Genomic DNA, 1,097,512 nt, shown 5'->3' with positions numbered 1-1,097,512 from the left:
TAAACACTTGGAGAACTATGAAGGTTACATCTTGTTGTATGAAATAATAAAAAAAATGTGCTGAATTTCTGTCTAAGATTCTGTTTATTCACTTCTACCCATTTAAAAAGTTATGTGTTTAATTGGCTGCTTTCAAGCAGAATATTTATGTGTCTCTCTTTCTTGCTTATATTCACTATTGCAGCTTCTGTACAAAATCTTGCAGTGACTAAGGACTACACAAGAGATAGGAAAGCATAGCTATTAGCTCAGTTTAAAAATCACTCTATTCAGAGATCACTGAACACCCCCAAAAGAAAAAAAAAAAGAGAAAGAATTCAGAAAGGTTCTTTAGGTGTTAGATATGTTGACTTGACTGCCTGGCAGTTTAGTGTCCTCTGCGCAGAATTCCATCTCCTCTGGGGGTTGGTCTACAGGGCAAATGCTCTTTGCTCCATTTCTTTGAGCTGTCAGAGACAAAGGGGGTCCCCTCCTTCTCCTTTGGTGTTCTCTGGATACTGGATACTTGCAGTGTGTCTTAAGAAAACCGCTTGAGTAGTTTGCTATGGAAGCAATCAGGGAAATCTCTACTTCTACCTCCTAAGCAGGTCCTGTTCAAAGAATGTATACTAAACCTATTCAATAGCCTGTCTCCTCTCACACTGATGGACTGTTTGCAAAGTTTTTAAAATAAATAGACACTTAACTGGTGTCATGGCTGTTGTTCCTTGTGGACAGTGATATGTACTGACAGCACCTGCTACTGTATGGCTGTAGATTTGTTATAGGAGTCGATGGCAGGGCCTTGTGACAAGAGGGCCCTTCTTTAACGTGTTCTCTTGACTCCTTATCTTCTCTGTTTCTCACTCAATGCTTCCTATCCATGGCTCAGTTTGACACCAGCCAGTCATTTCTTGTATTTTGCTGACAATAAATACCATCTGTGCAAACCCCATGCTATTCAGCATCAATAGCGTCCATCAGAGAGGCTGGCACTCAAACTTGTTTGGCCTTCACAAGACAATGAATTCTTTATATATTGCTTAAAGAATTATTTTAGTATTTTGTTAGAGTTTCACAGAAATCCTGGATTCTCTCAGTATGAATGGAAAATCGTTGAAGGAAAGAACACAGTGAGGTCATGTCTTAGTTTGAAAGGTAACAAAACCAAAATGAAAATAAAAACACTTGCCTGCTTTTAATGCTCCCAGTTGTCTTCTTTCCCCTTGACTACTTTGTAACAACTGCAATCTTTTTTATTTCTGATGCAGCATGAAGGAAAAAAGAAATGCCTCTTGAAAATGTAGTGCTTGAATATGGATAAGCATGTATTTTTCTTCAGAAATTACTTAGCTATTCATATTACCTAACTATTTGCATTCACTCCAACACCTAAGTTAAAAAAGAAAAAAATTGTGGTTTTAAAACTTTGTGTTATTCATTGCAATGGGGTAGTTTAGGAGGGTGAAGTGAAATGGTCCAGCTGCTCTGGGTCTGTTGGCATATTGCTGGTTTGATGTTTCTGGCACCTTCAGCTGGAGAGTGTGTGAGCAGGAATAGTGTCATCAGACATGGACACCTGCCCTGGGACTCAGAAGAAGCTCCTCCATTGCAAGACCAGTCACCCTGTGCTCACATAGCCCTGAGGTCCTCACATGCATATTGTTGATCACATTCCATCTGCACCACTGCAACCTGCGGGTCATTAGGAATAGAATTACAGAAGAAGGCAAAATGATTTTCCAAACCTTTATGGCCTTTCATAGGGTCAGAAGTACCATGAAAATACATTTAAAGTCATGTTTTTTTCCTATTTGCTCTGGAAACAACTCAATAGTTTTTTTTTCCTCATATGTTCCCCAATTTCATGTCTAAACTTCTTATGTACTTATATAGATAAAATGCTACCCATACTGATATGTAGATATAACAGTATTTTATTATGAAGCAATCAAGTTGACCTCTTTCTTATAAAATAAAATAAAATATTAATGTAAAATAATCAACATTATAAATGTAAAATTTAAATGTAAAGTAATTAACTTTTAAGTCAAGCCATTTTTGAGAATATATTTCTGCATGTCTCTGTAAGGACCTGGAGTGTGGAGCCATAAAAAACATCAGTAGCAGAAAGGGATGGAAATCAGTCTTACATTTTGTCTTTCAATGAAAAAACCACACATTTTCTACGCCTCCCATTTCTTCAGTGCATGCACACTGATGCACTTCCATTATTTAGACATATCTTGGCATGAGGTATGTCCAGGGTGAAATAAATTAACAAATAGAATGAAAAATACTATAGCTATACTCGTATTTATTCTTAGCAAGACAACTACATCCTCTACTGATTACAATTAATATGAAAGAGTAGAAATTACAATAAACAAAAAACTTCTTGCACATTATGCATGAGCATCAAGCTGATTTCATTCTAATGTTCCATGACATCCACACAGCAGTCAGAAAGCTTGAAACAATTAAGCATAATAAAGAACTAAATATGTATTAATTTTTCTATGCTACTGCTATATTATAACCTTAAAGACAACTGAAATTTCATTGGTGTCACTGTTTCTTGAAGAAACTGAGGAATTTACATCTCTAGTTTTAATTATACTTGATCTTTAATTCTATTTTTACGTATATTCATCATCTCCTCTGTAGGGGTGAAACGCTCAGTTTTGCCATGGTATTGTCTTTAAACACCACTTAAGTCAAAGCAGAATGGGTGTTTGAGCAGACCCTTCAGCTGTGTAAGGGATTTCATCCAAGACTGTCACTCCCTGGGCTGGCCTGGCTGTGCTTCCATTAAAACTACTGCAATTGTGATAAGTATCCTCAGATGTGGATTTGGCCTCCAGTTTTTTAGCAAGAAGTAACTACAACACAGTTGTAAAGCATTCACTTTGAAAATTTCAGACTTTCTGCAACAAATACTTCTTTTTTTCCTTGTCGCAGTATCCTCCTGTCTGACAACTCTTCTGCTGACAGTAAACTAAATATTGAACACCCTTTCAAGGGATTTGCCTTTTTACTTCTGAGCTTTTCAAAGAAATGGATAAAATGTCTAATTATTTGAATAATCAAGGCAATGAATATTTGATCACTAACATCAAAGATGAAGCTGTAATTCAAGAGCTGAGGTATGTGCTTAATATTGCATTACTCATAACACAAAGAAAATTATAATTTCCTTGAAAATGCGTTTGTTAAAGATATTTTTCTTCTGTCTTTTGGAAAAGTGGAATGGAGAAATATTGGGAATTAATTTACATATATTTATTTAATTATCCAAAACTTGCCGTTGTACCATTTGTCAAGATGTTGGATTAAAGAAATCAGTGGTCAATTAAGGATCATAACCTCAAACTTGGACACACTTCACAATAGTTTATAATTTATACCAATTCAGGCATGGAGATTGGATTATCTGTTTAGTATCAATGAAATAATTTTGTTTCTAAGTGAGATACACTGACAAGTAACTGTGGAACATTATTACTGCCACTTCCTGGGAGTTCCTGCTTGCCTTTTTCTTCCCAATATCCTGAAGAGAAGCCAATTTAGTCCTAATCCCCCTTTCCCACATCATCCCTCAAGGCTCAGAGTCACAGCACTGATCTTTAAAAAATACACTTCAACTTTGATGTCACCTTGAATGTTCAAGCTGGAGCTCACCAGAAAACAAAGCAACCATTTCTATTTTGATATTTCAAACACACCTTGAGCAGTTCAGGGACTTTCCATCAAGAGCAGTTGCTACCTAGAGAGCCACTATCAACTTTATGAAGCCCTTTGCATTCACCTGCCCTGACAAGTTGTTCAAATCAAGATGTTTTGGTTTCAGATAATTAAAATTATTGGTTACTATCTATCAAGATATAGGGAATTGCAAAAGCATAAAGGCTGTTTAATTGAGCCTGGTCTGGTTAAGGAATGTGGGCTTGGACCCTTCACTCTCCTCCTCTTTGCAGTCCCTGGAACAAATCCTTGTTGCAAAGGACCAAACACAGGCTGGATCACCCAGATACCTCCAAGCACTGCACAGAGAGACCCAAGCAACATCCCATGAGGCCAAAATCCAGTTCATAATCCCTCTTTTTACACATTTAATCAGTTTCTCATTTATTTTGCCGTGTGTGTTCTCGCTGGTTAGATCTGGAGTCATGCATCTCCCACTCACCTTTGATCTCCTTTGTTAATTAGTTTGTGAATGCACTGAGCAGGACTCCAAGCTTCATTTATTCACAGAATGTACTTTCAGCATTATATTTGAACTTTTGCTCATCTGAATATCCTTGCTGTGCAGTAGCTCAGGTGTCTGAGTGGTCATCGATGCTCTTTAGTGGACTGCAGACTTCCTGCTTATTAATCTAAGTAACTGGTCACCAGTCATATTCTCAAGTACCCCTTAATTTCTGCTGCACAGCAACAATATTTGGGCTTTCTACTTTCTGTAGCAATATAGCAATATTTCACACCACATACTAATCCAGATTCTCAGTCAGAAAATTGATCTAATCAGCTGCAGTCATGTAAAGCTATTTATGAGGGATGTTGTCACAATACTCCATTATTTAGTAGAGTTGGTTGCAAAATAAGAAAATATTTATAATAATATATAAAATAACATATATTACATATAATATATAAAATATATGTTATACATATTAAATATTAAAATATTTATATATTGTATATTTTAAGCTCTGACTCCAGCACTCTTTTTTTTAATAGTTACATATTTTCTAAACCTCCCATTTGGAACTCCTGTTTACTGGCAAACCTGATTTCTTTGTATTTTTTTAAGAGAGAGAGTGAAGAGGAATTTTTTTTCCTAAAAAAAAAAACAAACACCAGCTAAATAACTTTGTATTCAATAGTGACTTGTGTTAATTTTGTTTGAATAAAATTTAATGCAAATGGAAATTTATAGCCTCTCTGAGAAGATAAATCTTCCCAAACCTTTTAAAAATATACAGCTAGACAAAGAAAGTGAAGTCTTTGCCTCACTGCCCTTAGGGACATTAGTACACTGGCCTGTGGCAGTGTCGTTTTGCCACCACACCCACTCACCAACCCTATCTCAAGTGAACGAGAAAGAAGGAAAAAGGCCACCTGTGTTATGCTGACCTCACTGACAATTAAAATAATAAAATATTGTATGGGTTTCATCTCAATTATTAGATCTATAGCGAATAAATTATCCAAGTGAAAGGATAAAGAGGCTAAAGGAGGTTTATTTATCCAAAGAACTCTCCAATTCCTTGATAGTAGAATTCTTCATTGGATAAAACCCCTGTATTTGGAGAACAATAGCTCAAATTGCAGATATTCACTAGCAGAGACAAAACTTTCTTTAAAAAGGATAATACAACTACTGCTGTAATTTCTGCTCTTAAGAAATAATTCCAAATTGTACTTGTGTCTAGACCTCTACTTGGAGATCAAAGACCAACTGTAATAAGAAATTATCTCTTTTAAAGAAGAGACCCCATTCTAAGGAATGCCTAAAATATAAATGGGCATCCAGACGAAACGTGTGTGTGCAGTCAGCTCTCACAGGGGAGCGAGAGCAACCCTGTAGCTCCTCACAGTCCACTGCTGTGGCTGCTCTCTTTTATCTTACCATGCCTTAAAAGCAGCTTTTCTTCCTGTCTATTCCAGCTCTTCCACAACGGGAGCTCAGCAGGGGTCCCCAGGTGTGATCCAGCAGCTGCCTTTGGACACCCCAGCACTGTAAGTCCACTGATGATGGGAGAGAGGGAGGTGGTGGAGAGAGAAGTGGCAAACCACAGCATTAACAGACCCCACAAAAACCCCAACCAAAGAATTGGAAACATTCACATGAAAAAAAAAATAAAAGAAATTCAAGTTAATTTAGATATAGCTTGGCTAAAACACAAGGCAGGGAAAGCAGCCAGTAGGTATTTTGCGGGCATGTTTGCATAGGAAATACTTCAAACTGAAATCAAAGAACTATGAAGTGTTGCACAAACAGGAGAGATCAAATCAAGGGAAAATTAAAAAAATGAATTCGACAGTGAGGCTGTGTTGCTTCAGTATGGTTTCCTGAGGGAAACAGTCAAAGATGTTTCACTGGAAACAGTAAAACACAAACCAACTTGGGCAAGTGCAGAAGAATATGTATGCAGGGGAAGTGCAGCAGTGAGAGGTGGAGCATGAGAGCATTTCCATCCTTTAATTACCTGTTTTCTGGCTGATGTTTCACTATGATTCTGTTTCTCCCCTCTGGAACCACTAACCTCCCACTATGCAGTGATCCAAAGCAATGGTGCAGACTTCTAAGACTGGCTTGGGAGACTGGTGCCACAGTAACTTACCTGTCTGTGCCATTTGGGTTGAGTCCTGCCTCTGGAAAGAGCCAGTAACGGGCATTACATCGTATAAGAAATAGCCAGGAATTAACTGCTCTATAAAAAGACATAAAAACATAATCCAGTCTTGAAAGTGTGTGATAATTTCCCTAGTCTAGTTTTATAATTGAATGGAAAATCTTCTTTAACATTTCACATAGATTATTAGAGAACACTTAATTTATGCTGCTAAGTATTACCTTAAAATACATTTACTGGAGTCTTCAAAATGACAAACACCTGTCTTATCATTCACACCAAGAACAGGTTTCCACCAGACCATAATAACAGAATGATAATTTGTGACATTCTGAAAGAAGATGGGACTAGTAAAAATCATCATGGAATTGACTTTTTAATATCCCAAGATCACTGTTGCTTAATGAGACTGAAGCTTTGAGAATGAAATTAAAGCATAAATCCCTAGAAGAGACTTTCAGGAGCCTAACATGCAATTATTAGGTTAAAAAAAAAAAAGCTTTAAGGTTCTAAATGTGTCTCTGTCAATAGAAATGCAAGAAGAGAATGTAAGCACACGCTATTAGAAACAAGAGCAGCTCAGCACTGGAGATGTCTAGGGAATAGAATTCTGTGATGATGTTCAAGGTCCAAAATTGTTCCTTTCAGAATAGCAGTTTCATAAAAAGGCCTCAAATTAGACAATTGCTGGTGCAGACAAATTTTGCTCCATGACAGAAGAGAAGGAATAAAACACGTTTTTAAGGTGCTCTCCAAAATTCTGAGCAGCTCAGACAGACGTTCAAAGAACTTTTCAGTTATTTCACAGCTCTGCAGACCTGGGACACCACAGCTGGCACCAGGAGAATTGGGGAGAATTCCCTCCCCCCCACAGGAACACACAGGGTTTAGAGGATGGGGGTCTGTCAGCCACCCTGTGCAGAAGTGACCTGCAGGCAGGGCTTCCCACAGGCTTTAGGAAACTCTTTGCTGAGGTGCCTCAAGGAATAAGTTGCCTCAGAGCCAGAAGTGCTTCAAAGCCTTTCCCTGGGCTAACAGATTCCGCCTTCGTAGAAGGCAGTTTAGATGCTTAATGAATCCTGGCTCAAACCTGTGTTTCCAGATGCAGGGGTGTTTTTCATAAGCTTTTCATAATGCTTCAATTTCTGGGAAATAGCAGGGTGGTTTATCTCCACAGAAGACTGTCTTTTCTGATGAGGTCCAACCAGCCTATTTACTGTCTTGTTTCTATAGGAGAGAGCCTAACAGTGGTGATTATTTTAATTTTTGTGTTTAGAAGTTAATGTAAAAAAACCCCACAACCTAACCTTCTAATTAAAAAAAAAAAAAAATTAAAAAGAAATTACGTAGCTAAAAACAACATGATCAGTTTTGTAAAAAATGGAAGGAAGTTTCTGGTGGTAAGTCAGAAGCCTGTGTTCTATGGCATGGAAAGGGGCTCTTGCTGTAGCCTCTGTGGCTCCAGTGTGGCAAGACAGAGCTGCTGCAGCCACACCACTGAATGTTTTACAGCAAAACCTGGGCAGGAGACACACAGCTGTTTGATGCCTCACCGTTGTGTTTCACCTGGACTGGCAGATGAATTCAGAGTAACCTGGGTGTTACTGTACTGACTGGTAGGTCCAGAGGTGCAAATTGCAACAAAAGCTACTCAGTTTGTAGAGGTGAAAAGCTATTTCAGCCCAAATCTCTCTTCCTGTGATGGGCCACAAACACCTGCTCAGCAAGTGAACTCCTGCAGAGTTCACTGATGTCTTCAGGCTTTGGAGCACATTTATGTGGCTGATAAGCAGAAATTTGATCTCTAGATACTTGTCGCTTCAAACTACACAGATACTGCGAGGTGAGATGCCATGGTTTCAATTACTTTTCTTCAATTGGGTGTGTGTAAGAGAGAGAGCAAATAAAAAAATAGACAAAACTGCTGTTATTCAGAAGACACCCTGAGAAACAGGGAGACAGAGAAAGATTAAATGTGACAGGGACTCCCTGGAGGGCTTTGCAGGAGTTAGGGAGGACCTTTTTTTAACCCCAACACATCTGAAACTGAGAATTTGAGGCAACAAATGTTCAATAACATAATTTTATTCTTAATTCATATGAGAAAGGAACTGGAGAACTATTTAAAGCACAGCATAACGTTATACAAATAATTCCTCCTTGGACAGCAAAAGGCAAGTAAGGCATGTCTAATGTGAGAGAGGAAATTGCCAGAGAAGCTCAGACAATGCTGCAACCTTTTGTTGATTTTTTTAATAGTGGCTACAATTGTAGAATAGGTCTATGTGCTATGAATAGATGCTGTGAATAAAATTCAGGTACCCTGCTAGTCAATTTTTCTTGCCAATAAATACACACCCCAGAAAACATTCACGTGTGTGGCAAAGTAGCATTTAATCCATGTACTTTGCACAATAGATGGAATTACAATAGGGATTCATTACAGGCTCACTTGTATGTGTATTTGGCATTCCTGACTCTCCTTGGGCACCAGCATCAGTGGTTTAGCTGTGGGTCAGCCAGAGGAAGAATGAAGCCAAAGCCCAGCTGGAAAACAGGTGTGCTGGCACAGAGATATTAGGAATGCGTGATCTGAATCCCACAGCTGGACAGACAGCTATGCTACAGAGTTCTCTCTCAGTCTGGAAAAATGAAAGTGGAGCAGAGTCTCATAGATCTTGGTCTTTCCAAAATGAAACACGGGAAGCAGATCATGTTTAACAAGAGAAAAAAATTTTAGTGGCTTTCAGTGACATACTGAATATTTATGTATTAATGCCACAAAAGACTGATTTCAGATGGCATAAACCACATTTTGTTCAGTCAATAATCTAAGTAATGCTTCTGCTTTGTTGTTATTGTGCTTGAAGCCCTTCATTCTTACAAAAAATAATTGGGCAGTTCAGTGTTCCATGGTTCCCAAATGGAAAGGGAAACACAGTGATCTTTCCTAACATGACTTGACTCCGAATTTATTTCATTGTGTTAGATTCGACTATTTTCATGTCCTACCAAGATGAGTTACTGCTTAGCCTGAGCTGAAATCTAAGAAAACAGAGGTATCAGATGAGGATTATAAAAACATTTTGGAGGAATATGGCTGAAACTAACCCCCTGCCTTGGTTTGGCAGAGTCATGTCCGGAGAAATGTCCTCCTTATCTAAGCTTTGTCAGGAGGTAAATGGAGCAGTTGCTGAATGGTGCTTCTTGGAAAACCACATAATTATTTCAAATAGAATTTATTATAGTTGGTATCTTAAGGTAATCAAAAGACTCTTGAATACTCTTTTTTTCCCTCTTCTTTTTATATTTTTTTTATTTTCTTAAGGTCCTCCTTTTTCTATGATAGTCAAAAATATAGAGAGGTCCTTAGAATAAACCTGCTAAACTTCAGTGGGTTCCTGACAATTGAAATGAGTTGAATTTCTAACCTTGTGATTTAGAACATGAGAAGATCCACGTCGGGTCTGGTCTAGACCATCAGCCAATCTGCAGTATTGTTTACCTGGGGAAAAATCATACGAATAAGACTGCAACTGAGGCAGAAATTACATCTTCCAAGTCCTCGATGGAGTTTTTTTCTTCCACCAGTTTTGCTGCTGGCCTTTTAACCTCAAATATATTTCTGGCTCATAGCTATGAATTTGACTAGGTGTCTAAGTAACTAGTTTAACCAAACTAACCAGATGTTAGAAAACTACGTCCTGATTGTTTTGAACCTGTTATCCAGTCAGTCCATTTGCTGTCCCTTGTTCTTCCATTTTGAGAAACAGTGAACAATTTTTTTCTATTAATTTCTTCATTTATGATTGCACAGACCTGTGTCATGTCATATAACTCGGAGTTCTCTTTTTTCCAGCTCTAGGCTTGGTTGTTTTCTTTGACAAAGAAGTTATTCAATATGTTCACTCATTCTTCTCCATGACTGGAGTTCTTTTATTTCCCGTTTCCAGATGAGAACAGATCTAAACAAATACTACCCAGAGACCTCTTACTTTCTTTGAAGACTGCAGTGATCTTTTTAATAGTGCTGTGTAAACATGACATATGTGAAACACAATGAAATTTGTTGAGACTTCCAACACTGAAGATTAAGTAAATATGATTTTACTCTCTATACTAAATCTGCTGATGAAGAAGCTAAATTCTCATCATCAGCAGTTAGAGCAACTAGCTTGCCTGCTTTTCTCATCCTGGGGATAATTCTGCCTTGGAGATGTTACTCGTTGATATCTTTTTGTCATGACAGATGTTTAAGCTGATACTTTCTTAGATGACAAGAGTGAAAATAGACTAAACTTCATTTGATGGAAACCCCCTAGCATCAACAGAACCAGCAGAGACCCCAAGTCCTTTATCTTACCTCTCAGATAGTATCTTGGCAGCCCTATATATGCTAATGTAAGAATAATTGCTTATTACATTTCTGCTGTAACATACAAACATTGTGTAATTCAGCATTAATGTCTGACAACCCAGCTGTCATCTTTCCAAAAATACTTGCTCTCTAACTACTGTAGCTGCTGCTACTTCTACTTCAAACCAAAGGAAGAGATTCTGCTCCAGGGCATTTTGACAGGGTGTTATCTTTTGAAAAGACAGATGTTTGTGCTGGAACTGTCTGGTGGTTTTAAGGCTTATGCACATGTTTCAATAAATAAGTGCTAAATTACTTGCCAGGTTCTGAGTTAAAGTGGATGACTTCCAGAGAAATATGTCAGCGACACCCAAAACTAAAACCAGCACGTTCACAAAAAAATTTCAAATCACCTTTTAAACAACATGAAAAGCCGCGGAGCTCTGCCTTAAATGTTTATGAATGTGAAAGGACATTGAGAATGTATGAAAGAGATGATGTTGTCATTTTCTACCCTTCTCCATTTCATTTCCCTAGAGAAATACTTCCAAGGGAGGGCAAATAATTCCTTACCTTATAAGAGATTTTATTATTTGAAGTAGTATGTTGGTACTTATTGACCCAACTTTGATTTGTAAGCTGATGATGAAATTAATTTGGCCTTTGGTGTAACCACAATTAACTCCTCCAGAAGGGAGGTGATTCGATGTCTTGCAGTAAAAAAGTCTCTTTGGAAGGAGCAGCCCAGGGTTTGTTGTGTTGTTTGAGGCTTCAATAGACTCACGTCAGGCTGAAGTGGTTTGTCTGCCCCTGGCTGGTCCTCTGCACTGGGTGGGATTTCACCTTGGAGAATAAATTATGGAAGTTCTTTCACATCAGAATGACTGACTATTATCTCACGTGGGAGTTTAATTCCTCGTTCAGATTCCAGATAAAGGACCAAACAGAGAACTGAAGAGTGACACTGATTGAACAGTGTTTAATATTCTTCAGAAAGTCTGGTTAACCTGTCACTGCCAAATGAATATGGGTTTGTCTGTACTTTAAACTCTGTCTCATATTAATAAATGAAAGTAGGATAAACTACTCGAGCTTTAAAACTGCCTACAAGGAAATATATGAAACACTCCCCTACTTCTGGTAATCTGGCAATTGCTTACTGAATGAAGGGTGGAGAGGAAGAAAGAGAATGGAAAAGAAAAATAGGGATCCCATTTAAATATTCTGAAATAGTCTTCTGCTATTACCTTACCAAAACACCAATGTGAGGACTCTAACTCTTTAAGTCATTCTGGAATTACAGATAAGTAAGCATAGGACAAATAATTCAGAAAATTCATATAATAGGTGAGGAGGCAGTTGAATGTACAGTAAAATGTGAAGTACAATGTAAAAAGTACATTGAAAGTACCACGCTATTTATATAAATATGTATGTATGTGTATATATATATGTATGCACATATATACAAAACCCTTACGAATCTCAGATTTGCAGGCTGTGATGTACAAAGACTTAACATCTATATGATCCAGTTCTTGGAACAAAAAAAGACCGCTTTGCAAGTTAGAACCTAACAGTATTTCTCCTTATGCCAGTTACTCCATACTATTCAGTTAACCATATGCTCCATTTTAGGTTTGGACATTATGAAAATAGAATTAATGAAAAAAAGCTCAGTTCGCTGGTGCTGGAGCTCTGATCCCGTCTGATCCTCTCTGCCCTGTTAGAAGCTGGAGGGGGTCATGGGTGTTGGCAGCTGCTCATTGATTCCAGATACTGGAAGAACATTTTGTTGGAACAATTTTGATTTTTTATTCCAAAAGAAGAATTTTCCATATGAAAATGACATTTCTTCTTCCCTTTGTCTTCTTTGGATTACACTCTTCCCCCTCTACCTCATGCACCAGCTGGAAAACCTGAAGCCAAGATTCCTCAGCTGCTGGCTTGGAGACTCCTGCAAACCCCACTTCCTATGCTCATGCCAAGGGTACACACTTCTTACATCCTGCTTTAGGTTTTTTTTTTTTCCTAATAGTTTGGGACACATATTTGCAAGTGAGCAAGGCAGAGGGAGCAGATAGTTAGCAGGGCACCAGAGTAGCTATTAGTAGATCAAGTTTTTACTCCTTCCTTTTCCTCTGATGAGCTGTTCAAAGCAGTATGAAAAGCTACAAGTATTCCCTGGGGAGAAGAAAGGAAAAAAAAAAAAAAAAAAGGAAGAAAAAATGGAAGCATTTCAACATTAAAAATTATTAATTTCTTTGTTAAAAAAAAACACTTGAAAATGCTCTGTATATTTTTTTCAGAGCTCATCCTGGTTTAAAGCAAAGAAATTAAATCAAATATATTTATTTGATTTTTTTTAATATATTGTCACTTTTGAAACAATTGTTGCTTGCTTTCCCACTTACTGTGCATGGGCTTGCTTGCAAACTTGTCCCTGCATGTTTCAAGAAGATTCCTTCTGCATGAGGCTGGAAGGCACACACTGTGACCACACACCACACTCCAGTCACCAAGGGGTCTCCAGGGTACAGACCTCAGCACCAGCTGTTCTGCTCTGTGGGTTCGCTCCCTGCAACCCAATCCCTGGCAATGGAGACAGCCAGGTCTAACCTGTGCTGTGCCATGGGCAGGGGTTACCCCCAGAGCACCTCACAGAGGTACAGCTGCTGTACAGGCACATTACAGAGCTGATGCCTTTGTTTGTCTCTGAAATTCCAACAGCAGCAACATCTTGAGAGAACAACAGCTTTGGAATTTCTTTAGGGCAATCTAGTAATGCAGTTGTGTATTCAAAGATTTGCTAACAGCTGGAGAGATTTGAACCTGCACCCTCTTACTTTTGTCAGGAAAGTGTTGGCCCATATCCCCTGTAGTATTGCAGAGATTTGAGATAATCTTAGAGAAGACACGTGCTTGCTTTGCACATATGTTCCAATTTCAGAATAGACTGTTGCAGGTGATGTGCTCTCCAGATTCACTCCTCCCTTTTTTTCTTAGGATTTGGCTTTCTTAGTAGGTATCTGATGGTACATTGAAGTAGAATATATATCCTAGGAATGACAAGTACCAGGTAGCTTGTCCCAAACAACAGCTATATTCTGGTTATCCATTTCATAGAATCATAGAGTGGCTTGGAATGGAAGGGACCTTAAAGATCATCCAACTGTGGGCAGGCACACCTTTTACTAGACCAGGTTGCTCCAAGCTCTGTCTAGCCTGCCCTTGAACACTTCTGGGACTGGGGCATTTGCAGCTTCTCTGTGCAACCCAGGGCCTCACCAACCTCACAGTAAAGGGTTTCTTCCTGATATCTAATCTAAACCCACTCTTTCAGTGTGAAGCCATTCCCTCTTATCACGATATGCCCTTGCCAGAAGTCTCTTTCCATTTTTCTTGTAGGTTTCCTTCAGGTACTGGAAGGCCACAACTAGGTCACTCCAGAGCCTTCTCTTTTCTAGGCTGCAAAATCACAACTCTCTCAGCCTTTGCTCATGGTTCAGGGTGGCTGTAAAAATGATGACTCAAGAAGAATCAAGGTCAGGTTGGATGGAGCTCTGAGCAACCTGATCTAGTGGGTGGTGTCTCTGCCCATAGCAGAGGGCTTGGAACGAGATGATCTTTAAGGCCCCTTCCACCCCAACCCCTTCTGTGGTTCCATGAAGACTCAAGCACACTGCATACGCAATTCAGATTCCTTTGTGGCCCCTCCAGTGCAGCACAGAGGAGATACAGACTTTCACTGCTGGTGAGGGAATTCCAGATGGCTCATGTGCTCCCAGAGGCAGCTCCTCATCAGGCACTTTGCGGTACCGGCCATGAGTCTGAACTGCTTTCCAACCCTTCTCCAGGGAGTCCTACAGATCCTTCAGGGAGGATGAGTGACAATCCCCCAACAGTAATTGTTAATTATTTTCCAGCTTTGAAAATTTATAACTAAAAATCCTATCTAATCAAATGGGATTTCAAGCCCATGGTTTAAACTGTACTTTCACAACTGTAATTTTTTTTCTTTTCCTTCCCCTGAAGGCACTGTCTTCTTGGTAAAGATTAAGCTGACAGATGGTATCAGCAGAAGAATGATTACGAGTTTTAAAAACCTTGATATTTTGGCTTAGTACACCATTTTTCATGCAAATACTGACATGGATATTAGCATCCAATTAAAAAGGCATAAAACTGTGCCATTCACTTACAGTTTACTTTACAATCATTTAATGTTTCATTAAAAATGCTAAGAAATGCTGCTCTGAAAGGGATAAAAATCAATGATCTATATATCACTTCTGATGCTTTGCTCTTCTGGAACGATGTGGTAGTGAAAATGGGCTATAAATATCTTTAAATTATTCTGGTAATCTGAGTTGCTGTTTCCATTTTTGGGTTCTATCTTTACCAAAATATCAACTTACATCACGACACACTACCTGGTCTTGAGGTAGTGTTAGTAAGGCAAAGTGTTAACTCTTCTGTGTGTCTTCATAGAGTACTTCCAAGTGGTGAACCAGATATTTTATTTCTATAGGTTAGGTTATGTCTAAACATATACCACTTTTTAGCTGGACAAGAACTGTCAGTGATATGTACTTGCCTGCAGTTTAAACACCAAAACACCTCATGGTCTACAGGTAAATATTTTGAAAAGTCCTTTGTTTTTTGTTTATAGTTTTTTTTTCCCTGAGAAAACCCATTTTCTTGGCACTTCCATTGAAAAATAATACTCTTTGTTATTAGAAGTAATGCTCTGACTTATTTTAACATCACCATATTCACATTACTTTTTGAAAATAAGGAATAAATGGAATGAAATTTCCTGATTTCATGTAACTTTTGAAATAACCTATGCCTATTAAAACTCTGAAATCATTCACTTGATATGAATATTTCTCTCTGTAAACACCATTACCAAATTAGCTTAAAATGAAATAAAATTCATACTTTGGAATCTCTTAAAAAACTTTCTAATGAAATGTCTTGATAATTTTGAAATATTTTCCAGAGTGTTTTTAAGTAAAAAAATTTCATTACACTGCTTTTTGATAAATGTCAGGGGTTTAATATGCTAAATGTTGTTATTTTAACCAAGATGGTATAATTCAAAAGGTCTTGACCAACTATACTTACATTTATTTGTGTCTTTCTCATAGACAGGCAAAACATATAAATCTCCTCCTTCTCATCACATCTATTGTCAGTGAACAAAATATAATACTGAGAATTATTCAGATCTCATTAAATGCTACTTTCATAAGAAACTTTAAAAACTTTGGACAGGCAGCCACATTATTTAGCAAATTACTTAAGTGTTATGTGATGGATAAGCCAGGGGCAGGCTAGTACTTGCTGTAAATAGAGATAATAAAATAATGCAACAACCTTCTCATCACATACTGCACTAACACATCAGCTTACACCATCCTCAGCCTGAGAGCACTCACCTGGACAGGTGTCAGGGTTCACTTATCAAACTAACTTGATCAGCTCAATAAGCCTTTCAAGGCTAAGAAGTCTGTGACCCCTCTCCTTGCTTTATTTTTTTCTCTCTCTATGAAAAGTGAACATCGATCCTGTCTCCATGTCTCCTGCAGCTTCTTACTCCTGCAGAGTGGGATGCAAGAAGGATATCCTGTTGGATACAGGAAGGATGACTCACCTGTATGGATCAGTCTGTAAAAATGGTAGTGAGGGCTGAAAAAGAAACAGCACCTCCAGCCAGTGTTGCATCACAAATAGCAATGGCTGCTTGCAAGTATTACTTTCAAGTTGTCCTCTGTATTAGGAGATATCAAAACCTCCGGTGGCAAATCATCACCTTTCTAATTCTATTGACAGTAATGGAAAAATGCCAAGTTGTTTTCCACAAATTTCACAGTCTCTCTTTAAATTCATGTAGCACCCAAGATTAGAGTACAACATGAGTCGAAGAACATTGTCTGGCTGTTTGGCGACCAAAAAAATTTCAATTCTGTGTTAGAGAGATGTCACCAAGTAATTTTGAAGGACAAGGGAAAGTAGAATATCAGAGTGAAGGTTTTTTATTGGAGATGTTGAGGCTTTTTTTGTTTCATTTCATTTGCACATGGGTTGGTAACAAGGCTGTCCTTTGAGGCCATGCCATGAAGGCAAACTTCTTCTCAATTCCTAATAGCCATTGCCTTTGTCTCTGGTATCAAAGGTCACTTGTAAATGCTTTAAGATTTGAAACACTATCACAATAACAAGTAGCCTGGCTGATTTTGAAAACTCCTCTTGCAAAGTTTTCAGAGACTAATGTACATTTTTATGGTTAGTATAAAGGGTAGGAAATAATCTAATTTCGTGGAATGACTAGAAGCTGATGGTATCGAATTCAAATTCAAAGGAGTATGTTACAGATAGGTAGGCAGCAGGACAATTTTCCCAGGGAAGCAGTGGATACTTACACTCCTAAAATCCCTATAGGGATTATTCATTTCATTTGAAGAGCAAATATTTTAAATCTTTTCTTCCAGAAAGTCGGAATACCATCATCTCAAAAAGTACGAAAAATCAGAACATTTTTTCCTAAGTGAAATATTTTGACAACTCTTTACAACATGGCTTCGGGCTTTTTACCACATTCCACAATGTACCATTGGAGGCATTTTGGGACATTCCAGGAGGAGTCATGTGGGAACATAGTGTGGAGAATGCAAAAAAAAAAAAAAAAAAAAAAAAGCAGCTGTCTACTTTGTAAAAAATGAGGAACTTGGGGATTCGTGATACAATATTTAGACCTCCTGCGGTTTTTATTCTTCAACCACAAGTCGGCAGTTTTACAATATCGTTTAGTGCTAAGTGACCTGTTCTTTTCTGCAGGGATTCAACCGTACAGGATACAGACAGAGTTATTCCTCAATTTGGAGATAAGGGTGTGAGCACTCAACGCCTGGATCAGCCCAGAGCTGAGAGATAGAGGAGAGCAATGAATGAAAACTTCCAGGGTCTCTTCAAAGATGTGCCTGCCATTTATCTCACACTGTATTCTGGTAAACAAAACTCAAGGGATAATACATTAGGGAATAATCAGACTAATGATCTGCAGAGATTCTTGTGTTAATGTTGTCTCTTTATACTAAAAGTATGCTTTTAGCTAAATGCCTTTTCAGTTCCCTTCCTGGGCATCTAAATGAATAAAAGGGTGATAATGGCACTTTCCTTATTTTAGGAACATATTTGTAGCTTAATGAAAGAGCTCTTGGGGGGTACAAAAGACAGAGCTGCAAGTGCTTGAACTAATAGAAAAATGTTTTGTGGATTATGCAAGATATGAAAATATAAACTGCTCACCATGCTATCATCTTCATCTTAAAGAAAAATCAAAACCAAACCAAATGGTAATAAGATTTATAACATCAGTCAAACTTTATCCTATCATTGCATTGTACATCCTACTTCTGTAAGTTTTCAGGAAGAAACCTGCAGTAAAGTTTCTTGGACAACCAAAAACCCAAGAATTTGTTTCAATACATAAAATCACAGAGTTTTTTTCTGACAAATATCATCTCTTAAAACAATGACTGACTAGTCTTCAAATATATACAGCCACCAGCAACCTTGAGACACCAATCTATTAAAAAATTTGGGGCTCTATAATCTTAACCATTTAAAAGGTATGCATTTTTAAGGAAAACTGAAATAAAATTTATCATCTGTGATACATTAAATTTAGTTATGAATTATGGAGTGGTCAAGTTCTGATCTTGTATTCTTCTTGACTCTTCTCAGGGCAGCATGCAACTTCTCAGTCTAACAGAGGAATACAGCAAATTTTTTCCCTTCAAATGGTCCTTCTTAATTTGGCATTTGGTGATAGAAAAAAACCCCACATACAAAAAAAAAGGAAAACTGGGGATAAAATCTGAAGTCAAAATTTGAAGGAGTGTGAAACACTGAAATATGCCAGCATTTGATCTAAGGAGCCTACAGAATTAGCATAGTGAGCATATGTTCATGTTCAAAGATAACAGACATTTTTGATAACCCTCCCTAAACTTAGCTCATCTCTGATTTACATATTTAAATGTTCTTTTTTTTTTAATTACTTAAATCAGGGTCACCTTCATCCTTTGTACAGAAATATACACACAGCTTTCATTTGTATAAATGTTTAACTGCAAATATTGCACCTCAATTTTTATACAGTAAATCTATATCAAAATGCTCATTTTCTTATTCAGTAATTTTTTGTAATGTATAATTATATTTTCTTTCCTTGCATATGTGTCAAAACTCTCTCTGCAGAAATGATACTTGAATCTCATTCCTCCACATTTGAGTTCACTATTTGTTGGATCTATTTTCTCTCTCCTCCATAATCTTCTCTTTTAAACTCCTCAGTAAAGTCCTCCTGGACAGCAGCAATCTAGCTGGTTTGAAGTTCTTATCAGAACTTCTATATTTCCAGGAAAAGATTTGGGAACTCGTAATTCTAGCACAAGCCATTTCTACCAAACAGTAGTAGCTCAGTATTAGCCATGACTGAAGATCATTTGGTGTGGACAGACAAAGGGGGTGACACAATAGCATAAATCCCATAATTCCATTAAAAGCATAGGTTAATGTCTAAAAATCTCCAATCACAGGATTACATTAAAACATTATGGAAGTTTCTTAAAAATGCAGGTGTTATGGTTTGGGGTTTTTTATACATTTTACTTGCAGGAACCATGGAGACCCACACAGGAACATTCACAGTTTTACCTATAAAGAATAAATTTTAAAAGTGACTCCTTCCTCAGCAGCTGATTGTGATTAGCTGTGACGAACTACCAAGGCCCAAGTACATATTGCTACAAGTAACATTTAAGCTGTGAATGTTTGTCTCTAATTTTTGGCTAAAACACAAAGCTGTATTTCCAAGCTGGCCTTTGCTGTAGACACATTTCCATCCAGAGCTAGCTGGTCCTTCTGGCTCACTCACCTCTCCAGCTGCACTACTGACTTGGAGGATAACAGTAGTCTGGAATTGGGGCCTGATAGTGCTGTGTAAATATCTCAATCCTTCTTGGAACTGATGAAGAAAGTATTTTCTTCCACTTCCCCCCCCCCCCCAAGTGAGCTCTGATTAGATTCTTAAAGTCAAAATTCTCCATCAAGGTATCACAAATACTCTTATTAGGATGGACAGATCTCATGGCATTTGTATGAGAAAAAACCTGGACTTCTAATCAGGTCAATTTTGGAGCTGTATTTGTGTTCCACATGTAATTACCCTCCACAGGCCAGGGAAGCTTGCCAAAGGCATTGCTGTAGCTTTTTACAGCAGGTTACATACTCGCATTTTTATACATGAATCTCTAAAGATACTGCAGGGTAGTACTGGAGAAGCAAACTGCATTACTTGCTGTGCCAGTGGATGTGCAGCTTCCATGGATGCAAACAATGTTTGCTCTTTATTGGGAAGTTTTAAAAGTCCTGCATCCATTTTTGCTTTGGCTACACTACTAAAAGCAAACAAAATACAACTCACAGTGTTTGAGAGCGGGCATTAGCTCTGCTATCTTTCATGCTCTTGGTTAACGAAATCCCTGGGGTCATTTTTCAGTGTTATGAAGCTCCCACAGTGAGTGCAGCCAACCATGCCATTCAATGTGCCGAGCACTGGGTATACCTGCCTTCCTAGGAAGGCTTGGGGCAATGGATGAGCTAATTATAGGGTTAGATAACCATTTTAAGGCTTTTTGCTGTTTTCATAGTCAGTTCTTTGTGCTGGCTGCTGGAGGCACTTCCATACTGCCAGGAGTGAACAGGGATTAATCTGATTCTTTCCCATTTATGAATATCAGAAAATATATCAAAGCATATCCAAGTATTTTGACACTAACTGCACCTTGTGTACATGGAGTAACTGGGTTTGCAGAATAAAATGACCCCTCAATGCTTTTCCACTCACTACAGCTCCTGGTCCCTCCACTAGCAGAGCTGCTGCCATTGAAGTTCTCCACCTTGAACCTCGCCTGCCTTTTAACAGCATGTTCTCTGTTACCTACCTTGTTCCCTCCAAAATGTGGAACTCACAGGGATGGCTGTTCTCCACTGAGGTGTGTGCAGAGGAGTCATCCAGAGGAGAGCAGCACTGTGGGTCACACTCTCCTTGACAGTTCACCCAGGGAAAGCTGCTTTATCTTCAAGGGGAGGGAGAAGTAGAGACACAGGCACAGGAGGGCTGGAAGAGCACGAGGTGCATGTGGAGGTTCCGGATCAGAATCCTTAAGTTTGGAAAGGACTTCTAAAATCACAGAGTCCAACTATTAACCTAACACTACCAGGTCCACCACTAAACCCCAAACACAACATCTACATCTACACATTTTTTGAACACTTATTATGTGGCACAGCCACCAGAGACAAAAACTTTTTGCATCAGGGTGCACTGAACAACGTTATATATTCACCAGCTCTGCAACCCATGGTTTAAGAAGACAACACCATTAAAACAAGAGGTTTAGACTCAACTGCTGTACATTTTAGAAGTGTTCCCAGTGAGAAAGGTGCAAGGACTGCACTGAGAATGGGTGAAAATTTAATGGGTACAGTAATGGTTAGGACTTCACTGATATCCTGATGCGTAAACTCCTTCTCCCTGTGTATTTATCTTCTCAGTCCTTGAGAAAGGCACTAACAAATATTTAGGCTAAAGTGACACAGTAACAATATTTGGCTTTTAATACTGAAACTGAAGAATGAAAATAACCAAAAAGGAGTAAATAAACTCTTTGAAATGTATTATTTAGTTGATTTCTACAAAATGGAGTGAATCATTTATCAATTCAATATTTTTATTGCTAAAGAAACTACCTCTGGTTTATGAATGTCACTCAGTGGGTTAAAAGATTGCACTGGGCTGGTAGTGTGGATGAAGGCCAGACATAATTATTTAATTTTGTTTTATCCACACATGTGTTTATTAATATACTTGAAAAATACAAAACTGATAGCACAGATCTATATGTGCATGAAAAAGTTCATTTTCTTATAATAAATATTCATTATTCAGGGTAAACAAGGCATCCCATGGTTTATATATAACAAGCTCTGTAAAGAGACATCAAAACCAGGAATCTGAATAGTTTCCTGTTACAAAATCTTCCTTCACATGAGGCACATGCAAAAGCACCAACAAAGAAAAAAATGTCTGTAGTATCAAACTTGAATTATTAAAATGAGCCAATCCTTTGCAATAGTATTATTATGGGTCTTAGTTTTCCATTATTTTGGAACCCATGTGGGGTTTTTTCAGCAAAGTGGGAAGTTCCTATTTTCTGCAACAGTATGATTGGAGAAAGTCAGACAAATATATTTAGAATCGCATGGATATATCTGGAAAGCATTTGTTTAGCAGTGTTAATCAGTTGTGTCAGTTCTTCCTAAAATGAATTCCTTCAAAATTGAAATTGGGAAAATTGAAGTTATATCTCTACGTTAGACTTGATACAAGCTCTCCTATGAAAATTTTCAGAGCTATAGAACTAAGGAAGCAAATGTAATTGTGGATGCCATAATATATCATGAATGAAAGGGGTCTAGAAACAAAGGTAAAAAGGATCCCTATAAAACCTTACTGGAATGCAGTCAGTGATTAAAAAAACCAAAACAAAACCCAAACCCCCCAACATAAAAGGCATAATAACTATACTTGATTCCTGGATAATCTCCTCCTCCTACTATTAATCTGGTATATGGCACAAGAATACAGCACATAAAGTTACAGACTTTTCCTATAATCACAAATGCAATAAAATGAGATATTACCAAGTTTCCTGCATTCATATAAAAGAAAAACATAATTTTAAAAAGAAAGACCTATATTTGAGTTCCATTTCTTCAGGAAAGCTTCAAATCTAGGAATGTAAAATAACAAAAAAATTATCTCACAACAAAAAGAACTGCCTTTCATTTGTTTTCTTTTTGACTTATGTCCAAAAGTCTGCTGATTTTTCATTCATCTGCATCAAATTAAGTTCAGATGAGAGGCTGGGTTTATTCCCTTTTTTTTCTCCTAGGAAAGCTGACCTGGTTATTGAACTTGTCTCTGTGGTAAAAAATTAAAGTATAAGTTCCTTGGTGCTGCTATTTTCCCAAGGCATTCACAAACTGCACAGTTCTGCATTCCTAAGTTATCAAAGTCTGCTTATACAAAAGCCTTAAGTGGAAACGTGAAATTAAAGAAAAATATTTTTATCATTTCTAAGTTATGAAGAATAATTTAAGTTATTGTTTAATCTTGTAAGTAAGAAAATATTTATTGAATAGCTAGTCATTAAATTGTCAGATATATAGGACTTAACTAGCTTAGTTGCCTTTATTTAACTACCAATATTCATTTCTCTACTGGAGTATATCATAATCTTTATCCTCTGTCTTCTAAATATCAGACATTTTGATGTTTGCCTGGTGCCACCCTATGTTCAGTATATAGTTTAATTACAGAAGGGTGAAATGGAGCTTGCAAATATAAAATGTCCCAGGTTGCCTTTGGGTAACTGTAATACTTAAGTGTGAGAGTTATTATTACGAAACTGATAATTATACATATGCAAAAGGAAACGTGGAGGATGGTAGACGAGTACACTGCACCAGAGCTGTGTATTTTCTGCAATGTGAGGAAAAGGTTAACTCTTGTCTTGCTGAATTCAAAGGCAGATTTGCCACAGTAAGTTGATGAACAGGCAGCTTCTTTCCTGACACACTAGTTCCTCTATAAACACTAACAGTTGGACTAACTTCGAAGTTGGCTCTTTTAAGCCTTAAATACGTTTATGCAAGCAGTCACCATTTCCTGCACGGGAAATACTGTAAATGTTAGTTGAAGGTGGGAAATACTGCAAATGTTAGTTGAAAAAATAGCAAAAGCTCTTGCAGTTGTGCCAGCAACAAACACACTTTCCAGCAGGCATTTGATGGAGCTTTGATGTCTCATTGTTGCTGTATTTCCATGTTTTGAGGTTCCAGCCAAGTGATCAAAATATGTATATTACCTCACTTCAAAACAAAACAAAGCAAAAGAAAAAAAAAAAGAGAAAAAGAAAAGACTAAATACCTTGAATATCTTGTGTTCACAGCAAATTACAATTCATGATATTCCTCCCTTCGTTTTGTTCATTTTCTGGCTTTTGAGAAGTGGACATGCTGCTGCCTTAGTTATATTTACAGCACATGGTAAAACTGATTTCTCTGTGATCAAAACCCTTCATTTTTTACTTGTCTGTTTGTTTTTAAGCACAATATTGCTCTCAGTTAGGCTGCATAATAAACCCATGTCTAACTTCTTGTTTATGTTCTTTATATCATTGACATTTAGAGAATTATTTTAAAATAGCACAATGGGTTCAGAGACTGTTTTCAATAACAGTAGATGGTCACAATTTCACTTCCAGCTAGTATTTCCAGTGCATTTTACATTAATTATACTTTAATTAGAAAATTACATCAATTGGCATAACTGGCTGTGTGTGATGGTTTTGACTGGGATAGAGCTAACTTTCTTCATAGAATTATAATGAGGCTGTGTTTAGGATTTGTGCTGCAAAGTGTTGATAACTCAGGGATGTGAGCAGTACTTACACAGTCAAGGCCTTTTCTGCTCCTCACTCCACTCCACCAGTGAGGGGGTTGGAGGCCATACGGATTTGGGAGGGGACGCAGCTGGGACAGTTGACCCCAACTGATCCAAGGGGTATTCCATACCATACAGTGTCATGCCCAAATGGGGGAGAAGAAGCCACTGTTATGTGCAAAGGAGCCCAGCTTTCCTGGGGATGGCAGAACACCTGCCTGCCCATGGGAATTGGGGAATGAATTCCTTGTTTTGCTTTGCTTGTGTTTGTGACTTTTGCTTTTCCTATTAAACTGTATCTTTACCCACAGGTTTTCTCACTTTTACTCTTCCTATTCTGTCCCCCAGTCTGCTGGGGAAAGGTGAGCAAGCAACTGTGTAGGGATGAGTTCCTGGCTGGGGTTAAACCACAACGCTGTGTAAAAGTGAACATTTCTTAAAACACAGCATGAGTATTTTCATCATCTGTAAAAGGGGGAAGATGAATAGTTAATTACCTCATGAGTCCATGTAAAGGGCTACTGAACAGTTGAAGAGAGAGCAAATTCTGCTCCTATTTAAGATGTGACAACACCTCAGTATGAAGGTGTGACTTGTGCAGCCAAGCCTGCAAGACACCTCCCCTGGGCAATGGAAACAGTGGTTAAGCAGTGACACTTCAATATGGCCTTGTACAGTTTCAGGAAAGGTGTGAAGCATGAGGCACGTACATGGTGTCAACCCACACTCCAGCCTGCTCTGCACCACTGAGAGAGGTACCACAAGCTACCCAGCACTACTGTTGTAACTTCATTCTGCTGGCAGGACTTACCTTTAAATGACTTTTTGGAATTATTCCAGATATATCAGAGTGTAATGAACATAAGAATTGGAAAACAAAGCATTTATTGAACTGCATGGCTTATATACTGCCTTTGTTCACAAACTAAATGTGCTAAAAATGTTTAGTATGCAGACATTATTTGAAAAAATGAAGCTTGGGTTTCTAAAATAAAAAAAAAAATTATATAGTCGTATTTATATACATTCTGAATTTCTTCTCTTCCTTTGAAATTATCTTTTATATTTGCAGTTGAATCATGCTAAATTATACTTGGCACAAAAGCTCATATCCTTTTACAAGTCAGTTGGCTGCCTTATAGTGCATCACTGTATTGGAAAATCACAGCTGGTGAGAACTGGCACATCATGGAAAAATACAGAGCATTTTGCAGATATTTTAAGTTCTGAAGTGGGCAGTTTGGGAAAGACAGTGGAGAACCCTTGTCAAACAAAAAGTGCATATGCAGAAATTACTCTGTGCCAAGAAATTCTGGATAACACAAGAATGCTGCTTGCAGACGGTGTATTTTAAACCCTCACTACAAAAGCAGTCTGAAATACAGTCAGATCTGAAGGAAGGTCTCACCTGGGCACCCAGTGATCATATTCCTGCCCTCCGTTGAGCTGTGTTTGGAACAGAGGTCTGAAAAGAAAAAAACATGGTAGAAAAATGTAGTAGTATTGGCTGTAAATGCTTCTAGTCCTGTCCTTCCTACAGCCAGTAGTGACACTCCCAACCCCAGATGGTAAAAGTCATGACGCTGGCAATGCAGTCTAGAAAGACTGAGCTGGTTCATCTATATAAGAAGCATTATAAGACCAAGGGCTCAATAAATTGATCGTTTCTGGAGAAGACAACTCTGCAAATCCACACAAGGACACATTGTCACTGTAGTGCCTGAAATTCAGCCTCGTTCTCCAGAAAACTTAAGGTTTGAAGCCACCCAGGATTTATGATGATGCCTCAATGAATTTTTGGCTGAGTTTATTTTAAAAAGAGCTCTCTGACATTACCAAGCAGTAAAGCAAAACTTCATTGCTATTAAACTGCTGTGCGCCCAGTTGGCTAAGAAGACCAAGGGCCTGATGGATTTATTAGCAATAAATTGGTCAGCAATTATTGCCCCAAAAAATTTTATCACCAATAAACGCCCTTGGGCCTGGCCAACAGCACTAGGGCAGTGACTGTCCCTCTGTACTTGGCAGTGGTGAGGCCACACCTCGAATCCTGTGTTCAGTTTTGGGCCCCTCACCACAAGAAAGACATTGAGGTGCCAGAGCATGTCTGGATAAGGGCAACAGAGCTGGGAAAAGGTCTGGAGTACAAGTCTTATGAGGAACACCTGAGGTAGCTGTGGGTGTTTAGCCCGTAGAAAAGGCAGCTGAGGAGAGAGACCTACCTGAATGGAGGTTGTAGTGAGGTAGGGGTCGATCTCTTCTCCAAGGAACAAGTGATCCAAGAGAAAACCAACATAAGTTGCACCAGGTGAGGTTTAGAATGGATATTAAGAAAAAATTCTTCACACAAAGGTTGGCCAAGCATTGGAACAGACAGTCCAGGGAAGTGGTTGAGTCACTGTCCTTGGAGGCATTGAAAAGGTGTGTAGATGTGGCTCTTGGAAACGTGAGTTAAATTACACATTGTGAAACTCCCTGTCCTGGGGGAGGTACTGGACATTCCCATCTGAACTTGAGCACACATAAACTTTGGGGTTTGGGACTTCTGGTACCACTTGTCGGATCCAGAGGAGGACCAGAACTCCAACAGGATTGCAACTGCCACTCTCAATAAGACTGTGATTGTCACCTCAACCGGACTGTGACCATCATCCAGACCAACAGGTTTCCTTTCCTTTTACTTTGCACCCGGGGGAGCCACATGGTGCTCAGCACAGGGTTTGACAAACATTGTTCTGTTCTTGTCCCAGGGTGTGGGGTTATACATCTGTCTTTGAGGGTTAAAACCAGTCTTTCTCTGTATCATTGTAATCTTTCTAGTAAATTGTAACTCTGACTTGAATCTCTCTCGACATTTCTCCCGATGGTTTACTTTTAAACCAGCACAAGATGGAAAAGGCCCTGAAAATAGAAACATTCATGTGGACCATTCATTTTTAGAACAGTTAATCATAATTGATCCTTACACAACAAATAGTAAATAAGAGTTATTATTAATAATGAATAATAAGAATGAATTATAATAGTGTGTTATTAGGCTATCAATAATTAACAGGATTTGCCATTTATTGTAAATACTGTTGCTTTTTCTGTTGCAGCTTTGGATGGCACAATTTATATGGTAATTTTATATGAAACAGCACCAATAACAGCCTGGCTATTACAATAGAGTAGAAGCAAATGATCACTTTATCAGTTTGGTTAACTTTTTCATTTTATTCATTGTCAGCACAGCCTGCAATGTAAACATGATGTAGTGAAAGGAATAAAGAAGTTTTGTGCAAGTCTAATAACTTTGGCTAGTAATCTCAGTTCCCCCAGGCAATCACGTGAGAGGAATAAATACAGCAGGACAGAAATAAAGGCAGGCAGGTAGCATTACGCTGGAGCATTAGGATGTGTTTGTTTGCTATAAATGCCTGCAGAAAGTGCCACTGAAAGGAAGAAGAGGCAGAGTAACACACCAGAGTGTAACAGCAGCCCTGACAATAAAGGGACAGAGCAGGGCAGGATCCTTCCATATGATATGATGATTTAGGCAGTGCCAGAGATGGATTTAACAGCAGCATGGCTGGAGGTACTCATGTGCACAGCCTCACACCTTCTACAGCACCTCAGCCAGCCAGCACTGGTAGTGACAGTGTGTATCTTCTCAGCTCGTTGATTCAGAGCCCAGCTGAGCTTGTGCTATGAACAGAAATACTGGATTATCAGACTAGGGGGAAAGCTAAACAGGAGGACACACACCTGCAGGACTTTCCCAGCAGGAAAATTCAGCATAACCACATGTTTTGGAGTATAATTCCTATTAAAGTCCAAGTTTGGATTTTTCTGGAAAAATACTCTAGAATATATGATCACTACTCCTTTGGGAAAAAAAAATCGTTTTCTTTGTAACAGTGAAGATCTTGCATTTCAACCATACCTATGAATACCCAAAATACTATTGAATGAACATATACAGGAGTTATATTAACTGGCATATTAAAAACATACTAAAATAATGAACTAGGTTTTCACAATAAAGGACTTGGAAATATTTAAACACTTCAGAAGTTGGTAAATTTTCCATGTACATTAGTAATCTGTCTGAATGTTAATGTCACTGATCCTGGCTAATTTTAAAGGAAAATCATTTCCTATATATGTTCCAAACATAAAAATTTGTGAATTAAATTGATGATATATGTTAGAGATAAGCAGGTAGAATACATCTTATCTAGTAAAAAAAAAAAAAGGTTTGGATTTTTAATCATGGTATTACTTGAAGAGAATTGTCACTAAGATGTCCACAGCATTTAACACAGTCTTGAAAATTTTAGGAAAAAAGCACATCTTTAAAAATATTTTAAAACAATTCTACGATCCTGTCAGAAACTGCAATTATGATATTAATAATCAATGATTTCAGAACTACCTTAGATGAACCTGCATGGCACACAGATGGCAAATCATTTACTTGATAAAAATGAGAACTGGCCCATCTTTGGATGCCTAGAGAGTGCCATGACCCATTAGCAGAGGAAAGACGACCTTTACTGAATTAGAATTGAGAACTATTACTAAGATAATTACAAAACCAATTGACTGCCAGAAGGCCTAGACCTTGGCTCTCCAATTTATATTGCAACTGCTGGTGATCTGCACTGAAAATAAAAACACGCTTAGGGTTCGCAAACACCATAACCTCAACATCTGCCTGCCATCTAAAGATAATGATCTGGTATTAATTAATTTGAACAGTGCAATCATTGCAGAGGTAAACTGCAGCACAAATCAGACACTTAACATAACCTGAAGTTATCATGTTTCCGTCCAGCCTGTATTAACAGGCAGAATGCTATCAGATAAATTAAACTGTTACAGGTCACAACATGAAAACAAATTAACTTAATTCTCTTTAACAGGGAGCATGATTGCAGCTCTGCACTGAATGTTGTATGAGTAAACATGATAAAAGCTATTCTTAAAAATGTTTTGCAAAATGCTTCTATCATAACATTTTCTAATACATACACCTGCAACAGATTTTTCAGGTTCCTTCCTCTACAGGAAGGAGGAGACAGAAGTTATTGGTATTTGCATGAGAACTTATTTGTGGTTTATTTTTTGTTTGTTTGTTTGTTTTCAAAAGAGGAATTTCTGGGAACAGAACTATTAAAAAAACTCTTTCTCTGAAATCCTGGACAGCACTAAAAATTCATGAAAGATTTCCCTGAGCATATCCCATGTCTTCTGCAGGGATATGAGGTATAAGAAATACAGCCGGCACGCCATATGTGTTACTGATTGGATTTTCAAAATTATCCTTCCTCACACGTGAACAGTATTTTGAAGAAGATTTCAAAAGCAGGAGGATTTAACAACAACTTAGTGCCAAGTTTCACACGTGGGAACCGATATTTAGGAATGTAGAACATCAGAAATACCAGGCATTCTAAAAAAAATCATAGCTAGCCTTCCTCCTTAAGATGGAAACATCTGAAATTACCGTGACAAGAGCTTTGGATAAAATGTTCTTTCACCTAAAACCTGCTTCTTGATTTTTAACTCCACTACTGAGTCCCATAGTTGGGATTCTTTGAGGACTCTCCACTAAAAGGAGTGTTACATGTAGTCATTCTTCAAGAGAGATAATTTTAGTTACAGCATGAAATTTATATAAAATTCAATTCACATTTGAGACCTGTAGTAAAAAAGAGCTGCCAAGACTGACAGAATGCTTGTTCTGCATGACAGAAATGCTAATAGAGACAATTTCTTACCCAAGAAGGACCTATATAATAACATGTGGTGGAAAGAGGAGATAATACATTCAATTTACAAAAGGATATATGAGCTAGGATTCAAATTAATGAAGAGTTAAAAAAATTACCTGCACTGTCAGGTGAATTATCTATCCCAAATTCAAGACAACTGGAACCTGAGGATACTTCCTCTGAACTTCAGGCCTCCCACCAGCTGCCAGGTCAAACACACAAAATGTTTCAGGTTAGGCTTGAAGGTTTAGATCAGTCAGGACTGATAATTTTTTTTTTTTTTTTTTTTACTGCTCTACTTTTCAAGGGGAAGTGTTTTGGGGGAATTAAAAACACTGATCAGAAGCAATGAGCACATGGAGGTAGGGTTGGGAGCATGAAAATGTCTTTACAGACAGAAAGGGGTTGGGTAAAACTGATCGTCATTGATCTATCCATATTCAAGTTTGGAGTAACTAAAGCATGGCATTCTCAAGAACTGTCATAATAGCTTAGACAGGAATAATCCATTTGTTTACAAAGACCATAGCTTAGAAGACAGCATAATTTTCTTAAAACTCTTTGACAATTTATTCCTGTGAGCAGTCTACAGTCACAGTAATTTATTATATTTTTCCCCTGATCTGATATTAATAAAAGCTGAAAATATACTGAATATATGAATGGATAAATATATCTTCTGGGAGAAAGGACTTCAGTGGCAATCAGAAATAGGAAGAAGATAAATACCCAATGAGACAAAGTGAATCAAAACAAAAAGTACTTGAAAGAGTGGAATTACATTGTGGTAGTAAGAGTTGATGAAGGTAAATACAGCAAGGCTTAACAAGGAAGAACGGAGATTAGGGCAGAGTAGGTGCATATATTTTTGTATTAAATCAGCAATGCAACAGTAGCTGACACTCCTCAGAAAATAATCCTCTAAATTCCTTGATAGGGCATTTTGGACATGGCTACTGCATGGATTAACCCCACCCCAACCATTTGTCTGAACACTCTCACCATCCCACATCCGATGCAAACTCGATGCAATTTCTGACTCGCTCAGAGAGAATATGGAATATTTAAATCAATATATGCACAGTGTCCTTGAAATCAAGAAAGCGCCTCGCTCTGGGATTGGAGCCATTGCAAGTGTTTGGTGACACTTCCTGTCCAGTGCTTTGTGGGGAATCCAAGCACACAGACTGACACTGAAGACAGTCCATTCTTTGTGGATTACACATTTGTGCTGTAACAGAGCCTAGAAAGGTTTGCTTTTAAAAATTTTCTGTCAATCACTCTATTCCCATCACTAATGCCTATGATATAACATGTTTTCAAGCAGTCCTTTCTCAAGAGATTTAAGCTGTAGGATGGTCCTTATGCAGCCTTTGACTGTTGTAATTGTAGTAGAGATCAACAAAATTGGATGCTGTTCTGTCATCCTTGACTGGGCTCCTGGTGCTAATCAGGAGTTGGAAATTGCACATTCAGAATGGATTTAGAGACATATAGTATGTGACAATTCAGCAAGCAGTAAAGAGCATTGTTTTGAATTCTTAAAGGTTAGTGGTGCAAGCCACAGTGACTAAAGATTTCTGAGCCCTGAAAGAAAACCAATTAGGTGTAGGAAAAAAATACATTCCAGTAATGTAATCTGTATTTTCATACATTTAAGGCCAGGAGAAGAGATTAGTTCATCTACACTGAGTTTTTGTTTCAGATACTTATATTCCATCCAATTACCTCTCATATTGAGCACCCCATTACTTGTTTTCAGCCAAAAAAATAACTCTCAGAAAGTATATAGAACGTATCTGAAAGTCTCTAGAGATGACGTCTACCATTTTCTACTGCAGTGTAGCCTGCCCTAAAGTTTAATTACCATCTCTGTGGAACAGAGTAAAAAAAGCAACAGCGTGTTCTTTATTTCTAATTTGAAATTGCCTTGCTCTAGCTCCCAGCTACTGGTTCTTGCTATAGGTTTCTTTGGCAGATTAAAGAACCCTGTACTATTTCATGTTTTCTTCACAGAGGTGTTTATACAGGCTTAACTTTTTCTTTTTTATAAGCTCAACAGAAATCTCCCACTGGAATGCGTTTTTTCTGCCCTCCAAAACTTTCTTGTACCTCTACTTTCTGCATATCCTTTTTTTAGTGTGTTTTGTTTTTTTTTTTTTTAAGTGCAGCACAGATAGCAGGGACATTCCCAATATTCTGCTATTCATCTGTAACAGTTAGAGACTTTAATATCACCATACTACTTTAAGTTCTGTTTTTATCCATAACTTTAAAGGAATTTTTACCATAATGAAAACTGAGCAAATTTTGCCACTGAAACCGTGAGGGAAAAGAGATGAGGCATTAAATGCAAGCAAATGTACTGAAGGAAGTCAAAATAATAGGTCAGATTTAGAGCCCAGGAGACCAACCTGCAGAGCGAGCTGTATAAGCAACCCACACGTTACAGTTTCTTTCCATAGTACTGGAAAACAGCATTGCCTTCTTACATAAAAAGCATACATAGATTTCCAACAAATCATACTTTGGAAAGAGCTGGAAATAGCTAGAAAGAGAGAAAGAGAAAAAAACCACTCAGTTTAACTTACTACCGCAATGATGGAGCTTTGGTTTTGCATTTGCTATTTTGGTAATGATGGTATCTTTCTAACATCCTGAGAGCTGAAGGGATGACCAAACAAATACACTGTTCCCCAACAGTCTAATACAGACTTTGAAAGTGGTCACAGTACTGAAAAATAATTATCATTTACTAAAACTGTTTAGAAACATGAACACTTTGGCTTTTCCTCCTGCCAGTCACCATAAACAGTTAAAATACAAAACTACTGGGAGAGAAGGCAGGAAATTCATAGAAGTGGAACAAATGCTGAAGCTTATGAAATCACAGCTTAATTTTAATGGAATACAGTCAATTAAATAAACATCATATAAACACAACAAACCATGCAGGTTACAAATCTTGTTAACTATGAATATGGGTACACATTTGTTAAGATGACCTTGGTTTGTATGACACAAACTGGGCACCAGATGGACAGCAGCCTGAGGGAATTATTTTTTTCTGCCAAAGTACCAATATTCAAGTTAATTTTCATACTTACACTCTTTTGTTCTCTGTCTTATGAATTTATACTAGCATAAGTTCTCTGTTATTCTTCATAATCACTTTTCTCCTTGAGCCTCCTTATGCTTATTGGTTTGTTATATCGCTCTCTATCTGTGCAATGATCTGTGTTTCTATGATTTCCAGGGATTTATTATGCTTACAAGGATCAGCTTTAGTTCTGCAACTGTCATGCTTGAATTCAGTTAGAAATCTTAAATATCTACATATATATTTCTTATGGATTATGAGTCACAGTCCACAATTTTAATTCTGAGCTTATAAGAAACGAAGTGATGTGTGACATGCAAACATGACACTTATAAAATATTTTTAAAAGATTCTTAGTCTTCTTTTATAATCTATAACTACACTTGTAGCTAAGCACAGCTGCCTGTCAAAGACTTAAATGCTTGGTTTTATTCCTCACATGGCCAACAACATAATTATTTAAGTGAAAGTTGAATTAGTATCTCCTCAAATCTGACTCAGATTAAACAAAAAGAGAATTAAAGATCCCTTCAGGCTGTATTCAGAATACAGTCAAGGTTCAAACAATATCACAATACAACCAGTCTGCTCTAAGGTGCTTTATTTGGTGAAAATAATTTTCTGCACATCCAAATGCACAGGGTCTACATGAGCGCAGCCCAAATATCTTTTATAAACTGAGTAAACCTGAAGGTGTGGAGATTAAAGTTTTAGGAATAGTATAGATATGCTATGAAATATAACTTTCATTTAAGATAATAAAATCATATTCACAAAAAAGTACTGAAAAAAAGATGGCTAAGAAGGCAACAGAAGCTGTAGCCATGACAAGCAATGTGCAAATTTAGCTTGTTCAGGTGTACAGTAAGAGAAAAAGCTCATCACCATGCCAACCCTGGGGCAAATGCCTCATTCTTCCCAGGGTGCTTCGGACACCTGTTTCCATGAAGAAACTGTGACTCACTTTTTCACTGGAATTTTTATGCCTTTGCTTTATAAAAATCCTGATTTCAGGGATTGTTCATACAACAGTCTGAGCTTTTTGAAATCAATCTTTTCTTATGAAATCCAATAACAGCTTTCCCCAGCAGGCATATTTAATTTTGCCAAATCCCACATCAGTTGAAGCTTATTTCTGTTCACATACAAAGCCTAACAAAGAAAAATTTCCTATTTTGTGTTCTGATTTGTGTATTGAGACCATGAATCTTTTTTGACAAGAGAAACAAAAAGGGAAGTAGGATATATCAACAAGTCCCTTTTTTTTCTCTATTAAATTGACCCCAAAACTTCCTGAACACTGTAACAGACAGTCAGTAAAGCCTGAAACAAACAGTTAATTTGTATTAAGTACTGAGAAAAACTTACATATGTCAAGATCACGAATATAAAGCATCTGCAAGCTCCCATGCTTTTGTTGTTTGCACATTTGCAGAGAGTATTTGAGTGCCGAGATGAGCTTCTGCTCAGGGAAAAGCTCTCCTGTATGCACTCGTGTTTCTGGGGAATAAAACACACATTCACATAGTGGTGGACCTAATGAGGCTGAGTAACCTGCACAGCAGCTGGAGGGCCGTGACTGAGAAACCACTGAAAATTAATGCTTGTCTTTAGGCAATAGCTGAGGCAGATATAACCTTGTAACATTGTACATCCCAGGTATTGCAGGAGCAAAAGGAATCACCTACTACTGTCTCACAGTACAGTGGTTTCCCTTCTCCTTCTACTTTCCCTGCCTTCTGCACCACTGCACAGCCCCGAGCTAAGGCTGATCACGCAGGAGCTGCCTTTCCCCCAGGAGACCCCTAGTTTAAAACTGATGCAGACAGTCTTTGCTCAGTTCGTGGCAAAAAGAGAAGTCTTTGGGGTGCAATAGATCCAGCAACTATGAAAAGCAAAAATTAGATGGTTTAAATTTGCCTTCCAAATTGTATGTGTTGGATCAGACAGCAGCATTGGTTACCCTTTGGTTTCGATAAGAAAGCAGTTAAAAGGGACTTAATATTGACTGATTTTTTTCAGTAACTTCTCATTTCACGGTTTCTGAGCATGAAATCAAGCCATTCCACAAAATAAAAGGTCAGATGATAAAACCCATTTGAAACAGCCTTCTGTCTTATACAAGTAACTGTTGAAATTAATTAAAATATAGCACCCAACTTTTGACAGAACAAGTTTGTGGCCTCTAAGATTTTGGTTCTAGCATGCACGTGTAGATTCCAGAGACCTGCTCTGCTGCTTGGATGCAGCAGTCAGTCCCTGGTAGCAATGTGAGGTATAAAGCACCAGGCTTGATGCTCTTGTAATGGGATTTAACATGAAAGGAAAGCTCTCAGGTACCTCTGGTTGCTATGAAACCATTGACATTTTCTGTTGGAAAGTAATTTGTCCTTAGTATAGTACTAAATTAGAAACTAAGTAAATTGTATATGTGCAGTATTGAGGACACTAATTGCTTTTGAATGGAAGATAACACTATCTGAACAGACCACTTTATGCTAGTCATGACTGGAAAAGCTCAGTGTTGGATCTCCTGTGGTCTAACAGCAATACTGACTCTGGGATGGACACTCAGGAGCAGGACCTCCTGAGTGCAGTAGAGCTGTCTACCTTGCATCCATGTTATTTTACATCAAATGAGAATCTGGCCCAGAAATGTTGTGGAGTACCATCACATAAATAATGCAGTAGAGAAACAAAGATTTCAACAAATTTCCAAGCACCCAGCTAGGTAAGATTGTGAGGTTTCTCAAAAATATAATCAGAGAATGTTTAAGGTTCGAAAAGGCCTTTAAGATCATCGAGACACTGCTGGGTAAAACACTAAACCATATCCCCAGTAGGAAAGGAGAAAGCTGGCAGATAAATAAGGGCAGGATGCTGAGCACCATCTTGGTTCAAACAGGCCTGCTTTTGGAGATGAGCTAGGGAAGCTTCCTTCCAAGTTCACCCTAAAGTCCATACCATCATCACAAAAATGGCTTTCAAAAAGAATCTTGAAAGTCCTTCATGAATACAGTCACTCACCTAAAAAAAGTATTTTATTTTCACATTCCTCTATAATGAACTACAAATCAGCAGTTCAGGTTACAGACCTGAGAGTAAGAATGATCATTTTTCCCCAGGTTAGTTATTGGCTGCTTGGGTGTCAGTGCAAAATCAAGTGGTAGAGGTAATCAGGATAAACCATTAGATACCAAGATTTCCTGTGAGCAACAGGGCAGCAAGATGTGTTTGGACATTAAGAACTGCGCAGTTGAAGAATATTATTGGGTCATAAATATTACAGGACAGCATGATTGTGAAAGTTTTCTTGGGTTTACGTGAATAATAATATAGTATGTTCTTTTGTATTTCTTTCTTTTGTGCATTGAATTTGGTGTGTATACCTCTACATGAATAATGCAATATAGCAAAATTGATGGCACAGTTCTTTTGTTAAAGCAGTTATGAAATGAGAAAGTAAAATCCACAAGGAAAAGTTATGAAAAAAACAACATTTCTCTAAGAATAAAAAGATGAAGTTGCCTGACCGTTTACATTGGTCTCCTGTGTCATGAATATTAGATCAGATTCTTTTTATTAATCCATTGATGGTTCCGTAAGGCAACTCATTTTTGATAAATTCTGTCAGGGCTGCTGTAAATACAAAAAAGATTTATGAATTAATTTTCATACGTAAATGACAAAATCCTCTGATACATTTGAAATATCTGCCTCGCAGTTAAAATAGAGATATATGTGCATACATACATATGTATTAATTTAACATTCAGATTAGCCTGTTCTTTTAGAACACAGCTTAATGTCAACTGCCTTTTTCTGTGGGAAAGAGCAGTAAACTACAAAGATAATTGACATTGAGAGCTTATTAAAAATGAAAGAGATGGACAATCTGTGATCTGGGAAGTGTGCTGGACTAAAGGTGCAGTGGGTTTTTTTTCAAAAGCATTTTTGTTTTCAAGTATCAATGGGTTGTGTGTATGCCAGTGTGCTCTAAAAACACAGATATCTGCAGCTCATTACTATTATTACTAGAATTTTCTTTATAGCTACAAGTCCCAGTCATGAACCTATTAGGCTAAAAATAGCACAAAAAGCATAAGCTCTAAATCAGTCTGCAATTGAAGTGTACATGGGTAATTTACCACAGCCCTGAATATCCGTGTAAAGCCAAATGCACCTCTAAGTTCTACATTTTCTGGCAACAGTAAATCACAGAGCTGGTTCAACCCTCCATTTCCTTTTCTTTGCCAGTGGAAGTCCTTTACCAGGACTGTCACTGCCATACAGCCAGCACATGCTGAAAAGGCAGTGAGATGAAATCAAATTTTTCATTTCCCTTGTACCACAGCAGTGACCTGTGTACCAGTGCATCCAAGTCCACACTCCAGAAGGGCAGCATCTCCCTCTTGCTCTGCGTCTTTTAGGCATTTTACAAGGGAAACTCAGAATCATTCTTTTTGTTTTACAAATGGGAAAACCAAGGTACAAAAACATGTAGTGACTTGCTCCAGAAAGAGAAATATCTAGTCTTTTTCACAGACAATTAGTTAATATAATATAACGCAAGATTGCATAGCCCCTCGAAGTGAGCACTTTTAGGTTTTAAGAGTGAAAGAATTAACCAGATCATTGCTAGACAGACAATGAGGCAGGTATGATATCCATGAGGCTCAGTTCTGGATCATCTTCCAATTGCTCTATCTGTCTGTAATAGTTTATGGGGTGCTATTTGTGCAAGCTCTCTGGAGCAGAGGCTGTAAAGACTGGTACCATCCAGAGTAACTAGTGATTAATTCATAAGCATCCTAGAAAAAAAAAAAAAAAGCAATATCCTGTGAGAAGAAATAAAACTGATTGCAATTCATAATCTTCTGTGTGCTTCATCCTCATTGTCTAGGACCTGAATAACTTTCAAAAGCACAGGAAGCAATATAGCCACCCTTTCTGGTCTGTAGTGTATGCTCACATTCTCTACGCAAAGATACACTCTGTGCTGTGAAATGCCCTGTTCTGACGGTGTTTTCATTTAGTTTTGACATACCTATAACCTGTTGCTTAGTCTAGAAAGGCCAGGTTGAAGGCTGGGATGGTAGTGGGATCTGTAATCCTTAAAGGATCTTGTTCCGTTGTCTGAAACTGCTTCAAAACGCTCCTGCATAGCAGTCATGTATGGAAAAGTCCAGTAATACCTGAGAGTGATGTAAACCAGCTGGATCTGCACTAAATCTGGGATTACAATTACTAATGTAATAACTATGTATTCTTTCAAATAACAGCATAACACCCCTGTTACATTCTGCTGAAGATCAGAAATACTCTTGCACATGAAGAGAAAGTGATAGATACACTTAATGAAAAAAAATAAATAAGAACATCAACATAAAACCAAATAGTTGAGGTAAACTTTTTTTCCCATTCAAATAAAAGGTGTAAATATACTAATTAAAGTATAATTCTTTTCTATATGGACTTGATATTTTATATCAACTTGACTTTATCCCTGAAGCAAGACTAGAAATCTATCAATAAAGGCATTTATCATGAGCTTACAAAATACACACCCCAAGCTTATTTGGCTTACATGAATCCTTTTAGGGTTATACAGAAATGTGGCATGTGTAGGCAGACATATTGACAAACCATGTCTGGGAGCATTAAAAGCAAATAAGCAAGGGAAAAGATAAGTTCTGAGAAGGATTTTGTACATCCAAGTTAATGCAGCATGTCAGGGAGCTGGTCTGTCCTCCACTGTCCTATAGAGTGAACCATACATTATTTCTTAGTATTGACAACACAGACAAGTATATCATCATGACTTCTCATTACCGACTCAGAGAGACTTTGCCAATTGTGCATCACATTATTTTGCTCTGAAATATATCACCTTGCATTCCTTTAGTTGTAAAGCCTGCTTACTGGCATCACAGATCTCCTGTTTATTTACTTGATGATTCATTTACATGTGCTACCACTCTTGTTTCATTTTGACTTATATTAATAATTTTACTATAAAATTTTTCAAGCCCATTGTACCAAACCATCAATGTAAAAACCTGCTCTTGCAGCTGGTTTCAAAAACTGAGTAAGAAACTCTTAATTCAAACCAAAACTCAAAAGACAAAAAAAAAAAATTAGTAGGGTACGTGCAAGCTTAATTGCTAGGTCCAGATGGTGAGGCTTGCAAAGTCCTAACCTCTTTAAACAGACATTAATAAGGAAAGCCAACAACACATACAATAAGTAATAAAGTGCACATTGATACAACAGTTACTTTGTGTTATCAGAAAAAATATTATACCTTTATAAGGAAAAAACTGTGAATAAATAGGAAAGTTATGACCAATTAAAATAATTTGAATAAATCTTAGTTCTTCATTTTTATAATATTGCAATATTTCTGTTAGCAGCCAACCAAGAACTCAGACACGTATTTGTTGATATCAATTAAACTATTTTGGCTGTGTTCTGGTTTAGTCAACCTCAAAATGTGGCCCACCATCAGTTTCAGCAGGGCTTCAACAACATATTTCCCAGATGATTTTATTAAGCATGTGCAATATCCTTAGGATATTATATTACCTGCAAGCAACATCTAAGAGATGAAAGAGGTAAAAGTAAAGGTTCTAATCAGAGCTGAGCAGGGTGGGCATTCACTACACATCACTTAAGAAAGTAGTTTCACTCTCTGTTTTGCTACAGTGTTTAAAAATACACACCCCACCCCCCCACACACATTTCTGCATTGCAAAACACATCTGTTTTCCCTCTGTTCATAATGGTATTTCTTTTGATGCTGAAGGAGCTCTAAAAGGAGCACAGAGATAGAGGAGGCTGGGAGAGCTAGAACACTTCTATTAACCTATTAACTCCACAGCCCCCGAGGGCTTGTTCATCATGGTGCCTATCAAAGTGTCAGTCTTTTCTATTACTTTTTCCTTCAAAAGATGTCTGTCTATCATTGTCATGCTCTTCTAGCAGGATTATCCATCATTTTGGGTGAAGTCAAATAATTCATTTTCATGGCCGTCTCTGTTGGTGAGTTGGGACGGAAAAAAAGTCTTTTATTCAACAAAAGATAAATGATGGAATTGCCCTCTTAATCATTTTCTTTTATTACTTAATCCAAAAGGTTGGGAGGAGGCTTTGCAGTTTATTATACCAGCAGTCACAGGCACCATTATATTTCAGGATGTAGCAATATGTCCTGCTTTTCAGCAGCTTATAAAACTAGCCATAAACATTAACTCCAGGCAAGAGTTTGTCATACTGCTCTTGATTCAGAGCACTGGTTGACTCCTATGGGTAGCAGTGTGATATCCCTTCCAGGGTTTTTTTTTGAGTTAGGCTGAAATAACTGGAAATCACAATGGGCTGTTGTGATAAACTGCAGCCTTGTCCTCAAGATGCTGCTGGACCAAGGATGTCCTACTGGGGATTTCAAAAAGGCCAGTTTTGCCTAAATGCAAAGGCCTGTTTTGCCTCAGAGCACCTTTATCTGGATTATTATGCTCTCAATTTTGTCTTGTGACTAGCAAGACAAGACAGGACACATCCTACTTTTCACTAAAATTTTCAAAATTAAGCTCTTGAAGCAAAGTAGTCATGTTTTTAACCCTCAACAGCCTCAAATAGAAATATAATAGGAAATACCATAGGGTGAACAGAATAATACTAGGTGAACCTTCTGGAAGTTTGAACATAATTGTTTATGACTGTTCACTGTCCTAACACACTTTGCATTACCCCCGTAGCTACAAAAGTTACCAAAAGAATCTCTATTATGAAATATGTAGACTTTTAAAAATGTATTAAATAAGGCAAAAAGCTCAAATTGCACACTATTCCACATTAATGCTCTATAAAAGTCAGTCTCAGCTCTTGAGAATTTATAAATTAAGTGAGCTTGGGTAAAGCAAAAACTATGAAGCTTGCCTTTTTTGACTGTGTGTTTTTGGTTTACTCTGAGTTAAATAAATTCTCATCAGCTCTGTGTTATTTTACATGAATCTTCATGTTGATTCTCTAATCACAGGGAACTAAGCTCCTATTGCCACTATTCCTTCACAGATGAGCATTGAGTTTACATATTCTCTTCCCCACCTCTGCCTTGGCTGGCTATTATTATTCTTAAAAGTTTTAGAAACTCAATAACTTTGATGACACCTCTGCCATTTTAGATTTGGTAAATGCTGGCTGCACACTGAAGAATTTATCAGCCATAGGTAGGCAAGCAGGTTAAAACAGATTAAAACTAGTCATGGGTGAAATACTTAAAGTGGTGTGATAATTGCAGTTGATGTGATTATGGGGAAAAGAAAGTATTATAAAGAGGAAGAAAATATCAGAGAAGTGTGACACAGTAAGAATAAACTCATCCAAAAATTTGTTGTGTGAATGCCTTGCAGCAGCATAGTCTTGTGAAATTCCTTCTTCTATCATGGACTGACTGAAAGACTAATGAAGTAAACAGGAGTGATTCTTTTATCTTCACTAGGATTTGGACTGAGCTATGGGGAAGAGAAAGAGATACTGGCTAAGTCTGTATGGTGTTTCATGTAAACTCTCCTCACACTCCCAGTCAGCTGGGCATAAGTCAGTTCCAGAGCAGAGCCACAGTTCAGATGGCACAGAGCCTGAGCTAATAAGGCCTACAGAAAGGCAGAGTATATTATCTTGAGCTCAGAACTGTACTGCTGCAGCTATAAAGCTCCTGGCCAGCTTGGCACTTGAACCAGATAAATATCACATCTGCCTGGCAAAGTGCTCCAACATCTGCCTAAAAATCCCACATAAATACACCCATTGCTGAGTTGCGATCACAGAATATGCATTACAATCTAAAATGTGACTGCACTACAAAAGCTCCTAAATATTTGTACAGAAGTAGAGCTCAAGAGATAATTATTTGGCTAATTCTTGATAGTCTGGAGATGATGTCTTATTACTAGCAATGTCAATTGATCAAGTACTGCTAAAGACACTTCAGAAACATTGAGTGTCTTCTCCTAATCACACTCCCAAGAGCTGTATTTGTCAGTGATGTCCATAAGTGGTTTCAGGATAATTGTGCTAACCTAAAAAAATCATTTGTCAAATTCCACAGAAACCTTAAAAATTAACTGGTGCTTTTAAAATGCAAAATTGGAATTTTTGTATTGCAACCTGTACTTGTTACCTTCTCAAATTCCCTTCCCTGCCTGGGAATGCGTACATTCAATATGAGATGATCATTCTACACTATTATTAAAGTATCCATGATGATTCTTATTTTAAAGGTGCTGATTATACAAGTTGTGATTTTCCCTCCATCTTCTCAGTGGATGGTAAGGAGATTCCTTTTTCTGTAGATATGCACTGCTACCTGAATGGATGCATATTATGCTTTTGAATCTGATAAACACCACAAATCTCCTTCAGTACCCCATATTTTCCAGGAGGAAGACCACTGCATCCTCCCTTTCCTATTAATTATTTGATTTATTTAATTGTATAGATTGTGGGAACATTTGGAATCCTTTCTTTGAGTCTTTCAAAATTCCTCATGTTTTCCTTTCTTTTGTCTCAGTAATAGATCTCAGTAACACCCATGTAGTAAAAGGCTCAACAAAATTATTATCCAGTTTTAATGTTAGAACCAGGGACAATAAAGCAAAACTCTACAGAAGTTAAGGTGCATATACCTCCATTAACTCATGAGGTGAATCACCCCCCTGACAAGCAGCAAAAAGTGAAGATTTACTTAAGTTCCCCAAAATGATTACCAATTCTGCCTAAAAAAGTGTAATTTCCAGCTCCAACTTTAGTTCAACAATCTCAAAAGCAGGGTTCTACCACAAGGCACTAGGAACTGGCCTACTTTTAGTTAATACAGTAACAACATTCATAAGAGTAGTAATTTGTGCTCAGTGATATGTAAAAGAGCTGAAACAGTGTGGGATAAATGCTGGGGGAAGTGTGAGTGTCTATACCCATCCTGGCCCACGTGCAGTCAGTTCCAGTGTCTGTGCACTGGATTTTCCCACAGTTCTGATTCCAACCTCTGCACACTCAGAGGCAGCTCAGGTCCACCCACCTCACACAAGTCATATGCAACAAAAGCCATTTTGCTCTTGACCTTTAGCCTCACATAGGAAAACCAGATACACCAGGTCTTCTGGGAATCTAATTTTGTAATTTTCTTGCCAGTGAAGTATTAGATGTTGGACTGCAACTGGGATAAATGTTAGGAAATTCTTCCCAAACATTTTCATAAATTCCATTCAGTTCTCTTTAAAATGTGTGTGTGGGGGGGAAGAAATCTCAAGAAAAGCTGTCTTAAGTCAGGGTTATATATTAGGCCTCACAAGTCTTTCTTACAGTTCTGTGATGCTACAGCACCTTGAGAGAATCAAGTGCTCATCAAACTGTAAATCCCATCTGCAGCCACAGCAAAACAGGAAAGTGTTATGCTTCAATTTACCAGGCTCATGTCCCACACATATGAAGATCACAGATGGTACAGTTTCAATCTAATATAGGTGTTCCTTCTATTTGCTGCTATAGAGTAAACAAAACTCATACTAAAATACACAAAAACAGCTGACGAGGAAAGTACTAAGTTTGAGCAAACTCAGCAATGATGATACAAACGGATGTGGACTCTGATTTTCTGGATTAATTCAGAGTTTCCTATAACCCAGAGGGGGAAAAAAGTGCAATTCATGAGTAGCTTCAAAAGGCACAATTTTTATAAAGAAAACTCATGGGGTTTTAACTACAGTTCATAAAAATAAAGGACTATATTCATTCACTCATCTTCTGAAACCTGGTTAGGATGAGAGCAGGGATAGATATGGTTAGAAGGGTCTAATTTAAATAATATTTAAACGAAAACAAGATTTATTTCCCATAAGTACTAGAGATGCCTTTTCCTCTGTGATATCCCTTACTCTAAGTGCCAATTAAGTCAAGTTCATGAACAACAGGCAGCTGAACTAGAAAACTTTAACGGTAAGTACAAAGTCAGTGCTTCACTGCCAGAAATTTAATTACAATTAGAGCCACTGAACGTCAGTAGAACATAATTTCTCTTTGCTTTTCTAAACAGATATAATTGAGGTAGCAGAACCTGTATTTTACAAATATACCTAAAAACTGAGTTTGCCCCTTAGGCCTCATCAAAATACAGGGAGACTTGATCCCCTCTCTCACCACCATCTGAGCCCATCCCTCAAAAAACAGAAATCAGATGAAACTCTGCTCTGAGCCATAAGCCTCATTCTCTTACACCCTACCTTAGGTGACACAGGGCCATGTATATTCCCCTTTTGCAGGTCTGACAAAACATAAGGTCTCTGTAGAAACCAATGTCCTCATGGATGGGTCTCTGAGAGGGAGAAGGGAATATTTTTTCCTGCCTTTAATTTTTCAGCTGAGAAGCAGCAATCAGGATACACCATCAGCACAAGTAAAGTTTATGTAAATGAGCGGAACAACTATTGAGCAGGCTGTAAAGAGTTTATAAAAGCACAATCAGAACAATTAAATGCCTGATCTGGCACGCAGGATGTGGTCTCTATAAGCACTTGTCACCATACGCCTGAGCAACCACGCTCCCATCTTTGACAAATTACCCGTCACTAAGCAGTACCAACGTCTGACCCAACCAAGCTGATAACGGGGGCTGGAAAAATATGCCTCTGGAGAGTCACCTTCTGAGTAGACTGTGAAAAATGGCTATAAAAATTAAGGAAATGGGAGGGATCTCTGCAAGAACTGTGCTCCTTCAGCTTCTCCAAAGCAAATTAGAGCTCTTGCTCCCTGCCTTCAAGGGAGTTCGGCTCTTCTGTTTTGAAGTTCCTTTGTGCAAGTCTTAATAGTGTAGTTCTTTGAAGAAGGCTCTAAAACATTGTCCTTTTTAAAGTGAAAATATAAAGCTTTATATTAAATTATTTTCAACAAAAAAGCCAGCTTAGCATAGTTTTTTCCTCCTCACTATCATATTCTACTTTCTTGTTAATAGTACCTGGTTTTATTTCTTTTATCCCGCTTTAAACTATTTTATTTCTGTAGTGTTGCTATATAGTAATCCTAGTTATATTTTACTGTCATACATTTTTACTATGCAGTATAACACTCTACAAAATCATTTTATACAACACTTGGGTGTATCTACATATAATACTTAGATTAGGTTTTCCTTCTCATTGTGTATTCTACCCCCAGCACTGTGCAATGCACAGTGATTGTCAAAGGGAGGATGGAGAATGGTTGTCACTGCTGAGTATGAGCTTTGCTTTGGTGTTTTACCCAACTACACAGAATTTAATTAAAAATAAAAAACCACAACCAAACAACAAATGAGCTCCTTCTAGTCTTCAAGTAAGTGTAATTTTTTCTTTCTTCTTTTTTTTTTTTTTTTAAACCAGATTTACTTTCTCAGTTGTTGTTGATTTACTGATGGCAAGGGAGGATTAAAAAAATAACCTCCTTTCCTCCCACCAACCTCCCACTCATTTTATAAACAGGTAGAAACAACTGTAAATTTCTGTCATTTTTTAAGTAGCAAAGGATAACATCCTAGAGCAGTAAATTTTGGGAACCATTTAGTTTGTTCCAGTTGCAGACCTCCACTTTAATAAAACTTGGAAAACAGGTATTTTTGATCACTATATAACACATACCTGTATATAAATCTGTGTGTCTGTATGGATGCACTGATGAGCGAGTCCCTGCACTTTTTGTATGCACATCCATTACACATTTTTATCCTAGTCTCACACAAATTCAAATTGTTTACATTGTGCTACGACTTTTCTTCATTTGTTCAAAAAAGCAGTAAAAAAATAGTTGCCAAACCAGTTCACAGTAGAAGGAGGAGATGCAATAACTACAGTAATCGCCTAAGTTGGGACCAGCTTTTTAACAAATAAAAAAGGGGACTTTTTCAGGTTTCTCCACTACTACAAGTACGACTTGCAGCTAAGAACATTTTCTAGCTGTCAGATTTCAACCTGTTATTTGCTACTGTGGAGAATTTTTCTGTCAGCCTCCCTGTGTGCTTTTTAGGGGACTACTAAAGGAAAGTGGAATGGGAGGTAAGATGGATCCTTATCTTTGTAAAGTAAGTTATTTTTAATAATTCTAAAAATAAAACCCCACCCCAGGATAGACCCTTAATTGTCTCCATCTCAACTGCAGTTGAAAGTTATGCAACTGTGTGCTAGCAATATCCTAGTATTGCAAAGTCACCCTAAAAACAAAATACATGGACTTCAGATGCAAAGACTCACAAAAATCCTAATATATGCATTTTTTTCATAGTGACAAGTCAGCTGTGACTACAGTCACAAAAACAATTATAGGAGGTGGAGAGTAAGGGTAGATCTGCTCCCTGTGAGCAGAACAAGCAGGTCACTATCAGACACATAAGCCAGGAGAAATAACTAGCTGCAGTCTAACCTCAGAACATCACCTTGTATAGACAAAAGGTATGTTTTTGTATGGGAGAACTGATATGAGTTAGGAGGGGTATGGGGATAAATACACAAACACCAAACAACTCGCAAGGGCATGGCAGGAGGGAGAGGATCAGTAACAACTGGTCTTTGCACCGATGAGCTGATGGTGGGAGCAGCATCCCAGTGTGTTAGAGCTGAAATAGAGCTACTGTGCATTGATAAATACGAGTAAAAGAAGTGTGTCTAATGGTATTTGCGTTTTCTTGGTCTTCCAGTCAGTGCCTACATGTCACACATACTGTTCATGGCAGCACATCCTCATGCTGTAGCTCAACAGGTAAAAAACTAAACCACCACCCTATATAAGATAATCAACAGAGAAGTAACATGTTATGACAAGAATTTCATGCCACAAACACGCAGCAACACAGAGCCAATGCACTGAAACCACTTAACCCTGGGAGGCACAATAAGCAGCCCCCCTACCAGGGTGGGACCCTGGGCATGCTCAGCTTTTTGCTTCTTGAAACAAGGACCTCTACAACACAAAAAAGATCCCTTTCTGCCTTGCAATCATGCAGGGCCAGATGAGGATAACTCATTCAAATCAAATAGTACTCTTCTACTTCAAGGACTGCTACAAAAAACCAAGTAGACCAGGTTGAAAGCAAGACACTGGAGTGGGTCCTGTGCGTCCACTGTGATTTACCCTACAAACTAAATAAAAACACTGCTAGGGGGTGAAATAAAGAATTAAAAAATCAAAACCCTGGGCCTTGAACAAACCCTACAGGTAGAAAGCAGATAACTTTATTTTGGATAATAGCATGCCTCCATTCCTTCATTAACCTTTATTCCTTTTTTTATTAGCAGTCTTGGTGCTGTGGCGCTGAGCTGAGCCCAGCAGGCTGCCCAGGCAATGACATTTCAGAGACTGGCAGAGCAGCACACTCCACGTCAGTTTAACACTATCTTGAGTTTTTGTACTTCACAGCAGGAGGAAAGCTGGCCTCTTCCTTTTCTACCTTTGAGAAGGAGATGAACAAAAAAGGTAGTGGGGGGTGGGAGGGTGACAGGGAGACAGGAAGCTTGACTAGGAAAACAGTCTAGAAAATATACCATTGACATTTTGATAATCTGGAAAGCAGACATCACATCTTAGGCAAAACATTGGATTATACATATTTTCTCTCTAATCAACGCTGTCTGTGTGGAGACTATAAAAAAATAAGTTGAAAGGTTTTGGCTGTTACATCTTCCTCTTTTATTGAACATTAGCAAAGTCTGTGATAGGTTACTTTAGACACGGATAGGCACGGGACAGGAAAGGACCACAAGAATTTTTTGAGTTCATTTCTTTGACCCAAGGCTAAAATGATCATTAAATGTAATCTTTTTACTAGTCTGTCTATATAATAGTTGGTTCCTACTGAACTGACTGTGACTAATACCCAACTACCTTTAAAGTGCATGTGTCAGACTAATGAGATTTCAACAGGAGACAAATGCTCTGTCAGAAGACTCTAGAGAAACTAAAACTATAATCTCTCATTTGGGGTTTTAACTGCTCTGATAGAAATAAACATACAGTAATAAATACTAAAATTATGTATTATTTATATCACGAAAGGGCTCATCTGAGGTGAATACATTTAGCAAATTCTCATGAACAAATAAGAAATCTGTGGCAAAGTCAAGAATTCAATTCAGATCTCAGCAAATTCCAGGACAGTCACTTCCTAGTAGTGTATAAATGAATTATAAAAGTCCTGTACAGAGATATTGCATTTAAAGATTAAGTCAGACCTATTATGGTTGGAAATACAGCTATCAAGACAAGTCACACTGCCTGCTGTCTGCAACATGAAAAATACTAATTTTATTCTAAAATATTCAGAATATCAAGCTAATTTGAACTTCCATAATGTCTTATAACTCACTACAGTAATGGAAAAATAAGAGGGAGGAGGAAGAAAAAAAGATAGGAAAATAGTAATTTAGTCAAATCCAGTGATAACTGGAAAAGACCTATTCTCCCTAAGGGCTCCATTTGAAGTTCACCAGAGTTTTCTTATAGAGGATGAAGAACATGTGATAATGAAGCCAAGATGGAAGACACTGTCAATAGTAAGATTAAAATAGAAAAGGGTGGTGAAAAGGTAATATCAATGTTCTTTAAGCATTTACATAAAAATTATTTGAATACCAACAGACATAAACTTGAAAGGTTGAATCTTAAAAGTAATTCTTTAAAGTCATTCAAAGTTGAATCTTAAAAGTCATGACTTTTAAGATTCCAAGACTGGGTATTAGCCATGTCATTTTCCAAATGCATTTGTACTAGAAATGGAAAATTCTGGGTTTTAAAAGAATTAATTGTGTTGCATTGCATGTTTTCATTTTAATTGATAGTCCAGTAGTATGTCTGGTTTTCCCCTTTATTCCATAACAGAATTGTTTAGGCAGACACAAGTTAAACTCGGTTCTTTTGATTAGCAAAATCTGTTGCCTCCAGTGTTCACTAATTGCTTTCTTGTAATGCTGAGAAGGAAGCATATCTCTTTGTATGTAAGAGTTCTGGTTTTATTAATGCTCTAAGTGGATTTGCAGTATGGTCTCAGAAAATACTAAGGAAATAAGGTATTTTGTGTCTACAGAATTTACACGTATTTGATATATTATAAATGGTTTAGACCTACGAAGTGTTTCTGTAGCACTGTTGGCCTAGGACAGAATGAGCCCATGAAATGATTTTCTGCACAATGTCACACTCCAAAAAATGTCTGCAAGAAATGAGGCAAAACAAAACCCATAACATTGAAAAGGGTGTCTTAGTAAATGGTTAAATTTAGATGCCTGTTACATAGGTACTATTTTCCAACTGCTAAATGATAACTGTGACAGGCCCATTAGTAAGATGAGCAGACATGTCCTTAACTGCTCTGACTACGAGTACAATTAACTGCCTTGAGAGAAGGAAAGAGAATTGTTCCTTTGACAATGTTGTTTATTAACTCTGGGTTGATGCAGCAGAGTAGAGCTGAATTATTCTCTTTTTTTGTTTCCTTCCCATGATATTTCAATAAGAATATTTTGCTTTATTAAAAGGAATAGCCTCTAAGGTTAGGTGTGAACTTCTGGCCCCGGTAGCAAGTGCTGAAGAGTCAACATCACCTCCACTACCACTGACTCAGTGCAATATCCCATACTGCATAAGTCTTTCCTGTGCCTTATTTTTTTGGGGAAAAATTCTGAGCGTGAACCAGAAATGTATTGAAATGAGCAGGTCCCAACTCTGAACGACCTGAGAACAAGGATTGTAAAGTCTGCTGCACCTATTCAATAGATGCAACATGACAGACTGCCTGGATTTATACTGAGCACTGGGTATAGAATAGTCTATTCAGTCCACTGAATCTCAACCAGGATTTATTAAGTCAGAGGGCAGAGTTGGCCACAAGATTTTTCCACTGTTTTTCCCTGTATAAGACAGAAAAAACAAACATGACACCTCATTGGCTCATACGCCAGTAGAAGAGGAAATTGTTCTTTTGTTTTTTTTAATCTGCTTGAAAAGCATGTGTTCATCCCAGAATCTTTAAGCTCTCTATTTCCTTTTATCCTTCAAAGGATATTTCTTGTTAAGGTTTATTTGCAGTTCTTGGCAAAATAATTTTTCCTTACATCAGAAAGGATGGCTGTACTCTACTGAACAGGAATCATTCTTCTCAAATAGATAGCAGCCTTCATTCCCATCTTCCCCTTCAAAATTCAGAGATGGAAATGCAGAATTCCTTTTCCTGAGGGTTGTCTGACGGTGCAGTAAGGATGTCAATGTAGAGCCACATTTCTTAATTGTCCTGAACATGCCACCTGCAGCTCCATTTTCTACTCTGATATCCAAATTACAGCCTTTTAGAAGCCATGTTGTTTTAACACCTCATCCTCTCCTGTGGACTAAGCAAGACACACCATACACCAGCAAACTGCTGGACCAGTCCTTCAGAGATAATAGAAAAGGCTAACAAAAACACTTTATCCTATTAGGCTATGCTGATAATGACAACTATCAACTTAGCCATAATTACTGTATTGCTTCTTTATACTACCCTAATTTGTCTTCTTTATTGTATTTTTCCTGCTTGTACTAGACCACGTCTCTTCCAGGATGAACCTGCTTCCTCCTGTTTCAGCAAGACAGGCACTGGTCCCCAGTGAGGACTTGGGACTACTAAGCTTCAGGAAGCAGCTTATTTTTAGAGAAAAATGCTTTAGAAAAGGCAATGGTTTTAGTATAAATGAAAAGCTGACAGCTTATACAGGGAGAAAGACTGTAAAAAACAGAAAACACTCAAGATGAATTCAAATAAAGAACCAGAACCAGCACACAGACCCTCATCCAAACTCTTGTGGCATTGCCACTGATACCTTCTGTCATCGCCAGGCTATGAACAATCAGTGCATGAGACACAGCTGGATTCAGTAAGGCTCTACAGCCTCTTTTCTGCCATGAAAAAACCAGAAAAATCAACATCATTAACAACTGATTAGGGGCTTTAGGGTTTATAAAGCAAGCCTGCATACATGGGCACATTTCTTACTTCATGTCTTTGACACTTAATATTGGCTTTCATACATCAATAAATCCCCCCTGTATACACATAAAAATCACTGAAATCATTAATCTTTAAATAGACTAAAACCTCTGCTGAGCTATTAAGGCAGAAATAACAATGTAAGCTCTTCTGCTAGACAAAGCAAACCAACCGATTGTATGAAAAGGCACCTTCACTTTATATGAAGAGAGGACTATGAGAGAAAGGAGCAAATGCAACTTGTCTGAGAGCCCTGAACACGTGCACAGGATGTGGTTAACCCCACCTGACCAGAGGAGACTACCCAGCACTGCAGTACACTGGGGTTTTTTCTCAGTTTAAAACTATAGGATAAACAGGCTGAATTGTCAGAGTCCACAGTGACAATACACTTGATCTGCAATACAGAACAACGAAGCATGAAATAAATATTCCAATTCCTAACAAGGAGAAGCAAAAGGTAGTTTGAAAAAATAATTTTTCCTTAATAAATCTTCAACTTATATCTGACTGAGTTGCATAACTTTTTACCTACAGCATCCATTCCCTTAAACTTTCTATCCTCAGGAAAAGAAAAAGTTTTATACTCAAATTCTGAAAACAGGATGCAAGTAGCTTTAATTTTGCTTTGTTTCCAAACATTCCTCCTTTTTAAATATTTCGTGTTTAGGTCTGAACAAACCTATCCTAACTGTAGACCAGCTTCATGAGCCAGAGTTCTGTAAATCTTCCCCAACACATTTTCATTTCCAAGGAAAACACTAATGCCGAAGGCTTTCATGTCACCATTATCCCTGAGAAAGATGGAAGTGTTTGTCCCCTTGTGTTTCTCCACCTAATTGAAAGGTAGAGACCAGCTGCAACAGCTTTCAAATGACATCTACTTGTTCCCCACTGCTGATGGGGGTAAAGGTCTGCTTTGTCCATGCACACTGCCTCAGTTCCTCCAGCCTACTTCTCTGTCACGGTCTGTGCTTTGCATTTGAGGTGTTGAGTCAAATAAGCCTTGTTTTGCAATTTGTAAATCCTCTTGAAAGTGTTCAATCTGCAGCAGGAGGGAGGCATTTACCTGTCTTGATCTTGCATGGGATAGTCTCCAAGCTGGCAGACGGTGCTCTCTCATCCATCTGCTGTCGACAGTTCCTTGGAGGACGGTGTGTGGATGGAGTGCTTCAGCCCAACAAAAAGCTTCAGTGGCCAACAAAAAGCTGCATCTATTTATTTACTGCTTTAAGCATATCAAGCCAAGAGAGATAGAGTCAGGGTTTCTCTGAATGCTACCCCATGAAAATACAGGAAGAGTACAGTCAATGGGAGCCCTTGGAAGTGCTCCTCACACTCTGCTGTGTGACTCACCTGTTTATCTACTAACAGTCTCTGTGTTTCTACAGTAAGCACAACATCAATCTCTTTATGGGGTGTAAAAGAAGAGAGTCCTCTGGATTATCTGCAAACTTGGCTACAGTCCACCTCTCTCTTTTCCCAGAGATGCATGAGGCATAAATGACGGATTCAGCACCAGGAGTATCAGTTGAAAAAGAAATCTCTCTTTCCAGAAGGACTCCTGCAGACAAAATTTTACCTATAAAATTCCATTACAAAAAATACACTTTGAGGACACTTTCCTTGTGCGTGCTCAAGGATACAGAGTACTTCACCCTGTGAAAACAATCCTGCAGTTTGTGCATATATTTGCATATATCAAGGCATGATATCCCAAAGCCCTTGAGTCTGGAGTTCCTGTTCCATTAAAAGGAACAAAACCAATGTCCCTTACTGAATCTGTGGCCTTCAACTCCTTTATACAGATGGTCTTGAAAATTCTAGTGCGAAAACATGATATAATACAAAAGAAAAAGTTTTGAAAAAGGTTTGCAAAAGTGAATACTTAAGCTATCCAAACCACAGTTGATAACTATAGAAACCCAATTGCAAGCACTCTATTTAAGAGGAAGAGGAAAATAAATATACCAGGTTTGGATTCTGAAAGAATAATTATTTATGTAAATTTGCACTGCAGTAATTATTTTTAAATAATATCATATACTTGTCCCATATTTACTGCTACTTACTCCCTTTAGTGATTTGAGTAATTGAGTTATTATTGTACAATAGGCCTTTAAGGTTTTGGCTAACTCTAAAATAAGTGGCTGAATGACAGAGGAATATGATTATGTTGGTAGAATACACTGTTTTCTGTTTCCCCAAAGCAATAATTTATACTGCTAGCAGAGACTAAATAAATGAGATAGAAGGAAGGAGAGTGCTTATACCTGTTGTAACTAATTTCCAAGTAAGCTTCCTGTTAGAGGCTGGGTTTCCAGGGGAATGAGAAACCTACTGCAATACCAGGTCATTTTTCTTGTTTCAGATGGAACGTTTACAAAATACATAGTTATAAATACAAATTAAGTTACAAAATAAATATAAATACATCTGTTCATATTATTTTAGGAGCCAATGTAATTTAACAGTTCAGGTTCTATTCAACATAGAGACAGAAAATATTTCAGGAAAGGAAGTAAACTTAAAGCTTCCTGTGTACAAAATTGCTTTCATCTAAAAATAACCCGTTCCATACAGAGACTATACAACAAGACGAGTTGCATCTCAAGAGAGACTGCTGAGCATGTGGCAAGTGCTCCTGCACAGAGCCCCACTTCAAAATAGAAGCAGTAATAATTCTATTAAAATCTTACAGGTATGCACAACCTCTCAGGTGCCTTCCAGACCCATTTCCCTTACTGTCACCAAGGATCATCTATCTATAGATATCTCTATACAGACAAATGACAGTCTCAGCCCATTCCTCTCCTTGGAGAAGACGACAGCCACTCACAGGAGGAGGAAAATGCAACTGCTCGGGAAAGGAAATAAAGGCAGAGATTACACCTCTACTAAGAAAACCCCTAGCAAGGGACTAATAGCAATAGAGAATGCAATGAATGCAATCTGTGAATATGGTGAGTATACCCTCTTTGCAGTTTCTGAGAAGTATTTGGATTACCTGAACAAAGACAGATGCTCAAGATCTCTGTTTGGCCTTTGGCAAGAGGGAAGAAACTCCAGGAGTGAAAAGGTAAGCTTATACCAGGAGGGGGAAAAAAACAACTCCAAATGTGATTTGTCTTCTCCTAAAAGACATCAGCTATAATGGCCTGAAAGTAAAAACTACGGGGTGAAATCCTGCAACCTCCAGTACATGGGAGATCTGGTTAACCTGTACATCTGATAGTGCATGAATTTACCAATTTAAAAGCAACAATAACTCTCCTTTGAAAAGTCTCTGTGGAACATTTTAATTAGTTTGGTCCTATGGCTTGTCTAAACTGCTTCTGATAGCACAGTGTACACTAAAGCAGTGTTATGAATGCCTGAAAATATAAAATCTAATTATGGTAGCAGTGCAACCAAAGTAATGAGAAGTGAATGTGACTGATAAGAAGTGAGACAGGCTAACAACCCGAACCACTGTAGTTCAAAGGACTAACAGAGGTCTAAACCAAGTACCTGTGTTATTGCTAGGGGGAAGATATGTGGACTAGGAAATGGGAACTTAAAGCATTTAAAAAGATATGGTATGAACTGAACACACAGCACTGATAATTATTCAAGCAGGTACTTGGCATACAGATAAAATAAATAGTTAATAAGCATGAGAATGACTGCTAAGAGAAACACAGCTGATGTAATGAATAAGAAACTACCTGCTGTGGAAGAGGAAAGCTGGGACTCCAATTGTTTGGGTTCATGCTGCTGGACAGGCAGATCTCACTGAAGGCTACGTGGTCACTACTACACAGTGTTGTCTCTGTGTAGTTGTTATTCTGCCTGAGCAACTGCACTTGCAACACGTCGAGTAGCCAGTGAGAGCTGCCTGGATCAGCAACAGAGAAGCCAACAAAGAGAAGCCAAAGCAGACATCCTCTGGTATGAATGAGAAACAGCAACAGAGGGACACAACTGATGATTTTGCCTTCCTTCACTGTAAAGAACATAAATCAGTTAATGCATCCACAGGTGCAACACATTCCCTGCTAGACTGTCAGCATCTGACCTGACCCTTTGCAGAAATTCTTGCTACCTACCAAGATGGTTTCCCAGTGAAATATCAATGAATTTTCTGTATTCATCTGGACTTTCCAGAGATCATCAATTACTGCCAATTTATACTGTATAAGAAACAGCACAATCGCAGTTTTTAGTAACAAATTTATTGTTCTTCTGCAAACCAAAATTGCTGTAGAAGAAAGCAGTGCTACATTATGCAGAAGACAGGAACAGCACAGGCATGTGCTGTGTGTAGCACATGTAGCAGCATGTTCCCACTATGCTGCTACAACCAGAACTCACATTAAGTTACATGACTGCAAGTCTGGGCCTAAGCAAGACACCTCATAGCTCCCTCTCCCTTAGAATCACAGAATGTTTTTTGGGTTGGGAGGGACCTTAAAGATCATCTCATTCAAACCTTGCTGTCATGGGCAGGAACACCTTCCACTACGCCAGGTTTCTCCAAGCTCTGTCCAACTTGGCCTCGAACACTTACAGGGATGCAGCAGCCACAGTTTCTCTGGGCAACCTGTTCTTTCTACTCTTGCATTGTTTCTGTCGATTTACAACACATAAGCAAGGGGACCCTTTTCTATGTACATACAACACCAGGGGGAGGGAATGAAACCTGGATGATGCTTGATTAGATTTCCTTTGCTGATTGTCTCCGAGTTGCATTAATAATAAAGTTTCTCCTGTTTTTACTGGTCTCCTGAAATATTTCTTACAAATTATATAGTCAAGCAATAAACAGTCCACATATATATTTGTTTTAATTCTCAGTTTGTAATGCTGAAGATCATAACCTCATCAAGTATCAAATCTGTAGACCAAATCCTATTTAACAATATTCAGTAACTTTCTTTCTTGCCCTGCTGCCTCCACACTAGTATTTTTAGCTCAGTGCTGATTTTCCAATCTGTCTGAGCTGTCATTCAAGACATGGGGAATACCAGAAATGGTGCATTTGAATTTTGCAGTTCCATAGACTGTTTTTTAAAAATAACCAAGGAAAAGACTTCGCAGCATTGTTTGAAAATATTAAATTTCTATAGGGGTCAATAGAGGTGCTTCTCATATGCAATTTATTCACTAACAGGTTTCATGGGTTTTATGAGACTATTCACCTTCCTGGTTAATAGAAAATCTGTACTTGCCATGGCAACCCCTATATAAGGTGGCTGTAGAGTAACACTCTGGAAATACACCATAGATTTTTTCAGTCTTCATAATCGATCTGGTCATAAATGTCACAGTAACTTGTCATTAAACTTTCCCCTCTAGCAACTCTAGTAGTTGTTTGATCCTTCCTGCTTCTCTGTCACACTCTTCCCTATGCACAGCTGCAATGTTTTCCAAACGCAGCCTTCTCACAAACCTGTTAAACCCTCAGTGATACATTATGGGGGAGCTGATGACAACAAGCAGTTTTACACACACACCTACTCGTTAAGAGCAGCAGTGATCACTTTCAGAGAACTTTGATGACCAAGTGCAAATTAGGATGGAAAAAAAAGTGAAAATCTTGAAGTTTAAAAGCAGCAAAATTATTTATCTGTGTTTCATTTCAGTTTAACAAGCTGACAGTGGGAGACGCTACCTTTGTGAATAAGAGAGATCTCTCTTGCACCAACAGCATTGGAAAGGAACACCCTGCTCAAAGTGGATTAAGAAGACGTGGCAGAATCCAAATTTCATCAACTCCTGACTGCCATGAGACTCCTGGTGTATTGTAGGCCTAATTCTTGCTGCCTTGCACTTTGCATCAGCAACTGGAAATGCGGATGTAAAAGGTTATCACATAAAAATGAGTAATGTATTTACATTGACTGCAGAGAGGGAAAAATGCCAACAGAATGGGAAACATCGGGACCTCGGAAGTAGCACACATTTTGAACATATTTTTTGTAAGCTGGAAAAAGCAAAACATTCAGCCACAGGTGACATTTTGCTAGAGGGTAAAAGTTAAGTCAGTACAGAGACAGGCGAAAAAATATTTTAAATTATCTGAGTTAACTAGGAGCTAAGTGAATAGTTTATGCAATTCATATAGGAAAAAAAAGGAAGGTAACGGGAATGAACAAAAATGCACAAAAATGGAATATTTTTTTATAAGAGCACGGGCTGCAAAACACTGAATAGGAAGATGCGAAGGTTATGGTGGGTAGCACACTAAAACTTCTGAAATATATGTAGTGCACCACAACCTTCTAAAAGCTATGTTGCAGAAGTAAAACAGATTTCATCTGCATAACCCGGGGTAATGATTAAAATCCAGACTACTAGAAGTATATAAGCTCTTAGCAAACTCTTATCCAAAATGTGAGATTCAATCTGTCTGATTCTCTTCTGCATCATTTTAGATATACAGCACTGCTGTGCTATTGACTGCAGCACAGTCATACTGGAGCCAAGACAGAGTAATTCAGGAGAGAATCAGATTCATTGTGTGCCCAGAACCCTTTCTACAGACAACTCATTATACTTAACTAGTAGAAAGACTATTAAATATGTAAAATTTGAAATTTCCTTTACTATTATTTAGAGTAGTAGCAGAGAAACTGCCCAAAGTTCACAGTATTTAGGAGAAAAACATTTTCAATGACAGAAAAGAACAAAGTTCCCAGCTGGAGAGCCTTGTCTTTGTTTGGATCTTATAATTTAAGGAATCATTTTCTAAAATTACCTCTTGTACAGTAAAATGACAATGATTAGGCTTGCTATCTTCCAGTCTCCTGCTGTGCAAAACATTGACTCAGTGGGCTCAGGATACAAAAGTAGCTGCTTTACAAATAATAACACAGCTTAACTATCATTTAATAGCTTCAAAAACATCATACTAGTTACAAGCCCTTTGGAATGAGGACGACTAATTTCAGCATCTCAGTTGTTGTCATGTTTAATCACTTTCTAATGCTGGTGGCTGTTTTGGTTTGTTTCTTTGTTTTTAATTGCTGGAAATTTTTAATTCCTGGTTCAAACAACTTAATTTCACAGTTTTTACATTAATCAGTGATCACTTGAGGGGAGAAAAATGATCAGAGTTCATCAGGATTTAGTGTGGAGAATCAATGTAATTTTGCAGAAAAGAATTTCAATTCTACCTTCCTGAACAGTGTGGCTTTAAACTGTAACACTTTAAGGTAATATTGGGAGAATTGTCTGGGTTTGTGACTTTCAGGGATTCTGTGTTTAATTTACAGAGCTGATCTGCACTGTCAGAACGAAGTGTTTGTGTCAGCTCCAGGGCTGGTGTGCTTAAAGGGGTAGGAAAATAACACTCTCACTAGAACAGAAGGCATCTCCTGGCACAAAGGTTTCACTTACATTTTAGGGAAATTTGCCTGGCCATCTCCTCTGAATGCCTTGTGCACTAATGTCTCTTTTTGGAAATACTAAAATAAAGTACATACACATTATTTTGGTGAAGAAATTCTGAGAAAACTGCTAGCAGGAATTCAAATGCAACATGAGAGTGTGAGCTACTTCTGACAAAAAATAAATCTGTGAAGAGATCCCATTCTGTTCTGTTTTCTACCCAGAATTTCTATTTGCACATGCAGCTGACAGAATACCTTGAGGGTAACAGCGAGACCACTGATGTTGCGAGATGTGCTGCCAGAGGGGTCTGTGGTATCCAGTGTGGCACAGTCAGTCACAGATGTACCTGCCCTGAGACAGCAGAGCACTGGTATGGCTGTTACCAACACACACCAGCTCTTCAGACTGATGAGGACAATGCTGAGAGCCTTAGAAACTGTCATAAATAAAAACTTCAGCCTTCAATAAGTCAGGCAGACAAACCAGTGGGGTTTCTTTCACCCCTATTTGAATGCAAATCAAGCATTTGACCCAATAAATGTGATTTCCCACCTCCTGCAGACTGAGGAAGCCAGTGCTTCCTACCCCATTAAATGAGGCTGTGTTTAGGGAACATCTATCCAACAGCTAGGAAGAGGGATTTATCAGGCTCATTCATTCATCTCCTTGGCATTTCTTCAATCATGGTATTTTACCTCTGCCTTTTGATTTTACTGTCTCCTTAAGTAAAGGAAAAAATAAGAGAACTTTTCTTGTGGTTTTAGAATGGTACATTTTTTTATTTGTATATAAATACAAATAAATATAAATAAAGACCTCTGAATTCAAGGTCTACCCAGCCATTATGTGGGTAGCTGACAATAAATTCCCCATTCTAGACTTCTGTGTATGTGCAGGGCCTTTATATAAGCTGCAATCTAACCAGCAATAAAAATAATCATAAATCACTTCTGTGTACAGAAAAGTACTGAGAACATTTGTAAAGGTCCAGACACTTACAGATCCAATTCTCATATTCAATCCATCTAACACGGGTAGAACATCCCTACTCCTATAATTAAAAGATACCAAGTGCCCACTTGTCTTCTCACCATCAGTTTATGCACCAGCAGCAGTTCTTTTCCAATGTTTTAATACTGCTGTTAAACAAGATTATCTATATCAATGCAGTCTTTGTTCAAGCCTCACCAAATACAGCAGCAGGTTCAGCAAGGCAGTAATGCGTATGGGACATTGACTCATTTTAAATTATTCTTTGTTAGATAACTTAGCACAGAATCCTCAGTGGACCCTTTTCCAAACAAATCTCTGCATTGAAACATACCTGGGGATGCTCAAATTCATAACTGGAACGTTCCATATAATAGAGAGGAGCATGAAGGTATTAATGTTTTATTTAGTCTGAAATGAGTTGTATCAGCTGCAGCTACAGTGACACCAACATCTTTGATTCTTACCTCTCTTTCAACAGCTATAAACTGGTTCATTTCTACTGCTTTACTCTGATTTGATATTTATCTTATCCAGGTCAGAATCTGGCCTATTGGGATCTTATGAAACATAAAGTAGCCCAGAATTGGCACCTGACTCGTTTGTCTCCCTCATGCCACTGAAAATATACTTATCTTTACTCAATATATTTCATATTCCTGTAACTTTTATTCATTATTTTAGGGCTTGTCATTGTAATTTCTAGCAGCTTTTCCCTCAGGAATGCTTTAGCTACTTTGACTTTATTATACTATTATTATCTTGATGAACTCGCATCTTGTGGTACAGGTTTTATAAAACATGAGGCAAATTGTTGCAACTTGATACTGAGAAAAGCCTAAAACCATCAAAACATGTACAAGGGATCAACTCTGCTATGGAAAATAAAAGCTGTTACAGATGACTCAAGAACTACCTGTATTCTTGAACTAGAAAAATCCAGCGTATCTAACCCAGTGAGGGGAAAAAAAACAGAGTATCTAAGGTACAAACTAGAATTCTTCTTCTCTAGCTAGTTCTCAGTTAATTTCTGAGTTTATATATGCTCAAGGGACTATTTCAGTGTTAAAACATAATTCACTGAAGACCCAGGAGATAAAAGAAGCTGAAATATTTTGATGGAATATTTCTCAAAGGGAAAATTTGTTTTTGAAAGTCTCTTTTTAAGCCTTTTTTAAGCCTCTAGGTCCTGTGCATTGTGCTTTTCTGTATTTTTTTTTTCCCCATTTTGACTTCACTGCTATTTTTACAGGATGTGAACTCTCTTGAGCATTTCAGATCTGCCTTCTTCATCCTTTTTAACCCAAGGGCTTTCAAACTCTAGAAAGTAAAAAATAAAAAAAAAAAGTATCTGAAGATAGACAAAGGAACAAAAACGGCCACAGGGTGTCTTGAAGAAGGTGGAAAAATAGATTACAGAAGAAAAAAGGTGGTAATTCCAAGAGACGTGTGCAATTACTTGCCATCTTCACCATCCACACCCCAAAGTATTTAAGGGCAAAATTCAGACAAAATCATGGCTCTGAAGTTGTTTGGATAGTCAATACAGTTTTATAAACTCCTGAAGTCTTTCTGGTATTCAGTCTTTTGTGCTTTTAAACCACAAGTATCCATACAACTCCCCCCCAAAAAAATCTAATCCTGTATTGTCATTCACAATTTCAAACTTGGCCTCTGGTAGTTTTCAGTTTTTCTACTTCCATCCCACATTTCCACTGCATCACCATTACATAGTCCAGAGTAGGACAGAGAGAATTTTCATACAGGTAGATAATTATGCAAGAACAGCCATAACCACCTGGCTAATTAAGGGACTGATCTGAACTAGGACCCACATCCCTGTGGTTTTGGGATCTGTCTCTCTGGGATTCCAAGTCTGGGTTTCCTGACTCACAGTCCTCTGTTTTAGCTGGAAATCCAGAAGTCCTAGTTTTACCCAGATGTTGGATTTTGGCTCTCAAATCCGTGGTAAGAAGCTGCAGACTCAGAGAACTTTGTTACAGAAAGCAGCACTCCAGAATTGCAGTCCCCACGCTGGGCATACCCTGGGGGTCTGCAGCCCCTCACTTCAGTCAAGGCTGCTGGATTTTAAGGTTATTCTTTCCTGCAAGAGTCAAGAACTCTTATTTTATATTGACACAGACAAACAAGAAAAAGGAACAGGGAAATTTTGGCATTTGAGTATTTTTGAAACTTTTTTCCCAAGTAATCTTCTCAAAATACTACCCCTTCTCATAGAAAAGAGGGAGCTTTGAGAAAATTTAGATAAAACTGACTAAAACTCAAAAGCTTTAAGGTCCAAAATAATTTGTTACACACACATCAACTCTTCCTGCTCTTCAGCAATCAGTCTCACGGCAGGTTACTGATACACTGGCTTGATTAAGCTAATGATGAAATGTAGATAGTTTCTTTTTTTGCCTGTATGCTTAACTGTAGGAGGAACATGTGATAGCTGTAAATTATTTATCATTTGGAGGGGAGGGGATGGCAATCAGTAACTGCAGTTTGTACGGATTATGCTCCTCTGCTCTGCTAAGGTCTAGTGTGAGGAATGTTTGATTGGTCACTGACAGATTTTTTCAAATGTGCCTGTGCAAAACCTGTGTAAGATTCATTGTGCTTGAAACAGTGCACGAGATCTATCAAAATTAGCTTTAGGACCACAGTGTGAGCAAACTAACGTAGGTCTTTCATTAGAAGAGTAAAGCAGGCTTTCAAAATAGGAATATCCAGTAGTAATTACCAACAGTTTAAGTGATATTCTCTTCTTCCAAAGAATCAACTGCCAAAAAGGCATACGTAGAACATGAACATTATGGCAGAAATTTAGAAAACCTATATCTTTCTCCTTTATAAATTTTTGACTCATCAACGAGTACCAGAAAACCAAAAGTTTTTGGGACATCCCACACACTGATGCACAAATGTCACTGCTCATCTTTGCAGGACTCCATGTGCCTCCATGCTTTATCACTCTGAATGTTTTGGGCAGGTGTCCATCCTTGGCAGGTGGGAACACCTTGTCTCTTAATAAATCCAGTAATGCAAGAAGGAACATGTTCCCCAGCTAAGGAAGACAATGAAAGCAGCAGCAGTCGGTCTGCAATGCCCACGTAGCAGCTTTTAGGCATGAAAAAGTTACTCCTCTTAATCTTAAAGTGAGTTTACTCCTTAGAAAACAGACTGTGTGACATAGTCAATTTTAATTCCCAAGTTTTCTGATGAAGAAGAGATAGTGGAAAATTCTAGGCTAATTCTGCCAAGAGGTTGTAAAACTCAGTGCCACAGTTGCTCATACTCCTGAGTAATGACTGACAGCATATAACTAACCCAAGAGGAAAATGACAGATAACTCACAGATTCATTTTCAAATTCCACCAAATATTTCCATAATGACACCTCAGTTTATCCAGTAATGACTTAACTATTCTAAACTACATAATTATTTTTGTTCATTCTTTTTGTTCAGCACAGTACCACTAAAAGAAAATCTTGTTTGCTTATTTAGAAGAATAGCTTAAAAATTTTAATTGCCTACAGCAGTTAGACCTGAAGGTCTTTCAGAAAGCGTATTTCTTGCCTTCTCAAAGAGTGAAGTTTTTTTGGAACTAATGGAAATCTGAATGAATTTATATGTTAAAAATCAAAACATTTCCTGACATTGTTTGGAATATATTATAAGTAAATTAGGGTTACAGTCCCAGAACACGTGCACAAGAATCCATAAATAAATAAAGAAACCTGGTAAAAAAAATTGTAACTCATTTCTTTCCAGTGAAAAAAAAAAAAGTTTCATCATACATTCACAGTCACCAAGAAAATTGCAGTTTTTAAAAAAAATATCTAGAGAGTGATGAAAATTAACATATTTTCATTATTCCATTTTCTAAATGGAATATCCTTAGGTTCCCAACTGGTTTACTTTTTGAAATGTTAATAAATTTACCCTTAAAAGTAAAAGAATAAAATTAAATTAAAATTTTTCACATTATCTAGCACCCCACAAAATTTTTTTTCCGCAGCAGTCTGCAAGGAGAGTTAAAATTTTCACGAAAATTTCAGGATGAAATGTCTGAACATCACAAGCATAGAGAATTGTAAGTTTTTGCAACAAATCATTTCAAGACAAATTAAAAAGAGATTTCAGTCTGAAGACACACAGAAGATTAAATGAGCAGATGAAAAGTGAAGGGCAAGAAGAACCATTCATCTGCTTTCTCCTGATGTGCAGGGTAGGGGCAGGACAATGGTCCAAGAGATATTTTCCTGAGTTTTTCTCTTCCCGTGTCTGCTGGAAGAGATGCCCTGCTGAAGAACAGGAAGATTCACATGTCCTGTGCCTTCCTGACCCACTTTTCTTTTTCTGAGATAATGCCAATTTTTCAGTGTAAAATAACAGAGGATGAGGGAAAGGAAAAGAAAACAAACCCTTCTACTTCAATGCAAGGCTTTCAGGGAGATGTAGCATGAATATTTCATGCTCACAGTCTCATCTATATGCTCAGCTTCCTAGCTGACACTAGGATGATGTCCTTACAAAAATGGAAATGCAGAGTACAAATATAAGGCTTTGTGGACTAACTTGGTCTAAGTGTTGCAAAAGGAAATCTACTTGTGAATTAAGTTTACAAAAGCAAATTAAGACGATGAATCTCAGCAACATTTACAAAAAACCCCCACCAAATTAACAGCGTATTTAGTTTTGGATGAAACAGAGATTTTTAGAGATTTGACTTTAAAAAAAACAACCACAACTTCATGAAAAATTGTAGAAAAACAACCAACAGGACCTTCAGTTTAACATTTCTGACAAAACAGCCTGTCTTAAGTAATGCCCCCACAAGTTTTTTTCTGCTCTGTATAAAGCAGAGATTGATCTTGGATAGCATGAACAGAAGTGAACTTTGACCTGACTGAATCAAGCTTTATCTAGAGTGCACAAAAATTAATATATTCCATTTCATTAATAGGAAAATACAATTAGGCTAAAAAATAAAAAAAAACATTAACCAGCAAACACATCCATGTATACACTATAGAGCTCTGACCAAAAATATTAACTCAGATTAATTAACACATACTAATGCTTGTATCTGTCTCTGATTTTTCACAGGAAGCATCACAGAATATAATTAATGTTCCAAAAATAGATGCAAGTTCAGAACACCATTATCTTGAAGAATTTAATTGGTCTAACTATTCTATGAAGTACAGCAAAATGCCATTTTTTTAAAATAAGTTCAAGAATGAAAGACTCTCTTTCCAAATCTAATTATAGATATTTAAAGGTGAGGCAAAAGGAAGCAGAGATAACACCTGAAATAGAATAAAATTTCCCTATTGGTATATTCAACACACGGTAATTATCAAGCGAAATGAATTCTCAATAAATGGCTAACAGAATGAAAAGCACCTATACATTTTGGTTTTTTTTAGGAAAGCTGAATATTATTATCATGGATAATAATCACTGTAGCAATTTAACATGTTAATCTTGATCTGACCCTGGAGACAGATCCTTAAAAAAAAGCTTTCTGCCACTAAGAGGAGCAGTGCAAACACAACCATATAATGTCCCTGCTTTTGCCTCTGGATCAGGATAAAAGATTTGTGGGTGGCTCTATTTTTACCAACTTCTCCCAAGAAAATTATTGTAGCCAAGACTGTCAGGTCTTGATCTTGCCAAGCCATACCCAACATCAGAGTGATGATTTACACACATCACTATCCTACACCTGCTTAGTGAAAACACACAGTAAAAACACTCTTTCCAAATCCATCTGAAAGAGTATTTTGGCTTCAGTAGTGAACTAGCAATAACTGCATTGGAATTTTCCACCAGGCAATTTATATCCTTTCTTTTTTCAAAGTATTTTAAGCCATTTAAATGCCTGTGAAGTGGATTGTCCTTGAAAGGTGAAAATGGTTATGCAAGCATGATGCAGTAATGGAAAGACAAAGATAACATTCTAAGATGAAGACACTATTCCTGTAGCACCAAATCCAGTCTATAGAAATTTTGCTGAAAAATTTGAAAAATCAAGCAAAATTTCTTCTGGACTGTCATATATAAAATAAAAGTGAGAAATGAGTGGATTCCTGATCATAAAGAGTTCTTCAGGCAAAGGCAAAACAAAATTCAGATTTTGAAAACATGAGCCTTTTATATTTAGATGTAAAGAATACAGATTTTGTGTGGATAATTAACTATTAAATTGGGCATACAGGGATGCTTCATCATATGATGTTTTGAAAAATCTCCTTTTCTAGCTCAATTAAAAATTACGCAGTTGATAAAAGAGCCATTTATCAAAACTTAGTGGTTCTTGCTGAGGGGGTTGTCACACCAGATTATTTTAGAAGGGCATCTGTCATTTGAGTCTATCAAAACCTCTATGTGCACAACACACAGAGCAAACACAACTTCAGTGCAATGTTCTCATAATGTCATATGAATTCCAGAAATCACCCTTTGCAGTGCTGTAGCTGGTACTTGACACCATAAATTCACAATCAGTGACCTCAGGGGTTTATTTTGTCTAGAATGGGGTTTGGTTCACTGGTATGAAAAGAGACAAGTAATCAACCTGAAAATAAAAGCAGTACAGTGTCCCCTTCATGTACCCACCACTTCTGCTGAATGTAATTACCTTGAGACTTTCCAGATAAGTTTAGTAGAGAGCAAAATGAACAAGACGTCTTAAAAAAAAAAAAATCGAAAAAGATCTGTGAATCCCTGGGGCTCTTTCACTTACAAGTGCAATGATTTATTAAAAGTTATACACATTTACTCACAAAAGTTCATACTAGAGTTCCAAGTAAGCTCCAAGTAAGCTACTGTGGAAGAAATTTGCACTGAAGCGAACCAGCCTTTCAGCCTGACAAAGATGAAGACATTCAGCTTTGACATTTTCCCAGTGGGTTGGCGATCAGCAATGGGTGGAGAGGCAGTAGTAACATTTCCAGGTGCTAGGATTGCTCACTAATGTGAAGACAATTTTCTGAATAGTCAGTAGAGAGAGGAAAGGAAAACATAACCAACAAAAATGTCCCTAACCAAACAAAAAATCATCCCAAGAGATGAGACTAAAATATGCAAATCTCACCTGAATGAGGGCATTGAAGAGCAGAGGGGGAAAAAACCCAGCTTAGGGACTAAGTAACTAGCATCATGAAATCATTGAAGAAAAGTGAAGGACAGCTTGTGCTAACTATAATGAGAGCTTTTCAAAGAACTTTGTTTTCAGAAGGATTCAAAAGACTGAGAGGAAAGGGGAAAATGGGCATAGAAGGACCCAAGCACATACCATACAAACCCAGAAATCACAAAACCAACCCCTTGACTAATATATTATTTCTAGAAAATTCCAAGAATCACTTTAAAAGCCCAATTATCTCCTCTCTTGATTGCTTTGTTCAATGGACAAAGTGCTGTGTGCCAGATAAAACTGCTTTCCACATATCCCTCCTTATCAGATAGGAAGAGAATAGGAAATGCCCAGACAGGGAACTGCAGTATAATGTATGGTTTGAGAAACAAGGAAACAATCTTCAGAAGAGATACCAATGAAACTGAGATTAAGGAAAAATTCATTATTAATTGTCTGAGTGATTAGATCTTTAGTGACCATTTGACAAACTGTGATACCAAGAGAGGTCCCAAAGCTCCCAAAGCATGTCGCTAGGAAGGTCTGTGCTATTATCTTTATTCAGCAGGTGGTGCAGCTGACTCACAGCAAGCTGAAGCATTTGTGTGTGTTTGAAGTGCGGGTCAATGGCAGGGTGAGGTACAGACCCTGGAGTCCCACACCACAGCACTTTTCAGGGACCCTGTGCACACTTTTTGCCAAAACACTGATGATAGCTAGGAGTCCCCCGTGAATCACAATCAGTTTATGCAATCATAGCATATCTATGAAAGGTGCCTTGGATAAAAATATTTTTCTCCCAACAACCTGAAGTCTCATTCTATCAGTTGCACCCAAGAAAACCGCACAGAAACCAACCAGTTTTCACATTAGCTCAGTATCTGCATTAGAATCACCCAGATTGCATCAATGTTTGTGTTTGATACAGCATCAGGTCCATATTCAGGTCTAAACTGCTTAAAACCAATACTGTGTCACATACCACAACTGAGCATGAACAAAGCTCTATAAATTATATAGTTACTCCAACTACAGTCTCTCAAGACACTGTTAGAGGACATAGAAGGAATAAATAGGTGAAAGGACAGCACTTTTTTGCTGTAAATTATCTGACTACAGCTCCTGGGAGCTGTACACATTTTTACTGATAAATATGTCTGGAAACAGCCAGAAGAAAGCTGTACAGTGCTTCACATCATCTCTTACTATCAGTTACTAAAAAACAGATGTCATTCTGACAATGGGCTGGCTGAAGCTGAGATACTGTAGCTCATTATCACGCAGAAGTCTCCTGAATTACCTTCAAGATATGCACAAGGTGTCATAGAGCACACAGGTAATTATTTGTGCCAAAGCACTGTGGCATGTTTTACAAGGGACAGTCAAGGACTCAAGTAGAATACCATAAAGAATTTGTTTTGACGTGTTGTCAGCTTAGTTGAATTTAAGAACACGTACAGGTGATGAAAAAAGTGCAGTTATCCCATGGGGATTTTATTCTACATTGCAAGAAAATGTGTAATAGATTCTTGCTATGCCTGACTACACTTTTGGAACTTTCCAATTTAGGTTTGACTACCTGATGATTAATAAAATTTCAAATTTCAGTTTTCGTCTTTCTCCGTACTTTGCAAGTAGGAACAATTTCCATGACTGTAGAAGAAACTCAGCAGTTCCTGGGGAGGAGAAATCACTCAACAGGAGCAGAAAAGCAATGCCACTCACATCGTTGTGATCTTTCAGGATCACAACCATCACTGTTCATAACCTCTCTTTAGTCTGCAAAATGGACTAGACTACTCAGAGCTCTAAAATATGCTTCTGGTATCATTCTGCTAGTGGATGTTTCTCCCTGCACTCCAGAGATGCTCAGGAGACACAAGCCTTTCCCTGATAGTTTTTTTCCACTACATATGTCCCACCCTGTAACCTAAATCCATCCCTAAGAGGGAAAGCAGCTGCAGCCCTGCATCCAGATGAGCCACAGACTTCAGAGAAGGAGATCTCTGCTCTAAGCAGCAACTTTGAGGCACCCTCACACATGCCACATCAGGAGAGCGATGAACTAGTCCAATGGCAGACAGTTTGAAAAATCAGCCTAAGAAAACTTACGACACCAACCACTACACCACCCTCATTAAATTCACACAGTGAAGGCTGGCTAGGGAGCACAAAGGATTTAATGTGCAGCAAAGGACATACTCTAACCCTAATACATAAGACAAATGAAAAAAAAGACAATCCGGTTAAGGCAGGAGTGCAGAGTGCTGGAGAAAGATGGTAAGAAAAAACTAAATGAGCTTTCAGCAAAATTTGAACAGGGGAAATGGTAGACAGGCAGGGGAGTAGACAAGAGAAACACTGAGAGATAATGATTAATATCAAGGCCTCAAATCAGTAAGAACGGTTCAAGGGAGCACAAAATGCAATAGACTAATTTACCTGAGTTTTGGTCCTCAGTCTGTGTGAATGTGGAAAACAACATGAATCTGACATGGAGAGAAGTAGCTGCGCTTTAGATGGACAGAATAAAGACTGGAGGCAAATCATTGTCTTCTATCATCTATCCAATAGTGTTACATTCTTAACAATGTAAGAAATCAACATTTAGCAGACTAGGATGAAAAAAGAATCTAAATTTTCACCAGAAAAACAAAGCACTAGAAAGGCTGGATGAAATACTAGGAAGATAGTTTCATCTTTTATTAAAGAATGTATGAGACAGATCTGAGAAATTCCTGTTTCTTATAATCCATTATTCTTGGAAAGTGACTAAACAATTCACAAAACTTGGGTAAGCCTTGCATTTTACCCTCAATTTCTTTTATGCACTGTATACACACTACACTATATGCTCATAAGAACACACTCATCACAGGTATTTCTCCCCATTAACAGCATTCTTATTTATATACCAGAAAGTCCAGTTAATGCATGTAGCAAATGGTTTGAATCATGTGTTGCTCTTTTGAGCTGTTGCTGTCATAATTGCAATTCATTTAGGCACTAGAATGTGCAGTCTGAAATGTCTGCTAATCAGCATCTATCCAAGCCTCAGATCTTCCCTTGTCCCCCAGAGCCTGGCTGCAAGCTCAGTGCAGAACTGAGTGTACCTCCAGGACACAGTCAAGGAAAAAAAAAAAATCCTGCTATGCTGTGAAGGTTTGCTGAGAAGAGCAGGAGACCATTCCTTCTTTAAAATAAGTACTACTTAATGCTGGCTTCTGGGTCCAGCATTAAATTTAAAATTTACCCAATCACCATGGAAAAGAAACAATAGGAAAACATTTCAATACAAAACATAGAACAAAGCAACAAGTTTTTGGACATTACCAGAGGTTAAATTTAGATTACAAGAGACATAAACTATTTTAATTGTATTATGTTTTCTCCTCATGATATTTACAAAGCTCCTGCAAAGATACCAGACTTCTACCTGAGTCACCTACATCCCAACAGATATTTGAGATGTGACAAATGGGGATGGAACATGACTGCGACTTTACTTCGTGCGTGGGGTAACTGATGTGGAAAAAGCACATTACAAAGAAAGAATGATATTCTCACTTTACCAACTGTCAAGTATTGCTAAGGAACCATAGATGAACATAATCATCCAGCAACATCTCTGAAAACTTGCTATGTTTGGAATCGCAACGTAACGTAAGTAAAAAACAAAAAAGCAAAATCATAAGAGGCAAATCCTCCTCAGCACATTGCCTCTTTCAGAAGACTGCTACTCATTATGTTGAGCCTTCTGTTCTCTAAAGCAGAACCTGAAAAGCTATTTAATGTATAAAGAAAGAAAAAGGGACTATGTTTTTCAGCTTAACAGATGATGAATGCATCATTTGCCATTAGAGGTAATGAGGATTTCAGTTACGTTTGGCCCCTGTAGGATCTTCTGGGCTTTGCCAAATGAACAAACCAGCCATCTATATTAATGAGCAACTCCAAAGGCTTGGATAAGATGCATAGCTCAAATTCACATGAATAGCACACTGTAAATCATATGTGTTGTCTGTAACGGGATTTAAGCAGCAAACAGATGTGTCCCGATGCCATTTTAGCACTGTTTGTACTGTAATTCTGCAGTTAAAAATGCAGAAGAACCTTTGACCAAAGGACAGATTCACCCTTCAAGTCACCTTCCCTTAGTGGGAGAGATGCAGGCAGGGCATAGGATGTCTTTAGCTTTGTAAAGCTCAGGGTCTGCAGTGCCCTGCACAGGGTCTGTAAAGGCACCCCAGGCCATGCCACTGAGGGTTCCTCAGTGCCTAGTGGGAGGCAGATTATTCCTTCTGCTGGAGTGTTTCCATCACAACTGGAAGGGTTGCAGGCCTGTGTAGTGACCTCCATTGCACAAGGCACATGTAAAAACACCTTTCAAAGATCACAGCCTTCTTTCAACAACTTGCAAGACAATGCTATAACTAGATATGCTTTAAATTACCCTTCCTGGGAACTGGTGAACATAAAAGACATTAATATTACCTGTGAACACACCAGAATACCCTTATGAAATCAAGGTGTAACAGCATCAGCAATACTCACCCAAAACAAGGGCATATGGAGGGCTGTGGCTGTTTTTGAATAGAGTAGAGTGAACCTGTTCGCAAAGGATAAGCCAAGGACCTGAGAGAGGAGGAAGCTAAGGACACTGGGAAATGCAGCAGTTGGAATGTGGCCCTAAGCAAACTTCCATGAGATGATTTCAGCATAATCACTACCTGAGCAAAACTCCACCTTCTGCATTCTGCCTCTACAAGAATATACCCCCTGTGGTAAACAGGTGGGGGGGTAACATCAGGGCACCAAGCTCCAGCACTAATTTTTTATAACTAAAATAATCCTTTAGGACCTGACTTACGCAAACAGCTCAGTTTAAAAGCACAGAGCAATATATTCCTCCACACCGATTAGTGCTCAGGGTTGTGAAGTACAGATGTACAAAACATATGTCCATGCAAGACACTGAAACTTCCCAATTTCCCATCCTCTTTCATGGTGGGGTGAGCACTAGTTGAAGCTCTTCAGACTATAAGCACTACATGCATGTTCCATCTAACCATTCCCCTAATTATGCCGTGCTCAGAACCGACTCCTACCAACAGGTAATCAGATCAGCTGCCTGAGGAAGGGCAGCTGTATGTCCAGCAGAGCAAAAGTCAGTGACTTAAAAAATAGGAAAAAACCTATTATCCAAATAAACAAAATCTCTCCCCCACAGAGAAAAGAGGCAGAATTATCATGTAGTGATAACTCTGTATGCACAGTTGCTCTTGCATTTAGTCCTTGAATGAAGGCAACCAGATAACTTGGAAGTAAATAATGGAAATCAAGCTCACAGTACTCCTCTCTTTCTTTTTTTTTAAAGACACCATATTTTGCATACTACCATGAGAAAAATTTATGTCCCACTGCTCCCTCCTATTTTCATACAATCAACTGGAGTTTTTTTTTATTCAGAGAGGGGAACAGAAGGAGAAGGAGGTGGCTGATGGGTTAGAAATTTACATATCCATATTTCTTTTATACTGCAAGTATGTTCCATTTGTTCTGAAAACATGTAATGATCGAAAATGGGGACAATTTAATGAATTGAGTTCATAATATTTCACATCTTGCTGCCAGACTCTTAGTCTATCAACTAATGTTATAAAGGAACAGCCACAGCCAATTTTGACATCCTTTAAGCAGGTCGTTATAAGCCAATTAGCTCTACCTACTTGATCTCCAAGGTCTGAATAAAATATAGCCCATTTTGATTAGAAGCACTACTTCCACTAGTGTGCACATGTCTTAAAATAGACTGCAAAAATACCTAAAGCTCCATGGAATTGTTAAAGAAAGTCTCGATCCCTACTTGAAGTCAATTACTGTAATACAATTTCTCCTGATTTCTCATAGATTACAACAGCTCCTATATTCACAACAGTGTCATTCCAGTTTTAATTGGATAGCAGAAAAACTAAGTGCTGCATTCATCAGAGCCCTTCAATCTGCTGAATACAACTTTTCTGCAATGTAAGACAAATTGAAAGCATCAATCCTGATTCCAGTAAAATTCCTGGTGAACTAACTTCAGAAAAAGGAAATCAATCAGAATTGAATTTATATGCACCTCCATTAATTTCTCCTGTTATTTGTAACCCAAGTTTCACATTATTAATAACTGTCAGATCCTCCTTGAATGGTTTGACAAGAAATGAAGTTATTAAAACGGGTTAAATGAAACTCACATTATTTTCAAGAATGAATTTACAATAACTTGAACTTATGGATTTATTTCCTTAATTAGTCAATTAATTTTTTTCTTGTTAACCATGTAAATTTAAGAGATGAGAAAAATATGAATGTTACTCTTCCCAAGAATATCCAGCTTTTCATTGCTCTAAAATGGGCTGGGTTTTTTTTTCTTATTTGTCCCCCTCCCCAATAAGATCTGGAACCATATCTTTGGAATGATAATAATTAATAGGGAGAGCTAGAAAATTCTTGTTTTACTTATAGTCACATGTATCCTTGCAAAAATATTCCTGTCATTCGTGCAATATATACTTAATCGACTGAACTTCAGAACAGAAGTTCTGATTAACCCCCCCCATAATAACAATAAAACCAACCAAACAAAACCCCTACACAAAACCCAAAACCTACCAACCAACCTAAAAAAACCAACACCACCTAAAATCTCCAGCAACATACAGAGAATTTGCCTATTTACTGGGAAACTCAACACTGGACAAGATTTTAGAATCAAAATGTCTCTGCAATTTTACTTGTATTTTCTTTTTATTTAATACACTCAAAAAGACTTGGCATGTAACATATAGGCAATAATTTGGTTTTCTTTGTTTCGGCACAAGCCAAATTCACAAATAATAGATGTGTTTGAAACTACACCAGCAACAAATCCATTCTACGTGTCTAACCACATTTGCTATTGTAATCATATAGTCATTGAAAAAAATTAAAAGGAGAGGGACCTAAGAAAAATATTAAAAAGAAAGATGCACTGCTAACAACCAAGGGCACAAGACAGCAGCAAGTCCAGGATTCAGAACCACCTAGGATTGCCAAAAAAACACATTATGGAAAGACAGAGGGGCCTGACACTCTGCTATTGTGAATGGCACAAGCCATATGAAGCCAGATGGAGTCTAGCCAGGTTGGCCAGGCCAAATGCACAAAGACATAACATGACTTTGAATCCAACCTAAGAGAATTTCACTGACAGGAACTGGAATGAAGATCATACAAAACAGTAAGAATGTAATATTGAGGGTTTTAAATTTACTCATGCTCAGGAATGTAAATAAGCTTACTGAGAAATTTAAAACAAAAATATAGCTGTTTCTTACTGTGAAATGAGAATATTGAAACCTCATACCAAGGAAACAAGAATGGTTTTAATGGTTAATCATACCGCACCTAATTATTAAACTCTTGATAACTGATGCAGCCAAAGCAATTGTATCTGCCTTCTGAAAATGCAAACGTGACATAAACATTTTCGTTCTTGCACTACTTTTTCAACTTTCAGATGATTGCCTGTCCTATGTCCATTACCCTTCTGCATTTTCACTGAGCTTTAATTCCAGTTGAAATATGTCTTGATTTGCTGATTAAACATCTTAAGCTGTTCAAAAGAAAGGGTCATAATTTTAACATATGCACAAAACCACATCTGACTTATTTCACAAAGCGTAGTATTAGATCAAATCATGTATTTTTAGAGAAAATTTCTCATCACTTCAAAGTATAAATTAGTGCTCTACTTAAGGCAGGAAAAATCTGAGCTATTCTTGAAAATGAACCCAAGGCAGCAAAGGGGATGTTGACTACAGGAGGGCATATATGTAATTTGCAGTCAAAGGTGCATGTACTCTAATCAGTACAGAGTGGATGGAATGGCTAGAAGTTGTTCACACCAGGGATGGTAATTATTTCCATCCCAGAAACACTTGCTTCTGAAACTTATCCTGCCTGTCTACACTGGCACCTTTGGTCTGGCAGCACTTTATTACCTGAGGATAAAATCAAAATCTCTTGTAAGCTATCTATACAGACATAAAGGTTATACCTATTCTAATTCGTCTTCCCTGCTATGGGAACATGAGAAAAATATGCAGTGTTTTTCTCTTAGCAGGAGGAATTTTTGACATCTCACTAACTGTTTTTGGTAGGGTGGAGAGCCAGGGATCTGTGGAGTTGGATACTTAATACAGGTGACTTTTTTCTAAAAGGTTATTTATTAAAGAGAAGTAGGTGTTACATACACGTTTATACATTTTTCATTGAAGACTATTTCATAACCCATTGTTTACCTTTTTCTTACAAACAGCTGCCATAGCATAATTTCATTGGGCAATCAGCTTTACTCGCACTCACAGACATTGTAATGATGGTACTGGGCTAATATAGAAAAACATAATCTTTCTGAATCAGAGACATGGTTAGAAAAGGAAATATTTCACATGGCAAATAAAACTGACACTACGTAGAGAATGACAGCAACATTCACAATTATTACTCCAAATTAGATACCCAGTTCCTCTTCCTATGAAGAGTTATGCAAATGTTTATGTGAACCGCACTTAGTGTAAAAATAGTACTCTTAGCTTTTGCAGAACTGGGGTTGTGCTCCATGTTAACATACATTAATAAATTACTTGCTTTTTGACAGTCCTCAAGTCACTCATTACGTGTCTGAATGTAGCTACAAGCATTAAATTTGAAAGTGTGATAATAGATCATCCCGAAGGCCAGACAGTGAATCAATGTCTAAGCAGGAGAGGAAGCCAGGAATCCCAAGCACCTATTGAAAGACACGGTGACCACTACTCAGTGTGGAGGAAAAAAATCATTTCATTGGCAAGCCCTATTACAAATATAAGCCAATCTGTTCCTCAAACTGTGATTCTCTCCTTGAAATAATCTTAAACACTGTATATTTCTTTACCTTTCTTCTTACAGAGGTAGGCTGTGCTGGGGATTTAAAACACAAAAAGCCAAACCTAAAACTCAAAGATTCTTCACTAGGATTAAATCACTAATTGCTTGCACTCTTTATTTCAGTGGTCCTGATTGCATTGTTAAATAAAAACTATGTACAGTATCAGATGAATTACTTAAACAGTTTAATTACCTTGAAAAATGCTTGTAAGTAAGATGTTTATGGGAAGCCAAAAAAGTGTCTTTGTAATCAATGCAGAAAGCTAAAGTTGTGACAAAATAACCCCCCACATGGAAAGTTTCACATTTAGATACCTCAGGTGTAATAAATTTTTGAGTAGTCAGGGTGAAGGGCAGAATATGTGCTACTTTTTCAGGAGCAGAACTGCAGAAAAAGCTATTTTAAAGAACCCAGTCCCTTTCCCCCACCACTGCAACAATTATTCCTCCTCAGCAAGCATTCCACGGGACAAGGCAACCAGAGAGCTGGGGACTCGATGGTGGGCATCTAGCAGCTTCAAGTACCCTGAAACCTACCTTACGTGAAAAATTTGACAAAGGTTCAACAGGTTTTCCAGTGCTTCAGTTTCCAATGAACCTATATTTTCAATAAAGACCACAAGCCTTCAGAAAATTTCCAGCCAGATTAACGGGAGTCGCTTCTTGCTTTTCAGATGGAATACAAAGTCACTTTAAGAACAGTTAATAACTGCTGTGGCTCATTGTCATCAGCTGATGCAACATCAAGTGGCAAGACGTGGTCATGCCTCAGCCTGAGTTTTGAGTTTCCATGAGAACTCAGTCACATATCTTTGGGGTGATGGGCAAAAGAGAGAAAAAAGGAAAAAAAAATTTCTGCTCTGAATATCTCAAATGTTTCTAGCCTCCTTTAGGTCTGAACCTGCTTCTTCTCAATGTCAGACCTGTGACCTTACATTTTGGCACCTGTGATTCCCAACAGGATCTGGTGCACCTACTAGCAGGAATATTTCTGGATATAGGACTGTATAAGACATCCTTAAAATGCCAAAGAACTGGTTTCAGTATTTAAGGGAACATCTCATATAAGTGGAACAACAGTGATTTTTACATAATGCTGCAAACATCATTTCTATTTTGTGTGTTACATTATGTATTTTCACTGGTATCTGATAATGGCAGGAGACTGGTAAGCAAACTAAATACCAAGCCCTCACAGAATTCAGTAGGTCTTCGATACATCCCAGGAGAGATGTGGAAAATAATGCTTCACCTTCTAGAAAACTTAATGTAGTCTGTAAGGTAGGACATTTGAGGTACGATCTCTGCATTACAAAACAGCACATTTGCACATGAGGCACCACCACAGATACAGCACAAGAAGCTTCAAGGTTAAACAACCCACTGATGCTGAGACCTGAGGCAACAGTTATGAATACAGCTGAAGATAAGCTGCACTTCCCTGGAAGTGAACTCATGACCCTCGCAAAACACAGAGAACTGAAACAAATCAATTACTGACCTAATAATAATGTTTCCGCAATTTCTAAACTTCACCAAATCCACAACGGATAAATTTTCATTTCACAGAATCGATGAACAAGAATCACCTTGTTTTCATGGAAGAAGAATGGAATCAAGTTTTCTGGGAAATTATGCTCTTGCTACCTTTGGAAAGTTCAGGTACACTAATCAAAAATTAGTTGTACAGGGTTAATCAGTGCGTGACCATCATCCTTCTTAGGTGAGAATCAAAATCTAAACTCTAAGGTGGCAAAATGTAAATGAACAGCAGAACCATCAGATGCTCAGAGGGCTGGAGCACCTCTCCTATGGAGACAGACAGAGAGTTGAGGTTGCTCACCTGGAGAAGAGAAGGCTCTAGGAAAACTTATGGCACCTTCCAGTACCCAAAGGGGATATAAGCTGAACCAGAGAGGGACTTTTGACAGGGACATGTAGCAATAGGAGAAGGGGGGAGTGGATTCAAACTGACCAGAGGCCAGGTTTAGATTAGGTATAAGGACAGAAATTATTTACTATGAGGGTGGTGAGGTCCTGGCACTCACCACCCACAGAAGCTGTGGGTGCCCCATCCCTGGAAGTGTTCAAGGTCACATTGGACAGGGCTTGGAGCAACCTGGGATAGTGGAAGGTGTCCCTGCCCATGGCAGGGGCTTAGAAGTAGATGGGTTTTGAGGTCTCTTCCAGCCCAAACTGTTCTATGAGTCTACAATATTTTTATTTAAGCACAATGAAAAGAGTAATACAGAAAACACACATAACCTATTCCAGAATCTATACCAGTGGCCCGAGAGATCCACATTCATACTGAATTAGTCTTTTAAAATCTACTAATTTCCAATTTTAAGCAGTGCCAAACAAATTGGAAGGCTCATATTTGAATACTTCCCCTATGAGATCTGTCAGGTTTGGATTGTGTATCACATCCTCAGAACACACTGGGACTCCCACCAATGTAAGCTGCATGTGCAAACTGAAGACAGCTCATGGTCCTGTGAGATAAACTGCTCGTTCTTTCATATCCTGCAGCATTTAATTTGAAAAAAGAAAAAAGCCAACAAAACAATCTGCTTTGCTCACTTAATTCAAAACTTCAGTGTCCATAACAAGTTGAATATTTGAATCATATCTTTCTCCTAATCTTGCTTATAATTCTGTACCATCAGGAGTCTTATTTTAATGATTATACTTGATAATGGCCCAAGCTTTTTGACCTCAGACATCAGATACTGAAGTCATTACATAGTTGAATGCTCCAAGACACTTGCCAGGTAGTTCAGAAAGCCTGGGGGAAAATGAGATTTTGATGATGACAGTAGCACATGTGGGACCCCACCATTCTCTAGAAGAACATAAAAATGCAGGCAGAGACAGACCTTAAGGCAAACCAGAGAATTGCAGTCCCTGTAAGCTATTTTCCTCAATCCCCCCCCCAAACCAACCAACTAACCAAAAACAAAAAAGAAAACACTTTAAAAAATGAAAAAAAAGACCCTAATTGCCAATAGAAGTATGTAGTTATCAACAGAGTCTTATGCTAGATGCAGCCATCCACTAACTGCACTGGAACTACTTGGGAGCAACATCTGCCCCACTCAGCCGGAGCACCCCCCAAGCCTGATAGTAGAAAACACAGATAGAAGGAAAAAAGAAAGCAAAAAAGAGGTCTGAACAAATCTTTCATCTTATTAATTCCAGCAGATATCCAGTAGATATGTGGAAATCCAAGAGCTAAATTTGGCAATAATATAAAGACTACTTCTAGTATCCTAGACAAAAATCTAAAGCCTAACACCGCACATTTGTTTTTTTGAAAGCAGCTTTGTGAGTCTCAGGAGATTTCAGCATTTAGACGTGGACATTTTAGCTTTTACAACTAAAAGTCAGAACGAGGTCATGTCCTTAGAGCCAGTTTTCAGAAAATAGGTATTCAGCACTTTCAGTAAATGAACATAGGTGCAAGGTATCAGATCCCAGCAATTGGTAGTCACGTCAGGAAATCCTGACCTAAATATTCATCAAGGCAACTGTGGCTCTGCTCCATTATGATTCAGTATCTGGTGCCTTTTCCACTCAGTACAAGGAATGTTCAAAATCTCTCCTAAGTCAAACAGGTTTCAAATGATTTAGAAACTGGGGAGAAAAACTTGAGTGACTTGGAAGAGGGGTGTGATTTTTTTTTTTAAAATGGAATGGCTACAATTGCCATTTGTCCTCTAGATCTTCCATTCAAATCCAAATCCAGACAGTCATACAACGAACTTCTATGGGGTGGGCTCTGACCTACACATATCTTAAGTACCAGATGTCTTAAAACAGGAACATGATTTCATGAACAGCAAGAATCTGGATAAATTTACATTAACTTCGGATAAAATCCTCTTATAAACCAAACACTGGTTCCTGTGGGATTTGTTCTTTGCCATTGCCAGAATGTCCTGTAACATGCACCCTGACTCTGGCTGTGCAAGCTAAATTTACTGTGATTAGTAGGGCTGAAAGAAAAACGGCTGCAGTAATATTCAAGCTGTTTGAAGAGAGGTTTACTGCCCCCAAAAGAATCATTTAATTATAACACACCATTTTCTTTAGATCTACATATAAAAGAGTTAATTTGCCTAAGCATGCACCAATGGGGCTAATGGATAAAGGTTTTTATTAGGGATGTGCCAAACAGTTCAATAATTATTTGAATACTGTAGAGACCTCTCAAACATGTAGCTTTGGTGCACAATTATTCTGTTCAATTAATGGCTTTATTTCCTCCACAGATATTCTTTCAGAAGTGCTCTATCATCCATGCAGTGCTGTTCAGAGACAAGCTGTAAATACTTTCTCTTAACTAGTAAGTTCTAAGGACATGATGTTGTTCTTTCACACTGCTGTACTCTATACATGAAGAAACCTGCAGAGAAATACATAAAAAATACTGTACAAAATTCTCTTTGGAACTGAGTTAATTGGTGATAATTACATTCTTGCAACCAATGAAATCACATCAGCTTTCAAACAATCTCTAGCATTCTTTTCGCCACTTCAGTGTGGAGCTCTACATGGCAGAAGGTGGCACACGCAGCATCCCTTCCAGCATTAGTTACCAGAGACAGCCATTAATATGACTCTAAATCTCCTGCAGTAAATGTAGCCCTGGTATCTGTGCACTCCTGCTGAAACTGCATACCTCCATGTAACTATTCATTTGAAGTTTTAAAAGTTGTTGGTAATAACTTTAAAAAAAAAAAAAAAAAGAAGAAAAAAGTCTTTTTTCACCAGGCCTAGACAAGTTAAAGGAAGGCACAGCAAAGTCCAATGCACATATTAACCACATTAACGACGTCACTGAAGTAAAACTGATCCATGAATGGTCTCCTCAGTGCCTGCCTGCTGTTTCTGCCTGTTTTTCTGAATCCTCTTCCTTTAGTTCCTCCTTCCTTTCAAGCTGAACCCTTTGCACAATTCCACTGATAGGGCTGGGAAAAAATGACAGACCTAATATGGCCATTGCCATCCAGCTGTTCACTGCCCTTGTATGGTCTCTTTCTTTGCCCTTAACCTTTATCCACATGGTTTATTTGAATGTTAGAGAGCAGCAAGTTTGTATGACTAGACCTTCTTAGATGGTCTTAAGGTCCACAACTTCAAAATCATTTCAATGCCTATCTATCATTGGAAAAAAAAGAGTCTGGTAAAAATATTTATGCAAAGTTGTCTCTAGGTATTATGTATTAAACTGCTTTGTCTGTGTTACATTACAAAGACACATTAAATCTTTATGTAAAAACATTTTTTCCTATTCAGGAGCTTAGTTAAACCTATACTACTTGAGAATTATCTGCTCTGAGTTTAACATTGTTGTTACTTTCGTAATGACTTTTCTTAGCCTTTAAAAAATGGAGTTGCAAATAACTACGTAAAATGCTGCATGAGTAGCCCAATATGTATTGACAGAGAATATGAACATCTGAAGAGAAGTTCGAGATTCCCTCCAGGAGAATTCTTCTATCTCATCAAACATAAATCATGAATCCCCTATTATCTTACTTTAAAAAAAATAAATTAAAAATAAATCATGAACTTGAGAATTAATATTCCTAAAGTTAAAACCTATGGAGACCCATGTCTATGCTCCTGTGCCTTCTGCCTTTCTGTTTTTTTGGCTGTATGATCATCCAGCTAGCAAGTATCTCATTTTCTGTGCTGTACTACAGTTACTGCCATCAATATAGATGCTGTGACACACTGTGGCATCTCGTGTACAGGGAAGGGACTCTGCATTTGCCCGAGGCTCCATATTGACATTTTTTTCTTTAAAATGCACTAGCAGCATTTTCGATGTGATATTTTAGAGCACACTTTTGATATTCTTGAACAATTAGCAACATAAAGGACATGATGTAGACATCTCTAGCTAGTTAAAGTCAATACTTCCATTATGGTTTTCTGGGTTTCTTTGTTTTTTCCTTCCTTTTATTTTTCACTTCTCCACTTCTGACTGTGCAGGTTTTTTTTCTCCTGCTACCAGCACAATAACAAAAAGTGATGAGGACAGAAGTCATGACTACAAAAGACCATAAACATTACAACATTTACATGGTGACATTTTACAGTGACCAAATGATTACCTAATGACACCTCCAGGAGCTGCCAGAGGTTAGGCTAGTCAGGGTCACGAGACAGTTTTTGCTTTCTTTTGCCACCCAGGGTAGAAAAGGTCCACAAGGGAGGTACCTTGCTCTTTCTCTGGCAATGAACTTCGCAACTTGAAGATGGAGGAAGAAGTACAAACAGGTTTCTGAGACGGAAACTAATCATCAAAATAATATTCTTCTGAAATTGTTTTCCTAATTATGTGATGATAACACAGATAGGGCTTTGTCCCATTTACCCTTCCTAGTAAGATCTCTTATTTCCTAAACAACAAGGGCTATCAATTTAAACACAGCAACTTTTTCAGCAGTTGAATTGAATACCATTGATACATTGACCTTTGCAAAGATTTAAATAACCTTGAATGTGGTCTTGCATTAGCTTTCATTATTATTCGATTGCATCTGATGAGCTGGCAGTAATTTTCACTTCTTTTTTCTTATGGAACCAAACACCTTCTCATATCACAGTGGCAACTATATATGGAAAAGTGTACAAAAGGCTTCCTGATAAAATTCAGACAAAACATGCCAGTACAGTGGATGTACAGCTCTCATCCACCAGCCTCAGTACGATTTACACAATTTCGGCTAATTTCTCCTATTTGTTCCTCATGCCTCCAGTATTTTTAAGAACATTTATTTAATACCGAGACATATTTTATCTACAGACACAGAATTCCCTATGTGCTTCTGGAAAAGAAACAGTGAAAATTACAGTACTCAAATCCTTTAAGAGTTATGTTTGCAAAGAGACATACAGAAAGGTTTGCTCTTTGTCCCATTTGTATGGGTAACACTTATTTTCTCACCTTCATTCTACTTACACTTGCATCACAAGGTGGTCCAAAGTAAGTTGTGCAAATGAGTGAAATATATTGCTCTGACCTACTTAAGTACCACTTAAATACCTTCAAGATCAAGGCCAAACAAACTGACTATTTTAGAACAAGACAGCACAGTGTTAAAAACGTCCATTGTTCTCATTCCATCAACACTCACAATGACTGAAAACTGATGTGTGTCTCAAACAAATGGTAACTCCCCTCCAATGGTAATTCCCACACAGATTAATCCCACCTCTCTTGACAGATGTTTCAATGTGTGTGCCTGGAAGGTGACAAAGCCTGGACAAGCTGAAGTGTGATAAGCAAGAAGCAGAATCAAACAAAGTCTTTCTTGGGATCCTTCTTAGTACTTTGCTGCTTACAAGCGTTCTAAGTACAATACAGGAAAAGCAATAGGTTTTTAATTATGATTTGAATGTTATACTGTTACAAGTCGTTATGAGGTACAGTCATCTTTTTTGAGTCAACTGGACTCTTCATGAGAAATATGTGATAGAATACAGCTTCATGACCATGAATCCATTCACAGATACATTTGAAATCCTTGATGAAAGGTGTGATAAATAAATATTTTTTTAGAAGTGTAAAAAAAAAAAGCTGGTTTTTTCCATTTATTTTTGTTTGTTCGTTTTTAACTTTTAAGTAAAAGTAAAAGGTGGAAAATAGTAATTTTTCCTGATCTGATCATTAGTGTTTTCAAGGATGCAATGATGGTTCAAAGTTATATTTACTTCCCTGCTGTAAACAAAATAAAGTAAATGCAAGTAAAATAGTTTCCTTTACCACAGATAGCCTGATACTATGGTTCTGACTTCAGTAAGGCTATTGCAAACAAAACTAACGGTCTGAGACCTTACAGATTCCCTCAGTTTTAGTCTTGAATTGGGCAAAGATATTTTCTGATTTACCCCATTCTTGAAGAGGAAAAGTTCAAATATAATGTAACATTCATTTTATAAACTTCTTGGTATTTATAATTCATTACACTACCTCAGTGACGTAAAATTCTTTTCTAACTCTTACTGTGAAGATGTGAAGCTAGTAATAAAGCTTTCTTCCTGCCAACAGTACTCAAAAAAATATTATTTCTGTCTTATATCTCTTTTCTGGATAGTACCCAAGTACCTACTTCAATATTCCATGTGGGGAGTAATCCATATATTTTTGCTTATACCTGGCCTGGAAGAGAAAATGCAACGCCAGGCAGGAGAAGGCCTTTTTGAGAAAGGGTCCTTTCCTATACTTGAATACTTGATCCCACTGGAATCTAAAATGTTCTGTTCTTTGTAGCTACAAAGATAAATTGGGAAATAATGCTTCATCAGAGTAGCAACTCTCTACACTTATGCCAGTTACACTGAATAGCCATCTTTGTCCTCGATTTAATGCTACGTCAAAATTCATAGAGATGTACATATTTCTTCTATACTTCTCAAACTGCACAAGCAAGACTGGTAGCAAAACTGGTAGCAACAAAGCAAAGAGGTCATACACCACTATTTACATGCTTTGCCAGGTATAATTCAGGCCTAAAGTCTCCAAAGAACAATCCAGTCTGTTTTTCCTGACAACCCCATTTCTAAGCTCTTTCAATAATGCAAGCCTATCTAATTCCAAAATGCACAATTTTTTTAATTCTCAAACCAAAACATTATTATTTTCATTAACAAGTCTTTAGATATCATTTACATTTAATTTGAAGAGGTTTATAAAATATTTTCCAGTTAATATGCAGGCCCTGGATTACTCGTACACAGAATAATGTTCTAGCTGAACATGTAGAAGGACTCTTGCAATTCTACTGAAGCTTTCCAAATTATGTTGTCCTAATAGTTTCTACGTTAGGAATAACCAGATGCTGTTCCAAAGGCCAACAGAGCAATTTAAAGTTTAAGATCTGTCTTCCTGGGAACCATTTTGTATGATACAGTTGCATACCTGTGTACCAGGTCTCTTTGATAAGTGACAGGAAGTATGGGAGTAGAGGTGAACCCTGTCCCTTGTGTCTGCTGCTATGCTTTCCCTTGCTTCCTATGCGCATCTCCAAATGTGGTGTGTGTCTATCCACGAAGCTCTGTTTTGACAGAGCTAACATACACAGCAGCATAATGCAAGAAACTCATCCAGGCTGTGGCTTCAGCTGAGACTTCAGCTCATTTATATGCTAATTCGAACGAGAAGGCAGGCTGGATTCTTCAGAAGACTGTGCTCCTAATATCCTTTTAACACATAATTAATATCATGATTTGGGGACAGGCAGTAAAAGTTAGTGCATTGTGTTGTTCTGTAAATCTGTTGATTATTTCGTTCAGGGATATTGCATCAAGCACCGGGCTTTTCAGCTGAAAGGACAGCGAGGTCTGTCCCTCTCAATTTGGCTCATTGTGCTACTGAGCCACATGTGCAACCCTGAGGGAGCGTTAAATACACCTCACAGATGCTGATACAGAACAGTAAATGGCATGGTACACGGGTATCAGGAAGTGCCTATTTGTATACTGGCAATTGAAATACTTCCCACAGAAAGGCCATTATTTGCACGTGAAATTTACTCTGTAACACTTGTTATAACTATTGCCTTCGAGACTCTATAGCGTAGAAAAATAATAATAAAAAAATCATATTAATAATCTAAAAAACCCCACAGCACAAATTTGTGGACTGAACTCTAATGAGTGCTAGAATAGGAAGTATTTTACTCCACATGAAGAAAGCAAAGCAAAAAAAAAAAAGCTATTAATGTTTACATCCACTTCGTGGTAGAAAAGTTGCTACAAAGTTATTCTTTGTAGCTTCATCTTTTAAAGTATTTATTATTATTATTTTATACATTTATTATGGTTTCCTTGTACAGATAACCTACAATTACTTTTATCAAAAGTTTTTGTGGAGATATTTTGCTTTAAAGGCACAATTTTTTATAGAAAAACATGAAACCCATGATTCAGAACAGATTTTAGTTGAAATATTATTTTTTAGTTAAATTTCATAAAAATAATCAGAAGGCTGTTATTATTTTTGCACAAAAACCCTATCCTTCCTGATACCAAATGGCAACTTGAGAAGCAGCAAGGGAGGGTGAATTTACAATTTATATGCTTACAGTAACATCAAGGATTTTAAATCAATGACAAAGGCCCTGTCTACCCCACAGAAACTGATTTATTGGAAATACTCACAGTCAAATTCACAAAAAAAAGGGAATATTTTAACCAGTCCTTCATCTCATGGTCATAGACAACTCAGTGGAGATACCAGATGCCTTATTTAAAAGCCTAAGCAGAGAAATAGTCTTACACAACAGGAAAAATAAAAAGAGTTAATTTTAAATCACAATATTCCTACATCCCTTACCTTGAGGATAGCAACCTCTAATGAATGCAAGGAGGCCACAAATGGCTACTCAGTACATCTGTCTTCCTCTACACAATCTTTTAATAGTCTTATAGTCCTTTGATCTCGTAACTTCCAGCACAGACCTTTCAGGAAAAAAACCCAAGTTCCATAACTTGATTGGACTCTGGGACTAGAATTGCACCAACTAGTAGGTCACTGTCATCTCTTGGCCATACTGAAGTGTCTCTCTGTGACAAATCATGGGAGGTAATGATTTCCCCTAATGGTCTGGCTGCTGGCAACCCCATGATTTTGCTAGGTAAACATGCAAATAAACCAAAAGTATACACATATTGTATCCATAAGTTACATGGAGTAAACACACATAGAAAACCCTCTGTTTATTTTATCTATATGCAACAAAATGTGGTTTATAAACACTTAATCTGTAGTGGTGTGGTGACGCACAACAGGAAAAGAACTCGGAACTGATTCATCTGGACAGCAGGGTGTTTCAAGTGACATACACAGGCTGAAATCCTGGGAGTCAAACCCATGAAACCAGACATAAAATGCTCACAAGGGGCACTGCTGTAAAAACTACAAACATAAACCAAGAAATGGAAAGGAGCAGAAACAACTTTATAACATCCAGGTCCTAATTTATTTGAAAATAAAAATATAAAATATCCTTATGAAGTATTGGTATCCTTCAATTCTTTCCTAGGATGTCAAGCTGCATTTAAATGGTTAAAGATTAAAAAAAGGTACCATCATTTTAATGAACTTATTAGTTTTTATCAGTTTCTGATATCAGGAAATTCACCATACTGAAATCAAGTTTGAAATACCTACATAATGAAAAGTGTAATAAATAACTCATTAAAACTGATAGATAAAGGAATTCATTACGTATTTTGACTCTTCTTATACGTCTAACAATCTGAATCTACTGTATATCTGAGGAAGCCAACTCAATTAAGATTTAATAAAAATATATTACTATAACCTTTTTCTTTCTCCAGCAACACTAAAGTGACGCACACAGAAACATTGAAGGATCAACACCCCTTTTTGCACACCGTCTCAAACAACCTGTAACAAATCTCAAATGTTAGCAACTCTCAGCTGCCATCCCCACGGCTTGGGCCAATGCTGACAGATATCAAAACACCAAAATTAATAAACAATATCTTCAAGTAGTAAGCCAACCACAGGCATCTGCATTTACATCCTGCAATGATTGACAGAAATTCAGGTACAGAACTTAACTGATACTATTCCCAATTAAGACTTTATGAAAGTTTGAGGAAATCAAAGAGGTCTCCAATTCCCTTCAAAACCCTGCCTGAAATACCTTATTCAAGGAAGTAGGTGGTTTGAAGTCAGTAGTTTAATCTCTTGGTGGTACAAAATTTTGTGCAAAACCCTTGAAAAGCACAGCAAGTTACTGCACAAGTCAGAAGTCCAGGACATAATACCTGCATTAGTAACAAGAGGTAACCAACCATGATGATATTTATTGCCATTTCACATGCTACCTCTTCTGTTCGAATATGGTTTAAGGCACATTTTAGTTGCTCTACAGAACCAGACTGACACAGTTAGAACTTCCTAAGAGGATCTATCAGTACTGCTTATCCCTAATAACTACCTGCTGCCAATTCAAAATATTATCATAGAGTTAATACAAGTCTTCTCATCAAAGCAAACACATCGAAAGAATATTCAAGATCAAGTGTAACAGTGAGTTAACAGGTTGGTGGGGAAAAAAAGTTAACCTGTTCTTCCACCTTGTAGGCTAAACAAAATAAATGCTACTTTTTTTTGAGCAAAGAATAAAAATATGCACATCTGGTAGGGAACTTTACAAGAGCAGAATCAGCATAATTCAGGATAAACCTGATGTTGGCTGTTGGTACCACCCCTCTAAATCACTGTAGTGAAATACAGCACCCATGAGAACTACCCAAGAGGGACCACAGCCAAAGGGCCACCTGACAAAAAAGTCTACACACTGAATTTCAGACACTGACTTGTTGCCAATCTGCAAAACATAGCAGTTACTGGCTAATAAGCACTATGCAATCAATTTAAATACTATGTAAGCAGAAGTGTTTTCATATACTAAGCAGTTCCTGTGAGCTTCACTTTGTGAATATGAATCTGAAAGATTAATTTTTGAAAATATCCGTGAAGGTTAAAATCCATATCCTGCTAGAAACAAAAAACCCCACCATCTAGTCAACATCAAAGACTAGATATACCAAATGAATTATACATAAGGAAAGGAAAGTCAAATGTTGGCTTCAATGCATGGGCCAAGCCTTTAGGTTGGTACAAATTCATACAACAAAAGTTTTTTGTACAGAGAAAGGCAGGTTTTATAATAACTCTTAAAAATTATTTTACCATAGGAATTTGTAGCAAATCCATCCTATTCAACAAATTTCAAGGAAATCACTCACCTATATTATTGCTTATGGCCTGCTTACAGAAAAACATACTTCAGATTAAGGAATAGTTAAAGGAAAAGACCATTCATAAACACAGTTAATTGGGAGAAAAAGATATTCTGGAACAGTTCCTTGTATAGACAAATACCCTCTCAAATGGTTGATGGATGTCCCACTATAGAATCATTCTCTTCCCTATGACAGGAATCACTGAAACCTAAATAATCAAATCATGAAATAAATCCTGGCTAATGGATATAATTTTACCAAATTGAAGAGCTCACAGAAGTTTCTTTCTAAAATATGATCTATACCCAGTTATAAAGTAATGATATTATGATATTTCCTAGTCAAAGCTGAAGAAAGGAAAAGGATTAAGATTTTACTGTCTACATTACACAGATATGTTTATGAAGAAGCAGTAACTTTTTAAGTGCAAGCACTGTTCAAAGACATTCACTGCATCTTGGAGAAAAACTCAAGAGTCAAACAGAATGCAGTAACTCTAAAGAACAGACTATAAATAGGATTCTAACAAAAACTGTAAGGACTTCCAGTGACAGAGAGTAATTTTTTCTCTAAGCCCCTCTCATATCAAAGTTGAATTCAGCTCCACGTTTGAGGAGAAGATGAGAGAGTTCACAGAAGCAGATGCACTGCATCTTCACAGGAATCTGGCAGAGCAGGCAATGCAAAGCTGGTAGACACATTAAAATGAAGAATAGGTCTGAGCTTCAAGGGAAGAGAATCACTCTCAGATTTACAATAATACTGTCATATAACATCAATTAAAGAAGACAACATAAAGGAATCAAACTACATTCTGAAGCATAATGGGCTTTATTCCTTTAGCCTTGAATGTTTTAAAAAAATGGAAATAGGAGAGGTAAATGACATGAAATTTCTAGCTTGGGAAGGTGGTCTACCAGTTTTAAAACTTTCTCTGGGTGAGAAATTTAAGATACGCATTTATCAAACAAACTTGGAACAAGCTTAGAGTCCATGGAGTTTGCTTCAAACAGAACAGACATTTTTAAGCTGTCAGTGACCATGTTGCTATCCATAGAAGACTTACTACAAAGCCCAAGAGAGAGCTGCTGTTACCCTCCTACCCAAGTGCAGCTGACTAAGCATGTCCTTGACAGAAATTGTCTACTCTAAGTGACTTTTTAGCTTCCAGTGAACTAACCAAACTAAGAAGTCATCCAACAGGCAACAGGATAGGACAATGAAATTATAGTTTTTGAATTTTCTTCAAATCTAACTCTTCAAGAGAGGTTTGGTAACCCCAGGGAAGTAAAAACATAAAGTCAAATGACTGTACATTAAGTACTCCTCTTCTGCACTGCCCCTTCTCATCTTCTTTCTTCTGGAGTCACAGGTTGCGATGTCGCCATACCAGAAAGACAGGAAGCATCCACTGTGTGCGTGATTATCCTTTTCAGCCTCCTTTTCAGCAAGCACATTGCAAGGTAGGCTGTAACATGCTTTAGGAGAAACAGAGGATCACGGACTATTCTATTAGGATGTGAAGTGACCACAGTCATACAGGATCCTCTGTGACAACGTCATGAGCACTGTCTGGACTAAGTAGCTCAGAAAGAGCTATTTTCAGAGGGTTTCTTATATTTGGTTTTGTCCTGGACACATAGGAACATGTCTATTTTAGGCAACTGATACTTATTCAACCTGGTTTAAAGTGGTTATTTTGAATTATTTTTCTTTCCTCACTTACCTTTTACTGACAAATGACTTCTCCACCCATGCCCAAATCTAAGGGCTAGGAAGAAACGTGGTTTCTCCCAATTACCTTAGTATGAATAGCTACTTTGAACATCCCAAGACAGCGGACTAGTCAAAAGATGTATTTTGACCATCACCCTGCATGTGACCTGCATAGGCTGAGAAGTCTTTCAATTTGTGCAGCCTAACAGTCAACATACAAGAGAAAAAAATCAAACTGGACAAATTAGCAAGATAAGTGTTAACCACTAAGTAGGTTTTTTAGTTAAAAGGTAACCTGCTGATTGACTTGATCTGATCTTGATTTTTAGTTTGACAGTTCATTCATTTTTAGATGCTCTTACATCTCTATTTGGGTTAGAAATCTGTTTTCTTAATTCGTTGAGGCAACTGATATATCAGATTATATAAAGGCCAAACTGTGTTGCAAACCTAGGTCAGTAGCACAAGGTATTCAGATACTCAAATTTTGCCAAGGTGTTTTTTAATCCTATTTGTGCAAGTTGCACTCATCAAATTTAGCATTTCAGTGGTGACTGCATTTGCTACGCTGGTCTTACTGGTCACATCGATATAATGGGTGTACTGCAGTTATCTCTTATGTCTAATGTGTGTCCCTTATGTCTCAAGTATTTTTAGTTTAATGGAATAATTTTAAAAATAATTTTTAGGGTTGTGTGTCAATTTTAAAAGCTAACTTCTTTTTGGGGGAGTTTGTTTGTTTGTTTATTTTTTAATCAAACAAAAAACAGAGGCCAAGGACAGACTTGATACAGATTTTCTGCAGATAATGGAGCTTTCACATAATAATCTCACTAAAACAAAGTTTGATTACTGTTACAGGATTTTTAGTTTGTTTTTTTTCTTAGTCTGCCCATTTTAATTGCAGTTACTTTCTTTAAATTTAAGCTTGAGGAATCATTTGTTAGGAAGTGAATAAACTGTCCCTAGCTATGAAGGGACTAATGTTTTCACTTATACTTTCCAAATAAAATACTGCCGAATCTACACTAAATGCAGTAAAATCAGATGAGTGTATTAGTAGAGATGGGCAGGATACCAGTCTGGCTTTTCTTAGCTAAAGCCCTATTTGAATCCAGTATGAAGTCTTGAAAATAAAGTCTGTATCATGTTTAGCCCTGATGTACCAGAAATCAGTTGAATTGTATTCTGACCTGAAAAACCTCTAAATGATATACACACTGTTTTAATTATGAACAAGTTTGCAATACTAGGAATTGTGATCTGATAGGTTATGGGCTCTTTCCGCATTGGAAAGAAAAACAATAAAAGAAGTAATTTTTTGTCTTTGAGGTAATTTGTCAAATACATTAAATCCAGAACAATGGTTTTTTTATCACCTCTGGTTTTGGTGTAGCAGAGTTTTATTATATTTAAATCATTTAAGTCATACAGATTGGAGATAAATACACATAATGGCATAGTGTTAACATATTATCTCAAGAACAAATAAGCATTTCTTTTCATTTTCCTTTTAATTCTATAATTTTTCTTCTTTAATCCGTAAAGAAACTGAAGAAGATGCCTGCTTCTGTAAATATCTCATTTCTCTATCCCCAATAGATTTTCTGTAATCCTGAACAAACAGCTACTTCTGGTAAGAAACAGAATGACTAACAAATTATAAACACAATAAAACTATGCTGTAGCAGAAACACTATATGATGTATTTGTTCCCTGGGTCCCCAGGCCTTTTCTCTTAAAAAGAAAAAGAAAACGAGACAAAAGACAAAACAACAAACAAATCCCCATTTGTTTGTAACCAAATAAAGAAAAAAAGCCTGACCTACATGTTCAGTTTGCTCAAAATTAACAAAATGCATTTACCAGATGACCTAAAATGATCCTCAAAGAAAAGTAAAACCAAATAGCTGGGAAGCCAATGCATACCCCATAATAATAGACAAGCCAAGGGGCAGCCTCTGGTTTAGTCTGAAATACTAAGATCTTTTACTGGCCACTATCAAGGAAATCTTTGATGAATATAATTATTAAAGGTCACTTCAACTCAAGTAAGTGTGCTAAGAACTTCTTTTGAGTGCAGAGGAAACAATGAAATATCCTTACCAGCACAGACTTAACCAGTAGAGCAGGTTAACATTTTTTCTCCCTTTGGTGCTCTGTATCCATCTTAGAACATCTATGGTTGCCTTCAGATTCCTTTTTTTTTTTTTTCTCCTTACAATCACACCTTCCCCATACAAAAATCCTGCTACTCTTTTAAGAGACTGTGGACTGAATTCCTGACCTGTTTCTGTTTCATGGAGTGCTTTAGCTGCTTTAATTTTACCATGCCACCATTTTGGAGAGTGGCTACAGCTGTAGCACAGCCTGCGCAACAGGAAACAGAAAGGAACCCTCTGTTCCCTCACATTGCCCATTTGATCTCTTTTTGAAGATTATAATATAGATATCAACTACTGTTGTTCCTGAAACCTGCACTGCAGCTGTAAGGGAAACTCCCAACACATTCCTGAACCACTAGAAAATCACCTCTGACTCGAGGGTAATTAAGGGCTGGATTTATATCGGATGAAATGGAATTCATAAGGAAAGGTATATAAGCATATATAAAGATTACAGACATGCAGAGTGCAAAAACTACCTGCCTAGACATATCTTAGGGTCAGAAACAACAGAGAGCGGAGGAAAAAGCTATCAAAGACAGCTTAAAGGAAGATACTAATAGAGAAATTAACAGAGAAGCAGACCTGAGCTGGAAACCTTCCACAGTCGCTTCCCTGAGCATGAAGGGAAAAGAAACTAACTGCAGAGCTTGGTACTTCTCAGTCTCCAGTCACCAAAGCATCTCCCAAATAACTCACAAATAACAACTCAGAACCATTTTCTTGCACTCCTTAAACAGCTCAATATCTATTTTCCTCCCATTTACAGATAAGGGAACAATGCACAGACAGACTGAAGCCAACTCAAGAACCTGCAAACATGCTTTATGTTAGCCATGTATTTAACCTCCTTAACAATAAGATGCCTTAGACAAGAAGAGCCTAGTCCAGATTTTCAGTCACTCCTATTCTTAATATAAACAAAGTTATAAAAAAAACCTACTCCATTGATTCCTATCTCAGAGGTAATTCTTAGCCAGGCGGATCGTTTCTCTTGACGCAATGGCACTACTGGCACAAAACTGAAAAGCAGGGCTCCTCCTGGCAAGGCACGCCTCAACTAAGTTTCAGTGAAGCAGCAAACCAATTTCCCAAAGAAATTTGTTTTCTGATTTATAAGATCAATCTTTAAATGATATCTGAGTTTGCAGATGGAAAAAAAATGTACTTTTACTCTCTTTTTTTTTGTCAAGATCAGACTTTCAAAAATCCCAAGGGTTTATGTAATGATACATCAATGCACATAAATAAAAGACCATGTGCCGTCATTTATATGTGAATTTCTGCATTCTTTAATTAGCATGGAGTTATTCTGCTATTTCATTCCAGAAAGCAGTTATGTTTCATGGAAAATTTAGTGTTTCTTCAATGCAGTTGACTGCTGGAACTAAATTTATAGAAGCGAGATGCTTGTCACCACAATGCATAACAAACAATGCAGTTTCCTACCCTCCCAGTGCTTGATACTCAATACTTAATTAAGCCTCGATATTCCAGTCTGTAGTCAGATTGTCTATTACAGCATTTGCAGAAAACCATTGAGAAAAACTTTTTCCTCTTCCGTATGCATAGTCTTTGCCACCAGAGGTCACAAATTAGTATACAGATCTATTATTAATTTTAATTAATTTCTAGAAATAATATTTGTGAATATGATTATTCACAATTGATGAACTGATATTTAAAATCTGTGAAGTAGCCCATTTGACATACCTCATAAATTACACAGTACATTACTACCCTCGTGAGTGGAAGAGTGTATGACTTAGAATAGATTGTGTGAAATGCCATATATACTAATTTGAAATTCACCCTCTATTAATATTCTCTAATTATTTAAAACTTGCTGCTTATGAATTTCCCTGCCAGCAAAATCATGGAACATATGCAAAAAGCAAAAACAAGAGGGTGATAACAGTTTCAAAGCAAAACCTTCTGAAATTCAAATCATTTTTTGTGGAAAGAGAAAAAAAATTGCAGTACTCAGCTACCCTATAGATAGAGAGAAGGAAAAAGGTAGAAAGGGTGGTGGCTTGCACTGTCTGAGGGAGTTGACACATACTGAGTCCCAGTTAGAAGTTTGTCATTCTCAGTCGCTCCTAACACCACAAAATTGCTATTTCTTCCTACCACATGCATGATGAACACAGATATCCAATTATTGCTAGTTCGTTTTGGTTTTTTCACGCATAGTTAATGAAAACTTATTTATATAGGGCCAACTAACTCCCTTCAGGTATATCTATTTTTCTGTAGCATCCATATTACATATCTTTAATTTAAATCTACAAAAACGCATTGCAAATATCCTCAGACAACATAAGAGTCAGCCTAGCTGATGAAAAGTAAAAAACTCCCAAATATTATGTTTCAGTAAACATTTAAATATGCATTGGCTCTTTTCCACTACAATAACTCCATTATGGATGTTTAGGATTGTGTGGACAGATGCATCTAGCCAAAACCCCATCAGAGAAACATACAGGCAGCAAAAAATGAGCAGAGATCACAGAATCACAAAATCAATTAGGTTGGAAAAGACCTCTGAGATCATCAAGTCCCGCTTATGACTAAACAGAGCCATATCAACTAGACCATGGCACTAAGTGCCATGTCTAGTTTTTCCTCAAACACCTCAAGATAACAAGCTACGGCCCTAAAATGTGCCACAGAAATAAGCTAAAACACAAACTCTACTTGTATTCCACTGAAACTCTTTGCACAAACACACATCTGAGTCTTCACACTATAAATAAGTATTTAATAAGTATGTGCAAGACCCTACAAAGGGACCCAGCACACAATGCAAATGTGATACAGAGTTGTGATTTCATCTGATGTGACAATAGGTCATAAATAATTGGTGTGGAGGCCAAAGGTGATGCTGGATTTACAACAAATTCTCTCACACAATTTCACTTGTACCTACCCCTTTACTCACTGCCTTCACTGTATGGAGGAGAGGATAACTGGAATCTCTCTCACTGCCTTGGGAACGGACAGTTCAGCTCTTTGAATGCACTGTTGCGTGCTTTTCATATTTCATTGTAAAAACCTACTGAACACTTCTGTGATATGTATTAGAGGCAGAACCTTTCTGTACTGTTCTCCTGCAGCATTTCAGGACAAACTGGAAAACAGGACAGCTGACCAAAATATTTGGATTTAATGCCTGCATTTAAAAGCTAATACTTCTCCTTCAATCACTGTTTATTCTTGTAATATATATTTATTGATATGCCCTCCAGAAATATTTCATTTTCCTACTCCAGAAATCTAAATCAACTGATAGCTGCACTCATCCAACAGCCTACATGAACACTAGAAAATCAGTGTCTAGAGAATTTCTGCTAGCAGCATTACCCAAGTGGCCATCAGCTCATAGTTCTGAACAAGATTAGAGAATGTGCAATATTCTGTCAATATCAAACTACTGAAGTGTCCTGGAGAGCACTGGGAGATTATATGACAGTATCAGCCTTTCAACACAGATGGTGAAACTATAGTTTGAAGAAGGGTAAAGGTGGTGGTGTTAAACCACTGAGCACTCCCCAGAAAACCCGACACACCTTCCCTCCTGGCAGATTCGAGGCAGCGCTGCGTGAACCCCCAAACAAGCAGCTGAAGCTCCTTTTTCTCTCATGAAGAGAGCTTTCAATACAGAAGACTGAGACCACTGACAATTCAAACCACCCCCTACTCTCTGCCAAGCAGCACTGACTCCTTCTCTTGCAGTCTCACTTTCCCAGGTAGGTCTAGCCCCTGACAGTGTTGCTGCTCACCGTGTGCCCTGCCTGAACAGCCCAACCTCAGACCCCAGCAGGGCATGAGAAATTGCTCTTGGGAAAAACTCCTTCCCACTGCTCTGCAGAAAGGGTAGCCGAGACAACAGACTGCAAAGCAGCTTCCTTTGTGCCACCCAGCTTTATTTGCTCTTTCAAAGCCAATAGCCAAACTTCAGAAAAAGCAATTAGGCCTCTGTCACATGGCATAAATCAGAAGTCATGCCATATAAAGAAATACTGTGAAATCAACAGAGAGGACAAAGGCAGAGGCAAATTCAAAGGTAGCAGCTGTGCTGGCCACCTGAAAACATCCTTTAATTTGTTTCTGCTCAGCCATAGACTTGGCTACCTCTGAGAAGTGTTGGCTCAGTATTCAAATGTCATTGCTCTCCACTCCCCAGCTCCTTTTGGTGTATGCCCTCCTGTACAAGCAGATACCTGTTCATTTAACTCGCTGAACACAAATTAGTCCTTGCAAGTCTAGTGCCTTATTCAGAAAAAAAATATAATTTGAAATGTACTCCTATGCAGCCTGCCGACATAAGGCACAGTATATTTTTATTTTAATGTTCTTAAAGATAGCATGGTGGTTCACAGAATTATCCCTTTTTCTAGTTTCTAACCCACTGATATAATATTCAGAAAGTACTTACATAACAAAAGGTCCATATTTCTTTCTCTCTGGGGAAAATATAGTATTTTGTCTGAAGAACAACAGTTTCTTAATTACATCACCATTTATCACCTAGATACCACACTCTCCTCCCTTGTGGTCAATAGCACTGTCACAGAGACCCAGCTTAATTGAGTAGATATTGACGGTCCTTTCATTTGAATTGAAGCATGTAGAAGTAATTTTCAAGTACTGTTGATGGCATTTGGGTGATTAAGATCTCTGTGTGTCTTTCAAAATCACATCACTATTTTCTCTACGTGGCTTAATCTAACAGACTTCACTAGGATAAAATCAGGAGTTATGGATCCTGCTTTCAGTTCTGCTATTACTATGCTCATCTCCCTGTCCACCTTTCATTATGAAGCATGAGGACATTTGAATATGAAATAAAAAAGTAAAAAACACTGGCCTGTGGGAACACTTGCTACTAGAACTGATTGTTTGTGATGAGTGCACACCAGCACTCCAAGGAGTACTGTTTGAGTAGCCTGATCTCCAGTGTACCAAACAAACCCTGTTCCTTTGTTTCTCTATCAGCAAATATGTGTCCCCTCCAACACACAGCACATACCAGTTCTAGCATGAGTTTGCAGAGGTTTGCTGGCCAGTCTCTCTGGGCAATGTTAGGCTGTGTTGTGCATCCTGCCCCATACAATAACACTCCAGGGTAGAAGCATTAATCAACTTGATGTACCCTTTTGATGTTGAATGAGGAGCTTGTACCAAAGCGCTTCTACGTTATTAGTGGCCTCAAACTTAGTATACTTTGAGCCTTAGCAAGGAAAGAGCAAGTGATACATTTTTAAAAACAAAGCCCATGGGTTTAGCTAAAGAAGTGCAAGACACAAGTCTTCCCCTTACACTACTACAAACCCTTAGGGATCCTGCCTCAGACTTTGTTCTGATCCTCTCCAGTTTCCCTACCCTGGTTTTCAGGCTTACTGTTATTGTGCACCTCTCACCTGTCAGTCCAATTTTCTGTTTCTTTTTGCACCCATGAGTTCCCTATAAAAAATAGCATAAACAACCCCCATGGGAGTCACTTTCTTATACCAGGAATCACCTCTCACTCTAGTGGAACACACTTTGTGGAGAGTGCCATCCCACTTTCCTGTCATCCCTCCACCAGGGTATTGGGAGGGAAGTCATGCTGCCTCCCTGTAGGTGAGCTCTGCTGCATGTGCAGAGTTAGATGAAAGGCAGAGAACCAATGATGACAAGGTGAAACGTACAACAGGGATTCAGTCCCTTACTACCTCTGAATAACAGTGATGCATCCAGCTTTGTGTCCTTCAAAATATCTGACATGAGTAGAGAAGCATGAGCTATTGCAGGCCTTAGTCTCAACAACGAAATCAATATGCCCTTAAAACTGTATCTCCCTCATCCTCGCAAAGGAAAATTAAAATGATAGAATAGTTTGGGTTGGAAGGGTCTTTAAAAGTCATCTCATCCAACAGGGGGAGCAGGGACATCTCAGAGCCCCATCCAACCTGACCTTGAATGTTTCCAGGAATGGGGCATCTACCACCTCTCTGGGCAACTTGTGGCAGTGTTTCACCACTCTCATTATAAAAGACTTCTTTCTTATATCTAACCTAAATCAACTCTCCTTGGGTTCAAAACCATTACACTTCGTCCTATCAAAGTCAGACAATACTATGTCTGCACAATGCTGCCTAATGAAAATCAAGCCACAGCGGAGTTGTTCCAGAGTTTTTCGTGACAAAGTAACACGGGCAAATAATTAACCAGCTTTATTAAGCCATGTGTTTTAGCATCATTTTCTACTCTTGTGTGGTCCTAATCAAGAGTCAGGGCGGGGAATGTCAGTGAACTCCAGACTCAAGAGACCAGCTAGCACTTGAATGTGTGAAGCAGACTCTGAATTTCCCAGTTTTATGTTCAGTGACTCTCATGGCTCAGCTCCAACTGATGTGCAATTCTGCTGACTGCAACAGCTCCTGTGGATTTACCCTGGGGACATATTTTGCGCAAAAGGATTAACTCAGAAGGGAACTTTCCCCCGAAAACTAGTGGAATAAAAGAAATCATGACATGGAATCCTATTAGTGGTTCCCTGCCATTATTAACAGGCTAAAGACAACAACTTCTTAATAATCTGTTTACTGTACCCTAATGGTTTCTTCTCTCCTAGTGCACATGGGCACTGATCCATGTGGTGAACGAGCAGGCACATTAATCACCTTCGGGAGCAAGAGTTTTTCCCAAGTGATTTCTATTCAGCAGATTCCAGGTGGGCAAGATCAAAACCCCAGGTTAGTTCCTGCAGGAGGTGTCTAATTCATGGTACTGAGTAGAAGTTAAAAGTGAGCTACTGAAGCATGGAAACTGCTACAACAATTCAGAGCAATAACCTGCCAATAGACTACTCTGTCTGTGTAGTGTAATGTCAAGAAGTGAAACAGTTCAGTTTCATTAACATATACAGTATTTTTCTGAAGTGGCATTTACAATACAAAACATCATCAGTAAAAATTTGCATAGATAACTACAACCTTTATGAAGCATGATGTTCTGCATTTTCAAAAGGTCAGAGAACAACCATTTAAAAAATAAAAAATAAAGCAAGTAATAATGACAATAAGCATTCTTCATTACGCTGAAAATTAGTCTACAAATACTTAAAGCATCTGCTTTGGTCTGTTACATTTTTTTTCCAAACAGATTTACATACCAGAATGAGTTCTTAAAGGTTTTTGGAATAGAAACTAACAAAAAAAAAGTATAGCCATGTGCATTTAACTGTAAGTTATGCATGCTATGCACTTTAAAATATGCATTTTCAAACAGATCTTGGAACACTTTACATTGTTGATACTATTAAAAAATGAATATAAATGAAAATGTCACTATAAATAAAGGATTTTTGCCAGTCACTATTAATATTAAAAACTATGTGTGGAGTTTTATAACTTGAATAAGGACTCTTTCTTAAAACTTAATTTGCATAAATTAAACATTCCCTCGCTATTATAGACATTTTTTCTGCTTCAGTTGTCTGATTATCAAAAAAAAAAAAAGGGAGGGGGGAAGAAAAAAAAGGAAAAAAGTAAAAAGGGGGTGAGGGGCTGGAGGCAGATAGATTTCATGCAGACAAATTCTAATAGGCCTTCTAGATATATAGCATCTTGTTAAAATTCATGCAGGCCAGAATACTAGAAGGTCAGAAAATGTCTTTGAAATTCTGCCAGAGCTCTTTTTGATAATTCATTTCAGGTTTTAAAAGGGGAAAATTCCTCATTAAAAGAACCTAATGCTTATTAATTTATACTGCTAAGGCAGAGGCTGAATATTAAGTGGTGGACTCTGTTAATCCATTTATTAAATATCAAAGACCATATGTTTTCACCCTGTGTCCTTGTTTATTGATTAACTGCCTTAGACCTATATGAGTAAATGCAGAAAAAAGTTCCTTCAAAGGTAAGTCTCTAGACACTTCCTTAAACTGGTGGAAACTATCACTCTTCTGTGTGCTACACACCTTACAGAACTCAACCTCCTCTACCTTCAGGTACACATCTAATCTACTGGATCTGGCTGAATAACAGTACCCTTTACTGAAAGTTATCATGTTGTGACAAAGGGTAAGTAAAATAGCTCCTGCAGCACTGATTTCTGATTTCCTGGTGAACACATTAATGGACATTAAGTAACAGCAAGGCTTCTCCATGCCCCAGAAACAAACAATAGCTTCCTTGCTCTATGCTGGCACAGAGCGAGGCACTGAGCACTTATCCCTCTCCTAACACTATTTTCAAGCTCCCTACTCAATTGCACAGTTCAGATGCACCCTGGTTTGGCTGGGATAGAGTTAATTTTCTTCTTAGTAGCTGGTACAGTGCTGTGATTTTGGATTCAGGATGAGAATTATGTTGATAACACACTGATGTTTCAGTTGTTGCTGAGTAGTGCTTACCCTAAGTCAAGGTAAAAAAAGAGTAGAAAAAGTTTCCCATGTTCTGCCAGTGAGCAGGTGGACATGAAGCCCTTAGGGAGCATGGCCAGGACAACTGACTGAGACTGGCCAAAGGGATATTCCATACTACAGAACATCATGCTCAGTGTATAAACTGGGGGGAGTTGACAAGTTTCTGTGGGACTGGGCTGAGTATCGGTCAGAGGGTGGTGAGCATTCTATTGGACATTGCTTTTTCTCTCTGGTGTTATTTCCCTCTCTCCTTTTCATTAAAATTATTACTATCATTATTGTTATTATTAGCATTATGATTATTTTTTTTCTTATCTCTATTCATGAGGTTTACTTCTTTTCTTCAATTCTCTTCCAAGAAGCTGCATGGCACTTAGCTGGGGTTAAAGCATGACAAGATGGAGCCCAGGTTTGGTCCACAATTTAAACTATAAACACTATAACAGGGTTTTTTTCCCCTACAGCTACCAAGCAAGTTCCATTCTGCTCAGAATCCAAATATTACCAAAGCAGAAGGCAACAAAAAGCAACAGGAATGCTGAAGGTTCCAGCAAAACTGTGTTTTACTAGAGTATTTTGTCAGGACAAGGTTCGGTACATCTACACCTTCTACTTCATTATATTGCTGTCAAATGACAGAAGAGGCAGGATCGGTTCACTTTGCAGTGGTATAAAAGATGACTCAAGGTGCTATTGGTTCAAGAAGAGTCAAGACAAACTTTCAGAATCTTTTCTGAAATCTAGCAAACATAAAACATCTATTTTCATTTCCTATGAATAACTTCCCCTCTTTCCCAAAATTGAGGATGAGAACTAAAAAAAGCATGATTGCAGGTAAATTAAAAAGATTATATCAAGAATGACTACTGACATAGTGAAGTATGACTTCCAAGTGAAGTCTTCACAGAAAGAGGGGGGAAAAAAAAAGCTTGTGAGCAAAGAGCCAAACCACAGACCACAATCATAATTAAAACCTTCAAGATCATCAAGTAATGCTGATTCATGTTACCTTGTGGATAACACAGAAACATAAAAGCAGCAAGCACTGGCACAGCTGGCTTGGCAAACCTCTTTCTCTGACTGCAAAGGGAAAAGCTCCTCACGGAGTGGGTACCATTACTCTGTATTGTGACTCTATCAGCAAACTTTCTATGCAGAATAGCTTGGTTAGCAAGAAAGTGATTGTTCTTTTAGCCTTTTGAAGACCAGCTAACATAACTTAGAAGTCTACAGAGACTTTTTTCTTCTTTTCTTTCTTTTTCTTCTTTCCTTAAGTGCCTCAGTAGTCAGCAGACAACTAACGAGATGGCAGATGAGCACTGGCAGAGTTGAAACAACATGTTGTACAGGGGAAAAAAACCTGTATAGTAACAAAGTGAGGAAAATCCACAACAAGAAAAAAAACCTGTAAGAGAGAGAGAATGAGGGCACTTCAAATGGACACAGTACAGAGGACTTTAAGGTGTTTTTCTTCTTGTACGAGGGCTGCTGTGTGCAGTCACTGTTCCTTCAGCTAATTGTTGCTGCTCCCTCTGTTGTGCCAGTACAACTATTTGTGTGACTGCAAAGTGAATCAGATCACAGAATTGATCCAAGTTAAAAATAACCTATGGGGAAAAAAAAAAAAAGAAAAAGAGAAAGAAAAAACTCAAAGCAGCTGCCACTGGTGCCAAAAAGAAATGTCATGCACGTCACAGCCTCCGAGGGTCTCTCCAGAGCCCACGGTTTCAAGATGGTTAGATCGGTGTGGTGTTCGAGACCTACAGCCTGGAGAGACAGTGGCACATAAGCCTCTCTCCTGTAACAGGGACATGATGGACATAGGCAAGAGTAGGTTTGAAAACCTGCCCAAAATACAAATATTGAGGCTTGGGGATATAACCATATGAACACAAGGTGTTAAGCCAACACTCGAGGTGGACAAAACAAGTCTCCTCATTGCTGGCCACATATCAGTAATCCAGAGTTAAGGTGCAGACCTGTTGTTTCAAGGTGGACTTGCAACCATCACCAAACAGCCACCTCAGGGAGCTCTTTTCAGAAGGAGAATTTCAAAAACCAAACCCAAAACACTACTCCCCATATGAACCATGACGTATTCTTCACTTTAGGACAGAGGGTGGAAGACATGGTCTGCATGAGGAATTACCTAGTAAGCTCTCAGAAAATACAATAGAGAAGGACAACTCAAAGGCAGAATATTCATCATCAGAGTCTAACCCTCCCCCAGTAAAAATGAAACTCAGGTTCAGTTTCAACAGTTCCTGCATGCAGAATGGCCTCAGTTCTTACCAAATTGAGGTGTACTTTCTATTTACATGTTAATAACATAATTCACTGTGAATACAGCAAAGTCTCTTCCTGCTTATAACATGATCTTCAGCATGGCATTTAGTGACAGTCACATGCTCACCACAGTACAGATAAACTGTGAAATTTATTTCACGTTTTCTGAGCTCAGCAGACAAAGCTTCCCTGCTGGACAGTCTGCCAAAAATACCCAAACCACATCTATAACATAAGCCGAATGGTTTCCTTGTGAATGAAAAGAATTTATTAAGATTGTATCATACAGAATCTGTTTGGTCTCTGTCTCTACGGTTTAGATAACAGTTTCTGGCGATAATAAGCTCAGCCTTAAATGCACACATGCCATGATCATGCTGTGTAAGTTTAAAAATGCTACTTGTCTGCCTGCCTGTTTAGCTGGCAGTTTTACCCACCAGGAACACAAATGATTTAAAACCCAGATGCTGAGCAATTTGAGATGCAGAAGCACCCTACAGTGAAGCAATTATTGCCTTGGAGGGTCTTATTATCCTCATCATGACATGAATTCCACATAAAGTAAACATGCTTTCATTGTTATATATTTCCCAAACTGCAGTATTGTAAAGAAAAGTTTGAAAGGAGTTGCTCATCCCTAAGTGTAAGTCTCACCGCCCTGTTTCATTGCTAAGAGAGACAAATGGTGCCAGATGTTTCCTGACATATTATGTTGGATTTCCCCCCAGCTCCAACCCCACCCTCTAAACCCAAACAAGCAGCTGAGCCATGGGTTTTATATGCTGCTGACCAGAGAGAACAAACACAGCATAGATAGAGGAAAACACCTCATGCTGCCACACCCTGACCAGCAGTGCTTACTCTTAGGCACAACAAAGCGTTGTAGCACATTTGGTCAGATGTGAATTATCCACAGAAACGTGTAGATAAAGCACAAGCAATGGTTTAAGAATAATATAACCTATGGGGCTTTTAAAGCCATTTTAAACCACTGTTGTGCATGCCAACTGTTTTATGGAATAGATTTCAGCATCAAGAAAGACATTCTGTTCATCATATAACAATGAACTTGTATAACACTATACCATTTCACCAATGCACTAGACTTAATGTATCTTGTTCCCACTGCAAATTAAAAAGTATTGAGAAAAGTAGCCCATTGAATTAACTAGACACCAACGATTCCTGACCTGGCACCTTTGGCACCCTCTGATCATACCTGGGTCACCTGAGCGTAACTCAGAAATGTAGTTTTCAGGTATTTACAGCAAAACAAGGACATGGATTAAAAAAATGCTGCATGCATTTTTAGAAATGTATAGAATGCAGGGCCCCATGTTCTTTCTCAAATTATACTGAAGACCTTTGCCAAGTCATTCCAAACTTAATGATTAATTGACAGCATTGTTTAATCTTGACATTGATTACTCTGTGTCCTTCTGTGCAATGCATAAAGGACAGCCTTATACTTTTGGACTTTACTAGGTATTTGCTGTATTCTAAAATAAGCAGAGGAAAATGCTAAAGTAACAGCCCTGAATGAGAAAGCATGTGTGTGCAAATTGCATTGAATCAAATCCTTATTCCCTTCTAGTTTTGGCAACCAGATGCTTCCTACATTAAGGCCAAAATCACACAGAATAAAAGGAGAAAAAAAACAAAGATATTAGTTTGTGTCTGAAGTGCATGGGCATTACAATAAGTAAAAATTACAGTAGTTAATGGTTTATCAGTATTTTACCTGAAACTGACCAAGGCATTTAAGGATATGTTGGGAATTTTTGCTAAATTACACAATAGATTCCAGAAAAGTCATTGAGAGCATTCCTTTTCCTGAGAGGACAAACTCACAAGGCCTTTTGTAGATACATAACAGCATAATGGTTAGAGGCATGTATCTCAGTTACTGCAGAAATGCTGGGTTAGTCTCAATTCTTCCTGTAGAAGATATTCCACTAAACACAACAGTCACAAAGAGGAGTGAAGACGAATAGCTATAAAAACTACTCACTACAAAGGTAGAAAATTAGATTCCTCTTTTCTGATGCACCAGCTCTCTCTATGACACAAAGTAGGACAGGTTCAACTGAAGGAAAAAAACCTGCACCTAGAATATGACATTGCAGAGTCATTCAGTATTTTGGAAGTTCTTCTGGGAAATGGGAGTATAAATTCCATGCTAAAAAGCAAGCAGCATAATTGGATAGATTTAATTAAACAGGATTCGACTTGAATTCTCAAATAGCTTCAGATCAGACAAAAACCATTTAACTATTCTAGAAAAATGTTTGTTTATGTGCACCTGAAAATTTGAAGTTGTGATTATTCCATCAATTAATTCTGTCCAGATACATCACCTGGAACCTGCAGGTGTCACAGCAGCAGAAAGGTAAGTGCTCAGCACATGGCACTGCACTGTCCCAAACACGTGCCTCAGCCTCAAGTATGAGACAGTAATAGTTACTAAAATAGAAGAGATCCTGTGCCTTAGGAAATTTAGAGGAAAAAAATCAATTCAACTATTTAAATTCAGGTACAGCTCTTTATTGTAAAGAGCAGCACTAAATTTAGGAACGTACAATATTTTAACCAGTATAGCTGAATCTATGAAACAATGTAGTTGACAGTCAATTCCAAGTTTCAAATATTTCCATTTTCTTATCAGCTAAATCCCAAGATCAGCCAAGTTCCCCACTTGATCAGAATGAACAAGCTGACCACTGAGAAAGTGTACAGAACATTTTATTACTCGAGTGAAGCAAATGATCTAATCTGTCCATGGTGCACATTCATTACCACCAGGGAAGGAGGATGGATGGTAGGAGCAGTTTCCAGAATGCTTCACTTCTGCTGTCAAGTTGCAGCATATTCTGCTTTATTAAGATATTTAGCTCTTAATAAATGCCTAATAGGAACAAAATCAGTCCTGTTATTAGGGTTAATCTTTTTTGTTGGTGTCAGCAATGCCAGTGGAGAGCAGGAATATTATCGTAATTTAATGTTGAAGAATTCAGGACTGAAATGAGTGCTGGCTGCTTTGCAGCAATCACAAAGGCATAACATCCCTCACTCCAAGGTGTCCTGGTGTATGCACATTTGGGCACAATGCAGATAAATAATGAGTACTGTTTAAAGCAAGAACAGCACAAGTTACTCATTATAGGGATAATACAAACCAGTTTCTATATGTCAGAAAACAGAATAACAACAAAAGAGATTTTGTAAATGACCTTGTAACTTTTTCCTAAATATCCTCTTTCACATTCAGCCTGAGTTGCCCAACATCTGCCTCTAAGCTTGGGAATAGCCAACAAACTATTTAGGGTTGCTCATGAAATTAATGCAAGAGAACACTGAAGTACATTTACTGAATTTGGTTTTCAACACAAAGGAAATAACTTATCATTGTTTACAAGGAGAACTGAAGCACAGAGTTACTTGGTGACTCCCCACTGACATCACAAGTGAAATCACCTGAGAGCCAGGGTACTGAGACCCAACTTTCTCCTCTGCATCCCCTTTCATGCCCATGTGCCCATCTGCTAAACCTGGTGCTGGCATGTGCACCATCTGAGCTTAGCACAAGAGGGAATTAAGACTCAAAAGTATTCCAGAGGTTTATAAACTCAACATGGGGACAGACCATACTATGCCCAAGGAAAGAGCTATCATGTTTTTCACTTCTTTATGCTCCCACAGTAAATGACTATATCTCCTCGCAGAGGCAGGGCATGTATCTTAAATTATTTTTGAATAGTTGATCAAATCTCTTTGTATAGTTACTCAACTTATGTTCAGTTGTGGAACTATTTAGCATGTGTAGACCTTGTAAAACTAATTATTCCCACCTAACCTCCAACTGTTTGCATCTGTATTCTTTTGGTCCAATGCATTTTGCTGCTATTGCTGTTGATTTATTGTCAACTCAAGTTTATAGGTATAACAATTGATTTGTCTTAGCTCTTCTCTGTCTTTCATGCTCTAATTTTCAATTAATGCCTATTCATTAGTGCTTTCTTTCCATCAAAAATTCACAGCCTTTTTTGCTGGTGACTTTTATTGGCCTGCAATAAAGAAGGCTCTGCTTTTTACATGTCAGACAGGCCTGATTTTGTATTACTACTGGCAGCAATAACTGAGCATGTGACACTGCCTTTGTACAACTGATGGATGTCGTATGACACAAGGCAGAGTGGAAAGGGAAAGGGTACTGAGGGAGAAAGATGTTTAATACCTACACATAATAGAGTTATACAATGTAGCAGAAAGGGTGAACCCCTGCACCTATCTACCATTATCTCTGGCAGAAGCTTTAGTACAAATCTGCCATTCATTTACCCTGCTCCCATTTTGGTTTAATTGCAATCCTAGATCATGTGCAGCACACATGCCTGAATACTGTGTGGAGAACAAAAGCTAATGAAAGCTAGATGAGACTGCTCAAAAAAACAGTGGTGAGAAAAAAATTGCATGGTGGGAATAAAACCATCTGTTTAGGAAAATGAAAAGAAAAAAATGCCCAAATGGCTAAATTCCATAGTCTAATTGATATATGTTAGCTAGATTTCAGCACTTGTCCACACTCTTCATTGCAGCAAACATTAAGGTAACATGATGTATTTTTTTATTTTCTAACACTGACCTCTGGGACAGTTGAACGACATGATACTTTCTGCAGGCTAAGAATACATCTTTTGGACAGTTATTGTGGCTAAAATGGTGCAGAGTAACTTTCTGAATGATAGCAGCCTTACTTGGAGCCTGACCTGCTAAATTTATTCAATACAAAATGTTAAAACCACATTTTGTGCAGAAAAAAAATTCATTGCTGGGTCCTGAAAGGAAAGAGGTCTAAGAGCTCTTGTGACAGGTCACCAGATGGAGTGGAGACACTCTGAGCCAGGGCTGTGCTGCATTCGCAACACGGTCACTGAAAGGGACAGCTAAAAGATAGATGCCTTGGCTGAGCATCAAGATGAGCTGTTGTTCTCTCAGAAGATCAACAAAAGACCATCAGGCATTCTCTGTCAGCAGAAGCTACATGATCAAAATGCAGTTTAAGATGTTAATCAGAAAATGGAACAATAAACCCAAGCAGAGCAGCTCCTTTCACTCTTGCTGCCACTGCAGCCTGTAAGAGTTTTGCCACTGATTTCAACAAGAGCAAAATCAGGTAATTATAATGCTTGTGGCTTACAAAGCACTCCACCTTGATGAACAAAGCTCCTCAAAGTAAAGCACTTCAGGGACTTTTCTACAGCCTCCTTTTACAAAAGAAATTATTTTATAGCGTTGGCACATTTTTTTTTAAAAAAAAAAAAACACATGAAAATGAAAGGGTTGAAAACAAACATTTCAAGGACCTTAAATCATTTGTATTAGTCTATAAAGCTTCTTCAAGTAACAACAGAGAAATTATGTCTATTAAACTATAACATTATTGCTATCTTACATATAGCCCTGCAGTAAGAAAGTGAGTCAAAGATGAAAAAGCCTTTTTTAAAATTTCTGGTTTAGTAATATTCTACAAAAGACCTTATTCAGACCAACCTTTAAGGAGAAAAGATTCTTCAGGTTAAGAATAAGTCTCAGCATTGACTTGAGTGGAAACTAAAAAGATTCCTGAAAGGTACTGTGATCTTAAGCTCTCCCTTAAATTAGTGGTTTATGAAGCACTGTCTCTGTTTAGTGAGGTTTTTTCTGAGTGCTACTCCAAATCTACCAAAATGTGTATTATACATTTTGTATAATGTATATTATACATTATAATACCAAATGTTTCAGCATATATATTAGCCATAACAGAGTTGGGAACATTCTAAACGGTTACAAAATATCAGTGCAATTTTATAGCACAGGTAAACCTGTATTGTAGGTAAAGTTGGCCTTATAATGTGAGGATATTTAAGAAAACTTTAGTCAAGTAGAGGCAAAATAGTGCTATTGGCAGCACAATGAAATCGTGGGCCTGAATTTTGCTAATCTCAGACAAAAGCAAAAGCCAGTGTTTGAGATGATAAATCCAAGAAAATAAGCAAATGGTTTTATTTTAATTTTAAATCTATGTAGTCAATTTGAACATTTTCTCTATTCAGGAAATATGCAGCACAGGCTGTAGCAACGTGACCTTCCTTGAATTTTTCTCTTTTGCCAAATAAGAAAAGATGAGAGAGCAAAGACTGAATGGAGCTACAGTAAAATTTCTGGTAAAACAGCAGACAATTGCCTCACAATATAGCAAGAATTTTGTACTGTGGGCTCTGTGAAACAGAGAATCAGACTCCTTGGCCCTACAGTCACTTCTGCTGTTGGTTTTATGGGCTGAATAAAATGTGAATGTCCATAGAGATTGTGTGTCTTATCTGTGAGCTTCAGTGCAGCCCCTTTGTCACAGGTGCCCACAAAGAGAGCGGAGCATAGGGACAGATACGTGACGTGTCTGCTGCAGCCCCACAGTCCCAAAACACAAATGCACACACCTGCCACATGCAGCGTGAGATCCTAATTGCCTAGATCCTTCAAAAGGACCAGCTGACAGGCCACACTCAAATACATGACTAAGAGACAGCTCCTCAGATGGGTTCAGCACCCAAGAGTGCCAACTAAGGGTCTTTAATGATGTGGCTATTTTTGGCACAGGTGCAGCTTCATTTCCAGAAGTGTGATGTGTTATCCTAAGTACGAAAAAAAGCCCTGAAAAAAAATCTAGCATTCTTGTGGTGCACTTCTCATGTTTTCCACTCCTTTGTGTCTAACATCAAATGACTTTGAATGTCTGGGTGTTTGGGAAAAAAAAAAAAAAAAAAGCCTCTGAGAGCCTCTCTGGGTAGTACATACACTTAGAACCGGAAAAAGCTGCCAACTAGAGAGACCTCAATGGAAGGCTGAACTTAGGACTAAATTTACGAAGGGACTTGAGTGAAGATAGCAGAGCAATTTCCAGGTTCAATGCCATATTGTATGTGGATACAGCCAAAATCCTTCATTAGCTATAAAATATATGTCAGAATAACGTGTGCAAAATTATGGCTCTTGTAGAGAGGGATGAAGTGTGGGTAAGTGTTCATAAATCAGATGAAGAAATGAAAATTAAAATTGTAAATTTTAACCTGCCACATTCTGGATTTACAAAAGCTATCAAAATACAGCTATCTCTTTTCATTGTGCTGGTTTAATTTTGTGCGTTTAAAGACAGGAAGAAATGATGCAAGCACATTTCTCTTTAGGGTTTGCTTAAATTAATATAGCAACCTCTATATCTACATATTTATATTTGTAATTTACTACAAAATTCCTTAATTTCTCATCACTACAAGTATGAATGTGAAAATAAATATTAATATCCCAAGAAGTGCTTTAGACCGGATGTAATGATTCCTATGGAGCCATTAAGTTTCATCATTTCCATAAATTCAGGCTCCATGCAATGAGCACTTTATGAAAGGGCATTTAATTGCCTGATAAGATATAATGGCTCCTCTGCATCAATAATAAAGTCAATAATCTGCATTTTTTAAATCTCTCTAAATATCCATTGGTGCAATAGGTTGTTGCAGTCTTAAGTTCTTCAGGCCCATTGGACCACTAATATAAAAGGTTTGAAGCTATTAAATATACATTTAACATGATAGAATTTTATGAGTCTATTGGAGGTCAATGCTGTAAAATTATGCCTCTAAAAATCCTCCTCAGAAAGTAATTTATGGCATAAAATATGTTTATTAAAAGTCCCTGACTACAGATTTATGTGATTTTATGTGAAGACTGAAGCTGAATATGCTTGGGGACCAGTCCTGCAAGACTCTCCATGAAGTTCAGAGCTTATTACCCTACATAATCCCTCCTGGAGTTGAAATACTCCCAAGAGTAAAGTTACTCATAGCCATAAGTATTTGTAGCTTCATGCCCTTAAACTTGTTTCCACAGCTCTACCTCTGATTCGCTGTGTGATCTAGCAAGTCATTAGATTAGCTGTGCTTTTCTGAGAAAAAGAACCATTCAATGGGTAAAAGGTAAAGTTTATGTTTGCAATGTACTTGGGTGCACAGCCCTATTGGTACCAATTGTTACTATTTCTGCAGCTCCAGTTTTATTAATCAACTATGTCAGTGGTAGTGAGCAATTAAAGAAAGAAAAATGTCCACAGATCAAATAACATATCAAAATCTCTTTGGGACATACCTCTACAAAATTTAAAGTTCTTCCTACCATATGCCCTAAACCCCTTTCTAAAATTATAAAAAAAATAAATAAAAATTAATCATGCAAGGCTATGTATAGAATATTTTCAGTGCAATGCAATACTTATGGAAAAAGTATTACTTTTCTGCCGAAAATAGTTACAAAAAATTCTACACCCCACAATCTCCCCTTCACATATCCCTGGAAAGAATGTCCCAAAAGTCACTCCTTCTTAAGCCACTGGAGCAGTTGGTTATCCCTGTACATAGCAAAGAGCAAAAGGTATTAATGAACTACCTAATATTGTTTTTATTTATGTGCTTGTATAAAGGTGGGAAGGAAATGGATAATTTCATTTCAGAGGTAGCTTGGAGAGTGTACTAAGGAAACTACACATTCCCACCAACATGGCACAGCAGAAAATTGACCTTACAGTAAATTAAAAAGGAGTTTATCATCAGCTAATCATACAAGCTGGTTAACAAGGTGCAGTTGGCCATCCAACTGCTAACCTTCTAACCTCCCTTCCATTGCGACTCAAGAAAACTGTTTAAAGGTGAAGCTTTGGGGAGATGTACGAAGAAATAAATCTGGCTAGGTATCCCCACTGTAACAGCAGAAGATTTACATATGTGTGTAGGTTTTTTCCTCATTCTAAAATCAAATTCTTCTGTGATACAGGAATTTGTTTGAGCGTTGAGGCCCATCTGCATGGCTGTGCACTGCCAGGGTGATATATGAGATAACAGGGTGATAAAGGGATTTTTAGGCTTATTTAAGGCATATACAAACATACACAGTTTTCTTCTATTTCTATATATCTGTCTTGAACACTAATACTGTGGAGTGTGTACTTAGCTGGTAATTAATAAAGGTCTGCCAAAGAAAAGCAAGACAAAAATGAAACAAAGTATCAGTACATCATATTTTAGTAGCAAGATTTCATTACTAGAGAAAGGCAGTGTGAATCTTGCTCCTTCTGGACTCCTTACTATGTAATTTATTTACTATATTTTTAAGGGGTTATCAGTCAGCAGGTCACAACAACAGAAAAAACCCCACCCAGCTAGGTGAAGCTGAGCCAAGTTTTGGTTAGAACACGAAAACATGATTTTGATAACACAATCTTCTTACAAATGTTTTGAACTTCTATTGGGAAGGTTCCTTTCTAAATGAACACAACTTTTCCCCATTAGTAACTTGCTAATAGATTTTGGAAGACTAGTGATGCAGACCTTAAGAGCAGACTTTATTTTAATATAGACAAAAATCTTCAGATGTGGTCCTTGACAAAACTGTATTGACTTCAGCTGATTTACAGTCTCTGGACTGTTCTGCCCTGACAGTAGAGGTGGGATACATTTTTATATCTGAAAGAAGTTCTGCCGTGTAGTTCACCCTGCACATAATGACCACAGCTCTGAGCCTTTCACAGTCTCTTTGACTCTGAATGTTATGGAAGGCCCATCTAATCTATGCCCTCACAAAATCTCCAGTCTTTTTATATTCATACCTCGTCCTGCCCCTCAAAGCTATTGGCAAAGTCCTGACTGGGTTCATCATAAAACATTACATATAACCATAAGCAGAAAAGGATTTCAAAGAATTGTGCTACCAGCTGATAAAGGATTTGGGAGAATGTCTTACCTTATTTATGTAATACACTGTACATGAGAAGCTGGGTTAACATCCAGTTCAGCATGGACATATACCATAATGAAATCTTCGCCTTTGGGCAAAGACAAGAACTAAAGGAAGACATTCAGGGATTAAATTGCTCCAGTCACAAGCTAGCATCTATTAGGAGTACAGAGCTCACAACAACCACCAAAATTAAAAAATCATAATTTGCTTTTAAGTCAAAGATAAAATAGCAAATGAGTTTGTCAGCAATGAAAGAGTGACTGTTTAGGTGTAAAGACATTTCTGTGGATGACAGCAGGTGTTACTAAGCTCACTTCCATTCCCAAAATTTTCTTATGGTTCTACTTCGAGGGGTGAGGCTGTAGAAGAGAGGGATTTTCAATTATTGAAGACTTATCATGTGGTTGTCCAGCACTTAGGAAAACCTTGGAAGCAAAGGAAAAACCTTAGGAAAACTGCTGTGCTACTGACTATAGCAGACTCATACCCCAGGCCTTGGACACTTGACAGATTACTGACTGCCCATTCAAAACAAGTAACAGGACTCCAGAGCACTTGTTAAGGAGGCACTTACTTTACAGCTGCTATAAATTTTCCCATAAACTTAGTTGTACTGTGTACATAGATCTCTGTAGATCCATGTGCAAGATTGCACTCTGGTCCTTGACACGTGAGCCTTGGAACATGTTCAGTGACACATGTGATGAACTTTCTGGCAACAATATTTACTGTAGTGATTAGGAGGAAAAAAAACACAGTGGCTGAAACTTCATTTTATTTATCCTGCTAATCCCTGTGGTATTTTCCAGAAGCAAGAAACTTTATGATAAGCAGGTATTAAATTTATATATTGTATACCTGGTCTTACATTATACTTATTTGTGAGATTTATCAATTCTTATATTAAAACTACAAAGCTACATTTACACATAGTGTAAGTCTAAGTTCCTCAGACTTTTCCTCATCCCCTGCCACTATGCTTCTCTCTGCATCAGTAAAGGATGAAGAATTTTCTTAGACCCCTTAGATGGGCTGTACCTTTGAAAAACTGCAACTGGGAGCAGGTAGCAACTCCGTCAATGTGATCATGTTGAAATTCAAAAAAATTCCTCTCATAGAATGGAATCCCTGTTTAGAAAAAAAGGGATTTATGCCTGCATCAGTTAAGAGAAACTAAGGCATCAAAAACAACAGGAAGAAAAACAACTCACAGCACCACAGGGACTCTTGTAATTTCTGAACTTTCATGCATTTTTTGGTGGTAGATATTGTTTGTCTGTGAAAATAGGGCACAGCAAATAGCACAGTACAACACCAATTTCCTGGTACTTGCTCCCTGGGTAGGACTCTGTCCTTTCATATCTTCCTGGAGCCCTGTACTAATTTCATACACACACTAAGATACAAAGAAACTAAGAAATCTCTATTTTGCTGTTGTCTTGTATGTTGTGAACATTGGAGTGTGGATTTTTTTTTTAATGGTATTTACAGCACCTAAAGTTTTGCTGAAAGCTAAGCCAGGAATAAAACAAATATGGGGCTTGATTCTCCCTTTTACTTGCATTGATAAAACAAGATGCGTAATTTCTTTTACTTCAGACAAGTTGTTCCTTATTTACACTGGCATAAAAGGGAAGAGAACTACTATTTTAATAATCAGAAGAATCTATACTGACAGCTAGCATATAAAATAACTCAATAGTGCAGGACAATCATATCTTACAAAAATGAAGATAAGAATCACAATACTTAGGAATGTATTAAGATTTTTTTTTTCTTTCACAGCCAGAAATTTTGGAGCCCAGCAAAGCTGTCAATCAGCACTGATGGCATAGCAGTGACAATGACAGCCTTACTACCTGTGAGCACATCTCTGCTCTGGCCACAGCTCCTCTGTTCCCTGGAAACAACGATATTGTTGTGTCACAGTCCGCTCTGATGTAAATTACAATTTACATCAATTTACTATGCAGCAGTGAGTTGCAATAAGAGTTTAGTTTCATAAGAAGCAGAACTAGAATGGAAAACATTTTCAACACAGCAGAGTTTTGTCAGGAAATGCCACTCACTAAACACAAAATGTTTTGCCCAACATTTTTCTCTGTCTTTCTGATATTCACACGTATCACGGATTGAATTCCTGACAGGCTGTTGCAGAGCCCAGAACTTCCACACTGTGCAATGCCAGGGGATGAGCTAAACAGTCACTCACACATTCATTGTGATAGAGCTGACAGATTGAGGTTACCCACACCAGAGTACCAAACCTCATGTCATGGACAGAAGGACAGAGGGCCTGGGACCTTTAGCCTTACAGCAGACTAAGTTCAAAGATATAGATATAAATACATATATAAATAATTCAAAGTACATTTTATGACTTCTAAGAGCTTATAAATAAACCCACATTACAATGGTTATGTTACTGTGGACATATGTTAAGTTATTTATACAGGAAAATCCTAAAGTAAACCACAGCAGAACTAACAAACAAACAGCAAAATAATCATATGTGCAAATAACGAAATTCTAGTTTGAGCTTAGTAGAGGAATGTTACACACACATCAACACTTTTTGAGTTTTTTTAAACAATTAAGCAAATCTGGAAAATTTCAAATATTCCTTAAACAATATAATTTTTCTGATATGAAAAAACTCCTTGGGACCAACAGCTGAAAAGGATGTCCATTCTGTACAGAACCTTTTGGGACTTCTAGGATACTCAGCAGGTGTTTTCCCAGGATCCTGGGTGAAAGGTAGCAATGAGAGAAATTGCCTGAAATAATTACATAAGGTGAGATCCTGTTTGAGATTATCCAGGGCCTGAGTGTCAGCTGTGGCCAGAAACCTTGAAAGTTGTACCTGTGGTCATGGTTTCAATACTTATATTTTAAAGACACAAGATGGGAAGTCCCACCCTGACAGATTGCCTTGGAAAACATGGAACATCACAGCCCAGAGATTTTGATACCTACTTTTGACTCTTACTACCATCTGGAGTAAGTCCAATGAATACAACAGGTTACAGCAGGTAACTCAAGGATGATCTAAGCCATAGAAATGAATACTCTTAAAAATGTAATAGTGTAAAATCTGAGAGGGTGGAGCAATGATCTGTCTGTGCAGCTCCACAGTTATGTACAGACTGTTATAGACATTTGTTGCTTAAATAACATAGAACAATTAAAGGAATAAAAATAACCCCTATAAATCTGTCCAGGCAGACAACTCTCAGAATCTTCTAGAATTGCCCGTGGGTGTTATTGAAAGGCTTCTGAATAAATCACATAGAGTTTGGAGCTTTCGTGGCTGCTCAGTTGTCTCGCCATCAGTTGCACATCCCTTATCGTGCAGGGGGTGGTAGTGGCACCTCAGCATCTGCCCAGTGTTCACTTTCAAAATATCTCCAGGGTTCAGCCACCTCTTACTGTAAGATTTGTAGGTAATTTTAGGTATAAAATAATTCATTTTCATAATGAGTCTTCCTATAACCACAGCCTCTTCATTAACAGCAGGCTGCATTGTTCCTACTGCCTTCATCATAATTTAATACAGCTGGAACACGAAGCACTTTTATTTTGTCACCTGTTCATCTCCTTGAAAAGTTTAGGCATTTAGAAATGGCTTTTTTCCCTTTACGGTTTTTAATTTTTGATATACTCTTTTAGTCTAACCTCTTTTGCTTTGAAAAACCCTTTGAGACTAAAATAACTGAAAGTATTGCCTCTTATAAGAGCACACTTTGGTTGATGATAAAAAAAATAATTTTATTTAGAGACTAGCTATATTTCTTTAGTCTTTTTGGTTTTGTTTTTATTTTTTTTCTTAAAAGTAAATCCTAACAAAAAGCTTTTTTCAAAATGCCATTTCTCCTACAGTCTGGAAATACAATTATTTCTGTCCAAAATGTAAACTGTTCCAACACAAATGGAAACTTGAGAAAGAATCTTTCCTGAACCCAGTTTTAGAGAGTAACTGTTCAGGTGAAAATCTCCAGTATTTAAATTATACAGACAGCTGTCAGGATGCAATATTCAGATTATATCAACTGTATCAAATCAGTTCTCTATATCACATGCATCAGCATGGCACCATGGGACCCTTCAGATTTATAAGATAAAGATGAATTGTTAAAAACAAATATTTATTTTGCTTTCTGTTTTCTACAGCCATGAAAAAGATTTAGACTTTTATTTTGTAACTAAAAAGGTGGATTTAGTAATTCTTTTCATTCTCTTCGACCAATTAATGCAGGAATATCTGCAGAGACAGTAACAAATTGAGCAAAATCCTGCTCATCAGCAGCAGTTTCTAACAGGTGTCACTACCTTGGCCATGCACTATGTGAGCTGACACACCAGATGGCCCCAGACTCAACCTCTGCTTTAGAACTACCCTTGCCTGGAGCCATCCCCAGTGCTCATCCTTTGTGCTTGCTTTCTGCAAACAAGCAAGGAACTCACTCTGAAGAAAGCAAGTTTCTGATTCCTGTGAGTGCTTTCTAAGTCAAACACACACAATGCTACTGCACTTGACTTCATTGTACACACAGTACCGTATGAGCACTGTTACACACCATGACAAGAAAAATGCAGCTGTAAGGACATAGTACAGATAAAAAGTATTGCATGTTTTGCAGGTTTCTGGTCTGCCCAACTCTTGACCTGAGCTTAAATTCACACAACCAGAATGGAGCATGTGGTCAGTAAGAACTAACCAGCAAAAGCAGCCAAAACGAGTATCAAACTCTCATAGAACCCAACCAACAGAAATAGTAACAAATAAAACAAAATAGTAACATTTTAAAAAGAAGAATATATATCTCCCTCTTAATGAATATTTTGAAAAATATAGGATTTGGAAGCATCTTTCTTGACCATGTAGTGATAGGACAAGGGGGAATGGCTTTAAACTTAAAAAGGGTCAGGTTTAGATTAGGTATTGGGAAGAAAATCTTTACCGTGAATGTGGTGAGGCCCTGGCACAGGTTGCCAAGAGAAGCTGTGGCTGCCCATCCCTGGAAGTGTCCAAGGTCAGGCTGGATGGGGCTTGGAGCAGCCTGGTCTAGTGGAAGGTGTCCCTGTCTGTGGCAATGGGTTTGAATTAGATGATCCTTGAGGTCCACTCCAACCCAAACAATTCTATGATTGTATGATCAAGTTTTAACATTAAAAGCTGAGATACAGAGGTAAGAAATGTGGTGTTGGTACCACCATTGCATCAAGGACTACTGAAGATACTGTGGTGGTACAGTACAACACAGAGGAGCTGAGATTACTCATTAATTGATCTAAGAAAACCCTAGAGCAAAGTATTTCCTCTGACCTCTTTATCAATCTGTGTAAACTTAATCACACTGCTACCTATCTGTAGGTAGGAATAATTTCTTCAAGTTTTAACCTATTTTTTCCAAATAAACCCCCATGAATAATTTGAGAAACTGAATTCTAAACCCCACAATTAATTCTGATTTATTCAAGAAACATTCTGAAACTAACAGGAGCAGTTTTTGAGTGATTACAATGAAGATCTGTTAGACCAGTAAGACACTGAATATTCAACTTACTGTAAAGTGCAATAACAACCCAACTTCCAGTTCAGCATGGTAGGAACACTAACACTGGAAAGTCCTAACATATGGTAATTTCTCTCCTGTACTTCACCAGACTCCTTAATTTCAGAAGCTCAGATTATGAATGTATTGTTGCCTGTAACAATTGCTACATTCAACTCAGAATATTTTTTTTCTGTAGGTGTATGACACATTAGTGACAGTAATTGATTTGGCATTAGTCTGGCATAGTTGACTTTGTTTAACAGGTTGCACTGAGAATCATAAGTGCTTGTAAGTGGATATGTAGAATTCTTTAAAATGCTGACTTGTGCTGGCTCTGCATGAAATAGTTGTTACATTACTATACCATTTTCTTGAAAGATGTTTTTCTGTCTATATAAGTTCCAATTTTTCATGAACAGTTTAATATTAATTTTTCCAGTATCCCTAATTTTTCTGAAACATGTTTACATGATCATTTATTGCTGAGAGTGACACAGAGATAACAAGAGAATGGAACTAATATGAGGTAACGGTCAGCTCAGGTTAAATGCGTAAAACTAAGTTTCTTGAAACTGGTGAAAGAAGTTAAGGATGAAATTTGTCTCTATAGACACTACAATATGTGGGTAAGACTGGATATAACAGGTAGAGGTCCCTCACAAAAGCATCCTTCACCTTTCCTGCAATACTAATGTTTGCCGGGAAGGTCAAAAGAGCCAGGAGTGGCAGCAAGAATTGAGGGAAATCAATACAAAGCCCATGTGGCAGATTCCAGAGGCAAAGAGTGGCTGTGGCTCCAACTTTTAGGATATACCAGTGCATTGAACTGCCCTTTAAACCCACCAGTTTACTTGCTGGACTAACAGCTTCCTAAAAATAAAACAAGTTTCTCCAGGTTTTGAGACTATTTTTTCATGTTATTGCAAGTTCCCCTTTTTTTCAGGACAATGGAAAAGATTACAAGACCATCTATGTTTCTGCTGTACTTCTTGCCCTATTTAGATTTAAATCAGGAAATTAAAATAATGATTAAAAAATGCATGTCATGCCTAAAAAGCACAGAGTATAATCAAGGGACTACAAAGGCTGACACAATGGAGGGATGAACTAAAAAAAAATCCTGAGAAGTCAAAACTGGCTATGAATGAAGTTTTCAGAGCAAGGAAATGGAAACAATAAAGTCTCCGTCAGGTGTATGAAGTGAAGTGAAGCTGACAAGAGAAGACATTAGACCACGGCAGGATATTTGAAGGAACTTAATAAAGAAGGAGGATAATACAGCTGCAGAGTTTAATGAGGTCCCTGTAGTGTTCGCAAGAGGAACTGGAGCTGGAAAGCAATAAACAGCATGCTTAAGTTTTTCAGAAAGCATTGTGCCTAAAGGCCATTAGGTTAATGTTCAGATTTAATGAAAAAATGTACATACACACACCAGAGGGTTAAAGTATAAATTAGATCATTTCCCACTGACCTGAGTCTCTACTGAGGGGGGAGTGAAACTCCCTCAAATATAAAAGTCATTCGAACACTGCACAAGAAGATGAGATGAAAGTATAAACTATGTCTGCTCTTATTTGAATGTACACTTTGATTTTTTTTCCCCCCAAGTTTCATTAATTGATAAAAAAAAAACCCCAAACTTTTTTTTGGAAGTTCCAATATTTTGAAGAAAATTAGTTGGAGTGTAAAGAAAAGTACACATTTATATTAATGATGTTACATTGTGTCTGGGCCTAACCTTTGAGGTTCACCCTCAGAGAAATCAGTCTCATCAGCAGGAAACCACTCAGAGCTCCTGCAGGCTAAAACCCTGGAGATGGTACTGTAGCCTCACAGGAGTCCTGGGATTTCCTCTCCAGGGCTCCAAGGATTCTCAGGGCCTGGGAGAAGCTGGGCAGGTGAGCTGCAAAGAGGATTGCTTTCTGAGGCAGAGGTTAATTAAAGAGGCTCACTGCTGCAAAAATATTTAGATTCACAGGAATTTCAAGACTTTATCTGAAAAAGCAAATGCCACCAGAATATTTCTGTCTAGCTTTAATAGGCAGTCCCATTTCCTCATATCTTACTACTACTAAGTTTACTAAGCAAACAGTACATATTATGGAATAAATACCTGGATTCACAGTCCCTGAAATCAATGACTCTTCTATTGACAACTGTGGGCTTTAGGTTATAAACCTTTAAGAAGACATTACCTATTTCAAATGACCTCTTATTATGCAGTTAAAAGCAACCAGAGATAAGACATTTTTGGAGCTGATAAAAATCCTCCAGAGCAGTGCTTCTGAAAATTAGAGTCGCAGACACAGGTTGGGGTATGAAGAGGTTTTGCTGCAGGGTCACAACACACTCTACAAACTTAAGATCTCCTTGTAAAGAAAATTACTTCTAGCTCTTCTGGCAACAGAGATAACCTTCTGAATGTAAATATCTGAAGCAGTTCAGTTTATTGAATATACAATTGTAGGGAATAACCAGTTCATGATGAGTTCATGATGCTTTCTAAAAGGATAGGAATTTTTTTTCTATTCTGGTGTTACAAATAATAATAAAAAAAAGAGTAAATGTTAAATATAGGTACTATCCAACCAATCATGAGGTAGTAAAATATTTCAGCTGTTTTTCTGTTGTTGAAACAGCACCAAAGTTTCTGACAGGACTCAGAGCACTGTGAAAGACTATATGACTGGAATGGCTTGAATTTAGAGTTGTTTAAAGATTATTGAGTTTAAGTTTCAAACGTACCAGTTGCTTAAAGAAGAAAACATTTCGATATGGGAGACCAGACACTGCCCCTGGTTGGAAGTTACAATGCAAAGAATCACTAAACTGGTCACAGAGACATTTTCTGGGACATCACTGAAGATGGAAGGGAAGAAACTACAAACTTAATCCTTCACCAAGAACAAGAATGCGTTCAACTGGGAATATCCTGCTCTCCAGGATAAAATTTCACTACACATAAAATGATATCTTTTAAGGTGACTGGTAATACACTTCAGGGACTCAACTGTGTAAGCACTTGGTACCAGTCCTTATAGCTATAACCAAAGAACTAGAACCCTAACTCAAAAGCACTGGCCATACACAAAAGGCATTGGATGATCCAGTCCTTCTTCTCCTCATCAAAAGCACAATCTGATGCCTGGTGAAGCTGGAAGGTACTGTTCATCCAGTGTTTTCACACTAGAAGAAAAAATGGCGCTTTTTTCTGTTTTTCTTTTTCTTTTTTTTCTTTTTTTTTTTTAAGACCTGAATTCTCAGTGCTCCAATGGAAATTAATACACAGAACTGACTGTTTTCAGAGGTCTAGACTTTCTTCTGCTATAGTTCACAACACTTGTTGCTCAAAAGGTCATTGTTCCCTGGTTTGCAGGGGACTAATTTACATAGAAATGGAACTGGCATTAAAAGAGAATAAGAGGTGAATTTTAGAGGAAAAGCCATCCTATAGGCAAAAACAAAGAAATATATATGGAGAAATTAGCAGACTAAATCAGTGTCCAAAGCACTGAATAACACACTCTGATGTCGGTAATTCACATCAGTCAAGCATTTGCTCTAATATCACCGAACTAAGCTGTTGCCATAAAACATATAAAGGAATTTAAGAGAAACTAGGGAGGGCTGTAAAGAAACAAGAGGAGTAAAGAGACAAACACTTCTGAGAAAAGGGAATGAACCTAACAGAACAAGTGGCCTTACCCTGTTTTTCCAAGACTAGACCTATTTAAGGAATGAAATTATTGCAAATCTGTCCCTACAGTTACTATAGTGATAATGAAATCCATTACAATGAATATTTTATAAATGAATAAATGAATAAAAATGAAGAGAATAAATGAATGGTAAATGAATATAAATACTAAATAGTGAAAATTAAATGAATAATTCTCTTAAATGAATAAATCCGCTGTGCTTCAGTTTGTTAGTGCTCTATACAGATTAAATTCCTCTTAAATGGCATCTTGAAAGGAGTTTACATTGCACCACAAGGATATTTCTATACTGGGGGTTACCAGGATAATGGAAAGTAAACATCTGCGTGTGTGACATTGCTTGGTTTCTTTAGCACCCACCAAAACTGACAATTTAGTTATTAGTTACATTTTACACTTACTGCAGCCAGTGGCTGTTGCAGAGGCAGCAGTGTCTCAATTTTTGCCTGAGCTATTTATTTCTGTTATAGCAACTGTGCATTTGCCGTACTGATGTTTATTAAAAACTGATATTCTTAGCATTGTACAAGACACAAAATCAGTATGTTCAGCACACAGTCTGGGTGCCTAAGAGGAAGACAAGAATTGAAGAGAGGGAGGTAGAAAAATTGTTCAACACAGCAGTAGCTCTTGGAAGAAAGAGGAAAAAGGAAGAATTAACTGAGCAAATACTGAATGTACCAGGGAAGAAATATTCTGAACAGGTGGCCAGAGCTACATGGATTGCAGACAGAAGGAAAGGAATAAACACACAGGGTTAGGGGAGTAATCGAAAGGTGGAATGACATGGTCAGAGAAAAGAAATAGTTGTCAATGGTCAACATAATTAAACTAGAAAAGAGTTGCCTAATTCACAATGCTATTACTGAGAAAGTTAATCTGTGGAAGGCCCAACCTCATTCAACCCAGACCCTAAGTCACTCTGGATGCAATTGGCAACAATAAACTCGTACTTGATTATCTTTACCATTCCTCTAACAACGATATTTGTGTGCAACTGCCTCCTTCATTCCTTATTTCAGTGTTTCCAGTGCAACCTACTGCTAGGACTGAAAGCAGAAGTTTGATTATGGACCTGGTAGAATCTATTGACAGAAGCTTATTTTTTTGTTGTTGCTTAAAACAAAAACGTAGCTCAACTCCACTGGGAGTTTTTATCATTTTTAGCTGTGGAAAATTAAACTGTCCTTATGTTGTACAAAATGTTCCCCTTCTTCCAGTCCCCTGCTGTTAAATTCTGAGTGCTCTGCAGAAGCACAGGCCCCAGTAATTGAGAAACATGACAGTCAATACAAACAAAACCCCACAGTATACATTAGTATATACCCCTGAACCTCCCTAACAGATGAAATGAAGAATTGCCTCAGTTCCTCGGGTTCAAGCACTAGATTTAGTCTATTTTCAATCCAAAATTCCATCTCTCTGTAAACTTAACATTTTAAATTCTGCCCCAGAGTCACATAAATCTCAAAATAATACTTCATACCTGGAACACTGGGGAAAAAAAAGTGAAACATCGGTCCCATTTCGAACGGCTGCTGGATATTTTAGTTCAATTCTCCTCTCATCAACTGGAGGAAATGTAGTAAACAAAGATACCCAGAGAGCAGCCAAAATCATGTGTTTCTGATATAAGCACACCCTGCTTTGCAATTAACTGTACACAGCTGCTGTCATTTGGTCACTAATGCTTGTTTCTGAAGTAGGTCTCACTGGGGAATTAGGCTTGTGTTTTTGGTAGCTTTTAAATTAAACCTGTAAACTTAAGTCAAAAATTTGTCTCATGATGAGGTCCTTGTATTTTGGAGTAGTGTTTCTGATTCCAGAATGTGTTTCTTTGCCTTGCTGTTTCTTTAACTGGGCTTGAGTTTTATAACCCAACAGAAGTCTTTTACTCATTAGTTGGTAATTCCTTCCTATTTGATATCTTGTGTAGTTTCTGTTCCTCAGTTCTGAAGTCAATACGTATTCTTTACATATAACAAAAAAATCCAAATACAAAAGTCAGCATAAAAACAACTGAGCAGTCTTATGATAGGTGTTCATATCCTCCTTTTGATACAGAAGGAGTCAAGACCTGCATCCCAGCATTTCCTAGAGTTGATGTTTAAAATTAAATTACTAGGTTAAAATGAGCAGATATTGATCAAACCAGAACAATTAATAGTATGCTCACAATCTGCTAAACATTAAACCCTGTTACCCTTATTTCCTTTTTTTAACTCTTAAAGTAGGATATAGCCAGTAAAATCTTGGATCTAGTTATCTGTTTCTTCCTCTCACATCTGCTGTCTTGGTAAATTTACAGAACTGAAGTTACACTGCATTTCACACCTTTCAGAATGTCTATTAATCTTACAGCAGCAGTTTTATTTGATTGGTGTGGTGGTTTCACTCTAGGCCTTCCTGGAGACCAACTTGTAGCCAGGAAGGAACTAGAAAAGTGATCACAGAAGTATTCCATGCTATTCCTTTACGTAACTTGAGGTATAAATAAAGCCAGCGGGAGGGATCTCGCTCTCTTCCTCTCCGGCGAGGTTCGAGAACGGTGGGTCCCTGTTTCGGTCGGGCTTATCTGGAGCCGAGGCCTATAGTGACTGCCGTTATCTGCCCGCGTGAGGGGAGAGCCGAGGACCGTGTCTGGTCATCCTGCCTGTTCGAAGGGAAGTGGTGAGATTTTTGCTAGTTTGCCTTCGGCTGGCCGTTTGACTTGTTCGGTCCTTGCCCCTTTTTGTCCTTCTCCCTTTCCCCCCCCTCCCCCCCCCCCCGGTGTGTGGTATCCTCCTTTTGTGTATCTGTCTCATATGTAAAGCATATACATATATATATATATATATATATTTTGCTATAGCTTTGGCTGCTTGGTTTTTTTTTTTTCCCTTTTTCCCTCTCTGGGAGGCTGGTTCTTGTTGTCGAGTTTCGGGGGGACTTGGCGGGAAGCCAGCTCGAAACTTGTACAATTGGTTACCTTGGCATTGGAGCAATAACTGGGAGAGATATTTTGATAGTTTTAATTCTCTATACCACATCAGAACACATTTTTTCCATTATCTTTGCTATCATTCCATTGTTTCCTAATCTCCAAACCTGTTGATATGCCTCAAACACTTCAACTCTTTCAGTTAAAAAAGATTGATTAGCAAAAAATTCTGAAACATGAAGCTCCACGAGATGCTATTTACTCGTTAAATGCCAAAGAGCCATTCGTGCCCCTCATTCCCATTTATACCTATTGACTGAAATGTTGCATCAGTATCAATTATGGGGATTTGAAATGGTGAGAATGGTGGAGAAGCAAGGAATGAGATTTCATGATCACACCAAAGCCGTAAATAATGTCATTCTCACTGTCTGATGTCCCTAAAGCTTTATTTAATGGTTAATTGATTGCTTAAAAATCTTTCAGGTTCATTTAATTTTCAAGAACGTGGCCTTGTTAGTATGTTGGCAGGGGTTTTTTTTGTTTTTGTTTTTTTTTTTTAACAGCAAAGTTATATATTATGTGGCATGAATTATAAAGCAGTTGTCATGGAGATGCTGCTAATGCAGGAGACTCTATGCTGTGTACTTAGAAAACTGCAGAACCCCTCTGTTTACAAGCACCTTTCCTGAATGCCTTGCAACTGGTGGTTGGGGCATCACCTGGGTAGTTCATTTTACTATGGTGTTGCAGTGCTGTAGCCAGGTGGCTCTTGCTTTACACCTGCCCAGACATTACACTGGAAATCTTAGTGGCATTCAAAGGCTGTGATGAGGTAGAGAACCGAAATATTTTGAATTGTTCTGAAGCTTATGTCTTATCAAAGAAATGTAACATTACACGGGAATAAAACAGGTCATATTAAGAGCCTGAGATCTAGGACTACTTTTACTCCTTTGATATATCAATAATAATTACTTTAGCTAAAAAGAACTAGGCACACAAAAGCAATCTTAATGAACCAGTGCTTGCAATCTGGTGGCTCAAGATTTGCTTACCTCTGTAAGATTTTGGTAAGTAGGTTACAGAACTGTTTTCCTCTGTTTGCACAGCTGTGAAATGGGGACATTTATGCCTAATTATCTTTATAAACTGCTTTGGAGTTTTCAAGATTGAAAACACCATTTGGATGCTAGAAGAAAACACCCACCTCTATCTCAAAAGTTTTTCAAAAGTTTATATTCACCCATCTTTCTTAATATTTGTACTTTGTTTTATATGTATGCAATGATGTCAATGTTAAAAAACTTTTATTCTTGAAGCATCACATTCCACCCTTAAGAATCAGTTTGTCAATATTTCTGCTTAGATGTTCCCAAACAGCGCAAACTGCCATGTAGACTTGTTTTGTAAGATAAATGGTTCTGAAGGAAAGTTTGCAGCACTACAGAAACTCATAACAGCAAATTATCATTAATTTGCTATCTTTTGTGGTAGTGCCTACAGAATATACTGGATCTTCCAACAGGGAAAGTAACATACAGCCCAATGGAAAATTGCTAAGTACATTTCACACTAAGCATCGAGTTCACTCTTTCAGATTTTCATAAATATGTAGAAAATCAAGGTGCCTTGCAAAATGAAACTTAAGAGACCAGTTCATGAAAAAATTATATGCTCCATTTACTCTGGCCTCCTCTGTACTTTATTTTTTATTAACTCATTTATCCTTTATATACAGGAGACCATCTCTCTGATGTCCAACCCAGATGGGTGGGCAGCAGAATGGGGAGGGATTTAGCCAAAACAAGTATTTGCATTTCCAGCACAGAAATTTCAGTCAGAAATTCACCCCACATTAGATAAGAAATGAACCACGTGGAGATCTGTTGATGTTTTGAATGTTTTTTGGTCTGGATAAATGAAGAAAACAAATAAACAAAAAAGAGTACAAAGGGGACAACCCTTCTAATGGCTTTTGTGGACTGCAACAAGTGATTTACACACCCCAAACCATTTTCCCCTCATTTTACTGATAAGTTTGCTACTTTTAGAGAGAAAAGATAAACATGCAACTAAACATTAAACAAGATGAGGCTAATCATGTCTTTTTTCTCTGGCAAAAAACCAGATTAAATTAGAAAAGGACCTGTTGAGGAAGGAAGCACAACATAAATTAAGGAAATGTCAATTTGCCACTAAGGATGAAGAAGGAAAAGTCAACAAATACTGCGAGAACATAGCTTTTTTTTTTTGTCACCCTTTAACTTTTCATACTAAAAAATGATACCTGGAAATCATTGGTTATCTTTCTGTACTTTAGCATTTACAGCACCCAAAAATAATTCTCACAGCAAACCGTCATGTCATATTAACCACATTTAGTTGCAGTCTTGAGGGTATGATTGCATTTCTGCGTTCAAATGAGCTCTGTTTTAAGATTAGAGGGCAGGACTGCATTTAAAACACATGAGCTTTAATCCTAATCAATGGCCTTTAATAATAAATAAATAAACTTTATATAAATAAACTTTAAATAAATCAACTTTAGTGTCCCTGGTTTGGGCTTGCCGTTTGCCGACTTCAGAAGATGTTGACAACTTCATCTGCCAAAATAAATACGGAGAGTCCTTCTCCATTCTCTCCCCTGCTCCTAATGAAAGCCAACAGATTATGGTTCAGAACTGTCAGGAAGCTTAATAGCAACTTTATGTGCTCTGCAATATTTAGTCTTAAATTGAAAGACAGTCACAGAATGGCAGAGTATATTCTTATCAGAGGATATTAAACTTTAGTTTAATGTCCCAGTGCAATTTCTATGTTCAGCCTGTTAAAACATGGGTTACAATTTCATTGCACGGCTATAATGGAAATTTTGTTCTTTAGGTGTGAGAGCAAGAACTGGATGAAATCAGAGAGAGACAGGAAACAGTGTGGCCTGATGAACCCTGATAATTACTACAGTTTCATATGTGGGACTGCCATAGACCCTCCTAATAGCAGAGCAAGAATGACGCCAATTTTCATAAATTTCATTTCATTAATAGTGCTTGATGCAGATTAGAATGCAGTGTTCTGGAAATAGCACTTCAGAACTAAACAAATTTTTAAGCAAAGCTAACCACTGAGGGTGGGCCCTAGTCTTCATCCTGTAAGGCCTCATTTGTTCCCCCTCTGTCACTTCAAAAGGATACGCAAAGAACTGGAAAAACAATAAATTCATTCCTATCATGTGACAGTGAGAGTGAATCATGATCTTTGTTCCTATTGTGCAGCAGAAAATGGGAACGTGAGAATCTGTAGAGACAATAAGGTAATCATTAATTCTTTTCTACTTGTCAATCAAAAATGTTTTACTCTTGGGGTGAGAATATGTTTGGATGAGAACAAGTTTCTAGTAAAATAGGTTTGGCAGATGCATATTTGCAGATGCTCATGAAAGATGAATCATGACATTTCCTGACAACAAACACACCAAAATGTCTGTTTTGCTACTTTCTTTCCCTATGGGTATTCCATCAGCAATATATACTGTATATGTATGTGTTTGAGTATAAATCAAGCAAGCAGTAATGAAGAAAATTCTTTGCATTCTACATGAGAACACAATAGGACCATAAAAATATCCTGGTCACAAGTAAAACTAGGAAAAACATCTGAAACAACTGAATAGGTTCTTCAGAAGGGCTATGAATTGGGACCATTACAATGGTTCAGACAAATTCTTTAATTATCTATAATTATTATATTGTCATACAAAACTTTCATTTTTATCACTAAACCTCATCAAAGAACATTAATTAGGTAAAGACAATTTATCTGAGATCTGTACAGAGCACATTAAAGGAAATTGTGATTTTTATCCTACATTTGAGTAGAGAATAGGAAATGAGTGGTAAGAGGAATAAATAAAGAAATAAATAGGCAGGTAAGCAAATAAATAGAAAAATAAATTGAGAATGTCTCACAGTTCAGTTTTGCTTAACATCCCAATTTCTGTTATTTAATTATTAGGAGACTTGTATGAAAACCAAACCAATTCATCGAAAGAAAACTGAAGCTAATGAAAAGTAAAAAGAACACAGGAGTTTGCTAAAGAAGAAGTTAGATCAGTTTGAGCTGGTGCTCAGAACCACATCAGATGCCATGTAACATGTACCTAATCTCAGAGCAGCCTTTGGCTGGCTGAAGTTAACACCCACTATTAAAGATACTGGTTCTCTCTCGCTTCAACGTGATGTATTTTTTACCTGTGAAAGAAATTGCAACTTCAAATTCTTGTTGGGAACTATAAGAAAATCTCAAGAAAAACACATAGAACTGGATTCACAGATTGATCCAGCGTCATTCATTCCTTTATCTTATTTATGTTTTGGGGTTTTTAAAATTTTGGTTTAGGTTTGTAGGTTTGGGTTTTGTTGTTGTTGTTTACTTGCTTGTTTGAGGGTTGTTTGGTTGGTTTGGGGAGGTTTTGTTTGTTTTTTTCCTTATGTTTTGGTTCTGTTTTTTTTTTTTTTACCCTTACTGTTTTCCTTTAAATTAATGGGCCTCATAAGGAGGAAGAAACTGGCTATTCCACAAAAAAACCCTGTTATTGTGATATTTGTGCATTAAAATTCTAGTATGCCTTTGAAATTCAATACTGCTCCCTGTCCTGAACTAGCTGTGACTTCCCAGGTGATATCTGCTAGAGATCCATCTAGTCTGACCTGTTGCAGACCCAGAGCATCAAATCAATATCAGTGAGACTCACAGAGGCCCTCAAAACACAGAGGCTACTAATGGAACAAAGGTAGAAATAAATTTGTCATCAGAGGCTTCAGTGTTTTACTAAGTTTTACAAGGCCTTTTTTCGTGCTTAAGGATTTTTCCCTAAAAATAAATTTAGAAGTATCAATTAGTTCTTTAAAATGGGTTTAAAATAAATAACAGCTATGTATTACAGCAATTTTTACTCACATTTTGTTCTACTTGACCATAATAGTTACATTTGACCAAACATTACCTTCCGGACAGCATCCAGCCTTGGCATGAAGAAATCCACAATGTCCGTTTCTCTCGACTACACGTCCCAGCAATCTTTTATGAAGACAATTGGCCCCACTTTTACTTTGAAAAGTTCAGCTGCATTTTCCAGAGGAAGCTGCCACTGTATTCACTATCTTCCCATCTAGATTAGGGACAACAGCTACAATCAATGGGGGAAGCACACATCACCTTGGAATAATGATAAACCCTTGGTTTGTGGATTGAAAGTATTTCTCCTGTGCAACTTTAAACAGATTTGCTCACCATCACTCACTGTTTTTGTATTCAGATAGTCAGGACAATCACTGTTCTTTGCGGATGTAATCAAGCTGCAGTGCAAGATTCTGTTTCTGGCTAAGGATGTTTATTTGTTATTAAGTATAATATATTGAAAGTCATAGCAATGCTGATGGGTCAGCACAGATGCCTTCCATCATGAGTTACCAAGATGCATTTCTTCAAAAAAAACTCACAGATGAAATGTTTTCAGCTAGCTGAGGTTAATAAAGATAGGTCCTTCATCATCTCAAGGAATGGAGCTAATAACGAGTAACAGAAATAATATCATAAATCATTCTTTATAAAGTAGGATTGACTATTATTTGCTAAAATGCCTTTCATGGTGAATTTGCATGCTTTTACCTGTTGAATGACAATAAGAAAGCAAAGAAGAAAGGTCATGGGGGACACAAGGAGGTAAATTCTGCTATGTACTACTGTATTTTACAGCAGGTATTGATTTACAGGATAAACTCCCATACAACCCTGCCTACAAGTTCAAGGGATATGGCCACCATGGGAGCCTGTTCGCATAAGGAAACAATCCATGTTCCTGGCGTTTTGAACAGGTAGCTGCTCAGAAAGACCTAGATACTCCTAAAAGGAAATAGCATACATACATATATATATGTATATACATATATATACACACATATATATATATGTATGTATGTATATATGTTTCATTGCTACCTGTAATTCCTGTATCAATGTGCAGGGGTGGGCTTTACTCACAAGATGGCACTGTTGATTACTGCACACTCCTCACTGAGCCTTCCTCCAGAGAAAGATCTGAACAGCTTCCCAGGAGAAACCACACAGGATGGAACTCCCTAGAGGGCTGCATCTCCACACCTGCGAATCATCTGATGCATCACACTGCATGTTTGCTACTATAAACCCTCAAGATGAAACACATGATACTCCTCTAAATCTATGAACATCCTAATATCCCAAAATGTCAATCTTTGTGTTCCAGTTCTTATTAATCTAATATTAATAGAAAGTACTTTTTTTCCCATCTTTATGAATGGCTTTTCCCATGTAGACAGCAGGGATGGTCTCTAAACTGGTAGAATTCCAAAACTCCAACCTCTGTTAGATTTTATTTAGCAGCCAAGAACAGTTGCACATGATTAACACAAATGGTTATCAACAGCTATTTGCAATGCAGATATCACTCAAGTTGTCTTGGAGACTCTGTACCGAGTAACATTCAAACCTTACAGGACCTTTCTTCTGGACATGAGGCTCCATCCTACCAGATACACTCACAACAGGTAAGAACAGAGGCATTTTCTGTTCCAATTCAGCAGTGCCTCCTTAACTACCAGCGGCACCCATAAAAATCATACAAGTTCAGAGGACATTTACCCAGCTCCTCCTGAAAGGGAGATTTGTGTCAGCCAATGAGAAAATAAAGCATTTGGAAAAGGGAAATCACAGATTCTTTTAGTAGCAGCCTAAGTTAACTGCAAAGACACAGGAAAATGAACAACCATACCAGAAGCAGGCAAACACGCAAACCACAGTTGCCAAGACAAGTTAACAGAACTTTTGGCTGCAGGTGTTGTTCTGACCAACTACAGTCACCAGGGCATGGAGAAACACCCAATATAAACTGAGGCAAAACTGACAGGTTCCCATTATGTAAAAAAATTAACCACAGGAGCGTTTCTTTCAAAACAAAAACATTAAAGATGCTTTTATTCATCTCCTGTAAAACTGAAAAATGCTTACTTATGCATTGCCACTTATCTGTCTCCAATAACTAAAGTGATTTTTAGGTAAATCAGATTTGTGGTGTTTACTCTTGAGCATCACATGCAAAAGGTAGCTTTGCTTAAAGAGGTGCTATGAATCCAAGGAGACAATGTTTACTTTGGACACTGTAACAAAAACATGAACATTATAATCGTAGTAAGGCTTCCACTTCAATCCTGACAGCAACAAAATTCCATGTCCTGGCTGAGTTTGCATCTGTAATACAACCAGCTCTGCTTATACATTACAGCACTGACTGCACCTACAGCTGCAGATCACTCAAGTTTGGTGTCACTTGTAATCTAACACAACATACTAAAAACAGAATTATACTCCAAAACTTGCGATTTTCTGCCTTGCATGGGTAGTTAAATATTTACTGTTAACTTTAGTAAAGAGTTTCTATTACATTGTCACCTACACAATACATATTTTGGAGACATGGTAGATTTCTGAAGGACAGGTGAGTTATTTGAATGTTAAATCTTAGCTACAGTGGCGATCAGAAGGCTGAAGCTATCACAGAACTCTGTGGTTGCTCAACTGCACAAGTACTTTCTCTCCCCTCCATTGCCCACCATGTAGTTGTTTCTCCAAAACTTCTTCTCATGAAATGATTTTCAACAGATCAGTGTGCTCTGAATCCACCTGAACCAATGGCCCTGGCTTGGTTTTTGTCTTCTCTGTTTTCTTCCACCTTTTCAGCCATCAAGGCTGCCAGAATATCCAGTGTGCCATTCCCTTGTGAGAATGACAATGGATTCTGACCTTGATTTCCTTTCCTATCTCTTTCCTCCTACAGCATCTGTGTAGGTATCTCTAGCCAGAACCACAAATTTGACTGGTGCCTGAGAAACATATTTTTCTACTCCAGGCTGCTCTCATCTGGCCAAATGAAAATATGAGGTGCTAAACATTCTGCGATAAGGAGGACCTTTCATGTGTATGTTTGTGTGTGATTATGCATTGCATGAATTCTGGCTCTTTCCATAATTAATAATGTGTACTGATGCTAATGAATAACACCAAACAGAATATGAATTTGATGTTCTAGTATGCTGGAACAGGCTAGACTCTTAATAGCTTGCTACTCTTTCATTTTTATTACTGTTCCTTTCTCACTTCTCAGATGATCGTCCATTTCCTTCCCTGCACAGTCTGTACCTCTAGCACAGGCTGAGTTCCTACTGACATTGATGGGGAGCCTGAATATAAACACTGCAAAGGAGATCTGAAGAGTGAACTGGTGGCAAGAAACTTGCCCTTGGCTGTTGCATGCAAGATCCATTACAACTGAAATTTCAGATGCCCCAGATTATGACCTACTTTACGGTGTATTACTCAGAGAGAATGAGTAAGACATTTCTGAGGCTGACACAAAACCAGTATTTTCTGTGGTAGCAAGGAAAAAATTCTTTCTTAAACATTAGATCAATTTTGGAATTCTTGTATCAATGATTAAAATTCCCTGGAGTCACTGTGTAAACTCTGCTGAAGAACAGAATTGATTTTCATAGGCTGCAAATCAGATCTGCGGTCTTTAACTGAAATGCAAGGTGTGTGTTTCCATATACAGGGGATCATCTAACTGATGAAAGAGTGAATAGGCCTCCATAAATAGATTTACCTTTTGGCAAAATTACAGCATTTGTGGGTAATTCATTCAGTACTGGCACCAGAAATACTATTTTCAGCCTATTCTGCAAACCTTGTGTGGAACAGGCCTTAGAGTGAGACAATCATTTAAAGCATGTCCCTAAGTGCTTGGCTGATATAATATCATAGATCCACTGAAGTCACTGGAAGCCTTTCCCTGACTTTTATGGGCTTTTCATAACATCTTCTATGAATCAGTTTTTCAGGTATAAAATGTGAGCACGAATAACAGCTCTTTCCTCCTATTATTTGTCAGGTCTATTTTGACTAGAAGCTCTTCAGGGCAGATCTGTCTTTCATATGCAGGCCCCATGCACAGAACAAGGGTTCCCTGTGGTTCTGGAGGGGAACTAAGTACTATCATAATATTATGCTCCAGGTCAAACCAGTCTTAATTTATGGAAGCTCAAATGTGTGGATTTATATACCCATGTAGATTAAAGTTGCCTCTTAATAAGCAAGTCCTGGAAGAGCTGTCTCTCAGATTTTGAAAGAGTTTTGAAAAATGAAGTAAATACTTCAGTGTGTGGTTACACTGAAATCAGCTCCTGCAGTAACTGCATGGCAACTTTTTGGACTGAACACTCTTCACATAAGTCTTAACCACTGCGTTAACCTTAGAAAATATCTGAACGTAAAGAAATTTCTTATTATTCCCTTTAACATTGGCCTCTTTTTAACCATATACTGTAATATAATACAAACATCAGTATGGGAGACTTCATAAAACATCAGCATTTTGATCTGTAATGCTCTAACATCAAAAAACCACCATAATTAAAAAAAGGTTTCTACAGGAAAAAAAAAAAATCCCATGTTCAGTTGCCTGTTTAATCTGCAAATGAAAGGCTGAGATAAGATACTGAGTCAGGAAAACACAAAATAAGCATGTTTACCATGCAAATAAACTTCATTAATACAGAAGATCCTTATCCGGACCACTCAAAAGATTCCATGTGGGTGGATTTTTCTGCTACAAGAAATAAGGTTTTCTTTTGCAATCAGCATTATATAAAGCCATTGGTATGTCCTGGAATGTTTATCAATATACGTGTAAATGAAAATTAAATATAGAGATTAAAAGATCTGGCCCATTTTAATTATGTTAAGGTTTAAAATATGGAATATAAAAAAAATGTATTCAGGTTAACTCATTAACCTAAAATTACAGTTAAATTTCTTAGTATGTATGTTTTCAATTTTTAGTGCTAATTAAATCGCCTTATCCAACCTGTATTTATGTCTATTATTTTAGATTTCAACTGAGGGTAGGAATACAATATTCCAATGGGATAATAAAAATTCAAAATATTTAGAATAATCAATCCAATAAGGATGACCACTCTGAATAAAAATTAGAAGTTTCCTACCCTAATTCACTACCAAATGCTCCCGCCTAAAAACGGGATTTAGCTTTGTCCTTAAGGTTCAACAACATCAAAAAGTGACATCGACATTTCTGCTGAAATATCTCAGTATATTTAAAACTTTGGTTGTAAAATTCTACTCTGGGCCAATATAAAAAGTGTAAGGGGCTTCACAGTAATTACAGGGTGTCACCACACTGTAGTAACTTCTTACAGCTTTTAACACTTTTGCAAAATTTCAGCACCAGCCTTTTCAAGACTTGCCTGTGAATGGGAAATTTAACTACAAAATTACAAGGAGTGAAAATTTGTCTTAGCCCCACTGAAGTAATAGAAAGACTTACAGTGACAGTGACTTACAGCAGACAGAAAAACTATAGATCTTGGATACAGAATCTGTTCCAGAAAACATTTATCTGGCATGCCATACTTTTCTTAGTTCTTATGTTCATCAATGGCACTTCTAGAACCAAATTTTCAGAGCCTGAATACATAAAACTGGCTTACCAGGTATGTGATAAGAATTACCACAAGCTTAAGATAAAAACCAGACCTCCAGGGCCATACTTCCACTATTACTACTACTGCTGCTGCTGTTATGCATGGGGTAGTTTCTAGACTTTCAGGGCTAATCCAGTAATTATCCAGCTATAAGGAATTTCTCTGCTGCCACAACACGTACTTGAAAAACAAACAGATAAACAAAAAATTTCTGATTGATATGCTCAGATTTTGAGAAGCCCATGACATTTTTACATTGAAAATACATTAGAAAGTGAGGACTTTTGATGAACTCAGTCTGAAGTTCTGATTCTCACTAATCTAAATATTAATAAAACAAGCATACAGAATCACTTAATCACCAATGATATGACTGCAGTTGCCTGCCTCTGCCTCAGTATCACTGCAGAAAGTACTCTTCCATAATGTACTCTTCAAAAATTAAATAGAAACCATTATATAGACTCACACAGAGGGATGATACATGGATTATTTTTTTTTTTTTGCATTTGATCATGTCCTATGCTCAATCTAACTTGTAAAGAATTCAAAATAGTCTAAATCTCAGCAGGGTGGGTTTTTTGCATTCTGCTTTCATTTAGCATATTCAATAGATTTCTTACAGTAATTGTTACTAATTTCTTTTTACTGTACATAAATGCTTTAATACTTACAAATGAGGCAACAAAGAAAGTCAATTTGACATTTAATGTTCCATATAGAAATCACAGACATGCTGTCAAGGAATTAATTAAAATTACAGTCACATAATAATGACACCAACAATAAATACTCATATACAGGTAATAAATTAACTCATTAATTCAGTCAGTACACAGTTGTAAATAACTATATGAAAATAGCAACATTTATATCAGGGCTTTAAATGTTCACTCTGTTTTTAATTCTGCGTTTCCTTCCCTGGTTGTTCAAAATAATTAGGCTTTAATGGGATGTTTAAATGTAAATTTATTAAAGAATCCAGAATAAATTGGTTGGAAACTTCCTAAAAACACTTCAAAAGGATTCACAGGCTTTTTCAAGGTCTGCCTTACTTATGAAAACAAAAATAAGAGCACTGGGTGTGTGTGTTTGCATAGATAGATAGATAGAGGCACACACAGAAAACACATATATATGTGTGTATCTGCAGATTCAAATATCTTTCTGCCATTTCATGGAGGAATGCCAGAACATTGCTTCAAAACACTTCTAGGAAAAAATAGGATATGTATGTGAACTGTTTTAATTCTAATTAGCAGGAAGTCTTCAGTTTTTATCTGCTAAATTGTGGGACTGTACTTCAGTCCCTTACAGGCAAAACTCCCATCATGAGGGAGCAGATCACTGATGCCAGCTTGCCACAGAGAGGACATCCCAAGAGCATCTGATGTCCTGCTGTGCTGCTGTTTCTGTCAGAAAGAAGCCCTCATCAATCCATCCTTACAAGGCAGAAGTCAGAAAGCCCAAGCACATCTACCCTTTACCCAGAGACACATTTAAGCCCCGTGTTTTGTCTCCCCTAGAGCTGTTTCTGTGACATAATTTTGAAAACCAGAAATGAACCTTGGCCACGTATGCAGTAGATGCTGCAGGTACCTGCTGCAGATAAAGGCATATCACCCACAAGTCCATACAACATCTGGACATTTTATTAACTGATCATTTTAACCCTGCAGAGTTTTCAGGAAATAGATTTTGTAAGCGCTGTGTTACTTGGTGCTTTTGATTTACTGATACAGTCTTTGGTAGGAAACTTAATCAGAGATTCACCCACAATATAGTGCAGAATCACATCGATGTAGGCAAAAATCATGGTGTACTCCCAAGTTAACAGTCAAGAATGGTTTTTACTCCTACCATGCTTATTTATTACAAGTGACTTACTGGATATTTAAAGTATATCTAAATGAAACAGAACATCACTAAGCCATATAAGGGAGATTTAGGTTGTTCAGTATCTTTCAATGTAGACAATAAATTTCTTTTAAACAACCTGCCCTATTTTATGCTTAGTGTTAAAATAGGCCTGATAAAATGTTAAAATAAAGCAATGTTTCAAAATTTAATATTTGGTCCACATACACGGTTTCTCCACAATATCTTATTTCCTACCCTGTAGTAAAAGTGTGCTACTTTTAGTAGGACTGACACATTCTTCATTTAAACTGTAACCAACATTTTTCAGTTGTTATTAATCCATAAATTGCCCAGGCTATGCTTTCCCCATAATAAAATATTTTTTTAACAAGTTACCTATCTCAAGCTGAAAAATACGAACTAGTTTATTGTCATTTCCACTATAAGTATAGAAATCAGTTTGGTACTCATGGGTTTGGTAGAACAGGTTTATTACAAGAACAGTGAAGTGTACAGAAAGTGACGACGTACCACTTTTCCCCTGGCCTTGTTCTGACAAAAACTTTCCACTGAATGATCATAAAATATTCTAGGGGCTTTTAAAGACAAATAAAAATTAGGTTCTGCTTGACTGCAGTTACTTTGGCTGCCTTGACTTCACATTTACATAATAAAATCAAGAACATATTATATCAATAACATATCAATAAATATTATTCTTAATACTAATTACCATTTCATTGTGAAGGATGACAAGACTGTAACAGCAATTAATTTACATGTATATTCTGTGTCCAGCCAGGGCCCATTTTTTAACAGAATACAAAGTTCTCAAAGTTATCAATTACAAATGAATTGGTATATAGCTTTTTGTTTTTTCCTAAGCATCTCAATCAGTAACTTATCAGCTAAAACATAAAGTACATTTCTTTGCTACAATTGTTTCTCCACCTACATGTGACATTATACCATGCCAGCATCCAACACTATATGTATGTGCAATATAATCAGAAAATGTGTTTACAGGCATGATTTTTTGCCATTTGTCTGAAAAAAATATTCTAAAATTAATGTACTTCCAGGGAAAGAAAAAAACCAACAAACCAAAGTGGTATCAGAGAGGAAAAGAACAATTTCAAGTTATGTGACTAATTTTCTGTGACCTATAGGCTAAAGTGATTTTTCTAAATTGAGGAATTTTCCAGCAAATTCTCTTTAAGTGCTCTCCTGATGGAGATGATGCAAGGGGAATTCTAGAACAACATAGAGGCCGTGTTTCCATAGCAAGGAAAGGGAACCAGCGAGCCAAGACAGGCTGACAGACCTTCTCATAATTTGCTATTTCAGGTGAAGGGAACCAATGAGCTGGATAGGCCTTAACATATATTGTACCATATTAGCAGGAAGGGGATCATTAGAGCCAAAATGGGCTATGGTATAATTTTTGCTAAGCCTGTGAAAATACATTTGGCATTACTTGTGGTGAGACAAGAACTAACCAAATTGCTGATTTAGCATAACTATGAGGCCTGAGAATGTCTATAAACCGCGGTGGAACGCTGAACTAACAAATGGCTGATTTAACACAATAAATAGCACATAGGAAAAATAATGCAGTAACAGCATAGCTAAGACAGCTGCAGAAATGAAGGGAAAAGGGACTATATGAAGGGAACACTGGCTTTGGATATGGAATTCAAATGTCAATATAGAATATTCAAATGGGAAAATATGAGGGTTGGTTTTAGGAAACTGGTTTCCCAAAGAAACATTTCCCAGAGAAAAAAAAGAAACCTCAGTATTGGGAAAGTGACTCAGCAGAAGCAGTGTCAGTCTGGGAAACTGAGGAAGTAGAGAAGGCCAGAGGTTATGGGCTCTTGAAGGGATAAAAGACAACTCAGAGAACTACCAAGGTGGGACCAGCAGAAGCTGCTAGAAACAAACTGCTATGGAAGCAAACCCTCCAGCAACCTGTGGATGGGAGGTGGGATTCCAGTGGGAGCCCCGTGCTGTGAGTGCAGACTCTAAGGACCAACAGTAGTGCCTGATGGGGGCACAGTGGCTGGGAAAGTTTGAGGGATTTGGGAATACTTGTCATAACCATGACTCTGTGCCTTTCCCATTTCTGAGGCTGTATGCTGAGCAGTTTGCTACAGCTGTCCATTACCATTAGCATCATTAGAGCTCTCTCATGAGGCTATTAGAGCCATTTGTCATCCACTGCCATTCTTGTAATGACCTCAGTATCCTAATTGTCTGTTGTTATTGATTTCTTATGGCTATCTGTCTCACAGTTAAATATTGATAAATCATAGTTGCATTTGGTACTGACCATGCTTAAATTTATGCAAGCTATTAATCAATGCAAGTTTTAAAAGCTCTCCTTTATACTTCATGTAGTCACAGTCCCTTTATTCACTGTATGATATGTTGCTCACTCCCCTTTTTCTCCATTACAGGTCAAATTAGGAAAATCATTTGCTGCGTGTATGGAAATCACCCCAGCTCTTTAGAAGAAAGATACATTCCTAGCTGAACAGGTTGTGGTCAAAATTAGAAATAATTTAGGAGACAGATACAGAAATAGAAAGGAAGTGTAAAATACAAGACGTGTAAGAGTGCATTTCCTCAAAGCTCTGGTCCCACTGGCCACTCAACGATGTCAGAGTTCAGCCAGAACAAGTTGCACCATGTAAAACAACACTGCATATCTGTTTAACATGACAAGGCCACTGGCATCCTGGCCTGGATCAGGAACAATGTGCAGCGGGACCAGGGAAGTGATTCTTCCCCTGTACTCAGTGCTGGTGAGGCCACACCTGGCAAGCTGTGTCCAGTTCTGGGCCCCTCAGTCAGGAAGGACATTGAGGTGCTGGAGCAGGTCCAGAGAAGAGCAACGAGGCTGGTGAAGGGACTCGAGCACAAGTCCTGTGAGGAGAAGCTGAGGGAGCTAGGGTTGTTCAGCCTGGAGAAGAGGAGGTTCAGGGGAGACCTCATCACTCTCTACAACTACCTGAAAGGAGGTTGTAGCCAGGTGGAGGTTGGTCTCTTCTCCAGGCAACTATCAGCAAGACAACAGGGCATGGTCTTAAGCTGTGCCAGGGGAGGTGTAAGTTAGACATTAGGAAGAAATTCCTTACAGAGAGGTAATCAGACATGGAATGGGCTGCCCAGGGAAGTGGTGGATTCTCCATCCCTGGAGGTTTTAAGATGAGACTGGATGTGGCATCAGTGCCAGGGCTGGGAACACAGCGGGGTTGGATCAAGGGTTGGACTTGATGATCTCAGAGGTCTTTTCCAACCCAGCTGATTCTATGATTCTGTGATTCTTCGAGGCTGGCAGGGACATGGTTGAATCCAGAGATATTGTGAAGGGGGAAAACAGTGTGTGTTCAGGACACTGAAGAGCAGCAGGGAAGAACACAGAAAGGAACATGGTGAGAGAAGCCATTTGAGAAAAAGGCTGGTAGATATGCAGGGTGGCTTGGTCAGGAACAGAAATACAGATGCTGCTGCATTATTTAATTGCTGGCTTAGAGACTATAGCAAACCTGTAGATAAGACTAGCAAGATTTCACCTTGTTATCGGAAGATTGACCTCTTTTTCCTGCTAAGATGGTAAGCCCTCTGTCTGTCCTTCTTTTTCCAGAAAACAATGGCTTCAGTCATGTAAAAGAAAGGCAGTAATTGATCGAAGTACCTTACAAAATTTGGTATGTCAGCAGTTGTACTGCTGGGTGTGGGTGAGGCATTGCAGGGCCTCTCTGTAAGGAGCAGCTTGGGCTGCTCCATTCTGGACACAGACACTTTTTCCACAGTGTTCCCAAAGGTATTGAGTCAGGAAAAAAGGGTGAGAGGAAGCATTGTTCTAATTTTGTCATTGTCTCTCATTATCCAACTCTGTTTTAACTGGTAATACATTAATTTTCGTCAAGTTGAGGTCTGTTTTGCATGTGATGGTCATAGTCAGCTGATCTTCCTGACCTTATCTTGACCCACAAATTTTTTGCCTCATGATAATGTGACTTGTGAAGGAAAGGTTTGCATGAGACTTATCTCTCTCTTGGAGTCAGACAGCCGACCTTACTGTAACAACTAACTTTCATGCACTGGTAGACAACGAATCCATCAAATATTTCAACTAAAAGAAGGAAGCATTTTATTGCCACTCACAGGAAATTCTATTGCAAAACTGTGACTAACTTTTCTGGAATAAATCCTTTGAACTGTTAGACTACTTTTTCCACATTTGTATCCAAACCAATTTCCTTCAGGATAGGAAATCTTGGAACTACAATAAAGAGAAATGAGAGGGTTTTTTAATAGTCTACCACTTAGAACAGCTGTATAATATTAAGTACAACTGACACAAAGCATGTCTTGAGAGCAGCTGAAAACACTCAGTGTAGAGAAAATACCACTTTTTCTGCCATGCCTTGGTCTCTTTTGTTAAATCTGGCTTTCAGTCTGTCAGGATGAACTAACAATGAAAAGAGTAGAAAAAACTACCTGGCTTGTGGTCTGGTTGTTTTTTTTTTTTAAATTTTAAAACATTTGTCCCATACTTGTGTATTTCACCAGCCAGCCCTGAAACCTTCCCTCAAAGCTGCTCCCTTGCGACCAAATTCTCTCAATAAGTAGCACAGTACTCATCGTAAGGGGCAAGGCATTCCTGCAGCCATGGTGACAGAGGGCACCAGCTGAAGCTTTCAGGAAACTAACACTTCTTTTAGTCCATGTCTAACTAAAATCATCTCCTTTCTCAATGTACTGGTGAGCAGCTACAAGCAAAGTGGGAGGTGGGGGACTCAAGCGCTGTTGTTAAGGGCAGCTGGAATCAGTCCATCGTTTCCCTCCCTGCAGAGTTCCAAGTGAGAAGCTGAAGTTCATTAAAACTCTAGCTTTGACTACCTTGGCTGGAAATTACAATGCTGGGTTTATTATCTAGTATATTCCTCTGATGTATATTTTACTTATCGTGGATTATGAATTAATAGAGGAATGATTTTAGATAAAGGGATGGAAGGTAAATGTCAGCAGATGATAATACTCTCTGTATCAACATAACTTCTCATGGTTGACTCTGTAGAACCTTCCCTTGAGGCTAAATCTGGCAGGCTGTGATTTATGAAACAGTTTAAGGTGTATATTTGATAATCAACTATCCTAAGTACTTCGGTCATTATCAGTCTTCTTGATAATTTTGGTTTCATTCCAATATCTACTGATGTCTGTGAGAAGGCTCTGTTTCTTTCTATCAAGGGAAAGTAGGTCATATTTCAGTCTAGCTGGGTTTCAATAACTGTCACTGGATCATCTTAAAGAAGTGGACAGTTCTCAGCTCTAGAAAGGCAAGGACACTGTCTTTGGTCTGTGGGTTTGGTTTGTTTATTTTCTCTTTTCCTTCCAGACAGCCCCAAGTGATCAGGTTATCAAAACCTGGTATATCTAACAAGCTTTCTGGCCATCTTACTATTTATCATTGTACTCAGTCTTGAGGATGATAGGAGGATAGGCTTGAATTCAAGTTAGTAATGTTTCCTCAACCTGATAATTTTATTTTAGTTTCTGTAAATAATAATAACTTTTTTCATATAATTCATTATTACTGTTAGGCTCTTTGTGTCTACACTGCTTTTAAAAATATCTCTATCTTTTCATGTCTCTCTTATTTTTACATTAACAATTTATTCTCTCACCAGATACAACCATTTGATGTTGCTAAGCTCACACGCAGCCACTGTTATTGTATCAGTATTAATAATGGAATCATTATCATTCTCATCACTAAAAGCAAGCTCATTATCTGATAAGTCAAATTTCCTCCCAAAGATCTGAGGTATTTTGATTTTCCTTATTTGTATGTCTCAGAAGTCATTTCTTCCTCACTTGCTGGAGATGAAAATGCACCTTCCCTAAGTAAGCTGCCATTCTGCTCATTATGCAGCTTTGATTATTAATTTTTCTTTTCTCTTTTGCAGCACAAGAATGATTGCATTTTTAACGGGTTTGTGCCTCCCAAGGGATTTTCTTTGAAAAACAACTACTGAGGTTAAGCTGTGGTTACATGAGTTTGAGACAATTGATGATCCAGCTACTAAAATCCACGGGCACTGGTAAGACTGGCAGTTGAACCACAGCATCAGCTGGTGGAAGGGTCTTGGGAATACCCTTTGGGAATAATTGATAATAATGACACCAGTGACAAGCTGGCCTTTCACTGGGACAAAAGATGAAAGGTTTCCCTTCTTTTTCACCCAAATTCCTCAGCCATATGGACTTAGCCAACAACACTCAGCCACAACAGAGTCCAAACTCCAAAAAGCACCAAACTTCAATAGCTCCAAACAGCTTCAAGCTGCCAGAGCTCAAGCAGTATTTGGCCAATGCTCTCAGGTACATGGTGCGATTTTGGGATTGTACTGTGCAGGGCCAGGAGTTGGACTTTGATGATCCCTGTAGGTCCCTTCCAACTCAGCATACTCCATGGTTTTATGATTCTCATATCAGCCAAGTGAGTTCCAACAGCTCAGACAAGCTTTGTAATGTTGCTTGCACTGTATAAACGGGTGGCTATTCTCTCTGCCCAGTTCTGCACATATATGCTAAATTCATTCCCTCTGTAGTCTAAAAACTCCAAGGCTGCTCTTAATCATCACTAGTCAACTGTTCTAGTGGAGAATACTGTCTGTCTCCAAATCTGTCTGCAGGGTGAGGTTATACTTTGGCTTCTTACAACAGATTTTGCTTAATCCCTCTCTGATTTCTTCTTGACACTATACAGAGGGTTAGAATTTTTTTTTTCCAGAACTGCTTGGTTGACATGGGAACCCTTTCTTCTGCATTCATGGTTCTCTTAAGAACTGCTACTTCATTATGTGCTACTCTTCTTTTCCTGGGGTCAGGATAAACTTCTCCAATGAGAAGTACCAACACATTGAGTGTGCAGGATATTTGAGAGGGAGAATATAACAAATCTAGGGCAGAGGGGGAGTTGTTTTGGTTTTGTTACTCTGCTTTTGTTCTGCTTTTCGCCTCAAAAAGAAATATTCCTGATGATGTGGTACCGAAAACTACCTGATGTGTGAGCTGTAAGTGGCCTTTAAAATTCAATTAACTTTATTTAATGGGTTTCATGCATTTATAATATCAAGGAGTCACATTACCGAAAATTAGTTTCAGTAATGTTCTTCTGATATTACTGCACAGCCATTTGTTGCCAAATGGAAAGAAAGCTAATTACTGGACTTTGTTTCTCACACAGTTTATTTTGCTTTACCTATCTTCTCTCGTATGACATGAGATTATGTATTCATGCAGGTTACTAAATAATATTTTACATCTCAGATTATCTTGACCCCCTTAGAAAACTGAGTTCTTCTATTTGTTTATCCAGGAACACTCACAGCCAGAGAAAGTGGAAGGATTTAAATTCTTCATTTCTGTTTACTTCTAAGTCTTTAAATTCTCAATTTTTACACAAATTATGCCTAGTGAAAGGCCTTTGCAAGCACCATCCTGGCATCAGTCAATAGCCAGGCCATGGCAGATCTTTTTAACAGCTTTATATACAGAAATCACCATTTCTTCCCAATGTACTGAGCAAAGACTACTTAATATTTAATTCAGATAGACTTTTGGAGGAGAAATCCAGATTGAAGTCATATTTCAAAGCTTTCAACATTGCTGCTTCTTAGAAATAACACAAATATTTTAAGAATCTGGAATATTTTCATGTATCTTATAGCTCATTTCTTGATTTGGAAAAAAGTGTGGCTTTAAAATGTCACACAAGTATTTTGCCTACTACGGAAATGTCAGTATTATATAAGAAACTTGTTAAAACTAAATTTAATGTCTGGGAACAAAATTAATCCATTTCAAGGCCACTAGAGTCACAGCCTGATTGGAAAGATGGAAACCAAGGAATGATAATTTTTAAAGATACATGACAAGCATATTTCATTATCACTGCATTGACTGCACTGAATCTGAAAACAGCATTGGGTTTTGTTTAATGGGAATTCACATTTGTGTTGCAATTTGCTATAAATTGCAGGCTGGTCAAAGCTAAAAAAGCAAAATTAAACATGGACCAAACTAAGGCAATTTAATTTTAAACTTATACCTGTTTTCAGATGAGAGACCACATACAGCATGTTACCATCTCGGTTCATTTCAGACAGAGCTGTAACAGATTATAGATTTTTCATAAAACAAATCATACTTAACAGATATAACTTTTGCACTACTTATCTATTTTTCTGTAATGATCCACCCAGAGGGTACCCTATGCTGGCTAAATTAGATATATTGCATGAAAACAATGAGAAATAGAAAAAGAAAAAAATGCAACCAAACACAAAGTCCTTTCATTCCTTCTCTCATCCTAATGTCAGCCTATCTGGCTGCTCTGTTACCTAGTAGAGAAACTGGATGCTAATTACACTAAAAGGACAAATCAATAAACAAGTAACAACTTGCATTTACACATATAATGCTTTTCATGGGAAAAAATATATTGAGAACTTAAAAATTTACATGAACTCTCTCTCTCTCTCTCTTCTCTCTCTCTATTTGTCATGGGAAGCAACTACAATTAAAAATCCACATTGACTTGACAATGTACAATACTTATGAAGGAGCACTATCTGTGTTTAACTGTACATTTTAGAGGAAATTAAATTTAGGTTAAAGTTTTCCCAAAAGACCTACAGAAAGAAGATTTCTGCACTGACCTGAAGGACACACCAACAGAAGCAGGATTCTGGTGGGTTTGCTGACATCTCTTGGGCACCTGCTGCCTGGACTGTTGGTTGTTTTTTCCTGACAACCAACAGTGTAACAGAGGATGCAGTTGGCTGTAGACCAAGACAGTTCTTCCCTGAAACTTGGTAGTGACCTAGTCAGCTGATATTTATCTCCTGGTGACATTCATTCACACCTCAATTCTTGTGAGGTCAGCAAATATTTAATGTGGCAAAGCAGATTCATATGAAATTAGGTACAGAGAAAGCAGTGATATATTTTTTGATTACTTACTGAAAATAATGGGGGAATTAATTAAAAAAATCAATTTTCCCTTTCATTTTATCTGAGCTAGACCAAAACACACTGCCAGTGTTTCTGTTTCTATTGTGATTTTGGAATGCAAAAAGTTCTTACCCACATATATTCACAGCATGGATTAAGAAGTACAAAAATGCCTTATTTGTTATCAGCTGGATCCCTATGGGTGATTGAAGAGTTCTTGAAAATACTCAATTTAAAGACCTTTAAGTTTGATGTCTTTCCAATAAAAAACCTGATATTTTTCTTAATCTCATCACGAAAAAAAAATATTAGGAAATTACAACCATTCTTCCCCTAATGGTGGCAATATGGCTCTAGCAAGATACAGTTACAAGGATTGTAGTTGTGTGATATTCTTTTTGCTGGTGCAACATGAAAGATTTTTGAGTTAGGTATTTGAGTTAGAAATTGTACAGAACAATTCTGAAAAACTTAATTGTTACTGAACTTGCCACAGGGAACAGTAAGATAAAACTCTGAAGCAGGCACAGAAGATTTTTGCTCTATTTTATTTGGCATAAGCACTTGAAGTCTATTATGGATATGACTCTATTAACTTTTTGGAAAAATGCTGAAAAATATTACACTTTAATACTACAGGGAAGGGGTGGAGTGACCATCCCTGGAAGTGTTCAAGAATGACTGGATGTGGACATTAGTGACATGGTTTATTGGACAAGGTGGTGATCTGCCAAAAGGTTGAACTCAGTCATCTTGGAGGTTGTTTCCAACATTAGTGATTCCATGATTCCTATGATTCTACGATAAATGAAGTTCATAAATTGCATAGAAAAGGATTTCCTGACTATTCGTAGTTAGATGATTCACAAAGACTTTTTGGGATAACTGCATGGCAAAACATATAGTCAACTAGAAAAAAAAAAAGGTTGAAAACAGTGACTATTTTTACCTGCAGGACAGAGATACAGAGATACAGTCATGGCAAGCACAGCAGAAGAACCTCAGCTCAGCAAAATGTATTTTTCCCTGTTGAAGAATCGCTCCACAAAAATTGTGAGTATTCCCACATTTGAACTGGATCATTGTGGGTACTACTTTGCTTTGTGCCTTTCTTCAGGCTCCTTCGACAGGGTTCTGTGAAGTTACGTGGTCACTTCATGTTTACATGGGGGTACCCGTGCCCTTCTGGGGGTTCTGCCTTTGAGGGCAGTGGGTACCTTCCTGCTGGTTTTAAAGAGTTTCTCTCTGATCCACAGGCCATCCTGTGCATACAGAAAAGCAGTTTCTAGTGAATACAACAGTGGACTGGAGGGGTTTTTTCTGAATTCTCATGAACAGCTCTGGGCATTATATTATGCTTAATTTACCCATACATATAATGGAACAATAATACTTACTGCTTATGATAAAGCACTTACCCAACCTGAAAGTCTGAATGGATCTTTGTAGCCTTCCAGCTGCTCCAGATATTCTCCTTCTGTGCTCCTCCTGTTCTGCTTTGACATAAAATGCTGCACAAGTTTCAGACTTTCAAGCATCATTCATAGATTCAACCACTTTTGGTTTTTAAATGGCTTTTCTGTCCTTCATTTAGAGGGAAAAAAAATCATGTAGCATTGAACACGTGCTAGAATTGCCAGCAGATAAATGGTCTTTGATTTAAATGTGTATAATGGGTCAATATTCTCTTTCTTACCATATACAGATCACTCATTAATTATAATGTCACTATAGCTGCAGAATGAATTTGACCTTATTCGTTCAGCACCATGTTTAGTATTAACAGTTTTTTGTTCTTAACAGCAATTGGGAAATACAGCCAGACATGCTGAATGATATATTCCTCTCTTTATAGCATGGTTCTACTAATTCAAAAAATGCAATATGAAAGCTGGTGTTAACAACAATTTATTTATTTTTTAAAATATTACTAGATGTGCTTGGTGCTGGGATTATATACATTTAATACTGACCTGCAAACTGATTTCTTCTGTGTCTCCAAATAAGAAATGTGCCAAGTTAAAGGGTAGCGTGGGGTAGTTTTTCAGGAAGTATAATGTCTTCAATCTGAATCAAACAGGGCTTTGGTCTAAAATTCTAGTGCTGCAAAATACACAAATTAACTAATCTGAGTTAGTCAATGCAATGTTTATACCAGGAAGAAAGGAAGCACAATAGGAATATTCTGCAATGGGTGAAATGGGAATGAACTGTAATGTAGAAACACATTTGCTAAGGAAATACAGCACTGGTTCACCAAGACATTCCCAGGCATTGACAAAAAGAATACCACAATGAAAGGCTTTATGCTGGAGAAAGTAATCATGAGATAATTGTAAATTTTACTGGACAATATTACAGAAATATTTATTCAGACAAACCAGTGCAGTTTTATCAGGAATTTCATTCAAGCGTACAACAATATCAGTATAAACTTCATTTGAATGGGTGAGAAATAGAAAAGAAATCATGGAAAGTGTCATTAGAACAGTGTCAAGTCACAGTGTCCTTGAAACTAATTGGGACTCTTCTCCAGGAATTTAAATGACACAGAATAGAAATCTATGCATAAGGAGTTACAAAGAAACAAACAGCCTAACTTTGAACAAAGTATTTGTCTCTCTTTCCTAAAACAAAGCACACTTCAGGATAAGCTTAGAATCTATACAAGGGGATAATTAGGCAGGAGGAGATACAGTATTCAAATATAAGGCTAAGGGGCTCAGAGAAACTCCTTTCTCTTCAAGAGTGAAACCTGCTGGTTAATTCCTGCTGTGCAAATTCAGTGTGTTGCCCTCCTATCCCACATTCTTAAGGAATCACTAAGTGATTGTGTTAGGACTATGAGCCACTGCACTCCTCTTCCTTTGGTGTCATTAGGTGTATAGGTAAAAGAATTTAGATGGAACAGTATTTTTAACATGTAAGAAAACTTTACCTTCCCAATTCAGTTCTGGTTCATCTCCCTGTTTCTCTCTAGGACAAACTGGCCCTAGATCCCTCTTTGCTCAGCCCTGAGGAGCTGGGCAGGGTGTCTATTGTGTTTTCCTCTTCCCCGGGAAGAAACTCATATCAAACTGGAATTTTGCACATTTCATCCATAGTCTTTCCTGCCTTGGATGGAACCATTTTCTAGAGTGAAATACTGCATTGCAGACATCAGTCTTTTGAAATCACAAAGAAGCTAACATTAGCCACACCACAAGAAATTAAATCTTTATAATAAAAAGTTTTAATGTAAATGTGTTTCTATGATCAAAGCAATATGATGTTTATTTTTCTGGGTTGGACACCTCATGAGTATTCTTTGTGATTATTATTAAAGACCCGTTGCTGCAAGTTCACAAAGTAAACAGGTTCAGTAACAATGGACTTCTAGTTCTTGCTGTGGTTGTCATGCTCCATTCTCCTTTCTTTTTTTTTCTCTTCTTTTTTTTTTTTTTGGGTGGTACTTAGTTGCCTAGGTTGAATTTACCTTTAAACTTATCAAATTGATTAAATTTTTTTCATGTAAAAATACAGTATTCCTTTCAAGAACTGTGATATAAGAAAATAGCATTACATGCCTTGAGCTAATACATTTGCTGTAAACCCCAATCACAGAGTGAAGAAATTAGACATTTTAAAGGCTACTGACACTGGAGATGTGGAATCAGCACTAGGTTATTTAGCTCAGGTTTCAGATTGATATGTAGGGGAAACACACTGCTCAAGGACTCTGCAGCTCACACTCATAATTGTAACATTTGGTGGGCTACTCTGTCATAAAACAGTCTAATATAAAAAGCCAAAAAGAAAATAAAGCCTCCCAAATCCCTCTGTGAACAATCCCCATCAGCTCTCTTAAAGTCTTTCTTTTCTACTGAATCATTGTCTTTTGCTTGTATTGTTTCCAGGTTCATTGATATAAATGCTGATTCCAGCTGTTTTTACAATTAAGCATTCCATCTCTGTTACTTGAAAGCAAGCAGAATAATTCCAAAGGTTTCATTTTATTAGCACTCTGCATGTCTTTCAGTCTCACCTGTTGATAAAGGGCTTCAATCACTGTGAGAACTGCAAATAAGTGAAATCAAGTTCAATTTTGACACATGCTTTAGTTTGCTTAATTTAAGCATAAAGGAATAGATGCTTCTTTGAGTACGTTGTGCCCTGTGGACCCTTAAGCACATGGACAAGTTTAAATTAGCTTGAAGGATCCTCGTTACCTTACCTGAAGTGTGGTATTGTTTCCTCTCAAAATAATTATTCCACAGAAACGTTACTAGTGCTGCAATAGCACATGAAGAAGATTTGTTCTTTTCTATGAGGAAAGGCTTGGCAAATATCAAGATGTGTAGGGCCATGATACACCGCTGGGAAATGAAATACTCTTGCAGGTTGTGTTATTTAACAAAACAGTGACCTGTCCTAAAGATGCTACTCCTCAAGGACACTTCAGAAGGAAGTGCATTTGAAATGAAATTCCAGTAGTAACACAGGCCAAAAACATTGCTTGTAAATCAGGGAAGGTGGGTAGCACAGCCTGTCAGAAGGCTCAGACTAGTCTGAAATTTCATGTCATTCTTACCAGATTTATAATTATATGACTGAGTACAGAGTCAGACTTGCCATCTTTGATCCAATAAAATATTCAGGTCCATTATTTTCAACTTAAACATCCAAGTGCCCTCTTCAGAGTCAAATTCATGCCAATGGTACGAACTTCAGAGTGATCTGGTGACTTGTAGAGCCCTTTCCCATTTACCTATAGCAAGTGGAGTGACTGTGACTTAAAACTAGTGTAATTGGGAGTAAAACTTGGCTTTTTAAGCCTACTTCTATTTTTAAATCTCTCTGTCAAGTTTCATGAGGTTCAGATGTGAAGATGAATTTGTTGTTCAAGCTTCTTCCTCCTGCAGGCAAAAAACTTAATCATTTTTTTCTACTGACCTTGTCTTGTCTAAAGATGAGTCAATGAATCAAGTTATGAATGATATAATCCTGAATAAATGATTTATGCTGGGTCAGACAATATGATGTATTACTTAGGTCCTTGAGTATTATTGCATATAGAGATTATCCAAAGTGTCATACAATTGGTCAGGGAGAGAATTCTTAAGTCTTTGTACATCCTCTTGTTAAAAAAAGCCCCCTCCAGTATAATAACTGTTCTCTGACTAGAGAAATTTATCTTGGCAAAAATCTCTGTCTTTGACAAAGACTAAGAAGGACAGTCCAGCAGGTTACAGTTCTCTGCTGGAAGTAGGAGCTCCCAAGTATCCCTGTATTTCTCTTTCTTAGCAATCCCCCTCCACCTTAGTCCCACTATTATAACAGAGGAAAACAGAAAATCTCTTTAGGTCATAAGGGTGCTGTGACACTTACCAGCTTAGAGATCCCGAGGTGCTCATACAACACAGCAATTAATTTTTAAGCAAATTTACAGGAGTAATTTTTTGCCATAATAAATTTATTTTTAGTCATTCAGTACAACTTTTCTGTCTTGCCTTCATCATATGGATCACGTCTTATTGACTCCTAGGCAGTTATTAGAATGCAAACACCTTCTCTGATACATGTTTTCCAAAAAAGAATTGCATTGCAGCAGTAGCCAATGCCTCCTCTAAGGAGATTTGATTAAACTAATAACAAACGTGGAAAGTAGTTCCTCACATGGGCTAGATTACAGACCCCTGAATTGTGTTGGTGAGGCCTGGCCATAATGCTGAATGATCTCTGCAAAGACAACTGGTATAGAAAAGCCATTAAAATGACCTACTAAATAGTCTGGGAAAACCAAAAAACAATCAAACAAACAAAAAAAAAAAAAAAAAAAAGAAAAAAAAAAGTTCTATCAGCCCTTTCAAATTAATGTTGTTCCATCCTTCTTCTGTAAATCTGATGATTTGTGCCTTTGCTCTCCCATGTATTTAACTCTGCTTCCAGTTACCATTAATGATGCCAACACTGCCATATTGTGAAGGATCTTCTAACCATCACCCAGATCACACCTTGTGATGTAATCTATTCTACATCTACTTAATGAGTTACCTGTCGTGGTCCATCATCCATTTTCATTTATTCTAGATTTATAAAATGATGGACATCAGCACATGTAATCTAAAGCAAATTAATGTATTCTGAACAGGTTGTTTTCTCAGAAGTATTAACAGATGAGAGAAAAGTTGAGTAAATATAATTATTCTGACAAGAAACAGTTCATCTTACCCTGAAAGGCTTGCCAGCAGGAGCTAAACCAACAGTTGGTTATTACAGATGGATGGTGAAGCCATCTATTAATTATCTAGCCATGGAAATAACAGCAAAAACCATAAGGAGACCAATCACCTGTCAAATATTTTGCACTGCACTGTGACCAGCACTAAGTACTTGCAGTCAGTTTACAAAGTTGCATCAAATTTCCCAGCCTTGTCAGTTCCTTGGATGGCCAGCAAAGGAACAGAGGTAAAATTCTGCCATTCTAAAAAAGCACAGTTAGGAGGTACAAAGCTGGCTGAACAAAACCCACGACGTTGCAGCCAGTCACTACGACTTTTTATCTCTAAATCTAAAAATGAAGCATCAGTGAAGTGTGCCATGGAACATCAAGTTAAATTCTCTGTAAATTAATAAAAATGTTACATGCCGTGAATTTATGTATTGGATTTTCTGACTGCAAAAGAATTATTTAAAAGCTGCCTTTTCATTTGAACTGCTACTTTCCCTGCTATTTTATAATAGTGAATGATAATGCAGTTGTCATTTTACATATAGGATAATAAATTGCCCTGCTATGAACACAGGCTATTACTCACTCATAGGGCCCTGATTATGTTGTGCTAGGAGAGCGTGACAAGTGCTTTATGAATGGCACAGTCCTGAAAGGAACTCAGTCAGTGCTCATTACAGGGTCATCCGCCTAGAATTTGAAAATGTGAACTTCATGCGTGAGGGTATGCTCTGATTTTTCACACTCTCTGTATAAGTAACACCTGCGTATCAAGGTCTCCCAGCAGAGTTCTGCATCTTCATTTTAGATAACGCAGTGATCTTTCACTTTAGGAAATGCAGTGACACATGGACATATGCGCAAACTTACTCAGCTAATTTGACCATCTTTCACAAACAGTCCCATGCTGACAAACATCTGCCTGTCACCCAGGCTGGAGACAAATCCATCTCTATGAGTTCTTACTCTGAGGCCTATTACTATTCAGAGGAAAACATGGAAATACAGTTAAAAATGTGAAGTTGTTTTGTGGTAGATGAAGACAAAAATCTCCCTTTTCTTGTTCTTGTTTCTCTGGATGCCATATTCCAGTAGGAATATAACAGCTCATTTCTGATAGATAGTAGACATTTCAGTGTCTGACTAGTCCCACAGCAGTACACCTTCTCACACATTACAGCTTGCACAAATCAATGTAGCTAGGACTCAGACCACTTTTTTAATCCTAATTTTTTCCCTGTGTGTTGTGTAACAATCTCACAGGTTTATAACATCAAAGCAAAGCATTTCTCAGTCATTTTACTCTTCAATATTGACACAATATTTACCCATTTTGTTTCACTTTACATACTACTGGTTTAACTTTCATTCTAAATTGCATAAACCATGTGAACACTTCTACTGTTTAAGTTTATATTTTATATTTCTGTATTTGCAGCTCTTACAGTACAGTTATGCCTATTATTTCCCTTTCTTCCTGTGGAAGATAGAGTGACACAGTTCTGATGGGGCACTGCGCTCGTCATCTTCCTCTCTAACCTAGGGATAAAGGATACTGTATGAAACTAATTATACAAAACTAAAGCAGGTAACTGTTTAAGGGAGCCATCAATTTTAGTTCAGTGCTTGCTATTAAACAAACAACACATGTTCAGAGGAAGTAGGCATTGGCATGGTATTATTCAATGTCTGCTCTCTTTTGAACATGAAAGTAGCCCTTAACCCAATGGGATAATTCCTCTCTAGCACAGCTCTGACCTCACTCAAGTACACAAAGATGAATTGGAGGCATTGACTAGAACCTTACTAGATTTCTCCTGAAATGAGATAGTCAAGCAACATCAGAAATGCTTCCCTTTTTTGAGGCTGAGCTACAAACAGTAGATCAGATGTTCACTTGATGCAAGCTGACAGCCTTCAAAGGAGTGAAGGTTTACAACACTTGAGATACCGCCCAGAGCCTCTGCAGCTGAGGGGAGGGACTATCAGAAGAAAGAGATTGAAGTTTGTTAGAAATAAGGTCAATTGACTGTCTAAGGTCACTACACTGAAGAATCTTTGCTTTGGTGCTTTTGTGTATTTGCCTCAACAAAGTCTTTAAGGCTTTTAAAGTTCAGATATTTAGACCAAGCTTACCTTATCCAGTACCAGGATCATCCATTCCATCTCCTTTTAGGAGAAATGGTGAGCCACTTGTTGGTACTAAGTATCTCAAAATCAATTCTGCTCACAGCACCACCTTCATAGCCATTTTTATACTCTCTTCAGAGGAATATAGAAACTAACTCCAAACGCTCTGAGTTCACTTTCAAAGACAGGATTTACCACTGTTTCTAGTGTTAACGTCTGGCTATTTCATACCTTTGCAAACCTAAACAGAGCAGTGTGGGCCTGAACTCGCTCTTATGGTCTGCAGTGCATTCAGAACGGATTCAGAGCTGGGCAAACAGGCACCAGGGTTCTGGCAAAGGCAAGCACCTCCATCCTCTGCTTTCCGCTGCCTGGTGCAGCAAAAAACCACTTATCAGCATCTGCCCTTCCAGTGGCCACTTCTGCCACTCTTAGGACTTTGGACCCACTGCTGGACCCACCAGAATTTAGCCAGAATCTGTTTCTACTCCCTTGTGTCATCAACCAGGTATATAAAACACCGTGACAGCGTCAAATTATTCTTACTTCAGTTGCATGGTTACCATACGTGCACTTCATGCAAATGCAAATGCCTTCATAATTACATGATCCTATAGACTCCATCCCACAATGGATCTTTATGCTACTACTTGATAAGAAATAAAGGTGCAAGAAATGCGATAGCAATCTCAAGGTTAACAAAATCAGTGGAGAACTTTGGTCATATTCCCATTCTCTTGGAAAAATTTGGTCTGTACCAAGCCTGACTACTTGGAATGCTTATATGTTAAATATACTTTTTTTTTTTTAATTCCTTTCTCAGATAATTTTTTTAATCCTTTCTCCTGGTGAAAGACAGTAATGGTACAATCTCCTAATCAGAGCCACAGAGGAAGATTTTGGTACCCAGGTGAAAAACCATTTTGTTTCAATGCATTTTTCATTACTATTGACTTCTACAGATCTATCAGCAGAATTGCAAATCAGGTACTTGTCTAAATTTGTTGATATACAGGTGGCTTCTATTTTCATGGCACAAGTTTACGTTGGCCTAAAGGAAACATACCTGAAGGAATATGTTTCATAAATTAATCGTTAGCATTACATGAGATATTCTAGTCAGAGCTGCACTTGTACAGAATTCATTTATCAAACAAGGTTAATTATCTAGCCATGATTCAAAATAATTATAAGGTATCCCTTTTATTTTCCTTTTAATATAGTGAACAGGAGTTTCAAAAAACCTCAACAAAACCATATACAAAATGGAAATAAACTTGGAAATACACATTCTCATATACTATAAGCAAAAGATGGAATAATATTTCATGAGATAAAAAAACACCTGGACCTTTGAACTACAGGAAAAAGCCTGATCACCTGATTTCAAATATTTCAAATTATATTACATATAATCAGATTTTAAAACTGACTGGTTGGTCTCTTTCTTCAGATAGCATTAAGGCTGTTCAGTAGCTTTTTTTATGTTTTTATTTTAAGAGTCTCATCCTGAATACTTTGAGTTGACCCAAAGTCTCTATCTACTTTTCAAAATTTATGTTCTCAACAACATACAAGGACAATTCTTCCCACCTGAAAGACCAATATCTGAATCTGGGCTTTCCATAAATCGCCCCACAGAAAGTGGATAATTCAAAGTTTACTCTCAGTAAATTATCAATCACAGCTTCTCAGGTTCTGCCTAGCTATTATTTTCCTTCCTTGCCTTTTTCCTGCTTCCCATATGTTTTAATGCCCTGGGATTCACATTACTGAATCAGCAGCTTGAGAGGCATATGCTGCAGCTTACTGGCAGAACCATTAAACAAAGAAAAAAAAACAACAAAAAATGAAATTAATATAATTTCAAGACATTCAGTGCAATGTACATTATACACATTTTCATATTCCAGTTTAATTTCTTTCAACAATGCACTAACAAAAAACATTGTCTAATTCAAAACTGCTTTCACAAATGTTCTAGTACTCAGTTCCAGCCCACAGTCACTTCCATACAAACACTCTCACAGATTGCAAAAATCATATTCAGAGCACAAGCCAAGAAAATGTGCTTCTTAATCAAAGTATGTAGAATCTACTTACATTAATGGCCAACACTGCATTTTTATTTATGCTATGTTATAAAAGTACAAATTGATACAAAGTAAACTAATTTTGCAAATAAGCTACTTTATTCAGACTCAACATTCTATAATGTGTTATAAAAATCAACCTTTCATTGCACATTTCCACATAACATGATATTTATTGGTTTTCAGGAGTCACTGCATCAAGTTTATATTACTACATGGTCAAAAAAAATGTAGTTACTTAGTATTCTGCATTTACTAGCTATCAATTGTGGCAACCTGATTTTACTACATGAAAATGTAGTACATGGAACGAAGGAGTAATCACTCAGGTGTCTCACATTCTATGTCAAGGCTTGACAAAGATAACCCAACTTGACAGCTGCTCTTTTGCATACAAAAGGCAGAAATACTTGCATATTCCACCCAACTAGGTAAACTTTGTAGGGTGTTACTGGCTAAAAAATAAGAGTTCGTGTTGAGACTAACATGGACACTGAGAACAGCATTTGAGCATTAATCTCACAGGTACAGCACTGAGGACATACAATACATTACCATACATCTAGGTATGAATGCATTGCCAAAATCTGGCCTTAAACATTACCAGACCTGTACTAAAACCCCTAAAATATCTGTTCCTAGCATCTTAATTTGTGCTAGCTCTCACTGTATGCAAATAGCTAAGACACTTGGATGTGAAGCATTCCCTGAATTCAATACAATTACTGTGTATATGGAATCACATTCATTTTCTATTTGTCTCAAAATAACAAATCACAATATATGTGATAAGAGCACATTGCATATTAACTCATATAAACTGCAAATGGAAACACAGAGAATTTTCAGTCATCTTATTTAAGTATGAAATATTAAGGATCTCCTTATTTCCCCTCTAGTGGATTCACAGACTACAACGTTTCAGCTGTTGAGAACATGAAATGAGACTGCATGGAAAAAAAAACCAAACCAGTATCCAAAACTTTTTGAGAATCCTCAGTGTACAGACTGAAACCACAGAATGCTTGGGAAGCCCTTACCAAGTATTTTATTTACTTTTTTTTTTTTTTTTTTTTTTTTTTTTTTTTTTTTTTAAGGATTAGGGAGCAACAGCAGTTTTTGTAGCAAGTTTTGTTAGCAAGTCAACACATCAGTCAGACCTCTCCATCTACCTTGGGTCAGTATTAAGACTGTGCTACATAAAAGTGAAGTGGGGCTCCAAGAGACACTAATTAAAAACAGTGGAAATGCACTATTGCTCAGAAAACCCCATAACATGCCCCCCGTAGGAAGAGCTTGTAGCAGGTGCTAAGAGCACTTGGTATTACATTGCTTTATCACCAGATGCTCAGGAGGAAACAGCTTCAAAGCGGGGAAAATTAGCAGATCTCTGCAATGCTACTGTAAAAAAAAAATTAGTGCCTCAAAGCCTCACATGGACACCCACAGCATGGCATGGTAAAGGCAGCCACTCAGGCAGATAAATCATATACAGTAACAGGTCAGTGAAGGACCTTCCTCCATGGACTGTGCTTTGAAATACCACTAAATTCTATTAATGTTCCAGGAATGATCAGACAAGATGGCATTACACTGTCCCAACACAATAGGCTTCCATAAACACTAAAGGCAGCACACTTTTAAAGGAAAAATAAAGACCAAGACTTCATTTTCAAAGGCTTCCTGGAAAATAAATCAGAGAGAAGTAGCTTAAATAATATCCTAATCTATTTTAACCAAATGCACTTAGGCAGGCGAGTAAACACATACTACATTTACACAGCACAACTGTTGTTCCATGCCTTATTCTGATTACACTTCCTAAATTAAGCCCTTGTATAATTCCAATCTGTGAAATATACATGTGCATTAATCCGTGCCAACATTTATAATAGCTATTAAGTTTATTCTAGATTATATTACTTGTACCTACACATTATATCCTGCTCTGTGGGTTTACTTAACATTAACCAAGAGACTCCTGCCCATTAAAAAACGCATATATTCTTGATGTAATAATCTATGTTGAGAGACTAAAGAAAATAGATTCAACATAATAAGCGATATTCTGATACCAAATCTTTTTTGGAATTCCAGAAATAGTGTCCAATTCTGCTGACCTCGCTCGTGTGGAACAGTACCCTGATAAGCAATTACAATAAAGTCAACCCTGCTGGAAAAAAAAAGACCAAGTCAATAAGCTGAGGGGGAATATAATCTTTGAGCAAATCTGTGTAGGTGTACGTTTTTCTCAGTTGTGACAAGTGTGTACGAGCAACTGTAGAAATAACCAGGAGCAATGGGATTAAAATTAGAAAAAACAAAGTTAGGCTTGATAGCACCATAGTTTTAGTAAACATGCAGTCTAATTTAGATATTCTTAAAGCCTTTGCTTCCCAGATAAGTATCATTATTCTTAGGCACTTCCTGGGCTCAAGTGTGCATTTTGAGTACAGGTTTGGGCTATAGCTGAGTCCTTATCATCCTAATAATTTAAAACACTGTAATACAGTATAATTACACACATACTTTTGTATGAAGCCATCATGTAATGAAAGGTGCTGGATGGCCATGTGCAAGGTCAGAAAAATTACATGCTTACATACTGTTGTTGTATTTTGTAGACAGGGAGTAGGTAGTACCAACTCTGATTAAGTTTGTCTATAATTTCTTATTCATCCCACTTCAAAAAGTTTATTTCAAAAACTTTCCAGATTATCACCTGCCTACACTGCTATTTTGAGGGACTTTCCTGCTCCAGACATTAGAGGAAGATGACAGGAAAACATACTTTGTGGGCCCCAAGAAAATCTGCTTCCATTCAGTGAAGTATACTTGAAAACCTGCTGTTTGCACAGACTCAGAAGAGAACACTTTGAATTTAACAATAATGTCTCCTTATCCATTGGATCTGAGCACGACTTTTCCAACACTTTTAGCTCTTTATTACAGTCAGCTGTAGCAGGAACAAGAATTTAAACTTAAGGGAGGTGAGTTCAGAATCAAATGGGGAACAAAAAGCATGACTGAGGTCAGAGTGAGAAAAGAGGGGGATAACTTGGCAGCTGGAAAATAAAGGAGGAGCTTAATTTTACAGAAGATAGTGTCAGAGGTAGAACAGACAGACAGATGGTTAAAGCCACCCAAAACTATCTCTGCACTAGTATCCAAGTAATTATCATTATTATAGTGTGTTAATAGTAACTACATGTGTATTTTATATTTCTGAGATATTTATTTGTGATACTCGTGACTCTATCTCAAATTTGGTAAATTCAGAGCTCCAAAGGAAGACACTTCATACGTTTTGACCATTTATAGTGCTGTTTTCCAAATTCAGGTCCCAAGCATCTTAAAATGAGATTTGTTTCTATCACTCACCTTTCTGGGATTGGCAGAATACTGCTGAAATGTTACTGAGTGCCAAAGGGAAAGAACATCTTCCATACTGTGCTTGTTTCCTGAGATAGGAACCATAACGCACCGTAATGTCAGAGGTACCCACTTCTGAGTGACACAGATAATAGCTTCCAGCACAAGGCTTTTGAGGAAAATCTTAACTGCTCCCTTGACAACAGAGGCCCAAACACAACAATGTTTATAGCATTTAATAACTTTTAAAGCCAGAATGACCCATACCATTATCCTGCCTGCCTTTCTGCATAACACAAACCATAGAATTGCACTGAGCTCCCCAAAGTTTGGTTAAAGTAGAAGCATTCATAGCGCATAGTTACACATGTGCTGATGGGTAATTTTCTTCCCTGCATTTTCTAATGCGTCTTTTGTTCTCCATCAGTATCCTAAGTTATATAGAAATCCTGTAACTGGGGACGGGGACTGTACACAAAGACCTCAAAAGAAAGATATTAGTTTCTAGAACTTAAAAGTAAACTCCACATCTTGAAGGACAAACCTCCTCATACAAACTTTCTAACATATCAACTGTAAAATCCTAGAGACCTTGGCCAAGAGTTTTCACTAAATGAAAATGCTGGTTATCTTTGAATGCTTGCAATTAAACTAATTACAATAATTAACAACTAAGAAATATAGGAAGAGATTTGGAGGAACCGTATCTACAGAAGGATTAAACACTCTCTCTGAGGGTGACCATGTGCAGATTGCCCCGAGAGGTTGTGGAATCTCCATCCTTGGAAGATGTTCACAAGCAATCTGAACATAGTCCCTCCTGGGCAGCTGTCTTTAGGTGACCCTGCTTGAGCAGGGAGGTTGGACTAGGTGACCTCCAGGTGGTTCCTCCTGTGATATCTGAGATTTAACCTTTCCCCACTGCTGTTGCAAGAACTGAGGTCAGCTGCAGGGTCTTCTTTCACATCTCTAGACTGAAATACTTTCCTGAAAGGTAAGTGAAGCAGTGCAAAGTTGTTTGCTAATTTTCTCATGTAGTTATTATTTAGTAGTTATTAAACATTTATGTTTATGTAGGTGTATCATATCACTGCAAGTAATTAAGGTTTATACAATGTTTTAAGATATAGGCATTTGTGTGCCCTCATATTCACGTCAGGTACAGTTTTTCATGCATGATAAAAACAATTCACTGCCTTTTTTAAGGGTAGTACTCAAAATCCAGCCCTCATGTACTTTTTATTCATCTAAGTTGATTGTACTTTAGCTTCTTTATGGGACTCTTTAAAATATGCACTAATAAAATCTTATTAGCCTTTTATTATCAACTGTCTCAACATACAAATATTGGAAGCTGCAGGGATTTTCTTGGTCATTGCAAGCATGACTCTAGATAACTAGCAATCAATGCATTTGTATACTGCCTCTGGCAATTGATGTTTCTGAAAAGGTAACAAATTTTTTAGCATCATTCAGGCAATTTGCAGAGATAATTCTGCCTTTAAGGGCACTCCTTTATTTATTTCAATACAACATAGGAATGAAGTCAATCTGGATAAGGTGCTATGATTTACTAACACCTCCCTTTAGCTGATGTTCCACAGCTGGCTGGGCAAAAATTCTATGCTAGAAAAACACACGGTATTTAGGACCTTACATAGCCATAAATTCTTTGAAGTCAATAGGTAGGATTTAAAAATCAATGGAAGGATATGGTTCAAAAGTGCTTCTTCCAAAGCTATAATGGTACAAATATTATCACTGAGCACTCACTTATACATAAGATCTGAACACTGAAATAAGCCTACAAAGATATATACATGTGTGAGATGACATTGAAATCAATGCATTTAAGTCCCTAAATAGCTCATCTGATTAATCTCACCAACAAGAACATCTGAATGTCTCTAGAATAGAAAGGCATTTACAACAGCAATGCTTTCCTGGTGGAGTACTTGAAGTGTGCTATTTTAAAAGTTGTTATAGAAGGACATTGTGAGAAACAAGATAAATGTTTTAGTGAGGAATTACATGGTTGAGAAATTATACATGAGGGATACTCCTCCCAGTAGATTTCACTGATTTTGCATGAGTACACTTTGGTTACATTACACGTGGGTTTGGTGAAACAGAAATTTTAAGGATGAGGAAGCAGTTGTTAAATTTACCTGACAAAGAAGGTGTTAATCTCTATTTTTGTTCTCCTAATGGTACCTGACATTATATCTTTTCAGACCACAGGCTTTGGTTCCACAGTGAGTCAACGCGAAGAAAAATATTTGACTGTGTGAACTGTTAGAAGAACAGTCCTTATTACAAATATCATTCAAATGCAGCATGAACAGTACCTCCCCAAATTCTATCAAAAATAAACACACAACTCAAAGGTGGATATTCCAACCACTTAAGTATTATAATAATCAAAAGTATGCACAAAAGGGGATGAATAAACATCATAAACAATGTACTCTTCAGAAGTTAAATTCTCTCTGCAAAAACCAGAATTGGTAGCAAAAAATCATCATTAACTCTTGCTTATCAGATGCCAAGGAAAGATAGAAGATAATCATGTCTAAGTTTCATGCAGTCACACTGACTGGTGTTGAACATATACCCACTGCAGCGGTAGCTGTACAACTGCCCAGCTCTGCCTCTGGTAAGACCTGGGGTGTTTTGCCCATTATAAGATAATAACTTGCAAAGAAATGCACAGATATATGTACCCAGTCGTGGGTCATTGCTTATAGAGGCCTGTTTGCCAATGACTTTGGAAAGAGAAACCCAGATCTGTAAACAAGTCTTATTGCTTGCTACGTCAACTTTCAAAAGTCTTTCATCAAGTTGAGCAGTTTGAAATTTTCCAGAAGGCAATTTTTAGACATTAATACAGACACTTTTTCCATTTTTATTGCAACCTGAAATGTTCCTTTAATAATTTCCATGGCAAAATGGGTAACAATACATTTAACATTTCCATTAAATAAATTATATTTCAATTCTAAGTATCTATATAAAATTAATTTTTTACGCTCTAACCCCAGAATCATCTGAGATTGTAAAACTCTAAACCCAACAGGGCTTAACAATTTCCATTGTTTACATTATTAAGACCTGCAGTTTTCAAATGTGCATATCCCCTCAGAGGACACTGAACCTCCTGATCCTTTCATTCACAGATTACTTTGGCCAAAAAGTAATGGTATCATTAGACCCTTCGTACAGGGCTCCCCCCAGTGCAAAGCAGCTCTGAGTTTTTAGCCCTGCAACATGCTTACCCGCTTGTGTCTCCAGAGTGGAATTCCTGGCTCTACAGCAGGTTCTACAGCATTTATGTTTGCTTGTGCTTTTTGACAACAATCCAGGTGCTACATGGCAGGCCTGGAATAGTAGGTGGTGTGTCTGAGTGATGGAATCCCAAAACTGTTTCCAGGACTTGGAGGTCTTGTTTTCATTTAAAGCTCTCTGGAAATTTAGAGAGACCTTGAAGTGGGCTGTTTTGGTAATGTATAAGCTTATAAGGCCTGTAGCCTTATAAGACTAGGTAGTTCTTTTATTTAAAATAAAGACTGAAAGTATTCTTGTGCAAGTGTAACTGTTAATTCCAACTTTTCAAATCATTTGAAACCATTGCAAAAATTTTCTCTCCAAGAAACGTTAGAGAAAACAACTCTTTATTTTCATACAGAAATGGAATAATCAAAGTTATCTGTATTCTCAGAATTGAGGTATTTATTGTTCCACAGGAGTAAAGGTGTAGATTGCATCGGTAAAGGTGTTTTGTGCATTTTTACTCTGGTGCTGTACAACTGAGGAAATGCCACATCCTTCAACTACTTACTCTGAACGGAGTAAGGAAGAAGATGAGCTTGCTGAAGAAGTTAAGAAACACAAGAGTATACTTAAGTCAGATTTTTCTGACAGAGCAGGGATGGAAAGCTCACCCAGTATACACCTGGGGTGTCTCAGAACCAGGTCTTCAGCGCATTGCAGGATGTGCTTGGTACTTCGCAAGATTGAGATCTGAGTCATAAAAACATATTTTACATATAAAAACACAGCAGATGTCCTTCCAAAAATCCTATCTTAAGTGTTATTCCCTCTCATTATGTTTGTACATTCAGGAACAGACATTTGAGATATACTGTGTACAGTGCAAAAGACTGCTCTGTATTTATAAAACCACACTCTGTAGTACCTTTAAGCGACAACTGAAGGAAAAGCTGAGAAATGTGTCATCCTCAGAGCAATTCTGGTCCAAGTCGAACTTTTGTTTAGCAAGTTGTAAACAAAGGTGTTAGAATGCAAAGAATCCTCTCATTTCTTTCCAGCTAAGGTAGTCTCAAACACATCAAGTCCTGCTTTGAAGTAAACCTGAGCTGAATTGATGCTGTTCAGCACCTCTGACAAGGCTGCTTGAATGGTCTCATTTGACTGATGCAGTTTGCAGTGCTCCAGTGCCTCCAGCAGTACTGAAACTGGCTGGTCCTTTCATCCAGTCTGTAAAGAATATTTCTAGAAGAGAACAATGGAGAGAATGGTAAACTTTTTACTCAAAACTGTTCATCAGAAGCCATCAAGAAACCCTGCAAGTATCAGCCACGCTTTACGGATAATACATATTATGCACAGTAAACCTGACCCCTGGCAAAGTGAAAGACAACTGCATATTTATTATACCTTGTTCACTGAACTACGTGTACATACATTGAAACAGTCACTAAATCCATCAAAGAAATCTCACATTCTTCTTTGACCTTTCAAGATTTTATTCAAAAGCATGAGCTTACACCTATCACATCCCTCATGAAGGATTTTGCGTCTCAGCTGGATTCCATTTATTCCCCTCTAAAAAAAAGTTTGATTATTGCTGTGAACCCTCAGCACAGGTTTGGGCTTGTTGTTGTTTTTCCTGTCTGCTCCTGTTATTTATTTCCCACTTCAGAGGTGAAATTCCAGCTACACTGAAGTCAATGGTGAAACTCTCACTGCCTTCAGCAGAGCCTTTATTTCATCAATAATCCTTTGTGGCATAAGAACAAGAGCAACCCATCTTTAATGTCATACACTCGAGGAAGGAAATAAACAGCACACAGAGCTATACCCTTGTGAAACAAAATCTGTGTTTTCCTAGAATATCTGAAAAACTTTTTAATGGTTTATAGAAAAACACATGCAAGAGTGTTGCCTGATCCCTTGGAAATGTTATCTGTATGAGGTGTGGAAGGCTCAGAATTCAAAGCTAGTCAGTGATTTTAATGAGACTCTTTGAAGCAGGCTATAAATGTTATCCAAAACCAGGTGTAATCATTATTTTAATTAGAAGAGCATGTAAATATCATAAATCTCCACCCATGAGCTCCTTTGACTGTAAACAGAAATGAGTGAAATTTGAAACAGGAAAGCTACAGTGATTTGGTGCAGGACCTTATCCTTAAATACAAGGCAGGTGTTCAGGGCAGGGGAGAAGTTGATTCATGGAATGAAACCAGCAAGAAACAAGACAACTTACATACTTTGTTAGTAACCTAATTGCGTGACAGAACAGGCCAAATGGCAACTCCAAATTAGTAATAAAACTGTCAAGTACCTACAAGACAGATGACCACAAAAGGATAGCTTATTATTACAGGAATCACCTAACTGCCAGTCTGCCGGGGGAAAGGTAACAAAGTAACCCTATAAATGACAGCACAAAACACCTACAATCTTCTGCCATGATTTTCAGTTAAAAAAAAAATGTTTTGAATGAGAGGCAGTGTGTTTCAAAGATAGGAAATAACTCCTATCCTCATAAGACAATTTTACATCTCACATAAGACAATGCTGGGAAAACATAGGAAACCCAGCAATGTGCAATAGGAAAGGTGAGCTTTTCATCCCCTGACAGCAATACATCCATTTCAAGGGTTCTGCAATGCAATACATTGCAGCTTTAAACAGAGGAGGGAAAGGGGTTGAATCCAACACAGCAGCAGCAGGACAGCTTACACAGTTTAAACCATAAGTCATCACTGACCCACATCATTCAGACAGAAACGGGTTAGAAGCACTTCCAGGAACAGCTCAGCAGGGACAGGAATTTCCATCAGGAGGACTGTTAACAGGCAGATGTGGCAATAACAGCTTGCACTGCTGTTCCTTAGCTCTGAGCTGATGCTGCTGTTCCTCACACTATGATGCATCTTACACTCAAAGGTGACTCAAGTTATATCATGGACTGTCCCAAAGCAGTCCCTGTGATATAGTAAATGAAAACTCTGTATGTTGAGAACCAGATAAATTCCTGGTTGGTTGGCTTTTAAGGATAGGTTGTGCTATGGAAAATACTGTATTTTTCAAAGCAGGGATTGATTTTGCTCCCTCTGAAATCAGTTCAGGGACTCCTGCTGAGATCAGTGCAATGAGAACCAGGCTTTTGAAGAACTCTCCTCTATAGTTCTTGTAGTTCACAGGGAGAAAGAAGCCTGTTCACAACCTCTCAAACACCTCAAAGAGCAAGGACAGTGCTAGAAATAGTCACAATACTTTCTACTCTTAGGAGAGATTGGTTGCTGGTGGCTGGGAGAGTTTGACTGAGCTGGAATTCTACTCCAAATGCCTACAATACTGGCTCCCTGATCTATATTAGGATTTCTCTGTTCCTTTATTGGGGTAATGTCAACTAATAAAAACATCAGAAGATGATAACCATCAGCAGAGTAACACCAACTTAGACTGCTAGAAATCAGACTATAAAAGAGAGGATGGCCTGAACATTGGAACCTTTGGAGACTGCTGAGACATTTGTGGTGAATAGGAACATATCTTCTCCTGCCCCATCTTCAAATGTGCTCCAAACAAGGCTCACAGGCTAAAAAGATGGTTTGCCTTGACACATAAAGATGTTAATACAGTTTAAATTTACTGCTGTGACTTTGGAATCACAAGTGATTCCAGTAAAGGCACGGGCAGGTGATCACTGTAAAAGACAGGTATTCCTATCCCATCCCACCTGACTGCGGTGTAAATTAGTGTCTGATGAGAAAAGCTTAGTGGTTTGATCAATGACAGAGACAAGCAGTCTGTTGTAATAGTTTAAATAATATCTTAACTTTTGCTATAGTAATATGACTTCAGCATAGCTGATTGCATGGTATGACAGAACCTACTTTTTGGTTTTATGTATGCAAATAATAGTAAGTAACATTATACAGCACCTGTTTTTTTGAATTTTCTGCTAGGAGTTCTCACTGGGATCTTATATTTTCCAATTACTTATCTTTGCTTGGCAAGCCATGCCACTCCTTTGTTGCATAAAATGATTTCTCTCTTTATGCATGTTCATGAGAAACGATTTATACAAGTTTACTTCTTATCTCTGTCCAAGCTTCATCAAATGAAAAAAAAGTTAGTCAGTCCAGTTTATTACTTCCAAGCCTTTACAAGTCAGAAAAGTGTTTTCATTAAAGATTACACAGGGACTGAAAAATAAACCCCAGCCATTTCACTGGCACAAGATATCACTATGTGCCCACAACATCCATAATGATAGCAAGAGACTTTAATTTATACTGTGAAATTCAATTACTTAAACATTCCTTAACACAAATTGGTTTTGTAGCCTACACCTCTAAAACAACAATTCCAGTCTCTGGTCTAATTGCTTAAGTATCTACCTTCATCTTTAACTATTTTGATCTTCTAAATATAATTCACACAGTCAGTCTGACCCACACAAAACAAAGAGACTCCCAAACAGAAAACTGCAATACATTATTGATGAGACTAATGAAATTACAACACACATCATTCATCTTAATGGACTTGTTTCTATGACACATTGCAATGACCTGAAAAGTGTAACGCTGAAGCAGGAAACCTAAGTAATAACTTCAGGCAGTACCACTGAAAGAGGTAAAATGGCTCCAAACAAAAGAACCAGCCTCAGCAAAGTGAAGCAAAGAAACTATAATGCTGAACTCTAACAGAGCCTCTTCTGTAACTTTTATGAGCCCTTTCAGACCTAGGAACATAAGCATTGCTGATCAAAATAATGCCATTAAATGCTGTTCTACATTATCACAAATAAGGAGGCAATGTCATTCCCACCAGACCAGAATGAATTTGAAAACTTCTTGAAATGACAGATCACACTAAAAATTGATTTTGGAGGTTATAGTAGAACAACTGGACGGTACAGGATTAAACTATATTATTACATTATTCTTGTCACGAAAAAGGATTTTTTAGCTTATAAGAAAAGTTTGTCTGCAGGTAATGTGCAACACAAGCTCAATTATTCAGGTACTTACAAGCAGACTCTCATCTAAGAGCCTACATTTGAGATTTTGAAAAGTAATTATTAAATCATTAGGACATGATGGCAAGTACACTGTCCCACATGAAATGAGTGCAGGTTTCTCTTTGGAATCACATTAGAATTGTTTGCAGGTAAATGCTATGGGCAGGCCTCTGTCTATTCCAGTTAAAACACAATGTGCTATGACTTCAGCATCCTCACAAACTCAATTTTATAAATCCTTGAATTGTTTCTTCTTATGCTCTCCACAAAGAAAAACCACAGCAGAACAAAGATTCTCTGAATTTCACTTTCTCCTGCTACTGTTCAATTTTGAATGCACTTTTCTTACATCTAGGAGTTTGTTTTCATTCATGTTTGTAAAACATAAAATATTATTACCTTGGTAAATAAATAAATGTATTCTAATAACAATATTTACATTTTGGAACTTCCACTTCCACAGGGTGTTTATTTACTGTAGGACATAAAAATATTATAAATTCTTCTTCCCTGAAAACAGCATGACCTGATTTATACTCATTTATTTACACTTGTTTACACCTAAGAAAATTTTATGGTGATGGTACAGAAAGTTTCCCTTCTTCCTCTGGGTTCCTCATCCTTTCCATCTCCAACAGTTCTTCTCCTTTCCTCTCTTCTTATTTTCTAAACTTTTTGACACCCACATGCAGTAATATTACCTTACCTGTTTTATTTCACAGCAATATTGTGGCAGAAGGTTTATAATTATAAAATTAGAGATCAGGAGAAAATATTCTCCCTGGTAAATTGTCATTACGTGTCCTTAGATCTGCAAATGTCACTATCCTTCACTGTCCTAAGTCCCCAAAAACCCAGCACATCATATATAAGGATCCTTTATTTCTAATATGTTGTTCCTAACTTTTGTTTGCTACACATCCTATCCTTTTCAAAGAACCATCAACTGCCTTCCCTTAGTGTCCTCATCTACAGGCTGCAAACTGTTCTACCAATATATACCCCAGAAAGTGATGTATTAAAATCATGTACACTCAGAGGTGAGTGTCTGCCTTAAAGGTATGTATTTGTATGTTATCAGCAGTTGATAAGCTAAAGCTAATCCAGATATCAAAGCTAAATAAGTTCTAACCAACTGAAAGGCATTTCAAAGGCATTGTTATGTGACAGCGGCAAACCAGACAAATTCGTTCCCTGCTAGATAGAAATTTATCTTGCATAAGAGACAGGCATTAGGACACCTCTAACTGAATCACTTATGGCAAACAGAGGTTATGGTAAGTCTGCATGAACAGAATCTTGTTGGGAAATGGGACTACAAGGAGATAATTATTCCAGGTTTGAATACATTTCTGAGAGGTCAGTTTAGAACAGGCCTCATTAAAACAATAAATCCCGATTTTGGCAGCCCTGTGAAGTGTCTTGATGCTTGGCTTGGCTTGACTGCCTGCCAAATAAACAAAAGGAAAAGGAGAAGCCGAACTGGAAGGATAGTGGGTTACAAGATACATTATCTTTTATTTCCCTGCAGTTCTCTTTGGTTACAGTACTTTTTAAAGGTAGGAAGCAGCCCTTATCAACTTGAAGACAGTCTTCAACTAAAGAACTGACTTTATAAACTCCCATCCTACCCTCACCTACACACACTCCCGCTCTTAAAACTGTCTTGGGGATCGTTACAAATTTATCTACCAGATTCCAATTTGCATGTAGGAGCATTCAGAATCCTAAAGAGAAAGATCTATTAAAGAAATCAAGCCAAGTAAAGGTTGCTTGAAGACTTTTTTATGACCAAAATTCAACATTCAGAGAAAACATTCACTTTCACTTCTGTTCTGAAACATGTAAGGAAACAATTCTTTTGATAGTTAAATAATTTCTGTCAACAGAAAAAACTGACATAAAATAAAGCTAAAAATGCTAATCTTGATTTTCTGACAATGTTGACAGTGTTCTGCAACAGCTTGGGAAAAAAATGAGTCTATGACTGAATCCATGACAACCTGTGGCGAAATTGTTTCACTTGCATTACATAAACAATAATTTCTTCATTTTTGTGACTTATGATAGAAAACAGTGTCTAGGATAATATATAAAGCTGGAAGTTTGATGCCAGTAGCTAATCATAAGAGGCCTGATGTTCTGGAACAGCCTCAAACAAGACTAATGGAGCTAACAAGTCTGACTAGTTTAAAGACTGAGTTTGAGTGAAATCAGGCTGCAATAAAATATCTATTTGCCAGTGCTGAACATCAACATTACTGTGCACTCACAGTTTTTCTCATGGCAAAAATCTGCTGAGTTTAGGAGCCTGATTTATTCTTTGCTTTGGAGTAAACAAGATCAGTAAGTAAGAAGAATCCATTCTGCAGTACAGAATGACTGCATGGAAGTGCAGAGAAAAAAATAGGAGGCATCTGTTCTTCAGAAGTTGCAAGTCGCTATTTATCACTGCTAAAGAGCAGTCCTGTAATTAAGCATTATTTTCCCTAGAGTTTTACAGAAATTAATTAAGTGACTTTATCTAGAAATTCCTGAAGAAGCCACAAAACCCCCTATCAGACTCTTTGCCATAGAGCTTTCAAAACCTCTATGGAGCTGATGAATGATGAATACTCCACAAAAATGTAAAAATTCCTTGAAAATCCACGAATACTTTTTCTGTGATTTCTTAGAACAAGGACTTGCATGTACACTGGAAAGAATGATGATGCATTGAACAAATCTGATATAACTGTATTTTAAAATTGCATTTTCCTGGCAGCAACTGGTATGAAATATACTTTGTTAACTTTCAAATAATGTAGCTGTTGGTAACAAACGTAGGTATGTTGTTCTTTGAATGATTTATGCTACACTTGCTTTTGAAGTGAAAGAAACATATGCTTATGTGAATATTTTGGAGGAAACTATTTGTCGTTTAAGGAAGTCTCAGTCTGAAATACTCGAATTCAAAGCAGATGTGCTACTATTTTGAAGGACTTGAGGGAAGTGAATTAATAATATTATTTCCAAATGGCTCACAGCTGATGTTCTGATGGCTTCATAGGGCTTTTTATTCAGAAATCATGTTTAACATCTGATTCCTAAGGAGTAAACCCATTTTTAAAGGAAGCAGCACTCAGGGGCCAGTGCCCAATGCACTAAATAGGTTTGACCTTGATCTTCAGTTCTGATCCTGACTAAGTTTATCATCTTAAGTAACTCCATACCATGTGATGTGAGATCATTACCATCATAGCTAAAATCAGATGGGTCATTATAAGAGTTAACTATGGATAAAAGATTAATTATATCATAATACATTCTTTAAAGAAATGCCTAAAGTTGTATCTTTATTACCTTTAATGGCATGCATACACACAAAATTAACAGTTCTTTTTAATCCCAGTTAAAGGTAATTTTCCTGTTAATGATCTCATCACCAAATTTCTAAGCCCTATTGTCTGGGTAATTTATTAGTGGAAGAATTTTGCATATTAACTGTTTTCCCAATGAATCTCCTTTATATTTGTAGTATATCTGAGATGTGTTCCTGGCTAATACTGCAGACATACATAAGTGGTTCTCATCCGTCATGACCAAAATCATATATTTACTGGATCAAAACAATGTTACTGACCCTACTGTTTATATAAAAAAAATGAAATCATGTATAAAATATTAAGTTTTTGTCATATTTAATAAATCCAAAACCTAATACTTTGTATAGTTTTCTGAGATCACAGTAGATTTTTCTCTGTAACTAAATATTCTTGCCCTATTTAGCACCATAAGCACAGACCCAAGCAAGATCTGCCAGCAAGAGACAGTTGAGTGGAAACTGCATCCTGCTTGGTAGTTGTTGGCATGAGAACTCTGGACTGAGCTCATGGAACAGCTGGGAGAGGGTTTTTTACAGTTATCAGAACAACGGCTGTGAAATGGGCCATATATTAAAATAAATGTCATTTTACAGAAAAAAAAATCAGTTTTTTTTGCAAGGCCAAGACCATGCACATTCTTGGGAAGCATGAGGAATTGTATTTCCTGGATAAAGGCTTGTCTTTGGGACAACCAATGCTGTAATAAATTACAATATATGCACAGTAATATTTACTGGATCACAAACATAATGGGTGTGATGTACAGAGAGAAGTCTTTAAGTATACAAATCAATCTAATTAAAAGGATGAAAAAAATTAATGAGAAGTATAGAAGAGAAAAATAAATTAAGGTATATAAATACAGGTTTACCCTTCATATCAGGGAAATGAGAAATCTGGTTTCCAGCCATGACATAATCTCTGATTACAGTGGTTTTCTGCTTTTGCAGGTGTAATGAAAAGATTTCCACATTCCCTGTTTAAATAAGCTTTAAAGTCTGCCATAATTACATGTCTGCAGATGGCTAATTCAGTAGTATTTATGCAGCAAATGCTCTTTAAATAGTAAAAATTTACAAGACAACAAATACAGTCATTAATTCATGGCTATCACACATATTGGTGATTCCAAAGGAAAAAACATTTCAATTGCCACTCATACGGATCGGGTGTTTTGAGTATGAGTTTCATTCACTTTATTGCACCTCCTCAGTTTTAGGAAAGGTCATAATTCAGCATGATTATCAGTCATGAGAAAAATAATAACCGTAGCAGGAATTTGTAAGAGCATTATCAACGAGTAATTACTATTGATGTGTGCTGGGATAAATGTGCTGCTCCACACACAGATGAATGTTACAGATCCACTCTCCCAGAGGATGAAATTGTACCTGACTGGTCCAGAGAATGAATAACCACAGCACTGTTCATTCCTCCCACAGGGGCTGGGAGGACCAGGTCAGAACTCTTCCCGAAGTTGTCCAGTCCACTGAGAATGCTCATGCTATTTAAATTTGTATCTACGGGTCCATCACAAATTAAACAGCTCTTAAACCTTCCTAACTATGTCTGTTCTGGGGAGCTGCACTGATAGGAAAAGGTATCCCGGGGAAAGCTTCTTGTGCTACTCAGAGTTTAACCCCAACAGTACATTATGATCCACTGAATGTGCAGATTCATGACAGAATCTTCTCAGTCCTCAAATCCCATTTTGAGTGTCTACACCATGTGAGTGAACTCAAAGTGATCTTAATCAGGCCTGGCTTCTGGGAGCTGCTCCAGGGAGGAGGGAGTTCCTCTGTCCTTCCACCCATGTTATACTCTCACACAACAGTCAGGGCAATGTTTAAAATGAATACAATGAATAAAATACTTTTAGTCCACCTATTATCAAGGGTGTTACTCCAGATTCTGCTAGTGACTTGGATGTATGAATTTGACTTAAATTATGATTTTAAACTGAAATTACGTGTGCCAAACACGTTGTTGCATTTTTTTTCTTTTTTTTTAAGAAAATGATAGCTAAATAAGTGTTATTAGAATGCAATGTTCAGGATTCAGATATTTCTTAGCTTGTACCAACCTAGTTAAATACACATCATTGCTTATCATGCTACTAACTAATTGGTTTGTCTCTGGGATTAGGATTAGAAATAATAACCTGGTATTTAAGAATTGTAATTATATTCTTATGCATGATTTTCTAATCAGGGTTGACCTGCAGAGATGACTCAGTCTATTCAATTTTACACTAGCGGTAAACACTATGCATACCAACTCATGATTGTTCCCACTTTTATAAACCCTGGTCACCAGACACATAACCTCTGTTTAAAGAAGCATGTAAACCAAGAACCTAATCCTTCCATTTGATGTCTGCTACCAAACACTGGGAAAAAAATCATCTTCTATGCAAGCATTAATTTCAGATTTACCAAGCTCTGAACCGCATTTTAGATCTCCTGACTGTACAGAGCTGCCACAGTTCTCCTACCTCATGAATCTTCTTTTTGCCTTCCTTCATTCTTGGAGAAAATATAACACTATACCTGGAATATTTCTTGTGATTTTCTTGCCCTTAGTACGTCATGAAGGGAGCTACAATGCAGCAAGACTGGCTGAAACTGTGTCGCTTCTTTGCTGAATATTTGAGGTTGTCATCTCTGACTTACACTTGCATAAACCACAGTCAGACTGCTCAAACACTGAAGAGTTCAAAGGAATAACGTCAAAGAAAATGGGAGGGCACTTTGGGTGTTAAAAACACATTTGGACAAAGGCATATCAGAGAGAAAGAATGGAACTGAAGAACTGCAGAACTAAGAAGCACCAGTGAAGGATTAGAAAGGGAAACAAGTAATGCCATTAATGATTCATAACTCAATTTACAAAATGTGAAAAATTATAGAAGAAAAAGAGTTGCAAATTTTGAAAGATGCAAGGTATGGGGGTCAAAAGTCAGATGGGAAATCACTGCTATGCAGTAAGATGAAAATTCATTTACTCTGACTGAATAGCAAAATCTGAGGTACACTATTCTACAATTCTTTCCTTCTACCCCAACATAATTCTAGCATTGTATTTACAAATTGCCCATGGCAGATAATATGAGACAGAACATTATCTACTACTGCCAGTGCAACATGAATTATTTCAGTATTTCTCACACTAAGAATCATCAACACTGTATCAAATCACTCTCTGCTCCACATAATACAATGCAGAACAATAAAAATACTCCATGTATTTGGTTCAGGTCAGTCAAAAATGTCTCAAATGTTACAACACAGGAGACAGGGATATTTTCTACTTGAAGTCATAAATGAAGAATTCAAAATGAAAACACAAATCTCCAGAGTTTATACAATGAGATAGAATTACTGTCTTCTGCAGAAACTCTGGGCTAGGGGTTTGTTTTATTTTTCAGATGACATTGCACTACATGTTTACCCATGTTACTCTTCAAGATTAGCAGGATATTTGCATCTTTAATGCTTGTCCTCTGTAAATCCAGTGAGCAGCTTGTTTACACATGGAGATTTAATAAGGTCTTTAATTTTCCTACTAAATGTATCTGTAGAAACTAGACTCTTAGGGTATGTGTACTTTGAAACCTGAGAATTTGCTGCAGTTTACCAGCAAAGCAGAAATAAACCCAGTAGAATCTACATATGTCAGAAATGTATATAACAAATCTCAAACTGAAAGGAAAACATTTGTTCTGGTGAACAACACACACTTGAGTGGCATGAGATTAGCAGCAAATTACTTTTTTGTATGGCACTAAAAATATCTTTTGACTGTTCTTTCATTTTATTCAGGGTGCATAATCTATCTTCACTTATTGCCAGTATTTTGCATTAAAACTGATTTGTTATAATTTTTTAGCCCAGTGAAGTGTTAATGTCACACTTGGGTATCCCTGATAAAAAGAAGTAAAAGGAAGAAGTTAAATTAGTACAAATGAGCAACAAAAACTGCTGGAGGTCTTTGTTGAAAACACAGCTTGCTTTCCAAATCCTTACTTTTCACCTACTTATTACTCAATTCACTCAATTATATCTATTAGACAAAGCACAATCACCCTTGCAACAATTCCATAAATAGTGGTGGCAGATGCACTGAGCCTTAATGGACAGGATAAACTTGGCACGCTAAGAGAAAACTCTTAAAAGAAAGATTTTACATAAGTTGACTTTGATTCTTTTATAAAATTGTTAAAAGAACTGTCAGTGAGGACATAACTGATCCTTAGGCAATGCTCCTTTAGGAGTAAAACCCACCTAACTGGAGCAGAAATGACAACCTGAGCCCTTGTGCACCTATTTTTGGCTTTGATTTTAAAGACCAAGGACACAAACCCTGATTTTAGTGACTCTTTTAGATTTGGAAATTTTGGTGGGAGCATCCCAGGGTATTCTAGGGAATCCTTCATACTTACTGCTACGAAAATTGGACACGGACCTGAAGAAACGGAACACTTTCAGTAAGACAGGACATCTTACTGCACTGAGTGTCCCGTGCCTGATACTTCATGAAGTTTTCTTCATTATCTCATTTCTCTGCAATATTATTATTCAATGAAGTGCTATGTATTTCAACACAGAGACAAGAAGCTCTCCATGTAAGTACCTAAGGAGTGCACACACAGACTTGACAGGTACATTAGGTTGACAGGTTGTCAGAAGCTGTAGGGATCCGCAAACAGAAGAAATACAATAAAATATACAAGGAACAGGGGTAACACTCTTACTCAGTCTAGGTAAACATAAGATTTGAACTCAGCATTTATAAACACCAGGAAGATACATGATGTCTTGCTGTCCATGATATTGCTGGTGTCAGGGTTTTGGTAGGCATTTTTGTAGAGGGAAAAGCATGCAGAAGCATGACAGTAGAAATGATCAGTATTTATGGAATCTTTTTTTGTCTCTGTTGAGGCTGACCACCTCACTGAGCAGATAAAATGCTTGAGATATTTTTTTTCCCCTCTCTGTGTACAGTGCCTAAAGTAACAAAACGTTTTATATGCCACTGCTGTGTAATCTGTGGTTATTACTACTAGTAGCAAAATATGATAATCAGAAAATATACAGAAATGTTCCACATTAGTATATATTGCAAGAGGGGAAAGCAAGAAATGGCTAGAGGTAAGAAACTAAATAAATCAATTTCTAGTGATTTTTTCCATTAAAATAATGAAAAATTATAAATCCACAAAATTATCAATATTATGGCTATGTTATGAGAAACAAAGACAGATAAATGAAGAACATCAATAGCTATTCTATTCTGTTCCTACACACTTATTTTGGAAATAGAACATCTACCCAGGGCTACCACTGGGAATCAAAGAAGCTCTTCAGGTACAATAAAACTCAGCGATTTTGTCCTAACCCCAAATCAAGTCCCAGGGTAACTTTCGCAGAGCGGGATATTATTTCTCAACCTATTATTTTTCATTCCGCCTAAATTTCTGGATAAGACTAAAATACCCTGATGAAAGCTGTACTTGTATATTTCCAGCTCAGTTGGAAATAGAGTATCATGGGGAAAGTGTGCTATTGTCAAATTTTCAGTCCAATGTCATGAAGTTCAGGTAAGAAGGATAAGCATCAAAACGACTGTTTACTGACACTGTATTGAATAACCTGCCAGTGTCAATTACGATTCAGTTTAGTCAGACATCCTAATCTAATTATAAAAAAAAGTAATTTGATTAATTTTACTGCTCGTTATAGATGAATAATGCAGAAATTATGCCCATATATTGCTCTATGACATTGACTGGAATGAAACATTTATTTTTTTAAGTACATATATACAGTAAGAGACTATAGCTATGGCAACGTGTGTGCAAACCATATAAAAAAAAAATACAGAAAAGATATATCAGTTCCCTTGTAGCGGAGAAGCACAAGTAACATTGCAACCTATCTCCTGCAATAAAGAAAAAAATCCACCTTTCTTTTTAATTCAACTTCTAGGACAGAAAACACAGTATAGATCCAGAGAGCTGTGAATTAGGACGAACACAAGCCTAAAAATGATGCCTAAAACTTCAGCAAATTTGTCAAGTACTTTGATTGAGGTTGAGAATATGAGTCCAAATGGGTATACAGGAAGCAATCATTTTTTCGTGAAGAATACGTCCTTTACTGTGCACACAAATTCTTCCTTCAGAAGGCTGTAAATTACAGTATTTATGGAATCTTAATGATCTAAACACAGTTGGAGCCTGAAGGTCAAGGCTGCAAACTGCATCCTAAATTTCTGTTTACAGATGAAGCACAGTATTTATTGCTGTACTGCTTGTGCTGCTATAGTTAAAGGGCTGCCAGCATTTCCATTATAAACCACTATTTCAGGGGTTTATAACTTGCCTATCAATCTTCTGACTGGGATGAAACATGGCATACAAGGTCCTGGCTGTGAGACTCATTTTTTTGTTTGTTTTCTTTACCAAATTACAAAAAGAATAAGCTTAAAGTTATAGAAGCAAAAGAAAAAAAGTATATCAGGTTTTTTAAGTACTTCTGGGGTTCCTGCAATACAATTATAGCTTCAGAACACAAAATATATTCATATAACTGCATCAATTAATAGAAAGACTTTAGATCCCTAAAAAGTGAAAGATAATCCACATAAAGACATATGTTTAGATGGTTTTTTCCCGTTTAATTAAGAAACTGTACTGTAGATTTTTGATGGCAAGAAAGGAAATCAGAAACCTAACATTATCCTTGACTTTTTTATCTGTGCAGATTTTCCATTAAAAGTAACAATTACACACCTTGGCACAGTATAAAGAGTGTATTTTTTTAAAATGAGTATCTAAATGATGATATACAAGGTGTCCTTTACTGTTATATATTCCAGATTATATTTGATAAAATTATTCAGAGTTAGGTCAAAGTCAATGTTTTCTCCGAAACTTTGAAGCAACCTTATTGTTTGCTGTTAAATCTTGTATCAAATGTAATTAAATCAGGAGGGGAACAAATACAAAATTTTCACTTCCACACTACCAACTGGGAAACTATTTCTGCTCTGCACTGAAGTACTGTGAAGAGCAGGTGATAAATTTAAGTCACATTATACCTGCATATCTACCAACTACATTTTGATAAATAACAAACCTAATACTGCAAACAGTGCAAGAATTGAAATATTAGAAGACCTCAAAACCCCTCTTATTGGAATCCCAAGTTTTGGCATAATTTATTTTTACAAGTAAAGAACTGGGCCAGATCCAACAATGTGCCCTTGCAATGAAACACAGACACATTACATTATAGTAAGCAGTTTTATGGCTCCTTTGCAACACCATACCAGTTCAGACAAGACAGACAGCAGTGCTAAACCTGGAATATGAGACTTTATTTAATGACATTTTGTTTTATTTCTTTACGTTATAAATCCAGTCACAGTAGGAAGGAAGTAAATTAGCCCCTCCCCAAATGTAATTATTATATTTTCTTTATTATAGCTGTAGGGTTTTTTTTTAATTCACTGACATTGCTGAGTTCCCCACAACTACCTTTCTTATTTTTTCCCTCTTCTTTTGTTAAAAGATGACTGCACTTGTTTTATGCCATTCCTAATGCTTGTAAGAATCTCTTCTTCCTGTTGCTGTACTTTTTGCTTTCCTTCCCAAGTCTACTTCTACCATATGTCTGTTTTATGTCTACTTGACACAATCACTTGCACTGAGATTTTTGATAATTTTTCCCACCAACTGAAACAAACAACTGTTCTGTTACTTCAGTTAGTTTTGATTGCAAGTGCATTTATATGCCAAAATAACACAGATACCTCATTCACTTTTATGTCCTGACTCTGGTCTGTCTCCTGTATATCCATGTTGCCTTCCAAGCTCTATTTTTTGAGCATGCAAACCAGTTTTCCCTAAAGTAAAACCTGAATATGGCTTTAGGGACGGTTTTACCTGGGAATGCCCCCTAACGAGCAGCACAGATGAGCCATTGGGTATCTTCAGCTGCAGAGTCCTTCAAAATTATCCCAGCAGGCCTGGTGAAGTCAGACAGCCCACACTGCCTCCTGTGTAGCCCAGGGCACTCAGAACATGCCCTTGGGGTCAAGCCATGAAACTCCACACTGATGGGCTGCAGTGCTCAGACAGTTTGTACTGATGCACACGGACACACATCATGTCTTCTCCTGAGGAGTCAGAGCACCAGGCATTGCTCAGGGCAGGCTTGGCCAATTCTTGTTTTTCAAACTTTTTTTAAGCCTGATTCCTGTAAGTTTGTTTTTTTTTTTTCTTTCTAGAGGAATCGATGGTGAGAGATACATCTTGACAAGATGTTCAACCAGAGACAAGATGTTATGAATAGTGACTGACTAAGGCCTCCTCATTCACTGCATGGTACTGCCTTTGAGTGGTTGAAATGCATCCAAGAACGCTGCTATATAATTAAATATGCTAAATAATGCTACAGAGTATCTTGTATAATTCTGGATCTTCAATGAACTGTAAAAAGTTTTAAATAAAATATAGGTGGAGCTTGTCAAGCAGTATTAGACTTCAAAATATTTTCTTCTTCTGGAAGTTTACTGTACCATCTAACACACGTATCTGTCATGCTGCCTGGATTGCCATCACACAGTACATCTTGTTAGCAAAGATGTCATGACAGAAATGCTACAGTGCTGCATTCTAATGACCCCTTGTATTGTAATGAATTAATGTTTTCTGCAGAGAGGATGTGCTAGGAAAAAATAGCTTTAATCTCAGATACTCACTGAAGTTTGGGGTTTTTTTTAAAGTATGACAGTTTTGCAAACCAAGCAACATTGAAAACCATTTTAGCTCAAGTAGAGAACGCATGGGACACCCCACCTGTAAAGTCCTGGAGGAGCTCGATGAACCAGGAAGCTTTTCTCCAAGCTTTGTAGCACATCATTGAGCATCCTGACTCTGACAGGAGCTCGCTCCTTGGGGTCGTTGGCCGGGCGCATCTCGTCCGACTGGAACAGCTCGGCCGTGTCCCTCAGACGTGAGGCCACTGCAAGCAACTGAGGAATGCTTACTTCATCACCTAGGAACAGCAAGAGCAAGACAATTGCCAGTGATTCAGAGAACAACATTTATTACTCTTGCTTATAAGCCAAAATGAATAGTCCAATTAAAACCTGAGCCTCTTTTCCCTTGAGGAGTTTGTGATGGATCAAGAAAAGCCATAGATTATTCTGTATAACCTCTGATCCTTTTTTCAAAGATCAATTTGGGCTCTGATGTTTTAAGATCTAATAAGCTGTGAGGAATGATTTTGGGGTACAGATTGAAGACTAGCATCGGAAAAACAGGCCTGCAGGAAGCAACGGTTATAAATCAGGAACTATATCATTTCCTTCCAAGACAGCATTTACTCAATGCCATTTGATGTTACTGCTCTCAAGTCTGAAAGCCTGTGCTTGGATTCCATAATGACTGCTGTATAGAAAATTGTAATATGCAGTTTAATTGAATTTGATTGAATGTTTTAGAATCCTAGAGGTTAACAACAGTTGTAGAGGGGATTGAAATTGTTCCTCTTAATCACTTAAATTATATGCCAATGAGCAAAGTTTAATTGATATCCAAATGTATATTCCAATCCAGTCAGTATTTTCAAAACTTTTTAAATATGGAGTGTTAACTGTTGCTTTGTTAGCAATCCTATACAGACACCAAAAGAATAAAAGCTTGCAGCCCTTCAGAGCACACCTTGATCTCAATATTTCCTAGGTCATAGTCCAGATAGAGGAATGGGAAATGTGAACTGGAACATTGTGAATGTGTAGTCTATTCCCACCTGCAGTGCAGGTGGAGAGCATGGCCTCCTTTTCCAGTGTGTGCATAGACTGCTTTCATTTTTACAAGCACATGGAGAGAAAAAGCAGAGTCTGAACCTGATATAAAGTCAAAAGTAATATCAGTCACCATAAACATTTCCAGGATGCAGAAATTATCTTAAGGCCAAAATTCACTTTGCCTATTGACAAGAAAATCAACTATTCTTAAATCTTTCAAATGATATTTTCATCAACATAAATAATGCAGCTTTAGAAGCTGAATGTAAAAATGTCAGTGAGTTCATTATGTTAGTGACTGAGATGATTAAGACAAGAAAGTGGTTCAAGACACAAGTTAAATGAATGTTAAACTTCCCTGTCTAATAGTACTTGGAGAACACTGACATGTTTTAAACTCAGTAAATGCCATGAAGCTGCTTACTCACACCCTCCCGCTTCCCTGATGTAATCGGGAGAATAATCTAAAAGCCAGAAAGGTAAAATGCATGGGTTGAGATTAGGGCAGTTTAAAAACAAACAAACAAACAAACACAACAACGACAATAATAACACAGCATTGAAAAGGGAGAAAGAGCGAGAGGAATAAAACTCAAGACAGGTAAGTGATGCACAGTACAATTGCTCATCACCCGCTGAGCATGTTCAGCAGGGCCCACAGGAGCAATCAGCCCCCCTGGTCAACTCCCTGCAGTTTATAGATTGGGCATGATGTTCTATGGTATGGAATATCTCTTTGGACAGTTTGGATCAGCTGTCCTGGCCATGTTCCCTCCCAGTTTCCTGTAAACCTCCTTAGTGGCAGAGCACGGAAAATGGAACGTCCTCAGGGTAAGCACAGATAAGGAACAATTAAAACATCCACAAATTATCAACCTTCATCTCATACTAAACCCAAAACATAGCACTGTACCAGCTACTAGGAAGAAAATTAACTCTACCCTTGTCAAAATCAGGAGAAACATCAACCCATTTCTCAAATTATTTATGGATGGAGTCTGAAAGGTGAGTACATAATAGGAATGGAAAAGCAAACAGGTATAATGAAGAAATCAAGGAAATGCCTGAATATAATATACTGTCCCTCTCAGATGGAAAAAGAGATTTGCTACTGGATAAATTCCAGTAAAGGAAAAGAGTTCATGGATCCCAATGTACTCCTGCCATTCAGCTAACACATTCCAATCTAGCAAAACATGAAATGATCCAAAATACAGGGAGAGACAGATGCTGGCATGAGAGAAACTGTCAGATTTCCTGAGCTATCAAGATGAATTTCAACAATGAACAGGAGCTCCCTGTGAGAACAGGAGTGAGAGAAGATGGTTTATGTCTGCCCTGGTTTGAGACAAGGTTCTTTTGTTAATGGCATTTGACTAAGACACCTTTCCCTAATTAGAATGGATAATAGGCACTGTGGTACCTTGATGGATAGGATTGGTATCTTTCTGATTGAGTCTGGAGTAATTTAAATTCTGATCAAGTTAGGTTGATGCCTCAGAAAAATATTCTCCAAATATATAGACTTGGTACATTTGCGATATTTTGCAAAATATCATTATCCTTAATTTTCAAATCTCTGGTAAACATCCTGTGCAGCTGAAAAACTTGCCATTCTCATGTATGTAATGTAGGCACTGTGCATACCTTACTCTGGGACCTCTGTCCATATGGAAATATTTAAATTCACCCTGTTAGAAAGGATCTTTTGGTTTCAGTAGTGGGGTGTCATGGTTTGAGAACTCCAAAATCTAATTCCCTAGCTCCATCCCCCCTCCCACATCTCAACTTAGTGTAAGATGTGTTTTCCAGACAATCACACAGACTCAGAATGGGGAAAAGGGAATATATTACAATGACTGTACACATAAATAAATACTACAATACATTATATACAATATTAATTATCTCTACCATGACATAAGTATTTACAATGGATCAGATCTCTTCTCCTCCCCAAATAAAATCCAGGAGGGAAGAAGGACAGATCCCTTCTTCAGAGTAGCAATGTCTCTAAGGCAGCAGTCATCTGTCCTTTTCTCATGCAGCAGCTGATGGCTGGATTTCTGCCAGCACTCACAAGGGAGGCCTCCAAGCTCCTCTCGGCCCCTTGACGCAGGCAAAGGGGTCTTCCGTGGGCTGTGTTCACCCCAGACAAAGGTCGCTATCACCATGGTCATATCACGAAGCACAGGAGGTCTTCGTGATGGTCTGGTATCTTCAGGAGACTCCAGCTCCTTGCAGAGCTTCTGTGCCCTGCCTAAAATGGCTGCGAGCTTCTTTACAGCTTGCAGCAAAGGAGGGCCCCAAGGTCAACCTCCTATACACCGTCCTGGCTGAGCTCTCAGGACAACCGAGCTTCTTAGCTCCTTTACCCATTTAGGACTTCTAATCAGTAAGAGTCCACCCCCTCCATCTTGGAGGGATCTCAAAGAAAGTTTAGGGGAGTTTTGCAGTTCTTACCCCAAACTCTCTCCCTGTAGAACTTAGTTCTGTTCTCTGCTGCTGTTCTTTCTCTCCCAGCTTGCAGAAGTTCTGTCTGCTTTGCTGCATGGTTGTTTTGCTGTTCTCTTATCTTTTGGCTCTGTGCCACCGCTTTTCCTCTGGTCAGTGCTGGCTGCCACGGCTTTCAGTATCTCTGGTTGCTGCTCACAGTGGAAAAAACATCTCCTGGCTTAACTACAGACACTTAGCCCAGTCTAACACTGTTCCAAGCCTCTGCAGTCCCCCCAGCTGGGGGCTGGGGGGGGGCAGGGGCCCCCAGAGGGCTCCTGCCCTCACTACTCGTGGCTTTCACAACATGGCCACTTCTTGTATCACCCAAAACTACAACTCTTCTCTTCCGTTTGCTTGTGGTATGTTTATATTTCACAGGAGCACAGATTGGTTCAAATCTCAAGTGTCACCACCCCCTGGGGGTTACCACTTTTCTTAGCTTCAGGGGGAAAACCTGGTTCAAACCACTGCAACTTTGTATTCCAAGTAAAAGAAAACATTTATAATTTTTAAGCAACTGCAAATGTCAGCTTTGCCTTTTCAATAGGGAAGGTGAGATAAAGGGAAAATCCATCATTCCATATTTGGAAATGAAGCCAACTAGACCACCCTTTTAAACATAAAAAAACATGCTCCCACTCATCCTCCACAGCATTTGGCACCTAAACCAACTACATTTTTGTTTACCGTCATGAGTAAGAAGCACTGTTTACCACACACTCTAAACCAGCACTCAGAAAACACCCAGGCCCCTCTTTAATACTTCACTACAAAACCTGCAAGTGTCTATGGCCAGTGTTACCCCAGGAAACTAAGGACAGAATGGGCATCACAACTCACTGAACTTCACTGCCAAGGGAACCTGTGATTTATACTTGTTCCAAGTTGAGAAGTTGGGAGTTAGAAGGGCAAATGATCCTTCAAGAGAAGGATGCATTAACTAAAGGTGGCTTAAACATCTTGTGATGCTTTTACAGAGAAAATCAAGCACAAGTATTACTTCACTCAAGAGAAAACAATGCCACGTTATTATATTTTGTATTCTTTGTCCTTTTGTCTTCAGTATGATTCATGATGAATCATCTAAGCTAGCTGTTTAGTTGCTATAAAAATAAAATTGCAAGTACAAGAAAGTGACTCAAGAGCATATGTACTCTTGATCAGAGAATTACACTGTTGAATCTCATTACACTTGCTAAATGTAACTGGATTCTATTCAGAAACAGGTTACACCAAATAGATATTTATTTTTACAGACATTGAATACAACAGCCTTTCCCCATGTAACTGACTGCTCTTATGAAAAGCACTGCTAGAGAGTTAACATTTTTAAATTGTGCTTGTGCCCTCTGTTACAAATGTACTTGCCTACAAGTACCAAGAGGAGAGTGAGCACAGACAAATCAGCAGTTATGCTTAAATTATGCTTGCTCACCATGCATGTGAACATGTGTTTGCATGTAAGAGAGAAGGGAAATTGCTTCAGGTTTTGATTAGCTTGAAAATTCAGGATCAGCTATGGTGTGCTGCTGTATTCACTAGGCAGATTTTTCATGCTGTGCAAAAATAGGATGATCAGACCAGGCAGTAGAAAATCTGAATGGGAAAGCTTTGTAGAAAGCATCCTAAAGGGGCAGAAACACAAATCCACAGACATCCTCAGTGCAAAGAATATGTTGCCATCAGCTTCAATTTTGCTACCATGACTGCTATTGCCCAAGCAAACTAATCTGGTGTTGCTACAAGAAGACTCTGTTCAAAGAGGCTACCACTAAAGAGGCATGTTGTGACATATCACTACATGCATGTCAATACAGAAGGAGCCTGGGGAAGAGCAGGCTCCAGGGAGACTTTATTGTGCTCTTTCAATACTTAAAGGGGGCTTTGTAAGAAAGATGGGAACAAACTTTTTTAGTAGGGGCTGTTGCAATAGGACAAGGGGTAATGGTTTTAAAATAAAGATTAGATTGAGACTAGGTGTAAGGAAGAAATTTTTTTCAATGAGATTGTGAAACACTAGCACAGGTTTCCTGAAGAGGTGGTGGATTCCCCATCCATGGAAACATTCAAGGCCAGGTTGGATGGGGCTCTGAGCAACCTGGTCGAACAGAAGATGTCCCTGCTCATTGCAGGAGGGTTGGATTAGATGGTCTTTAAGAGGTCCTTTCCAACACAAACTATTCCATGATTTTATTAAGCTATCCATGACTTTGTACAGAGCTGCTGAACTTACATGGCCTACAGATACAGATTAGCTGCTCATCCTTTCCCTTCAGTACCAAATGTTTTGTCCATGGAAAATGCATTTTTTTCAAAGGCTGATGAAAGGTACTAATATATGCTAACCTTGAAAGGATACTGAAGACAAGATGTCAGTGTCTCATGGCAAAGGAGGTATTTCTGTCATACATACAAATAATCAAGTGCTGCATTTTTCCCCTCTGTAGCAGTCAAGAATAATGGGTGGAAACAGTAAAAAGGGAAACTTTCTGAACATGACAGATGGGTGGAGAAATTAACTCTGAAAAGCACCCGAAATGATCAGGGAAATACAGTTAAGCAGACAAAATGATGCCAAGCTGAAGACTAGCAGATAGCTGTAGGCAATGAGCATGCAGCCATCAAGTAAATTAGAGAGATATGTTTTTGTATTGATTTTTCTAAGGACAAAGAGTTTAGCCTGATGTTTTGAAATGTATGGGTTGAATCGAGGCTGTGGAAAGTCACACAGACTTTCCTGGAAATGGCTTATCATAAACCAGATTATTTTTAAACTTCTGCTAGCACTGCCTACTATTGTCACCCCAAGTACTTCAGCTGCTGTAACATCTGTACGACATCCATTCTGGGCAGAAGAAAGGACCTAACTGATAGAAAGCCACACACAATTGACACTGCATCAGCCAAAGAGCTTTAAATCACAGCTCTTGCACTTCCCATACAGGGAAAACCAGAAAACCTCATCCACACAATTTGTCTCCACAAGCCTCTCTCTGTCTCAGCCAGTGCCTATCAGAGATGGCTACAATTTGCTCACCAGCTTCAGAAGTCTGTGCTGACAGACACAGCTGAAATCTTACCTCACCTGCCTAGTGCTGCACAGCCACGGGGCTGCAGCACAGACACCAATTTTTGGAAGGTCTGCACGAGTCTAGGTGTGCCCAAGTGACTGGGAATAATAAATGACATCAGCTTCTACAACACCCAAGCAAGGGACATAGTCAGCATCAACTTGGCTGCCTTTATTTTTGTAAACTGTGTGACTGAACTTCTTATTGCTGAGACAGTCAGGTGCAAAGGTACAGAAAAGCTTTTAATCCTAATGAGACACCTGAGTACCTCCATCATCAATTCCTGAAACTTCCTGCAACATACACTAAATTTTAGAAAGTATCAAATCTTGCACTTGATTCAACTTGCAGTGAGTCTTAATTTTAAATGCACAGAAGGCACAAGTTCCACACAATTGCAAGGTGTAGTTAATGAGAATATTTGAAGCTGTCACCTACTCATGAATTTTTCTAAAATATCACATCTGTGATCAGACAGATGACAGCCTGACTAGCCCTGGGGACCTGGATTTCAGTCTTGGAATCCATCTCCTATCATTTATGACCATGAGGATTCCTGTTAAACATCAGACCATCAGCAGATGCACAAAATGAAATGTCTCTCCAGTCACAACCCTTCCTTTCAGATAAACCCAAAAGCAGTAGCTTGTTTCCAAGAGTTCTGGTGTGTGCAAATGGAGATAACACATGTCACTTAACAGCCTTTTTCCCATCTTTCTGAGGTACAGGCCATGAGCCAGATGTGAACATGTTGTGGATGACATAACTTGCTATCCAGACTATCCTGGATGTAAGAAATAGTTTGTAAAGTGCTGAGTAATACCCCATGGAATATAACAGAGATGCTAGTACAGACATCCACCACATTACAGAGTTAAATCCTTCACAAACATAAATAAATGCATTATTAGCAAATACAAAGGTATACACAACCTTTTTTGAGTGCATCCAGGAGACTGCAAAACAGTGACTCAACTATTTATACATATGATTTAACTTTAAGCACGTGAGAAAGTCTAATGGGCAATAAAATGGGTGTTTAAGGGACTGGCTGAACCAAATCCCAGAGGCACAAAATTAAGCCTAATGAGCAAACCTAGTATGTCATGCAGATTTACTTTCACCTTTTCTACATTTACAGTTTGCATTGATTTGGGGAAGGAAACAGTTTACTAAGACAATGCCACTTTCAACTGGAAATTTCACACAACATAAAATCTTTTGAAGAATGAAGAAACCCATGAGCCATGTTAAAAAGTACAACTTCTCATTCAAGTAACCAGAAAAAAGACTATTGTATTAATGTTTTCCAAAATGATAATAAACTGTTATTCGAAACAAGTTGGAGATAGACAAGACATGAAAGTCATAAGAAAAATCATTAAACAAAACTCAAAAGTGAACAGCTGGGAGAAGATTTATCCTCCCGGCCCTACAGCCAAGGAAATAATCTCCCCTCCCCTGAAGTGGTAGAGATAAATGATCTAACTGAAGTTAGAGGAAAAATGTCAGTTTAAATCAACATTTCCTGTTACTCAAAATAAAGAAAAAAGGAAGAACAATAGTAGACATCTCATGTTCAGTTGAAGGAATACCAGCTGAGCCACACTTTTCATTTGATGATCATTCCCTGCTGTGTTTAAGCTGAACTAAACCAATGTTTATGTGGCTCAACAGAGCTAAAATTACTTGTCTTTTTAGATGCTCACTGATTCCAGACCAATACTTGCCTACTGACTCCTAGGTCTTGACAATGATGGATGGCAAAGATTAAAGAAAAGGTATCATACTTCTATGACTGCGTATTACAGAAAAGTGGTGCTTTATAGTGTAGGGAGTGAATGAAATGCAGGGGCAGCACCTCAAGACTGCAAAAAGTCTTTATGTTTGAGATATAATCTCAAATTCTGCTACAGTATACATATAGTTTGAGTGTGATTTTGTAGAACTTACATCTTCATTTAACAGGTCCACTTAAGATTTCCATAAACATATAAATAAAAATATTTTTGAAAGGCCTTAGGATACTTCAGGTAATCTGTATCAGAGACATAATTGGAAACCAGGAAATAACAACATGGTTTTACCTATCTCACATTTTCCCACTGTGAGGTCCTAACAAGACAGTGCTTTGGAGCAGTCTTTTAAATTTCATGTGGATTCCTGTCAGGGATGTACTTTTCACAATTTAAGTTCAGTGAATTCTGACCAGAAAACCAGTTTCTAAAATAACTCATTTTGTACACATTCAAGGAATGTGCTAGAGTTTGGTAGCTAAATTATCAAAAGATTTATTCTTCAAGGACTAAGCTTCTTATGTGCTCTCCACAACCAGCATATTTATTTAGAAAAGGAAAGAGAGTTGATCTCATTTGAATACACTAGAATATGAGGAATCTGCGAGGGAAAAGGGACTGCACGGAAGGAGGAAGACAGATGATACTGAATGAAAAAGTTTATATGGGTGAATGAGACTAGACAGCATTAAAAACTAGACTTTCTCTCTCTCCTTAGACTTCAGGACTGGAGCTAAGGAATATTCTTTTCATAATTGATAAGAAGGAAGCATGTTGCTCCTTTGTAGTCTAGACACTAGCAGAGAATATCTCAGTAACATAATATGGGTTTAGTTCCCTATAACATATTAACATTTTTCTACTGCCTGTAGAGAGGGGAAAAGCAAACTAACAAAGAGCAGCCCCCATAAGCAAAGGGAATGCACAACTGCCCCCTGTAACTGGGTTACCTTAAACAGCTCTGGTCAAGGGCTACTGGCTTGATTGGGTTCTGTTGTCAACACAGGACAAAGAGACTGCAGAATGCCTGTTCTTTAATCAAGAAGGCAACACAGGAATATTTGTAATGGCACCCCAATCTTGATGCAGTGGTCTCATATCAAGGCATTCATCCTATATCTAGCAAATAGTGCCAAACCCAGAGTCTACAAGAATTATCTCTGCACAATTTCCCAGTTACCAGTGGCTCCTCTTTACTTTCTGACTAGGAACTTTCTCGTCCGTCTCCCTAATCCCAACCCATTGTCCCAAACATGCTGATGTCAAATATGGAGCTTGCAGGCTTAGTCAGTTCCAACAATATGTATTGGTAAATTATCTTGCTTTGTCACACCTGAAAAAAGAGAGAAGTTAGCATGCTCTGCAACAAGGTGAGTTAGTGGAATAAACAAGCAAGGAAGATGACTGTGAAAATTAAGGAACCAAACGATAATGGGATTAGAAGCCCTCTCTTGCTTGTACTGAACAAAGCCTTGAAAGGAATTAAAATCAAGTTCAGTCACAAAGTTTGTTATTGTTGACTGTAATTAGGACATTTTAATACTAATTATTGCTTAATTGAAAAAGTAACATCAGAGGAAATATAAATATTTTACAGATTTATTTAGCAACAGAACCTGTATTTTATTTAACACTATATAATGACACTGTTTAACTAGTAAAATCACTGGCTATCATTGAAGTGAAAATTGAAAATCTGTATTAGGGATTAGATGATTCTTTTTTTCTCCTGAATTAATGGAGAACAATACTTGTCTAAAGAAAATTACCTTTGAGACTGTTCTGAACTTCTAACGCGATGTCGAGGGCATTAAACGGCAAAACTGGTTCATTGGCAATTTTCAAAGTCACTTGTCCTGTTAGCTGAAAAATACAAAAAACCCAAACAAGTCAAATTATTTCTACCAGATTTAATAGCCTGCACGTCTTTTGGCATAGCACATACTTGCATTATCTTGGATTTTTAGAGAAAAATTAATAAATCCCCATTAACACATCTTTGTGAATAGGAATGTGACCAGGACCATTTCCTGTCTAACACAGCATTACAAAATGTCCAGAGATTACAATTTATGACCACACACAAGAATTCTGTGCAATATGTCTTCTGTGGACCCAGGATGTTGCAGGAGTCTCTGAAGGGCCTTAGTTTTCCTTTGTTTTCAAATAAAATGTCTCAATACTCTAAACATAGGAATAAGGTTTATTGTTTTACTTCGTTCTCTGGTTTTAGCTATTGGATTTTGAGAGTTTACACATCTAAAATAAAATAAATGATCACAGGCATTAAGGATTTGGAGATCAAGCCCAGGGTTAAATGCAAGCTGACCTGAAAACCCACTGCCTTTTGAAGTGTTATGCGACAACTCAATGCACACAGATGTACAGCTTCCAAACTGGAGAGAACACTACACTGTGTAGTGAGTTACAGTAAATTACAGAAAGGCATTCCCAAATGAATGAAAGAGAACTCTCAGTCCACTCCAGACTAGATGTCAGCACCTGTCACAAAGCTCAATGGCATAAATGCTTCTTTTTCAACAGTTCCACAGATGAGGCCAGGGACTGACTGGCCTGAGAGCTTTTCTCCACTTATTAGAAGGTTGACTCTCCAGCTTGAGGCTTAGACATGCTACAGGGGCTGTGTATAGAAATACATCTTTCTGCTGAACTATACTATACCCAGCCTGTGATTAAACAGAGGATTTCAGTCTCTAGGCTGCCAAGTCCATCACTGTTCATGGGAGCTGTAAAAACACACTGACAAAAACATGCAAGAAACTTTCATTCATCTTCTTCATATCTTGATATCGCAAAAAGGGAAAAAATACCCGTAAGGCTGTGCTTTAAATGGAATGATGGTTGCAGGTGATGGTGACCGTGTTGATAAAAATGTGGACTGAAAAGAATCATATGGCACAATACTTCCCAAGGTGTTGGGGGAGCAAGGATAATATCTATCCTTCAAAAGCAATATGATATTTTTGTGTCAAAAGTAGCATTTTAATTCTACGATAGAAAGCAGCAGGAAAAGCAACAAGCCTTAGTAATATTAAAAACAATAGTACAGCAATTGAAAAGGAAAACCATCTCCCAGGAAAGCGGATGAAAGCAGGGTAATATCAGAAATACAAGTTTCCTGGAGAAAGATTAATAGAACCCCACAACATTTCCCAGAAAGCATTAAAGACCTGGCCACAGACTAGTTCAGGTATGGAGACTGAAGGAACATGCTGTGTATCAGGCTGCAGCCTCCATCTGAGCAAAGACATACTGTGAAGCTATTGAGATTTACCCCCAGAGAATACAATATTGAAAAAGGCATGAAGAAAAAAAACCCCTACCATATATACAGCAAGAAAAAAACAGGGAGGAATAATGTTATGTCAGGCCATTATCAGGAAGAACAAAGAACTAAGAGTGAACTTAAAGATGAAAAATACTGTGTTTGGACATCTGTGTTAAAATACCACATATTAACCTCTCATGAAACCTTTCTCCAAACTTCCTAACTGCACAGGCCAACAGTGCTTGAAGGCCATTACATTTTCTAACAGTGATTATACCTGAAAGTGTCTGAGTTGGAAAGCATTAGAAAACATTGGTCTTCCAGATATCAAAGAGGTATTACGGAAATACAAAAAAACAAAACCATGAGGGCAAAGAGAAACCTGTACCAAACTGTATCCAAACCAGGTCCATATAATCCAGCCATAAGCAACTGTAAAAAATCTGTTTTAAATGTCCAAATGCCATACAAAATCCTTCCTTGTCCTGCATGGAACTCTTTCAAGATAGAGCTGCCCAGAACATTCACACTCTGTCAGTTGCTGTGGATAAGCAATGTTATGAAATACCATCCTAATAAAAAGTATGTATTCTACATGGAGCCCAAAGCCATTGAACCCTAAATAGCACTGTATCACACAAACCACTCAAATTCTTCCTTGACACCCCATTTCTGCAAAAACTTGGTAATGCAAATACATATTCGTAGATATATTTTAGGGAGGGACATCAACAGTTACACATTTCTACTGATACTTTACAATCTGTTACCGCAATGTTTAAAAACACAGAAGTATGGAAAAAAATGCTTCTTTTCTAAAGTAGGAAAGTGGCATTAAAGAGGACAATACCCTAATAAGTATCTTTCCTTTCATCATTATCTCCTACAGAGTCTGGCTGTATATTTGTAAGTTCTTGTCTTATGTCTGTTTCTTCCAAGAGATTTTAGTTTGCTTTCAACTATGTAAGACCAAAGCTTTTTTCTCTTTCCTATTCAAATAATGTTGTACCATCAAAATCTTATGACTGACTGAAGCCCTTTTGGAAATTTTACAGTATCTCTGTCTGTAATACTGCAGACATCTGTGTGTTAGCAAACAGGTAACAGCAGTGTTTATTAAATCACGTACTTCATAGGCTAATCTGGAGGAAATCAATCACCTAAAGGAAAGCTCAGAGCATTGATTTGAACAGAGTAAGTAATAATGCTGCAGAAGCATATATCAAACCCACATAAAGCAGCAAGACAGAAAAGACTACTGATTTCTTATTTATAGTCTTATTTTTGGATATACAATTTCCATGAGTACAACACTGAATATACATGGAAAATAAAGACAAGCTTCTGCTCCCTTTTCCTAGGTGAAAAATGGATCAGACTGACTATTGAATTATTAAATGCAAGAATAACTTAGCCAAGAGTAAAGCCAACAATTTTCTCCTAAAGTGAAATGCTAAAGCAGCATAATTGATTCTATTCCCATACTGAAGTGGTTAAAACACTAATGACAACTTCTCAAATAGCATTTATACATAATAATACACATACAATACACACAATAATTGATGTAACATTTGCACAATTATAATGTCGAAGGAAAGATTTTAGAGTTCAAATGCTAATTCACTCCATAATGATTTTCTTATACATTTTTAACACTTTCACTATACTTGGCAAAGGGAAAGGTGTTCTTCAGTAAACAAAAATGTATTTGGTCAACTTCCAATTACTTTAGAGATAAATATTAATATAAAACATAACAATAATTGTAGAGTTATACAGTATTCCTTCCCTGTGAGAGTGGTGAGGCCCTGGCACAAGCTGCCCAGAGAAGCTGTGGCTGCCCCATCCCTGGAAGTGTTCAAGACCAGGTTGGATGGGGCTTGGGGAGCAACCTGGGATAGAGGAAGGTGTCCCTGCCCATGGCAGGGGAGTTGGAATGAGATGATCTTTAAGGTCCCCTCCAACCCATGCAAGCTGCATACTGCAAAATTTTGCATACTGCAAAATAAATCTGAATATTTTGAATAGGTTTATACTAAAGTAACATTTTTTTTAAGGTATTTTATCTTATAGCATAAACATCTTTGCAGGAAGGAAATAACTACTGTCCCTGCCTTTATCTCTCTGGCACCATGCAGATTCAAAAAGATAAAAAACCTCACAAACTTCAAGAAATGCTGGTGTTAAAGATGATTCAGTATCACATGACACTTCATAAATGAAGTTGTAGGTTCTTCTCTCTTCCAAAGTTTTACAACCTACTCATTTAGGAGCTATGTATTCTTGCAATTCTACCCAACTTACAAACCTGATTTCACTACAAAAGCCAGTTCTCAGGACATCAGGTGGATCTGCACCACTCTCTTAAGGACTGTGGCAAAAAAATAATACCTAGTTTAAACACACAAAATATTTTCCTCTATGTAAATTATATATCTCTCCTTTATTTTTTTTAGCTGCATCACAATGAAAATAAGAAAATGAAATAAAGTGGAGTTGGGGGGGATTCATCAGAGATTTTTATTTTTTATGTTCACACCTCTTTTTTCTGTGATTTAAGCTCAGTTTTCAAGGCAACTTGCTTACTCAAATATCCAAGCTACCTATTAACAATGTAAAGCATGTCTACTGGCATACAATTTATTTTTTTTTTAAATATGAACAGTTTAAATCCAGAATAGAAAAAATGTGAAAAGCTGCACACAGTCACTTTTACACAGATTCAGTTTGGCTTTGGGGGCATGCTTTTATTGAACCTGTCTTGCAGGGACATGTCTTTAATGTTATCTGGTTTTACTGAAAAGGCAGGCATGGCAACCCATTCTCCATTCTGTCATAGCAAGAGAAAGATGTATAAAATGAATAAAATGAAAACATATTTAGTGGATATGAGGATATGAAAATATTATGCGTGAGAGAGATCAATCTGCTAGAATAAACATCAGCATTCAGTGTGCAGGCAGTTTCTTTAACACAGAAGTTCACATGCTAGTCTTGGTGTTTTTGAGTGTTTTTTGTCTAGTGAAATTTGAAACTGTTCCGTATCGTGCCTGCGCTATGTAAACCTCAGTGGGTGTAAGTGCTGAGCCTTTAGGACATTTTTAGTTACATTAAGAGTGTTAAAATCTAAACAGACAACTCAGATTTCTTCATATGTCAAGTTACAAACAACATAACTTCAAAAAATCAGGTAAACTGCCATGTTTATCCCTCTGTGAACACAGCACTTCAGTAAGTGTCATACTCCAATTTTACCTGCTGGAATGAATTAGACACAGGTACTTGAAACCTGAGTTGTGCAGCAACAACTCCTTTATATTTCAAGCCCCAAACCTCTGCAACATACTTTTTCTCCCCTCTTCCTTCTTTCTTCCTTCTCTATAATTTTCAGGGGGTTATTATGTAAATTTATTCCATGCATATCAGCAACACTTCACTGAGATCTGTGCACTTTTAGAGAAAACCAGCACACACATGGCAGCTAATCTACCAAAACCATGACAAACCATGTCAGAAAGCAGATAGTGTAACAAAGTAGTGCCACAGACCTGTGTAGATTCCCAGATACACTCAACAGCCCTCCCTGCTGCCTACTACAGATTCAAACAATCCTTGTGACTGAGCAGCGTTGGACACTGAGCCGCTCATCTGAACTCTGAGCCTCAACTTCCTTTGATATCAGCATTGTTCTTTTCAAGTCACATTTGCCCTCACAACTGGCACCTCTCCCTTCACACTTTATCCCTGGGGTTCATGGATGAGGAAAGAGCATGGCAAGACTCTGTGCTGTTTAGGGTGATCAATAACAGCATGTTGAAAATAACACTTTTTTTCTCCTGTTTTCCTTTGTAAATGAAAAGGTTTATCTTCCCTGGCTGGCTGTTGCACTGTCAGTCTCAGATGTTCATCTTTTGCATCAAAGGTCTCTCCACATGTACTGATGAGCAGAATGACCTGCTGAGATCTTATGGCATTAACCCAACGATAAACAACAACTTCAGTTCCTACACCCATGTAAATAAGGAATTAAACCCCTCCATATATTAAAATCCCCTCTCAGAACCACAACATTAGCAATCTCAAATGTTAAAATAATCAGCCTTCCCTAACTTCTCCACCCTGCAAAATTAAAGAAATATTTTTATTTTTTTATATATAATGAATTTGCTTTCTGCTGATACCCCCATCCACCTGACTTCCTTCATGTTATCAGATTGCTTTAATTATGCATGAGACATTGAGTCTATTTGAATGAAATCTGTGATTCCCTGGTAATACCAATTTCAGAACCTAGTGTTAATATATGAATGGCAGCAGTTGTGAGACTCATGATAAATTAATGACCATTTTTAATAGTGGGATCTCAATTCACTGTAGAAAAATTTCCTGCAGAACCAGTCTACACAGCAGTTGTTCTCGAGTTCATCACCTTCCAAAAAAGTTAACTGATTCAGACAAGAAAAGTCAGAGGCAAGAAAATGAGAAAACAGTCAGTTCTTTGACCCTCTATTTTTCTGCAAACCACAATCCCTTGTTTAGACAAAGAAACAGAAATCTGGCCGCAAATGTGTTTGTTTTGACCTAAAGCTGTCAACCTTTAAAATTAAGAATTTCTTAAATATTTAGTAATACCGTATGTGGTTTGTGTTTTTTTTTTTTTTTTTCTTACTGAAATTTACCTTGGCATCAGGGCATATGTTTACATTACAGGTCAAATGATATTTTGAGGTATCATTCAGTTAAACACACTGCATTTTAGGTCAGTAGAGGGCTCCCTGAGAAAGGAGTACGGTGAGTCTATGCTACAGCAGGTGAACAAGAGCACAGTAATTCATAAAAAATAGTTGTTTCTGACCATGGAAAGTGTGAGGTCTTGCAGATATTAAATACTTTATTTTAACACCCCCTTCTATAATTTAATACTGGTTTATTTACTCTTAGCACAGAAAATACTGATTAGGAAATAATAGTGATTGTGAATAAAACATGGATTCTCCCTCTCTGCAGGTATCCTGTGCAGAGCAAACAGCACTTAACTATTTGTATGGAGGTGGCACACAGCACTAGGCATCCCCAAAATCACATATTAAGATATGCCAGAACTATGGCAACTTGGATGACACTGGAATACAGATCTCTATTTACACTATGTTTTCTACATGGCTTATGATGAGGTTCTGAGACACTGAGAAATTAAGGTCAAAATTATGCTCTTAAGTGATTAATTTGCTCAAATCTAATTTGTTGGCCAATAAGGCACTTAGAGCAGTGAAAGCACATTTTGTATAGATTTCACTCACAACTGGGAGGGATCATTCATCCCAGTACTTTCACTTTCTTGCACAAAAAAGGAACTCATACTTATCCCTGCTTTGTTTTCTCTGTGCATGTAGAAATTACTACTTCTCAGATCATATTCATAAACAGTATGTGGAGATATGTATTTTGTGTATATCTAAATGCATTTATGTGAATCTCCTCATAGATGGGATATCATGGTGTGATTCTTGGGGCTGTCCTGTGCGGGGCCAGGAGTTGGACTTCAATGATCCTGTGGGTCCCTTCCAACTCAGGATTTTATATGATTTTATGATTCTATTAAAATAGATATCTTTTAAATGGCACTAATTTATAGTGAGCGATGATACCCCATACCCTGGGTTATAACTCCTTGAGGTTATACAGAGTTTTTTCCCAGTCCTACCTTCTGTCCAAATCACCAGTGGAGGGGATAAGACACCAAGGGGTCATCACACTGCTCCTCACACAGTCAGAGCCTGGTCCATTTTGGCAGTTCTCGAGCTCGTTACCGCAGGGCAGACAATAGGGATGATTAACGCACTTCCAAGATAATAGCTTTATTGAGTTAGGCTTGGCACTGTGGAGATGAACTTGTGCTCAACCCAGTTTGTTTGGAACTGAGGCAGAGCCACTTTATGCCTGCACAAAACACCAAGGGTTAATGCTTACACAGCAAAGCCACCAAGTCAACTGCAGAGCACATAACTGCAAGCAGCAATAACCTTGAGATGACTTTCTAATCATGTAATTCATATTTATGTATGTCAAATTCTAGTGCTATCCAGGTGCAAAGAAAGAGTCAGATTAAGTTCTAGAAGGGCCACCAGATTAAAATCTCTTGTAAAAAAGAAGTTAGTCAGAGTTTCCCTAGCGTGGATGATTACAAACATGCAGAAGGATGTAACAGAATGCTCTTCTGCACTTCTTGAGCTCTGGGTGAGAAGGCCACATCATGACAACACAAATCTTTACATCATTACAAACCCTCATGCTGGATTTCTTAAAGAGAATTAAAAAAATTTGTTCTAGTACTAATTCTTTTTTTACCTCCAACTTTAAAGCCAGGTTGCTCTGGTTACCAGCTGCAGACCTGGAGAGTGATGAATGCAGAAAAGTTTGCTTTAAAGCAGAATGATTTGCATACAGCATTCCCATAAACCAAGATACCATCACCGCATAGAAAATGACCTCTTAAATGCTTTCATTCTCTGACCCTCTTCAGGTACAGATGAGGAGAGGGAAGCAGCGCTAGATCCCTTTTAAAGCAGCAATGCTGGCTGCCTGAAGCTGGCTACAGGCAGTCCTGAGGAAACAGATTTAGCTATTGTTCTGGTAGAAAGAGATGTAGATAATGAAATATGAAGCAAAATTTATCTCCAGTCTCAGAGTCAAAGATCTCTAATGACAATGCTCATGTACAGAATTTGCATCTTGGACAGGTCTTTACTACCTTAAACCAAAACTGCATAGCTTACTTTTTTTCTTTATTTGCATATATAGTACAGACATTTGCAGGATAAAACATGCAGCTAGCTATCAATACACACACTTAGGACAAAAAAAATGTATTTTTTCTGGTTTAAGCCATAAAGGGAAGTTTCAAGTAAAGAAAGTAAAAGGCCCCTCAGAATAACAGACAGGATGCACTTGTGTAGACTCCTGTGGAATGGTATGAAAACACAGAATGCTGTGATTAACTGCCTGGGCACCATGCTCTTCCATGCTACTAAAGGCCTTCATCGTGTTTGCTCCCAGTTAATTAACATCATTACCTTTCCCTGACTTATGTATATGTTTAGGAAACAATCAGGATGTTAGCATAACCAGTCCCCCTTACTCACAGGATAATCAAAGCACAAGATGATAGGATTCAACAAGATAATTGATAATTTTGTTAACAGTTGCCAGACAGTTGGCTGGGCCCTGCCGGTCTTGGAGCCTTCCAAGGCAGACAGTAATGACTCGCAGATAAAATAAGCAGCAGTGCAAGTCTGCATTTAATCACCCAGGTTCACAAGCACTCCACAGAAACAGAGCAGCCTAGAAAACAGTATGTTGCCTCACAGTCCTAATTAATCAAAGTATCTTCTCATATGCTTCAAGATACATGCATGAACCAAGAATCTTCCCAAATTAGGAGCAATCCCAGGATCACACATTCAAGGACATGCAAGTACTTGCTAAGTTTCTATTTGATCTGTAAAGCCAGTTATTCTGCTGAATCTACAGGACTCTGTCTGAAACCTGTGGCATTGTTAAAAACTAGATAATAGTCACCATAGGAGTGCAATAATAAAGAAATCTGGAATAGGAAGCTTCAACCACAGCTTTCAGTTTCAACCTTGATATCATCTTTTTAATCACTCTCCTTTTACAGAAATGGATTTGATTTAATTGAACTCTAAAAAAAAAAGTCTCTAATCATACTTCATCAGCATGCAATTATTATTCAAGGGAAACCATATGTACTATTAGGCACTCTTAATTAAAATAATACATATAATCTGCTTCAGTACTGAACAGTCATTCTCCTTGATGTTCATTATTATTTTTCTTCCATAATTGTGACAATACATTTTTTTTCCTATTTTTCCTCATCTATCTCCATTCCATTTATACACTTCTTCAACATTAATGATCATAACATCAGGACACTGAGATGCATTAATACACCACCATCCTTAAATCTCATATTGCATGACCTTCAAAATGAGTCAGACTTGACTATGGCGATTGTGAGATGAGGATGAGGAAATCCTATTAGAGGAGCCTCAAATTATCTCCTGTTTTGCCTGAATTTTATTTGCAATTATGTCTTCTAAGTGGCCATACCGAAAGAAGAATGTATGCTAGGCAGCAGTCAGTCCTTAGAGAAACAGGATTTAGGGAGAACTAGGGACAACGGATGCAATAAATTGAATTTAGGAGTTGAAGAACCTGAAGAATCCCTCCATGAGGGGTTGAGACAATAGTTCCTTGAGGAACTTGTCAAACTTGCACAGTCAATTCAGCACAGACTCAACAGAGTCTTTAGGAATAAAGATTCATGACATTGCATATTAAAGTCTCCCTATCCTCTCAGACTCAGAGAAGCTGATATTTAATGGTTATAGAGAGAAAACATCGCTCTTTTCTCTCTTGCCACCCTTTGATGCAAAGGTACAACAATTTTTTCCACTTAGGTCACCCTAATCAGTCAGTATTGGAGCACTGACAGTTCATTAAACACGACAGACCATCCCTGAGGGAGAGACACCAGTGAACCACAGGGCTGAGGATCCAAAGGGAGCTGAAAATACATCATTCTGTAGTATAAAGCTTATAGAAAACACCCATAAACATTAAAAGACACATTCTACCTTAAGGGAGAATTATATGGATAATACACTTGGGCTATCCCCAGATACCAGGAGAGGCTGCAGTATCACGATGAGGCTCAGTTTTCTTGTTAGGCAATTATTTTAATTAGGGTTAGAGTCTGCTCTTGGGTATATTTGCATAGTATTTACCAAGCCAGAAAGGTATTTAACCTTCTTACTAGTATTAGAATTCAAAGGTGGAATTTCTGTGAATTTTTTCACACTATTTTTCATATCAGAACATTCAATCTTCAATGTAACTAGAATAAGAAGTAATCAGTTGAGTTACAATAATAATTTGAAATTTAAACCTCAAAAGGAGATCTGTAATTAAATAGTATAACTTCACAAATGAAGGTGGGGTAAAGTTGGCTGTTTTATTTTAAAAAGGAAACATTAATTAAAGATGAATGTGTATGGGCCTGAGCTCCCCTCAGGCTTGGGGAAAATGCCAAGTCTGACAAACTCTTTGAGTCTTAGGGAATCCCAGGTCAGTTTAATGAACCTACTGAAGTATTTTATAATTAGCTGGCATGCTCCTGAGGCTACCATTTTAACTGAAAAAGAATACCCTCACCCTTCTAACTTTTCCCTGAAAAAAAATTAATAAAAGTCTAATAAAAAGTCTTTCTCATCACAAAATATTTATAGAAACAGAGAAAGAAAACTCAGATGAATGTTCTGTGCTACAGAATGGCCTTTGAAATTCACAAGGAACCCTAGCAATAAAACTCAAAGTATCTGAAGGTAAAATTGAGATTTATTACCACATCTGGGTCTGTAATCACCAAATTATGATGGCCATTTCATTCCACTGCACCCTATCTTTATGTGGGTTCTGTATTAAAATGATAAAGGCATCATGATGTGATGGCAACAGCAAATATTAAATAGAGAAGCACATTTTAAAAGCATATAATCTTACAATACTGCAGGAAATGTTACTACTTGTTCAAATGACAGCAGTTACTGCTAAGAAAAAAACCTAAAAATCAGTATTTACCTACAGAACTGCACTGTGGTTGCTCCAGGTACTTACCTGTTCTGAATATCTTTCTATTTAGAATCAGCATTAGTGTCCTAGCACCAAAAAGACATTACATGTCTCAGAAAACAATTCAAAAGACATCTAATCTAAAGCACTTTTCACTTATTTTAAGCTCACTCTACAGGATCAAAGGAGTCAGGGTAAGGCAATTAATAGAAGCATGGAACGATCTAGGTTGGAAGGGACCTTAAAGATCATCTCATTCCAACCACCTTGCCATGGGCAGGGACACCCTCCCTGCTCAAAGACTCATCCAACCTTGCCTTGGACACTTCCAGGGGTGGGGCAGCCTCAGTTTCTCTGGGCAACCTGTGCTAGGGCCTCATCGCCCTGACAGTAAAGAATTTCTTCCTAATATCCAACCTAAACCTACTCTCTTTTATTTTAAAGCCATTAAAGCAAAAAAAAAAAAATATGCAAGGCACAGGTTACTCAAGACTCTCTGGTGAGACTTGTTGTAAGCACCACTCCAATGCCCTGACTCACCTTGTTGGTAAGAAACATATTTTGGTTCCCTTCTGGTCTTGCTATTGAATCCTTTTGCTTTGGCTTAGCCAAATGCCCACTTGTCTCCAGTTTTAGAGTAACTGTCTGGAACAACTGAGTTCATTGTAAGAGATCTCAATATGGGCAAATAGACAAGGAAACAAGTCTTGCCCAAGTACTCCAAATATAAGGACAAGGGTGAAGATGTGATCACTGTAGCAAAAGAATAAGATAAAAGGGAAGTTGCTGAAGAGACTGGAGAGTGGAGGGGATAGGGTCTGAAAAAGGTATAGAATTAAGAAAGAAAAACAAGTTGGAATTTGCTGCACAACAAGGGGAGACTGGGCAATGCCTGAAAGATGGACAGATTAAAAGGATAGCTCAGGAAGATCACGTCAGAGAAAAAGACTTCAAATGTCCTTCAGTATACTGTAATCAGTGTGTTCCCAGCATAATTTCCCCATACTATGTCAAATTCTAAATAAATTGTCCCCCAAACTGAAAAAGTGTTGCAGAATATGGCATTGACCCACAGTGAACAAATTAGTGGGAGTGCTGATTGCATCCAAAGTGATCTCTGCAAGCCCGTGTGTAAGTGCACTTCAATGCACAGATCAGAGAAAACTCATCTCAAATTCTTCCCTATGTTAAAACTGAAGACAGTATCAGATAGAACTATTTTTCAGACCTAAAAATAAACTAAGACTTTCTAGACTCTGAGAATTCCCCCTTCCCCCACCCAGTTAGAAAGGCAATGTGTATGGGCATGTGATGTATTCTGAATAGCTTTAAACCCAATGTAAATAATCTTCAAAAGAGCTTTGATATCAGAGTGAAATTTCTAGAATATATTGCACTATGTCTACATAGTACATCAAAAACACAAACCACATTTTAAAGATTTTCCACTTGTATTTTCAGAAAAACTAAAAAAGCCCTCCAGAAACTCTTCTGATCTCTTGGATACAGGATAAAGCTGTAACAGCTTCTGAACCCTAATGAACAATATTTTCATCCAAGCCTCATACAATAATATAGGGCATTTTTGGAGTGAGGAACTGATCAGAATTCATATTTAATACTGGATTTTAAAACAAAAAAATTAAAAAGTTTAAAAAACCCCCGTTTTCACTTACAGACAAATTTTAGAAAAAGGCAGATTTTAGAATTCACTCAGTAGCCAAAATCAGTACGTAATAAGTAACAATAAGTACAATATACAAGTTACAATAAGTAACAAACTCTAAGTTTCTTAACACCATTCAAACTCCATTTCCCATTATTAATACTGAACTCTCAAAATATTTGAAACAGGAAAACTGGAAATAACACTAAATCTTGGGGCTTCTGGGCACCGCTAATTGGGTACTGCTGAGGGGTCACAGTCCCAAGAGAGCCCGTAGGCATTGCCATGTCTGCCCATTCCCAAATGTTTAAATTTTCCATTCTGAGAATAGCAGTACTCTAGACACAGTATCAGATTACACCACTATAATATGCTGATTTTTTAATATTTATTTCACCTCCAGTCCTCCAGCATTCCTCTGCACAAAACCTCCACATCCCTGAGACAGAGGTTAAACCTGACTGAGGACAGATAGTTAATTGCCTTTTCTGCTTACTCTGCTCAAGTAACAACTGACATTTGCAAAAGAAGCAATGAAGGGGGAACTAGGACCAACTAAGCTGAGGGTTTTATTTGTGCAGAATATTACATTAAAGAAGTCCAGTAGCTATTAGTGATTATTAATCTTCATTTACAATAATAGCCATATTTAACAAAAAAAGAATAGGCTATGCTGCAAGTCATGAAAAAGCCTTTTTAATTGTCAGCCCTGCTAGTCTAAAAAAGCCTTCAACCTATTCATTCAGTTATCATTCTGTAGCTTATAATTAAAGTGCTAACGTATATCAGAATTCTTTGATCTCAGAATAAAGGATCTTTTACCAAAGAAATTAAGAACACAGTAGTTACAGGAAATTCAAGTTTCCAAGTAAAAATTAAAAGAAAGAATCAAAAGTAAAGTAATGCAATTAAGGAAAAACTATTTCTGTTGAGTAAGACAAGGAAAAAACTTTGTGAGAAGTCATTGTGGATCGTGGAACAGCTCATCAAATAAAATAGCACAAGACTTTTCTCTTTGGTAGTTAAATACAACCTAGGAAGAAAGGAATTAAGTGTATTGTACCAGCAGGAATGGACTAAATGACCTCAAAGTTCTTTATCTTAATCTAACGAGCAGAGGTAATTCATATGTCCTGAAATCTAACTTCAATTATCACAATGAGTCACAATATCTCATCCAGGGTATTTTATTTTCATTCTGATTTCATATTTGAGAGAAAAAATAGCCAGCAGCATGTTAGAAAGTCTGTCTAAATTAATGCAAATAAAAAACCCTATGTGTAGTCATCCGCAGTATGTACCAGCATTATTTTAAACACTGAAGGTCAGCAGAACTCTTAACAATCTTGTCTCCTGTGTCTTACTGATTAAAGACAGGATAACCAAGGATAGAAAAACCCAGAATTAATTTAGGCTTTTACTCTGCTAAAAAAAAATCCTCTTGTATGTTTGGAGATGTGTTTTCCCACCCCAGGTTAGACGACAGGTACTAAAAAAAGCTGGTAACTAAAAGGGATAAAGTCAGCAAACCAGCAAGATCCTAAACTGCTTATCTGCCAGTACCACCAGTCCCTTTGAAAACAGAACCTAAGCTTTGGAATAACATATCAAAAGCAACTCAAAGACATGAGTGGACACCAGGTAACCTTGGCTTTTAGCTCTGATATTGTCAACCCTTCCCTCTCTATCTGCTTCTCTGGAAAAGTGAACTTATTTAAAGGAGAAGAGTTAAAAAAAAAAGTCAGTAAAGCCTAATTATATACCCTTGCTATCAATCTGTATTTGGTTTCCATGAGCCTTGGATTAGGCAGTTCAATAAATTTTCTAAACAATATAAAGATGATACTGTTGTTATTTAGCAGTGTAAAGGATGTGTTTTGCATTTTTCTCTTCATTACTTTCTTTGAATTAAAACTGCTAAGCCAGGCAAGAAAAGCAACACAACTCAGTCTCAGTGGACTAAGCCAGCCAAGCTCAAAGTGAGAAAGAGCTTCTTTCTTAACATTAAAAATGTTCCTATTAAAACCACATGACTCAAGATCATCTTAAGTATTGCCCACAGGGCCTCTGAAAGCAAGATTTTGAGTTATGCTGCCTTTTGAGACACTATGAAAGCTAAGATTATTGGAACAGAGGGTAAATTTAAAGTTATTAGGTTTTCATTCGCAAAGTAACCCTTTAATAATTTGATGATCTACCTAGTCACATTAGAGTGGAAGCTTGAAAGTCCACTACAGCTATGGAAATTATGGTAAAAATAGTCCAAGAAACACAGTTATGCATCAGATGAGACTGCAGACTTTTACAATAGAATATATACTTCCCAATGTTTTGTTCTGTTATGCAGAAAATCCAGGCAAATCATACACTCAAAAATCAGAAATTTGGGCAAGTGGACTGTGCTTAGCTTAAGTTCAAATAGTTCTGAAAAGCTCAGGCAAAGACAGAGGAGAATAAATGGTCACTTTTTTTTTTTCTAGTTAAGAAAGATTTCTGTGAACTAAAAAGGACTCAAGTCAGGCTAGAAAAAATATTTTCTTCTGTCAGTATTAAACTTCGGTTAGCTTCTCTCCAAAAAAGTTGAATTGCTTCATGTGTTCAAATAAAACTCAAAAGTTGGTGGAAAGAGTAAGCTTAACAACAAGCATGTGTTTTCCACAGTTTCTATGAAAATTTAGGGAACAGCCCAAGCTGAGAATAGAAATTTTAAAAAAGTACTGTCTTCAAGTCTTTCAGCCTTTGGAAACTCACTGTCTTCTTTGCCTGCTCATGAAAACAACAACCTGTAAATCAAATGACTGTATTTCTTTCTGTTTACTTTCCAATTTTTCATGACTGCTTCCATATTTCTCCTGAGTGACACACAAGACCTGTGTTCTGATGGAGAAAAAGCTGAGCTCTTAAGTAGAGTGCTCCTCAGGTTAATACCCTGACAACTGCTTTAAATAGAAATGTATGAAGTACATGAAAAAGACTGTGGACAGACATATCCCAAATAAAATAAAATTAAAAAAATATAATTAAAAGAACTCACAAAAGTAAACTCACACCTTAAGCTGTTAACAGAGAAATTAAATTAAAATAATCTTTCACATTAGAGCTACTCTAGAGGAGGGTTCTCTGTGTTTATATCCCTTATAAATTGCTTTTTAAAAATTAAAGTAAGACTACTAACTGAATTGCTGCTACATATTTGAGAGTCTGAAACATAACTTGCAAGTAAATGTGTTGAAGAGAAACACATGATTTTTGCTATGCATTATCCAGTTTAATCCTCTGTTTAAAAGTAATTTACACAACTTTAACAAATTATGTTATATAATATAAAAGTAGGAAAAAACAAAGAGGAATGAGGATACAGAAAATCCTTGTTAGCAGCTTCTTGATTACAAAAGTGTTCTGTTTACAAAGGATCCTTACACACAGCCAAGGAGCCCAACTCGGGGCTAGTGTCCTAGAATATTTATGGTCAGTAAGAGATGCTGTAGGTAAGCAAACAAAAAAGACAGACAGTACAACCAGGCTGTAATATCTGAAGCGCCAAGTAGATTCCTCAAAGTTAAGTTTGGAGACTCAATCTCTCAGTCTCATGTAATAAATACACAGATTTCAGCCTAATTCATGTTTAATAATGATTGCCTTTTCTAGTTTGTTTAGGCTGTGTAACCAGCAAATGATCACTGCCAAGGATTATAGACTAATACTTTATAGCAGTGAGGACTGTGATAGTGTTAATTTGGTCAATTATTTCCTTGCCTTCAAAAAGTTCTAGAGCATTAAGATGTTTCACTAAAATCCCCTATTTTTAAGTACAGTAAAAGGCATGATTATATAAATGGCTTAAACCGAGATACTAGAAAGTCATGACAAGTAAAAGGTGTATTTTAAGGCAAAGAGGTAGTTTTTGTTGTTCCTACAGTATTCTCACAAGACCAACTCTATTTGTATGATCTACATCAGTGAAGCAATTCAAGCTGAAAGGTACAAAACTTGAAGGCTTTTAATTAAATGAAACATATTTCAGCAGCACGTCACAGCTTTTCTAAGTGATATACTAAGCATGTATCCATTCTCCACTGGCTGGATGCAAGTTTTTTATTTCATATATTCTCATAATTATCTCTAATTATATTTAATCTTAATAGTAACAGCAAAGGGCAGGCATTATCCTTCCAATAGTGTCACAGTGAAAATTACAGAATATGACAAAAGATGCTACAGTCCTTTAAAAAAATGTTTCTTGACAGCATCTGAAAAAGAGCAAAAAACCCCAAACCTACCCAAGTATATGCCTACTAGATTTATCAAAGTTTCCTACTGTGTAGCAAAATTATCTTCCATCCAGAACCAGGCAACTGGATAAAATATCTCTACAGAAACAAGACAACTGATAAACCAATGTAGCGAAAGAACATGGAATTCTTGTTATCATTTCTCCTTCTTTTTGTCCTCTCCAAATGCCAGAACACACTAAAAGTACATAGCCTGAACTATAAGCAGGAAAAAAAAAATTAAATGCACTGATCAAACCCACAGATTTCCTTTTTTTTCTGCTCCTTGCCAAGACACTCACTTCCTTGCTTTGGTTTCTGATCCAATTTTGAACTGTAATATTTTCTAAAGGCTTGCTATTTTAAAAACTTTGTATGCATTTGCGAGTATTGATCTCTTCTGCTTTTAAAAGTCCATCAGGAAAACTTATCAGCAATTTACTGTGCATGGAAATGGAAGATGAAAAGTAGATCATTAGCACCAAGATATCACCTCTTTCTGGACAGGCCGAATGCATAAGATATTAAACGGGACACAGATTTATAGCTCTTTTTTTCTAGAACTAGAGCTCAATTTTTAAAAATGTGCCCATGTGGCTACTGTTTTCTGTTATGGAACTGCAGCACAACTGTCCAAAGCTTGTCAGAATTTGGGTGCTCCTGCCAAAAGAAAGTTCCTGTAACAACCTGCTTTCTTCAGCAAGCAAGAATATAATTTCTCTTGTCAGCATATGAGCGCTGAGTAAGTCAAAAGTCAAGGCCTTCCAACTCACAGGACACATCTCTGCCAGTGATACACTTATGGGGGCTGAAGTGCATCAGCCAAGCACCTTTTAACAAGTCCTTCACTCAACTGCACCGTGGTCTGGAAAAATGGTGGCTGTAGAGCCCAGTAGAAGGCACCCAGAGGAGAAAAATTACATGTTCCAGGTATGGGTATAGTTTTGTTTAAAAAAAAAAAAGGAAAAAAAAAGCTGAATCCCTTCTCTGACAACTAGTCAATGAGAGACTGATGATTTAATAACTCTAACAGTATGAAGAGATAAAGCACTTGCTATGGATTCAAGACATTAATTGTGCCGAAGTATCTTAAGATTTATTTTTGTTTACTTTTGTCTTACTAAGAAAAACAAATGGTTCTAGAGTATCTTTGTCCTTCTTCAGCAAATAGAAATTAATTAAAAAATGTGCCAGATAACAACAAACAAGATTTGAAATTGAAATCTTTCCTTAAAACTTCATCTTATCTGTTAACTACATACTGTAATTTGGAAAGAAAAAAAACTCTCTGAGGTACACTGTAATCAAATAGGTTATAGAGAGCTACTGTCATATTTGGTGATGCAGCATCCACAAAACTGGTCCATACTACAAAAATGGATGTTAGGATATTATCTCACTGTTTCCCATTATGTATCTTTTCACAGGTGTGGACAAGAGGTGCTCAAAGAGGTAACGTGAGTAGAGCAGGTCATCAAACTGTCTTGTTTTGGATACACTCTGCACAGATGTATGCATTTTTATGGGGTTTGGAATTAATGTTAAGAAGTGGGTGGAAAGTTCAGTCAAGACATAAATACTATCATAGAATCATAGAATGGTTTGGGTTGGAAGGGACCTTAAAGGTCAATCGTTCCAACCCCCCTGCCATGGGCAGGGACACCTTCCACTATCCCAGGTTGCTCCAAGCCCCATCCAACCTGGTCTTGAACAATTCCAGAGATGGAGCAGCCACAGCTTCTCTGGGCAACCTGTGCCTGGACCTCACCACTCTCATGGAGAAGAATTTCTTCCCAATATCTAATCTAAACCTACTCTCTTTCATCTATCACACTCCTGCTCTCTTCTTTCCCATTGTGACCATGTTTTGTGCATTCATTTACTTCTAAAGCAGTAAAGAATGCAAGTAATATTTCTGTATGGAGTTACATTCCTTCTAATCTCCAGACGTAAGCAGGAGTGATCCAATTTGCAATAGAAAATCAGTGGAACAGGAGCCTTTCAAAGAAATATAGCAATATTCTTGGTGGAGTAAAGTACAATCATGTCAACATTGCCCTGTCAATTTAATATAATAAGGCATAATGGGAAATTCTGAAAAAAAAAATTTCAATAATTGCTGTTGAATTTTTCTTTTTGTTTTTTTTTTTAATTCAAACATAAAAATCCTTCCAGTGAAGGATGTTTTAAAAGTTCTGAAGTCAATGAAATTCTTAACTTTGATTTTTTTTTAAATTGGCTACTTTAACAAGAGCTATTTCTATTTAGACTACTTTTGTTTTTTTTTCTTTTTTTTACATTTAGGCTATTTTTACTCTATTTTAATGATTTAATTGTTTTATTTTCAAATGCAGTGATGTAAATTAAACATTTGAAACACAGAGCTCCTAAGATAGGCTGGTTTAGAAAAGCACTTGAATGAATATCTGTAATACACTTTATCTGGAAAAGCAATGTTACTTGGAAAACAGTTAGAAATCATTCCATTGTTTCTCCCTGCCCTGTGAGATTTTACTGTGGACAGAGATTTTTTTTCCAGCAGAGAAAAGGAATGCAATAGAAGGACTCCCAGCCTCATGTGGAAAAAGTAAAAAAGAGATAAGACAAAAAAGTTTGCCTGAAAATTCAGCATTCAGTCCACCACATTATGCAAAATATCTTTTGAGTTGCGAGCCAGTTTTCTATCTTTATATTTTCTTTGAAAACCATGAATACAATGTCATTATGATTTTGGCACTTCAGCATAAAAGAAATGTTTCATTCTCTTTGCCTCATCAGGATCTCATGTGATATCCTGTCAGCTGCAATTTTTTTCAGTTTATCTTAAGAAAAAACAAAGGAAGGAAAAAAGCTTAAATTTTCCTTAGATATGTCAATCAAAAGGAGTGCACTGGCTGGAACACCAAGTTCAGAAGAATATCATTCATGTCAGTTGAGACAGAATCTTTCTGTGGTCCATTTTCGTTATCACTTTTAGACAACATGATATTTATGTAAAGGCCTGACCTCGTCCTGCAATTACTCCAAAATCAAACTGTGCTATATAAAGGTGTTCAGTCAATGATTCCAACATGAACTTCTCGCTATGTGCTCTTTTCTTAGCTGAAAAGTACCTTCTTTAGGATCAACAGTTTCCCTAAAGATAAATAGTATTCAAATTTGAAATGGCCAGGGAGACCAGACGTTCATTTTGAAGTATCTTCTTACTTGGGTTATGTGAAAATTAATAATTCCAAAATTCTAGTGATTTAACTCAGGTTCTTCTCCAGGTTGTGTTCATTTAAATTCAAATTTACTCTTTTCTCTCCAGTCATGTAGTAAAGAGACACTCCCCTTACTCACTTTCTTTCATGCAGCTCTGTTTTTTATTGCACTTGCAATAGTTGCTAAACAGCTCCTCATATCAGATCTCTGATTCTAAGAGATATACCTGTTTTAATGCGCTCATATAATTTTACAATATCTTATTCATTGTCACGTTGCCTTTTTTATTACAATATAAACTTTTAGGAATGGCAGCTCTTAATATGAGAGACTGTATGAATTTACTTTCATGTCAAGATAAAAGTATTGATCGTTTGAGATCAGAGTGCTGCTAGTAGGATCCACAGCTCCTTCTTCCAGAAGGCACTTTCCATGAATCCCCCAAAGGGGAATGCAGCCTTTTCTAGGAACTTGGAAGCCCTGTGCTTTCAATGAATGCATCACCTCATGCAATGGGACCTATGACGTGGTAAACTACATTTCATTTTGCTGTCATTTTAAATAAAAGCTGGTGATAAAGTACAGAGATGTTTCTCACTAAGAGTTCAGCCCTTTTGCTTTGTATCAGCTGGTTAATGTTGATGTTTGGATCAAGCAAATTTCTAGAGCCAATAATTAATCGGTGTCTGTGCACCTGCTGGGGTAACCAGCTTACAGATCATGAGACTTCACAAAGCTGGTTTCAAACTCACTGTCAAACCTTTCTAGGTTTGTGAATAGTCTTACAGAAAAAACATAGCAGAAGGCATCCACAGAAAATACAACAGAATTTACAAATTTAGCTGGAAGGGACATACAATGATCATCCAGTCTGACTGCCTGGCCAATTCAGGGCTGACCGAGTTAAAGGGGCACTTGTTAAGGACATTGTCCAGATGCCTCTTAAACACTGACAGACTAGGGCAATAACCACCTCTCTAGGAAGTCTGTTCCAGTGTTTGACCATCCCCTTGGTAAAGAAATGCTTCCTTATGTCAGTCTAAACTTCTCTTGGCACAGCTTAGCACATTCCCACACCTCCTGGATCCCAGGGAGAAAATTTAGCACCTCCCTCCCCACATCCCCTCCTCAGGAAGCTGTAGAGGGTAATGAGGTTGCCCTTCAGCCTCCTTTTCTCCCAAGACAAACCCCAGTGCCATTAGCTGCTCCTCACAGGATGTGTTCTGGCCCTTCCACCAGTTTTGTCCTCCGGTTGCAGTTCTCATCTTGGCTACCCAAAGTGGAAGGTGAAAATCTTTAAATGGCTATATAGTAACAATCTCTTCATTGTATCTGATAACCTGGCTGTAGAAAATTATCATCTGGCAGTGCCATTCAAACCCAACCATGCACCCTTGAACATAACAGCTTTCTGTTAAAAAACCTGATATTAATTTATATTTCATTTCTGTCATGTAATTTCCCCACTAAATAAACGGTGATTATTCAACTACAGCTTGTGGCACGCAACACAGTTTGCAAAAAATGAACAGCACACAGCAAAAACACTGGAGTCTGAGTAACTAAATAGCAAACCACTCTACATTCCAGCCCAACCAGACTCATGTTTGATTTAACTCTGAAAGCAGCTTTCTTAAACATAGAGTATAGGAACTAATTTTTCTTTAGGTACTGAGCAACACTAAAGCTGCATTATGAAACCGGTTTATTAATGGCGAATAAAAACAGTGGTTACCTAATAAAAATTTGGAGATGCAAATCTACCAGAGGTTGCTTTTCAATAACTCACCATAAAGGCTGCCATCACTAAATGGGGAAGCATTTTTAGGAATTTCACTAAAGCATATTCTTCCTTAAGTGCCAAGTAATGCATAACCCTTAGATTTCAGCAAATATTGTACAAATGGATTTACTAATCCCAAAAAGCGTATTTACAAACCCTGCAACAGATTTATATAAACCACAACAGATACATAAATCTTATCAATAAAACCTAAATAAAGTTTTGAGTAGGCTTTGGTTTTTTCTGTTCACTTTATGGGTACAAACAATAGATTTATTTCTAAATCACAATTTTGCTAGCTCAGCTGCTAGCATCAACATTTAAAATTACAAATACAGCACTTACACATTAACTTTTAATTAGGTTTTATAAATTCCAATCAGAACTTCCACAGCGAGTTCCTAAAGACCAAATATAATAATGAGTATCATAAAAGGCTTTGTAATCTGTTTCTCATGTTCTCCTTCAAAGTACAAAATAAATCATACTCCAGCCACAGTTGTTTTTAGCCTTTTTTTTTTTTTTGTAGAAGTAGCAATTTGTCACTATATGTCAGGTTTAGCCATGATGCTTCTACAATTCTATTGGAGTAACAACAGCAACAGACACAGAAAAGACTGTTTAAATTTTAGGCATGCATTATAAGCACATATAAGAATCAACTTTGCAATAGTGTATGTAAAGAAATAATCCTCCTCAGGCCAATTTTAACACCCTTTCAGTTCAAATTACAGAGCCCATCAAAAATTATGCTGTCGCTGAAATAGCTGCCCCTGTGCTCCGCTCCACATGCACTTCTCACTGTCACCCTTCCACGGGCATGAAAGCTTGTGTGGCAAATCAGATCTGAGAGCTGAGAACAAAACAAGCCCTAAAGCAAAACCAACAACAAACCCAAATGATTCCTTTTCAGTCAGATCGAACTTAATCCTGCTCACCCTGTGGTGACGTTCACACTGGCTCAGGGGAACTGGGAAACTATAAAGTCAGCAACATTCAGCTGATGGAGATGTCTGATGATCTTAATTATTACTTAGCTGCAGTCCTGTTGAAAATCCAATTCCAGGTGTTAAAACTTGACATTCAGCTCAGAACTTGATGGGATATAGGTGACAGGAAGGGAAGAGGTAGAGAATCAGAAGTGATGTAGCAAAGACAGGTGGAAGAAAGCATTTCTTGTTATTTTAAGAATTTTTTTGCTTTTCCAGAGATACTTCTAAAAATAGGAAAAAAGTTGAGCTGACAACCTTAAATTCCAATAATGTTCTTCCATGGTAAGGTCAATAAATGATATTAGAAACAATAAATGATATTAAAACATAAAAGTTTTAAGGTTACATATATTTCTTTAAGTACTTATATAATTTTTTTTTTACTTTAAATGTATTTATATAGTTCCTTACATTACATACGGACTTTCTATTAAAAAACTCACTTGCCAAACCCTCTTCTGTAAGAGCAAAATCCAAACCTCAAAGGTCACAGTGTGCTGAGCCACAAGCTCTGCCCATTCAAGGCAACATTCTCCTTATTTCAAGAGAAAATAAAGAAGAGAAAAAGGAACTTTTTTTTCCTCTATGTTGATCTGATCAATTCTGCTTTTTAATGATACCTAAAAATTCCAGAGCAGAGCATTTATTCCACTGAGTCTAATCAAGCTTTTCAGTTGCATAAATATAAGTATTTAGGCCTTTTGTCTTCAGAGTGCTCCTCTGCATCCTTTTAAGTTTTGGGACTGAAATCCCCTCTCAAGCAATGCCGACAGGGGACAGTGCTGGATGATTATTGATGGGATGCAGAATATGGTTTATAATTTAATTCCCAACAGGTCTTATATTCACTAAGCAGAACAAAACTACACTTTTTATTCTGAGATGTAGTAAATTATATTTGCAGCTGCTACCTCTCAGTTTGCACCTGAAAATCCAAGAGTGCATCTGCACTTATGGGCTCAAACACTTCATGAGCAGTTAAAATCTGAGCAATATTTTTTATTATTTATTATTTATTTATTATTTATATGCACATTTCATGCAGACCATTGGTTCTTATACTGGTTGAAGCCAGAGTGACTCCACTAAAGTACATGGAATTAGTACTATAATAGAAACAAGACAGGGCTCATCTGCTTACATCAGGTTCATTTATCTATCAGAGGGCACTAATCAGTAGTTTTAAAAAGTGAAATCTGAATGATTAACACATGGTGGCACCTTGACAGATGCAATGATGTAATTTAAAATTAGATTCCTCAAAATGATATATTCAAGGAAACACCCTCAGAGAGGAAATGAAAAAAAAAAAAAAGTTAAAAATTACACAATCTTCACTTCTGTGTTCTAAAGCTGTTTTATTAAAAAAAAAATCAATAACCCCCTAGAATCATGAAGTAGGGCAACTATAAACTAATTTGAGAAGAAGCCAGTGCATTTTTGTTTGGGTTTTTTTTTTGTTGCCTTGGATATTTCAAAAAGTTGTGATAAAAAATCTGCCAGTTTACTAAAGTGTACAACTGTCAGTATGTTGAGCCAGAAAGACGAGCTTTTGTAAATTTGAGCATTGTTAACTTTTTAAAAAAATTTACTTATATATAAAATATCTCATGAAAGGAAAATACAGCTACAAAGCTGATCATTTGTGGATTTGAGCATTAATAAAACATAGAAATCGTGTTCTATTTAAAATATCTTTTAAAAATATAGAAAATATCACAGAGTAGATAACCTTTAGTAGCATCTCTTATTCTATCAAAGTATTTGGATTTTGTGAAGTCTCTGTGTGTATACGAAGCTCAAATAAGCCAGTAGAAGTGTGACTTTGTCAATTAACATGCTTTGAAGAAATTAAAAAATAACCAAACCAAACCCCAGCAATTATATTTGTATGTCTGCCTGTACTATCAGAGTTTATTTTTTGGTGAGTTTTTTTAACAAGAATATTGGGCTAGTTATCAATAAAGTGATTTCATTGAGAGTCACTGCCCAAAATTTTTTCCCTGAGTTATTTAATTATCAGAGCTTTGAACACTTATCCACAGATGAAGTGAAATCTCTAAGGCTGCCTCACTCCAAATTAAAAGGACATGCTGATACAAGGCTGTCGGTCAGAAAGGGAGAGTGTTTTTATGTAACAAGATGTCACATTCTCTCTAAAAGGATCAAATCAGTTTGTATTCACTACTTTGATACTTTATTACATGTTTGATAAAAGCATTCATTTCTGACATTGCTGACTTGTATCATCCCTAGCAACATGTCAGTTTTCATCTTACTTCAATTGTGCAGCCCATTTTTGTTATTGGATGCTCCAAAATTACAGTGAGTTTTCGTGAATTTTGATGGATTAGCCGCGCTACTCTCCCTGTCCAAGCAAGTTTGAGACAAACAGGAGGGAGAAGCTACAATGTTTGAGCAAATTACTGTCCTTGACTACAATGTATATTGATGAATTGTGTCACTATGCAGTTTACATATTCTTTTAATATTTGATTATACAAACAATGAAAGCCATACATTCCTGGCCTCATCATAATGAAAAGAGGGAATCATAAGTTATTAACAAAAGGTTAATCACAAAGTTCACATTCAATTTGATCAGAAAATACTTAATAATGAATTTGAATATAAACAGTCAACATCATCCACATCAGTCAGATGCAAGTGTATTGTTATTTATCGGGTTATTTAGGAATTAGAACTATTTTGTCACAAGAAAGTAAATGGTCTCCTTCAGAGTTAATTCTTCTAAAGAAGGAAGCATGTAAGTGTTGATGGATCACATCTGATGGTAGCAACACAGAGATTAGTTCATTGCTTATCTATGAAAATTTAAAACAGATTAAGTGGAACTTTGGTATTATCTCTAGATATGCATATATATGTACAGTAGGACTACTGATATACCTAGCTACAAAATAAATGGCTATTGTTTCATCTAAGGAAAAGACAAGGACTCTATGAGACTGAAGAATTACACATAACTATAAGAAAACACTGCTTTTTCATGAATGATCCTCAAAGGAAATATATTCAGGACAATACAGTTTTATTGGTAACTTGATTTTGAAGAAATTTTTCTCAATTTCTACATAATCATATAACTTTCAGATGAGTAAAAGTCTGCCCATACTAGAATATACTACTCCATTACTCCAGAACACTTTCTATCCTTCTTTCTTCTACCCTACTGAAATGTTGCTTTTCATTTATTGGTTACTGGGCTCTGTCATGAAATATTTTAGGTCCAAATGCCTGTACTTTGTAATATTAGTATAAATTTGGAACTAAAATTATTCTAATAGATAATACTGATGCTGCACCTTTTAAAATCAATATTATATGTGCATGGTTGGAATTAGGCTGCAATTTATGAAACTCCCAGCCATTAATTTTACAAGAAGGTATTAAAAAAAAAAATAGCTTCACAGCCAGCATATGATCTCTGCTTATGAAAGAGAAACATCATTTCCACTGTAGGAAAGTACATCTTTTATATTGCTTTGGTTTTATGGTTAGTTTGCTACAGACAATACCCAGACCCTGGTCCAAGGAACTGCTGGTGGAGGGCGTGATCATTCCTGTTGGCTGATTAAATCCCATGAGCATTATGTTAACACACAGGCTTGAATCTATTCTGTAATAATTTGGTTTATATTCTTTTTTTTTAGCTCACCATAATTTTTTAAAAAATATTTACTACTTTTGTCTCACAGCTTCTACACTTCACAAAACTTCTTCACTCTGTTCAATTGTATTTGAAAAGAGTCTTCATGCTGATTTTGCAATCCTTCATTTGAGGAGATCTATTTAAAAGCATGTAATTGTGCTTTCTAGTTATATCCAATTTAAATGCCTGCATAGCAACATATGAGGAGGCAGACTAAAAGAAAATAAAGCAGAATGGCAAACTACAGTGTCAAGAAAATAAAGGACAAGGGCAAACTACTGTTTCATGCACAGGAGTATTTAAAAAAAACATCTTGAAGATTTTTATCACTGAGAATACATCAAGTTTCTCATACACAACCACTTACAAAATAATTCAGAACAAGAATTACAAATAAAGATTATCTGCCACTGGAATCACATCTGCTGTGAAGGCACCAAAGAGGCCCAGCCACTCCTATTAGTGCCACCCTGAATGTAAAATGAGAATTTCAAGGTGCAGCATATTGAAATCTGAAGCTTCAGCTGTTTGTTTTGGCTCTTGACCAGGATTTAAGGGCTAATTGTCATATATAAGGGCAGGCATCAGTTTGTGCTTATTTTTTCCTATTAGGTTCCTGCAGGCATCCTTCAGCTCAGGGCACAATGTGTTGATTCTTAGGAGCTTTTTTTCCAGGACGCACATTTCTTATTCATTGTCTAGACATTTAATTTCGGTCTTATCCACGCCTCTCTGGATGGCTACAATCCCAAGAAATGCTCAGAACCCAGAGGATGGTTTCAGAAGAGTTCAGATATCAGTTTGATGCCAATACAGGTGTTGACATTTAAAGACAAGATTAAAGACACTGTGAATTGGGTTAAGTCTCCTGGGAAAATCTGTCATTTTAAAATTCCTTAAGGGAATCCACAGTCTTGAAAATGTGGTTTTGAATTCAAGACTAAGCTCATAAAGGAAACTTCAGCACCTTGCAGTGCTTGCAGTTATGTCACGGAATAATGTAAAGACAAAACATGTCTAAAATACATTGTACAAATGTATACCAAAGGAAGTTATAAGCATGGTCCAAAAAATAAAATGAACAAAGAAACATACACTTTAGCAGCTGTATTTCCCCAGGTCTTTCTGCAAGTTGTTTGCAAAACCAACTAATTCATTCATAGTACACAATCAGCTACTTCCATCTCTTTTTACTTGAGCAGATACTAAAATTGCACTGACTTTACCTCATATTCACTCAAATGTAAATTGGATTACTAATTAAATTAAATTAAATCTAAAAAAAAAACAACCAAGAAAAAAGAGAAAAGAGTAGTTACTCTATAATTGTTAGTAGAAACCTTCTGTTTTAAGAGGTATGCTCTGGGGAAAGGACTGTCTGATTTGCCATCTTTGTCAAAAGTTTTGTAGACAGAAAAGAGCTCATTCAGTGAGCTGCTACGACAGATAAGGTACTTTTAGAGTACCCAAAGGAACTATCCCTCTTGAATGTTGGCATCTTCTTTAAAGAAAAACTCATGTTCCTTGCAAAGCCACCAAATTCAGTATGTGTGCCAACAACAAATGCCTGTGGTAGTACTGATGCTAAAGAATGGATAAATAAAATGACAGTCTGATAAATTCAGTAACTGTGTGAAGAATAGGAGAGTGAGAAATAGGAATATTCAAATAACCCCAGGCATATTCCTATCTACTAGAGTAGCAAGCTGTAGATTTGTTTTTCAGATTTGTTCAGATTTAAAGTTGTTGGATTTCAGGGGTTGAATACAAATCAAATGATTCTATGATTTTATAAACATATGTTGGCATTCCTTATAAAATACATGCACATGTCCAATTGTTTGACATCCCTCACAGCAAACTTACATTTTTGAAATAACAGTAAAGGATATAAAATAGATTTTCTCATTACACAGTAAACTGGACAAACTGAAAACAATAATTTGACTTATGCAATAAATATGCAGTGGCTTCTTTGTGCAGTCATGATTATCAACCATCGGAAAAAAACCTCCTCCCAAAAATAAGACACCTGTCACAGATATCCTTGCTGAGAGACTGTCACCAGTGTAGCTCCAGCTGCAGTCAGATCTCAACATAACCCAAATAAGGCACTGGAAAGGAAAGCACTGCTGCAGAAAACATAACTTCTTTCCAAGGCAGGTAAGTCCCACTAACACAGGCACTGCCATGGCCTCAGTACAGAGTAGAAAAATGGCCAGTTGGTCACAGCCAGTAGTCAAAATTTCAGCAAATCCCAAAGATGTGCCAAATTCAAACTTCAGGAATCTAGCTTCAGCTTTGTCCCAGTTTCTGTCTATAGTGTCAGACAAATCACCAGATTTTACAAGACAATTCTGTATTCAGGGGATGAGATGTAGTTGCTCATTGTAAGGACCATTTCTGGCCCAGGGTATTTCATTTTCTCATCTGTAAAATAGGGATTAAAACAATGTTTCCTCTCACTCCTACCTTATCTTTTGCTTAGTGAGATTGCTGTGTAATTTGCAGTAAAAAATGTCTTCCATGAGATGTGCAAACAACATCAATATTGGGTTTCTATTGTAAGATTTAAGATGCTAATTATATATCAATGTATGCTTTTATGCCGTGGTTTGGTTTGATCAGATGGATCTGACATGTATTTACTTATTTCACTTAAATTGCAGTTCTAGCTGAAAAATGATGCAATGATTTCTTTCCCTTCCCACTGATAGTTGGCAGACAAATCCTGAAAGCAACCAAGTACAAATTAGGTCTAAAAGAGGATCTCAGGAACTAATGGTTAAGAAGTATTCTGACAGAATTCAATGTTAACTTTTTTAAAGAACATACAGTCTTGTTGCAATATAAAAAATATTTAAGGAATAAAGAATTCTCTCTTTACAGTCAAAGAACTGAACAGCTAAGAATGTACACAGACAATCCATGGGAATGGTTTCTAAACAAGCCATGCTACTAATGGCACCTATTTTTTTGTTCACTCAGCTTCTCTTGTTTATTGGAACCTCAGTTCCCTGTTTATTTTGATATTTTCACAGTTATCAGAGTTCTCTATGCTGAAAACATTACATTCCAGCAACGAAAAAAGGAAAAAAAAAAACAACCTAATACAAAGAAAAAAAAAGGCCCAGAAACAATCTCGTAGTACTGGAGTCTTGACATCTACCCACAGCCCCATGAATATATGTCACAGGAGGAAACATAATTAGTTCTATCCTGTAATTCTTCTTCCATTTTGAAGGAAGCATATTAGCATATCAGCAGGAAATACATGGAAAATTTCAGGGGATAGGGGAATGGAGTTGTTTTTTAATACCTGACTGAACCAAGTGAAGCTGTGTTGGATGGTGCAGCTGGTTCATCAAATTTTTACCAGGGGTTCTGCAATTTGAGCTTATTTTTATTACCTAGTCTTTATCCATCAGAGTTCAAGTATAAAATGCAGGAGTCCTTCAGGCTACTTCCTTTTAGGAACAAAGAACTACTGAAAAATTCCAAGCATATCTCCCCTAACTAGGCTAGAGCAGATAGAGAATATGCTGTCTGGCCAAACACAGTATGACTGTCTGTCAGAAAACCTCATGTCTTCAGCAGCAAAGTCACCTCTTTCACATCTAATGCTGAGAAAATCCCCAGACAGCTTTTTTTCCTTTGAATGTTGTTACTTCCCTGTTCACCACAATCCATAGAGCATCCCCAAAGTTACTGTTCCAAGTTATATCACCAGATTTGGTCTTGTTTTTATTGCTGCTGACAATTGCTACAGAATAAAATACACACTGTTAGAAGGGAGTTTTCAGCAGGTTTGTATTTACCCTCTGCTTGAACTGGATTATATGTTCTTTCATGCAAGAAGGCTAAAGGTAAAACAAAAAGTCTCACTTGTGTGCTTAAGAGAATATGTGCTAAATCAAACCATTTCTGTGAATTATGTTTGCCTGTGCTCCTTTGCAGAAAAATTCGGACAAGTTTTGTGCAAATTCAGTCAGACTGTCACCACAGACAATACAGCTGTGCTTTGAATATCTCAAATATCATCAAACCATAAATACCAGTGAGATGATCAGAACCACCACCAAACCATAAATTCCAGTGAGATGCTCAGAATCAGTATATGAGATGCTGGTCAGTAAAGCAAAGCAAGTAATTTAAGTTATGAAGTGACTATGGCAATTGGTGCATTATGCTGATACAGCATGTTAGGGCAGATCAGAGCTGCTGAAACACCATGAATTGCTGCCAGCTGTGGGAGGGCAAATAGAAAAATTAAAAGATGTCTTAAGTCATCCTGCAATTTTTCAGCCCCAAAAACCCCAAAACCCATATGGGTGCTTTTATGTGTGACAGAGCAACCAAACAGTATCACAGACCATTCTGGCATCTGCACAACAAGGTCAAACTCCACATCTAAACATTAAGTATCAAGGGTAGACTGCCTCAAATATGGATATGGGTCAGGCCCCCCAGCTTGGTCCTCACTTCATACACTGACAACTGTGCTTCTGCTACATTAACCTCAGTCAGCATCTCTGTCACCTACCCCTGGTCCACATTCCCGTTTGTTGGCTGGAGGCTTGAATAATTTGTTTTGAAAGTACAAAATCATAACATAATTCATCTTTAAAAAGACATGAGAGTTCTGCTGGCCTGTGCAGAACTCATGCCTTTGGAGGCATGATGATGAAGAGACTGAGAAATGATGGGAAAGCCTGGCATACGTGACCGAAGACAGGAATTTTAAAAGTTACATCCAACGGAATACATTACTGAAGAAAGCTAACTGGAGAAATTACCTGTGAAAATTGACATTCCAGTGTGTCACATTTTCATGATGGAAATCAAGGCATACAGCAAAAATTTTCAAATAGCACAACACACAGTGATGGGGGGGAAGGCTGCCATGTATCTGTCTGGGCCTTGCAAGGACAAAGGGTTTTCTGGGCTTGGCTTGGATATGTGATACATTCATGTGCATCAGACTTCTGTTTCCTGAATATTTCAGATTAGTTCTGCACCCACCACACAAGCTCTTTAACACTTTAAGTGCTGTAACTGACTGGAGTAATATTGTGTCTCTGCTGTTCAGAAATCTTAAGCAATTCTGCCAAATCCTCCAGCTCTACGCAGAGGAAATTTTTAAATGGAAAGAGAAGATACATCAATGGAAATCCAGATGTCTCCATGCAAAGGCCACTGGCATGCCCAAGCATAATGCCACAGAGCTTTTTCAAGAACAATCTGATTCCCAGAAGGCCACGATGCAGTAGAACAACCCAAGAATGTGAATGTACTCTGCTGAAACAGCTATGCCAGGAACAATATGCTGTTAGAAATGTTTCTGGTAAAACTCTGTAACACAGATGTCCTGTACACAGTGTTATTCTACTGCTTCAAAATCTGCACTCTCAGTCTTTGGGATTGTAAGAATTTGACACCTTTACGTTAATTTAGATATGTTGTATTATCTTGGCATGAAAAAAAAGAGCTCATTTGCAGATACCATGCAAGAAGATATAAATATTTAGCAGAGGTAGCAGGAGCCAAGCCACAGATCTTCATTTTTAGGGAGATTACAGAGAAAAGAACTACCAAAGTTATGGATATCAATGAATGAGTGTTCTCTGTATTAGAGAATGAATGGGACTGGACAATGGGTAAATGGGAATATATATCCTCCCATGCTGCAAAGGAACAGAACAGTATGATCCTGTTAGAGGATGCCTCAAGTCAATATTCTTGTGCTGTAACTTATCTGTGGTCAAAATGCAAATTTCATTTACTAACAGTCCAGCAGTCTTTTCATTCTATTTGCTTCAGGAAGAGTATCTGCCTCTCATCTTTTTGCAAGTGTTTATATTTTTTAAAAATTGGAATATCACAGTATGTTACACAAAAAAATGTATTTCCCCTAGAAATGGAAACACTTCTCCCTCTCACTCTTTTATTTAGTGTTTAGAAGTTAATTGCATTATGGTAGTTAGTTATTGCACTACAGTAGTTAGCTCTACTAAGAGCTTCATAATTGGAGTGTTGAATATTCTCAAGAGTTATCTGTCAACACCCATAACTCATCATAAAACCAATTATGTCACTTCTGGCATGCCTTTCAATACTTTGGTGCCTGCCAAAGTAAAAGTCAATAAGACATTTTTCCATGGCTGATCCTTGGTAAGTGGCTCCAGTGGCATTCCTTTTTGGAGGTCTGCCATTCGGGCTTTTGGAACTGCATAATCCCAGTCTTATGAGGTTACTCCAGCAAGCGCACCTCAAAACACAAAAGTATTTTCAAACTTGTTAATTACTCCATTTGACTGGTTACCATGAAACACTGCACTGAATAACACTGATGGAATTTACTGAAAAATAGCGCATAATTTTCTGAGTATGCATGTGATAACAATGGAGCTTTACCTGACTTCTGGTCAGGTGGGAAAATCTCTGCCACACAGGAACACACTTCTCCATTTTAATATTTAATACACGCATTACAAAACACTTTTGAAATTACATGGTCTGCAAATCTCACTTAAGATATCACTAAGTTTTGCACTGCAACACAATTCTGTAATGAATATCTCGGTTCTTCAGCGCCAGGAAACCTACAGATTTCTCTCCCTTTGAATGTTTCAGGTCAGCCTGGTTCTCACAGCAATTCACCCTAAATCCACCTTTAAAGTGCCAAGATTTTAAGATAAATTGTTCTGACAATTGTCCTGACGAATTAGGTTTTCTAAGCATTCAGATTACAGATCTATCTACTTAATAGCTGCACATTTCTCATTAATTTTTTCTGCCACATTCAGAATCCTCCTTCTTTTCAAAGTGCTCGTGAAATTAAGGTAACCACTGATGCCACAGAGCACAAGCCACAATCAGCTGATTATTCATTCTTACACCAAACCTCATCTAAAAAATTACGTTGAAATGTTTACATTGTTACTTAGCATCAAGCGATCCACATGGGAAAAAAAAAAATCATTAAAGCCCTACTTCCCACAATGAGATGAAGGGCCTCAAATTATTTCCTGCCCAAACCAACACTAGCTATTTTCCACCAGCTTGAGTGGTCATACAAGCGAAGCAGACTGTGAGTGATATGCAGTGAAACATAAGAATAAAAGTTACAGTTTAAATATTTCATAAACCATTTCTGAGGGAAAAAGCCAATTAAAATTATCAAATGTTGAATTTATTATATTTGAATATTTAATTCTTTTAACGTAAAAAAACAAGTTTTGTGTGAAATGTCGTTTTGACGTTAAAAGCTAAAGTTTTCTGAAGCAGGTATGATACCTGTTTTATTTGCAACTGCAATGGGGTATACATGCAGCCATTTGGCAAGTACTTGTTAAGGAGCATTAATTTCCATCTGAGGAGTGGTATATTAACTACCAGCTAACTTCTCCACCAGCCTTCGGTTTTTTTTTTTCAAATATTAGTAGTTTTATATAAAGCTAGAGATTTTAACTTGGTCTCATTGTTCAGAGTACCACAATGAAAATAGTGAAGATTTCAGACTAAGGAAACAGCATTAAGGGTGCTTAGTTAACTAATTAAATTATAGCAAGTTCCTTTAAATGCTGAGGTTCTCACTCCACCACTGTATATACTATTCACCTTTATAAAAGCATCCTGGGCTACACTCTGAAAAGTAAACAGAAATACAGTCATATCCTAGTGAAATCTTCATCAAGTTTTATCAATGACCCTATTTAAAAATATTTTTGCGATTATTTAAACAGGGTCAAAATGCTTGAAGTCAACTATCTAATAAATATTTTTCTGTGTGCAGTAAATAATCACAGAACTATTTCCCTCAGACTTTGGGAACAGATTGGATGAATCTTTCAGCCCTTTGGCATCAAGGATGGTTTAAAAAAACATCAATTCCATTGAAAAGGTCTTCAGAGAAGACTTTTTCTGGTGGTTGTTCGTTAACTGTTAAACTCTGACAAGCTTCAAAACCATGTCTAGGAGTTAGTGTATTTTTGTGTGTGTGGTTTTTTTTTAATAACCAAGCAAACTAACAGTTAATAGTTAAAAAACCCCCAAAACACACAAACCCCAAGATCAGTCCCCTGTCTCTTTTTGCTATGGATGCTGAGCCACACACATAGCTAAATCTTCACATGGTTGATCTTTGCTGTTACCAGAAGAAATGTTTAAACAGCAGCTGCTTTTCCAAAAGAAGTAGCTTCAACTAAAGAAAGAAATCCATGTGGCCTACATCACTCTGGCTTTAAGAAAACCAAACTGTAAGAAGTATATGAACCCATTAAGGTTGGGGCTCATTTGTATCATGTCCCTTTGCGAAAACAGGGCCTGCAGAGTGACAGAAGAAGCAGCACTTTAGAGCAAGGAGTAATTTTGATTGTATTAATAAATAACATGGAGGGAGTATTATATTGGAGCAAGGAGAGGGGAGTCAGAACACATTACTTTGGGAGCATCCCCTCTGTAGAGCACCCTCCGAATCACAGGAATGGCCACCCCTTCCTCCCCTGCCGACAGCACCACGACAGCTCATAAAGGGAAGTACCGGTGCATGTAATATGCCAAAGAATATTCCAAAGGTGGATCTCAATGAAAAAAAACTCCACAACTTTTAACTACATTCAAACTAATCACGGGGAAAAAATAAAATATTATCTTTCAAAATTATTCACAAATTCAAATTTGGCCTTCTGAAGGAAAGTATGTAAAGGTGAGATGTCCATTTCTCTTACCTTCGCCAATGGTCTCGTGCAGACTGAAGGAGGGATCCAGCATCTTCAGTTTTGTTGCATGTACAGGAAAAGAGCTTCAGAGAGAAAGCTAGAATTCTGTGAGAAAGAAGTAAGAAGTCTTTAGGATTCCACATTGATTTCCTCCTTCAACATGCTTATTGGATTTTGTTGAGAGACTGAAAAACCCTTCAAATTGTTCTTAAGTTTTGACAATTATGAAACTTAGTTCACTGATCTAATTAACTGATTCCAAGTCCCAAAAAAGGCAAAAAAAGCCCCTAAGTCTTATGACTTTATTTCTGGAATGGCAGTTGTCTCTGTTATTAGGCTTCCAAAGCAGCTAAAAATTTTGCCTACAGGGAGACAAAAATATCCACACCGCTTTCATTCTGAGCTAAGCAGCAATCAGACATTTTATTAATATGTTATGATTGAAGTCTTCAAAAGGAATATAACCACAATAATCAAAGAATACTTTTTTATCTTCTGCAACCATCCTACTTCTCTATACAGTAATACCATCTAATATAGCAAGAGATTTTTGTCAATTCCCTAAAACTATATACTTTAGGTTGACCACTCTTTTAACATGAGACAATCTTAATACATCATTTGTACAAGATATTAATCTCTTCTTGTACTATAAGAAAGGAAGAAGTGAGGTTGCAAAATTGCTGTCACATGGAAAAAACAAACTTAATCCCAAGGAGTGGAGTAAAAAAAAGCAAAACAATAGAAACCAAAACTTCAAGCCTCAAAAGTGCACAGATGCCTAAAATTACATTTCATTACATTGCTGGTAGGTTTGCTTGTTAACTTTTTTTACAAATTAACGCCTCCATGATCAATAGTATACCAGAATTTCCATGTTGCTAGGAGATTATTTCTGGTAGAAAGCTCCCATCACCTTCTTTAAAAAAAAATATATATAATTGGCACTGAATCATATAAATTTTCCGTGTTTATTATGCATCTGTGTGTTGCATAAGTTGTCACAGAAGCATCAGAAAAATAAATGAAGTCATTCTTCCCTTCGGGAAACCAGTAAACTTTTTTTTATACATATATCTCAGGGAGAAGATGCACAAAGTCATTTATTACAAAAATAAAATACATACTTCAAGATTAAGTCATAACGCCTATTCATCTTTGTTTTAAGTTTGTACACTAGTTTATCATCTGACTGGGGGTCTGTTCAGGAGCACCATCATTCTGCTGTGGTGGTGCTAATGCTGTTCATCATCATTCACATAATTGCAATCAATAACTTAGAAAGAACCACATTATTTATATTCACTCTAGAGCACCTCACTGAGAGTCAGTGAAGGGAATGACTGATGATTTAGATTTGTTACACCAGATCAGATTATTGTTCCATCTAGACAAATATTCTTCCTCTGGAATCTAAAACTTGGTGGATTCCCTGTCTGTAAAATAGGGAGATGCTGCTTAGCTGGCTTTTCTCCCACTCTACTCCAGGCACACCTCCCAGCCAATATGAGATTACAGCAGCTGGGCCAAGCAAAACAGCAGCCTTTGCTTCTGCCCTCTGCCTTTTGAAAGAACACAATGTAAATAAGGAACAATCAGCAAATAGATCAAAACACATCTAGGCATCACAAGTGGCAAATCAGTTTGCTCATGAAGGAATCCAGACCCTGCATGGTAAGATCTTGAAAAGGATCACTATTTGAAATAATCTTGCTCTGCACTTTTTTTTTTTTTTTCCAAAAAGGCTCCTCTATAAAGAACTACTAGAAAGGCCAACTTACTCTGCTTTTCTTGCCTTTTATTGCCTTTCAAGCACTATCCTCATCAGAGAAAGCTGCATGAACTTCCTAGCTAAGAGAAGCCCACTCTTTATCCCAGGGAGGATGTGGCAGAGAGATGAACCCAAATGATGTTCCAAGAGCACCTGTCAGCATTTTACAGCAAGAGCAACAGTTTCCAACAGTGAGAAACTGCATCAGACTTCACATTTATTCTTTCAGCAAGCTCACAATAGCAAGTGAGTGTTGGGTTTTGGTTTTTTAACAGCAATTTGATAAGCAAATTTCTAGCAAATACGCACTAAGAAAAAGAAATGATAATCCAAAGAACATTAAAACCAATTATGTTATTCCTTTATGCTTTCCAACCACAGTAGGAGTTACAGCTGCAGTTGTTGTCCTCATACTCTGCCACACTCACTTCCTAAACACAAATCATCTGCCTTCATTCTCAGCCAGGCATTTGTATCCCCCTCAGTTTGTACAATGGGCAGCTGAATGCTGTGACAATGATGTCAAATTACAGAAAAACTGTTTCAAGGTCAGACCACTGTGAGACATCCTAAAATTTAGGAGGCCCAACTTCCAGTCATGTTTTCAAAATTTTCTACTCAATGTTTATTGCCTTCTCTAATTTTTTCTTTAAGCTCACAGCTATCTAATGGATAAAGAACATTTGCTCTTCTGATATAAAGTTGTGTTTTCATCATACAACCTTTACAATCTTTAAAGGATCACCCCAATAATCCTTGAATTCCCAATGCAACTATTGGTTTCTCTATGAGCTTTTCATAAGAGAAATGAACATGTATTTGGAAGTAGATTTCCAAACCCTCTCCTTGTCTTATCTTCTTTTTGGAATGATCAGTTAACGTGGTCTTTTCAATACTCATTTAATGAAGCATTCTGTGAAATTAGAAAGACATTGATGTTCCACTTTTCAAATAATAGGTCACTTCTGATTAAACTTCGATTGAACATTCAACTTTCAATCTTAAAACAAATTGCTTCCTTTTCTTTTTAATTTGAACCCAATTTCCTGTTGCCCTCGGGTCTTGTGACAGTAATTAATTGATTTATGAATCAATTAAATGGAGATCGAAAATGCAGGTGAAAATCCTTTAAAACCCCAGACGTGGCTTAGTCTTGCTTATTTATGATGGACACTTGCACTAAAATTCACTTCTGATTTACTAGACTCATTTTTCTAACTTAACTTATCCTTCCTGAACCAATTAAGTGAACAGAATGTTTCACCTTCTAAAGGTACTAAATTTGCCATCCCTTGTGTACTGTCTTATAACATACCTTCAATTTATATGCCAACTTTCAACCAACGCATTTTAAATCATGAGTAAAATCCCACCGCACTTCTGGTAATTTAATGTAAAACAGAATAAATACCAAGACATACCTTAAAGATCTATTCTGCTGTCATTAAATAAAAAAAAAGTTTTAAAATGTCAAATTTTACCACACACTCTCTTAGAACTGGAAATATTTCTGTAAATACATGCAACAAACAATTTTTTTTACCAGGCCAGGACAATGCTGCGTCTACAACATGTTCTGTTTTCTTGGCTTCTACTTTAGAAAAAGCAAAATTACCAGTTAGAAGAATTCTGAATTTATAAACTCAAATTACGTAACTAATAATTCCTTAATATGCTCTTATTCCACACCTGAATAGATTTTTCTTGCCTGATGATTATTCCCCATCATTTATAAGAAGCCCTTAATTTGGTGAACAATACACAAATATCTCCAGATTTTTTTTTTTTGAGGGGGTTTCTTTGTTGTGTTGTTTGTTTTGAAAATAACAGGCAGTGGAGGTTTCTCCACTCAGCAATAATGCTCTGTCTAGACAAACAATCTCTAGTCTGAAGTTCTTTAATCAGTTTGACTTCACCCTTGTTAATATTCATCTGAATTGTCCATACTTGGGTCAACTTTGTCCTTCAGCCCTTCACAATATTCATGCCATCAATTTTATAATGAATAAAAGTAAAAGACAAAAGGAGGTACTACAGAGCACAACAGAGAAAAAGCAGTGAGAGCAAAAATCCATCTGAAATTTGTACAGGTAGGCCAAAAGTAATAAATGTGCTAATCTAACACTGCTGAAAGCCTCCAAAGCAAATACCAAGAGAAGGATGAAAGCCAAGAGAAAACTGGTTTTTTTCTTCATACAGACCAAAGAATAATGCCTAGAAGATGAGAATTTAGAGGTTGCTTTCGCTGCATCAGGACTGAGAATACAATCTGTTACCTGTGCACATATACATATATATATATATACATGCTATGTCTGTTCTATGAGCTATTAACCTGTTTCATTCTTTCTGCCTTTTTGTAATACAACAGCACAAGAATTATGATTGCAGCAACCCGAGGGACACACACAAACGTGCAGTGTCTGGCCAGTAAAACACAAAGTAGTCCCTGCACATGTTCAGAATTAACCTGGGAACACGTTCAGTCAGGAAGCTGAAGTCATCTGTGAAGCACAGTATGAAGTTATGCAGTGCCCAAAACTATTACCCAGAAACCCGGGGGCTTACAATTGCATGAGGACTTGCCTGCATCTGTATTCAAAACCGGTGCCAAAAATTTGTCGTAGCATGAAGGAGAAAGCCCCGTCAGGAGAAAAGATAAAGAGAGAGCAGCGAGAAGAACAAAAACACCTCCGAAATCTGCACTGCAGGCTCTCACTAATTCCTTCTTCCATTTTACCCTAAGTCAAGCAGTTGGTATATGGTGTCTTGGCAGCAAATAAACAACTGCATTTCTTTGTGAAACAGCTGTTTCACCTCACCTAAGCCAAAAGGCCATCTCTTCTCCATTTTTCTTTTTTTTTTTTCTGCTGGCAGCATGACTGAACCACAGGTTTGACTTTAAGAAGGATAAAAAAAGGGAGTAATAGAAAAGGGTATTTCACAGACTAAAATATGGCTAATCATCAGCTATCTGGAATACTTTTAGCTTGGGAGGGTGCTGTAGACTGAAGCAGATTTACCAAAAAAGGTGGATTATGTAGCATAGAACATAATGAAGCCAAAGTAGGGTTTTCTAAATATGTGAGTTAATTGAATTGATGGAATAATACCAGGCATTAATGGATTGCACATAGGATTTCTCACCATAAAAGCCCTTAAAAGCTGCAAATATATTGCAGGAGAGAGTTCATGCCTCTCCATCTCACTATTAGGCTGACTTTTCCTTTTCCAGCAAATGCTCTAAATATCTAATTAAATATCATCCACCAAATCCAGAAAGGATTATTAAGCTATATAAAAGTTGGTTTTCACTGAAACAGAAGACATTAAATGTGTGCTTTACAATTATTTTATAAAGCAAAGCTTTGCAACTGCCACAGTCTAACACGTATCTTCAAAGTGAGAATGCCCCTACTCTGAAAATGAGAATGTCAGAAGGAGTTTCTGACAAGAGCCTTTTCTTTGGTATTTTTCCATTTCACTTTACTGAAGAACTTTTAGAAAAGAAACAAAAGCAAATCTCTTTTCTGTTGAATGTTCGTGTAAAGATGTGCAGTGACCTTGCAATGTCACCCAATGCTGGACAAAATGAGCAAGGCCTGCCAAATAAAACTGCATAGAATACGGAGAGGCAGAACTGGAATCACTGCTGCACAAGTTATCTTATTATTCAACTCAATTGCAGCCAGAAAAACTCAAGCCAACAGTCATCGGAGAGGAAAAGAATATAAACACATTTCTCTCATCTCTTTTAATTTACTGTTTTCTTCCTTGTGTTAGTAAGTGAATTGAAATAATCACTGTAAAGCTATAAATTCACAGAGCACGAACAAAGAAAGCAACTTTTCAGATATCAGGATGCTTTCCTGATACTTATTCCTCTGCAGAGTTTCCTTGAGGCTTTTAAACTGAAAGCAGAATCAGCAGTTTAGGTAGGAGGAAGCAGCCAGAGCCAGAAAATCTGGAGACCTCACAGAGAATCTTCCCAAAGTTTCAGAATGTTAGAAATAGGAGGCTCAGCTCAGACTCACTAAATCTATAGAGAACAGCTTTTCTTGGATGTGTTGTGTGAAGGACACAAGAACATTTTATGATCAATTGTGAGCATTCAAAATGTGGACAACATGCTGTGCCAGGAAGGTTCATCCTAACAATATCCTGCCATAAGCCTGAACCCCAGTGACAATGTCTTTCACAATCACAAATATATCAATCACAGTTTTTTTATTTCTGATTCAACACTTCCTATTTCCAGTTTTTATTTTGAGTGCTCAAAAAAAAATATTTGTTACTCCAAATTAAGAAATCTGATTTAGCCACTGACAGATGTTTTTGCGAGGCTCACCACCTTGCAGTAAGAATAAAAAGTGGCTTTTGCTAAGAATAATAATGTCTTCAAAGACACTTATTTATTGAAAAGCCTTATCAATCGTTCTTTAATGACATAAGAGTATATGAAATATTGCAAATGCTTTTGAGAGCATCATTGATTCAAATCAGAGCTGTTTGATTGTCCAGTGATTTGACTTTTTTTCCCCCAAGTATTAAAAGACAAAATTGAGTGTCAACTACTAAGAGCTACCGACACAAAACAAGTTTTGAAACCTATTCTAGATACTCTGCCACAAAATTTTAGTTGGCCTATTGAATTTAACTCACTCAGAAGGACAATGGTAAAACATTACTTTGAATGCAACATGCCATTTACTCTCTGAGTAGAACAGATATTAAGTGGCATCTTCCTTAGATATACATATTTCCAGTAACTAGATGCTCACCAGGCTATCAAACAGAAGCAATTAACTGGTGTCTAAACAAATTTCCTCACGTTTTCCCATATCCCACTGACCCTGTTAACTTCCAGGCTGTCTTTCCTCCACTGACTTTCAACAGTCCTCAGTCAATCCCAAGAAACTGAAGAGCCTATGAGAGAATCTGCAAGGACAGAGTTACAGCAACAACATGTACTTACGCAGTGTGAATGAATGCTAAAGAAGCTGTGTGGTTTTGCTGGCATAAGACAGGTTTATGCAAACGACTTCCCCCTTCTGGATGCACCATGGAATGTTTGGGACACCAAAGCACTAGGATTCGTGAGACCAAACAGATTTTTTTGGAACAGAGTAATGTACCCAGTTGATGAGGACGTCATCAGTTTCACTAGCACTGGTGTAATAACAAAGATGCTCTGCCATGAAATTAAGTAGCTAAATATTCATATTATTCAATAAAACAAGTCAAGCAATCAATTGAACATCAAATGTATTTTGTCCTTGTAAAACACTGTGTCATTAACCTTAACAATTCAGCATGTTCTCACTACCAAATTCAACTAAATTAGCATCCAAGTGAACAGATGGACTAATGTATTAATGAATTACTGGTGAGTACTACACTAACCCTTGACTGAACTGTGAAATTAAAAAGCACTAATTTATGCTAAAGACAGAAAAGAGAAAATACATCAGTCAGAAAAGTACAATGCGAATAAAAAAACCCATAACTATTGTAAGGACAATATAGCCTATGAGTTAGAAAGGCAGCTGTGGTTTGGGACCTACCTTAACAGGTTGTCCCAAGCAATCTACTGGGGACTCTTCAAACTATATTTTGTTATACACTGGCAGTTCACCACTTGTCCGTGAACAAAAAAATGAAACCTCTCTCTTCACCTTGACACAACTGACTCCCACTGCTACATTCCTTGTTGACTGTAAAGTTCTACTACATAGTTAATACACTCTATCAGCAGCAATGCAAACAGCATCAAACTCTCCAGAGACAGTTTCAGAAAAGGAAATCCTGGGTTCCCAAGCAAACTGCCATTCTGAGACTGATACACATTGCTCCTTGCAAAGACTTTCTGGTATACTAAGCACACTAGTACTTTGATTCTTTCAGAAATGCATGAAACATCTCCTGTAACTCCCTATGGGCAACTACCAGCTGTGTTATTTCCTTAAAAAATTTAACATATACCAGGGAGACAGGAGACGTAAAAGAGGGAATGCAGGGAGCCATGCAGAGCTGTAATTTTAGATGGAAAAGCTACCAAATTGCAGATCATCTTAGCAACACACTGCTGTTATGCAAATTCCCTATTAGTCTACATACAGAAGGAGAAACATGGCTTCTGTTTGGGCTAAGAATCCCCTTGGAATTACAGACTCAAACAACCAGTGCTAATTCTCTTCTAAGAACATTCACACATATGTCCCAAGCCTGAGTTCTCTCTTGAGCAGCTAAGGCTGGTAAGCACATTGGTCTACCCTGATCCTTCAGAGAAAATGATGCCATGATTCTTCTAATTGAATTTCTTGATAAATATACTTGGCTCTTTTTAATTAATTGGTACTGGGTGACACTTGGTAAAGGAGGACACAAAAAATAACATAAAAAACAAACAGAACATTTACCAGAAGGGCCTGGTCAGCTGCAGATAATTCAAGCAGTCAGTCAGAAATCTCAAGACTACCTGCCTTGCCATACTCTTTCCTGACTGGATAGGGACTGGAGGACACACCAGAAGTAAAGGAGAAAATCATCTGCATATGGAGTAACAATGAGATTTATGATGTGATGCAAAATGGTGCGATAACTGCATTAGAAATACAGAGATCCAAAACTTCAGAACATAAAAGTTGTTTGATTTTAAGCACTGGAACTGTTTGACCAGTAAACTACATTAGTAATACAAACCCAGCTCTCAGTAAAGGATATCATAGGTCAGACAACTCAGGTTTGCTTTAGATGTACACACACAGTTACAGGTTGTGCTTGTGGAATTAAAATTATACCACAGCCTTTGCTTCCTTCCACAGTGCCATGTCGATTATATATATAGATGCATATACATACAAAAATAAAGTGTGTCTGGGTGTGGTACGAACACCAGCTTCCCATTCACTTTAAAATGACACAAGGCAGATGCACTGAAGAGCACTCCATGCTATCTAAGCCCTCTCTCTACACTAACATAAGCACATCAAAGAGACAAGAGCAGCATGCAAAGTTCTCTCCATCAAGGACAGTTCCTCTGTTTCTTTTCCTCTAACAAAGGAAACTTGGAAAGCTTTTGATTTCTTTCGAAAGAAGTGCATGATGTGTCAGTCTAAGCATGTAAATACCGAAATCAAGAAACTGCAGTAAGTTTCCCCAAAGAGTGATTAAAAAAAGGAAGAAAAGAGGGCAAGATGGGGGGAAGGGAGGAAGCAGAGGCAGATGACAAAAACAACTGAAAAGCCACATTCACTGAAGAGTTAAGATTTAGTGGCCTCTGTTTTACAACAGTGTGGGTGAAAATCACTTTTAAGGGCTCTAATGAAAGTTGAAAGTTACCTTCAGAAAGTTATGCATATTTCAACAGAAATAAAAATCATTATGCATTCTCTCTAAAGAGGATACAATCTCAAACTGTCAAAATTCTAAACTCTTCTACATATATTACATACAAATGCCTTCTATAAAGAAACCTCTTTTCATTTTTCTTCTAAATTAGCTTAGTGGTCCATGGTATTACACTATTGTGGTCTAGTCTGTGAATAATGTGACAGGCAATTTTTATACTTCTTGCCTGTACTTAAGTTTGAGTGAAGATACGGAAAACAACTTTTATGGTCTAGGTGTAAAAGTAAATGTTCTGTAAGTCCTGCATACCCAAATGTGGACCTCTGTCATGAAATGTTTCATGCCAAATATGTGTTCATCAATAAATAACAACAACAACAAAGTAAGTTTTTTTTTAATAATGTGCATGTGCAGTAATTTTAATAATGTGCATTATAACAAAATTATAATGCTAATGTTGATATAATCTACCACAATATCATAGAGGGGATTTAAGATTCTGTGTTATCAGATAGGAATCATTATGTAATAGGATGCTCCAAAAAGGATGAATAATATGCAGATAGCATAGGAAATCATCTAGCTATAATTTAAAAAACATCTGATTCCTCGTGAAACTGCTGACTGCAATGACACAAAAATGGGTAATAACACTCATTTTCCATCCTGAAAAAGGCTCAAAATACACCTGTACCAGCTTAAGTTTGCAGGTGATTGAATCAGCCTCAAAATACTAAACCGCTCGATGTTGTTTGATTTACAATGATGAAGAAACAATCAAATCTCTAACTGAAACCATGGAAAATCCAGTTTATATTTTCTCTTGTACCCAAACATTAGGCAGCCACAGCAAGGCTCTTTTTCTCAGTCTCTGTGATGTACTTATGCTCCAGGACTTCAGCAGCTATGCTATAAACTGTGCTGTGAAAAAAACAACCAAAATAAATTAACTTGCAACTAGGGGGTTGGTTGTTTTCTCATTACACAATACACTTCCAAATACAGAGGTTTTAAAAGCTACTTTTCTCTGTCCCTTCTCATTAAAGAAAAAAGGCAAGTGTTGACATTGGAATGTTGAATCCAGCAGAGCAAACTACATTTTTAAGGTGCTCCACTGGAAGGACAGAAAATTATAGAGATGATGCTCATATGAAAAAAAAACCCAAACAAACAAGGCAAAGCTTAAAGAAATAAGGTAAAGAAATAAAAGCAGTGTAAAGAGGAGTTATGGATAAACTTCTGAAGTACTGAGTCTCTCCAACAGATAAAACTATATAAAACTTTAGCTAGAGACAGGAAACAACACAAAATTTTCAAGACTGTGCTGTTTTTATATAATAAATGCAGTGTAAAAATGAAATGAAGGATTTATGCCAAACAACATTTTAAGACATGGATTCATGTTTCTTTCTCACTCATGTCTCCAGATACAAGAAATTTCATACAAGTTAGTAAGTAAGCAGTCACTGTGACTAAAAGCATTTTCTGTTACCACAGCCACAGATCTGACTAATGAAACTTTTAGTGCTGTAAAGTTTTGATAATTTTAAATGCCTTTTTTTTTTTTTATTGTGTCGATCATTCACAAGAGCAGAGTTTAGTCTGCAGTGAATGTCACTTCATATGGAAGAACACAGTCATCACTCTCACAACTGAAATAAACCATTTAACACTAGAATTTCCGCTAACATGCAAATTTAAAAAATGTCAAAAAACACCAGAGAAGGATAAAAAAAGATGTGTAAGGGAAGAGAAACAACATAACCTATAAGTGATAGAGCAGTATCTTCTATTATACAGGCACACAATCCATGTATATCCATTCAAAAATAACTAAGATAAATTCAAATGGAAACTGAATAAGTGTTCTTCAGAACATACACCACCATATCCAGTGTTTTCAGAGTTATTCCTAATTTACAATCAGGTAACCAAGAACTGAGTTTTAGTCATGTAGATAATATGTTCTGTTTACAAAATTGAAACACCACAGGTAAAGAATTTATATCTAAGACACTAAGCAGAGTTGTGAAGAACAGTGATGCGTCCAAACCTGCACTTTTGTCTGTTATATGCATATATTTTCTGTCATTATGGAGGATGTGTATGTATTATACCTGTTACATCATTTTTTGGTTTGAAAATACATTGTCATACAAGCATTCAAGAGAAAAGAAATAATCCATATATGGAAAAAAAATCAGAATTTACTCACTTGCTCCAAGTTTGTTATTACAGATGTATCGATGCTCATATGATTAATTTGATTATTATCCAGCTTTTACTGCAGTACAGAGAGTAATTAAGACAAGACTGTGATCTAAGATCTCTTAGTTTATGTTGCTCTTACTTGCTGATGTAAAGCTAAGTGAATATGTTTCTAATACTGTTGTCTGCTGAGGTGAAGACTAATAGAATCATGGCCTTCAGTAATAGCAACTCTGATTTAAAGTCAACATTATGTCTCTCTCTGGAGGCTCTACATAGTCACTTGGACGCAAATGAACCATTACCTTTAATAGCACGACTCCTCCTGAAAGAGAATCAGCAGTAGTAGGAAAATCTGATCAGCCTTTTTCCTAAAATATTACAAATCAGAATGTGAATCTCATGTGGAGTAAAAGCCAGGGTACCAGAGGTTATGAGGAGAGGAAGGCTTTCTTCAGCAACTGCTAGAGAATCCTTGGAAACTGGTGTAATACTGTGTTTTTTTCCACTTGAGAAATTCTTCCAAGTTTACTTACTTTGAAACTAAAATGCTGCATATTTCCTGCTAGCGAATAAATGAGCTGCATTTCACTCAGTGCATTTTTACAGTAGTGGTTGAATTCTCAGAATGCACTTTACTGACTCAAAGATGTGACCACGGGCATTTGCCAGGCAGATTTAGCCTCCCTGAGGCTGTGGGTCACTGTATTATGCAATTTCAAGCCAGACAGTTTTACCTACTCTTCTGGCCTGAACGTTTCCTCTTACAACTTTTATTTCCTCTTATTTACTCCTCAGGTTCCTGTCAATGAAAGGCTTTTATAACCTTCTCTCTGTAGACCAGCACTGCACTGGCTGTGTAAGAAATGCATTTCTAAGTGTGACCTGCAGCTGCTGCTCTGTAGGCAGGATACAAGCACAGGTCTTTGAGCTTTTTTACTCTAAAAAAGGTTTTTTCGACTGTGGAATAGCATCAGTTTTACGTGACACTGCATGCTGGCTGACAGGTGGGTAAGATAAACAACTCATGTATATTCCAAAGGAAGACCAATTCCCGAGCAGGTCACAGCAGTGAAAGTGAGAGCAAAGGAAACCAACCTGGTAAAATGATAGTCTACAAAAGCATGTCAAAACAGCCCATTTCTGAAATCTGCTCTCCCCAATCTTGTTTTGCAATGAAGCTGACAAAGCTGAGGCGTAATTTAAAACACTGAATGGCTTGGAAACAAACAAACAAACAAAAATCCCTCCCTGCAAACCAACAGATTATTATCAGTCACTAACCTGCATAACAGAAATTCCTAACAATGTTTATTAATATGGCTGTAAACAGAATAATTTGTCTGCCTTATAATATCTCTGTTTGATACAATGAACAGAATCCACAATAAACAATTGCAATAAGCACTAAAAATAAACAAGACTGCTTGTTGATAGAACACAGGAAAGGCAACAAGCCTTTCTTCTGAAGGATTGTTAACAATCAGTACAATAAACAATAAGAATAGAGCAAATAATTCAAATTTAATCATTTTGAATAACTTCACTTTTAGGAAAAAGGTCGACCCTCTTACCAAGAGAAATTTACACATTTTGCCAAGCAGATTTATTTCTCACATCGAATAGATCTCATGGGGTCAAGGTCTCCTACAGTCTGAGAAGTGCAGCACATCTACTTCAAGGCTGCAGATTACACTTACTAAGTTTATTTCAAGGAAATGATTTTGCAAAGACAAAAGCTGAGTTTTTAACAAAGAACTAAATTTACAGTGTCATGTTTAAGCAAATATGGAAACACTTCCTTTTATGATTTTAATTACATTGCTGAGTCATTCTGTGGGACCAAAAATGCATATTTACAAGGTTAACTGAACACAAAGAATAACTGTGGATTAAAGTAGACAATAGCCAAAGGAACCTTCAGTCTTCATATTGTAAATGTTGCTGGGAAATACTATTTTGATATACTGAAGTTTGCAGATTCCTTCTCATGCACTATAGATCCTAAATACACAGATCTTGAATGAAAACTACGTGGAGTAGCTGCTAAGTGACAACAAAAATTCACTCTGGACCAAAAGCCTGTCATAAACATTGCACTCATAAGTCTTCTGCCTTCACATTTTCCTTACAGCCTTTGCCTAGTGTTTAATCTGAAATAGAAAACTTTGCCTAATAGGTGCCATGAAGTTTAGAACACAGAAGTCTCCTTATTTATATAAATTCTTGACTTAATCTATTTCAATTTACACAATGACATGACAGCAATGCTCTGTATTTGGCACATCTCTGTTTTGTTTTGCATCTATGAAAGAGAAACATTAGCATGCAGTGTCAGAAGCATTCCAGTTCAGCCCAGCTTCAGCTTTGTTCCTGAACTTGGAAAGATGTGTGTATATGGAGATGAGCACAGTGCAAAAGAGAAATGAGGAGAATATGAAGTCAATGCATCATTAAATTTCCAAGAAAACACACACCTTTTCTCATGCTTACTTTATCTTGGAATAACTAATACCATGTTTCCTGATCTTCAGCTGACCAACTGAGAGAACATTTGAGTTTTTCAGGTGCAAATAACCTACAGTAGGGAAGGCTGAGGAAGGACAAACTTCCCTAACAGTTTATCTGTGTCCAATTCCCACCCAGTCCCCAAACAGTGTAAAACGCCTCTTCCTTCCACTTACCTTGCAGAGGCTGCTGGACTGAAAAAGAATATGGTGTTTTGAGGACTCCAATCAAGCATACAGATCTTTACCCCAACATTTATATTAGAGAGTCATATTTTGCCACAGTATGAAAATGGATATAAAATTCATTTTGAAGGTTGTATCATCCTACTGTGCAGTAAAAAATTATACACCAATACCTGTTTCCTCTATGTTGAAAACAGACTGAAAAGGTGGGTTGGATGATATGTAACCTATACAACTATCAGAATTATTAACATTTTTAACATAATAACATAACGCCCTCCAATTTTTATCTGTTTCTTTGAATACCATATCCCTGCAAAACCAGTCCCTTTGAAGCTCTGTGGTAATACTCTGGAGAACTAAAAAAATGCACTTACAGGAGATAACTTCCCACTACAACATGCTTGTCATGTGAGGATATTACCTGAGAAAATATAATTCTATCTCTCTGTTATTTTCAGTTTGTCCATTTTTTATTCATAGCTACCTCTGAAGTTTTGATGTCCTCGTAAGAAAACTGCGTGGCAGGTACTCCGAGATGGTTGATGAAATAGTCTGAATCACCCTGTATCTGCACAGAACTCACATTAGATCCTGGACATCTAGTCTCTTCCACACAATTGAGGCTCTGGCTCTGAAAAAAAAAACCCACCACAAATCAAAGCTCTACTTATTTGCAACCAGACTCTTGATGACTTGTAGCAGCATCTCATTTACATGGCATTCTTTGGGTTGAAGCATCTTGAACAAAGCAGAGAATGAAGTTTGCTGCAACATGGCTGAGTTTTTCAGAGGAAAAAGAAAGTAATGTTTAACTGAGATGTTAGGAGAGGCAAGAGAAGCAGCAAGGAATGTCCCATACTGGCCAGGAGATTAGAGGTCATCATGGTTCCATTTGAAAAAAATATTTTGAGGTCTTTAATGGCTACTAAGGAATCAATTCTTTATTCAGTTATAGCATGTTCTGCTACAAGAAAAAACTGAATGAGATGATCATATTCAAGGTATCTATGGTCTCTGAAATGCTGACATGTAAAGAATTTGCTGCAATTGCAGAGTAGGACTTAAGAGAAAAACATAATTAAATGGCTAAAGATATACAGTACACATTTTCTGGGTAAGTTGCTTAAAACAATTCTTGCCAGTGACATCTTTGTATTTCTTTCTCGTTAAGTATTTAACGGTGAAATCTTAGCAACAGAATTGTAATAAATGTAAGATGAGAACTGGAAAATAAGCTCCAGACTGAGTGCTAGATATTAGTGTAGCTTTCAAATATATCAGGTAATTAAACATTTAATAAACAGTACGCACAAAGGCTTTCAACATCAATTATAGCAAATAAGCTACTTAGCTTGTTAGCTTTTCAAGAATGTTAGGAAGTTGAAGTACTGGGACTATTTGCATTTAGGTAACAGTTTATATAACAACTTCCTCATATCTACCTACTAAATTACTTGCTTGCTACCAGAACAGTGTAAGATTAGTTCTCCTTAATGTACAGCAAATTCTGTACATTAAAGTCCTGAGGTTGTCAGGAAAATGTTTTAAGGGTTAGACAGAGACAAATCATGGTATTTTTCCATCTTAAAATTAGCATAATTATTGCTTCACAGTTTTATTTCAGTGCTATGAGGAATGCAATTGCATATTACCCAGTCTAAATAATGGCTGCAGATTCTCACAGAAAATTATTTTAAAATACCTTCAAGAAATAGTTTCTATTTCATAAGTATTTTTGAAAGATGGTTATATCATTCCCTTTATTTTGTTAAACATTTCTGCTCCTGCCATTCTTACATAAATTCACAGTTGTGCAAGGTCCATCCAAAAAGTTACGACAGAAACAGCAGAAGCCCAAATCATAAACTCATTTCCAAAGATGTTTTTAAATAACCACACCTGCATCTTCTACAGTCTTTCCCACTCAAAAACACTGCATAGGACACATCCACCCAAAAAGCCATGCTTATAATTTTATGGATATAAATGTATACAAGATCCATTGCTCCTTTCAGGAATTTTAAGTGTTTAATGTAATATAGCGAAGTTTGAATTAGTGTCTCCTCACTTCCTCATACTGCCCAACACAGCTGGTAAAGTTTCATAAATGATGAACAGCCTGTTCTTCCTTTAATGTTTAAATCTTACTGAATTATGTGAAATACAGCTTTTGACAGTTAATTCTGAACAAACACCAACCCCCACTTCTGAGAGCACACCAGGAACTGAAGCAAGAGATGTCTTCCTTTTCAGAAACCCAAGTCTGACATGCAACCAGCATTCTGCCCCTCAGAAAACACCTTAGCACATTCAATTTCAATCCAACATTTGAATAATTTGATTATTTAAAAAGCATTAAGAATGCTTCTAGAATAAATTGCCAGCTACATGCAGCTAACTCTCTATGGTATAGAGTAGCCAAACCATATTTTTTGAGCTAGTGAGCCTTACAGTAAAAACACACACTAGCACTATTTAGAGCACTTAGCTACTCAGGCTGGGCTCCAATCAAGCCACTGGTTAGCCAGTAATCATGGAGTGCTTCATATCAGTGCAAGGATGCACATTCTATTCATAATTGAACAATTTTATTTCTCTGGAGTTCATTTTGGGTTTTAGCATCATGTTACAGGTTTATATTACAAATTCAAGAAAATGAAGAGTACCATATGGCCCATTAAATACATTTAATTTGGGTTAATGTTCTAAAATAGATCTGACACATCTAAAGTATAATCAAGTGTTACTTCACTGCAGACCTTATTCTACCACTAATTAGAACTAAGCATTCATAGGTGCCTTCTGCTACCATGTTAAGATCCTGGTATAAACAAAATCCTACTATATAAAAAAAAAATATAATTTATTGGCCACTTTGTCAGTTAGTTCTAGTTACCCTCTTTTCTTTATGTGACATTAGCTTAAAACATTTCCAGCTTTTGAAAATGGATTAAAATATCTAAGTTGTTCTTAACAGGGCAAATGAAGAATGACCAATTATTCTTACAATATGTCAGTGATCCCAGCTTCACAGCTACAGCAAGGAAGCTTATTCTTCATGAATAATCAATCTCTATTTCTTGAGCTGAATCACCACCTGTGTTAAGAACTGGTGCAAAACAAATGCATTTAAGAACCTGAAGTATAAGGCAGACCATCTAGATGAAGTAAAATTATCTAAGCAAAGACCTACAGAATTTATTGAATTAGCCACAATGTAAAAACGCAGAAAACAAAAAGATTAGCATCTTTATTACTCTAAACGTGTTATGCTAAATGAACAACAACAGGTAATAAAGGCCAGAGGAGCTCCATAGCAAAGGAATCAAAAGTATACGTCTCTCATCTATGAACACCTGCTACACTCTGGCAAACAAATCATTAGACGAAGAAGGTTTGACAGTTCTTAAAAAATATTATGAGCTGTTTGCTTTGCCTGACTGCTGAAATCTACTGAAAAAAAAAAATCATGGAGCTTATAGGAATTATATTAATTCTATGGCAAGCATACTCCTCTGCTTTTTCCCAGCTGATTATCAAGTTTGGTTGTAAACATCTTGTTCTGATCCCTGTCTTTGCTGATTGATTATATATATTGCTATTAATGCACATGAGCTGTCCATAAAATTATTAGCGAGATTTATTATGGCATGTCCCCTTATAGACTTCAAAGTGCTTTTAAAATCAACTAAAGGCAACCAAGGTACCCAATACTTCCGTTTTGCCCAACATCATAGAGCAAAACAACTACACAGAAATTAAATGCACAGTATTGCCCACATTTTGAGTCTTATCAAACTGATTCATGTAGGACATGATTCAAGTATGCACATAAAAATAATTCTCAATTATATACACTCTTTCTCTGTGTAAGAAAGGAAAATCTAAATGTGCTGATGATAATTAATATGCTATAGATGGAAAACATATTTGTTCTGACACTGTATTCACTGAACCAAGAAAAAATCTAACTACACAACACAAGCTGCCAGACATAAAACTCCAGTTTTACTTTTCAAAAAACTTAAGTAAATTTTGCCTTTTCACGGTGACTTCCTAACAAAACTGGGAAACTATAATACAGCAGTTATAAAACAAAGCATGGAGAAATACCTATACTGGTGTGAAAAATTTAAATACATTGTTATATATTGTACTGCTTTGCAAATTGACATTATTTTCAATTTATTTTATAGCTAGAAAACATGAGACAAGCACGAACCTGTATTTCTTGTTCTGGGCTTTCGTTTCTGTTAAGCAGTATTTGTATTCTTTTAAATAATTGTCTTTTTTTAAAAAAATATGACTATCAGTGAAAGGTCTATATAATAAGTGCAACTTCACAGGACTAAACAAAATTTTAGATGTAAAATTTACATCAAACTGGCAATAAATATGAAGGCAAGGTAGTAAAAAAAATTATATAGTCTAAATTTAATTTTGTATCCTGGACTTTTTCTACAGTTATCTACTGACAGTCTCTCTCTGATTCCTGATGCTTGTTATACAATTTTGAATTACATTTATCCTTCCTATACCTAAATTGAAGTCATACGCCTTATTAACTCAGATGTACCTGTTGCCAACACCCAGTACAAACTGCTAGGAACTTTAATGGCTTTTTTAAGGAAGGTAAAAATCAAGCAGGTATGCTCCCATTTGATAAGAGAACTTCACAATAATCAAATATTTAAAGCTAAAATTACATAGCACGAATTATATAAGTGGCAAGACTGCAATTGGAATGGCATCAGCAGTTCCAAACATCTCAGTACCTTAAAAATTTAATAAAAATAATCAAGAAACTATTGAACATAGCTATGGTAGCTGTGTTTCTCCAAAGATTTCACTTACTCCAGACTTCCATACTCATCAACCAGAAAATACTTCATTACAACTTCTTCCACATTTTCTCATCAGCACAGATAAAGGCAAACTCTCCAACATCTCAGGTGAAATGACTTTAAAGACTAAATTTCCCTGACCACAGGCTCAGCCTCAATATTCATTGAACTACTTTTATTGATAATAAATTTCAGAAAACAGCTTAAGATTGTATTCCATTACAATGGGCCCAGCAAAGAAAATACTATATTAACAGAGGGAACCTGTCCCCACACCCAACTCTGAACACACTGAAAATTTTGGATGCTTTTTTCTTTAGAGCTTATATTTTTAAAACTAGTTTTTTAAAACTAGTTTTCAATATAAACAATTTTTGAGCATGGAATTGTTGCATTTGTAAGTAAATGATGTAGTAGAACTATTTTTTGATTATGTAAAAAGTAGTACTTTCCTGGACTTAATAGCGTTCATACTTTTTCTTCCTGTTAATCAGCAGCAGGAACGCTGGTCAGTGTTAGTTGTCACATAAATAATGAGATACTGTGAAACCTAGGTTTAACAAAATGCAAATAATTGGGTTTAGCACAAAACACTAATACTTTGGGACTTGATAAGAACTGCACGACTTCCCAAATGTTTTGTGCTGTAGTAATGTTTGTTGCCAATATAAAAACACTGCTTAAGTGGGTAAAAGGATTAGGATTTGACAACAAGACCTCATTTTCAAAGAGGTTATATTTTGTACTCCACGTAAATAGCTGTGGCTTGTAAATCATTTTAAGTGCCTAAAGGCATCCTCATTCTATAATACGTAGAGTCAGAAATACTGTGAACCCATTTCAGTGTAGTCTAACTCTGTGATGATCAGGTTCTGCCATGTTACTCATTTTTGGGATGCATCATTCAGACCCTCCAAATGGATATTAAATAATTCATGCCAGTGAGATTACAGTCTTGCTTCTCCATAGCCCACAGGAAAAAAAAAGTTACTCATCACTCTAAAGGGGACAGATATGTACACTCACTCTATTATTTGAAGAATTATATCATATTTCAGGATCTCATAAGTGTCCCAAGCAAGACAGTTGGGAGGTTGGATATCAAATGAATATGCAGCAATATATTGTTCACATTGGTCTTCAATACAGTAGCACAAAAAGAAAAAATCAGGAGAGAAAGCTTCCACTATAAACTTTCCAATAAAAGTGAGCTGAGGCTCACCTTGGAAAGTAAGACGACAAAAATAAATGTATAGAGTTTTAATGACCAACACTCCCCCAGCAGTGTGCACAGCACACACCTGCAGAAGCTGCTTCTCACTCAGCTGACCAGATGGCTCAAGCTACCCCAGCACTCTGAACTAGTTTTAAAAAACATCACAAAAACAAACCACACACAGAACAAAATCTGCACTAGCACTACAGCAACTAATGTTAGAAATTAGGTCTAGGGTTGGGTGTAATACTGATACTACAGTTTGTAACTACTGTAATTTACATTTCCCCAAACCATCAGCATTTCTATGTCACATTTTCTAAACTACACAGAACTCAGGACCTGTAGCACTTCCACCAGAAATGTTTCCTAGCACTACTTCCCAAACAACTGCACTTGCCAAAGTGCAAATCAGCTCAGCTAAGACACCCTCATGAGCCTTATCATAAAGCTGACCCAGAAAAGCAGACGCATCAGCTCTGCAGAGAAGGTCAACCTGCCACTCTTTCCCCATGCAGAGGTTTGTTTCACTGTGCTGAGAGCTACAATCTGCTACTTATGAACACAACATAAACTAAAGTGTTTCACCAGAAAAATGAAAATTCATTTAACCCTCTAATATATGAATGTATTATGTACCACATATTCCCTACCCCTCCACACACTGCCAATATCCAATACTATGTCAGCTCTTTTAAAGAACCCAAGAATCCTACTGCATCATCCTGCATGTCTCCAACAATGCCCCCAGAGGCAGGACAGACCCATAACAACACATTGTCCAAGTAAGATGGGACACAGATATAAATAAACATGGTATAACCAGTGCAATGGTCAGGCTTTTAAAGTGGGTGAGAAATTTGCAGTCAAAATCTCTACTTTTATTACTCTAATCAAAGACCAGAGTATGCTCAGTTTTAATAGACACAAATGAAGAAACTTTTTTTTGGCACGTCACACTGAAAATCAGATGTAATAGTCTGGAGGAACTCTCTTGATACACTGGTAAACTATTGTAAATCTTCCCTCATGGCAGCAGCCTGGAACATGGCCAAAGGAATTTACTGCTGACAAAGCTTTACCTTGCCCCAAAACTTCTGCTCTGACACTTAAACTTCTCAATAGCATCTATGCATGAACAAATCACTCCCTTCCCAGCCACACACAAAAACCTTTTTCATTCTTTGAAATGGAAAGTCACTCCCATTAGTCCATACAGAGCATGAAGGTCAATAAACTACCATCATATTTTTCATATAAAAACCCTCTTCTGGACTTCAGTTGGATTGAGCAAATGGTATAATAACAGTACTTGCACTTAAGATATCGAGTATTTGTATAAATTGAATTTTTCAGAAAGATCATCACAAAGCAGATTTATTAAAGTGTGTCAGCACCACAAATTCAGATCTCCAGGCTTCACTGGGAGATAAATTAAATGATCCAAAAGATATTAAATGATTTTATTTTCTACAGCAGTAGGACAAATGGACCACTGTAAACACTTACTTAGGTGCTGTAATACTCTTTTCCTGACTGAATTCTTCCAACTTTTATCTACTTACACCATAAGTAAGTGTCCTTGGTATTGCCTCTGTACTGCACAGGAAAACAACAACAGTCAGGAAAGGATGAGAGAAAATGCTAGAGGAGGGAAAGCCAGATGGTCAAACAACTCTTTCTGGTTTCCACAGAAGTCCACTTGACCTTGGTTCCAAGAACTATGAAATATTAACGATTGGGAAAAAAATAATGGAATAAAATGTGATTTTAGCCAGATACATGAATCTGATCTAGTCCAAGGAACTTGGAAAAGATTTTCTACAAAACACACAGCAGTCAACTACTACCCAAAACTCATTATACATCCAAATGATGTGTTCCCTTTGCACCTTGAAAATTATTACCTATTTCCAAACCCAAAGTATAGTATTGAACAGGGATATTGTAATTTCTATGTACTGTCAAGTACCAGAGGACTAAAAGCACATTTAAATTTTGTTAAGAAACTGTGGGGATTTACTGTTAACAACGTTTCAGGGATATGTCACCACTTTTTCATAAGAAGCATACAAAACCCAGAAAGGCTGATAATATAATTTATTTCAGAACTGATTAGTACAGATCTGTAAGACAGAAAACTGATAGCTTTTAACTACTGTACAATATAATCTTAGAAAAATATAACATTATATGTCAGGTTTAATCCTCCAGATTCCGATCTTCAAAAGTTAATTTTGATGCAATAAAATGAAACTTTCTGAAACAATGCACACACGGTATGTAAGGGAGAAATGTTTGCACTGCACACATTGAGAAAACAAATTGACAAATCCAGTAAAGTGCAATCTAAAGCTATTTACTCTGATCACGTAAGGAAGACTAATGAAGGTTACACAAATGTATTTTTCAGAATAGTAAATAATACAGCATCTACATGAACTTTTAAAGGTACAGATTCTAGTCAGTAAAGTGGAAAAGCTTTACTTCACAGCCCAGGATATTTTAATGGACTAAAGCTACCGAATCACGTAACATGAGCTTATTTTTCTTCAATATTAAATCTTTCTCTGTGCTCTCCACCTTCCACAGTTTGCATCTCTGGCCTCGCTGCTGTAATTGCAAAATTTCATGGATAGCAACAGTTTCCCTAAGCTCAGAAGTATTATTCGTAGGTACAAAATCAAGCGTGCATGGCACAAACACACACACACACACACACACTCTCTTATTTTCAAATTGTAAACAGACTTGAAGTTCCAGGACACGATATTCATTGTACTGGTTGTTGATATGGTTAGTGCTTTTATTAGAAATCACATGTAAAAACACAGATATATTTAACAGTATCCTTTCTGTAGCAATTGAGAGTTGGAGGTCTGAAGAAAAACAACATTTATGTTGTCTACCTTATCCTTTTCTTTTTATAAAAGGAATGTTTTTATACTGAGATCAGTTTTTTTCAGGTGAGTAGGAAGTTTCTACCCAATAAATAAAGAAAAACTGTAGACTAGTACTGAATCTAGTGCTTCTATCTGAAAAATGTTGGTAGGAAAATCAGCATTCCATGATGATTCTCCATCAGCATGTAACACCTTTGAAGATCTATCAGTCAGTTTGTGTAAACTGGAAATCCATGGGATTAACAACTGTCTTAAGGCACTGTTTTTATTGTGATTTCCAGAATACCACACAAAATGCTCCATAAAAGTCTGCAGTGCTACCTTTATAAAATAAACACGGAATCCCTTCAAAAGATTAAAAATAAGTTTCATGACACGGAGTTCTGTGAAAAAATTCTGACTCTCCTTATAAATCCTACTTAAATCAATTATGACTTCATCTCAAGTTATTATCAACATTAATCGATCTACAGTTACACAGGTCATTGCAATTCTCCTTTGTAAAGCTGATTCAACTCCAGCACTCCTTTAGTTCCTAGAACACCCTTAGTCTCCATATTTCAGTGCATGAAGCTCATTCAGCCTATGGTTCAGTTTGGATGCTCTGGTCTCTGTTGCCTTATGGGATCTAGAGACTTTACAGCACAATTAATTCAAATTTTTTCTTCAGTACCCTGACAGGATGCCACAGCTCTTTAATAACTTCCAATTACTGACTTTGTGTAAACTTAAAAATTTAATGTTTATTTAGCAAGACTGACAAAATTACCCATATTGTCTCCTCTAATATTTATGATTTCCCATTAGTTAGTCTGAAAAACGCTAGTCATGTGGTAAAAACTGATCTGAAACTCAGCTTATTTTTAAAAAGATCTAAGGAGAATCAAAAGGAAAAGTGAGGTTTACATAGGGGTGAGAATTAAAAAATATTTTACAAAAGAAATTGAGATGAAAAGAGAGAGGGCATTTGAATGAGACGTGTTGTCCTTGGATAGATTAAGCTGTTTATTAAAATACCTCTGGTTCCAGGTTCCCTGTGCAGCTACTTTGCTTTACAAAAATATATTCCAAATAACCTTTGCTCTGAAGGGACATTAGATCGCTGGATAACCATGCAAGATGCCATTTTTAACAGCAGTACAGGCATACAACAAACAAAAGTGAAATACTTATTTCTGTGTTTTGGGGTTTTTTGCTCGTTAGGCTCACTGTAGAGTGACTTTGACTTTACATATATGCTTCTAACGTTTTAGCTCAGTGCAAAATATTAGTTGAAGTGTGATGTGACTCAAGTGATAATCTTTGGCAAAACAGGATTTCACAGAGATTTCACCTGCATGTCTGAAACACATCAGAAATTCAAACACTGAATTTCACACTAACTTTGAGGAACATACATCAATTTTCTGAAGCTGATATTCAGTGTACAAAGTGTATAATTTTCTTTTGTGTATAATGATAACTTTTGCTCAATATGTAAAAAGGTGGTTGTAAAAAAGAACAAAATCACTCATGGAATAAAAGGAAAAGAAACATTCCTCTTTAACTGTGACGACTTCAATAAATGACAAAAATACTTCCAAGTACCACTGTGATAGAAATCAAGCACAGATTGTTTGAGAAAGTTTTATAATATTGTAGACTGGGAGCTGACAAACATCTGAGAGTCTTATTTTTGCAGTAGAGTAAGAGGTTGGATGAAGTGATTGCTTGAAGTCCTTACAAGTCCTAGTTTTGTATCATCAAAAGTGCTTTACATATTCATTTGTATGTACATTCTACTTCATCACACCATATAGTTTGAATCTGTAAAATAAAATTCTTATTTCCTTTATGGAAAAGGAAAAAAAACCAACAAAAAACGTCCCAAAATCAAGTAAACCACACATTTGTTTCATTTATAACAATGATTCATTAATTTACAGGGAGAAAAAGACTTTATGTGATTTTTCCCCCTGCCAATTCCTCACAGCCCCCAAGAAGTACCTACTGCAATATAATTGGTTCCCAAGCACCCTCAAATCTGAACATTCAATTCCATTTTAGCTGTGCAGGCAACAGTTTTAAAAAGCTTACTTGAATGTATTTTGTAAATAAGATTTATGATACATTTGTGGTTTTCGGAGTTATTTAGATATTTTGAGTGACAACTGCAAATAACTACCTCTACTTGTTTCAAATAAAAATCTAATCATCACACAAACCTTGATAAGCAGACCAAATGCTTCAAACAAAACGCAAACAATAAAATACAGCATACAAGTTTTTTTTTTAAATAATGAATTTAAGACCAAATAAGATGTTCTGTAATTAGCATGAAAAACAGCAATTTTTAAAACATCATAGTATGGAGTTCAGGTACACTAGATACCTTCCATATAACATTATATCCTCTTTTGTTATTACTTGGTAGACTATGGCTTTAAGTCTTAGAGTTAAAATGACCTTGAACAAATGTTCCTCTCATCCTAGTCCCAACTTGAATGGGTAAAACAACTTGAAGTATTTTTGTATGCTGCCTAGTAGACTAAATTCCTACTTTTCTACTGAATTTAAACCTCCTTAATTTTTTGAAGAAAGCATGACATAAAAATTTGCTAAACTTACAAGAGTTTATAAAAAACACTTGACCATTTCATGACAGAAACTTTAAAAGCCTTTACAGTATTACTGAGATTTCAGAACAGATACTTATTAAATAACTACCAGTGTTATAAAATGTGAATAAATTAAGGGTAAATTTCCATAAAAGTTTAGATATATTTTTGGATTTCAGATTGCATTTAACAAAATTAGTAGGTCATCTCGAAACTTTTAGTTAGCCAGAATGTAGCAAATCTCATCTTGACTGTCACATACACAGGTAATGTATGAAACAACAGAAGATCATCTACATCTCTACTCATACAAACCCATAAGTTGTTTATTAATCTTAATACTAAATTCTGTTTTTCTTTGCCATTTAGACACAGAATGCAATGATTTCTTAGGGGTGCTCAAAAGCCTATGGAAAAAAAAAAATTAATAGTAATAAGTTAGAACTTGATCTGCAGCTTTTAAAAAATCTTTACAACTAAAATGAAAAGTGATCATTTTCATATTAGAGAAAAAAATGAGCATGTTAAAACTGAGAGAAAGCTAGTTTCCAAATTGGGGTTTTTTTTGGTGTTATTTTTAGAAGATTTCCTTCTTCTAGGGCCAAATTACCTATTGAAGGTAGAACATTCAGCCTTCTTCAAGCAATTATACAATAACATATCTAATCAATTTGAGGATGACCTGATACAAAGTAGAGATGTTAGCAGCTCTCCTAAATGTTGGAAGGCTCCTTTAGACAGAAAACTTTAGCCTTAAAGTCTGAAAATAGAAGGTTACAAAACAGGTTTTGAAATATCTTTCAAGGCTGTCAAGAGACAAAGGTTTGAACTGTATGACCTTTTAGCTGCCAAAAGAAAGCAGTTTGCAGAACCTTCAAGAAAACTATTTCCTGCATTTTGGCTTTTCCTGACATCAGAGATTATCTGCTGTAAAATTTTGCTCTGTTATATTCAGTGAAGTCCCATTCTGTGTGCACTTCAAGACAGGAGTAGTGATGCCATGGGAATTGTGGCTCTTTGATGCAAAAAATCAAAATGCATCTCAACTGCATTACTGATTAAAACCTTCTGAATAATTTAGAAAATACAGAGGTTTATCACATATATTTGATTGGCTTGAAATTATGTTTGAAATTTCATGATAATTCCCATTCCCAGTTTATGGTGCCCTGAAAACCTCCTGTCTAGCCCTGTGGTTTTTTTAGACTGGACAAGACACCATCACCAGAATATGCTGGTGGTGAACAGATGAACAGGGTATGAAGAATGAACATACCAGGAAACACCCAGAATTGTTCAAGTTGATGTTTGTGATTATTCAAACTATGACTGCTTTAAATGGACATAGAATGATTTTCCTCACGTCTGGTTTTGAAGAATTCATTAAAGCAATTCACTAGTAAGATCTTGCTAAGAAAGATAGCTAAACTTAAATGTTAAGGTGTTTTTTTTTCTTTGGATGACTGACATTGAAAGGGTCAGGCATTTGTAAACGGGATACAGGGAGTGTTTTTTTTTTTTTCTTCCCAAATTTGGGTATTTATTAAATAGCTAGGGCTAAAGAATAGATACAGAAATTCAATTAATAGCCTTAAAGGAATTAGGTTTTTGTTTCCACATGTAGGAAGTTTAACTGCACCAACAGTGAAATTCAAGGGATACTCTGGGTGACATATTTATGTAACCAAAACATAACAATCACCATAATTTAAGGCAATTTCTAAACCTGAACACTAGAACACACATAGAGTCCTCCATTCATGCATGACAAGGGTCCATTATGGAAAGAACTTTCAACTCTAAAATCTATCAGCATGGGCAGGAATTCTATACTGTTCACTACATCCATTTCCCAGGGGGCTTGGGTCAACAGTTTCACCTCAGTTATTGGCTTAGCATCCTGCAGAGGTATTTTTACTCTTCCTGGGAGAAATAACAGAACAAAAAACAAACCACATTCCTGGGTTTCTACCAATCTATTGTTCTTCCTGTTCCTCTGACTTCTCAGTATGTGACCTGGTTAGGGCCATATGAAATATCATACAATTTTACAAAAGAAAATACCAGTAATTCATTTAAAGTCACAGTCCTTGATAAAATAAATGCCTTCACTTATTTTATCAAGAATAATCAATCAGAGCTAAAGGCATCCTGAGACAGATTGAGCAATGGTGTGTTAAAGAGTACTTTAAAGCTTCCCTTTCTGAGAACATGAGGTGGGCAGACTCAGAAAGGCTGTATCTGATACTTTTGGCAAGGTTAAATATCTATCACTCTACTTAAAATATGTCACCCTTTTATTTATGACAAACAAATGGTCTGCTTTCATCACCTAGATGCATTTTTTTTCAACATAGATCTGAAAACTAGGAAGTGTGTTGTGCTGCACAAAATTCTGATTATTTTCTTGTCATGTAGAAGTAAAGCACATGACTGCAACTGTTGTGAGCCAAAGGACATAATGTAGCCTTAAGTCTCATTTAATGTTATACTAATGTCTTATCAATTCTGATTTAAAGGTGCTTTCTTTTTTTCTGGTTATTTTACCATACACTTCACTTTTACACATGCTTTTTTCCCCCATGCATTGTTTGTGTAGTACAGCTTACAGCTATTAAGTCAATTTAATTTCATTCGGGAACATACTTAATAATGATGAGAAAAGCAGCAAGAGAAACTTTTCAATTATTTGTCTTTATGTAGAAAATTTAAAATATCCAAGGCTCTCAATCTCTCTTCTTTTGTAAGAACAAGAAGTTTACTTTTAAACTCCCTACATGAAAGGCTTTTCTATCACTACAAAAATGTCTTTCCATTAACATGAAAAAGTCAGTTATGAGGGGAAATAATGAAGATGAAATTAAACAAAGGAATGTTTAGACTGAACTGAAGTTAACTTTTCTAATACTGTAGTCTGGCTAAAGTTTCTGGAAGGAAAAAACAATTCCCTTACATAGTACAGTTCATTATATTAGACAGTTTTAAGTAGATTTGAAAACAGAAACCTAGAACCAAAATCCATTTTGTAGCAGGAAACGAATTATTGAAATCTTCCCTACTCCAGTGCTACATTTAAAGATAATAAAATGTTCAGATTTATTCAGTTTCATCCACAACGGCTATCAAAGTAGACATTTACATTTCTAAACAAGAAAACCTTTCTGAAAAATATACATCATTTATACCTTTAGAATTAGAAATCTATGTTGTAAAGACAGGGAAGGACATGGAAGCAGAAAGCTTGATTCATTAGAAACAAAGGACTTTTTGCAGATCTTCACAAAGATCAGAGCATGAAAACTGGTCCAGCTGCATTATTCCTCACTAACAAACTTTCTTCCCCATGTTTAATAGCAGTAGTATTTTCATAACACCAAAATTTCTGAATAAGTTTAAATGATTACTCACTGAATCAGCATTTATCAAAATGATTTGATTTCGAAGAAGAGAGAAAAAATATGTAACAGTGGAAAAAGCAACACTTCATCAAAAGAAAAAATAGATAGGAGCTGCAAAGTACCTGCTGCAAATCAAATCCACCATTAAATGAAACTTTTCACACTGGAGAAGCAGCATCTTAATTAATTTAATAAAGCTGGCAATGAAGTATTGCCTATATTAACAGCATCATTTTAACACAGTTATGAATTCCTGAGACAGAAGTTCACAGTATAAACCTCTGATTCTCGAGAGGTCTTTTTTTTGGTTTTCAACACAAATATAAAAAATGACACCAGCAATAAAATATAACACTAAAAGGGATAATAGGTAAAGACTGAAAACTCATGGGAAAGATGTAATCTTCTGTTATAAGGCATACAACAAGCAATTCAAATAGTAAGGCTTTTTTTTTTTTCTTTTTTTATAATTACTGATATATGATGCCAGGAGATCCATTATTAATGCTGGCAGTATAAAAAAATAAATGAGAAACACACAGAAGTTGGAAGAAAAGAATCAATGCTGACACTAATATAAGTTTTGATTTTTTTTAAATCAAGAAATAATGATAGCAGCAAGCATCTATACAAGACTTTATCTTTGGTTCTACTTCATAAAGAAAAAAGAGTTTTCTGTCAATAACACCACCTTCAAACATAAAGATGTTTTATGCCTTTTACTCCTTTTAGTAGAAACAAATACTGATAAAGAGCATGGAACAATACTTGGCACAGTCATTTTTAATGATCAACTAATTCATCAATAGATTTAAATCACTCTTTTCCTTTAGTAGACAAGAGCACTAAGGTTTGTTGGGCACTGCAGTAATAACAGAGCTGGAGTATGGTCACATAATCAGTGAAAAGACAACAGAAATGAATTCATGTTTTATAATAACTTTTTTACTTGGGAAATGTTAATAATAGAAAAAATCATTAATGGTATTATTTACACAGAATGAATACCAGCATCAAACAAACCCAATTTACCAATAGCACTCTGCCAACAAATGGTGATGCACCAACTGAGCAAGTGAATTAACAATCACTTTCCTTACAAAATAGCAGTAGACAAAAATATAACTTGGCAGTATTTCCCTCTTGTTAATTTGGACATTAATTAGAATAGTTATATAAAAAAGATTTGAATTAAATATGTCAAGGTCTCAGAACTGTTTGAATTCCTCTTTGCTTAATTAATCCAAATATTTAAATTAGCTTCTCCATGTAATTTGGTGTTTCAACCAGAATCTCACTGAATCCCACAGACAGTCATATAAAATTATTATTTGCAGACTGCTTATGCAGCTCCCTTTTGAAACCTGCAGCTAATATGAAGATGTAATCCCTTTGTACAAAACATCTTTAAGAAACATGGTCTCTGTTAATTAGCCAAGTACTTATCCTATTCTCTAACTGGCCACCAGATCTCACATGTAGACAACTTATTAGGTTTGTGACTCTTTTCATTGCTAAGTCTAGAATATTCGGACAAACTACATTTCAGCTAAAACTTCTTCTCTCCTTTTCCCAGAAATTAAGGGAAAAGGATGTATTGGAAAGTGCAGTGATTAGCAACTGTCCAAAATTTTATTTTTACTCAAGTTCTCCTTCACAGGACAAACTACAGCTTTTCATTTTTTTCCCCAGAATCCTAAAACTTAACCTTTGTAGGCTTTTGTAACAAGTATTAATTTTCCTTAGGAAGATATTTTCCCTCTGTTTTACCGAGATGGAGTGTCCACGATTTTAGCACAACAGTGAGCACTGTCCTTAGGGCAAATGGTGAGATTTTAGTCTCCTTTTCCTCAAAACAACACTGTTGTAACACTGTTTAGCAGTAGAAAAAAGTACTGCAAGATAGTCTATTTTGTTGTAGTTTAAAAATGGAATTATGAGTTTTACCATTGAATCCAGTATCTTCCATGTGTCTACAAATTACAGAAAATTTCTATCTAACTAAACAAGAAAGGCTACTTTCTCTCTTAATTTTAAAATGGATTGATATTATTAACTCTAAATTCTTGTTTCACCTTTTTTTTTCTGTTCTAACATAATTTCAGAGAATTATTCTTACAAATTAAAATTATCCTTGTCTCCCATTGGAATTTTTAAGCCCTTCTTTGCAACCTGCACCTGGTAACAAGAATCTCATGTGAACAGACTCACAATTTCTTCAAGGTGAAATGAGCTCCAAATGGTCACATCTTACCTCATTTGCACTATCATAATTTTGAGGTAATCTGTAATTCCATTGTCTTCTTGGCAAGTGCTGGAAGCAATATCAATATTCTTTATAAGCGGATCAGGCTTCCAGAAAAAAGTCTTCTAGACGTGGCAAATTGTGAGCACCCATGGGAACAAATGGAGATCTGTGCTGGGCTGTTCCATCACTGTCAATATACTTGACATGATTTCAGAAATCCAGCCAGCATTGGGAAGCAATAATTCCTACAAATCTTTTTAATGTCACAAACTGTATGACAGATGCATTAATTACAAATAATAATATCCTACAGAAAGTAAAACCAGACACGTTGCCTCGTGTGCATTCGATCCTTTACTTTTTAAATGGGGCTTCAGGGTAAAATGCAGAGTGGATACACTCTCAGTATTAAAGAATCAGAAGTGACATGGAAGGTGTTCACTGGAACTAAAAAGTATTAACTTCTAGTCATGTTTTATTGACTGTCATCTAATTAAGAGGTGCAAGGCAAGACTGCTAAGGGAGGATGTGTCCATACTGCTGAACAGGATACAATGGATATTACAAGAATTACTGAATATTAACAGCACACTCAAATGTCCCACAGAAATACAGCGGAAGTAAAAAAGAGATTTCCTTTGCTGTCTCTCCAAAACAGAGGGCACGAATGCAATGCTCATACTAATATGGCATTTATTAGAATGAAAGAGTTGAATCTTAATAAAGTGATAAATAGATAACAAAGAGTCTGCTGCACAGTTTAGTTTTCAGATTACTGCCATGGACTGTGTTGTGCAGTCAAATAAAATGAGAAAAAAACAAACAGCTCAAGGATTTAATGTAATAAAATTACTCCCTTAAATAGCAAACACTTGTTTTAATGGAGATAGGGCTGCAAACACCAGTAGGTTAGCAAAAGGCTAGCAACCTCTGAGGACAGTATTTTTTGCGAATACAATAGCTAAAACTGATAATAAAATTTGAATTGATACGTCCATAACACCTGCAGACTCACATATGTAACATTATAAATAATTTTACACAAATAGAAGATTTTTTTTTTTTCCCCTGAAATGATGTTGCATCACATTTTTCTCAATACTTACACAGAACAAACCAGATTCTTTCCATGAGGAAATTAACACCTAATCACCGGACAGGAGAAGCAGTTAAAACTTTGCTAAGAAGCAATTTACCGATATAACTTTACTAAGTTAGTTGCCAAGCCAGACCAGTCTTACACTAAGTTCAATTCAAGATGCTACTTTGAGGAGTGTTTGGTACCAAATGCTTCACAGGCAAGTAAAAGAAACACCAGAATAATCTAATGAGTATTAGCTCGGCAAACATGGAAAAAACATCTAAACCCCATAATTTATGAAAGTCAAATTGAGCTCCATTTTATGCATCCACTGTAATCTGGTTTTGTCATTTAGTCTGTGCCTTATACTGTTTGTACTTTGTGGAAAATATTAATAAACTCAGAAATCTCAGAAACAGCAATAAGGTCATTAGTTTAAAGCCTTAGACCAGTGTAAATGTGGAATATTCTGACTCCAGATTAACCACAAAGGCATCACTGAGCACTGAACCTGACATACTTACTTTAGACAGCATTTATTATAGTAAGACTCATACACTCCCTATGTGTCATGTCACATCTGCTAAATATACAGGTTTAAATGCAAATTGAGAAACAGCCTGGAAAGATCTGATTAGGAAGAGAAAAAAGTGCTTTGTGCTAAAGAATAACAAATATGTTACTTTAAAGCTGTCAAAAATTAAAAAAGCTGTAGGGCATGCAAGTATGGTGAGACTTGATATAACAAGCAGGTGAAATAAGTTATCCTTTCCAACCTCTTAAAACATTATTTTTTAAAATAAAATTTATCCTGCTGACTTAGTAAAAACCGTTCAGGTGTATTTGTGAGGTTAAAATTCCTAAACAAAACATCCTCCACTTATAGTCATGTAAAAGACACTGGTATCAAGGGGTTTAACCATGTAACCTCATAAACAACATGTGAAACCAAATATTTTATTTCTATACCTCTGCTGCCAGCTGCTGAAGAGAAGGGGATGCAACAGGGTGTAAAGTTGAGTTGCCTCTGACTGGATCATGAAGGCTAACATAAGCCACAACATTTCTTTGAAGAACTCTCTTGAGGTCCTACAACACAAGCAGAGCAATGGTTACTATTATGCATCATTAGAATTAAGGCTTGTTTTGTTCTTTCAGTTCCTTCTAAGGAAAAACTGCACCCAGTGTTTCTGTCTTCTGTGATTTCCTAAGTAATACTTAACTACTACTTCTTATAATATGCTGTTATGGACTTCAAAAGATATCTTGGTGCTATTTCTCTGTATAGCACAGGTTATAATTCCATTTCACACATCATCTCAACAAAATGCAAACAGGTCTGGGAGGAATTAAAAATGACTACACTTGTAAGGCCAAAAATGAAAACATTACACACTGTGAAACAATGTGTTGTTTAAAGTTATGCCTGACAGAAGACAAACTTCAAAAGCAATCATTATCAACAGTTAAATGGACTCAAATTTTAAGAGACCACATTCATATTTGAATTGCATAACTTTCTCAGTGTTTTCATTTTATTATTTGTTAGACTATAAAAATACCATGTACAAACTGTTTCAATTATTATCTCTTTTTTAAAAAGATCCCCTTTGCCTTCTCAGTAATGAGTTCCTCTTTGCATGAAGTGGCTCTTTATATTGAACAGAAGGGGTGTAACACAATTACATCTAATGTAAAGCTGACTTGAAGTGGAACTAAACAAATTTTGCTTCCAGCCTGGATCTTTTCAATTTGATTTTTTCACCCCCTCTTGTTTTTGAAGAATAATGATGACGGAAGTATGAAATTTCAGTGAGGGTTGGCTGCTTCTTACGCACGATAAAAAGCAATTAACTATTTATTTTATCTACTGTTTTAATTCGTATTAATTGTTAATGTTGGAAAATCAGCCATGAAACTCTCTACCAGCTATTCCTCTAATTTATGAACTGAAGTCCACTGTAACTATATATGATCATCCATATCCCGTTGAGGTATTTTCTGTCAATAATCTGGTTTCTATCCTGTTGAAACTAAGAGCCCAAGGAATTGCCTGTGTTGGATTTTACCTAACTCCTTAGCACAAATATGAGAGAAGTGAATCAGCACTACCCATGGAGGCACTGCAGTGTTTATGTCGTTAATGTAAACCATAGCATGGTTCTCTCCTTTTCATTTAGTGTGCTCTTGATTCACTTCTCCCCACACTAAGCCTTACAATTAAAAATGAGTAAATGTTGAACTCCCAAGAAGGACAAAAAGCTCTCTAAGCTATTCCTTGGCCTATGGAATTTGTTGAGGTTTTTCTCCCTCTATCAGACCCTGGCAATGACCTTTCACAATGCTCTGCTGAATTAGGGAGGGAAATCAGCTCTCAAAGGTGCTGTATGTGCAACCTTCACAGCTATGGAAACATCCTGCCATCTCATTATCCACAGAACAGCCTCAAAAGGTGTTTTCACTGCATTTGCTATGTGGTACATGAATGAACACAGACAGACCTCACAGACCAGCTAATGAACCACGATTTCCATGTGGTAATTGCATATTGTTTTCACACTTTCAACAAAAGTAACCATTATTGCAATGACACCGTCTAAAATTACCTCAGCCCACTCATATGAACCGATGTTCCCGAATGCTGTTCCTCCCCATGAGCAGAAAACAATGGTCCTGTCAGGTCTCCAGCCCCTCTTAGCCTTCAGTGTCAAGGCCTGGATCAATGCTGTGATGACAGCAGTGCTACTGGCCCATCCTTGTTCACCATAAGGGTTCAAGCTGCTGTGATGGCTCCCAATGATGACGTATCTGTCTGAAATGTGGAAAAAAAAAAAAAGACAGACAGGAACTTTACTTCTTCTGGATCCCAGCATTAAAAGAATTCTAAATAGCCCTAAAAAATGAACTCTGTTAGTGGTCTGTAATGTCATTAGTACAACACAAAGCTGTCAACAAAAATTTATATGATTACATGCAAGACAATCATACAACATATATACATATAACTGTGAGTACTACTTAAAAATGAGCTAGTAAATAAACATAGGTATATCCTTTCCTAATTAAACCTCCGTGCACTTGGCTTCATTGTTTGCTTACTGCTCTCCTTATAAATCTGATATATACCATTTTTACAGCAGGGCTTTGTCATAGAGACAATGTAATATTTCCATGCTCACATTAGAGTGTTATGAAAATATAAAAATAAGTAGGAAACTGTCTTCAATACACATTAGCATCCAAAAAAGAAAACAAAAGGTGCGGTACTACAATAGGCAACATAAATAAAATACACAAAGTATTAGTACTCCCTCACCTGGAAGACTGTGTTCAGTGCTCACCACCCTATCTCAAAAAAGACATGGCAGAAACAGCAGTTGAGCAGCTGGTAACCAGAACGGTTATAGATCAGGACTTAGACTTCCATGTAAGGAGACATTAAAATACCTGGACTGCAGGTTTAGAGAGGAGACATGACAGAGGAATAGAGATAATGAATGATACAGAATGATAAGTCAGACCCAGTAGTTTTGTTAATGCTGGAAGAAGGTACTTTACAGGGTGAAATGCAAGAACTTTCAGCCTAAAATAAAGAACACACCTATGGTTACCCCCCCCCCCCAAAAAAAAAAAAAGCAAACAACGCTTTTCTTTCAGAGAAATAACACTAAATCTTCATCTCTCAAGGTATTATGTAAAATCCATATACCAGTCACAAGAGGAAAAAACCCCTTATTTTATTCCAAAAACGATGATGTGGTACGAAATAGCATGAATGACTAGTGTGACTGAGGCCTGTCAAAGAAGTCAAAGCTGAGTTATGCTGAATGACTTACTAAACTACTAGACCTTCTGTGTGAGATGAATTCACAACCAAAGCCTCTTTGAAGGACTGCTCACTGATTTTGTTCTGATATTAAGTAGTTTCTTTCTGTTCAAGATCTAGTCTTTCAATATTTCAGGGTACCAACAGAGAACAGAATAGCTATCAAGTGATGCCAGATCCACAACAACCTCTGGGTATTGTTTGGGTTCCAAAAAGTGCAAAAGTTTTGGTTTCTTTTCTTTATCCATGGGGATTCACTTTGCACTTGCTGTCAGTACACCAGAAAGTGGCAACACATAGGTGGTAAAATGCCAACATTTTATACTTGCTTATAAAATTATATATCTGCTCCTCAGTATTTTTTACAGTGACTGTTGCCTAGAAACAATTTTAATAGAACATCAACATACCTTGATTATAAACCCATTCTCTATTAAACTGGACTTTTATCAGCTCAACAAAATACACAGGCACGTTGTTTTATATGGAATCAAAAATGCTTTACAAACAGGGGATTTGTTATGTACCTATAATACAATATTTTTAATCAATTGCTTGGGGAGTGTGTAGGTATGTAAATGAAAAGTTCTTTCTAAAAATAGATATGCAAAGTGTAAACCTAAGTGTACATAATAATATAACAAAATGCAATCTAAATCACATAATTTTGCAACTTGTGTGTTGCACCATGAACTGCTTAATTATAGGTTGCACTAACAATAAAAAACCCATAGGATCTTCAACTCACTTAATGAAGGAATTTGGAACAGAAATTAATGGCCTTACAGGCTTCTATGTCATTAAAAGAAGTGCCACTAACACAGAGGGATCAGACAGGGTCAACACTTACCCCATATTATGTGAAGGGGAAAGGGAAGAGACATTATTAAAATAATGTGGGACATTTTGATGGAGCAGAAGCTACAAGCAGCAGCTTACTGTAGGAGAAGCCAGCTGAACGAGCAGGGGCAAAACATAACAGCTGGTGTCTCCTTTGGAATTCTTTATCTCCGCACATCTCTCCCTCTTGAATAGAGGCAATACCCTGAAGCAAACAAATACAGGAAAAGCATAGGAGAAAGGATGGTCATGCTTGCAGAGGCAGCAGCTGTCCTTTCTCAGAATCTCATGGTAAGAAAAAAGAGAAAAGACTAGAGATAGAGAAAAAAATACCCATCAGATACTTTTGGAGGTGATAAGAAGGACAGCGTTCAGGTTAGCGATGGGCTGGACAAGTCTCTTTATACTGTCTTCTCTTGTTATATATCCCCGTTTCAGCCATGTCCAATAGAGCTATAAAATCAGTGTTACATTTTTCAAGTTTTAAACTGCTATCAACCAGCACATTTGATCTTCTCCTAAATCTTTTAATATCTTGGTTAGAATTGAGATGCTCATTCTTACTCCTCAGATCAAACATCAGCTAAGATCACCATTACCTAGATGTGTCTGTCTGTGCATTAGATGTTTAACTTGTGCCCACATCAGAAGCCAGTTGCTATGGCTCTTGTTCAGCCAGACATCTACAGGACAAGCTGTTGCCATCTGGAAAGTGCTTTTGACTTCACTTGATTATATATCCTTTAATTCTTAAAGTTCAGCATATATTGACAAACCCTTAAAACGTAGTTTCTTAAGAAGAATGCAATAAGATGAAAGATTCAGGTAAAGAGGAGATAAAGAATTTATTAACCATAAACATTAGCTGGCTTGCTTCTCTTTCACAATTCAGTAGAAAGAATGTCTAAACATGGCAGCTTCTGCCCTTCAAATTCCATGACAGCTATTTGCAAAACATTAGCAACAGTAGATTGGTAGCTTCAAATTAATGAAGGAAATTAAATCCTTTACTGAAATTAAATTCACCGTGCTAATTGTTTTCTATGTTGTTTCAAAAAAAAATATTTTGGTGAGAAGTATTCACTGTTGAATTTACAGAATTCACAGTATTCTGGTGAGAAGCATTTAGCACACAGAAAACTGAGTCCTTATTTCACTAACAGGAATAACAATTTTCTCCTCTCCCTTCTCTATGACTTAAAATATGAAATGACTGGCCCACCTCCTAAGGGACTGTAAATAAATTTGCATCCTTTCCTCTGAACCTGATAAAAGAGTATTAAGGCAAGTGTGATGATGTTTTGATGATAATCATCTGTACCCTAGGAATTGGACTAACTCCACAATGCTTTGCACTATGTAAGTAACCAGCAGTTAAGTAACAGTGTTCATTCATGTTGCAGAAACCCTTCACTTCTTAGGCAAATTCACTTACAGACAGAATAATCTCATTCTTATGATATCTTCATAAGATCTTCATTCTTACAATATCCTGATTATTGCATTATCCACGTACAGCATCAAAGTAGGGAGGGGGGTTGTGCTTTATGTCTCAGTTGCATTTAGAATCTTATTTTTTAATTATTAGACATAGAGAACAGTAATCATTATTCATAGAATTGTATGAAACTAGCTTAAGGCATGACTGTAATACAATGTAAGGCTGCAGCAAGTGTTAAAACCATATTAAAATTAAAAGCATAACACAGTTACTTGGTATAAATTGCTGATACTCTCTATGGTCTATGTGTAATGCCTGATGCTCATGTAAACGTGTTTATTGTAACCACAATCCCCTTGAGCTTTTTCTCTCTTTAACCCTTCTGTTCTGTCATAAATCAAATCACAAAATGACTACAATTAAGGATCTCTCCTTCCACTGCATTATGTGGCAAAACAGAATCCTGATCACACCTGTGACTCCCAGCCATCATGAAATAAATAATTGATACAAATGATAAAGGGATACTTACCAGGAAATACAGCTCCTTTTAAATATCCAATAACATTAGAAATAGTCTTGTAAGTTGTGACTGACTGAATATTCAGACTGATTATTTTTTTTCCTGTTAAAAGATTAAAGAAAAAAAAAATACTTAAACTTGTCTATCTTAGCCAAGAAATCTAAAGAACACAGAATAAATTCCACATATATTAAAAAAAGTAAAAAAAAAAAATAAAAAAAGATTAAAAATAAAATTATACTGAAGAGGAACCAGAGATTAAAAAATGTAGTATTACACTATTTTATTTTTTTAGACCCATTTTAGCTGTGTGGTTCAAAGTTGGAATCTCAAAAGAGATCTCTACTCCTTGAGTTTAAAGATCATTGAATTTGTTCAATAAATGTTGCCAGAATACAACAGGGGAAAAAAACCCAACAAACCTTAAACGAGTAGGATTTACATACTTCTGTAAATATGAAATTTGTGTTACTCTTTATAGGTTTTTCTCAGCTGATCCTTCACCCAGGTCAATCCATCAATAACATTCAGAAAATTTTACCTGGTTTCTATTACACTTTCTTCTGGAGAAACACCCCTATGTTAAATAAGATGGGAACAGTTAGACCTCTCCATTACTACCCACACCGCCAGCCGAGCCTGTGGTGATACACTTCTGAACTTATGGCAACAGAAGTAAGGTTTTTTTGGCTTAGCTGGTATCAACTGAGGAAATAATGTAAATACATAGGTAGGAAAAATTTAAAATCTGCTAAAACATAAGGGACTTGCCAGTATTGCTCAGCCAGTTGAGACTGTGGCACAGAATAAAGCCAGGGAAAAGTAAATGCCTGAGTTAAAATAGCTTTAACTGTCCTCTGCCCCGCAGTGGGACAGAGTAACCACACAAACTCCTGCAGTTTGTGACAATGGAAACCAAACAACTAAGTCAGGGGAACTGCTGGTACCTTCCAAATGTTTCGTTTGCATTATAATAGACTTTGTTAACATTCATCTCATCTGAAAGGTCATAACTTCTATCTGAGAAAAATGAAAACGTCTTAAGCTGCTCTAACTTCAAAGGTAGCAATTGTGTGACAATAACCACTGTGCCACCCCAGACACTCAGGGAGGGTCTCTTCCATCCAGGTATCCACCACCCCCCGGTGTTTAAAGGCATCTCTGAGACAGAATTCCTTCCATGTCCATACCCCAACTGTCACACACGTAAATTAAAATATTCCACTGATCATTTTACTCTCTATCTCCCAGGCTATTATTCTTCCACAGATCTATTCCTGACAATTTGTTTCCAGGCTTTGTTTCCCAAGATATGGGAAGCATACAAGTGGGGAGTTTACTGCAACATGTAAAATAAAACCAGTACATCATTATGATACTGTTCTTCAAGGTTCATTTGCTGATACTTCATGTTTACTTGAAAATTCTCTTAAAATAAAATCTAATATATTTTAATTCACAAGTATTCATTTACCATTGAAAAAACCAAACCAACTGCTAGGATCTTCGTTGTAAAAAAATGTACCAGAAATATCTATCCTGTTTTTCACTCAGGCAAGACCTCCTCTGTTATCAATAGACGTGTTCTGCTTTTGCTTGAATACAACAGGAAAGAAAACGCAAGTCAAGCAAGTTAATAAAAAATAAACCACGGAACATGATTTTGCAATAATCAATCACAGCAAGTTAATTTTGATTTGTCATGTAATTAACTTCACCCTTTTGACATAAATTACTGTAAGGTTTATTAACACCATGTGATAATGAATCGTGTTTGTTCTATAAATCCACAGATAATATTTTAGAATTTTTAAAAAGTATTTGATTTAAAACAAAAAAATAATCCAAAGGGTTCCCAAAGGGTCTTTCAGAAAAATGTGAGAAGAGTTCAAATCATCCATGTTGATTAAGCAGTTTAAATTTAATCCAAACTATGCAACTTACTTCTTGCTCTTGATTCGCACCTACAACCACTCTAGAGCCAATTCAGTCTTCTTGAAAAACAGTTTTAAATTCAAAACTGATTTCCTTTCCTTTTCTTACAACACTTCAGATACTTGTTTCTTTGGGCTCCACAGAAAACAAGAAGATTAATCCTTTTGAAGACAACCAACTTCACTGTTTTTCCTTAACTGACATCAGCTATCCAGTCTTCAACCAACAATGAAGAAACAGAAAATTAACTTTTGGCAATACACCATATTCTAGAATCAGATATTTGAGTTAATAGTCATGTAACACAGTAGTCAGCTTAAAGTGACTTGGGCTTAAAGGCTTAGTACACCAGATGAAAAGGCTGAAAGTACTCTTCAGAGTACACAGTAGAAGCAAAATTTAATCCCTTTAAACAGTTCTGACAACAAACCTCTCTTCCTTATGCTATAATTTAAAGATCTTGACATCTTTCTCTTGTTTTTTTTCTGTATTCTCTGGAAAACTATGACGAGACTTTAACTCAACATGATTCAGGATACACTTTGAGTTTATGTAAGCCAAAAGCTACTTCTGAAATAGAAGAAGAGAAATGTATTTATTGTTATTTTTAATTTCTTTCTTTCGTGATTTGGAACTGTAAATTGTCTCATACCAAATGACTACCTTCTCCTCTCCCATTTACATAGTTATTTTTAGAAATGCATGGCTATTTCCCATTCATTTGACTGACAATTTTAGTACTCCAGATGAGTAGAAAAAATTCTACTTGATGTAGTTATGTTAAAACACACCATGAGTTATGTTTTGTTTCTTTTTTTTGTTGTTTTTAACCTCATCCCAAGCTCATACAAACAGAGAGGAGTATAAGTTTGAGCCTCACTTTCAAACATATTGGTTAAATTCTTGAATCCTGATCATGCTAAATGCCTATAATCAGACAGTTTTCTGAGCATTGCTTTAAGTACTGAATTTTAAAAAGTATCTTTAGGGACTTGGGTTCAAAAATTGAACTAATTTGACAAGATTTTTGCTATTCATTTACAAAAATTTCCTGACATCACATTTACCTCCAGTGCAGAAGCATTGAGAACTAAACTAATTCAAGTATTTCAATAGCTCCTGGATCATAAAACCAGAAATTATTTCAGAAGACTGCAGAAATAAGGTACACTGAATGTAATGTAGTTTCAATATACTTCCCGTTGAAATCAACATAAACCACACCTGAATAAACAGACATCAGTCTGAAATCACAATTAAACTAAAGATTTCAAACTTCATCAAACATCCATGGCTATGTAACTAACTTAGGGGGCACCAAATAAGCTGAAATAGTCATAATAATTCTAAATTTGACAGATTTCTTCTTCCAGTCATTCCAAAACCTTACACCAGGCTTTAATAACTCTAACTAACTTTGTGACCACACATTACCAAGCTTTTCAGACACCCCTGAAGGCCAAGGATTCCTTTAATAATGAAAGCCACAGTTTTTATTAAGTTATTTGCCCTAAGAGCAGAGGTTTGTAAAGTAATATCAAACACCACAGAACATGATGGTAGAATAAGAACTAACTGCACTCAGTGTAGAAACACTGTAAGCTATTTATACGTAACCAGTAATCAAATATATCATAGATTTCCTATATTCTATTGGTGATACTGTAAAAAATAATATGGTCTGGTATGCAGTTTTTGGAATACCCTGTTAATCACACAGGTATGACAAGTAAACATTAAAATATATATAACACCAAATTTTACTGTAGTTTGAAACAAATGCTTCATTTTCACTAGACATTTTCTAGAATAATAGAGTAAAAATTCCAAACTACTACTACCATCTTAGACTGCCTAGTTAACGGGCTTTTAAAATCTCACTGAACTGTGAAAAACATATTTCAGTTAGTTCTCAGTGTTTCATCATGTCAATTTGAGTGCAGAACCTTATCTACTACATATTTTATATCAGTTTTCAATTAAGTTCAAACACAAAACTCTAAATGAAGAACTGTAATCATCATAAGCATTTATGTAACATCACAACTTACATATAAAAACACTACATGCAACGTAATGGCATATTTAGAAAAGTGAATAAACATAAAATAGTATATACCTAATAATTTAAATAATCTCTGAAAAAATATTGTGAGACACTGTCAAATTGCACATGCAAAAATCAATACTGAATTTATGCAAGGTACAGCACTGTTGAATTATAAACTTATTTGCGCAGGGATATGTCAAACCTCCAGGACAGATGTCCTGTAACAAAGGGCCTTTAGTGATTGGTTTTTTTGTTTGTTTGTTTGTGGGGTTTTTTGTATAAGCAGTGCACCATCTAGATACAGTCTCTTTGAAATCTGGTATCCCTAATATTTTTCTCTAATAGATTTCTATTTGATTAACCAACTATGTCGCCTACTAACAATATATCCCCTTTTTAAAATGGATATTCATAGATCTTGAGTTTCCAAGCCAAATCTTTGTCTGAAGAGCTTAATGAATAAATTTCTTGCTATTTGATTATCTTTTCTGACCTACAATGAGGAATGCAGAAATAAAACTATTCAGATTAAGAGCTTCTGAAAATAAGCAATGTCTAGAATAAAGTCCTTTAAGAAGGCTTTAAACTGGGATGGCTTAAATGGGATACAAAATCAATGTGTCAAAGTTAGTATCAAAGAGAGCTGAAAATGCTTCATATGGTCAGCTGAATTTCATAACCTCACACTATTTTGACAGTTTCTTTACCTGCTTTACAGCAATCAAAACCAAAGGATCACATAGAAAGATAACAGTAGAGAACAGAATTCTGAAAATGTACCCCGATTGTTTACAGTTCTGGTAGAAAAACTCTTGAGGCTTCGGGTGGGAGTAGAGAGAAGATACATAAAAAATGCTTCTCACTGTTCATGCTTAATTCGTTCCATGAACTTAAAGAACAGAATTTAAAGCAATCATGAAAAGAAAATCTGAGAGTATTGGTATAAATGTCTGTAAATTTTCATATCCAGTATATCTGAATTAGATCAGACTTCCCTATTTAACATGTAATTCTTTGAAATGGCAGTAAGAGATACCTGCAGAACACCATTATATTCCTGTTGTTATGTACAGTGACTTCATATCTTGTAGATACAGTAACACGCACTGCCACACATTATGCTGGCATCTTTCTCTATTTGTTTTCTTGGATTCATGTTTAGCCCAAGTACCTAGAAATTATGGGATTGTTTGTGCACTAGTATCGCAGTGTATGATGGCATGGCCAGAGTTTATTAAATATGGTGCTCTTTCTTTTCTCTGACAGGTAGCAAACTATGAAGGAGAAACACATATAACAAGAGCACAAGGCTGCAGCCTAATAGGAGGAGATATATATCCTTTTCATGCCCTTCCTCTGAGTGAATAGAAGACAGGCTCGATTTGCACTAGTGCACCACTTGGCAGAGAACTTTGTCTTGGATGATGATCACGTAATATGGAAACTACAGGACTCTTTCAACTAATTATTGCTTTTGTGTAATTAATGATCAGAGTTGACTAAAAACTCAGTATAGTAAACATCTGACATGGAACTGTATAAAATAGATGTTTAAAGTATTATAAAAATTATTCTTTATGTTATGCTACAAACCTTTTCAGTAACAGTCACTTCTGGTTATCTGATCCACTCTCCTTTTTTGGCAGAGGAGGTGGATTTGTTTGCAGCCTAAAATGTAGTCTTGCATTGCAGTCACTACGATGATTCAGTATTGATCAATGACTGTATTTTTTAGGCTAAAAAAAGTTACAAAAGATTAAAAGGTTCTACCTAAAAAGCATTTAGATCTGAGTAATTTTACTCGTTGTAGCAGAATCCTGTGAGTCTTTGTATAGCTGGCTCTATTATTCACACAGTGTTTGATATCATTCAAGTTACTTAAACTATTCATGCTTTGGTTTTACTATTTTATAAGCTAAAATATAAAAAGAAATGACACCTAGGTGTCAGCAAAAGGGATGCAGAGCTGGCAAGAAATGGGATCTTCTTCTGTATATGTTAACCCCATTGATATTTTCTGAAATAATACACCTTTAATAATCTTAGTTGATCTACAGAAAGAGAGAAATAGGGTTGGATTTAAGCATCAGTTGGCTAAAGAAACTTAGAAGCCCTTAGGTGAGATCACTGCATGAGTGATGCTTTAAGTGAGATCAATGCACTGCTTGCATTATACTTCCTGTCATTTGAGTTCTATTGCCCAGGAGTATTAGGTCAGACCAGCTGCCCATCTAGTCCTTATCTCCAAGAGTGACCAACAACAAAAATGTGGAAAAGAATGGAAGAATAGGATGATGCCACAGACACCTGGACACTGATCAACAGTTAAATCCGAGATCTTTCTCATCTTCTGTCTTCTCAGATACAAATGAGTATGAAAACCAACACTTAAAACCAAAGAGAAAAATTACACACATATCACTCGTGTTTTTAACCACCAGACTTTCAGGTTTTCCATTTAACAACAAAGTATTTGGTCACTAGTGGCAAAAAAAGACTTTTTAAATTAAATCCCACTAAACAGATTTAAATTAAATACTCAACAGATTAATTGAAAAGGGATGATTTTCACCTGACTGAAATCTACCAACTGGCAGGTAACTTAAAAAACAAGGACAGTTCACTGCAACACAGCAGGATTCTCTTCATTTACGTTTATAGGAGTGCTTTTGCTTTACAACCACATTCACAATGTTCTAACAATATCCTACTAATATCCTATAAAAAAAGGAAAGCTTCAAAACTTTACAGCTTCTCTATAAAGCCTCACTCAAACTCCTTCTAATTGCCTATTTTGGAGAAAAAGTTCATGGATTCAGATTAATGAGGATTAACAACAACGTATCTTGCTACACAAAAAGCAAATCTAATTACTAGCTTCATCTAATACAAAACTAATAACTAACTTCAATTCCCACTATTTGCTTTGTAGGCTCTGAGCAGTCGATCTATCTCGGATGTTTGTTCCATACCCTCTCACTCACTCTGTCACATTTTGTCTCTTGAAAACTGCAAGGCTAAGGGAAAAAAGAGGCAATATGAGAAAACTATATATAAATGTTTAATCATTACTGATGAATCTGCTGTTCAGTTTTTGGAACAGACTGATGAGAGAATGATGATCATTTTATTCTAACAAATTTCAAGCCAACCAATCATCTGAATTGCTCATTCCCCTCTTTTGACAGATGAGTGATGAGTTCTACGTCAGAAGTGAAATCTCTCTCTTAAGCTTCTTCAAATCAACAGGAAGACTGCAAATTCAACCTTCACTGTTTTTAAATGCCTTACTCTCTTCAGTGTTATCTCTTTAGTTATTACTCTTATTAAATAGTTCTACACAATTTCTTATCATAACACCAGGGTTTTATCTCTTCCATTAAGGCTGCTATTGAACACTTCAGCACACTATATGCTCCAGCACATCCATAGTTTCACCATTACTTCAAGGCAAAATATATCATAAAACATTACAGAATTATACAAGGCTTCTTATTATAGTCCCTATTTTCTCAATAAATTAAGAATTTTTAAAAAATCCCACACGGACTACTGAGGTTCAGAAGCTTTAGAGGAAATCAGACACAGGCTGTTGTGTTCACCCGGAGTAAGCCACACAAGGACTGGCTCTTACTAGCCTTGGAATATTCTTTCCAGAAATTTTCCACCTCACAGAATACCTGTCTTCTCAGTGAAATAAAAGAGACATGCCACACCTGTCACAGAAAAAGCAGAATAAGCCACCCTTTAGGTGATTCTGTCCTGCAGCCTCCACAAAGAGCTTTTTGAGAAACAGGCACTGTGAATGCTTTTATCCTTCTAAAACGAGTGTCATTTGCCAGGCCAAATTCATGCTTTCCTCCAGGCACTTCAGCTGTTTAAAATTCCAACAATACCAGCAAGCTTCACACATCCTACCTGGAACAGTAAAGCACTTGCTCCTTCCAAAATGGCCTTTTTCCATTTTCTACTGGTTGTGGGGACGATCAGTTCATCTTTAAAGTATCTAGTCAGCTATGCATGGAGAGCGATAGTCCTGCCTAACCACAGCAGCTTAAACCATTAAACAGGAGGTCTTCTGCCTCCCTGTTTAGTATGTATAACTACAAATGCTAACACGAGTCATAAAATTAATCAACCTTTTTTATGACTTGCTGTATTGTACTGCTATTCCACAATAACTTTCCAAAAGCAATAAACAAGTGATACAGTACACACATGATAGTACATTGGTTTCCCTTAAAATTAGCTTTTACCATTGTCATCGCTGTTTGTAGCACAGGATACAGTGGCTAACTTAATCTGCTTCCTCCTCTCCAAGACCACAGCTTCAAATCATTTCATTTAAACAGGCATTATAAAAAAATACACCTTTTTTTCCTGCATTTTTTATGGTGAAAGATGGGCAGGTACAAAAGAAAAATGAAGACAGAATTACTGAACATGCATCTCATCTAGAATGTTCTCTGGAAGCTGTTCCTTCATTGAAACACTCTGCAGTATCTTTGCTGGAAGACCGTATCCTTATTTTTTTCCCACAGACAATAGCAATAAGTTTGTTCAAGCACTAATCTATGTGACTTTGCTAATGGCATTATATCTAAATATATACTTTGAATGCATTCTTTCATTTCATCTGTCTCTACTCAAGGTCTTTTGTTCTTATCATCAGGACCATTTTCCTGGTGAAACCTGGAGAAAAAGGTGCCTGAAGGTTCAGATAACAATACACTGTTTATTCTATACCAGATACAAATTAAGGAACACAGAGAGACATATCACTTTAAGAATTACAGTATTATTGTATCAGAGACAGGAAAAAAACCCTATACAGTAATACTGTTCCTGGTGCTTTAACGTTAAAATCACATTCTTAGTAGTACAGTAAGTCATAACAAACAATTAACAAAACCTACCTAGTGATGGTATCTACACCGAGAAGGTTTTAAGTCAGTATTAAGAATTAGTGCTTAATGTCTTATTCTAAGAGAATTATTTGGTTTTTTAAACCAAAGCTTCCATCTGTCAGATTTTAGGAGCATAATTTTTAGGCTGTTCATAGTCTCTCCTAGAAAGCAGCTCAGCAAAACATACTCAAGACCAGCTAAGCCTCTTAGTTGTATACAGTTACAGAAAATGGATTTGGTTGAGAAACATTCCATAGTTAGAGGGAAAGTGTGCTTAAAAAGCATTACCTGTAGGTGGCAGCTGGAGGGGTGTACACCTATCTTTTTGGACACTGTCCTCAGGTAAGGAAACAAGTTTTCTGGCAAGCACTGCAGAAATTGGTTGTACTAACAGTGTTGTGAGGTTCAACCGATTTTGCCTGTAGCTTCCATCTTAAAAAAAAGAAAGAGAAAGGCAATTTTGTAAATGAAAATTAGATTTCAATCCATCAAAAACCAAACAAAACCCACAAATCTCTATAACACAGCTTAAAACAACTGACATAGATAAGCAGCTGTTATTTGGTACTTACCTTATTGAAAAAAAAAAAAAGTCTCTTCAAGAACATGTACCACAAAATTGCATGTGCATATTACAGTATTTGGACAATAGTTCCACAAGAAAGAAGATGACAAAGAGCCCGTGCAGATATTGGACTGTATGTGACTTAAACACACTAAATTAAATTGGTGTGTACTCAAGGAAACATTGAAAAATACAATTATAGATCAGAAATAACTTCCAAATTCAAGTAAAAACTGAACACAGCCTTACAGGAAAGGGCAGACATTTAAACTGCCCAGAATCATGTGCAAGTATCCATCTGCATTGAACAGTTACTACCAATTAGGCTTTATTTTGCCTACAGAAATTGTGCTATTTAACTCACCCTTTAAACAGTTTTAGTGCTATCACACAAACAAGCCTTTGTGAGAAATCTGACAAGAAAAACAGCAAAAATGAGGCATGTTGATAATATACTGGCAACTTGATGAGATGTGCTTCCTTGCATATACCAGAAAGCCTGAAAATTCTGATATACACCAACCTTTTTGAACGGTTACAATCTGGTCACCTCATTGACTCAAAGTGGGTTCAATGCAGCTAAGGTGACTCTATTGTATTTTATAAATGCAGGGGTGTTTCTGCGATGGGAAGTTGAAGGCTAAGATGAAGGAGGTCTGAAATAAGAGAGCACTACTAAACAGACACACACATCAAGTGAAACAAGGTATGGATCAGAAAGCCACTGACTACCTCATTTACAGCTTAAAGAACTTAAGAAGTCATAGCACAAAGCTCTCAATAACAACAGATCCATGTAAATATTAAAATCTCCCTTCAACTGAAAAAAATGTGAGTTTCCACACACATCTATGTTTCTGATGAGACAATGAGATATTCTGGGAGACCAATTGAAAGAACTGGCAAAAGATAAGAGGTTAATTGTGCACCTGGAAATGCTCTGAAGCACTCAGGACAAAACACCTGTTTTTCTCAGCTATTTCATCTGGCCAATAGAGGTATCATCTCTTCCCATAGAACACTCTTGAAGATGAAAAGCCCACCATGGAAAAGGAGCAGAGGTTGATAGCCCGGGGCAGGACACAGCTTCAGAACAACCTGCAGCACTCTCAAAGACTTCCAGTATACCTGCCCCCACTGAACCATTTCCAACATTCAGCTAGAGATTCAGAATACAAGGCCTCCCTCTGAGATCTCCTGGAAACAAACACCATATTTTCTGTCAACATGGGAGTTCTTTACTACCCAAAGGCATCCTTTACATCCTGTGTGACTGCAATCACAAAGGGAGGGAGCTATCAGAAATCAGCAGCACATGTTCTAATACATTTCTGTAAAAATACTATCAGGATTGTTATTGCTGAACCACAACATAAAAAAAAAAAAATTCCAGTCACAACCTCCAGTTTTCATTCTTTTTATGCTACAAACTCTTGAGACTTTTTATAATATGCCCTTAAGCATAATGTAAAAACTGACCAAAACTGTATAATTTAAATATGGAAAAACAAAAACCATGGTTCAGCTTTAATACAAAGTGACAAGTGTTCACTTTGAAAGAATCAGGCAAATTTTTAAGTGGAAAGGTGAAACTGGCTCAAAACATTTTAAACATGGTAAAATCAGTTTGTTCAGGCTTTGAGAGTCAGTTTCTGGAATCAAAAAAAACCCTAAAATGTCCTAAACTGCCCAGAGATGGGCAATTGAGACATTATTTTCTGTGTAGTGTTTGTCAATCTGCAGACTGCATTAGAGGAGCAATGAGGCTCAAAATGTTTCAGATGAGAAGTATCTCTCCTTTCTTCAGTTACTCAGAATTTGAGCTTCATACCTGAATGAGCTTTGAAAGATACACTTTCGAGAACAACTTACAGGAGAAAACCCCACTATGTTTAAAAATTAATCATTTAACAATAGAAGATGGAATTTGATGTACGGGACAAATGGAAAATAAATATATAAAAAGGTAGATTTAAGTTATCTGGGCAGATTTATGTGGAAGAAAAACTCTCTAGTAGAAGGAATTTACAAAGACCTGCCTAGGCAGGTGATAAAATCTCTACAACTGAAATCTTTTTAAAGAAAAGAATAAGCAAACATCTGTCAGGAGTGATGTAGATACGGTCGATGGCCTCCCTGAGGGAAGGTGCTGCATTAGATGACCTCTTGACATCTTTTCCAGGCCTGATTTCTCTAGAATTCTCCAGTAACTGAACTTCCTGAATCATTAAAAAAAAATAAATTATTGGAACTAATATTAAAAAATGCTTTTTAAAAAAAGGAAAAGTGAGAGTCACTTTCCCTCTTCCAGGCATGTAATAGTTGCCAGGAAAGTAGCCTGCTAAGAGGACTGAGGAAAGCTCTCTGCACCATGATCAGGTTTCAAAAGTGAAAGACTCAAGACCAGTCCTCTCCAGTGCACACTTAAAAATCTGGAGATTTCCAGGGCTGCTAGTTAAAGCCCAAACATTCAGTTTTTAAATACTGACTGTGAAACAGTGCAGTGCAATTTCATAAAGGAAACAACATATCAAAAGAGGTTTGAGATTCTTGCTGGCACTTTCTCTGCTGGATGCCAAACTCTGTGGAGCACAGAGTGCTTTCAGGATCTGTGGAAACAACAAATGCTTTGAGGATAATTTAAATTTGACACTTTGCTTGTAATGAAATGTAGTTTTATAGCATGAAACTCTTCCAAGAAACAGAATTCCTTCTCTGCAAGTCTAACAATCTAACCGTGCCAGGCCTAGAACCACTATTAATTTTAGAAAGTCTCTAGAGAACATACTGTAAAGCGAGAACAAAAATATGGTAATCAATTATTAAGTTAATTTTAGGAGCACAAACAGAGGTAATCTTTAGAAAGTTTCTTCGCAGAAAGCAAGGCCTGCATTTCTACTTTTGCAGTGACTGTGTTTTATGTTTTCTTTTTCAAAGCAAGCACAAATCTTGAGCACCAGTTTCCATACTGCTCAGTTTGGGACACACATTTGGAAGTCAGGATTTCATAGTGATCCATCACTTAACTTACTGGTATTTGTAACATGTTCTGAGATTTCTGAAAAGCTTTAACTGGGAGAATTTAATAGTAACACTTGTGCACCATATGTCACTCAATTCTAGGTTAAAGTACAATTTTATCATTGTTTCAGTGACTTTTGTGAAGACTGAAAAATCACAGCACATGAAACAAGAGTTAGTCACAACACCTTATCTCTCTAGTTAAAAGAATATTGCTTCACCCACAGCTTCTTAGTATTAGCAAATAGGCTTTTATTTATATTTCTCTAAAAAGTTTTGTGCTATATGAATCAACTTTCTGTTAACTTTTGTTTAAATTCCAGATTCAAAGGAAGATTGGACAGAATATTGTATTTCATCATATCTATTTATTAAAGGATCTGATAAAACAAAAAGTTAACAACTAAAACTGTCTAAAAAGTTTACTGATACAATTCATCAAAATAATTCCTTCTAAGACCTGAAACACTGCTTTAAGGATGTTCCCCCCAAAAAAAGAGAAAAAAAAGTATTCTGACTGAACACTGAACCATTATTGTACATACCCACATCTTTGGCTTTCTGCTGCATTAATAATAGAGCATATTAGTTTTGAAATATCTGAAGTGAATGGCTCATTAATTTTTCACCTTAAGCTTAATAGAAATTTGACAAACAGTTTTATGCTGAGAATAGACACTCCAAGCAGGACTTCACAGCACATGATGGGAATAAATTAGAGCATAAAAGACAGAATAATGTGTATTTGGTCAAATAAGATGGTTCTGTCATTCAATTGCCTGAAGTGAAGTTAGTTCAATGCATTTCCGTGAAAGTGGCATTTTTACATTTAAGGATTCCCAGCATAAATGCCTTTGTCAGCACTTGATCTTGTATTTAGCATGACAAAACCAAAGATGTATAAATTGACATGTCACAGACATTTATATTCTTTGTGCTTCGAACTTGTACACAGTTTCCCCCCAACTTTGCTGATAACATTCAACAGCTGTTACATTCCACTGACTCTCATGCAGTTAGGCACAATGATTTATTCTTCACTGCAAAATCAGTTTATCTGTGGTTTTTCTGATTTACATCTATCCAGACAAAGGGACTGTGCAGTGCCTACAACAGAGAGATTCCACCAGCTGGTTGGTGGCTCCAGGTACTGAACTCACATCACTACCGGTAATCATAGTAATTTTGCCATGCAGCAGCTACTTGATTAAATCTTCAGCTACAGTTGCTTACAATACTGTCAATGAGGAGCTTTTTTAAGACAGACATAACTCTTCTAACTCAAAAAGAAGACTTTTTGAGCCTTCACATTAAGCCTTCACATTAAGCCTTCACATCCCATTTAATCTCTGATATGAAATGTATCCATCAGCTACACCTCACAAAGTCACTGACCTTTTTTTTCCTTCCTAAATTTTCTCTTTGAACAAAGGAAGAAAAATAAACTGATTCTGGCTGTTACTTCTTGCTGTAAATGGATACAGTTAGAATATTGACCCAGAAAACCTGATGCTGTTCTGGGAAGGCTCACCCTCGCACCCACCTGCTCAGTGTTTGGACTTTAAAAGTCAGATATATAGTTTTCTGCATATGAAGTCAAAAAGAGACCTCTACCACTAACAAAATTGGTGCTGAACACTCTATGTGTTTAAAATGGCAGTAAGAATGGATTTTATAATGGGAAGGAGAATACCACAACTTTAGACTTGGAGAGTATCTTGAGATGTAGAAGCTAAAAAATACCAGCAAGAGTAAGAAAAAAGTAACTAATATAGAAAAATGTTATTCAAGAGAAGAGCAGAACCTGGAGCAAATGCCTCTAGAGTAGAACTGGTAACAAAAGTTTCCCGCTATGTCTTTATTCAGTTCTCTCTGAATTATCCACTAGAATTACAGTGTGGAACATATGTCACTTTTGAAGTTCTTTGCTTCACTAGCCACTGGTAGAAGCACGGAAAAAAACATTTTTTCCTCTTTTGTAAAAAAAAAGAACTTTGAAATTCTGCAACCAGGGATTTTAACAACAGCCACATGTAAGGGCTTTCAAAGCAGCTTTGCAGGCAGCGAAGCACGAGATGATGAATTGCTGTGCCAATTACAAAAACATTGTGGCAGCTTGAATTTCAGGATGCATGATCTCAAGTGGGCAAGGGACACTTAGAACTATGTGCTGATTTGAGATATGAGTGAGAAACATGTCTGTGCCTATAAAAGGTTTATGCACGTTTACAGAAAGTACAGAACTGAAAGGCAGTGAGGAACACCTAGAAGGGAAACAAGCTACTGAGAGTTCTCAGAAAGGATCTGAAAAACATTTTTATTTTTTTCTTAGCACCGGTGATGGATAAAAAAACTCCTTAAAAAATACATTTTTTAAAGAAGTCTCATTCCCATGATGTCAGGAGTTGACAAAATTTTAGAAGAAAACCAAAGATATCACACCAGCTGTGATAAACTCCCCAGTTAACAACACCATACATCCACTGGTACATACCCAAAACCATAAAACTATAGAACTACTGATTTTCTTACAAAGTATATTTACTGCATTCTGTTTACATCACATTTTATCAGTGGATTGGACGCAAATCTGTGTATATATTACTCAAGACTGTCTTTTTAAACAGATTTCTGTTGTCCTTAAAAATAAAACTAGTAATTTTATATCTGATGTGAGAAAAAACCCCATATATTTCTACAACTTGCTGTCATCTTTTTCCCTCCCCACAAAGAAATGTGCTTAACCATTACGAAAAAGGAAAAAAAAGTCACTCCCCTGCCTCTTAGTGCAAACTACTCTTGTCTTAATGACTAGTTAATGTATTTTAAAAATACTGTCAGTCTTGTTTCTTTTTAAGATACATGGAATGAAAAGCAACACATTTATTGTCTAAAAGCAAAACTGCTTTGACACACTGATGCAAAATCATCTCATTAATTTCCCTGCTTCCTTCTGAGAATATTTAATACATTGGCAAGAATAAAAAAGAAACGCAACCAAAAAAAAAAATTTCACACATCTCTCACCATTTTGAATCAGTCTTTTCATTTAGTTTGTTGTAGTGAGTAATACTTAAAATGACATATAAGTGGCCAAAATGGAGCAAAATTACACAACACTTCTACACCAATTGACAGGAGGTAAATTTTTCCTTTTTAAGTATCCTACAGTTGTGTAACCACTAAGCCATAAAAAGGAAAGAGTAATTCTTCCACATATTACAAATAGCTAAAACATATTTTTATGTTCTAGTAACAATGGAATGTAACAGGGGAGAAAGGATAATATAATTCTCAGGTTTTCCTCTGTTAGAAAATGCTCTTCTTGCTACTGAGATGAAAGAAACTCCCCACTGACAGCAGTTTGGCCATGGGACATACAAAAACCTCTGTCCAAACAGGGGTGGTGGATATTTATAAGGGTTGACAGAAGTTGCCTGCCTTACAAGACAAAAAATAAATTGTTCTCAGCACTTTAAAAATAAGCTTATTAAAAAAACTGCAACAGTCATAAATTTCAGCTTCTGCACAATTTATCCTTTGCCATGCATGCTGAATTCAAACCAGAATCTTCAATACTTTAGTATTCAATTCTGGATTCTATTTGAGGTGTTCTTGATAGCAAAAGATATGCTTAGCATCTTCTACCTTCATTAAATTTAAGAACACAGGTATTTCCCACCGTAAGGGTGTGTGTGGAAATAATCAGTGCTAAAAAGATTGGAAACACTCAGAAAAATTAGCCATGTAATGAACTGACGACAATCTGCTGCAACCAGTTATCTGAATCTTAAACTGGATAATAAGTTAACATTAAGGACTGCAAAAATAAATATTACAATTCTTACCTAAATTTTATACCTTTGCACCAAATCAGCAATTTAAACACTATATGATAAAATAATTCTACAAAAAATTATTGCTGGTATTTTTTAATTTTCTAAAATATGCAGAGGTATTAATCCAAGTAGTTCAGCAGAACTGCTTGAAGTGATTGCTCTGATGTTCAGAATTACAGCACAATCCAAAATGTTAAATATCAGACACATACTTGGACTTCCTTTTTTTAATCTTCCTCTTCGGGCAAAACTACTTCATGAACCCCATACCTGCAAGTCTGTGCACGAAATGTAGCTGCTTGTTGCTCCCAGAAAATATACTTCCCAGCCCATTAACTACATGATGTTCTTGAACTGGGATTTGGAGGGAAGCTCGTGTGTATGTGGGTCTGTGCATGAGGGAACACAGATCAAACTGATGGACTAAGATGTGACAGAGATGGCTTTTAAAACTGATATATTGCAGAACATTTTGAATTCGGGAGCCAAACACATTACAGAATTTGTTATCAGTTTCACTGACAAAAAAATTCTCTCCTTCTTGCAAAAAGGATCCAGGCAGGCACCAAGCAGGGATATCCTGCTCCAGAACGGGACTACTGTATCACAGCAGCAGAAAAGGCACACAGCACCTCCTGCAGGAATTATGTTTTCTGTTCACCACTTCAAGAAACAAGGAACTTCTGGCACATTCAAGAGTTAATGGGCTGGTCTTATGGCTTGCTCCCTCCTGAAATAAACCTTGCTTTGCTACACTGGTGAGGGCCACCACAACAAAACCAACAACAAACACAGGCAGGAGACACCCATAAGGATTTCCTTCCCTTCAGTGATGATGGACACTACACACAGTAAAATAAGGGTCTTGCTTTATGTGAAATATGTTTGCAGCAGCCAGAATATACATCAGGCAACATATGCCATCGTTGTTCTGATTATGAACAAGCATAGAGTCCTGTTTATTCACAATAATGAGATTTATTGTTATTAAAAATAAAAAATGCCCTATAACACTCTACAAGGAATGGAGTGGAAATAGAAAATCTCTAAGAAAACACTGAAAGTGATAGGTTTAGGATGACAATTATTTTGTTTATAGCATGTAGTGAACATTTGAATAACTCAGAATCACGTGCATATGTTGTCTGTGGTACAGTATGCTTTTCTTAAAATTATATATATCTCTGATTCATTCTTCTATATTTGTTTAAAATCTGGAAAGTCACATTTTGGCTTCAGTTTGATGACATATGAGGTCAGCCAAGAGTGTGGAGTCTCCCCCTTTTCCCACAGCTTGTTACTTACTCCTCTCCCCACACCACAGCGATGTTTAAATGACCATGTTATGAACCAGTATCAGCAAACTTTGAAAAAGTTCTTTAAAGCCAGATCAGCTCCCCAGCCCATATCACAGCAGTGCTCCTAACAGACAAATGAGCAGAGTAAGAGGTAAGGTGGGACCAAAGAGGTAAATGGCATGGCTGGAATTCCTCCAGTTCAACATAAAGTGACTGTTCCAAGGCACAGAATGACATTTAAACATGAATTCAAATGCTACTTACAGCTTAAAAAAAAAAATTAAAAAATCTTTATATTTTCCATTTTCTCTAGGTCTTTTGAGGCATTACAGGATAATTCAAGAAAATCATTTAAAAAAACAAGGTCTCTAATATTTTGTCTGAAAATGATACATAATTAATATGTATCTTCTGTTTTAGCAGATTGAAGAAGTTGCAGTGTTAACTTGTCTGATCTTAATGCCCAAAAATTTGCAAAAGAAGATCAATCTATTAATAATGTACATCTATTAATGCAAAGTATATTGATACCATTTAGCTTTGTTTTAGTGGACCATGCAATTGGAATTGATGCTCATTTTCAAGGTCAATTCTGACTATATGTATGGAAAGCATACAAGAAGTTCAAAAAAACCCCAACAAACAAACTCTATCTGCTTTTATTTTGTTCTAAAGGGCTCACACTCAACTAAAAGTGAAATACAGAGAAGAATCTTAAAAAGCTAGACTGCAATGGAAGTGTTCCAAGTTCTCAGTTCATCTTGAATTTATTAATCTTCCACCCGCAAGACCAGATAAAGTAGATATATTTGGTCACGTATCAGTAGTAATTTGATTACAATTACTGAAGAAAGAGAAATGTCCTGGCAAGTCAATCTCAAATGACAATTTTCCAGTATGAAGATATAGATGTTCTCAAGATTCCTATTAATCCTATTTATAGTACAAAGTGGAGAAAGAACTATGCTTGGAAAATCCTACAATTCTGAATCTATGGAAATCCTTGTAACACATATTGGCTTATTTCTTGAATTACAGAACAGAGACAAATAAACTATAATCTATTTGCAGTGCTCCTCAGAGATATAAACACTGGTATTTAATTTACTTAATAACTTGCTTATGTATTTGCAATGTTTTATTATGTTCATGCTGACTAGGGTAACTGATGGATTCAGCTTCAGAAGGTGATTACAAACACCCAGGAGAACTGGATTTTATTTTGTGCACAACAGCACATTCTTTGTGAATATTCATTCAAAACTCCAAGTGGAGTCTTTGGCCCTAAATGATTTCTGAACCATCCCTTGTAAGAAGCTTTGCATCCTCAAATGAGCTTCTGCAACCTGAGATGAGCAGGCAAAATAAATAATTTTGTTTAAATAACAGAGCTGAAGAGCTAGTTAATGTTTAGGTTAAACTCCCTGAAATTCAAGGACAATTTTAGTCAGGAAGACCAGAAGCAAATAAAATTTGTAAGAAAACAGAAATAATTTCTTGAAGAAAATAGTTCCTTGTTAAAGAAGGGTAGAGTAGCAGCATAATTTAAGAATATTATATTTAAGGTCATATTTTAAATTATAAGCCAGTGACGAACACATATTCCTGCATATATTTTTGAAAAATGCTACTTGGGACTATTTTTCTAAGTAAATATTTAAGAACAAGAGTTCCACAAATACAATCGAGATTACTGCCAGTTATAGCTACAAAAATTCAGCAGGAAATAAGAATATTATAATCTGAATTATGACTTAACACTAATTTAAACAAGAGTGACCCTTTTGATTTTTTTTTTAAATATGTATTTTTGGCTAGTTTTTATTCACATATAAAGTAATGCACTCACTAGCAGTAACCTTTTAGTGGAGTTCTGTAGTCTCAGGTTCTTAAACAGAGAATAACCTCCAAAAGAACAAATTCTCTAACAGAGTAAAACAACTTGGAAAGACAAATAGAAAACATAGCACTAAAACAACGGAAAAATATTGTGAAAAACTATAGGAACTTTACAGATCAAAAATAAAATATTGAAAAATAGCTATCATGTTCTAGAATTTTATGCTAATACAATTATTTTTTGTAAACACCACATTTCCCAAGCAAAATATCAGCACGGAAGTTCCACAGATTTTTTCCCCATTCTCTAGGCAGGCTTAAAGTATTGTTTATAATTAACACAAATGTGTCACCCTTCTCCTTTTAAGAGAAACAAGAAGGTCTTACACTCAAGACCTGAGATCGCTATCAAGTCATAGGCAAAGCAGGAAATCCATTCCCTTTTTTTTTCCCCCCATTTTTACAGAAAGGAACTTGGGTTAGTAGAATTCCAAAAGAGCTGTGGAATAGAAGAAATCAATACATATCTAGTTTCATTTTGACTGTTACCCTGAAGTTTAATGAAATTTAATAAATTTCATTAAATAACACCAAGAAGCATATAGAATATCTACTGACAGAAATGTCTATGCAGATCTTACTCTTCATAGCAGTTGCACATTAACTAAATCACTGAACACAAGGCAACTCTCCTCTCTTTGTTGATGTTGTTATAAAAGAAGTGGTACTGAAATATAGTAAGTATTAGGAAAGAGTTTGCATCAAGTAAATTGTTTTCACAAGCTGAAACTGCAAAGGACCAGACTGCTTTAAAAACACACAGGTCTGGGGAAGATGTATTAATCAAACTTTGTGCAAAAGCTCCACCAAGAAGATGACCTGTTTATGTTAAAGGTCAGTATCAAGGACAACATTCCTTGTTTCATTTATTCATCAAAGTTACAGATATTTGCAATGGTGGTATTTTGAAAATTTCATAAATGTAGACAGATCTAATAAACATCCTCCCTTTCAAGGTCTTACTGCTAAAATTTATTCTGTGATATCTCCAAGGACTACCTCTCTCTCTGAAAGATGGGACCTCAAGGTTTCAAAGATCCACAGTACCCACATCTATCAAGAAGACTTCTGACATGCTTGAAGTTAGATATGCAGATACAGATATGGACTGTAAAAGCATTTGGGATTCATAATTCGTGTGTGTGTCTGGATCTTAGGGTAAAGTCCCCTCATATGGGCTTCTGGTTCACAAACTTTGACATCAGGAAGAATTTCTTCACTGAAAGGGTGGTCAGGCATTGGAAGGGACTGTCCAGGGAAGGGTTCAAGAAACAACTGGATATGAGACTCAGTGCCATGGTCTAGTTGACAAGGTGGGGATTGGTCAAAGGTTGGACTCAATTATCTTGTAGGTCTTTTCCAACCCAAATGATTCTGTGTTTCTCTGAACTAAGGCAAAGTGATGGCACAGCCACCTGAACAGGCTTTATTACAGACACACACCCACACACACCAATCCTGGGTCATGTGAAACACAGAACCCTCCAGCTGCCATTGACATGTTTCTGGAGATCATGGTCTGGGCAAGTAAATTGTACCCATAAGTAGAGTTAACAAGCTCTGATATGATGCTGTACTAACACAAACCTCACCCAGGATTTTTTCGAAAAAGACACGGTGTTACTCAACTACATCACTTAATCATTATTGTGAAGTTCATTCAGCACTTGTTTCAAAATACGTTTGATAACCTAAATCTTGATGTTGCCTATATTGTGATTCTATTATTTTACTGTCACAATTCAGTTCCATGTGTTTTTTGTCTTAAGTTACTCAAAGATACAGAAACCTGGTGGGCCATCACCACAGCTCTACAGGAGATGCTCTCAGCTCCATCATATTGATAGCCAAAAAGTACAAATAAACATACAGAAATATGGTTCATTGAAAGAAACACAAATAAAAAGAACACATGGACTATTAGAACAACATGAGTTAAAACAGCTATTTTCATAAAATGAATGTGTCACAAGTAATCATCACTTCCATGTTATTTTGTCTCCTCAGTATTGGTGGAAATAAATTGATGCCACATTTGTAAATTCAATTGGCACTGTTTCCCTGAAGTGACAGATGATGCATTACATGATTGCCTCTACAATATGTAACACCATTCTTTATTGTCACAGGTACTGTATTTCACGTGAGTGTGCAAACTAGCATTTGCAGTTTTATAATAAACTATTTCCTGTCAATAGTGCTGTAAGAAAGTTGCAATTTGTCCTCAAGTATCTGTTTTCTGTTCAGAAACAAATATTTATAGCCACTCAAAGATCAAATATGATTTTCCCATGCACTCACTGCAGTCAACACTTCATTCTCAAACCTGGTGTGCTGCATGAGGGCACTTCAGTCAGTGAGACAGAACTGAGTGAGCAGTTTAGTTATCCATCACTGTTCATTATAAGGCCAAAATTCAAGTACTACTTATCACAATTGCAAGCTACCAATTTTACTGCCTCTGGTTCAACTGCAGCAAACAAATCAAATATTTAAGTAATGACAGATCAGAGGGCAAAAATACCACTTTAGCCTGTAGGTAGAACTGACCTTTTCTATTGTGCTTTTACCTCATGTGTGGCTTTTGCACAAAATTCAATGCAATAATCATGGGGAAAAGGTATTTAATGCTGTGAAACAAGCAAAAAATTACTATATGAAAAACCATGAGCTATTGCTTTGTTCCAATTCTATTTTAATAAAAAATGTGGTTTTTTCCCATCTTGGTTTAATCTGGTTAACCAATTCTAAATCCTGTTAATCTCTAAAAATGAACTGAAAATGTAGCTCAGGACGAAGCATGGAGAGGGCACTTGAAAGATATTCCATTACTTTCCTGACAGTCACAGTCAACAGTGCTGAGTACAGTCACAAAGCCAGCTGCTGAGAAGATGTTACATACATTTTAACTAAGCAGAGGCATATGTGTAAAAGATTGACACTTGCATTGATTTGACAGAAAACACAGAAAAGAAGAAAATTACTTCTTTTTAAAAAATCTGGCCTCTTACTTGATTTAGTTCTCACAAAAATCCAATCCTACTTAGGAGTAGCAGTTGAAAAAAGCAGCACTGACTCTTAAGAAGTGTCAATGGGCTAAGAGAAAAAGGAAACCTGAAGCATCAATCACCCAAATTATTTAATATATTAATATGACTTTGTACAGGCTATTATTTGTCTTCCTTACAGAATGCTGTTGTACACATAATTAAGTGGTATAAGACCTGTATTGATGAAACTTAATGTATCTATAAACCCACACAACAACAAAATTAGATTTTGTTACATATGTAAATCCATTTAAATAATAATTTTCCCATCAGAGTTTATTGAGTAGAATAAAATATTGCCTCAGATTAATTGGTCTAATTATACTTCCTTTAAAGTCTGTTCAATACTTTTCTGTCTGCTACTGTAAGTAAGGAAATATTTCAAATATTCTAAGTTAACCTCTAGCTTAAGTATGTTCCCCTCTGAAAAATGGGATGTTTTCCACCACTGGTTGGAAATGTGTTGTTCCCTACATTCTGGATACTGAATTTTAAAATTAAACAATTTTCTTTGCTCCTAGGAAGTCTTAGTCAACATAACACAAATCTCTATAAAAAACCTCAAATATGAACTTGATTACTATGGTGGTTTTTAACTATCCTTAACTTGAAATCCTTCATACTGATGTGCTCTTTGGACTGTGCATGGAATTAAATTTTTCAAGCTGTAACTAAAAAATGTGTTTTATAAAGGAAATATATCTTATGTCCAGGTTTCATATTATAAAGTTATTCCACTTCGATCAAAATCTTCTTAAATCATCTTTGCACCATTTCTCACAGGTTTTGAAATAAATGTGTGGCTTCTTTGGGACGTACTGGCTATGTTCAGTGTGCATGGAAACTGCATCAGGAAGCCCAGCACCCAAAAGGCTCTGCAACCCATAAAGTATTTCCAGAGGAGGAAATGAAACTGTGTCTGTTACACAACTTGGGGCAGCTCCTGAAGGACATGACGGATGTGCAAGAACTGCTGCATGGAAAGACAACCTATACTGCACCCTCCTTAACCCATTTCTTAACCATAAACACACTGAGATACACAGATGACACCTTTTGCATAAGCTGCCTCAAAACTCTGTGTTCCCGGCAGGAGAAACTATTTTTATTTTAGTCAGAAAACTTGACACTTTCAACACCAGCCAACTACCTGAATCAGAGCTGGCAGCCTGCAGCTGGAAATTTCCTCAGATCAGAAAAACAAATGGCCCACTGAATAATCAAGAGACTGAAATAATTCAGACTAATTTCTGAAACTTTGAGTGCCTCTTCAGAGCAACTTCTATAAATACAAACCCCTCATTAGCTCAAGTGTTGCTCCATGAAGTTCTGCACCAATGATCCTCTCAGCTGTGGTGCTTCCTGTCTGTATGCAATTTAAAAAGAATCGTGAAAGCTATACCAGAGCATTGCCTCAAGTTGGCACATGTAGCCATTCCATATGGAACACACCTGCAATTAATAACCTAAAGGTATTTGTTTAAATCGCAAAATACTGGAAAAACTCAATCAGAGGCACTGCAGAAGCACCAATGATAATCAAGACCCAGTGCATTTCCAGTACATACACTAAAATTATGAGCTTGATGTAACAGTTATTCGACTTGAATTTCATACAATCTTGCAATTACAATTTATTAGATCGTTCTGCCCTAAAATTTCAAAGCAATATTTCTAATAAACAGTGTACACGTACCTTGAAGTGGTAAGAAGAAATTAAATTATAACTACTATGGATTAGTTATTGTGACATTGGCTTTCTTCAATCTGCTCTGGTAATTCTTTAAAAATGCAGGTTTTTTGGTTGTTGTTTTTTTGTTTGTTTGTTTGTTTGTTTTAATTAAGGGTAAGACACAATATTACATTAGAGAGCCAAGTCACAGACTTTCTGAAAAGTAAAGCTGTCTCTTCTGGGACAAGGGCTTGACACTAAAAAAAGCTCTGAGAAGTCTCCTGCCATGTCATAGGTTGATAAAATTAATAACCTCAACTTAATAATTATTGATAACTCACTATACAAATAATAATATTAGTCAACTTCTAAAGCAATGCAATTACAATAAAATTTCTGGCAGCTACCAACAATGATCTATGTGTGCTAAGAGTAAAGCTGTGCCTACTGGGTTAGAATACCACTCATTTAATTGACCTATCCATAATTATGACAGTGACTTAAAGAACATAAAGCGATAAAAGAAAAAAAAGTATCTGCAAGCTTTTCGATTCTCCTAAAAATACTCAAGAGACTGAAGTCAGTAAAGCAACCTTGCAAGTCCCCAATTCAATAAAAACCAATACATCTCTATTTACTGCTCTGCTCAGGTTCATTACGTAGAAGTGATATTATTAAAGACTGTAAGAAACGTGTAAGACTCAGACTTCTAAAATAACCAAACCAACAAAAGGCTCCCAGTAAGTTCAACTGTCACAGAACTACGTGATGTAGGTTGAACTACTCACCAAGTGTGATCAACAAAGAGGCTGATGTCAACAGAATTTAAAATGCAGGGAAAATCAGATTGGCCAAGGATTACAGCTCAGGCAAGTGGTCAAGAAGTATATCTACACAGACTAGAGGGAAAAGCTTATTAACAATGAATCTTAAATCACAGTGAGAGAATTTATGGTATCTTGCAATGGAAGAAAGATCCAGAGCAGGACAATACATTTAATCATAATGATTGTTTTAAAAAGAATATCAAGAAGATATCTATGGATCCATATCCTCAGAAGAAAAAGCTGGAACTTGGCACTTAATCCAACTCAGACATGCCCTGTTCCTGCCATGGCTGTATTACCACGCAGTGTAAGTTGCAAGGGAATCCCAAATGAATTCTGGCAACATTTTCATCAATAATACTCCAGCATCCAGGGAATTCAGACTTCCACAGAACTCTGCATTTAGCATCTAATACTAAGTACAGAGGTCACCTATACTCATTTCTAAAGTAAATTCTGGAAGGTGTCTGTAAGTGTGCTCAGGATGCTAAGATAAAGAAATCGTGTAGGCCAAGTAAGCTGCCACTTTTAGTGAATATGGATTATAAATGCACTGCAGGAAGAGAAAGTGCCTTATACCATGGATCTGTAGCTAGAACCTGTACTAACATAAATGGATTGTCACACTTTACATTCATATGAATGAGTTCTTAAGTAAAACCCAGAGTTGAGTCAAGCTTAGTTATTTGACAGGCTGGCTAACAGAAAACATACTGACAGTGGAGACTTTTCTATATATACTTATGCATTTCCCAAATCAAAGTCTAAGCTAAAAGCTCTCTTAAATGCAATTTACTGAGGTAAAGAGGGTGGAAATTGTTGTCAAAGCTTTTACAGTGGTAAACACCTGCAGGAAAGGAATTCAAGCTTTCAAAAGCGGTGCAAGTTTTCAATTCATTTCACTTCAAAGACAAATCATTCAGACCTACCTTAAATGTGTAATAGTCATTTTCCTGTTTGCCATGTGTTCAACTTAGAAGGAACTTTTCTTTAAATAAATAAATAAAAATCAGATTACATAACCTCCCTGTAATATCTAAGGTTTCTTACATGTCATGTAAGAAATGCTTTCTTAATCTACCTTATAGTAAGACTTCCCCTGTTCTCCCTTTCATAATGGGAGGTTGTTGAGCTCTTGGAGTTTCAGCCCAAACTCTCTCAATAATTCATTGTCCCTCACCTATTCCAGGAAGACTCAATGGCACATAAATGTAAAAGGTAACTATTGCTGAGCATCTGACTTCAAATATAAACATTCTGCTATGCATTAAGATAGTTAATCTTTCTTTTCTAGGTAATATTGTACAATGTTGTGTTATAAGACCTACATAACCTGAATGTATGTTCACAGTCACAGGATCAGATCAATTACTACTATGAAGTATCACAGTTTTACTGCAGTCAATTTATACCCACTTATGAACTGACTGAAGAAACATTCATATTAACACTCTAAGGTCAAAATACTGAAAATGCAAAGGAAGTTTCGAGTATAGCCTAAAATATTTCAAGGAATGTTCATTTTCAAAATGCATTTTAACCTTCAATGAAATAGGGACTTAAAAATTAATTTCTGGAAATGATGCTGAGTTGCAAATCATATTTCAAAATCTTGAATTAAATATCCATTTGTGGTGCTCTGTGTGTAGGTAATGACTCTGAGGTTTACACTCAGACAAGAACTGACTATACTTTTAAATAATTAACTCCAGAGAATTATAATACAATTATAAGTATGCTCGGTACTTCCAAAATCCGACTTCTTTTCAGGTTGTTTTCAAATGGCACATTCATGTTAGACACAGAGACAGGAGTGGATGGATGGATGGATGGATAAATACAGTGTGAAATATTTTACACTACTAGTGGAGCACTACTATGTGTGCATAAAAATCAGCCAACTATAGACAAAATAGCATCTGAGCATTGCACTAAAAAATATAGCTGTTGCAGTATATCTATCAGCATCTATTTTCAAAGCAAAAAGAATGAGTTCCTTCTGTATTTCAGTGGGATTTTACTAAATCTAGCCAGGAAACAGTATCTAATCCAAAAGGAAGACAGGCTCTGTATGATAATAGAGAAAATAATATAAGCAGAGGTAATGACAGCAGTGAAGGATGTGCGGACATGCATTGGTAAATTGAATTAATTCCCAAATACCCAACTTCAAATCATTTTCTGAAATGCTGTTGCACCAGCTACACAGATGTGACATTTTTTATCTCTATTAACTTGACCTTGCAGTAACTCAGAGGTGGAAAATTCTGACTGAATTCTCACTCTAAAGTCAACAGCAAACTCCTAAAAACTTCAAAATGGTAAGAATTTGAGACTGTATCTCCAGTTCTAGGAACCACTTCATTATTTTTATCCTATAAAAAGGACTGGTGTTTTCTGAAATTTTTAGTTTATAATTAATCTTAGGTGACTAAGAAATTAGTCCTTTTCATTTCTCAATAAATTCAATAGTAGAAACTTTGCAAACACTGTTATATGTAACATTTTTTTTTCCATCTATAACTTGAAAGAAGGAGCAGATAATCTCATTTCTATTTGGAATATCAGATTTCACTCTTCAGTATGTATTTGGGCTTTTATAAAACTCAAACCAGTTTTCCAGTGAGAACAAAAGGACTTTAACATATCAGACAAATTAGAACACCTCAACCTTTCTAGAGGGAAAATTTTTGCCTTAAAACAATTAACAGAAGGTAAGAAAATTATAGAATTAACATACTCTTGATCTAGCTTCCTGGGTGGAATGTGCAGAGATTTGAAGGAGTCAACATGTTATCTTTCAAGTGAAGTAGTAAAGGACATCAAAGATTACAGTGAGGAACAAAAGAACTTAAGTTGTCAATACTGTATTGGTACAAATATATGGAAAAACAGATGCCACTGACATGTTGTAATATGCACCTCAATCAGGCGACCAGATAGGACAGAACCTATTTTAGCTAATTAAGAGGTAAAGCACTTTGACAAAGGAAAAAGAAATTTTATTGTTGCCTAGATGTTTCTTAATGTGTCCTGAAGATTGTCTAATTAGCCATTTATTTCAAACAACACATGTAATGGGGTTGACATATTGACAGCGTGAAGAATTCTGTTGAGTAATGTGCACAGTGTACAACAGAGACATATTTTCTGCAAAAAGAAAAAAATAAACAAAGTGACCTTTTTAATTTTCAAAGTAAAATTTTCTTCATAAACAATGAGTGCCAGATGGGAAAGGGCAAAACTCATAAGATAAAGTATCTTTAAAGTTTTATGATTCTATGATAAAATACTGAGAACTAACGAGAGAGGCAGGTTATTTAAAAGAAATGTTGCCCTATGCTTAGAGTAAGAACACACTCAGCAATCAGTGCAAAACAAAGCAAGTACATAATTCTTGCAGGTGCAAAGAACAGGCCTGATGCTGCACCACTGAACTGTGCTGCAGGCTGGGATTGCCATACCTGTAGTTCTGTTATGTCACATTCCATTAAAAGATTTCCAGGACACAGTTTGAGAATGCGAGAAAAAGGAAAATATGCTTCTCAAAAGAAGAATTAAGTACTTTGTTTTGCACTGATTGCTAAGTACATGACTTCAGATTTTGACTTCAACAAAATAATCTTCCTTATGATAATTTTTCTGTTTTCCCTGAAAAGCTCAAACTTTTTAGACTACCATAGCTATTAGGATAGGGGTGAAAGATATGCTTTATCAGCAATACTGTACACTGAGAGTCTCAGTGAGTATCTGCAAATATTTCAGGCTCGCTCTAAGAAATTGTCAAACTGCAATTTCCCTGTTAGATTTTTATTTTTGGTTTATTATTTCAACTTGCAATACAGGATTGCAAGGAATAATAATGTCTATGTGAGATCCATCTTGGATATACTAAGAAACCTCGTGAAAACTGCTGTTAAGTTTAAGCTCTAGGCAACATTTAATTTAAATTGTACAAAGAGCTATAAGGAATGAATTTCAAATATGTAATGAAGTAAAAATTAATATTTTAAGTAACAGATTTATGGATTTCTCATTTTAGGACTTTTAAAATACATAATTGGGAGAAAAAAAAAAGTACGTGCCATGCTAGCAAAAATAGCTTTTACTCTTTGTATTTATCTTGGATGATTACCTATGGATAAAATAGCAGAGGAAAGTCACAAGAGATCTGTATTTAATGTTTCATTTTATTTCTTCTGTGCAGAAGCAAGGAAGGAAGGAAGGAAGGAAGTCTTTAAAGAATCTATAAACCAGAACAGAAGGAATCACTGCTCAGGATGATGAGGCAGACAAAGCCATTTGTACATTTACAGGCAAGGGGATAAAACAGATGAAAACGAAACACCCCAGCGCACGGCCACCCTGAGGTCATAAGAAACGTAAAAAGTTGCTCATGGGATAATTTAACTATTGAAGCCACTTAAGTAGACATTTGACATTGAAAAATATTACCTACAGAAATCCAAACTTCCAAGTAAATTGGTCAGAGGTAATGGAGTTTCCTCTAACCTTAAATAATTTAAGCTTTTCTTAGATGAACAGAAACCCGGGTACCCGCTGCCATTAACTAAACTCACACATTTTACAACTGATCCTGAAATTAGTTCTCCAGATTGAACATCATAAATTTAATCAAAATTATCTTAACCCTAAACTATCTTTGATAATTGTCATGACTGAATTATAAAAAAATTATAATCACTTATTAATTACCAAACTTTCCAGCAATTATCAAAGATTTCCAGTACTATCTAGTAATATCCTAATAATATCCTGAAAATCTAGTAAATCCACTAGCTCTATTCTTTTATTAAGTCTAAGCAAAACCAAAAATATGTAGACGTGTTTTTGAAAGGCAATTTTTAAATAGCATTAATAGTACCCAAGTGGACACAAAACCTGTTTTCCAAGCAAAATTTGCCACTGTACCCTCACATATACACAAATAAGTTTTTATCCTGAAAGCAACTATGCAGTGTGAATCCCCTACATGGGGTACATTCACAGCTCAGTTATTCAAGCACACAAAGTCTCAGTTGGATTATTGTTCCAATTTTAAGCCCCTGCACTAAAACATCCAGCAGCTTGCTAAAACACAACAAAGGAATTGGAAAAGGCGAGGAGGATTTAATCTATAGCAAGCATTTAATAGTGGGAACATTAAAGTTTTCTTCACTGACTCAAAAATAAAGGACAAGAGATGCTAATTCAAAGAAAATGACTGACGGAAGCATAAGAAAAACACACCATCAATAGAACATACAAGTCACTGGTCTGATATTCTCAACCCTGACATTTTGCCTGACATTTCTGAAACAACTGAAGCTTTCCTTCCACAGGTGTCAGGCATATCCTTCCTCTCTTTAGTTCAAGTAAGTGGCAGACATGCCCTGTGAATTGCACTTTTCTGGATGAGCAAATCATTCTCTGCAATTAGAACATTAACAGTCTCTAGTTGAGAACAATTTACTGAATAAAGCTTAGTTTTTTCAAATTACACATGCAAGATGTTGAACAGCCACCAACCTCAATCAGATCAATGGACTGAAGAGTCATCAGCACTTTTTAGGAAGCACTCCATAACAATTAGAGTATCTTTATCCATCAGTGTAATGTCAAAAGGCAATATTAGAAGCTGCAACATATATTTCCTTACATACACTCCTTTCAGAAGTGTCCTACAGTCTAATTTACAGTACCAAGGAAGGCATAACCTGAAACAGAAGTAGGTGAGTTTGCTATACACTACCTAAATATATCGGAGCTCTAATTACCCATTTGTGCTTCTAATTGGTCTCACACTCAAATCACCACAGGCACTACTGCTGACATTAGAACCCACATCCAGTCAGAGATACAATGTATGGGCACAATTACAGTTAGAACAAGAAAGGTAATTCAGCTGTAAAAGTGCCCCTTCAAGCCCTAAATCATCCTGAATATTGCTTGGTAAATTCTACTAATGTAGTTCAGAATAAACCATCCTTTTCCTCACTGAAACAGACTCTTTCTTCTACGTTATTTAAGCATGGATATATGAAAAAAAATCCATCAGCTTTTAGCTAAAAGGGAAATCCATGTTTTCATATTTTGAACAGAAACAAGCTCACATCAAAATCTAGCCCAGTACACATTAGTGCCTCAGGTCTCTATCTGGATGTTTTATGGGTATTAATTTAAACATTCAGTTTCTTTTATTCCCTCTGCTTTACTCCTGTTTTCTTTTTTTTTTTTTTTTTTAGGATAAAAATTTCAACATGAGTTTAAATTCAGCTTCACAAATGACAACATGTGTTTGAGTTGGAGGAAATTTCTTTTATAATAATTACTAAAATATTAAACTTCTCCAGTTTTGAACCCATAAATAATTTCACCAACCTATAATCAGCCAATTTGCAAAGATAACTGTGTCATGAGGGCATCTTTTAGCCAACCCATTTGCCTTCACAGAATCACAGAAATGGTGAGGTTGTAAGGGATCACTGGAGGTCATCTAGTCCAACCTCCCTGCTCAAGCAGGGTCCCCTAAATCACGTTACTAAGGATTGGCTCTAAATATATTATAGGATAAACAAGATAATATATTGTAAGATAAATATATATTGTAAGATAAATCACCTACTTCTTAAACTTGTTTTAATTAATCAGATAAAGCATTATTGTTATTTCCACTAAGAGTAAAATTTCCACTAAAATACAATAACACCTCTACATTCATGCAGCAAATAAACCAAAAGGAGTGCAAAGGAAAAGCAGCATGTTCCAGTGGGTAAAAAGAATGAATCCAGGAATGTGTGTCCATCTAAGTTTATGGTCAGGAAGGACTAATCATTTGACCTCTGTGCACTTCTCTGCACAACTCATAAAATGGGAACAGTAATATCTCTGGTGTTCAGGAATTCCAAATCTCAACATTTGTTTTTTAAACATGTGACAACCAATTAAGCATTGTTCTAACTTGTCAGTACAATGATATTAAAAAGTCAACAACTGTCCAAAATAAACTGTGTATAAAATACACATCAATTTGCTACTCAGATTATCTGTGAGCCTTTCAAAGTTTTTTTTTTTTAAAGAGACTGAGAAACAATAATTATAACAATTTAATTCTTCAGTGAATAAGCAGTAGGTGTATAGAGTCTTACTGGAAGACAGAATCTGGGTATTGCAAAGTCATGTTTTTAAGCCAGTTCATGATCACACATACCTTCTTATCAAGACCAACTATTATTGGGATATCAGTGCACAGCTACTAATAGTTCTACTTTACTGGCCTATCAGACACAGTTAAAGAAAAGATCTACAGATCCTGACATACAGATAGTAGAATTGGTACCTAATGCTACACAAGCAATCCCATATTTCAGAAAGCCCAACTGATGAACCTGACTGTCAGACAACTACTTTATTCACAAGAACTTATCTCAGCCAGAGCAATATAGTAAAAGCAGAAATGTCTAAGGCTCAGAGTAACTTTCCTGTGCCCAAAGTCTTGAGCAACAAAATTAACAAAGCAAGCATTTCTTCCAGGAGTGGCAACTTGTTTCCATGTTGAAATATTAACTTTGAACACCGTGCAGCAACTGTGGCACCTACCACAATAGTACAGTGGTCACTGCAACTGACCTTCCAGAAAACCTCCCTGTAGCTTTTCATGGATTCTCCTCCATAAAAGAATCACGAAGACTTGTGAGATATTGAAGCAGATAACACAAACACTACTGGACCTCAAGGTTTCTTTTAGTCTTCTTTTTTTTTAATCAGAACTACTGGATCTATCTCCTAATCAGATGGCGTAATTCCTTCAGCACTCTCAAAAACTACTTATGAACTACCAAGACAATTCCTTGAAGTCAGAGAAAAAGGTAATATCATCAAGAGTTACGGAGTATGTCAGATAACTAAGATATTTATCACCACATCAGAAACTTCTTAGTAAAAATTCTAGAATTAGATTTCATCCTGTCATCTTCCTCACTGCACAGCACCCAGTACTGTCTGAGAAACCTTCTTTAATGTCTGCAATCTACAGAATGTAATAAGTATCCACATTTCATCCATCCAATTCTCTCTTCAGAGTTAAAGCACACAGAAAACATTCACTCATTCTGACAATTACTGCTATTTTTTATTCTTTAGATTAGGTGGGGAATGAACACTTGCCATTTGGCTGTAATTGCATTAGATGGACATGTTAAATCAGGTCAATCAGTCTCTTCTTACTTCGCCAATTACAATAGAACTGTCACAGAAGTTTTCTTCTATTTTAATTTAAACGGCTACATACTACCAATGAATAAAGCATCTTGTTCTTTGCCCTCAGAAAGACTGAAGTCCTGAAATTACTGATCAAGAGTGAAGACTGGGAAATGAAACATATGACATAGATGATAATAAGAGGTGATTCGAATACCACAATAATTCCATAATACTTGACTCAAAAAAAGCTGAGTTCTAGTTAAAATGACCATCTCATTTTGTTAATTAATGTTTTGGGTCAGAATTTAAACACTGAGAAAACTATGCAGAACCTGTTCAGGCCCTGTTATTTTTTTCTTATACTGAGTTCAGTGTTTTGTTTCCCTTCCAATCATACAGACATCTTTTCCGAAAGTGTTACAGACAGACAGGACTTACCAGCTGGACTACAAGGGAGAACATTATAAGGTATAACAACTCTGGAGCTTTCTGGCTTCCTGTCACAGTTCCCAGGTTCTTTTAGGCCATCCTGTCAGAGATCACTTATATTCTTATTTTTTTCTTAATATCTGTGTCAGCAAAAAACTGGCTGCCAGACTGAACTCATTTTAAAATATTACCTGCTCACAGAATCATAGAACAGTTCAGGTGGGAAAGGACCTCTGGAGATCATCCAGTCCAACCTGCTCAAAACAGGGTCAGATCAAGTTGCTCAGGTCCCACTGTTTTCAGTGTGTCTTCTCTGGGAAACAAGTTCTCTGTGCAATCTGTCCCACTGTTTGCACCCCCAACAGTAAATCTAGTATTCACAGTACTCATATACTCAAAGCACAACAAAGTCAAAGAAAAAAACAATGAAAAATGAAAGCTAGGATTTTTCTCCTTTTAAGGCAATCCAAGACATTAAAATGACTGTTCACAAACTGTCCCATAGTGAATGTACATGGAGAGAAACATCTTAAAAAATAACAGTACTTTCATGCAAGTTTCAGTTGCCCATTTGTGCTATAACAGGACCACCAGGGAACAGTTTTTGTAACAGTTTCTGTGAATGACAGCTCCTCTCTCTGTTCAGGGCATTCTGCATTTTAATTTTTTTTATTCTACAAAGTTGAAGGAGAAATGGAGGCAAAATATTTTAATAAACATAAATCCTGTAGAAAAAAACCATAAAGAATCTGACCCAAAACAGAAGAGACACTAATATTCAATAATGATCTCTGTTAGGATCACAGGGATTTTAACTTAGAAATGAGTACAGATTTGTAAAGCTATAAATTACTTTATTATGATTTGTGTTACGATTTGTAAATCTCTTGCAGTATTTCTACATATGCTTTAGGATTTGTAAATCTATTATAGGATTTGCAATTCAGCTTTTCATTTTACAAAGCAAATGAGAGATGTAACTAAATCTTATCTTAAAGCACTGATTCCTAAATCAGTGCTTCAGAGTTCAGAATTACAGGTCCATTGTGTAAATCAGAGGATAAATCCAGACTTTAGAAACACAAGATGTGTTTTGCCTAACAAGATGAAACTGCAAGAACCTCAAAGAAAAAAACTGAAGCTGTAACTTCTGGAAAACATTGCTGACCAGACTACTGCTTCTAAATGTTTTAAGCATACTTATTTGCTATGCTTTGACATGTTGTACTAACAAACAAAAATTATGTAAAAAGCGTAAGTAATGCCTAACAACTATGACACCTACTTAAAATCCATGCATGGTTTCCTCATTTGCATTATGTTTGGGGATTTTTTAATTTATTTATTAAACAGCAATCAAGCTGCACTTCTGGGTAGGACACTTCCTGCACTATCCTGATGCTCAGAAGGCAATTCTTTCACTTAAAAAGCAGAATGCTAATATTAAAAAGAGGTAAAAGCATCTAAGGATCTAAGGTTTACAAATCAAATGTGACTACAAAGGATAATTAATCCAACACAGTAGTAGCTACTCAAGGCCTATATTTTTGGTATTACTGAATTTCATGCCTTCCAACCCCATCTCTTTAGAAAATAACAAACAAACAAACCAAAAAGACTTCCATGAAATTATCCATATAACCTTTATACAACTCTTCTTACAAGAGTCACCTAATGTTAAGTCAAGACATATTCCACTCATACAATCTTTGCAAATCCTATATTCTCTCTTTCCAGATAGCTTTTAAATCATTCCTGAAGACAGTCCATGCCAAGTGTTGTATCTCTTTTTTTCCAGTGGATTATCAGCATATAATACTCCTGCCCAGAGAAATACTTTGTCTCTTACTGGCAAAACTCGAAAGTGCATCTAATGCAGCAGGTTTGATAGGGAACAGAGTACAAGGGAATTAATTCTTAGTTTTAGCTCACTTTTACACTTCATTTACTACTACAGTAAGCAAAATGGACTTTATAATATCCAAAAATTACTACTGCCTAAGTTCTAATTGCTGAAGACTGCAATGTGTGGTTCAGTTCTCCCAGAGTATGCAAAATACTGCTGAAAATCCCTTGCAGTCATTGATTAAACTAGGCTTGGCAGAAATCACACAGTGGACAAGTTGAAAGACCACTGATGCTTGGAAATCAAGATGAAAAAGCCCAACAAACTTAGGCATTTTTAAACACGAGTAGACCAGCTGTTCTAAAATTAGTCTCCTTGTTACGAGCATCATACCAGAAAGGAATAGACTGTCACCACGTGTCAGCTTTAGTTGACATCTGCTATAAGAAAAAAATTCCCTCCCAATTAGGCAGCACAAGCTGCCTAATTTGTTCATTACATATTTTGTAAAGGGTGGTCCCTATAGCACAATATTTTAAATAAATATGCAAATCATTGTATCATTATTCTAAAAGATCTATGACTTTGACGAGGTTTTAAATAACCCAAGAGGCTTCACTCTTTTTTTCCCCACTAACTCAACAGACCTACCTGTCAGCTATCTCAAATTACCACATAAGAAGTATTGGAAGTTACACACATTTTGTGAAAAAACTTGTCCTAATTGAAACTGAAACAGTTATCAAAGTTTCAGAGGGTTATTCAGATCATTCTCACTGCCTGCTTTTGCACATGAAAAACATGTCAGATAACAAAAGCATCTGGCAACAAACTGACTGTTTCTCAATCTGGCATAGTACCCACCACACAGCAAATATTGACTGGCATCACTGCCTACAGGACACTCTAAAAGCACTGAAGAAAGAAGATCTGAAAGCCGTGACTCCCTCCTTGTCAGAGACATTCTCTCACATTTATGAAATTCTCTTCTATTGCACAGCTGGCCCTTGACCATCTCTACCCCCAAGAATTTTTTCCAGTACTGTCTCTTTCCCAAAATGAAGCTCCACATTTTCACAGAGCAAACATTGGAGCATTTAAAACTGTTTTTGTAGAAGAAAGGAGAGAACGTATTTGCATCAAAACTGATGCAGTCTCTTAATTAAAAGTCTTGCAAATTTGTGCCCGCAGCAGTAAATTCTTATATTCCTTAATCACAAAATCACTACACCTCCAGTTATATTGAGTGTACTTAGGCAACTTGTCCACAGGGGTTCATAACATCTCACCTAAAGACCATGCAGTGGAGGTTAACTAGGCAGGGGAAGCTCCACTCATCCACTAAACATAGGACACAATGCCTCACCTCTTCCATGTTCCAAACGCATTTTCCAAGGCTACATTCTGCCATACCTAAGGAATCTTCAGCATCCAAACTGCAAAACAAGTGTAGCTTGTGATGCTGAGCAGCATGACAGAAGGAGAGAGCACTAGTTAGAGGAAGATGTAAATTCACTCATCAGGGCAAGACCTGATGGGCTGGGAACTCTGAGTGAGGAGGGAACTCATGGATGTCACACTGAGGCCATAAAAATCTTAGGAAGTTCCTGGTGATGGGAAGAGGTTCCTGAGGATATAACAAAAGGAAATACCATTTGTATCGCCTTCCAAGAAGGTGGATCTGTGATCAGCCATACATCAGTTGATGTGAAGGTAACAGAGCAAATAAGCTTGGAAATACTTTCCAAAATTATGATGGCCAAGAAGATCACTGGACAGTGCCCCAGGCCAACTTGCTCTTTTCTAGCACAGTCTTTTCTCCTGTGCGAAGGTCTGTGATCCCTTTACTGACATCAGTATTGGACACATCCCAATCACTCCATGATCCATCATACTCTGAAGTCGCTGAAATCACTCCCCAGTTTTGATCACATTCTATGTACATTTACTATTTACCCTCTTGTTTCACAAGCTCCCTTCATCACTCATGATGTCCTTTGCTAACCAACTAAACCATCACAACAGACTCTCCTCTTTCCCATCCCCTGTTTCCCATCTTTTCTCAGTTCCCCTGGGCCGAGCATTCTTCTGTCTCTCCAAACTGTAGTGAATTACTTATGCATTTTAGTGTTCTGCAGATCAATACTACATAATGTGATAGTACACATTTATGCGACAATAAAGTATTTTCCACATCTCCATTTTATAATGATTAGGTTTTCTTCTGGGGGAGTTCCTACCTGTCTGAAAGCAGGAAGAGGTGCTATTATCTTTTTTATGCAGCTGCTGGGTATGGTAAAGCAGTGGGCTGGAACAGAGATCAAGTCAAATTAAAGATGGTTTGGTTTATTCTGGCTTTCAGTATTCAAACTGCACTAGGAAAAAAAATTCAATTATAAAACTAATTGTATCTTTAATAGCTTAAACAATCAGCCAGCTGATTTTATGGTGCTCCTGATACTGTGCAGGTGCACTTGCAGGTGTTAACTGCAATATGTAAGAGTTACATTTAGTATCCCAACTCAAGCATAGGAGCACTAGGAGGAAAAAAATACCATGGTATTACAGATACACACAAATCCATGGGAAAGTCAGCTAAGCTTTATTAGCAAACACAGTCCCTTTATATATATATATATGTGTGTGTGTGTATGTGTATATACATCTAGACACATATCTATATCTACTATTTGCTTTATCTTCCTATGAGGGGTATCTAAACTGCTTTACAATCATTCTGGTTCTGACATTTTTCCCCTCAGTAAAGTTATTGGTTCAATCTGACCAGAGTTTGTACTTGAGACAATTGTGTTTCTGGCAATTACAGCAGCATTAATAACTAGTACAACCTACCAGAAGTGCCTGCTTTTTACTCTGATGTGTCATCTTAGCAGGATGCTTGAATAAAACACAGTCTTCTCCAAAGCACTTGCTTTGTACAAACAAAATCAATTAGGAAAAAGGCACAACTAATAATGAGCTGAGCCCAATATTTTCAAGTTGCTCATTCACTTAACCCTTTTATCTCTTTCCTATATTTCATTAACTTTTAGAAGAGGAAAATTCAATATTTCTTAAAATTTAAACTGAAATTAATGGCTTTTTAAAATTTCCTTTCTGCGTACAAAACTAAATTAACACTTAAAAGCCCACTAAAATCAGCTTAAATTCACAAAAACATTCTGTCACCCAGTATTTCTTTTAATTGAACCTAAATCTTCATTGAAAAATTAACAGCCAGTTTTAAATCTAAAATGCCTTAGCAGTGTTATTTGGAGCAAATCTTTTAAATTTTGACAGGTATATTTTTTCAGAATGTACAATATATCACCTGCAATGGAAGAAGGTGATAATTAAACTCAACTATGAGAAACACAGGAAAAGTAGGCCTATGACACTGAGGTTGTTTTACTGTAATAATAAAACCAGAGTTTTGGAGCCTACAAAACAAAGTCCACTCAAAAGGTTACTACTACCTACTGTTCTTAGCCCTTTCTGGGGCAATACCACTGTTCCTTGCTTACAATCACCAGTGTGATATTGGTGTAAGCAAGTGTTTCGGTTACAGTGAACAAAGAAATGTCTTTACAGGATGCAATTACCAAAACCTGAAAGAGACTATATTGGTTTGCTATTTCTATGCATGTTTTTGCTATAAACTCAAATTTCAGGTACAAACACTGCTAAACTTTCCTGCCCATCTGTTGGACACTGCTGGATGAAAAAGTCTCAAGTAACATTAGATTAATTGGGCTCTGAAAGGAAACAACCCTCACTTGAAACACACTGAAGCCACTGGAAAAGACTGTGGAAGGACACAGGATTAGAAGAAACCACAGTAATGCCAGAGAAGGGTGTTATGTATCAAATGGCTGCCTACAGAGCAAGTGGTCCATAAATTTGGCCTTGAGTTGAGAGTCAGTTCAGAGCTTTTTTTTTCTTAAAATGGATGGTTATATATTGCTACATGAGCAAACACACAACTATCCACCCCTCTGCCTTTGCAAACAAAAGTAATTCCTTTCCTCACCCACAAACATAAAGTATTTCCTCACAATATCCTGTCTCATCTGCTTCATGACATCATTCCCATATACAAAGAGATGTATACGGGAGTCCTCAAAAAAAAAAAAAAATTCCTGATGGTATAAAAAGCATCCCCCATCCCAAATTCTTATCCCATGGAAACACATTTGATTTCAACCAGACTCTGCAGGCACCCCTGTAGTAGCAGATTCCAAGACACCAGACAGACTCACTGCCATGCAGCTGATGTTTGCTGTCTTGTGAGCACATCATAAATTAGCTCACTTGCACAAATTATGTTGAGCTGCAACATGGTGTCAGTAAAGCTATGGCAGGATTAGTTTCAGTCATGATTGGACAAAAGATTTCAAACCTGTGAGACTAAATTATCTTGATGTCCAACTAACTCTCTCAGTTTAAAATACATGTAACACCAACTGAAAGCCAGACAGCAGGAAAAACTAAAAACCATAAATCCAGAAAAACCTCAGAGTACATAATTTGGTACTTACATAGAAATTTAGTTGCTTTATTATATCCTGCAAAATCTGAAGAGGCAGATCATGGATTCAGACACCTTTTGAACTATTAGTGCTACATGTATTATAGAAAATCTGCTGAAATTACTACTTACTGTGCTAACTACTCAAAAGCCAGCATTTTCCAAAGATTTACCTCTCTATTGCATTAGCACAGATTTTTCTTCATTCAGAAAAAAACCCACAGTATATCAGACAGAGCACTGTAGCTGCTATGATAAAGTGTGATTTTTTTATGGCAACCACTAAAATTATGTCATAAATACAAAATAAAATAATCAAGAGTACATGTAAACATATATATACTCACACCTAAATTATAATATGGAACTTTAGCTTTTCTTTTTTGCCAGCTTCAGTCTGTCCTTAAGGAAAATAAAAGAACAATATCTAGACACCTGAATGTAGACACTCACTTTACATCAAATTATCTTCACAGTGCATTTATTTGATGTTATTAGCTGAAAATAAACATGCATTTTGAAAAGAAATATATATATATATATATATTTTCCCAGAATCATTTCCACAGCTGCAAAGGCAAGCACAGAAAATATATTCTTGTCACTCTGTTTTGTTCTTTAAAAGAACAGACAAACCAGGGCTGAGGACATCTTGTAAAAAGTCATGATGATTTATAACAAAACATTTTAGAACATATGTTGCATATGCATGGCTAAAACCACGACACAACGTGCTGTTTTCCAGCTCACTTCTGCTCAGCTTGTTACTTCAGAGGAGTAAAATATCATGAAGTAAAGGACAGTAAGTACAAACTCAGATTATTAGGCAGGACACATCTAAGCATACAGAATCACAGGGCTGACTAAAAATAAAGTAGGCACACACTTCCATCACAGCATGTACCTCCTTACCCACACCCCAAGCAGTGGCAGTAGTTCCCTGTGTTTGCTGTGGAAGAACTGGCTAAGCTCCATTTAAGAATGACACAAGACTAAAGAGGTAAATGACATAGGGTTTTTAGGATACATATTTGGTGTTTAACTTTGGTTGAACAGAGTGTGGTGGGTAAACCTTGGCCAGGTTCCAGACACCTACCCAGCTGTGCTTTCATTCCCTCTACCCAACAGGACAGAGGGGAAAATAAGATGGAAAAAATCACTGATCACAGTAAATACAGAGAGATCACTTATCAATTATCATCAATGTTGAGTGTCAGCAATTGCCAATTAAAACATATTGGATAGTGAGAAACAAAACCAAAAAGACTAGAACAGCACCTCCGCATTGCCCTTTTCCAGGCTCAGTTTCACTTCCCTTTCTGTCCATCGTTCTTGTCCTCTCTCAAATATGTTTTCAGAGGCATCACTGACTTCGCCGATGGCCTCAGCTGTGGCCTGCAGTGGATCAACACTTCAGAAATTCCTTGCTTTCCTTGCCCCTTCCTATGAAATCAAACCTTATTAGCAATGTTTGAGGAAGGCTTGCGTCAATTCCTCTGTCTAAATAATGTTCACTAGTCACAATTATAGGGAACCAAGCATTTTCCCCTGTGTCACTGATTTTTTCACCCAAATTCCTGTAATATGGCTCACATGACAAGCTGTTACAATGACTCAAAGCAGGGACTATTTCAAAACATACCCCTTTTTCATACTGCATAACCTCTGATAACAATTCTCTAAAATAACATTACACTTGAAACTCCAGCTGATACCATAAGATTGTATTTTACAGCTGTTATATTTCAGCAGTTTTAAGCTCACAGTATTTTCTATGATGCCACCTGAATTCTTCATGAAATATTTTCCATTCCCCCACTGCACAGATAGGGATTTTATTACGAGGCACCTTATCTCATGGGCAGGGTTCTTAATGCTTATCACAATGCCACTTTTCTATTTACATACCAGGATTGACAAATAGATTCTATCCATATTTTTGTTTAGTGAGCCATTTCTTGTGCAGAAACAAATTTGATTTAAAACAGCTCTGAAGTCTAGCGATGGAGAAATCTAATATGTGTCTGCCATACAAAGGTGGGTGAAAGAAGTGCAGCAGTCAAAAAGTCAAAATGGAAAAAGAAAAGTAGATGGGGAAGTCACTCAAGTTTTATGTTGTTCTTCTGAACTTTATTTTTGGGATAATTTTTTGCCACATATGCCTCTTATCTCAGGCTTCTTAATTCCATGTGTTTAATTCCTTGAGTTTCACCCCCTGGATCTGTTTAATTTCAAAAGCAGGAACACAGAAGAAAGATTTCTAAAAGTGAAGGACACTAGTCTTTGGCAATCAGAATCACGAAAACAGAACTGATGCTCACAAAGGCTCATACAATTGTTTCAGGACTGAGATGACACAGGAATGGAAGAGTCTTAAGAACAGAAGAATTAAATTATGAAACAGAGCTGGAGAAACTTTTATATAAGTGCTGTTCATTTCCCCTTGTCATCATCACTTTTTTCCCTTTGTTAAACAGAGATCAATAAAATCATCCTGCTCATAGGTAGTTGAGCAGAAATAGCTATCCTCAAGCTATTTCTACACATTCAAAATAATTAATATACAGTAGTGTAGCATTTAATCTTCATGAAACAGAAAATTTGAGCTGAAAGCTCATGAGAATTTCAAAATTCTCTCTGAATTATTAAATAAATCCCATTTTATAATGCTGCCAACTTTGAGAAAAGATCTTTTCCTGAAGACTTTTTTTCTAGGAAAAAACTGAAGCATTCCAGTGCTCTGATAACACAGAGAAATTTGTTTTCAGAACATGAAAAACATAGGCAGCAGCAGCAGCATGAAAATACAGGTTTTCTACCTTTTATTCACTGAATACAGTGAATACAGCTTTGGATCACTCATTTTACTAGGAATTTCCCAGTAAAAGGGAGAATGGTGGTAGGAGCAGTCCCTGAGATCGTGATAGTAACAGTTCTGCTGGCAAAGTGTGAAGTGCAGATGGTGTCAAAGATATGCCAATAACTTAAGCAGGAGCTTCCAATAAAATCTCTTGTAGTGTATATTATACTCAGTGAATCAAAGCGAAAGGGGTAACCCGGGCTCTTTGGCTATTTTACTGCACACTTAGGCAGTTTAACTACAGTGTGTGCAATTGCATCCCTCAGGGAAAAGGCTGGGCTCCAGATGTGTTTGTATTTGTCCCAGGCACAAGCTATCTCTAACCAAGTTGGTTCAGAGTCTCCAGAGAAGAAAAATCATCATCAGAAACACGGAAATTATTTCCATCTGATCCACCTTCCAGTGACAGAACCATAAAAGAGAGTTTCCTCAAGTATTCCTTTGAGCTCTTTCCAGCTCATCATTGCATTCAATGATCAAAATATAAATGATTTTAGAACGTGTTCTCCTCCTGCTTATGAACATTGCTCAAAGACTTAAAACCACAGACAAGCCATGCTAAGGCTTCTACTCCACCATCGATGTACTTACAACACCATTCTCCACATAATTAAGCTTCTTTTTCCCAAACTGGAGATTGGAATGCACACTGCCAATGAGATCTTTTACTGACAGAAAACCAACACATAAGGTTTAGACACTGAAGTGGCACCTTCATGTTAGTATATCTGTTTTAATTAGCTTTACTTTTTATGTAGGGTAAATAAAACATTAAGGAGTCAGCCAGACAGATACACGACAAACTGTTGTTCAAATAGCTCCATGAAATGAGCAAGAATAAAGCTTGAAGAGTGTTATATTTACCTCTGTAGCTCCCAGGGCACTTTTAAGAACACTGGGTCAGGTACACTGAGACATTGAGAAAATGTGCAATTTCTTTCCCACTGAGCTGTCAAGGCATTCGTGCTGTGAACAGCTAACACCCCTCTTTGACAACCAGGCAAATATTTCTATTTTCTGCCATTCTAGTCATGAAGTATCTCAGCATTGCCTCAGTTGATTTAGTGCCAATTCAAGTCAGACTTTAGATGTCTGAGCTAGTAACCGGACAAAATATTCTTGATGAAGCCTTGTCACAAACTCATAGACTGCTGTTTAATACATTTCCAAATAGTTAGATAGTAAAAAAGCTGTAAAAGCTGAAAACATTGCAGAGAAGCAGAACACACATTCACTGAACTGCCAGATTGGAGATTTAAGTAGCACATACAAGTCAAATATGCTGCTGTTTCTATTTATTGTTAGCATTGCTTTAAAGAAAATAAACAACAAAACAACCACATAAAGTTATGTAAGACTATGCCATTCCTTGAAATCAATTCTCTATTTCCCATCCTTTGAAAATACACGCACCTAGAGAAGCATAATTGATAACCAAGTCTATCCAGGCAGAACTGAGGCAAGGCTAAATGAACACATCCTATTCAAGTGATAATTGCACATAGATACTATAAATATTATTCTTTTTCTCAAAACTTTTCAAATACAAATGTCTGTTCACACTGCGCTTGCACCTATTGACCAGAAGTTTCCATTAACAATACCATAAAAGTGGAAGACAGAATGAAGGGAATACTTCTTTTGGTGGGGACAGATCCCATGAAACCTGCTCAGAAGCCACTGGATCAGGACTTCACAGCCTTTTTTTTTCATGGGATAAGAATAAGCAGTCAGTAATAATGGTTCAGTGTGTGAATACTCAAATACAAAAAGCAATAAAATAAATTATTTAGAGTGCAGACTTTGTGCCAAAAGCTCAAAGCACTTTTGAGACTGGATTCCACCCTCTAAGCCACGCTGCATTACATGCTCCCTTACTCAGAGCTTCTATTTCAGGCAGGATTTGGCTTAGTGTTTTAACTCCCATACTTAAAATCTACAGAGAATGAAAATGTCCATTAACTGAATATGCCTTGAACAGTACTTACCAATACTGGCATAGCCGGGTGTTGATGGATCTCCTCCGCTGTTCAAGGAAACCATAAAAGCTTTATCAGCAAGATCTGGGGTCTTTGGTAAGTCACAAGGGTCAGCGTAAAGAAGAACACCACCAAAGCCTACATCTTCCAGCAGGGAAAGCTGGGGGAGCAAATCAACACAGGTGACTATTAACAACAGCAATGCCAGAACACATTATGATTTGTTTAAATTAATGTTGAGATAGAGGCTTTACCATGCATCAAGCTCTCACCACACAATGCTCTGTACCAACCAATTAAAGACAGGTGCAGTGCCACAGCATTTGTAGCATAGAACCAGCAGCTATGAAAAGACAAAATCAACCCCCCCAAAAACTGTTTGAAGTCATGTTTCCCAACTCATGCCAAGAGCTTCTTTCAAAGTCTAATGACAAAAAAAAAAAATCTTACTTTTACATAGCATGTAGCATTTAGAGGAAACACAGTGCTAAGACTGACTACAGTTGCGTTTGAGATTTGAAACTGCCGCATTTTCATGTCTTTTATTTTGACAGAGAAGGGTGGTGTGTTGGAGATTTCCTTCAGAGGATGTACTGGTCATGATGCAGTCACATACACAAAGAGATATGACTGGAGCCACTTTTCTCCCTGCTCATTGGACACTTGCTTGGCTTACAACCCTAACAGATTTTCATGTGATATAAATACCACCTTGAAAATGCCTCAGTTTTGAAACTAATCTCACTAAAACATCTTGAGTTGATCCTCCACATATCTAAGACACTTTTCCTTAGTTTACCTCCTCAAGGACACACGCATAGCACACACTGGATGTTTGCATACACTGGCACAGGATTTCTGGACACAGTCTTCAATTAAGACAGAAAATACAAAGAGTTTACAGATTATTAAAATAATAAAATAAAATTTAAAAACCCAGTCTATCTTATCCAACCTTGGAGTTTGCCTCCTGTCAGACAAACAGCTTTTATTCTGTCTCATTAGAACATCAAAGCTTGAATTGGAACTTCTAATTAGCTTTTCCAAAAATCTAGAGATCTGGGGCAGCAAATCAGGCAAACTTCCCCAAAGTCAAGGACAAAAGCATCCAAGTACTATAACTTGTAGCAGCCTTTTTGACTGAAAAACCTCAGGTTTTCCCTTTCACAGAGATCAGAAAAATAAGAAGATTTTATTCCAAATCATATGAAATCAAACTGTAATGTGGCAAATACTCCCATGAAAGGAGATGACCTTTCTGTGTAATGCTCTGCATATTTGGAATTGACTGAAGACTACTACAGTGATACAAAGCTATATTAATTTCCCAGACAGAAGTAATTAGGATTTAATTTAAGGATTATCTTACTATTCACTGTGCTGCTCTACTCATGACTTTCTAAATGGCTCCAAGTGCTCTGAGCAATGACTGCAGGTATGTGGTGTTTCTGAACTACACAACTGATTCCACAGGAACCTGAGAACTTGTTATTACACCTCTGGTTCTTAGTTCAATTGTCCTTCTCCTTCTATATTTTAGACCCTTCATTGTTTCCTGTGTGTGTATATATATAATTTTCAATTTATCTCCTAGCTGCTGATATTAAAGACTGTTTATATAGAGTTCTTTGTGGCTTTACAAGTATGTAAATTACATGAATATATGGCATTCAGTTGAAGCCTCATAAGCATTTGGTGTTTAGTTCTGCTTTTCTCAACAGCTAAGACAGAAAAAAAATAAAAATAGCAGCCTACTATTTGCCATATTATAAAAATAGCAACCTACTATTTGCCATTTCTATAAGTAAACATATTTAATATTGTGATTTGGAAAGATTTTGACACTCGTCTGAATTCAGATAAACAGAAGCAACTGAACCTGTGAATCAAATAATCTCACGTATCTTGTTCAAACAAGCAATCCATGGATGAAAAGGGATTCTTTGAGAGAACCCTATTCAGATGAACAAGAGTGTGAGAGTGAGAGAATGGGACTAGCACAGATGCTAGTAAAAAGGGTTAAAAAGGTATTACAGACCTTAAATGTAATGAGGGAATAGAGATTTCCAAAATGGTAGGTTCATTAATTATTGTATTGTTCTGTTTCCAATTCATGTCCATGTTCATATATTCAGCCAGGATTTGACTGCACAAAAAAGGGATGAGAAAACTATGGGAGAAGCAGGGAGATTTAAAATAACAATTGCCTTTTCCTGCATCCATATCCAGTATCTTTTTATTAACCCCTAGTTTATTTAGTAACACATAAGACAGGAAACAGAGATGCATTCTTTTTTTTTTTTTTTTAAGAGAGTTTTAAAAACTTTGTACATTACAAAAATCAGTATTTAACTCCTACACATCTGTTATTCACAAAGTGCAGCAACCACTGCTGCCATGGCCACAGTCTCCAGTAGGGAGATGTGTTGCACATGTGAAATTATAAAACAGCTTTCAGATTTCAGCTTTAATTGCTGCTTTTTAACTTTACAACAGTGACAGCACAACTATACCAACAATAAATAGGTATTGTTGATTCCATTTTCATCTTAAATAAGTCAACAATTTACCAGCCATAAACTGACCTAGCACAAAGAATCCAAGGAAGGTATTGCATATTTTTTTTTTACATGGAAAAGGTTGTAGATTAATTCCTTCAGGTAAACCAGTGCACATCTATTCAAATCAATGGATTATCTTATATTGCAAAACCATCCAACAGCAAAAATCTGCTCCTCATGGTTTTAGGTGTATGCCTCCTCCATCTCTTAAAGCCACAAACATCTCAGAATAAAACAGAAAATGCAGAACCCTTGAAAAGAGATGCTGGTGCCCACTGTTAACCCTTTAGTTAGTTATAGCTGCTCAAATCCTCAGTTTTTAGAGTCACTTAAAAAAATGTAAGTGTTTCAATCCAGTATATTAAATCAGCCCATAAAACATTCTGGACTCAGTTTGATCTAATACGAGATGCTTTATCAAAGGCTGTGTCGTGTAACTGGGGACTGATTAGCCTCGTAAACTCTACACACCATAAGGCACCATTAAATTGCCTTTTAAAGATGATATGGCTGAAGTAGTGGAAAGACAGATTGCCACAGTCTATAGAACTTGGTTTGGCTCTAATGAGAAAACCCAAAGCTACTTCTCCATTTTAACTGCACCATCTCTGAAATGTAGCAGAGGAAACATTTACCTTTTGCACTGACACACAGGTAACAGAGACCAGGTCTGTACATTTGAGACGAGCTTTACTTCTGAACTTTGGCCACAAACCTACTTCAGGTACTGGGTCAAAAGTAAGCAAATTGAGCACAACTCTTTGATGAGGGATAAAAAAAAAAAAAAAAAAGGCAACAAGACACAGGGGGCTGCTACCTTTCACAGTTGGTTTTAATGAGTTTTATCTCACCTAAGGCTAATGTATACCTGCATGAACACTTCATTAGGGGTTATATTGGTGATCTGAACACAGGAACAAACCTACCAAAGAGAACAGACTACAGCCTCCCTGTGAATCTCCAGTATAATGTGTAAGAGCTGTCCTTAAATCAAGGGGATAAACAGGGAAGCAATGCAGCAGGTACTGGCCTCCAGCTGTATTTGTTATCTTTCACCTAACAGCAAAGTCTATCTCTCTGAAGATCTCATCTCATCTCCTCAGCTGAGACCATCCTTGCACCTTGCAAGCAAGCGATCAGGTAATCAGGATTCATTATTTTTCAGAGAGTACATTGGACTGGTTACCTGCTAAGCACAGAACCTCAAGAAAGATTAAAAACATGCACATTGAGGCATGTAGCTGTTTAAGCAGCACTCTCACTTTCCAGTTGAAAATAAAGGATGAGTGGATCAGCACTACTCGGATGTTCTGCTCATGGGAGCCACATCTGGGGTTGAGTTTAAGCTGTCATTTCATGGGCAGAGAGTGGAAAAGCACATCACACTTCAGTCTTACCTGGGTTACAGCAAGTGTGAGCACAGAGATGGCTAAGAAAGGGCTTCCTACAGTATTCTCTCCTTGCATCTGAACAGCTGAATTGAGCCCCTTTAGTCGATTCCCAGCAATAGTTCTGTTTACAAATAATTCAGGAAGTGGTAATGCATGATCAACTGATGAGGGGCATCACAACATAGTATACTGCTAAAAGTGTTGGTTAACAATGCTTATGAACACAACAGACAAAAAAAAAAAAAAGATGATGCAGGTAACTGTGGATTATATCAGCCTACCAACTACATCTAAAAATAACATCTCATTATTAGCAATTCTTCCTACTATATTTGCAAGTGAGAACCTTCTTGTGCCACTGCAGACACAGTTCTCCATCTCATAGCGTTCAATATGCAGAAAACCACAGTATCAGCAGTTCAGTTTGATAGCTATGACTTGTAAGTTATAATACCAGCCCTATTATTGACAAATATTGCCTCTGTAAGTAAGACTTCTTTAGCCCGCTTTCTATGCTTTTTTTCTTTCCATTTATATGCCTTGGTCCACAGTAATGACTGAACCACTGATTAACTGGCACAAAAGACTTATTTCATTGAACAAGTATCTCAATATATTCCCTGCAAGTTCAGCAAAAATGGGATACTGAGTAGACAAGAGGCAGATCCTGTTAATACACCTCAATGAGAAGGCATTAATTAAAACTGGAGAGCCTACCCCTTAATGGAAGGGGGGAAAAAACATAGAAGAAATCAAAAGACAGAGAGTAACAATATAAAAGGATACAGAAACTTGGGCCACAAAATCCAAGCTCAAGAAACAAAGCTGTGAAAAACCTCTTCACTAACCCACGGAGCAACCTGTTCTTTTATCAACTGATACATTATGTAAGATAAAGCAGGTTCAGGGGACGACACATTGGGTTACCATTCTATATAGTCTGTGACTTTGCCATCCTTACTCAAAACAAGCAGCACCAACAGTGTGTCTGGAAAACTTGATTTAAAATACAGCAACTTTCAAACCCATTTCCCCACTTGTATATACACTGATGAGAGATTTTCAGCATTTGATAAATCAAATTCTAGCGCTGGGAAAAAAAATGAGCCATATCTCTCTACCGTACTAGATGTTCTCTACTGTTCCTATGCTCAATACAAATCCAGTGACATTTTCTTATTAGATCTAATTCTGCTTTCAACTCTATTACATAAGTCTTCAGACTTTTGATTCTTACGCATAGTTAAAATGTATCAGTAAATAAAACAATATAAACTACCTGCACAATGGTATTTAGGAGTTCTCTTTTACCTCATTATCCCATATTTCCAATGCTATGCTAGCGTATTTTAAAAGTCTACATTTCAAAAAGACCTTTAGCACACCATGCTGTGTTCACTCAAAAGCATCTGAAAAATGTAGTTCTCATCTTCAGAAGGCATTTACATGCATGAATTTCACATTACTGAACGTGTGTATCCTGGCTGTATCCTCCCTCCTGTACAGAGGTAATTATATTAATACATAACATTAGGTTATTCGTTGAAACTACCCACAGGTTTTTGAAGGCCTTTCTATACAAAAAATATGTCTGTGTCTGGTAAATAAAGAGATGAAAAATGCTTTAGCTATGAGCACTTACAGAACGCTCAAGAATGGAAATTTTTTAAACCTTAATAGGGCAGTTCGCGTTCCTTAAATCTCTTTAAAGCTGCACAGAAAGTGGCAAAAATTATATTTTACACAAAGACTGCATCACTGTAAATGAAATCACAGCTCATTAGACAATAAAGGCCTTTAAGTGTCAGCTACTGACAATGCAACAAAAATAATATGGGATCATGTCATTATTCTAGCATACAACCTATTCTATATAACTTTAGGCCAAAAGTCTTCCTAAAGGCAGATTCACAACTATACTGTTTATTACAACAATTTATTACAAAATTACTGTTTGTTACAATACTAACATAGTAAAACATGGATGTAAAACATGGACGTAACACATTCACAAATAAAAAATTATTTCCCAATTATATGTTGATTGTCTGTACATAACTGTCATCCCCTTTTCTCTGCCCCTTCCAGGTAATCCACAAAAATTTGTATGCAGAATTTTATATTCAAAGTAGTTTAAAGAAGAAAAACGAATTATTAAAACAAATGATACAATATACACAATGATATATCAGAGGAAGAAAGAAAACATCTCAAAAATACGTGAAAAAATACATATATGTATTTATTATATTTTTAAAATAAATATCTTCATAAAAATTACAGAAGCTGTATCTCCTATAATCATTACACTGCAGCACAATATCAGCAGTAATTAAACAATAATAACCAGTTTTTAACTGCTGCATTTTTTTCAATTCATAGTGCAATGTGCAAAAGACATGGTTCATTAATCTGAGACACAGCTTTACTAGCTGGACAGGTTAACAGTTATTAACTGCTCTTTTCTACTGAAGTTCCAAATAAAATCATGATGCTCTGAAAGGATTTTCCATCTCTTTTTATTAATTTGCAGCACGTAAAATTACCAAGCCAGGGGAAAGTTACATTTAAAGTGTTGGAAGATCTCACTGACAGAACATCTTTACTGTAACAGATTGTTTGGGTAGAAAACTAAGACTTAGGATGCTGCAGGTATAATTAGATGCCACTGTCCTCTCAATTACCTACTACAATACAGAGCACTTGGAAGATGTAGCGGTAACACAAACAAAACTCAAAGTGGAAAAAACTCCATTGACATACACATATCTTCATTTATATACCACTCTCCCAAATTGTATATTTTTTAACAAGTAAGGTAGCAAAGGTCCACTTTGGTTTCAGTTTGATTTTTTTAATTCTGTACTGAATGTTTAACCACGCTCCTACGTTTCCAATCACACAGATCTAGGGACAGTGTTCAAAGGAATTCTGTGGCAAAACTCTATCTGAAGAGGTTTGGGCTTTTGCTGATGAATCCTCAAGGTGCTGTGTTAAGGTTGTAAAAGAGATGGAGGACACAGCCAATTTAATGGTTGCTACATGGGGATGATGAAAAGAAATACATCTTTCCTTTCCAGCTCAAACACTGTCCTTGTCTAAGGAATGACACTATTGTTATATTGAACAAACAGGACTGGGAAAAGGATTAAGCTGCATAAAACTTCAAAAAGCTATAAATGCATACATGGTGATATCATAAATGACAGGCTATTGCCTTAAAGGTCTTAGAAGGTGAAAAACATACTGCAATGGAATTTAACAAACTATTCCTGGCATCCAGTGACATATATAGGAACAATACAAAATTAAATACTTTCTCTGCATCACGGCAAGACCTTAAGACTTTTATGTAGTTACTATTAGAGGAGTGAGAACATGAAGTGCATTTATTTGTGGAAAGAATCTGATGTGCATATTTAAGATTTTTAAAGACATTTTTATTAATCACTTTCCAAACTAAAACAGTCTTTCACAATTTCAAATTTTCAGAATTTTGACCTTTTGATATCTAAAACATTATTTATAAGGGAAGGAGATTTCCCTTTTGTATTTCCTGGATGTTCTATGGAATCTACGAAGAAAAGCAGCAGGGAAAGGCAAGAAACTTTAACCACAACAAAACTGATTCATGAAGGTTCATGAATATCGGTTTTTAGAATTAAAAGAATAAGTTGTTTTTCCTTAGTGCAACTATTTTAAGAAGAAAGCACTGGAGGGAAGTAGGGTAGGTTCCAACAGTCCTAACCCATCAATTTGGAGTAGTAATAAACGTCCATACTAGTTCAATCCCTTTCTGCACTATATGTGGCCATCAGGAGCCCTTGGAACACTTCAGCCCCACTACAAGTGCTCTTGCAGGAGCTGCAGCTACTGAGCTGTCATACAACAAAATGTGCATCCTCAGCCTTCCCACAGACATCTCTCATATACCAGTTATTCATTACCAAAAGTAGAGCCGACCCTCTTCATTCTGAGGTAAACAAACAATCAACCCTCCCCAAACATAACCACAATACGTTCTAACGTGTCCCAAATGTTCTAATGTTGTGCTGAGGGAGCTGGGTCTGTTCAGCCTCAGGAAGAAAGGACTGAGAGGGGACTTGTCAATGTCTATAAATATCTGAAGGGAGGGTGTCAGAGGATGGACAAGGCTCTGCTCCACGGGGCCCAGAAATAGGACAAGAGGCAACAGGCAGAAACAGATGCACAGGAAATTCCACCTGAATGTGAGGAAGAACTTCTTTCCTGTACAGTGACTGTGCACTGGAGCAGGTTGCCCAGAGAGAGTGTGGAGTCTCCCTCACTGGAGATATTTCAGAGCTGTCTGGACACATCCTGTGCAAGGTGCTCTAGTATGGCCCTGTTGGAGCAGGGAGGTTGGACCAGATGATCCATTGTGGTCCCTTCCAACCTTACCCATTGTGTAATTCTGCGATTCCCTGATGGATATTATTCCCCATAGTTTGGGATGCTGTCTGTGACAGAGGCACATTTGAATTTCCTATGAACTATGCTATATTCCAAAGCCACAGAATGGTCACCTTGTCTAGAGCACTCACATTTTGTAAAAAAACTCAGCAGCATTGACTGGAGATGGATAACATGGTGTATAGGCACAAAACAAAAGAAAAAGCAAAGTGGAGAAATGTATGACCAGCACTGGGGATCACAGTACACAATTCAGCTTCTATGCTGCAAAAACTGAGAGCAACACACACCAACAAAAGGAATAAAGTGCTGAATACATTAGAGATACCTTAAATTGGCAGAACTCAAACTGGATCAAGAGTTTCCAAGTGTTCATGTACAATGCTGAATCACAATTCAGCTTGTTGTCTCCTACTTTGACTAGAAATCTAGGTACTGGCCTCTGGACAACCACAGCAGTTGAGGAAAAACCTCTGGAGACGTCTTCCCCCCCCCAGTTCTCTCCAAACCAAAAAGGATTTTGGTTTAATCCAGAAATCCCTGTGCAGCAAAATTTTTAACATCGTGGTCCTAAATGTGGTATTAAGCTTATCAAGAAGTGAATGTTTTGTCCTGTACATTTTCATGTTTGCTGTCTGCTCATTGTCTATACAGTTTTATCAAAGAAAAGTAATTTGTTACACATCAGCAGTTTTTAAAAATGGAATTTTTCACAATAGGGTATTTGGACAATTAAACATAAGCCAGATATACTGCCAGTTCCCTGCACTAGATTTTAGCAACTTTTAATACAGATTGAGCACATATTTTATTTCCAGGTCTTGCTTACCACTGCTAAGAAAGTCACAATGTTCGATCTAATTAAAAATGAAATTGAACTACAATTCCCTAGAAACAAGGGCTGATTGCATTCAATAAGCTTTACTTAATTTATTTCAGAAACAAAATAATTGAATTGCTTGCAGTCCAGAAAAAATGCTTCATTATTTGATGAGTATATAATACAAAGCCTTTCATATTGCTATTGCATTCCTACATCTTCAGGAAATACTACTAATTTCTAAATAAGCATGTAGAGGAGCGCTGTATGTATAATAAATATCATTAAATATTCAGTAAACGTTAAAAAAAAAAACAAACCACCAAGCTGGATGAATGTCCAGATGAGCAACCTCCAAAAAGCCAATAGCATTTCCCTGTTCATACTGAAACTGTTGTTTCTGATTATGTTTATGGTTATTTCAGTCTATGCTTGGACTCTATTACAGAGAGAACAGAGCTGAACATCCATCATACAAAAAACAATTACACAAAGATACAATTATAATCTTGCTAAATCATCGGGAATAAACTGATTAGACCCTTTGTTGTATTTTATGCATTCTACTCAACTTTTAATCCAAAATTCACCAAACAGCCAACACAGTCATGGGCCTGAGTCAAATCTGCCAATGTCCCCTTACTTTTTTTTTAATTTGTTACTAATTTGTTTTCCTAACACTGGGAAAATGAGGTAAGACAGCCAATCCAATTTTCAAACACTGTCCTCAGCACAGGACACTCCTCATACAAAAAGCCCTGCTGTCACCTCACCCTTCTGTACCTTGTGCAGGGCACAAAAACCACAGGTTTTCTCTGGTGAGGCAGCTGCAGTTTCACTGTGCCAACGGACATACTGTTACCACAACCACTTAGGGCACCTCATCCAAAATTCAGGGGAGTTTCAGACCTCTGCAGTCTTCTTTCCACTCTTGAGCCAAGCCCCAGGCTCCCAGCCAGGAGACATCTCAACCATAGTATCACAGATTGGTTTGGGTTTGAAAGGACCTTAATCATCTAGTTCCAAATCCCCTGTCCACCCTGCTAGACCAGGTTGCACCAAGTCCCATCCAACCTGGCCTTGAACACTTCCAGGGATGGGGCAGCTTCTCTGGGCAACCCGTGCCAGTGCCTCAACACCCTCATAGTGAAGAATTTCTTCCTAATATCTAATCTAATCCTGACTTTTGTCAGTTTAAAGCCATTCTTCCTGTCCTTTCATTCCATGCCCTTGATAAAAGTTCCTCCTCTGGCTCTCCTGAAGCCCCTTTAGGTACTGAAAAGAGCTCTAAGGTCTGCCTGGAGTCTTCTCTTCTCCAGGCTGAACAACCCAAGCTCTCTCAGTTTGATTGCTCTCTACATTACCTGGCTGCACTTCTGATCTTTTCCAAGCTGAATCACCTCATGGTGTGCACTCAGACCACTGCCTCCTTTGCCCTTACCCATACTGGGTTTCCATAAGGAAGGCAAGTGTGTTCAGAAACCAAAACCTTCCCCCTGCAGCCTCCAGCCCCATGGACTGCTGTGGCACCAACCTACAGCAAAGAAAGTTTCCTTCACTCCAAAAGAGCAGCACTCATCCTGCAAATTTGCCATGAGTGATTACATTCATGGGTGGTAATGCTTTACACACACTAAATAGTGCCCCAAATAAAGTGTATTCAAGGGATTTCACCTGTCACTACAGTAAGAGCTATTAAATAGATGTGTCAATTTAAAGCTATCAATGCTCATAGATACATTTGACTGAAGTTGCAGATCAGATACCATCAGATAAATCTCAGTTTTGGCATACTTGCCTCTGATTAAGTAACTAAGTTATCCTCACACTTGTTTTTTGTTAAATTCAAAGCTGTACTTACTATAAAAACTGATGGCAGCATCATACTAGCCTTGGGGGGGAGCGGGGGGGGGAATCTAAGTACAGTGTGAGTACACATCAGGTAGGCTATCTAAGTACAGTGTGAGTATGAGTGATGAGTGAGTACACATCAGGTAGGCTTACACAAGGTAGGCCTTTAATCACCCCAGACTACCAATCAAAGCAGAAGTACACACAAAAAATGGAGACAACAATGTGGAAAACCCCCACATAAGTAGCTTCTAAAATTACCTGTTAAATAATCAGTATGACTAAGGGACTACATAATAAGAGAGCAAGGGAAATACCTACTTCCATAAACCCCACTCATTGTGCAGCATATGCAAGGTAAAGCCATAATCTTTTGATTCTTTCTACAGTCTTTTCTCAACTAAAATGTAGCCCATATTTGGGATATCCTTGGGATACCTGGAATATATATTTTCCACTACTGACAATGAAAGTTAGTAGTGTTGAAATGCAAACAGCCCAAGCTGCTTCTACCTCCAAGATAAAAGCAGAATTATGACTTCTCTAGCTCCATGTGTGTAGATGTTACATGGTATCCACAAGGCATCAGCAGATGTTCTCAAAACCCACGTAACAATCAGTCATAGATTTTTAATTAAGGTTCATTTGCTGCCCCAAGTAATTGCACATTAGGATGACTGTTAGACTGTTAAAATACAGTTGCCTTCATTGGACCTGTGCAAACCCAATGCCTATTTACTTATTTATTATCCAATTATTCTTACTGGTAGATTTTAGTATTTTTTTAAATACAAAAAGCCCCGAACCATACTCTCTGCTCAGCTCTTTCCTGGGCTATTACACTGCATCCATGCTTTTAAAATAATGCCTTGAATGTAATATAACAGTATCTTTTGAGACTGTATAACACTGTTATGTATTTTTAAATTTACATTTGGTTTTATTTTATGTTTCTAAGTGGAACATATAATGATATAGAGTGTGCTATATGTAAGCCTCGGGCATATCTACATATCAACTAGGGAAACTGCATATTATTAATTGGTTAATGAATATTTTAGTTTCATTTATGGAAAAGAGCAGTGTTTAACTACTTGGTTAGCATACCTTTAAGTAAATCAATACTCAGAAAGAACTTATTTATCTTTCTGATTAGAAAAACAGTCACAAACCAGGAATGATAAAAGAATGTGCCACAGTGCATAAAGTCATTTCAAGAGCCCTAAATATTAAAGAAGTTATTACAAACCTTAGCAATAGAAGTTCTTTATAAATTATCAGTACTGATTTCCACTCCTAAGCTCCCCTAGAAATTCCAAAATTAAAAATTAGGCTAGTTTTAATTTTCTTTCATGACTGACATTTCAGCAACTAGAATTTTTTCCACAGGAACTTATTCATGAACTGGGTTACACAGAACATACCACGAATGCATCTTTCATATTGAAGAAGGTTTACAGCAGAATATGTAATATACTGAAGTACCACTTTATGTATAACTCTGGTACAGCAAAACTGCAGGCAATCTACACAAAAGATACAGCAGCTGAAAAAGCCAACATGTACAGCTTTTGTGTCTTCCTAGGTCCTTTCTTTTTCACTGCTTTCCGCTCAGCACATCAGTAAAACAGAGCTCAGCCTCCTCCTGTGACCTACTAAATAGCCCATTTCACCAAAATGAAATAGTAGAAAGAGCTACATGAAGGAGGTCCAAGGTTGAAGTACTTGATGAGAACAGGGAAGGCAGCTGTATTAGTTTGGCAGTCACAAAGCACTACAAAGTCATTCATTCACCAGCAGTTGAAAAAAAAGAAAAGGAAAGAGAAGCCAAACCAACAACCCCCAGCTCTTCTTAAATAACACCAGTATACAATTAGTTCCAGAACATCAATCCAAAATTATGTCCTTGCCTTGACTTAAAAAATAGAGTGAAAAATATAAAATGTGAAGAATATGTCTGACTCACTGACATAAAGATTTCTTACGCAGTGATTAGGAAAGGAAGACCCCAATACCAAGACAAGGTCATACAAAGGTTGGTTAAGAAAGATGAGGTCGTAACACTTTTGCTCTGCCACTCTTCTCCTCAGCTAGGTCATTGACAGCAGCCACAGTAAAGTGATTTTTGTCTTGCTCTGACAATTTCTTGGGGAAGGAAAGGAAAAACCTAAAGAAAATATCCTCTGAAACCTTTTATGTTAAAAACAAATACAGTTCCCTCTAATGGGCCCACTGAAAAGATTTAGCGGCACTTACAGCTCCTGCAACTCCACTGAGCTGACTTCAAAATGCCAAACACAGAAGACTGCAGTTAGAAGATGAATGAAGAGGAAATGCCATAAAACTCATGATCAATCAATTTCTGTTACACCACTGTTTTCTCTTGAGACAGAACTTTCAGTAAAAGTCTTTAAAGAACACACAACTTTACTCTGGAAAAAAAAAAACAACCCACAGCACAAAGCCAAACAAACACCAAACCAAAAAACCCCAAACTAAAAACCCAAATAAAAGCTCAACCCAACACAGTGTCATGCTGGAGGGCCATGCAATGAATGAATGGTCTGACACAGAATGAAGATGACATTCATATCCCTGGTGTTTAGCCCAGGATAGGAATCTATAGAAAATGAGGGAATATTTCCAAGTTCAGATAAGCATTTTCTCTTGTAACATCTTTGCAAATGAGACAGAGTGAAAAAAAAAAAAAAAGTGAACAGAAATTTCTGTTCTCACCCACTGATTTCTTCCCTCTGGCAGTGATGACTAATCTTTGTACTTAACTGGTCAAAAAGGCGAAAAGCAAGCCAGTTCAGGGTTACACAGCAAGCTTACTTTTGCATCACTTATGAATGAAAAATGCAACTCCATCCATTCCATTTAGAAAATTGGTAGTTACTGAAATCATTGTGCCTAAGCCTGCATTGAATTGCACCAGCTTTACACGAACCCTCAATTTCAATAAACTAAAACTGGTAAAAAACCAAAAGTCAGGCTTTGGGACTTTGAATTTGTTGGTCTCTCAAGTAGCAAGTGATGGGACGAGAGGCAACTGCCTCAAGTTGCATCAGGAAAGATTCAGACCAGATATTAGGAAAAACTTCTTCACAAAAAGAGTTATCAAGCACTGGAACGGGCTGCCCAGGACAGTGGTGGAGTCACCATCCCTGTCGGGATTTAGAGGATGCGTAGATGTGGCACTTCAGGTCATGGATTAGTGGTGGCCTTCTCAGTGCTGGGGGAATGGTTGGACTCAACAACCTCAGAGGTCTTTTTCCATTAAATGATTCTATGATTCTGTGTGTATGAACCTAATTCTCTCAGGAGACGAAAAATATTTAATACACACATATTCGGTTATACAGTTATGATTCTTTTTGCTAGTAAATACTAAAGAACAATCCTAAAAAAGACAAAGTACATGAATAATAGTAGAAAAAATTCTAGAATTTTTAAATAATTATAGAAGTAGACACAAGTTAGACCAACAGAGAAGCAAATTAATTAATACTATCTTTCCGACAGGAGCCTATATGCCAATAGGAGACATCATACAGCCAAATCACTCTGTTAAGATACATAAAGCAGGATGACAGGGGGTTTAAAATCTAATTTACCTTTTTGAGTTTTCACCAGCATTTACTTAACTGTCCTTTCAGACAAGATATCTAAAGAGAGTGAACTGTTCACATGACATTCTATGAAGATACCGAGTTAAGAAGGCAACTCTGACAGTAAAACCCTTCTCTAACACACTCAGCTCTTTGCATCTCTTCAGATAATCTTTGAATATTAGAAAATAACTTAATACTTTGAAGTCTACCTTATAAGTAATTCTATTAATTTAATCTCAGAGTCACTGATGTTAAGTTCTGGGCTTACTATCTAAGATATTACCTGGAACAAAATAGCTGCAAGTTTCTAGAAGACACTCTTTGTTTTGGAGGGGTATTGGTTTTTGCATTTTGCTTTTTTTCCCCCTCTTCCCTCTTGGAGTGTAATTAGAGAATAGGGTTTAAACAAAGTTAAAAAACATCTTTATTCCTAGTATCTATAAATATATTCAGAGGTAAACCAAATCATCATGTAACATACCTTGACCATGAGATACTGACTAGCTTAATTCAGAAAAAAAAGTTTAAAATTTAGTTGCATGTTATTTAAGGAGCACAAATTTGTTAAGAACTCATTCTTATTATACTGTCTATTAACCTTGAGACCAAGAGAAAAAAATTCTCTCTTTCTAATATCCTTAAAGGGATGCATTTAGCATGCAGCTGGTACCATCAGAATTGCATCAGTGACTTTAGGCTGTTCATACTTAGACTGAAGGTGGAATAGTTTGTGTAGGTTGTTATATCCTTTTCTTTTTTCCCCATAATGGAAGACCATTAGCAGAGTTTTAAATACATTCTTTCCAAAATGTGCAATTCTATATCAAGAAATCGTAAGTATCTACATGGTGGAACTCATCACCACAGGATATAAGGTAAGTATAAACAGACTCAGAACTGGAATACACCAATTCATGGAATATTCATTATTATAATCAAATCAGCACAGACATATTCTCCACTTCAGGGAGTCACAACACCATGACTGCCATTTTTGGGAAAGACATACCAGGGGAAAAAAAATTACTTCATACTTGCTTTGTAACCCATCCTCTTCCCCTAAGCATGAGCCGTGGCAGGTAAGGATATCAGGCTGACAGAGGACATTTCTTATGTTATGTTCTCACAGTAAAAGGAGGAGAGATTTTTCTGTTCAATAAGAACTTCTTGGTAGAAGATTAAGCAGTCAATCATTCTGGGTAAGTGACTGTATGTGCTTTTCACCATGAGGGCTCATGGTAAAAGTATTTCAACAATAACAGCACTATGTGATGGCCACGACCTTATTATCATGTGAGAGTTTTACCTGAATAAACACCAGCCACAGCTTCTTTTGCTGAAGGGCATTTGTTCCTGTAGAACATACTAAGCAATACAGTTAAATATATTCTTTATATTAAATAAAGTGAGTTTTAATGTGCTTAAAGATAAGGTGGTGTAGTAGTTTGAATCAAGTTTTTCCCCTGCAGTTGAAAATGGTAAAACCCCAGGGGGTGGTCGCCCTAGAAGTTTTGAAGTTTTGTCCAACGAGTGCTTCTGCAAAATATAAACATATCACAACCAAACGGAAGAGAAGAGTTGTAGTTTTGGGTTGTTGAAGTGGTAGCCATGTTCTGACACCATGAGGAAAGGGGTCCGGAGCCCCTTGGGGCCTTTGGGGCCCCCCAGCCCTGGGCTGGGGGAGCTGCAGGGACCTGGAACAGCATAAAATTGGGCTGGGTGCCTGTAGTTATGCCGGGAGATGTTTTCTCCACCGTGGGCAGTGGAGACAGAGCAGCAACAGCGGCGGCAGAAGCAACACTGGCCAGAGAAAGTGACAGAGAGCCAGGACAGATAAGAACTGAACAGCAAACGGCATGCACTGCAGAGAGGACTCCTGGAAGGAGACAGAGAGCCAAGAGAGAGCCAACAGCAGCAGATGAGAGCAGAACTAGCCCTACAGAGAGTTGGGGTAAGAACTGAACCAAAAGACCCCAGACTCCTTTGAGACCCCTCTTAAGTCGGGGTGGTGGACTCTTACTGATTAGAAGTCCTAGATGGAGTAAAGGAGCTAAGAAGCTCAGTCGTCCTGAGAGTTTAGCCAGGACCGTGTGTGGAGGTTGACCTTGAGGCCCTCCCTTTACTGCAAGCTACAAAGAAGCTCGCAGCCATCTTGAAGCAGGGCACAGAGGCTCTGCAAGGAATCTGAATTCCCTGAAGATACCAGACTGTCACGAAGACCCCCTGTACTTTGTGATATGACTGTGGTGGAACGACCTTTGTCTGGGGTGACGTAGCCCACGGAAGAATCCTTTGCCTGCGTCAAGGGGCCAAGGGGGATACCCCCTTGTGAGTGCTGGCAGAGATCCAGCTATCAGCTGCTGCCGATAGGAAAAGAAAAGAAGAGAGAGCCTGCTGCCTTAGAGACATTGTTGCTCTGAAGAAGGGATCTGTCCTTCTTCCCTCCTGGACTTTTATTTGGAGGGGAGAAGAGATCTGATCCATTGTAAACACTTATGTCATGGTAGAGATAGTTGAGATCGTGTGTATAATGTATTATAATATTTATTTGTATAGTCATTGTAATATATGCCCTTTCCCCCATTTTGAGTCCGTGTGATTGGAAAACACATCTTAAACCAGGTTGAGATGTAGGAGGGGGTTTAGACTAGGGAATTGGATTTTGGGAATCTCAAACCACGACAGGTGGTGTTTCTATATTCTTCTGGAGCAAGAGCAGAATATTAGAAATCTTCCTGTATCAAGCTTATCTTTTTACTGAGAAATAAATGTTGTCATATTAACAATCAAGGTAATTTTTTCACTTAAACAGAATTTTTTCCAAAATTAAATAATGTACTGTAAAGTTTTATTCTGTTTGCTTGCTGAACAGAAAAAGGGAGAAATAGGCAATTTAAGCTACTCTTTGCCTGTTGCCACTGCTATCAACAAAGTATTGAACAATTCTGCACTGTTGGCAGGTCAGAAGCAAATCTTATTTTCTGAATATTCTGTATGCCCTGAAATGACTACACCTTCAAAGAAAATAAAGCATGTTGAGTGACAATGTCAGATTTTGTCCTTGCAACTTTCAGTTAATCTGTATGGTACTCACATCAAAATTCATCCCAGTCAAGTCTACTTGCAAACACAATATAAATGAATAAATTAGAATTTAAATTAAGAATTTATTAAAAAAAATAATTCGTAAGACTCATTTTACACTTCCAAAAAGTTCAAGTTTTCCAGAAAAAAAAATATGCAAAAATGAAAATGAAAAAAAAAAGGCATTTGTAAACAGTTTATATGGTATGTACAAATGTCACAGCAAAATAAATTTGTGTATGAGAGTTTTAGATGCATTTTTTTCAATACTAAAATCTTACCCTTTCCTAAATAGTTATTTTCCGATTAATTGCATGACACTGAAAAGAAACAAAATGCAAATCAAATACTCTGCAGTGAAAATTTCTGTACTTTTATCACACTCTGTAACACAATTCCAACCCCACTTTGGTTGATTGGGCAAAAGTCATCTTTTAAAGATGCTTTGTCAAGCGTGAAGCACCATGCAAATAGGACACTTATCCTCCTCTTAGGTATTTCAAAACAAGAAAGATAAATACACAGTGCTTTGAATGGGACTGCTGCTACATACTGTTCCTAGGTAGGAATAGGAGACTGGGTCACACCCCTCCTTAATGCACTCCAAATGTCTTCCTTGTATCTCATTTTTAAGGTACATCTGCATCACCTTTCCACGGAGACAACTTACACTGCCAGACACAAGAAGAGCCCATAAAACCTGCTTAAGCCTCCACATTTATCTGATACTGGAAACAGCAGATCTAGCCTATCACACATTTACTTGATCAACTGCAATGCTAGGAGGGAATTCAAAATTAAGATGGAACACGTGGGTATTGAGAGACAGTAATTTCTGCACACTCAGATGCTCCGGACTAATTAATTTCTAATCTGCCATAAAGATTTCTTAAAGCTAGAATCCAAGAACAGCCTGAACCAGCAGATGTGGATGTGCCTTTTTTTCTTATTCTCTATAATATGATAAACAGGAATGGGACATGGTCAGGTGGTTAAGTGGATTAAATGTTATCATATTTCCTCTGAGATTACAACAGTAGGAGGCCTGACTGAAATGAGTTGTCAGGTCAGTTCCCCAGTGGACATTTTATTTCATAAAACCATCACATAAAACTGAATACTGATATAAAAGGCCATACAGTCAGTTCCCACTCCCAGGAAAACCAAGACTGACTCAGAAGTGAAAAATATGCTTCCATCTTACTGAAAGGGAGGTCTCTCTAGGTCACCTCAAGGTCACTTCTGAGGCTGTGTGGTAAGAGTTCTTATGATGCCTGCATAATAACTTACAGTGGAAAAACATAAATAACAGTTCAGCTGTCAGTGCAGGCACTCCTCCAGCCTTCACAAAATGCAAACACTCTGTCCTATCTCTAAAATATTACCTGTATCTAGAAATAATGGGGCTGCACTGACAAATCTCAGCCCATGCACATACTATGATTATTTACAATTACAAGGCTATCAGCAGCAGCTGTGTGAAGGTTTGGGTTTGTTTGGTTGAGGGTTTTTTACCTGATGAAAAACCTGGTTTTTAGAGAAATCTAAAATGTACAAGTGATGTGAAATTTGAAAAAAATAATGAAAAACGGTACTAGTTACTATATGACATCCTAAGCCAATCAAAGAAAGTAGCCCCAAACACTTTTAACTTAAGGTTCCAGTGACTATGATCATGCAACTTTTGTCTTCTCTCCCAATGAACATAAGGAAGTTCAGGAATCTTTTTGTTTGCAACAACCTTCATTGTGTATATGTATCAAAAAGCATCCAAGTCAGTGCTTTAAAAAAAAAGAAAAATCAAAACAATCAATCATGTTGAATGATCACAACTCCAACCTCAAATACAGGGAATTAATTGCTCTCAGCAAATTACTTAGAATAAAATCAATACTAAAACCAAACAAACAAAAAATCACAAAGAAAAACCCCCAAAACCAAACACAAGAACCAAACTGAATTAAAAACATAAGCATGTGGTAGGATAACATATAAATTAAAGTAAGTTGCCATTTACTTAGATCTAGAGAAAACAAGACAATTGTAACTTTGTTGCCCGTGTTGTTGTTTGTGAATTATTCACTCAGACCTAAAGAGAAAATTAGAATTCCTGAGTTCTCATTTTGAAATGCACAATCTTCTCCTGTTAAGAGAAAATATGTTCACTGTGGAAGAATTGCCTTCTGCACAGAAGGTTAGTTTAATGTTTTGGCAATCGAAACAAAATATTCCAAGTAGTTATTGCTGTACTTGCAAAGATGGTGCCAATTATATTTGTAATGATGGACTTGGTGTTTTTCTTTTCAAATTCATGCACAGGCATCAAGAGGCCCAAATTGCTAAGAATGAAATTTTGACTTTGCTGTTCTATGGCTTCCTCAGCATAATGTAAACAAAGAGAAAATTAAAAGATGTAATGCCAAAAGCCACCTCTTCCCTCTCCAGGGAAGACAAGCAGTTACATATTTTAACCATCCATGCTCCGCAAAATGCAGCTACAGAGGATCTCAAAAGAACAATTCATACAACCCAAAGGAAAATGAGAAAAAGCTTCCATAGGCTACAGAACGTCAAGTATAAAACTCTAGTTCCATGGATGGAAATGAAAAGGTTGTCTCTCAGCACTCTGCAAGGACACATTTTTACTCAAAGCTCTGATCACACGGCAAACTGCAGGTGTATTTGAAAGGGCAGAACTCAGTTTCACACATAAATCAGAAGTGATGATTTTGTCAATAAATTCTCACAGACGAGTGTGTAAAGCAATGCAGAACCAGTGGAAATCAAACCAAAGTCTGGATCTTGCATAAAGTAGGACCAGCTACAAAGCTATTTCTATTCAGAGAACCCACCAGGTTACTGAACCATTTTTTTTCTTAACTGCATTTTAACTTAGCTGCATTTTAAAGGGCAGATGACTAAAATGAGCCACAGGGCATGAAAATAATTCTTCAGTGAGCAATCTGTGACATCCTGGTTTATCAAAAAAACTTTTGATTCTAGGAACAGAACCATTTACTTCTATAATCTCCTAAATAAAGGTTTATATAAATACTTTGTTCAAGAGTAATGACTTTTGATACTTTTCAAATCAGTTCCCAGATACGTAAATAAACTGATTATTATAATGTAAGTACTCTGAAATGAGGAGAAAAGACCTAAGACAGCATAAAATGCCAGAGAATAGTCATAAGTTCTTTTTAATAAAATGATAAACCAGTAACTAATATAGAACATACCATACAATTCTAACCCGCTACTGAATGAGGGGAAGACAAAAAAAAACTTGTTGCCTGAAGACAGATGACCTTTTCCTCTGCCTAGTTTTTCAAAAAATACCAAATAAGCAGCATGTGCAGTGCTGGTCTGTACCTCTCCTTTGCAGAGCTCTTTGAGTGAGCAGTTCTGAGGATCACTGGCATTGCTTCACCAAGTCAAGTGTCTTTGACACTTTCAAAGAACCAACACTCAGGTAGACCTGTTCTGGCAGGATGAGATTTTATATATTCACTCATCTCTACTCAAAGCTCCTGGATCTTCCATTTTCTTTTTCCCTTTCTCAGCTGTTTTTGAAATCAGACAGCATGTGCTGGAAACACATGAGCTGGAAAAAGGCCCAGATAATTTGTCTGTCAATGGGTGTTTTGTGAAATCCAAGCTCAACTAATGCAAAAGACGAGCTCAGTTAGCACCCTGGGTGGAAGAAAATGCCTGTAATTCCCTATATAAGCAACAAAAAAAAGTGTCAAGACCACTAGCAGAAATGTGACCAGTGCATCTGCAGGAAGAGTAAATTTTAAAGGCTTAGATTTTATGAAGGAAAGACCAACTAACTCGTAAGTCTTTCCCATTGCCCTGCACACAAGTAGCTGATCAGCTGTGTGGATTTAGGGCTTGAAGGTACAAATTGAAGCAATGGATATCTTTGCTCAGCTCTGCTTGAGAACAGATGCCTCACAGCAAAGCCATTTCACTTGACTTTGCACCATTTATCACGACATAGCACTCAGACAGCAAATTGGATGACTGCATTTACTGCTCATTTTTAAGGGCTTGATAAAATAGAAAATTATGCTTGGGTTTCACACCTCTAAAATCTGACAAGAGCTTCAGAAGACCCCAGAATGAATTCTTTATGAGTCAACCATTGTCCATGTTTGAATGGAAGCCACTTAACTGTCTCACTCAATTTAAGCCTATTGCACTAAAAGGAGGAGAACCTCCTGTAACACTGGTCACCCCTTTCCCTCAGGAAATAGCAATTCATTATGGGAGCTGAGCTGATTTTTCAAAGGATACATTCAATATCTGTAGTGAATGTGCAATTAAACACCCAGTTGAGTATGTGAGTATTCAGAATAATTTTCCCAAGAGAAAATTAAGCGTTCAGGATCACTGAAGATAACAGGACTATGTACCGAGTCAAACTGGTAAGAATTCAGTGTTTGATTCAGCAGCAGAACTTCAGAAATTTCTGTATCAATTCAGAAGAGAAAGAGAGATTAGGAACTGCAGATGGGAACACAAGTAAACCTGCAAAACAGAAATGGTTTCTCAAAACATTCAGGAAAATTTTGTGGCATCAGAAATGCAGATAATCGATGCCTACTTTTGCTCATTAACTTACATATCCCCTCGTTTACTCTGCTAATAGCACATTTCTCCTTCCATACAAACAAATCCAAGGGTTTGTAAGCAAAAAGGAAATGAGTAATAACCAGAAGTCCTCTTACTGATGCAACCAAAATGTTAATTACTTGAGAATATTGACAAGTTGTGCTATAATTATGCTTCCTTCCAGACATCAATTGCTCTTCTCCTACCCCACCCCTTACATATTCTTCTTAGTGCTTACAAGAGCAAATTACTTTCTCCCATTTGTACTGTAAAAAGTAGAGTGAGAACTCCCTCTTTAATTTACTGCAGTGCACTTGACTAAGGGGATAAGAGAGCAAATTTTTGTCAACTATTTCATACTCATCTGGACAGATACAGATTGGATTTATAAGAGCACAGGCACTGTTTCACTTTTAGCTTGTACAGGTCACAGTAGATCATCCTTCAAATGTTGGATGAAGTAGGAGGAAAACTGACATGCTCAGCTAAAAATTATTCTGGGCAGCAACAGCCTTCTAGGAACTGAACACTAGAGCTCAGTGTTGGTTCCAAACAGGAGTACAAAGCCACTGTTTGTGGTTTTCCATTTCAATGCTTTTTTAGTCATCAATCACAGATTTCTCAAGTCACTATGATTTCTTGATTTTCTTTCCCGAAGTATCTCACACAGAGGGGAAGATGTATCACGGTTGATACTTTTAATTTTTATTTACTTATTTTTAGCTATGTTTTAAACTCAGTTTTGCAAAAAAACCCCTTTGAATATGACTTTAGGATGAAGCACTAAGTGATAAACCTGCGCAGATAGACTTGGTTTTTTAACTCTCTTATATTTCTCACTTTTTCAGATGAAGGCAGGCCAATGGTCTTTCTTCAAAACAAACATAACAGTTCTCAGTAATCACTAAAGAGTAAGGTATTTTGTATATCGTTCCATGAATCATGAAATCAGGAAGAGGTAAACAGATGACTAAAATAATCATTCAAAACACAGGACTGATCAGTGTGAAACCTCAATTACATAAACAGATTTTTAGTACAGACTATTGTGCAGGAAGTTTTTTGAAGGCCTTGGCAGAATTTTTTTACATAGGCAGTATAGAAGAAATGAAAAGGGACCATTCCTTAGACTGTATAATATCCAAAAGATTAAACAGGCTGTTTGAGGAAGGGGAAGGTTAATAACATAAGTACACTCAATCTAATCTTTGAGGGAAGAAAAAAAAAGGATAAAGCATAAAACCAACTAACTTGAAGAAGAGAATCTCTGAAAAACTCAGGGGAGACAAAGGCTAAGGAAAAAGGACCACAAAACAACTAGGTAAGAACTAGTATATTTTGTAGAAATATCATTTTTCTAATTAGTAAAATCTGCTTCAATAATTTGAATGAATCAACTTGAATTCAGTTTGGATTATTATGAGGAGCTCTCAAGATTTTGGGAATAAAGATGAGATTTTAAGAGGATGATAAATTAGAGAAAACCTGAGAATGATATTCCAGTGGATGTTACTAGATGATCCCTTCAGATCCAGATCTCCAAATATAGTTTTAAATGATTCTATAATTTTTATTTATATTACCTATATCTATGGCTTGAATTTTCAAGAAGGGGTTTAGGAAAGGATATAATATAATTAAAAGTCCCACAGCACTCATATGGGAAATGGGTATATAAAGAATTTAGGAGCCTTGGAAAAAATTCCATCATACAAAAAAAGCCAACCAAAAAAAAACAACTAAGCCCCCAGTGTCCTTATTAATGAAATGCATATAAAGTGTTTATGTTCCCTAAAAAATGTTTGAGTTTTTTCATACAGTTTTATATGTATATTTATATGCACACACTGTATATATACGTATGCATGTGTAAATAAATGCATATACACGTATATTTGTGTGTATATATAGGGAGGGAGGTAGGGATGGAAGGAAAGAGAGTCCCAGTTAAATGGAGATTTACAATGTGAATTGTAATCTTCAGAATTACATGTGCTAGCCATAAAAAGTACTCGAGAGAAAGAAATAAAAAATGTAGACAGTAGAAAAATGAAATTACTTTTTCCAAAGTAAACTTATTTAAAACTAACACAGTTATTAAATTGAAGCCTTTTTGCAAATTGCCTTTATTCTGGGAATCTTTAATATTTTCCACTTAGCAAATCCTTATCCGCAAGAGCCTGCCAATAACCTCTGCATAAACATCCAAGCATCCACATTCCTAAACTTTATGACAGTTAAAAAGCAATTTTATGAATATTTATGCAGGCAGTAAATTATTAAAATAAATATAGATATTTACATGGTAGAACAACATCTTCATTTAATGGATGTGGAAAAAATGTTAATATGTGAACATATTAAAGATGAAGTGGTTTGGCCTTCAGGGCTTTTGTTACTCTATTAAAAGTTAATTTAGGACAAAAATTATGGCTTTTTCATGAATTGCAACCCCTAAAGATTAAATCATGATCAAGACTCACAACATTTTTCAAAAAATAAATCTGTTAATGGTATTTCCAGAGGCTGGATATTGAAACCACTGTGCAGTTCTCTCTTAAAAAGCCTCCTCTGGTTTCTCCTATGTGCTCACAGTGCTGAGACAGAGCAGCTTTAAAGCAGAGGAGCTGGGTGCTAGTGAGGTGGTTTTGTCAATCTTTCTGTCACCACACATTTTCTATACTATTAGAATATGTTCTCTACAAATACAGTGGGCAACTCAAGGTGCTCTTTCTCAAGAAGGTGTTCTACATCACAGGAGTGATTTGCTTAATCACTGGTAACAAACTTCATCATCTTTCCCCACGTTTATAGATCCTTCTGGTTCAAGGACATCAGTGGTCTGCCCTGACCTCCTGTGACTGTGCACTCAACCTCACCAGTGATCCCAACAACCTGAGTTCCACTGACACATGAATTTTCCTCCTAGCCAGAACATCAGGAACAGGTCACTTTCAATCTCAAGGTGTGAGAAAGCAAGGATTCTACTTCTTTCTATGGCAGTTCACTCCAGAAGTTGTGCTTTGCTTCTGTTCTTCATTTGTCTCACTTCAGCTCCCTCCTTAAGGAAGTTTTTCCTCTTCCTTCATGCAGCTCCCTCTTAATTCAGAAACAACCCAGCTCTTATGTGTTGTCTCAGACTAAGCCACAAGATCCCTTTGGGAGTTGTCACAGCAGTTTACATTTTTTCCTTCTGTCAGTTTTTCAGCACTGTGAATAATTTGGGCTAATGAGTCCAAAATGACTAGACCACGGCTATGCCAAGTTAATGTGTCACATGAGGACTCCCTCTGTGCTTCCCTGCTCAGTCCGCTGGCTCGATTCATGTTGCAATAGGAAGCTGTCACTCCAGGTGCTGGGAGCAGCAAATTCCTAAACATTTTGGTTGCATTTGAAAATGATTCTGCCTTTGCCATACTAAAAATGCTCCAGCCCTTGAAGCATTTCTACCATTATTTTCTTCACTTTTATATTAATTTTATAAAAGAGTCTTGCTCCCTAACTGATCTTAGTGGTGTCCTAACAATGGTAAAACCCCTTTCCCAAACCTCCAGTCTGATTTATATATATAAATACACATCCTTTTTTTATCTATTCATTTTATCACAGCAATGTAAACTATTTGGTTGTTGTTTTGGTTTTTTGTGGGTTCTTTTTCCCACCCTAGAGTCAATGCTCTTGTTGATACCCTGCTATCAAGGTAAGATCCATGTTATTTCTCTTTATAGCTGTAATTTATGATGTGGCTGTAGTAACATCTTGTTTGTTTGCAAAGATCTGGTTTAAGGGATCGAGATCTGTCTGCCAAGGGATTGAGAATGGCTCTGCCAATCCTCTGGACATGTGCCCATGGCCGTCATTCCTGCCCCTCTTGCCCTGAACAGACACTAAGTTCTGTTTCAGTGGAACAGAAATACAACACTCCCAATGAAATCTGAAAATCAACACTCCCAATGAAATCTGAAAATCATATCCAATTACAAAAATTACCCCAGGTCAGATTCCTGAAAATCTTGTTCTCACAAAGCAGCTTAAATTTATGAACCTTACAAAATTTAATCAGAATTACTCATGTTAAAGACTAAACTGCATATTCTAACGGCACATTAAATTTAGGCTTTTCTGCATATTCCAAATTCCCTGTATATTCCAATTTCAAATTACTCCAAGCTCTGAACTCTGTCTGTTGTCTTCAATGTGTCTGAAGATATGAGAGATGGGCCCAGTCTGAAAGACAAAGTAGAAGCTCCAAATTATCTTCAATCTTAATCCTTCCCCAAATTTTGTACCCTATCCAATCTCCACATACTAAACCTCTACTGCAAAAACATTGTCATTAATACCATTATTCTTCCAAATATTCAAATTTCCATCACTTGTGCTTATGTCCATAAATTATCCCCTTGCACATGAAGCTCTTTTCTACCAGCACATCCTTTCTGTTAATGTGATAAAAAGACTAAAGAAATGTTGTTCAGTTTTCATGGTGATTTTTCTGCCAGCAGCAGTTTGTTATTTCTTTCAGGTCTTTTTCAATGGACTCAGTATGGAGAGAACAAAGAGTAGTCAAGATGAAAAAAAAAAAAAGGCAAACTAAATACACAAAAGGGGGAAATAGAAAAAACACATTAAGAACAGCAGTTGTTGATGGCAGTAAAGAGAGAGAGAAAGAGAGAAAAAGTATACCCACAAAAGGGAAAATGCAAGCTGAAAAATAGAGACGTAATTAGAAACTCTGTTATGAAGATTAAACCTTGGTGCAGGGTCTATAAAAATAAAACTCAAATCCAGAGTGAGATATTTGTGTATTACAAAGTAATAATAATGAGAAATTAAAGAACATTAAAACATGAAAAATACAAGTTAAATACAGAAATGAGAAAGAAAAGCAGCAAATATATATGTATATATAGCCACAGCTCTCTTATGAACTAGTGTTCTGTTTTAATGTGATGCAAAACCAAGCACATGGAAGACAGAGATAAGGAAAATATAGGGAGAGGAAAGTATCTGCTGAAACAGAAATGTGAGACTCAATAAGTGCAGAAACATAAACATTAGGGTGGAAAAAAGATACAAAAAGTGGATTTAGTGGTGAGATACTGGGCCTGTTTAAACCAGCAGGACTTGCTGTTTAAGGTAATCTTTCACTTCAAATATTTCTTATAAAAGGAGAACCTATTTCTGATAATCTTTCTACATCTTCTCTTATGAGAAAAGTAAAACTCACATTATTTCACTGCCAAAGAGAGACAATTTATATTCTAAAGAAGGATAGTTTACAGCCTCAAAAAAAAGGGCAAACTTCCTACCTGCATGAGGGGAACACAGAAAGAAGGCTTTGGGAGTGTATTTTTAGCTCAGATCCTGAGTGTGCATTCAAAGTCAGCCTCCTGATCACACCACACTTTGGTTCATACTGTGTAACAGACCCTGGACGTGCAAAATGGATTCTTCTGGAGCAGCAGTTGAGTATCAGAAATGTAGCTAATGCACCTCAGCCACCAAATAGCACATATTTGGGACCAGGCTACAGCCAACCCACACAAAAAGCTCCTGAGATGTGCCTTGTTCTCAGTACCATTTGCTTTCCCCCTCCTCCTTCAGGCTGTACACTTTCCTAATTCAGACATAGTGCATACTCACAGGAACACAAACGGGTAAAAAAACCCATCTCAGAGACAGTGCTGTTACAGCAAACTTTACATCTTTATCAAATCCCTACTTTATGAGCCCTGATTGCTATTTCATTGTTTTTATCAGTGGTGAAATGCAGCATCAGATCTGTTGGTGGAAACGATGCGCAACAGCCAAGTTCCAGCAATGACAACTGACCTTTCACGGGCGTAATTAAATTGCATCTAAATAATTTAAATAAACAGCTAAAGCTACTCAGTTGAAAATGGCATTTTTATTGAGACAAATCTTATTCCTATAGAAAAAATGGTAAGTGGTTCTTTTCTGAACCCGTGTTGTAATCCTGACTGTACTTTCTGTGGCCAATAGAGCAGACCCTGATCCTTTTAATGGCAAGATCTGGAGTCACTACTCTTTTATAATTGCATTTGTTAATTTGGGAATTAATTGTTTAAGTATTTATTGGTTCAGTGTACTTTCTGAACGTCAAACCAGCATTTTTGCCTATAAATTATTTGCAACAGAAGGCAGTTACTGGGCATTTAGAGTTTAAATGTGGTTTATATGTTGACTCTATTACATTTAATGTGCAAATGGATCAGTGAGCTCCTGCTCTGTGCTTTCTGCCAGCACTTGAGTTGGAGGAGAAGGTGGACAGACACGTATCCATGTGCAGCCCTCCCCACACATAATCTCAACCAAAGAAGGAGAAAGCAGGGAGTGGAAGAAGAACACGGTGGCAAAGGCAAATTCTGCACACAGCAAGGCTGCAAAATGCCATGATGAAACCAAGTTACAATGTCATTTCTTAAATCCACAAACACTAGTGTCAGTCCTCCCACAGTGTATGCTACCGGTGATTACCTTGCAATCCGAGCGCTGGCAGCAGCACATCCAAGTGCTGGATGTTGGACACAGCCCAGCAGGGCTGGGAAGACCCACAGAAGCCTGAGCTCAGGTGAGCATAGACTGTGCTCTGCCTCCTCTCACAATATGCTGAGCCAGACTACACACAACTACAGCCATCAAACCAAGTACTATGTGCAATTATGCAGAAAAAAAAGATTTCAGTGCACTGTTCTATGTACATTTTTAGGAGACACAAATCCAACTACTCCTGATATCAGTTGTCTTTTTTTTGTTCTCTCATGCTTTATTATTTCTTTCAGGGATTTCTTTGTTTGCCAAAAGGCTCACAGTACACCCAGGAAAAATATGACATACTACTGGGGCACTGCAAGATATGCAGCAAAATAAATAACTGTAACACATAAAAGGCACTGCAGAGTGACGTGGTGAGTACTAAGGAAGAATGTGTATTAAGGAAGAATGGGAATGCCATGTCCTGACTTACTGGGATAGAATGGGAAAGTCTTTGTTTCGATATTTTAGAACTGAAAAAAAAAACCAACACCAAAAAAACCAAACAAGTGAATAATTCAGCTAATGTGTAACTAGGTTCTGACTAACCTTATAAAGCAAAGGTGATTGTCCTAGCTTCAAAAGTGCAATTTTTTTGGTCACGTTTGTAATGGCTTCAATCCGGAGCAGGTCTTCCATGGTGCCATACTGCACATCAACCAGCTCTGCCTGCAAAGAGAAGACAAAGTTCAGGCTACACTGACAACCACACACTACTGAGGGTGCTCCTTGCACAGAAACAAAGTTGTTTGCTTAAGTACAAGCACATGAACAATTGCCCTACCCCAACTTCTCATCAGCAATACCTGTAATAGCAAAGAACTTGAGAGTGCAGTCTGACACATAATTTTATGCAGTTTTCACTCAAAATCCATCAGCTGTGATAAAATCCCTTTTTTTTTTTTTTTTTTCTAGTGGTTATAAGTGATGCTGATTCTGGTGAGAATTTTCCCTCATTAGCTACAGGAATTTATTTAAAATTGTTTAAGTCACTCCTGTTTGTTTTTTTTTTTTTTCTTAGAAGGAATCAGTCTTGTAAAGCATTTCAGGAAATGAGTGATTATATTGGTCACTCATGAAAATACAAACTCCAGCAAACATACACAGTTTTTATGTGCATGTCTCATATGATTCCTGAGCAGCCTTCCTCAACTACTGAAGTATTTTCTTATATTCCATCAGTTATCCAAGCATTACTCAGATAGCAATATTAAAAGTATAACCTTTTCTATTAACATATATTTTCAAATTTTTTAGAGTCACTTTCAACTAAAAGTGTTTAGAGCATGGAGATCTTCAGCTCTTCAGTTAGGACACTGCAAGAAAATATGGTAAAGTTCTAAGTTATTACTAAATGTCAAGCACTGGCAGTAATGGAAAAATATTTCAAGACGTGTTTTCAAGGATTTTTTAAAATACATGTAATTCAAGAATGACCAAGGGCATGTTTCTCACACACACTTACAGCAATAAATTCTGGTGAAGACAAAGTAGGAGGATAATCAGTCTTCTACATTACTATTTTAGAGTGTTATGAAGCTCTCAGGACACTGTTGAGGACATTCTGGAACCTCTAAATCCCTCCACAGTGTTCACATTAAACATAAGTACAAGAAGACACAAGGATATTACATGAGTATTTAAAAATTAAAATAGGAGGAGCAGTACAAGATGGAAAAGTTTCTCTTTCAGTACAGTTTGGTAACTTAAGTAAGGATTCATTGCCAAAGGCAACAGTTCTGATTTTGGGTATCTCTACACGAACTGTTTAAATTCTAGCAACAGTTGTTCTGGATATGTAGGATGTGTGAAATTTTACTAGATTCCTGAACATGGTTATTTTAGGAAAGTATTTACCCTTATAAAACCATATCTGAATGTTTTGTCTGAGTTGGCATCTCAACATTTAAGTTGAAAGCATATAAAAATTTTGCCAAGGTTCCTGTCTTATTAAATGTATTCTTCTAAATTTTTAAGATAACAAGTTTCCAAGTCTGTAACGTGTCATCAGTCCTGTATAAACCAAGTATTTGGAAAGGTCAGCCCAAGTTATAAGACACTTTTGAACGGCAAATATCAAACTTAACACCAAATACTGAAATTTAAGAACAGAAAAGCTTGTTTCTTCTAAAATATATGAGGGTTTTGATATCTAAAGAACTTGAAAACTGTTTAATAAGAAAACTCAAAGGGTGACTACAAGCTGAGATCCAATATATATTTTTCCTGTATGACTACAGCATTTGAAAAGTAAGATAAAATCACGTGAAGATTTTATACTAGTAGAAGGTATTTTAAGTTTTACCTAACCTCCAGCCTCCAGTTATAGAGTTAACCTCAGATGAGGAAAGGGTATTAACCAGGGTACTGCCTTAACTTCATATAATTGTGGACCTTATTTTTATCCTAATGTGTCAATAGATACACTTCAGTGCAACAATTATTAACTGTCTCAAAAGTCTTAAGGCTTGAGAGGTTATGGGAGGTTACATCTAGGAATTCTAGGGATACTTCTATCTAAGTACTTTGGACCCACTGCCATTGCCACTTACCCTCCCAAAGCAAAAATCAGACTTTTCATCATTTGTATGAGAGAAACTGCATTGAATTTTCATGAGGCAAAATCAATACATGGATATATAACATAATGAAGCATCAAGCCATTTGCTTCTCCAGTATGCCCACGTGAAAACGAGATCCCTGCCCATCTACATTCATGTGCTGCTCCTCTGCACACCCCTAGCTGCTTCTCCAGGGTGCTATCCACTGCTCTGTAAACAACAAAACTACATGTGTGCACAATTATTAATACATTTAGCAACTGCTCTTGGATGTTCTTAGTTAATTTATGGATGCAAACTGCATCTTCAAGAGCTGCTCACTGGTCTTTCCAAGGCAACATATGAGCTCAAAAGAGAGAGGCAGAATAAGAGGCCCTGCAAAAACACTTCATTTTTTAATTATGTGAGAACCAAACTTGACTCCTTGCTGCCCCAAACACTCTGCAAACTATGTTCTGTGCTCCAAATGTTAAAAGTAAGCCCCAATGCCAAAGCTATTAAATATATTCATACATTGAGAGTACATGGAAGAAGTCATTACATAATGAATGAGCAGCTGGGTATAATATAACAGAGTTACATGTGCTTTTATCACACATCTTCCACATGAAGGACAGATATTTCAAAGCTCAGTATATAAGAAGTCTTTCTTCTGAATTTGCCTGAAAACAAGCATGACTTAAACATCCTGTAACTGTCCAATTTTAGGGGTACTTGCACACTTCTATTTCACTATAAGTCTGAAGCGGTTCTCTTTTCATCACAAATCTTTGACTTTTAATTTTATCTTTTTGGGGAACTGTGGGTAAAAACTGCACATGTCTACCAAAGTAAGTTATCACATTCTGGCAACATCACGTGTAGCCAGCAGATGGAAGTTTCCACAGTGAATCTCGGATTTAACTTCAGCTAAAATGACCAAAAAAAAAAAAAAAGGAATAAAATATTCTCTGTAGTAAAACTATGCATGGCTCATCCCAACGAGTGAAGACAATAACCCACTGGAAGAGTTTTGAACAAGGTCATAACATTTCGGCAATACAATCCAGAAACTAAGAGGTACACATTAAATTATGAAAAGAGTTTTAAAAATTATCCCTGTCCCTTCCCTTCCCTTCCCTTCTTCTGCACTGGAATACCTTAGTAAAATTATTAATAGAAAGCAAAATAGTTTGCACTACTTAATAAGAACACCTCATCAAATACAGTACAGCAACACTAGCTCAGAGTAGTTGGTTTTGGTTTTGTTTATAATAGACTGGGACCTAACTAATTGGACACCTTACTTCTAACAAAAAACAATATTGAAAAAATATGTTTTCAAAATAATGGCGAAGAATTGTATTGAATTCAAAGACTTCTACTTTCTCAATAATCCCCTCAGTAACTGACAGACCATTTATGTTGCATGGAGGCCTGTTTTAGTCACAACATTCCTAATACCTTTAAAAACTAATGACGATTAAATTTTCTATTATTTCTTTTCTCTTTTTTTTTTTAAGAAATGCTTACAACATGACATAATCCTCATTTTACACACACCAGCTTTTTAAAAAGCAAAATACCCTGCCCTCAACTACCCATATTGGATAAACTGCTTTCCCATGGTAGGATAATTCTGTTCAAAAACAAAAGAGAGCTCCTTCTTTTAACAGGTGCTGAAAAAGAGCACTTGTCTACTTGGTTTAGATATGCAACAGTAAATCCTCTTACCCTAAAACTGGGAAACTGCTAAGGAATGAGTTGTTTTATCCATCTGAATTAGGTACTTACTCCTCAAATTGTTTCATGCTAATCTGTTTGAAAGATATGACTATTTAGGAACAAATTGTGGTGTGCATTATGGAGTTCAGTAGTATTCCCCCATGCATGAAATGAAGTAGGGGTAGGTAATAAAACAAACATTTTTAGGAAAAGTAATTATCTTATGTTAGACTTATTATTCGTTTCTAAGTCCCAAGATGATGCTCAATGAGTTGTAAACATTCTATCTTAAAAATTTTAATAAAATCCCCCCAAAACAGAAAAGAAAAACAGTCTTAAAATGCCACAATCAAGACAGGCATGGATTTTTTCCCTAATTTCTTCTACTTATCTCCAAAATGAAACAGAATAAAACAGTGTACTTCATATCTAGTCACAGAGAACAAAGAGTAGAATAGGTCTGGAAAAGGAAAAGCATGAATAACTGTATGAAGCAGGTGGCAGTTGGGGTCTTGGAGATGCTGGATACTATTTTTTAAACCTTGCTTTCTTTGTGAATGCTGAGGTAATTAAAAAAAAATTAAGTTAAATAGGTCGAAAATAGTAACAGAAATATGTTTGTCTTATCACATTGTTATCAATCCTCTTGACTGAGGAAAGGGATTTAATAACAGCATTATGCATCTGTATCCAACAAACTGGCTAAGAGGCAGATTGTCACTGATTTGCCAGGGACACACAAGGCAGGGAACAGTTTAAGGGAAGAACCCAAAAGAAAAACAAACAAACAAAAATAACTCCCACAAAACTCAAAGTCACTACATCCAGGAAGGGATGTTTCTCACAACCACCAAAATGCAGATGGAATCAGTTTAGATAAGAACGCAGCTTTCAAACTGGGGAGCTTGGGGTAGAACAGCACCACACCTAAATAAATACTTTCATTATTGTTTCTTAAGAGAACTCATTAAGGTCAGTACTGATCAATGTCAAAGAAATCTGAAAGGTGTAAACTTAGCACACACACAAAAAAACCAACAAGGAGTAGCACACAGGATACCTGTGATGAAAAATCTTCTCCCTCTTAATGCTACCTGTTGTTAAGAGACACAGTTCAGCAACCTCGAATTACGAATATATTTTAATCAATACCAATCTGTTGACTCATATTAATGAACAGCTTCTGCACGAACTGTTTGGGAGGTCAGGACTGTGGAAGTTGCAGGTGTGAAAATCACTGATAAACAGTAGCACAGTCAAAATCAGATTCCTGACAGTGCTGACCTACCCACCAAAAGGTTTCAGAAATGGATGACCTAAAAAACCTCCAAGTACAGAAGAAAACTAAATATTAAATACGTAATTCTAGACGTATCAACCCTCAGTTCTGCAACTGTTCAGGCTTGCTAAATCCCCTTCTTTCATCCAGGTCAATGCCCTTCATTTGTCCTTCAACACAGCTACTATTTTCAGTTTTTTCACAAAATAAAGGCAACAGAAACATCCAATGCACAATCAATCACAATTAAATAACCTTCAACTAGTCATCCTGTTTAAAATAAAACTCCAAAATATATTTGCAAATTGTATCTGAGGAGGCAGCATTCTGCAATCAGGACATGAGGCGAACTTTAATTAAACACTTCACTATAATTTATTTGCACAGCTCTGAGATTGAGGCTGAAGGCAGCATTCAGCAGAGCATAAAAGTAAACTCAAGCTGGTTGTAGATCAAAGCTGGACACCAATGAATGCAAAGAAAGCAGCAAATAAAAAACTAGTTGTTCTCCAAAATTAGAGAAAAGGAAGGAAGAAAGAAAAGGGAAGATAACAGAGCTGTGCCCAAGTGTGCCAAATCTTTTGTTAGTGTAAACTCTGTTACACCTTCTGACAGGAGCTGCTGCTCCCATTCCAGCCAAAAGCATCCCTGTGATAATCAGGGAGACACAGTTGTCTCCCTGTGATTGCCACCACCCAGGCCTCCTTCAGGGTCCTGCTGAGCACACCAAACAGCCACAACCACCTTTTATCTACTTACCGTATTTCTAGGGGAATGTTAATATCCAAACTTATCTTTCACACTTTGTCCTTCACTTTGTTCCAGGCAAAAAGAGGGACAGGAAGAGATCTGTGTGTGTTCCGTGGTGTCTGCTGACTGTCTCTAGTTCAATCACAGTGCTGAAGGTTGAACTGAGAAAATATTGTGCCACGCTAGTGATTTCTTTTACAGTAATGGCACTTGGTGTGAGTAGGATTCATCACTCTGTTCCTTCATGGTTAGGACTCACTGAAGACAAGTGCAAGTGTAGTGAAGTTTTATTTTTTGCTCTGTGTTGCAAGGATCAGCATTGTCAGAAGAAGAAAAGATCTGAGAAAGCACGACCAAGGGTATAATTCAATATTTAGTAAAATTAAACAACTATGACACAAAATAGAAAGAAATCAGGGAAGAATTTGTGGCAGATATCTGATTTTTAAGAAGAGAGATTTGGGGAAGGGGGCCTGTCACATGAAAAAGTAATTTCTTATAGAGCTGTTTTTGCTACATAATAAAAATGTGTTTCTTTAGGACTCAGTTTCCATGAAAACACCATACTCCAGTGTTTACAATAATTTCAAAATAACACTATCTCTGCAATCCCCTGGTGAGCCTTCCACTCTGTATGTACTTTAGGAAAAATTTCATATAAGATCTTAAAATCCAAGTGCACTGTCTTCTGTTAGCAAATATTACTTTCAGTGTTTTGTGTATCCTACAACACTTGGCCATTCCCAAACTGTCTTGGAAATGTTGGTAATTCGGGGTAATTACACAGAAACATCTGTGTGATATGCCGTGAATGACTAAACTATATATCTGAAAGTAAATTCCCCTACCTTCTTGGTCAAATGTGGACAATACTTATCCAGACTGTACTTCTAGTATCACAGAATTCTCTATTCTCGAGCTTCTTTTTATGTCTTATTAGAAAAGTGGAAGGAGAAAAATAATCTCATGCCTTGAAAATTAATAACCTAATGTATTTCCAAGGAACTGTGTCAGGCACGCCGAGAAGAGATGATTCGTGCAATTTGAATTTGAACATGCAGTCTGAGCCCAAAAAAAGCAAATAATTACACATCTGGATTAACTGAAGCTGATTTTGCTCTGTTCCAGTACTATGAGATGCCTCTGACCAACAGTGTCTGGGCAGATTTAAATCAGAGAACTTCAATATTGCTCCACAGAGAAGACATGTGAAGGGTCTTTAGAGAGCTATCTAGAAATTAAGTAACTAGTGAATTTTACCTTCAAGCACTGCTCTTCAAACAGATTTGTGACGTTTTTCTTCATGGTCGTTACCACCTTACTCTATTGAAGTTTTCTTTTTTTGCCTCAATATTCCTTCCCCTACAATAAAATTCTAGACTAATTCAGTATGACTCACAGTGTCAGTTTACAGTCAGAAAGGGTTCTTTGTGTCTACGTTTTATTCTATAAAATTGCACACTGCATTATAATGGCAGCTAAAACTGTAATTTATACTAAAAGAGGAGAAAAAAAGAGATGTTCCTTAACCTCAGTTTGATAGAGTTTGGCCTTTCCCCTTGTCCTACCTGTCCAGGTCAAACAGCTCCATCCCAGACAGGGCTCTACTGAAGTTTCTCCTACAAGTTGCTTTTGTTGTTATAGGATCACTTTTAGAATGACAAGGAGGTTAAATTTGTTTGCTTGTTTGCTTTTTGCAGTTTATTGCAGGGTTTTTTTTCCGACCAACTCCGAGGGAGACTGAATCAAGATCGAAGCCTTTTTATAGCTTACAGAAAATAACCTCTTCTGTGTTTTATGGTTACAAAGCCCCAAATAAATCTCAGCTGACACAGCTCAAGTCCCCATAGATCAAGCTCATCCTGGAGATTCCTATCTCTATATCTATGTTCAACTTTTCCTTCTTTTAATTCTTTCATACTCCCCTCCTCTGTCCCAAACCACATTCTTTGGGTTTCCCAAAAGGAAAAACTAGTACTTGAATGTAACTTCTTAATTCATGATATCCAGCAAGATATCCAAACAACAAATACGTATTTTGTCATCTTTTCTAACTACATATAAACACAAATCTAACTTTTCAAGTTTCTGAAATAAAATACTGTAATTTTTAGTCACGATTAATTGATATTTATTTATTTTAAAATCTCTAAGAACATTGACTTTTGTTATAAAACATTAAAGGACACGAGATCATTGAATGTCTAAAATATACCAGAAATTTTATTATTTCAAACTTTCATTAAGCAGTGGTGATTGTTTGTCACTTCACTAGTGACATAATTTTAAATTTTAATTTCTTATCTGTGTTTAACATTATTTATATCCTCCTCTTTATAAGAGTTAACTGCAAAGCTATTTAGTACCATTAGTCCCTAAAGCATAAAGTCACATTGATCATACTTTTCTAAGAAAAAACAGTAATCTGTACTTGCCAGCCTACTTGGTTCAGCTTATTTAGAGGTAGTTATTCATGCAAATATACATTTACAAATCACAAAGATTAAGGGCAAACTAAACAAAACGGAAATTACTCAGCTGTGATGTGGGATCTTAAATCATAAGCTACATATGTACACAGTAAATTATGATGCTGTGATTTAAACTCGGCTTTAAAATTTTCAATGGAAGGGGTTTAGGTCCAGACTCATTACATCTGAACTCAACAAATTCTCAAGGCTGGGTTGCCGTGTGGTGGAGGTTTCATTGGCTTCTCTGAAACACAGAGAATGACTGCAAAACATCCAGAGGCTACAGTGTCCTCCTTTAATGGTCCTTATATCATACACTGAATTAAACCCAGACATTCCCTCCTATAATAGCTACAAGTATTAAGTCTTTAGAGAAAAAGCTTGAACTTTACAGAAGGTGCCTTAGAAGCACCTTATATACAAACAGGCTCTGCAGGACAGCTCTGGCAGGGATGGATCCAATCTCATCTGGGCAGGAGAGGTACCAAACTCAACGGGGAGAGTTCCCCTCCACCTGCTCAGAGGTTCAGTGTGAACAACAGTGAAACATGAGGTTATACCTACACCAGAGAAGTAAAGTCATATCCTGTGAAATGAACAATGTCCTGTCAATGCAAACACCATCAAAGACAGAATGTGGGTCAACTGGAATGAAACACTACATGAAAGTGCATTAGAATCTAAGGAAAATCTAAATATTTAATCTCATAACTAACATATAATACGTTTATATTTTAATTTCCTAGAGACAGTTGTTTCAACTTGGTTCAATTGTTTCATATTTAAAGTCAGTTTTTTTGTGTCAGAACCAAAATATCTAGAAAACAGCCTTACCACTTTCAAGCTTCCTCTGCAGAATTCATGATTCAGAACTGTACCGGTTTTGACTGGGGTAGAGTTAATTTTCTTCACAGTAGCTGCTATGGGGCTGTGTTTTGGATTTTTGCTGAATTTGGGATTGATCATATAAAGATATTTTTGTTATTGCTGAGCAGGGCTTACACAGAGCCAAGGCCTTTCCTGCTTTCCATTCTACCACGCTCAGGAGGAGGTGGGGGCACACAGGAGGTTGGGAGGAGACACAGGCAGGACAGGTGATCCAAACTGACCAAAGGGATATTCCAGACCATATGACATCATGCTCAGTACATAAAGTGGGGGGAAGCAGGAGGAAGAGAGGGGACATTTGGACTGATGGTGTTTGTCTTCCCGTCTCTGTTATGTGTGATGGAGCCCTGCTCCCCAGGAGGTGGCTAAAGACCTGCCTGCCCATGGGAAGCAGTGAATTAACTCCTTGTTTTGCTTTGCTTATGTGCATGGCTTTTGCTTTTCCTAAACGGTCTTTATCTCAACCCTGGAGTTTTCCAGCCTTTACCCTTCCAGTTCTCTCCCTGATCCCGCTGGTGGGGGAGCGAGCAGCTCTCTGGGGCTCGGCTGCTGGCTGGGGTTAAACCACGACAACACATTTTGAAACACTGCAATTTTCATAGGAGGAGGAGCCCATTTCCAAATCAACTCTCACAGTAGCACATGCACTGTGAACTGAAATGTACAGGTTAGCTGGATTTCTGTGCACACTTGCTATGCAAACAAACAAAACATATGTTGTTACTGCCAGTACACGGATACATAATGATAAAATAGACATATACCTCAAAGAAGAAAATAATCATTCATAGCTACAAGAGGAGGTCATCCACTGCATCTAGAGAACACTTGAACTTTCAGAAATCTCGGGGAGAACTCTGTTTTCTAGATTATAATAAATCATCTTTTATAAAGTACTTTCTTCTATAAAAGTTTTTATAAAGCTTGGCCAAACATCATACACTTAAACATAATCAGAGAGATGTCCAAGCATGTAATGTTTCAAACACAAACTGAGTGTTAAAGCAGTATTTGAGCAAATCTGCAGAAGCAAATATGCAGTTGTGAAAAGGAAAATGACATCTTTCCCATCTCATGTGAATTTTGTTGTTTTGAGTCATTGCACAGGTTTATAGGTCTCTAAATTACATCTGCAGAAAAAGGACAGGGGAAAATATGTTCTAAAATTACAAATATATTCAGAGGACAGAAAAGGACTTCAGTGAAAACAGGGAATATGCTTGAGTGACAGCAAATTCAAGTAGCCCAAATGATTGACCAGGACTATATACATATATATATATACTTACACATACATACATGGTCATACCTGAGAACAGCTCAGCTCTATGTGATTAAACAAGTATATATTTCCAGTTTTCAGTCACTTAACATTTTGGAAGCAGCCTTATCTTACAAGAGACATATGATGTGTGATTCAGGTCTCATAGATAATAAAATTTTACTGGGAAGAAAACAAAGTTCTTTTTTGTTTCAGGTTTTCAAATCTTGCTTTTAAAAGTGCACTCAAGATTTTGGAATAGTCATTTTGTCATTCATTGTGATACTGCAGTCTGCATTGTTTAGTTCTAAAGGTTCTATACGGCAGCATCTTTTAGCTTTTCAGAAACAGCTAACCTTCATTTAAAAAATATTTTATTTTATTAATTAACAGCAAGGATTAAATGGAAGTTTGGGATAGGTCCCTGCCAGGTATCCTTGCTATAGCAAAATTAGCAGCTCACCTTTATCCTAAGTATTTCCAAAAGTTAGGGTGAAGGTTTTCCTGAACTGTGCCAAACCTCACACAGACATTTTGAGTATTCATCTCTAAATGTGGGCAGAAGCACCACAGAGAATTTGTGAAGTTGGTTCCTGTGCTCTCAGCAGGGACGGAAAATCCTGGAGAAAAAAGGAAAAATCCCATGCAAAGGACAGAAGCTGTTTCTTTCTAGAAAGGGTCCCAGTAAACCCTTCACCTTGTACAGTGACATCCTGTTAAACTGGAAAAATGTTCACGTTATTTAAAATACACAGGAAAGTCTGAAGAAACTCTGGATGACTTGGTGGGAAGAAGGAGCAATCTGCCTTGCTATCATATAATCGAATTTACTATTTAATGCAAAAGCTTTGCCATCAGTGCAGCCCATCCAGAGCTCTGGAGATGGATCTGGACAAAGCTTCCCTCGTCTTCCATACAGCCTGGAATTCAGGTCAGCCTCTTTCACAGCAGTACAGAAATGCTCTGTATGACTGTAGTAATAGTACTTGATGGTACAATTTTCAATAAAAACAGTTAGGGACATTATTAGGGAACTATCAGTTACTACAGAAATCTGTGGTCAATTCCTTCTCTTCACCTTTTACAATCACTCCTGCCCCAGATGGTGAACAACCAACAAAAGGAAACCAGAAACAGGGAGCTCAGTACATGCTCCCACAAATTCTGACTCAACCACATGTTTCCCTAACAGTCCCTCTTCTCAGATCAAGCGATGCATTTCCTGAATTTTAATAAATACAAGAGACTAAATTCAATAGGTGAGACAAAGAACATACAATGGTCATCACTAACAACTATCACTAATTGTAACATCTACTGAAAAGGTTCCCTCCTTATTTCTTCTTTTGCCGTTACATTTTTGGTATCTACTTTACAAACACTACGTGTTGTAAACAAATTATCTTCGTTGTCTGCAGAGAAAATTGAACAATTATGAAAGTTTATTTCCGGGAGAACAACCCTACAGGCTTTAAGACAACAGCAATAAAATCATCGGGGAAAGATCTCAACTCAAAGAATCAGTCTTAGCCATCGGATCCTGAGCTTAACACTGTCCATACTGATACAATTTCTCATTCTAGACTTTAGTTTTTGACATTACACAATTGTAATATTTTCCTTCAGCCTTAAGATTTAAGGAGTTTATGGTGAAAAGGGCAACATGGACAAAGACAGAAAAAGACTTCTTTGAATAAATTTTTTTTTAGAAAACTGAAGCAGTAATTCTTTTGCCGGCAATATAATTTCTAACTTTTCATACTAATTCGTTCTCTAAAATATTCTCCAAGTAAAGATCATGCCTGGCAATAATTGACCTGCAGTAAGAGAAACTTCCCTCCTGGATGACAACACAGCAGGAGCTCTCTTGCATATTTAAGCAGCTTTGCTCTCTCATAGTTGAAGCCATTGCCAGACCTCTTCTATCCTTATTCACCTCTGCCTGCCCCTTGAAGACAGCAGTGTGAGGCAGTGAATCTTTCAGGAGACAAGACTAACTCTATATGGTAACATAATTCAGTGGAAGGAAGATAAATTCCTTGAAGTATCTTCTTTCTCACGCACACCTACTCTTGGGCCAGTCACAACCTGGTGATTGATTAGTGACCTTCTCTTTGAACTGCAGAGCACAGGAACACAAGAAATAATTATGAGAACAGAACTGATATAGCTCACAATTAATTCACACTAAGGTCCTCTTAATGAGTGAGATAAACACAGCAACTAATATTCATTACATGAGGTTAGACATGAGATTTATTTATATTTAGTGGAAGAGACTAAATCAGACAGAATAAAAAACTAGGAATGCCTAAACCTAGGAAAAGGGAAGATCAGTGTATTTTCAGCTTTATTGAGTTCTCACTGATGTTTTTCAGTGTTTGTTGGTTTGTTTTTTTTTATTTCTAAGAGGATACCTCTCTCCTGGGATTGCAACCGGTAGGCGGAGTCAGAAGTGCTGTATTTCCAACCAGCTTAAAAGGGAATTTCTGAACAAAAGCTTTTTCTCAGGACATTTTAGTCCAGCCAGTGAACAGGCTCTAGTATTTCAACAGTTCACATACACAGACAATGCACTTCTGCCAACAACACCTGAATACCAAACTTAGACTTGCCAATGGTAAGTATCTGGATCTCCTTTTTTTAGCTTTTTATTCCTTTTTGCGTTTTTAAGAATTCAGTTCTTATATATATTTTTCAACCAGTTCTATCACAGCAGCACATTTTTTTCATCCTGCTCCGACAAAAGACATTTGCTTCAAAGGGTTTTGCTCTGAGAGAGGTCTTCTTCATTTTTCAGTCTTTTTGAGTAGCAAGGCTGTGTCCAGGTTTAGAGCATTCCTCAAAGCAGTCTCTAGAGAGGTACATACTCTGCTCTTTTGTACCAAAAATCTTCAACAAAGAAGTCAGACAAGCTGCAGTCCTCACCAAATTATTCTTAAAATTGCAGCTTTATCCTTATACAGTTTAGATTACATTTAAACATCAAGCAAGCTTATTCTTTTTTTCTTTTTTTAGCAAGAACTTTCTTCAACTCTTTAAACTGATCATCTTAGAAGACTATATCTGTACTTCATATCACCACATCCTAACCCAGAGATAGGAAATCTTCAGACTTGTTTTGGATTTTCAGTACTACTTTCATTTCAAAACATTAAAAAAGATTTTAACGAGACAAAAAGAGACTTACATAGAAAAGCATCCAATAAGCTGATATTATTACATTAGAAGAAATAAACTTTTTACGATTTTGACAAAACGCTGTCCAATATTGACTGCAGAAGTTATACTAGTAGGTAGAGATAACTCCTAAGATATAACACATTGCTAAGGCTTCAACTGGTAAGATTTATCACACTGCATAGGAGATTAAAATAGTTCCTCCTGATTCTTTTCAGCTGCCAGCTTTAATTCAAGTGACACAATCATTACTTAGACTTTTTATCTATTTTCCAAAATAATCAAGTGCAGTGTGTCAGAAGAGTGATTTGTTCCCTTCTGATGTCTGAGACTGCCAGGGTCGGAACCCTCTGCCCATGCTCCCAGATACAGGATGTATATGCACAGTAAAAGTTATCTGCTTTCAATTACAGATGCTTTTGTATTGCTCATGTTCCTTAAAACGTTTTAGGACTTGCTTCTCTTCCTCAAAAATAAACTAAAAAAATGAAAAGCAGCAACAGCTTAATCAATATCGTATTTTACAGTCACTTGTAACTATCACAGAACTGAGTAGCATTTTAAGCACTTCTTTATTGTTAATGAATGAAACTATATTTTTTTAAACAATAAAGTTATGTAAGTAGTTTTAGGGACAAGGATTAAGTATTATGTAAACACAAAAATATTTTATTACTGTTTTCATATTAGTTGTAGTTGTTTCTTATTATGTTTTTCTCATCCTAGCAATTTTTTAAAAAGTTGATGTTTGTTTTATAGTCCCTCTGCTCAAAAAAAATTATTTTTTTTTTAGTGCAAGAAAGATTCCTTCAAGGCAGTTTGAAAACTTCAGAATACTAGAGAAATTTAAAAGAAAAAGATCCCTAAAGCCCAATCCAAACAGCTCACAGCAAAAGAAGCATTTTACTTGGAATTTCTCCTCTGAGGTGAATACTGCCTTGCAAACTTAAACAGAAAAAAACACAGGTATGTTATTGGAAGGTCCATATTTACTAAGAAGATGCAGAAGAAATTACCTGGAGAGATAAGATGGCACTGCCTAAGCAAAATGTGCCTTGTGATTTGGCAGAAAGATTTCCACTTGACTTGGAAAATGTTTGTATTCAGGTTTGAATCAAACACCATCATCAAAGAGCAGGCATGAGAAAAGCCTGACTGGGTAGGTACCAACCCAGATATCTACTGAACTGCAGAGGAGACGGCAACTCAGTGGGTCTAAGTTGTACAATAAGATAATAAAAAAGAAAATTATTTTTCAGAGATCCATGCATTTGCAGAAGTTACTTCCACTTGTATTCTCTCACAGTGACTAGTAATAGACAAAATTTATCTCTGCTTAAAAATGATGTAATTCCCATTTATTTCAATATGAACTTTGCGTGCACTAAAACCTAAATAAAGCACCAAATACACTTCTCAAGTCCTTGGGGTTTGCATCCCTTAGTTTTTTACCATGCAATTGGAATATAAATAATGTTTATGGTTCAACATTGCTTCCCCTCAAATACTGTACAGAGGCCTTACTGAGAAATGCCTTCAGCTGATTCTGTGCAATGGCATGGAAGTGCTCAGTGATCTGTTATGTCTTGAGATATCAAGATGCCTCACCCTTTCACCTTTTGCTTTTTTATCACTTAAAAAATCTCATTTATTGTTAATGACATTATTAATAAAATGTCATTACTAACATTTTATTAGTAAAATGTAAGTACAGTATTGACTCACAAGTATAAAACAGCAAAAGGTTTTGCAGCAGCAGCATTTGCGTGTTTGAAACCCTGTCCTTCAATGACACAAAAATCTTCCAGCAATATTAATCGAGGCTTTTGTGCATGATGAACTACTATTATTTTTAGGGAACTGCACAACTTTATTTATTCATGGTTATGTGAAATATGCCAGAAAACTGACAGGATGTTCTGCAGGACATCTCTTCAATGATTGTTTTCGAAGCCCTTGCCTGCAATTTTAAATTATATAACCTTCACATTGCATTTCACAGCTTTCTATATGTAATTATAACAGAGTGGCAGCTATGCTGTAGTTAATGTTGAATGTTGTTTTCTGTTTAAAGGTCAAGTCTATTCTAAAATCCATATTCTTAGTGAGATTGTCTTGAAAATTTGCTGTGCCTACTTGGTATGCAGAGTAGTGGTCTAAATTATGATTATTTGTGGAAGAGGCTTCTGAGAAACTCTTCTATAAATAAAAGATAAATAAAGCTCCTCTAAAGCATCTAAATGTTACAAAAAAAAAAATCACATGATTCTTCTCATTTGTGTGTATGTGTTATTCAACCTATAGCCCTAACCATCTGCAAACTGATTTCAGTTGCTAGGGATTCATTTTAGCTAGTGTATGTCTCTTTGGAGAAGAAATCTTAAAAAATGTTAATAAAGACAATAATGAACTAAATTTGGCGTGCCTAAAAGAATTAAATGCACACATGTATCAAGATTCCCTCTAGCTTGATATTTTGCACCAATGTGCCATCAAAAATGACTGAAAGACTTAGGGAGAGATGTGATTATTTAATCTCAATTATCCGCACTCTCTGCCTTTGGAATTCAAGATGTGCAAGTGAGCATGCTGCAGAAGGCTCATTTGGAAATTCTGCCTGGGGATAAAAATAAGCTGGGAAGATTTTAAAATTTTCTAAAACCAACCCGCTGACACCAATCTTAATTCGGAAATATTGTTAAGGAAATTACCACTGATTAGCTGGAGGGAAGATAGAAGATAATAAGGGTGCACTAATCACATTTCCAGTACAATGAAACCGAATCAAATGAAAGCAAGCTGTTGGGTCAAGGACTTCCCAATGCATTGTCCCCTCCAGAGGAACTCCAGACATTTTGGTGCAGAGCTGGAAATACAGAGAGTTGACAGTACTGCCAGGAAACAGGGCTGAAGCACTGTGAACCTGAGCATAGAGGGGAAGGGACTGCAGGACACAGAAGTGGGGAGCCTGGAAGGAGTGGGAAAGCTTAGAGGGACATGCAGTAGAGGAGAGCAAGACTCCCATCTTCCTGCAGAGTGATGGACCTGAGAAAGAAGAGGATGATGGAGAGAAAGAGACATCTCAACACAGCCATAAGAAGATGGGGTATCCGGTAAGAAGTGACCAAGACCCCCTCCTTGTGAGGGAGGATCTGACAGCAACCTGAGTCCTGCTTCCCTTATTCCAACTTGCCAAGACTGAAGGATGGTGGGAAGATCACTGAGTGAGCTTAACAGACGGGCTTGTACTTCCCATATGGCTTCAGGTTGCATTAATCTCTGTGGTGGGTTCTCATTTAGCTGAGAAAATGTCACCAAAACAAATGAATCGGAGCAGGATGATACGCGATCAGCAGATGTAGAGAATCTCTTCTGCATGGTGTAGATAGAGGAAAAGAATCAGAATTCTCACTTGTCTGCTCCCTTATGCCCCTCCAAAACTAATCAAAGATACCACTGGCTGAGTTGGGAGCAGAAATGCCTCATATCAGACACTGCAAACAGAGAATTGGTAGAAGCAGGGAACATAGATGCCAACAGGGAAGGAAGGTGACACAGCAGAGAAGTCTGAGCAGGGAAACAGGGGCAGAGCAGGGCCCAAGGTACTAAAGAGACACAGTTGGGTGTTGGGAAAACTGCCTCAGAGATGGTCACTATTCATTTCTGTCCATGAAACCATCAAATCCCACCTGAATATGCATTCCCATTTCAAGAACATGCCAGTACTTGTACTTTTCTTGCGTCCTCTTCTGGTTCCTAAATCAACATAGTCCTTTCAGTGTATGAGGTCCAGGAAAGAAAAGAGATGTTTTTGCTGGGCTTGCTGAAAGCATCCATGAGGAAATAAAAAGAAGAAAGCACAGAGAAGCAGCAAAGGAACAGACAGGGATTTGGTAGCAGTTATTCCAGTAAGAGGCAGTGTAGTGTAGTATGAGATTATGTCATATAACAGAGGACATTAAATATCTGAGTTAAAGTATTAAAACAGACTTAGGATTTTCAGAAGTTCCTTAACACTTCCACAAAAAGAGAGTGAATAAATTTAAGGTGAAAGGAAGTCAAGAAAAACTTCAGGTCACACAAACATAATTTCATAAAATGCGGGAATACAAAGCAAACACATTCTTCATTTTGCTTTAATTAGTCTGTCCTTGAATGCTGTCCGAACACATCAACCATTACCTCTGCTTAGACTGTCTCTACAGCTGCTAAAGAAACAGGGGACAGAGCAGACAAACTTTGAACACCAAAACTGAACATGTTTCAGTTGGTTGCACTGAGTGGGCCTGATTTAAACCAGATGCCCGAAGTACCATCCAGCCTCCTGCTGCACTGCCAGCCAAAACATCCCCTTCTTTATCCTTCACTGCACTCTGGGGATCACCACCATGTGTGTGTCAACAGATGGGCTACAGGTGTGCTGACCTTGACACCACTTACCAACCGGGCGTTGAACAGGGACACCAGATCTCTGGGGGTTCACACCCTCCTATCATCATCTCTCACTGATGGTTCCCCAGCTCATCCCTCCACCAGTGACAGCACACACAGACACAGCTCCTGGATCACCACACACTGAGGAGGCAGGGAGCAACACATTCGGATTCACCACACTACACTCAGACTGGCTACATACCATTTGACAATGCATTTTGCTTTAATGCATAAATTTGATGCAATGTAATTTCCATTTATATGTGCACTCTGTTGGCCAGAACAGCTTTCCTGTTTTCATCAAGCAGACAAAAGGTTTAAACTCTATAAAAGGTGGCTGATATTTAAGTTTTAATAAAAATATATTTCACGTATGTCATTCTTGCCTTAGACTGACCTAGCCTATGAGATATTATTTACATAACTGCTGCAATATCTATTTCAAAACTGACTAGACAGCCCTCTCCAGAACTGTAAGCTGCCCTGCCTGTCACTGTGATGGGTAAACAGTGTCACCTTTTCACAGCTCGATGAAATATAGAGAAGTAGTAAAGTGCACCATCCATCACAATGGCACTAAGTAGGTTTTTGAAGTAGATTTCAGATCACAAATGCTCACATTTTTACTCACAAATGCTGTTTAGACTGTTACCAGAAAGCACAAATTGGATGGCTCATACACAATGGCCGTATGATGAATGGACATGACAGGTGGTCAAAGAAAATGAGCCTTGGTGTTCTACAAATAACCTTGTCAACATGAAGGTAGAGCTGTAGCTCTGCTGGTAGCCAGACTGCAATAGCTTAATGGTTTTATCTGCTTGAACTTCTAGCAAACCAAACAGACAAATGAGATACAATGAAGCAGCAGCACTGAAGCAGTATCAGCAATTCAACCTGATTAGGTGACACATAATGGGAATTTTCTGCTAAGGATGTGTCACATTTGAAAGAAAATTATTCAGATTATGAGTAGCTGTTATAAAAATACCTTTTCACAGGAAAGCCCTCATGATTTTGCAATCACAACCCACTGCAGGATATTCAAAATATGCACCTTGTAGATCCACTGCAAGCAGTCAAGTCACTTTCTGATGGCTGAACCCAGCAACAGCCACCACCTGTTACTTCTCAGTTAAAGTTTTTCTACTTCCATTAGTTTAAATAATAGAGATTAGTGTATAGGATTGAAAGTCAGGATGCTTAGATCACTACCAACTCATCTGTACCCCAAACAAATGGGGAAATTTCCCTTTTAGGCAAAACTCTAGAACTCAGGACGTTTTGGGTAGATTTTCTGAAGAATAAAAGAACAGATCTGAAGTTTTGTAAGGGTGCTAAGGTGTCTCAAAGAACTGACTGTAAAACTGTGCTCAGAGAGTCACACTTTGGCTCAAGAACAAGTCTGGAGTTTTGCCAAAGCCAAGGTCCAACCCTTGTGATTAGTACAGTGTGTGTGGTCCTCGTTTCTGCTGAACTTGGAGAGAAAACTGCCCTGAAACATAATGGAAGGTGGTGCATGTGCTGCTGGTAATAACATCAAGGATTTTTCCCGGAACATTGGATTTCCTTTAATCTGATGAATTGGTTAGCAACACATTGATTTTTATGAAATAAAACCTTAAAGGTCACAACTGTACTTTTATCTCATTACAGTTACTCTTATTAAGTTACAATGAGAAAATAATATTAAATATAGAGTTTTTAAGTGATATGAGAAGGAAAATCCGTTCATTAGTCCTTTTTATTTTCCCATGGAGAAGTTAAAGCATACATCATGCAGGTTAGGATCTCCTCTTGCCTACTTCATTTCTCTTCTTAACAGCAAACTTTGAAGTGGACAGAGCCCCACAACAGGGGCTCACAAAACTCAGCATGTTAAGTAGGCATGGTCAGTACACAAAAACAGGAGATGGAGAGAAGTTTTTCTCCCAAAGAAGAACAAGAACTCCATTCCTGCTCCTCTCTAGGACTAAAAAGCTTCAGTGCTTTTAAGAAAAAGAAGCTGAAGCTTGCTGACTTCAAGATGAGAAACTCATATTTCCTACAGTCAAAAATTCAAAATTAGATTAATAGTCTATACAATGGCTCAGTTAGCACTGTGCAGCTTTCCCCATTTTGAGTTATTGCAAGAGTTCCACAGCATTTTACATATAATCAAGAAACCCTATGGGCAGACACTGTCACAAGCAAGAGGAAAATACATGACAGTTGTATTTTTATGTTAGAAATGAAGTAATTGAGAATTTTAAATATTAAGATATTCACAAAGTATAAGGTTATTTTGGAACAGGTTCCTCCAAACCCAAAGCAATTCAAAATCTATTCCTATATGGTGTAATAGTGTTCTAAGTCATGAAAACAAACGTGTATTTTAAATCAAAAAGAAGGCAAAATGGAAAACCTCCTGCGACACTGGAATAACATACAATATTGTAAAAAGGAGAAAGACAACAATAATGCAGTTAGCAGAGAAATTGCAATTTTTATATTTCAGAAATATTTATTGAGATTTATACTATCTCAGCTAGGAAAGCAAACAGAAATTATGATCCTTTTGTGCACCCCCAATGTATTTGGAAAGGATCTAAAGGAAGGCAGACAGTGAAGATAGTAAACAGGATAAAACAAGATAATCCAAGATCTTCTTTCACTTGGTAAGTAACAAATCCCAATAGGTAGGATCTTTTTGCTGACAAAACTTCCCAACAAAAGCTACAGTACAATGAAACTACAAATTGGGGTTTTCAAGAGGAAACAGAGCAGATGTGTCAACTGAGTTGTCATAAAAGAAAGTATGTGAGATCCACGACCGTAATTCAGGAGCTCCAAGTATTAGCCCAGCACTTCCACCTGCCTTAGTGCAGAAAGCCTCATCCTACATGCCCTTCCTACGAGCATCCCTCAAACCAGTAGCACTCATACATCAGCAAGATAAAGTGTAGCTCTAGACACAGCTTTCAGAGTTTTATACCCAAGACAATTTATAAACACAGATACTTAAATAATTTTTATATATATATAATATATATATCTATATCTACATCTATATCTATATATATCTCACATGAAGTGTTCAGGTCTGAGTAGTTTATAAATTTGACTTAAGATTGTAAGATTAAATAAGATTGGCCACATCATATTTTATGCAAATGTGCTTATTTTAAAATAGGCTGGGCATTTCACCATGTTAATGACTGGATTTGATGATCTTACAGGGCTTTTCCTACCTAAATGCTTCTATGATCCTATGTGCCATTTTCCAGTCAAGTTCAACAAAAGCTGATGTTTTCTAACTCTATTTCACCACAAATGACAGAGACAAATGGTCACATTACCTCAAGAGTTCCTTTGGCAGAGTAAGCTGCATATGAGTACAGGAGGTCTTGGCTATGAAGTGTTTTGGGGTCTCTGCTGCACTGTTGTCCACTTGGATAAAAGCATTCACCACTGCTTTTCAGAGTTACTGTGTTTGAAGAAGAGCCTGGTAGGTCAAGCAGAACAGAGTAATTCACCAGCCGGACATCTTCCAGGCCTTGGGAACGCCACTGAACCAGAATTTTCATTGCAATGTCTACATCATCTTCCCTAGGGAACTGTAACAAATCCCTGGAAAAAAAACCAAAACAACACACAAGTAAACACAGGTTTAGTTTCTTTCCCACCATAACATTTGTACCTTAGTAGGCATCAGTGCATAATTTTGTTCATAATCTATCATCAAATGTGCAAAAAACCCCAACCACCCTTCATTCCTTTGCAAATACTTTCTTACCAATTACGAGACAAAAGTAACTGCTTTTTGAGAAATAAAATTTTAAAAAAATTATATGAAAAACATTCAATTGAAATAAAGGATCCTACAGAAATTATCACATAACTGTTTTGAAATTCATATATGCGGCACTGACCAAATTTCTGACAGAGCATCAATTAATCAATCTTTAAATAGCAAGTACACAATCTGAAGTCACATTTCAGGGACTTCAGGGAGGGCATGATGCTGAAAATTAGTTGTAATTATATGTTTGGCTTTAACTCAACAAGTAAAGGAAATTTACTAAGCAGAATGCAACTGTTCCCCCAAATATTGTGCTCACTGTCAGGGTGTCCTCCTGAGATTTCCTACCTGTACTACAGGATTAGCTGAGCAACCACCTTGGCAAGCACAGAGACAAACCTGGAAATTATCTATTGACAGGTCAACTGAGGATTCAGACAGGTTGGTCTGAGTGTGTATCACCAGGTTTGCATCAGGGTCCAACACTGGCTGCCAGATGGGCTACAGGATGAGGGCACCAAAGGACCACCCTCCTCCCCAGCAAACACCAAAACATTCGAGATGTTGAAACTATTTTCATGATAACTTTAGAGGACAGGCATGCTGAAGGGACAGCTAAAGGTTTTCCCTACTTATATAGGCAGGCAGTCATTTAAGCAAAGCAGGACAGCAAAAAAATGCATTATTATTCAAATAAAAAGCACTATCCAAACATAGCACAAAAAGCTTATGGAATATTTGCTGAATTTTCTGAGGATGTTTTTTTATTGTGTGTGTGTGTGTGTGTTTCTATGAAGCTCTCAGGACTGAGAAAGAAGATTAAGGATCACAGAGGTATTGATTTCCAAGCACAGAGATACTGACACTGCCTGAAAGTCTTGTCCTCAATCATCTCTTCACAAAAAGGCCAATTAAATTTAGCTGCTTTAAGGTCTTAGGTCTTAGTAGAACGTAAAAAAATACCCTGGTTGTCTTGCACACACGAAAAAAAAAAAAAGGGTGAATAATGTACAGTCTTTTTAAGCAAGTAATAGGTATTTGAGAATCCCACCAAGTGCTGTTGTACCCCTACAATGCTGCATGTGAGATACTCCTGGCTAAAGGTACCAGCACTACTTCCAGAAGGGTCTGCACTAACCCCAGGACAGAAGTCAATCACAAAGACTCCCTTCTTTGCCTCAACAAAACTATCTTGTGGTTGAACAGATCTTTAAAAAAAAAATAAATCAACATTTACTGCCTAGATAACATCAAACCCTTAAAAAAGGCAGAAAGGGAAGTTATGGCACCTATTACACCTAGAAAGGGCTCAGAAATGGTGTACTACATTCAAATGTCTAATGTCCATTATCACACTACATAGGCAAAATAATTATTCCAACATCCAAAGGCCTTTTAAAAATATACATATATTTATATAAAGAAGTTAGTTTGTTGGGGGTTTTTAAAATGTATTTGCTTAAAGCAATATATTGTATCCCAGGCCACACTGTATGTGAATAACCCAGTTGGAGCAAAGTTTAAAATCTTTACAAGAACACTGGACTTAAGTTGAAGACTTCAGGGATCCTGTCAGGAAGAATAACTGTCTTACAGATTTAATCTTTTTAAATTATCTAAAATAAGTCTTCGAGCAGTCTACACCAAACAGATGAGTTAATCCAATCTGCAGTATATTACAAGTTTCCAATTTCATCTCCTGTGCCTGTTAATGTAATGACATAAACTTGGGCAGTGCAGAAATACAGAAAGCTCTTTGATTAACACACTCATTAACAGAATATCTGCATTTCCCTCAGGTGATAGAAGCATTAATAGAATTAATAATTAAAGAAATTTATCCTAGGCCAATAAGGTTATGGCATATTGCAAGAAGAAGTACTGAGTTGCAATAAAAGGAATTAAGCATTAAGAGAGGAATAAGCAAATTGCTCCCTTAGTAATAGAAGAAAAATTACTTTCCTCTTCATAATTAAATAAGAATGTATTTGAAACTTTTGTGACAACATATCTGATTAAGTTACAGAAATGAGCACACTCACTATTTACTCGATAACATCTTTAAAGCATGTTAAAATCAAATTTCAAATTATAAGCACACATTATATTACAATAAATCAGCACATATTAGAATACTTTAATAAACCTTATGAACAGCACCAGAAAGATTTTTTTTTCCAGATTTATTATAATCCCTAACTTGCATTTGACTTTGATGCTGACTGTATGAACTTAAAGTCAGAGGTAATTTAACCCATTATTTTTTCACATACTAATTGTGTACCACGCATAATATGCAAAACCAGTATTTCCTAAACCCAGCCAAATTTGGAAAAGTGCAAAGTTTGGCAGTTCAGCCTGCAAAAATCCCAACACTTCACATGCACTTCTTAATCCTTCTCTACAAATTCTCAATTAACTTACTTCCTAAAACTTCCAGGCCTCAGAGACTCACAGCAGTAAGATTTAAGCAGTGGAGGGAAGGAGGCCCTTGGGATGAGGATGTTTCTCAGCTCTGCAGGCGGTTGCACTCTCAGTAGGAATCAATAGCAATGTGATTGCCAATTTCCACTTACAATACTGCCTTTAATAACTTCAACCAAATTTTTGATTCCCTTGCTCACATTTAAAAAGCTACTTTATTCAGGTTTTTTTTCAGGTTCATTCAATGGGAATAACCACAAAGCTAATGGGCACATCTCAGCTGCTGTAAATCTATATAATCTAGTAAAGTGGAGCCACCACAGACTTGATTTGATCTCAAGTTAGAATCAACACTAATAAATATAACAATAACAGTCTGAATACTACTGTGCCCTTATAGGATGCTCTCAAAGAGATTTCCAAAAATTACTGGCCTTTACTTTCTAATGCAGATCAGATATTGAACTAATGTACGTCAGAACAGGACATAAATTTGTTTTATGAGCATTCTGCTCCGTCTCAAATATGTTCAGTTCCTGAACTGATAAACAGATAAAATTGAACTTAAAACTCAGAAGGCACAACCCTACTTCAAATGAACAAGGTAAAGTTTTCCCACTCTGAAATGACAACAAGATCAAAAAAATGTTTATGAAGACACATGATTAGAATTCTTGTGTAAATAAGAAATCTCACTTGTACTTTACAGCCTGATCAGTTAAATGTCCTGCCCAGTGAGGAGGAGGAGACCACCACTGTTGAAGATTCAAAGTCTTAAAGGCAGGAAAACAACTTGAAATAAGACCAAGATACACATGAAATAAAGCCAGGTGTTCTGCAGCCTCTCAAGCTTCAAAAGGCCATTCCTTAACAGACGATTATAAAAGATAAATGAACACGCACACAAAATACACAAATTTCAGTTTTAATTTGGTAACCATGGGGAACATGGACCTGCCATGGCTTAATGGAAAGTCGTTTGCTACAACAGTACTTTTGGACACAGCTTGCTAAAGGAGAGAATGAGGTACTGCAAATAAGCTCGCTGCTCATTGCTGGTGATATACTGGGACACTGCAAAACACCACTCAACAGATACTGAAAAGTTACAACAGATCACTCTAACAACCTAAAAATGGAATAATTTAACTCTATGACATAATTACTTCTCAGATAATCCTATTAAATTGCTATACCCCCCCCTCCCCCAAAACAAATCTAAAATTGCAGCAGGATTCAGATTCAATCTTAACAATCTACAAGGACAAAACTTCCCCTCAAATATGAAGAACTTCAAGTGTGGGTTGTTTGTAGGTTTTTTTTTTACAGATTTGATGTCTGTACTGAAATGAGCACGGTGAAACGGCCTACACTTCATAGCCTATTTTAAAAAAAAAATATCTTCTGAATTACAGTTTTTCAGAGTTAGAAGTCTATCTAAGTGCCTTATTCCCAGATTCCGATTGTAAATTTTTAGTCTTTATTTTCTTCCAGTTCACTGAAATTGTTGATAAAGCAATTTTTGAAATTTTAGATAAGAACTAAAAACAAGTGTGATTTTGGAATTTTTACTAGCCCATTTTTCAGCTGAGTAGTGGTTTTCAAATTTTGTGAGCCGCAACGAATTCACATATTTTGTAAAGCTACACCAGATCAAAGTGTTATCTCGTCTAATATGATGCTCCCAACAGCAGCTGGTAGCAGACAATCACAAAAGAATGCAAGAAACACATCATATGGGGTTATTATATTTATAGCCTCCCGTGCATATGTCTTTTTTTCCTACCCACAAACTTTGTTCAGGCTGAGTTTTAAAAATGCTTACATATGTTGAGGATTTCAGAGCTCGTTTCAGGCCATTAAGAGCCAAGCTGTGGCAGTTTCAGTGGCGCTGGGTGAGTGCACAGCACCCGCACAGACCAACTGCTCAGCACATGCACCCGTGTTTTCCACAGTGGCAGGAGGAGCATTTATTTGTATCCATCACATAGAATGTGCACGCACAGGAAACTAAATGCGTTCAGGAAATACCACCTGCCCAAGCCACATCTGCTTAAATTTTAATTACATGTTCCTGTTAATTAGGGCACTCAACTGGCTGGTCTCCAACCTGCCCAATCGGATTTCCCGTGGTCTGAGCTGATGGCCACAAATGCACTGCTCCCAAAATAGATAAATATAAAAAAATCCATGTCCGTGAGAAAATAAATATCAGGAGGTTAGAATATGTGAGAGAAACATTCTCATGGTGTACACAGTTGATTATATGAAGCTTGGTGCAGGACAGGATCCTGAACCACCTCAGGCTCTTCAGGTTACATTGCAAGGTCACCAGCATCTGCTGCAGAAAGCAGATCCATGACACGTCCTTTGTCACATCTACCATTGGTCTCCATACATTCTGGATATTCTGGGCATATTTCTAGCACTGATATGAATACCACTAATAGTTTAGTAGTAGTACTATTATTGATTATAATATCAGTCAGGGGTCACAAGAAATCTGGTACTGTGTTCATTCCAATCTCATGATGATCAAAATTAACAGGTAAGGCTATTCAGATATGGTTCCTACATTATAAATAAATAACTGGCCTACAGCATGAAAGCAATGGAAAGCATTGGTTAAACAGAACATTTGGACACCAGGGATGGTCAGTAACTTTGTGACTTGGTGTTACTGCTTAGAATGACAGAATGGTTTGGGTTGGAAGGGACCTTAAAGATCATCTAGTCCCAAATCCCTGCCATGGGCAGGAACACCTTCCTCTAGACCATCCTGCTCCAAGCTTCATCTAACCTGGCCCTGAACACTTCCAGGGATGGGGCATCCACAACTCCTCTGGGAAACCTGTGCCAGGGGCTGACACCCCTCCTGTCACTCACAGTAGTCTCTCCACTGGAGATGGACCTCTCATGGGAGGCAGTGCTTTTTGCCAGCCCACACCATCATCCAGTTCTGCAGGATAGAAAAAATCATACCAGGCTTATCAGAACACGGTATAAAAACATGGTCGGTCCTATTGATGGAAAAGCCAAACCCCTGCTCATTCTTGTGTAACAACATCTCACTTCTGCTGTCAAAGGGAGCTTTACAGACCTGCACCTGTGTACCACTAAGAATTCTACACAGGGCCTACTATATAGATTTAACATTCTTTAACATAAAGGAGTATGATTTATGACAGCTTTTACTTTTCACAGACACAGACTAAATGCAATTCATGAAACCATAAAAAATACGGAACATCAGATACCAGAGCACCGGCTCTAAATTTGGTTGCACAGTTCTCCAGCCAAAAAAAATGCTTCTGAACCTTTTTTTTTTTTTAAACATGTGGCTTTTGGATATATCCTACAAAAAGGGACCTGAGTTCTCTCTTTAGAAAGTCATATCACAAGCAGGCCCAAAGCTACTTTTAAACAAAACTTCATAGCATTTTTGTACTGTGTTTAAGTCCACCTGGGTATTAGAGTTTCACAGGGGTACTCAACCACATGTACCCTCTCCTATCATAGTATAATTACATGCAGAACTGCTTCAGGGTCAATCTCTCATTTTCCTGGGAAGTTCTTTGCCATGGGATTGAAGAAGACCCTCAGATCTCAGCTCATGCTGGCTCCCAAGCTTAGCTATTTTGTACATTTATTTTTTTTCTCTGCAGGACTACCAAGCATATTGCTCCTACCCACCACATCAGACAGTCAAATGCCTTTTATATTTTTTAAATAAAACTAATGAGGAGACTTCAAATCTCACTTGCCAACATCAGGAGACAAGCCAAACTTGTATTCAAGGCAGATGGTGGAAGGCATTGAAAAATGACTGATTCTCTCACTCCGTGATTCCAGTTTAGTGGAAAACAAGCAATTCATTGTTCCTCTACACTAAACATTGCAAAGTCATAAATTGGTTGTAGGTGAGCTTTCCAAAGCTTTCTGAGGGATTTGGATGTCAGTTATGCTGACATCTAGCCAGCATCCAAATCCTTCAAGTGCTCCAGGACATCAGAGCACCAATATGAGTTCTAACAAGGGTATATCAAATGATTACCCAGAGGAGGGTAAAAACAGGGCAAGCACATGCAAAATCCCTCAATTACTCTTCTAGTCCATTTTAAGCTTACAAGATTTTTGAAAAAAAAATTATAGCTCCAAATATGCGTGTATTAGAGAGTATTCACCTTATTCTTCAGCAATAACATGCTATTCTAAACTGAAAAAGACTCTTCCAGATCTATTTGCTTAATAAACAATTCTTCCAGTTACCCAATCCTTTTGTTGTGGAAGACAACATCCACAGTAAAACTCAGTGTCTTGCCTATTCTATCAGACACAGAAACAACACAATAGCGTTTTAAAGCAGAATTAATGTAACAATATCCTCTACATGCTCAAAGTTCAAGATGCCATCACAAATGACCTATTAATGGACAACTATTTATTATCTCTTGTTATTGATGAAAAAGGAAAATTGTCAAAAACTGTTATTGAATGATGCAGGTGCTGCAATTGAAGCAGTCATATGAATTAGAAGTTAATCCATTGAGTTCAGCTCTGTCACCACAAGGACTATGTGGCCAGATCCACCAACAAACCAACTGACATTTGCAGAAATATCCTCAATGAATCCAAGGCATCCAAGTTTTGAAAGGTAAGTGTTTGTCAACGAGGACGCCATCTGCAAATATGTTACATTCAAGATGAAAATTCAGTGCATGTTTATTGTGTAGAAATTACAAAAGTTTGTCTCTTCTGAATCCTTTTACTGTAATTCTTAATAATTCCTGACACAAGTCACAGTTTCAGAAGGAACCATAGGTATAAACTGCATTCCAGCACAAGGGAGGTCCTTGTTTCATTATTCTGTGTGTTCTTCTAAAGCAACATAGTGAATACTCCTAGCATTTCATGAATCAGCAGCATCTGCAAGTGCCAGTCACAAAAATGCCTCACAGAAGATCCAAAAAACGTTGAATATGTGCACTAGTATTTGAGTCCAGAAACTCCCGGGCAAAGAACTGAAGAGTTTAGTTAATTCAGATTCTTTGCAAGTCAGCCAAAAAGACTTTGAACATATGCAAAATACCTTATCTGGGTTGTAAATTCCATAGAAACTGTTCTTAATACATCAGATTCTCAAAAATAAAGACCTTCTTAATACAATTTCTATTTGCAATATGAGAAATGAATGGCAAAATATCAATATTACCACAGTACTTAATGAATGAATTGGCTTGTCAACAGAGCACAAAGGTACAGTAAAATTCACTGGCCAAATGAAGGTTGTTTAAACGTGTTCATTTGCAATGGACTACGAGCGTGTGCAATTGGCTGAAGTTCTACTGTGAAATTTGGACAAAAAGCCTGTTAAATTACTGCTTTTCTATCACTTGCAATCTGAAGGTAAAATCTGAAAGGCAGTTGACTTTGACATTAAACCAGATGCCAAAGAAATAAAACCCACAAAAACATGGAAGTTTTTTGAAAACTTTTATGATAAGCAAATCACCCAAGGGCAGAAAGGTAGTTCCTTGACAGAGCAAGGAACAGAAACCAGACTGGCTGATTTACACTCCTGGCTTACAATTATCAAAGTGCCTTACATTTTATTTAAAATCATATTTAATCATCTTTTTTTTTTAAGCACTCACTTTTCCATGACATATATCTTGCTCAATTGCCCAGTGTAGAGATGGATGAGAATGTCATTTAGCATCTCTCCCCATCATTCTGGAAGCACATAAAAAAAAAAAAAAGTATAGTAATCACTATCCATTTTAAGAATTGTTAATGAACCACAGAAACCTTAATATGGAGAATGACAGCTCCAGACCCTCAAATGGGCTATTTCAAAGACCCTAAGACTCTTAATTCCACAGAGAGAGGAGACAACTTTAACATTCTGTACCTCAGCACAAAAGAAGTCATTGTCATGTTTCACTGTTTCCTTTGGTTACAAGAGTGACATGCTCTCATTTTAGCAAAGCAAGCAAACCTTGCTTCTCCCTAACACTGAGCCCTCAGGCTTCAAATACTTACCACAAACAGGACTGACCTACTGCTTCATACCTTTACTCTTTTTATTACAATAAACTGCTTTCAACAGATGAACTGTCAGCAAAAAAAAGTTCTTTCAATATATATATACAGTGAAGATATCTAGACAATAAACTTCTTTTTTATTATTATCACATCATAATCTCTTAGAGATTGAAAGATAATCTCTCAAATTTCTCTCACAATCAATAAGATGACCCCAACTATTGTATTCTTCCTAACTTTCACTGTTGCTAAATTTCAGTCAAGAGATAGATTTTCCTCTGTGGTACACAGGATTGAGTGCATGCATAACATCACAAACTGTATTTTTGCATGATTCTATGTAAAGCATTTTAAATAAACTTGTACCATGTCCAAAGTCACATTAACGTTCTGGATGACGTAATCTATTTTAGTTTTATTTTGGACATATAAGGATATCTTAGCCTCTGTTTCAAATACAGCAAAGGGATTAATTTCATTCAAAGTTTATAGGTCCAGTTATTTAACAAAGGGATTTACTACTGTTTTCTCATAATGCAAGAAATAAAACAAGTCCTGTGCTCCAAACAGCTGTGCCCTGCATTTTCCAACAGGTTAGGATGCCGGGGCAATGCCGAGGCACAGCGGAAGGAGCACAGGGAAAAGACAATCCCTCACCTTGAAAGTGTTTGCATATAACCCTGCATTCACTGGCAGAGCACTGACCCAGCAAAACTTCACAATGATATAATCTTCTTTTCTTCCCAGACCACAGGGAATATGTCAGTGTCTCAATAAAATGTGACCAGCTGCATAATCAAGTCCAAGTGGTACCTTTTACTGTCAGGGACAATTAGGTTTACTTCCAGCAAGAGACCATTTCTGTGTGCATGTGAATAGCAGTTCATGCTTTTTCTATATAGAAAACCTATTGATAAAAAAAAAACCAAAACCAAAAACAGAAAAACACCAACTTGAAATCTTGCTTCTTATACAGAAAAAAGTCTACTGATCAAAAAAAAAATCTCAAAAAAAAAAATACTGGCAGTATTTTATTCTTTTCAATTGCAGATCATGAGGTTACCCAGTGAACTCCAAAGTAATTACATTCAATGTGTCACTCTGATGGCACTGGACATCTTTATTTGAACTGTATGATTTAACGTCTGAATAACATCCTAGTTCCCAAAGGACAATGAGGAATTAAGAGGGCATGCTAACCCAAAATCCTAGAAGAAAAAACAGAAATGTTTAGAGAAGCTACCTATTACTTGAAGATTTAGTATTACTTGGAATTAGATAGATCCCCAAATAAATGTTTAATTTTTAAATTAAAAATAAGGTAAAACCTTCATTTTATTTCATGATTTTCAAGAAGTTAACCCTACATATAGGAAAACCTCAGACAGCCACAAGATGATGCCATGTTTCTGTTACAAGCCTCATTTTCTTATCAGTGTATTTTAACATAGCACTGCAATTCTAATGGAACTGGAGAGATTCTTAGCTGACACGTGAGCTTGGATGTTTTACAAAAATACATATTGGTTAAAATGAAAACTACAGAGAGAAAAAAAAAGGATCAAGGATAAAATACCATCTCTATGTGCTTATATAAGGAAAATGTTATCATGAATGCCACATCACATGGTTTAGTTCAGATAATCTCCATCTCATCAGCTGAACTGCATTTCAGATGCATTTGTTTTATCTGAAAACACTGACATCTTCCAGCTGACCATTCAGTTCTAACACACAACTGAGGAAATCAACGCTGAGAACTGAAACACTGTCCTGAAGTTATTTACGCTGCACCACAAATCGAATTGCTTGTGGATAAACTAAAAGCTCTCTCTGAAGGAACAAGCATAAAATCTTATAAGAGAGGCCTGGGAAGAGACCACAGGACATCCCTTGGTTCAAGGCAGGCTCAGCTCACCCCACTGCCACTCCAGGCAGATGTTTTCCTGCCCTCTTCCAAAAATAGCAACTTGTCCATTTAAATAATCACCCTGTTGTATTTAGACACACTGTAATTTCTCCCTTCCACCACTCATGTTGAAAACAGACTAACCTTTTTCTCTCTGCAACAGTTTTTTGACGTATTTAAGGATTGCTCTTATGGCTATCCCTCACCTGATCCTGTCTTAAAACCAACCTTTCTCAGTGTTTTCATCCATTTCCTAAGAGCTACTGCTCCTGACATCTTCGATTGCCCTCCTGACCTCTTCTGGCCCTCTTCCAGCATGACCCCAGTCCTCTGAAACTGAAGTCCAACCAGAGGAGACTCTGAATATGCCACTTGCACTGAAAATGAAGGATTAGTATCCAATTACCGTTTGCCTCCATGAAAGTCAATTATTATTCCTCTGCTGTCGTTTATTCTAATTTCACCTCTGTACCTCTCCAGTAAGTTCACTGGCTCCTTTAGCTCTCTTGACCTCCCCATTTCATCACTGATCTGCTTCAAGAAGGACTGGTCCTGAATACATCTTTGTGAACTGTATAAAATAGGTCAGATTTTCAAAGTGCTGAGAATCCACTGTTAAGAATTCATTCCCCTGCCCCCCCAAAAACAAACAACTCCCACAGAGACAACTAACCTTAAGTACAAGACTTCCAGATTTGTGCTGATTTCATTATATACCAGTGTGTACACTACAAGGATAAATTTTTAAAGCAGGTAAAATTCGAAGTATTTGTTTGCTCAGTTCCAAGCCTCTTCCAGTCTCAAGTCTGAAGCTGGTCTGAGTTTTGGCTTCCAAAGCCATTGCTCCCTTTGCAATGTAACACAGAATCCTGTAAGTTTAGAGCAAATCTGCTGCAACCCCCTGCACAGACCATTTCAGGTCCTCACAAAAAAGTCATTTCTGTCACTTCTAAGGCTGATGTACCCACTTCATCTCTTCTCAGTAGTCTCATAAAACCCACACAGCTCCAGTGAAGTGCATCCCTAAGGGGCACACTATAACCCTTGGGTGTGCAGGGCAAAATGGAAGTGTCACAGTGCAGTTTTCTAGGAAAGTGACAGGAAAGGGACCTGACCTGCTCCTCCTTCACCTTCCCCTTTGACATGTGTTAGTATATACAACATTCTCTGTTGTCACCTTGCATGCCCAAAAGTGTACCTCACTCCCCCACAAGTCATTTATTTACCCAAATTTTCTTGCCTGTTCTAGACTTCCCTTGAACTTCTGGACCTTCTTTAACTGAAAATAAAATAAACCACAGAAAGTCTTCCCAGAACAGCAGGTGCTGGTTTCATGGAGTAGCAATACTAACATTGTCTAATTCATTTTCAGCCTCTCTTATGATCTAACTGAAATTTCAAAGCCCATTTTTAAGCAAATAAAGCACAAATTAAAAGAACAAAACAACAGCAATACACAGATGTTCGTGAATTGGAATCGAGGCTGAAAAATGCCCCCTAGTATTCAGTATACTTTGATGTGCAATCACCTGAACTGCTCATTGCCAGGACAAATGGATATTGCAGTGCAGAGATGGTTCAACCCGAAGGCTGAGGGGGTGGCTGCTGACAGACAGTAAAAGTGTGCTATCCCAAAGCTACAGCATCAATTAATTCTTTTGGGGGAAAAAAAAGCAGAATCATTACATATCAATGGAAAACTTGGGTACATTTTCTTGTCTTTCTTCCTGCAAATGTATTATGAGTCTAAATTTGCTGTTAATGTGGAGTTAGGGAAACTACAGACAGACAAGAGGACACGAAACAGGATTCAGAAATATTGCATGGTCATTCAGCACTGCTTCTCACATCTACTAGGAAGACAAAGTCATCTATTAAACTATCAACTAGCTGGAGGAATTGTGGGAGGCAGATGGTCTGTTTGTTACTAACATGACATGACTACTCATATTCTTGGTAATAAACTACCTACGTGGATTATGCGGACACAACATTTCATCTCCAAGTTTCTTAAGAATCTCTGACATTAGTACATATGAAAAATTCACTGACACATAAAAAGGATAAATATAACAACGGGAAAACCAGTAAGGGGGTAGAAGTCTAAACATATTTAATCAAGCTGAACCACACAGAGCAAGTTCAGATTTTTTTAATCAGGAGATGAAGGAAACGTCAAACCACAACTGCTGCAGTGTTGCTACAGTAAAATGCATAAACAGACCAAAAAAAAAAAAAGTAAAAATTGGAAAAAAATAACTATTCCTGAAGCAACGGGCACTAAACTAGAAGTATCTGTAAAGTTTTGGGAAAACTGAAGATAAATTGAACTGTGTTTCACTGGAAACCTTCAGAAAACAAAGCTACCTCAGCTGGCAAATGCAGGAACCCACCAAGTGTTTCACTGCAGCCTAATGCATATCGTGTCCCTTCTTCAACTTCCCCCTCCATACATTCCCAAACTGGTTCAGAATTATGGTCCACACTGCTGCCTATTCACCAGCGCTTTCACTGCAGGCAGAATTCTGCCAAAGAGAGAAAAACACGACAGTGAAAGACTCAACAATTCACGGGCATTTGTTCCTCACCGCAACACATTGTAACAGCAAGTTACGGATTTCGCACGCATCTACTTTAATAAACTGATTTAAATTGTACAAGTGCAAATCCACATGTGGCCGTTAATTTAAAGTAGTTGCTCTGCTTAATGAGAAATCATTGGAGGCTTTTATTTCTCCACATTTTCTGCTGGCTGTAGGCGTGCCCACAAGCAGCCTCCGTAACTCCACTGCCTGGAAGCAGTGATACATCACCCCTGCAACAACTGCGAGCTCTCCCCCAACCCCAATTAAAACCACATACAAGTAAGCTCTTTTTAAACCAAAATATACATGCCTAAATTTAGATCAACTCCTTCACCTTCTTCCAGAGCAGAGACAAGGATAACTAAGACAGCATCTATTGACATCTGAATTTGGTTCGACTGCTTCATCAAGTTACTTGGAATTAAAACTTCACTTTACAAGCAACAATTACTACAAGACCTGAGCAATTTGGGTCATGTTAGGAAGCAAAAGTAGAAGTACATTACTGTGTGTCTTGCTACTAAAGAAAATATGATCCGGAAATGCATGCAATGTTGAGTGAAACAAATTGTGGATTTTATTCAATCTGATTGCCAATTAAAATAAATATCACATGTGGTTAAGCTTAGAAATTCACTTTATTTGAAATCATTCTAACACAGAACACAAGGGAAGATGCTAAGCATATTTTCAGTGAAGTTAATAGTTTTGTCAACGAAATACAATATTAGCTGTGATATTTATGTAAGCAATATCTTCCAGAGTGCCTACAGGACTTAGGAAAGCAAAAAGACTCAAGCTTCTCTTTTGAATTGCATGTGGGAACATCTCTTCTACAGACTGTTTGAAATAGCAAATTTCATTAGTGATTTACAGAAATGCTTTATCAATGTAGAGTCTGGGCACACACAGAGGGAGCACCAAAAGGCTACAGTCACCCAAATATGTGCCAGTCACTGTGAATTAAGAGGAATTCCTTAAAAATAGTTATTTTAAAGAGAAAAATCTTTGCTTCTGTAACTTTCTCAGTGAACTCTAGTTTGACAAGACAGTCAAATGCTGGCTATACCTCCCCTTCTTTCTGAAGTTTCATGATTTGCTTTGGGGAGGGTCACCTCATATCACACACTGTTTTTTACCCTTCTTGCAATTTTTCTACCACTTCTCCTCACCAGCCTCCTCTTTGCACTACAAACTGTCCTTTGGTTACCTCAGCCTTTGATGGCTTCACATCTGCTCCCTTACATTACCACATTTCACTCCTGAAACGTCCCTTGTCAACTCCAGCCCACTATTCCACTATAACATATTACTTTATGTGCTCAGCTAACAGGATCAGCAAACAAATAATATAATGTATTTGAGCCTTGGGACCGAATAAATGACTGATGAGGCAAATATACCTCGAGTGGAGAAAGAAAGGAAGAATTAAACTTGATAGGCGAGCTGGACCACGTATGCCTCCCCCAGCCTTTCATCCTGCATACCACATGAAAAATATTCCAGAAGTATGAGCTTATAAAAATAATTTATTCACAATATCCAGATGGTGAGTGGGGAGAGGAACAGCCTAGCTGCTGGAAGTGTTTTCTCACCTTGTATTCAGATTTCAAAGTTTTAGATAAAAGTGATGTCACCTGAGGTGACTTGGCAGCCTGTGCCCATGAGTTGGCTCTCTAGGCTAGCAATAGGTACAAATCTGTACAAAAATGGGTAAAATCTTTTTCTACCTCAATAATTAGGTCCTAAATTTTATTTAACAATATTACTTATAGCCTTCATGACTAATACAGCACATCTCTTTTGGAGGAACAAAAGACTAGCTTATTTAAGGGTTTTTATGGGAAAAAAAAAATCATTCTAAGATTTTTGTATAACTTATCTGGAGGGCAGATGTGAACATTTACATACTTAGGAGATGGGAATGAGAAAAAAAAATCTTGCCTCTGCATGATCTTATCTCCTGTTCACCCTGGCCACTATATTAGATAATGTGAATTAATGACACATTTATATGAAGTCAATAATAGCTTTATAGCTTACTATATACTACGTTGCTAGGATGCATTTCTGAAACCATCAACAGAATTTACCTCTCCAGTTATATATTTAGTATACCTCTCAGTAACTGCAAAAAAATTAATTAATCAAATTATCCATAGTTGAGATTTCTTTTTACTTTTTTAAATGCATGATTAACATTAGAACCCCAGATCCATATTCAGACATATAAATAAATAAAATCTTGAATTAAAGATGATAAGCACTGAAAATTAGGTCAGATACAGACACAGAAGTTTTATTAAAGACTTAAGTACAGTTAAGGCTCTTTCCTCCTCAGTTAGAAAATTTTCCTGTGTGAGACTGACAGGTCCACAGCACCATGAGTTTCTAAGGGCAAGACATGTTGTACCCCTCAATACCCAAAGGGTTCATCCTCTTCCACCTACTCAGCCCTAAGTCTCAAGAGAGATACAAAATGTTCTGCCTTCAAATATGCCATGGCCTTATCAGGACTGGAAATTTACCCAATAAACTCACACAGCTCCAGCTGCTGCTGCTTCCACTAACGGGATCACTGTCCAAACTCTGCCCTATCCTCTGCCCTCCATCTGAAAACCACTGGTTTGTTCAGCTCTGCTGAGGAACAACAAACCCCACTAATCAAAATAGTCTGGGGGGATGATTTACACGTTTTAAACTCTATATATTTGTTAATCCAGCTAATTCACTAGATACAAGAATATTTTTCTGCAGCAAGTCCACTCTCTAGACTAGATAGAATCTTTTAACAAGCCACCAACCACACAAGAGCACTTCCAGCATTTCTTTGGCACCCACAGTACGCATTGGCTGTTCTGCTTCCTGAAATGAAATCACCACATCAAAACCTTCCAGCTGAATGGGCCTGACCTTTTTAAAGGAGCACTAATAATAGGATAAAATAAACTGCAGGACTCCAGCAACCAGGTTAAAAACTCAGTAAATAGCCAGGAGATAACATGAAATGAGACCAAGTGGTCTGTACATAATGAAGTAGATGACATCCTAAAATCAAATGAGCTTAAATAAGTGCTTTTAAATGAATGCTTTTAAAATAAAAAGATACATCAGCATTGTTGAATAAAAAAGAAAAAAAGCATAGTTAAAGCAGTCAAAGGCACATTGTTTCTATCCATTCGTATCCAGAACAATGATGCATGAAATAATGATTGTTAATATACCAGGTTTCCACAGGTTGCCAAATAAGGATAAAACCAAACCAGATTGGCTGTAAGAGGAAAATACCTACTTTTCTTCCCATAAATGTTCAGGTCTCTTACATAAACATATAATTGTAGAGCAAATTTTCACAATTGCATTTTCTTAGTTCGAAAGTCAGACAGATACATGGAATATATAATCTGCTGTTATTTTTCCACTTAAGGCTCCCAGTATAACACCAGATTTCAGTGAAACTCCTGAGGACAGCAAGATGTTTGGAACACAACCTGTTTCTTTGCCCCTGCCACCTGCAGCTGCAGCTCAACTTGTCTCCTGCCAGGTGCAGCACAAATCCAGGTGACACAGCTGCCACTGGACATCCCCAGGTCACCAAGCCTGGGAGAAAGACCCACACAGCTTTTCAGCTGCTGTTGGATGATCATAGAGGAATTTCTGTCACAACAAAAAGAATAAAAAAAAAGATTAAAAAATCCACTATCCAACAAGGTCACAAAATTTAATGTAAACTCCTAAGATTAAAAAAATTAAAGGTTCATTCATGTACATTGAACTCTGTCTCTCTGGGTTAATTACAGAGCAAAGCTGTGCCTCTGTATTCAAGCCCCAAAAGTTATGGTACCACACAAAGGGTAAAGTTTAAATTAATCAAAGCCTTTTTATGTGCTGTCCTCACATTCATCAGTTCTACAATGTGACAAAGACATTCCCACTACAAAATCCTATCAAATAATGCTTACAGAAAGCATTATTGCAGCATCCTTCAAAAATCTTCTAATGCAAAACCAATGTAATCCTTTTGCAATTCTCCTAGGAAGTGATCACTTCAGAGAGACACTAGTTTCTACCAAAAAAATACATTATGAACCATTACTGTACAAAATTCTTTTAAGCAATGAAACCAGTATTTTCCCCACACTCCTAAATATGGTGGACCAATGATGTACAAAATATTTTCTTCTAGTAGCCTCCCTCAGTAGACAACTACTGAATTTTTATACATTTTTTTTGCCTACACAACTAAAACATAACAATGACACACCCAAACCCAGTGAAATCGTTACATAAAAAGCTTTAGAGTCTGAAATAGACGGATGGATGAAATTAATCTCTCCAATCAAGGATTTCCAATTATTGGATTATCAAATAATTCCTGCTAAGTGTAGCATTAGAAACATTAATAAAATCAATGATTGTACTTGTCAGCTGATGAATGCATCATAAATGTAGCATCACACATATAATCATAAGGACACACTATGTAATGACTTAATTTTTGAGACTGGAACATTATCAATAACATAAGAATTTTAACATCGTAATTTTTTGAGTCTCCTAACCCAGGCATAGTCAGGAAGAAGTGGTTACTGAAAAATGCAGAAGGATTTTGGGATAATTGACTTTATCGATGAAATTATTATCCACAATACCTGGCACGTGTTTGGCACATCCCTCAAATAAAAGGTCCAATCAGTGCTTCAAACAGATAAAACACAGTTCAAAGCAATTTCAGAAACAGAAACCGGAGCTGATGAGCAACAGCACAAGATGCAACACACTGGCAAGATCTCACTGTCTATTAGCCACTGTCATTTTGGGCACATCAGTGTAATGTGACAAACTATCAGCAAGATTTTTTAAAAGACAGAATTGCCATTACTCAGACAAGCAAACAATACTTGAAATGTCGTGTGTGGCTCACAGCGGAGCCTTTCCCCCCAGTTTTATTCTGAAATTCCTGCAGAAATGGCTACAGCAACAACTTTCTAGCCATGCAAATCTGTTTTGCATATAATCCCAAGTCTTAGTTCTCGGGATACCATGATGACAACAGATTTCAGCTTTTATTAAGAAATATTTTAGCTGTTAGGATTACAAAGAAGAGTGCAACATAAATGAACCAGAAACACTCAGCAGTCAGATAACAAATTAAAGAGTATCCCTATTTAGATACAATTACTTGCATTGCTTGAGCAAGTAACAATAGAAAGGAGATGAATCATTTTGCCCTGTGGTGTTGACAACACTGTTTCGTGTGATATTAAAAAAAAACAAACCTAAGGTAGTGAGACAGTCACACGGAGGGACGTGGTGTGGCTTGTCTTTGATGAGATGCTTCATGAGCTGCAGCGGTGAGAGCCGACATTTGCTGTGCTGCCAGTGACAGGCGGGTTTTGGGCCACCACTGCAGGGCCCCAACAGCAATGTCACTTGCTGCTGGCAACCCTCTGCTGCCTTTGAAGTCCCTGCTCCTACGGGAGCCTGGTGGCAGCTCAGAGGATTCATCAGGCACAGACCCACTAGAGGGTATTCAACACACACGGGGCTTTGGATGCTCCAGGATGGCTGCACTCCTCTGGTCTAGGCATGTGATCACAGTTAAAATAAATAATAGCAGGATCTGGAATAAAATATCCTCCTCCTCATGCTCACTGGACAGCTGCTGCAGGCCACACCATGGGAGCTGTGTGACTGGAAAGATACAGAGAAAACCAACGGGGTCTGGGAGCACAGCAAATCCTGAGCCAAACTCTGCTCCGATTTACTGATGAGAGAAAAAGGACATAATAAGAGATGTATAAACCCCACTCGCTTGCTATAATATAAAGAAAACTATTCTAAACAACAAGGAGCCTATTCTGGAAAACCCCTAGGCTAACAATTTAATTTCTGACTGCAGAAATATTAACCTGCTAAATCAACAGTCAGTGAAAGGCTTTTACTTCCTGTAAATGCACTCCTAATCCTTCCCTTTCCCACTGTACTCCTGCCACCAAATGGAGGGCACATCGTGTGGCACTCGCAGGGGAACGAACAGGGAAACCCACAACCCTGCCTATGGATCTTGACTCATTCCAAACAAGTAAATACAGTTTAAAGTTACTGTCTGCACTGAAACTGTGAAAGGAGTACTTGGGCCAGCAGTGTAGGGACAGAGTGAGCAGCCCCTCACACCACTGCTGGTGAAAAAGCCATACAGCAGAGGTTTTATGAGGAATAAAGTCATTCATTTGAAACTGTGCTGAGAATATAACAGTAATTTATGTAGTTACCACTTACAGTCCTTAGATTAGAAGATGATATCCAGCCAATACAAGATTTATTCTTTTAAAAGGCATTTCCTTCTTGAAACGGAGAGTAACACCAGGAGGGTTTAGTTTTGTTGAAAGCATTGTATACATTGTGAGTAAATTTACTGTAGAAAAAGGGAAAACAGTTTAACTCTTCAACCATCTGCTACAGCGTGACCCTGCTAAGTTAAGATACATTCAAGCAATTTTGGTGAAAAAAGAAATTATATCAACTTCAGTGAGAACTCTGAAAATCTGCTGAAAATAGGAGTGAGAAAACTCCTATTTATGTCTGGAAAACTCCCATCTATTCCTTATTCACCCAGTCCTCTGGCACTGAATACAGATGGTTTTTTCTCCTGTTGCTTCTGACAGATTAAGCAATTCCAGAGTTGGCCATAATTAATTTTGTCATGAAGGTAACTACCCTTGCACAATCTGGAAGACAAATTAAGTGTCAGAGAAAGGCACCCCAGAGTAATTTGTTTCTTGCCTTATCTACAAGGAACAGGTGTAATTTTTTAACAGGTGTGATAGGCCAGCACTAGACAGTGACTCATCACTACTCACTTGGTAAATGTAAATGCAAGAGAAACACTTTGAGTACGAAGTAAAGAGTAGGGAGAAAAATAGAAATCAATTAGTAAACCAAAACAATCTGACCCCCTGCCCAAAACCCCAAACATTCCTTAGGTGAGCATTACACATCCAAGCCATTATGAAGGTTTAGAATCTGCAAGGAAGCAGCCAAGGAAATTCTGTTAACAGGATTTCTAGCCTAAGGAATCCTCATCTGTGCCATGAACTCACAATAGGTACCTGGAGGGCAGGTGTCACATACATCGCTGTCCCAGTCAGCTCCAGGGCTGGTGTTATGGTCTGAAGCAAGTTAAGAGGCAGATGAGGATACAACAACAACAGTTTTGTTTCCCTAACCATCATGATAGAATACTGCCTGGTCAGGATACAATCAGAGTATCTTCTGCTTGAGCATTTCTTGCCTTTGAAAAGACAGAGACTCTTCACTCAAGGTGAAGCAGCAACAGGGGTGACCCAAAGGCCCAACCCACATCTCCCTTCCCCAGAAAGCAAGGCAGCAGGAGAACAAAAAGTCACCAACAGAGACAAGGCCACACAGGCACAGCCTGGGCTCCTGGGATGCCACTACAGGATTACCAGACACAGACGATGCTGTGTTAGGTGGGATGTTATTTATTAACACAAAGTACAAACCTGTCATCCCCAAGCCTTTCTGGTTTACCTCGCCTCTCCCCTATCATCTTAAATCCTGCTATTCTCTCTTTTCTCAACTTGAGATTACTTTTGGTTGTCTTATCAGTCTCCTCCAGACTGATAGTTTCAAAAGCAGATATATCCTCAACGTGTGTGTCTGACAGGTTTGGCCTCATTTTTTATGACACCTGTGCTGACAGCATGTCACCACCACAGATACACAATTGCAGCTAAACACCTTTTTTTTTTTTTTCCTGCAATCAGAAAAAAAGAAGTTTTCTTCCTTTCATTTGAAGATTTCCACCGTGATCGTTCCACTGGATAGTAATTATCCATCTAGCAAATTTAATACCATCAGAAAATGCTAGTGAATCACTCAGTACATACCCAAGAGGTGGCCAAAAGTCTCACTTCAGTCAATAACCGAAATGGAAATATCAGCTGAGTTTTATTAAAAAGATGTTACCCTCTTTTCATCTCCAAAATGTAAATCTTGAACATTTCAATCAGCTTTTCCCTGAACAGAAAAATCGTTGTTTCCCCTCGCTCTCAAAATCCCTTGGAAATCAAGGTCAATCACATCAGAGCTCTGACACACAGAGTACTTATTCTTGGAGTTGGTGAAATTAGTGTCTTCCTATCTGACACTACAGCTAAATCCAGACTCCAACTGCAAAACCTGGGAGATTGAAGAGGAGCTGAACAATCAGCGTCTGTTCCGATTTTAACAGATGTGAGTTCCAGTGCTCCTCATTTAAATTCAGCATCACCTGAACCCAAATAGGCAGAAGAAAAACCAACAAAACCCCACATTTAATTCACAAAGTCTATCAAAGATGTTAATAATTACTCCAGAGTAACCAGAGAGTGATGTAAGAATTTAGGAAAAAAAGCATGGTTGTCTCAATTCAGCACAAAATGACTTTCATTGCCCATGAAGTTCACAAAACCATCAGCCAGACACAAGTCAATCAAGAAGCAGGGGAAAAATAATTACCAAAACCCTCCTGGTGATTAAAAGTTCTTCCAGAGAAAACAAGACATTAACTGGAATAATAATTTCAGGGAATTTTGATAGAGGTGGTATTTTCTAGGGCGGCAGCCTGAATACCTTCAATAACACTGATTTGACATTGAAAAAAATAAAAAGAAGATTTAAATAAGTCTACTTATTTAAAGTGGTATTAAAACTAATACCAGAAGAAAACAATAATCTTATGTACATACATAAAGAGGTTACGATTAAAATTGGGAGAGGGCATACAACAACCTACCCAGGTTTTATCCATACCATGTAAAATTCACATTTCCATATTACAATGACAGCTTACCAACTGATTATTATGCATATATTCTACTGATAATTTTCCAAGTTATTCACCTGAATGCAGCTCATTCATTAAACTAAGAGGGTTTTTTGTTTGTTTTGGTTAGGGTTTGTTTTCTTTTGGTTTTTAAGTGAATAATGTCAATATGGCTAAAAGCAGGAAAGTGAAAGAAGAGTTTTCTAGTTTTCAGATTTACTGATCTCCAAAGGTAGTTTAGCAATTACTTCATCAGCTACAAAATAAAATCAAATCTCTCTGAAATCCATAAAAATCTGATGTGTACTGATTAAAAGAAATAGTTTAAAGAAAATTTTAAATTAGTGTATAAAGGTTACTTCTGTCAAAACAAGCAGTCTCTTGGACTTTGTGCGTTCAAGAAAATACTTTAAAAAATCACATTCTCCCTAAATACAGATGCTGTTACACACCAAAAAATCTCTATTTTTCAATAAAAAGTTTTGTGCCTTTACGCACCATCTGCCATCGTACACTTTTTGATAATTTAATCCAGTTTTGGGCAAAATGAATAAGAACTCTACTGGTAATCTCCCAAGCAAGCACTAACTCAGAGCAGGTAACACTCCCCACCGCTCCATTGCATGAGTTGAATATGCAATAAATAACCTCTCATCTTCTTTTTAAGTAATCTGTTTGAATTTAAGCTGGACCCATATTCAAAAGGCATATGAAGATATATTTGTTGCCTTTTCAAAAATCAGCAGTAATAAACTAATCCCTGCAAATTTAAAAGGGAACAGCTACTTATTAAAGGAATAGCCCAGTATAAGTCAGTGATAAAAAACTTTGTTTCATTAAATAATGTTCTGTATTAAATTATGGTTCTACATGATCTGCAATTCAAGCCAAAGTAGAGGGAAATAGCTACACTAGTATCATTAATAAAGCCTGAAATAACTAAGTTCTGGAAACAAATAATTGCAACAGCTATATGGACCAGGTCTTTACAGAACCCTGTCTCTAGCCTTAGGGTATTAACTCACTGCTTCACCTGCTGCAGGTGCTTGATGTGGGAGAATCTGCAGGCAGCTCAACACAGGAGTGCAAGAGCTTCTGTGCCCATGTTTTTCTCAGCAATCAATATTCTCGTAAGCCCTAAGATTCACCTTCTTCCCAGGCTGAATGCAGGTTAAATTCATCTTGATTTCAGAGTGACATTAACACCATTTCTGACTGTGTCTGCAGACACACATGAACTCTCACTGCTCCCAACAGCACCCAGTCTGTAGGTAAGTTTGGCTTTGGCTCTGAAAGCTTTGACAAACGTGAAAAAAATTTGTGATTGAAAAGAAATTCAGGATTATACAAGTGACAAAACCTCCTTATCACAGAATCACAGAATATGCAGAGTTGGAAGGGACCCACACAGATCACAGAGTCCCACTCTTAGTCCCGCACAGGACTACCCTGTGCCCAAGAGCATCATTCAAATGCTTCTTGAGCTCAAGGTCAGGCTTGGTGCTGTGACCACTTTAATAAAAATATTGTGAAGAGCAGCTAGGCAACATTTAGGAAGGAAGGATGTGTTTAGGTGGTTAATAAAAACATGCATTTGCCTGACAAAAAAAAAAAAAAATCTTATTTTCTTTTTGCAGAAGAGTCAGAAACACCTCAAGGCATAATACAACCATTAACTGAGCCATAATTATTGACTGTGAATTCTCACAGAATGCTCTGATGCATTTGGCATTGGCACAGAACAGGAGGCAGTTTCAATTACATGCCTGCTCTGTGAAGTTTATTGATCTTCAGAAGTGGGACTAATTTGCACAGTCTTAACAGTGAAAGCTAAAATGATGCTGAAAACATCTACTGTTCATCTTCTTGCCTTCTTGTTGCTTATTGCTGTTGTTTTTAATTAACAGGCCTATGGGTTGCTGGAGTCCATAACTTTCATATCATTGGGCATAAATTACAAAATACACATTTCAATATCTTCTTAATTTCTCATGTAGAAAAGTACAATATTTTAGAAGTGTTTCATATTTACATAATCTTAAAGCTTAAAATATAATTCAAGGCTAAATTGTTACCCATTCTTTGTCTGAATTCAGAACATTTTTAAAATGAGAAAAAATTTAAAAACTGGCTTGAAGAGGGCCACTCTCAGAACCCACCTTCCTTAACTGAAATAGAAATTACAGGGATAATATATAGTACTCTTATGTTTATCTTAGATATAATGCCAAGATTAATGCTCATACCATTTTATTCAATATATTACTGCTGTTGAAAATATAAGTTCATATTTTCTCAAATGGAGTATTCTGCACCATCAATGTGATATAAGTATGAAGTGTTATGAGTACATAAGTAGGCAAAAATATTGTTAGCATTTGGAAAACTTCATTTGTCCTCACTAGTCCTATTTTTTTTCCATAGAAGCCCACTGCAATAGGACATGGCTGCTGTGCCATGTTACAGCCACTGCAGTTCTAAGTGCTGACAATAGGGTTTGTTTACCTACTTGAAGTAGCAGTATTGCAGTCCATCTTTATAGATTTTATAAGGATGTTGATTCCAGTTTAATGAGCATCACAGAGCATCTGGCAATTATACCCCTGAGGGAGGCCAACTGATAAATTTGCAGACCTACTGCAGCAAGGCCGGCAAAATCTAGTCTTTAAAAAGAGCTCTCAAATAGTCTCTGGCATACACAAAAAAGTTTGCAAAGAAGGAGCTCCTACTGTATTTTGAAAAATGTTGGTAAGACAGTAAGTGCAATTCCAGAACGAAAACTCTGATGAGTTCCAGTTCTTTTCTAAATCAGATTTTCTCAGTTGCACAGTTCCTCATATGGATATGTAGATATCCTGCAGGAAAGCCAGGATCACAAATTATGATTTTATTATGGAAGGGAATAAGAAGGGCCAGCACATTTTCCAGAAAAAAAAAGCTGGTAGAGAATGCCTGGAATGGACCAGGGCATGAAAATTGTCACAGGATGGTGATGACATGTCAGCTGGTGAGGTGGCATGGGAATTCCCTTTATTACATGCAGTTAAACAATCACAGGGAAAAAATGTAAAAACTACCTAAATTTTTGTCCAGGGTTCACTGATGCAGCTACACCAGTGAACCCTGGACACGAGGAGCATCTGAAACTAAAAACTGACCTAGTGCACTGTGTAAGTACAGTTCAAAGACACGGTGCTCAACAAACATAAAAAGGAGAATAAAACTAAACAGGCCTTTTCATCCAGCAGCAGTAAAACCAGAGGGCAGAAAACGATGCTAAATCGCTTTGAGCTTGTTGCATCAACAAACTGTATCAGAAAAGTTACAAAATATGTGTCTCAGGGTGACCATTCCTATGCAACACCTCGTGAAATAATAAAGTGCTTCCATCAAAGCCAGGTAACGACTCACCCTGGGAAACTCGGACGCTGTCGGTGTGCGAAGGAGGGAACGACGACGTGAGGAGCACAAAGCCACCAGAAAGCAGAGCAATGTACAGGCACTACTATGGAAAAGCAAGGAACCACAGAGGGTTTGGAGCACTGCTTAGGTGGTAAAACAGGTAAAAAGCCAAATTAAATCTAAGGTTCATCCCAGACGACAAAGGGCATTCCATTATTTGGGTGGTTGTCAAGCACAGTCCACAGCTCGCTGTGCTCTTCTGGGACTAAACACAGCTTAAAATGCAAATGTAAGCAGAGGACAAAAGCAAGTTTAAAGTATAGAGGTCTGGACAGCACAATAAGACAACGTGAGAAATAGCTAAATGATGACCTGCTCATGATCTCACTTTACTCTTGGGTACCTGAGCACTTGAAGAGCTGCATGGATAGGAAAGCCGGTAAGTTTGGAAAATATCAACACGCTTTTAAGTAACTTCAGATGCTCAAACAAAGAACACTCATTTTTAGTCAGATATGATTAAAGTCATGTTTTAAAGAAAAAAAGCACCAATTTGAATAAATGCAGATTATTATAAAATTGCTTTTACTACTGATTTCAGATTCAGACTGTGCAGAATAAGACATTAGGAGAACTTTATGGTACTTCACATTCTTAGCCCTACTCATATTTGGTCCCACTTTCTCAAATTCTTTTCACCCCTCATGCAAGTATAAGATAAGAAAAAACTTGTCCTAAATAGTGCAAAGATTTTTAAGTTTGTTTGATTTCACCTCTGTAGGCTTTTGTTTCTAGCCACATTAGGAACTCGAGTTGTCTAAGAAATTTTTAAATATCATTGCTTCAAGCATAAGTTTTGAAGACAATGTTAAAAGATTACAATGCATTAAACTAGACTTGAGAAATCTAATAAGATACTCGGTTCCACGTGTGTACATGTCCAAATACAAAGCTTTTAGATGAAAACAGTATTTGCTGTAAAAAAAAAAAAAAAAAATCAAGAAGTAACAATTTTTACCTGTTTCAGTGAAAGGTGTATCTTATAAAAATTGAAATTAATTCCTGATATCAAGTTGGCCAGCTGAATTAAACTTCCCAGAATTATTCTATTAACAGAGTTGAAATCTTTCCCTTAGGAGAGATTCAAATATTTGTTCTTTAATATCTCTGTAAATTCAAAAATTCCCAACATCTCAGCTGTCTTATTCCTCCCAATAATTTTGTGCCTGAAAATGAGTCAGAGGTTTTAAAACACAAACTAACAAGCAACCTAAAAAACCCCCAAACCAAAGCAAAATCAAAACCCCAATACCTGAGACACAGAGAGCTAAGGCCCTTCCCTTATTCCCTCATCCCCCTTATTTATAAGGGCCCTCCAGGGCACAGTGTGAAACATATTTTGGCAGCAATTACAATTGCAGGGAAACTGGAATTCTGAAGAAACAAAATATTTTGCCTTTACAGTCTCTTTAGTCTTTTTTAACCTTCAAACTGCTTGAAAAAAAACAAGATAATTTTTAATCTGCATATTCCATGGCACCAAAACTGCACATCTCCAAAGCTGAGAAAACATATGCTGTCAGCAAAGAACAAAATGATCTCTTTGATACTAATACCTGTGATAGTAGCATGATAATAACTACGCGTGACAACTTCTCCCTGCTCTCAAAATAATTATGGCTCTCTAGAACTCAACATCTGCGCTGCCAGATGTTTCTATCAACCACGTAAGCAAAAGCACTGCAGAAACCTGGCCAGCCTCCAGAGCTTTAGTCTCAATACCTCAGCAGATGCAGGTGGTTTTCAGGAGTCCAATACCTGGAGCACCAAGCCGTGAGAATCCACTTATGTAAACAAGGAAACGGCATCAGCAAATAATGCATCAAACCCAAACAGGTTCAGAGTAGTCTGAGACTGACATTTCTGCCAACCCAGTGAGAACTCAGATCAGTTTTAGCATGTCAGACACAAAAAATAGCAGTGTCACCACATGCTTCTCAAAATTCAATTTTCATTAAGCCCTTTTAACTTTAACATTGACTTTCACACACAGACAGATATGTGCCGGCTGGATGACACGTGAGCTATTAAAAGACAGGCATTCTAAGTAGAATTCTAAAATATTATATCAAACCCATAAATCATTCACTCTTAAGACATAAGTGGTAACTTAGCACCAAACTCCTTGCCTGAACAGGATGATTTACATACAGTGCAGCTTTTATGGAAGAATTTTTCCTTCTATCTATGTACTTCTAAACTGCAGCAATCAGAAATCAAATTATCTTCAGCAGGAAAGCAATCCAAACTCTAGCTGAACTTTCTAAGTGAAAATAAACATATTTAAAATGGAATTAACTGTACCCAAAGGGTAACAATCTTTCAAAAACGCGCCTGAAGCACTTGGATGATGGAACCTTTTTGATTTCACACTCCTTAACTATTAAACCAACAGGTTTGATAAAAAAACAGGTAAGAACAAGGCACTTTCTACTAATGACTCCTTTACCATTTTGTTTCCACAACCAGTCAGAGATGAGCCTGCCCTGTCCTATCTGGACAGACTTTTTGTTTCTCAGGTCAGCCTAGGACATTCCTTTCCCAGAAGAGGCACGTGGAGGGCAACTCTGGCTGCTGCAGCATCTCTGCAGTCCAGCACTGCTCTCCTGCCATCTAAGAGGGCGATACCTGGTTGAAAGGTCCAACTCCTCTCTTCCCCCTCAATAACACACTGTGGATCCCCAGGGCTGCAAAACCATTTTGGGATCCACTCAACTACCACACTGATGGACATACAGAGGATATTGCTACAATTACAGAAAGGCTTTTCCTAACAGTTGCCCCAGAGTATTTTACACAATCAGCAAACAAGGTCTAATGTGGTTTTGCTATTTATTTATAAATTAAGGAGGTGTGTGGGGAAGCCTAAATTACATGTAAAATACTAACAAGGGTAGAATCTACCTCCTAGATCCCAGCAGCCTGAGAAGTAAAGTAAAGCAGGTTTCACAGCCAAAAAGTGCATCCAGTATTCGGCACTTGGATGTCAATCTCCAAAGGGTAGTGGATGTGTATCAGCCTAAGTGTTCAGATGCATAATTAAGTAAGAAATCATTAGAGCCTTTATGACAGCTCTACAGCACTAAAAGTCAAGGTTTCCACTATAAAACTTCTTTTTCATGCATGTAAAAATTAGCTGTCAGAATTATTTCTGGGTTCAAATACGTCTTATAAGCTCTTCACCTTCAAGCAAATTAAACTGAAGTGCCCAATCATTTTTAAATGGCATAAGCAGTAAGTTCTAGGGGGTTTGCAGTCTCTGATACAACTATGAATATTCAGTCTTAACTTGAACTTCAGCAATTTAATATATCAGATTTTTTTTTTTTAAAGAAGGGTTCAAACAGCATTAAACTAGACATTTCTGATTCCCAGTGCATAATAATGTGCATGTAACAATTCATCCTATCTTTTGTTTAGTTATTTTTTTAAAGGAAAAATAAAAGAAAGACAATGAATTTGATGAAATCTAAACATTACTATAGAATACACATTCTGAAAGGCATTCAAAATGAATACCAACCAGGAGCCTTTCTTGTCCTCATTCACTCTTCACTTTCCCTAAATAATTAAGCCTTCTCTGAAAATTCAGACTTTGGAGTGTAGAGATAACAATTTTGTGAAGCTATACTTTAACGTTTGCATGTATTCAAGACTGGTGAGAGACAATACTTCCAGTGGGTCTGAAATTTTTCTGGTAAACAGAGAAAAGCAACTGAAAACTTTATTATATTGCCTCAGAGATCAAATAAGGACTTCTCCATGAAGTTTTCCTCCAAGCAGAGCCACATAATTACCTGTAAGCAAGTTCTCACTTTAATGTTCCATATCTAGTTTTCTGTAACTAGTAGAATATGGTCTCTCTCAAAGTTAGTGCTCAAATAATACTGTAACTAGAAAACATTTGATTTTACTGTGTATTGTCAAATATTCCCAGGGCAGTTTAAATACTGCCTCCAAAACATGTTAATAGAGCTCAATTAGCTCCCTCTCAGCAAAATTAATAACTAACAAAGCTTAGACACACACTAATGTTTCCATGATTTCAAACATGGGGGGGCAAAGAAAAAGAAGAGCTTTTTCTGGCAAACTTTAATAGCACTCACAGCTGAGAAGTTAATATCTTGTTTGTAATACCAAAAAACATAAAGATGCATCCTGTAGCTGGAGCTGAACCTAGCAAAGAACACTAATTTCCCATTACTCTCAGTCATCTCTTTAAAGGATTACAAACAGTACAACAATATACTTTTGTTGCTTCTGGAATAGCTGCCCTGTAATTCTTGCTAAGGTCACACTTTTTCTTTTAAGTTATCTTTTTACTGGGTTTATGAGCCATTATTTACATCCTGTATCACATTCTGGCATAAGAAACTGGGACTATTTGTGTAGAGCTACAGCGAGCCTTATGGCAATTATTACCATCCCTCTATGTGTAAAATTACTTTCCTCTCATCCTAGAAACTATTTTTCCTTCAGGGTAATAGATCTTGAATTACTGATGGAATAACACCATTCTCATCTTGAAGTCACTCTTCATGAGTGGCACAACAGCACATAACAAATACTTAAGACTCATCTTCAGATAAATCTGTTTTCTATCTCTGTTGAACTAAGAGTCACATAATATAATGCAGCCAGAAACCAGTGTCTAACACACAATGAATAAAAGGTGTTAAAATGCCTTTATGCTCCAAAAGATCCAGTATATAACCTTATGTTGAAGTTAATTCTTTCAGCGTAGACTGGATTATTCAGTAGCCATATTTCAATGCAAACACTCTGAATTCCTTGGAGGGTAATATAAATTCAGAGTAAGTGTGTAAAGAAACCTTTAAAGAATACCCTTCTATGCTATCAGGTGTTTCAGGAACGTCAGCTGCTCTTGTCTGAGACGATGCAAATGGGACCAGATCTCAAAGAGAGTTGGCTGTTTTGTAGAAACCAAGCACATGAGGCAGCTCATGAAGTCCCTCAGAAGTCAGAAGATGCTGGTGGCATCACACCCTTTGCTGGGAGGAGCAGACTCAGCTCAGCTGGGATGCCCTGGAAGGACCCAGGGATTTCCCCGAGGCAGCCCAGGAAATGTCACTGAGGAAAGAGAGCCAAGCACCAAGGCATTTGGACTGGACACATGCAATTCCACAGTCCTGCTAGAAAAATTCCCCCAAAGTGATCTGGGAAATGACCAGTTTTCACAATGTTGGGGAGTTATCTGGGCAAGGAGGAGCTTTCCACAAACTAGACCCAGAGCTCTGGAGCACCAGGGCACCTCGAGGCTCCTCTGGCAGGACCCCAAAGCCTCCTTAGCAAGGCAGGGACAGCGCTGGGCAGAAATGTCACTAAAGAGTTCCTCACTTACCTGAAGCTCTAATTTGGTACAGGATAATTTGATCTTTAATGTCAGTCTTAATTATGTTAACTAAGGGGGAGGGATCCAATCCTACCAGCAGCATTTAATCCCAGGTATGACTCATCTTGATCCAATTAACTATTTCCCACACAGCAAAACCTTTTGAACTTCAAGACCTACTGAGTCAGGAGGAAAGGAGAGAGACAGAAGAGAGACTCAAACCTTCATAATCCTCATTCATCCTCAGGAAGCCACTGTGAGTGATCTGTACATGGCTGTGGTAGCACTGGCAAGAACTGGGAAAAGGGAGTTAGACTAATCCAGACAGGACACAAGGAAAGCATGTAAAACCAATTTCCAAAGCCATAAGACTAAAGGAGGATTTAATTTATTAAGCTTTGTATTTCTAAAATAATACCAAATGATTCTTGTTTTAACAGAGTCTGTTTCTAAAAAATAAAAAGTTTTGCCAGTGGAGAACTGCAAATCCCAGATAATGCCCAGCTGGTGTGGCAGTGCCACAAACAGCTCCCCATGCCTTCCAGCGGTCTCATGTCAGTGCCTGGCTCTGGGCTCTGTCCTGACTCCTGCAGGCACCAGAGCCCAAACCCTCTGTTCTAGTTTGCTTTGTTAATCAGAACAGAATATTAATATCAAGCCCTCTCAGGCATCCTAGCTAAAACAGCTGAAGAATAAAGGAAAATTCCAAAAATTCAGGAGTTAATGCTGGCAGCCTGTATCAGATATAATTATCACTGTCTTTTTTTTAGAACCTAACTAAGGAAGAACTGCAGAATCTGATCTCACCTGACCACAGCTGACAAGAGGCAGAGGCATCAGTGCAGCCTTGAGACTCTGAAATGTATTTTAAGAACTGCTTTGTTCTCTGCCAGAAACCCACATGCAGGCAGTGGGATGGGTGGCTACGTGTGCAGGCTATACACATCTCAGCTCACAGGTGCCAATGGCAATTTTACAATGGGGTCAAAAATACAGAGTTACCTTGTTTGTTAAAAAAAGAAAAAAATCCCATTTCAAAAAATTTCATATTAATTTGAGGATTTAAAAAAAAAAAAAAGGGATCCATATTCTGGGATTGTATCTGAAAGTAGGAAAATTTTCCATAATGTCCTCATATTATTATTAATAAAGAGAACGAACAGCACTGCCTTGTGAGGAACTCATTTCACATCCAAAGAACTACTGGTTTCAAACTTGTACTCCAAGATCTTTTCAGTACAAGTAACAAATTTGATCGATCTCAGTATGCTTCAATACAAGATTTGAAAAGACTGATGAAACACAGAGATTGGAAAAAAGACTTTAGAAAGAAATCACTAGATCACCTCACCTGACTTCTTCTATGCCACAGACATATTTTGCCTTGTGTTGAACCCTACGATGACAGTCTGGCTAAAGAACATCCAACAACAAAACAAAGTTATAATGAAATCGGTTCCATTCTCCACCTGTTCTGTGCTGTATACTTTCACTTGTAATTTAATGCTTGATTCTTGTTGTAGTTTTTTACCACACCAGACTAGGAAGTCTGAGTATCTATTTTCATGTGGAGATACTTCTGCACTGTAATCAACTAATTTAATCTTACATTCTATGTAATATTTATGTCAATATGAATGAGATAAGCCCCCCAAGCTGTATTTCTGGCCAAATGCTAAAGAAGTAACTATATTAAGTGTAAAGGTCCCTCTTTTAATGCAGAACTGTGTCATTAATAACTCTCTGGGCATTTTTAACAGTCATCACAGTACTCTGAGTTCCAACAGCTTCAAAAGAACTATGAATACAAGAAGTACTTCTGGCCCTGGGACTAGAAGGTATTCAGGTTTCAGCCATAACCACAGGCAGAAGTGGTACTGAGCACTACAACATATGACAGCTTTGAGAAGTGCTGTGTAAATGACAGAACTTCAGCTATTATCCAAAATTACATCTACGTATTCACCTAGGCACAAACCCCCATATATAAATGGACAGTTCTACATATATATTTCTGTCTGTAGGAAAGACTTCACAAAATTATTTAATTAAAAAAAAAAAAAGAAAAGAAAAAAGTTTTCCACGAGAGCAAAACAAATACTGGTATTAACATCATGTCTTATCTATCTTCTTAGCACATAAACTGAATAATTCAGAAACAAAATCCCCCACAGGATCTGTGCTAGGATCCTGAGGAATCACGCAGATGTAACTTTTTTGTTGACACAGGATTTAATTTTCTTAAATAGTTTCTGGAAATATTAGTAAAGAAAAACAAGCATGATGCTGCAGAAGACCATTTGTATATTTTAGGTCACTATTTGCACTGCTAGCAACACAGCAGCAGGTTCCATTTGCCTTGCACTAACTATATCATGAATAATTCAGTTCCTTGCTTTGTTCCCTAAATAGTTGACAGGGAACAGAAACTTTGTTCATGACCCATACGGCCTTTTTTGAAGCTTGCCTATTCATTTAATAATGCACATCACAGGGTCCATCACCTGGGTTAGCACTTATTAAAAATAAAAGCATTCAATAACTATTACTAACAAATGGTCATAAAACAAGCAACTTCCAAGTGCTACCACCTTTTGCTTGCAAATAGCACTCAGCCAACTATCTAAATAATTAAATGCTCTCAATCTGCACTGCATCAGCGCTGGCTCAGGCAGCCTTGGAGAGGGAACAGATTCCAGAACCGCTGGGAAGATGTTCCTGCCTCGGCCACAACTGTAACTGTAAATATCTGAGCTCTCTGCTAAATCACAGATGGCCTGTTGGAACAAAGAAAGCAATTTCCACCGAAGGCACACTGACATTTTCATGGACTCCTTATATATTTCTAACTATCGATCCTTCCTCCAGCTGTCTCCCCCGTTCACATTCTGGAGCTGTCCTGGGCTTCTCCAGTCTCTAGGCTCAAATTTCCCTAGAGCATAACACCAGTATTATATTCTTGAGCCAAGGTAACATCAAAACTCTGGCCATTTCATCAATTCTGTATTATAAGGGAGGATTACTGCAGCAGTCTTCAGCCATCCCCTAACTTCTTTTCTCTAGAACCAGATCTCAGCAAAAATACTACAATTCACACAAACTCGTCTCTGAAGAGATTTCTCAAATTTGCCGGAAAGAAGTCAGTCTTTGATGGGGTCCTGACCCCTAAAGCAACAGTGACCTTCTCTCTGAAGCCTCACACAAGCCACTTAAATACCCTGCAGGCTAACGGAGTTTGAGCACCCATTATAAAAGGTAAAATGACTAAGATCTTCAAATGCTACCTGCTCACTTCTGTTAATGTTATCTTCTCCATTCTGTTCAGTAACAAACTTTCCCCAAAGATAAACAAAGACATGGAGTTGGTCCAGGAACAGACACTGCTTTGGTGGGAAACATCAGCACACACACCTGAAATACCCCAACTAGGAATAAAAATCATGAAGTCTCCAAGAAACAAGATTTCTAAACAATTTCACTTCTGAGCCATTCCAACACTCTGTTTTGACAGAGACATTTCAATACACTTTTCAATTTTTTTATTTCTCTAAAAGAAAAAAAAAATTGATAGAGAAAATTTTCATCTAACTGGAAAATTACAACCTTTTCAGCCTTGAAGAAATACTCATAAAACAAGCACATTATGAGTCAGTATTTTAACTTGGACAGGAACTAGTTCATTAGGAAATCATGTGTTTGTAAATTTGTGGCAATTACATGTGTTCAAAGGAAACATCAGCTTATAGGAAGGATGAGACTTCTCTCACGTTTAAAGATTACTCATCATTGAGACTGAGAAAAATCAGACATACACACAGAGCAGGAGGCATTATTTAACTTCTTTTCCATAATCAGTACTCTAGAAATTTAAAAAATCCAACTTGTTTAATTTTGAAAAGTCTAACATTACACAAGTCCCAATATTACAAGGGAAACCCCTAACTTTTCAATACATTCCGTATTTGTTTCAGTGTGGTAGCTCCTACACTTCAGAAACTCATCAGCTTTTAAAGAGAATTGAACCGAGAACAGAAGCACCTTAATGCAAGACTATTGTAGAATACTATTATTAAAATTGATTATTATTCAGACAATATCAATTTCATTATCCCTGATCGATCCCAAGCAATGCTCCTTAGCAACCTTCAGCTACAAATGCTGCATGAACAATAACTTATTACAGCACAACAAATTGCAGCCCTGCTGCTCCCGGTTAAATTCAGGAGCAGTCCAACTTATTAGCAGGCTTCTAGTAAATAGCTGTCATAGGTGCCGACGGCAGGGAACGGGATGTCAAAGCACCACCAAAAAGGGCTGAGAAAACTCCTTTCCCTCAAGGCTTTGTTAATTTGATTTATGTGTACAGGCAGGAAACTAATTGCTAATTGTTGCAGTGCATACCATGGAATTGCAGCACTCCACTCAAATGCTGGATCTCAAGAGTACCAACAGAGTTTTACACTGCTGATGAGAGATGAATCCTAAACAGGAATCTGCCCGTGTTTGGTGCTTTGGAAGTTTTAAGATCTCTTTGCAATGCCCTATGGCACCATCTCCTTTGAGGACACAGCCACTGGATCGCTGGGAAGTAGAGAGACAGCACTGTCAACTCAGCAAGACCAAATTCCTGCAGTAGTTCAGGCAATTAGGAGATAGTCCGTGTAACAAGAACTACTAATTACATCAAAGGGGGTTGTTCTGGAAAGTTTATTCCTCAGTATCATTATAAGCATGTGCCTGGGACCACCAGCCAAAATTGCTGATTCTCCTTGTATTGAGTTGCAAGGACTGGACAGTGAAGGGCAACTCTGTCCAATTTCTGCATCCTGTGGTATTTCCCAAGTGGAAGCAACTGGTCTAAAAGGAAATCTGGTTGTCATCTCAGCAGGCTGTGTGTTTTTTGTCCTTCAGATTTTTTCTGTTAGGAAAAATGTGGTTTGGTTAAATCTATAAAATGATAGATGGCAACGTAGAGACCTCTTTAGCCTCTAACTGCTGCCTTTTAGCCAGCATTAGCATCAAGATTGCTGAGAAATATCTAGTCAAGCATTTCTGTTTTTCAGGTAAAGTCAAACAAAGGGCCTACCACTCACCAAAAGTTTCTTAAAATGTATGGATTCTTAAAATCCATAGATGTTTCACCACCTATTCTAGTTTGTCATGCTGAAACAGAAATGGATCCCTTGAAAATCTGAGTTTTCTGAACAGCATCAGACACCCACAGCAAAGAGGAGAGCCAGATGTCCTGGGGCAGCCCAGCTAACAGGAGGATTCAAGGCACCATCAGTCCCTCCCCGATCCCTCTGTTACCCCAAGCAGGCAGGAAGGAGGAATGTTAGACCTTTAAAAAGCAAATTGCTCCCTCACCCATGCTGGCACAGCTCATTTCATCATGTATTAGGAAAAGTAGTACTTGTTGCCTCAGAATTGCTGTCCTAATTGCCTCTAAATTGCCCCACACTTCCAGCAGTAAAGATGTAGATAGCTAATAGCCATGGAAATTGGTTGTCTCTCTAAACCCTAACCATACTTCTGCTATGAGAAGTGTGAGGCAATTTCAGCAAGGTAATCTTTAATTTTAAAATAAGTAAGATTGTGCAGTTCAAAAACAAGTGATCGGAGCAAAATTCATTTGTACTTTATAAGCTATCAAAAAACTGGTGTCACGTTCTCATAGAAAACATGAGGCACTGCACCAACATGCTGGGTAGGAAAGCACCCCAACAGGAAAAGTTCACTGTCAGATCCTGTTCCCTTCATGCAGAACAGGACTGTGACCCTTGGTCCCCTGTGTCCTATGTAACCTCTCAGCAGTACTGAGCTGTCTCCCATCTTCCCCTCCCAGATTTGCATCCTGAGCTTGTAAATGGTTCATTGAAACAGACACTCTAGCACCAAAACCACAGATTTATGGAATAAATACATATAATCTTCCAAAATTCTAAATTAGCTTATCTATTTGTATTTATATCTATATGTATATATCTATATCTATATAGATATATACACACAGTTGTTCCATAAAATACATTTCCTGGAATTTGATGTTTATAAGAAAATACTCCAAAAGCTCATTCCCACTTTTCTCACTGATAACATATGATGTTTACATAGGACATCAAATACAAGACACAAATCTGCCTTCTGCCTCTTCTCTTTTCAGAGAAGGTCTCTGGGGTTTGGCAATCTCTATTTTACTTTCTTACATGTGAAACACAAAATTAAATTCATTTCCTGTCTTTAAAGATAAATCTGAGCTTTCCTTTCCATGTTCCCCAGCAGAAAAATGTATGTTGGTTTTGAAAAAGGAGCAGTAAGACCAAAGCCACTCGTGTGAGCTGTGATACATAAGGAAATTTGTCAAGGAACTTATCACTTATTACGCTGAGCAGGCATAATTCAGCTTATTGATTCTAATTCATTACCATATAATACTTGTTGCTCAGGAAATCACACAGATATCACTTAGGAAAATTATTTTAAGGCCTCACTGTGTACTTCATTTACTAAGGATACAGTTAAAATCATACATAAAAATGATACATAAAAATCAGACTGCACTGCAAATGATTTCCCAAATCAAACATCTAAAAAAACCCCAAAATCAATAAATGTTTATGGTTGCCATTAAAAAAAAACAAAACCAAAGCAAAACAAAAAAAACCAAGAGGAAAAACTGTTCTCAATGAAATACATGGTGGACTTGAAACATGAAACATGTCCTTTCAATGTTAAGTAAACCATAAGCTAAGACATTTCTTCAACAAAGAAGCGGAATATTATAAGTATATCTGTAACTGACCCTAACAGGATCAAAATTGCACCTCTTTGTCAAGTATTATATCAATATAATGCTTCCTTCTTTCATCTACAGAAAACAAAACAAATGAAAGAGCTATGTTTGGCAAATAAAAAAACCACAACTGAATGAAACCAAAGAAACCTATAAAACAGATAAGCTTTCCTCTTAACACCTCTGAAGTACAGATATAGCCTATTTTTTTGGTACAAAAAGAAATAATATTTGACGTAAGTGGGTATCTGAAGCCTAAATTTATCAAGTCATTGTTCCACAGATACCACTTGGGTATCACAGGGCATCTTTGTTCCACAAAAGACACCTCCCCATGTTCTCAGAGCCATTCTCTGCTGGGCAGGTAGCAGGAGGATAAGTCATGTTTGACATTACTCTTATCTCCTTTCAAAGGGGCCTTTGTACTTATAAATACACATTCAAAATTATCATGTGAATGAAGAGAATCCCAAGTGATTCCACAGTGTGGGAATGAAATAAATCTATTGAGCTCACTTAGCTGCTGGTTACCCAGGAACACACCAACATCCATTTCTAAAGATGCAGCAGGCATGACTTCAGACTCAGCCTAACTAGATTTAATACTTGTATATACAATACAATAAATATCTGAGACTAACATATAGGAGGGAAAGGACAAGTTTCCATTGAGATTTGCTTTTTGCAGAGCATTTTTCAGCTGCTGGCATGACAAAAACCAGAATTCAGTTGTGTACAAGGGACACAAAGACAACTGATCTGACCATAAGTGAAATGAGAGCAGCCTAGGTCAGCAGACTGCTGCCAGCAGCCCTGGGGTGGTCAGAGGGAGTTGCTAATTAATAATAACTGTTAACAGGAATAGGGACAAACGGGTCTTTCCCAAGGGCAGCAGTCACCGGAGCCCTCCTTTCTCTCCACACATCCCCCTCCCTTAGAAGGAAAGGCTCTGCTCCTGCTGTGATTTCTCATTCCTGGGACAAAGACAATTTGTCTGTAAATTTAATTCAGTCCAAACCTCCAGAATTCAAACTTTCCAAGAAGTTCTAAGCTCTCTTTGCTCCTCAGATACGCGTTTCTCACAAACCTGAAGAAAAGGTTTGAAGCTCCAAGGTTTTAACAGTACTGGTTACAACTGATCAGGGACAAGAAACAGTTGCGTATGGAAGTTTCTCACTTCACTTAAAGAAAATAACAAGCAAGCTCCTTTTCTCACTGCACAGGCACTTTTGTTTTTCGGCCATGATTGCACAGGAGAGCTGTTGCTGCCTGCCCTTCCAAGCCCTTTGAAGAACTAAGCTGAAGTTATGGCTGGCAACAGGCACCAATGACAAATCAATTCTTGCCAGAGATGGATTTGGGAGATTCTGCAGGTGATATTACCCGCTGGAATAAGGAACAGATATGTCTCTAAAGGACAGTTAGTTACAACTACAGGTATTACAAAGGGATTTAAACCTCCCTATTGCTTGAGGAGGGGAAAAAATGATAGTGAAGAAAGCATTTGAGTGAGAACATACAGGATAAAAACCAGAGGTGAAATGTAGGAGCCGCTTTACAGACTGGTTGGAGACCAAAGCAAAGACTCTTTTCTCTGTGCCCCCTCCCAGTTTTAATAATGGAAAAATGTATCCAAGAAACTGTGAATCTAATAGTAATCAAGACGTATGATTGCTGAGAGAAATTATTGAGTAAAGCAGAATAAGGCTACAAAAATTTTAAAAACACCAGAGTGAATTGTTTGATCTGACAAACAATGTATAGCTAGAGTTATCACTGACATCTACACAACTGCCTTTTTTTTAATTCTTACTATTCAACATGAATCTTTGTTTATCCATTTAATTTGCAAAAGTCAAACCCAAAATTACAACCGTAAAAAAATATGATACCCCACATTCTCCAAATAAACTAGGATAGTTTCATTTTTACCTGGTTTTGGAGCAACCCAACTGAAACAATTTCTTATAAAATAAAACCACCGTTTTTCATACTTCCCCTACTGAAATGCTCAATAAAGAAATTAAAGATGCAATGCAATATATATTTTTTAAGAAAAAGATGCCAAATTGGATAATAGTGATAATTATTATCTCAGAGGTCTTTGATAAGATTGCATTTCTGCTACTTTTTGTGTTTTTATTGCCCTGTCCCTTTAGATTTTGTTAATAATATTAAACTCAAATCTTAATTGAAAAAACTCAAAGCTCAGTTGCACAAAACTCAAATGTTTACCATTTTACTCTGAATCTGTCAGATATGTAGCAACAGAATAAAAATACACTTCTTTAGCATCCCCCTTTTTATACAGAGTAAGAAGGAAAAACCAGCTGAATTTTCAAAAGCACTTTTGTGATATTAGAAGTCTAAATGCTATTTTAAAAAGTAGCTTTAAAAAGTCAGATTTCAGTGAGAATTGTGAAATTTTTAATTGCAAATTTCCTTTTGAGAACTCAACAGCGCACTTAGCGAAATTACTGGGCGTTTCTGTATTTTTGAAAGTCTGACTCTTACGACCTTCAGCATTTATAATAAACTGTAGAGACTTTCACATCTAAAAGCATTCATCACTTTTGAAAACAGGACCTTTGCTAGGCTAATGATTGTGCTTTGGAGCTGCAGACACATTCCTCAGGGAGCACGGTGCGGACTCAAAGCAGAGACGACCCTCCAGCTCTGCCCTCTTGACACAATCTCTCTAAAAGGGCTTGGAGAACTCAGTCTTGCCATGGAGTCTCAACCCAGCTGTCCCAGGAGACAACCTGCTTTCAGCCTATCAGTTTTACCAGCTTTATCCATCTGTTTTGTCCTGGTAAGTTCTGCTGGTTATGGATATAAATTTAAACAGTGCCCAAAGTATTTTGTGTTTCAACTTCCACCTGGTCTCTTTTGGGTGTGGGATTTATGTCCTTTTCATAAGGACATAAAGAAGAAAGAAAGAAAACTGGGAGAAGTCATATTCATGGCACAGACAGATACAATTACTGGATTCCTATCAGCCCAGTGATGTTTGCAGAATTATGTCTGGTTTTACCAGTTCTGAATCTTCTGTATTATGGAGCAGGTTATGTCATAAATATTTATCTGAGCAAATCTAGTATTCATACCGCTAAATCATTAGATTTACTGATTGAGTCCTATTAACAGTATTTGTGCCAATTTTTGTCAGCAAGTAAAATGCAACATGCAGGATGAAGAAAAATTCTAAGTTTTTTGGTGACAACTCCTTCTCTTTCAGGCACCTCTCATAACACCTCTTGAAACCCCTGAAACATCAGGAGTAAACTGATTTCAACTTTTTCCTGTCACCATTGCAAGCACCTCCCTGCAGGGGGCGGGGGGAAGTGTTCAGAAAGGCTTACAGAGATAATGTTTACTTAGGCTGTATCATTGATTAGGAACGTGGCCAAGACCAGTAATTACAACCGTGCTAAATTGCACGGAAATTCTGTAACATTGACATTTCACAGGAAGCAAGGTGCAAAGTTGAAGGAATAAAAGCCAACGCTGAGTTTTCTTACCTAATGATTTCTAGTGTGTCTGCTGGGAAAAATGCTTATCATGGACCTGGCTGATGTAGACAGCCAGAATGGGCCTGACAGAGGAGCTGCACACCGGCTCCCACCAAGAGCCTCCAGTGGAGAAGCTGGACAAGAACACTAACCCAGCACTTCCAAGACATCCACACACCTTTCCCATCCCTCCAGGGACGGGGACTAAACCCCTTCCCTGGGCAGCAATGATCCTCCACTCCTAACATGGATTGGTAGACAGGCTTCATTCAACTCACACAGAATCCACAAATCTCCAGAAAGCAAACACAAGTCCACTGTTGCACTTCTGCCACCCCTTTAGAAGCCCAGAGGGTCCCAATCCTCAAAGCTTCATTTGACCACAAGTAGATTTCACCCCCATTGGGGTGAATAGCTCCCACTCCAGACTTGCAAGCACACTGAGGTGATGTCTACTTGGACAATATGATTGGTAACTCTGTGTCTTTTAAACAGTTTTTTTTCCTCCCAGTTCCTTTCTCAGGACAGTTAGCAAAATCCTTTACCATTACCAAGTCTGATCTAAGCAGTAAACAGAAAATTAAATTAATGTCATGCTGAGTAACAGGTAGAAGAGAAATTGCAAGCTAAGCAGCTGCCACTTTCCTGATAACTCAAAGTATTATATCGAAAGAAGTTTTCCAATAACATATATTGACTTTGTCAGGTCTGGGTTGTGTTTTTTTTTTTTTACCCAAGCAACATATGTTGCATGTTCTGTACTTGTGGGGCTAAACACACACAGGTTTCCTTGCAGTCTCTGACTATTGCCAAACAGATGTTGAGAAAAAGCAACTTAAACCAACATGGGATAAAATCTGTTTCAGATCAAAATGCTGGCTTAAGAAAAGTCTTGTGGGTAATGCAGTATACTAAAAGCATTGATTATATATTTATATACAGAATTGATAGGCAGCTGAATTAATGCTTGACTACATTTGTTGAAATCATGCCATTAAATAGAAAAAAATATCAAATACTAAAAATTATGTAAAAGGCTAGCAACTATATAAGTTTTTTAAGTTCCAAAGTATTCATGTAATTCATTTCACTTAAAGTCCAGACTCTCACTAATATCCTAACAGTAGGCTGAAATCGTTTGACAAGTGATGAAGAGTTTGAAAAGGGATGTTTTTAAACCACTCTTTGAAATAATAAAATGGCAAGCAATTCCCAGTCCCCAAAGACAAAGTATTATCCTGAGTTTGACAGACATGTCAGCAATTTGTTGTAATTTGTGTAATACCTAATCTTAGGGCTTAGTTTATTCCAATACTTTTGTCATGACTAAGCCTAATGACAGCATTCAGTTCAATTGACTCTCTGAAAAGACAAAGAAGTTAATTTTTTACATGAAAAAAAGAAAAATCAGCATTTTTCATCACCTGTACCCTTTTCCATTATGAAAATAATTAGTCTGTCTAAAGTAGAGTCAGTTCAGCACATGAAAACTGACATAAAATTCTGCATATTTATTTTTTTCCCTTGAATTTAGTAACAGTGTTGGCTCAAAACACTGTATTAACCATGTCAGGATTTAGGACTTGATTTAGCAGATACAATAAAAGATAACATTGTTAGAACACTCCTGTGGTTACTTTCAAATGTATTTCTGCTCCACTCAAGAAGACCTCTTTGGATGACCATGACAACAATCTTTTCTAACCTCAGGTTTGTAAGTTCTGCTGCTCCTGAACTGGTACTGATCAAAAAATCTGCAATGCATTGCCTTTATCATGAGAAAGGAACTTTCTGTTCCAGAAGCCAAAATAAGCTCCTCTGCCCCCTCAAATAACTTGCAAAAGTTGGAAGGAAAACCTAGTTTCTTCCACACTCACCGCTACAGAAAAGTGATTATACTCTAATATGAACATGTTATATAAACTTTCAAAGCACTGAAAAGATTCCACATGGAAAAAAAATAAATAAAATCAAACCCCAGTCAGCAGATATTTTACAACAATTTATATTCTTAAAACAGATTATAAAGAATAAAAAAATAAACGAATGGTGGTCTTTCAGAGTGCAGAGGCCAATTTTTTCATCCTAAAGCAATGCAGACTAAAGGTTTAATTCACCATTTAGATAAAAACACAAGCCAGGCTTCATTTTTGTGCCAAAAATTAGTCAGGGATTTTTTAAAGCACCAAATATTACAAAACATAATATAAACCTTAGTTTTCAACAGTGTTATTTGGCAATCAGTTGGACCTAGGACAGCTGTTCTATTGCTTATATTTCTATTCACCTTGAATAATCTATGTTTTTCAATTCACGTACATTAAAGATAATAACATATTTAGCAATAGAATATCGCTAAAGCAAAACTAGGTTTGTAAATCTGATTCAACATAAAACAAATCACATAAAACCTTAACATTGGCAGCTAATCGCATTTAGACAAAAAAACATGTCAAGGTACATACCTGTAAATCTGTTGAATATTTTCAGCTTTGATTTCCTTGAGAATTTCATGGTAGATATGAGGATTATTTGGTTCTTGAGATGTTGGGGGAGAGGGGCATTTCTTGCGAGCATAATATCCTATCACAATTCCAAAAATAAATAAAATCAAAGCAGTGCAAAATACTTTCAGTATCCGAAAAAAACTGCAGCGATTGCTCTTTGGTGCCTGTCTCGTGTATTGTGAGATGTAGTCAGGGTCTTCCTGAAGCCTCTGGAATCTTCCCTTGGGGGAAGATGAAGCCTGGATGGGCTCGAGATCAAGGTCAGGGCTCTGGGAGTTTCCCAGGTGATGCTGGACTGCACCATCCAGTCGGAAATGGTCAAAGCCAGGCTCCTCCAGCTCTTTTTCCATGTCCCATTCCAGTTCCAACGCTGTGCTTGGAGCTTCATCGTTGTCAAGGTATGGAAGAGTGCCCCTGTGCTCTCTGGTCTGCACTCACTTTGTGATAGGCCATCTTTTATCTATAAGAACCAAAATTTTAAAAAATCACAGATGTTGGTTTCCACATGCAAACATAAATAATTTATTTATTCTTTGTAACATGGGAGAACTAAACACAGACAATAAAAGTAAACACTGGGTTCTCATTATTTCACTTTCCCCATTTCCATTGTCCTATCTCTTTGTAGGATCAGCAGCAGTTCCATGAACACCCTCAGTGTGGAAAGAAGATATTTAAGAGAATCTATTGTAAGAATATGAATAAGGGAATTTACAAGGCCAGTGGCAAACCACAGAAGTTATCCAATTATTTGTCAGTCCTCAAGATAATATAAAAAAATTGAGTGAAGGCACAGAGTTTCCAAAACAATTATTTGTTACCTGAAGTAATTTTAAAGCTTAACAACTGTGTGATATCAATTTGATTTCACACCCATTCAAATAATGTTGCTAAATAAAGTAGAAAAATTAGAAATAATATAATTGCCTGCTGTATTCTAAACACAAGGAAATGAATAGTTAAAGAAATTCAGGGTGCACTGCACTTACACATCATAAAAGGATTCCATTTAGATGGAGCATTCTATTATTTATAGGTATTTTAAATGCATAGTCCTGAATGACTGATGAATTACTTAGAAATTGTCCCAGTTGTTTTGCCTCCACTTATTTTTCCCATTTTAATGAATCAAAAGTGCTGCCAGGTAAGTATTTGTAACAAAATCATTCCTTTAATAGCAAGGCATTACTGTGGCACTTCTAGACTATTCTATGGAAGCAGAAACCTCTAAAGAGAACTCTGACCTCCAGTACGACCACTCAAAGTCAATTTTCAGAAATCATTTTTAACAGACTGCAACAACAGGGTGCCTTCCTCCATACTTTGACAATAGCATTCCAACACATAAGCATCTGTAATTTTGGGCTTTTTCAAACATCGGACTCACTTCTCAATTAGAATAAAACGAAGATAAACCTCTCACAGTGATGAATACTAGACTGACACCTACAACACTAATTATCCCTCACATTTTTTATGCTTTAAGGCATTTTCACTCTCCAAGACTTACCTCCAAATAACATTACTGAGGCCACGTAATAGATGAACCAACTCTAATGCCAAAGTAGAATTTCAGCTTTTTGAAGCTCTCAGAAGAGCGCAAAGTGTTAGCAAGCTCTGATATAATGAAACAGCCTATTGTCCACTGAAAAGCTATCTGGCTCTATACAATACCAATTTACAGATCCTATTTTCCCTGTACAGCCATATAAATATCCCTGGCCTATAACTGTCAGGCAGCCCAGGAACAGTCAGGAGAGCCCACACGCTCCGAGTGGAGCTATTGCAGCCACTTTGCAAATCAATTCTCCACCTGCACTCCAAACTCTTCTATATGCAGTGGAAGCAACAGAGTTTAGAGTGATCTGAACTAAAGCCTCTCAAATTATTGTGAAGGTCTGCATTACTTATTTAAATAACAATAACAAATTTGGTCTTTAAATTCCAGCTGAGTCAACAAATGGTTTACACCTGCAAAGCCTTTGTGGCTGACCTTGTTAGCACAACCCTCAGGTTTGTGAAGGATCCTCTGAACTACAGCTTTACTATTCCCACAGTTGTGCATCACCTCAAGATTTCTCAAGGGAGCACTCTGTCTCCTTATCCAGGTTGTTAAGGAAGATCTTTAATAATGTCAGACCCAGAACTGATCCTTGGTGCACTAAGCTTCTTGCCAAGCACCAGCTGGACATAAAATGATGTATTAAGATTCTCTGGAAAATTGAGCTAACTAATTTTCAAGCTATTTATCCGCCCTTTCACTCTATCTCCTCTTTTGCTAGTAGAGGGATTAATTTGCAAACCAATGAGAGATCACTACTAGATAATATCAACTGCCCAACAACCTCATCTTTTCAACTCCATTTCATACTGCTCTTTGTCAGAAATTGAAGACCGGTGTTTTGGTCCTTTAAAGCAGAACGAATTATTACTGCATTCCATAAATATGTATTTTGACTCTAGAACTCTTGAAGTCATTTAACAAACTGTTTTAGCCAAATAAGTAAATCCTTAGCAGATTAGCACTGTAATAGCCATAAAACAGGAATTAAGGCAGTTTTTCATATGCAGTTTCATGGCTAATATTAATCTCGCTGAGTTTAAAAACGTTGACCATTGCCTAACTGCGGTAGTTAAGTTTTCCCTGTATTTATGACACTTTAAAAATGTATGTTATTGTTCAATTGAGTGTATTAATAAAGGGTATTTAAATCTATATATAAGTGCATAATAAAAATCCGTATGAAATTTCTTCAAATGGTTGTTAATGCAGACGAGTAGCAACCACATTCCACAGCTTAGTATCTCAGCAATTGCATTTTCATTCAAAGCACCAAAACCAGTTACCTCACTTCAGAAAAAAACCAAAAACACACAAGCAACTAAATGAACTAAAATTAAAAATCAATATTCAATTCAGTTTTATATTTGAAACCAGTCTTTGGAGTATGGGATCTTATTAGCAACGCATGTCCTTTAGTTAAAGAACGCGAGGAATGCAAGAGCAGCTGCAGTTAACAACTTCACTTTTTCTACTGATATTTCTAAGTTCCTTATTTGAGTGCAAAGACACAGCACAACTTTGAGGTAAGTATCTGAGATCAGGGCCCACAGTGTATTGAACCATTTTAACAGAAAAGGGTCTCCTGGTTCTCAAGGCACAAGCCATTTGTGCCACGTAAACCACATTATTAGTTCTGTTTACCACTGGGTATTTAGCTGTTTAAGGAATTAAGCATGACTTAAAGACTAGATAATAAATGCAGTTTTGGGTGGAAATTAGAAGGATAAAGAAAACTCTACATAGTGATTTGGAAAAAAAAAAAAATGACACTAGAAATATGGAAAAATTTTGAAGTCAAGAAAACCACTACAATACCTGGTTCATTCTCTCTATAACACAGACCATAAAATGAACATATTTCTGAAAGACATTTTTGAAAACTTCAGGAGATAGAAAATTCATCCCATCTGCCAGCAAGCTGTTTCAACATTTAATTGTTGTTAAATACATGTTTTATTATAAAGATAAAGAACAACTGCAAAATGCCAGAAGTCTGAATATGCACCGAGTGAGCTTTAAAGCCATTCTATAGGGACAGCAAAGGGGATCATAAACTCTGGAATACTGGACAGAGCCAAGCTGATTACCAATAAAGCTGATGGCATTTCTATACTTCCACTGATTTGTTGGGAGAATGTTATCGAGAGGTATCAAACCAAACCTTAAATATCCTTTCAATTAACCGTTCCCAAGAAATCAGGAGAGTCAGCTCCTATCAGATTGTTATTGCCTTAACGAGCCCATTTCAAAACTATCCACCTGTTCTTTGACCTTAAAAATAATGCATTTACATCCTGATAGGTACATCTTGTTAGGAAACCACCAGAAACTTCTTTTTTGACAGCCTTCCTGCTTCAATCCCTTATCAATTTGAAAACTACACAATAAGGTTATCGATGGGGAGGCATGAACATAATGCTCACAGGCCATTATGGTCGGCATATGTCCATTTATTATTTAAATCAGTTAACTTTTATACAGTTTAGTTTGCTCAGGGTACACGTTCATAATAAGATGATTGGATAGCTCAGTCTGTGCACGCGTCTCATGTCCCCAGTTCATGGACCTGTTGTTCTGTCCACGCGACTTGAAATCATCCTTGGCATAGAAACCTCTTTCTAATTAATCTGCTTTTAGGGTTTTACTAAATTTGCAGGTGTTTCATTATCTTCAGTTTCTCAAGGTTTTCTTTCTATAAACATATTATGTTCTCAAACCTTATAATTAGACACACAGCTAACAAGTATAAGCATCACATATTTTCACACAGTCCATAAGTATAAACAATACAGCTTGTCACTTCCATGGCAAGCAAGGCCTACAGAGTGCAGGAAAATTGTTCATTCTCTCTGTCCCGGCAACATAAGGTCAACATGGAACGTCCTGCATCTGCACCATTGCCACTCTCTCCAATACCTCCCCAAGAGAAAGGTCAGCTTATACAAACATTTTGTGAAACCAACAAGGAAAGAGCAATATGAATATGCCACAGTAAATTCTTTGTGACTGGTGCTGCAGTTGTTAAATCCAGTTGATAAACAGCTGAGACAATCAGCAGGCTCACACACAGCAGGGAGCATGGCAAGTGTCAACGTGCTACCCTCAGTGAATCCTTCTCAGGTTATTTAGTGTCCATTACTGATAAGGCAAACTTCACCCAGCAACTGTAGTAAAGGCATTGCAGCCTCTTCGTGTAGTCACAGAACATGAAATCCAGGCTTGTTGGATCTCCTCATTTTAAGGGCTCTTTCATTTTTATTTTCTTCTCAGTATCTTCTATACAGAGTGCCTTCACTGTAAGTCCTTGCAATCTTTTTGTGTCTAGGCAAACCCCCAAAGTAGATATAATGTCACCTGTTTAAAGCCATAGTTTATCATGGAACTTAACATCTACTGCACTTACAAGTCTTTAAAGTATATATGACATCAATTTAGTACTTTGCTAAACGAGATGATGCCAAGTTTCAGGTCTAGACAAATTTCTTCAGAGTTGTAAATCCCTGACAAAAGCTGTTTGCAGAAAAGATTATGATGCCCTTGTCAACAGCAAGGTTACACTACCCTGTAATTCAAAAAATAATGTGATATTTCCATCACCACTGCCCTAATTTCCTGCAGTAATGATTTCTCCCTTTCCTCACGTTTGGGATATGGGCTTGGCAACCAGTTCAGTTACAGCAGGACAGTTAAATACCTTGTCACTCCACACAGCCACCATATAAAAACAAATGGCAAAATTCACCAGTTGCTCACATTTCACCGAAGATGAACCCAGCCTGAAAGACCAACCAGAGTGATAGCAGAAGACAGAACAGAGAGATCAGACTGAAGAAAGAAGGTCTGTAGAACTCAGCCAAATAGAGCCTAAATTGTCCCTTCATTAATAAGTGCTTTTTGGCACACATAAATGTTGTGGAATATTTAACTTCTTCAAAATATCTCCCCGATTTTATTATATCATGAACAGCCATGTGGACCAGGACAGAATTAACATCAACACAAAGGATGGCCACATGACAAGAACAGGGTCTACAGTACACCTTGATTGATTAGACTTGTGCACGACAATGCCCAGCTGGAACAAGATTTAACTTGCCTGGGATCAAACATATCAGCCACTTGAGCTATAATATCCTGGACCATCCAGATGTGCATAGGTGCATGGATGTATTTGCCTGCTGCCTTTTCAGAACCTCTGAATTGCTGGGACTTAGAGAAAGAAGAATTGCTGGGAAGCTCCTTCTTCCTCAGCAGACAACTATCACATAAAGATGAGGCAGCCTTGGCTGGTCTCTAATATGCTGGGCATGTATTACTAACATAGATCTTTTCCATTCTCAGGCATGTTTAGTTTGCAAATACCTATTTGCCTGAAACAAAAGTCAGAAATATTTACTGAACTTATTGGAGCTAACAGCATCTGTGATATATGCAGAGCCTACCTAGAAGGTTTATTAAAACTGCAGTGTAATCAGATCAGTATAAATGGCTCTGTTGCAGAGTGTGTGCGTTTCTTGTGGTACGTGCTGTGCTGCTGCCTTTGCTCTGCTTCCAGAACAGCTTTTCCCTCCCATTAGGGTGGGGATCAGTTCAGTTTTCTTGCTGTTCCCTTTTCACCACACTCACTGGCAAACATCACAACATTGATCCCAAACAAGGCAAGAGAAGCCCCAACCATACACACACTCCATTTCCTTAGTCCATGAATTAATCACTCATCTTTCCTTTGGACTCAGCACAGATCCCCGCTGTTCTCCTTGGGAAGGGCACTGGATAGGATTGCAGTGTTGCTAAAAGCAAAGAAGCGGATGGAGAAACAGAAGTTCCAGCACTAGGAGGGATGTGTTGTGTACGTGCATTTACACACTGTTCTTAAACTAGATCTAGGGGGAAGAAATTACACCCTACATCTTTGCTCATTGGCACTAGACCGCAGCTCCACCACCTAGCTCCTCCTGCCCCAACCACCTCCCCACAATTTACATTCTCACACCTCTGCCTGAACTCCTGTCCATCCCCATCCCAAGCACACTGGGCCCTGCTCCTCCAGAGTGACCTTGTCCTTCCCCCTCCCATCTCAAAGCCCCTCACTCCTCCTTCCCTGTTGCTTCAGCTGCAGTCCCACTCCATCATCTCTTCCTTGGTGTCCCCAGAGAATCACAGGAGCTGATGGGGTGGGGAAAGCCCACATGACACCAGGGATCCCTCAGCAAAAAAGCGCCTGAGTTTTAACCCTGCTTCAAATTTCAGGGACTTGCAGACATTACACAGTTACAACAAACAAAATGCACTCAGAAGGAAATGCAAAAAGAACGTTTCCTGCAAAAGAAGCCACTTTAGCCATGTGTTTCATCCAGTCCTTCACACAGTTTGCTTGACCCTGCAGCCACCATCAGATCTTGGATGCAACTGCCTGTTGGGTCCCTTTGCCCCCTCCCACCCAATATGGGATGGTCAGCAGCAACCACCTCTTCTTGGAGACCAAACAAGCCACCCAAAGGTGTTCATCCAACACATAGTCTTTCCCTTTCCCATTTCTCCTCACACCGACTGCCTGTACACCAACCTAATATTCAGTTGCCTGCATATATATTTTTTTCCAAATTCAGATTTTCATCAATAATATATTTTGCATTACATTTCCTCAGACATTATAATTGGTTCTGAAAGAAATAAAATATAAAGCTTTGCCAGGACAAAAACTATTATTGAGACATTTGCATTTAAGCTTATAGTTGAACTTGATGTGAAATAAAATTATTGTAAATGGTGTTTAACTTGAAAATGCTGACAGCAATAGCTGTAGTAACAGGCCATAGTTGTTCTTAAGAAAGTTAATTTTATATGACTCATTTCTGCTTTGGAAATTTTTACACTGTCAGTCTTTGGCTTGGACACATTTCGCTTTGATTTTTTTCAATCTCTTTTTCCTCTTTAATTACAGCCAATCATATTTAAACTATTATAAAAATTTAAGTCATTTGAACTTCGAAAATTCAGAAACTGTACACTTGCAAGCTACTACATGGCAAGAAAGTGTGCTAATGGGAGTCTGCTACTTTAAAGGTACAAAGCTGCATTGAAAAATAGTATGTGATTTTAACCCATGCCTTAGAAAGAATAATAAAAAAAAAAAATTAAAAAACCCCCAAACCAAAACCACAAAACACCACAACCAACCAACCAACCACAACAAAAACTAACTTTCCCCCTAAAAAAACAATAACAACAAAACCCCACCAAGCAAACAAAACAAACCCAAATGGTCGCTTTTATGGATAAGCTACAAACAGGAATCTGGCCTCATCATGCACAATAACTCCATTCCTGATTTTAACTATCATTGATAAAATCCAACAATGAAAACATTAACACATTCTGTTGGGGGGAAAAAAATCCCAAACCATACCAAACCAAAAACCACAACTCACTAACAAACTGGGGACTCTGGAGCACCTGGGATTCAATATTATCTAAAATTTAGTCTAGTCCAAAGATGACATGAGTCAGCCTGGTAATATCAGGGATCTGCCCCCCCTGATAAAAGGATACAGCCTGCAGCAGACCTGCAAGCATGAGACACAGGAGACCTGCTCAGGACCTCAGACCCAGTTTCAGTAAAAACGCAGATTGCTGACAATATGTTGCACTCACATCACTTCTCAAAGGAAAGCAGCTCTTCAGTGACTCAGACATCTCCAAGCAGAATGATCTCAGAACCCTGTTTCCATGGCTTCTGTTGAAGAGGCCGGATCTGACAGTGATGTGGGGGAGAGCAGAATGCCCATCATCTGCAAACTCCCCGGTGCTGCCGCTGATCTGCAAGATCAGATGATCTAACCTGGTTTTTCATGGAATCCCAGAATGTGTAAGGTTGGAAGGGACCACAGTGGATCACCTGATCCAACCCACTTTCTCCAGTAGGGTCATCCCAGAGCACATTGCACAGGATTGCATCCAGATGATTCTTGAATATCTCCAGTGAGGAGAGATGACAACTTTTCTGGGCAATCTGTTCCAGTGCTCCAGTTTTCAGAGCTCAGGATTAATTTCACAAACTTATCTGGTTACAGAAGACAAATCTTCCTATTAGTAACAACTGCAAATGGAATCAGAGATACATAAGACATATGAAGCCCTAATGTCTCATGTCAAGAGTAATTTTTTTGATAAAACCAGATTTCAAATAATATATTTAAAAAACTGATACATATACAAATATGTTCGTGTTGTCATCATCGTGAGGTATTTTAACTTGCTGTAGAAAAATAGGTCACTACTTAAAAAAGAAACAATTAAATACCTACTTAGGAATACATTTTCTAGATTTTTTTTCCTCATTTCTTGCTCAGTGGGGTTTTACCGAGTTTCATCAAGTTCAACCATGACAGAGAGCCCTTAAAAATAATATATTATGGAGCTGAAGGTGGCAACATTTACAATTTAGCTTTATTGGAATTTTACTATATTTTGATAGACGACAGCTTTAATGATTCTGTGCATGGTTTATGGCAGAAAACAGAGTAAGGCAGTAACATAATTTTCTGCTTTTTTCAACGATCTGTATCCAAAGAATTCAGAAAACAAGCAAGTGTACTTCATAATCACGCCAGATTTATTTTCTGGGTGAACTCTCAAATGTTAAAGCTCAAGTACACAGAGTGATGTTGCCATGGCAACTGCTACTGCAACCCAAGATGGGCCCATGTTTATGAAAGCACATTTCTGTAGCCGTGAACACACACCAGGGCACAGCCACACTGCACACTCCTGTCAGAAGGCAATCGAGCCATTCGCGCATTATCGGCCCCGATGCTGCTCCTAGCAAGGCAAGGGGACATTCTCTGAAGCCATTAAGCTGCAACAACCCTGCACATGTTATACACAATCACAGAATCAGAGAATTTCTTAGGCTGGCAAAGACCTTCAAGATCAGTGAGTCCAACTGTTCCCCCAGCACTGCCAAGGCCACCACTGAACCACGTCCTCAAGTGCCACATCTACATGTCTTGTAAAAACCTCCAGAGCTGGTGACTCCACCACCTCTCTGTCCAGCCTGTGCCAGGGATTGACAGCACTTTCAGTGAAGAAATTTTACCTCTTCTGGTGCAGCTTGAGGCCATTTCCTCTTGTCTTACCTCTAGTCACCTGAGAGAAGGGACTGACCTCACCTCGCTACAATCTCCTTTCAGGTAATTGTAGAAAGTGATGAGGTCTCTCTCCCCTGAGCCTCCTTTTCTCCAGGCTAAGCAACCCCAGCTCCCTCAGCCACTCCTCATAAGACTTGTTTACTCCTGTTTGTAGGACCTAAATGAGGAAACCTTCATTTGCCCTAAGATGTAGTATTAGAAGATTTAGTGTTGCTATAGCCATAGGCAGAGTGGAGCAGTAATATGTTTGGTGTCCTTTGACCTTTTTTTCCTAAATCTCCACTGAAATAAGCTGTCAAGTGTGAGAAATGTCAGAGTTTGGTCATTTGAGTCTGCCTGGAGGTGTAATTTTGCATGGTGTACAATTCCTGTGAATTTATCAGAACATGTTTTTTCACACATAGTCAACATGGTGTGACATTCGGCATCCTGAATCCGCCGATGTCTACACGCTGAAATGAGTTTATGATTTCTCTTTGAAAGAAAATCCAAAGTGTGTTAGTTCAGGTCAACAAAGGAATACTCAGTAGATTTCTGAGGATAAAATTTAAAGGAAGCATCCTTTCTTTCTGCTGCTTCCTCTGCATACCTATCTGATAGCACTGCTGCCTTTCCACATCAGCCAGCATTGAGTTCAGTGCAGAAGCATTTTAAACTCAAAAATTATTTCTTTCTTTAGTTATCACTCACTCTGCAAACAGATTTAAGATCTGTGATGAAGTACCTCTATACGTGAAGCTCCATGTATCAGTAAAATACATGCTTTCAGTAGTTTTCCAGAAGAATTTTACACTTCCCTTCTGGAAGTCACAAAAAGCAGCAAGATCTGATGTGTTTGCAGCCAAGTCCTACCCAACTGTGACCACACCCTTGGGAAAAGAGGCACAGCTGCTTAGCCTATGGTTTTATCTTCAGCCTCTATTTGATGGTTTCCCAATCATCATTTAGGGTAATCTCTCAGCCTTGCTCAGATGTATGAAGGTGAGGGTACTACATGAAATAAACTGGAGAAGCCTATTATCTTAAAGTCTACCTCAATTCTCAGTTGTCTATCTCAGCCTGCTCTAGTCACTTTTGACACCTACAAATATTTACATATGCAGAATTTATCACAGATTGCCAGTAGACTAAACTGATTAATACTGTTAGTCTGTAGACATTTCTTAGGGAATACTTTCTTAAAAAGTAACCATAATACTTCTTGACCACTAACTGAGCAGTCTTAGAGAGGAGCATAATACACACCTCACACTCTAAAATAAACACATCAGCTTCTTTAGAGGAAAAACTTCTCATAAACCTTCTTTTAGACTTGGCCTGTGTTGTGCATAGCTATTGGAGTTTAAATTGTTTATGCTGTAGAACTTTTTGATTTAGAGACATTAGCAGTTGAAGATAAGCAAAGTGTGCATTACAAACAGAACAAAGAGGACATATTCAAGAAGCATATAGCTTAGTACACAGAGATAAAGTAGGCTATAAACTATATAACTGATGCTTAGAGGTATTTCAGCAATTCCTATCGAAAGCAGGAATTGTGCATGAACAGAAGGGCTGATGGTTTCTGTTAATTCAGCTTTATATCATCACCTAATGTGGGCTGATGATCTTGTAAGATGCTGGATACCTATGTTCAGGTACACACCCCCCGTACAAGACAGTTAGTGATGTGTGGGTACTTTTCAACAGAGTGATGTTAATCTGAAAATGACAATCTTCTGATACCAAGAGAATTAAATATCAAGTGCCACAGTACAGCAGCTGTGGATGACCAGTCACTCAGCCGACTTTGCATACCAGCCTAATATGTACCATTACTTCCTTTCCAATTTCCTTTAAAAAGCAACATTTATCCAAAATACTGCAAGGAATAGCACAGAGAGAAGACTAAGCCCTCTCTTCCCTGCTTTCAGCTATAAACCAGAACAGTATTCACGTCACAGCAGAACACCTTACAGCCGCTTAAAAAGATAGGATGATCCATCAATTACAACACTTCACTTAATTCTGGAAAGTTACACTGAAAAGTTGACAATTCAGAGAACCACAGAAATGTTGGCTGGCAGGGACCTCACAGGGTCGCTTGCTCCAACCTCCCACGCAAAGCAGGACTGCTGCCAAGAACAGATCGAGTCGCCTCGTCCTTAAACTGAACTCATCAAGCATTCAATCAGAGCAAAAGGGTTCAATATGAACACAAATGTGTGCCATTTCGCTCTCTTTTTTTTCCTCTGCTGCTGATACATCTGTTTCTTAGTAAAAATAACATCAGTATGCAAAAATAAACCCCCTCAGACCTGTAATGTAACCAGTCGTTAAAATTCATACAGTCATTTCTGCCAAAAAAAAAATACAATACAGAAAATAGACAGAATTGGAAAAAGAAATGAAAGTCTTAACACACAGACACAGCAGCCATGGTATGAAAAATTCATTTCCATTAATGAGACGTGGTAGTCCCCAGGCCAGCGCCCTTTGTACGTGAACCATGTTAATCAGATTGTATGAGCATTTGCTGGAAACTCCCGGGATAGCAAGCAACTATAACTCTAGAGCAAGCACAGCAGATTAACAGCCTGCTAAAAAACTGTTTGACTTGTAACCCTTGATGCGCAGGAATGATGCAGGTTTCCTGAATCACTGAGAAATGAAGCATTTCATTTACACGTCTCGTATTTACCGCAGCCTTTGACGCGGTTTCCACATCACCAGAACGTGGACAAAACATCCTCCTCAGTGGCACCTTTGTGTAAGAAAGCACAGGATGAACACACAAGGAAGGCCTGTGTCAGTTCAGGCTTGGTCACACATACTTACTGCACTGTGCCTTGCTGCTGCTCTCCTACATCTCCAAAAAACCTTTCAGTAACTGCAGCTGGGTTGGAGCTGGATGAAAACACAACTGTTTTCTCACAAGGACTCACTGCAGAAGCTCTGCAGGTTTGGACATGGAGAACATGTGGATTTATGGCAAGACCTAGCAAAACAGCAGGACCCAGTTTTGACCAAGCATATTTTCCCTTTTTAAAAGGTTCTGTTTTATGAACTCTTTAGCCTGAAGGAGGAAACCAGTCAGGATTTAGGTTTTCCTTCCTTCATCTGGCAGTTAATACATTTAATTGTTTCCTAGTTTGGGCTTTATCTGTTGCATTTTCTCAGCGACAGAAACAAATGGAAACTTGTGCTTCTTCAGACAACTTCATTTTAAAAACATTTGTGACTTTCAAGTAAAATTCAAAGTTACTGGATCCGTAAAGCTTTTTATTGATTTCATTCGCAACCTAATTTTAATCTCAGTCACCAGCTCTCACTGTTTGTGCAAAGCTAGGAGCCACTACGAAACCAGAGTTCTCAAAAAGTCACCCACCAAATGAAGGGAATCAATAAGCTAATTTCCAAAGAACAGAATTTGACAATATTAATGAAAATATTATCCATAACTGACTCTGAAAAGGACTCCAAGAAACATGCTGTTAGTGACTCTGAATAATACAATCAAACTATTAAATTATGCATAATAATATGACTATTTTCAACATAGTATGGATATTTTTGATCAAAATATGAATTATAGTCCCATTGCCTGCCTTCTTTTCTAACACAATACTTAGATGTCTCCTTGAAGGAAGAAGAAAAGACTTCATAAAATAAACAAATGTATAAACGACCATCATTCATGTGATACTTCTATCTCTCTGCAGGCCTCTGGGAAATTGTGTAGATCACTATGGTGACTATCAGCATGGCCCTTCTCCCCTTTTGAAATATCAATCAAAAAAAAGTATAGAAAGAGGGCTACAGAGCCTAAACTCCATGAGGATCTGTATTTTCTTCAACTTCAAAAAATGCAAAACTAATTTTTCAGTTTCCCAAGAAATGTCATTCACAACTGGACATACTCTGCTTTATTTTACATGTTAATTATTCCTCTTAGAAATAAACATTGCCTCACTAAAAATGTGAATTTTGATAAAATTTAGGTATTTCAGTGGGAATATTTCCCTCACAAAACAACTTAATCAGCTTCATTTATACATGACCTAATTTCAAGTTCAGAAGAGGAAAAAAGAAAAAAAAAAAAGAAGTCAGAAAGTCAGAGATGCCCATGAGGAAGAGGATCAGGCCACACAAATTAAAAAAAGAAGCAGCACTTTCTTCATCTCTACTGCTTTTTAACAGGGAAATGGGAAATGTCTTCTACTGAGCTTCTCAGTACAAAGTTTTTCATGAGCTACAGCAAGGAAAGGGGCAAAGCAGTCTCTAGTGAAAAGTCACCCAAGCTCATGAAAAATTTAGAGTGACTAAATTTATAACTAAGATGAATCGAGAAATGACATTAGAAATCAGTCTGTACATTAACAAAAATTCAAGACTAAAAATCTTGTGGTTTTTTTTTTCCCCCAAAAGCAAACACACAGAATTCCCTATATTTTAAATACAACGCATACCTGTAATTTCTTTACGTATTAAGGGTCTCTAGAAACCCAGTGAACTATATTAAGCATGTCTCATAGCTTTTATAATTTATTTATGAACAGGAGCATTATTAAAAATAAATGATCTTCAATAGCACTTAAAAGTAATGCTATTTTGAGACCAAATGTCAAGCAAATGGCATGAAAATGTAAAACTCAGTAAGTCACAAAACACTGCTCTAACACAAAATATTTATAGTACCAAAACACAGCCTGAAACAACTAGGTTTATTATAATAACACAAACAAAATCATTGCAATTGCAATACATTTCATGGGCTATCATTATGTTAGTTAAATACTCAATTTTTCAATCCCTTTAAAAAATTATCAAGCTATGAGTCTGCTTCACCCAGATACAAAGGCTTTGGCTGCTCTGCTAGACATTACAAAGAGAAATAAGAATATGTGGAAAAGCAATGAGTTTAATTTCATTTCCATAACTTTTTAAAAAATTTCCAAATATAACCATTACAAGGTCATGCCCAAAGCCTGTATAAACAATAACCCCAAATTGACCATTGTGCCAAATCTGTATCTAAGTAACATGTAAAGGCCCCATAAATCTGTTTGGACCTGTAATCCACTGCCATTTTTCTTTTACTTTTAATCCTGGAAATAATTAAGCCTACAGTTAAACCAATTAAATATTGTGTGCTGTTACAAAATCATACCGGATTTTTATCTTCCTCTGCTATACTTAGTCCAAAATAATTGCAGTGAATACAATTATCTACCACAGTTACCATCTGGGACATGAAAGTAAACATTTTAATTATTGCCATTGTAACTTGGGACCCACAAAGACCAAAATTTGTGCTACATATGGAATTTATTTTTATAGATAAATGTCAAAACAGGTGGATGCAACATATAAAAATACAGTTGGCTAAATGCCCATAAACTTTGCTACCTAGTGAAGACTACTACAAAGAACTGGAGAACTGAATTTTATATCCAGACTGGTTGTTAAGCTGCTGGGTGATCTCAAAAACAAAATTAGCACTGTTCTAAAGCACTTTTATGTATCATTGAAGTAGTTACCACTGAAGTAAAGAGATGAGTTTCTCATTAGAGATGCAGATTATCAAAACCTAGCAATTTCACTGACTGTATTGGGAATTTTTTATGCAGGAAAAGGACAATACTTTACTTTGGGCACTTTTATTTGAGTAGATACCTATGAGTATGCATCTCTAGCATGAAGCATCAAAGTTAAAAGGTATTTATCCTGCAGAGCAAAGGAGGACTGCAATCTAATTAAATTAATGAGAATCAGAAAAATAAATATATAGGGTATGAAATGTAGAGAGGGTATTAACTCCACTTTTTTTTTTTTAATACAGAACTGAGAAAAGGTACTTAAATGCCTTTGAAGATAGTTTGAATCTGGTTTACCAAGGTCAAAATGACTGCAAAATGAGTAAGAAGTTGGAAAAGTTACATAACAAGGCAGTAAGCAAAATCTTCACACAGCCCTATCAAAACTTAGACTTCACACAGCTCAATAAAACCAGAATGAACTTTCATTTAATGAGCCCATTAGACCTTAGGCCCAAACTGTAAGTCTTAAGATTACTAATGAATGCCAACAGTCTATGGAATTTCCAGCCTATATGTGTTTTAGAGGATCACCACTTCTTTTTGACACAATCAGCTCCTGTGGACTGACAAGGCTCCTGAACTCTCACCACTATTAAAGGGAATTAGTTTGGCCAGTTTCTCCAAACTGTACCCTGAAACCAGCAGAACTGAGTCAGCAGGAGATTTCCATCACCCAGCACAACTTGTATTGCAATCTAATAATTATGGTTGTTTTCTGGTTTGCTTCTTAGTTCAAACTAATAAGTTGATGATCACCAAGACACCTTGTTATTTACTTCCACTATTTCAGTAAATGATAAAGGCCAACACTGGACTGAGATGAGATGTAACATACCATCAAAGCCTGTTTGTTGACAGGCTCTGCACTTGGTGAGCATTGAGCAGTACAACCCATGCAATCAGCAGGGATCCAGCTTCCTTGTAGTGTTGGCTGGAACTAGAGCAACACCCCAATAAACCATAATTCATTATCAGAAATACATCCAGCTGATATTTCCAAAGATATTCACGACCTCTACAAACACTCACACTTAAATAATCTTACTGTGGGGAGGATGCTCTTCTGCTACTTGATTGGAACCAGATATTATTGTCCCTCTTCCGTAAGATTTCAGATCTGAATACTTCTTCTCTAAACTGAAATGATACACTGCTTTTGTTTTTTGTTCGAAAACATGCTGCAACTTTAAGCCTCTGAATATTCTAATTGTTTTGAATGAAATACTGTTAGGGTTGAAAATAAACACATACCTGAAGCTTTAAGCATTGAAATGTAAATCCTATTTTTTGGCAAGCCTACTTTGAGCTCCCAGATCTATTTCTTCGCTTTTAAGATTTATCTGCAGCCTACTGTAGTGCAAGGATTGAGTTGAAATACTTTCTGCTTAAAAGATAACAATACAAGTATTGAGCTAAATGAAAAATTGCACATGACCTTACTGAGAATTTTCTACTTGTAATGTTTATCCACAGACATGATCTGAAGTAGGTCTTCATCCCAGAAGGAATATTTTATTCTTGCAAATATAAACATCTTTGCCATGTTTTGAAACGAACTAATTAGATTTAGAGACAATATGCTTAATTATACCCAGAACAATCAAGACTGACTGCTTGGAGGGTGTGAGTCCCTCAGTCCATCTGCTGAGTACGTTCACTGGTTTTTTGGCACTTCTTGAAGTCATGAAGTGAACACACACACACACACACACAGAGGTTAGAAACGTTTCCAAACCATGTAAGCAGATGGTGATACGGAAGGTAATAATTTAGTTACACAACTCCCAGAACATGCTTCCTCCCGCCCCCCCCAAAAAAAGAAAATAAAAAGAAAGAGGAAGGGAATAAACAATGCCCAGTCTGATCTTTTAATTGCAGTGCTATAGCTTTTGTTGAATTCACAGTGATTTTCCACCCATCTATTCTGCAGTTGGAAAGAATAATAAACAAGAAGTTCAATATCCTGTTTTGTTCCTAACACAACATTTAAGATCCAAAAAAAAAAAATTAGCGTGATAATAATAATTAGCAAGTTGCCCTAGACAAGAAAATAATTTATATAACACTGAAAAAGAGAACTTATCTTCAGATTTGCAGGTACAAAGACGTCAGAAAGGTACACACACATCTGCTCTTGCTTCTACGCAGAACTTTGATACCACTAAAGTGTGAAAGCAACGAAGAAATGCTGGTCTTATTAATTCTTCATTTTATGCAGAAGCACAGCATCACATGGAAGTGGAGTAGCATGATACCAGAGTTAAACCAGGAACTGAGCAATTTCAATGAAAATAAAAAAAACTAAAAAAAAATAAAGCAAACCAATATTGTGTTGGTCTACTTAACACACTGACTATCAATGAAGGCTGAAAAAGAGAAAAGGCTCTCTCCTGAATGCTATTACAGCAACTAGAGTGTTTTAGACAAGGAACTGCTGCCTACAAAGAAGTCAACAATGACAAGATAAATGCAGAAGTACACAAAGTTTTGATTGGCATTCTGCTAAATCAGTGGTGCTGAGTCATCTTAACCTAAGGAATGTGGAATTACATCAGAGATGTGCCACCGTTTACATTATGTGCATAAATTAAGGCACAGAAGTGTGAGGAAGCAGTATGTTGTCTTTATGTAAAGGTCAAATAGCTTGAAGAGTCACTATATCAGAGTCACAAAGTATAAGTAGTAATTTATATATATATGCATATATATATATGCATATAAGACAGAAACATCAAAAAAAAGCACTGGCTGGATCTATTGGGTTATTTTCATTCTGACTACAGATGCCATAATTGGCTGCCTAATTAGAAGTAAAAAACCTAGGCTTATGATTTAGGCAGCTCATAATGCAAACTTTCATTGTATTATTTTTTTATTAGTTCCCTTTCTCAGCAAACTCCAACACAGTAATGGATTATGGAAGTTGGGTTCTAGGTTTTATGATAGTATAAAATAATATGTGAAATATTATTTAATGTTAAATTTTGTAAACAAATAAGATAAGCTTTCTCCAAATTGTACACTCACTCAGTTCCAACTTGGGTTTGACTTCTTTCTTAGAACGCACCACAAAATTAAAACAAAAGCACAGCTGCCTGGAGTGTCACCTTGTCTTTGTAACAGACTTATTTTTTCCCAGTTTTTATTGAGTAAGTAAATGGCATAAAAGAGGAGAAGTATTTACAACTGTTTATTTTAATTTTACTTTTTGATTCTCGCAATTTATTGCCCTATAAGTTAACAAAAAAGAACAGAAGCATCACAAAAGGTCACTTTGATGTAGAAACATCAAAATCCCCAGCATCATTCCAAGTAGGTTTATGACTTGGAGCTTGAAATGCTAGATAAACTGAGAAAAATACATTAAAATAAATGTCATAATGAAAACAATATATAAATACCATATAATTCTGTGCTGTGCTTGTCACCAGAAAAGGAAGTGCAAATCAAATTCTAATAAATATGACACACTAGTTCAGAGTGTAATGGTGCATTTGCCACATAAGACAATTACATTTTTTTTAATTGAATGCTGTTTAATGAAGTTTTACCTTACCTTTCAGACTGCCTACAACAGAGTGTTTTGGAAAGGGAGTCTCAAGTCAGAGTCTAATTAAAATCCTCTGCATGTCCTACTGCACCTACGCTGTTGTTGTTTAGGGTTTTTTGGTTGCTTTGGTTTGCTTTTTTTAGGAATGGCTAATATTTTGTACACAAATTATTCACTTTATTAAGTATATACAAATATATATATACACACAACTCTATGTATGCATACATTTTCTATAGCTATTTATACAGAATAAATGCAAGTATTATTATCTGGTATTTACTTACAAAACTCCGCAACCACTGAACTATTTTTGTGGCAATAAAAACCTTATTAGAAAACAAAAGAGACAGTAAAAGCTGTCAGGTTTAAATATTTAGTGACAGAGCATTAGACTTCTGACTAATGAAATTACTCCAAACAGCCTTAAAGCTGCTGCAGCTGGACAGCTGAAGAATGGGCTGAGGGAAACACTGGCTAGAAGGGAAGCCAGCTGAGAAACAACCTACTTGTGTCCTGCAGCAGAAAAACCCCAAACCTGAAGTACAAGAGTCCTACATAAAGGAAATGTCCATATTTATAGAATACAAAAACAGGCATGGTAGATGCAGGTATCTAGTAGGACATGGCCATCTCAACAGCAGCCTGAGCAGGACTGGCAGCAGCAGCTCAGGGCACCTCACCAGTGACAGATCTGGTACAAATGAAAGTGCTGCTTCAGCCACTGAAGTTCTCTTAACCAATCAAAAGTTATTTCACAATAGTGAATAGTGGTAAGCAGGAATTAGAAAGCCCAGACAGCAAATGAAGTGGGAGTGAAGTAGTAATGTTACCCCTAAACAAATCACAGAGTCATTGAGACTGGAAAAGACCTCCAAGATCATCACCTTGTCAATTAGGCCATAGCATTACATTATGCACTTAGAAGCCATTTTATTTGTCATAGTAAAATAATGAGAGATGCCCAGATAACAATGAAAGCCATGTAGGAGAGGACTAGAACGTTTGTTTGGGATGGGTAATGTTTGCTTTGTCTTAAATAAAAATAACAATGTTTAAGGAAAACAAAAATTGTGAAAAGATGAAAATACTAAGTAAGTTTCTTAATAAAAAGTTATCTTTTTTTTTTTTTTTTTTTAAAGCTCCCTTGAATGCTACAGAACCCTACAAAGCACAACAGGCCAGACACATGCCTGACATTACTCCCCTTAGCCCAGTCAGGGCAGGCCAGGGAAGAGCCAAGCTCAGCATCCAACACCAACAGCGACCACAATCCCAAACTCTAATTGGCTTTTAAATTATGCCAAGCTGATTGATGTGTCCCTTCTGATTTACTATATACTTTTTTTTTTGGTTCGGTGAAGTTAAACGTGCAGAAGAGAATAATGTGTCAACTAGGAGAGTAGTTTTACAACCTATATGTTGAAGTGAATAAATTGTGCTTTCATTAACAGAAGTAGGCCATACGCCCAAAAAGTCATTGGATCCGCGTCACTGGTGAACTGGAGCAACAATATCCGATTAGAAAGCCTCAGCAGTTCAAAAGTCTTTAAAGGCAGGTCCATTAATACAATTAATTTTTAATGATATTGTTCCATCTGGGAGATTCACTTCAAGTGCCAAATGGGTTCCCTGAGCTGAAGTATTAGCTTTAACAAACTTGACACATCTACAATCTGTCTAGTATCTGTTTAAAATACTATTAAAAGGTTTATGGGAATAAGCTGTCATTATTTGTGCTTACTTCTTCTCCAGCCCTTTTCAAGGTCCTGTAACACACCCATAGCAGGAAACATTAGCAGCTAATAGATTTTTTTTTGGACAATTTGGAAAGCCTGAAAGTTTGCTAAGAGCAACAGTCATATAAAAACATTAGGACAAAATGGGTTTTATTCCAGTTGGATTATATGACAACCTTTCTTTTTGGAAAAAAAAATAAAAATCAAGGTTTCCAATTCCAGAAATCAAAATAAATGACTCTCGAAAATCATATCAAAAGTAATCTCCATAAAGCTGACTTTTTATGTAACGTTTCACGGTTTTAAAACTGAATGGGGCTTAGAAACTAAATTCCTTTCTCTCAGAATTCTTACTAAATATTGCCCATAACAAGGACTCAAACTGCTGCTGTTAAACACAGTTTCCAACTTCCGAATTTTAAGCACAAACAAATTCCTTTTCTGTCTCAGAAATATTACTATATGGTACATTTGTCATATCTCAGCACAATTTTTTATTCAGTTACCCAAGTACACCAACAATGGTAAGATTTTATATGGATAAGTCAGAATGGTATTTAAGTGTATACCTACACACACTTGTAAGTATTTAAAACTTATGACTTTTGTACAATCAGAACAAACAAATTTTTTGTAACAGTTCTACATGAATATATGGCTTTTTTGAACTTCTATTTTTTGAGCTTCTATTTCAAAAATGCTTTTGTCTCCAGGGAAATGTCAACATTTCTTCAATTTTGTTTTAAAAAAAATATGCACATGAAGCTATTGAGCTGTATTTTGATACTGTATTTCTACTCCATTTGGCCTCATATCACAACAGTGAGGTTGAAAAAACGATCAAGCAGATAGAGACAGGTTCATATTCTGAGTAGCAGGAGCTTTTTCTAGGACCACAGGCCTCATGACAGGAAAGCAAAACAGCAATTGCTGGAAACCAGCATTGTTATCAAGTTAGGAACACAGTAGGATAGAAAGCTTTCAGCTAAATTTTCAGTAGTTAAAAAAAAAAAAAAAAAAAATCACCAACCTTCATTTCTAAAACTGGAACATATTTATGGAAGCACAGAAGCCTGTTTCCTTCACCCAAAGTGTATTGCATGACTCATATTAAATGGAGCAGCTCCAAGAGAGATGGGAAAGAGACCAAGCTGAACCTCTGATTCAGCAAATGCTTAAGAAGAATGATCAGATTGAGAATAAAAATTTTGAAGCCGGGGCATCTCCTCAAAAAATACATTGAGAACTTAATGCAAAAAAACTACTAGCAGGCAGTATTGCTAATATTTAAATCAAATTGTTATTATCTAACCTAGATGTGGTCTCATATTTTCCATTTTAAATAATAATTGCTTCAGCACTGTGCCTTTCTGTTCCTGCAACAGACAACCTACCACTAAGCTCACAGGGCACTTTTTTGTCCACTTTTTTTCCCACAGAAGCTATTGGAAATCAGCTGAAAAGCATTCTCATATCACTTTCATTCCTTTATAAAATATGTAAATACTTACCCAAATTTACATTTTAGAACAGATGTACATTTTACAGTCAGCAAACAGAAGTTTTTCATGGACAAAATGACACCTATGCCATTTATGGAAAAACTATCTAATATAGCTGAGAAGAAATAACATTAATACCTCAATTTTGTGTTATTTCTACTTCATCAAAAAGCATTCAGAATTAAAAGTAGAGATTCACAGTACCAGAGAAAGAATAAGGAACTGAAATATGATTCTAAAGGTCACATTATCTTAACAAAGTGCCACTTTCTGACAGTGTGACACTGATACAGAAGTAATGTACTCCATTTACCAGGAACAGCTCGATGAGATCCATGCCCTCTGCACTCGAAACAAAGGAATTAGTGATTTTCCTCAAAGGTCACCCAGTGAGTGGGATATTTCTCACTTGCTAAGGCCAGCAGCTCTGGTGCTGATCAGTAAATTGGGGGATCTCAAACTGGGGGGAACCTCAGGGGGAGCCGAGAGAGAATCCAAGAGCCCCCAGTGCATGTGACAGCAGCTGATGGGACCTGAGCAGGGCCAGGAGCAATGGCATCCAAGCCCTCCACACACATATAAGAGAAGCCCTTAGGGAGCACTAATGGCCAGGAGTGGGGCCAACAGGGTGGGAAAACAAAGCCTGGAGCAGCACTTGGTGCTGAAGCCCTGCCGGACTGACTAGGGAGCCGTGGCACCCACCCAGGAGAAAAGGACCTGGGGTTGCTGGTCGGCAGCTGAACATTAGCCAGTATGTTCCCAGGTGGCCAAGAAGGCCAATGGCACCTGGCCTGTATCAGGAATAATGTGGCCAGCGGGGCCAGGGCAGTGACTGGCCCCCTTTGTTCAGCATTAGTGAAGTTGCACTTTAATTCCTGTGTTCAGTTTCGGGCCCCTCATGACATTGAGGGGCTGGATCGTGTCCAGAGAAGGGCAACAGAAGGGTCTGGAGCATGAGTCATATGAGAAGTGGCTGGGTGTGTTTAGCCTGAAGAAAAGGAGGCTCGGGGGGATCTTCTCACTCCCTACAAATACCTGAAAGGGGCTTGTAGCCAGGAGGGGGTTGGTCTCTTCTCCCAAGTAACAAGCAAGAGGACAAAAGCAAATGGCCTCAAGTTGTGCTAGGGGAGGTTTAGATGGGATAATGAAAAAATTCTTCATACAAAGAGCTGTTAAGCACTGGAACAAGGCTGCCCAGGGAACTGGTAAAGTCAACATCCCTGAAGGGATTTAAAAGATGTGCAGATGTGGCACTTAAGGACATGGTTTAGTGATGGAAATGGCAGTGCCAGGTTAAAGGTTGGACTCGATAATCTTAAAAGGCCTTTTCCTACATATACAATTCTATTAAAAATGAGGCATTTGCCAAAAACAATAGGTGTCTAAGAAACATCTGATCTGGACCCTGCAGTGAGTCCTAAAAACATCACCAAAACTGAAACAATCTCTCCCCAGACCACACCTTTTTGTGTCTCAGGACAGATTCTCGATCTCTTGCAAGATAGCAGGCTACAGCATTTCAGCTACAGATCCAGAATCCTTTATTCTTTCCAGAACACATTTATTTGAAGAAACGTTATCTCCGTTTAGCAGGCACGGAAAGCAACAACCTCCACTTCCCAAGTGCTACTTCCGTGCATTAAAAAACGGACATAACGGTAGAAATGAAACATCAGCTACATCCCTGCCTGGCTCTGAATGTGAAATCCAGTATATCAGCCTAAAGATAGGCTTGTTACATAAGATACACCCAATGCTAGTTCATGGGAACTGTTCCATAACAACAGACCATGACAGCCTATTACTTAATGTGCCACTGAGCTGATGCGAGTCAGATAATAACACACAAGGAAATTTAATGCTTCCCAGAACACACTATTCTTTCTACAAGAGCCCCTTTTCAAACCCCCACAGCAAAGTAGCTGGTCTGCCTGCAAGAAGTGGACCTATATTTAAAGGTTATTAAAAGGGTAAGAATCAAGAAAACAATACAAATCAGCTCTGCACTTTCACTATTAGAAAAAAATAAAATAACGTGCTGACATTTCTATATAAAATATGAAAGTCTAACATGGAGAAAAAAAGATTAATAGAAATGAATACAGAGAACTAAATGCATGTTTTGTGAATAAGATGTGTCTCCAGCAGTCAATCACTATTCTGACCTTATCAAGCTTTTCAACTTATCCAGGTCTGTTAGAGCTGTTAAACACCAAACAAACCAACCAACTGGAGAACTGTGAAAGCAGAGCACCTCACAGGAACTCAATTGCTAATTTGCCAGGAAACCTTTTCATGAAAACAGTGTATTAAAACACCACTCCTTTGAATATCTTCTGTCTCTAAACTTACTGGGATCTTTCTGTCTGTGTTTTAATGAGGATCTTTGGGGGAAAGAATCTCAGCAGCAATTCAAATATATTATCTGAAATGGTATTAATCCCATCTGTATACAAAAAAACTAACACTGCCATAACATTGTGATTGTGAAACTCAAGCACGATTTTCTTGCTGTTCTGCTGCTCAGATCAACAATTTTACTGGGCTGCTCTGATCCTTCCAGTTGTAAACCATGGAAATTTGTGGAGGGGGAGGAAATAAATAAATCTAGTAGGGCAGGATTTGCACACAAGACCTTCTAAAGAGAAAACTGGGCTATGTCAGCTGTTTTATGGAAGAGCTGTAGGACTGATGGAGAAGTTGATCTCCCTCAGTCTGCCTGCTCCTCTCTTGACTTAAGCACAAGCCCACCACATCCAGCATTTCTACTGTCTCCCTTCCCAAGACAATTCAAATCGAAACCCATCTCTTAGAATAATGATGATATTGCAACATGTAACCTCAATTTTCCTCCTGGCTCATATTCCTTCATACCTGCTCCTCTTCCATTCTCTTGTAACAGTAACTTGGCTTCACGCAGAGCACACAGGAATTTGGGGGTCAAAATGGAAAAAAAGCAAAATTAATTATTTCCTTCATCCTTAGAAGCATGCTCTCCCTCAGAGGGATGAGCTGCTGTTTCAAGGGCTGCTTACATATTTTGCATTGAAGAGTCACTGTATAAATTGCAAATTGAAGTACCTAAATGCTACTTGAGGTATCAGCAAACACAAAGCTCTACACATCTTATTGAGCTACACAACTTTGAGCACCTATAACTAAAAACCCTTTTTTAATGGATTCCTACCACTTATCTCATAAGCCTCAGGTTCAACCTCTTTTTTTTTTTTTCATTTTTTAAAAGTAAGCTAGCAATACTTACCTGTCATTAAAATAATAAGAACAAATTGATTAGCAGTTGTAAAGTACATTAATTTGAGATAATCTAATAGGACAGAGTAGGTAAAGTCAAAAAGCATGCAGACCTCATCGATGAGATACTGGTAATATAAATGTATTCCTCTTTAATAAGTAGTACTAATACTGTTTTTCATCAAATCAAGAGGGTATTATTATTTTCTGAAAAACTTTTATACTTTATTACTGCAATCACTTTTTCTCATTTCATGCTTCCCTAACTTTATTACTGTTAATTTTACTCACTTAATTCTGGCTATTTTCTACCATTTACTGGGAAAATAGACAGAACTTCATGGTTTTCTGATAAATAAAAATTAAATGGCTTTGTGAAAAAGGATATTTATCTTACAGTATGCTTCTTTCCACCACTGGAAGCCCTCTGGCATACTACAATATTTATCTAGGTAATTCCCATTAAAAAATCCTGCAGTTTCAGAGCAGAGGCCAAGGCAGAAGGAAAGCACCAGTGACTTGAGAAGCCCAAATGGCTGTGACCCAAGCAACAGTCCCACCCACTCCAATGAGGTTTTGGAACACATCTTATATTTGCATATTCTCTTGCTTAAGTCTACTGTCACTGCTGACTGAAATCCAAGCAATAATTAATTTAATATAAGCCACAGTTGATGAACATCTTGCGCTTAATTATCTTTATTGAGAAAACTATTCTTCCCCTACAATAACATTGTTTTCAGTGAGAAAAGGATCAACTTGGAATTGTTCAAGTACTCATGTGATTTTGTAGTCAGGCTGCAACTAAACAACAAATGTTAGAACAAAGGAAAAGTCTATGTCAGCCAAACTTCTAAATAAGAGTCAAAGATGAATGTACTTATGTAAAATTCTCAATATCCTTTTCCTCTACTTTTCCCTTAATATTTGCCAAGTGAGGGTACAGAAGAGCTGTAAATCAGTGCAATTTCAATAGCCTAATGCAGACAGCTTTCTCATCATGTTTTATGCCTAATGGTGGGCTATACAATGAAAGCCTAATGTCTATAACTGAAAAGATATTTATATTCATAATGTAAAAGAACTGGAGAATGAGTCTTTAGAATATTGTAGCTTTCAGTCATCTTGGCTTTAACTCCCGAACTAGTGCCGGATTATTAGAAAAAACTGCTGTATTTCCCTCTTTCATTCTGTATTACCATGACAGTGGGAATAATACACTAAGGAACGTGAAATATGTTACTACACTGTGAGTCCTTACGGGTGGATTGTGGTGCATATGTTAAACTTTTCAACATTTGCAGCTCTATCTGATAGCATTTTCCAAGCTTCTCCAGTCAAAGCATTTCTCTAAACCAGTCAAACTTACTGTTCAAGATTATCTGGCACTGATTCACAGTTCTAATTATGAACGATACTCTCCACAAGAAAGGAAGATTAGAAATATTTCAACTAAGTGGGTGTAATGAGACATCTTTCCAGTTCCATTTGTACTTACATGATGCAATGAAAAGTTAAATACTACAACCACAGTTCCCTGAGGTTGCACACACCAGGTTATGCTCATTTGTTGTTTCCTTCAGAAACAAACACCAGAAAAAAGGCCAACTGCTAAAAAAAAAAAAACCTGAAGGAGACTGTTTTAAGGTGGTTTTTTTTTCTGTGAAATAGACAATTCCCTAGAAACAAGATGACTTTGTGAAGCTTTTGTTGGGCCTAAAAATGCCCTTTTGTGAAAGCACCCTGGGTCAATCATGCCATCCAGTGGAGCTCATTATTTAGATTTAGTGTTGCTTTGAGTTCTTACAATATTCAAAAAGAAGCCCAGCCATGTGAGTCAGAGTATTAGCATGAATCTCTTTGGAGCAACACAGTTGAATTTTTCAAAACCTTTTAAAACAGTGTTTCACAGAGTGGAAAAGTAAAACCGGTTGTGTTCAGCTTGTCTACACAAAGACACTTCAAACTTTTCAGTTCTTTTTTTTTTCCTCCTCTACCTCATCAAAAACACATTTTGCTTTCAGTAACACACCAAAAATCCTTATGGACTAAACCACCATGACCAATGCAAGTGATTAAAACTGTCTCTCTGACCACAGGCAGTTGATAAACCTTCCACCCCAAGGCTGCACCTCCCAGACAGCAACAATCAGTCCCTCCCCTGAAGCCTTGTGTGCTGCCCTTCATTTCTGCATCCTGTGATGTAATTTTATCATTTGACATTATTATACAACTCAATTGCCAGAAAAAAAGGTCAGGTTTTAAACTTTCTCTCCTGTCACCTTGCTGTCATAAACCATAAATACATGCAGCCCCTCAGAAATGGAGCAACACACTCAGCCTAGCTGGCTAATTGATGATAATATTTTAATTTGCTGGAATTGAAAGGAATAGATGCACACACAGCATTAGCTAAACCTGCTAACTGTGACAGCACGTGAAGGACCCCGTGTCCCTCATGGCACACCACTGCAACAGAGACAAGCAGAGCAACAAACATCTTATTAAAAAACAAGTGCAGAAAAGCAAGAGGCAGAAGCCTCCAGGGCCATGTTAATTATCTCAGGGTCGAAGTGGTTCGGAAGCTGCCTCAGAGGCTCCGCGGCAGTCAGATGGCAGTGCCAACACACTGAAGTCCCCAAGGTCCTGCAGTTACAGCACTGTCATATTTCAAATGACAGGTAATGCTTCGGAACATGCCGACACTAACCTCCTCAATTATATTCAATGTCAAGGTTTTCACGCTGAAGGAACTGCTAATTTTCAACATACACACAACTTGCTGACAAAAGGTACTTTATCAAAGAAGGGAGTTTAGGGATCTGCTGCAGATCCTTTTTGACACAGTGGGAATACTGTCCTCCATGCAAGCTCTCAAAGGATGAAGTAAACCCTGCCTTTAGTCAAGCATACAAACATCACAAAATGCTGTATTTGCTTTGCTGACAGTGCATTTGCACAGAAATCCCCTTGTGTTATTAACAGCAGCATGGACAAACAAATATTCTCTCGGTGTTTATTTGAACTTCCTCTAAAGAAAAAGGCCCAGGCAAGTGGGGGGCTACTGCAATGCCTCAGGTGCTCCAAGAAGCACGACTAAAAAGACTAAGTGCCATCCCCCAGGAGCAGCCATGCGTGCCACAGAGCAATTGCAGTGCAATTACCAAGAAAAAATGCAAGCATGGAATTCAAAAAGAAAGACATTTGAACATGCAAATGTGATTCCTTGTTTATTCCCATATTTGCACTTTGCAGAATTTAACTGAAAATACAATTAAATTAACTTGATTCGACAGTCTAGAAAAGAGATTAGGTGGCACAGATATGGCTATGGGTGAAGGAACATGGTCTCATTAGAGCTTTCTCCCCATTCAGGCGGCTTCTCCCACTTGCAGTCATTAATATGAACTGGAGACAGATTCTGCTGTGAGTTGCACCAATTTAAATCCAGAGCAGCTCTTATCTGGCCTCCAATTTGCATTAATGGTCAAAGGTGGCACACTGAGATGAAGCACAATGAAGGCAGCACCATGTTTAGAAGGAGAAGGAGCATTACCCCAGCAGAGAGGCTCAGAATTTAAAGGGACATGGTGCAATGTAAAAGGACAGTTGTTTGAAACATATAAAAAAACCTTGCTAAATTTAAAAACAACATTAAAAAAATTAAATATTGTAGTTATTTATATTATTCTTAATTTTTTTTTTTAGTTGTGTAAAAGTAATTTCAATGTCCCATTGTTATTTTTGTTAACATTTAAAATGTAGTAACCCATACACCCAAAACCGCCGTATTCCTGCAGAACAGGCCTGGATAGCATTTGACATTTTAGCAATTTTACTTGTTCAAATGCTCAGATTTGAAGAGTATTAGATCTCCCCTGGTTTGCCTTCTTACCCTGCAGAAAAAACACACAAATTTGGTTTTCAGTAGGCAAGTAGGGGCAGTAGCAACTCCATTTGTAACCGATGGAAATAATAACTGTGGCTACACTCTGTAGTCTTAGACTTTCATGTTCATACCGAAACTCCTGCACAGCCCTGGGAGGAGCTATGACTTTTCTGCACCTTACGATCCAAGAATTCCTTTATAGTGATTCCTATATCACCCACACTAACGTTGAACCAGCAACCAGAAAGTGCTGAAGTATTAAAAACACAAAAGACTTCATTAGTCCTTCACTTTATTAATTAGGAGTGGAAGGGTTAAAGAAAACACAGCAAAATGTGAGATTTTCACACCTGTACAAGCCTTTCCAACTTTATACAGGCTTTTTTCAATCGATCTGACTGATCCCCTTCAAAAGAGCTGCTCAAGTAATAAACCCATATGCACTTTCATGAAAGGGAATATTTCAGCAACACGAGTTGCAATTTCTGGCAATATGTCTACAGATCCAAAGCCTGAATCTTTTGCTGACACAGCAGATGGATTTCATAAAGCACTGTGCTCTTGTACAAACAAATAAAACCTCCCAAAACCATCCTCTACCTCAAAGCCCAGTGCTATCCCTGTCTCTAGTCCAAGAAGAAATTCATGGGTGTGAGATTTCACAAGGAAACCACAGGCTCCAAGTAAAAACATTCAGTATTCCCATGAACTCCTGAGGGGTCTGAGATTACTTAATGCCTGACTATTCAATCCTTTGTCAACACTTCTATTCAGGATATAAAAATTCCACGCATTTTCTATGAACAACACAGGCTTCTAAAGTCAGAATGTATAAGCATGTATTAATATGTGCTCTGCTTTCACTGCTGCCATTGAAGAACAGGACTGGTTCTCCACCTAAACATACCAACACGTATTTCCTCCCAACTGCGGCTTACTGAAAAAATGATCCAAATAACTCACAAAAATGAGTTTAAATTAAAACAAACAAACAAGAAAACAACAACAACGACAATTTAAAATTAATAGATCTTCTCTACCTGTTTTTTGTTATTCAAATAAAAATCTTGTAGAAATTTAGATGTACAACAGTATTACGGAGTTGTTTGTATCTTATCTTAAAAACACAGTTATGCTGTAAAGAGAAACAAGAGAAAAAAAATATTTTCTTTCTATCTTTTCACTTTGAATAAGTCAGGGTACATTCAAGTCAGTAAGAGACTTTTTTGTTGCTGTTTTTCTTGAGTTTATTTTTTTAATATGGAAGCTGAGTAGCTAATACTGCTGAGTAGCTAATACCACTATAACAAGTTCTGAAAAAGTAAAGGTTACTTGGGTTTAGGGAATTCAAATAAAAATCTTTTCTCACTTAAAATCTAATTTTCAAGCCCTGCAAAATACTGAGGTAATTAATAGAAGTCCAAGCATTTCCACAAACTTCGGTGAAGAAGTATCACTTTTTTAAAAAATACATTGTCGAAGTTTTATATAACTTTCACACGTTTATATTACCAAATATACATTATGATACAAATCTGAAACTGTTACATATCCATCTCTAGAGAGGAACAAAAAGTTAAGCATCGTAATTATCACAAGTTTCTTAGCAGATTTCATATGCACCTACTATATCTCAATAGAATAAACATGCATATGTTAGTCTGACAGCTAATTTTTCATACTGGCAGACACTTGCAAGTATTTTTTTCCTGTATGCAAATGCAGGTGTTTCAGTGAAAATTTCTTTCCAGTGTACAATAAAATGTCTAATTTTGATCCTAATAATCATACTATTTTACTAATCTCAGTTCTGCAGGAGAATGAGACTCAATAGACTGAATTTAAGGCAGCCAGAGTTCAAGAATAAGTACAGGGGAAAAAACAGAGTTTCTCTGTCTCCACTGTGGTAGTGAAACCATGACTTGGTTTAGGCACCATAAAGAAATTTAACAACATAAGTGCTGTAGGTACATCTTTATCTTTGATTTTAAAAATGCAAACAGTTCAGATATACAAAAGCTTCGGTGAAATGAAAGCACTGGTTTTTATGGTAGAATGTGAAAAGCAGCTCAGTGTTTTCTGGAGAGAGCTATTGCTGTCCCTGGGGTTTAGTGGGGAGCTACAGCACCAAGGTTATGGCTCACAAGTCCATAGCGTGATGCTAAATCACGTTTACACAGCCATATACTGTGCTGCTACAGCTCAGCCAGAACACCCAGGTAGGTGAGGCTGTATTACATAGTGCAGCAGCCCAGAGCAACTCAGGTTTTTAGTGTGCAAAGTGAGGATTTTAAGAGCCTGGATACACAAAGGTGCAGAAAGACATTCTCATACAACCCAGTACAGGAAACCCACCTGCTAAATCTGCCATTACTTACTCAGCATGTCTTAGCATTCCCTACACACACGATTACCACTTCAGAAAAACTGGACAGGGACAAAATCTAGATTACCTGAATCTAGACTATCTGAAGACCGAGCCCAAAGATTTAATAAAAGAGCAACTAAAAAAAAAAAAAAAAAAAAAGCCACATTTCCAGACCAGCTCTCAAATCAAAACTGCACTCCCAAATGATGTTTCCCCTCACCTGACATGACTTCAGACTTGTTCAGTTCTTGTACCAGTAACAATTCCACAGAAGAGAAGCCTTGGAAGGACAGATGCAATTGGCTCACGCTGCAAATGCTTGCTCATGCAGCTTGGGTTGGCAGCCCAAGATGTCGAGCAGCTCTGCACCTAAATCCTGAACACTAAATCCTTTCAGGGCTACAGGTACAGCAAGTTCAAAGGCAACTATCTAAAACGTGCTTGAAATGCTTCTGCAGAAGCCAACAACAGATGTTAAAAGAAAGGGCCTGGAAACCAGAATATACCTTAATACTGCACGTTGAGTTTTTTCTAAGTATTCAGTTTCCACCAAAGAAAAAGAACAAAGAAACAACCCTAAGAAACAAGTATTGTTTTTCTTCCAGTAATCGCTACATAAATCAACTGACATTTAAAGAATTATAAATGTAAACATTATATTTATTTTCCTTGACCTACTCAAGCAAAAACCCCAGGCTCAAAATGCAGCAGCATGTGGCTCAATGTGAACCCGAGATCCTGAGGCCAAGAACCTTACTTAATCCCACTGGAATAAAGAGTTAAGCACACACAAATATTATCTTTTCTCACCTCAACTCAGACATGTTCATGTGAATTTAGGTAATTTTATAACTGGGGCTGAATTGTTTGCTCATTTTTCCAATGACTATAATCATGTTTCAATCAACTTCCTCTGAGCATTGACAAAGTCAATCCCAGGATATTTAAAGGACTGATATCTGCCCAGCACTTCTTTAATTCACAAACTGCCTGAGCTCTAAAAAGAAAACACATCCCATTTTCAAGATAACACACAGGACAGCTATGCCAAACAGGGCTGTTTCCCTTGGCAGGAGCAGCATGTGGAGAAGGGAAGCTCCCAGATTTCTGATTTCTCCAAGGCAGCAGTTTGGATTATGATTTCAAAATACTATGGCCACCTTTGTAAGAATGGATATTACATGTTTATAAATTTTACAAATATATACCAGAAATAGGTAAGTGCATGCACATGTATACATACAAAATATATTAAAAATATTATATACAATTCCAAAAGTTGGGAAAACCAAGACGCTGCATCATCAGGCTTCAGTGTATTGGACCGTACTTATCCCTATTTGTGAGACTCCCAAGATTTGTTTGGAGAGAGGTTTCTCCTGAGAAGCAGCACTTTTACCTGCCTATCACCATCACTAAAGTTCAGCACCACACAGGTGCTGAAGCTTGAAATGAATGTTTTCTCCCAGGGTAATGGACTTAAATATTATTTAGTCAGAAACAGATTCTTTCCTCCACATATGTGATGGAAATAATCTGCAAGTACTTTCATTTAGAACCACTCATGATGTCAAATTATTTCCGACTATGGCTTCACTCTAGCATGGTATCAAAATTTATATTAAAGCTGACTGAAATATTTGCAAGCTGTAATACCTTTCCAGTACCGAATCTTATCAAATCAAACCCACTGCAAAAGAGACTGTGCACTGATGATTCACATAAGTAGCAAGCCATGGAAAGCTATTGTTGATGTCTTACAGCCAGAGGTGTATGAAATACTTGCAGCAGATGAAAAAGGATACCCTGCATGCAAACAGCTTCATCTTCCCCTTATTACAAAGTCACAAAGACGTTCTTCATATGTTACAGATTTTTCCCTCTGACAAATATGTCCCTTTTCCAGAAAAACGTGAGTCCTTTTACAGAAAGCCTGGGCTTAGTGAGTTTAAGCTAGTATAATAACATGCCTAAATTATTTACTATACATTCACTTAACTGAACACCCGAGTATCTAATAGGGGAAAAAAATCCCAAACACAAACCAGATTTCAATCATCCCAGTTACCAGTGTAAATCTTTCACATGTTCAATAATATTACCTTCTTAGTTAATGAAGGCAACCTCAAAAACAAGTCTCTAAATCTGTTTTTCATACAGTGTGTTTTTCACACTTAATGCACTCACCACAAGAAATAGCATATTTTTGTCATTCAAAAAGTTCTAACAAAGTTGCCTTTATCCACCACAATGAAAAAGGTTTATAGAAATCCTGTGCTCTGAGGTGTGCAGAGGACAGCAGTCCCTCCTGAAGGACACCAGAGGACAGAAATTTATATAGCTGGATCACGCCCAAATGGGTTTATTTGCTTTTACTCTTAATAAATTCGTGCAGTCATAGACCATAGAATCATTAAGGTTGGAAAAGAACTCCAAGATCAACAAGTCCAACCATTACCCCAGCAGCACCATATTCACTGCTAAACCACGTCCCCAAATGCCATATCCACAGCACTTGTGAACACTTCCAGGGATGGTGATTCCACCACTTCCCTGGACAGCCTGTGCCAGTGCCTGACAAACCCAAACCTCCTCTGGAGCAGCTTGAGGCCATTTCCTCTCGTCCTGTCCCTCGTTACCTGGGAGAGGAGACCCAACCCCACCTGGCTACAGCCACCTTTCAGGTGGTTATGGAGAGCAATAAGGTCCCCCCCGTTTCTGGAAATTATCTGGAAAATGCCCAAAACAGCCAGGGAAGGTGGGTTTTGCTTTAGTAGTGCTGTGCAGGAAACAGCAGTGAGCAAAGGCTACTGTGGTGATGTCCTTAAAACACGTCTATTTAGAACAGATTGAAATGGTGGAAAATGGGATTCTGTAAAGGACTTCCATTGACTTGGCTGGAAAATGGTGGGTTTGTGCTGCTTTTGGTTTTGAGTGGGTTTTTCTGTTTGTTTGGGAGAGTTTTTTTGTTTGCTTTTAGTATTATTATTGTTTGGTTTGTTGGGGTTTTTGGAGGGAGAGTTGGTAGCTACCTCAGGCAGCCCCTCACAGCCACAGCGCGCTCCTCAGGGCTGGCAGTCTTGCTCACATTCAAATATCCCAAATTGAGACATTACCATGTTTCCTTTTCTTTCTCTGGCCAGAAATATTGTTTAGCCAGTTGTTTTGGATTTGAGAGATAATCTCATTGAAGACAGAGTCATTACCATTTATTCTCCCTGGTTTCTAGGAAAAGGTGGAGGCTTTGCATTTTTCTTTTATTTTATTTTAAATTAATTTTGTTAGCAACTGACTCCTTGCTATCAGCTGGTGCCTGAGGAAGAATGAGATTTGTAAGAAGAGCAGCAAGGCATGTTCAAGCATGTGACAGGCAAAGCACACTGACAGGGGCTGGGAGATACAAGGCTTTTATGAACGCCAGAATTATGTTCCAGCAGAGAACTTCAACTTTTATATCTTCTAGCAATTTCTCAAAAGGAGTAATACTTATATAAATGAAACAGCTGCCCACACAAAAATTAAAGCAGCAATTTCCAGCACATTTTACTTCAACTATAAAGGTGCACACAAGGTAGCAAAAAGTTTGTACATATATTTCTCAGGGAAATAAACTCAGCCTGAAAGCAGCTTTCTGACTCCTGAAGACATTTGCTAGTCATGGAGAGCAAACATCGGGCTTTAAAAGCTTTGGGAATAAGCTATACATTATGTCCCTGGAAGCCAGCACAGTGTTAGACAAGTGATCCTGTGGGTTTCCTGGGGGAGTATACAAAGACAACAACAAAAAGAAAAAAAATCCAGTAAGCAGGAGCCCTGGAATATGACAGAGACAGCACAGCTTCCTCCCACCAGTGACGCTGATGGATGTTTTCTGTACCAAAACTGACAGTGACAAAGGAGGCTTTAATGTGAAGGAGCCTTTCCAGTCCCCCTTCATGTTATCTGGGAAGACTGGCACTGACTGACAGGCAAGTCAAACATTATAAATGACTGACATTCCTAAAACAAATACAGAGGTGGGGTGTCCTCAAAGAGGAATCACTACTGCTGCTGGTAGGAATTATTTTAATGCTTGTGGCAGTGACCAGCTTTGCTGCAGCAGCTCAGGGGACAGCTGGTTCTTTGCCCAGTCTTCTCCACAGCTGGCACCAGCCCTGCCCTCACTTCTCAGCCCAAGATGACCAAAAATAGTGATGCTGGGATCCCTGAGGTAGTGAACAGCCTTTCTTGATCTAGGATGTTGTTTGCAACATACCAGTGTTATGGGGAAAAAAAAGAGACAACAAAAAAAAAAAAAAGTTGGGAAAAAGATAAAGCTTGATGTGAAACCAGAGGCAGAACAGAAAAAGCAAGAAATTGTAGGGGCTTCATTATCTTTTTCATGCCCTATTTCCATTCCTGCCTGGTGAACACACACTTGTCACCTCCAGTGCCTTTTCTTCACTTTCTCAGCAGCATTTGGCTTTACCTGTGAAAAACCCATCAGCAAGAGATGAGGAAAAATTCTTTGATCCTTTTTGCATTCCTCTCAATTCCGAGTGATTGAGGAATTATCTGCAGAACCCTAACCCCTAATGTTGCACAGACAGGGGGTCAGCCAACCTGCCAGTAGGAACTCAGGTTTTCCCGAGTTCCTTTCGAGTTTCACTTCAGTCTAGAGGTAGATGCCATTTACTGCACAGTCAGCACCACGTGGCAAAGATGCTTGAATTTCTTGGGAAAAGGGCCATAGCAAGGGTGTGTATTTTGAGCAACATTAGCACCTGCTGCAGACACGAGCGAGATTTATACTTGCTAAAAATCTAGTCCATCAAGGAATAGAATAAATTTAATATTCAATTAAGGAAACAAGAGCTTAATTTTAGTACAGATGAGGAGCATGACGTAAAACAGAGTATCCTACCATCTATCATGGTTAGGATGAATTTAATGGATCTTTAGAAATGCTTATGGAACCTATGAATTTCTGGGCACTACTTTGGGATCAGTAATAAAAAGAATTCATTCTCTAGTTACCTCCTAAAGCAACTTAGCATACCATGTATGATGAAGAATTATAGTCTACTTGAGAAAAGATACTTAACTCCTTAAAATGCAGCAATAAAAGATGCCTGATCGGAGATGAAATTCGAAAGCTTTGAGTTTGATGGGCTTTGAGAATACCCTTATGCAAAGTATTATATTTTTATTCTTTTTTTCTTTTCAAAATGATTGTTTTTCCAGAAAAAGACTGTCTACTATGAGCATATAAGCAGAAAATATTCAGTATTTCTTTTCAGTAATGACAAATTTCTTTAACCATTTCTTGCAGTGCAGAAATTAGAGAAAAAACCAGTATAAATCACATACCTAGAACTGCACCCTAAGAAATTAAGTATGTCCAGAGTTAGATGGCAGGATGACTGCTCAGAAAGAGATCTTTTTGGAGTCAACATGCATCCCCTGCAGTCACTTGTACCCACATATCCCCTCCTTGCAGAGGAACCATCATCCTTCCTCCTCTGCTGCTTTAATCTCTTTTCACATTTACTGTGCTCTGAAGAATATTAATAAATATTCCATGTCGTATCCATAAAGCAAATAAAAATGATTAACTAACAGTCAGCCCAAATGCCTCTAAAGCAGCATGCACTCCTCTTTCATGCAGGATCATCAAGTTCAATACCATGATAAAGGTTAAGTTTATTAAGCATTAAAGAGAACTGAGTTCTCATCACTCAACCCCTCTTCCCCCCTACTCTTCCTCCTTTTTTTTTTTGAGAAAGTGCAATAAAAGGAGGTGCACAGCTAAATGGTGACCTTTAGAAGTACTGTCTGTTGCTCTGGGAGGAAATGTGCTGTATTTGATTGTTAGCTTTTATAAGATTAATTAGTCTGGCATGCTAATTGATATTTTTTGGTAGATGAGAACAATCAAATAATTGGTTTCCCTTTAAAGGAATTCTGTAATAAATGCAATCCACAGATGAGTAACTGCACTGCTCTATTATAGCAATATACTTGTTTTATGTTTAAAAATGTATTTAAAAAAAAAAAAGCATCCATTTGGGTAAGTTATCTGAAAGCATTATGTGACACAGCTTTCTCAGACAGCAAGTCCTTCATGGATTTAAATCACCAAAACACACACATAATAAAGGTCTGCTATTTAATGAGATGACAGATGTCATCACAGAAAGCCTTGGCATTAGTGAGCTATAGCACATCTCAGATCCTCATTATTGCCTGAGCACCGCTGCTGCTCTAACACAACTTCCACACAAACACAAAAGCACCAAGCTTGTAAAAAGCCAGCAAAGTTAAAACTGCTTGTGCTGCTCAGCTTTTACTTGCACCAGTATCTCTGAATGCAGGCATCACAATCTTTCACAAGGCTGACCTTCAGAAACCACCCATTAGTATGCAAGTTCATACCACACAGCAAACACTAATGAAGACATTTAGACGATGTAGTCAGAGCTCTGGCATGTGACAGAGTTGTCACAGATTAATGTATTACCCACATGAACTGAGCCACAGTAACTCTCCAGTCACCTGGCCTGAGCTCACGAAATGTCAGGTAACCAACTAAGGTGAGTTAGTGAAGCCCTCGTTAACTTCAGGTTAAGCCAAGTCAAATAACTCTCCATTTGTGCAAACATGGCCAGTCACTGTGTCCTGTGAAGCCCCAGGAACTGAAGGGCTCTGGTTGTGCCATCACGTGCATAACCCATCAGGGACACTGCTGTCACCTCAGGAATTGCTCCACACCTGCTCTAAAGTAAATAAGAGCTGAATCACAGTCACTACCTCCTTCCTACAGTACCAGAAGTGTCTTGCACAGACAATGGACAGTCCTTTGAGAGACTCCACCAAGAGTTATTTGCCTTGTATCTAACTTACAGTGACACTCCAGCTCTCACCACGCCAGTCACAATGCCATCACAATACTGGACCTCTTCAATTTTAACTCTTCATGGCAACACTTCAGCCTACCCAAAACACCCCAGAACAGGTTCATAACTGAATACAAATTAGGTGTGAGAAGAATGATGCACTGCTGCAGCTGGATGATAAAGTTTCTAAAACCCCAGTAGACGGTATTTTTCTCAGCAAATTAGCAATTCTGGTAACGACCCCAGAAGGCTCAGCCCACATGCACAGAGGCATGAGGGTGCTGAACTGGGACTGGGGAATTGAAACAAAAGTGAAAAACCTGCCTACCTCAGTCAATCTGGCCTAAATGGAAGCAGTTTATTGCTCACTAATTGGAAGAAGGACCAACCAACCATTCTGATGCCCCAGTCCTGACAGAAGGAGACGAGAGAAGCATGTAAAGTACGAAGATTTTACTGTACATTAGGCAACATTTGGTCTTGCTGGTAGTAGGAAACACAAATCCAGTTTGATGGGCTTTGTCAGACACCACATGTCTCCTAGGAATTCTGCTGGAAAAGGTCACTCTAATTAGTGGCTGGACTCTGTCGGGGTTCCTCTAATAGACCAGTGGCAGAGGTTTGGGAAGGACAGCATTGGAATCTGTGAGCCTAGAATTCCCATTTTGGTGGTGCACAATGAAGGAGGCAGTAACAGAATCCGAGTTCAGAGACTGAACTAATTAATTTGTTGTTTTTGGAAGCCAGAAACAGAATCAGAAAATAACTTTTTATTAAATAACAGTGTCCTTCCTATCTAGTGAGTGTTTGATTCAACGGGCAAGAGCCTCTCAAAACAATCCCCCCCCCCAACATTTCCTTTAACAGTACAATGAATAGAGAAGTATTTGTACAGCACACAAGAGCATCAACAGACGAGACATACTCCACAAAAATTATTCCCTTAGCACAGTTTATGGAAATCAGTGGGAAAAGGACAAGGGGAAAAGGCAACCTGAGTTCAAGTCCAAACGATCCAAGTGCCCAGACCAGAATCCTGGCTGGAGAGCAAAATGACCGTGCACCGTTTGAGCCTTTTTTGCCTTTTCTTTCAGGAGACAGCTCCAAGACCAGAGTTGCTCTGTCTTTCCTGCCTAAACCTATAGAGCAGCTGGGAGAGACACTTCTTTTTTGGTAAAATTCTGTTCTAAGCAGGCTTTTGACTGCTGGGATCTCAACTCCTTGGCTTTGGGAAGCTAAATCTAGACAGCTTTGTTGACAGGGAATGGCAGAAAGCAAGCAACGTGACAGGAGGAGGAGGACATTTCCCAAAAGAGAAGCATGCTTGCATCAGGTACAAAGAAGAATGTATGTTGATGACTTTTACACTAGACTTAAACTGACATTATTTCACATCCATTTTCATAACTGCAAATGAGGAGTAAGATTAATTTTACAGCAGTAGATTTTCCCCATGACTTCAACAGAACCAGATTAATGTTTCAGTTGTGCTTAATCTAAATTTTTGTCTTCTAAACTGTAGGTAAATGGTTTCTAATCACTATTTCTGTACCATCTGATGCTAAAGGTTCATCAATTTTGTTTCCCACCAATATGATTAAACTCTTATTCAGGCAAGAAAACACTGTTAGTAAGGAAATCAATTTCTTTTAAAACTCTCTCATGGACTACCATTTAATAGCTTCTTCAACCAAAACAGGAATAATTCATTGGTTTTGGAGTTATTTTCTAGCTATATGCTGAGCTGTGAGATCATGTTTCCCCCCTCTAGGTCTTTCTGTCCCAGACTACCAACCTATAAGACATAAATTCGAATTTCCCCCATACAACTCTTGAAAAACAAAGAACTGTTAGGATAACAAACTGCCAAATGTTGCAATTTTAACTTATTTAATGAAGGACAGAATGAACTTCTACATTACAAAATGAAACTCCAATTAATACCAAGAATAAAACACCCCACGCTATTATCAAAAAGTCATGAAACATCTGGGGTTAACAATAATCTGACTGAAGAGTACTATATAGAACAGAAATAAAATGCCTTATTGCTGTTAATCATTTTTCCATCTTTACAATGATACTACGTTCACATATTAATTAGAGGCATTAGATAAGCAAATTGTATCACCACACCCTGGAAAGCTGGCACACCAACAGCTGGAAGAGAAAAAACCCAAACATTAAATGGGTGAGATCCTTTCCCTGCCAGGTCTGCCAGCAGCGTGGTTTTACAACATAATACTGTCAGTCCTTTACCTTCAGCTGTACTTGTGAAATATATCCCCCCATAAGCAGTTCATGCATCCCAACTCGAGTTAATAGGTGAAAGACTTTTTCAGGTGAGGTAGGGGGAATTCAGGGCTTCCTGACATGGCTCCCAGACAAACCAGTAAATAACCCGCCAGCAGCACAGCAAGAGTGAGCTCTGCCATTTGGATTTAATTTGTTTGGTGCAAAGGTACAATAAGCATACTGGAGGACAAAATTAGTCTGTTACATTAATATTTACTTAATCCAGAGTAAAGGCACAATTTAATGAGACAACAAAGCTCAAGCACCATGACAGATACTGAGGCACCACTATTGCACAAGATCTGCCAGAGAAACCCCATTTTGAAGGAAAACAAAACAAAACAAACAAACAAAAACCCCCCACAAAACAAACAAAAAACCCCCCACAAAACAAACAAAAAACCCCCCACAAAACAAACAAAAAACCCCCCACAAAACAAACAAAAAAACCCCCCACAAAACAAACAAAAAAACCCCCCACAAAACAAACAAAAAACCCCCCACAAAACAAACAAAAAAACCCCCCACAAAACAAACAAAAAAACCCCCCACAAAACAAACAAAAAACCCCCACAAAACAAACAAAAAAAACCCCCACAAAACAAACAAAAAAAACCCCCACAAAACACACAAAAAAAAAAACCCCCAAAACAAACAAAAAAAACCCCCCACAAAACAAACAAAAAAAAACCCCCACAAAACAAACAAAAAAACCCCCCACAAAACAAACAAAAAAACCCCCCACAAAACAAACAAAAAAACCCCCCACAAAACAAACAAAAAAACCCCCCACAAAACAAACAAAAAAACCCCCACAAAACAAACAAAAAAAAACCCCACAAAACAAACAAAAAAAACCCCCACAAAACAAACAAAAAAAACCCCCACAAAACAAACAAAAAAAACCCCCCACAAAACAAACAAAAAAAACCCCCACAAAACAAACAAAAAAAAAACCCACAAAACACCGAACCACCACAACATTTCAACCCCAGCCATCAGCCCTGATTCTGGGGACTTCCCCCAAAAAGCCAAGCCTGGTTTGTGAAGCAGCAGAGGGGATAAGCTCTACCCTCTCTTACCACGACCCTGCTGCCTCCTGAACAGCCACCTCCCTGGGGCAGAGCTGCTCCGCTGCAGCTGTTTTCTCAGCTGGCCCTGATTTTAGGTATCTGGCTCCAGCAAGCCAAGTCCTGAGTGGGAAGGAGAGTGGAACACATCTCTCCAGCCAGTTCATTCAACAAGTATTCCTTCTGCACCCCTGAACAGGTGAGGACAAGGACTCTGTGCAACCCTGTGCTGTCCTGGGGGAGGACAGTCACCACTGAGCCTCACACACACACTTGCACAGAAAAAGGCATTTATTCATGAAATGACAGTTCACCCCAGCCTGCTTAGCAATAGTGTTCCTCCTCTTCGAAGTGTTAATAACATATTTTTATCTAATTTCAACACCACACCTGTATGATAACATATTTAATTCCTTTACAAAAACAAAGTCAGCCTGCAGCGAGGATAACTGTAGCACAGGAGCAGACACAGGGTTTTGGCAGCTGACTGGTCATAAACAAGCAAAGGTTTGAACAAAAGATAAAATACTTGTGTGTGCCACCATTTCTGTCACCAGTTTTAATGAAAAGCGAGGAATAACAAAAAAGAGAGGATAAAATACAACAGCCTTGAAGCAAAAGAAGTCTGCAGACAACAGTGGCCTGGAAGGAAGCAAAAACTAACAGAGTATGTCACTAGGTATAATTAACAGCTGGGTAAAAACCAGCCAGATTTCAGAGGAAATCCTCCTTCTGTAGAGGTTTAAGAGTGACAATAAAGCTTAAACTGTCACAAGCATTTGATTAGTATGTTACAGATGGAATTTAAAACTGACAGATTAATAATGAAGAACTCCCCAGGGTATCCGACTCCCATTAATGCCTCTCCTCCTTTACCTGGACCAATCAACCTACAGCCATACTTCCCAACACCTGACAAAATACATCTGCTGATAAACAAACAGCTTTTCCTAGAAACAAATTAAATATTTATGCCATTCTATTATGGATGTAAACACTTCCACATAATTTTCTAGCCATAGATCAGTACCTTTATTGCAAAACTTAATCGTGCACTGTTCCCTGAAAACTGCTTAAAAGTATGTTTTAGAAACTGTTCACAGAAGGTAATAAACCATACTTAAAGTCACATAAAACTTATTATCATTGTTCCAGCCATTTTAATACTGAAAAACAACTGTGTTCAGAAGTCAAACAGCCTTTGCTAACACTACATATGCCCTTCCAGTACCTAATTAGCTGATAATACTCTGGGTGCCTGTAATGCACAATTCAAATGCCTTGCTTACCAATGTGTTTAGCATTCTGCAAATAAGTCTTTGTACCAATTAAATCCCTTGTTATTATGAAAATGCTTTCATACCGTTGTAATAACACAGGATAACACAGTCAATGCTACTCCAATCACGAGGCTATTCTTTGAATAATTGTGGGATTTATGAGTAATCAGTGCTAAGGATACACTAGTATTCAGTACAGAGTACACAAAATCTAATAATACCTATCAAATAAATTTGATTAATGTTACAGTATCCTTCAAGTGAGGCATGTACATAAAAAATCTTCCCGAGCCACTGAGAAGCAGTATTTTACAGTGCAGTAATTTACTGTAGCAATTCCACAGTAATTTACAAGCACAGTAATTTAAAAGTGTATGCAGACAACAAAAGTCTGTTTTTCTTTTCAATATCTGAAAATATTGCTAAATATCAGGTTTGCTCCAAGACAAAATTATTAGTCCCATTTTCTCTAGAACAAACAAATTAGGAGAGACTATTTGCTCACAGAAAACTTTTGGGGCAAACTCAGGAATGAGTCCAGATTCCCCACCAGATAAACCAGCAAGTCAAGAATGGGCAGTATCTCCAAAGAAATTATAGTTTAGTCCAGTCCTAAACTCTTCTGCTGAAATCATGTATAGTAGGAGAAACACTTCACTCATCATCAAAATACATTACTTACATTCCATAAAAACTCATTAATTTAGGCATTTATCTTACAGTTACCTGAATAAAAAAATATGGAGCTGCAGAGCAAGGGGCTCCTATTCTCAAAAAGATTAACACTAAAATTTAGAACTAGCAGTAACTCTAAGAAAATCTGTGAGACTTCTAATAAGTAACTCAACATGAACATCTACAAAGTACAACTAAAGAACAAAATTAAAAACCCAGCAACTTCTAAAAATCTTCAACTCAGTATAGGAATGGAAACATTTTAGAGAGTTATTTCATTAGTAACTTACATATATGGAGACATTTAAAATGGTTTTCACACACAGGACTAGCCAAATCTGCAGAAGTCGGTGTGGTAGGGGAGAAACACAGAGGCAGATTAGATCACTTCTTCCAGGGTGAATTAGCCCCAAAATTCCTTCACCTGTGACTCATAAAATGCCCCACCTACCCAAATCCTTCCAGCCTTCTACTATTCACTCCTGGGAACAGCTGAGGCAAGCGTCAAGGAGATTCACATGTGTGGATTCTCCCCTCCCCAGCGAGCACACAAGGACTGGCAAAGCTTTTTAACGTGGGACATAAGTTATGCTTCACGAGGGCAGGCAGAATTAACATCCACTTGGATACACAAGGGAAAAACAAAGGACCAAGTACTGAAATCAATACCTTGAAGAGACAGACACACACACCCCATGTTGCAGATCAGCTCTCTGTGGGCCTTTCTGACACATCATACGTCTGGAGCATTAACTCAGTGATACCTGCAGGGGCCATGCTTATGTTCTCATCATCCTGGAAATTTTCAGGTCCCCTGCATTGATCTAAGAATACAATATCCATAACTGCTTGGAAAAAAGATATTTTTTAAACTGCATATCTGTGATGTTCAGCTATAATACAAAAGGAAAATGTGAGAATGTTTGCTAAACAGCAGAATATCATTTGGCCAGAAAATGGACACAGACAACTTCAAGTTCATTAGAAAAAGTTATTTGTAAAAATTATTCTCTAAGATATCAATATTTATACATTACATGCAAAATATAATAAATACATGCAGAGAAAGGAAGTGAAAAATCACAACAAGCTGCTACAGATAAACAAATCTGTTTATTTTTTCCTTCAGAAGACATTGGTTACTCAGGCGAAACACTATTAGCAAATCATGCCAAAAACAGAAGACTAAATATTCCAGAGATTAATAATAGCTAAACTCTCGCTTCTGGTCTCCTGCCCAGTGAATGCTTTTATAAAGGAACAACAATATTACTATGCCAACCATCACTACACAGCATTGGACTCCACCTCTTCCTTTTTTAAAAAGCAAATTACCCACACACTAGAAAAGAAATATTTACTGGTTTTATTATGTCTCAGTCAGATGGACAAAGCTCATCCAAAAGGCATTAGTATCACCAAGTCAAGCCAGGCAATTCCACATTAACAACAGCATTCAGCAGCATCCTACAGAAATTTATTATAGCATAGAAAAAGGAATCCTGGCACACAGATATAGCACTAGACAAATAAACAGCAAGATAAGAACAGATGTGAAAAGCTCTTCAGAAAGATAGCTGTTCTCAACAAGTCTTTAACAGAAAAACCCCCGAATTTTATTTAGTGCACCCAAAACGCATCACTAAATACGTTGTACATAAACTGACACTGTGCCTCAGGGGCAGCAGGTTACTGCTAAAGAACAAGATTTCTACCCAGAGCAAGGGCCTCAAATTACACATTAAGTATCAGATCACAGATCTAACTTCATTCAAACTAGGTTCTTAGCATGGGAAAAATAGAAAATCTTCACTTTCCCTAGAATGCTGAAATTTTGATTTTTGAAGGTTTGTTTTCTGAATTTGATCAGAAGGTTTCCAAAAATTTTCTCACCACGCACTCTACAAGCAATTTGTGGCAATCTAGCGGTTCGTTGTAGCATTCTTACAAAATTAGAGCATATTATACAGGATTTTTTTTCCAAACATGTAAAATTGGTTAAAAAAGTGTTTACCTAAATTATACAAGTACTTTGTACGGAAGGAATTGGTTTTAGCAAAGCAAATATCTTACAACATTAGATTCCAATCCCTTTCATTACATCCAGGTATCCAGAGAATCACATAAGGTTTTCTTTCTGTTGTTTTATTACACAGGCTCTTTAATATGTGAGGGAAACAAGTATAATTTCATTAAATTACTGAAGAGAAAAGCAGAAGCACCAAATTGGTACAGTTAAAAGGCTCACATTAATAATTTATGACAGCCAGTCTAATCTTTAATGGTAAAATAAGTAAAGAAGATTGTATGTCTGAACTTTTTACTGTTGTTCTATTAATCTACTTGCTTACATAACATATAAAGTGTTCTGTCAACATGTGTCACATCCCCAGGCAGGTGACTGTGGAGCAGCTTTACCTTTGCATCCACAGAAAGAGTTCCACAGTGTTTGAAAGTGACCATTTTCAATTAAAACAATCCTCAACAGCCATTTTTATCAAGCATACACATTTTGGCACCGTCACCAGCACCTCTACCTGTCCACACCTTTACCTTCTCATCCTGGAGTTAAAAGATAAACAACATTTCTCTGCCTTCCAAGCTGTCACTCTGAAAGCCACCCATGGGCAAAATCACAGCTACAGCAGGAAGTCGTTAAATAAATTAAGTGCATGCCTCAACCCATCATTTGAATTAATGTATATAAAACATGTGCCACAAATAATACCATGAACTGTATTAAGAACTTTATCTTAATTTACATTTACTTGTCTAGTATTAAATTTTTTTTTTTTTTAATGCAGCACCTGGCAGTAATCATTAATATTACATTTCATTTGTCTATGCAGTACAGCACCATCCAGAAACGCAGGTTACAGGAGCAATATGCCAAACACAGCATTGAAAAATTTCAACCTAATTTAACTACACAGACTTTTTTTTGATACCATCTAGACCTCTATTAGGTACCCACATGCAATTCATTTCAACCAACAGGTTCACAGAAGAGCAACTTATTAGATGCAGGTAAAATCACAATCACAAAGAGTAACTCAGACTCTAAGAACACAGAAAATTCTGCTTTGGGTTTCAATTGGTTTTGCTTTTACCAATGTAATTGATAACAATTAAGCCTCAAAACCTGCATGCCTAAATGACATCCTGCAATTTATTTTGATTACAGAGTTTGTTTTGCCATGTGTAACTTGCCAGTCAAAAGCCAAACCCAAAAATCACAAATGTCTCCTTGGTAACCGAGTCCAGCTTGAGATCCAAAACAAGTCTTTCTCCCCTCCCACTCCCCGAGGCAGCTGAAGGGGCTCCAGTTCCCAGCAGCCAACAGTTTCCTCTAGAGACAGGTACCTGTGTCCCTGTGTGTGGATGTGACAGTCAGATCTTCCCAGATGGGGTTATCAGACACTTCTTACAGTCAGACCCATAAACCTGCACCAATGAATTTTGTCTTTGTTCCACTGCCCCAGTTCCAATGGGTTTTGGTACAACCCATGCCCCAGCCACTCCAACAGTTGTACAAAGGACAATTCCCATTCTCTCACTTTTTTCTGGATATGTCTGGTGTTAGATGTTTGAGCTGCTGTGCAATGAGTGATAGCTGATGAATATCTCCCTAAGTGCACCATGTGAAACTGGATGGAAGGAACATGTTATTGATGGTACAATACATTACAATGGAATTTTATACAGATCTTATGGATTTCTTCCCCCTTCACCTATGAGCATTATTTCAGAGAGAGTTTTAAGCAAGAGTCAACCTGACTTTTGTTTTAATCTCTCAACTATGACAATATAATTAAGCTGTGAATGATATATCAAAGTGCCATACACAAAGATGAATTGACAGGAGTAATTTTTACTACTCAAAAGCCTCTGGTTTCATATATCATAATATCCTGTAAAGCAACCCACTGACATCTGCTTGACTGTAAAAGCAATAGCTCGGTACAAACCTCAATTCATCCTTCAAACAGGCATATCTGTTCCTGCTTATTACGACCACTGTGTGCATCACTTCAGTTGGAACCTGCACCATTCATTATTTCTTTTCTTTATTAACTGCTTAGCACAAATCAGAGGGCAGGACTTGCCATATTCCTGCATGGCACTGTTTCATATGAATGCTCTGACAGATGTTTTGCTTCTTTTGAGGGTGCTGAAGAACAGAACTTGGCATAGTGGTGGACTTGTCAGTGCTGGGTTAATGGCTGGACTCAATGATCGTCGAGGTCTTTTCCAACTTAAAAGATTCTATATCTGGTTAGGATCCAAACAGGTCTCCTAATTTTTTTATTTTTTTTTTTTTTAATTAAAGGGAAAAAAAGGAAGGGAAAATTTGTATTCAAGCTCTCATTGTTTCTCACTTTATTTCTCATTTTGAAGCTTTTTAGAGCTGGAGAGGATCTTAGTTTTGCATCTACAAGACTGAGAACTTCATTTTCAGCTAGGATCCTAAGGTACTGCTGTAATGCAATTATTATTATCATCACCATCACTATCAGCCCAATCAATCTCAGTATGTGCTTCTAATGAGTTTGTGTCTTAGGGCATTTAATGTTCAGGCTATTTTTTGTTGGTTTTTGTTGTTAACTAACCATTCTTTGCAGCAAATAAATTGAAAGTTTGATCCAAAAAAATTAGTATTTAGAGAGCAAGTATGAAAAATCTGATTAGAGCAAAACATTATCAAGAAGAGAAGATTAATCTAAGTCGTTTGGGGGGTGAATTGTATTTGCTGGGTTAAGAGATATGACTTGGCCAAGAGGCAATTTTCTTCTGCCTTTGCTTCTTCTGTAGAAGAATAAAATAATTTCTTTGAAATAAATAAATTATAAAGAAAATATTAAATACTCTACCACAGAGATCATGTGTGGAAGGAATGCTTGCTATTTAAATGGCTGTTTTGGCAAAATAGAAATATAGGAAATTTGTTTTCTGCACATTCCTGTGAGATTCATTACACCAAATCTCCCTGCCTTCCTCCAAGAACATGAGGGACAATTCTTTCTTGGCCATCAGGTGCCAGACAACTTCCAACTTGAAAAAAAACACAACCAAACTTAATTTGTTCTTGTCTGATAAAATACTCTGCTACAGAAGTCCCAGTTGTGAATAATGACCATTCAACCATATGAATCAGCCCGTTGAGTGTGACTGGATTTGCAGTGATAGACTCATTTTCAACCGCATGTTTGCAAGTTTTGTATCGGAGCCACCATTTCCAAGGCAAGCATATAAAGAAAAGTGAAGGTGAAAACTTTTTCATTATCTTAGAAGACAGCCTATTATCCATATCACTTTCTTAGATATCCATCCATCCACACCTAATGAGTCCTATGATTTAGTCAGAACACATTCATAAAGATGATTCATAGCTGTTATGCAGCCACTTGATGTTAATAGCAAAGCTGATGTCTTAAATCACAGCTGTTTCCCTATGATAGCCAAGGGGCAAGGCAATACTCTGGAAAACACAGGAAAGAATTTATCAGAGCAGCTTTACAAAAGCAACATTTATGGGAAAAATGTAAAGCAAAACATGAGGGTCGAAAGTACTATAACCATATCACTAAACAGTACAGATGCTGTATAACTAAGAAGTTAGTTGTTATTGGTCCTCCCTGTGCATATGCTAATATTGCCAAAAATTTACTAAATCTAGGTTTAAAACCCCTATATTTAATTTTAATTTTATCTGTAATCTGGTTTTGATGTCCCATAAAGATGCCTAGTAACCTGTATATCCTTAACAACAAAAGGCAAGTAACGTGTCATTCTTTCCCATATTAGTAAGTATTTAAACACAACTGAGAAGAGTAAATTTTAACCAAAAACAAGTGTAAGGCAGTTAAAGAGATTTGCTGATTTTCAATCATACTGACTGAGGAACAGGCCATGCAGTATGTTGAGTGCCACTACTAAGCCAGAAATACCAGATGACTCAGTGTCTTCAGGAAAACTACTTATATCCTTCAGTTTTAGCTGGTTATTAAGATCCTCTGGATCACAGAGCATACAGGTTGTTACAGGGCTGAATCGTCTCTATGTACGTCCCACTCAGATGCAATTTGACCCAGAAACACTTAATCTATGTAGGTTGCAGACTCTGGAGTTTTAAAGAATATTGTAACTTTACAGCCAGGGAGGCAGGAACTCAAATAAATTTGGCATCACCCAAAAGATAACAATTAGGCACAAGATAGCCATCAGCTCTTGGAAGTCTTTTAGCAGATCTGCAGATACAGAGATGTTGCAGCATCAAGCTCTGGTTAGAAACAGGTACATTTTTAACTGGAAACAACAATCCCTGCTGTTTCACTTGCTTTCAGCAGGACTCCAGTTGCCTTACCCATCACTATCAAATACATTTAAATGAATCCAGCAGGATTTCTGAGAAAGCAGTGAATGGGCTGTGATTTTGCAAAGCGCTCGCCTGATTCCTGCCTCCATTCTTCTGGCCAGTAATTTTAACAATAGGAATACCAAACTCAAGCTCCCATTACCAACCAAATTCTTTTTTTTAACAAAGAATAAAATGACTGCCAAACTAGGAAAAAAAAAATACGGAGACAAGAACATAATGTGCATACACCCAAGCACAGTGGAATAATTGCATAGATTAAGTAGGTCAACTACAGGTATAGATTTCTTTTAAGATGATCCAAAAAGGTATGAGACATTGCATGTGAAGGCACGCTCCAAAAGAATTCCCAACTGCAAACAGGCTTGTCTTACTCAAATCAAGGGAGGCAAAACTGAAACCACCTACCCTAAGGAGCTTCCACTGGAAAGCAGGTCTTATTTCCCAACTTGCTCGCTGGAAAGCTGCTGTGGAATAACCGGAGTGACAGCCGCGCACATGTCACACAACTGCTTCTCCGTGATATTTTTGTCAGGTGATTTGTAACCAAGAGCCTGGATTGGATAGGAAATTATCTTCTTTACAACTGCTGCCTGGTGTTTTGCATTAGAAGTTGCCATTCAAAACAGAGGAATAAAGCAATTGGTGCCTTCCTCGTAGCGAGCTCAGAAGTTTTCTATTAATATTTAGATTTGTAATGTGATTTTCAATACAAAGCTAAGCCTGTGTATCCAAAACAAAAAGGTGAAAGGAGGTCAAGAACTACCCTGTTAAAAAGAAGCCTCCCATTTCAAGGGGAAGGGGAGTTACTTCTAAAAGGAAAAAAAATCTCTCAGAAAGAAATTGCTGACGGCTCTTGGGCACCAGTGGATCAGTTTGGTTAGTGGGTTTTGGTGGAGACATAAGAAAAGACATGCACACACATGCAGATTTCCTCCAGCTGCTAAATACACATGGAGATTTTTAATTTATAGATGTTTTCAGCTATCAGGAGTCTTTTAACCTTGTGAAACTCTAGTAAATTTCTTCCTAACTTTTAAGAAATGATTTTGAAAGAGAGATGTTGAAATTGGAATCGACAAGCCTCAAGCAGGCCAGCAGGAGAGCCTTTCATTTCTGAACTGCTGAAACATTAAGTTTATAATGAGAAACTCATGCTAATCCTAAAGAAACCTGAAGTTTTCCCCTCAACTACACACACAGCTCAAAAAGAAGGTGCACGCAAGTTTAACACAAACCCTGGAAATCTGCATTTCCCAGTCAGAGGAGCAGACACAGACCCTGTGACCACATGCCGGAACTCCAGGGAGGCGTCAGCTCAAGCGGGACATTTTGTTACAAGCGAGCATTAACCTGCCCTGGGAACCCCAAGAGTGGGAGAACACAGACTCCTGAAGCCGTCTGGCCCCAGGGAAGGAATGAAAAACTCAGAGTTTGGGAAAACCTCTCACCTCTCCACTCCATCAGGCACCACGTCCTCTCTGAAGCAAAGCCAGACAGAGGCAGATGCAGCAGTCACCTCTTCAGCAGAAGGGATATTCCCTCCCCCCTACCTGTGAGAAGCAGCCAGGAGACATCACTGTGCACGGGATTTCTTGTCTAAAGCTCCTGCATGGAAAGCTCACAGACAAACTGCTGCCACCGCTCTGGGGTGGGAGTCTCCTGACGCATGAAATCCCGCATGTGTTGGCAATCCTGGCCCGGAGCCTCCAGGGGAATGAAGAACATGATCTTCCTGATAAGAATATGTATTAAATAAAAATGCATGACTTCCCATGGCTGGGAAGTTCTCTACTCTCTCCTCCACCCAAACCCCAAAATCTGTGGATATTAAGGAACTGTAAACATGGTTAGAGATCATTGCACACGTTCCTCTCCCTGGTGAACAGCACCTTTATTAGCACGGGAGGAAGAAAAGATTGAAACAAAACAAAGCAAACTACTGAAGAACAACCTGTCGATGTAAATTAATGGAGTTTTGGGATGATCCAGGAAAGTTCCTGAAGTTTCTTCCTCCTCTTTATAATGTCATGCTTCTAATTTACTTCATTTATATTAATAAACACTGGATTACACAACTATTAATCTAGTTGAGAACTGCACTAAAGCTCACTAAATCTGCCTCTACTTATTATGATTAATGGTCCAAAACGATCAGCTTCCCAAATTAACAACCTAGAGTAACTGGTATAGGATAAAGGATATTTTTCTTAGTAAACAGGTTCTTCAGTCTTTTTACTTAATGAAATCTTGAGCAGTCCATTCAGTAGTATTACATTCCAATTCAGCATGACTACCTATTTACGTGGATTTGCATTGATTATGCTGCCACTATGTATTTATTTAAGATTTATTATTTTTCAATTGCACTAAAACTTTGTCTCATGCTTATTTAAATACAGCAGAAACAGATCTTAAAGAGCTGAGTGCCTTGGCCTTATTCTTCTTCTCAGTGTATCCAGAGCTTGTACTATGTCTTTTTTTTTTATTACTACGCTTACTATTCACCAGTACCAATTGTCAAAGGACAAGTTCTCCATTTAATACCTATGCTTTGCAAAATAGTGTCCTAACACATCAAAGATTTATTTGCAAAATAGTGTCCTAACACATCAAAGATTTATTAACAAATAAGAAAAAAATATAACCACAAAAATACTATAGGAATTACTGTTATTATGTGTTCCTCCATTACTTCTGTGATTACTACTCCAAAGTCTGTTATTGGACAGATTTTTAAAGAATATTACAGGAAGCTGATCATGATGCTAAGTTAATTATACCATTTACAAGAGACTATAAGGAGAGTCTTATCGAACCCACAAAGAAAGTATCAAATATTTTCAGTCCTAATACCCTTAGATTTAGTTTCCTACATTGGCAGTTCTGCCCAACAATCACTGAAGACAGTTGCAAGGTCTGAGCCAAAGTCAACTCACAATATGGTTGGAGAAAAGTAGCTGAAAATAAGAAAATAATGGTAAGGTCATCCTTTACCATCCTCAAATTAAAAAAGCTTCTCCCACCACAACACAAGGCATCTCATAAGGACCACACCTACTAAACTTATTTACAAAGAAGACAATATGCCCCCCAAGCAGCAAGACACAGTGACATGGGCTAAGAGAAAGAGAAAGCCCTTCAATAACACTCAAATGAATGGCAGTTTCCTTTGCCATCTAAGGCACATTGAAACTTCAGCATCTTCTCTCCTAAACAAGGATTGATTCCTTTCTCAGTGCATTTTCACCAGCAGTCTTTTTTTCTCCAACATCTCTCATCAGTAAGGCTTTTATTTACTTTTCTTCCTTGAACTAAAAACATGAACAGCCCTGCATGGAAATTAAAACCTGCAGAACATAATGAGAAACTTTCCCACAGCTGCAGGGAGCCTAAGGGATTGTTCATTAGGAATTATACTTCAAACTACATTGATATGGTCAATGCCATAGGGATGAAATATGTGTCCCAAGAGTGGCAAAGACCACTGATGTTTCCGGTTTGTCCATGAAAACCCATTCCTAGGATTGCTGGAATATTATTCATCAATGGGCTTCTATGGTAAATACACAAATGGCCGTGGCTTTTATTTCTTTTGCTCTTGTCTTCTGGTATTATAATGTGCAATACTGTTGTGGTGGTTGGTCTTCTACTGCAGCTCTCACATTTCTATGGGGAATTTTTTGTGGGCTATGACACATGGAGAAACATGTAGTACTTCCTCAGCAGATCCTCCTGGACCAGGCATTGACTACACCCCTCCATACCATTTTCCCAAGGGAGATGCCACATATTTCATAGCCCCTGTAGGTCCTGTTTCCCTACTTGTAGCAAGTTTATATTAATTCAGAGGAGCTTTTCTCTGACACAGGATTGAGAAGAAAATATAGAAGTCCTACTTTCAAATAGGTATTGAAAAGCTAACAGAACCCTCAACACTGTTGGTGAAGAACTTGCTCTCACTTGAAGACTCCTCTTATAAATTTCAAATTACATGCCCAGTTTAAACAAGTTTGTGTTTGGTGCTTCTGTCATCATCCAAGTTATTAACATTCATTCTTTAGTACATGTGAGTAACCAAGACAGCAAAGATTAAAAGGGAAAGTCAATAGCTAAAACAACTGGTTTGGCAGCTGTATGGAAGAAATAGGAGTGGTTCAACCACTAAATTCTCACATATGAGCCTGGGAATGCCCTGCAGAAGACTACTTAGGACACACTACTGGCTGGTGTGTGGGAAACCTAAGCACAAGGCTGTTTCAACATGAGAGGTACAGCTGAATGCTCTTCAAAGCTATTGTGAAAGCCATGCAAAACCCACTCAGTTCTATTTGGAAGATTATTGGGAAATGGCAAATTACTCAGAGCTGCGTGGTTTTCCTTCTGCTGTCATTGCTCAAAATGCCAGAGCTTGTAACTAACCTGAAAAACCTCAAAAATACTTTTGATACTTGGAAAAACTTACCAAATGCACCCCAGACATTGTCACACTGTGATCACCCCTCTGTGAGGTGAAATGTGAAGATGAAAAGTGAACAAAAATTCCTTTAAGTGAAGGACTTGCACCATATCCATAACTAGAAGTTATAATGCAATTGAAAGTGATGTGACACCGTGTTTTGCAGGTTCCTGAGCTGCAGAGGGGAGAGGGAGCATGGAAGACATTGCTGCTAATGCTGGAAAGCATCTAATAAATAATGCTGTAGTTAAGCCTCATGTAACTGACCTAAATATTTAACTCTCTTTTCTTATTTTGACTGTTCCATTCTACAGAACATGATTCTAACATCTTTTCTGTGGGGAAAGAGGTAAAAAGAAAATTGCCAGTTTTACTCAGAGGTAATTGGGCTTACTTTCCTCTTTCTGAAACTATGGTTTCCTTCCCTTACTGTAACAGCAGAACCTGGAAGAACATTTTAATCACATCTGTGACACTCCAACTAGTCGTTTCACTTACCTTTCCTGAACTAGTAAGAAATTCACATCATACTGAAGAGTAAAACCATCCGAATTTTATCTGCTTTCATGTCTCAACAAGAAATTTCATACAACTCTATCCATCTGAAGTGACCTTGCACAGTCTAGAGCCTTACTGATATATTTCTTAGCTCAGACTGAATCAGCAAGAACAGACCCACTTGCAGATACCCTGAAGACTAGAAAATTGTAGTTTGCTCCTGTGCACGTACAAGATAAACATAATTTGTGAAAGCGTTCACGTGTATAAGATTTCCCAAGGCCTCATGTGACACAAGTTCATAAAACATATTTGTGCCTGATGGCATATATTTTATATCACCACCACTCACCTCTCTTCTGTTATCATGAATTTTCATCAAGGGAAGAAGGTTTAAAACATGTAAGAAGTATTTTAGTAGTAGCTGATTGGGTGAAGGTGATCTTGAGTTACAGGTGTGTTTGCCCCATTAAGACTCCTTTACTAATGACACCAAGAAAAGACAGCAATATCAGGTAACACTTCTGGAGTGACATTCTTGCTAATGCTGTCTGTTTAAAAATGTCCCCAGAGCTAAATTTCACATTAGCAATTAAATTGAGGGGATCAAGAAGAAGAGCTTAAAGAAAAAAAAAATATACAAATCCTGAGAACCCACTTAGACCAATAAACTAATTCAGTAATACCAAAGCCCCCTTCTTTTTATTTTGCAATCTTTTGTAAGGGGTTGTCCTTATTTAGGTGCCATGCTAAAAAATATTATCAATAGAGGACAATATATCATACAGGCATTGCTGCTGTGAGCACCAGGTTTTGATCTGACTCCCCAGTCTGTAATGCAGAGAATTCAGGGAAAATACAATTTACTGCAAAGACAATGTCATGCTGGGTTTTGGACCTCTCAGTGAATAGGAAATACACATCCCCACTGGATTCCTGACAACTTCCATACAAAATTCTCGCTGATTGTAAAAAGAAAACCCTGATATAGAAAAAGAGACAGTCTATAGGGTTCCCAATCAATACACTCCAACGATGTAATTGCATATGTCCATGTTTTCTACAGATAACTGAAAAAAGGGTCCATTTTGTTCTCACATCTGGGAGCCAATTAAGCCACATTCAAGACACTAGAAACTGCTGTGACATACAAAGTCTAGGAGCAACAAAACCTTGAAAACTTGTGAATCTGTTCACACTGAGAAAAGTCAGTGCAAAGTTTCTTTTTTAGAAAAAATAAAAAATTATCCTGCTAAATTTACATTATACAACTGTACCACGTGCCCACTGCTGAACTATGAGAACTGACAAATGCTCAGAGTAAGCTTTTACATTTCACAAATAGGAATTTATTTTTGAAGAGACAGTCTTACATTATATCCTTCAACATCCTAGTCAGTCTTAAGAGTTTTAAAACACCCCCTCTTAGGTATCCCTAAGCCAGAATGAAAGGAGGAAACAACAAAACAGACAAAAGCAAAAAATCTTTCAAATGGACAAGGTTTGCAATTCTCCATGCAGAGAGAAAATGACAACCCTGAAGGTAGAAATTGGTTAGATAAAGAATGCAAATAGTGCAGGATTGAAAGGCCTAGTAAAGAGTAAGAAATATCATCTTGGTGCTCATAACCTGCATTTTATAAGACATTCTTTGAATGAAAGGATCATTTCTTAGAGACATTCATTTTAAGACTCCCTCAAAGAAGACTGCTCTCCTGAGAAACTAGATTATAGAGAAATGTAATATATTTTAAAAGAATAATAAATAATTCTTTTACAATCACCTTATGGCATCCAGTAGCTTTTTACCTATTAGAAAAAGTTGGCAAACTGAGGATCACAGAGACACAAAAATTCCTTACAGGTATCTCCCCCTGCCATGAACAGGTCTCTCAGGTTATTTACAGAAGCAGCCCCCTGACTCCAGTTTAGACTGTGTTCCACCTTGAGCTGCAGGTGAAGATTATGGTCCACCCACAGTGAAGTTCATCATGTAATTTTTCACCTAGTTAATGTGGAATAAACATTTTTGAAAGAGGTAAATCACTCTTATTTTTAAAGTAAGTCTCCCACAGACTGCTGATACAATAGAGTAGAAGTCCTGCTGCATCCTTAGTGCCACACTTGCTAATCACAGGTCTTCAATTCACAGAACAGGCCTCCACCACCACAACTAGTGCATTATTGAGATTTTCTGAGAAAAACTGTTTTCTTTCAGAAAGCACTGGTTCTTAAAAAAAAAAGGAAGAAGTTTCTCAGAAATACATTCTAAAAACCTCACTATGAGGTTTCACATTCTGGGAAAAGTGCTGAAGGTTCCCACATGAGCACATGGGTGCTCTCTCCCTTCACTTTCCACATCATCCCATGGTAGAAAAAAGGTGGGGATTGGTGGGGAGTGAGGGAGAAATATTTCTTGAGCATCTCTAATTACAGGCACCACTACCATCAAAGAGAGGTTTAATTGGCCTGATTCTTATTTTAGCCTTCTCTGTTCACTCCTATTTAACAATTATTGAAAGACACCATGCTGTTGGTCTTGAAATTATTTTTAGATACCATTAGAAGCCTGGTGCTAGCAAAAATTCTTAATTTAATTTGTCACAAACAGAGTAATGAACATACTCGAATAAGGAAGACTCTACACTGACAAAAACAGAGGGAAAAGTGAAAGCTCATCAAGTCATACTATGAAAATCTACAAATCTCCCACCAGTGAGAAAGTGCCCAGTGAACACAGTTCAGGTTTGTTGTGTCAGTCTTGTAAAATTTTAAGGCTACTATCTATCATCAAGCTGGGAAAAAAATCTAACCTAACTCCTGACAGGTTTATGGTTTATTTGCTTCTAGGCTGCTCCTCTACAGCTCTAGGTAAACCCAAAACAAGAGTGCCAAGCTGTAATACTGGGAAGTATTTCTGATAGAAATTATGTGGGGTTTGAAGCATCAGGTGGGGCCAGCACAGCCCAACCCTGGAGAACATTATTTAAATATATACACACAAAAAATTATCCTAAAGACAACAAACCCAACCTTCTAGAAGTAAGGTATGAGTAAGCTATTCTCTAACAGTTGTGACTACTACAGAAAACCATACACACAGAAGCTTTACCATTGTCTGCAGGAAGACAGACAGCATCCCACAGCATCCCAAAATGCTACAGGAAAATACTCAATTATAATTAAAGTCTTGTGTGCTTCAAAATGCTGCTATAATGGATGGTGGCAGAACTGAATCTGATAGTGCTGAAAAATTCCAAGAGGCAGCCTTCATGGATTCAATATATTAGCAAAAATATTTGGATTTAATTTCCTGCTGTCAAAGTTAGTACCAAAATCTAGAGGTAAATGAAAAACTTGTATATATCACTTTTAGAAAAAAAGTTCTACCTTTATGCCTCCAGAGGGTTTTTTTTAAATTCTCTTTTTTTTTTTTTTTAAATAAAGCCACACTACTCTAGAACTACAAAAGACATTCTCAGTCACTTTTTTTTAAAAGTCAGACTTTCCAGCGTGTGACTAAGATTGTTACAAATCGCTTAAAAATGTTGCACAACAAAAGTATCTGTTAAATCAAAAGAGCTTTTATCATAAGAACTAAAAATTTTAGTTGGGGGTTCTTTTAACAGAAGAATTAAAACAAAACTATGAGTACCAGAAGAAAAACAAACCCAGCAACTTTTCAGTTCTCCGTTAGTCATCTCCTAGGTTTATTTTATTTCTGAGATAAAGTTCCACTGAAAATTTATAGAAGCTGGGCATTTATCATTTGTCCAAATATTTATGACATGGGGTGGCAAGGCACATTATAATCTAAGTCTGGATTTCCTGTTGCACTTCACCAGTAAATCCCGTCTCCTGAACGGTGGAAAAATTATCTCTAAAATCTGAATTTGCTATGACTAAGTGAAAGTTGGACCAGTTTCTTGGTGATGAGTGAATGAGACAAATGCAGTCAGCTGGAGTCAGGTCTGATGCAGCTGTAGTATGGCTGATTTTATCTCTACTTAAGCCTCTTAGAATGAGATTTTATGATGTAAAAACACCACAAAGTTTTTGAAGTGGGGATTTACTTGCTAACACTGATAGGTTTGGTTGTTGTTGGTTTGTTTTTTTATTTAACCTGTAATTTTTCTGCTGCTTTCTCTATATATTGGTATTCTATTCTGTGTTTACTTGTACTGACCAAATAATATAGTTTTATTCCTTTCTTCAATGCTATTTCAGATGCTGCAGAGTGGAAAAAAAACCCTCAACCTGACTTTCCTAAGCCTAGTGGTTGTCCTTTTCCATGTGTGAATAAAACTTTTGTGAATACTGTTTTATTTTGCATGACATTCCACTGGAGCTGAATGGGTGAGATTTTTAAGCACTGTATTCCATGGCATAGAAGACAGAGTGTAGTCTGTCAATGGATAAGGCAGCTGAGATGGCAGCACTCTCCAAGTGCAGGGGACACTTCTGCACTACAAACACACACTCGTTGACAATATGAGCTGTGTGAGCAGAGGGGCTGTACTTGAGGGATGTAAGATCCAGGAAAAGTGGAGGAGAATGGAAGGGGCAGGAGGAGGAGCAAGACAAATCAAAAACTGTGAAGCAAAGGGTCAAGATTACAGCCAAAACAGAATCACATATCAGTCTGGGCTGGAAGGAACCCTTAAAGGTCATCTAGTCCAACACCCCTACAATCAGTCCACAAATTTTGGTTAAGCACACTGGGAAGGAGTTTGAACTGTGAGTAAATCAATTCTGCTTATATTCTCCAAAAAGCATTAGAAATACTACACATTATTTGTTACATACACAAGGCATCTCACAGGATTAAAAAAATTAATCCCCTTGGAAGACCCTTGGATTCAGGACAAATTTTTGATCAAACCAGATGAAAACACTTCCGTGGCCTTTGTTACCTTGGCATTGTCTAAAAAAAAAACTCAAATCAAATAAAAACTTCCAAACGAATTAGCAGGCAAAGTTACATGAAGCTCTTAGCAAGACAAGAAAAGCCAGAAACTGCATTATACAATGTTACAATTAATCATTAATACAGAGTAACATTTAATATATTTCCTTTGAAGATCGGTGTTATGGGAAAATGCTCGTGATGGAAAGCCTCGGGTAATTGCAGCCAGCAGGTGGTTCAGCCCGAGGAGCTGGAATCAGGAAGACCTTTGTATTTTCATTATTATTTCTTTGTAAGAGATCAGAAGGCAACATCTCGAGTTAACACACGGTAACTTCAAAGTACAGGTAAGGTTGTGCTGAGGAGGAAAAACAGCACAGGGAACCTCAGCAACCACCAGCAGATCCAGCAGAGGCTGGAGCCATCAGCCAGGAGGATGCTGTTACAGGAAAGCTCTCAGGAGGCATCCGAAGACACTTAAGCCCCAGAACATGAAGTGATTAAACCAATTATTTTCTCACATGAACAATGCTACTTCTCTGTACATGCCTGGAAATTACACGTTGAGTTTCACAACATCTGTAGTGTTTTCTAAAACACAATTAGTGTTTGTGACTAACACATCTTAAAGTAATTTTAGAATTTGGGAATTGATTGAGAGAGATACCCTTATGAAATTAGTTACAGGAGACCACATGACATACAACACAGAGATTCCTTGAAATTTTCATTGAAAAACAGTTGCTTTCCTCCAGAAATGTGACTGACTGCACAAAACACAAACGAGCTCCTAGCTTATGAGGGAAACGCTCTGACTGAATTTCCCAGGAGGCTTTACCATAGCTTATATGAAATATTCCATTAGTATTTATATCTGTGACTAAAATATGACAACCATTATTTCCTCAGCTTCTAGTTACAAAGGAGATTCTTTCGAATCATATCCCGCTGTATTTGGATGGATTGTGACACTTGGGGACATGGTTCAGTGGTGGACTTGGCCCTGCTGGGTTAATGGCTGGACTCAATGGTCTTAGAGGGCTTTTCCAGCCTAAATGATTCTATGATTCTATTCTCGGGGGGGGGAGGGGGGAAACAAAAGAAGTTTCATGCAGATTGTGATGTGTCATAAATTAAAACGAGTTATTATAAATACTTCCATATATAATTTGCCCATTTAGAGAGAAGTTCTTGACTTAATTTAAGAAGAAATTTTCAGGGATTTGGTGGTTCTGAGTATTCCAGCCAATTTCTCTCTTCCCAGCAACCAGTGCCCAGTGCAAACATCTAAGGGGTATCATGAGGAGGTTAAGGAGGATGTTTAAATATTTCATTAAATTAACTTCTCTCTGCTTGAAGGCATTTCTTTCAGCTGTACAGTCACTAAAATTTAGAAACTAATACCAATGCTTATGCAATTTTAATTTGACTGATGTGATGAAAGGAAAAAGTATAATTTAGCATACAGCAGATTCACTTTCACATAGTCATGTGGTCTTTTCCCTTCATCCAGGCACCCTTTGGTTAAGGAGCATTGCAATTCAGTCACCTGCTTAGAGCTGATGCAGCAATACCTGGTGTAGCACAGTTGCCAGAAGTAATGCTGGTGGGTTTTGGTTAAAAATTGAATCAGAGGTTGAACAGGTGCTTTTTTTTATGTGTGTCTTATGGGGTGCAGACATGTAACAGCAAAAAACTCCAAACAAAAAATGCCGCATGCAAATCACACCAATTAGTAAAGAGCTGGATTTCAAGTAGCTATTTTACATCTGGATTAAATTTGTCCTTCATACATTTTTTTTTTAAATTAAAAGGGTAGGTCACTGGGTATTGCTGGTGAAGCTCAGCACAACACAAGACCAAACCAAAAAAGCACAATGCTTTCTTTGGGCAGAAGAAGACTTTCATATTAGTTTGACTGTTATTGATAACCACCAGGAAAATGTCTGTCAACCCACCAAAGAATTAATATCCAGCTAGACAATACTATACAGTCCTTGAGAGTTCAGTAAACTGAAAGTGATGTGGCCTCCACATGAGGAGATCTGCAGTGGGACTGAAATGCAGTCATGTGTGAGTCCCAGAGCAAAATTTAAGAAAAATGCCAGGACACTTGCAGGGATAAAGGGTGACAGGGAATCTTTGAAAATAAACCCAGATTTTGTCCAAAGACCAACACAGTTAAAATTCATGCAAAAAACTTCAGTCATTAATTTTACAAGACAAAAAGCACAATGCCAATGACAGAAGAGAACAAAAACCTGAACCATTCCTATGGTGCATGATGTGCAGAGAGCATCTGAAACACTTCAGGATACCTCTGCAAGTGGATTAGGAATTACTGTTTCATGAAGTTCCCTACTACTTCCTCTATCAATCTTTTCTTTGGCTTCTTTATATTTTCCCTCTACTCTCCCTGGCAGAGGTAGCTATCTATCCACATACAGCTAACACACACAGAATCACAAAAGCCCCACGGCAGCCCAACAATGCTTTTTCCTCACGTTGTGTATAAAAGCAGCCTTTTATTCACACTGGCATTACAAAGCAATCAAGCATTTAGTTACTCTCTTACCAGTCCTTTTGTCATTATAACTTCAGACTTGCTGGCTGATGCTATCAGCTTTAAAGACCCTGTTCCCCAGGTTGTCTGTGTGCAGTTTATAAATCTGCTTTGGATTATATTGATTTACTAATTGACCAAAACACTGGATTATACACTCTGCTGGACACTTTACACATTAAGCAAAGTAATTGATAAAGACAGCATGCTCTTTGGGTTGATTTTTCTAGGATTTGATCTTTTCCAGGAACATACATCGTTTCAAGTCAGTCCTTAATAGCACAAAGATATAACATAAAAGAAAAGAAACAGGGAAAAACAGCCTTTGGAAACTGTTACTTGCTACTGGAGAAAGGCTGGCAGAGGCAGCAGCAGGAGTAAGGACTTGACTGGCAGCAGAGACCTGATCAATGCTCACTACTGTGCAATCAATAGAAATTTATGAGGTAACACCCTCTGCAGCCTCACAGAGGTGCCTGCAATGTTTCCCAGCAAACTGGGAAGCAAGCACCTATCCATCAAATCCCTGGAAAGAGCAGTTTACCTTCTATCCCGTTGAATATACATCTGTTATTAATCAATGGCTGTTAGAATTTGTGTCCCCTCTCCTCCCATTTTTACACGAGCTGGCAACTTTCCTGTGACTGAAATAACCCAATTAATCTTCCAAATAGAAAGGCAACTTTTTTTTTTTTTTTGACAGGCAGATGTTTGACAATTGGTCTGAACAAAGTGAGGAAAAGGAGAAGGAGCAAGTACAAAATAATAAAGCACATGTAATGTCAGGATACAGAGCTGTAAATAGTTCATTGCTCCACCTGCTGTTGAGCTCCTTTTCCTCTGCAAACTGCACATTCTCTATTGCTAATGCTAAACACAAAAACATGCTCCCACAGACAGCCTCACCACATGAATCCATGTCATTAAAGAGAACTAAATGGACTAAAAATGCACAAACCTGAAGGCGAGTCAGGAGGAGACAGAACACTGATTTATGTTTTAAGCCTCTTTTCATTAGGATATAGAAATATAAAGACAAAGGAGCAAGGATTGTCACTCAGGCTTGCATACATCTTTGAGGGAGATCTGTATTGTCCAGAGAACAATAAAAAAAATAAAAATGTAGGCTACAATGCAATTATTTCTTATTTGGATCAGTATTTAAACAATTATTGCTATTCCTACCAGAAGGCCATATTCAGTTTATGCCTACACATTTTCTAAGGGAAAACCAAAACCAGCCTGACTTCACTTTACTTCGAAGCCCTTCAAATTCTGTTTTGCAGCACATTCTCACCCAACTAACACAGAATTGTGTGTCACAGGGTGGATATTTGGTGAGTGTGCAGCCCTGCTGTGCATCAGCACACACTGACACTGTCTGACCTGAGCTTTCACCTGGATGGGGGTCTGGGCAACCTGGTGGTGGAAGGTGTCCCTGCCCATGGCAGGGGGTTGGAAGAAGATAATCTTTAAGCTTCCTTCCAACCCAAACCATTCTATGATTCTATGTCATCTGGTCCCAAGGACCACAGCAGAAAGAGGGAAAGAATGTGTGTCCCCAGGCAAACATTCCTCTCACCCACAGCCACCCAACTCAGGATGCTCCCCTCCTCTGCATCAGCCAATTATCCTCTTGAAGCATTCTCAGAGATCAAACACATTCAGCTCCTGTGGTCAGAGGTGTGGGTTTAGGTGAGCAGTAGTATTAACTTCAGTAGTCAAATTACATGTTCCACTGTGGCTAATAAAATCTGCATTTCATTAACTTTTCAGCAGGGCACCCGTAACTGAATGTTTGATTAGGAAAGAGCTGTGATTCAGGTTGTGGAAGATATTAATATAAATAGGTGATGTATTGTGAGATGTACTGCAAAACTGCCTATGAATATAATGGCTCTGCCACTGACAGTCATTAAACAGTGGAAGGTCAAAAGGGCTTCTCTGAATCTTCAGCAGTTAAAATAAGATCCTGAATTTAATAAAGCATTCTGGCATTTTAAATAATAATATATCCTTTTATACTAAGATTTTTCTCCTTTAAATTACCCATAGTAATTTTTTCTTTTAAAAAGCTATTCCCTTTGTACCTTTGTATGGTTTATTATGTGTATGTGCCAGATATCCTATGAGTTAATACTCTCTGCCCATCAAATCTGTTGGGTTTTTATTATCAACCAAAACCTCTCTGCAGTTGGTGCATACCCCTCGATATGAGCAATATACCAACATTAACACAAGCAGCACCACAGTTATATGTTAAATCTGTCATCCCAGGCTCCCAAAGGCCTTGCAGTCCTATCCTGCTCTACACTTAGCTCCATGCTTTTAGCTTTCCAGCTACTGATTCAGAGGAATGACAACAGCTTTAAAATCCCAGGACTGTAAGCAAATAAATACAGTAGGTTCATGACCCTTAGATCCACAGTATCTGAGCTTTTGGCCTTTTAGTTATCAGTCTGATTCTAATCTCAACTCCCCACTCCACATATTTGCATCACAAATCTTCAGCACCTGCCCACAATAAGGATCAGTCTACAAGAGCTTATTCTCAGACACTCAACTCTTGCATTCAAAACACATCTTTACTTAAATCCAGCTTCAGATTCTTGGTTCCAAATTCATAAGGTCTGGTAAACAAGAGAGCTAACCCTTGTCTGCAAACATTTACATCTTCTGGACAATTATTTCAGTTATGTCAGTTATTATTAGCACAAGTTATTTGGCTATTTTTAAATATATCTCAGCATTATATCTCTGACTGAGAATACCAGCCTGTAAATAATTCAGTGCTGCCAAATTATTCCCATTATCTGATTACTGCAAGGAATGCATTGTCCTTATTAATATCACTCCAGAAACAGAATTGCTTTTAATGCCTGTGAACCTCCTTATGAAGAGAGGAGTTTATGCACTTAAATCTAAAATTAACTAGCAGCCAATTTAGACATCAAGAGCATTCCTTTTGCAGTACATTATATTCAAGAACAAATTCAACCTTCCCCATGCTTCAACCCTTCAAAAAATACTATGGCTCCATCTAAAACATTCTGTTAGAAAATACCACTATTATAGCTACGTATGAAATGACACAGTTACTGTTAAATCCTGTGAAATCCTGCCCACCTTCCATGTTATAAAGCACTTCTTCCTCCAGTGTTATGTTCTTATTTATAACAACCCCATGATAGACGACACTGCTTTGCTCTACATCTGTAAAGGAGGAAAATCTCACTTCCCCATTGTAACAAAGTATACACATTAGAGGTGTGTTTAACTGACATATCCAATATTCAACTAGCTGAACGCCCTAAACTAATGTATGAGATGAATTGTACATTTATTACTGCACCAGAATCTCTTATAAATATAATCACTACTATGAATTTCAGAACCAGAGGTAATATGTTGTTGGGTTTTTTCCCCCAGAATTTGCTCGATTTGTTAGAAACACAGATTGTTTGTTGAATTTATTTTTACCCTTTGTAAAAACCAGGAACGATTCTCCTCGTGGTTAAAATCCACAACTAGTCTGAATTCTCTTATAACTGATGTTTTTTCTATTTCCCACTGCGATTATTATGTCTCTGGTAATCAGGATGATTATTTTTTCCCTTATTCTTTTACCGTCTACAAGTAAAAAAAGTCTGTCTCGTCCAAAGAACGTCAAAGACTTCAGAAATTGTGACCTTCTACATGGGAAAACCAAACCATACAGTGAGCCAACACCTTCTTGCAGTTTAAGGAACTGCACACCCCATGGAGGGATACACACCTCTGTCACACTTCTCCTCGCTATTTTAGCCCCCCTGTCATCAGGCAGGGAATCACTTTCCCTTTCCATCCATCCCACACCCACATATTTTATATTTGTCACCACAGTATAAGATCTTTCTGTCACACTTTCAGTGGTGGTGGGTTTGCTCCACCTGTTTCTTTGATCCAATAAAGTAGATGAAACCCAGAGTATTGGTTTTAGCTGTGATGTCTGAACTCCAATGCTTGGTCAACTCCTCTACTTTTCCCACTGATGGATCACAAACAAGACTTTAAGGTTGGAAAGAAAGAAGAAAATTCTTATTTTAGTTTTATCCTTTAGGGCAAATTCTTCTGAACAGAATTTTCTGTCCACCAAGAGAATTTTTTTAAAAAATATGTAAAATTACACATTCTCTTTAATGAGCCAAAAATGTGTTTTCTGGACAGGTCCTAAATCTGTTTCAGATTCACAGCTATTAGGAATTCACATCTTTCTGGTGGAGGCCAAGAAGAACAGTTTTCCAATAAAGCTTTGATATTTTTTCTGACAAATAATCACCATTCATCCAAAACGTGGCAGAAATTATGCAGGTGTCAGTGTTTGCCATGAACTGACACCATTTGTCCTCTCAAGAGACCTTGCTGGAATTGTAGAGTAATCAAAGGCTTGTGGTTTTTAATTAAGAGATCTCTAAAAGGAAACTGAGGAATTCTTAACAGCAAAACAAAGCAGTGACAGAAAAGAAAGAAAACCATCCCTGTTGATGGAGGTCTGCAGAGGAGAACCCAATGTTCTCACCGGGAGAAGAGGGATGTCATGGAAGTAAATTCTCCAGATAAATGTGCTTTAAAAGAGAGAGCAAACAATAATATATTTATAAAGATGCATATTTCATGAACACGTTTATCTCCCCACTCTGATAATGCTGTTTTGAAGTGTATGCTACAAAGCACAGATACAGGATGTACAATTTTGAAGTGTACATAATTAGCATTTACCACCTTAGAAAGACCCCAAAACATGAGAGCTGCAGGAACCATGTTTTGTTTCTTTATCTGCCTGTATTTTTTACATAGTGCCGAAAGCCCTGCCCTCCAAGGGAAAGCTTTCAGCATCTCCTCGCTTTTGGGAAAGTGAGGATGAAAATTGTTGGGGCTGCATGAGGCCCCACACTAATAACTTATTCCTTCTTATATGGTCTCAAATCTCACTGTAAAAAGCAATTCAGATTGCAACTAGATTGAAGAGACATGGAAAGTTAGTTAGGTGAAGTGGAAAACACCATGGGAATGGATGCAAGCAATGTCAGACCAATGTAATTGTCACTTTTATAAAATCTTTAAGAATCCCCTGGTCCAATTCTGAGCACAGGTGGTTGAATTTGAAAGTCTCCAAAATGAGATTCTGGTAATCACTGAGGTAGAAGGAATGAAATGGAGGAGGTTTCTGAACTGGGACAAATAGATTTCATTCATCTGGACAGTCTATACTCAAACTCAAATAATTCTCTATAAAATGTTACCTGCCTAATTCTAAAATATATTTCCTCCTATCTATGGAGTTGCACTCTGCAGTGTATTTTAGACCCTGTGTGCAGACCAGCAAACCCGTGCAGTGCTGCCTACGCTTCATTTCCCAATTTAAAGTTCATTTTTATTTATTCCTAACTCCTGAATTGATCAGGCAGACTTAAAAGATAATGTCCTACAGCACAAAGTTTTATTCTGAAGGTCAATTAAGACTATTAAACATAGAACCTAATAGTCAAAATTTCCATGTGCTGAAAAAATTACTCATTAAAATTATTCAAGTAGAGCAATTGTAGGAGTTTCCCAGGGCAAAAAAAAATAGCAAACAACTAGAAAATTAGAAGCTGCATTTATCTTGGCAACTGTGATTCAAAACTGTAACAAACCAAACAAAATCCTACAACTGGTACTCATGGCTAATTGGTAAATACTGTTATGGACTTAAAATGAAGTTACTCCTTAGTTATTTCTTTTTAAACTGTGAATCTGACCCATCAGCTCTAAACTATCTGCTGTATCACATAACAATGATCTACTGAGTACAGATGTTGTGTGTTCCAGCTGGGGTAAATGCAACCCAAAATAGGTGCAGCTCTACAGATATGTACTGGCCTCACTCTCACAAAGAGAAAAAGCACCTGAGAAGTTAAGAGTGCAACTCTCATGCAAAAGTTCTTTTGTGTGACAAGTCACGGGACTGTGTTTGGTGCATGAGCTACAGATTATTCAAAACTTTCTGTAGTGGGAGGAAACTACTACTGCCCCTCCGCTCAGTCCTAGTGAGGCACATCTGGAGTGCTGTGACCAGTTCTGGGCTCCTCAGGACAAGAGAGACATGGAGCTCCTGGTCCAGTGGAAACTACAAAGATGATGAAGAGACTGGAGCATCTCCCTTTTGAGGAAAGGCTGAGGGAGTTGGGCCTGTTCAGCATCAAGAAGAGATGACTGAGAGGGAACCTCATCAATGTCTACAAATATCTGAAGGAGGAGTGCCAAGAAGATGGAGCCAGGCTCTTCTGAGTGGTGCCAGGCACTAGGACAAGAGGCAACGGCAGAAACTCATGCATGGTTTTGAGGAAGAACAACTTCACTGTTCAGTGACTGCACACTGGAACAGATTGCCCAGAGAAGGTGTGGAGTCTCCCTCACTGGAGATACTCAAGAACCACCTGGATGAAATCCTGTGCAACGTGCTCTGGGATGGCCCTGCTTGAGCAAGGAGGTTGGACCACATGACCCACTGTGGTCCCTTCCAACCTGACCCATTCTGTGGTTCTGTGAAACAAGTCAGCTGAGTCTGAGTTGCCCTCAAATCAATCTAAGAGACCTTCAGTGAATGTGGTCCTGACAAACCTGTCTGCTTAGCTCCCTCTGTATCTCTGTCCCCCAAGCAGGCAGCTGAATGCTTTGTGCCTTCCCTTGGGAATGTGCCTTACAGGGCGAGGGAGCCACAGTTGACAACACTCCTGTCTTTCCCCTCACTTCCTATTCCACATAACAATAATGAATTTTGTTCTTGTAAAGGACTAACAGTGGAAACTAATCATTCAAAGCTTGGCACCACATTTCAAATTACCCTGATCCTGTAACCTCTCTGCTCCTGTCTTATGCAGAAACTGCTAATCCTGCTATGGCCTGCCAAACTCACAGGATTTTGCTGTTTGGACAATTAACAAGAGACTGGGACAAAAGGTCTCCTCCCTGTACAGATTATCTACTTTCTTTGCATTCAGCAAATCCCAAACGACAGCAGCTTACCTGCTTACCAAGACACCTTTGGTTCAATTTGTGGAAGTCAAAGGTAGAAAAAAAAAGATCTTTTTTTTTAAGCCCAGAGATTGATGCTCAAAAATACAGGCACATAAAATCACTGGCATCTAGACATACCTGGAACTATTTACTTTCTCCTGGGAAAATAATTCCTGTTCTGAATGGCAGTTAGGACAATCATTTTTATTGTTAAGGGATTTGGAACCATTAAGGTATTTGCTATTCTTATTGCTCTCATTTTTAGTCTTTAGCCTCTAGCCTGTTGGAAGAAATTTAGCAAGCTTCTCCTCCCAAATAAAATCTTCTCTACCTCTGTAGATGTGGGCCAGATTTTGACAGGAGTCCCAAGCCATCACTCTTTTAAGCAATCACATAACAGCATCAGGCTTTCATCCTGTAAAATTTATGTTTCAGGCCTTTTCAAAACATGCCCTACTGGTCACCAGCAGTTGGCAAAGAGGTAGCTGGTGATGTCCAGAAAGCAGCTGACAGTAATGCCTGAGCTTCATCTACTTAAAGCTGTCAAAGTGTGAGGTTAAGGAGAGGTACTTGCATCCACACTCAGCTGATGTGTGTTCCCAGAGATGTACTGGATGTATGGGATGGGACTGCTCAGCCTCTACTGGGGACCAACTCTGAATTTCTTTTTCAGGACTGCACTTGACCAAGAAGTGATCAAGAACCACCTTCAGTATAAGCTGAAAATGAGAAATGGCCACTCCTCACATGGCACTCAGGGCACACACCAGTCCTCAGGCAGCCAGGTATGACAGGGACACAGGATTCCAGCCTTTGGATCACTCCACTTGTGTTTCTGCAGAAGTACCCCTGGAGCCACAGACCAGTAATTGCTGGAGCCAGAAGATAAGATGAGCACACTGAACCAGCAAACAAGCCCATTCTACCATTCCAGATGAAACAAAAGCAGTTTTCATTCTCACACAGGAGCCAGGCCAGGCCCTCTGAATACTCTACACTCCCAACCTCCGCTTCCCAGGGAGAGGTGACAGCTCTCACTGGAGTAGGAGCATTACAGAGAGCTCAGCAGGACCATTCCTCCTCCTCATCCCTTGCCTTCACTCACTAGTCTGAAGAGGTTAACTTTGGCAGCTTAGGGCAGCTCTGACCTACATATTGACAATTTACAGATGTTTTGCTCACCTAATTTGTTCCACTATTCACAAAAACATGCAGTTACCTTAGCAACTACAACATTACGTTTTATCACCAAGCTGCAGAGCTTTTTCTTTCCTAAAAACAAACCCCTCAAGTCTACTGATACTGCATGTAACCTTTGATATTAGTCCTAGCCATTTCAGAAGACAAAACCAGGCAAAAGTGTAACGAAAATAGCAGTCCCTTTTCTAAAATCTATTTAAGTTTTTCATTTATGATCAGATTTTCTTTGTAAATTTGTTTCAGTCAACTCTTCTGTGTGTTTACTATTTTTCTATGGGTCACAATTTGCACAAAGGAAATGGAGGGGACAAGGAGGAAGATAGGTTTTAATATAATGAGTAAGCTGGAATGTGGGTACAAGATATATTAGAGAATCAAAGACATATCTGAAAACTGCTGCAAGAAGAAACAAATGCCTTTAGGCCACTGACTTCAAAGTGTCATTGTTCGATGGACAGCTAGAATGAAAACACATCTGTATTTAAAAGAGAAATCAACAGGACACTGAAAGCTCTTCTAGAGTGAGAGATATCTTTCTCTCTGAACACATCTAGAAGAAAGAATAATTATACTTGGAAAATACTTGCAGTTGGGTATGTACCAGCATTGCTCCTAGGCACCACTGCTTCCTGCAATACCTGAACTGGCATTCCAGTGAAAAAAAATCTGTTTTGAGAGGTATGTTGTCATCATGTCACGTGAAATGGTGTGGAGACATGTAAACAAACACTGAGCAACCTGGCACCCTCACACTGCCAGCTGCAAGATGAACCAGCCTTGGATGTAGACCCACTTCCACTTCTTGAAATGTTCCCGTGTTGCTACCCAATGCTGCATTGCACAGGGAAATTAAGAGTTTTTTCTTCAAAAGGAATAGATTTGGGGATGTAATTTAGTTTTACTCAAATGAATCAAAAATCACAGATTGTATTTTCTCAGAGCTGTAAAAAACTAATAAGGTTTATCTTCAGGAATAACTACAGTTAGTGAACTTGTTGAGTCTTCTGATTTCAGCAAGTTATTGATTTAAATCCATACATCATTGCTTAGACTCAATCTCTAATATATAATTTTAACTGCCTCTGAAATTAGGAATGAACTTAAATACTGTCGTAATACTTCAATGAAAGAACTCCTGAAAAGGTCTTGTACAACACTGTGTGATAACTTTTTATAGCTGTGACAGGATGTTTGATTTCCAGCTACCTGCTCTACAGTGCCCATTTGTGCATATTTGAATACACCAGAGAATCTAGCTTCTGCTTTTTGCAAAATCTGGACACCTTTCAAAGGCTAATTTTCCCATTAAAGATAGCTAAAATAAAAAGTAGCTGGACAGAGAATTTTTCTGGCCTTTCTTTTTAACAGCAAGTTATTTTTTTAATAATAAAAAAAGCAAAGTATCTTTACAAAGTAATAAAACTTTGTGGGAAGCCATCAGTACAAAGTTCAATCCAAACTGACAATTTTAATTGCAGTTAATTAAAGTGTTGGTAGGAAAGTAATCTAGTATCCAGCGACTTATTACTAATTAATCTTCCTGCAAATCTCACGGAGGATGGGTCTGGGCACTTAAGCTCTAACTCAGTGGTTTTCCAGTTTATTGACCCTTATTGACCCCTTGAAGTTTTCTACTGCCAGTTTAGTCTCCAGTATAGTGAATTCAGGCCAGCTGACCAGTTTTGTTTTTTTTTTATTATCCTCATGGAGCCCTGGAAGGGTCCACTGACTTCCTTCCTGCGGCCACCAGGTTGAAAACATCTGTGCTTAGCTGTAAGTCACTGCCTCATTTCAACTTCTCTCCTTTTCTGCTCTCTCCCCTACGAGCATCTCTCCATCTGCAGCTCAGCATGACTCTGCTTTGAACCTGCTCCTTCCACAGCACTCCAGAAAGTCACTGAAGCTGACCAGTCATAATTACCCCCCCAGTTCAGCACACAGGGCTTTTCTGCAGCCTTCTGACTATTTCTGAAACCACAGCTACACTTCAGTGATAATTTATATATATATATATATTTTTTTATAACAGATACATCTGTGAGCTTTCCATTTTAATATGTGCCTGCCTGTACCCACCGTCCTGTTCTGCCCTGAACACCACAATTTGCTCTGATCACAGATTTTAGAGGAAGAAACTGAATTCCCATCCACTGGTGTCTACAACAAATTGTGTTATACACTTTGCATTATTATCCATTAATTCACCCTGTGATCGTGTGCGATGCTCTGTCCCTATCACAGATGTAAAATAACTGTATAAAGCAATAATACTGCTTTGTCAACCAATCCTTTACTTAGGTCGCTTTCAACAATGAAACAAATTTACTACTTTCTACATTAACATTTATTTAACTTACTGAATAATTTGATGTAGTTAAAAGGTATTAGGAAAACACAGTAATGCCAAATGCAGCATTAAAATGCATCAGTACTTCTTGTTACATCCTCTCTCTTACACCACACAGCAGACACAGCAAACCTCCTCTCCTCAACCTCTACTGAAAAGTGTTACAGCTTTGATCACCACTATTAAAAATGCTACCATATTCCAGTTTAGTATGGATGAGTTTCAATGTTGGGGGAAAAAATTCACAATATGTGCAACAACAACTTGTCTAGGTTGCACACAGATGTGACTAACACATATGAAATGAGTTACAGGGAAATGATATGAATTAATATACTACTGTAATTTATGCCACTCGTTCCCTTGGCATAATGCTGCACCACACCAGCCATTAAAATTCATAAAAACAATTCATCGCTTTTTAATTTTTACATATTTATGAGCACTCATTTGAAATGAAAATTATTTTCTTATTGACACTTTCTTCCATCTTGACAAAAAAGGAACAGTTTTGAACACTAAAGCCTAATGACTTCAATATGTTTTGCAGATATTAATCATACTTGGAATGCCACAAAAATGAAGAGACATTTATCCAAATCCAAAATACAGCAATCAAGTAATTAAGACACCTAATCCAAAGCCAATAAACAATATTCCAAGCACCAAATGTGGTGATGTAATTATAACTGTTTTAGCACCTTTGCCTATTAAGAATATTTGAACAACAAAATAAAAATTAATGGCAACCCCAGCTGTTAACACAAACAGAAACAGTACGTTCATTTTAAAAGGAAGCAGATGTATTTTCTTAGATTCAGAATGCACATTGTATTTCCTGTATTACCCATAGCACCTTTATTTACAGCAAGCAACTTTCTTTACTGTATATGCAATAGTAGACATGAGTCTACTTCTTTAATTAAGAATTAGAACAAAACTAAAAATGACTTAACTTCAAAAACCAGTTCAATAGCAAAATAAACATGAAGTTGTGACATAAAAATTGAGAGAGACTCTCCATCTTCACAACACATGGAAAGACAGGAAAGGCACAGGAGCACCCTGAGAGGGTAAATTACTTGCATTCATATTAACATTCATCTAAATATATGATTCCTTGATGTGTAGGGTATATCTTTTCTGCTCTCCATTACACGGATGTGACAAGAAGAGATGCAGGCTGGGAATGTAGCTTTGGCACCTGCAAGCTGACTCTCAACCTTTTTTTCTGGGAACAGAGTTGGAAAAGAAAGAGGGAAGGAGGAGAGGAGGCATTGATAGCCATTTGTAATGTAAAACTAGTTCTTTCCTGAATACTTTGAAGAAGACAATAGATAATTTCTCATCAGCTCCATTAATGGAAAGAGCCAGTCCAGCCCGCTATAAAGACTTTAAACCATCACTGGTGCTTGTTATCATTCCCTTCCAGCACCAGATTCTGCAACTGTATTTTGTAATAATGTACTGGACAGAGCCTGGTAATCACAACAATTCAGAAGCACCAGTCAAAACCTGTCTCCCTTGCTCACAGGTGGCAGAGCCCAGCAATCTGCAGGCCCCTGTCATGTTTTCACACTGGCAGTACACTCAGGGTGGTTTCAAACCCATCAGGCTCCCCAGCAGTGTTGCTGTCAGGGTGCTGAGGAACCAGCCAGGATGCTAGAGGTCCCTGCACTCCTCTAACTACACATTTCTTCTTCTCCACACACTGTTTGATCACAGATAGCTGATTCTGCTTTATCCTAAATAACTACTTATTTGTTACATATACTATGTACTCCTGATTCTGCCCTATTTGGAAACAAAGCTCAGGATTGCTTCCCACTATATTAGCATGTTGGTTTTTAAGCAGACTTGGCAAAGATATTAAGTAAGGGTTCTGAAACGTGCTATTATACAAACCTAGGTGGACAAAGTTTTCAAAATAAAGCATGTGATAAAACTTCACTAAACGTTTGGTAAAATACTGACATTTCCACACCTAAAATTTTTAAAGCAGTTGGAAGCTTCCATAAGTATTATGGAGTTAGAAAAAAACCCGATATCAGCAAAAACAAACAATTTTTATTTATTCTAATATCTTCAAATAAGTGGATATATTGTCAGATTGAGTCTGGAATCTTAATCTCTGATCAATGCCTTTCAAAATTTTTCTACATAAGAAATAGTTTAATGCCAAATAATAAAACAAGTGTTTTTTCAGGGGATTCTTAGACAAAAAGTTACTAGTAGGATTGTCAGGAGAATATATCTTTATTTTCAGAGTGATTGTGCATGTTTCCCTTTGTTTTGGGAAAAAGAGGATCATTAACATTTAAATTGAAGTAAAAGAGACCAATTTCTATGCTGAAGGGCCTGCAAAGCAGGAAACATGATCCAGCATCCAGCAAACTGGCAAATCAAGTCTGTTATCAGCAGCTCTTGAATAAAACTGTGTTAATGTTGTGTACCCAGCTCACAAAGCATTTCTCAAGAGAGGAACAGCCTATAATGACCTTTGAATGGCCAAGTAGATGTCAGAGTGGGAACAGTCTTGAGGTGCTGGAGTCTGTGGCAACTTTACATGTACAATGTGAAAGTCTGAGGCTTCATAGATGCCTGCACTGTTAAAGTACCAGGGACGGTTCACTCCTCACAGCACGGTTACAGAACCTGTAATAATGGTGAACCTGACAGAAAACACAACTCAAGGGGAAAAACTGGAGAAGGGTGAAAAAAGGGTTTTCATTTTCACAGACTTGCCTGGTTTCAATGCAGACAAAAACGTGCAACATCCTGGGAGACGGAGGACTGCGGGATTCCCCAGGGACCTGTCGGAGCAGGGTGTCAGGGCCCTGGTGCACTGATGAATTACTAACGTGACAACAGATCACTGACATCCTCGTTAGGATCCAGGTATGGCACTTCAGGCTCAGGTTTAGAAAACAATCCTTTCAATCACGTACCTGTCCTTCCCACAGACATGTGCCACTTGGCTGCAGCTCAGTGTGGCTTCACCACTTTAATATATGGTGTCACATTAACTCTGAGCTGTAACTGCAGGTTGAGTCCCTGTGGAATAATCTCTTCCACAAGTACTTTAAAAAGTGTCTTGGGTAAGATTAGCTTTCTGTCTCTTAGAAAGAAAAGAGAACGAAACTATTTTGCCCTGGCAAAGAACTGTGAAACACTGATTTTATTTTTTTTTTGTTAGTTTTGCTCTTAGGATCTTCCCATTTCTAATTTGCACTTTTATTACTGTATCAAAACATGCAAGATAAAAGTTGCATGCCAAGTGCAGCCAGATTCATAATGACTAACTCTTCAGAGCCCTAATGAGTGTTTAATGCATTCCTAAAGCAGACAGTGTACAATAATAATTTCTATAATCAGGTTGTGAAGCTTCTGGCTCTTCTTTGACCAAGTCTCCTCTCTCTTCCCTCCCTCTATCACAACACACAGACTAGCTGGCTCAAAAGTTAGGAAAGAAAGGACACAACAACATTTCTATCACACAGATTTAAAAACCATATTTAAAACTTTAAATAGTGTTGTGGATCTGCTACTAAAAATGCCAAAACTATAGCTGAAGAGTAAGATTGCAATATGCTTTCACATTTTTTACACCTTGATATTGCCAACAGCAAGATTAAACTATATGAAATAATGACACGTTAAGGCTTTATGATTTGTGGAATATGTGCAACAATGGAAACACCAAAGGAGTTATTTTTCATCTTATGCTGCCATTGGTTAATACTCAGTTAAGAGGGTATAATCAGATGGGTGAAATCACTCACATTTTTTTCTTCATTGGTGGTGTGAGAGGCAAAGACCTGCACAGGTCTGGATGGGGACAGAGTGAAGCATTCAAGGCCAGGCTGGTCAGGGCTTGGAGCACCCTGGTCTAGTGGAAGGATTAGCAGCTCTTAGTATTTCTTCCTTGTAGTACCAAACAACTTGGAAACTTCAGACTATTCCAAGTATTTACAGTTTAGCATCTTTTGCAGCTATAAGAGCCCAACTGGACAGCAAATGCCAAGCAATCACACAGAGACAATGGTTACCATAATTTTAAATAGGAAATAAAGAATTATGAGTAAGATTTTGTTCTCTTTTTTCCACATTCATTCAGCTTTTCATCCTTTATTGGAAATGCATACAGAGGGTGGGAGTCCTTACTCTGGAAAAACTATTTTATTGTCATGTCTTTCAGAACTTTTTAATTGGTTTTTCCAAGACTAATGATAAATTACTGTTTTAAAGTTGGGGTTAATTACTGTATTGGATGAAGACTGAATCATCCCTCTAATTTCTGTGCAGTCTCTGGGCTTCTACCAAAAAAAAAAAATTAAATAATTTTAACACGCCTTATTTTATATTTTAATGGATGAATCTTCATTAATCATAGAATAATAGAATTGTAAAATGATTTGGGTTGGAAGGGACTTAAAGACCAACTAGTTCCAACCCACTGCCATGGACAGGGACACCTTCCACTAGACCAGGTCTTTGGCAATGTAAGCACAGCAAGGAAGTTGGGAATATAGCATTTCACCATTGATATTTTGTCCAATATGTAACACCAAAAAAAAATGTAATATTTCTGTAAGTAGGATGTCGTTACTGGACATGGAAGGAAGAGCCCAATTTACCATTTGGGTTTTTGTTTTGTTTCTTTTTTTCAGAACTAGCTGAAATCTTCTATGTTGCACTTAACTATGCAGACTAATTCAACTCAACTCATAACCTTCTGTTAATGCAGTGAATGTAGACCAACAACAGGCATTTCTGTAAACACTTACTAAACGTATTTCTGCTGCTTGCTGGTAGACAGCAGAACAAGAGCAGCATACTAAGCCAGGCAGAAAGCAGGTAGTTTGCTGGATAAGCACAATGCCCCACACCAGATCTGGGTTACTGCAGCTTCTTCTTGAAGATTTTGGGATGCCAGTCATTGTGTTTCTGACAAGAGATGAAATTCCCAGTGGACTGAGCCCGTCATTTCCAGTGAATTTCCATACTCTGTCAGCAGTCACAGCACTACACCAAAACTCCTGGTGATCTATTAGCAGTTTATTCTTGCTGATTAAATTCAAGGCAGCCAGACAGCAATGCAAATTAGTAAGGAGGAAGAAATCATTAGAAATTTGATTCATTATGGGAAAGAAGAAAATAATTTCAAATAGGACCATTAAAGTAGTTAAAACCACATTTTCACTATGTTTTAATTTCAGTTAATTATAAAAAAACCAACAAACTGTCTAGAAATATTGAGTTTTGATTGGAGAAAAGGAAACATTCATAATGGGTGAAGTCAACATCGGCAGGAGGATTTTACAAAGACTGATCTGATTAAGAAAAAAACTGCATTCTTATTCATGTGGAAGTTAATATCTGCCTTTAATGATTTAAGACTAAAAGCTAATGGAACAAACCTGAGTATATAAAACACGATAATTATACAATTATATTGATACATAAAATGACTAATATGATAATGTTTGTGTTTAATAACATGATATGGGATACACTGTCACAATGGCCTTAGTAAATCAACCATTCACAACTCAAAATTATTTCTCTTTGATTCCTTCTCCCTCACCACCTAACAGCTCTGCAGAGCCCCAGCATCACTGACTGCAGCTGAAAACATCAGTTACTCTTGCATGAAATTGAACTTTATGAAGAATAGGAAGTTACTGATGATCTTCAAATTCTGAAGCATAATAGAAATGTTTATCTTTATATTTGGCATAATTTAAACATTTATACACTAGTAATTTAAAATGGCTGAAATGTCTCACGGTTACAGAGTTTACAAATGATAACTGAACAATCCAGGAACATTTAAAATTCTGCTTTTTCAAATGGCCTATCTCAGCATTCTGCTCCTATTCTATTCCATGAAATATAGGATTTTAATTTTCTCCCATTACAGTAAGCAATCAGGCCTCTATCAGTTTTCCATCTTCACAACAGATGTGCATATTCAAAGACCTAAACGTTAACTTCCCAAAACAAATACTGAAATAAAACCAAGACAAAACGAAAAATATAGTCAATTACAACTTTTAGTCCATAAATGCCATAAAAAAAAGAAACCAAGAAAAAATGCTTGCTATAAACAGTCTGTCAAACAGAAGCATGCTAATAGGATAAACATGCATTTTTATTTTCATATACAATCAACTGTAACTTGCCTATTTCAAATGAATGTTTCAGACCTAAATTTTGTATTTAATAAATTTATTTTAGGATTGAAACAGTCCACTCCATTAATTATTCCTTTCTTTGTTTCCCTGGAAAGCCAGACACGGGTCACTTGGGTGGACTCCCTCTTCCAATTCTGAATAAGAAATATACACAAGATAAAGTGAATTAAATTAAATGCAGACAGTTTTTCTTCAGTCTTCAAGAGGAAGAATTCAAATAGATTATAATTGGTAGGACAAAGTGGTTAAATAGATTTAGCAAAAACACAGGTATGTTTATGCTTATAATGCCTATAATCTGTTGAAGTATGTGACTGCAAGTCAGAAAAAGTTTTAAAACTCGGTATGGTTCAAACCCTCATTCCTGAACATTTGCTTATCAGCTAAGAATTTCCATAAAGAAAAACAAGATGTCCACCACAAAATTTTAGTGGGCTATTTCACATCTGGTCAAAAATAATTTAAAGATACCAGCTGTATCTCATCGCCTCCACTTAGGACCTGTCTGCATTCAGAGTCTGTGTGTTTGAAATGCCTGAACACAGCCAAGGGCCAGATTCCCACAGCCAAACAAAGAAAACAACACAAAACCCACTTTTTAGAAGCCTGAGCTTTGAAAATTGAGATCTGATTTGGACCAAACTCAATTACTCAGTCATTGCTGGAGCTGTGCTGCAAACTGAGGTTGCTGCATTTTTAAAACTCTGACAAATATCTATAGACATGAGCCTGCTTCATCAGCATTTTTGTTGCTTTTCCTAGGATGCTTAACTCTGCTGAAAGAAGCCCCGTTCCAAGACTTCAGCACACAGAAGACTCCGATTCACTTGCTCCCGAGGCAGTTGATTTACAAAGGACTGGTACAAAATTAAACAATAAATTAAATTAAATCTGAGTACGAGTTCGTGATTGGGTTTAAACAAACATCTGTTTCTGAGACAACAGAAAACCCATTTTATTTTACTTTTTAAAAAAAAACTCTTTCAAAATATGAAGACAATTTTTCTCTCCTGCATCTTTTAGCTTTGCCATAATTGCAATAAAAGTTTCGATCCAGTTCAAATAGCTGCAGCTGACACCAAACTAGGAAAAAACCAAAAAGGAACTATCCAAGTATCTTAAACCCAACAGCTGACAAACAGAAAAAAGTCAGGTTTTATTGGACCTTATCCTCATTTACTGGGAGCACAGCAGGAATCGTACATGCAGCAGAACTGGGACACAGACCTTAAATCCAGTAAAATGTTCCCTTTTGGTCTGCATTCAAGACAAAGCAATAGACAGAAATAAAACTACAATGGATTCTCTTTTTATATAAATAAAAGAAACCAGGGAACACAATACCCTGAGGTACATCTAGTCAGTAAGACTCCTCTTGGTCTTAGAATCAATTTGATTTTTCTCTTCCTTTTGGGTAGACCTAAAGAAGAAAGCCCACTTCTTCCACCTTCTCACTCTGTTCAAGAAAGGTTTCTTGACCAAGGTAGACGACTGGAGAAATAATATAATTATTGCCTGTGAATGTATCACTATCTTCCCAGGTTAGGAGTACAACCATGTATTGAAAAGGCAAGAAACCTAATCCCTAAGCTTTTTAAAGCTGAATTCAGTAGTAAGCTGTGTGTAAACAATGGTGAACTTTAACCACTGCTTTACTATGTGTAACCACAGAACATGTGCAACAAGGTGCTGTACAACCTTCCCTGGCTGATTACACTCATTTGTCTCTCTCATGATCCCTGGGAAGGGTCCAGGGTGGGCAGACAACGTGTTTTGCTGCTACTGATTTATGAAAAACAGCTGTAGACAAAACAAGATCACTGTATTGCAGGTGCATGCACACATGCTCACCCACCACAAAGCCTCCAAGTGCAATGCATTTCAGGTCACAGATCAGTTAAGTCCTGCGCTTGCACAAGCATCCAATTTTGGGATATGATTTACAGATGTGTAACCTGCAATCCCTAATCTTCAACAGAAGAGAGCAATGGTAAGCGAAAGTCTGGTTTATGGACCCTTGAGATGTCCCTAAATGATGTGAAGAGCCACCTTCAGCAGAGCCAGATGTCAGCACCTGCTGTTTTCTGACTCCAAGACATCCGTGCCAACACTGGAGAATACAGTTTACCCTTAAAAGTACAAAATGCAAATATATCAGAATAAACAAAACATTATGCTGCATTTCTAAGCCAAATTTCAGCTTTCGCAATTAAGAAAAACTATATTTGGGATAATACATGACTACTGCAAATTTAGGGGGCTAGATGTTTTCCCCAAGATATTTGAAATCTTCAAATCCTTAGCACTTCCATAGTCAACCAAATATCAAATCACTGTGCTGGATAAATTTCTATTTTCAATTTGAAAACAAACGAACAAACAACAAACAAACAACCTCTAAGACCTCCAAATACTTGAGATTTCGTTTATGTAGGAAATAGATATTTACACTATAAAATGAGCTGGAAATGTCATAAAGCAGAACAAGAAACAACGCAAGTAACACACAGGGAACCTTTTGCTTCCAGATCACCTCTGGAGAGTGCTTAGAGATATTTAGTCTGACACTGAGCTTTAAAGCACAAGATAAAAGGAAAACTGTTCACTAAACTGCTCTACACAGGGCACTGAAGTAACTAATCCCTCATTCACCCAGAAACCTGTCCTGAGTCTGCTACATGACACAGGATGGAGGTAAAATAAATAATTACATAAAGACTCACATTCCAATCTGTTTTATAACCCTATTATTAGTACAGAGCCTACAGCATTTTGGATGTATGGCCAATTGGGTGTTGGAAAAGTCTGTCTTGAAACAAGAAACATCCTTGGTAAGGTGGAAAGTTACTCCCTGATTTTAGGTTCCCATCAGTGCAAAGGAAGGTGGCTGGTGCTGCCAGGCTTCCCAACTGACTACGACTGCAGCAGAAGTGTTTTCTGAACAAATTACCACATCACTTTGGTTTCTCCTTCTTTCCCAACCTTTCAGTTCCCATCCTTCATTGTAAGAATTTTACTTGTCCTTTTGATTTTCAGCTCAGCACCCGCAAACCTCACAGTTTATGAGAGCTTCCTTTTATTTATTTTTTTATTATTATTTCCTTTGGGTTTTTTCCATTTCATTTGACCGCTCTCTCCTACTGTTAGAAGTGAGCCAATTAAAACCACAAAGGTACTTGCCAGTAGTCTTTGCCACTATTGCATTTACCTTCACTAAGATAAAGGCACTTGAGAATTACTGACAGTTTAACCCAGCGATGCCTGCGGAGCTCAGGCAGCGCCTACCAGAGAGTCAAAGGTAAAACGTGAAGCAAGTCATTTGCACAAAGCAAGACAGGAGGCAACTCAAGCCCTCAGAGAAAACCTGGTATTCAACCAAAAACTGAGAGAAGTCCTTCTCTGTCTTAATCCCTCTGTGGCTTTGAGTCTTCAGAGCACAACACAGCACTGAGGTCTAATGGGTGCAAGCTGCCGCTTTATTCTCTCTCCAGACCAAAAAGAGCCTCTCCCTGCATGCAAGCAACCAAAAATTCACTGGCAGTCATCTATTGTTAGAGCAGACACCATACTGTAGCAAACACAAGTTCCCTCCAAACCAAAAGCCAATTAATTGCATGTCTTACATAATCCATCTGTTAAAAAGAAGTAAGCAAACAAAAAAGCAAAGTTAATTGCTTTTTAATATTAAATCTTTACACTTTTTTGCAGAAGATTAGGTTATTTCACAGTTTATTATAAAATATTTTCTGTTATCATTAACTGAAAGTTAATAGTTTTCTGGTGTGGTGGCTGGAGTGTAATAACTGCAGTGAGACACCAACATGAATTTTAAGCTGCTGTGTACAGCAGCAGTAAAAATTTGACCTGCCAGCCAGAAACAATAAACAAAAAAATCTGAGTATATAAAAATTAGAGCTTACATTTTTCAAGGTATTGAGTTTCCCTTTGTCACCAAAATAAATGGCACAACACAAAAATGGCAGAACTTTTCTGGAGCACAAGGCCTAAATTAAATGGCTAAAGAGTAACTGCAGGTCTGGGTTCACAAGCTGCTGGAAGCTTTTAGAGAGAGTACTGGGTGTTTCAGTGGATTTTTTTCCCCTGTGAAAACTGCATACATTTCACACATTTAACTTTTTTCAGAAAACGAAAGCAGACAAAAAACTATTATTCAAGTAGTGCCAGGGTTCTTCAGAGAAGACAAAATTGGTGGTGGTGCAGTGTTTTAAAGAGGGCTCTGCAATCAGATAGAGATGCCACCTTGGTCCTGCTCCGTAAAGTGAATGCAGATGCAAGCTTTGATTTAGATATTTAATCTTACATAAAAATATTTAAGTCAGAACTTGCTACAGAAAGCCATCAGAAACCTCACCAGTTCTCTCTGTCCTTGAGACAGCCACAGCTGTCCACCTTACCGAGGTCTCTCCCAAAAAACACTTGACACTCACACAACACATTTTGTCTCTGTGTGTTCTTAATAGGCTTCCGTTTACCTGCTGGAGTGCAACCTGTCAGTTTGGCCACTTCAAATGCCTGCAAGCTTTAATGATATTTTTTCTACCCCTTTTGTTCAAAGCCAGGCTGAGTAAAGCCAGTCAGAAGGGTTCAAGCATCAATACCCCACTGGCAGATACTCCTACGAGGGAGCAATTCCCTGCCGAAGAGTTGGCAACAGCTATAACAAGCTGCCCCTCCGAAATCATCTTTGCCCTACTTTGCTTAGTTTACTTCTTCAATAAGAGGTCACAGTGTTGATGTCATGTGAACAAAGTTTGACAAACTTCAGATGCCGTGTGGTATCACGTGGCTCACCACAGGGTGCGTGAAGATAAAAGGAGGAGAGTCTTAGAAATACCAAGCAGGAAGGGACAGAGGTGCTTCTACCCCTTGCTGAAAATGGGAGAAAAGTACAGTATTTCTCAAGGGTGTTCTGGGAGTCTCCTTTGCAGAGCAGCCTATCCCCAGACTACAGCTTTGAAAACATCCTTCCTTTTAATACTGATGCACCAACATAGTGCTTGGCACAAGATTTGGTTCACTCTATCTGCATTCAAGCAAATAAAGATCACTCATTTGTCTCATCCTCAGGGCCACACTAATCACCTCCCTGCTCTACACATTTGGAGAGAAAGCAAGTGCTTTTGGTCCCACAGGCACCTACTAAGGACTCAGTCTCAGTTATCTTTGTCATCACAGTGAGTTGCCCTCAATTGTCCTTCCAAGGGACAGTTCTTTGGAGCTCTACATCCCATTTTTCTCTATGTAGCTCCAGTTCTCCTAGATAGGGAAGACCATCTTCATTTACCTCAAAAGGAGGGTGCCAAGCAGTGCCTCCTCAAAGACCATTTTGGATGTGGGAAAAGAAAGGGAGTTTTATCCAACTCTGCCTACAAGGACACCCATCCTCAAGTTTTACCAAGAGAATAGCCTGTATTTCCATGCATCCAAAATGACTGTTTTGGGGATCACCTCAGTTTTCACCTACAGTCAAACCTCATGAACCATAAGCAGACATGCCATGAAACAACACATTTGGCTTTGGGCCTTATGACGATTAGAAAGGTGGTCTGCATTTCCAATGCTGCCCTCATTACATGCTGCTCTGAAATTCAAACCTGTTAAAAAGCTTTTCCTTCTACCTTGTGACATCTGAGTAAGAGCTCACCATGCTGAGGAATCGCTGATCAGAATTTCAAAGTTACTATTTTAAGCCAGACTTAAATTTCTTACACTAACAACCATTGTCTAACAGCTCTAGTTTAAGGGAAAAAAATACAGAAATGAGGTTCCAGCCTTTGTCTCATCTGGCCCTTGAAATTATAATTTTTCCACAACAGAGGATTTAATTGAATTCTGATTTTAAATGTACCTCTAAGACAAGAAACACACTGTACACATTACAGCATCCCATGGTGAGAAAGGGTCTTTGATAGAATTAGAATTTGCTTTCTTGCATCTCAAATGCAAATTTCTCTGGAGATAGCTAAAAGAATCTGGTAAGAAACAAAAAACTCTTCAGTAATAAAATATTTTTAGTACATAAACAAACCAAAATATTCTCATTTGCATATGGTACATCTTCATCTCCTGTGACATTTTTTATTTTTATCCTATATGACAATGTTACTGACAAAATAAGTAACCAAAAAAAGCAGGCGATGTTTCTGATGCCAAATGCTGAAGATCAATAGCTATTTCCCAAAGTTTATGGCATAATTAAAATTTGTAACAGAAATAATTTTCTCTTCAACCCCTCAGGCTAAGCCTAGAATTATTGACTAAGTCTAAGTTATGTAGTATCGCATTTGTTATTATGTTTATGGATAATATACAGGATTTTATGGTTTTTACATGTAATGTGGTAAGTGTAGAAACAGTAACTTGAAAAAATTCTCTATATCAGCAAAGGAACAGTTATAAACATTTTGTTGTTTAGGTGTGCAGAGGACATGGGTTTATATAATTATCTGCTAGTTAAGCAGTTACAATGTTACAATTTACAGAGAGATGGCCAGAATGCCCATGAACTAACAGAAAACTGAATTTACAATCCCTTGGAGCTTGCAGTGCCTTTGTTACAGGGAGGCAGCATCCCAGGGAGGGTGTGTCAGGTAGAGTCTCCAATGCTGCCAGGAGCTGAAGTGATGGGGTATCTGAAATTTAATTTACTGGTATATTTGGAATGGCTTTATATTTATAACCCAAACAGTCCATCTACACTGTCTTTCACCCAAGGCACACTTGAGAGCAAACACGGGGAGAGCACGGTTGATCAAGGACAATTACACATCCCCTCTGTAAGGGGAGAAACAACAATCCTGCTGCACAACCATCATTGCCATCACTTGGGTTTACTGCAACTCTCAGACTTTCAGGTCAACTACACTCAGTTTAGAAGTGAAAAGTTGTATATTTGTTTCCTGTTATCCCTAAAAACTCATCCTTGGGCAGTGGAAGTGTAACTAGATTATTTCTTGCTCATGTCCCAATCAATGCTAATACACAAACCAAATTAAACCCTCTTGATACCAGTGCAGCCCCACTACTTTCACTGCATTTTCACAAATAAAATAAAAGTAGAAAGTTGGTAAACATTTCTGCTGACAAAGCACAAGAACAAACACAGTCTGACTCAGCCCCTCTTTGCAATGCTAGCAGGAATAAAATGTGGTAAACTTAATTGTGTTATGAAGGCACAGAAAATCTGAGCTTACACAGACAGCAGAAATGCCACTTTTATACAAGCACTATTTGAAGAAAAAGATGAATGTATATACAAATTGACAAAGCCAGCTGTTATGAAACTGTACCATTACTATGGATTCACAGTAAGATTCAGGCTAAAAACCTCAGCTCCACTTTCTATAACTGTTTCTACAGGGATGGATTTAGTTAACTTTAGCCTATGCTTTTTATCCTCCTGAATGCTAAGAAGAGCTTCAGGATATGACCAAAATATAACCAGAAACACGAAACTAGAAAAAGGCAGAAGCAGCTGCAGCAACACTCTGTGAGAGCTGACCCTTTGTACTAGGCAGGCCCAAAGGTACCCTGTGGCTCTGCACCAGCTGAAACATGACAGTGGACTCTAAAAAAACCCAAAAAATTTTAAAAATTGAGTGAAAAGCCCCAGCACTACTACACAGAGAATGCACATCTTTCCTGACGGGGAAGAAGATGACAAATCTTGAAGCTCACCATTGGTTTCCAGTGGTTCCTAGCTACTTGTCTGATGTAAACAAAGTCAACCTTTCTTGCTCTGGTTGCTGACTAAATGCAAAATAAACAGTTTTGCAGTTATTGTTCCCAATTCTATATATTCCACAACCATGAGACTGCTAAAAGTTGTCAGAACTACGATACAGACATTAAATACAGCTGAACTCCTCACAGAGTTCTGGAGTTTTTTTCTCTGAAATAATGAGAGCTAGAAAATAGCATAACAGAATGAAATCACAGTATTTCTGTCAAACATGTGCTTCTTTAGCAAACTAGGCAGGATTTTGTTCTGTAAAGGTTGCACAGCCTTCTGTGCAATTCAAAATTTATCTTGGGATATGAAGATCTGAAGTAATTGAAGATAATTAGATTTGTTTGCTTTTTCCAAGCCCCTATACCTGGACATATTTTCAAGTACAATTACTATGCTGCATAAATCAAGTGAGCACCAATAAAATCTTCTGGAAAATTATGCTTCCAGAAGAACATCTGAAATATCTGAGATTTTACTGAACATACTCAATGTCATCTGAGATAGCTTAAGTCTCGTATCTTTAGTAAACAAGGCTAAATTTGCCAAAATCCCCAAGTTGGTTTTTTTTACATATGCTAAATTTTAACTTCTTTTAATTTTCATGACTATAGACATATGCAATAACTGCTGAAACCTGTATGACAAAAGCAACATCACTAAGAGAGCACAATAGTCTTGCCACCATGCACTTTACCTCTTTCAAGACGTCTAAATGATGTGATACAAAACATTTTTTGTGTCTATCATGGTCCTTCTGAGGGCCTTCACAAATTGTTTCTAATTTAACAACTCATAAATAGTTTCAGAAGGGTAAACTCAAGCAGTCCACCTTCTCCTCAAAACAGCCTGCTTGGCCTTAAAATTAGAAGTAAGTGAGATGGAAAATTACTCATGTGTTCACCAAAATTTCCTTCTGCTATTATAGCGTTGCTTCAGACACCTCAGGATATAGAATACATAACAAAACATATATTATGATAATCTGGAAATGCACAGTCACCCTGAGCCACTAGGAATGGCAGGAGAACTAAAAAAACCAAGTCTTCAGATTTGGAACAAATCTACAATGACCTGTTTCAAATTTTTCAAAATTCACTACATAAACTACACAGGGGAACTTTATTGCACAGCTATTGTGCCAGTAATTGTTTTATTTTACCTAGATGTCCTAAGTAATTGATGGCTTAAAATCTAACAATGACAATGGCGTAGAAAAAATAACCCTAAAGCAAAAAATACCTATGTAAGATCACTGAAAAGTAATAATTCTTCCTCTAAAGCCTACTTTATCCTACAGTTTCATCATTACCTAAAGATACCATATTTACAATATCACATTACTATATTACAGCCAGGCAATGTCCATCAACTTAATGCAATATTAAGAATATCATAACTATGAAGGGACTAATTAAGAGACCAGGCCTTGGGGGGAAAATAAAACCCAAATCAACCAAACAAACTACCTAACAAGAAAACCATCTGAAGAAAAAAATTCTAAATACCGGATCAGAATGCTATTGTAACAAAACCAACACTGCTTGTCTTTATAATATACATCTCAACAAGTCACTGCAAGACAGGATGCAATTTAGGATACTGTTCCAGGATTGTCTCACCTCATTAGTGGTGGTGATCAGTGGAGATGATGTTTTTCAAGAAAAGGAAAAGGACAAATAAAATAAACCCCCTCCCCATCGCCAGGACTATGGAATGAAATCCCTGTATAGAGATGGAAAAATTTCCAGCCACTTCCAGAAAACTTCCAGGACTTGAAAGAGGAGGAAAAAGAGACCTTGTCAGGACCTGCTGTGAATGCAGAGCATTCTTTAGTTTATGAACTAGTTCATATCTGCAGAAGTTTACATAAAACTTGGTTTCCTTTTCTTGAACTGCTCAGTCCACACTGACATTCCCTCCATGTCAATCTCCGCTCTTTACTTTTCTCCAGTAAGTGACTTACTTTCAGAAAAAGAGGTACAGGAGCAGCCAAAATAAACACAACTCTTACCACACACGCTGAGGAATGATGTATTGGGGGAAAAACCAACAACTTCCCTTGGATCCCTTCCCTAAGTGGCAAACACTGAATCTGACAGACCTACTGCTGACAAGAGCTTATTTCTATATTTGGTAGAATTTCAAAGCTTAAAGTAGCTTTATGATCAAGAATATGACAAAAAGTTTTCAGACACTTTGCAAACATCATCCTTTTACTGTACATCTACTACATTTTCAATTTCAATTCTATTTATTGCAGCAAGATGTTGCTATCTTGTTTCATTTTCAGGCACACATATTAGGATGCAATCATCTGCAACATACCTTTAAGAACTGGAAAGGATTATAACAGCAAAACAACAATAATATGAAGCAGATTGGGAGCTGAAAGTCTTGGGGTTGATATCCAGTTTTGCAGTCGATTCTCACCACTGGAGACAGATTCACTCTTATCATGCTTCAACTTATTCAGTTTTCTCAGTTTCAATACACTTATATTAGTGAGGATATTTCTGTAGAACTGAAATCCCAAATCCTGATTCATGAGCACATAGAAACTGGGAAATGAAAACTAAAAAAACCCAAGCATTCCTGTGATAAAAGAGTTAACATCACCCAGAAAATGTTAGAATGACTTCAGCTGAAGTCAAAAGAGTGCTCTGTGCTATTCCAGCTGCTGATGGCTCTGCGGGACTATTTAAATCTTGTATTTTTCACAGCACCACGATAGTGATCAGAACATACTTCTCCAGCTCTCCAGATTCACCACTTTGAAATGAAAGTCAAAAATCTACAGGAGGCGGCAATAAAATGAATTATTTTAAATTACCCATTGTTACTGTACCTGGCTGGGGAATAGAGCCAAGCTGTGCAAGAAATGCTGTCACAGGAAACCCTCGCTATTATCATTCAAAAAGAGACAAAAAGGGACCCAACGATGTTCTGTGAAAAACTGTCCAGAGAGCAAAGAGCCCCTCGACTGGCAGGACCGGGGTCAGCGAACGCCACGGGGGCAGGAAGCACTTTTACAATGGACCTTCAGAATGACCACTTTTTGTCATAGAACCCCACAGCTAATAACTGCAGCTGATTACAGCATTCATTAGCATTATTCAGAGCCCTGCTCAAAACCACAAATCTGAAAGAAAACTTCGTATCACAGAGCGAGCTGGGCAGGGCTGGTGGCCAAAAAGCCCTCCATCAAGAAAAGGAAGTTTGACACTAAAATTTGCTGTCTGGGACATTCCCTTCTTAATTCCCACTGGCCCATGCAAGCATGCATTGTTCTTTATGTAGGCTCTTGATATTTTCCTATCACCTTTCTCAGCAAAAAGCAGTAGTTGCTTCTTTTAGACCCGGTCTGTAAATATTTCATGAGACTACATATATATTGATCTAAAAATCAACATCAGAACACAACAAACCCTAAGGAACACACATTTCCAAGATGATCCAAAGCCCAGATTAATTACAGATGGAATCTGAACTTGCTGGAAACTATTTTAAGAAATAATACAGTTATTTATATTAAAGATATATATAATGAAACCAGTTATAAAAATGCTTAAAATATGCTAATAAACATCAGGGACCCCTGAAAAAATCAAGTTTTTCAGGATGGTATATTAATAATGCTCATATGACTCCTCTTATTCTTGCTCCCTTACTTGTGCCTCTCGAAAACCAAAGGAACAAGCTGCTTTACCTTGAACTTGTCACTTTATCTCTCTCCTCTGTGGGCCAGAGAGGCAAGCATGGATTGCACAGACTTAGCAAGTGAGCAAACCTACTATGATCATCTAGCAACACAATTCAGTGTAAAATCAATTACAACTCATGAACAACGTAATAAAATTAAAATTTACAGTGATTGCATCTTGTGGGGCTTATATTGTCGCATTCTCCAGTAAACAGTACTTCATTCATGGGAAGACTGAAAACAACTCGTGTGAAGGAACGGATCTTGCTTCTAAAGGCAAAAACCCCAACAATGACAAAACAAACAAACAACAACAAAAATCCACCTCCATAAAAATACAAGATATTCTCAGTTAGTTTCACTGCATTTTTGAAGGGCTCTCAGTGTGCTCGCCTTAACAAGGAATCAATTTATGGCCGGCAGTCAAAGCCCTATTGTTCAGAGCTTTGCTCTTTTCAGTTGTCACACCCAGGCTGCAGCCCCGCAGAAACCGAGCTCTGAACCATTTCCAGAAGTGGCAAAATAAACAACGGAAAGGAACTAAGAGTTAATTTATTCTCTGAGCTTACTGTACTTGGTGCAAAACAAAAATGCTGTGACGGCAGAGTGACCTTATATTTACTGATTGACCAGATGGCAAGAATTACTGACTTATGTAAGCCCCGAGCCTCCTTCCCCATCTGACGTGAAATCAAATAAAGGGCTCTGCCAGTCTTTAGTGCTCAGACCTAATCATCACAACACCATTATGCTGTGCCCTTAGAAGAAAATGCTGCAGGGAAAGGCAAGGAGTGAACAGGACTGAAAACCCTGGATCCTCAAAAAGGTTTTTTTTCACAACAGAACCGAAGCCATGGGTGTAGCACAGCAAGTAGGTTTGTGCACCTGCTGCCCTGGCCATATCTCTTCTGTTAATGAATAAGTGAAGCCAGCCTCCAGGGCTGTCAATCTGGCACCTTTAGTAATTCATACAAGGTCAAAGTTCTCTAAAAATAAATAACATGAAAAGAAATGCAAGTTGTCTCACTAGCAGTGGTTCTGATGGGTATCTTGAGTAATGTTAATTTTTCCACCATTCTTTGCTCTAAAAAATACCAGTTGATTCACCAGTTATTTGGGACAATTTCAAAAACAAGCACACATGGAAATAACCCAGTACATCAGATTGATAGCAACTAAAAAACATTAAACTGAAGGTGTATATGTGTGTTTGCATGTATGCACACAGAGAATATTTTTATTTTAAAAACAGTGTTACTGTACAGCTCTAATTCTTGTCCCATTTCCACTAGTGCAAATCAAGAGCGATTCATTTGACAAAGTTCACTTACACTCACGGAGAAAAGGCATGACTTAAGCCAGAATCACAATCATAGTTCCCAAAAGACCTGTATAAAATACAGTGTGCTAGAATATATTTTCCATCAGCTTCATTCATATGACTATATCAGCAGCAGTGAAATAGATCCTCACTTACAGCACGAAAGCTAAGACCTGAGTTAGACTGGATAACTTTCTGAACAGCAAACCCCTGTAACCTCAGTCAAGTCCTGAATGAAGAAAGAGAGAAAGAAACAATGCCAATTCTTTCATTACCATGCCTGAAATTGTGTTTATACCTGTACACTACTGAATATTCCTGCTGCTTTTTTCAATATTAAAATCTAGATCAAAACTGAACTTGCCACTGTATGTTTTCTGTATAGTATCTACATAATTATTAACAGAGAGCAAAAAAAAAGAAGTGGAATAGAAGTTCTTTGGAAATAAAACCTGCCCTGGCATTAAGGAAGTTATTCCCAATTAATATAGCTCTGAGATACACATTTGAACCCGAGTACAACATGCTTGCCTGAATATAAAGAATAACTGCAAGGGGAAAATAGTAACACAGCTTGTGGCAGACCAGAAAGTTACTATTTCAGCTCTTGGAAAACCATTTGCAAATTGTACAATAGTTTGAGGATTCTTGCAAAACACAAAATAAGGGATAAACCATGAGAAAAAGGCCAGGAAGAAACTGGTAAAGTCAAGCAATAGAAAAGCATGGGTTGAATGTCAGGGGAAAAAACCCACTGAATGGTAAGGTAAAATAACGGAATAATTCTTTGGGAAGATAATCTTTTCTAGGATTTTAAAACAGCCTGTTGAAAGAAAAAAAGGACTACTGGGAAAACATTCTTTCTGAAAGAAAAAAAACTGACATTAATTTTACAAAAGAAGGACTAAGCAAGATTTATAATGTGTTGTGTTCAGGCTTCTACTGAAAATTTAAAATACCTAGGACAGAATTCTCTGTTCTTACAGTTAGTCACACAAGTGCCTGTAAGGGCTACTTTGCATGCATGTGTTGATGTTACCTTAGCACAGACCATAGAAGGAAAAAAACATAAAAGCAACAACGTGGAATAAGCCAAGAATGCTAAATGGAATGAAAATCCTTCATCTTCATGCATCTGCCATGCCCTGCTCACATGCAACAGGTGTGAAATTTGAGCAAAACAGTTGTGCAGAGCACTTCCTACCCAAAAAAACATTTGCAGGAGATTAAACTAAGCTACAGAACAGAAACCTCAACATCCACAGATCACCTTAAGTTTAAAGCAACCTTTGTTGACAATAGAGTGCCAAAGGCTTCCAGACCTTCCCTTACCCTTCTAAATTCATGCCCTGGTTGTTTTGTTTTGTTTTTTTTAACAAGATATTGCAGAGATGAGTGATGTGGATTTCCTCCTTTCCCCAAACACATGCAAAAACACATCCCCTCGTGTGGACACGCAGCTCCGGCTGCCACAGCCAACAGCGGAACGAGCTCGCACACGCAGAGACAAACGATGCCCCAAACCTCTTACCTTGCTGGGCTGGACTCGGTGCACTAGGATCATTCTCTCCCATTTCAGAAACTTATAAACTCCCCTGAAAGGAGTCAAGCTGTTTTAGCAAGTGGACTTGGTTTCTGTGCAAGTTTTGACCTCCTGACTTTAAGCTGTAGCGCGGTAACTGTATACCTGACTTTCTTCTGTGAATAATTAGTACCCTGCTTCCTGAGCTACCTGGGCTTGCCTGACCTGTTTCTCTATAAACTGACATCATATCCTTTGATCTCCTTTGATTAACATGTGCTTCGGGCAAGGCTGCTTTGTCTCCTCTTGGACTCTCCTGCTCCTTCGCTCCCCACCCTTTCCTTTCACTTTCACACAGACAGCGAGATAAAGCCTATCTCTGTTTCGTGGCAGGTGTTTTGGACAAAATGCCAAAGCCCCGCAGAAAGTTTGCAGCTGCTTTTAAAGAACCTCTGAATTTGCATTCGGTAGGAAAACTAAATGATAACTATCAAGCCAGTCTCTGGCATGGGAACTTCGCAGTTCTCCACAATGATCTCTGCCCATGCGGTGCCCCTTGGCAAAATCTTTGCAAAGTACCGAAAACCTAAAAACCCAACCTACCTTTCCCCTGCCTTTCCCAAGGATTCCCCCCAAGGAAAATGCTTTACTTAAACAGCAGCAATTTCGATATTGTTTTGACTGCATTACAAAAAAGGGCTTCTAAACAAAACAAAAATTTGTTTTGCTTCTCTTACCCTCCCTCTCCAGCACAAGGAGATTATCTTATCCAGCCACACTCCCACCTGAGTTCCAAGAAAATATTTGCTCTTTCTGCCACGTAAATCAAATAACAGGTGTCTGATACATTTGTGATCAATTTGTTGAACAAGTACAGCTGTCTCTCTGCCTTCAAAGTTAGTTTTATTTTAACATTTACATTTGCAACTGCCAGTGACAAAAATCAAAGAGAAGACACAGCACTATTTTAAAGGAACAAACAACTGCAATTTAAAAGAGGTAATTAGCTCTCACCATGATAATCTCCATCTGGATTACACTCAAAAGGGTCTAATCAATAGTGTTAGAAATTGTTTTAATCCAGAAGCAATGAAGTCTATTTTTAAAACTAAACTGTATTGTTTTTTTCTTCCCCCCCCCCCCCTTTTTTTTTAAGTACAGAAACAGAAACACAGAGGACAAAAACATGGAAGGTAAGTTTTTCAAGATAATTCAGGCTAGGTAAAGTGTACCTTTAAAATAAAATTTCTGAAATGAACTATGCCAATTCAAACGAAAGTCTCATTTAGTAATAAGAATATCCCCCTCAGACAGTAACACTCCTCACATAGGCAGAAGTATGCAGAAATACTTACGTCCTGAGTTTTGCTATAGAAGGTAAATCAGTCATCCCCCAAGTATGAACCATCTGAACCAGTGAATTTCAAGAAAACTTCTCACTTGATTCACGGAAATGAAGGGGTTTACAAAATGATCATGCTTTATTCTTGCCTGATTGTTGAATTATTCGGGTTAAACTGACTGTTCCACAGCCAGAAAAGGCTCTTTACCACAAAAGAAAGTAGAAAAATGAACTAAGGTTTGAAATTAGGCCTTTTATTATTTTATTCCTCTTAGTTTAGGTAAACTGCTGCTACATTTTCCCCCATAATCCTCAATCTCATCTCATGAGCCAAAATTTGCAGTCAGTGGTTCCTACAATTCACCAGACCCATCCATCCTGGAATACCAATTTACTGTCAATGAACTGGAGCTGCCCTCGGCCAGCTCAGAGCCAGTGCAAGAGGAGAGACTCCAGCAGACACCTGGGGAATCTCCCCAGCTGCTTCTGCGACTCCCAGTTCCAACGCTGAACATCTACTTGAATTAACTCACTGAGTTTTCACTTGAAAGTACCAGTGAAATATTTGACTGAGACATTCATTTAGTGGGTGGAGGTCCTTTTCAGCTCAGTTCCAATGCAGCTTCCCCTACTTAAGGACAGAGACTAAAAGAAGTTATTTTTGAGTGCAGACAAATGCATAAATAAGAACTTTGCTGGCTTTGTGATTACTTCGAGAGTGACAAACCAAAGTTCTCTTTCCTGAAAGCATCCAGTTAATGGGACAAGTATGCAAGAGCAGATATTAAGCCTTAATTAAAGGATCTGACTATATCTATTCCTGCTTTTAAACCAGGTCCCTAATAAGAAAAGAGACCTGTGTGATCTTCCTGAAGCTCAAAGCTGATGAAATGCAGCTAAGGCTGGAGAAGGAAAAATATTTAGCCACTGATCTTTCCTTATCTCAGCTCTCAAAGCCACAACAGGAAGTGGACCATTCACTACTAATTTGATTTGGGAACAACATTTAGGTTGCCCTATCCCACCTGGGGACAATGGAAGAGCATATACAGAAACTCTTCCTTAACCCTCAAACCTGGGGAAGTAAAAGATTTAGTGCTGAGTTTCTATATTCAAACTAACTTGAGTTGCTTTATTTTTAAAAAACATAATTAAGAAAAAAAAGTTTAATCAATGAAGTTTTGCAGCATAAATCAAAATATATTTGATAATTACCTGATGAGAAAGAAACAAACACAAGCTAACCATCTCGAAAGAGAAATCCTTAAATGCCCTAGATGATTTTAGTTATAATAATGCATGGGAGAAATCATGATGGTTAATTTTTACCCTCAAAACTGTATTCTCTGAGATGCCCAACCCAGCCCTGCCCCTTCCCTCCACAAAGAGAGCTAATTCCAAAGAAGACAGAAGTCTAAGGCAACGAAAATAACTGTTCTCCTTAGCTACTGAGAACCAGCACTTTCCTTCAGGAGTAAGAGTCTGATTTTAGGCTTTTAGCACCTACAGAAGAATTTTGTAGTTTAAGTTCTAGCATCTTCTCACATCACCTTCTGTTAACTCTTAAATATTTTTAACAATTCAAGAGATGAGAGTGATAGTACCGAAAATACTCCCTCCTTTGAAATGAAGCCTAAAAGTGGAAATAGCACAAAAAGGACAAGAACTCAAGATTTTTCACACTCCCTCTTCCACCAATGACTGATGGTGAGAAATGGCTTTCTTGCTTTTATGTTCTCCTAAAACTGTTTGTTGTGCTCAGTTGTGTGCAATGATTTAAATGGAGTGCTTTCCAAAGGAGGAATCCTTAATCATCCATTAACTCTCTCCAGAAGGACCCAAGGGTGAAAATGCAGTGGCTTTGTTCTGCTAGCAGAAAAAAAGGAGAAAGTGATTTTTCCTAAAGAATATAATTCCAATGTTTAAAAAATGTGAATAAGGAGGTATACTTATTACATGTGAAATTGCACAGATAACGTAAACCATATCTAGAACTGAAATGTAAGAACTGGGAATATGCAGATTTCTTTTACACAATTGCTAGGATGACTCTGTGATCCAGGCTCTGTGAACACTTGCTCATTGTTAACCAAGAGTTTTAAAGTGTATCAGAGGAAAAAGCCAGCCCATAAACTTTCTTGTAGTGACTACTGTCTGGCATCACAGGCTGACAGTTTTCACAAGAAAACAATAACAAATATTTCACCTTCAACAATGGCAGGAATGCTGGGAGAAAAGGGACAGTGCCAGTCCTGTCTGCCTTACTGAACCAGACAGGCACAGATTCTGATGTTCATGCTTTTATATTGTTGGTGCTCAGGTTTTCTTGTTAGTGGTGGTTATTTTTTTGTTTTTTTTAAGAGCAACACAGATATTTTATCTCTCCCATGGAAAATGGTACAGCAGAAGGCACAGGCTTATTTGGTTACCCTCCAAATTACAAGCAGTTCTTCAGCCTACAACCTCAATTAAGACAGGAGAGGGGAAGGAAAAATATTTTATTCCACAATTAAAATGGATTAAATACAAAAGCAAGGATAACCAGTCCCAAACCCACAATTAAATAAGTTTTCAGTGTCTGTGCAAATGATGCACTAAAAAAACCAGTGACTGAGTGCCAGCAATAGAGACCTTGCACAGACAGTGCTGAGCAGTCAGCAAAGCCCAAGAAGACTTTACTCCATCATGGATGAGACGTTCATCCCACATTCCTCTGGCTCGTCTGAGTTTTATTTCCAAGTCTTGTTGTACTAAACAGTTTTTCATCAGTTACAAGGATGTTGTGGTATAAAACTTCATACAGATGCAAACATCACCCCTTGGGAGCTTAGTGGGAAACCAAGTGTGTTCATTCCCATTTATTTCTAAGCACTCATCACAGCTCACTACTGAAGAGACCAGAAAAGGCTCCAAAACACCACTCTGACCTACAACTTATAGATGTGGACCGAACAGAACTAAGATTTAGGTCTTCCAAACCCAACAGAAAGTATTTTTCCCCTTGGCCACTTTGTTGAAGAATGACTGCACAGAGGAGCAAAACTGTTCTTTTTCAAAAGCACATTCAGCAGAATGACTGACATGTAGTTCAAGCTCTCCCTAATCCCTTGCTGAGTGAGAAAATCACATGCCAAGGGAACTTATTAGTATGCAGAAGAAAGCAGGATTTATTAATTGTTGTTGTTTTGTAATGTATGTGAAAATACATTATTTTCACAATACCTGATTTATGGGTAATTGTTCTGTCTCTCTGAGACTTATCTGTCCAACATGATTGACAAATATAACACAATTTGTGACCTGTTTTACCTTTATGACCATAAGAAAACTCAACATCTCTCCTTCTTCACTTTCAAAGTCCTGATTTAGGAGGCTGAAACAAGACCACTTTGACAGCTTGCCCCACAGAGGTATTTTTCCCTCCACAGAAAAAAAAGGTGCTTTGTCAAAACGTCATTTCTGAAGTTCCTCTAAATACCATTTTCTAATCAGTTGGTGCTCCTCAGTTTTCACTCCCAGAGATTTAGCAACCAAACCTCAAAAAAAAAGTTAGCAAGCAAAATCACCAATGGCCTCCTGATTCGCTTCCAGTGTTTTTAGACTTCCTATTTAATGAAAAGATAGACAAGTCTGTAGAAAATAAGTAACAACTCAAGCTGACTTCAGCAGCTGAAGAATGAGTGCAGAAACCAAAGCTACAGACATATTGCTATGAAGTTGGTTTGTAGAAGGTAGAAAAAAGAATTAGTTTCTCCTTTTTTCCTTCTAATTCGGTCTTTTGGGTATTAAACGAAATTATATTATGCAAACAAGTAAAAAGGTGTGATGCATAGAAGATGATACTTTATAATCTGGGCCTGGCAAAGCAGTGTATACAGAACCTAGTAACAAGAGTAATCGTTTCATTGCCTTTTGACCTGTTTGACTATTTATAAAAGCAGTGGAATTCAATGAGTGCTTTTTAAAGATGTTGTTTGTTTGACTGAAAAATCTCTGCATGATTTATTTCTACCACCCCTACTTTTGATGAATCTTGTAGTTATAATTGAAAGCAAAGGAAAAACTGCATGACAATAGTAAACAGATTAAAAAAAGGAGAGTGAAAGAGTGAGGGAATGAAAAATGTTTGTCGGCAAGAGAGTTAATGCTATAAATGCTAACTAAGACTAAACTCCATCTCGCACAACTAAGAAGCAAATCTTACTATTCTAAGACCACATAAGGAAGCACAGAGCCAAAAAATCTCATACAGGAAATTTAAAACTGATCAGCTTTAAAAAAACTGTCACAATTTTATCCTTACTCTTCTCTTTTAGAGAAACCATCTCTTCAAAACACCAAAATGGGTGACCTCCTGTTTGGATTTTGGCAAGATGAACACACATCTCTAGATACATCTAGCACAAGTGGGAAGGGCTGTGGTTTAAGTAGGTCAGCATGCATTCCAGGCACATATGTAAGCTTTCATAACACATTTACTGTATAAAATACAGTGATTTAATATGGATATAGATTTTCAAGCCACTGAAGACTTGAATGCTAAAGTATCTTCTACCCCAGCAAATGTAGAAGAGCCAGGAAGAATCTTATGTGTGAGTCTTCAATCATTAAAGACTGCAACAACAGAAGAGCTGTAAAATATATATATGCATATATAAAGATATATATGTATGTAGATGTTAGAGAAAAGCAATAACTGTGCTAACAAATTACCTCACTTTGTGGGACTGCCACAAACAGCAAGACAATCATTTCATGCAATGCCACGAGTTGCAATCCATACATCCCATCAAATGCTACGAGCTGGCAAATAGCTCCCTCCTGAATCAAGCAAAGCAACAAAACTGCTTTGTCACATCATCAACCAGGCTGAACAGAGGGTCTCTGCATAGGAAGCCTGACAAATGCTTTTGATACGTACACACCTATGGACAAATGAGGGGGCATATTGACAAGAAGAGCCTATAACTTGATATTCCCACACCCATTAGTTACTTTTATAGCCAGTAAACTTGCTGCCTCCTTGTGCCAGGTGTGGTTGTCTTCTGAAGCCGCGATAAACCATTCAGTTCACTAATCCCACAGTTTCACAGCAGAAAGCTACCCACTATTTCCTATCACATCCCAGTTTTCTGCTAGTTAAAAAAATGTTAATCAGCTCAGAAAGGAGCACAGCCCATGGGAATAAGATAGCTTTCTTTGCTGCTGACAGGCTGTGGGGTGAGCTCAGCCCCTCTGACTCCATGGTGCCCATGCACACAGCCAGCCCCAAGCTCAGCACACCCATAATTTGCCATCCCCTCCACTCCAGCGAGACCCCTTCACATCACATCTGCTTACAACCCTCTGCAGATAAAGCACATCTCGTTAGTCTGTAGTAAAGCACATTTCATTAGTTTTTAACAACAACTCTGCAAAATCAGATGGGTGGATGATGCAGCACTGGGACTGCACAAACCGAGGCCAAGGTTCTGGTCCCTCACATCTTCTCTGACAGCAGGGCACAACCATCACATCTGAGTTGTGCTTCACACTGAATAAGTTCTTTTTTTCCAAACTAGTTGTTAGTTCAATTATTTACTGTAAGTGACTCCCTACATAAAAGCTTTTCAGCATGGAATAACACTCTTCATTGTTGTTTCCATCTCTGAATCAGCTACGCAGCACTCCTAAAAAATAGAAGGAGCTCTATTTTTCCAGAGAGAGTAAAGACAGCAAAATCTTATTCTTCCCAACTGAGAAGAAAAAAAAGGAAAAAAAGACAAATTATTTTTAGATTAGCACTGTTTTACATTTCTCCCCAACTCTGCAATAAAGTTTTATTTTTCCCAATTACAGTTAGAGTGGTGTACTCCTGCAAAACACAGCTGTTGGCTTGGTATTCACTTGTATGCAGTTATTGCACTGCTTAATATAATTTCACTTTTTTTTAAAATACAGTAGTAACAGAGGAAACGAGATCTAAAATGCATCACTCACCTGTGACCCTTTTCCCCTGCTTACACACCATGTACTTGTTTCATGTGCTTTAATCAATAAATTGTCTCCATGTCTCAGATGGTATATTATGTAACACAAATAAACAGCATAAAAGCCAAAATGAAGGATGAGAAGTCAATTTTGTGCCCATAATTAAGAAAAAGAATCAGAATCTCACTTTCATACAGTGCTCTTGGTACGCACAAAAAAAATATAAAATCTTTTAACTCTTGTCTGCTCTGGGTTGATCCTTCCACGACTTCCTGTGTTTCAGTTCCATAAGAAACACAAAAACCCAACAGAAATTACTACTGGATGAGGCAGTAGAAGAAAATTAAAAACTATTGCAAAAATAAGTTGAAAATGTCAAAATTGGCTGATTTAAAGCATCATAGTTTAAGTTTCCTTAACCAATGTTTCAGTGTAACCAATATTTTAATAGATTAGCACTGAAAGTTCATAAGACACCACCAGGTGTTCCAAAAGAATGCTGAAAGTATTTCATACATTCCACTCACATTCCTGAAAAGATGGACAACAATTATTTTAAGTTTAAAATTATTTAGTGTAGTTGTAAATAAAAGAACATTTCTGGTAACATTACAGAGGTTGGTCAGGTTTCTTTCAACAGCACTGCATTGCACAGAGAAACTACTGTAATTTATAAAAAAAAATAAATTAATGATCCCTACTTATTTTCTTGGTTCAATTACAATTATTTTTAAGGTCTTTTGCTGTCTTAGAATCTACTACAGGGGAGTATGCAGCCAAAAATCTGGACACCTTGGACATGAATAGAGATTCATAAATCTTAAAATTTTAATCTTTTCCTTCATTGATACAGTAGATTAAAGCCCAACTTCCAACATGTTTCTGTAATATCAGTGCAGTTGCAGTTCCTTCAATCATGGCAGTTGCATCTGAGTTAATACAATTCTGCCCACAGACACTTACATGCACAGATGATGGGAGAGCAATCTTGCCTACAGACCAAGGTTGCCCTTAGGAATACAAGTTACCACGAAACACAGTCGAGAGCAATTTACCCAAACTTTCCCATGAATCATTATGAGCTACAAAACATTTCTCAATACCCTGTAGCAAATTCAGGTCTTGTAATGTAAGTATACACCATTAAAAAGATAAATAGTTAAGTCAGAAGCTACAGCTTACAACAGGAAGAATGAAGGAGAAAGACCATTCTGTTAATGACAATTGCCTCGAGGCTTTGGCTATCCAAATTGAAACATTTCAAACCTTTCTCCTGATTTTCTGAGGATCTCCAGTTACAAGGAAGCAATTCCTCACAGCTGGCTGCTACTGTCTGGCCTCTGTGTGTTTGCATGGGGACAGAGAGAGTGAATAGACTGTGCAGATGAAAACACTGATTTATGTCTAGATTATTCAAAGTCTGATAATTACAAAGCATCCAGAAAACATAATGGATTTCTTTGCGAATTGTATCAATACATTTCCATACAAACACTCTGTATTTTGACAGCTGGTCAGTAGGTCAAGTTTCAGTATTTCACAGTAGGTCAAGTTTCAGCCTTAATAAAAGCATTGAACTCAACAATCAAAAAGGGAAGCAAGCATTTGGAAAATGAGAATTGCTCTTTCTAGCAACAGAGAGGTGTGGTTTTTCACTTTTAAGAATTCCCAAGATTATACAATTGCAGATGTACACATATTAACCTCATTTTTGCCTGGTGGAAGAAACGAGCACAAAATGGTTACGTAGACCTCCTGTCCAACAGTTCAAAACAAGATCCCAACCTGTTTCCTATAGCTTTGACCTTATCATTAGGCACCAGAGTTGTTTTTGAGAGCTAAAAGGGCAAAGGAAATTACTGCCTCTGGCAATATCCAAAATACACAGCCTGCTGGACTGCACAGCCTGGGTCTGTGCAAGCCAGCTGCAACTTTCTACTTAATAATTATGCCCACAGAAAAGAAAAAATGTTACTGGATCAATATTCACTTAATGATAGCAACCTCCATGTAGTAATGTCCATGTACTTTTCCATAAAGGTCTACTAGAGAACACCAAACTAACACAGGCCCTCCATCATCTCCCTAAGGAAGAACCTACATACAACTCTACTGCAGCACAAAGATAGAGCTACAGCTCATACAGACACCTGTGTTCAAAATCCATTTGAATTGTTTAAGAACAACTTGTACAAGGTCAAGTCTGTCCCACTCTTCACTGCACACACTTTGTTAGCAGCCTGATATTATTTCACCAGTAAGTAGATTTGTCACTTCAGAACTGTGTTTAACCACAAAAAAGGCAACCTTCTTGAGGCTGCAATTGTAACACAAACCCTAGCCCACTGTCTTTCAGCAGTAATGACAATTTTCAGAGGGCTCCCAGACTAAGAAAACATGACTTTATACCTGGAACTAGGTCTAAGAGCTCAAAATTTTAGGTAAATCTCTCTAAACATGGCTGTAGTCTTGAAAGCCTGCACAGGACAGGATGCACATGTTTTCTTCCTTTAACTAAAACGCTTGATTTGCTTCCATTCTTTTTGTGTTTCTTTTTAAAAGTATGAAATACATAGAGATAAAACATGTAAGATACAAATCTAACCCATATTGAGAATAAAGTATGCAAACTGCATAAGTCAGCCTTCATGAGCTCAAGAGTTGAGCCAATGTCAACTCCTATGTAGTGACAAGGGACCTCAGCCCATCCTCCCCCGTTGCCAAGCAACCATTCCTGTATCCTTGGCTGTATTCATCAGCCATTAAGCACCATCAGGCTCCCTTTCTTTCCTCCCTCACACAGGCTCCCACTCTCAGAGATGTAGGAAGGGGAGGGGGAAGTTAAACAAGATGACTTTCTTTCCCAGCAGAAGCAACATTCTGAGTTTTAAGAGCTAATACATTTTAGCCAATTCACACAATTCAGATAATTGTTTTGTAGTGAAAGATGCAGCATAACTGTAAGGTGCAGTTCTAATAGGAACAGGGCTCTGTTAAAAGTTGACATTAATGGAAATCTTCTGGAATATCTATTATTAGACAGCGGTGATCTCACGCTGACAGTACTAAAGTGCCCTTTGAGTTTGTAAAAAATAAAGCAAGAGATGACAGCTTTTTAACTCCATAAGAATGGCATTCAACATGAGGAAATGCTATTCTAAACCTTGTTAAGATAAATAAAAAGCAGCTGATCTCATAAGCAGAAATGTGTTACCTTTAACTTATTCCATGGAAACAAAGCAGTACCTCAACCACTGGAGGTGGCAATCCACTGCCCCTAATTCCCCAGCCCTGGAGCACAAGTCTCCCTTGCTGCCCATGCTTAAGCCACAAGGTAACTTCCACTTGCAGGTACTAGCAGGGAAGTCCTGCAGCCATAAAGGGAGCTGGGCAATGCAAGTGAAGATGAAGATTCTCCCCCTCCCAGCCCCAGGTTAACTTCAGCCAGAGCAGCTCTCATCCAGCTCCTCACATGGCACCCAAGGGGAAGGGGCTGAGGACAGAGGGGAAGATATGGCTCCTTCAGCCAACGTTCATTCTTGTATCACATTAATGCTGCCATCAAACAACCCTGTAATACATCCTTGCTATTTCAGTCTTGTTATCTCTCTAGTTTTCATGAGACTGAAGTTTCATAGAACTCCTCAAGTGAAGAAAAATATTAACACATTGAAAAACATATTTCAAAGCTCTAAAATAACACCAAATATTGCAAACCCTGCAATTCTACAACAGGGAAACCCAAGATTCCCAGAGGTCTCACTTAAACATACAATTAAAAAAGCTGATTTGTCTGTCTCTTTTTATTTTTGAGACCACCATATGAACATGTTTTCATGTCTGTTAACCATCAGTGGAGAAGGACCTTGATTAGAGATTATTAGGATAAGGATCATTCACAAGGCTGGAAAACATAAGAATGTATGTAAGGACAAAGAAAAGGCTAAAAGAGCTTAAACTGATATTTAAGTGGAAGCTCAGGTGTGATTAACTAGCAGTCAAAAAAACTACACCAGGATCAGAAATGTCATAGCATAAGGTTGTGCAGGTAAGCAGGAAAAAAAGAGCTATTTTCAATGCTTCCAGCTGATTCAGACAAATTGAAGAAATAAACAGGGCAAATGTTTTCCAACAGTGTTAACTGTTGGGCAGTTTTCCAAGAACCATGAAAACTTTTCCATCACCAGAATCTTGAGGACTAGAGTCTTTTGCTCTAAGTACAAAGCACATGCAATGTAAAGAAACAACTCTGATGTCAATAAAGTAGATCATAGAGATGATTTTACAGCACAGAAGGAAACATCCTGACTAGTACTGCTTGCTCCTTGTAGCACAGAAGCATTTTTACAGACTCATGTTTCACAAAATTTTCCTCTGGTTGTGTCCACACAGGTCAAATTTGATGATTCTCTTCTCATTTAGAGACAAATTTCTGTAATTTGCACCCAAAATATATAGCACAAGGATTTTATGTAGCCCTCTCCTTCAAATTTTATTTTATAATTACTTTAGTATAATAAGTATACTCATGCCTGTTTGCTAATTAGACAAATGCAATACTGATCAATCTCTACACTGCATCAATACCATGACAGGAATTTAGAGAAGTTCAGGATTTGCTAAGAGTAAGACATTCTGGTGATCTGCAAGTCCTTGGGTGTTTTCCAAGTATCTCACATTTTAAGTTTTAATATCCACTTGTCTGGAGTCTTGCTATAGTAACATGTGCATTTAAATACTGTTCGGATCAGTAAAATATGAAGAGCAGATTACTTAAATAATTCCACAGTCCTCATTGAAAACTTCCAATTCTCAAAAAGTCCTTAGAAGAGGACCATAATTCCCATCCTAAAGGGAATGCAACCAAGACCACGATACAGTGTCAGAACAAAATATAAAACAAAACAACAGTCTTCTCCAGCTGTGGGTTGCTGTGAGCGCTCCTCTTGGAAGTATCACAAACAGCTTTACTTTGGTCTCCTTTTAACAGTAAAACTGTTGAATCTGATTTGCTTCTAGAAGTACTTAATGCTTAAGGGCAAATCCTGGGCCTTTAAACCAAATACAGAACTGAACATATTTTTACAGTGAATATTTCAAAATTATTGTGCTCCTGGAACTTGGTTCTATGGCACATGCCAGCATCACAACCCTACCACTGGGATATGAAGCAGCATATGGTTCCTATTATGTCTAACAATATTGGTTAAATTTGAAGAAAGCTTTGCTTGAAAATAACACTTTTTGAGTGCACAAATCTCACTGGTGCCTTCATCCACAGACACAGCAGGGTAAGTGGAGCCAAAAAGTTTCAAACACCGAAAATTACCCGTTCTGAGTGATTTCACTGAACGAACAAGAGATGCTAAACAGTCAAACAGGGTATGGCCATGATAAAGGATTACTGTAACTGTTCACAAAATTATTAAAATAATTCTTTTCTGCAATGATTTCACAAACAAAACCAGCTTGCCACATCTTAACATGAAACACAGTAAGTTAAACAATTCTGGAGGAGAAAGACTAAAAATATGCAGTGTTAGAGGATACCTTTTCCATATACATGAGAAATCAAAGCATATACATATATAATGAAAGCTGTAGAGTGCTGAAAATTAGTCTCTGGTTTGGGTCTTACTTTCCTACAGCTATTTAATTACCCCTTCATCATTTTCACTGCCTTGCTCTCTATACCAAGAGTATGGTACCATGAAAGTAAAATCAAGAAGAACAAAATTGTGAATTCCCATTCTAGCAATTTTGTTTGCAACTGAGCTCTCAACATACAGAAGCTGAGTTGCAACCTGATTTTCAATTATTTATACTTTGTTGCCTTTGTAATTTCATATTTTCCATTCAATTAGAATGATCTCTCCTTCATATGCATATTCAGTTTTTAGACAAAACCAGATGCTTGCCAAGGCAGCGTGTAAGACACATAAGTGTTCATGCCACTGACTGTCATTTTGTTTAATTACTGAAGCCTAACCCAAATTTCTGGCTCGTGCTTGCACTTTATTTTGACTAAATTTTAAGTTTTGCAACTTAACTCCTTAAAATACTTTCTTTCTTTGCTCTGAGAACATAGTATCCTCGCATTTCTTTCAAGCTCAATAACATTTATGATAAGAAAAGTCAGAAGAGGTGTTTGATACTTTTTTTTTTTTTTTTACATTTACCTTAAAGCCAAGATGGGATCAGCTTTGTAGAGACTTTGTCATGAAGGCATATTTTCAGTCTGGCCTCTACACAAATTCTCTGCAAGAGAGCAACACATCACACTTTATAATACAACTCACTGAAACAGAAAACTAACCATTTTCAATTATATAACTTGTAAATATAAATAGAAGACTCATTTTCCTGACACAGCAGCAAAATAGAACATATTTTTAAACACGATGGTCCTTATGAAGTATTTTTCTTATTTAAAGAAGCAAAATGACTGCCTAAAATGTTAAATTCAATGTCCTTGCAACCAGCAAGGTCTGCTCCATGAAGCAGCAGATTCCTATTCAGGGAACTTGTGGTGGCTCTTCTACAAAACACTGTAGAATAAACCATTGCCTTGGTTATCCATCACTAAACTAGAAGTGTTCTTATTACAAAAAAAAAAAAAAAAAATTATTATTCTGATAATTTCAAATTTTCATCTATTTCCCACTAGCAATCTCATTATCATGCATATAAATCTCCCTTCTTCTTTTAATGAAATTCAGAAAGTACCAATGTGTTCATTCCCCAAGCAAAACAAGGTAGCTCAGCACACATTTAAGCATTCTCTGTGTACATCACCGAAACTCAGTACCAATCAAAGCTTATTATAAAGATTCCACAGATAACTCCACTAATAAGCTTCTACTATTGCACTGAATAAATTATTAAAAAAAGAAATGGAAGAAAGGATCCACAGTAATCAAGTTTGTCATAACTTTCTGTAAACACAACCATACTTGGGCAGTAAAGAAGTAATATTTAAAAAAAAAAAAAAATAGAGAAATGCACTGTGACTGTTGTGACTGTTTAAGAAAAGATTGGATGTGGCACTCAGCGCCATGGCCTAGTTCACATGGTGGTGTTTGGTTATAGGATGGACTTGATGAGCTCAAAAGTCTTTTCCAACCTAACTGATTCTGTGATTCCCTGACTTCTTTTCAACATCCAGAATGCAGAACCCACTGAGCTCCTCCAGCACTCCTTTTGTAGGACCACATCCAGCACTAATCCAAATAAACAAATAATGCACTGAACTAGCAGGAGTGCAGTTTCCATCTCCTAGACACCTGGTTTTAACACACATTTTACTGATCCATCATAAGGGCTGTAGCACCCATGTTGCAACAGGCTTCCTCTTGTGCAAGTAAGAAGGTGGGAAAGAGTGGTTGGGAGATGGAAAGGGTTTGGGTGAGAGATGAACTGGCTTCTACACCTTTTCCTAGGTATGCATTCAAAGGTCTGACCAAATTCATCTTGAATTAATGGGTGAAATAAAAGCCACAAAAGAAAGATTTTTAAAGATATTCCTGAATTTTCCATCTGGGAAAAAAAAACAAAACAAAACAAACACAAAAAACCAGAAGCCAACTGATGGTAATCTAACTATTCATGCTTCAGTTGCTGTTGTAATTGTGTTCAAGGTAACCTTGCAGAGTCACAGCTCATAAAAATGGTGGAACAACAGGAAGACAACCCCTTTATCATTGTAGATCTGAACCCTGTCAGAGGTGCTTAAAGTAACTTGGGCTGGGAGAAGCCTAGGAATTCAGATGGTCCAACTCCTCATTTAAAGCAGGAATAACATCAACATTAGATCAGGATGCTCGGAGCTTTATACAGTCAACTAAAACTAAGAAAAAAATACCAGTCCTAAAGGAAATTCATGTTTTGCCCTTCCAAGACCCAGACCCATTTTCACAAAGACAGTTGAAAATGAACTGCAGCAAAGCAACAAAAATTCGAAATGAAGTAATGATGGATTTACTGAGTTCCAAAAGTCACATTTCCTTGACTGTCATAAATACAATATTGTACTACTTCTCTGCAAATCAACACCTTGAGACTATAATGCTCGTGTAAGCAGAAATTACAGTTATGGTCTTACTGGGCAAGACTAAAGGAAGCTGAACAAAACAACCCAAAAACCCCCAGTCATTTCCCTGGACCAGAAAAAAGACTTATTTGCTCACAAGTCTCAGATAAAAGCTTCATGTTAAAACATTTTATCTTTCTTATAGTTTTACTGCTCAAAAGATGAACTATGAGATTAAATCCAATCTATTAAGCTCTAGAGACAGTCACATGCCATGCAACTCATAAGACTTCAGGGTCTGGACATAGTGGAAGTTATTGAATATATGAGGGAAGCATTTCAGAAAGGCATTAACACTAATAGGGCTTACATATATGTATCAAGGGAAAAATATCTGCTAAATTATGATACTACTCAGTCATGACCCAGAGGTACAGAAAGTAGCCATCTGTATAATTCCATAGAATTCTCCTAAATTCACCCACTTAGAAGGCTTTGATTTTTTTCCAAGCATCTACTGAAAAGAAAAATGTGAGGAAAAAAAAAACAAAACAAAACCTCAAATCATACACTAATCACAGTGAAATATGTTTGTGTTTTACCAGTTTGAAGAATAGGCATGGAGGTAAATTTAAGAGACACAGAATGGGGGCTTTTTTGTTTGTTTGTTTAATTTAAGCAAAAAAAGAACATAGTGAACAATTCCCCAAAACACCAATAGATTGCAGTTTCATCCAGTCTCTCCCATTTAGACAGTGACGGCAATGTTTAAAACATGCAGAAAATTTTAAGGTTTTTCAGCCACCATGACTTAGTAACTGCAGGCTCTCGTACCCCTGCATCTCCTAGATATGCAGTTGAAAATGGACAACAAGAAGATTCAGGATCAGGGAACCGAAAAACAGGGTCATGCATCAGTTTTCCTTCTTACCAGATAAAGTCACTTATTTCATTACCGATCACCTTCCCGGGCAGGAATGACTATGTTCATCATATGCTTCAAAATTTTTGTTCATGGCAAGTGTATCTAACTTTTAAGCAGCTAGCAAATTTACAGATAATGACTCTGGAGTAATTTCAGTGGGGAAGCATTAGCCCAAGGAAAAAAATTCCTATTCACAAATTCTGAAGAAATTATTCTCTCCTCAGCAAAGTTTATATTTGAGAAAGTAACTATTTTTGTTGGGAGAGAATATTGCAAATTGGAGCAGAAATCCCATTTCACTTAAAATTGTAATTCCTGTGTTTCACATGAGGCTCAGAATTCAGTGGGTACAGAAGGCAGGAAGAGGAGGGAGGGACACAACAGCTCATGGATTAGATGTTGCCACTTCTGATCCATCATCACACTTTCTCAGATTATGAGAATGAACTTTTCCCAGTAGTACATTTTATGCTTGACAGATTACAGATCAGTTTACACATTCACAATTGGAGCACTCGAATTTTACAAAAGTTCAGGTCTTTTGAGACCAGCATTTGTTATATGGCTTGACACTGAGTCAAGAGAAACATTCCACGAGACAATGCCAGAGACACTTTCTGGCAATGAAATGGGTGAAGTCACAAACTCCTTAATGATCTCTGCAGCCAGCCTGAATTTAACACTTCTTCTTTGACTTTACAGCTGGCTCAGAAAGGTCATTAGACTATTATATTCACTGTTATGTAGAGCAGCACTATACACATGTAAAGTTTCTATAGCAACACTTTCTTAATTCACTCTTTAAGCAAAACACCAATTAGCTTTTTATTATAGCCAATTAAAAAAATCTGCACACTAATTGACAACCTCTCTACTCGGAATTTAAACTTATGCAAAAGAAAATTGCAGTGAAATTTTCCATGGTAATGGCTTACTCCCTATTCTTCCCTCTTAAGACAACAGTAAATTATTTCTGACCGGGGCTGAGCATTTATTTTCCAATCTGAACCATTCTGACACAAAGAAGTAACCTATCCTGATATGCCTTAAATCTTAGTAGAGCCCAAAGATTACAGGTTTCAGAAAAGCATCAGAAATGTAATCAACTCACTTATTTCTGCATCACAGGAAACTGGGCATTGGCCTGTGCACCTGGAGATTGTGCAAGAGGCAGCCAGCAAAATGTTTCTTTTTCAGAGTATTTAAGCACATTGAGCCAAGTGAGAAAGATGGCAAAAAACAGTACTGAAAGTCAAATTCAGCAGGGCAGCAGAGACATTTTTGTTTCCTTCTTAATACTTAGTATTGGTTTATTCACGTCTTCAACACAGCTGGTGATGACAGCTTCTTTGTATGTCACTTCAAGTAGCAAATATCAAGATAAATTAGTTAGAAACCAGTCAGTGAACATAATATAAAAAGAAACACATCGTGATGCAGAGTACCACAAGAAGTAATCAACAACAAAAACTAAACTGTCCTTCTTGGTAAGATCTTCTGCAGGAAGCTGAATATAAAACATCGTCCCCCTTACAGTTTTTCCATGTGAGGTGTCGGGATTCACCTCACTAATAAATAAATAAATACACACAGAACGAAGTAGCAGATGGCTCCTCTGACAAGCTTGGCATGCCCCAATCAAGAATTAATGGTACCTGAGGTATCAGTAGGTCTGCTGGCTCTTAAGGATAAACTACAGAAACTACTCTTATTCTCACCCTCTTACACTTATTCACAGTCATATACTGCAGCATTAGCACAGAAACCTAAGGCATCTCACAGGTTATGTGGGGACACCAGTGCAGTAACTAAAAGAGTTTCCCTTCAAAGGCTGACAAACAGAAAGAGGGGTTAGAGTGGTCTTTCAAACCTACCACTGTAAAGGAGAGATCAAGGTACTCACATGCAGAAGAGACCACTAAGTGTAACCTTGAAGTTGCTGCAGCATGAGAAGACCATCTGCTGCAAAGTCACAGGGTCTGGAGCACATCAGTGAGCTATGCAGAACACTGGGACACCAGAGATAAGGGACCAGAGTTAAACACCAGGTTCTTTAGAGGGGTAAACTCCCAAACACAGTTTCCTGAATTGCCAGGAAATGGGAGCATATTCAAGCTGCAAGCCTTCCAAGCCAAGACCCCACTGTCAGATGCACAGCTCTACCTCCTGCAAAGGCACTATTAGTCCAAAACACAGTGTACAGTGTCACACACAGAATGGGGACTAACTGAAACTAATGTTAATGTTTTCTGTCCCAAGACTTGGAAGATTTCTCCCCTGGTAACCTGCAACTAAAATATGTGTCAGTTCACACGCTCGTGCAGCGAACGTCTCTCCCTTATCTGCCCTTGACAGCATTGGAGGAGAAAGTTTAGAGCAAAGTTTAAAGGCAGCTGGTAATGGCAGAGCTATTCATTGGCAGCAGTCAGCATCACCCACAGCTGCTTTCCAGGAATCTGCATTCCCAGGATCAGAAAGGCTGCAGCTGGTGACAGTCACTTTTCAAATACATCATCACCAGGTATTTCTTTCTTACTGTCTCCTCTGCTCTTTGCCCGCTCAGCCTGATCTGAACAGGCACGTCCATGTGGTCAGACAGGTGCTGTGTGATAGGAAAACCCTTGAGGGAGTAAAACAACAGATATGGTTTCTGGCAGCCTCATCCCCGCCAAGAAAACACCTTCAGTGGTCTAAAATATGAATCCAAGCCAGCTGTGCAGCCATCCCAGCCTTTGAAAAAGCAGACAGTTCACAAGTGAAGAAGATCAGGTAGGTAGAGGCTTCTCCTCTGTATTTCTTGCTATTGTGATCAGTGTTCAAAGTATCTTCATTGAAAGAACAATTTGCACATCCAGCTGCAAGTAAAGGATACAGAGCTATGTTCCACTTTAAGACTGCAGAAGCAACACTTTTTTTCTTGGATTGTTTTTTTACTGTTTCACAGGAGGGCTTGCTGCAATTAAATTGTCTTTGTCTAGGTATAAAAGCTCAAAATATTCTGCTATTTCCAAGAAGTAATGAGATGGCTTTGTTGCACATCTAAATTACTCACCCACTGTTACAACCTACCATAGAACTAAAGCAAATTAAAGCAATAGCTAAGACGTCATTTCAAGCACAGATTTTCAACAGTTTTGAAACATCCTTTTTGACTCCTTTAATTTACTTTTCTGCTTTTGAAACACATAAAACACAGAAGCATGATTCCAGTAAATTTTGATAACTGCCATAGATTTCTCCCACTCTCTCAATGAAGGAAAGTATTTCAGAAAAACCTTCCATCCAAATTTATCTTTTCAATTTCTGCACAATCCCGTGTTGGCAATAATATGCACCCATACCACCGGATGATGAAAAGAAGAATTTAAAGGAAACTGTAATTTTCCTGCAATGTTTTTCAACCTCTGAGAAGGGATGACTTTCTCAATCCAAAGTTTGGACACAGAACCTGAAATCAAAGTGACTATACAAAAGATATTTTTCTGTCTTCATGTCTTGGTGAAGAAAGAAAAGTATCAACTTTATGACCTACTACACTTCAATAATCTAAAGTCACTACTGCCAAACCTATGAAAACCCAGGTTTTATTACTATTCTTTATATAATATTAATATATAATATATATTGTATTTATAGAAAATACATATTTATTTATAGATGTTATTTATTATATTAATGTTTGAAGCAACTAAAATGTTATCCAAATATTGATATTTACATACGGTTCTAATTCTTTGTATTCAATTAAAGATGTATGGCAAGATCTCTGTCTTACAATCAGATCAAATAGAAAATAGTGAAAGTTCTCCTTCCTTTGTGCTTTCACAATTCTATTTACTAGAAGGTTGAAAGTTAGGTGTAGATTCAATACTTTTTATAAAACTTCAACCTTGGTTTCCCAATTGCTACATCTGTAAGCTCTGAGATCAGAAACCTTGAATAAATAAAAGTTCTTGGGCCATGGCATGGACAGAGGAATTACTGCATCTTTTAATTTTCATAAGGTCTCCCAAAACTCATGCTTTTTTTATCAGACAAAATAAATACAACAAAACTCCAGTCTTTCTACTGAAAATTACCAGCTCATTACTACAAGTGTTGATAAAATTTTGCCATTTTATCATTTCAAAGTTAAATTCAAAGACCTAAAGATGTTAGACCTAGATTAAGCCTGGAAAAGTAGCACGGGTTTCCAAGAATCCCTCCATCTCACAGTCAGGAAAATTTGATCAATTAAAATAGAATCCAACACTGAGGAAAACACAATTAAAAGCTTCTGTGGAGGAATAACCCTGTTTAAAAAAAACAATCTATCTCCCCCTTCCTATTGCTTTCATCTAAAACTTCCAGAAAGCACCTAGTCATAGTACTTCTATATATTAGGGGTAGAGCAGCATATATTTATATTATATGTATGAGAAAAACCAGTAGGTGCAATTCAGACCTCAGCAGCACATGCAGCTTGATGGATGCACTGCTCTGGTTGGTGCCAGGTTGCAGCTGGGAATCAACAAGGAATTTCAGTGCTACCACGAGCCCTTGTGGCACCTGAGGGATCCCCTCTGCATCTTTGGGCCTCAACAAAAGACTGGAAGAAAGAAGAGCCAGCACAAGTCACTGTGTGAAGAGCAACAGGGAACTTGGCATTTTGCTTTGTCTTTGAGATAAGAACTCCAACAGTTTGCCTTTATATATTTGGATAAAAATAACTGAATATCTACCACTCAAATTAAAGGACACAGATGGCTGCTTTGAACTGAAAGAAAAGGCCAAAGAAACTGGCTTTAGAGTTACAAAGTCCTCTAAGAATAAGCAGCAGAATGTTGTATCTTTGTTGGGTGGAAGAAACTGTTACCTGCCTTCCCTGCTCCTAATGGGATTCCCTGGGGTCTCTTTTTCACCAGTTTCAAAAAGTCAGTCTTTGTCTCCAAGTGCTTCTGGTCAATGTTAAAGCCACAGTCTGCTCTTTGATACCAAGACAAAAGAAGTATTTGCCAGTTTAGACCACCACAAACTGAGAATAAGCCCCACTGCAGCATTTCAAAGCAGCAAGTGCATAGCACCAGATGACCAAGGGAGGGTAATATCCCGAAGGAGAGCAAAATAACTTGCCATGATATGCTGCTCAGTGACACATTTCACTTCCAGCCTGGCCCAAAATGCCTTGAAGTTTGCAGAACTTCCGTTGATTTAACAGGTTTTGGAATATGTCCTTTACACCCTCTAAAATTATATTAGGAAAGTAGTATCAGTTTATCACGTTCAGTGGGCACACACACCACATTTTATCTTTAAGCTTCTCTCCTTTAAGGAGAAGGAAGGTTCACATTCTCAGCAAATTCAGACACAAGAAAAAAACACAAATGAGAGGAAGGGCAGATTTCTCAATGATAGAACAAAGATGACAGGTTCATAATCCAAATGTTTTGTATTTTCTCCCTTGGCAAAAAAAAAAACCCAACACATAGATAATATACATTATATTCTTACTTGTATTCTCACTGATATTTATTCCAGTTGTGAAAAGCAGGTGTCTCTCTCTACAAATAGACTGAATCATAAAAAATAGTAAAAAGTCAATTTCCAGACTTTATAACTATTTTCATCTAATAATTTGTTGTATTTTGCAAGTGCTAAGATATAACCTCACCAAAACTGGGTTTATATAGCATGACTATAGATAATCATCCATCCACATTTTTATTAAATTCCGTATATCAGCAGAGTTCATAAATTGGAAATAAATAAATAAATAAATAAATATAATTCCAGTGGAAACATATCATACTGGAGGACCACGGTTTTCATAAGGAGAAAAAACTAGACCACACCTCTCCATCTTGCCCCAGCACACAGGCAGCCAAATTTTAAACATCTAAACAACTCCTGGCTCATCAGCTGCTATGTGACATGTGCTCAACACTACAGAACCTTCAATCTTGATCCTCCAGTTCTGTCCCTACTGGAAGAGGGAGAGCTCAGGGGCTTCAGCACCAGCTGTGGGAGCTTTATGGGAAAAGGGACTTTGGGTGCTCAGCAAGTTTAAAATTTCCTACTGAGTCCAGGGAATCACAGAGGGTGTGTGAGCCCAGGACAAGGTGATTCAACCCCAGAGCTGACAAAGAACGTGGGGACAGTTTTCAATACATTTTTTTATAGCAAAATATTTTGTGGTGTAGAGATGCATAAAGTAGTAATCAATGAGCTCGTTCAGGCACGTTACACACACTGCAGTAACTCAGAGCTGTTTGCTAATGAAACCAGACTGCACCCAAGCTGCCTTATCCTGAGTTATGTTTGGTATTTCTGACCAGCCCTAAATTGTGCTACCTCATCTCATCCTTCAGAAGACATCACATTTAGGTCATGTCACGTTGTCACAAAGGGGATGGGCAGGGAGAAGAGCCTCTTCTTTCCTCAGAAGTGACGAAGTACTAGAGAGAAAGCTCCATCAGGGGTGACCCTTCTCTTTCTCACTGCTTGGGATCAGGAGCACTCAATGCCCCCGATTCAACAAGAGAGAAGATGCACGACTCCAACTGATTCTGCCTGGAGTCCAATGGCTGGGACAGGCCATGGATGTGGGACCTACATCACACATCTATCTTTGCCCCTGCCCAGACAGACACTCTGCTCTTCTCAGCTTCAGTCCATTGGCACCTTCTGGTCTTCATCCTCCTTGAACAACCGCAGCACAGGGATATCCATCTAGCGAACCACAGCACTAGCAGTCTACCATCTGTCCAAGATCAGAGCAAAAATAGGAGCTGATTCATTTTGAACAGTTCAGCTACACTGAGTTTTGCTGACTTATTGTTGGTCAGCATATTTATTATGCTAGATATAAATAAAACATTAAATACTGTACTCAAAATAGCCAAAATGGCCTGCAATTCTCCTACTTCCTGAGCAGATTAAATGAGTTTTCACTCCAGTGGATTTCTCTTTTTTTTTTTTATTATTAAAGAACCAATACAAGGAAAAGCCATGACTAACTACGCCTTTACTAGAAAAAGAAAAAGGGAAAAAAAAAAAGAAGGGGAAAAAACCAGGAATAGCCAGGAGATTATACAAACAGACAAACTTGCATTAGTGCTGTAAGAAGAATTCTGTGCTATTGTTGCTGTTGCATTATTTTGGTAATTCAATTAACCTCTGATGTTGTCAAATACAAAATCAGGACTGGTTTGCACAATGAGTACTTACACACAATAGCTACACAATTACACAAATTTCTATTAGCCTATGCTATCAGTACCCTCAAAGTGAAAGGGTAAAAATATTTTACAGCAGCAATTATGAATTCCTGTAGTCCAGGAGATAAGTATTGTAGATAGTGTCCAATAGCAATAAATAATTCTGAAATATCATTTTCTTTGTTTCTAAGTAAACCCACTGCACTACTGCATTGTATGTTTGAAGTAAGCTGCTGCCAAAATTAGCTATGTCACCAGCAATGATCAATAAAGATCATATTGATTTAAGAGCACACATTGCTTAAAGTCAATGTTCCCACAGATGGGACAGAGGCAACATCAGAATTACAAAGTCCTAATTAGTTCAGCAGCTGAAACAAAAATCCTATCCTAAACCATTCTACAAAAGAGACTTATAAATGAGAACAAAGCCTAAAGAGGGTACAACAAACAAATTGGCTAGTAATGCAAAAACCAACGTTCTTCTTCATGATTGAAGAAACGTAAAATAAAATAATCCTAAGACCTGTAGCAATTTTACTTTTAAATATTTATTTTTTAACAAATTGCAGATCTATCTTGCCTTGTTGAAAGGGCACAGAACAGTGACTTATAATGGTTCCAAACACAAAGCCTGATTCTCTGTTGGATAAATCAGGAGTAGTCCCAGTGGAAGTAAAAGGTACAGTGGTGTTGGTGGAGGGCAGGTCAGGCACAGCCACCAGCAGCAGTGTGATTTACGACTCTCACTGCCAGTATGTCTGTGAAAGGATCAGGAAAGCTCTGATTGCCTATTATGCATTATTAAGACACAGATCAATACAGAAACCTCCAGGGGCCACTATCATGCACTGCACGTGTGATTTAACCTTCTGCAGACACACTGAGCGAGCACTGGAAGCTGGTTTCTGCAGTCCCATGGCCAGGGCCTCTGCTGCTCCTTCCAGGGCAGATCCTCCTTTAGGTAGGACACGCATTTCTACCTCACCTTCTTCCCCTCGCCCTCTTGGACTTTTTTTTCTTTTTTTTTTTTTTTTTTCTTTTGTTTTGCTAACTAAAGCTCAAGCCTAGTTTTTTTTCTAACAGAGTCACAAACTGTATCCTTTTACCCAAATCCCTGTTTTCAGCAGATTTCCAGGACAGTCCTCACATTCACAACTCCACCTAGCAGCAATGGCTCCGCTGATGACACGCCTGAACAGAGTTTTCCCACCTCAGGGGTATACACCATAAATTTGGTTACTTTAAAGTATGTCCTTTCAGCCTTTGCCTCAGCCCATTGCTTCTCAGAAGGGAAGTAATATATGGGAATAGAGTATGGAAGTTTGCCCCAAAAAAGGCTGTTTGGACTATAATGCCCAATGAACACTTGACAACAAACAAACAGATGTGACTCCTGCTTGCTGTGCCAGGCACAGCCATCACACCTCAACTCGTGCTTCTCCAGCTACACTCACTGCCATTAAATTTCAATTTAAGCATTCGGGGGCTGGGCTGGTAGATGGGATTGTTTCCAGGCAGCAACCAAATGCAAAAGGTGCCAGACTCCAGCTGGAGCCTCTAAACGTTACTCTAAATACCAAGAGTAACCTGTTATTTCTACATGTTTTTTCAGCTGAGGGATTGATTTTAAGGATCAGAGAACAGAAACAGCTCACTTTTGAAAGATAAAAAGGAAAATATTAGGAGCTCCAGATGCTCAATAATTTTCTTCACAAGACAGGAATACTGCTTAAAATTATCCTCTCTACCAAACAGTATTCTTTTTCTTGAAAACCTGAAAATACAGGTAATTTCTGAAGAGTAGCATATGTCACAAATACACGTAACAGCACCACGCTGTGAGACTCACACCACTTTGAAAGCAGAGCTGGGCAGATTTGGGTGATTTACAGTAAGCATAGTTAATAACTTACAATAATCGTGCTTAGCATCAAGCTCAGAATGAACTGCTGCCAAACTGACAAATGTGGCTATGAAAATTGATAGCTTTGAAATTTCTTTCAAGGTTCATGCACAGAAAACCTCGCCAGCAGACATGCAAAAATCAAAATGCTTTTAAGAACAACAGTATTCTGCATACGACTGAATTAATTAATTATCTGAAAATCATCCACCTAGAAAAAAAACTATCTCCATCTTTGGTAACTGTCTATTTATTTCCAGCACAGAAATAATTTTATACATCAGGGAAAAGGAGGATACCAGATTTTTTCAATCTTTTGAAGGGTAGAAATAAGTATGGAGAGTAAAGATAAGTCACTCATTTGAAATAGATCTTCAGGCCGTAAAACATTTTCAATTGCAACACCAATACAACTCCCATATGATTTGCCTTCTGCCTCAAGTTAAGTGACCCTTAGTATTAATTCATACATTAACCTCCTACAGAAAGGAGTTTCTCCTCCATCCTCTTAGAGTTATTCTTCTAGACATAGAAGAATGTGCATTATAAAGAGTTAAGCTCATAATCATACCAGAAAAAAACCAATAAAAATAACAAAGCAATGCAGGTTCTGAACATTGGATACTAAAGGATGAACTGGCAAGAAGAGAGAATGGAAAAGAGTGGAAAAAAGTTCTTTTCACACAGCTTACAAGGCAGCCAGTTCAGTCTACAGGCTGGATTGCTGAACTATCTACTGCATGGCATCTGGCTCCACATGCCTTCCACTGCCAGATTGTGATCCTGTGGGTGAAAATTCTGAATTTCTCAATCCAAGAGCAGATGTTTCTACAGGTTTCTGAACTGTGATTTCATTAATTCACCAATAACAAACACAAAATCTCACCATAGCATGCCTGCTTTCGGGGAAATGGAGTTAACAGCACAGCAAAAGCACATTGGGACAAGAAGGGTTGGGGAAAAGCAGCCAGAAAAATACGTAGAGGCCAAAGACGAGAACAGAAATGGACCCAGAGAGCAGTAAGGCTCATGGCCAGCAATGCTCTCCAAAACTCTTTCTGCAGAGCCTGACATACTCCACACCATTAACTTCTCCTGCTCATCTGGAAGCACATGTGAACCACACTAACAAGGTGTGCATCCCTCATCCTTATCTAAAGCAGGCATGCCAAACTACTAGTGGTTTTCCTCTTTCAAAGATAAGAAGTAGGGTCTTTTCATAGATCTGTAACTCTCAGGCTCATTGCTTAGGTGCTGGTCAACTGTGTGAGTATTGCATGATTGATTAGAATTCTTCAGCCTGCCTGGAAAACTGAACAATAATTTTAAAAAAAAGGAATAATATTGCAAAGTCAAGCACTGAACAGCCATGTCTTTTAAAAATATAGATATACATATACATATTATTGTTATATGTATAGATATAGATATACATATACATATACATATTATTGTTATTACTACTATTATTATTACTTTTATTATTAATTTCTTACATCATTCTGTGCCCTAAATTGAAGTAATTGGGGGTAAAAAGAAAGGTGTTGTTGCCTTGTTCTGTACTTCTCTTGTTAGTACTCTCTGGTGAGAAAAAAAAAAGACAGAAAATCTGATTCAATAGGAAAGCAATTGTATGAAAGCTTGAAAAGAGCATATGGAACTGGAAGAAAAATTATACCATCTTATATTTAACATACACATATCCTACAGAAAGTTGAATCAATATCAAAGATGGATTAAGTGTTTCTGACTTGATTAGCTGACAATTGAAACTTCAAATGAAAGCATTTCTTTGTTTTGAAACTCCTGGAGTTCTTAAGTATTAGAGGGGGAAGAGGAAAGTGGGTGAGGGCATGGAGGAGGAAAGTGTGAAGGACGGTAGGAAACAAAAACAACTTGAATGCTGAAAAGCACTGCAAGAGAGATGATGACTGCCAAGTACAGCAACCAGTCCCATGGAAAAAAACTTCAACTAAGAATACTCCTGTGTAGCAGGTAAAACAGACTGCACAGCAGTGCTGTGTGCAATAAGATGCAGCAAAACAGCACCACTAGTACACAGCTGGGTGTGAACATACAGTGCTACAGCATCATTTTATACTCATATGTCACACTTTCATACAGTTACCACTGTAAACAGTGCAAGCTACTGTCTGCCTTCTATAGTTTGAAACTGCTGATGCTGTTTAGCCAACTTCTGCCCTTAAAATAATACTCAATTTTTCCATAAAATATTTATATTAAGCTTCTAGCACAGGTTTCTGCTCAGGGTCCTATTAAGTTCTCATGACGAACTCAGTCAACATGTCACGTGCTCAACCTTTCAAACTCTGTTTCTTTCAGATTGCATAAAAAACAGAAGAAAACTGGAAGACCTGGTTGCACTTTTAAGTTCTCACTGAATGAAACCATAACTGATATTAAAGCATAACAAAAGAAGTAACATGCATGCACCAAAATTAAATTAAGCTCCAGTAAGTGGAAGATATTACTCCGGCATGCTCTTAATTCATCCATCTCCTACTCTCCTACACATTATCCAACCTCTGTGCCAAATGGGATCATTCCACTATGGCCCACACCTGCTGCATAATTGATTGTTTTGACATTAAATGTTCATGCCCAGCAGCACACATCACATCATCTCTGTGACCATGGGAATGTGATCTTTCAGTCGCCAGCCTGCCAAAACTTCCACAAAAGTCAACAGCAGTTGTGCTCACATGAAATGTGCCCAGTGTCTCTGGTTTTAAGCTGATCCCAGAATTTCATGGCCTTTAAGAAACACTGTCTTAAATTTTTCTTTACGGCCTTATTTCCCTGGAAGGGAAGAATATACGACGACTTGCATGATTGAGATCATTTGAACATAACCTCATGTTTTTACTGACATTTGACAATCCTCACACCTGGCAAAACATTATGGAAACTTATATGGAAATGATTCCATTGGTAAAGAATCTGGGTAGAAATCCCAGCTGTCATATGAGAAATATTTAGAGGATTATGGGTATCTTAGCCGTTTATTAAATTATACTTCCTTGATACAGGGCTAATCATGAAGACTAATACAGTCTTGCTGATTTTTTTTCCCAAGGAGGCAAGTGAGATGTATTTTACATTTCTTCAATTTATATGTATACTTGTGATAGTCCTACTGCAATGCTGAGCAAAGCAATACACCCTTGCTTCATTCCACCCAGGAGTACCCACATCAGAGCAAACTTCGGGTTGTTTTGCCTTTTTTCCCTCCCCTTTCTTGATTATTGGACAAGTCTAGAGCTACTAAATTTCTGAATTCAGGCTCAATTAACCAGCATCTGAGCTGTCACAACAAGCACATAGAATTTGATAAAGATGCTTCAGAACTAGAATCCCTCTTTCTTTATTACCTGGTGTTTAGCAGCTATACAAGTATCTCACCCTAAATCACTTAATCATTGTTAGTCAAATAACACCTGATTGCACAGCAAGCTGAATTCTACCAGGGAAGTCACACATTGCTCAAGCACTGAATATAACTCACTGTACTGAACAGAACTGCAAAATATATACAGCCACACACACCATATACAGAGCTCTGCCACTGTATAGCACACTGTAAACCCTGAATTACAGATTAGAAATATCATAGTTTTAAATAGAATTGGTCAAAATAGAACTGGTGGAGGATTCAATAAAATGGCTTACCACAAGAGAGCATACTTGCATATAGAAACTGCTCAACAGCTAGGGAATTCCAGCAGAGGATTTTAATTTTTCTTTGTTAATTAAAAGATGGGCTAACCTGCGTATCATCATTGAAACCAAGGACTTTATCAAAGTGAAAAGCCCAATTAGCATCAGTCCTCTTTGGATGTATAGGCTAACATATCCCTCATCAGCTCAATAAAAACCCAAGGGTGCCTCTGCTCTCCAGAACTGCAAAACTAATAAACAATTTCATTTAATTTGAAACAGACTATAGTGAGATCCAGTTTACCTCAGAGTAACAGTGGATTGCATGCTTTTCTCCAGGGCACGTGTGGAAAAGTAAGTATTAAAACCTAATGCATCGAAAAGTACACTGAAAAGACTTACATTTACAAACAGAGGAGAGAGTATGGCATATTTATCTAATTTGAAGATCACATGCTCAAAATCTCTCATGAAATGCATCGAAACATGTTTCTATAACATCCTCTAAAGTAAGTTTCTTGGTTGAACTAAAATGGCACCCAAAAAGTAATTTTTGTTATTATTTTCAAGAGATTATAATAAAGTGCCATAGCTTCCTCTGGTATCCTGGTTGTTTCCATCACCACCAAATGGACTGTCCAGTGTGAAAAAACCTACAAACTGGGAAGAGATTTCACTGTTTTGTAGGGGACTCTTTCACTGCTGGAAAGAAAATGCCTTTCCAATTCCAATGTTCTTTCTTGGGCTGTGCTTCAATTACAGTGCTATTACTGTATAACACAGTGGTTAAAACATCTGACCCGTGTTAGTTCAACCAGATATATTTTTGATGCACCCTTAATTGTTACATAAATCCAAATGCACACAGCATTTTTCCTTCAAGAGGAGAACAAAAAGAAGCAAGAAAAACAATAAAAAAATCCCAACTTAGAGATTATCTCATTGTATGGCAGAAAAGCCTCCAAATGTTATAGTAATAGGCAACAATAGAAAGAAATATATTTTGGATGCACTCAGAAAATTTTAATCAAAGGGACTTACTATCAAATAAGTAGTGACAATAATGTTTTTCTTTACAGGTTAGCCCTAATTCCTGCAGCCTTTAAAACTGTACTAAGAACTAACAACATTTTGCTGATGCTGCCCAATATGAAAGTAACTTTTCAAAATTTGGCTCTGAACACAATTCTCTCTAGATACTCTTAAATCCTAATACTTGACTTAATGCTGGTAAGTGAGGATCAGGACAATCAGCCAGGACACTGAGGCCAAGATCAACTGGGTTATTCCTCAGAGAAGTGAAAGATTTTTGAAGAGCAAATGAAAATTATGTCTATTTTCTTATTCTTCATTACAAACAAAAAACCCACACAGGGCACAGAGCACCTATGCCAAAGCATATAAGGTGCACATATAAGGGCAAGAGAGGGAGAATCATCACAGAATAATGGAATGGTTTGGCTTGGAAGGGACCTTAAAGATCATCTTGTTCCAACCCCACCTTCTACTAGACCAGGTTACTCAAAGTCCCGTCCAACCTGGTCTTGAATACTTTCAGGGATGAGGCACCCACAGCTTCTCCGGGCAACCTGTGCCAGGGCCTCATCAACCTCAGTCAAAAATTTCTTTCTAATATCTAAGTCTACTCTCTTTCAGTTTGAACTATTCCCCCTTGTCCTGTCACTCCAGGCCCATGTCCCAAGTCCCTCTCCAGCTCTCTTGGAGCCCCTTTAGGCACTGGAAGGGGCTCTAAGGTCTCCTTGGAGCCTTCTCTTCCCCAGGCTGAACAAACCCAACTCCAGGGACTGCATGCTCCAGGGACTGCAAATCCTTGCCTTGCAGCAACCAAAGTGTATCTGCCATCACAAGAATATTATATCACATTCCAGTGACTCCTATAGCATTTATATCAGTGTTTCATCAAAGGTTTGGGGTCTCATTAAAATATAAAAACTCAGCCACCACCAAACCCAGAAAACAGTTTCACTGAACAGTTCTGACCAGCTCCAATTAAGATACATAAAACTTTTATAGTTGCACATCAGTTTGGTGTTTATATGAACAACTTAAGTATTTAATAGATACCTTCACTTTTAATTACCCTAAATGTCAAGAGCTTCCTGTAGGATAAGAGCTCCCCAAATGTTTCAATGATTTTTGAGCTTTATCTGAAGTGGTTAACTTTAGGATTTTGTAATGAAACCAACCCTACAACATTTCTAAAACTAACAACCTTCATGCCTACACATTTTCACCCTACAACGTAGCCAAGGACTTTCACTGAATAATAGTGCCTCTTCTTGTACTTGACATTTATTAGTCATGATTTTAAAGTGAGGAGTATTTAATTACAAATAAAGGATCCCTGACTTTGATAACTCTCAAGGAACTGCTAAGCATGAAATAAAATATGATGCTGGAGTCTCCCCTTCGACTTTGCTGTGCATATTTCTTTCTTTTGATAATTCCAATAAAATAGGCTGATTGTCAAAGTCTAATTTAAGACTTAATGAAGCAGTAAAGGTTGGGGTGATGAAAAAGAAGCTGGAACAATAACAGTAAAAACATAGTCATAGACTATGACGATCCAAGAAAAATTTTCTGGACCATTAGATTTGATTGTGTTAAACAATGACAAACTACAGAAGCAATTAGAAATCACATCCAGTATTAGAAAGTGACTAAATGCTGGTGCTGGTTAATGGCATTTTATGCTTCCTGAAGACTGGCAAACCTTTACTGCATGTGCATTAAACAAGAAGCCAATTTCATTGTCAGAATGGTACTTTTGCCTCCCATTTAATTGTGGCCAAATTGTTTCCTGAGTTTTATCTTCCTCCTGGCTTTACTATTACAAAACACTATTAATATCAAAAGGATATTATGAAAAAGTTGTTCACATATATTCTGACACTGACAGTGACACAAGAAATTAATATGAAAGCTCAGTGAAACAAGACTGACCCATGATTTTGTAATAAACATATACACTTATCTTGTATATATATAAATTTAAAACATATTCATGGAACTTCTAAGGTCCAGAGATATCCACTGCCCAGACTGAACCCCACAACCAGGATTTTCACACCCCACTTTAAGCAAGCCCAAACAGCAGCAAAGCAAAACCGCTCTGCCAGTTCTGAAGAGCTGAAAGCCTAGTTGTTCTAAAATCAAAAAATACACTCAAAAAAAAAAAGGATAAAAAAAAGGCTTTGAATCCACAAAAACACTCACACATGCACATAAAAAAAAGCGCTTTGTGTCAGTGTTTGAGACTGATGGTTACTCACAATGACTCAGGTGAACACAATGGCAGAGAGTCCTTGACATGAAATTAAATACAGTCAAGCCTTAACATTTCATAAGCATCTTTATATTTACCAAGGGTGTATGATGCCATAGCAGCATACACACCAAAAAATGTGGAGCCAGAACAATACTTTATATAAATGCTCACAAGCAATTTCCTTAGTGCCTCAAAAAAATAAACAACTACAAATCTGACTGCTAACACCACAAGCAAATACAAATGCTTTAAATCAGTATCCCTGATCTTAATGTGTCTGTGTAAATAAAGAGATGGGAGAAGGGAGAATTGTCAGAAGGCGCAAACAGAAGTTAGCAGCTTTATGCACTTTCGACATTTCAGCTTTTTCCTGCAGGTGATGCTCATGAAGAACTTCTAGCTCACCCCCTCAAGTTTTCAGACAATTAATCAGCAGGCAAAATTAATCACAGGAGATCCTTCAGCAGCTTTTCCATTGGTGCATTATCAAACACAAACAGCACACATCTGTCTGTACTACCTCACCTGATTAAAAATCAAACCTTATAGATTTTTTGTGAGTACCAAGCAAGTCATATATTAAGTTGTCTAACAGAAAACACAGGTCCAGCCATGATTCCCATGGTCAAGCTGTAATAACAAGCGCCCTTACAAGGCAAACCTTGTTTTACTGACAGTCACATGCCATGTGGTAATGCCTGAAGGGTTGGGTCACTCCCTGCTTCACTCTGATTCTTTCAAATTTAAATTCAGTTAAAATTAGCTGGCAAGAAATACAGCAAGCTCATGTTTATTGCTTGGTTTTGGTTTTCAAGATCAAATTCCTTAAACACCTAAAAAAAGAAGAATTAAATTGTCTATTCACACAAGTGCAATCATCACATGTAAAGTAACCCAGTCAAGTTTACTCCTCATGCAGCAAGGAAAATAGAAACAAAAAACGGGATTACAACTAGACTGCTCTTCTACTGAAGCTTTGTGCAGTGCTTGATCCTTCAAACCCCGACACAGATGCAGCAATTACAGTTCAAGTTTAACACAGCTCCTTTTACTGTGCTCTCACCTTTAAGCAAATTTCTATTTCACTGAGGGGTTCATCTCTTATCCCTCCCTTCCATACAATGCTCAGAGATAAGAGGATTTATCAGAGTGTAGGAGAGGCATTACATTTAACATTTGCTTAGAGCAAGCTCTCCAACTTTCTCTTTTCTCACCTTAGCCTTGTTCTAAATTGTACATTCATCCATTGAAGGGCTGCATTAATCCTGTCCTGTGACCTATTTTAGATAAGAATGGAGTAAACTATAGATGGGAAAGGACTTCCTGGGCTCAGACCAATTTCAATTTTTTCAGAGTAACATCTTAAAAGGATGAAGGAATATTCAATCTAAAACAGGGCTGGCCACTACAGTAACACTACAGCTAAACACCACAGCAGAGCTGCTTTTCCATGTCTCTACTCAGATAACAATGATAAATATATTCACCTATTAAAAAGTAGAGTTAGTTGCTTGTAATTATGTACAAGTGCTGGACACTGGCTGCAAGATCACAGTGCACCTTTCATAAAGTGGGTCTGGTGGCTGCAAACAACTCACCTGCCTAAGTCAGTTTTCTGGCAAAAATTCTAATTATGAAATTGAGTTTCTCTGAATATTGCAGAGTACCATCTTTCCTAGGCCCCCTCCTCTTAAGCCCTCCCCCTGATGCTGACAGCATATGGATTATGAGTTCTGGGAATCTTTTTTCAAATGTCTACTGAAGCTTTGTTTTGGTTTGGTTTGGTTTTTTTTTTTTTTTTTTTTTTTGAAACACAGAGGACAGTGAGAATGGTTTTAGTATGTTCCCTTAAAATGCTAGTAGAAATGTTTATTTTCCATTTCATTCTAGCAATATTTGCTCAATTTAACCAACCCAGTCATAATACCACGCCGTAAAAGGAACAAGACTGGAAACACCAAGTACCGTGCTTATTTAACCAAATTAGAGTCAACAAACTTTGTCTCAGTTGTAGGAGAGTGTCTTCAACCTCTTCTATCCCAAAATATCAACTTTTACTTACATCTACTCAGAGAGAACTGCAGACAGAGGAAGGGAGGAAATCCAGGCATGTTCACAGCATCAACCAGCAACATCTGCACCGTGGCACCTTCTCACCTTTGTGTACCACCAGCTTACAACTTGAAAACAATGAGAGTGGAAGCAAAGGTCCCACATCCCAAAAATAAGAAAGGGTTTTGTTTCTCCATATTTCGTACCAATTGAAGGAATAACTGCTTAATAGAGATGGAAAAGAGATGCAAGCACAGGAATGTGGAGTTTGGCATCTGGAGCTGCATGTTTTCACAGGCAACTGAGAAATAACCCTGGTTGTCTGATGGAATTTGTAGGGAAGCGTTTTTGTCCAGAGGTACGTTTGCATCTCTGACACTTGCTTAGAGAATTTGCCAGTGATAAGCAAAGGGAAATTAGCCAAGAACTGATTTAGCCTTGACTTTAATGGGAGTTCCCATTCAATCAGCAGTAAAATGCAGTTTATCCATAAAAGGCTTTTCAATTATTTTTAACCAGGTCAGCCTTATTCTGTAAATCAGATCATTTAACAACTGTCTCGTTCTTGTTTCTGACTTCAAATATTCGTTCTGTTTCCCTGTAGTGCCACTGCTTTGCATAAACATTGGGCAAGTTTTAAAAATTACATATTATGACCACACCCTCTTGGTGCCGTTCTGAATCTTTAATTACTAACAAATATAAGTAATCTATTGAAAATAATGCTCTATGTCTGACTAGTTAAATATTTAATAATTATTTAAATTCAATACTTTCTAGTCTTGGAAACGCTGAAATTAGTCAAGTAAAAAAATGGTTTTAAACTCAAGCACTGGAAATGCACATTTTGTGCACTTCATTTCGTTTTATAGTCTCTAAGAACTATTACAGTTTTTAATAAACTTGTATCTGGGATTTGAAGCCAAACACTTATGCTCAAAAGGCACAAATTATTAACTAAAAGACACCCAAAATGGTAATAAAATGTATTCCCCAGCGGTATATTGCAAATGGGCTGTAAAAATGACGTTTTATTAATCCAGCTGCAATTAAAGAATAACAGCTGTACCACTTGTATCACAGTGCCCCACTTTCGGGGAGATGACAAATACTGTTCATTATTCGTTATATATTGCTGATTGGCAAACATTTTTCTTAGTCCAGTAGTGATATCCCTTGGGTATGGCAGCTTCTCTTTATGATTGCAAACCAAGTTCTCCTGGTATCTTGGGGTTTGCAAATGCTAAGAGTCTGTCTTTCTCTCCTCTAAGATGTTCCACATTTCAAAGAGAATGATAAATTTCTGCTGAAGCCAACAAAATGAAGCAAGACATACATATAGACAAGTATCTGGCTAACAAGTTTTTCAAGTGTTACTGACAGTTACTTACTTTTCTACAATTAATAAGGCAGTATCACAGCCTTCATCTCCTGGGATAACACATTCAAACATCTGGCAGGTAGGAAATGAGAAGCAAAGACAAACAATGGCTAAAATTTAGCTAAGACTTATTAATTTTTACAATCAAAAATAATAGCTAATTAAATCATCTTTCTCTGGCATTAATATTGCATGCAGTAGATACAATACAGGCATCATCCTCCTGCCATAGTTTGCTCTGACTTCAGCACTGGATTGCATGTAATGTTCTGTAAACATCAGGGCAGACAGAAAAATGTTACAGTAAGATAAAACTGGTATGATTTCTGAAAACAGATACAAAGCTACAGTAGGTCACACATGTATGGAATATAATAATCAAATACTGGTATTCTGCTGCATACATCAGAAAATCTTAACTACTCAGCTTTACTATAATCCTGATGGCTCCAGCTCCAACAAAACTGCTTTAGAACTCCCCATTTAAAGTTAATTTTATTGGAAATGTTGTCTGCAGCCCACAATGTTCTTTAATTAATATTTACTCAATTTCTGACAGGTTTTCTAACCATACAGTAAAGATAGCACCAACCCCTTTCTGAGATAACTATCCCACTGAACTCTACAGCCTTGTTTTTGTTGCTGACTATAAAATAACTGTTAGCTGGTTAATCATGTGTGAAGCCAGTGATCTTAAGAGCTGAAAACCAACAAGAAACTAACATCTTTTTTTCACACCCTGAGACTAAAAAAGTAAAGTAGTGAGGTAGGTCTGACAACACCAACAGGATTTGAAAGACACATTCGACAGAAGTAAGGACTTCTCCAAGTTTTCTATAAATACACCTCCCAACAAATAAAGATACTGTTGTGGTTTAACCTCAGCCAGCAGCCAAGCCCCACAGAGCTGCTTGCTCCCCCACCAGCTGGATCAGAGAGAGAACAGGAAAGGTAAAAGCTGGAAAACTCGTTGGTTGAGATAAAAACACATGAGGAAAGCAAAACAAGGAACTGATTCACTGCTTCCCATGGGCAGGCAGGTGTTCAGCCATCCCTGGGAGAGCAGGGCTCTATCATGGCTAATGCGGCTTGAGGAGAGAAACACCGTCACTCCAAATGTCCCCCCCTTCCTCTTTCTTCCCCCCACTTTATACACTGATGACATATGTCTGGAATATCCCTTTGGTCAGTTTGGATCACCTGTCCTGCCTGTGTCTCCTCCCAGTCTCCCATTCATCCCCAGCCCCCTTCTCAGTGTGGCAGAATGGAAAGCAGCAAAGGCCTTGGCTCTGTGTAAGCCCTGCTCAGCAATAACAAAAACATCTCTATATGATCAACCCTGAGTTCAGCACAAATCCAAAACACAGCCCCATAGCAGCCACCATGAAAAAAATTAAATCTACTCCAGCCAAAACCAGCCCATATAGTGCCTGATATGAAGCTTGGTCTGTGCGTACTTTGGGGAATTAGTTACGCATATACAAGTCATCAGCATTGGGTAATGCCAAGACAGTACAACTACTTCACAGTGTTAAAAGCAGCTGCCCAAACAGCAGCAGCAGGTCAGGTTGCAGGTACACATCTCCACTGCACCCGGTGTTTCCTGCTCAAGGCTTCTCCAACCAAGAACACAGCAAAGTTTCCGCTGACTTCACTAGACTGTGAGAGCTGGAGTAAAGGGGGTGAGGGTTTAATGGGATTTCCTGAGCCTGTTAATAGAGGCAAGATGCAGTTTTGTTAAAACTAGTCAGTCTGGGGTGAAAACACTGCCACGTACCAGGCATCAGGTACAAAGATAGAACTATCCTCCCTCAGTGAGGGCAGTGTAGCCAAATGGAGATTCCCTGCTCTTTGTACAAGGGACCCATTCTGACTAGTCCTTATCAAGGCTGGGTGCAGAGAAAGAACAGGCTGGGAAATCCATTTCTCATGGCTTATTGCCCTTTCCCTTGGACCCCTTTCCCCCCCTCCCTTCCTCCAAAGCAAAAAAACCCACAGACTTTGGGAGAAAGCAGGCAAAGGTTTATAAAGAAAATTGATGCCAATCAACTCAGGAGGCTGCAGGATAGACTAGATATCTTTGGCATAAAATTTATAGTCTGACAGCATAAAAGATGACTTCACCAGGGTAGCAGCAAAACCAAAATACTCTGGAATTTCAGCAAGGTTTCTTTACAGGCAAAGTTCTTCCCCCTTCCTTTACATCTTCCTAGATGAGGCAAACAAAAGGCAGCCCTGTCATTTCTTCACTGTATTTATTTTTCTTTGCTTTTGCTAATGGAGTCTCTCGAGTGCATCAACAACAATATCAACTTCCTGACTTACCCACATCATCTCTGATATTCAGTGATGTTCACCAGGTAAGTGACAGAACATGAAAATCTATTTTTAAAAAGCACATGGCAAGCTAGTAACATGGCAGGCTGTCTTCTCCTTGTTACAGGCTTATTGTCAGAGCAGGAATTACCATTCCTCTGGAAAAAAAATGCAACCCAAGTTACTATAATAGTATTGTTTACTTATAAAGTATTAGTAATCCTTATTTCTTGTCATATCACATTTTCTAGTTAAAACTTTCAGACTGACAGTTTGAAATCACTACAGGGAACAACTCCAGAGTGTTTCTTCCTTCTATTATAGGAACAGTCCTTGACTTGTAGACACAAGGACTGGGTAGTGAATATACTTTCATCACAAAAAAATCCAAGCCCCACACTTAATCTGGAGATCTGTGAAAGTTTGTATGTAGACCTGATCCAGGACCTTTTCTCCTGATGAAACATCTCTCCCTCCCTCTCCTTGCTAAAATGCTACTAAATCCATCAAAAAGGTCTATATAGATGTGACAGTCTCTACTAAGCTTGCTGCTGTCTTCAGATCTCATGCACACTGTGGCATTTTCAAGATCTGAAATGCATGTTATGAAGGTTTCCTGTTGACCCAAGGCAGCTTCACAGCGTAGTACATCTGAGAACGGGGAAGAGGACAGCACCAGGCTGCCTGTTTGCAAAGCTTCTGAAGGAAAGAGCAGGAGACTTCACAGCCCTGTCTGAGTCAAAGAGAGAAAGGAAGGAGGATGGAAAAACCATTTAAGAAGGGGAAAAAAAAACATAAGGGCACTACATCGATTTTTGCTGTTTTCAGTGAATTCATTAATTCACTGACATAAAAACAGTCATCTAGGAATGTTACGTTTTCACAGTACCAATTCTATTCACCATTTGAGTTCTTCAACACTGCACTTACTACTTGCTATGTGAGCTTCATTTCTTTGTAACCTTACTTGTAATATGGTCTAATATGATCAAATAGTTTAATCAATAGAAGCCTGGTAGTTGGGATAGAGGTGGTGTTTGCTTTTGTGTGGTTTGTTGGGTTTTTCTTAATAAGGAAATATGCCAATAGTCATGAATTGCTACTACCAGGCCACAATATTGAACTGACCTACGTGAAGGATTTTTTTAATTAATTCTGGAATTTTGTATTCAACCCTAAACTGATTTCAGTACAGAGTACAACAAAGCTCCAAAAACTTACTAAGTAAAATCTATGAAGTTGTGCATTCTGAACTTGAAATCATGGGAGAATGAACAGAAGCCCCACTTTGTTTACACCGTTGGCGGTAGAGGAGAAAATTAGTGTATTCCTTCTTATTCTTAGTTTTCAAAGAAAACAAAAATCTCTTAAAAATGTGAATCATCTTTGCTCAAAGAATTGGTTTACAGCTTGTGCAGACTCTGAGTCCTGCAATCCCACCCTACAGTAGAAAGCCCAGACAAATGACTGTCTTGTCCCATACCAAGTCCAATGCCTGTTGCTCTAGGCTAGGCCAAAAGGCACTGCCCCCAAGCATATACTCTTTTCAAAACTGTTTGCTACACAGAACTTTTATTTTCACCATAAAGTTTAGCATTACCTTGGTTGCTGCTCAGTGAAATATTTTTAAAGGACCTCAAGCATTACAGACACTTTCCATTAAGCGAAACATTTGGAAACTTCAGATAAGCTCAGGCAAAAAAAAAAAAAAAAGAAAAAAAGAAAATGTGTAGGGCCTAAATGTAAGAAAACCCAGCAGGGTCTCACACATTAGAGCAGTGTGGGTTCCCAAATTCAGCTCTCAAAGAACCCAAATACAACAATAATGATCTTGGCACAGGGCATTTCCTGCAGATTAATGACCAGCAGGGAGGAGTTGATGGCCCACAGCGCAGCCAAGGGCCATTAACCCCAGCCAGTCATTAATCCCTAGGAAATGCCCTGTGCCAAGATCATTTTCCTATTTCAAAATGAAAAGCAGCAGAGACCATGTAGGTTGTTTTGTTTTGTTTTAATGAATGATGCTATTCAGCTGCTATCTCCAGGGTGTAACACCTATGCAAGTTAACTTGCTGTAGTTTAACTAAGAGTGCAGAGGATGGACAAAGCACAAGACCCAAGAAGAAAACACTGGTTGTACATGAGGCTGACAGCAATTAGGGGATGGCTGCAGTCCTATTCCTTGATCAGAAACATGAGGAAGTGCTGAATCACTGTGCCATGAGCAAAGATGTTGCTGTGAGCTGCATTTAATCATTCCCAACTGTGCTGCTGAGCACAATCTCAGTAATAAGACGCATTTTGCCTCGTTCATGCAAAAAAGTAGCATGTTGCTCTAGAGCAGACCATGCCATGGACTATGCAACACTCTACAGAAGTGAAAGGATAGTAATAATGAGTACTATTCCTGTCTATACACCTCTTGGTAATTCATGCTTCCCAAGGATCACATCCCAAACAAACCCCTATCAAAATAATATAGAACAGTGTCTAATTTCCTGTACAGTTTCATAGGTGGTCTCAGTTTCTAGCATGTAAGTATGGATTAGCATAGACACAAAATAAAATAGAACAGTAAATCCATGTTTACAAGCTGATCTGTCACCGTAAACTTCAGTCTTCCATTAACAGGTACACTGAGTCCTTTGCTATGGTGTTTCTTCAAAACAGGTAACAAAACAGATGGTAGAGGGTTCCCACAGCAGCTCATTGAGTGAAGCCAGTTTTTACTGGGATCCAGTAAAATAACTCTTGGGTACCTTGGTCTCCTGATGAATTTCACACAGCATCCTTCAGGATAAACATTTTGAAGATAAGAAACTTGCACACAGAGAACGATTGTTCCAAGGATGCCAGGTGAATAACCATCTTTGAGACATTGAATCTTATCAACATGCTGAAATTCATACAGCCTGTCACCAAACTGGGTGGCAAAGCAGTGTGCAGGAGCAAGCACCAAATCCCCTCAAGTACATGCTTTTAGGAATATTTCTGTAATATTGACAATATAGGGAGGCAGGGAGGCAAAGTCTTATCTTTAAATTCAGAATTTAGCATATCTCCAGTTATCATGACTGCACGTTGGTGAGCCTAATTTTGTTGGTCTATAATCACGCAATTAAAGCTTCTCACTAACAGCATTATCACTGCTTTAAATACCAATACATCACCAGACTTCAGATTAAGAGACTTTGTTTTATAAATACCATCCTAGTATTTTACATATTAAGTAAGGTCTTGACCAAAAAAAAAAGACAAGGCAGAACAACAGCCTTAAAAATTATTCTCCAAACTAATTGTCTTATTTGTGAACAACTGAACCTCTGCAGCTTCCTCACAAGGGGAAGTGGAGGGACAGGCTCTGATATCTTCTCTGTAGTGACCAGTGACAGGACCTGAGGAAACAGCTGGAGCTGTGTCAGGGGAGGTTTAGATTGGATATCATGAAAAGGTTCTGCATCCAGAGGGTGGTTGGGCACTGAACAGGCTCCCCAGGGCAGTGGTCACAGCACCAAGGCTGCCAGAGCTCAAGGTGCGTTTGGACAACGCTCTCAGGCACATGATGTGAGTCTTGGGGTGTCCTGTGCAGAGTCAGGAGTTGGACTGATGATCCTTGTGGGCCCCTTCCAACTCAGGATTTTCTATGATTCTATAAATCAAATAGTCCTAATGAATAAATAGTTCTCTTATCTCAGAAGCCCATCTTCTTTCTTCTCCACTCTGGCAGTCATAAATTCACCTGCTAACTTAGTGCCTGTGAAAGACAGTATTTCTCATAGTTTTAAGCTGAGTTTACTGCATGGAGCATCTCCCCTGCACAATCTCTTCCTAATGTTCTTTAAAGTGCTATTTCCAAAGACAACTCTATACGAAAATGGATTTTTCTGTACTAGGGAAGAGCTTACATGTGTTTTTATTTAGCACTAAACAACTGTGCATGGTTACTTGCTCTCGCAGTCCTTAATCTTATAGAGGGCTAACAGGCATCCCCTCGCCACCCAAGAAGAGGAGCACATATAGTACTTTGGAGCATCAGGCTCTCATCAGGACCATACGTGAGCAGAAGGGAATCATCCCAGCACTCTTTTAACAAGTGCTTGTGGTCCTCTGGTTATATATAATTTACTGGAAATAAAAGAGATTCATGAGAACAATTCAGGAGGGACTGAGTACAACCAGCAATGCTTTTCAGGAATTTGCCGCCCAGCTGCTACAAAGGTCACCTCTTCTAGCCTGTTGATTAGTTTGATACATTGATTCCTGCAATGAAAAGTAGAGTTAGTTGAAGGTTTTTCTGCATTAAGTAGTAGAACAGCATATCAAAACCCACACTGTTAACAGACAGCAGATTATCCATTTTGTTTGTCCACAGAGTGCAGCAGTGTACCAGAAACCAATACACAGAACTAATTCAGCTCTTTGTCCAAAGATGTATCCAAGTGTCACAGAAAGCTGGACACACACTCCATAAAATGCAGCTTTTAGCCTCTTGCCCAGGTCTCTTACAGACACATGAAGTTGGGAAAACACAAAGGGAAAGGTAAAAATGACATTATGAAGAATGAGGCCAACATAATAGAAAGGAGGGGAAAATCTGTTTACTTATTCTGATACAGATCTAGCAAAACTCACTAATTTTGGCAAAATCGCTAACCAAAAACATACTATTTGTTAGTACACAGTATTCAAATGGAAAAGGTAATCCTAAACTGAATTTTGTTATTTTGATTAAATTTGAAATTGAAACCTTATATTAATTTTGAAGATATTAACACCTCCATGTGTTGCACAGTAATCAATCACTATTCAGTATGGGCTTTTGGCCCTAACTCTTTTTAATCAATACTCTCATGCCTCAACAGAAATAACTCTCTTTAGAAAATCCTATGATCCCAAGTAAGAACACAGTTATTACCTTGATACAGTATCAGATCCCTCCCCTTGGTGTGTATCTGTGACACTTCAATTCTGTCAGTTCCGTATATTGAATTTTCTGGGTCAAAATTAGAGAACACATCAATAATCTCAACAGTTGACAGAACAGTGGACAGAGCAAAGTTTAAATATTTATTCTTTCAGCAAAATCCTGGAATGTTAGTGCAAAAATCTTTTCAATAGGAAAACTATTCTTTCTTTGCTAACTGTGGAATCTTTAATTGCTGTCAATGTTTACTTGCACTACAGTGTTCCAGAGTAAATACAAGTTTTTAAAAATTAGCGCAGAAAGTTTTTAAATGTGTTCAAGAATTTAGAAGCACAAGTTCCAGATTAAGCTTGCCAAGAACAATATATCCAAATTCTCTTGAAGTCGTTCTTTAAGTTTCTCTGCCAGGAGATAAAATAAATAAGAAGCATCCTAGCAATTCTAAAAGAGCTCCAGATCTGCTCTAACCTCTCTACTGAGCAGCCTCACAAGTCATCCTCAAATTAAGGAAAGTTTACATGTTTTAGCTATTTGGCAAATGTGCTTAAACACAAGTAAAAGCAAGGCTTGCAGTTGTCTGGGGTACATCTACCTTGGGGACAGGTTTTCCATCCACACATCATGTGTTTTTTCTTTAGCCTGAAGCTGAGAGGCCACGAGAGAGGGTTTTTTTCAGAAAAGATAAAAAAATCACTGTACATCCTACACAGAAAATAGAAGAAACCTGTTTTTCTCGTATACATCTCTGAAAAGGCTTTTAAGAATTCCATGAGCTTTTCAAAGAACAATATTTTCTTAAATATCACCTGTTCTTCACTATTGGTAACTCAGTTCTAAGTCTGAACGGGACTAACCAGTTCAACAAGGATCACTACAATTTACAGAAAAGTGAAGAGTTTATTCTCAAAACCAACAAGGAAGATACATACACACACACATGAAAAAAAAAAAAATCCAACCCTCTACACAACTGCTACAAAGGCAAATTGTACTGCCTGCAGCTTTTACTTTGAAGGTCAAATATTCTTCGAGTCATCAAAGAAATTGCTCTTCAAAAGGTGAGAATAACAGTTCCTGTATACAGAAATGTTCTGCCCAGCTATTTTGTGCAGAGAGGCCCAATGATAGCCTTTTCCATCCCTAGCTGGGAACTGCAGGCCAAATGTCATGCTAAGATAATAACAGGCTGATTTCAGAATATCCAGAAGAGCTTGAAAGTGAAAAAACAAATTCCACAGGATGAAGAAACGGCAGCGTTTCCGTACAACTGAGGCTCGAGATGATTTAGGGGGGCGAACAAATTAGTTGCAGCATCTTTGTTTCTCTAATTTATCAATCTGTAATTACTGTCATTGTCATAATAATTTGTATGAGTTGTAATTTGTCCAATTAAGAAAGAGGCAGATGCTAAAACCCAAATTACATAATTACAAGTAAGAGCATGACTGATGTTGTGTGTGCTCCAGTCAGACATGGTCCTTAGAGTGGACAGCTTCTCTTCATCTCTGTGGAGGCAGAATTCCACATCCTTCTAATATTTTTCCCCATAACCAAACACTAATCAACATGCAACAAAACTCCCAGCTACAGAAACTACTCCATTGTGTCAACGGAGTGCTGAGTCTTAGTATACAATTGATTTTCTTGAGCAGTTAAGAAAAGTTAAATTCAACAGAAAAAAAAATTAAATAAAAAATTAGCTCTATACTGACCTGTGAATTTCCACTAAGTTATTACAGTTTTCCCAGAGAAATTTTCCTGACTGACTGTGCAACTTACAGTTTCTGCATCCCCTTGAGGCTCCGGCTCTCAGGAATGGCTGCTGACACAGGAACTACTATACCCAGGTGCAGGTTTTTGGTGGGAACACAATAAGAGGCTTACAAGTCTACTCCTTAGCATTTCTCTTGCAAACCAACACTGCTACCATCCACTCACATCTCTTAGTTGATTAAAATTCCTTATTTTGTATCTGCTGATATGGGTTTATTTAGCACAGACAAATGAATGCATGCTTGAGCACTCCTTGACCTTACACCACTGCTGACATCAAGAGGACAAAATCTTGGCCATCTTTTCACCTTCACCCTTGTTATGAAAAGCACCAAAGGTCAGGGACTGATTTGCCTCTCAATCGCACCCTGATCATTCAGCACACAGGAAAATTTTGTGGTCACACACTCTTGTTTACTGCTTAAAGTTCTCTAAAAATATTAGAGATATTCTTTTCCTTTCTCCACCCACAATCAAGAGGGAGTCACTGATTTACCTCATTCATCCCATATTTCCACAGTGAAATGACTCATTTATGAGCATAATTTTTCTCCAAACCAGACCACGCAGAAGAGAAATGCTGTTCTCCCAGTGCTGCTTTAGAAACAGAGGTTGAAACAGGACTGAAGGACTTGCCTGTGGTCACTACAGTATGTTGTGGTTTCCATCATTCTTGCCTGGTCTTCCTAAGTATCTTCTTTAAAATGTCATTTCCACAGCTCCCCCCAGTTAAGTTAATAAATAGCTCCATTCTACAAAACTGAAATTCTGGAAATTCAGCAACTCAGAGGCATTTGTAACTCAATGGGTTGTGAATTGCTTTGTTTTGTGGGGTTTTTTAAATCCATTGTAAGTACAGGATAATTCCATTCCTTAATACTCCCTTTTCACAGTGTAGGGCAAAGGGTCATCACAGATTTCGGCTTGCAGTATTTTCACCACGTGTCTACTTTATTCCATAAATAAAGCAGTTAAAGAGCCTTCCAAGAAGACACCACTGACTTTATTTACTTTCTTATTTATTCTGCAGCAGCCAGACACATGCCTGTTTGCACTGTTCCTGAGAGCTGTTACTGCTAAAAGGTAATCTAATTGAGCCAGAGCCTTCAACACATCAAGCAGATGGCTATAAATAATGCAAAGATGCTGAACTTAGTGGAGCCATCACAGAAAACATTCACACCAGTCAGTCCAACTTGTTAGAACATCTTTAGTCCAAGTCACGCCATACACATCTTTACAGCTAACTCAGGAAATTCAAGGTTCATTCATCAATGTACCAAATTCTTCTTTGTCCACCTGTGAAGCAAATCTGTGTGTGCACTTGTAAAGCCCCTTAAAGTTCTGTTTCTACTTAACAGTGCTTTCAGAAACTTGTGCTGAATACATAAACTGGTAAGTACTGGACACTCAGAAAAAAACTCCACAAAACAGAAACCAGCTGAACCTGTGCATTTATTAGACTACAGATTATCACAAATGTTCAAAGAATGAGAAATTTGTAATTTTTTTTTTTTAAGAATAGTGATCACAGAAGAGTATGATATGGGAAAGGGTTTGTTTGCTTCAGTGCTAACTTCCCAACCTGCTGTCTCTGTCATTGCTCAGTGGGGATTCTTGTGCCAAAACTCTGCTTTTAAGGAGGAAAATAAAAATTTGAAGAAAAAGGATAAAAATTGGGACTTTTATTTTTCTGCTTTAGCAAGAAAGGCATGCAGGTTTATACTCCCATTTCCTTTAACACTTCCTTCTCCTATTCCTCCGTGTGTCTCTTTGTAGTACACTTTTAAGAGTGGCAAACAGTCCTAGAAAATTTAGCTAGAATGTCAGAGTTACTTCTGCAATTTATCTTCAAATAGACTTCTATAGCAATCTTTTTGTTTGAATAAAAGGGTGCTTAGCTATTTTTCAGAGAAAGAGCCCAAAGAATCAAAAATCTGTCTCAACTTGCAAAAGACTTGATAAACACATAAACATAGTTTGTCTCTAAAAAAGAAACACTTTAAGAGCCATTTAAAACCATTTCACTGCTTTCTGAAATGCACGTTTCCATAATCTGCTGCTCGCATAGAAAGCTTATCCGTAAAAGAAAGTGGAAATTCATGTCATAATCATCAAGTCTTTCAGGTTTCCACCAGCTACAGAACAAAAATAGCCTTAAGTAGTCAACCACCACTTATCCCCAGTTTCTGGCTTATATTCTAAAGAAGTTTGGGATTCATACTTTCAGTAAACTCAAGCACTAATCATTTCAAAGAAAAACTACAAATACATTAAAGCAGGCTCCATCCCTAACCTCTACCCTCCAGCAGAAGCAAACAGTCAGAAGTATTCCTCTGGGAGAAGGATATTAGGCTACCTCTCCTTTCAAGCAAGCCTGGAAAAGAACATGAGATTTAAGAGAGCTGGGAAAGCATTGACAGGAAAGATTAGCAGGAATGACAACACTGGGAAACATAACACAGGAGATAGAGACAGTGGATGCAAGTCAGTCTTTCTTTTACAAAGTAAGAAAAGCTTCTTATCAGCTTCCGATTTTAGGACTTGGGATAAATAGCAAAAATTCTATTTTCTTTTTAAACTCACTATAAAGCATCTCGAAGTGATACTCTAAGCAAGGTAAGTTAACAAATTTGGCTACTGTTAACTAATAAGTATTTACATTTATTTATACATAAATGTATTATATATCTGTACTTTTAAAGGAATGAAAGGCATCATGGATAAAGGAGGAAAACGAAATCTGATAAAAAAAAAAAGAGAAAACCTGAATAACAGATGACTGACTCCATAATGTCCATTAGCTTTAGTAGTAGTGAAAATAATCTACATAATAATTAAGACATGACTGAAATTAAGCCCGTTAATTTTGTAGGAAAGGAGAACAGGCTGCCATAGATGGCTTCCGCAGTAACTGCTTTGTACTTGTTTTCCCTGCCATTAACTATGTTCTGACACTGCTGTACCTTACAATACAACTGAAAAAAAAAAATCTACTTAAGGGGAAGAATGGCAAGTGTGTGGCTTTCAAGGAAAAAGAAAAGCCTTAGAAGAAAACCTTCTAGACTTTATTCCAGAAGAAGAAAGCTGAGGGGCAAAATGAACTAATTAACAGATAATTTTAAACCAGAGAACATTTATGCAACAACCATCTACAAAACAGTTTTTCAACTATTTCTAATGGGTTTTGTTTCTTTGCTTTTGCACATTCTTTATGCAAACTTGAAACACGATTACTGAAATATTTATGTATTTTATTTCTTACAGTGATACATGAGTCGTCTCAAACTTTTTTCCTGAGATGTAACTGAAATGCATCACAAGTGGTTTTGTCACAGTTTTCACACATTATCAAGTTCTGGTAGGTATCTGAATTCTGCTAATATTTAGCTAAGAATTCACAACATAAAATTATTTCAGTATGAATCATACCTTAGCACTCCGTGCAAACATCCCTGATGTTTCACATTTGCAACCTGTACTTATGACTCTTAAGCTGCCAAGCATATGGTTTTAGATCAGATTAGAGACAGATTTAGAGAGATACAGGCTACATCCAGCTATGCTACCTTACACTAGTATTACTTAATGTCATAGATATTTAAGGAAAAAATAAACATCAAGTTTTAGCTAGAAAATAATGTGCCTCTGTTAGGGGACCTAGAGAGGCTCACAACCCTCACCACCAACCGCTGTGAGGTTGCTCACGTATCTACAGCTAGCAACACACAAATTACCATTTAGCAATATGTGGGGAAAATAGGAATCTGGAACAGCTCTCCAGGACCTGCACTTGGCCAAGCACAGCATGGCAGCCCCATGAACCACCCCAGGCATGAGGAGGAAGCTGTGCTGGGGACTGACACATTTGCCAGAAGCAGCACAGAGCCCTGAGCTGCTCTCCCTGCCACTGTAGAGCACAAGCCTTGTCCCCTGGGAGTGGCAACTAGGTCCAATCTTTGGGAATTCCCAGCCTACAGCAGGCTTTCTAGGTGCATGCCCTCTCTTTAAAATATGAAGAAACGTGTACAGCCGGGACACTGAACAAAGGAGACTTCAGGTAAACCTCTGCAAACATCACACCCGCAGACTGACCAGCAACACCATGCAATGTACTTATGTCCTGGGTTTAGAGCCTCAACAACTTTCTAAATACATCAGAGGACACTGCATCTATTAAAATACAAACCCAGTAACATTCATTTTCACTCAGTGAATGGGAAAGTCTCTCCTCTGGGCACCTGAGAGAGTAACTACAGCTTCTCTCACCTGGGTCACACATCTGCCTGCCAGATGTTCAGCAAGGGATCTGACACTGTTTCCTCACACCCTCTGCCCAGAGCAGGTCTCAATACAGCAGTAGTGGCTTTGTTTTAAATTCAGGTAAGTCCTCAGACAGCAGCTCCTGTAGGTGACAAATTGTCCCCACACAGCAAAGCTTGATTTTAACCCCCAAAGATTTTGCTTGGTTTTCCTGGGGAGCCAAAGCAAACCTGGCAGAACTTCAGCTGTTTCCTCCCCCATGTAAAAATAGCACCAAAAGTGATCAAAGTTAATGATTATCTATAGTAGCAGAACCAGTTACAGTTTCAGCAGCACAAGCAGAAAGAAAAGGAGGGTGTTTACACTCTATTACATACAAAGACAGTCCTAAGAAAGACCTTTACGAATAACATCTGGGGTTCAAGTAGGCCATAATGTTCTACCTACCAACATTTTAAACTATTAGACTTGAAAAGCAATGTACTGTCACACAGTCCTGCTGATCTCAATGGTTACATTCCAACAATACTATGGGCTAAATTTCCTTTCAATGCTACTCCTGTCCCCACTGCTGAACCAAGGATATCTTTTGATCTGATTTGACTACCCTGAGCAAGAAGCAGAGTAAAGTTAAGCAGCCTTTGAACCCCTTACAGGCTAGAAAACCAAGAATACTTTGTTGACATTTCCAAACAATCATCACAAGTAACTTCAACATATACAAAAGCCACAGAAGTACAGTAACCAAAAATTAATCATCATTAAATAAGCAGGCATTACCCAAAGCCCTCATCATGCCCATGAACAGGTGGCAGCGTGTGACACAGTCTGGGTTATCTATTCACCCTGCTTATTTCTTTATACCCCTTGAGTCTTCTCAGCAGCAGTTCAACAGTGTTTAAAAGAGAAGGGACACACAATTTCCAGAAGACTACACTTTCCCTCTGTCCTGGAATGAAGAACTGCATGGAAGTTTAGAAAATGAAAAATACTGAGCTAGCCTCATAGGTCCATAATTGAATGCCCCATGACACCACAAGTTGGGTAAATCAGCCGTAAATTTTTACACCTTAAGCTTTCAAGTGGCAGAATGGAGACTTGGGAGATATTTCTGGTTCCAGCTATCCATGAGGTAGTTACAATTTGCATTAGTTAGCACGTCTAACGCCAGGCGAGATTCAGTCCAGTGAGACAATAAATTGATGCTACTCTAAAACTTTGAAGAGAGCACTGGAATCAACATTGTATCTTGGAAGTACCAAACGCTTTCCTTGCTAAATCCCGAACTTTTAGCACTCCCCCTACTACCAGTCACAATAAACACCTAATGAGCAGCCAGGGCACACAGAGCAGCACTCCCAGTGCACAAAATAAAACATTTCATTAACCTACAACCAGAGATTCATGAAAATCAATGTCATAGTGTCACAGTAAAATGTCTTTTTCATTGCTCCTTTCCCTACACTCCTGTATCCTCAGATATCACAGTCAATTATTCCAAGTGTTTTTTCATTTCCCACTGCCCAGCCTTTCAGGAGAAGCACACAGCACTCTCTTCTCCCAGGAGTTTTTCTTTGTTATGGATCTCCTTACACTGCCAGTCAGAAAGTATTACTTTGTTCTAATCATATTAATGTCCAGGGCAACCATATTTCAATATTGATTTTCCCAACAACCCTAAATAACATTGTCCTATTAATAACACACTCATAAGGCTAAATGCATCTTCTTTAGGCTAACAGTTCCAATGATTGCTACTATCTATGGATCCATAGCCCAATTATACTTTATTTAACCCACAATGTTAATGTATAGGCAGCTGTGTCTAGAGAAAGAAAAAAAATAATATTTTATTATTAATCTAATTATTAAACAAACAAACAAAAAAAATCACCCAAACTAGTTCTGCTTTCTTGTGTGCAGTTTTTCTTTTATAGGTACAAATCAGAGAATCATTAGGTTTGGAAGGGACCTCTGGAGATTATCTAGTCCAACCGCCCTGCCAAGGCACTTGCAGGGGGTTGCTATAATCACTGACACACATACAATCCAAGAAGTATAAGCACATCAACATATGAAAGTCTGAAATTGAGTTATTCTGCAATAGAAAATTAGAATTAGAAAATAACATGACCCATCACTGTTGGCTTTTGGCACCCTGATGTCACCAGCTGATGACTTGCAATGGATTTCAAAATCTAAGTCAAATAAATCATTTCCTAATTACCCGAGGTATGAACAGGTGCCACCTCCCCAGACCGATCGCATTTTGCACAAGCACAGATGATGATGTTCACCAAGAGCACCCCTTTATCTGCTTTGAGATTTTCACAGTCAATCTCATCCAAAAAATCTATGGACCACCTGTGCCCCACTGCAGAAGATGCTTAATGCCCTGTTCTCTTATGTTTAAATGTTCTACTAATCAGGCACTTAAGAGTTATGTTCAGGCTGATTGCAGGTCATTAACTAACATGAATTGCATTCAAGCCAACAGGAGATGAGTTATTGAACTCCAGTATGATCAGTACTGCAGCTAGAACACATCTGTCCTTCTGTAAGGACATGCCATACTTCTGACCCTTTATACTATAAAATATTCTAGATACTGTCACCTCTCAGATAGCTATCTTTATGTACAGTAGTACATAAAAGAGCCAAAACCAGCACCATAAATCATCCAGAGTTTTATTAAATCATGCAGTTTTACAAATGACCTCTTTTTAAATCTCTGAAACATGTTCCTCAATGATTTTTTTTCCTTTCACTCTGAAGCAGAGTCAATTATTACATCAAAGAGACAGCTAATGTGAAAATTAATACAGAAAAAGTAATTTAACAGAAAATTAGCAAAAAAAAAGTTTAGGTGGTAATGAATTACATTCCATTTGTTTCCTATGAAATGAGATGGGGAGACCTCGAATTAAAGAAGAAAGCATATACATTGCGTGGTTTATGGGAGTAGTAATCAACCTTTTGGTCTAATGCTCTGCTGAAAATCAGGAATGTTAGAAGCTCACTCAAACATGAAGAGCACTAAAAGAAAAACGTTTTCTACATGGGGCTATAATCACTAACTTTATTCTGCTGGAGTCAGCAGCACAGTTTCCATGAGCTTGCTGGAGTCCAGCTCACAGCACAACACCCAGGCTGCTGGATAAGGAGCTCCAGAAAGCAGGAAGAATCAACTGCACCAGCACCATTCACCTGGCTGTGGATCTGCAACACAACAGTTTTAATAACTGATTTTTTGGTGATTTGTATTTTTGAATGACAGCATAGCAGTGGACTGATATCCACAATTGTTCAAAAATAAGAAGACTGCATAGCTTCATAAATGCTAAAAAGTAAATTTATGGGAGACAAAATCTTGTATAGTGTTTCCAGTCTTTTATAGAAACCACGGTGGGGGTCAGCAGAGCATAGTGCCTGTCATTTCCCACTGCAATTACCATCACTGCCAGAGTCCCATCAGCTTAAACACTCCAGGCTCTTAGTAAGAATCTTTTCTTTTGACACACAACCTATGTCATTTATTGACCAACACTGATCAAGCCAGAAATTTTAACGAAAACTTTGGGAAACTGGTATTACAGGCTCTGAAGTAAGAGAAAGAAGAGGGCAAGGCAAACTACACACTCTGTAACTGCATTCTGAAAAGTATATAAGTGTTTTACGATGCTTAAGTTTCAAATTCACATCAATAATAAATTAAATAGAGCCAGAGATAACCTTTATATACAGTGGCCAACTGCTGTGAAGAAACTGTGTGCATTTTTTATGTATATAAAAATGTGTTAGTAGTGTATTTATCAACATGCATATATTATGTATTTATGTGAGATAAATATACATATGCATGTGATATGCTTTATTTGAAAGTCTTGAGGTCCTCATTTCTTTTTTAAATTGTTCTTTGGTCATTAAGACATACAAAACAATTTACCTCTCCACAGCCCTTAAAATCTCAGAAGTTCTGAAAAAGTTAGGTCCTAGAATAGAAAATGAATAGCAGTATTTCATTACATTAGACAGAAAGCCAATCATAAACAGTAACTGAGTCAGAGGGATCAATTGCACAACATTTTGGTTCAGGCTGGTCATTAATCAGAAGAACACAACTATTGTCATATTCATAGGATTCTAATAGAGACAAAAATAAAAAACGGGGTGTGCAAGGATCTCGATTAATTACCATTTACACTGACAGTTGCTCCAATATAAATTTTATTTGATGCCTTTCAACATAGCCCTTCATTGGCATGATAGCTCTTTCATTCCAGTGTTTTTCATGCAATTCTTCAGTAAAATGAGTTTAATTTAAATGGTTCTCCTCCAAAGAACTGCAGAGCAGCAGAGCGAAGCACACTCACTTCAGTACCATCAACACAACAGAATTAAAATTTCCTTGATGGTGTAAACAGACTTAACCAGACAATGGCAAAGTGAACTGCTTTTATTTGGAAGAAACGTTACACTAAGAGGCCGAAGCTTATGGTCACTGCTTGAGGAACATTCAGTTCTACTCTTTGAGCCTTCTCAGAATTTGTTGGATTTACACGTTTTTTTCTTACAAATATTTTCCTTTGCAGACAAATTTATTTCTGTAAGCTTCATGAAACCATAATGTTGGCAAAAACCTCTATGATGGGTAACACAATAACGAGGAATGGCCAAGTAGAATACTGTTTGTCTGAAATATTCTATTCAAATCAAAGACTAAGAGGGGTTTTTTTGTGTGTTTGTTTTGGGGGTTTGGTTGAGGGGGACTTTTATTATTATTAAAGTCTAAAATTTAGACCCTCAGGAACAAGTAAAGTCAATCTTTTTCCTACGATTTCACAATAAATATTCAGCAGTGTTCTTATGGAAACAAGTCATATCAGAAAACACTTGTCTACCTTGAGGATACTTAGAAAGATTTCTATCACACTGATGGCTTTTGTACAAATTACTTTGATATAGGTCAGTTCTCTGAATTCCCTTTGACACAGGGCAATTTAAAATGTTTTAACTCATTCTGCAGAAAGTCCTTCATCATTCAATAGCAGCGCACATTTTGGACATACCAATACATTTGCAGCACTCAACCGGATAAGATCCAAACTCTGAGAAGATGGTGTGCATTCCACATTAACACAAATCTTTTTTTTTCTTCACTTGCTTTATTTCAACCACTTGGCTTCACCATGTACTGCCAACTACTTGATAGCAATGAGCTTAAGTAATGGCTCAAACCATGTTCCATAACCATTTTGCTGGGTCTGTTTCTAGAACACGACACAACTCACTCTTCCTGTTAGAACTTCAGCTGACAGGAAAGCAACTGCTGTGTGAAGGGTTGTCCTGGTGATGGTCATGGTTTTCATACCAAAAAGCAGCATAAGTCTCACAAATACAATCATTGTTCAATTTAAAAAGAAGCACTATTAAAAACAGCACTAACAGAGAAACAGACAGTCCAAGCAGCACAGCCATGGTCCCACTCAGGTTAAACAAGACTTCACTGAAGCAAGACCAGGACCAGATTGCCACACATTAAGGAAAGCAGAGCTAGAGCTTCTTTCATGGATGTCCACTGGGTATAGAACAGATCCTGCCTATAGATAGATATCCATGATTTAGCAAGATAGAGAGGATTTTAGGAAGCCAAGAGAAAACTTTTCGAATATTACAACTTTTAACATGAACTTTCACAGTAGTTTTCTCAGACAGCAGCTACTTAGCCCAATCTTTCCAGCCTGCTACCTATCAGAAATTCTATTTTTAATATCCAATTACGGATGACATGACAAAGAAGCACATAAAATTGTATGGACCTGGGTATTACATAGCCCTTCACAAACTCCACTCAAGGTGTATGGACATTAGGCAAGTGAATAGTTTCACTGACAGCCACAAGGATTATTGTGCTCAAAATTAAGCACTGCTTAAGAACTTCTCTCATCGAAGCTAAATGCAAGTTAATATCATGACCAATAATCATCCACAGCCTCCTGTTTCCCTCCTGATATGAGACTTTTTTTCAATAAATTAAATTGCTGCAATTTCACAGAAATTTCAAATGCTGAAAATGGGATTAATGTCACTGGGGAGAAAATTCACAAAGAAAATATTTCACACGGACCTATGAATAAGTAAATATTTAGTATAACACCACTTTAGAAGCATGTTCCTCTAACAAAGTGTACCACTGCACAAACAAATAACTTCATAGCTGGCTGGTTTGGAAGAGTCCTTAAAGCTCATCTAGTTCCAACACCCTGCCACGGGCAGGGGACACCTTCCACTAGAGCAGGGTTCCACGAGGAGCAGGGCTTGGGAATGTGAGGCTGCTCCTCTCTGTCTGTTGAAGGCCTCATCCATTTGGTCTTCCTGGTTGGGTGGCCTGGAGCAGACCCCCACTATAACATCCCCTGTCCCTGCCCTCCCTTTAATCCTGACCCATAAGTTCTCTTGTGCTTCCTCATTCATCCCCAGGCAGAGCTCCAAGCCCTCCGGCTGATCGCTGGCGACCAACACTTCCTCAGACTTCCCTTGCCTGTCCTTCCCAAAGAACCTGTATCCTCCCATTCCAAAACCTAGTCACAGGCGTCATCCTGCCACATCTCTGTGATGCCCATAAGACCACAGACCTGCAGGTGTGTACAGATCTCCAACTCCTCTTGTTTATTCTCACTGCTGACTTGGTGAATAAAACACTCTTTTTTGAGTAGATCCACAAATCTTTTACTGTAGTAGATAACAGGGGCAGACATAGCTCAGAAGTCTGCATGAAGCTGACAGCTTTTGGTATCAGTCACTTGTTAATGCACCCTCCATTTTATCCAACTTTTTCTTTTTTTAATGTAAAAAAGTACAGGAGAATGTCACCTTATTCCTCAGTAAACAGGTCATTGTTTCTAACTGATTTGCAAAAGTAATTCTGAATGCAACCAAAAGCATCAATAATATTTCATTTATGCAAGGAGTTGAACTGCCTGATTCAAGATAAGCTTTATGAACCAACCAACACAGATAACAGCAATGTTATTTTGGTCAGTGGCATACGGAAACTGTCAAGTGAATTAATCAGCCCAATGTATTTATTGTAAGTGAGAACCATGCTGCATTCTTGTTTTCACACAGCTGCATTTGTATTCATTCACTTATTTCTTGAAGCAAGTTGCAGGCGAAAATTCCAGGTCAGGAAGAGGCCAAGACACTTCAATTGACCTATGGGAGGACCATGAAACCTGTCTCTGGGGGCTCTGACCTGAGACCACAGTCAGGCTTTATGCCAGCTGTGCAAGTACCTGTGCATAAGCTGAAAAAAATCGCTTGCAGAGCTCAGGTTAAGTTGATGAGTATACAGTAAACATTCAGACTACAGGGAACATGTGATATAAGCAGAAATGTAGAATTTGATGACAGAAATCTCTTTCCTCGTGATTCAATCATGCTGCTAGTAAGTACACAGACAAGTACTAATCTCAGGGCCTAATGACCAAGCCCTGATTATTCAAATTCAGCTGTTTTCTATTTTCAAATACTGAACAATTCCATTTGTTCCATTCAGCAGGACAAACACACTTCTCCTCCAGTCAAAGCTGAAGAGGGACATTTCCATCCCATGAGGATGCTTCAGAGGTCCTTTCTCAGCAGAGGAAACCTGTCTGCTCAGCCCTGCTCCACATTTTCTCAGGAGAGACAAACACAGAACTGTATTATTGGTAACCATTTCAGTGACAGACACGTAAGCACAGTATATTCAGGGACAAAAAGCAGCTGCAAAAACACTGATCTGTTACAGGAAGGGCAAAATGATTTGTTCCCGTAACAGAACCAGGTTCCATCCTACTTCCCAGCACCTTCCAGTAATGCAGAGCACATTTTTTTCCTCCCTGTAAGAATGATCGATGTATAATGTGGCAAGAACTGTTTTCTACTGTTCTAACTGCATTTTCTTTCTTACCTCACACAACAATTTGTCTGGAAGAGATGGATAAATATTTGACATGGCATCATTCCCAATGCTCCCCACAGTATAAAAGTTTTTAAAAGATTAAATGTTTTGTTTTCCTGTGTAATAATTAACGACATAGGGGGGTTTTCTCTTGCTTCTGTATTCATTGTAATTACAAAACAAATTACGTAATTTCACACAGATAGAAATCCTCTGACGTTATTTTGCTGGTTCTGCCAGCTAGGATTTGAATAAGAACGGGACCACAGCTAATGAAGTCAGCACTAAAACCCTCATATAATCTTTCTGAGTACCCAAGAACTTCCATATGGAGTAAAAATAAATCATTTTTATGATTGCTTTCTGACACAGTTAGGAAGACTTTGAAAGCCGACACAGACTAAAATAAAACATGAGAATTATGAAAATATGTCAAATGTATGATGTGACATTAGGTCAGGAAGAAGCCAGTAAGGGATGAAAGCAGTGTAAAAACATACCTTTGGTTTATCGGTAACAAAGTTTGTACAGTGTACTTAAAGCTAGCTAGAAAAATAAATTGTACTGAAATAAAGATTTAAAATCTGCTGTGCCTGCAATCTGTCACAGGCTAAACTTTAAACCAAAGATCTATAGTGGTTTTTTTCTTTGTCAGTCCATTAGTGATGTACCAAAGAATAAAAATGGCTAACTGAAAAAAAGCATTTTTTAGGGAAATAATTCTATTGTGTCTCAGTATAATGCACTACCATTTCAATCACAGAATCACAGAATGCTTTGGGTTGGAAGGGACCTTAGAGCTCATCTTGGGTCAACCCCCTGTCATGGGCAGGGACACCTTCCACTACACCAGGTTGCACAAAACCCCATCCAACCACTTTCAACCTGTAGAAGGAAATGAGCATATTCAGTTTAACACTGCATTTCATCCTGCAAGGGAATAATTAAAGAGACACAGGAAACACCCCCCACATACGTCCACACTGGACACGTACCTGTCCAGGTACATGTGCCCACTGCACACCCCGGGTGACACCTGTTACCAACACACAGAGTTGACAAAACACTGCTCCTCCAAGTGGAAGGGGCCCACAAGGATCATCAGTCCAACTCTTGACCCTGCACAAGACACCCCAAGACTCACACCATGTGCCTGAGAGCATTGTCCAAAGGTTCCTTGAATTCTGTCAACCTTGGTGCTGTGACCACTGCCCTGGGCAGCCTGTTCAGTGCCCAACCACCCTCTGAGTACAGAACCTTTTCCTAATAGCCAGCCTAAACCTCCCCTGACACAGCTCCAGCTGTTCCCTCAGGTCCTGTCATGATCACCAGAGTGATGAGATCAGTTCCTGCCCTTCCTCTTCCTCTCACCAGGAAGTTGTAGACTGTGATAAGGTCTCCCCTCAGTCTCCTCTTCTCCAGGCTCAACAAGCCAAGTGACCTCAGCCACTCATGGTACAGCTTCTCCTCCAGATCCTTCACCACCTTTGTAGTCTCCTTTGGACGCTCTTTAACAGCTTTATATCTTCCTTATTTTGTGGCACTAAAACTGCACACGGGATTCGAGGTGAACTCAAGTTTCCAGAACAGACCACACAACACTCAGTTCTGCTGGAGGACCTGAGGGAGAAAAGCTGTGGCTTTCTCCAGTCCTAACTTCCCCTTCCTCCTTCCCCACCCAAACACACGTGAGTCCTGTCACCTCTGGATAGGGGCCTGGCTCAGTGGGGAACGGAGCATCACAATTCCCAGAGCCAGACTGCAGATTGCCAAGGTGCAAGGGATGAAGACTGAGGCTGTCTCCCTCCACTTCAAAATGTATTAGAGAGAGCTATAAAATTAGCAGGTAATATTAGATTTTCATGCTGCTTTTACATACTATCGTTGCTTTTGTTAGTCATCTGAAGACTACATCAGGAATTTTTTTCATGAAATGGTTTTAGGCTTTTATCCTGGAATTAACTGTCTCTATAAAAAAGGAAGCATTAAAAAAACATTTAACAGCTGGATACAACATCTGCCTTTCCCAGGTCATTAGTACTTAAAAACAGTTAATTTATGAGACTACAAGGTTACAGAGAGACTGACAATTAAAAGAATCACACTTCTTTCTAGTTTAAACCTTGTCTGTTGAGCATTCCAGTTAAACAAATTATCTTTTTTTTAAATTATTTAAATGCAAGTTATGCCAAGGGGAAGGAGCCATCAACTCTGCAATATTCCAGTATCTTTGTCACAACAACAGGTCATTCTTTGGACTCCAATTTATAGTCATCTGATTTTCTACAGTACTTTCATATCTCAGATTCATGCTTGCAAAGTTTAAAATATGAACTTGGATGGTTAAAAAAAAATAAATAAGAGAAGCAAAGAAAATTGCTTCTCATTTAATATACACGAGCTCCTTTAAATACCAGAACTTGAAGCAATCTCTGGATTTCTCTGGGATATGGTACATAATTTCTGAGTATGTGAGGCAGCACTTAGTAGTTCCCTGCACTAGTTTCCTTGTTTTGATCACCATGCCCTGATCATGTAGTGACACCCAGTCGTCACTACCAAAAATCACAAACCACCTGGCAACTCGACGACGGGTTTAGAAGTACAAACTAATTTTAATTCCTTAAACAGACTTTTGATAGCCAGCATCTGTTTTCAGGTGAGAATCGTAATCAAAATCCATGAGTCCGTATAAAAAGGTAATATGAATCTTGCTTTAAAAAATAAAAATAAATGTAATTCTATAAAGAATAAGAAATGGAGCCCAAAAAGCTCCATTTAAGAATTTAAGAATATAGCAAAAAAAAAATTATTTTGAAACAGTCCAATTATACACTGAATAGGGAAGCACTGGTTCCAATTCACAATGAAGCACTTTTTAAACATCTCTGTTGTCAAGATCAGAATATTATACTACTGTTGAAATTCAATCCCTGCCAAAAGTAAGAAATCCAAGTCTTTTCAGTTCATGTCTTCACATCTAAGTTTAAAAGGTTTTTTTTTCCTTTTCCCTAATCCCAGTTTTAATTACACTGTTGTAGGCTTGTACCTTGTACAGGTATTTCCATTATCAAGGCTTTTTAAGAAAATATTTTTTCAGGAATGATCTTGGCATGAATATATCTCAGCATGAAAAAACCCCAAAGTTTACAAAATATGGCATCAAAAGTTACTTCTGCAGAAAGCCAAAGAGATCAAAAACTCATTTGCACACCCCCACTCATCCAAATAGATGGTTTTAAAATCAGTGAAAGAAGAAAGGCACCAAGCATGTAAAGGATAATTGACTACAAATTGATGCTTAGAGGGATGCAGAGGATACAGGGATGCACACACAGCCCTCTTTGTTCAGTCTCCATCTCCAGGATTTGTGTCCCAAGCTAAATGGCCACAGGTGGAGGGAGTTTCCTCCCACTCAGATTTCAGTGCGGAATTAGGACCTGCATCTGTTCTGAATTACGGCTCTAACTTACACTTGATTTACCACTACCCAGAGCCTTTGCTGTCTCAGGCATTAACACTGTTACTACACCAGTCCTGCTGGAGCAGCACAGCCCTTTGGTAGCACGTGGATGTACTTGCAGCAACTCTCACGTCACCATAACACTGTTCATGTCAGAAGCCATACTCATAAATAAATCCGCTCTGCAACAGAAACATAATCTGCCCCCAAACACAGGGCATCCACATTACACATCTGGGCTGCAACTAAACTCATCCATAACTTCAGCCAAGAAGTTTTGCTTCTGTTCCTCTAACCTCTGGCAGTCTTTGAAGAATCAGGCTTAGCTTCAGTGTCAGTCCTTCTCCTGAAACAGCTGCAACTCATCATATGATAATCCCATCTTCAATTCCTAAATCCATCCTTTTCAGTGCACATTTCCTCGTGTTAAGCCAGTTATTTGCCTGTGGCTCCCTATTCTTTCAGACTTTCCCAAGACTTGCTCTCTTAATATTCAGTAAGTGCTTTTTCCACACATAAAATAAATTGTTCCCATTGCTCTTTACATTTTAAAGACACAAACACACACATGTGGCCTAAGATGCATGTTCTAACCCACATACTACACTAAAAGTCTGCCAAGTTCCACTTTTCAGTCTCTGAAGCGTAGGGGGAAAAAGTGTTAAATCAGATGTAAAAAAAATTGTATGTTCTCCTATGGTGAGAAGTTTCGTGCCAAAATTTAACACAGGATGCACAAACTTTCACAGTTATGTTAAGAAAGCTGTGAAAATAACTTTTTTCCTGATGAACATAGGGAAACACTGACTGTCTTGAAATCCTCATAGCTGCCTTGTGTGAACCACCACTAACAACACTATCATACAAGGTAGTACAATCTCCTATATTACTATATATCATATCAACATAGGCTACGTAGTTATGTAAGAATGAACGTAGCACAATCAAAGAGACAGATTTATAAGGGAATTGAATAACTCAATTTCCATTTGAACTCCAAGTTTTCCATTTCACCTCTGTATTCCTGCTCTTCTGCTAACACGCAGCATGCTCTAATTTCAAATTCTTGCAATGTCCAAGTAGAATGGAACAGACATGATGCAATGAGTAAGAAATACTGATTTAAGTCATAGGTACAACTCAAACATATCAAATGAAGTTTTCAAATTTTTCAAATCCTTATTTCTGTTTTTTATTACTTACATTTTACGGAGAAATTGTTTTAAAACCAAATCCACATTTCAGAAGTATATTGATTTTAGCATAACACTCAGTAAACTCTCTACTGCATATAACTGGTGTGCACGAGGGCACATCTAGATGCAGAAAATGCCTGTAAATCCAAGCTTGAAAAACACTTCGCTAAAAATCACACAAAATCTGATATTCCACTATTCTGTGAAGTAGATGCTATTCAAGTTTCACCTTTGGGAAGCGAACAGAAATGAAAAATTCTCCAACACTGGCACTGAGACCCTGCTGAACTAACCCATATATCCAGAGGTCAAGGTATTATAACTGCATCACTGGAGAATCTCTAATGCTGTACCATCTGCTACAGGCAGAAACTCAACCATAACAGCACTCAGCACCTTGATACAGGAGAGATACCAAGGAAGGGAACCTCAGCCTGCAATTTCTTCCATATATTTCAGGAGAAGTTCAATAATTGACCTCCAATTCTACTTATCATCTGGCTATAAACGGCTACATTTGCAGTTATATCTGTAACTTGGCTCTACCAGTATTTCTCCTCCATAAAAATGAAAATCCAACTCTAAAAGTTGCTGTATTTTCAAACTTATCTAGTGTGATGTAGGTGGTACACGGAGCAAGAGAGTCGGGAGATTTAAGGGACACACAAACCACACCTCACATCTCCACACAGCACCTCCTCCCAGTTACTTGCATGTTGTCATTGCTTGTGCATCAAAAACCAACACTGTTTTGTCTATTTTCATTTCAGAGAACTCAGCTGTCTTCCACAATATACTTTGACCATCGCTGAAAAAACATCCGCTGCCAGTGGAATCCCATCTTGTCTGTCTAAGGAAATACTGTGCCCTGAAGACTCCACTGAAACCATCCCAACCCCACCTGTCAGGTGGCTGAAGGGGCTGTCTTGGGCAGCCTGCAGCTGGGGAGGATTACAGCTCACAAACGCTGCCAGGATCAGCCAGACAGCAAGTAGCAGACAGTTCATTTTACAAAAACTTAATGGAGTGTATGGCCCTGGGTGCTTAATACAAGCACTGTCAAGGCATCTAAGCAAAAAGTCTCAGCTGTCACTGCTGACAAGCTGAGCAGAATTATTTGTCACACTAGAATAGATAAGAGGCCAGTAGAGTGGTATATGGTGAGATTCCCATACATCTCCATGCTCCGTCCCAGACAGCAGGCATGTGGTTCCCTCCAATGCACTGGCAGTATAATGTAATCCTTCTACAAGGCAGTATGGTTAAAGTATTATTCTTATATATTAACTACATTATCCTTCTTTTAATTAAGTAGCCTCAGATTTCCCCTTCATATTTTTGGAAAAAAAAAAAAACCAACAAAAACAACAACAACAACATAAAAAAAACAACTACAAAAAACCCCCAACCAAACAAAACTGAATGCAAGCCCCTGAAAAGTTTCCAGGTCATTAGCCAGCATAATTCATGTCATCAATATGTCAAATTAATCAGCTAAAGAACTAACCTGATGCATGTGTTCTACAATATAAAAGCTTTCATCTGGATACTTCTAATCCTATCAAGAAGACAATAATTTATTATCTTTCAGCAGTGTACTCATTACAAAGACTTCCAAAAAGCTAATTCTTCCCCCGCTGGTGTTTACACACAAAGCTCTCATAATCCAGAGCTCTGGAAGTACACAGTCTTCTTCTTAAGGATATATATCATCCTCCTACACAAAGAAACACGACCTTAAAATTCTCTTGTAACTTATGATAGAAGTGGATGTTTTTAATTTATCAGCATTTACTCTGCAAAACCACATTGATCTTAACACTGAACAACTGTAACCACAAAGATGCACAGTCTCCTACAAACTCATCAATTACCTGAAGCTCAAATAAAAATTTTTCAAAATAATCACTCAAGGACTACAAAACAAACAGAAGCCAGGCAGTTTTATCTGATGCACAGGTGTTGATCTAGTCCTAATATCTATTATACAACCTAAAATAAGTTTATTTCTTTTGCAACTCTACTCCTGTATTGCACTACCATAGACTTCATAACATCATTTTCTGTTTTATCATCCTGCTGCAGCTCATCAAATCTAATATATGAGTTATTTTGAACAAATATCTTTTTATGGAATGATTCTTGGCAATAAAGCACAGTAGAGATCAGGTTTTCAATAAAGGCCTCCTGATGTTAACATAATGCAATAACAGCATTACTAATTCACATCCAACATCACTGCCCAATGAATTCACATGCAAACATCTGGGTTTTTTCAGTGGCCTGCCAGACAAATGTAGGTGGGTCTATATTCTCTGTGCTCCTGTTCACAGCCTTTGCCCGCCTGGTGTACTTATAAAATAAGCTCCATGGATGATGGAATTTCTCTTCTGTTTATATAGCACCTTGTAAAAATAGGGGCCTACACGGGACTAAGCCAAGTACTCTAATTTTCCCAATACCTACAAATATTTAAACCTTTATTATGAAAGCATATACTGTTTTTCAGAGCATAAGTGTTTTTCAGAATGTGTGTAAGTAAGTTATAAATCTATAATTATTCACGATCATTGCACTCAATTGACTGTCTGATATGGAAGACAATGAAGTACCTGGAAATGCCATTAGCTTGCAGTATTTCTTCTTCCAATTGAAAGAAAGTAGGTTTAGATTAGATATTAGGAAGAAACTCTTCACTGTGAGGGTGGTGAGGCACTGGCACCAGTTGCCCAGAGAAGCTCTGGATGCCCCATCCCTCAAAGTGTTCAAGCAACCTGGGATAGTGGAAGGTGTCCCTGTCCAAGGCAGGTGTGTTGGAATGAGATGACCTTTAAGGACCCTTCCAAGCCAAACCATTCTGTGATTCTATGATTGTAACATACTGAGTCTGTAAGTGAACCCCATCTGAACTTTACTGAAAGTTACTTACCAAGTTTGAGAACACAGTTTTACTTGGTATCACTTAAAACCAAAATGTTGTCACAAAATCAAATTTCAAATGTATGTAAATACGTTGTCAAAACTAATACAGTGAACGTTATTTATGAGTTCTAATCACCAAAGTCAGTAACCACACAAGAAAAATGCCTGCAAGACAGTACTTTTATCTGGCAAAAGAATTCACCCAGGGCCAACAGTTAAGATGGTGCACCCGCAGGACAACTGTTTAGTGATACAAAGTTCATTACTGTACCTCTAGTTTTAATCCTCACAGATTGCCCGTGATAATCCTCAAAACTGAAGGGGGTGTGGAATGAGTATCACACCATTCTCCCTTTGCAGCCTAAGGCAGTAGCACTATCAAGGCTTTATGCTCATAGTATCACACCATAATTCTTTATGAAGGTTTTGTAAATTTATTTAAGATCAGATATGGTCAAACTGATATATGCATGATTTTCTGCATGTGGCATTAATAAGTAATCAATCTGTCATTCAGAAAAGGGTTGATGCCTAGTCTGAAAATATGCATCTATAAGGAATGTATTTTATAGCAACTCACTCAACCCATTCTCAGCTTATTAACTGGCAACCATTATTACATGAAGATATGTAAACTGCAGATCTATGCCACTGCAAACCAACCATTTGACAGAAGAGCTCTGCAAAAGAAACATGACAGGCAAAATCTGAAGTGTAAATCTCCTTCTTTTAGTCAATATAAAACACGTCCTTTCCCTTCAGACAGATTTCTTCCTCAAAGTTTTAAGAAAAGAATGAAGTAGGAGCAAGAAATGAAAGTAATAAAACAGACTGAGTCAAGACATAATGGCTTGTCAGACAAGGATGAGAAGGGAACCGTGTGACAGAAAAGAAGCGGAAAGAGGCAAGGCTACAAATGTTGTACCAATGCCAGTTTTGCTCACTTGCTCCTGCCACCTCTTGCCTTATATCCTGGGCCCACAGCTGAACTGTCTAAAGGCATGAAACAGTGCTACTTCTTAGGTGCCATCCTGCAACCTGAAAAACACAATGAGATCACAGCTGGATGTGATAAACACACATCGCCACATTATTTCCTAGTTAATGAAATGGTCCCAGGATCCCCAAGGCAATTCTTTCCCACGCTAGTTTTCAAGGACAAACATATATGTTTCTTGCAACGTTCTTTTTCACAAAGGCACTAGAAGGTACAATTACTGAAAGTTAGCAAGAAAGGGAAAAGCACAAATGAATAAAATTCGGCTAAAAGCGTCATTATCTAGTCTTTGATTTGACATTTATTAAATTTAGGAGTTTATGATTGTTTCAAATAAAATTGAAAAAAATACCAAAAAAACCCACTTCAGCACATCACCTCATCTCACAAGGACTTTCCCTGCTTCCAAACAACCAGTGAATATTTCAATAGTATTTCCTCCCCACTGTAGGAGAGTAAAAAAGTTTCTCTAGAGGAAGGAACACGCTTCAAAGAGGAGGCCTAACAAAAAGATTACTACTACACATTACTCCTTTACAAGTAAACATACTTTACACACGAATTTATATACAGCTACAAAACCAGGCCAAAAAACTCGCTGGGGAAAAAAGAAAATATACCTCTTCAAAAAACAAAGATACCAAAAAGAGAGCCTCAGCACTGGAGCTGAGAGCCCTTTCCCATGGCTGAAATTCATTCATGGACAGAAGGTTGGTACATAGTTTAAATTCCATTCAATTCATCAAGAAATGGCCCCCCACACATACATGGACACTGAACAGCGATAATTTTGCCTCTTGGTTGTGCCATCAAACATCACAGCTCTGACACCACCAGCCCCTTCCTCACTGAAGGACGGAGAGGGGTGCACTGGGCTTCAGCAGACAAGCTGGTGGTTGAGCCACCATCCCAGGAGATATTTAAAAGTCATGTAGATGTGGCACCTGGGGACATGTTTTAGTGGTGGCCTCAGCAGCGCTGGGTTAATAGTTGGACCTGCTGATCTTAGAGGTCTTTCCCGACCTAAATGATTCTATGATTCGTGACCAAGAAAGAGCTGTACTGATGATGTAAAGCTTAATGCTGTGGGGATGTTGTACTAAGTTGTGGCACCACAAAATTAACATTCTGAATCTGCAGAATCAAGGCTTGGGGAGCAGAAGGAGATAAAATTCAACAGAAAAGAAAATTAGAATGAATATAAGATGTGCATACAGTAAAGGTACATGCTTGCTAACTCACACTGTTGAAAGAGCTTTACAAGTGAGGATCTCACCTAACTAATGGGTGCTCAAAGGACCTAAAAAAGACACACAGACAGCATTAAATTTCATTAACTCACATACAAAGTTCTATCCCTATATAAGCAGCAAATTGTATTTTGAAAGCAGTTAATCAGTCATACAATGAGAATTGAGAGGGACAACCATAAAAATAAGTGCAAGCATTTCAAAAGCATTTCTTTCTAATGCTGGTTTGGGAAAAGACCTCTGCTTAAATTTTATTCATTGATAAGTGCACTCTTCCCTACTAATTTAGCCAGCCAGTTAACAATGTTATATCATACTTCCTAAGGAGATACCGTTAACTCAGTATCACAGACCAAGAGAGAAGATTAAAACACCCTAATTACAGAGAAATGAATAACATCAAATGGGTAAAGATAATGACATAATTCAAGGGAAAATTAAGAAGGTTAAAGCACTAACAATTTAATAAAAAACAAAGTAACAAAATAAACATAAAGTTACAAATTACAAGACATCGATTTGACTTCTAAATGTAAACACAAACTTTGGATTTTTGTCTTGTACAAACACAAAAGTCCAAAATAAGACACACTTTGTCAGTGAAGAATCAATGCACATTTATGAACTTTCTGGTCCATCCAGTTTTCCATTTTCCCTAAAAGCTTCAAAGTGAGGATTTTGAGGCAAGTATTCTGAACCACTTGGTGAACTTGCCCTGTAAGATTTGAAGAACTACTTCTGTTGGTACAAGCAAAGCACAACACAGTGACCACATCATGGAAACAACACGGCTCCTTCCAGATAGCACTGCAATAGATCTTCAGTGGGTAAAGAAACAAGGTATTAACATTAAAAACTTTTACTACATGATGGTGAAATAGCTGCACGACTCAGTGAAAGGAGAACATTCAACCTTCAGAACCCTCACTCCATGCCAGAACAGATATACAAGCTAGTTGTGCTGAAGTCACAAATGAGAAAGCCTCTTTTGACCAGGAGATAATATCAAATTGCTGCATTATCCCATCCTAAAGATCCTGTCACTGACTCCACTCAGCCTGACACACAAAAGAGAAGTAAGCCCAGGTTGAGTTCTCCTCAGCACTTGCCTGCAGAATGGTCCCCTGGCAAACAGCACCGGGAAAGATGAAAGCTGAATGGATCATCTGAAATCACTTGTCAGTGTCCCACATCCCACCCTAAATCTCACAAATTCATAATTACTAGAGCATCAGGAGACACGAGAAAGCAGGAATGGCTTACCTGGAAAATGAGAAAGCAGTAACTACAGCAGATAATTTCCTCCACTTTTCAATATTCCAGTGATTTTCTGAGCTTTAATAAGCCATCTCCTCACCCAACATCTGCCATCCAACAAAAGGCTTAACCCAGAAAGAAATTTTTAATACTGGCTCCTTGGGGGACCAAACTGATACATTTTAGCCCATTTCTAATAAATGCAATGATTTTAATCAAATTTGTTCAGAGAACAGAAGATTAGTTAAAGAAGAGAAGTAACTGAAACATTAAATTAAGGTATCATTGGGAATTAAAAATTTAATTTTCTGCTATTATCAGTGGTATATTATGAATAAAGAACACACAATATGCAATTAATATGCAGCACAATACGAACAGCATTTGAGAAAAATGAATTTGATATATAGGACAAAAAGGAGATAAATTCTTAAACCCAATCCAATTTGCTTTACTCTGTTCAATTTTCCCATGGGCGTCTGTTTAAATACTTCCAGGTAAGGAAAAAGTCACTACTAAATTCTGAGATATTTTAAGGTGATGATGGTTCATGACAGGCAACTCAATATTTCCTATATTGTATATTTCCTATACAAACCAAGGCACTATTTCTGTAAGCTTCATTTTGTTTGAGGAGATAGCTGCTTTCCACATGGAGCTCCATGGAAAGGAATGGGACAAAGAACACCAGTTTGTAAGTTAAACAGTAGAATTATGTCACTAATTAAAAAGTTAAAATAGGCTTAAAACTTAATCTAAATTCCCAGGTTATCTAAGGTTAAAATGTGTTATTCAGAGTAACTAGCCAATGCACAAAATTACATTTTCCTAAGCCATTCAGTGTTCTGTGTATGGATATTTTGAGAGAGAAGAGAGGAAGCAATGTAGTATCAGACAAGCAGCACTTTTTTCCTGTAGGTATCAACAAGGTGAATAGGAAAAGTATCCCGAAAATAAAGCAAATCTGCTGCATGTTAAAGAATGCCTATTTGACTTAAAGGCATTTGCATTTGTACTTAGTTGAAATTATTTTTATTTGACCAAGACAACTGAGACACTGCCAATTTGCTTGACTTCAGCACTTTTTGTGTAACACTAATATTGCTAAGGATTTAATTAAGTTTTTCTTACCTCACCCTGATTACCACATAGGTTTTGAATTCACGGATATTTAAAACTCTTCAGAAAACAAACAGACAATAAAAAAGTTATTTTTATTGCCACTTGACTCCACTCAGGTGCAACTGCATAAAACAAGCCAAGTGCAGGTGGCATGGGCACATTCAGGCTTTGTGGTGGGTTTGGGAGCCTGTTTTCAGATTCCTTTACTTTCCCTTTCCTATCCCTTCCATTTTCTGCCTCCCCAGGCAACGAGATTCTTTAAGCACACTGGAGCTCAAACAAAAACTGTATACATGGAGTCCTGTTTTGTACCCTAAATATATATGGAAGGAAAGATTCAGTCCACCAGAATTCTGCAAACCTCATAGTCAGAATCACAACAATGAACTCTATGTATGCATTACAGATTTATTTTTTTTTTGCTTCAGTAAGATAAGCCAGTGTTACTTTCATGCTTACACGAAACCAGTAATTTTTTCCATCAGTTTTTCTAAACACATTCGTTTTATCTATCCAGTCTAATTTAACAAATTGACAATTATTTGCTTATTCCATGTTATCTATTGCCATTTCATTTCCAACAAATCCTGTTTCATGCTTCTTGAAATGCATTCAGCTGAATGCTCATTTTTGACAACCAGCATTTTTAGAGGGCAACTGTGATCACTCAGATTGACCTTCTACACTGCACAGGCTAAAGAATTTAACTCAGCAATTTCTGCATTGAGCCCACATGCAGCTGGCTGAGCTAGGTCACATATTTTATAGTGATATACAACCTTGTTTTAAATAGTCAAACCAACAGCAAACCATAAATTGGTTAATTACTGTTTTAGGTTTCTCTGCCTATAACTGTGACCTTCATATTCACAAAACTAGTGGATACATTTCTTCCTTACACTTAGTACACGGGTTTGAATTTCCAGCTTATTCCTAAGGTTAAAGCATTTGATAAATCCTCTCCACTTCAAAAGACAGTTATTATTTCCCATCAGTTCTGAGGCCTGATAATGGACCCAAATTTTCTTAGATGCAAAAGGAAACACAGCAAGACACAGCTATCAAACCAGTTCTGTAAACAGGCTTATTTATCCACAAATAATGTGCAGCAAAAGCAGGAAGTGTTGAAAACTACTCACTGCCAAAATTATGCTGGGAAGTCCCTCTTTAGGAGTATTGCTGCAGCTCAGAGATCAATAATTCTGTGCTTAAGCTTGTCAAGTCATAACATTACATCTCATGCATCAAACTTCTTTACACCGATAACAAAGAAGGTGCAGTTTCAAGAGTCTCATGAAGAGTTTTCATGAATGGGGGGCTATGAAGTAGTTTTTTCAGGGGTAAAGTACAGTATATACTGAGACACTTTTTTTTTTTCTAAAAAAGGAAAAAAAACCCAGATACATTTGTAAAATTCCAAGTGCAGGGATTTGGGCTTATTTGAATTTACAAAATCAGTTGCATGTTCTGAAATAAAACTACAGACACCGCACTTATGTCACAAAACCACACAACTGGGACACAAGATATTATGCATAAAGACCTATCAGCTCTTGGCAACAGGGACCAAGGTGACACTGACCTCATATAGTGAGAATTACTGACATAGTTCTGTTCATTAACTTTCAAGTACAGTAGCTTTGGACAATTACCTGTTCAGGGCTCTCCTGAAGAGGATCACCCTGCCATCACTCTCACTTTGGGTGTTTGCTGAGCCATCAACTAACCCAGTGTCCTCAGACAGGCTGACACATACCTCTGTATGTTCCAGTCTTGCTCATGGCCAGAGATGATATAACTAAGCCTGAGAGCAAGAAGCCAAGATAATACTTAAATCATATTACCAGAAGTCTTTCTTGGATCATAAACACCTAAATTAAGATTCAAAGGAAGTCTTTAACAAGCAGGCAAAAGAATTCACCTGAAAATATGTCCTTTATTTTGCTGCTGTTATCCTGATGAATTCTGCCACAAAACAGACTCTTTTTTTTATGTTATAGGCATAAACATGTTTACATATACTCACTCTGCATGCATTCTTTAGTTAACTCATGCTTTAGTCTTCCTCAGAAAAGATAAATAGTTTTGGTTTTTTTAAAATAAGGATGAGTGTACACTGAAGAGACATTTTCTTGAGAAAATTACATGGCTCTGAAAACTTCAGAAGTAAATTTTAAGCCACAAAGCTTTTATTTTTTTAAAGCATTTAGCTATAATTTGCCTTTACCTTATCCCTTATTTCATAACTGCAATTACTTTAGATGATCAAGTTTAAGAGAAAAAAAAGCAGTACAGTAAAACAAAGCAAAAGGCAGCAAAATATTTTCAGTGGTTAAATTCTGCTTTGCAAATTCTTATTCACATATGATTTGGTAACCTAAGTGCAAACAGGAAATCTGCAGATTAAGAATTTTTTTTTCTAGGCACATTTCATTGAAAACTAGATATCTTTTGAGATATTTACTTACTGCTTGACTTTTAAAATTCTTTACTCCTGTAGAGAGCTATAAAGCAGCATTGCGTGTTTAACTGATTAGACAAAGATACCTGCTTACTCAGCCTAAATAGAGTTTAAAACTTTTGCTAAATCCAGTTCTTAGCACTCAAGGTCTGTCAGAAAAAAAATAGTGTATATATTATGGTTTGAGAATACACACATACATAGACACTATTTATTTTAAACTACTGAAAAGAGTATTAATTGGTGTTGCATTCACAGTACAGGTGTGCTGTTGGAATGCAAACAAGTACAGATTATGCAGAACGAAGTACAGGCAGTGATTCTGAGGTGTTAATTAGAAACACAAGGGATGAGAGCATAGTGGAAAAAAAATGAATGTGCTGATTCTGAGAAAAAGAGAAACTTTTTAGAACAAAACATCCAGAATAACACTTCCAATAAAAACAGAAACATGCAGTTGGCAAAATAAATTGGGTACATCCACAGTGCCTACAGGAAACCCTATTTAGTGCAGTGCACTGGACCTCAGTCCATTCTTCTGCAACACAGGACCTACAGACTCAGCAGGTTTATCACAGGCCAACTGCATCTCCCATAGAAATCCTTAAGGGTTTTGTCATTGGAAAGTGATACCAAATACAAAAATGAGCTTTTTGCAGATAAATTGTGCAACTCCCATTAAATTAGAACCATAAGTTAGTTAACACTCACATCTGTAATAACAGCACAAGCAGTATTAGCTATCTGGATATGCAAATCAACATCTTAATTTGAAATGTTTAAGATGCAACAGATACTATTAAGTAACAGTTTACCTCTACTGTTCACTTCTGTTGAACTTCAAGCCATAAGAGCTTCAACACAAAAATTCACTTTTTCTGCTAAAATCTTCCATGCACCTTCTATTGCAATGCTTTTTTCAAGCTTCACTCAAACCATAAAACAAACCAAAAAAATCTAACCAAACAAAATTTAGAAATAAATTGTAAATGAATGTGATCCTAATGCAGATTATCACAAATTATAACATCAATTTAATCCCACTAATATTAATGAAATGCAATGGAAAAAGTGACGCACATCAGAAACTTCTGCTGTGTCCTCATGTGGAGCTCCTGGCAAGAGGGAAGTTCAGACTGACTTGTTTGACACAGCACACTAATGCAACATAGTACCAAAACAGGGGGTTCTGAAATAAAATCTTTACAATCAAACACCACGTCAGATTTCACTGATTTTTTAAGACCTGGGAATCATCAATTTTGTTACATAACCACATAAGATAGTTTAAGACCAGAACCTGAGGTTTACACACTTGCAGTCATAAACAGAATTCAGAATATAAGTTCCAAAGACATCTAATTTCATCTCTTATAATTAATGGATCATAGAAAAGTAATTACTAAACACACTGATGACATTAATGGCATTTTAATATAGCCATGATAACAACATGAGTCTTACATGCAAACCCAATGGACTATAAAGCTTCATTGTAATACTGAAATTGGATAATTTCTTTTGTAAATTAACCATCCCAGACTCATATTTACAGAAACACAAAGAAGGCTTTTTTGCCTTCAGGAACATGAAAAATACACCTGTACATACACTCCTCAAAGTCATCCATATTTCTAGGAGTTGTTAATGGTTTCTTCTTCACTCAGGCACCATTCTTCCTTACAAAATAACTGAACAGTAACTTGATTTCACTAGTTTTCTACTGGAAAAGGAATGAAAAGGCACCATATGAAATCTGATCCACGTTTCCCATCTTTTACATGAGGGTTAAATGTACATTTTGGGTGGTGCAATACAGAAGCTGCAGATTTAGGCTGCCTACCTGGACTGCTGAACAACAGAGTTGCAGCACTCCATCCCCACTAGAGATGCTGCTGATCCTGGTTTACTTCCTTTTGAACAGGAGACACCACACAAGGAGAATCAACAGCCTTAAGTAAAATTATCCCTGTAAACTGTACATGATTGTTGCTCTGGCCAGCAATAAACTGAACCCAGGCCTCTATGATTCTACGCCTGCTCAGAGTCTCTCCAGAGCTCCTGACAAAAGTACACACCTCCATGGCCAGAAGAGGTAACATTTTTAAATTTCTCTCAATCCCTTGTTTCACTCACTATTGTTTTATTCATGTTGTTAGCTAAAAATTAGACACCTTACTGACTTCAAAATTACTGAAGTTTTGAATAGTTACAAAAGCCAGGCAATTTAAGCTGACTGGAGCCTGCATGCAACCTCACCTTTTACACTGATACTCATCATTCACTGCATTTTACTCAGACATTAAGACTGTTTCATTAAGGTTGATTGTGTGTATGTTTTGGGGTTTTTTTAAACAAACATTATTACCCGATAAGTAATTGGTCGTGGGCACACACATGCACATTAAATGACTATGAAATCCTATTTTGAAGGAGGTAACAGAACCTATTAAGACAGCTTTGTAACCCTTTGCTTTTAATTCCTTGAGCCATTTCTTTTCCTTGAGCTTTTAATTCCTAACAACTCAGTATTTTAAAAAGGCATATCTGATAATTTAACAGAGCAAAACCATCTGGCAGCATCCCATTCATGGACAAACACATGTGCAGACTAACAGGGATACCTAATTAGGGAGGAGCCCTGAACCACAGAGTCATCTCAAGCCAAGATGAATATACACCTTTTCTGACAAGCCAGAATTGTTTGTAGTAGGATTCCTGCTGTGCGTATGTGCACATGAAACAATGTGAGCAGCACGTCAGTGGGGGATGTTTTGTAACCCCAATCACAAGAGACCATCTCTGCTCCAATGAAAACATCATCAAGTGTAGAAGGTACAATAAAATGTCTCTTAACACTTGAAAAAAACCCCCAAACTTGTAAAAACCCCAACCAGTTTTCTGAAGGAATTTTTAAGTTTGAACTGTAGGCTTCAAGGCTTCAGGGGCTCTATGTAATGTGCAAATCTATTCTTGCAAGTCACAGTTCTCATAACTGTCCAATATGCCAGATGACAATAACCTGATCCCGAATTTTCAAGTGTGTGAATGCATAATAATAGAGACTGATACTCACTGAGATTTCCCCAAAACATCTACATCAGTCTGCTACCAATATCCACAGGTTTTAAAGGATCAGGTTATTCAAAGAATTTTCATATTCAAGCATGTTATCATTCTGAAAAATTAATCTGAAATATTTTGAACAATGCTACCAGGCACACCCAGGTAACATTGCAATAAGATCTTTGGAAGTTTGACTCCTACTGAAAGTCAAATGGTAACCTCTGCACAAGCTCTGTACTGGCAAGACCACCCTGCTCAGGAGCCAGTGAGTCACATTAGCTCATGTTATTCCCATGCCACTGCCCCAGCACCCCGCTAGGGCAGAGGACCGCAAATCCATGTTAGCATGACTTCCAAACCAAATCTGCTGTCTGCCACCAACCCAAAGCAGAAACAGGTTTATCAGAGCATCACTGGGTACACTCTCCATCCTGTAAGTGCTCTGCCATCCTGTCAGAGCACTTGGCGTGTACTGCTAAGAAAGAGATGTACAGCTGCACACAGAAATAATCAACAGATTTGTCCCCTGCTGCTTCAAAGCTGTTATCCGAATCTACACACCACCACATCATTGTGCTCCTTTTTCAGAATGGAACGTAATAATACAGATTGAAGTCTCTGGATAATTCAGTGAAAAGCTGCATTCGTTCTTAAGAGGATCTGCTTAGAGTATCATCTTCCAGAATCCACTGAAAGCCAGCAAAAGTAATCAGGTAAAACACTGCCTTTTGGAAAACATCGATTTGCTCAAATGCAAGCACACTTTTCACTATGAACCCTGTATCGAGCTCCCCCTCAAAACAACAAACAAAAGAACTGCTACTTCTCAATTTGAGTTTCAGAAGAAAAACAGAAGGTCTGTGCCTCTGCAAAACCATTACTGCTGACTCTGTATTGACAGCATTCACAAACCCTGAGAAAGGAGTATAATAAAACAAATACTGCACAGATTAAAAAGCGTAACAGATTATTTTAAGAAGAAAAACAAAAAAAAAAATTGAAACACCCAAGAATTACTGCTTCCCTCTTCGCTTTCTTCAAATCCTAGACCACCAGCATTATGTGTCCATCACGGACACTTCTGTGGGCAAGGAAAGAAAAATCTCAGACCACAGGTGGCTTCAGTGGCTTAGTGAACCTTAACCTGCCATAAAATTAGGACCAACAACATAACACCATTTGACTGCTGTTTCAGCTCAATGGTCATTTTGCACTTAGCAGGTCATAATCTAACACAGCCCAGAAAAGGTTCATAGGGCATTTTCCACAGCAAGTAGAAAGACCTGATGTCCATCTGTTCCATAGAGTTTACAGCATAAACTGACCTCCACATCGCAGAACACTGAAGATGATGCATCAAGGACAACTGTAAGCTAAGCAGCTTTAGAGTGTTTTATGATGTTACCTGTATTCCAGGTTAATATGAGATCTTTATACTGGTACATTACTGTGTCTGAGGCCACTGGAGTTATACTGCAGCTCCTTTACCAGATTGCATTATATTTCTTTACAGTTCCTATCTACTTTCAAATTTAAGCAAACCCCAGGGAATGCAGCCATTCGGTATTTTTGTTGATAGCTTTGCTGCTCTGCCACCATCTCTCTCAAGAGAGCTTGTTAGGTGTAATACCTCTAAGAAAAGGTTTAAGTAACAGTTTGTTCCAACTCCTGAGAAAAGTAAAAATAGTTTTAATTATGCTCTCATTTCCATGCCAGGCCATCTTCTTTACTACGACATCCAACTACATTCTGCACAGCAACAGATTTTGAGAAACAAATGAAAAAACATCCCCAGCTCCTTAAGCTGGGAAGGCAATTTTATTTATCCAGCAGTAGGTATCTGAAATGCCTATCATAAAGATACCATAAAAACAGCTGAACAGATATTTCTTATTGCAAAGGGAAATGAGAGAAAAATCTGCAGTATAGCTTGAAGACAAATCTTCACAGCTGCATTTGTCAAGCTTCAGCTGATTCTGAATATATATATTCAGTATAGGAACAACACAAACGAAAAACAACAGGATAAAGAAAGGAAGCAGACTTCTTCCACTGGGATGAAGGAACTGACACTGCTACAAAAGCTAATAAACAGGGCACTCTCACTTCTTATTGCAAATGTATTCCTACAAACATTGCAGAACCACCCGACTATTCAAAAATAAAATGCAAAGGGTCATATCCCCTGTCAGCTGCCGTGTCTCTTCCAAAGGCTTCAGTTCTGATCCCAGCCTTTGCTTTATTTCCACACGTTTCAACATGTACCTATGAGGCAGATTTTTCTGTGTGTTAAGACAACTAATGGAGAAATGAAGACGTGAGCATAGACATAGAAAAGCCAAAAAAAGAATAAAATGTGGGAATGTGGAGAAGTATCATCTTATGTACTAAAGGAAAAGTTCTAAAGTGATTCACCAACGTAATTGTCTTTCACCTGAGGTAAACTGAGCTCATGAAATTATATTTCCAAAATCCAATCTATCATTTTCTGAATGATATTCACCATATAGCTGTTGACTACAACGGTGATAGTACTATCTAGGATAAAGGATATTTATCTGACAAAGTCACACTTCGTAAAAATAACTGCTAATACACAGCTTGCAATAAATGCTACTCACTCAACTCACAACAAAACCAAAAGGTCTGCAGTGACAAACTCCCAGTGCAATGTGTTTTAAGACATCAGGGGCTTAGCTGATTTTGACAGAGGGCACTGATGGACTTGGAGGAGTCAATGTGAAAACAACAGGAATACTTTAGCCCTGGAAGAGAAGCTTCCCAAAAACTGGGAAGCTGCCTGCCTGCCTCCAAGTTCCTCAATCCTGTCTCTAAGCAACGCATTGAAACCTGAGGCTTTTCAGTTCCACTTCCTGCAAGCCTCACATATTGGGCAGCCTCCTTGTTGAAGCTGAAACCTGTGTTACTTTAATTACAGTATTATTTATTTGCCGTGCAGGTGTTTTGTTGGGGAAGAGAAGCTGGGATGATTTTTTTAAAATCAAAAATCGGTTACGGCTTCAGCTTTTATGAAAACAAAACCATTGCAAAACATTTATCTCTGTGGAGACAAGCTCTTTTCCATAATGCACTGAGACGCCTTAGAGCACTGAAAGTGCTCACACTAGGATGGTGAAACATTTTGCTCCTCTATCTATGCATATAAACTGGATCTCCAGCAGGTAAGACTCATTATGTTGTTGAAATCCATCAGAGCTTTGTCAGTGACATCATCCATATGAGGATGGTTTATATATAGAGGTATATCCATATTCTTTCTAAGAAAATATAAAAAAAATCCTATAACTGACAATGTTACCTAAAGGAGTCTCTTAACTAAACAGCTTGAACAGCTCGATTTACTGATCACTATTGCTGATCACTTTTAAAATGTCACTCTAACCCAGCACTTATGCTTAATCCTGCTTCCAACAAAACAAATGTCAAAACTCTCCCAAGAAGATTATCTCCTTCATAGGTCTTTAGGGTATAGGAAACACTCATTTTAAACTCAGATTTGCTATATTTAGAGCAGCATAGTCTTAAAGAATTATTAAGTATACTGAGAATGCGGGGAGGATGCTAAATATTACACCTCTGCCCTGAGCTACAGCAGGGTCTGAAGCATCTATTTCAGCTTCCACGTTTCCTTGAATTTTTCAATATTCATGTGAGAAATAAAAACCATATTACACCTTGCATGTTTTGATAATTTCTTTTGCACACTACTCTAGATATTTATCAAGTAACAAATAGCAATTCTGCTTGAAACCAAAGGCTCATTGTCACGTCATACAAAAGAATCATCAATTCTAATTTGCACAAATGGAACCACTAATGCCTTTCTCTGTGCCAAGGCATGTAATCTCCAAGTTTATGGAATTACTCACCTGAGGGAGGCAGTCAGTTAAGGCGGGGCTTAAATTCAATGTTTCCTTAATTAGACTTCTGAATTTTTACTGCACGTTCCCAAAAGCTCTGCCACAGTAAACTAGACCTCAATGTCTAGTTTCTTCAGGACAAGAGCCTTACTTTGGGATATGACAGCAGAGACCACTTCCACCACTGCTGAAAGTATAATTTAAGGAAGTGCAAACTGAAACACAGCAGAAACACACAAGTCTGGAGGGCTGTAAAGAACCTCTCAAGTGCAACACACTGCACAGCACAACGAGAAAGATGTTCTACAGGGGAACAATAAAAAGATGGTAAAATAATGTCCTCCTGGGTTTTGGAATTCCTGCTATGAGCAGGGGAACATGTCAGCTCAGAGGGGCTTGGACACAGAAACTTTTCTGATCAAACTCATTGAATACTATTTCTAGTCTTCCATCAGAGCAGCCACGGGCAATGTCCCTCCCCTTCCAGCCAACACAATCCTCTATTACAAACCCATGCTTAGAGCCTGGGTCAGTTAACAAATAAAACTAAATATCCAAGAAAAACCCATCCAAGGCTAATTTGTAACACTGTCTCGCTATATATTTCCAGCTCTCCACCCACTGCTGGGAAAAAAACCTGCTCAAAATTGTCATCCTTAAAACTTACAGTATGGGGCCATCGCTGTATTAGTTTACACCATCTGTAACAAAAGAGATTCTTGTTGTCTTGGCACAGCCCTTCTAATAGTCTTCAGTCCTCACAGGAGACAAATATTTTACATGCAGTTTCCTTCAAGGCAAAGAACACAGCATTCCGTGTCGATTTTTAATTTTAAGACAAATACTTTCACTTCCAGTTTGCCACAAGCAAAAATCACTAGAAGTATGAGCCTTTTAGGAGTTTTGTAAAATAAATATGCTAGTCTAGAAAAACTATTCTTTTTTCACAGATGATTTTACAGTTTACTTTTTCCATGGTCAGTTGTGCACTGCTGTAGTCAGAAAAGATGAATTTGTCCCTCTAAGGAATTAATGCAATACTGAAGGATTATGTTATGGGCTCCTAATTATTTTATGGCACCCTATAGAGAGAATCGACTTTAAACAACAACACACTTCTGTTGATGAAAACATTGCTCTACTTATGTGTCATTTTAGTGTGGCATAGCAGGCTGTCACAATCTACCTCCTGCATGCAAGTCAAGCTTTTACTAATGTTAACATCTTAATTATGTCTCTATACTTAATTCAAGAACATTGAGCCAAGTTCTTCCCCAAAACAGTGGAAAATAAGGGAATACCCCTAACAGCAGATGGGGGATGAAAGGCTGTATTTGTTTCCTTTATACGAAGACTTAGTGTGAAAATCTTTGCTGTACTGGAGACCACTGGAGTCAGTGACAAGTTTGCATAACCTGTTTCTAGAGCTGCAGAAGGCTCACAGGAATTGTATTCAGCACTCAAATTATAGCTATAATTTTCAAATGCCTATCAAATATAGCCAATATAGTAACTCAATGGCAATTCATTGATTTTCTTACATAATTCCACTCTATATGAGGCTATATGAATTTGGGAACCGATTCTGAATGGAATTTGAAACAATTTTGTTCTAGGAAATGCAAAAATTTAAAAAGCAACCCCACTTGCAATTGTCATTATTTGTTGCTTAAACAAATACTACCATTTCATAGAGAAAAATTAAAATGCATTAGGTCCTGCTGAATTTCAGCATTCAGTGCTGAAAATATTCTCAAGATGCTTTTGCTAAAATAATGACTTGAGGAAATGTAGTCAAAGACACTTCCCTGCACCCTCAAATAGACCACACACAGATGATCACAACACATGCATTTCGAGTCACTGTTTTGACTAAAGACTCAGGTTTCTGGGGTTCAACACCTGAGCTTCCTCCCCTGCCTTTGCTCTGCTGAGTTGGCAGCAATTGAACCATTTCACCATTAAGCTACTTCACTGTATGTTCCTGTACAGTTTCAGTGATTTTTCTGGCGGTTAATCTCTCAGACTATCATTAACACATTACAGTCAAAGGCAATCGTGAGAGAACGATCAATTAACCAAGTGATTAGAAATTTTCTTTGCCCTGTCCCACCTCCTAAAATTAAGTGGTTCAGGTTTGACCACCCTGCCACAATGAAAACAAGCAAATCGCATTTTACCTCATTATTCCTGTCTGAATAGCAAATTACCTAAAACCAACTCGTTCAGCCATGGCAATGAGGAGCTGCAAATTGTTTGTTAGCATTATCTTCTTTATGTGTCCTTTCTGCTATGAGTTCTATTGCAGCACTTGCTATTTATGAAGCAACAACGCAAATTACTTCACAGGAATCCAGTTGGATAATGGTTTAACAGATGAAAGGTGGCAGTAGCACAGAGCAGAGTCTCGGATACAAAGAGAAGAGTAACAATTTCTTTTTTCCATGAGTGACCTTCCTGAAGTCAATGGAATAACACAGACACTTAAGGAATAATTTGGTGCAAGTCAGAAGAGGTGCTGAGCATAATTTTAAAGAGGAATGATCTTGGGGATTTTAAATGCATCTTCTAAAAGTAAAAAATTATAATAACTTGTAATAACCTAAATAATTGTAATAACTTAACTGACACATTCATGAATGAGAACTCCTCCAAATCTTATCTTTCCCTACTTTACCAGGTTATCGTCCCTTACTTCTCCTGCCCTCCTCCCCCTACCACAATCACATTTTCTTCACATATAGAAAAGCCATCTTGCTCCAGGAAGAGTCATATATTTGGGCACTGGGAAAGGTCTGCGATTCATCCAGCTAAAATATGAGACCAGTATGTCCCCATGACTTAGAATTACAGCACCTTTATTAATTTGAAAGGGAAGAGAGACATTTGTGTATGAAAACAGGTTGCAAGAATATTCTGGGTTCAAAAGCTAAACAACTGTCATAATGAGTAGCAAAGTCTAATTACTTAGGGGAGGAATGGAACAAGATTGACCACAATCAGTTAAAATGAAACATTTTCACTTACAGTTTAAGAACAGAAACTGATGCAGAAAGATACAGCTCTTAGTTCACCTCCCTATTCCTTTGCTCCTGGTTGAAAATAAGTTTACTGGAAACCTGTATTAGTGGTACAGCACTGTCTCTGGTCCACTTCCAGGAAGGGTTCTCATCGGAGCAAATCCCTTCAGTTCTTCCTAGGCTCATTCCCTATTTGCAAGTTCCTTAGTCAACTAAATAAGCAGTGGTGGTGTTCACATGTTTCTCCTTTCTTAATTAATCTATGTTTGCTATTTGCTCGATGGAAATCTTAAACAATCTCCCACTAAAGTTGTATTCTAACTCATGGTGATTTTGCCAGCCAGCACATTTCATCCATCGCTTGTAGGGACATCCAGCACTTCAGAGAAATCTCATGATTCAGACCAATATCTGGAATTAATTCCCGTATATGCAGTCAGCTGGCACACAGAGGTTTAAATATGCATCACTACGGATCAGAGTATGCCTATCTCTGTAGAAGAAGCTGGGACAAATCAACATCAGTAACATTATCAAACTTGGTTGGGAAATTCAGTGAGTGAAAGTCTAAGCTTCTGCAAATCTGCCAAGTCGTATTTAAACATATTTTTGTCTCCAGGCATTTCAGAAGTGTTCTTGATTGGCCTTTGCAGCACAGCTTTACTCCTAAGTTCATGCCCCATTTAGATGTGAAATGCTACAGATTTCTATTTAGATTTACCTCAAAACAATTTACTATGTAAGTAAAAGTGGAATGGGAGGGTGGAGTCTGGGGACTGCATAGGCCTAATAGCACAGAATTCTACTTTTATTTCATCCTAGTTTTCCTTCCTTCCATCTCTGTTTACAGTATTATTAATTAATTACACAAATAACAGCCTTGGACTGTCTGGTTCCTTCCTTGAAATTGTCATCAGTTTTCACACTGCCAGAATTCATTTTCTGACTTTGTAGATTCACACCTCAGATTTTCTTCTAATGCAAACAGAAGAAAAGCAAGATTGGGCAGCCCACTGCTGATAACACAGTATTAGAGATTGCCTTAGAGAGCCTTGTCCCAAAGTTTCTACTAATATGTAAACAAAACAGCATCCAAAGGTGTTCTTTGGAAGTTCTAGTTAACAAAATTTTGATTTCTAGGTAAAAGAATAAAAATTAAAATTCTAAACTTTCAGTAAATTTAACGGTTATTTTAAATATTAATTTTAAAATTTGTTTTAAAACAAACTCAACACATTTAATTTTAATTAAGTTAAAGGTATATCAGAACTGTAAAAACCAGCTATGAAATGTGATGCATTAAAAATGGTTAAACAGGTAACAAACATTCATACACCAATGCAAAGAAATTAGTAGAGCTGATCAGGCTACATTGTAATCCCAGATAAATATGAACAGAAACAAAACCTCCATATAGGGCAGGTGACACTGTAAATTGTTCTTGTTTTCCCTTGAAGAGTCCAATTCCTTCCCCAATTTCCTAGCAGTTTCCAGAGTACTAAAGGGACAACAAAGTGATTTTCTTCAGTTCTTCTGTTTTTAAAAATCTGTTGTTAGCAACAGTGATAAAACACAGCGAGGTTTTAAGATACGCTGTGACAAAACATAACATGCACTGAAATAGAAACTTTGTGCTGTTTGCCAGATTGCAAAATGTGTGGGAATCGTTATTGAAGAATCCCTTCATAAATACACAAAACAACACAAAGCAATTCTTTCTGTATGGTGTGAACTCATTTCTTTTAGGGGAAAGTGGTAAACTCCTGTTCTACTGTTATTTGCAGGTTACACTTCTCAGACATCAAACGCAAAACAGACAAAAATTAGATGTAGCACTAGGTCTGTCTTCAGCTTCAGCTCATATTTAAAGGATCACGAGTATTTCTAGAGAAGTTAATGAAGTTTCTTCCACAGAAGCTTTAGTAAAACACTCTGTATTTTTGATTGCAATCTCAAAACCTGAAGTTCAAGGAGGAAATAAGACATTTTTATTAGATGTGACTGTAGTTTAGATGCTTTGCTGTATCTAAACCATCTCAAGCATTACTTAAAATGACATTTCAACGGATACCCATTCTTGTGCTAATACTTTTGCATTAAAAGGAGTAGACTGATATTGTGCATTAGGTTCACTTGCCCAGCCAGCAAATACATAAGAAAAATAACTTTTGATTTGCTTACAAGCAGCAATATCCACTATAATAACCACATAACATACAGTGAAAGAGTGAGAAATTATATTGAGAAAAACTATCAAACTTAGAACTATTCTTTAGAAACAAATAAAACCACACAGCTATTCATATTTTATGTGGCTAGTACCGCTGCATGAAAAATTTTGCAAAGTAATTACCATAATGCACAAATATTTCTGTAGAAGAAATTAGGAAATAAATCCATTTTGTTAGTGGCATTCTCAAGCATGGATTGTACTATACAGCTCCCATACACGTTCATCAGGTAATTGGTAAGAATTTCTAGCATTTCATCCCTCATAAGCACTGAAAAGTCAATGTTATTTAACTGTTGCACAAATGTTAATAAAAAGTCATAATCCAGGGAGCTTACCCTGGGTCAACAGAAAGAATCCCAGAACCATCCAAAGTTATTTCCAAAGTCCAGACAAGAGATCTGAAAGAGAAAATAACAAAGGGTTTGTGACAAAGCTGACATAGAGTCCCCTGAAAGGAGTAAAATCAATTGTGACATTTTTCATTTATTTGTAAATGCATCTTTGGCAGCGTGTTCACTCCAAACGACATCTGACTCTTACAGAATAGGGGAGGTGATGGTAAAAGAGAGGAATCCTGACAGTTGCTTTAATGAGATTCTGCATCAGGATCACTCCACCACTTTCCCTCAACAAGGAGTGTGCCCTTCACTTTCAATCTTGCATCCTCCAATTTGGAAAGCATTAACCCTATGAAAAACTCAAGTCAGCCTCCTCTAATCAGCATCACAGCTCTTCTTCCTACACCTCCATCACCATCTCACTGACATTTATGTATGGAGTCTGCTCACGATTTTAAATACGTATAAGTACCACAGAGAAAATTAAACTTCAACCTGATAGTATTACTTTAATCAAAGTCTAGTTGCAGTGTGTGGTGAGAGGACAAGACTTAAAATACACCTTAGCTGATATTAGAAGCTCAAGCCCAGAAAGCTTCCCTTCCAGCTCTAGGAATTATGCTGCTTAAAATGTTCAGTGCATGAACCTCGGATGCTCACATTTTCTTTATTACAAAAGTAAATAGGGAAATTTGTAACAGGACAGGAAACTTGCCTTGCAAATATTGAGAGAATGATCATTCTGGGAACAGAAGCAGACAAGGAATTGTTATAACTAACGATGTGCAGCATGATACCAAGTATTTCAGGAAAAGGTCATTGGCTTGAGGATCTAATGCTTTAGTGCACTCACTCTAATCTATTTCATTCTCACATTTTCCAACAATAACACATTTTTTTGTTGTTCAAACTTGTTTTCTAGTACTATATCACATATCTTTCAATGGAACTAGATGACAGCACTGCATATATCATGGTAGCCTCAGGCTGCACTGAAATTAGTATTTTATCCTCTATTAACATCAGTAAAATATTTGTATTACAACAGGAAGTTTTTTGTAAAAAAAAAAAAAAAAAAAACAAACACACAGACACAAAAAAATATCTCCAAACCTCTCATACTGGTATTGCTAAGAGAAGCCTGAATCCCATCTCTTTTGCATGCAATCCTCCCTCTTCTGACCAATAAAGCTGGTGAAGGGACGAGAGAACAAGTCCTATGAGGAGCAGCCGAGGGAGCTGGGGTTGGTTTAGTCTGGAGAAAAGGAGGCTCAGGGGAGTCCTTACCACTCTCTGCAACTACCTGAAAGGAGGCTGTAGCCAGGTGGGGATCAAGTCTCTTCTCCCTAGTAACAAGCAAAAGGACAAGAGGGAACTGCCTCAAGTTGTGCCAGGGGAGGTTTAGACTGGATATTAGGGAAAAAAAAAAATCACCAAGAGGTTTATCAAGGCCTGGCACAGGCTGCCCTGCCAAGAGGTATTTAAAAGACATGTAGATGTGGCACTTGGGGACATGGAGCAGTGGAGGACTGGGCCGTGCTGGTTTAATGGTTGGACTCGATCTGATTTCTAGGTAAATAAGCTTGGTTTGAAAAAACTCAAACATCTGCACTAATACTGGTCAGAAAACAACTCCATCTCACCTCTGTATTAAAGCTGGCTAGTAAGTCATGTTTGAGGAGTCTGCAATGAATTAATCTATGCCACAATCTGCTTGACAATCTGTCTACATAAACCATGAATAAAGATCTTTCATTGCTTGAAAAGAAGGAGAGAGAGAGAGATGGATCATCTTCATGAGTTACAGAGCAGTTTGCCTAATAGCCTTCAGAGAACCAGTGCAGTAATCCACAGCTCGAGCAAAACTTCCATTTTCCATTTGATTAATTTGTTTAAAAAACACAATTCTTCAGAGTATTGTGGAGTTTCCTAGAAGAAATCTTTTTGGCACCTTCAAGTTAAGGATGCAGATTAAAGGTGTAACTTTGAAATCGTTTGCAATATCCTTCCTGGTGTGTATGATCTTTCAAAGTGTCTCAATTGATAGAAACAAGGGCTGTAATCCACTTTCTGTATTAGCTTTTCTTTTTTCTCTCACTGAAGGTTCACTCTTCGCTGAAACACTTTTAAATTAGCGTCACAAAGCCCAGCACAACATTAAATCACTTACTGAGCATATCAATCTCAGTTAACCAAAAAAAAACAGAGTACGCTTTAAAACAAATTCTCTGGCAGTTTCTTCTGATTGAGATCAAATCTCTTAAGTTAAAAGATCCCTCATATTTCATTCCTAGAAATATACAGTTACTCCTAGCAACCTCTCACATTTGGGTGGAAAGCAGAAAAGGCTAGAGTTTGGCCAGTGCTCCAGTAAGGGAGTACCAATGAAAAATAATGAAGTCAACACACATTTGGAAAAAAACTACTATTTAGCTCCAAGGAAGACAGGTGATCTGGAGGCACAGTAGAGCAATAATGACTAACATCACATACTAGAGGGAGTATAAATTTTAATGATACCACTCATAAACCCCACATTTTAAAGGTTACAAAACAGAAACAAGCTTACAAAGAAAACACATAAATCATTCAAGGTGTTGGGTTCCCGCTCCTTAGCTATTTTAAGAACTAACAGCCTGTCCATCACTAAATAAACTAGAATATGCTGTACTCATTTATGCGGGGCTGAAAAGGAATGTACACTAGAGTTCAGCAACCATTCACCACTATAGACTCTATTCTTAGCAACACAATAGCCATAACCATTTATTCATTACTCAATAAAATTAAACAAAAACACTGGACCAAATTCACTTTCATCTCAACAACACATAGTTACCACTATAGTTACACGGAGTTCTCAGCCAGAGACATTAATGCACTTAGCTATTTGCTCTTACACACTTCATTGTAGGTCCTTAAATATCTTTAATGGGGCATTTACATCACCAGACTGGATCACTTGAATGCCCAAAGACAGTTAATTATCACAGAACAACAAAATCTATTAAAACACTGGAGTGCCCACTATAATTTGTTCTTAGTTTTTCAACTTTAAATTCAAAATTGCCTTGCATAAAGTTCACTCATTAACTGCTGCACCTGGACAAGGACATTGAGAAGTGGACCCATGGGAACCTCATGAGCTGCAACATAACCAAGTGCAAGGTGCTGCATCTGGGCTGGTTGGAGAACAGAGACAAAAGTGTTGCAAAGCAACTTTCTGTCCCCACTCTCCACTCATCCTATGAGGATGGAACAAAGTCCTGTATTCTCATTTTTATTACTTTAATTGGACTGAATTGTAACTGTATTTATTGTTGTGCCTATAAGCTATGAACGTGGGACATTTTAAATGGCTGGTTGTTGAAATGCTGACTCAGAGCCAACGAGCCACTGTTAACTTCATGAACTGTGAACTTTGACAGACTTGTCATTCAAATCCAAAACTGATCCTTTGAGCTGAACAGGAATTTCCCGAAAAGATGTATAGTTCTGCTCAGTGGTCACTTCTCTTAGTCACAGAAACTGGCAACTCCATTTCACTGCAAGCAACTTCCACCTTCACAACACTAATATATATACTCCAGGCTCCCTTCTGGAGGCAGCACACCAAGGGCCAGGCTCACCACGCAAAGCTTTCAATGCATAAGGCTTTCTGTATCTCAGAGATCAGGCTTTTAGAGTTTGGTTTTCAACACTCACTCTGCTTTAACATTACTTTTCATCTTAATATCCTTTTATATTTGAGCTGGTTAATGGATAACTCAAAACTGATTTATTTTTTCAGAATTAGACACACACTGAAAGACACTTGAACCAGGGTCATTTTGCCTTGCTGCAAAGTCCAACAAGATTATCAAATAAGGCCTCATCCAAAATCCTCCCATGTCAAATAGAATATTTCTACTGGTTGGGTTTCATATGGAATGCAGATTGGGGATCTAGCCTCAATCCAAATGGGAGTACAGCAATCAACAACACAACTACAGAGCTCTCACTAGCATTTATGGGATTTCAAACTGCAACCTTACCTCTGAAATTTCTGCATCCAATTACCAGTTATCAGAGGCCACCAATCTCTTAAACTTTAATGGTTAAAGAAAACTCAGTGTTTGGTTTACAAAGGCAATAAACACCCAAATGTTTGCAGTAAGCTGTTTTCCTTACGGTGTGTTTTTAATTCTGGAATCCTTTCCTGTAGCTCTGGAGGAACTTTATTTAAGTAAACTGCTAACCTATTATTTTTCCAGTCTTTGTTTTCTCTAGGAAATTATTTAAGAAAAACCTCAAACAGTGATCTCAGCATTCATACAGCAGTGAACTTCAGATACAGTAATTGCATTGCTGTGAGCTATGACGACTTTCCCATGGGGGAGAAATGACCTGGTAATTCAAGAATGACAAAGTCAAAAGTAAGGTAAGCTGGGGGAGGGAAAGGATTTCCCCCTAGGATGAGATAAATATAATTTCTCACAGCAGTGTATATGTCTCTTAAGCCTCAGGTGGTTTTAAGTTAATGAGATTAGTTCCAGTAGGCAGTGAAATCCCAGGATACAGGATTTATATTTCAGCAGTTTTCACTTCATCCAGCAAGCCCGGTGAAGTCAATCTTTGTGTCATTTTGTTATTGTCCTGGTTTGGGTCTTGTTCTCAGGCTCAAGCCTGGCTAAAGCACCTCGTAACTTTGACTTGAAAGCTTAAGCATCATGTAAAGAGTATGTTTAGAAGGGAGGAGAAAGGCAGCAAACTTAATCTCCAGGAAAGGATTTTTTATTTAACTTTTCAGATGTACCTTTATGCAATGGAATTTGTTCTTATACTTTTTTTTTTGTATTCTACCAAGGTCACACATATTTTTATCCTGATCACGAAATAAAAACCAGAATGCACCATTGCAAAATACACTGCTTTTAAAAAATTTACACCCTAGAAAGAAAGACATCTTTAGGATGACTGGCTAGTTCAGTCAGTGTTGAATGTGTTGAATGATTACCCTGCTTGATAACAACCAAAATGAGCTCCCACCCACTGGATGTACAAACTGGAGTTTCACTCCAGCCCCCAGTTCTGCTCATACAATCAAACCTTCGCTCCAGTTACCAGTTCCAGTCTGATCACAAGTTACACTGGGGCAGCCTCATGCAGTGCAAGGACAGGGCAGCATTTTGGCTGATGACAAAGCACAGCAGAAGGATCAAGAACTGTAAAGAGCAAGTGCCTGGACCTACCTGAAAGATAAATCATTACACTGAGCTGTTAAGCAGAAGGCTTTTAGAAAATAAGAAAATGGGGAAAAACTGAGCTGAGATGATAATACTGATTTACACACACTAAGAATTCTTCCACACTCAGCTTCATTTCTATTTACAATCACTCCATATTTATATCTGCTAATTTAGCAATTGTTCTACACACTGGATAGTATTTTTAGCTGTGAATTTGAATTTTAAAAAAACACTGTAAAGAAAATGCAGAAAAATCTAGTGTTGACAACATACTTTAGGTAACTCTTTCCCATGCAATAAGGAAATGACCACAATCCTTTCCTCCTCTCTTGTGAAACAACATGTGTAGACATCACATCAAGAAAATGCTTATATTAGTCCCAGGCTACTTTCCAAGACAGTCTGATTAAACTTCATATCCAGAAAGCACACAAAGGAATTATTTTTATTGGGGTAATTTAGCATCGAGATACAAGGTAAAATCTACTAAAAAGATTTAATAGAATACCCAAGTCCATCACAGGAAAAGCTGTGTTTAGTTTACTTTTAACTTCCAAGCCTGACTTTAATACAGGCGAAACACACCCACACAGACATTGGTGTTTGAACTTCTTTGTTGGTTTATTTATTTATTTTACTTTTATTCAGGGACCTGCCTTCTCATTCTGTGCCAATGCACCACCACATTTTTACTCTTCATCCTGTGCAGAGATGTCCTTCCTACTTCAGGTTTCAGCACTTGATAAACCAGCTGTCTTCAGTTACATATGAAAAAGTCAATCATCTCTTTGCCAAAGGAAAGCAAAAGCTAAGAAAAGGGCAGCCATGCAAAGCTGTGACACTCATTTCCTTTTTCTCTGGAAGAGCCTTACCTGGTAGAAACACAGGTATCATGTAACTAAAGAGAGGCAACATCAGCAAATGAATCTGAGGACATGGAGGCCAAAGTCTGACCACAAACTGGTTTCTGGCACTCTTCAAAACTCTGTAATCACTGGAATCTGATACATTGGATAAACACTGAGCATCCAGTATCCATCACTACTTGGGCTGGCTGTGACTTGGAAAAATGCGGCTGTACAGGGATGTACCATCACATACAAGGGATATTAAAATGCCTGATTGAGATACCTAAATGTTTGCTTACCTGCAAAGTAAATACACATCTGCTCTCAAGTTAAACCCAGTGAGTATTTCCACACGTGCATAGATCAAAGCATACAATTTTCCATTAAACATAACATGCAAATATTATTTCCAACAATATGAACTGAACTGCCAGGGCAATTACTCCAGAAGTACTGCAATTATGAGTGTCATCAGAATGTTTTATGCTTTCTGTTGGCAAAAGAATTATTTTGTAATGGGTCAGGGAACTCCTTCCCACACACTTTAATAATCAGCATGCAAGCTTCAAAAAGGAAATCTATTTCTCTCTCAGCCTCTGAAAGCAACAGGCCTACCAGGAAAATACTTATGATAACAGGGTGAATTATCTTAAAATATTTTAAAACAAAAACAAAAGAAAAAGCAACGGTTTGCAAATATTTACATTTCTTTTAAGGTCAAAAGGGTCAACTAAAATGAACAATTTGGATGTCTTCCACAATTACAAGTTAAGCCTCATACATAAATACCTGCCACTAGAAACTTTAAAAAGAAGCAATCATAATAGATGTAAAATATTCTAGAGGATTTTTGCAGGAAAAAAAAGTGCAGCTTTGTGATTCTTTTTTAAAGTGTTAATGTGTGTTCAAGTGGCCTTAATCTGCTCTGATAAACTCTAAAAAAAAAAAAAAATAAAATAAAGTCTAAATACTTTCTTTAACCTTACCTTTCTCTTCATCAGTTCCACTGTTGCTACACCCAATTTCATTGCTAAATGAATCATTGCACAAAACTTCCCTTATAGAGCCCATTATCAGCATTTGGCTGGAGACAGCCCAAAAGCATTAAGCCTCCTGAAGGCAAAAACGAGAGTCAATGCTCTAAGCTTTTCACAACAGCAAGGAAAAATGGCCTGATTTCCAGAACAGTTTGCTGCACCCACCTCTTAGCTGGCAAAGAACTGCAATTTTACAACCGCACATCATAAGCTTTGGATGCTTTCTCCTCCATTCAGACTACACATCCATATAGCTGGTCATATATAACAAAGCACAGGGGAGCTGTGCCCTGACATTTCATTTCTGTGGAGAGGATGCAGAACAAAGCATCTAAACCAGCACTGCTGTTGAAAACAGAAGAAAGGGACAACTAGTCCAGTTCTGTCCCAGAAGGTGTGGAGAAAAACTCATGCCTAGCTGTGTACAGGTATTTATCTTCTCTATGCTTTGTTTCTTCTTTCACCTGTATGTTTATCTCCTAATGTTTGCAACGTTAAAAGAAAACTATTGACTAGGGAATTTACTAAAGGAATGTTTTACAGAAAAAGAGGAAGAATTTAGTCTCCACTACATTGCCAAAGAAATGCTGGAAAGGGCGTGTATATGACAGCACATACACTTAGAAATACACATGGAAACAACCTTTTCCTGCATATATGGAAAGCAGCCTTAGTATAAATGGGAAAAACTTCACATAGTTCAGTGAGAAAACTCCACTTTGAACATGAACAGAATCCAACAACTGCAGCTCTGTCTGGCCTAGGACAGAGCACACCCTGTCAGACTCTGGATATTAGACATCACATAACCCTAGATGGTAAGAATGAGTGATGCTACAGACTGGCAACACTAAAGCTTCTCTGCTTTGCCTGCACTGCAAGTATCCCAAAGGCAGAAAAACAACAAGGCAATAAAACATCAAGTTTGAAATCTCATATTCCTGAAATTTTTGCTCCTAGGTCCAGAGGTCTGCCTGCCAGAGCTGCCTGGACAAGTCAGGAAAGAATCAGCTTCTTTCTGCTGCAGGAATGCAACAGATTAACCTCGTTTGGGAGAGAAGAGAGCTGCTGGCATCAGCCTGATGTATATGAAAGCAGACAGACTACAAATTTTAAGAATGTATGGAAACTTTAAGAGACTGTTTTGTGATTAAAAAGGAGATAATGAAATGGACAGAAGTAGTCAAAAGAATATTTCATTTTGCTTTGCTTACTCAAACCAGTATTGATTGATACATTCACAGTTTCATTGCAGCAAGCATTAGATTAGGATTATTGAACTAACTCACTATGATGCATTGCATGACAGCGAGAAAAATTAAACAGTTCAAGCTGTGATCTTGTCATATCTCAGAAGCCAGACAGGATACGAATGATCTAATAGGGAACTTCCACAGAGAGCTGGGAAGTACAGCTGGGAATTCAGCTCCCATTCCTACCGAGCATATGTCCAGAAAACTTGGTTCTAGAGGCTGAGACTTAACCCAGGCTTCTAACCACAGTGATCATTAACAAACACCGGCGACACCTTTTGCAAGTTAATCCTCTTGCTCATGAAAAGCACTCCAGTGACACTTTCAGCCATCTCAGCACAGAATAACTCCAGCTTACAAAACTCAGAGACAGGAATAAAAATGAATGCTTTTGCAGAGTCCTTGAATGGAGCTGCTCAAGTACTTTTATTATTTTAATGACAGATAAAACCTATTTGGTTAGAAAACAGGGCAGTTACAAAGAGGGTACTCCATCAATCTTCCGGGAAGAAGTGCCCTTCACTTTCCATACCAGACAGAAGCAGGACAGTCTTTTCTGCACAGCAACAACTCAGTGGCTGAAAAACAATTACCCACAGACCAGATTTTTGAATAACCAGACCACAAAATCTCCCTAGAACCACTGTGTACACTCAGCATATCAGGATGTTGCATATCCTTCACGAAAAGAACCACAGAACCACATGAAAACAACTACACAGAGGGTTTCCTCTTGCACTGCAGGCCCAGGGCAGGAGCTTCCACACACTAATGATACATTCCAATTGTTGAATGATGGTCTATTTTAAATAAGTGACAGTGTGCCAACACTTTGCAAATGTTGTAGCAAGGCTTACCCTCTAATATTAAATTGATTGAGCAGATTGTGCTGTAGGAAATTAAGTGTTGCTACAGTTCACTAATGGTTTTCACACCTTGGATTCCAGTAACATGCTTTGATTATTTCACAGGACACAGCTTACATGAAGTCTTGTGTACAAGTTTGCAATAGGTCCACACTCATTAAGAAACCTCAAAAACAGGCAACATCATCTTTTAACACTATTATGTAAAAATCATCACATGAACATTATCAAGAGTCTGCTCCACAACAACCTCAGGCAAGGTTTAGCTTTTCCTGGTTTTAATCCCTTCACTAACCTCACTCCACTGGGAGTTTTCATGTTGTGTTGACTTTATCACTGCCATAAAGGACAGCATAGATGTCCCACTTCACTACAGTGGAAATAATTTCTGTGCCCAGTCTTAAGCAAATAAGCAGGGAACATAACTTACTTTTGATCTCAAGAGATTGATAACCTTGAGTTTTAAACAGCACCTGGTGTTTCCCTGATCTTCATTTGCCATAAAAAAGGTAGAAAGTTCTCATCTGCAAATTACTAATAATAATCAGCTGCAAGATGTGACCTTGGACAAAGCAATGTTAAATTGGCCAGCAAATTTTTTGGAGGCATCACCGTTATTAACTTGCAATTTTTTCATTTCAGTCTGCCACTGATGCTTGGCAGGTTATAATTTTTCATTTTCTCACTTGGCTGACGCTCACTCAAGTAGAGATTATGGAGATAGTGGTAGAGAATTTTTACAAAGAGATTTTCCCCCTTTCGACTCAATCACATCAGGATACAAACATAAATCATCTCTGTGAGGTGGGTTACTTTCTAGGTATAATAGGATTACTGTCAAAGGTCCTTTCAGTACTCCAGTGGCAGGAACAGTTATCTTGTCTTCTTTGGAACTCATGAGCTCTCCAGTGTGTTAATGGACAGCTGGACAACTACCACCTGTTCAGTGCATTCCCACCAGGCATGAGATGGCCCAACTGCACTTCTATTTTACAGTTAATATACAAGAGAAGTTACTTTCCCTTGAGATCAACACTTTTTTTTTTTTTTATAAAAGCAATTGATCACTTTCTACTAAAGGACAGTATTCCCCAATAGTATGTTTGCCTCCACATCACCTTCCTACTCTAATTTCTTGGCCACTGATTAATGAATAAAAGCTGTAATAAACAGCTCCTCCCAGTGATCATTCTGGAACAGCACTTCCTATTTCTTAAGTGTCAGTGTTTTGGTTTTTTTTTTTATTTTTATTTTCAATTATCCTCTGCTCACAAGGAAAATGTCTAAAATACAAGTATGTAACTAAACACAAACAGACCCAAAAATGTGCTTTCAATTAAGTTTTTCTGTCTTTAGTGGTGAACCAAAGCACCTTTTTGCCAAAAAAATCCATTTTGTGGCAGTCCTCTGACTAAAAAATAACTGTCCCCCAAGCAATCCTGATGTAGGAATTGTATGTGACATGCTGTAAATGTTTGCAGAGTTTTCCTCATTACCAAAGAAGATTTTTCTATTACTGTTCTTCTAGTTAGAGCTTATGCAAGGAGGTACTTGGCAAGGGGAAGCTGAAGAACACATTTAAGGTTGGTGCACCAGAAGAATAAGTCACAGTGGAAGGCATTTTCATTGATCAGAAACTACAGTTCACACGAAGCTGGAGACACTATGATGTTGTTACTACTAAATACAGCCCAAAGGATATTAAAACAGCCTGACAAAACATGCCCTTGCCTTCATAACTACCCATTTTTAGCCTTCCTTTTCAACCCATGAATATTCAGTAGAAAGCACATGCCTGTGAGATCACTCACCTGAGTGCACAGAGAAACAAGCTCACATTTACTTATATTGCTATTGCTTTGTCTTTTTTAACTGTACTTTGAAATATTTATTATCCTAGCAACTGTATCAAGAGTGAAATATCTGGCAAGACATGGACTGCCATTGAGAATAAACTTCATCGTTCACTCAATGAGATTAGAACTTCAGCTCATAACTAGAGTGACATAGCAAGCTTTCTAAAGTCATATGACTATACAAAACTGTAACTCTCAGATCTAATTCACTGCTTTTTATTGTATTTTCTGAAATTTCTTTAGAAAGACAGCATAACATCACTCATTTTACAGGTAGGGAATTGAAAGCCTGCATGTAAAATGCAGGAAAGAAAGGAAATAAAAGTAGCCTTGGTTGAGGCCATACAGGAGAACAGTGGCTACATTTGAAAATTTACCAAGTCTTTCAAATCCAAGTTCATTCCCTCTTCTGTTTAGTTAGATATTCATATTCCGGACATTTTCTTTGCGAAAATATTTAAAGAAAACGAACAAACAAACCCCCCAAACCCAAAGAAACAAAACAACAACTTCCACTCCTAAAAAAATTGAGACAATTTCCTTAAAGGTTCATGACTACATTTCCAACAGCCACACGGTCTAGAGAACAACAGATAATGCTGAAGAACTCCCATAGAGCCTATTCCCAGCTTTGACAGAACTCCCAGTTTTGTGTTTCCTGGCTTACAACCCATGGAAAGTTGCTTTTAACATCTGCTGGTCCATTAGCACATTGAGCACCACCATGAAATCAGCACACAGTAAGCACAGGGAATTCCAGCCGCCTGGGTAGCTCCAGCAGGTAAGGAATGTGGCTGCACAGCATCAATCCTGCTTAACTTTATGGAGATGTAATGCAGGCTTAACCATGCAGAGTTTGCAGAACTATATAACTTCTGTTCAAATAAAATATTAGCTCTGTTCTTCATATTCTAATTCTGATTCTAGTATATTTTTCAATTAACTTGGAATTAATTTGGAGAATCTATATCTCAGCAATATATAAATATGCTATTATAAGCTACATTATAAACAGGGTTATTTGGGGTTTGGGTTTTACATTTTCTCATTCACCTTTCAAACTGGACTCATTCCATAAGCTGATTAACACTAACTTAGCTCTGTTGTTGACCATTTGTGCCAGTCAAAGCATATCATGTGATGGGGGGACACCACAAAACAAAAAAGGACACAACTAAGTTGTATTAATCAAGTCTGCATTACTCAAAACAACAGCACAAAACACTCAAGTCTTTCCATGCATTTCTTTCCACCAAATTAATTCTCTTATAACTACCAAGATTGCTGCAGGTCTGTCCTCAAGTCCAGTGAAGTATAAAAATTGACATATTTGGATGAGAACAGGCATGAAGTACAGATGTGTGCAGCTGAAGCTCTCTAGCAATCTCTGCTAAGTAAGATCTCTGCTTGTTAAAAGGAAAAAAAAATTTATATCATACTACGAGTTGAATTTTAGAAAAAAAAAGCCTGTTTGAATCCTTATGCATTTGCCTAAAGCTAATAAAATCATGCATAAATCAGGAAAAAACAAACTGAAATAAACTATTTATGAATCTTTGTTACTTATACATGAAATTTTCAAAAATTCTTACTGAGAATCAAATTCAGAAAGCCACTCTTGACATGAAGAATGCAATAAAAATGCATTCCAGCTTCCTTTCCTGGATTTTTTCTTTTTTTTAACCAAATCCCACCTTACCATTCCACTATGGCAATGTATTTATGTGTTTCAAGAACTCAGACTTTTCTAAGTACTTGTTACTGCAGCCCAACTTTACAACAGTCTATTCTGCACATGATATTCTAGCAGTGGAACAAGACAAAGACCCCACCCTCTCCTCCTCAGAGCATCTTTTACTACCAACTAAAAGATGCTCTTTGATGCTGCTGATGCAAGACAACACAAGTTCTGTACTCTCACATTACTGTGGCAGCCTCACTTCAAGATTCCAAGTACTGCTCTTAGGCCACAAGGGCTAACAGGCATAAGGACAACATGGAAGGGGCTCTGCATGTATGAGAACTGGGGCTCTTCACATCAGCTCTTGACTTTCAACTAGAAAAGGTCAGACCAGACTGTTAAAGCACTCAGAGCACACCAAATGGGCAACCTTGCCTATTCCAAATTTTATTTCAGCCATTTGTGCAGCATCTGAGTTTGTCAGTGACCACAGGAATAAAGAATCAAGGAAGTGAAGTCCATGAGACTTCAGCAAACACTCTTCATTAATTTGTTGAATTAGCAGAGGAAAGTATATAATGTTAAATATCAATGCTTTGCTGAGCAAGAGCCCTGACTTAAGCACTGCATGGTCAACCTGCAAATCCAGAGATCTCAGTTTCATTGTCCCCAAATAGGCTTGACTAAAACAGTCATTAGAAAACCTGAGCACCTCACACACCTCAGGGTCATTCTGCGTCAGTACATGCTCTTATCTTGCTTCATACACTCACACATCCCCACCTTGGAAAATGGTGCTTAAAACAATGTCAGAAGCAGCCTTAAGATAAACAACAGAAATAAAGTTGGTGGCTGTGAGGGGGAGGAATAAATCCTGCCTAGAAAGACAATAGGCTGCTAATGAAAATAATTTACAAGTTTAAAAACTAGGCCATATATTTTAGTAGCAGGCTATTTAAAAAAAATATTTGCAATATTAATCTATAATTCATTAAAGGAAGACAAAAACAAACAAACAAACCCCCACAAATTTTCTAACAGTTTAAATTCATGACATTGATTGCAAAATCCTGCAATTTTTAGGCTGAGTATATTTATTTTGTTCAAGTCTGACCTGCTGTTCACTCTGCATGACACAGCCAAGAGAGCACATAAAAAGACTCAAATGCTAACAGCCTTCAAAAGTGTATACCCTGGAAAGGATCTAGAAATCTCTCATCTTAACAATATCTTAGATAAACACTGAATCCCTCTTTACTTGGTATTCCTGTTCTTACTATCAAGTCCTGATAAACCAGACTCAGTACTGAGTCTGCAGAAAGTACTCCTGATTAAATTAGTTTTCACTGGCACTTCCTTTTAATTTTTAACCTGCTGCAACAACTAACAAAACACAGCACAGATCTCTGCAGGACCTGAGTAGTGTAACACAACAGTGAGGATTAAAAAAGTGTTCTGAAATAGAAATCACACCCCCAGTACTGCATGTTACTGTTCAGTCAGTGCCTACAGGACTGGCAGAAATTAAGTCTTAAGAAAAGCCCTGACTGAGAAAAGATTACCAGGAAAGACTAGGGTGATATTTGCATTAGATTCTGTACATTCAGGAACTTCTTGGTGCATAAAGAATGTCCCTAGCAGACTCCTGTGTCTACAATTCCATCAGTGAATAATTATTCCATTTTTATTTATTTCCAGATTGCTTTTTGTTTGAAGAAATATCTACCCAAGTTTCCACTTCAGATCAGGACAACGGTCAGTCTGCATTTTAAGGCAGTTTGTGAGGCACATCTCATATCACCGTAAGGCAATTTCCTCTATAGTTTCAAAGAAAATTCTGTTCTTTTTCCACTTTTCTTCACAAACCAGTATAACTTTGTGTCAATCAGCAGTCAATCATTTAAATAGCAGTACATTCACATGGCAGGTTAGAATACTTCGCATTGCACAAGCTAATTGAATAAAAGTTTCTAGATGGAATTCCTCCAAGGCAAGAGATAAACAATAAATGGATTAATATTTGCCAGGGAGCACTGTAATAATAATAATCTCTGAGTTTTTCTACAGCTTTCAGTTAATTTATTCTAGAACCAACAGCGTAAATGCAAGCCTCTAACTGAATAAAAATCAAATTTCCACTAAAGTAGTTTTAAGATCTAAGTATCTTGACAGTTCCTCTTTAAATCACATTTATTTCAATTCCAAAAAACTGAATTACTTTGATATACCTTTTACACTGGCACTTTTATGCCTTCTCAAGACATCAGTGATTCTCAGACTTTTGAACTGGTACTAAAAAAATTACGCATTAAAGGTCAAGCAAATTTTCCCCCTTTTTTGGTAACATTTCTATCTCATCTTTCTAGGAAGTGTCATTAATTAACTCCTTTCCAGCAAAGAAAAAGAAAAAGAAATGTATCCATTAAACGTAGAAAGAATTAGACTTCAAAACAGAATCACACAAAGTATTTGCTAGAAAAAAGAAAAAATTACTTAGGCTTTGCCACTCAGAACAATATTATACATCTAGAAAGGTACTTTATTCTATAAAGGAAAAACAAGAGAAACAAAGAGCAGAAAGCAGCCTTTATATATCAGTATTACTTTCCAGAAATATAGTTAATCTTGAAAAAGACAGAAGAGTAAGTTTTTTCAAGTCTCCCATTTATGCTTGCACAAATCAGTGAACAACAAATGATTCTCCATTAAGGAGCAGCATCAAGAGCAAGTATTTTACTTAAAATAACTCAACTATAATTTGATATTCACTAACACTTTTTCCCTTCCTTTCAAGTACTGGAACACAAATCTTTTAGTGGAATGAAGACTTGATAACAGGTCCCTCAAAACCTCACCCCACCCTTCCAAAAACATTCAATAGGTCTGCTCTGACATAGAACACACAAAGTCAACTTTATGGAGCCCGGATCTATCAGCAACTAGACAACAAGCAGGTTTCACTCACAGAGTACACAAGAGAAAACTAATACCCATTTCAAAAGGGAGACCATCTCAGGTTACTTTCACATAACTTCAAATAACAACTCCATAACTGTTCAAACACTTCATCTCACATCCCTCTTAGGGCTGGCACTCAGAAAAACTCCTATAAATATTCTCTACAAACTTTCTGGAACTACTTACAAATTCAGAAGCCACAAGCCTATCTGATCACGATTGTACACACATAAATAAACTTTTCTATGTTTACATACACTAGTATATAACCACTACACATATGAAAATGGGTATTTCATTTCAGTTCCCTGTACTCAGAAGTACATTGATAAGTTTTTTGTGCAAGAACCATCTGTACATTACTCAACAAAACAAAACAGCAGTCTGTTCCTTTTCACAAACAAAAAGGAAGAACAAAACAATAACTTTACAAAAAAAAAAAAAACAAAACAAAAAAACCATAACAAAACAAAATAAAACAAAAACACAAAAAACCTCTAAACAAAACAAAACTCACATTAGAAGTATCCTATGTTTGAACACACATCCCAGGAAAATTTTTTGTTCCTGGCATTTTCTGGTTCTGAAGTGCTGGATCTTCGAACACTCATATTACTTAAAAAGAGGAGAAAAAAAAATCACTTTTTCCTGCAGAGCAGACATGTTTTTCTACAGAAAACTGAAGTGTTCTTTAAAGCTGGTTTGAAAACTGAAACCTATGGAAGACACACATGCAAATTTAGTGAATTTACACTTTCATAGTTTCAAAGCTAATTATCCACTCAACTTCAAAATCTAGACCCAAGTGCTGGCATACAAAATACACCAAGAATGAAGTGTGCATGCAGAATCACTTTTTGAATGGTGGAGTATTAACAGTGCAGAGAAGCCAGCTAGACCACAGGGAAATAAGTATTTATCCACATACACTTATGAAAAACAGCTGTTAGAAAACATGAAGAAAAAAAACCCTTTTTTTTTTTCCAAGGATGAAAGTAAGAAAGCACATCCCAAAAAATAATAATTTGAAAATAATAATTTTCAAAGCGTTACAAGTAAGTGGACGAAGCACTTGAAAAGAAGCCACAACTCTGTAATCAAGGAAAGCTCTGTATTAAAATTGTAAAGTCTAATAATTGATCAGAACTAGAGCAGCAAATTTTATTTTCCACCACGTTCTCCACAGCCTCTTTGCTCACTATATTTATATATTTTTTCACTATTTCATGAAGACAAATCAAACCATCTGGCTTGAGCCAGACACACTTGCCCATGTTGTATCTGTTTTTCAAACAGCAGACACGCAGCAAGCATCTAATACATGTGATTAGCTGGTAGGAAAACAAGAATTCAATTTAACTTAAAAATATCCTTGCATTTGTTCTCATTCCATCGTGGGAGAAAACACAATACTTCTACATGCTTGTCTGCAACTAAGAAATACTGAATAACCACTGGTTCAGCATGTTGAGCATATGCTCACATACCAGCTCCGGGCCAATACTTTGGTCTGAAAACATGACCAGGCTTCTCAAAATACTTCAGCATATGCCTGTCTTGTGGAAGCACTTATATAAACAACAATGTACAGGCTTTATTCTCAATTGATACAGCAAAAATATGCAGTAAGGCAGCACTCGCTATTCTGAAATAATAATTTCAGAGGCACTGTTCTGACCCCATGTAACTCTCTCCCCTATTTCATCAGAACTTTTTTCCTTTTTCTCCCCCCTTGATGGTCCAAATGGCTGCTACAGCCCATTTACAGGATGCAAAAAAGGGCACAGAGTGTCCCAACTCTCTCCTTTAACAGTTAAGGGAAGCAGCAGCCTGATCTATCCATTACTTTCTTCCACAGGGATTCTTAGAGACCTCTAAATGAGTAAACCCGCGAATATTTTAATAGGCTTCCATATCTCAGCTTCAGACACAGCCTAGAGCCAGAGGCACAGAACATTTCACTTTTACATACAGGTGACGCCCCCAAGGTTCCAGTTTCCTCCTCAGAGGTAGTTCCTTCACACAGCAGATGCTCTGCAATGGTTCCCACACCAACTGCCAGTATCAATAGGAAGCTTATGAAATTCTGTAAGTCCCCAGCATAATGCTTTATTTGTTGTGGATACAAGGTGTATATCTACAGCAGTTCAATATTTCTTGCTACCCTCTAATTGCACTTTCAAATATTCATGCAAGAAATTATTCTGTGCCAGAGTTTACATGAATTTGTTCTTGCTAAAACAGTACTAAAATAAAGTTATTTGAAGCAAATCACCACAAGGAAAGTATGTTTTTTTTAACATGCCCAAATATTGTCATTTAAAAAAAACACCGACAGACTAAACAAGGGAAAGACAATTAACTACTGTGGACAGCAATACAGTGTAAATTCCTGCCCTCAGTCTCACCCAGCATGGTGTTTGTGATTCGTAGATGTAAATGCCTTGGAACACATTTGTAAAAAGCCATGTTTAATAATTTAATGTTTCAATGCGGCCTGCAGCTCCCACCTACAAACGCCTCCGAGACTTTACCGACAAATTCATTTTTCCCCACAATTGGCATGACCAATGGATTTTGAATTTCACATTAAAAGACAAATAGGAAAATTAATCATCTGCCAACTATTTCTCCTGAGGGGGGGTTGTATCAAATTTAGTGCCCATGAAGTGTGTCAGATTGACTGTAAAGAACCAACTGGGACAGTAGATGGGATGTGTCCCAAGGTGTTGAAGGAGCTGACTGGTGTCACCAGGAGACTGTTCTCTATCAGCTTCACAAAGCTGTGGCAACTGAAGGAAGCCATAAAGACCAGAAGAATCAAGTCTTACACTTATCTGTATAACGGCAAGAATAAAGATGCAGAAACTTGAGATCAGTCAGTCTCACCCCAGTACTGTCTTGCCAAAGTACGACAAGAAACTTCAAGGAAGTAACTCTTGCCTGCACTTGGGGAACAATCCATATTATACAAATACAGTGAAACAAAGTGAGAGCAGTTCGGTGTAACTTCACACCTTTGCTGACTGTAAAACACACATCAGGTACAATATAACCTGTTATGCTTCAGAAGAGCTAGAAACACTAATTTCTCTTAGACAATCTGGAATAAACCAGCAGTTTTAAAGTGTAAAACTTACTTGAAACCCCACATACAAACACCATCTGCGCTTTTGCAAAAGGTATAACATTTGAAATAACATTCTTTTCTCCTTCTCTTAGTACATGCCATCACGAAGAGAAAACTTTATTTATATAAAGAGCCCACAAAATGAAGTTCCATAAAAACAGGAACATATGGCCAAATAATTCTGAATAGCACTTAGCATATTCATCTGTAAAATAAGAACTAAAATGGGTAGATAAATACACCCAAGTCTACTTGAAAATTGCCAGTATGTACATGGTTTTCTGCAAATAATTAGTTTTTTTAAGAATTTCTCACCCATCACTCTGCACAGACACTTCTCATTACAGTTTTACCACAGTTAATCTTTTCAAACCACAAACTTGGCTTATACCACCTTATATCCCACATAGTAACAGTCTATGTCAGTGCATTAAACTAAGTCATCTCTTTTATGAAAGTAGAATTATTACCACCATTACAAAGACAAAGCTTGAAACAGATTTAGGTAATCTCTAACATGAATGTAAAGTAGAAAAGGTAGAACCTGTATAGAACTACTTAGAACATTAAACAAAATGCCTAAATATAAACTTAGGACATAAAATAATAACAAGAACAACAACAAAAAAACCCAACACCAGTCCTGAAGGAAAATATGTACACACCTATGAATTACTTTCTGCTATTAGTAAGGAGAAAAACAATGCACGGTCAAATACCTCTACCTTACAAAGAGTTTCATGCAGGTTTACCTGTAATTACAGCATTTGGAATCATCCATCATCCACCTGTTTCTAAGCCATTAAATACTAGTAAGAAACTGTGCAATCAAACTAAGTGGCTTAGAGTTTGTGGACTGAGCTGTAAAACCCCCACTTTTTCAGGTATCTCCAACTCTTACCTTGGTAAATACTCAGTAAATATTTAGCTTTCTCTTCAGCATGTATCGTGAAACTTTCTGGATAGTTGCACATTATCCCTTGAGACAAGAAGCACAATCACCTTCAGACTCTTAAAAATCCTTCTGGCTGCAGACTCTTCCTGCTCTAATTTGCTGCAGTATTATAACCAGCTGGTCCTCATCATAGACATGATTTGGTTCACCAAACCACGCTCCTTATTCAAACATCTGGTCATTGCTTCAGTATCTTTAGGGATTTAGGCAAAAAGACTGGTTTCACTGAGTGACGTGTGCTTGCTTGGGTCCTTCTCATTTATTTTGATGATCTCCCATCATATTGAAGGCTGATTCCTGACACATTCTCCAAAAAGCTGTTTGTACAAGACAGGCATCTCCTGACTTGCTCTTCAGCTTGATTTCTGCTCATCCTGTCAAACTGTGTCAAAAGGAGGCTTTGCTATTCTGATGTACAATTCTTTTATTTCTCCTTATGTTTCTGTTGTGGTTTAACCCCCACAAGAAAGTTAAAGCTGGCAACTCAGCCCCACGCAGCTGCTCGCTCACTCCCAGTGAGAAGGGAGAGAGAATCAGAAGAGTAAAAATGAGAAAACTCACAGGTTGAGATAAATCCAGTTTAACAGGTAAACCAAAAGCTGTGCACACAAGCAAAACCAAACAAGGAATTAATTTCCCACTCCCCATGGGCAGGCAAGTGTTCAGCCATCCCCAGGAAAGCCAGGCTCCATCACTTGGGAAAATAAGCATCATCACGCCAAATGTCTCCCCTTTCTTTCTTCTCCCTCAGTTTTATGTTGAGCACAATGCCATATGGTCTGGAATATATCTTTGGTCAGTTGGGATCAGCTGTCCCAGCTGAGTCCTCTCCCAACTCTTTGTGCCTTGCAGCCCCCTCGCTGTGGAGTGGGGGTGAGGTGAGGAGCAGGAAAGGCCTTGGCTCTGTGTAAGCACTGCTCAGCAATAACCAAAACATCCCTTTATTATCAACACCATTTCCAGGACAAATCCAAAACACATCCCCCCATACCAGTTACAAGGAAGAAAATTAACTCTATGGCCAGCAAAACCCGCACAGCTGCCTACAATTCCACTAAGCCTAAGACCTGAAAGCATTGACTGCTAAAGGCATGTAAAAACTGGACACAAGAAAAAACCTCAGAACTTTCCTGCTGGCTCTTCACCATAGGCGATAATGCATTATAACACAGGTTTCCCCAAAATCTCTGCAGGATCTCCTTGCAAACCCTCCAATAACTCCCACACAGTGGGCTCTTCTGTAACCACCCTCTTGTAATCAGCAGTTTTCTATAACAGCCCAAGTGTTCTCTTCTGTGAAAGTTACTCCGTGACAGCAGGATTTTATTTTTTTTTTTAATTTCACCTTTCTTTCTGATTCTGAACTTCAACCACCTTAATTTCCACAGTACTTTCATGAAAACTTGTAAGAAATCTTAGGAACTGGCATGCTAATTTAGTATTTAAAATGTCTGAGACCTACTAATGCAGAAATTGAGTCTGAGGACATCTTCCCATTGCTGAAGAATTACTCACCAACACAACTTCGCAATCTTCAATCTTCAGTACAGTTAAAACAAGTTCTTGTTTTAGAGTTCTTTGTTTTGGGGGTTGGACTAGATGATCTGCAGAGGTTTCTTCCAACCCTAACTATTCTGTGATTCATTGTTTCCAGGCATTTTAGACATTAAAAGTCTTGAGTTAACTATCAGTTCTGTTCTAATTTCAACAGTCTCCTGGGCTGAAGAACCATATTTCATTATTGTCTTTTTATGCAGATGCATGTATTTAGATACAGCAAAAATACTTTGATCATCTACTCTGACTTCTACAGAATATGGACACATGCCCTCAATTAAGTTTTATTTAGGTACATCTCAAATGAAAAATACTGCATTTGAATTAAAATTTTCCTTTGATGAATATCCGACCACAATGTGCAATAAATTACCCTTCTTGCTGAAGACACATTTCTTATTTCTACTGCAAATGTGCCTGGCTCATATTTTAACCAAAGGTTCCTAATATCTCATCATTTTCTGTTTCATCATAGAATTTCTGTTCACAATGCACACAAACGTTGCAATCACATCCCTCCCTGCCCTTCTCTTTGATAATATTTAACATATTGAGCTCTTGGAATTTCTCCCTCAGGAGCTATTTTCAACCCTTATTCATTGTTCCAGTTCTTGTCTGAAGTCTCTTTGACTTTAACATCCTCCTTGAAGTATGAACACCTAAACTTGACAGAGGATTCCTGGAGCAATCTCATTCATGCCAAACACAAAGATATTATACATCTTCTGTCAGTCATATATAGATTGGCTCATATTGAAACTTTTCCTCAAGACCACCCATAAAACAATCTGTATGTACATGGAACATTGTTAACTGAGAAGTTAAAAAAATACTGATGAAGTGGTAACAAAGACCCAATGATCCTACCAATTCAGCTTCTCAGATGACTCAGACATATTCCCCTCACTACACGCGTGTGTGGGTGACATATCCCTCTGATTTTCAAGGAGAAAGCCCAGCAAAAGTGTTGATTGCTGAATCCTTTGGCTCTGTATAAAGGTGGAATGCTGTACGTACCAGTACAGAGTTTAACCAGTCTGAATCACAAGTCAAGGCTTACTGAGGTCAACAACCAATGTCAATAATGTCATTATATTGATTTTCGACACAAGTAATGAACATTAACAAATAATAGCACATTCTCACTTTTATTCGGCTCCTGTACTTATTCTGTGCTTCTGACATATTCACAGGCACATTTGTGCAAGAAACCAGAACCAGCAGCATTCACAAACCTTTATTTGATTACTTCTTGACTGTGTTTTCAGATACAAAACTCTTAACAGTTTTTCCCTGCTAGATTCCAGCTGACCAACAGATCCAATGACCAATAGATGGCTAATAGAAAACGACTGCACTTCTGCACTCAGCCTGGGCTGTCAGATCTGTACTTGATTTCCCCTTTTTCAGAACCACGTAGTTAATGGAGGATGGACAATGACCTTTCCTACTTCCACCTGCACAGCAGTATTAACCAGGCACACACCACTGACAGAAACAGCAGATGCGTATTTGAGGAGAAACAAAGTGTTTTAATGGACGTGCCGCTAAGGCTTCAAGAATGAAGTAAATTGTTTTCCACTGATCACAGAATCACAGAATTTTCTGGGCTGTAAAAGAACGAACACCATGTCCAACCATAATACCAGCACTGCCAAGCCCACCACTAAATCATGTCCCCAAGTGTCACATCTACCCATCTTTTGAATCCTTCCAGGGATGGTGACTCCACCACTTCCCCAGCCATCCTGTTCTGCATCTCACAGCTGGATATAATGCCTGTATTTCAGAGTTGGATTAACTATAGCTATCTTCAGGGTAGCGTTAGGACCCTTATTTTACACATCAGCAAACCAAAGTGTGATCTGCACAGAAGGGCAACTTACAGGATCACAGTTCTAAGTTTTATCACTAATTTAGAGCCATCTATCAATGACTTCCTCACATTGCATTGCATACTTCTAATAAACTAATTTATAAATACATGTATATTTATAATGCATGTGGCTTAAACACAAAACCAAATGTCACAGTGGGGAGAAAAAAAGTAGGGGAAAAAAAAAAGAAAAAAATACTGCCTAAGTAGCATTTAAGCAATTCTGTGCTGCAGGAATGTTCACCTGGCCAACCAAAGTACATTTAGAGTAGAAGCTCCAGAGTCACTAAAAGAGTCTGAGGATTTAGATGTCTATTTGACAAATTACCATAATGAAGATCTACGGCACACGTTCCCTGGAGGATTACATGTGAATCACTAAGAACTGAAACTTCTGAAACCAATCTGTTTATTAAGGGGGAGGAAAAGAACTTTAAAGATCTATTTTTGTCTAGTTTGTATTCATACCCTGAGAGTATTTAGGAAGGGGGGGGGGGAGGGATAATGCAGGTATGTACCATGGTAGTGACAAGCTAAGACTTTAACTATGAAGATTAACAGAGCTGAGAGTCATATGATTGAGCATGACTACTGGGAGCTGCTGCCACAAAAATCTGCAGCTTGTGACATACATGTGAAACATGAGCATCTTTTTATCAACTTGGACAATTCTGACTTTTTCCCATTTAATCCTTTTTTCTGCTTTAGAGAAACCTGGACCCAGCTCTTCAAAGCAAACAGAACAGCTTCCCATTATCACCAACAGAAGTTTTGCTTCATTATCGAGCAGTGTGACCTGTAATAACATCTCAGATAACATCTTCAGCAATGGAAAACCATTTTAATTCTAAGGATGTGAAAAAAACCCCAAAACTGCAAAGTTTAGATAGACACTAAAACTAAGAAAAATCTGATGAAACTTGAAGAAAAGCGCTTTTTCATGGGATTATTTTCTTTTTTTTTTTTTAAAGAAAGTGTTGTGTGGATAGCTCTAGATTTTTTATTTAAAAAATTTTCCAACTGAAAAACAAAAAACAAAAACACCAAAACCTGAACAAAGGTCATCTACAAAAAATCGTTCTTTGGCTTGTTTCAACTGATTAACTTTATGGTAGATTATGCTACAGTTAAGACATCTACTAGGAATGTGATCCATGAGCAAAATTCAGAAGACACACTTTAGTATTTTGACTATAGTGGAGATAAATGCTGCATTATGGATGTACTGGGACTCATACAAGAGCTCTTTATATTAAAATTCTAAAAATACATACAGCATTACTTGATATACAGGACTCTGGCATCATTAGTTTCAGTTATCTAATGCTTTCCATATGTTAACCATTGAACAAACGCATTAGCCTGTAAATGCAACGAATATGTACCAAATAATAAATAAACCAACATGAAACAGGCTGTTCATATTAGGGTTAAAATCTAAATTCTTTATTTCTTCCCTGAATATTTCTGTCCTGATGACTCAGCAACAACGCTGCAAATTTCAGCCGAAGTCAGCAAGATTTCTCAGCACTGTTTGCAAGTGTCGACTCCACGGTCCTTACAGAGTATGTTTTAATGACAATTCTGAGGCTATCTCGGGTATGGGGGACTTTGTATACGGGTCCCTGCTGAAGTCAAAGAGCTCCGCGTGGATGGAGAAACCGAGACGCTGTGGCTCAGACAGAAGGGCTACAAATGTTGTCCTGGACCGAAACTGGCGAAATGAGCGGTTGTGTTTTGGGTAACACCTGAGCACATCCCGAACGCGGGAGGGGACGGCGTGCTGTCACCCTGCTCACCGCGCTGATGGCTTCCAGACAGCGATACCTGACATCCTGAGAACTATGGTTCGGGGGATCTGTTTTAGTGTTTAAAAGCTTTAAGGAACTAACGCATCACTCAACGCATAATTCAGTTCCTAAATCCAGCCGACACCGACGCTCGTGTTCAGTTTCTCAACGAAATAGACAAGAAATACTAACTCAACGCGGTATCTCGGAGCCGGGGATGGGAAGCGAGCGGGAGAACGCGGCTCCCCGGGGCTGTGCGGGACCATCCCCAAGGCTCATCTACCTGTTCCATCCCGAACAGCCCCAGCCCGGACCCCCCGCGATCTCAGCGGGGCACAGCCCCAGAGCTCTCGCAGCCGCCGTTTCCCCGAGTTCTGAGTTACTTTTAGAAAACAAACAAACAAACACCCCCGGAGCCGGCAAAGTTCTCCCCGCGCTGACAGCCGGGGCTGCGCCGCGCCCGCCCCGCCGTGATGGGGTCGGGGCTCCGCGGGTCCCGCCGCCCCCCGCCCGCCCCGGGGCCCCGTTACCTGCCCGCCCCGCTGCCCCGGCGCCGCAAGGCCGCCCCGAGCCCGCCCAGGGAGGTTTTCAGCAGCCGTAAAGCGGTGAACGCGCCCGGCCCGGCCCCGGCGGCGCGGCCGCGAGGGGCCACCCCGGGGAGCGCCCTCGGGGCGGGCGGGGGCGGCCGGCGGAGCTGCGGCGGGACGGGCCGTGTGCGCGGAACCGCGGGGCGGGCTGGGGTGCAAGGCAGAGTGAAGGGCATCTCTCGTTCCGACCCCCCTGCCCTGGGCAGGGATACCTTGCACTAGACCTGGAGCGTTCAAAGCCCCGTCCAGCCTGGGCTCAGATGCTTCCAAGGATGGGCAGCAATCTGTGCCAGGGTCTCACCGCTCTCACAGTCAAGAATTTCTTCTTAATATCTAACCAATGTTTGCCCTCTTTCAGTTTGAAACCATTACCCCTTGTCCTGTCTCTACATCCCTTTGTCCAGAGTCCCTCTCCAGCTCTCTTGGAGCCCCTTTAGGCACTGGAAGAGGTTCTAAGATCTCCCCGGAGCCTTCTCTTCTCCAGGCTGAACACCCCCAACTCTCTCAGCCTTTAGTAACATTTGACAGCCTTGGTTTACAGCTTTTTGGAGGGGGTTAATTTGTGAGACCCAGAATTTTGTGCATTTACAAGTTACACAGTGACATACTCTATACCCACAGACACACCAGCTGGGAGGGAAGATGAGGAGTCAGGTGCACCCAGGAACCACAGGTTATCCCAGCACAGCTCTGTGGGACTGAACATTTGAGCACTGTGGGCACACCTGACACTAATACCAACAGGCTCAAGTCACACCAGCACAGTTTTACAGGTGTCTCAACTGCGGCAATTACACTGCATCAACAAAGCCTCTTGATGTCCATTGGTAAACTTTGATCTTGAATGCACTTCCATTACAATACTGTCCTCTTATAAAAAGGAATTTTTTCAGTACAGATTAATGACTTAGTTCTGCTTGGAAGCATTTTGCTGTTCATTGAGTCCTAAATCTACAATTTGTCCTGTAATGCTGGTGCTACCACACAAGCAACAGGGCTGAGCTGTCTTCAACAAAGGCAGAAGCATCAGCCTGTTCAATTGCACTGTCTGAAGTCGGGGTTAGTGTTGTTTACCCTGAGAGAATTAGTGATAGAAATGTTAATTTTAAGAAGAGGAAGTAACATTAAACAGCATTTCCTGGAAAGACATTTATGAAAAAATGAAAGAAAAAAAAGAGACCAATGAAAATGGTTTTTTCTACTCTATGAGAACTACTACCAAAAAAAAAAAAAAAAAAAAAGGGCATCTTAACCCAGTAGCTACTGCAGAGAAGGCAGAAAAAGTCTTTCAGAAGTCTTCCATGCATCTGGTGTACATACTAGCAGACAGAAAAGCAAATTTCAGGCATTTATAACAGAATTAGCTTCTTCTAATAAAGTATTAATGGGCAGGTCTGGCTGGACTGCTGTAGCTCTGAAAGCAGTCTCAGAAAGAATAGAATGTAGTCGCTGAAGAGCGGGTAAACTAATATACAACCTTCATTAATAAAGCCCCTTTTCCAACATTAAACAGCAGTGAAACAACTGCAACTGGACGCGTACTTTTCTTGCCCAAAGAAATCAGGCATGTACGTGTAGAAATGCATTTACTCAAAGCACGATTCATCAGTTTTAATTCGCAATTTTCTTTTCTCCTGCAATAACATGTTACAACTCTGTTCCTTCCTACATTCTTCTCTTTTCTAGACCACCTTCAGGTGAGAGCCATGGCTTTGTACTGGTTTTGTTAGTCACTCCCAAGTACAGACCTGAGGTTTTTGTGCTGCAAAGCGTAAGCCAGTCGTTCCCATTCTAGGTGAAAAGCTGGGGCTGAAGTTCAAAACAGATTTACCATCACGACAGTTCTGCATTTACTTGCTTCAGCTGAACCACTTCCAGATAGTCCAGAGCTTGGCACAAGTGTGAGCTAACACTACAGCACAGAAAACATATCCAAAGGTGAAGTGCACCAGCCGTGACTCCACATGATTTTACACAAGGCTCTAAACTCATTAGGTAATCAGAAAGCTGTTTGAAGTCTCATGCATTTGCTACATTTTAGTTGAAAATTTCTGGACAGGCCTCATAATTACTGAGCGATAGCAAAAAGTCAGTCAAATATAAAATTCCATTACCCTTTTGCTAAAACCAGGCTTGCTTTGCTGCCCAAACTCTCATCTTCCTGCTGCTGTTGTAAGAGTACCTCCCTTCCCCCAGCGTTTTTGCCAAGGATTGGCCTCATTACAGGCAGGATGAGAAGCATTCTCTTTCCAGTACAGAGGTGTAGTCAAAGGGAAAAGTTTGAGACAACTGGCGAGGAAATAATGTTGTTTTTTTTTATACTGAATCAGGACCACACTTGCCAGAACTGAGTCACAATAAAGCAAGTGATGCCCCAACATTCAGGCAAACTGAAATAGATTTGCACTTAGAAGAAAAAAAAAAAAGCCTCTACGCAATTACATTCTGTAAATTTAATGTGACATGACTAGAAAAGAACGTGCAAGATAGTCAAACAGACTTAAAACCTTCCATAAAACTTTTCTGAAAGGAAGTAGTCCATATAAACTATACATCTATAAAACACTTCAGTATTTGTGTGCATCTTGCCTTATCGGAAAGTATCTCAGGTACTTTGGAAATGTTCATGGAAACATGGAAAAGTTGAATGTTATGCTTAAAGAGACTTTACTGACATTGATTTAGACTTGAGATACTGGATAAGGCAGAAAGAGTTTCTGCTTTACAGAAATTCTATCATAGAATATCCTGAAAAAGATTACCAAGTCCAGCTCCTGGCTAGGTTGAAAGGCATCCATTTGATGGTTTTTAACCGCTGACTTTAAATTGCTGTTCACAAAAATAAGTTTGCTTTTCTTCCATAGCCTTAAGTTGGGTTTGTTTGTTTCTCTTTTGTATTTTTACCAGCCTGAAAGTGATTGAGCTTTAACTGTTCCATGCAGCAGAAGTGCCATCTTGTGGCTCCCTTAGACACTGCTTTTTCAGGTCACATTAGAGTTTGTAATATAAAAATCCAATTTTAAGACAGTTCAGTCTGGGATCCATATTAAAAAAAGATCCTACCTGGTTCACACGCTGATGGACTGACTATGAAGGGTGATGTTCTCCAGTCCTTGCTGGAGGGCACGGATCACTGTATTTGGCAGGACTATTTATTCTACTGCAGGAGAAGGAGAGCATTAAAACTGTCATTTTAAAGCTCTGAAAGGGACCTACTGTCCTGCCCCTTATCGTCCATTCCAGCAGTATTTCATCAAGGAAGGTACTGAGACCTAGAGGATTGGAAGGCATGCCTGGAATGTCAAGTCCTGCTTCTTTACTGCTAAAGACACCACACATTTAAACAACAGAAGCCCCACTTGAGGAAACAAGAAATTAAATACCATTAAAACCATCAGCCAAATGTAATTTGAAAGTCTAAAATTCCTTTTTACGAGCAGTTTCTGCTTTTTATACTGAAGAATTAATTGGATATATGTATTTTACAGAACAAGTCCATGATTCAGCAAGAAAATTAATGAAATTAAGAGACAGTTGGAACTGCTGCCAAGAGTGGTCATTTCAGACCTAGCAACCTTTGAAAATGACCTTTTAGATAATGAATTTGGAAAAATAACACTACAAAGCAACAAAAATGAGTGCTATCTACTTATAAAGTCCGCTAATAGCAATATCTCCTAAAGAATGAAGGCATTAAATAGATCATGGAGCTGATGTTTCTGTCTCAGGCATCCTAAGCACTGAACATACCTGCCTCAATGCACCTCCTGTGGTAACTCCACAATAGCTCAGTGTGGGTTTCTGCCCCCTTACAGTGATGTACACTGGTCCACTGAGGACAGGAATGTGGAGTTGTATAGCATTAAGAAAGTGAGAAGATGACAAAATTAGGCCTAGAGGCCTAGCATGGCTTCCCCAAGTACTTAGGAAAGGATAACTAAACAAGAAGTAATGTGACATGTTTAGACAAACCATTATTTATTCATTATCCCATAAGCAGTGAAATACCTCCTAAAAAAGGCTTTTAAGCACACATGCTTTACACAATTTGAAGAACGTCTAATTCATGTTGAAGTACTGTTTAAGTAGTTTACAGTGATGGAACAGAAGTTGTATGATTCTACGGTTTATATGGAGTTTCCTCTATTCCTTGATCCATGCCTTACAAAGGAAAATATTTCGCAAAAGCAGGAAATTCTGATTTTTGTCCAATCTTAAACATGATTTTTCTGTAAAGGAAATTACTCCCTATTAAGTACAACTATCACATTCTCTTTTAACTTTGAAGTCTATCATATTGAAATTAAATGGGAGTCCCGTTCCTTATCAAGGCATTCCTGCACTGGGCTTTTTTCAGCCTTTTCCCTGCCAGTCAAGAAACCTGTATCCTAAGTTGCAAAACATACTTCCCCAAAGTCTGTGCAGCTGTCTTGGTACTGGAAAGGGCTCTAAGGTCTCCCTTGAGCCTTCTCTTCTCCAGGCTGAAAAACCCCAATTCAGCCTCTCTCCATAGGAGAAATCCAGGACTCTGTTTTTGTGACCTTCCTTGAGACTCATTCCAACAAGTCCACATCCCTCTTATGTTGGGAACACTGCACTCATAGAATCACAGACCGACTCATTCAAAGAATGTGAGCAAATATAATCAACATCTCTAACAACCAGGACTCCACAGCACACCAGGTTGTTTCACAAGAGAAACAGTTCCTATGATAAAGGTTATAGCCACAGGTTATGGAGATGAAAATGCCTCCTATTTTTATTATTTAAAGAATAATCACTGGTGGGTTTTAGGAGGTGTTTGTGAATTGAAACAGAAAATGAGATTGCAGAACCTGAGCCTTAATCCTCCCATTTAATTTCCTTTAATCTTGCTTATAGCATATCACCTCTTTTTAAACTATCCATTTTTTTTTCACCAAAGCCTGGCACTTTCAGATCCTTTATGCCTTTTACCATGAGATACATGCATTGCAATTCTCCAGCCAGACTTCCCTACCCTTTCCACGTTTCTCCACCTTGTGTTCGACACGTGATTCGGCTTCTAATCTAGGATGGCTAACACAGCAAAACTGGAACAGGAACAGAAGATAAAGCATTGCAAGTGGTCATTTGGCAACCTGCAGGGCTCGCACTTACAGCACAAGTAGGGTGGCGAACACAACATTAAGGCTAAATAAAAACCAATTTATATTCTCCCCCATTGAGGTTTGAAGCTGGGATAGATAATTTGTTCCAAGTGGAGGAGGAACACTACAGACCATAGTACTCCAGGCTTTTCTGGGTCTTGATCGTTTAACTCGTCATGGGGTTTCTTCACATAACCTGACTTCCAGTTGTTTTTGAACAAAAGAGGTAACTGCCGAAGCAGATTGTGGAGAACATAGGAAAGAGACAACCCCTAATTACTTAACTGGTTGATTTCATCAGGTGCTGCGTTATAGTCAGTACTTAGCAAGAAAAGAGGCTCAAACAAAACAGATATTTTTAAACCAACACAAACATAAGCACTTGTATTCTTTATTAAATCAAAACATTTCATTTAAAAGCAGCAGGCCTAGCAAAATATGGAACAATTTAAAAAGAACCCCTGGTGACTTAGACACATTCGACTTGGTGTGATAAAAGACAAAGAGCTGCATATCTTGCAATCTGTAATTTACTTCAAAGGACAGCAACTTATAGCCTATGATTTTAATGATTGTCCTGCAGCTGATCATTTTGTGAAACACCAGATAAAGTGCAGTTAAACTAAATATTATCCTCGTACCCTTCCAGACAACGTTTTTCATTTAAGCCAATCAGATACAGGTAGTTTTGAGGGTTAGTAGTAGGTTTGAAAGCTTCTTTGTAGTTATTTGAACTCCAAAACCTCTGCATAGGTTAGACCATTTCACATTTCAAAAACTTCTCAGAAACTTTACTATCATATACATTTTAAATGCTTAGCTTAAAATAAGTGTCCAGTTCTGATTTTGGATACATCAGTAACTTTCGAATGAAGACACATTTCTCAGGAAAAGAGAGAATCTGTCACCGCTCAGAATAATTATGGTACCACCACTCATATTAAGAGAAAAACATAGATGGCCTTTACTCAGAGGTGCTCTGATGTGCCCTTACAGAGTTAATTGGAGGACTGACAACTGAAAGAACTCTCAGTCTCGTGGGACCCATTTTTTCTTTTCTCATACTGCACCAGCATGAAAGACAGAAACATTTAAGAGACTGGTCCCCAGACGTGCATTGCTTTTCCTGATTTTTTCACACTGAGGTGTAGCAATCCTGCCCAAAACCTCACCGCAGCATCTTGATCATGAAATACGTACTGTGCCAGCAGAGGAAGTTGTCTGTTTTGCTCTTACCTCGCAGAATTATCAGTAGATACCAGGAAACAGTGTCAGATATGCTCATCAGTCACAAGTAATTACAGATCCCTATCATCATTGTTTTTCTACACAATCACCTTATCTCTGACAAGGCACAGAAAAAGCATTCACGTAGTGGAGAGGATTCATCCTAAGTTTGCTGTCAGAAAAGTAAGAAAATAATGTGTAAGAGCCCAAACAGATTTCTTGCTATCTATAAGCAAGAGTAAAAATGATTTTTTAAATTTTCTTTAGATCAAATTAAAGCTTCTAGACATCTCTTTACACTTGTTTTTTAAAGTTTTCAGGGAAATATCTAACATTACTTTCTTAAGGTACTTTGTGGTTATTTTTCATAACTATCTAAATAATTAAAACCACATTCCAATCAGTCCTAAGGAGTGAAGCCTTTGCCCAGTGATCCATCAGGAGAGTCACTAGAGTTTATGCCCAGTGCAGTGCTTCACTATAGAGGAATCTAATTAACTTAACGAGATGAACTGAGTGACCATATGGAACTATCAATGATGGAGAGATACTCTAACTTGGAAGCAAAATTATCACAAGAGATTCTAAAATAAGGAAAGAAGGTGCAAGTTACAAGAAGGCATCTGCTGAATAGTCAAAATATTGGAACAGGAGCTCTGTTTATAAGGGGAGGTATCAAGAGTTAGCCCATACAAAGAAACAATAACAAGTTATCATAATTCTGAGGCACTTTGCAGAAAACCATCACAGAAACAGAAGATTTTAAATTTCTTTCCATTTAATACCAACTGCAATGGCCACATGCTGTTCTGTGTTTGTATTTATTGTGTATTTTTGTTGGTGTCACCAGAATATAAGCTCTTCCAGGCAGGGCCCAGCTGTTTGTTTGGCACAAACTCCCCTATTATACAATATTGGGTACATTTAAATAGGGGCTATACATACTATGTTAATCCTCTCCCCGAAGCAGGCTAATTAAATCAAAACCTGATAAAATGGTGTTACAATTTTCACATAAATCAACAGAATCAAGGATATCTCGGTTTAAACTCTCCAGGGACCCAATGTATAAAAAATGAAATATCATTTAAAAAACTATATTTAGAGGAAAACTGTTCTCCAGGAGTAGTGACAGTAAGACTCAAGCTTTTTGTGCACATTGGGAAGCAGCAACTCAGCTCATGTTGCATTTTACATTGCAACAGGACCTGTCGATACAGTCCTGAGCACAGGGAGAGGAATCCTGCTTATGTTCACAGTGCAAGGCTGTACTAGAGTTTGCTTTCACTATATATCCAAGTGAAGATTATGGCTCAACACCTATTTCTACTCCAGGACATGGTAGTTTTTCAGACCCACAGGGCAGCATTACCTGCAGTAGGGATAATCCATCCCACTGCCCTGGGATTCTTTCCTTGCACCTGCTCCCAGTTACACCTGCAAGAGTTTGCGCATTCTTGATTCTGTTGCTGTCAGGAGGCCTGTGCCTGCTGTAATTCAGACTTAAGTATCTAAAAAGCCTGGAGAATACCCAAGGGCTGTAGCCTCTTTGCTGTTTCCATGGTATTTTCTGCCCCATTGTATGGCTGCACTCACAGCAGAGCAGGTTCTGCTACACAAAAGTCCTCTATGTGAGAGCATATATGAAACTTCCATTTAAATCTGTACCTAGTCTCATGTTTAAACCTAACCTTCTGATAGCTTAAATAAAGTTGAAATCCAGTGTTTGAATGTGTTTTATTTCCTTTGCATTGGCATAAGAGACTACACAAGGCACAAGAAGGGCAGGCAGCAATGAGCTGTGTGCCTGATTTCAGAGGTGCCTGGTGTGAACCAGAGGATGTGTGTTAATACCGTGTCACACTATAGCTCTACAGGAAAAACATTTACCTGAGCTGGTATGAAATCCATACGGTAAAGTTTGTTCTGTAATTCAATAGCTGCAATTCTTCGCTGTTTTCCAGACACATACCCAAACAAACTCTAATAAAGGGAGTCAAATAATGCAAACACTAAAAGATAATTGCAAACCTAAGAGGGCACCAGAATTTCATCAAAATCTTATCTGCTTCTAGCAGTGCTGCCCATTTGTTGCATATAGTAAAAGCAAAGTCAAGCCAATAAAACACCCAAACCCAGATTAAAGTGGATAAATTGGGGGGGTTGTTTGTCCAGGGCTTAGGTTTTCTTTATAGCACAGCTTGTACCCTATTTACTTGTCCTAATGCAGACCATTCTAAAGAGTATGTTATTAAACCTTTTAATTTCAAACACACTTCTGTGATTGCAATTTAAATGAAAACACATGACTGAATCCCACTTGATCTCTTCACACTAGTTCTGGCAGCGCATGGGCTTTAATTCTAATCAGGATAAACAAATCCATAGCTGAGACTGGTAAAGAGAAAAACATGCCAATTTTATAAGAAAATCTTGCTGTTTTGTTAAGTTCTGGGCAAAGGGAGAAGTACTGAACAGTAACTGGCAAAACTGGCCTGAATAAAATGAGAAAAAGAGTTGAAGGACAGGGAAGCAGAAGGGATCCAGAAAAGACCATGTGAGAGACAGCACTGCTTCAGTACCTCTTCTCAGACAGCAGAAGGATGGTTTAGTATTTTCCTTAACTCTCATTTCAGCTGTTTTTGTCTTGGGTATTAACAGTTTTACTCCCTGTGGCCAAAGCTTTTAAAACTGAGGGTGATTAAATTACCCTTTAAACAAAACATAATATGCAGACTGCTAAGGTAGCGACTTAAATGGAATAAAAGACCTTTTCAAACCAACACAGGCCTGAAGATGCCATCATATAATAAATAGCTTTTCACTGGTCTGGTTCACTTTCATACCAAGCACCAGTGCATGGAGCAAGACAGCAATTTGGCTCTGAACAGTCAGGGGTTTCGGGAAGTTTGATGATATAGCTGGATACTTCCAAGAGTGAAAATGCTGTCAAAGCAGCATACAATTTAAAGTTCATAAGTGAAAGAAAGAGGAGGGCTCATCAACAAAAATGTCATTTCTAAGAATAAAGACAGATTTTTTTTTTTTCTTAAACACTACTCAGGACTCCAAGGGAAAAATTAGAGTCTTTACAGAACTAGTAGGAGAAAGCAGCAAGGACAACAAATGTCAAGTTAAAGCAGATGTATTTGCTGGTGGGTCATTTCAATTGTGCCTGAAGGATAATCCCAGCAAGATGGGTATTTCAACTTCCTGTAGCAGCATCCCTAGCTGGGATAAGAAAGTCTAATCACTTTATTAGAACAACAGTGTCATTAGAGGAGAATTTGGGAAGAAGCAGCTATAGTTTTGGTGTGGTGGTGGGTTTTTTTTTTTTTTATTTTTCCTAATTTTTTAGTAAGGATTTAGTGGGATAACTTCAGCAACCAGCTTGAAGCATGGATGTTCATGATTTTAGCAATTAACCTGACTTCATGGTATGCCAAAAGGCTGACTGTGCAACAGACTAAGAAATGTACTGTTCTTGCCCATAAAAATACATCCTATATTTATGTTTTGAGGATGGCAGAGTACAGCCCATTTTCTTTTGCACTTTAAATGTTTTAGAGCAATACACTCTTTACCTCCAGTCATCTTCATTCCTTTCCAAATAGTACCTAGAATTCAGATGACACATTAAGATTCATGCAGTTTGACCTTGCTTGCCTTTCATGCAGAGCTCCCGTGACTCTGTGACCAGCAAAGCTGGGGACACATATAACATTTTGCATCACAACTTAGTTGGTTGTGGGGATATCACTAATGCTGTGTTAAGTGTTGCAAACAGATAGTTATACTAATTAACTCACACTGACTTTTTCTACTGGCTTTAGCATCTTGCCTCGTCTAACCAACAGAACACACAGTGCCACTGGCTTCCTCTTAGTGCTACATTTGATTTTTTTCTATACTGTGAAGGAAAAGTTGCTGATGAAATGAATGCAGCACTGTTCTTTGACATTACACTGCTAACTGGAGACTCTCCCTCTAATTAAAAACTGCTGAGTGATCAGAGCACCTCGAACCTAGAACTGGAATGTCAAAAATCTGTCTTCATTTTAAGCTGCAAGCCACGTGCCAGTTTTCATACTGAAGGGTCCACTTGGAGCACTCAGCAAACAGCAATGCTGAGCCCCACCCAGCTAGGGAACGAAGTTTGACTATAAAGCTTAAAGGAAGTAGTGCATAACATTTATAAATTGAGAAAAAAAATAACAAAGGGTTTTCTGCCTCTTACTAGACAGTCTCATACCATTTGTTCTTAGGGATTCCTTAACATTTTTTGCAAAAGTCAGAACTGTATTATGACTATACCCAGAAAAGTAAATGTTTTCTGTAGCATGCAGAGAACAGAATTCGGCACCAGAATATTTGATATATACTGTTAAGGAAACTTCCCTCTCCAACCATCCAGGAGCCAGTCTGGCAGTCACTCTCACACCGCCTGAGCTGGGAGTGAAGCCCCTTCACAGCTGCACACCCCAAACTCAGTCAGACCAGGTTTCCTTACCAGCTCAACCTCAGGTTTCCCATAGCAGTCTCAAACATCCAGATCCTTAAAATATTTTAACCCTGATGCAACAACTAAGTAACAAAATAGCAGCTCGAGCTGGTGCCTCTGAGGAGGGACCCGAACAAAGGAACCCTTGGGCTTTTATACCTTCAGTCTAAGCACGGGAAAGTCCGGGGGTGCTCAGCTTCTGCCCTGTCACTCAGCATCAGGTCCCCAGGCCCTTTGTTTTGCAGTTCACAGCCTTTTGGCTCCGGGTCCTGCCCCACAGAGTTCAACCTGCAGCTTTCAACCCGAGCCACCTGCTCTAAATATATTCCCCAACAGCTGCGTGCCCTGTTTTTAACTACTAGTAAAATACTCTTTAGCAGCCAGGAATATGATGCTTAAGGTGAAGATGGCATGTAGCCAAAGCCATTCTATAGACTACCTGACTGCTCAAAAGGAGATATTCTGCGCTGAAAGCATCATCATTGTTCTCAATGGTCTATCACTTGAAAAAATCACACCAGCAGACCACCATTAACAGCCAGTAGCTTCTCCTTTGGGCCCCCCTCCTCTTTTTATTCATAGACTTGAAGGAGAAAGGGCCTTGGACAAGCATTTTCATTTTGAAACACTTCCTACTCCAGAGTCATCTCCAGCATCAAATGATCAACTGCAGCATGAATTAAACCTTGTAAGATATGACTTTTGCCAAGTATCACCATCTGGATATTTAAATCCACAAAATCTCTGCTACAGGGGCAAGGGCAGCACTTACATATCTAGAAGTGGGAAGTCACCCACTCCTCAGATGTGTCTGTACTTATTGGTGCAGACAAGGTGCAAATTACACCAAGATTCCAACTGAGGTAAATCAATATCAAAGAGCCTGTTTACCTCATCTCACTGTAACTATCCATGAGGAGACTGATCACTTAGAAGCTCTTGAGTACATTGTCTCAGCAATGACATGCACACACATCTGAAAAGGAAAGAATCAAGTCTTTGTAACCCATTGATTTTTGCCTCCTCACATTTCTCTACCTGAAGATAAAAGGTAGTCAAGAGGCAAACAGGTACAGTAACTGTTTTATAACTGCAGTATAACACAGTATGGCCACGTGTGAAGGGAGAAAGAGTTCAAGCCAGAAACAACTGCCCTTTTTCTATTAACACTTTCCTTTTTATTTACAACTTACCTTGCACACATTGAATTCACCCTCCAAACACCATCACTCACTGCTGATACTGGACTGTATTGTACCTCTGCGGCAGTTGTGGTGAGCATTACAAAATGTGCCATATCTGGATAGGGAAAAATGGGGGGTTATTTGCCCTATTACTAATCTTAATTGTTGAAAGTAAGTTATCTGACTTCCCTTTCAGCAGTCTAAAGACATCAGTATTTTGGAAATTCTCTCAAGTGTAGTTTGTGTAAACAGGTGTGATATTTAAGGAGTCAAGAAGTCAGCACGTTGCACTGTACCTACTACATTCCTGACATATATCTAATGTTAAGAACACCATCCTCACTGGAAAGTCAAGAGAAGAAATCCCCCAAGCTCCTGGGCTGTAATTTGCTTTACCTTCTGCTATACTCATGTAGGTCAAAAGGAAGTTTATACAGGTGCACCAGGCTTTGACAAAAAGATTATATTATGATCCAAAACCACTGTCTGCCATAGTGGCTCAGGGCTTTACCCAACCAGGTGTTGAAATATCTCCACAGCTGGAGACTACACAGACTCCCTGGGCAAACAAAATGCTCAACAAGCCTAATGATGAGAGAGTTTTTCCCTGAAATCCAATGTAAACCTCCGTAACTCCAGTTTATGTCCTTGGCCTCTCAGCTCCCTGCCATCACTGCTGTAAAAAACCTGGCAGGGTAACCTGCTCAAAGGCACAGGAAGGCTGCTGACAGGTCCCCCATAGAGCTACAGTTACCTTGTACTGAGTCAACGCAGCATACCATGGGGACTATGGTTTATTTTATGAGATGCAGCTCTGTATGACCAAATTACAATTTCCAAGAGAAACTGCAGCAGTTTTATCTAGAAACCAAAGAGCTCACATTTTTGCCAGCAGCAAAATGAAAAAGAAAAAGAAATCTGGTTAAAAAACCCCCAGCCTTCCCTGCCAAAATATATGTTTTTTAAAAAGCTAAAAAACACAGTGATGTAGTGCTAGAAGTAGAACACCCACCTCCTGGTTATCCCAGTATCTGAGCCATAAGACTGCTTTGTAAGAACAGCCACAGTCACAAATAGAACAGTAAATCCCTAGCAGCATTTATCCAAATACAGAAAAGCATATTCCATACAGAAGTTTAGCAACAAAAACAGAGAAAGTCTGATTTAGTAAATCCAGTTTGCCTTACTTGTTATTTAGCAAACACCTTCTACTAAAATCCTACAGTTTGTTGACAGCAATCTGAAATGTGTTGAAGTAGGATACACATACAGAATGTCTTATTTACTAAAGCAGAATTATTTTTGGAAAAGCTGAATGTAGAACAAGCTACATCTTGCTCTAATTTACAGCTGAGCATCCTGTTTACATGCTGATGTCCGTGTTTACTTTTTTGGTTACAGGAAGAAATGCTGAAAGACTTGAAATAATTTTGCCTCCTGCTGCCTATCAAGTTATTCCACTCCTGTAGGAAACAATGGCTGGGGGTCAAGTTAACTCATGCAGAGAAATGCAGAATGCAGAGCTGTTTCACAGCTCTAAGACAATGCCATTTTAACAGCTTTGCTACATGGATTTGCTTTGCCAGGCTTCTTTGCCCAATCTGTCTTTCTGAAATATGTACAACTTCCTTCTGGCACTTTTGCTTAGAATGTTCTTCAAATTATTTTTCCTTCTCTCCAAACCTTATTCTTTCTATCCCCCCTGCTCCTCTTTTACAGTACTAACATTTTCACATGATTTGCCCTCTACCTTCAAGCTACAGTCTTAACAAACAAGTCTGACCTATGGAGCTGTACACAACAGCAGTTTCTACATTATATTCTTGCATTTTTATTTTAACTTATATCTTCAAAAATAGAATTACTGGCCTTATAGAGGGTTAAGAGGAGGAAGCCAGGACAGTTTTCCATATGAATCTCTGTGCAAGTGCCAGCTGGATTTCACAGCCCCGTGCTCAGCAAAGCACAGTGGAACAAGAATGCTGTTAGTATTCTTAGAGTGCTCTGAAGAGGAACAGGAAAAGGCAAGAAAATAATCTTACTCTGTACCAGAAAGAAGTGCTGGAAAGTCAAAGAGGAGAATTCAAACTCCATCCTCCCCACAGCACACAATCAACATCACTCACAGTCACTCTCATGCATCACAGTGACACTAAAGGTAATAAGCTGTACACGAAGGAAGGGAAATACTGAAGAGGTGTTGTTGCAGCGCATCCCCCTTTCCTTTTGCTCTCCACACCCTCCAAAGCTGCACATTACTTCCAGGATACTGAAAATGCTGCTTACTGAGGCTCTGCCCAGGAGGGGACCCACCATGCACCCATTCCTGCCTCTTGGGATATATTTATTAATGACTTAGAGCAGTACACTCTTTGAATAACTAGACTTGACTTAGTCTCTCAATTTACAGTTTAATGGCTGATTTACCCTACCTAGGAATCACTGCTAAGGAGCACGAGGTAGCCCTAAAGCACAGGCAATGTTGGGGTGATGTGGAACTGTGGATGGCTCCCTAATATTTTAAACAGGTCGTGCACAAAGCTCGGGGCCTCCAGGCTGTTCCTGTGGACACAGACAAGTTAATTCAAACACCATTGATTTTTATTAATTCTCTATCAAGAGCAATGAAAATTGAAAGAGGTTCAGAACAAAACCAAACAATAAAATTCCCAATTCTCTCACTGTGAAGAGCAGCTATGTAGGGAAAGCAGGACTGGAAACAGTCCTGTCCCTGTTCCTTCTACCCTCACCTGCCTTGCTCTTCAAATACACACATATTTGCCCCCACCATTCTTAGTATAGCCCAAATCATGACAAGCAGAGGCACTACCAAGTGGTACAGTAATACACACAAGGAAAATCCTCTAAACTCCAAGGTTATATAGAAGGGAAAAAAAAGACCAGTTTCTTCACCTCAGGGGCAAAATTGTACTTCACATGTGTGATGGACTGAATAATGCTTCATCACAAGAGCCAATTTTCTTCCAACTCCCCTGCAGCTTTTAAAACATAGATCTTAGTTTTGCACCTGATTTGCTAAATGGCTTTCCTTTCTATCATGTCTTAAAAAAATAAACAGGAATGATAAATACATAGTTTCATGATTTACTGTGGTCATCAGAAGGTAGATATTTTAGGAAGACTGTTCTCAGTTAAGAAATATGTACTGAAATAAAAATAATCAAAAGAACCCCTGACAAACATGTCACTCCCCCTCTTCCACAAGGAGAGGAGGGGTATTATTTCCTCGTGGAAAACAAAAGCCAAAAGGAAAAGCTAAGTAGTTATTAATATGGAAATTGCCTAAAAAAACCCCAACCCTCTATGATATATAGCAGCAAAAAACCCTAGGACAGTTCCATCTTACAGAGCTTAAATTTTAGTGCTCGCTGTAGTAAAAACACAAGCAGTGAAAAAAAGTTAGAACAAAAAATATATATAATACAGGCCTTGAATCAATAAAGTAATTAGGATCATAAGCATTGCAAGAAATCAGCAGTTTGGCATTTTCCTACTGTGTAGGACTCTATCAGAGAGATGTAGGACTTTTTTATTTTTTTAAATTAAAAACTCTTCCCCCCAGTATTGAATGCTTTCTTTGGACTTGTCATATTAAGTTGCTACATGAAGAGCATGGTGAGCAGATATTGGCTATTAATTGCCCTGGTCTACCCCCACCTCAAAACACAGCTGTTCAGGGTACTGCATTCAGGACTATCTGTAAAAGAACCATAAAAGTGCTTCCTCTCATCCCTTTTAAGATACTCAAACACCTACTTGCACTCTGGGGAGGGATCCTCTTCCTGAACTGAAGGTATTCTGGGTGTCTCACTCTTCTCAGCCTTCCCTCCAAACCTGCTTTGCAGCTGTACGTCAGGGCCCCAGAGCTGCAACCTCTACCATCTGCCCACCTCTCCCCTTCTCACTCCACATCTCTGCTTTTGCTCTCTTTTTCTGGAAGTTTCTTTCCAACAGAGACTCCTGGGAGTGCTGGTATGTCCCAGCTGCGCTCACTGATGCTCATGGGACTAAACCAAACCCTTTCCCCTTTGACATTTATATACAGTTCATGAGCACCTTGCTGAGCTCCCAAATGCAAAACTCCTGGCTGCTGTTACCTTACAAGAGCCTGCATCACCTGGGCTCAGCCTGGTTTGGGGCTTCCCAATGGAAAACACTTGGCCAGGAGAGGATCCCCATCACTGAGACTGACCCAGGAGTTGAGCACACGAGGGATGACTAAAGCATCAGTGGGTGCCATATTCCTTAGCATGGTGCTGGATCCCAAGATTGAAAAAAAAAAAAAAAAAGAACAGGGTTTAGGCACCTGTTTTACTAATTCTTGTTACCATTATCACTGCTCAACTTCCCCAAACACATAGGATTGCCTCTTTTGAAGAAAAGGCTTGTGCTCAACAGTAAAATAGTAGCTGTGCAATTACCCCAGTAACATCCAGTCCTCTCTGAAGCCATATCCAAAGTTCCTGATGCCACTTTCCCATTGCCTATGAAACGCAGGTTAAAGTTTATGTGAAGAAATCCGAGAATCTGTGGTGCATCTGAACAAGGCCATGAAGAAAAGAAATTGCCTCTAGTTAGGATTGTGAATAGGGAAGCTAAAAATTGACCGGGAGGTTTTAATTTCTTAGCTATGAACGTCATCACAGAAATTTTATTCATGGAATTCAGTGCCATGGGGTAACAGTTGGTTTTAAAAATGTTTGATAGCTAATGCAAAACTGACCACCCAGAGGGGAGATTATGAACTGATTTGGCAAAAGGTGCTTGATTTATCTGCCTTTGCTGTTTTTTGCTTATCATTGTGGAAATGCAGAAGCATCCAATTAAAACATGCAGTTGAGCCAAATATATAAGATGGGCCAAGGTCCCTTAGTGCTTTCAGCATGTCACAAAATATATACCTTTTATAATAATGCAGCAAGAATAAATCAGGCTTTCAGGATCGAGAGGAGACAGCATTACTTGTTCTGGTGCTTTCTGCCTTTCAGAAGTGCATGTGCTCCAAAATATTGTCACTTTTGTTGCTTTCAATATGTCAACTTTGAAAGGAGATCACAGAAAAAAGATCAGGCCAAGACAAACATTTTACTGCTCCTTTCCCCCCCCTTATTATTATTGCTTTTGGGTTGCTATCAGTGTAAATTTTAGTTTCTCATACCAGCCAGAGGAAGATTTTTACTGGGCTCAGTGTCCTTACAAGGTTTAGACTTTGATGAGATCGCGTTTTATTTTTAGCTGTTGCCCCACTACAGTGTCTTTTAATTGAAAATTAGTCATTATTTAGCTCTTCGGGAAATCACCACATCCCCAGCCACCTTCATAGTCTCAAATCATAAAGTTTTATTCATTCATGTGCTCGGTGGGAAGGGAAGAAAGATCTAAAACCAGGTGTGGCTGTGCAGAGCTGTGGTACAGCACCAGGGCTGGGAGCGTGTTGGGACCAGACCTGTGTCCCTGTGTCCCTGTGTCCCTGTGTCCCAGCCTCCAAGCCCCAGCCAGGAAGCCCTGGGTGTACCTAGCGCTCCTGCTTTCTCCAGGTTCCAAGTGAACCTCATCCATAGAGAAATAGTGGTTTACTTTTTACTTAGTGCTGCCTTCAAAGAGTTTCTCAATTTTTAGTCCATTAACAAATCTTTCCTGGGATCTATTAACATGTCACTAACAGAATGCCTTTTTCTTCAAAGTTTTACATCTTAACTCTCTCTTAATCACATTGCTCTACTCCACTTCATAGCCTGAGGCTTCAGGGAACCTTTGCCTTTTATTAGAGCCCATATACAATCATGTTGTCATTCCAAAATCCAGTGCTGCTTTGGGTTTCATAAATTCTTATACCTTTGATTTACTTGGCACGTCTGCAGCTCTCCAAGAAGGAGGATGTCCAGGCAGGGCAAGGAATTAAATGTTGCAGGGCTGAGCTGTGCTTTGCAAGGAGGAGCTGTACCTAAGAGGAGACACTGTCCCTTCTTCCTTGCAATGATGCTCAGCAACATTAAATGTAATTCTGGCTCTGTCAAATTCTTGGTACCATCCAGGTGAGTCCCTGGAGGGATTGAAAAAACGTGGAAATGCAGCAGTTGGACACACAGTTTAGTGGTGGGCTTGGCAGTGCTGGGGGAATAGCTGGACTTGATGATCTTAAAGGTCTTGTCCAACCTGAATGATTCTGTGATTCCTGTTATGACAGTCAGTGACAGCTGGCAGATTTCCATGCTCAGAGCTTTGCTGTGGGCGACTGTTTCTACCTTGGTGGTGCCCCATAAAGTGAGATCTCTCATGCCACAGCCTTGTAGGAGTCACAGTGTTTCTGATTCGGCCCGTCTAGAAGCTCTGCCTGGTGGGGCAGGGAAGGAAGTACCTGTCTGCCACCCATTTGGGGGCATTTGCACATTCAGATACATGGTTTAGCTGTTATTTGGGGTGATATTTTGCACTTTATAACAGTGTTTGCAAGTGACATAAGAAAGTTTCAGTGTGATAAATCTGTGGTCTCCATTTGATAAATCCCTTACTTGTATCACTGAATTCATTACTGGAGATGGCAAAACTGAGATTATGAAATTGTATAAAAGTAGCTGCTGACAATTCTGTTGTTTTTTTCAATTCCTTTTCTACTGAGAAGCGTATTATAATGCGATTTAAGGTGCTATAGTACTAGGAGCATGAACAAGATATATTCACTAATTAAATGGAAACAAGGTCCAGCCTGCCACTTCTAAAATGCAACAGATCCTGTCGCAGCCATGTGCCTGTTTCTCTTCTGTTAAAGATTGTCATTTGCAGCTGCTCAGGCTCTGTTTTAGCATTATGCCAAAGAATCTGAAAAAATATCTATCTTCTAATAAGACACCATCTGACTTTTTTTAGAATAGCATCCAAGTAAGCATTGTCTGGGTCTGCTTAGACTTTTTTTGTCTGTTCCTAGTTTCTTTACAAGAGTTTTTTATTATTGTTTTCCCCAAGTCAGAGTTGCTGCAAATGTGCTCTGTGTGGTGGGAGTATTCAAAGGGATTGGGAATGTGCAGTTTATACAGAATGCAGCTGCCTGCCTGTGAAGTGGTATTGGACACAGAAAATACAGTGGATTGATTCTTTGGCATCTATATCAGCTTTCTGTTAATTTCTGAGGATAATTTAAGTCCTAGTGTTTTACCTGGTTACTGACAGGTTTCTCGTTTTGTCTATATGAATTGCCATAGCAACTGTGGTGCTGGAGCAGACAGTCATGAGCTTTAACAGCCTGGGGGTGAGCAGCAGAGCACTCTTAATTTAGAGACCTCAATCTCTCAAATCTGGGTTGTTTTACCAGCTTGATTGGGTGGTATTTCTGTACGTCAGCATGACTCACTTTGCGGTCCGTGGGCTATGGTATCCTGAATTCCATGTGGCAGGGAGGGGAGAGATGTGAGTTTTTGTTTGCTTATTTAGGAAGTATTATATTCTTTGAATAAACACCATTCTAGAATGAAACCCAAAGTGTAGATTGGCTCAAATGTATATTTTGAGGAAAAGGCTGTGTTCTTATGCCTTATTGCAAGACCATGAAGCCAAGATGAGACACGGAGCACTACAACATCACATCTGCTTATGCTAAAGCTGAATTTGGCCTGTTGTGCTGTGCCTCAGGTGCCCCCGAGCCTCAGCCTTAGCAGTAAGATCGAACAGCTCTGGAATCTTTCACACCAGCTGCAGAGGCACCGTGTTCCCATTGTTGTTCTCACTTCTTTGTTTATTGTTTCCATGGCCTTGCACCTGCAAACCCCAATAATGTTACAGGACGGGTTCTCATGGGAAGCCATTACCACCAGTATGAAAATCAGCCCTTTTCCCCAACCTTTTCATACCTCACAAAGCAGTGTTAGTATACTCAACACTATTAGTATTTTAAATACTGAAATATTGTCCAATAATGCATGTGTGCAGAAGGTTAATGATCAATGTGCAACAATTTCTCCAATTACCATACTCAGCTGTGCTCATGCCACAAAGAGGAACATCCAAAAGGGAGTTTGAGTTGATCTCATTGAAAAAAAAACAAAACCAAACATATAATAAATAGTTCTATGACTGCATTCCATGTGTTGTATCAGGACTTTGGGATTTAACCAAGACTGGCTCTACAACTGACAAACAGCTGCATCCATCTCTGTGAGTACCAGAAATAGAGACCAGCCCACTCACCTTTTGACAGGTATGGCTTTGGGTGACAGTTTCTGTGAAATTAAATATTATTGAAAATACTGCTTCACCCTTCACCTGCTTCATTTTTAACACTGAGACGTATTTTACCAAGGGAGGACATTGCCATGTTCTTCAGATGAGTAGGGGCTACCTATCTTCTGCCTAGAACAGAAAACATCAAGCATAGCTGAAATTATTCCAAAAAAGCAACTTTATATGAATCTGGAATATCCAGAGGTGCACTGAGCTCTTCAGTCACAAGCATTTCCTTGACTGATGTTGCTTGCATGGAGAGGGATGAGTTAAGCCCAGCGAAAACATTTAACTTCTGCCTTTTGGGAAATCCCACCCTGCACTTCTCCTTACTTAAAAAGCTTCAGAACCAGCTATTCTCACAACCTGAGTGTTAACAGAGTAGGCTGCCCTGATACAGCACGGGGGGCTACCCCTTCCTGGCCAGGTGGCTCTGTCAGAAACAGATCTTGGTCTCCTGTGCAAGCACGGAGAGGGGGAAGAAAAAGGAGGAAAAGTGTAAGATAATTTCAGTTTTACAGTCTCCTTTTTCAGCTTGCAAACTGGAGATTAGAGCAGACAAGCTTTATGACGGTGTGGAGAAATCGATACATTTTTATTGATTCTTGCAGCTGCAGAACTCTCACCCAGCACAAGTACAGGGGTCAGAGTATGAGTACATGACTGTCCTGCTCCACTGCCTGTGTGCTCCTCAGAAACCCTGCTGTTTGATTCACCCAGGATGAAGCTCTGTTACATGACAGCAACAACAGTAGCTGACCCAGGATCCCTCCCAGCAGGGAAAGGTAGATGCTGTAAATTATCCATTGCACAGGCCAGAAACTACAACAAAGCCAGTGGCAGCTGCAGCTGAAGGCACAGCTTCACATAAGGAAAATACTTGCTTTACGGAAGACTATTTTCAAACAATTACACAAAGTCCACTGAAACAATGCATGGTATTCCAAAAGAAAGAGGTCCACAAAATTACATATGAAGAATGGCACAGAAATAGAAACATCAAAACAAAACAACTTGGAAAACTAGCTAAAAAGTTGCATAGTCAAAACAGAATGAAATTAAGAACTTAGAAAAAGCATATAGTTTTGAAATGAAAGTAGTTGGAAACAATTAAATTAATGAAAAATTGAGTGTGTAAAATGATTGAAGCAAACTTGTAAGGTTTACATTTAGTTTAAATTTTTGTAAATCTCCAAAATCAGCAGTGAGAGTCTGTCAAAGTTCTTTTGGTTTTGCAGAAACATTAATATCCTTAATTGGCATTTTCAGTTTCTGTTAGAAAATTTCTGACCTGCTCAACCCTACCGAAAAGCTGTTCATTAGCAAAATGTGAGGTTCTGTCACCATTTTCAGTCACTGCAAAGCTGTCAAAATGGTGTAAAACTTACTGGAAGGTCCTTTTACTGTTATGGCCCACCTTTTCAGGTGACATTTCATAGCTGATTTGATTGTGCCACAATGGACCTGACCTTTGTGTCGTGTCTTTCCTTCCCCGTTTCTTCGGCAGAGTCCATTGTCTCTTGTTCCAAATTCCTTCTCTTCTCTTTGACTTTGTGTTACTTTCCACTTCATTCCCAGGCTGCACTGCCTAACACCCTACACCTGCTTTTGATGTCACCAAATAGGGACAATGACTATAAAGTTATTCCCCTTTACAAGTCAAACCTGGAAGGTCTCTCTGTTGTTGTTCATTCTATTTCCATTGCCGGTGTAAGTGTCCTTGTTGTTTTTCCCACTAGTGAGGAAAGGGCAAATGTCATATTCACTGAAGCAAAGACTTTGCTTTGAAGCGGTATTGATTTTTCCTTTTCCCTTCTGAAGCTTTGCCAGGCTCCATAAAAGCATCTCTCTTGTTCAGAAACTCTTTGGACTGAGACAACAGGGGCAGCAGAGCCAGCGGGGTGCAGTGGGAAGTTAGGGCATCTGGTGGGGAATGACAATCGTGACAGCAGCAAGAGAAAGAAAGAGGTCATTTTATTTTTAACTCTGCTGTGAGAACTTAACTAGTTAAGCTAGAGGCTTAACCACAAAGGTGACAGCAGCAGGACTTTCTGGCACAATGCTGTAAGGATATGAGCCTTACACCGCACTGTGTTGGAGCAGCAGCATCATATGGACTTGCAGAGAACTTCTGAATGAAGGTCCAGTGCTATGACAGGACTCATATTTAAGGGATCTCAAATACTCTGTTTAGAGGTATGCAATGCAGAACTATCCAATAGCATTTATTCAACTCACAGGTACTGCAAAGAACCAAAATTACTCTCTCCTTCCCCAAAATGTCTCTGTCTTTCATAGACTCTTTGAAGTCTATGACCACATACACTTATTTCTCATTCGTGCCCTGGAGAGTCTCTTATTGGGAAGAAGATGGGTGCTGGCTTTAAGCCTTATATGAAGGTGGAGACTCCCAGCGCCTTCAACGTTATTCCAACACATTTTGTTCATGCTGACTCAAAGGAAAGAATGTCACTTATTGAAACATCAATGCCACTTTTTGCCATGCCTCTGTATTTCTCAGAGCTGTCGGGCTGGAAGAGCTGGTCTTCCAAAGCTCATTAGATAAACAGCTGCTGCTGGAGCTGCATGTGAAATTACAGCAGCTGCCTTTTGCAGAGTAGGTCAGGTAATAAATATAGTAGTTTCCTACAGTTCTTGGGTTTTTTTGTTTTCTTTTTTTTCTTTTTAATAAGATTAGTACCTACTACCAGGAATTAAATAACAACAATAAGAATTATTCCTAGTGCTTGTGAGTGTGGTCTCACACTCCCAGTCAGAAAGTTCTTTAAAACCTAAAAATCCGAAAATAGCTTTCAAATTCTCAGCTATTTTGAGAATTGTGCATATGCGACAGCTGAAAATGGACTTTTTTTTTTTTTTTAAACACCTGTGAAAAAAACTGTTATCAACAGCAATGAGAGGGTTTTGTTGATTAAAGGATGTTTTCTGCTATTCATTTGTAAGGGAAGTGAATCATTAAGCGCTGTCTGAAAATTTTCTTCATACTGAAAAAAAAAAGCAAATGTTTTGTGGTCATTAGGGGTTACAGGAATAGCTTGAACTCCCACTACCATCAATCTGTGCTGCTGCTCAGCTCTGCTCCAGCTGCTGATGACACTTGTCAATGCACTGCCACCTCCCCCAGCACAGCCATCACTACAACAGCTGCTCTTCCTTCCCCTTCCAACCAGCTGTACCTGTCAGTGCAATTTTGCAGTCTCTTCCTCCAAGGATAGGAGGCATCTTAAAGCTGTGCCACCCTGCACAGGGGAAGAAAAGCATAACTGATACTGTTTGCCCTGTCAGGACCCAAGCACAGCAAGTAATGAATACACAGAAGCTCTTTTGGTGTCCTGGGTCAGCTTTGACTTTACACAGTTTCCTGCCATACGTTCCGGGGCACATCACACTGTTGACTCCTGCTCCAGTGGTACCCGTCCAGTTCTCAGGGTACATTTGTTTTCATTATTCCTGCCCCCTCCTGCTGGTTTTTCTGACAAGCTGGGGATCTGAGAGCTGCTTTCCCAGACCTTTGAGTAACAACCCATCATCAGCTGTGCTGTGAATGGAAGGTAGCAGCTTGAATTTGTTTTCACAAAAGGCACATCACAAGACCTGCCTAATCAGCAGTTACCTAAGTTTGCTCACGCCAGACAGAGTCAATTTACAGACCCTGCCTGCTGTTGACCCTGCTGTCTGCTCTGGATGATTCCAGCCTGCCTCCACTTTCTAAAATTAAATGTTAGTATTTTTAATTGCTGGGTTTAACTCTTGTCTAATGGGGCACAACAAGTGAGAGGGACTGTGTGTAAAGGAGCCAGAGTAGCGTTGCTGGTAGTAACAAAATGGGTCTGTGTCTTTCTGTTCCTCATCTGCCACAGATCACTGAGTGGAGATGAAAAAGGTCCAGTACCACAGTCCCCTTGCTCCTCTTGCCCAGTTCAGAGGCACATTCACAGTGCAGACTCCAGCTCTTGGAACATGATGCCTCGCTGCCAGTTTAACTCAGAGCAGCTCTGAGGCTGCTACTTGCTCATGTTGCAGCTGAATGAGCTTGGAGATGTTGAAGGATGTATCTTGTGGGTAGGCATCTCGGGCTCACGTGGGGTAAATGCTCAGTGGAGATTACAGATCAAGATGATTGATTACTAATCTTTCCTTTTTGTTGTTGAAGACATATGAAATAAAACAAGTTCATTCAGAATAACAGCTGCAATATAATTTCTCAATAATTTTGCAAAATATAGGCTATTTTTCTATATATTACGAAAAAGCATTACTAAATTTGACCAAAGAAAATAGGAAAATTGATTTTTATTTCTTTTAAACTGAGATATAAATGACCAGTAAAATTATTATTATAACACTTCTTTCTCTTTGATTTTTAATGAGATTTTTCTTTCTTCTATGCAACTATCTATTGTGGATCCCATCTTAAAAGCAGTTTCACATTATGGGAAGAATGCAGCCTATCCTATGTAGCTGGATATATGGGGTGTCAAAGGTTTGCAGTCTGCAAATTCCAAGTTTATCAGTTTTTTCTACCCACGACCAGACTCTGACTATAGCAGCACAGACCCAGGATGAACATTCATGAAAAAATAAGCTCAGCACCTACCTGAAGGTTTATGGACAGATCACAGACCACAGAAATTATGAGGCTGAAGAAGTAGTTGCAGATGTGCTCTAGTCTGGAAACAAACAGCTGAATACTCTGGCCACTGTCACCTAGTGTGCAGCAAAATTGCAACAGGTCTGCTGTGAGGTAACATCTGTGAGTTAACGTCATCAGCAAGCCAACAGTTGAGATTAAAATTTTAAACTCAGAAAATGTTTGCTTGTTTTTATTTAAGATTTTTTCCAAGATTTAATTTGCTGTTTAGCACGGCAGACCATGGACCTAGATCCAATACCATCATGATAGTGATAAAAACCTGAAATAAGCTCTTTGGTTGCTCCCTTCTGCTGCATTTCAGTCTGATGACTGTAAATTCCATGTGGAAGGCTGGGACCACTTATCCTGACCAGCCTGCACAATGAGATGCTTTCCAGTGCCAGTGCTGCCTTTTGACAACCTATCTGGATTTTCCAGTGAGACTTTGGCAATGCCAAGACGGACTGAGGAGCAATAGAAACTGCAGTGTTTGTGGTCTAAAGCTGAAAGATTGTTTTACACCATCATGATGCTTGTACAGTGCTGTTGTATTCCAGTGACCAACTTAGACTGTAAATGTGCAACAGCCTCGTGACACCCTAGGGTTGTGTGTCCCTAATGTCAGCCAGGCAAAAAGATTTTTAAACTCAAAAGCTGAACAAGAATAATCAAGATTTCTTGTTTTACCTACCTATAAGAATGAACATAGAAAAGAGAGTAGATGTTAATGCAAATCTAATTGCAGAAACTGTCTGAATGCCAGCAGGGAAATTCCTCTTGACAAGGATGAAAGACAAGACATCTCCCATTTGCCAGAAGTGCTCCTCATTAACTTTGTGAAAGTCAAACAAAGCTAGCATGCAGGTAAGCATTCTGCACTAGCTCCTTATCTCTCCTCCTCAGAAAATGCCACATATCATGCAGGACTGAAGGTGGGGACATATAGGTAATGGTCACAATATCAAAAAGGGTTATTTTCTGCTGATCAGATGTGAACCATATGTATTCACACCTTAGTCCAAACACCTCTACTGTAAAACAAAATCTGCTGTGCCTGGTATCTAGGTTAACTAGATGGCAACTTCTTCATATAAATTAGGGTTCCTTGAAGATCTTTAGAGTCAATGACTTCAGTGAATGCTCACAGCTGTTCTCTGAAATTCGTAATTTTCTAGCTCTGACCTCTAATCTGAAAAAGCAGTTTTACAGAAGCCTTATAGATCAACAGGCTGGACATGCACTTGGTGGTGATTACACCACAGGTGGTCCCCATTAGCTGATGCTTTTCCTGTTGATCTCTCCTCTAAATGGATAATGTTTAGTAGTTTCATAAGTGATGAAGCCATCAATATCTGTCAGTATTTACACCTCTTTGACCTCAGCATGTGGCAAATATTGCTATCAGTTTTATCTATTTTGTTCTGTTTGTTTTTAGTTTTTCAGTTAATCTGATTGCAACACACAGCTTGAGGTTGAGAAGGTTGAACAAATACAGCCAAGGCTCTCACGTTGCTCCTCTCCAAGACATAAGTGATCATATTTTGCATAGTTCTCTTAATAAAACCGATGATTTATAGGACAACCGGTTCTGTCTCCAGTAAAGTCAGTTTACAATGATTTATAGGTAGTATTGCTCTAAAGCATGTTTTTATAAATCTTGTGGTCTTAAGTGCTTGTCAAATAGATGTCAGAGACCACACGGAAGTCTAAAAATACTCACGTAAACCCTTCTTAAAGTGCTTGACATCAACGCATCTATTGTACATCATGCTCAGCGCAGGTTTAAGTAGTGCCACTCAGTGTGACAGTGTAACTAGAGGCTGCTAGGCTGACAGAAATAATTTATTATGCTGTTACAGCTAATAAAACTCCTTGTGCTTTTGGGCAGTTTTTGAAAATACGACTCTCATCCCTTTCACATGTGAACTCTTGTGGTTCCTATCATCTCTTGTAGTCCTTAAACAAAGGTTTGAAGCCTGCAAACACACTCAAAACTATGGAGAAAGCAGAATGTCTGACTGCATTAAAAAAAGGACTCCTCAGCACCAGAACAGGCAGCTAGTAGTCTTTTTTGTTAAGTACAGCTACTGTGTGTTAAACACGTCTAAATCCACACTAACTTCTGAGAAGAATCAGCCCATTTGATCAAAGATGCTCAAACTGGCAAAACACAGCAGTCTCACCAAGTGCTACAAGAAACCTCTGTTTCTGCTGGTGTGCCAGGCTGCTCAGTAGTGATTTGGTCTCCAAAATTCCCTCCTCTGGGCTGGTGTTTTTCCTCCAGCTCTTCTTCCCTGCTTTCTCTTCTCTACAGCATTTCTCTGTTTTGCATTTCCCCTTTGCTAAATCACTCCTGAGGAAACTTACCCCTCATGAAGTAATATAACACGGAGTGAAATGTTGTGGAACTAGCAATTCTTGTAAACCTCGTCACTGTGCCTTACCTGTCTTGGATCCATCTATCTAATCCTGGAGCTATTTAGAGAGATGGAAGAAATAAGAACATCTCCATCCCGTTTAGCCATCTCAAGGCAGAATCCATTCTGAAATGCATTCTGTGCTATAGAAGGCATATACAGCCTCCTCCAATCTTAGCTATACTTACTACTGTAAAGTTTCTACACTATGAAGTTTCATAAGTGAGGATTTTTTCATTGCTTTGTGCTGCCTCAGAGTCTTTCCTGTTTAATTCTTGTCACTGCTGCTCTTATTCCCTCAGCCGTAGGCACTATGGTAATAAGATAAAGAATGGGCATGAAAAGCTGTCATTCTGATCTGGAAAAAATGCAATTTTTCTGCAATTGGAAAAAATAATTATCAATAGGATATATAAACATACATACATGTGTGTATATAGAAATATATCTATAAATGTTTGTGTCAGGCTTTCACAGTTAAGTGTATCTGAAGGACAGAAAGGGCATCAAATTTCTTCACCTATTTTTGGTTCTCTCTTAGTCAACAGGGACAACCAGATACCAGTACACTGTGATTTATCCAGTACTAAAATTCCTTCTCTTACTAACTTCAGGTAGAGTACTCAGCTTCCTTTACATTAGGCACCTAACACTGGTGGTTAAATTTAGGAAGGAAAAATTTCAGTCTGATAGCCTTCAACATCCAGCACAAATCTACAGTAAAAACACCTCCCACAATCATACCCAAACCACCAAGCCCTCCTTCTGCTCCTTAAGAAGGGAATCAAAGGGCTGTTTCAAATTATAAACCAGTAGAAAATTGAGGTTGATGCTGTCCATCTGTAATTCATTCCCTTCTGCTGGGGGAGGTGCTCATCTTTCCTAGGTGGAGACAACAGAAATTTGGCTGTTTCCTGCATGGGGGTCAGGAGGAGCTCAGCTGTGGCACACACAGGCACCACAACAAAACCGTCTTCAGAAAAAAATGGTCTGATGTCTGCACAGCCACGAAAAATACATCAACACTTATCTGAAGCATGGCCATGACCTGGAAACTATTAGTTTTTTAAGCTTTTGAATCTAGGAGGCAGCAGAGTTCGCGAGTCTCAGCTTGTTTCTGGAGGCACGTGTTTACCTTGGCTCGAGGCTGGCTTTTGCCTGTGAAGTTGCACCTCTGGCATCTATCAAAGGGAAAAGTTACCATCTAGGATGTGTGTGAGGGTAATTCAGTTATGACCGTGACCTTCCTGGCACATGACTGTCTGCATTGACTGAAGGGTTTCTTGCACCTACCCACAAGCAACTGATCTGGGCCATACCAGATGCTAGAGGTACTAGAGTAACTAGATTTCCATTCCCAATCCAAATAGGAGTTCCTATCACTGGGATTTCATAAATTAGTAATAGCCCTGGATATGCAACTACAAGAAAAACAAGTTAAAGCACAATTTCCATCAGAATGAACAAGAAGAATGATAAAATGAAGAAAACAGATATTTAAATTATTTCAAATATTTGCACCTGTGTGAGACAGTAGCAAGAGGGTATGAAGAACAAAATTGCACTTATTACGGAAACTGTTAAAAAAAACCCAAAAAAACTCTAAGGAAGTAAGAAAAAAAGAGAATCATAACTGAAAGGATTATATTTGAGTAAATGATGAATTAGAGACAACAAACTGCACCTAGCAATAGTCCATACTGATTCAACTCAGTAAAAACAAAGAGTTTCTAGTTTTAAAATAAAATCCCTAAATTGAATTGTAGAATGGAACCAGGACAAGTATGGACAAACAGGAATTCACATGCAGTTTTACAGTACAGTCAAAATTCTAGTAACCAAGCAGCCCTTTGAGATTTAAGATAAAATGTATTGTTGAAAAAGGATTACTTGTTGAAAAATAAGAATCTCAGATATACAAATATTACCAATATTTTATTAATTTTAACACGTGTTCCTTCTTCTGTCAAACACAGCAGAATCTGCAAGTGTTTTCATGCTTCCTTGATGGGTCTCAGAGCTACAGTTGCTACAGTTGGGAGTGTTTTTTTGGAGAAAGCTCCTTTCATGAACTTAACCCTGTCCTTTCCTCCTGGACAAAGAAAGAGGAAAATTCCCAACAAGGTTCCTGGCTGCAGCAATTAAGATTGTATCCTTTGCTGGGTTCTGGTCAGCCTTCAGAGAATCAAGATAGCAAATATGCCTATAGGAAACAAACAAAAAAAAAAAGAGAAAAAGAAAAAAAAACCAACCCAACCCACCCCCCAAACTCTGGCTTATTTTTCCTCTTCTATGACATTTTCTGATCTTGGACACTGAAGTCATGATTCATGAGAAGAAACCAATGGTTCCTGTTATCTTCATCTTCTATGAAGAGCAGGGACACTTACTCCAGTAAATAACTGGGGAGAGAAAAATATATTTATGGCAAATTGATGAATGTTAAAGAAAAAAATCAGCACATGGTTTAACAAGGGAATCTCTACTATTTGACCAAGAGTAATTGGGTTTGGATATTATTTACCGTAGTGAAGGTCCATGTTTCCACTTTCAAGAAATTGCTCTGGACTTACCTATATGCAAATAAGAGCAAAATTTATTCATCTGTTCAGCCAAATATCACCACTACATAACAGTAACCTTATGAAAAGTAGAAAAAACACCACTGTACAGCCATATATTTGTCATCAATCACTAAAATGTTGGATGAGCTTTTCAGAAAATGCATTTGGTGTCAAACGGATCGTATATCACTTTTAGAACTTTTCATCTAGTCTTAATTGATTATAATTACTGCTGAAGCTGTTTCTAGAAATTAGTGGATGAAATAGGTGCATTGTACATCTCACCGTCCCAAACTGCTGGAAAGTTCTACCCTGCTCCTCCCTTTACCCAGGGAAAAGGCAAGTGTATTGCACCAGGTCTGGCCCGTGACTGCTTTGCAGTCCCTGGATTTCCTTTTCTGTCCTTCACACCCATGAGATACAGTCAAGCTCCATCCCAAAGCCACGTGCTGAGACCAAGCTTGCAAGACCTGCTCAAAAATAAGTTACCTGATTTTACAATGTCATGGGGATGTATCTTTTTGGGAAGAATCTATCCGTGTCCAGCCACTGAGCATGAATACCTGAACGTACATACTCCTCTTTAGAGAAAAACGGATGGATAAAAGACTCAGGGAGGTCTGGAAACATCCAAAGACTCTTAGTTAACCATGGACGTAGCTGGTTAACTTTTATATGGACCTCACAGGATTTCATACAGATTTCTGAACTGATTCTTCTTTCTGTAAGGCAACAGCGAAATTCTCATTAACTTCCTCAGTAACTGAACAAAATCACTAGATGAAAAATTTGTCTTTTTTGTATTTTTAGTAATGCAGTTAAAGTGTTAGCAGCTCATACAGTCTCTCTTGAACCCCTTGTTAATTGAGCTCTGGTATTATCACCTCTGGTTGCCAGTGTTACCAACTTCCATTTGAAAAAAAGTTATTGGCTCTTACAGCTGTAAAGCAAAAAAACTTGGATATGAACAGCAGAGTCCTATAAACTTAAGAACTCCCACCTTTTTTTTTTTTAATAGCATCATTATAAAGCTAAGCTCGTAGATGCTAAATGCCTGGCATTGCTGACATCGAGAGAGGGAAATTCAGAAGACAGAGGAAATCCAGCTATTTCTGTCCTGAATTTATAGCAACATGTGGTCCAGTTGCATGTCTCTTCCTTTCCAGAATGAAGCAGAACAGAGCAGGCTTCCAACTGCTGTAATGTGTCATTATGTCTTTGACATATAGGTCAACATATAGATTTGAGGATCAGACAGAACTGTTCCTTTTATAAAGATTTTAGCATAAAACTTACTACAGCATGTTAAGGTGACAAACTGTGGTACAAACCTATTCTTTGCATCAGCGTAATTACTATGGATTTTTTCTTTATATGGAAGACTCTTTTTTTCCTGATTTTGACCTTACATACAAATAAGTGTAAGCTTATTTTTAAAGCGCATTTTAATGCCTGATAGTGGTCATGAATCAGGTAGTTATACTTGTAATAATTTCTGCGAGTGGGTGTTCATGTGCAGGAGAAGATATTCATGGTGAGATGGGCCATGATGAACATTAAAGGTCCGGAAGCAGATCAATAGCTGGTGTAAATTTTCAGGGCTTCATTGATTTCAAAGGTCCTACGATAAATACTAATTTAGCTGCTGCTAAAAAAAATGTCATCAGTTGAGCATCTGGTCAATAACAGTGGAGAATGAAGAATGTACAGGTGTTACTTCCACACCTTTGAATGGTGCAAAAAGGTAAAATACCCTGGTTAGTCACATTTTTTGAAATCTCCTTTATTGGCTGGAGTAGTCCATGTGGGTATGCATGTGGAGACAAAGATGCACATTTATACAAGAAGGCATTTTCTGTGACAAAAAAATACTTACACGGGTTCTACTGCTGTGACAGTACTTTTATCTTCACATGAAAACAAAATAAATTTCAGGTAACTGTATAAAAATTACTTGTACAAATTTGTTGCGCTCCTATGAGGTTGTTCATCCATCCCGGTGGCAAGGGACACAAAACTCAGAATAGGCTTTAATCTACAATTTACATACAATACTTAAATTCCTTTTCGAAACTAAAGCTTATTACAGGAATGACAGTTTCCCATGTGTATGAATTACTGAGAATTATAATATCAACAAAAAGGAACGAATCCAGGTTGCATATAAAACTCTACACCTCCTTGGTGACTCTCAACAGGTTTTTTTTTCCCTGAACATTTTCCTCCAGATAAAGTTCATTACCTTGTTGTAACCACTTCCCATTTCAGGAAGTTAAGATTTCACTGAACCTGTAAATAAGGAATTAATTATACAAAAGCATTAACAGAACCTAAGAGAAAAGGGACTTTGCACATGGCTGGTGATGAACTCATCGATTCTGCTCCGTAGTTCTCTTGAACACCTTATCAAATGCTACTGGTTTCTAGTCTGCATATAAATGTTTTTTTATGTGCCAGAATGAAATCACATCAGAATGTTTCAAGTGAAAGCCCGTTCGCCATGTTTCAAATTGTTCATATTTATTTGGAGGCCTCAGGAGGACATCTTAATCTTATAGTGTTATTATTTCAAATAGAAAAAGAGATTTTTAATGTTATTTGGAGAAAGTCCCTTAGCTTACAGACTGAAAAAAAGAGAAAGTAGAATAGCTGCAATAGATATTTTGACAAGAGCTTTGAATGAAAAATAACAAAACCTCTGCAGGGAATTTCCTATTAATCTAATTTATTTGGGAGCACATTTGCACAATAATAATTAAATTATCTAATGTTTGCTTACATTAAAAAGCGACCATCTGTAACTGTTCATTACTAGGAAAAAAAAAGAGAGGGGAAAGGCCAATATTTTAAGCTAACATCATAGGAAAAAACCAGCAACTTACAAACATCAAAGGTATGCCATGATGTTTGACAGCTTCTTATGAAGTCAGCTGTTTTATCTCCTGGTGAAGGTGGCAACAGAAATTCCAACACCTCCTGTGCAGTGGTGTCTTTAAAGCTGTAATGTGTTTATTTGTTAGACCCCTATTCATCTAGTTTTCAGGATGTTTGAGTAACACAAATATCCAATAATTAAAAGACTTGTGACATAGGAATCCATGTTTTGTATAGATAACAAAAATAACTACATTTTCCAATGGGAGATTATATTTAGGAAGTTCATCCATGCCTTCCAAGTCTTCTATGTGTGGAGAATACCAGGTATAACCAACTGAGATACCATTGAGAGAAATGTGTTTTTATCGGTTTTATTTCTCCTAGAAATGTCAGCACAGCACATTATATTGCCTGTAATTTTAATAGATAAACGAGACAATGATTCCATTGTTTGTTTTTTTCTCAAAATGGTAGAATACATTTTCTTAAAAAGGTCTGCAAACATATTTACAAAAGTGTGAAAGCAATAAATGTTGGCTTTTTTATATTTTTACTGAACTTCCAAAGACTGACTGATATCCTAATTTTATTGGAAATCTGGTCCAAGGATGATACAAGAAATTAAATATCACACTCAGTTTTGCTTTTTTGTAGGATACCATGGAAAACAAATCAAACAGATAAATATTTTGAAAATAACAAACTTATATTCCATGAGGCATAATGAAGAGATTCCAAAACCATTTCCTATATTTTCATTTCCGCGTTAAAACATCTCTTGATCTTTCTTAATGTTGCATTAAAATGTGGGACACCATCTTACTTTTGGAAAGCCAGCTGCTGTAATGTCATTATAAAGTAGCCACTAAAATATCATTCACAGTATCTGCATCACAGGAATGGACATTTTTCCTCCAAACAGGAGTGACAGAATTTGTGATGTTGCTTTCATCTTTCACATTTTAAATACTATTGGCTGACAGAAATAAAGTGTAGTGTCATGCTTGGTTTACCTAAATCATTTATTTTGTAACTAATAAAAGTAAACAGTTACCAGATACTGTATATAGAGAGATATATAGATATATGGCCACAAATAAACTATAGTAGAAAGTTATTTTGGTTTCGAGAAAGTTAAGAAAAGCACATAAAATCATATTTCATTAATATCTTGTTTTATGGCCATCAATGTTTTTGTATTTTTTTGTTTTGTTTCATCAACATAGCAAAATACAATCTTCTTATTAAACAATAATTATCAGATGGCAAACAATTCTTTTTATTGGTTTACATTGGCAGGTCACAGTCTAAAAGCACAACCACATCAGGCAGAAATTGCACACAGACCGCTCTGGATTTTGAAGACTATTTTTTTATGCTTCTACAAAAGGACCTTAATTTAAAACTGGGGACTGTAACAAGTACTAATTAAGTACATGGATTTCTTTTTTTCTTTTTCTTTTTTCTTTTACTTTTTTTAATAGGTAAATAAAATAACTGAAATTGCAGAACTTTATTTTCATTTCAGCTCGATTTTTAATGTCTGTGCTCCATGCTAGCAAACATGCTCTGAACTACCCAGCAATCTTTTATAAAAGTTCAATCACCCAAATAATACCCAGGTGATTTTTTTTTTTTTCCTATCCTGGAATACTGCAGATTTATTTCAATTAGGCCTCTTCCTTGGCTTTTTTTTTGGTGTTGATATTGCATTTTTAACTCCTTCCTGAAGTCTAGGGGATTTTACGTGATATTATGACACCATACAGTCACAATGTCAATATTTCTGTAAGAAATGGTTGTAGGTGGGGTTGGCCAATAAATATGTAGTTGTACTAGTTGTAGAAGGCATTTTCATGTCTTCAAGAACCAGACTGGTCTTAAGATATTACTCTTTATTTGAGACAGTTACCATTACTTCATTAAAAAATGACAAAACAGCAATAAACATTTTAGCTCTTTAATGAGCAAAGATCAGGTCTCTTAACATTGGAATAATATTCGTTATCCAGATTATCTTTATTTCACTCAATGACCAGTAATATGGCCAAGAAATACAAAGTAATTTTCCATCAAGTAGTATACAATTTTTGTGTGTAATAAGCTTTCATTCTTGAAAAAGAGTAACTGAAAAGAAATGTTTCTGTTACTGCAGTTAGTTTGTCAGAGAAAGTTCTTCGCATTATCTTACAAACTATCAAAATTGCTAGTAATTTGAAAAAATGTAAAAAAAAATCACATAACTTTAGTCTAATAGAAATATAGTACAGGTAAGAGAGAAAGTATTTATCAGGGATGTGCTCTTAAGTCCATCTCAATTATTTCTTTTATATAAATGTACATCTGATTACATATACAAACATTTTGAAAGGACCGTGGTATAGAATTACTGGAAAGCAACAGGGGAATGAAAAATTTCTTGTGATTTTAGAACATTCACTTCAAATCACACAAACATATGTAGTATTCAGATTTTTAAATTTCCAGTTGTTGGCTCTCTCCCCATTCTTACATACCCTCTTTTTCTACACTCTTGCCATCTGGTCTAGAGAATTCATTGGAATGAAAAAGCTAATGTATAGCAAAAAGGGAATGAACATTACTTTAAAGTATTATAAGTAAACTTTGTAACATGCAACATGAGTTGAAACAATAAACTGAAAGGTGTAATCAGAGCTATAATATTGGGGCATTTTTATATAGCAAAATGTTGTGGCAATTAAATTTTTGGACACACTTTTCCTTATCAATTTGAACTGAATATATCATAACTAAATCACAGCAAATTATAAATCCTTCTTCAAAGGAGATTCCATTAAAGTTGTAGTTATTTTAAAGTTAGAAATTATTTAGGTGGAAAGGAAAAAAATGTTAATAATACACATTTTTTGTCTGGGATTCATATCAGTGAGGGTCCACCACTTTTTACTTAGAATGCCATAAATACCTTTAAGAACTGTTGCAATTCCTTTTCTTTCTGAAGCTACCATGAAATATTTTACTGTAATTACTTTTGCCCCTTTAAAAAAACTTCTTTAGGTTGTGCCAATTGATGTAGAAAGCTTCTATTAAAAACTCCAATGGGATGAGAAGAATTTTAATTACGGCTTAATCAGCAGCACAGCCACCAAGCATATAAATTATCATGCACATCGTGCTAAAAATATCCAGTTTCCTTTATTCCCACAACTTTTATACTGACAGCACTTATGTGATAATGTTGTACCTGCCAGGCTGTAAAACTTCTTTGACTGGCAGATTTCAGCATGAGCCCCTTTCTAAGGCCTTAACAGCATTGGTGCTTTGTGTACTTATTCAAATATGTAAATATGGTCTACACAAGAAAACAGGTCCAAATAAAAATTGGTGAAAATTATCTGACATTCCATTAGTGTGTCCCTTGTGCATATTTATAGGTTTTTAAAATTTTCAGTCATAGTTCTTTCCTGTTTGTGTTGCACATGCCTAATTCCATTATGTAACTTAAATCTTCAAAAAATTAATACTTGAATGTGAATGAAAAAGTATCATTCAGGACAACTGCTTCAAGCAATTGCAAACAGTTGGTCATTTTGTTTTTTGTTTGTTTGTTTGTTTTCTTTTGTTTTGTTTGTTTCGTAAGTTCATTTGATATATGTACAATTCATTTTTTCCAAAACCCCAAAAGTTCTTGATATGTATATTCACATAATATTCTTCCATATTTAAATAGTAAGAGTCTTGTAGGTTGAAAGCCAAGTAATCTTCAGTAATATTACCTACTGTAATCCATCAAAAAATAAAGTTTGTTTCGTCTTGTCTGGCTATACCCTGGTTGTTGAGTGTGAATGGGGGTGGGGATGAGGATGAGGCAGAGTGTTGTTCTGTCCTCCGGTGAATGTGTTGAATGTGTGTAGGGGTTGAATCCCTGGTATAGTGTTGGGGATCATTGTGATGGTGTTGGGTGTCATTAAGGGAATATCATCAGGAGACCTTCTCATAGCTAGCGTGTAGTCTGGGGGACAGGCGGTCCTAAGAACCACCTCATGTGGATGGATGGACTCACATTCATGATCCAAGTCAGTGTGCTTCATTTGGAGGGACATTATCTCCTCTTCTTGTGCATGGGTAAGATCATTGGTAGTCGTACGCTGTGGGCTACATCTCCTGTGGACATCGTGTCTCCGCTTGTCCTTTTTGTAGTACAACGCTGCAAAGGCCAAAATGTTCAGGAACAGCAAAGATGCGCCAACCGCAATAGTAACGCTCAATTCTGTGGAATAGTCCCTTTGATCCACTGAAAATGGGCTTGGTTGTTGTTTGGGATCATCTTGTTTGGCTGTAGGAAAGGCTGAAGTAACTGAAACAGAATTTTTCCTTGTTGGTCTGAAAGTATTATCAGTTGATGGCACTTTAGTTGTGGTAGAGGTATACTGTGAAATGTCGTTAAGATTGTGCAGATGAGGTACCAGTTCCAACCAAAGGTTCACTTTATTGGCCCTATAGTGTTCTTTAACTCGTGGTTTTAATCCAATGTGAAGATAGAGTTGGTCTTTCTGAGAATATCTGGTCCATGCTACTTCTTCAAAACGATTTGGTTTTGTATGGATGAATTTTGTATCTTGCGGCACTGGTTGATTTGGGTCACTAAAAAAAAAAAAGAGATATCTCCAATGTTACAAAGCATTTCAAACGGAATTATAAAATTAACATAATTAAGATTTTATACTAAATGTTTAAATCTGCCTTTGGACAGAGCAGAGTGCTATTCACTAAAATTAGAGGCCTTAATAATCTTGATTAGAAACAGCATTATGCAAATGAACCCTTCTTTTACTCAGACTTCAGCGACTCCCTTAGTTCCCCAGAATGTTGCTGTCTCTCTCACATTGAAATCTTGTGCTGCTGAGGACAGATTGCCGCCAGTGTGGTGATGTGGACAAATGATGAGAGATGAGTGTGAGAGGACATTAAGATTTGTTTTTCTTTTTTACCGACATGAAGCTTGTACAGCTCAGCATTTCCTTTCATATGCAGCATCTGTGGCCTTCCAGGGGGGAAAGATCATGGCAGAGCACAACTCAGTGCAACACAAAGTCAAAAATAACAATGCTCAAAGGTAACAAAGTGTTTTGAACTTCCAATGAAAGAAGAATTAATGAAAATGACAACACTTTCCAAATTTAAAGTCACATATTTTATGGTCAGAAACATCAATTTAAGACAAACTGTGCTCTTAAAATAAGATGTATTATATTTGATGCAATATTTGCGTAATTTTATGTCTCATGGGATGAAAATATCAGTGTTGGGATAAAGTCAGTTACTAATGTAATTATATTTAACTATACACATATGTTAAATGCTTAGTTGTACACCTCTCTGGGGTTCCCGTAGCTTTATTTGTGTATTTTTAAAAATTTCTTCATGCAGAATGTCCGCAAAGATATTTTTCCCTCTTTTTGCCAGAATATGTAAGTGAGCTGAAGGACATTACAATAAACATAAATATCCAACTCAATTCTTAACCTCTTATTCATGCTACAAGTACAGAGACATTCCCAACGCAGATAAACAATGGAAGGCACTGCATCATTCCATCCTGAGTTTGCACATAAGACCATTCATTATCTGGTACTCACCCAGTCTTCGCAAAGTTTGTCCAGTACGTCATCACCACCGCGCTTAGCATGACGTCATTTTTGGAGAAATTGCAAGGAAATAATTCAGTAGGACCAATCATGGGGATTCCTAGTACGTAAGGAACCTCATCTCCATGGGCTGCATCTGCCCATGCAGGTACCTGATCTGTCTGGCAATGATGGTAGAAGGCATAGAAGTACGTAGGCGATCCAAAATTCGAGTGAAGATCTGCTGTGGCCACTGCTGGTGCAACCCACTGGTGATCAGTAAACAAAGCCAGCAGTGTTTTCCTTCTGGTCTCGGGATTGTGTCGATCTGCCCAGTCCGTGTACATAAATTTAATAGTTTCCCTCAATATATCTTTGCCTTCCGGGTATCCGTACAGGTTATCAACAAAGTTAGAAACTGCAAAGTCAAAATCACTAGCTGATATGCCATCTTCACTATCCACGATGTTTTCAACAAATTTTAACCCTTCCCCTTGGTTAACTCCCAACATGATGTCATAGTTGAGGAATTCTCCTTGTTCCATCAGTATCTGAGGATCATCTGGTATCACATCGCCATCAATGACCGGTCCAAAGGCTATGTGGTATCTTGCTGGTTGAATGTCCTGGTCGACAAGTTCTCTATAAGGCTTCTTCTGTAGACATTCTACCAGTTCTACAGTGTCTGACATGTTGCAACCAACTTTTGTAGCCAACATCCTGGCGTATTTTGCAGGCTGAAAACTAACTGCCCAGCTGGAGAGAGCTGTTCCACTTTGAGCTATTGCTCTTTGAAAAAGTCCTGTGGGGAGAAATATTTGAAAACTACTGAAGTGACCTTGAAACAGCCACAGACTTGAAAGATTCAAAGGAGTTCTTTGAAACAACAGAAAACTTCAACAGGAGAGATACCTGAATCTTAATAGTACTTAAATACACAGGATCTGACTGCTGTTGTACCTACAGGTAATGTGCACAAAATAAATGCAATGTGTGCTGAAGCAAATGATTCTACCTCAATATAGTCCAGCTGAGGAACAGATTTTCAAAAGAAACTCAGGCAGAAAAAAAGAAGTGTCATTACCTTATGTAGGATAACACTAACAGCTTGAAAGAAACCCCTAAAATTAAAGCAGTTTATAGGCTGGAGGAAAAGCCAACAAGTTTCTGAAATGGGTTGAAGTTGCATGCATAAATAAACCTAATACACTTCTTTATGTTTTGTTTGGGATTAAACCTGGTTTGAGAGGTGCTTTTGAATTGTCTATAATTTCAAGAGTTTATATTCTGGAGCAACAGATGAGAAGGTACTAGGCAGCTATTAAATTTATAAGTGTCTAAGTCAAAATCCTTTCTTGTAAGGAGCTTTTTAAATGCAGGTTTATATTGATCACACTTACATAAAAAGGGAAATGATATATTTTACACTATTTAGCTTTGTAATTCAGAGATTTAAACATATGTTCATGTATTCTTTTAGAGGAGAGAGAATGATCCAGCACTGCATATAAACTTGCAGTAAATCCCAAAGACTTCAGTGCAATTAATTTGAATTTATGCTGGTTTAACTAGCACTCTGGACCAGGAATTCTACCCACAGAAATAAAATATGTTGAAACTGACGTTTCCTTTTTTTCTTCTCCCTTCTGTAAGCATTTTAAAAACATATCATGGATGAGAGCCTCAGCCTCGATAGTCTATGAATCAATCTAATTTTTTTGCTATTGGATTTAATGCAATCAAAACTCCATCCTTATTGTGCACACTTCTTGTGCTCTCTTTGTGTTGGGGATTGGACTTTTCCAGCTCCATTTGGGGAGGGTAATTTGGTGTCTGAAAGAGATTATGAGTCTGAACCTTGTGCAAAAGAACACTCAGAAACTTGGGGCTATATTTAGATAACTTTGACCTTTCTGAGTTTTTTTTTGTTTATGAGTTTGGCTGGTTTGGTTTTTTGTTATTTATTTTCATTAAAGTTAATTTCAGTAGTACATAGTTTGCACAAATTACTGGAAAATATTTTATACTGGACCCTGCCTCCTATAGTTCACTGTGGATAATAAAAAATGGCTATAACATTCTATGCTGATTTAAGATATATGGGTCAGAATTTTGTTTGACTTACGCTGATAGACACCTGGAAGCATTCCACTGACTCTGGGAGAGTTACTTGATGACTGGAAGTGACATCTGGCCCCACTCACTTAATTTTCCTAAGAATGCATCTTTGTTCCGATGCTTGATGAATAGCTGGATACTCCCACTAAAGGAACTGGAGTGAAGGTGCTCAGCTTACTTCAGAAATGTATTCCAATAATGCACAAGATGGCTTTTACTTTGATAAGTAACATATTTCTATTGATAGAAAACTTCCATAGCCTCTAAATCCAATCAGAGACATGCTTTCACAGCCTCTACTGCAACATCAGACCCTGTGCACTTACAAGTTAGTTGGAATCTGTTGCTGACAGGAAACATTTTACAAGCTTCTGAGGAATTTTAAAATCATTCTAGATTGTATTAGATCCAAATCTAAAAGTCTTAAAATAAGATAGGTGTAGAGACTGAAATATGTAAACTCCAGCCTCTCCTTAAATTTATGAGAAGTTATATCCAAGATATTATTTCCTTGCATGATATGAGTAAAAATAAGAATGAACTTGATCTATAAAACAGCTAAAAATATATTTGCATGTTTATAAGGTCAGATATTGAGCTAGCATAAATCAGCTCCGAGTCAGTGGAATTACCACAGAGGATCCAGGCATTGTAATAAATGTAACAAAGTGACAAAGCTGAATTTTAAAAAATATGTATTTCATGATACTCCATAATGTGTGGGGGTTTTTTGCATCTTTTGTAAATCTGTTTTTATTGCTTTATTAAATATGCCTGAACAAGGACAGAAAGTGTAAGCTAAGTGTAAGAAAATGCTGATATAAACACTATGGCTTGCTAAGTGCTACATAAACATCAAATGCTGGATTAAAAAGTGGTCAAGTCCTCTGGCCATAAAGCTTTCTGAGGAAGAGAAACTAAACATCCCTCCTTTTGCTGAAGAATGCTTAAAGAAATATTCCTCCACTCAAACCATGTTGGTGAAAAATGGACAATGTTATGAAAAATTATTTTCATTCTGTGACATAATTCCTGGAAGAAATTTGTACCTCACAGGATGGAGAACTCCATTTTTATCTGATAATGTGTATGGTTATTATCTCTTATGGGCTTCAGACTGATGGAAAGAAGATTTAAATGCTCAATGGACCATAGCACTTTGTGACTCCTATTCAAAGCATCACCAAAGTAAATAATAATAATTTGCATATATCCATCTATATTTTCAGAGCACTTTCCGAAGATGGCTGCTGTTCTTTCTGCCCACTTGCAGGTGGGTGGCTACAAACAGCACCATCTTGAAATAGGCTGAAGTTCTCCTCTCAGCTGCCAAAGGAATCTTTCAAAGGGAAATGACAGGGAAAAAGAGGGCACCCGAATTGACAGATTATCAAGGAGACTGGTTGGTAATCATAGAATCATAGAATGGTTTGAGTTGGAGAGGACCTTAAAGATCTTCTTATTCTAACTTCCTGCCCTGGGCAGGGACACCTTCCACTATCCCAGGTTGCTCCAAGCCCCGTTCAAGCTGTCCTTGAACACTTCCAGGGATGGGATAGCCACAGCTTCTCTGTCCAACCTGTGCCAGGACCTCACCACCCTCACAGGGAAGAATTTTTTCCCTAATATCTGATCTAAATCTGCCCTCAGTCAGTGTGAAGCCATTCACCACTTGTCCTCTTGTAAAAAGTCCCTCTCCAGCTTTCAAATGTGAATGTGAAACAAAATAACATGAAATAAAAGGGGGTTTGGAAATGTTAAAATATCAGAAAATGTTTAAATACTTGAAATAATTTTTCTTATTTGAAAGTGACCAATTTTTTTTTCATGGTAGGTCTAACCACCTCTAAAAGAAATGTAACATACATGGGGCTATGGCACATTATTCTGTTTAATCGAAATTTGAACAAAGCATGGGTTTCCTTTCTCATAAAAGAAATCCTCAAAAATTTACTGTAACTTCAGTTCCCCTCCCAAATGGTCTGCTATGTTAACAATTTGCTGCATCAGTTTCCCCAGACAAATTCTGTCAGAATTCTGGCGATGTGTTGCCACATGACATGGTAACATCTGCTTATAAGAGGCAACAAATGACTGTCCAGATACTGTAAATATGGGATTTCTCATTAATGCCATGTTATATCAAGAGGACCAATATTATCATAATGTAAGATTTAGGGGAGGATAAACCAGGTCTCCTCAATCCACCTGAAACTAAACCCTTGATAACAAAGTTGTTTTTGAGGGTTCCGATAAAAGAAGATGGTGCAGTGTGACCTCACGTTACACTGTGATGAAGCAACGCTTACATCTTGTTCTTATAGGTCAGCTTATAAATATCTTCTGTTTAAGTGCAGGTAGTTATGGAACAAAAAAAAAGAAAAGATTATTTTAAAAATCAAATTGTGGAAATAGACTAAAATTCAGACCACAGTCTTATTTTCCACTTGACTTTTCTTGTAAAACATATATTTTTCTCTCATTTAAAATAGTGTAATGGCATGATCTAAAGAATCTGTCACTTCTATTGACCTCAGTGGAATCTGCACCATGACGTTGGGTAAATGCAGCTCTTTTAATGTCAGTGGAATTACGTTTTTATGACTGGCCAATTAGTCCCCCGTGGAGATACAGCAATAGAAATTAGGGGAGGATTATATGCACAGGGCACAGTGTGATGTCCCTGGTAAAACTAAACAATACAGATAAAAATACGTGAAAACAGTGAGACAAAAGTAACGTGATCAATAAGCAAGAGCCATGCAAATGAGAGAAACTGTGTGAAAATGTGGTGCAAAAATCATAGAAAAAAAAAATTGGGTGCCTCAAACAGCATGTTTTTAATTTCCTGCTGTCTGCCTCGACTAGAGAGAAAAGGTGTTAGTTATGGAATAGGAAAAAACATATAGAAGAAAATCCATTTGCAACTTGGATGCTTTGACAATTTTGGATCATGCATGCAAAACATTCAACCATTCTTTTATTAGATGACAGCAAGTGAAGTTCATGCAGTTTCACACAAAAGATTTCTGAACTAGGTACTTGTTTCCTTCACACAAAATAATAGTTTTAAGCATTGCAGCTGTTAGCCTGAAAAGAGAAACTGTGTCATTTTTTTTTCTTTAAATTCTGCTTCTCAGGAGAAACTAAACACGCCTTTCACGACTGTCTAAATAAAGACGACCTCATCTACCGTGAGCATGACTGACTGGTTTTCCAAAAAGGACACCCTTAGGTACGAAAGAAAAGAGACAAAAATGATGCACCAAGAAAATGCTGTTCAAAAGTCTACTATAAAGTGTTTCTACAAAGCTCCATAGGAAAAAGAAGAAAGTGACCCAAAATTTAAACATGCACAGAAGAGCTGAGGGAGAAGGAGGCTTGTACAGCCTATAAAAAGTTTTCTTAATATTGAGCTGAACTCAACAGTTCATAGGAACAAAGAGAATATACAGAACATCACATAGTACTAATGGTGGTGGCATGCAGACACCAAAATTGTCAAAATTTGCAACCTGCATAATACCTTTGGTTGAATTGCTCCAACGGTTACCTTCAGAATAATGGGATAAAGTCAACAGATTGACGCATGAACCGCCTGCACCAGATCCAAAAACAGTTATTCTTAATGGGTCACCACCAAAGAACCCAATATTTTCACTAGTCCATCGCAAAGCTTGAATTAGATCAAGGAGGCCATAGTTTCCTTTTGCTGCTTGGTCCCCGGTGCTCAGAAATCCTGTGAATGGAAACGAAAAAAGAAAGGCTTAGCAAGTGCTCTTCTGAGTAATCCTGTTTAAGTCTTCCAAGTAAGATTTCAAAAGTTTATGCTGTTAAATATCATGGAACTACATAATTTTCCATATTACCTGGGAAAAATTTGGAATTTTACATTGTTTCTGAAGCCAAATTATTCCCTATTCACTCTTTTGGCCATGATATATAAATGCAGGGAAGATGAAGATCCCAGGCAAAATACTCATCTGAATCTTAACGGGTTACAACATATTAATCTCAAAGACTTTGTGTTGATTGTACTAAGGTTGAGAGCAAAGGTTAGCAAATAGATAAGATGCAGTTGTTTTGTATGGGATTTGGTCAACTCTGTGTTGCACTTTTGTACTTGGATGCAGCCATGAGCTTTGCCCGTGGCCTGAGAGGCAATGATTCCCTGTAGACTCTGTTTGGTCATATCTTGGCAACATATCACCTTTTACTTTTTTCTCCACCCAAAAATGCAGCTTGTGTCACAGGACAAGCCGGGTTGAACAATGAGAGCAGCTCTCAACTCCCTGAGCTCCGTCCCGTAGTCATTAACCTGAGTTAATTGAATCTACATTAAGTGGATAAAGACAATTTAAGTTGTTTCCATGACCCCTTAACAGCAAAAAGATAGGAGCTCAGGGATAATCTGGAGTGCACTACAATTGCTCCCTTTTATTCCTAGTGGAGAAAAAGCTGTGGAATATGTGAGGTGCAGGAACAACTGTTTCACACTTTACTCCCAGCAGTACCCTCACATTTAGTATTGCTGTTACTCTTGTCATTAGAGTATACTGACTCCAAAAGGAGTACAGTAAAAACTTTGAAGAAAGTCTCTGTTGATAAAAGACATTGCTTTTGGATCCCATTTGTTGACATTTCCAATTTTCTCAGTTTAATAAACAAATGTTTAAATCATACCAGCATTATGAAGTAGTCCATACCTTCATTTGCATATCAAACTGATTTAATGCTCCCTAAATCGTGTAACTGTTTTTTGGTACATGCTTTGTAGAGAAATGCAACCATTACAACAATTATTTCCACATTAATTAGATATCAGTGAGTCTTCTAATCTTGTCAAAGTTCTACTGATTTAACTCTCTTGAGTGCAGACAGCCTACTCAAAAGAAGTTTACAGTAGTTTTGCAGACAAATAGCTCTCAAAGGAGTCCTACTGTTTCATTATGACAATAAAAGGAGCTTTTGAGAAATTTCTAACAAGACAAGTGTGCATATACATCTATAAAGCAAGGATTTAAGAAGAATACAGATAGGTGCATGTGTATACCTATATTAATGGATATAATGACCATGTCATTTGTTACTTTATTACTCTGATTTGACTTCAAAGTTTGCATTTGCTATTCTGTCCTATGTGTAGATATTTACACTAACAGCCCTTCTCTACTGTAAGCTGAACTGAAAGCTAATTGGCCTCGCTGCCTCAGTAGTTGAGCTCTGCTCCATCTAGGGCAAGAAGCTTTTCTTGTGTAGGTCAATCCTGATTTTTGCTATCATGGAGAGGGAACAGTAAAGTGGCATAGGGTGCCAGGCCAGCAATTCTCCTGCTTCCAGACCTAATATACCAAGTCTAATGGACATACTTCATTCACTGTGGCCATAGTAAATTGTTACTCTATACTAGACTTTAAAATAATCACTATTCTACAACTAAAACCTGCTATATTTACTACCTAACTGCATATAAAGCAAAGTAGCATTGCTACCATAGAAGAAAATACCACCTTGATATTCAGGGAAAGCCCAGAAAAGAAATAATAATAATAATTAATTAATTCATTCTTATTTTACTATTACAACTCAGCACAGAGTTGAGATTATTATGATGTCATTTTACTCTGCTTCACTCTTCTTTATTTTCCTCTGTGGCCTGAGGGTTGGTGTGAGTGCCTCTGTGAAAGTATGGTCCCCATACAATCCTTCCAGAAGTATTCATTCTTCTCTTCATGCTCCAGTAAAATGTTGTCCCCCATGAATGGTTTTTAAGGACACAGAGAGATGATGCCTTTGAACATGATAGCAAATCTAGTGAGAGCTCCCTAACCAGTGTCACTGCCTTTGTCAGCCTGCTTGGAATTGAGGAATGGTACCAGGGACTGTAAGAAAATTAAAATGTAGCAATTGATGGGAACTACAGAATTCTGTGCCTACATGTGCTGGAAGAGTCTTCCCCTTTCTTTGCATAAATATAGGACTTTGGAAAATCAGTGACAAATCAGTTTATCATATTCAGCACATAAGTAACTGCACTGATTTAAGGGATTTCAGGAATGATTGGCATTAGTGGTCCTTGAAACACAGGCGGAAATGAGATGAGAGTGGTTACAGCAGTTACCAAAATTGTGACAAAAACGTGTTCCTCTTTGCTTTTTTCCATTTCCTTGGCTTACAGATTCCCTCAGCCTGGTCAGGATCTGCTCTCATCACAGCTGCAGCTTTGGTTCAACGAGATCCTCTAGATTTCTCAAAATGATTCCAGGGCATTTATTAGGAAAATAGATGGTGAGTTATAGATTAGATACAGCAATTGCCCTGAAGGAACACAAATGCAAACATTCAAACTTTCTGAAAAAGTTGTTTTCTTTACTCTCTGTAATATACAGCAAAGTGGAAATCAAGTAAGTCTTTACCTGGAAAAGCAACAGATTAAAATTAGAGGTAAAGCCTTAGAGCAATCCCCTGGTTTTAAATGAGTTCACATCAAGCCCCGAAGCTGGATAGGGAAATGTGAAATCCTTGGAAAACTATAAATATACTACTTTTAAAGAATCTTTGTGAAAAGTCTTGTTGCTAAAAGTAATCAGGAACCGTGCATTCAGTTCACGGAATGTGCCAGGAGGGGGAGCTTTCAGTTTAGTTAAAAAAAAAAAAAAAAAAAAAAAAAGGCAGTATTAGTAATATTCTCCTCATTCATCTATATTAAACAAATTATGACTTGTGTCCAGAGCAACAGCTCTGATGCAAAAGAAATATCTCACGCCTCCTCAGCAAGAACCACGTTGGCTGACTTCCATATCTGCACAAGATGGATGATGATTGATGTTGACTTTCATGACCTGAAACATTTCTATCTCATTTTTCAGAACCATAAGAAGCCTGTTAATATCACCACCTGTTCATGCCTTTTTTCCCGTATGCAGTGGTATCAGCATGGCTTAGGAGAATTCAGAATGTCATGAAATCAGACATAGGACTGATAGAACAGATGAGGTTTTTCTTTCCAGTTTGTGGTGGTGGTTTTTTTTAGCTTGTGAAGAGTGCCTCAATACACATAAACTCATCGAGCTAAACACCTGTAGAGAAATGCTTTAACACACAGCATTGTATCCAGCCTGTCAGTCTGTGGGTACAGGTACTCATCCCTATTTATCACTTAGATAAAATGGAGATTGGAACAATATGCTATGTCTTTATCCCAAGAGGAGCTTTCAGGATGTAATTAATATAGATACCATCATTTCCATGCATTCCTATGACACAATCATCACACTATCTAGTTCTTAAGCTCCCAATTTTGAATCACAGAGGGGAACCTGCTCTCACTGAAAAGGGCTTGTGTGTCTGAAAGCTTCTCTGTTTTTAAACTGCATCAGCTAGTCTATTAAAATATATTATCTCTTTCTGCAAATACTGTCTTATTATTATCCTTGGATTGTCATCTCACCAAGAACACTGCTATCATTTTCTGCCACCTTTTGGCCTTGTAAAAAAAGGGAAGTAAATTATTCCTTATTTTAGTTATTCCAGGAAGACAGTCTCAAAAAAACTTAGTTTTGCATTATTCTCTAAAAAGGTAAGATTGAGCTAATTTTTTTCCATAATTAAGTCCTTCTACTGGAAATATTCCAATCGTCAGCTGAACAATTGCTATTTTATATTCTGAATGGAGAGGTTATCTCTTCTTTTATCTCCTCCAGAGGAGCAGACTCTAATAGAATTATGGAAGTGAGGATGTGGTCTTTTGTGAGTTTAAGAAAGAGATTTATTAAGCCCATTTGGACCATTTCTCTGTTACATGTCTGTTAGACAAATATGCACAGAGTGCCACAACCAGGTCCTGTATTTTTTATTAAGATAAATTTTAATGCTTTATAGGCTTATCTGTCTGGGTAATGATTTCTGCTTACCATTCAGATAAATCTTTTTCTAATATGATTCCAGCATTTTTGAAGAGTAAATAAAATAATGGACTTGGGAAACTTAAAATATTTAGTTGAAAACCTTACCAGTTTGAATTACTTTAAGCTCTGGCCTAATTTGAACATTCAAATTAATGCAGAAGGGAAGGCCAAGACAGAATTTTTCCTAATGTAAGGGACAGAATGTCTTGTTGGACAAAAAAAAAATATCTGCCTGTGAGAAGATGCACAGCAACAAATGCTACTTTAAAAATAAGAGTGTATAAAGACTGGTCTGACATGCTTAAATGGGTTTTTCGAAGTCCTATGTCTCTGAAAGCAGTAACACTTAAGATTTTAATATTACTCACCTGCTTAGGCATGTATTATAATAACGGGGTTTCCAGTTACAATTCCCTGTGCGATCAAATGTCATCTTTTTTTTTTTAAAAGAAAATGTTAAATTGTGCAGGTATAAATGCACCAATACATACTGGAAGAATACAGGGCATATTTTGAGGGAAGAATTTATATTCCCTCTGGATCACAAGTTCCTTGCTTTGGACTTTAGTTTGACACCGTCTATTGCTATTGAATGATAATTGCCACGTACAGAAATTTTCTGCTGCCCTTTAAACTATACCTACTCAGATAGGAATGTGAGCAAGATAAGCAATTTTTAAGAGAGATGGTTAAACTTAAAGAGCACATTTGTTTTCATCTTAGCCATCTCTGTAGAATTCACATCAGCTAACTAACCTGAAGGAATTGTATGAGCAGTACTGTGAACATTAATGTATACGTGATATTCATGAAGCAGAGGATCCTGCTCCTCGCTTTGCTGACCAGCACCTCCTAATATTAAGGCATATTTTAGTCATGGATAAGGGGTAAGGTGACTAAAAGGGCTAGGAACTCCCATAAGAAAGATGTAGGAGAATATGAACTATTCAGTGCATGAAAAATATTCCTCTGTAGACATCTGCAATGTACCTCTCCTTGAGAATCAGATAAGCAAGTCCTCTGAAAATGCTGCTCAAGCAGGAGTTTTGTATGAAATTCATTTAATATACAGAAAAGTGATTGCAACATTAGCAAAGTTCTTGTCTGTTCCTGTAGCTCTCTACCACGTACATATTAGTAATAAGATTAATGATTTCAGAGTGCAAGATTTTAGCTTAACTCCATGAGATATGCATAGTATCATGCTACATCATTATGCACTCTTTCCTGGATGTTTGAGATCATAGAATCACAGAATCATAGAATCATTTAGGTTGGAAAAGACCTTTCAGACCATTAAGCCAGCGCTGCCAAGCCCACCACTAAACCATGTCCCCAAGTGCCACCTTTAAACCCCTCCAGGGATGGTGACTTCCCTGGCTAGTGCTGCTACCTCAGCAGACAGCCTTTAGAAATTCCCAACTATTTCATCAAAGTAAACAATTTACAGAATTGAACCAGTAAATACACAAACTTGTCACCGTATCCTTTGGCATTTTGAAAGTATGCATGGAAAAAAGTGCATGATCATGTATAAACTCCGATGTGCTTTTTCAGCACAGTCTTCAACTGCTGGAATTTTTAACACTTGCAGGGTACTAAATCCTTTGAATTAATATTACTGAAGTGGCTGGAGCCTACCAAAGGACTGGTCTTTCCTGTGGCTCTTTGAAACAACAGAAGTTTTCATTTCCTTGTCTTTTACCTAATTTCTTCTCCTGTGAGAGACTAAACCAACTGAACACTGCAAGGTACAGAAGTCCCTCACAGCTGTTTCAGTCTGGCATCTGTCACTTGCCAGCACTAAAGCATTACAGCAAATTTCCAGTGTAGAGGCAGACTGCAAAAACGTGGAGTGTCCCACACCAGAGCACTTCATTCCACTGCCAGAGATATTTTGGCATGACTTCACTGGTTGTGATGCAGCCCTAAGCAGGCTAACCCTCAGGCTCTCTCCCAAACACAGGTTCTCTTTCACAGGTTTTGATACATCAAAGTCCTTTAAATGACAAAAAAAAGATCTGGATGAAGCTAGATTTTTTTTGCTATCCTGGAAAGATAATCTTCAGCTATTACAGAAGGAAAGAAATTTCTGAAATTTACTGTGATATTCTTGGCAAGTTGGGGCTGTTCAGCCTAGAAAAGAGTAGGTTGCATGGAGACCTCATAGAACCCTTCCAGTATCTGAAGGGGGCCTATAGGGAACGCAGAGAGGGACTCTTCATCAGGAGCTGTAGTGATAGAACAAGGAGTAATGGATTCAAACTGAAAGAGGGGAAATTTAGACTAGGTATCTGAAGAAATTATTTTCTCTGAGGGTGGTGAGGCCCTGGCACAGGTTGCCCAGAGAAGTTAAGGATGCCCCATTCCTGGAAGTGTCCAAGGCCAGGTTGGATGGGACTTGGAGCAACCTGATCTAGTGGAAGGTGTCCCTGTTCATTGCAGGGGGTTTGGACTAGATGATCTTTAAGGTCCCTCCCAACACAAACCGTTCTATGATTCTATAATTCTGAGTATGCTGCAGATGCTGAAACAGTCTGAGATTATAATTTCTAGCAATTTTTGAAGGCTGAGAGAAGAGAGTGACTCTCTTTGCCTTTCAAGTTTCATTAAAGAGATGATGAAAGTCTGAGAGCGCTTTGAAAATCTAGATTTGCCTCTTCTTCACATGGTCAGTGGTTATTTCCCACCGTGCTTTTTCTGTCACATTGGGACAGTTGTGGGCAGGCTCTCAAAGTTTGGGTATTTTCTCTATGCAAAATAATGATGTGTCAGTCCTGTCCTTGTGACAATCCCATGCCTGCACACAGGGTTGTGGTGTGGGGCAGGTTTCAACATGGGGAGCATGGATAAAAGGGGCTCCAGCTGCCCTCTGCTTGCCAGCCCCTTGCTCTAAGTACAGCACAGCCAGTCCCAGATGATCACCAGGGAGATCAGCTCTATAGTAACTTATTATAGATGATCTTTACTGAAGTCAAATGAAAGTCTGATAACAATCTCAGAGATACTTTGAGAGCTCTATAAGCAATAGGGTTAGTCCACTAGACGTGATCTTTAATACTGATTTCTTGATACACTGTAAAAGGAAAAAAAGAAAAGGAGGGGCAAGTCGAGTTTCAGAAATACAGCTGCAGATACTAATCCTACAAGATTTTAAGTGATATGTGCTGACATATTTCAGAAAGTAGAAGTGAGCCTTAAGGACCAATGAATGACATTATAGCATGGGTGGACACAAGAGGTAGCTGGAGTACCTTTGATTTGCTCTTCTTCTTTAAAAAAACACAGGAAAAAAAGATGGAGTTTATTATAGAAAATAGCAGATATCTATGACTATTCTCGTCTTTCAAAAAACAAGCAATTTTGGTGCCAGCAGAGAACATCTGCTTAAATGCCTTCCACAAGGTAAAAATCACAGTTGTTAGTACATGGCTGAGTCATGCTCTAGGGCAGCTCAAGTTTTAGTTTAAAGTGTTTTTAAGTTGCATACAAAATTTTCATAGAAAATGAACATTTTATTACTGAGTACTACACTAGCAATTCTCTTGTGAACCACCATCTGAGAACTTGAACAAAAATATAAATAAAATTGTTTCTAAAAGACAGCAAGGGCAAAACAAAATCTTACAGGATAATGTGTGGAATAATAAAAATCAACCACAGTCTAATCCTTTCAAAATACTCAGCCAAAGCCCAAATAATAAGGAAAGACTGCAGGAGAGAACAGAAAAGTCCACAGCCAAATCCAACACTTGACTCTCCCACTTGGCAGAAGAAAGCGATGTCCCAAGGGAGAGATTTTTGTCTTCACTAGGATTGAGTGCACAGCTGTTCCAGTCCTACCTCCTTCAAGTAGAGCAATATGCAAAATCAAGCAGCCCACAGCACATTCCACCAAATATCTGTCCCTTACTGCGGTCTCTCAGCATCCCCATTTTCAGTAGCAAGCTCCGAAAACAGGCATTGAGATATGCTGCCCTTTCATGCAATATCCCATAACTTTTGACTTCAGACGATGCAACCAAAGGCAGCAGCAGCAAATTTGGAAAAGATGTTATAGTGAGGAGTTAATGAATATCAATGCTCTCAATGTACAAGGCTTTAAAGACCAAAACTGACCCTATAAAGTTCTGCTTTCCCTTTTCATTCAAGATTTTGGCAAAATCATTATCTGAAGATAGCCCAGATGGGGCTTGAAGGTCTTTCTACCCAATATATTTTGAGAAATTTTTGCAATATAATAAGCTGTGTAATATGTGCAGCTACTTAGAACTACATGGAGTTCAGATCCAGCTTTCAAAAGCATATTTCAATTGATTATTATATGCCAGAGAACACTTTTTCTAACTCAGGCCTGGAAATACTCTTTGATTTATAATGGTCACTCTGGCTGTACAGTAGTGTATGTTTTCAGTAATACCACACAGTTTTTCAGAATTTTGACTACGTATGTAAGTGAGAGAGAGGATGGGCTTAATTTCACTAGAAGGGAAATTCATACTTTAGAAATAATAATAAAAAAAAATCCTAATTAAGAATTCCGTTGAGAGGGACAGCACCATAATTTTTGATACTTCTTTCCAGTGTTGAGATTTGCAATGAGTGTCCAATCAATGCTAATATATGTTCTATGAGCTGATGAAGGGAAGTTAGAAATCTTCATGTAAAACTGCATATGCAAATCACTGGTTAGAAGCCCAGTGGCTGTTTGGAAGTGCAATCTTTCAATCAGAACACAAGAAATTATGGTGCTAATTTACTGTGAACTCAAATCTCCTTATTTGAAAATAAATAGAAAGATTAACCACTGGACCAATTTACGATGAACTCCATTCAGTATGTCATCACTTGCATTCTCAAATCAGTATTGGAGGCCTTCTGAATATGTCACTGTTCAGATAAGATTCAGTTCAGAAAAGTTTTATGAACAGTGGAGTACAGGTAGAGGTCAGACCAGATCATCACAAAATGCTGTCTTGCTTCTGAATGCATGAGTTAAACAATACGTGAGACTTAAATAATCCAGATCTGACTTCTGTAGTCTGCTCAGTGCAGACAGACCCTTTAAATGCACTGGGAATTTAAATAAGTTTTGAGAAAGCCTGAGAAATGAACCTTCTCTATCCTCCTCCTTTCTCTCTTCCTCTGCCTTTCCTATCCCCTTTTCATTTTGCAAAGCTTAATCTTATTTAATCAGCATCAACATTATTCTTGCAGTTCTGTTATTCATGTGGATTTATATCTGTGTCCACTGTGCTCTTTGAAATGCTCTTGGGGCACACCATCAATTTATCACTTGACAAATCCTCAGGAATACCTGGCAGTATTTTTACCCTGGTGATAACAACCTGCCACGCTCTCTCCAGATGCTCTGTGGCTGAATAACTCCTTGACCTACCTGTGGCATCACACCCACACCTGCTTCCCTGCTGCAATACACTGTGCTGCTGTACTGCAGGGACAAGGAGGACGACATTCTGCTCTGTCCCTTCAAACTAGAGGTATATTTGTCTTACTGAAGTCACTGCACGTGTGGCTATCTTAGCCTGCATATCAGAACAACTTCTTATAAGAAAAAGTAAGTAGAAAAAGCAGCAACCCAGTTTCAGTTTGACTGGTGAAGTGAGGCACGTTGCAGCACAGTGTAACACCATCATAATTATAGCACATCAAGGTGTATATCACAGCAGCTGCCTTTTGTGTTTGTGATGGCAGAGATGCTGAATATATTCTTACTCAGAGAAAAAGTCATGTCCAACAATGAGAAAGCTAAGAAATATAGTAGGTTTTCCGTTTATACCTGTGGACCTCTCAAAGTCTGTGGGCTACTTCTCCGGGGCCAAAAATCACTCAGAGGAGTAAACCAGTTAAAAGCAAACACAAACATACTTTATGACCATCTGAGCCACGAAGGAAAACTTGGAAGGTCTGTAACAAAAATATGTTGCAAACAACTATTTTAATCCACAGGCTTGTGCTAGTGAGATTCTTACGCTGCTTTCATTGCCATTAACTGAACGCCAGAAACATTTGTAAGAGCATATATGCCCAGACAGAGGCATCAAATCTAATTTTCTGGTAAATATATATCAGTTCTGGTAAAATGTGAAGTAACTAAGAATTAACTGCATCACCATATGCCTGTTCATTTTTTACACAGCATCCTGCCTCTCCTAGTACAACTTTTGCTATCTGCTGTGTCTGAATTTCCTGTTCCATATAGCAAGGTGCTTTATTTCTTCACTATGATTTTAGTCTGCTGCAACACACATTTTGTGTCTTATAGGCAGGGAGCTGAAGAAAAGTCAAGGATGGGATGAGGGTAGCTGTTATAGAGATAGTAACTGCCATTTACGCAAAAAATGATTGCTGTTAAACTATTCCTCCCCAGCAGAATCCTGAGGGATTTGGCTGCTGCTGGTGGTACAGCTTTTAAGCAAAACAGTAGGACATAAAAGACATGTATTAATTTATAAATCATACACACAACTCCTGCCTATCTCTTCGGAGTGGTCTTATAGAATACCTGGTCATATACATATCCTCTAACTTTTCTAGCAATAGTTTGAATAAACACAAGGTGTCAAAGAATCATCCCCAGTCCAAGGAAAAGGAAGGAAAAAAGACTCAAATCCACACAAACTTAATTGAGGCTAGAATTACTGAAGCTCCATCTCTTGCAGTTTCACATTGGTGCACTTCAATTAAGGCATAATAGGAGTGAAAAGTAATTTAAACTTATAGATTAGATGTCGTCTGTGAAAAATCGCCGATTAACTCACAGTGGGCTTCTGGAGCACTGGAACAAACGTCGTAGTACTCTGAGTTCCACTTTTCAGCTGGCACCTCGATACCACAAAAGCAAAGCTGCAATGCCTTTATTTACAGGTGCTGTGAACAAATACTTCACACACGTGGGCACGCACAGACCTCATGCTATCAGCACGTTGATCCTCAGGCTTCACTACGTAGAGTTTCACTCACCAAAAAAGTACCATCACAAAAGTGCCTGTACCATTTGCCATGACAATCTAAAATCTTTAGTTGGTCACTGAAAGGCAACTTTTATTATAATTAGAGAATTCTTTGAAAGGTTGCCTATTGTAGCCTCAACTAAATGCAGAACTATAGTTTTCTGTTGGGTGTTGTATCCTGTCATCCTACTCCGTAATGAGTATTATATGCACTACCACTACATCATCTGAAAATGATGGACCAGGCTCATTGCTCTTTTAAATCTAACTAATTCTAGTCGTGTCAAGAAAATCTGACAGTCATACCAAGCAAGGATGTAATTCCAGGCCATTAATCTTTTGAGATATGCAAAACCATCACATTATTAAGTACATTCATAGATACAGCATCAACCATACAGCGTCAACAAAGTGTCTAAACTAAGTAATATTTCATGGGTAGCATAAAATAATTATATTTCATATAATTATGTGAGACGACTGAAAGCTGAAGTAAGAGCCTGGGAATCTTTGGCAAGAGAAATGTGTGTACATGTGCCATCCAGCTTCCAATAACTGAGATTGCTCTATATTTAAAGATTTCTGCAACAAATAGAGTGAAAGAAAACCAGAGTCCAGCTGAGGTAAATACACTGTTAAAGATGCTAACTTTGCATTTACTGCCCCTATATTCAGTCCACAGCAGGAAGTCAGGTATTCAATATTGCATAGTTAGAGGGTATCACAACAGCCTCATCTAGTTTCATTTTTTTGCCATCAGAACACAGAAGTCTGGTAAGTACCAAAGTGAGGGAAAAAAAATCCAGCAAAATCTAAGTTACTTCATGTTTCTGTCGAATATTTTAAAATTTAAATTTATTTTTTTTTTGAAAGCCATTGTGTAATTATAATGTAGTACTTCGATATAATACAATTACACGGTCTTTGAGTGTGAGGATTCTTTTATCAGGAGGGTAATATTCTTCAGTTACTCATGTTTGGGTTAAATTAGATGTCTTTCAGCTTACAACACCCACTTACAGCCAAACTGAGAGAAGGAACACCAGTCAGAGGTCGCAGGGAACACACTCTCAGCCCTGAGGAAGAAATGAATTTATACAAAATGGTCACGTCTAACAAAACAGTGCTCAGAAGAGGACAAGAATGTCAAGCACTTCTATAAAGCAGCTAAGAAACATTGGCAAGGAATGGTTTGCTGAGAGACATCACTTTGCTATTTTGCTGCTACAATTCTTATAGCTTACTCCAAAGGGAACTAATATGCACAGGATTCACACGGTAAGTAAAACGGTGCTAATTTGTTTTTAATACTTAAGCAAATACTACAGGTTCTAAAGGCACTTTCTTAGCCTCAGATGAGTTGGAAAATCTAATCTGTGCTAATTTTCCCAAAAACAGATGGTACATGAATTAAACTGTGTAGACCCTTTTAAGCTTCCATTCTCACTAGGTCCCTTTTGGGATAACTAATGTTCATTTCTTAGGGCTCTATTCTCCTGCACTTATTTCTCTTAAGTAACTGAAAAGAGCCTCCTTAACTGCATAGAAAGATACACTCAAGGGGAGAAAAGTCACAGAGTTTGGGCCTTCAAGGGATTATGTTATGTATTCAAAGCTTGTCACTAAATTCAATATTTTTTGCATGGACAGCACAGTGCTATCTTTGTTATTTACAGTGAAAAAATGTTTCATTCCAGTCCAAGAAATATCATTAGCTATGGAAAGCAGGACTATGCCAGTAAACCTCATTCATTTACATGGGCTGAAGGGAGAAAGTATGAACTCATAGGACGAAAAGCCACCTGACCTGAAATTAAAGATTGCAGACAGTATTAACTGGTGACTTTAGATGCTTTTTATTATTGTAAATGGCTTAAAACCTCACTACAGCCCTGGGCTAAATTTTGTTAGTAGGTAGAAAAGGTTAGAGGTAGAAAAGTTTTGTGCAAAGGAAATGAATCAAGATGTGAAATAGCATTAAAAGAGAGTTTATTAAACCAGTTCAATTCACATCTTAGGAGACTAAGGAGCAGATTTCTGCTGATGTTGTTGCAGCATCATAATTTTAAAAGAAAAAAAAAGGTTCAAAAACCCTTCAGTTATAGGATACTGCATTCTCCTGGAGCTGTTGCACCTCCTTGCACAACACCTGCCACCACTCTGTCCTCTAAGCCAGACATTTCCACAGGGCACATGAGCAAGACCAAGTCCCAGAGTCTCCTTTGATTTCAGTTATGATTTGCTCCATAAGGGAGAAGGTTGAAGGAAAAAAATGTGAATGGTCTATTACTCTCCTTCTTTTCTATGACATTTATGTGTTGCCTTGAATTACTCTGGAATCAGGATGGTTTACAGCATGTTATGTTTTTATCCTCACCCTGAATAATTAGATAATAGCAATACTCAGATATAGGAACAAGGCGATAGCCCAAAGAGGGGAGTGACATGCCAAGATTATAGAGGAAAGCTGTGGTGTGAGAGGTAGTTGAACCTGGCTCTGAATTGCAAGGACAGAAATAGGATCTGGTAGATTTAAGCAATGAAATAGAGAATTATTGTGCCATTATATTTTGAAGATTTTTTTTTTTTAAACCACATACCCACCTTTACAATTGCAGTGTGAATGCTCTTTTAACATACTGCATAATGTAAGTTGGGTGCTAACTGATGAAATAAATTGAGTTTTAATGGACAACATACCCCAAATGACACATCAGTAATTACCATCAATCTCAAGCAACATCCTGATGAAGTTACTGAGTGTAAAACGCATCTGCTGATTGCAATGGATTGCATTCTTGGTCTGCTTAAGATTTGTAAGAAAATGTATTTATACTCAACATTAATCCTGCTGACTCTGAGGATTGCTTCAGTTAACAAAGGCATATCTGACACTGCAATATTGAATCACGTCCCATTTCTGGCAAAGTACTTCTAGCAAAATACCAGCTGTTTTCAGTGGAGGATCAGTGTGATACAATGAGTTGATGTGCTGGCTTGATTAATCTTTATATGATTTCCCAGCTTCTAACATAACATGTGCATAACTTTCTATTTGTAGTCACCGGTGTAGAACATCACTTGACAGTTAAAGTACTTATGTTCTTGTTCTTTACTCAGGAGACAGTCACTGAAGAAAGAAAGTTCATCTCTTTTCATTTGTTAACTTCTGAAAACAGCAGTGATGGGTTGACTGCATAGACTGTAGAAAGGGAGTGGCTCAACGACTACCAGTTTCATTTAGTGTCACTCTGTGTATTGTTGCTGTTTTCTCCATCAGAACAAAATGTACCACATGTTTTGCTTTTCAGTGATCCATCAATTCAAATTCAAAGAAGATGACAAATCATTTTGTTAATTCTCATGGAAAAATCACATATGATTTGGGAAGTAAGTAGAATAAGTCCCTGAATCTTTAGAAGTAGTCTCAGTAGTTTTAAGACAATATTTTTCCTTCTAGGGTAGAAATTAGAACTTCTACTGTGTCTTCTCAAAATTGCAATTCTTTGTTGCAAGTTTGGAAGACTATTTAACAGCATGATAGAAGACCACTTAAAAGCATTACAGTGGCTGGAATACTGTGCTCTCCCCTGCTCTCAATAAGTCAATCTCCAGCTATGACAGTCTATATGAAGGTGGATCTAATCTAACTGTTATCTGTTTGGGTTTTTTTCCCCCCCCAATCCGCTCAAGACTTTTTCAATTCTTTGTTTGCTGCTTCATTCCAAACCATTTTTAAATACTGCTGTGCACTGCCCCAGCTATTGTTTCCCAGAATGTATTCATCATAGTCAACAATGTGTTATATCTCACACTAAAAGGGACTAAACACAAATACTGCTGTACAAGCTATGAAAAATATTTACTTTAATACTGTAAATCACTGCCTGATAGCTGTTGGGAACAGGCCAAGTAGGAGAGTTTATTCTTCCTTCTACCTTTGTCCTTCTTCCCAGAACTATGTCAAAATAGATACAGAGCATGAAAAAAAAAAGGTGCTATGTGCTAAAAAAAGTGTTGAGTGAAAGAATGCTATAGTTGGACAGTCAAAAACTTGCTATCGCTTGGGGGGTTCCAGGCTTCTTACATTTTAAATATGTATCATGTGAATTCCTTCTCCTTTTCATAGCATAGGAAGGGCTGTGAAACCAGGAACATGTTCTCTGCTTTAAAAATTTAGTGATGAGTTTATTTTTTTCTCTTTTTGTAATATATACGTATATATCAGGATCAATGAGTTTCATTGTTGACAAATAAAGATCAGAGAGCTTTCTGCATGTCACAGTATCCATACATATACCCCTTCCCCACATAGACAGAGCAGGTATTGGCCAGGGCACAAACCACAGTAAATGAGGAGGCACTGTTATTATCATATAAATGATAAGAGCTCAGATAATAAATGTGGGATGGAAGAATGAACACACCCAAGACCTGTATGGAAAAGCCATCCAAAATGGAAATTCTTACCTGTCACTTCCGATAAATTTGCCCATGGGGATTTTGCAATGCTTTCCAGAACAAATTATTGTTTTCTGAAGCAGCAAAGGCAGTGAACTTAATGAAGATATTTCCATTAATTTCATAGACTCTGCATTCCTCATTTAAAACAGAGTCTGTACATTGGTACATTTCCTGCTGTTTACTGCTGTAGCAAGAAAATCTCACGTATATGTTTTAAAATCAAAATCTGAAGCTATTTATTCCAAAGCCATTAATTGATTGGGGAAGATGCTTATTATAAAATAATGAAAAATTTGCTTCACAGCTCAACTGTTGAATCTATTTACTGTTTCCAATAACAGAAAGGGAAGAAATGGAAGTAGCAGTTATTTCATCACTATATTGGTTCCTTTCATCTGTTTTCAAATTAGTAATCAGATTACCTTTTGTCTACACTCTCTTGATGGAGGGGTGAACAGAATGAACTTTTCACCCCTTGAATCTTTTATATTCAAGGCATTTGTTTTCCCACAAGCTAAAGAAAAAATAATTACGCAATCTTTGTTCCCACTGCAGGCACCTAGTAGGTTTTAAATATAATAAATGCATTCTGGCAAAGTTAATGTACCATAAAATCAAGCAGACTGTATCACTCTTTGATACATATACCTGGTAAACCACCACTGAAAATAACAATAATTTATGCTAACAGATTATTCATCCATAGCAGACCCACCTTCTCTGTCAGGGAAGGTATTTTAAGATACAAACCCATAATCCCCTCCTCCTATATGTTTTCCCTGAGTCTATTATTTACCCAGGATGCACAGCCTGGTTTAAGTCCTGCTTTTAGTCAATTTTATAGCACAACTGAAACACTGGAAGTCAAGTGACTCAATGCAAGGTCACACAATGAATCTGTGCCTCCGTGCAAACCAGGGCTTGGATGCAGTCAACACCTGCTCCCTCATCCTAGATCATCCTGCCTCCTCTTGTGAAAGCATTAGCCTCAAAAACAAGTTGGTCTTGCATATTCTGTCATTAAGGGCAGGTGAGGCTCTGGAGGCAGAGCAAGCTGCACTGGTAAAACCACCTTAAATCCTGACTGGGTTCCTCTGTGTTGTCACAACTGTACTTTCATGCGACAAAAGAGTGCAGATGCCAAGGTCATAAAAAGTTTTATATGGCTGTGCCTGCCGTCTCTTCAAGGTGGGTTGGCGAGGCGAAGGGCTACAGACAGAAAAATGGAGTAATAAAATTTAAGTAGTGGGCAATAGTATCTATCTGCAGTGCTCCAATGCCGATTAAGAGATCGAAAAAACTCCCTGTGGCTCTAATTGGATTTTCCTGTGTTGTGCACAACCCTTGGGGGCCAAATGCTGATAAAGCCTCCTTGTGCTGCCTGTTTATCCCACGTGTGTGACTCCATGTAGTGGATTTATCCGTAAAACACACAAATTCTTATGGGGCCGTGGAGCTGGGCTGTTGCAATGCCCTTTAGAGACCACTGTGTATTACTCAGAAAACCACAATCTCATCAATTAGCAAGACACAATACAACACTAATGGCAATCTAAAATTTTTGTAAGAACACTAAGAATAATAAAAGAGAATGCAGAAGTCTATGTGTGGTTAACTAACTTAAAGCCCTCTTAGATCTTATACATTGCTAACTATAAATATAAGTACATTTGAAGAAAAATTTAAGTATATTTGAGGAACAAATACAAAACACATGGTAAATACTAAGTTTTGAAAAATAATATTTATCTGGGAAAAAAAAAGCTCTAGCATTTGAACAACACTGCCTTCTGCTAAACTGAATCTGTTTTCATTTACTAAGGTCTTCACATGTACTCAGAATTAAAAAAGGAAAATGAAGGCCATTCCTGAGTCTGCAGACAGCCTTTGCAAGTGTTTCCTTTTCTTCTCAGATTTCCTAAACTACAGACCAAAGCCACGGACTGTTCCCATTCAATGCTAATTTTCCAACCCATTAAACAGGAGAGAAAGCTGAAACTGTTTCATTAAATGGAAAGAATACTGCAACTATTTAGTGAGAAGAAAACTCCAAAACAAAAGAAATATTAGAAGACTGGGGATGTAATTATGTTTTTGTTAGGAACAGAAGGAATCTGGAAGGATAAAGTAACAACCCTCTCACTCTCCCAGTAATTAGAGCGTTAAGAGTCAGGAAGGGAAAATCAAGAAGCTGGGAACAGAGAGGTAAGTCCGTGATTCATCAGCACAGAGCTGACACTTGTATTTGTTTGAGTTTATTGAATGATGTTTATTGAATTTTGTTCCTTGCTTATGATTACCTGCTTCTTTCACCAGATGACTCCTACATGACCTGAAGATTTCATAAGTTCACAGTGACTGAGCTCTTGATTTTGGGAAACATGTGGGTGCTACAGGGTGTTGAAGGGAACATCCCAAAAATGGGGTCAGCACCTCATTTAAAACCCTGGCAAATAATAGGGAAGAAGGAAGATGAGCAGTTAAATTAACCAATGACACAAAAAAGGAAAGGGCCTTGTGAACATTGAGGCAATAATATAGAGGCAGAGAGTATAAAAACATAATGAAGAAAGATTAGCTTCAGAAAAAAAATGCAGACTGCTAAACCTGGGGAGAACTGGGAGAAGATAGGATAACAATGTTAAAGATTTCTCCACTTCTATCCCAGTTAAGTCCATACAGGTTTGCATTGCCACAGGGCAGGCAAAAGTGATCCTTCTGCAAATGCAGCTCAGCACTTGTTTAGCAGCTGAAATGTACTAAAAAACCCAGGTATCACGGTGTGTCTTTCTTATCTGGAATACAAAGAAAAAACAAATGGGAGTAAGCTCACAAAAGAGAAACAAAAATGATAAGGTTCTGAAAGGGAAAGTGTTCAGAAAAGATTAAAAAGTGGGTAAACAACACAAGGTAAAGTGAATATAGTTTGGTCAAAAAACACCCCAGGGATGGCAGGTACATTACAGTATGAATTATTCAGGTTGCCACGTAAGGTTTATCACTAGACATAATAGCACCAAAATAAGGACAAGAAACAAATACATTTCTTGGTTATGACAACTGCTAAAAATGAAGGAAAGTTTTCTGAGAGAAATGGTGACATACCTCATTGTTCTGAACTTTGAAAACTAAGAGACACAAAGCACCAGAAAGTTTTGAGATGGTGGAAATGGGGAGATGAAGACAAAAAAAATTAGAGCTTTTCCCTGTCTAATTTCTCAAGTTCTATTTCTGCAGCTTTGTTGATAGTGTGATTGATAAATGATCTCTTCAGTATTTTACCATCACTGTGCTCCTGCTTTCCAGTAATGAGAAGACTTGCCTTAAAAGGGCAGCATATGGGAGGCTTTCTCTGCTTTATAAATTTTATCCTTGAAGCAGGCCAGCTGCCAATTATTGCAGAAGGTTAGAGAACCTGGAATGTGAGTGCACAATATGCTTCAGATCCCCTCTACAGCTCTCTAGAAAAAGGCATTTTTTATAAAGGATGTCGATGTGATTTCAGTAAGATTTTAGAATCAAGGGTAAAGCTTTTCCGAAGAATTTTGCATTTTCTGTCATGAACTGCAATCTAGGAAACCTCCCCTTCATGCCTACCTTTTTTTTTCCAGCAACAACAAAATTAACTCAACCCATTACACAGCCAGACCACATTACCAGATTTAAGTCTGATTAGTAGTTCTTGTCCATTCCTACTGACATTTATATATCTACTGCTCTTCATTCACTGAAAGTAAGATAACAGAGCTCTTGGGGTCTCTCTCACCTAACCATTGGAGAAGGGATCAGTCATGCAAGTTTTCCCAAATCAGAAGAGGAAATGGCTCCCAACCTTTTCAGAAAGAAAGCAAACATCTAAACAAGCTTCAGGCTGAAACAGCATCTGACCTGATTGATTTTCCCTTTTCAGGGCAAACCTTGATGCAATATGTACTTTGGCAGCGTCTTTTGAAAGTGGCTACAGAAGCATATGAAGCATTCATGCTGCTTACCGCTTAGAATTTGGCAAATAACTCCTATTTGCAGGCATTTAGGAATAAAAATTATTAGAAATTGCCTCTAATAAAACTTCTCTTTTTTTGGTGGATGGTGAGATCAAATCCATGACAGATTAAAATTGCAATCATGATAGTTTTGCTTATAACTACAAAAAAAAAAAAGAGCTGTATTTGTAATACAATTGAATAGTTCTGCAGTCAGTTAAAGAGCTTAGAAAACTAAAAGCTGAAAGAAAAAAGGGTAGTTTTTCAGCACCTGCTATTCACCCCCAATTGCCATGTTCATCAATCCTGTGCAGCCATGAATGCCTGCAAGCATCCTTCAACACAACTGACACCTGCACACACACATCAGCGGTGCCATTAGAGCCTGAAAAGAGCATTTATGAAAGCTCAAGGGGATAAACTCTAAAACCCACATGCACTTTACTATTGTGGTTGTTAACCTGCACAAGTGTAGCTGCAAAAACATCTGTTTGTACCGGTGGAGGAGCACATTTTAGAGGGAAACGTGGTAGGAAATTTGGTCTCTAGTGCATAGAAGCTGAATACAAAACTGCTGGAGCAGGTGTGAGGGTCAGCACTAGCCAGAAGAACAAGATGGTTTCTTTTTCTTTCATGCATTACTTTTTCATCACTGAAGACCAGGGTTCAATATCTGAACTGTATCTGTTAGACTGTAGCCAGCTCACAGACAAGTCAGTCTACAGTCCAAAATGCTGAACACTCCTCAGTGCTTGGCAGATTTTTCTGGCAAGTCCTTGTCAATGGAATACACTGCTTCAGCTTGGAAATAGGAGCACTTTCAAACTGGCTTCAGTACCCACCTAAGTCAAAGTAAATTGGATCAGGATCCAATGAGGAATATTTGGACTGTGTGCTTGACACTGTCAAAATACTCTTAAGTTTTTCATTTGCAATAATGAATAAGACATTTAGAGATCTGAAGTGGAAAGTGATTTCAAATGGCTTAGGAGAACTTCTATATTTAGCCTGTGTAAGTACAGAATAAAAGCTAGAGGCAAGGGTTGCCATTTAAGAGGCACAGGCAGAGAGGTAGCTGAGCTCGAGAGAGACCCTGGCTCCTGCTGCTCCAATGGTACTGCCAGCCCTGTCCAGGGCCCCAATTTAGTGCTCATCTGCTAAATAGCTTCAAAATTATGCCTGATCACAGGGCTGCACTTCCACTTTCTTTAAAAACCCGAGGCAACTGAGAATTCAGCGTTTAGTCCTTGGTCCTGATTCAGCAAGGAGTTGGAGCACCCAAGTGCTTGGATTTAAGTGCTTTGCCCAATCAGGGGCTAAATGCTGAAAGTGATTAAAACCCCCTCATAGTCTGAAGGAGAAGTCATTACAGTGCTCCTGCATAAATTTAGATTAACTACATCTCTGAAAAAATCTTCAGAGCTTTGGAGCCAGTTTGTACAAAACCAAATGGTAGCACAATTTCTGAATCATGTAAGTCTAAACATTGCTATTTTTGTTTTTTATAACCCACAGGCTAATTTTATTTTGAAATGGGTTAGATGACAGAAACAAAGCAAAATGCTTCATGGCTATGTTTGGAATCTCAAGGCTCTGCTCAGAGGGAAACAGAGTTGCTGCAGCTGAGAACTGCAAGGGACATGCATTGCAGCTCTTGTCCTTCCTCTTTGCACTCTCAGCACGGGTGACTTTCCTTGCCACAAATAACTCAGTGGTTATGAAATGCACTCTTAAACAAAGCCATGATCCATGAGGCATGCTTGCATGTCTTATTCATTGCTGCAAATGAGAAACTTAAAAATTCCTAAAAGATAAATCTATATCACTAGATCAAGCATAATAATATGAATAATTTTCAACATACTCTTCCTGCTGGCCTTTTCCCAGCTAACACTTTTAAATCTGTCCTTAATGAACCCCTACAGACTATGAAATTATGTCCAGAGGCAGGTAATCCAAAAGGATTTTGCAGGAGCCATCCGCAATAAATCTGTTTGAAGTTTAGTTAATCTGCATTTTAATAGTTCACCAGCCAGGAAATCCATGATTTCAGAAATTCAAGATCTGAAAAGATGGAAGCCGGTAATGCACTGGGTGGAAGGAAGTCTGTAAATATGAACAACTCAGAACTCTTCTCCACTGTAGCTAATCTTTATATGGGCTTCAGCTGAGGAGATGGTCCTGAACCAGATAGCTCTGCAACCACAAAGCCTGATTAGGGTGACTGAATTACTCCCATGCTGGAGGTGCAGTTCATCACTTTGGGCCTTCTGCCTTTATTTGCACGTCCATCTGCACCCATTTACTGGCCCTCTGCATTAATCTCTAGCAGGAATGGGTAAAACTTTGCTGACTCTACGGGAGAATCATTTGTTGTTGAAGGTGAAGAAGCACTTTCTGGCTGGCAGCAAGCCATCTCCCAGGCAGCTGGAAAGCTCCAAACAGGCACTGTCCCTGCAGGTTACAGACTGTTAATCCAGTTTCTGGACACTTTTGCTAAACAAACTATTTTGTGGTTAGAGTAAACTGGTACTTTCTAATTTTCATATGTGAAATATTTGAAAAATCAGTTTGTCTGAGTCTGCTTTCATGACACTTTAAAGCTCCAAGGACATTTTTTCATAATCATATAGGCAGGTAATGACACCAGTGTGTGAAGAAACCAAGGTTATGGTGTGGGGGTACTTCCTTTAAACTACTTATTTTCCTGGCTTGGTAAGCTTTCAGAGGACTATTAAAATCCCTTCTGAAGAATCTAGTGAACACTTCAGTGTTTGGACCCAATTAGTCGAAGGTCAAAAATATTACCATGGGTATTTCCAGGCTGTGTTAAAGTTTTGTTTTAATTAGTGATTTCTTCCCTGTACTATAACCTGGTTTCTCCTTCTTGGACTTCAGTCCTGGGTGCCTTGTTTTGCAACAAACACAAACATATGGACCATATTTTTGTGCAGATCAGTTCAGACTTTGTGTGACTAAGCAATAATCCCTTGGGTTAAGGGCAGCTGTAGCTTTTATAACAACTCTGAACTGATCACATAATGTGACCACGCAAGCAGCTTCAACAACACAACACAAAGAACCACCCAAAAATCTGGCATATATACTAATCCCCTCACTGGAAGGCAAGACAAATCAACCCAAAGAGAAGGCACAGAAGTATTTCTGAGTTTCAATTGTGGTTTTATCAATAGTCAAACTAGGACTAAGTTTCTTCGTAGTGAAACGCTTGTGCTCTGCCTACCTTTCTATCCATGGACTGATTTTGGACTTTCCTACTGTATATTGTTTCAACTGGTTTATGACTGAGAAACAAGTAGCTGTTCCAGAGCACTGCCTGATTGTGTTGGGACACATAGCATCTCTCCAGCAGCAGGTGGCAAGACTCCCTTGGTTTGTCAGCTGCATCCTCTCCTCTGAGCTTCAGACAGATCACAGCTCCAAGTCTCATTTTTCCCGCACAGGAGATGAGGATTACAGTTATCTCTTATGAGGATTATTTTGATGTCTACTGGTATAAAATGATATACCTATCATTAACAATCTGTGTTTGTAAAAATCTTTTGAGATTGTTGTAAGACACTTACATTAAGGTCCTTCAAAAGGAAAAAAAGAACAACCTTAAACCCCCAGAGGTTCTAAAATGACAGTAACAAGGGATAATATAGACAACTCTGATATGCCTTTAAGAGACATTACAGGTTATAATAACTAAAAAAACTATCATTAGCTTGACCATCCTAGGGCCTTCTGTAAATCCACACCTGATAGTTGCAGTCAGTCATTAGCAGACTGCTGATGAATGACTCATTACCTCTCAAACAGGTATTTATGAGACTAGATTTTAATATTTCAGTGTTGTATTAACCCAGAGGTAAATACTGCTTCAGTCTTGTTGATGCATGATCTGTGCCTGCTCATCAGCTGCGCTTGTAACACTTCTTGTTTGCTCACCAAAGCAGCACAGCAGCCTGTCAGCAGAGAGATGATGGTTTGAAAAGAGTATCACTTGATAGCATCTGTTCTGAACTGCCTGGGTTTTCAACTACCCTATAAATGGCAGGTTATTTATCACATATCAGATATTTTCATGTCACATTTCCACAGTATCAGAAACCTCCCACTCTGTCAATTACTGCACTATTAAAAGAATGGGCTACATCAAATTACAAGTTTTCCTAGGTTTAGAGATTGATTGGGCAGGTACATAAAATCATAGAATCAGCCAGGTTGGAAAGGACCCCTGAGATCATCAAGTCCAACCCTTGATCCAGCCCCGCTGTGGTTCCCAGCCCATGGCACTGATGCCACATCCGGTCTCATCTTAAAAACCTCCAGGGACGGAGAATCCACCGCCTCCCTGGGCAGCCCATTCCAATGTCTGATTACCCTCTCTGTAAAGAATTTCTTCCTACTATCCAACCTAAACCTCCCCTGGCAGAGCTGGCAGAGCTTAAGACCATGAGAGTAGAGGTTGGAAAAACACAGACTTAAAGCTGCAGCTGTAGGATTCCTTTCTTCATGCACAGACAGATAGTATTAAATTCCTACAAAAAGGAATGACAGCCTCTTTTAAATTAATTCTGTAGGTGTTCCATATGGAAAGGAATTTATTGTTGCTAAAGAGAAAACCAAAGGGCCGTATTTTGGCTACCATCTACCAGCCAATGAAATACTGTTGATTCAGATTTGGGCTCTGCTCCCATGGTTGTGGAAAATAATAACAATTTAAAAAAATCAGATCCTGGGTTATTTTGCACTGAGAAAACACAATGAAGAGATCTGATCTAACCTAAATGGATGGCTCCACCACCAGGCACTTCCCACAGTGCCAATTGCCCGGTGTCCTCCTCTTGGCAACTTGAGTTGTGTTGTTCCATGGCTCCTGTGATCCCAGATTTCCATGGGAAGGGGCTGGTGCACACCAGAGCTCCCTCATGGGAGCACATGTCAGACATCAGGGTTCCAGGTGTATTGGTTACTTTTTACAACAAGCCCAGCGTTTACATATTTTGTTACAGATGCAGTTTGAGTTGGTGCAGGTCATTTGTGGTGGTCAGAATAAGTATTTCAAATACCACTGTGGAACTGTCACCTTCTGAATATTATATAAAGTGACCAAAGCAACACGTCAATTAATTGTCATCTACATCATGCTCTAAAAGAACAATCTCTTTTTTCTTCAAAAAATACTTTCAGTTTTAAGCTTATCTTTACTTCACAATAGTATCATGCTTATCACATTCAGGTTTTTGTCTTAGAAAAATCTTTTTTATACAAAACCAACGCAGTGTTTCATTAAAGAAATGTAAATAGGCTCTGTAGATAATTTTTTTCATCTGAGTTGTTTCAGACCTTGCTGTAATCTAAATAACCCGATTTAGCTGTGAAAGATGGAAATGAGGGTGCTGAATAGAAAAGAGAAAGCATTATAAGAAGGTTTCATTCTAATTCTGATTCAAAAGCAACTGTGTAGCTCCTGGTATTTTTGGAAAAGCCATAGATGGCTAATCTTAGATGTGATGAGTGGGGGTTACAGTGCTCTTAGGAGGAAAAATAACAGGGGAACAGAATATTGAATCAAATGAACAGACACATCCTCGTGAATAAACCTGACAATAGAGAAACCTGAATCAAGCATACAGGAAAACCGCTTCTCAGTACCTGGGTACCTACCCATCTGGTTCACTTATTTTCAGGTCAAAAACCAAATGAAAAGTAAAATGCATACAAATTCCATATCAAACCAAGGCATTTTTTAGGATATACCCATTTCTTCTCAATATACAATGATGGAAGCCAGAACAACTAAAGCAAGAGTACTCACTGCACCAGTACTGTTCTCTGACCTGAGATGAACATTATGTAGAAATACACCCAGATTCACAAAATCTGCTGCTGACATTTTCTGTGAGTCAGAGAAAAAAGTGCAACTTTGCCTAGTAAGGTATTTAAAGGCCACACACAGCATCCTTCAAACTCTTCACATAAAAGAGATTCATATTCAAGCAAACCTTACAGAAGTGATGAGAGACAAGGTACTTCCAGACATATTACAATACCTTGTAAATGTCTTTTTTAACTGAGTCAGTAAAAATTCTGTGTCTCTACTGATCAGGTAATGCACATCAGTGGAAGACAAACCCACACATATGAGGAGAAAAGAAACTGATAATTTGAGAAGACGCAAAGCACTGTTCAAGGAACAGAATAACACACGGCTGATACCTGTGCAGAATAGCCAACATAAAATTGTGGAGATGGCATCTTATCCAACATGCCCATAGGTAGACCAGCCACACTTCTCTGTATCTATGCAGTAATTTAATTTCAAAGTGAACGCAAAAACTACCAAAATTTAGGTCATATACCCAAGTACCTACTTCTTTCCTTATCTCAAAAGGTAAGAGATTTCAAGAGCAAATTTCCCAGTGCTTAAACACGTTAAAAGTTAAGGTTTATATCATCCAATAATTTAATTGCAAAACTGAGTTACAATGCCACAGTTGGCAGTGCGACACCTTTTCACCCTGACTCTGTCCCAAGTGTTGTTATGTTCCCATTTATTGAACCCCCTGGATACTGATGTCATGGTTGCAAATTGGCTTCCCTCCCAACCTAATAACTTGGAGACACTCTCTAAAACAAATGTAATATTAAAATGCAGACAAGTGACCTAAAAATGGCCCTTGAGGGCAGGCCTGCAATTTCCGGAATCACACTTTCCTTATTCCCTCATTTGTTAAGTTTCGCAACATCAATTTTTATACCGTTGCTGTTTTATTCTGTCCAAATGATTGCTGAATACTAATGAACTGTCTCTCTTTGACAAATGAGTTATTGTTTGATATATTACATTAGGGACATTGAGACTAAACTACTTACAGATACTAGACATTTATAGAAAATACATTTACATAATAGTATACTATTAGCGTAATGAGGTCCCATATCTGGAAATAAATAGGGGTTTCAATAAACACAAATGTTGGCAGATATACTGTAGTAGTATTTTGTAAAATAAATGTGGGGAAACCACAGAAAATTACTTTCTCTCCAAATACCTCTTCATTTTGATGTTATATCCTACACTAGTCATCTGTGCAAACACAGTGGTCATTGAAAGTACAGTAATATCAGGGTTTTTTTATCGTGGTTCACCACTACGGTTTTGCTTTCTAATGTAAAGATATATTTTAGGGCCTGAAACTCAGCGTATTCAAATTATTCACCAGAGGCATATTTAGTTTGTACGCTCTTGACCCCCTTCTATGGGAAAATAGAGGCAACATGTACAAAATATCTCGAGTGGACAAGCCTCATTTATATAGAGCCGTACAGAGCACCTGCTCAGTGTTGGAACCTCTGCACTGATCATGGTTAATTGCTTTTTTCAAAGAAAAAGCAAAATTCCGCAGAGAAATCTCCTCTCCTTCATTAATTGTTAGAGGCTGGATAGTCTCAGAGCACATAAAGGGAGTCCTTTATGCTCCTTGAAGACTTACTAGTCTTCTTCAGTTCTGACTACATTTTCTCTTTTTCCCGTGTTAGACTTTTTTTTCAGAAAGAACTCAGAATATTTTACGTTTCCACTGATTAAAGAATTTTATCTGCACAGCCTTTCTTTAATCAGTGTATTTTTCCTACAGCTTGTTCTGACCACCTATATAGGAAGCCAATATTATGAAATACTGTGCTCCATACAGGCTTCAGTATTTCGTGGCAGGATTCTCCAGTTCTAGTTGCTGTGGAAGAAGAGCCCACAGTCCTGAGCTGCTGTAACAGAGCAGCTCACAGAGCTTCCTCTTCAGCCTGAGTGGAAGACTGAGATCATGTAATGACACTAGGCTGTCTTTTCTTTGATTTTTAAGGTTTTTTGCTCTTACACTGAGGCATCAATATTCTTCTTTTGTTCAGTGTTGCTTGCTGTAGGAGGTTTGGTTTTCCTTTCATAAGCCACTTTTGCACAAAATCTATCTTTACTTAGATTTACTTCACTAATATTGGCTGGCATTTCCATTTGAACCTCTCAGCTAAATAAATGTATTTCTATTTTGTGGTCTGTGGAGAACAAGGTCCCTCTTGAAGGCATGAACGGAGCAGCGTGTGTGCAGCAGTCTGTTCTTTTCCTTGGTTCAGATCATAGTCCATAATGAGACAAAGGGGAAGAATATTTGATTTTTCAAATCTTTCAGATTAAAAAGAGAAGAAGCAGATAGATGTGATGCTCCCTGTTTGCCTCATTATTTGTAGTCATCAGGATTTGTTTACAAGATTAATATTTCAGAATTGCTTTCTACTCAGTGACTAGACATACAGTGTGAAAACTAACTTTTCTATAAATTAATTCATACACTTTATTGCTGTTTAATTACATCTTCTTTGTTCTTTTTGTGTATTACATATGGTCATATGGTGCTCACTGGGACCTAAACATTTGGCTTAGAAATTTTACAAAGCAGTAAAGATCAGGATGGCTCAGGAAACACTCTAATCATTAGCACAGTCAGCGACACTTCTAAGAACATGATATTGCTGTTCTTTAAGTTCTGGGCTAACTCAGCAATGAATGGAGGCATTTAAATGTAAATTAATTTATAATTTATAAGAAATTTATAAAGAAATGTCCCAAAGAACCAATTAAACCCAACACCTTGTAGAGATGATCCTTCACTTAAAAGCCACAGAAGTTGCTTAGGATAGTGTGTTTACTTTGAAGTGATTGCTCTTTTATGTCAGTTTTATTTCATTTGTTACAATTAAGTACTATCCCCCCACAGAGTTCACCAAAGCAATTCACACAGAGATTATCTAACATTTATAATATGCAAGCAGACTTATCTGATTGAATGGATAAATCCACACACAGAGAAATAAAGAGGAAAGAAATGGATCCATAAATAAACATTTAGTATAGTGCACCTCAGCAACTAAACAAGAACTCTGTAAAACTACATTTTTATTCCCTCCCAATTCTCTTGTCAAATGTGCTGATCTCAAGCTCTCATTTATCAAATCCCTCAGTGGTCAGCATTTCTTTTCCTCTTGCTATTTCATCTTTGTCTTTCCTCTTCTCCCAAATGCTAAATACTCTTCTCCTCATTCAATGTCTTCACTAAATCTCATTAAGAAATATTCACCAAGAAAGCCCATTTGTGCAAATAATATGTACTCTATGCCCAAATCACTATGAAACATGAATATTACCTGGCATATAAACCAGGTTTCTGCGCGGCTTACTCAAAAAAAAAAAAAAAAAAAAGAAAAATTCCCCACACCGCCAATCTAAGGAAATTTCCTGTCCATATAGGAATGGGCAAGATATTGGCAAAGGACTGTAAGGCTCAAAGCTACATCTTTGATTCCCCCAGTGAATACAGTACTAACAATGAAAGACTGCCCTTGATATTTTCAACACATTCACCAATTACTGAATTTGTAAGTTAGGCAAAGTGCAAACACTACTGCAAAACATGCAGTATGTCTGGGTAGTTATAACAAGAGTTATTTCCATTACTGTGAGCATTCAGGATGTTGCTACCAGAAGGAAACATTATCTGCTTCATTCGTTTCTATTCTTATTTTGACCACACAATATTTCTAATTAAGCATCCTGTGACAATGGCACTTTATGAACAACATTTATTAAAGGCATTGCTGCATTCTCATTTATTTTTCAAAGGTTATTAAGTTAATGCAAATGTCACTTTTAAGTTGTGAGGAAATAAGCCCAAGGAGTATTATAATTAAAATCAAACAGAAATTGGAGGTTGATATACTATGTATGAATTTATACTAAATGAATGAGCCATTTATTGAGTGCAATTAAGAGACTTGTGGATTTTTTTTAAAGTTCCTTCTAAAGCCTTAACTAAAATAAACAACTAAAACTCAAATAAATTCCTTTTAAAGAAAAGAACATGAAACTAATACACACAACTCTGAGCTTGCAGATATGATGTAATTTGCTGCTGCTGCCCAAACAATGCTGGATACCTATCTAAAAGACCCTGCTACATCCCACAGAGATTAAACCACATAGATCATTGCATTCTCAGTATAGAGATGGTACCTTCATTTCCATCTGCCTTCTTTTAGATCTAAAATATTGTCTTCCATTTATGTCCATTTTTAATACAGGAGAGAACAACTATGCAAAAAATACAACAGGGAGAAAATGCACGTGTATACCTCACCTCAGCTTTTACTTTGGAAGTGTTTGAAAATAATTTTCTCCACATCTCTCAGAAAAAACATATTAAAGATAAGGAGATAATAATAATTATTATTATAAAAATCTCCTTGGATTATGAAATTCAAGATCCAAACAAAATCTACGTCCGAATTTATTGTCAGGAAAGAGAAATACCATTCCAGTGGAAAGATCAAAACCACCCAAAATAATGTTGTACATTATGAAAAACATAATTTTTAAACTGCTGATCCAGGTCAAAATATTGAAAGGAAACAGCGTGCAAAGTGATGACAAGTACATGTGAACTTCTTCATTGAAAGCATTTTCAAGAGAGTCACTTAGTGATTTGTTGTGACAGACAGAATGTTCCATGAACTCCATGTACTGGAGTTTTGGTAATCAATAATGGAATTGGGTTTCAAAGCAAGTACTTGGAATGAACCTTTGGCAGAAAGGTAGACACTATAAAACTAACAGCTGTGGACAGTACAGGCAAGAAATGTCAATTGAGGAACTCTTATGTTTATACTTCAAAGAATAGGAGGAATTATGAAACCTGCTTTTCTATGCACCCTGGTAACAGGGTTAAATTCACAAGGCAACTTTCCCCTCACTTAGGGCATTAAGCTATATCTTCCTCTTCTATCTGGCTTCTCACTTTCATGAAACATGCAGGTCCTTAACACACTTTTAGAGCTTTACCTTCAGTCATATTTGTTTGATATAGCCCATCAGATTAACAAGCTACTGGCACGGGAAACCAGACCGGGGGCAGCACAATGAAAGCAGCAGACAGCATAATCACTTAAGCCTTTTTTCTTTAGCAACCCAAACTAAAAGTTTCCTTTGGTACAATTTTCAACTCAAGCTAGACAAGAAAAATGCTCTAATACTGTAGTTGCAAATATAAAAAACACTCCCTCTGGGTTTTTTGTCTATGTTGCTTGTAAGGCTTGGCTGAAAAAATAAAATACAATGCTAGCACTAAATAAATAAAAGCAACAAAATGACCTGGGCAAAACGGAGCAGCTTTCAACAGCTTGGACTGGAACCTGAATGACTGTACCTTAAATTACAGAAAATGACATCACCATCAGCACTACTAATGATTTCAATGATACACAGAGAACTCACCATGAATATTTTCCATTGCATCACTACAATCTCATTTTAATAACACGTATTTCTTTTTGTTAAAAACAAACACACACACAGAGCTTTCATGTGACTTGATAGTCTTCAACTAGACAGTCTCCAACCAGCTTTGCTGACTTTCCCAGGCACAGCCCCACTGCCCTCCCACGGTGATGCCTGGCAGGAGGCAGCGGGAAGCTGGAGCTCTGATGTTGTGTTAGCGCCTGCCCTGGCTCAGCATCCTGACAAGCTTCCCAGGGCCAGGCACTGCTGGGGATTCCTGCAGAGTTTTCAATTAGCACTACGCAGACGTAGACAGTGCCAGGAGGTGCCATATCAGCCCGTGTCCTGCACACACCCCCTCAAAGTCCAGGTTTGGACCTTTAATTGGTGACTGCTGCTCACCGTTCCCATCCTAAAGGGCAAGTGTCCAGGGGAATGGATGCATTTCCTGCTCACTTGGGAGCAGGGTCAGCAGCGTATCTGTCAGGGTTTTAGGAATTTAGCAGCAAAATAATAAAAGAAAGCTGAAGACTTATTTCAAAATGAAACTGGACAATCTGTTTCATTTATTTTTATAGGTCTACTTTTTAAAAAGCTGTACTTGTATTGAATCTCTTGGTTTCCCTTTGTCCATCATTAAAGGAGTTCTGTTAGATCTGGTCTAGTGGAAGGTGAATATAGTGGAATTAAAATAGCCCAAGACAGTCTAGTCACTGCAGTGATCTATATGTATAGCACTTACAGCACTTATAGTACTCCTGTTCTGCAACAGAGGGGAATAAGCTGGGCTGCCTGGGCAGTTTTAAGATGGAAAGACATGCTTGTGCATTTCCTTCACTTCCAAAATAAGCTGGAGCAATCCTATCACCATTCTTGCAACAGCTTAGTTTTTAAAATACTTAACTATAAGCAAAATAAATTCACTTGTCGAGCAATTTCTTCTTCAGAACTTCAGCCTTAACAAGAAGTTGCTTAGTCTATATCTTTACACTGAGTACCCAGTAATGACAGAGAGCACTGGCAAAGGACTGGGGCTGATGGATGCTGAAACTTTCACTCCCCAGCACCCAGTACTGTCATTATGTTATTTGGGTTTTTGCAAAGACAGAAAGTAGATAAAGATGTTGTGGGTCCTTGTAGCTGAAATTTCCCTGCTGCTGTGACAGCAAGGGGGGAACAGTTGGCTCACTGCAGTGATAAATGAGGAAGTCATTATTATGAGGTGCATTAACATGATGGTTTTTTCCTCTATTGGCGCTATATTTACCACTAAAGATCTTTCCTGAAGAAGGGATAAACACTGCTGTAACTTTATGTTCCACTGTTTCATCTGCAGTCTATGCTGATGCTGCACCATACAGTGTTTTGCTTCAGCATTGAACAGAATGAGAACACAAAGCAATTTAAACTTTTTTTCCCACGAATCCCAACATCATCATTTGCAGAATTTTAGAACAGAATAGAGTGGAATAGAGTTGAATAGATCTGGATGTCATTTACATCATCAAAACACTCATTATAGCTTAGACATTGAAAATCATAGTGAACAAATGTGTGTCACTGGAATATAAATTAAGCATTGTGATTGCTGTGAAGCATCTGCATAGTATGTATCAATCAGTAAAACTCAAAAAAATTTCAGATTTTAGAAGAAGGTCTCCTAACCTGGATATATTTTGTTCTCCTGTGCACTTATGTTCATATATAAATCTCCATTTAGTAAAAGGTATTTTGATCAGTCTGATGATGGAAAAACTCAGGCAAGTTTCACAGTAGTACAAACACTTTATAAGTTTAGCTTGGATTCTTTTTTTCCTCCTGTTCTTATTTTTGTTCATATAGACTTTACACTGAAAACTTATCTTAAAAAGTACTCTTAATCTGAGCAACAGTAGAAGACTCTGACCTTCTGCAAAACCCTGAAAAAACACTAAATGCCAATATTTTTATACCAGGTGGGTTAGAACAAATTCCTTTAGGCAGCCCAGAATTGACCCTGGCTTTCAGCTACAAAAAAAGCTTACAAATTTAGGTAAAAAAATTGTGAGTGGTATTTCTAAATTGCTTTATTTTCTTTGTCTAGTTTGACCTGAAATTGAGATTTATATTTGAAAAATTGTCTTTAGACCCTTGGAGGTTGCCTGAGCTATTTTAAGCACCATGTAAACTACATAGACATAACAGTGTTTCTTCTAGTGTTGCTATATGAAAAAAAATGAAGCTTATTCCCACCATATATTGTTCACAAATGCCTCACTGTCTCTGACAAATGGTCTGTGACAAATTGCTGAAATAATCTCTTGCAGCACTGCAGCTTAAAAGATCCATGCCATTGAATACTCTCCCTCAAAAGCTAAAGTCTAGCCTCAAAATTCCAAATACTGCAGATTAATAAAATGTTAAAGATTGAGAGACCCTCTCTCAGGATCAGCTGTCAAACATCTTTTGAAAAAAAGAAATGTGAACAGCCTCTACTTTAGAGACTGTATGCCTTAGTCTTTGGGAAGAGAAAAAAAAGGGAAAAAAAAAGGCACAGCAAGGGGTGTTTTTCACTGGAAAAAAAGAAAGAAAGAAAGAAAAAAAAGCAGAATATGCTTTTTGATGTTACAAAGATATGTTTTGGTCTTTTGCTGAATACTGTGGCAGGGATAATTATTTTAAATGTTAGAATCCTGTTTGCAATGGAAATGCACAACTGCAGGTACCTCCCTTCTAAAATTTTTAAACATCCACTGCTTTTGTGGAACTTTCTTGGGAATTGTTTATATTTTTTAATCACACATAGAGCCTCCCCCTGGTACATGCACCCAGCCTCATCTGCCCAGCAAACCTCCAAGCTTTATCTGGGCTTTCCTCTCTGCCCTTAAGAAAGAACAAAGTTCACTGCAGTTCATGGCACTTTGCGCTTTGTTTATTCCCTTCCAGTCACGCCTTATCACGGATTTCTTTAGGAAGTTTCAGTAACACTCTTTGTCACAATATGCCTGGAAAACTGATCCCCCATAGACCCTGCTAGGAGGGAAAACTGACTCCTGTTTGATGATCAGAGGGAAGGGAATACAGGGCAGTGTCTGCAGGGACCACAGTGGGTGAGGTACAACCCAGCACCTGTGCCCAGATACATCACACTGGTGGCTGGAGGTCACACACGAGGATGGGAACTGGAGAAACACATGGGGACACACATCTTGTTCTGCTGCTCAGTGCAGGAAAGGGGCAGTGGACTTATATTTCAGGAGTAATGCTGATAATTGTCACCACTCAGGCTTATCAGTCAAGCACAAAGAGGATCATTTAGTCCTAAGCCATGAAGGACATTCTCCTGCAGCCCCCCAACCCCACATCTTTCATTATGGGTGTATTTTATGTTCACATCTAACCTATGCTAAATAAAGGTACATTTTTTTATCGTGCCTGCCAGACTTATTTTTGAATGTGAAATCTGTGAAATGTGTAGCAACCACTTTAGATCCTGAAAGAGAAGAAGGGAAGCTATTTAATGAGAATTAATGGGAGATGCACTGAAACCTGAGCTCTGAGCATTCCCCACACTGTCAGACATGCACTGTGTAAGCATTCAGAGAGAGTTTTAAAACTTTCAAATTCCAATCTATTAGTCAATACCAAAACACTTAGTGGTAAAACTCTTGTGTAATTAATGCTTAGCTGAAGTTATAAAGCAAAGGGTTGTTTATGCTGTTTTAAGCACACCAGCAAGAGTCCATGTTCCAGCTACAAAGTGGTGCTTAGGGAATAATCAATCATTTCTACCAAGTTAGTAAAGATTATTTATTTTGACTGCTAACTGCAGAAAATTGTTCAAAATACTTCAATTTCTAGTATTTTTTCTGTGCATTCTGACAGGAAGCACAGAACCCCTTTACTTACACCCACACCCCACTAAGATTAGAAGACTCAAAACTTCACTAAAACACCTAAAGCCTTGTTATTTTTTTTTGTGACAAAAAGATTCCCTGTGGTGGTTTTTCAATACATTGCATTTCAGCCTTTTGGTTCAGTGCCCACAGAAATTAAGGAAGATACTCTTACAGCTTCCAGAATCCACCTTCTGAGAACCTTGCTCTTGTCCTCCATTTCACAAAACTGGCATGTGTATATCCTGGAGAAATGTAAATGCAAACCAAGAAGCCTCCTCTGCCTGAACAAAATTAGGGCTGCAGAACTAAATCTGAAGATTAAGCAGAACTGCTGCTTAACCCGACAATATTTGCGCTGCACTGGTGGTTTGGGCTTCCAGTGACACGATTGCTCAGTGGCATTTCAGCTGCACTGGCAGAAGAACAAATTATTTTGTTTTTATTTTTAGTTGAAGTCCCTAAGTACAGAGTGCTCAAATAAAGTAATGGAGCGATGGTAAAAACAAAGGCAGAAAGGAAGTGGGGCTTTGCATTCATCAGGAGCGCTCCTCAGCTGAAGCAAAAGAGGACTATGGTACTCACAGAGCAAAAGCTGAGCTAGATGGAGCACTGCTATTGATCAGTAAGACAGAAGGGAAACTAATACACTGAGTCTAAATCTGATCTCTAAAAGTAATTCCTATTATATAGCTGATGTATGCCTATGATTCTCTTAATCAACTGCACAGGCTTCAGAGAGAGTTTCAGTGTTTCCATAGCATGTCAGATGTTGCCAGTGTTCTTGCCACTTTCTTCAAGTCTATTTGCTTTTCCTGCACTTAAAATCCTCAAGTTTAAATAACTTGACCATATTTATTTTCACTGACTTTTCTCAGAGCTAAATAAGGTGGGGTGTTTTTTGGCACATGGAAGACCTGAATTTAAATTTAAATTAATATCACATAAATAATGTAGATATAAAAAATAACTCAAATACACTCTCAAATATACTCTCTACGTAACTGCTCTCTCTCTCTACATATACGAAGATATTTATGCAAATACACACAAAAGATATCTAAGAGAATCAGCCAACATACAATTCCCTCTCTAACAATACGTGAAATTCTGAAACTAGATGGACTATTGCCCAAATTGGTCCATGCATGCAAGTGGTTACTACTTCTGGTGACCTGGTTCTAAGAGAAGATAATGAAAGTGAAATCATTACAAGATCAAATAACATAAAAATAGTATGTAAAATTATAGTATAGTAGTTTTTATTATAGGGGACTATGTAATAATGTGATGCATCTATGCAGAAACGAATAAAAAATTAGTTGAAGATGCATTAGATATATATTATATATATATATTTAAAGTATTAAACTACATTTTCTGCAGTACAAACTATTTCCTGTAACTAGCACACCTGCCTCTAAAATGCTTCTAAAAAGTAGAGCAGAGATAATAGAAATGACCCTTTACTATTCCTGAAACGTTCAGCTTTTTGAGACCATCAGAAGAAATAAATTCCCAAATCTGTGATTGCAGCTGGAATGCAGCTTTATGAAGTTTATAGCTACGTTATCTTAGGCCAGTCACCATATATGAGGTCACTTTGAAGAGAGGAGGTCTCTAAAACAGAAGACTTCAGCAATGTTATTAAATAAAGAATAACTACAGACACAGGTCAGAGTGTAACAGGAAAACTCAGGCATGCATTCCAGATGGATGGGAATAATGGACTCCTGTGGTACCCAGTAACAGCAGCACTCTGCAGTGCAGCTTTTCCATACGGATGCAGAGCACACACAGCTGGCTCAGCAACATCTGCTAGAGGTGGGCATCCCTCAATGACCCTGGGAACACACTCATGTGGCAGTGCCTTCCCATCCCAGGCAGACATCACCAACCTGCTGGTGCGGAGTCACTGGGAGAGCTGTGAGATACCCTTTTCTCCCATTCATTACTCTGAGAAGTCTGCCCCAAGCATGGCATAGAGTTATAGGATTATAGAACCACAGAATGGTTTGGGTTGGAAGGCACCTTAAAAGTCATCTCATTCTAAGCCCCCTGCCATGAGCAGGGACACCTTCTAATAGGCCAGGTTGCTCCAAGCCCCATCCAACCTGACCTTGGGATATTGTGATGATGTCAATGACACTGCAGCAGGTGAGTGTTTCTTCAGCTCTTGTCTGAATTACAGGTGACAGAAACTTTTCTTCTTTTAAACTAGTGCTCAGAGTAATCCTTAATTTGATTTTCTGATACCTTGGCATATAGGAAAAACTCCACAGTAATGGTTTAAGTATGGCTCAAACAGAGTGTCAGAGGTAAACAGAGTTAAATTTAAAAATGGAATAATTTCGTAATAAATTGGTTGAAAAGCTTAGGGGATACTTGTTAAAGTTCTGAACTTGACAGGTCTATGAATGGTATTACCTTTTAAAAAAGCATTTGAAACCTAAATGACTGCTGCCAAATACTTTCTGTAAGTAATGGAGGAGTGCCTACCATTTATGGGTAATTACTCATTTCCACCTGTTTCTAAAAGCAGTGGCATGAGGTGAGACATGAATTGTGCAGTGTTTCATTACATAAGGATGCATTGGGTCTTTTTTTCGAATGTAACCTGCCAAAATATAAAAGAATATATCTCATTAATAAATGATGCTTTCTCAAAGGCACTTTGCATTTCATAGAGCAGAGGACAACAACTCGAAAGGGTAAGAAGAGTTCTAAAGCTGGAATGATGAATATGATGGTTTCCTTCCTGACAGATCTGCATTACTCTGCAGCCCCATGGTGCAAAGACCTGCACTTTAGAGCTGTGTATTATGTCATCATCTGAAACTTGAAAGGAATATAGATGTCACTGCTGGCACCTGCTGATGACCAAGGAGAGGTGCCTGACGTGTGGAGTGCCAAGACACTTGCTGAATCCTAGACTCATGACCCAAAGAAACACTACTATTCCTTAGTGGGCAACCATGGATACATAGCAGAGATTGGAAAGATGTTTAGTTTGTTTTTTTTAGGCTGCCTTCATGCTTTGAAGGTCTGGGTGAATAAAATATTAATATTCACGCTTCAAAATGAATGGGCAAGTTGACTGTGGCTTCCAGGACTTGTGACAGCTTTGGTTGTTCTTACACACTGAAATTCATCTGTAAAGCTCTCTGCTTTGTTTAAAACTTGAATTCCAGCAGAGCTCTGCCCTTCTAAACAACCAACCCAAAGCTCCAGAGGAGAAACCTCCACACTTTTCCACGTGGCCTCAATAAATAGCTGGGACTGACTCTGAGCAGAAGTGTGATCCAATCCCCACAGCAGGAATGCAGTGAAGCAGGACGTTTACGATGGGGTTATTGTGCTGCTGAGAGCATCAGGCATAAACAGGATCTCTCAGCAGCGTCACAAGGACTCAACACAATACATAGCAATTAATTAAAAATTGGAGTAAACACCAGGAAAAGTGCTCATTGTTAATACAGCTCATATGCAATGGGCTGCATGGGATGGACACAAATGTAGCAGCTTTGAAAACAGAGAAGCTGCAGGGCTTTAATGACATGCCCAAGCTGACACAACCTATACCCTGCATGTCCAGGGGATGGATAATCTCAGCAGTACCACAGCCAGTGACATCTGAGTGACTAACAGTGCTCCTGGCAAAGGGAGAGGAAGGAAAAAGGCGCTGGATCACCTTGGTGGGTAAGTCTGAGCTGGGATCCTGACAGCTGTTTCCTCCATCTCCATAGCTGAGCATGGCAGAGATCACCATCACGAGTTGGAGCCCAGGCACAGGAGCAGCTGTGACAAGAGCCCTGGTGACATGGGGTTGACACTGGACACAGAGCCTGATGGGGCAGGCAAGGAGAGTGGCTTTGACAGGGCTCTCTGACGAGGGTCTGCCTACATAATGCCAGAATAAGTGCATTTTTCTTAAATAAAAATCCATCCTCAACCCTGGACTCCCTGGTTGCAAGTGGACATCCCTCGAGCCCAGCTGGAGGTCAGGGAGTGCCAAGGTGGGGCTCAAGCCAGCATTGTCTAGGGGTTGTTTATTTACAAGGGAAGCTTTAAGAACTGAATCTGGTCCTTTCCTCCACTCCCAGGCAGGTTTATCAGACGAAGGATTTTTAATTTGAAGGATGATAATTTTTGAAGTACCCCAAATGAATGATGGCTGTTGCCTGAGTTCTCACAGAGCCCACTATGACTAGTGTTAGATGGATAGTTCTGTTTATTCTACAACAGGGAGGGAAAGAAAAGTTCAGTGATAATTCCAATAATATAATGTCTGCCAGTATGGGAAGTATATGGCACAATACACCTCTTGGTATTGGATTCCCAGTAGATAAAATGAGGGGGGCTATTTTTTATTTAGTATTGCAGCATGTAGGGCCTAGGCAACGTAGAGGCTTGGATGCCTTGAGAATATTCATGATATAATTTACCTTTAAGTTTTATTTGTGTACTGCAGAGCCTTGCTTTAGAAAACCACATAAAATCACCCTTAATTTTAACCCTATATTAAAGTATTGCACTACTCTAGAGCATAAATACTTAAGGATATTAAGTAATTAGTGCTGTAACTGTTTTTGAAAAAGGAATGCTGCAATTTAAATTTGTGACAAAATAAGGATGTTATTTTTAACCTGCTAGATCTCTCAACACCAGCTGTCACAACATTATACTGAAAATATGCATGGCAGTCTTCTCTCTTCTCCATATTTTATACCCCTCCTCATCTTTATATCTTATGTTGCTGCAAGCAAGTCCTGTCTATTCTCAAGTTAATGGACATGTCTTCCCAGGTCAAAGACCTGCTTTTCAGTTAATTAGTGCCCCCCTTTTCAATCTACATATTCTTATATTTTCTTTGGTCTTGTTTGGTGGGTTTTTTTCAGCCCCCTGTATTCAGGCAGATGTTTTCGTCCCAGTGAAATGCCTCAGTAAGTTCAGTGTAGTCCAGGGGAATAGGCACAAATCAGTTCTCAGGATCTTCAGCAAATTCTAACCATCATTCTGAAGCCTTGGTGAAAACATTGTTCTGTCCTGTGTAAGTGGTTGGGAATACAACCATACCTTCACCTTTTTGGATAAAATAAACAGCACTCCCTATCAACTTCCTGAAAAATCATTTCACATCAAGGGATTTTTTTTTTTACCTATGATTTTTCCTTTCTTATTACAGAAGTTTACTGTTTCACTACATCAACAGAGGAGAAAAACAAACCAATCCCCCTCAAAGCCTGGAATATTTTTAGGAGATCTAGAAAGCAATGTCACAGATGAAAAAATAATCTTGCAGTGATATTTAATTGCCTACATTCCATCTTTCTGCTGTCATGAGTTGAGTTGCACCAGTATTATTCAGGGTAAAATCTGGCCCATTATATTTAACTCGTCTACATTTTTTTTTTCCAAAATTCTTGCATGTCCTTGATAATTAGTTCTCAGATCTAAGTACAACAGCAACAGCACATTGCAGAAATTAGAAGAAAAAAAAATAAACTAGTTGTCAACATCATACTGCGTAATTCAATAGTACTAGAATATCCTGAGGGTGGATATGAATAAACAATTCATGAAGAGCTGGTAAATTACATTTCAGCTTCTGTTTATTGCAAAACTAGTCAAATACTTAGCTCTATTGAATAAAGATAGCCCATTGGGCTTAGAATAAAGAGCATTTCTTAAGAGTTTTCCTCCTATATTTGTTTTGTGCCGGGGTGGGTTTAGGCTTTTAAGCAATCTTGAATACAAACAGATGAGATGATATCAGACAAGGTCAAAGAGGAACTCTGATGACCTGCAGCAAGCTGGGTTAGTCCTTAATTCTTTAACAGTGTACACATAAAATGATGAACTAGAAGGTATATGTCTGAAAGTTTTGAGATCAATCTTTAAGATAATATGAGCTAACACAATTTTCAATATCTTCATGGTACATTTAGAAGCATTCATAACATTAGATGTCTTGTGGATGAGCCAGTAACATCTGATTCTTCAAGGTCTGCAGTTAATGTTTATCTTTTAACCCTAAACAAAATGCTTTTAACCCTTTGAGGTCAGTCATTATAGCAAATCAGTGAGGAAAGGAAGGTCACCAAATATTATTCAGTGTGTAATTGCTGGCAGGGAATCATAGACTAATTTGGGGTGGAAGGGTCTCCTGAAGACCACCAGGGGAAGATGACCTTGCAAAGCAGAGCCCACTTGGAAGCTGAATCTAACTCCTCAGTTGTTCCAGGTTGCTCAGGGCTTTATCTGTTTTTCATACCTCTAAGAATGGAGACTGTAAACTATCTCTGGACAACTTGTTCCAGTGTTTGACCATCCTCATCCCAAATACTTTTCCTAATATCTGTTCAGAACTTCCTTTGCTACAGCTTGGGCCCTGTTTCTTGAGCTGTTTAAAAACACAAAATGCTCTACCCCCCTGTTTCAGGTCACACAACTGATTTATGGAATGCCAGGGTAGCACCGTTTAGAAAACTGAGAGCTGTGGAAATTTTCTCAGCCTTTATGGTGCTTGTGAAAAATCCCTTAAATTGGAAAGAAACCCCACATCTCCTGCTATGGGTTCAGATTGCAAGGTTCACTTGTTTGTTGCTGAACATTTTCCAGTGAAATCTTCCCCCTTTCAATGGGGAAGACATTAGGAGAAGAAAGAAAGTGCAACAAAAAGGTCACATAAAAGAGAAATCCCTAATGTGCTGCAGCCTTTACCAGTGTAAGCAGCAGAAGAATCACTTTTAGTATGATAGTGTTTTTTCATATATATTAAGAGCAGTGTGATCAAGACCTACACCAAAGAACCTCATTCTAAAAGTGAAGTTTTTATTTAAATGCATGAATTCTCAAACTTCCTTTGTTCTGTAGAATTGCAGTTTGATAAAGGCATCAGGACAAGCCTGAAATCTATCGTTAATTGCCTTAAACTTTATTTATGTCCATAATACCAGATCCAACGAATCTGCTGCTTTATTCCTCAGCAGTAATGCTGGTGAATCAGTCTCTACACCCTTAAATTGGTTGTCCAGTTAATTCCACAGTGTCCAATAAAATTCATGAGATGTGCACTGCTTTTGCTTTTTGGATATAATTTGGCATCTAGTGCGAGATTCGTTTGCGGAAGAGGCCCTAGGACTGCTGAAATGTCAGGGCCATAAAAGCTAGATGCTGTTAGTCTTCAGGGAAGTATTATGAAGGAGAGTTAGCAAGTGCCTTGCTAGCCTTTTCATCCCAGTAGGAATGTGCTTTGGGCAGTTTAGGAGGAGAAAAGCTTGAGAGTAAATGGAACAAAACTGCTGCAAGGTGAACTGGCAAACGAGCTGCTGGGACGCTTAATCAATTCACTGATATTCACTCTTTTTGACTTGGGAAGAGAGGTGGTTTTATAGTATTGCTACTTAAGAAAATTACCAAGACAGAACTCATATTGTTTACTTAACCATGATGCTGTATGAGGTACTGATAAATAATGCTGAAGTGACAATCTCTGTAATGAGATTCACAATCATTCTCATCACAAACTCACATGATTTATTAGTGTGAATTGATACCTCAGCTAGAGATGTCCTGACAGTCAGATTTTAACCGAAGGCTGTAGGTAATTTTAACAATATTTTCCTGTTCAGATGTTATGTTTGATTTGCTTCTACCTGCTACCATGGTTTATACTGACAGCATTAAAAATGGGTTACTGCACTGTGGCATTTTACAAAGGTTCATGTCACTTCTTGTTACTTCATCTCATGTTGCAACAGGACAGAGCACGGTCTGATATAATGTGGTGGTGTGGCCTCCTGTATTAGAAAGGGTCAAACATTTTCTAAACAGTAATATTTACATTTCAATGGATATTAATTCAGAGGTATTAAATGCTATATCTAACACTGGCAGGACATTATTTTCCATTTCTGTTAATTTGTATGACACACATGCTGGGTTACATCGGTCACTGCTCTGCACCAGGAAATTGATTCTATAGTAAAGAGAGAGACTGAGGAGAAAAAAATGGGTAAAAGTAAAATAAAACCATCTTCCTACTCTAAAATGCACCAAAATTTATTTACATTGGAAATTGCTGGGCTTGTAGATGTGCCACCACTTTGAGGTCTTAATAAGGCACCCAGGTGAGATTATCCTATACAGTCATGTCAAAACTTGCCTGTCAGTGTACAGGATAATAACACATGTTCTGAGAGCTTCTGCAGCTATTTGTATGCGTTGTTTTTAGCCCTACTCCTCTCTGTAGGTTATAAGCAGAAGAGAGGGTCAGCTTTTTCTCCTATAGCAGCAAACTCATCACAGGTACAACCTGCATATGGGAAAACCCCAAGTCATTCTTTTCCATTTAGTTTAATTTCCTCCAATTTCTAGTGAAGTGAGCATAGAATTAGCTCCAACATTTACCTACAGACTTAGTGAATTTATGATCAAATTAGCAAAACTTTCCTCCTAGTCTCAAACACAGTTTTCTTGCCTTTCTCCCAAGTAACATTTTTCAAGGGCCAGAAGGGAGAGTTCAGATGAAGCCCAGTGACAGTTTTCACTTGGGTTTGAGAGTTCTGGAATTAGGGAGAAAATTTTGGCAAAAGGATCACGCAAATACTGCTGCCTTTCCTTATTACAGAGACTCCTGCTGTTTTTTCTGCTTTGAGTCCAGCCTATTTTGTATGAATTTGGTACTTCTCGTTAAAATTATGGGAAGAAAGGAAAGCGTGTAGGAATACTGCAGCAGATGAGTGTGAGCTCTAGTAAGAGTCTCAATAAAAGCTGATGTATAAAAACCTGATAATATACAAATCATTATTTATTTGCTTGTATAACATATAGGATAATTAGGGTTGAAGAATGGAAGATCAAACACATGGTACTGGTAAGTTTCTCATAAATTTATACTAATTAAATGGTATTTTACTCTACGAGTGACACCATTGAGAGATGAGTGTATGTAAGTCCTCTCAGACTATTTCTCTACTTGGTACTACAAAACAGCCCAGAAGTGTGAGCTTTCTGTGTGCAGACTGCCACTGACTGGTGGCAACAGTGTAAATGTTGGTATAAAATTAAACCAATTTAACTTAAAACAGGTGCAAAAGACTGTGTTATTTGGGCTTAAGCCAAACTCATTTAAGGTAATTTCAATCAATATGAATTGACTTATGTTAAATTTAATTAAACCAGTCCCAAAAAGAAAAAAATTAAATTGAAAGTGCTTTGATGAGAAGTTGTACAGAATTAGCTTAAATTAGGTTTAAAAATTACATATGGTAAATTGTACAACCATTTTTCATAGAGGAATGTCTGATGTTAAAGAGGTAAGTCAGTGATGGAAGAGAGTTTGTGCCCTACATGCTGCCTGAATGAGAGATGGAGCCTCAGCCAGACCTTTTGCTGCCAACCAGGATGGGAACAGAAATCTACTCCAGCCAGTCTCTTCTTCCAGGAGTAGTTTCACTACAGAGCACAGTAAACAATGGCAAGAGCTTTCTTGGAAATTATCCACCAGCTTTTTTTCAAAATGAAAAATGATAACTTCTCAGAATCTTAATAATTTCAACAAAAGCTTACAAAATCCCAGGTATAAACATCCTTAGACATAACAGCGCTTTTATGAAACTGTAGAATTCAAATTAATTTCCTTTTAAAACATATTTTGAAATTGCCTTTCTTTCTTTGTTTATGTTATTGCACTCTATAGCAGCAGTAGTGCACCACAATGAGTGACACAGTCATCTATACCGCAAGAGTTGTGGGTGCCCCATCCCTGTAAGTGTTCAAGGTTGGACAGGGCTCAGAACAACCTGGTCTAGTGGAAGGTGTCCCTGCCCATGGCAGGGGGTTGGAACAAGATGAGGCCCCTTCCAAGCCAAACCATTCTGTGGGGTTTCACTTTTGAGCCATAACAGACACATTTGCCAGCCAGCATTGATTAAAACATGTCATTTTCTTCTGGACTGAAACATATCCTGTTTTAGTTAACAGTGGACCATTCTGATGCCTTGACAATCAATAATAAATAACAGGTGTCCTTAAAATGACTTAAAAAGTAAACCCAAGTATTTCAATTATATTGTTTGATATTATGTCAAATCAAGAGCAGCACTGAGAAGTGGGGCAGGCTGCCTCCTCAAACAACACAGCCTGTCTTTTTGTTAAAGACCATGATGAAAACACAAAGAATTTCCATGAAACATCTCAGTTCCCTTGAAGCACATTTTCCAGGAAAAAGCATTCTACTGGAAAATTCCCGACTAGCTCTTCTGTCTCATTTCTTTCCATTAGATGTACTTAGCAACTCGAAGTGTCCCTACAACAGGTAAGTGCATTACAAGCCAGACACCTGGCTTGGCCTCTAATAATAAGTAAAAGTCCTGCTGAAATAAGAAAAAAAATTCTCTGCAACCCTATCTTCCACTAAAAATCTGATTTTTGCCTTCAGAAAATAGATATAATTTCTGCATAATCTTATACATCAAACTTCTGATTATTTGCCATGTCCTCAGAATACCTAGCACAGCACATTCTTTGATGGGTTGTTATGTAAAAAACCTGTTAAATGTGGGAGGTTTTCAGCTACTCTGTAATTAGTGTTTTCACAGAGTCCTCTTGTGCTTGGTGTTGAGTGGGACCATTCCCCCGTGTGTGTCCCACCTGCAGGTGTATGATCCCAGCTCCAGAGAGCCAAGGGAGACCACAGAGGGGCCAACCTCACTATTCTACTCACTTTAGCAACTGCCTTTGGGAGTAAAACTACAACAGAAGGAAATAAGATTATTCTGTGGCAGAGAAAAGAAGAGAAACAAGGTTCAAGTGAGAACCCTGGGAAGCTAAAAATCACATATTGAGATGCCTGGAGGGAAGCACAGAGGCAGCAGCACAGAGCCTGATAACTCAGTTGGGCCATCGGGCAGGAGTGACTGAGCTCCACCTTCATCAGAGGAAGAGGTGACAGGGAAAGGTGGGAGAAAAAGGCAGCAGATGGGAGGAGGAGGAGGTGTGGAAGAGCAGAAATGCAATTAACAGTTTTCCAAGTGGTTTAAATGGTTATGAATTAAGAACTGCAAAAATTCGCAGATAACAACAAATGAACATTTTCCACCTGTAGGTGCAAGTGCCCCGAGAGGAGCCACACAGGATTCACTCCATCTGCAGAGAACAAAACTGAGGCACACAAGGGGAAAAGGAAAGGTGCACCACAGGCTGGTTTCAGAGGCAGCAACAGTGTCAGAAGAGCAGCTACAGCTTCCCCCGCCTTGCCCAGCTACACGTCCTGGGTCTACTTTTTCTCATCTAGTAACCGATTCTATAATTATAAAAATACTCTGAGGACGAAAATGCAGACATGGGGGGAATCAGTCAATATGAAAAGGGAGTCTACAAAGCAATGTGTATCAGGGTTGTGCAGAGTTTGAGAGTGCCAGATTAAGGAACTAAGCTTTCAGGAACATTTATTCTTTAATGGTCTTCCAGACAAACTCAGTGACCTTATCCATTTCAATTAACTGAAATCTATGAACATGGTGGGGGAAGACATTTTTCGAAGATCTCAAACTCACTTTTGCACAATTTACAGGGAACAGAAGGTTCTCAAACCTTGAAGATGACCATTAGCTTTTCACAATATTTTAGTGTTTAGTATGTAGCCAGGTCATTTCTAATTACCAAAAGAAGAACTCTTCAGACAGAATGTATTCTAAAGTTGTGTGCTAGAAATGCAACAAAATCTTCTCATAACTGGGGATAAACATATTAGCTGATGTAATGACATTTGGGAAAAAAATGTTCAAAAAATATTGAAATTCCAGCAGAAAAGTAGACCTTTCATAATGAAAATGACTAACGACACATAAAAAAAAAATAGAAAAAAGGGAAAAAAGATCCAGTGAAGTGCATAAAAGGGAGGAGAAAGGCAGCAGTGTGTCCAGCACTGACTCCTCCAATAGTAACAATGAGTCAAAGGACTGTTGTGGGTTGCAGCTCTCTCCCTTTTTTCCTGTGTTCCTCAGTTACTCATTTCTTTGCTCTATTAAAGAATCCTAATGGCGAAAGCTTTAAGGTCAGGCCTTGATGTGCCAGTGTTCTACTCTGGGGTGGAAGAAAAATTCTTTCATTTTCCATTTTTATTTCCAGTTTTAATTTGACTTGATAGCTTGTTGCACTTTGACTTGCAGCAAGTGTTTCCTATATGAAGAAGTCACATCCAAAAGTTAAAAGACTGTAAAAATCAAAGTTTTCATACACTGAGCTACACAGCCTGCCTGACCATGCAGGGACCATCTTGCCCTGGATGTAAAGAACAGACGCCCACAGAAAAACCTCTCTGGAAGAGCTCTTCTAGGAATGCTTTATTCTAAAATTAATCAACCACAGGCATCAGTGGCTACAGAGAGAAGAAAGAAAAAGGTATGCATTGAACTACCAAACCTGTTGTGTGGAATGGTTGAGTGGAAAAATCTGTGCAATCTACTAAAGCCGGAATGCTGCAAAGATATGAAGGCAGAAAAGCTTTTTGTAAGTGCTTCATAGTTTCATATTATTGATCAAAAAAGGTTAAAATCCCAAAGAGTAACCTTTATGTGTAACCAAGATTTTCAAATCCCACAATGAAAACGTTCCCTTCCTCCTAGTAAGACCAATTCCACACACATTAATTTTAGAAAAAAAAAAAAGGCAAAAATATCGTTACTCTGTGCACCAACCTCTAGAATAATGGCATCCTCCACTCAGTGCTTTACACATCACTACAAAGGCCAAGAACTTATAGGTAACCCTGATGTCTATAAATGTTATTAAGTAAAATAAGTTTTCTTTCATCTCTTCACAGGTTGAAGGTGATATCTGAACTATAAAAATTCCATTTTAGCAACTCCTGTCAGATATCACATTGTATACTGGTGACATCTCTTACCTGTTGCCTATGTGCAACATTTCATTTGTGGTAAAGGATTTGTAAGGTTGGCCCTTGTTTTTCTGAGAAAGCCTTTCAATCCTTTATTGTCTGTGGTGCCAGGCATCTCTGCCTACATTTATCTTGAAAACAAAGGTCTTGCAATTACTGAACTTCTGAAAAATTACCAGAGAAAGGAATCAATGACATTTTCAGGAGAAAATACTTCATTGTTCTGTGTACTAGAGAAGTTTCCAAATGCAAGTACTGTTTAATTTAATCTCATAGTATCATGAAACAACAGAGTTATTACTGCACATGCCCCAGTGCATTTAGTTTCCTTTCTATGCAAAAATTCTGCAGGTCATTTCTGTTTGAATGACCAGTTCTTCATGTGGAAAGAAAGCTCAGACAATGTCTTATTGAATAAAACAGGCTTGTTTCATGATTCATTACACCTCTTTTTGTCCTTACGTGTAAGCCATCTCCTCTCGGTTCTACACCAAAAGAATGCACAATGGAGGTTGTGCAGAGCCATAAAAATAATGCTGGGAATTCTCATTCATACAGTAAAATGCTCTGTAAAAATAAGAACATTTTGCAAAAGGTACTGATAGTCTCCATTTTAGAACTGATTTTTCATTCTGCATAGGCTCGTTTTTCTTTATACTTAAACAAATGACAGATGTTCATAAAAATGATATTAAGGATTCCTTTTGGCACTTCTGTTCAGTGCTCTCATTTATTACTCTTCTGGAAATAGAGTATGCAATGTTATTCTGTTGAAACCAGGATCATCAAAATTGCCAGGTGTCTGATGTGTGATCATTCCCTCTATATGCAAAGCAAAGTGTTTCCAAATGCATTAGTCTAGTGAATTCTATGCTTACGGCTCAATTCTTCAGAGTGTTGTGCACTTTGATTATATACACCTTAACTCCATGAGTTTAATGTTAATAATGTTCAGCCTCCTGTAAGATTGAGCCCTTGAATAAAAAGAAACTCTAATTGTGATTCTTATAGTGAAGAGGTTAGTGTTCTTCAGCAAATCTATAAAATCATGTTCCAAACTATAAAATTCATTCCCATTTTTAAGCTCTGAGAAACACCTTTCTTTTTTTTTTTTTAAACAAAAATGCTGGTCTGCAGATGAAGTTTGCAGTAAAGTCAGTGGGAATAATAGCTTCTAAATATAAAGATGGGTACTTAAATTAAGAAGTCTGGAATTGGTGCTGTTTGTACAATCCTTTGTCTATGAATGACTTATGATATTCCTCTTCCCCCCACATCTACTCCTCCTCCCTCCAAAAAAAAACTAAAGGAAAAAAATAGTAAAATATGTTTAGACCTGTTAATTTCTCAGTGAACCTCTGTATGGATAGATCGGGTTCTGGTGTGAAAGTCAGCAGTAAGAAGGGCAGAAAAATTGCAAAATGTGGTAAAGGAGGCAACTGATAGCTGAAACTCACTCTGTATACACACTGCATGTGCACTGCACATACCCCTGAACACCTACTTTTGTGGAGTTAGCAAGGGAATTTTCATAGCTGGTAGAAGAACAGGACAATCTGACAGAAGCTTTACAGATATTCACTGGCAATGAAATAAAGGGGGCTCTCAGGCGGCTCCTACCAGCCTCCAAAACACCATTTGCTCTACTAGGAAAACACTCTTTCTGCTTCCCTGCATTTTCTGCCTTGTGCTGCATTCAATTCAGTAAGTTCCTCTCCTGTTTCTCTTGTCACAGCTCCAGTCTTGTTACCTACACAGTTCACCTTCTTAGTCACCTACTTATTTTTCTTCCCCACATACCCTCATTTTGATCACCCTGTGGAAGCATCCCCAATTCTCCAGCATCCTCAGCCTCTCACCTGCAGTGTCTTTCCACCTCCATTTCAATTCCCCCTTCTCACTGTAGCTTCAGAACACCTCTGTTCCCACCTCTCTGTTCTCTGGGCATCTCATATTCCCAACTTCTACTGGCTCCAACTCAAAGAAAACCACCAGCAAAAAAAATACTGTATAGATAATGTATCCTTTATGTGTTTATGTGTACAAGGGAATGCTATTTTACTTTAAATGAGTCTGTATCTTTTCGAATATTCCAAGTGCTATTGTATATTTACAGGATTTTTAGCTCAGCTGCATTCTCCTTTCTTGTAGAAAAAAATGCTCCTAATGACTTCAGTGTCACTATGAGGATCGTATTTATTGACATATTTCTGGTTTTAGATAAAATGTAATTTTATTGCCTTAGCCAGAGGGAAGTTAAATGGTGAGGGATTTACTAATTGCTACTTTAAGAGGGATAAATCTGTTTACCTCCCAATAATAGAGGGATTCTGCCCATGGCTACTTCCCTATGCTTCTTGTCTAAAAGTTTTTACCTTGTCACTAAGATTGACAAGAATTAGTAAAAACAAAGGGGTTTTTACCCTAGAGATGTAGGCTAGCAAAGAGGACCAGTGAGAAGGCTGGGGGCCAAGAGAGGAATCTCCTAAGGTGGATCAGAAATACCTACATAAATGGAAAAAAAATTATAAAATCCTAACCTTCCTGCATTTGTTCCTGCCATCTTCGTGAAGATTTTCATCCCTTCCTTTAAGCCACTTTAGAAATCAAGCAATTATGTTACCACTCTCTGAGTTAGAAAGCATGAAATGAAGTAGAGGATAGAAAAAAATAGATGGAAAAAGTTATATCTACTTTTTAGAAGAGGATTACTATTGTAATATGAGTCAAAATTAAGCAAAAACACTTAGGACTAGCATGGCTCCTCCTTCCACCCCCCTCAGTGCAACACACACAAAACTAGAAGATACAGAACTAGACTTTTTAAAAGTATCTACTGGACTTGTTTGAAAGGTGAAATAAGAGGGACTAATACAAGGATTCAGAAACAGACATCGCTGACCAAAAGCTACCTCGCCATAGTGTAAGTATTTCCAATTCATGTGCCAAAACATGTGGGTGAAATGGTTTTTTCAATGAGAAAATTTTTAAGACAATGTAAGCAAACCATTTTGTCTCCTCCGAACTCTTTTTATTAAAAGTCACTTCCATTTCCCATTTAATTTGACTTCAGAAAGATCTGCTGTGGGTTTCATAACATTTAAAGCACAGAAATTATAAAAGCAACTCCAAAAAAGCATTTTATAATAAGAAGTATCAGAAAACTCAAATTATAATTTATCTGTCTATACCATGTATGGCAACATCTATTTTACAGGAATCTGTGAGTACCCTCCCAAGTCATTACCTCAAATAATATTAAAACTAAAAAAAAAAATAATCCAAATAAATGCTGCAAATCTTAAGTAACTACAATCTGAAGAGAAATGAAATACCATTACTAGAGTACTTTGAAAATCTCAGGTGAAGAGAAACTAGGAGGGAAAAGAGTTTTATGTACTAGGATGTCCTGTATTAATCCTACAAATTTGCTTGTGAATTGTGAGCAAGATTCTACAATTATCTTATAGCACATCCAGACTTATGGTTGGACATGCTCTGTATTATTTTTTCAGTACAAACCTTGCAAAGTCAGAGGCACTGTATATTAGCAGAATATTTAGATAGTTATAGAAGACTTGAGAAGTATGTGGAAAGAAAAATCAGTCATCCAAAGGTGCATGGCTTATCTTTGCACTGATCAAAACCTCTCCAAGATCTACAGATCGGAAATATTTCTTTCTCTTGCTATCATTAGTGTATCTTAGAGCAAAATGGAGATCCAGATTTGCTTATGCCTAGGTAAAATATTTAGCCTTAGGCCAAATCTCTATTTTATACATTATCTATGTTTTGTCACCACTGAAGTCATGGAAGATATGTTTCTTCCTTCAAAAGGGATAAAATTAAGTAATTGTACCAACAATCCTTGCGCTTTAATGTCCACATCATCCATCATTTGTCTCATTCATTTAATATCAAAGTGTGTCCTTCTTTCATTGTTTATACATATTCTTCTTGTTACCTTTTTTAACCAAGCAAAATAATAATAATAATACAGCTTTTCTTCACTCCATGTCAGATAACATTGTGTAATCAAACCCTGGTTTTGACAAGCAATGAGAGTTTTCTTATAAGGTTGTAAGCTTGTCAAGGATAGCTGTTGCAGTGTTGCCCTTGCCTCTGGTTTATGAGCATCAATTATCATCAGTATGAGGGTAAGGAAGTACAGCAGAGTTCCCTTGCTCTGGGAGGTCTATTCCTCTACAAGGAATTGAAACCAAACTCACTTCAAGCTTGAAGGGCAAATTGATCACATAACAGTCATGGGGAAATACTACAAATTGTTCCCAACTTTTCAGCCTCTCTCCCTTATGAGGTTATTACAGTGTAAAACTGAAAAATCAGAGGTTAAAATAAAACCCTTCCATCTTTGGACCAAAACCAGATTAAGACCAGAAGAACCTATTTGATTTTTGTTATGCCATAGGAAAGAACTTCCTCTCTTTCCAGTTTTTTACTCCTCTGGCTCTTTACTAGGCACAAGGTAGGGTTTCAGTGTCAATGTCCCAGTTTCACAAGCTGACTGATGCTGAACTCTGAGCAACTGCTACTCGGGGAGTCACAATTTGCTTCTTCTCCCTAGGGAAGTGTGAACTTAAGGGCTGTGGTACTATTGTCAGTATCGGGGCAGCAGTCTTCCAAGCTTCCCAAAGTCCACATGTGGGAAGAATACAAGATGATGTCCAGGGTGAGGAATAAGAAAACGTGTGGGAATCTCTCAGGTATATCCTGGGTAGCATGGAGGTTAGACTGGAGGGCTCTAAATCTTTTGTGGCTGGACTTCCACATCAAAACTGGTTTGTTTGTTTGTTCGTTTGCTTTTTTGTGATGATTAGATACACTTAGATTATTTCTTAGATTTAACCTCTGCTTCTACACTTTGCTACAATACATTTTGCCCACCTCCCAGTAAGTATCATACTGCAGATGCTTTTGGGAGTGGTTGAGTTCTTCCTCCCTTGTTTCTGAGGGAGAAAGAAGGATGTAGCAATTAATTACCTTGCAAACACACGATCATCCCTGGTCATCTATCATCTGTGCAGCGTGTCTACTGTATTATGATTAAGGTAAGTCAGCAGACACAGGGGCCTGCCATCCATCTCTGTAACACATCTCTATAGCAAGACCCCTGTGGGAGAAGATGTACGTAAAGCAGAGTTTTTCTCTGAGGGTGTTCAAATCAGTCATAAAATCTCTCTTTTTCACTCGTGAGCTGCACTGATTCCCATCCACTCTGGCCCTCACAATGAACGAAACTGGAAGAGTGAGAGCGGAGTTCAGTAGAAAGTTCACAGCCCGCAGCATCTGCACATAAATAACAGGCCATAATGGTTGAAGGCAAACTGTGTCTGGGAATTTCAGAGTAAATTGCATCCTGGGACAGAGCTCTGACAAGCACTCGTTGCACTCAGGACTTGAGGACAAAAATCTCAGGATTTTGGGCATAGGAGAAGGTCACTCAGCCTTGCGGCTTGAACCCTGAAGCGTTTCCATTCTCCTGCACTTTACGAGCAGCACTCGCTGTACCAGGGGGACGTGCTGCTATATTGACCTTCATTCTTTTCTTTTCCAAGCTATACAGCGCATTAGTAGAGGAAAGCTAATGCAATTGGCATCAAAGAACTTACGTGCAGTCTGATGGGCTGGCGAGCTGCCAAGCCTCTAATCCACCATGTGATGGGCAGGACTTCAGTCCCCAGGAGAAAGTGATTTTTCAACACAGTTTTCTGTTTCTCTGAAGTTATCAGCAGTTGCATTCAGATCATAGAGATCAAATGCCTTCGAGGTAAGTGATTATTTAAAGAATTATTTTCAATAAGAGCCTTTGGTCCTAGTGTTCATTCTGATAGCAGGTGGAAGGAAAAAGAATGCACTTTGGTTCTCTGATGCTGAGCTTTTTTGTACCAACTAGTGCAAGATGACTCTTATGCTACACACACAAAAAAACCCCCAAACCACAAAAAATCAGAAAAGAAGCAAAAACCAAAGTTCACAGCTAAATATGGTGTTAATGCCAGGAATCACCTAAGCAGATGAATCCAAATCAGTACTTTAAAAATCTTGTATCCTTACACTGCAGTTTAAAATGCCAGTGTCTATTACAGCTGCATCCATGGTGTCTGCCTACCAAGGGCTCAGACAGGACTAAAGAAAAAGGATGCCCAGACTCAGGAAAGCACTTCAGTATGTACTAACTTTCCTCAGAAAAAGTGTCCTTAAGTAATAAAATTAAATCACTTCAATGGCTTGTAATAGGACTTTAACTTGGCTAAAGCTTTGAGGTAAATCTGCCTAGATCTTTGCCTTGCAGCAGGTTCACAGAAAAGACAGACAGTCTCTTAAAATTAAAAAGGCAAAATATCATTAAAATAAGAACCAGAATAATTAACTCTTTAGGACAGAGAAAATTCAAAGGGATTAGAGAGAAGATACATGAAAAGTGGGTTTAGGAAAGAATTCTCCCCTCCCTCTCTGCCCTTTCAGGCTGTTCATCTCTCCAATCATGGGTAGCCTTCTGAGCTGTGGCAAGCACTGTTTGCTCCCTGAGCTCCCCACAAAATTTCCCTTCTGCTGTCCAGAGCCCTTGGAGTGTCTATTCCCAGTCTTGCTGATCATTCCTCTGTTTTTCCTGTGCTGTAGGCTCTCTCCTTGCCCGTAGTCTTTACCCATATCCCTCCTGGGCACTGTTGGGACACCCCCTGCCTCCGCATTGCCTCACCCTCTCTGTAAATGAGTGGATTGCATAAACTGAAAAAAATAAGCCAGAGCAGCTGCCACGAGGCCTGAATCCAGGAATCCTCATGTGTTTTGGTGGCCAAAGTTTCTCAGTGAAGCACACACAGTGCGTTCATAAATCTTGCTCGAGGACCTGTGAGGAGCGATGCTCCGGTTTAAATCTATGCCTCTCAGAAGTCCCATCGATTTCAAGAGGATGACTTAGGCATGGGAAGTAAAGCACATACATTTTGCAGGCTGTAGCTTTAGCTTTCAGAGGAAGTGATAAAGGAGATTTACAGCATTGCTTTTTCACCTGGGTTTTTACCCCATTTGTCCAGCTGGGTAGAAAAATGACCAAAGCTAGCCAGTAACATTGGTGAGTGAGTGAACAGGCTTTCATTGCACAGGAATGTGAACAAGGTAGAACTATTTGAAGCTCTCATATTTACAGGAGGTATATGCTTCTTCCTTTTCTCTCTAAAGTCCCAACAGAGAGGGCTGCGTTCCCAATCAAGACAAAGATACTTATAGACCAAGCATTGAAGAAATGCCTAATGAATGATCAACCCTGCCAAAAATATCTTGAAACTTAAATATGAGATGCAAATAAATGCAGATATGTACCCTCTGCTCCCAGTGATACAAAAACAGTCATTCAAAATCCTATATTTCCATGGAGTCGATTTTGCTCATTTTTATTACACAGTAGAGAATAAATAATTAGGCAAAAATCTGGTTAAAATTCTCTAAGCAATGTTCATTTATCTACACTGCAGTTATCTTGTCTTCTAATTTACTAGTTAAGCTCTTTAATATATACTTTACGAAGTCTAAAATCCAGTGCAAGAGAATCAATTTTAGTATGAGAGATTCAGCCAAGGCAATTGTTAGGATTGCGGTTTTTTGGAGTGATTAAATACTTAGTGTAATCTGCCATCAAATTATTTTTGGAGTTTAACACAATTTCTAATTCTGCTATGCGCTTTGAAGCATACAAAAGATGTTATACAAATCAATATATGATCATATTGATTTTATTCATGTTTTAAAGATTCAGGGTAAGGGAGAGGGACAGAAAAAAGGTAGACTGATATCTACTTTTTCATGCCAGAAAATAGAACAGGTTCAAAAATTGATTGGAAATAAATAAAAGCTAGCCTCAGGTGCACATTTTATATTCCCTGAGATGGTTTTGAAACATAATAAATTATTGGAAACAGAGGCTTTGCATCCAGTAAATTAAGTCAAAAAGCCCTCCAAGGCCAATACCACTTATGCTCTGCACATTACTGCCAAAGATAAAGCATTTATTAAGGTTACACACTAAAGATAACACAAGTGTGTGCAATATCAAAAGAGGTTGGGCCTTTGGGAAAACATTGAAATGAACTAATTCCATTTCTTTAGCATATGTGGCAAACTGCTTTCAGATGTTGTTTTCACAACCTGTGCAAATCAAGATTCTCCACTTCAAATGTACAGACCACACAAACACCCTCAAAAGACTGGGGAGAATGGGCTGTCTGAACTCAAATCCAAGGTCAGATAATCTCAACTGAATGCAGCTGGAAAAACTCCAGCCCCTAGATTGCAATACTAATAAATTACAATGCAGAATGTCCTGTGTAAAGAGAATGTTAAATTCTTTCTTCCTTAAAAACAAATCGGTCTGTTTTACACAGAATGTATCCACTGAAGATTTAGCTCCGTGATGCTGCATCGTGTCTAATATTCCATAAAGTATATTCTGAAAAGAACAATTTGTTTTCTAATATCCCTAATGGAATGTGATTTATGATCCTAAACACAAATTGGTCAGCATGCTCAGGATGTCTCTCTCTGCAAACAGTGAGAACTTGTTTTATAAAGATTTTTTGCTTGAACTGAACCAAAAAATTAGCTGAGTCAGTCCTCCTTGAAAAGTGCATAAAACCATGTGTCCAGATGGTAGCGAACTTGACATTAAATGAATTTGAAATTTAAGGGGAAAATAACACATTTTATATGTCTAATAATTTAAAAAGAAAAGGACATGGGTTTAAATTTTCGTTTTTGTGACAAAGTGTAATTGGCCCTTTGACACAGTCTAGTTTAAATTTATAGTTGCAATGAATGTAACATCAGAAAAATAGGCCTGAACAGCTCAGTCAAGTCTTTTTAGAACTACTAGAATTAGATATATTCTGCTTTAAAATATACTCATTAAATTGTAACTTTATAACCTTTTCAGTCTAGTGAGTAAGGTTTTAAGTTGTCACTCATAGCCTGATCTTCTTTATTACTTAAATTCTTTCAAGTACTGACAATGGAAATACTTGGCATTATTTACAGCTACAACTGACCTACACTCATCAGTACTTCTGAGGTCTAAATCTAAAAGCAAGACTTTTAAAATGTCAATAGATGCTAATGACTTAGGACTTGAGGGGGAAAAAAATACAAGAGAAAGAAACACATTCCTGGGTATCAAGAAGAGCAGATGTGGAAACTAAAACTACAGACATTGTCTGAAATACATTGAAGCCAGTAAAAGGACTTTTGCCTGTTTAATTGGCCTCTGGTTTGGACTGTTTCATGTCTCTGTGTGGTGCTGGTCAGCCTTAGTAATGGCTTAGGTAGGACTGAAGTAAACCCAAATTCTAAAGTGACCAGCACTTGAAATGAAAAACCTTTTATTTCATATCTGTTCTGTTTTGTAAAATTATAGAATGATCACGGAGAGCTGCACTGTATTTACAATACAATTTAAACAAAAATGTCATGGAATTAAAAAACCCTGTGCCTTCTTAAATTTGTTCATATTTATCAGTGTTGGAATATAAAATTATAAAATTCTTTTTAAGAAGTTAGTTCCAAGTGAAGACAAAATCAAAAGTATCTTACTGAAGATTGTCAAAGGAATTCTTGTTCATAAAAGTCAAAATAATTTTAAAACTCTTTTAAAAGCAAAAGTTAGAAGTTCTGCAGTATTAATTCTTCCTAGTTTTGAAGGTGTAACCTAAATAAATAGTGAGTATTAGCCACTTTATCAGTGCAATGAAAAGTCTGCTTTCCTGAATTCCTCATTCCTCTGCCCCAGCAGTGTTGAATTCTGAACAGCAAACGTTGAAAACTAGAATGTTAAGAAATATCACTAACACATATCGGAAGAATGATTTACAAAGCCACATTTGCACTAGCCCGCAATCATATGTATTTCAATGGATCAGATTTCATCCAGACTGTCAAAAAATCAGTATTCCATTTGAAATCAGTGTATTCTGCCAGCTCCAACAAGAATGTGTTTTGCCAACATCCACGCAAATGCATCAGGGAGCTTTCTCTGCCCTCCAAAGTTCTCAAGTGCCAAACTGGGATAAGCAAAGAAATCAAGGCTGCAGTCCCTTGGTGTAAATAAGGAGCAGCTGCTGCCAGGCTCTCAGTCCTGCTGTCTGTGAGGGTCTCTGGCTTCTGTATTAACTCTACCCATTACTTTCAAAGATATCCCAGTTCTTGTCACCTCTAGGGAAATCTGATCTGTTTAGTTCTTAGAATGTGTGTTTATTTATTTCATATAAATACACTGTAGTAGCCTCAGTGCAATAATTTCAGAGAGCTATTGTATCTGAGTAAAGACATTTTTATATTTTCTCTTTCTGCACATTTCAGGCCGAAGAACATGTAACTGTGTTATCCCTATGCTTTCTATGACGAGTCCATTTTGCTGTTGCACTGTTCAACATTTTGATTGAAAGTTGTTAATTTTTTGCACCTTTAAAGACCACAGGCTCTCTTGTCAAGATGTGCTGATGCCACTGCAGGCTCAAAATCCATCTCTTTAGGGAAAGCATCAGACTCAGACTGATTATGAACCTTGATTTTGTAACAAAAAACCTAAACCCACTCTATGCCAAATTCTAGTTTCATATTTCAAATGACATGTCAACAATGTATCGACCAGTTTCTGTTAAGGGAGAAGATGAGTCAGCAGTATCCAAACTATATTACAGCATCTCTGCAATGAGACCTGAACTTAAATCTGTGATCCTTTAAGACTTAATGAAATACTGACCAGTGCCAAAGAGTGTCTCAGAGCATTCGATTCCCAGCAGGTCCAGCTCCCTCGGTGAGACATTCACAACACACCAGAAAATGTCAAACGCTCTCAGACTCAGACACTTGTTCTCTACCCTTCTACGAGTCGATTAGTTCATCATCGTGACAACCTGTGAACTTTTAACGCTCTACAAACATTCTTCAAATATTAAATCAAGGTCATTGTACTGATACCTGCTTTTATTCTAAGCTGCAGACGATGTGAAGGCAGGTTGTACAAGGTGCTCATTTTAAACCACTCTGTCACCTGTCATTTATTTAGTCTAGTAACCGAAACAAACAAATGGAATAGTGCAAGGAACACCCTCAATATATATTTGAAATATCAGATGGTTTTCTTTGTATATGGTATGTACCCATGTAATAAATTTTAAAGCATAATCACCACAATCTGTAATAAAATCCTTATAAAAAGAAATGACAGGGTATTTTCTTGTGAAGAAAATGTGGAGATCTTTCAGCTACCCCCTCTTTGAACCTGTGTGGAGCTATGTCTTAACCTTAATTTCTTTATATAAAGCCTGATATAATCAATGCAGTAATTGCAGTAAATGAAAAACAAATTATCAAAGCTAAAGGCATTTTGAGATAAAGAGCAACCAATTTATCTTTAAATGGACATGAAGTCAAATAAGGTATAGTAAACAGCAGAAATTAATTTAATAACTTCAAATTAAACTGAATCCATAATGAAGGGAAGACAACCAAGTGAGTATTTGGATACAGAGAGCACATACACATGTGTGAAAGAAATAGCCGGCTCATATGTATAGCTCTATCCCTTAAAAAATGCTCCCTATGTTTCTTTAGATTCACAGAATTATCTAAATTAATGTTCTAATAGATATTATACCGTAGACATAATAAGAGAAATATAGGATAGTGTAGAATAAATTACCTTTAATTTTGAAAGGGTAACAAATACAACAGCCAAAACAAAGGCACTAGTGACCTTATACATAGAAAGTTTTCCTGGTTCTATTAGAAACATCTACTCAGAGAAGTACAATGAAGTACAATAAACAGTGTGGTCTTGCTTTTGAGCCTACTTAGGAAGTCAGTGGATGTCAGCACTTAGAGGTGTCCTGATAAAGCAATCACTTGACGTAAAACCATTCTCCTTGATCGAAGAAGTTTTGTAAATTGTTTGCAAATCCTCTCACAAATGACTGCAATAAATTCAGTCATGGATATAGAACCTGTGTAGAACCCTTTCTTGATTTGTCCTTTGGAGCACTCAGCAACTAATAGAACTTGATCAAAAAGGTAGGCCAAAAGTATTAAGAACTCAAATTATATATTTTCCATTTCAGATTGCAATTAACTGTGTATAATACCCACTGACTTCTGCCTCTGCGAAACACAGCGTGAAACAGTTTGGCTTTAATTTGCTATAGCCAATAGTAGGTATGAAGCAAGGGAGGGTACAAGGTGAAGGAATAAACCTGCCTGCTTAAAAAATTATGCAAAGCAACACCCAGCAGTCTCTGAGTACTCATGTGTTTGTCCAGAGGTGGACAGTTTAAACGCTGGGAGAAGAATGGCAAACACTGGGAGAAGAAAGGCACCCCTTGGCTGCCATTGCTTACTGCAAAATGAAATGTTGTCCCACAAGAAATCTTGAGGTTACAACCCTTCATTTGTTCAAGCTCACAGATTGAGGAAAAGATAACAGAAATAATAACACTATACATTTGCATGCGTGTGAGCCATCTGAAGCCTTGGAGAAATTCGTGTTTAATCCAAATCAGCAATTCTGTGCAGCGCTGAACTCCGGTGAATGTGGGCACATTCTTAGCATTTCCAGTGTCAGAAGCATTCCTTTTGCTATCAGGTTTGGAGGAGATATGCACGTGCTGATTGAAATGGGCAGATTAGTTACCTCCTGATGGCAAGAAGGAAAAAGAGAAGGAGACTGAGAGCTACCTCGTGCCACGGAACAGGCGCGTACCCAGATACACTGCACTATCAGCAGTGTCACAGTGGATATCTAATAGTGAAAGAGTGCAGGTCTGATGCAGAGTAATTCTAAGCCAGATACGTACTCATAGGAGCAGAAATTTCCATTTACAAAGCTCAGCAATGGCCAATACATCTACAGTTTTTGTGAAAACAACTCCAAAACAACAGGAACGATAACACGCACAACCACGAGCTGAGGGAAGATTTATGATCATACCAGGCTCAGCCTTATTTTATAGCTGCCATATGAGATTTTATTTCTGGAAGGAAGCAGCATTGATAAAGAGATTTAATTGTCTGTCAGCATGCCTTATGCTGCAGTTACTTCATATACTTCAAGCCTCAATCTCATTACTACTTCAATTCCACAGGTTCCCCTCCATCTCGAGGTGGGTGCTTAATTAGAGCAGCCCCTGTAATGCAAGCAAATACAGCAGACTTTCACTCTTTTCTCTCCCTGTCAGCCTGACAAATCTAATAGACTATTGATTTTCCACCCTCAAAGAGATCAGGCTCCACTTTTGCCATTCAATCATGATATTAGCTGTCCATTAACTCCGATTCCCTGGCCTGACAGCTTGTGAACACCTCCAAGGCTGTTCAATCAGCCAGTCAACACCCAGACAACAATGCAATTACAAACCTCTTCCAGACCACAGCCCGGGTCTTAACCTTCTGCTTTTTCTCGCTTCCTCAGAAGTTTATGTTCTTTTTTTCCTATATCTTGCTTGTCAACTTATTCATACTATTGGTTATTTATTTACTTCACTTGAAAGAAAATATATTTTCAGGATGATTGTATTATTCCCTGGCAAAAATCATAGCTTTAAGTGAAGTTATTCCTACAACTCTGCTGCACCTGTAATGTCTTGAAACCAAAGCAAATACTATAAACATTTGCTATTTGTCAGAGGAAATAAATTGTCAAATCTTGGACTTCTTCTTTAACTTCAGCAGTGCAGTTTATCTTGCCAGTTCAAAAATCACAGTCAGGCATGATTAGTTCACCAAAGAGTTCACTCAGGATTTGGAAGAAAATAAAACAATGGTGACAATTTTATGGCTTCTCTTTGCTTATTAGCTGAGCCATTTTATGAAAAGACAGGGAATGGTCAAGAATTCTCTGACAACTGTTCTTCCCTCCAATACTTTGGCATTAAAATATACTTCTAGCTAAATTAACTCCACATTATTGATACACCTCTTCTTTATTTTTTTAAGTCCTGACACTCACCAGTGCTTGTCAGCCCATGGCATTTCTGCCAATTGCAAAATGAACGCTCTAAGTATTTGACTCTGAGTTTTAATAGCTTGTAACAACTGTGACTTGAATGACCTCAGTTTGTTAAGCACAGCCATGCAATTTGGCATGAACACAAAAAAACCACTGGTATCTTATGGGAATTCTTTATACAGAGAAAATATATATGGAAAAGTAAGTACTCATGATAATCTGATCTATGGGAATGCAGCTTAAATGTTATTTGTTTGTTTGTTTGTTTTAGACCAATAGATTGACAAAACCAATCAGCTTTCTTTGGGTTTATCTCTAATCACAATGGAACAAGGCTCACGTGATATTCTTTAAAGCCATTTGTCTGGGAGATTTGGTGAAGAAATGGGGCATTTGGTGTTCACTGAAGTTCTGCCTGACATGCTACATTTGGCTCAAATATTTCACAGCTGAAATTCTAACAGATAACTAATTCTGTATAATGCCACCTGTATAATGCCACCTTTAATTACTTGCCGATTCCATGGCATGACATTCTCACTGCAGGTACCAGGGGGTGTAGTCAAGCTACACTTTGAATAATGTATATATTATATGTGGAAATATTTTAGTTCTTTGTTGAGGCGATGTGCAGCTGTTTCAGTGTGAAATATCATTTATCATTAATGAACAAAGGACTGGTTTTACATATCTCATGTTGAATACAGACTAGTTTTTTAAAACAATAGATATGCTTTCCTGTATTACTAGTAATGGTGTTAATAAGAGATCTGTAAAGTTTTTACAGTACGTATTCAATTAACTAGATCTGTAAAGAGATTTTCTGTTCCATCTCAGAGATCAGGGATGTAACTAATGCTACTGGTTTATACAGTTTATGCATCCTACAATCAAATACTTACTAGTTTTCCAATCTGGCCAAATTAACACATCTCAAAGAACAGAGTTCATGTCCTCTATTAATTTCTCCCTAGGATACTTCAAAAAAAGAACTCTTAACCTAGCAAAGCACATTTCTGTATTGTGATGCAGGAAAAGATGAACTGGGAAGAATGATATTGTCACAATAAGCCCATTTGTATTCTAATAAGTCTGTTTTATGAAGCCATAGAGTACTAATTTACACAATACTTGTACCCTATGGTAAATATTTGACCAACTGCAAAATTACTCTCATCCCTAAATTGCACATAAGATCCACTAAGATATCAACAGCAGATATTTAAATACATAAACAGAAAACTATGTAATTGGTTTACTGTAAGGGTGGGGAGGCCCTGGCACAGGTTGCCCAGAGAAGCTGTGGCTGCCCCATCCCTGGAAGTGTCCAAGGCGAGGATGGGGCTTGGGGAACAACCTGGGATAGTGGAAGGTTTCCTTGCCCATGGTAGGGGAGTTGGAATGAGATGATCTTTAAGGTCCCTTCCAATCCAAACTGTTATTTGATTAAATGATTCTGTGATAGGTTCTGGAATAAATAATACTTTTTTTCGCATTAAATTGTGACTGCATTGCTGAATATAAAGAGCCCAGAGACTCACATAATTTTTTGTGGAGGACCTGTCTTGGAACCAGAGAAGGGCTGTGTTGACCAGCCAAAGAAAACCTACTGATCCCAGATCAATCCCTCTTTAGTAACCTTGCAGCCTTTAGATCCACTGACATTATCTTTGCCCAGTCTACAATCAGGATAGATCAGGGTGCCACCAATGCATTGAGACAAATTAAACACAACCATATAAAAACAATTTCATTGAAACTGCTATGAAGACCTACATATGTGAGAATAGGTTTTGTAATGGAGATGTAATTTAAAGCAGTAATGATATAGCTTGCCAATAAGTCTATTCAATATGCAACTCATTCAAATAAATTTAAAATTTGCTGTTCTTTGATTTATGAAAAAATAGCCTTTATGTCCATTTATACAGGTTTTAATACACATTTATAATCAGCTTTCAGCCTGATTCAATCATCTGTACAGAGATTCAGTCGTGCTTACTTAAGTGGGCACACAGTCAACTGGACTACAAGGGTGCTTAAAGACTACCAAAATGAGCTAAGGTTAAAAGAAAATGAGCCCAGAGAGAAGTCTTCACTGAAAGAAGCAAATGTGTAATTAAAGTTCTCATTCTGTAAAATTAAAAGGAGGGACTGTTCTAAATAATACATTCTATTTCTAAAAACTTTGCACACACTCCTTTTTCATCTCCTGACCTTACCATAGGGAAAATTGCTGTATCTCTTTTAATAAAAATTACATCTCTCATTTGCAGCCTTCCAATCTGTTTCATCTGCAAGCTGTTTCATCTATTCCCTGTAGGTGGAACTCCTTCTTCAGACCTTTTAATTAGGTGGTGTTGCCTTGACCACTGTAGCTTAAATTTCGTTTAGTATTCTGAGTCTAAAATGGTCACTTGTGTATTTGTGCTCCAGTATTGACCCTACAAATTTGTCTCAGAATTTGTTAAGAATTTTAAAGTGTTGTGTTTGTTTTTTTTTTTTTCTACCTTGTTCCAGTTCACTGTGTTTTTTTACTAAGAAGGTCAATATCATTCTTTGATGAATCTTATTGTCTCAGGATTCACCGCTGTCTCTTTCGAACAGCACTGAAAAAACTGGCTAATAGAAAGCACTGAGTTCACTTCCATCCTCTGCAATGTGCTGTTTCATACACCTCAGTACACATTTGTGATTAGCACTGCTGCAGGTTACAACCACGACTTGTTGATGTGATTTATCTGCTGAATATTTCATGTGGTTTTGATACTATCAATGATAAGATTTTAATGAATTGTTTACAGGCGTTATCTCAAAGACCAGTGGATAGTTTCATCCTTCTGTGAATGTGTTTAGAGTTAAAACAACAAAAAAACCAAAACCCCCAACAACAAGTACATAGAAGATATCTCCCAATAGAAGATCCTGTCTGATTTCTGCTTTACTTCAGGGTGGAAACTTGGGTTCATATTTAAATGCTGATCCCTAACTGTTAGGGCTCTGTTACTTCATAGCGCACTTTGGTTTGAATTTTCATTTGTATGCAAATAAGTCTCTGATTTATGGCACCAGTAAAGATATTACTCAATGACTCCTATTTTTCAAACTTGCTTTCAGGGTATGTAGAATTAGATAAGCAACAATTTTCTCTGAGCCTGCATGCTTGCAAAATCCGGTAAAGTATTAAAGCACTACCCAGCTTTTTGCTAAAAAACACATTTTCAAAAGAGTTTATTTCTTTAAAAATATGAAGAAATAGATCTATACTTCAAAAAGCTTGTTATCTTTGTTTATCTGGTTCTCTGGTATAACAGAAGCTGCCTAGGCTCTTCATTCACATTTTGCTTCCAAGAGACTAAGGGATTTATAATAATACTTGAAACGCACACGTGAGTTTTTTTGAAGTTCAGTCATTGGCAACAAAACTACACCTACAGACTATAGGAATTAAATGAAAACAATAGGTAGAAATAATGGTATATTGTTCTTAAAAAAATTCTCATTTCAAAGTTATTCTCTCAATGTAACCAATCCAAAGTTGGCTTCATACAGTTTTCTTTATGTTAAAACAACCATGATATGGTTGTCATGGTATGTCTGCTGAAAAAACTATAGAGTGACTTTTTATCCATGTAAATCACCACTTTCCAAAACACCTTCTGTACCTTTATAAATTATTTGAAAAGGGTTCTAACAATCGATATCTCAATGTTCTTCCAAAATATTTAACTGTGTACTGCACCCATTGCCTATCTATCACCATTAAGCTTCTGGCTGCTTACTCATTAAATCTAAAGGAAAGGGAAAGAAGTAAGGGGCAGTGGGGAGAGGTACACAAGATGATTTGAAAAGGAATTTTCTTATATTGTCCCCTTCCATACTGGAAGCAGCAGGAAGTGGTCTCAGGTCTGATGGTCTGATATACTTGCTAAATTAGAAATTAAAATAATCCTTTTGTGCACATCCCTGGTGTGATTCACAGAGCCCCATTTTATCCGTCACGTTATCTCCAGATGAAGAAGTGCTGTCATTAGTGAGACGACTGCACTTCTGATGGAATGAGTGGGCAACGGCTAATTGTACCTCAAGGCTGAGTGTTCTCACTGCCACCCTGCTGTATTGGAGGTACAAGTCACCTCTGCTCCAGTTCTGTGATTTCTGTGCCCAGGGAAGAGCCACAGAAAGGAGAGGTGGGAAAGAGTACCAGAAAACAGCCCCTCTGTCCACCAGAAAATGCAGAATGATTCTGGCCATCAGACACTCTGTAGGTGGGCATCAGTTTTGTTCATTGTTCCTGCTACCCACAGCTTTTACCACATCACTTCACAGACTGATAGCCCAGATACTCAAACTATGTGATCTAATTATGCAGAACATTATGTTTTGAAATGAGCAATTTATATTGGAAAGTGCAGACTGAAAATCCACTCTTCTAAACACAAGCCTGTCATTTACTGTGTATATGGCATTCCTTTTTATGAAAATGTATTCTTGTACTTAATTTTTTTTTTGTGTGTGTTTTTGTTTAGATTTCCCCAGGGCGATGACCAAATTAATATGTTCCTCATGGGAAAACACATGTTGGTAATAACATTGTAGACAAATTAGGTAGATAACCTGGAATCACAGTCAAAAGTAATCAGATCACTGCTGAATTCTAGGACAGAAAACGGTAAGTTTTGCCTTCTGTAATATTTCTAAATTAGGTTTCCCTGTATGACCTAAAGAAAGTATTGTAGAAGACTTTTTACAGAACACTTGTACTACTGAAAAGAGATTTTTTTCTGCTGAATAGAGAAAGAATAAACTTTTAGGTTTAACTTCAAAATCCACCATTTTAAGTGTGAGGTCTCAGGAGGAAAAGATTTTCCTGAGTTACAAACCAGCTCCAGCACTGGAAGAATACAGAAATAGGAATGCATAAAAGGTACATCTTCACCTCCACCTGCTTCTTTTAACTGTAGTCAGAAATGTGTATATCTGTTAACCAATGGAACTTTCACCTTGAGCCACAGATGGCTAAGCCACAGATCAGTAAACCATGCTCTTCCCAGTCAGCCTAAATTTCCTGTGCTCCATTACAGCCTATTATTCTGGCTACAACCCCTGAGCCACTCCAGATAAATCTTCCTCTATTTTGTACTTAGAGTCTCTGGACATCCAAGACAGTTATGCTTTCCCTCCCTTATATGTTTACAGCCTGATCCTTCTTTCTTTACAACTGTGTAAATCAAGGGTCACTGCAAAGAAATCAGCACATTTGTGCTGATGTAAAGGAGGCATTAGAAATATATCAGACCCGTTGTTCTGATTATGTTAAAAAAACCCTGTTATGGTCAGACATCAACAACTCCTTCAATATTAGATACTATTACAAGTAATTCAAAGTTTGCTCATTATTCCTCATTTTTATGTTCTTATAAGCTACCTATGCAATATATACTTCGTTTCCTATCCTTCTGAAAAGATTGGAAAGGTTTTGCTCACTTGAATGTATGTGCCAAGACAGATACAGAGAAGTGATGGCACAAAGCATGAATTAAGTCAGTGTCTTATTTTATAATTAAGTGCCATTGAACATGATCCATTTACACGGAGAAAATAGTTTCTTAGTATGAGTGGGTGCTACAAAGATTATGAGGATCTCAATACATATATTTATAGTGAGAAGATAATTTCTTCTATTCTTTCAAGTCCAGAAAAATATGATGGGGAAAAAATATAAATTTCAAATTGAAAGAGAGACAATTGTCTGCGATGATGGAAAGTTTTCTGGCCTCTACTGGAAGATCTTCATGACCCACAAGAACCCCTGAGAAACAGGGAAGCCTCAAACCACATTTTACAACTTGCCACGTTATCCCACCATCGTACAAGCCTGCCATCATACTATTTCTAAACACAGCAAAACAAAAAGTACCACATGAACAATTACATTACGGGTAAAATAAAGAAACTGCATTTTATAAAATCTTTAGAACATGGCTGTCTTGGTGTATGACACCTTCCAGAGCACCTCTACATAAGCATTTGGGAAAAGCAATCTGAGTAAATGGTTTTAAAGACAGGTTATTTATTTATTACACAAGACACAACTTCTCACATTATTGCCTCGAGTAAAATGAATGCTGATAATGCTCCCGTCTCTGAAACTGAACACATTTATATTAAAAATGTAAAAAGTACAGTAAACACTGTGGTGCAATCTATTGACTATGTCAGTAATAGCAGCTTTTTCATTTTTCCTCTTGTAATAGAAGTCATTGCTTGCATTCAGAATGTATTGTCAAGCTTTATTAATCTCAGCACAGAGGCCATCCTGGGCCTTGAAAGCTATTGCTTTTTTTAAAGAGATGGTATTCTTTTTCTATGGCCTACTTGAGATCTATTTCAGATGTGTCATAAAAAGGAACCTCAAATTACAGGATAACTTAAACAACACTTAGTGATCAGTGGTGTGTTTAAAGTCTTCCTTGAAAAGCTTGAAAATGAATTATAATATTTTCAATTTTAAATAAAGAGTTTCTGAGCAGGTTGGCAATCACATTGTGAGATGCTTCTTTATCTCATTATTCGCAAAAGAAATTTGGTTGTTAGGCGCTGAAGGTGATATTCTGAGCAGAGCTGAATGCATGATCCAGAGGAAGAATTGAGGAACATCCCTCTTTGAGTTCTGTAGACAGAACAGTCACTCTGGTGTCTTAATTCCAGAGCTGAAAGTCTGACCCTGGTGAAGTCATTGGCATTTTTTGCTATCTGCAGGGTTGTTTGGTTAACTTTTTTTATTTATTTTTTTTAATCTATGAATGCACAGAGGAAGTATTACACCACAAAGAACCCTAAGATGATTTGGAGTACTCTAGTGTGAAACTGAAATGCCAGTTAAACCTGTAGGATTGAGGGAGGGGGGAGTTATTATAAGGTATATCTATATAGCATTTGCGCTTGATTTTTCTCTTAAGTGGAGAATGCAATGGTATAAGATGAATCAGTAATGCCTCAACAGTCATTGTTTAGATTCTTCTCCCTATTTTGCAGCATTAACACTGTAATTGTTGGATGTCTGCATTACTTGTCTGATTACCACTGAGGGACCAGAGCCAAGGATCTTACAATCATTTCAAACACTGTTGCCCTGACCTACCCACATCCTTGTTTCTGCATCTATTCCAAATATTGTTTTTTCAAGTTACTTGCATGAAAGATTCTACACAATTCTTATTGTCCTGAACAAGAACTAAATTTCAGCCTATTTCACTAATATGCAGGATTTTCTACTGTATGTGATGGTTGAGTTGAAAACCATTAATAGTAATATAGAGTGGTAAAGACACTGAAATACAGAAACACCAGTTTAATTGTTTTTATGGCAAATATTGATAATCTGAATTACTTGTCTTTGGCGTAACTATATGCTTCTATCTCCTGCTGTCTCTGGAGAAATTATATCAGAAATTATATCGCTTTTAGTAAGATGGTGAAAAAAATTATGACAAGACTTGTAGTTTTGTGGCTTTACATGCAGGTGGCATAGGCAGGGTTATCAACTTGTTCTTGCTACTTGAATATAAAATAAAATCACTCCTCACAACTGGGTACCTGCTGCTGAGACTCAGTTCTTGTAAAAGCTTAATAGTTTGTGTGTAGCAAGTTAATAGCAACACTGAGCAAGATTTCACTTGGCATCTTTCAGTTATTATGTCACATTGGAAATAAAAAAAAAAAGCAACTCCAATAGCAAAGTACTGATATTTAAATCTTGCAAGTGATGGGCACAAAATTAAATGTAAATGAGATGCAACTAATTAAATAAAAGCCAGCTCAACCCCCCTCCCCCCATGATTTACAACTGAAATATTATAAGCCAACAAGTGCTTATACAACACTTGTTATTTTTAGGTTTGATTTTAAAGTTTTCTTTCAAGAAGTTGAAGGTAGTTTCAAAATTCTAATTGCAAGAGTCACAGTAAAGGCAATATGATAGAACACTAGTGTTGTGACTTGGTGTAAAGCCCTGTATTGCAGAAAATAGCTTTATGTCATTACATTAGAAGACAGTAACTTATTACTAAGTTGGCACCTTCCCATTTAATAAATTTATTTGTCATTACTTTGGGGGTGAATGTTGCTGAGAGTCAGTTCAACCTGAACTTTCCAGGAATGGCCTGTGACTTTCTTGCATCATTCCTTGCATATAGGTGGCACTAAAGGTATGCAATGAATTATTATAACCAATTCATTGTATTCCAGTTTTTTAACCTATTTTATTTATGATACACATTATGTATAGCTCAAATATTGCCATAGTTTATTATATTTGTTCATTTTTGCACATTCTGCAAACTGGAGATATTATAAATTCCAGAAGTAAGTTCTCCTTTAAGCTAGAATTCTCAAGAAGTACAGAGGAGGTTTGGTATACTGTTTTCTTCTTAAAAATAAAAGGTATCCTTTACTGAACCTTTGGTCTATGAAAACCAAAGTGTTTTTCTACCATATGAATAGCAAAATCACACCTTAAATGTGTTGAGCAGCCTCGGAGAATTATTTATGCTTTTTTCAAAATGGACTCACACACACAAAAAAAGAAGCCTTCCTGCAATTACAGGGTAAGGGTTCTTTGTCTGTTTAACACAGGGAATTGCTGTTGAAGTCAGCAAGAAATTTTTATGCCAAAGAACTGCAGAACTGAATAAATTTTGGATAATTTGGCTATTCAAGTAATCAAGGCACTAACATTTATTTGGTTCCTTCCAGACAGAAGTACATGATGACAATATCCTGTTTTACTGCATTATGAGACGCTGGGAAAAATTAAGATTCTAGGAAGAACTTTTAGCATTAAATGCCATTAACATCCTTTTACTATATACATTGATGAGATGACATTTGGGTGTCCTATTTTTAGTCACAGCAACACTTTTGTTTTATTTTAAAATTTATCTTCATTGATAATTTCTTTGACTTTTCAATTTTCTGACTTAGCGTTACTAAATATGGCACATCTTGAATAAATCTATTCTCAAAGCATCAAAATATGTCTTTTATTGAAAAAAATATACTAATTTGCCCATAAAATATAGAAAATTAAATCTAGGACAGCTGATTTTTTGTTAATCAGACTACTCAATCCCTAAAAGATCAGATCCTGAAGCAGAAGAGCATAGTTGCTCAGTGACTATAGATGAAAAAGTCATACTTTACACAAGAGAAAACAAGCCTAAAAGCTCCAAAGTTACATAGCATAACTAATAAATTAATTCTCTACTAAAGCATCTCTCTTTCATGGCCTATTTTATTCTGCAGTGTGAATTTCAGACTAGAAGTTATGTCTTTACCTAGAAATTTCACATCTCCCCTCCCTGAAATCTTATGTGCCTCTGAGATTTGACCATTATCAAGTGTTGTGTCAAAGGATCTATATACACACACATGCACATGAGCATTTATGGATCCATTTATGCATATCCTCCATTCTTTTTTGCCAAACATACTAAAAATTGAGAATCTATGGCAATTTTAATGACAGGAACAGAATAAGAATTATAAGAATTGCAATAAAAATTTATGTACCAGAAGAATAATGTGATTCTTATATTTAAAGAAATTCCTATGACACCAGTGTTTAATTATAAATATGGCCTTTTTCCCCATTCAGACTGTAAAACAATCTTCCATCAACAACTGTATATAGCAAGCAAGGCAGACTTAGACATCTGATGGCTGCTGGGAATTTTTGATCAAGATTAGCATTGGCAAAAGGGTACAGAACTGGCATTTCATTACCAGGAATATGAGGAGGGGTAAAAATTTATACTGGTTAATGAAAGAAAGAGAAAGTCATCTTATTCTTTAACAGAGTGTTAGGAGAGGAAAATGAAAAAGAATTTGGATTTTAGTGTGAACCATGTCAAGGCAGTCCTCCTTTGATCTAGTGCTCCTTTGTCTAGACACTACTTTGCTGTTAAGTGCATGTAAGCAAGCTGCAGCCTCTCAGGTTTTAAAAGAAGTCTTTGTCTGCACTAAATATAATTGCATATCCCTTTTAATGGGTAATTACAGAGATTCTGGGTTGAAAAAGTTGAAGGCAAAGTTTTTGTGATAGAATCCAGAGATAAAACTGAGAAGACAGCTTCCTCAAGAAATAGGTGGATAAGGCAAGTGAACAGATAATAAGGGAACTTAATTTGCCACTTGAGCTTTGCAACAGGTTTAATCAGCTCGAAGAAGGCTCTTCAAAAACACTGAACACTACAGGGCTATAATAGCTAGAACTAATGGTAAAAGTATTGTCTTCTACTGGATGCTGCACAGATTAAACTGTCTCTATCCACCAGTAAAAGCAGTAAGATTAGGACCCTCTGTGAATTCTGGAGAGAATAAAAGTGATTTGCAAAGAGAACAGGATGAGAAACCACTATCAGACAGTGCTGTGGAAAGCACATGTGCTACACAAACTATTTCCTGTACACAAAGCAGAAAAGAAGGGAATTATAAACTCCAGATCACTCTCCAAATTACTGAAACAGTTTCTGGGGGTGGTGGGGAAAGTTCTTCCCTGATATTAGGTTTTCTTAGGGGCAGAAGTAGGGTGTAGAATAGAAAAGAACGTAATTTTAGCACAGAGAGATCCTTAAAATCACACAAAAAATTAGTTGATCCAAAAGGAACAAAGCAAGGACCAAACACGTAACGAGTTACAAATTTAAAATAGTTTTTCTATTGTTTGAGAAGCAAATTAGCCCCCTATGTTTGTCCTAGAATCAAGTATTCTGATCATAACTACTTTCCTTCTTAGGTAGGAAGAACTGCTATCAAAGGATTTTTTGACAGTCAAGAAGCAGCCCCTGCCCAGTGTGGAGCGTCCCGTGTCAGAGGCTCGAGCCTTGTGCAGGTGAGACCCTGCACATTCCAGCTTGGCTGGGAGCTGCCTGGTGCCCAGGGTCTCTCTAAAACCAATCTTTTCCTGGCAACATCTGTCCCAGCACTGCATTTCCGTGGCTGTGTCACGGTGGGAGAAATAAAAGGAAAACAAGAAAGGAGAAATAGTTACTACCCAACACTGGGGCATAAACTATCCAGCCTATGATATTTATTAAACGCCGTTGAAAACTGCCTAAAGCTTCAGTAAGGCCTATGAGTAGAATATTCATTTTCTTTAAAAAAAACCCCAAGAGCTAGGATTACAGTTCTTCCTCCTTTTCCTCCAGCAAGGTAAAAGATGCTAATGTAAAAAGGCAGAACAAATAGGCTCTTTATTTTTGCAGGACAAAGAGCATTTGAACTCCATCAGTGGCTCTTTGACTGCCTTCAAAGCTTGTCTCTGACTAAATTAAAGCCTCTGCTTGCTTCTGATTTGTAGTACACTGTAGGCTTTCCATTGCAGTAGCAGCTAGATGCATGTAATAGATTAATTGTTACTTTACAATAATACAGCTAATGAAAAAAAAGTAGAATTAAGATTTACGAAGGGCTATGTCCTCACTCGATGCAAAGTAGTGTAGCTCCCCTAAGATCAATTTTTATTATGCCACTTTACAGTGGTTCAGAATCTGCCCCCTAATTCAATGAGCTAGTTCAGAGAGAAAAGTCTTGACCTCATCCTGTATAACCAGGATAGCACATTTTGAGGTCACTGATAACACGAAATAGTTTAACTGGAATTAAAGTGATTTTTTTTGAAGTTAGAAAAGCACAACTTAGCAGATGAAAAGCAAAACTGGCCACAAAGTAGGAGACCACTGATCCTGATCTGAATTTAAAAGGCACTCCTGTGAAGTCTGAGAGGTTATCTGAGTACAAAAAAACCCCAATCACATCAATAAGGAGGAGAGCAGAAAAGCACACAATGCATTTGCTTGGCTGTGCTCCTGATGCACTGGCGTTTCATCATAACGTTACAGTAACTGGTTAACACCTAAGAATTTACATGTGGGGGGGGTTGAGGGTTTTACATTTGCCATTAAAATAAAAACGTAAATTTATTTCCCCTTTGCTCACTGCAATCTGCCTCTGCACTCCTGAGTGAGGAAGAATTGTAGCTGTTGAAAGCTCTTGCTGCAGGAACAGAAAAAAAGTGACCTTTCAGGCAACCTCTTTTAAATGTGAGAAGGGTGTAAGCAGTGCTGCTTTAGCCTGTATTCTACCCGCACATGAGCATAAGGTGACAGTTGATAGACTGGCAGTGTTCAACTAAAGCAAATGAATTTGAATTTCGATTCTTTACACCTGAATTACACAGTCTACTCATAATAGCATCATCCCAGTTTTCAAACAGGTTATATTACAGTCAATAAGTTTTGAAAATGCTTTAAAATCACTCATTGATTTTCATTAAAGAAATCCAACACCAACTTTCAAGAAAGTCCCTAATGATAACTAAAACAATAACCTCGAAATGCTGTGTTTTCTTTTAGGCAGTGCAGTTTACCTTGTCTACAGTATTTAGAATATGAGAAAATATTCAAGGAGATGAGCCTCACTGGAGATAATATTTCTACAGCAATACCAAGTGCTCTTAGTGATGAGAATATCCATGAAAGAATTCACCCACAAATGTCAGGTTGCTCCCAACAATTTTAAGTTTCAAGAGTGTGAAGACAGAAAGCAGAGCTTAACATTCTTTTGGACTCATTGGAAATAAAGCCAAATTGCTAGAATTGGAACAATAAAAGTCATAAAAGCTCCAGAATATACAAGAATCCCGTGCATGTTTCTTTACCATAGGCACCTGCTAAAATCATGAACACAGGACCAAAGTAGTAAAGATTTGCTAGAGGCTACAAATCGGGAACAGAAAACCTCTACATGTACTTTATGCAGAGAAAGAATAATATGTAGTCAGACCCAGATAAAGCTATATTTTATAATCTCTTTTATTCATTATATTGTCATTCAAATTATGAGTAAGCAACTGATTATTCCATTCCTGTCATTTAAAACTGTGCAGTTTGAAAGAGACATGAGGACAGCAGTAATCTGGGAGACATAAGGAACTGTATGAATCATAAATACATGAGAAAACATACATGCTTAGTGCATGTCATAAATTTGAAATAAGTTGCTTTGGCACAGCCATGAGACACATCCTTCCTGGAGGTAGCAGAAGGCATTACTAATTATGTCAAAATATTAATGTCTCACTTCAGTACTCAGACACGTTTTTCAAAAAGTTTTGAGAACTCATGTGCTACCATGTAAAATACATGAACTTAGCAATAAGTGGTAGGAGGAACTGACTTGCTTCTTCTTTCTACTTCCTACCCTGTTACAGTGCACACAGTGGATTACCTGTATAGACTACACGGCTTAATTAGTGCATGAAATTAGCAGAAACACCTGCAGGATAAGGTCCTTCTACATTTACCACAAACTTGGATGCTGGGCTAGTTATTTAATGAAAAAAAAAATGAATACCTTCAGCTGCCAAAATCCAAGGTTTGGCTAGCAAATAAGGTTTATTGCACTTTTACCCCTTTCAGAAATTAGGACATTTAATTATTAAAGCATAAATCTTAACTTCTTAAATACAAATCCCATTAATCCTATGGGATTGGGATTTCATGTGAAGGGCACAATTTGGACATCTAACCTGTTTTTCAGGCTCTGCAAATTACCCTGCCCCCCCCTCCAGCTGTTGATCTGAAAGGCTGGGAGTCTCCTCTAGCTCCTGTGTCGTATTTGTCTTTCCAGGTGCAGAGTGCCTTGGAACCCTGAAGATGCCTTGAACAGTTGTCTGCAACTGGAACCTGTGGCACAGCTCTGCCCATTGGGGTCTGGATACACAGCAGAGGGAAAAAACTGGAAGGATGCATTTACATCTCCATACAGGCTGCCTGCCCACAGAGCTTGTTAAACCACAGACAAGCTACTGCTTCTAACCACGTGTCCCCACATAAGAGCCGACATAAATTCCCCCAAACCTCCCTGCCCAGTTCCATCTGCCCCATTCATTTAATAGTACCCTGAAAATGTTACAAATTTTGTCTCTTACTGCTCATAAAGTACAATAAAAGAAATAGTTTCTATCACCCAGCAACCATGGCTGAATCCTGTTTATTCCTGCAAAGAACACTTCAATTTGCTTTTTAAAGGGAATGTTTTTTTCCTAATGAGGACAGGCTAATAATCCTGAAGGTTTATTTTTTCAGGTTAAAGCACACAAAATGTCTTTATTAAGACCTTTATGTTGTGATCTTAAAAAAAAAGTGGATATTTCTGTTGGAGAAAGACCAATACACCCACAGCTTTAAGCAGTCTGTGGTATTCTGAGCTACTAATAAACAAATAAATAGGTTGGGGTTTTTTCCCCAGTCACTTCAATATATGCAAATTCATGAAGAGCCATCAAATAGAAGTTTCTTTGGCTTCTATAAACCTTGTACTCAAAACATTTCAAATTAAAAGGCTCTACCTCAGCTCAAGTCAGCCCACATCACCTATAAATGCAAGTAAATAAAATGTGTATTTTGATCAAGATGCCAGTCTTTGCTCTGATCAGTCACATTTCCTGCTGTCTAAATTGATTAATAGTCCATTTTCTGGGAAATTTGCTGCCTAAAAGTTGCAACTGACAGCTTAGAGTTTTCTGAAGGCTGATGGTTGCCAGTTCTAAGAGTTCCTACTGTTAGAGGTCATTGAACCAACATGATGGTACATTTTCCGTGACATTTTGCTACACAGCACTAAAAAAACAGCTGTATGTATGTGAACAGGCATATAATCTTGTGTTTCTAAGACTTCAAGAAAATTTTTATCTCCTTGAGCTCTGTCACTCACAGAAGAGAGCACAATTTATACCTGAGTGCTGCAAGCATTGCAAGTTACTTCCAACCCTCCTACTTTCTAAGCAGATTCTGTGATATATTGAAGCTTGGCTCTGTCTGTGATTGCTGCAGGCTCCCGAGTGCTGTGGATTAAGGGTGAACCCAAACAATGTAAACTCACTCTAAAAATGCATCATATGTCAGGATGGAAGTTCATCTCTGTGGACTCACTGTCTCTTTGCCTTGAACGTTCCACAAGCGATTGTGTGAAATATTTTCTCTGAAATCACCAAGGACGCAATTTCTGAGTGGTCTTACTGAAAACCGGAAAAGAACATGCTAAAACCAAACTCTCCAAGGGTCCAAATCCTGTTAGTTCAAGTTCAGCCCGTACAGAAAAGTGATACTAAGTTTGGGAGCCAGGATAACACCATCCTGTAGGATTCAGCTGAAGGTTTTCCATGCAATAAGGAGGAATATGTGGTGCCTCTTTATCTTACAGCACACAGATAAGGTCTGTGGACTGTGGAATATTAATGGAACACATTTCACTTGACTTTCAGCTTCAGTTTGTCACTGAAATGCCATGAAATAAGGCTTTAGTTTCAATAACCCTTCAATGATTAATCATTTTCTGTAGTTTCATTAGCATATTCTGACTTACTTTCACTACAACATCATTTAGAAGTCTCAAAGATTAGCTTAATAGCTGATGCTGTGCAGCCAGATTTTCCCCAAAGAATTTAATATCTTGTTTATAATCAACAAGTGAATAAAAAAATTGAGAACAGAGAGACAATAAAAAAATATTCTAGACACCTTTCCATGCAGTTAACCCTCTCACTCGTAGAGTTATTATTTACAAGTCTTATAAGTAATTTTAAGTGAGGTTTTAGAGGCAGAACACAGTGCTATTCATTTTCACCAGGGAAGAATAGAAATGGGTGAGGGAATTCTCATAGATATGATGAATTTAGCTTAAAACTAAACAGTCAGTGTAGGATCTCTGGAGTTGCTGGGGTGTTAGTTTGGACAGATGACAGGATGATGGATAGGGTTTTGATTCAGCACCACAGAACAGTTTTTTTAAGCTTGTCGCAAATAAAACCAATCAAAGATGACTCATGGTGAGAAAAGAGAGAGCAAACAGGACATATAGCTGCAAAGAACCCTCACAGAAAGCAGGATGGCATCAAAGAAGAGCTTCCTGAAAAGCAGTCTAAAAGAACAAGAAAAAGAGCAGGAAAAAGAAGCAATCAGCCATCTTGACAACCATCAAGTGGTCCAGGCTAAGAACCAAGAACTCATCCTGAGGTTTGCCTAGGAAATGAACAGGTTTTCATTAACATAAAGGAAATACAGAATGGACATTTAGTCCAGAGATCCAGAAGGGAAATACAACATTTGGAAACACACCGTCCATGACCTAAAGACGAAGGAAGAAAAAGGTGGGGAAGCTGTGAGAAATAACTTAGCACACCCGTGCACGGTTGGAGCCCTCCAGATTCCACTTGGTCTTTTCTTGGTGTTCACATGCCTTCTCCAATCAGCAAGACTGTCTGAAGTAAGTACAGAGCTCTGAGAAAAGCACCCTCTTCTTAATTATTTCTGCTGTAAATCCAGCAAGAAAATAAGTGCAAAATGATTCCCCTATAACAACTCCTAGGAAAAGAATGCAGTTTCTCAGATGTTAAAGCAGCGTTTTGCAACTATTGCTATTTACAGACTAGGCTGCATTTGAAACTTTAAGACAAGTCACAGTTTGGGTCTAGGATCATTGAAATGATATTCTAAAAATGTTCCACCTTTCATAATGCCCTTCTCAGCGACAGCGTTAACTGCATGTATCTAACACGGTTTGTAGCTTCCTTGTCTGTTAGCAACAAAGTAAGCATGTATAAAGTATTCTAGCCTGATTTGATAAATAGGAAAACAAAGTAAAGTAGACAGGTAATTAAAAGTAATAAACCAGGTTTAATTGGTTAAGTAACCACATAGAAATTCAGTGCCAGCTGCAAAGGTGTAAAATACAGCAACTTGGGTTTCAGTGTCATAAGTATCTCTGATGCTGTTGAGCCACAGTAATTTCAGATACCGTGGGGAAGCTACTATTTCATTACTATGAATGTAGAAATCATTACCACACCTCATTCTATACACTTAAATAAAATATGCAATGCAAATAACTGACATCCTGGACGTAGCAGGCAGGTGATTAAATAGCAGGTACTCAAGAATTATTGCCAATGGGGCCCAAAAGGTATTTTTATTTTCCTGCTGGTTAAGTTAATAAGTGGCCTGATGACCCCATCTCACAGCAATACACCGTCAAATTTCAATAGGAGTGGTGACAAGCCTTCATAAATAAAAACATCCATTTGCAATAGCTTTCCACTAAAGAAGGGTTAGGTGAGGCACTTTGCTAGTGTGAGTACTTGCAGCTGAGGGCATTATCCTTGAACACTACTACAGAGGTCCAACAGACTTGCACAGGCAGAGACAGTCAGCACTGTCCAGAAGAAGTGGATGTTCTTAAAGCTCAGTGATCTCCTGAAGGCCATCACAAGAGATAGTAAAGTTAAAGCTGTCAAATTACATTAAATGTAACACCATTCCCTTTTGACTCTCTCAGCAGAAATAGCTGGAACAGCAGCACGGATGGGCTGGGCGTGGAAGGTGGGTAACCTGAGGAGCACGAGTGTGATGGGAAATATAATGAGTAACTCCAAAAGTTATTGGCTCATTAACAATGCCCTACAGGAAAGAATTTTCTTCTAATAATAGAAGGAGCACAAGCACAGATTCTTAGTATGATCTGAAGCCTGTTTAATTCAACTACTTGGGGAGTAGGGCTCTTGATTTCTCCCTTTCTCTGTCACTTACATAACTTGGGCACTGAAGTGCTAACTCTATTATATGATTCAACATGAAAATGGAGACTTTTTTCAAGCTTCATTAATATACTGTTGCAAAAATTGGCCTCAACTGAAGCTCAGTCATTTTCCAAGACTCACAATCTCTAGCACAATTTGCTGCTGAAAATAATAAGATACATATTAGAAAAGTAAAAACAGGAACACGAAATATTGTGCACGAATCAAAACGGAGAACTCAGCATAGATCACAACTCTACAATATAATTAATCAGACCAGTACTCCTCTTGGGCCACTAAGCTATATTTAACACTAGCCATAGCACTGCAAATTCACTGTCATCAGTGCTTTGACAAAAATGGGATGAGAAAAAAGTCCATACTTTGCCCAGTCAGGTCAGTAACCGTCTATCCCAAAATATTGACCTAAATTTAAAAGTCTGTGGTTACTATGAGAACAACATTTCTGCATCCTACAAAATTCTGATTTAATCTGTTTTCATGGAGAACTAAGAAAACTACATTTTCTAAACCAAAGGTACTGCAAATCTCAATCTAATAAAAAAAACCCAAAACAACTAGGAAAATGAATGATGTGCAATTTCGAACTCAACATCTGATTACTGAACTCAAGCAAATATTTCTGTCTTACAAACAAGTTTATACTTCCCTGAGTATGCATGTCTAATGGTTTTATTTGGGTACAAGTCACATTTTTAATAAGAGAAGAAAAAGGAACCAAAAAGCAGTTTTTATTTTTCAGTGATTGTGAGAAACTAAGAGAAAATTAAAAAATATAGACAATATAGAAAAAATATCTGCGTCCTAAACAATTCAAGGTACATGTATTCATTATTCATTTTTAAAGGGGTTATTTCTGGTAATGTATCTTATTTTTCATACATGTTTGCACTTTCCAGCAGTGAAACAATTGCACTGTCAACAGCAGAGATAAGTCACTGAAAGACTGATGCTGTAACGGGCATCATGACATAATGTCTCGTATCTTAACTGATTATAATTAGCAAAACATTTGTAACGTACTAGCAAAGAAGAGAATTGATAAATATAACTGAAAGCCTTTATTACCTGATGCAATGTGCATCCTGAGAAGTGAATATAAATAGAGAACATTGTAATCACGGTGCAATTTATGTTCTTCAATGCAAATAACTTTTCCAGATACATTGTGACACCAAACATCACGCTTTGACCACATATAACTCTGATTTAGAAAAAAAATCGGACAAGAAGGTGTTACTTACTCAACAGAACTTTGCCTTATGTGAATGCACAGAGTGGCAGCTGATCAGTAACTTCTTAATTTTTACTCCTCTACAGCCTTGTACTCCTTTCATCCTTACGGATCCCAAACAGTGAAGTCAGAGCAGGAGGGGCAGAGCTAACGAAGCCTGTACCTGGCTCTGCTGGTTATATTGGCATGTTCCAGGCTCTTAACCCTTGGCAGCCCAACTGGGAGGTAAAACGCAGTACTGGAAGTTTTGAAGGAAGCTTTTATAGTTAATTCACACTTGGATTAGGTAAAATGCAAACAAATTAACACATTTGAGCTGCGAGACAGAGAGTTTAAGACTCTGTAGCTTTTGAGCGGAATGGATTTGCCATGGCAGTGACAGGGAAGCACTGAGCATGAAGAGACACGGTGGCATCAGCACCCACAGTGCCCGGAATGGATCTGTGTCTTGGTCTTTATCTAACACTCACATGTTCCGCAGAAGCCTTTTCTGAAAACAAGATGTACAAGCAGAATTGCCACCTCTAGGACAAGCAGAATGATCCTTTGTGCTCTAATAAGCATTGGAAAGACTTCATCTAGAGCACTGACTCAGCCTTTGGACACCACTGACCCCAGACAGGAACTAAAAGGAGAGAGAATTGTTTAGGGAACAGTGGCAGTGACAAGAAAAAACGTGAAATAAAGTGTTTAAGCAAGGAAGAGGATATAAAAGAGACTTGATAATAAGTAAATAACTCCTACATATAATTCCTCCTTCATAGAAGGCAGTATCAGGAATAAGTAAAGCAAGAGGCTAACAAATAGGGAAAAATAACTAATGACAAGGATAGTTAGATACAGTCATCTCCTCTCCGGATGTTTACAAAGACGGATGTCAACACCCACAGGGGTTGAAAGAAGTATGGTTGATCCTATTTGGTGCAGATGAATGAATCAGGCAACCTCAGGGAGCCTGACTCTTGAGACTATACTTGAAATACCTACAGACTGGGTGCCTTTGAATTAGCATCCAGGTGTATATATGTCTCATATGTAAGTCTGTAGCACTGCAACAGACTTCAGGAATTCAATTTTTTGATACAGTTAAGGAAGAGGGGCCATACCAAGGTATGAGTTTCTTCAGTTTTTCAGAGAAATACTTTGTAAATCTGTTGAAATTCTCAGTCGTAGACATATAAATGCATGACAGAACTTGGGATGAAACACACATGAAAGCCTCCAAAACTAACAGGTTTGGATTATCAGGACTGTCCCAAGTTCACAGGATATGTGGGCATGTGTTAAGAGAAATCTTCAAGCTGGCATCAAAATAAAATTCTGTAATTTTTCATTATCACTTCCTCAGTAGTATTTTCTCTATTAAAATAACATCTACTGATTAATTAAACACCTCAGTATAATCAATGCACAAAAGGATATGCCTCCAATATTGATTAAAGCTTTCTTTGAAAACCCCTCTGAGCTCTTTTATCATAGTTTGTAGAGAGATAGTATTTTCTAGAACAAAACAGAACTGCATAGCAAGTGTGAAAGTGTGACAGAAGAAAGGCACAAAATATGTAACTGTTTAGCTGGGGATGTTGAAACAAAGCATGTTCAGCAATGGAATAACGTGACAGGTAATTTACAGTGATCTGATGGAAGATGACTGGGTGCCAAATATCCTGGTTTAGTCACTTTTTTTTTTCTTCCAGGTACTTTGAGTATCTTTTTTCAAAGCTGACTGTAATTGTCACATTAGATTAGTTACAAGATCACCTACCAGGAATGCAAAGGGATGAATACTGATATTTAGGTTTTTAGGGCCATTTGGGAGTAATAGGCTTGATCCTCCCTCTACCATTCAAGTACAGAAAATTATGAGCCTCCATGTAGATAACAGGGAGGCTGATAACAGCTTTTGCACACTTTTCCTCTTTTGGGAGCAAATTCCTTAAATAACATATATTAACTAATAAATATCTGGAGGAAATGCAAAGACTTGAGAGGACAATATGGAAATATTGCAGGCTCTGATCACTGAAAGCCATAGAAAGAATTTTGATGACTTCCATAGACATTAGACTGTAATTAGAGGTATTAGTTTTTCGGTTCCCTCAACAGAAGCTGTATATTTAAGTCATTAACAAAAAAGATCATAGATTGGTCATGCCAGGTTGGTGCCTCTTCCATGTTGACAAAACCACTTTCTAGGAAATCAAGTTGTTAACATGATGAATGATTACAAATTGCTACTTTTTCTATATGTATCAAAAAAGCCCTAATTTTACAGAGCAATTGAGGAAAGTCCTGTATGCAATACTACAAAAGTATAACAAACCCACAGCCTTTCATATAACTTCTTGTCTATGTACAGATTGTGTCAAATTATGCCAGAATATAATTTAGAATATTCAGAGAACTGGAAATTAAAATTGTTCTGTATATTTTAGTTACTCCCAATTTTTGTATGGGCATGGCAGTTGCAGTCTAGATTTATTCTTCCATTTTATTTTAAAATCCACAATAGCTTAAATTAATTTCAAGTCAATTATAATGCAAAGAGGTTACACAGTCTGTTAACTGTTGCTCTGATAAACATCTCTACTTCTGCAATTACCGGGGCTGTTTTTCCAAGAAACACAGGAAAACGATGAAGTCTAAGGGAATGAGGGATATCTTCCCATGTAAATATGCTTCTGGAAGGCCACTACCCTGCTCCATACTATGAACCATAAAGGAAGTTTTTATAGTTATTATTGCAGCATTCTCCATGTATCTGACAAAACCTGCCAACTAAAACCTGCAAACCTACAATTATGTGGTGCAGCAACTCCAATTATTTACATAAAGATCTTCATTTGGTACGATCCTTCTCTTTCTGTCACCAATGCTCTGCTTTTACCGATGAGCCACACACAGTTCTGTTTATCTTCTGTCTTTTTACCTACAATGCATTAACTAGTTCCAGTGGCTTTCTTGAAAGCATAATGACTTTTCCTGTACTCTAGTAAAAATATATCCCCACAAATCAAGAAGAAGCAGGCTCAGACTAAGTGGTTGAGAAGATTTACATTCTATTGCTAACTCAGTTATTACTCTGCTGAAAACCCCATAGCATGAGTATAATGAATCCCTCAACCTCTGCTGCTAGCACAATTTTTCTTCCCAATCTCATTGGTTCCCAACTTTCTGCTTGACCTTTTACAATCTGTGTGTGGCAGAGCTTCATTACAACCTTTTAATGATGCACAAATGGCACACAACACCAAGGTCACACCATATCCCCAGTGAGAACTTCTCCAACACCTCCTGAACAGACAATGAGTTTCCATTTAAAGACACAGTTCAGTGGGGAAACAAAACCTAATACTAAAAAAAAAATAAAATAAAATAAAATTAAAAAAATTGGTCGTGTTGTCAAATGAGTAATTACAGTGTTTTTCTGTATGAAAAGATTATTTAAATCTTAAAAATATAAAAAATATACTAAGCAGTATATTTTATATTATAGCAACATTCACCTATCTAGAACACATCAGATATTTTTCTAATGTCACCGCAGTCAAATGAATATCAGATGATGGATTCTATCCCAAATAATCACCAACTTTTTCTTAACACAGTTCAATCTCTGTTCTGCAATTTTCCAACTGGGACAAAGAGATACCAAAGCTTAAGCCTATTTTACAAGTATTTCAGGTTTTTGTATCAAGAGTACTATATATATGCAAAGCATCTTGCTATTCAAGCATGTGAGCTGTAAAGCACATTATATTCAGCATTGGTTAATGCTAAGTCACTGCATGCATGCATATATTGCACCACAGCTACTGGTGAAGCATAGTACAAAGTTTCAAATGAATCTTCAATATTACTTTATATGCTTTTTGTATATGAAGTAATTAATGCTCAAAACCGTAGAACTAAATCTAAAGTGACCTACTAGGCAGTGGTGACTCCTCTTGACATTTTGATTTTCAGTTTATAATACCAGAGTATTTCCATTCTCTTTGTGCAGGTACATGTACCTGATCACTCAATGAACTCGCTCAATTCTTTTCTCTCTTACAATGGGGGAAATTATGAATAACAAACAAGTCAGTGCAACCAGGCATACCCCCGTGCAGCTAATCTGTGAGGAGATTCAGGGCCCAAACTAACCTGTACTCAGATACGCTGCTACAGTTGCAGTGTTCATAGAATCATAGAACACTTCCAATTATGAAGATCCATAACTTCTCTAGGCAACCTGTCCCACCACCATAATTGTAAAAAATGTCTTTCCAATGCCCAACATAAATCTTACCTCTTTCAGTTTAAAACTGTTGCCCCTTGTCCTGTCAGTATTTGGCAAAAAGTGTCTGCCCATGATTCTTATAAGTTCCCATTACATATCAAAAAGCCTCAATAAGGTCTCCCTGGAGCCTTCTCTTCTCCAGGCAGAACAACCCAACTCTCTCAGCCTGTCTTCACAGCAGAGGTGCTCCAGCACTCTGAATGTTTTCACAGCCCTTCTCTGTCCCTACTCTAAAGAGTCCATATCTTTCTTCCACAGACTTGGTTCATTCATTCTTTACATCACAGAATTAAGCTGAAGTACTACAATTGGAATATGCATGTAAAATATATTGTTTTAAAAAGAAGTAAAGCTCAATATGATACCTGACATAGCCACTCATAAAAATTCAAGTTCAAGACTTCTTCTGATCTTGCAGTTCTATAACTGGAGCTACATCAGCACAAGGTTGTATACACAGTATGGAGGCAGCAAGACAACCAGTGGAAGACAATTTCTTCCAAAACCAGAAAAAACCACAACCAACAAAACCCCCTCAAACAGACTAAGAAAGTTCACTGTGAATTACCACTCCTTTGCAAAGTGTTCTTTAAGTTTCTTGCTAGAATGTCTACTACAGTTATGGCTTCTTAAGGAGAAATCCAGGATTTTATTTTAGGGACTACAGCTAGACTTTCCATATGCCACTTAGACAGTAGGAGGTTCATACACACTGTACAGAGCAGTCATAGGCAGATGCCTCTATTCACTTTTTAAAACTTTTCGTCTCCTCTTCTATATTTAGAAAATTGCATTTCTCTTTCCTTATGTTTTAAAACATACTTAGAAGCCCCCAGCTGTGTATCCCTATCCAATACAGCAACTGGGCACACATTTTACAGGATACTGCCTGGTCTGCATATCTCAAAAACATCGAGTGAGAAACAAAGCTCAAAGCTTCCGAGTTTTGTTGTAATGGAAGTACCAGACTTACTTCTCTTCTAATTAATTAGATTTAAATTGGTCTTAAATTGTAAATTCTTCAAGGTTTTCTTTTCGTTGTTAACAGGTCCTAAATTACAAAAAGATAAGACTCCATGGAAATCAATCCATGGTCCCAATACTTTCATTAGCATGGTCATGAAATTATAGCAGAATAACAAAGTGACTGTATGTAATTAAGCAGGAGGAGAATAGAAACTACTCAAAGTGTCAATCAGCAAATAATGAAGCATAATGTATGAAAACAGAAAACAGTAAGTGGGGCTTAATGCAGTTGTTATTAAAAAAAAAAACTAACACCACCAAAACATTCCCTAAAGGACCTGACATTTCTGAAATATATTGGAAGCTCATTTCTTATTAATTTTATCAGATTCACATACAGCAGGACAATTAAAAAGGTTCTTCTTTCATTGAAGCTGAGACTTCCCTATGTCTACAGCAGATTGCTGTTCACAATGGTAAGATTTTAATACATTAACTTGGTGGGAGAGGCTTGTTCAAAAAAAACTTGTCTTTAAGTGATCATCATCATCATGGCTAGGCTTCGCAAACGAAGATTTAGGAAGGCACTATCCATGTTTGTTACAGGCACGCTGGTGACTTGTGAGGCCAATACGAGACAGACATATCTGATTGCAAAAGGCACAGCAGAAAGACTCCTTAGGTAGTGTATTCAGCAGGATACGATTCTTTCTGCGTTGTCTTTTCTCCTCGAGAGTGATCCTGCGTGCATTCTCAAAGGAAACGGCAGCGTTATAGATGGTGTGTCTCCAGGCCTCCCGGTTTGCGGCCAGAGTAGACCAGTTATGATGATCAATGTAGCCGAGGCTGAGATGTTGTTTCAGGGAGTCCTTGTATCTTTTATTTGGGGCTCCTCTCTTGCGGCAGCCGGAGGCAAGTTCACCGTAAAGCAAGATCTTAGGGAGGCGGTGATCCTTCATCCTTGAGACGTGCCCTGCCCAGCAGCACTCTCATCGCTGTGGCCCGGGTTCGATTCCCGGTCGGGGAAACTCCCCTGGGCAGAGGAAGCTCGTCAGCCCTGTAAGGCCATCCACCATCCACCTAAGAGAAGGTCACTCTAAACAAACCTACGTCCTGAGTGAGGACCTCACTGCCACTGTCCAAGCTTGCTCAGCCCTGGCAGATGAACCTTAGGATTAAAGGGTGGGCTCAGCTCAGCGCACACTGTGTCTCACCTAAAAAATCCACTGCGCAGGCTCGAAGGGTAAAGACCTTTCCCAAATCTTCGTTCGCGAAGACGGGCCATACATACATACATAAATATATTCTTTAAGTGATATATATTAATAAATATACATGCAGAGAAGGTAAGACGCTAGGTTCAGTTTGTAGCTTGACTACAGAAAATTCCAGGCTAAATATTGTTATTTATTTTTAAGAGTGGAGGAGAGGAGGATGTGCAGTAGCTCTGAGAGAATGGAAAGGTTGGAGGACAGGGTTCTGGGAGGACTGGAGAATGGAGATTTACATGTTCAAGGCCCAAACATTCATGGAGGAGAAAGTGAATTTCAATCTAAAGCACTGAGAACAAACTGGAAACCTGCATCTCCTGCATATGATATCAAGCCATGAGATATATTTTACATTTTCTTCTCTGTACATTAATTAGAAATTTAAATAATTAACAATAGAACCCATATAAAATTATATAAATGAAAGACACAGTTAATTGGCCTAATAGTTCAATTTACTGAGAACTTTGCATGCATTGTATAACAGAACTTCTTTAAAGCTTTGTGATGTTAAAGGCACCCCAAGGGTCCTTGTAGAAACTCCGTTCTTGGATGTTTTCCCAAACACCCAAATAAGAGCCTGAGCAGCCCCAAAGTTTGATGGCAGCCTCATATTTTGGACTGACACTGGAAAAAGAGACCTGCAAAGGTCTCTTCTGTCCTAAATTATTCTATGATTTTTGTGGTTTGTGGTTGACTCCTAGCAATGCTCTCACATCAAAACAGTGATAATATTTTAAAATTATTTTTAACCAGAGTCTGGGTTAATTACTGGGGAGCCATTATTAACTTTTGGTTTTAGGTGGTGATTTTGGTTCTTTTTTATTTTTAAATTCTTGGTTTTGGCTGATGGTTTTAGCCATGTCCTTTGGAGAAGTGAAAATAATATGCTTAAGTCTTAAGATACGGTTGGTATTGAATACCAGTTAACAAGTTGCAAGGTTCTTTCTTGCCAATTCACTATATGATCTCACAGTAGCAGACCTTAACAAAAAAAGTTAATTCAAAAGATCTTGCACAAGCAGCAAATGTTTACTGGCATGACCACGTTCTCAAACTCGATGTCTTCTGTCTCTTTACTCCCATCTAGACAGCAACTGAGCATTATGAGGAAGCATCTGTATTCCTATACCTCTTGCACTAAAATTGCACTTCATTTGCTCAAGTGGTTTCTACTAGATTAAAACCTTTCGAAAACATACAGCTAATATGCACATGGATGCAGCCAAACCAATTTATCGAATTAGAAATTAGTTTAGTCTGGATTTTGCTATCGGTATATATAGTAATAGGGGGCAGTGGGTAAAAAAAACAACAAATGGCACATTGATTTTTGCATTACCTTAATTACCAGGATGTGTGCTAATTGTTTTTCAGATACGAAGTAGGAATCCCTTTCTTAACTACTAGACAGAGATTTTTCCAGAGCAGGGAGTCACCCACATGCAGGATGATGAACAATCAGTATCTGTGATATTTTATTTAATTCTGCTGCTAGTCCTCATGACAGTGAAAGAGACTTTTTTGACATGTATAATATATACTTAACTCCATATTTCTTAGAGCAGTGAATTTAAGGTCATCAAGACTATGTACATATGCATATATATATATATAACTGATAAATTTTATGACTATACATCCACACCATATCTGTAACACCACAATAAATCAGCACAGATTTTTTTATTTAATACAAATGCTCCAGTAGTCACTCAGCTGTACCTTGCATGAGGCAGTGCGCCATGTTGAAATGCTGTGCTGTCACATGGTTCTTCATTTTTTTCTTATTCAAACTTATCCCTTATTTTTTCATATTAAAAATTGGTAATGAGGTTCCCTTCCTGCTGAAGAACTGGCAGAAAGAATCCTGCTACTCCCCTAATGAAGTCCCCAGACAGAACCAACAATTTTCTAAAGAACAAAAGAAAAATGTTGCTCTAAGCTTCGGAACTGACCCTATTGACTGAAAGCTGTGTCTTACCTTGTTTCAAATTAATGCACTGAGTAAATCATCTCATGCCAAAGAGACAAGAGAAAAGGTTTAAATGGTACTCACACCCCACATTTCCCAGTTGGTATTGTAAGCAGTTGTTTTGTGGCAAAACCAAGTAACATCTTAATAAGCGCATACAGCTGGAAATAAGAGACAAAATTGCCGTCTCATGGCAGAGCTGCCTGGGATCATTTTAAAAAACTGTCTAGCACAGCTGGTGCTCTCCAGAGAGGGAAAGAAATCATTTTGCAGAGGTGGGGTAAAAAGAAAATTGTAAATCTGGACTTCCTTAGAGTGTCTGTTCCTTTCACATTTTCTCTGTTCCAGCCCCACACTAACAGGGTTAAATTTTCTTACTCAACCTACTGAAAACAGTTTTCAGTAATAGAAACTCCTCTCATGAATTAATGGTCAGGTCTGTTTTCATATTTTATTCTTCTAGTTCACCTTTTCATTCTTCCTTTCCTTAGCATCAATAACAGCACAGTGCTCTCTCTGCTACCTTGCCTATCTACAGTACTGTTATTTCTTCTTTCTCTGAGGAATCCAACATAATCTGACCTCCCAGCTTTTGATTTTCAATCCTTCTACTCCATTTAATATCTTTATTTTTTTCATTTTTCTTGTTTCCATCCTTCCCTCTCACTAAAAGAATCCTCTAACACGGTGTCGCAGTGTAATGCTCATCTGGTTTTATACTGCAATTTTTTGAGACTTCTAGTATATTAAAATGTTTTAAAAATCAAAGCACAGAAAAAAATATTAAGTATGTCAGACAAAAAGAGCTCTTCAAACGCAACTGGTTGGCATGAACTACACAAAAGTGGTCTTGCTTACAGAAGACATCCAAACTAAACATAACGTTGCTTTAATTTCTTGAGTTAAATTTAACTATAATTCTCAGCTTCGCCTTGTAACCATCCCTCTGTGTCATGTTTACCTGGGTGTCTTTTTTTGCACACAGATGTTGTACAGGCAGAATCAGGTAGAATTTTGGAGGAAACAATGCTTTTGGTGAATTGCTGCAGCAGACAGCTGGAGTTCTCATGGCACAGGGCTACACACCAGCACGATCCCATTGCCCGAGGGTGGCACCCAGTGGCTCCCTGCCAGCCATCATCAGTCAGGGGTGGCTGTGTCAGCCCCTGCAGATTTTACAGATCCTCTGTCTCACCGAGTCTCAACCTTCCAACTCTGATTTTTCTGGAGTTTTATCTCTTTTCACGGCGGTATTTTTCCCTTGAAACACAGATTTACTGAAATCATCCCAAGATTTAACTTTTTCATTATGTAGTTTCTTGCAACACAAAGCTCTGGCTTACAGACAACCCACCCCAGCTCAACAACACCGTAGGTTTTTTTTCAGTAAAACAACCTGTCACAAAGCTGAGCTTGACACACTTGGCTTTGAAGGAGGAAGTCAAATACCTGGGACATGGGTCATGACCTGAGCTCAACATTGCTTAGCATTGCAGTCTACCTGTGTCATGAAAACTACTCGGTATTTTTGTTGTATTTATTGTTAGAAAGTTAGAAGTTTATACTTTCTCTATCGAATTCTTATTTTCGAGTATCAAAATAGACTTTCTGTTCATTTCACTCAGTAAAATCAGTTTGAAACCAGCATTTTATATTGCAAGATGAAGCCAATCTCATAATATTACCACAGTATAATAACAAACTGTTGAAAGTTCCTATTGCAATCCCTTCCTTGTAGTAATTAGTAACTAATGTTTTGCATTATAGCATTATTTAAATTCAATTGCTTGACAGACTTACTGCATTATTAAACTTTCTACTCTTGGGGCTTCTATTTTAATTTCTGGTTGTGGTGGTAGAATGTCAAGTGGCAATTTTTCGAAGTTCATTCTTACTGGTAAGGACCAGTACACCCTCACTGAGAGCAAGTTCATTTGCTTCCAGGAAAGAAGAAAATTATTAGGGTTAAATTCCCTCTGGCCTTCATTAGGGAACCGATAGGAGGTTTCAAGTTGGTAACTTTCACTGTTTAAACATATTTAACTTTAGCAATAGAAGGCAAACAACTTGAAAAGCATGATGATTATTTGTGTCCCTGTTGCACATTGCCTAGAACTGGGCTTACAAAGAGGAGTGAAAGAGCACTTTAAAAAACTGCTTTTATTCATCTCTAGTGAGGCAGTTGAAAATAAAAGACTGAGTCAATTGGTGGTGAGATCCCCAATGGGATGTAATAGAGAACTTCCAGACCTACTGACAAGCAACAGGAGGCAAATCCAGCCTTCATACACAGAAAACCCAGTATCTACTGAACACAGGGAGATCATCAGGTTTCACCTTACTGCTGGCATTTATAATATCAAATATAAAATTAAAAACATAATAGAAATATGTAATATAAAATTAATCATAATATATTATAAATTTACTCATACATTATGCTAATTTTATACAAAGCACTTATTATACCAATCCTCTTCTAAAGGAAACACTAATTACTCATAAGGACTAGTCACAGCAATTACATGGGCCAAGATATATCTCAGATGATGTGGTGTTTGGGAATGCCAATGGGCCCCTTGTGATAATGATCCATCTTATCATTTTAGGGCTAGGAAAGACCAAAGAAAACACGCCATTTCATTAAATACAATAAATCATTTAAGGACAGTAAAATTGTTAGTTCCAAAATGGTTTCCTTTTAAAATATCTCTATGGCTGTGAAGAAAACTGCAAATCCTACCTCATCTTATAAGATGGAAGCCAATAGGATAAAAACTGATTTTTCAGAAGATGTTTATCATGCAATGATTCACTATTCTGTACTCCTTTCATCAGGAAAAAAAAAAAAAAAAGAAAAAGCTCAAATTGTATGTAATCATTTTATCTCTGTCTGTTCCTGGAGTAATCCAGGTACAAGAAGACATACTCCACCACAGAACCAGAGACAAATTCCTGAAAAATATGTGTTTTAAGAGCATCCCTCCAGTTATGACTGTACATAGAGAGGTATACAGGAGAACAAAACCAGCAGATATCCTGGGTAAAAGAAAAGCAAGGAGATTGCTTTGATCCTTCAATCATAAGCTTCTAGGATGAAGGTTTTTGTTAAAATGAGCAAGTAATTTTCAGCTTTTATGGCAAATATCTATGATCAACCTTGAGATATCCCTAGATATCTTCCCTCAACACCCCACAGCTACATGGTGCTGCAGAGGATGAGATGCACATGCAGCTTTCCCCTGTTCAGTCCCTCCTGTTACTATTTAAAGATATTTCTACTCTTCAGAAATTTCACTGCATTTTTTTCAAAATGCTTGCAGTTTTGTTTTGTTTGGTTTTTTTTTCCAAAGGTGATATATTACAGATAATTTTATAGTGTAAAATCTTCCTTTTCCTTATCCCTGACTACTCATGATACTTCCCTCTTTCCTCCCTGGATATTTGAGACTTTACTACATGAGTAAACCAGGAACACTGAAAAACAGGAGATTCCGTAGAGGTAATCCCTTATTCAACCTCTTCAGAGGTTCGTTAGGAACTAAGAACCAGTTCCAAGATAAAGAACTGTATTGTTAGACTATTATAGAGGAAAAGAGACGTTTGGACTTGTAGCACAAATTACCAGTGGATTTTATATTCAACAAAGAAGGATTTAGACAACTCCTGGTAAAACAAGACCTGATGTCCACTCAGGTGCAGCAGACAAACTGCAACACCAAACTTCCAAATGAACCTGATACAGACACCCAGAACCACTCACCACCAGGGACTGGTGCTTCTTCCAGCATCTGTCAGGAGCATGGGAATAGCACTGCTGCCTGTACTGTCCATCTTTTACAGCATGGAAACTATTTCAGTTTCCAAATTTGTCAGTTTAATATTTTCCTAGGTGGTAAATCAACTTTTAAAAGATGTAAATTAAGCCATAATAAATGGAGAACCACCAACATTAAGTAATGTTAAATATGAACGTAAGCCAATATGCGGAATATGCTCCTCATTAAAATTTTGGTTTTGAGGAACAAAATTTTTCTTGAATATGAGGGTGACCAGAACTGAAATGCTAGGATTTTGCTCCTAATCTGATTTTTACCACGTGTGTTTTACTTTGAAAGAAACCCAGGATGATATTTCCAATCTCTCTCTTGCTCTTAGACTGTCTTCCCATGTGCCACTTTCAGGAGAGCCTGTTTTAATTACACTTACTGGGTATAGGCAAGACAAGAAAATACATAAAGAAAAAGGTAGATCAAGCAATTTTAGTAACTAATACAAACAAAAAAGTACATTATGAGTTACACAACTTGAGACAATTTTATGAACTTACCATTGCTGTAACTTGTCTATTATTGTTACAGCAGGAAGGATAATCACTCCAAAGACTTACCTACCCCCAGTGAAAATGGCACTTAAGTGATGTGTAGGCATTTAAAACTTTAATGCTGTAATGTGACACACTTGCAAATCAAGCTATACAAGTGGTGAAATTATTAGTCTTTCAAAAAGCTTAAAAGCTCCAAGATTCTCTCTGGGCTGGGCAAATGAGACACTCATTCAGCATAGGAAGAGGAAGGGTTAAGAGGTGGGAAACACAGAAATTTCCTAGAGAACTTCAGAGTTCACAGATACAAGACTGCTCTCTGTGGGTTATATCAGGGAAACTTGTTATTCAAAAGCCATAAAGGAAAATATTCCCTCATCTGAGACCTTCTGCAGAATTTAAAAGAAAATTTGTTTTCTTGAACAAATCAAAGAAAATTAAAAAAAAACAAAACAGGAAGCTTTTCTGCAAGAAAACAAAGAAACAAGGAAGAAGCTTCAGCATTGATACTGTTCCCTGTCAGGCTGTAGATCTGAAGCAGAAGAGTTTTTGCTGGGATATGTGCCACAGAGGAATTAGAGCATATCTAGACCTTGCAATGTGGTGCATCACTGTTTCCTGCACAATGCCATGCTAAATTTGAAGTTAGGAGCTCCACTAAGATTTTATAATATTAATTGTGTTGCTGGTTCTGTTCTCCAGAGTGAAATAACCAAATGTTCAGTTACTGTAAGGGAGACTCTCTCTGTTTGAAGGTCCTGTGCTGCTACTGCAATTCACAGTTTATCAATCTGTTCCATCATCTATACAGGACATTTTCTTAAAAATTGCCAGTGACCTATTTTTTAAATATAACACACTGTGGGTTGAAGACAGGAAGAAAGGAATAAATACGAGCAGGGGGAAGTGAAAAACCAAAGCACAAGAACAAGTAGTCTTCAATAAACACCAGCTGGCAATGAAATCGGGGTTTGAATGAAGTTCTAAGACAGCTTTTCTCTGAGTGATGGAGGTAAGGAACATAAGTAGCTTCAAAACTTGGTTGGATGCACCACTGAAGATCATAAACTTAATGAGTCAGGGTATCCCCTTCACTTCAATGATTTGGCATTTATCCTAAATCAAGTATTTCACTGGAAAAATAACCTTTACACTTTATGTAACAGGAGGCATGTTTTTTATTGGTTTGAGCATTGTTAGAAATGTATGCACATGTTGTTACTTGCTAAACAACAGAATATTTGTCCTAGGTTTCAGTTCTAAAAAAAAAAAAAAAAAAAGGAAAAAAAAAGAGGGGGGGAAAAAAAAGACTGAAGAAACTCAAACAAAAAACCCCTCCATTCTTGCAATGTTATCTTACTGAAACATTACAGCAAAAATTAAAAACACAGCAGCTGTCATTTACCAGATTCTCCAGTACTCTTCTAAAGCCAGATAAGATGAATACCAAAATCTCTAAGGACAGTATATAAACTGCAGTATAAATGGGAAAATGTGAAACAGAATTCGTTAAAATACATCAGTAGCTCTACTACCAGCTTAGAATGGATTGATTCAGGAGAAAATCCTGTGCAGAACTTACTGAACTGCTGCTGGCAGGCAGCAGAGGCTGAACATGTGCAGAAGTGATAACTGGGGAGACTGCAGAAGGCCTCGTGGCGATTTAAATGCATAGGCTGCGGACAATTCAGACTGATTCTCCACAACCATTTTTACTGTTTTATTTCATTACTTTCTGCAGCAAATGGCTGGGAACAGAAGGGTAGCTACATTTTTTTTAAAAAAAAGTATCAGTATCCTTGCTGCCTGCTCAAAAACTTGACTAAGTCAACTCATCACTTAAGTTGTGTCCTTGCAAGAAAGAAGAAAACTTGTGGTCATGACGTGCTTTGCCAAGGTTGCTGGCGGTAAAAGAGACCCTCAAGTCAGGGACACACAAGCAAAGATGCTGAGGAACTATTTAGGTTTCCATACAATGAAACTTCCAGCCTTTAAATTCTCAGGAACACTAAGGCAAAATTGTGAGTTATTCAACCAAATACCATTCAGTGAACTAGTGGTAAAACAATACTTAATACCCTGAAACATTATCCCATGCCCTCAAAACCTGTGCCTTCACAACAATAATGGACTCTGGTACTTTTCCTTGACGTATAAATAACTACAAGACTCTGAGTTTAGATACAGAGGTACTTGCAAAACACCTTTGATATGCTGTTTTATCCCAGTCATCATGTTAAGATATCCTTGAAAATTCACTTAAGGGGGAGTTGGTTCTGGACTGTGTAAATTTTATCCAATCTATCTGGGTTTGCTGATTTTAAAGTCCTGCCAATAAGCAAACAAATAAATAAATCATATCCAGAGCTGATCCAAATGGCCACATCATCAAAACTCCTTAGGGAAGAGCAGAAGGACAGCAGATGTTTTGGAAATAAAACTCTGTTAGCATAGATGTATCAACAGAACCTTCAAGTGGAGACTATGAGCTTAAATTACACACCACCCTACCAAAGATGCTCTTCAAATAAGGCAAAACTGGATTCAAATATTACCTAGCCTTACCTAAGGCAGTTTATCCAGGTATCCACCAACTGAGCCCCAACACTGCTACCAAAACTACTGTTGCAAGGGCAGATGTGTTGCTGCAGCCAGTTCAGTCAGTGAGAAACAGCAAATCCTAACACTGCTCCCAAGAGAAATTCCTCTAATCCCCAAACAGAATGGGTAAGCTTAGTGTTGATTCCCAGGCTACAGGGCTTCTTTCAGCACTTGTAATGCGACTACACAGCCTCCAACAATGTTCTTCATTTGATGCAGCACTTCCCCAGCGCTCCGTCCCTGCACCCAGCTCATTCCTCATCGGACAAGAACAAACACTTCACGTTTGCCACTGGCAGCAACATTCCCCAAACTTTTTAACTGAAGAACATTAACGCTGACAAAATCCAGATCATCTTCTGGATTTTCTTTTCCAGCCAACTAAAAATTATACTGTATTTTGAGCCATAATTCATTACTGTTGCTTCCCTTAGCCATGCTTGTTTTGCTTGCCTGGTCTTTTGCTATTTATTTTTTGCATTTTATTTGCTTAGATTCTTCCACTAATTATCTTAAAATATTTTCATCTATCATGGACTCATTAGAGATGTGTCACAAGACCAGTCCTCCCATGTAAGAGTAGATATTTTTGTAAATTAGACACGCAAATGTACATGTCCTATTTAATAGTTCCTAATTCTGCATGCACAGAAGTAATGCATGCAGGCAGCCAACTAAAGCCATCAGGGTTCTGCTTCTTGGTGTTTTTCCTGTAACAAAGGCACAAAATATGATAAAGAGCTAACAGAGCTATGTTTTAGCTAATTATGGTTAGAAAAAAATACAAATTCATGACTGCCATTTGTCACAGCCTTAACTTTGAATTATGGAAGGGGTAGCAAAACACCAACATGACTTGGGCATATACCAACTCACCATGTTGTCACTGCCTTCTCGGAAATTTTTCTGGAGATAATACTTCTGGGAATGAAACTAATTAGTCACCAATCAACATTACCAGCCCTATAACACTGTTCCCAGAAACAGCATTTTTCTGCAGTTGTATTTCCAGGAACGATACATGGTATGTTTAGAGAGGCAGGTAAAAAAGGCAATAGATACTTAAATATACATGAGGTCTACATGAGCCTGGCTTTTAAGAGGTAGAGACTTTCCTAAGGCCTGTTCTTTCAAAACAACACTTATGAGTATGTTTTAGTCAGAGGAAACATTACTATTGATTAAACTGATACAATTTTTATCGAACTGGGCTCCTTTGCAGCACGAAGTGAACACCATTTTTTGTTGTGTAGCATACAAAAATCAGGAAACCATGACTGATCTGTTTGCTTTGGTGCAATGGAGCCTTTTGCAGCTGATCTGGAAAAACAATCCTCCATGTGTCCTTTACCCACATGAACAAAGACCTTCCCTGGTTTCATGAACTGTGTTAGAGGATTTGGACCCAAATTTTCAGTTTCAGAGGTAAATAGGAAGGTATTAGGATACTTAAAAAAGAAGCTAAACAGGTTACAGATGTTGATTTTATAGGGAATTAAGTCCATAACTTGCTTGGGTGCCTTATGAAAATCCAACCTGCTGCACAGTTAGATGTTCAGGCAACAGCAAATCTGGCTCTTGATTTTCAATAACTAAAGTTACTGTGTAAGATCCCAAACATATTATTTCACAGCATCACAGAATATGCTGAGTTGGAAGTGACCCACAAGGATCATCAAGTCCAACTCCTGGCCCTGCACAGGACCATCCCCAAGAGTCACACCGTGTGCCTGAGAGTGTCATCCAAAGGCTCCTTGAGCTCTGCCAGCCTTGGTGCTGTGACCACTGCCCTGGGGAGCCTGTTCAGCGCCCAACCACCCTCTGGGGAAAGAACCTTTTCCAATATCCAACCTAAACCTCCCCTAACCCAACTTCAGGCCATTCCCTCAAGGTCTGTCACTGGTGACCACAGAGAAGAGATCAGCGCCTGCCCCTCCTCTTCCCCTCAGAAGGAAATTGTAACTGCAATGAGGTCTCCCCTCAGCCTTCTCTTTTCCTTGCACAAACTTAGATATTACTTCCAAGTCACCACATCTAAATGCATTTTCCTAACCAGATTTCGGCAGCTGTTCTTTTCTGCCCCACGTACTCAGGCAGTGATCTGATGGTGGAACAGTGCTTAGAGAGCAATGAATTTAATTCAACCACTAAAGATTAAGGTGAAAGTCACTGTACTGTAGCATATTCACGGTCACTTAAAATCAGCTGAAGCATTCCAATTAGCACTTATGTTAGAATATGGTATGGATGCTAATGTAAAATGAATCCTTTACAAGTTTAGATGGATTTCCTCAAATAGATATTGTCATAGATTTCCTTGTTAAAGCAAATCTAATTGTATCTTTGGGAAGAGGAATATACCATGAAATAGATATCTACATTGAAAAAATTAAATGGATTACAGTATTAACTACCTCATCAGGCTGACTGGGGGGGAAAGGCTGTTTTTAAGAAATCTGTAAAGGTAAAACGGAATTTACACAATTTATCATCCTTTAAAAAATACACAAAATCTGTTTACTTTTTTTGTATTTAGAAGATACTACTGTTGAACTACTTTCAACAAAGTTGAACCAATTTTTTTGGTTTCACCACTAAAATACTTAAATTTTGGTAGAAACAAAAATATGTAATTTTTGCTTCATTCCATATTTTTTTACAGAGAGAATCAACAATAAGTACAATTTAGAATGATAAAATTACTAATTGACTCAAATTATGCACACTGGCTTTGTAATTTGGAGAAATGATCATTGAAAAAGGGTACCTTAATACCTTTACTTGATTCCAAGGGGAGGTTGTAGCAGTGGTAACCTCAGAAACTCTGTGCCAGGCTTGAAAGGAAACCTGCAGAATGCATGTGCTAATTTTCATGAGGGCAATGAGAATTTACTCATTTGAATCTTGGCTTTAGTTTAAGGCTTATTGAAAGATCAAAATATTTTGGGTAATGTGCCTGGCTGACGTTCAGAAGGCATCCTTTCCACATCATCACTTCCTTTACTGACCACAGTCCAATAAAAACTGCAGCAACAAGAAGAAAGTGGAAGCAACCAAAGCTATCAGTACTTTATTTCTTAGCCTAACTAAAGAATGTGGAGAACATTTGATTGAACTTCTGTTGTTTTTACTAGCAGCGTCTATGAAGAGGTCAAAATGTTTTGGCATTCATTAGACAATACAATGTTGCCAAAATATGGCATCTAGAAGACCTTTCAAATGTTAGAATTAATGGAATATGTGTTCAATGCTCTTTTTTTTCTCCCTTCCACTTAGAATTTCTGCTGTCTTTTCCCTTTGTGCTTGTTAGGGAAAAAGGAAGGACCAACATGTTTTAAAGATTATTGGCTCTGCAGCCTGTAAAAGAAGGTTTCTGTGATACAGATCGACAGCAATGACAGCTCACTTTCCAAATTTTATTCCTGTTGTTCATGGAGACCTGTAAAGAGGAAAACATATCTATGCCATGTCCCTTTCCTGATGTGCTGTGGGAAGACTTTGACCATACTTAGCAAAATGAGCCCACAAACAAAGGAAAAAAAAGCCCTGAACAGTAAATCTTTTGTCAAAGACATTATTGCCCTCATGCTTCAAGAAGCCTCATAATATTTCTACCTTCACAAATTGTCTCAAGTGTCCGTCAATCAAATGAACATAAACATGGCTTTAAGTCAACCTTCTGGCTATTTTGGGATAGAGAACATGAAATACTGAAAATGATAAACAGATTGAGGATTGTGAGTGTCTGTTTTTCTGGCTATTTTATTTTTCCCCTCTAGTGATGATCTTTATTTTCCTAGTTCTATTCCTTTCTTGATCTGCAAGGAAATATAGCATGAGGAAAAGCATGTATGCCATTTTTCTGATCCTTTAAAAGGGTTTATTTATTTAAATTATTCTTTAAAATGTAAAGTAATATATGTATCAGTTACTAATAACATTTTCTAACAGGACTGGAAATGTAAAAAGAAACCTATTCCTATCAAATTCTATTATCTATGCAAGATGGCTCAGGAGTATATATATTCAGATGTGACATATACAGCACCAGAAACTAGTAAATTACCAGATAATTATGAAGAAACAGCCTACAGATTTGATTATAGATATGAAGCCCCTTTCAAGATTTTTAAGCTTATTTTAAGCAATGTTGGATTATGTGTCTACACTGTTACTTCCAGAGCTGAAGGAGAATTAACACAGTTGTTTTTTTTTTTAGTACTGCTCTCTGTGAGAATGCTGCTCCACATTTCCAGCTCGAGCTCCACTGAAATGCTAATGACAAATTGTCATTAGATGTCAAGGAGGGGGGTACATCTGTCAGGCAGAAGGATCATAACAACCTTCATGTCTTCGGGATCTGGATCTGCATCAGAATCTGGTGCAAGGCCAGGAGCAGCTATTCAGCCAAGCCCAGAGGAGAGGTTTCTGGCTAAAACTTGCCAGCATGAAATCAGCAAAACTGGAATGAGAAGCATGAGTAGTAATGGGAGGATGGTGGCCACGGCTTGAGCAAAGCTGGCGGTGTTGACTTGTACCTGTTCCCTGTGCCTCCACTGGTGAGTGAGAAGTCTTACATACTGTGCACTTAGAGTCTGGAGAACACAGCATTACCTTAATTACTGGCTTTAAAAAACAATATTTTGTTTGAATGGACTGTGCTAGAAATCTGAGCATATATTTGTGGGGGCAAAACCACTGAATTCGTTGCAATATATTTCCTCGCTTTTCTTCAAGGGAATGAAAATACAGTAATTCATGTTAAGATCCTCAAATGACAATGACAAAAAAATCCCAAGATTAATAACTGCCACAAACAACTTGCCAAAGAAAGTCATTCAGCTAATGCTACATAGAATGCTTCTGCCAACCTGCTGAAGAAAGAAGCACAATTTGGAGATTGTTTCGTTTGCTCAGTGTAAGTATATTTAGAAAAGGTCCTGGGCCAGAAACAGAGATGACAAATGGGGGTGTAAATTATAAACTAGTAAATAGGAAAAAGACAGAGTAAATTGCCATGAACTGAAGAAAAAAAATGTAATTCAGAACCTTAACTTCTGAAAATGGCTGTGACATGGAATATGAGACCAGAGATGGCCTTCTGGCATGGTGTTGAGGAAATTTTAAACTGGTACTACAATTCTTACTCATGTATCTCTCTAGCTGGAAAATTACATATTTCCATGATTTCCAAGTGAACATTTAGAGATTTATGAAAGTACTTACCAAAGACTTGTATGCCTCAACAGCCACACAATTTATTAGGTCAAAATTGCAAACATGCAAAATACTCAGCAGAATGCAAATATACAGGGTATGTGCAAAAGGAAAAAAAATTAAATGTCTAAAATTGAACTAAGAGCACTGTAAACTTTAGAGCACAATTTTTTTCAGTACAGACTCAGCTTTTAAGGAAACAGACATGTCACTTTGACAATATAACTATGCACATTTTAACCAAAGCTTAATAAAAAATAAAATATATTCAGTGAATAATAATGGGAAAGTATTACATTTATTTAATCCCTCACACAATGGAGCCAATGTGCCTACCAATTGGGCTATTCACACATCAACTGTGTTTAATGGCTTCCTGTTAATATACTGTAGTAATATAATGAAAGCCCAGCAATCTCTCAGTCCAAGCATCCACGTTCCTCTACTGCCATCAAACTGAGCAGGAATTGAGTCACTCAGGAAAGTACATCTGACTTTGAGGGTTTAAATTTTGATTATCCCACCACTTCTCAAATATAGATGTCAAGTCCTCTGTCATTCACCTTTTCTTAAAAGGTGGGAGGCAGTAATAGATCTTGTATTTTAGTGGTTTAGAAATGATACCATTCTCACAAGAATTAATTAGAAAATGGTGGTGCATTTCAATTAAAACTGATTCTGGTGATTTTTGCAATGGTCTTTTGGCACAAAATTGGTTTTCTGAACACAAAAGACAATAAATCTTCTATAAATTCATAAATTTTCATTCAGAAAACTAGAAAAATTGATGAAGCAAATCCTTAGCTCATACACATTCAATTTTTTAATTGTGTGTTTCACTAACCATAAGCCATTTAACTAATAAGCAATTCGGAAACCTGTCAGAGGAAAATTTGTAACTGTATTGTATTACAGGAAAAATGTCAGTTCAGAGGAACATGTGCAGCATACAACAGGCAGGTTTCCTGATACATACCTTATTCCTACAGTATTTCAAAAGAAAGCAAGTCCAGAGCACATGATGCTTTCAGGTGTTTCAAAGCTTTGTGCTTTACATTGACTACATAGAATACATACCACACAGTCCAATGAATTCTTGGTTTGATTGTATCAACTGGTATTTTAGATGTTACACAGAAACAATTATTTTTCTTGGACTAAAGGATTATCATGCAAATCTGTCTAACAAAAAACTTCCTCTGAGCCAAGACTATTACCAAAAAAGAAAGCCCCCTGCCAAGTCACATTCTATCTCCTGTCTCCCTCTCTGCAGAGAGAAAAGGAATGCCCCCACATCCTCTAGTGGTGTCTACAGCCAAAGGTGTCCTAGTGTCACATCACAGCCTGTGATAGCTCAAATAAAGAAAATTCCAATCCACTGAATACATCACACATCAAGCAGTACTGCTCTCCTCCACTCAAGGAGATGAAAAGCTCATTGTAGATGTGGCTGATGGTGAACAAAGCTTTAATTAGTGAGGCAGAGACTCTGAACTTCAGTAGATTCTAAATGATGTGTTTGATTCTTAAATACCGAACTGACTTGCAAGTTCTTGAGTTCATGCTTGAGTACATCACAAGGGTCTTTTCATGTAATTTAAGATTCACTCAAGCAGCAGCATCTCACTGCAGTGTTCTCCAACAGAGAATCATAGAATGGCTTGGGTTGGTGTCAGCTGACATATTAACTAACTTTATTTTCTTCAAAGTCTTACTAGTATATGTTACCAACAGTGTTGTGCACACAGAAGGATATAAAATGGAGCAATTTTTGGTATAACTCTTTGCAGAATTTGACCCAATTCATGCCAGTAACACTGGTTTCTAATTTGAGTTTCTTTTAGAAGAATGACTCTCTAGAAAAACTCAACAAATCTGTTGTCTGTATTTCAGTAAAGTTATATCTCTCCACTTTAATCAATTAAACATTCTCATTCACTTTATCCAAGTTTGCCTAAGATACTGTGTATTTGCTAATTTATGTCCGATGACACTCTTATGCATGATTTATGAAATTTAAAAATAACTCATCATACTTGAAGCCTAATGGGTTTGATCTGAATTTACTAATATAAATTAAATGTGTCCTAGTAATAATTTTGCATTATTAACTCAAGTACTGCTCAAAATTATGTCACATGGGAAAAATGACATGTTTATAACCTGCTGCACCATCTACTGACCAAAAGATACTACAACAGACATCAGAAAAGTACTAAACAAATCAAAGAACATACTAAAAAGAATAATAGGAGTATATGTGATAGGCTGGTTTCCCTAAGATGCAGTGCTGATGACCCTAATACTCTGGACCTTGTTGCACTGATACTGTAGACAGTACCTATATGTAGGGCATAATTGCTTGAAGTTCTATATGGCAATAAGTACAGTGGAGGTTTGGGTTTCTTTTTGTTTTGTTTTTTTTTTAATATTTACTGAGTTGCAAAATGGTTAACTGTCCATAAACCCATTTTAAGAATTATTCATTGGATCTTTAAGGTATAGCTGTCACACAAGACAAGCTTTCCAGGCAGAATAGCTGAAATGTCATCTTTTCATTGTATATAGGTCACACATCATAACAAAGTTGAGATTTCCTTGGTGACACCAAAAGCCATCAAAAATAGCTGCAGGATGTCTCCTACTTATTTATATATTTTAACAAAAAAAAAAACCCAAACAAAAACACAAGAAAAAAAGAAAAAGGCTATTTATCCATTGGGCCTGGAGATCCTCCTGCTCTATTAAACTTTACAATTATTCATTGTAACTGCCTCACTTTTTTTAAACAAGCATAGAAAAACAAATCAAGACACTTTTCTCACTAGGAAGGAAGATAAATACTGCAAGCCCAAACTGTCTGTAGCAATATGTTGTAACCACAGATGAGTATTTTTCTTTTCCAAATGATTTCTGAAAAGATGAAGTAGCACATGACACAGTAAAAAGGTACTATTCCCTATTTATAGAACACCAACATAATTGCAACACAAAGAATGCACTTATTTCCAGCTATGTGTATACAAGGAAGAGACTAGAAAACTGGAAGAGACTAGAAAACTGTAAGGCAAAAAGATCTGCAAAAGAAGCAACTATGAAAACAGAAAGAATAATTTATGAAATAAGAGTAAAAGAAATAATATGCACAGTTTGGCTATTCAATTACTAAATGGACTCTTACTACCTACAAGTTTTTCAAGGATGGAAACAGGAATGAATTGCAAAGGGATTTTGTTAGTATTAATGGCTTGAAGGACAGAAGAAAAAAGTTTAAGTGTAACACTTTGTATTTTTAATTTATAAGCAATCCTGGGCCCTTTAAATGTTATGTGTCTTGCTGGTGACTTTCCATAAGGATTATCAAATATCATAATCAGGTGTGTTTTTTTCTTTTAAAACATCACCTTGCCATACTACAAGTGGAATGTTATGACTAGGTTTGTTATGCATTTCAGCTAAAACTCAGGGGAAAAAAACCACCCATGTAATTGTATTCAGTTTTCAATATTTTAAATAGGAAAATGAAGGTAAAAGAGGAGAGTAATGGTATAAATTATTGAAAAACTGTAGCGTGAAGGGTCTCGACTTGTAACTTTCTGATCCAATCCCAAATTCACAACACTTCCGTCAGTAAAGCGAAAAGAAAAAGCTTTTTAAGCACTTGACAAGGGTATCCACCCTTTCTGGAGCTGATGGAAACCCGTGTGTATGTGGCTACACACAGAGCTACAGGAGTGATTAACAAGGCTCAGCTAAACAAATCCTGCATCAACAAAACCATCAACTAATGTTTAAATAGTTTGGTTAAAAGTCAGGTGAGAACAATTCATTCCCTCCATGACACAGAGACACTACCAAGAACTGGACAGGTATCACAAAATGCATTTTTTCCTCTCTACGTGGTCTGGATAAAATCCTGTTCTTTATAGCTGGAGTAAGTGACAAGAGACCTAAACTTAAGTCACACAACCCACAAACAAACAGGGGAAGTCACAGACAGGCTGCTCTGGATAGCAAAATTATTACATTAAAAAAAGTTACTAAAAATTTATACAAGAGTGCCATCGGGAACTTTATGTAACAACACAACACGCCCTGAAGTACATCAGAAGCAGAAAGTAATGACAGAACTTTCCTATTCAAATCTGAATTTGTGGCAGACTGCAAAACCAAATCAATAAGTACCAGGAGCTGGAAAAGGATTTGCCTTACACTGTTCAGAGGTACAGAGTGTACAATCCATATGGTGACCTAACTTGAAAGCTCATGGTGCCCAAAATCTTCTGAAAAAGCCAGATGATGCTCCAATATATCCATATTACTCCTCTTTCCCCTTGCTCCCCTCCCTTAGGGGCTTTCATGCAGCCTAACTATCCAAGCTGAAGTTTTTTGTTCTATATCCACTGAAAATTTACAGGATTTTATAGACTTCAGTGAAGCCTGGCCTATTCGTCAGCATGAAATCTAGAATTGTTCTATCAAATTACTGTGATAAAAAAATAAAACAAAAATCTGATTTCTTACAGGGCAGGGTCCATAGTTCCACTAGTTAAGTGAGCATTAAGCAGAAACAGCTTAAGGAGCAGCTTCCTTCCTTTTAAAGTTTATTGGAGTTCCTCTAAATGAAATTAGTACCAAAACTAGAACCAAAGAAACTCTCACTGATCTGCACAACAGCTTTGTTTATTGACCACCCCACAAAATCTAGTTATAACTAAATTAAATTCATTAGTGTAGTGGTCCTGTTTCCCCTCAAGGCTGATACAGGACTGAAATCTGAAAGGTGCTGGTGTTCACATCAAGGTCCCTTGGAAAAACAAAATAAACCCCATTGTCTTAGCTGTATAATGTTATGCCAGATCATCAATTCATTTAAGGCAAAGATTCTAAACTTTTTTCAGCTGCCACTTGTGAGAAAAGACACTGCGAGAACTTCATTGGACCTACATCCTCTGAGAACTTGTGGAAGACAGGTAAAGTTATTAAACACTAAGAGTTCGGTAAACCTAAACTTTTTTCTTTTTCAAGACAAGGGAGAACAGAAGAACAATTAACTTTAAACTGCTTCCCCTTATTGATCCTCGAGTAATCAAAATTATAAAACTACCTATGAGCACCTGGAAGGTGACATGGGGTAACATTATTTCAACTCTTAAGTCACATTTTGTAGGTGAGAAGGGAAGTTATAACTTCATATTCTGGCTTGAGAAATTATTTTCATGCAATCACACTTTACATTTTCAGAACAGAGACAAAGAAATACAGTCTCAAAGAAGGAAGCAACAGAACATAATCCTAGGACAAGTCATAAATTCTTACATTTTCAGCAAAAATAACCACCTGCACATATGTAAGATACCAAATGGCTGTTGTGCCTCCATTCTTTCAAAAGAATCACAAAACCTCAGAACTACAATAAGGTCACTATCCCTCAGCTGAATCAAAGACAGACATCACAATGGGTTTTATACCTAAGACTGTGTATGGAAAACAAGCCAAGCTTTGCATCCTGTTAAATCTATTTCTGTGATACAGACTATGCAACCCAACTTGAGTACCCTGTGAAAGATGTAGTAGAACCACAGGTCTGGAAAACATCACCTAAACCAACAAATTGCAAGAAGTTATTCATTATTAAAACAGTGTCAGATCAAAAGAACCCAGAGCAGTGACATTTAAATATGCAAGAGGTGGTTGCAAAGATGAAGGGAAACAATATTTCCCATACCTTACACATACATGAGGCAATTAACAGTGGGTTTAAATTGCAGAGATAGAAATTTTGGTACAATAGAATGTTTCAGATTTGCATGATATGGAAATCATCTGGTCCAACCTCCTCAAAAGAGGGCTGACCAAGTTATATCTTTAAATTTCTAAATTAAGAAAGTTTCATGTTGTGGTTATATAAGAATATATATATTTCTGTTTCGTGGTGTGGTTATATAAGAATAGACTGCTTCCAACTGTTGGTATCTCCACTATTTGAAACCAAGAACAGCTTGCATGGGAAGAGTCTGGGAATTTTTGCTATGTTTGGGAAGAGAAATGAAACCCTTGAGGTCCTATTCTACAGTTTGGGACCTTGGTTCTTTAGCCCTTTCATACTGAGAACACACATGAAAAAACATTTGCCTTGATAATATCTAAAGATTCTGCAAAGCAGCTTTTTGTGATGTTTAGTGAGAAAGTACATAGAGGGAGATTCATACATCACTGACACCAGCCATGAAAGACAAACTGCATTATTTGCCAAACATCAAGTTAGAAAATATATATTTTTTCTTGTTTCTCTTCAAAAATCAGATTAATAAGTGTTATTGTATGAAATATTCATGAATATGTATTACTATACAAACATTTTGCACAACATCTGTGAGTTGTTTACTAATTCCTGGTTTAAATCATAATAACATTATTTTGAGGAGGTGAATATTGCTGTAACTATGATTATAAATGAAGATTAATCAAGTATCCAATGGAGTAAACAACCACATTATCATCACCAGTATCACAGGATCTGTGAAGCCACAAAAATTTTCATTAAAAGTAGAACTCAAATTTCTCAGAAGCAGAAATTTGCCTTTTGTTTTGTGGGAAACTACAACAGATGAAAACAAAAAAGAGTTGTTGAATGTCTGAATGTCTCCAGGAATATTTTTTTTTTCCAGACACATTTCAATGAGGGTCTGAGAACAGAAGAATGAAGTTTACAGCAGGAAGATATAATGGGAGCATGACTTGTGGTTTTCACTTTATTGAGATCTTTCACTTAAAAATAAAAGAAACTATACTTCTAATGCAAGACAATGGCCAGCTCTAAATTGCACAGCTGTCCAGTAAAATCTATTGTTAGTTTCACTTTGTTGATCTCTGAACTAGGACGTGACTGCCTCTGCCAAATGAGAAGATCCACTACTAGAATTTGTGCATATCCTCACATGAAAACAAGACTGTGCCTGTGATGAGTTACAAGAGCACGAGTTTCAGGTAATTTTTAAATTCTAAGTTTTCTCTTCCCTTCCAGGTTTTTTCCTTGACTGCTCACCTGCACTTGAACATCATGGAGATTCTGTAAGGGAACTACAGATGTACCACTGATCCTGTTTCAGGATCCTTGAATTCTGCATCTTTCTATTTGATCACTAGAGGACAAACAAAACCTCACTAACTGCTACAGGACAGTCCTGTGATGAGAGGGTGACTGCTACAATGTCATGTCAAAGTATATCCAAATCCTGGTGCAGGAAGATTGAAGTTTTAGAACACAGTACTGGTAAAGAGTCTTAACACTCAAGAAGTTACAAGCAGCTGAGATCCAGCAAGGCTTGCTGAAGTGAATGCTGGATCCTGTGTTCAAAGAATTTTGCATACAATTAAAGGCTAAGCTGTGTTTGGAAGTTAGAGAATCATATTCCTTAGGATTATGGGCATCTAAATGATGCTGAAGGTAGGCTTAGGATCATCTGAGTCTCTTTGTGAAAGCTGCGGGAGTCCAGTTGCATTACAGTAATGACATTAAAGCCTTTATTATTCACTCCAGTAAGAGAGAATTTCTCAGGAGGTGGAGTTACTGCATCTTGCTCAACATCTGAGCCTATATAAGCGGCAAATTACTGGCAAACACAAACAAGACCCCAATCCTACACTTTCTCATGGATAACCCTTGTACAAACACACGATGCCATGTATTTGCACAAGGATACACAAAATAAGTTCTTCACCTTTGTTTTGCAGCCACAGAAACCTCAAAAAAATGAATAAAGTACCATTTTTCTAAATAAATTAGGAGAATATCTAACAACAATTTGTCTGTTATTAAAATGGCAGCTGTGTAGTCATTGTAATTTCTTCCCTTCTCCCTAGATTTTCTCTATCACCATCCCATGGCAAAGCACACATTTCTGATTTATCTTCCACTACACTTCTGAATGGGTTGTGAACCTCTATTCTATGCTGGAGGAATGGGGATATTGCAGAAAAAAACATGTGCACTTCCAAAACATTGGTTCTTAAGAACCACTTGCCCTCAGGAACAGTATTTTAAATTTTATGTTTTAAGTATTTCCTATTTTTATTTTATCACATATGACTTTTTTTTTTAATCTCTTGCAAAATGCAGAGGTTTTCATATCCATTAAGGTAATTTTTTTGCTTCTATTATTAATATACCAGTCTTTTGCCAGCTGTTATAGGAATATTCATTAATAATACACATATTAGGGAAACCAATTACTATAATGCAATAAAAGGCATGAAATTAATCTTTTATGGAATATTAATGACTAGCATACATAAACTTTGATCTTCTGCCATGAAGCATTCTGCAGGAATTGATTTGATTTTATTTGTTATCACAAACAATGTGTTTACATGTCACGCATATTTTAGGCAGGAAACTTCCAATAAATCTTTCATTTAACACACATCTGTACCTATGCATGGTAATCCTATACATAGTAGATGATTTTTATCAACTCTTATTGTTCACTGATAACACATCTGATTATTTGCCCCAAGGTAACATTATAAATTCTAAGTTGTTTTTTCAGAGTTGTAATTGCCATATGTTCCCATTAATCTGATTCTATTAACTCAATCTTTGCTTAGTGATCTTAGTGTCAATCAATTAGTCTTCCAGCTCATGCATCAAACCTATTAGAATGGATTTTGGAAACTGGAAATGCAATTTTTTGGTTCTGAGGAATTGTTCCAACAATCTGAGTCACAAAACCTGATTTTTAAACAGAAGTGACAATACAATTTCTGTGTTTCCAAAGTGGTTGTAATTAATTAATCTGTACATTATCCAGTACTTCTGTGTCCATTCCTTAAAAAAATTGTAAGCACATCAACACTTATTGGAAATATTGGTAAAAAATGGAATCTTCTTTCACATTTTGAACATGTCAGAAAGGGTAAAGGAGAAACTGCTCTGGAGCAGCTGCACAATTCATGGTGTTCCTTAGCAACAACTTCTCAGGAGAAGTTTTCAAGGAGCTAGAAATAGGATTCAAGCAGTACTCTTTAGTTCAGTAACTCAGTTCCTTATTCCTAAATAAAATGACCCTCAGTCTCCTCTGTTTATGAATAGTGTATTTCTAAATATAGAGTCTAGGCATCAAAGATAATTTTATACTTAATAAACACATGCTAAATTAATTCTATAACTTTAGTCATATAAGAAAATCTCAACAAAAAAGTTCTGCTCTCTGTATTTGAAGCAATTTTAAACAACACAGTCTGTCACTAGAAAGTAATTTTTAACTTGCTTTGAAGAATGCCTGTACATAATTTTTGCTAAAATATATTAAGAAAATAAATTTTACACAACCTTTGTTTACAGTAATTAGTTCTTTAAAAAAGTGCCTTTTAACTTTTTGGCTTTTATTACAATAACTTACCCAAAGTGCCAACTTTAGTATACAGAATCCAAAGTACCTCATCTGGCTATAAAATAGATCCTACATATTTCATTATGGTTAATCTACTGCATGAACATCTAAGAAATCAAAGCAGGTAGATTTTAAAAAGGAGCCTCCTAAAGGCATCTTTTGTAGCCACATATGACAAACTCACTAGTTATAAGATTTATATGATTTATATGATCACCAAAATAATAGCAAAGGAGTAAATATTAGAAATTCAGTCTCCTAATACTATTATTTAAAAACAAAATGTTTTTCAAATGATCTGAGATGTAATTTCTGTGCTAAAAGGAGAACATTTAGAATGTTATATTTCTACATTAACAAACACCCCTCTTTACATTACTGACTTCAACACAGGCCACAAATACATTTATAATTACAGCTTCCATTCATGCAAGTGACATTATGCCTCAATATTTATCAGTGGAAACACTAGAAAATCCTAAGTGGAGCATGACATAGCCAAGATCATTAAAAAAACTATCAACAGTTGACATACTGTAACATTTAACAGAGTTAAATGTTTGTCTTTGGAGGTTTTGCCTTTAGCTTAAAAAGTGACTAATAAGGCCAGAACTCATGATGGATTTGTCTGTATTTTGCTGTCACCTGTTTATTTCCAATAATGTATCTCAGATAATCTCCCAATTACAAAACCAAGTTCAATTAGAAACTCAAAGCAAGCAAGCCTGTTAACAAATCAAAAATAAAAAGACAATTTTTTTTTTCTTTTGACAAAACAACCCCAACCAGGTCACCTTTTACAGAAATAAACATTTCTTTTTCTGACTACAGAGATTACATCTATTCACCCTCACAAACATTATCACAGAAAAGACATTTAGTCACTGCCCTTAAAATAGTGGTTCAGGCCAGGGGGAAACATATCAAAAACCTGATATAAAAAAGTTAAATCCAAGTTCACATGGGGTTGTCACTTTGGTCTAGATACTAAAGCCTTCTTGATCTGCATACATGCACGCTTCCGAAAGGTTCAATCCAATAAATTCTTTAAACTGTGCCCATAAAATAATTCACACCAAGTGTTGCAGGTTTAAAGCTACAGCACAGCCTGGGTGGGACAGTTTGCCAGAGGTTGAAATTCTCTCTCAGAGTTGTCTCTGTACTCCTCAGGTTTCTGCATGTCTTTATCTACACCACTTGTGTGAAAAGGGCACACGGCTCATCCAGCAGCAACGTGACACGGATGTCCCCAGAGAACACACAGATGTACCTGCCAGCCCCCAGTCAGTAGTGTCAGGGCTTACATACATGTTTTTACAGCAGCTGCTGCAGTGATTAAACAAGAGTGAACTTTTAAAGTATAGTCATGACTTCATAAAGTCCATTACTTGTTTTAATTCGTTCTCCTCCAGCCAGGCTGATCCTCCTTCAGTGGCCCTTAGGAGGCTTCTCTCCCCAGCTCCTCAGGGTTGTCTCCTCATTCATTTTTATGGTTATCTTTGGATAACCTCCCACTCACACAAACAAAGTTTTGCCTGAACTAGGTTTTAAATTCCACTCAAAAGGTCTTTCTTCTGTCAATCTACAAGGGTGTGTGGGTTAAGGGGCATACACCTGAACCTTTAATAGAACTCCTTTAGTTGCCAATTCAGAGATGTTGATGTTGTAGCACAAATTGGCCAAATAATTCATCTTAACTTTCATAATTTTTTTCCACAACATAGCATGAAACTTCAGTTGTTCCATCATTACTCATAAATAATGCAGAGTTATGTCTAAATATGCTACAATAACATCTCCAATTAGATGTTGTCTTAGACCTGAGATTCTTAATAATAGTGGGTTCTTGATGTATATTTAGGTCCAGTGTTATGATGAGTGAAATCACAGGGCACAAAACAAAAAAACCTCAAAATTTCACTTTAACCTAATTCACTTTGTTCCATTCCTAAATTTAAATTCTTTTAAGCACCATAACTCTTTACTTGAATTTCATAATATGTAGATATTGTGCACTCTTTTTTACTGTGGTTTCAGTATTTTAAGATACAGATAAAAGGATAAATATTTTTCTTTCTTCAACAACATTTTTGTAAATTTCAGTGTTTAAGGGGCTTCCTAAGCGTGTGGGGTGAAGGTTTATGTTTTTTTTTCCTCTCAGACATTGTGCAAGAGATGACTGGGGACTCTAACAAATATACATGAGCATAGCATTACACAAAAGGAATAATAGCTTCTCTGTGGAGCAAATAGAGCTAACCTGGGGGTGCCACATGATACTGCAGAAAAAACAGAGTATAAGTATCTCAGAAGCAAAGATACCCACGGTAGTTTAATCATGCAGATAGAGACTAGCTCAACTGAGTAGATCACCTACACTGAAACAGAAAAACTTGAAATAATTAATCTATCACTCTGAAAGACCTAATTTCAACACTAAAAAGACAATTGTTTTTCTGAAAATCCTAAGTTCATAACATTCATATTCTTGTACCATATCTATGAAATACCACCTTTAATTTGTACAGTAGTAGAGCAAATACATAAATTAAACCCTGAAATGTATATATTAGATTTACTCTGAATATATTTTAATAAAGAGATATTTAGAATAACATGTCATACTCTGTTTATTAGAATCATCATCATCTAGAGCCACATTTACAGGGTAGCAATATCTTTTTACAATGCTCTGATTTTAGAGTTGCTTTCAATTGTTCCTCCCATTAAAATGAGAGTTAAAAATATTAATTTACGCAATATGAGCCATGGAATGACTTCAACTAGACTAATTAGCATAACCTTCTCAGATGTCATCCATATTCATTTTGCAGACTGGGGCAATGCTTAATGGCAGAACTGGAACTGATGAAGCCTTAAGCTGTTTTAGAACTACACTACACAAACCTGTGAATTCAGCAAATTCTACCGTTGCCACCTACAGCAAGCTCTGTGTATAATGTTAAGTAACTGCTGTAAACTGCATTAAAGCCAGCCAGGGATTTGTGCACTTGGTGACAGCAAAGAGCAGGAACAACACCACAGGTGCCCATGCAGCACCTCTCCTCTGATGCAGGCTCCCCTCAGCTGGTGCTGGTGGGGCAGTTCTGTCCTGGAGGAGGTGATGGGCACAGGTTGGGTGTGCAGGGCAACACTCCCACATAGAGAGGACAGCACTGCTACAAGAATCACCAAGAAGCAGCTGAGTCAAAGATCCAGAACCCCATGACCTGTGCAAAAGCCCATGTGACACCACCTGAAGTGGCTCCCTGGGCTGACACTCCTTATGATGCGATTCAGTGACACCCAAACCCTGTTGGATGTTGGGAGGTTAGGTAGTTGCCAAAATAACAGAGGTTCCTTTTGGAAAATTAGTTATATTAGCAATCTTATCTATTCTTGTGGCCAGCAAATATGGGGCCATTCAGGACTATTACAGTCCAGTAGGTGAAATGAATCATAGAATGGTCTGGTTTGGAAGGGACCTTAAAGATCATCTCGTTCCAACCCCTTGCATGGGCAGAGACACCTTCCACTAGACCAGGTTGCTCCAAGCCTCATCCAGCCTGGGGTCAAACACTTCCAGGGCAGCTTCTCTGGGCCAACTGTGACAGTGTCTTACTACTCTCACAGGGAAGAATTTTTTCCTAATGTCTATTCTAAACCTGCTCTCTTTCAGTTTGAAACCACTCCTCCTTGCCCTGTCACTCCACACACTTGTAGAGCCCCCCCACAGTGGGGAAGAAGCTGTTATATTCCTATCTTAAACTAAGTGCATCTTCCTGAGCCATGCTAGGGCACATGCATCTGTGTGAAATGTTGTATTGTCATTAAATATAAACCCTGAGTTACAAGTTTAATATTCTCATCATTAATATCATATAAACATCCCGATGAGCAAATCTCAAAAGGCTGCAATCCTATTCCTCATCCCTTTGGCTTTGAGGACACTAGATTGGAAACAAGCACCTGATACAACTACTTAGGATCAGAGTTTTTCCCTCTGACTTGCCTCTGCTATACTTGTCTCCAGCCAGCCATGGACACACATTTGTTAGCAAGATCCGCTGGCTACAAACCTTATACAATATTTACACCTTCAAAAATTGCAGTCACACTGCTTCTCCATGGCAATACTTCACACACAACTTCTTCAAATATTAACTTTGCACGAGTTTCAAGAAAATACAGCCTGGTTTCATTAATGTTTATAGGGTCATTCAAAGTGAGCATATCCTTTAAAAACTATTGAAATACACATAAGTGTTTGCCAAGATATATGGTTTACTGTTATTTTAATCCTTTCATGTACTAAAGGACACAAATTCCTGTTAAATACATTAACCTTCTCTTGTATATATACATAGTCCAAGCACCATCACAGAAACCAACAATTTATCCAGGAGCCCTCAAGATGTAATCGTGCTTTTATACCTTTCTATACATTAGTGTCACAAAATGTGAATATAATTAGCAAGCAAAAAAACCTTTCCACTGGACACAGATGCCTGTGGCTCCCAGGACAAGTAGCACAAACAGCAGCCTTCCTCTTGGTGAATTTTAATTGGAATTTTAATAAAGGCTTTACTACACTGGAGAAAACTGCCTTTAGCACAGCTCTGACTCTTTTAATCAAATTCCTTGGTGATCGTTCTTGGGACTGACTGGAATTCAGAAAATTATTTTAGCAATATTTGTATTTTTTCTGATTTATAATTAAAACTTTTACTCAAGTAAAAAGATAAAAAAAATTGTAGCATCCTTTCATATCTTATATTGGATGGCTCAGGCAATGGGATCAGATCAGTTTTTTGTAATATTTCCATTCTAGCAGCACCCAGATACAGTAATAACTGGATTTCCCGACAAGTGCCAAACAGGCTCACTGTGCACCATTCTTCAAGACACATTTTGCTCCTAACATGGAGCTACAAATCCCTAAAGAACTTCAGTGCATTAATATCTTTCAGTAAAATTTTGTCCCTTATCTCATAAATGATTCTTTGATAACAATAGGTTACCATAAATTCAAATAATGAAACTTCACTCTCCTTTTAAAGCCTCTTCCTCAGTTTACCAATTTCACTTCATTTTTAAAAGGACATACAGTAGCCACCACATTAATATTTTAAAGTGAACACTTTATTTCCTGTCTCAAGTTGAATCCAAGAGACAGAGAAAAACCAAGAAAATATTTGTTGCTTAGTTGTAGATTTTGGAGTATACATGTGGATTTCTTACATCATGTGAATCAATCAAATGATTTAATTCAAATTTTTTTCTGAAAAGATTCTTAAAAACTGCAGTTGATTATGCATATATATTTGTCATTCGTTTGTATTCAACAAACACTTTGGTCAAACATTATTTCCCATCTCTGCAAATTAAAACCTCTCAGCAAATGGATGGCTAATATGCTTCAACAGGAAGAGATGGAATTTATTAGATCCCTTTCTTCACTGGCACAGTGAATCAGGTAATTGATGCAGTAATGTAATGTAAAACATTATTAATGCCATTGCCTCTGCTATTTTGGAACCTCCTGCGCAGTCTTTTAAATCCACTGTGATAATTTCTGTTACTTCCCCCCCAATTTTGTTGCTCTGCTTCATATTTCTGCATCAGAAACTTCCTTACAGAATTTCCTGACACTGCTATGTTGATGAAGACAAACTTGTAAATTCTGAAACATGCCAGTCAAAGGCTTTCGAAATTAACAAAGAAACCAGTTGCTTAACTTGCAGTAATATATCCATGGTCCACTAGTTACTTAAAACTATAACTTAAAGTTATTATTTTTGCATCTAACATTTCTATCACATAATTAAGATGCATAGCTAACAAGTCCTTTTGGAAGGACAGTTCTCAAAATATATTTTTTTTTAAAAAAGGTAAGCATTTTAAAGGCTTTGCATCAGGCAAATATTGCTTAACCAGCATCACTTCATTAGCAAAATATTTTGATCCCGATGTTTTTGAAAAAAGAAAAAAAAAAGTTTAACATAACTTTTACTTCATTTTCTATTCCTGATTATCAGAACCCAGTTTTTAAGGATGCCATTAGATCGACACAATTCAGCAGGGGGTGGTGTTTTGCAGCAGGAGGGTGGGCATGACTGGGGGACCTCAACCAGCAGTGCCCCTCCTGCCGCAGCCGCCGGCTGGGCTCGCTCTGGTTCTGCAGTAAATTTTCCTTTCCTATTTCATAAGGGGCCATGGAGCAGGAGGTGTGCTATGTGGTTTAAATGAGGTGCTGAGCAACTCGTAGGAGGGAAGCAAGTTCAGAAGAACATTGTATGTTTGGTTTTCAGGAGGGTGATTGTAAAACTGGCCTCAGCAGCGCTGAAGGGCTGAGGCGTGTAAGCCTTGCTTCCCACAGAGCCCTCAAACGTGTCCCAGCTTCATCACCTCAATGTTATTGCAGCAAGGGAGGTTAAAAATAACACACCAAACCAAAATAACATTCACAGAAAGATTTGATTTATAAAAGCTGTGTTCAGAACTGATGAGAAAGAACTCCAGGACATTGTGACTTGGGTACGCACTTGAACTGTCTCAAACTACAGAATAATAAGTTAATAAATAACTACCTTCAGTTCCCTTCTATTTTCTCTTTGTGCAAGACAAATAGCCACTTTAACCAGCAACATCTTGGGCAGATTGTGCTGACTTTGGGATCTCAAGTGCTACTCTTTCAAGATTTAGCCAGTTTAGGCTTGACAACTTGAGCATCTGTTGGTCTTATTCTTTTATCTAATTTCCAGTCCCCTCTCAGAGGCCCACATCTGTCCTCCCTATGAAGTAGAAATAGTACAAATAAGAAGATAGTATGTGATTTGCCCAGCATTTCTTTGGTAGATGTTCAATCAGAAGTGATTTAGTTCTTCACTAGCACTCTGAAAACGAAATAATCTTCCCTAAGAACCAACTGGCACATCAAGAGCAAGGTGAGAGTGAAGACTAGAAACAAAAAACGACAGAATCAACATCTGATTAACTGCTTTGAATAAAACTTTTTTTGTGGTTTGAACCTTTGAATATTTCTTCCCCTTAACAATTCACAAAGTTGTTCTTCCATTTTGAAAATCCATTATTTATAGATAAAAGGATAAGTTGGAATCACATTGCTTCAACTGAATCACATTTGCTCTGGAGTAAATGCCTTTTTTTTTAAAGAAAAGATTGATTTTGCAATATTAATATTTTAACATCAGCTTTGTGCATCTGAGCAGTTGTTGATTATCACATATACTCGGTTCTATATATAAAAATTCTGTAAGTGAGAACTGGTGTTCAAAATGAAGAACAAGCAAAGGAAACGGTTTTCATGATCATTAAAGATGCATGCATTGTTATTATGGGACACATTTTAATTAAATACCATTAAATAACTGCATAGTTTCCCCTAGTTTGCTACAGTGCATCACATCCCTCAGACCTCGTTTAACTAGCCCTGGTAGTAGCAGGGAATTTCTAAGGGGTTGCTCTAACATTATCTCTGTTGTTACCCTTATCACCATCAACACTACAAGTTTTCATGCTCTCCAACTTATTCCTGACATTCACTTAATCAGCTTGGGTGGTGAAAAGTAACCATGAACACAGAGAGGTTACAGGCTAATCCATAAGCATGTTTCACATCTTTGTGACCTTTTTCAGTTTCCAGTTGTGTAAACAGAAGAGAAGAATCGTCCTGCAGTCACCAACAGATCCTGTAACACTGCCCCTGCAACACGAGTAACCTGGGGGTGTGCATTTCCATGTCCTTGTGACACACCTGCATGACTACTGTTAGAAAACAGTAACTACAATCTGCTAGTTACATAAAGAACCCACCTAACCTAAGGGGCAGAAGGTAAAATGTTTATTATGTTCACAATGATACATCAATGACAACTAGAAATTATAATTTATTTTCATATCTTTCACTGTATTTTAAAAAAACTTAATAAAACACCTACTACATGCAATAAGGAAGTCTCAAAGCTAATACTGCAGGACTAATGCCTCTAATCAACTCTTTGAACTAAGAAACAAGGCATGTTTCTGATCACTGACAACGAAAGATAAGCAGACCTAAAGATGCAGGTCACTGATACATGTGTTACACAGGCTGATCGTGACTCTGACACACAAGCAAGGATGGTTTCAAATAGAACCAGAATTTCCATTGCAGAGAAATTCTGGCAAAGGGGTGATGAGAAAACAAAACAAAATAAACCCCAAGTTATTGTACTCCATTCTGTTTCAGCTGCATTCATGAAACTCTACCAAATCTCTTGGAAGCTGTTCAAATATGATTTGGAATAACAAAAAGCACAGCTTCATTTACAAGCCAATATCGACCATTATTTTCCACAGGTCAGTACATTCAATGCTCTCAAAGTTGGAAAAAGCTTGAGCAGAATGTATATTTCTTTTCACGGTTTTTTTTGGACAAAATCAAGAAATATCCATCCCACGATACTCCCACCTCCACTTACTTTCTCATGTGGGATTCTGGATCAGCCTGTGAAGTTAGAAAGGGAGAAAATGCTCTTTGTGGAGAAAAGAACAGAAGGCAGGCAGGATGGGGACTGCAGAGTAAGTTCCTCTGCTGGCAAAAATGCTGTCTTCCAGATGGTGGGAGAAGGGAGCTGATTACATTCCTGTGGGAAGAACTGCACAGCCAAATATTTGCCAGGTGCTTCAAGTCTCTTGCTCTGTAAAATTGTCCTGCCCTCTACTACTCCCTGTTGTTTAGTACAGAAGCTCCACTTCCAGGACAAACTGACAATTTAGAGATTAGAAGAAAATGTTCCCATTGAGGCCAAGACCAGCAGACACTTCTAGGAGTATAACTTCAGCACACTTAGGTGTGCACGACTCAGAAATCCAAGTAAATAATCCGAGGGGAGGTTTAGGTTAGCACATTGTCTGTCTAAAATCCAAGAGTGCTAAAAGGCAGAATGGAAACTCAAGGTACCACTGAAGACCCCAGTTTTCATGGTTGGATATTGAGTTATTATCAAGTTCTCTGTTATCCCTTAAAAGGTTGAACTGAATTTAGCACTAGGTAGAGGGAAAGGACTCCTTATTAGAGGTTTGTTGTATTAGGGGCATAAAGAACCACTCCATGACTCCTGCACTAGTACCACTTGAAAATTGCCAAGTACATTAACAGAGCTGCAGTGCAAAACTTCAAAATCATCCCTTTAATCACATACCACTCAAGATCACATAAAAATCATAATAAACATCAGGCTGACCATTTGGAGTGCCCACCACTACCCTGAAGCATTTCATTTATGCTGCTGAGACAGAGCAAAAACAAACCACTTTTCGCAGAGCATTTTCAAAGAATTAAGGAGAGCTACAAATATAGCCAATTCCAACCTTTTCCTGCCTAAAAAAGAACTATCCCTGTCAAATTTGGACAGGGGAGCTTGTGTAAGCAGGTGTGAAGTTTCCATGATGCAGGAAATATTCCACAATGATACATGTGAAAACTTCGACTTTGTTCCATGTGCCTGAGAGAAATAAAATGTTTGTGCCAACACATGATACTAGCAGTTTTTCATGTATAAAGGCAAATAAAAGCCCTAAAAATTGCAGACTAGCAGATTTTCAGGTTCAGGTACAAGAACACATGCAGGACCCATCCCTACTGCTGGAAATAGAAGGCAAAAGATGAGGCAGGAGCAACTCACTTTTTAAGACTGAGCACATGAACTGAACTAGCACTTACTGCTTTTGCCAAGTTTTCCCTCATTAGTTGCATTTATTATCATTTCATTAAAAAAAAAATAAAAAAGGACTATATTCATTACCAATAATATATATTCCAAAGGCTTTTTGTGCTGGTAGCTACATAATGAGTAAATACTTTTAGTAGTTATTAAATTTGAAAGGTAAGGTAAGTAAATAGCATTTTTCTCCTGACACAAACACAGTTCTTAGACCAAGGCTCTCTAAGCTATATAATATAAAAAGAAAAAGCTTTGTCTTAATCTGTAATGATATTTCAGAAATGACTTTTACACTACAGTAATCCTGGAAATTATGAGAAATGACGACTAGCAGTGACAATTGAGTTTAGAGCTAAGCCAAGGTTCCTCTGGGGAGAGCACAGCTACCATCATAAAAATATTCTTCTGCTGAAAGAATCCAGTTTTCTTGAAATGGGTTGTGTTCCTCCACTTTAAAATATTTTCACTGTAAGGGTAAGTGGGAAACTAGATACAGCCCAGAATGGTCAAAACAGATATGAGGAGAAAGGTCAATCTGGAACGCAGTGAAGTTGCTTATCCCAGATGTGTTATTGCCCTGGCAAGAAGGTAAAGACCACAGTAGGAGCAACAGAAATATCCAAAGTTCACAAAAAAGAAACACATTATGAAAGTCACAGAAAGGTTTATGAAAAGCTCAGGATAGTAGAACAACTTCTGAGGTATCTCCTCAAGATAATTCTCAGCATGACCAATACTATCATACTGTCTGTTCAAGGTCCTAGCTCTCTTTACAGGTGTATAAACTATAATGATTTATACCAGTGCCATGCAAACTTAAGTTGATCTCAGAGACTCTGAGAGCCAGGAGACTCTTGGAAAAGAGAAATGAAAAAAACCCAAAAAAGTCATTTTGCAGAGCTGAGGAGAAAAAAAAGATTACCTTATTTGTCCTCTCAGATACTTGAGGGCAATTTCACTCTTTCTCTCTTTCTTTGCATTTAAAAAAGAAATACATGAAAAAGGCCTAAATTTGTCCTCCTTCCTCAGCAAATTATCCCAGTAGCTCCAGTGGGAGTTAACTACCAGTAGGAGCAAAGAACATGAGGCATAGGTGAACCCTACTGAAAGTCCAGAAAATATCAATAAAGAATTGAAATGTCTTTATTGAACAATTCAAAATGTATCACCGACCAAAGGTTCAGCACCATTGTGATTATCTGATCAATATCCAAATATCCAAAAGTCAAGTGTAGTTTGATTGCCACATGGTTGGATTTAAGCTAAACAGAAGCTTCTACAGTCAAATTCAACTAATCTTTAATAGCTCTTCCATGAGCATAACTTTATGCAATATTTCTGAATACTCAACTTTTTCTCTAGATGTTGCTAAAAATCTGCAAGGACAAGACAAATGTAAAGATTTTTAAACTTATTCTATGGGTCAGGTCATGCTCCTGTTACATCACCACAGTCCAGGAACTACCTTGATGAAATTAATTACAAGGCTTCACTTCAATGAAAGAAAAGAAGAATCTACACAATTATCTCTAATATACTTAAGTATTATTGTTCTAATTCCCCCCCCCTTTCTCTATGAGACAGACAATATCTGTAAATGTCTTTTAACCAAAGATTTGAGACTCAGATTCTTATTTTCACACCACTGACATCCCTTCCTCAGGATACTCCTCGAAGATAATTATTTGAAGAATAACTGTATAAGGCACTACTGCTTTCAAATCCTACTGATACCAGGCACCCTTTACATCCAGGCTGAATTTTTGAATTAAAGAAAACACGAATTTGTACGGCCTTCAAAGTGCTTATTGGAGGGGTTTAGGAATCTCTTGGAAGCTCTTGATTTCTTGCGTCAAGTGGGTTAATTTTTCCAAGTGCTAAATAGAAACATTATGTTCACATTCAGATTGAAATATTATTGCATAGCAGGACACCGTAATCTTGGATCTAAAGAGACTCCACAGGAGCAAATGTGACTTTTTTTCTTTGATTTCATGCGTTGTGCCAGTCTTTGGGATTGCTGTTGCAGATGAAGCATTGTCGTGTGTTTAATTTGATGTAAAGGTGTACAAGTTATGTTAGCCAGCTTCCCTGATGAAAACTGTTAGATTTCAAACTGCAATTCATGGGGAGGCTGGGGGAGGACACCAAATGATCTGCCCTGTCAGTCGCAGACATTTTGAGATGCTCGATACTAATTAAGCATATCAGCTCTGATGCCAGACTTCTGTAAGACAAAGGGCTCCATCAAATTGGTAAGACTCTGCTAAGCAGGGTTTAAAATTAATTCATAATTTCTTTTATGTTTGTCATGTTTTGTGAAAATGAACTGCCATTCAATTTTTCATGAGCTCTGCACAAGCAGAAGAAGCTTAATTTCAGGCAGTGTGCTGACAGGCCTGGGTAGTTTTATGAACAAATTATGATTACACACAGTGATCAAGCTTCAGATAATTGAAGCAGCAAACCAAACCATCCAGCATGCAAATATTAATGGCTGTCCCCAAAGTCTCTTTGAATCCACATAATATAAGAACTTTTAGCTTCTTGTTGCACTTGGAATATTTTCAGCATAAATAATTAAAAAGAATTAACTAAAGGATCTTCCAATGAAGATCATTCCATCTTAGATTTCCTACTGTTTGGAGAGTGGAACAGAGCAAGCCTATGGCTGCAGCCTGACATTCAGAGCACGTGCCTGGGAAGGGCTATTTCTGCAACCCGTTTCTGATTACAAAAATGAACATGCTCTGAAGTCAAAACTTTACTCCTCTATTTTTAGGGGTGCTGAATTCACTGTTCTCTAATAAATCAGCAGATCTTTGAGAACACAGCACCTCCAAAAATACCAGAGCGAGTGTATCTGAAGCTTTAGTGGCAGAACTATGGCAAGACAAACTAGAAAAAAAATTAGGCCAATGACATTAACTCTGCCTAAATGCCTAATATGTGACATATGCTTATTTTAAGGAGCCTCGGAGTTCTAGAGTTAACAGATACAATACATTGGTGCAAAATATTGGTGTTATCAAGAATAATCCAAAGGCTATCGTGAAGATTTAGTGAATATCTACATCTAGTCTACTGGTGAATATCAGGCTTCTGAACTAACCAATCATGGTTGAAAACCAGTAAGGAAACCTGTCTTTAAATATTAAAACTCTAAAGCCACAATTTGTTTCAACCTGGCAAAGAAAATGGTGAGACTCTTTGCTTTAGGCATCAGGGAAAAAAATAGCATTAATATTGTCAAGGCAACAATGGATATACTTTAGTATTATTAGGTGGAAAATTGAAGGTGCAGAAATCCTTCACTTGCGTTGTAATAGCTTGTTTAATAAAGGGGGATCAGAATAATCGTTTTTCAACTTTAATATTATTGTAGAGAAAGAGAAAAATGGTGTCTGAGATCTAATGCTGAAAACCAGTTTCCTGCTGGCTGCAAACAGCTCTGTCTGTTTTGACAAATCTATTGCTGCAGTAAACAAACAAACCCCTTTGACTATCACCTCATTAAGAGAGTCACGAGTAGTTTTCATTGATTAGCTCCTATTATAGCAATAATCCTCAATATGCTGTGTGCTCCATGCGAGCACTGTTTTGTGTAAACAACCACCAGTGATTAGTGATCAATGAATAATTTTAGCCAAAGAGATAAATGTAATTGGATGACAACACATTAAGAGCTACTTCATTTCGTTCTCTTGATGCTAAAAGGAAGAAGAGGGGCGTAGAGAGGTATCCCACCTTGCTAATTAGTATTTTGCTGTGAACAGAAACATTAGATTTATATTACACATTCCATCTGAGCTGTATCCCTGCAAATAAATTTTATATAATCAAAACCAAGCCCTGCATTGCTGGGTTTTTGCCCAGATTTCTGAAAGATTTCTAGTTATTAGTGCTATATATTCAGATGTACTGAACAATTTTACAGAGAATGGCTGTACGCAGTTAACAGCTGCAACAGGTCCAGGTTTTCACACTGATGAATGGCAACATTAGAAATGAAAGGGGGCTGCAAATGCAGCATCTTTTGGCCAGGTTGTTCCTTCAGAGCCCCAGAGCCCTCCTTGGCCCTCTCTTCATGTGGGTTGACTCCAGGTAAACATTATTTTTGATTCAGGGATTTGATAGCTTTGGCAGGTGATTTCCTAAAAACACATAAAGTAACATTTCTAAAAATCAGTGGGAGGCGTGTGGTCTTTTTTTTCCTCACATCTGATTTCCAAACAAACCCCAAGTGGAGTAATATCAAGCAAAACACAAATGTCTGGTATCTTTGTGAGAAGCCACAGAGCTTTACATTTAGCCTTCTTTTAAGCCAAAAGAGTTTCTAATCCCTTGTAATGGCTGGTCCAATTTTAGAATGGTGTTCTTATTCTCTTATGGAAATAAAAGCATAATATTACTGTCAATGGCACCCTCTCCCTGACTTCTGTCTATTGTTAGAGATACTTATCCATAGTTTTCCACTGTCATTCTCTCCTGTTTTTAAGGTGACTCACTTTTTCTTTGTTCGTTTTTCCTTTCACTTGAATGCAAATCATGAAGCTACTGATGCCCACACAGTCACACGTAGTGTGTTCTCAAACTAAGGATCATCTACATTTCAGATTCAAGTAAACATACCAATAATGTCACCAGCAGTCTAAGTGTCCTCAAAATTAGCTTTAACTGTAAATAAGACCGTTCTTTGATGTTTCTGACTGCTTTTGACTGCTCAATCTGTGTGATGAATCCATAGGTGTACTTTATTCTTAGTCTTTCTCTTCCTTCAGGCTCAAAGATTACATAAATTATTGAATAAAAAATTCACAGTGAAGTGAAAGAACTGACTTTTCCCTTTCAGAGAAGCAGGTCCTCAAATCATACGATATACAAGTCTTACACCATGAAATTTGTTGTAAACTCACTGAAACACCTCAAGTTTTGATTTAAATTGAGATTCCAGCAAGTCAGCTGTGGGGATGGTAATGGAGGAGACTAGTACAACAGGGACCTTTAAGACGTAGTGAGTGAGTTTTAGAAACCTACTTAGCTTGGGCTATAACACCTCCCACAGCACACCCAAGAGTGCAGAGGCATGGTTATTACAATAATTACACTTAACAATATGTATAAATTGGGCTGTGTAACACAGGGTGTAACACATGTGGCTTTCACCCTGAAGACATTGAGATGGGCACCCTGCAAGTTCTGGGAGAGCAACTCTCCTTATTTTTTGCTCTGCAGGTTGAGACATTTTCACCATGTCTCTTCACAAAGCCCAGCAAGTCTCTGTTCAGAAGTGTGATCTCACCCTTCTGTGCTGCCTGTCCTTAGTGCACAGAGGATGTGCTGTCACGACCTGAACTCGCCAGAAGGGACTGGATCAGCACAACCAAATTTGGTTCAGCTGGTCATTTATGACAAGCACTGATGCAATGGCTTCTCTTCCAATTGGTCAGACCTTGTAGCATTCTATCACTTCCATTCCCCACAAAATTACTCCTGATTTTAACAGTGCTTTCCCAGGTGAGGTATAAGTAACAACTTCTGGCAACATCCATTTCAGTATCCTTGCCAGGATCACAACTCTATTAAGGAACAACTAACAATCACAAGGCTTGCCAATACCATCCTAGGGTTGTGTACCTTAATTAACTTACGAGATCAGTCTACACAAACTAACATTTTCATTTGTGAACGTTAAATCCTCTTGACTTGAAAATTAGAAGCCTAAATCAGACACTTTGAAGTTCTCATTGTGAATCATTACTTTCTGTTACTGTATACATTGTAAATAGCTGCAGATAAAAGCCTTGTCTTTCATTTACAAGTGCTTAGAAAAGTAAATTCCTTTTTATTAGCTACAGCATGTAAAGTTTTGGAAGTGTGTTATTAAAAACACCTAATTGTTCTTTGAAGCAATAAGTGCATATTTCTCTTTCCAATTGAGAGTTAAGTTTCTAGAGTACCAAAATATCCTACTGTGTGCAGCAGTTTATAAAATGCTTTAATTACTTGTGCAAAGCCTCAGACTAAGTTCTCAAGCCTTTAGCTATCTTATTTAATCTAAACAAAAGATTATTCACAGAGTAACAATTAGGGTAAGTAAGAACTCTGGTGAAAAAAATAGTAAAAATTAGATAAATAGTAGTTAAAAAATACATTTTGCTATTCTATCACCTACATAACACATGGTGGTAATAATAATGCTGAAACAAGAGTACCTATTTCAGTGACAGCTACACTGAAGAGAGAAGTGTCTCTCTCTAGGCTGTAACATCATTACAGGAATGGCACTACACAACTAGGTACACACCTTAAGGCCTGCAGGAATGACAGGTGCAACACACTAATTCCTTATGGCTAAAGGATGCTATTACACTCTAAAGGTCATTTGCTCAATCTTGTGATACATCTTCAGCTGAGAATGGCAATTTAGACAGTTTAGGTAGGATATTACAGTCAACAAATACACTGCAGTAGAATCTCTGCAGGTAAACAGATCACTGACCAGAGGAAATTCAGTAATTATCTCAAATGAAGACCTCAAAATTCAACAATACTCTCTTTTTGAGGGACACAGAAAAGACCATGAATTAATTTATTCCCATAATTACAACATCTGTGATTCTATGTTGAAATACTAGTGTCAGACTTCCAAAGGGCAGTAGAAACTCTCTGATACAGCACAGACTAATAATTAAGGACTCAAAATACTGCAGCTGTTATTCCTTGTGTCTCAACTGTATATAGTCCTGTGGGTTCCCCCCTGCCTCTCTTTGGCTTTTTTGAGGGAGACAGAGAAACAAAGAGAATTCGGCATAGCCTATGTAACACTTAAAGGCATAGAAGGTTGTTTCAAAAACATTCATAAGATGACTGTCTAGCAATGTTAGTTTTCACAGAATATTGTGAGAGACTGAGCAGAAAAAACAGAGAAAGTTTACAAAAATTAAAGTTCAGTTCTATGATACTATAGATACTGTTTTGGAATAAGAGGGATAACACACCAAAGTCAAGCCTCAGCATCACAACAGGATCATTGTGATTGTATTTCCAATGCCAATACCATGGTATTATGACTGGTATAACCAACATCAAGTTGTTTGAAATTGGGGATGGATTTTTTTTTGGTTTGGGTTTCTGTTTGTTGGGTTATTTTTGTTTGTTTTGTTTTTTGTTTTGTTGGGTTTGGTGGTTTTTTGTTTGGGTTTTTGGTTGTTGTTGGGTTTTTTTTTTGTTTGGTTTTGTTTGCTTGTTTGTTTCCTTTTTGTTTGTTTGGGTTTTTAATTGTCTTCTCTGGCACATATTTTTAAGATAACAGAGCAAATTCAGTAACAGAAGTTTTGCTGAAATATAGTTCATAATGAATTATTTATTAAAGTATTTCTTCTTTTTTTTTTCTTTTAAACAAAGACTAAGAGTCACTTTGCCTTGCAACATTTACTTAGATTTACCTAAAGTTTTTAGCAAAGGCAGCATCTTAAATAATTAAAAGAGTTACATGGTATGCAAATATATGCTATTTACTTAGAATTTGTGTCAAAACCAAGCAGTAATCATTTAATATTCACTAAATCCTGTGTGTTATTCACTATATGTAAGACAAGCATTTTCTTTGCTATTTTCAGATAGCATGATACAATGTGTGCATCATTTACCTCAACACAGACTAAACAAGCCATGAAGACATCAGAAGAGAATTTAGTTGCAACACTACAGCAAATGCCAACTCTATGGGATGTTAGGGGAAACACTGACTCCACCCGCTCTTTCAACAGACAATTTGTCATTTGAGACAAGCAGGATAAAATACTCAGTTCAGCCGTGGAGACACCACTCATTTGTCCAAAACCACTTTTTTCAAGATTCAGCTCCCTCACACTGTCCTTTCGGAAGTGGCATGAGAGTATCCATAAGGTTGATTTGGCAGCAGATCATCTCTACCCAAATCAGTCCTGGCTTTTCCAACTGTCTGTGCCTTGGTTTACTCAAGGAGCTGCTTTGACACCTATTCTGTCTGCTTCTCAAAGACACTGGCTGCAATTTAGGAGAGTCAGTTCAGTGTCACATTGTGTTAAAAAGACTGCCCTTTTTGTCTTCTTTCAGGTTATTGGACTCACAACAAGGAGGAAATTTCTTAGCTTGGAGACTTTTTGGAGCACAAAATGCAGCAGGAAAAGCACAGGCAGCACCTCTAGCCTGAAGCACCAATAACCCAAGGCACTGGGATGAGCAAAACAAGGAGGGACAAAGAGAAATATGTTTACCTGGGAACCCAAACTTTGCACAGATTCTCCAACCCACGAAGCCACGGAAAACTACTGCATATGAGAAAGAAAAAGTGGAAGGAAAGATTTCCTCATTCTAGGGCACTGTGAAGAAATTGATTTTCTCATTTTTTATTTGAATCTGTCTCATCCTGCAGAGTTCTCCCTATTTCAAAAAGCTGCTCCTTTCGAAGAAAACCAATCTCTTGAGATTAGCAGCCCAGTAGTATCTGTCATCCTACTTATTTTAAGGAAGTAGTGCTGGCAGTTACAATTCAAACCTATGGCTGTCTCAGGATCCTGTCTGAACTATCAGAAATGCTATCTGGTTAAATATGCAGCACAACCTGAGATACAATAAATGCAAAAGTTAGACATATAGGCACTAATGACCAATTTCAACACACTGAGTCATCAAGTATTGGAGCACAAGTGGATCAGTCTCCCTGGACAGTTGATGGAAAGGCAGCAGCAGCCCCAGGTGACTTGAGTTCTCTTCCTCTCTCCCAGTCATATGGTTGGATTGGGGCCACCAAGCTCCTAATCTGGATACCTCAGTAAAGCACCTCAAACCAGGTGGGATGAGCACAGACTGACACTAATTTTGAAGGAGCTGAGCAGGAGCAATTCAACTTTTGTATGAGTACTTCCCTCCCTCGTTGCCTACTGGCCAAACACGGGCTCACTCGCAGAATGAAGCATCCTCAAGATGCATCACCCTGGTGCTGCAGAGCAGTGGTGTGAGGAGACATATTTGCTGTCATGTGAAGAACATGAAGAGTCATTTGCATTTGCAGTGGAGTCTGTTCTTCTTGAACTGCTATTTCTGGGGGTCTTAATAAAAGAATAAAAAATGGATTTTTTAGTAAAAAAAATGCTGCTGCTTTATTCGTGTGTAGAAAACCCTGAGCATATGACTGATGAGCTTCACAATAATTCATATGCATTGTATTCTTGATGTAAAGAAGCAAAAATCCTGACATCATAATGCCATGGAATGATGTAACTGAACACACATGTTCAGGGAGACATAAATTTGATTGTATTTCCATCAAAAGTTAGTGTAGCTTCACTAGCAGTAGGAAAAAGTATTTCAGTGCCATTAACCCTATAGTGCTTTTATCCTATCTTTTAGCATCAAAAAGCAAGCCATAAACTTCATGCTACTTATCCTATCTCTTTCCTATCCTGCTTTTGAACATACCTAAAAGAGCTTCTCAACTTTTATTCCATTACTTAAATTTCATTTTCAGTAAGGCACTGTTTAATGAATATTTATGAGCAGATCCCGCAGTGTTCACTGAAACTGTCGACTTCTCTTCACAGCAGGCTTCAGATTTACATTTTGGGGTTTATTACTAAAATGTTAGCCACACAAATTGATGTCACTTAAAAAATACGATGACAGTACTTCCTGCAACTCTTGCACCTTCATCCAAGTAACATCATGTATCATATTATTCTTTGCCTCTAGAGAAATATAATTCATATTTTTGATATGCAATATTTAATTAAAAATACATAATTATAAAACATCCAGCAGCCATAATTTACACATGGCAGCCTCAAGCTGGCAAATCACTGTGAGTAGTCTCCCTGAAGTCACAGAGTTCACTGGTGTGAACAAAATTTACTCACTTGCAGAAGCCATCACAAGACAAGATCTTCATTACAACTGTATACAACCTAAAAACCCGTGTTAACTCCAAGGTTTTTTTTCTTCTGTAAGGACCGATTAGAGACTGTTGATCCAAACAATGGATGCAGGGGAGTAGCACTGCAAGGTCATCTTGTCAAGTTTTTGCCAGGTCCAGAAATGCCAAACCTTTCTGCCAGAGGCAATGATCACTTAAAGAAGTTATTCCATTGCAACAAACACTGACAACTAAAATTGTCTAAATCTTTCCCTTTATTAACTTTATCTTCACACTTGTGAAAGCAAGGGTAAGGAGATCTAGTTTTATTTAATGCGTACACACAACTACACATTTCAGGGAGCGGAGTTAATTTATTCTAAAATAGATCAATGACCCAAAACTTTCACATACACACACCTATGTAACTAACCAGTGAATATGCAACAAGTTCTTCTCTGCATTCAGCTGCAGTCCAAGATGAACTTAAACAAGATCAATTCAAGTAAAGCAGTCCAGGAATTGGGGAGGGGGAGAAAAAAAAAAAAAAGACAAACTATCATAAAATCAGAGTCTATGGTGTTCCCCAATTACCTTAATTTTACTGTTATATTGAGTTTATTTTTCTTTTTCTTTATAGTAGCAAAAGGTGTGAATAACATATCAAAACTCCTATGGTGTCAAATAGAGCTTCAAGCATACATTATTGTCTTTGCTTAGGAGTGTTTGTTTACTTTGACTACAACCATCTCTATGGGCTATGAACAGTTGCATCTGCCTATAGTACAGAATTTCTATGGAAGATGTTAAAAACATGCTTTTGTTTATCTATTCAAACAAGCTTAGCTGTCTTAAGCCATATACATATATATAAACATTATTTCTGAAGGGCAAGATACACATTACTCTGGGGGTTTCAGTAGGGAAGAGGCAACATTTCCATTGTATGACCTGCTGGGTAGAAATTTCACAGAAATAAGAGTGAAGGATTTACACATGAAATAAAAAACTGGGAACTGTCATTTGTCAGTTCCAGAAATATTACGGGTGCAAATGATACAATATAATCTGACTTTCAAATTGCAATCAATGTTTAATTTGTAAGCTCACACTTCAGAGTGGTTTAACTCTTGCTACTTCAGTGTTTTCTGTCATATTGGGATGGTTTCTATTTTTTTAAAGCTGAAACTAAAGAGAAATCTGTTATTGGAGTTGAGCAGTTGGAGTCTGCAGACCACATAGTTCCCTTGACAGTGTGTGTCAGAACAGAGCTTCACAATACCTGTGCATTGCAATTATTTATGGAAGAATTATAAGTGTTTATCATACAATTGTTACTGCACAGTCAAAGAAGACTACCCCTAATTATTCTTGGAATTTCTATTAAAATACATTCCTCCTTCCTAATGTGAGATAAATTTTTCTGTGCAGGAAAGTGGATGACAAACATCAAACACTCACAGAAGTGAGTTCCCGCAAGCCATTTGAGCCAGAGAGTAATGGGCTATGAGCCCATTCTTAGCCTATCAGTAATCCAAAGTAAAATGAACACACATGAGAATCAGGAGATGAAAGTCATCGAAATCATTAAAACATCAGCCAAAATGAGACCTCAGATAAGCTCAACACTTGTGTAATAGAGAAGGGAACTGCAGGTCACTGATAATGCTAAAACTTGGGAGTACACTTTGACATTAAAACAAAAACAGCAAAACTAACCCACACCTGTATTTCTCTTTAAACCAGCTTTATGGTTTCATGTGTTTTCCTTTCATCAGGTTCCCTCTACAAAAGTGGGTCTCAATACTGTGAACAAAGTGTGGTGTGAATACCATTGCTACCAATCTAATTGTCACGAAGACAAGTGTTGGTTCTCAAAGTACAAGCTCTTTGAGACACAGTCTACTTTCCAAGTAATCAAAGATGGATTTTCTCAAAAATAAAACATGCTTTCTGTACATAACAATAACTGCTAAGCAGCCAATGTACTTTCCTCATGTACACTCTAATTTATAAAAGAGTTAAGAGACATCTAGTTCCCCAACTCAGTGGTACTTCCCTAATACTTAACATAGCTACAGGTATAATCTCACTGATGGAGATTATGTGGTGCTGCAGAAAGAACTTGAAAGAATAAGACTGTAAAATCAGAGATATAGCTGGGTCCTATGACAGACTTCCCTTAAATAATCAGAAAGATAGAAATAATGCAAATGCCAAACAAAGCTCACCAGAGGTTTATATTAACATGCAATTTTACAGCATTGATCTTCTGCCATCAACAGATGGAGAGATTAAACTGGTATTGTTACAGCTCAGGTTTGAAAGTAGCACAGTATGAGATACTAAAGGGTTTTCCAGGGAACATTGTAACAAAAGAGTCTCAATGGGAATTCTGCAGATAAACACACGGGGAAAAACCTGAACATACAGCATGGAACACATAAGGTTACTCCTTGTTGAAATTTAAACAGCCAAATTGCCTACATGGATTAAAACCAGATTTTCAAACAGAATCAGCCTCACCTGGACATACACAGCTGTCATCCACACTTACATTTTAACAGCCCGCCTGGAAGAGCCTGGCAAAATGTTTGAACAATTACTACAGTCACATTTCACTTTGCCCTTCTGCCAAATTTGCACTTTTTTCATTTACGAGCCTTTTGCAAGAAAAACTAATTTATTGCCAAATTGCTTACTTCACTTCAAAGGTTCATGAAAATCAGGCACCCTAACAAAGACTAAAAGCTCTCAAAAATTCCAGGTTATTTATCTGCATCAAAAGAACAAACATTCCTGAGAGTCTCGCTCTTTTTACCAAACCAATAAAACTTCAGTGGTGACTCACTTTCTTGCATTATATTAAAATTAGAACGGAATAGAAAGTCAGTCAAAAATTCATCCAGCAATATTTTCCATAACAAGTATATACCACCAGCATAAAAGTAATGTTTTGCTTATGAAGTTTCACTTAACATCCAAACATATATTTTGAAGTAATTGAAATATAAATCAAACTTGCCTACAGAATACAACAGTCTGCAAATTACCACAGTGTTGCACTTGCTAAGGAGCTGAAAATTCCAACTAAATTGCTCCAGGTAAGCTTTAAAGGGATCCTTCTATTCTGAAAGTCAATGTCATCATTACTGGATTTGTATCTCTCATATAGAGAAGCAAAACCAGGATTGATGGAAGAATATGGTCAAATAAAACTCTCCTATAACACAAACCAAACAAAAATCAGGTCAGAGAATTTGCTGAAAACAAAGATTTTGCATTTAAGTCCAAACAAGCACCTGTTGATTGCTATTACAATTAGTAAATATCTGGTTTGTATATGGCACTGTGGGTATGGATGTCAAAACCCATGAAGGACAGAGAACAAATAGTTTTCAAATTACCATGATATCCTCTAGGCTGTCAGGAATAACAATTACTTTTTTTTCCCCTTCCACATCAATGATGTAAGAACCAGATTTAGCCTCCTTATTCACAATCAGCTATGTATTAACTCGGAGCAAACCTCACTGCAGTAAACAGATGCAAGCAATAAGGGTATCAGACTCCATCTGACAGAGATAAATTCAAGTTATTATGTTTGTTAACAGAATTGGTTTTGGTCCTATAAATAAATAATTTCCTGCAAATACAAAATATGAAGGCAAAAAGTAGTCAAAGATAATGATAACGTTTTCCTTCCTTAATCGGGATCGCTTCGACATGGTAAAGATAAGCAGAGAGAGGGAGAAAAAAAAAAGAGAAGCCAATCTTAAGCACTCACTGTCAGCTTGCCTGTATTAAGCATCGTGTTGTGATAAGGAAAAAAAAAAAATCCTTTTCCAGAACACCACTCTCTAGACATTTGATTTAATGGATTACACTATTAGGTCCTGTTACTAAAGAGCTCCCTTCCAGCCTGCAGGCTCCCTCTCACACTACAAACACACACTGTGTGCCTCGCACAGAGGTGTGTTTCCTCTTGTGACAACCCTCCACAAAATATCTTGAAATCCTCTTCTGCATTTCACTGTACCTTTTACACCAAAACACACCCGAAGAGCTTGAATACAGCTCTAACAACTCTGCTGGGGTTCCTGGTTCCTTGTTAAAACTGGAACAGAATCCTGTTTCTCCCTCAGGCATTGCCTTAAAAAAACTTTAGGCCATACGTTCTTGAATTATTTATCAGAAGTTATTATGCAAACAAGGATTAAATAATTCTCTTTGAGCTGCTGGTGGTAAGCACAGCAGCTAGAGGCACATTGCCTCTGTGATATCTACATTTTATCCAGCCTTCCTGGCAAACAAATCGCATTTTGCTACGTAGATGCAAGACTCGCTTTTCCTTTTTACTCACACTGGTATAAATGAGAGAACCTCCTCAGAATTTGATACAACTACATCAGCATAATACTGGGTAGAGTGAATCAGGCTGCTATTTGTTTACAAATGCATCTGATTAGTGAGTATTGGACAGAAATAGTACAGATTTAAACTTTGTTCTGCCCTCTTGCTCAATTCATCTGGCCTTGCTTTTAAAAAACCAGCTCATCTGTCAATGAATAAAGGAAACAACTACCACAGAATAATTTCAACTTTTACAAAAAGGTAACTGTGACATCAACCATATGCAGTAAAGTTCTCAGTGTTTTCCAAAATAGACATCACTTTCCAAATATGCTTTAAAAAAATATTTGTAATCTATATACACGTAATCAACTGCCGTTGCCTCTGTATCATCTCGGTTCAAGAAAGTTACCAGCCTGTTTAATGGATTTTCACAGTTATGCAATAAAAGTAATTAAAAAATGATAGAAATTATGAGCTTTATCTGAGTGTGTTATGTGGCAGAAAAAGCTGGACGAAGACATTAAACATTTGTTGCTGCTGTCTAGGAAAAATACTACCTTATTTTTATTTTTTTTTCTATGGGTAAAATTAAGAGTATGTTTGAAATGTACATTCCCTTTAGTAAACTCCCTAAGATGACAGACTGCTTTGTTCAGTTCTCAACATTGCCTTATTTACACGTACACACCTTTACAGGCACACAAGAGGTTCCAGTTTCTTAGCAGGGCAAGGCAAATATTCCATCTGTCACTATTAAAAGGGAGGGATAATAAAAAAATAACCACAGACATCCACAAAAACGATGTGCCCATGCCAGTAGCCTTTGAAGGCTATCCCTCTCTAAATATTTAGTCAAGGAGCATCATTCAAGACACAATATACATTGATTTCAAGTCAGATCTAAGAAAGACTTAGCTGAACTTCTATTGCCTCCACCAAAAAAAGTAAATGAAGAAAAAACACTGGCTATTTACTCTGGGGGCAGTAACTCTGGTTCTTCTGTGCCAAACTGAGTCCTCCTGGCAGTCCTGAATCCAGCAACTGTGCTTTTAAGCCAGGTGGAAGCTCAGTCTCACCTTCTTAGCTCAAGATATTTCAGTGGCTAATTCTGTAACACTTCCCCTGGGTGAATCTAGCCCCAAGCAAATGCAATGACTGATAGCTAAAGCCAATGGAACTTCTTAATTAATGTCAATGGGTACAGAATGAAGTCCTTAAAGAAGTTAATTAAAATTGAGGGGTTTGGTGCAATGTAAAGATGAATAATGTGCTTCATGTATTAATAGAGAATTAAAAAGAAACCCCAAAACAGTAGCTCCAACATTGTTCAGGAGTATTACAAAGCCCCAGAGGGAAGAGAATGAAAATCTGTAACCACTCTTTACTGCACCTTAACCATAAATCTTAAAAAGAAAATAATATCTCTTTAAAAAAAAAAAGTTTTAGGCCTCCAGATTTTCACTACTTGGGTAGAATAAGGAGAAATAGTCAAAGAACTTTTAAAGTTCAGGCCAAAAAAAGCTGAATGCTGATTCAGGTTTAACATCTGTCTATAGCAGCAAACCAAACCAAATTCAACCAAGACACACAAACCAGAGCAAGCAAATGTCTCCAACATCAGGTCCCACATGTGCTGCCAGCACTTGCATCTCAGGCCATTGAACCTGTTTGTGGATGCCAACCCACCCCACTTCATCTGCTTCCTGCTGGAACTTTCAAAGATACATTAGTAGCAACATTTCTTTTTAATTTTGTCCTTGAAAATTAATAGCCTGTGAGAGACCGTGACACACAGGCTGGTCTTGCCAGATATTAAGTGCTCTCTTTTTCTATGCAGTAAGTGCCTCTCAGAACCAAGATAGAAATCAAAATAAAACACACAATCAGATGCTATTCAAGTAGATTATTTTCTTTTCCCATATTTAAGTTGTTGATAGACAGATGCAAAGCCTGCATCTCTTCACACCTCATTAATTTTTATATTTGGCAGTTTAAATTTAAGAAGTCCCCGGAAGATTAACACTGTTGCTACACTTTCTGTCTCAGAAGGGGGGGGGGGGGGGGAAGAAAGTGTCATGTGTTTTAGGGTTTTTCAGTCCTGGATAAATAATGATTAAAAAGAAAAAAAAAAACCAAGTGTGGTATAAGTACCAAATATACTGAATATGCAAATAAGTGATCTCAGTGCTCTTTGGGCATTACTGCCCCTCCACAGCCTGTTGTTACCAAGCTCTGAGGGAAGATAAATGCCTCCAGCTCTGCATTAGAGGTAACCCAAGTATGGTAACCTTGTTCGCCTTGTAAGCAGGTTTTTGTGTGGTCTGAGGAGCTGTGGGTCCTCGTTGGAAGACACATTACCAAAGAGGTTAATGGGGACTTGGTTTAGGTCTAGTCAATTCTGTGTTGGCTGATAATTAAGATAAACTGCTCTATTTAAAGCTGGGCAGGGGTGGGAGAGAGTACTGGTGGTTGTAATGGCCCAAACAATTATTTCTTGCAGACTAATGTCTTTCTGTGGTGTTGTTTGAGACAACTTTCATACGAGTCACAATTTGATCTTAATTGGGCTTGTTTTTTTAAGTGAAGCCTTTTTCATTTTTCTTTGTATCTGAAGCCTTTTTAGGTAAACACCTGTATATTAAGCCAGAGACGGCATGAGATAACCTTTCTATTGCAGTTACAAGCTTCCCAGAAGATTACTGTTTGCAGTATAAAAGAAACTATCTAATTATTCCAGTCATATTGTTACTTGCATGTTAACTAATACTCGTTCCATTTGATCCTACAGGGTACCAAGTAATTCATACACCCACCTCCTCATTAGACCTTTGGAGCATTCTGTATAGCCTACCTTCAAGACCTGAAGTGCACCTGGGAATTATTATTGCTTTCATGCAAGCAGGGATAAAATTTGTCAGACCAGCTATCCTCTTGCAGACACAAAATTCTGTGATAAAAACCAAGTTCTGCTTATCAGCCAAGTTATGCAAGCTCTAAGGAAGATAGCAGGTTCTCTGAACCCAGTGGTTTAATCTTCTCCAAAGTGAACGGTTCATCAGTTTTAAGCCCAAATCCGGTACATACTGGTGGGAGCAATTTCCAAAGACAGGGAAGCCTCTCTGTATGTATGCTCTTCCCCTCACATACAAGCAGGTATGTGGTCATTTGGACTGGTGAGCTGAACGCAAGCGAAAGCAATATTGGCCATAAAATCAAAAGAATTCTACCTTGAGTGAAAGCAATTAGTTTTTCCCTCATGTGGAGTTAAACTTGTCACTGCTGCTGTTGCATCCAGGAGAAAACACAGGTAGATGCAGTCGCACATCGCACCAGAACATTTTAAAAAAAGATCTTATTACTTACAGGAATTGTTTCAGAATCCCAAGGCTTGCAGTATTTTCTCATGTGAGTCTCAGTACATTTTAAGTAGTACACACTTTAGACAAAAGTTTTCCTAGCAGGTAATATGGACACTACTTAGTTTGTCAGTACCCACCATAAAATACCAAAGATGAAATACTGAAAGTTAGTTGCTAAATATCTGTACAGCTTTTAGGAATGAATATGTACTACATTTATCACAAATAGAAAAGGCATGGAATTTTTGTAAAGTAGTGTTGAAACTAGTAAGTCAAGGCCTGTTTCCTTCAATACACAGTATATGGTAAAGAGAAGTAAGAAGTTCTGGCTCCCATGAATCCACAGTGACTCATGACTACTCTAGTCAGTTCATGTTTCTATTATGAAGCCATTTGCCAACCTTACAAAATATTCAGGTCTTGATTGGTGTTTGATGATGTGGAGTAATTTTACTTTTATCCAACTCTTGACTTTAAAATTACATTTATCTAAAATCCATGTTCATTTTTTACTTAAAGGAGGTGCAATACCAACTCAAATTATTTGCCAGACCAGTCGTGTTCACATTCTTTAGAAAACTTCCTCTGATATTGAGGCAATTCAGACTCTCCAGTTAAGATTTAGGAATTTAGGAATGCATGTGGTCATGACCATATTTGAACTGAGCCACCCCCTTGGTAGCTTTTTAATCTCATCTCCTCTGACCCCCAGTGGATCTCATTCTTTCTCTTTCCTGTCTCTTCCATGTTCTCTCTCATTTAATTTTGTTCTTACTTTATAGCGAAAATTTTCAAAGTATAAAACCCCATGACTTTGGAACAAATGTGATATTAAATCTTTTTCACCTTTCATGTTATGTCTTTTAAGAACACAGCCTCTTTAACAAGAACCTCTTTAGTACTGTGTCCAAACAAAGGCTCCATAAGATAATAAGCATATGAAATTTTTATAGCAATTAAAATCTTCATAAACACTTTCCTAACTGTTCTGTAATAACTTGAAGTAACCAGAACTTTATGATAAAGTTGTCTGATACCACTTGGCTTTCATTTAATGGACTGGTGAATACATAACTTCACAGAAAAGCAAACGCAAACTATTATCGCTGTTATATTTGGCTGTGTATGCCCTTGAAAAGACAGTACTGTTGAAGATTTAAAATGAAGTATAGTGGAGAAGAGTCATTTGCCTCAGAGCAGGTGTCATAAACACCTCAGATAATATGAGTGACGCAGGATAGTCAGAGGGGGGGAAATAAAGCTCAAACTGGAAAATGCTGCGGGAATCTCCAGCACACTGGCCACCGTGATGGGATAAAAGAGAGGTAAGTCATCCTAAACTATTGGATAGATATCCCCAGAGTCAACAGCTATGGGATGTACATCTGTACACTATTTGCAGGTTGCACAGAAGCTGAGGGCTGGTCTCCTTCTGGCTGAGCTGCATTTGTCAGAACTGGGTGACTCTTTTCAGAGGGGATCTCGCTTTCCAGAACAGATGTGGAGCCTCTTCTTGGCTGTGAAGGCCAGCGACATGTAACAGAACTTGTGCAGACAACAGATGTAAAGACCATTTTGAATCCTGGGAGAACAAGACAAGTTTTTTTTCCACACCATTTCCTTTTTGTGCCAGGAACTGTGTTGTGTTCAACTCCACTCAGTGGGTTATGTTGTTTAAGTTCATATAGTTGACAAACTGTCCTATAAATCTGCTTGCCAACACCTTAGTGCTTTGTAGGTCATCAATCTCACCTTCCTTGGATATGCCAATTCCATAAATGTAAGCCAGTACAGTACAACCCAAAAGGGGGAAGGGAGTGGAAAGAAAAGTCTCATCCACTCAACTTCCTTTCATCTTTTCCAGGGCTGGTAACTACAAGATCTGGTTGCCCCAGAAAGAACCCTCAAATCTCAGCATGACATGGTAATATAATTTTGGTGAGACTGGTATAGTTGTAAATAGTTGTGAAGCACTTCTGCCAGACATCATGATGTTCTCTAGGTAGAGTGGGAGCTTTCAAGCACAGATGAAAAAATGAGCAACAAAGCAATGTGTAGCCCTAGAAAATCAACTTTGCTTGTGCCAAATAAGGGTTGAGGTGAATAGAGCAAAGATTTCTGTGAGGCTGCAGGAATCCCTTTGCAAAAGCTTCCTTGGACCCTCCACAGCAGTAAGCTCAGTTCTCTAGCCTTTCTTGTGAGAAAAATGATGATGTGGGGCTTCTCACACTCAGTCAGGCACAAATAGCTCCGCCCACTCCACAGGAACAGTGAGTGAATTCACCCAGAGATTATAGATTAAATCTTTCTCTGCAAATGTTTAAACCCCTTACCTCACATTTCTGTTTAAAACTGAATATTCCAAGGAATGAGACTACAGTTGTGGACTACTGTGGATATTTAATGGCATAATTGAGAATTATACGACCAGTTCCCAAAGATTACTTGCTCTTTGAGCAATCTATTTAGTGGGAATATGACTCACACCTTCCTCTGTCTGACAGATTCTAGCCTTTGGCTCCCTGGTAATGGAGATGGATATGCAAATTCACCAGTGGCTCTTGTACTGCTCAGTGCCTCGAGGGTCTCAAGTTTCCAATTCATACACTTGGAATAAGAGCTCTTGCTGAAAACATCATGTGTAGCTGGCTGAAATGTGAGAGACCACTCCATTTCAGAGGATTGCAGTCCTCCGTATTTTACACCACCTTCAGACTTCATATCACAGAACAAGAACTTTCATGAACGTAAATCTGATTGCCTGTAATGGCTCACTCCAATACATGTAAGGTACCACACCACCCTGCTTATATTGATTATGAGTTTGAGTAGTAAATACACCACAAAACAAACCTATCACCACACTTGTAGAATAAAATCCCTGAAGCTTATACAGGTCAGTAAACACAACATCCCTGCTGTAAAATTTTTATTGCATATCCTGCCTGCTTCATCCATAATAGTGCTGAGATATACCTTTTACATTTACTAGTGTATTACAATGTGGTAACATATTTACTCTATTAAGCAGTGTTATCTGATTCCTTTCCTAAGCAAAGGAAACATAAATAATGTAAACACCAGTGAGAACAATAGAGAATGTGGATAAAAACATCAAGTCAGAGGAAAATTTCTGGATAGCCCTAAGATATGTAGAATGATAGAAGTATTTAGGTTGCAAGAGATGTTTAAGATCACTGAGTCCCACACTAAACTATGTCCCCAATTGCCACATCTACGCATCTTTTAAATACCTCCAGGGCTGGCAGCTCCATCATTTCCTTGAGAAGCCTGTTCCAGTGCTTGACAACATTTTTGGTGAAGAAATTTTTCTTAATATCCCATCTAAACATCCTCTGGTGCAACAAGCAGCCATTTCCTGTTGTCCTGTCACTTGCTACTTGGGAGAAGAGACTGACCCCAACGTGGCTAGGACCTCCTTTCAGGTAGTTGTAGAGAGTGAGAAGGTCATCCCTGAGCCTCCTTTTCTCCAGACTAAACACCCCCAGCTCCCTCAGTTGCTCCTGATAACACTTGTGCTCCAGAGCCTTTGCAAGCTTCATGTTCTTGTAAGTAGAAGTAGATACAAGTAGGAAACTGGTGCTAAAGTTAAAAATATACACTAAAAACATACCATAAAACCAATTAATCTAATTGACAGCTAGCATGATTGTCCTGGGAAAAGTCTTACTGTATGTTATTTTCTTCTTTTGCTCTTTCCTACTCCAAACTTAGCATAAGGTTTTCATATCTACATGCTGCCATTGCAAACCCCCAACTACAGTTTTTCCTGGGGAATGTTTTCAATGCTAAATCCCATGTTGATAGATACTTTCTCTCCCTCCCCAGATACCATCACAGAGGAGCACTGTTGGGGCAGAAAGAGGCACATCCACAGGTTGTTTAGTGGAAAACATTTAGCTGGTGGTGTCATCATAACACTTTACCAGGCACAGCTCTGTGCCAGGACCCTGGTATGCTGAGGAAGTTATTTTAACCACCGAGATACCAGATCAATTCTGCATGTTTGTCATTATTAGCATTTTGATGACATTTTTATTATCATTGTTATGTCAATATTCCCATTGTAACTCCATCACACAAATGCTTTACAATTGAAAAGTCATTTTAAGTGTAGACATTCATGAAAGGTCAGCCTTTGAATACTTCTTTGAAATACAGAAGTTCTTTAAAATCAACACTCTCTTCAAGTCAAGACAGCTAATTTCAGGGTAGGAAAGGACAAAGCAATTTAACAGTGTTTGTTTCTCCCAAGTACCATAACAACCTGCTTTTTTAACACTTCCAACATACAGAAGTGAAAACCATTATCTAGTGCCCCAAAGCACATAAAGAATCCAAACAAAGAGATGAAACACTATAAAGTCTCTTTTAAATTTTTACATTTTATGTCAGGTAGGACAACAAGAAGTCTACAATTCTAATGGCAGAAATTCAAAAAGTAGAAGACTAACCCTTCCCAGACCACAATCCAACATCAGAGCACCTGTAATTTAACTCATCAGGAATAGTGACAATCAGGATTTCCCCTTGTGTTGATCACAGCTGCTTTAGGCCACTTCAGAACAGTTGTGACTTAGGCATAAGCATTTTTATCAGCATAACTCAGTAAACTGGGTTACTTGCATGCAGTTTGATGGAGGGTTTTTTCTATTTTCAGAAGTTATAGTTATCCCATAAATAGTGTGACCTTCCCAAGTTTACCCACCAATTACTCCCTTTAAGATATTTTATTACAATCCAAACTATAAAACACTCAAGCAGAAAGTATCTGCCATTCTATTTTGTAGCACAAGGGCAAGCAATGCTACTAATTTGCAGCCAAAGACTAAACTACTACAGGTCCCAACATAAGCTTAATTCAAAAAAGAAAAACATCCACAAATCCTTTAACTCTTTAACACCACATAAACCAACCCTACAAAGAAATAGCAAAGGAGCCTTGTCTCACACAACACCCACACCAGAGTTACCTTTCTTAGGAGATGCATCTAACAGGTAACAGTCAGGTAGCTTCTAATCCCAGCAAGACTCTATCCCTTGTAAGAACAGGGATAGAGGTGCTCTCCTTAACTGATCTCACTCCTCCCCTTTTATCACTCCCTCCTAACCTGCTACACCTGTAGTACCCAGTCACCCCTTTCGGGTCTCTAACACTGCACTCTAATTCTATGACAAAGAACCTTATAGAGTTCATTTAAATTTCATTTAAAACTTTCTGAGGTCCTCATAACTATAGTTTGTGCACATGTATTTTTAATCATTTGATCCATCATGCTTCACTGCAAGTATTTGCACATTATATCAATACCTTCCACAGGGATGTTATGGAGCTCAGTTAATATAGAATTCAGTTACATCTTTAGCTGTTTAGATAAACTGTGGTGGAAAAGCAAGTACCCTTTTTTCATGTCACCAGCAACTGCACTACTGAAATTAGCATTATCTGAGAAAATAAAAATGGATTTTCCCACACATTCTTTCAGTAATCACCACGTTGTTACTACAAATTTCTTTCTGCCTTTCCTGTTTGTGTTGCTGGTTTGCCCTGGAATTCCTCAGCTCTCTCTAATGAAGGAGAAAGACAACAAATCTCCCCCAAGATTGTCTGCTGAAGTGGAAATGTATGTTGTGGCACGTATTATATATACACAGCATGAGGTCAGAAAGAAAGATGGCTGATAAGACAGGTTGACAGGTCATATTGCACTCAGCCACAGATCTACTCACTGGTTTACTGGCCTGTAAAATATGCACTCTTATTACTGCCACGTTCTATGATCCCTCCAGTACCACCCATTAGAAAGGAACTATTTTAGAGAGAATATCTTTAATGCCTTTTCTTGATCTATTGTTGCTGTGCATCTGTTATTCAGCTGTATAAAGTAATTAAAGTAGAAAGAAGAGCAGAGTTATCTCTTAGGAACATGTGTGTGCATACAAAAAAATCACTACCAAAAAGTACTTTAATGAAAAAAATTAGTCCTGCTACCACATTGTGTCAATTCTGCATTTAATTGCAAATGCAGATTTTAAGAAGGGAACTACTGTGCACAGTAGACTTGTCTATACAAAAGAATAAGTAGGCCTTAGTTGTAAGATGATAGAAAGAATTTTAATTTCAGAATGAAATTGTGCTTGATTATTCACAGAAAGTTTTTACTTTGACAGCTTGTTTGCCACTGCCCTCTGTCACGTAATAAACCCCCACCTCATCTGAAGAGTTCTGTGATGCAGTACAGGAAAATGAGCTATGAATAAAAACTACTTTTTGTTATTGTTGTTATTTCAAGTATGATTTGTAAAAACAAACAAGGCATGTGTATTAGACAAATGTGCACACAACCAGTGCTGGTACATGTATGTTTGTGTGACACCACGGGGTCTCTCTGCAGAGACTCTTCAATCGCTAAAAGCTTCACTTTTGAACTAACAATTCTCCACTTTAGTAAATCAAGCTTTACTTCAGATTTATTAAATGACCCTTTGGAGACTTGTTTCTGTGAAGCCTGTTATTAAACGAGCTAAAATTGCTGCTTTCACTGCGACACTTAGTTGGGATGTTGTGCACCAGGACCCATTAGAGCTCTCCTGTGGTGAGGTTGGTGGTGCCGTGTTGTGCCATATGGAAGGCTAAAGCTTGGAAGGAGTTTTTGGGACATTTGATCTTTGTACCAATGAAGGCAAAAATAGAAATGAAGTTAAATCTGAGCTGCAGGGACTGAGGTCGAGAATTTCTTTGATGTCCCCTAGTGGTTGACAATATCTGTGGGGTTTAAAAGTGTCCCCTGTTAGTCACGGAGTGATTGTGTAATGGGCAGCTGCAACCACTTAATTAATATCACTTTTCCCCAGAGGATTAATTTAGATTATTGTATTAGGCCCAGGAACTTCCCTATGTCAGAAAGGGATGGGAAAATTGCAAGGGACCTGCAAAAGTTGGTGAAAAATCTAACACTTTCTAACTGCATGATGCAACAATAATACAAGTAATTTTACAACTGCTATAAATATCATGAGGATGTTAAAAAACTAGGGATATATGATTTATGTATGTTTTTATCATTAATGCTACTAAAAGTACTCAGCATAGTCTTTTAAAAAAAAGTAATGCAATCCTTGTTTTCTGAATAGGGTCCCAAATTTATGGGGGCTTTGACACTGGAAGATTTTAAATACTTTTTACCATTAATTAAAATGAATACTGTTTCCAGTCAACATACAGGGCTATAAGGATCATGGATTGGAAACTCATTCTGCCTTTCAAATTAAATTTCATTAATTGGAAATAAATAGAGTATTCAGAACTTGTTTATGTTGCTACTTTAATTTCCTGCAGAAAACATCTTCATTTTTCCCCCTGAGTTATTTCTGACTTAATTAACACACTTCTTCAAAAATAAACTTGTTTTGCCACGTTTAATAGTATGGACATCAGGATTGGGTTATGTCTGCCTCTTTAAGAAAAATAGCTGCAGGCTGGATTGCATTTTTAGTACACCTCTCTGATGAAACCCTTCTGTCTCTGATTCCTGCAACAGATTTTTACAACTGAAGCTCCATTACATTCATAAAGCATTGTCATGACCTTCTAGTTGATAGATTTTAGGCCAGAGCTTGCTAGAACTCACAGCACAGCATTTAGTAATAATTTTACCTTTGACATTGTTGCTCTATTTGTAAATCCCCTTCTGCAGTGAGAAACAACAATTACTGGAATGTTGACTATCTTTTCCTCTTTCTGCATGGAGATTTACCAATTCAAAAAAGTGATTACTATGAAATAGCAAGCACTAAGACTGCTCTTGCTATACCTGGCATGTAACAAGGTGCAGAACCTTATTGCAAAATACACTGTCAGGATCAGTATAGAGGCCAGGGGCTCATGAAACATTCACTTCAGGCTGCCTTTAGTGCTCTGCTATATTGAACCAACACACCAAGTTGTGTTCAAAGTTAAAACTGGCTCTGATTTTTGCAGTAAAAAGGCTAGAAACAGCACCAAAGGTAAATATTGCCTCTGCTCCAGGAAAATTTTTGGGATTCAGCTCTGGTAAAAGCAATTCAAAGTATATTCAGAGTATGAGAGTTGTATAGATCTGTAGGCACACGATGAGGAAGTATGCAAGAATGGCAGTGCTGAGGCTTTTCAGAGACCCCAGCAAAGCATAAAGCCAAGCTGGAACTGAAAATTCAGCACTGGTAAGATTACCATGTCTATGATATAAAATGAGTAATTCATAGCATGGTCAGTTTAGGATGACATAATACGAGGTCAGAGTTTGCGGTGGAGAAAGCCTCAATAATTAATTATTTTTCTGCTCCACCTTTATGATGATGCTATTTTTTTGAAATTGAACTGTGAAATCAAATACTTTTGATTGAGGTTATTTTTGATTGGCAATTCTGTAAATCACCCCATAGGAAAAAGCAGCAGGCATCACTTCAGAGACTCTGGAGCTTCTCAGCTGCAATGGCAATGCACAAATCATTGAAGGCCCAACAGGAACAGCAGAATAAAATGAAGCTGTGGGAGGTATTCAAAAAACCTGAAACCCTAAAGGTTGCCTAAGGCTTTAGCCCTGGTCACCAGTAAATACAGGGAAAACATAGCAGAAGAAAATTATTTATGCAAGATAGGTGCCTTTATTGGGGCATCTTGGAAAAACTGAAGACAATGCTTTCTTCTGATAGAAATTTACTCTAGGCTCCTGTCCACTATATGAAGACAAAATACAGGAACAGCAAGCAGAAGAGGCAGTCCTCTTAACCAAAGGCATTTACTTGTCTGTTTGCCTATTTATTGGACATTCTTTTGAAGGAATTAAGGGATTCTGCAATTCTCATGTTGAGTAGGATAGACACTAGAATTTTTCTGACACCATTAGCTCCTTCAGTCAGGGAACGTAGAAACTATATTTTTGCAAATGAACTGTCAGCTTCCCAGGTGAAATCACTGGAGCGGGAGGAGGGGAAGCAACTCTTTCTTTTCTGAGAGAGCCATAAAGCTGCTGCCATTTCTTTTAATAGATTTGCCCTTTGAATCTTGTATTTGTAGCCAAGAGCTCAAAAAGCAGTGTATGAGGGAAGAGAAAATGGAGAAAAAATGTAGAGTTGGCTAAATAATAGGAGGAAAGAATAAAAGTAAGAAGAAAAGGGAAAGAAAAAATGGAATCTAGACAGCTAATAACAACAGCAGTTCCAGATATCCAGGTAATGCAGATGTCATAAGAAAAAAACATATACTTTTAACAAGCTTATGGATAAAATTGAGGTAAAAAGAAGAGATGTAAAAGGAAATGTGTATTGCTTTACTTCTTCAACTGTTAACAGATTTTTTGCTGTTTTTTATATTTATACGTGCATGTGCATATGTGTGTAAAAAATTTAATAATAGTGGCTTCAGTCAATTGTAATTCAAACTTGAGTGTCTTCCTAAGGAAAGTGCATCCCTGCACAATCCCCAAGGAATGCACTGAACAGATCTGGCTTCACAAAGTAATCATTCAACACTTTCCTCTCTTTAACACTCTCAAAGCATTATCTTGTGTATTCATCATTAAATCTGTCTCTCCATGTCTGCAGAATTGTTCCAGTATAATTTTTTTTTTTTTTAAATTTAATCTTCCAAATGTACCTTCAAGAATCAATTCTACAGAAGCATGGCTCAGTAATAGCCACTGTGTCCTCACACAACCACCCCCAGAATCACTTTCAAAGTTACATCTGTGCTGCTGAAGTTGGTGGAAGCAGAAGAAGCCAAGTTCTTGGTAGTTTTTGCAAGCCTGGCAGTGGCACGCTGTAAAGTAAGTAAATAGTTTGGAAGACTTGTTTTGACTTTATTATCTCTATCGTTAAAAAATCCCACAAGCTCTGGCACTACAGGAATAAGAGTGGCAGGACAGCAACACACACAACTGTTATCGTCATCTGCTTCAGTGAAACCAATATCAATTAATTTAGTTAATTAGTTCTTAAAGGCCCTCCAAATTGAATTTTGTTGAAGAAAGTAACTTTCCTCTGTTTGACTCTATTCACATCAAATCACAAGTTTTCTAAAAGCTCGCTAAGCTATTAAGAATTTGGAATATTTGGCTTTCCACAGTGAACGTCCTACTTAATTAAGCAATCAAGAAAAATAAATCCCTTTGCTTATGCAGGATTCAGAAAATGAAAATTGAAAGCAAACTGATTTTCAGCTGCTAAAACATTAAAAACACACATGCAGAGAACCAACATGAATCTTTGCCATGATCATACACCTGCATTTGAGATTTGAAGAGAAGCTGTAATAAGAACCATTCCCTCTCAAAAATGAACACATTGGAATATCTCTTGTATTGAGAGTGAAACAAAGGCTTCAGCAGTTTCCCAAGTGTACAAAAAAGGATTGTACAGGAGGCAATATAGAAAAGGAAAAAAACTGAGAAACATTTTGAATAGCTCTCATAACCATAGATTATCCAGATCTATGTAGATATCTGTGCCCTCCTGCTACATGAGCAGTTGTTCTGGAATATGGAGGAGAAAATAAAAGTCACCATTCTGCTCTGAAATGTATGCATACAACTCTCAAAAAATAATGTAACAGACTGCAAATGAGCACAAATGAAAGCATGCTTAAAAGCATAGGATAAAGATATGTGCTTTTTGGATTCAGAAAATGAAGTCAGGCTCCTATTCATATATTTCTGGAGTAAGAAAAATGTAGATTAGAAGCCTCTAAAAGCCTGTCATTGCATTATATGTATCTTCACACATATACATACATAATAGACATCAGCTAAAAGTAGTGCCCTTGGGTCTGGGTTCATCACTTTGTATTTTATTCTGTACAATGCTATCTGGATGTTTTAGCTGGGAAAAAAAATGTGGTTTCATCCATGAATGGGTCACTGACCTCAGAATTGAAAGATTTATCAGAGTATGTTTGCATGACAAAATACAGCACTATACAGAAATATACTAGCTCTAAATGTGACATTTCCAAAATGGAAAAGGATTTAACTGAATTAGCACAGTCCTCTGATCAGCCTCCTCTGCCCTGCTGTTCAGTAAAGCTACTTAACCCAGACAGAGCTGTACTAACACAGTTATACTTGTCCTGGTTTCTGTGCCAGCCCAGCATGACTCTTACTGAATTTAACTCTAAAGGAATTTATATGATGCTTTCCAAAAAGGACCTCTTAAACCTCCCAAGTCCTTCTAATTTCAACTTAAATAAGACCCATGGCAGTAGAATTGAAAAAAATCCCAGCAAAGTCAAAATATTTTACTTATTACTATGGATTCTGACAAGGAGTTGGTGCCAATAAACCTTTCACCTCCTCACTATGGAAGAGGTAGAAGTATGTAGAACACATGCAGGGTACCAGCACATCCTAAAAAACATCTGGACTCCCAGAAAGCAGCTACAGAGCAGTCAATGGGACCTGAAAGGACAAGAATCAGTGGAAAGCTAGGGGGTTCACTGGAGCCAGAAGCCTCTCTGAAAACATAACAAACAAGAAAAAAAAAAAAATCAAAAGGAGCATTAATTTTAGACTGAGATCTTGAGAACAGAGTGTAGACAGGATACTGAAATGTGGAAAGCCAGTCTCCCCGTGAGGTGTCTGAGAAATATAGAGGCACCATTGGAATTGCCTCTTCATGAACACAACTGTAACCTGGCTGACACCACTGAAACCCAGTGGGAAGGACATAATTGGAAAAGTGATGTTAAAATAAGTCTTTAGAGAGGGCTGTGGGACAACAGAGAAGGATAATAATATTCTGTGTCAAGTAATTCTGTGAGTGTCATAACCAGTGAAGCTTCGGCTCTTAGTGATCTTCCTGTGGATGACTGATGCCATCTAAGACAACATCACCTATAGCTGAAAATTTTTTCAAAGCTCACCATTTAGAAAAAGCTCCTCCATGACAATTCTTTGGCTTTCCATAACCTCCGTACTCCTTCTTCTACCTGGGCAACTGTTTTTCTAGCTAATATGAGACCAAATTTTAGAAAACCAGTTTATATTGAGGATGTCACTTCTGTGCCAAATCTATTTGGAAAGAGCCCAGAGAAGAGGCAGTCAGAAGCTCATATAACACTCTGTGATCACCTTGTCTTTTTCCATGGGAGAACTGTTAGAAAGAAAAGGTTCTGTTTTACTAATGGACCTAAAATATAGAAACAGAAGATCTGGAATGCTCATGGATACAAACTAGAGCTAAACAAAAGATAATGTCCCTGTTGTCATCTGCTACACAGGATCAAACCCCCGAGGGACATGATGAAGGGATATGTCAACACCTAACTGTGTTGTGTACAGAAGAAATTGTATAATCATAGGAGAGTTAAATCTGAAAGGTCGCGTTCTGGAAATCCCCCTGGAAACAAAATGGAACTTTGGAAATCATAGGAGAAGGTCTCCTACCTCAAAAACATGTATTGGGCTGTGGTGGCAGGTTAGTGTTCTGAGGAGAGCACATCTGATAGCAAAAGATTATCATGTCTTTCTTTCACTTCCTTTCTCTATCTCAAGATGAGTTACGTTCAGATCTTTCTGGAAAAGATTACTGCTGCTGAGTAAGGGCAATTCATCTGGCCTTCTTCGTTAAAATTCCTAATTCCATGAAGATGAAAATAATTATGGATCAAATCACTTGGGACAAAGAGCTAAGCAGGAGAAAAAAAGGAAAAAAAAGAGCATAGCTTAGTAGATGCTCAATTCAAATGGAAAATCATGAATTATAATTGGGAACTGCTTAAGAGCATTTTCCTCAGTGCTCAAAGCCAGACACCAATAATGGCAAAACTCAATGTTCTACAAACTGAGGACAAAACAAAACAATGTGTTTCAAAGCAAAACTGAATGCAGATATTTAGGTGATGGAAAAAGGTAACATTACAACAAATAGGGGGAAAGGTACAAATAGCAACAAATATAAACCTATAGGTAGGGTCTCAAGGAAACTAGCAGTAGAAACTAAAGAATATGAAGTCAGGGTTTGGCAGATTTGATCAAGGTGGAAGAAAATTGTGAAGGGAGGAAGAGAACCTTAAACTTGATCCAAAGATTTAGAACAGTTACCATAAAAATGCTGAAGATGCAGAATAACCCAAGTATTTTGTTTCCATATTTTGAACCAACTAGGCATGGCCATACAGGAGTATGATGAAAAAAATAACCTTTCCTACATAAACAAGGAAAAATTTAGTGAGAAAGCTTCCATACAGGAGGTCTAAAACCAGTGCCAGTGAACCTCACTCAGCCATACATGTTAAATATATTATCAAAATACGTTAAATACATTTTGGGTACTGGGGAAATTCAAGCCAACTAGGCAAAAGCTAAAACTGTCTTAATGTTAGTTTACAGAGGGATACAGAGAAGCATTTGTGTTTAATTTCTCCTGACAACTTTTAGACAAATTAAGTTTGGCATTTTAAGTATTGACATATTATACAGTCAGAGTACCACAGGAGATTTTTATTAATAAAGTGGAATGCTTCAAAACTCAGCATTAAATACATTACATTAGTTGCAGGCTGGTTGTGTTCTTGAAACTGTAATTAAAAAAAGGAACCATCAAGCATCATTAACACTCCAATTGCACTCCATTATGAAATGCACTGACATCGGGTATAAAAACGCTGACACACCAATAGCTGGGTTGAACACCCAGCACTACCCACACTGTGACATTTGCATAGAGTCCTTAGTTGTGAAGTGGAATGTCTTAAAATCCCAGTCAGTCCTTCAGGTTTGCTCTTGTTTTTCCATTGAAAATATAATCTGCCAGCAGGAGAGTAGATAATTTTTCATGAAACTACTACGTACTTTATTATTAGTATGATTTCCTAAAAGCTCTTTTTTGTATTTCAGTTTAGTCAAGAAAGTATAAAGAAATCTCTGTCAAAAAGCAGGATGAATCTGCAACCAGAGACCAGAATTAACTTTAATGGTATGCTGTATAGTACCATAATGCAGAAAAGGTTACAAAGGAAGCCCAGGTGTCATAAAGCAGTTCCACTGACTTGGGCAGAATATTACACCTGCTGATTTTTCTATTTTCTCCATGCTTAGACCACATCTATATTTATGAGGGGGAAAAATGATGAAATATTTAAACAGTAAGCAGCTTGAAGACCTTCTATTTGTTTGCTAAAATTTAACACATGCTGCAGTAAAAGACCAAAGTCCTAGAAGGAAGCTGCAGGGCTTTCAGAGGGACAAGGAGCTGTCTGGGTACATGCCCTAGAGCCACAACAGCTCACCCTGAGCACTTGGGAGCACTGTACCAAGGGCCACTGCCACCAAGCCTCAGGGATCTTAAGGGTTCTGGATACATTTTAGAGAAGGACAAAAATAGGATGTAATGTTCTTTTTGTCTTTAGGGGTGGATCAGAGCTGGAATAAAGAAGGAAGTTATCAAAGCAACATTCCTGACTTATTTTTAATGTGATGCAAAGATTAACAGTAGCATTTCCTTTTGGAAGAGTGGTTCTCAACTTACTGTGAACAGGAATGGTCCACACTTTTTGTTTTGGACCTACAAGATGCATTTGCTTTAGATTTCATATCAACATTTGCCTTAAATTTTTTAAGACCTATTTTAGGAGAAAAAAACCCAACCCAGAGGTCAGATCTTCCAACTGAACTCTTGCTTCAGGGGAAAGCCATCACAGGAGGATATATTTGTGGCAAGAGCAAAGTACATAAAACAGAAATGGATCACATTGCTCCAGTCTTCTGTACTTATTCTGTGGCCTCAGTCACTGTCTAACTCTGGGTACATGGACCGTACGAGTGAACCTGCCCTGCAAAACGTGAATGTCTCAGGAATTTGAAAACTTAAATACTCTTAACCCTTCAAAAGTTGCTATATGTTTTCCACCAAATCTTCCAGGCTGTAAACTGGGAGAAATTATCAGTTCCAAATATAACCAAGCAATTAATCTGAATACGATATTAGTCCAAATTAAATTAATTAACTACAGGTTAGCTAAGTGTTTCTAGAGGAGAGATTCAGGCAGGAAACTGCTCTCATTCAACAGAAAAAGCACCCAAAGCCTTTGAGGCTATATTCCCAAATTGCTCCTGTAATCCATCATTGCAGGAGATTTCTTTGACTGGGGAGATACTAATTTACACCGAAAGGTGCAAACATGCATATAAACACTGGAAACTTCAAGGAGTGATTTACAAAGTCGTGCAGAAATGAAAACCTCTGTAAAAGAGACGATAAGACTGAATTTAAAAGCTTAGTCTGGACCTCTGTCTATGAAGTGACACCAAGAAGATATCAAGGCCTTCCTCTGCAAATAAATTTGGGCTTTATGTACTATTAATAAAGTCAGAAAGATCATGTTAGGATGCTGGCAAAGTGAGACAAATCTCTTAATTTGAAGAAGGTGAACAAGATAGACTTTATCCTTATCCAGTGCTGTAAGATAAGGGTAGTTTCCTCACTAGTTTAATAAAAAGGTGAATTATTTAAAGGAAACAGCACATATCCAAGCAAAAGGAGACCAAATCCATCAGGAAATATTAGAAGAATAAACCACCTAATAAAGAATATATAGAAAAAAACCCCAAATCCAACAATTAATTTCTTTATTTATTCATTTGGCTTTTCTATCATGAATTTTCATTTACACTTTTAAAGACATACATACAGGGATAAGATAATGAATGGAAGAAGTAATTAAATTAAAATAGAACCTTGTGTTATGAGTATGAATATTAATATTAGGAAATAGAGGCATGACAGGTTAGATGTGGAAAATTAAAACCGAAAAGACTCAGAAAAGACAAATTTTCAGTCTTAAAAAGCATGTTTTAATTCAGAAAAGTGTTAAAAAAGCCCTTTCTTTCATAAGGAAATCTGAACAAATGTGAAGTACAACAAATATTTGTTCTGATGGATTGTTAAAGGAGGTGGAAACAACCTCTTAGGACAGAAGAGGTTTTTTTCATTTTTCAAATGGCCACATGCTCAATAGTTGCATTTGGAGACCCAGTAGAGTCCTGGTGATTTTTAATTTCATTGAAAGGCATGGTGCCAAATACCCAACAAGAATAAACACTTCCAGTTGTCAGACATGTGAAGCCTTTCTCTAGGGAACGTTCTTTACCCTGACAATGTCATCTTGTTCAATCCCCAGCCCACCTATGTCCTGTGTTCAAACCTTGCTTGAGCACTCAGTGGCGTGGTGCAGAAACAAAGTTGAATATTCCCATGTACACAGTGACAACACTAAGCAGAAGAGGGGGAGTAAAACAATTAAAACATTAACTAGATTGAAAATTAAATGGCATGGATCATTGGGTAGCTCTGCATTGGCTTATTGGCTGTTGATAGGTTACTTCAATTATTTGCAATTTCTCCTGCAGCAGCATTAAGGGCCCTGGTGTGCTCTGAATGGTGTGTACACGCCTGCTCTTAATGACTCAGACTAAAAGGACAACACATGGGAAGTGACACAGAGCCATAAAAAGGTTAATGGACTTAACCAAGGTTACAAGATGAGATAATAGGAGGGATGAGAATAAAACAAAACAAGCAAAGACTACAAGCCATACCTCCTCTCCCGTTGTCATGCTCAAAGTAACTCCTTCATTTAGATAAATGAGCTTCACAGCAGGGAGCTCTCCCAGCCTTAATACAGTGCATCTCAAAGTCACCTGATGACTTTCTGGCGGGGTTAGTGAAGAACTGTGTCTGTTGAAAGAGGTCATAAGATGCAACTTTGATTGCATCCTCTGCCAAACTTTTGTGCAGTCAGGGACAAGGCGCATAAAGCTTTTGCAGACATGGCAGACACGATGACACATGTTAATGTGACAGCAACAAGGCCAAGGAAAAGTATTTAGACCCAAAGCGCTCTTTGATTCTGGGAATTTTCTATGTAAAAGCAGATCTCAGTCACAGATAATTAAAATTCAGAGTTTAAACTGCTGTCCCCATTTTGGATTTTTCCATTTCTTTTGTTTTAAGCCCTAACCACAGCAATAACTGATTTCCAACAGTGGATTCTGTTACAATGGTTACATGCTTTCATAATGCTACCATAATCAGACAAATTTATGAAAATATAATATTGCTTATCAAAGTGAAGCTTTGGTTTGTTTACCTCTGCTCATGAAGTGCAGCTCATGTTCTGAGAAGAGGTTAATCCATTGGTTTACATCCCCTTCTTAGTGCTTCTCCCTGGCTATTAATAAGCCAAGTTGGTATAGATTTTGAGAAATTGAATATATTATTGCTTAAAAAAATATTTTTTAGAATAAACTTCAACAGATGCATCAGTAAGTTGCATTGTGTTATATTGCTGAAATTCATAATTACAGGCATTAAAGCTGAAAAATCTACTGTTAATATATATGTGGGTGTGAAAAATGACAGAGCACATTGTGTCTTTTGTTTCTATGTCCATAGACATAGAACTATTTCAAAACTAAACCACAGCACTGAGTGCCACATCCAGTGGTTATTTCAGTAACTATTACTTGTGTCTCATTTCCACAACTGAGAGACAAAGGTGATTTTTTCCATGTACATTCACAAATAAAAGCAGGGGCATACTGGAATTCTTGACCAACACTCAAATGTTCTCTGTCTATTTAAAAATTAAATTCAGCAGTTTATCTTCCTTCTACCAAAGAACATCAGAATGACCTATACCTTATGCTCTCATTTCTTCTGTTTTAAATAATACATATTAGTAATTTGGTATAATTGTACTAAAGTATAATTGTGTTAAAGATGATGCTCATTATTATGATACTCACCTTCTGTGATTTTCTCCACCTATTCTTCCTTTTGGCTCTTGTCCATCAGAGCTTTTCTTTCATGAGAGATATGGAATCCACAGATAACAGCAGAACTAAGATGATTCTTTTGGAACACCACAACAGCCCCAGTTATCTTGGTTTCAAACACATAAAAATTTCAGAAAACACAAGCTCCACAACTGACAACAGCAAGAGAATTTATACTGGGGCAAGTTTTCCATAGTTCCCCTTCAGCACCAGCTGCACAGCCTCATGGGATAGAGCTAGGAAGAGCTCATTTTTTTGGTAGACAGTTCAGTGAATTAAATTAATAAAAAAGTAGTAAAACTACACAGCTAGATACTAAGCTTATGGTAGCATCTTCTAATCTCTGATATGAAAACTTCACAGTGTACCTTATTTCCAAATGCAACCAGCTGGGGATTTGTTTCCCTGTGATGCAATTCTGGTGTTGTATTGACAACAGGTCTCCAAAGAGGGAAGAATAATTTGAGTTTACAGGGATAACTTGACCGAATTAAAATCTGTACTAAACTTTGGCTTGTAGAAAAACCAGAAAAATCTTCAGAGGGCACTGAGGAACCTTTTGTTTTCTCTAGAAAGGAAGATTTAAAGCCACTAAATATTCATGCAATATTTGCATTTTACTAGATTCAAAGTGTCTTAATTTTCAACAGTTTAATTATGGAACATTGATATTAATACTAATCTGAATAAAACCTGCCAAATCTCTTAATTATCTTGCCCAGATCCTGGGTAGATATGTAAATGCATGACCCACTGGAATTCATCTAGTTGAGTAAACTGCTTTAGTTTTCTTTCCCATTTCCCACTGCCTAAGTGGCCGTACAGCAAACACAGCAGCACAACAGGATCGGATGAAGAACAAACATTCGGCTGTTGATTTTTTTTTGGTCATAATTACATTTTCCCTTTAAACATAGTCACTCAAAATCAGTTTACTTCCACAAGAGAAGATGTTTTATGGAATGATTTACTGTGATTTCTTAATCAGGAGCCAGTCTTAGAATAAATAACCATTCTCAAGGGTTAGTAACCCAAGATGTTTCATAAGAAGCGTATTCAAATTAATAGATAAAAGGCACAAAGTTAACATAATCTTTAACAATTAGTATCCTACAGAGCATGCTGGTCTGTTACCAAAATGCTAGCCAAAGTTTTGTGAAAGGGCCTTTCTTAGTCTTACCTAAACTATTTCTAAATTACTATCACAGTAGGAATCAAGGAAAATGGGAGAATTTTTTTTCAGAGGGATTGTTTTTTTCAGAGCACTACATAAATGACCTATTCTTGACAATTTGCTCCATATGATGGATAAAGAGCCCATATAAAATATTAATTTGGACTCAATACTTAAAGGTTTAAAATTGACATTCAAAAGGAAATGAAAACCAATAGTGTGTGGGTTGAGGATTACCATAGGACTGAGGAAGGAAGATGCCCTTGGAAATTAAAGTTGTGTGTTTACAGTAGGATAACCCATGAAAAAAAGCTTGACCTATTTTAAGAAACAGCAAGAAGGAAAAAGAAAAGTGGAATACATTGAATACCTGCCTACATGGCCGTATTTGAAAAAACAAATCTCTATATAACAGAGGCTCAGTTCTTCTAACAACTATAATGGTTAAATAGAAGAGTAACATTAATTGGTATAATAGAAATCCCAGAAGGAGAAATAAATGTTTTTTCACTATTTCAATTTGTGGATATACTCCAGTGAGAGAAATAGTTGCTTTACACAGCTTTTAAAGTGCAAAAATCAAAACTGTTTTGTTTAAATGAAAAGAAAAATAGCATATATTTTTCCAACTCAGATAACAAAGGAAAATTTAAAAATAGTATTAATTATTATTAATATCTTTTTTTGTTGTTAAGGGAGTGATAATTCACTTACAGGTTATAGCTCTCTGAGGATCTCAAACCACTTTATAAATATTAATGAATAGTGACAGCCTTATAAAAAATATTACAAGTAGCAATTTTCTATTCTACAGAAGAAGAAATTATGTCACAATCTTTTTTAAACAAGAAGTGGATAGGAAACCAAAAGAAACCAACTCTTATTCCCTTCTCCTGCATTACAAATGAAGTTCCCCCTTTCATGTTTGATATTGAGTAGTGTTTTGACTCCAGACTATCTTGTATCTGTATCATTCTTAAAAATTATTCTGAAGGAAGTGAGATACAATTTTTTTTAAACTATATTATATGTCTTGAAGAAAATTTTATTCAGGACTCTTTGCTGGAGAGGTTGTTGCATTATATTTCATGCCCATTGCTTTAATGAGGAGTAGAAAATGGAAGGAGGCCTTGGCTACTCAAAGGTTCAGCAAATTTTAGTATGTTCCTGTAACCCATATTTTATATTAAAGACATATGTAGAGAAAATAATGGAATCACCTTGTTTACAAGTCACCTTCATGCAAATTTATATTTCATTTTTACTGCATTCTCAAATGCTAGTTACATCACGCTTCTTTCAGAAATTATGCCTCTCAGATGTAATTTTGGGACAGTATATGCTTTTGACAAAGAAACGCAGCTTAGATTGAGCTATTCACAAATCATGACTGTCTGAGCATCTGGGGTTTTATTTTAGGAGTTCGGGAGAGAGTAGTACTAATCTACAGAGGAAAAAAATAGGTATCCATGATCTTAATACGCTTTAAAGAAGTGAATAATACCTTTTTGATTTTTAACACAATTTCTGTGATCTTCTCTAGCTAAATATATCTAACCATGAAAGTCCATTTTTCCTTTAAAGCTTTCATAACACATGCAATAATTTCAGACAGTAAGTGCAGTAAAACTTTCTGATCACAGAAAGGATGAAGAACTGTACAACATCCTGAAAAAGCCCAGTCTGCTATGAGAAAAGTTTTGTACTTCCTTCAGATAAAGTAGAGATTGGTCTCACAAAATAATGAAAACTGGATGTAGGAACATGCATCAGGCCAGGAGATTGGTATGAATGTACATCAGATGGTCTTACAGGTCAAGAAAATGAGGCTTAGTTTGATAGGTCTGGATATGAAAGATCTGAATTTTTTGGAAGATGAGGAGAGAATGTATAAGCAGCTGGAGTGTGAAAAATTTATATTAGCTTACTCTTGGGAAGCCAAAGTTCCAAGTTAGGTGCCTGCAACTACTTATAAGTGCTCATCTTTTCAAGACCAGAAAAAACTATTAAAAAAATTCCTTTTTCTCCTGGAATACTTCAAACCAGAGAATTAAGCACTTGTTATTATTACTGTGATTTTCAAAGAAACAACAGTGGAGTAAGGTAATAAAATTTCATTTAATTGCAATGGAAAACAGAAGCCAAATTCATTCACTCAGTAGTTATCTAAGGATTGCTGGTCTCTATAAAAGACAGAGAAATACCACAAAGAACTAGGCCAGGAAGCTACAGTGAGTGGAGTGGGCTGGAGCACATTATGCACCCAGGTGAGTTTTCAGGTCTCCAGCAGACACCCACAAACACAAACCTGCACAAAGCAGGCTGTGATGGAGTTGTGATGAGAGGGTTGCCACAGTGCCTGAGGATTCAGCCAGGGAAGACCAGCAGTGTGGAGGGGTCTGAGGAAGAGCTGAGATGCTGCTGCAGGGAAGTGCTGGGCAGAGGAGCTGGGCTGGCACAGTCTCAGCTGCTCTCCCTCCGGGCAGTGGCCTCTGGATTAAACTGTCCAGGCAAGTGCATCTCGATTTCCCCTCAGAAAAATGAATTTCCTCACTCAGAATGCAAGTCTGGGGGTAAAATCAAAGGCACATAAAATAGGAGATGTGTTTCTTAAGAATTTAGACGTGCACCAAGGCTACTTAATGCAACAGCTTTCCCAACCACAACACTCTGCTTTGTAGCTCAGTCTTTTTCTTGAGGAAAGACTCTGTTGTATGAAAAGGGGAACCCTTCTCATCGAGGTCATGACTCAGGCAGACTTGTCTCTTTTTGAACTCTCAGTAATGCCAAGGAGTCCGAGTTCTGTCCTCACATAAGTTGCCAGACCTTTTCAGGTAACTCCAGCTACCAACACTCACAATATCATCATACAAATTGTCAGAAAGCTTTATTCTTGTAAGGCCAGCCATCAGTAGGTGGTAACTCACTGTCAGGCACAATTATATTTCAGTGGTAACAACATTTCAGTCAAGGAATGCTGGAACCCCTTAACAATATGGTTCAAGAGAGAGGGTAAGTGGCAAGACAGAGTCAATAACTCAAAAAGAAGTTTGGAGTTTGAATAGGCCATGTGCAGAGTCCATATTTCCAAAGATAATCAGTTAGCAATACACCAGCAAATTGTCCAAGCTGTTGTAAATGACATACACGAGGAAATAAATTTCTACTTTTTTCTTAATTTCAACCAAGGACTTACATGAAAATCCTTTCCACCATTCTTCGTACGCTGTTCTTAAACAAATTGCTAGAAACTAACATCAAAAAGGAACAAATGAAAAAGGAAAGTGAAAAAAACCAAAGTGTATTCATAATTTTCCCTTAAGAAAAAATTCGCACAACCAACAAAACCAACAGCAAAGAAAAACAAACAAAAAACCCAAACACCCCAAACAAACAAACAAAAAAACCCCAAATCCCAAGGAAAAAAGGAGACATTTGGTATATTCTGTGCTATCGTGAATGCTAAGAAGAGTAATTTACTCAAGTATTTTTATGAGTCAGAAGAAAATTTATCCTTTTATCCTGCACAGCCGAGCACTGTCATGGGATGCAAGAAAAGCCAGAGGCAAACCTAACACAAAATAAACCCAAACCCAAAACCAACACTGCTCCCCCCAAAATCCTCACAGCCTGTAAAAACAACTTACAAACACAAATTAGGTTTTTTCCCTCGCAGTGAACAGGGTCAGCACAAAATGTTTTGTGTAAAACCTGTCCCTAATAGAATTACTGATTTGTTTTTTCTTGCCTCAAAAATGTGAATAAAAATAATAGGAGAGGAAGTCAAAAAGTATCTGTGAAAGATTTTAGGACCAAGATTAATGCATTAATATGGGCAATTGTCTACCAGCTTTGCTTTCCTGAGATGCCATTTAACTCATGAAGTAGTACCACGAAGAAGAGAAAGAACAAAAGAAAGACATTAGTAAGTCCCTGAATTTTAACTTGCATCCTCACAAGTTCACTAATTCTGGTGCTCCTTCCCATAAAACGTACTATTATATCTGCAGTGTTCCATTGCCTTTGTACTGTTCCCTTTGGTAACTTCAACAGCTCTCATTAGCAGTTATCCTTGATTTATCAACATTTCCCAGTAGTTAATACACTTTAAAGACAGAAGAAACCGCTATTAACATGTAGACAGAAAGGCAAAGAATACTGTCTGTGATGATCTCTGAAGAGAATAATGATTTATATTTGCATGATTTACATGTGACTTAACAACAACAGGCAAAAATGAAAAAAATAGCTGAACTAGATATTATTAACTTAAGAGTTCTAGGCAAAAATAAAAAACCTCAGATTGTTGAGGCTTTTTTCCTATTGGCACTTGCCCATTGGAAATGACACAAAAATAACTGATATTTCAGAGTCTGGTCACTAGCTACTGCAGGATAGATGGTTTTTTTCTTTTGCCTGAGTATAATTTCCATACATTTCAAGTATTCAGTTAAAAGCACAAAGCAAAACTTGATTTCAGGTAGGAATCCACTTCATCCATTTTTACTAATCCCTAAAAAGCCTTTTCAATTTTATACATTCCTAGTCCATGTATGCTTCAGAAATAGGACACTATTATAAGAAATCCTTTCCTGGTCAGAATCAGGAGCATGTGAAAAACTGCTCTGAAGCAGATGGTTATCTGAGAAGGGATAAAAAAAAAAAAAAAGAAAAAAGAAAAAAAAAAAGTCATACCAAACGTTTAGATCTTCTACATATAGACTATTTCACTTAAATTACCTTTATTTATATTATAGATGAACCTATGATTCTTTTAAAAGTAATAAGTTGATAAATTAAATACAATTCTAAAAGGCATCCTGCTCAGACTGACTGGAAGACTAAAAATATTTTTCTTAAATAGTCCCCATTCCCTCAAAATTATATTTTATCTTCTCATGGGCTGAGGGATTTGCAAAAGCAGCCTGTGAGATATCTGGACTAGTGGAACGCTGATCAGCCTGGCAGATGGCTCTTTTGGGCCAGTGTTTTCAGATGGTTTGATCATTAGCTGGGATTGACCTGTTGGAACACGTCCAGAGGGGAGCCACTGAGCTGATCATAGGGCTGGAACACCCCACCTACGGAGATAAACTAGGTTGGGTTTGTTCAGCCTGGAGAAGAAAAGGCTCCAGGGAGACCTTAGAGGCCCTTCCAGTGCCAAAAGGAGCTCCAAGAGAGCTGGAGAGGGACTTGGGACAAGGGCATGGAGTGACAGGATGAGGGGGAAAGGCCTTAAGCTGGAGGAGGTTTAGATGAGATATTGGGAAGAAATTCATTACTATAATGGTGGTGAAGCAGTGGAACAGGTTGCCCAGAGAACCTGTGGCTGCCCCATGCCTGGAATTGTTCAAGGCCAGGTTGGACAGGGTTCTGAGTAACCTGGTCTAGTGGAAGGTGTCCCTTCCCATGGTATAGAGGTTGGAACTAGATGATATTTAAGGTCCCTTCCAATCCAAAATATTCTGTGATTCTATAATTGCCATTTTTGCTTCTTATGTACTCAGGCCTGTACGTTTGGAAAGTCTCTTTTCTTGTATCTCACCTGGGATGAAAGTGTCTTATATGTTTTATGAGGAAATCATGAAGTATATATGTGTTTCATAAAGTGATGTAACATCTCAAGTACATGCCAAGTGTTGCTGCATAATAACTGTGACATATATGTGTGCCTGAATGTATGGACATACAGTAACATATAAAGACCTGAATACAAGTACTGACACATCTGTGGTCAGCACAGAGGAGTCACACAGTCTTTCTTACAGGACTGTTTCTGTGACTGATCTAATTAAGGACAATATTGCACATACGGTGATTATTCTACAGAAGGTAATTAGTATTTAGAGCACCTTCTGTCTTAACATTTAGAAAAGTTCTTGATTTCTTCTTTTACATACCACCTAAACACAACACAAAAAAAAAAGGTTGTGAAATCAGCCCTAATTTTTTCCCGTTATAGAAACAATACGGACTGGCATTCCTTGAAAAAGTCTCCACCTACACAGATTTCATGGAAGATGTTTTCCAAAACCAGTGCAGTCTGTTGCTATGCACAGTACTTAGCTGACTGTATTTAGCATCAGGCCCCAGTGACACTGCTGTTTAGAAGATTATGACATTTGGGCTCGATTTTCTTGCTGATTAGTAAAGCAACTTTTTTTTTATATTTCCTTATGTTTCCTTGTTTGATAGATGTTGATACTCTCAGACTCTCAGGCTCTGATGTGGCAAACATATCCACAAGACTGCAATTAACTGAGGTGAAACAAACTGGACCACTTACTGAGAAAAATATTCATGTACTTACAAACTTGATGAGTACTTCAGCTAAAGAAAATTGCATCAATTTTAGGCAACAGCATTACTTCAGTAACATCTTTGATGCCCAAAATCTACTTGAGGGACGCACTTGGTAACACGTCATGGTTTCCTACGGTTTCTCTGACTGTTTATCATAGGACTGGAACCTGGGTGCTGCATTTTAGTTTCATAGTCTCATACCTAAATTCTCAAACATAAATGAAAGTTGCATAAAGCTGATCAGTTTGTGAACAGACATGAACAAGTATGTTTTTCATGTTGGAGACATTATTTTCCCATGTGACCTGGCTTCTCTGAAAATACCAACCAAAAAAGAAATAAGACAAAAAGAAAGATTAGATTAGAACAAAATATAGCTGAATTTTTTTAGAGGTTTAAAAGATTATTTTATAAGAAAATAGTGCTATTGTTACTATTTTCTGCATAGAACATTAGCCAGTATCAAGGGAAATTATCAAGGGAATCATGATGATATCTGTAACAGTTTAATTTTCTAGGTAAGTGTAGAAGGTCTTTTACTGTGATGCATCAGTTAAATCAAGCAAAAAAAATTAAAAAAAAAATTACAGAATGTCAGAATATTCCCAGAAGCCTGAAATATAAGAATTGCAAAATCAACAAACTTTTGTGTAAGATAAATCAAGTAAATTAATGTGGAACGTCTATAGCTGCAAACACTGTTTTGGGAATGGCATGAAGCCTATCTGACTGCAGCTACTCTCAAGACCTGCTTGTGATGTAGACAGAGTAAATCAGTAATATATTGGGTCACATTTTAACTTAAATGCCCCAAATCTTTTCACAAAATTTGGTTCCACCTTTAGCAGAAGCCAAATCAGTTTGCTGCTCTGTGGCCAGTGTTAGATTTGCATTTTGGTTTTGCCCTGATGAGAAGAACTTGCCCTTCAGGTTTGACTAGAAACTTAAACACCTGTTTTGTTTCAAAATCCTCTGCGCAATCTCACTTTATAATGAATATAATGTCAAAAAATGTCAACTATAAATGATTTTTTGGAACAAGCTGTGTTTGCACTGCAGTTCAGTAGTTCACAGCTATCTCCAGTAGCACTTTGGAGCTCCACTTTGAGGAGGCTGGAGTCCCATAGGGAACCATTCTTTTTTCCAGTATATTTGACATGTTCTGCTGTTAGTGCTCATTACGGTCATTATGAGTTATTACTGCTCATTATGCTGTTAGGCAGATGACACCTAGATGTACTGAACTAATGGTAGTGGGGTGGAAAAACCTTTCTTAGATACATGAACGATCAAAAAGGAGAGCGAGAAATCTTTGAGATGAGAGGAAGAAAAAGAGATATTGAAAGAAACACCACACTTTCCAACCCAAAACAGTGACATCAAACCACGTATACATGGGCCTGTTACATTCATCTCCCTCTGTTTGTCTCTCTACCAAGCTCTCATATATCTCAACTGCCAGAAACAACAATCAACCTAAGCTAATTAGAAGAATAATTCCCATATTGCTGTTCTATTTCCTCTGTTTCATCCCTCATGCAACGGCACATTTCACTTTGACTACTTTACTGATACAATTTCAGATAGTCTTATGCATTACAATTTAATTATTCTCTAAAACAAAAACAGATATATTGGCGCAGGCCATTTTTGAAAATATCAAAACCTGTACAGGACTGTCTGGGAAAAAAATATTCAATTGCATACTTGCTTTTTCCATTATCCATTCTACAAATTTAGAGCCTGAAAAGAAGCAGCAAACAAGGTTCATCTCATAAAAACTTACAACAAAGTGACCAACAGTTTAAATTGCTTAAATAAATTATCAACAGTCTTTTTTTTCCAACCATCATTATTTACTTTTTAAAGACTTTAATGAGTTATTCAGGGAAGGTGGGATAGCTGTGATATTTGATTTATTTTCCTTGGAAATTAGGTTTTATTTCACTTGAAATTAAGCTTTTTCATGTGAAGAACAAGATATTTAACATAGCTTCCTGAAAAATAGATGTATTGCAATGTCAAATTTTTGGTCTCTCTTCTATTACTACTCCAAATGTAAGGATACAGCGTACTCTGGCTTTCAGACCAACACAGGTCCTTTATTAACTTCCCTGTGTGTCACACAATTCAACACAGCACTTGAGCTCCTTGACAAGAAACCCTGGAATAGAGTCTCTGAGGGTGTACAGAACTGCAATAGCTTTAAGTATTATGCACTTGCTGGAGTAAAGTGCCTTGTATAAGCTGGAGGATCAAGGGAGAGGAAATGCCATCACTACCTGCTATTTGGTGTAGAACAGGAGAGAAGCAAGTAATAATCATTTCCCTCCTGGGTTCCACTGAGCTGTGCACAGCCAGGCAGCCAGGCCAATGTTCACTGGCTGAGAGACAAAACAAACGCTGTCAAGATGAAAGTGTGAAATGAGAGTTGTGTTATCTTAATCTCCCTGTTGCATCCCCAAAACCAAATATTTGGACTGTACATAGCAACAGTATTGAAAGTCTCAGTCATGAGCACCATCAATGTCTCTGTAGATGAATCCAAGAGAAAGTCATTAATGAATTAGTCAAGAATAATTAACAAACAGATAAATAACATGTATTGTGTAATCCAGGGTAGATTTAACAATCTGGGTACTTTCAGTATTTTCCTCTGCTGAGACACAGTTGTGAAGGGCATTAAAGATCTTTTTTCAGATAAATCAAGCCATGAAGGCATACCACAGCACTGTGATACAATGGGCCAGCTCACACTTATGGCATGTCAGTTCTCTCTTGCTCATCAGATTTTCAGTGGTGGAAATCTCTGGACAAAAAAAAAAAATTATGGAATAAACAGGCATATCCTTCAACCTCTAACAGATTGAAATTGAGTTGTTCTGTCAGGAACAACGGCTTGTATCTACTTTAGGTTGACATCATTGTGACAGGAGCAATGTAACAAATAAATATAAATAAATATGTGTTCTGACTTATTTCCTAATCACTGATGAAGGAATTCTCTGAATAGCTTTTTGTTCGTGACTAACACTGCCTGATGGCTAATCCTGCCCCAATAAAGTGCTCTCCTTATGATCAAGAATTATATTGCCAGATGTCATGAATGCAGTGGACAATTACACCCCATTATAAATACAGGGCTTGATCCAACACAATTAAAATTAATGAGTTTTTTATTGCCTGAGATTTGCCAGAATCAAGAATGTAATTAAAAGATATGGTCCCACTTTTAAGCACAATCTATGCATTTGTGACACTCCTATTCATAGTAGGTGATAATCTTGTGACTACCTTGTACATAAAAAGGTCACTATGGGTATGCTTTTTGTTGAAAAAAAAAGTACTTTTCAATGGTTGGATTTTGTTTGTTTAAAAACAGCCAATTTTGTATTGTCATCCAGTAAAATGCTAAAAGGGCTTTATTAAGACAATCAAGAAAAGTATGTATCTTTAGAATTACTAATATTTATTTTAAGATTGAAATGCAAAACAAATACAGTCAAGTGGAAATCACACTTTTTCCTGCACTGAAATTCCAAGAGGAAAAAAATATTTATTTTTCCAGTTTTCCTAAGAGCAAACCTTCACAAATTTATTTACTGTATTCTCCAAGATTCATATTCTATAAAAATCTATCATATGTTAATTTTATGTGAGCAATCTAACTGCAATCAGTAGAACTACTTATATTTATAGTTAATCAGGAACAACGGAAATCATGAGTGGTATAAAACCCCCAAAACTATTTTAGCAACAAAGACCAGGCATGCCAAAAGAAAGGAAACACCAAACTCATGGAGTTTTTTTAAGCATCTGGATTTTCTATTATATTCTTTCTGCTGCCATGCTCCCGAGATAGCCTTCCTTCTAACTCAAACTGTCCTCTTCTTCAGACTGATGTGAAACTAGAGAGCAGTGTGCAAATCACAGAATCATTAAGGTTGGAAAAAACCTCCCAGATCATCAGCATCCAACCATTCCCCCAGCACTGCCCTGTTCACCACTCAACCATATTCCCAAGTGACAAATCTAAAGGTCTTTTTGAACACTTCCAGGGACAGTGGTGGTACAGCTGCAGACCTGAGAGCACAGCTGATTGTGTTTGGAAAGCACAGGTGAAACTAAGAAGCTTAAAAAGAAGTAGACATCTCTCTGAAGAGATGAATGAGTAGGAGAAAATAGAAATTGGGATTGTTCTCTGCAGGGCTAGGAGTAGGACTTTGATGATCCTTTTAGGTCCCTTCCAACTCAAGATATTCTATGATCCTATGAAATCAGAATGGAGGAGAACAATTGGGTGTAGTAGAGAATGTAATCTTGCCTAACTGAAATCAAAGCAACACTGATTTTTTTCTTTTTTAAGATACCACCTAACCTCCAATTTCATTTCTGGTTTTAAATAATTCCATATATTATTAGTATTTTCAAGATCTTTAACATTGCTCAGTATTCGCTATAAATCCATTTCTATAGTGCTACTTGTTAAAGATCATAGAACTTCAAAGAGGAACTTTAATTAAAACATGTTTAATGTTGCTTTAGTTGCTAAAACACCTTCATTCTCCCTTTTCTTCCTTTACTGCCATGGAATGTTTGCTAGCATGGCATAGAATAAGGAATTTTGAACTTTATAGTGCAGCGAACAAGTGATTGTTTGTCCTACTGAGTGTTAGTTCTGACCCAGCTAGCAGTGTTTTATAGTCTGAAGATCAAAGTGCAGCTTACCCATCAAAATCACATTCCAGCTTTGTTTATTACTCTCTTAACCTTTCATCTGTGCTTTGCACAGCACTGAAAAATACATATATAAAAAATGTTCAGAAAGCCCTATTTTGGTGAGTCATCTTTACTTCTTGACTTATCATAGTATAACAAGCTCTTGGCTTTTCTTCAAAATTCTTCCATCATTAAAACTACTATGATATTCCTTCTGAAAAATGAGTGCCTTAATATACGAAATACGTTTTCAGCTTTCAGAAAAAAAGTACTTCAACTTGTTTGGTTTACCTTAGAGATATTGATATTAAAGAGTTGGTAATACTGAAAATATTTAATAAAAAAAGGTTTATTACTAGCATTGGGTTGTCTTTTTTTGGCATTCTTTTAAAACTCGCATTTTTTTAGGAGTTTTTTTAATGGAGATGCAGTAAATAATATCGGATGTATGTAAACACTCTCGAGGGAAAACAAAACAAACACATTTATCAGTTGTGTTCTTACAGAGAAATCCCCAAAGATGTCTTTAAAACAGACTTCTATACTCTGCAAGTTGTTAAGCACAGGACATTTAACCTGCTTTTTGCTACTGCTTCATTCCAAAACATTTCACTACTTGGATTTACTGAGAAGTTGCTTTTAAAAGAACTTGCAATCTGCTTTATTCATGTCAAATGCAGAAAGCTATTAGCTGTAATTGGCAATTTATTTTTTTTTCCTTTTTGCTGCTTTTAGTATATGATCAGCTTTCAAAAAATAAGGTTTTAGAATTTCACTAATGTACCCTAAGTGATGTATTCACCTGTAGCGTAGTCAGTTTTTAGTTAAGAAATTGGCCTTCATCAACATCTGATTTTTCAAACGTGTCAAAAGATGTGAAAAATTATATGCTCAGGAATTGCCAAATCGTGTGGAAGAGGAACAGTAAGATGAATGGCAGCACAGAGGAAATACCCTGGCATGACAAAAACAAAAAAAAGAAAAACAGGAGGATTCCATATAGCTCAGTGACTGGAGGCTGAACCTAAATGATTGTCACCAAACTAAAACCAGCCAATATTTCATGGGTTTAGACCCAGTTTACACTGGACACTTTCCTAAGAGGAAAAACAGGCAAAGAAAGGAGAGAAAACGTACTTTTCCATTCCTTATAACTCACAGGCAACCTTTAGGATTCCTTAAAATCAGGAGCTCCTTTCCCAAAACCCCAAATTCCAGCTGAAAAAGCTACAGCATAAGACTTCACTTGATGCAACCTGTGACCATGTGATTCTCATCCACCTCCACCCCCCGTTTAATTTCTGTGTAATACTATGATAAGCGCAGGGTTTACCAAAAGACCTTGAAAGGCTTAGGTGTGAAAAAGGTTCTGCATGTCTGCTCTGCACATAAGCCACCGTTAACTTTTCAGGAGACAGATCATTATCTCTCACTGCCAGACTGTCAAAACAGAGCTGGTTTACTCCACTGGGATGGTACCATAGGTAATCCTCTCTGTGCCAGTGAGCCACAGTCCGAAACCACAGCACATGGAAGTAGATGATATCTCTACTCACGTCAAAAAAAAAAGGTAGTAGTGTAGTTATTGCTTTGCAGAAAACCATATTTTTTGCCTAAGACAACTTTAACGGTCTAATTCATTTTTATGAGAGCCCAGACTATGCAGAGACAAGGTTTACAATGATAATCAGGAGTTAAAAGATCAGGTACATATCTAGAGAATAGTTCATCTGCCCTCTCATAGTACACCCACTACTCTGCCTTAAGATCACAGAATCACAACTTTGAGGCATCAAGGACCTCTGGAAACCTCTGGAAACCACCTCCCTTGCTAAACCAGAGTCAACTACAACACGTTACTCAGGTCTGTGTCCAGACAGCGTTTGAATATCTCCACGCACTGGAGGCTCCCCAGTGTGTGGAGCAACCTGATCCAGCACCTGACCACCCTCAGAATAAACAAGAGTTTTATTTCTGGAATTTCCTCTATTATTGGTCTGTTATTGCCACTTGTTCTTTTGCTAGATGCTACGAAGAAGAGTCTGAGTTGTTTTTTTTTTAAAATCGTCCTCATTCTATATAAACTCAAATTGAAACTAGTGAAAGCCAGACCCCTTCATATGCTTGTTTTAGTTTTCTTCGACATTTTGCATATTGCTTGCTTGGCAGGGAGAAGTTAGGAACCACGTTCTGAATATGTTTCTGCTGGGTTCTGCAACTTTGCAGGATGGCTTTAACAACAAGTAACTATAAGCACACATTGATCGTCACAAGTAATTTTGTTTCTTTCAGTGAGATTGATTATCTTTACCTAAATCATGCAGGTCTCCCTGGAGGAAACTACAGAGAATGTGATAGAAAAAGCTTTTAAAGGACTCAAAAGTTTTAGCAGCAAAAGACTGACTAAGCACTTGTGTAAATGAAAAGTGCAGTCTCGTGACAAAAGCTGTCATCTGTACTGTCAGACAAAGGAACTTATCTATTTCCATCATCCCAATGTCAGTATTCAATCATTAATGGGAAATAAACCTACCCGGGCTCATTTTTCGATACTATTTTGTTGGAGTGTTGTAAGGGAATCATATAAAAGCAGTGCAGGACCCACATTCTACGAGTGCAATATCCAAAACTTACCCAGAGTCATTCTGGAACACTGTGAAGATTTGAAGAGTGGGGATCCGCAAAGGTGCTTGCAAGAATGGGAATAAAAGAGAAAAATAAATACATAGACCCAGTTTTCTTTAGTGCTCTAGGCAGCAGGAACAGAACCTACACCTCCTTCAGAGACGCTGCATTAAGTGGTTCTTCTACAGATGCAAAATGCTGTTGCTGTTTCTTTGGCATAAAACACAGGATTTCCTATGTGTGGTTGGTCCTAGCAAAAATAGGTCAGGTTCTGGCAAAGGTGATGGTTCCTAGTGACAGGTGCTTGCAACCATCTTGCAAGAGGACCTGCTCTGTGACAGCCTGGAACTGGATGTGTTTGCAAGACAACATTGTCTGCAAGAGAAGGGCTTTTTCCCATGTTTTTGAGATTACCCAGATTTCTTCTAACCCTCAGCTGAATCTAAAGCCAAGTAATGCTATTTTTTTATATTTTTTATGTCTCAAGAAAAAAAAAAAGGTTAAAACTGAACATTTATTCTTCATAATACTTTTTCAATATTATCAGTTACATTACACCTACTGAATATATTCCTGTTTGTAAATTTGTTTGTACGCAGTACTTTCAAAAGAAACTTTTCAACAAAAACCTCAGCTGCCAAGGCTGAAGTTGAACCAGAGATCAAAACACTACCTATGAAATATTTATAAAAAGAGAACAGCCAAAAAACTATATAGAACTTTCAAAGGATGGAAAAGCAACATTATGTGCTTATGAAGGGGAAAGAAAAGGACATGTGTGCATAGTTTTAAAGCCATTTAAGAATGGAACCTTAAATTTAATGGAACCTTAAATTTCAAATTGTGATCTTCGCTTCTATAACTTTTAGCTTAGAAACAACTGCAAAGATGAAATTCAGGTACTACCACAGATGTCGAATTTTGTGGTTGCTGGAAAATACAGGTACTATCTTGTAATATCAATAACATTTTCAATACACGTCTTCAGCTGGAGGGAACACACATTAGAAAAGTTTATTATTAAAGTTATCTCTAATAAAAATTCAAGAACCTAATGAGAATCAAAATCCAAACAATGTGCATCCAAACAGCTATCAATTACAGTAGAAGGAGCAACTCAGCAATGAAATGGTTTTTCAGCTTTGAACACACAGGATGTGCAAACCCATGAAGCGTCAGAAGAGAAAATTTTAAATCATGGAATCATAGAATGGCTTAGGTTGGAGGAGACCTTAAAGATCATTTAGTTCTATCCCCCACCATGTGCAGGGACACCTTCCTCTGCACCAGGTTGCTCCAAGCCCTGTCCAGCCTGGCCTTGAGCAATTCCAGGGATGGGGCATCCACAGATGCTCTGGGCAACCTGTTCTGGCGCCTCACCAACCTAAGAGTAAAGAATTTTTTCCTCATATACAATCTAAAACTACTGTTTTTCAGTTTAAAGCCATTCTCTCTCATCCTGTCACTCCAGGCTCTTGTAAAAGTCCCTCTCCACAGTTCTTGTTGTCTCCCTTCAGGTACTGGGAGACCACAATCAGGTCATTCCAAAGCCTTGTCTTTTCCAAGCTGGACAAACCCAATTTCATCAGCCTTTCCTTGTAGGAGAGGTAAATGATCAGAAAAAAATTGGCAAAAAGAAAGTTAATACTCCCTTTAATGTGAACATTTTCCTTGCCATCCTTTAGCCTTCTTAGTTAAGGACTATATAAAAGCCAAAGGAAAATATTTAGAGATTATTTTTTTTTCCAGAGGCATGTAATAATAAAGTGAATAATTATAGCAGCATTAGGATGCTCCAGGGTGTATTTTACAGGGTCATTAATATGTTTCATGTGGAGCTGAAAGCACATGGCCTTTGGCCTCGTGCCTCACAGACACATGGGATGTGCATTAAGGGCTCTGTAAAACACACCCTGTTGTGTCTCCCTGCTTCAGCAAAGCCTCACAGATGAAATACAAACCCATCTCCAGTGGAGATGGGGTGTCTACCTGGAGTTGAAAGGAAAATTTCAACATAGAAGCAAATCAACTAATGTGCAATATATTATACCAACAAGTAAAGATGGAAACCAACTTTTTTTTGGAAGAAATTAATTTATCCGTGTGTTTCCTGTCGAAATTAGTGAGGTGATACAAATAAGTGCTCGCCAAACTCATGGGACATTAGAACTGAAGTAAGGAAAACAGGTTAGGGATATGTTTGTCTTATTTTCTGAAATTATTTGAAATTACATGGTGTTATGCCTCTTCTCACTTTATATTTTGTACTTCTGTACTGAACACTTTATTCTCCAATACCAAAATGAAAAGCGAAGAATTTTTTCAGCATACTATGGCAATTTAAGATCCCTCAACCAAAACCCTGGTGAAAGGTGTTGAGAAAATAATGAGTATTGGAGATTTCATAAAAACAAACACTCAAGACCTGACCAAAAAAATACAGAAAAATAATTTTTAAACCCAGTAGAATTCTTGAATGTGCAATGAGTCTCCCAGAGAAAGACTGTTCACCTCATTTTCATTCTATTTCATTAGGATCTTGAAAAAAAATAGTGAAAAATTACTGCAGAATAATGAAAAACACCGGTAAGATTTATTTGTGTCTTGCTTCTCAAGCAATAAACTCCCTGAAACATGGAGGACATATTTCAAATACTTAATTAAGATATATAGGTAATCTTTCTTTTCTCAAAAATATTTTTAGCTTGCAACATATACAAGACAAGATATATTCAAAATAATTTTATAAATACATTGGTATCTATTATTTATGTTTGCTGGAAGGCAATTTTCATACTTTGCTTAACAAGGGATGTTAACCAATATACATCATTTCCTCTGGCCTTTCATAGGCCTTCATGTAGCACTTTTTCATGTGATAATATATTCAAATGCAGTCTTTGCCAAAACGATATTTATTTGCCAGTACATTGTGGGATGTAAGAACTCAGTATATCAAACAATGTGGTTTTCTATATATTCTCCATCGGAAGGTAATGCAAATTGCTACATTTTTACTGTAGTATTTTCTATGTTGGCTAAGGCAGGCATTTACACATGGATCACACATTAAACAGAAAAAGAATTTAGGACCCTCTCTTGCCAGTACTGCTGCCAAGAAAGTTTTGTTCCTCTAGATCTATTGTTCACATTACTCTTCTGAACCATTAAAAAGTGCTGTTACAACCTTAAAATACAGATCTTGTTCAGCTGATTCAAAAATATCATGAGGTACTACATCAAGGAAGTATCAGAACAGTATTTGAGCTAGTACCTATAAATGTAAACTAATTTGCACACCAAAAAAACCCATAAAACTAGCAATTTTATGTATTTGAAATGTGTGAAAAATGAGAGCAACATTTGCAATGGAAATCCCTGTCAAGTTATCTATTGCTTCCAAAGCCCCACCGTATACAGAAGTGCTTAATTTAAGCTTCAGAGAACTATTTTAATATATGTAATTAAATGCAGTGAACTGGGAATTTAGAAGTATGCTATCCACTTGTCCTGCTAGTTCTGTCATAAATGTTAAAAGAATCTTCATTCACCTCTTTTTTCTGGGCATGAATTACAGCAGCATAAAACTGAGGAGTGCAGAGTGCCCGACCCACCCAGACTGGGCACAGACCTCCCCAAGATGCTGAACTGTAGAGTATTTCTTAATGTCTCCCTGCTTTGATTGGAAAACACAATATTGGAAACTCAGAGGATTATTTCTGTGTTGGAATGCTGTGGTGAGATACAGATTGCACAAAAATCCTAATTTATTCCCACGTCTTGTCTTATAGTCAAACAGATCCTTTCCTGGAAAGTTTGGCTTTCAGGCAAAGGCAGAGGAGCCTAAATTCTGTTTGTTTCTAAGGATGGGGCCAAATCTGGCTTCCTGACAAATCTCCCATCATAAGACAGCCAAAGGTTTAGGATAGTGTATAGTGCAGAATACAGGTTATTATTGTATAGCTGAAACATTAGTAATACTGCAGATTAAAGGGTTTGCATGGGGATCGGTGATGTTGTAAAAGTAATTTGGTGAGATACTACTTAAAGGAAAGTGAAGGTAGTTGCACAGAGCTAGGTGATAAAAATTACAAATAACTTCATGTCAGATAATAGGGTCAAAGATTTTGATGTTGTTTTTTTTTCTGAGGCAGTAAGGTATATGTAACTTGTCTTCAGTAAACTCTTTTTCTTTCCTATTTTGCAAATATTATCATGCTGAAGTTTATTATGCTGTTGAAGATAAATCTGCTATTTGGAAAAACTGGAATACTTTTATTATATGATTAAATATTGATGAAGGATATTTGTCTTTGAAAAAAGTAATTTTTCTTGGCAGAAAAGACACAAACTGCTCTCATGCCAAAATTATTAGTTTTAAAGTTTGTTATTTGTTTTTTTTCTGTTTACTAAAAAAGAAGTCTAGTGACGAATGTTAGAATCAACCTGTTATTTAAAATGTGCCTGTACCAAGATAGAAACCTGGCAAATAAGATGTCTTTGTGCCCTAAAAAACAGAGAAGCTGATGTGTGTATGCATCTATCCAAGCAGGTGGATAATGTCAATTTGCTGTGCTACAAAAAGCTCAAATAGAAAAGAAATGGTTCATTTTAAAAGTGCACTATATATTCAAGGTTCTCATTTCATAAATATCTTGCCTGCTGTGCACTGCAGTTGACCCTTTAAACATCTCCAGTCAATAACCTATTGTTTACCGCCAGTCCATTTTTTCATTTTGATGGTACAGATTCAAGTGTGGCAATCTTCCTTTCTCTGTTTCACTGCATACCCCACTCCCTTTGGCTGGTACAAGCTCACAAAAAAAAAAAACAAACTCTAAAATGTCATTAATTACAGCAGGTTTGAGATTTGAATGCTAATTCTAGTAACGGACCTAAGAAATTAGGACACTGCAAATCTAGATGAGCTGTGCTTGGGCCTCCTGCAAACTGGGCTGCCCTGAGGTTACCTGCTATATTAAATAAGAATTGTCTAATACATTTTTAGGATTCTAAGTGTGTGTAAATCAGACCTTGTGAAGTACAGCACCAGGGGGAATAGATAACTGCAGTGCTCTATCTTAACTTCTTCCATTTATCTAGAATCAAATTCGTTTGGAGGGTTTTATACCATGAAACACTGATGCCCAAGGCTGAGGTGGGATCAGATCAGGCCTTGTGGACACGTTCTCTACTGCACAATCCCAAAATATTAAAATTTCATTTATAAGCAACTTCATATTCTTATGTCTAAAGGAGAACTGTTATGAAGCTGCCAGGGGTCCCTAAAAGTATTTATAGATTAACATTTGCTGCATGTTCTTCCAATTCAGAAAACTTGAATGATTTTTGACTGCACATTTTGATGTGTTTTGCTATTAATTTCCCATCTTCACTTTCAACGTAATGTACTTTTAATTAGGCAATAATATATAATCTTCTGCTCATCTATCATTTTTACTCAAACATGTTAGGAAATGGATAATAGAAAAAAGGCTCATCAGAGACACTTTGGAGGTGCAGCAAAGCTGGAATAAAATGCCATCTCCTGACAGTACCTTTAAGGTTTCATAAAAAGATAATGGATGTGCTTGTCACCAAAGCTAATGATCAAACATTTTCCCAGTTTTACTGGATATTAAATTTTGAACTATAAAAGAAAACCCCACAGTCTAACTAACGTAGGAAAAAGAATCTTTGTACATTTTTTATCTCCTTTGATATCTAACTAACATAAACCTTCTTATTGCACTGTTACTTTCACTGAATAGTCACTATGCCATGAGATGCTTACTTTTACTGAAGTAAAAAGGCTTATTTTCAGAAGGAAAGACAATCTCCACATTGCAGAATAAAAATATGACAGGTTATATATGCAAAAATACTTAAGTAATACAGGACATTAAGTCATCACAGTATCTTTATGAAGTTGACCAAAGCTTTAAATCTGACATGAAGCAATTTTGAAAAGGGTTATATCTAAATTTTATGTATTATTTTGGATCATATTTGCAAGATATCCTCTGTTTAATACTGTCAGCAGTACTACCCTGTTGTCAAAATAAGGAGGAGAGCAAGGCAGAAAATACTCCATCCAAACAATGTGATGGAAAAAATACAAAGTAAATAATTACCAAAACTAAGATCAATCAGTTTCATAGATTAGATTAACAGTGAAACTAACAGATCTAATTTGAAAGCAATAGGAAAAATTATGGTATTTTATTCCATTTAAAAAGAGGAAAGTATCAAAACCAAACAAGACAGCACCTTCCAGTCAATCCCAATGGAATTAGACTCATGAAACAGGCAGGTACTTCCAAGTTGTTCTGAAGTAGTTTTCATTATAATATATTCTCATCTCTGTGACCTGCAAATGGTCAACTGATAATTCTTCATCCCATGAAAAGGTTCACCAGGCTACAATCTGGAATTACTATAGTAAGGGAAACAAACCCATGTGCAAGAACTTACTCATACAGGAAAGGTTGTGCTTTAATCTTTTTTTTGCCTGTTGGGAATATGCAACGTCTTGCTGAGAGTGAGATGGATAATGGCAGAAATGCTGGGCTTGGCACAGACTGCCCAACACTTACTGCAGGGCTGTATCCTTACATTTCACACACCTCTTTAGCCTATAAGAAATTGCTGGTTGGCATGATCCTGCATAGCAGCAATATGTACTTTCAAACCTAATGCATTTTCCTAATATCTTCAGACATACAGCAACAAAACATTTTAAGGCATAATAACACTCACCCTCTGTCACTACGTTATCCAGAAAGCTCTAACAGTCACTGAAAAAGGTAGGAAAGGGCTTTTGTGAGACTATTTTTGCTTTGTTCTCTTTTCTTTCACTATTCTGTATTTTATTTGACATGAATGATGCAGGCCAGCACAGTCAAGTCACACAACACACTACTGAAAAATTGAGTTTTGAGCTGTAAAACACAGCAGATTTCTTCAAAGAACAGCTCTGTGCATGAGTAGCAAGTACCTTTCCAGTATCCTTGTTCCTCACTGCCTCGCTTGAAATTATGGCCAACTAGGCTCTGTCACAGGGGGATGCACTGCACTGAAGAGCCCCAGTGATTTCAGTGCAGGTTTTTTTGGAAATAGTGTCCTGAATAAGGATATCAGACCTTTCAAGCAGTCTGCTGCAGTGACTTTACTTTCAGCATTAAAAGTTCTAACTGGCAAAAAAAAAAAAAAGATCAAAGTACTGGAATACCTGGATATGTGTCTTCTATTCAGTAATCCCAGTCAATATTCTCCAGCTACAGGGTGACAATACAAATGCAAGGATAAGTGACAGAATGGTTCTTATACCCTCCTCCAAAGGGAAAATTGCTTATAATTAAAGAAGACATAACCAAGACAATCTCACTTAAGGGTTTGTTTCAATTTTGACATGAATTTTGGTCTAAAAGTTTAGAACGTTTGCCTTCACAATGCCAAATAGAAAATACAAAATACAGAAAATTTTTCCTTTTTATTTGTTACCACTTTTTAACACTGACCCTTGGAATGACAATTTACTGTTTCTGTAGGGACAACCACTGCCTTTTAAAGAGGAAAAAATGGGAAATATAAAACACTGCTCAACCTGGAGATTCCTGCGAGTCACTATTCTATCCCCCAGTTCAGCCTGTGAGCTGCAATAAAATTTTTTTTTCAGTTCTATTGAAGTCCTGTGGTTTAAAGATAATCAAGAGCAAAGAGTATAAATTAATAAAATGAAGAAACAAGTTCCTAGTTTGCATAAACCACCTCTCTCCTTTCTCTCCCCTCTTGAAATTAAAAGGGGTAGCAGCCACTGATGACCCAAAGCATTTTCCTTGTCTAAATAAAGCTTTCATAAGAAAGAACACATAAAACAGCACTGGCAGTATTAAATCTGTCTATCATTGTCTTTTCTGGATGTTGAAGAGGCTTCTTTTATAATCCTTTCACATTTTTAAATGAAATTTAAATAAAATGTGCCTGTTTTTTACCAAATGGATATATATTGAGTAATCATTTGAAGTCTCAGAATAGTTGAATTTAAAGTCTGAACTTGTTTTCATATCTGTCCTTTCCTAAAAAGAAGCCATAAGAATATATCTGCACTTATTCCTCCGCTGTCCTTCAAGACTATTAGACTGCTAGTGCAATATTCCTTGCTAGAGGAGATTGCTTGCACAGGACTTGCATTCAAAGAGAATCTAAAGAAGATATAAATAGTCTGTTTCCAATGGCTTCTTACTCAGTAGCCCCCAATTTTCCAGGACAGAGAGTTCGGTTTTTCATCATCTTTATTTAAGGACAGTTTCTAACAGACTTGCATTCTCAGATTTGTTTCAAAGATAAAATTGGGCCAGGGAGCTCATGAGGGCTTTGTATAGTTTTTTGTTTTGTTTTTAAAATGCACTTGCTCCATCCTTCTTTAATTTTTATTATTATTTTCTCTTTACCAAATAGATTTCACTTTTAAATGTTTTCTAAAATTTTATTTATAAGCAAATCTTACATCTTCATAAAAAGCACCCCCTTGAGCAGACTAGTCCATAAAAAAAAAATAGCATCTTTCAACTCAGAATAAAGAGAAAAATAATCTGAGTTGCAGGAAAAGTCTGCTGAGGATTTAATAGTAGTACTGTGAGGAACCTAACCATCCTTGCTCCCATCACTACTGGTCTGGAAGAAAATGTTGCTATTGCAGCTCTAAACATTTGTTGAATGATAATGAATTATTATTTTATTTATTTAAGAAAAGTCACAGTGTGAATCTTGGTGAAACAATGGCAGAACTCTGAGGACTCACAGAGATTGTCTGTATAAAGACATATATCCACAAAAGACTGATGTAAGAAAGCCAGACCAATAAGGGTCACATGAAAGTGAGAGGACAGATCTTATTTTTCTCTACATCTTCTCATGTGAAAAATAATTCCTATACTTCTTCTGCCTGTACAACCAGGCATTTTACATGGCGGTGAAGTGAAATCTAAGTGTCTCACAGGCAACAGTCAGTGGAGCTGGACTTCTCACCTTGTGGGATATGATCAGATAAGGGAAGCTGAGAATTTGTCAACTACATTTTTATAAAACCATATCTTATTTCATGTGACTGCAAAGGGTCACAGCATCATTCTGCTGTAACAGTGAGGAATAAGAGTTTCAAAACCTCACAGGTAAAAGCTGATATCTACTATGATTATGGAAAGCCCTACTCTGAGGCTACCTATGGATTAGGAAAAATAAGAAGAGGCAGGAAAAATGTAAACTGCTCAAATTTTCTTTTCTCATTGCTGCTGTGTTTCTACACTACCTATTTAATGATATGTCATCGTTATTTATTTCATACATGACAGATGGGCATTGTACCAAATTCAATATATACGGACAACTTCTACACAGAGTTAACAGGTGCATTTCTTCAACTAAGAAACCTCTGCAAACCTGATACAGGGTTATTTTAGTTAGTTTGAAAGTAATTTCAAGTATTCATACCAATCATTGGATTCTGCTGTGAATTTCAGAGGTTTTACTGTAATAAGTCCCACTTAAAATAAAATTAGCTCTCTACCCCTTGAGGCTCAGTAAAGACCACAAAGTCCAAAGAATCACAAAAGCATGAACACAAATGAAATCTCCTAAGCTCGGTGAGATGTTAGCTATGGGTTACCTCAGGGATCAGTGCTAATTTGCAAGTGGAAAAACCATTATCATCAACAGAGGTGTATTAATTTTCGTCTTTCAAGCAGCTAGCCCTCCTAAACACTTCAATTACTAATGACTTAGAAAGCAGACTAAATTATATACAAAAATAAACAGCATTTTCTGACAATAGATATTTTCTTTTATGCTGGTATATATTATGCATAAATGTTGTTTCAGACATCAAAGACAAGCGCTGGTGTCAAATTGAAATGTTGATTAGAGGCACAGATTACAAATTATTAACTGCTGCACTAATATGTGTCCAGGACTTGAAGTCACCATAGAAATTGAAAAACAGAAGGAGGAAGAAAAACACACAAAATACCAGAATTTCCTTGCTCGAAGTGGTATATCACAAATGAAACCTTCAATACTAAGGAGATAAATCCAGCAAAAAATAGTTAAGATCTTTCAGGAAATTATTCGGTCCCTTGTATAACACAATAGTAGTAGACCATTTCAAAATCTAAAGTCAAAATCCACTCCCTCCTTATGAAATTAGGATGTCAGATTTTTAACAAAAATGAAACTGTTGGAAGAAAATTACCCAGATGAGCAAACCAAGACCGATACATTTGGGGACCGTGCTAATTGAATTCAAAACACCAAGAAACAGAGCAATGATGAACTACAAGGACAAAAGGAAACCAGAGCAGCAGACACTGCTAATGCCCATGATTGGAATATAAAGTTGACTGGTCTTCAGAACCAATTCTCTGCTGTGAATGACACTTGGCCTGTCACACCCATTCAGATGTTACAGGGAACACCTTCATGCCTATGTATGTTTTCTAAAGTTACTGTACTGATCTCCATGGTGTCCCAGAATCCAAGTCCTGCTTCAGGAGTCCTAGTATGCAACATTTTGGTAGAATACACAGAAGAAAAAACCAACAATCATATTTTCTTAAGAGCTGGTGAAATTTATCATGAATGTGACTACACTGAGCAAATAGCAAAGCAATTTTTTTTCAGAAATACAAACCAGAGGGATACCATACACATCTACCAACAGCATGAGCATAGTCTATTGAGTGTATTCGAAACAACCAAAGATAACTTTTTCATTCTCTGATTCATTCTCTAATTTGGTCTGGAAAAGAAATACTGGAGATATTGGAATGACACCCATAACACTTCTCAAAATCACAATGAAGCTCCAAAAACAATCAGGTAAAAAGGTGTTTTCATAAAATCGTTCAGTTTTTCAAAGTCTCAAAAGTTAGTTTCTTTCATTTCAGTAGAAAATCCTATTGTCTATGACTTAATAGTTGGGGTTGTTTTAAATAATTTGTCTGTCTATGAAGGAAAGCATCACTGTTATTCAAAATAAAAAAAAAAAGAGAACTCTTCTGTCTGGACAGCTCAGCAATGGGAATACCTGTTTCATACCACTGCATGATAGCAGGTTCACTTGCAATGTCTTCATATCTCACCCACAGAACACAAACCTTTTATATGACAAATAATATTTTAAAATAGCTGTTGTTGTTCTTTTGCCTTTTTTTTTTCCCAAATATGTTCTCATGTATAATATCAATTGCATTGCAGACAGCAGGGATTAATGGAAAGCTGAAAGCTTCTTACCAAGTACCCCAAGGCGATAGTTGACTGTGATGACTATCACATTCCCATAACTTGCTAGAACACTGCCATCATATAAATTTCCAGTGCCTTCCATGTAGGACCCTCCATGAATATACACCATCACAGGCTTAGGTCCCCCACTGTCCCGAATGTCTGGAAAAAATATTAAGACACGTTTTATCTCAAGAAAGTACCAAAGAAGATACATGCAATATTTTAATTTTTTTTAGTGAGGTTATTTTTCTTGAAGTGTTTCTCAAGCAACATCTTTTACATTAAGGAAGTGGCCAGGTGGGCATAAGTATTTCTTTGTGGCCTGTTCATAAGTAAAATTCCTATTTTGGAAACACTCTGGCTCAGCAAGGCAGAAAGGCATTGAAAATGGTAACACATTTACTCAAATGCAGTGGGACAGTGGTCTGAGTCTGTTCCTGCTGAATTGGATGTAAAATGTCTGCTAACATAAGTGTGAGCTCATTTCAGCTGAACAATTCTGAAAGCTCAGTCCCTCTTTCTGTCCTCTTAGCTAACGGAAATTCAACACATTAAGATAAACAAGATTTCTGCTCATACATAATTGTTGATTGCTTCTAGCCCAGTAAGATCAGTAATTTGTAAGAGAGGTGTATAAGTAGCTGTCTTTGGATGGGACTGAAGTCTGAGTTCTCAAGAAGTACTTTAAAGATGTTTAACACAGACCTCAAATGAATATTATTTATAATGTGGGTAGCCTGAAGGTTAAGGTTCATAGATGGTTTTTAATTTCCTAAAGCATGAAAACTACTGTATACTTGAAAAAATAGCTGCCTGGAACAGTGCTAATAACTCTGTGGTCAAAATAATTGTAATGTTCTCAAAGATGACATCAAATGCAGGGAATAATTTTAAATCTTAGAAGCTCTGCCATTCTCTCCGACAACAAAATTAGATATTGTCATACTGTTTTGAGCTTAGATTTAGATATCCCTCCAGCCCCAAATAGTCCTATTTGCAAATTGATGCATCTACTCAGAATAAAATTTTGAATATATGAACACTACTGCTGCTCATGAGGAAAAGTTGTTCCTGAGTACCAATTCAAAACAGTTAGTATGGGCTGATACACGTTTTTAAAAGTTGGGGGGTTTTTTCTGTTGGACAGGAAATACCACAGCTAATGTGTAAATTTAGACTCTTACATCTGGATTAAATTGCATTTTGATCTCATTTGCTGGGTACCTGAGCCTTTTCCACCACCCAAATCTTAATATGCTGTACAGTCCCTCAAAATCAAGAAAGACAATAGCAAGAGACCATAGGAAAGTTTCCCAATGAGGAGCTGTACTGAATATTCTGGTTGTCATTTTTTGTCATTAGGACAGTATTCAAGTGACTTCCCTGATTGCTACCTTCAGTGTTTGAAGAAACCTCAGATGTGTTGTTTACTCCTTTGATTTGGAGAGATCTTAGTTAAGAAGCTTTCATTTAAGCTCTCAGTAGAATTGTTTGACTCGTTTCTAAAGCACTGTAAAGAACAGGTGAGGGCAGTTACACTAAAAGCCCTGCTTTTTGAACTTGCTGAGAAAGATCAGTGCAGCCGTGTCTGTTTATAGAAAGCCAGCTGCTACTATTATTTTGATATTGATTCTAATTTGAAGAAAATGCCAAAACAGTCAAGATCAGAAATTGGATCTTCAATATTGGAAGTTGTAGAACAATCACTTATTCAAGACCAAAAGGATGATGAAAGGTTGTGAATGAAATAGCTTGTATTGCTCTCCTCACTTGAGCATTTAGCAAGGGCTTTCCAACATGCAATTTTTAGAGTGCAAAGCTGTGGAGATTATTTATCTTCGTGGTCTATAGGATGGAATTATAAGCTTCTCAAATTTAAAATCTACACTGTTTTTAGTAGATGGTTTGTTCATAGTCTATTCTGCTTTTTTTTTCTTTTGATACAAATATGGAAGCAATAATAAATTATTAATCTGAAATCACTGTGTGACTGTTCCCAGCAGAAATTGTACACAGTTAATTGTATGCTTGATGGTAGCACAGGGGGAGACTGTCTCAGAATTCTTCTTTAATTAAAATGACATAGAATTACACAGCACCAACTGTGAACAGCCATGAAATGTTGGTAGCACTGGCCTGTTTATCTGGAAAATAATATTGGAATATTTAGAAAAGAATGGGCATCCTTTATCTGAGAATGGAAGTACACATTAATGAATAACATCTCATATATAAAGAAGTGATTTCTGTCTATACCATACTTTTCTTATTTTCTACTAGTAATATTGCTGTAAAGATTACAGATAGATAAAAAAGGCTAATTTTCAGCTCTGCCTCTGTGCCATGTCAGAGCAGATGACATGAGGAACGAGTTTTCCTCATGCTGCTTTGACAAAGTCATAAGTCTTAAGAGGAATCCCTTCTACAATAGAAAAATGGTGCTCCTGTGTGTTCTGGGCAGTACTCTGCTACTGGAGACATCAGTGAGGTTGTGTAGCCTTCAGCTGAGGCTGGTGGGACTTTGGGCTATGATTTATACAAAATCTATGCAGCTCTTCATGGGAGGAAGAGTCATCACTGCATTTTGGTCAGCGGTTTCATATCAATTGCAGCCAGGAATATTTGAAAGGTACAAATATTCAGCTGGGAGAGTGTAGTTTATGTACAGATGTTATTAACAGTGGACGTTATTAAATAATAAGATCAGAGGAAGAGATCAAAAAAAAAATCAGACTTTAATCAAGAATTGATTTGTATCTTAAAGAGAACAAATATTCCCCCATGAAAAATCCCATCCTTTCAAACTAAACTGGAGGAAGTGTTAACACTCTGTGAGGAGAAAAATCTGTATTGGTACAAAAGCTGCAGAAAGATGCACTTTTCAAAGGTGTTTATTGAAGTTCAATGTCCACTTCAACAAAGAAAATAACTGATGTTTTGGCACTCACATACTTTTCAAAACCTGACCATACATGATTTGATGCATCTTTCGTTTTATCCTAGTGCCTGCTATCAGTCCTTTTTGTGTGTGTGCTGGAGTGAGTTTAGGAAACTGTAGTTACATTTTCTCACACAGATTAATAGTTACCCATGGATGCAGATTAATAGTTATTTGTGGATGCAGCTCATTCTGAGCCTGAAGAATTGGGGTGTAAATGTGCTGTTTCTGCCAAGTGTAGATTTATAGACTGATTTAATTTAGTTGCGTTCTGCACTTTTTTGTTGCTTTTTTGTTAAGTATTACTTTAATTAAAAAGCAGACACATTCATATTTTCAAAGATATATGTCAGGATAGTGCTGTTCAAAATCCTTCTCAAATTCAACTCAGTTCTGTTTTTAGTCACACAGAAGATAAGTTTTGAGTGCTGTGATTTGTTTGGCTTTAAATTGCTAGTTCATAAAACATCTAAGTAGGTCTTACTGTACAGAAGAGAATGATCTTATTGATATTGCATATACTTTAACTTCCTTACAATTATTTCTATTATCTCCTCTCTTCTGTACCTTCTAATGTTTGTTGCATCTACTTTTTATGTCTCATCTTAATTATGTTACAGACAATTTAGGGCTCTCTTTTATTCTATGTTTGTTACATCACACAACAGGGAACCGGGTCTGACTATGAATACCAGTCACAATTGTCATCTATAACAAAACATAATTACAGCTTCAGTCATTCAAAGCTGATGTGAATTGGCCATGTGACTTAACAAGTATAATTGCAGGGAACAACCAAAATGGGAAAGGAAGAAATTCTACCTGGAGACAACCTCACACAAAAAAAATTTAGTTTAGTGCTGATGTCACAAGCAGTGTTTTTCCAGATAATATAAAAAATTTTGACAGTTTGATTTAGAGTGTTAAGTAAATCTTGGCTTTTAAACATGAAACAGCACAAGAACAGTGCAAAATTTTAGACTGGCTGCTGCAAAACCTATGTGGTCCCTCAATAGAATGTAACATGATTTATGTGTAACTCTTCTATAAGCTTTTGTCAAAAATATTTGCATAGAGCATGGTACAAATCAGTCTACTCTTAATCATTTTAAAGCCTCTTAACGGCATTTGACCTTTCAGTTCAAATCCGTCAGATGCCTTATAAATGCACTACCATTTTAATAAGCAAGTGCACTTAGTGCTAATATGTAAACATCCATTAATGCCATGTTTTTAAAATGAGATATAAATCTAGATGGTCTGAGACTATTAAAGTAACTATTGAACTTCTGTTAGGAGTGGCAGCAAAGTTCTAGGTATGTTTTCTATTTTAAAATACCGCCTGCACCCCCCAGGCTTCAGATAAATAGAATTCTCTGTTTATTTTCCTATCAGTCAAACCAGGAGATCATTTTTGCACTCTCAAATTCTTAACTACCTTTACCTGAAAATGATTTGAGATCCTGATGGATATATGAATGTATATCCTAACACAAAAAAGGCCAGTGCTTTTACAGGTAAGCATCTGGAGCAGATTCTCATTAGAGCAGGACCTTGATAGTCAGGCAGGTAGTAATTTTAAAATATTAAAAGATGATGGTTAGTAATGCAAAAGCTGACAGACTCTTCACTGTACAAACAGCGCTTGGCAGTGCTAAAAGTAGAATAGAGCCCTAAAGAGGTGCTTAAATTAAAGGTCTGTCAGAATTTTATTATGCATGTTTTTGAGTATTAATAACATCATCACAAAAATCCAACACAATTTGAACTGAGTTTCTCAGTGTAAAGGGAAAATATAATCGGCAAAATTTAATGTGGAAGTGGCATTGGAAACTCTGCTTGGGAGGGGAGATGACAGAACTCACATGAATGGGTGACAGGATGAACAGGAACCACGAATATGGCTACGTGTATCAGTCAACAGGCTCACCCAAAGTGAGCCTGGCTGGCTCTCATTAGAGGCTCTAATTAAGGCTGGAGCATGTGGTTGCTTTGCTGGGTAGACAAATGTGTTCTGCTGTTTACTGATCTCTGAAGTCCGACAACGTGCAACCAGTGCCAGACGGAAAGATTGCTTCCCTCCCTATTTCTTACCATGACAGTTGAAGGCAGATGAAATGCTAAACTTGGCAACCCAGTCTATTTTAATACTAATGGAGTGATAGAGGTTTTTGGAGATCCTCAGTTCTGAAAAGTGCTCCTCTGAGCCAATGGCACTACAGTCTGTTAAGCATATGAAAAGACTTGCAGAGCATTCTGCATCATTAGCAATTTAAAATTTGAGTGGATTTTTGTTTGTTTTAAGACATTCTCTGGACCAAGAACTTCCTTTATTCAATGAAGTCCAACAGCTCCTATAAGACAGAGCATCAGACTAAATTATTAGAATCATCACAGTTACAGCCTGTGAGCAAACAGCAACATCTGTTCCTAATCTATCTCCTTTTCCAAAGGAGAAATCGAAAGGGAGAAGGGAAGAGCAGAATCATCTAGAAATTACAGTGCAGACCCCAGTTCTGAGGCATGAACTCAGTTCCCTGCTTTACTACAGACATGGTGTCTGCTTCCTCAAACTCAGCATCTGTATTCCTCATTCCTAAAAATGGAATAATAGCATTCCTCTATTGCAGAGGGATGCTGTGAGGCCGAGTACATGAAAAACTGGGAGATGCTCAAATAGCACTGGGGATTAAATGAGGATCCAAGACTGACAGATGGATGTGCCAGGTAAGGTGTGTACGACTGAGTGGCGGAAGAGAATTCATTTGTGAGCAATCCTCCATGGATATCTCATACACCTCTAACTACCTAGAAGTCCAAGTCTTATCCCAGAGTATACTGGCTGACTAATGATTTTTGCTGCCATATTTAAGTCATGTTAATGATTTTAGTGGATAGGAACTTAGGGTGTAGGAAGAGTCACTGGTTTTTTCTCTGGCCAAATTCAAGTCAAACTATTAGCTTACCAAAATAAGATAAGACATGAAGACTAAAATATTTTCCTTTTTTAAACTAAACCTTGTTTCTAGACTGGGGAAGGTACAGTTTATATAACTGAGCAACTTGAAGTTAAATTTTGCATCTATACTAGATATTGCAAACCTGTATGGCAGCAAATAGGCAAATCCACCACTGACATAAAAAGGGAAAGCTCCAGTGCTCACTAGTTGCAGTTGACAGTCTTGTATTTGGTGCCTCTCGAGTAGTTCAATACTTATTGAAAAATAGGTAAACAATTCATGTGTAGGTGTGAAAGGGTTAAAGAGAAACAAGAATGTATCCAGTCTGGGGGAAAAAGGCATTTATGTTGTTTCTGACTTTTCACCTATTTCACACTCATAGAATTTGAAAACACCTTCATTCTTTAAACAGCAAATTTGCAGATCATTAGCTGGTAATGTGCACTGCTGCCTTTGAGTCTTTTGAAAACAAAAATGAAAAATGATCTAATTAAGCCTGGTCTATTGGTTTGCAGCACATACCAGATATCCAAGTTTGCTTACTGATTCCAGTGCTTGTGCTGGCAAGGTTTGGACCACAAAACTGTGGTAGTGACATGCAGCAGCAGATGGGAGTAGCATTATTGAACATTGTTTTTAAATGAAGTCTTCTAATCAAACTCTCATGTTTGAGTGACACAACACAAAATGGTCTCCAGGCATTTGATCCAAGAAGCAGCTATGGAAGATCTTTTTTCAGAAAGGTATACTACAATAAACAGTCGTGAGATCTCTGGATTTCTTAATACAGAGATCTTCCTAGGCATTTCAGAAATCACTGGATGTTGTTTATGTGCCATGGATCCTATGGTTATATGACACAGTCGTTATGCACTGTGTATAGCCCAGTCTCTCTAATATTTCAACTTCATCATTCATTCAGTTTCGAATTTATTTTATTTTTCCGTAGTTATTAATCTGTAGAATTTTATCCTGCATAAAATCTACCATAGTGCAAAAGGTGAAGGGTTTGACAGACAGCTTAGCAGAAAATTAGACAGCTACGGTGAACTTTTGCTTTGCCTCTCTCTTTCCTGCTACTCATACCCACATACATATGACTAAGTTTTTGAACTCTTCAGTTCTACATGTGCAACAAGTGCTAGAGTTTCAATGCAGAAGAGCAGGTTCACAAAATGTGGGGCATCTGATACTACTCCTCCTTTGGGAAATGCAGGGTCTCAGCTGACAGGGCTTCTACCGACCTAGCAGACATCCCAGCGACCTTTAGTGTCTACTTATCATAAAAATTTAAATTTGCCGTCTCTGTGTGCCTCTCGGAAGCAGTAAAAGTCTAATTACTGCCTGCATTCTTCTATTGGCATGGAAAGGAGAACAAAACTGTCACTTGTACACCAGAGAAAATTAATCCCAGTCCTATAAATTACAGAGATTTATTAGTGTTGTAAATGTGTTTCTTCCCTTGTAGTTTGACTGCTATGTTCTTACAGCCCTTCTTCTCTCCTACAATTGTCAGTGTGGGAGACAGGTTTTCTCTGACATGGACACTTGTTCTCTGAAGACTGAGATCCCTACTCTCTGATCCTAAGTACTAAACCACTTTCTGACAGCTACCACTCTCTGCTGAATTTCAGCAAACTGAGTAGTCTCTTTTAAGTGTGTCTAAGCAGAGAAGGACTCAACAAACGTTAAGCCATTAGCATTTGTCTTGGCAATTATACAGCAATTTAGGAGAGCTATTAAGGCCCACTGGGTGAATAACCCAAGTTTCAAACGCTTTCTTAAAATATATTGTTAAAACAAGACAAAGTAACTTTTATAGTTTCTAATTCAATGTCACAGATCTTGGAGAATTCACAAGAATATCCCTTGCAATATTATGTCATGAACTAATATAAAACTATCTTGGCCTCATAAAGCTAAGAGGATCTGAATTATCCTAATTATCTCTGAATAATATGTGCCCTGATTTCAGCTGGGATAGAGTTAATTTTCTTCCTAGTACTGGTATGGTGCTGGGTTTTGCACTTAAGATGAGAAAAATGTTGATAACACCCTAATGTTTTAGTTGTTGCTGAGTAGTGCTTACACTAAGTCAAGGACTTTTCAGCTTCTCATCCCACCAGCAAGTAGGCCGGGGTAGGGGCATAAGAAGTTAGGATGGGACACAGCCAGGACAGCTCATTCAAACAGGCCAAAGGGATATTCCATACCCTATGGCATCATGCTCAGCATATAAACTAGGGGAAAGCTGTCCAGAGGTTGCTGCTTGGGAACTGCTGGGCATCAGTCAGTGTGTGGGAGCAATTACATTGTGCATCACGTGTTTTGTATATTCTCATTCTTTTATCATTATTATTACCATTGTTTTCATTTCATTTCTGTCCTATTAAACTGCCTTTATCTCAATTAATAATTTCACTTTTTTATTTCTTTCCCCAGTTCTCTTCCCCATCCAACTGGAGAGGAGAGAGTGAGCAGCTGGGTGTCTGCTGGGTTAAACCACTACACACAAGACCTTTCAAAGGAGAATTTCAACTATTAAAATAATCAAACCTTGCAAATCTTGGGCCAGCTGGTGCGCTTTTATTCATATGCTTAACATACACATTCAGCAGAGGATCATAAATCAGGCATTTATAAAATTGTGGGTTTATTTGTAAGTCTCTGTTCAGTTATTGGGCAAGAAATTAAATGCTCTCATTTGCCTTCCTTCATCTTTTGTGGTAAGACTCCATGTTTCTGTTTAAGTTAAATGGTTAATGTTCTATGTGATGAAAAACTTCTTAATTAAAAGCCTTTCATACTGCAAGTTAAATTTCATTTTAGTATCTGGTCAATTCTCCCCCCCCAGATTGTGAGAAGCAAGCAGCAACTCTACCAGTCCTATATGGTAATTTGTTTTACTCATTGACCATAAAACATACAAAGTATGCGTTTAAGATTCAGAATTTTGAAGCACATCTACTTGAAGGGATGAGACTGCTGAAGAAAAGAGTCCCTTGTTACCATTTTCATAGCCCTGAAAAAATATCAAATCTGCATTGCTTTATGATTAGCAGACATAATTTATGAACAGAATAATATGCTTGACATTTCAAAGTTTTGATTTTACTTGGTAATAGGGTTTTCTAAGGGTCAGCTCAAGCAGATAGGCATCTTTGCATGCTTGTAGAAAACAGAAGGGATCAGATTTTTTTTAGTTTTAGTTTAGCTCCACAGAGCCTCAACAACAGCCAGTATCACTTGCCTCTAGAGCTACCTCCCTTCTGTAGGAAGGTGGGGTAGCCTTTCATTTATTTATATTTTTTCATGGCAGTTTAAATTCGGAAGGGTTTGTATTTGGGGAAATTCAGTTGCTTAAGAGACACTTTTTAAGAATTTTCTGTATTTTTCCTTTTATAAACACAACATTGTATATGTTTATCAAACTGAGATCAGTCAGTGAAAAAAAGAAACATCTTTGTACTCGGTGAAATACATAGGGTTAGAAAACATGCAAAAAGGTGTACAGAGAAACTTTAAAAGAGTGTTAGTTTAAATAGTATGGACAAAATTCAGTCAAAAGGTGGGATGCAACATATCAAAAGTCCATTTCAAGAAAACAAAAAACCCTCCTTTTTAAATATTGTTACTGTTTTGTATCAAAACGTAGAACTTAACAACATTCTTTCTTTTAAAAAATTAAAAATATATATGTATAACAACAAGCAAGAAGACAAAACACATCAAAAATGGGAATTAAAAAAAAAAAAACTCTTCAAAAGAAGACAAGAAGTCAAAAAAAGAGGGGAGAAAAAAGATTTTCAGGGATCCTTGTCATGCAAATCAGTTTGGCGGCAAAAAATACCTTCATCTTCAGCACCGTCATTATCACCTAAATCATCTGTCTGTTTCTTTGTAAGGGGACCTAGGATTAAGAACGGAGAAAATGGAGGAAAAAAGACAATTCAAGAATATACAAGACTGAGGAAAAAAACAGTGAATATTAAATTCCCATGGACGTTTCAAGAAAAACATTTGCAGGGAGGGAAATCTTAGTTAATAACAACCAATTTTTCATTACGTTTTTCAAACATTACAGCAAAACCTTCCCAGGGGGTATAGCTATTAGAAACATCTAGCACAAGAATCAGAGTGCCCAGTGTTTTATTGTTTTTAAATGAAGAATCAAAGCTTGTTTACTAAAAGCATACCCCACCATAAACTATATTTATCTATGTCATTTAATTGGTTTTTTCCTATTGCTGTTATTAGGAACAGTGGAGACAAGAACTGCCAAATTACCTCTTGCATTTGATGCAATAAGGTGGTTAATAAATGTCTTGACAGTTAGTTAAAACAATATTTTTTGTGAAATGCTAATTCACATTTTCAATTCAACCATTTAAGCTCATGCTTTATAAAGATAAGCACAGGTTTGACTTAATTTTTTGACACTCTCATTATATTTTCTTTTAAATAGAACCATAGATACCTTTGAAACCTTTGACTGCCTCCTGAGATATTTGTAAAGAAACATGAAAATCCACTTGCAAACCAGAAACAAGAGTGAAATCCTAGACCAGCTGAAGACAATGACTTTTGCCATTGATTTCAATGGGGCCAGGGTTTCGTGCACAGTATAAGAAAATTGTATTGAATGTAGAATTGAAGTTTTAGCTTGGGCAAAGCATAGTTTCATAATTCCTTATCTCTATAAAAGGATGATGAGACAAAAATCTTCTATGCCCAACACCTTTATCATTAAAAAGTATTAATAGATTAATCATATTTTCCAGTGGGAAAAATTCCCGCTCCTTTACTGAGTAATAAAAATATGCATCAGAAGGAAAGTCAAAGGCCATTCTGAAAATATTTCCAGTCATATATTTTACACACTTACGCACAAACAAAAGACAGTTGGAACTCAGCATTATCTTTCCTTTTTTTTCAGAGCTCTCTCATTTCCATGACATTCTGTAATTTGCATGCGAGAAAGCAATCAGTACGAACACAGGGCTAAGTAACAACAGAAAAGAAAAAGCCAGCCAAGCACAGAGTAGAAAACAAGAACTTCCTCATGCATAAAATAGCAATAGACAAAAACAACAACAAAAAAGGGATGAACAGTATGTGTTGATATTTGCAGTAGATGTAGGCAAGAGACATGCATTAAATCTAAGCACTGCGGAGTATTAAAACGTGTATTTAAAAAGCTCTCTCTGTCTCTGTTATTTTACAGAATATTAGTCATTCAGCATTAAACTCATCATTTATAGGCAAAATACCATGTATTTGAGTAATGCATTTTTTAAAAAAAATCATAAAATGTTTTTACCAGGTGCATGGATTTGAGAAACAGAAAAAAACCCATGAAGTACCACGAAACTTTAACTGTGAATGTAGGAACTGGACCGTATTATTGAATACCTTAATTGCTGCATCAGTCAGAAGTATAGTTTTAAACTCATTCTAAACACAGAACACTAGAATTATACATCATAAGTTAAATAGGAGCATTTTTACAGTCACACCTGCAACAATCACTCTCTTTAGCAGAAAACCTCAGTGATGCAACAGTATTTTCCTAATACAAGCCCTAAATTTAATCTTTACAATATATGGTATCTAGATAATGTGCCCCTATCCAAACACACACATTCAAATGTCTCACTGCCCATCATTCTCATACCATAGCAACATTACTTCTAAAAAAATAAAATCAGAAAAATCAAAGATTTATGCAAAGAATAACAATAATTTCACGGTGGGTTTTCAGCAGGGTGAGTGAACTTGAGAACTGTAAGAGCTATGTACTTAAGAATGGAGAGCCAGACACAGGCAAGGAGATAAATATACATATACACATATATACACATTTTTAATGACTTCTTATCTTTTAAATTTTAAAGGTCACCAGAAAGTAAAATCTGGAAAGGCAAACAGCACACATTTCTCCAAATAATTTGCACAGAAAGGGGAAATTTATTTTCTGGATGAAACTAAGACAATGAACGTTACTTTTTTTTTTAATAGCTGGCCTTCGTGAGGTATTTTGTGTAGATCATGGTTCCAGATCTCAGCTGCAATTACACAGTGCATCAACCATCCCAATGCAAATGTCTGATCTCATACCATCCCTGATTTTACAATATGGTGAAGCATAATGGGCTAGCTTAAAAAATAACCTGGGTAATCTTCATATTTACACATTTCTGAGGTTCTATGAAAAATATTTAAAAAAAAATTAGACCATCTTCCTTATAATCATAGAATTGTTTAGGTTGAAAAAGACTCTTAAGGCTGAGTACCATCAACAAACCCAGCATTGCCAAGTCCACCACAAAACCATGTCCCCAACTGCCACATTCACACATCTTTTAAATACCTCCAGGGATGGTGACTCAACCACCTCCCTGGGCAGCCTGTTCCAGTGCTTGACAATTCCTTTTGCAAAGGGGCTGACCTATTTTTAAGTTGTCATAAATTAAACATTCTTTTTAATAGAGCTATAGATCTATTTCACAACACAAGGGCTCTGCTTGCCACGTCCCTTGAGCAGGAGGACTCACACGTGGTGGAGAACGTGGCAGACCCACCAGACACCACTCACAGTATTGTGTTAAGAAAGAGATGAAAGATTATTTCTGCCACAGATTCACTCCAGTCTGCAATATAATGGACCACATTCATTACCTCTTCAGACAGGTTTTCTGTTTCTTGGAGTTATGATGCTCTTTGAGTCCAAGAAACCAAAAGAGTTTGGTCCTCATGCACCAGACATGAAACTCCTTACCTGTTACCTATCTGTACACATAGGGATCCTATGAAACTTAATTTATATTTTTAAATTGCTAGGCAATCCCTAAAAGAAACATCAGCTCAAGACCCTCTGTGCAGAGGGCTGTCTAAAATGGACTATGGCAACAGCAAGTGGTTCAGCCTGGAGTACTCAAAGAGGAGGCAGAACTCTGAGCTTGAATGTTTATATTCTGTGTTGTCCGTTTCAAGACACTTCCTGAAGTCGTGAAGATAGTATTAAGAGAAGCTCTGGATTAGAATTCCATCCATTTCAGCAATAACTCTCATTTTAAAATCAGTAAGAAATGGCTTTTGCTTCTGATTCTCCAGATAAATGATTACACTGACTAACAGCATCGCTGTGTCTGTATGATCATAAAGAAAGATTGATGTTTTGAGTCCTCACACAGGAAAACACGCTGAAATCACTAGCAGATAAACAAAATAAAATCTTATGGCAAGATTCTACAAAATGTAGCAGCAATAGCCTTTTTAAGTAAAAATAAATCAGAACCGAATTTGCTTAGTAGGTGTATAATTTTCAGATATTTTCTGTAGCTTTCAATTAATATTCCACAGATAGTTTATGATTTTGTAAATTAAATGTATCCCTCAACTAAATTTATTTCTTTAGCACTGCTTATTCAATATATGATTCTTTGGGGTTCTTCCATCATTTTAATATTCTTTTCAGGTAACAGAAACCAATTTTAAGAATACTGATACTAAGACATGATGGACTAGGAGCCAATGGAACAAAAAAGAATATACATTTTACAGAGTTACGATTGCCAAAAGTCTTTTGTCCACAGTTACCGTTCACTGTTGTTCTACTGTAGTTTCTCTTCACCTTTTATGAAGGCCAAATTAATCCTCCTCTTTGACCATTTCACTTACAAAAATGGTCCAATACAAAAAGACCATTTTACTATGTCTAAGACATAGATACACTCCCTTACTGTGCTGGCTGAAATTTTAGCTAAAGTTTATGTAATAAATATTAAATGCCAACAAAGTAATCAGGTACCATAACTAATGGGGAGGAAAGAGGATACTAAAGCCTCCAAAATGCTGATGCAAAGATGATTTACTTATCAAAAGACTCTCTAAGGTTTAGTCTCATTTAGTCTCATGTTGGTGCATACCCATAACTCTCATTAATGCTAATGGGAAAGTAGACCCCTAAGTCACTTTAAAAAGGGGAAAAGTGATTACTGCATTTTATGTTTCCTAAAGGCAAAGAATACTCTTGCTATGAAAACTAAAAGAACGCTACGTGCAGGAGGAACTCCTAATGAACTCTATGCTCATTTAATTTAAAAATAGTTCTCACATTATTTAAATTATTATTCAAATATTTATTCTATTTGTATTGCAATCAATGCTAAGGAGCTAACATCATGCATTTTTAAATCTCTGTAGTGACTACTGTATGCTTGCAGATGCCTTTCCTCTGCTCAAAATAAGAGAAATAACATACCTTCTGTCCAGTTAGCTAAAGAGTAATTATGCACTCAGAAATAATTAAATCCAGCCATATTAATTCTGGTTTTTATCATTCCCTTTGATGAAGGACTAAGGTACTTTAGCTCCCAAATACATTAAAGCTGATTATAAATTCTCTCTTTATGGGCTTGATTCGGCAGAAATTATCTGTGGCCTTTTGGACCGCAGGAGTGTGGGAGGCACGGAAGCTCTGGATGTCATTAGCTTTTTGGCCTGGGAAAGCTATTCATCATAAAATAAAGTCATGCTGCAAGTTGACACCATTTTGTAAAACAACAGTACAAATCCTCTAAACTTAATAAATCTGTGCTCATGTATACAGCCATTGTTCAGGCCAAAATGTTCTCCTTCAGTAATGAGAAAAGTGGGAGAGAAAAAAAAAAGACCTTTTCCATTAGGTTAAGTAGACTCCATGGATCTAGTAATTTAGAAATCACCATAGTAATAATTATTCTTCGAGGTAAGGTGTCTGCTCAATGAAAAGGGAAAGAGACGAGACTGGGGCTGACTGCTTGAGCATTGAAAATCTACAAAGTGAAATCACCTCCCCTTTTTAGGCCCTACCTTCAACTCCAAACATAAAATAACCAATTCTTTGTTATTTCTACCATCATTTTTATGCAACATATTCTCCAGCTATGAATGGTGAATTACCACAGTCTAGCAGATGTTAGCTGAGACACAATAACATGTTGTACTTATCTCCTGGTTTTAATAGAAGAAATTGATGAAGAGTTATAATTAACAATCTTCACACCTCAACATTTTCAGTGAAGAAAAATCAAATTCTTTTATGATGAGATTAAAACATAGCTATATAATAATTTTTCTTATAAATGTAACAACAAACTGGAAAGGTACAGCATAATAGCTGATGAATAATTTTCTAAGATCATCTTCTTTCACTTGAAAATTAGAAAGCTCCCAGCCAAAATAGAAGAACTAGGATTCCTCACAGTAGAAAGATTTGGTAGGTGCTAATAGCAGCTAAGTCTTAAGAAACAATTAACAGGGAAAAAAAATATCTCTATTATCATACTTTGTTGCATCAGACAAAACAATCTACTTTTTATTTCTGTTTTTACTGTCTGGCTTTCACCACTTGTTCACTCCTTTCCTTGTTATTCCTTCCTCCTCCCCTCCTTAAATTCCTTTTATTTTCATATTGCACTTATTTATAATATTCCTACTTATCAGCAAGGCAAAGCCCTGGTCGACTTTACTTTTTGATGATAACATTTGCGCTCATGTTATAACAACAAATGATGGCACAAACCTCAGTCGTTTCACATCTCACTACCTGATTTGTGATGACAATCAAATCCTGTAATTAGAGCTGCAAGTAACTTAAATTTGCATCTGCAAGTGAATGACAGGTACAAATTGAACCCACAAAAGGGTTGCCAAGTTTCTTTGAAAATTTACATGTATAAATGCTTTGTCACTAAAGAAGCTATTCTGACACTTCAAGACTAACTCCTGCTGTGCCTTTTATAACAGCATATTGCTGAAGTGTCACACAGAAAGAATGTCTAATCCCAAACCTTTTTATTCTCAAGATTAATCACACTGACTGGATCTTGATTTTCCTTAAATCTGAAAGAGTTTCATTACTGCATGCTAGATATGTGTGAATTTAAATGAGATTAGAATCTGGGAATGTAGGGAGAGTTTCACTCCTCTGCTTCCCATTTTAGATGCAGCCTGAAATTCTATGTATTTTCAGAGGTGAAGGCACTTTATGCTCATGTGTCCTGTGGAGAGCAGCCCAAATGAAGCTTCATTTCAGGCCCTCATTAAATCACATTCCTGTTGAAATAGGTCACTCTAAAAGTCCAGTTCCATTTCTAGAGGCTTTTGGTTACATGATGTGCCTCACACACAGTCATGCAGCATTACTGGAAAAGTAGGCAGGGTAAGTACAGATTGCTGGGTGAGCTGGGGCCCATCCACACAGCAAAGTTCAGCCCTGGGGATGCCAGTTCAATATGCCAGGTGAGCTGCCTGCTAATCCCGACAGGGTTGGAATGGACACATAGCTCATGCATAGAGTATATGTAGGACAAGGAAGAAGTTATTCAGTGGAAGAGCCAAAAACATGATCATTACTCTACACACCATAGCTCCTGAGCCACTCCAACTTCTGTTCTAGTCAATGGAAAAAAAGTATATTAGAAAGGGGAAAGAAGAGTGAAATTCATTCACTAATTTTCTGTCTGGTTAAAGTAAGGAATGGAACAGACACTTAGGATGAAGGAGTAGTTGTCCCATCCATCAGAATTATACATGAGATAAAGGATGCTTCAAATGGACCAAGGCCCTGGTGGCCAAGGTTGGCACAGAGAAACAAAACTCATGCCTTTAACCAGGAACACTACAGCTGGAGTACTCCAGAGGTGAGGGATGGGTAGGTAGCAGACCTGGAAAATGAAAGTTGTAAGCTGTTATATTGACATTAACATCAGCATTTACGACTCCAGTGCCACCTCACGTGCTTATATCACAAGTTCACGCAGCTTTTAACATTTTATTTGCATTAATAATTCATGTTGTTTTACAGATACTCATATTCCAGGGTGACACACTGCTGTAATGAATTGAATGCAACATTACACAGCTGTGCCACCACCTGAGCATTGAGATCATGAATCAATTCATTCTCTCTACAGGTAATGACTACAATCCAGATCCTAATGAAGACTTATGAACATGCTTAACTTTAAGCCTCTGAGTAAGTTCTCTGAAGTCAACAGGTTAAATCCAATAATATTAAGATAGATCCACTACCGTTAACAGAACTGCTCCTATTTGGGCCAGGAGGTCAACTCAGGAATAAAAGACAAACAGGAATGAGCATCCCAAATTTTGAAGTTCCCTTAGTTATTCTGTGGATAAATCTAATCAACAAATAGAATTTCAATCTCTTGAACATACCAAAGCTCTGAGATGAAATTAAATTTTCTTTTTTATAAATGCATTGCTTCTTAGTCTGTGTACATACAAATAAAATGCTACATTCATTTTCTACAGCTCTCATAATCAAATTTCTTCCTACTTTTTAAAGAAGATATGAACTTGTTTTAGATCACAAACTTATAAAGATTGATCAAATTTAGTTCATGCAATAGAACTAAAGATCTGTAAGTTTAAGATCCAAATTTTCAGTTCCAAATTGAAGATTTGAAATTGTCATTAACATATCAACATTAATCTTCACTTTCCCTTGAAGATCTCTCTGGTGTTGTTCTAATAACAGTGCAAGTCAGGATGCAATAAGTGCATCCTTTCTATAAGAGATACAAAGAGACACAGCTGAAGAAATCACCATCAGTTTACAAGGATTGTGAAGTTTGTTTTATTTTTTTCCTACTTGTATTAGGGTTCTGCGTTATTTTGATTCAGACCGGTAGGGTGGGTCATCTGATAAGTTATCAGAAAGTATTCTCTGCTACATCTTGACTTATAGACTAAAATAAAATTAAAACCATCTTATTTCACTTTTTATTTCCTTGTCTCCTTCTGTTCTGAGACCAAAACAACAACTGGACAAATAACCTTTTTAATCTCGCCCCTAAATATCTCTCTCTGGATCCCAGAACAGCAGTCTAGGCAGGTGACATCACTTTGGGATTCCTTCACAGGTCCCTTTGCTAGGGACAGGCACTGTCACTCTGCCTGCTGCTGGAAAAACCTTCTTCCTGACTAATTCTACTAACTGCAGGGGCTGGTGTTACAGCAGCTATATGGTTTTGTTTATGGCACAGTTGAGCATACAGTCCAGCTCTCTTGAGGCCCGGTTTCATAGCCCAAATAGCAGAGTAAAATGGTCTTCATGTAACCATGTAATTGAACATTACAGAGAAAATGAAGTTAATTGTGCATAATATTTTCATATAGAGTTTGGAATGAAATAAGTTTTCCCACCCCTCTTCCCAATGTACTTCATGTCATCTGGTTTTAAGCAACATGCTTTGAGCTGTATGTAATTCACTGCAACCTGTGCAGTATTTTACCACCTAGAAATGCACACTCCTGAATACCACAGAGATCATAAATAATATACAAGTCTTATTTTCTCAATTTTCTGAATGACCCACTATCAGTTGAACTTAACTCCAGCTATCTCACAGAGCTGAATTCCTTCAGGAAAGTGGTAAAGGGGAGAACGTTTTGTGTTGTGCAGCTGTCTGCAACCCAGCCCTCTCCTCACAAACACTCAGCAGACAGAGGGGCAGGGAGTTTAGAGGCAAAGCACCTTGTTGACCAGTTTTTCAATTCCCTCCTATTAACTCTGAATCACTGCACTTCTTGGCACATTTTATTAAAGAAAATCTGATTCTACAGTGAGAACCCGAGGTGGATGTCGTGTATTCTGAGTCATTCAAGTCATCCACAGCAGGCTAAATTAGGCAGAACTGTACCCTTTGTCATTAAATGTAAAGGCTTGCCTTCAGCTTTGGCCAGAACTTCCCAATCTAATGCTGGTGCTGGTACTTAAGTTGTTCCTTGTTGGTCTCTTGCAATCTCAAGGACAGAAATAGTACTTCCAATACTTTGCATCTACCTGCATGTACGGTCATTTTTAAAGCTTTTGAAAATCATTCACACAACAGTTTATTCCTGAAAGGTGAAGGTGGGTGATTTTCTTTTAGTTAGATATGGTTATATAAATATATATGTATACACACATATATGTGTGTATATAGGCTCTCTTATGTTCCTTTTCACCACAGAGGTTTCCTCCTACAGTTTTGAAGCTCTGAGCATTACTGAAATAGAAACACATTAAAGAAATTAATACTGATACTAATAACCTGGTGCTCAGAACTACAGTCTTTCCATTAACTTGGATCTTAAAAAGAATAAAGGTACTTCAAGTCAAATGTTTCAAGGCTTTCAAAGCACCCTTTAAAGACCATTTAATTTGGACTGTGGTCACCAGCTTTTAGAAACATAATTATATCTGCTCTCATTACCGCACCTTCTGACAGGATCCAAGTGCATAGCTCTGAGAAATGGTGATGGGAGAGCTGAGGGGACATCATTTATGTAAAAACCTGTCAGAAGAAAAGTGCCTGGCCTCACTTATTTTCTGTATTTACATACTGTATTTTTAGAAGAGCATAATTTTAGGCAGGAAAGCTCAAAACATCCCAGCAATGGAGCAGTCACAAAGCAAGAACAGCACAGCCAGCACTTGAAGATTAGTGGGATCAAATACCTGTCATAAGAAAAATCATTTTAATTTTGACATGTTTTCAGTGTTAGCATGGTACTTGTTTTGAAACTACATTTGACTTGCTCTGCAAGTTATATTAAGGATTCCCAAATGAATAGATAAAATCTTTATACTGAATGGAGCATGAAAGGAAATCAGCACATCATTTCTAATCTAACAGAACTCACAGACAGGCAGTGATACTTGAGACCACATATTTACACAGTTACTGTCAACTCCTATATGGACAGAAGGCTCGAAACCCTTCTAGGCTTGAAACTTTGCCTTCATGCTTTCTGTTTAATAATTGAATACCTTAACACAGAAGCTGGTGAATAGAAAATGATCATCAAAATAAAACAGATCTAAAAAATGTCAAGTATAGAACTACAATATATTATTTACAAAAAGCATAGCAAATTTAAGAGCAAAATGTCAGAGTAGCCCTTGCTTCCATTTTCATACCATCCACTTAGGTGAGAGTTGACAGGTTTGGGACAATATGACATTTCTAATTCTTTGTCTGCTGACAATAACCCCACTCTCTAGAGGAAAGCAACAAAATGCAGAGCAGATAAAAGCATAGCATTTCTCAGCATTGGACAAAAGGTACTCTTCTATTTTTATTTATTTTCCTTCTCAGAAATCATCTTGCTTAGGATCACAGTATGGGCACAGTTACCAGGGGTTTTATACTGAACTATGCTTCCCTTTAATAAAAATCCAACCCTAGTGGGCTAAAACATACTTTCGTTTCCCTAACAAATATAGATAATTGAAATAAACAATACACACTACTAAATTATAACGATGGTCCAAGGTGGCATCCATGGGTCCTTTTGGTAACAAAATCACTCACTAAATTAAATGTGGCATTTTGCAACATCTACATATAGAGCAGTTACTTCATAACCACTTTAACTCTTTGGTCATAATTGTTAAGGTTAGTTTGTTTAAGAGTAGGTTCTGGTATGTTCTGTTTAGAAAGTAAAAAACAAAACAAAACAAAACAACCCAAACAAACAAAAAAACCCAACAACAACCAAAAAAACCCAAAACAAACAAACAAACAAAAAAAAGACCATGAGGAATATTTCTGAGACTATTTGAGCAAACAGTCCTGTCCCAAGTCAACCAAAGTTAGTGAATAAAATATCGCAGTGATCTGAGCTCCATCCCGCTGAGTGGAATGAATGCCTACAGCAAGTACAGCAAACTACTGGCACCAGGACTATACTTTAGACTATCAAACTACTCAAACAACTGAGGACAGTGAAAATTACTCCTGTAACAGACAGTGAATGGCCTGTTCCTACAGGGCAGGAAAGATTGTTTGTACTGTTTGGTCCACAACCAAAAGCAATCTCAGTCCCTGTTTTCACTTCAGCAGCCAATAATGAATAGCTTCCACAGTAGGAGGAAAAAGTTTAAATTCATAATTTTCCTGTAAGGTGTTAGTTTGTTAGCATTGTGGATTCAATAAGGTTTGGTAATGTTAGACAGATTCATTCCAGCTCTTTAGCTAAGGGATTATTAACTGAACTGTAAATGCAGGGTATTTAATGTAGACAAATGGGAACAATCCAATTAACTTCAATTGTTTCTGAGAGCTTTTAACTCACGCCTTCAAATAAATACATGTGCTAAGTGTATATTAACTTTGTGATTTAGATTTAGGAGAAAGTTTCAGAAATGTATGTGAGCATAGATGACTTCTACATTTTTTGCTAATGTGAGAGTTAAAAATAATTTTCTTACTTCTGGGATTTTCTGTGTGCAATTTGGGTATATCTTATGGAGAAACTTTAGATGCAGACATAATAGTTTGAAAGCAAAAGGAAAGGAACCTATTACTGACATCAGCTCCCCAAAAATAAATAATAAACTATGTTTACTTGCCTTTTATTGGTGAAATCTGGTTTCCTGGAAACCATACCAGTCAGCATTACAGATCAATGATATTCAGTACCTGTTTTTGCGTTAAAATGTTTGTAGAATAGACAAACAGACAAAATAGACAGTTTTGTCTATTTCTACGTGCCTTTCACTGTAAGCACTGATGAACAATGTCATTCAGGCCACAATGTCAACACATCAGAATGCACTGGCATTTCATCAGTTCTACTGGGAGATATCCAAACCAAATTATAAAGACTAAATGTAGCTCCTCACATGAGCCAATTAAGGACCATGTTGATAGCAGACTTTTCAATAAAGATAGACCATGTAGACAATACAGCCCACAGAGCCAACAGAAGAATATTGTACCCTGTGTAGACCCCTACACTTGTCAGCACCATGAACACTGGTGCACACCTACACCATCTCTCCTCAAACTACTGTGTGGGGTTAGACAGTTATCTCACAGACAGCTACATGAGCTGAATCCCACCACCAGTTTCCAGAAATGAGAATTAGACAGTCATGGGTGGTGAGGAGTAGACATCCCTCACATGAAATACAGTATTTAATTTCTTGACACAATCAATTTTACATTTTTATAAAATTTGCTAGTTCTGTGGAGCTCATACTCCACAGAGAAGTTAACAATGAACTAACAAAATTTCACGCAGGCAGGAAGAACTGAATTTATAAACTCTCATTAAAGTGAACACTCTGTGTAGCATTACACCTATATAATAGTCTGATATTCCATTGTCTTGAACAATTAGTGCACGTCATTGAGAGCACAGATGGGTGACTCAAATAAGTATGTGTCATATGCAAAATCTGCAGAACCTTTAGAGTCTTCCAACTAGTTGCATCTGTCTTATCTATTACGTCAAATGTTAAATTGCAGAGCCTATTGTGGGTTTCAAGTTTGAAATGAAGATCCTCCCCTCCCATAGTCCTTCAAAGCAAAATTACATTACTGGGACCTATGAAAGGAGAACAAAATATCTAGAAATCTGTACCATTTTGGTAGCAAGAGGTTACGTTTATGTGTCATGTTACACCCACTTGCTCAGGTCAAAACAACCTGTCATTTTATATCCCCCTAATAAAATTTCTCACTTAAAAAGTGTTTCAATTTCCTTTTGCTAAAATTTTCCCCTGAAGTTTCATTTCAACTTTGAATTTTAATTTTCTTAAGAAGAAAATGATATATTTAATGGACCACAGCTGCCTGGAAAGTGTATATTTGATAGGCATACAGTACTAATTTGGAAAATGAGTATGATTTACTTGATGAGTCACAATGAATGTCTGTAAATATATATCCAAGACTAGACTAGTCTTGCAAGCTGTATGACATAGAAATCATTCTTTAACACATGAATATCTTCTCTGAAAAAAAATAGAGGCCAACACTGTCAGCTCCATCTTCCTTACTGCTTTCATGATTTTGGTTGATGAAGCACAGAAACACAATATTGTCAAAGAGGGCAAGTATTGAATGCAGCAGATATTCCCAATTTAAACTATTTTGTAGAACAGAAATCCCATGTCATGTCCATGGCCAGCCCCTGCTGCAGATGAAATAGCAGCTCCATTAAGGCCAGGCACCTCAGGCACTTGCCTGGCTATGAGGGATGGGAATGGCTCTGGCATCCTGCAGCACATGCCCGGCTGCTCCCTCTCCTTTAGGGTCTATAAATGTGTGTTTACCTGATTATATGTTAGGAGAAAACATGGATATTGAGTTTTGGGGAGGAGGCAGGGTGGGCAGAATGAGGAGGAAAACAGTGCACAGACACGACTGCATCTGAACAGACAATCACAGAATCAGTCAGGTTGGAAAAGACCTCTGAGATCATTGAGTCCAACCTGTGACCCAACATCACCATGTCAACCAGACCACAGCACCAAGTGCCACATCCAGCCTTTCCTTAACACCTTCAGCGACAGTAATCTGCCACCACACCCTGGGCAGTTCATTCCAATGATTTAATCACCCTTTCTGTGAAGAAATTCCTCCTAATGTCCAACCTGATTAGACAGCGAACAACTGAAATCACAACTTGGTAGGACAATCCTGCTTATCAGGTTTCCCTCTGAACTTTATTTTGCGGAAAATTGTACTGAAAAAACCTGGCAGCACCAAGAACCCTCGAATTTCCTAGGTTTCAATATGTGGAAGGAAAAGGAGGGCGTTTTGCATCAAGTCATCCTCCATCTAACAGAGACATCTGAATAATTAGTGCAGCACATTGCCAGAAACACAACATTTCAAACTCAAATCTGAAAACATATCTATTGATAGCACTAATTTAAGATAATCAGGTGACTAATTGGGTGAATAATAGTGTTAATGAATAGAAAAAGAAGTTGAGATTGTAATCAGAGGCAAATCTCAGCTCTTAAAAATGCAATAGGCAGAACACTGAACACTAAGCCATAATGATCACATATTTGCTTCTTATTTGCTAATATAAAAGGCTGAAGTGCTGAAAATTAAGAGAAAGTATGTTTTATTACCATCATAAGCCATCAAGCTGTTTTAAAGCTGTTAATTTTTTTTTGTGTGTGTTTCTTCAATTCATAAAGAAAACAAAAACTTTTCAAAACAGTACAACTCGGGCTCAAAGGAGGCATTTCTTTGAGCAGTTTCTCATAGAAAGTAGAATAATGAAATGAAAATCACCTCCTGTACCTAAGGCAGGTACATGTTGCACAGATGGGAAATCAAGGCTATGGTACTAGTGTGGTAAAACATTTAAGACATAAGCATTTGAGCAACTTTAAATACATGAGTAACTCCTGTGAGTGTAGTTGGATTCATCCTGTTTACATGAACAGGATTTTCTGAAGGCATTTCAGAGAAGACAATTCAGAGAAGTCTCAAAATGTACTTTCAGAAAGAGGATAGAAGAGAAAGGAGATTTTCTGCAGATAGTTGCCAGCTGATTATTTTTAATTATTTCACCAATCCTGGTGCTTTTTAGTTAGGTTAATAATTATACACAGTTATGCCTAGTGCTCTGTGTAGAGTTCTTTAAAAAAATAAATTAAAAGTTGTAAAATTATACCTTAACCATATTTTTTTTTTCTTAAATACTTTTCAGGAGCAGACATTAAGCCACTGCATAGCAGCAGAATGCTAGGCAACCAAGAAAAAAATCCCAAACAGCTAATTTAACTTTAGGACATACTATCAAATGCAAATTAATATTTTAAATCGTATGAAATAATTTCTCCTTCCTTTTTTCTGTGGTCTGATAGCATAGTAAGCTCTTTCAGCATGCAAACTCATGAGAATAAAGTCATCATCATCTTTAACATATCAAAAATTCCTACACCTGCTAACACTTAAGTTAGTCAAAGGTTAATTAGCATCTGTGAAAGGGAAACTACAGTTACTCTAGCAACTTTTGTAATCTGTTCTTTTTTTTAAAAAAAAAGGATTAACCCCACATTTAGATGACTATTAGAAATGTACCACAAAATTGATTACTTGATTGTGGCTAACAGTGTCTGGTAGTCAAGAAGAATCACAGAAATTTTGTGTCTTGTATTAAATCTGACAATCATTGAGACAAGTAGCCCTTGCATTAAAACCCTGGAGTTGTATTTACAGCTCTAGATCCATTTTAGTAAACCATGACTCCTTGATTAACTGAAATGACCCCAAACAAATATAAATACAGTCTTTTCTAAAAATGAAAAAGCCAGAAAGCCATCTGACAAGGCCATATTACAAAAGCAAGTTGCAGTTATGCCCTACTTTACAAGGCTAAGTGGAAGTCACACGGCTCATAAGCCTCATAAGCTTTTGGTAGCCTTTTGTAAAAGGATGAATTTCTGTTTTGCTGTTTTCTGAACCACACCCCAACCCCAGGTCAATATTTTGTTATTAAAAATAAGTAGTTCACGCAGCACTCAGATATCTGAGATCATTTTAGACATATCACAGGCTCTTAAACATATATTAAAAGCATTTTTTCAGAAGCAGTTGCAGCATTTTATTTTTGGATGAGTTAAAGATGTAGGTTTCCTTTGGCTTTGGAGGATGAAAGGGATTAAGGGAGGTCACAAGAGGAGAGTGGAAGAAGAAATGGAAATAAGAGTACTACTGGATGTAGCTTATCCTTTCCCTAGGCAGTGGTTAGATGTGTCTACAAGAGGAAAAGGGATTGACTACTTGCTGCATGTTCCCAAGTCATTCCACCAGGAGGATGAGTACGGTCAAAATGGGATTTTCCTATTCTCTTTGTTAAGAATAAGACTACGATTGGGTATCCTTTATACAGAATTTAGTTTAGTGTAAAACTCTTACCTCCTTCAGGCTAAGAGTTACTGGAATGGTTGGGTAGGGCTCTACATGCTCCTTGTTTTATTAAAGGATTTGCAATAAAGCTGAGTAATGTATATCAAGCAGTTATGTGCTGCTTCTTTGGAGAGAAAATATATTAAAAAGAAGATTGCCAGTACTCCTTGAGATTCGTGCACTGAAACATGGAACTGGGTTTACAACAATTCCAATTATTATAGACAAAGTTATGGCAACTGCATAGCAGGCACTTTATATAGTGTTGTGGCTTGACCCCAACCAGCAACTCAGCCCCCCACAGCTGCTCCATCACTTCCCCTGGTGGGATGGGGGAGAGAAGTAGAACAGTAAAAGTCAGAAAACTCATGAGTTGAGATAAACAGAATTTGACCAGCAGGTCAAGGGAGGCAATTCTCCCTCTCTACACTGCTACCAGAGAAGTCGTGGCTGCCCCATCCCTGAAAGTTCTCAAGACCAGGTTGGATGGGACTTGAAGCAACCTGGTCTAAGGGAAAGTGTCCCTGCTCATGGCAGGGGGGTGGGAATAAGGTCATCTTCAAGGTCCCTTCAAACACAAACCATTGTATGATTCTACAACAAGTAAAGCAAAAGCTGGGCAAGTGAGCAAAGCAAAAGAAGGAATTCATTCCCCACTTCCCATGGGCAGGCAGGTGTACAGCCATCCTCAGGAGAGCTGGGCTCCATCACACCTGATGGTAACTTGGTAATACAAACACCATCATTCCAAGCATCCTTCCCACTTCCTTCTTCTCCCTCAGCTTTACATGCTGAACAAGATGACATATGGTCTGGAATATCCCTTGGGTAAGTTGGGATCAGCTGTCCCACCTGTGTCTCTTCCCAACTCCTTGTGCACCTGATTCCTGGCTGGTGGAGTGGGGTGAGAGCCTTTGGCTCTGTGTAAACACTGCTCAGCAGTAACAAAAACATCCCTGAGTTATCCACACTGTTCCCAGCACAAAAACAAACCAAAGCTTCTATGAAGAACCAGTACATACAGAAAAAAGGTTCTTCATCAAGTACATGCTGCTGATTTATCATTTTTTCAAAATGTCATTAGGATGAACAACACAGATGTAAGTATAGTATTGAGTATGGAATCCTTTCTATCATTTAGAAACAAGAATTAATCATGGTCCTAGGGACTTCACCCCTATGTATCCCCTTGGACTGGAAAACCCTACACTGCTAACACAGATCTGTGTACAAATAAGGGCAGTGGGTGATGCAAGTTACACTGCTCTGCTGCAGCACAGGCAAAAGAAAAAATTCCACATTTGCAAGAGCATAACCCATTACCCCATGAATATTTGATAGACTTTGTAAACATAGTAAACACAGTATTACAATAAACAAGTTTTTAAAAGGTCTGCATTTAACTCAAGTTGTAATTGAAAGCCTTTTCCTAAAAATATTAAGCCATGCACTTTGCAAGTTGTTATTCTAAATTTTGAAATACAAATTCATTGAAAACAATGCTGTTATTGATGCCTCATTCTTAGGTCTATGCATTATGTCAAAGTTAGAGAAAAAAGCTCTATATGAATTTCAAAAAACAGTATAGTATCATGCATTTTCTAGGAGGATAGGAAATTTGACATTACCTGGCGGGTCTCTGGGCCTGATAAGTATATTATGAAGTAGCACCAGGAGCGATGTGGATGTTTCTGACAATCAGATTATAGGCAGCACAATGCAAAGATTCCAAGTGTGTAACAGATGGCACCAGAAATGAGTCAGGCTCCGTGAATGTAAGACATGATACAACTATGCTAAAATTAATTTCTAGAGTTCAGAAAACAGGAAACTGAACAGATATGTAACAGAAATGAGAAAATAAACATGTATGCCAGTGAACCCAACATACAGGCATCACATGGTATCAGTGGAATAACAGCAGGGCAATATATCTAAAGACTGAACTTAGGCTTAACACAAGGTGACTTAACCATAATTCTCTCTCAGCATGGTCAGAAACAAAAGCTTTGCACAGCATTTAAAGGCTGAGCAGAGGGAAAGAAAGTCAAAGGTTCAACTACTTGCAAATTTAACACTAATTGCAAGTTATAGGCTTATATAGACTCAGGGTCTTCTGAGGTCTGAGCCACAACAATTGGAGAAATTTTCAGAGGCACAGGAGCGAATTGAGCACTCTTGTTTTCCTTGCCTTTTGACCCTCAGTTCTTTCTGCCTTCAACACTTCTTGTGTTTATTACCGTTCTTACAACACTGATGTGTACGTGAGTATATCTTATAAATAAATGAATTTACAACACAACTCACCTGTGAAGTACAAATGTTTTTGCATTTCCATCTAGGAGAATGGAAAACAGGTGAGTGATGAAATGGTTTGCTTGAGGATACACACAGAATGTGGCAGAAGTGGTTTAAAAATTTCTCATGTCACTGTGAATTCCTCTTCACAAGGCCTGTACACACTTTGAGCACTGAATATCCACCATCTGTGTGATTTGCAAAAAAACCCCAAACACTAAGAAGGTTGAGGATATTCTGCTTATTTCTACACTATTTTGAAAAGAAAAAAAAAAAAGCTCTAGTCATCAGTGATCAGTTTCTAATAATTTGTTTCTAGGAAAAGTGTTCAACATCCTTTTCTCTACCTTCCTGCATTAAAATCTTAAGGCAACTGTCATTATGACATATATTTTTCTCATTCCTGTTTTTGCTAAGCCTTTTCTTCCAAGAAACACCAAGGAATAATTTTTTTTTTCTTTTCAGTCATTTACACTGACCTTTGATATTTTCTGCATTTTTTTGTGACCTTGGGAAAAGTAACTTCATGATTAAGCAAGAAATACAAGACAGACCTCAGGAAGAAACCATAGTTTAAATGTTTTCTTACAAAGCCTCACAATTTAACTTCTCTATTATAAAAATTCTCAGAGTAAAATAAGGGTTTTTTATATCCACTAGAAGCAGATGCCCCTTTTTTTTCTTTCTTTCTGTTAATTGCTTTCTTCTCTGTGGCTTAAATTCTATGATTCTTTTTACATTAGAAATACTCTAAATGCCTTTGTCTGCTTTCCAAATGTGAAGTTTTTAACTGCATTCGAAAGGTAAACAAGCAAAAGGTACTTACACTGCTTCATTTCCCTTCAGACATCATAACAATGCTTTCCCACTTGGTTTTAGCCACAACTACTCAGCACAGAGTAGTCTTACTCTGCATTAATAAACCCAGTTATTGCACAACACTCCACAGACAACATCTGCTGCTGTACATTGGGCAAGTGCCAGAGCACTGCACTTCTCTCAGCAACCTGGTCTAGTGGAAGCAACCTGGAAACCCTCATTGCAGGGGTTTGGACCAGGTGACCTTAAAGGCCCCTTCCAACCAAACCATTTCAATATCCTGCTTGGAACTGCAGACTCTGGCTAAGAGACAGCATAGAGGGACTTTGTCATCTGCTGTGCCTCCCACTGGGGATGGTGTCACACGTGTGTTGCTCTTGCACATGTGGTCTCACAGGTCAGCTCTATAATTTCATTTTGAGGAACCTTGGAGGATCTGTTCTGCTAAAAGACATAACTTAAGCTCAACATATCAGCTATATGTGATGCAGATGATACTGTAAACAGGACACTTCTTTCTTATTCAGACTTGCCCTCAGTCTCCCACACTTTGGTCCTGGTAAGCTCTCTCTGTTGGTACTTACATTCTTTTAGTAAGCCCTGAAATAAAAGAGATTTTGGTGTTGTTTTTTTTTTTTTTTCCCTGCTAACTGGCTGAAATGGATTTTATAAGGCTTGCTGAGAAGAAGCTACTGTAACATTTTTGATTCTCTACAGGCCACTATGGTGGAAAAAAAAAATAAAGCAAAACCTTTAGAGTTTCTGAGAACTACGTGGTAAAAGGGATGCATCCAAAAATCAATGAATATATCCCCTTTATTTCCCATATCCTGTAAAGGCAAGGCAAACCTCTGCTATCTGCTAGAGGGTCTAGTAATGAACTGAGATAGTAATTTCAAATGCTACAGTCTTCCTACTCCTTCTTTCTTCTCTTTCCGCTTTAACTCTTCCAAATTTCTTCTGGTGTCTTTAACACCAATTTAAAGGTGTGGGTTTTTTAATATTTCAAGTAAAAATATCTTCTCTGACTGTATGGAAAATTTTATTAAAAGTGGGGTTTCCTGCAGCTGCCTACCTGCCACTGTGGTTCTCCTTGGTTTTTTTTAAATCTGAGTATTGCTCTGGCAGCAGAGAGAATGCTTTTCTGTTTGCTGTAAATTACACTTTACTACATCAATATTGTGTTCCTTTACTTATATTCTCATGTCTTTGTCCCATATCAACCCAAATCTCACCAAACTACAGATTCTGGTTCTGTATTTTGTTATTTCTTGTTCCTGTTGGGAAATTGTGGCTAATCTTTGTGTGTTGTGCTCTCTTTTGAAGTCCCATCCTAAGCAGTGTTACACTACCATTGCAAGAGCCCATGTGAGAATTGTTTGCACAGTTCCCTGAAAGGGTAAGCCCAGACAGATAAGAAAAGGAATCAAGATATTGGGAATTAAATCCACATCTTTATCATTGTAGTTCAGAACACTTTATCCCGTCAATTGATGATTAACTTTCAATTCATCATTATAGTTGGTAAATCATCTTCAAACAAAAGTTCCCTGTGGGGATCCCAGTGTTGTATGGCCACTTCCTTTTCTTTTTTTAAAATCTTATCCTTTAAGCTGATTTTGAAAGTCCTTTCCAAGGTTTTTGGAAAGTTATATCTATGTTTTGCATCTTTTCAGTGCTTTTATATATCATTGGAAAGTATATCTATTTTAAGGAATAAATGTTTATTATTTTAACTCCATCAAATCTGCTTCTGTTTTTCCTGTAACTCCTCTTGATTTCATAGCATGGTTAGAATGGATTTTTATATCTTTGTCAGAAAGGGAGTGCCAAAGCTCTCACAGAATCCAAAATGTTAATGGCTCACTAGTACTGATCTCCAAAAAACAGAGTAACTGTAAATTCCTACTCCTCTCATTTGTTTCCCAGTTGCTGTATTGAGTTTATAAAAGTCAATTATAATGAAGCTGTTGCTAAACCAGTAAAAAATCAAATCTGTCTCTATACTTATCCAGTCCATCATGATTACGGGATTTTTCTTCACTGCTGCATTAAAGAAGAATCTTGCCTGGATGTTCCCTGTAACCAATTTCCCATCCACACAGCAAAACTCTTCACTCAGGTGTGGAGTATTGACAGCATCCCTATTGATCCTTTTAGGTGCAGTCTAACACTACAGTGCTGCTTACTGTAAAACAGTAATCCATATGATTTGCACTGAGACATGCTAAACCTCTCAGGTAAAAAATAATCCTCTCACAGCTATTCAACATTCCTCCATGGTCCCCAAAAGACAAATTTTCCTGTGCTTCTCTGATAAAGAGTAGATCCTTGCAGCTTAGTGGGTCGTTATGGGCTGTGAAGGTGACATTTGACATCCCACTGACTCAAACAAGTGCTGGCAGCACCAGCGCCCAGACAGAAAAGCAGATCATGGTCAAGGCTGGTTTCTCAATGGAGCTGCCAAAGCAGAAACTCATTTAAAGGTCAATCACCAAAACGATCTCCTGTTCAAAAGACTCTTCTTCCAAAGCAGAACAGACTTCCAGGGGAAACAAATCATGCTGCCTCCCTGCTGAAACAGAGTTTCTCAAGGCCAGCTGGCTTGTGAGATTAGAGACCCCATAAGCTTCCTTTTCAATCACTAAAATCATTACTAACTATTAGCAGTGGGATGCCATACAGCACTTTGCGAGTGCACAGAGGTGTTTCCAAGGCAGATGTTTCAGAGTATGAGAGAAGCAATGCCACTTTTGTACCTATTCCCTAAACTGGTTGTCCAGAAAAAAAATATTTCCTTTGTAATTATTGTGGCTAGAGATTCAGATTCATGACAAATTTTGCTTTTGTCTTGCTAGTGTTAGATTACCTGTCACACTCATTTTCATCCAATGGGTTGTTTATAAAATATGTAAGAAACATATAACTATCTACAAAGTCATATCTCCCTCTAGCATGATTCTCACATAAAGACCAGAACCCTTGAATGTTAGCCCCACAATATATTAAGTAGAAATTACAATTAACTAATAGCACCAAAACAAAAAACTGTTAAGACCAGAAGTAACAAACACAAAATCTTACCTACCAAAAGGCTCCCATACCATAGGGTTCCCTGAGGCAATGGGTACCACTAATCAAAGCTCATGGGAAGTTCCACTCCAAAATTATTACCTTTGAAGGGAAAGTAAATATACAGGGGGTGGCATGGTCCTTCACTAAAAAAACCCAACAGTACTTTGAGGGCTGTGATCCCTTGGCTAAGCCATGACATATACACATATGTGAATGAAAAGCTTCAATGAATTTAAAATGCAGCCATTTAATTCCTTAGCCATATCAACAGCTAACAATGTACCATCCCTCTTTCTGTCTCTTCACTGATTCCCCACTGAATATTTGGTCAAATTCAAGGTCTTGCTGTTACACTTGAAAGCTCTCTAAGGAGCAGATTTAAATACCTGTGGGAGCTCCCCTCTTCACAGCACTAACATCTCATGAGAACAATGTTCCCCAGAAATTCTGAAGCTGTCATCCTCAAAGATGACACTTATAGGAGACAGGACTGTTTCCATAGAGGACTTCAGCTTGGGTTCACACCAGAGAAGTTTACAGTGTTAATAAAGATCACAATAGGGTAAAATTCACTTTTGTGACTTGGTGTTCTTAAAGGTGGAAGAGAAGTAAAGATAAAGGAGAAACATTACTGGAAGACAGATGAACATTATTAGCAGAAGGAAAGCACAGAAAAACGAAATTAAAAAGCTATATAATCCCAAACATTATGTGGGATGTAACACAGATCACTATTGTAGTTTATGTTATTGCTTGGAAAACAGTTTCTTCAGTGAAGATACATGAAAAGCCACAAATACAGAAAGCAACACTCTAAAAATTACAAGTGTTTTTATAAGTGAAATTTATGCCTCTGTTAAACAGAAATATTCAGAAAACACTTGCTGATTTTTATTAACATAATCATTGAGAAAGACACATCTCATTTACACAATATGGGTCACAGTTTGGCTCATATTTTTCCCCCGGTACTGGGACCAGAATGAATCTAAAGCTGCTTGTCGGCCTAAAGGTTGCCTTCCGTACAAACTAGATGGCCACATAGGAAAAGGTTTATGTAGCAGTGATATAACACACAGAGGAACTCCATAGCGTGAGGGGTTTGAAATAAAGCCATGAAACCAGGCCATTTCAGAGTTAAGCCTATCAGTCTATCTTTACCTTATCTCCCTGTGTCTGGCTATTGCAATAATCTTGTACAAAATCATTCAAGGGTATTTTGTCCTATGTGTGCTGTAACACTGACCTGGAGAAGTCATAGTGCTGAACTAATAGATAAGCAAGAGCTTTAGCTTCCATTTTCATTGATTTTATGGACTTAAGTTAAAACCATTTAGTTATTTGAAGGCTTCTTTCTTCTTAATGTTATTTATTTAAATATGTCTCAAGGATACAACCTTCTACATGATACAGGAACATGGCTTATTAATATGCAATATAACTTTAAACAGTAGCATTGATTCTTGTTACTTGCTTTAATGACAGTGCGCACTAAGACTTCTACAATGGATGTTACAGCAAAGAGGGAGAAGCATCTCCCTCCTTGCTGAAGCAGAACTTAACAGGAGAGTTTTATTCAAAGAGAGTGCCAAAGACTTTTCTCGTGTCTGTTATAATCATATGAACAGCACCAGTAAAACCCACAAGAGGAGCAGATACACAACTGAGATATTAACAGGATACAAGATTGTACCCACATTTGTTTATGGTGAGTGAAAAATCATCTTCACTCTTTTACACTGAAAACACAAAAAGATACAGATAAGTTGGGGGGTTTTTTTCAAAAAATTGTTACCTATTTCAAACTAATACACACTAGAATGCTTGCTGACAAAACCACACAAAACCACACTCCAGGCAAACCTGCAAAGTCAAGGATTCCAGGCATCAGAACTGCAACATGTAATTCAAAGGTTATTGGGAATGTTGCTATCCCAAAATCAGGTGGAAACATGACAAAGGTGACATTATGTCCATTTACTCTCTTCCACTTTCTCCCTACAGTACCACTGTAAGGCTGCACATTAGATTCACCAGAGTAAGGTAAAAACTTTCCAGCCTCCTCACCACCCCTGTTCAGTGGGATACACTATATTATGGGGCATGGGCACAATTGTGCATTAGCCCTCCTGGAAAAGTACCCACCAGGACATTTTACATCCTAGATCATAAGTACAGCCAGAATAGAGGTACCTGATGGAACAAGCTCCTTCACTCAAAACAGGCAAAATGACAAATCAATTGCAACACTCATCCCTTTATTCATATAGGATAAATATATAAGCTCATTACTGCCCTTGCTTACTATTCTATCCAATTTCTATAAAACCATGTGGAAATATTTAATATCATGAACATACTCAGATTACCTTCAGCTGTCTTATTTGTAAGAGAAGTGAGCCAAACTTGTTAAAAAGTAACACTATATGTGTACATGTGAGTCTGTCTGTGTCATACATTTATGCACAACGCACTTATTCACGATGTCCGTGGCTCTCTGTGCCAGCCACTTGTTTTACCTCTGCCACCTGACTCACAGAACATCTAACCCGAGGCTGTGCCTCAGCCAGAGTCTGCACAGTGACATGTGTGATGTGTTCCTGCCAGAAATTCATCTCTTCCTATAAAATGATCAGGTAATGTGATCATGACATACCATCTGGATTCACCAGGCTATTTCATCTTTTTTTTTTTAAGAGGTATTCATTCAGCTTCTAAAAGGTCAGATTTGAACCATCTGTGATGTAACTGATTGGAGTATTTGTGATAAAAAGATAAAACTTCAGCTCAGACAGCTCAAGACCTGAAAATAATTAGGGAAGGAAATAAATGGTACTAAATAATCTCATTCTCTTTTTTTCTTTTTTTTTTTTTTTAATGTGAAATACCTGACATAAATTTATTTAGTAATGAATTTTGAGCTAACTTATTACTATTTTCCATGAAAATAGTGTGATTCTTCTTTTAAGTTTTCCCCCCCAACTTTGCTTAAGGATGAACAATTTTGCATTACATTTGGGTGCACTTTGGAGCTCTTTTTACCCCAGATTGTGCAATGCAGCATTAGAACCAAAACAGGGATGAGTGAGGATCCAAAAACTGTTGGAACTGTTAGTCACTATCACCGAGGTCGATGTGAGCTGTTACTTGATCCCTGGAACCACAGGTGACGTCTACATGTAAGAGAATTAGAATTTCATCAATATTTCAGATTGATATCTACATTTTTGGATATTACCTAAAATAAACACTTATCACTGTAATCAGATATTAAAAAAGCAAGGTTTATAAAGATAGCAGGATCTCTGAATAGGCCTCTCGGGCTTTTTGGAAAAAGAAAATAGGTGCTAAATGTAAAAAATTTTATTTGGTACAATTGATTAATATCAGAATTAAACCACAAATTGTTCTTTACAGCTTCAATTTAGCATGGAGTTATATGCTACTTTAACTTGAGGAAAGGACACTTGCATAAAACCCCATCCTCTTTTCCCTATTACATCAACAGAAGGAAGAAATAGTGGATGATCATTGCCAAAGTAACCTGGTATTTTAGTAACTGTATATCACTTCATGAACTTAAAAGGAAAAGAAGGAAACAGTAAAGAAATCAAGCAGTGAACTAAAACTAGAAGCTTTCATTTCCTAAAATAGTTAACCAGTCATGCATTTCTTCTTTTTTTCCTTCCTTAAGACTATAGCAGCAAAAGTTATGGCAAATTGATAGCACTCACAATCCTAAATACGGAGTCAAGCTTTGAAAAGCCATGCAGAAGTAAATGAGCCCTCATTTCATTTTACCACATCACTAAAATTTCTCAATGGCTTTTTCCCTACATATTTTATGTGCTCTCTGCTTCTTCCTTTTTTTCTTCTTAAATAAGGCAATGCTTTCACCACCATAATAAAAAAATAAACAGACCTTGAATGCTATTTATTAACTTCAGTGAGCAAAAAGCTGATTCAATGTGATAAGGTTATAATTGTAACAAATGAATGCTAGTGAAGCAATTGTCTTATGTATTGTGTTTGTGCTGACAGGAGTTCAACGAACTAAAGTGCTGTATATACATAGTCTAAAGCCACTTGAAAATAATCAGTAAGTGAACTGATGCTTCCCGTATTTGAACCCTGTGCCAAGTTGTATTTCAATTTAAGGCAATATGTACCCCTCAGCATCTGAATTAATATGAGAACAAAATATGATTTTGATCATAAATAGCTCATGCCACAGCAAAGCCATAGAGTCTACTCCTGCTTTTAACACTTTTGTGTTTTTATCTTTTAACTCAATTCATTTGGCATTTCCCCTTAAATCTTTTTTTTAATCCACCAGAGAATAACCAAAATAGCCAGACTGGATTGCTTTGATATTTCATAAATATATACACAGTTTTGTTCCATAGGCACCACATTATGAAAAGCAGTTAACATGGTAGGAAATAATTCAGTATTCTTCAAGCAAATTCTGAGTAGCACTTAGCACGTTCTAATTAACGATGATTGTTATTATTATGGCTTTTACCATCAATGTTAAGTTTATCCACATTACCTATCAATTGCCTTAACAACATTCCAGACTCTAAAAACCAAAACAGCAGGAAAATATGCTGGATTTACTAATTTAGATATTCTTACATTTATCTTATACAAAAGTTTGCTTAAGAACCTGTCATAGAACACAGTGACTTGACGGGGTTTCTTTTCCCTCTATACATACTATAAATGTCTTTTTTTCCCCTCAAAAGGTCAGATTTTCAGTAGTTAATTGGAACTGGTGAAACAAGTGCTTTTCAAACTATTATTTGAAAAGCTTTTTCCACTGCTGCATACTCATCTCTGGTTGCGGCAGCAACTGTAATTCCAACCTTTTAGGCCTCACAAAAACACAATACATAAGAATTACAAAATATATAGAAACACGGTACTCTGCTTTTACCTATACTTGCATACATATCATCCCCATATGTCAGTCTAAATGTCATTCTTTTTTCAAGGGAAATAAAATTCAAAATTCTGGTGTTTTTTGCATTATACCTTAGTAATTCTAATTTATCTCCCAGAGCACCAACCAACGTTCCCAACACCCACCTCTTCCACTGCACAACAGCTGGAGTCCACTGCTAGATCTTACTAGTAAGGTACAAAATTAAATGGCATTTCTAATTTCATTAGCCACACATAAATGCTAAATTTAGAAGATTCCCCCAATGAAAAGCATCTGTTTTACTTAGAGTACCTTTGCTCTGTATGGGATATAAAGCAAAAATAAAGTACCTAATGAAATATATTACTAGTACTACATTTCATTTGTGACAGCAGTGAAAACTAAGACAGAAGCTTGCAAGTGATCCAACAACCTATGATGAGAGGATTTAAAAACTTCAACCCCTAAACCATTAGGCCTCTTTAGATACACAAAAGGTCAAAGTTATGTATTAAAAAGAAAATAAACAGCCCCTCTAAAAGCAAAGTCAAATTCTGCTTTGTCAGATAAGCAATGGGAGAATGCCAGCCAGATGTGAGGGACATTATTCACATTCCTAAATGCTCTTTTAGAAGGAAATATTTTTAGGAAGAGGATGGTAAAGTAATCCCTATATAACTGCATAGCATGGAACACATAAAATAAAGGCTTTCAATAAGTGTTTGGTGGATGCAAGTGAGGAGTGATCCAAAAACTATACCATTTTTCACCATTATTATTACTGAGACTACAGCAAAGCTCACGACTTCAAATTGGCCAAGCCCAGCAACCTGAGGGAGCACCTGAATCACGCAGCTGTATTACACAGAATCTCCTGAACAGCCTGGATCACCACAGAGGGAATTTCTAAACACATGGCTGGGTGTTCTTGGACAGAGACAACTCAGTTAAAGTTGATGGGTCCTCAAGATAATGGCAAATGGCAAAAGGGAACAAATTCATCCATTACACAGCAGTGAGGAACTGATGTTTGGGGAGTTCATTAAAGCGCAAGATGAAGCTGTGATGTCCTTCCAACCCTCCCATGAATTCTGACCTGTCAGTGGTTTCACAACCAGATAAGAAAAGCATGATTCAGAATTGAGCATTGTCTCTCCAGCCTTAGCTCGGTAAATTATCTAAGCATTACAACATATCTCCAAACATGAAGTTTTCTTGGACATCACAAGTGCTGCAATCATCTTGTTGCAGGCTTATTTTAACAAGTCTCTCAGCCCACCAAGCAACTAGATGTAAAAAAGAACTAGTAAAGTCTCTGAAATACCTAGTAAATACTTACACAAGCTTAATTTGCTTTAGAGGAAGCATCATGTAATTAACCCTGAGAGTTTTGAAAAACACAGCATTAGAAAAATTTCTTCACCCAAAGGGTTGTCAAACACTGTTAACAGGCTGCCCAGGGAAGCTGTGGAGTTGCCATCCCTGCAGGTATTCAGATACAGATATGGCACTTGGGGACATGGTTTAGTGGTGGCCTTGGCAGTGCTGGGTTAATGGTTGGACTTAAATGTCTTTTCCAACCTAAATGATTCTGTGACTCTATGACTGTTTTATGTTGGGGTGAATATTTATCCTCTGAGAAAGCAATAGTGGAGGTAATTTTTCCAAAAAGTTCAGTACTCACAGAAAGTGTCTTTGAAGCTTCCCTTGAACAGAAAAATTTGAAGAATGTGAGAGACTTGAAAGGAGATAGTAAAAGCACTTAAAAAGGGAAAGGTACTTGGAGATCTGCTGGTAACCTCCACTTTTTGAAAACTATATACAATATAGAGTCTTGCAATGCAAGGGTTAGTTCTCTCCAAGGAAAAAAAAAAGGTGGAAAAAAAAAAAGGTTAAAAAAAAAAAAAGGAAATATCAAGATTAAGGGAAAACTCCACAACTGTCTCCTTCCATTGGAACTTTGGCTCGTGACTGTTAGCTGGGGGTTTACATTACAGTATGCAATAATTGAAGGTCATGAGTGTAAATCCCCTATTGCTTTTAGTTCACAGCTAAACCAAAATGAAGGTAGGTGACAAACACTTCTTGATTGTTTCTGTCAATCATTTTTCCATCTGAAATGAGAAAAACTATACAGGGTTAACTGAGAAAGCAGAGTTGGAGCTCCTTTGATATAAGTGGGAATTGAACTCGTGGGACTGTGCTGCTGAGAAAGATTTTGTAATGTATTTTCATCTTTCCCAGGATTTTTTTTTAAATTCTCTAGGTATCTTGCAAAGCCCACATTTATTCACTGGCATTTAGGGAGTGAACCAAACCCACCGAAGTCAATAGGAGTCTTTTCATTGACTTCAGTGACCTTTAGATCAGTTTTTTAGAAAGACTGACAGAACAGAGATGGAAGGAAGATCTGATAAAACTTCCCAATTTGGTGCATGCTATAGCCATTGCATTTTTACTTATGAAAGGATCTGTAACATGAACTTTTTGTTCAGCTAGATGTGGGGAAAAAAATTGACTGACTGCTTTTACTCTGGTGGATGTTATGGTCATGCACTGGATAGTTATCTGATGAAATAAAATACATTCATCTTAGACAATTCATAGAAGAAGGAAAAATACAACTCCACACACTACTGAACATTTCTTCCTATTCTTGAACATACATTGAATTAACTATTGAAGAAAGTCAATACAGTGAAATGTTAAATAAACCTGATTTTAACTGAAGTTCACATACCGAAACCTATACTGAATTTGACATTAAAATGACTAATTTAAGTATGACAGCATGACAAAATATGTGATTTATCAGAAAAGGCTTAAAAAGAGAAAAATTAAAGCATTTTTCTTCAAGATGAGACTTTCTATTCTGTTCATTCAAACTGTTCTTGCTAGCTGATGTGGTTTAAATATTAATGTCAACATAAAACTTAAATGAGAAAAATAAATTTTAGACCCCCAAAAGCAATTGTTAACATTCTAGTACTAAAGTAAAGCTTATTGCTTGCTAATATTTCCCTTCCCAAAGCTGCACCCAGAAAGTGCACGACAACCAGAACTATTACATCCAGCCTTGCCAATTAACATGGGATACCTGTTTTGCCAAAGGGTACAGCCCAGGTTCTCAGTTCTGTCATCAGCTCTGCACCGTGCCCTGCCACAGCTTCATGACAAGAACAAATGTGCAGGTTGGTAAGGACTTCTCTAATTCCAGCCAAGTATTTTAACATATCTCACAGCCCGAATACTTTTCTCGCATTTTAAGGAAAGGATGGTTTACAGTCCTTGCACCTCGTCATAACCAGGCAATCTTCCCCAAGCTAAATACTCTGTATCACAGTACATTTATCCTGCACAGGTTTTATTATACATTTTAAAGGAATTGCAAGTCTCAGGCCATTCAGCTGGTCTCAGCAGCAGAAGCTGAAACACTAAAGCTAAACAGAAAATGCAGCTATTTACTTTCCACCGAGTAAAAAGCTATCCAGAGTCCACTGTAGTAGTTTTAGTTTTCAAATTATTGAAGGATATATGGCTAAGTTAATATTTCACACTATTTTGTAACAAGATTTGTTCTGGGAAGCTACCCTGTACTGGCACAGAAATGGATGATCCTGCAATTTCATAGGCTTTCAATGTCTAGATTCTTAGACCCTCCAGTTACAGATGCAAATGTTAATCATATCTTGAAAATCATCGGGGACTGACATAGGGCCCTACAATGACTGTCACAAACCCAGAGTCCCAACTCACACAGGTACTCTGGTGATACAAAGCCTCCACACAGGCTAAGGCAGAACACATGACCTTGAACAAGAAGGAGTGACCACAGAAGACATCAGCTTTACAAAGACATGTTAACTCTTAAAGAAAATTATAAGCAGATGCGATTAAAAGCTTTTCCAATAGCATGAAGGACTCTTGATGGATTTTATACATGACCACTTCCAAATTACTCTTTAATGTTTCTTTTTTTTAGCTTGTTTTTTAAAAATTAAATTCCTTGTTTTATGTGTTATAGACTTCCTTTTCTATTGCACTTGTTCTTCCTACTCTCTCCTCAGTACCTTTCTGCATCCTCTCATATTTTCTAGCCCCACTCTGATCTTCCTTTCTCATCCTGTTTTGTTGCTTTACTCTTGCCTTTCTTGCAGTTCTCACTTTCCCTATGTGCCTTCCCATTTGCTTCATGCTTTAGCTCCTTTCTTTTCTCCCTCAGCCTTGTCATTTTCCAGAATAATTAATTTCCTCCATCCTTCCCCTCCAATGATTTTATTTGATAATTTTTAAGGCATGCATCAGTGTGCTCACTGGTGACACAGTGCTACACTGTAAAGGCAACAAACTCCAGGTTTGCTCAACATCTGCAGTCAGCAACAAGGACTGGTATTACAAGTCTGATTGCACAAGACTTCAGACTTGTTTGTACTACTTGAAGGTTTTGACACGTTCTTTGCTTTTGGTTTTAGTTTTGTAGGTTTCTTTCAATGGTAGAGACACGTGTGGTTTACCAACTACTGCTTTTGTTCAAGCACAGCCTGAAAGAAAACAGAGATAACCCCCAGTCTCCTGTGCCACGTTATTTTCTTCACCCAGTATCTGAGAGCATAAAATCCAATCAATCTCATTCTGAATTACACAAAGCTCTTTCCAGCTCCTTAAAGATGAAGCAGGTCTGTGATTTATCTTATTTTGCCTCACACTTTCATTAGGTATTTAGGAGACAACTGCTATATTTTATAATAATAATGTGGGTCAGTACAGTAGAACAGAACACCTCCTCGTGGAAAACGTCTGAGCAGTTTTCAAAGGCTGCAATATTGGAATGGGAGAAGCCATGTAATTCTCATTACTTCCCATCATGATGAAAGATTTTTAGTACCTTTGTCTTGAAGAGGAGCAAAAAATATATCTCTACATATGAGAAATTGATTAATTAATGAAATTAATTAATTAAAAAAGGAATCATGATTGAGATTACTGTTTACAAAGCATTACAACATCATTTAATAGTGTGACTGAATATCTGCAAAACGACAAGGTCATGCACATATTTTGTCAATAGTAAGTGGCTGCTTCAGTGATCTATAAAAATCCTTTCTTAGTTCCTTTTGCGCAAAGTCTTTTCATTTTTATTTTGTAAAGCTCTGCCCACTCCACAGTCTGACATTTAATTATGAATTCTCAAGAAACCTCTCCTTCCATGTAAAAAGTCCCTTTTGTACAAGGGCTTTGACAAAAGGACAGAAGGTCCCCGTGATTCTGCCTGTCTTTTATTAAATCATGAGCTAATATAAGCAAACCTCGTCATCTGTCAGGATAAACTGCTCTATTACAGTGCCACTGCCGGAAACCCAGCCATCCAGGCAGCACAGGGGCCTCTCCAGCCTCCTGACAGAATATTGTCATTGACCTGGACAGACAGCTTTTGTACCCTTTCGGAATACCAAAGAGTAATCTTGCTACTTATGTTCCCATTTGTAGATATTTTAAAATCTTAAAAATGAGATAAAGGGTCTTATATTACAAAGATTACTGAGAGTCTCTAATCATACTGAGAATCTCACACTTATATCTGCTCATCATTCATAAAAGAAATGGCATGCTAAAGAGGGAAATAACTTGAAAAATTAACTCTTTCAATTTTAAGATTCATAATTTTATTCAATACCAAGGTCTGTGATCTAGAAGCCTTACAAAACCACAAAGACTTCTGCCCAAACAAAGAGCACAATGACTCGAAAGATGCTGCTTGAATGATCTAAGAAGTGTTCTCATTGTTGATCCACTTTTGTGATATTTTTGCTTTTTGTTTGCTGAATCCTCACAGTGAAAATGTCACCTCAATTACTGCCTGTGCACTTGGGAGAATGCTAGGAACCAAGAGGTAGCATTATAACATTGCATGTATAAAGCTCAGTTCTGAAAAATTTGAAGCCCATCGAAAGATTCCGAAGTCCTATTTGGTGATGTAACAAAACACCTGAATTAGTTACTTTTACATTTTTAAGTTCAGTGCAGCTTAAACTCTACAAAGTTTGAGGATCTATTCATATGAACTACAATTTGGCTAGCTGAGAAGTTTATAGTAAAACTAATCTGTTTCCATATGTCATTATTTGCTTCTATTTGCTATCCTTATTGATTAATAAATGAAAGTTGACTACGTCAGAAATCTTTAGTGTTACCTTTTAACTATCTTGCTCTTTTCTTAGATATTCCATTTTCTCTGCAAAGCCAGAGACTATTGGAGAACAAGTTAAATAAAAGAATTTCATAATCCTAATTATCTCCCAACTTTAGGACTGTTTTGTTTATATGTACCTGTAAGTGTGAATTTTGGGAGACTGGTGGCTTCCTTGTGGAAATTCTCCTATAAGCAAACTACAGGAAGCATATGTAAATAGTGTGGCAAATTAAAAGCAGATTACTTTAAAAATCATCAATAAAGCAGGTTGTGGCACTTCAGTTTCATGTGCTCAGATTTTATTGAGCACTCCAATTTACGTGTTGTCATCATTAGAGTTAATATTTACATGCTCCAATCACACTAAACGAGCAGGTCCTTAATTTCAGTGATTTTTCAGCAGTTGCTCTAATTTCTGCCTCTTCACTTGTAGCTGGCAGTTGTTCTCTTTTTGCTGCTGAGATATCATCACCCAGCTTGGGAGGTGTATCTACACTCTTTCCACATCATTGATAGGCATTAAATGTTCTTACTTGTCTAAACTTTCTCACTTTGTTTTACTCAAAGAAGTAAAAATACAGTGAATTAATAATATGAACATGCTTATAATCACTATCCAAACTACACAGCATGAGATGTGTGAAAGCAATACACAAAAAGGAAATGGATATTTAATAAAAAAAGGGATTGAGATTGCTAGCTATTGAGATCACTATCATATAAAAGACACAGACAACATGATGCTAATATCTACAGATATTAAACGCCTCTCTATCTATTTCCATTTGTGCCTCATCTACACTAAACCCTCCAGCTATATATAAATAGCATACTTGTAGCTGAGCAACATCATAGATGACAACAGCAGTAACAGCATTACTATGGTATATGCTTTTCTACACACAATCCACATCTTAAATTTGTGCACTTTATCCTCATTAAGAAACTTTGTTGCATCCCCTTTCTGTGACTGGATTCACAAGAGCAAACTCTTGCACACATAACAAACTCCCCTCAGAAATGCTCAGTGTTAAAAAGCTCTAACATTTCACGTTATACAGCACATTCCAAAAGTAATAAGAACCATTGATGGCGATTACAGCAAATTTTATAAGACGGTAAAATAGACAACCAGAAAATGTAAAGTCAGCAATTTATGGGGCAGATGAGAGTGCAAAGCTCTCATTCTGCCACTGCCTCCGTAGTGCAATTGATCTCCAGGACAGAAACTCTGGTGTCAACCAGTTTATCTCAGCATTTTGTTGACAGTCAGCCCATGAACAAAAGCTTTGGTGCCTGCTTTAGGACAAATCCATCCAGTCATTTTCCCAGCAGGGGAGCTGGGCTTTTTGACAGGCAATATAGAAGCAGGAACAGAGAAAACCGAACATAAATGCAATTGTGCAATACCAGCTTCTGGTTGCTGGAGGTCACCAGCACAACCTGTGGTTGAAAGGTCCTGGATAATATTCCAGGAGAGGAGATCTGTTTCAAAGGCTCGTGTACCAGCTCAGTTCTGCTTCCAGAGCCAGCCTGCACCTTCCATAATCATACTTTCATAGAGTGCATAGGTTGAAGGAGTCAGAATCTGTTTTTACACAAGCAGGTAACTACAATATTCTTTGAAGCCAGTTTTTCAACTTACTGCACAGTAAGTCTTCTTCAGAACTCACTGAGAATACTGCTTTCAGAAAAGGGATATATCTTTACTCACATTCACAGAAATAAATAAGTAGTGGCATCCCTTTCTTATGTAAAATAATCATTAACTCCACGTCTTTATTATATAGCTAGATCCAACACTTTTGGTACTCAAAGACAGCTGACAAAGGCCAAGTGCAACAATGGATTTTGACTCAACACTATTTTACATTACTGGAAGGCAGCGCTGCCAGCACTGTGCATTATATTCAGGTTGACCCCCAGCATAGGGAAGATGCCGATCCAACACCACGGGATGCTGCTGGGGCAGAAGCAGAAATCGTCTCCAACAAAGCTGTCAAGCAGGGACAAGGAACTTGTTCACAGCAAAAATCTTAATCGGTGGGAGGTGAGGCAAGGAGGGGGTCACACACAGCCAAGGGCCTGTTGGGAGCTCAGCATGTCTCTGTAGCCATAATGTTCAGGTAAAATGTTTCCTTCCAAGGGCTCCCAGGTGTACAGGTAGCTTGAATTCAGGTAAAACTAGTAAGAATTTAACATTCAGCATTTAAAAATCTTTACCATTGCCAGCGGTAAAAAGATCTTCCTTGCCACCAGATAGGTTGCAATTTAGTAAATGAAGAGAAAACACATTTGTTTGAACAGTTAATTTGTTCTCCTGGGGGCTGAAAGCCATCTCAGAAGTAACTCTTTGTTTGGAAACAAAACCACAGCCAGCGGTGGGGGGGCAAAGAATGCCCACAGGATCTGCTAATCCCTGAATGGCATTGACCTGGATACTTTGCCAGTACATGCTAAACTTCAGTAAAATCATGCAGACACATCTCTCCATTAATAATTATCTCCAAACAAGGTCTCAGGTGTTATCCCAGAGTTTAGAGATTTGCTGAAGCAGAGACAGACCAATGCACCGGCGTTAACACACCCAACTCAAAGAAATTATTTCCATTTTACAAGAGGAAAGACATGACTATAGAAGGGGTAAAGTCACACAGGCCATCTTGTCCCCTCAGCTCAGATTCTCCTGCATGACAATGACTGGCACACCTGGGGTAGCACTCCCAGCAGGGCATTACAGAACTACAGACAACATGGGGATTTTTATACAGGTGCCTCATTTAGTAACAAAAGGCCACTCTGAGGCACTTTGCACAAACTCCAAGTGTAAGTATGAGCAGTGAAGAGGGTCTGTCTGGAGCTCCACTACCAGGGGAGCACCCAGACCCCTCTAGTACTGACCTCTGTTTCCAGTGGTTTGCAATCTGGCTGCAAAAACTCAGCCCTGTCAAAAGCACAGTACAAAGGGCCAGGCTTTATTGGTTTTTCCCTCACTCACTGCTGTTTACAAGTCAGAATTAAATTTCTTCCTAGGGAATGTGAAAAGCAGAGCAGAAATCAGTTTGCCCTGAAAATTATTAGCTCATGAAAACTTAAATTTGACAAACTGCTAATTCACGCTACTTAACTGCTCTTTGTAATACAAGCAGCAAAGTAAATAAAGATAATAAAATCTGATGAGGGATTCATGTCTGTCTAAAGCAGTAATTCCTTTCTGAAGAAATATAACCAACGGATTTATGACACAGAGTGAAGGAGCCATCAAGTAATGGATCTTGGGCCAAATCCTGCGAGCAGTTGGACTAAGCACATTTTTGTTCTAGATACAGAGTAGAAGTTTTACGTAGTTTTAACATACTCATTTTCCCACTGGTATTCCTCGGCCTGCAGAAGACACACATGTAGCTCTGTGGTTACAAAAGCACTTCACTGAAATAAGCTCCATCAGGGCCATCAATTTAAGCAGGAAAAAACTGGAATAGGTATTTACATCACTTGGCTGTAGTCATCCATAAAGCAACCAAAAAATGCTGTGGAAAGAGGTGCAGGAGTGCTGCCATGAGGAGAGAGAGGGACTGAGGCAGCTGAGCCTCCTCTGCAGTCCCTCGTGCTCCACAAGCGAGATCCGTGGGCTCTATTTTGGGTCCTGCTGAGGGAGAAGGGCTCTGACCACCCCAGGTCCCGTGCGAGGGGTTGCTTCAGGTTTAGGGACATTTCACATCACCTTATAGCAACTGGAAACGCTTTATCTGCTGCTAATCCACCAGCAGGAAGACACTAATCCCCCAGACGACTAACTAGTTGCACGAATTGGGTGAGAATTAGCCTTACCCTAAAACGCAAGGACCTTGAGAAGTTAAATGAAGTGCTGGTAGTGAAAGCTATCACTGCACAATATATCACATTGATCAAGGAATGTGTAAAAAGTAGTCTTCAGTTGTCTTTAGCCTAATGCCAGAAATCCATGCAAAAATAAGAGAAACATTTAAAAACTTCCATTTGAGGAGAAGTTAGACAAAAAACAGAATTATCAAAATCTGGTGGGAAGATTCATGACTATAGCGTTTAAAGTCTCTAAATGCACCCAGTCAGGGAGAATAGCATGCCCAGCCAGGGCTGGGGAGAGAAAGTGTTACTGCTCCAAATTATTCACACATCAGACGTCCTGGAATGGATTAAAGTCCTATCTGACAGCAGCAATCATTAATGTGTGTTACAGAGTACGTTAGATCAAAGAGCAGGATTTAACATGTATGCTAAAGAGAAGAAAAAATGCATTATCCAAGGTGACATCAGTCTGGAGGACATATGTTAGTTATCTTACATTACCATTACTCAAATATCGCTAAAGAAGGTATAAATGATCACAGCCTGGTTACATTTGATATGTGCAAACACAGCTCCTGTCCAACAAGATACATCATAAACATAAATGATAACTGGACTTCTTAATTCTTACGGGGGGGGGACCCCAACAAGCTATAATTACATTATTGCAGAAGATTGCTTTACTTAAAAAGTCATCCTGAATAAAAAGCTGCACTGCAAAAGGTCTGCCTCTAAAAGAGTAAGAAAAAAAAATTCCTGACTGCATTGCATAAAAACTTAAATTTATAGCACTAATTAAAAAAACCCTGTGGCAAATAGTGAAGCAGAATAAGGAAGTGAGGCATACATCCATTACTATATTAGGATTTTTAAAATATCAATAAATATGCATAAAAACAATTATTCACTAAGCACTCATGTTTATATCTGGAAAAAGAGAAGATATATGGATACGCTACACAGTTAATTTCGAGAGGTTTTTATCTCTACAGTAATTAAAGAAACCCCATCATCTAATAATGGTAGATTTTAAAAATGAGCAAAGCCTTTCATTCAGTTCTACAACAACGATCTGCTTTCTTAGTACATACATCTTAGCATGTTGCAAAAATTTCAGAGGACTAAGAAATGAAGCTCCTTGGGCAAAAATTGTGAAGTGCAAACCAAATGAATTCTGTACCTGAAACTCATCAGGTTGGTTTTGATCGTGAGAAAAACAGCAAGCAGCTGCCGAGTGAGCAAAGAAATTGGAAGGAAAAAAAATCATGCCATTCACCTTGGGTTTATAAACATGTTTTTAAGTCTTCTCTAAAAAAAAAAAATGCTTTCAGCTTTAGTTGACAACAAAAATCTCTCTGTGAGACATTTAATGTTGAAGAACACAATGTTCTAATAAAAAAAATAGCATTACACAGAATTAAAGTGGCACATTTAAATGTGCTAAATGTGCACATTAGGATGCTAGGCTGACAACTCTGAAAGTTATTGTTAGATATTCATTGCTCACTAGAGGTGCTGCTGCTAGGGGTCTTCGAACATCTGTTCTTGGCCCTATAAAATTCCGTAGTACTTTTAGCAGTAATTCAGGAAAAACATACGGTCATATAACTTAATATACAATGTTTTGTAGAGCTGTGAATACAAAAAGCCTTTACACAGGGGAATCCTGATTGGAGTCTTCTATGCTGGAAAGCTTTGAAAAGGCCATATAAAGGGATAATCAATTCAACATTTTCTATGAGAGCTAGCATAGATCCTGGTTGTGTAAACAAATATCAAGAAGGCGTAGCTAAATGGTATTATGTTTGTATGAAATTTTAATGATCCTATTTTTCAAGTACTCTCCAGTTGTTGAATAGGTACTTCAAAGGAGTTTTTTAAAAATATGGAGAGGGTTCGTAAAATGAACTACAAAATACCCATATCCGGGTTAGGTTCCTTCCCCAAATGAAGAGTGTCTTTCTAGAAACTGCCAAACCATCTTTTCCAAAGGAAAAAAATATTCTTAACTCTGAGACACTTCCAAAGAGCAAATATTTTGCCTTTGAAATACACCTCATTACACCAGATGGTGTGTATATATGTATTTTTAAACGTTCTTGTGGATGAATACTCCCACATATTCCTTACAATAGCACCTTCATCACTGTGCAAATCATCGAGACACCCTCAAAGGCACACAATTGCAAACTGAGTCATGCAAAAGAGTAGCAAAGTGGAGTAATCAGGAACAAACAATGCCATTCAGCTGCACAAAACTCCTTTGCCTGTTAAGCACTAAATAGCATTGCTACTAGGGATGTTAACGCTTTTACCCAGATCTAGAAATCATGCAAAAATCTAGCATACCAAAAGTAGGGAAGTTTTAAAGTTGCACACATTTATCCAACAGACTGGAAAGACTCCTTCTAGTTAGTTGATATTTTATTAATACATTTAAAGCACCCAGTTCTTTAAGGAAGAAAACACGAGTTTCTCACTGCTGTGCTCTGGGCCACCCACAGCTTCCCTTCGGCTTTGGTCTCTACTGTAGATGGTGGCTCAGTTATCACTTGTGCAGGTGTAACATCAGTGACATCAGTGCTTAGTTTACAACTCCGAGTAGAAACCAAACCTTATGGTCGGATTTTCAGCTGATCTCAATGAAGCTCAATTATTCTGCACAGAGCTATATTGATTTCTCAGCAGAGAAACCTTGACCCATCTCCTTCACTCAGCAACAATACCATGTTTAATCTTTTTCTTTGACTCTGCCTCTGCATTTCCCCATGAAGTTTCTAAAAATGGAATATTTTGCCGGTACAGTAACTTCTCCATCATGTCAACCCTACCTTAATTTTTTTCTTTCACATTTCTAAGCCCTAGTGTAAAAGCTGTCTTAAAATGAACATGTCTTTGCTGTAAATTAAACTTCAAAATTAAAACTTGGACAGCAGCTCCCACAGAGACCTAAACCACCGACCTATACTAGAGTCAATAGCATCTTCTTTCATAGCCAGCCAAATTGTCAGCACAAAATAGTCATTCAGTTGCCTACAAAAGTGTTGTCACATCATACCTGACAAACTCGCCCTACAATACCAGAAAGAATTTCCACTGAGCCCAAAATGCCAGGCTGCCAGTCCTTAGCAATATTATTCAGATCACAAAGGAAATGGCCATCAAAGAAACACATTCATTGCTTTCAATGCCTCTTACCGGTGCTTTAATATTTAAGCAGATTATTCATCTCACAGCATAATACCTCCAGCCTCTGTCTCTCAAATACAGATAAATGCACCAAATCCACACAGAGCACTGAGTACATAAGCTCGAGCACACACAGCTCCATACACTACTGCTATGTCCACTAGAAGCGGATCAAAAATGACAGCAACAAAGAAAAGTCCAGTATTTTTTGTTCCCTGAATACTCTGTTGCACACAGAAGAGAAAAGATAGTCAGGTAACTGGTTACAGCTCTTCAGATTCTCAGGAAGGATTTCTAGTGGCTTGAGTGCTACCACAAGGTTAATTTGCTAAGGATCAACTGAAAAAAATAGGGATGATTAACAGAAATCTGCCATGGTTAAGTTCTCATCCACCATATTTCATTTACAGAAATACATTCCCACAAACCTGCACTGAATAATAGAGGAACATTATCAGGGAAAAAAATAATTTCTGACATCACTACACATTTTTCTTTTCATTAACTTCTTCAGTAACTGAAGGCCCAAATATAACTTTGCTTTCATCTCTCCTTGTCTAGTTTGTACTTCAACAGTAGTGCTGGTTCAAGACTCTTAAGGTTTTTTATTTAACTAGCAAAGGATGTAGTAAAGCATCACATCACAGAATGCAAAACAAGCAAAAGAGCTTTGAAATTGTTATTCCTTTAAGGCAGCTGCTGAGTAATAATGCTGGTTAAATTATGCAAGGAACACTGCATTCTCCCACAGACACATATTTAATATCTCCTGAGGTTTGGTGTATTACATAGTCGAATGAAAAATGTGAAGATTCTCTTATAAGATTTCTTTGTAAAAATGCTCCTAGAGATCATAACAGTTCCACAGAGAAGAATTTAGTGACAGATATTTTTTCATATCTATAGCATCAGTATTAAAATGGAAATTAAGTTCATGAAAGTTTTTTAAAGAAGACCACAAAATAACAATGTCTTGGAATGTGCAGTTCCCTTCAAAGTCCCAGCTCTCGGCCCCAAAAGGAACTGTCCTTATTTTTGCAGCACTTTCCAGACAAGGTGCTGAATGTCTTCATTCTGCACTGATGCAATTTTTTGCTTTTTCATCCATGACACTTCTGCCATGATGTGAAGCATTTTTACTGAAGCCTTTCAAAGATATGTTGAGAATACAAAACTCCCTCTCATCCAAACCGAAATGCTGAGCTACAGTGGCAGCTTGGAGAAGAACTTCTATTTAGTTGTTCATTTTTCCCCACTGACAGAATATATTTTGGTTTGGTGTGTCTTCTTCTGTGTCCCCAGTACGAACAACACGTCTTGTTAGAAGAATATTCACTGAGCAGTGATGCAGACAGGAGTCTAAAGGAGAAAACTGTGTAAATCTGAACTGAGAGACTACAAAACTTTACTGAAATTGCAGGTAAGTACCTTGTCTCTGCATGTGAGCTGAGGCCTTTTTCTTTTCAGAGGACCCTGTGTAAATTCAAGCAATATTCCACAGAGATCCAAGTGACTTTCAAAGCTACTTAGTTGTGGATGCTCTTGTCTTTAAGAGAATCATTTCTTAAACACCCTGCCCATTCCAGAGACACACAAGGAACTATACTGATCTAAGGATACTCTAGTCTTGCTAAATTTAATGACAAGATAGAGGAAAGCCACAGATATTCTGATATGAACAGCAGCACATCAGGAAAGCTCACAACAGCTTTTGGAGCAGCAGAGAACAAAGTGTAAGGAAGAAGAAGAAAGAGGTAGCGAGGGTTTCCAGGGACCATGCCGGGGTGAATCACACTGATAATTTATTTGAAAAGCAAGGGGTGGGGAGAGGAAGAGCCAAGGAAATCACAGTTCTGCAGAAGAAAATGGCAAACGTCCATTGAGTTTAACAGGAGCACATTCAATCCAAGCAAACTGAACAAACCCTTTAAACTGAATTTACCTCCCTGTTGCAGCTGTTACTCAAAAAAAAAAAAAAGGAGACCTTGTATAATTCTATTTTGCTCATATTTATTGAACACTAACAGCACAATTCATGACATAGTTGAAAAGTCACTAATAAGAGCTGGAAAACTCCCACACAGACCAGGACCCAGGTAATCATTATTAGCAGTAAATATTAAGAAAAAATACGAAGTATAATGCTATTATTAGAGTAGGACTGATGCAAACTGTGAAGTGTTAGTTGTGTGATATTGATACAAGTAAAGACACTGTACAAGTGGAAAAGATAGGCAGTGAGAGTGACTTTGTAAGAAAAAAGATGTGAGCAAATATAAATGACTGATACAGTATTCCTTGAAATCAATAGATGGTTGAGTATGCTATTAATCCACTACTAGATATTAAGAGCAGCAAGACAAAAAATTTTTTTAAAAAGTGATATTAAGGAGTGAATCTATTTTCATTTAAAATGTAACTGGAAAAGGTGAAGTATGAATTTTCCGAGATAATGCCTAGATCCTAAGGAAGACCACAAAACAAGCCAAGCATCTTCAATCTGCATAAAAATCTGAAATATATTGACAAGTAATTGTTCCTTATTAAAACCAAATTATTCATTACTAAACACTACAAATTAAATCACTGTGTATGCCAAGGTTGTCGTTATCCTGAAATTATGCTCACACATGTGTGCATTAAAGATTGAAGTTGTACGTAGAAAGAAATGTGGGGAAAAGGCTAGGACAAGACAATTTTGATTGAACAGGACATTTTAACATTAAAAAATTACTAAAGTTATGGGAAAATTTTAGTTCCTTTCATGGTATGTAGCCATCTCTTCTACTTTCTTTCCAATATCTCAAAATGAGTAAGGCATACAGCTGATACAGGTACAAAATATGTTGTTGTATTTAAAGGAAATTAAAACATTAATTCAATTTTAATTAGTCTAATTATTTCTGTGCAAAATCTGGCTCATTCTTCATGTGCGCATGAAGAAAAGGGTTTTATATTAATGTACATCTGCCATAAGCAGTTCAAGCCTAAATTGTAGAATATATTTGCATCTTTTTCAGGACTGCTGTAAAAAGAGAAGAAAAAGGGAATTATTGATGCATTCAAACAGTGTGCATCTTGCTTTGTAATGTAATGTGTTTTGCTTTTCCTTAACACCTACACAGCTTCTGTTGTTAGCTAGTACAGTTTAAAGAATAAATACGGATGCAGGGTATCAACTTCCAAAGAAAAACTTGTGAGAAGCTGTTTGCAGATTTGCATTTTTGTATTTCAGAACATGAGATTCAAGTTCAAGTCTTTGCTTCTTGAGACACCTAAACCAACTGAAAACATTTCTGTTGTTTTTTCTAGAGTTCACATCTAAAGGTCCAATAGAGTTATTGTAACTGTTAATGCAAATCCTTTCCCTGCAGACTTCCATAAAAGACTCAGGAGCTGTTAAAACACATGCAGAATAGAAAACATTTTCTTCTGGAAATGAAAATGCCTGTTGCACTGACTATATTCATGATGATCCTACAAATATGCAAACAGAAGAATCAGAGAGAACGGTGGCATGCCAACTGATAAACTTTTATATTCCTGCGAATTGTTGTGTGGGAATATGTTTAAATTGGAAAGAACAGTGTTTTTCAACCCATTCTTGAATTCACTCTTCAAACTGCCTGTAATCAGAAGATGCTTCTGAGCTGGATGCTTCTGAGGGAGACCACAGTCAGCAAAGAGAAGGAACCACATCCACAATTTCACATTCCAAATAGCACAACATAGCTGAACACGTGCACTATGACCAAATCACTGCCTCAGTATGAGCCAGGAACAATCGTTAAGCCATACCTTGAATGTTGTTGAACAGAACTGGCCCTTGGGGGACACAAATCAGGGGAGAGCAGGGCTGGGAAGGGAGGGAGGACAAAATTTCACAGAAGGAAAGAAAGAGGGAAGAAATGGCCAGGTGGTCAGCTTCAGTCGAGTGTTTGCTAAATAAAGAGCACTACCTGCTGTGCTGTTCCAAGAGAACTGGAAGGTGAGTTGCCCAAATTAAACTCCTGCAACTATGGGCTCTCTTATAAGTAAGATGCATTTCTGCCTAGTAAATGGAGCATAGTGAGTACTTATGGTCCTCTTCATTTAACTTTATTTTGAAACAACTTCGAGCACTGTGCTTATGAATTAGGCACCACTCTTTCCCCAAGTGGGAAAAGTGATTTTTAAATGAAGTGACTTGTTAGTGGTGGTTCATACAGACAAGTCACACAGTGAGATAACAACACAGCCAGAGAATGAATTATATGGGTCTTCTGGGACCAGGCTGGTAGGCATGAGTCTGTGCGGGAACAGCAGCTGACTAAAACTGATCCCAAGGGGAACAGACACCATCCTGAGTAGTGGAACACTAGCCTGCAGTCATCATTACCTGTTAAAGTATGAACCTGAAAGACACTTCAAGCGCTTCAGGATTCCTCCCTGGTGCTCTGTTTGGCATAGGTTCTCAGTTTACAGGAACACTTTCTACCATCTCCAGTTGAGGACAGTCCTTCTCATTCTGAAGGGCAATAACCTGCTCATAGCTCAGTGTGCTTTTGTCTCCTCCCCATTGTTTAACAACCCAGAGTACCTAAGCCATCACTGATAAGCTCATTCCAGAGCACACCTGTACAGGGCATGGACTGTTCCTCATGGCTGGCATGAATATTCACAGTACCCAGGCAATATTTCAGATCTCGCTACTGGATTTCCCATATAATCTTGAACCCACTAGTTTTCCCTTCTCCCATTCATAACTCACATTATGCCTTCTAATGTTGTACAATTGTTCCTTGTAAGTGCATATTCCTAATAATTACATATTAAATATTTTCAAATGCCCATATTCTTTCATATGGAACATATATCACTATCAGTATATAAAAAAATTAAATATAGAGGGGGGAAAAAAGAGTGGGGGTTTTTTTTTAATTATTTTTAAAAACTTTTAAGCTTCCTTTCCCACTTTAAAAATTTCTGTTTTCTTCTGGAGAGAAAACAAGTGGAGGAAGTCTTCAACTGATTTGATTTCCTGTCTTGTGCTACTGTAGATTAGATGCTATTCCTCTAAACCTTCCCTGCATCTTTATTCCTTTAAACCTTCCTGGTAGACAATACAAGGCCAATAAAACTTCATTTATGCAATATGTGTAGTTCTAAAATTGTTCTTCTCATCAATTAAAAAAGTATTCTTTCTGCAAGTTCCCTCTCAATTTTTCAGTAAATACAAGTTATGCACATTTTTAGAATGATGGAAGTGCTTTGGCTGTACTAGGTTTCTTTTTCTAAATTGGTTAGAAAGCAAGAAGTGTATGGGAAAAAAATCTATGAAAACTCTAAAATCATACTTTAAAGAGATTTATGTAAAAGGTACTTGAATAAAAAAAAATTTCATGAAGATATAAATTTATCTACCAACATATTATTACTAATACGTGCATTTGACTGAAGTCAAGTTTTAAAATTCATAAACTATTAGAAGGATCGTTATTGGATTTGCTTACAAAGCCAATATGCTAAATTATTCAAGTTCACTGCTTTTCTTTTCTGGGGCTCAGGCTGCCCTACAGATTCAAAGGGTGTTCAGAAAGAACATTTCTCTCAGATGGAATTAGACTTTATGCCCAAGAAAGTGAAAATTAACGAGCAACATATGTCATAATTAGTCTAAAAATTTATACAACCTAAGTAGAGCTGTATGACAGGGAACCTGTCCTGTCCGTGGGAGCACACAGAGCTTAAAGTACACTCTCATAGTTCAGTACTTTTATCTCTTCCTCACCATTTGATGCTTCTTGGCAACTCCACAGTTCAGTGCATTTTGCACAGTGCAGAACACAAGAATGGAGAAAAAAAGATACATCACAAAAAAAAAAAAATGTCATATGGTAGCTGTGCCAACTTAGGGCAAGAAAAGAAAAAAACGTAAAAATTTGAGGCAGGTAAATTCACAGGTAAGGAAGAAACATGGGGAATAAGAGTAGAATATGAACTAAATGCCAAGAGGCAGTGGAAGTAATAAATTTATCTCTGTTGATGGGTGCAAGAAACAAAGAATTTATGATCAGAGAGCAAAAGGTGGAAAATGACAAAGTGCAGCTGTAGGAATAAAGGAGCAGGTAGGGATGGTTAGGAGTAACAAATGCAACACAGGAGGATTTCTTTGCCAGCAGTTCATCACAATCCAAAGCAGGAAATGAAACAACACTTCTGTTCTCACACCAGCCACTGCAGAAACCTCTACATTTTTCTAGCCCAGTGCTGCTTTCCTTGTGGAGACCACTGCAAAAGACAGAGAGCTTTCCTGGTATTGCAAAGCTTAGTGACAAGTGGCCTTCAACTGGTGGAGCACGACAGCATTTACAGAGGACAACCAGTCACAGCAGAGCTGTTACTGGTTGCTCCAACAAACTTGCTACTACTTGTGTTTCTTGGCATGAACACCCAACTATCTCACTGCCCAGATGTGATTCTGGATCCCAACCACTACCTCCTGCTGGACCACAAATTTGTTTTTCTCAATCAGTCATGTGCTACAGTCATTAATACTTTGCACAAGTGATAATCCTGTCTCTTGGAAAGACTATATTTCATTTGTGAGATTATTCATTTCTTATCAGTTCCTCATAGAGAATGCTTTTATCATCACCTTTTACTGAGATAAAAAACACCTTGTTGGCAGTTGATCTAGTGAAAGAATTAGAAGAACCACCTTAAAGGGGCAGATTACTCTGAAGTTTGATCAGTGAACACAAATTATATAAAGTCAGTTGACTATTTCTGTAAGCTTGTGACTCCGTGCAACATATGAGGCAAAAAGATATCATTCCTTTGAGAAGGAAAGCAGGGAAGAGAATGCTGGATATTATAAAATTGTATGCCTTAATCCCAGGAAAGACTTTCATTACTTTATTTGTGCTAGTTATATTTTCCGCTTTTCTAGAAACCTTTTATAGGTTCATACAAGGATAAAATAAACACTTCAGAGTAGATTACATCAAGTTCAGCTAATGAAGAAAGGTACTTGGCAACTAGGAGTTACTCTGGCATTACAAAATGAAACTATATTGTTTAAATTTACTTCTGTCAGGGTAGGTTTTGTTTAATCTACAGTCTGCAATAAGGCAGTGAATGGACTGGACTGAGAAGAGGTTAAAGTCATCTTCTCATCAGAAGTCATTTAATATAAAGTAAATTGTAATGGTAGCTGGAGGGAAAATCAAATACAAGAAATGAATTCAGGCTCTGCAATTGAAGCTGCAGTTCCATTGATTAACGTCTGCTAAAGCAAACTGCTGGACTGCAGACATTCTCATTTATTGTCTTTCCCATATTTTGGTTGCTATGATATCCTTCTAAAGATACATGGTAATTACTCATCTGAGAGTTGCAGGCAGGAAAAAAACAGAATAATCAAAGAAATTCTAATTAAAAAGGATGATTAACAAGTAACCCAAACTGAATTATTCTTGTGCATTTACTAAAAAGTTCTCAGGAAACCTTTGCAGCCATGGACAGTAAAACTCTTATTCTGCCCCATGAGCATACATCAAGTTCCCTGTCCCCTGATTAGACATGGCTGAGTATTTTCAGCAAATACAGTGTCTAGAAAGGATTAAACAGGGGAGGTGGAGTCCTAGTTTGCACAGATGGGCTCAGAAGCAATGAAGAGCTCAGGGCTGTTACTTTAGAGTACTAGAGCACAGACATCCACACAAACTTATGAAAACAGGCATAAATTCTCTCTTCTCCTGCTTTCCCTTCACTGTTATCCCTACATTCATTAAACAAGCTCTGATCAGTACTCACCAGACCCAACCTGCCCCAAAGAAGCACATCTTCACCCACCCTTGCAAACAGGCCGTGGACCAGCCAGCTCTGGGAGAGCCAGGCTGTGTGAAACTGGGCTCCCAGCTCCACTTAGAGCTGGGAACAGGCAGAGGCAAACCAGGCTCCCCTGCTCAAACCAAGGTATTTGTGCTCCATCCCCCAGTCAGACACACCTGCATTAGTGGCACCAGCTGGGCCCAACGGCCGTCAGCTGAACCTCAGGATCATGGAATCAATAAGGCTGGAAAAGATCATTAAGATCATCAAGTCCAACCATCGACCCAGCACCACCACCATGTTCAACACTAAACCATGTCATCAAGTTTTTTGAAGACTCCCAGGGATGGTGACTCTACCATTTCCCTGGACAGTCTGTTCTAATGCTTTACAACCCTTTCCATGAAGAAATTTTTCCTAATATCTAACCAAAACCTTCCCTGGCACAACTTGAGGCCAGGAGTGAGGATGAGTGATGCTCAGGTGGAAGCCATGGCACCATTCAGCCTCTAGGGTGTTTATTTCCACTGATGATGTGAGAGGAGACTTTGCTTCAAATTCCTTGTTAGCTTTACAGTGTGTTTAGATGGGGAAAAAAAAGTAATTTTTACTTGTAAATAAAGCATTGGAAATCACTGGAAAATGAAACTTTACAGACCTATTATTGCAGCAACAATACTGCAATGAAACATTTTTTAAACTAAAGCCAGGGAATGACTTTAGAGAGCTCCTTCAGTGATTTAGAAAGCTTTCCACCCATATGCAACATATTCCCCCAAATGATCCTAAGAAGGTTTAAGGAAAAAAAATAGACTGTTTTGTAAGCTAAATTTCAGCTATGATTTGATATATACCTAATTTTCAAAAGTAATATTTTCTTCCTTGGGTTCAAAGAAAGTCCTATAATCTCCAGTGAGCCATATTGCCATTGTCTTTTGTACAACTGTACCAGGCTTTGCTCTTACAAAACAACAAGTACTTACTTACGGTTTTTAATAAATATCTATAAAGAATTTGATGTGTTCAGACCTCTTAATATACCAAGGGGATTTTTGTCCCATTACATCTAAAAATTTCCAGGAAAAATTTCCTATGAAAGCTCATTATTTAACACTATAAATTATTGAAAAATATTTCCCTTACAGTTTTACAATTTGCATTTAGCTGTTGCCTTGGAAAAGTCACCAGCTTGTTGTGGAACCAACCGTTATTTGAAAGAGTTACAATTCTGGAAGTTATAATCCCTAAAATACAGATGCTGAGTCACAGCACAGATGCCCCAAGGTTTTCAGTGAGCAGCTGCAGCATTTGGAGAAGAGCAATGCCTTCACTACCCAAACCCACACAGCATCAGCCATTTCTGGGCACTCTTTTCCCATATTTTAGTAACAAAGGGTTTTCACCAGTGCAGCTGAAAATCAGTAATATTTGAGCACACACCATACCAATGCACTTATGGAAGCAAAACTAGAGATTTTCAGATGCAAGTTCCATTTGGCCACTGAACATGTGTATACCAATATGCATTTATATATATATATATGTATATATATATATGCACATGTGTTTGCACAGAGCGATGCCATGAGAAGTGAAAAAGGCTCACTGCTCTCTGCCCCAGGATACAACATTATTGTTGCTTTAGTCGACACCATCTAAGGGTAGAAGTGAAATAAGGTCTGCAAGGAAAGTTTTATTAGAGCAGGTAATGTGGTTGTGAGAAAAAAAATGAGACTCGTATAAAAGCTTTCCTTCAGCTGTGGTACGGGAGCAGTAACCTTCAAGCAAAACATGGTTAAGACAAATTCTTCACAGTCACCTAAGTTGTTCAAAGAATTCAGAAAAAAAGAGATGTTCAGTATTCACAGAAGGGCCTAAAACAAGATGATCAGGAATTTAGTCCAACAGGACAGGGGAAAGAGACAGGGAATTGTTGCCTCTGGAATACAAGAAACTAATGGCAATCAAGATTATAATGTGCAATAAAACCTCATTTGAGTCTCTGGTTTTGGTGTCCAATAGATGTGAATTATTCTCCTAATACAGGCTCTTGAAGGTATTTTGTAGACATTCCCTAAGGATTTGTAAGACAGGCTGGAAATGGAGTCGTTGTCTTGGGGAAAACCTGATTTTCATATTTTTTCACCAATTGTCTGTGTGAATTCATTTTAATGCACAGGGATTCTTTTCACCCACGGTTTCCCTGGGGACATTTGTTGCACTGGATGAAATATGTTGCAGTCTGAGATAGATGGAGAGAGAGTGAGAGAGAATCCATGAATTGTGATAGTTGTGTTCTGAGAACTATATCTTACAGGGGTGGTGGAAACGTGTTTGCAGATGTTATGCTTGTTGCTCCACATGAGCCACTTTCCTCTGGAATATGGTGACACTCAGCAAGTGTGCTCCTAATGATGAGTTTAGCAGGTCTATAATGCATTTGAAAGCTACAAAGTGAAATTTGGGGAAAATACCATTCAGTGTTTGCTTCTTGCAAAAGCTGTTCTGGAAGAATTTTTTCAGGTAAATATCCTTTTTTTTGTGAAGATGATGACATGAATTTCCTCACAGTAAATGTGGTGGTGTCCAGCAGCGAGGCTGCACATCAGTGCACCAATATCCTCAGAACAGCAACCACTCCCAAACCACAGCATGAGGCCACACATTTGGTTCAATGGCACATTGTCATTTTCTCTCCACCTGCTCCATATTCATTTTTCCACAGGCAACGTGAATTTTGCAACCCATTTTTTGTTGTCCTGATCACCTTGTTTTAGTCCCTTCTGTAAATATTGACCATCTGTTTTCCTGAGTTCCCTATATGTGTGTGTCAGTAACCTGTGGGACCCTTGAAAAGTTCAAATATATTAATCTATGGACTTTGTACAACTATTTGAACCACAACATTTTCATGTTCTCTGAGTCATAGGTTAATTCAGTACCCCTGACAACCAAAGATTCACGTGGAAATAGTCCAAAATAGCACTGACTGCTGGATTCTCAGTGTGTGCAGACAGATTTTAACCATAGTAATGGTACTTTCCAAACCAAGACCTCAGTCCTGCTGTCATCTGTGGGTCATAGGGATGTGAATATTTTCTCAGTGGGAGACTGCAAAAGACAGTCCAGTGCACATATCTGCAGGATTAGACCCCCTTATGAGAGAACAACAATGAAGTTGAGCAACTGTGAGACAAAGGACAGAGACTGAAAATAGCAGAAAGTATTGTACCACCCCACACTCCCACCGACGGAGGAACAATAAGAGAGGGAGCTCAAAGGCCTGGAGGGACTTCAGAGATTCACAAAGGATGCTTCTTCACAGGAAATTGCTGCATAGGCAGGAGGGCTTGAATGAGCACAACCAAGACTTGAACTTCCACTGAAAACTTAAACAAGTAAGTTCTTCCTTGGTGAGAGTGGCTTGGGAGGAGTAATGAAGAAGTAACTTAAATATACATTAACCACAATATTATTTTTCTATCTATAAACCTTTTTTTACAGTGAAATCAAGACACATACCAATTTACAATGCTGAAATTTGGATTGTACTTCTGAACATAAAAGTGCAAATTTCGCCACTGATTTTAATGGAGTTGGCATTTCACAAATAGGATATGGTTTTATTCCTCATACTATTCATTAGGAGAAAACCTACTTTATTCAGTGTCACACATTTGTGAGAAATTATATAAGAAAGCAGTGACACTGAATAACAGTGAAATGATATATATTGCTTCAGTTATACCTACACATTATAATGTGTTTTATAATAATTTGTTAGAGCAGCATCTGTTACGAATTTACTAAAACAATTTAAATATGCTTTTCAATGAGCTGAAGAACTGAGCTCCACCTATTAATCATGGAGTATATATCAATGAATAATTTATAAATGATACCTTTATTCAAAGTGCTGACAATTAACTCAACAGCCCCTGCATTCATAATTGCATCAGTCACCTCTAAACTTTCAACCTTTACCAAGATTTCAAACGCAGAGGCAGAGAAATTGAATGAGAAGTAAATTTTTAGCATAACAGCTTCACACTGACTTTGATATTCTCTGGCATCACCGACGCTTTCCTCAGGAAAAGCAATTCTGAACCCTTAAATGTAAAAATACATATATTCCTATTTCACACCCCACAGCTTTTAAAGACAATCATAACTACACACTGTAAATACAGTAAAAAAAAAAAAAAAGGTACTGTGTACCACTAAAAAAGTAATAAAGCAAGGCTAACTAAATAATTCTGCTCCAAAAAAGGACTATATCCTGTAGTTTGGTATTTCTACAGGTTATTTCTTCACCTGCAACAGAGGTAGAAAGCTGTGATTTTTCCAGCACCATACCCTTGCCTAGACTTCTAACTGCATAACTAACTATGCATTTACATGTTCTGTCTTCCAGTCCCACTCACCACAGCAAGATGTTTACTTCAAAACCAGTGCAAAAACATTTCTACAAGTAACAGATTCGGGAAACCTCTCTTTCCTACTTTATTTAAATTAAAAAGACAAATAATTACAATGAGGCGCATTAATGCAAGATTAAAACTGCCATGGTAAATCACAGAGAGTCACATTTAATGGTGACATAAACAGAAGTAAAAATTATATGCATACATTTTTAATGTAAATTGGTGTTATTTGCATGCCCAGAAAGATGGAGGAATGGCAGCAAACAAAAAAAAAGGCAATCAACTATCTCGCCTTAAAGCTTCACATTGGTTTCCTTTCCCTTCTGCAGCAAAGCCCTCTGGCCTCTCAGCATGGAAGCAGAGCTAACACTGACTTCCTGAGGTGCAAGATGCAGCTGTGATATTTAGCTAATTGAAAAACATGCTTGAAAGTGCATTAGTAAATTTTGAAAAGATTGGGCTATAACAAGGTGCTTTTCACACAGTCCCTGAATTTAGCCCCCGACATTTTCAGCTTTTTTTATCAACAACATCAGTTTGTCAACACTGCAAATTTAACATTTATTTTTTCCTCCAATTTTCATAATCGGTTCATTTGGCTTAATGCAGAACTCTTGTTATTGCGAAATATTCACCAAATACATGCAGCTCAATAATATTAATATTGAAGCTGTATCTCTTGCAATTACTTCAGCTTCTTCAGCTTACATTAACCTGTTGTGGAGGGGGTTGTTGTGTGTTTCTCCTCCTGTAAAATGTGCAAAGTTATAGTTTTGTGTAGACATGAAACCATAATGTGTATGTATAACTCATAGTATGTTTATGAATACATACACAAACAAAAATACATATCTGTATCCAGAATGAAAAAAAAATCTGCATCACATACATGATGAAAGACAGTGGTTAAGGCTGGAATAAGGAGAACACAATCATGGCATGTTTGTTCTCACAGTATGGAATAATTTAACAAAGAAAAAAAAGCAAAGAGCCAACAGAAAAGCACCCAAAGGAAAAACAAATTCTTGAGAACACGAAGAGAAGCCAAAACAGAAGATGCATCTACTTCATCTTGTAATACAACTTCATTTTAAGAGAAAGATATAAATGAAAAGTCAGTGAACATGCAGTTTGGTAATTGAAAATCTCTGTAATTACCCTAGTTACCAAGGGAATTTTCATCTATTTGTACTCAAAGACATTGTTTTTTAAAACCAAGGCAAAATTATAAGAAACTATTAGGGAGCACTCTAAGATAATATTTTTAAGTATGTAATAAGAGTAAGGAACATCTCTGATTTTATGTCCTATAACACCACCCAAAGTGCTTCAATTAAATTTCCTGTAGTGCCTACAAACTCCAGAAGTAGTGCATTTTCAGGGAGATTTTAACTGCCTGCGTAGCATCCATGACATACAACAATTCTAAGCAGCCATTGGGGTTTTTCTCTGAGGAAGAATGATACCTTATAGGCATTTCCAGGCACACCACTGAACATTCCCACCAGTAGAGCACATTGCTCTGTTATAGGAAATATGAGAATTGTTGACCCAAAATAATGTTCTAATGGCTGCTTTGTAAATTGGAATTTTGTAATAATTCCAATAATTTTCAGCACAGACACAGGCAGTGAGTGAAGCAAAACCTCCAAGAAACTGGTTTAGAAATCTTTCCTCTGATTCATTTGTACTTTAAATAGCTTAAATTAACAGATGCTGGGACTCTAAGCATTTTTCCCTTAGATCTTTAATCATGCAACAGAGGCAAGCTAAATAAGTGAACTAGATTGAACCTCTACCAAACTAAAGTTAGTAACAGGCTGCAGGCTAAAATCATGTTCGCTGTCCCTATCAACACACATCTGATGTATGTGCTAAACTGATGGCATATGAAAACAAACAAAAAAAAAATCTCATTTTCATTCTTAAAATCCATTTACCAAACAAACTAGGTGTTCAGTTCCCATCAGTAAAATCCTCACTAGCAGCAGCAGAGCTACACGGAGCTCACCCAGGAGAAGGCAGGAGATCTTGGTGGAGAAATCCCCTTAGGCAATGTGCTGATGCAGGATACATTGGGCAAATAAGAACATTATTTTAAAGAAAAACCTGATCCATAGCACCAGAAAACACAATAAGAAATAGCTTTGATGGAAGGAATATTCAAAGACACAATCAGCAATGGAAATTCAAGCTGACTTTTCTAACTCCTAAGAGGTCTGAGTATGTTACCAAAGGGTTAAGTAGCTGCCAACACTTCTGCTAAGGCTATACGATTAACACCACCAGGACTACTGTCCTTTTTGCATGTGCCATGCTCCTTATCCTGTCCATTCCTCTCTCTGTCCTTTTATACTCTCCAATTTCTTAGTCTATTCGTTTTAATTCCTCTGTTTTTCTCCCTACCTTGTCTATTCAGTTCTACAACATGAAAAGTTGTAAGTCGCTCCCTTTGAACAATTTCCTTCCTCTCAACCCATTCGTATTTCTTTGGACATCTTTACTACCTTGAATTGCAGAAATGGACAAAATTAATCAAAAGCAGGGAACTACCAAATTAGAGAAATACCAACATGTTTTTATTCATTAAAATACTCCAGTGACTATTTTCCCTGGTATCCACCAAAGTGCCTCTGTGCAAATTCCTGCCGTTGAAGGATTAAGACACTGTGATCCAGATGATGCTGAATATGATGCTGAAAACAAAATGTGCAGAGTAAAACAACATTTCTAGTTCTGACAGATGGCACTTTTTTTTTTCCTTTTGAGGATTATTTTTTCTAAAAATATGTGGGCTTAGACTTCCGAAAATTAATAAACTAAAGAAGAAGATATTTTTTAAGTTATGTTCTTATGTAAAGGAAAAAAATGGAAAGCAATTAGCTTTTGCTTTTGTGATTGATATATTTTGTACAGCTACCCAGACCTCTCCTGGTCTGCCTGTTTGCTTTTAGTCAGTAAGGACAATGACATCTCGAAGTTACCATTTCTCATTCATTTCACTAAATGTCACTCCTAGGTAGATGAGGAATTAAGTGATTAACCAGGAAGAAGACTGAGCTGTCACTGGGAAATTAATATTTTCAAATTAACTTTAGACAAAGGATGCATAAAATCTAAGTTATGTTGATGAAAACAAGCAGTTTCTCCATAATAAATATGTAAATCAAGCCATTGATCTATCAGTTATTATGACAGTCTAACGTATCAGAAAAACTTGCTGTGATTCCAAGCAACATCCATGCAATGATGAATACATATGGTAGCAGATCAAGATGATAATGCATAACCAAGTACTTAGAATGCTTAAAAAACCCCTTTTTATCAGGTAATTTCTAATATAACAGCTTCTAAATGCAAAAGCTTTATCTGTCACTGTTAATTAAACCTGTACTTTGTCAACATACAATAATCCATTTATTATAGTAAAAGCCACTACACTTCAAACCACTCACAAATTGCAAATCATAATTGCTAGGATTATTTTATTTCCAAGTGCAGACAGCAAAGCCACCTTAAGATTCAACAATGGGGAGATAATTTTGGAGTGTAACCATAGTTCTATCTCACAGTCCATTTGCTTTAGTACTGGCAGCAGACAAGCTGTAATTTTTCACTTCTTAATTAGATTTAGCCATTAATTTAACTGTTCTATCATATTGGTGGGATAGAACAACCCTATTTGTTTGTTCCTTTTCTTTTTCTCATTGTTTTTACTAAATAATGTATGGTAATTGTTGTAAATGAGGGGGAAACCACAAGGATCTGAATATACAAAAATATTTGGGCCCTTCCAGACTGGTCATGTAGCAACTTAAATTTTAAGCTCCTGACTTCCAAGCTGCAACTCGTGACATTTTAAGAGGCATTTTTGGGTAGCCCATATAGGGAAATTGGGTATTCTGAGAGGGAGTCACAGGGTCTAACGCGCTCAAGTAGCTAGCAGGGAATGTTGTAGCAATGAGAATGTCATAAATCCCACCTCCCTGTGGGCTCAGGTGCCTCTCTCTGGGCTGCAGGTGTCAGAGAGGAATTCAGAGCACCAACAGCCTCTGTGATTTAGGGAACCAGCAGACGGGCTGTGGGTACCCAGCTGACGCCCTGCAAGACCTTCCTACTCCACGCGATCTCTGCCTCTCTGTCAGGCACTGCCTTTCACCAAGCAGAGCCCCCTTGTCAGGATGGGTGAATGTTACAAGACCAGTTCAGTAACAAGTCAAACAGATTAGTTTAAATCACTTTTAATGCTGGTTCAGGCTAACCTGGCTGACTCTGGATCGACAGGGAGTAGGGATGTCTGCTTTGGAGGCAGTAACCACTTACAGAGAAAAGATAACAAGACAAAAATGCAGTTTAGTGGTTGCTCATCTTGCTGCAGTCAGTCCCAAAATAATCCTCTGCTACTACATTTATGCACCAAAACTATTCTTTTCAAAAAAGCAAGCGAGGGTCATCCCTACAAAAAAACCCAACATAATGGAAGGAAACAACATGAGTCACTTCTCTTTTATGCACTGTTGAGAAAAAGAGGTGAATGTTCCACAGTGTTCTCAGCACGGAAAGGTTCAAACTCACTTCTTTTCCCCATTTCTGTAACACTCCAGCCTCCTGCCCTTGGCCAGAAGCACTACCTACACTCCACAACTGTGTGGAAAACATCTCTATGTTAAAGTTAACTGGAATCAAAGAAGGGCAGCACAATCTGTAGTGTGGGGGTTAGAACACCTATTTAGGACAAGCAAGAAGAGGAGGTTGGGAGCTAATCCCTCTTCTGGTGACTGCTCATAATTTTTACACAGAGTATTTTGCCCAAAGGCAGCTCAAACTATACTTGGATTAGTAACTGGGCCAAGATCTCTGCTGACCCAGGTGACTGCCTTGGTGACTGAACTACAGACATACTGTGTCTGTTCAGCCCAAGGACTTGGAGGGTTTTTTTAGCAGAATGACAGAGATGTAACCGGAGTGGACAATGCCCTCTGTGCTGCATACCTACGGCGCTTTAATGAGAAATGAAAGGTATGAATTTGATCTCCCTGAGGCTACAAAGAGCCCCAGAGTTCCAGGCTTGCAAGCCTGGATAAGTGCTCTATCTACTGAAATACTGTATAAATTTCAGAAGTCCTGATTTGGCTACTATATACTGTGCAGGCATCACATCAACCACCCTTTAGCTGAACAGAGCTGATGAGATGCAGACATAACATCACTTTTCTTGTGGATCCCAGAGAGCCTTGGGTTTGAGATGGATCTGTGTCATGGAGAAAGCAGCACTTCAGGAACACAGGGACTTTACTGCAAAAATAAATATGAGTCTGTTCGTGCTGGGCAAGAGAGTCCTGCATTTCCCAATGATTGAACCCAATATTTTCCAACAAACAGTTCTAGTTGTGATGTTTTAATGTTTCCCATCTTCCCAGGAAAGCTGTAACTTAATGAAAGTATTTGTAAATAGATGCCAGTGTCTCTCACAGTACAGGTATTGAAATAGGGAAAGTCTTCCCACTAGTCTACTGACTGAACTCCCTTTGGAGTTGTTTCTTCACAACTTCCACAAGTATTTGTAGTGTTCTTGCCTTAGGATGAAAATACATCTAGATTAAAATTTACTCAAGAATCAGTAAAAAAATTTTAAGTATGGTTAGACCAGTGCCAGGACCTACTAATACAGGGTGAACAATTAAAAATTCTCAAAGAATTTGCCCTGTGCAAGAAAGGAAAAAATATTAAGTATTTTCATAGGGGGTTAGAACTCTCATATCAAGAGGGCACTGACAGTGCAGAGTGCAAACACGGCAGCACCAGCAGACACTTTTGGAAATCTGAGGGAATGTACCTGGAAATGTGAAATGCAAACATCAACAAAAGATATATAATCTTCCGCCCTGTAGACAGAGACATGCATCTCATAGTGACTTCTCAGTCAGATTTTTATTTTTCCCTACTGTGCATTTGGGACAAGAATCTCATCCTAAAATCATTCTGAAATGTATTAGTCAACAAGAGACTTGGTACTTATGCCAAAAGAGCCAAGATCCCACCTCTGGAGCTGCAGGCAACAGATCTGCTAAAGTCCCTGACACAAAGTCCCTTGGTTTTGTGTAAAAGCTCAGCTTATATTAATTCTGAGACTTCCTGAATCTGAAAAACATGAGAGGGGTTTCTCCAGAGACTTCAAGACCCAGCAAATGACCCTTGCTACAGATAAGCAATCCTTTCTTCTACGTGAACAAGTACCAGAAGGCTAATTAATCTGTAAGCATAATTATAACTCACCCAACCAAAAAAGCAAGGTCAAACAATGAGTTTGTAAATCACCGAAAATTGTATATGATTATGTAATAGGCTGTCATTGCCTTGAGGCTTTACATTTTCTGATTGCAAAGGCATAGGTGGGGTGTCCTACAAAGCATTAAAGCATGTGCCAACCAAAGGAATTATATTCTCAAATCTGCATATTACAAATCCAAATGGTTTTCATTTGTTGATTATTGATATCTTCCCATTGAAAGCTAGTGATATGACATGTATTAGTGACACAAGAAAGGAAAAGAGAATATAAAGGAAAAAGGAGGGAAAATAACACTACTTTGGGATTTAAAATGAAACATAATCACTACCATTGCTCTCTGAATCTGAACTGGTAAAACCATAAGATTATCAACAGGACTTGATACAGGTAGAACAGTGAAACCTAATTATTTCTCCCAAATCAGGCCATTCCATTTCAAATAGAGCTAAGAGCAATAAAGCCTATGCCATTAACAATTAGTCTTCTGCACACATGATTAGACTCACAGAGATAAAGAAGCTTCTGAATTTAATGATGAATCCCATATTTCTGGCTGGGCTCAATATTCTCTACTAATTACAGAGAAAGACCTTCGTGGTACTTAGAAGTATTTAGATTACAAAATACAGCACTGTCTCCATAGATTCACTATTAACACTTCACACTTAATATTAGGTGTTAAACTACCCTGTGAGTTAATATCAGCATTTAGGATTATTTCTTTTGTTTAAGTTAAAAAAAAATAATTCTGAAGAGCTAAAGGACAGTGTTTTATGGCTCTTTGCTATCTAGTAACCCTTAAGTATGTGCTGCACACATATGTTACCCTAAATTAAAATTCAACAGAACATGTTGACAAATGAACTTCAGGTGAGAAAAATCAAGTACTTCAGGAGGATGAACTGAGTACCTGACATGGGCTGACTCTTCATAATACCAGGACCAAGTACAATTACACTTGATATACAAGAAAAAAGAGAAAAATCATTACATATTGCAACAAATAACATTCTAATGGCAACAAAAATGTTAAATATTTCCTTTATATAGAGGGCTTGGAATTGGCCACAGAAACATTATTTACTGAACCTGCTATGGATATCTTCCATTCTATCATTTCTCTTGCAATAGATATTTCTTCCTTTTAGAGTTGGAAAAGATGCAAAACAAGTTCTTTCTCTTAAAAGAAAATATAAAAACTCCATAATTGAATTACAAAGCTAATGAGAACTACAGGATAGAGAAAAAAATTTAGTCTGTGAAAAAAATATTTTTAATATGTAATTTACAATAATGAAAATGCTTCTCAGCTGCAGTGTGCCTTAAGACTTCTCTATCAAATCAGTCATATATATTCTACAGATTTTTATGCAGTTGCTAATATAGATTTGTTTCCTGGCATGAAAAGCATATCACTGTACAGTTCTCTGTGTCTGGTATTTTTGAATCTCTTGAGATTCCAAGTGCAAACACCCACTTGGAACAATGTTCTCAGCTCGGTGTGTGCATATATTGCACACACATATAATACACCCATGGATACATAGCCCCCAAAAAAACTTTCTCTTTGTGTCTTCCCTGTTAGGGTTGTTCAGAAATCTCTCTGTCATTTGTGGATGGCTGGAGCGGGTCCCTAATTTGCCAAAGCTGACAATTTTGCTCACAACCAACAGATCGTTTCGCAGAATGCCGCGTGGGAGGGAAAACATGCCCAGCGCTGTTAAAACGGCACATACAGGGGCAGAAGTATTTTTACCAACTTCACAAAATTTGACAGTCTCCAACTGCAAGTAAAACCAAAAACATGAACAATTTAACCAAAATGAATCACTGTGTTTTGGGAATAGATGTATCTCTGTACTCCCTGTACAAAACGGTTGCGGAGACAAAAGAAACAGATTTCGATAATTCTGATTAGGAAAAAAACCAACTATTTTCAATGGCTGGAAAGATTACAACAGCTCCTTCTTATCACAGATTAGGGTATAAAGTGATACATGGGTGAACAGTGAATTTTATAGAGCATCACTGATAGTACAATCCCACTATAAAAAGCTGTGCTGTTCCATGAAACATCTGGTACTGACCACAGCAAGAGGCAGTAGGGTCTCCTCTATTGGTCTTTTGAGCTCACTCCTTAAGCTCCATGGATGCACCTTTGAAAATTTGTCTATAAATATAATAATAGCTACTGTGTGCTACCAGTATAATTAGCATATGTTGATATGTCCATATGCATAAACAATAGTATCTCTGTATTTTCCAAGAACATCTTCTATTCAGCTGCTCTGGAGTTCATTCAAGGTTGCAATCTACTTCATATTTCCATTGAGACAAGTATTTAAGTTTGTACTTTTTCTCGGAAATGCAATTAGAACTTAAATATTACAGCACCATATGCAGCCAATAGTGTATTTCAATCTGTTGGTTTTACTGAATTTCAAATGAGAGAAAGTCTAAGAGATACTGTAATCAATATCAAAGCACCAAATTAATGGATAATAGTAGCCTGCATCGATGTTGACAGAACCTCCAAAACAGGATTCCTGTCATCAAACTCAATGGCCACATTAAGATTGACAGGTCAAATCCCACTGTAAACCCAGTCTTACTAGAGATGGTTTCCTGCCAATATGCACGGGCAAATCAAGGCAGGAATAATTACGATATTTCAATGTGACTTTCAAGGGAGGAATTCTACAGGTTGACTAATGGTCATTGCTGATTTTTACCAATGCAAGGCAGAAATCTCAAGCACATTAATTAAATTTGGCTTCCAAACCACAAAGCTAAACCTGCTGTTGCCTAAATGCTTTCCTGACATTTCCTTCTGAACAGGTGTCGGCACAAAGCTCAGATGACGTTCCCTGGACGTTACGTGAAAAAAAAAATTATTATTCTAGGGACTCATTTCAGCAGACTATAGGAAAATGCCTCAAATAAAGTGCAAAATATCTTCATCCCCCACTTTCCACTGCCTTTCCCAATGGTACTGACTGATTGCCAGTGGGTGTAAGATCGGTGGCTTCACAAAGGCAGCACCGCTTTCACGTCTGTCATCCAAAGGGTATCAGGGAAAGCACGCTCTCCACGTGAACACCCTCCTCTGATGCAGAATCCTCTGATCCACAGACCTCAGTGCAGACTGCTGCCAGATTGCTGTATTAGCTGCTCTATGCTTTTTCAAACATTTACATGACAAGATGAGACAGACAAACGGATCCTCGTTTGGATGCTGTGAATCATTACTCATTGCCAGCAGCGCATCCACTCAGCTCACATTCTTAAAGGTACATTAAGAAAAATTTATGTTTGGTTACTGTACAGCCCAAATGGTAACCCTAGTTTATTGGCAATAACTCATCACCTGTGTCTCACTTACAAAGTACCTCACAAAGGAATCTGGCACACAATGATTTAAAATTGACAGAAGCAAAAGAAGAATCAACTCAATTTTCCTCATTGTCGAAGTTGGAAGACATGAATGACAAACAATCCTAATTCATTTACTAGATTTCTTCCTCCTTCCTGTGGGTGTATTTAAATATTTTTCCATATCAACTCTTTCTTTCATTATTGCATTTAATATACAGGAAATTCTTTATCACTACTTAAAGTAAAATCACTTTTAACAAAATCCTTCCATTGATCATCTCACATGTGCTGGATAATTTGCTTTGCAACCCAAGTATGTGATTGCTTGATTACACTGTGAATTAAAACCTGGGCACACACATCACCCATTTCTCTTCTGTGTAAATGTTATTCAGTAGAGCACAAATTGAAGACATGAATACATAAATTTTCCAATATGAGTCAAAATCATAATGAGTCACTATCAGCTACAAGAAACTCACTAACTCAGCTCATTCACATATATGTGTGCACCCTTTGGAACAAGAAATCTGAAAGGGCACAACCCAAACCAAAAGAATCCACAATCACTGATTTAAACCAAGTTGTGCAACAAAATACTTTAAATAAAATCCAAAAGAAAATGTCATTTCTCTCGGTCTTCTCAGCACCTTCCATAGCCCCTGGTGTCCAAATTGTTTTCAGTCAGTTCAGCACATCTCTAGTGTATAATTTGTTTTATTCAGTGGAATTTCCTGTCATGTCTTGTCACATCAGTCCCAGAATGGCTCACTGCCTTTAAGAGATACAGAACAGTCTACGGTAAGGGGAAAATGTCAGAGAACACCACAGTCAGAGCTCACTCAATGCAAAGGGAAACATTCTATGGAAAAACTCTCTCTGAACTCCACAAAAATGCAAACTTTAAGCGATGGAGAGATTATTTTGTATTCCAAAGAAAAATGGAACGCATAGCAAGAGTTCTTTACATCAAAATGGAAACCCAAAAGCATTTTATGTATATCCCATTTGGGAAAAATGGAGAAACATACAGTGTAAGCTTCCCAGACTCATATTTAATGCAGAAATCAAAGTGCATGCAGAGGGTTTAGCTTGCTTTCAGCTCAGCATGAATGAAAAAGTTAAATTCCTAGTCAGATTGTACTACTGTCATATTCATTCCACCTTCACCACTTCTTCTGGGCTATCTCACATTTCAAGCTCATAGCATGTTCAATTTGTTGAACAATTTAACAATCAACTAGTGAAATATTTTCCATTTCCTCAGAAATTATAGAATCATTTCCTAGGACGGAAAAAAAAATCAGCCCTCAGTCTGCAACAGCAACACAGCCTAATAACTTGAGTTTATCTAGGCTAGAAACAGCAGCTTTCTACCACAGGATTGATTGGGTGAAGGTCTGTGGACAGAAAATCAAATTGGATTACGATGTTTCCTTCTGATCTTTTACAGTATGAATTTGTGATTCAATCCTCAGCTTTGGTTCACACACGATGTTAGGCTGAAAACCATTTATATTTTTATCAACACCACTGGTCTGTGTCTTCCTTTCTTGATGGTAAAGTTCCTTTAGCAGCACTGGAATTTCACCAAGGAAAAGTGATGCACAGTTTTTTAGGAGTTACCTTGACACTGAAGAAATACTTCAGAATAGCCTTTGCAATGCTGAGTTAAATACATCTGCCCTGCTAATTCATGCTCAGCTCAGTAAGAGAGCATTCAGTCAATAATGTAGGGATATAAAACCTTGATGAAAACCTGACTTCAGACACAGGCAACCAGTTTGTGATAAACCTTACAAGAAACTCCAGCTGTTATATAAGGTATAGAAAACGGCATTAGCCCCATGATACTCTGCATTCATGTTGCATGGAGGAATAGGATAAAATACGAAAAAAATTACAAGCTTGGAAGTTAACACAGCAAACAGAAAGAAACCAAACATTTGGATAAGGAAAGGGGTGTGCTTTGGGGTCTCCTCTTTTCTGGGGAGATCTGGGTGCAATGGGACATGAGGAATGAGAAATTAGCTTAGAGCAGACAAGCTGAGGCTGAGGTCAAGTTAATGAATAAACAGGGGGTTATGTCACTCTGAGAGACATTAAGTGCCCAGAAGAGGAAAGTGAGGCAAGATCAGATTCCAGAGAAGTTGTGAAGGAAAAAAACTGATCTGATTTGGCAAGTTCAACCAGGGGAAAGAGGAGAAAGATTTGAGCACAACCCAAGGTTGAAAACAGCATGATAAACATGTTAGAAAGTGCTGACCTCAGTGCTCTGTCAGGTTCTTCCATTAACTGAAATACAGCCCTGGCACTAAAGAAGTCCCAATTTTCCCAATTAGGAGTCCAAGGCTGTAAAAAATGCTTTGCTAGGAAAATGTAGGGAAATTTCATGATGTGGTAAAGGATAACAAGTTCAGTATCATAAAATCTAGGAGTTATTTTAAAAAATATTCACATTTTAAAAAATGTTCTGGCAAAGCAGGAGAAGCGACACCCTGGGATTCTCATACAGAATTCAGTTTCCAAACAGTGGAGTAGCTGGGTTATGTTTTTATCAGGATCCATCTTACAAGACATCAGTTAACCTCCTGTGGGCATACACAGTTCCAAATGAAACACACACCGAATCACCCAGAACATGACAAGATCTTTTGGCACTTTTCATAAGACATCAAAAGAGAAGGGAAAAAAATCCAACAAAATAAAGCTCCCTGCCTCCACCCCAGGCATCTGAACACGGCTGTTCTTGGACACTCTCCCAAAGAAGGGCATATGCCGAGGGAGCTCAGAGCTCTGCAAGTGAGATACAGCAGGGTAGAATTATCCCAGATTTACATTTCTTTAATTCCTGCTCTAAAGCAAGGTGATGTAAAAATCCCACTGGGCACCCCAAGGAGCGAGGGAGTGGGACAGAAGTCAGGATCCATTTGCTTTAAAGAACAGGCACATTTTCTTGGTGGCATCCCCAGGTTAAAAAGCATCGTGTTAAAGTTTCCTTTTGAACTCAGGCAGCACCACTGACGAGTGCAAGCTTCCCCTGCTGGGACAGCTTGCTCATTCCATTTTGCTTGGATAATTAGTTTTGAACTACTATAATTGTAAAAAAAAAATCATATTCTTTGCTTCATTTTCATAAAGTGTCAGTAACTCATGCTCGTCAAGTTCCCTAGACCTGGGAATATGCTCTGCTTGCATATCAAAAAATATTGAGTGAGTGTGTCAACACAGTTTACTAATTCAGCCTTTTCTGTCCTCATATCTCCACAGAACTCTTTTGGCTGCTTGCTGTAATTAATGACTGTCAAGTGTACCTCCCTTTGTCTATATCTGGTGTCACATTAACAGCAACTTATTTTAATTGATTCTCTATCAAAAAGATCACCAGAGATCCCACACATCATCTTTTGCTGTGTGCATACTGTAAGCTATTGGACAACCCTGCTGGGATAGAAAGATGACCTTTTGGATGCTCTAATAATGATGGCTGACATGTTTGTTAAATCTACTGGCACTGAACTGCATGATATACCATTCAAATGGCAGCACAATTTGTTATGTGACATTAATTCTCCATCATTGTGCATCATTCTATAGATTCTTGGCATTTCATCCAAAATTTATCTTCAGAACATTAAAAAAAAAAATCTGTCTTTAAAAGGGTAGGATGTTCAACCTAATGAGAAAATGCTGTCTTCATAAAATTGTTTATATATTGCTTCATTATTCATTTTTTATAGGTACCTTATTAAAATTGGAAAACAGAGTCAAAAGACTATAAAAAAGCTTCGTAACGAGAGTTCGCACTTCATTTTTCTGTGCCAATTCCTTTAAAACACTGAAACACTAGAGAATATTGTTTTTCAAAACTGACCACAACAAATCATCTCTATTTTTAAAATTTCATCTCCCCTTTTTGCTAAAGGAAAGAAACACTCAAAATATTTAGTGTAAAATAAGGAGACCTATTACCCAGAGTTATGACTTTCCGAGGTCTACTCTTCATCACACCTCTTACGACCAACAGGACAGCTGCAGGAAATTGCATTAAGAAAATGAAGGATTGTGACATAATATGGGTATCTGAAGAGCATGTTCCTTGCACATAGGTCTTTAGAGTCTTGCATCCACAGAGAGCTAATGGTCTGTGAGTAAATTAGTGCCATGAACATCTTTTACATCATATTACCCCAGGGAGACCTCAGACCTACTAACTTCAGCACATGAAAGATGTATTAAATGTGTTCTGACCATTGACTGTCAGGTTTACACTCATCAAAACTGCCTTAGACACCAAGAAATTATAGATGATGTTTTGATCCTGATGATACTCAAGCAGAAATTGCCTTTCCTTAATCTTCTTTTCTTTGAGACATAGAGCTCATAGCAAGAGCATGCACTGTCATCATTGAGAGAAGGAAAAGTATTTTTTGTCTTTTATGTGTTACTAATTATTCAACATTTTTCTCCCATGGGGTAAAACCCCTTTTCTGTCAGTGTATTGACACATGTTTATCTCTTTTTGTGCACTATATTTCCATGTGTTGTAACTTGTGAAGAATTACTGATATTTTCCATTAAGTTTTCTGATATAAAAAACTTCATAGTGTATGTGTTCTATCTTCTGTTTCTGAACTGTCCACTTCTTGGGTAACGTGAGAGTAAATGGCAATGCATGACTGGGAGAACAAAACAAAAAGAAGCCACAAGGAGTGAAGAAAGTGAGAGAAACAGGTGCTTTGTCAGGAGAGAAAGAATCATGTCACATTTATTTTGAGGAAGCAATGGGAAGCAATGCACATGCATGCAGTGGAAAAGCTAAACACATTTAAAGGTAATTTTATAAAGTTGAGCACTAAACCGCTGCTGAAAGTGAAGTATTCTGAAATGAAATATGTGCCTTCAGCTCCTTTTCATCATGTTGAGAAAACATGAGAAACAAACAAACAGAACCTCCATCTACAGCAGTACAAATAGTACTAAATGCTCTATGGAGATTGCAGCCCCAGGTTTCAGTCAGACCCCACAGGTCACAACCAGGAGGGTCCCAGTGGTGGTGCCTCAGCTGGTGGGTGACAGCAGATACTGTGCAGAATGAGTGGGGTGGGTTGAACCACACCTGGAAACCCCCTTGCAGAAAGGCACCTGCTTTCTCTGGGTGAAGACAGCACAATATGCCCAATAAAAATATCTGGTTACTGCTTTGGGTTACCAGAGCTTTTGCCTTACTGCGCGAGGCCAGAAAGAAACGCTGCTACCTGGATGTGTCCCAGCTTAACACTGACGTTCAGGGACTCTATCCTGGAATTGTTCATTGTCTCTTCACTGCAGCTGCTAATGAAGTCATTAACAACGACTTCAGCTGCTGAGGTCCATACATGTAGATCATAAACTAATGAACTCAGGACAAAGATGACCTTCCACTTATTTCACAGGCCATCAGAAACTCCTAGATTAGTAAATCAGAGTGAATTTAACTTGTGAACTCAGATGCCAAATCTGTAGCTTGCTCCCTATCCCAAGAGTAATTTTTTTTCAAAAATACTGATGAAAGATTGGGAATCAAAAGTTCTTTACAATGGTACCAAGATAACAGCCCTGAAGTTCATTACTGGTTTTAGGAAATAGCTTGTTTTACAGAAAAATTGTGGAAAGGTGTCAATTAATATTCATCAAGACATCAGTCTTCTTCCATTCTCTTTTTAAAGCTGAAACACCAACCACAAAGTCTCTGTGTTACCTTGCCAAAAGCAAAAAATCTTGTCTTTTCTTCTATTTCCTCGCATATAAAATGCTACTCAGTATACAAAACAAATTCTCTGAACTCTGTCAACTTTAAAAATGAAAAATTTATGTGACTTTGTGCAACTTTATCTGGTGACACCGTGGTTCATACCAGTGATCAAATCTGGTAGGAAAAAAGCACAGCCCTAACTAAAGTAGCTAAAACAACATAACAACTATGTTTAGTCAAAATGCACAAATATTTCCTGAATGGGATATTACAGTTTGTTATTCAATAGTTATGGATCATTTTGTATCAACGATGTGTTTAACAAATACCATCCTTCAGATGTCCCAGTGCAACAGGTTGTCCAAGTGAACACTGAAGCAGAGAAATTCACATATGATTTGCTTAATTTTACCAATATGAGCAGAATTAACCAGGCAGAGAGAAAACTATATGCTTACATTCAAATAATGTAAAGCTTCAGCTACCTGAGCACATTTTGCAGCCTCTTGTTAAAAGGAAATAAGAAAAAACAACCCCAAAAAATAGTCATAGATGAGTTTTCTTCTCTACCCTTTTATAGACTCCTTCAGCCACTAAGACCACTCTCACTAAGTAGTTTAAAAACAGCAGCTCTGGGAATAAAGCAATTCTGTAGCTTTGCTTACTTAGTATTCTCTCAGAAAGTATTACGAAGAAGGAGTTGAAATCCTCACCAGGAAACATTCTGTGAAAGAAAATTTTCCTTATTTTTTTCAGAGCCTCTTCCAAAGCCAAAGAAAAGGAAGGCAGGTGAGGATGTAAGTGATAAATTAAGGTTCCCTTATCCCAGCCAAGCTTCCCTGACAATGCCATTGGGTGCAATGGTCCCAGGACTGCTAAGACAGGGTACAGAAGCTACAGTAGGAATATAAGAGAAGGGAACAGCACCAAAAAGCAAGGAGCAATCAATTTTTCCACCACAGAGCTCCACACTGCAAGTTCATGTGCTTTTGGAATGCTGCCTCAGCTATTACAGTGCCACTGAATTTAAATAAAAAAGATGAGAGAAAGAAAAAAGGAGCAGGTGCTGATCTTCCTTCTCTGTGAGGAAACATGACACAGCAGAGTCTCATATTAAATCCTCTATCTTTATGCTAAGGTCTTCTGACATTTTAAATATCAGCCACAATGATTAACATCTCTCCTTAAAGCCAGAAGCTAAAATCCCCCAGCCTGCCACACACAGTGACACCTTTAAACACTCACACACTTCAGCAGTTACTAATTTTCCAATCCAGTACGTGGATATGACATTTTGACAAGTTTGCAAAGGATTTGCTAAACTACTTATTACTTCAATGTATGAAAAGAATGCTTTTTTGCAATACCTTTCAAAAATAACTTCTGAACATATTTTATACGTGATTTTCTAAAGTAGCTTTCCCATTGCTCTGCTTTCATGTGCCAAATGAACCTAATGGCACTCGCAGCATCCAGGTAGCCTACAACATCTAATTACTTCAGCATTACCTTTAGAGAAAGCAAACTATTTTCCATCCAAATTCTCTTAAGCAGTACAGTCATTAGGCAAACGGATCAAAAATTTGCCATGACATTTGCGGTGATTTAAAGTAGGTGCCACTGGAGCCACCCAGTGCTTTGTGCAAAAGAGGAGTATGGCCTGGAGCTGCTTTGTATTTGATAGATGCCTCTGTCACAAACACCACCACAAAAAAAAAAAAAAAGGCACTGCTGGAGGTGTTTTAATGAAAAGGTAAAAACATGACAACGGAAAAAGTCCTTGGAGGTTAATCCAATGATGGGTAGAGAGAAGGCTGCATGAGGGAGCTGTCAGACCTCAGCCCTTTTTTCTGTATGGGTTCATAGGGAATGTAAGAAGCTCAGTCCAATACTATTGGCAACTCCTAAATTAGTTATAGAAAACAGACTGTAATCTGATTGACTCAGAGCTCCTGTAGAGTGCCTATATTATTCTTTCTCCCTGAAGTTCTCCTGGGTCAAGTGATTGCTTTCCAATTATCAGAATAACAACAGGTTATTCTATGGATCTGATACTAATCTAAGGAGAATCTAAGAAGCTCTTTATTATCTTGAAGGTAAACTGGGTCATGTGTTAGCTTGGTACAAACTACAGGCTGATTTAATAAGACAACAGTGAAAACTAGAATCACTCACAGTGGGGCAGCATTTAGCACATAGAGTTAGCTAAAATGTTGGCAGGATAATTATTATGCCATGCTAAGATAGACTCAACACTGCACAAACACCACATTTCCCCAGCAGATTTTACAAAGTATTTGAACTTGCAAAGAAGCAGGAGAAATGGAGATCAAAAATGACCTTCAGAAAGTTGTGAAGTGGATCAAAAGCCCTGGGAAACAGGGATGGCACACATTTAAGCTCAGCTCAGAGGGCTACTTATTGCCTGGGTATCCTTATTGAGCCGCAGATCTGATCCACGTGTATGTAGTGCTCAACAATACAATAGGCAAAATGTTATCTCACATGTATTCAAATGCACTCCAAAATGATCCCACAAGAATGCAGCCCTTAAAACTTTTATGAAGGGAGCATCATTCTAGTCCGGTTCCACATGGCTCTCTCTTTCCCCTGGGAGTCATAGGTTATGCTTTTTGGAATACAGCAAAACTCCTCATGAACTGCCAGAAACCAAAGACATGTACTACAAGCTTTCTTCTCCAGGAAAAACAGTCCTCATACCATGGCATTTATAGTATATAGGTCTTGGAATACTGGTTGTAATGAAAACATGCAGGTCAAAGAGGATATTTTTAGCTGATACATGGCCTATTTTTTTGAACTTTATCAAAAGATGTTCACATATAACAACACATGACTTATACATGTTATCTCTTATCAGTGATATATTTTGAATTATAGGTATTTTCAGTTTGAGAAATGGATCAAGCTGGGCCATGTGGGTAGGAGTTTGGAGCTAGATCCCATTTTCTGTCAACGCTCAGAATTTGGGCAAGAACAAGACCTGAACTGGCACTGTATGTATTATTGTGGGTTTGGTTTCTTCTCAAATGTGTACCAAAACACATTCAGCTTTTATAGTTTGTATCTGTAATTCGAGATCTTAAATTCATGTAAAAGTTTCCTCCTCTCTCTTCCTATCTGTCAAAGAAATGAGTTTGGTTATTCCAGTAAAATCTACCAATATGTTAAATGGGATAAATGTGATAATCATTATATAAAGTGCAAGGCATAAAAAAATTGCATTATGACTGTGGAAATAATATATTTATAAATTATACAGTGACAACTCTGTTTTATAGTTTACTTTTTACAAGGGATTTTAGGTAAAAATAAATTTTATAAACAATAGATCATATTTTTTAAACTGCTTTCTTCCTCTATAGAGTTTACCTTGTTTCACTGCACTGAAGAGGGATGGCAGGCTTAGCCCATACAGTGCCTATGAAACAGCTACACAAGCAAGAGGGAGAGGTATTAGAAAAATGAAAATACAAAGATATCACTATAGAATTATGTTTCTGACATGACTGATGTAATAATCACGTGCCTACAGCTGGACAGAAAATTCCTAATAGACAAAGACGACCCAAGTGTCATGGAATGGAAGTGCCCCAGCCCAATCCTGACACAAGCTGTTTCCAAAAGAAACTAATCCACACAGTGCCAAACAAGTTACTGGGTCTGTGCCCATGTGCTTTCACTCTGTACCTTGGCATTTTTAACAGAAATTTATTGATTTTTATACAGTTATGAGATCAGACATACAAGGGCTTTTTATAACATTGAGTACAATTATTTTGAAAAGTATCCAAGACTCTTCCAAAAGACTTCAAGAATTGTAAGAAACAAATAAGATAAGAGATAGTTTGAGTCTAAACAGGCTCGCCAATGAACAAGAGGAGATCATTGTTTCATTTGTTTTAACCCAATTCCAACCCCGTTTCCACCACAGCCTCAGGTTGTCACTCCCAGGAATGCTCCCGGCTGCCATCTCGTGTTTTGTTTCTACATTGCAATCCTTGTTAGGGGAATATTCTCTGCAGATCAAATTTATCCTTGTATTCAGCTAAATGCAGGGAAAAATTCAGAGAACAACAGTGCTAAACTGTTGCTTTAGTCTCGGCAAAATGAAACTTGGGGTTTTTCCATTACCAATTCTCGGACATCGCCAATACACGTAACAGTACACACTGTGCCTTCTGTAACATAGAAAATTTACAGATGACCTTGTTCATTTGGGGCCAAGATTTAACTCTGTCCTATCTGAATCGTTTTAAATATGACTTCAAAACCAAATAAAGAGTCTGATGTTCTTAAACGTAATTCCAGTCCCCTTCGTTCTCCTCCTACAGTTCAAACAAGGCTTTTGTTTTGTCTTTTGCTCGTTTAAGGCTTTGCTATCTGGCTTGAAGGCCAAGCTATGCAGAGAGTTTGGCAGGCATATTGTCATGCTCCAGCACCCAGACAGAAGAAGTGATTTTACTTTTCCCCTATATAAATAGATAAATGCTCCTATATTTCTGCACTTTCCTTTAAAAGTGAAATTGCTCTAAAAATAAAGGTCAGACATGTCAGGTAGAATTACACTTAGACAGACAGCATTAGGCCTGATATCCCTGTTTCCTTTTACCCTAGAGTCAATGGGAATTTTGTGCATTTAAAGAAGACAAAATTGGGCCTTTTATTATAGCCACATTATGAGCTTCTTTCTCACCTCACTGAATAAGCTACTCGATGGAATAGTTCCATTGACTGTAATGAAGCTATTCCAATACAGTGCTAAAAGAGCAGCTGAGTCAACCTGAAATGCCTCCAAAGGCTCCTGATTGCTGCACCAGAGGGGACCGAGACACAGAAGAGAAAATCCTCCCAGTTTCACAGCACTGCTTACTCTGTGTCACTGCTTTGAGAGAAGAACAATTGAAAGGTTCAGTGCCAGGTCCCAGAGCTCAAGAAACAGGGATCCTGTGATGGACCAGGGGCTGAAATAGGAACATCTTGCACCTTATTAGACACTACGGGATATCCAGGACATCTGCGGAGACTGGCAGAGCACACAGGACCTGGGGGAGACCTATGTCCCTCTGGAGAGCATCTGGGGGGAGGCAGCACAACCTGAATCTCCAGGGGGTGACAATAGGTATCCCGACCATCCATTCCATTTCCTTATGAACACCCATATGCAACTTCATATTGAGCAGTTCACATAGTAATAGGACAGTAAATTTACACACCAGAGTAAGGAACACACAACAGTTTGTGTATGCAGGTAGATTTTTCACAGATAATACCATCTTGATCTTTGTTTTGTTTGTGAATGTGTGTGTGATTTATCACAATCTGGACCCAAGATTGCAGGAAATTTGTAACTTAAGAAAAAGGAATAAAAGGGAAATGAAACTGTTCTGTGACAGATGACAACCAAATCATGGGCAAAGGAAATGATTGCTGGGTGCACTGTGCTTAAATCCTGAGGGCAGAAAGAAAGTGCAAGACCTCACTCAGCTAATGACACACACAATAATTTCTAATTATCAGAAACTGCTCATATGTGATTAGCACAGACCTAACAAATGACCATATGCTTATACCGTTAATTTTGGGTTTTTTCTCTCAAAGTGTCTGCATAGAAATTGTATGTTCTCATTGCTTCCCAGGTAAACATTTCTTCATGAAAAAGGCTGTTGACAAGCATAATTCCCTTGATACTACAGCCTCCTCTTTTCCATCTTATGCAGGTAAATATTGTGAATCACTGGGACATAATCTTTCTTAATAGAAATTCATTAGCGTGAAAGTGAAGTTTAATAATGTAGATTATCAAAATAAGAAACCGATTTTTCATGAACTAAAGAAATAGATGCAGCAGTGGATAATTGGTCCAATCAAACCTTTTTTTTCTAAACCTAGCTGTAGATAGTCTTACCTATGACTGCATCTGCTTTTGAAACACATGAAATTTTCAAGGGAAAAAAATGGATGGAAATTGAAGGCAAGTATAACCTGTAAATAATATATTCCCATTGCTCTAATGTGTAAGAGTGACTAGCTGCTCATGGACCATTCCATGAGTTTATACAGGACAATATAAAATACAACTTAAGTGACTGGCCACGGGAGCAGGGAAAGCAGAGATAATAGCTACATTACAGTATTTCACCATACAACAGTGCTTATGACAACAACATCTAGAGCCCTTCCAGATTGTACTCCCATCCAGGAGATTATTTTTAGGTCTGTACCATTTAAACTTTCTGTTTTGCTTTGCAAAATGTCCCAAATTCCCAACTATATACCTAAATATTGGCACAGCTCCCTCTGTGGTAGAGGTTGAACATGCAAGGAAAATTCTGTTTCACCAAGTATGTTACAGCCAGGGGAGAGACAAACCTCCCATTTCCTGGTACACCTTTCTTTGGTTTTGCCAAGTTTCTGAATTAAATACTCCTCTCTCTCCTGAAGCTTGTGCAGTCAATGCAGTTGACCCCAATGGCTACCACACACTGCTTTCAGAGCACATCCTGCCAGGTCAGGTCCCAACATATTATCTGTCTTAACACTCCAGTAACTCCATTTGCGGAGCTTTATGGGTTTAAAAAGCAACTCTACTCCTGCAGAGAGTTACCCCAACTATTTTCTACAGCACAGGAACTGTAAGGTCACGGAGTGACTGAGCCTACCCTTGTTTCATAAGCAGTTTCCTTCAACAGCTGTAATATCTGGGACAAGTGTTCGGAGAGTGTCATTTGGCCTCACTGAGTGATTCATTGTATACTGGAAAACTGCTCTGCATTCTTCTGGATGCCTTTGCTGCGTAGCCAGGACAAAGCCCCATTTAGCTGGAAGCCCAGCATAGTGGCTCATTATTCACCTGCCATGGCAGTCACAATATTGTGACAGCTCCCAGACAATGGCGAAAATTCCTACCTAATTTTTACAGGAACACATTCCATTTCTGCCTTTGTATCCTGAGAAACAGAAACTGCATATGGACAGAGTGTAGGGAAATGGGAGCCCTAATCTTTATGTAATAAAAGAAAAATAAATTGCCACAGTGCTCTATGAACTGCCATGGGATGCTAAAGGCTCTATGATGCTGCCTCGGCACCAATACGAGACGCTTCAGAGAGAGAGGGAATGGGGAGGGAGGGAGAGGAGGAGGGATGGAAGAGATGTAAACAAGCTACTCAGCCATCTCTAACCTGTAGTTTAGCCTGAACCCAGTGCTCACATGGTGCTCTGCCAGCCCTGGAGAGCTCAGCATCCTCCCTGAAACCTGCTGCAGCCACGCGGGCTGGGAGCCACTGCAGAGCCCCCCTGCCACCCCATCAAACTCCAGCTGCTTGCAGGGTCAGCCACAGCTGCTCTCTCCCCACTGAAGAAAGTGCCCTCAAAGCCAGCTCGTTCAGGAGAACTACCCCAGATCTGTAAATCTGCTTCTTGCATCCAGTGCTGTAGCTTTTGCTGTTTGATTTTGGGATAAATAGAGTTTAAATGCCACACCGAAGTAAACACGTTCACTCCAGAAGTGCTGAGTTTAACAGCTGGGTTTTCCTTAAAGTGTGTTTTTTCTCAGGGCAGCAATAATTCAATAAAACTAAGAGGTGGCTTTAACAGTTTTCCTCTTAGATGTGTGTCCTGTAATACACTGCTGCACAGGCATATCCTCAGTGCTCTTATGAAGGCTTTTAGCGGAGAAAGATTTCTACCTCAGCAGGGAGGTAAACAGTATCAGCAGGCTCTACAGCAGTACCCTAAATGGCACCTCCATTTAATTTCTACATAGTCCTTACAGCACTTTTTGTCTTTGTTTTGGTTGCCACCTCCTTTCGTCAAACTCATCACTGTCACATTTGCAGACGGCGCCTATTACACCGCAGCCTATATTCTAGTTACAGTCACTTACTGCCTGTCTGTGTTGGCAAAATCATAAAAAAGTATTTGGGAAACAAATGCTTCAAAAACCCATGCTGCATCCCCGTGGAGATTGCCACCTACTTCCTATTAAAGCCAGGCATGCCATATGTTTTAAGGGCTTTTAACCTCCTTTCTCTCTTGCACAGTTCTGTACTCGAAATCATGCTGCTGGTTCTGCTGCCGTGGGATGTGCTTCTTGCTGAGAGGAAGGGAAGAAAGGGAGTGAGAGGAGGAAAGGATGGAGATTTTACAGCCAAAGGGGAATGCCTGTCTAATAGAACCTGCAGTATGAGCAACTGTTTCTCTGGCTAAGTCAAGAGAGAAGTATTCAGCGCCATAAACCTGTCCAGGCAGGGATTCACACAGTCACACCTCCCTTTAACAGCAGGGTCCCTGCTCCAGGCCAGAGACTCCCGAAAATGTAATGATCCATTTAAAAATCCCCAGGAGAAAAGAGTATGCGCCTTCCCTTCTGTGCCATCCCAAAAAACTGGAAGAAACCCAAGGGCCATCACGGGTCCGGGAGAAGCGCGGACTGTACCCTTGCAGTGACAGATTATCACTGTCACACTAATGCTCACACGTATTTGCTTGTAAATCACAGCCCTCACTTATATTTCATGTCATTCTTCAAGCCTCCTGAAGCCAAAGCTACATGAAAATTTCAACACATATATTTCTAAACTTTGCAATTGCTGAAAATGCCTTGAAAAGTTAAAGCAAAAAATTTGGAAAAGTGAAGGCAAATTAAAGGAGCTCAAGGTATTTTTTTCTCTAATCTCAAATATGGGGCAAGATGGGAACAGAAAGTAATTTCCAAGTTTCTATCCTCATGATGGAGGAAAAATTCAATTTATTAGTATATTTTGCTTTAATTAATATGAATAACATTTACATAACTCTTGTCATCCTGTTTTATAATTCATATCACAATAAAACCCCACAAGCATTAAATACAGGTATTATGCCCTTTGGCACATTTATTTCATGTGACCACCAATATGTGCATTAACTACAGAGCTAATTAGAACTTGTACTGCTGTAATGTCTGATACCCTAAAGCTTTAAACCAGACTAATGCTTAATTGTGGAAGATCAAGTAGATAATTCTTATTCTGGCTGTCTTAATCCAATGTTAATATAATCTGTAAGGAAATGTAACTACCTCTCCCCCAATACATAACCCAGATTTAAGTGAACACTCAGAAGCATTCAGGCAACAATTAACACAAGAAAATGATAGAGTTTTCTTGAGAGAAACACTCTAAATTTTACCTTTGGAGTATAAATAATGCAAGTAATACTTAAAATCTGAATTTTCTGCTGTGAGAAACATGCTGGGATCCTACCAAATATTACTACAGATATCTACAGAATTTAACAGTTTACTGTATCACTTTAAAGGCTTCTTGAAAAAATCTTTCTGCCTCTACTACAGCAGATTTCTTCTCTGTGTTAATCACATAAACTCTCAAGTAAATCCCTTTGATTTCAAAGGGATGAAGATTTCACTCTCTTTTTGCAGTAGTTTACAGGAATTTTTCTGAAAGCCACCATTTCCATGTGAACAAGCATTTTCCTGTTCTTGCTCAGAAATATCTCCTGTTAGATTTTCCGTGTGGTTATCAGATTTATAGGACCTACGGGGACTCTTTGTCTACATTAATCTCAAGAAACTAAGTTAAAGTAACATTAGGGTTGCTGACTCAAAGACCAGGAGGTTAGGAAACACCAGAATTAAGTTAAAACTAATCTAATTTGGCTCCTTATGCAAATGCCTTATGAAACAGTCTGCAGTCCTATAATTACATGCTCCCATCTACCCCATGCCTGCTTCGGAGCGAGGGGGAACCTGGGTCCTCCAGCAAACAGCTGCCACAACTTTTTTGCAAGACAAAATAGTGCAGTTCTACCTTCTCTTGGTAAACATCTCCGACATCATCACTGAGCTGAGCCCACAAAATTCAGCCTGAAGCTGATGCCACCTTAGATGATTTTAATCACTCGAACTGGAATTAAGAAGAAGTAAGAAAAACAAGCAAATGGGTAAATCAAGGTTATCTGGAGGAATCCCTATGGTCAGTATCTGTAATAAATCTGGGGAGAAGCTGTGGGCTGTGACAGGAAAGAGAACAGGAGCCATGGACCCCACGTGGTCCCAACTGGCTCCCATGGCCCAGCTGCAGTGAGATGGGATGTGCCTGAATCTGTCATGAGTGAAAACTACCACACAAAGCACCCTGGGAATAAAGCTGTTGTTTTGGGGTTTTTTTAAAATGTTTTTAAATAAAAATACAGTATGTTCCATGGCTGTTGTGTACCACAAAATTTCAGTTGTTTTGGAAGCACAAATATTTATGGTTATTGTTCAAAGAAGAAAGCTGCTTCCCACTCCAATCTTTAAAACTTTACATGACAGTTTGGTGCTCCCTGCACTCAAGGTTCTGTTGGATTTTCCACTTTAAATGACAACTTTTTTCTTTTTACACTGTTTCTGCCATACCATTCATTCTGATTTATGACCAAAATTTTCAGTCTAAAAAGAAATAGAGACAGAGACATTTTAAATATGATCTGCAGAGGGGAAGGAAAGAAACAAACAGGCTGTGCCCTTTTTCCTTGCTCTTAGATATGAAAAAAAGTTTACTTTTGTTTTCAAAACACTTTCAAAGTGCAACAAAGCTCCCCTTGTTGTATTTCACATTAGAAATGTGGCCTACAGCAGCCAGGAAAATGAGAAATTTTATCAACTCAGAGGCAGAGAGTCAAATTTAATTTCTGAAAAGGAGAATACTAAGAAAAAAATATTTTAAACAACTGAAGCCCAATTCTCTTACTTAAAGATAGAACCACATTGTAGATAAGGAAGATATTTTTTTCCTGACCCTTAAAAGTTACGGGATTAGCTAAACCAACTATTCCCCTCTGCTCAAGATAAGCAAAAATAAATGTAAGATTAAATTTCCAAATCTTTCAACAGTTTTACACACATGAAGGAAATCCATTGTCCTTTTTTCTCTTTTTTTCAAATCATATGTATGATTACTTGTTAATATTTATATTAGGCACTTCAGCCAATACACCTCAAATTAACATAATAAACCCACTAAAAGATACATGCATAGTAATCTTTGAGTCTAAGTCAATTCAGAATGCATTTGTGTGGATATAAAATACCTGCTTGTCCCACTGCTGGTAAAACACCACAAATTCTGCCCTCCCCTTCCCTGCAATTGCCACGCAGAGGTGAGCACTTTTTCATTTTCCCTTAAAAATCTGGTGTTCCATAAAATACAGTCCAGAAAAGTACAGAGGGTGTGGACAAGAAGACTGACACAACACGGCAGAAGCACTTCAGAAGGCTGGATTGTAATCCTCAAAGTTGCATTGCTATTAAATTTTTATAGTAATACAAGATTAAATAGAGCTTTTCCTCTTTCTTATTTTTTTTCAAGAATTTTGCACATCTTTATTCCCAAAACTATCCATGATGTATAAAGTAGCAAGGACTTTTCCAATCTAATTATTATGTTTTTCTGAGTTTTCCGCTTTATGCTGTTCTGTCAGTCTGAGGAATGAGAATGAAGAAATCGGTTCACTTTGATTTCAGTTGGGTCCAAGTTAATTTTCGTCTCAGACAAACCTGTGTTATTGCATGACAGGATATGTGACACACAGAAACCCAAGGAATCGGAGCTTAATAAATATTAATAGAATTGAAAATCCATAAAAATGTACTCTCAGCTTTTATTTTTATATTACTTTGATTTACAAACCCTAAAAATTCATCTTCATTTCATCTAGTTGCGTTTCATTAAAAAACAACATGTATTTTCTGTATCACCATTTTGCTAATGATTTCAGCTACTACAAGGGTAACTCTCAAGCACAAAGTAATCAGGAGGTTACTACAAGGCTGTCTTATAATTATTTAATCTGAATACCATTTCGTAAAAAATATATAACACAATTTCTTTCTCCCCACTTAGGGAAAAAAAAAAAAGGAAGAAAAAGAAAATCCACATCTGCCTCCTGAACTTGTACTGGAGTTTTTAGCTGCTACACTGCACTTGGAGCAGAATTTTCCCACTAACACAGATGTATCCAAGGAGGTATCCAAGAGTCATATCAGCAACATTCAATTTAAAAATTTCAAGCAATTTTTTTTTTTTGTGGAAAGCAATGGAACATATTCCCAACATAGAAAATGACTGAGAGATTTTTATTTTTTTTTAAGAAAATTAAGTTTTTCAGTCAATGAGAGTGAGCTTTCTTTCACTATTCGTAAGAATGGAGGCTGAAATCACATCAGAAACTGGATTACGTCAGACTGGCAGCAAGATAAGGTCACTTAGGGATCAGATTTTTGCTAATTCAGGTCTCTGTTTTATTACTGTGAGGAATTACTCTGATTCACTAAAAGAGTAAAACGATAAAGCAGTTCAACTCTGCCTACCACAGACCATAAAATGAGTATGGATATTGCAAAGCCATGCTCCTGGAAACAGTGGCATTAGTGCAGTTGTCACTGTGTGCCACACAATCTCAACCTCCTGTAAAAAATTTCTGGGCCATTAAGATAACACAGAAAACTTGAAGTAAGCGTAATAATTTTGTCGCATCTGCTGCCAGAACAAACGACATGATGACTCCAAGAAAGACATAAAAGCCAGTTTAATTATCTCTTCTTTGAAGGAGGCATTGGCTCAAGCCAGGCAGTCTTGATTCAGATTTGAATTATTGCAAAGCTCAAGGTGAAAAGGGTAAATTTAAGTTAAACATAAGGAAGAAGTTTTTTTCAACGAGAGTGGTGAGGCACAGGTTGCCTAGAGAAGCTCTGGCTGCCCTATCCCTGGAAACATTCAAGGCCAGATTGGAAAGGGTTCTGAGCAACCTGGTCTAGTAGAAGGTGTCCTTGCCCATCTAAAAGTCCTTTCCAACCGAAACCATACTATGATTCTGTGATCCCCAGATGTGTTGTTAAGACCCTCTCTACTTTCAGTAGTCAGTTATCAGGGACATCAGCTCTTCCTACAAAACTGCTTTGCACTTCCTGTCTGCCAGAACAGCCAGTCAGCATTCCAGGAGTGCCGCTGGATCTGTGAAGTCTAGCACCAAAACCTGCTCACAAATAATCAGCACTTGCTCTGTAGAGCAGCATTTCAACAGAGCCAGGTGCAAACCCAGATCAAAAGGAGGTGTGGGCAGTGTTCACAGTTAGCAAAACACTGCGTTTTCCCCACTTTTCCAAATGGAAAGCGTGAGAGGTACAATACAGTTTGTTTTGTGCCTCTGGCGTATTTAACACCACAATTCGAATGTGAACCTCAGTTTTGTAGGATTGCTTCCTAATTTTTTCAGTGTTGCATGAATGCCTTTCTAAATAGATGCAAATATAAAGCTGTACAGGTGACACACTAAAAATATAATTGAAGCTGGTGCTTTCATAGAAGTAATTAGCAATCGCTCAAGTTGCAATGGATGACAGCCTCAAGAGGATTGCTGCCCTGGCAGGGAAGTAAATGCAACTTACATTACAGTCAGTGTTCTGTTCTTCAATGCTATTTTGTTATAACAGGCAAGTACAAGCTGCTGATTATGTATTCATTGCCATGTAGAGCTTTTGGTTGATCTTTTTGTCCACGGGCTTAGATGTATATGTCTCACTCCTGTAGCTTAAAGTATTCCCTCTTAAAGTTAGTGAAAAAAGTTGCAGTAAATAAGCAAATAAATGCAACTACAAGAAGAGAAGGTCAACAAAAAAGTCTTTTTAGCTTTCAGCTCAGGGTGAAAGTCCATGACCATACATGTATTTGTCTTGCTCAGAATTCATGCAGTGACTACAATTATGCCTATTTTATAGTAACATTATAACTAGACTTACAGACATTTTACAAACACTTTAAACTGCCTTCTGATTCCTAGGAGTCATTCTCCTTCCAGTTTCAGTAAACTATGGGACAAATCCTGCTCCTATAACAGTGAATGTCAATGTTCCCACCAGGTGGGTCTTTAAATCAACACCTGCCTTCAGCTATCCCTGGATAAGCCCCAGGTTCCACACCTGCTCTCCTTAGGAACATGCTTAAGTGAGGGCCTTAAATGCATGGATTGAGTCTCTGGATATGCTTTGCAGCTCTTCAGTGCAATGAACAGCACTTAATCAGAAAAGAAGCAATGCCTGACTACATGGTCAGCCCTTTGCACTGAGCAAAACAAGGTGTATGATACCCAGCACATTGTTTATTCTAGGCCAAAATTTGTATTTTAACACATTTATTTTTATGCAATGGCCGATCATTCCATCATATTATGCTATTTAATATCCTATTATTTCAAGGGATCTCCATAGCAGCAGTTGTACCACGTGGAACAATGGCACAGTACCACACAGTTTGTAAGACCACAACACAGTCACTGGGAAATAACACCAGCATCTGTGAGCTAAGTCTTGCCTATTCACCTCCAGTTACCCTGTGTTGTTTAAATGCACTTGTACTCTTTGTGCTCATCCTTTCATGCATCTAAAAATAAAACCGTATTGGAAAAACAAGGAGAAAATTGTACTGGCTCTACACGAGGTTGGGGACTGAGTTTGAAAAACAGCTTCAGTGGGCAGCTGATGCAGCTCTTTGCCTCTGGGAGGGTCATAAATGCAGTGGCCCGAAGACAGCCCCATGCTAGGGGCTGATTGTGTCACTAATCCCTCTGAAGGGGCCATTTCCCATCGTTCCTATGACTTTTGGAGAGAGTCACTAACTGGCTTACACATGAACCGGCCGTGGTGGAGAGAGAGATGTGTTCGACCGCGTCGGTCTCCGTTTGAAACATGTTCTCGCCTCTGCCTCCCATTGAGTCCAATGATTATATTCAGGAGCTGAAAGAGCACCACTAAGACGCTGAGTGGTAAACACACAAATCAGGTCAATCCTTTTGCTTTCCTTGTAATCCCTGTACGTTATTTGTTACTGGCTTTTACTGCTGCCTCTTTCTCCTCTTTGGGCACTCTGTGTGCACATCCAGGCCTTCTTGCTCTCCTTGTCCCTCACACCATGTATTGTGGCAATCCCTTCTTATCAAAACTCCCATGTTCTGCACTACTTTACTACATCCACTGGCTTTATATCTTCACCACTCTTGTCTTTTCTTCACTGTAAATTCTCTAGAGCAGGGAACTTGCTTTCTCCAAGTTTGTACTAAAGCCTGTAAATTTACGGCACTCTAGGAATGTTTGATAACAGCACCTAAATAATTAATGAAAGCTGCAGCAACCCTTTCTTTTTCCCTGTTTGGAGGCTGTAAGGCAGCAAGACAAGTGGGAGGCAGCAAATATTTCATGGGCTAAGATTAGACGGGATTTGCACCCCTATGGGGGGTAACTGACTGACAAACACTTGCACTTATGAAAGACTGGAATTAAGTAGTGCACGAATTAAAGAAAAGAAGCATTGCTTCAGTTACATGAACCATAAAGCAGCCCAGGAGCATCATAAACAGCCCAGCCCCCCAAAAAAAAACTGCAATAAAAAGAATGGGATGTTTTAATTTCAGCTCCACAATGATATTCTATCTCTTTCCCTCTGGACTTTGTAGAAGTCCACTATTTTGTCCTAATTTTTTCATCTTCAATGGAAAGGAAAAAAATAAAGGATATAATGACAAATAATAGCTTGTGATTTTTCAGCCTGAAGGAGGCAGTAAACATTTCTAAAATTAAAAAAAAAAGTAGGCGGAAACATGAAATAAATCAAACACAGTAAGATTACGAGAGCAGCAAACAGAAAAAAATGGTTCAGAAAAAAGATAAAAGAGATTTGTTGCTATAGGAGAGGCTATGATAAAGGACAGATGGGAAATTATTTCAAGAAATAAGAAGGGAGAAAAAGGGAACAAAGAAAAGGAAAAGATTTTCATGTATCTCAGGTAAAATTTTCGAAATCTACCAAATATTCAAATTCCCTGCATCTGTGTCTGAGCTTATGTCTGTTCATCTTTTAGAGATGGGAATTTGGTCCTGATCTTGTAAAACTTGATTTGAATTTCACGGTTGACATGGTGGACACGAATTTACCCACTGAGTGTTCATGGGTCCAGATGCTTTCCACTGGTGCACAATGCAAAGGACTGTATGGAATTTTGTGCCTTCAAAATAATCAGTAATGTAATCCTGATGCTTCTGTCAGTTTTGCTGCTAAATTTTGTGGTTTATGAAGGCAATCAAGTACTTTGGCACCAAAAAATAGTAACTGCACTTAAAGAAATTTGAACCTGAAAAGTGCAGGGAAAAAATCAGAAGCCACTATGTCTAGTACTGAACGTTTATCAGGCAAAACATCATAAAAATAGTATAAAAAGGGCAGTAAATTGCATGATTTTAGTGCAGTGAAGACTTCAAAATTAGTTCTCTTTTAGAACAGAGACATAATGACCAGCTTCTGAATAGATATTGGCACAGCAGGCCACACAAAAGCCATGATTAGCTGCTGTCTGACGGAATATTCAGTTAATATTTGTTCTATTTTGATGTTGATTTCTGACCTTCCTCTTTGGCTTTAATTGGTCAAAATCCAAACCTTTTTTGAACTTATTTAACACCAGACAACCGTTTCTGAATTGCCAAATTCACAGTAAAGATGGAAGAAAAGGCACTTCACAGTTTTTTCTGACACTTTTTCAGCTTCAGCTAATTCTGAAGTAGTAAACAACATTCATAACAGCTGCAACATCACTTGCAACACAACAGTTCTTGAACTAGTTATAGGGAAGGAAAGAAACCAAATTACGACCTATGTCATGTCAAGTCTGACTCAGATGTCCTTCACCTTCACTGAGAAAAGAGCTCTGCAATTGCAAACCTGTACTTCTGTGCCAGTATTCAGCAAGAAAAGGATGTGATACAATCTCACTCCAGATTTTAATATTAGACAGAACCATCAGAAGCTTCTTTGTTAACTCCTAAGCCAGTGATAATCCTGCAGTTTTTTCATTTCTTTGCATTTACAGTTAATAATATGGGAAAATATTTCAAGATATTTCAGAGCTGTAGCTGCTGTTTTATGAAAGCCTCCTCACCGATTGATTTACATCCACAACTCCCCTTCCGACAGCTTCCTTCCCAAATTAAACATGCTAATGATTTTCTATGCAAAATTTAACAACCTAATAGGCTGAACAAGTCAAATGAAAATACACTAATTGTTGCCTTTGATGTATACTATTCTGCCAATTCTCTCATGAAAGCAGTATATTAGCATTAGCTGGAGTACTTACTAAAATATAGATTAATAAAGGAAAGCTTACATACATATACATGTTAGGAAAATGACACTGCAGACTATAGAAAACACAACTTCAAGGCTTGGGAGTGACACAAATGGTTATTATACCCTAGAAAACCGTTTTCACAGGAGCCCTGAAAACAAGCTAATAAAGAATGAATCACAAACCTTTATCTGAATTAGCCAGCATGGGTTCATAACACTGGGTTTATGCAAAAAAGAAGGCAAAATAAGATTACACAGTCAAAATAATAAACACAGAATGAGAGAGATAATAAAAGGCTAGCAAGAGAGCAGAAGGCTTCCTGCCTAACCCCAGAGATCTGAAATGAGCTCCCTCAAGACATTGCCCAATTGCTTTATAAAGTAAGATTTCCACGTATGTATTTTTTCACCTAGAATTCAGGCAGTAGTGTGTTTTAGCCAGTGACCAGCATCACAGAGAGAGCTTTACTGCAGAATTGGTTCATTCTGTCCTCTAGCCCAGTTCTGAGTGTGAGGCTTGGTGCCACCATGATCCTAACACACATAAAGAAAACAGAGGCAAACAAACAAGAAGGGAATATAAATATTGTCTAAAGAAATAGTGACACAAAATTACTTTCTATTGCTTTGTCTTTAAGAGTTTGCTTATAATGATTTGATAATCTAATCTAATTGATCTCTCCAAGTACTTCTAGGGCTCTAATCACTGTAGTATCTGATTAGTGGAACAGATCCATACTTTATCTCCGGATTTAATAACTAAATCTATACTTCAAACGGAGTGACACAAGTTCAGCAGAGGGGGAGGGCCAGATGCTGCTTAGCCAGGGGAGGGGGGAGGGAAAGGGAAAGGCCAGTGAGGCCCAGAATCACTGGAAAGGTTTTGTGTCAAATCATCCCACTGCAACCAAGCTCCATTTAAACAGTCCGTTTCTGGGATTAGGGAAGTAAAGCAGGAATTTGACATAACTAATGGGTGCAGAAACAAAAATGAGCTACTGTCTGTGGCTCACTCTCCTTCAAACTGTCTTCATCGCAAGCATAAAATAAATGTAATTATTATTATTGGTTCTTTGCTCTTTTCCAGGCTAGCACTTCATCAGCCTGGAAATTATGACATTTCCTGAATGTCTTTCAACGGCTTCTTAACCTTTCTAGTTCCTGATAGCCAGGACAATGTCATGCTGCACTCAGATTTTAGCAGTGAAAATGTTAACACCAAAAATCGCTAATGATAACAACAGTATTCACTGAGCCAGATAATCACTCACAAAGAATTTCAATCCAAAGTCACTTAAAATTCAAGGAAACCTCTGTATTTCTTTAAGGAAGTGACAGCAGTTAGAAGAATATTCATAATTCAAGCAACAGGCCCAAATCTGACCTACTGCTTAGTTTATCTATTTTTAATCAAGCCATATTAAGTGCTAGCTTTTGCTTTACCTTAAGTTAAACCTAGTTTGCGACATGTCCTCTAACATAGGTGCTGGGCAGAGAGGGGTGACAGCCAGGCCACTTACACAGTGCTAATGTCAAGCATGGGAGGGATATGGAGCATTTCTGAGAAGTTGTTTCTTCCTCTCTCATTTGACTGCTGCTTGTTTGTTGTGGTGATACGAACCCAAACTAGCTTGCAGCTGGAGATGTCAAAGCCCAGGGCAGAAAAACAGCAACTAATATATGTTAGGAAACTCTGGAGAGAAAAATAGTTTCTGCCACTGAAAACTGCAGGGTGGAATCGTGCGCTGCCGCCGCCTTCACCTTATTTTGCCTAAAGGGAAAGAGCCTTTTAATCCTATTTCTCTGCTTGGTTTGCACAGTGCCTGGCAGCATACACCTGCTTCAACGTGTGTGTCAGGAGCCTTCTTTGCTGTCAGATCCCTTTCCTTGCTCCTCTCAGCTCGTCGTCTGTCTCCCAGCTTACCTCTGCAAGCGAGCGTCCCTCTCACGCCTCACCACATTCCAGCAGCCATCTCTCAGAGATGTCAGGAAGGGAAGCAAAACCAGCCTGTCAAAACCACATGGCTGTCTCACAGTGCAAGGGGCAATGCTCTCTTCCACGTGTGAACAACACTGAATATGATGCACACAGAAGGGGATGGGAGGGATTTCTGCTAACAGATCCAAATTCAGGATGGAGGGGAGGACTTTTACCCCGACCTCTTCAGCAATCATCTGTGTCTCCATAAAACTTGAGCACCCATTTTGCATGATCCTGTCTCATAATGTGCTTCTGGCCAGGTAATACTTTCAATATTTGAACTGCAAATGCAACACCGCAAGAATTGCAGGTAATCAAGGGTTTCATGGCACTTTAAAGAAAAGACAATCAATGCATCTTTTCTTTCTTTCTTTATGTGAGACCTCATCTACAAAGACTTCATATAAAAGAGACCACAGGTGCTTCAGCTTTTAAGTAGAGCAATTATATGTTGTTTCAAAAGTTATTTTTTTCAAGCAAAAGTAATCCATTTGTCATTAACCAACAGCTCAGTTAATGACTGAAAAGTGTAGAAAACCAACTTAATTCTCTCTTCTGTTCCACATAGCACAGCTGTTAATGGATTCGTAGGGAGAGCTACTTCAACTGTGTTTCGCATCACAGACAACAGGGAAAGGACTAAGATTTTAAAATTGAGGTTTACAGACTGATGATTTCTTGTGAAATTTAATTAAATAAATCTGCCTCTCCAACAGCCATATACAGAAATATTTCATGGGTCTGAAGTACTGTAGAGACCACGGGGCAATTTCAATAATGAAAGCAGTCTTGGGGTAGGTAAACATGCAAAATCTTGTTTGTCACATGTAAGTATTTTAGATCTGAGCTAGAGCAACTAAGTTCAGACTTAAGTAAAATACATCCAAGGGGTTTTTTGGCACTTTAAAATAAATATGAAAACATATGAGTCAATATCAATTTTTCAATCAAGTAAGACAAATTGTACTAGCTTTCATTTGAGCTTTCAAATCTGATTATTACTGTATTCATATACACATCTACATAGATAAATGCATGTTTCATATTCTCTTACCACTGGCTCCATCTTGTTAAGACTATTGCTTTGGGAATGAGGATTCTCAGAGATTGAGCTCTCACGGGGTCAGCTGGATGAAGCTGGTGGATGGCATATTCTGTTTGCCTGTTCACTACATTAAAACTAACATATTAAAGAAAATTAAATTAAAGGCAAAGAGTAATGTTGGCAGAAACTAAAAAAATCTCTGCAAGGCCACTGGAGGGAGGTTGAAAACAGCAGTGGTTCACAACTTCTGGTTAAAGGGCAGCAAGTCCTCAGGACAGCACCGTGACTGTATGAGCAAATTACATCTTGGGCTTGCTGCCTTGGCATGGAACCTTGACACAGGATGGTGCAAACAGGGAGCTCTTCTCCAGGCCATGGGTGGATAGCCCTTATTCAGCTTGGAGCATAGTACAGCATTGTTGCTACCTCCAGGATACCCTGTTTCTTGGAGCTTCCACTTCTTTTTGTGGGGCATTAAAATTCTGCATGAGAGCAGAACCTGCAAACCCACCATAATCAGGCATGAGCAAAAACCAGATGAGGTGAATTAAGTGAATTAAACAGAAGGTTTATCTAACCTGCCTGATTGCATCTGAAGTAACCGGGAAGAATGTGCATGAGTCATTCCCGTAAAAAAACTGGGAGCTAGGACTGGAAGAGGAGCCCCAGCTGGTAGGTGGGAGGTGAGCAGCTGGGTGGAATGGGAATGGGAGCCCTCCCAGCTGGTGTGTGTACAGCTCCAGCCTACCCAGAGCCTGGGCCCAACAGCAGGGTGCTGTCCTCAGCAGCAGAGCTGAGGTGGATGTCATGGATAAGGGTGACTGCACCATCCCCAGTCATGGCACAGGTACACTGCTGTGCACCCACCAGTTAAGAGCACACTGTATTAGATGTGAAAATACAGAATGATAATATAAGCCTAAAAATTATGTATGCCTCACTGCCATTTTCAATGACTTTTAAAATTAACTGAAGGAAGAGAAGAGAGATCGTCTGTACATTACAGAAGGGTGACATGGAAGAGGGTGAGAAATCTGTGACCCCGAGGTTTTGGTAGAGTCTGGCATATGTTATGTTATCCTTGCCAGTTATTCCCCACCTACTCTGAAGGAGAGAAAGCGAGGTGCTCCATAGGGTTCCTCTGTATCCACACTGCTTAGTTCACTTCCTCAGCCTGGAGCATCAAAAGGATCTGTGCTACAAAAGGAATTATTTTTCCTCTTTCCCCAACACCTGGAGTTGCACAATGCAATATGTACGCAGATCATCGAAAGTAACCACATAACGAAAACCTCCTTATATGTAGTGGAGCTTTTTCATCATCTTCAACCAACTGTTGGGTGGGTTTCTCCCTCTGTATAGAAAAAGGATGTCTAAGTACAGGCTGTACTTGCCTATGGATCCTATTTGCTCTGGGCTGAGCTTTCCAGAAAGATTCAGCAAGCTATGCAATCTTCTTCCTACACAATGCACCTTTCCATTAAAAATCTGCAGACAGCTTTTAGGTGTAAGAATATTGAGAACAGAAAGTAAAGAGAGAAAGGCAATAAAGACAAATCCTTTTCCATGAGCTCTGTGAAATCTTTTCTCAAAATAACTTTGGAGAGGTTTTACTGCCAGTTCATAATGTGGATGAATCACTTCTGATATTTCTGATAAAACAATATTCAAAACTTCAAAATCACTTCCAATTCATTTATGCCACCATTTAATTAGTGCCTCTGCAACATGTTATAAGGACGTCATTATCCCCTATAATTGTATAATAATTACAATTTTTAATGAAATAATTGCGAGTACACTAGATGTGTAGATATAATTATGGTAATTACATAAATACCTGATTTTCAACTAATAATTAAAGAAGGCCTTTACATAAAGGGTGAAATTTAACAAATGGAAGCTTTCCATAAAACAAACACAAATAATAAATGACTGCCTCTCTTCTGCAGTTTGTGTCTTACTAAATTCTCACTTTATATATACTATATATTTAATTTTCATCACATTATAAAAGAATATAAGGATTAAAAAATTACTTAAAAAAATATTAGTTCATATTGAGAGACCTCAATACTTTGCCTTTGCAGGGTCTGATCCAAAATCACTGACATTAATGTAGCACATATCTAATAATGCTATGAGAGCTCAGCATCTCACATGACATTGAATTGTAAATGACCACTGAGAGTAGGAAGATGTGAATAACACACGACAACATATAAACTGTATTCTCATTCCTCTGTAATCATAAAGAGACAGATCCTGGAGCACCATAAATACTTGGGAAAAGGCCCATGTGTGGAAGAGTTGCGAGCCTTCCGGGCACAGCACCCCAGCACTGCTGCTGCTAAACCTCACCAGTCCTACTGGCTCTGGTTCCCTCCCAAAATATGTCTTTTTGGCCAAACCTACTGGCTATATCCCTGCTAACACAGAAATCCAGCAGAAGATATGTTCTCCCTCTGTCCCTCTTGGTGGATAGTCCTCCAAGGCAATGGTATTTCAATAAAGGAATTTCTTCCAGAGCCTCATCAGCTGAAAAACCAGAAGTACTTCAGCCAGGTAATTTTTCTTCTCTTCAAACACATTCCTACAACTAAACTTACAGTGTGTTTACTGTATGAACAGGAAAGTCAAAAGGCACCCTCAATAAAAAGCATATGGAAAACTCTACCAGGGCAGCTTGATTCCTGCTCTGATAGCACCGAGGGATACTAAAAGAATTCCCACAGCAGAGGAATTAGCAACATGATTTAATGCTGCTGCTGAAATGTTTCAAAACATTTTGACAAAACTCCGGAAGGGAAAATCATCTGCAGCGCCTGGAACATGCCATTTCCATGTGTCTTGCAATTTCTGCAAGAGCAGCCCTGAGGTAGCTCCAATTCTGGCTAGAGACCACTCTGGTCCCTGCAATGTGTTAGAGTATAGGTGCAAACATGGCTGAAAGTCAGCTTTGTCCCAGTTCCCTTAGCTTGTATTGTTCAGTGCTGCTTTCTTTTAGGATAAATCTCATTATTACAAGCATGAGAAAGTAAAATAAGAGATATGAATATTAAAACAGAAGGAAATGGTTTGATATCCCAAAAACAAATCTCATTTATGGTAAGCTCATTAAAGCAGTTGGTTCTGAATGTAGAGTGTAATTAATAATACTATACATATCAAAGTGGAGAAGACATGTAAATTTGACATCATAAAGTAAGTAAAAATGAAGAGGGCTAAAGAATTATAAGTGAAAGGAATTTGGGGAGAAAAAAAAGAAATTATACTGGCGCAATATTCAAGTTATAAGGAGATTATTAACATTGTGAGATGATCCTTAAGAATGGTTTGACACATGTAAGCATCATGTTTCAGGCTTCAAAAAATATGCAAAGAATACTAAAAATGTTTGTATCCATGTGTATTATAAGGAAACAAAGAGATGAAGAGCATTAACACAGAGATGAACAAACGAATAATACTACAGTCTGGAGGGGGGGAGGAAGAGGAGAAAAAATAGTTATCCAAAAGTCATATTAATTACTCAAATTAATTCAGTGCCTCCTGAAAATGTACAAAAATACTTAGGTAGTTATTTTTTATAAGATTTGTCCATTCTGGATTTAAGTGATAAATTAGAAACTGACAGATTGAAAGGAAAACCATCTCACAGATGTTTACTGAGTAAAACTGGTCCAAGCCGAGAAAGGCCGGGGAAAGAAGCACAAACCAGTTTTATCCGACTTAGCATTATCAGGGTAGCAGCACTATTTCAGAGCCTGTGTGGGGGAGGACGTAGAAAATGAAAAGCAAGCAGTAAAATAATGGACAAGGAATGGAATTAGATCAGAATTTAAGACCTGTTAGAGCTACAAGCACTGTCAAGGTATATGAAAAAAAGCAATGACAGCACGACAACCGTGTGGTCAGCAAGAGCCCAGGGCCCGAACAACCAGACATTTACATGGGACTGTGACCAGTGCTGATGGCATTTAAGATGACTGGAGTCTTAAAATGCGGTCTGCAAAGTCTTCTCTTGTCAAGCACTGGCTCACCCGGAAAGAGGGTTGGAGAAAGTACATCAGAGTTTAAGCATTTTATTTCAAATATGACATAAACCTACTGCACATCTTTGAAAAACTCAGCTAACTGACACTAACAGCTTTAGATTGTGAAAGAATGAAAAGGTCTGTACAAGACAATGTTTGCTTCATTATCTTCTTCCATGTATTACCAGTATTACAGGGAGTGAGGATAAGAGCTCTCCAGCCAGGATCCAGCAAGGGTGGATGGGGGTGAAACTTCGAATGTGTGCAGCCAACTACTGGCACAAATAAATTACAGGGAAATAATCCGTTATGAGCTTTCAAAACAGCCTAATGAAGATATATATCCTTTTTAAGGGTTGATGTACACCAAATTATGCACAAACATCTCTCTGTGGGTTTGGCCCTCACTCTCAAGTGACCCTGAGTCCCAATAATGGTCTGCAAATATATGTTCTTAACCTACTGGCAATGCAACACACTTTGACATAGCTCAGTCTACAGTGATGGAGGCTTACACCCTAGATTTCATATTTTTCATTTATATGGACATGGAGGAAAAAATATTTCAATCATTTTTGACAATTTACCATCTACATGTCCATTACATTGATATTATTTTCTAAATTACATGCTTAGAAAAAAAAGAAATCTGATAATTGATTGACAACTTTTGCCAGCAGAAATACAGATTTTAACAGGTCTCAGCTTGTCCTTTTCTGGTTGATTTCAGAGCTGAAATTTAAGGAAGTCTATAGGAACTGCACATGTTACATTAATTCTTCTTTTCCAAGATTTAATTATAATAAACAGTTCTAGGGTAGTTAAATGGAGTATTGGAACAAACAATCAATAAAAACACAGAACAGGCAAAATTTCTGCTTAGATCTGTAAAGAATATTTCACATTGCTAAGCTCCAGGCCTTAAGGTTACCAGAGTTGTTTACAAAACACAACTGGTGTAACATATTTTCTATTGAAAACAAAGGAAGATCAAAGCAGGATGAGATTACAGCGATGTGATTTGTGTTTCAGTTCCATGAATATATTTGTATGCATGTATATATGCTCCTGTGTGTCCACAGTAACCACAACCATTACCCAGAAAGGACGGTGTTGGGAGCTTTGCTCTGAAAATCAAGTAGCCCATTAGGAGGCATAAATATTAATAGAGCTGTCTAATCCTACACTCTCAAATGAGGTAGTTCAGATCATGAGTCTTCGCATTTAAAATTTATTCAGTGCACTGACTAGAATAAGAAACAGAATCCACATGTGGAAAAGTCACTGATGTTGGGCGGTCTCTGAGCCACTGGTAATTCCTAAACATAACAGTAAGGCTCAAGTGATTTCTTTTCTTATTCTACCCCTAATTCTCCTACAAATACTAATGTATCCAAAACTGCACGTGCCTTGCTCCATGACATCAAGTACATACCATCTACACCTCCACATTTTCACATTCTTCCACATCCTCAGGCAATGTGAAGGCTTTAGTACAGGTTCTTAAGAAAGAGCACACTGTCATCCCAAGTGCAGAGCACACAATACCTAGGGTTTCTTTTAGTGGTCATATTAGTGATCCTTTTCAAATTTTCTTTATGTAGTTGTCATTAAATTAGGAAATCCATGATGCAAAGTGTTGCAATGCAAAGAAATTAATATAGAGTATTAAAGCTCCACAGGTATGCAGCTAGAGAAGGATGTACTATACTTCTAAGAGATAGGAAGTTACCCTGTCATTCTGGATCATAAGTAAAATATTTGTGCTTTGATTATAAAGAAAATTAAAAATCTTAAATGCCAAAGAGCAGAAAACTATTTAGGTAATCCCTAGAAATGATGCAGAAGTTTGTCAGGACATTCAGCAAATACCACATAATCAAAAACATCAAAATCAGTCACTAAAATGGTGCTACCTACCCTAGTATCATCTAGGGTCTGTTAGAATTTACAGTTATGGAGCCTAGACTCAAAAAAAGCAACACAAAATTAATCAGATGCCTTTGCACTGATTTCCAAAACCAGCCCTAGTGAATACAGGTTTTTGCATAAACAAAATGGAGTTAACAACCTCTGACCTTCATGTACCTGAAGGGAAAGACAAAAAAAACCAGATGCTCTTTCTTTATCTGTTAAATCAGTAAATTGAAGATTAAGTAACTGAAATACAGGCCTCCATATTTAGCAAAAAAACCTCATGCTTAGTTGCCTCATTCTTTTTCATTCAGCTCCAGTGTATTGTTCTGTAGTCTCTGCTGGGGGCACATCCAAATCCTTAGAGGAGGTCATGGATATAATGCTCACTATCATCTCTAGCATGATTCATGGATAGAATTCCTTTTATTTCTACATCTATCTTCATCAGATTGCTCCCTGTTCTTCAAAATTTTGAATTTTCTCATGTCCCTCAGATGACAATCAAGTATTAATACTAATTTATTTATCTATTTCAATCTATTTCATGTAATAAGAATCAAACTCTATATTATGATAGCATATGGCTGTCAGTTCAGTCACTTTGATCTTATATATCCTTTATGAATTAAAAAGATGGTGTAAATGTCTGCCTCTGATTTTTGGATTTTCTATTTCCGGTAATTTTCATCACTAAATGAAATAAAATTACTTCAACCTAAAAATCCAGAAAAAGAGAGAATATTGGGCCTTTCTTCTTTTCCATATAAAAGCAATGTCATTTCCAAGCTGCAGTTGCTGCTCAAATGCTGTGACTCTACTGCAACTTTGTTCTGCAACATGACTCCTTTTACCAGCAGGTGTGGGGACAATCCAAGCCAAGGACAATCCCAGGTTATATATGGGTTAGTAGAGTGTGAGTTGCTCAGAGAGCAGAGATTACTACAGATATCTCAGCTGCCCAGGCTGAAGGCATTCAGGAGTTCTCTGCACTTGCCAACAGGAAAAGGTAGGCTTCTGCTGTTTTTATTGTGCTGTATGTGCAATGAATTCAACTGGAAAGGTACCTACTGAATTTCAAATAACTCTCTCTCTATTCTCCTTCCTCCAGGCTCACAGGACAATAAACACGACTTTCTCAGCTACTGGGCTCTCCCTCCCTTTATTTTTGCTATTTTTCTGATTATTTTTTTTTAATATCCTCTCATACGAAAGATGCTTTCCGAGAACAATGATGGGGATCTGCATCTTTATTTATGACTTTGTGAATCAGCGTCTGGGTGATAGGAAGTGAAAGTTGCTCAGCTAATTACACACGCTTGATGAACTGCGTAATAACTGCTGCAGCATTGCACATTAATTGAATGCATATAAATGACAGCAGTTATTCTAACTTGAATGATGTGTGAAGAAGTGACGTTGCTCACAGTACACTGATTATCTTTATTTCCAGCTTTGGGAATCCAGCTTAAACAATTGTACTTTCACAGTGCTGAGCAAAAATTCCCCAACAGAAAAACAGAAGATGCCTCAAAGCCCGACATTTTAAACACAAAATTGCTCTAAGTCTCTGAAAGTGGATTTAGACATCTAAAAAAGCAAACATCTAGCCACTACAATTAACAATTAATAATTAACAACCAGCTGCACCTAACAGTCAGCAGGAGCTGTAAGAGCAAATGCCTTGGAAACAAGGCCACCTTCATTTAGATGCCTAGATATAGTCTTAAAAAGCTAATACAGGGTTTACAGAATTGAATTTTGCCCAACTCTAAACATTTCTGCTACGACACTTTCCTAAAATGTATTTGTTTTGAAATGAGAGGGACATATAACTGATATAAATAATAGAGATTACAGGTAATAGGCAACTATGTATGTCTACAGTACCCTTTGTTTCCCCCCAAAAGCATTGTAATTCACATGTAGTCCACCTCTAACATAACACATGATTTTAAAGAAAACAAGAAAATAATTTGATGCAAAACTAACGTGTAAAGTAGCACTAAATTAATACTTTAAACAAGCACCAAAATGCCTACTTCAAATCAGTACCAAAATATACCTTCTCTACCACGTGTCAACTGCCCTAGGAATTTGCAAATATTCACAAAGAAATCTGCAAATTCTTCCGTACTCTTTAACACGAAAAGGGTAGAAGCCAAGTTTCCAAAGCTTCTAAAAGCAGCCTAGTTTCCAAAGTACCATGTCACAATATTTTAGCAGTTCACTACACCCCTATGAAGAATTTTTGGGCTTGACAAAGAGAGCTGTAATCACAGAATAAAGGAAATCAACGCTCACTTTTAGGAGCGCATAAACGAAGTGTTTCACATCTACATTTCAGGATAGTTAACACTGTTCCAAGAAAACAGGGTGTGTCCTGTGGAAAGTCAATGCAGATTTTCAGCCCTGCATCACTACATTTCATAGCCTTTATGCCACACCACTGGAAGAGAGAGCTGTGGAGCTATGCCAGCACCTGCAATGGCAGTGGTACCCATCCCCAGGCATGGAGATATATCCTGTGCATGCACATACAACATTCTGTGTCCTCGTACCAGGGACAGACACTCCTCGGAACCACGAGGCCAAGAGAGAAGCTGCCAACATGATCAGTGTGAGAGAGAGATGATCAGGTGCAACTGGCTTTACAAATGTTATCTTCTCATCTCCTGTACATGGTCCTCTCTTTAAACACCTTTCTGGCTCCATTATGACAAGACAGTCCCTAACAGTCCACAGTACCAGCAATCAGCCTCTTTCAGCTGTATTATTTGTTCTTCCTTTGCAAGGTTTCGATCTCTCCCCCATTTTTTTTTGTGTCCACTTTATACATACCTCCTTTTCTACATATTTTCTTGCCGGGTTTTCTGGCACATTCCTTGGATATTCTTTTGACTGAAAAATGAATAGAAGACTAGAAAATAACATGGAGCTCCATCACAGACAGTAGGAGCATGCAACACCACTATCTAACTTAAATATGACCTGCTTTATTAGGTGCGGAAGATTCTCAACTTGTTGTGCCTGCACATGCAATGGAAAAGATGTTGATGCATCTTCCCAGAAGTCAGTGGGTGGCAATGAGAATTAGGTACCAACTTTGACCTAAAAATACACGTGCTGTGGGAGAAAAAAAAATGAGTGTAGACGGAAAGAGAAAATAAAAATAAAAATCAGAAACAAGGACAAATGCACACAGAGAAAAGCAGCATGCATACATGTAATAAGCTGGCATGCAAACAGAGAAAGCCATGCATGCTACCAGTACACATGAATTAATATTGTTAGAACGTAGAACAGGAAAATAAAAAGATCTCCCTGTTTCGCCTGCTATTAACTCACCATCCTCGGTTGGGACATAGATATTTAAATAGAGGCAGTCTTCGTTCTGATCTTGTACATAGGTGGAAACTACATCCAAATTATTAGTAAACCACACGGGAAGCATGACTTCAGGCAACCTGCCTTCTATAATGTTCTGGGGACACACTGGAGCAAACTGGGTGGTATTTTTGATATCTGCCCAGGGAGATGGAGGCTCAGGAGGTTGGAAGCGGCGCTCCCCTGTTGGAGGGGCAGCATATGGAACCCCGAGAAACTGAATAACGGGCCCCAAAATTTCATTATTAAGTTCCTTCTTAATCCCTCTTATCTTGCCAAAGTTGGTGGTCACCACTGGGTTGGTATCATCCAATTTTTGGGAGGACACAGCTGCAGCGTGGAGCAAAAATCCAAATATACAAAAAGCAAAAGTGGCGTTCAATCCCATGTGTAGCAGGCGGACCACCGTCACTCTCCATACACAGTTCAGCCACATGGATCTTGGAAAGGCCATGGTCCCACATTAGTTGTGTAACTACAATGAAGCAATCTGATTTGTATCCACTGGTGTAAAAACAGGGCGACCGAAGGAAACAGATCGAGTTTCCTAAATAGGTGCCTGTCAGAAAAATCTCAAAAGGCTTTTCATGCGGTAAGTATCTTCCATTGATTTCACACTTATTGAAGCTGCATCTTCACTCAGCACTATTTATCAGACTACATCCTATTGACAATTCTGTTTTCCATAGCAGCAATACGAAGAGAGCAGCCATTTACTGCAGAATCCCCTCTTATAAATCAAATCCAGTTAGCCGCAGGTCTATATCCTGGAGAAAATGAAAATAAATCATTAGTATGAAAGAGCTAATATGAACAGAGTGATAACTAGATGTTTCACACATTATTTACATACATTAATACTTGCTAGAGTCATGTCAGTAAAACTGCAGTAGTTTATGGGTCCATGAAATGGCGGGTGAAACGCTGATTACTGGATTATCTGTAATGTCACCTGTTGAATTTATAGAGACTTCTCAGAAGAAACAGGACTCACGGAAAACACATTTTTAAAATTCACCTTTTCAAGAATAAGCAATTTGCTACCAGGCTACGTTACATAAGTGCTTATGTTAATATTTTATTTAACTTAATCAGTTCATAATCAATTTTCACCTTGTTTTCACAAGTAGACTTTCTAAAACAGAAGTAATTATTTCTTAAAGCAGAATGTGGGGAAATTAAGATAGACAGGCATACTGAAGACTCAAATGCTTTTTATTTCATTAAAAACAGTTTATAATGCATACAATTTTTTTTTTCATTTCAAAATACAGTTTCTGATTTAAACATTGAGTAAACTGGAATACATCTGCAAGGATAACATGAATTACTGTGTTTATTCATAATAACCCGAATTACCATTCTTTACATGGTTTTCTTACTCCACAAGTTTCTGATAGCTGATGAAAAACACTACACAGTGAAATGTTCACATCAATGAAGAACCAAAATCTGCTCCCACTGAAGTCAATTGCAAATTCTGAATTTGCTCAGAAGTATAACTGGACTTCTTTGGGTTGGTTTGTTGTTGGTTTTCTTTTTCAGAACTGATTTGGAAAAAGATGTGAACAGGCACTTTAGGGATGGAGCTGTATATCACAACTTTTACATCAGATCAATCCTTCATTCCTTATAAAAGACTGACTTCAGTGAAAAATGAAAATGCACGTTGAAAGCATTCAATTCCTACCATCCCTGATTTATAACATAAACAATAAGCATTCCCATAGGGCAGTAGAAATCTTATCTTTCATATATCCACATGCTGACTGAACAATATCCTAGAAAAATAATCAGTTAGGATCAGAGAGTGCCTAATCTGAAATTCCAGATGCTATTTTCAACTACTTTACCTTGGAGGTTGTCACACAAGGCTGTGTTCCAGCACTTCTGAAAATTACTCAGTACGTATCATTATGTCTTCCATATTCATGTGAAACATATTTCCAACACGACTTACAATATCCTATTTAAAACGCAGCGTTATACACAACATAGCAGTGTAATCTTACACTCCCTATTAAGCAGTGTGTAATGCACAAGAAATGTGTTTTGCTTTGTATAGGAAACATTTTAAACCACCTGCTTTTGAAACAGCATTGGCAGCTTTAATGAGAATTGTTTTTTTATCATGTCTATACACATTGTAGAGAGAATTCAAAAGAACGGCTTGTCTAATAGTCAGACTACCCTGCAGTTTGGGTTATTAAAAAGGAGATTGTAAAAGCTATATAGGACAGCAGGAGATTTGGTTCATGTCTAGTGTTCCTTTAGCTCTGAACAATCTATCTCAGGAGGCAATAAGGAGATAGATGAAGCTTTTCCACAATTTTCTCTCTCCCTTTCTTTCTCTGCTAATTCTAACACTTTCAGTGTGAAACTGCATTAACAAACAGGCTTATATCCTTCATTCTCCAGCCGCAAATTCTCAGCATTTTCTGGAAACAGACCAATTTAGCTCCACAAAATAATTCCCTAAACTTGACGTATGTGTTTGCATTTACTTTAATACAGTTACACAGAATGGCAGACGCCTCGTGGAGAATTGTTGCTTTGTTGCATTTCACATTTTGGAAGTAATAGGATATTACTGGAGCAACAGTAAAGGCAGGGTATGCAGACAGGTGTCAGAGCAGAAGGCACCAAGTATAACTTTTCTGAGTTGATGTACATGAGAAGATTGAGGCTTATTCAGTAGTGGTATTCAAAAACAGATTTAAACCTTTTCCACTGGGTCTTGACATCACTGGGGGTTGTTTTCATGTCAGAAACGGAAAAATGTTCTTTCTCTTCTTTCTCAGACTCAAACTTTTAAATAGCAGGAGCTTAATCTCAGTAGCCCTCCTGCTAATTCACATGGCCTGGGAAAGGTCTGAGGACAACAAATCCAACATAGGTGCACCAAGGAAAAACATCCTTCTTCACTTCTAGCTGCTGAGTTGGTTCAATGTTGAAAATTACCAAGATGCTACTAATAATTCACCTAGCACCTGTTTTCAGATCTAAGACAACTTTTTAATGCACTTTTGATACCTAAAATGGTAAATTCAATGTAAATTCAGAGCAAATCCTAGAGCTGAGCTACAGTTCTAAGTTTGTCCATCCGCTGGTTTGCCGTTGTAGCTGAACAGCTCAGCTGTGATCTACAGTTCTGGTTTGCCTCCCATGGACAAGGTTTTACTCTAAGACACAAACAGGATGCTAAAAGGTAAGAATATAATTCAATGCTGTGCTTGGCTATTCCTAATTAATTAACTACTGGCTAGTAGTTAGCCTCAGTAAATAGATGGATGGGCTATACAGGGCAGTAAATTGCCAAGCACCTGCAGAATTTGAATCAACAGATTTTCATTGTATTTGTAACTTGAATTTTGGATTTGCTCTTTTTAAGCCTTTCTTTTTAAATAGCTCAGTAACAGTTTATTTTTGACACTGAGAGGTCAGATATTCAAGCCTGTCATTGGCTGCCCTGAAGCCATCACATTAAAAACATAAACTCAATGCAAATAAAAAGACTGAGATTAATCAAATCTTTTGAGACTTTCATGCCAAAATTTCATTGTGAGCACTAAGTGCCAGGGCAAACAGGGAAGCTGGCCAGAAGCAGGTCTTACTCATTGAGAATCAGTGCTAGACAAAATTCTCCTCAGTCCTTCAGCAGGTGATGTATATAGGACTTTCCCTTGCTATCTGGACTTGGCTGAACTGAAACCGGTGGGAAAAAAGAGAAGCAATAAACAGCAGCAGGAATGATCAGTGAGACAGGCAAGAGAATAAACTAAAGAGTAGCGATGATCAGTCTGGGACAAGATTGAGCATCTTGTGGATGTGGATCTGAGGAGGAGGAGGAGAAACATTTTCAGATTTTACTACTGTCTAGATTTGAGGATCACAATTGCTCCCTCTGGCAACACAAATGAATTCTGCTGTAAAAGGTATTTGATAAAGTCTTTCATGGTCTTTCGAACAGTCTATACTATATAGAGTTTTTTCTATCATCTATTATTTTATTATCTCCCTTTCTGAATTCAAATTACTTTATAGCTCAGATTCTGAAATACTTTGGAGAGGCATTTAGTATGCTGAGGAGGGAATAATCCAAGATAGCTTCAATGCATCTTTGCATTTCCAATGACACAGGGCATCCCACAACAGGTCATATCTGCTGCAAAGCGCAGCAGCTAAATTCCTCATTGTTGCTCATGCACAGACCTTCAGATCTTAAGGGATAATTTGATCTGTACCACCTGTCAATAGCTCCAATGAATTTATAAAACCTTCGGTGGCACCCAAGGCTTCTGGCCACATGCCAGCCTCAGCACATGTAAAGGCTATCATTGTTATGATAAAAAAAAAACCACACAAAGCAAACAAACACACTAAAAACAAAAAAGGGTTGTTTTCTTTTTAGCTGAAGATGTACTCTGTGATTTGATATTCATGCCTAAAAATACCTTTCCACCTCAATTTTGCCAGCAAATCCCAATTGCACAAATGTTCATACGAAGTGATTGTAAGAGTTTGGAACACTACACAATGCTACTTCCTTTCAAAAAACAAAAATGGTATTTTGCAGAATGAGCTCTATTTGCATCCATTTTTGCTTACAACAGTCTCTACTTAGAACTAAGAGCCCAGAGATGTTTCATGTCTCTAAGAAGCAATCCATGTTCTAAAATATGCTACAGTACCAAACAGGAACATGTCCAGTGGAACAGAAGCCATTAGAGGGAAGACTCTGACCCAGGGTGAACACTACGTCAGTGTGACACACCAGTTGTAAACATGATCAGACAAATCCTCCAGAGAGGCATCACAGAATTTCCCATCTCTTCTTTTGTGTTTCAAGTTAGAAAAGGGAAGTTCTCTGCCAAATACGGAGTATTTTCTCTCAGTGTAGCAGTAAAAAAGACCAGGTTGGATGGGCTTTGAGCAACCTGGTCTAGGGGAAGGTGTCCCTAGCCATGGAGGGGGTAAAAACTAGATGATTTTTAGAGGTCCCTTCCAACCCAAACCATCCTATAAAAGATTTTAAAACAGACGCTGATCTTGGCTATTCCCATAAATACTTGGTGAAGGGATGGGATTTGCATGTTTTTAGTTCAAGAAATTAACTGTGTGCATTTAAAAAAACAGGTGTGTGAAATGATAACAGAGGAGACTGCAACCCTGAGTATGTAACACACGTAAGAAGGGTACAGCTCTGGTGGGATTTGGTTAACTCTCACACGCCACCATCCCCTCCACCTCAGAGCAGCTACAGGTGTGGAAGCTCCAGAGAGTTGTTACAAATCCAACCCTGTTGAGATGCAGAACCTTTGGTGATCTTGGCAGAGATTACAAGTGTTATGTTACAAGGTCGGCAAACAACCCACTGGTAAGGATTTGCAGATGCTACAAGCTGTGTAAATACATCACTCCCAGATCAGAGAAAATGATTCCTCAGTGCCATTCTCACATTCACCTCTATTTACTATGATGTTTTGTAGACAAAGCCCCATATCCAATTAGTGAAAAATACAGTACTTAAATACAGTATTCAATGCAGTGTAGCAAAATCAGTGAAAAGTTGAATTAAACTGAGTAGATGTCATTAGGCTCCTTTAAATTGTGATGCATTTTTCAGCTGTACTATATTTTTGTTCTTCCCCATTAATGGAAATATTCACTAACGCAAACTCCTTATTAACTAGTACTTCCATGATCAAAAGATCCCTTTAAATAATTTCTGTAACTTAGTTTGCCAAAATAGAAAAAGTTCTGATCATAATCTTCTATTAAATTGTTTTTGAATTAGACAAATTAAGCCTGTGAGAAGAAGAGGGTCACTTAAGTCTTATTATGTCCCATTTACTCATATCAATAAATCATTTTCTTAAAGTAGTTCTACTGCTTAGCTAAAGTAATTGTTTATATTACCAGAAGTTGACTACAATTTTTTAATGTGGACTATAGCTGTCTGACATTTTGCACAGTAAGTAGGTAACGAAATGGTGATTTTACCCATAACAGAAAGAATGGGTAACTCTGTCACTTATGTGTAAAGTTTTAGACAGCTAAGTAATACAGATTTAAATTAAAAATGACAGATGCACTGGCTTGGAATATAATGGGCACTGAAGTGAACCTTTATTCCTTTTAGCAGCTTACAGTTAACTCCTAAATGGACAACACATACTCACTTTTGAGTACTGTAACTGTTCAGCTAAATGATCAAATGGCTATTCTGTTGATGGCAGCACTGTGCTTCAGGACACGGAGATATTTTGACCTACTGTAGAAAGTCAACTGAACTCATGTTAATCAGAGGTCATTCTGCAGAAAAAAAATAACCCAGATATTCCTTATTTGAGAACTTCAGTATTGAAATCTATATATTGTATATCTTTAAGTCAAGTCAATTTTATTTGCTTTGATTAATACTTCATACACTATGCACATGCTTCCCATCTGATCACTGTAACAGAGTGTCCAGAACCCACACAGAGGCTTCTGAAACCAAGTGTTCTTTCATTGTCTCTTGCAGGTAAAAAATTAATGCTATGGAATTGCTAACAAAGTTCTTCATCTGATATATAATTGTGGCTAACCCTTGGTTCACTGGGGTTCATCATGTCAGAAAAGTAAATCGGATTTTCTTCACCACCTTTAATGCAACTATAATATGAACAATATTACCTTTAATTCTAGTTTATCACCTAAGGCAAGCTTTCATATCAGATTCATAAGAGAGATATCAATTTTGTGTTTTCCTATTTGAGAGGTGTTAGGAATTCAAGATAAAACAAGCTAGAATATAGTTATTACCACTTCTTGAGAGAGAACTCTGCAAACAAAGGTGCTTGAACGAACTCAGATTTGTCCATGAATTGTTTTTCTGTCTGGATACAATACAATGACAGTTCCAAGCACACAAAACCCTTGTTGTAGAGTTAGATCAATAACTGGCTCTTCAATAAGATGATTTTCTTTTTTTTTTTTTTTTAAGACAAAGACCAAAAAATTTTCTTGTGGTAGAAAAATATGCTTTTTGTTCTGGTTCAGATGGTCAAGATGGTCTCAATTTCATCAGGCTAATTGAGATCAAATTCCAACTCATCATAAAATTCACAGAGGTGTAAATATAATTTATTAATCGCAAACCCAACATCTCTAACTCCACTCTGAAAGTGCTCTTGAATGGTATTACCACGCTTTCCAGAACTGCAGAGTGCACACTACAATTTGAGTGCAATATTGGCATTATAGGGATCTATCAACTTGAAGAGGCTGTTTCCTGTGATCTAGCATTCTGTACATCTGTGACTTTACTTGCATTTGTTCCAAAATGAATTTCATGCTTAACTTGTTTTTCTTAATTAAACTTCCTTTAGCAGTTTCTAATATGTGCATTATTAAAACTCATTAGTCCCATTCATGCCTGCCTGTCATTTTTGGCTTCATATTCATGTACCAAAGAGCTCTGTTGCTTTATATAGGAAGCAAATTAAATAATAAATATGAGAACTTCAACGTTTTATGAGTGTCACTATGAGAAAGTGGCTGCAAGGCCCATAAGGTTTCACACAAAAAAAGCATTACAGCTAAAGCTAACATGCTGACACATCTCTGATCTATAAAGTCTGCAGTAATGGTAGCAGTAAAGTGTTGTGCCATAGACGGGGAATTTTTCTCTCACGTGAAATAGAAATAGGATATAGCACAGACTATATTTACTGTTGTAAAAAAATTTCAAATAAAATTTCCCAAAAGCTTAGAATATAACACCATTAAATGTCTACAAAGATTTACTCTTTCCATCTGACTTCGTGTGTAGCTCCTATTATTCAGCTCCTTGTCCTCTTTTCATTTTCTACCACTCTCTGTAAGAAAGAGACTTATTTGTTATAGCAACCAGTCTCGGGTCTCCCTGTGGTCATGTCCTGGTCACGCTGATCACAACTCCAGTGACCAGAGGGTTTCCTAACCCAGCAATGGGGTCTCATGGTGGCTATATCAGGGCCCCACTTCTCCACAAAAATAACCCATCGTTGAGAAACCAGTTGAAGAAACAAAAGTTCCATCCCACAATGCCTATTTTACACAGGTTTGAGGATGTCAAAATATTCAGTCTATCTGTAAGGTTTCTCCTAACTAAATTGTCATTTTCTCCTCATGAATATTTCTAACACTATGTGCCTACACAACACTTTACTGCTTTCAAGCACTTTTTTGGAAACTGGAGGACGGGGTTGGGATGTTAAAGTTAAAGAATGATTTTAAGTTCAAATATTGAACTTAAAAGCTTCTGACAAGATGGAATTAAATAAAGTTATAAAATACAACATAAAAGTATTCCCCTCATTAAATTACCAGAACCAGTTCAACAAGTGGGCTAATGGCATCTCTAGGAAGGATGTGATTAAGGAGATTAGGAAAACATAATTTTAAATCGTCATTTAAGTTCTTTGCTTGGTTGAAGGAATATGAGTCACTTGAAGTACAATATTTGTAAAGTGTCCTTGACTGTTTTTATGATTTTACAGTCACATGTTGCTAATTTCCAAGCATTATATTCTCCCTTAATATGGTGCAAAAGACCTAACCAAGCATCAACAGAAGGTAAGAGGCTACCCAAAGGCAGCACTAAAACTGATTGTGCAGAAAATATTATGAGGACAAAACAGAAGAATTCAAAAAAATGGGGTAAAGAGAACTCCAATTGCTTTTCTGTTAATGGCCTCATCTTTTGTTTGCAACCTGGACCTTTACATGGGCTGATAACCGTGAGGATATTTACAGTAGAGACATTGTGCCCCATGGTTTCACACAGTTGGTGGTCCTTCACACCACCTTTTGTTTTCTAGTGAAAAGTGGCACGATGGAGTGGGTGCACAGGCAAACCTGAACATGGTACTAAGTAGCCAACTAGCCACAAAGAGTTATGAAAACAGTCTGTTGGAAACCATGTAGGGTCTTCAGAGGCAGATGGAAACCTGGAGCTGAGTCACCAAGAAGCCAACAAGATTTCCCCTTGTAACTGTGATAATTCAATAGTCATTCAGGGGACTGTAATGTCATCATTTTCATTAAAACTACAGGATGTGCCCTCAATATGCAATAAGTGATGAAGTTTTCCCATTAGTTTCTTTTTTTTTTTTGCATCCCCTAATTCCCTCCCTCCTTCTGTTCCTCCCTCCCATACAAACTCTTGTGCAACAACTGGGCAGCAGGGCAGGCATCCCCCTCTGAGGGCTTACATGCCTTCCCGATGCAGAGCTCAGAATCAGGGCTACAGTAATGCAAATATGTTTTTAGAACAGCCTTTATTTGTCAGTCTGGATCTACTTTTTACCATTACCTTTTTATACTGGCTGGATGTCTGGGACTAATCAGAAATTATATTATTTACTGAATCAGATTGATAATCTCCCATCCTTTATTAAAAGAAATCCACAAAGGTTTCTACTGAATCTCTGGCAAAATGCTATCTTTCCATTATTTGCTTTCAAAGAATGTCTGTCTCTTTTTGCCCTTCTTTTTTTCACTATTTAATTTTTAAATAGTTTCTTTTCATATGATTAAAAAACCGTAATAAATATGACATCACACAAATAATTCAGAGCTAGCCAAGGATCTGTAATACAGCTCTACATCTCTATTAGAAAGGAATGTATATTTGCTTTTAATAAAGAAAGGCAAGCCAATCCATTACGAACAGAGACCACATCTAAGCCTCTGCTTTCTTCTCTTTTCCCCAGACTCCATTTGAACAATTAGAGTGGTTTACGCTTGTGTGAATGCCAGTGGATATTAAATATGCAAACTGATAAAAAATAAAACCACCACCATTACCATGTTCAAATCCTCCATTCACTTGCAAATCGATTTATCTGCCTATGGCCCTGTCCCAGTCTTTAAATAACCCTCCTCAGCAGACTGCTCCACCTCCAGCCAAATAATCCAGAGCAAACCCACTTTGTTAAGGATGTTTAAGTATCAACAGCTAGGATATTATCTCCTCACCCTACTGTAGGAGAAGGGGTAAAATAACCAAAGCAGTGTCAGGACGACAGCTCTCCTCGCTTCTACACAACTTACTGCCTTAAACAGCCTGAACACTCTCTCATGGCTTTCATTGCTACTTCAGTTAATCACAAAACAGAGGTGTTCAGCCAAATCCTGCTTCCCAGCACACTTAGTATGATTATCCTCAGCCTCATTTTTCTTCCCACAGCCTGCATATGATTCACATGAAACACACAGAACAAATGGGGTCTCTTTGTATGTGTCTAAGGATCTCCTAATCATTTACTGCAAAACTGCTTTTGCAACATCACTGCAATCTGCAGCTGTAGTCTAAGGAAAACGGTGTCATTTATCAAAAGTAACTAAGAAGCAGTCTTCTTTAACCCTGCATCCTGCACCAGAAATACAGAGAGAGGGGAAAAAAGAAAAAAAGAAATAAACCTATCCAACCAGTATTTCTAAACATGGCTACTTAGATTTTGGCTCCCAGTCTGCAAATCTCATTTCAAAGATGCAAAAGTGGGCTCCGTGTTACAGCTGTTGAGCCCACACAAGTCTCAGTGCAGTCAATGGGAATCAGTATCTTTGAAAACCAGGGCCCTGAATAACGGGCTCTATTTTTAAATGCTCGTTTATAGCATACATGGGTCTCACTTGTGAGGTGCTTGCGATAAAGTACGTGCAATTTCATATCCTTTGCTTCAACTAAGCCAGCACAGAAAAAAAGTAGGAGAAAATGTCCCAAAGCTCACAGTGCTGCTCTTTCACCAATAAAAATAGTCTGTAGACGCACCAAAAATGCTGCTACTGTAAAAAAAAACCAAACAAAAAAAACCCCAACCTTGGTCTTAAGGGAGCATGAAAAGGTTATTGTGAGCATCGCCACAAATACATGGTTTCGGATGTGATTTAACTCTCTGAATTTACCAGTACGGTCTGGTCCCACTAAGGCACTGGATAAATGCAAATATTACCACTGTGGATAGCAATGTTGGGAAAAAAATATTTCCTAAGACAATTTCTTACACTTATGCTGGAGAAAAAAAGAAAATCTGCTTCATTTCAAATTCACAGAACATCTAAAGGTGCTAAAAACATTCACTTTGATATTTATAGTTTCTATAAGACATATTTCCATTTTATACTAGTGGATTTTTTATGCCATAGTTGTTAGAGCTAAAACAAACTGGCCTTCCAGAAAGCAAAACCAGTGTCAAACTAAAATGATATTCCTTCAAAAGGTCAGCAAATTTACAAAAGGAAATAGCCAGTCCAGATTGTGTCACCTGCAGCAGCAAGAACACAACACTTTAATCAAGCTCTGGTTTGTTTTATTTAAACAATTATTTGAATGTAATTGCTCTGAAACCATATGCATCCTTAAAATGATTCCAGATAACATCCTTTCCCCCGATTCCAAGGTAACTTTCTGGCTTTAATTATAAGTCAATTAATATTAAGTAATTTGACTGATTAATTTTAATTAAACCTGTTGAAAATTGATTTTCCTTTAGCAAGTAAAGATGATGCTCTAGTGCGATCGTCAGGAAGGGAGGATGGGGGGGGGGTGCGCAGGGAAGGGGGGGAAGCAGAAGAACCAGCCCTCAGCACCCAAGCCGAGAAAGAAGATGTCTGGAGAAATAAAAAAAAAAAAAAAAAAAAAAAAAAAAAAAAAAAAAGAAATCCCCTGCCAGGCCCGGCAGCTGCGGGAGGCACCGGGGGCTGCGGAGCGCCCGCAGAGCTCCGCGCCCGGCCCGCGGCGGGCGGCGGCCCCGGGGAGGCGGGGGAGGAAAAGTTCGCTCGGGCGGCGGCGGCGGGAGCGGGGTGGTGTGTACGTGTGTGTGTGTGTGCGCGAATCTCCCCGCAAACACCCCCCGCACCCCCTCCCCCGCAGCGGCTCCTGCCGCCGCGCATCCCCCCGAGGAGGCACCGCTCGGGGATCGCCGCCGCCACAGCCGCGCATCCCCCGCGCAGCCCCGCACCCGCATCGCCCTGCCCGCGGACACGCACGCACGGACACACATGGCTCGGAAAGCCGGCCCTGCAAAGCGCCCCCCGGGCTCAGCCCCGCAGCTGCCCTGCTCTGCCCGGGGCCCCCGAGCCCGGCGCGGCCGCCCCCTCCATCCCGGCCGTCCCCATCCTCTCCGCTCCATCCCGGCCCGGCCGCCCCCCTCCCTCTCCATCCCGGCGCGGGCTCGCCCCGCACGCCGGGAGCATCAAAGTATTTACCAGTTCACGGCCGCTTTCCCGCAATCGCAGCTGAAACTGTAATCCGCTGGATTCGCCTCCTCCGGCTCTCCCAGCTGCTGGGAGAGGGAGGGCTCCCAGTAGTGCCCCGGACACTTCCAAATTATACCGATTTTTATATATTTTTCTCCCCTTTCCTGGGATCGGGGCGCGGGGAGGGGGGGCTGGAAATCCCCAACCGGAATCCAGCCTCATCCGTGCCGAGCCACCTCCATGTAAATCCGACCATCAGGCAGGCAATGGAAATGATCAAACGCTACTTCTCTCCGTCTGCAGGCAGATAATCCCACTAATCCAATAGATCTCCCCCGATCCGAAATTGCCCTCCGGACGAATCCCTTTTCTCTCGGTGTCCGGCGGGTGATCGCGGAGCAGCGACGGTGCCCCGAGGGGCGCGAAGAGGTGCGGAGGGGGGTGCGGGGTGGCGGGGGGGGGGAAGTGTTAATCTTTTTTGGCTCCTGGATGCACGGCTCGCTCAAACCGCCCAGATCCCTTGCTTTTTCCCCTATTACACGTTTCCACTCCAAATTGCTGCTGGATGAAAAATGGTACAAAGATACCCCCAGCGGCGGCGCGGCGAACAGCGCGGGCAGCCCCGGCCCCGCACCGCACCGCCCCGCACCCGGCCCCGCACCGCCCCGGGCGGATCTGCCTCCGGGGGGACCCTCCCGCAGCGGCTCGGCCCGACAGTGGGGCGGGGGAGCCCCTCCGGTGGCTGCCGGAAGCACGGAGAACACGCACCCCTGTGTGCACAGGGATACACAGCGATGCCAGCTGCGGGATGGAGACGCTGCTCGCACCTGCCTGCGGGTGGGCTGATGCCTCTTGCTAAATTATACCTGAATTACATAACTTTTGTGTATATAGTTCATGTAGATAGATGCAATTTATACTCCGATATGTCACACGGGTATAATCTAGTAAGAAACAATGATCTTGCTTAGACTGTCACTGTCTGCACGTAAGATATAAGGGACTTCTTTTGTTTCCCCTGGTTGTTTCTTGGAATATTTTACTTATTTTTCACTGCTTACTTTCTATTTTTAATTGAGGAAAAAAGTATTCTATGACCCCAGCCTTCATGCTTTCTAGGATCACAGTGGAGAATGAAAGTTAACGACTAAGGGAGTGTGGGGAGAAAGGAAGGCCAGATCAGAAAGGAAAGGAGAATAGTCCTTTGAATGTTGAAAGGTCTATTCAGTTTTAAGAACAGCCACAATCACACACTAAAACATTCTGAGTTAAAGCCTCTTGTAGAGAGCTCATTAACATCTCCTGTTATTTTAGGAGAGACTTCCCTTCATATTGTGTTTAAAATCTGTATTTTGCTCTGTTAACATCCACCTTGGTTTAAAATATTGACACTAAGCAAGCACAGCATACCCACTCATGTTTCCAAGCATATAGCCCCAGGCAGGGTCTGGAGGTGCCTGATAATTTGATAAGCTTTTACACCCTCACCTGAGAGCACATCTCAGCAGAGCTAAGGTCAGTCCCAGCCACACTGGGCTATTCATGTCTCTGTGTCCCACTGAGGATCTACATCTAAATGTCCATGGCAAGAGTGACAGGGCACAGCAGCAGTTTATCCTGCGGCATTCCCATCTACTGGAATAATCATGTTCTGGGCACATTCTTCACCTGGTAAGTATCAATAATTGTTATAGTCCATGATCAACTATCAAAGTCCAGCATCCTTCAGTGCTCTGAAATGTAACTCTTTCTTGGCCACCAAAAGTGGACAGCTCTCAGATATGGAAGGGAAAGGCAGAACATACTCTGCTGAGAGAGCAATCCTAGGCATGTTGTTATGTTAGACTCAAGGGAACACTATGTGAAAAAAAAAAAGTTTCAAAACTAGAAAGAAAATGTGCGTACGAATATCAATCAGTTGCCACCAGCCACAGATCAGTCAACAGCCAGAAAACTATCACCAAAGAGGCAATATCAGGTGAGATATTCTGCCATTCTTCATCCGCACAAAACCCTGGAGTAGCTTTGTCTTTAGGTTGGTTTTTGCACTGAAAAGTAAGAAATAATGGTGATATAAAATAACTGCACCCTCATTGTCACTCGATGAGCCGTTGGAATCCAGGAGTGTAAAGTTTTCCTTTCTCTCCTTGAAGGAGGATGTATCTACCTTCCTCAAGTTCCCTGAGCCATCACGTGCACATCTCATTGGAGTGCTCTGAGTATCATTTAAGCGCATTGTCCCTAACTAATTATGGGAAAAAATCCACCCATTTATCCTTTTGCCATACGTTTTGTGGGTGGCAGGAGCTGATAATTTCCATCCAATTTACTACAATCCCACCTTTGACTACCAAGCCTCCACATGGTCCTAACCCATCTTCACTTGTGCAGAAATGGCACAAAGTTGTTGTCTGAGCACCTTAAGTTTTTCTTTAACTCCCTCTCACAGCAGTGATGTGTGAAATCAATTAATTCACAGCATCACTTTTGCTCTGGTCTGTCACCAAGGTTGGGATCCCTTTCCGGAACTTTTCTGCTGTCTTTCCCCCTGCTTCCCTCCTCCATGCCTCAAACATTTCTCCTTGCTTCTTCCCTCCAGGGGCCTCAATACCACAATAGCTCTCCTCTCACCCAAAATATTGCTGGAGAAAAGAGAATACTGGCTTGTGGAGGGCAACAAGATTTGCCCTGATTTCTTCAGCTCCAGAAAGTTATGCAGGTTGGGAAAGTTATGCAGGAAGGGATATAGGGTTGGGAAAATGAAGTACAGGACTAATCTCTCTATACTGATGTGATAGTAATAGCTGAGCCTGAACATAAATATGGTAATAACGCTGCCTAAAGCCTGACACTACTGTATTAGCAGTGCAGTTTGATTCAGTCTACATCCAGTATGTCCTTGCTTTAAAGACCTAAGTGGCCTATTCACACGTTTATTTATACATAGATACATATTTATATACATAAATACACATATAGTGTTGGAACTAGATGATCTTTAAGGTCCCTTCCCACCCAAACCATTTTTCATTCTATGATATATATCTATATACATATGTGTAAGAAGTGTTTGGACTCATTTGAAAGAAGGGGAGAAGAGCTCGTAATAGATTAGAGCTTTGTTAAGTATGTTTTAACATGCTGCATGTCAAGAAATTATAATATAAGGAACATGAAATTGCTTTAAAGGATGGCAGTATTTATTATTTAGTTTGGCTGAGTGTTGGTAGGGCTGTGTTATCTGCATTTACTGAAAGAATGGAAAGAGAGATTAATTTCTAAGGACTGAAAATCCATGAAAATTTCAAAGGCCAGCATTCTGCAATATTCTAAAATTCAACACCGCTCCATTTTCCCTGTTTTAAGAACATGAAGCCCTTCGTACAGCCCTCATGTAAGCACCTAACTTCTAAAAAGAGCAAAACATACAATCAAAAGCTAAAAAGAAGAAAGAAGCTCCCAACTAGCAATCAAAGCTAAAATGCGTATTGAAGCAAATAAAGAATGCACCTGAAACATCAATGTTAGGAAAGGTTTGGATGTGACACAAGTTTCATGAGCTATTGCAATATGTAACTTAAGATAGTCATGTTTTTCTTTCAAGTGTAAATTTTATCAGGCTGTGTTTCTCAAGAAAAAAAAAAGATTAACCTTTCTAATAGGTAGAAAAGGTGAATCTGTTTACATATACTAGATTCTAAATATTCATTAATTTATTTGTCTCAAGATAGCTCATTAAATTGTTTCTTGCAATAACTTTGTTAAATATTTTCTTTGATTTCATGGAACTTAAGATTACTCTTCTCAATGCATTTATATTCTTGAGATTGCCCCTGATTGCCAGAACTTTAATGAAATTATAATGCCTGTCTATGAGCTGCTGTAGTTAGCTGTAACTGCTGAGTTATTGCCATTCATTTGGTTTAACCTTGCCAAGAAGAGCCACTTAAAGAGGTCATCCCTCGACAGAGTGTGGCCATGAAACCTCTTCACAAAGCTACAGGGCTGACAGTCTCTCAGTCACTTCAAACAAGGTTATTATTTGCTTTCTTTAGTATTGTTCTTTTATTCTTAAACAACCACATTTTAAAAAATATGCTTGTATGGCAAAGAACTCGCTGAGGAATGGTCAGACTTTCACATGTCAAGAGTCAAGAAAATAAGCAGCATATAGTCTTAGGGTTCCAATTTTATCTTGCCTTCACTCTCTCCCCCAGAAGTCCCCAAGCTTGTACTCATATTCCAAACGGCCTCACCACCATCTCTGCTGCACTTCAGTGGTCAGGGCCACTGGGTTTCTTCCTCCCTACCTGTGATGGGAATCACACATTTTGTCATCTGGTAGGATTTGTATTCTTACATCATACAGGTTGTCCTGGGTGACATTTGCTTTTTATCATTAGCACCTTGTACTGGAATATTTAATTGGCTGTGTTGTACCTCTGCACTGTAGATTTATTTTGCATTTTCATTTAATTAACAGCCATGACCAATGGCCTGATGGATGGCAAAGCATTCTGTGAAGTAGAATCCTAGTGGATTAAAAGCTTTGCTGGAAAGTTTCAAACACCCATTCAGCCTGAACTTCTCAAAGGCAATTTTCTATAAAGTACCATGTTTCCAAAACGCTGCTCGAGAACATGGGAAGAGGAAGCAAACAGGACCAAGGATAACACAAACCCTGTTCCTACAGATTCACCCAAGAGTAGGATCACTGGATGCTCAGATGAGCACAGTCTGCCCATGGTTATTCTGGGATTCAGGTTCTTTTGGGTGCTGTTAAAAGACTGATATTGATAAAAAAAGCCATTGCCAGTGTTCTTACTGGAACTTAATCAGTAAATTACAACACATTACAACACTGTGCTTGCCAGGGAACTCTGAATTAATTATAAAATCCATTTCCTTGTTTATGTGGCTGGGAATACATTTAGTCCAGAAGAGTTTTATGACTTTGTTCCTTCCCAAAATTTCAGTTATTATTTGGAGTCATAATCCAGCAGTGCCTTGGTCTGTGGTGACCCAATACAGGAAACTATGGGGCCAGGGTTTGGTTTTCAAATTATGAAAAGCATTTACACAAAGGGTATTCTGTTCACAATGTGTGGGAGCCAACCTATTTCTAGGATTTTTTCAATTAAATTAGTTTAAACCTAGAGTTGAGAGGAGTACATACCCTATACTACTTCTGACGTACCGAATTTGAAATCACACAGGGACATTCCCTGCGGGAGCTGGTGCTCTGAGTCACTATTACATGCAGATTATATTCTTTTAGATCCAGTAAGCAAATGACAGAGAACTATGGGCCAACTTCATCTCTGATGTGATGAAATGGAAGTTAGAGGAACCTCATCAGAGAGTTTTGTTTCCTAATACCTAACCTCAGCAGAAAAATGAACATGTAGCCTGGATTGTTAGCATTTGCAAGTGAAAACAGTAAATTGTTTTCCACATGCTTTTACTGAAGAATACCATTTCCTTTTTCACCAGTCAGTTTCCATAAGCAAGGAGAGCTTGAACTTCTGTGAATTAAGACTTGCTGGAACCTTGACACTCTCTCAGCACTGACAGAACATTTTAAGTCCTTATTTAAATCAGTCAGTAATAAGATGATTGTGAAATACATCATGATTTTACTACCAGCTTCTCTTGGCATCTGTTTCCCTCCAGTTACGATTGCTCTGATAACTTGGTGACCGATATAATTAGCCTGGCTGTCATTATGGATACTGGCCAAAAGAGCCAAAAATGTTTCTTGAATTTTCTTTTCAGATGCACCAAATAACAAAATCCATTAATTAAAACTCAGACAGTCCCAGTTAATTCCTGACAACTGAAAGAGATGCAATTTGAAAACACTCTTAAAAAGCAGTAAATCACTTCCAACCTGGTTTATGTGAGCTGCCTTTGAAAGAGGCTGGAGTGAGCTGGGGATTGGGTACCGGGCTGGGGTCAGGGCAGAGCATTGATCTGGCTTTGCCAGTGACCATGTGGAGACCTTGAGCAAACCATTTTATCTTTCTGATCTTTAACTCTATCTAATCCATTTTGATTTTTCTATCACCGAGGCAAAGGCAACCTTCCCATACCAAGGAGAAGGAGGAAGCCATCTAGGGATTCCCAGGCTGGGGAGGAGAGGGAGGTCAAGAGGCAGGGCTGAGGCAGCTCAGTGCTGCTGCCTCTGCCAGCCCCAGCTGTTTGGCACCGACTCGGGCAGTCACTTGCAGGTGCAGCAGAGGGTCTGTGTTGCTACAGGGCATTGATAGACCTCTGAAAGAGGCCAAGCACCCAAGAGAGTTGTGTGGGACAAACTGGTTTTGTGGAGCAGTTGATGTAATGTGTTCATGAAATTCTGCTATAATAAGCAATAGAAAATAATGAACCGATAGAAAAACGTTTTATAAAAGACACGTTCTCGTGTTTTGCAGGCATTAATCAGCCTCAATAGTGATGGGAAATCTAGGAGATAGTATCAATATGAAAATGCCATTGTACAAACAGTAACACATTCGCTTGCTTATCTTAGCAAGTCTTAAAGCTTGTCATGTCTGGAAACCTGATTCACTGCACAATGACAAATGACACAAAATTGACATGTACAGGCAAGAACATACAGGCAAAGCAGAGAGTACAGAAATTCCTAAGAATTTCTAAAGCAGAGACACCTGAAGAGCTCCTTGACTGAGGGACCCAGAGAAACATCATTTTTAACAAGCGATGAGAGGGGCATTATTCCTTCTGAAAATAGAATTACTTTTAAGAAAGAAAACTGAAGGCAAAGCAAATCACTTGTGACTTCTGAAAATCTCACTGTAGTATAACTGGGCTGTTATTTATAGCCCAAAAATATTATTCCTGTAAAATCTGGTTGTTCTAATGATTTAATAGCAGAGTAGCAACAATAAAATTCTTCATTCCAGCTGTGACATGATTGCATGTTAGGTTATGTGCCTTTGTGTCTCTGGCTGCACATAGACACGTGATAATACCAGATCTACAGTAGCTGCACGGCAAGGCACCCTGGAAAACTGGAGACACAAAGAGCTCCTCTGCTCTATGCAAAATACCTGCAGATACCTCTGTCTGCTCTGACAGTAACAACCTCAGGAAGCTTTAGGTGGCATCTGTGTAGGCAGACAAGGAGAAAAAGTAAAACGAGAAAAAAAAATGGCAATAGAGAAACTGCAGCATCCTAGAAGCCTATTATTTAATTGATGTCATAACCCAGGAGAATATATGATCCTCTATATTCTATGGTCAAGTCACAGTGTGCGGTCTACAGTTGTTTTTTATACTAGATCAGCTAGAACCATCCGAAAGTTAAATCTATACAAATACTTTCTAATACCTATCTGTGACTAAAGTGAATCCCACACCCAGAAAGACATGACTTCAAATTTTAATTTTCAAACTTCTAGAAGGTCTTGGTTGCAGAACACCACTTTTTTTTTTTTTTTTTCCCCACATCTGGCATTTGCATTAACGAACAACGTCTCTGGCATTCACAATAAGCACAGTGCAGCTTAATCTCCTTCTGTGTGGCAAACTTTAGCATTCCCTTGCCACAGAAATTGAGCACAGTTGTTCTCGACAAATAGTTTCTCAGGCAAGATGAAAGAATTCATTCGTTTTCTATTTCTCAGACCTTTCCCTTTCTTTTCTATTCCAGACAAATAGGACACCCAAATTTCCTATTTCTTTTAATAATGATGCTATAAAATTTTTGCTGGCAAATGTTATTATTCCAGGCTGAGAAATTTATTCCTATAGCTGAGAAAAAAAATCATCCATCCCCCTCCGAGGTCTGTGAATCAGCCAGTAGAGGGTGCAGGCAGTGTGGCTGCAATCCCCACAAGCCTGAGCTGCTTCAGTTTGTTTCTAAGGTGGGCGAACATAACAAAGCACCTGATGTTATGTTAGGGATCAGTTCAATACTAAATAACGTGTACAAACTGCAAGGCATCTGTTTTTCTCAGCTTCCCGTTTTCTTTGTTCGCAACTGTTCTCCGTGTTTATAGTGATGCTGGGCTTGTGCTGCACATGTGAAATTCAGAGACTGCAAGAAAGGCTTGAAATCTCACACTGCAAACCTAAGAGACACGTCTGTATGATATTTTCATAATCAGGGGATTAAAAAAGGTTCCTTTCCTAACAATAAAAGTTTATTTCTATTTATATCTTCAGGCCTTTATTTGTGCTTCAATCAAACAAAGTTTCACTGAAACAAACCAAAAGTATTTCCCTGACACTGGGAGTATTACCTTTGAGAGGTGATGCCAATTAGAGAGGGGCTGAAAGGAATTTGTTTGCAAAGGGAATATTGCAGCAACCCTTGTTAAAGGGGTGATTATTTCAACGCAGTATTTGCCTCCTCCTACAGTCACCTGTGGGTCACACACGTGATGGGTACTGCTGCTGAGCAGTCACAGCTCCACAGCACTTCACAGCCTGTTCTGTACATATTTTGCAGTGAGTCTGGCACAGATGTGAATCAGACAATATCTACAGGAGCACACAAATACACCTGTTACAGTCCAGTGTTTCACATCTGCAATTCTACTTGTAGTGCCTGGTCTACCCAGCTGTCTTGGAGTCTGGTAAGGCCAAAATAAAACACTGGGATTTAGGGAGGATTTAGGCTGTGGGAAAACAAGCCCAGTGTTTCAAACTCTGTCGGAGTCAGTTCAGCACCAACAGAATAAATGAAAACACAAAGCTGAGCTTGGCAAAGCTGGATCGTAGAGGTGAGCAACTATCAAAGAGTGATCACAGTGTAATAATCACAAGATACTGAGCATGAAAGGGTTTTTGACAGGTGAAAATGAACACATTTACACCAGATGGAGCTACAGTTTGAGTCTAAAATGAAGGATATACTTTTTTTTTTTTGAAGCAAATATTTGTTGATCTAAAGACCAAAACAATAGTTCTTGTTTCTTTAGCATGTGCTAAATAACTGACAACCTCTTTCAGCATTGCCTTGGGCTTACTTGTAGGTTTCATTTCAAAGATTAGACAAGATAAAGCACCTTGCATTAGCACAGCTATCTGACAAAATGACATCTCACAATGGTTTGATAAAAAATGATGGTAAATTTTACAGGTCAGTAATCTCTGCCTAGTATGAGTAAAACCAGTGTTGTCCACTCCTTTTCTGCAGAGCTATCTGCAGTGGAAACAACTAGCAACATCTCAAATGAAATGTCTCAAATCTCAGCACAGTCCCTGCAGCCATCTAGTTCATCAAAGTAAGAAGCTGAGGAGAGCTCATGTTCAATGATGCTCTGAGGGAAAATGACTGTCTGGCATCAGCACTGGAAGTAGGATGTGGCTGACTGATGATTTAGGATTGGTTTTTTTGAAAATACTGGGTAAATTGAGTAATTTGAACCAATCATGGAATATATCGTGCAACACAACACTCTTCTACCCTGCAGTCTCCCTTCTGGGAAATCTGGAGTGGTGGGGAGTACATTTATCAAGAAAATAATGACCCCAAACAGACTCCTTGAAGCCTAAGGTGTTTTTTTTATAAGAGGACGCTAGGGAACTAATTAGGAGGAAATAGCTCCTCAATGTCCTGAGTGAACTCCCACTGAGATAATAAACAATTTACTGATTCACACAACTTCAGACATCCAAAGACAGTCATCTTTATGACGTTTTTCCAAATATGGAACATAGAATGGCATGCAGAGGCAGTGTTTGATCATGAAAAAAAGGCATATATATTCAAGGCTACACACTTACCATTACTGAATTTTTTATCTTTGAATTTGAAATTAGGATATACTTAAGAGGTGTATAGTACTGTATATTATTCAAAAATTAATTTTAAAAGGTGAGTTACTATCTGCCTACTTTTATAGGCTTTATCTAATTTCCCTGTTCTTTCATGTTCCATACATTCTCTGGGAAAAAGGAAACACAGGAGTTTTGGGTGTGGACATTTGCTGGCTTTCAGGCAACAAATGTTTTAGAATCAGCTTTCAAAACACTCAGTTTCGCAAATATTGAATCTTCTGGACCTTCTCCCCAGATTAGAAGACCAAGTATTTTGATCAAGAAAGGAAAAAAGTCCTAAGAATGGAAAACAACAGCAGTGCATGTATTCAAAAGGTACAGACCCCCAGGAGTAACCTGGAGTATCAGAGGGAGGTCTGACAAGAACTAAGGGTAGCACATTAATATTTAGACTGAGCATCAGCAGAAATGTCCTATCAGTGTGATGTGTGGAATTATCCTAAGGGAAGTAACTAAAGCTTGTTGCTGACAACCACTGCTTTTCAACATTTCAAGTTGGCAGCTCTGTTTCTATACCAAACATTCACATCAGCCCTTTCATTTTATGATAAACAGAAGAAAAATTTATATAATGGATATAATCAGCAATAGACCTATATGAGATAGCTTTGTGTTTTGAGAAGCTGAAATGGAAAGCTTGATCCAGATGGAAGAAGTGAGCATGGACCTGTTGGCGTAAGTCCAGAGGAAGACAAAAAGATGCTCCAAGGGCTGGAACACCTCTGCCATGAAGCCAGGCTGGGAGAGCTGGGGGTGTTCAGCCTGGAGAAGTCTCCAGGGAGACCTTAAAGACCTTAAAGTCCCATCCAGTAGCTAAAGGAGAAGGAGAGAGACTTGATAGGACAAGGGGGAATGGCCTTTAACTGACAGAGGGAGGGTTTAGATTGGATATGAGGAAGAAATTCTTTACTAAGAGGATGATGAGGGACTGGCACAGGTTACACAAAGGCAGCCAAGGCCAGGTTGGATGGGGCTTTGAGCAGCCTGGTCTAGTGGAAGGTTTCCCCGCCCATAACAAGGAACAAGATGATCTGTAGGGTCCCTTCCTTCCAACTCAAACCATTCTATGACTTCATTACTCATTTTGAATTTTATTAAAATCACACCACTTTGGAAACATCCCGATTATGTTTCTATGACTTTCTATCTTAGGATCTTATACGAACAGCTCAGAAACACCCTGAATATTTGGAAGGAGCTGTAAGAAAGTACTGTTGAAGAAAAATCTAATAATGTGGCAGGGTGCAAAGCTTGCTGTTTTCGTTGCTGGATATCTACTGCTGGAGTCTCACTATTTTAGGATTCTGAAGATATTTCTCATGGCCAATGGAGAGAGAAAAAAGGTGTTTTGAGATAGCGATAAAGACTGAACACACTGGTGCCGTACTAAGCAACCCACACATTCAGTCACATACAGTACCCTTTCTCTGTGGTTCAGTTCCCTCATGCTTTTCATATGCTCTCTTTAAAAGGGCTTGTCAACACAAATTGTCTTTCAAGTAAAAGAAGCAATTGCTTAACATAATTTGATAATCAGCATTTGCTAGAGAAATGTGTTAAATTCCAGCTGCTCATTTCCACTCCATTCCGCGCTCACGGTTTTCCTTTCTTTTTCTCCTGCCCATTTCCCAACACACCCTCTCTGCTTTTGTCCATCCTGGTTAGGTTGCCAGAAGTTGTGGGCAGGACCTATTCTACAGTTTGCATTTTACATTTACTGGAGCTTGTAAAAGAAGCATCCAAAGAGTTTCATACTGGGCGTCTCTATCCCTGAAACTTTCAAATGCTCTTTGCACTTTTATAGAACTGTGGTGAAAATCTGACATGAACAACTTCTTCATGGAATCTCCTCAGATCCCTGTGGTCTGCACAGTTATGACTCACAACCTAAAGCTCACAGTATTACTTCCACATCTGGTACTTCAGGCATTTGTTTTAAAAAACATGGTGTCACTCAAACGCACATAAATATGGATTTGCTCATTAGCAATGTTCCTGCTGTAACTACAGCTAGAGCACCTTAGGGAATAAAACGCTTAATTCTAAGCATTTGGGAGGGACAGATTCACAGTTGTGTTGCCTGAACTTTCTGAAAACAAAACAGTCATTTGGTATGTAGTGGTTGAGCCACAAAATAAATACTGTGAATACAAGAAGAAAATCTGATGCTCAGAAGTCCATAAACTGCCAGTGGACTAAAGAGTAAGGTTTTACCCTCCCTTTTTCCTCACAGTTTACCCTAAAGCTGCAATTATCACATGCAAAGCAAGAAGAGGTGGTTACCTCTCTCTCAGTTGGTGTTTGACTGTGTTTCCACAAGTTGGAAGAGAATCTTATGATAATTACTAAACATGATTGTTTAAAGAGTATTGTTTGAACAGTATTAATAAATTTTAAGAAAAAAAGTAATTTGTAACTTTTTAATGTATTAAAGCAACAAAATTATTAATTAGAACACCAGAGACAGAAAAAGAAAAAAAAAAGAAAATCTTATCCACATATTCTAGGTTATATTACATGCCATCATGATATTATGATCTAGAAAGGATTATCTCTGCTACAAGTCAGCACAAGTTACTGCTGTATTTTAAAAAACTTGGGCACAGTGTTCACCTTACAGTGCCTTGGTATATTAAGATAACAATGTGAAATGAGGCAAGCAATCATTTGTCTCATGTCCTCTTTGTGTTTGGGGCCCCTGAATAAAATTGTGGGTGACAAATATTTGAGATCTATAAAATGTCGTTCATCATATCAATGTTAGCATAATTGTATCTGATTTATAAAAGAATTTTGTTAGAAGGAATACTTAGAGAGTTCATTCTGACTAGATGTCACCCAAAGGAAGATTTGTATATTATAAGGTTTATGCCATTGTATATTGGTGAAACATGATTGCATACAACTTCTAATTTCATTCTCCTTTTTGGGCAGTTCTCAGAAAAAGGTATCCAAACCAGCAGTCATTTATCTTTGATTTAAGCACAATTTGATGCCTACTTAATATACACACAAGTAATAATTCAAGACAGCACAAAATGTGCATTTGACAGGCTTCCAAAAGACACCAATGCATATTAACAGTTTTGCATTTACAGGCAGAAATTCACGGGTGACTCTCACACTAGATGACTTGAGAAATTCTTTGCACTAATATCTTCTATACAGAGTACTCATCTGCTCAGTATTTTAGTTGCATGTTCTTCATGCATTATTTCCTGCAATGCTTATAGGATTGTGTTATTCAGAGACCTTGTTACTATTTTCCCATACAACACCATTACCACTTGATACACCAAGAAAATGGTGATTTGCAGGAGTCTTCCACTGAACAGATTGTAATGACTATAACAGTCTACAGAAACTCTCTATAAAATATGACTGACATAACTATGCCCTAGAGAGCAATGGTTAAATAATAACATACATACATAATGTCACTGTTATATTGATTTACACAGACGTGATATCACCTACGCTTTATGTCAAAGAAAAAAGACAGCTGTTAATAAAATGAAAAATTAGTCACATAACTTATGCAATCAAGAAAAAAATTTAAACCAATATTAAACAACATGTATACACTATTCTCCCTCTCACACCTGCATTCTGAAGCATTCTCAAGGCAAGCATTTTATAAATAAAAGAGCAAACCAGCTCCCAAATCAAACTTCTTGTTATTCACAGCAGGTTTGATTTGACTTGGCCAGAAAAAAGATTTCTCTAAACAAATCCCTCTAAATAAAACATCTTTCCCCTCAAGCCCATCAGCTCATCATTAGTGCTTTAGGAAGTTGTGCACCATTAGCAGTGAAGGGTAGATTCAAGATATGCATGAACTTCGTACTGAAGGAAGATTCAAACTTAGCCTACACTGGAAATTTTTGAAGGTACATAGCTTAACCAGCTGCAAATAAAAAAGGCTGCAACACACTCCTATACTACAAGCTGGTATACACAGACCTTGTCAGATTTGTAATAAAAGTCTTGAGTGCAAAAAAAAGCCACACAAAATCAGGTTAAAGGTACTCTGACCAGCCATTATTGCAATCAACATGTTTCTCAAACTCTTTTTGACTTAAATAAAATTGAGGCCAGAGGACAGCTGGAGGCCTAATGAAAGAAACACGTCTACTGAGACAAGATCAGATTTGGGGGGTTTTTTCCTGTTAAAAATACAGATCGTGTTTCCAATGATTCATAGCCCAACCTTCTCTCTTTCAGCTCTGTAGTGATGAAACGACCAGACAGAAAATAGACTCTTGCCCAGATTAAACCCCAATGTCTTTACTGATTCCTTACCCCATCTACAACACAGCTCTTTAAAAAAGATACTTGGATCAAAGGATAGAAAATGAAAATATTAAGGGAAATATAATGGAAGATATAAAACCTTATCCTCATCTAGATTTAATATTTGGTTGTTCCAATGATATAATTGTATAAGGCAAGCAAAATAGGATGAAGACAGAAGAATGGTAAACTCAGAGGAAGAACTTACAAGCAGGATTGTTCTGCACTCCTTTTTTATGGAAGATGTAAATAATTTAGAACTTGTGTACCAAACTTACACCTCATTTTCTACTGTAAGTTATTATGTTCACAAGATAGTTTTATATGCTGTATCAATTTTTAAATAGACTAAGTTCCTCAGATTATGCAACATACCAAAAATAAGACACTAGCTTCATAAAAGCCAGTGGCCTTAATGCAGTAAAATCTAATATAGGCTGAAAGAGGTAGATACAATTAAACTTACCAGCCAAATACTGCATTTAGTTCAAATGTACCAAAAGAAGCAAAGTATTTACAATCTTTGGATGCTATATCTTAATACATAAGTGTTCAGTATATCCAAAATATTGACTAAAATATGGCAGCCCACAAGAAAATAAATAAGTACAAGTCAGTGAGGAAAGGCAACAAATGCCTGCTGCTGGCAATGCAATGATTGGAATGATCTCAGCTAACTGCTAAAAACACACAGTGAATCAGGAAGTGGAGAACTTCACATGTGAACAGGAAGACAGACACAAAATTACTGTTAGGCTTTATGACAGAAATCTGGAAAATACTTCACACTATCTGAATTCCAGAGTGACTTTAGAGGTCAGGCACAGTTACCCTTCTGCAACTTTTCCCAAGGATGGGATCATGTGCATTTGGGAAGTGAAGATGCACCATTGACTGCATCAAGTGTGTTGGATGGGCAGAGCCCTCCTGTCCCTGACAAACCAGACATTCAGGTCAAGATAGAATAAATATTCCCTTTCTTCTAGTTTTAAATCTACTTAGGAAGGCAGTATGGATGGTGATATAGTCATGAAAGGGCATATAAATACTTCAGGACAGCTTCCACTCAGAACTCACAGGACTTTACTTTAATAGTTAAACAAGTACAAAAACCAGCTGATATTCTCCTTTGAAAGCTGCTGTGTGCCATTGACAGCTGAGGTGATTTACAGGAGCCACCAGAAACTTCAGCCTGTTCTTCTCAATAGTTCATTTTTATTCAAGAAAGTAAAGTAAAATGGGTTGCACATTAGGCTCTCCTGCTGTCTTAAATCATGAAATAATTGTGTTGAAATTTATCATGACCTTGTGTTGCACTTCTCTAAATATCTCAGAATTATTCTTCTAAAGTAAACCAAATCAAAACAACCTATGCTCCCAAATAAAAAGCTCCTAATATTGATAACAAGCTTTCCTTTCCATTAACAGCCAGAACATTACCACTCCCAGGCTGGTAATGCCTACAAATTAAAACATCCAGCAACACTTAAGCAAGCGGAGACTTGACAGAAATTCCCATCAAGCCCTCCTTGCTAGGTAAAGAGAAGACCTTCAAAACAAATTTGATTGGTGATACATTTCACAGGTCGAGAGGGGCTTCATATTGTGCCCTAATGTATTACTTCAGTACATCATTTATATGCTTCTCCTCTAGCATCAGTCACCACTAATGACCTAGGCCTTTCTCATCTTTCACACAGCACTCATCAGAACTGGCTCCTCTCAACATTTTTTTCCCTTTTTGACCAAGGTAGCGATTGCCATCTGAAGTCATTATCATCGAAACATGACAGCTACAGAGCTAGCTGTAGAAAAGCGAGATTAGATTCCCAAAAGCAGAATTTTTGTCCTCATCTTTGGTTTCAGCGGGGAGCTGAGCAATGCTGTTTCCGGATTGCAGAGGTCCTCACCTCTCAGGCTGTGCTTCTGGTGTAGTAAGCAGCTGCTGCTCTGAAGCTCCACCGGTATAATTGGCTTGCAGCTATCTTTCCCTTTCAATCCAAAATGCAAGAAAACTTCTTTTTAACTGTACTCCATGTGCAAACCCATCAGTGCTTTACTCCAGAGAAGTATAAATGGCTTGCAATCCTACTAACACAGATCTTTGCAGGAGTGGAATAGAGGGGCTTAGGTAGGTCTCTGCTTCTTCCTTCCAGGGCAGGAAGACCAGCAGACCATGCCTTTCCAGGAGTGCTTTTGCATCTTCCATGGGATGTCTCCCTAAAAGGGAAACATCTCCCTAAATCCTTTCTGTTTCTTCCAAGCCTTTCCCTGGTACAGGCTACAGTTTTATCATTAAAAGTCTACTGGAATTGTACAAAACTGAGAGGAGATCTTCCTAAGTTCTCACTTCAGTCTTGCTGATCCTTCCCAAAGGAGGACACAGCTATTCTTCAGCAATATTTGCCAAGCAAAATGTACTTTGTATTGCCAGTATCTGTCCTATGCTTCAATCCAAATAGTAACGCCACCATTCTGGTACAACTGACATAATACAGAATAGCTGGTCATTATAAATCACAATGTCCTAATGAAGGATAAAAAGAAAAGGAACATTTATGAGGCACACATATTTCACAGCACATTTACACTGGCATTTTTCAAGAGTTGAAAAGGTATATGGATAGAGGGTGAGAAAGGAGAAGTGAAATAAAGAACTGTGTGATCTACTCGCAGCATGTCTCTTCTGAGCACAGACAAATTTCTGAAAACTTTTTAAAGGTCATGGTTACTCAAATTTACACTGAAAACTTGAGATTTTTTCCCTTTGCCTTGTTGATCTTAATGTGTTTTTCTCCTTTGTGATTTCATGCCATGCCAAAGCTAGTTACTAACTTTCTTAGCTTTGTTGTTACTATTCAGGAAGTATTATATTTATGATGCACTATATTACTGTAATAATTAATAACAATTTACTTCAGATTTTCAATTCGTGTGATCGCTGACAGGAAATAAAGTGCAGAACACAACAAAATAATAATATTAATAATAGAAATATCAGCAAGAGATGTAGCTGTCTGTGTACAGTAAAAGGAAGTGGCACCCATTTTAGGAGAACTTGCTGGGTTTTAGTGGTATTTAATCAGCATGATAGGAAACCTCCTATGAGCATGTGAACTTTGATGTCTGAAGAACTTTTATTGCCATGTAATTGTTTTATTTCATTTTCCTGTGCCATTCTTAAGGCTAAATTTTCACTAGTACTCCACATAAAATTCAATAATCAAGATCCTTAATTTTACCAGCCCCTGAAAGGCCACTTAAACCATCAATCTCACCATGACTTTCCTGGGAATCCCATGGAAGGGAGCTTTGGCAACTGACAGTCTGGGGGCGAGCACTAAATAAAATACGAAAATAAATACACTGTTTCCCAGAAAAGGCACAGTATCACTGAGCCCTTGCAAGGCATGTTGTGCTCCTCCAGAGCTGCACTGTAGCATCTCTCTTTCATAAGGAAATGCAGCAGCAGGCATGCTGACCCTGCTGTTAAACCACCCCTGGCAGCCTCAGACAGCTTTTCCTTTCTCTGGGAAAGGCATAAGCAACAGGCACATCCCCACAACCCTCCACATGGAATAAATCTGCCTGCTTGGCCTTCATACCTTTAACAGACAGGAAACCTCCACATCAGTCACCACCACAACAGAAAGATGCCATGTAACACTTAATGCTCTTTTCTAAGCTTCAAACATCTTATTTTTCTTTTCTTCCCCTTCCCCCAGCTTTTTTTTCTTTCTTTCTTTCTTGTTGTTGTTGTTGTTGTTGTTGTTGTTGTTGTGCTAGGGATGGCTCACACTTACTGCTGGTGAAAGATGAGCAGATTAATGACAGGACCATAAAATAAAACACCACTTAAAGTCAGAGTAACTGTAGCAGCAAGTACCAGGATCTTCAGAAAACTTAAATGAGTCTGCCAAAATGGTTACATATGTAGCAGGACCTGAGAGTAAATCCAAGTCTATAGTCCTAAAGAGTAAGCATAATCACTATTTTATCTCCATTTAAGTGATACATTAGGACAGAGGGAACACCACTGTGTTCCTTGCTGCACAAACAGATATTTAACAGTGGTAGCATTTTATGCAAACTACCTATTAAGCTACAAAGAAAGTACAAAAAACCATAGCAAAGTAATTAAATAATGGACAAGGCCTGTATTTTATTAAAAGCTTTCCAAACCATAAAAACAATGCCAAAAGACAGTATAAATTCAGTATTGTTTCAATGGACTCTTGAAATCCCGTACTCTAATCTACTCTTTATTACTCGTCCACAAAACATCTAGCAATTTTTATTACAAGTCCCATCCATTACAGTATTAAACTTAAATTTGATATACACTGCAAGGTCATGATCCCGCTGGTGATGAAAAGCTGTGTCTAGTACAGCTTGCTTCATTTAAGGCTTAGATCTCTTGACCTACTAAAAAAATGAGCCTCACAAAAGGCGCACTTGGATGTCAGAAGGAGTAGACTCGGCATCCAAGTGAAAGTTTACTCAGTATCTCCAAATGCTTTAATTGCACGCCAGACCCAATTTCTGAAGCCCTTCTTATGTTAGTGTTCTGGAAGAAAACCCCTCTGGTTATCTGATGTCAAAGCTGAAATTAGTCCTTTGGATCAAATAACAACAACAAATAACTATTTAAGCCAAGCTCCATGTGCATCATACCTGCCGCTGGCTACAGTAAGTCCCTAATCTTTGGAATCACTTCAGTTTTACTCAATATTTGCTAAGTTAAGTTGTACTTTAGACTTCACAGTGCAGCACTGGCAAATGTAACAACATGAATAATGCTATTTTGCAATTGGTAAATACTACATTCTGGGCTGAATATATACTAAGAATGAGGTCAGAGTGACGCAGTCCAGCATGTACCATTATTAAATTATAGAGGACCTTATATTCTTAACATTTAGAAACAAGTAGGTGCTTACATAGAAAAACCACATGATTCTTTAAACATTTTCATATCTTTATCTCACTCCTCCTTGCTTCATTATTTTCTTTCCTCCCATCTTATTACTTTTTTAGCATCTGAAATTGAGTGATTGCTTCATCTTGGAAGCAGTGTGACACCTTAAATTGTTTACATTTTGGTTCTGGAGAAAGCAGCCAGGATTTGTCAAACAAACACAAGGCATGTGTTCTTGATGTATTAGGTCAATTAATACTAATTGTACCACTCCTGTTATCTCACTGGCCTTGTCTTTTTCCACACACTGTCCAGGTAAGGACTTCTGTGAGATAGCAAATCAAGACCAGTTACATCATCCACCTGAAGGTAGAAAATTGCACAAAGCCTGTCTACTTATTGCTTAGCAACAGCATAGTATTGCCTTAGTATTCTGATTTGCCAAAGCAGTTCTTTTTCATAGAATCATAGAACTGTTTAGGTTGGAAAGGTCCTCCCAGATTGAGTCCAACATTCCCCCAGCACTAAGCCATGTCCCCAAGTGCCACATCTACACAGCTTTTAAAAACCTCCAGGGATGAGGACTCCACCACTCCAGTAGCCTGTTCCATTGCTTGCAAACCCATTCAGTGAAGTTTTCCCTCATATCCTATCTAAACACACACACCCCCACCATCACAAACTGAGGCCGTTTCCTCTCACTCTGTCACTTGTTCCCTGGGAGAAGGCACTGACCCCCACACGGCTGCAACCTCCTTTCAGGTAGTTTTAGAGGTAATAAATAACAAAATAATAACAAATAAATAACAATAATATCAAATAAATAACAAAATTCTCTAAGATATTTTCCTTTCCTGTCTTCGCAGGAAGATGACCTTTTTTTCCTTTTTCCACCCACTACTCTCCTCATGGAGGTATTGGATTGAGCTAATAAAAATGCTTCTACCATATCCAAAACTCATGAGATGGAACTCATTCTACCTCCATATTTAGGGACATATTTAGCTACACAATTTTCTCCTCTCTGGTATGGAGAATTACTTTCAAGTCAGTGTCCTGCAGCAAAGTACCTGATTATAAACATTTGTCAGGAATAAGGATTCCTAATCTGGGCTAATGAACTAATCTAGACTAGACAAAAAAAGAATTAGGCTTCAAGGGTTTATAAACCATGCTGGGAATGCAAAGACAAACCACAGCCACTGTTAGCTACACTGTTCTCACAGTGAAAACAATGGTAGAGGCCATTCCAGACATTAAAACAGTGAGTGCATGATAAAGAGTGGAAGACACGGCTTATAAATGAAGATTAAAGAAAAGCATTTTCAAACACTTAGGGACTGCATATGACACTCCCATTGTTAGGGATGGGAGCTGAGCCAAAGTGGTTATACTTAAGGGGAAAAGACAGTTTGGAACTGTTAAATGGAAATATTTTGTACAAAACGTGTAATTAAATCGTGGAACACTCTTTCATTGTAAAACACTTTGCCTAATAGCTTAGGAGGATGTAAAAAATAGTTAGATATTGTAGACATAAGGACACATGCAATATATCATATCCAATTACTCTAAAATAGTGTATTAGTCTCTGCTTGTAGCACAGAAAGATACATCTTCCTGTTCAAGACACAGTGTTATCAACCACTAGGGTAAATATTAAAACTGCTCCTTAGAAGTACATGTCTAAAACTGGCAAAGAAAAAAAGAGAAATTATGAAAACCTATTTTCTGATTCTTAAAGAAATGGTGTAACACTAATCTTGATGTTCAAAACTTAGCTTTATTTTTCCACTAAAAAGATATGTTTTGCAAAGACAGACAAGGAAATTGAGTAACCACATACGAGTTAATTCACAGTTCATTGATGGCATCCTTCATCTACTGAGGGAAAAGTGATTAAACCATTGACCATCCAAGCCACTAAAGAGCAAGACCATGTGACTTGCAGATGGTTTAAAGCTGAAGTGGCATTGCAAGAAGGAATGGGTAGACTGGTAATGAGCATTGAATTTGCTTTCTAGTCCACAGAAATAGCTGAGTGGGATAAAAATAACAAAAATCCTCAGGCAATAACTTACAACAATTATTTGGCAGCAACAGAATGTTTTGAAGAGAGCAGAAAAATACAGAGTATAGGAAGGTGGGAGAAGGTTGGTTCCTCTTCACAGAAAGAAGGCAAATCTTGCCCTTCTCTCATACCAATAGTAGCTTAGTGACACCTCATTATTTTGGAAGTTGCTACTACAAACAGCTCTACCAAACAATGAGTGACTGAAGTGCCTGCTTCCCCTTTTGCCTTTGTCTGCAAAAAACATTGAGCTTAGTACATTCTCTTTAGAGTTAGGTGGGATTTTTTTGTTTTGTCTTATACCAGAATAATCATTTTCATGGAGGAAAAAAACACTCAAAATAGCATATCTGAAAAAATAATAGCCCTAGCAACTCTCAGTTGCAGTAACACAAACTTTCACTGAGGAAAACAGTAGGACTGTTTCAGGAATTAGAGCTGTTAACACTGCTCTGCAAAGACATTAAGGCTGTTAATTTAATGGTAACTTCAAGTTCTGAGGAGTCTTGTTTTCAAATGTTCATTATATTTCACAAAGCAGGTTAAAATTATTCTTCCTTGCATGTTGCACATGATACTTTACAAGAGTAAACAGTAAAATTAAAGTAATCTCTGAAGAATTTCAGGTACAAATCTCTGAACGTATTCAATGACCTGTTGTGAAAGTGCAGCAGACCATAGAGAAGCCCAGATCATTGGTGACAGCAGTGTAAGTTTTATCTCTCTCTGTTGAAGGGTGTAACATTGGCTGTAAAAGTGAATCATTAAGACTCCCCAGAACCTGAACAGCAAAAAGGAGGTTTGAAGTGTGTGAAAGAAATGTCAGTGTTTCACGACTCATAGTCCTTAGTTGCTAGAATTTATTTTAGATTATCTACTTTACAACTAAACTTGGTATGGTTCTGAGAGTTAGGAGCAAACTCAGCACTGTTCTGTATTTTGCATGGCCAACAATTGTGGCAAAGTATTCCTAAATGAGAGTAGGTTGCTCGCACATCAGGCTGTGAATAATCCATACTCACTTTAGCAAAAAAGGCCTAAATTAGGTGAAAGACAGCGGCTAATCTGATCCCAACAGATGTATGAAAATTGTCCTGCTATGAGTGAACTCTGATTTCAACAAAAAGTAAATCTACTTAATGTATACTATGCCTTTTATTTATAGTTATAGGATTTAAGATCACGCAGAATTACCTCAGGTGACTTTGGCAATTTTAGCTGTAGTTCATATGCAACAAATATTATTTCATGATTTAAGGTAGCAGGAGAGCCTAACGTGCAACCCACTTTACTTTGGTTTCTTGAATAAAAATTGAGAAGAGATAGCATTTCCATAAAGGCTCTTGTGGATTTAGAAAGCAAGCCATGTCAGCATACCCAAAATATTCATTAGATTGTGTTAAGAAAAAAAGTGGGAAAATAATGGGCTTTACAAAGGCTAGATTTTGGAGAAGTGAGTTTCAGAAAATTGATGTGAATTAAATAGAGTCCAGAAAATCAAATGTAGTAAAGGAAGGATATTACTGGCTATGCTTATTCTAATAAAATGTCTACAGGATGTGTCATAAAGGAGAACTGAAGCTGCTGTGCAGAAGCAAAGGATGAGGAAAACAGTATCAAGGATAAAATGACAGCATTAAAAGGTAGAAAGCATCTAGAATACAGGAGGATTATGTAAATTATAACAAGAGCCTGAGGCAATCAAATATACTTGAGAAAGCCAAATTGAAAAATGAGCATCAAATAGTGCAAAGCATCTCAACTAATACCAAAAGATATTTTAAGCATAATTATACACCCAGCAATGACAGGCAAGAAAGGTGATGGAGTGTAAAGGAGCAGGAATGCTATACAGCAATTATTCCTGTACCTATCTCTAAAACTGAAGAGGGTAGACAGTTGCCTAAGACTCAACACACAGAAATTACGGCAAGGAATTAAAAGAAAAGGTGATGACACCCAAACTGTCAATTAACTGGATTGTTGTTCTTAAAACCAATAAGAGACCGGAGCCGAACAACGCACATCTACAAGTACTACATGAAGTAAGCACAGAAATTGAAGAAGGTGTAATGAAAATTTATATTTAGTACCATCATTTCAAGAGACTGGCATGGGGCCAAGCAGACACACAGCAAGAAATTACCAGTCAGTTCATTTCCCATTAGTTGTCGAGCAAGTCTTAGACAACCATTAAAAGGATCACACTGGGGCTGGGGAGGAGGGGAACATGAAAATTCGGAGCATAATCAAGGACAGCTAATATTGTTTCAGGTCATGCCTCAGTAACTCAGATTTCATTGAGCCTATTACTGCCTAGCCTGGCAAAGGGGTGCAGTAAATGTCAAAGATGTTCATTATTTAGATTGTCAGAAAACATTTGACGAAGTTGCACATCGAGGAGGAACATATCAGTGTTATAAACCAACAAACAATAAGCTCTATTGTGTCAGCAAGTTCTAAAATTTTGTTATTAAACATGCAATGCCACTGCAGAGTTTAAGGTATCAGAAACCAATGTAAGAGCAGGCAAAGAAAAGTCAGCACTAGACCAGGTGTGACTAAAGGAAAGGTTATGGATCGGATATACTTCACAGGGGTGAAGAGCTCTTCTGAAGTCAACCTCCAGGGCAATTTAGATCAGGGTAATTAGAGCTGCCTCATCTTGACAAGTGGATCCATTAGGATGCAGAGGTGAGAAGAGGACACTGGGGATCACAGTAGTCCTGGAGGGAAGGAATTTGGATTGAGTTTTCCACTGGTGCTGCATTACCTGCAAGAATCCAGACCTGCCTTTTTCACCTGGATAGACACGTATCTGGACACCCTCTCAGCACCAACCATTGGCACAAGCTCCTGCCTTGTAGGAAAGTGTGGACAGGTGTCCTTCTTGATGATAGGATAATGGATTTTGCCTGTTCTGCAGGACAAACCATTTTTAGGCTGTATTAAATGAGGACTGTTTGCATCTTTGAGTGCTGCTGACACCTGTTGGCTCCCTACCCCTTCGTGCTGTATTGCTGCAATCATCCAGAAAAGGACTTCATCCAGTTACCTAGCAGAAAAGCTATTTTCCTCTTCACAAAAGGCTTTTATGTAAGACTATCTGCATGATCACAGTGATTAAATAGATTTAAATCCCTTTCCTGAGTTTATTAAAGCCCCAAGAAAGCAAATCTTGCAGGGGGACTCCGAGGTGCCTCCTGCCTTGAGCAGAAGCCACTCCTGGGGCTGTGTGTGGAGCCTTTCAGCTGTGCTCCTGCTTGTCTCACCAGAGGCAGCTCAGAAGGCAGCATGTTTTATTCCTTATTCCCACACACAGTCTCTATGGCTGCAATTGTGAAGCTGTGGGGTGAGGGACCACAAGCGCCAGCACGTGAGTCATGCTGCTCTGCAGAAAGGGATGTCAACAGAACAGCAAAACAAACAAAACAAAAAAAAAAGAAAAAGAGGGGAATAAATAAAGTCACGTCCTCCCTCCCTGAGCTCCCCACGCAGCAAGAGGTTGGCTGTGTGTGACAGGCCTCTCGGCACTCCTGTCCTCCCTGCCCTCTTGCTCAAACCCTGCACAAGGCAATTCCTCCCAGCTGAGCTGCCTGACGTTCGACAGGGAGCTGGAATAGGGCTACGGGGAGAAGAGGGAGGGAGCTGCAGTGTGTGTGAGCCAGCCGGTGGGAAGAAGAGGGGAAGGAGGGAGACACGCTGTGTTGGAGGCTGCTGGGAGATCCCGTGCCTTCAGGGAATGGGGATCAAAGAAGATGAGGGCTGAGCAAGGGAGCTGGCAAAGAGAACTCCCTCCAGAAAACGTTAACAGAGAATGGGGGGGGGGGGGGGGGAGAAAAAAGAGCCTTGGCTTCAACATCACTATGCATTTACTTAAAACTTGTGTTGGATCCTCAATGCATGCCAGAGAAATTGCAGCATTCCTTTTTCATCATGCAGGAAGGTGAGAGATTATTTCAGGTAATTCTTTGCTCTGTGGTCTCCTCCACCCAGCAATTTCTGACACACCTGGGCAAGGACTCTACTGCTGAGTAAAACAGCACAGGGCTTCCATTGGTATAGATTATAACTGGTATTTAGGAGTTAATAGTTCCATATAACAGCATTGTGCATGGATTGTACGTGTTCCTGCTTTTGGATAATGACCAGATGTGACCACCAGTCACACTGGGAATATTGGGAAAATTACTTTGTTTGGAAGGACAGAATTGAGGACAACAGACAACCATCCCTGAAGCAGTCCCTAGGATTTTTGTATTATTATTGAGACATTGTCCTTGGGGAAAAAATTGCAAAATTATTACCAAAAAAACTGAGGAAGAAGTTAACTTTGAAGGAAATTTTAAATACTTCCCTGTTGACAAAGGTGGGAGATGAAAGTAAGGCACAACAAGGTTTAATGCAACTAAGATGGGCAGACCTTCAGCTGGGCTCAGTTTATGTAATTCCTTTGTTTTCCACTAAGTAAAGCCCCTTGCTTCATACCTTGAAACTATAATCTGATTTGATGAGAGGTTTTCCTAAACTTGGCTCAACTGCTAAGAAGCAGAGATGTATAATTTTTAATGAATCAGGTCTGCATTCTCTGTTAAACTCTTCTGATTTTTTTAATATTATTTTATTTTTCCTGAAAGGTCAGATGAATAACTCAGATCCCATGACAGGTTTATTGCAGAAAGAAATGGTAGTATTTGCATCATAAAATTTTTTCTTGGAATATGGTAAAGTACTATAGAAGAGTATTTAAGTCATTTCTTTGGCTGAATTAAGTAGAGGAAAAAGCATCTTGATTTATATATGGGTAGGTCTTTTCCACTTCATTTTATTTAAAATAAAGCCAACTGAAAAAAGGAAGTTAATAAAACAGTGTCAAAACAAAACAACCCCCTCCCACAACAAATTCCAAGATTTGCTTTTCCAAGATATACTTTTTTATCACCAAATGCTGTGTAATGGATTGTAGTAATAAAATTATTTCAGTGGAGTCATCTCATTTACATAAGAATTTTTAAGCTTTTCTTTGCCTTTTCAAAGAATATATGAAAGCAAATTAAGAATTAGCTGCTAGGTTTAAAATAATTGAGTGTGTTAGGAAAAATGCAGATGTGTGATCCCTGTATGATAATTTAACATAAATAATTCTTGAATTAATTAAAGGATTTACAGGTTTGTCTTATGTTCTTTCTGCTGGCTTTTCTTTTTCAAGGTATGACTCAGAATGATCATCCTACACATCCTGGCACATGGAGCCATAGGGGTGGGTTTAGAGCACACAGCTATTTATAGGCAAAATTTCATATGTTTTGGACCTCCTCGAGTCCCAAAATCTAACACATTTTTTCTTAAGTAGCCCTCGTGGCTCTACGGTCTGGTTACCATCCTGAGAGCCAAGTGCTGGATAACCAGAAAAATCTATTAATTTGCACAGGTCTTTAATTGGCCTTAGATGATCTTAAGAAATGAGGGGCATGTCTCTGCTCACTTTGAGCAGAATGTATGGATTCTGAAGTACTGTTAGTCCTTGCCAAATTGTGTGTGTGTCAGAGGGGGAGGCAGAAGAGAAGATGGATATTTTTCAATGTTCATAAGATCTGGATGTAATTTTTGATGTAGAACAAAAGCAGTGCCTCATTCAGCAAGATGACAAAAGGTTATTTGGCACCTGGCATAAAATACACTTCTTGCAAGAACCTGGCATGAACACCAAAGTGATAATGAGTAAAATGTCAACGTCTGTGCAATAAAATCATTGATGCTGAATGTTAAACAATCATAAACAGAATACTAAACCTTCTAAGAACATTATTCCTCTTTTGTGAACAGCCAAAAATTAGTCAAACCTAATCTGACGTCTTCTGTCTTATTAAGAAAATAAACAAACCTGATGTCCCAAGACCTTTACCATTACCTTTAATGTCCTAGGACATCAGGTAAACTGTAGGAAACATAGACTGCCACTTGTTAATGAATCACATGAGATAAAATTACATCAGTCCACTTAATGGATACTGTTCCTTGCCAAATCCATGGCTTTAAATTTAATTATAGTTGAGCTTCATCAATCATACAGTAAAAGAACATGGTGATGAAGACTTGAACTCCAAGATCAGCCCTTAATCAACAGGCACTTGCCTCATACTCATCTAATACACTTGCCTGTAGAAACCATTTGGTAGAGAAAAGGGAACTGTGGTCTGAAACTTTATGATTAATAGCTGCATTAGAAGAATTCCGCCCCCGCCCTATATCTGTAGCACCTCACCACAACTATAGATATAAAACACACTGTTTAGCCTCAAACACAAGAGTTCTCTGATCTTACAATTACTTTACTCTATTGCTACTAAACCATGCCTCTGTGGGATAGTCACTTTTGCCCGTGTGTCCCCATCTGTAGAAAAAATGACTGGAATGGTTCAAGATCTTTCATGGGATTACAACAATTAACCTTTACAACATGTGTGGTAGATTAGGAGCTCCTCAGATGAAAGAAAAAATTTCCATTACCATCACCAGTCTGGATTAGCATGTCATAAAGAAAATATCTTAATTCTGAAACATTCTTATTTTTGAATAAAATTCACTGGTAGAAGAATTGGGGGGTTTGCCCTCCCTTCCTTTATACACCTTGCATGACAAGAAAGGGAATAGATTTCTGAAAAATAAACTTTAATGATTGCTGCATGTTATAACCTAAATACACAAAATACTTTGCAGCAATTTATTGAGCCCAATATCGTATCATGGGGGAACAGGTTATCCTTAGACAAAGGCTGAGGAATTAAAGATTACCCCTCTTTCATAGAAATCTCATCTGTTTCAGCAGTGGTCAGAACAGCCATGGCCCTCCAGCCTCTCTGAGCAGGCAACTACTCAAGATGGAAATGTTCAAGTTATGTGTTCTTCATACAATTCCTTACCTCCCTCCTCCCCATTCAACACCCACTGAGGTTCCTATTCCTGCTTCTATCCCCAGCTGCATAGACAGAAGAGAAACAAAATGCAAGTTTTCTTCAATAACCACGTGTATCCACAGAAATCTATGTACTGCCTGCATGCAGGCAAAGCAAAAGCACAGTCCTGTTAAATACTCAGCCAGCATTTCTACTGACCACAGGTATTTGCTCAAGCAAGCATGGGATTCACTGCAGGAATACTCCAACATGCAGCCACTTTCAGAAAAATGTTTGTCTTCTTAGCAGTAGGTCTTTTGCTATTACTCCTCTTCTTGTACTTAATTAAAAGCACATTGTCTTGCTTTTTAATAATTACATGCTAAATTGAGAAGTGTCCACTTTCCCACACTTAAACTGTGGAGAAAAAATTAGTGAGAAGAGTGCTTTTGTTTTCAAAAGATATTTGTATTAAACCAGCATGTAACGACAACAAAAATGTGCTCTTTCATAAAGGCAATTGCTAGGTCATTATGCATTCCTGAAGAAACAGCCATCAACTGGGAGCTAAAAAAGTTTAAACAAGCAGCGCTTGTGGATGTCACTTCGGCAAAACTTCATACCAAAGCAACTGTATTGTATCTACAACACTAATTAGTAGCTAACATGAATACCATGAATTCAAAAGCGTTAATTAATCCTCACTATTTTTCCTAAAAAATAAGGGCTATTAGTTCCTTCACAGTAAGAAAAACTAAGATTTAAAAGCTCTGCTGAGACTGCCTGATGACAGACAGGGATGAGAAGGTCAAAGCACACTGTATTCTCAGTCCATCTCTTCTAAAACCCAACCTGCTGGCAAATGGACAACCACAGACAAGCTGTCTCCAAATCCTACACTGTAAAACACAGGAGATCAACATTGGTCATCTGAGCTTTGCTGCCTGACCCCATTTTGCAGGAATATTACAAAAATCTCCATCCTTCCCATCTGCCAAGCCACAGGGGTCGCCCAGTGCCCAACCCTCACCATGTGCTTGTGTCCAAACAATCTGAATGAAAGGCAAATTTGGGTTGACTATAGACATAGTCAGGGATAAATAGCCAGGAATCCAAAATTACAGGTTAAAAAAAAAAAAAAAAAAGGCAGTATCACAGTTAGAAATTACACTTTTAGGATTCAGAGTGACCACACCGCATAATATTGTGCTGATGATGGTTATTGAGCAAGGATTGACCAAACCTCAGATAACTTTCTTTCACGCAGCCTTATTATGTTCAGAGCAGACAAGGCACACTGAAATTTATTCAAAAAAATATTGTTCTAATCACTAAACCATATCTGTCTCTGAAATACCGACACATTCAAGAGAGGGGGAAGAAAACCAACAAGCATAATGTAAGCTGCACGAGATCAAAAGGAAGCAAGAGTGCAATTAATTTCATCCATTTTTAGAAGTAATTGTCTTTGCACCTTATCCAAAATTTAATGAGCATTACTTCTCTAGCATGGAAAAAAGCTTTGTTCTTTTGACTTAATTGATTTGTAAACTCAGTAGGAGAAGAGTATCTGAAGTTCAGTAACCTTGATAGTTGAAAGAAATGGAGCATTCAATGGGTGCAATGCACAAGACTGCTGCAAACCCTGGAAATGTAACTATGAAATTCATTTCCTCTTCATTGAAACTCATAGGTGGTATGTGTGAGTTTCACAATTTCAGATATGTTCCTTAAATAATCTCCTTTCATTATGATCATTTAAAATTATTTCTTCCCTTCTTTTGACAGAGGTCTTGATTTTCCAGGATTTTGCAGCATAGAGGTTTCCAGTGAGAGCAAAACAATGAGGAATGAATGACTGGCAAAAAAAATTTCCTACAAAAAGGGAGAATAGTATCTTTTGGATGACAGAAAATCAAGACTAGCCAAAATTGTATACATTGCATCACAGAAGACTATTTTGAATGTGGTCAAAGGATTATTGGTTCACTGTACCAGAAATACAGAGCCAAGGCAGTGGAGGAAAGAAAGGAAAAGCTGTGGCTGCTGTATAAGATTAAGAAGAAAATTATTTTCAGTTAATATCTTAAACCTGGAAGAAGCCAGGTTTACATTTCATTTTTGCCCCTTAAGGAAAGATTTAGCTTGGTATTGTTCAGAATGTAAATTCTAGTTACAGTCTAATGAGATTCCTACAAAATATTCTATTAACGCTAAAGGCTCTGTTCTAAGACTGTACTTACATATGTTGCTTATCTGTTTCTCATCAGGGCTCTTTTATGCTCCTGGACGAGTTTCTCAGCTGGATCATTATAAAGTACACAAATTATGGGATTGCATACCTGTACTTCTGGGAGATTAACTCACACATTCCACCACCACCCACCTGGACTCCGTGACCATACAGAAGAACCTTTGTAAGCCAACGTACAAATCCACTTAAGATAAATCAGTGAAACAAATATAAAATGCAGACATGGTATCACATACAGTGTTGGTATAAATATCACCTCCTTGCCTTTCCACTAAATTCTGCAACATCAAAGACAGCTGATCTCTTGCAATAGTTTACAGGGAGGCCAGGGAATAGCATAACCACCTCAGCTCTGCAGAACTTTCAGTCAGGAGAGGTGGTGTGATACAAGACTTCAAAATGAGCCTCCTGTCCCTGGAGAGAAGTTACCATTACAACATGCAATGCTTCATTACCGTGTGTATCACTGTAATGAGAAGGAACTTACATTACTGAACTTGCATTACACAGAATTGTACATGCACCATGTAGATGTGGATTGGAGGATTAGACTGGACACAGGCAGAGTTTAGGAATCTATTTCTTTTCCCAATTCACTTTTACCAGTATTGGTACCTCAAGCAGAAGTAAAAATCAATTCTGAATCACGGCTACTTAATTTAGACTACAAGCAGTTCTCTTTTAAAAATTATCACGTTTAAAATTCTACCTGATACTGTGATTAGCAACGCTAAAATATAATGTTAAAATATAAATGTCTGATAACCTATTAAAATCCTTCAAATGTTCATTTAAAACTATACTGAACCAGTAGTGCCTCACAAATCTTAATGAGCTGAAGAATATCTTCTCATTCAGATTAATTCCTTGAATGTTGAAGAAATGGCTGTGAGCTGAAAAGCCAGCAGGCTTCCTCTTTCTTGTCTGTGACAAGAAACGAGGAGGAAAAATATGTCATCTATTAATTCAAAACTTTGGAAGAAGCAGTTCCAGAATATCAAGCAGTTAGGGAGAGTTCCTGCTGTACTCCTTAGGTGTTCAACCTTTGCAGAATTCATTTCCTACTGATTTAGTCTAATTTGGCTCTACTGTGCTATGCATGCATGGCCATTTTTAAATATCAAAATACCATGGAAATTCTGTCAAATGACGACCAAAAAAACCCTAATTACAATCAAAACTAATTGAAATTTCATTTTTTACTAATAGGTTTTTAATCCAAACTAAATTTTGGAAAATCTTACTTTCATACATTCTTAATGCATCTCAGCACATTTAGGACAGTTTTACGCAAGTAATTAGAATTTTATCTTATATGTTATCATCAAAACTAAATTTCTATTCACACATGGTATGACACAACGAAAGTAAGAAGTTAATCTACTGAATTAGGTTACATTATTGATCATTTTTAGCACCTTAAAATTAAAATAATATAAATTGTGTTAAGACTGTAAAATTAATATTCTGAGTAATTGTATGTTAAGTTACATACAGATAGAAGAGTATGAATATGTGGTATGTATTTCTACTTGAGTAAAACTCAATTCCTTATAGAATAAAAGATATAGGTTTTGAAAATCACGTTTTTGTTGTTCTAATTATTGGCAAGTCTTTCTCTAAAAAAAAGAACTAAATATTACAACTGAATATTTTTTTACCTATTATTTTTAGCTTAAACCCAGGGGTTTAAATCACTTTCATTTAAATAGGTCTTTTCCATTTGTCAAGCAGTGGAAAATCTACCTATAGTTTCATCACTGGGATATTGCACGGACCATAATTTTCTGTCAGGACAGTAAATCTGAAAGTGCCTTTTTGAAAATGGGTATTTGGAACATGACTAAAGGACATAAATACTGGATAATTCTGTCGTTTTCATAAGATGTATTTCTTGTTCCCTAAAGAGGTGTTTCCTGGCATTTTCCAAGTTGTGTGACCTGTGTCAAAAGGACCACAAGGTCTGCCAGTTCGTTACAGGATTCACGATGTAGGTGTGGCGTGGGATCTCATCCTGCTGCTCCTAAACCATGATGGCTTTTGGACCTTTTTTCTTTCCTGAGCCATCGGCCAAACTGACTCCTTTGACATCGGTCTCTTCCAAAATGGAAACAGCACAACAAATCTGCCGAGGAAACTCGTGCCAAACCATTGGAGCCCTGACTAAGGTTGGGGGTGAAGCCACCCTGTGCCATCCTAAAGCAGCTCACATTCAGATCTGTTCAGGGGAACAATCCTGCAGGACTGGAAGGCGAAAGCATCAGCCACACACTTGTACTTGGAAGGGGAAAAAACATCTCTATCACCAAGCCATATAAGTACTTCATGTAATCACTTCATCTGTGCATCTGCAATCTCGTCTTCCAGCCAGCATGTTTAATCAACAGATTTTTGTTCTGTCCTCTTCATTCATCAGGGGAGAATTGAGTATTGGCATGTTGGCTTAGCACATATACATCCTGGCTGGTTAAAGAAAAGCAGTTCTGGCATGCTAGCCCAAAATCCATAGCATTTTTACTGCCTCAGTGATGCTCTGTACGCATAGTTATGAGGCTAAAATAATTTCAAAATTATTAAATTAACAAATTTTCCAAATTAGGTTGGCTCTTAGGTTGCCTAACACAGTACAGGAGACAAACTGGCAAGAGAAATGGATAGAAGACACAGAAAAATTGAGTTCTAGAACACAACAATTTCCCCAACTACTTAGTACTCATTTACCCTAAAATCAAAGCTAATTAATATATTCTCTCTATTTTTTTTCTAAATATATTTATTTTCCAGTTATGTTTGATTTGTTGGTGGAATTTTTTTACCTCACTACAACTTTTACTGGATTCCATGTGGTGAAAAATAGATTAAAAAATTGCTGCCATCTGTATATTAAAGATATAAGAAAACTGTATATCAGAAAAAAAAAAAATCTACCTAACAGTGAGGTTTAATATGCTGTGAAATAATCTTCCAAGGAAATGGCAGACTTAAAATGAAACTGGGAAAAGCAGAGGGATGGTCCTGAAAGAGATATACAAGATGAATTAGGTCATCTTTTTTATCTCTATATTCAAGTAAAATATCAGTGAGAATATAAAATCCAATAATTCTGCATACAAATGTCATGTCATATGCAATATAATGTGTTAATCCTATTATGTCAAAAATTTAATTGTGGTTTTTCAGGGAAATTGAGGGAGGGAGAGCCCTCAGTGTACATACAGATTAGATCCAGTCTCCACTCAAACAAAGCAGCAAATAAATAGGCCATTCAGGTCTCAGTTTAACAACCCACATTAAAAGATAGGCATGTTTTCACTTGGAAACTCGAAAGAGTGTTTCTGGCTTTTTAAATGCAAAAACGATGTCCCTGGTTATCACTACAGATGAAATAAAATAACAGATGAAATTAATACTCGGGAAATAGTAGGTTTTATTTCTGTTTCTCTGCAAGGTAATTTTCATTTCATACATATCCAATTAATATGCTCCATTTCCAGCATGTGGATAAGTTGTTCTACTGTAGCTGAAATTTTCTTTCAGCTGCACTTTTACTAAAGAAAAGAAACTTCCAGTAAATATGTGGGCACACTGGCACTGACAAAAAATCGCCATCATTTCATTCACATCATTGCAGTAATAACAGAATAGAGCAGCTGAAGATGAGCCCCATAAACTCGTGTTCAAAAGTCAGCAAAAGGAAAAGGAACAGTCCCCACATTTGGCTGCTTTATCTGCATTAGTGGGAAACTTCAGCTCAGGAACTGTCTGCTGCTTTGAGTTCACAATGTTTCCAATCTGAAGGATCTCAGCTGATTTTGAAGCACTACTGCCATAAGCAAGACATACAATAAAACTAGCAAATTTTGCTTTTTCATGCTTGTAATTGTGATTCTTTTTTTTCTGTGGAGGAAGGTAGCAGGAGGCCACACAGCACCAGCATAAGCTGGAGTACCCACGCACAGATATCTATATACATCTCGGGGCCCTGACAGTGTGAAGTATCCTTATTTCAGAAACTTAAAATATTTCCATATGAAATCTTTGCTTATTTGGGCACCTCAGAAAGACATGAGGATGTAAGGAAGCCAGTTCTCAAGTGCTGCAAGGCAACTCAACTTTTCTATTAAGATTTTTGTGAAATGCATGGCTCACCAACATAAATGCTAAGGCACAATACAGACATATTTGGCCTTACAAGGAATAAAAACCAGACAGGTTGCATATCAACTTTCTATTCAGTGACCTCTTTCAGTTTTGCTATTTCTTGTATTCCTCTGAGGCTAATCCATCTACCTTTCTGGCAAGCTGTGTCAATTTTTAAATGGTTTTCTTTACTTTTCCACCCCCACAGTCTGCCCATCTACAGAAAACGAGAAATTTTCAGACTCCAAGGATATAAATGCTCACAATATAATGATATAATCATATGAATTGCAAATCTCACTTTTACCATCTCTTTCTCATTACCTTCCTACAGACAGATAATAGATTTATGCCATGGAACATGCAACATAGATCTCTGAAGTTTAAAAATAACTTCAGTTAACATTTAATAAGAATAATTTGGTAGAAGAACAGCCTAATAAGTGCACCCTCTGAAAAATGTACTGTGCAAGCACTGTTATGGGACATTTTTTTTTAAAGAAAATACCAGTCTCCTTTGTTGTAGATGATAACAGATGATAAGAGTAGAACTGAAATCAGATGGTCATCTGAACACTTCCAGAAAAAGGTCTGTGGCCGAAACCTACACTGAGCTGGTTATTTCAGCATTTGACAAAAATCTCACAGCAGAGTCATTCAAATATGACAGCACTGCATTTCAAGAAGATTGCAACAGGTCAAAACATTATCTATTGGACTTCTGAAGGCTATTTATTTAATACAAATACTATAGAAATAGCCTTCTGAAGGACCAAAAGGGTTGTAAAAATCATGTCAAACCAACTACAATACATCAAATGTACAAATTCAGATATCACAAGTTAATAGATCTGGTTATTCAAATAAGGCATGTATGGCTAAGGCCATTTCTTAACAATTACAATTGCCAAATACTTCTGTTTAAAGAAAGAAAGTAAGAACTGTTGATGCTCCCTTTTGGAAGGGAGCAACAATTTGAAATTCTATTTGAAACTCAATTGAGAACAGACTTGGAATGCGTATCTTTATTTAGAAGTAGTATGGCACAGAGAATCCAATGCATGCTGAATTTAGGCGATTTGTTTCAAGCTTCACTTTAGTTTCTATTTAAAGCACAGAAAAGCTGGAATAATCTGTAGGTATAGAAGACAACTATTTGCAACCCATCAGTAAGGTAGAGTCCTGGTTAAAAATTAAAAGCTGCCCCTTGAAAACTGAATTTCACAAAACATAATTTTCATGGTATGCATATGCATTAGATTGTTCAAAAAAAAAAAGAAAAAAAAGCTGTTTAAAAAACTGTTTCAGGTATTTGAGCTATTATTCATGAAAATGCAGCGCTTCCCAGCATTGTGGCTTATCAAGTATAAACCAGAATCCTACATTTTAAATGAAATGATCTGTAAAAGTTGCTTTCTTTGTGAACATGAGATATTAAACAATTTCAGAGAGGAATGCGTGAATCAATTAGATTCAGCAAAAGAGGTTCTCAGTATCTGAATATTGCGGATGCTCTGAGACACCGTGTCAGAGAACAGTGCTGACTCCAACATTTTTCTAAACAAAGCACTCAACAGACACCATCCCTGCTATGAGATACACAACTTCATTTATACCTAAATGCCACAAACCCAAGGATATTTAGATTAATTAGCTATGCTCCCTACAAACATACCTCTTAAGAATAAATTGTTTGTTCAAAACCATATTTTTAAAGTAAGTTTAAGATAAAATTGTTCCTTGCATGTTTTCCCCAAAGGAAAGCTTAGCTATCATAAATTATTATATTGTTAAAAAGGTCTCAAATAAACTAAATTATAATATCTCATGCTGCTCATCCTTTGGCTTCTATCCCAGTACAGGGTCATGGTTCTGTACTGAAAACACAGTGGGATAATAAAACTGCCTGGAGATACTAAAATACTTATTGTACAGTAAGAAACTATGTAGGACTTCTCCTTAAAGAGAAAAAAAAAAAAAGAATAAAATCACTTGAATTTACTGATGGAAGATTCCAGGGATTAAGTCCTCATCTACAACGAATAGCACAGAGCTGTCAAAGGCAACAGTGTTATCACAGTTCATACTAAGTGATCTGGTTATAATTATAAAGCTGCTCTGTCACTTGGAGGAAAAACACCTCAAAGTCATGTCACGGCTGCATTTAAGTTGTATATATTTGTTTGGATGAAAAAAAAGCATGGTAACTAACAGTTTTAATCAAGTATATGAAATAGACTTACCTGTGCAGAGGGTTTGGGAGCTGGACCCAGGTTTTTATAATTTTTATACTGCTTTAATACTCCTCATAGGATATTCATGTATATTAGATATTGGAACACTATATTTAGCAGACAGTAAAAATATTCAAATACAGAGCATAGACAGTGTAGTGCAGTACTGTTGATAAAGTAGTATTATGAGTTGTTAAAAATTGATGTATTCTGCCCTACCATCAAAAGAATAGGCCACAAGAAGCAGGGCTATTGCCTCTGCTCTGCTGCCTGTAAAGAGCTGTAAAGTGTGGAGAAATGGCCTCCCACTGCCAGGAAACTGCATCACCCTTCTTGTGGCTTTCAAAGCTGTTGGGCCACTGACATTGCAATGGTACTTGATGGAAACATCTGCTGACACGGCCTGACCAGTAGCTCAGAGGGGTCAGGACTTCAGTGTGACATGAAGGTATAAACACGGCTCACAAAGAGAAGCAAAGGGCTACTCTGTGCTCCATAATCAGGGCAGCCATCCTAGTGCACACTGCTTGTTCTCCCCAGCTTGAGGGTATTATCCTTTTCCAAATGAGATCCATGCTCTATTGAGCACTTGTAAATGAAGGATATGTATACATGTATTATCTGTGTTGGCACAAATCTATTATGAATAAGTATAAGGTGCATTCACTCATAATATGTTTATGGTGTCAGGGAGAAGAAACAGTGTAGAAGCAGCAGCTCGCCCTTCCTTAGGGAAATCTTCTAGACAATAAAACTATTACTAATATTTTTTTAATTCGGTGGGGCTTTTTGAGCAGATATGTAACCTTAAGTCCTGCTTCTGTTGAAGTTTCACTGACGCAGTAATGGCATTATGTTGGTAAGCAGTGCAATCAAGTGCTCTAAAAGCAATTAACTTCAGTGCACTGTGGTACCACGCTGTTAGATGGACACAAGGTCAGCCTTCCCGAGACTTTTATTTCACAGTCCGTGGTGAAAGAGCAAACAGCACCACGGCTGCTAAAATCCATCCACCTGATTTTCTTCCATCTGCCCTTGAGCTACCTGAGCTCTGTCCACGTGCCCCTGCCTGTGCATCACCTGAGGGGCCCACCACAAGGACAGTGATGGCTCCCCCATGTCCTAAGACTGGAACATAGTTCTTCTCACATCATCCACACCACTTTCACTATGTCAATGCCCCTTAGCTAATGACATACCTCAACAGAAACTGTTCAGATCCAGCACATCCCATCCTGCCAGTAGCAGAGACTGTACCAGAAGAGGTAAACTGTGTTAACAGGGAGAGGAGGAGAAAAAGAGGAACAGAAACAAGGCTTGCACAGATTCAGGACAAAGAAAGGCAGATCTCTCCCCATTTTTGCAAGGGAAAGGGAGCTGCACTCCCTTACACACTCCCTTTAATTAAACCATGAAACATTATCATTACACTAAGCACATACTCTCAAAAGTAATCAGCTGTATATACAAGCCATCCTACTGCCACTGACACCCATCAGACTGGGACACTGGGCTAGATTTTATTTGGAAACAGTTATAGGGGAGGGAAAGGATTCAAATCCTTTTAACTGTCTGATGTAATCTGCAAGATGAATTTTCAGATAGTATATATGAATACTGCTCCACACAGAGAAGAGGGTTTGCATGCAAAAAGCACTTGCTTCATACGGTATTTTAGGGGGCTGTTATCTTCTGACATTTAACATTTGCTTCTTAATGGCTGCTGTAATAATTAAACAAAACTGACAGGTCGAGTAACTTGCCCAAATAATATCAGAGCAGATCCTCTGCTTTCTATATTCATAAGAGCAGCTCTGCTGGAGGCAATCATTTGTCATGATGGAAAGAATCAATTAACTGTGACCAATTAACACTTCATCATTAAAATTATGCAAAAACAATATCAAAATAACAGATTATCTGATGATCCTGAATGCTACAGTTCCAAACCCAAGGGAAAGGGCAGTCTCTGTGATTGGCAAGGGATGTTCTCAACCCCTGAGGGATTTAGTGGGGGTTGGTGGGTATGATGCTGATGAGTTAGAAAGAGAGTGTAGTAAGAGAGGAAAGTTCAGATTTCAGCATGTGATGCCCATGACCAAAAATCAAAATAAGCATCCCATGAATGGGATGTTCAGGAGAAGGTAGAGAAATTACAGAAGTTAGAACAATCCTGCCGTCATAATATATCAATATTTTACTGTACAGACAATAGTTTTTGTAGCTTCAAGGCACTTTAAAGTTCTTAATTAAGGTTCACCAAGAAATATTAAATGGATGAGAATGTATCTAAAAAAAAAAAAAAAGAAAAATCTACTGTCTTTTGCTACTGAAGGAGCACAGATAAAAATACAGATATGTAGCCATGGAGAAGTCAGGAATGATGAGAACAAACTTAAAACTAAATGAGGTTGCTACATTGCTACAACACAAGTGGAATAGCATCCCAACAAATCTGAACAAGGACACTGCTGTATGTTGGTACAGCATTCCCAAAAAACATGGCCATGTGTTTGGTAGTGACTCCAAATAAGAAAATATCAGGCACTGCTATTGAATACCATTTTAATTTCTTTGTATTATTTCACACAAGTATTGACTTGTCTCATTCTGTTTGTAAGGTAGAAAAAAAAGAAGAATGAAGGAGCTTAAATTGTTGGAGACCAAGAATGTGCCAAGTTTTTAAAACATACTAATTCAAGGGTACCACTGGAAAGTTATTTCTCTTTTTAAATTAAATAATAATACAGGTATGTTCTTTTAGTAATTTATCACAATTGTTTAATAAAATGAAGAAAAAATAGATTATGTAATAAAATATAAACTGAAGAATGAAAAGGAAATCCATTGTTTACTCATTTCTGTTACCATCCTCTCTGTTTATCTCCAGAAGTAGAGTTTCTGTTGCCGGCCAATTTAAGGTAAGCTGAGCTATTTCATCCCTTGTATAAATAATAAATGATAATGATGGCTACATGACAGCAAAGACAAATTATAGGGTTTTTTACATTGGCAAACTGAGTGATTCTCTTTTTAATTTATTAGCAGTTTTTATGTGAATGAGCAGAAAAAATAGGAGTGAACAATTGTCTTGAGTTATCTTGCTAAAATTGCACATCAAAAAGGACAAATGTTTGACTTCTATAACGTGTAAGGTCACAAGTTACTGTGACTGAGAACTACCATATGTTTGTTTTTTTCAAAGGCTGTTTTAACCAGTTAATTGTGTCATGCTTACATCCAGCTACAATTTTGAATTTGATCATGTTTATGTAATCTTTAATAAGACATGAGACACTGTAAGCATACACAAGTCACTGTGTAGCTACAAGAGCTTTATGCTTTATCAGCTCCATTTGTTTTATGGAAATTCTGCTCCATTGACCAATAATTTGTGGAGCTCCATCTGGCATGGATGTGCCACTCAAGCTACCTGGCTCCTATTCATTAATATATTGTGCACCATTTCCAACTATGCACACATAAAAATCTCAGAACCCACCCAAAGGGTCTATGTGCTCTGGCTTTACAATACCCAAAAGGCTTTTTGCTTTGCTTTGCAAAAAATAACTCACTTTTTAACTGGAGGGTAGGTAATCCAAGAAAGAAGGGAAGTTTCTACCTAAAGTGTGGCTAGATCTAATTTCAAAAAATTTAAGCTTATTAAAAGCAAATTTCATTCAGCTGAACACACTCATGCCTCTGGCACACCTTCTTGCCAAAGAAGACTCTCATAACAAGATAACTAAACATTTAGTATATATTATGTTCAGTGACACTGTATTTCCTCTACAGTTACTGTGTCGACATGTGCTACTTTTGCTTAAACCAAGGGTGACAAGACAGCTGCTTGCTGGACTATGACATTTCTGCTAATTTTGTGGTAAAAGCACAAAATGTTCAAAGGCCTGAACAGAGAAACTAACCCAACCTCATTAAGAGTTCTGATTTTTAGTGCAATTCCCATTAATTAGGGAAGATATCTTTATTTTTTGCATTACAGTACACATCTTTATGCCTTTAAAAGAGTTGAGGATGAATATCAATGCTCGTCGAGTCACCAAACTGATAATTTTGGCAAGAGTCTGGTATCGTAAGCCAACAGCTGCCTACATTTGCAGCCAAAAACAGTCTATCCACTGGAACAGAACTGAAGAGCTGAATGGCATTACAGAGATAAAAAGAAAGATAATTTGATACTGTTTTGGGAGATGATTTTTCAGGCTTCTTGTTATTCCATGTCCTGATTAGATGAAGTCCTGTACTGGATGCTCCCTTTCAAGTCAAGCCTGCATTTAGGAAGAGTTGCGAACTGGTTTTTTGTGGTAAAGATAGAAGAAAAACCTCACCTTCTATTTTAATAATATAATTACATATATGAATATACATATATATATATAATTACATACATAGGAGGCCTTCTTTATCTCTCCCTAATTCCATTTCCTTCTTCCCACCCAAAAAACAAACAAACAAAACCCACCAAAACTAAGTAGCAGAAATGCAAGGGTGAATTTTTCCTAGAATTAAGCAGCAATAACACAACAACCTGGACAAGGTCTGTGTAGGTGAAGAATAAAGATACCCTTTTTTAAAATGATATAATACAGAAAGCTCCTTTTATCTTTGCTGCTTCACATCTTCCCAGTAACACCTGAGTCCCGGGGCACTGGATTCTCTCACCCTTCACTGTACAACAACTGCTTTGCATCAAACCACAGATACTTACAGAACATTATTCATCCACATGGGAACAACCCCTCAATGGCAACAGGATCAAGATCAAAGTAAAAGTGCTCACTAAACCAGTAAGCACTTCTAGTAAATAACAACTTATTGATACTTGAGAATATATATCTAAGTAACAGCCATGCAGAATGCATCTTGGCCAAGTGCATGACCGTCATGATCACCCTTAGAGCTTCATTCACATATATATATATACACACACACACCAGCCTTAAATGCAAAGTAAGGAAGAGCCTTATGTATGATTTAGAAGAGTGAACTGGAACGTATTTTCAGCTTTGAAATACTATTAAAGGTATTAAAGATCATCAACATGGTGTACATCACACCACAAAGAAATTCAGACGTGGCTACAGGGGCAGCAAGGTGTGAGTATCACATGCAAATTACAAAATAATGTCATGTTACGTGCTTCAGGATGGATTAGTAGCAATGCCTTTGTTTCACCTGTTTTGCACATTACTTTCTGTCTCAAAGGCTGAATTTCCCTGACCTTACATTGTCCCCACTCCTTCATCACGAGGCAGCCAAAGACTCATAAGATTTTTGGGCTGGAATAAGGAACACCAACTCTGAGAGCAGTAATTTTCCTAGAGACAGAAACACATGTCTCTGCACTAAATCGTGGACCAATCAGGCAAAGTGATTGTGAAAAAACCAAAACTCTAATGACAACCATGTCTGACAGTGAGAGAGCTGAAACTCTTATTCTTCTGAGGAGCTACTACCTGGAGTGTGCTGACCTCATCATTCCCAACAGTGACATGATGCAAAGCCCCCCATAGGCTGCCTGTATGCTCTTCCTCCCTCAAATTTCTACGTAGATATAGCTCCCTAAGGAGTGCTGTTCCTTGACCACAAGATTATATTTCTTCAGCCTAAATTTATGCTGTATAGTCTTATTTTCACAGTGCTGCACTGCATAGCTTACAAGTTGCAGTTTTGGGTAAGAAAGATGAGACTTTATTTAAGAAAAAGGAAATTATGTGAAAATATCAGCTGATATATTACAGAAGTTTAGTCATTGTGTGAGAATTAAGTGTGTGTATCTCTGTGTGTGCCTGCTATAAAAACGCTTTCAGTTTTTTAAATGCCATAATTTTTATGCTATGAGAGCTAATAATCTTTTAATATGGAAAACTGGAATGATTAATAAAGTTTAACACATTACATGGGATCTTGTTTTTGCAAGACAGCTTGCTTTCTGTTTATTCCCATCTAGATGTTTAATGAAGTGACTGCTGTATCACACAAGTAGATGGGCTAAATGAATCAAACACCACATTTTGCCTAATGAGAAGAATTTACATAAAACTTATGTAAAAGCTTAATTTCTTTTTTTTAAACACAAAGCTGTAACAACAAAAATTCACAAAGGTCTGTGTTCCTGAGAAAACTAGAAATCCTTATGAAAATATAATGATCAAAAGTGCCACACAGAAGAACTCTCAGTAATTATCAAAAACTTCAATATTGTCTGTAAACTGTTTCACTGAAAAGCCTAAAACCTGCACCTTTTTATTTTCTCACTTCTCCAAACATGTACAACTAAAGACTGAAGACTGAAACTGCTGCCAGGATTTTTTAAAGTGATGTGCTGAAATGATTCACACGAAAGCAGTTGAGCTTTTTCAATTTGCCAATATGGGGTGCTTAAGATTTTCTTGGTCTCATTTCAGCCTCGGCATGATCATCAATGTGGTTCCCTTAATGGCATTATTGTTATCACATAAATGTCAGTATTATCACCCTGTGTGGTTCAGGGGACAGTGGGACCTCGAGTGCTTTCCCATGGGCTCTGGTCACAGGGAGCCCCAGCCTCACACACCCAGCTGGGATCTTTGCAGGATGCAAGAGAAAACATCTGCTGTTGCATTAAAGCCTGCTACATTCCTAGAAAAGCAAACAAACAAGTCCATGAGCAATTGGGACCATGAGCAATTCAGTAAGTTTTGGTTTCAGGTTTTCTGAGGACCAGGAAGGAGGAAGGGAGAAAGCCCTTTCTTAAGGCCAAAGGAATTCAGTCATGTCTCCACACTCTAAGGCTAAATGGAAACAAGTTTTAACTGATTCAGGCTTTTGTCAAGAAAGAAACTTAATTATACAGCTTGGTAATACTCAAACTCAATTAATTACCTTCAATAAAAGAGCATTTTAAAAGATTCACTGAGAAGTGTGATGCTTATACACAGAAACAGGACTGATCCCATAATATGCTCTCTCCAGCCTGAAGTCTGACATGTGCCATGTGCTTTGCCTCTCCTCCAAGAACCACTGTGACCCCCTCTCCTGTCAGGAAGGCAGCAGTTTCCATTTGCTCACCAGAGCAAAGCCAGCAGCTGCTCCAGCTGTGGTGGGTGCACGTGCCTCTGCAGCCCATACCAGCACCTACATCAGCTAGGAATCCTTCTCCAAGGTGGTCTGGGGGCTCCAGCCCTATGGCAGTGTTTCTCGAAAATTCTTCCAGATATTTGCAAACCAGATAGAACGTGCTGACAGAATTTTATGTGGCTATCGCACCTCCAACAGCAAGAAACCCTTCTAACCTTCTCAGATCACCAGCTGACACACACAATCTCTGTAAGGCTACTTAGCAAGCAGAGAGCAGGAGAAGGACTGAAAAAGCCACTTTCCTCTTTTAAATAGAAACATTTTCATCCGCCTATAACTTTTCACAGAAGCCACATTATATCATAAAAAAAATATACCAGCTGATTAATCTCAACAAAAGCACAATCAGCTCAGCACAATGCTGAGCATCGGGCAAGTACACACTGTAAACAGTGACAGACTAGAGCAACCAGCCGAGTGGAAGTGATTGCCTGTAATTGTAGGTTGACACCAAAATTACTGGCTTCAAGATTGAATTTGGTGATAATGTAAATCACTCCCTGTTATTCTTTTCTTAGCAGCTTGTCTTGTGAACTGCCTGAAAGAAGATCACTAGATTCCTCTCTAAAGAAGTAAATCCAAAGTATTTTCCAACTCCATTAAGATTTCTATTGTTATCCTGTTAAGGGAGATACAGAGTTTGGAGCTTGGTTTTCAATATCCTTTTTAATCTCAGTTGTTAATATAAATCATAGAAAAGTTTAGGTTGGAAAAGACTTTTAAGATCAACAAGTCCAACTGTTAACCCAGCACTGCTAAGCCCATCACTAAACCATGTCCCCAGGTGCCACATCCACACATCTTTTAAATCCCTCCAGGGATGGTGACTCCATCACTTCCCTGGGTAGCCCCTTCCAGTTCTTGACAACCCTTTCAGTGAAGAAATTTCTCCTAACATCCCATCTAAACTTCCCCTGGCACAGTTTGAGGCAATTTCCTCTTGTCCTGTTGCTTGTTTCCCAGTAGGAAAGACCGACCCCCACTTCCCACAGCCTCCTTTCAGGTAGCTGTGGAGAGCAGTAAATTCTCCCCCGAGCTTCCTCTTCTCCAGATTAAACTCTCTAGTTCCCTCAGCTGCTCTTCTGAAAACTTATGCTCCAGACCCTTCACCACCTCTGTTGCCCTTCTCTGGACACTCAATCTGTCTCCATGTAGCTGCAGGCACTTTCACTGCCACTAAAGGCATAGCCTGGTCACCTTTCCAGTAGTCTCCACTGATAACTTCCTATTATTGCTGCTTCTTCTTTGCTGGACAAATATTTCTAAAAAAGTTTGTCAGTACAGTTACCTCCTGCAATGTATCATGACTGAGGACTGGGTGTAATTAAAAGGGCTTTTTCTTCCAGCTCTTTCACGACAAGCAGAAGAAAAGCAAACACTGGAAGACAAGATATAAAACTCCCTCAGAGCCACTTCTATCATGGGAGCTCCTCATAACCAACCAACAAGCAAACCACAGTTAACATGCTTGTGATCACAAAGCCACCTCTCTGTAAGATCTGTCTTTCCTATGAGCAACACAAAGAAAGAGGTAAGAAAAGACAGCAGAGATATAGATACAAAAGCTGGGTTTATATTCACATTTGGGCCCAGAGCAGCAGAGCAATTTTGAAGCAAATCCCTTGATCTTCCCCCCCTTACTTCAGGCTGGTGTGGTTTGTAGAGCTTGATTTGGTGAGAGTGAATTCAGCTCTATACAGAGGATACAGAACCAGTTGCTGTTCTGCAGGTGCAGAGTAAGTGCTCTCCACCCCTAATGAGTGCTTGGCCATTTCGATAGCCTCTAAGGACGTGCCTGGGGAGGATGTTTGGCCTGGGGCACCCAACTAAATATTCAGTATAAGAAAAAGCGAAATTATTCTCTAGATTTACAGAGCACTTTCATATGCACGGTTCAGCATTGCTGGCAATCCGTACAACCTGGGTCCTGTGGACCAAGGAATTTATTTGTTACTGCTCTCCAGTAATTAGTTACAACACACCTCAACACAACTGAGTGCCAGAATACAGCATCTTTGTAATGGAGGGTACTGCAGAGGCAAAGAGCCTTTGGAGATTGCCCAAAATAGTAATTACTTAATACCCAATTGATCAGAACATGAATGAAATAAACAGCATGGTTTCTGGCAGCATGATAGGCATTATGAAAAGCACCTTAGTTATTAAACAATCAAGTAATACTTAGCTAAGGAGCTCACAGCACCAGATAAGAGACTGAATAACTAAGGAGGAAAAGGCACAGGAAGCAGGCAAAAGCTATTATCCTGTCAGATCTCTATGAGATTTTCTGGAGATAAGTTAGAAAATGTTCTGTATTACCCTGTCAAAAAAGTAAATACTCTGGCTGTACACTGTGCTATGTGACTACACATCAGGAAACAAACCAGTCAGGAAATGCACGCATGATGGAAAGTTGCTTTAACCATAAATCAGACAATGCCACAACACATAAATATAATACTATAATTTATAAATATACTACTATTTACAAATAGAAAATATAACCTCATTACCAGCCTCCTTACTTCTGGAAGTTAACTTAAAATTAGCACTTAAATAATAGGCAGAGTTGGCCTGGTTCTTCTATTATAGCTAACACTAAAAAAAAAGAAAAAAGGAAATACAGTTACTAAGTGACAATCAGGATGGATAATCCATGGACTAACCATCATTATTATCTCTGATTTTGGGGCATGACCTTAGAAGGTAACAAAAAGCTACTAATATGAAGTCCCATCAGAAAAGCAGGTGGGAACACGCACAATAAATAGATAAAGAATTAGTCATTAAAAATGGCTTGAAAGCTTTCCTTGACATCATCTATGAGGAAAAAAGTATAAGGAAATTGTACAGAAATATGATAATGTCCATTTAACTGCAACACACTTATTAGCTTAACTGTTATCCACCGTGAAAAAAATATTATAATATCATTAAACAAAAAAGATGCAGACAAAGCACCCCTAAAATCAATATCAAAGATATACTTAACAGCAAAAGCACAGGAATGCTCTGAAGAAGCTTGCTCATGTAGAGCTGTAACCTCACAAGTAAACCAAAACCAACTGGCATAATATCATTTGCTTGTGTCATCTATACAGCCGATTATTTTCACACCTCTCTATCCCAAATACTCATCAGCTTCACTTTGCCTTGTACTGTTCTGTGTCAGATATACACCATCTGAACAACTCAAGTATCAATCAACTTAAAAAAACACATTTGCAATTTCAGCACAAGTCAACACATGCCAAACTGAAATCAATCCCAAAGAATTTTTAAATATCATTTCCTCAGCTCTGTGTGATTCTTAAAAATCATGTATATAAGTTTATATATTCACATGGTGTTTTACCAATACGGAATAATGTAACCTGCTGTCATGAAGTGCCTGAATGCAGAAGGAGACAAGAAGAACCAACATGAGAGAAAACACAGAATGACAGTCAGAACATGTTGAATGAGGAGTGATTACTGGCACATTCAACTAAGAAAGAAAGATTTCTGGCATGACTACATTTTGAGAAAAAACATGGAAATGGTAGGAGAGAGATGAACACAGAACTATATAGAACAAGCAGAGCACAGAAATTACAAAAGCCACACACCTTTGAACCAGAGAAAAATAATAGTAAGGGGAGACACCTGGAAAGGTTTGCTCCATAGGGATGAAGTTTAGGGCAAGCTTCAGCTTGCCTTTGAGCAATGAAATATACACTTGGAAACTCTTTCTTGTCAGCAAGGAGAAGGGTAGGTAAGCAGGAAAACAGAGTGTAGTTGACACAGCTGAACTGTAAATACAAAGCTAGTGCAAACACAATCCAAGTTAGGCTGAAAATAAAAACAGAGGCATTATTACTTCAGTGAGAATTTCATCTTCATATTGAATTAATCCAAAGCTGCCATTTTAAGTGTAACTGAAATTGTCACAAAATTTTCCATCTGCCTCACAGGAGGGCTGCAAATTCTAGTACACTTCCTGCATCAGTGTAGAATAAGTTTGCTGTGAGAAGCATGGGTTCTTTTCTAGGGCAGAAGGTGATTGGTAGAACAAGAGAGAGTAGGAATCATTTGAGATTATTCAAGGACATCAGCTGGGACCTTGAGAGATTTTGTTTGATGAATCATGGGGTTGAGTAGGACAGACTCTTCTAGCAGTGCTTTGGACAGGCTAAAAGAAGGGAATACACATGGTACAGGGACAGAAAGGAAAAATTACGGTGAATAAGCCAACACATAACCAACATAGTCAAAAGGGCCTGTGGTAAATATACTTTCAATTCCTGGCAGAGATTTAAATGCCTATTCTCTGTTAAATACATTCTGAATTATTAGTATCAGATTGAAGAATGAAAACATTCAGAATGATATATCTGATGTGTTTCCCATCCATTTTACACTAATAGCACAATTGATATAAGTCAATATAAAAATCAATGCTGAATATTTGGCGCAGTACAGACCTACATGGCAGAATCCACTGAGAGCTACTACATTCAAAAAATTAAGAACCTGCAAGGAGTAAATACAAATTATATGTAAGTAAATTACATAAGGGTTTATTATTTCAATGATGAAAAACAGTGCCATCTGTTAAAATTAAAGCACCCCTTAACAGGACAGAAAATTGCTTTGAAGTTAAAACTTATCAGAGGAGAAAACTGTAAATGCACATTTTTAATCTCAAAGTAATTTCCTAGTGTCCTCAGAAATAGTCCCACATCCTTAAAACATTTTCTCAACTTGGAGTTCTTTGAACAGCCAGGAAAAAAAAGGAGGTGTCAGCATGGGAGGAGGAAGGAAAAGAAAAATATGCAAGAAAAAAGATACACATAATTGTTGAATGGAAAGTTTCTCTCCTCTCTGTTAGTACTTAGGCAGGTTGGGGTATGTTAGCAAAGAATGGTTACAGAAGTATTAATGTCTTTATTGTGCTGAGCTGGTCTACCCATGGACCAAAGTGCATCTGTTTTACAGATGAACAAAGAGGACTCCAAGGACAAGGACCAAAAGAAATTTGTGTTAAAATGCAATTATAGGATGAAAAACGAGTCTATGAGTGGTGTCAGTGAGTTCAATGTTCATTGTTGTGAGTCCTGATGAGATTTACTTGGCTTACAAGGTTTTCTTGTTTCTACCTCTAAAATTCTGCCTGAGATCTGAACATCAAGTTGAGCTGTTTATGGTCTATGCGTTATCATCTATAATAAATAGTCTACATTTGGGACTTAATTAATACAGCCAGGTCAGAAATCAGCCCATTCCTTCCCAGAGATGTGTTAGCTCTGCAATGATAACTGGTGTAAAGAATAGCACATACTTATTTTTCCACAAGAGTCAGCAGAAAGACTGAAAACACACGACACAGACCTACTGCCATTTCTTGCAGTCACTTTTCTGACCCCATGTATTTTTTAAAATAACAAGTTTGGGTTTTTTCACTTGCCACAGCATTTACAGTCCTTACTCAAGGCCTGTGTAGTCAGAGAGAGCACTCCAGCTCCATGTAAAATTATTGGCACAGTTACACTGCATTGTGCAGCATCCTGCTTTTTCTGACACTTCTTAGTCCAGAAGTGCAAGTAATTCTTCTAAGTAAAGGTTGATTTCATTTTTCACATTCATAAGTTGTTGTCTTTCATTTTGCTTACACAATAAAATGTATATTATTCAAATATCTACAAACTGCAGTGGGGAGGTGATTAACATTTTATTTCTTGTCTAGTCCTTCCCATTCCTGTCTGCCAGTTGTGTGATATTGAGTAGAAATACTTATGGGAAGGCCTTTCTCACCTCTATAGGTAGACTGCTGATTAGGGGATGAGCTGGAGATATATTACATATAGAACTTGAAGTTCGATCTGGGCTTATGGATAATAACCACACTTTGTTCTCACTGCTACTGGAAGAGAGTGATATGAGCAGAGCTACCTCATGCCAAGCTGCTGCAGACTGACATTCTTAATTTTCAGAGGTAGGAAAACTGCCACCTCATTAAGAAGAACACTGCGTTATTAGTTTATTGGCATGGCACCAGCACTGGAAAATGCAGCATGCATGTCCTTGTGACTAAAGGCAAAAACCTGGAGAAGCTTATAGAAAATTATTTCTTTGGACAGGAAGAGTAGAATAGTGACTTTCAAGAGACTTGAAACAGCAGCTAAAAGTAAAGAACTTTCTACTTGTGAATATATCCTTCAATTCCATAATATCATCCTAATTGGTGTATTTTCATCCACTTCAATTATTTTAAAGACCTGTGAATCTCAGACAGCTGATTGACATTCCAGCATGAAAAACTTCACAATCCAACAAAGGAGACGATATCACAAGGGGGTCAAAGTGCACTCCTATCATAATGCAGATTCCTCCCTGAATTCCCCACCTTCTACATTCTAGTGACATGTGGGAATAAGATTAATAGAAAGGAAAAGCAGCTTTCATTCTGATCAGTCTTTCTGGAAATCAGCATTTCCAGCATTTCAATACTTATTTGCCACAGCAGGGAGCTAATCCTTCAAAAAAACCCAACTCAATCAGCCAATCCGCCAACTGAACTGAAAGAATAATGACTTCTTTGAAGTTTTCTTTCACTGCACTGGGAAAGTTCAGATGCTCTTGCTGGGACAGTTCAGATGTCCCAACCCACGCTAATTATAAGACAAGTCCTTCCCATTCATTTTCATTGTTAAATGCCAAAATCCAAGGAAGGTAAGTTCGTAATGAGGCCACTGTTGATTTTTGCACAGGTATTAGTCTCTAGCCAAGAGCTAATTCTTCATCTGAAAAGCTTTGTTTTCAGGCTTCTGAAACTGCTCTTTCATTCCTATCGTGGTTTAATTGACATGTAAACTATCATACATCTTGTTTTCCTTTCACATGAAAGATTACTTGCAAATGGAATGTATCTAAAATGAATGGCTCTGCTCCATCATTGTGCACTGCCCTTTGCAGGAGAAACAACTAATGGGAGAGATGCATTGTTCCAGTTGGGATTTACAGCATCGTACGGTCTAATTATTCTCGATGTGTTATCCATCATACCTCAAACCTCTACACAGGACCAGCAAAAACATTTGTTGCAGTTAAGGAAAATTGCTAAAACAGAGCTATCAAAAGTACATGTCACCCAAAACACTTTATTAATTTCTTGGAGTATCCCACCTCCTGAAGTTAACTTTTATTTCTCTAGGGGTTCTTTAGGGGCAGTGGAAATTCTCTAAATAAATATCATCAGATAGTGAGGTATCTCACTCAGTGTTGACTGAAATAGTAAATTTAATCTAATATTCATATTAATACATTATTTTAATACTTTTCAGTCTGAAAAATCCTAATTTGCTTTAATTGGCCATTAATAATTATAACACGTTTGTAGAATTATGCTGTTAATGAGTAAAAAATATTACCTAAATATTATAAATTGAGTATAAGTAGATTCAGAAACACCAACTGGGATTCGATAGGTAAAAAAACTACTTTCTGATTATAGAGTACTTTACCTTCAGGTCAGAGATTAAATACAGAAAAGGCAAATAATGAATGATAGTGTTAACATTAATAAGTGCTTGGGGATACGAGTAAATGATCTGGTTTATGCCTGACCATTTTCCATTATAGTGATAGCCATGTTTCAACCACAAATTGTAAGTGGATGTCTTCTCTGTTTGCAGCCTTGACATTGTAGAGACATTGTTTTTTGGTGGCCTGATATTAAATTCCACTGTCTTGCTCTTGGTTATACGGAGCAGTGGGATGAAATTTGTGTTTCAAAGAGACATAACCCTCACAATGGCTCCTAGCACCAGTGCAAATAATCTTTATAAAGTTATTTTGTGAAATAGAAATTGCAAAGATATTTTACATCTGTTTGTGGTTACAGCTGCCTATAATGGTTTGTAATATACATTAGAGTTCTTCCCTGGCAATAGCACTGGGAACAGCAGAGGACTCTATTGCCCAGGCAGAGGTGTGTAGTGCTGTATTAGCTGCTGTGGGCCAGCCCGGCCAGCCCTCAGCTCCCACTCCAGAGGTGGGTGGCCCTCCATAGACTCTTCATCACTCCTACCAGCACAGGAAGAGAAATACTGCAGTGTCAGAAGATACACAAGAAGATACACATACAGCCAGCCCTCACTGCAAGTTTGCCACCAAGTCCCACCTAAAATATTAAACATTTACACCACCCAGACTTAAATGTATAAACTCCATAACTACAAATTTCTTCTGTTTACATGGATCTCTGACACCACTTCCAGACTAAGTCTGAAAAACACAGCAACAAGACATTCAGTGGGAAGTTTAGTTTACCAAGCCAAGAACACTGGATGTGGGGTTTTTTTCAGTCAGCTTGAAAACTAATGCTTTTTAAACTGAATCAAAATTTGTTCCTTTCAAACACTATTGATTGGGCAGAGTACAAAGTGATTAGACCATCATCAACAGCAGATCTTTCAGCAATTTCCATTTGATGAAAAGAATCATCTCCACTCATTTTCTTGCTTTTCATTTCTGCACTAGAGATTATGATATGCAACATATTTCCATATGTGTTGCGACAGTATGAGACCACACGCACAAAAATAATAGAAAAGAGCAGAAATATCACCACTTCAACTTTCCTTTAATCTGTTCGCTAAAATCTGTCATGTTCTGCCCAAGGTACTGTCATGTTGTACAGAGCATGCTGTGTTAAAGCTTCAATCACACTCTCCAAATATGATAAGTCTGGAAGCAGCCATAATGTAACTGATGCCAGACAACCACAGCTCACACAAGTTTCCAGGAGCTTGACATCTTCAAATACAAAGGACAGCTCTTTAGTGCAGTTTTGGAAGTCTGTCCATGTTTCAGACTGAAACTTATATGTATCTCAGTATCTGTGGTGATTTATTTTTCTCTGTAGCATTTGCAAAATACATGAAAACACCACCCACTGTGCAGTTTATTTGCCATCTCAGAGAGGTCTGAGCCAAACCATTGAAATTCTGTAGTTTCCCTCACTCACTTGGGATCCTAAGCATAAAGGAAGAGGCACTATCAATAATCTACTGCACAAAAGCTGGCTGTAAATACCTTCTCAATGACAGATTAAAATCACATCTCCGTACGGACAAACTCCATATCTGTACAGGTTACTAGCACAAATTTGTCATTGTAGAAATTCACTTTGAAGCAGAGAAATAGTTGGTGGGTCAACTCAGTTGGCTTGCAGAATCACTCCAAGAGGGAGAGCTTCATATGAGGGGATAGGCAGATTTCTGTGTTTTTCTCTTTGGAAAAGTGTTTCTTAGGCCCAACAACATTTTTAATAGCTATTACCACTTGTCTAGGATGAGAAATTTCAATGCAACCAGCACTCAAGTTAATGGGCTGTTTTGAGAGGCATGGTACACTGAATAAACCTCTGATATGTTAGTTCCATAGTGGAGTGTGAAAAGAGCTAGAGGCCTAGTTCCCTTCAGAAATCAACAAAGAATATATGTAGTGTTGTCTGTGGGATGCAAAAATTGTACATTTATATATATCACTATTTTTATTCCAATTTCTAGTTGTTTATTTAGAATTAAATAGCAGCACATACATACACATACAACAACAGATTCTCTGCAGTTCCTGTAATAAGGCCAGTCAGAAATAATGGAGGACTTGCATATCTCCAGTACAAGCCTGCTCGAAGTGCAAAATATTTTTGTGCTTAAAAATAAATGTGAGGTCAAATAAAAAGAGTAGATTAAAACTCATTCCAGATCCCAACTCCCACTTACACTTTCTGATTGTAATCTAAAGCTTTGATTCTGCATACATGCATACATTTAACTTTGAGCCAGGAAGAGGAAAATTTTCTGTAAAAATTAAATTATACATGTGCACTTGGAGAATCAGATTCTCATATACTCTGTTTACTCAAAAGAATAAAAGAGCCAGAAGCACATGCAAGAGAAGAGAGAAACAAAGAACAGATTCTTCCTGGAAGAACTACAGCAGCTACTTACATTAGAATCAGATTGGCTTTGTCTGTTCAATACTTAGACTCTCACATACTATTTCTCTAACCTGGACTACAACTTCACTAATTATGTGCCAAAAGCTTTGTGCTTCCATTGAATCACGTGCCTATGCTGAAACAGTCCTTAAATATTTATAATCAATGAATCCTTTATACATCAGAAAGAGTTTCTTACAAAACTAAACAGAGACTTTTATAAAATAGTAAAAATTTCTTCATTTACTGAAAATACAAGGATTGGGGATATGATGCCTGGTAGAATCAGGCCCTATTGTAATTTCATTTAACACCTTTTTCATAACTGATTAAAAAAAAGGCTTTATTCCATATTTGATCAATGGAAGATTTTTAATAAATGTTTGAGATTCCTAAATTATTAGTAATATGGTCATAGAAATCTTACACAAATCATTATCTCTTGGGAGAACCCTAAAGAAAAATTTTCAAGGAGGAAAGAATATTTATATTTCTCTTTCTACAAAATTTCTGCCACTTATACTTTATGGAGGAACTCTGTGTGAATGCAAGGCTTTCCTGCCAAAGTCAAAACTTTACATGTGCATTTTTCCCGACTTCACTTTTAATTTACTGAAAAGGCACAGTTTGCACTGAAGCTGCCTTGTGCTGAACTGAGTGTGGGTTGAGAAGTTGATGCCATATTTAATGTGGCCCTGTATGTAGATACGTTCTTTGGGACACTAGATAACATCCTCTCTGGGACTTTCAGCAGTTTCTCTGTCTCCCCGCAACTTAGTTTTCACACCTGAAAAATGTGAATGTAAGAACATCTGTGCTCTGCTGTGGAGTGCTGTCAGGTGTTAAGGGTGAAAGGTGGGTATTAATGTGAGCTTCAATCCTCAAATCATGACAATAAAGATACACAATCATGTCTGGTAGTCTGAAAAAGCACCAGAGTACTGCTAAAATAAGTGTGATAACTGTGTGGCTTATATGTGTGTTTGTGCAGTGCCATTAGAGTCAGTGAAGCTGCACAGATAGAGAATGTAGCAGGGTTTTATTCACAAATTACAGGGGTGGGTTTTTTTCTTAAAAGCAGTTCTAGTGGGAACAAACAAAATTAAGAAAAATGACAAATTATTTCCATCATCATGGCAGTAGCATATATAGATTATGTCTTTATTCTTTGGGTATTTCTATGGCTGCATGAACTATGAAAAATTTATATCCAAGGTAACAAAATACAGAAAAAAGTACAAAATAATTTTTACCACCCAATCAAAGCAAATGTAACCGGGGGGGGAGGGGCGGGGAGGAGAATAAAATCTGTAGACCACAAATCTCCATCACTTCACCTTTGGATCACAATAACTACTTAATTTCTTAATTTCTCCAAACTATACAACAAATGCCTCCATTTATCTACAATGTAGCCTGGCAAACTTTCAGGAGCTGGAGCCATTTGTGGTGGGACATGAGTGGTTTTTTACAGACTGTGGCAGAATCCCTGGGCAGTTCTTTAGGTTTATTTCATGTACACAATATACAAGAGTATCTCTAAGGCAACAGAGAGCTCTTGAGCAGAGACCAAAAGGTTTTATAAAAAGATATTCTGAGAACAGCCAGCTCAAGAAAACACTTTATTCTGAGTCTTATAGGAAAGAAACTATCGTTACCATCATTAACATCCTGCTGCAGGCTCAAGTGGAAGCTTATTTTTATAATTTATACTTACTTTTAAAGTATTTCACTTCTGAAAATGCACACAATGAATTCATTTCAACACAAGACAGGGCCCAGGGCACAACTGAATATATCAGTGGTAACCAGTGGGGATCATGTTTATCACTTCCACACATTTCCAATACCTTCTTTTGTGACTGCTGCACCTCGAGAGGGTACAAACCAAGCCTCAGTTTTGAAACTAAAGGCCCTGTTTAAAGGACTGGTTGACTGAATAAAGACAAAATTTGGATAAGAACCAGTGCAAGCACGCCTACAGATAAACACATTCCTGTGCTGGGTCGGTTTCCCTTTCAAGAATTATTTATGTATAATCTGCTAACAACTTCTCATGCTGAAATGCTGAGCAAAATCTTGCCTGTGCAGTTGGGTCTGGCTCTGCAAGGCCAATTGTTTTATCCAGGGCTTTTCTCTGTAATCCCATAGGCCAATACTGTGCTACTACAGTGATGGGTTAATTGTAAAATCTTAATTACGGACTGATAACTGAAACCCCTAAATTCTTTTAGAAAAGAAACATATAAATCACCAGGAAATGAAATAACTCTTTCCAGATCAAAATACTAAACCTAAAAATATCTATTAACAGCCATAGTAGACTGTGCCAGTGTACTTTGAAGTAGAAATTCAGAGAATTTTATGAAATTCTGCAGATGTTGAGTTACATTTGGAATGCATTTCCACTAGGTTATCAGAGCTGAGCAGCTACTCCATGAACAGTAATAGGTACAGATAAAGAAAAGCAATAAAATGATTACCACAGTGCGGAAATTATGAAAATGTTTTATTAAAAGTGTTAATCTGGAAAAAAAAAAACCCTTCTGCATATATTTCATCAGTGTTAGAGGTTTTCCCGCAGGCCTGCATCCAAGCACTTCACACAGACCATGAACTTGCTTGTGTTTTTGTTGTTGTTTTCTTAATAAATAATATTTTCTTTCTTACTCCTGTATCAGCCAGCATCCTGACTTGTATACAAAAGGAAGAAAACCTGCAACACAAGTTTTAACCTTAATTCTGTGATTGTGTGAGCTCAAACGCTCTGCCAATGACAGGTATCAATTTATTGCAGGTTCAGCTGAGGCACTAAGGAGGCTCCAGATCTACCATTAGCTACAGAACATGTTGAGTGATACGTTATGATGCAGGGCTGCCTGAGACTTTCAAGGAAACTGCCCTGCATCAAGCTTTCAGGAGGCTTAGAACTCCTGTATCACTTGCTGCCTCTCTCCTGATCTTTAGGATAAACTATATGAATACATCAAGTTTTAGCCACTTACTCTTAATCCTGAAAACCAAGAGAAAACTACAGCCTCAAATTTTTAGTTGAAACTTGTTTCTATTGGTAAAAACATGGTTGGTGCTCATAGAAAACTGCTAGAAGAGACAGTCCAGCTAAAGTGTAGTACTAGTAGCAGCTAAAGCTGTCACCTATCAAAGTGTTAGAGCATAAACCAACCTAATATAAGTTTGTCATCCAATGTATTGGTGGAGCTGCAGGGCAAACTGCCTTCAAAGAACATATTACATTGTCTGGGAAACCCCAAATCTAATTTAACAATAAAACCAAATAGAGTTCAACAGAAATTACTCTAAAATCAATGGAATTGAATCTTATCAGTTAAGGGTTTTTTGAGCATCCCAGAGAACTCTGGTTAGGGTAGCTCATTGTTGCTTTATATCTGATTTTGCTGAAGGGCATGGGACTCTACTCTTTAACAAGACACTAGTCTCAACATGTTCTTTGTTCACTAGAGAGCACAGGCTGCAGACATGGTCAGCTTTCATTGAAAGGATTGGAAGGGAAAAATGTTTGTGCTCCACTGCTCCATACCCACATGCCAGAATCCATGACAAACTGGGCTAAGGAAACAAAACACATTCACTAACATCAGCAGAGATTCAATTACAGAATTAATCCTCTCGAGCAGGTGGTTTCTGGTGAATCCACTGCCAGAAACAGGCCCATATCAGGTAAATCCAACTTCTACTGCCAAGGAGTTAATCAAATAGCTATTATAACTTATTACTTGTCTAATTTGGGGCCTGCAAAGCATTGTAAACATTTCCAAGTTATTCATAAGTATCAAACCAATTATCTGTGTCCAGATACCAGGGCAGATAGATAAATTGATTATTTTGTAATTTAACACATGAATTAATACGTGTGTGTGTGTCTGCACACACTATTCAGCAATTTATCACCAAGTCTGTTTCTTACATCATTTGGCATCTTTTCCATCAGCAAAAAACATCAAGGAACCCTTAAATGCATATGTAGTCTCTGTGACATAAAATGCAGCAACTCATACTAACTGCTTTAAATCAGGAAATCAAAAAATGAGGTTCTAACATTAATGTTCTCTGACCCTAGTTACACATCATTGTATGGACAAAAGGGCTGTCAAAGGGGATCAGGAAACTCTGGCCTTTTAAATGCTTTCACTGAGGGTGGCTAAGTTTCAGAGAAAGTGAACCTCCCTTCCTAGTACAATGCACTAAACCAATTATGCCAAGCCCAGCAGGTGATTAGCTTATGCCCTGAAGCATGAGATTTGATTATTCTTATCTTGGTTTGCATACTGGAGCTACAAATATTATTAACGGTCATAAAATCATCCAGCCTTAAAAAAAAAAAAAAAGAAAGAAAATCTAGCCTGAAATTTTGATTTGATGACCCCTGTAAGTGGCAAATTCCAGATATTTCTTTTGTTTAATCTAAATGCTTCAGCTATCACGTGGTCACCTGTATTCATTCATATCACAGGACAAAGCCTGTCCACTTTGCCCTTTGACAACAGTATGTGTGAGCTTTGCAACTGTGTTGTTGATCAGAAGGTTCCTTCCCAATCTAGATGAACAACGGAGCATATAATTTTCCTTGATATCTTTTAAAGGGAAGCAATGAACAATTTTCTTAACAGGAATACCACGGACAGAGATGCAGAGTTTTTCATCATTAGGTCATTATTTAATGGAAATGTAGTACTGCCAGAACTACTGAAAAGTGATCCAAAGACCACTGACATCAATGGGAAGTTTTCCATGGATTTCAATGGACTTTGGGCTAAGCCTCAGACAAGCTTAATCACTCTGCCTTGTTTTGGTTGTAGCTATAGCAAATGATTCCCAACCCTGTTTAAATTAGGGTGAACCACCCTAATTTAAGGAACAAGCCACAACCTCTTTAGAGATCTTCCCCCAGAAAACCCACAAGTTAAGTATCTGTTAAGTATCGAGCATTTCCACCAAGGTGTGTCAATTTACAATTACACAGACTGGATTTCAAGTACCATTCTGCTGCCCAGTTACTCCACCCTCATTTTTTGCAAAATCCTCCGGATTTTAATATATCACCCTGCACAGGGAAGTGCGTTAGTGCAGAGTCATTTTGCCTTAGTAATAAATAATTTCCTCTGAGACGCAAACAACAGCTACTGCTTTCTGAATGCTTGGCTGAGAGAAGGTTCTTGGATAAATAGCCTCACTTAGAAAACATGTTTGCAAAAGCCTTTGAGAAAGTGCAATGTGTATGACAGTTTCAAATGGTGCTTTAAGAACACTGTACTTGACCTGACACAAAACTGAAGACTTTTTATTGGAATTTCCAATCCAAATGTCCTTCAGGCAAACAGCTAAATCATAACGAATTGTTTATTTGCTTTTGGTCTTTGAAACAAATAGAAAGTAAAGACTGAATCAAAGACCAAAAACATGAAATCAATCACATTAAAAACACACTAAGGAGTGTCTTTCAATTATTTTGGGTTGTTTGGTCCATTTCTGACAACCTTTTAGGATCTGAACTTGCAAACAGAGTGAAAGAGTATGTTTGAAAGACCTAAGTACTAAGTAAGGGCAACATTTGCAGCTTTCATGTTACGGTTTCTTTTTTATTTTTCTTTTTTTTTTAAGACTGTCAAAGACCAGGTCTTTTTTTTGTATCTAAGTGGGAAAACGTTAGCTCTTGAAATTCAGTAAGATTGAAAGGGTAATGAAATCTGTAGTTCCTCCATTACTGATCACAAAGCTGATTTGTTATCCAGGATCAAGGCAATTTCAGATTGTAAAAAAAAAAAGGGAAATGCATTGTTGAAACAAACTTTTGTTCTGTATCTTCTCAAAGAAGGAACTTGAAAACTAACCTGGTTTGCAATTTATACCTGGCAGTATAACTTCTAAAATATTGAACTGCAGAAGAATTTTATTTGTAGATTTAGTCCAAATGTAAAATTACGAAGCATGTCTATTCACTCAGGCCCTAACAGCAAATAAATTGGGATTTTCTTATTTCTCTTACCAAGTAAAAGAAAGCCAGACCACTCTATAAGTACTGAAGTTTCTCAGCTGCTTCAATTCCAGCAAAATCTCAGCTAAACTCAATTCCTAACTTTGATTTCGAAATAACTGTTTAGAAATATATGTTTATATATACATTCTAAAAATGCATGTGTGTGTATGTGCAGACATACATACTCTGTGAGTAGATACCTGCCTTGGAAATCTCTTAAGCAGACAGACTGAATACACTTAAATTGCTACAGCTTAATAACTTTGAACCTCCACATGAATTGATTTTAGGACTATTATACTGCCTTATCAGCAAATCCACTGTTAAAGGAAAGGATTTATGTGTGTATGTGTCTGTGTGTGCATGCCTGTAAATGAGAATTTTACTACAGTGATATTAGAACTCACAAATCGAGTTTTAAAAGTATTATCTTCAGTATACAGAGGTCGCACTTTATTGTGGTAAGGATAAGAGAAGGAACACCTTACGAACAAGGTGATGGAAAAGGACTTCAGATGCTCAGGTTCAATTTCTCACTCTGTCAGAGGCTGCTTCCATGACCCCAGATAACTTACAGTTAAATAAATGCTTAAGTCATCTTTTGTTTGAAGGGCAACATTTCCTTTCTCTCCTCCTTTGTACTAGCACAGAGATTAACAACACTATGCACCAGCTTCTGGGAGGTGGTTTGGAAGGCAGGAGGTTTTCTCTGAGGTTTTTTACTATGGCTAAACACAGCATTTTGCACAGCTCAGCCCTGAACTTTGCTACCTATGAACTTCAGTGGCATGCAACTACTTAAATAATTATACTTCGCAAATGAAGTCCAGAATCATTGTATTGCCCACATTTCAGTTCTCAGTATTCTAAGAGAATACACATTAATGCCATATAAAGTAGGGGATTACTAAGAAAAAAAGAAAAGAGGGATGTTAGTCGAGCAAAGATAATTAGCATGATCTGTATTCCTACCAGGTATCACACTACACCAACTAAGAATACAAATGTAAGGGTCACATATGCAAATATTTTATTTATATAAATACAATAAATAAATAAATAAATAGAGATGCAAAGTTACAGTTGTCATTGAAAATCACAATTTATTTTTATGGCACCACAGACAACAACTAGAAAAAAAATTGGCTAGATTAGAATTTGAATGTAATAAATTCAGAGCATCCAATGAAAGAAAAATGACAGATTTGGCAGAAGGATCCACACAACAAACACAGCTTCAACCTTCAAATACTATTTTTCATGCATGGACAGTGTTTATCAGGTTATCTTTTTTTCTTTGCCATCTTGTTCCCCTTTTGTTGGTTCCTTCCTTCCTTTCTTTGAGCTGTGACATGGCCAAGAGCTGGGCAAGTGGCTCCCTCTGGTGCTGACACCAACGAGGCTCTCCAGCTTTTACAGACCTTGCTCTCCGCATTTCAGTTTAGGATCTGATTATTGAAATTCAACATTATGCAAAACTGGCTTTGATAGTCTGTGGAATTATTTTTTTTCATAACTAGGTTTAGTTAAGCAGTGAAATTATCTTCAGAAAGACAGCTCTGAAAGCACCACGCTACTCACTGTGGTATCATCATGTGGTATCTTACAGCCAAAGATAAGACAGGACTTATTGGTAGCATTTACACATAACCCCCCGCTTCGATTAAGAATCAGCCTGAATTTTTGAAATATATTTTGTGAATTAAAGTAAGACTGCAGCTCAAATATATTATCAGCCAAATGTCAAGTAACTTGCGGCACTAACACTAAACTCAACTTTTTGTGCTTAGAATTACATGTCTTGGCATTTACATACATTTTAGTTCTACTAGAATTTTCACTCTCTGTGAAATTTAGTCACTGTAGTACCACAGAAACTCTCTGAATTTCAGGTTACTTGACCCTATATAAAATATGGGGAAGAGTTGCAATAGTTGGCATCACAGATGTTTTCATCACAGCTCTATGACAGTGAAAGGTGTGTCACAATTTTCATTACATATTCCTAGTTATTCAAAGCTATTTTTAAAATGTGCAAAAAATGAGGCATATCATTTTCTATTTAGGAAGTTGTAATTCTCAGAGAAATATGTTTATATCCAAGGAGAAAATGAAATTTTAAACACTTTTTAACAAAATATTAGAAATCTAACTGGATTCTAACTCCTCATCACAAATGTTGATTTCTTTCACAAGTATGTTTATAATGTATGTTTATAATAAATATTTTACTTTTCTTAAAGAAACAATCATTTTATGAATGGCCAGACCCATATACATAGGGATACTATGTTATGCTTTGTTATTTTGGAAGAAACATGCTTGAAAATAATTAAGTATTGCTGTTTCACAAAAGCTGAACAACATCCATTGGGGTCCAACAAGATTTCCCCGTGACAAACGCTCCTCATTTCAAAAGGGCATTACAAAAGGGAAGGCTCAAAAGAAGAGGATTGTTCATTGCACTGCTGGTCACTGAACCAAGAATAGATGTCAGATGAAGAAAGAACTATGGATCCCCCATTAATAGGAGGTTTAATATTTTCTTGCTTCATCTGCCAGAGCCTTTATACAAATTCTCCTCACTTTTTAACTATGCAGGGTTATACATAATGATTTGAAGAGGCAGTGCTGTATTTTTTCCATCTGCAGTGAGCTGTCCAAGCATTCATTAATCCTCACAGCATCTCAGGGTAGTAGTTCAATTTATGGATGGGAAAACAAAATAGATTGAGTACCAGAATACATTTTAATGTAAGTGCCAAGCAAAGGAATGAGACTGAAAGTGCTCCCAGTGTTTCTTTCTTGTGGACAAGCAGCAGTAAAGGCCTTAGACTTTGAGTATGCTGCAAAAATTTGGCACAGTCTAATTGCTGCATCAGAGCCTCAGCAACTGGGTGAGGAGTGAGGATGGGAGAGCAAAATCCAAACTACCATATTGGCTCTCCTCCCTCTTTGTACCCCAGCTAGTGGCAGTGAGCCTCTGCACCCTTCTGATGAACTAGATAAGGTGAAGTAGAAAAAATTAAAAATGGGAGAAAAAAAAGTACAGAGAAAAAGAATGAAGGCAATGGAAAACAACACTTAACAGTCAGAAAGGAAAGCTGTGGCATCCTTTTTGTGCCTTCTCCATCACCAAGGTTCCAAATGCTACAAGATCTTGCTCTTAATTACTCCAGCAAACTTACTCAAATAGAAAAAGTTAAGAGTCAACTTTGAGCTCAGCAACAATCTGCAAAAACATCAAGACTTGCAGGAGTGCAAAATGATGGATGTGAACAAAGAACAATGAAATCAGTAGTGTTTGCATTTTCTAAAATGTTCTTAAATGTTAGTTCTGTTCTTAAATGTTAGTTGCAGCACATGTTCCAAAACAACAGAAAATCTCTTTTTCTTTAATGTAACTTTAATGTTCTTCAAAGTAACATTTATAATTCAATTTTGTTTAATCTGTACTTAGACCTTCACTTGCAAAATAGTCCATGTCTCTACATAGGCTAAAACATGCCAAACAGGCTAAAAGTCAATCTACATCTTTATATTTGGAATTTTTTGAGAAAAAGCAAATGAAATAGCAGGGAATAGTAGTGTTAACTATGCATCTCCCGTTAATTCATTAAAGACACAAAACTTGACTAAGTCACTGTGTGATTAAATGAAATGCTATTTCTTCATACATACTAGCTGTGTATGAAGAACTTTTGTTGTACATATGAACTCCAATAATATTACTGCAATCTCTATGTTTTCACACTGAAGTTTGAACCAGACCATCACACCATTTCTGCTATGCATTTGCAGTAGCACACAGAGCAGTGCATGTGTATATATCTATATATACATGCATATGCTTTAACTGAGCCAACCAAAGATGAGAAAAGTTCTGCAATGTTTGATGATCTTCTTTTTAGAAGTGCCTCCAAATGTTTATTTCCCTGGGCACACTAAACTTGTCTTTCTGATCACTCTACTTGCACACAGTATTCCAGCTCTTCCACAATTCATGGTGCTTTCACATGTTGTGAACATCCAAACTCAGTGCAACTGTGCTAAATCACACAATAGAAACTCAGAGTAGAGTGAATTCCTTGGAATACAAAAAATATTTATAATTTCATCACCTTCTTGTGCAGTGTCTTGCACATACAGGTTGCAATTTTAGCTGAACCTCCTGATTGCCTGGGGAACACACACAAATAATAAAACCTCAGAACTCAGCTCATCTATAACTTGTTAACATCTAACTTTCATTTTACTTCAATATAAATTTCTACCTGGCTATGTCTTTCAGTAAAACTTCATCTGCTTTTAATTTTAATTGTCCAATAAATATGCTTAATTAGAGCCAGTCCCAATTTTTTTGACTTCAGTAGTTTAGGGGTTCTTTATAATAAAGTCAAATATATCTCAGCTAGAGGTGATGCTTTATCAAAATAACAGATAAGACAATTCTGAATAATTGTTGAGCAAAAGAAAAGGTGTGAGTCAAAAATAAATATCTGTAAGTATATCCCTATTTCCTTAAAATGAACTGCCACCATACTAAGTGCTGACAAATAACTGTATAAGCATTAACAAATTTTGTACTACAAATTTCTGTTTCAAAATTCAGAAACCCCCTGTGCTGTTTTCTGGTAGCTGGGATAGAAGATCTCCCATCTACTTCAGAGGAACAATACCCAATCCCCCTTTTTTCCTTCCTCTGAATAATAAAGTTCCCCTTGGTAGGAAATGGATCAAATCCTAAATAAATAAATAACCCTATCCAGTATTTATTTATCCCAGTACTTGGAAATTTTATGCTAATTACAGTTCTGTCACTAAGGCTCAAGAAAACAGCTTACAGTTGAGTTTATATTGTTTTACTGGAATTCACAAATAGAAGTGTTTTGTCTCCCAGCACTTCTCCCCTCTATACAGGATCTGAAGTTAGTCTTCTCACAGTATATAAAGTTAGGAAGCTGATTAACAATATAGCTGCAATTTATCATCACAAAATTCAATATATCATCTTTTTTGATATGTGTCTTTTTTCTAGCTTCATTCTCCCAACTTTCAGTCCCCTCATCTTTCTCATCCTCCTCTTCCTACTGTGCAGATGACCTGTCCAGCCTCTTCCTCCACATAAAAAAGGTATCTGAAGACTTCCCCCAAAACATAGTTCCCCTTCTGAAGCACAGTGCTTTTCTCTCTCTTGGGGAAGAAAAAATAAAGGGCATGGTGGGATTTATGTTCACATTGATAAAACTACAAAATTTCATTTTGGAAGTAAACCTTGAGATAGATGCATACTTAAAAACCTAAAAAGGCTTCGGATAATTTCTTTTTCCCTGACTTTGCAGAAAAGTTCTGCAGCCCACAAGACTCATGCACAAGTATTGCTGTTTCCTAGAAAGTTGCAGAAATCAACTTCACATCTGCTATCACAACAATCTGGTTGCTTCCATAACCAAAATTGGTCTCTTGTGAAACCTTATTCTTATTTATGCAAAACCATTGTCTTAACTGTTTGGAGACACAGCAGATTTCTGGCAATTACTCCTCTCCTCCACATGGACTTCCACAGACAGATGTTCCAACTTAAAGCTTGGACCACCAATATGTGGAGCCAAGGAGAAATTTCTCTTAGCTCTTACTCTGTGCACTGAGAAGCTGATTCAGTCCAAACTATCTCAGGAAATGCAAATTTGCTGAAAGTTAATGACAGAGCAGGTATGAGGAGCTCTGCAAGACTCTGAATGCTTCAGTCAACCTCCCAAGAGGAAAAAAAAAAAAGAAAAACTGCAACACATTACTGGGTATGAGAAAGAGAGGAAATGCTTTCATCAGTGTTTCAGCTGGGAAAGAGTTTGTTTCAATGTACTAGACATAAATCTTTGGGAAAGCAGCTTCCATTAATTCTGGAATTTCTAAATGAAAACAAATACCATATGAAATGGTCACAACTTCAGTGTACTTTACTGAGCTCATCCTGCTGACTCTGCTGGGATTGTAAGAGCATAAAGGTAACAGAATCTGGTCACATATCACACTTGGGTGCTCTGCACCTCCTGCTCTTTCAGATGGAGTTGCACCTCACAGGATGGATCACACAGCCAGCACGACACATGGCTTGAAGGGGTTTGACAGTGGGCAGATCCCTGAGAGTGTCCCACTGCTCTATATAGTGGAGAGGTCATCACCTGGGCATCTTTGGCTGAGGCCAAACTGATGCCCCAGCATCTCCATAGGCATAAAATGAGCATTTGACATCCTATACCATTCATGGAACTTGTAAAAACCACTATCAAATGTAGGTACATTTTGGTATCCACACTTCTGTTTCTTTCAGTGAAGCATATTTCTGACAGATATTGATAGTTTTGTCTCTTTAAGTATTCATTTTTCTTCTTCAGAAACATTTGCAACTTTTGCAGAAGTTTCATACCCGTCTAGTGGCTACAGCCTGGAACTGAGCAACAAAGGCCATAGGTCCAATACTTAATCTGACTACTGAACCACTGCACAACCTCAGATTAGTCACCTACTTCAGATGCTTTCCATCAGAAATAATTGGGATTTTGGTAGCTGCTCCCTACTGAAAAGCACTATGAGATTTCAAGTAAATTTGAAGCATGATCAAACAGTACTGTTAGTAACTGCATGAACACGTGTGGAAAACTCTGTCTCTGGTTTTCCATTGCAAAATTACCAGCCCCCGTCCTGTGGATTAAAATACAAGGGTCCTGTGTTACTGTGTACCATCTGAAAAAAACCCTCCTCTAGCTAATTTAACAGCAAGATCTAAACAGGAAGTGCATTGTACCTGTACCAGAAATTATGGTTGGAGATTTAATTTGCCATTCACCTCGGTCAGCAACAGACTGCACCCAGTCACAAACCACTATATTGACCTATGAACTCGAGCATTTGCTTGCAACTCACAGTTGCTTAAGGAATTATCATTATTACAGTGTGTGGGGACAAGCATGTTCAAATAGAAAAACAAACAAGAAAATAAACAAGGAATTTATTCAAGCAATGACCTGTCAATTCCAGAATTAGATTATGCTCAAATGCACAGAAGATATAAGCGATAATGAACAGTAACAAGGGATACAGACAACCCTCCTAGTGAGTCACCAATTCAGTTCTCTAAATGTTCCTGATGCCCAGAGGAAAGACTTTTTAAAAGCTCAAATGCAAGTCTGTTCTCACTGAGTAGCTGTTCCTTGGCAAAGAGGGAATGACAGAGGCTGTACTGATGACACAACAGGAAACACTCGTTGACCCTTTCCAGCTTATGGACATAAACAGTAAACTTTCTAACACTCACAAATTAACTTTAAATGAGAAATATTGGCATCAGAGTTACCATCTAAATTGCCTGATTGCACAGTCAGAAATTCTTATTGAATGCATCTTTATGTAAAGATTCATGAACTCTATGGAAATTTTTGCCTGAATAAGAAGAGTGTGACTGAACTCAGCATCTCTGAAATACTTCATGCTAATAAAACACTCCTTTCAGAAGGGCTCAGAGAAAGCACTAAAATCTACATACATTTCATGAAATAACTTCTTAGATTTGGTTCTATTAACTTTGCTCAAATGCCTACTCAGCAGCCACAAGAATTTCAATCTTACCAGACTGATAAAAAAAAAGAAAAATCAAAAGCCATGGTAACCATTTCTGAGAGACTCAGCATATCTATATAAGGGTATTATGTTCAGCAACTATTGACCCCATCGTATGGTGAACTGAACCTGCACCTGTTCAATCTCTGATTGATGTTTTTTCACAGTGAATGATTTATGGGCAGCACTAAATGGGGCTCTAACTGAACACACAGTGAGCCATGTAGATGATATACATAATATATCATGTATATACGTGTGTTACATCACCAGTTGCAGACCATGTTAAAGACTGTCAAAGGTAGTGGAAAGAAAACTCAATTAAACGTAAGCCCTGTGGCTTAACAATTCTATTAGAACAACCAAACTTGAGTCCTTTCCTCATAGCACGTTTCCCTCCATAAGGAGAACAGCATTATTTTATTCCAGCCTTTTCAGTACATCTTGACTGTAAATAACAGATGAAAAAAAAAATGTGATCATGAAAGCTGGAGGTGGAAATAAAGCAACAGAAAAGGATAACATGAAAGAGGAGCTTTCCTCACAGCACTGCAGGAACACTGCTATATTCTGCTGAAGGATTGAACTCCACAGCTCCTGCTTATTTCTAAGAGGATTTAAAAAGCTGATGATAGAGTCATCAAGATAAAAAAAAAAAAGAAAAAAAAAAGAAAAAAAAAGGAACCAACCTCATTTGCTTGTCTTTTAATCAAAACATGTAATCAGAAGGCCTAAGTGATGATTACCTCCTGCTTTCAACAAAAGTGACTGAAGCAGCCTGTTAAATGGGTTTTCCCTCTTTCCAGTGCTGGGGAAGGTGTCGCTTCACCACACAGGTATGTTCATGCACTACACTCAATCCCGAATCGTCTGATCTGTTTCTGTATTTACAGAGGAGAGGACAGCAGTTGTCTACAGCTAAGGCACTCTGTAGGAGTTCAGTAAACATGGGACCCATATCAAGAAAGCCACTTCTTAGTAATGGCACCTTTATTAGCACAAACATGTTCACAACTGTTAGTGCAATTAATTATCAGGATGAGGAGATACCCAGCAAAAGGCTAAAAATTGCCTTTGCTGGAACGCAATTCATTTAGATGATTTATGGAGTTCTTTATTGTTAGCGTCACAAGAGCTTTTTCAAAACAAGAGAAATCATTAAATCCCATAAAACACGGGCTATCGCCGCCGTTAGCTGGTAATTGATATCCTTGCTCATGCCATTTATATCCCTAAATGGAGCTGATAAAACAAAAATTAGTAAAGCGTGCTGATGGAGAGCAGCCTGCAGCACCCCAGAAGGAAGCAGGGGATCCTTCCCTCCCTTCCCAGTCACCCGCTAGGAATCACTCCCCCCTCGCACCCCACGAGCCAGAAATCAGGCTCAGCCCTGGGGAACTGCTGGTGACAGGGAGGGAAGAGGGAGGGGAGTTCATTTGCTTTTAGAGGAAGAACCTGATTATTATATCCCCCCACCTCCCCTCTCGGTTTTCCCTGGGGGAATTTTAACTACTTCTCCCTCCTTTTTAAAGGCAAATTGAAAAAAAGAAAAAAATCTTTTGTGTTGCAGTTTTCTATTGGTTTGGTGATTTGTTTTTTTTTCAGGAATCCTGCTGGGTGGTGAAAGTGCAAGATAAGAAATAATTTTAAACAGAGGATTGGTGGTTTTAAGCAGTTACCAAATAACAGCCAAAGCATGTGCACAGTCAAGAAACTCTCAAATTCAGAGCAGGCAGGGAGAAGGAATGTGTGTTTTAGTGATGGAAAGCAATCAGGCATATTAGAAAAGACTCAGAAGGACAGGGGAACAGCACCAAAAATGCAAATAAACCGGCTCAGAGTCTATGGAGAAGGGAAAAAAAAAAAAAAAAAAAAAAAAAAAAAAGGAGAGAAGAGAAGCTGCTGCTGCTAACCCTGAGCAAATGCTGCTGCCTCAAAGACAGAAATAGCTCCCTTACCTTATTCCTAATCCTTGCTTGCACCTGCTCTGCAATCATAAATACTTCGAGGTGCTTAACATCGAGCTAAATTGATGGCTGAATTTAAGAATTTCTTCGTACACCTCATTTACAGATTCGAAAGGAGATTTTTAGGATCGTCCTCCTCAGTATCCATTAGCTTCCCAAAGAATCCCAATTTTCTTGGGGGAAAAAAAAAAAGGCAAAAAACCACAGTATGCCTATATACAACCGGGCACTGTAATAGATCCAAAAAACCGGGAGCGGGGGAATCTGAGAGGTGTCACTACAAACTTGGCAAGCAGAACGTATCCTCCGCAGGAAGGAGAGAGAGAGAAAGAGAGGAGGGGAAAAAAACCCCAAAAATCTGCAAAATACAAAATTCCCAGGGAGATTTTGAAGGAAAGGAGGAAGAAAGGAAAAAAAAAAAAAAAGGCAGGGAGGCAAGACGCGTGAGGAGAGCACAAATGGGCTGGCGGGATCTCTCCCAGCCATCCATCCATCCGTCCGTCAGCCAAGTGAGCAGCCGCCCCCCGCGCCGCCGCTGCGGTGCTGCCCGGCCCCGCTCCGCTCCCCGCGCCTCCTGCGCGCACACGCGCGCTCGCACCGCGCCGGGCGCGCCCCCGCGGGCTGGGCGCGCTCCCCGCAGGGTCCCCGCCGTGCGCGGGGGGATGCGCGCCCCCGCCCCGCGCGTCACAGGTGATGCTCAGCACAGCCGCGGGTGCTGGAGCAGCCGCGCAAAGTTTGCCCCGGTCTCCCCTGTTTTAGGTTTGGGGGGGGAGGGGGTTCCCCTCTTCTCTTCCCCCGCTGCACAAGCCGGAGCTGGATGCGGTCTGTTCCCCGCGCTGGGGGTGTGGGCTTTGCTTCTGCCTCCCACCTCTCCCTCCCTTCGCATCTCCCTCCCTCCCAAGCCCCCTGCATTTCCCAAGGCAGCCCAGCCACGAGTAGGCTGGGTTAGGAAAGGTCAGAGGCTGCTGCCTTAGCACTGAAAGCCCTGGGTACAAACACTCCCCAGGCATCTCTTCCTAGCAGGGTTGGCAACCCTGGCACTCTGGATTCATTTCCCATGCCCACACTCACCACCCCAACCTGCCAGGTCAGCCAACAGGCCATAGGTGCAGGCACATCACCTCTCATCTCTCATTTCCCCTCTCTCTTTTTTCCCTCTGACCTGGTACAGATTTCATCTGAGACTTTCCAAGACCTTTAATTATTCTATTAATGTACACCCATAAATCTTCCAGAGCAGCATTTCATTAGGCAAACATCAATATACGGTCCAGAGATGTAAACAGAGGCACCAAGGGCTAGAGAGGGAGCAAATTACACGCTGAAGGCATAGCAAAAGCTAATCCAGAATTGTTCAGTCTTGTTTTCCAGGGCTTTTCTAGGGAAATTATTCCATGATTTATTTTTTTTAATTTAAAAAAAAAAGTTCCATGGGAACAACTCGTGTCAGTAGATCACCAGGTTAGTGGAGCAAGCCCCAGCTTTACACCACCATAACAAGTCTCTCCTGTGAGTCCTTCCCAGCTCGCAGTTACATTAGGGAGGGAAAACAACATATAAAGTTCACAAGCATTTTAACTACTAGTGGTTTACAGTCATCTTGTTTACATATTTAAACAAATGAAAAGCAGGTGTTTGGGTTTTTTTCCTTGACGAATCAGGAATCACAAATGGCACCCTGAGTGGAAGACACAAAATATGGATCCATCCAACCCAGGGCAGAAAAAGATCAAGGGAAACAGACCTCCTGGCTCACAGCTGGGTGGTCACACATGTACTGTACAGGTAGTGGGATTTATCCCTTTTTTTATCCCTCACAAGGTGCATGGAAGAGGATACCAGGGATATGCAAGCAGATGAATGTGAAAGAACTTTAAGGGAAGTAAGAAATTCAAAGCGGGTCTTAAATACGGGTGTGGAGGAGGCAGAGACAAGGAGAGGGCAAAGCAAAAGGTGTAGCGAGGTCCTCCTAGGCAAGGTGGAAGGATGGGAAAAGAGAGGTGAGGAGTAAACTCTTTAGGGCTTCCTCAACTGGAAAATATGTCCTTGTGAAGGACTATTTCTCATACTGTTTTCCAGTGAGGAAATCAAAATCACATCCCAGCAATTGCATATCTTCTGGTTGAATTTTGAGGGTGAGGGTGAAGGGCGTTAAAATCTCTTAACACCTTTATTTCTGACAAAAGAAGAAAAAAAATCCCTCAGAATAAAGGATTAGTTTAAAGCTGAGTCCAGGAAAGATTCTTCACAATTCTTCTTTACACAGTAAAAGCCAAATGCCACTCCTGAGAAATTGATGCAAGTGGAAGGACAGTTTTATTTCATAATGCCAGTGTTGGATGCAGAGCCATCTGGAAATCCTATAGAGATTCCAAAGACAGCACCTGTCTGCGGAACACAGTGTAGTTTTGAAGTCCTCAAGTCAGTGTGACTTAACAGGGTTCCAACCCAGAATGCTTCTCCCAAAGTTCAGTGCATGAAAATATTTGGTTTGTTTTCTGTTTTCAAATCAAACAAGACCTTGATTTATCCTCTAGAGCAACGTATGTGATTTTGAATGTGCAGTCTCATCTTTAGCCCCCGTCCGTTCCAATGGCTACGACAGCAAGGGCAGATGCTCCCATCTGCTGTGTGGCACTGGGTGGACCAGAACAAGCCAGTGCCCCAAAAATGGGTTGGCAGATGCAGCACCTCTACTACACCTGTGAGGGTCTCTGGGGAAGGCAGCCCCCTCCCCACACATGCACCTCACATAGCACTGTACCCAACCCAAAATACTTCCACACGAGCGGCAATGGCCATTTTGAGGAGAGAGGGCCTGTGGAGAGAGCTGGGAGCAGCTGTTCTGTACAGGATGGTGCCTTCTGCAGTGTGTGATTTTCAGCTGGAAATCCGAATGGTTCTTTTAGCTCAGGAAAATGGGAGATCAGCCCTTCAGTCCCACAGGAGAAAGCACTACTGGTGGCAAGAGAGGCTGTGCCCTGGAGCAGAAGGGAATGGGAAGGCAGATGTGAGGGAGAGCTCTGAGTGTCTGAAAGGTAAGTCAGACATTTTTGAAGTGATTATTAATTTGGTATTCCCATCTTGAGAAGTGGATTTAACCTTCTGGCCAGTGAATTATCTACATAATCCTCACCACTGCGATACCTGAATACCTTAAGAGCTTTAAACTGGGCATCCAGATGATCAAGTTCCCAAAGTCTACACGTAAGGCTGGCGGCTTCACACTCACTCAGGTCCTCCTGCTGGTGGAAACTCAAATGTAACACGGTCTCACATATCAGTTCTACCTTTCAGAATGAGGGTGATTTGTCAGGATTAGCCTCAGGGGTATTTCTAATACCTTCCCTTTACTTGCAGTGATTAAACAGGATTGAAAACATCTTCCAAACCCTTCTAACTCCTGTATCTTTTCCTGAGGATTTATATGGAAGGAGAGATGCTGTAATGCAGCAAGTAGCTAATAGATCTCACAAGGACAACATAAAGTCATTTTATTAATACAAGTTTAGCCTTCCCCAGCTTGCAGTAGTAGCTCTCTGTTACCATGTGGGTCTTGCTACATTAACACTCAACCAGAACCACCCCACCAAAATTTATGAAGAATAATGGAAAATAATTCTATGGTTTACTGACCAAAAGTAAGGAGAGAAGATTTCCACACTTAATGTAATCATCTCTGTTTCTGTGAAACAGAGGAAATGAAGGTGCCCTAAACATGACAAACAGAAAATGATATGTACAAAAATAGGAGAAGAGAACTGTATAATAAAGCCATCTTTTGTGACTGTCCAAGGGAGACTGAAAAGGCTGAAAATGAATTGCAGCAAGGATGACTTTGAAAAGAAATAGTCAGCTTGCTTAGCTCCCAAATTCACATCCTCATCCACAGTCTTTAGACTAAAAGCAAAATGCAGATGCCCAGGAGTTCTGAGGCAAAGGATAAGACCTTTGTTTTCCTTCTGGGTTTGTTACTTATTCACTGTATGATTGTGGCTTAAAGTTTTCATTATGGGAGGAGTTACATTCATAAGAAATATATAATTATGCATATGAAATATCAATAAGTTATTGGCAAATATATTAAAGGGCATACGGCTTCAGACCTTGAACTCTATAAAAACAGTTTGATTTTCAAAGGTGCTGGGCAGCTAAAGAACTCCTGACAGTAAAACACGGAAAAGTGAAAGACAACTTATCTCAGAAAAAATACCCAACAGCTTCTTAAAGTGCTCATACTTAAACTGTACTTTCCATATTCCTTTTCTTTCTTTTGATTATAAACTTTTATTTCACCTTCTACGAATAGTCCGTATTAATCTCTAAGACAAATCTTATAATGACTCTGGTAGAAGGAGGTGTGATTCCAAAGGTATTCTGTGTTTTTGTCCTTGAACAGAATCTAAGATCCATTGGGAGTAATAGAATGGTTGAAATATTGAGGTGTTAAGATGTCAAGCAAATTTATATGTTACTAGGTGTGGAAAATTAAAAAGCTTATTTTAGTTATTTTAATCCATTCTGAGATTATTGTTAATATCAAAACAGTTGTTACCAAGAGTTAAATTAAGACCTTGAGCAAGCTTACAGGGAACCTCAAATAGTCACTGAAATATTGTTCTACAAATATAATGGAATACATAGGACATGCTACAAGAAAATACTCCTGCATTTAGTGGCCACTGTTTTAACAGTGTGAAGACATTTTCTTCCTTCTTTAAGTGTCAAGGGGCCCTCACTGAATACCAGGAAAAGAATAAATGAAAACATTTAAATAAAGAAATTGCAAATATTTTAGAGCTGGGATCCTGGGGCACCCCGAGGTGATTTGTCTTTTTCACCTTTACTTCAGTGATCTAGCTACTGCTCTTATTTCCCATGTAAGTATTAGGGTTCAAAGACACAATATATATGTCTCCTCTTTAGACTCATGCAACTCTTTTTAACATGAAACAACAGTGTAGTCCTTAGGTCAGCTCTGTCAAAAAGCTGAATTTCTTCATGAAGTGTATGTATAGTTAGGAAAAAAAGAAAAGAAAAAGATTTCTCATGGACTTGATTTGCCTCCTATACAGTCAGAACTCTGAAGTGCCCCATTACAGGTTTCAGGCGTTGAAACTAGATATCCAGAAACAAACCTCACAGACTAATACTTTGCCAGCAAGGCAAATAGAAACTTCATGGGATTTTTCAAAGCTTCTCACTTTGACCATTTCCATCACTATCACGGCAGCACCTCTTGCACCAGACACAGCTTTGTGAGAAGACCCAGCCAGCACTAATCACTAACAATCAAAACACCAAAATAAGTCCCTACATTTTTAGTGTTATATTTCAATACATTTAGATTTAGAGAAACAGTTAAACACGTTCTCATCTGACAAATCTCTACAAGCATAACTTGACATCAGGATTGTTCAAGCATAGGACGTGACCCTGTGAGGTGTTGGTGATTTCCCTACCTGGGGAAATTTCCCTATCTGGTTCCCAGAAAGGACTCAGTTTGTTAATAAACAAATCAAGGTCAAATTTGATCTCACTCAAAATAAATCTTCTTTTCCATCCTCGTTTTAAATCACATATCTTAAATTTCAAACCGGCCAGTAGCTAAACTTTTTCTCCTTCTTCATTAATGATGAACAAGTTCAGCTCCTCATCGGTGAATATAATATGGAATTCCAAAACTGTACAAGAACTCATGGACAGAAAACTTTGTTTTCTGTCTGCACTTCTTGTCACACAGCCAAATCTAGTATTAAACATATAGTTAAATCATGCAGATGCAAGTAAATCTCAATCAGCATTATTCCCCTGAACATGAATTTGACGTAACTTCTAACAGGGTAGTTTGAGGACTCTGAGTTACACTTTTTTGTGACACTTGAAATATCTTAACCCTCTCCTGGAATAAAGCAGTGCTAATATTTAAAAAAAAAAAAGTGTCTCTGAAAATTCAGTTACCATTATAGGAAAAAGAGAGGAAGCCACAGTGACTATGAAATCACTTTTCAAGACCACCAGTATAGCATTTGTATAGCAGAAAACAGAGCACTCAAAAGCAAAGCAGGAAATATCTACCCAGGTTTAAAATATCACACAACATTCTTTGGTCTTCTCCCACTTTCTCAAACATTTTTGGCTGTCAAAAGTCTTATTTCCATATCTGAGACTACTAGGTCTACTGGATGTAAAGGAGTCATGATTACCCTTAAAGTGTGTCTGACATTGCTATTAATGCTTTAAACTTGCTACCCGTGCATTTTTGCAATTTCATCCTTTTAGCAGAACTGACACATATAAAAGCTATGAAAACTCAAAGTATTAATCTCCAAAAGCATATGTGTAGTGATTACTTAACCAATAGGATGTTTTTTCAGTTCCTCTACAAGTTGGCTCAGCAACAGTACAATATTAATAATACTTGAGCTTATACTTTTACAACCTGTTCTCCATTTCTCCCATCTGTCGATAGACTAAAATTATGTTTACAGAATCACTCATTTTCTAACCTTTTCTTTAATTCACCCAAGACAACTCAGAACCATTTTTTTTCCTGAAGTGACTGCAAAACCCCAAAACTTGAGGCTCAGCTCAGTTTTAAGAGCTGTTGATATAATTGTGAAGTAGCTCCCTCAATCTGAAAAGGGTTATTTATCCTGTAATGAGTGAGAAAAAATTTTCCTCTCATTACTATTCCAATTAAAAACATACCTTTAGTTTAGTTCCCTATTTTTCTTGCCAAACTACAACTTGAGGCAATGCTAGGGTCTGGTACAACATTAGTAGATTTATGTACATAGAAAATTGGCAATATTTGACGAGGAAGAACACAGACATCTGTGATCTGCCTTTTGAACCTGAACCCTCTGGGATGCCCAAATGGAAGAGCAAGAAGGAAATAATTAAGTGCTGGGTGCTACCCACTAATATTTGGATAATCTACGAGCTACAGTGCCATATTACCCTTGGAAACACTGAGTCTCCAAGGTCCCAGACACGTGTCTCTGTACCAAAATCACTGTAATTTTGCACATTAATTTTTTTGTGTAGTCAGAATCAGGGAAGTGGAGAAGTCTATTCACTTCAAGACCCTGAACCCTGTATGTGGCAGGGGGACATTTTCACGTAAAAATTAAATCTTCACAAAAAGCTCTCAGAGCTACAACTTAGGCCACTGTTTTTGCTCCCATTCAGTAGACTTGCCAGAGAAAACAGTGGTTTAAAAATTGTTCAAGGACCTCAAGATTTGGCCCCAAATCAATGTGCATACACATGACTTCATTTACAACTATGTTTTTATGCCAGATTTAATGTCAACAGCCTAACGGTGCGTTGGATTTCATTTATAGGACTTATTAATTTTTATCTAATGAACAATTTCACAAGGCAATTTAGATGATTACGACTGTGAAATGTTTGCAATGAGGACCAGATCTTGCCAGCCTTGCTTGCCTGTAGTGCCACTTACATCAAAAGTAATTGAAAACAATTGTACAATAAAAGCACCAAAACAAACAAGTTCAAAAATGCTTAGTCTACAAGAGAAAAGGAAGCAGAGTAGGTATTTCAGTCAGTTCTGAGCCATGTGTTGTCTCAATACAGATCTGTACAGATGAACTAACTGTGGTAAACTGGAGTAAACACTTAAAGGAAGAAGCACAACACACAGACGTGGGGCCTTTGGGTAAGAGCTGTCAACGCGTAGACATGATTACAACAGATTGTCCCTGTGACAAAACACCCTTTGGTTACAGGAGGAATGAGGCCAAAGTTAAATATCCTAAGTATCTCACCTCCTCCCTTCAAAAAATTTGAAAATTAAAGCCAGGGACATCTCCTCAGTTACGTATCATAATGAACCAAACAGTGGCTTATTTACCAAAAAGATCATCTCCTGAGTAATGTTTGTTCATTTTTTTATTTTTGGTAATAGGACATTGCTTTCTCCTTCTGATCTTGGAATTATACTACAAAGCTTCCCATTTATAATTAATTACATTTTTGAGATATTTTTTGCTTAGGTGGCAAGAATCTTCCCAGTACCAATGCCCAAAAACAATTAGCAGCATCCTGTTCAGTTTGTTTCCAACTCCCCTTCACCTTCCATCCAGCAATAATTATATTTCTTTTCCCTGTTTCAGAAAATAGAGATTGTTTGCCACAAAATTAGCTTGACGTGATTCAAAAGGAAATGCAAAGCATTTTGTAAGGAGTCAGAAAGAGAGAGTCTGCATTTGCGAGCAGAGAGCGGGGAAGACTTGTGCTTTCAGCCAGGGGAAGCTTCATCACAAATTAAGTTTTGTTTTCTTTACTTGCTGTAGCACAGTGACAGCTTTGACAGACATATGGGTTGTTTAGAATCGTAAAGGCTTTTTTAATTTAAAGTGCTTCAGGAATATATCTAGCTGCAGTATATGACGTAGGCACTTTTTATTTAGCTGTATTCTGCTAAATGTGGTTTGTAATTGGAACACCTTTCAGTCCAGGCGTAGGAAAATCTATTTCGGTCTCCTTCTACATTGCTGAGCTGCTCTGGCAGCAAGTCCTACCAAGGCCATGCATGTTATGCTGCACATCAACGTGCATTTCAACACCATGTATATTATTCTCATTTATTTCTATGGGAACAGGAAGATACTTAAGGCTGTCCCATCTCTCAGCAGAAAACCAAAACCTCAAGGTCTTTGTGTCATTTAAGCCTTCCAAAAAGAAAGACTGGATAAAGGTCACTCCAAGCTCTTGGTTTTTCAGGTTTTGTCTTGTTGCCAGGGTTGTGGTTCCAGGTCTGTTACGATGCCGTAAGGGCCACGCTCTGTCATCATGGGCCTGGTGTGCATTGTAGTTGTTACCCACGTCACATCTTTTGCTTAATTTAAAAATGTGTTGACTTGGATCTTTGGGGGTTTTTGATGTCAGATCTGTACACTTTGGGACAGATCCTGATTTCAATTACATTGTATAACACCCAGAGTAAAGCCATTTGCTTGAGTGGAATTCTGCTAGATGACACAAGCATGGCTGAAATGAGACTGTGGCTGATTGTGAGATCTTCAAACCAAATGATGCTCTTTCTGGTTCCTGCCTTAGTCACAGCCAGTAAAGATGTTGAAGCTCTAAACTCTGTTAGTTCAGAATGCAGAAACAACCTCATGCTGCAGATAAGAGACGGAAAAACACTACGCTTGTAAATAGCTAAGTACTGCTAACTAAACCAGAACAGAGCTTGGGTTCTCTTTGCCCAAGCATTACTGGTTCTACCAGCAGGATATAAAATGTACAAAAATAAGACGGTGACCAAAGACAACCAAATGCCCAGAGAAAATTTTCCAGGAAGAAAGGAGGCCATGTTTTCCACTGACTTGGACAGTGGTTCCTCCTGTTCTGAGATGTACAATCTTACAGACTAAGCATAAAGCCTTTCCTTCAGCAGAGGAGGGAACAGCACTGCTCCCACCTTATGTCAATCCTTCATATTCCCTTCCTATCACCTACACTGTAACTGTACCCTTGCAGACACAATTTATTTAGAGCTTTAATAACATGTGGCCCTATAGTAGCCACCCATCCTAACACTTCCATATTAGTGTTGAGTGGAAGGTCTTGTAAGACATCCTGGCATCGCTAGTATTTAGAGGGTTTTTGCATCTTCACCATTAATAGCTTTGATTTAAGAGCCCACACAGTACCTCATTTAAAGGGTCAACTAGAAGTTTCTCCTGTGGTGCTTCAGGTATTTTTTTCTTTGGAAAAATCCCTTTGAGAGCTGGTGCTACCTGGTACAGGGTGAAGGAACAGCTGCTTTGTGTAGATCTTGGCATCAAAGACTGCTACTTGGTTGTCAGTGAATTACCACTGTATTAGAAAGGAGGAAAATAAAAAAAAAAAAAGACAGAAAAGGCTCATCTATAAGAACATTGGACCGAGTAGAGACAGGACAGACTAAAAAAGAACTGTGAGAATGAAGCAAAAGTTACACTCTGACTTTTCTTTGAAAATTTAAAAATATCTTCTGCATGAACAAGAGTCTCCTGGGTGCCAGCTTCAGAAGTACCTTAAAGAAAATTCTCATGTCATTTGCGGTTGATGTAATGTAAGAATCCTTTCTTACAGTCTTTCAGTGAGATACAGGGTAGAAAACTGGACTCCCACTCACAGGCAGATTTTTTTTTTCCCTTTGCACACTTGTCAAAGAATATGTCTTTTCCTCTTCAAATAAATAGAGCCTATTCACAGAAATTCTGTGAGCAGAGCCTCCATTTCTCCATCAGTGAGACAAGGGCAATGTCTGGAGTGTTTCAAAAGACTTATTAATAAGCAGTTATAAACACTAAGTTTAGATAAACATAGTCAAATACTGATTATTAATTCTGTAAGAATTATGTGGGGTCACACAGATTTTCCCAGCAGATGATTTATTTCCCACCCCCCCATTAACAAAACTACATAGGTTGGCCTTGTCATTCTGAGTTTGTAATCAAGTCTGCATTCAAAGGCAAAAGGCCAGATAATCCTGGCAAGCTTCTGCAGTGCCTCTGAACTCATTTGTTGCCAGGATTGTGCTGCAGATTTTTATTTTATTTTATTTTTAAACAATTTATAATAAAATACCCGACAAGTACTTTTGCCAGGGCATGGCTCACATTTTTCTCCTTAAGAAGCCCTTATACACCTCTGAGCTCTGCTAACCGAGAAAGATAACCTGCTGCTTTTACTCAGCCAAAAATTGCCGAGTATCAGAGATACAGCAGGAAGAACATTTTCCTGCTTCTGTCACTCCCAACAAAATCTCTAACATTTTGTTTTATTTAATGGCTTCGCTTTTCATAAGATGATTCAAACCCCTATAGGGGACCTACATTAGTCTGCTGACATTTTTCTGCTAGTGTAATTATTATGTCCTTCTATGGTCTGCTTTTCATCTGCGCAGAATTTCTCCCTGGCACAGAAGAGTTCAGCTGAAGACCTCAAGGCAGAGAACTGGAAAAGCCAGAATAGCTCTTCAGCATAAGGTAAGGTGGAGGGAAACTTATTTGATATAATTGGGCATGTGCTGGGATGCCTGGCAGCAAACAGCAGATGGACACAATGCAACTGAGAAGAAAAACCCTTCCTACAGTTAAAAAAAATACTGGGGCTGAGAATAGGCATATTTACTTTTCCTTTACAGTCCACTAGGCAAAATATGTTGCATGTTTCAGCCACCTAAATTATAGTAGGAATGGGTATTTCTGACACAGTACATACTGCAGGATATACCTGTGCATCACCCCATTAATCATAAACCGTAACAATTGGATTACTCCATGCAAAGGCCAACCCTACTGTTTTGTATTTAAAACAACGGTTTTTAAAGAAAGAAATAGACCCCATTTGGATTCTAATGTCATTATAATATATATGGGTAAGTGCTAAATGCTTAGATTTTGAGCTTTGGTGTTTTTAAGGACAATCACATCTAAACTAGGCTGTACTTTTAAGCCAAGGTTACAGTTAGCCCCTCAAACACGTGTCTTGTTGCTAAGCAGGTGCAGATCTGAAATCAGAATAGAGCACTGGGGATATAAAGAAAGCAAATCCACCTACTCAGATTTAAAGACAATATTGCCTTGGTAACAGGTAACACATGTGAAGTATGTGGTTAATTACGGCTTCCAGTTATAACAGCGACAAAACAGAAATGAAAATGAGAAGCATTGTAGCAAAATATAGACAGCCCTTAAGAATCAGATAGCTTAAAACACACTAGTATACACCACTAAGCAATTGAAGAGGCAACTGTGTAGGTCAGATGGAGACAATGAACAGAAGTCTGGAAAACTTAGGTGACAGGAGTGCTCTCAACAGGATAGGAAATGATTCAAAGAGCTCATGCCCTGCTCACTGGTGAGTGAGAGGAGTAAGGGGATGAGAAGATGAAGTTCTCTGAAGCTATTTAAAAGGAAGAATGCAACTGCATCCACAGTTTTTGAATTCTTCACTGCTGTTATGTATGAGGCTTATACAATGCTGAAGAGGACACAGATACCGGTGCTGAACACCTTTCGTTCTTCCTTCCTCACCAAGTGACTGACCTCGCCTGCCCCTCTTGGAAAAAGCACAAGATGTGAGCACAAGGCTAAGCATTATGGAGCTGGAAGAAATGAAACAGGGTTCCTTTGTCACAATAAGCAACCACTTTGACAGTAAGAAATGGAATATGAAAACAATCACATGATGAAACAGATCCAGTTTTCACAGTGGAGCCCACAAGTCACTAAAATTAAAGGTTGAAGAAGAGGCCAGTGAGTTTTCTGTAAATGTTAAAGTCTGAACAATACTGCAATAAAAGCAGACTTAGATTTGAAAATCTAAAAGCATATATAACCTAAAGAAAGGAGCAATGTCTCTCTCTACTTGTTAAATTGCTGGATATTAGATTCCCATTATATTCATACCAGACAGATCTCTTGACTCACATTTAACTAACAAATAAGTAACTTTTTAAAGCTCTATCTAATTAGACAGGAAGCTTTGAAATAGAAAATATCTCCATTTATGATACACAATATCTACCCCAATCCACCTACAAGGTGGATTGTTTTTTTCAAAAACTTTTCTTTACAGAAAATGATGTACATCCATTCCCTATTTAGGGACATTTGTGTTCAGATATTGCATTGATACTTGTGACCTGTGCCATGCACCTATGGACTGAAAGGATTTGCTTGTATTAAAAGAGCATACCATGTCCATGAGCAGCACATACTTAACACATACCCACAAAAACACATACCCACTTTAACCTAGTTTGGGGGAAGACTACTAAAAAGTCAAAGCAAAGCAGGCTCATGGTATCTAAAGTCAAGCTGCTGAAATGTTGAATCAGATATCTCATTCCTTGCACATTTTTACTCAGTGCTTTTGTTACTCTCTAAAAGGGATGATAATAAATACTTGACAGAGTCACAGAAGTCTGACCAGGATTGATCGGGTTTTGCAGAGGTCTCTGATAGCTTGTGGTAGTAGGCATGACCCATAATTCTGGGATTAAGCTAAAGTTGACCCAGTAGCCTGCACTTGAAAGAGAGGACCAATCTATCCAGTCACAAATCTTTTAAGACAGCCAACTGGTTTCAGATGTTTTCAGAGCCACACTGATAAAATATCAGCCATATTCTCTTATTCTGAACTATTTATGTAACTCCACAGCAGAGCTTTTCAGTAGATGCCGAAATCTAGTTATTGATCACTTGTAATGCTTAATTCAATTCTGAGAGGAAATGGCCTACATTTCATGGATACATTTCATTAAAAGGCTATTTAGTCACTTTGCATTTTGTAAATGCTTTAGCAGAGAGATATCAATGCCAGCTCGCAGGCTAGTATGATGAATTGGAAGATTTGTTACCAGTCTCCAACCAAATGTGAGCAAAATGAGTTAGTACACTGTGATCTCCTAACATAATTAATAGAATCACAGGAGAATAGGGAAAGAATGGACCCAGGAAGGTCATTATGTGTATCTCCTTTGCCTTAAGGGAGGCTCAGAAAAATTTACATTACATCAGACAAAAAGTTTGTCTAATTCAATAGTTAAAGATCTCTAATGACACTTTACAGCCACCTCAGAAAAATCTGCATCATTAGAAAGTTTGCAGCAAATTCCTTTTATTGTCTAGTCTGAATCTTTTTTTGCTGCAGTTGATGCTCATTGCAATCTGCCCCGTCACCTGGAATACAGAAAACAGCTGGTACCCTTCTTTCCCACAAGATGCTTAAAGTTTTCAGAAACTATGTATTCCTTTATCAGCTTTCACTTCCTCCATCCTCTAAGTTACTTCTAGTTTGTGTCATTCAGTCAGTCACTATATATCTTGTTCATGAGGCTCTGATCGCTCCTGCTGCTGGTTTGCATCCCACTTTAGGTGCAGTGCCCAAAACTAAAAATTATATATTGACCCAAGTGCAAGAGTTACTTTTATCAGTGCAAGAGTTACTTGCATTTGTAAGAGGTAACTGTAAGATTTGCCCATCAAAGCCTTGACTCGCTCAATTTGGCTTGTGACCCAACATAATTCCTACCTCTGCCTTTGAAGACAAAGTTGTTCCCCATTTTGAAATGAACTATTGGTAAGATCTCTGAGTGCATTAATATAGCTGATTTTGCACTCCAGCAACCACAGCTCCAGCATTTCCCTGCCTGGCTTGTGAGAATGCCACGAAAACAGGTTGGCCTCAGCAAAGCCCTGTCTTTTGCTAACACCAACAGCTTTTTACCTGTCCATGAAACAAGCTGCTCTGTTGTAAAAAGAAATTAGACTCATTTGATGTGATGTGTTCCCAGTAAATGCACAACAGCAGTTATGTATTTCCTTGTAATGTTAAGAGTTGCTTCAGAGTATTTTAATTATTTCTCTTTTTTATTTTTTTGACAGCTGAGGCTTAGCTGCATCATTTCTGAAGACAGACACTGCATTTGTTTTTCGTCTGTTTTCTAGTGCCTCATCCACCTTCTGCCAGCTTGTTAGACTTGATGACTAACAGCTCAAACATCTCTACAGACCATTTGTTTGCTGTGCTTGATAGAAGTTCAGCAGCCCCATCTGATCCAAGAAGTTCTAATCTCTTTAATCTATTAAATTCTTTCTGCCTGTCCCCTTCCTTCCTTTTCCAAAGATTGCATCTGCCAAATGATGGAGTTCGAAGTAACTCTCTCTTCTTTTTTGCCTGACCTTCCTGAATAAGATTCATCTCTTTTCTATCAATATTCCAGCATGTCCCATCAAGGATCTACTACAGTAAGTCAAATAATTGATATGTAGTAAAAATTCTGCAGATAGATTTTGGGCAGGCAGGTAATCAAATATTCAGACACTAAAACAGGACACACTAGAGCAGATGTGGACTGGAAAGGGAGAAGTTGAGAGGAAAATGTTTGGGAATTGTGCAGTTTTCACCAAGTACTGTGAAGAGGAACCAAACGTCTCATAAATGTAGAATATTGGAATGACACAAGCCATGTTTCCCAGCATTGACCAGGAAAGATTTATCACCCAGTATATGGATGGACAATGTTTGTTGCATAGAGTGCCTGGAAACGCATGCAGGACTCTGTGAAAATTTTCCAGCGTAAAAATGCATCTTTAACTGCAGCCAAGAAGAAAACCTGTATGAAATTACATACACAACTGGGCACAGCAGAACTGGAGCCTCCATGGATGCACTGTAACACACAGTTTTTAAAAGTTTTGTTTTGCTTCAGATTTCTGTCTGCCCTCTTTCAAACTCTGCATTGGAGGTTTTTGAAATAATTTATAATGAATCACTGTCTATTTAATAGTTCTAGTACAGAGAGACTATTAATGATTAATCAATTTGCTTTAAAGTTCTAGCCCACATTCACAAAAGAAACAATAACTATTTTATGCATACACCTATGTTTATAAGCTTAGCCAGAGGATATTAATGAATAAGACTCTGACCTACACTTCACTTTTTCCCCACACACCCTTTCTATATTTTATGGTTTTTCCTATTTTAATAGTGTGGTTGTATAAAGTGCCTTGGGACTTAGTAGAAAAACACTATCAACATTTGTGCTATTAAAAGCATTATGGGTTACTGTAAAATTTATTTACATTGCTATTATCTCTCTTTAAAAGTTTAAACGAATCACATTTCCAAGTTCAGAGTGACCAGGGCATCAAATCTAGCAAGTTGTGATAGATGAAGCTGTGGCAGCCACTGCTGAGAAATTCATAAACTCATAGAATAGCTGGAGTTGGAAGGGATGTCCAACCCCTCTGCAGTGAGCAGACACATCTTCAACTAGACCAGGTTGCTCCAAGCCCCATCCAACCTGGCCTTGAACATTTCCAGGGATGGGGCAGCCACAGCTTCTCTGGGAAACCTGTTCCACTCTTTCACCACCGTAACTGTAAAAAATTTCTTCCTTTTATCTAATCTGAAACAACCCTCCTTCCGTTTAAAACTATTACCTTTTTCCTAGAGCAACGCTGTGTCTCTCCCCCCCCGGCTTTTTTCCTTAAAGTGAGAGAATAGCAAGTGGCAGCCTCCACATTTGAATAGAATTGTTCATGGGTCTATGCAAGGATATGTTCATTACATTTGTCCCTTGTGGAACCTATATTCCAAAATATTATGGCACGTAATGTCTCATAGCAATCTACTACCATGTACATAGTCTGGTTTTGCTGCAATTGGGCTTCCGGAAAAAAATCAAGAGATTTTATGCTGAATATATTACTGTCATCAAGATGGTTTACAAGGGAAAACATCCCCATTCACAAAAGTCACCAGCACAACAGGAACCAGCATTAAGCTTCACCAACAAATGATTCTACACATTACAAAGAAGTCCAAAAATCTTTGCTTTTTTTTCTCTGGCATTACAGAGAGGGAAATCTAGATGAAAACTTTTTCAGATTTTATATGGGTGGTGTTATTGCAGCCATAATGATGGAAGATTTTCTGAAGAAAATAAACTTACAAGATTGGAGGTCATCTCCTGACAAATGTGTAGGGAGGGAAACTGCCTCCCAGTTCATGATACACCAGCACACGTATATCAAAGAGGAAGTTAATTCCATAAATACATTCTAAAGTCACTACATCTGAACAAAATTTACTTCTATGCTCAGCCACAATTTATTTATAATCTTTATAAATATGAGGCATTGGGGAAAGCAGGTCATCATAAATTATTATTCAATCTATAACCACATCAAAAAGTAGATGAACATAGATTCTTAGCTTTACACGCTTTTTACATTAGTTTTCTCAGCAACCTGATGACCATGTATTTGTGGGCTACCAACTGTTTTCCCCAAATTTTTGTTTTTTTTAAAACAAATGGTAATTGGCAGGAGCTTAACAGAGGAAAGTGTCTCCTTCATAATTGAAGTACAAGCAAAGGGAATGGAGTCATTAAAGTCATCTTCAATTTGTTTAATATCTGGAATCAAAGAAATAAAACATAGCCTACAATCCACGGTTGTTCCTGTTACAGTAGGAAAGCTGTACTCTTCCATTTGGAAGGTAATCATGATATGGTCGCTTGTGATATTAAAATCTATTCCCTGTCAAAAGTCCCAATGTTCCTTCCACTGAAGTCAAAGGCAAAACTAAAAAAATCTGCTTTTCTTTCTATATAGTCTCTTTATCTATGGCACCAGAGATGAAAGAAATAGGAAGAAAAAACACCTTCTTTTCAATATTTGGAACTATGATATGATTTAAACAACTAAATATTATCCAACCATTTTCAGTTAATGCATTTCTAAGGTTCAATGTCTATTCTGTACATGAAATACTCTCACTACTGACACTGCATCCAAGAGCTTTTGTTCCGGAGGAAAGCATATGTTATTAACCACTAATCCAAACAGATTCATATATAGTCTCCCCTAATCTGAGCATACAACTATTGGTACATGTTTCAAAGCAAAAGATGAAGCTGAAGCCATGCTAGGAAGACTGTTTTCATCATGCTAACTCCTACAGTAACATGTTTTTCTGGCCAGTGGAAGCCAAGGGAGATAACTTGGGGTGGGGGGATAGCAGAGGAGCATATGGAATTACCTCTGCATTAATCGAGCCTTGTCTTTGCATCTATTTTGCCAATATTCCTGCCTCTTTAATAACCTGCAATTGGATATAAAGTTCTACAAATTTCCATGTCCTATGTCCATTTCTCTGCATCATATTCAGTTCATAATTGTGCAAGAGGTTTCATATGCCAAAAATCTTGCCTGCTGTTTTTCAACCATTTCATTTAGGCTAATAAAAGTTTTTATTTCTTCCTACAAACCTTATGTGCAAAGAAATCTTGGAAGATGAGAGTCAGAACTTTGACTTGCCATGCTTCCTTCAGCAGATGATTTGTATTCAGGGAGTTCATGCATATTTAATAATATAGTTCAAATGTTAGTCTGAAAGCAGAATAGGATTTTCCTTTTTCTCTTAAGTTTTTCCCCTTGTGTATTTTGTCTAGTTTTCAGGAGGCAGGATTTCGTACAGAAATTTGAAATCTCCTCACACTGACTTCTCTGTGAAGAAATCATTCCTAGTGTCCATTCCACAAACCACTTTCTCACAAGTTGAGAAAGATGAAGCTTATTTTTATACAAATGAATTGCTAATCCTCAAAGAAGGAAGATATGGTCTGGATGGTTTTCCTGAAGTCATGAATTATATTTCAGCAGCTTGATATGAAAATTCCAGATATCTCTCCAAGCTCTAGTTTTCTTGAGGGGATACAGACTAGAAAGTCCCACTGAAACAAAACTTCTCTGACCTTCTGTTCTTGGTTTTAAATTTCTGTATGCAAAAAGTACAATATATGAAAAGGAGCACTGTGAGCTTCTCGCAAAGTCAAGAACAATGAGGAAAAAATCTAGTTCTGAAGCAGAAATCCAGTCTCTATAGCCATTGCAATGTTCAGTGGGATTACACAGTTCTTGAGAAAGCCATTTCATGAGGAACTGTGACATGTTCTATCAGACACAAAAATATATCATACTACTTGTCCATCTTTTGCTGCAGCTGGAAGAGTCCTTCCACTTTCCCAGTGTCAAAAGATTGTTTCACAACCAATTTCCGTTTCTCCATTTTTTCCTCCTTTCTGTAGCCAGCAAAGCCCTGCTAGCATATTTTCAATGTCTGCTTTGAGAACAGGTGTTTCTTACTGGCCAGACTTTTTGAACACGGAGGAAGATTGCAGAGAAAAGCAGCGCTGCTTAAAGCATGGAAAGTTACAGAAAGAAAAGATGCCCAGAACCCTTCTTCAGTCAGTGGAGAAGAAACACTCCTCTTATTACTAAAATATTCCTGCATGAAATTCATGATCTCTGTTAAATGGGACATCAATCTAAAAAGTCAAAATAGTCTCTCTTTACCCGAAAGAGAACTGGTATCTCAACAAGTATTTCTGAGTGACAATGTGCCCACTAATTCTATTCTGCATGACTTCTGGCCAGCTATTCCATTCTGTCTTCCCTGCTGGCACATCCATAGCAAGAGTGAATGCATCCACAACAAAGCTCACATGAGATTTTTCACCTTCTGGAGAGCCTTTCATGAGGATTCCTCAGAATAATGGAATCCATTTTCAGAATAGATTTTGAACAAGCACTTAGACCCTTTTTGCTGCTTGATCTCATCTGCATCCATGACTGAAATGCTCCACCATCAATTACAAACCCAATGCTTCAATAAGAAGTTAAGCACACTTTACCATTAATTAATTACTGGGATATAAATACTGTCCTTTCAACATTGGAGAGAGAATACAAGTACAGAACCTGCCATAAAGATAAATCACGCAGTTGACTCTGTAACTTAGGTAAAAATACAGAGAATATTCATGTTCACTTGATAAACTCCCTGATATGAACTTTTAAGGTGTTTAAGCTTATGAAACTTATGACATCAAAGGCAAAACAACTCCAAGGAAAGTAAATAGTAAACTGACAAAGCTTTTCTAGAATTCATATTAATTCTAGATAGAACAAAACTAAATTCATTACAGAGCCTCATGGAACAAACAGATATAGAAGGCTGTATGAAGGAATCTTTCCCAGTAGATGCCTAAACAGACAGGCCACTGAATAAAAATACACAGCAAGAGGCCTGATACATATCCTGTAATCCATTACATCCAACTGAAATCCATTATAGTTGCATATATATTTCAATGACAGACAAAAAAAAAGAACGGAGAAAAGCACAGACTTAACAAATCATGTCAGGTATAACTGAATCAGCCTGAGAATTCACAAGGGAAAAAAATTAGGTAAAAAAACCACCTCTTGTTTTGTCCTCTCAGTATCACCACAGCTCATAAGGCAAAACAAATAGATCAATGGACATTCCATTTTTATTTTAGACTCTAACACAGCAGGTATTAGTGTTTTCCATCAGCAAATTAAAGATATGGATTTACAAATCTAACCTTTTTCCTTCATCAGGTATGTACTTGTATGGAGTTCTTCTGTCCAAACGCAAGTCACAGACAAATTAAAAGGGATCATATGTCTCTTCTTTGGGGGAGAAAAATAAAAAGTACAGCAACAAAACCCCCACACCCCTCTACAAAAATAAAAACAGAACAAAACTAAACAAATCCAGTCGAAATTATTGGACTCCAAGTTTATTTAGGCAAAGGTTCTGCTGATTCCAGTGTGGCACGTGGCTCTTCTGCAGGTGTGTGCAGTGCTAGGCTGCAGCAGCCTGATGTCTTTATGGCTCAGTTGCAACTCCATATACCAGCCCTGAAAAGGGAGGATGGCCTGTTTCACCAGCAGGAACAGTCCCAGTGCAATCACAATCCCGAGAAACATTGCTCTTCAGAGACACACTTTTTCCTTCTCTTCTACCTTCTGTGATTGGGAACCGAAATTTGTTCTTGTCTTGTATTAGAAGAATTTATTTCCTTCTTGGCACAGAATCAGTTATTCTGTCCAAAAGGAAGGGAGACAGAGCTAAGATTCCTCCCATGTCCTTTACCAAGAGTACAGCCACTAGCTCACTCTGCATCTGGACCTAAGGAATTCAGAGGGAGCACAAATACAAGTTCAAAGGAATCTGCAAGGGCACTTCCTTTTTTTTTTTTTTTTTACCCCCATGTTGTCTACATTCCAGTCAAGGCCTTCAAAAATGAGAAGAGAAAGGGGGAAATGAGATCTAATACCAGTCTGCCTGCAACATACACTGTGACCACCACCTCATTTTACAGATGAGCATGAAGGGAAGGGGGGGAAAGGAATGCAACATCCATACTTTAAAAGTTAGTATCTTTGGACTTTTGGTCAGAATTCCTAATCCTTGAAATTAATCATAAATATATATATATGCAAATGAGAGTCATGACTTAGCAATGTCCATTCTTCATGTCAGAAATAATGGATAAATGCACAACAGCCTAAATCCCAGCTACTCTCTACCCTTAGTGGGTCCCCACAACAGCATTCTGCCAGACTGGAAATACTAGATTAAGGGTCCAATATTCAAATAAATTTTCATAAACATGTAATCCTCATTTAAAAAAAAAAAAAAAAAAAAAAGACAAAATAAAATAGAGGAAAAAAGAAAGAGATAGGAAAAAACCTTCTCAAGTTTTTGATGAAATCAGGAACATCACCACCTCCAGTTGGTATTTCCAAACTGTATTTGTTTTACTTCACAGCCCACCTGAATCATACCAAACCCATAATTTCTTCAAAGACTACACCTAAGGTGCTGGGCTGAAGTCTTATTGAGTTTGATTCAATCCCAAAATGATTCTGTTAATGGTTCAGAAAACAATTAGCAGCCTCCAAATAAAGCAGTACTGTGTTTTACTGTAAAAGTTATATATTCTTAGTCATACAAAGACAAATCTATGAATTTTGCATGTGACAAAGCTGGTTAGCATATTTATTGATTTAGTATCCTGGTGAGAGCAAGAAATTATATGGGTATGCTAGAGCCCCGCATCCTCACTCAAATCTCTCCTCCCTCCTAGGTTTTTTGGTTTCTGCAGCACAGCTCCACTGATGCTGTTCCTCAATATCTGTGTGCGTGTATCTATCTCTAGAAACATAAGAGAAAAAAAGATGAGGTGTTGTGTTTGTAAGAGATAAGGCTATGATTTCAGACTTGCTTTCAATTTTAGTAGAGATTTGGTCCCACTCTATGTGTTTTAAGCATGAAGAACTGTATCTTCCTGTTAACATGCACAACAGCTTTTAATGAACACGTAACGGCCAATATTGTGCCCAGTTACAAAGCTTCTTAGTATTATATTGCATACGTGACTGTTCATTGCTAATGCAATCCATCTGGGTTCTGGGAGACAAATGTGACTGAAAACAACTGTCTACTACTTTTATTTGAATTCATTTCAAATTAATTTGTGCATGTGAAAATGGCCAGTCATGTCAAAAGTGACTTTGACAGAGTAATAAATACTGCACCTATAAACAGCCTTTGATCTGTGGCAGAAAAAAAGTCTCCGACAATTTCTTAGTGCAATGACAGTGAAATAATGAGAATGAAATCCAGACTGAGCATCATTCAGCATGTTGTTTAACTCCAAGTACTTAAACAGTTGCTTGTGAACCAATTTATTCATTATCTATTATGGATAGAGTTGGAAGCAGCAAGATAGGTCTGTAAATAATAAGCTGAGTGGGCTTGCTTTCTCTCTCTCTTATAGAGCAGGATAACATTTGCTTTCTACTACTCTGATGGAGAAGTTCCAAGACTCAGTGATAAATTGAGCATATAGGTGATAGGGCCCTGGTATTACATGAGCAGCCAGTTTAAAAATTTTTGGAGATACACCAACAACACATCCCATCAGAACCTGCTGCTGCCATTTCTACATTTGCATAAGCCAGGCTGTCTCACAAACTGCTGCTCCTGTTCCTACAGCTTTCCCAAGCCAAACTCCTTCAATCTGTTGCAGTTTTGAAGGCCAAACCCCTTCAATCTGTTGGTGCCGTTTCCGAGTGTGGCTGATGCTCCAGCAGTTGCCCAAGCCAAGCTCTGGAGTAGTCTTTTGATGATTATTCTTAGCTCTGATGATGGCTGGCTTTAGGTACCTAACAAGAACCCTAAATTATGAGCCCACTCACCTCACAGCCCTCTCTATTCAAACAGGAAGGAAGAACCAATCCTAAAGGTTTATTCAAATCCCAGCTAATCTGAACCAGTGAGGATGAATAAGATCCCAAGCTCTCCACTAAGCTCCACAATTGTCTCTTTTCTATTCAATCACATAATCCAAATGGAGATAAAATTCTAATACAATGCACTCACAATAATTTATGTACATAATACTCGACTAATACCTTCACTTTATTATTATTAATCCATTTGCATCTCTATTGCAGGAGGATGAGACCTCTATGGCCCAGTGTGTCATGCAATCCCTACTGCATCCCATGGGACAGGTAGGGGTGCCATACATCCCTTGTGCATTCCACAGTCACATCTATGCCCTACCAATGCTTTTAAAAGTCTCATTAAGCTCATCCATTGGTTTTATTTCCTTCCTGACTTGCCCCTACAGAAAGAGCAAGCAAAGGCTGTGCTCTAAAGGAAGAACCCAGCAGCCTTTTTTCCTTCATAGCCAAGAGAGCCATAGGACAAAAAAGGGAAGTGTGTACAGTGACTACTCTGTTTCCTTTGCCAGTTCTAGATTTAAACTTTCTACAGGTTTAGTGCCTGTAACAACAATCCTTCCTGCCTTGAACTACTGTAGGCTGAGTCTGCCCTTTTATAAGTTTATATCTGTTAACATAAGCCATGCTAGAAAGAGGCAATGTCCCTCAGCCAGAAATACATTTTCCAATTCCAGAAGTGTCAGGTGAACAAACCACAGTGGTTAAATTGACTGCACCCGTCCTTTTCTGCTGCACCTCAGCATCTGTGGGACAGGGGCACATAGGCCAGCCAGGTGGCCAGAAGGCAACTGCCTCAAAAGATGAGGACATTTTTCCCCATGTATCTTTACTTGCTGGATTCCGTGTGCAGAATTATTTCATTCTGTACCTCGATAAGCACATGTCACATTCAAACAAAGAGTTATAGCGGGTCATATATTCCCCACCAGCATGTTCCCATTTCTGTCTGCAAAGTGTGTTTATTAGAGCTGGCTGCTTGTTACCCTCAGAGATGAGCATTAGTGTTGCTGCTTATTTCACAAGGCTAACACAATCAATGTAAACACTTTGAAACTTAAAAGAGGTTGTAATTAAAAAGGAATATGTCGATTCATGATGATCTACTAAAATATTGGGTACACAGCTTGAAAATAATACAAGAAAATTGGCTATAGAAACAAACTAAAAATATTCCATCTGAAGTACCATTGAGGCTAACAGCAGGTATAGCTTTAATGGAGAGTAGATTTCTGTGCTTGTCTTGAAATACATCCTTTATTGCCATGCTCTGTTTTAACTGTCAAAAACACATGCAGGAAATTGGTAAAGAGAGGTCTGGACCTTGGACTAGTTATTTTTTTCTTTTTTTCATTCTCTTTCCCCCTCCTAAAACACATTGCAGTTATAAATACAGCTACAGATGTGAGAAAACAATAGCAGTTTTTTGTTGTAAATGTTTATGGGTTGGTTTTTTTAATCAAACCACCAGACCTAGCATTTTTCATCTTCACAAAGCTTTAGAGACAATGCTCAGTAACGATCAATTGTTATTGTACAGTCCATGAATACTAAAGATAGCAAATAGCATCTACTTTGCTTTCATGTTTGTTTTTTTTTCCTAAAAAGTTGTTCTTTGCAATCACCTAGCAGGCTGTAATAATTGCCTGGTTCTGTATATTTATCTACCACACGATCCAAGGTACATTTGGGAACAAAGTGTGCAACTTTTTGTCTTCTAAATCTGTCACCTGTTGAGAAGGATGACTACTTAGAAATCTTTTTCTCTTACTATGGTTTATTCAATTGTACCCATTCTTAAAGTGCACACCCAAGTCTTAAAACAATAAATAACTATATAAGCACACAAACTTTCTACTAGAATAAAAGGCTTCCGTGAGTTTTGTTTGGATTTCCATGCACCATTCAAATAATACATTGCATTTGCTGTATGAATAAGTATATCCTGACACAACATTTAATAAATATTAATTTTTATCTGGTTTGTGAAAACATTTTTAATCCCCTGAAGTCTAAATGCACTGTGTAAGAGAGAAACTAGAGCTGATCCTAAGGCACACAGTACATTAACCTATACCCACGTTCTGGACAGTTAATACTCAGAAAAGCAGTTCCTGGAGCCTGGAAGTACTTTGATGCACATGTAAAATACATATGCAAAAACACTGCTAGTATAACAGCAAATTAATTTGTGTTGAGAGGATCAGAATGCTAAAGACTTTTATTTGAGACAAATGATGCTTTTTCTATTCTCTGAGAATGTATTATATGTCTCTTGTCAGTTGTTGCTGAGATACCTTGTTATCCAAACACTTATATTGTGATTTATAAAAGAGAAGGAAGACTTTTGCATGCATTGTCATGGGTTGTCCACCTACTCCTTTGCTACTTGCACCTATTGTTTACCAGCACAAGCATGTACTGGAGGCTGCCAACATTTTAGGGGTTTTATTTACCACTGGAGTTATAACTCAAGTAATAACAATTGCTTAGTTTAATGCTGCATGAGAGTTGAGTAACTTCTGTACTTGCAGTTTTACATATTCAAATAATGGGTTTTCTAGAATAAAAACCCAAATGACATTCCTGCAAAAAGCTCAAAACACTTGGAAAGTTATTTAGCACTACAACAATAGAGCAAGGATCATCCAACCTCCTTAAAAGAAAATACTTTGACAAAAAAACTCCACAAGCCAATAGCGAAGTTAAAGCAGAAAACTGTGAGCCAAAATGCCAATATTAGAAACAAAGAAAACTTACCAACCAAAAAAAATGACAGAAAAACACTACCAAAGCTGCCCAAACCCCTATCTTTTATCCTCTTTTTAAATTCACACAAGCGTCATAGGTGCAAAATTCCCCTAAAACCAACTAATTTATGATACATTTTGCATCAGTCTCTGAAGATGCAGTCACAGCACTTTGGGAGGCTAGAGGGCAAATTTTCCTTATTTAACACATAGACTTGTATCCACTGTGTTTGCTATCAGTTAAGTAGTAAAGCATATGAAATTTAACTTACACAGATAATGAACATTAAATATGTCTAGAAAAAAAGGACAAAGACATTTCCTCACAAGTATCGGTAACACATTTGCACACAATCATTGCCTAAAAATAAACAGAAAGGCAGTTCATAATTTTTAGCATAAAAAAAAACCTTAAAAAAATGGAAGAGAAAGCACCTGAGCAGTATAATCTGCTAACAAGTGATCTTACTGCCTTAGGTGGTCTTGAACAACAAGAGCTGAACTGCTGACTAACCACGATCAATAATACATCAACAAAGACATGGTAGATCTTTAAAATCCATACTGCTTATATGAATGGGGTTTTGGGGTCATGAAAAGCAACATGACCCAAATTGTGTTTACTTCTCTCTGAATTAATGTGAAAATTACTTCAATACATACTGACTTCATTTTTATCACTTTGGGTCATTAACTGGAATATTACAAGAGTCAAGTTAGATAATTGTATTTCTTGTTCCTATTATACACATCCTATGTTCTTACGGCTCTCTGTAAGCATTCATCTTTTACTACTGAAGAATCACAGAATATTTTGGGTTGGAAGGGCTCTTTAAGGGTCATCTAGTCCAATGCCCTGCAATGAGCACGGACATCTTCCACTAGGTCAGGTTGCTCAGAGCCCCACCCAACCTCGCCTTGAATGTTTCCAAGGATGGGGCATTCACCACCCCTCTGGACAGCCTGTGCAAGTGCCTCACCACCCTCATTCTAAAGAATTTCCTTATGTTTAGTCTGAATCAAACCTCTTTTATTTTAAAACCATATTGCTACAGACCCTACTAAAAACTCTGTTCCTGTCTTTCTTATAAATGCCATTTAAACACTGAAAGGCCACAACAGGGTCTTCCTGGAGCCTTCTCCAGGCTGAACAACCCCAGCTCTCTCAGACCCTCTCCATAGCAGAGGCGGTCCAGCCCTCTGATAATTTTTGGTGGTCCTTCTCTGGACCTGCTTCAAGGGGTCCATGTCTTTCCTATGCTGAGGGCTGCAAAGCTGGATCCAGTTCTCCAGGTGGGATCTCACAAGAGCAGGGAGGGAGAATCACCTCCCTCGACCTGCTGGTCACACTGCTGGGGGTGCAGCCCAGAACGCAGTTAGTTGCCTTTCTGAGCTGAAAGTGCACACTGACAGCTCACTTCCAGCTTTCACCCAGCAGCACCCACAGGTCCTTCTCTCAATCCCTTCATCCCCCTGTTTGTGTTGATACCAGGGATTGTCCCAACCCAGAGGTAACATCTTGCATTTGGCCTTGTTAAAGCTCATGAAGTTCACACAGGCCCACTCCTTGAGCTTGTCCAGGTCCCTCTGGATGGCATCCTGTCCCTCAGGTGTGTCAATAGCACCACTCAGCTAGGGGTCATCTGCAAGCTTGCTGAGAGTGCACTCGATCCCACAGTCTGTGTCACTGGTGAGGATATTAAATAGTGCTGGTCCCAGTATGGACCCCTGAGGGACACCACACAGCACTGATCTCCATCCAGACATGAGCCACTGAAACCTCTGGATTTGACCATCTAATCAGACCACCCGTCAAATTCCTCTGTCCAATTTAGAAAGAAGGATGTTGTGGGGACCATGTCAAAGTCCTTACTGAAGTCGAGGCAGGTGGCATCTGTAGCTCTTCCTTTGTCTATTTATTTAGTTATTCCATCACAGAAATCCACTAGATCAGTTAGGAAAGACTTGCCCTTGCTGAATCTGTGCTCTCTGCCCCTAATCATGCTCCCTCCACAGGCCTTAGCATAGCTTCTGGGAATATATCCATCAAAAATCATTCAGTTTTGCTGAGACATTTTGTCACCATAAAATGACATGACTTGAACGTTTTCAAACTCGTATCACTAAAATAAGGAGTGTCATGCAAGTCTAAAGGCCTGGTAGCAGCTCTTGCTCATCCCGTTGCTCAAGGGCTATTACACTGTAGTCCTTCAAAGAGACAGCAAAGGAGAAGTCTAAAATTACTATGTCTAAATAAAAGAGGAGTTTTGACAGAGTTAAACTCCTTTTAATACACCTGTAAGTCATGCATCTCTCAAGTCCCAAGTATTCTCTGTGATCATTCACTCCAACAGGAGGCATTAGAACTTAGCAGGATCCAGCTTATAGTTCTAACAGCAAGTGGCATATCAAGAGCATATCACTCTCCATCACCAGGATTTTGAAATGCTGAGCATTTTTTAATACAGCACCCCAGGTGTTTGCTGCTTAAAACATACTCTACATGAGCATCTGCAGATGGCGTGTCAACAGGGAGCCATCTAGATTCAAACGCACTAGCATTCACTTTGGGACCCCATACTGGGACCCTAAACAAAAAAAAACACCCACCACAACAAACAAAACAAGGGGGGGGGAAGAGGAAGATGGAAATATCAAACAAAAAGAAAGAAAAATCCCAGTATGAAGAGTTCTCATGTCCAACAAACACAGGACCCAGTCCTGCAGTCTTTATTCAAATAAATCATCCCAACGAAAATAAACAAGAGAGGCAATTCAGGCAGTCTGTTATAAAGGTAATATTCTCCCTGGGTAACTCAACTATAAATAATTCAGTATAAGTTAAGCTCAAGTAAGACCATTACTAACTGTTTACATGTATGGAGGATTGATTTTCCTTCACTATGAAAGGAGGCTCAGGTTACAACACTTCTAAAATGAAGATAGAGCACACACTGCTGATTTGATGGAAGGATGCTGCAGATGACGTTCTTGTGTTTTGCCTCATACCATATGTGAGGGTGGGATGTGAATGTTCTCCACTGCAGTTTTGCACAGTTATGTACTACATCACAAAAATTACCTAAACATGATCTAAGCAGTAAAGAAAAACTGTACAGGTATTTCTGCTCCTGTAAGTTATTTGTCACATTTAGAGATTGTAATTCCAGACAGAGATTGCCCAGCCTACAAACAACATTAATATGACCAAAAGTCTCAAATAGTCCATAATTTTTAGTAATTTATACACAGGTTGTACAACCAGGAGGCACATGATGAATAAACCACACATAAATCAAGATCTACATGTGAGCAGAACAAGAACTGTATTTGACAGACATATGTAAAGCACTGCCTACAGAAAGGCTTATATTCAGAGATTTACAGGAACAAATACAAAATTACAGTGTATGGATTATGTTGTCCTTCTGAGATAAATGAATACAAACACTTTACAGAAAAGGAAAGCTGGCTTTTGTCAGCTATAGATAGGGGTCTTCTCAGTATAACTGTGAAGTTAACATCAACAACAGAATTTGATTCTCATTTGTCACTTAAAAACACTTAGGAAGAAAAACAGCTCAAAGAACATGAAAGATTAAAATAAATTAGATGCTCGTTTTCCATGATAACATAACACAGCCATTTAATAGGATGAAAACATTTCACATCTAGGACTATTACACTCTACTGTGACACTCTAGACAGTAAAAGACATCCTACCCACAGTCATCATCATTTAATTTAAAAACAATCTAAAATTAAGAGAAATTGACTCTCTAAATACTTGAAGATTATTAGAATGAAGCATGGTGGAAGAAATCGCTTGAAAGTTGTTTTAAAATTATTTGCATTTTTACAGTTCACTTCATAAAACTGAACAGTTGCTTCCTAAAAGATTATCCAGGCAACACAAGCATGAAGTAATTTTTTGTATCTGCAGCTGTCCTGTAGTCACATATTCCTTTAAAAAAACAATGAAAGCAAGCTATAAGTATTGCTTGCCCCTGCTCATAAAACTTGGAATGATTTTTTCATGTTTAAATGCATAACATCTAAAAACAGATCAAGATGAACCTGAAATAATTTTTCATTATTTCATTAATAGTCATTAATTAAATTTACTATATCCTTTAGCCAGCTCCTTTATACCAAATAGTCTCTACCACAGAGACCCACCAGATAATGAGAACTGTCTTGCCTAATTTCATCATTATCATTGAGATATACCATAAAGACTAACCTTGGTTTATCTTTACATGGAAATACCTAGTTACATGAGAAGTCTTCTAAAGCAAGTACTCGGGTTTTTAAGAGGAAAAGCTACCCTGTCTTATCAGTTGGTTTCTCATCTTGTTAATGTTACCAAAAACCCAATCTGCTAAGAGTAAAGAAACCAAGTTTGATTCTGTCCTAATAACAGATAACACACAGAAGTAAAGAAATCAGCAGAAATATTCCTGTAAGTTTCAACAAGCTTTGGATCAAGCACACAGCAATTTTGCTTTGCTTTTCTAATTAAATTTGATTATACCAGCCCTCCTACACTGAGCAAACTCTTGGAATGTAGATATGACCTATAGTGTTATTTAACCTACTGGGATGGTGTTATTTCATGATTTAAAATTGCACAGTTTGGTTAAGACAGAGGTGGACTCTCTACCTGAGTGCACATGGAAAAAGTAAATTTTTGTTGCATATCATTTGAGCTAAATATGCACAGAAACATTTCAGTCAACTCTAAGAGTACAAATTCTTCTTAATAGTTTTAAAGAAAAAAGAGTGGGTAACATGCCATTTCTCAGTCTCCTTTCCATATTTTTCCTGTTTTTTTCATTTTGGGAAACAAAAAAGTAAGAAGTCATAGCCAGAAACAATAAATTTTTAACATTTCTTTTCATATCTTACACATAGTTGCAGCTTTGGTTAGTGTTGGTTGTGCTGTTTGCTTTTTAATGAATGGAAATGTATTTAATATAAAGTACTGGGAAATTTACATTTCATTTTTATTCTATTACAGAAATAACTGTGACAGTGTGAAACAGGCATAAATTAGGCATCACATACTAGGCAATGCACCAAAATACTTTTAATAACAATCAGTTGGAACCTGTCTTCCCTTTGGCTGCTGAAAAAACAGATATCCTGTCCTGTCTGGGCAAGAATTCTACATAAAAAGCTCCTTAACGGAACTAAATATTATTACTTCACTCATTTGATGTGACTACAGTATGTATATTTGCATGTTAATTCAGCGAGTAGTTTCTTGTCTCTGAACTGGGTAGGATCTCTGGGTAGGTTTCTATGTACTTACTGTAGTATTTCTTTAAGTCTATATAAATCATTTCTTGATATAAAAATTAAAGATCAGAATTTCATTTTTCTCATTTAGGTATTTCCTGTGGTATCTCTCTCCAATTTCAACAGTGTAATTCATGAATGTATACAAAAACATGAAAATTAGCATTAGAAATCTCAATCTAATAAAAAGTGCGTTTGAAAAACAAAAACAAATAAAGCACAACTTTGGTTTGGACAATACTGTCTGCACAGTCATTGGCTAAATACATCCTGAACATGTTCACAGCAGCCCTGACAGGTAAAAAAGAACATTTATTTGGGTTGGGTGAGCCAGACTGGCTGAGACAAGGTAAAGAGCACCCTGCTTCTCTGTTGCTGAAAGGGACAGGTCCTGTTCCCCACCCTAACTCCAGGCTCACCCTGCTCATCCCACACCTTGTCCAGCACTGGCATCATTTGGTCTTCTCAATTCCACTCACAAAACTAGCAGAAAATTATCCATCCTTTTGTAAGGTTTCGAGTAGGGTTTTTTTGGTCTAGCAAGTTGAACTGACTCAAGGGTAGGTACAGATAAAAGCTACAGCTGACACCAGCTGTGCTGATAAGCCCAGAGAGCAAGGGTGGAAGAGTGAAGACAGAGGAAAAAATGGGATCTTCCCTTAGCTTAAGATCAATTCGAGTTCATGCAACAACTTTGAAATATCACCGATGGAAAACCGAGATAAAGAGTGCTAAGAAAAGTTCCAGCTCAAACCAGACTAAAAGTCAAAGTCAAACACAGTGAGCTTGGAGGAACCTTCCTCTCCTGGATCTTCTGAGGGTGAAAAGTGTGTCAGCCAGCACTGGGGGTAAAGCCAGTCACGTTCACCTACAGGGAAAGGTATAAGCAGCCACCAAGGGAAGGGCTGAGCTTTGTTTACTGCTCCTAAATGGCTACAAAAATGGCAGAGCTACAGGCAAGTGACGTACTTAGGGTGGGCAGGAGAGTTTGAAACGTCATTTCGAATTGTGAAACTGCATCCAATTGCATTCCATGCTCATGATTAGTTTTTTTAATTTTAAACCTTAGATGCATTTTGAAGTTTGCCAAACAATACTGTGAACAAATATTTTCAGAACACATACTGTCTTTTGCTTTAAAAACAAGCTACAGTAGATGATGGAAAACACTAAGACACTTTTTCAATAAGGTGTCTCAAGAAAATAGATATTTGTAAGCAACAGGAGAGCTTCTAAATGACGAATTCAAGTGCATTTGCAAATCCTTCCCTGGAGAACTGAATGGTTTAAAGAAATAGCTTAAATTTTATTTTTTCTTTAATTTAGTAGTTTCAGATCTAGCCTAAGCTGGGAGTAGAGGTAAATAGCTATTACTATCTGCTGGCTGCTGGGCAGCCTATGCAAAATTAACCATTAGTTTTAGACCTGTTCCTATTAGATAAATTTTCCCTTTGTAAAATAACCTCTATAACCAAACACATTTGTCAGCAATTGCAGTGTCTTTGGCATATGGAAAAAGCAAAACACAAAAAGTTACTACTGATAAGTTAGCTAGTTCTTTCCTGTTAGAGCAGGAATCGGGTTGCTGCTGCTGAACTATATTGCAGTTATGCATAACCTATTCCTAAAGTACTGGTGTTTTGTCTAGGGGCTTCTACTGCAAAGAAACAGTCTTTTCCATTATTTCCCAGGGGGCCGAGATCTAAGTGTAGTAGAGGATTTCACAATTAGTCTATTTTCTCATGAGATGCAGCCTAAATTTTTCTTCCTCTCAATCACATTTTTGCAACTTAAAATCTCTTCTGCTCTACATAATTCTTGCCGCTTCTGTTGCCTGAGTCACAGTACTTACATCTGTAACCGTATTCTCCCCCTGTACACCACAAACCAAAATGCTTTTGGAGTTTTCTTCCAAGTTTTACTTTGTTTGGGGATTCTTTTTAATGGGGCAGGTTCTTTTAGGGTAGGGCGTGGTTTTGTCAGCTTATCCCAACTTCGCATCTCTCTGGTAGCTTTGTGATTCAATTCCTATTTACATTTCTTATGTCCCCAGACTCCACCAGATCACAAGGCAGACTGACTCAATATAGATGCTGAGCTTGGGGCACAGGCTCCCTCCAGAATCCATAACCCCCACTGCAGGATGTATTATGGCTTCCAAAGGATACCAAACACCAAGGACAGAGCCAAGGCAAACTCCAAGATTTGCCCCAAGTGCCAACATGTGAGACAGGTACAACAGCAGGAGAAAGAAGGAAGGGAAGAAACAAATTTTTTCATCACTGCAGCCATGAAATTAGACAAGCACACTGAGTTTTCCTAGCTTGAGAGGAAAATTAGGTCCATGGCATGGCCCATTGTTCTTTCTTTTTCTTACAAAATTGCTTAATTACAACTATGTTTTAACAGTTTCTGATCTTACTGCATAAATAGAGCTGCACTTTCCACCATGTTCTGTGCTGTGCACCATCCTTGAGCACTCACCAGGACATCAGGAGGCCCACTGAAAACTCCAAGACCATTCCAGACCCCTTCCGCACCCTTCTCCCTCAGGCGCAACCCAAAAGAAACAGCTCTGACCCTGATCTTAGAGGTGATCTGCAAAGGTTTTTCTGAAAATTAAAAGCTTGTTTGAGATCTCTCAGGAAGATAAAAGTACACAGCTTGGCTAAAATGGAACTACTGCAGTATTAAAATGAGATGTGAGGGAAAGACTGCCAATTACTTTCCCCTTCATTTGGGACAAGAGCTGTGGTGTGTGTCCAAGTAAGAGAGAACTCAGGGACCCCTCGGCTCCCTTCATTTCAGGGGCAGCCTGGAATCTGCTCAGTCTTCACATAACAACCTCATGCCAGGGGTGCTGGCTCAAATCCTATCAATAGGGAGCAAAGGGGAATCATTCCTGCCCTATCAGTTGTGGCCCTATCAAGCACAGCATAGTCTGCACGCCCTGGCAGCATCTTCCCTTCCCTCCATATCTTCCTGCTTTTCTGTTTCAGAGTCTGGGGACAAGCCAGCATCCAGGCATCACATCAGCATCATGCAGGTGTGAAGGAGACTTGGTGGGATTGGTCTCCAGCTTCCCCCAACAGAGGGATCTCATGGGCAGGAGGTGCCTCCAAAATACACTGTCCCTAATTCATCCCCTCTGGAGCTCACAAAAAACATTGCCTGAAGACTTGGCTTTTCCCTGCTTGCCTTGAAGAAACTTTGGAACACAGTCAGATCCCATCCAACCCACATCTGGAGCCTCTTCCCTCATTTCCCTCAGTTTTGCTTTTTTCCTCCCCTTTTCACTTTTTAAATTTAACCTGACTCGACAATTTACAACATTCTTCACAGCTTTGCACCTTGTGGAGCCCCATCTGTGCATGCAAAATGCTTCCAAATCCAAATGTTAGTGCTCTGGATTGTGGTTTAACTGCTGGAGTTTGAGGATTTGTGTTCTGGGGGAAAAGGGAAGGGAAGGGTGCTCTGCCTCCCACAGCAAGGAAAACAAACCTTCACTATGCATTCTGATCTCTTGTTCTTAACTATGGGATCTGATGGAAGGAAGGAAGGACATCTGTAAAAGGGTAATATAGACAGTGCAGTGGTAAAGGAATGGGAAAATACTGCTGAGGAAGGAATTAGAACAGCAACACACAAGTTCAGCTGTTCACTGCCATTAACACAGCACGGGGCCTGAAAAAGAACAATTCAGACCCAGTTCTCTGCATGTCTTGTAACAAATGGGAATCCAACAGCCTTGTTACCACAGGCTGCCATGGTCACACATCTCAGCATCTGTGGGTTGAGCCCTGTGCTATTCATCTCCGATCTGAACCCAAGTGCCCATATGTGAGGTATTACCTATCATGGGCCACTCGTGGGTGTGGCAGCAGCATGAAATCTGCTTTATGGTGTCTTTGCAAATGCAAAATCAGCTGTAACAGTGACAGTCACCTTGTACCACCAGGTTCTCCATCTTCGGTTTTTCCATCTGTGAAATAGTTCTAATTGAAAGGGAAATTAAATTCCCTTTGACTTAAAGAAAACATATATTTCTAAGTAAGGGACCAAAACAAGAGAAATGTAGAAAATTCAAGCCAGTACTATTCAGAAATGTTCATGTAGATTGGAAGTTCATTGCTGCTATGTGGTTCAATGAGATTACAACAGCCTTAGTTTGAAGACGTCCTTCAGCTACCAGTGCTGTGAAAGGATCACCCTGAGCAAATCCCAATGCTCTGTCTCCTACATCTTCTACTTCCAATACTGCTGCTCCAAGAGGCGAGCACCAAACACTCCCTCAGGCATGGAGGCTCATGCCCTGGGAGAGTAAATGGCTTTTAAAGTGCTGTGCACCCCTTCAGCACAACCTGAAGTGGTACACACGCAAGGCAGAAACCACTGTACCCCAAATAATATTCTGGAGAAGGGAATTAAGGGAGACAGTTAAACTGTCAGCTTTTTTTTTTCTGGTTTAGGATGAAAGAATGAAAATCTGGATTAGTTGCATGATCAGCTGTTGGCTTTTCTTTAAAAAAAAATCCCTATAAACTATGTGGAAGGAAGCCAGCCACAGGCTTCAGTAATTCAAACTTGATATATTTAGGGGAACTGTACGTGCTTGTCCTAATGAATATTTCCCCTGAGTCAGGGGAGCATAAGGAAATCTGAGAATCACAGAGAACAAGGGGAAATGGATTTACAGAGTAAGCTGTAATAGTTTCAGGCTTCATATGCAAGAGAAAATAAAGGAGTTTATGCCCCTGTTTCCCTTACAAAAGTAAAGGTTCTTTACTTAAGGCCAATGGAAACTTTGAAAGTGAACTCTATCTGAACCGCAGTAATTGTTTGTATGATGGTTCAAATGATGCAGTGTGACATATTCTGAAATGTGCGTGTAATTTAGATTAATTGCACAGCACGCCGACCTTTTACAGCCTGCAGTGAGACTGTGGCTCTGCAGCAACACAATACAGCAAGGAAGGAGAACCAAGCTCAGGGTTCACTTAACAGTGACTTGCGTTTTCCTGCACAGCCGGGTACTGCTCACAACAACAAATCACCTCGCTCCTCCCTGATCAGCTGCAAGCTCTGTCACTGCTCATCATTCTCCTGAGTGAGTCACTTCAGCAGAAGGCTCTAACAGGAGCCGTTTGGTCCATTCACACTGAGGGAACAGTAATAATTAGTCATATTGAACTGAATAAAAATTAAAATTATTGACATAAAATGGGTTCTATGGAATTCGCTTCCAAACCCAGTGGGGCTGAAGCTTCATATTGTGTAAACAGGCTCCACCGAATCAATAAACTCACCGATTTATATCAACTGACAACTGCCCCATTGAATTTAATGGGAAATTATCTCTTTTCTATAGATTTTCTCTACTGCTTATAATTACAGTGCGCTCGAATTTCACAGGGTCATTCCATGATCAACCTTCTTTGTCAGGCCTTTAAGAAAGAGTCTCAATTTTGGAAAGAAAGTACATGGGAGAGATTCAGAGCAACTTCCAGACTAATCATGAACCTAAAGTTACTATTTACTCCTATGCAGTGCTATGTCAGGAGCACACATCTCCACACACCCTACATGGTCCCAGACAGCCTCCAACCTTTTCCACCCTTATTTCCCCACATGAACTCAAAGAGAATGACACTGGCTGTCAGGGAGAGCCACCTGGGGGCAGGAGTCTCCTTGTGAACCATAGATCATCCTATCTGAGCCACATATTTATCCCTTTTCAACACCAAACAAATTTGTATAGTATCACAGAATAGTTTGGGTTGGAAGGGACCTTAAAGATAATCCAGTTCCAAACCCCCACCATGGGCAGAGACAACTTCCACTGGAGCATGTTGCTCAAAACCCCATACAAACTGGCCTTGAATTAAAAGTTAGGAAGAAATATATCAGAAATCTTCAGCTGTCCAAACACATTCAGAACTGAATAGAAGTTCAGAGTTTTGCTGCCAATACTGTTTTAACAGGGGCAGAAAATCTTTTCCTCATTTGCTTATACAGGAAAAGTAATTTCTTCACAGACAGAGAAAAATTATCTTTAGGACAGAACCTTCGGTTATATCAGCTGAATTACACTGATCTACTGATTGAAGATATGACTTCATTTACTTAAAACAAAATGGTGGAATTCATTTTTAAATGATAACGCAAAACCTACACAGCAAGTAGACCCTCCAGTATGGTGAGAAGTAAAAAATGTCTCTTCCAGTGAAGTTGCAGATTCATTTTTTATAAATTTGAGATACTCCTCAAGCTAGTGGGAGATGCTTTGTGAAGAACTTCAGTGCATTTAAAACACTGTTAAAGGCATTAAACTCCCACATTTTGTGTTACGGTGTTCCCTAGGTAACCTTGGGGCAGAAACACCTCACTCCATGGTGCACATTCCCCCAGGAGGCTGTTAGAAAGATAATCACCCCAAGACAGCAATAGCATTCAGACATCTTCCCTTTGTGTTACACCCTCGTAACACCGGGAATATTAATCCACCTTTCTTTAAAGTAAATCAGAACCCTTCTGTCACAAGTGGATAGACACACACACAGACACACACACACACACAAAAAAAAAAAGCTTAAAAGAGCACATATAACTCATATAACTTAAAAAATAAACAAACCCTTCAGCAAACTGAGGATAATTGTGTAGGCAGATGAAGATCGATGGTAAATCCCAGGGTACTGAAGTAGTAATTAAAAATAAACAAACAGGAGATAAAAATAGAAGTTAAGTAAAATATTTTCCCATAAGGGTTATACAGTAGTCAAGCACCCCATCGAAAACAGCAGGAGAAGAAAAAATTTCTTTCTATTTTGAGTAAAATGAGATTCGTTTTTCTGTAGAAAACAGGCTGCAACCTCCAATTAAGGCAATTATCAAAGCCAGACTAAATTCCAATTTTTTGAGATTGGTAAACACTCATCACTATTGAAAAATCCAGAGACAGTCTGTGTAGCACACAGGTAACATAGAAATGACAAAAATAATGTTTCACCACTATTTCTACCTGTCAAAGACTTCCTAACAAAAATTTTCCGTCAGCTTTCTGCCAGAAGTTCTCACCAGAGCTTCCTGCCGGAGTTTTCCTGCCAAAAGATCCTGCTATTGTTTATGGTTATCATATCTCCTCGAACATCTGAATAGGGCTACGTGCCAAGATACCACGTACAACCTCCTTTGAACACTATAAGAGTTGGGGAAAAAATTGGGAAAAATCAGGGGACAGCAAAGGGAGAGAGAGAACCAGTTACCCTAGCTGAGAATCTCTCCCCAGCCCCCATCACCTTTCTTCTGCCACCATGTGCTGCCCACCTGTCACCAGAGACTGGAATTCTGCCGGCCTGGAGAGGACTGAGACCCACTGTGCAACATGAGTGAGTTATATCTTATTTCCCCCCCAACAGCAGCTTGGCAGAGAGGTAGTTTTTGGTGGTATCTTTTCTCTACTTCTAGAAGCAATCTTAGTATTTTCCACGAGAAATAAAATACGGGGTTTTTTTAGGCTTAGCGCGAAGTTGTAAGATATCCAAATTCTAAACTGGACCTGAGCATCAGAGTCTTTTTTGGTCAGATAAGGGAAATATAAAAGTTCCTAAAAATCAAAATATTTTGAGGCCATGTGGAAATTTTGGACACAGAGGTTTCTTTTCTCTCTTTGGGCTAAGAACAAAGGAAGATCCATCATTTTTGATAGAGGATGCCTCGCAACCAACCAAAAGGAAAGGAAAGACCCTTTTCAGAGAAAATAAATCCTTTTAGGCAAAATGAATATATTAAACTTATCTGAAAAAGGGTGGGATTTTGTGAAACTCTAAAATGTATGAAGTTTAAACCCGAAGGGTCTTTTCTCCCTGAAAAACTCAGAGACTAGACCCAGTATGATGAATAAATTCTTTCTTTTTGTTTCATGAGTTTTTGCCATCTTTCTAAATTCAAGGGAGAATTTTTTCCTCACATTTTCCAACTTTTCTTAGTTTTTCCTCTTTCTCTTTGCATCTCTTAGCAATTAATAAAATCAGTTTCAGTATCAACAGATAACTTGTGTGAGTTTTAATTTTGCTCAAGGGAATATACAGATCTGAAGTTCTTTCTGCAACATTTAAGCAGATTGTAATATTTCAGCCTGCCCCTGCTTATGCAGAACTTGTGAGTGTGACTTCTGCAATGTACATCAGTCACACCCTCCTTGGCCACACAAAAGACCATGAAGAACATGGTGCTGAATGCTTGGCCCAGCTCCTGTGCCTGCGTTACTTAACACAAAATCAGAACATAAGTTCATGTGTTTCTACTTATATGCCACTCCCTTGAAAATGGGGCAGGGTATATTGTGGCATCTTTCTCTCAGGAAAAAAAACAAAACAAAACAACAACAAAACAAAACAAAAAAAAACAAGCCAGAAATCTTGCTTTAGTTTTTTCTGTACTTTGAGAAATGTGATGATCTTGAAAAGGTGATACAAGAACTCAGTGTAAAATACAGGTCCACAAAACGACACTCCAGCATAGCCCATTTAATGATCCTTGTGCATACAATCTTTGTATTTTGCCTTTTGGAAGTAGACTCAATTTAATTTCAAGTGCAAAATTCAGAAGTTAAAAGAAAGGGATAAAAAAAAAAAGGAACATTAACTTGCAGTCCTTTTTACTTTTATTTCTAATTTCTGATACTTCATTATAGATACAATGCTCATTTCACTGAGCATATAGATACAATGCTGTTTCACTTAAACAGCTTTCATTAACACTGCACAGAGTAATTTAGAGTCTTAGAAGATGCTAAGTTGTAGTTAAGTTTACAAAACCAGGGTATTTTCTCACTTCACTTAAGAAGCTATGCATCGTGTCCAAAAATCACACAAATATGGAGGGGGACAGATGATTTCAGCATCTATGGTAGCCACCATCTACATTTATATTAATATTGTTCCAGTTAAGCTAAAGTTCATTCTATTCATATAGTTTCCATATAGTAAGTGTAAATCATGCTCCTCAAGAAATATCCATGTTCAAGAGCTGTGCTAAATCACTGCATCCCAGTCACTGTAGATACACCATAATTCAATTTTGCATATCGATAGTATCTTTTCTTCCTAGACACTCTCCACACTATATGAAAAATCCATTATAGAGCAGAGGTGAAAGGCAACACAGGGCTCTGGACCACAATAAAGGGAAAAAAACCCCAACATTGAAGACGGCAGCAGCAGAGCCAAGTGTAATTCACAACTGAGTACCTTAATATCCAGAGTTTTCACACTCTGGTTTGAAAAATCTGCTCAATATATACAGTTTCTCTTTAATAAGATCATGGCTCTGAAATGAACCAAACTTACCTACTACTTAGCTGGCACTGAATTTTCTAACATATTTTTTAGACTAATACCTGCCAATCGAGTCTTGAAAAGCTATACTGAGGTCAAAGAGGGTAGGAAATCTTATTTCCTAGTTCCACAGAGTATAGAGTTTTTTTGCTTCCAATCAGTCCTTTCTGTATCAACAGCATGAGCAGCTCTTGTACACCGCTTTAATGAGAAAGTTTGTGCTTTTTTTTCATTAGTATTTAGAACTAAGGTGCTCAAGTTCCTCTAAAATCGCTTTGACCAAAAATTGATTTATGATTGCAAAGTGGGGGCAATGAGAACTGTTTTATTTTAAATATGAAAAATCACCAGTGATCAAGTGCAAATTGTTTCACAATTGATGAAGGTTGGCTTTGCATAAATAGTGCTGAAAAGCCCAATCACCCTCATTACAAAGAGCCAGCTGGTGAGCTCAGGGGTGGGATTTCTCAGGAGGGCTCAGTGTTCTGCTGCAGCTCAGCAGACCTGTCCTTGCTGAAGCTCTTGGAACTTAGCTGTGGCCTTGGACCACGAGGCTAAAACTCACAGAGGGCTAAAAGGGTATTTGAAATCGGACATGTTCAAGACAGGAGGAACTGATTTAATTTAGAATCATAGAATCATTTAGGTTGGAAAAGACCTCCAAGACCATCAAATCCAACCTTTGACTATTCACCACTTTATCAATTAAACCTTGGCATTAAGTGCCACATCCAGTTTTTTCTTGAACACCTCCAGGGATGGAGACTCCCTAGACAGTGTATTCCAACTGTGCATTCCCTGACAGTGCATTCCTTGCCAACCCTTTCCATGAAGAAATTCTTCCTGATGCCCAATTTAAACCTCCCCTGACACAGCCTGAGGCTATATCCTCTTGTCCTGTCACTAGATTTAGCGTATTTTTAGTCCTCAGGAGCTACCTGATATCCCATCCCCAGCCTCTAACAATTGTCCTTGGGAACCCAGGGAAGAGCAGCGATATGCCAGAGGAAGGGAATGCAGCGAAAGAAACAACTCACAATTAGAGGTTAGACTGGAATACTGAATGTTTCATTAGAAACAGGCATGAAGTTTTACCTGTGGCAAATTTTAATTATTTACAGTGTTAATATATAATAATTACATTATAAGCAATCTGGAGTTAATGAAGATACTCAAGTGTGTCCTGGAAACAAAAGTACAAGTCATCTCAGGCTTCAAAAGTTAAAAAACGTTATGGAGCAGGAGAAACTACTGCTGGTTACATGGCAGCTTAGGGCAGGACTTGTTCTGTCTCCTTACAGTGTATATTGGCTTCTACAAAAGCCAAGACTCTACCAGTGTGACCAAATATATCCATTTCAGTGTCCTGTCACTGATAATGGTCCACAGAAACACTCCAGCAACCCAGTAAGTTATAGGTTAATTCACTTCAATGCATGAATTGAGTTGTTGAGCCTGGGGAGACCTGGAAAAAAATCAGTAAGTGGGATATACTTGTATTTTTTATCATACAATTCTGTCATTTTACCCTTAGTTATTTCAGTTACTTAGAAAATTCAAAACAAGTGTGGAAAAAATACTGCACCAATCCGCATTGTGCAACTGTTAGTGTCAGATACCTTGTCTGAATTAACATTCTCTAGCCCAAAAGCACCACTTAAACCTCAATGCAATATTTTCTGCAATCTTTATGCCACACTTGTATCCTTGTCAAAGCATGTAGCCATGTATGAACTCAACAACATAAAAAATTGGAGTAATGTAGGACTATATTAAATTATGCATAATAGAAGAGCAAATGGTAGGTGGTATTGTAGAGTATACTGAGATTTATACAATAAACATTATATTTATACAATAAACATTAAAATAAATGTGTCCAGATAAACAAGGTTATTTGCAGGTATGACCCACCTAACACTGAAACAAGTGTTTATTTTCAGGTTGTGTGCATCATGCACAGGTTATTTTAGACAGATTTGCATCTGTCATATTGCAGGATTGATGTGATGCAAAAATGCAGACAGTAGTAAAGGAAGCTCACAGTTGCATGTATTGGAGAGAGACAAGTCTAAGGAGACAAAGGCTTCATAAAACAACAGCATGGAACAAAAAACCAAAAAACCCATCAACATCAGGGAAAACAGGAGGGACAAAGGGAGGTGGCAAAATGCTTCAAAACGCTTGAAAAATGAGATCAGGAAGTTAAAAGGGACATGCCTTGGAAAAAAAACTACTGCAAGATACAGCAGCAGCAGACATAGCAGCTGCTGTGGAATGTGACAGCCACCCAGGAGAGAGGGAAAAACCTGAGGCTCACTTTTCCCTCCTGCCCTTTGCTGTGTTCATACTGTTGAACATCACAAAGTCATGGCACGACTCAAAACACAGGAAATGCTGTAACAAACCACACCAGTGTCCACCATGTCCAGCACTCCTCAAGTCCTCCCTATTGGGCTTGCACTAGTACTGGTACTGAAGTGGGCAGCTGAGGTGTGGTTTCCTTCCACTGCCTTCATGAAGAGGATGCATAAAAAAAAAAAAAAAAATCACTGCAAATAGTAGGTATAGCATTGCCTTAAACTACCCTGGCAATGCTTCCCTGCATATATGTCACCAGAGTTTTGACCTTAAAATCTGTTGCCCTAAATAGATGCCCATGTTCCTCTGATTATAAAAGATGGATTCACAAAAAACCTGCCATGTTTTTGCGACAAACAGCAGGGCTGTAGGAGGAGACAGGTCACATTATTTTCTGCCAGGTTTTGCTTGGAAGAAATTCAAATAATCACGTGGGAACAAAAGTAAGAGTTTGAGTGACAGGTGGTGTAAACTTGGTGGGAATAACAGTGAGATTTTGGTCATAAGGAATATTAATGATGGAGGAAGAATGCAAATAACCCAGCTTCTGAATGGAGTGTTCTCCTCTGTAGTGCTCCAGAAAAATTAACAACCCTGCATGTTTGAACAGTTGTCCAGCCTTTCATCACTTTGTGATAATGTCATTGCTTAGTTTACCAGGCATGTAAGTCGGACCCTTTGGGTACTAAGGGAGGTGAAGTATCTATACACAAATTAAGCGTGTTTTTTTCCTTTAAAAAACACCAGAAATAAAATGAATTTAAAGTCTTGTTCCACTGGTGCATTTAGAAGCTCCTCAAATAGTCTATTCCAACTCCACAGCAATTCTATAAAACAAAATGAATAGCACAAATCCAGTAAATATATCTCCTGCCAAGATGAGCTCTCCTGTTTTAAAATCTTTTATAGCATCTAATGTATTTATTTGCATCAAGAGGGCATTATGCCAGTTAACATCTGTGTTCTCTGGAGTTGGTAATTCTGCCTCCCATAACTAGTCATCAATTCTGCATGAAAATACACAACTGTCTTTCCACTACAGATTCTATCTGCTGTTCAAATTTTCCATGCACATTTAGAGAAATGTTCAGCGAAATACTTCTGCATAAAAAGATATAGACAGGAAAGGATGACTCAAATGTCTTTGGATGCCCCATCCCTACCTAGGGATGGCATTTATGAACCTTTGGATTCTCATCTGATGTTTCATTATGAAAGAAATTAAATATCAGATCTTCAGCTAATATAAATTGACATGGTTTCTTTGAAAGATTCAGAAAATTTGCCAGATGTCTGTCAGCTAAAGAGTCGGTCCTGAAACTCTGGGCCAGTTCACAGCATGCAAAATAGGTAAATGCACATATATTTTAAACTGGCTTAAATGACCTCAAGTAACAATAAAAAAAATCAAAGCAGGTGTCTCCACCTGAAAGGCAGACATAAAAAAATTTTATAAAAAGGAAATTTTCCCAGAAAATAATAGAAAAACTAGGTGCCAGAATTGTAAACATACTCAATTTCTCTTCAAATTTAGGTGCTTGAATACATTTCCATATCTAGCATTAAATGAGCATGAAAGAAACCCACCCTTTGCCAGTGAGGAACTATAAAGGAGAATCAAAGTCATAGGAGACAAAGAAAGGAATTGAGATTTGGCAAAGATCATGAGCAATTGGGTGGATCCAAGGTAAGCCATGTGCCAAGCAAAATTACGTAATTCATTATAATGCAATGAAAGAACCAATTTTGTTTCCAACATCACAACAAACTTTTCTTCCTCAGCCTGACCAACCCCAGGGTGCCCCTGCACAACACTGAGAACTGGCAACAACCTTAAAGTTTGCAAGCTAAAACTCTGCCTAGAACACTTAAATCTCCAACTCTCAGCCCTAAAATTCAGTTATTGGGATGACTGGCTTGTCAATGTCTATGTCCTCTGTACCTGGTTTTATGAGAAAAGCTTGTAGCACTATAACTTCTATAAAGAATTGCCTTACAATTAAAAACTCAAGAACTCTTAATTTCTTTGTATGCAACCATTCATGGAAATTGCTACTCCAACTGCCTGGTCTGGTGACTGTCCTTCTAATTAGTGAACTAACCATGACCTAAATGACAGGTGGTTCATCAAGGACACTTACAGATGGCCTGGGGAGTATCAGCAGAAGGACAACAGAGGACTTTTCACTGCCACGTTCAGTATTTGCAGTGCACATTTTATTGTCTGAATGTTTCCCCGAGACCCTTTACGACTTCACGCTTGGGGTCTGTGCTTTGGTTTCTGCATAGCTTCAGTTGTACAAGAAAATAGCTCTGTAACACTTCAGCAATCAGAACAAGGGATTTCAGATGAAGTGCCATGTGCTCTGAATATCCAGAGAAGAAGAAACATCTTATAATGATGAGGTCAACAGCATGCCCAGCTTCTCATCGAGAAAACACATACCAGCTTTTACTATTTGTTGAGAGGTTTGTGAGCCAAATTATAGTTCCTCTATTTTTGTCAAACACAGTACTCAGGTTCCCAGTTTATTAGCTAGAGACAGGCATTTTATTTATCTGTTTCAGGTACTGATTTGGTTTTTTTTTTCTTCAGGTTTCTCTTCAACTCAGTGTTTTCTCTTGAAATTGCCCATATTTTGAACAAGAAAGCAGATTTATTTGCTGTGATATACTTTCAATTGGTGATGTCAGAAAACAAGTAGAAGAATGTGGTATGGTTTCAGGTTACATGTAGGAGCCAATTTTCTAGAATTAATGGCTCAATTAAATGGAAATATAACTTCAATATTCTTTTTTTAAATGTGCATCAAACCTCACTGTCTTTGTCATTTCTGGAAAATGTTTTAGTTATTTTATAGACCAGTGAAGTTCTGAAAGTAAAGTCTTTTTGTCTCAATCACAACAGACTAGACTTAATTTTCAAGTTTGTGTACATACAGATTTCTTGCAGTACAATTTATAGCAGTCCAACATCAATCAATACCTTAGTTAAAGAAACAACAGGACTTTCACACCAGCTATGACTGTAAATTACTCTTGACCTCACTGTTCAAATTATTAACTCAATTCATTCTTTTGTCCAGAAATCACCCACTTATCTAGCCTTTATAGACAGTTCACCAACACAGAAGGTTAAAGTGGAACCATTCAGCCAAAACACCTTTTGCCTTCCCAGTCTTAAAGTAAATACTGAAAATAGTTCCAATTTGGTTTCATGTATTTAAAACACGAAATTTTGTACTTCTACATTTGCTAAAAAATGGCTTATGTTGAGCTTTTTTAGGTTCTAACTGCACACTGCAAGAATCAAAGGCTAATGAGCAAACTCTGAGTAGGTGAGAAATCCTTTGGGTATTTTTCCCCCCACTCTTTTCTAAGACCGAACTATAGCAGTTGGACTTTCTTTTACTGAAAACCATTATAGTGTTGCTGAGTACTCCAGCATGAAGATAACAGTAGCCAAAATGCAGGAACCATATACTAATCTTACATGATTCTACAAAATTCTCCCACACACCTGAGTCATGGTCAAGCTGTTTAGCCTACATATACTGTGATTAATGTAAGTTGCAAAGAAAATTGTTCTTCTCTGACAGGATATTTTGACTCCACCTTTATTTTTTTCCTTAGCCCAGACCTGAATGCAATGAGAAATGCTCTAGTCAGAACCACCTGAATAGTTCTGATACTTCTGTATTAAAAAGTGCCCTAAAATTATTTGGGAGAGACTGGTGCCTCCTGATCATCAGAATCACTTTTTCACAACACAGGCAGCGACAATAGGCACTGTCATTTCCCCTGGAATTAAAGCACAAAAGCCCTCAATATGTTTGATTTTTCTGCCTCAGAACTCTAGATTTTCCAGGTTGTCCCTAAACGCAAAATAACACAAAAGTTCTATTGTTCATTTTATAATGAAACATTTTAGCATTGTGGCTTATTGCTTGAATGGTAATTAAATATTTTTGATCTTCTTTGGAATGCTACTTTTTATTTAAACACTTTTTATTGTTGAGAAAACTGAGGTGTATTCCTGCCTGCCACACTACAAACAATTCAATCTGGCAGATGCTGCACCTGTCACTGTTTCGTGTGTCTCCACATAAGAACAGAGAATTGTATGGGTGTAAATGTCCCTGCTGATCTGCTTCTATCATTAGTGCCTGCTTTGCAGTTTATGTTGGCATCCATCAGTTCTCACAGGTGATACAGAAACACCACACATTCCAAATTCTGACCACAGCCTCAGTAATACAAACTTAAACCATTTATTTCTCAAACTTCACACTCCAACATTTGGAAAAAAATAGTAACTACGACACAAGTTCTTGAATTACATTACTCTGCTAGAAAATCAAGGACTTTTTTGTGCATCTGTATGCATGAAGATCACACATTCTACCGAAAGCAACAGAGCATAATAGAAGTTCATTGTGCTTTAGTGAAAAGGTCATTAGACATTTGAAATAGTAATTACCTGTATCTATTCACTATCCTCTATCACATCCATAATAAGAGAGTTCTCTTTTATGATGCCTTTCACAGGCATTGTAACAAGGAGTAGAGGAATCTTTTTTTTATTGTTATTATTACTTTTATATTTATATTATTACATAATACTCTCGGGGGGTCATCTTTCTTTTGTGAAATTTGAATAAGAAAGTGCAAAGCCTACTAGCAAAAATATTGACAAATATTGTTAGACTTCTCTAAAAAGAGTTATTAATTAAACCACATCACTGCAGTGAGTTAAAATATCTATTGCTAAATTCTGTATTTTAGAGATAGGAGGAGGCAGCAAGGGGCCAACAGAGTTATCCGAGGCAGAGATATTGCATGATGCTCAGGCCATGATCACTTGTTTCATAAAAACAAGATCAGACTATGACCAGCAGCAGCTCCTGCCTTGCTGCACTTTTCTTTTTTTTGTTGTTCCTGAGAAGACACTTTATATAAAGTTTAATCATCCAAGATTGTCAAACCCAGGGCTCCCTTACAAAAATTCCCCTCACTGAAGGGTTAAGGAATGTTTTTTAAAATTAAAGTCTTTGTACTTCACATTTCAAAAAGCTTTTTGTTTTTTCTTCTTTTTTTGTACCTTTAATATAAGCTAAAAATATTTTTAATAGTGATTGCCATGGCAATAAGTAACCTAAGCTCTCAATATTTGAACTTCCAACTAATGCTTGGTTCTTCAGTGTCATGCATTGACTCCAATTTATTTATCACATCCAGTTTAACAGAACAAACTCCACACAACACTGAGGTTCATCATGGCCCAACACAGGGCAGCACAGTAAGGAATTTGGATCCAGCTGGGAAAGAAACAAGGACACATGAGGTGTAAGTAATTTCTTGAAAGCAGGACTGGTATACTTTAATATATGGGAATGCAACCATAATAGCTCTTACTTTCAGCCAGGGGACTGTGAATTGGATATGGAGGAGTTGTTCTGTATTCCTTCCGTGGGCACCTCTAACCCAATCCCCCTGTTTTGCCTTTTTCCTCCTGCACAAAGCCTGTTGTACCTGTATTTTTGCAGAGGCAATAAATCCAGTCCTAAGTGAAGAGGTCTTTGGAAATAAACTTGGAAGTACTGAAAGTGCCTCCATTTCTTTGGTGAAATATCAAGAAAATGAACTCCCATTGATATCAAAAGAAAACTGTTATTGATAAGGCATTAGGAGCAAGTCTATAATTCTGCTTTGTTTTTAGTAAAGACATATGGTATTTCTCTTCAAATCACTCTGAAATTCAGTATATGCTTGATTACAGGGGACATAAAAGACAGGTGATCAAGAAAACTTTCAGCAGTTGTTCCTGCTAGACTTGCAATATAAAGGGCAAGGAGCCTGATTTTATAGACCCTAAAATATAAAAAGGACTCAAAATCCAATATACAGCTTTTTGTTGTTGTTTGCTTCAATAAATCTACATTTTATCTTCTCTGCAGGGCACAAGTTTATCTTCCAAACAACGCCCATTTTGAAGATGCACTCATCAGCACTGCAGTAGAATTTTTTTGAGAAGTGCTGCGGGATTTCTGACTCCTATAGAGTAGGAGTAAGAGAATAATGTAAAGATTAGAGCTTAAAACGTAAGTACAGGAGAGTATATGTGCCCTCGCCTTCTGTAAAAGGCAGTGCTTTAGTATACAGATGCACTGCTAGAAAATGCACAGCCTTACTCAAAGCTGTAAGAAAAGCATTAATATAATGCAGGAGTATATTCATAAGGCACTCCAGGAGCAGGCAGATATGCCTGATTCTGAAACTACATGTAGCCAGTCACCTGTAATTTATAATCTTTCATCGAGTTGTAGTTTTGCATCTCTGTATAACTTTCCTCAAATCAAAACCCTAGTTCATCATACTACACATTACCACTAGGACCCATTACCACAGCTTGAGCCTTTATTAAGGTATCAATATTCTTCCCAGCACTCTTTGCTCCAGAATCCCCAATTAAATTACTGCTTTAATTGTCTGCTGTCACTGACAGATAGGTAAGTGTGTGTGCCTAGTGCACAGCAGCAACTGAAGGTACTTGCCTTAGTGCAAAATTACAGAACAGATTTAAATGCTCTCTCTTTATGCATAAGAAATGGTCATAAATCATTGCTTCAACACAGCCTGCTCCAAAAGCTGGGTTTGGGGACTTTTTTCCCCCCTCTTTCAAGCTATGATTCATACCTGCACTTGCCTGATTTAAGAGTTATGGTCCTTTCTGCTTTCCAATCCTTATCAGTGTTCTGAGAGTGTTAATACTCACAATCTCTTAAAATTGAGGGACTTTTAAAGTAGTTGTCTGTATTTTGTGTGCCTGGGAATCCTTTTTATATTTTAATGAACGTTCAGGAATGAGGAAAAGGATTGGCATTGACACATTGTAGTTAAGTTAGAAAACCAAATTCTCTAAATTTTCTGGTAACTAACACTATTTTCACCTGGGCTAAACCTCACTCTGTTGCATGCAGAGCAAGACCAACCCAAAATGATTTGGAGTAATGACATCCACCTGCACGTGGTTAAAAGTGACAGTGCCTCCAGCCACACAATATCCCTCTTATTCTGTTTTGATTGTTTTATACCAGATCAGAGATTTAAACTGTGCTGAAGTGGTTTATTGTTCTAGCTAAGTTAAGAACTGACATTTTAATGGCACATTTGAGGAATTTATATAGACAAGTCATATGACCCTAATGTGATATCTTCAGTGTAGCCCGGAGTAATTCAGCCCAGACCCCAAGGGGTCAGACAAAATCGTAACTCTCTTTAGTCTTTAAGCCATTAAAATTCAGCTAGACTGCAAAGTTGACAGCTGTTTACTGTAAGGTTACCTCCTGCCTGCCAAATAATAGGGCTGCTGTTGGCACCTTTCCACCCTCTCAGTTGAGAAAAGGCTTCCTTATAGTCAGAATGGAGCTGAAATGTTGCATTCCTCAAGCCAGGAAGGTGTGGATCTTTAAACAGGCTTAAGCAAGATTGAGCTGGGTCATTACCTTACATCGGTTCTTTTCAAAGTAAATGTTATCACAACATTTGAGGGAAATATAAACTCCAAACTGGAATTCTGCCTAGTAATGCCAGCAGACCCACAGAAAGGTTAAGAGTAATGGCACAAGCTCTTCCAGAGCCTCCCAGCTCACGTCTTTCTCAGGATACCCATATTGCTGTGGGAGAGAAGACCAGGCTTCCTGCCTTGCTCCCTTAGCTGTAAATGAAAAGAAATACTTTCCCCTTTACTACATGGCGGAAAAAAAAAAAAGCCATAATTTTGTACCATCAGCTGCCAAGAAGATGCATATTAATTATTAAAAAAATAAAGACAAAATTTTTGTCGAGGTCAAGAAACAGTGCAGAAAAGTCAGCAAAATCCTCTCATTACAGCCCCAATCCCCATTCCTCATAATTTTGTAATTCTGTGTTTTACTGTTCCTAAAACCACTCTCAAGACTGTAGAAAACATTTTGCATTATAACAGCATTAGCTAAAAATAGGGTAGGGAATACAACAACTCCTCATCCTTTTTAGCTTCCTAACTCTCCTGTGTGCTCTCTCTGCAAGCCTATGAGTTTTCACTCCCTGCCACAAAGCTTGGGCACCTCACCAAAGAGGACAGACCCTCCTCATTTTCCTTTGTAGTCAAAATCACAGTGTCAAAGGTACAATTTAGAACCACACAGAACATGTGCAAGCAAAAGAAAGGATGCATTTTTCAGCCATTCTACTTCTAGAAGGTTACATAAAAGAGGATAAACAGACACGTTCTTCCTCTCATTCTACTTTAAACGAAAATAAAGAGGTAACTATTAATTTCTCTCAAAAACGTAGTGTAGCTACCTACCTGCATCAGCAGGGTTGGGCTTCGAATCCTCAGGAGAGCTGACAGTCCACCACCCCCTCTGGCTCTGCTGCCCAACCTTGAGGAAAAGTGGAGCCCCCCAAACCACCTCTCCTTTTAACAATTTCTGCTAATCAGCTCTAAATAGCTTTCACCTGCCTTGCTTGGGTCTTAGGCTCTATGTAAGCGACCCCAAGTCCCAAACTTAGTGTGGGAGTTGGCTGTGGTGAGCAGCAACTGCTGTGTGGGTGTTTCAGGAGCTGGCTGGGAGGTAGCTTACTGATACTTGTAGTTTTTAAGTCATTTGATACTTCTGAAAATCTTATCTAAGTGCTTTGAACACCACAAAATGTCAGCAAAGCCAGAATGCAATGAAGATACTCCCTGTGGACACAAAAAGCCCTTTTCTGAGTGGGTCATTTGGGAAGTGTTTTCACCTTAAAAGGAGCTGCAGAGCAGACATTTGTACAGTCATATGGAAGCACCAAGCCCAGACTTAGTGCTGGAGTTAGGGCAGGTCTAACACCCCAGGCTGCACAGAAGCTGGCTGAAGACAGTAGCCCTAAGTGCTGTATGCCATCACACCCCTCTCCATCTCATCCAGTGAATTTTACTAGTCTGGGCTGGTACTCTCATTCTCTTCAGCATCCCTCAATGGTTGGCTGTTGTGTTCCCCAGAAAAAGCAATCTGCACCTTTAAGAGGCATTAGGATCAACTGTAACTCCCATTTATTTTACTCGTCTCATTATTATTTACTATGCTTTCTTTGGCTTTTGTGTTTTTAGTTCCTCTGTTTTCCACGACTAAGATGGATGTTAAATTCTTAGCAAATGGGACTGTTCAACAGATGGCTGTTCAGTTCATGCTCTATTGGATTGATTATTTGGTCTTTTTATAATTAGATTTTTTTTCTGGTGCTTTGTATTATTTTAATGAATCCTTATTAATGGATGAGGCTAAACAAAAAAGGCTTTCCTCAAGTGTAACAACTTTAAACAGTCAAGAGCAGGACTTCTAATATAACAGCAGTTAAAGCCATTTTGGTCTGAAAAACCATCTTCAGACTCTACTTGTGCACATGAAGGAAATTGTTTTGAATGCCATTATTTTTAAACACTTGATTAATTTTCTTCAAACCAAGATTATTTTCTTCCTCTAATGAGCATTATAAAACCTGTCAGGTCTGAGGCTTCTATCTTTAGTCATTTGTTGGAATTATGCAAGTCCAGAATTTAAAATAGAACATATGGAGCCTCCTGACTCGGTTCAAAAATGGCAGAACTAATTCCATAGAAAGATTTCTCAGAAAAAGCTGACTTTGAAGCCAAGTGGATCATGGAAAATTTTAGCAAAAAGTGTATTTTGAGAAGGTATGGGTTGCTTAAAATGCTGTGTTGCATCTTAATCTTAACTTTAGCATTTGCTATCAGGAATGCTATAATAACATTATAATTATCTATAATATCAGAGAATTTTCTGTTCATCCTACTTAAAGGTAATACAGAGTGAGTCACTAAAAATTATGAAACTAAATTGCCATTTTAATTTCAGGATATCATTGCCTCAACTTGCACAACCCAGATACACCTAGCTAGGAAGCAAGTTTTCTTACATTTAAATTTATATATGTATATATATTTACAGGTATATCTTTTTTGGAAAAAGAGACTCGATAAAATTTAACAGCCCTGATCCTTTGGGCTCTGTGGTGCTGGACACTGAGGCAAAGTTACTCTGCAATGCTTCTCCTCCCATCTGTTATTTCTCTCTCTGCTTCTTGGCAATTTTTCCGGCTGACAACTCGGCAGTGAAGGTCTGAATCCAGCGATCTGAGTGGGTGATATCTATCAATCTTGTGCCACACGTATGCAACATTGCTAGGCAACAGGTAGCAGCACGACACCCACATTCTGCAATTTCCTTTTGGTGACTGAGACTTTTACTATATTAATTATGCTGAACTTTATTTCATGTATTTCAGGCATTAACTTCTATGGAAAATATTTTTAAAAACTCTTTGAGCTAAGATTACCTTCTGTTGCGTATTGAATGAGCAAATATTGGCAACTGATAAAATCATCATTCTAACAATTGCTAGATATGAATGTGGTGCACGAAGGCTTCTAAAATTGCAGATAAGTGGGATATCAGATTATTTTGTGTTGAAGATAACTATGCTACAAGGAAAAATTTTTGCAAGGCCTTCAAAATATAAAAGATAAAAAGTGAGAGGATAACTAGGGAGGAAGTTCCTTTATTCTCTACTTGCTTTCTCTACTCTATTTTTTTTTTTTTTTGCTGGCTCCTCTTTTTCAGTGGTTAGGATGCTACACAGGGACTAAGCTTCAAATTTACCTCATGACTCATCACAGACTTTGTGTGTGACCACGGGCAGATGAAGGTGTGTTATATTACAGAGAGAAGGCAAGTGAGCTGAACTCACTGTACTCCTCTTGAATTAGCCAAGCTTAGGAAAAATAGCCAGCCCTTCAGCATTATTGCACCCTTGCAGGTAATGTATTTTTCTATGGATCTGGGATTTCTCAAAGATGTGTTCCACCGTTATTCAAGCTGCAATAAACTGGGTCATTCTACACATTTAATTTTGAAATAATTTGCCTGTCCTTTCTGAATACACAAAGGAAATCCCTGAAATGTACTCAAATGGAGCTGGGCTATTTGTTGTAAAGTGCTTGTGTTAGCCACTGATGAGTAATAGTAAGTTCAGCTTTAGTTCACACCCTCTGAGAAACCAGGCAAATCAAATTAACAGTAACAGCATACTTGTACTCAAAGTTTTGCCAGCAGACAAAACATTATTCAGGGAAACCCTTGAATTACAACCCAAACTGCATTTGCAGCAAGACAAAGCTCTTTGAAGGTGTGTTCAAATGATCATGAGTGATTGTGAGCAGTCAGATTACCATTAGGTGCAGAACTACCACTGCTTTCTATGTCTTGGCTAAACACGAGTATGTCAATATCATTTATGAGAAGTTGAACATAACCTTAATCAACTTGGGCTTTGGGTTCTTACCTGTATCACTTGACTTCCCACAGTGTTTGTGAGTTGCTCATAACCTGTATGTGCAGGAACTTGTGGTTCCTTGACATATGCAAATGCCATATCGGGGAACATAATTCCTTAACAGCAGCTTAGCTTTTGCTGTACTAAAATAAATGAAAAGGAAAGAACTCTCTAAATCTTTAGGTGGTTTTTGTGAACAAGTACATTTATATGGTGTATATTGTAATGCAAACATTTTTATAAATGACACCTCTTTTAAGTGTGTCCATGGAATCTGAGTCAGCACCATTTATTATACAGACATGACCCACAGTTGCATGTCTGTCTGAGAAGTATTTGCTGCGATTACTCTACCAGGTTTTATGTTCAGGTTATATCTATGACTGGAATGCACCTTCTGTTCAGAAATTTTATCTGTATATGAAGGGAATAACTTCAAGAATTTGAAATGAATAAAGAATTTCTTCTTTTCTCCTGCAGCTGGTCCTCTCCTGATATTGGCTCAACATTGCAAAGGGAAGCAAATTCCAAAGCTGAACCACAGACCTAAAGATAGGAAAACCGTTGTACTTAGCTGTGAGGTATCCCAGGAGGGAAAGATGAGAACAATTGCTTCAGAAGGCATTTTCCCTCTCCATTTAAACTTTAAAAATCAATGCTGGAATAGTACCAGATAGGTAGCTTTGTTTGAATCCTCTAAGTTTTCCAAGATGATGGGTGGATTCCAGAAGGAAAGTGCCAGTGCTCAGAGCAGCAGGTCAGGGGACAGTCTGTATCTCCTTTGCTGGATGAGGTGTAGTGTGAGGCACCTGTTACACGTCCAGCTGTGATTAATGAGGCTGGAGAACAAGTCACCAAACACACCTTCTTAACGCTGAGTCCCACTGGCCTGGTGGGAAAAAAGCAGGCTGACAAGCACACGTAAAAATCTGGATGAGTTTTTGATTAGGTTGTTCCCTGTTGCTGCACAGTTTTGTGCCAGACACAAGCCCAGCGAGAGCAGAAAACTCTGCCATGTTTGCAAATACTTGATAGTCAAATAAGAGCACGACTTGGAGATACAGAATTTATCACTTAAAAATACTGTTGTTTAACCAACAGAGTGGTTTCAGTTGCCCTGTTAGTATTTGGATTTTTGTAAATTTCTGCTAAGAATTTAGCAGGAAACATCAAAAGCTTTAGCTTGGGGAATTCCTGAACAGGGATATGTTTAATACAATTGCAGACATATTTGTAGAAGATGCAGAACTTGCTGTAGGAACTGATAATTTAATTAGATTCTGGTTTTTGTGATTCATATGCCTTATATTCTGAGTACTATATTAAAAATAAATACAAGTTAATTTTTCATAGGACGTTGCTTTGTTCTGCTATACAAGCAAAGAGTTGATTACATGGAAGGCACAGCTTTGATTGGCTGTAAAAATTAGGACTTCATTGTACTGTGAAAGAGCTTTCAAATACAGCTAGGGAAAACAGGCTGCATATACATAAATACATAAAATCCCCAGGGAAATATTAACACCATATTTAGGAGTTTTATGTTGAATCTCACAAATCATATGAAATCTTGAATAGCAGTAGCTCAAACAGAAAGAAAAAAAACTGTTCTTCATAAACTATTTATAATACATATTTCTGAAAATGTCAGCTTTCACTTTTGCACCAAGATTTAATGCAACTGGCATGAGAGTTTTAAGTAGAGTCTCCCTCCTGTCTCTAGGCTACATACTGTGATCAGCAGAAGTACTGGCTTTATCATTTTCGTAGACATGATGCAACAGTAGTTCTGTGGCAGTCAGTGAAATTACACCAGTGAAACTAAGAGAATCAGGCCCATGTTTATTAAGTAGAACAAAAATATTTCTTTACAGGCTCAAGAGATGTTTAATACATGTATGGATGTATCTAATATTCAGGGAAAACCAGTTTTCTCCTGGATTGACTGTATAATTTAAAATGAATATACCCTGGGTATCTCCAAAACCTAATGTAGAGCAAGTGCCCTGTATTTGTGGATACCATGGAAGTCAAAGGGGTTTTATAGACTTTGTTTCCTTATTTAAACAGTGCTACAGTGATCAAATTCTACTCATTGTTAAAACCCTGTACCTACCTGAAACCAGGCAAAATCCTTATAATTTGCAATAAATACAGTGGCAGTGTGTCATAAATCTGGGTATATAGAAATTTAATACCTGGAGATCTAAGGCAAAAAAAAAAAGAATTCTTTGGCAGAGAAGACAATGTCTGTATAGATTTTCTATACAAATCAAAATTACTCCCCCTCCAATTGCCTCTAGAAAGCACAAAGAATGTTACACACCCCACCTATTGCAAACAGGCAGTAATATTTATTATAGTCTTGTGGAACCATTTCCACCCAAATTGGTGCCTCTGCAGAACCCCAGCTGCTGTTTTTTGTGCCAGGGAAGAAAGAGACGTGTAGCAGGTGAGCTGTAAAACCACACACGTGATGAAACAGTGCACTGACTTGTTCAGCAGAGCACTGGGAGGAAACCATCATGGGGAGGCCACAACTGGACCCCTCCTACCATGCAATAACTTCACTGAGTTGTAAACCTGCCATGCCTGGGGAAGCAGAGAGACCAGAGGTGTGTTCATTTCACAGAAATCTTCCTTTGTGAAGTGCCTGTCAGTGCTGCAGCTGGAACCCGCCCAAGCCAGGATGGTTTCATGCTTCAGGAGAAGGGGACACAAAGGTGCAGTTTCACAAGAAAAGAGCAGTATGACAAAGCTGCTCCTTACTGTCTGAGAGATTGTATCAACTGGACATATTTCTTCCAGCAAGTGTCAGGGTTTTTATTTTACAAGAAAGTTCAAGGGGACTTAGTACGTTTATGTGCATGATTAACTTGTTTTCGTTTTCAATTTTCAGATTATCTGAGAACTATTTATAAAATTTAAAACACCAGAAGGGCCTCATCACTCAGAAGACATCAACATCTAAAGCAGCTTGGCCTTTGTTTGCCCTGAATCTTTTCTCATTCTTTGCTCCTCATCAGGATGGACAGAGAACACCATCAGATTGCAGAGGTGACATTTTGCTAATGCTCAAAGCAGCTGACAAAAAAAGAGGCAATATAGGTATGTATTGGACTTATGGGGATTTTTTCCCGGTGCTGTTTGGCTGGTTCAGCTTCACAGACTGATGATTTTCTATCTGCTTTTAAAAAGCTAGAATTATCTTGAAGCTATTTAGCCATTGCATTTCCTCAGCACATATATGCATACACAGATAATACAACAAGCAGACAATGAAAAGGATAACGCAGCTTGATTTCTTATTTCTTTTGTTGAATTGTTTCAAGTTGTCTTCGTGGGGGAAGATGTGTTTGTTTCTAATAGTTTCAGTTGGAATATACAAAGCTGATGATGTACAATGCTAATGTACAAAACAGATTTCCTAATACAAGGAGCCTTAGACAATAAACATATAATGAGTCCGCGAGTAATTTCTCACTGCAAGTTAATGATTCCAGAAACCTTGACCTCAGTGTCGGATTTGTTTTATCAAGATGGCCAAAGCCATCACAAGTACATAAATTGAAAAAGGGTAAAATTACTATATCAGTAAGTTCAGAAAACTATTTAGACTAGTGAATGCAATCTACAGTGAGATCAGCCAAGGTTAGCACCAGATGTTTCTTGTCCCACATGCCACAGCTTGATTGTATTGTAATTAATTCAGCTGAGAAGTCTCTGCAAGAACTGAGTTTTCAGCACAATTTCAAGCTTGGTTTCAAATACCAGAAATCATTTCTGATTTCTTAAAACATCCTGGAAAAATGTGAAGCTCTGCAGTTAGAGCGTGCCAAAAAGTACTTATAAAAATTGCATTTAAAGAGCATTAAAGAAGTATTCTCAAAGTAGTCATGATTACCACTAGACCTCTGGGGCTCAGAGCATTAGGTATGTATTGCACAAAGGCTTAGGGCCTTATTCAGCGAACTATTTGCCCCAGACCATACTGCAAGTTCAGAGGTACAACAGAATTTTGAACTTGGGTTTCTGCACCAAACCACAGTAGTCTTTATCTGGTTCGCCACCCATAACATGAACAAAAAAAAAAATCAATATTCTCCAAAGTATTTTACAGCTCATCCTCCATCCTTTAATGGCATATCAAACCAAAGACCTACTATATTCTTGCTGAGAAAAAAGATGCTTGTAGTTATTTAAAGTTTGAGGTCCATTTAAAAATGAATTTCATTAAAGTCAGATACTCACAGGCATGAAGTTAAGACATAAATAAAACAGAACATACTATATCATAATATACCAATTTATTTTGCTGCAATATTTACAGAAAGAACACATTGAAATGCACTTCCAAATGGCTTTAAACCTAATTCTGGAATACAAGCCTGAGACAAAATGGCATATGTTAGAAATTATTGGTTTAGTTTTCAGAAGTATTGACCACTTCAAGCCTATATTTAACTTCAGGTAGGATTGTGTTCAGCATGTCTGAAAATTGGGCTCTAAATTAAAGATAAGTGTTTTTACCTAGGTAACATGCCTGTAAGTACCACCCACAAATTATACAGCGATAGATCTCCCCCTAGGAAAATTGTCTCCTGGATTATTTTAAGATAAAAACACAGACCAGTGTCAGCCATCTGACAAGCTACATACTAATGTAAAGAGTGGAAGGAAGGATTTATTTGCAATCCTCGAATTGACCTCAGTGGAACTGGGCCTGAACGGATTAAAACATTTATGAGAAGCAGTTATGGAGCATGAAGAGTACCCAGTCTAAAACATTAATGTCTAGGTGATATTAAAAGTAATTTGTTTAAAAATTTCAGGGAGAGGAGGAGCAAGATCCCGGTTGCATTGAAGACTAAATTCCTTCAACTTTTTATTGTTCTTTTTTAATTATCATTTTTTTTAAATAGTTGCAGAGACAGAAGTTGATGTTTTTCCTTGGGCTTCTCTTTCCTCAGCATTGACCAAAGTGTTAGTGATACTCTTTGTTTTCACCTCAGTCATGTATTATCCTGATTTTTAGACTAATGTGCCAACATATCATGGCTTCATCCTTTCTCAGGAATGACATAGGCAGTTAAAGGCATTAAAACAAATAGGCCTCCAAAATCAATGTGTTTTGCAGGAAGTAAACGTGGGGGTATCCAAAGCCAGAGGGTGTGTTCAGAACAGGGGAATTCAATTCCAGGGTGTCACAAAGTGTTCTTCATCACCACAGCATGGCAGAAACCTGTTCTTAATGCTGTGATAGATGCTCTAAATATGCCACTTACTCAGAGTTATTGGATATGGGAACATGCAAATCTACCAATAGTGCAAGAGCTTTTGCTTTATGAAGGGCACAGCTACCAGAGGTAACTGCCTTCCTAAGGGTTTAACAGGAGCTTTTCAGATAGTTCCCAGTCCAAACATAAGCTGCTGTTACTGTATGATCTGCAGCTAACAAAGGCCTGCACAGAAATCACCTGGCAAAAATGGAGCCAGTCAGGAATGGAAAATTCTGGGTTGCAAAATCAAAGCGAACAGATTGGTAGGAAACATCTGTGACCTTCCCTGTCCAGTACATCTTTTCTCCAGTTCCCAAATCACTGACTTCTCCTGTGGTCCTTTACGATTTCTTTCCAGAACCTCCCAAAATGAACAATGGCCATGTGCACCTTAGCCTTTAAACACATGGATGTTGTGCTGCACCTCTTCCAAGGGGAGGGGAAGAGCTGAGTAGTCATCCCAGAGCTATAAAAGACATACATTCAGCGACTAATGTAGCAGCCCAGAAAAGATCTGCATGAACATGTGATGCCAACGCTTATTTTTCTCTCAGAGGGCTGTAGCAGCCACATGACCGAGTCGCTTCACCAAGGGCAGTGACTGCTCCCACCCAAAGGCTGCCCGCACTGGAAGTCACTGCCTCACTGTCTGTCCCAGCCTCTCTCCAAAGCCCTCTCCTGCCTACCTTTGGCTACCTGCAATTTTATTGTGGAAGTATTCAAGGCAAAGCGTTTTGGAGATGGAAAGCCAAAAAAAAATTTCAAATTGAGAATTTTGTTTCAATGTCTGGAAAGGTGTGGTCTCAACACTTTACGTCCTTGTATTTAATTTGTGCCTCCTGTCTTACAGAGACAACTGCAGCCTGTTGCTCAGAAAAATCAAATTTTAATCAAACACAACTAGTTTCTTTTCTTGTTTATTTTTCAGGAAAAAAAAAGAAAGGAAGAAGATATTTTTTGCAGGGGTACATATTTTTAGGGAAGAAGCAAAGTCTCCACTAAAAAACACCTGATGAATATTTTTCAAGTAGGCGTACTTTTTATTTTTTAAGGTCTATTCCTAGTGAGGAATCTTTGATGTAGTCAACAAGATTCTTCTTCTGCCTAGAAAACCTATTGATATATAGCCAAACAGAGAGCAGAGGAAAAAAATCCACTCTTTTATGTCACCGGATTCTTAATCTATTTTATGAGCCTTAAACACTACAACTCTTTGCAGTGTAGAAATTTCAAAAGGTCCAGAAACTCCATTTTTTCTCCTTCTGTGACTTTTCTAAACCTGAAGTTTTACTTTTCATGAGTATTTTTAACCAGTACAAACCTTTTTAGGCTATTTCTTACATCTATGCTTTGTCAAGGAAGAAAGAAGAAATCCTGTGAATCAGATCCCCTGTGCATAATCACACAACTCTACGAACTAAGCGCATCCATAAAAAGCATTCAGCTCTAACATTGCTGTATAGGGAATGCTTAGCCTTAAAAATTATGCTGTTTGGACTAGCAACTTCGAATACCTGTTGTGAGCAATCCATCTGTACTTGTACTTTTTATTTTCTTTTTTTAGCATAAATCGGGGGACATGAGAAAGATGACAGTGTCTATAATAAACCTGCTGATTACTTCACCTTTTGTAATTCTTGCTTCTCTTTTTGTTTCACATTTCCCTTTTACTAAGATACAGACAGTTAAAATGTTTTTAAAAATTGATCAGATCTCAATTGCCAGCCAGGAAGTTTACAGTAGTAACCTCAACCAAGTTTACAATGAGCTTCGTATTTGTTACCCTTTATAGAGCCAGTGCCTAGCACAAACATTGCAGCTTGGGAGGGCTGAATTTGCCACTTACCCTGTGAGGTAAGCATTTACAGCATGGATTTGCCAACTTCATTTTTAGCCAGAGCTACAGCCAAGCCTGAGGACTCACCATGCAGGTGAAGGTGTGGTGGCTGGGAATAAGGGATCGTGGGCATGTAGACATGATGAGGACACTGGGAAATAAGGTCTTTTGACCACCCCAAAGGAAACCTACATCTCCCTCTTGTTGCCTTCACACTTAAGAGTGTGGGGACTACTGAGGGAACAGCTTCTCATTTGCTTCACCTCACCCCAATTTACAGTCCAGCCTCAGCATTTTCCAGAGACTACAATGGGTTTCTTCTAGTAATCTCTCTCCCACCTGACCAAAATCCCTTGTTTCTTTCCATCATGTAAAAGCAATTTCTTTACATCTCAGCCATCCCCACTCAGGGGTCTCGTCTTGCAATAGGGATCAGTTTAGACCCTTGTCTCAGCCACTCTCCAGTCTCTCCATCCTGAGGCTTTTTTCCTCTCCTGTTAGTCATCTAAGTTTGATGAATGAAAAATGAATGAAAAAACAGCTTTGAAGATTTAGGGGGCGAAGGGCCTTCTCCTTTTTTATTCCAATTTTGTTTCTCTTTTACATCTTTCTTCCAGTTCCATTTCATTGTGACTACAGCTTTTTTTTTCTTTCTTTTTTTTTTTGAGGAAAAAGCCTTAATTACTGTTTGTCTGCATCTCCCTGGATCCTATCTCCAGCTTACTGCACCATCAACAACCACACCAAGAAATCACACAGGGGAGAGACACTGGGAATGCTCCAGCTGCAGCGAAAGGTTCAATCAGAGCTCACACACTATAAGATACCAGAGAGCCCAGCTACACAGGCTCAGGAAACTCTCATTAGCTCTACTCACCATCCAACTACACATTTCACATTCCTATCATCTTCCCTTATTTCTCTATTCCCTCCTCAGATCTCCAATGCTTCTCCCCTCTTACTGAGTCCCGAGGCATTTCCATTATGCTTCTTTCCCCCTTTTGTTGCTTTAGTCCTGCTGTGCTTTTCCCCACAGTGCTTTGCTCTGCCTTTGGAGCAGGCAGATCAGCAAGCATGGAGAGGATGCAGTGATTCATCCCTCTAGCTTTCACCTCAGCTGTACAGCTACAGCAGGGAAATTTAGATGTCATATCTAAGTTGCACCTGGGGAAGCAAATTTGCAGAGGAAGCAATAGGGCTGAAGCTACTGGGGAAAAAAAAGAAAACAAACACTTGTCTTGAAAGTAAATTTATTCATTTATCTGCAAAGCAACATTTTTTAACAATATGGCACATCTTTTCTGTTTTGAGATTTTGTATCTTAGTTACTTGATTAATTGTGCTGATTTCACTTTGTGTTTCTTATTAATTTGTTTCCTTCTGGTTGTGAGATTCTTTAGTCCTCGGTGCCTAGCAGGAATGCTTGGCACTGGGATGAGACTGCTGTCTGGGATGTCTATGCCGTTTTCTACTCTATTCTGTTTGTTGAACCCTTGCAGTGTTCCAAGTTCTGGACATAACTCCAGCATGTTTTCCTTCATCAGCTCTGTGTTGTGGCCTGCACTTACAAGGTTTATTTGCCTGAGTTAGAGGCAGAAGAGACTTCATATTTTACGGCATTTTTTAAATGCATTTGCAAAATTTCTGTAGAAAGTAAGTTTATTAAGTTGCTCTGACTCAAGTGTGTTCAGCAGTTTAGTCTCTTGACAGATGAATAAGGACCTTAAAACTCTTTTCTAAACCTATTTTAGGATTAATTTTTTTTAGTCATGTACATTAGTGGAGCTCAAGTCCTGATGAGCATGAATATACTTTCTCCATTGGTCCAGGAAGAAACCTCTGCTTACACTCACTGGTTTGAAATGTAAGTGGTACCAGAAGGATTGTGGGGATATAGATATTCCCTTCTGGTATTATAGACAAATAAGGCATCTTCCAGCAGGTTCATTTTTTTCTATTTTCCAAATATTGGGCTGAAAGTATTCCCAAGGAGGTGAGAGCTGAGCTGGAATTACTGAACTGGGGCAACCTGGAAAGCATTTAGGACGGACTGCCTCAGGGACAGACATGCAATCTGAGTGTGCTCATTCTCCTGTTCTTCCAGGAAGCTCAAGGGCTTGGACTGAGCCAGTGGTTCACTTCCCAAACGCTTCCCCGGTGGAGACATCCCCTGAGACCCCCTGAGGTGAGTACAGCTGTGCTGAGCTGGCTCAGGACCATTTTTAAACGGGACTCAGGGAAGGCAACTGCAGGAACCATGGAAGGGAAAAGCTGCTCTGCCGTGGGTCTCCTGCCTGTCCCCGAGGAGGGTTCATTCCTCTGTGCCTCATTTCCATATCCCTATTTTACCTCAAAGGAGACTTCTTTCCTCTGCTTGGTCTACTTAAAAACATCTGCTACAATGAATATGTAACACTATAATAGGAACTCGATCTCAGACGGCACTATTTAGTTTTATTGTAATAATAGTAATAAGTGTATTAAGCACAAACAGTGTGTTCCATGAAGAGATAGATTTAATATGTTTAACTGGATTCTCCATGAATGGACACCCATTCTTGTTCAGATCCCAAGGGGCATCTCAGATGGTACTTTGAGAGATGATAGAATACCTGTCATCCTGATACCAGGATAAAGTAGAGAAGGAACATTAGATTTCCACTCCAGGCCTGTGAAAAGATATATTTTTTTTCAGATACTTGGATTTTATTTCATTATGTTTCCTTTTCTTCATTTAATTTAATAATATGTTTCAAATCTATTTATCCAAATGCATCTGTTTTATACTTGGGGAAATACAATCTGAAAAGAAAATGTAACTTTTTTCCAGTAAAGTTAAAAGAATGAAAGGCAACTAATTTTAACATATTGCCACTTAACGTCATCTTGTTTGCTGATAAAATACATGGTAAAGCATTTTCAGAAATCAATTCTTGAAACAAAACAGAGCTTTCCTGGCTAATGAATGGAGATACATTTATTTATTTATAGGGCATTCGTCATTCTAAATCCTTTGTGTTTCACAAATATTAGTAACTTGATCCATGCAGCACTGAAAAAAAGGGAAGTCTTATTACCTCCATGAGGCACAGAAATCACATGATCTGCCCACACTCACCAGAAAGATGCATGAAAAGTATAATTAGAATGGAAAAAAAAAGTTGCTCTTATTGCAGTACTTAACCAGTAAAAACCTCCCTCTGTCATCCAATACTGCTAACCTGAAACATTAAACATCCTCAGGGAGGCAACCAGGACTATCTAACTAGATAAAAAGGGTATTTCTTTTTCACAAAAACATTCTTTGACTTCTTTCCTTTTATTTTCTGAGCCTCTACATGATACATGAGTTATATTTCCAAGCTTTTTCCTGCAGACATGAGGACTAGAGAAATTATTTTAAAATATCATTGAGATTGTCATCTAACTGCATGCTCTCTAGAAGCTGAGTTGTAAGCAGCCTGCTAAATGAGAGGAGACCTTCTGTACTTCAGCGTGGCCATGGCACTCATTCGGTACTTCCACTGTTTTCAGGAATCGTAAAATTGTTTCACATTACATTAGGATCAATAAATTGAATATTTAAATAGATATGTTCCCTTTATGATGCCTAATCCTTAAAAGGTCATTAGTTTTATCTGTGCAAAGTGGTAATATTGCCAGGATATCCATACCTAAACTTGCAAAATTATTTAGGAAACAGGGAAATGCTGTGGTAATACTGTTCACTGACAAACTTTTATGGGTAATCTCCAGAAACATGTAAAAATAAGTCTTTTTAAGTGTTTTGCATCTTTGCTCTAACAAAGTCATTAGGACTTTTACCAACCAATTGAAGTGGTAAGTGAGGCCAACAATGAGGAAATTCTGTGTATCATTGCTGTTTTGAAAGAACATGTGGAAAATTCAATGCAAAATGTTTTGCTGAATTCCATATTTCTTCCTTATAAATGCAAGCTCTCACTCTGTGGCTCCTTGTTTGCATGTTTAATGTTATGCAACTCTGTGAGACTCCTCATTTCCCTGGAATTCAGATGCTGCACATGTGCATCTGCAGGGCCCTGACCGCGAGCAACACTTGCTCAATGTAATAACTACCAGTTGAAAAACAAAACAAAAATCAACTCTAATTGTGCCCATTTAAATTCAAACATTGAAAAATGGCTTAAATATGGTATTTCTGAATGTAAATTTTGTAAAAAGTCTGAAGATTTTAGGATTCTGTTGGCTCTTTTTTCCCCCTGTAACGAGGCTATTACATGGCATGGCTCAAATTGATGTTGAAAATAATGCAGCTGCTCTAGCAGCTGCAGCAAGAATTCACAGAAGCCAGGATGCAAAGCAAGCCTTGCTCAAAGTCCTTGCCTTTAGCTTTCTGTTGCGGGTTTGTTTTTTCTCTTACTTATTTGTTTGCTTAATTCCAGCATCCTCTGAAATGATGCCTTGCTGGGAATAACTGAGGGTTAAAGCTTTAATGGCTTTACTTAGCCTCACAAATGAAAAACCTGGAATTTACTGTCTTCTGCAAACCAGAGTCGCTCTGACAGCAGCAAATGCTGGTTCATTTGGGGGTTTTTTTCAAAATGAACAGTTCAGGATTGGTCACCATTAAGACAGTAACAGTCAAGAAGAAAACACAGCATTAAAAAGGAGGGCAAATACTTCATGGTGAGGTATGCAGGTGTACAGGAGCATCTTTGTGTTTCTGGTATTTAAAAAGACATTTATTCCTTTGGGCTCTCACCTCAAAACACTAGCCCCTGGGTAAACCTGGATTTTGGTAATCCCAAAGGTATTTTACACCATCTTCACCCCATTTCCTAACCTTCAGGTCTGGAGAGGACAATTGACACCTTGTTGGTTCTTTTTGGAAAGGTTGATATTAGATAAAAACATTTTTTAAATAATTTTGAAACTAAGCTTTACACATAACTTAAAACCAACAGGAATAAATCACATCACTCAGTCTTTCATAGTCACCTTATAAGGCCTTCAGAAAAATAGTTCCCAGGGAGATTTACAATAACAGGTGATCCAAAGAAGCAAAGCACCATCATTCACTTCCCAAATCTGAATTTACTAATGCCTGTTAATTCAGTGTATTCAATTACTGGCCAAAAGTGACCTGTACTCAGCACACAAAAGCAGCTGTAAACCCCTGCTCCTCTTTAATTCTAAATTTCAGAGCTAAGAGAACACCTTGGAAGACCTCTGCTCATGGTAAAGTTCATAGCTCGGTGCTTGCATTCCATGTGTAGCCACATCAAACCCTTCAAGCTTCTCCTGGCAAAATCAGCTGGATAAAAGGTACTGATATAGTTCTCTTTCAACTGATGTAAGATGTTTGGTCACCTTAGTACCAGTTAGTATTCAGGTTGGAGTATCTTGCATCCACTGGAGCTTTGCAGAATTTTCTCAGGAAGGTCATAAAATGAAACATTAGAGTAGTATGACTTAAAGGTTACAAAAGCATGGGCTACAGAATCAGCATCAGTCTGTGACAGCACTGGCTTCAGTCCCAGTGTAGTTTATAGGAAATAAACGCAGGAACCAAGCACACGTTTATTAAAATGAACAAAAACATGTTAGACTCAACGGCTGGATCTGAGTTTTGGGTGGGTTTTTTCGTCAGTGGCTCGCAGCCACCACGGGATTTCCCTTGTCTGTCACTGCTCTTACAGATTTGTGTCATTGCATACAGTCATGGCAAAGACCATGGTTTGATCACGAATCCTGAAGCAGAAATTTGTGCCTATAGAACTTGTGTCATGTACCTTTCTGCTCATCAAGGGAAGAAATATTTCCCTACTGTTCTTGTAGCACTTCAAGGTTAAAATTCATATTGACAAAAATAATGCAGCAGAGGTAATAAACATTCATAGGGATTAAAATAATTGCACAGAAGACAATTTCTGCACCAGAAAATGAAGACACCAAGCTAAAAGAAGAAATTAAAAGCAGAAGCCATGCTAAGAAACTAAAAGCTGTCAAAGCAAAAGAACTGCCTGGAATGTTAATCTGAGGTATTTTAGCCAGTCCTTTTTCAGAACCTTTTCTTTCCTGCTAACTTTTATGTTACATCTCTATTGCCTGTACAGAGTTGCTGAAATGAAGCTCTACTTGTCAGGAGCTCTTTTCTGTGTGTGCTTTAGCTCCCAGTTGTTAGTGGATTTGCTTCAGCTGCCATATTAAACCATTGCATGTCAAATTACAAAGCAATTAGGGTGAAATACATAGTTGTAATACACAGGTTAAAAAAAACCTCCAGAAACCCTAACTCTAAATTTTCTGGGTTTGTAATGATGACTTAGGAAAGTATTAAAATATCTCTTTAATTAGTATAATCCCCAAATTACTGACATGTGCTTCACCTGGTGTCACATAAGTATTTTATCTTTCCACCTTTCTCTTTTTTCTTCCTCACAGGCTTTTTTTTTTGCCTAAGAATGTTTAAAGCTCATTATTTCACGCTGAGAGAAACAGAATAAGCATAACTTCAGTAACTGCTAAAACAGCTAGTGAAATAAAGAGGTGGACAGGTAAACTGTCCAAATGCTTTATCCTATATTCTGACCCCTAATTTTTGCTTCATTCTGTCTAACATGACTGCAGAAAGACTGTCTATAAGCCCAAAGCCCTGGGAGGTGTGCCATTAACAGAAGGTAGATGTGGTGGTATGAAGAAGGAGTCTAGAGGATGGGTCAGCAGTAGCTACCACCACTGTGCTCTCAGTCAGGAGCCAAAGAGGGATGGATGCACAGCTATGGCTAACTCGTTTAATATCTCTGCTTACCATCCCTGCATCTCAGGGGGACTCCTCAGATTTAATTACATATCTAATGCGAAATTCAGCCTCACCCTGTGAGTAATTGCACTTCCTCAATTCCTCTTACGTTGTAGAAGCACGGCACTTCACAGGACTGGTCCTGCCATGAAAATTAATTAGTTTATGCCTGAACAGGGCTTTCAACATACAGATCATTCTGTATGACAAAGTAGTATTAGATAACAAACCAAGTTATTCAATTGAATTACATAGCCATAAGAAAATTATTGTCTCTCATTTTTAATCAAGCAGGCTCCAAGCCAGATTAGTCCCTGATGATGATAATTTGGCTATTTCAACAGGTTTTATTGCCACCAGAAAAGTTTCTCCCTCCTTTTGGTCCTGTGCACGCTACAGTTGTCATTGCTGTATATCTAATATACCCAATAAAGTCAGCTCCAGGTTTCAGGTGACCCCTTACCTTTGGTGAATATTAACTGTTAAGACAGCTCGTTGCAGGTAACTAAATAGCCTTGTTGGTTTAGAAACAAGCATCTCCACCTTGTTTCATTTTAAGTTTTTTATAAACATGCTGTTTAACCATCGCTCACTGCAGAGATACCTGAGCTTAGAAACACCTCTGAAAGTTGCAGAGAATTAAGCACCAGTAGTTCTGCAATTCTCTCCATGGCATCTGAGAATTCTCAGGCTATAGATGTGCAGAGGATTTCATATGCATGAATGCTTCAGTGCCCTCCCACCAGTTATCAGACTCTTTATTAGCCTCCATAACCCAAGCAGAAGAATTTCACTACTGCTTTTAAGGGTCACTTGAGTAGAAGCTTCAAGATAAATTGTGCTGCTAAGGTCATAGAAATCAGTAGTTAACTTGGCAAAAGAGAACTCAGTTTTGTTTGCTGAGCAATAGAGGGTGCATATTGTTTGCGTGATCCTCTTTGCAAAGATGAATTTCTGATCACAGGGACTCTTCTGCAGAGAAAAGGTTCATCAGCTTCCATTTTTCTGAACTCACTAAAATCTTTGGGACAGATCAGTGTTAATTTATACCACTGGAAGATCTGGACTAACTCTATAAAATTTCCCATTTCTCGTTTAGGCTCTACTCTCCATGGACTCCTGCTGCATGTGCATCCTTCTTAGGAGAAGAGCAGTAGGGACTTGCCAGCACCCGCTCTCTGCTCCCTTGTTGCTTCACCCTTCATAGTACTCTGCTGGTTTTTACACTTTTTCTTCCATTTATTACTCTTACATAGGAAATCAGACACAACAGTCATAAAGAACAACAACACCAAGGAAATAAAAGCCACAACAATGTAAGACAAGAAAAAGGAATCCCAGTTAATGACCTCTATCTAGGGAGATTCCTCCTACAGGGAAGTGGAGCAACACAAAGGACATTCACAAAGAAAAGAGTCCCTCAGTCCACTAGAATTCCCTTTCCATCCTGATATGATGGCCTTTTTAAACCTTTCCTGAGTTTCTCAGTGCCCTATTTGCAGACTTCCTTTTCTTCCCACTCTCATGCCTTGCTTTTCTCCCTGTTGTTTCTTTTGGTGGGTTTTTCTTTGGGGAGTTGTTGTGGTTTTTGTTATTACTAGAGAAAAAAATTATGTACACAAAGAAAGATAGTAGATTTCTTATTAAGTGTTCAATAAAAATATTGACTTAAGCTCTAGCACTGATTTGTCACAGAATCATAGAATGGCCTGGGTTGGAAGGGACCTTAAAGATCATTTCATTCCAACCTCCCTGCCAGGGACACCCTCCACTAGATCAGGTTGCTCAGAACTCCATCCAGCCTGCCCTTCAACATTTCCAGGGATGGGGCATCCGTGACTTCTCTGGGAAACCTGTACCTCACCATACTCACAATAAAGAACTTTTTCCTAATATCTAAACTAAACCTAATTTCATTTTGAAGCCACCCCCCCCATGTCCTATCACTACGCGTCCTTGTACACATTTTATTTTTATTGACTTGACAAGTTTCTGTATGCCTCAGCTTCATTCTAGTTCCAAAGTGTAACCAAAAGGGAGGATCTCTACCAAAGTTGTCTTTGTTCAGGTGGAGTGGTCCCAGTTAGGAGCCTGGGAGTTGCAGTTAACTTTTTACCATAAAAAACATCATAAGAGTTAACGGTGGAGCTTTGCATTTGGTGAACACCAACAGCTAAAATGGTAGCTCTCATCTAACACACCTCTTTTTAATTAATGAGAGTTAATGAGCAGAACTGAGGGGACAGTAAGGGGACACCCAGCCTGGGATGGTGACCAGCAGCTCGGGCTGGGTTTGATCAGGATAACCTGTGTGTCTGGTAGAGCTAAAGCAAGGACAGGATCTGTGTCCCCAGCCACACCTCTCCAGCTGTGTTTGATCCAAGTGCCTGCTGTGCCAGGAGTCAGGCCCCTTCTTTGCTGTGGATCTGAGGCCAATACGTTTTGTTACTGCACAACAGGTAATGGAAGCCACTACAGGTCTAAAAATGTCTCCTTTAGGTTTGGGCTTTCCTAGGGCCTGGTCCCACAGGAATGTGATTATTTTGTGAAGTGAAAGAGAGCGCTCTCTGTACTGTGAGATCTCATTGAATTCCTGCCTCATCCTGGAGGCAGGATTGCCCAGAGCAGTTCCGAGATGCAGACCTTTTAATAGCGTGTGGGCAGACCTAATCAAGCCCACAGCACAGTCTACAGCAACCCTTCTAAACCAAACTTTGCCCCTCTGCACTCGTTCTATACAAGTACTCAGCTCCCACCATTTCAAAGCAATCTTTTCAGAAAATCAATAGTTCTTCATCTCCTTCAGAATGAGAGCAAGTGGGACACTTGGACGTTTGCTTTGTAATCTCTTCAAAAATTGCTTTCTTGTCCTCCCAACAGAATTAGGAAATATTGCAGTACCAAAAAAATCATATAAAAAAGAATCTCAAGCTTTTTCAGCACGTCTCAGTGGTAGGACCAATCTTTGTATCCCTTTTCATTTAGGGATTACCCTAAGCTCACTGCTCTGTTTATACCTTAGGCACACACATACATCCTTGTTCCTCACACAGAGAAATTATTTGTTCTCACGACTCCGCTTTTCAGGAGCCTACTGTAAAAATCTTCACCATTTTAAAATTTCCGTTTTCTCTCCCTCTTCTCTCTCAGTGGCCCTTTAGCTGTGAAAATGAACTGCTCTGCTCCCGCCGTGCAGAGCTGCTGAATCCAGTCATGGAAGGCTGGCCAGGCATGGAACGCTGGCCAGGCTTCACATCCCGTCAGACGCAGTGCTGACCTTTTCTCCCTAACTGACAATGCGGGGCTTTGTGCTAATGGGGTGACATCATCACGCGGAGCTGGAATGCTCTCCCTGCTGTCTCTTTTGTCTCTAGGTATTTTGCTCCCACACTTTTAGAGGAAGTACATCCCTAGGAAGGAGTTTAAGGAAGACAGTTGCACGGCGCCTGCAAAACATATGCAGAAAACATCTTTGATTTTTCCCTCTTTATTTTTCCCCAGTCACACTAGTTACCAACCATGTATCCTGAGCCCTCACTATGTACTGAATCTTTCTTTTCTTTCTTCCAGGTTATGGTCACTGATGCTTCTTCTCTGTATTTGCTTTGCCTCACTGTCCTGAGACATGCTGCTGGGGAGACTGGTTCCTCTTGGGTTTGAATTATAATTGTAGTTGTTAGCCTAGTGTCTTTTTACAGCTCTAATTTTATTCAAACAACTTGTTAGTAAGATCCTTGAGCATCTCTACAGCAATAAATAGTTAATTGAGGTGCCTAATTTTGTGTTAAATTGCTGGCAGTTTATATTACTGAGTATCACAGCAAAAGTTAGGTTTTAAAATAACACTTTAAGGAACACATGGAGGGGAAGAGGCCCCAAAGAAATGGAAAATATTAAGAGCTTTATTTAGCCATCTTGTGAGATTGGCTCACTCGTTTCAATAAATACTCCAACTTTTAGTGATACTGCTTGTCCTGGTTTCAACTTCCTTAAAACTTAAAAAATTTGTCTTAATGATTATTATAGATTGGCAGCCATGTGCCCAAACATGCAGCCTTGTCTCAGCCAACAAACCCAATAAATGAATGTGATGGGCTTTCATTGGAGAAGACAGAAAGAGCAGAAGTTTCACGATCTGTTCATCCCCCTTCCTTTATCCCCTCTCCCATGTCTTACATACTGGGTACTCCTAGTTCATGGTATATATTTCCAGCCTGCTTCCTCACCAAATGAAATGGATTAGCTCAGTTCCCAGGTATTTTAGTGGATCTGTTTACCCTAAGCTGTTTTAATTAGCACAGAAATGCACTGGGAGCTGCTGCAGTAGGAGAGAAGGGAAGTATTGACCATCTGGAAGAAGCAGCCTCTTAAATCACTCGGGCCAGCTCTGCAGGACCATGGCTGGCTGTATCCTTTCTTCAAGAAAGCAAGAATGATAAGACAGAAAAAACATAGAGGGAAAAAGAGGAAAGGTTCAGGAGGGAGAGGAAGCAAATCTCATTACTATTCAAGACTATCCAAAGTTGGCAGGAAGAGGGATTTACCTATTTTCCTTTTTTTGCCTAAACAATGCCCAAATATTTCATAGAAGTCTCCTGGATTCCTGGACACATTACAGTGATCTCCATGCTCTCCTTTCCCTTCTGCATCTGACCGTTGTTCAAGAAAGCAATGACAACTACATTATTAACACACCCAGTGAAAACTTCTCGTGGTTATTTGAATTGTATTTCCCATTTAATTTTGGGTGTTATCCTTAAAGACACAATAGGTATTTTAACCAGGATTTGTTTCTTACATTCTGTGTTAGTCATATTTACCCTAAACTTTAGTTGGCTACCACAAGCTATTGTGAGTAATAGAAGGAGGTGGGGGTTGTGTTACTTTGAACAGTAAGCCTAAGTTTAACCCTAACCCTAAACCTACTGTCTTTAAATGGGTGCCTAGTAAACCATCTGATAGCTGGGAACACTAATTATTAATAGAATTCAATATTTCTCTCATGTCTATAGCCTAAGGAGATTAGTGCTTTGTCCTACTCAGCACCACATAAACAATTAATACACGAGCTTTGGCCTCCAATAGCAATTAGGATAACATGGTTAAATCCCTGCAAACTGCTATGAAAAGCCCACAATTAACTTTGCCAAATTTCAACCCAGAGCCAAAATTATTGGCTTTCTTTAAATAAATCCCAAAATTATTGGGATTTTTTTTATAAACAGGTTAAATACAGTGAGTAAAAATAGTGTTTAGAGTGGAAGTGCTGACAAAACCTTTACTGCAGCAATGTGGACAATGCAGCTGTAATAATGGCAAGTGTGCCCTTATCACTGCAAGAAAAATGTAAGGAGTCCTGAATTTGCACTGAATGAGCCATTACTTATGTCTATCACAAAGAAACAAGAGTACTGAACAAAAAAAGATACATTAAGGGTTGGATTTTTTTTTTTCCCCAAAAGAAAACTAAAAATAAAAAAGATCAGATGTGACTCAGGCTTTCAAACAATAAAAATAGCAAGATAAAAGAACTAGGTTGCTTCATTGCCTAAAGAAATGGCTAGAATCTTAAAAAGTCTGAAACGTGATTGTGAGAGACTCACTTTATGGGCTGCTAAGGAGGTGCTGACCTTCGTCATCAATAGATTGCCTGAGCCTTTGTGGTATTCAGCAGTAAAGGAAGTGCTTAAAAAGTCATCCTGCTGAAAGATGGACTGGAAAAATCTCCAGTTCAGATCTGAGCATAGCTGTTGTCAGTGCACATGCTCATTCAGAAAGTCTGTCTGTAAATCTAATACAGATAAATCTTGCTTCATTTTTAAGCGATAAAACTGGAGCATCCTCACCTTTAGAGATGGATCAGGATATCTGGAATTCAATAGAAGTGAAATTATTAGAGAGGAGGGCAGCTAATGACCTACCTGTTGTGGAGCTTTGGATGTGTTTTGCTGTAGTACTATATTTCCCTGTCTGTTCTAGAGGACATTGAAGGAGTGGGATAACACAAGTACCAGTGATGTAATTTTCTTACACTTGCTCCACAGTTTTGGACACAGTTTTGCCCGTTCCAACAGTTGCACTGAAATGAACTGTAGCAGATGACTGCCCTGTGATTTCAAATGGCCTTCTGGGAGAAAAGGACTGTTATGGATGAAAGAGTTCAATTCCTGTCACTTCCTGGAAAAGTCCCATCCTTGGCTAAGCAGCACAGCAATATGGCAATATGTATCTTCTAGCAGGGTGAATTAGCCATGGTGGGGTATCAGGCTAACACAGCTATAGGGCTGCTGGGAGACAGGGGAGCTGGCTGAGAGATAGGTGGGATATCTTTGCACAAAATGCATGTGTTTGGCAGATAAAATCATGATCTGGATGAAAAATGTTGTGATGTTATCCTTGAGAAACAGTGCAGCGTTGAACATTCACAGCAGAGAGCCCAAAGTACAGATGGAGCTTCTGGGACAGTAGATGAGGTCCCAGGCCACCTTGCTCCAAGGCAAGTGAAAGCAAATCAAAACAGTGACAACAGCAATCTCTGCCAGTTCTGACCACGGG

The 1,097,512-nt window shown here is 37.8% G+C and overlaps 2 protein-coding genes across 8 annotated transcripts; both read right to left on the bottom strand.

Moving 5' to 3' along the window:
* Positions 1 to 163,228: 163,228 nt before the first annotated feature.
* On the bottom strand, positions 163,229 to 633,392 carry NAALADL2 (N-acetylated alpha-linked acidic dipeptidase like 2). Its single transcript, XM_032698178.1, is given in 21 exon segments — positions 163,229 to 164,815; positions 164,818 to 164,855; positions 180,853 to 181,051; positions 190,938 to 191,031; positions 205,427 to 205,431; positions 226,439 to 226,504; positions 226,507 to 226,528; positions 240,933 to 241,079; positions 259,705 to 259,824; positions 261,342 to 261,547; positions 265,375 to 265,467; positions 274,546 to 274,689; positions 310,282 to 310,432; positions 339,749 to 339,868; positions 361,066 to 361,336; positions 404,887 to 405,332; positions 405,334 to 405,388; positions 512,088 to 512,166; positions 582,789 to 582,851; positions 628,657 to 628,814; positions 633,304 to 633,392. Coding segments are annotated over 17 exon segments (2,328 nt in total). The 5' UTR covers positions 405,382 to 405,388; positions 512,088 to 512,166; positions 582,789 to 582,851; positions 628,657 to 628,814; positions 633,304 to 633,392; the 3' UTR covers positions 163,229 to 164,657.
* Positions 633,393 to 641,032: 7,640 nt separating this feature from the next.
* On the bottom strand, positions 641,033 to 1,074,216 carry NLGN1 (neuroligin 1). 7 transcript variants are annotated; one of them, XM_032698022.1, is made up of 7 exons: positions 1,074,032 to 1,074,216; positions 941,663 to 942,468; positions 844,324 to 844,383; positions 834,582 to 834,734; positions 652,455 to 652,667; positions 646,823 to 647,612; positions 641,033 to 645,827 (listed from the first exon to the last, which is right to left on the bottom strand). In XM_032698022.1, exons 2-7 carry the CDS (start codon positions 942,153 to 942,155, stop codon positions 645,005 to 645,007), a joined length of 2,532 nt encoding a protein of 843 aa, XP_032553913.1. In that variant the 5' UTR covers positions 942,156 to 942,468; positions 1,074,032 to 1,074,216; the 3' UTR covers positions 641,033 to 645,004. The 7 variants fall into 7 exon arrangements, with proteins under 7 accessions (XP_032553913.1, XP_032553912.1, XP_032553911.1 ...); XM_032698021.1 differs by lacking the exon at positions 1,074,032 to 1,074,216 and adding an exon at positions 1,023,259 to 1,023,603; XM_032698020.1 differs by lacking the exon at positions 1,074,032 to 1,074,216 and adding an exon at positions 953,939 to 954,481.
* Positions 1,074,217 to 1,097,512: the final 23,296 nt, after the last annotated feature.

The sequence above is a fragment of the Chiroxiphia lanceolata genome, chromosome 10, assembly GCF_009829145.1.
Source record: "Chiroxiphia lanceolata isolate bChiLan1 chromosome 10, bChiLan1.pri, whole genome shotgun sequence".
NCBI lineage: Eukaryota > Metazoa > Chordata > Aves > Passeriformes > Pipridae > Chiroxiphia > Chiroxiphia lanceolata.
This window is presented reverse-complemented; position numbering and strand designations above follow the sequence as displayed.

What these genes read in the sequence shown, in the direction of transcription:
- NLGN1 (XM_032698022.1), bottom strand. Translation starts at nt 942,155, where the DNA reads ATGGCCTTTCCAAGATCCATGTGGCTGAACTGTGTATGGAGAGTGACG. An exon ending in TGACGGTGCTGAAGATGAAG is followed by an intron (nt 834,735 to 844,323) that starts GTATTTTTTGCC and finishes TATTTTTTCCAG; the next exon opens with ACATTCGGGACAGTGGGGGA. An exon ending in CTATCGCCTTGGGGTACTTG is followed by an intron (nt 652,668 to 834,581) that starts GTAAGAAGCTTT and finishes TTCCATTCACAG; the next exon opens with GATTTCTGAGCACCGGGGAC.